The sequence below is a fragment of the Ceratotherium simum genome, chromosome 3 (assembly GCF_057802395.1).
Source record: "Ceratotherium simum simum isolate JZ-2026a chromosome 3, ASM5780239v1, whole genome shotgun sequence".
Taxonomy (NCBI): Eukaryota; Metazoa; Chordata; class Mammalia; order Perissodactyla; family Rhinocerotidae; genus Ceratotherium; species Ceratotherium simum.
In genome coordinates, this window is record NC_141902.1 from 64,031,431 (window position 1) to 65,176,114 (window position 1,144,684).

The 1,144,684-nt window shown below is 40.6% G+C and overlaps 7 protein-coding genes and 1 long non-coding RNA gene across 31 annotated transcripts; 5 read left to right on the forward strand and 3 right to left on the reverse strand.

Moving 5' to 3' along the window:
- The first annotated feature begins 1,225 nt into the window (after positions 1–1,225).
- On the forward strand, positions 1,226–122,606 carry LRRC49 (leucine rich repeat containing 49). 4 transcript variants are annotated; one of them, XR_015551549.1, is made up of 18 exons: positions 1,226–1,520; positions 2,188–2,244; positions 4,281–4,368; positions 8,755–8,952; positions 9,295–9,397; positions 12,562–12,765; positions 20,028–20,094; positions 27,382–27,525; positions 44,923–44,984; positions 72,247–72,394; positions 82,696–82,779; positions 87,311–87,477; positions 98,230–98,467; positions 99,633–99,818; positions 102,948–103,057; positions 112,510–112,663; positions 117,825–118,404; positions 121,933–121,987. XR_015551549.1 is itself a non-coding variant. In XM_087428622.1 (18 exons), exons 5-18 carry the CDS (start codon positions 8,844–8,846, stop codon positions 122,134–122,136), a joined length of 1,980 nt encoding a protein of 659 aa, XP_087284748.1. In that variant the 5' UTR covers positions 1,227–1,520; positions 1,592–1,690; positions 2,188–2,244; positions 4,281–4,368; positions 8,755–8,843; the 3' UTR covers positions 122,137–122,606. The 4 variants fall into 4 exon arrangements, 2 of the variants coding, with proteins under 2 accessions (XP_014636363.1, XP_087284748.1); XM_087428622.1 differs by lacking the exon at positions 117,825–118,404 and adding an exon at positions 1,592–1,690 and having other exon boundaries at positions 1,227–1,520; positions 121,933–122,606; XM_014780877.2 differs by lacking the exon at positions 117,825–118,404 and having other exon boundaries at positions 121,933–122,606.
- Positions 122,607–178,470: 55,864 nt separating this feature from the next.
- Positions 178,471–736,431, forward strand: THSD4 (thrombospondin type 1 domain containing 4). 2 transcript variants are annotated; one of them, XM_087428623.1, is made up of 18 exons: positions 178,471–178,620; positions 204,024–204,131; positions 215,848–215,917; positions 267,577–267,941; positions 293,516–293,963; positions 306,190–306,292; positions 436,611–436,747; positions 640,798–641,002; positions 696,401–696,576; positions 698,939–699,035; positions 703,360–703,629; positions 710,001–710,130; positions 710,803–711,007; positions 711,584–711,757; positions 718,745–718,918; positions 725,417–725,596; positions 729,602–729,746; positions 730,221–736,431. In XM_087428623.1, the coding sequence occupies exons 2-18, from the start codon at positions 204,103–204,105 to the stop codon at positions 730,361–730,363; spliced, it is 3,051 nt and encodes a 1,016-aa protein (XP_087284749.1). In that variant the 5' UTR covers positions 178,471–178,620; positions 204,024–204,102; the 3' UTR covers positions 730,364–736,431. The 2 variants fall into 2 exon arrangements, with proteins under 2 accessions (XP_087284749.1, XP_087284750.1); XM_087428624.1 differs by lacking the exons at positions 178,471–178,620; positions 204,024–204,131; positions 215,848–215,917; positions 267,577–267,941 and adding an exon at positions 291,556–291,635.
- Positions 736,432–756,994: 20,563 nt separating this feature from the next.
- On the forward strand, positions 756,995–763,246 carry NR2E3 (nuclear receptor subfamily 2 group E member 3). Its single transcript, XM_004421766.3, has 8 exons — positions 756,995–757,296; positions 757,870–757,996; positions 758,169–758,272; positions 758,362–758,610; positions 758,743–758,918; positions 759,817–760,063; positions 760,312–760,417; positions 763,114–763,246. Exons 1-8 carry the CDS (start codon positions 757,203–757,205, stop codon positions 763,244–763,246), a joined length of 1,236 nt encoding a protein of 411 aa, XP_004421823.1. The 5' UTR covers positions 756,995–757,202.
- Positions 763,247–767,515: 4,269 nt separating this feature from the next.
- Positions 767,516–1,040,833, reverse strand: MYO9A (myosin IXA). Of its 16 annotated transcripts, none has more exons than XM_087428629.1 (45): positions 1,040,091–1,040,464; positions 1,019,959–1,020,017; positions 1,003,155–1,003,292; positions 996,272–997,182; positions 976,275–976,369; positions 971,078–971,140; positions 964,494–964,593; positions 962,951–963,007; positions 956,674–956,771; positions 947,871–947,997; positions 940,961–941,050; positions 936,265–936,381; positions 933,201–933,335; positions 924,521–924,642; positions 918,903–919,044; positions 912,542–912,737; positions 900,010–900,129; positions 887,436–887,511; positions 871,461–871,604; positions 869,795–869,834; positions 861,891–862,013; positions 854,208–854,288; positions 852,470–852,580; positions 851,468–851,590; positions 849,736–849,885; positions 848,567–848,886; positions 846,351–847,955; positions 842,932–843,031; positions 842,202–842,417; positions 833,208–833,320; positions 829,462–829,604; positions 826,356–826,579; positions 825,731–825,847; positions 823,509–823,697; positions 821,975–822,022; positions 810,141–810,252; positions 808,179–808,240; positions 800,954–801,146; positions 799,282–799,410; positions 798,372–798,477; positions 797,512–797,643; positions 796,646–796,769; positions 775,140–775,342; positions 772,907–773,049; positions 767,516–772,243 (listed from the first exon to the last, which is right to left on the reverse strand). In XM_087428629.1, the coding sequence occupies exons 4-45, from the start codon at positions 997,109–997,111 to the stop codon at positions 771,780–771,782; spliced, it is 7,893 nt and encodes a 2,630-aa protein (XP_087284755.1). In that variant the 5' UTR covers positions 997,112–997,182; positions 1,003,155–1,003,292; positions 1,019,959–1,020,017; positions 1,040,091–1,040,464; the 3' UTR covers positions 767,516–771,779. The 16 variants fall into 16 exon arrangements, with proteins under 16 accessions (XP_087284755.1, XP_087284758.1, XP_087284756.1 ...); XM_087428632.1 differs by lacking the exon at positions 1,003,155–1,003,292 and adding an exon at positions 1,018,116–1,018,358; XM_087428630.1 differs by lacking the exon at positions 1,003,155–1,003,292 and adding an exon at positions 1,018,116–1,018,358 and having other exon boundaries at positions 1,019,938–1,020,017.
- SENP8 (SUMO peptidase family member, NEDD8 specific) lies at positions 1,040,768–1,058,478 on the forward strand. The gene is made up of 2 exons (XM_004421768.3): positions 1,040,768–1,040,867; positions 1,057,156–1,058,478. Exon 2 carries the CDS (start codon positions 1,057,182–1,057,184, stop codon positions 1,057,818–1,057,820), a length of 639 nt encoding a protein of 212 aa, XP_004421825.1. The 5' UTR covers positions 1,040,768–1,040,867; positions 1,057,156–1,057,181; the 3' UTR covers positions 1,057,821–1,058,478.
- Positions 1,058,479–1,072,804: 14,326 nt separating this feature from the next.
- Positions 1,072,805–1,108,929, reverse strand: GRAMD2A (GRAM domain containing 2A). 3 transcript variants are annotated; one of them, XM_087428643.1, is made up of 12 exons: positions 1,108,865–1,108,929; positions 1,082,339–1,082,431; positions 1,081,452–1,081,509; positions 1,081,015–1,081,090; positions 1,080,286–1,080,389; positions 1,079,573–1,079,671; positions 1,079,370–1,079,441; positions 1,078,772–1,078,834; positions 1,077,628–1,077,772; positions 1,077,295–1,077,394; positions 1,075,604–1,075,708; positions 1,072,805–1,075,086 (listed from the first exon to the last, which is right to left on the reverse strand). In XM_087428643.1, the coding sequence occupies exons 1-12, from the start codon at positions 1,108,903–1,108,905 to the stop codon at positions 1,075,083–1,075,085; spliced, it is 960 nt and encodes a 319-aa protein (XP_087284769.1). In that variant the 5' UTR covers positions 1,108,906–1,108,929; the 3' UTR covers positions 1,072,805–1,075,082. The 3 variants fall into 3 exon arrangements, with proteins under 3 accessions (XP_087284769.1, XP_087284766.1, XP_087284767.1); XM_087428640.1 differs by lacking the exon at positions 1,108,865–1,108,929 and adding an exon at positions 1,087,428–1,087,612; XM_087428641.1 differs by lacking the exons at positions 1,072,805–1,075,086; positions 1,108,865–1,108,929 and adding an exon at positions 1,087,428–1,087,612 and having other exon boundaries at positions 1,075,600–1,075,708.
- Positions 1,108,930–1,110,351: 1,422 nt separating this feature from the next.
- PKM (pyruvate kinase M1/2) lies at positions 1,110,352–1,137,856 on the reverse strand. 2 transcript variants are annotated; one of them, XM_087428645.1, is made up of 11 exons: positions 1,137,731–1,137,856; positions 1,126,561–1,126,727; positions 1,125,681–1,125,772; positions 1,121,001–1,121,132; positions 1,120,340–1,120,526; positions 1,119,471–1,119,741; positions 1,117,996–1,118,146; positions 1,117,567–1,117,719; positions 1,114,312–1,114,478; positions 1,111,769–1,111,950; positions 1,110,352–1,111,077 (listed from the first exon to the last, which is right to left on the reverse strand). In XM_087428645.1, the coding sequence occupies exons 2-11, from the start codon at positions 1,126,712–1,126,714 to the stop codon at positions 1,110,971–1,110,973; spliced, it is 1,596 nt and encodes a 531-aa protein (XP_087284771.1). In that variant the 5' UTR covers positions 1,126,715–1,126,727; positions 1,137,731–1,137,856; the 3' UTR covers positions 1,110,352–1,110,970. The 2 variants fall into 2 exon arrangements, with proteins under 2 accessions (XP_087284771.1, XP_087284770.1); XM_087428644.1 differs by lacking the exon at positions 1,114,312–1,114,478 and adding an exon at positions 1,113,743–1,113,909 and having other exon boundaries at positions 1,137,731–1,137,855.
- A 256-nt stretch (positions 1,137,857–1,138,112) lies between these two features.
- On the forward strand, positions 1,138,113–1,139,851 carry LOC147917594 (uncharacterized). 2 transcript variants are annotated; one of them, XR_015551728.1, is made up of 3 exons: positions 1,138,120–1,138,356; positions 1,138,733–1,138,894; positions 1,139,462–1,139,851. It is a non-coding gene; the product is annotated as an uncharacterized LOC147917594 (long non-coding RNA). The 2 variants fall into 2 exon arrangements; XR_015551727.1 differs by having other exon boundaries at positions 1,138,113–1,138,894.
- The last annotated feature ends 4,833 nt before the right edge of the window (positions 1,139,852–1,144,684 follow it).

The following is a 1,144,684-nucleotide window of genomic DNA, read 5'->3' on the forward strand; positions in this document are numbered from 1 at the left end:
GGGAAAATTCAGCTCACTAGGATGATTTAATTTAAAGGCAGCTAGTGAAGAGGAAGTTTAGGAGCGGGAAGGGATTGTTTATTAGCAAGCCCCATCTTCATCAGCAGCTCTGCAGGCCCCTTTCCCCCACCATTTTGACAGTGTAACTGACATTTCCTCAAGCTTCTGCAATATGTTATGCAAAAAGTTCAAGCACTCCATTTCTTGAGATTCGCTCAAATTAAACCCCTTCTATTTAAAAACTCTGGAGCGGAAGAGTGAAAGCGACTCTATAATCTGAAGGACAAGAGTGTGTCTGTGTGAGTTTTGGGGGAGGAGAAGTTAGAAGGAACTATAACCCCAAAGTGTTAATGCTGAACAGGATCTTGGAGATGACCTCTAAAGCACACTCCGAATTTTAAAGATGAGAACACAGAAATCTTCGCGGTGAGGCGCCTTTCCCAAGGTGACACTAAGTGGAGGAGCCTAGCCACGAGCCTCGGTGGACGCCTGGGTGTCCCTCTACCCGTAAAGCCGCAGCCCTGTTCGCGGCGGGGAGGAGAGCCCCGGAGGCTGCCTGACTGCTGGGGCGCTCCCCGCTTTCCGGGGCCGCCCGGTTGGTCTCCCTCTGCCTCTCCCTTGGGGCTGCGGAGACACTCCCCGCCCCGGGGACATCTCCCCCCCACCCCGTGCAGGGTGGGCACGGCGCCCGCCTCAAGCCTCAGGCGCTGGCAGAAGCGCAGCTTCTTCTGGATAACCGAAGAGACGTCAACACGGGCCGGGCGAAGTGGTGGGAGCAGATAACGGAGCGGTCATGGCCCCGCACGGCCCGGTCCTGGGGGAAGCGGAACAGCCACTGCCCGGACGTGGCGGCCGCCTTTGGAACGGGGGAGCCGGGGGCCCCGGAGCCCCGCACGACCGCGCTCCCGGCCGCCGCCCGGGGGAGGCGGTCCTCCCTTCGCCTGTCCACGCCGCGTCGGGCCGGTTCCCCTCCCCCACCTCCGGCCACGGGAAATGCCGACCCGCGGCCCCACAGGCGAGGGTACCCGGCTCTTTGGTAGCTTCCTCCCCCTCCTCCTTGTGGTCCTCCGCAGAGAGCAGACGGCCACCGGCAGCGGGATACAAATTTCGCGCGGGCAGAGCTCAGGTGGGCCGTAAAGAGGCGCGGACCGGAAGTGGTGGTTGTCATAGCTACCGAGGGGGCCAGCCTCTTCCCGGTCTTTTCCTCCTCCCCATCCGCACTCCCACTCTGTTTTTATGAGGCCAGCAAAACCGAACGAGGAAGTGCTGACGCACTGGCCCCCCAAATATAACCAGATGCTCTAACGACTTTGTTGGCCAGTTGATTTGGGAGAGGACCAGACCGGAAGTGGTAGTTCCCATGGTAACCCCTGAGCGGGTTGCCTGGGAGATGACCCCTTTCGGCCTCTTTGAATCTCTGCTGTAGCGTCAGTTCTAAGGCCGATCTAACAGATCCTGTACTGTCTTCTGCCATGATTCCCGGGAAGTACCGCTCTGTTTCTGGACGGGCTACGAACAACGTAGGTTGGGTCTCCTACTTTCCCTTTCTTCCCATTCGTATCGTCCTTTCTGACTGGCGTCTTTGTCCTAGGTGATGGGCTGTATTATTGGGACCAGGACCGCTGAGTCTGCTCAAGCTATTGTCTGACCGAGGCTTGAGATTCGTGGACTGGACCAAGGCACTTGGAGGGTATTTAATATTGTATGATGGGTATTCAAAGTCTTGTCCAGAATCTGGGCTTCCCAGAAGGTGGAGCTGGTCTGCTGTGAAAGGCTCAGGTTCATTTAAATTCCTTTAACCAGTCAATTTCTTTCTTTTTCTTATCTTTTCTTTTTTTTAATTAAGAAAAGAATTTATTATTAACGGACACTCCCACCCCCTTCACTGTCCCATTGGGATATTTACTTAGACCTGAAATGGCAAGAGTCAAAATCCTGAGGTGCTAAGTAGAGGGTTAAATTGCTGCAGACATTTTGGAAAATGAATCACAGTGAAACCTTTTAATTCTTAGTTGCGACTTTATTGTTTTCAGCAAATCCTCAGAACATGATCATTTACCAGAAACAAACATGCTGTTTTATTCCAATTTTTTGTTATGTCTTTATCTGTATTATTTTGGGGAGGAATGTGTGTGTGTGTGTATTTAAGTTAAGAACATATTTTATGGCTCAATTTTTACATTGCAGGTGAACTGTGGGCTTCATCTGGTTATTCAAACATCATCGCTTCCTGAAAAAAACAAAGTAAGATTTAAGCAGATTTGTATTTACATTGAAGATAAATTATTTTATGTTCTACACAAATAGCAGCATGATTTAAAGAGTAGAGTCTGGCCTGGAAATTTTAAGTATATTTACTTTGGTCTCCATTATAAAGCTAATTTTTATTTTCTGCCTACATAAAACCAAAACACCTCTTTTAAAAACTGAATCTTATTTCACCAATTACAAGAGGTGAGTGGTTTTTTTTTTTTTGACATTTAAACATTTCTTAAATCAAGATCCTTCTTATAATTGGTGGCACATAATAGTTTAATTGGGAAAGTTTTTTCTTTCTTAGCAGTGGGTAAAATGATGGTATGTCTTACTACTGATGGAATCTTATAATGGATAAAATATGATAATTTGGGGGAACATATTTACATATTCCATTTAAAATCAGGGGAGAAAAAATAGATTAGCAGTGGAAATATATGGGCTTAATACTCTTTAGAAGTTAAAACGTGAACATGAGATTCTCTTTTTCCAATTTGCCCATAATATCCCTGGCATTTCCATAATTTCTGGCTTTTGATTTGATTTTTTAGATACACATGGTTTTCTTACCCTCCTGTTTCACCTCAGTGCTCAAACATACTCACCCACCTCCCACACAACTATATCTCAAGACAGGACACAATTTTTTCTGCTTTGACCAAGTTGGACACCTCCAACCATCACAACTCAGTTTTTTCCTAAAAAATTGTTAAATAGACGTCACTGGAGGAACTCTAAAGTGAAGGACAGAGTTTACAGGCAGCAGCACAAGGAGGGTAAGGAGGGGCACGAGGAGGGTGGATGGAAGGACACCATTAGTCAAAGAGGCAACAGTTGATTACATTATGTATATGAAGATGAACCCTTGGAAGAGAGATCATTTGGTCATCTTGAATAAACAGCATATAAAGAGCAAATAATAAAAACTAATAAATAAATAGCATATAAAGAACAAATAATGTAAATAAATAGCAAATAAAGACATTGAAAGTATTCTTTATTATAATTGGACATAATGGATTCTGTCCAAACCTTTGCTAATTGGTTTCACTGGACAAATCCTATTCTACCTTTATAATGTGTTTCTAGGAACTGTGTACCTCATCCAAATTCTTTCCAAACCATTCATTTTCCCTTGTGTGGATGTATGTTCTGAGAAAATGCCTTCAGCTCACCTAATTCATAAGGATATAAAGCAAATGCTATTATAATGTTTATAGTCTGAGTGAATCAGAAGCATCATAATTCTTTTGAGATTTGTATTTAGGGTTTTTCTTGTGGCTAATCACGAGAAGTTGTTTTCTCAGTCCTCCTATCAAGTAAGTTAAAATCAGTTTAAAAAAAGACCCTTCTTAGAAGGTTTATTTATATAATTTTATGATGTTATAATTGGACTCTTGAAGGAATTTTAATGATAAAAACATAGGGATTTTTATTTAACAGAACTAAGTTTCTATTGTATATTTTTTGCTTTTGTTTTTGAGAAAATGATTCTTGTATTCATTGTATTTGTGGTGAGGGTATGAGGGCATTAGGAGTGCCTTAGATTGGCGCATGGTTTCCTCTGACCTCATGAAATTGACTGATTTTTTGTGTGTGTGTCGTAAAATACACATAACATAAAATTTACCATTTTGACCATTTAAAATTGTACAAATCAGTGGTATTAAATACATTCACAGTGTTATGCAGCCATCACCACTATCTAGTTCCAGAACTTTTTATCACCCCAAAGGGAGTCCCTGTATCCATTAAGCAGTCACTCCCCATACCCCATCCCCTACCCGCCTGGAAGCCACAAATCTGCTCTCTGTCTCTATAGATTTTCCTATTATTGATATTTCATAAATAGAATCATACAATATGTGGAATTTTGTGTCTGGCTTCTTCTACTTAGCGTGATATTTTCAAGGTTCATCTGTGTTGTAGCATGTATCAGTTATTATATGTTATTTTATAATTATATTCATTACTTATTGTTAAATTCTTCTCCAAATATTTTTTTCTTAAATAATGTTTTTTAGGTTGAATTCAAGCTACATAAAGAAACACCATCATTCCCTGGTCGACTCTTACAGCATGACCTTGAAAGAAACTACTCAAGTAGGCAAGGTATTGTCAGTCAGTAGAGATCAGATGTGATTTATCTTCTTTAAGTAACATTGTTTAGTAATGTTGAATTTCTAGACCCAAACAGATTTGAATTAAAAATGAAATGGTTCATTGGTTACCAAGTTGGTTTGGTATTTGTTTAAATCAGAATTGGTTTTATATACACAGAATAGTAGCTTATTTCCAATGTAGAAAAATTTATTGCATTTTAGTTTGGGAGCGGGCTATGCACAAGAGAATGGGAAAGAACCTTCCAAATACTGTATTAGAACTAGGAAAAATGGCTAATTAGTAAAAGTAAGAGGATAGGAACACAGATCTTTAGGAAATAAGAAATCAATGGAAAGAGTGGAAAGTTAGGAATAGAAAAGAAATAATCTCTTTCCCTTACTAGCACACGTAGTTATAGATATTTTATATCAAAGGCCTTAAACTTTAGTGCGCATCACCTCAGATCTTGTTAGAAATGCAGATTTTTAGTGCTCCCCTTCCATTTTTCCCCTTCTCCATTCTGATTTTGTAGGTCTTGGGTGGGATTTGAAAATGTGCATTTTATTAATGTCTCAAATGATTCTGATAGGTGTGGTTTGTGGACCACTCTTTTAAAAATACTGCCTTATATGATCTGGTTATATTTCTGACATGTATTTTTTAATTCAAGGAGAAATTTCCTTTGGCACATTCGAGTTGTTAGTGAGTTGCTAACAACTGTTAGCTATCTGTAATGTGCTAGTGTTAAGCACTACAGAATCCTTATGTACAGTACCGTCCTCACCTCCTAGGAGTTCGTATGAGGGCTGATGGGTATAGGCCTCTCTAGATTGTTCATCTCATTACTGCATGAACAGATGGTAATTTTGAATATTGATTAGTTTTCCCTTTTTGTTTCGTTACTTCTAGACCTTCCTCTTGGACCCATCTAATCTGACACACCTTTTCTCTCTCCTGTATCCTACTACTCCTGTCTTGGCCAATTGCTGGACATGCCATCAACCTAACTGCAGTTTTACAGCATCTGTCTTGCTTTTCTTTGGTTCAGTTCAATACATATTTATTGAATGTGTTTTATATGCCAGGCACTGTTTTAGGCACAGAGTTATAGAAGTGAACCTGGAAATTCTCAACTTGGATATTTTATGTTTGCATTATGAATTTTCTTCACATTTTTGATAATAATATCTTAAATTTGTTTTCTAAATCATGAATCAAATACTTTTCCCAAGCTTTTCTTGAGTCAGAAGAGGAAGTTGGTGTACAGATTTGTGGATGACTGGCCAGGTAAATTTATTTAAGTGGTAAAGTACGTATTACTAGATATTTGCTAGTGAGGAGTAGTGTGGACACACTGAATTTTGTGAACCTGAGAGATGAATAAAGTCTTATACGTAAGTAAGGACCCATAAAATACAAATTAATTTTTTAGGGAAAAATAAACCTAATTTTTTTTCATTAAAATATTTTATTAAAAATAATTTTCTCTGACAGGCTATTCATTTGTACCTGGTTGTTTCCAAATGTGCCTCCTCCATAGTGCCAGGCAGTTTCATGTAAAGAAGGCCACGTAGCTTAGAGCTGTTTTCTTGGCTTTTGTACTCACCATTCTACCTCTAAAGGCATGAAACTGGAAAAAGTATAAGTAACTTTATCAGGAAAAATTCGGGGACCACTAATAAACTGCATCCTAATACCCAATCGTTGTAATTAATTTCACTCCATCACTTATTTTTCAAAATTAATTGAACATATATAATAGCTTGTCAGCATAAATTAACCAATGGTACTCTCAGTCCAAAGTAAAAAAACTCGATGTTTTAGTTTGGCTGATTAGTCCAAAACTTGGTGTGTGATTTCTTTTTTTTTTTTTTTTTTGAGGAAGATCAGCCCATGCTAATCCTCCTCTTTTTTTTTTTTTTTTTTTTTGCTGAGGAAGACCAGCTCTGAGCTAACATCCATTGCCAATGCTCCTCCTTTTTTTTTTTCCCCAAAGCCCCAATAGATAGTTGTATGTCATAGTTGCACATTCTCCTAGTTGCTGTATGTGGGACGCGGCCTCAGCATGGCTGGAGAAGCGGTGCGTCAGTGCGCACCTGGGATCCGAACTCAGGCCACCAGTAGCGGAGCATGTGCACTTAACCACTAAGCCACGGGGCCAGCCCTGGTGTGTGATTTCTTTTAGGCTTTTTAGAATATTGTTCAGAGTTAATCCCTATATCTTTGAGATTTTGTAAGAGCCGGATACTCTGGGGACTACTACACGGTAAAATCTCAGTTGAGCAGACCTTAATTGATTAAAGCACTTAATTAAGAATTCCAAAATGTGTGTATAGAGGGGAAGAGGCAGTGCTTGGCTCTTAAGATCATGATAAATCACTGGAAAATCTAGAATTAGGATTTTGGTTGCCAAAGCAATCTCAAAGATAAGGCCGAGTAGGTACACATTTATGGTAATGTACTATATCAGCCAGCCAGCTAGCTAGCCATTCACCCATCTGTCTGTCCACCCGCCCATTGTCCATCCATCTATCCATCCGTCCACCTGTCCATCCATTTACCCACCCATCCATCCATGTATCTAAAGTACAGTACACAGTGAAGATTCTTACCAAAGGTAGTCATATGCCTCTTAGCACTTTGAGATCCTAATTATGAAAGAATTCATTCAGCATTTTTATACTAAAATGCTGATTTTATACTAAAATGCAAGAAATTCTGATTTTCATTTTTAACAGAAATAGTATATACAAAACAGATTTCCAATTAACTCACTCCATTTCTTATTTTGGGATATGTGTGGATGTTTCATCCCACATATATATGTGGGTGTGTAGTACACATATATATGTGTATATGTGTGGGTGTTTATATATCCACATAAATATGTCAGTGTTTCAACCACAGGTCACTCTGGTTCCTAGTCATTTAGAAGATCTTGTTCATGGATTTTAAGGCCTTTCCACCTAATCATTCTTATCTCTTGCTATTTATTGTAAGTTGTATATAACACTGATTATGATAGTAAACTCATCATGCGGGTAGTGGTTATGACTTCTTTGTACACTAGGAGCTGAAAACTATGAGGATAAAATTCCTTTATTCACTGAGTGTAAATTAGATTTACTCTTTGATTATTGCCTTTACATCTCAAGTCTTATGAAGTTTAAATCTGCCTCTTAAATTGAGGATTGGCTTGAAGCCTTAACAAAATAATTCAAAAAACCTAACTCTGATGCTAGTGAGAGAAATCGAGGTTGTCTATTATTTGCAGTTTTTCCTTTATCATCTTTGGCTGACTGGTTAATCCTTAGACTAGTTTGTTTTGTTTTTGTTTTTTTAACCATCTGATTTTTGATTTCCAAATCAGTTTTCTGAATCCTGTTTGCTTGGTCACAAGACCAGTTCATTGCTGAACATGATGTCAATTCTGAATGCTTGTACTCTAGATCATCATTATGAGTTATCTTGGTACTTCATGATATTCAGAAAAGTGGGATGTGAGCAGTGATTATTTTGTTGAGGAAGCTAAGTGTGTGATACTTTGGTTTATGCCTTGCAGACCTAGAGATGCTGGCAAATACCATTGCTTTACAGCTCTTTGATATGGTCTATATGGAACTTGATTTTAAGTTGTCATCATATTGTCTGATGGCCTCCCAAAGAGTATGTTGGCTTCCTAGATTTGGTTTCATCTTTTCACCTTATTGGTCAATTTAAGCAGCAGAATTCTGTGGTAACCTTAGGTTCTGTTTTACTGCTCCTCTCTCCCCTCAAGCACTTTAACATCAGTTGCTGTTTTCAGGAGATTTTCTCTTTATACAGGAAAATACAGTAGATTTCCTCTGGTGTTAAACTGTCACCTTTGACCCATTACTCAAATCTTACCTCATTTCTGGAACTTCCCAGCATCTCCTCTTGACCATTCTATATTCTTCTAGGTCTTTAGAATATATCTTAATATCCATGTCTCCCAAAACCCATCTGTAACCATCTTCATTAAGTGAAAAATACCAGATACACTTACATGTGAGTATAGAAGGAAGTATTATTTTTTATTCTGTGTTTTATGCATGTTGTTCTGTATAGTTTATTAATTTCGTATGTGTTTGTTCACTAGATTGAAAGCTACTTAATGGCAGGGACACCGTCTAACCAACACCCTGTAAACCTCATAGGAGTGTCATATACCTGTGGACCCTAATTGCAAGTGTACAACATTTAGTGATATCCCCTTTGGTCTCTGCAGCATTCTCTACTAATAGCAGCTGAACATACAAAGAAAAAGAGAGAATGCGAGGTTTACATTTGTTATCCACGAGTATTTTCTCTGTATTTCCTGTAGCAAAGTCGTGTATTGTGTAGCTTTGTGATAAACTTTTTGATATTTTGAAGGAGACGGAAGAGTAATAAGCCCTTCGCCTCGTAATAAATCATCATGCATCTCATCCACAACAAACGTGACAGAACTATGTGGGCTGGAAATGAAAACTACCACGAGCTCCTTTTCAGCATTTGGAGATTCTTCCATTCAGACACCTTCAAAGTCCAGAATCCGGCAGGGCTGTCATAGTGCTGGCCCCAATGTATCTGGTAATGAGGGACTATCATCTCAGTTACGAGAGAGTTAAAACTTAGGAGTAGGAGTCAGGATTATAAAGGGATGAAGATAGCACTAGAGTAGTGCTGTGCTTTCAACCAGTCTGTAATGCAAGGGACGAATTTTTGGCATACACAGAACACATGGTTTAGGTTTGAGGAGGACAGAAACAAACTCAAATTGAGTAATTAATTTCAAATATGGAGAGCTATGGAAACTATACTTTATAGAAAAAATACTTGTATGTGCCAAAGTCTTCCAAATATAAGGTGACTTTAGTTTCAAGATTTTAAAGGTTTTTCTTAATCAAGTAATTTATGTATCATTTTCAATAGGTGAACATATTAATTTGGTGAGCTCGTCAATGCCATCATTTCCTATTCTCCAACGTTCTTCTGAAGAGAAAATTCTTTACTCAGACAGGTTGACCCTAGAAAGGTGAGGACAATTTATTTTATTTTATTTTTTGACTAGATAATACATAGACACGGTACAAGGTTTGAAAGGTACAAAAGTCTCTCTCCCTCCTCTTCTTCTCCAGCTATCCAGTTCTCCTACCTAGGTATAATCACTGTGACCAGTTTTTTATTTATCCTTCCGGGGGTATGGGGAGGAATTTTATATCTATATAATGTAAAAGAACTTGACAATACTCTGAAAGAGTTCTATAGAAATTCTAAAATATGACATTGATGGAAATGGATTTTAGGGTAGAAAAAACTTTCCAGTATAGTCCTCACACAGGTTTCTGGGCCCTATCCAGTTAGTTCCTGTTACCTCACTGGCCTCATCTCCCCCTGATCTCTCCTGCACTCACTCTGCTACAGCCACACCTGCCTCCTTGTTGCTCCTTGAGTACCTCAAGCACGCTTACACCTCAGGGCCTTCGCACTTGCTGTTCCCTCTGCCTGGAGGCTGTTCCTCCACATAGCTGTAGGCTCACTCCCTTACTTTCTTTAGGTCTTTGCTGAGATGTCGTCATCTCAGAGTTGACCTTCCCTGGGCACGCTCTCCAAAGCTGCAACCCCTTCCACCCTGACAGTCCCCAGCCCCTCTTCTCCGCTTTATTTTTCTTCTTAGCACTTGTCACCCTCTAACATAGTAAATATTTTACTTATCATGTTTATTGTCTGTCTCCTCCTCCTAGAGTATAAGTTCCACAAGCACTGGGAGTTTGGTTCAGTTCTGCATGCCCAGCACCTGGAACAGAGCCTGGCACAAAATAGGCTCTCAATAAAAAGTTTTGAATGAATGGGTATATTGAGGACTTGATCCCCGTCTTTAAATCTAGGAAGATATCTGTAATAGAATGGTGGATGAAGGATCCTAACCTTAACTTAGTGCTAAAACCAGCAGAGAGGCCATCTCTGCTGTGCATACGTTTAGCTTAGCAGTGCACACCTGACAGCAAATTCTCATGGGCTGTTGTGTTTGTGGTTGGGGCAAGCTCTTCTGGAGGGTATATGTTGTTTTGTAGGCAAAGTAACACTTGAGGGCAGTATCTCTCATGAGATCTTTGCAGTATTATTGGTTTTTGAGATTCTAATCCTATCTAATGTTTATAGCTTTCACAATATCATTTTAATATTTAGAGGGATTTTGTGGTAATTTTAATCTGTGTTTAAAAGTCCAACCAAGAATAGTACCTCAGCCCTTCAGTTTCATGTTACTGGACACTAACAGGAGCCAGTATTTGTAAGAGGATGACATAACAAGGCAGGCACCTGTGTTGTAGCTTGGGCTGACTCAGGCAATTGTGAAGGTGGTCCTCGGCACATGGGCCTCTGGGGTGAAGAAGCAAACTCTCATCAGGGGGAGACTTGCTAACCTGGGAAAGTCAGGGCCAAGGGAACTGTCTCAGCTTCAAAGAGCTAGGCTCTGGCTGTTCTGGGAGTTAGAGTAGGCCTGGAGTACCAGGAGGGCAGCCTGTCAGCACCAAGTAGGAAATGCAGAGGGAAAGCATTGTCCAATAGACACGTCAGTAATGGGGTGGGAGAGGTATCAACCCAGGAGTTTTGTAGGCATAATACACTCCCCTGAGAGCAGTGGATTATCATGTGCGTTTGTTTGCTTGTTTTGATGGATGACAGGGACTTGTAGGATTAAGGGGTGTACAAGTGAGCCTTGGAGTTGGGACTTAGTCACTGGATTTGGAATCTGAGAAAGTGACTTTATTTCAAGCTACAGCAGCTTATGTAAGAGGAGAGTCAGAGGTTATTTTCCTATCTCGGTGATGACTGACTCCAGAATTGATTGAACTAGAAGCTGGAGTTATTAGTAAGTTTAGCTATGAGAAACAGGAAGATGAAGCAGGAAAAATGAAACAATTTAAGTGTTTTGCTAAGCTGATGCACAAAGATATAAATTTTAAACTAGAATACTTACAATTTATTAATTTATAATTTATAAAACAGAAGTACCAAATGTGGTAGTGTAATTGAATGTATGAAATGAATGCTAAATACTAAGCACACGTTAAAAGAATTAAACTGTTACATATTTCTTTTTTTTAACTTTTCTTCTGTTTTAAACCAATTTCTTCAGGGCCTGTATTTGTAAATATCATATCTTTGTCAACCATTAACGTTCAGTTATTTCCCTGTTAAAATCATTCTTCAATCACTTCCACAGTTTACTTATGCATGTAGCACTGATTTATTTTCTTTAAAGATTACGTTAACTTGATTTTTACTGAAAGGAAATATTTCTAATAAATCTCCCAATTAGAGTCGTTCACACTCTGATCAATAGAGCGACATTTTTCCTGAAGACTCTGTTGGAAATCTCGGAGTAGAATTGCTCCTTTCTGGCCATTTTATTACACTAGTAGAATTCTTAAAGGGCCCTGCACATATTTACTTCACATGTAGTATATTATAACTTTTTGCATAATAGAAGCTTACTGTTTTAAATATAGCTAAAGGCGTATTTTATTAACATTTCATCCTACCCTAAGCATGCTAAATGTTCTGCAAAGTTCAAAGTTAGTGTTGAACATGTAAACATACGCCTAAAATTTAAGCTTCTGAGGAAATGTTCAAAGGACCACCTTACTGTTAGTGGATTTCAGGATGAAATTATTTTCATCAAAGTGACCTGTAGGTAGCTGAATTTCTTGCTCTTCCTAAGATATCATCCAGCTCAGGACTCTGTGATTCTAGGAGAGATCCTTTGGTATGTTTTTTTTTCTGATGACTTAGTTGCTTGGACAGTCTTTGTATCAGTGGATTGATGGCAAGGGCATTTCTCTGGTTATGTGACATGGTTCTTTGAGACATCTCAACCTCTATCACAGAAAGCAATCACCTTGAGTGTTCTCTGATGTTAAGTAAATTTTATGTGAAAGAATTGATATTGGAGATTTTTTTAATACAATGAGAGCTTATACTTAATTTTAATAATTACCCTTGTCAAAGTATATTGGCTTTTATATGAATGATTTATAATTAGATCTAGGATGCTTAATTCATGGAGGCAAGAAGTAGTTCTATTTATCTTTTTCTCCTCTGAGCATGGGAGCACAAAGATACTACTAATACTATTCGTAAGAGGAGGCAGGCTGCCAAATCAGAACCTTATTAACTTTTTAAAATGTTTTCTAGGCAAAAGCTGACTGTATGTCCTATCATCGATGGGGAGGAACACCTGCGTTTGTTGAATTTTCAACACAATTTTATAACTCGGATCCAAAATATTTCTAATCTGCAAAAGCTAATATTCTTGGATTTATATGATAACCAGATTGAAGAAATTAGCGGGCTTTGTACTCTGAGATCCCTCCGTGTCCTTCTGTTGGGGAAAAACAGGTAATCTTTGTAGAGCAGTTTTGAGTTGTTATACGTAGGACTAATGTTGAGTCCTATGGTATTTAGATGGCAACTCAGAATTGAATAATACTTAAGAAACTAATAGACTAAAATTTTTTGAAAGTGTGTTTGAATGGATTAAGATTCAGTCATAATTTGTTTTATGAGATTTCGTGTGACAGTTAGTCTAACAAAATAACATTTATTGAGTGTGTATTTTATTATTTCCCTTGCTTTCCAGTGCCATATCTTATATGGCAGTAAATAGCAGACTTTGGCCTTAACTTTATGTTTTCTTATGGTGTATGTATATTTTTTTCTTCTCCCCAAAGCCCCAGCACATAGTTATATATTCTAGTTGTAGGTCCTTCTTATTTTCCTATGTAAGCTGCTGCCACAGCATGGCAACTGACAGACAAGTGGTATGGTTCCACGACTGGAAAATGAACCTGGGCCACCAAGACGGAGAGCACAGAACTTTAACCACTAGACCATCGTGGCTGGATCTAAGCTATATTTTAAGCATGTATATTCACTTTAAGCTTATGTGTTTCACTTGTGTTTCTTCTCAGTGCCTGACTAAGGGACATTTGATACTTTGTGATTGTCAAATTACTGGTTGATTCTTGTTCAGATATTTTCAGTATGTATATAATAGTACATCCTATATGAAGTTGCCCAGTTCCTTCCATAAATCTCTATTATGTAATGCAGTTACACAATTCCTGACCAATTTCCTTGAGATTTGTTCATGACTTTTCTCTCTATTGTGTTTTACTGGATAGCTTTTGCAATTCCTGCAAAGAAGGTCTCTTTAGCAAAATCCAAAAATGATTTTTATATTATCAAGTGATAAAGTTTAGATATGGCATTATACCTAAGGTTGGTTCCCCCCACCCCCCCCCCCCCACAGCATGGATCTTGAATTACCTCTTTATTCTCACTAGCCAATGATAATATAAGATACTTTTTCCAAGATCATGTCCCAGAGTTCTAGGCTCTTGTCTGTTCTCTGTGCTTTCTTGAAAGTTCCTGTCAGTGTAGTTTGTCACCTATAATTGGTTATTCCAGTGTTAAACTAAGCATTATGGTAGCATGAGGGTATTTGGGGGAGTTATAGGATTATAGAGTATTAGAGCTTGAAGTGACCTCAGAGATTAGCTGTCTCATTTTATAGACAAAGAAATGGAGATGTAAAGTGACTTTTGCAAGGTTAGATGTGTACAAACGATATACAGTAGCAGTATGCCACTAGACCAGTTTACTGAGTAAAGTGAGGAGTAACCTTTTCATACATTTTAGGCATTCCCTTCAAGGTGCTCCCTGTTGTCTCTCTCAGAGATTTCTTTATTAGTTTCTGATCCTTGGAGTTATTGATTTGTTTGTCTAGCTTCCATTTATTCTTTAGTATCATCACCCTTTGCCAGCCCTGATGGTCTAGTGGTTAAGAGTCAGCGCTCTCACTGCTGATGCCTGGGGTTCCTTGCCCAGTCAGGGAACCATACTGCCCATTGGTCGGTTGTCATACTGTGGCAGCTGCGTGTTGCTGTGATGCTGAAAGCTATGCCACCATTTCAGATACCAGCGGGGTCACCCATGGTGGACAGGTTTCAGTGGAGCTTCCAGACTAAGACAAGAGTAGGAAGAAGGACCTGGCCACCTACTTCCGAGAAAATTGGCTGTGAAAACCCTCTGAATTGCCCAGCATTGTTTGATATAGTGCCGGAAGATGAGAGGATGGTGCAAAAAGACCGGGCAGGGTTCCGCTTTGCTGTACACAGGGTCACTAGGAGTCTGGAATTGATTGGACGGCACTCACAACAGCAAACCATTGCCTTTATGCCCTCCTTTTAGTCCTTGAGTAAGGTGTTTTCCAGTGATATTTTTAATCTCCTTTTATAGTTTTAAACATAGTATCTGGGGCAGGCCCCGTGGCTTGGCAGTTGAGTGCACGCGCTCCGCTGTTGGCGGCCCAGGTTCGGATCCCGGGCGCGCACCGACGCACCGCTTCTCTGGCCATGCTGAGGCCGCATCCCACATACAGCAACTGGAAGGATGTGCAGCTATGACATACAACTATCTACTGGGGCTTTGGGGGAAAATAAATAAATAAATAAATAAAAAATTATAAACATAGTATCTAAGAGCTACCCTTGGTTCCTAACATTTTAAATCCTCTCTCAATCTATTCTCTTTTATTGCTTCTACTCTTCAGCTTCACTGGCTTCTCAAAAATAATTAAGTTTTAAAAAAATAATTTGTGCCTCAAAGACACCAGTCTATCTGACTTTCTGACCTTTCTACATGTCTCTTTGCTCCTCCAGCTCTAAGGGACCTAATGCCCTTCTCTATCCTTACCTTGGTCAAGGAAAAGCAATCTGATGCAGTCTCTTCTGCCTCTTTCTGCTCCTCCATCTTTTTGTTTGTTTGATTTTGGTCATATTTTACTTTATTTTTCACACAAAGAAAATAGCTGTTAAACAGTTCTAGAACTGTTAGTGTTCTTGAATAAAAAAGAAAATGAGTCAGAAGACAACTTTCCACATTTTCCCAAATTGCATATTTCTGAAGTATCAGTACAATGCAAATCTGATCCCTAAGACATATGCTTAGCGCTTTCCAACCAGCTGACTTTGTCATGGCAAGGGGGCTGTGAGCCTTGAAGTTGCAAATCTATCCTGTGGCAGTACTTGAGTGAACATTATGCAAACCTGGCTGAGGAATGTTGGAGAAGAGAGAAGCACATCTGCTACCCTGTCTCCTCACGTTTGTTGTGGATGACTTGTTACCCTCTGCTGGTCAAGTCCAGAAAGTTTGCTCCCTCCGACATGGCACAGCACTGCACCATCTTTAACTCCAAGGCAATGGAACCATATTTGAAAATCCAGGGCAGCCATATGCCTCTAAGTTCAAGCAGCTCCAACAAAGGTTTCTTCTCAAAAGCTAGAAAGACCCTGCTCAGATTCTGTATGAGAAGTTTACATTGCTACCAAAGAACTCCCCACCCTTCTGTACCACTTTGCTATTGAAGTTCTTGCCATCTCACTCTTCTGCTTTCTGTATCCCCTGTTTATCCTTGTGAGATCTTCTAATGCTCTCCTGATCACAGGCTAATGAATAGAACTTCTCTGCATTTTCTTCTGATCACCCAGGACAGTAGGTACAAAACTCTCTGCCAGACCCTGGGATTCCGTATTCCTTTCCTTTTGATTCCTTGAAGGTTCTCACTTAAGGATTTGTCTCTGACACCTGAAAAGTGTAGTTTTCATATAGACCCTATAATGGGGTCCTTATCCTCGCATAAGTAACATAATATGCCCTGCAGAGACAAGCTGTGATATACCCCTAGAGGTCTATAGCTGCTGAGGTATTTAATGGGCGAGCCTTGTCTTTTCCTAGTTTCAGTTCTGGTTAATGGGAGAACTTCTTTTTAAAAAATCTTCCAGGTCACATTGGTGTTAAGATAAAAATCCTTAACTATTGGGAACTGACTAGGATTCTGCAAATTCCTCACATCAATACCGGATCTGACAAGTGGCCTCCTAGGTCAACTGATGCCTTCATCTGCCTCTGCATTCTTTAGAATTGGATCTGTTTTTATGTCCTTTCAGGCACTGAGGGTGGGGAGAGAATCTATGGCAAAGGCAATTGATGAGAACAAGACAGCAAGATGTTTGGTTGGTCTTGAGTTTAACTGACTGAACAACTTGTGTGTTTTTCTTCGTATTCACCTGGGCACTCAGAATCTGAAGTGGGAGTCGTAAAGCTGCTGTGTGTCAAAGCTAAGAGAATGCCCAAGTCACAACACATAGGGACTGTTTACTGTGTAGCTTAACAGCATGTGAGGCCCTGATGGAATTCTGTAGGAAGACATATTGCACATGAAGGTTTCTGTGACTGAAGTGCCTTAAAGGTGCCCGGAGTTTCTGAAAAATGCAGAAACAGATTACATTGATCTTCCAAATCAGAGAACTTTGGGATGAGACCATCTCCATCCCTTGTGTGTAATTTTCAAAATGTTAAAAATATAATTCTCAGACAAATAGATAGTAATTACGGGCCAGCATTTTAATTAACTCAATATGTAATGAGGGAACCAGTGGGATGACAAAGCTCGTCCAAAGGAGGATAAGAGAAACTGATATATAGTCAATGACAAGTAAAGGATGCTGGAATAAGATTGTTAAGTTATAAAACAGGTTAATGTTCTACAAAGCAGTAAAATCATAACCCTCAGGTTATCTTTCTATTAGACAAAATAAATTACATTCTTACCTGGCAAAAATAATCATTACATCTTATTAGTTTTCTACAAGTTAGTATATAACTTTACAGAGTTTGGGCTCTAATCGGTAGTAAATAGGCAGATGTTCCTTAGGCATGCTTGTTGACAGTGCTCTGATATGACATTGAAAGGACATGCAGTCATCCCTCTGCCTAATTTCCAAATTTTTGTTATCAACATTGAGTAGCACACTTTCTTCTATACTCACATATCATGGTTTTACAAAATTGGTTTTTATACCATGTGTATGGTATATTATTTTTATTATTATTTTATTATATTACAAATATAATAAATATAAATAAAATATTATAATATTTTATTATTATTGTTATTATATTATCTACATTATCCTAGGTCATTAAATGTTCTCTGAAAATATGCTTTTTAAGAGCTGCATCATGTATATGAATATATGTAATAATTTACTTAATATTTCCCTTTTGTTAGACATTTACATTTTGTGTCTTTTTTTTTGCTATGATAATGCTGTGATGAATATCCTTGTCCATAAATCTTTTTCTGTATCTCTGATTATTTCCTTAGAATAGGTTTTACTATTTTCTGTTTAATAGGTGAGTTCATCCTCGTAAAGCTCTTATGAGGAGAGAACTGAGATTTGATGAGGAGGAAGGTCTATGTTTTAGGGCAGTACTTCTCAAAATGTGATCCCTGGACCAGCAACATCAGTATCACCCAAGAACTTGTTAGAAATGGAAATTTTTGGACCCTATCCCAGAAATTCTGGAGGTGGGGCTCAGCAATCTATTTTTAGCAAGCCCTCCAGATGATTCTGATGCACACGCAGAAGTTTGAGAACCTCTGTTTTAGGAAATGTGAGCTTGGGACTATAAAAGAATTGAATACAAGGCTTCTGTAATAGCTGTGAGGTCAGATTGCTGTTAGGAAGCATCAGTCTGTCCTAAGCCATATTATTAGGGTACTGTAATTTTCTCTAACTGTTCTAGGTATTTCAAGAGCAAAGCAGGTGGAGGAATAATTTTGTTGAAACTTTTGTCTGTTTTCCCATCTGGTTTGGCTGCTACTGTTATTATTGTTATTATTAATACTGGCTGTGATTATTAGAGAGATTTCTGTATTATATAGGATAGTATTAAATGCCTGACTCGGGATGAAGGCTAATCAAGGATTTCAGTCAGGCCAGAAGGATGTTAAAGGTTTGGATGATGTGACTTAGGGGTGTTCAGGCGGTAGGGTGCTTTCTAGGAAAAGAGCAGATTCTGCCAGTGTGATTGTGTGAGAGAGGAGACTGATGAGGAGATTGTGGTCTTAAGGGAGTGTGGTGTGTGTGTGTGTGTGTGCTAAGAGAGAGAGGAAGAACTGCAGTCATAGTACATAGTGGTGTACTGTGATGGTACATAGTGAGTGTATGATAAATATTTTTATAAATTAAATTGGATTGAATTGGTTGTGGTGATATAATTTTGGATTTGGCAATGATGTAATATGGCTGAGGTCAAAAGGAGATAGAAATTCATGAAGTTTAAGTTTGTATTATGTTTACATGGCATTCAGCATGTATGAAGTTTCAAGGGATGATCCAGGTTCTGGAAACATTTAGAAAGGTGGAAATGGCTTTTTGGGGCAGTAAACAGTGAAAACAGAAATAAATAGTGATAGGCAGATGATGATAAAGATGGATTGAATGAACTTCATTTTTGTCCTTTCTTTGCCATTACTCCTTTCGCTCTACTGAGTAATGGTAGTAGGAGAAAGTGGGATCTATAGGAGGGAGAAGAATAAAACGGAAGTGGCTTTTGTTTTGTTTTGTTTTATGTTTTTGTTAGAAGAGTCCAGTTGGAGGCAGTTGGACAGGTAAGGTAGCCATAGAAGGTAGGAATGAGGGAGACAATGGGTAAGCCCTAACCATTAGGGAATATAAGAGGGGCTTCTTAGAGATGAAATTCTGTGTTTTTTAATTTATAGCAATGTTTTAGCTTTTCACAAGATGGCAAATCAAAAATTCCAAATAAATATTCACACACTCAGCAGGTCTAGTAGAAAACATTTAGGTGGTTTGTCTTTGTGATAAATAATCCTGTTATGAATACCCTTGTACATAAAACTCATCCATTTAGTTAGTATGTTCATTCATTCGTTAAAGAAATATTTATTAGGTACCTAGTCAGTGCCAGGCATTGTCATTGTCATGGGGATAGAGTAGAGAACATGTCAAAGTATCTGCTATCTTGAAGCTCACATTTTGGTTTGAGGAAGGAGATCATAAAAAAGTAAACACATAAATAATAAAATTTTAGGCAAGGATAAATGCAATGAAGTCAATTAAAGCAGAGAAAGGAGCGAGTAATGGGGACAGGAAGGGAGAGCTATTTTTGATAGGGTCATCTGGAAAGGCCGCTCCAAGAATATATTTGAGCCGAGATCTGAATAATATGAAGGCGTGAACCATGTGAATTTCTGGGGGAGAACATTAAGGAAGAAGGAACAGCAAGGGTAAACCCCCCAAGGCAGAAATGAATTTGTTAGGTTAGAGACAGCAAGAAAGCCCCTGTGACTGGAGCAGAGTGAGTGAGCGAGCCTGAACCATGTTAGGAGGTAATGTTGGAGAAAGCGTCAGCAGCCAAAGTTTAGGGCCCCGAAGACTGAGGTAAGGAGTTTAGATTGTGTTCTAAGGTGAAGGGAATTGCTTCGAATCAGTGCCTTGTCCTAAGGTTCTTAGAAGTAGAATTGCTCTTCTCTAAAGATACGACTTTTAAGCTGTCTTTGGGACATTCTCCCCAGTGGGATGGCATCTTTAACATTATAATTAAATCAATGGGAAGTATGTTTTTGTTTAATATATATAATTATATATAATCTCTCTCTCTATATATATAGATAGCTGTTTCTCTAGCTATATATATAGAGAGAATAAATTCAAATGAGTTATGCCTTAGCATGTTTTAATTTACCATAGATGTGATACATCCATATTTCTACTCATTCTGATTTTCAGAATCAAGAAAATCTCAAATCTGGAGAATCTAAAAAGCTTAGATGTCTTGGACCTTCATGGAAATCAGGTATTGTAAAGCCTTTTCATTTCTTTGTTTTTTGAAAAAAAGTCCAGGAAATTTGGTATTATAAAAGTTTTAAGAATTTAAGAATTGTGTTGAATTTTTCAAGAGTTACTTTACTGATTCACTGAAATTTCTAAGATATTAAGCCTATTTATGTAAGATTTGGTAATTCCTTAGCAGTACATGACAGACAAAACATAGAAAACATTTGGAATCCTTGTAGTTATGACAATTTTGTTTCTTATTGAGTCTTTTATTAACTTATTTTTTAAGTATACATTATCTTATCCAACCCCAACCCAAGGACTAGATTATTACTAATGATCTTCTTCTACTTAGGTGTTCCTCCTTTATTCCGAGGTAACCACTATTCTGGATTTCACATTTATCATTCCTTTGTGGGGCTTTTTTTAGTTGGTTTTATCACATATAAATGTATCTAAATAATATATTGTTTAGTAATATTGTCTCTTAATTTACAAAAGGTGTTGTACTATATGTTGTCATCTAGTGTTTGCTTTTTGGATACAACGTTATGTCACTGAGATTCTTCTATGTTGAGTAAGTAGCTGTAGTTTATTCATTTTCACTGTTGTATGTTTCACGTTGTGATTATGTGAAAACTTCTTTCTCTAATTTATTATTGATAGACGTTTGGGTTGTTTCCTTGTTTGTTGTTGTTTTGTTTCCTATTAGGAATAGTACTTCTAAGAACATTCTTGTGTGTGTTTCTTCCATATACCATAAGTGCTCTAGAGTCTACATCTAGGAGTGAAACTGGTGGGTCATAGATTACTTCAATGTTTAACTTTAAAAGGTAATACCAAATAGATGTTAGCTCAGAGCTGGTCTTCCTCAGCAAAAAACCAGGAGGATTAGCATGGATGTTAGCTCAGGGCTGATCTTCCTCACAAAAAAAAAAAAAAGAAAAAAGAAAAAGATAATGCCAAATTGTTTTCCAAAGTGGTTGTACCAGTTTATACTCCTACCAGTAATACTTAAGAGATCCTGTTGCTTCACATTCTTTTCAACATTTGGAATTGTCAGACTTCTTAATTTTTGCCAATTAAATTTATATAAAGTGTTGTCTCCTTGTGGTTTTGATTTATATTTCCCTGAGTACTGTATAATCTGAGCTTGTTATTCTGTTTAGTAAGTCAACTTCTCTACCCCTATGTGTGTCTGTCTCGATTTCTCTATCTGGCTTGTCATATTCTCCCTCCTTATTCTTCTCTCTCAGAGCGTCTTGGCAGTTTTTTAACCCTTTGCTCTTCCTTTTATAATTTTATTTATTTATTTTTTCCCCAAAGCCCCAGTAGATAGTTGTATGTCATAGTTGCACATCCTTCTAGTTGCTGTATGTGGGACACGGCCTCAGCATGGCCGGAGAAGCGGTGCGTCGGTGTGCGCCCGGGATCCGAACCCGGGCCGCCAGCAGTGGAGCGCACGCACTTAACTGCTAAGCCACGGGGCCGGCCCTGCTCTTCCTTTTAAATTTTAGTCTTTGAAATGTATTTATTTATGAATAGCTACATGAGCTGCATACTCAATCAGGAGGTAAAGCCTCTCCGGAGGTGATAAGCATACTTTCTGGGATGATCCAGGAATCCCTGCCTAGTGATGAACAAGCTCTGCCACTGCCACTTGCAGTCGGTCAGGCACAAACCTCAGTATGATCCCTCTAGGCTTTCTAACAGCTGTGAGTCCCAGTCGTTTTGGTGAAAAGCTAATGTAATTAATAAAAGCCTTGATAGATCTAGATAGGCCACATCTTAGATTCTAATCTCATCGCAGCCCCACCTGAGTGTCTGTCTGTGTATGCACTCGGTGGGAGGAGTGTTGACAGCCTGGGAATTGCCCAGCTCTGCAGGCTGGTAAGTGACACTCTAGTAGAGGTGAAGTTACCCAGTTGGATGGTGGTAGAAGGGGAAGAGGAACTAAAGAGTTTTGTCAGAAAAAAAATACCATATGCAAAAGCACTGAGACTAAAAACAACATGGTAAGTATTTTTTACTGCTAGAAAATTTAGCACGAGTTGAGGAATGGTGAGAGATGAGGCGAGAAAAGTAGGTAAAGGCCGGATTGTGGAGGGCTTTGTACGTCATACTAAGGAATTGCCATTTAACTTGTAGCCCACTATTTTTTTTTCCAGTAACTTTATTGAGATCATAATGGTTTATAACATTGTGTAATTTTGGGTGTACATTATTGTTTGTCAATTTCTAAGTAGACTTCAGCTTGGTCACCCCAAGTAGTCTAATTATTGTCCATCACCTTACATATGTGCCCCTTTACCCCTTTCACCCACCCCCCACCCCTCTGGTAACCACCAATCTGTTCTCTTTATCCATGTATTTGTTATATGCCACGTATGAGTGAAAGGCAGTATTTGTCTTTCTCTGTCTGGCTTATTTCACTTAACGTCATACCCTTAAGGTCCATCCATGTTGTTGCAAATAGGACAATTTTGTCTTTTTTATGGCTGAGTAGTATTCCATTGTATATATATACCACATCTTCTTTATCCAGTCATCAGTTGATAGGCACCTGTGTTGCTTCCACATCTTGGCTATTGTGAATAATGCTGCAGTGAACATAGGGGTGCATAAATCTCTTTGGATCACTGATTTCAGGTTCTTTGGATAAATGCCCAGTAGTGGGATAGCTGGATCATATGGTATTTCTATTTTTAATTTTTTGAGAAATCTCCATACTGTTTTCCATAGTGGCTGCACCAGTTTGCATTCCCACCAGCAGTGCATGAGGATTCCCTTTTCTCCACATTCTCTCCAACATTTGTTATTTTTTGTCTTGGTAATTATATCCATTCTGACTGGTGTAAGGTGATATCTCACATTTGTTTTGATTTGCATTTCCCTAATAATTAGTGATGTTGAACATTGTTTCATGTGTCTGTTGGCCATCTGTATATCTTCCTTGGAAAAATGCCTGTTCATATCCTCTGCCCATTTTTTGATTGGGTTGTTTGTTTTTTTGTTGTTGAGTTGTATGAGTTCTTTATATATTTTGGAGATCAACCCCTTAGAAAGTGATTTGCAAATATTTTCTCCCAGTTGGTGGGTTGTCTTTTCGTTTTGTTCGTGGTCTTCTTTGCTTTGCAGAAGCTTTTAAGTCTGATGTAGTCCCATTTGTTAACTTTTTCTTTTGTTTCCCTTACCCGGTCAGACGTTATTTGAAAAGATGCTGCTAAGATCAGTGTCATATAGTGTACTGCCTATATTTTCTGCTAGGAGTTTTATAGTTTCAGGTCTTACATTCAAGTCTTTAATCCATTTTGAGTTAATTTTTGTGTATGGTGCAAGGTAATGGTCTACTTTCATACTTTTGCATGTAGCTGTCCAGTTTTCCCGACACCATTTATTGAAGAGACTTTCCTTTCTCCATTGTATGTTCTTGGCTCCTTTGTCAAAGATTAACTGTCCAGGGGCCGGCCCGGTGGCACAAGCGGTTAAGTGCGCGTGCTCTGCTGCGGTGGCCTGGGGTTTGGAGGTTCGGATCCCTGGAGCGCACCGACGCACCGCTTGTGAAGCCATGCTGTGGTGGCGTCCCATATAAAGTGGAGGAAGATGGGCATGGATGTTAGCCCAGGGCCAGTCTTCCTCAGCAAAAAGAGGAGGATTGGCAGATGTTAGCTCAAGGCTGATCTTCCTCACAAAAAAAAAAAAAAAAGATTAACTATCCATAGATATGTGGTTTTATTTCTGGGTAGCCCACTATTTTTAAAACTATTCATAACTATAAGTGAAACATTTTATGGCAGCAATATTTTTCTTAAGTTTGTTTTAAAATGTATATATGTGAAATAGACATATTTATGTGGTTTTCACATTACAATATACCTTTAAGAATTAGTGGGCATTACCCACAATCTGTAAGAGCACCTGATAAATGAATAACATATCACTTGATCTATATATTATATGTAGGAATTATTTACCAACCATAATATTGATGAAAACTGCTCTATTCCTTTTTAGCTGACGTGTATTAGCTGTCTTATAATTTCAGCATGTTTGTGATATTGCGTGTATTAATATTAAATATTGTACCACACAAATTATTTCTCAAGGTTCTATAACTACAAGAAGGAAGTTTGAAATGAAAATCTGAGTCTGGTTTTACAATATCTAAATCCAATAAGCAAAAATTTGGAGTATTTCAAAGCAAAGACAGTCTTGGTTACCTTAGGCTTCTAAAAAGTCAGGAGATAAACTGTTTAAGATGAAACAATGTCCAACTCTAAAAAAATAACATCAGGTAGTTAAAAAGCTAAAAGGAAATTAAGTGAATATTGTCTGTCTTTTGAATTTACTTCCATTGGGAATAAATATGGTACTTGGTGTGCATTGTGAAATAAAATGCAATTGGTTTATGGATGTGAAAATGTTCTGAGGAATGATGATAGTGTTTAAGAAATAGACTGAGGAATGGAAGGAGATGGAGGGAGGTGAAACGAGATAGAGAACAGTTGAGAGACTAAGCCAGTAGTCTTTGTGAGAAGTCATGGCGACTTGAACTAAAGTAGGAGCAATAGGGATAATAATAGGGGGGCAGATTGGACAAATATTGAAAAAGTAGAAACATCAAGATTTAGCAATTGATTATATGTGAGTAGTGAAGTATACAGAGAAATCTGGGAGGTTGACTCTCAATTTCTGACCTAGATTTTTTTTGATCTACCAGAATTTGTTCTCTCGGTAATGCTTGCTTTAACATGGACACAACCGTGCTTCAAAAAGAACCTGTTCTTTCAGCGAAATCTTTCCCTTCAGGGAGAGCTTGCCCTTTCTGTGATTGCTCGCTTGAAAGCAGACCTTTGCCCTTTTGGTATTGCTGCGTAGGAAGGTTGTCTTTATTTAGACAGAGCAGTCTGGTTATCTTACACACAAAGATAGGACTGGAGAATCCAGCTTTCCTATGTGTATTAAGAAAATCTGCAGTCTATCTTGGGACTGTCTCTCTGATCAGTATGACCCCATAACTGGGCTTTCAAACATTCTCTTCTTCTTGTGAAGTTTATTAACTAATCAAGAACTATGATCTCACCCTATACCACCCTTTGCCTGAAGTTTCTATCAATTTACTCTATGCTTGTGATTTTGTCCATGGCCGCGACAAGTAACAGACTTGATTCTATCAGAGATGTTGCACACGATTCTGGCCTATCTGATTGCAAAGCAAGAAGCCCAGCAATATCCCCAGTGATTTTTTTTTTTAATTACAGGTTGATACCTATATATTAGAATTAACATTAACAATGTTTCTTTTCAGAGTTTAAACTAAAGGGTAACTCTAAAATGTAGGCATTCTAATTGTAAGTCTCACCAGAACCAAATGGAATTAGAGAGGTAGTTTTCTAGAAGAAGTGCCCCCATGATTATTTGCAGAAGGGAGAAAACACCCTATGCAGGTCATACAACAATTGTGCCCCTTTGTTCTATATACTTATATCTTCTTGAGCTCAGGAAAGCTTTATTTTATATATATAAATATTGCTTTTCCATTTATGTTTGTTATATCTATATTGTCTGTCTTTCACATCCCCATCTTATCTTTTATTCCTCTTATCTGTATTTTTTCTTAGTATTTTAGGAGAATTTCTCAAGCTTATGCTGACAGTACTGATTTTCTACAGTGTCTATTTTGCTTTTTGCTGATTCCATACATTTCAAATTCCATCAACTATTTAGTTATGAAATATTTTTGTCCATGTCTTATTGTACAGATCTGTCATCTGCAAATGCTGATAACCTTGTTTCTTCTTTTACAATTTTTATTTAATTTATTGTCATTTTACATTTGTTAGGCCAAAAATCTTAGGACAAATTTTAAAGCATGGTCAGATGTTACCTTTCTATATTATTGAATTTATAATAAATGTAGTTTGATTTCCCCTCTCAAACCTAGATGGAATCTAGATGATATTTCTTGAATGTAAGAGAAGGTCCAAATAACAACATAGAAACTGGATTATAAATCTAAAAAAAAACTTCTTTTAGCCAACATCTGCTTTGCAGTGGTAAATGAAAATTTTCAAATAATACGAATTTGTGATGGCAATACATATGAAAAAATTAACCTCTAGTCATTGTGAAATTTATTTATTTTTTTTTGTGAGGAGATCAGCCCTGTGCTAACATCTGCCACTCCTCCTCTCTTTTTTTTGTTGCTAAGGAAGACTTGCCCTCGGCTAACAGCCGTGCCCATCTTCCTCCACTTTATATGGGACACCGCCACAGCATGGCTTGCCAAGCAGTGCGTCGGTGCGCGCCCGGGATCCGAACCTGCGAACCCTGGGCTGCCACAGTGGAGCGCGCACACTTAACCGCTTGTGCCACTGGGCCGGCCCCCTGAAATTTATTTTTTTTAATGTTCAGAAGAAAAGTGTTATGTGTATGACTCATTGTTATTTAAGTAATATTTTAAGTTATATTAAAAGGTTGCTGAAGTCCCCCGAAAGGAGCCCTACTTCTGTATCACGCAGGAACTCATCCCATTGTGCTATGCTTGCTGTACTACAGTAGTGGGGCTTAAAACCATGTTGAGATCTCATCACTTCATGGGTGTGGCTTTTACTTACCCTCACCTTACTGTGCAGCTCCAGCTTCTCCGCTGCAGTTCAGCGCTTATGCACACGTGCACGTTCCATGATGCAAGTCCTGTCGTTCTAAACAGTTAATGTCTACCTGACTAAACATTATCTATCTGTCTTAAGCATTTCCACTAATAAAGAATATCCATCCTCACCCTCCACTAGGGATCCTAGTTCCTTGAATCTTTTCCCTTCAGACCCATGACTGCTCTCAGGATCCTGCAGTATAAATGGAATCAACAAGGGCAACTTGGTATCATTCCTTTTCCTTGCCTTTTCTCTCGGAGGACAGTCTTGCTTGGTCAAAACATGGTGAGCTTATGCCTTGGGCTCACAGTAAGTTTCTATTTGGCAGGTGGTATGTATACTTCTTGTTACCTGGCACACTGTTGGGGCACTTAGAGATGTGCCAAACAATGGACTTGTTGATTATTTGATAAAATTTACTTCAAATATTTACTATTGTCAAATTATAAAATATATGTTTCTTTGGTTAACTTTCACAAGTTAAATGACTTCAGATTATCTACAACAGAGGAAATGGAAATAGATTTTTAAATGTCTTCATATAAACTTGTCAGTGAATCCAGTGACTATATATTTTATTTTTAGAGTTTTTATAACATGCATGTCTGAGATTTATGGCTGCTAATCATCCCTTCCTCATTTTTTAACAGATTACCACAATTGAAAATGTCAATCATTTGTGTGATTTGAGAGTTTTAAATCTTGCCAGGAACCTTTTAAGTCACGTTGATAATCTTAATGGGCTGGACTCACTAACTGAACTTAACCTGAGGCACAATCAGATCACTTTTGTGGTGAGTATCAAAATGGCATCAATATGTGGTCCCTGGTTTTTCTTTAAAGGAAATGAAATAAATGTTATTGCATTGCTTTATGCAAAGTAAGAATCAAAGGTAATTTAGTTTTTTTCTGAATTTAAATTGTGGATATAATTATTAAGCTTTATAATATTTTGATTTGGGAAGTGTTAAGGTGTTTTCTATTTTAAAAGATAAATATAAAATTAGAAACAGAATAGAAGTGTTATCAGTAAATGAATCAGCTAGTGTAAATGAACACTGAATCCTTTCCTGTTTTGTCATGGGTATAGAATTAATAAGAAAGAAAGGTTATTGGTGACTGAAAGTTGATGAATTGTTGCACCAAGAGGAAAAAGGCACAGAGAGGAGAGGTTGAGGGCTGTGAAGACATGCGTAAATATCATATCCTTTGCAGTTTTTAAAGCAGCAGCTTGGTTTAGTGGAAAGAACATTGCATAGGGCGTCAGAGGTCTAGTTCTGGTCTCAGCTTCATCTCTCATGAGCTGTGTCACCTTGGGTAAATCACTTTAACGCTGTAAGCCTCGGTTTACTTTTCTCTAAAATGAGGGCATTGGGCTAGATTATCTCTAGGGTCCTTTTGGCTTGTTGACTCTGAAAAAAGACATAAAGATGGTAGAGAACTGGCATGTGAGCAAGAGGAAAAGAGTTAGCATTGTGGGGGCAAAACTACAGAAAGGCGACTCTGGAACTCTGAAGATAAACTTCATTAGAGTTATAGTTGTACCCAAGTTCGGCAACTAAATAACAGCTTGGTGCTCAGGTATTTTGTACTTGTGCATATGTGAAGAGCACTAGAAATACAGCTTTCAGCTGTATGATATGATACGGGCCAAGAAGACTTCTAATGATTTGTAAAAATGTTATTTGTTTTTTTTTTTTTTGGTGAGAAAGATTAGCCCTGAGCTAACACTTGTTGCCAATCTTCCTTTTTTTGCTTGAGGAAGATTGGCCCTGAGCTAATATCTGCCCATCTTCCTCTATTTTGTATGTGGGACGCCTCCACGGCATGGTTTGTTGAGTGGTGTATGTCTGCACCCAGGATCTGAACCTGCGAACCCAGGCCACTGAAGCGGAGCTCGCTGAACTTAACCACTATGCTGCCAGGCCGGCCCCTTTTATTTGTTCTTTTAACAAGTTTCCTTTGTTTACATGCAATAGAAAAACTTCATTAGATCCTCTCTGGATATCATTTAAGCACTTTTAAAGGCAAAATCTAACTCTGAACTTCTTCAAGACATTGAGTTCCTTAGTAGATAAGTATAACTGTAAGTGGTACCCTGGTAAAGGCTGGGGGACAGATGATGCCTTATATCTAGCCCCCATTGTACAGGCTGATTTCATTTTGAAAATCTGAGCCAAGTAGTGCTCATATCTTTTAGGAGGTTGGGATGATTTCAGAACCTTCTCCAAGACCTGGATTTATTCCAGAACCTGTAAATTCTGTCAGGCCCTCCCCAGACTGGATTTAAATATTGGAAATGGCTTGCTTATTTTAAAAGACATCCAGATTGAATTAATCTGTTACATTGCTGAATCTCTAGGAACTACTCAGGCTGAACTTAATCTGACCTCAAGACATTGGGTATAGTAAGAATCTAAAAAGCTTTGGTGGATTCCTGTCTATATTTTGTCTTTCGTTTGGAAAATGCATAATGCATATCTAAGAAATTGCTTACTGAATTTCCCATTGAGTATTATGTCTAATCATTACTGGTATAGTTTAGGCAGCAATAAGCATTTTATGGAAAAGGAAACTGTATTAATTTCTAAAAGTTAAAAAGATTTAGTGATAGGTATTATACATATGATGTCATTATCATGATAATGACAAGTATCATGTATATTAATTTATAGAAAATTGAGAGTACACGTATAAGGATAAATAAGAAACTTTATCCAACTCTTATTTGTTTCTTTTTCAAAGTATCCTTTTCTTAAAAGAGCCAAGAGACTTTTAAATCCGAGGATTCATTTTTTTTTTTTTTTCATTATCTTTTCTTTTCTCCAGGGTCAGTTATATCACATTTTTTCTTTTTGCTTTTTTTTTTCTTTCGTGGTTTTGATTTTCCTCAATGGCTGGTAATCTTTAAATGAAGGACCATGTTAAATAGTGGCTGGGTCTCCTGTGCAGCTGAATCGGTCTTTTTAACCATAGGATCTCTCCCTGGAATGATCACTAGCTTTGTGTAAGTTGTTAAATCCCACACATTGGCAGACTTCCCTTTAGAGTGAGTGGAAGGGAAAAGGCAGGCTTACTTTGTAATTGCCAAAATAGGGAAGACTTTACTTTTGGGAGTAGAAGGACTTGAGTATCTTATGTGCCAGGTGAAACTACCATTCCTTTTTCCCCTCGGGTTCTACTGTAGCAGTTATTAACCACCTCCATAGATAGAACACCCACGCTCTCCATCCTTCCTTGACAGATACTCTATTTGTTTAGAGAACAGATCCTGAGGCTCCAGCTGAGGGTTTCTTCAGCCAGCTCCTCTGTACATGGTTGTGTGTGTGTGCATGGCAGGAGTGGGAGTGGGCTGGGGATGGGATGGGTTTGTTGGTGTTCCAGGAATAGCTGTTGAGTAGACAGACCTTTAATTACACATCTACTTGATTGCCCACAATTAGCCGCAGTCCACGCCTGCTCTTTGTGTGTATTAACTCTGAGCATGGAGTAAGATGGCATTCTGTCAGACAGAACTGCTGCGTTTGCAGTGCAGCGTCTCTCTTGCTAGTTTTAAGCTGCAGTTTTCTCTGTTCAGGATATATCCAATAAGATCCTATCTGCTTTCCAGCTTCCTGAAATTCATGAAAAATGCCGATCTATTAATGATAACTCTCTTGTTTTTAGCATTTCCGTGGATTTACTCATTTTGTGTATTTTTTTCTGCTTCACCCATTGAATCTTGGGAAGGAGATGAAACAAATACATTACCTACTTCACCATCTTATTAGAAATCTTCTTCTCTGATGCTTTTGATGTGGAAAAGTTCTTGTCTGTTTGGTTTTCGTTGTAGTTAAATTCACTAATCTTTTTCTTGGAAATTTTGTAAATTTCAAGCCAAATGTCTTTTCAGTATATATCTTTCCCTTCTGAAAATTATTAAACATTTCAGACACTTTTAAAAGAATAGGAAATAATATTACCAACATTTGTGTATCCACCAGTCAACTTAATAAATGAAAACCTTTCAATTTTCCTATTGTCTTTCAAACATGGGTGAAGCCTCTTGTGTAACCTTCCCCCATCACATTCCCTCCCTGCTTTCAGAGGTTACCACAATCCTGAATTTGCTGTTTAATCCCATGTATGTCTGTTTCCTTTTCCCGTATATGTGTGTATCCCTAAACAATATGAAATAGTCTTTCTGCATGCTTTTTTTTTTTTTTTGTCAGGAAGATCAGCCCTGAGCTAACATCTGTGCTAATCCTCTTCTTTTTGCTGAGGAAGACTGGCTTTGAGCTAACATCCATTGCCTAATCCTCTTCCTTTTTTTCCCCCAAAGCCCCCCAGTAGATAGTTGTATGTCATAGTTGCACATCCTTCTAGTTGCTGTATGTGGGATGCGGCCTCAGCATGGCCGGAGTAGCGGTGCGTCGGTGCGCCCGGGATCCAAACCTGGGCCGCCAGTAGCGGAGCACGCGCACTTAACCACCAAGCCACGGGGCCGGCCCTTTCTGCATGCTTTTAAATGTTCTGTAAAAGGTATACTGTACATATCTTCTGTAAGTTGCTTTTATTAACATTATGCTTTGAGATTTGTCTACGTTGATACTTGTAGCTCTAGATCACTGATTTTAATTGTTATGTAGTATTCCATTGTATGATTGTCATTAAATGTTCATTCTTCTGTTTGTGGGCAGTCATAGTATTTTCAATTTTTTGTTGTTAAGAAGTAGCACAATCATGATGTAATCTATACAGAAATAGAAGTATAATGATGTACACCTGAAATTTATACAATGTTATAAACCAGTGTTACTGCAATAAATAAAAAATTAAAAAAAAAAAGTAGCACAAGTAATATTTTTGTACATATCTTTTTGTGCGTATGTGTAACAATTTCTCTAGGACAGTGGCTTTCAGACATTTTTAGCTATAATCTATGGTAATATATAAATTTATATTGAAACCCAGTTATTGAGTACATATTTATATGGGTACATTATAAAAAATGGAAACAAGCATTTCATGAAATTATACCTACCCTTACTGCAGTCCATTCTGGTATATTCTGTTCTGTTCTATTCTCATTAAAAAATGTTGGTCTCAAAAAAAAATGTTGGTCTCAATCCACTGAATTGATTTCTTGACCAATAAAAAATTGGTTGCAATCTGCATTTGAAAACAATGCTCAACGGTGGATACTTGGGAGAAGCATTGCTGGGTGCCAGCATTATGCACATCATTTCACTTGATCAGATATCGCCAAGTTTTTCCTAAGGTTGTCACACCAAACTCCATTTCCATCAGCATTATCTGAGTGTTTTTTTAACTTCACATCTTTGTTGATGCTTGCTATTGTCAGACCTTTTAATTTTTGCAAATCTTTTAGCTATGAAATTGTGTTGCATTGAGATTTTAATTTGAATTTCCAGTGAGATTGAATGCCTTTCATCTTTTTGATATTGAGATTGCCTCTTCTGTGTGTAGCCTTATCCTTTGCCCATTGTAATAGCAGGTTTTTTTTCTTTTTCCTGTTGATCGATAGTATTTCTTTTGTTTCTGCTCTTTTGAGGAACAGAAGTAAAAAATCATCAATAGTTTTCTTTATTGTTTCTGTTTTTTGTTTGAAAAATCCTTCCTTATAGGCTGAGGACATAAGGACTTTTTCTATACTGTCTAACAAAAGTTTTAAAGTTGTTCTTCACCTGTAGGTGTTTCATTTATTTGGAATTGATTTTTGCCTGTGGTGTGAAGTTGAAGTTCAATTTCGTTTTTTTCTCATTACTGATTGTCCCAGCACCATTTATTGAAGAGTGAGTTCTTCCTGTCCTTCTCTCTCCTCTTGGCAGTATCTCCCTCTAGCAGATTAAATATCCACATATGCATGGGGCTTTGCCTGGCCTCTCTGCTCTACTTAATTGATCTCTATCCATGTTCCACTATAACACTGTCCTAATAACTGTAACTTTCTATGTCCAAAGAGCTAGTCAAATGAGGTCCCCAATCTGTGTTTCTCTTCCCTCTTCCTCCCATTCCCAGCCAGCCAGACGTCCTTCCTTCCTTTTTAGAAAAAAATTTAAAAAAGTCATTTTGGTCCTTTCTTTTTCTATATACATTCTAAAAATAGCATGTCAAGTTTCGTGAATAACTCTACTGGTCTCTTTGATTGGGATATCTTTGAATTTGAAGACAATTGACATTTCCATGATATTGAGCCTTCAATATCATAATAAGAACATGGCACATTAATATGAATGACATAATATGAATACAGCATATCCTCAATTCATGTATGTTTCATTTAATGATTTTTATGCTTTTCTCTATAGATAACTTGTTTTTTGTTAGATTTCTTCCCAGATATCTTATACTTTTTTGTTGCTATTGTAAATGTTTTTGGTGAACAATAGAGTTCTTACTATTACTAGTATATGGAACCACCGTTGATTTTGGTTCATTGATCTTACATCTAGCAACCTTGCTCTGGACACTTAATAATTCTAATAATATATCTGTAGATTATTTGAAGATTTCTATTTAGACAATAATAATTTTTTGTGAACAATGATAATTTTTTCCTAATTATTATATATTTTGTTTCTTCTTGTTTAGCTGAGTTAGACTGAACTTCCAGTTTGACTGAAAGTCCGGTACAAAATTGAATAAAGAAGGAAAGTGGGCATCCTTGCCTTATTCCTGATTTTAAAGGAAATGCATCACTAGCTATGTTTGATAAATGCCATTTATTGTCTGAAAAAATTATATTCTATTTTGAGTTTGTTTAGAGTTTGTATTATAAATGGTTGTTGGATTTTATTGAATGATTTTTATACAACTCTTAGATTGATCATATGGATTCTTTTCTTCTTTAATCTATTAAATTTGCAAATTATATTACAAGATTTTGTAATGTAAGTCATTCCAGCATTTTTGGTCATTATGTTTATTATGGGCTGCATTTCATATACATTCCTGGATTTTGTTTGCTAATATTTTATTCACAGTCTTTACATCTATGTTAATAAATGAGATTGGCCTGTATTTTCTTTTCTTTTTATTGTTCTTATATGGAGGTCATACTGGTGTCATAAAATAAGTTGAAGAGTGCTTCCTATTTTGATATTTTGTGATTCCCTGTTTTGGTTTCCTATTTGTTATAAATCTCAATTTATATGAGATAAAGATGTTCCGTTCCTTGAATATTTGGTAGAACTGCTCTGTAAAATAGTCTGGGTAGTTTTAAACTGTTGACTCAGTAACCATCGTGGGCATAAGTTTTGATATGCTATAGTTGCCCTTCATCTAAGTTCACTTTTTTTTGGCTGCTCTATCTCTAGTCATGTCCCACTTGTCACTTCTCATAATGCTTATTTATGCCTTCTTTTTTCTTGATCAGTCTTGCCTGAAGTTTGTTTATTTTCCTAGTAGTTTCAAAGGACCAGCTTTTAGCTTTGTTGAACCTCTCTTATAGCTTTTAAAAAATATTATTTTATTGATTTTGTTCTTATTTCTCTTATTTCCTCTATTTTCTTTCTAAAGTTTTGTGTTGGATGTTTGATACATTAGTTTTCAGTCTTTTTTATTTTCTAATATAAGCTCTTAAGGCTATAAATCTCCCTCTAAGAACCACTTCAGCTTCTTCTCACATGTTTTGAAATTTAGTATTTTTATTATCATTTAGTTCTAAATATTTTCTAAGTTCCATTATGATTTCTTCTTTGATCCACATGCTGATTAGAAATATATTTAAAATTTTTGAAATGTGTGGATTTCTTATTCCTTTTTTCATCATTTTTTTCTAGTTTAATTGCATGTGGCCAGTAAATATGGATTATATGTAGTTGGTTCTTTGTAGATTGTTGAGATTTGCTTTACTGCCTAGTATGCAGTCAATATTTATAGTCAATACTTACTATCAATATATTTGCCTAATATGTGGTCATTATTTTGAAGCTATGTTTCTAGGTACACACAAGTTTAAAATTTATGTTTCTTCCTGGTAAATTGTTCCTTTTATCATTATGTATTAACTATCTTTATTACTAACTCCTTCATTGAGCAAGTATTTTGTGAACATGGGCTGTATGCCCAGCACTGTTCTAGGTAGTATATATCAGGAAGCTACTAATACTTCTTGCCTTAATATTTATTTAATCTAATGTTAATACCAGCTTTCTTTTGGTGTTTTCCTGGTATATCTTTTTTATTCCTTAACCTTTTTTTAATTTTTAATTTTGACATAATTTCAGAAAATGTTGCAATAATAGTATAAAGAAATCCCAATGTAAAGATTCTTTAAATGATAACATTTTAGTACATTAATTTATCCTCTCTTGGTCACACTCTCTTTCTTCCCTTCACTTTTTATCTACCAGTGAGTGTGTGTGTGTCTCTCTCTCTCTCTTTTTTCTGAACCATTTAAGAGTAAGTTGCAGACATGATGACCCTTTATCTCCACAAACTTCAGTGTGTAGTTCCTAAAAACAAGAAATTCTCTTATATAACCACACTACAATGATCAAAATTAGGAAATTAACATTAATATGATACTATTATCTAATCTACAGATCCCATTCAGATTTTCTCAATTGTCTCAATAGTGTCCTTTATAGCAAAAGAAAATTCAAGATCATGTATTACATTCAGTTGTTATGTCTCCCTAGTCTTATTTATTCTGGAAGAGTACCTGAATCTTCCCTTTTATTTTATGACATTGACATTTTTGAAGAATGTTAGTTTATTATTTTGTAGAATGTCCCTCACTTTGGGCTTGTCTAGTGATGTTTCCTCATGATTAGATTCAGTGGTACACTTTTGGCAGGAATACCAACACACATGATGCTGAGTTCTTCTCAGTGAATCACATTGAGTATTCTTTTTTTTTTGGTGAGGATGATCAGCCCTAAGCTAACATCCATTGCCAATCGTCCTCGTTTTGCTGAGGGAGATTAGCCTTGAGCTAACATCTGTGCCCATCTTCCTCTATTTTGTATATGGGATGCCTCCACAGCATGGCCTGATGAGCGGTGCATAGGTCTGCGCCCAGGATCCGAACCTGCGATCCCCAGACCGCTGAAGCAGAGCGTGTGAACTTAACCACTATGCCACTGGGCCAGCCCCCATATTAAGTATTTTTTATCAACCTTTTTCTTATAAAGAATGCACAACTCCTTTTTTAAACTTACAAATCTGAGAATCTATCTTTTAACCAGAAACTTTAGTTTATTATACTAATTGTGATTACTGATGTATTTAGATTTATCACTTCTATGTTATTTCATACTTTCTATTTGTCCTACTTTTCCTGTGCTTTTTTTTTTCTTGTATCTTATTTTGGGTTGATGGAGTTTTCTCTGTTCTTTCTTATTTACTTTAATGGTTACTCTTCACATATCAAATTATACACTTGACTTAAATTATAGAGTTATTCACATCTCTACCCTCTTCTCAAATAAGGACCTTAGAATCATTTAATCCAGTAACCCCCTCCAATTTTACATGGTTTTTGTGCATAGTATTTTCTTTTTATCTTTTTATTCCTCAAATTAGATGTTTTAATTGCTGTTGTTTTCAGTCAGTGCTTATTTGGATTCACCCACATGCTTGCCTTCACCACTCCTCCCAAAATATATAACTTAGAAAAAATTCCTTTAAGGTGGGCAAAAAACTCTGGTGGTAGTAAGCTGTCTCAGTTTTTGTTTGTCTAATAATATGTTTGTTTTGCTTTTATTCATGAGTGATGATTTGACTTGGTTGACATTTTTCTCCTGGACGTTTGAAGCTCATATTCCATTGTCTTTGGGCTCTATTATTGTCATTAAACTGTCCAGTATCATTTTTTCTGAGGCAGTCTTTTTCTTCCTCTGGTTGCTTTCAAGATTATAAGATTTCTTTTTGAAGTCCTTCAGACTCACTATGGTGTGTATATGACTTAAACTATGTTAAACTACCATATTTCACCAGTTTAAGACATATTTTTCCATATTTCAACAACTCTGAAATCTGGATATGTCTTACAATCTATGGCATCTTGAAATCACCGTTGGACAGGCTACAGCAATTTCATTGCCTAAGTATATGTAAACTTGCCTCTGTTTATACTACTGTCATTTCAATTGTTGGTACTACATGTTTTGAATTTAATCACTGTTCAAAATGTATTTAAAAAGACCACACCATGAGTTGGCATTGAAATGAAACATTACTTACAAAGGCATGGAAATCAAACAGCAAAGACATACATTTTATATTAGTGAAACATATTTTTCGTTGGAGGAATGACCGCAGTTCCACAGTTTTTTGCTAATTGACAATCAAATACTTTAAAAGAAAGATAACCATGTACAGGTGAAGCTGTGTTACATTTTGTTACTAAGATAGGTTCAGAGAGGTTCCCTATCACATGCCAAGCAATGGAACTGAAAGCAGGAGAAGCTGAGCAAACTCCTTGGACTAGATGAAAGAAATTTCAAAGCAGCAAGAAGCTGTGTGAATAATTTATGCTGGTGTATTAGTCAATTCAGGCTTTGATAACAAAATACCACAAACTGGGTAGCTTATAACCAACAGAAATTTCTCACAGTTCTGGAATCTAGGAAGTCTAAGATCAAGGTGCCAACATGGTTGCATTCTGGTGAGGGCCCTCTGCCTGGTCTGTCGCTGATTCCTTTTCTCTGTGTCCTCATGTGGTGAAAGGGGCTAGGGATCTCTCTGGAGCCTCTTTTATAAGGCATTAATTCCTTTCATGAGGGCTCCACCCTCCTGACTTAAGCACTTCCCAAAGGCCCCACCTCCTAATACCATGATGGCGGTTAGGATTTCAACATAGGAGTTTGGAGGAGACACAAGCATTCAGACAGTAGCACTGATGTTTTTTGATCTTAACAATATCAAAACATACAAGTTGGGTGTCACTAGCTTGGAAGAAAATCCTGTAGACAATACTCTTAGAGTATACTTTTAGGACATCCTATATCACCAATGTTCCTGATGGCTCAGAAGACAATATTGTGTGAAAAGTGTGGACATTGTTAGTTAAATAGTGATTCAGAAGTTGAATTCTAAATGTGAAGACTTTTCCTCCAAACAGAGGTATAATTTAGATACAGTAAAATGCAAAAATCTTAACTGTAGTTTAATAACTTTTTTTCATATAAGTGTACTTCCATTTGACCACCACCCAGATCAAGAATGAAAACATTTCTATCACTCCAGAAAGTTCCCTTGTGCCCCTTTCCAGTCAATGCCTTTCCCTGCCCCAGAGATTTTTTAACTTCTATCCCTGTGGATTAATTTTGCCTGTTTTTGAACTTTTTATAAAGTATATATATATAAAAAGTATGTACTGTTTTATGTGCTAAACATAATATTTTGGTATTCATCCATTTTGTTGTATGTATTGATATTTTTTCTTTTTAATTGCCAAGTTGTATCCATTGTATAAATATAGTACTATTTGCTTTTTCATTCTTCTGTTCACAGGCAGCTTGGTTATTTCCAGTTTTTGGCTCTTACAAATAAAGCTGCTATGACTATTCTTGTAGTCTTTTATTTATATATTTATTTTGGCAGACGTACCCTCATTTCTCTTAGGTAAATACGTAGGAGTGTCGTTATTGAGCCATAAGGTAGGTGGATATCTAAATTTATTAGGAACTGCCAAACAGTTTTACAAAATGATTGTGCCATTTTACACTCCCACCAGCAATAAATGAGAGTTCTAATTGCTCCACATCCTTGCCAGTATTTGGCATTGACAGTCTATAATTTTAGTGATTCTATTGTATTCTCATTGTGGTTTTAATTTGCAGTTCTTTGATGACTAATGATATTGAGCATCTTTTCAAGTGCTTATTGGTCATTCTGACATATCCTTTTGTGAAGTATCAGTTCAGTCTTTTACCCATTTAAAAAAATTGGATTGTTTAGCTTTTTGTCGTTGTTATAGTAGATCTTTATTCTAGATTCAGGTCCTTTGTTAGATATATGAATTGAGTGTATTTTCTGTGTGTCTTGCCTTTTTGCTTTTTTAACAAGGTTTTTTGGTATGTAGAAGCTTTAAATTTTAGTGAAGTATAGTTTATCAATTTGTTTTCTTTTATCATTAGTGCCTTTTTCGTCCTGTCCAAGAAGTCTGCCTATCCCAATATCACAAGTATATTCTTCTCTGTTTTCTTCCAGAGGCTTATCGTTTTTCCTTTCTTTTTAGGTCTGTGGTCCATCTTTAATTAAATTTTGTGTATGATGTGAGGTTGGGGTCATGGTTCATTTTCCCATGTAGGGATAGCTGTTTGCTCCATCACCTTTTATTGAAAAGACCTTACTTTCCCTATTGAATTGAATTGGTATCTTTGTTGAAATTGAGTTATAATCAAATGAATCTTTTCTTGGACCTTCTATTCTGTTCCATCTGTTTGTCTACCATTTTGCCAGTCTACACTGTTGAACTACACTAGCTTTCTAGTAAGTGGAGATATTTTGAGAGTTCATTTATTTAATGAATTTATTTTACTAAATTTACTTCTTATTTATGCATAAGAATGATATTTGGTAAAAAAAAATGTGGTTAAGTAAATCTAAAAGAGCTCTTTCAGTAATAACGAAATAAAAATTGTGATAGATTATTTTATTATTGGTTAATCATAAGTTTATTTTCACCAAGTGTTGCATAAATAACTGTAAGATGGTATCTTAGATTTGATTAAATTTGGTAATTTTATTAGCATACCTAATATTTGTGTTTCCTGAATCTGCAGATTCATGTCTTTCATTAATTATGGGCACACTCTGAGTCTTTATATTTTCAAATATTGCCTCCTCCCATTTTCTCTCTTTCTGCTTCATAAACACCTGCTAGATGTAGTATGGACCCTCTCGTAGCCTTTGTTTCTTAAAATTTCCATCATTCTTATTTCTCTCTGCTACATTTCTGCATTCTTATTACTTCTTTAGAGCTGTCTTCCAGTTCACCAACTCATTCCTCAGTTTTGTTTAACCTTATTTTCAGTCCATCCATTGAGTTTTTAATAAAGACCATAATTTTATGTTTCTATAAGTTCTGCATGGATTTTTTTTCAGAAATGCCCAAGTTTCTTTATTTGTAGTATTATATTTTTTTCTTATGTTTGGTTTCTTTTATTTTCTAATAATTTTAATTATTAAATTAAACCTTATTAATTTAATTCTTAAATTAAGTGCTCCATAGTCTTTATCAAGTTATTATATTTTCGTAACTTTTTGGCAGTTCTACATTTGCTGCCTAAAATTTCTGCTGACTCTTGCTCATGCTAGTTTTTTCTTCAGAGGTTACTAGTTTGGGATAGTTAGAATGCTGTGAAGCCTGAGTTGAGTTTTTGTCTTTCCAGAGAATTTTACCAGGAGTGTTAGAGGAATGAATGCCAGGGGCCATTTTTTATGAGGAGTCTTGTTAGAGCGTGCATGCAAAGTACATTTGAACTACAGATTCAGATGAGGAAGGGCCTGAGATTATGAAATTGAGGCTTTTTCCTCATGGCTGTTAAATCTAGTTATCCTAGATTATAAAGACTGGAAATCTCTGTAGTTAGAGTATCAGTGCCTGCTTACTAGTCTGGTTTTAGTTCCTTTTTATTTTTTTCTTTGAGGGGGATTACAACAGTATGTAGATGAAAATCAGACTGGAAGTGTAGCTTGCAGCTAGAGTGACTGATATCTATTGCCATGTAATGGGTAGTGAACAAATATAGAAAGCAGATATGCATATTAATGCCATTGGGTAACAGAGCCAGATAATGGAATTTTTTCCATTGACATTTACATGTACAATTAGAATTGTTGATATGATAGCTTATACATGTTATTCTTCGTATGATATGGGTGTCTGTGTCACAAAGTGATGGCTGTAGCAAGTAGTTATTTTGGAATTAACTTAATAAACCTTTTTATAAAAAGGAGTGCTTTTTTCTTTGTTTTTTTCCAAAATTATTCAATGCCTTGTTGATAAATCTGTTTCCAGTTCTCCAGAGTAAAATAATTACCCCTCTGTATTTTCACTCTGACTTTTTTGTATGACAGAATAGGTAACAATGGGAGTAGCTGTGATTTAATTATTATCATCTTTGTCCTATTTGATGCATGCCAAAGCCTCTGTCTCTTCACCTCTCTTCTGCCTTATTCCTCTGCAGGAGGCTGCTCTATAAATAGCTCCAGTAGTAGATGTTCCACACACGGTCAGATTGCTGAATCATTTAGTTGTTTTGTGAAGTTTAGGAATATGGAAAACAGTGTCTGAGCAGAGTAGGACAAGCATGTTTCTCAAGTCATTATTCTTTTGAAAAAGAAAGTATTATAATCCTCTCAATACTCATGTAGTAACTAACTTTATTTTTATATTTTTAAAGGATTATATTTTAAAAATATATAAAATCGTTTTGAATCTTACTGTTTTAAATCTGAGTCTCAGGATTGTGTTTTGTTAAGTATAATAAATTTGAGACTATGAGCAGATTAATAACAGATGAGCTATAAATATTCCCCTATATGTATATATTTTATTTCATCTTCTTTTTCTCATCTTGGGTATGTTAACGTTATTGCTTCTTTACAGTAGTTTCTTTGCCTGTGAAATAGTTACCTCAGGAAAAGAATTGTTGGGAGGGTTGACACTTGACAATGAAATAAATGTACTGACTTTTTCTCAAAGTTACAAGGCTTTAGAACCCCCCATTTCTCCTTTCCCCATCGTTACAAAGTAATTACATCATATTTTTTGGATAAGCAGATTTTCAAATGGTGGCTCCCCCAAAATATCACCAGCATAACCTGTTGATAAAGAAAAGCTGAGATTGGGCCGGCCCCATGGCTTAGCGGTTAAGTGTGTGTGCTCTGCTGCTGGTGGCCCCGGTTCGGATCCCGGGCACACACCGACGCACCGCTTCTCCCACCATGCTGAGGCCGCGTCCCACATACAGCAACTAGAAGGATCTGCAACTATGACATACAACTATCTACTGGGGCTCTGGGGAGGGAGGGGATATAAATAAATAAATAAAAACTGAAAAAAAAAAAAAAAGCTGAGATTGTTACTTACTGGCAGGAAGAGCACACTACCTTGACATAGTCTGAGTAATGTCTTTGAGGGCCAGGGCAAGATATTTATTTTTGAGATTTCTTAGGGGTCTTGTTTAAGGTGAGTCTTGTCAGTGCAGAGGCTTGATTCAGATTGATGAATTTACGATATAGTAGAATAGGATTTTCTGGCACTGCAAGATGAGCTTTTCAAAGTGAATATTGGACCATGGTATTAAACTTTGCTAGCATTAATAACTGTCTCATTTCCTCTCATTAATTGAGGTTTCTATTTACCATTAATTAATGTCCAGATTCCCCAACAGAACTGTTAAATTCCTCTCTGTACGGGCAAAGATGTCAGGTAATCTATCTGTTTCATTTTCTCCCCTTGGAGATACCCTTTCTAGGGCCCTCTGTCCTCTGTCTCGCATGTAGACCAGTTGCTCTTAGGCCTGCTGTGGAGATGTTATTCTTGGATTTCTCTTTGCTTCCCTCCGATGGTGAATCCACTTCCTGGATCTTATGTATCTCCATCTTTGGTTTACTCTTTCATGTTAGAAGAGCCATCTTCTAGTAGCTTTCAACAAGTCTTTTTTTTTCTGTAAATAACTCATGCATAGATAATTGGTATGATAAATATGTTTTCTTTTTGTTTATTGTAACACTAGAACTCTATTACAAAGTATAACTCAGAATTGCAAGAAAAATTTTTTAAAAAGTTATAATTTTCTTATAAAAATGAAATTTGGAACAACAAAAATGATAGTGGGTAATTATTTTGCTTTTTAAAATTCTGAAAAGGCTGTCTACTAAAGTGGTTATAGGGATATTTGTAGTTGAATTCTGATGTTTATTTTTTCAATTTGTTGTGAATATTTTTTTATAGCTCTACCGGGTAATAACAGTTAATGATTTTGAAAATTTGATAAAGACTTTTGGTAAAATTTTGTTTCATAAATGAAGATAAATACAAGACATTATAATTTAATCAAATAAACTTTAAAAATCCTTTTCTCACAAATTATAGCCTGATGTAATTTGAGTTTATGTTTTAATAACAAAAAATAATATCTTGAAGGGTGTCTGTAGTTTCTGAAGGGGGCAGGCTAGAGTTCAAAGAGACTTTTTTTTTTCCTTAAGATGCCTTTATTCAAAGGAGATCCAGGCTACTGCTTCTCACCTTCTCCCAGTTAGATGTCAGCAAACAGTGCTTGTGCCCAGAAATGTCTCAGATAGATTCCAAGAATAATGTGGGAGACGAGAGTCCCCAAGAGTACAGAGAGGGGTTTCAATTTGGCTGTGACTTCTTATTTCTAGAGACCAGATAGGAAGCAAGCTATCATGTCCTTTGGAAAATAGGGCCCTGGAATAAAATGAGCCCTACCACTCATCCATCACTCCTCCTCCACCCTACTCCCCTCTCATTTCTGGGAATATCAGAGAGAGGTAGCTGGTAGAGATGATTCAAGAAGTTTGCCAACATATAGAGCCTATCACCCACTGAGGGGAGTTTGTCTGCCTTCCTGTTTTCTGCAGACTTACTCCTTGACCATGGTTGAGAAGCTCTAAACGTCACTAACCCGCATCTGTGGAACCGGCTTTTCAGGGGTGAGCCTGAGAATGGTAATGCCAAATGAATGGTACACATAGCCAGTGTTTTGATCGCTGGTAATTGTATTCATTTTACACTATTTAGGATCTAAGGGGTTGAGAGAAGCCTAGAGAACAGTACATAAGAGAAGCCACATAGGAGAATGTCTTAAGCCAGATTCATTTCTCCTGCGCCCTCTCAAAAACCAATGAAAAGTGACTCTGCCACAATTTTATCACTTTCATATTTTCTTTATATAACGATCTTTTAAAAATAAATAAATAAACCATTTTTGGAATAGCTGGGCTTGTCTGTAATTTTAATGCACTTGCCTAAATTCTTACTGGGGTCTTGGAAATGGTATTTTTAAAAGGGATGAAGAAAAGGAAGGAGGAAAATAATGACTTAAGGAAACAGTAAAACAAATTTTGATTTGGGTTTAAATATTGGTCACAATAATATGTGAAATGTGTGTACTTATATTAGCATTATTCAAACTCATATAACTGGAAATTATTGTGAATGATATTGCCCTTAAAAATGAAAAACATTTTATATGAGAAGCGCCAGTGTGCAATATTTTAAAAAGCAGAGCGCTGTAAGTCAGGATAACTGCAATCTTGTCCTGTCTCTGCCCCTAGGACAGTAGGTGGCCCTGGGTCACCCTCCCTGCAGTCCCACCCTTCCCTTGCAACAGCCTCAAGTGTCGACTTTTTCTCCTGAGAATACTGAGGTTGTAGACTAGGTAATTACTTAGCTTCCTCTTAAGAGTCTATGACTTCAGTATATGTCATACTTTTCAGATTTGTGTCTTTTCACTTAATGAAATTAGGTAGCTTTGTATGTCTTTATTTTGTGATTTTTTAAATCATTTGGGCCACAACCTTTCAATATTTGCTAAGGGTAACTATATGTAAACAGCAGTGGTTTGCTTTGGGGTGCTGTACCTAAACAGAAGAGGGTAGATTTCCAGTCGTAAGAACCTCTGATTCTTGCTTAGATTGGAAATTGCCCTTACAGTGCCCTTCAGTGATGCTGTGAGCTGCTTTTAGTTTTATGGGAGAATTCTCGGTGTCTTGGTTCATTTATAACTGAGTAGTATATTTCCAAAGGTTTGAGAATAGTGAGGTGAATAGCTTTGAAATTCTCAAAACTGTTTGGAAAGCTACTTGTATAAACTTACAATTTAAAGCATTTGAATGGCTTCCTTTTTAAAGTGATTTTTAACAAATGTTTGATCATACTGTATTTGTGCTACAGTTGAAATGCTGAAGTAGCATTTTGGCTTCTTTCCCAAAAGCATGCTTAAAGAGGCTAGCAGCAGCATCTCTCCCTGCTCTCTTCAGAGCTTTTCACCTTGCGAGTGGTGCAGCTCCTTCTGCGGATGCACTGAAACCCTCCCATTCAGTCTGCAGTGGAGAAGAATGGAGCTCAATGTCCGGCAGAAATCAATAGGCTAGCAAGGTTGCAGTAAATAGAATGACTATGTATTTGAACAGCTGAGCAAGAAGACATGTGTAATATTTTTTTTCTTTCAGCTCATAAATTTTTGCTTTCTGTTTCCTTCTAGAGAGATGTGGATAATTTGCCCAGCCTCCAACGTCTGTTTCTCAGCTTCAACAATATATCTACGTAAGTGGAAACTCCCAACTTGTCATTTACTAATAACTTGATTGTTTGGTTTCTGGTGCTTTAAATTAAGATTGTAAGTACCTTGCAGAATTTTATTGACATGTTAAGATTTTAAATTGGAAAATGATAGGGCTGTCTATGACAAAGTTCTCTGTGGAAAAACAAAGCTCTGGTGTATATTAGTGCGTCTAATGCAAAAATGATGAAATTAGTATGTCGTGTGCTTTTTGTTTAATTATACTTCAGAGTTGCTCTTTAGTAAAGCATGTGTACATGGAAATTTCAACATATATTTTGCTGTCCTTTGTTTGAAACTTACTGCACTAATCAGTTAAATTAGACTTTCTTTCATAAATTATCGTCTACAATTTGTAGAGCTACTAAGCAATTTTGATATGGCAGGCTATATTTGTCACTGAACGGCTTGCTAATTAGGCCATAACTTCTACCCTGGGATCCCTACTTAGAATTAATGCTGCTAAGAGACTGTATATTAGAATATATGAGTATATGAATTTTGTTTTCCAAAGATTTGAAGTGTATCATCCTTTATATTGTGATGCTGTCTCATTCAGTGTCGGTCTGGAAGATTTCAGAACTGGAGCTGAGACAAGCAGTCAGACTTTTCAATGCAAAAGGACCTCCACTCCTTCCTTAATTCTTTCCTTGTCCTTCTTCCCCCAGCCACTTAATTTGAACTCGGCTTTATAACTACCCTTCAGTTCTTTAGTTTCACTTCAAGGCTGTTCTCTGAACCTGCTTTTATAAGAGGGTAAGAATTAAGTATAAAAGAGTTTAGAGTACATCTCTTCCTGAACTCCAGGCCTATGCTTATGTTTATTGAAAACCACTTTGTTTTTTGTGCATTTTCTGTTTGCATCTTTTTCCTCCTCCATCAGATTTAAGTGTTAACCTCATGTCCTTGTACTATATCTCTAAAAGTTAGAGATTAAATCCAGACAGTAGGCTTTGCATATGGGCATTATTTCAAAGAAAATACCCTTAATCTGTCTCTTTTTTCTCTTTTGTGAAGAAAATATTAACCTTTTCTGAAAGACTTTTCATATTCTCTTCAGTTTATGTTGAATGCTGTTCCAGCTGCCTTTCTATCTTGTTGGGGAGGTGGGATTTCTTTTCAATGACAGTGGAAAGGATACTTAATATTCTTTAGGGAATTTCTTCCTTCCTAAAGACCATTAGCAACTGTTTTGAGGAGAAAGTTTCTCTTTCTCACAATATGTTTTTTCTCATGTCTCACAATATTAGCCGTTTAGGATGCTGCAGACCCTTAGATTCCCTCACCCTGTGGTGGACCTCATTGCTTTCACTTCTTGTCTTGTTTACGGGGAGTAAGTAAGTTTAAGGGGTAGTAAGTAAGTTAGACATAGAAGATTTTCAGAGCGTATTACTTGAAAATAAAATAATCAGTTAGTGAGGTTTAAGCAATGTGGTTTTATTTTAAACTTGCTCATTCCATAGAAGCATCAATAAAAGCCCTCCAGGAGTAGTATACACCCAGACATAAATTTGCGTGTATAGGGGTTATGATGTTCGCAGGTCCCCAGGATACCTGGACTTCTGAACTCCAGGCTCTGTAAGGAGTTGGTTTTAATTGCTTGTCTTTAGGGAATTTTGTTCCCAACCTGGAAGGACGTTTCACCCACCCAACAAAATAAAGATATGATTAATGGGATTAATATTTATAACTTTCTTTAAAAAGCATGATTTCTTAGGAAATTGAGATATGAATGAGTCAACAACTTCAGGACTTTCATTTTCTTATTAATTGCTTTCTCTATGTTTCTGCATAGGATTAGCCCTTTACCTTCCTCTAGTGCTTCCAGCTGATCTGCTTTTGAGGCTAAATACATTTTCTGCTCTGTTTCTGTTGATGCATGTGGTCCAGGAGATGGTGTAGAGAATATATTAGGTCTGAGGAGGAAAAATTGGAGAGAGCAAACTCTGAAAACATTTCTGTGAACTTGACTCAAGACACAAATATCTCAGGTAGCTGGGCTATCAGATACCTGTAGTGATAACTATAGTATGTTTTCAGGGCCTGAGTGCCCTGCTATAGTCCTGACATAATAGAGTTGCCTGGTTTTACAATTTAGTGACCCAGGGGTAACAGACGTCAAGAAGAGTAGAAACAGCAGTGTAAATCTGGAAGTCAGTACCTTTTAGGACTCCTCCTGGAAAACTCTCAGATAGTATTCAGCAAATGAAAATATCCAACTGTATATCCATTTAGGGGAGGCAAAAATATGTTGACACTTATGCGCTAGGGCTTCCTAGGTTTTGACCAAGTTGGATTCTTAGAGGTCCATTTGTATAAACTATGAGGTACCTGGTAGAAATTCAGAAAGTTCCAAAATGTGATGGCACTCTATTGAATTCATAGAATTCCACTGTGAGATGAATAGGTACTTATATTTAATGTTGAGTTTTGTGGACAGAACTCTTTTTGTATGTTTTCCTGAAGATATTAGAACAGTGGGGGGTTGTTCCTTTTTTTATGCCTCTTGCTTGAGGGCTCAATAACCATCAGAACGGTATTTTCTGAGGACTATTTTTGCAAACCTTGTGGTTTATTGAAGAATCAAAGTTCATAAGGCAGGAGAAGACAGTAAAAAAGAGAGAAAAGGGGGCAAAGGTACAAGGCAATGGGGAAGCCAGGGACCCTCTGTCGTGTTTGTTTTACTCCTTTGGCATTACGTTTGAAGGAGAGAAAGGCAGAAAAAATCTATTGGATAGAAGTTACTTTTATTATTATTATACGCCTTTTTTTATTATCTTCTTTCTTTCTGTCAGCATCTGTGGTCATTTGAAGCATCAATTCTATAAGTACAAAAATACATACAAATACTGTCATGGACTTTATTTATAACATTATGAAGGAACTTCACAGGAAGTTTTCCAGATACTTTTATTGTAATCATAAGGTTTCATTTTCATTAGTATAAAGGTAATTTATTTGTGTATGTGTGCGAGTTTTTCTAAAAGGAAGGATTCTTGAACTAAAATTAAGCTAAGGCCCTGTGAGCAGGCTGTTTGCACACCTAGTCTCAGTCTGGGTTCACACATACACAGTTGAGAGGCTGAATAGCTAGCTATTCATGGCCATGAATTAACATTTTTAAAAGCATTGCTGTTTCAAAGGCCCTTTTGAGTTTTGCTAATGTGAAGGTTCTAGAAGTTGCAGGAAAATTTTTGGTGCATATTACTAAGGGGAATTTTGAATCTTAAAATTATTCATGATTAAATGTTATATTGGGTGATTGTTTCTATGTTCAGAAACAAACAAGTATGATAAATTGAGACCAATGTGTTTTATGAGTTCCTTTTTGTTTTGTTTTACAAATATGAGGAAATTCCAAAGTATATTCAGAAACAAACTTAAGGTGTAAATAGATTAATTCCAAAATGCATTTAGAAATAACCTTAAGGTATATAAGTAGCTTCCTCTAGTGCTATTCCTTCTACTTGTATTGTATTTTGTAGAAAATACTTCCAAAAGGGGTTTGAAGTAAGTTACAATAAAAATCCCAAATACAGTGAACATCAACATTTAAAACAAAGGTAAATGAGCAGATATCGAAAGGATTGAACAAATTGGTTACTTAATTTCAGGAAAAAACAAGCTCAGAATCAATGATGTCAAAACCTTAAATGTGTACTTCTACCTGCAGAACTTTCAAGTTTGGTCTACTGGACAACTTTTGTTTGTCTTTTATGATTCAATCCAAACCGCAAACAAGGAGAATTATTTCCTTTTTCTACTCCCTCTACAGTACCTCCTAGAGTACTATAATATCTGTTTTTGTATATATCCAGTTAGGCCATGTTTAACTTATCATAGTATCTGTCACATTTCACACATAGTGGGCATGTAATTATTATTGTTTTAATTAATGAATAAATAAAGCCAAAGTTTAAAGCTGATGTTTTTCAATATTCATAGATAATTCTTAACCGCCCTATTCAATATGTTCTCTTATTTCATTGTCTGACAATTCAGTTTGCAGCTAATTCATCATGGCTGTCCCTTGGGATATAAACTGCTAAAAAGTAAATAACACAAGGAAGCCAAATTAAGATTATTTTATGGTAGAGTTGGATTATTAGTAACACCTTTCACAAGATCTTTCAGCCTAAAGGCTCTCTTCAGTGATTTAAGATTTCAGTGGAATACTTTTTGAACATTTGAGTTAGATTCAAAATTGCTTCTTGGAGAAAAACTGAGACTTTGCTTGAGGTAGTTTCTAAATCATCTGATGCAAAGATAAGAGAGCCTTCTATTTGAGCAAAAATATCTACCTGATTTTCAAATCTAGATATAGATATAGATATAGACATAGATATAGAGATAGATATAGATATTTGGCTGTTTTACCATCCTTGTCTACTAATTCCAATATCTGTGTCATCTCTGGGACTGTTTCTAGTGACTTTTTTCTCTTTCATGTATATTCCATTTTCTTCCTCACTTGTCTGGAAATTTTTTATTGCATTCTGGGCATTGTGGATGTTATATTGTTGAGAATCTGGGTTTTGTTGTCTGAATTTAAAGATTGTTGAGTTTTGTTTAGTAAGGTAGTTAACCTACTGGAGAATCAGGTTGATCCTGTTGAGACTTATTTTTAGGCTTTTTTAGGGCCAGTCTAAAGTAATGCTTATCTACAACTAGAGTAATAAGTTTTTATATCTATCTTTATATTATCCTGACAGTAAACACAAGATTTCTGGATCAGAAGCTGACCGATTATTTATCTGCAGAATATCTTGTGTTGGTTTCCCATGCTCCATTTTCCACCATGAGGTTATATGATGAAGGCGGGTGTCACCTACATGTACAGGATAGGGGGTTTCTGGCACATGAAGAAACCCAAAATTATAAATCTCGGAGTTTATATAGGAGCTACTTGCACCTCTTCCCCTTTAGAGAAGGTGAGAGAGAGAAAAAGAAAGAAGGGGAAGGCTCCTTGGTCAATTACCCTTTGGAATGTAAACAGATAGCTCCAGGTTTTATTACCCTTTGAAATGTAAACACTTCGCTCTGGGAGATAAATTTCTATATTATTCCAGAGGTCTCTATCTATACAATCATCCATTAACCCAGGTGCCAACTTTCTTCCCTCAGAAAGCCCTGACCATGCAGAAACATGAACATCTTCAGATTGTTTCTTGACATAGAGTAGCCCTACACCTGAGGCATAACCTTTTTGGGTCCTCAACTATAAAACCTGAGTGTTCAGTGAGGTCTCTTCACTATGTCTGGTTGGAACTTCAGTGTCTCCCAGCTCTGTGTGGCCTATGGGTACTTTTTTCATCTCACAGCCCCTCTAGTTATACTTTGCTAGGCTTCCTAGAGTCTCACCCTGTGTTGGTGCATCTTAATATTCAGCCAAATACTTGAAAGACCCCTATGCAGATTTCTAGAGTTTCTCCTCTACTCAGCAACCTGTTCTCCATTACTCTTCCTTCCGAATTCCAGCAGCCTCAGTAAACCCAAACTCTGACCTCTGTTTCATCCACTCAGTGAGACCTCTGTTCTCTTTTTGATTCCATTTCCCTATGCTTGATCTGGAAAGTGCCTCCAGGCAGAAAGGCAAGACGAAGGTGACTTTTCATGTGTTTCTCTTCTCCAAGGATCACAGTCCTACACTGTCTGTTGTTCAATGCTTGCTTTATATATTTTGCCCAGTTTCATAGTTGTTTACATTGGGAGAGTGAGTCTGATACCATCATAGCCAACACTGTAAGTTCCTTCTATCAGATTTTTAAGTTATCACGTTAGTATTATCTTTGCCATCTGTATGTCTGGTACTTAAAGGATAAGTACTTCAAATCAACAATACTGTATTCCTATATATAAGAACCAATGATTTAGTCTAATCCTGAATTGGTAGCTGTACAGTTTCTGTCAAAAGCCTTCCTGATATTTAAAATGAACAGTTTAGAAATATTTTTCTACTAGTTTCTTTTGTTTTGTCTTTGGAGCTTGCTTTTTTGCACTTCAGAGATATTGGCTTATAATTCTCCAAAATGACCCACTTGAGGGATTATGAGAGTGGTGCCAGTCTTTCCTAGCTATGTGGGTTCAGGATCTAGGACTATCTTAGTGATATCCAGAGGATGGTAGCTAAAAACTGATCCTCCTCCTCCTTTACCATTTCATTTATCTTCTTCATCTCTTTCATCTAAAGAATTGAAAAATTTTTCCCAGTTGGTTGTTGAAAAACATTGATTATGCATCTCTATATATAAAACACCCAATAAGGCATTGTGGAGAGTGATAGAGGATAAAGATAAGGCTCTGTTTTCTACGAGTGTATAATCTAATGACAGAGAACACACAAAGACATGAGTGACAGAAACTTAAAACAAACAAACCCGGCATATCGTAGAAAAGCCAACAGTTCCAGAATCACAGTCTGTCAGCTTAGCAGCTCTGGTATAAAGAGCACTTCTGGGCTGGCCCCGTGGCTTAGGGGTTAAGTGCTCGCGCTCCGCTGCCGGCGGCCCGGGTTCAGATCCCGGGCGCGCACTGACGCACCGCTTCTCGGGCCATGCTGAGGCCGCGTCCCACATACAGCAACTAGAAGGATGTGCAGCTATGACATACAACTATCTACTGGGGCTTTAAGGGGAAAAAAATAAAATAAATAAAATCTTTAAAGAGCACTTCTTCCTTGATAACTCTGGCAGCAAGTTTCTGAAGAGCATTAATGTTCATAATTGTGACCCTAGACCAGCCACATCAGCATCACCGGAGTGCTTATTAGAAATCCAGAATCTCAAACCCTACCCTAGACTTACTGGGTCAGAATCATCATTTTTAAGAGATCGCTAGGCCATTCAAATGTACATTACAGTCTGGGAAGCCTGCTGCGGAGGATGCTGATTGCGCTTATTTAGGTCAAGTGCCCAGTTGGAACTAACCACTCTGGCCAGGGGCACATAGGGCACACTGAATGCTCAAGCCTGGGACATATGTTCCCTCTCCCCTAGGACAATGGGGGTGGGATCAGTTTGTGGATTGGGTTTGCTACAGAAAAAAGTGTTCTGTTACCAGGGGAGGGGAAGCTGAACAGGAAGATGGTAATAGATATCCAATGAACTTATTTCCTCTTGCATGTTTTAGCTCACATTAACGTTAGGGCTAGCTGTTCACTAGCCCCTTCACTTTGGGTCATTTCATCCCATTTCCCATGTGTCTCTGTGTGTGTGTGTGTGTGTGTGTGTGTGTGTGTGTGTTCTACTCCCAACCTCCCTCACTTCACAACGCCATCTGTCTGCTTGACCTAGATATCAGAGAGTCTTGCCTCTTCCACAGCATGGTTCTTCTGTCACTTCTCAGGGGGTCATATTTCTCAAATGCATGTGAAAACATTAAGGATAAGCACACAACACACCTGTGCCCAAGTCTGACTTCACTTCCTTGCACTCTCGGTAGAGCAAGTTTGCCTCCCTCACTGCCTTTCCTTCTACCACTAAGGCATTAATCCTTGGCGTTATGCCTTTTCAAACTGTGAACTGTCTATTAAAATGCATTTGTATTTACTAGAGGGAGTTGTACTTTGAACCCCTCAGGAGTTATAACTCCTAGTGACTACTTTACAGAAAGTTTTACATACAGAGAAAGAGAAAGTTATAATCCTTTACTACTATTATTTATTTTGATGTTCAAATTTTCCTGGATTTGTCAAGCTGACTCTTACCATCTTTTGATACGTCCTCATCGTTCTTTGGGAGCTTCCTTACTTTCTGGCACAAGAGATGTTCCAGGCTCATTTTTTGCAGGAGTTCTGATTACTTTTAATGGAAAATGGTACTTAGAAACCAAGGTTTGAGTGCTAGGTATGCTCATGGATACTTGCCTTCTCAATGGTTAGAATTAGGAAATGTGTGTGTGTATTATACATCTTAATCTATTTTTCTGTATATGAAAAACTGTGGCTTCATACTGACACCTTCATGAATTCAATCATGAAACTTCCAATTACAGTCCAATACCACAGGACTTATTTTAGCCAGCCACCACACTCCCTTTCCATAGTATTTATAATTACTTTTTCTGACATTGACTCCCCATTATATATAATATAATTATTTATTTGTTCAATGTTTGAATGTATAGAAAGTAGTTTCAGAATTGCTAACCCATACTTTTGTGGGAGGAAAAAAACTTCTAACCAGGGTTCAATATTTATTTACACTGTGTTTTGTTTTTAGCCTAAAGGTAGATAATAAAAAAACTGTGTTTAAAAGTTGCTTGGGTTAGTTCTCCTCCACTATTTTCAGTGTGATCACGTTATTCATTTGAACAGTGAGATTTGTTTCTATTTGTATTCCACTTTTTGTTTTTTTCCCCCTCAACCTTGCTAATTTGATATATTTATTTTTCAGCCTGTGTAATAATAACATGGTTCCAAAACTCAGAACTATGCAAAAGGTATCACTCGGAGATCTATCACTTTCCCATTCCTTCTACCCCATTCCCAACCCTCTCCTTTCCGTTCTATTGTCACCCACCTCTGTAGACAACCAATCTTGTAAGTTTCTGCTTTATCCTTCTCCTGTTTCTTTTTAACAAATCAGCAGATACATGTGTACTATAGAGAAACTCACATTTTTTTTTCTAGAACTTGTATGGTTTCAATTTTTACATTAGCTCCCTGATTCACTTGGAGGTTATTTTTTTGGATTGTATGAAATTTGGAACTGATGTCTTTCAGATGTCTTCCCACTTGTCCCAGAGCCACTTATTGAAAGGCCCATCTTTGCCCCAGTGATTTGGGATGGCACCTTTAGTATCAGCCTAACTCCATTAAGAGGCTCAATAATCATGAGCTCATTTACTTTCCTCTTTCCTTCTCCCACATTCCATTTTTTAGCTTGTTATTTCTACTTTCCTGCACATAAAACACATTATATATAATACGTAGCATGTTGTTCTTTCACCTAGGTTCCTGCCGTTATTTTAGTCTATCTGCAATTAATTGTTGAATGCTCATCGTCAGTCCTTTTGCTCAGGTTTCCTCAGTCATATCTTAGTGGATCAAGCTTATGCAGTATATTCCTCAAGAAGGGCTCCTGGGTGCAGAATATTCTGATATCTTGCCCGTTTAAAAGTTTTTCTGTGCCTTGTTACTTGCAAGAGAGCTTGTCTAAATATAAAATTCTTGGTTTGCTCATTCTTTGCTTGAGTTTTTCAAAAAAATATTACTCCGTTATTGCAGTTGTATTGTAAGTCATGGTAAGGGCATCTGGCGCCAGTCTGATTTTAATTTTGATCTTCACGCTTAGAGGTCTTGAGACTTTTTTCTTTTCTTTTCTTTTTAAAGTCTAATAGTTTTATTAGGATATGTTTTCAAATTGATCATTCTGGTTCGGTTTTCCCAGATACCTGTTGGACCTTTTTAATATGTACATTTGGCGTCTTTTCTTATTTCCAGAAAGTTTTCTTGGGTTATAGTTTTAAGTATTAGTTCTGTTCAGTTTTTATGTTTTTATCTTCAGGATCTCTTATTACACATACTTGTTTTCTTCTTTGGCTTTCTTTTATTTCGGCCACTTTTTTCTGACCCATTTTACTTCTTTGCCTTGTTTTCATTCTCTTGGTTGGTTTTCTGGCTTTCCTCAATGTCCCTTAGTAGAATTTTATTTGAATCTATTCTCCCTTGGGGACTTTGTAATTTAATCTTTGATTCTGTGATGATTTTGTCTTTTCCTTTCGTTTCTTTCCTAAATTCAATCAACTCTCTTTTCATTTCTTCCTGTTTATTGTCCATTCCTGCTTTTAATCTTTGAATTTCTTATTCAAAGTGGTTTTTCATACCTTGAAATGCTTACTTGAGGATATTTAATTCAGTATGGAATGTTATGTTACAGTTTTCTTCTTCTTCGTGTTGCTTTTTCCAGGGGCGGTTTTCATCAGCTTGAGTGGGTTTGATTTTCTATTCTTAAAATACTTTGTATAGATTTAATCTGTTTTTGCCAATTTATTTTGTGGGTTTGGTCTATTTAGAAGAATCTTAGGTCAAGGGTGCCTTCTTCTGTCTAGTGTGGCAAAGTACAGTTTGTGGTGTATATGTGTGTGTGTGGTAGTGGGGAGAAGGGATTGTGTGTCCTCTTTTTTATCTTTATTTTTTGGTTCTCTTTTATCTTGCAAAGCTCTGCATTTGCCCCTTTTGCTCCTTTGCCCATTTTCACCATCACCATCCAATCTCCAAAGTGCTTCTCTTCCTTCCTTTCTACCTTCTCAAAAGCAGTGACTTTCTGAAGACTGCCACTGCTCTGAAAAGTCCCTTCCTTGTAGTACATGCTCTCATCTACTGGCACTCTTCCAATATTTTTGCAGCTAGTGTGGACTTTCTCTTGCTAGTAGTGATTTTAGATGGGTTTTAGGCCCCCTACTAGTTCCTCTTTTCTCTCTTCCACGCACTTTTTTCCATATTGTCCTTCCATATTACCTACTTCTAGGTAATTTGATATTTGGGTACTCTTTGTCTTTTGGTTATGTTGTGGGCATTGGTTTTGTGTAATTTGTTTGTTCTTCTTGTGGTTCTGTATTGTTTTTAGGAGGATGGGTTGGGACATTCAGTTTATGCCTCTGTATTTACCTCATATATATGTATATGCATACATGTATGCGTGTATATATTATATGTATATACCTGTCTCTCCTACCAGGAGGTCATTTCCTTAAGAGTAGCAATTCAGTTTTACTCATCTTTCTGTCTTTAGGAGTAATCCCAGTGCCTATTATATACAGTGCCTTTTAAACTTTCCTTTTTCCTATTAATGAGTAAAACAAAGTTGCAATACAATAAATTACTCTGTTAATAAACTATCTATCCTTTACTCAAAGGCTACAGATAGCTAAAGGATTGTAACATGAAGTTAAAACTCTCTTAACTATGCAACTAAGCCCATAGTAGGCTAGACAACCAGCACTGGGGGTTATTAATTTGAGAACCTGAATATACAGAAATTGCCGTGTTGCTTATTAGTAAAGGAATATATCATATATATATCATATGTGCATGGGTAAAGGAATATGTCATATATATGTTATATATGTCATATATATGACATACACATACACATACATATACACATAGGAGTATCATAAACTGATGCCATTTGGTTTAGAGGAAAGCCCGTGGTTCCTGAATGAATATATTATTCTTTTGACTTGACTATGATATGAAATAAGAGATGCCAGAAATCTTTTGTTCCAATTGAAGAGATAAATAGCAGTACTGCATTATGCTACTGTTTTTAAAATTGGGAAGGTCAAAAGTGCTACAATGAATATTTAATGTTCTGATGAAATCTTAGGGGAAATGATGCAGTATTCACCAATATCAGTTTCACACTGAAATCTTCCTGACAGTCATTTTGTTTGGTTCATGCAGCAAATAAAATTTAATGTAACTTCCCCATGATAATTGCCATTTCTATGAGATAGATACCTTTGTCAGTGCATGGTTCAGAAAGAAAAAAAAGTGATGGATATGGATATGAGGAATATGTATAAAGATTTACGTACAAGTGTAGAGGCTGAATTTTATCCCCCAAAATTCATATGTAGAAGTCCTAACCCCTAGTACCTCAGAATATGACTGTATTTGGAGATAGGGCCTTTAAAGAGGTAATTAAGGTAAAATGAGGTCGTATGGGTAAACTCTAATCCAACATGATTAATGTCCTGATAAGAAGAGATTAGGATACCTAGACACACAGAATAAAAACTATGTGAAGACAGAGGGAGAAGATGGCCATCTATAAGCCAAGGAGAGAGGCCTCGGAAGAAATCAATCCTGCTGATACCTTGATCTTGTACTTGTAGCCTCCAGAACTATGAGAAAACAAAATTCTGTTGTTTAAGCCACTTAGTTTGTGATACTTTGTTGACAGCCGTAGCAAACTAATACTACAAGGATACTCATCACAGAATTTTTTAATAACAGCTCAAAATGAAAACAACATAAGTGTCCAACCCCGGGGGCATAGTTATATTGATCTTCAAGACTACCTATCCTACCTCCTCTGGCAGTCTCTGATGGCAGCAAAGGACAGCAGGAGTAGTCAAGGATGCAGGCTGCTGCCATCGTAAGTAACCTGAGCCACTTCGTGGAAATTATCAGTAGAATGAGCTCTACTGTCTTTCAGTTTATGGTTTCCTCTATGCAGTGGGTGGGATAGCAAGGTACCATGGATTAAGAAATTAGTTTTATTTTTGCTGGTCATGAACATGCTGGTGAAAAAAAGACGACAGGTACTATGCCTAGAAATTTTTAGGTACACAGGCTCAGTATATTCCTTTTTCCAAAAATGATTTCGTTCTTTGTTTTTTACAAATTCCCTCCAAACTCCACTCCAGAGCCTCTTTTGAAATAAGATTTAAACTGCTAAGTTTGTTCTTTATTATCTCTACATTATTATCCCTAATCCCTATGCGAAGACCAAGGTATACTTGTTTATATCTGATAAATGGTTCTGTTTTTGCCAACAAAACCTTACAATATCGTCCCCCAAATTCATTACCATAAACAAAATCTCTCTCAAGATTAGTTCTCATATATATTATTTCTTATAATTTCTCTCCATTTTAATATAGTAGATTTCTTCCATAGATACCTAGAATCCAACAGGTTAAGTAAATTAGGATATTCCCAAAACATTGAAATATTATATATTCATTAAAGTAATAATTTAAAAATAATTAGTAACATGAAAACGTGCCAGTGGAATGTTAAGGAAACAGTATACAAAGCTATTTCATATAACATGATCTACATTTTGTTAAAAAATATATAAACAAGTGTATCTTTAGGAAGAGAGATTTCACATGGTTTAATTTTGGTTTTATGCTTTTCCAAATTTCCTTAATGCTTATGTATTAATTTTATAATTGGGGGGAAAAAAGGAAGGCAGAAAGGAACGGCTATGGAGAAACCTGCTGATAGAATCTCATTCCACATTTAAGCTTTTTGTTGCATAATTAAGGAGTGAGGTGAGGTTTTAAAGAAATACTATTATTATTTCATTCCACGCTTGTAGCAAAAACAAACAGTGCAGGAATGTATGAAGTAAAAAATGAATGTGCCACCCCGCAAGCCCTGGTCTCAATTGCAGAAGTACAACTCTGTTAAGAGTCTGGTGAGAACCTATGAGGATTCTACCAATTTTTATTCTTGTGCCAATACTATTGACACATGAATAATATTTTTATAAATATGGAATCATGCTGTATAGATTTTTTCTCAGCTTGCTCTTTCAGTTAGCAATATATTATGGATATTTTTCCACGTTATAGGTAGGCAAAGGGATAATAAAAAAAAATTAACAAGTGTAGCATATATACTATAGCAAGTATAGTGTACTGGTTTAAAACATTTAGCCAGTATAGCATGGGCACCGTTCCGTCAGGATAGAGCCAAACTGAGTCTTGAGGCCTCTGCTGTGCCAAAGGTTAATCTTTTTGCTGCCAAAAGAACAGGAGGTGCAGGGCACCTCAGGGCTAGGACTAGGGCAGTGAGGAGGGGCACTTAGGCATCTTGAGGGCAGTGCTTTTCCCAACTGGCATGGAAGTATTTCAGAATTTTAGCTAGTACAGTTAGTTATGCCAGGTGAATATCAGCCCTGCGTGTATATATCATTCTTTTTAATGGCTACATTCAATTTCATTGTATGGATTAATCTTAATTATTTTTGTGAATCCCTTATTGATGATCATTTAGTGTGTCATATTTTGTTCTTAAAAGCCTTACAAACAGTGTTGCAATACACATTTTTGTACATATTATCTTTGAACATGGGCTAGTATATCACAACGTGACTTTGGAGAAATCGCTTTTCTCCTTGGAATTGTGAAACCTGTTTTAATATTAGCAAGGAATTGTGAGGTTTACTTTAGAAATCTGTAACTTTAAGGGGATATTGAAGTTTAAGTCAGTGGTCTCAAACCCTGACTGCATTAGAATCACCTGTAGAACTATTGGGAATTATACATCTATGACTCTCCTCCTAAAGATTCTGATTTAGATCTAGTTTGGTTCTAAGCATTTGTGTTTTTGATAAGCTCCACAAATGATTCTGATGCCCAGCCAGTATTCGAAGCTACCGGAATATGGAAGAATTAATATTTTAGAAGAGGACAAGATTGTATGGTTTGTCAATGTCTACTGTATAATAATAAGTATTGGCGAAGATGTGGAAATACTGGAGGTCCCATATTGCTAGTGGAAGTATATATCGGTAAAACTCTCTGGCAGTATCTATTAAGTTGAACTCAAGAGCATACTTTATGACTTAGCAGTTCCACTCCTAGGTTGTACTCCACAGAAATGCTTAACATGTTCACCTGAATATTCCCAGCTGCACTATTTATAACAGCCCCAAACTTCAGGCAAGCCAAATGTCCTCCAACAGTAGAATAAAGTAAATTTAATGCTATTTTTATATAATGGAATACTGTGCAGTAATGAGAATCATCAAACTACAGCTACATAAAATACAGATGAATCTCAGAAAACAAAATGTGGAGCAAAAGAAGCCAGATTCAAATGAGTGCATATCTGTGATTTTATTTACATACAGTTCAAAAACAGGCAAAACTTATCTATAGTGTTAGAATCAGGAGAGTGGTGACTTTTGGGAGGAGTAATGGCTATAAGGGAACACGATGGGGGGGCATCAGGGGTGTGGGTAATGTTTTGTTTTTTAATCTGGGTACTGGTTACATGGATAGGTTCAGTTTGTGCAAAATCATCTAGCTGTGCACTTGTGATTTGTGCACTTTTCTATATGTATATTATACATCGGTGAAAAAATTCAAAGAATACTATAAAACTATCAATAGAAGGAAATTCCTCCAAATAACAAAATTGTTTTGTGATAGAACAATAGCTGTACTACCGTAAGCTGTAGAAGAGGAATTTGGTCTGCAGTGGTGTGCTGGAGCCAGTGTGTACTGGCTCACTAGACCAATTATGTGCATCTCTTCAGTTCAGTGACATCATTTTGGTAGCTTGAAATCGGCCATGTTGGGAATATTTGCACCATGGAAATTGGCAAATGCTACATCAGATTGTTGTTGTTTTCCCTGAGAGTGGCTTACCTACAGTACTGAATTTAGGTCTCTTTGTACACGGGAACATTATTTGACTTGCTTTATACCCAGTGTAATTATTAAACAATTAATATAAATGTTGAAAGTGGCTAAAATGAGCATGCCTTTTGGAATTATCTTTATCACAATTTGAGACCTCAAAAAATCTTTCCTTCTTTTTTTCTGCTGTAAATTTGAGGTTTACTTTCATTTACATATCAATTCAGTAAGAGGAACTATGTCATTAAGAACTTTCTTTATCACTTTAAATTTGATTTCAGTGTCACAAATTGGCATTACAAGAACATTGCCGTGTCTTGAAATCTACCCTTAGTAGTTAGAGTTGTTGTGAATCACCCGAGACTGAAGCTATGTTGCTTTTTTTTTTTTTTTTACTGCCAGAAAATGATCATTGTAGCCTAGAGAAAGTGACTAGAATTGTTACCTGCAGTTCTGAAACACTCAACTCTGTGCTAGTGTCCTTTGTCTGCCAGGTGCATAGAGACATAATAGATATTCTCTTTATTGAGTTGTTGTCAATGACATTGTTGAAACAAAAGATACCAAAAGAGACAGGTTAACATTTTTCTCTATTACTTCTGTTTAACTCTTTACGTCTCTATCGCCTCCTTTTCACTTTCTTTTTGTTTCTATCTGTATCCACAGTCTTCTCTCTATTTATTTCTCTCTGGTATCACTTTAGCTTCTCAAATATTAAAATCTTTTCAACATTGTGATGAAAGGATTAAACTATTTTAATAGTTTCCCCAAGGGGAATTTGGAGATCTTTTTCATGCATGTGAGAAAAGTTTTTATCTCAACATTATTTTTGCTTTGTGATGAAAATTGCTTATTATTAGAAGGCATCTTTAGATTCTTTCGAACCATTTAGTTTCTAAGAACCCCTACTACCATCGTGCACTTAGAGACTGATAACGTCAATTAACATGGATCAGCATAGATGATTAATTGTTATGGAGCACCCAAAAAGAGAAACAGTAAAGTGAAAGAAAATGTAAAGGGAGGAGAATATATATATAAAGAGAAAAAAAGTATGTTAGTTTTGCTTCCTGTAACATTCAAATTGATTATTGAGTTCAGCTGTTATTGGCCTATTCCATTTTTAATAAAGTTCCCCATCACCTTTTCACCCAAGTATTTTAGCAGTCATCGATGATCATTGTCTGGATCCAATATTTCATTAGGAGTTACAAAATGGTGATATTCTATCATTCTTTTTTTTTTTAAAGCCATAATTCTCCCATAAAGAAAACTTTTATTATCTTTTTTTTTTCTTTTTTGTGAGGAAGATTAGCCCTGAGCTAACATCCATGCTAATCCTCCTCTTTTTGCTGAGGAAGACTGGCTCTGAGCTAACATCTATTGCCAATCCTCCTCCTCCCGCCCCCCCACCCAAAGCCCCAGTAGATAGTTGTATGTCATAGTTGCACATCCTTCTAGTTGCTGTATGTGGGACGCGGCCTCAGCATGGCCGGAGAAATGGTGTGTTGGTGCGCGCCCAGGATCCGAACCCGGTCGCCAGTAGCGGAGCGCGCACACTTAACCGCTAAGCCACGGGCCAGCCCAAGCTTTTGTTATCTTTTTGGTTACCCTGAAGAACAGTTTGTGCAGAAAAGGCAGGTAAGTGCTTGATTACCTTTATCTCCATCCACTGTCTTTGACTTTTCTATTTTAATTTTTTAAATATTTTTTTAATCTCTAAAAGTTCTGTGTCTTTTCAGATCTTATTGGATTTTACTCATATTTTCCAATCTGTTTTTATTTTTTGAAATATATTATAAATTTTTATATTCTGTGTTTGAATATCCCATTGTGTGAAGAAGTCTTAGCCAGTCTGACTAAGTCATCTGTTGTTTTTGCTGGTTATCAATCAGAGTGCTCTATTTCCTTTTGAATTGTGAGCTGTTTATTTTTCTTGGTACCTTATGTTTGGGAATTCTTTGGGGACTTATATGAAAGGTAGGTTCCTTCATAGAGGAGTTTCATTTGTTTCTGTCAGATGCCTATAGGTATAACCAGTCTTAGACCCCCTCAAAAAATCAATTCTCTTGAAATATTTTAGACCACCCATTTAGTGTGGATTCAGGCTACAAACTGTGGTTTGTGGTTACCAGTAATCAGGGAAGAATTTTCCTCCCTTTCTACTTAGCCCCAAGTTTTAAGATAGGCAATATTCCTGAAGTAGTGGATAGGAAAGTTTATAAGTAATTCACGCTGTGTTGAGAGTCTAGCCCGTGGGGTCTCAGATTTATGGACAAGTCTCCAGTTAGGCTCTCCAACTTGGGTGGCCCCTGGGATTTGTCTTCTGTCCTCTAGCCTTGAAGATCGTGTAAACAAACCTCAAATTCATTGGGTTCAGCAAATGCTCTCACAGCGAAAGATCAGTTTCAACATCCTGCTTACGTCTCTGGGTTCCCACCTTTACTTTTTTTTTTTTTTTTTTTTGGCCTGTATATGTCTCATTTTTTTAGCAGGTCATGGATGCATTTGAGAAGATTTTTAAAATATATTTTATCCAGCATTTTTAGTTGTTTTTAGCAAGATCCTCAGTCCACTAACTTAGTTCATTTTATCAGACATACGAACACCTTCATTATGTGCTCTTTTAACTGTTTCATTCTTTAATACTTAATTATATATTATCGTATAGATCCTCCTAGTCATTTTATGTTTGTCAGTTGTGTTTGTTTCAGTCCTTGTGAGCAAACTTGATTTATTCTGCTGTTCAATTTCATTTCAGCCTGCTAGACACATAGTAACTATTCAGTAAAATTGTCACTGATCAATATAAAATAAGTTAGCTTTTATTTTCATTAAGATTATTTCAGAGTACATGTTACTTTATTGGTATGAAAGAGTAAAACCTCTTTTTCTAAAGTACCTAACTTACTTTTGGGGGGAAACTTTCTAATTGAAGAAATTTGACTGATGTTTGGGAGTTGTTAGTTAAATATCTATGTGGTATACATTATATATGGGAATTGTATTTTTTTCTCTGTATTTTGTTAAGTAAGCATAAAATGGACTAAAATATTTTCTTTTTCTTTTGAGATGTGAGTTTTGGTCAGTAGGGAGAGATTGTTTCTCTGTAGGTTCTTTAGCAGATAGAAAGCAGATGTGGCATTGGGAGGAGAGCACTAGAGGAAGAACAAATGTATGAGTAATCTGGAAAAAGATTAAAGTCAAATTATGAGTTAAGTGACAGCCTTTGGACCAGAGCTTTTTCATTCCTGGTACTCTGAAGAGACAAGTAACTGAGTGTTCTTAAAAAAAGAGAGAGAGACTATTCTTGAAAGCCAGTACCACGCCACTATACTTACTGTTCTATTTCCAGGTTTTTTTGTTTTTGTTTTTGTTTAAACAATATGATTTTGATTGTCTTTGGTTAGGTATGATATAACCCTTCGTTAGCTTGTATTTGTACTTAAAGAGTATTGTTTTGTTTGATTAGAGAATGTCTATAAAATCACATGCACTTTGTCAATGCGTTTCTAGGAATGTCTGGCATGTTTATTGGTCAAACGCCTTGCAGATGGAAATGAAATTTTGTTAGGAATCTTCTGGATCAAATACAGATTTATTTTTACTTCAATAAAACTATTCAAAGCATAAAGACTAGACTTTAGTCTGAGTGTCAGTGCTAGCAGCTGATCTGGGAAGGGTTGCCAGGATTGTACCTGCTAAGGATTGCAATGATTTTCCCATTCCTGGTGCCTCTTTTTGGTTGTGCTTGAATTACAGATGTAGAGCAGATGGGCATGAACATGTCTTCTAAATCTCTGAAGTGCTTCATAATGACTGTATTCACTGGGCATACTATTTTGTTCTCTACCCACTAACGTGCTTTATATTTAAATTCAATGAAGATACTGTTTAGAAGTTTTGTTCTTAACACTAGCCATTTGGTAATTATTAGACTAACTCCATTCCCCCAAAGGAATACTTGAGAAGTAGGGCTGGGAACAGTTACAGTCATTTTAGTTTAAAATTATACTCACCAGTAAGAAACAAATCTTAGACGCTCTGCAGTCCAGCTTATAAATAAATAGTAAATAATGGTAAAATTAGAATCTACCTACCATAAAATGAGGTTTTCTAGCTTCTCTATGCTTCTGGATATATTATTTCCACTCTTCAGTGTATCTACCTGATTAGTGACAGATATCAGGGCATAGTGATTCTTGAATAGCATGATAATTTTTAAAAAGTAATTCCAAAGATAGTGTAAGAAAATTCACTTATTAATTTTTTTTTCAAGGGTAAGCCCTTTGGAATCATTTCAATTCATCATATTCTTTCATTCATTCACCAGAACTTTATTGCAAACTTACTAAATGCTAGGTGCTACGTTAAGTGTTGGGGCAATAGTCACAGCACATTTCTAGCCCTCAGGAAGCTTACAGTTTAATTATGTTCAGACATGCTGGGCCATTGAAGAAAAATGCTCTTCAACATATACCATCTACTGGCTCTGTTGCCTTCACTCCTCACATTAGTTAATATCTTAAGGTTGAAATTAATTACCTCATCCTGTGGTGGTTGGAGGGAAACTTAATGAAAGCCCTTTTGAAACATGTCCTAAAAGCCACTGGCTACCAGTGTAACATAGTGTTCCAGATAAAGGAGATCTGATAGAGGAAACCGTGATCTGTCAAATATGTATTTTTTATACTTTAAATTTCTTTGATAATCACTTTATTGAGATATACTTTACATGTAATAAAATGTACCAATTTTAAGTGTAGAGTTCAATGAATTTTGACAAAATATACATCCTTGTAACCACCATCCCAATCATTAACCCAAGAGAGAAACCTGAATGTTATTCCAAATATTTATTTATTTAGTGTGTGTGTGTGTGTGTGTGTGTGTGTGTAAGGAAGATCAGCCCTGAGCTAACATCCGTGCCAATCCTCCTCTTTTCACTGAGGAAGACCGGCCCTGAGCTAACATCCGTGCATATCTTCCTCCACCTTATATGGGACGCCACCACAGCATGGCCTGACAAGCAGTGTGTCGGTCCGCGCCGGGATCCGAACCCAGGCCGCCAGCAGCAGAGCGCGTGCAGTTAACCGCTACACTACGGGGCCAGCCCTTGGATGTTATCCTAGATTCCTCTCTTCTTCATATTCAAATGATTACTGATTTCTGTCTGTGCTACACTCTAAACTTCCATAGAACCTATCCCCTCCTCTTTACTCTCGTGGCTATCACCTTAGTATTTGATATGTTAGACCTTCACTATTTCTCACCTCTATTACAGCAATCTACTTTATAACTAGTTTTTTACTCTTAACTCTTTTTTTGCTTATACCTTCCATAATGTTACTAAGTTGTGATTATTCTGATCACGTTAGCCCCCTCTTGCTTAAAATCCCTTGATGACTCTTCACAGTTCTCTTTCTCAGTCATCAGTTTCTGAGTAAGAGCTTGATTCACAGTGGTAACTGACTTGATGACATCATTCATCAGAAAGGAGATATACACGAAGAAGCACACATGTGGAGGAAGGTGCTGCGTTAGTTCCCTTAACAATGTGGAAAAAATAAAACTTTGCTTGTGTTTCAGTTTTCAAATTATCAGCAGCATTTTTATTTGATTTAAGCTTTATGTAAACAACTATGAGGGAAGGAGAGAAGCATCTTTTTTTTTTAAATTGATGTTTTAATAGTTTATAACACTGTGAAATTTTGGGTTGTACATTTTTGTTTGTCCATCGCCGTATATATGTCTCCCTTCACCCCTTGTGCCCACCCCCCACCCCCATTGCCCCTGGTAACCGCAGTACAGTTTTCTCTGTCCGTGTGTTGGTTTATATTCCACATATGAGTGAGATCGTATGGTGTTTGTCTTTCTCTTTCTGGCTTATTTCACTTAACATAATACCATCCATGTTGTTGCAAATGGGACGATTTTGTCTTTTTTTATGGCTGAGTAGTATTCCATTGTATATATATACCACATCTTCTTGATCCAATCATCAGTCGAGGGACACTTAGGTTGCTTCCACTTCTTGGCTATAGTGAATAATGCTGCAATGAACAATCCCAACAAGCCTCTTGGGATTGTTGATTTCAGGTTTGTTGGATAGATTCCCAGTAGTGGGATAGCTGGATCATAGGGTATTTCTATTTTGAATTCTTTGAGGAATCTCCATACCGTTTTCCATAGAGGCTGCACCAGTTCGCATTCCCACCAGCTGTGTATGAGGGTTCCTGTTTCTCCACATCCTCTCCAACATTTGTTGTTTTTTGTCTTGGTGATTGTAGCCATTCTAACAGGGGTCAGGTGATATCTTAGTGTTATTTTGATTTGCATTTCCCTGATGATTAGTGATGTTGAACATCTTTTCATGTGCCTATTGGCCGTCTGTATATCTTCTTTGGAGAAGTGTCTATTCATTTCCTTTGCCCATTTTTTGATTGGGTTGTTTGTTTTTTTGTTGTCCAGTTGTGTGAGTTCTTTTTATATTATGGAGATTAACCCCTTGCCAGATATATGTTTTGCAAATATTTTCTCCCAGCTGGTGGGTTGTCTGTTCATCTTGATTCTGGTTTCGTTTGTCTTGAAGAAGCTCTTTAATCTGATAAAGTCCCACTTGCTTATTTTTTCTTTAGTTTCCCTAGTCTGGGTAGGCATGTCATCTGAAAAGATTCCTTTATGACCAATGTCAAATAGTGTGTTGCCTATATTTTCTTCTATAAATTTTATAGTTTCAGGTCTCACCTTCAGGTCTTTGATCCATTTTGAGTTAATTTTTGTGAATGGCAATAGCAGATGGTCCACTTTCATTCTTTTGCATGTGGCTGTCCAGTTTTCCCAACACCATTTATTGAAGAGACTTTCCTTTCTCCATTGTATGTTCTTAGCTCCTTTATTGAAAATTAGCTGTCCATATATGTGTGGTTTTATTTCTGGGCTTTCAATTCTGTTCTGTTGATCTGTGTGTCTGTTTTTTTGTACCAGTACCATGCTGTTTTGATTACTATTGCTTTGTAGTATGTTTTGAAGTCAGGGATTTTGATGCCTCCAGCTTTGTTCTTTTTTCTTAGGATCGCTTTAGCTATTCTGGGTCTTTTGTTGCCCCATATGAATTTTAGTATTCTTTTTTTCTATTTCCGTGGAGAATGTCATTGGGATTCTGATTGGGATTGCATTGAATCTGTAGATTGCTTTAGGTAATATAGACATTTTAACTATGTCTATTCTTCCGATCCATGTCCATGGGATGTCTTTCCATTTCTTTATGTCATCATTGATTGCTTTCAATAATGTCTTGTAGTTTTCATTCTATAGGTCTTTCACCTCCTTGGTAAGATTTATTCCTAGTTATTTTATTCTTTTTGATGCAATTGTAAATGGTATTATCTTTTTGAGCCCTCTTTCTGTTAGTTCGTTGTTAGCATACAGAAATGCAACTGATTTTTGTAGATTGATTTTGTACCCTGCAACTTTTCTGTAGTTGTTGATTATTTCTAATAGTTTTCCAATAGATTCTTTAGGGTTTTCTATATATAAAATCATGTCATCTACAAATAGTGAGAGTTTCACTTCTTCGTTGCCTATTTGGATTCCTTTTATTCCTTTTTCTTGCCTAATTGCTCTGGCCAAACCTCCAGTACTATGTAGAATAGGAGTGGTGAGAGTGGGCAGCCCTGCCTCATTCCTGTTCTCAGAGGAATGGCTTTCAGTCTTTCCCCGTTGAGTATGATGTTGGCTGTGGGTTTGTCATAAATAGCCTTTATTATGTTGAGATACTTTCCTTCTATACCCATTTTGTTGAGAGTTTTTATCATAAATGGATGTTGTATCTTGTCAAATGCCTTCTCTGCGTCTATTGAGATGACCATGTGGTTTTATTCTTTGTTTTGTTGATGTGGTGTATCACGTTGATTGATTTGTGGATGTTGAACCATCCCTGCGTCCCTGGTATAAATCGCACTTGATCATGGTGTATGATCTTTTTAATGTATTGCTGTGTTCGGTTTGCCAATATTTTGTTGATGATTTTTGCATCTATGTTCATCGGCGATATTGGCCTGTAATTTTCCTTCTTTGTATTGTCTTCGTCTGGCTTTGGTATCAGTGTAATGTTGGCCTTGTGGAATGATTTAGGAAGTGTTCCATCTTCCTCTATTTTTTGGATAGTTTGAGAAGGATGGGTATTAAATCTTCTTTGAATGTTCAGTAAAATTCACCGAAGAAGCCATCTGGTCCTGGACTTTTATGTTTTGGGAGGTTTTTTGATTACTATTTCAATCTCTTTACTTGTGATTGGTCTATTCAGATTCTCCATTTCTTCTTGGTTCAGTTTTGGGAGGTTGTATGAGTCTAAGAATTTATCCATTTGAGAGAAGCATCTTTTGAACATCCATCTCAAACACCAGGAACTGTTCTAAGATATTTTATATTGATGAAAAAAATTTTTGTTAATGCTAAGTGGAAAAAATTATAGTGTTTATTCAAGTTTATTTACACTTGAAGTGATTATTAAGTTTAAATTCATGAGTTCTCATTTTTACCTACATATACTAGCCTTTTAAAAAATGTCGTTCCATAATTAACATGTCTCAAAAACTAGGATGTGAATATGAATCATGAGATTTACTTTTTAGATTGGTAAAGATGAGCTCTGAGGTAAAATAATTGATAGCAGAGTATCTCTTTATCTTGGGTGGGAGGAAAACATAGAAGAAATATTTAAATATGACAATATAAAGCATAATGAACTTTATTCTTGCTAGAGACCTTGCCTCAACCTTAATTGTTAGCACATAGGTTATTTTCTATCCCATAAATATTCTATATCCTTTATCTTTTCTTAACACAGGATGAAAGATATTCAATATAGTCCTTAATTAAATAAAGTACTTTTAGGCCTAAATGTTTACATTAGTTATTTGAATAGTCACTGAATTAGAATGACTCTAATATAAATGAGTTTTACCAACCTGCTTTGGGGTGTTATTTAGAAAAGTGATTATTCCCTTCTTTAAAAAAATGAAAGTCCTAGTGAAAATTCCAGCAAGTCGTTTTGTAGATATTGACAAATGGATTCTAAAGTTTATATGCAAAAGCTAAGACCTAGAATAGCTACACAATACTGAAACAGACGAAGTTGAAGGGCTCACTAACCTATTTCAAGACTTACTATAAAGGTACAATAATCAAGACAGCATGATATTGGTGAAAGAGTAGACACATATATCAATAGATCAGAGTAGAGGGCCCAGAAATAGACCCATACAAATATAGTCAAGTGATCTTTGACAAGAGAGCAAAGACAATTCAATAGAGAAAGGATAGTCTTTTCAATAAATGGTACTTGACCAATTGGATATGCACATGAAAAAATGAATCTAGACACAGATCTTATATCTTTTACAAAATTAACTCAAAATGGGTCATAGACCTAAATGTAAGACACAACTCTGTAGAACTTCTAAAAGAAAACTTGAGGAGAAAATCTAGGCAACCTTGGATCTGGCGATGAGTTTTTAGATACAACACCAAAAGCATGATCCATGAAAGAGAAAACTGATAAGTTGGACATCATTAAAATTAAAAACTTCTGCACTGTGAAAGACACTATTAAGGAAATGAAAAGACAAGTCACAGATGAGGAGAAATATTTGCAAAACATATATCTGATAAAAGACCTATCCATGATATACCAAAATCTCTTTAAAATTCAACAGTAAGAAAATAAATAACCTAATTAAAAAATGGGAATGAGAGCTAAAAATGCAAAGAAGGTATACAGATGGCAAATATGCATATGAAAAAATGCTCAACATCCTTCGTCATTAGGGAATTCCTTATTAAAACAGTGAGACCCTACTACACACCTATTGGAATGGCTAAAATCCCCAAAAACTGACAAGTGCCAAATGCTGATGAGAATGCAGAGCTGGTAGGAATGCAAGATGGTACAGTTAATTTGGAAGACAGTTTGGCAGTTTCTTACAGAGCTAAACATAGTCTTACTATATGATCCAGCAATTGCACTCTTAAGTATTTACCCAATTGAGTTGAAAACTTATGTTCACACAAAAACCTGCAGACAAATATTTATAGCAGCTTTATTCATAATCACTAAAAACTGGAAGCAACCAAGATGCCTTCAATAGGTGAATGGATAAACAAGCTATTCGTACACTTATACAATGGAATATTACTTAGTGATTAAAAAAAGAGCTATGAAGCCACAAATAGATATAGATGAGCCTTAAATGCATATTGCTAAGTGAAAGAAGCCAGTCTGAAAAGGCTACATGTTATATGATTCCAACTATATGACATTCTGGAAACGGCAAAACTATAGAGACAGTAAAAAAAATCAGTGGTTGCCAGAGATTCAGGAAGAGGAGAGGAGATTTGAATAGGGGATTTTTTAGGACCATGAAACTATTCTGTATGCTACTTTAATGGTAGATACATGACATTATGCATTTGTCAAAACCCATAGAACTTTATAGCACAGAGTGATGCTTATGTGTGCAAATTAAAAAAAAATCATTTAGGAGGTTGGAGGATCCCAGGAAGGAATGAATACAGCCTATGACAAGAGAATCTAACTATTTCAGTTGTATGAAACAGCCTCCCTGAAGGGGTGGTGGGGGAAAGGTGCTGACCTAATAACTTTGGAAATGAGTCTCTAAGACTAAATGCAAAAGGAATTACACATAATCGTTGTATTTTAGTTGATAGAGTTGTTTCCCATGAGGGTACAGGTTAAAAATTCAGATACCACTATGCATATATTTTGGAATTGAACAGTTAAATAAATGGATGGGAGATTGTAGGAGCCAGATTTCTCCTTATTGGAGTAGGAATTTATGGGTAAGCAAGGGAAAGATGCTAGAATTATCCTTTTGGTGATAGATTAGAGTTGGAGACAACAGTGTGAACTCATGTTTAGCTTAATATAGACACAGATTGTTACATAGAAAAATATTATAGATATATGTATACACACAGATTAGCGTATACATATATATTTCCTTGCTCTGTCAGCAGAGGTCCTAAAAGAAGTGACATCCTGGTAGTAAGACCTAGCCATGAGATCTTTGTTTCTAATGCCATTTTCAAATAAAAGGAACCACGGCTCCTTGGAGAAATGGCTGATTCTAGGACTGGGGTAGGAAAGATATAATATGAATCTAGAGAATCGTATTTATACTGCCAGAAAGTAAAGAAGTGCTCAAAAAAAAATCTACATTAATAGGGGTATGTCAAATGAACACAAGAGCCAACTGAAAGAGCCTCCAATGGCCAAAGCTGAAACAATTTGAATAATAAAATAGGTAAAATAGTATTGGATTATAACCCAAAGTATAAAATAAATATCCATGAATCCAAACTGATATAAATAAGTAAATGGGGGAAAAAAGACAAACTTCCTGGGAAGAAGATTTCCAAATAATTTGTGTAGATGATCTGCCCTCAAGGAGGGGAAGCTGAACTTCCCACTCCCTAAGTATGGGCTTCCCCATGGTGACTTCCTTCCAAAGAATTCAGTATGGAAAGAAGGGGAGGGAAGAGTAACTTTACATTGGAGAAAACTGAAAAACTACCTCACTCAGGTGATCAAGGTCAACATCAACAGTGATAAGTCGTATTAATTAATAGTATGTACCTTAAGCCTAGTCTAATCAAGAGAAAAATATCAGACAAATCCCAATAGAGGGGCAGCCTACAAAATAACTTGACTAGTATTCATCAAAACTGTCAAGGTCATCAAAAACAAGGAAAGTCTAAGAAACTGTCACAGCCAAGAGGAACCTAAGGAGACATGACAACTAAATGTAATGTGGTCTTCTGGATGGGATCCTGGAGTAGAAAAAGGACGTTAGGTGAAAACTAAGGAAATCTGGATAAAATATGGACTTGAGTTAGTAAGAATGTATTGATATTAGTTCATTAATTGTAAAAACTGTAGTATACTAATACAAGACATTAATAATAGGGGAAACTAGGGGCAGACTATATGGGAGCTCTGTACTATCTTCTCAATTTTTCTGTAAATCTAAAACTGTTTTAAAAAAATAGTCTATTAAACAAGTGAAAGTACTATTTGAAGGTCTCACAATAACCCAGTGGTTTCTGTCTCGCCTGCAGTTTTGAGAGTGTTTGCTGCCTTGCTGACTCTACTTCCCTCTCAGACATCACTTTTGATGGCAATCCAATAGCTCAAGAGTCATGGTACAGACACACTGTCCTTCAGAATATGATGCAGCTGCGCCAGCTAGATATGAAGAGAATCACGGTGAGAACTCTTCTCAAGTGCTTACCACGTTGTTTTCCTTAGTGTGGATTAGGAAATTGACGTGCATATTCTTTGCTTGAAATGCTCCTTCATTTTGATGAACTATGGATTATCATGACTGTATACTTCATAATTATAATTATGAAGTAATTATATAAATTATAGTTTATATAATATAAATTATTATCTTATAATATATAAATGAAAATATAAATTATTATAATTTATAAAAATATTAAAAAATTAGATTTTTTTACCGCTTGTCCCCAATCCCCAGTTTCATTGAATAGGGCTTTTTAAATTCCTAGTTTCCTATTTAAAATAATCATCATGCTTGTTTTTCATTCTTGCTTAATATCCAACTAATAATTTACTTTGGAGTGGTTGAGTAAAAATCTCATTGGTGAGTTCCGTAGTATAATGGTTAAAAATATGGGTGCTGGAGCCAGACTGTTTGATCATTTTCTAGCCATAGACCTTTGGCAATTTACTTAACCTTTCTATATCTCATTTTCCTCACAGTAATAGGGGGATCATAATTATATGATGTCACAGGGTTGTTGTCAAGATAAAATAAAGCGCTAAACCTTAGAACAGCGTGAGCTCCTAGGAGGCATCATGTGGAGCTGTTTGTTGTTGTTATTGATGCTATACCTCTCCAAGTAGGTCTTTGTTTATTGGTTCTGTCTCCATGTAAGATATTTTCCACACTTAGATGTTCTGATATGGCTCCTGATCTAAGTGAAATGATACCCCTCTTTTGAGATGTACAATGCACTTTAGCATATTATAGACTCCAAGAAGTTCTGTAATAAAGAAACTTGCCTTAATTTGTTTCATTGCATCTCAAATTTATTTGAATATTTTATTTTCTCAGAAAATGCCTATTAATAATCTCAGTTTGATAATCTCTGACCTAGAAAAATATCCTAAGCCTCCACCTGTTTTCCTCCTTCTAGATTCTGCTAATTTTGATGTGGATTCTGAGTGATCAGCTAGGTTTATTATTTATTAATTGACTCATTGCCTGTATACCAGTTTCACAATGTGTGCAGTTTACATTTCTCCCTCAGCAGTATTATGGAAACCTAAGGTCTCTAGCAGAGAGTTAAAGTGTTGATGAATTTGTCAATACCAGGGATCTTCTAAGTTCTGCCTCTCTCTTTGTTCCAGCACAGAGATATGGTTCTTGGTCCTCTCAGTTCGTTCAGATCTATACTGTCAACACTGTTTTGTATTTTTACCCTTAGCTCCATGTCTTTCTTGATTAAGCAGCTTTGGTACTTCTTATTGCTTTTCCTGTTGAGGTTGAAACGAATGGGGTAAGAAATGAAGCTAACCCATTTATATAAATTAGTACTTAATTATGTATTAGGTTTCTCATAGTGAATTTATATGTGAGTCTTGTCTACCCAATTAATGTATATAGTCCTCAAGGGCAGAAGCCATTCTTCTTCTTCCTTGCCTGATACATACAGATGTTCTATACATATTTATTTCCTTTCCTTCTCTCTCACACACAATGCTGAGGATATAGTAATGTTCAATAAAGACTTGTTGATTGAATGAAATTGACCTACTTTCATGCCTTAAATAAAGGAGAATAACACTGTGTATAATCATTGTCCTTGTACATTGCATAGGGTGTGTTTACCTGTAAGGAAATGAAGGAAGATCACCTGGGATTAGAGCAGGGCCAGCTGTTCTGCTAAATTCAGAGCGGCAATCCTTGCACATCTGCTCCTCCACTGTTCATTTTTAGAAATTAAAAAAATTCTTTTTAATGGAAACAATCTCAAAGTTATATAAAAGTTGTAAGTACAGTACAAAGAACTTTTTTTCTTAAACCATTTGAGACTAAGTTGCTGACTCGATTCCCCAACAACCCTGAACACTTTTGTGTGTATTTCCTACAAAGACATTCTCCCATATAAATCCAGTATAACCAACAAAATCAGAAAATAAACATTGAATAGTTACTAGTGTCTAATTATCATACCACATTCAAATTTTATCAGTTATATCAATAATGTTCTTTATAACAAAATGATCCAGTTTGGAATTATACATTGCATATAGATGCGTTTTGTTGTCATGTCTCTTCTATCGCTCTTTTTCAGGAATAGTTCCTCATTCTTTCCTTGACTTTCATGACTTTGACGTTTATGAAGATTTAGATCAGTTATTTTGTAGAATGACCCTCAATTCAAGTTTTTAAAAAAAATTATTTTATTGAAGTCATATTAGCTTACAACATTGTGTAAATTTCAGGTGTACATCACTATATTTCATTTTCTGTATGGACTGCATTGTGTTTACCACCAACAGTCCAGTTTTTATGCGTCACCATACATATGTGCCCCTTTACCCCTTTCACCCTCCCCCCGCCCCTTTCTCTTCTGGTAACCACTAATCTCTTCTCCTTATCTATGTGTTTGTTTATCTTCCACATATGAGTGAAATCATACGGTATTTGTCTTTCTCTGTCTGACTTATTTTCCTTAACATAATACCCTCAAGGTCCATCCATGTTGTCGCAAATGGCATGATTTTGTCTTTTTTATAGCTGAGTAGTATTCCATTGTTTTTTTGATGTTTCTTCACAGTTTTTAGTTGTAGATCTTGGGTATAAATATCACAGAAGTAATTTTGCGTCCTTCTCATTGCATTCTATTAAGTGATGTGTAATTTATATTTATCCCTTTATTGATGGTGTTCACTTTAATTAAGATGGTGTCTGCCAGGCTTCTCCATGTAAAGTTATTCTGTTTCCTTTTGTAATCCTGTTCCTCATAAAATTTCAATTTATTCATTTATTCATATCCATATGGACTCATGCTATTTAGTCTCGCCTTTTGTTTATAACTTTCTAGTAACTTTAGTATGGAAACAATATACCATTTAAAAGACTTTTTATAACAGGGTTGCAAACAGTGGCCCATGAGCTGGCCACTTTTTTCCTAAATAAAGTTGTATTGGAACACAGTTGTGCCCATTCACTTATGTATTATCTATGTCTGCTTTGATGCTGAAATGGCAGAATTGAGCAGTTGTTTAAGAAACTATATGGCCTACAAGCCTAAAATATTTACCATCTAGCTAGAAAAATTTGCTGATACCTGTTCTATAACTATATTTTCTGTTTAAAAATATCTTGGTTAAATATTTATGTAATTCACCATATAAACATTCTAGCTGGGGTGGATTACACAAATATTTAATGAACTTCTATGCACTAGGGCTGTGGTTCCCAAACTGTGTGCCAAGGATGCTGTAGTGAACTCACAGGGGCACTGTGGAATACTTTTAATTTTCAAGGGAAACGCAGTGGTATTTGATATCTGTGAGACACTAAGGAAACCACTAGCTCAAGGTAGTGGACCGTTTCCACATTAGATGAGACTGTTTCTTTCTACGGCATCGTATCTCTGCAAAGCTGAGCTTTCGGTGCTTGTTGTGATAAAAACAAACACCACGGCCAAATCAGTGTGGAAGAGGAAATGAAGGCGGCAGTGTCCAATTTAATTCCAATGTTTGAAAAGTTGTGTAATGCCCTACAGGTGCACATAGTCTATTGCTAAGTAATTGTGGTTATTTAAGAAGGGTATAAAATATTTTTTTCTTTTGATTTACATGTATTATTATGTTTTCAAATGACTAAGTTGCCAAAACATGAATACTTATTAAATTGTTTACTAAGCACTGAGTAAATACAGCTGTTTACTAAGCACTGAGTAAATAGAGCTGTAACACATTTCTTTTGACTTAGAGGCACTATGAAAAAATTCCTGAGATGCTCTTAGGCACCTTGAACTGAAAAATTTCTGTATGGGGGTCTGTATTAGACACTAGAGGTGACAAGATCAGAATCATGATTTGTGCCCTCGAGTTACTCACAGTCTAGTGCAGAGGCAGGCATGTAGCCAGATTATAACGCAAAATGACAAGCTAGTTAGATAAGATAGATTAATAGATATGTATGTTTCTGTATGCACACTTACACACACGTGCATGCACACATACATGGCACAATGATATTGATGGCACTCCTTCGTTTACCGGAGTAATAGGAAAAGTTCCAAAGGAGCAAATACTTGACTTGAGACTTGAAGAGTGGCGAAGAAGAAGGAAGATATAACTGTGGAGAGTGTTCCGGGGAGAGAGAAGGCAACCAAAATGCAAGGGGATGTGAGAGAATATAGCAACTGATAGCACTTCAGCATGGCTGAGCATTGAGTGTACATGGGAGAGAACAGCAGGAGAAAAGGATGTCTGACAGGCGAGGGGTAGGCCATGAAGGGCATTTTATGTAATAATAAAAAGTTTAGATTTTTGTCTTAGATGTAATAGGAAGCCCTTGAAGAGCTTAAGGTAGTTAAATTGGATTTGCCTGTTGAAAGGATTGTCGATCTAGTAGCAGCCCACAGGATGAATTGGGGAGGATGGGGTGGGTGATGAGAAGAGGAGCAGGGAGATTCGTCAGGATAAGAGCTTCTGGGGGTCTGATCCAGAGGAATGGCAAGACACAATATGATGCCAATAGATCGTATGAATTGCTGCCTTCAATTCGTATTTTGCTTTTGTTATCTCTGTTAAGAAGAATGGCTTTTAGGCTGTAAAGAGTAGAAATAAACATTAATAAGATGAAAATGAAGCCTAGGATAGGTGAATAAATAAGTTTTGATCCAGACTCATCTAGAGCAGGGGTTGGCAAACTATCTGTAAAGGGCCTGATAATAAATATTTTAGGCTTTGGGGGCTATACAATCTCTGCTGAAAACTACTCAACTCGCTCATTGTAGTGTGAAAGCAGGCATGGACAATATGTAAATGAATGAGCATGACTCTGTTCCAATAAAACTTTATTTACAAAAGCAGGTGGCAGACTTGATTTGGCCTGTGGGCTGCCGTTTGCCAATCCTTGATCTAGAGCACTGAATAAACATAGTGAATAAATTGCTAGACCATTGAAAGTTGTATCTGAGCAGCAGTGTAGAATAATAGGGTAGCTGAAAGGTAAGATGAACTAATCTGTCTTTACCACAGAAGGAAAAAATATAAATTCTACAAATTGTGACAATTTATGTTGATTATGAAAGAAAACTAAATTGGATTGTTAAAAGATGGGTTGTGAGTACTTAAGGAATTGATCACTAGGAGGCAGTATTAGTTCACTAAAAACAGTTCATGCTAGACAAAATTCATTTTCTATTTTAGATATTATAAATGGACTCTCAGAGGAGTGCTGCAGATAGATAGTTTTGATATTTAAGGAAAGCATTCGACAAAGTCTTTTACGATATTGCTTTGAGTAAGTTGTATGACAACATGGTTAAATAGGTTTGTGATTCAAGTACACCTACAGAGCATGAAGTAATAATGGATTAATGCTAGCCTGTAGAGAAATCTGTACTGACACATCATGAGGCTTTTTCCTCAGGCCCATTCTATGTAATATTTTTGTTTAATGACTAGATGACAATATTTATGTTATTCTGATAAAGTATGTGAATGACAGAAACTGGAGAAGTTAGAGATCCTGATATACTGGTTGATCAAATCAGAATCCAAAAGTAGCTTAATCATCTAGAAGAAGGTTTGTCAAACTACAACCTGTGGGCCATATCCATCCTGCAGCCTGCTTTTGTACAGCTCTCAAGATGTGAATGGTTTTTGTATTTTTTAAGCAGTGTAAAAAAAATTAAAAAGAAAAGAAAAAGAAGGAAGAATATGCCATAAAGATTGTATGTGGCTCACAAAGCCTAAAATATTTACTGTTTAGCCCTTTACAAAAAAAGTTTGCTGACTAGTCTAGAAAAATAAGCAGAATTAGCAAGATAAAAATAGATAAATTGAAAATCCTGGAGTTTATTCCATAACAAACAAAACAATTCTCAGCACAAATGCAGGGTTATGAGAGATAAGACTTAGCAGCATGTGTGAAAAAGACTTGCATTGGAATTGATATGTTCAAATTGAGTTAATTGTGAGAGGTGATTGTTAGAAGTTGATATGGTTTAAGCAATATTCATTTATAGAAATAGAGAATTCAGAAAAATGGAGACAGTAGTTCCTATTTTTTTCTTTAATGGCCAGATTACACCTGAACTGTTAGTTTTAGAGGGGTGACAACAAAGTGGAGTATTTCCAGAGAATCTGGCACAATTCGTTGACAAAGGAGAAGACAGAAGAAAGATAATACAGTAGCCTTCAAATATTTTCACAACTGCCCAAAAAAAAGAATAGACACATTTTGCAGAACTAGGACAAGGATTGTTGTATAGAAAATTCTGGGAGGCAGAATTTTCTCCTTTTTATTTCTGAGGCAGTATTTTGTGAATGCAGGCACTATTCTCACAGTTCTGAAATGGGCACGATGTCAAGTTTTCACCTCAAACCCACATTTAGTTGGCTTAATATGAACTTATTTACAGTTTGCTCCCCCCAAAATGGAATAGCCTATCTGAGACGGAAGTGAGTTTCCTGTTGGAGTAGCCATTTCTAACGCTCACCAATAGGTTCTGGTTCTCTTCCTCTTTTTTGACAAGTGGAAAGATATTTCCCTTCCTCTTGAAGTTAGGTGTGGTCATGCAACTTGCTTTGGCCGATGAAATGTGAACAGAAGTAATGTGTGTAATTTTCAAGCAGAAGTATCTAAAAGGCGAAGTGTGATTTTCCATGCTTTTCTCTCATGTGGTGGTCGTTGTCGAAGCATGTATTGAGTTGAAGACGCCATCAGATCACAGCACCCAGGAATACTTAGCCACTACATGGAGAACAGTTGCAACGTTCTTTGCATGATCAAGAAATAAACTTTTCTTATTGTAAGCCAGTATAAGTTTTGAAGTTGTAATGGCAGTATAACCTAGCTCCCCTCTCCCTCCTAGTATTTAACAGCTAATATCCCTGGGCCAGTAGAAATCAGGTGACATGGCTTCTAATCTTTACTCTGACATTAACTATGATCAGTTTTCTCTGTAAAAAAAGATTGTTTGAATGAAAAATATGGACCATCTTTTCCAGACAAAAACTCTATGATTTTAAAGTCTGTTTTAATATTTGATGTAGTCAAGGAAAACAATGTCTTTTATAACTATCTATTCTGAAGTATATGGGTAAAACCCCACATTGCCATTTATTTTTTTAAATTCCACATAATAAATTGTTGCCTATATTAGTATTATAAATAACTACTGTCATTTATTTTGGAGCCGAACTTCTTCTCATATAATATATGGATTGTTTTACAGCCTTAATAATCTGCTAACAGTATAATCTAAGTTATCAAATACCTATTAAATCTTTGCACTTCTTAATTAATTTGGAATCGTTTCTATATTGGGTCTTCGTGACAAACTGAAATAAGGAAAAAAGTAGATTTTTTTTTGGTCCCAGATAGATTCCTTTCTTTTGCTACATAAAGGATATGGCTTTTTTCCCAGAAATTGGACTATTATCATGAAGATGCCAGAATTTTGTAGTTTTTCCTCTTACCAACAGATTTATAGCTTATCTTTACAATTAGAGGTTTATTTTTGATTCTAAGTTTAGTTACTCTGTAACCATTTGGGCTGAAATATAGTCATCAGATGTATAAACTTTTTAAAACACTCAATATTTGAATTGATTTGGTGTATATCCAGTTTTCCTAGGTTTAGCTTTCCTTTTAAAGTCCAACTTTAAATAGCCTTTAATATAACCTCAAATTCTTTTTGAAAATCTGATGAAATCATCTCTTAAGTATGTGTAGTACGTGAGCCATACAGTTTCCAGTACTGTTTGAAATTGGCTCTTTGAATAACCAATCTGTTTCTAGTTCACATTTTATAGATGAGTCAACAATTGAACATCAATATATTTTGCTCTGTTAAAGTTTGTTCTGAAATAGGTTATACTTAATAGATAGCAAATCAGTATTTACTGAACAAAAGAGTTTAATATAATTATTAATCCAGCTATTTTGTGAAGCTAGGAATCAAAGTTCTGAATTTCTTATTTAGTTTATTTCTCCTCATTACCTCTATTCAGTCTTTAAACATTAAAAATAACTATTTTCCGTATCGTAAAAGACAGTTCACCAAGAATCACATTAAATTTCCATTCGCTTTAAAACAACTAAATCATATGGCAGATTACTACTGAATTTTAACCTCTCCTTTTTCATCTCTCTAAAATCAGTAAAATACATTTAAATATATCTTTATTATAAAAAATACTACAAATTCCATTTCTCACAAGATGTGGCTTCTGGTCCTGATCCTGGCTTTATCACTAGCTGTATGACCTTGTATAATTTACTAAACTTCTCAGAGCATTCATTTCTTCATTTCTAAAATTAGAGTCTTCCAGTGGATGCATTTCTAGTTTCCTTTTTAACTCGGTGATAGTTTCTCTTTGTGTATTTTTTATATGCTTTTTAAATCTAGGTCTTTTCTTTGTTTTCAGAAGCATTTATAATGCTTCTAGACATACACTTTCATGGCCTCTTTGATCTTCCTTAATTCCAGTATAACATATATACTGGTCAGGATAGGCTAGATTATGTCACAGGAACAACTTCTCTAACCTCAGTGGATTAAAGCAACCAAGTTTATTTCATGCTCATACTGCCTGTCTGTTCATAGTGTGGTCTGGGAACTTTGCTCTGTGTTGTCCTCATTCCAGGACCAAGGCCTTCAAAGTACCCACCATCTGGAGCTTTGCAGATTCTGAAGCAGAGGTGAGAGGGAGAATAGCTATATCATACCTTGTCTTCGAAACCTTCCACTGGAAGTAAACACACATGTCATTTTGTTCATATGACATTGGCCAAAGCAAGTCCCATGACCACACCTAATCAAGGGGCAGGAAGTGCTGTCTCACAATGCAGCCGGGAGGTGGGAAGACAGAAATATTTGGTGAACAGCTCTTATGACTGTACGTCATTTTTTAAGTCAAATGTTGACTTCTGGTAGGAATGTAAATTAGCACTACATTTATGGAGAGCAATTAGCAAACATACCAAAAGCCCTAGAAATATGTCTTCCGTTTGGTTTAGCAGTTCCAGTTTTAAGAAATTATTGAACATATATATAATGATGTATATTCAATAATTCAGTCTTTAAATATATATTTATTGAGTATCTACTATGTGCCAGGAGCTGACATGGTCCGTACCTTCATGGAGCTATTTGGGGCAGGAGTGGGGAGAGACAGTACCAGAGATAATTAAAATGAAACAGGTTAAGTGCTATGATGAGGAAGTCTGGGGTGCTATGAAAGCATATAGGAAAATTTCTTCTGACCTATTTTCCAGTTGACTGATTCTCTCTTCAGCTGTGTAAAATCTGCTCTTCAACCCCCACCCATTGAATTTTTAATTTAAGTTTTTGTAATTTTTCATTTCTGAAAGAGTACTCCTTCAAATGTGCTAAATTATTTGTTATAGTTTCCTATCACTGAAGATATTTTCAAGCTGGTCATTTATGAAGAAATTGTTTTCTCAAATTGTGACATCATTTTGAATGCCTACCAATCTTTTGATAATAAAAATTGAAAGTTACATGGTTATAATTTACTCTATTAAAATTTGACGATCTTCAGGAGGAAAAAAACCATGATTCAGATTGTGTATACAGATTGCAACTTTTAAAAATTTCCTCGTAGTAAATATTATAAGGTGATACAGAAATGATAAGATTTGAGTTAGGGTGTTGGGCTTATGACTTTTTTTTTTTTAACTTTCTAAACTATAATGTTATTTCATAGTTTTTAGAATTTAAGAAATTAGACTGACCAAATCAACTTAAAAACAAAGTAAAGATATTAATGGAGAATAATTTATTAGTATCAATGGAGAGTTTTAAAAGGCTTTCTCTCTTGTTTTATCACTTAAAAATCTCGGATTTGCAACTATAGATCAAATCAAAATTGTTAGAAGTATAATTTTTATCCTTTTTATCTTCAGGATAGAAAGTTTGTTAAATCTTTCTGCGTGGAACTTTAGTGTACAGTGTATAAAGAAAAATCGTACAAACCTGCCTCTCCTCTTTTTTCTTTTTCTTCTCATTACTTTTTCTTTCTTGTATTAGCTAGATTCATCTCACTTCCAGAGTTGGGAGTAGAGTTAAGAATGCATAATTTTTTTAGAATTAGAAAGGAAGAAGAAAATAAAGAGGAACATACTAGCTTTTCTTTGAGGGCATATTTTCTATTGCAAGTAGTATGCCTCTCACAAAGAAAACCAGACTTGCAGAACCAAAGATATTTAGCACTAAAGAAGGCTAAATACTTAATAATACTTTTTAAAAATTTCCTTTTAGGAAGAAGAAAGGCGTATGGCGTCTGTTATAGCCAAAAAAGAGGAAGAGAAGAAGCGGGAAAGTCATAAACAGTCTTTGCTTAAGGTATTGTCTCTGATGTCTGCATGCATGTGTGTGTACACACACTCACGAACACTGAAGTGAGTTAGCTAGTCAGCTAGAAAAATGATTTCCAAACTTGGTAAATTTTTCAATCCTATCAGTAGAATGCTTTTTAGAAACAAACACCCCTAAACTTTTATAAGTTACCACCTATAAATAAACTGGTGCTTCTGAAATACTATATAACGTACATTATAAAACACATACAAAAGCTAGGAACTTTAAAAGGAAGAGATAAAAAATAAATATAGCAGAAGTTATCATTTTTTTCCACACCAGTGCATCACCTGTGTATCCTCATGGAACATGCACTTCATTTTGGAAACCACTGTAATAGTCTGTCATCTTTTAATATTTTAATGAGCTCTACTACATGGGCTTTTTTTTATGATAGTTTTTTAAATTTAAAAATTTTATTAGCTTCTCTGATATAGAGATAGTAAAGATTTTGAAGAATTTAGGAACTAAAATTCATTTTAAACTGGTTTTAAATGATTTATCACCAGATATTACTTTCCTTAAATAAAATGTTTTAAAATATTTTATATTACCATCACAAAGTATAATAAATAAAGATAGCTTAGTTCATAGCTCATATTATGCTTCATATTATGTTCTAAAACTAAGGATATAACCCTGATTATCATTACTCATTCTTGTCTTATGTAGGTACTTTTCTTTTTAAAATTAAAATGGCATTCAGAATTCAAAAACGACTAGTAGGGACATAAAGTTGTGTATAATAAACTTAGGAAGCAAGGGAACTTACTGGGGTGATGGAATGTGTGATAGGGGTGTGGGTTACACAGGTATATGCATTTGTCAAAACTGATCGAAGAGTACACTTGAATCTGTGTATTTTACTCTATGAAAACTACTCCTACATTAACAAAAAAGCAAAACCACAACTTGGTCCCAAGCCCTCTCAGCTCAGGGCTATTGCTTCAAAAGTAATTAGAACTGTTACTCAGTATGCTACAATGTTCTCACCTGATGTTATCTCTAACCTCCGGACTTCTACCTAACTTTTACCTGTTTTCCCTCATCCTGTTAATTAGACGTGCCTAAGCCCGCTCTTGGCATCTCTGCCTTCTTAATGATTTAGCCAATAGGATTTTAGTCTTTCGTAAATTGGACTATCCCTAAGGGTTGGCCAGAAACACCTTGGTTTACAGGCAATATACAGTAGTTATAGGCAATATTTTTTAAATATATGGGAGCAAGATTTACATCGCCAGATAATACTATTGGCAAACTTTCTGAATGATTCCTTTAAAAAAAATATTATTTCCTATCATGCAGCTGCTGCTGTCAGATGAATGAATGAATAAATGAATAAAAATACATAAAAAAATAAATGGACTAAAGCTACCTAAAGAACACTTTTGTATGGGCCCTGGAGCATGGAAAGGAAGAATAAACAAAGACACTCCATGGATGATTTAGCTCTAAGGCTACCAGTATAAAGTAGAGCCTAGTATAGGCAACAAATCGTACTTGACTCCACCTTTGGACTGAAAACTCTTGTTATATACCCAGTTCAGCTGCTTGTTAGCATCAGCATTTTTGGAAATGTGCCATTACATTTTTAGCAAACATGTTTTTTAAATGTTTGGGAAATTTGTATGAAAACTTCAAAAAATGGCTAATGATTCTCTTGAAGTCACTAAATAGGACTCTTTAATTATGAGGGTTATTTAGCTTTTAAATTTTTTAACAAGAGGAAAAGCATGGGACATCAGGAGACCTGGGTTCTAGCCTTGGGTCAGATTCCGGGTCATGATACCAAAGACCCTCAGCATTTGCTTGGGATTATTACACGTGACAGCACATATTGATCATTAAGAAAATGGAATGGGTGGTTATAGGGGCTGGCCGGTGGGGTAGTGGTTAAGTTTACGTGCTCTGCTTCTGCAGCCTGGGGTTCGTGGTTTCAGATTCCCAGGCTCGGACCTACACACTGCTCGTCAAGCCATGCTGTGGCGGCTGGCATCCCTTATACAAAATAGAAAAAGATCTGGCACAGATGTTAGCTCAAGGACAATCTTCCTCAAGCAAAAAGAGGAAGATTGGCAACAGATGTTAGCTCAGGGCCAATCTTCCTCACCAAAAAAACAAAAAGAAAGAAATGGGATGGGTGGTTATAGAGGGCCAGAAAGAATGCATGCACATGTATCTTTTGCCTTGTTGCCTTTCTTTCTGTTTTCCTTGGAACCTTGGAAATGATAGTTATAGGATATACTGGTGTGGTATTGCTTGAGCTATGAAGAATAGACTCAAGTGGCAGAAGCTGAAATTTGGCATCTTCTAAAATAATTGGTACTTTAACACAAAGTTGGCAATTTACTGCCGTCTGGCTTTAGAAACATGATTGTAACTGTTATGCCAAATGCATCCATGATCTTTGAGCATAAAATTTTCTTTGGGTACCCCCTCCTTCTGCCTTGCAGAACTTTTAGCCTTCTTTGGCTTTTTTTTTCCTTGCCCCACAGATACCTAGAGCCCTTATGTGGCCCCCTAGCCAGCAGTGATCCCCACCTGACCCCAGGCTACACTCCTTTTCTAAAATATGTCTTCCCTTTTCCTGGCCCCAGTAAAAAAATATCCATTTTTTTAGTTAACCTGGTGTTGATCTGATTTTAATACGCCAAGTAAAGGAAACTTAACTTTGGGGTGGGTATAGGAAACTGTTTTCATTTTCAGAATATCTTGTTATAAATTTGTTGACATACTCAGTGGTGCAAAGATATTCTGTGTCTTTTTTCTAAGCACTGCTATATCTACCTTATTAGGAATATTTCTTTCTGCCAACCCCAGTCATCCAGAAAACCAAATGCACAGAGCCAGCATGGTAGCCATCCTCCATTCACTCACTGCCCCTCCCTCTCTCAAGTGGCGTTAGTACTGAGTGAAAATAACAGCATTGCCTGGATTAAGAATTGGGTTGTCCTGGTAATCTGCAAATAACTGAAATAGAATTCCTTAAGTAAGATGCCTTTTTCTTATAGATTTGGAAATTTTTTTACAGTAGAATAGCAGATTCCATTTGCTTTAGATAGGGACATACAAAAAAAGTTTAAAAATCTCAGAAGTATATACATATTAAGTATAACCCATTGATCTCAGAAGTATATACATATTAAGTATAACTCATTGAACTACATAGACAAATCTGAAATACCAAGCAATCGAAAAAAGAACCCAAGCTAAAAACATTTTTAAACACAAAAATAGAACTTAAAAAAAAATTTAGTTTTAATTAAGCTTTCTCATCACTTTTTATTCCTACCCAGTGCCATTCCTGCATGCTAAAATTTTAGATAACTGAATATAGGCAAAGAGGTGGAACTAAAAATAATTATTCTACATGTATATATGCTCTGAGGGAATGGGCAAAGAATCTCCTGACAGCCTTCCCTGGCTCCAGAGGGAGCAAATGAGAGGGTCAGTATCACACAGCTGTGTTTTCATTGGATGATTGTGCTCTTAGGAAAGAGGAAAGGGAAGTGTCTATTTTCAGCACTCTGATCTAACTGCCATGCCATTTTAAAATGCTAACTTTTGATAATGGAGACTTTACTGGAATAGCGATTATTTTTTTCCATCAACATATATAATTTGAGTAGAAAGATGTTAACCTAGCACAGTTTCTTTCAGTAGTCTAAATCTGCTTTTCTCAAGAGGTTTCTGTGAGAGAATGGAGCCCCAGTGCCCTAAGTCAGTGGTTCTCAAAGTGAGGTCCCTGGACCAGTAGTATTAGCAACACCTTGGAGCTTGTTAGAAATGCACATTCTCAAGCCCCACCTCAAAAACACTAAGTCAGAATGGGGTGAGAGCCAGCAATCAGTGTTTTAATAAGCTCGCCAGGTGATTTGAGGTGCCCTAAAATTTGAGAACCATTACCCTAAGGTATCCGTTACATATAATGAATTAACTTCTTTTCTATTCATCTAGAATGGTACTAGTTACCTAGAAATATTTCAACTTAGTATAATTTCTTTTAGTAGTCTATATATAATTATTAATTTTCAGCCATTGTAGTTTATACTATGAAGCTTGGAACATTAATTAATCCCTTTCCTTCTCCCCCTCCCCCCTTCAAGATTATCCACCATAGTAGTCCTAAGTATTGGGCAGGAAAATTAAAATATTATGTTTGTTCTTGCTATGTTTAAAGACAAACGCATATACATTTCTGTCAAATTAAAATTTCAGATAACAAGTATATAAATTTCTGTCAAATTAAATTTTCTGATAGCGAATTTCCACATCTCCAATGGGACTAATTATTGTTTGTAGATAATTTTTTTTAAGGATTATAGACCATTGTTGAGATGTTTGAATGCACAGGGTAAATAAAGGCCACTTATACTTTGTTTTAGAATATGTATTTGGTAGCTATTTTCAGGAATCCACTCTTTTGAAAGTGTGATAATTAGTCTGTGCTCCTTGGATACTCTCCTGCAACAAAAATTGCAGTATGTAATTCTTGTCACAATGAATTTTTTCACAGGAGAAGAAAAGGTTAACAATTAACAACGTAGCTCGAAAGTGGGACTTACAACAACAGCGAGTAACCAATATTGCTACAAATCAAGATGGAAAAGATTCTGACTCTCCTTCTCAGGACCCCTGTCAGGTGGATGGAAGCACCATCTCTGCATTTCCAGAGGAAACAGGGTATGCAATGGTATTCTTTCCAGATATGACTGTCTTTGGCGAACTGAATTTGGAGCAGAAATGGGAAACCATTTCACAATAAATATAATAAGAAAGCCTACTGAAATTAGATGTTTAAATTTAAAAATTAAGATAGAAATATTAAAAATATAAATTGACCTGTATTTTTAAAACCCGTCAGTGGTTTTCTATTTTGCATATAAAAAAATCTAGATTACTTCATATAGCCTCTGCCGCCCTCTACCCACCTCACCTGTTTTATCCCGTACCATCAGCCACTTGATTCTCATGCTGCATCCCCACTGATTTTCAGTTCAGTTACTTCCTACCTCAGAGCCTTTCTCCTAGAAACAGTTGTGTTCTCCCCTGACACCACTTCCCTGCTCTGCCTTCCCTCACCCTGCCCTGGCTAACTCCCAACTCAACATGGAGGCATTAAATTTTTTTTTTTTTTAAAGATTTTATTTATTTATTTATTTTCCCCCCAAAGCCCCAGTAGATAGTTGTATGTCATAGCTGCACATCCTTCTAGTTGCTGTATGTGGGACATGGCCTCAGCATGGCCGGAGAAGCATTGCGTCGGTGCGCGCCCGGGATCCAACCCCATCCCCCCCCCACCCCCCCCCCACCCCCCCCCCGGCCGCCAGCAGCGGAGTGCGCGCACTTAACCGCTAAGCCATGGGGCTGGCCCTGGAGGCATTAAATTTAAACCTCACTTCCATACCGTTTGTATCTCTCAGTACTCTTCACTTCTCCTTCTTAGCACTTACCATAACCATAAGTCAATAACTAGTGGATAATTAGTTGTTTCATGTCTGTCTTCCCGACTAGAATGTAAGCTTCAAGAGGAACAGAATCCTGATTGTCTTGACCTCTGTTGTGTCCCCAGCAGCCAGCACAAAACCTTCCTCCCTACTAGTAGTATTGAGCAATTAAGCATAAAATCTGAATAATTACTCCAGTTGTGTTCTATAATATCTGTCTATTACAGTGGCTCACAGCCTCTTTTCTTCTGTGATGCATGTGTCACATAATACGTATCCCCTGGTTTCTGAGCATATCTGAGTACACTATCTAGACTTCACATATTTCTCTCCCTCTCAAGAAAGCTTATTGGAATCAAGTAAATGAGAGGGACATAAAACATCTTTATATATATATAAAGATATATAAAGAATAAAAAATTATATATATATATAATTTATATATATATAAAGATATATATATATAATTTTAAAAATATATATAATTTAAAAATAAAGCCTAAAAATCAAAGATCAAATGCATTTCAATTCTGTTTCATTTAATGAAGCACAGTTATCTAATGACCGTAACCAAATTCTGAAACACATTTCCAACTAACTATACTGTAGCTTTATTTCAAGTTTTTAGCCAGTATTCTTTAAGCTTTTCATATATAAATAATGTATTAAAGAAAGTAATTTAAGAAGCATTAGAATAATATTTTGGAAGTTTTCTGAAGTTAAAGAGTGCTGACATAAGTTTAGACAAATATACTTAAAAAATTTTAATTATAGGATTAATTTATATTGGTCAGTGTACTTCCTTCAGCTCACTTGGGTATCCACATATAGAACTTCTTAGATCTTTCAGCTAGAAAAATAAGGCAACAAGAATAGAAATTCTAATTAAGTAATAATTTATATGACAAACATATCATTCTTATATTTCCCTAGAGTTTTATTTAATATCATTTAAATGTCAAAATATAGTTATAGTTGGTTAGAGCTGTAAGACTTTATAAAGTTAAAACTTTGTATCGTTGGACTTTAGATTTATGAAGTACTACACATCAGTTCTATTTCTGATTTTTCTTTTTTAAAAAATATTTTTCCTATCTTCCTTAAGAGGGTTTCCTGGTCCCAAGTTTATCCAAATAATCTTGCAAATTTTATTCTAAAATTTTAATAAGGTTTTAAAAGTTAGTCCTTTAATACATCAAATTTATTTTTATATATGGTGTTAGGTAAGAGTCTAACTTGATTTTATTTCAATTGACTAGTCAGTTTGCTAATAGCATGCCTTAATTAAACTATTCTCTTTTTAAATGAGAATGCCATTTTCATCTTATTTAAGTTCCCATAAGTATTTGGATGTATTTCTGGACTTTCTACTTATCTGTTTTTATGCCAATACCAGACTATTTTGATTATAGTAGTTTTGTAGTAAGTTTTAATACCTAGGAAGGGAAATCTGCTTTCATTATTTTCAAAGTTTCAATTCTCAAACACTTGTTCTTCCATATGAATTTAAATTTAAAATGATTTAATCTAGGAATGTTAAGAATCTTATTCAAATGACATTTAAGTTATTGATTTTGGAAGGATTGACAGTTGTAAGCTAATAAAGCATCACTTTAAAAATCATGGTCTGTCTCTCCATTTTTTCGAGTCTTGTTTGGTTTCCAGAGGAAGCTAACTGGGGAAGTGTTGAAAGATTGAAGGAAAATTCTGAGGAACTAAATGAGGCTAGAGACCATGAAATTGTAGCATTTAGTCTGAATTGTTGAGTGAGTATTCCAGGAGCACAGAGTAGCTAGGTATAACAGTAAAGAACCTAAATGTCTGATAAAGAATAAGGAGATAAAGGATCAAAGATAAGGAATAAAAAATTCAAGTATAATGACAAAAGACAGAAATGATAGGTCATGTGGTCTAGGCTAGATTTTTAAGGAATTGAAAAACAGAAGGTTGCCAACAGATTGGGAGAAAATTTACTATTTCTGGGGCTGGAAGTGTAAATGAGGTTGAAGATGAGAAGGATATGAAGTAAGAGGGTTAATAGTGAGCTGGAATAGTAAGAATTTATGGTCAGAGTAAGTTTTTGAAGTTGAAGCTTTTAGAGGTGGAACATATCTAAGTAATGACAACATTAAGAGCAATTTGGAGGCCATTGTTTTGGCCATGGGAGTGGATTGTTGGAGAAGAGTAGAAGTGAAGGTCATCAGAGGAGAGAAGATCAGTTGAAACTATTATCGTAGACACTGAAGTTACTGGTGGTAGAACCAGGTGTGGAACCAGGGACCGAGGTATTCAACAATGACCAGCCTTCTCTCCTTCCAATCTCAGCCATGCATCCTATGCTCTCGTTACAGGGCTGTTTGCTGTTCAGGTTTTACTAGTGTTGGCAGCTGCAGTGAGTGCAGGAGTGTCTTTGTTTATTAATTGGCTCTTTTACCTAGCGAACTATGTCTCATAGGTAGATTCCAGACTATTAATGTGACTTTCCTATCACTTTATACTTTTTAAGCAACTCATGGCTCAAAATTTTGCGACCCTCTAAAATAATTTAAAATTATAGAGTCTTTACTTTTATGGTTTCAAAAACAAGCAATCAGTTCCAAGAGAAAGAGGAAGTATCTGTTAGTGAAAATTGTTATGCTTTATAGTTACTGCCAAGAGTTTCAGAATTTTTATTAGGAGTTCCACAAAGTCAGAGGCTTTTTAAGCAAGGACCACGAAGGAAGAGTTTGGGCGAGATGGGAAAAGTGATGTATGGGTTCAATGGAGAGGATGTGGAGAGCAGTAATGAATCATTAGGAAAGAGATCCACAGTTTCTGGCAAAAGATTTATTTCCTACTGATGTACATTCAAGGTGCCATGGAGACGCCATTACGTTATCTTGGTCTGACCCTTTTTAATGACCTAAAAACTGTTAAGTCAAGAAGACACAGATGATATTTATATATGAAGTCAGAAAAATAAAACTTTAAAGATAGACAGTGAATTATTTGTGGAGACTATAGTGCAAAATCAGTTACTTATAACTTGTAGTGGTTGGCAGATGATTTCTTCAATTTAGTTTGTGGTTATCTGATTCCTGTAAAATCTCTTACATCAGAAAGGTAGAAATATTTCTAAAAGAGCTTATTATACCTTGTATGTGTCTACACCAGGAGCTTTTACCTTGAGGATCCACGTTGACTTTTTGAACTTTAAGTCCTTATTTTACTTGAACTCTCCATACCATTTGACATAGTTGACACTCTTCATTGTTGAAAGGCTGTCTGCATTGACTTTCTTGATAGCATATTCACCTGATTTCCCTTTTACCTATGTGACTACTCCTTTTTTTTTTTTTTTTTTTAGGTATATCTTACTAACTCCTTTTCTACCAAATCTCTAAATGTATCATGCTATTTCTTGATTTATAAGATTTGGATATACTTTTTGCTCATATATGTCTTTGACGTTAAATACTGTTTATATTTTGAAGATACCAATATGTATACCTTTTCGTTTATGGTTTACACATTTAGATTGTGTTTAAGGAAAAAAAATCTTTTACCACATTGAGATTATAAAAATATTCCCCCATTTTGTCTTTCTAAAGGTTTAAAATTTAGCCTTTCATATTTTAGTCTTTAACCTAAAATTGATTTTTAAGTTTGAGGTTGGGGTCTGATTTGTTTGTTTTTCCCCTATGGGAATAACCAATTGCCCTACTGTTATTTATTGAATATTCTTTCCTTTTCCCACTGCTCTGCGATGCTACTCGGCCTGACTGTTTTATCAGCAGTGGGAGAAGTAGGTGGCAGGATCTTTTTACAGATCTTCAGTTAATGCCCCTGTGTTCGCTCTCACTTCTGACTCATCTTCCATCATGTCTCCTGTTCTTTCCTTTCCAGAGTTCTGCTGGGCATGTTGGCTGCCATCTTTGTTCTTGTCTCCAGAGCATATTCAAAGCTATGGCTTCCTTTGTCCTTCTTCAGTACTCAACATTCTTCACTTTCCAGCTTCCAGAATTTTGCTGAAACTTCTTTTGCAGATTGCCCCTCTCTGTACTTGTTGCTGTTGTAGGTTTATACCATTTTAATTACTTGGGGTCTTAGAGGGAGAGGTTTCAAACCCACGTGCTCAGCCTGTCTGCTATTTTATCTGAAAGTACCAAGTGAGGTGTTTTAAATATTAGAAGTTGTATTACTATATTCTCTGTAAGTCTTTAAAAATATACTTAAATTTCATCTTTCAATGATGTAAGCCTGGCTCTTTCTAAAGGTGGAAAGCTAGTCAGAGGGCCACAAAATCTCTTCCTTAGGGTTCCGATTTGTTTTTTAATACTACATAAGGTTTTCCATTTTTACAATCCCATTTATAGTCTTTAATATTTCATAATGCCAAAAAAGTGGCTAATTCTTGTGTTACAATGTCTGTGACCTTTGGCTTATGGGTGTGTAACTAAATGCCTGGAAACAAGTATCCATGAAAAATCATAGGCACATTAAAGGGAAGAAATTCTGTAAAACTTTGGTATATCCCATTAGTGATTTCACTATTCACTGTACTTGGGACAGCTCTACAGTAAAATGACATATTGCAGCTCTCTTTCCCCTGCCAGAAATGGGAAAGTACTTGGTGTAATGTTTTCTTTGCTTACATTGGATGCATGCAGTGAAGCTGGTTTATTTTTGGTCATTTCCTGTCTATGAACACTGTGGTATTTTAGCCAACACTACTATAATAAAATATAATACATAAAATGAATTTCCACACCTATGCATGTTGTAATAGAAATTCATAAAATACGTTATTATAGGAATCAGCGCCACTTATTCATTGGGAAAAGAATCTTCCGAAATATTTTAAGTCTTTCTGTTCTAGCCTGTTACAGAAAGCCTACAGATTAAAAAAAAGAAAACAAAAACCATAATCTTCTGGAATATTGTCTTTTTTTCCATTTAGGCATTTAAGAGTAAATTCTCCATTTAGCCTGGCTTCAGGGACTCATTACTTTATTGCATTAAGTTAATCACCCTGTCTTCTCTTAGAGTCTTCCACTAATCAAGAAGACAGAATATTTTTCTGATTCATTCTTATATAAAGATTGAGTTGAATAAACGAACGCTTGGACTTGGAATTAACCACTAAAGATCTTGAAGAAAATTCCTATTTGATGGCAGACTGCCTACTGTTATATAAATAATATTTGAGTTGGGAAATTTATGTGGAAATGTATTGGGGCTTCCCCGCCATAAGGAAATCTCATGGAGCTTCATGAGAAAACAAATTTTAAAACATGGATCCTCTGCGGAAGAATACCACATTTCTTAGAGTGTAAATTTAGACTAGACAGAAGTAGAAAACTGGACCAAGTGACCCGTCACCTACTCTAAAACATTTGAGTCACGTTTGGTTTCTTCTCTCTTCCTCATTCCGCACAATGAGTCACTTAAGTCCTACTTTTATTTTCTCTTAAATCTCTGGTGTATCTATGTTCTCTTTTCTTATTAAAAATCATCACTAAACTGTATTGAGCTAAGCATGAGGTATAGTTTAGAATATTATTTCTAGTCTTCATAACAACTCTGAAAAAAATATGTATTATGATCACCATTTTGCATACAAGGAAACTGAAACTACAAGGAAATTAAATAACTTGCCCCAAAAGTCATCTGTTTGTCAGTGGCGGATCTGGGCTTTGAACTAAGGTGCATCTGATTTTCTTGCCAATGCCATTTCCACTACACCATTCCCTCTTTTTTTGTTACGCTGTTATATGGTCTAGTTGACGCTGTTGCACTGGTCTTCCTACTATTCCCCCTCCATCCAGCCTCCCCCTGCTACATCCTCCACAAAGTGACCAACTTACTGTCTCAAGTGGGTCCTTGAGGGCAGAGAACATGTCTTATTCATCTTTGTATCCCCAGCACCAGCACCTAACTCCACGCATGGCACATTAGAGGTGCTAAAAAGCTTGCATTAAATATGGTCCCATTACTTTTTTATTTAAAGATCTTTTTCTGCTTCTCAACATTATAGAATAAAATCTGACTTTTCAGCTTCATCTTCAGCTGCTACTCCCCTGTATGTTTCAGTGTTCCAGCCATATTGAAATTGTTCTTGACTGAATATGCTGTACATAATTAGGCTTCTGTGCCTTTCTGCATTCTGTTCTTCTTCCCTTAAGTGTGCTTCCTCCTTCTACCTCTGATGAAATTCTACTATTTCTCTTTCAAGGATCAGTTCTAATGCTACCTTCATTTGAAGTCTGACTTCTTCCCTCTAGAAGAATTAGTTCTTCCTTCCTCTGTATTCCCATAGCATATTGTTTAAATATTCATTATGTGACAATAAACACATTATATTAGAGTTAATGTATATATTTATCTTGCTCTCCACCCTCCATCCAGATTGGGAGCTCTTTAAGGGCAAATAAGTCTTAATTTATCTTTATATCCCCAGTGCCTACCATAATACCTGATATATAATAAGCTCTCCAGATTAACCTATTTGTTTAATGAGGTTGGGGTCATTTCAGTTTAGAAATTATGTCCCATGTGTTTATTAAATTAATTGCAGGGTATTATTAGAGCACTTTTATTTCTGGGACCATAGCCCAATAGAATTGAGGAAAAATTCTGATATATCTAAAAACTTGCATACGATTTCTATACTCATTGTCCTTATCAATACAAAGGAGTTAGTTGCCTGTGCCAGAATTCTTAGGACAGTGCCCTGTATATAGTGGGCTTTCAGAGAATGTTTGGTGAATAAATGAATGAATAAACAAATGAAATAATATGTATGTATGTATGTCTAAAAAGATGTGGACATATCTATCAAGCATACAAGGAAAACTGGAAGGACAATCCCCAACGTATAAACATTGGTTAGCAAACTTTCTAAGTTATTTTTTATAGAAATCAGAGCACACCTTCCTGGAGGAACAGGTTCCTCTGTTCCGTACTGGCCAGAGTTTGAAGCTAAACTCAAGCCTCATTCAGAAAATAACTGAAATGGGTTAAGTATTGAATGACCTATATAACAGGTGCTGTCTCCTATTGAGAAGGATGGACCTGTCTACAGCCCATTTGTTTTACTGAATGTCCATGTGAGATCTATATAAACTGGAGATTACTTCTGCTGTTTTGCTGAGTCTAGGCTTGTTTTTATTTCACTTATTTCCCCAACAGTTTGCTTGACAAACCTTTAAGCAAAAAAAATAATCCCTTTCTGATGATAGACTTTTTATTTTGTAGTTTAAACTTTTAATCAAATGGAAAAAGAAAAGCAAGACACTTCCAAATATATGATATAAAACACCACCACTTCTCAAAGGATTTATTCATGTTTTTGGTACATAGCTCTGATTCCCCATCATTTTTACATTAAAACAAACTTCTTTTGCGGGTATCATAGCCTTCAGGCATCACTACATCAACTAGCTAGCTTTTTTTCTTGCCTTGACTTTACTTTTTCATTATTTGTCTTTGCCTCACCTGAAAAAACTTTCTTGTGAACCCTCATTCTGTGTATCACTGATTCTGCCCCATTGCTCAAACCACAGTTTATGGTTGGAACATCCTTTTTAAGATTCAATAGATACTCATAAAAAACTTTATAATTGTCGGGGCCAGCCTGGTGGAGTAGTGGTTAAGTTTGCATGCTGTGCTTTGGTGGCCTGGGGTTTGCGAGTTCAGATCCCGGGTGTGGACCTATGCACCGCTTATCAAGCCATGCTGTGGCAAGTGTCCCACATATAAAGTAGAGGAAGATGGGCATGGATGTTAGCCCAGGGCCAGTCTTCCTCAGCAAAAAGAGGAGGATTGGCAACAGATGTTAGCTCACGGCCGATCTTCCTCACCAAAAAACAACAACAACAACAACAAAACCTTTATAATTATCTCACTTCATTAGGTCATTCAAGAAATATTTGTTGAGCACAACATGTACTAGGAATTGTGCTAGATGCTGGATCTACTGTAGTGAATGTGACAAAGTTTGAGCCCTTAAAGATCACAATATTTAGTGAGAGAGACAGACAAGTAAACAGGTAATTGCAGTGCAATGTGGTAAGTGCTATAATAGGGGCATGCACTCTTTTCATTAAGCCTTCTTTATTTTAGTGGCAGTGAAATATAACTCTTATCCTTTATCTTGTTCCAGAAATGACCATATGCTCTACATAGCTCAGCACAAAACCATCACACAAATCACAATATAAGAAACTCTTAATTCTCATCTTATTTTTGTTCTATTATCAACCTTTACCTTTCAGGATTATCGTCTAAGATTATTCATATAGTACTCTCATTGAATTATTGTCATATAATAATCATCGTCTTGAGCACTAGTCTGGCAGAAATCAAGCTTTTTTGTGTTTTCTTGGTTGCATACTTACTTAGAGTTGACTGATATTATTACTTATTATTGTATAGACAAATGTGTTACAGGTTAGCTGGTGTCTCTGAAGTAAGTACATGTAAGTCTAGTGAAGCATGATAAACTAACAGGGTGATGGTTTGTCAGTCTTATCCACCAACATCAGCGTTATAAAAATTTTGAAGATCTTTAATAATGCATTCATTCAATATACATTGTGAAAAGCCCATTACGAGGCCCCAGAGCCCCCAAAGATGAAAAACTATAGTCTTTAGCCTTGAGGAACTCACTGTCTGATAGAGGAGACAAAATTGTAAACATAAATAATTATGATAGCATATAAGAAGTGATGTATTGGAGGAGTGTACAAAATTCCATAAGAGCACAAAGGAGGGAAAGCACTAATATTAGTAAGAGCAGATAAATACTGTCTGAAAGCAAAAATCTCAGAATGAAAACACATAGAACAAAAGCCCAGCATTGTCAGAGTTTTGAGATTGGGTGAAACAAATATTATGTCTCTATTCACAAAGCAGAAAATTTGATTTGGATCGAGCTATTTATTTTCTTCTTCAGCTATCGTTTAGGTAAACTTTTACAGAAAATGTGGATTCTACTTTGGAAATAATAGCAATTATGATATTCAGTAGAGTATGTGAAGTGATTTTCTATATATGTACTATTTAATATATATAAAAATATGATATATGATATTTAACAAATTTAATAAAAATATATTTAATATATAATATAATATGATTTTTTTCATCATTTCTTGTTTCAAAATGGGGAGGAATTCTTCACTGATTTTACTGCTTATAACTGTAGTATACATACACTTGCAAAATTTCAAACAACATTGAAGTATTCAAAAATAGAAAGTCAACATTACCCTTTAATCCAACCATTGAGAGATAAACTGTTGTTAACAGTTAGTATATGTCTTCTGAAGTGTTTTAAAAACATATTTCTATATTATATGGTTCTTAATATAGAAATATTATTTTGTAAAATGCAATTTTTTTCAGCCAAACGGTGGAATATTTTATAAATTAAGAAAACCTGTTTGTACTGACATGAAAAGATATCGCAGATATATATTTTTTTTTTTTTTGCTGAGGAAGACTGGCCCTGGGCTAACATCCATGCCCATCTTCCTCTGTTTTATATGGGATGCTACCACAGCATGGCTTAACAAGTGGTGCGTTAGTGCGTGCCCAGGATCCAAACCAGCGACCCCTGGGCCGCTGCAGCGGACCGCATGCACTAAAGCGCCTGCGCCACCGGGCCAGCCCCTCTGCAATATATTAAATGGATTGTTTTAAAACTAAATAGGATATCAATTATCTTTCATTGATGTAAATAATTTGGATTTAAAGATGGTACTTGTTTGTTCACGTGTACCTCCTTTTGAATTAAAATATATGACTAGAAGAATACAAAACTTCCAGATAGTCCATTGAAAATTAGTCCTTGATTCTCTGGGTTTAATTATTGAAATGAAAAAGTGAATATGAAATTTCCAATACCGTTTCGAATTGGAAAACCAATTGGAAATTGGTCTTCACATTCTGTTATTTACTTTGCCTGATAAGACTTTCATTTAAAATTGTATGTTGGGTTTCCCAGGTCTCTGGACTCAGGACTCAGCAATGCTTTACAGGGTTTATCTGTCACAGACACCTACCTTGTTGAAGTGGATGGGGACACACTTTCCCTGTATGGCTCAGGAGCGCTAGAGTCTCTGGATCGGAACTGGAGCGTTCAGACAGCAGGAATGGTGACAACAGTGTCCTTCACTTTCATAGAATTTGATGAAATCGTCCAAGTGCTTCCCAAATTGAAGATTAAGTTTCCTAATTCTCTGGTAAACATTTCTTTTTAGTAGTATATTTAAATTCTTCTCAGTTATGACTTGTGTGTTCAGGCCAAAGACCTGTTTTAACTTTTATTTATGCAGTTTCTATCTGGCAGGGAGACTAAGCTTTTGTGTTGATTTTCTGGATCTGGAATTTAAATTAGTATTCGTAAATGGCCTTGCATTTTTCTGTTAATACTGGAAATTATCTCTCTAGAAAATGATTCCTTATGAAGTATAAAGGACCAATATAATTTTATTCAAATTATATAGTTCTGCTATATAAAGCATTCAACAGGACCTCACCTAACTCTATATTATGTGTTCATTTATTGTACCTGGCATTAATGGGACATGTACATTATATATAATTTTTACATTAGTCCCCTAACAACATTTAAAATAATTTTAGTAGCTCATTAAAATTTCTCTTCCAATTATGGTGTTCTTGTATTATTTATTAGCATGCATTTGTAGAAACTGTGATTTCCATAATGAATTCTTTCTTGAGTTTTTATTATTGTTGTGTTTTTCTGTTAGTGAAATGATTTCCATCACCTACTGTTTTATAGTGTTTTTTTCTTTTGCCACATCATCCTCCCTAAAGAAGACAAATAGATTTGGAGATGGTGTGTTTAGAAGAGATCATCCAAATTCAGACAGAACACTTACACTCGCATTTCAGTTTTAATGATTTTATTTTCCTGTAGCCACTTTAACTAGCCTACATAGTAATTGGCAAGATGCAAGTAATAATGGCTAACTAATTCTTCTCAGAAACATTGTGAGCCCTGTGTTTATAAAGTTCTGAAATTTTCATATCTAATCTTTCGTATAAAATCATTGTAATGCCTGAAAGAGTCTGAATTGTTGTATATTTATATGACTTCTAAGAATCTTAGCTTGTTAATACATAGAGGGCTGTCCTTTGCAGAAGGAAAATCACTTTGAATTGAATATTAAATGGATTAATGGATTTCATCAGTGATGCATTCGATGGATTAAAGTTATCTAAGTTTAGTACATTCAGTTGATTTGATGGAATTGAAAACATATTAGTTAAGCCTAAAGTTTACAGATTTACTTGGGGAATGATCAGTGAAGCTTTGATGTTAATATTTTAAAGTGGTTAAACTCAATGTTCAGCTCTTTTTTTTGTGTTTTATTATTGCAGCACCTTAAATTCAAGGAAACAAATCTTGTAATGCTGCAGCAATTTAATGCACTAGCACAACTCCGTCGCATTGACCAGCTGACAGTTGATCCTCAAGGAAACCCAGTTGTCAGCTTCACACTCTGGAAATACTATGTACTGTTTAGGCTGAGCCATTTCAGTATGCAGAAGATAAATGGAACTGAGGTAAGCTAAACACTAAGTCAACTGTAGAATAAAAATGTTCCATTTTAGGGGAAGTAGGCATAAAAATGGTCAGGAATTTAAGTAACCATGAGAGAACTTTTGAGAAATGTTTTTTTTTTTAAATCTTAACATTTAAAATGTCAAAAAGCTAAAAATCTTTTTATCCAAAAAGATTTCTTCTAAAGCACTAGACAAATTTTGAAAATACATAGTAACCAGTTAATGGAGAATAATAAATACTTTTACTGTTGTTTGTAAGCATTCAGAGAAGTAAAATGCTGGTAGGGTGACGGTTTAAAAAAGAACACTTCTGTGGGTAATATGATCTTTGTATTTTTCAAAGTGCTGTGCAGACTGCCTGGCATGCAGGAGGGGATGGGGAAGTAATACCCAAATGTTAACTAAGAAGGGTTGTGGTAGAGGAAGGAAAGAATAACATGGAAAAAGAAGAGAATGTACATAGGGAAAGAAGAGTGACTTAAAAAAAAAGGAAGAGATAAGAAGGAGAAATAAGCAAGGAGGAAAGGTAAAGGAAGAAAAAGTACAGAGGAGAGAAAAAGGAAATAAAACAAGCACAAGTGAACATCTAGACTGCTTTGTTAATAGTTTGTCACAGCTGCCTGTGGCGTATCTGCATGGTATAACTCAGGCCTGGAGCCTGAATACCTGGAAAATTATTATTTTTTTAATTTATTTTTTTTTGTGAGGAAGACTGGCTCTGAGCTAACATCCATTGCCAATCCTCCTCTTTTTGCTGAGGAAGATTAGCTCTGAGCTAACATCTCTGCTCATCTTCCTCTATTTTGTATATGGGATGCCGCCACAGTATGGCTTGATGAGTGGTGCATAGGTCCACGCCTGGGATCCGAACCTGTGAACGCTGGGCTGCCGCAGTGGAGCATGTGAACTTAACCACTATGCCACCGGGCTGGCCCCAGAAAATTATTTTTTGGATAGTGAAAAGTTATTTTTCAGATTGATTCTGCTAAGCTTGTCACAAGGGTAATCCTCCAGCTATCCAAAGACCGTGTTCTCTTTAAATATTACTTTGGAAGAAAAGAGAGAAACTATGCTGCTTCCTCCACTGTGGAATTCCTGAACTGAATTCAAGTAATCCTCCAAAGGAAAAAATCTTTAATAAGCCATTAGTATTATTGTGATTATCTCTTAAAATTCAGAAGGCCTCCTCGTTGTAGGATGAACTATAATCAACTTGGCCGGCATGGGGGTAAGAGCAACTGTATGTCCCTGCAGCTGCTACACTGCAAGTACCTCTGGCCTTGAACTCCAAAAATCCAGGATACTATTAGGAGACTGGAGGTCTCTGCGTCAGCGCACAAGAGCCGTGTGAAGTTTGCATCAGCCACGGTAGACCCACAACCCCAGTGTCAGCCATCTGTTGAAGATGTGGGACAAATCTGGAACCTCCAGATGACTATTAATTTCTCCAGCTAGTTCTCAAGAGAGTTGGTTTAGTCTTGTGTATCCTTGTGTACCTTCTTGGTACTTCCCCGGAGAGGTTGTGAGTCACTGGTGAGATCTAATAATTAGTCCCAAAAGTTTCCAAAGCTAACTGGACTGGAAGTAGAATGGTTATTTTGGCTATGGGTGAGTAATTCTCCCTCATTAATGGCCTAACTGTTGTCCTGATTAACCCTAAATAGTGTATTTATCCAGACATGGACCACTACTAGAGGAGTACTAGTTATTATAGAACCTTGAAATAGGAAGGAATTCTATAATTATATAAAGTAGAGAACAATTAGAAAGAACCAATATAATTTATTTTGGTTTAAAGTTCCAAAAATGTCAATGCCAGGGATATTTGACCCTTTAGTAAAAGACCTAAAAGAAAGCTGCTTATCTCATTCTTGACAATATATAGTAATGTTATACTATATTTCTACTTCTCTTTGTATAAGAGAGAATTATATTGCTTGAGGTAGAATTAAATTGAATTATGAGCATCAAGAAGAAAAGAGGGAGTAGTGGCCTGTACTGGCCACTAGGTGACTATATTAGACCAAACAACTTAGTTGTCATCTAAAAGAAGGATCTGGGGGAGCAGCAGCCTCCTTAACTATGAAGGTCTAGGGAAGGGAAAGGAAAGAGTTAGTTTGGATTGATTCATGTGTATAAGATGCTTGGGTTTATTTTTCAGAAAATGCCTGTGAAGTGTTTATAGCTAGTGTTAAGAATGAGTTTTTTAAAGATCCAAAATTTAACTATACCAGGGTTTCTCAGCCTCAGCTCTGTTGACATTTGGGGCCAGATAATTCTTTGTTGTTGGCCTGTCCTGTTCATTGTAGGATGTTTAGCAGCATCCCTGGCTTCTACCCTCTAGATAGTAGCACCCTTCCACCAGTTGCAATAACCAAAAACGTCTCCAAATGTTGCCACATGTTCCCCAGGGGCCAAAATGGACACTGATTGGGAACTACTGAATTATATAGACAAACTAATAGTATTTAAAATGCAGGCAACCTTATTTTATATTAAAGAAAATAGGACCAGATATTAATGCAAGTCCTGCTTTTAGCTTTTAGCACTTTCTTGGTTAACATAGAAATGAGCCCTCATAGGGAATACCTGTGACAGGTTATTCCTTGTGGGGAGAGAGAAAGACATAACTTCAGAATGAACAGGAGTGTCCTTGCTAGTACGATGTTCTATCTCTTAGGGAGGGACAAAATTATCCTTATAGGAGCAAGATATGAAAAACACCTTGGCTTACCTTTGACACGTTATAGAAATGAATCTATTCCATTGAAATTGATGATTTTCCCCCTAAATCATTCTACTCCAATAAGCTACAGGATTTCTGAAAAAATCCATTAAGAACTGAAGGTGTCTCAAGTATAATTCTCAGGAAACATGGCTTCTAAGTCAGAGCTAACTCACCACCTCTCAGATTCTCCATCACCGTGAGCTACATTTGTACATCTTCATTTTAATTAAGCTCAGGAGATAAAAAGAAATATCAGAGAACTTTCTCTCTACAGCCCAGGAGAATGTTCTTTCCTGGAGTAAAAGAAAATATTTAATCTGGACTTTTCTTTGGAATTATATTAGTTGTATCAGACTAAGAGACAGTATCATTTTTGACCCCTCTCCACTGTATCGCTTCAGGTGACACAGAATGATATGATAATGGCTGAAAGGCTCTTTGGAATCTTAGCACATGTAGCATCTTCCGAGTTACCCCAGTATCGTCTGATTTCAATTCTGGGTGATGCCAGGTAACCTTTAATTTCTATAGTTTTTGTAGAATTACTGTTGCACTAGAAAAAGGAATAAATTCTGCACACCTCTTAACTATGCCATTTATGCATCCCACAAACATTTACCTTAAATTTGTTTTATGGCTAGCCCTATTCTAAGTGTTGGTGATACAAAGATGAATAAGACAAAGTCTTTGCTCTCCTGTGGCTTGTAGTCTAATAAGTTAAAGATATATGTAAGCAATTATAATGTTTCAGATTCTATAAGAGAGGGCTGTTGGAGTATAAGAGAGACTAACTGATTTTTGGAAGAACGTTGAGGAAGGCTTCACAAAGAAGGTAACGTTTTATCTAGTTCTTCAGGAATGAGTAGGAGTTTTTCAGGTAGAGGGTATGGGGAAAAGAGATCTGCAAAGGCAGAAGAATTGTAGATAGTTCAGTATAATTGGAGCATGGGATGATTGTGAATAGTGATAAGAAATGAAACCAGAAAGATTGATTGTGGTCTGATTTTGAAGAGCCTTGAAATCCATGCAAAACAAAAATGAAAACTTGTGCTTTGTAATTAAGTGCAACAATCATGTGATTAGACTAGGCCTAGACTGGGCCTCCAGAGGTGACTGCCAGAATGATACCACAGAACCAGCCCACCCAGGAAACTGCCATCTTTGCTACAGTCAGGGAGCTGGGTGATCAGGTGACTGTTGTCCCAACTGCAAGCTTCAGGATCATACCACTTTAGCTACTTTGGGGATCAAGGAGTTTCTCACTCTTCTCTCTAGAACTTGGCTCCAGAGCCATGTTGCCCTGCTACAACTTACCCCAACAAAATAGGTTTGTTGTGTGCTACCCTGACTTCCTACTTAGCTCAGTTCTGATTTCAATCTTACCCAAATATATCTGATTGGTGGAATCTAAATCCCATGAAAAACCCATAGAACCATTCTGAAGAAAAAATACTGGGGGAAGTACTGCTACAAAACGAACATGGATGCAAGAAATAGGAAACCTTGAATTCAAGAAATGATGCTTGTGGAAAGAAATCGGTGAAAAATAGAGTTGTCGAAAAAATATTAATGAATAATGTAAAAAAAATTTAATAACCTTAGAATTAAAATCCCAGAAAATCCTAAGAGAAAAGAAGTTAATGTTTGCTAAGTTTATTTCTCTGTTTGGGAGAGATAATAAGTATTAATTAACACCAGAAATTATGGAAAAATACATGTTTAACTGTGTGTATTAAAATTTTAAGGGCTACTATTAGAAAAAAAGATTAGATGTACAATTTCTAAACCACTAAAAGGAAAAAACACTGATCAACAAAAAGCAGGAAGGGAAGAAAAAAGAAAAAGAAACATATCAGTTATCACAATAAATGTTAATGAATGAAATTCTCCTGTTAATAAATAGTAGCTCTCAGATTGGGTTAAAAATTGAGTTACATGTTGTGTTTAAGAGACCCCTAAAGCAAGCAATATATAAAGGTTGAAAATAAAGGGATGGAAAATATATAATGGGCAAATGCCAACAACAACAACAAACAGATATGGGAATATTAATATTAGTGATAATGGAATTGATGACACCAAAAACTACAGTCCACCAAAAAAGGATAATAGTTATGAAACTTAATATAACCAAGATCACAGCTTCTAAATACATCAACAAAAACAAGTATGCGTTGACAAATTCACAGTTATCGTGGTAGATATTAATCAATTTGATCATTAGATCAAATAAATCAAAATAAAAAAGAATATAGAGGATTTGAATAACACAATTAACACACTTTTAAATGTATTTAGATTTTTATTCCTAGAACCTTATTCCCAATTCAGAAATATATATATATATATTCTATTCAAACACCTGTGAAATGTCTGCAAAAATTGAACATATATTAAGCTCAAAGAAAATCTCCATGTATCTCAAAATGCATACTCATACAGATCACTTTCTCTAATCATAATATCATAAAATTAGGAAGTAATGAGCCCAAAACTTATCCAGTTGTAATTGGAAAAACAAAAGAACAGGAGAAGCAAGTTCCCAGGAAACAAAATACAAGTGCCTTTAAACTTAAAACAAGATGTTTAACCGCAATCCAAGTTATAGACATGAAAATTTTAAAACAATGAGATAACTTTGAGGAGAAAGACTAAAAGTTTGATGACACAGCATGATGAAACAGGATTCTTATACATTGTTGGTGGTAGTGAAAGTTGGTGCAAGTCTTTTTCACAGCAATTTAGCAGTACCTAAAAAATTTTAAATGTACATGCCCTTTGACTTAGTAATTTCACTTAAAGGATTATTTTACAGATAATGTTTTTTACATGAGCACAAATATATGTGTCCAAGGATTTTCATTGCAGCCAGGGTTTATAATAACAAAAATAAGAAAACTCATTAAATGTCCATTAATAGAGGACTAATTACTTGCAGCTCTAAAAATAGAAGTTCCAATATGAAACAGTCTTTAAGACGTCTTAGAAAAAAAAATGCAAGATATAGAACAGTTGTATAGTATGCTGCAATTTGTGAGAAATAAGGCATCTATTTCGGAGATATCCTTGTGTAATTTTAAAATATTTGATTTAAAAACATCAAATGTCTGTATGCACTGCTCGAATTATCTTTTTGGGTTTTGATCTATTTTGTTTTTTGTTCTTTTTTTATAATTATTATTGTATTCCTTTTGTTTTTAAAGGATTTAAAAAAATACTTTACCTCTTTGGGGTTAAAGAAGAAATTACGATGAAGTCATAAATCACATATAAGTGAATTTGATAACAAGACCGCTATATGTCAAAACCTGTGGGATGTGGCTAAAACTGCACTGAGAGGAAATTATATATCTTTAATGTACTTGTTAGAAAATAAGAAAGATTAGGAATTAATGAATGAGGCTTTCAATTCAAGAAGCTAGGAAAATACAAAAGTAAAATAAAAGAAAATGGAGGAAAGAAATTCATAAAGATAACAGCAACTTGTAAAGAAGAAGAAATTGAAAAAAGAATAGTTGACCAGTAAAAGCAAAAACTGACCCTTTATAAAGACAATTTTCTAAGGAAAATCCAAGAGTTCAACTTTTAAACTTTTAGAACTAACCAGAATATACAACAAGGAAGACAGACATTATATCAACATACAAAAATAGTTAATGTTTCCTCATGCCAATAATAAACTATTGAAAATAGTATTAGAAAAAGTATTCCATTTACAGAGGCAATAAAAACTATAAAATACCAGGAAATCCACCTAACACAAAGTAACTATGAAGTAAACAATGAAATTAGGAATAAAAAAGAAATCTAAAAAATAGAGAGGTGTACATTATTAATGAGTTCCCAGACTTCATATTGTAAAGATGCCAATTTATTCAAAGTAAATCACAAATTTACTAAATTTCCAGTCAAAAATCCCAGTGTGATTTCTCAGGAAACTACACAAGATGAATTTTGTATTTTAGGAAGGTATTCATCATCCCAAATTTATAAAAATATTCTACTGTATTTTCTAATGCTTTCGTAAAATTTGAAACATTTAGCTCACAAAAATTTTAAAGTTTTATGTAGTAAAAGACATCATAAAGTCAAAAGACGTGAACAGATAAGGGGAGTATATTTGCAACACATTTAACACATTTTTGAAGAAGTCCTGCAAATTTAGTAAAAGAAAAACGGTCAACACAATAGGAAAAATAAGGCAAAGCATATGAATAGAGAAGTCACAAGAAGAAATACAAATGGCCAAATACCATAAGAAAAGATAAACTCACTTGTGATCAGAGAAATACAAATTAAATTAAAATAATGATATGCCATTTTTGCCAATGAGATTGAGTTAAAAATTTAAAAACCAATAATATCAAAGATTTATTAGTATTCAGGGCAATATACACTCTTTACACAGTTGATGGAAGTTTTACTTGATACAGACTTTGGGGAGAGGTAGTTTGGCAATATCTATCATGTTTTTGAACCCAGAAGTTCCAGTACTAGGAATATAGCCTATTGAGTTACTCACATATTTGCACAAAAGATGTATAGACAAGGCCGCCATTGCTTTCTTGTTTGTAGTAGCCCAATTTTGGAAAACAACTTAATGCCTAATAATAAGGAAGCTAAATAAATCATGATATGTCTACACAGTGGATGTAGTATCTATATGATACTGTTTACATTACGGTCATTATATGACTATGAAAAAAGAAGAAGAAAAAAGAAAAGATTGAGGTAGATCTCCTATTCTGATGTGAAATGATCCAGAGACAGTTAATTAACTAAATAAAATAACGCATAAAATAATATTTATATTATGACCCAATGTTATAAAAAGCAACAAAATAAATATGTATACATATAAATATAGAGGCATAGAAAGGGAGCTGAAAGGATGAACACTTGGAAGGGTCTGGATGTTAGGAGTGGTGGTGGTGTAATTGAAGAGCATTTTTCAAGTTTTACTCTGTGTATGTCTGTACAATTTGAAACTTTTCATTGAGAATATATTGGACTTCTTTTTCTGAAAATGGTGAGTTAGATAGTTTTGACCATCTCTGGCATTAAAAATAACTAAAAATTCTGGATAATATAAAATATAAAAACTCCATAAAAATATTGAAGAGCTGACAAGATATAAACACTAGGCCAAGATGTATCAGAAAATGAGAACATTGAGAAGTAAGGTGAGCACAGAGACAGTGTCTGACCTGAAGGCATTTCAGGGAAACTTAAATTTTCATTTTGCTGGGTGTAAAGAAGGAAGGGTAAGAATCAAAGTCCAGGCCGCCATCTAACGTGGTGAATATACATTGAGATCTTCCCAAGATTAAGCTAGAACCCCAATGGCTACACAATAAGAGTAAGGGTGTGTCAGAAATAAATCTGCCCTTTCTCCCCGCTCTCAGTATTTTCCAAGGAAAGTTGCCTTGGAGTAAGCAGAAAAGGGGAAAAGTGTGTCTCTAAGTTGTAACCAAAAGCCAGTCCTCATATAGATTTGCAGCCTGAATTCATAACATATGGATGGTTTAACATAATATCAAAGTTTAAACATTACTATCTCTAGATACCTGGGAAAAGAAACTGCACCTCCTCTCTGGAGGAAGTTACTTTCATCCTATCTCAAACAATCCTCATGGATAGGTTGTTTTGTTTTGTTTTGGTGAGGAAAATTGCCCCTGAGGTAACATCTGTGCCAATCTTCCTCACTTTGTATATGAGATGCTGCCACAGCATGGCTTGATGAGCAGTGTGTAGGTCTGTGCCCAGTACCCGAACCTGTGAACCCTGGGCCACTGAAGCGGAGTGCATGAACTTAACCACTATGCCACTGGGCCGGACCCCTTCATGGATAATTTTTAAGGACAATGACAATGAGAAAGAAAACAGCACACAAGCAAATAAGGCACCACATATAAGAACTAGCAGGAAAAAAAATAGACCACAGAAACAGACCCATGAATACTTTAGATTTTGGCGTTATCACACATAGATTATAAAATGGCTATGCCTTGTATATTTCATGATATAAAAGACAAGGTTGAAAATATCTGGAGAAAACAGGAAATTTAAAAAAGTGATCCAGCAGATCTGAAAGGAAACCAAAGCAAATTCTATAGATGAAAAACAATAAACAAAATTAAAAATTAAGAGGTTTAATAGCCAATTAGACACAGTTGAAAAGAGAATCAATAAATTGGGAGATAGGCTAGAGAAAATTTGTAGAATGCAGCACAAAGAGAAAAGAAGAACATATGGAAAAGCAGTTAAGAAATTTTGGAGATGGAATGAGTTAGAAATTTGTTTGGAGTTCCAAAAAGACACAATAGAGATCATGGAATAGAGGTGCTATTTAAAGGGATAATGGCAAAGAATTTTTCAGAACTGATAAAATACACTAATCTACACATTAACGTCAACTAATTCCAAATTTGATAAATAGAAAGAAATCTATACCTACTCACATTACAGTGAAACTACAGAGTACCACCTATAAGGTGAAAATTTTTAAAACAACAGGAAAAAACAGATTGTCTTCAAAAGAGTGCACATCAACAGTTGACTTCACAACAGCAGCAGTGGAAGCCAGAAGACAGGATAATGAATGATATGTTCAATATACTGAAGGAAACCAATTGCCCACCTACAATTCTATACACAGCAAAAATGTCTTTTAAGAATGAAGGTAAAATAAAGACATTTTAAAACAAAGTAATAAAAACAAGACCTAAGAGATTTCCTATCAGTATTACTGCACTAAAAGAAATTATAAATCCTATAATTAAGGCAGAAGGAAAGTGATCCCAAAAATGGTCTGATGTATAAGAAAAGCTAAAGAGCAAGGAAAGTATTAAATTTGTGGAATAAATCTAAATGAACATTGACTGTATAAAGTAACAATAATAATGTGTTATGGGGTTTAAAAATATAGAATTAAAATATACTACAACAGTAGAATATATATTGGGGAGGGATAAATGGAGATATAGTATTCTAGGTCCTTGTATTGTCTAGGATGGAGATACAGTAGTTAGGTTTAGATGTTAGTGAGTTCAGAGTTCATGTTGTAATTTCTGTGGTAACCAAAGAATTAAAGAGTATACAGCTTCCAAGCTAGTAAGTGTGGAGTGGGGTGGGGGGAGGACAAGGAGAAGACGAAGGGAAAAAGAAACAGAACATGTGAGTCAAATAGAAAGAAAAGAAAATGTCAGATTTAACCTAAATACTGCTTTATCAGCAAGTATCTTTGTACCAAAACTCAGTGGCTTCAAACAAGAAGCATTTTCCTCCTGGAGTCTACAGGTCAGCTGGGTGGTTCTCCTCCCCTCAGCTGGGGTCCTCATGTATCTACAGTCGCCTTTGGGTTGGGTAGGCAGCTCTGCTGATCTATCCTGGGCTCTCTCACTTGTTTGGGGTTGGCAGGCTATCAGCTCTTCTAGGAAGGCCTTAGCTGGGACAACTTGTCTCTGCTCCACATGGTCTCTTATACTGCAGAAATCTGCCTGGGCGTATTTTCATATGAAAGGCAGAGGCAAGGTTTGAAGAGAGAGCAGAAACATGCAAGGCCTCCTGAGGCCTAGGCTAAGGACTGATGCACCATCACTTCCCACATTCCGTTGGTCAAAGCGAGCCACAGGGCAATATCTAAGGGACTTGGAGATAGCCTTTATCTAACTGCAAAATCACATTATAAAGGGCATGGATTCAAGGGAGCCATTAATTATGACCATCAATATGATCAATCTACCTCAATGATAAAATACAAATGTTCTAATTGTTCTGGTTAAAAGCCAAAGATTGTCAGACTGAATAAAAAAATGAAGTTCAACTATATGTTGTTAAAAGAGACACATCTGAAACATAAGGTTAAATAAAGTTTGAAAGTAAAAAAGTGTGAAAAGATAACATCAATACTAACCAAAATAAAAACAGTAGCCATTGAGGATTAAATAGACTAAGATTAAAAGCAATACTAGAAATAAAGAGGATCATTTCAAAATGCTAATAGGTTCAGTCTGCCAGAAATATAAAAATATATTTTCTAATTTAATTGGTATGCGCCTATTGGCATAGCCTTAAAAAATTATAAACCAAAAATTGACAGCACTACACATCCACTATTACAGTGGAAAGTTTTAATATACCTCTGAGTCATTAATAGAAAAAATATATATAAAATATTTGAACAACACGATTAACAAATTTGACATAATGTACATTTAGAGAACATTGCCCCCAATAACTGTAGAATGGACCTTCTTTTCAAGCCTATGGAATATTTACAAAACTTGACAAAATACTATCCATAAAGCAAATTTCAACAGATTCTAAAAGGTTTACTTGGACCATGTTCTCTGTTGAAAATGCAATTTAAAGCTTTAACTCAATTATAAAGAGTTAGCCAGGAAATCTCCATATATTTGAAAATTAAGAAACATTTCTAAATAACCTACAGGTTAAAGACAATTTCATAATGGAAATTTAAAACTACCTTGAACTGAAATATAATAAAAATACCACATTTCAAAACTTGTGGGATCAAGTTATAGCGGTGCTAAATGGAAACATTTTAGCCTTGAAATGGGTATATTAGGAAAGAATAGAGGCCGCAAATGAATGAGCTAAACATTTATCTAAAGAAGTTAGAAAAAGAACAGCAAAATAATCCTGAAGAAAGTTAAAGAAATGACATTAAAAACAAAATTAATGAAAAATTGATTGTTTGAAAAGACTAATAAAAGTAATATAAAATATATGTGTACATTGCTTTTGTAATTAAAAAATCAATGAAGTAAATACAATAAAGATCTATATGTTACTTTTTTCTTTATAAAAGTGAATAGATTATGCTACCTAAATATCCAATAAAAAGGATTGATTAGGTAAATTGTGATCTACATCACAATTTAATTTTATTTATTCCTTAAAATTATTAATTTTAATGATGTAGAAAATGCTTATTATATAGCATTAAGTGAAAACAGTATACAAACTGGATGTTTAGTATAATTTCAACTTTTTACAAAAATTCATAGAAAAAGCCTGGAAAGAAATATATCAAATGTAAACAATATTATAGATTTATATAGATTTATGAGGTATAAATTTATCGATGATTTTTATCTATCTCTTCCTACTTTTCAAAATTTGTACTTCTTAAAATTTCTAAAATGACTGTTATACTTTTAAATTGGAAAAAGGAAGATATTTTAAAAGATATATTCCTCTTCTGCTCCTAGTCTTCAGTTCACAGTAAAGTAGTAATATCCCTTCATTTAGAGACACCCTAAGTGGTGGACACCAGAGAGCAACCTTCCTGGAGGAGGGGTTGTAGTCCTCTGGAATTCTAGGCTCATGGGGCTGCAAGTGATACAAGGAGCACTGTCTATGTTCTTCATAATCAAATGAGGTTTCTGTTTCCTTATTTACCTCCTACTAGAATCTTGCCCTGCTATGCTAACAGTAGGAGGGTTTTTGTTTTTTGTTTTTGTTTTTGCCTGAACTTAAACCAGTATCCCACTCCATTTTCTATCTATGAGTAATACTACTGAGCTACATAATGGAATTATGAACTATTTGTGTGATTTATAAGAGGTAACTAACATATATTTTATGAGATAAGACTTTGAAAGTTTGGCCAACTAGATCTTTAATGGGGTTGTTTTGTGCTCTGTGATTATTTCATTTTTGTGTTGATTATTTTTTTTAAGGTAGAGTTTTTTCACTTTAAAAATGCTGGAGACATTTATGTTGATGATTGGTAGTTATGAAACAAAAGAATTTGGGTTGAATAGCTTAATTAGTAGAAAGATTGGGGTACTGAACTGAGCTCAAATAAATAATATACTCAAACTCATAAACAGATATTCAAAAGAGCAATGCTTCCCTATAAAGTCAATGAAAAATAGACATATTTTAATAAATCTGATAAGTAACTGTCCAAATCTCTTTACTATCTTTCTACAGGAAGAAGCAGTTCCGGTATCTGCTAGAAAGCAAAGGGAAAAAACCTGGTATTGTCAATGAAGAAAATAATGATAGCAAAAGACTTGCAGGAGAAAACACAAATCGTGCTACACTTAATTATACCACAAGAGACTTTTATAATGAAAAACTAGAGGTAAAACTACCATTGATCTTTGGAATCTAGTGCCTGGATATATCCCACGTGGCTTGGGACTTGGCAGTTGTACATTTCTCCCTTAATCAGATAAGATAACCTTTTTTGTTCTGGAGCGTTAGCCAACTTTATATACAAAGCTGAGGACAGTGGGCACCAAGGCATTAGGAAAAAGTAGAGCTCATAGTTCCAATATCTTTATTTTAGCAGAAAAAAGTGTTCAAAAGAAATCTATACCAAAAATCTAGACCAAAGTAGGCCCAAGGGTCCTGATCTCTCTGAATTAAGAAAAGGGTTATAGGCTGGCTGTGAGGACTTAACTAGCCCATGCCAGACCAGCAGAGGACGCAGCAGAACCTCCATTTCTGTTCTCTTTGCCTGAGTCCTTGATGTTTTAATTTACTTCTTTCATTCTCCTACACCATTAACTACTATATTCTTAATCGGGTAATGTAATTTTGATCTTTTCTGTTTCCATTGTAGCTACTTAGCCAGGAAAGCTGGAACCAGTTCTTTATTTCTTTATGTGTTTGGAGGTTTCTTGGAGGAATACAGTGTTAGGGTGCTCAGGGAGCAATAAAGAGGAAAAGCAAGCAGTGCCTGCCTTGATGGAGCTCATAAGGAAGCTGGTCCTCTAACTAGCAATAGAATGTTAAGATTCTACAAGAGATTTTGAGGGCATGAAAGGGCAAATGAACGTGATAGAGAGCAGGCAGCATTGATTGACCATCTATGACTTATATACATGGCACTGTGAGTTATTTATATATTTTTAACTCATATATATTTATATAACTCACAGGTGGTTATATATATAATTTGAAGTGAAATGGCCAGGCAAGCAGTTTTCAACTGTTTTTCACCAGCAGTGGGAGTCTTTATTCAAACCATATTGTAGCATGAAAATCCAGTAGGTCGAAACAAAGCAAAAGAGCAGAGCTGCTGCTGTTGTAGAGGGAAAGTAGAGCGTTCAGAGCTTCATCTGATTGCATCTTCTTTTCTAGTACTTTCCCTTCACCTCGCCCCTAATCCTGAAACATCTCTTTGGAACCCATAGGGCTCTAAGGATTACAGCTTGAAAATCACTTGAAAACTCAATGCAACAATATTTTTTATAGCATCCCAAAAGATGTTCAGATTCTGCTTTAAATTCTTCTAGTGCAAGAAAGGGCGCCGCTTCGTGAGGTAGCTGTGTATTACTAAACAGCTCCAACTGTGAAAAAATTCTTACATGTTAAGCTAATAACTTTCATTTAATGATCCTAGTACCACTTTATGTAGAAAAGAGAACAAGTCTCTTATGAAAACTCTTCAAATACTTCAAGTCAGCTAATTCTCTGTCTCATCTGAGGCCTCTCTACATTCATACTTCCATTCATTCAAAAATCGCATATTGAGCACCTATCACACATATACTTGGGCTATAGGAAGTCGCTGTCCTTATCCTCTTGGATCTTACATTCTAATGGAGGAGGTAGACATATACAGGGATAATTATAAATCAGTATATCAAGAGAGTAGAGATGGGATAGTTAACCCAGGTCAAGGGAGGCTTTCTAGAGGAGAAGCTTCCTGAGGTGAGTCTTAAAGGATAAAATAACTATATGACAAAGGGGAAAGGACAGTTCTGGCAGATAGCACAGTGTGAATAAAAAGCATGGAAATATAAAACAGATAAGGAGAGGCCAGGAACTATAAGCAGTTCAGTGTTGTTGAAGCACCGAGATTGAGATAGATGCTGTTAAAAGAAGAGACTGGAAGGAAGTAAGAGGGCTATGTGAAAGAGATTGAATGTAATCCTTTAGCCAATCAGGGCTTCATGATGCTGCCAGAAGAGGAAAATGAAAGGCACCCTGGCAGGATTATGAGTCCTTCTCTTCCTGAAAGCAGTTGGTTCTATGAGTCAAAAATTAATATAATTTCTATAAAAGACATTTAGAAAAATGTCAAAGAGCTGCATGCAAAATAACAGTTTCGTAGAGAAAACTACCAACTCTTTAAGGAACAGATAATTCCAATGATTTTTAAATTGTTTAAGAGTATTGAAAAAGAAGGAAAACTTTTACATATTTTCAAGACAGACAGCAATAACACTGATTCCAAAACCTGTCAGGATTGCATGGAAAAAGAAAAGCCAGACCAAATACCTAAGAATGTTGATGATGCAAAAATCCTTTAAAACTGTTGTCAAGCGAAATACAGCAGAACATTAAATGAATAACAAACATCACAGTCAAGGGTGATTTGTTCTAGGAATGCAAGGAAGATTCAATATTAGTAAATTAATAAATCTAAGATGAAAACTTGTGATTATTTCTATAGACATTGAAAAGGCATTTCACACAATTCAACACCCGTTCTAAAATTTTTTTAACTCAATAAGTAGGATGAAGAGAAATTGGATAGTAAACATCATGCATGATGGAGAAATTCTAGAAACATTAGCGTTAGCGGTAGACAGAATTCTAACTCAGATAGCCTCCATGATTCTCAACCCTGGGTATCCACACTCTTGTATAATTCCCTCCCCTAATGCAGGTAAGACCTGTGACTTGCTTCTAACCAATGGAATGTGGAAAACATAAAAGGATTTTGCAGATATAATTAAGATCCCTAATCAGTTGACTTTGAGTTAATAAAAAGAGAGATTATCCTGGGTGAGCCTGACCTACCAGGCAAGTCCTTTAAAAAAAGATTTACAATTTCCCTGAGAGATTCTCCTACTGGCCTTAAAGAAGTAAGCCACCATATTTTGAGAGGGTCACGTGGCAAAGAACTGTCAGAAGCTTCTACAGAGTAGCCCCATGCTGACAGCCAGTGAGAAAATAGGACTGCAGACCTATAACCACAAGGAAATGAATTCTGCCAACAACTACCTGAGCTTCGAAGAGGACCCTAAGCTTCAGAAAAGAACATAGCCTGGCCAACATCTTGACTCAAGCCTTGTGAAGTCCTGAGCAGAGCTTCCAGCTAACCCATGCATGGACCCCTGATGCATGGAAACTGTGAGATCATAGATGTGTGTTGTTTTTTTTTTTTTTTAAAGATTTTATTTATTTATTTTTCCCCCCAAAGCCCCAGTAGACAGTTGTATGTCACAGCTGCACAACCTTCTAGTTGCTGTATGTGGGAGGCGGCCTCAACGTGGCCAGAGAAGCGGTGCGTCTGTGCGCGCCCGGGATCCGAACCTGGGCCCCCAGGAGTGGAGCGCGTGCACTTAACTGCTAAGCCACGGGGCCGGCCATGTGTGTTGTTTTAAGCCGCTAGGTTTGAAGTAGTTTGTTGCATAGCAGTAGAACGCTAATGCGTCTTTGAAGTCAATATCAAGACAAGAATGTCCAATATCACCATTATTATTTATCAATACAGACAATGCAATTAGACAAGAGAAAGAAATCAGTGGTAACTTGAAAAGAAGGGAGTAAACTTACTATTTACAGATAATATTATTGAATACCTGGGAATCCCAAGAGAATTAATTGAGAAACTATAAAAAGCTGTAAGAAAATTCAGTAATGGAGCAGAAACCAACAGCTTCCATGTATATAAACAACAACAAAAAAGAAAATATAATGGAAGAAAAGATTCAACTCACAGTAGCAACACAAAAAGATAAAATACCTCATATGCAAGATCTATATGAAGTAAACTTTAAAACATTAATGAAGCACACAAAAGATTTATGCAAATGGAAAAATCTACCATGTTTTGGATAAGAAGGATCTAAAGCAAAATATATCAGTTTTCCTTAAGTTAATTTAAGATTTTAATATGATCCCAATAAAAATACCAAAAATTGTTCATTGAGGTTTTTTTTTAAACAAGTAGATCCTATAGTACATGTGGGAAAATAAACATAAATAGCCATAAAAACTCTGAAAAAGAAGAACCATGAGGAGAAGAATAGCACTACTAGATATTAAGGCATATTATAAAGGCTTATCAATTAAAACAGGATGATCATGAAGAGATAGTCTAATAGAATAGAATGGAAAAGTCAAGAATACATCCAAATACAAGAGAGAATTTATTACATGACAAAGAATAGTCTCAAACCAGTCAGGTGGACTATCTATTAAGTGATTTGGAAATAATTAGGGAATTGAGGAAAAAAAGCTAGATTCAGACATTGTATCTTATACCAGCATAAATTCTAAATGGGTCAGAGATTTTAAAGTTTATAGTGAAAGCATAACATTTCTGCAAGAAACCATGGAAAGTTACCATGTAGTATTGGGCTGAGAAAGACCTCCAGGGGAATAAAATAAGTGGAGATGAATGAAAACTGAGAAAATAGTTTGCATCTAATCTCGCTAAATTATAAAGAGCTTTTAGAAATCATTCAGAAAAGGAGTCAATGATTCAATATAGGTTGTATTACCTATTCACAAACAAATTTTAAGTAATATACCATTTACCATAATAACAAACCCTGTAGGAATGAATAATAAAATATGTATAAGCCCTGTATGAAGTTTTCAATAAAATTATAAAATTTTATTGAAAGACATTGAAGAAGAACTGAATAGATAGTTTTTTGTTCCTGGACAGAAACTTTCTACCTGGTAAAGATGTGAACTCTTCCTAAATCCATCCATAAATATAAGGCAGTTCTAATCAAAATTTGGACCGTGTTATTTGTGGAAACTCACCAGTTAAGCCTAAAAGTTATCTGATAGAGCAAAGGACCTGAAATACACAAGAGTGAAAGTAAGAGAGCTTGCCTTACCAGATAGCAAGTATTATTATAAAGCACAGTAATTTAGGTAGTGTAGGAATAGACAAGTAGACCTGTGGACAAAATAGAGAGCCAGAAGTATCCCATGTGTATGGGGAAACTTTATACAGATAGCAGGTATTGTGGACTAGTGTAGACAGACTATACAATAAATGGTACTGAGGGAATGGACTATCACATCAGGAATACATATTGAACCCCTACTTCACGCCATACAACAAAAATTATTTCCAGATCAAATAAAAACCCAAGTATGAAAAACAAAACTTGAACGTTCTCATTTAAAAAGTAGGTGAAAATCTTTATGACATGGTTGAGTAGGCTATGATTTTCTAATACCCCCAGGGCACAAACTAGAAAGAAAAAAAATTTGATAAATTTGGCAATCAGGGTCATTGGTGTTTTTTTTTTTTTTTTTAACAGGAATAGTTTCAGTGGAGTCGTATAAGCAGAGTCTCGATTAAAGTGGTTTGAGCAGTAAATAAGCAACGAAAAAGTCAAGACAGGGAATGTTGATTCCTGGTTTGAGAAATATCAAAGGGAAAGGAGGAATCTGAAGTCACATAATATTTTGGAAAGAACACTAGGCCATTAGGAGACTTGGATTTGAGTCCCTGATTCTACCACTTATTACCTGGAAGATCTTGCCCTAGTCCCTTCATCACTGTGTCTTGACTCACAACCCAGCGTTCCTTCCCTTATACCATGCTCCCCACTTCTTGAAAAATGTTTAAATCACTGCAGCACAAAGTGCTCAGTCTCTCTCTTCTGTACATCCTGAGTGGTTGAGGGAATTAATTGAAGTGCGTTCCTCACAAATCAGGATAAGCAGACCCTGTCATTATCCATATGACATTTGTAATTCTGTTGCTTGGTAATTGTCCATCCATTCTCCTGACTCGTTCTAAAAAAGACTTAAGATGGACATAGAATCAGAGAGCTGAAAGGGACTTTAAAGAATCCAATCTTGTTCTTAGACATATGAGGAAAACTGGAAACTCAGGTGAGCTGCTCGGGATCACATGGTGAGTTACTGACTGAGCTGCCTCTAGAATTCAGACCTTCTGATTCCTGACCTTGGACTCTTTCGTAGTATGTCCTTCTGCTTTCTGAAGTCTTCTTGACCACCCCAGTGCAAACAGCTCTCTCTTCTCTGAGCACTGATTATATTTGCTGTCTAAATATCTCATTCAGCACTTATTTACTGTTTAATTTTTTTTAATTAGCTTTGCATATGTGTAGGCCGTCTCTCCAGCTAGACTGTAGGTTGTTGAAGGACTAGATTAGAGTTTTCTCTAGGTAAGTATTAGTAGATGATAATCAATCTAATCCTGAGCAAGTCTCTCAACCTCTATTGACTTTAGTTTCCCATTTATAAAATAGTGATAGGGATTGAATCCCAATACCAGTACCATTATGGTTAAAATTGCTCTATGACAGATCCCACCTTTGACCTACTTTGTTTTTTCCAAACCATCTTCATGACAACAAAATTTTAGTTCAATGAAATAATATAAACAATATTGTGTAGAGTTAATTTCATTGGGATTGAACTTGTAAAATACTTGCTTTATGAACCCCACAAGGATATTGTGGGATAGGAAAAAAATAAGTATATGAAAGCATTTAAGAACGGAAAAAGCATTATTCAAAGAGCAACAACTCCTTGATGGGTCAGGGCAAGAGGTATCTCTAATGTGCTCCTTAACAGAATCATTCTGGACAGGCAGAGTGAGTCATCCTGGCGGACAGTTGATGAGTTTTAGAGTATACTGCACAGAGATGCAGAGTAATTGGCTTGGAGGAGACGATAAATGATGAAGTAAAAATGCTTTCAAACACAGTTACTAAGTTAAGGTTTATTATGGCAGATATATTTCTGTATCAACATGTTTATAAAGAAATAATGGAAGAAACCATAGCAGGAAATCTTAAAGCACAAAAATTGCATTATGCCAATTACGAAAAGTTGATTTTAATTTGTATTATGTATAAATTACTTAACAAAATATATCATTTAAAAATTTTTTTAAATCTTTGTTATTCCTAAATTACTATAAAATTTTTTCCAGTCTTACTGCTAGAACTTTATCTTTTTTTGTTTTAATTCAAAATCATGTTTTAAGAAACTTAGAAATCTGCAAAAGAGACATTCACTAAATATGCTCTGTGCCTTCTACTTGTATAAATGCATTGCTCATTGTAAAATATTGCTCATTTTAATTATTGATCTCTGGTGAGTCACACTTGTCTTTCTTCCTGGTAGTCCCTGGGTAGGCCAAATTTACTGAGTGTTAAAAGGGAGCAGCTAAATGCTGTTCTCATCAACGACCTAACGTAGTGCAGGTGACTAAGACCCAGACTATATTTCAGAGTTAGAGAAGTGAGGTTCATCGGAGAAGTAGCCGGCTGGAATCATTTGTTATTTATCACCCATCAAAATCTGTACATATTTTTATGATAGGTCAACCCTTGACCTGTTGTTTTTAGCACATGAAGTAAATCAAATCAGCATGTTGACCCCTGAATGGTGAGTGATTATTTAGAGAAATCTTACGTCATAAGAAAATTTCCAAAATATGCCTCTGTTAGGGAAAGTTAGTGACAGTTGGGACTCATCATTGACTTACATTAATTGATCAAGAATCTAAAACATATTTTATTTTTTAAAGACTGTAAAAATTTGGAAAAGGAAGAGAAATAGGAAAAAGGAGGAAAAAATACTCATGGTCTTACAACGCAAAGACAGTCTTAATGACACTTCAATATATTTTCTATGAATCATTTTCTATATATTTTTTCTAACTTTTATTGAAAATTGAAAACATACAGCAAAGTTGAAAGAATTTTACAGAAAACACCCATACACCCACACCTAGATTCTTCTATTAACATTGTGCTCTACAGTGTTCTTGCTTGTCACATATCTGTGCATCTACCCATCCTTTATCCAATCAACAACCCACTTTATTTTTTTAATTCATTTCAAAGTAATTGCAGACATTAGCATGCTTCTCCCTGAATAATTCAGCATGCATATCATTAATTGGAGTTTAGTATTTGATATTTGATAAAGTTTCTTCTTTTGAGGTAAAATTTATATACAATGAAATACAAATTTTAGGTGTACAATTGCTAAGTTTTGACAAATACATACACTTGTATACCTCAACCTCTATCAAAATTTCATTTTGTATTTTTCTTTTTCCACTTAACATTATAATGTATTTTCCTTGTTATTATAGATCTTCATAAGTGTATTTTTTTTTTTTTTTTTTTTTTTAAAGATTTATTTATTTATTTTCACCCCAAAGCCCCAGTAGTTAGTTGTATGTCATAGTTGCAGAGCTTTCTAGTTGCCGTATGTGGGACGCGGCCTCAGCGTAGCCGGAGAAGTGGTGCGACGGTGTGCGCCCGGGATCCGAACCCGGGCCGCCAGCATCAGAGAGCACGCACTTAACCGCTAAGCCACAGGGCCGGCCCCATAAGTGTAATTTTAATGGCAATATCTGTTGATATTTTAAATTTAACTCTTTAATTCATCTTGAAATTATTCTGGTATTTTGATTTGAGTTGGAGGTTTCAGTAGATCCTTTCCAAGTAGTTAAACCTATTGTCTCGTTGACGTTTATTATTTCTTTCCTCCTTCGTTGATGTGAATTGCTTCCCTTATAATTCTAATTATCTTATCTATCCATTGATTTCTCCGTATATATTATGACACTTTCCATCATCGTGCCTTTATACTCCCCAAAAGTATCAATAGCCAAAATTAATGTTGAATTCTTGCATTTAAAAAAATGGCCTTGTTTCAGCCTCTGGGATGAATTTGGGGCCCAAAGCCCAAATATCCTTGGGCCCAAAACTTTCCCTGTGGTATTTTCAACCCAGGTTTTTCATTTGCAGACTGCCAGACCCAGAAGTTGAGTGGGTGCACCATTTCTTTTAAAGGCCAAGTTCTGGGTCCCAGGCTTGTGTATGTTTCCTCTTCCTCCTTATACACTTTGCCCCAACTTTGTCCAAATGGTCTAGGCCACATAAGTCAGTGTAATGTATCACTATATGCTTTCCTAAAATACAGAGTGAATTCAGAGTATGGGTATTTAAAGTATGTATATGGATATTAGCTCACCTCATACAATTAAGATTGTCAGTATCAGTACTCTGATACAGTTACCACTAGAAACCATGAATCTGTGCATTCACTTGACTTGTGTGAACTAAACGGCCTGAACTGAGGGAGGAGAAAGTCTACCAAGGGAGAAATAGTAGTTATGAGCCAGTGATTTGAATAAAGAAACACATTTTCTAACAGAGCTGTCCAACAGAGGTAGGAGTGGGCTGGGAAGTAGTGAGCTCCTTATTGCTGCCTTTACTCAAGTGGGGCTCTGTCAAGAGTGTCTAGGAAAGTATTCCTGCTCTGAGGGTTGGGGGTAAGAATAGATTATTTCAGGTTTCTCTGGTTCAGCTGATTGTTGCTTTGGCTTTTGGATTAATTATGATTCAATGCAATTTTTTCTTTTTTTAACAGGAAATAAAGGAAAAAAAGAAATTCTGCAAGACATATATTGAGGACCTTGTGAAGGAAGCCACAGAGATCAACATGAAAAATGAGGCTTTGCAGAAGCTTTGGCCACAGATGTTCATTGAGCTTGTTAGGGATGCGGTCATAGAAATCCGCAATAAAAATTCCTACATGAAGCTTTGCCTACAGAAGATAACTGACCAAAAATAGAAATGACTTGTAGTTACAGATGATTTTAGCAGTTTTATGTTTTTTAAGGTTGAAAATATGTAGGTTAAACATGTTAAAACAACAACAACACTATCCTACAAACTAGCAAGACTAGCATCAAGCTATTATTGCCTACTGTTCTTGTAATTAAAGGTTAGGAAGGAAAGAGAGAGAAAGGGAAGATTAATTTCCTACATATGTTGACCAGACAACATTTGGGAACTAAGCAGTCTTCAGAGACAGCTTGGACCTTGAATTAGCACTGCATCTTCGGTTCTTGCTTTGATTGGTGCCCCTGCTGTAGCCCAAAGCACGCAGTGTTTGCTCATGGTTCAGCATGAGTTGCTTTTACCTACTTTCAGCCGAAAATTTCCAGTTGTTTGCCTTTTTATTTTATGTCATGATTTCAAAGCCAAAAATATGTTCTTTTTTATGAGTAAAGAATAAACTTATTAATAAATTAGTAAAAAAAAAAAGTTTGCCTCCTTAATCCAGTGAGAATTATCGTATTTACTGTATGTTTCTCCTTAGCTGAGTAGGAGCCCTTCTCTTCACTTCTGTAGGAAGAGGTCTTATTCTAGGGATGCTGTTCTCCTCAGGGTACTACAGGAGATCCTGGGGGTCACTGTGGGCAGAAAATGTGAAAATGAGTCAAAACTAGGGTGGGAAAAAAATGCTTTGTCTTAAGTGATCCTTAGTGAATGTAAAATGCAGTTACACATCAGTAAGTGATCTTCTCTGAAAGGTGTTTCCTTCTGTTGTTAGCTATTCTGGGGCTCTTTTTTCAGGTAAGCATGTGTACCTGTACCTCAGAAGATTTAGGAATTCATGGATGAAAGATTCTAATTTTTCTAATTCCATATGAAGATCAAACAGGTAAACAGGATGTCAGCAGGGTTTTGTCCTAGTTCATGCTGGTGAGGAGGGTGGTTGGAGCCAATCACCATAGCTAGCGATGATACAACTTCAGGAAAACAATCTTACAGGTAATAAATAGGACTTCTCCAACTTACTCAGATTTTGCCTACTAGCTCTTCTGTCAGCAGAACCACCAGGATGTGGGAAAACAAGAATGAAGTTATAGGACAACAAAGTCATACAGAAATGCTTGGAAGGAAGCTAGGTAAGCTACTTTTGCGGTTCTAAGAAAGGCTCACATCCTTAAGAACTCTAGGTCATCCACCCCCAAGAAGAAGTGCTCAAGTTTAGGAGGTTAACATAACTTCAGAACGTGACCTTTTAAGTTACATTGTCCTGGGTTTGCATCTTGGAACTTAAGCTACCAGCTTGATAGCTTGTGACCAATTTGAACCTCAGTTTCCTCATAATAGAACCTACCTCATAAGATTGTTGTGAGGATCAAATGAGATAATGCATTTAAAGCATTTATTATGCCTGGCACACAGCGAACACCCAATAAATGGCGCTCTTCTTCTTCTTCTAGATATAAGTTGAACCACAGAATTGGTGCCCCAGGACAGAAAGAGCTATTAGCATTTCTTGATGATCCAAGGTAATCTCTCTGGGGTTTATATCTTGTTTGGTATAGAAATGAGATCTTACCTTGAGGGTGATGTTGACAGAACCACCAAGAATATCTTGCTCATGGACTTCTAGTAAACAGGAAAGGCAAGAACTTGTTATTCCTCTGGAGTGTGGGGAACTGTCGCTCGCTCTAGGCTTTGCAGGTGAATGGCCTGGCTGTTTAATAAATAATCTCTCTAGCTTCCTGAATGCTGCCTCTCCTCCGTTAACCCATCCCTGATGCTAGGGGGACTTGACTCTCACATTTATGTGCATTTTTGGTCCTCCCTGGTTCTGGGAATTTAAGGAACCGTAGGTCAGCACTCAATGACTTAGCAGCAAACCTACCCAGGCACTGCTGGCTCTACCTAGGCCTTCTGCTTCAGGCCTAGTAATAGGATTTCTGTCTTGTTGCTAAAACCAAACTGCCTTATGCCCCAGCTTTAGTCACTTGGTTTCTCAGCCCTTTGTTCCTGAGCTCTCTCTTGTCTGCCCCCACTATCCCATACCAATTGATTTCTACTTCTTGAATCTGTATTTTGCCTGGTTGCAAACTCCAATGGCTATGTCTTCCCATCTAGTTCCTGTCCCCTTCAGCTCAGCTTCCTCCCAAACTGTTTTGCTTGCAGGAGTTCCTAGGTGAGGATGATCTCCAGATGGAAAGACAAGGTGACCTGGGTCTACTGGGTCTGGAATCAAGTGAGGGTCCTAAGTTGTTAATGGTGATCCCTAGAGCAAGTTGTCTTCTCTATTTGGGTTTGCCAGGGTCTTCAGGAAAGGGGAAGAGATGCATATCCCACAGTCTGAGACTGTCCAGGCTAGTGTGTGCTGAAGGAGTGCTTTTTTTGAAAAGGAATCTCAAGGAGAAACAGAATATTGTGGTTACCTCAAAAGCGGAAATGTCCAGTGTCCCCCATTTGGGGAGATACTGTCCCTCATATTCGGGTGCAGTAGCTAGATGGTTCCGTGTGCTGCTGGATCTTGGGGTGGTTGCTAAGTGTGCTGTTGGATATGAGGCTAGTTAACTGTGCTCCTAAATCTGAGGATGGTGCTGGTATCAGCTCCCCATTTCCCAAGCTTCCCTCCACTGACAGCCTGGCATATGAGACAGTGAAGCCTTGCCCTGCTCCTGATCTGTTCCTGACCATGGCACGGAATACCTTGGGATTCGTATTCTCCTTCACTGAGTAGTAATAATCATAACAACTAAGATTTATTGAGCAGTGTCTAGCACTATTCTAAGCTCTTTGCATGCATTATTATCTCATTGAATCTCCTAACACTGTGATATAGGTATGACAGATATGCCCATTTGAACATTAGAAAACTGAGGCATAGAGAGGTTAGAAACCTCACCCAAGGGTATTTCATCCAATAAATAGTAGATAGGACCTACATTCATAACCACCGCTAGTCTTAAGGATCTGGTATCTGGGTAAAATAAATGAAAGAATGAAAAGGAGGGAAATAGAGGGAAGGGAGGAAAGAAAGACGGAAGGAAGGGAGGGAGGGAGGGAGGAAGCAAGGAACGAGGAAGGAAAGGGAAAGGAGGAGAGGGGAGGGGAGAGGAAGACAAAAGAAAGAAGAACCTGGCTAGTTAGCAAGGCAAAATGAAAAACAGAATACAAAGAGACTGCTCAGGACAATATTCAGTTTAAATCTTGAAGAACAAAGGTTAGTTTTCATAACCTGCTTTTATGGGTCAGCTGGAGATGGAATGGTTACTGTTGCCAAGAAGTTCAGAGCCAAGTTTGAAACTTGGTTTAATCACAGCAACTGTGGTTAACCAGTATTAATGGAATATTTGTTATCTTTGATCCTGATATTCTACTTACGTTTACATTTTCCTGTCTCATTGTATGTGTCTTTTGTTGCAAGCTACCTTGAATCCTTTGTGGAAAGAAGATAAGGATAAATAAATGAGCTAAAGTATACCCAAAGCTCCAAAGAATAAATGACTCCTGTATTTCTTGGGCAGTCAGATAGTTTGCAATTTCTCTTCAGGAAACAGTGAAACTATTTATTAATTCTTTACACCAGTCTCTCTAAGCTTGAGTGATTGGAGAGTTGACTTCTCTTTGTTTATCTTGAAATATTTCAACATGCAGAAATGCATGTGGAACAGTATCTCAAATAAATACCCTGTATCCGCCACCAAGCATAACAAATATTAATATTTTTCCACATTTGCTTCAGATTTTAAAAATAAAACATAGAGATGGAGCCCCTGTATACTTCTTTCTCTCCCTAGAGGTAACCACTATCTTGATTTTGATGCTTATTATTCATTCACGTTTTCATACCATTCCTATTTATGCCTACATGCATAGGGAGTTTATTGAGTTTTTATATTTTCAAGTTTTATATAAATGGTATCATGCAATATGTATTTTTCGCATCTTTTTTTTCACTCAATATTCTGTTTCTGTGTAGCTGTATTCAGAAACATAATTAATGGGAGTCACTCTGCTTCTTTCATTTTTACTGCTGTTTAATATTCAGTTTTATGGGTGATGCCCAATGTATATATCCATTTTCCCGTTGCTGAGCATTGAGTGATTTCTGGTGTGTAGCTATTACAGACAATACTGCTTTGAATCTACTTGTTCACATGTGAGTTTGGGGAGGTAAACAATTAGTGGTGGAATTGCTGGGTCATATGCACACGTTCAACTTTATTAAATATTGTCAAATTGCTTTCCAAAGTGATTTGTATCAGTTTATGCTCCCACAAGCAGAGAATACAAGTTCCAGTTGTTCCACATACTCACTGACAATTAGATTTTCAGTTTTGCAATCTGATGTGTTAATGTGAAGTGTGTGTGTACTTAAGGGTGGCTTTTGCACAGAGAAGAGATTGTTCAAGGGCTTTTTGTAAAAGATGAAATTAATATACAGTGAAATACACTTAAGTGTATAATTTGATTAATTTTAAAAATGTAATCAACATCTCAATTAAGATATAAAACATTTTAATCACTTCAGAATAAATTCTTCTAGTCAATCCTTGCCCCTCCCTTATGAGCAACTATTTTTCTAGTTTCTTTCACCATTGATTAGTTTTATCTATTCTGGAACTTCCCACAAATGGAACCATACAGTATGTATTCTTGTGTTGGGCTTCTTTTACCTAACATATTGTTTTTGTGAATCACTCATATTGTTTCATGTATCAGTAATTGATTGTTTTTTATTGTGTAGCATGAAGATACCACAATTTGTCTATCCATTCCATTGGGTTGTTTCTACCTTGCGGCTATTATGAATAAAGATTTTTATACAAGTCTTTTTGTGCAGTGGAGCTGCTGGGTCATGGAACAGTTTTAAGTTTAACTATATAAGGAACTGCCATACGTTTTTTCAACATGGTTGTATAATTTTACATTCCCTCCAGCAATGTATAGACAGTTCCAACTGCTCCGCATGTTTGCCAACATTTGTTGCTGTGAGCCTTTTTTATTTTTAGCTATTCTAGTGTGGCTTTTTCAGCCATCTCATTGTTACTTTAATTCTGTTTTCCCTGATGTCTAATGATGTTGATCACATTTTTATGTGCCTTTTTTGGTCATTTTTGTATCTTCTTTTGTGAATTAAATGTTTAGGTCTGTTGCCTCTTTTTTTAAAACTTGAATTGTTTATCCTTTTATTATTGATTTATGTGAGTTCTTATATGTTCTAGTTACAATACTTTTGTTTTGAAGTATGATAAAGTTCAATTCATCAATTTTTCTTTTATGGCAAGTGCTTTTTAGTGTTCTCTCTAAAATAGTTTGCCTGCCCAAGTTTGTAAAGATGTTCTCTTCTTTTTTCTTCTAGAAACTTTATAGTTTTAGCAATTACATTCAGGACTATGATCCTGCTTGAATTATTTTTGTGAATGCTGTGAAGTAGGAGTCAAACTTTATTTTCTTTTCCCTATGGAAACCCAGTTGAGCACCAGCACAATTTGGTACAAAGAGTTCCTTTCCCCCATTGAACTGCCTTGGCGGCGTTTTAAAAAATCAGTTGACCCGTATATGTGTGGATCTCTTTCTAGACTTACTATTCTGTTCCATTTTTCTATTTTTCCCTGAATATCACACTGTCATGATTACCGTAGTTCTATAGTAAGTCTTGAAATCAGGTAATGTAACTCCTTCAACTTTGTCCTTCTTTTACAAAATTATTTTAGCTAGTCTAGGTCTTTCCATTTCCATATAAATTTAAGAATCAACCTGCCAGTTTCTATAAAGAAAAAGATCTTGGGGTTTTTATTGGCATTATATTAAGTCCACAGATGAAACGGGGAAGATGGACATCTTAATAATATTGAATCTTCCAATCCATGAAGAAGAGATAGCTCTTCATTTATTTAGATCATTTTTTCAGCAAAATTTTATAGGTTTAAGTTTAAATTTTATTCTGAAATAAATTTATTCCTAAGCATTTCATGTTTTTTAAATAATTATAGGTATTTAAAAATTTCATTTCCACTTGTGTTTTTGCTAATGTATAGTAATGCAATTTGTTTTTATATATAACTGATCCTCATTATTCACAGATTCTGTATTTGCAAATTCACCTACTTGCTAAAGTTTATTTGTAACACCAAAAGCAATACTTGCAGCACTTTCATGTTTACTCACATACAGGAGCAGAGTGATGAAAAATTTGAGCCAGTCAATGCCCATGTTCTTAGCTGAAGTCAAGGAAGGCAAAGTTCTACCTTCTTTTTTCAGTAATGTAGATAAATGTCCTTTTCATAGTATATTTAGTGTCATATTTGTTGCATTTTGTAGTTTTTGTTGGTGTCTTTGCTGTTTAAAATGCCCCCCAAGGATAGTGCTGAAGTGTGCTCTAGTGTTCCTAAGCAAAGAAGGTCATGGTGGCCTTACAGGGAAAACACATGTTAGATAAGCTGTGTTCAGGCATGAGTTACAGTGCTGCTGGCTATGAGTTCAATGTTAATGAATCAACAATGTTGATTGATTAGATGTCTTTAAACAAAAACACACATAAAACAAGTTACATATTGATTGACAAAAATGTTGTGCTCAGAGGCTCACAGGAGCCTAATGCTATATTTTCCCTAGGAGCAAATATTAAGCATTCCCTAATTCAATGTTCACAACAACTTCATGGAACAGAACTGCAGTGGATAACAAGAATCTATTATACTGACCTTGTATACTGTAACCATGCTCTATTAATTTTGATAGTTTCTTTTGTGGATTTCTTAGGATTTGCCACATAAAAAAATCATTTTGTCTACAAATACAGTGTTACATCTTCCTTTCCAGTCTTTATACCTTTTATTTCTTTTTCTTGCTTTATCATACAGGCTAGGACTGCCAGTTCAGTGTCTAAAAGAAATGGGAAGAGTGGTTGTTGTTGTTTTGTTCCTAATCTTACAGTAAAAATGTTCAATATTTCCACATTAGAAGTTTAGCTGTCGGTTTTCAGATAACCTTTATCAGGTTGAGGAAATTACCTTTTATTCTTAGTTTGCTGAGAGTTTTTATCATGAATGAATATTGACTTTTATAAAATATTTTTCTACATCTATTGACGTAATCATATGGCTCTTCTCCTATGTTCTGTTGTGTTATTGATTACATTTGATTGGTTTCTAAATGTTGTTAAACGAACCTTGCATTTCTAGGGTAATATAATGATATGCTTTAGTACGTTACTGGATTTTATTTGCCAATATTTGTTTAAAGGTGTTTGTGTCTATATTTATTAAGGAGATTTGTCTGTAATATTTTTTATGTTGCATCTTTTTGAGGTTTTGGTATCATGGTTAAGCTGGCCTCATAAAACAAGTGGGAAAATGTTCCCTCCCTCCTACTTTATTTTCTTAAAGAAAAGGGGAAGAGCCATATCCTTTGAAATAGATCCTAAATTTCCTTGTGATTTATTCTTTGACTCAGAGGTTATTTATAAGCCTGTTATTCAATTACCAAGTATTTGGCCCAATTATGTGAGTAATAAATCTTTTCGTGTCCTGTTGGTATGGTGTAGCATCATCAGTGTTAGCATCTGAAGCAAAGTTTGACTGAGGAGTTCATCTCATTTGTGGAGGGTGGTTATAACATCTGTATATGTCAATTTAGGTCAAAATTCTTAAGCATGCTGCTCAAATCGTCTGTCTACTTCTTTTTTTTGTTTTTCCTGCTTGGTCTGTCAATTATTGAAAGACTCAAATCTCCCACGAGGAGTGTGGATTTGTTCATTTCTCTTTGTATTCCATTATTTTTTGCTTTATGCATTGAAGGGCATGTTATTAGATGCATACAAATTAAAAACTGACATATCTTACTAGTGAGATGATGTTTTTGACATTATGAAGTGACTCTTTTACTTCTAGAAATTTTTTTTGCCTTAAAGTCTATTTTGTTCAGTATTAATATAGCTACACCATATTTCTTTTTCTTAACATTTGAACAAGATATTTTTGTATGCTTTAATTTAAACCTTTATATATCCTTACGTTTTAGATGTGTTTCTTTTAAACAGCATATAATATATATTTCTATCCAATCCAACAATCTAGCCTTTTATTTATTTTATTTTTATTTATTTGTTTTTTTGTGAGGAAGATTAGCCCTGAGCTAACATCCATTGCCAATCCTCCTCTTTTTGCTGAGGAAGATTGGCCCTGGGTTAACATCTGTGCCCCTATTTCTCTACTTTATGTGGGATGCCACCACAGCACAGCTTGACAAGCAGTGCGTTGGTCCATGCCCAGGATCCACCTGCGAACCCTGGGCTGCCGAAGCAGAGCGTGCGAACTTAACCACTATGCCACCAGGCCAGCCGCATCAATCTAGCCTTCTAAAAGGTGAATTTAGTTCATTTACATTTACTATAATTATAAAACTAACTTGGTTTAAATAAACCATCTCAATTTGTGCTTTTACTTGTTCTACCTATTACATTTTTATTTCATTTTTTTCCTCCTTAATTGCTTCTTTTTGAATTACTGAGTATTTTTTAACCATACATTTTTCCAATGTTGCTCTGTTTCTATTTTTTGAGTGATTTCCCTAGAACTTATAACATATGTATATAATATATTTGATACAGATAGATAGATAGGTAGGTAGATTTTATAGTTCCATAATAGACAATGAACTGAGAGCTAAGGGTAAAAGCATCACTATTTCAATAAAACCCAAATTTTATATAGACTTAATAATGTACAGTTGTACTTCATATTTACACTTTTATCTTTCATCTGTTTATGTCAAATCATCATTTTGCACAATTCCATTTACCCAGCACATTCATTTTCTCATCCTATATTTGCACTGGAATCAGCTCACTATTTAAGTTTATATTATTTGCATTAATTTATTATGTTCATCATTATTCTTGACCTTCAATAAACCATTTTTGTGAGTTGGAGATAACAACATCATATTAGAAATGACAAATAGGCAAATTAAGGAAACTCATTCATTCAACAAATATTTATTGGGTCCTTACTATATGCCAGGCACTGTGCTATGGCTGGGGATATAAAAGTGACCAATAACAGATGCAGCCTCATAGAATTCGTAGTCTAGTGGGCAATAGAATGTGAATGGTGAGCAGCTGCATTAGCCCAGAGGAACTATACTAATTGATCTCAGCAGAAAACAACTGATTGGAACATGGATAATCTTTTTTTTTTCTTTTGTGAGGAAGACTGGCTCTGAGCTAACATCCATTGCCAATCCTCTTCTTTTTGCTGAGGAAGATTAGCCGTGAGCTAACATCTGTGCCCACGTTCCTCTATTCTGTACGTGGGATGCCGCCACAGCATAGCTTGATGAGCAGTGCGTAGGTCCACTCCTGGGATCTGAACCTGTGAACCCCGGCCGCCGAAACGGAGCACACAAACTTAACCACCATGCCACTGTGCCGACCCCCTGGAACATGGATAATCTTTAAGAATATAAAAATAAGAACATGTCCATACTTCTGTCAAAATAATTAATTTTATGTTCCAAATTTGTGGAATACCTTTTAAAACCATTTTTAAAAGTATTTTTGACCTCTCTGAAACCAACAAACTATCTGTAGCCCACTCGTTTAGACTGCTGGTGTCCTCCAGTGGTTTAGAGGAAATGGTTTGAGAAACATACATATAGGTGTGTTTTTTTAAATATCCTCCTCCAGCAGTGTAACAGAAATTTGATTGAGTGAGACTGCCTTCACTTCCTAGCTCCAGGGATGGGTCTTGATTGATATAGGCTGGTTAACATAGTCTCATGCCTTTTGTACAATCATTGTGTAGTGGATCAGACCTAAGCCAATCAACATATGGAATTTATCTAGCATCAATAATTGGCTCAGGTGGGGCCAATCAGAGAGAAGTACAGTTTTTTGTTTGTTTTTTGTTTTGAAGGGTTGGGAATAAGAGAGCTCTCTTTCTTTTGCTCTGAATCCAAGATGTATGAATGTGAAGCCTGGAGCTTCTGCAGCTGCTGTAATACCATGAGAGAAACCAGCCATACCCAGAAAGGGAGAGCTGAAAAGTTAAAGAGATATAGAGAAGGAGCTCTAATTGAACCATGCTTGAAACCCTCTCTTCTGCTGAACTTTTTCTCTGCTGAATGATGTCTGGGGCCTTAGCAAGGAAGATGCAAAGGCTGGGGTCGGGAATACTCTGAAGGTTTATTCACTCACTTATCTTGTGATGATGCTGGCTACTGACTGGGACCTCAGCTGGGTCTTTACCCAGGACACCTACACTTGGCCTCTTAAAGTAGCTGATTGGACTTCATCATAGCATGGCAGCTGGCTTCCAAGAGCAAACATCCCAAGCTCTGTCATCTTTTACGACCTAGCCTCAGAAGTCACATAGCGTCACTTTGGGATCTGAGATCACGTAGATCCAGCTCTCGACAGGTGGAGTATCAAAGTCATAGTGTCAGAAGAGCATGTGGAATAAGAAATAATGTTGCAACCGTTTTGAAGACTACAATTTGCCACAAATACCATGCTATTTCTTGTCCCTAAGGCCTCGGACGTTTTGCAACATTTCTTTCTACCTTTTCATCTGGCTGAACCATACTCAGCCCCCTCTGGATGAGGTGTTCCTATCAATGTGCACACAGCACCCTGTATTTCTTTTATAGAATTCACTTGTAATTTACCTGCCTATCTCCTCCACCAGTCTGTAAGTTCCCTGACCATATCTGAATTCATGTCTTCATTGCTGTATCTCCAGCACATTTAGCAAAATATCTGGATGAGTAACAAAGCTTTATCTTGGGCTTTGTATAGTAAACCAGTTACATTTAAATTGGATTCTCATTTTAGAGACAGCCCTCAACTTCCAACTTTTAACATCCTTACATTGTACAGTTTTGAGCACTTTGCACTGACACCTCTATGCACCTTCTAGATGCAAAGTTCAGACTTTTATAAGCCAGGCAGCAAGGAACATTCTGAGCTACCTCGTTGTGGCCATGCCCAGCAGCCAACTGTTCAGTCTTATAAACATCACCATGTGCGCACAGCAAAGTGAGTGGAAAACTGAAAAATGTATAATTCTGATAAGAAGTGAAACCTCACAGGTACTACAATAGAGTCAAAGATGGAAATCATTAAACATGACGAAGTGCCATAAATAATAAGAAAAGAACTAAATGTAAAGAACATGTACAAAATCCTGGAAATATATCATCCAAGATAGAATCTAAGAGGCAGGGCATTACTATGGATTTTATAATTTTTTCAGCTCTCTGGGAATGAACGTCCCTCATAATATATAAATTCTCCTGTTGAACTTTTGATTTTCCAGCACATTTACAGAGACATATTGTGCACTAAAAGAGTGGACCACCTATCCTAAATAAGATGTAAAGCTCACAGTTAGTTTACATCAGCTCTGCAGGCCAGGTTGAACAGCATATCCAGCCTGGGAACTGATGTTGAAGATAGAAACAGTAAGATATGTGGTCTGGGAGGAAGACTTGAACACTTAGATGTACTAGTGCCTGAAATAAGAGGGGGCTGTACAGGATTCAGGATTGGCAAGACACCTAAAATATAAGCAAAGACCTACTGTCATTACTCTGGGAAATATTTCTCAAAGAATGGCATGGGGATGCCCACAGCAGAATCACGTCGGAGTCTTGCAATTCAGATACCTGTCCCCATCCCCTTTCCTTGGAACAAATCCCTGTGGGTGAGTCCCAGCATTTTTAACAGGCTCCTAGATGACTCTTATGCATACCAGGTTTTGGGGCCAATGCTTTGGTAGATGCTGACATTGGAGCCATGAGCCCCTTGACCTACTCCTGCAGTCTGGAAAGGAGTCCACTTTAGCCTCACCACCATGAGAAAGTCAACCTGATCAGACCCCAGGTAATATAAGCCCATATTAACAAGAAGAAATGGTTTTGCAACAAGAGAACGAGAAGAATCCAAGGAAAGTTTTTGCAATTAGCTTTGAAAACGCTAACTTTACAGATTTTCAAATGTCCAAGGCCTTGCCTTTCTCCCCAAGCTGACATTGGAGTAGCAGAACTGGGTAGCCATGCTTCCAACAAGTTTCTGTGAAGTGCTGGTCACGTGGTCCAGCCGAATATAAAACTAGACAGTGGGAAGAGACAGGTGGCCAGTGGCAGAGGATTTTGTAAGATTGTGATGCAGAGACTGCAGGCTTTGAGTATTTTTAAGAATAATAATGCTTCTGGCTTCTACCCTGTGGGGTAGATTGCTGACAGTGATGGACAAGGTGACAGGATAGGACTGATCAACCGCGTGTGGGGCAAGTGAGACCTTTGACTTTCAGCTAATCCCAGCGCAGAATGTAAGAATGCAGAGATCTTCGACACTATAAATCATGGGAAGTTAAATCTAGTAGCTGAACTTACAAAGCCTATTACTCTAAGATGGCCAAGAAAATGGACATAAAGAGGCAGTAGCCAAACATGAGGAGCCTGATGACCCATGCTCAATAGAATCAAGCAAAACTGAGAATGGAATATGTCCCTAACCCCATAGAGCTTATTTCTTAATCTGAGTTCAGCTAAAACCATTCAAATCCTGCTGCTTTTTTCAGTCAGTGAATCTATGGCTTGTATTTATGATCTAGGGAAGAAACTATGAGCAAGCTTCTCTCTCTACTTTTCTCTCTCCTCTCGTCCATTTTTCTTCCCTTTGCTATCTCCCCATCTCTCCCTACTTCTCATATCTTTCTGTAAATTCTCTCTCAACATCAATCACTTTCTCCACATCTGTCTTCTCTCCCTCTGTTTTTCTCCCTTCATTTTTTGTCTCAAATATTTCTGTAATCCTCTTTTTGTCTTTCCTGCTCCACCCCCTCAGCGGAGTCTCTCTCACGCTTCTCATCACAAAAAACACATCTCCCTGCCTCTCGTTCTATTAATCTCTTGGTGTCTTTGTTCTAGTTTCTTTGTTTCCGAGTGTCTCCAGCCACTGTCTTTCTATCTTAGTTTTCTGAGACCTCTGTGACTATTTTTTAAAATCTCTATGTTGATCTCAATCTCTATGAAGTTATTCTCAGGAGTATTATGTGCCAAGGGATGTGAGATATTCTGACAAGCAAGTCTAAGGCCCTATGACAAGGAGAACAGAGACATATCTTACATCTAGCTTATCTCCTACTAGACTGAATTCCTCGAACAGGGACAGTTCTTGGACCGCATTAAGAATACATATGTTTATTGATCTGGGTGTTGTTACCGGGGGAGAAAGTGTTAGTAGCAGGTGATACTATTTACATAAGAAAAGTAGGGTACAGCAACATATCTTTAAATTTGAAAAATCATTGGAAACATGGTTTATTTTTTAAAGTCACAATTTCCAGTGCAAATGGCTCAACAGCAGTGGTAGAAGTTTTGCCCATCTTTCATATGCATCCTCACATGCCCACTATTCTAATACTATTGCCAAGTAAAAGAAACCAAGACTGCCTAAAGGATAGATGGCTCTTTATGTTGGGAAAGGGGGAAAAAGATTAGAAGGACCCTGGAATATCCTACTGTTGCCAGAAAGCAAGAATCTTATATTAAAAGAAAGTTAAGGGCACTATCAAAAGGCCAAAGGACGCAATTTAAGGTTTCCATTGACCAAGTTGTGATAATTTGAGCATAAAATATTATTGTTATGATGGTTACTTGGAGTAAGTTGAGTCTATGAAAGACCATGGATTCATAATTATTCTCAGAAGAGCGAAGTTAACATAATGAGTACAAAAATATAGTTGTAATACAAAAAATGGATAACCAATTATGGATTTGTTTCATGTTAATGGATTTCAACAAGTGGCCATTGTTTATATATGGATATTTTGTTTCTCCACTAAATTACTGTTTTTCATAAAAATACATAAATATATATGCACATGTTTGTTTCTGAGGAAAAAATAAAATTATGCAACTAAGTAAACCAATAATCTTGGAAAAAACAGGACTCTATCAAGAAAAAGGAGGAGGTCTGGTTTGATTGGTACTGGGATTAACATATAGTAATTTAGGTGGAAAGAAGGTCCAACACTTAATGAGGATCTGTGATCACACAAAATTACCAAGTAGAAGAAAAGTTCAACAGGGTCTTCCAAAAAAGGAATTAGTCAAATGTCCCAAAGAGGAAGAATATACTACCCAGACCCAATGCCTCATCTCACAGGAAATGAAACCACTAGATGGCCCTACTCATTTTAATAAAACACCAATAAGGAATACATAATTCTTTAAAAAGGTAACAGACTAAGTCAATATATCATACTGATAGGACATTGGGTTTTGTAACTCTGGCAAAGTGAGACTTTAAAAGTACATCATTTCCTGAAAGACACCAGGTTGTAAAAAAATAAAACCCAAGTGAAGCTGTGACCTTAAAAATCATGTTCTAGTAACGCCGGAAGTTAATGCAGCCTGATGGTGAGTTCTGAGCCCAGACCAAAAATGGATCAGCCAGTAATCCAGATCCTGCAGCCTTGGCTGGGCTGAGCACATATACTTTTTCTTATGGGTCTTGTAATATTACTCCACCCCTGGGAAGAAATAAAAATATATTACTGAAACCTTAGGAAGATATTAAAATAAGTATACTAATATCCCCTAGGAAGGTATAAAACAAGCACATAAATTATCAAAGAAATGAATAAGTCCATTGTTCTGAGGCTTTAGAATACACTCAAGTGTAAGTATAATAATAAGCTTTGTAGTCACTGCATTTGTGAAAGTTTTATATTTGAAGTGTTCAAAAGTAATCAGCCATAGTAAATTTATAATTGCATTTTAAATGATTTAGGAAAATTTGATAAAATTATAGTCAGCGTAAGTTTTCAAAATAACTTGTTTTTAAGCTATTAGGTAAATAAATATTTTTTTAAAATATTTTTAATAAATTAAATATGTTAAATGTTTAAATATTTTTAATATTTTTAATAAATTTATTTACCTAATAGGTAAATAAATATTTACCTATTTATTTATTAGGTAAATGAGTTCAATAATTTGAGCATTAAAAAAATACAAGTTTCCAATTCCTGGTAGGAAAATTAAGAAACCTGGGCCGTGAGGTTTCTCACAAAATCATCCCAGAGGAAATTACAGACAGTAATTCAAAATCTTTGTTGCATATTGGAATTACCCAGGGAGCTTTAAAAGCTGTTGATAATCAGGGGTCCTCCTTGGACTGATTATATCAGAGTCTCCAGAAGCAGAATCTGGGCACTAGTATTTAAAATACTCCTCAGGTCCAACTAATATGCAGCCAGGGTTGAGAAATTAATAGAGGACGAGAGGAGGCAGAGTCTGCGGAACTAGCATAAAAACTTTGAGAAGACCGTGAGCAGACCACAGACGGTGGTGAGCTGGTGTAGAAGCTGTGGCAGTCTGGGATGGGAACACAGTGGGGCAGTAGGTGCAACTATGGGGTAAATTTTGCTCTTACCTGCCCCCCACGTTACTTTGGCAGGATCTTTTATGGCCCTATCAGTTCTGTAGGAAATTAGCAAGAGCAGCCCAGATGCCAGGTGTGCCTGTTGGGGAAATGGAAGGGTTGGGGAGGTGGGAGAATATCAGGACAGCTCAAACCCCCCAGGTTGAGAACCTGGTGAGAACACCTGGATGATAACTAGCTGCACTAAGGCCATTGCTTCCTCATTCCCTTTCTCTGCTTACCCTCAACAACAGTGGATTGCAACCTAAGAAATTTATTTCCGAGAGGAGATAACTTGCTTCTTTCCAAGAATTTAAGGGAAATTCTCTGAATGCAGGCAATGCCTGGTGAAGGAATTGGGAATGCAGTTGTTCTGCAGATTCTGTGATGTGTGGTGTTTTCATTCCTTGAGACCTTCCCCAGCCTTCTATGTAAGTAGTCCTAAAGGTCAATATCATACAGACTACATTCTCTGATCACAATGCAATTATGTTAGAATAAATTGCAAAAGAATAATTGTTGGGAGACAATTTTCCATGGGTCTCTTGTATTTCTGTATGTCTTCTGAGGAGAGACATTGTCAGTTTTTGTTCTGGACTGTCTTTTCAAGGATGTTTATGTAGCAAATAGCCTTGGAAAATAAAGATAGTATCTCCCTCTGTGGCAGAGGGCAGGTTTGTTTGCTGTCCAGTAAAATGAAGATAACGTCTCCCTCTAGGGCAAAGATTGTGTGGGTTGACTTACAGCCGCCTTATAAAAGATTGGAGTTTCCTAATCTCAGGGTCCTTCAACTGTGACTCAAACCTACCACGGGTGCAGCATCCTCCCAGATTCACAAATTCATCACTCTCATGGGATTTGGGAGGCAATGGGAAAATGAAGTAATTAAGTCCTTTGTCTCTGATTTAGGAATCTCACGTCTTCTGCTAGCCTTTTTGAAACTGTGACTGGCTACCTTGTTAGCTTACAGGTAGGGTAAAATCCAAGATTTCTTACAGTATTTTTTTGTGAGGAAGATTAGCCCTGAGCTAACATCCGACACCAATCCTCTTTTTGCTGAGGAAGATTGGCCCTGGGTTAACATCTGTGCCCATCTTCCTCTACCTTATATGGGACGCCGCCACAGCATGGCCTGACAAGCAGTGTGTCGGTGCACGTCCGGGATCCGAACCTGCGAACCCCGGGCCACTGCAGCAGAGCGTGCACACTTAACCACTTACGCCACCAGGCTGGCCCCGAGATTCTTCACAGTTCTTGATAATAACTTTTTAAAATCCCTCTGGATATGAAATAACATACAACTAAATTCTTAGATTAAAAAGGAACTCATGAAGATATTATAGAAAACAGAATGAAATGAAAATATTTTAAGTCAAAATTTATGGATATAGCTGAAGCTCTATTTGAAGGGAAATTTATAAATTTAAATAAATTTATCAAGAATCAAGAAAGGTTGAAAACTAATGAGCTAAGTATTTAATTCAAGAAGAAGTAAAAAGAAAATTAGAGCAAAATAAAGAAATTAGAAAGAAGGAAATATTAAGGGAAGAAATCAAAGTAAAGAACAAGAAAAAATAATACAATATATAATAACAATAACAACAAAAATCATAAAGATCAGCAAAATTAAAAGCTGGTTCTTTGAAAAGATAAGCAGGTAGTCTTCTGGAAAGACTGCTCAAGAAAAAAGAGAAATAATATAAAGAAACAAAATGCAGAATAATAAAAAGGAAATAACTGCAGATACATGAGAAATTTAAAAATAATAAGAGAATATTGTCTGATATATTTGAAATTGTGGATGAAATAGATTTTGTTCTACAAGGTGGTATTTAAATTACTCAACAACAAGTAGAGCTTGGGCACTGGCTAATCAAGATGGACCCTCCCAATCAGAAAGGGTGCTGCCAGGATGCCGTCCTGCTGTGTCCTGCCTGAATAACAGCTTTGTATTACTGAGATAAAAATTTGGGGCCAGCCCCATGGCTTCAGCGGTATGGGTTTGGTTCCTGGGGGCGGACCTACACCACTCATCAGCGGCCATGCTGGGCGGCAACCCACATACAAAATAGAGAAAGACTGGCACAGGTGTTACCCAGGGCAAATCTTCCTCAAGCAAAAAGAGGAAGATTGGCAATAGATGTTAGCTCAGGGCGCATCTTCCTCAGCAAAAAAAAAAAAAATTCAATGCCAAATTTGCCCAAGGAGAAATATAAATATCAAATAAACATTGTAAGCCCTAAAGAAGTGAAATAATAATCAAAGCTTTCCTTTTCCAAAAAGCTGCAGCCCAGAAGGTTTTCCAGGTGAAAATTTTTTAGGTGGAAGCTTTACAAACTTCTAAGGAATGGATAATTCCCTATCTTCTGTGTTCTCAATAGGATCAAAATCAATTGGATTTTGGGGAGGGGGCAAAAAAAATTAGATATTCAAATAGTTTGTGGTCCTCCAAAGGGTCACAGTACATAAGCAGATATACAGTGCTGCTGTGGTATTAAAATTTCATGGTGGGGGGATTAGAAAAAAATATGTCTAAAAAGGCTCCAGGGGGAGGGGGAGACTATAATGAAAAAAAGAGGTTGAGAAACACTCCCTAATTTTATTCAAGAAAATAGAAAAGGAGCAAAAACTTCTCAGATCATTTTACCATTTTAAGAGGCTGGTATAACTTTGAATCCAAAACTGGATAAGAACACACGTATGCACACACACACATACGTGTATATATACACATACATGTATATATTTATATATATATATTTATATACACATATGTGTGTACTTATATTCATAAGTGAAATGTACCTCTTTATATATACAGAATCACAGTCAGTTACAAAAATGAGTGCAAAAATCCTCCATAAATATTAGTTAAATGAATTCAACAGAGTATTAAAAATATACCATGGAGGGCTGGCCCCGTGGCTTGGCGGTTAAGTGCGTGCGCTCAGCTACTGGCGGCCCGGGTTCGGATCCCGGGCGCGCACCGACATACCGTTTCTCCGGCCATGCTGAGGCCGCGTCCCACATACAGCAACTAGAAGGATGTGCAGCTATGACATACAACTATCTACTGGGGCTTTGGGGGGAAAAAAATAAATAAGATCTTTAAAAAAAAAAAAAAATATATATATATATATATATATATATATATATATATATATATATATATATATATATATATATATCTCGTGGAACCAGATTTACCCTCCTGCCTTAAACAGTGAGAAAAACTGGACAGAATATGTGGAGCAACTGTTTTAAGATACTGGATAATAGGAAATCAAGACTATGATTCCAGAGAAAAGGGAAACAAATGAGTTGAGTCCTACAGCCACTGTAGCTTTCTGCCTGGAGGTACATTCTGGACAGCAGAGCAGGAAGAGAGTTCCCAAGCAGAACACAGTGGTCTCCCTGAGTTGAGGAGCAGAGATTGGAGTTCCGGGAGTCTGAGGTAGCTGGAAGTTGTGGGGGCAGAGTTCCAGAGAGGAGAGAATTACATAGGAAAACATCTCAGTCTTTGGTTAATAGTAAGATGTGTAGACATAGAGTGAAATTCTTTTATATACATATATATAAATTTATTATTTGAAAGTAGACTGTGATAAAGTTGTTTACTATAAACTCTAAAACAACTGCTAAATACAAAACAAAGAGTTATAACTAATAAGTCCCTGAAGGAGAAAAAAAATGGGTTCATAAAAATATTCAATTAATCCAAAAGAAGTCAATAAAATAGAAAATTTCACAAATAACAGATGGAACAAATAGGATCAAACAGTGAAGTGGGATCATATAACCAATCGCATAAGGTGTAGATGGTATAAACACCAAATTAAAAGGCAGAGAGTGTCAGATTGGATAATAAAGCAACACCTAACTGTATGCTGCTGACAAGCAACCCACTTTAAATATAAAGACACAATAGATTAAAAATAAAAGAATGGAAGAGATACACCAAGATCACCCAGATCAAAATAAAGCTGAAGTGGCTATACTAACATCAGACAAAGTAGATTTCAAAACGAATAATCTTAGCAGGGATAAAGAGAGTCATTTCATAATGATGAAAGGTCATTTCACCAAAGGACGTAGCAATTCTCAATGTTTTTGCCCTAAGTAACAGAGGATCAAAATACGTCAAGTAAAAAAACCTGATAGACCTGAAAGGAGAAATGGTAAATTTAAACAACTTCTCTTAAAAATTGATAGAACAAGTAGAAAATCTGTAAGGATAGAGAAGACTTGAAAAACGTAATAAACACTATAAACCAGACCATGTATATATTTATATTTATAGAGCAGTTCACCCAATGACAACATAATACACATTCTTTTCAAATATACAGGGAATATTTATGAAGACAATATTCTGGGATGTAAAACAAGCCTCAATAAATTGAAAACAATTCAACTTATTCAAAGTATGTTCTCTGACTACAATGGAATTAAATTAGAAAACAATAAGAGAAAAATACCTAAAAAACCTCCAAATATTTGGAAAATTAACACACTTCTAAATAATCCATGGATCAAAGAAAGCAAAAGTGAAATTAGAAAGTATTTGAACCGAATGAAAATGAAAATACAACATATCAAATATTGTAGGATGCTGGTAAAGTAGTGCTTAGAGGGAATTTGTTGGAAAGGTCTCAAATAATGACCTGAGTTTCCACCTTAAAAAAGTAGAAAAAGTGGAGCAAATTAAACCTCGAAGTCAGAGAGAAAACTAATAAAACCAAGCACCTGTTTTTTTAAAAATCAATAAAATGGATGAATCTCTAGTCAGATTGATTAAGATAAAAAGAGAGAAGACACAATTTACCAATATAAAGAAGAAGGAAGTGACATAATTACGGTTTTAACAGACATTAAAGGGATAGTAAGGGAATACTGTGAACAACTCTACACACATCAATTTGGCAACTTAAAAGAAATGGACCAATTCCTTGAAAGACACAAACTGCTAAAACTCATTCAAGAAGAAACAGATAACCCATATGGCCCTATATCCGTTAAAGAAACTGAAGTCTTACTTAAAATTCTTCCCTTAAAGAAAACTTCAGGCTCAGATGGCATCACTAGTGAATTCTATCAAATATTTAATAAAGAAATAAAACTAATTCTAAATAAACTCTTCCAGAAAATTGAAGAGAAAACACTTCCCAACTCATTCTTTAGGTTAACATTACTCTGATACCAAAACCAGACAAAGACATAAGAAAGAAAATTACAATCCAAAATCCCTCATGAACATAGATATAAACATACTTAACAATATTGTATCAAATCAAATCCAACAGTATATAAACAGATAATACATCATGACCAAAAGAGGATTCATTCCAGGAATCTAAGATTGGTTTAACATTTGAAAAATTAATCAATGTAATGCACAATATTAAGGACTAGAAAGGAAAAATCAGATGATTTTCTGAGCAGGTGCAGAAAAAGTACTTTGTGCCACCATTCACACCCTCCCCTGTGGCCCACAAGAAGGGGCAGAGGAACCTCAGGGGAGGGGATCTATAACAGCCTTGGGAGTGACAGGAGGGTCAGCCCTCCATACAGACATCCAGATTGTTGCTGTGTCTTGCCTCTGGGCTGGCTCCAGGGAGTGGACAGAGAGGGCGTCTCTTTGCCTCGTGCTCAGCACTTCCCAGACCTGCTCTGTGTGATGGGCCCACCTACCACCTGGTCCGTCAGAGGGTTAGCCCCCATTTTAGGCTACTGGTTTCATCACCTGACCTGGGACAGTAGGACTTTAGGGTTTCTGAAGCCAGGTACTTCAGCCAACCCCCTCTCCCTCGGTCATTGGGACTGACAGCCCCCCTCCACCACCACTGAGGTGCTGCCTCCACCCCACTCTCTTTTTTTTTTATATAATTTTATTTATTTTTTCCCCCAAAGCCCCAGTAGATAGTTGTATGTCATAGCTGCATGTGCTTCTAGTTGCTGTATGTGGGACACGGCCTCAGCATGGCCAGAGAAGCAGTGAGTTGGTACAGGCCCGGGATCCAAACCCGGGCCGCCAGCAGCGGAGCACACGCACTTAACTGCTAAGCCATGGGGCCGGCCCACCACCCCACTCTCTTGATGAGGGTTACATGGTCACTTTAGGGCTTTGCTCTGGTGGGTGAGTAGTGTTTACTATTCAACCCACCCCACTCTTTGGTCATCCTGGATGGATTACAAAAAGTGGGTTTATATTTTATTTTCTGTATACTCAATCTAAGGCCAATAGCTTCTTGCTTTTACTCTCAAATTGCCCATAATTTTTCACATAATATCCATACTTTAATATTTCCTCAGCACTATCTAACCCAAGTTTATTGTTAACATAGTTTCTTCCATGAGGAGAGGGAGCCTCTGGCAAGACTGTGGGATGAAGACTGCTGTTTTACATTATGAACCTTGGAAGCACTATTTGACTTTTAAAACTGTATACATGTGATTCTTGGATAAAATAAAATTAAATTGAACAAGAATTAGTATTCTTGCTGCCTCTTCCCATCCTGGGCCTAATGCAGGCATCACTAATCCATAACAGAACTCCTTTCCACTGACTCACAGCCTCCCAACCCTTCTCAATACAGTACTCTAGGCAGGCACTACCAATCAGAGTCAACATGAAGCCAGTTTTCCATTCCTCATCTTTTCCATTGGCTGTGCAAACAGGTTTCGATTTTGCTTGTCTAGCTTGGAACTTTATGCCTTTTCCAGAATGATTCCAAGCTTCAGCCTCTGGCATCATACCCCACAGCCTAAGGTGTATACTGCTCCTAAACCAAGCCGTGCCTCACTGCCAGGGAACCTTCTATGGCCACATTCAGTCCCTGCTCAATAGGGAGGGAGGGTGGAGAGCTATAAGGTGCAGGAGCAGATTCATTTAAAGAGGTTCTAACAGCCAGAACCCCTGAGAGAAACCCCCTTTGGGAACAGCAGGTGCCACTGACTAGACACCTTATTGCTTCAGAGGCCTTTCTGTCAGTTTGAGTCACCCTCAGGGATGGGTAGTGACCTCTGATCTTTCAAAACTTTCCTCTCTAAGAGGAGCAGCAACTTCCTACAGCCATTCCAACTGTGGTTGGCATACACCAGGTAAAGAGATCTTGCGTTGCGTCCGGTGACAGGAGTGGCGGGAGTGGCACGGGAGAAGTTACAGCGGTGTTAGGCTACACTCCCTCCCATCAGGAAGAGCACTGGCTGTTTTTTTATATTTCCCCTTGCAAATCTTCAGTCTTGGAAGCAGAACAATCAATCATGTTGTCAACACAAATAGGCCTCATAAAATTCAAAGTTAGAGTCACCTCTGACAGTTTCGTTGCCCATAAAATGAGGGCGTTAGACCAGATAATCTCTAAGGGTCTTTCCAGCTCTCACATCTAGTGACTTTATGGTTTCAGTCAACAATAGAAGAGTGGAAAACAAAAGACCTCCTCTAAAACTTAGCACAGGCTCTGGAGAAAAAAAAGAGTTGATCTGAAATGTAAGAAGCCAAAATGAATTCTGAAATGGAGGAGGACAAGGAGAACGTCCTTGTTTAATGTATCACCACCCACATGCCTCCCAGTTGGCTCTGGATAATTTCCAGATGGTGGTGTCTGACTGATAAGTATCTTTCTTAGTTAATGTAACCACAGTTTGTTGTGTTTGCCAAAGGTTGAAAGAAAATTGAGCCAAGAGCTGGAGGCCAGAAGTTCCCCACGCCTGCCCTACACACTCAGGCTCGTGGGTTTTACGTTTTCCACTACATCTCAAAGCAGGAAACTTTAGTTTTGTTCTCTGTCATCTGTCACGTGAAAAATCACATCTCCACGGGAATGAGGGATGCATTTACCTTCACCAAACCTGCTAAAATCCTTCCAGAACACTTTGTAGCAGGAGTTGCCTTTCAGTTGGTGAAGGTTCAGAATGCAGCCTGAATGAGAGTTGCTTATTCCTGGGATGCAAACACTCCCTGAATCTAAAGATTTAAGAGATCTCTCGTGGAGTTCAAACTAAGAGTGTTAAGGATGCTCACTGATCTGGGGAGAAGAATAGATGAACTCAGTGAGAATGTCAACAAAGAAATGGAAGATATAAAAAAGAACCAATCAGAAATGAAGAATACAATACTGGAAATGAAAAATTCATTAGAGGGACTCAAAAGCGGAGTAGAGGATACAGAAGAACGGATCTGTGAGCTGGAAGAAAGACTAGAAGAAATTACCCAAGGTGAACAGGTAAAAGAGAAAAGAATTAAAAAGAGTGAGGACAGTCTAAGGGACCTCTGGAACAACATCAAGCGCACTAACATCCGTGTTATAGGTGTCCCGGAAGGAGAAGAGCGAGACAAGGGGGCAGAGAATCTATTTCAAGAAATAATAGATGAAAACTTCCCTAACCTAAGGAAGGAAACAGACATCCAGGTACAGGAGGCACAGAGAGCCCCAAACAAGATAAACCCAAAGAGGCCCACACCAAGACACATCATAATCAAAATGTCCAGAATTAAAGATAAAGAGAGAATCCTAAAAGCCGCAAGAGAATGTCAAGTTACATACAAAGGAAACCCCATAAGGCTATCAGCTGACTTCTCAGCAGAAACCTTACAGGCTAGAAGAGAATGGCACGATATATTTAAAGTGCTAAAAGGAAAAAACTTACAGCCAAGAATACTCTACCCAGCAAGGTTATCATTCAAAATGGAAGGAGAGATCAAAATTTTCCCAGATAAGCAAAAATTAAAGGAGTTTGTCACCAAGAAACCAGTGTTACAAGAAATGTTAAAGGGACTGATTTAAGGGGAAAAGAGAAGACCACAAATAGGAAAAATTATCTATTTCCACGATTAGAACGTAATGGATACAAATGCACAAAAAGAGGTTAGATATGATATAAAAAACATAAAAGGAGGGAGGAGGGTAGTTAAAGAGTACAGCTTTCAGACAGAGGTCAAACTAAAGTGACCATCAATTCTGTATAGAAGAAGAAAGGAACAGAGAAGGACTACTAAAACACTGAGGGAAAGAAAAAAAAAAAATAAAGTTAAAAAATGGCAGTAAGTAAATACTTATCAATAGCTACTTTAAACGTCAATGGACTAAATGCTCCAATTAAAAGGCATAGGGTGGCTGACTGGATAAAAAAACAAGACCCATATATATGCTGCATACAAGAGACACACTTCAGACCTAAAGACACTCACAAACTGAAAGTGAAGGGATGGAAAAAGATACTCCACGCAAATGGCAATGAAAAGAAAGCTGGGGTAGCAGTACTCATATCAGACAAAATAGACTTTAAAACAAAAACTGTAAAAAGAGACAAAGAAGGGCATTACATAATGATCAAGGGAACAATCCAACAAGAGGATATAACACTTGTAAATATCCACGCACCCAATGTAGGTGCACCTAAATATATAAAGCAATTATTAACAGACATAAAAACAGAAATAGACAGTAACACAATAATAGTAGGGGACTTTAACACTCCACTTACACCAACGGATAGATCATCCAAACAGAAGATCAATAAGGAAACATTGGCCTTAAACGACACACTAGAACAGATGGACCTAGTAGATATATACAGAGCATTCCATCCAAAAACCGAAGAATACACGTTCTTTTCAAACGCACATGGAACATTCTCCAGGATTGATCACATATTAGGCCACAAAACAAGTCTCCATAAATTTAAGAAGATTGAAATAGGGCCGGCTCCGTGGCTTAGCGGTTAAGTGCGCGCGCTCTGATGCTGGCGGCCCGGGTTCGGATCCCGGGAGCGCCCCGAGGCACCACTTCTCCGTCCAACGTGAGGCCGAGTCCCACGTACAGCAACTAGAAGGATGTGAACCTATGACATACAACTATCTACTGGGGCTTTGGGGGGAAAAAAACTGAATAAATAAAATCTTTAAAAAAAAAAAAAAAAAAAAAAGAAGATTGAAATAATACCAAGCATCTTTTCTGACCACAACAGTATGAAACTAGAAATCAACTATAGGAAGAAAATCAGAAAAGCCACAAATACATGGAGATTAAACAAAATGCTACTGAACAACGACTGGGTTAACGAAGAAATCAAAGAAGAAATCAAAAAATACCTGGAGACAAATGAAAATGAAAATACGACATGCCAGAATTTATGGGATACAGCAAAAGCGGTTCTAAGAGGGAAGTTTATAGCAATACAGGCCTATCTCAACAAACAAGAAAAATCTCAAATAAACAATCTAACAATGCACCTAAAGGAACTGGAAAAAGAAGAACAAACAAAGCCCCAAATCAGTAGAAGAAGGGAAATAATAAAAATCAGAGCAGAAATAAATGAAATGGAGACCAAAAAAACAATAGAAAAAATTAATAAAACCAAGAGCTGGTTCTTTGAAAAGATCAACAAAATAGACAAACCTTTAGCTAGACTCACCAAGAAAAAAAGAGAGAAGACACAAATAAGTAAAATCAGAAATGAAAGAGGAGAGGTTACAACAGACACCTCAGAAATACAAAAGATTATAAGAGAATACTATGAAAAACTATATGCCAACCAATTCGACAATCTGGAAGAAATGGATAAATTCTTAGAATCATACAACCTTCCAAAACTGGATCAAGAAGAAGTAGAGAATTTGAATAGACCAATCACCAGTAAGGAGATCGAAACAGTAATCACAAACCTCCCCAAAAATAAAAGTCCAGGACCAGACGGCTTCCCTGGTGAATTCTACCAAACATTCAAAGAAGACTTAATACCTATCCTTCTCAAACTCTTCCAAAAAATTGAGGCGGGGGGGAAGCTCCCTAACTCATTCTATGAAGCTGACATTACCCTGATACCAAAACCAGACAAGGACAACACAAAAAAAGAAAATTACAGGCCAATATCACTGATGAACATCGATGCGAAAATCCTCAACAAAATACTAGCAAATCGCCTACAACAATACGTTAAAAAGATTATACACCATGATCAAGTGGGATTTATTCCAGGTATGCAGGGATGGTTTAACATTCGCAAATCAATCAACGTAATACACCACATTAATAAAATGAAGAAGAAAAATCACATGATCATCTCAATAGATGCAGAGAAAGCATTTGACAAGATACAGCATCCATTTATGATAAAAACTCTGAATAAAATGAGTATAGAAGGAAAGTACCTCAACATAATAAAGACCATATATGAGAAACCCACAGCTAATATTATCCTCAATGGTGAAAAACTGAAAGCTATCCCTCTAAGAACAGGAACCAGACAAGGATGCCCACTGTCACCACTCCTATTTAACATAGTATTGGAAGTCCTAGCCAGAGCAATCAGGCAAGAGAAAGAAATAAAAGGGATCCAAATTGGAAAGGAAGAAGTGAAACTGTCACTATTTGCAGATGACATGATTTTATATATAGAAAACCCTAAAGAATCCACCAGAAAACTTTTAGAAGTAATAAACGAATATGGTAAAGTTGCAGGATACAAAATCAACATACAAAAATCAGTTGCATTTCTGTACACTAACAACGAAGTAGCAGAAAGAGAAATTAAGAATACCATCCCATTTACAATTGCAACAAAAAGAATTAAATACCTAGGAATAAACTTAACCAAAGAGGTGAAAGATCTGTACACCAAAAACTATAAAACATTTCTGAATGAAATTGAAGAAGACACAAACAAATGGAAAGATATTCCGTGCTCTTGGATTGGAAGAATTAACATAGTTAAGATGTCCATACTTCCTAAAGCCATCTATAGATTCAATGCAATCCCTATCAAAGTTCCAACAACATTTTTCACAGAAATAGAACAAAGAATTCTAAAATTTATATGGAACAACAAAAGACCCCGAATAGCTAAAGGAATCCTGAGAAAAAAGAACAAAGCTGGAGGTATCACACTCCCTGACTTCAAAATATACTACAAAGCTATAGTAACCAAAACAGCATGGTACTGGCACAAAAACAGACACACAGATCAGTGGAATAGAATCGAAAGCCCAGAAATAAACCCACACATCTATGGACAGCTAATCTTTGACAAAGGAGCCAAGAACATACAATGGGGAAAAGAAAGTCTCTTCAACAAATGGTGTTGGGAAAACTGGATAGCCATATGCAAAAATGAAAGTAGATCCTTACCTTACACCATACACAAAAATTAACTCCAAATGGATTAAAGACTTGAATGTAAGACCTGAAACTGTGAAAGTTCTAGAAGAAAACATAGGCAGTACGCTCTTCGACATCGGTCTTAGCAACATCTTTTCAAACACCACATCTGACCGGGCAAGAGAAACAATAGAAAAAATAAACAAATGGGACTACATCAAAGTAAAAAGCTTCTGCACAGCAAAGGAAACCATCAACAAAACGAAAAGACAACCTAACAATTGGGAGAAGATATTTGCAAACCATACATCTGATAAGGGCTTAATCTCCAAAATATATAAAGAACTCATGCATCTCAACAACAAAAACTACCAACCCAATTAAAAATGGGCAAAAGACCTGAACAGACATTTCTCCAAAGAAGATATACAGATGGCCAACAGACACATGAAAAGATGTTCAAAATCACTAATTATCAGGGAAATGCAAATCAAAACTACAATGAGATATCACCTCACGCCCGTCAGAATGGCTATAATTAACAAGACAGGAAACAACACGTGTTGGAGAGGATGTGGAGAGAAGGGAACTCTCATACACTGCTGGTGGGAGTGCAAACTGGTGCAGCCACTATGGAAAACAGTATGGAGATTCCTCAAAAAATCAACGATAGAACTACCATATGATCCAGCTATTCCACTGTTGGGTATTTATCCAAAGAACTTGAAAACACCAATTTGCAAAGGTACATGCACCCCTGTGTTCATTGCAGCCTTATTCACGATAGCCAAGACTTGGAAGCAACCTAAGTGCCCATCAAGGGACGAATGGATAAAGAAGCTGTGGTATATATACACAATGGAATACTACTCAGCCATAAGAAACGACAAAATCCAGCCATTTGTGACAACATGGATGGACATTGAGGGTATAATGCAAAGTGAAATAAGTCAGAGGGAGAAGGTCAAATACCGTATGATTTCCTTCATTAAGTAGTAGATAGTGACAACAATGGACGGATACATAGGGACAGAGATTGGATTGGTGGTTGCCAGAGGAGGGGAGGGAGGAGGGTGAAAGGGATAATTCGGTGCATGTGTGTGGTGATGGGTTGTAATTAGTATTTTGGTGGTGAACATGATGTGGTCCATGCAGAAATAGAAGTACAATGATGTACACCTGAAATTTTTACAATGTTATAAACCAATGTTACTGCAATAAACAAAAAATTTAAAAAAAAAAAAAAAAAAAAAAGAGATCTCTCGTGGAGGAAGTGGTGGCTGTAAAAATTTACTTGGAAGAGCCATAGGCAAGAAAAGCTTGTCTTAGACTTGGCACAGAATTCAGGACCATTGCTTGGGAGTCAAGGACACTCAGATGGGAACGGAAGCCTCCAGGATGGGCGAGGCGGCTCGAGAACAAGTGTGTGCAGAGAGAAGAGGAGAGGACTTGGGACAGAAGGCTGGTGGGGTGAATGCCATCTTGGTTCTGTTCCTAAGAAATGTGGTTTTCCTGTCCCTTCATGCCCTTACGCACCTCTACTTGGGCTGATGAGGTGTTGCATTTCTTCGTTCACTTATTGAGTCATCCATTGTTTCACTTACTCACTTGCTCATTCATTCCAAAACCGTTTATTCAGCACCTACCATGTGCCAAATGTTGTCATAGATACTGAATTCACACGGATGAATAGGACACAGTCCCTGGCCACCAGGGCTCACAACCTAGGTTAGGGAGGCATACGACTAAACAGGCAGATGATACTCAGCACGGTCCATGCCATGGTGGGGTGAGCAGAGGATGTGGTGGGAGCATAGCAGAGGGGGAGCTAAGCCACGTTGGGGAGGGGGCACAGTGGGCTTGTCAAAGGAGGGCTTGCCCTAAGTTTCCTGAAGGGCGTAGTGTTGTTTGATGGGTAAGGAGAGGGGGAGGAAAGAGGCGAAGGGCATTCTAGGCAAAGGGGCAGCTTTCACAATGGCTCAGAGATAGGGGAGAGGCTGTGGGGCTTGGAGGTCTACAAGTGGTTCCGAGTGCTCAGCTGATGAACTGACCACACACTTCTGGGTGGCCCGAACCCTCGTCTTTACTCAAGTATTTACTGAGCAGCTCCCGTGAAGAGATCGGCTTGCTTGGGCTGACCACATGAAATGATTTCATTTGGTTTGATTGTATTTAACACTGTGTGGCTGGGTTCCTTGAAATGTCCCCTCTTCAGAAGGAACATGGATGTTAACACATCACTCATTCATTCGTTCTATTTCTTCAATTAAAGATTCTGCTAGAGATGCAGCGGCAAAAGCAAACAAACAAGAGGCCAGAATGGCGCATACATTCTGGCAGGGAGGCAGATAATAAACGAGATAAATAAGTTTACTCTATAGTAACGTAGATGATGCTAAGCGCTAAGGAGAGAAAGGAAGGAAAGGAATACCAGAATGTCAGGATGGTTGTAGTTTTAGATGGAGTGACCGAGGAAGTAGCATTTGAGTAAAGACCTGAAAAAATTGAAGGAGTAAACTGTGAGGACATCTGGGGAAAAGGCGTTTCTGGCAGAGGGAATAACAAGTGCAAAGGCCTAAGACCACAGTGCACCTGGGGTGTCTGAGAACCAGCATGGAGCCCATGTGGCTAAGGGGCTAACTAGGAAGAGGGAAAACAGGAGAGTATAGGAGGAGCTAGACCATGTGGGGCCTTGAAGGCCATCGTAAGGACTTCAGTTTCCCCTCAAAGTAGGAGTGGAAGTCTTTGGAAGGCTTTGAGCAGAGAGTGACATCATCTGACTTTCGTTTTAACAATATCCGTCTGATTTCTGTATTGAGAGTCCAGGGTCTGAAGGAGGAAAAGGCAAAGCAGGGAGATGGATCAGGAAGCCGGTGCAGTAACCCAGTGAGAGCTGATGACGGCTTGGCCCAGGGGGGAGCAGCGGAGGTGGTGAAAAGTGGTCGGATCTCAGTATATTTGGAAAGTTGAGCCAACAGGATTTGCTGACAGATTGGATGTAGAATGGGAGAGGGAGAAGTCAAGGATGACCCCAAGGTTTTGGCCTGAGGAACTGGAAGTGCCTTTAAGAGGCTCCATGGAGAATGAAGCGTTGAGCAGGTTTTAGGAGGAAAATCAAGTCCTAGGTTTTTGACCTGTTAAGCTTGAAAAAGAGATGTGGAGGAACTCTGAAGGTAGGATGGCTGCACAGAGGCCAAGGGCAGGAGGAATGTGTCAAATACCACAGAAAGTTCAGGGAAGATGAGCGCAGAGAGGAGGTCATTGGCTCTGGCAAGTAAAGTGGTCTTGAGATCACAGAAGAGGCACACAGTGTGCTGTGTGGATTTTCACCCAGTCCTACTTTCCCCTTAATTATGTTTGGGGTTCTTTGGGCCAATTTCTTTTTTCTGTTCTCCTTCCCAGCTCTTCTCTTTCCCAGCTGTCCTGTGCCTATCCATTTCTCCAATACTGGCTTTGAATCCTGTTTAATTTAATGGTCACTCCAAGGATCTCTTGGAAACTGGTGGGAGGATGTCCTGTTCCCTGTATGGTATCTTTATGTTCATATTTATGGTGCATTTATTTTTTTTGCTAAAAATATCCTGTGACTTTCTGGAGGTATGGGAGGGGGGAAAGTGGAGTGGAAAAGTTATTTCAGCATCTCACTTACAAATCTGCTCAGTGGACTGGAGTCCTTACCTACTGTGGGTTTGAGCACTGGCTTTCCATGCCCATTTCTGGATGTCCTCACTAACATATTCCAGCCCAGGCCCTTCCTGTTTTAGTGAGAGGAAAGCAGTGCAGTCCCACCCACTCATGTTAGAAACTCCCTCCGGATGGGCTAGCAAGTTTCCATTCCAGTAGATGGCACGAAACTGAGTTCATGGAGCACAGAAAGTCTGAACATCTGTTTCTATGGGTCTACATGATGTCATTTGTCCTGAAACACCCGAGCCCCACACACAGCCCAGATTCTAAATTTGGAAAGGCAAAAAAAAAACCAGAAGGGGAATTCCTACTGGAGTAATGTTCTGGATGTGGAGGGGCACCGAAATCTGGCTTCCGTGAATGGACTGATTGAGCTAGGTAGACTCAAGAGGGTTAATCTCCCCTCACTGCTTTCCTAAACTCTGTCCTTTGAAAAAAGAAAAGAAAAATAAACTGGGGAAAGTCATTACGGTGTGAAATGGGGCTGGTGATTAGGATTTCCATGGGTCTAAGAGCAATTGAGTCATTACCATTGCACAGATTCAAGGTTGGTTTCGAGTGATTGAGTTCATATACCACAGGATATTTGAGAAACTGTCTAAAGAAAATTTCACTGTGACCCAGCCTGAGCCAGGATAACAGCTTGCTTCGGAAAGGCAAAAATAAGTAGATAACATCCCAAGTGTAGAAAGAGGTGAGAGTAGAGCACGGAGCACGGAGAAAGGAGGTGAAGGTACTGTGTGAAGGTGCCTTTATATAGCTCAGAAGGAAGGGCTCCTCTCTGAGCTTCATTGTGCTGCCGCCTCCAGGAGGGCCTCCTGAAACAGTCCTCCAGGCTGGGGAGTGTGACCCCTCCAGATCTGGGAAACAGGACTTGGGACCCCCATGCTGGTCACTTTTGGTTTGGGGAAGGGTGAGAAAGGGACAGTTTGTGAACAATGTTTAGCACTTCAAGTCAGGCAGGCTGCTTTAAAGCCCGATTCAGTAAGGGGTAATGGTGCACGCCGGTGGTAGGAGGCAGGGATGAGGGTAGGGGGGTATTGCCTATGCTCTATTTTGCCAACCTGGAGCACTAGAATCTTTTTTATAATTTTATTTATTTATTTATTTTTCCCCCAAAGCCCCAGTAGATAGTTGTATGTCATAGCTGCACATCCATCTAGTTGCTGCATGTGAGACACGGCCTCAGCATGGCCGGAGAAGTGGTGTGTCAGTGCACGCCTGGGATCCGAACCCGGGCCACCAGCAGTGGAGCGTGCGCATTTAACCGCTGAGCCATGGGGCCAGCCCAGGAGCACTAGAATCTTGATGGCAGCAGCATGCGGGGTCCTCCTGGTAGAAAAATATATCCACATCAGTATCTGGACAAGTGTTTTATCTTAGGAGTCTAACAAGATAGTAAAGGATTTGTTGATAATATTTGAACCTATACTTTTAAATGAGAACTTTATATTGTTACTATATGGATAACATAAGTTTAATTCTATACACCTGTGCAGAAGAGTTGACATAACAGGCCGAAGACTGCTATCCTTAGAAAGGCCTGCTTGCAAGGTTGGCTCTAGGCTAGTATGTGGGAACTTTGCCAGTAAACAGTTCCCTACACTGATATAAAGCTTTCCCTAGATGATAAAGGTAGCTCACTGTGCCTATCCTGTTTGTACAGTGTGGTTTCTGCTAAAGACTTGGTATTCTTCTGGGAGTCTGGAGTTTTGGTACAATAGGATGTCTATATGACCAGCCCCCAGTAAAAACCTTAGGCACTAAGTTTCTAATTAGCTTCCCTGATAGACAGCACTTCATATGTGTTGTTTCAGCTTGTTGCTAGAAGAATGCAGCTTGTCCTGTGTGTCTCCACGGGGAGAGGACTCTTGGAAGTTTGTGCCTGGTTTCCTCTGGACTTCTCCCCATATGCCTTTTCCCTTTGTTGATGTTGTTCTGTAGCCTTTTGCTGTAGTAAATCATAGCCATGAGTGCTACAGTAGGCTGAGTCCTGTGAGTCCTCCTAACAAATCATTGAACCTGGAGGTAGCCTTGGGGACCCCAACACAACACTAAACTGTACGTGCTAAGGGCAGGTTCTAAAATTAACGACCAGCTTCCTCTGCACTAAAGAATTTGAAAAATTCTTTAACCGGGTGTGGTTAAAGAAGGGTATTCGTTCCAGTCTGGGTAGTTCTGTTGACCTTGTTCTTGGTGACCCCTACTGTTCCTGTCCCATGCCCAATCTCACAGAGTAATAGCTTCGCGGTACCAGGACCTTCTCTTCTGTGTACACGCCATTCTCAGTCTCCATGGAAAGACATAGCCGACAGGGCTCATCTGATAGTCTTACTATCATGGAGCAGAGGCAGATGAGAGACAAGGAAGGAGTATTTGGATCTATTAGTGGTTGAGGCTGGGAACTCCATAGGTGTTTGCAGTTCACCTCTTAAGCCAGCAGGAGGGGGACTATGATGAGCTGGCCTACAGGTATAGTTTAGGACAAACTCCTTCAGCCGGGCATAGATGGGCTCTTTCCAAGCATCCCTTTCTGACTGAGGTTTTTCTAGATTCCAGGCTGACCTACCTGTACTTGGTTTCCACACATTCTTTCTTTAAATATGCTAATACAATCAATTGATTAATGCAGATGAGCCCTGTCGGCTGTGTCTTTCCATAACCTGATGTGTTGATTTGGCTCTCAAAGAGCAACTTGATCCAAGTTTGAGGGCATTCCTCACTCATGGTCCCTTCTCCCAGCTGCAATTACCACCTCATACACAGAATGGCTTTGAAGCCTTCTGTCCTTTCTGGACCATCCCATAGAGAAAAGCAAGTTTTCAGCTTGTATGTGCTGTTAAGGGTCTTAAAAATCAACTTGCCATGTACCCAATTCTGGGTTCCGAGACAGCCATTCAGAGGTGGAGGCTTTCCTGGCAGGATGGGTGTATTTCTCCAGCCGTGCCCCCTTCTGCAGACATAGCATACATCCACGGGGATATGAGAAGGGGGGTTGGGACGTACATATGAGTCATACTAATAGGAAGTCATTCTTGGAAGTCTTGAAGATTTGTTATCTTAACAGATCTTTGACTCTGAGGGCTGGTTTTCTAAATGTCCTGCTCCTAATTAGCTCATCCTTGGAAGAAAATAGTCCATAGGTCTGGCAGTCCTCATAGAGAGCCAAAGAGAAGTGGGACTCCTGGGTGTGGGGGTGAGGGGAATGAGAGAACAGAAGTATCTATTGGCCACAGGACCAAAGGGAGTGGTGTGAGAAGGAAAGAGAGAGTGTCTATGGATAAGGCAGTTGCTGAGGGATCAGGAAAGCCCAAGGACGTTTTTCAGATCAAAGTCTTATCATTCCACTGAACAGTGGGATAGGATTAAGGGCCCATTCATGATTGTTGACCCAATATGAACCTACATGGGTTGTTATAGATGGCTGTATAAGTGGCTTCAGATCCAAAGTGAGAAACCATTCAACATGTTCCACCTCTGCATGATGGATAGGCTGAGAGTAAGACTTTTGGATAACGTACTCCTCATCCTTCCAACATTGTGAGCTTAGTAGGAAAACAGGAAAATCTCCTAATTACCGCTGGAAGAAGTGCTAGATAACCAGGGCAATATGCTTTCCTATATGGAAGCTTTCCCTCATTGTTAACTTCAAAAGTCTCTTTATCAGAGGTATTTGGGGTCCAGGCTCTGGGTTTCAGTCCAAAGTCTTTAAGAGAACATGATATGAAGAGAGTCTCCTTTCCTATCTAGGGCATCTGCCCTCCATCTCTAATGACTGTGAGCAGAGGTCAATCATTTGCAGTGACACACATTGGCTGGGCACCTGGGGTGGTTGGGGGAAGCCATAGAGCATTGACTAAGAGATGACCTCTTCCTTCAGGAAACTTGCAATTTAACACGGTAAGATCAGTAAGTGGGACTAAGTGGATGACATATTTTTGAACAGAGGCCAAGTCAATGGACCAATCCCAGCTCTCAGTGGAGGAGGGTTCCATCCTTACACATGTCCCATCTGCAGACAGATTTGTTCAGGAGGCTATATTCATTCCCTGGAATAACGGCTTTCTGCACCATCTGTAAGTATCTTTGAAGGAGGTCTTCAATAAATGAATTTTAGTTTCTCATAATTCAAGTCAACCCAACATTTACTGAAGGCCTACAAGGATGGAAAAGAATGTGGTCTCTGACCTCATGTCCCCTGGTTTTCTCTCTTGGGACTGGCTATGATCCCCAAATCATTGCTTGGCAGGCAGCACAAAACCTTCAGCCCCAGCTGAGCCATTTAATTGGTGCTTAAGTTGAATTTTTGGGAACTTTCTAGAGTAAAGAAGCAATTTTCCTAAGTATCCAGGAATAATCCATGCAGCTGTATTTCTAGCCTCTGCATTTCTTCCTGTTGCAAAGGATGATTGCTGCTGCCTCTGTCCAAGGCAACCCACCACCTGTGCGCAGTGTCCCAGCCCCTCTTCCCATTCAGGGACTTTGCATCTTTCTCTTATATCATTAATTTTCCCATTTCTAGTGGTTCATCTCATTGACATACCAATATGTTGTAACATCCCTTACTATATTAAAAAATTAGGTAAAAAATAAATCTCGCCTTGACCTCCGATTCCTCCTTCTTCTATTACTTTATTTTGCTCTCTTTATAGCAAAACTCCTCGAAATAGCTGTTGCTACTATCTCTACTTCCCTTCCTCCTACTCTTTCTTTGACCCATATCAGCCAGGCTTTAGTCTCCACAGTAACACTGAAACCAGAATTGTTAAAGTCACCAACAACTCCCATCTTGCTAAAGCCACTGATCAATTCTTATCCTCATGTCAGTTGACTTCTCATTAGCATTTAACACAGTAAGTCATTTTCTTCTTCTGGAAACCCTTTCTTTGCTGGAATTTTGGGGTAACCCATTCTCCTGGCTTTCCTCCTACTCATTGGTCATCCCTTCATGCCCTTTGCCTGCTTCTCCTCCTCTTCCTTCACCTTAAATGTCGGCATGTTCTCGGTCTGCATCATCAGACTTGTTCTCTATTTCCCCTCACTCCTTAGGTGCTCTTAACCGGTCTCCTGATTTTAAATACTGTCCCTACTCTAATGACCCCCAAACGTATCTCCAGCCTAGACCTCTCCTCTAAGCCAACCACCTTCTTACCATGTCCACCTGGGTGCCTGCTGGACAGTTCAAAGCTTGCGTGTCCACGATAGAACTCTGAATTTCCTGCCAACCCTCTCCTCATACCTGTCTCTTCTTTAGTCCTCCCCTCTCTCGGTCAGGGGCACCACCATTTACCCAGATGCTCAGGCTCCAAGCCCATGAGTTGTAATTGAGTTTTCTCTTTACCCTACGCTCCACATCTAAACCATCAGTAAGTTTGGTTGGTTCCATCTGCAAAGTACATCCCAGATTCATGCACTTCTTAACGTCTTTACTGACGTTGCCTGTCTAAGCCACCTCCATCTCTCTCTGGAGGGAGTAGCTTCAAAACTCATCTCTCTGCTTCCTCTCTTGCCATCCCTCCCTCAGTCTTTTCTCTCCATGGCCACCCAAGTGGATAGTTTTAAAATGCAAATCAGATCATGTCAATCCCTGCTCAAAACTTAGAACCAAATCCAAATTCCTTGCCATGGCTGCCTCTCACTCTTACCTTCTCTCTCTTGCCCTCCTATTCTCACTATACCAACCTTCTTGCTTTTTCTCAACCCACTAACTTTATTCTCACTTCCTGGCTTTCATATTTCCTGTACCCACTGCCCAGGACCTTTGCATTCTTGCTTATTCACATTATTTGGATCCCAAGCACTTATTATTACCTGAAATTATAATGGTTATTAATTTGTTTACGTGTTTATTGTCTGTCTCTAAGGCAATAGAATCTAAATTTCATGTCAAGAACTGAGTTTGCCTTGTTCACTGATGTATCGTGGGTGCCTGAAATCTGGCACATGGAAGAGACTCCACAAATATTTGTTGAATGAGGAAGAAATAATAACAGCTAGAATTTATTGAGTATTTACTATGTGCCAGATACTGGATAGGGCTTTACATGCATTGTCTCATTTAACTCTCACAGCAACCCTATGAGAAGGTTACTATTATTTTACCCAGTTTTACAGATGAGGAAACTTCAGCATAAAATGATGAAGAAACGTGCCTAAGGTTACACAACTAGTGAGGGATGGAACTGGACCTTGAACCCAGCTTGAACTCTGAGAGATTATACTGTCCCCAATGAAAACGGCTCCCTTACCAGTTAAAGTCCCAAAGGAATCATTTTAAGATCCCCTGCTTATGAATTCTGCATGTGGCTACCACGAATGCTCCTTTCATTGTCTAACGGGACTGAAAAGAGCCATCATTGCTTAGGAAAGAGTTGTGAGATCACTCTCAGCCTCCAATTCTCCTGCCTAGCCCCAGAAATGGATTCATAGTTCACATGTGGGGGGCGTGGACAGGGAGGAGCACACACGGAAGGGGAAAGGAGCACTCTACTCCTGGGAGCCCAAATTTCTACTTTCAAGGCTTTGACGTAGGGCAAACTCCACAGTTTTCTTGCTGTCTTCATTCTCCAGCTTCATACTTCTCTTGCTGTCCTCCCTTCCTCTTTTTCTGGACAGGAGAGTGGGGCGCTCTCTGGGAGACATTCTTGGTCCCCAACCATATCCCTAGGGTCTGCTCTAGAGGTCATCTACAGACAGTTCCTCACCAAGGAATGTTTTCCTGGATCTCTTCAACTAAGGGCAATTTCCACCCCAGGAGTGTGCTTCCTCCCGGTAGGGGACAGACCAGAGGTGCCAGTAAGTTAATGCTATACGAGTGACCCTCCACCAGTGAGGGACAGGAGTTGGTGCATGAAAACCCCTCCTCCACCCCTTTCAGGACGACAAACTCTGAGGCGTGTCCTACAGTTTCCCAGAGGGTCCCCAGTGGGATGGAGTAACCTGCTCATTAACACACTCCTCATCAGCTTTCGTTTCTTCCCTGTCTCACCTCCTCACTCCCTCACATGCTCCCTGAGATCAACTCCCAAGTAAGTTATATGCACTGCAATCCTCACCTCAGGATCTGCCTTTGGGGAAACCCGACTTAAGACAGACCCCCTCTCCTAAAACTGCACTGCCTGCTGAGCAGAACCATCTCCAGGAGTCAGCAGAAGAACCAGCCCACTTCCCTTTAAACTTAGGTGAAATTACATTTCAATGAGCTGTACATTTCATGGCTTCTGATGTGATTTCATTTAATGCTCTCAATCACTCTGCAATAGACACTGGTTGAGTAGGGTCAGCCCTTTTTACACGTGTGAAAACCCAGGTTCAGAGGGGTGAATTAAGTACCTGACTTCAAAGACTCCAGGTCAGCTGCCACTCCCCGTTGGAGGTTTGTGTGAGGATCAAATAAACCTCTCTCTGTAATGCACCCAGCAGAGAGCCTAGCACTTAGTGGGTGTGCAACCCACCTAAGCTCTCTTTTCTGACTTATTATTCCAATAAATGGTCTTAAAATCATTTTGTTAATGGAATTTGGCCCATATTTCATAATCAGAAAAACAGATGCACGTTGAGTAGTTTCTTCTCCTATGTGAATACATACACATGGTTCAGAAATTCCCCACCAGGGTTAATACCCTTTTCTTCACAGGCTCAGGTTACGAATCACCCAAGCCTTGACTCTGGTCAAACCTCCCATTTCCGGGGCTGGGTGTCAGCCTCTGTTGACTGCCGCTTCTGACCTGACTCCAAGCTTCTTCTCAGGCTCCGAAGGAAAGCAGGCACTCCGATTCTCTCAGGGGCTAAGGCTGGAGCACAAACAGCCTGGAGTAGGAGCTCCGGGATCAAGCAGAAATATGGGCTGGCTGCTTGATCCCGGAGTGGAGCACGTCTTTCCTTCCAGCCTGTCTTTGCTGTGGGTCTCCAGCCAGGGAAGTGAGTCTATTTAATGAGCATTCTCTGGAAATGTGTCAGCTACCTGATTGTGGCTTCCTCAGGGGTGGAGTGTGCGCTCTGCCCGTTCATGTTGTGTTTCCCCCATGACTCCTTCCTTTGCTATTCCACAATAAGGCCCATCTGCCACAGCAACGCCTACACCAGTGGCACCTCACAGGGTGTTCCTTCTCAGCTGCACAGTTTCCTTAAAGAAACACACGCCTGAAAATGGAATTTCAGGAGCGATTCCTAGATGCTTCCCAGAGGAACTCTGGCAACACGTGCAAATATGCTTTTATTTTCCAAGATGGGAAACAATGGGAACAAATATTTCCTATCTTTCTTTAGGGCTGGGCTCAATAAATACTCAGGTGACATGTTTCTGGTGGCAGGGGTGGATGATGAAAATGAGGCTAAAACAATACCTGTCAGTCTGTGTCATTTCCACCAGCATGGAGAGGAGGAGGAGAAGGAGGAGGATGATTTTGTGAGGAAGATTAGCCCTGAGCTAACATCCGATGCCAATCTTCCTCTTTTTGCTAAGGAAGATTGGCCCTGCGCTAACAACCGTGCCCATCTTCCTCTGTTTTATATGGGACGCCACCACAGCATGTCTTGACCAGTGGTGCGTCGGTGCGCGCCCCAGGATCCCAACCCGCGAACCCCAGTCTGCCACAGCGGAGCACGCACATTTAACCACTATGCCACCAGGCCGGCCCCGAGAGGATTATTATTTTAATATCCAAGTGGAAATTATGGACTGGATCTCAGGAAAAAAAGATGGAGATGAAAATTCTGGAGTTATCTTCAAAGAGAAAGAATCTTAAGCTATGAGAATGGATACAATCTCTGTGGAAGAGAAAAAGAGAGAGAGACAGACAGACAGACAGGAGGAGATAGGGCCTTAGGTAGGTTGATCACACAATTTGTTGCCCAAACTGGAACAAGTTTGAGAGAGATAGGGGCCGCTATTAATAATGACATGGGGACCTCAGATGTAAACCAGGTTTGTTTTGGCTACACAAAGACGTATGGTCACCCCAACACTGGGGTCACCTCTATGGAAGGGGCTGGTGATGACTGCCTTTACCACAGCCCTGACACTTGTTACATGACAGCAGGAAGTGGCAACAAGGTGGTCACTTGTGATAGCCCAGAACATGAGACCTTTGGTAGGATCTCCTGAGGAGGCCATCGTGAACTCCTGCACTTGTCCTCCCTTGGCTGAGAAAGGCCTCCAGCCTTTCTCTCATCCTCACATCCTTCCTTGGGGACAGGGGAGGCATGGTGAGGATAGGACACAGATGTAGGTGTGCTTTCCAAATGTCTCGGGGAGAAAAACTGTAACTATTAGAAAATTGATAGAATCGTCAAAAGAATATAATCACCTACATAAATTGTTTAACAAGTCACAATCCGATGGTAAAAATTAAAATTTTCTTCATATGATATTAAAACTAACCATTACCACATCCATATAATACCCCCCCTCCCAATTTAATTACAATATAACTTTGTCCCTCCTTTGTTTCCGATCCAGTCCCTGTGTTCGATGCCTGCCTACCTCTTCTGGGACCTTGATCTATATTTAAAAAAAAAAAATCATCTCTTGACCCTGAGTCTCCATTTTGACCCATATCTAGAAGAGTTTAGATGCAATACCTTCCCTTTTCTCCCCCACCCCCTTTACTCCCTAACCTGTGCAACCTGGGCTTCTACCATCCCTGTGCCCCCCCACCCCCCCTTTCTTTCAGTGTTTCATACCAGACTGAAGAGTTCTAACTGCCTTCCTCTGGGTCAGTGTGGTTCACAGTAGGCTCAGACTAGCTAAGCCATTTCTGAATGTCAGGTTTCTAACAGAAACCAACTGGTTCTCAAAGTAGTAAACTGATTCCAAGCTGGTTAAAATCAGTTTTTAACTGATTCTAACCAGGTCAAATCCAACCCTCCTGGATCAAATTGAATAAAGCCAGCTCAAGCAACATTCCAACGTGGGACAAATCAGATTCAGAGCAACTCGTGCTGATTGAGACCAGATAAGCCTGGTTCTAACTTGTCCTTATTGGACCAGACCAATGTGAATTGAATCAGAATGGTTCAGAAGGAGGAAAATTCAGCCAGGGATACTGCTTCATATTAGGGAAAAACATTGTAAAATGATTCTTAGCAGAGCAAACAGATTCTAACTAAATTAAACCATTTTAAAGTCACGTTTGTCAAAGTAGCCTAGTTCAAACTGGATCAAATCATCTCTAATTCCATAGTTTTGCCCTTGCTGATTAAAACCAGCTCTGACCAGTTTAAACCAGATCAATCTGGCAGCATTGCCAGATAGCTTCAAAAATATTAACTATTTATTGAGGAAAAAAGAGATGGATAGGTTATAGATGTCATTATACATTATATTTTATAATTTACATTTTGCTTACATAGATCATTGAAAAGCATATTTTTAAAAAAAATCCGAAGCAAGCTCTTTACTGATTCAGCACACAACTTGTAATGTACATTGGTCAATAGATTACTCTCAGCATTAAAATGATTTCTTACACTGTTGAGTGTCCCAGGTTTTAATCAAATTGGTGCAGGTTCTTCGTAAAAAAAAAAAAAAATTTTCCAATTATCTAGAGATGAGAGTCCATCTGTGGAAATGAACTACATGACCAGGGACTGACTTTCTCGCAATGGTATTTTGGGGGAACCTCTTTTTTTCATGGGAACAACACTCAGATTTGAATTACTTCATCAAAAGTAATTAATGAGGAGCCAGACCCACAATAAGACACATTTTCAAAGAGAAAAGATGTCTCCAGATCTGTGAGGACTCTGTCCCAAGGCGGTGCTGCTGCTTGGAAAATATGTTGACTACACAAACTGCTAAACCATCCTTCCATAATCTAAATATAACTCTCCAATAAAAATCCTTTCATACTTTTTTCAGAGAATTTCTGAATTAAATCATGATTTGATATAGGGACATTCAGCAATTTTATTTAGTTGCAGACTTCCTTACTGATGGACAATGCAAAAATGAATGAATTCAGAACTACATTGACTTCTTCAAGCCACATGAATTGATACATAATCATACTTATTTATCCAAATGGCAAACTAGTACAGAAGTAGAAAGCAAAGATGTAGAGAATGAATGAGAATACAAGTTACAAGGCAATTAATAGTAAAACTGAAGTGGAAAGGTAATTTATATGAACCACATTAAAAAATATGTATTTCCCAGACAAAAACAAAATACTGGATTTTGTGTTTCAAAACCAGACATCTACAAGCCTGCAACCCAGGTCTGATCAGATCAAACGTGTTTAAACAATTCTATGCAAATGAAATTTGTTTTCAGTTGTTTAAGCTGCTTGCAATTGGATTAAAAGGAGACCTGCTTTTTCATGTCAAAGTTTACACTGACCACGGTCCCACAATGTCCTCTAGGAGGCAAGATTGTGAAGTAAGAAAATGCTGGGGCCGGCCCCGTGGCTTAACGGTTAAGTGTGCGTGCTCCGCTATTGGCAGCCCGGGTTCAGATCCCCAGCGCACACCGATGCACTGCTTGTCGGGCCATGCTGAGGTGGCGTCCCACATACAGCAACCAGCAGGATGTGCAACTATGACATACAACTATCTACTGGGGCTTTGGGGAGAAAAAGAGGAAAAAAAATAAAAGGAGGAGGATTGGCAATAGATGTTAGCTCAGGGCTGGTCTTCCTCAGCAAAAAGAGGAAGATTGGCATGGATGTTAGCTGAGGGCTGATCTTCCTCACAAAAAAAAAGAAAGAAAGAAAGAAAATGCCTCCCCACTTCTGCACACCCACCACCCACCACTTCTCTGTTTCTCTAGTTCCCTTTGGAAAGAGTTGCTTTGTGCATAAGGAGCCCCCAAATGTTCCATGTGTACTTGAAAGGAATGAGTAGTTAGGATTGCTATGTCTTCTGTGTGAATTGACTCTTTTATCATTATACAATGTCTCCTCTCTATGCCTGGTAATTTTCCTTGTTCTGAGGTCTACTTTAATATTAAAATAGCCATTCCAAGTTTCTTTTGATTAGTATTTGCATGGTTTATCTTTTTTCCATATTTTTATTTTGAACATAGCTATATCATTATGTAGTCATGCACCACATAATGACGTTTCAGTCAATGACAGACCACATATATGATGGTGGTCCCATAAGACTGGTACCATATAGCCTAGTTGTGTAGTAGGCAACATCATCTATGCTTGTGTAAGTACACTCTATGATGTTTCACAACAACAAAATCACCTAACAATGCATTTCTCATAACATATCCCCGTCATTAAGTGACACATGACGATATTTAAAGTGGATTTCTTTTAGGCAGTAAATACTTTTACTTCATCCTTTCGGTCCTGTCTTTTAACTGGTAGGTTTGATGGACATACTCTAAAATGGTCTCCAGTGATCCCTGTCTCTTGAATTTATGTTTTTGCTTAATCCTCTCTGCTTAAGTGTGGGCAGGTTCTGTGAGTTGCTCCTAACCAACAGAATATGGCAAAGGTGATGGGAGGTCACTTCCTTGACTACGTTACCTAAGATTGTAACTTCCGTCTTGATAGCTTGGTAGACTCTCTTGATAGACTCACTCCCTTGCTGCCTTTGATAAAGCAAATTGCCATGTTGGGGAGGCTCACATGGCAAGAAATTGAGGACAGCCACCAGTCAACATCCAGCTAAGAACTGAGGCCCTCAGTCCAACAGCCCAAAAGAAATGGAATCATCCCAACAACCGTGTAAATGAGCTTGGAAGTGGATTCCTCCCCAGTCAAGCCTTCAAATGAGACCCCAGCCCTGGCCAATATCCTGGTTGAAGCTTCATGAGCTACGCTGAGGCAGAGGACCCTCTAAGCCATGCCTGGATTCCTGACCCATAGAAACTGTGAAATAATAAATGCTTGTTGTTTTAAGCTAATTTTGTGGCAATTTCTTTTACAGCACAGATAACTAATATATGTGTTTATACCATTTAATTTTAATATAGGAATTGATATGTTTGTACTTAGATCACCATTTTATGGTCTATTTTCTGTTTGTTCCTTTGTTTTTCATTTTCCCTTTCACACTTTGTTTTTTTATTGCTTGAATATTTTTTGTATTCTGTTTTAATTTTCTATTGAGATTTTTACTTTATTTCTTGAAAAAAAAGTTTTTTAGTAGTTGCTCTAGGAATTACAATATACATACTTAACTTTTCACAGCCTATGTGGAATTCTATTCTACAATTTCAAGTGAATTATGGAAACTTTATCCCCATATAAGTACCTTTGGCATCCCCTCTTTATGTTGTAGTCATCATAGTGTTACATCTAAATACTTTGAAAACTCTATCAGACAATGTTATAATTTTTGCTTTCAACTGTCATATATATTTTAAAGAACTTAAATTCTATTATATTCCCCATTTCAGTTGCTCTTCATTCATTATTATTGTTACAGATATTCCTCTGACATAATTTCCCTTTAGTCTGAAGAATCTACTTAGCACTTCTTATAGAACAGGTCTGGTGGCAATGAATTCTCCTACTTTTCCTTTATCTGAGAATGTCTTTATTTCATCTTCATTCCTGAAGGACATTTTCACTGGATATAGAATTCTGGGTTGACAGTTCTTTTCTTTCAGCATGTTAAAAATGTTATTCTACTTCCTCCCAGCTTCCACAGTTTCTGTTGAGAATTTGCAGTCATGTGAATCATTGTTCCCCTATATGAAATACATCATTTGTCTTTGCTTGCTTTCGAGATTTTGTCTTTGTCTTTGTCTTTCATCAATTTGATTATGATGTGTGGGTTTCTTTGAGTTTATGTTGTTTGGAGTTCACTGAGTTTCCTTAATCTGTCCATTTATATCTTTTGTGAAATGTGGTAAGTTTTTCTACCATAATTTCTTATGGTAGATATTTATTCCCATTTAACACTCTTTCTACTTTCCTTCTGGGAGTCTAACAACACAAATATTAAATGTTTTGGTATATTCCATGGGTCCCTGAGGCTCTGTTAGTTTTTTTTTTCCAATTTTTTTCCTGTGTTGTTCAGATTAGATAATTTCTATTAACTTATCTTTAAGTTCATTTCCATTCAGTAAATTTTTTATTTCTGATCTAAAATTCCATTCTGTTTGTCTTTATTTATTTATTTAATTTTTTGGTGAGGAAGATCAGCCTTGTGCTAACATCTGCCAATCTTCCTCTTTTTTTGCTGAGGAAGACTGGCCCTGGGCTAACATCCATGCCCATCTTCCTCCACTTTATATGGGACACCACCACAGCATGGCTTGCCAAGCGGTGCGTTGGTGCTTGCCTGGGATCCGAACCAGCAAACCCCGGGCCGCCGCAGCGGAGCGTGCACACTTAACTGCTTGCACCACCAGGCTAGCCCCCCTGTTTGTCTTTATATCTTCTCTTTTTTTTGCAGAGAATTTCTATTTTTCCATTTGTTTCAAGAGTGCTTGCTCTTATGTCTTGGAGCATGGTTATAATTACTGATTTAAAAATCTTTGATTATTCTAACATCTGTATCTTCTTTGGGTTGACATCTGTTGACTGTCTCTTTCCTTGTCAGTTGAGATTTTCGTGATTCTTCACATGCTAAGTAATTTTGAATTATATCCTGCACATTCTGAGTATTATGTTATGAGACTCTGAGTCTGGTTTACATCCTAAAAGAAACAGTTTTGTTTTGTTTTGTTTTGTTTTTTGAAGCAGGCAATCAACTAGGTTATAGTCTGGCTTCAAGGTGCAGTGCTATTCAGATCAGTCCTGTGTGTGCCACCCAGTGGCCAGTCTTGGGCCTGGATTATGGTCTATCCTGTAGTACAGTTTTCAAAACCTGTGGTATGCTGTTTAGGATCAGATCCACACATGTGCAGCTTGGAGGTGAGCCCAGGAGTTCATACACAAGTTTGAGGGATTTCTTTATTAATGTCCCTACTCTCCATGATCTCCCCAACACCTTCTGGCTCCTCAAAGCCTCCCTTCTTAGTCCCCCAGCCAGCAAACTTGGGCTATAGTTTCCTTGCTCTGCCACATACTTCCTGTGACTGTTTCTGTGTCTGGAGCCAAGTGGCAGGAGGATAGAGAGTGGAAAAAAAAGAATAAAAAAGAAAAAAGTGTGATCACTGTTCCTCTGATCAAACAAAATGGTTCCCCTCCCTCACGGCTTTAGATGACTGCCCATCACCACTGCCACCACCCTACCTCCCACCCCCACCACCACTGCTGCCACGATATTGCTTGTGGGAGATGCTGGAAAGAAGGAAAAAAAGAAAAAAAACAAGAGGATTTCCCCCTCTCTCTCTGACTTGTAGAAGCCCCCTTTCTTGTTTCTTGGACCAGAAAGAGAGGGCTTCTCCTGGAGCTCTTTCTCTCTGACACTGGTTCACACTTCTGAGTTTCTGGCTTTTGAGTCCAGGCTAGGCAACACTGGAGGAAAAAAAAAATGGCAAACTCATGGCTGGTTTAGGGGAACTTTGCACTCTGGTCTCCTTCCCTGATCTGCCTGCTACAACTTATATTTCAGGGCCCTCAGATAGCTGCTCCATCCATTCTGCCCAGGATTTATAGTTGTATTTAGTGTGTCCCTCCTTATTCCATCTTTTCTGGAATCAGCATCTCCTTTTGCTTTTTAAATCATTGATAGTTTGCTATGTGGAAAATTGTATCTTACTTTATATATAAGGCATTTATTGCAAAAAAAGTTGCATTTTTTATTGACCAGCAATAGCTCTTTATTATGGCCTGAAAGAATTAGGCAGTCCACATCCTATTTTCGGAATCTCAGTTAGACGCATTCTCCCCAAATACAAATTCTCAAAGGAACAAATTCACACTAAGATTGAGCCACAATCTCTTCTGGCCTGCACAATTCTTCCAGTTGTTTTTCTTGTTTGCATCCTCCCCCTTCACATTCATGGGGAAAAAGAGGGTTCCAAGAAGGCCAGAAGAACTCTGAGATTTTGAGCCTGAGTGATTGGGAAGACAATTGCCCTTCACACAGATATGCAGTATAGAATAGGAAACAGGGGTTTTGGCGGTGGAATGGGAGGTGATATGTTCTGTTCATAACAGACTGACTTGAAGAGCCTACCAAAATATCCAGGAAATGGGAGCCTAGAGTTGAGGGTCAGGTGTGGGTGGCATAAAGAATCACTCCCAAAGAAGTTATTGTGGAAGGTGTGAGAAAGAGAATTATTATGGGAGGGTAGCATATGTAGCATGGCCAAGGAGGAGAGACAGTGACGATGTCCAGAGGTGTGCTTAACTTCCCATTGCCAAGGACTTCCCACCACAACGCAGGCCTCAGTTTCATATCGCTGCTCTTCAAGACCCTCCCACTACTGTGCCCTCCCACTGTTCCTGAGCATCCCTCCACTCCCCAGAGCCTGGTGAATTCCCCCTGAGCATTCCCCCTTTGGGGACATAGATTGGCTATTTATCTGGAGCTTATTCAAAGGCAGAAGTGGTATTTTGGTCACCATGGCAGATCTATTGGGGGAGATTTTTCAGGATTTTCCTGATTCTGGCCCTTGGAGGAGACAAATAGTCTGGGGTGAAGAAGCAGCCTTCTGTGCCTGTCTGACTTGTGCAAGAGTTCACTCCTTAACTTGGGCCTCCTAATCAGCACAATTACCTCTGTACAGTGAAATAACAAGGCTTTTCAAGCACTTTACCATTGCCAAATTGTATTTACAAACACTATCATATTTTATTGTAACAACCTCTGTATCGGTTACGGTATGCTAGGTTGTGCTGCAGAAATAAACAAACCCAAGTCTCAGTGGCTTAACACAGCAAAAGAGGCTACACATCTGGGGGGGGGGTGCTTTGCTCATCAGGGTCCCAGGCTACCCAAGGCAACGTCTTCCACAATCACAGCACCAGTGGGAAGGGAACGTGATTTGTACACTGAGACTTTAAGCATCTGCCAGCTTTTCTTTTTCTTTTTTAATTTTTAAAAAGAAGTCACATTCCATTGGTCAAAGCAGTCACATGGCCACATTTAACTTCAAAGGGACACGGAAGTTAAATCCTCTCTTGCCCCTGAGGGGGAAATGGTGAACCTCAGTAATGACTACCTACACTGTGACCTCAAGAATTATCTCCACTTTAGAGTTGAAAAACTTAGACTCTGTAAGTCAGTCACTTTTCCAAAGTTGCACAGTTAATAAGTTAGCAGAGCAAGGATCCAGGTGCACACTTGTTTACCTATAAAACCCATGCACCTTCTACAACTCAGATATCACTTCCTCGTGAAGCCATTATATGGAAGATGGTTCTTACTAGCTTCAATGGAACTTCAGATACTGATAAGTAAAAAGTGTGACCTCCAATTAATCTTGTGAAAATGTGTCTTTTCTCTCTCTTCTTGCAACAACCTGTCTCTTTTTTAAAAAAGAAAGAAAGAGAAAAGAAAAGAAAAAAGTAAAAAACAAACCAGGCCTTTGGGTCCACCCTGACCTGCACCAAGTATCTAATTGCTTGGGGAGACTTGGCTTCTTTCCCACTGTGTGGTATTTTCCATTCACAGGACTGGGTCAGGAGAAGTTTGTATCTTAGTCTATGCACTTGCTCTTGCTTACGTTTGTTCTCTGCTTGATCCCATACCTTTCATTCATCCTTTGCAATGTTCCCATGACAATGGAAGAATGGCATACATCTAGCCAGACAAGAGGGATGGACCAAGTACATAGCCCAGCTTCTCTCAGACTGAGAAGTCTATGAGGGAAGGTAGAGGGCATGAGAGCACTCCTACCCATTTCCTTCCTTGAGAGAAGCCAGCAGTCTTAGTCCCACTGCAGATGAGGAAACTGAGGCTCAGAGAGTTTAAGTGATTGCTCAAGGTCACATGTCTAGAACCAGATTAAAACCAGCTTATTATTTTTTCTGAATCATACCCTAGTTTCCTGTCCACTCCACTCTGCAGCCTTCCATTTACCCTCCTACTCCTGGGAAACCTGCCCTGAAGTATACCAGCTGATGCAAGGCTAGCTGTGCCTTGTCTAAAGACTTCCATTTTCACGACTTGCTCTTGGACGGGTATAAGAGCAGGTGTGGCCCTTGACTATGGAGACCTAAGAGGTAAGGCAGTAATCCTGCAGCCCAGGTTGCCAGGCTCTGGACGTGAAAGTCCTCTCAACACTTTAGAAGAAGCACTTTCTCAGGCCTCAGAACTTGTCCTGAACAAACCTGAGATGCACAGAAGAGTTCTGGAAAGAGGCATGGGTAGTAGTAGAAACTTGTGTCCATACTGCTGGCCGAGCCTCTGGACAAGCCCATGAGGGAGACCCAGCAGTGTTTTTGTTTTAACCCCAAAGAAAGAAAAACATAACTTGATTAGATTAAATATTCTTTGAGTAGGGCCTATAATTCCCAGTTTTAACGTGTATGAGATTTGAAACTCAAGATGTTTTTAGTGGTTTTAATGGCTGCTTCTGACAGCATGAGACCCCCAGTTTTCATGAGACACCCGGTTTTCTCCATCCATGAACTTACAAGGGGCAGGACAATGGGGAGGGGGCTCACTGAAACAGCCCAAGGTCTAGCTCCCGTGGGGTGTTGGAAAGGGCACTGGCGTGGAACTTACTCCGTGGGCTCTGGTTCCTACTCAACCACATACACACTCACAGTATGAATGTATGCCACTCAGTCACTTCCATTCCCTCATCTGTGTAAGAGGAAATGCTCTCTTCTACCTCTAGAATTTCATGATTTGAAATAAGGAAAGATGAACTTAGGAAGAATCCAGCCATGGACATTGATCCTGTAGCTTTTGGACTAACATCTAATTTAAGGGGAGTACAGGAGCCATTCCAGGGCTCACACACACAGGCAGGCCTCTAGTCCTACCCACATACGTGAACACAGCAGCTACGTCAACGAGTCTTAGTGACTCAAGGCCCCGGGCTGTGGGGAGTTTTCTGTTGAAGCCATGATGTGGCGCTATAGTTGTTCGGTAATCCTCTACGTTACAGGGAATGAAAGAAGCCATTTCAAATGCAGCTTGAAATTTTTAAAGAAGAAGTCACATACTTCTCTGTGTATGTCATCTTTTCCCAGATGGATCCAAAATGAGCCACATAATTTCCCTGTTGCAGAGTTTCTGAGAGAATCACAGATCTGAGAGCTGGAAGGAGCTTCAAGACCTGCTGTGAGCCAGTCCCCTTTTCTTCCAACAGGTATAAATATGTTCTTCCCATTCTATGGACAAGGTGAGCGTGGCTCCGACGGTGGTGATTTCTACGTCGGCAGGGCCAGCGGGCGAGGCTGGTGTAGAGGTGGGGCACTCACTGCCTGCTTTTACTATGCTACACAGCTTCTCACAAGTAGAAGACGCCACCACCACGCAGAGAGCGGTGAAACAGGAAACACTGAAGAAAAAAAAAAGGAATGTAAGACCCTTGAAAATCTTGGCAGCAAAGTCTGGCAAGATGATGTCACAATTGGCACACAGTAGGTCCTCTATATACTGCAAATAGAGGCAAGACAAAGGTGAGAAGGCAGGGTAGAGCGATGAACTCGGAGACTGTTGGACTTCATGGCCTGTAGTGCCCTGGGTTTATACACACTGTATCTGGCCCGTGTTCATTGGATATGCCCTATCTCTGAGACTTCATAAAAATTTATTCATTCAACAAGAAAGCCAGTTTGCTAAAGTGGGAAAATTGCCAACGAGGCCAAGGTGACAGCAATTTCAGGCACGATGTAAGCTGATTAGCCTCAAACAGAGACGCTGTTTCCTGCGCTGAGACCTCTAACCCCGCCGCCGTCTCGGAGACTTGCAGTGCCGGTCACGAGGGCAGCGTGGGCTACGGGTGAAGGACGAGACCTTATTAGGAGAGTCTTCCAGGAAGCAGGGAAGGCAAACACAAGGCATTCCTTTAGAATGATGGATTTGTTTTATTTTGCATGTATTTTTTTCATTACAAAAGAATTGTGGAATGATGTTTTTGAATTACCTTTTTTTTTCTTTTAAATAACAAAGGGGATTTTATTTTCTGTCCCTGTGGATAAACACAGATCTGATCAAGTCAGCCCCTGTTTAAATCCCCTCGGAGGCTTCCTCTTGCTCATTTGAAAATAACCCAACTCACAAATATGGCCATAAGCATCCCTGACCCTCAGCAGATTTGCACAGGACAGCTTTCCCAATTGTTTACAAAATGATACACTTCTGTACTGGTTAATTAATAGCCACTACCTCAAGCTGCACCCTGCCCACCAACCCCGCGTACTTCTTCCACTCTGGGATCCCTGGACCTTCCCCAAAGCCAGCATCTAGGAGAGCAGGGGGTTCCAAGACCCTGCTCCAGTTCGTAGCTTGTATCTGTTCTAGTGGGACACGCCTGTGCCTTTGTGGTTGTTGAAGGATTATTAACCATGCCCGCAAGGCTCGGCACAGCCAGACCCATCCCCCTGCCCCACTTCCCTCCTTCCTCTCTCTTGGATTTGAGCCCTGGCCACACAGCCTGTCTTTCTGCTCCTTGAGTGTGTGATGCCTCCCTCAGGGCTTCTGCAAGTGTGCTTCCTTCTGTCTAGAATGGTCTCTCCCACCTTGTTCCATTTTTACTTCGGTTAACTTTTCTCGTCTTCCCTTCCATCATTCATAGTTGGATGGATGAATGAAAGAATGATCAATCATGTGTGAGAGAAGTAGGCACTTGCAAATGGACTTATTTCATACATATCATTGTCTTCACCTAGTTAATCATCGCCAGAAGGAGAGAGGGAGCCTGTGGGTCTGGAGGCTGTGATGTCCACTCTTTCTTGCTCAGTGTGGTTACTCTTGGAGACAAGCAGCTTCAGTTGGGGTGAAGCCTCTTAGCTGTGAGTATTATCACCTGCAAAGAAGGAAAAGGGAAATAATCTGAATATTTGGGATTCCAAAAGTTGTCTTGTACCAGGTAACTTGAAGTTCCCTATCTCCTCCAACCAGACAAGGGGCAAGAAAGAGAACGAGAGTGAAGCCAGAGAGGGAACAAGAAGGAGATAACTTGAAATGTAGCCGGAAATCTCGGATGCTTCACGGGAAACCCTCACATTCCATCTAGAAACCGTTTTCTCCTGTCCTCAGAGCGTTTGGCTGAGACATTCTCTTGGGTAGTTGTGGATTACAGGTCAAGTAGGGGACCAGCCATAGGCGGGGGCTGGGGAACTCGGTCTTTAGGTCATCATCCCAGGTCCCAGGAGGAGGAAGAGAAAGAACTGAGTTAAGGAGATAAGCAGGGGAGGGAAGAGTTCTTAACATTTACCTTGAGGTACTTAGAAACCACTTACAAGTTTACCAGCTCCCAAAGGGTTGTGTTTTGTGTTGTTTACTGTGCTTCCTTATTTCCTTATTATTCGTTGGGCACAAGCTTGTCTTGACTTTACAGTCTACAAAAGTTTACAACCAAGAAAATGAAAGGAACAATTTTGCAAGCATCGTGACCGACCCTGGTACCTCGCTGGAGCCTGAAATTAGGGGTTTGAATACATGTCTATTTCCCTTCCCCCTCCAAATGGTAACAAAGTAGAGATAATATAGGGGTTTCCTTCCCTGCTGGGACACAGACCCCTGACATGCCATTAGGATGAAAACACTAGTGTTTGTCCCGAGCTCAGAGCTGTGTTTATCAAAGTGTAATTTTTGGAACTTTGGCCCCAAGAAATGTTCTGCTGGTAAAAGGATGCATGGTTGTGCTTATAAATGAAGTGAAGAAGCTGTGTTACTCACAAGTGTCCCCCACAAAGGTCCGGTTGTCCTGAGTTGCCTCCCTGCGGTCTGTTCACACTTCCCTCTTACTCCAGCTCCACATGCTCTGAAACCCCAGGACATTGCTCTCAGCCGTATGCCATTTGTCCTCAAACGTCTGGGAGCCCTCACCACGTGCCAACACTGTGCTCCAGGCTGGGGACCTCGAGGAAAATGGCTGAACACTAAGGATGTAGCTTTCGGCAGAGGGCAGACTTAGTGAGGCGGGGTGTTGGGAGTCTTCTCTATAGGATGACCAGATCAGATGTCATCCCATCTGGGACAACGGAGCAAAGGGGCACTCTTAATAATTAATTAATAATTATACCGGGACAACAGATGTAAACTAAGACTGTCCTCTGACACATGACAGAGGAGTTATGTTTTTTGTCTGTCATTTTAGGAGCCACCTCTAGGGCCAATGGATAGTAGTCACAGGGAAAAAGGTTTCAGTTCACAATTAAAAGGAGCTTTCTGGGGCTGGCCCCGTGGCCTAGTGGTTAAGTTCAGCGTCCTCTGCTTCAGCAGCCCGGGTTCAGTTCCAGGGTGTGGACCTACACCACTTGTCGGTGGCCATGCTATGGAGGGAACCCACATACAAAATAGAGGAAGATTGGCACAGATGTTAGCTCAGGGGGAATCTTCCTCAGCAAAAAAAAAGGGGGGGGGGCTTTCTAACAGAGAGCCTCCAACAACAGTATGGGCTATTTTGTGAGATAGTGAGCATCTCATCAATGCAGATATGCAAGAGGGTAACTAACAACCCACTCTTCAAAGACATTGACCTGACAGGGAGGCGCCTAGGCTAGATGACTGTGGGGTGGCCTCTCTGATCTGAGGCACTTACTCCTTTGCCCTTCTGTTGGTGAGGGTTAGTAGCTTATCACATACACTAGGACCAAATCCTGCCAATCTGATTCATGCATACATACACACTTGGGTAGAAGCAGAAATACAACAGAATTGAAAGATTAAAAACTCACTGTTGTAGTATAATTAATATTCACTGGTGCCTCTACATAAGGCAAATATCTCTTTGTTTAAAATGAGACTAGATTTTGCAACATAGTGTTGACTCTAAATAAGGAGAACATTCTGTGACATGTAAGCAAAATAATTTGTCACAACAATTTGACAAAGTTTGAAGTGGATCAGAGTCGGTTCTGAAGAGCCAGCCTAGGTCAGTTGGATCAAGTTTGGTCCATAATAATTGTACTTTGGTTACGTAAGATGTTAACATTAAGAGAAGAAGGGTGGGAGATATAAGGGAATTCTTTGTACTATTTTTGCCACTTGTCTGTAAGTCTAAAATTAGTTTAAAAAAAAACCCATATCCTTTGCTCCTAAACCCTGTTCATACCATGCCCTGCCTCATGACCTCCCCTCATCCTTTAAGACTCAACTCAGGCAGAACATCCCAGATTTTCACTCCCCTCCCATGAGTCCTCAGATATTTATGCATATCCCTCAATTATACCTACCCTCTACTAGTATGATTTTCTGACTACATCACACCTTCCTCACCTTATTCTAGCTTCTTTTGGACTGGAACGTTTTCTTCATTTCATTTTTACCTCCTAGGACCAAAACCCTACTCAGCCCTCAGTACAGATCTCTTAAATAAATTAATAAATCCATCCAATTTGAACACGTTTTATTAGTTATGCTTTCTCTTTTTAAATTGTGGTAAAATATGCATTACATAAAATTTACCATTATAACCATTTTTAGATGTACAATTCAGTGGCATTAAGTATATCCCAATGTTGTATAATTTTCTATCCTTTTAAAGGGTTTAAACTGGTCAGAATTTATTGGAGCTGTTAGATCCACTGCATCTGGACCCCAGGGACTCGCGACACTCAGAATTAATTTCATCCCACTTACACCAGGTACCTCCAATCAACATCTGTTTGATCAAGCGTGGAGTTATTTCATCCCATTTGCACCAGCTTGAGTCAGTCAGAACTGGCTCTGCCCAGGCTCCGGGCCAGGAGTCGGCCCTCAAAGTTGGTTCTCTTTCCTTGGCCTAACCTCTTGGGTTGCCACTTTCTCTTTTGTTAATTTTTTTTTTTCCTGGAGCCATGTGCCCAGTTGCTGTCCTTTGTGCTCCCACAGGCTGGCTGCACCCCGCCCCGGCTGGGCCTGGCTCTGGGGCAGAGAGCTTGTATTCTACCATCACCTCCATGGTCCCACCTGCGCACCTGCGCTTTCAAAACAACTCCTGCAGGCTGGCTGTGGAGGCAGAGATAAACAAACAGGCTGACTCATATTCAGGAGACTACCTGTGTCTGGACAGCCTCTCCCAATGTTTAAGGTCCCTCCCACCCCTCCTGGATGATGAGGTTTGAGGGACATTTTTTCACCTCACTTGCATCTCACAAGCTCACTCTCAGCTTGAATTTAAAGAACATAGCACCGCATTAGGAGTCAAGAAACTGGGCTCTCCTACTTTTCCTGCAGTTAATTAGCTGTGTAATTTTGGTCATGCCCTCTTTGGAACAATATTTCCCAATTAGTGAAAAGAAGGGCTTGGATATATAGATCAAAGTTTGATTTTTATTATTATTATCATCATTATTATTATTTTTGGCAGTAGGCTTTTTTCTTTCCATACAATGTTGCCCTGAGTAAGACGAGAAAGAATGCTGAATGGCTCCGGCTGTCAGGCAGCGTGTTCTTTCTGCCCCCCCTACTGTCTAACCCGAGTTAGAATTTGGAGGGCACCTGTCCTTTTCCCCGCCTTCAGAAGGAGCCCAGTGGGTCTTATCTCGTGTGTGAGTATGCGAGTGAGTGTGACTGTGTGTGCCCTCTAGACGAGGGCTCCTCCTCTATCCTTAGAGTCACCGCCTTCTCTGCTCTGGTTCTCTGCACAAAATTTTCCTTCCTGGCTCCCTGTTCCAGCCTCAGCCCCATCCCGATGCAGCCAGAATGGCTGTTCCAAAACGCAAGAATGCCCATGTCCCTCCTGAGCTTCAGTCCTTCCACGGCTCCCACGAACCTAAGGATAAGATAACGCGGAATTCAAAGCCTTCCACCAGCTGGCCCTAGCTTACTCCCGGTCTCACCCCTTCTCCTCTCACTTGGCTGGTCCCGGCCAGCCTGGACCACTTTTCTTTCCACTCTCGCCACCCTCCTGTCCTCGTTGCCTCGGTCTAGACTGTCCTCCCCTCTACGGGATGACGTCTGTGTTCTCGGTGCCCAGGGATCAGCCTCGCTCATCGTTGTAAGGGGCCCCTCTGGGGTCGCGGGGGTGGGTCGGGGGGCCGGTCCTTCCCGAGGCGGCCGCCAGGGGGCGGCAGGAGCGGCTCCAGATGACAGCAGGAGGCCGCGAGTGGGGGAGGGAGGAGGGACCGAGGGAGCGCGAATCCCGGCTCTCCGATCGCAAACTCCGAGCCAGAGTTCTCCGCGCGCGCCCGAGCCGCTGGCCGCCCGCGCAGCCCGACGCGGAACCGGGGCGCAGCGGGAGCCCGTTCAGGGCGGGCGCGGGGCGGCGGCGGCGGCGGCGGCGGCGGCCGTCCATGCGGCGGGCTCGGGGCTGCCCGGCGCCGGGAACCACGCGGGGGCGAGGCGAGGCGGCCGCCGGCCGCTCCGGGACGCGGACCGCCAGGTGAGCAGAGCCGCCCGCGCCGCGCGCCCTGCGCCCTCTGCGCCCCACCCGCGCGGCCGCGACCCGGCCTGGCCGCCGCCCGCCTTCGGGCCCCCTCTGGACCGCGGGGAGGGCTGGCGCGGGCGGCGGGGCGCGGTGGGTGTGTCCGGGGCGCCGGGGGGCTGTGCCCGCACCGGGCTCGGGGAGCCAGCGCGCGCCTGGTCCGTGCCGACGGTGCGCCTCCTTCTCTCCTCGTCCCTTCCTGGGGGATTTGCCCTGTCCCGGCGCCAGTACTCACCCCTCCACCCTCCAAATCTGAAAGTCTAGGGACAGTCAACCTGGGCCGTCCCCGAGTCGGGGCCCGCGCTCTCTGGCTCGGGACCGAGGGGACCGGCGAGTGCACACTCAGCGTGTGCGCCCCCACCTCCTCGCCTACCTACCTCCGCCTGGGGCCAGAGAGCTGGTCGAGACTCGGTGGGCGAGCGGGAGCCCCAGCCTGGGGCCTCGGCCACGCCGTTTTCTAGAAAGCCTCAAATCTGTGTGTGTGTCTCAGCTAAGAACCTAGCGCCTCTGGGAGCCCGAGTAGATGGGCTGTTTCCGCCAACTCGGGACACTTCCTCAAGCGCAGCCCCAGTACCTGCAGTCCCTCGGCGCGCTGATGGAACTAGCTTTAACGGAACTAGCTCACCTTGGAGCTTGAGCGATTTGGAAGTTAATATTTTCTTTTGTGAAATAATGTCAGCCCTAACTTGGGAAGGGGCTTTCAGGGCGTTCTCAGGCCCACTTAGCATCTGGAATTTGTGGGTCTGGTGTTTCCTAGGCAGTCTCCGCCCAGCCCCGCGCCCCCAACCTCCACTACTGCCTATTAGATGTGCATGCTTGCGTCTCTTCCGTCTCCTTTGTGACCCCCACCGCGCATCCCTTCGCCCCTTCGCAGGCAGTAAGTGAATCTGAAGCCTTGTACCTGGGTAGCGGAAGCTATCGTACTGGAATTTGGAATAAGAGAAATAGAGACCTGAGAGAGGTCTAAGGAATCCTCTTGTCCACCTGCCGTTTCACAGCTGAAGGCATCCAGGCACAGAATAGTCTAAAGAGTTTTCAGAGATCGCACAGCTCTTAAAACCTGCGTAACCTGCATATGTCTTCTGCTTCATTGATAAAGGTGATGAGATGGTTGGGCTTAATAGGATCTTATCGGGCCTCAATATACAAAGAAGCAAACATTAAAAAAAATTGATTTAAATACAGTATTACTCACTTCCTATAGATTTTTGTTGGCACCATAGTTGAATTCCTTTAGAAAACAAAATCCTAGCCCTGGAATTAATTCGAGGAAGCAGATGGGAGTCCTGGGACTTTCCTAGAAACCTCTGCAGGGCTAGAGCAGGGATTTCCCGGAGGTCCTGGTGTGGGAAATGAGTTTGGGTGATCAGAGTACCCGAGCCCCTACTGAGTAAGAACCAGGATGGCCTCCTGTGAGGAGGGCTTGTCGTTTGAGCTCATGTGGTCTCCTCCATGTCCAATACGGAGCAGGGCACCAGATTGGTCTTATCTTCATTTCATTCTCCCTTGCCATGAAGAAATGTTTCTAACTGGCTGTTAGGAAAAAATAAATAAAATCTACAGCCCAGAGTTTGAGAGTAAGATCAGGGGTAGATATTTTGACTTGGACGTTTGTTTTTGTTTTTCTGCCTAGAAATGCTTATTGTGATTGCAATCGATTATCCTAAAGAGACACTAGGTATTGCCCCTGTTCTTCTTGGTCCCCCACATTTCTCTCCATGGCATCCTGTTTCTCCCATTTGATTGGGAGTCTCAGTTGAGTGTCCCCAACTTCCCTATCCCGTCCCCTACATTGATAGCTCATTCATTACCAAGTCCCTTCCACATTCTTCTCTGATATCTCAGGGAATTATCTTCCTGTCTCGGTTCCCTCTGCCCGCTCCTTACACCAAGTCCACATTACAGTGATAATCTCCCTGCTTGACTCCTGGCCGAAAGTTGCTTTCTTCATTTTAATCCATCTTCTTTTACGCTGACAGATTAATATTCCTAAAATTCTGATTCCACCACATCATTCCTCTCAAGAAATCACGGTGGCTCCCCAGTCTTCACTTCTATTTAATTCTCCAACCGATGTTTTTGGGCATCTGCTTTGTGCCAGGGACTGTTACTGTGTGCTGGGGCTTAAACTAAGAACAAGACAATATCCTTGCCCACCATTTGTTGACAGGCTAGAGATGATAAATAGCCAGCCAGGAGAGAAAGATACGTAAAGAAAAAACCACAAAACAATGCAAAACATTGGGGGCGTGGAAAACGTCAAGGAGACACAGATGAGGGAGAAATTTTTTCTGCATGGGAGGAGCTAGGAAAGTTACAGCTGGGCTTTGAAGCATGAGGAGGAGTTCAAGGAAATGGGAAAGGCTGGAAGGAGGGAGGGCATGCCAGGCAGAGAGAAGAGCTTGAGCAAAGACCTAGAGATGTGAAAGTGCTGGTATGGATGGTTAAATCAAGGTCATTCTTCATCTGGGCATTTAAAACTTGTCTTAATTCGAGTCTACTTTATTGATCCAAGAGCAGCCCAACTCTTTCCTGCTTGAAACCTTTCACTGCACCTACCTAGTCTCTTTATCACAGTTTTGTATGACCCCACCCCAGCTCAGAAATTCGGATTTCGCCTCTACTAATCTAAATTTTGCCAGAAGTGTATCTCACCCCTTCTTGCACACACCCACCTCTCCCTTGCTGAACCCATCTTATGTGCTCCCCTGTAATCTGTTCGGTCTGGACATGTTCTAGTGGACGAGCCCCATCTCCCCAGCCACCCTGGTTTCTCCAGAGCAGCCCCTTGGCTTCTCCTGGGGCCTATCCCAGGCTGTGGACCACAGTGCCAGCTCGTTACCAGCACCAGCAAACTTGAAAATGGGATTGGGTTTGACCTGCCACCCCACTTTTCCCTTCTTTCTCCTCTTCTCTCACTTGTCCCACTTTTTATCTTTCCTTTTTTGTGTGTGTAGAATTGTGATATCTATTTACATATGTGTGGATGTAAAGGTTTCTTGTGTGTTCACTGATTGTGTTCTCTGTGACAATAATGGATTAGCAATGGGAGCTAACGCCTGACCAGGCTGACACTGGGAAGGGGGGCTTCCGTGGGAGGCTCTGGCTTGAGGCTGCGTTGCTGACTCTTGACTCCTTTCAGGACCCCACTCCCTTCACTCCTCCTCTGCAGGACCTGTGGACTGATGCTGGGACACCCCTCATCTTCTGGGCCTGATTTGCCCTTGTTTCTTTCCCCAGCCCATCAAAACTGACTTCTCTGGTTTCTGGAGCCTCGCTGGCCCGATGAACTCATGCAGGTCACGTTTAGTGAGCACTGGTATGTGCTATGCTTGGTGCTTTAATCCACCCAGCAACCTGTGACCCAGACATTATCATCCACATCTTACAAGGAAGAAAACTCCAGCTTCCTTGCCTGAGGTCAACAACTTGGGTTTTGAACTTAAACTTAGAACCTGGCTCTCTAAGTCTGGTGCTCTTTCCACTATATCATTATTTCCTGAAAGGGTTGTCTTTGGAGCATCTAAATCAGAATTAGGATCTGGTGGGAAAAAAACCAGATTCCAGGATGGAGGCAGGGCCTTGGAATTGGCATTTTTAAGACTGCCTCAGGTGATTCTTCTGCGTGTTGGGGTTTGAGCACCACAGCCCTAGGCTGCCTTTACAATGATTCAATGTTCTAGTGACAGGTGGTGTGTTAATAAGCCACTTTATCCCAGGGGGCACATGCTTTTCAACAGAGGCTTTGAGCTTGACTCTAAGGAGTGAGCAATGGAGCACTGTAGCCCGGGCCAGGAGGATAGCCCTCTTTTGGTCAAAGGGGTCTTCAGTTCAGTCCTGAAAGCATACTCCCCACACCTTACCTGCAAAGGTATGTACGCCCAGCCCCCATCGGGCTCACTGTGAGTTTATTTCTGGGCCTGAGCAAGTGCTGAGGGAAAAGGATCAGGGTGGGTTGGTTTGGGAGCCCCAAGTTGCCTGGGATAAGAAATGGGCTGAATATTGCAACCTTATATTCAAACCCAGCAAATGAACACTCACCGCTGTGCAGTAACGATGATAATGAATTATCCATTCAACATCCTCTCTACTCTCCTCCCCCAGTTTCCTTTTAGATTCCTAAGGACTAAACTAAGAAACAGGTAGGCAGTAGTTTTCTTTATTGATGGTGCATTGTCCTGGGAGAGTGGTCTCTTTCTGCTTGTCTCTTTTTCGCTTTACCTAATCTTGCAATGGAATGTACTGTGTGCGTTGTCTTCTCCGATGAGCCTTGGCTGAGCTGATCACTTACATGGCATTCTCCCTGGCAGTATTCTCCCTTAGCTCCTCTCCTCTTGGGTGTGGTCCAGAGGACAGAGAGACAGGCTTACACTGCCGTGTCTTGTTCCACGAGGGTGGCACTGGGCAGCCCACGACCTGGGCTGGGCAGCGGCTGGGCCTGCTCCACCCTCCCAGGCAGCTGGCCGGCCGCCCGAGGGCTGGCCAGCAGTGAGGACAGAAGTAATGAGTGATTAATGGGCGCCCCATCTAATCTCCTGCCAGGGGAAATGAAGGGCCAACCGTGGGCTGGGGCTCGTCATGACCTGCTCCAGGTGGGCTTGGAATGTACCCAGCTCAGGATGGGGCTTAAGGCTTGAAAGACGAGAGGAAATGAGATGTTAACCCTTTAGGCTGAGATGTTAACCCTTTAGGCCGTGGCCCTCTGAGCCCCAGCAGGGAAATGGCAAGGGAATTATCTGCAGGCATCTGATGAAAGGGGAGCATGGCCTTTGATTTATGGCAGGGATGCAGCCTCATGACTACCAGCGGGGTGGAGTGACAAGCCACATCTTTGACTTAACCATTTTTCTTGGAGGCTCAGTCAAGAGAGAGAAGATTAATTTCTTGTGAAAATGGATACACCGACTGCTGGGAGGCTGCTCTACCTGCTTCCTTCTTGGAAGCCTTCCGATCATATCAGCAAGTTACCAATTTGTATTTGCCACACAGACTTTTCCTCCTAAAACACAGTGCCTCTGACCGCTTGTCATTTCAAGGAAGATGGAGGAGGGAGGCTGGCACTGGGTGGTCAACGTCTCCAGCAGTGGGGTCCACCTCCGTCCCCAGGTCAGGCAGCAGCGTGATGCTGAGGGTGGGAGCCCTTGGAGGCAGCTCCCTGAGTTCTGGCTTGGCTCCACTTGGCTGTGGTCCCTGCACAGTTTCCTTAGCCTCTCGTGCTATAGGTCTCTGTTTGTAAAATGGGGGTAATAATAATACATACATGTAAGATGCTTAAAGCAGTTTCGGGCATGTAGGAGTGCCATGTGGATGGCAGCCATCATTTTTTTCTCACCTCTCTAGTTGAATCCAAAGACCACGTCTTCTCTGGGAAGGATATAAGTGCTTCTCTTCCAGGTCTCCAACTTGCTTTGAGTGAACTGGCGACAAACCCTTTGATTGATCTTGCTTGTTTGACCCCTGACCTTCACATGCCTTGAATTCTGGTCCTCTCGCCCCTCCTTTGCCGCTGGCTCCCTGGCCTCCGGCTGCCCTTTAGATTACACTACCGTGCCCCTTGTCCCCTGCCTCCATGCTTGGTGGCCAGACCTGGTGGACTGGGCAGTGAGGCCTGCCTGGTCCTCTTGTGGCACGGCCACTTCTGTACCAGCTCTGCCCATTGCCAGCCTTGCTGTGGCCTGACGGCCCCGAGCGCAGTGGCTGAGGATAGAGAGGGCAGCTGCCTTGAGAGCAAACTTAGGAGCTGTGGAGACAGACTGACCGGGTTGCAAACCACAGCTCTGTCCCTTTTCTGGCTTCTCTGAGCTCCCATTGCCTGACCCTTGATGGAAGCTAATAATAGTCACATTTATCTAATGGTTGAGAAGAGGGTCAAACCCGACAGTGGACATGAGGCCCTTTGAGACTGTGCGGGGGAGTTTATTGCTGGTTATAAGGTGAGCCTTGGGGGTGGAGCTGTGTCTTCATGTTTTGAAGTCTTATTACAGGGTATGCACTGACATTCCAGCCTCTCGCTCCATTTGGTGTCTTTTCTAGAACAGACAGGTACCCAGGCCCTGCTTGACTTTTGATGTTTTAGTCAAGGCCCAGGGTTTCATTTTGCTTAAAGTTCAAAGGATCTTCTGGCCAGCTAAGGGAGAAGGAACTCCCGTTTACAGAGTTCCCTGTCAGGTACGTGGATTTACCTGCATTCACTTATTTAATCCTCTCAATAATCCATGTGAACTAGACATTAGTATTCCTAGTCTACAGCCTAGACAACTGAGGCTCGGAGAGGTTAAGGAACTTGCTTGGGCTCACACAGCAAGTAGATGTCAGAGTGATATTTGAATTCCAAGTCATCTGACTCCAAAACATGTTCTCTGGGGGAACCAATGGGCCAGTTCACTGACTTCAGTCTAATTGTAACCCACTGAAAAGTCTAATTGTAACCCACTTAAATTTTTTTAAAAAATGAGATATTATTCGCATACCATAAAATTTACCACTTTAAAATGTACAGTTCAGTCGTTTTTAATTTACTCACAAAGTTGTACAACCATCACCATTATCTAATTCCAGAATATTTTCATCACCTCAAAAAGAAACTCCATACCCATTAATAGTCACTCCCCACGCCTCCCTACCCCTGGGCCCTGGAAACCACTAGTCTACTTTCTGTCTCTATGGATTCTGAACATTTCATATAAATGGAATCATATGCTGTGTGGTCTTTTGTGACTGGCTTCTTGCACTAAGAATAATGTTTTCGAGGTTCATCCATGTTGAAGCGTGCGTCAGTACTTCATTCCTTTTTATTGCTGTGTAACCCACTTTTAAAATAAAAAGTGAGGCTGGGCCTGCCCCGTGGCTTAGCGGTTAAGTGCCCATGCTCCACTACTGGTCGCCCTGGTTCGGATCCCGGGCGCGCACCTACGTACCGCTGCTCCGGCCACGCTGAGGCCGCGTCCCACATACAGCAACTAGAAGGATGTGCAACTATGACATACAACTGTCTACTGGGGCTTTGGGGGAAAAAGAAAAAAAGGAGGAGGATTGGCAATAGATGTTAGCTCAGAGCCCGTCTTCCTCAGCAAAAAGAGGAGGATTGGCACAGATGTTAGCTCAGGGCTGATCTCCCTCACAAAAAAAAAAAAAAAAAAGTGAGGCTGACTATTTGCTTAGAAAAGGGGTGGAGCTACAATCCCAAACAGATGCAACACAAAGGGTGCTTACTTTTTACTGTGGGCAGATGTGAAGGAGCTGTAGAACCGTGGGCGGGTGGAGTGAGTGCTGCGGCCTGAGTGTGGGGTGGAGGGGGGTGGGGACGGGCTGCGTTCCCATGTCTGGGAGTTGCAGGGGTGCCCGGCTTCCTTCCTCCGGACGCCATGTTGTGCTGCCCTTGGATGGTGCCGTTGGAAAAGCCTATTGGGATGTGTCCTGCAGAGGCGGTGTGGGTGCAGTGGACTCCTGCCCGGGAGGAATGGGCTAGAGGGTTTGGAGCCGTCTTTGCCACAGTCCGCCTCGTTTGGGTGCTGTGTGGACATTTTAGCCCGGGCACAGTCTGCTGCATTGCTTTTCACTCCAGGTGGACCCTGGTGTCAAATGCTGCATGTTGATGACAGCATTGCTGATTTGCTTTCTAAGTTTTTAGATGTAATACTTTATTTTTTCTGATTACAAAGGCAAGGTATATTTATTGTAGAAAACTTTGGAAATATAGAAAAACCCAAAGAAGGAAAATAAAAATCATGCCATAATTCCCCAACCAATAATGACACTTATTTTTAATGTGTATCTTTCTAGTCTCTCTCTGTCTACACACACACACACACACACACAGTTTTTTAAAATTGGTGTCATGCTGAACATATTGTTTTGTCCACTACTTTTTTCACTTAACAATACATAATAAACATTTTCCCTGTGTACTAAATATTCAATGGTCTTCCAAAACATGATTTTTTTAGTGACTGCAGAGTATTTTTAAAAATATTCGTGTTTGCTTAAACAGTCCCCTATTTTTAGCCATGTTGGTTGTTTTCAGTTTTTTAAGATTATTTATAAATAAAACTGCTTCTTTTGTGCATTTTTTGTACTTATATTGCTGCATAGTGCTGTTTCTCAGACAAAAGACATAAATACTCTTAAGGTATTTGATACATAGAGTCAAACTGGCCTTCCAGAAAGACTGTATAATTTATAATTCCACAACAGTGTTATTTTTTAACTTGAGTTTCACTGTATATGTAACTTGACCAAAACATCCCTCTATCCCTCCCTTCCTCCCTCCTCCTCGCCTTCCTCCTTCTCCTGTTCCTCCCTGCCACATAGCTGCATAGTACACTAACTCCTTATATTGCTCTGTCTTCTCCTTGATATTTGCCTATATTTGAATTTAAGCATGTGCACATTTGTCTTTTTCACGTAGAATGATGTTGTGTAAACATTTCTCTTGACCTAACCAGCGTTCCCATTTTTAAGCATAATAACAGTTTCCATCCTTTTGCTCCATCATGGTTTCCTTAGCGATTCCCCACCCTCTGTTGGGGTGTTTCTAGTTTTTCCCTAATCAAAAAATTAGGACGACTAACATGAATGTTCAATTTATGGTTATTTTTTTTTCCGATCTCATGTTCCATTTTGGAAAATCAGTTCCCCGGCCTATAATTACCAGGTCAAAAGCAGGAGCTGGTCTAATAAGGTTAATGCTGCTCAGGGGCTCTTCAGAGAAAGTGCACCTGGGAGGCCCAGGTGAGCGTGCCCAGAAACAGAATGGGTGCTTGTTTTCTGCCTCCCCTGTCTTTTCCTGATTAGGTAGTTCTTTCCTCAGGCTTACATCCGAGGAACTCAACACCTTGCTCCTAGCAAGGGACATAAGAGGTGCTATGAGGTGGAGACTTGCTGAGTTCCATACAGGGAAATTATGTCAGTGTTCACATATAAATGGAATCATTCAACATGTGGTCTTTTGTGACTGACTTCTTTCACTGAGCATAGTGAAGTGGAGGGTCTTGGCGACTTCTGGGATTGTGCTAATATGCTTTAGTGGTTCTGCATGGGCATCGCTATGCATTCATTCACTCCTGCATCCAGTACTTTCTGGGCCCCTACCATGCATCAGGTAGCAGCACCCTGCATTGTACACGGTGTGAATTCCAGTCCTGATTTGGCCACTTATTGCCTGCGCGGCTTATCCCCTTTGAGCTTCAGTTTCCTTGTTTGTGAAATGGACTGATAATCAGCGTCCATGCCACAGGAGTGAGAGGAGACAGCATATGGACAGTGTTTGTTCATTTCTACAACGAAACAAAGGGCCTACTATGTGCCTTAACGCACACTGGAACATCTGGCCGTCTTAAAGATAAAGAAGATGGGCTTCCTGCCTTGGGGGGTACTTACAGCCCGGGAGGGGGCAGGCAGAGAGGATGGTCTGTGTGATAAACATTATGCACTAGGAAGAATGGGGGCCCAGAAAAAGGGTGCCGCGCTGAGATTGGTGGGAACTCAGAGAGACTTGAGAAGGGCTGCACCCTAAAAGGGGACAGTGCTGTGCGGTGAGGGAGAAATGAAGTGGAATCCTGGTGTGTTTTATGGGAGGGCTGTATTCTTGAAGACCTCACAGAATGCAGATCTCTCGTAATTCAGACTATCTTTTCTCGACAGAATAAGTGTAAAGAGCGTGTGTGTGCTTGATACATTCTCAGAATGCATAGTTTTGCTTTAATGTTGCTTTTCATATTGTCAGTGTTATCTCTAACATTGCGCAGTGGGCCCGCTCATAAATTGCCCATTTAGTATCTCATGACGGTTATTTGGCTTTCTCAATAGCCAAGCTGGTGGTGGTGGTTGTTATCATCGTCATCTCAGTGTGTTTTTAATCTGGCACCACCATTTGACAGACTGTCTAGATCAGGGGTCGGGAGACTTTTTTTGTAAGGGGCCAGAGAGTTAATACTTCGGTTTTACAGGCGGTATGGTCTTCGTTGCAACTAATCAACTATGCCTTTTGAGCACAAAAGCAGCCATAGACAAATACATAAATGAATGGGCAGGGCTGTGTTCCAGTGAAATTTTATTTATGGACTCTGCAATTTGAATTTCATATAGTTTTCATGTCATAAAATAGTATTCTTTCAGTATTTGTTCAATCACTTGAAAATGTGACAAAAATAGGCAGTGGATCAGGTTTGGCCCACTGGCCAGAGTTTGCTGGCCCTTGGTCTAGATGACTATAGGATTTGAAAATTATTTTAAATTGTAAAAAGAGTGAATGTTAAAATATTCTGATAGTCAACAAAATCACTCACAGACGTTCCAGTGCTCATAAGGGTGTAACTTAATTCACAAGTTCTATCAAAAGATTGTGGGTATTTATTAGCCTGGGTGATACCAACGAAGGCAATTACTTCAGCACAATTTGTAATTCTTTAAGTAGTTATTTTAATGAATTTAAAAACTTAAATCATATTATTTCAAAATTTAGGCATCAAATGACTTTATTAATATTGTTATATCATTCTATTTCATGATTCAAATTGTATACCATAAAATTGTTCATTGTTGTCTACCATCCTGGAGTCTAGTAACTCTGCCTGACTTGCAACAGCCTGATGGCCTGTGGTAATGGCTTTGGATCTTGATTCTGGCTGGAGTATTTATTGCAGAAGCCAGGGGAAGGCATGGAAGGAGCACCAAGGCGTATGTCTGGCATATGGTGAATGTGGGATAAACTTTTGTTCCCTCACTTCTCTTTCCTTTCCTCCCCACCCAAAAGTTCTTAATATTTGATCAACTCCAAAACATGCTGAGCCTCTTTGAAATTGTTACTTTGGTTCTTTCCACATGCAGTAAAGTCACTAACCTTTGTAAATGGAAACAAAAACAAAGGCTGTTAGAAGGCAGTTTCCCTCTTGGGTCACCAGCTTTCCCTTGCCGGAGAATAAGCAGTGCTGTGCTGAGACCGCAGGCCAGGGCCAGACAAGAGGCCTCAGGTCTAAGGAAGGCGCCTCCAGCTGGGTGCAGACCCCGCTCTTCAGCCAGGAGGGGGGCGCCTGGCCTGTTGGCTGCTCTGAGTTCCTGGCTCCTGGGTGTATCTTAGTATCAGGGATTCCAACGGTAGGAAAGCCAGGATCCTCTCCAGATGGAAGACCACCAGCCCTGAAGGTGACTGTGATGCTGTAGTTCTTGGCTCCCGAGCGTGCTTTGGCTGTGTATGTTGGATGGAAGGCCTGTCTTGAGTAGACGTGTGTTTGTGTTGTTTAGGGAATGATGGTGCATAACAACGTGTGCTTTCTGGCCTGGGGTCTGGCAGGATGTGAAGGGAGAAAGCCACTATCCTTTGGCCAGTGAGATTTTTCGTTATTATGTTGGGTGGGGGGCTGGCATTCTTCCTGTGCTTTAGAGGCTCTTTGGTTTATAGACAAGTCCTCTTGGAGCCAAGAGCATGGGTGTGGAGTCTTGACTTTGCCACTAACTTGCCATTTGACCTCCAGCAATCCATTCTCCATCTCTGGGGTTACTAATTCTTTATTCGTAAATGAATGGTGATAGCCTAGACCATTTCTGAGGGCCTGTTTCTCAGTTGAGACGTGGGGAGCCTGGACTTCTACTCCCGCTGAGCAGCAATAAGACATCCCTCCCCCTCCCTGCTGGGGTGGTCAGAGGAAGCCTGGTGGAGAGTCCAGACTCTTACCATCACCCAGCAGTAATGAGGCCATGCATCCCCTCCTGTCCCCCCACCCTGACACATACACACCAGTGGTACCAGTGGAGGCCACATTAGGCACAGTAATGGGGTACTCCTACCCCCTCTCATCCAGGGAAGTATCAATGGAGGCCTGTGGGGAGCTGAAACTCCCGCCACTGCTCAGCAGTAATGATGAGTCCCCCTTCCCCCTTGGGTGTCAGTGGACGCAGAGTGGGGAACCTAGACTTCTGTCCTCACCTAGCCACAATGAGGTGGGGTCCCCCTTCCTCTGCTGGAGCAGTGTCAGAGGAAGCCAGCTAAAATGGAAAGTTTAAATGAGATCTGGTATTATAACATAATACCTAAATTGTCCAGGTTTTGATTGAAAATCATTTGTCATACCAAGAACCAGGAAGATCTCAAACTGAATGTGAAAAGACAATCAATAGATGCCAACACTGAGATGACAGAGATGTGGGAATTATCTGACAAAGATTTTAAAGCAGCTATCATAAAAATGCTTCAGTGAGCAATTATTAACATGCTTGAAACAAATGAGAAAAAACAGAAAGTCTCAGCAAAGAAATAGAAGACATAAAGAAGAACCAAATGAAAATTTTAGAACTGAAAAATATAGTAACTGAAATAAAATCTCATTGGATGGACTGCACAGCAGAATGGAGATGACAAAGGAAAGAATCAGTGAATTTGAAGATATACCCATAAAAATTACCCAATCTGGGGGCCAGCCCAGTGGTGTAGTGGTTAAGTTCACGCGCTCCGCTTAGTTGGCCCGAGGTTCACAGGTTTGGATCCCGAGCATCGACCTTCGCACTGCTTATCAAGCCATGCTGTGGCAGGCGTCCCACATATAAAGTAGAGGAAGATGGGCACAGATGTTAGCCCATGGCCAATCTCCCTCAGCAAAAAGAAGAGGATTGGCAACAGATGTTAGCTCAGGGCTAATCTTCCTCACTAAAAAAAAAAAAAAGAAAAAATTACCCAATCTGAATAACAGAGAGAAAATAGACTGGGGAAAGAAAAAAAGAACAGATCCTCAGGGACCTGTAGGACTATAGCAAAAGATCTGACATTTGTGTCTTTGAAATCCTAGGAGAGAAGAAAGAGGGTGGGACTAAAAAAGTACTTGATGAACTAATTGCTGAAAACTTCCCAAAGTTAGGATAAGACACAAACCTACAGATTCAAGAAGTGTAGTGAATTCCAAATATGATAAACCCAAAAGGAAATCAATACCAAGATATATCATAGTCAAAATTCTGAAAATAATTTTGAAAAAGAAGAATAAAGTAGGAGGAATCAGTCTACCAGGTTTCAAGACTTACATAGTGACAGGAATCAAGACTATATGGTATTGGCAGAGGTACAGGCACACAGATCAGTGGAACAGAATAGAGAACAATAAAGGTACATGGGGAAATCAGAGAAACACTAACTGTAATCATCTGAATGATGATTTGGAAGAGGCTGGTAGAAGATGGAGTGGAGAGGAAAGAGTTAATCTGAGAGACAATACAAACGAAGAATTGAGACTTGGCTCCAGACGGCCCAGGGCACACGGGAGGGGGTCACAGAAGCCCAGCTAAGCTTTGAGCTTTATTCACTGTGAGGATGGTGTTGCTACCACTGAAGTAGGAAGGCTCTGCAGGAGGAGGGCTTGGTGTGGAGTTGGTGACTGGGTCTTTTTATTATGCGTCTTGGGTGGCCGTCAGCAGGAGGAAGCTAGTAATACAGGAAAGCAGTCTGAATGAGAGGGTAGGTCTTGAGATGTCCGGTTTTTGAGATCGCAGCGTGAGATAATAATCAAAGAGGTCAGAGTGTAAGAGTCCTTAACCTGTGTACACAGCTCATTAGTAGGGGCTGGGTTATTGTTGATATTTTTCTAGTCCTGGTTTGGGTCGCAGGGAGAGCCAACAAGGCAGAAAAGACAGGAAGAGAACAGTTTTGCATGGCCACGGGTGATGGAGTTCAAGAAAAAGGGTATGGTAACAGTTTTATTCTTGCTGCACCCAGTTGCCTTTTATTGCCCCCCTTGCACTGGGTAACCTTTGACTCCAATGACTTGCCTCTCTTGGTTTCCTTGGAAAATATTTCCTAATTCACGAGATGACTGTCTGTTTCACATTGTAATAATCTTTTAATCACGGCACCTGATTTCAGCTTGGCCTAATACCAGCCCATCACAGAATTGTGTCAAGGAAGTAAGACTAATTTGCTAGGTTTCTGCTTCCTTCTGTAAGGCTATATGGAGCCTTTCAGCATATACTGCACAGCAGTGATTGCTACAAATCATTGACTAGATTTCTATCGCTTAGAAAAATAATGACATAACTCACATGTCAATGCAGAAGCCCCAAGAGCCAAGCAGGAAAAGGCAAATCCTTTCCCCTAATATTCAGAAGCACTGAGGGCGAAAGCGTGTGGCTGGCTGATTTATGGTGGCTGAGGCACAGCGAGCCGGACTGTGTTCTGGACGGGCAAACGTGCGGGGGCACGGAGGAAATATCCTGGTCTCCAGGCCAAAGCCGTCTTGGAGTGAACAGGGCAGAGCACAGCCTCACACACAGCATCTCCCTTGGCTGGGACCCAGGCTGCAGCAGGGAAATGTGAACACAAGCGGCTCTCCTGGAAATGTATATTTGATGCAGTGTGTCAGGAGACCTGAGAGGCAGTTTAATGTAGTGCTAAGACAAGCCATGGCTCCAACGATCAGGTGGGCTTGGGTTCAGATCATGTTTCTGCTACTTACTGGCTCAGCGACCTCCAGCATATTGCTTTACTGCTTGAAGCCTCAGTTTCCTTTTCTGTAAAATGGGGATATCATAAGGTTGCCCTGAGAATCAATTAAAATAATGTTTGAAAAGTGTTTAGCACAGCCTGTCATGTGTTATACACTTAATAAAAATGTAAAATTCCTAGGCCTGGATTTGCTTCTAATTAGCTGCAGTACCTTGTACCAGTCATCTTATTTCATTGAGTGTCAGTTTATTCATGTGTGAATCATGATTACAAAATAATGAAATTGGGGAGTTGGGTTAGAATCTCCTAGTTTTTTTGTGCTTTGTGATTCTGTGATGTCAATCTGAAAAGACACAAAGGAACTAATTGATAGATTTAAAGACATAAAATAAAAACTTATTTACATAAAAATTATAAACAAATATAAAAGACAAAAATCAAACTGAAAAACTTGACAAAATAAGGGTTAACATCTTTAATTAGAAAGAGCTTCTTAAAGATCAGTTCAAAACATTATGAGCGCTACAAAAAAATTGGCAAGAGGTAAAAAATTTCCCGAAGAGATAATACATATGGCTAATAAAAATGAAAATCTGTTTCAACTTTACTGATAATCGAAGGAATACATATTAAAATGATTACTGGGGTTTTTTTTGTTTTGCCCATGTGACAAACACACTGAATGCCCACCCTGTCCCGGGCAAAGGTGTTCACCAAAAGCTTTCCTCCTGGGAATATAGGCAGACCACATTTTCCACACTCTCTTGCAGTTAGGTATGGCTATCTGACTAAGCTGGGTAATGGAATGTGGGTGGCAGTGATTTAAGCTACCTTTGTGAAGCCACTAGCTCAATCCTCCACGCTTTCTCTTTTCCCTTGTTTGTTCACTGGATGGATGAAAACAGCTGAGGCGTCTGAGGCCCTAGACAATGGTGGAGCCACTAGATGGAAAGAGACTTGGTTCCTGGATGCCTGCATAGCTGTGTGGAGCAGAATGTCCCTGCCAACCCACATCAGACAGTGAACTGAGCAAAAAATTTTTGTTGTGCTGAGTCATTGAAATTCTGGAATGGTTTGTTGCAGTAGTTAGCCTACCCTAACTAATTATGTATCAAATTAGGAAAGATTATAATGCTAACAATATTGGCAAATGTGTTTATTTCATCTACTACGTGTGGGATTTCAGGTGGATACACGCTTTTTGAAAACAACCCATCGATATGAAGGACCTTAAACAGTCATACCTTTTGGCTTAGTGATTCTGTTTTTAGGAACTAAGCAGAGAAGCAGATAAAGAATTTTATACAAAGGTGTTCATCATAGATTCCAACAATAAGGGAACTTATTAGATATATTATCTGGCTTCCATAGGGGAAACTATTATACAGTGATTTAAAATGTTTCTAAATATTACTAATGAGATGCTTATGATTTAAAGTGAAATATAGAAGGCAAAACTGTGTATGTGATTTTGCATATGTAAAATATGCAGATGATATGTATAAGCATTAAGCATAGAAAAAAAGATCAGAAGGAAGAACACCAAAAAGTTTTATAGTGGTTAACCTGGATTGTGAGATTATGAGTAATTATAACTTTCCTCTCTATGTTTTTCCATAGTTTTCAATTTTTCCTCAGTAAACATGTATAATTTTATAGACAGATTTTTTTTTCTAAAAGAATATCACTTTGCAATGTTCCACCCAGCTCTGAAGTCTCACCTAGACCTATTTTGTGGATGAATGTGATACTGCTCTCTATGAGTTTGTTCCTTTAGTGTTAGTGCACTTGGCACACCCTCCTTCTCGGACACACGTGTGTGTGCATGTATATGTTTGCACACAGATGTACACAGGTGCTTGCCAGAGTGGCAAGAGGCCATTTATAGATGGTAGGACCTGGGCCTTGTATCGGAAGGGAAGGTGGACCAGGAGGGTAGCTCAGCCTGAACCAAAGCTGCCATGTGTCCCGTGGCCACATGCCTTTGACCAGGATGACTGGAGAATATATTGGTTTTTAGAATGAGATGAATCATCATCTTGAAGAAGGCCTGGGTAGCACATCAGAAAATCTGTGGTTCCCATGTAGAGCTCAGCTTGTGGTAGTCTGATCTTGTTTCCTTTGATAGCTACAATCCAGGGATTACAAACTGCTCTTGGCAGAGGATGCTGGGGAAGGGTTGAGTCTGAGTGGGGAAGAAGGCTGGAGCCTGTCTCTAGGTGTCCTTGAGTCCTAGGTAGGGTGGCCTGCATCCCATTACAGCTGTTTATTTGTGTGTCGGAGGCTTTAGGAGTGGGGCAGAGAATGTCATTGATGGTGTTAATTTCAGAAACAATTAGCAGTTACTACAGAAGAGTGAAAATGTCTATTCAGATCCTGAGCTGAGCAAGAGTCCCTTGGAAATGCAGCGTACTCCTGCTTGAAGCGAAGGCCCTCCTAGTGAGATCGAATGTAAGTTCTTTCTGTCATCAACAGAACACCTGCTGTGCCCCAGGCCCTGTTCTAGGCACCAGGAATATAAAAAATAAGTCTTTGAGAAAAGTCTTTACTCTTCTGTAGTCCTGTATTATGGGGAGGAAAGACAAGCACAAATTGTAATGACACACTGTGATGATTGCTAGGTTGGATTTCTGCATATGAGACTTATATAGAAATAAAGAAATTTAACCAGTTTTATCAAGTGCTGTAAATCAAATGACTGAGTACTATTTGGGGAAGAGAAAGAGCTTTTACTTCAAATGCATTTCTCCCTTAGATCTGCATGTCATCGGAAATTGAAAAAGCAGCTTGGTACAGAAGCAGGAACAAATGGCTCACTCATTTTAAATATCTTGCCTGCCTGATATTTCTGCCCTTGAGTGTTTTCCTTAGTTACCTGTGAAACACTTATTAGGACTGAAAACAAGTATAAACCACATTTATGTTAATGACCATGAAAATGATGCAATTTGTATTGAAATCCTTAACTAATCTGTGCTGATTACCTAATTCCTCCAGGTAAGAAAGAAGTCAAGTGTTTTCTTTAATGAGTAACAGAACCCATTGTAATGTGTTAGCTTGAAAGTGTCCAGGGAGTTTTAATAGATCTCAACATTTTTTCCTAATTCAGATTTTGTGGGTTCTCACATTGCTATGGGCAAGCCAGCTAGTGTGCAGCATGGAGTTCTGTGGGAAGAAATGAGTTCTGTGGCTGAGTTTGAATATGACAGAGAAAAAACGATGGTCTCTCCAAGGGAGTAGGAGCAAAAACCAAGAGCAGAGGGAGTGTTAGGGGAACATTCCTCTGGCTGGCCTCGGCCCAGTAGGAAGAGGCTGGAAACGTGACCGGGCCTGGGGCTCCAAGGTCAGCTTCCCTGAATCCCCTGCTGCCTGGGGCAGGATTTCCTGAAAGGGCTGTGGCGAGTGATGACAGCCACCAGAGGGCTTGGGAGGGTTGGACCCTCCGTGGAGGCAGCACACATCTGTGGTGGGTTAGTGCCTTCATTCTGTTCCTAGGGCAGTCTGTAGACATTTACAGAGCGTGAGCAATAGCAGAATAGAGAGAAGTCAGACACGGGCCCTACTTTCTAAGATGTAAAAGTCTATTAGGGACACATGCTGTTCATCCTTCATTCATTCATCCATTTGTTCGTTCATCCATTAATTCATCAAACTCTTATTGCATGGCCACCTGTACCAGGCAAAGACGAATAAAGATGTAAAGATGAGTAAAACATATCCCTTGCCTTGAGGAGCTCCCCTTCCAGTGAAGGGCAAACAGAAACAGAGCAAGTCTGGTGTCTGTTAAAAGAGAAGAGAACACCTTCTCTTTCAAGCTTCTAGACCCTGTCCTCTACCTCTGATTGTTGGCTGGCTGACTTGCCCACCATATTGCTAATGATGACTATTCAGAGGATATCCCTCCCTCTGTTCCTGCTTCTCTGCATATATCTTCTCCGTTTAAGTGGGATATCCCTTGAAGAAATAAGAACACCCCTTTTTCTGCCTCTTGCTTTCTTGCTGCTCTTCTTGGCAGCCTTCTCCCTTCTCCAGCCAAAGCTCTTTATCCAAGACGCACCGTGTCTTCTCAGTTGAGGAGTGCGGGGGACACCGCGCACATCCTTCTTTGGCCTGACCACCGCCGCAGGACAGTGTAGGACAGCCTCCTCCTGGGCGTCCACTTCCACTCTTGCTACTTCTTCACCTCCCTGTTTGGCCTGCTGGGCATTGGTTGGATCCTTCGTCCTCTGCCCTCTGTCATTCATTCACACTATGCTGTCTTTCCAGTAGCGGGTTTGTTCATTCCCAAAACACACGAGTCCCTTGTTTTTGTTTTTTTTCCCGAAGGCGCCAGAAGCCTTCATCTTTCCCCAAACCTCGTCCCTCATTCAGCTATTAGTTCCTTGTGCTTCAGATGCTGGCTCTAACTCTTTTAATTCCTTAAAGCCCACCTGGTCCATGGAGGCATCCCCAAACACCCAAGAGGCAGTCAAGGTGGAGTTCAGAGCATGGACTCTGGAGTTAGACTGCCTGGGTTTGAAACACAGTACTGTGAGTCTTTGGAAAATCCACTAACCTTTCTGTGCATCAGTTTTCTTCTCTGTAACCTGGAGGCAGTACTGGTTATCTGCTTCACAGACTTGTTAGGAGATTAAATGAGCTGTTACATAAAGTCCTTAGTGCAGTGCCTAGCACAGTCATGCATTGCTTAATGACAGGGATATGTTCTGAGAAATGCATCAAGATGCGATTCTGTTGTTGTGCAAACATCACAGAGTGTACTTACACAAGCCTACATGGTATAGCCTACCACACACCTAGGCTATATGGTACTGATCTTATAGGACCACTGTCGTACATGGGGTCTGTCATCGACCACAACGTTGTTACGTGGCACATGACCATATATAGCAAGAATAATGTAAGTGCTAACCATAGAAGTCTACTGTGCTATTTACTTCCTTGGAATGCTTGGGTTCCTTTTTGCCTGTGCCAGCCATTGGGCACTCATTCTGAGGTCATTTATCATTGTTAAAGAAATATTCATTTATGTGTTTATTTACTTATTGATCAGCCTCAATAAGAGTGTCAACTCCTCAAGGACAGGGGTGCGTCCTTGTCATATTTAGTATCTTGCCTAACCCAATAGGCACTGAGTGCTCATTAGCTGGTCACTTGACTGCCCCAAGTCACTTGACCTCAGGGTGCCAGCCCTCCAGGAGACATGGGGCCACTCTGCTATGTTGTGACTTGGGGAGTCCATTCAGCATATCCATTAAGGCCTAGAATGTTCCCTTATCTCCAAACTCCTACTTGAGATGACACCTGGGAAAAGACCTGGACCAGCAACAGACACAGTCAGCCTCTGTTTTGATCATTTAAGCCAGTCCTGTTTGTATGCAGGTAAAAGGCAGTTTCGAATGATGGGTAAGTGCATAAACTTTGGGCTCAGGCTGCCTGGGTTTGAATCTTGACTCTCCCACCAACTAGCTGGTGACTTTGGAAAAGTTACTAAACTTCTCTGTACCTCCATTTCCCAGTGGTACCTCCTTCATGCGGTACTTGTGAGGATAAAATGAGTTAATATATGTAAAGAACTTAGAATACCGCCTAAGCCATGGTAACCACTCAATAGGTGTTTGATCCCCAGCCACATTATTATCATCATTTGACATAATAGGTTATTAAATTGTTCATCATGGCTTACGTTGCTCTAGGTGATGTTCATGGCACAATAAACAGTTATGTCCTGAAATGTTTCATCTCCCAGCAAATCTGTGAGGTACACAGAGTCCTTTGGGATGGTCACCATTCACTCATTCATTCATTTATTTATTGAGTGTCTAGCTATGCGTGATTCTCTCCTCGGTGGGAGACAGTGAGTCTAAGAGAGTGAAAAGAGGACCAGCTCAGCTGTTGGTGGTCAGTATTCAAGTCCCAGCCCTACCCTAAACCAGCCATATGGCTTCAGTTTTGCTGTGAGGATTAAATGACATGGCTCATGTCCCCTATCAGGTGCTTAGTAAAAGTTGATTCCTGACTCTTCTTCCACTTTCTTGATAATGGAAGACAGAGGTGGGTTGGACACACTGATATTGAGAACCCACATCCTGGTACTTTTGACCTCAAACAACTGGAACATCAGGTAGGGGACGCTGCAAACAGTGGGCCAGGGTTCTGTGAGAAGAAAGTTTGCGTAAATGGTGGGGGGGTGGCAGGAGAATGTGTTGGTGATGCTGATGAAGACAGGACTGGCCAGGATGTAGGCCGGGTGCAGAGGCTCCCGTTCCGTCAGCACCCTCAGAGAGTAGCTTTCATAGAGGAATGGGCAGGTTCTGAGACCCGCTCTCCCCATGTGTTACTGGGTGCTGATCTGGGGTCTTGGAACTGCCTCCTTCTGAAATCCCTGGTCCTCATTCTTGTGCTGGTGAGTCACTTCCTCTCCTTCAGGGACTAGGGCTTTTGTTTGTCTGGGTGGTTACTTTACATTGTGGGAGTTCCAGAGGGAGAAGCCTGCATGTGGGAGAGAGGGAGGTGGAACTGTTGCCTGTAGTTGGGATGTGGCCTCGAGGTGGGCTTTTCTGAACCCAGACATGAGAGGCTGAGCAGATCCTTCTCTTCTAGGATACAGGCTGAAATCAGGTGGGATCTTCCAGGAGCTCTGTCAGGCCATGAGGAGAAGGGGCAGGAAAGATACTCAGAGGTGCGTCTATGGGTAAGGGGCAGCAGAACAGTGTGGTTGTCCAGGGCACAGTGGCATCTTCTGGAGTCAGGAGCGCCATCTTCTGCCCTGAGTTAGATCTGTCTGGGCCCCTCTTTCTGTCCCTGCCATCCTGAGCCTTGCAGCCTCCTGCCACTTCCTCCCGATGTGTGGGGACTGCGACTTTGGCCTGAATCAAATCAGGTGACTTGTTCAGCCTTCCTGTAGGATCTTTGTGGAAAGGAGAGAAGGTGGGGCCTCCATCCTCCAGGGAGCGTTATGTTCTAACAGAAACTAGATTGTTTGATTTTTTGTTCCCTGTCAAGAAAGGTTATAAATCAACAGGAGCAAACCTCGAAAGGTGGGCACAGCTCCACAGATAGCATGTTTGCTCAGTCTGCTTGTCCGGCACACTGTTGCTAAACGGATTTTCAGGAAACCTCACTTTCATTAGGTCCCTCCCTACTCCAGAACCTAAATGGTTCTTTCTTGTGCATCTCATCAAAATTCTCCTGGCGCCGTTTTTCAAAGGCTTGGATAACATGGCTTTGCCTTGTCTTCACGATTTTATTCCCCTAATCACAGTTAGAATCTGGTCTTCCAGAGTGAGGGCTTTTAAACTTTTCTGACTGTGAGCCACAGTCAGAAATACTTACCCTTGCTGTGTGTGGTAACGCTAGTATTTTCTCTTCTCTTTCATTCTTTTCTATTGCATTAAAAAAAGTGCAGGTCATGAGCCACGAAATTGATTTCATGACGGACTCATGGGTCGTGACCTGCACTTTGAAAAGGAGAGCTGATTTAACACAATACTGATGACGGAAGCACAAGTGAGCACTGAGGAAATGGCAGAGCTGGTACAGGCTCTGCCTGGGCAAGCTCATCCACCACATCCTGAGACAAGGGTGACTAATGGAAGCTCACAAGAAGTTGGTCAAAAAACATTCTAGAGTAGTGGCCTCCAAAATTTTTTTTCTGATTGCACACGCCATCAGTAAAAAACATTTGAGTGTAAAACCCCAATCTATCTTCGGTTATTTTTTTTAACTTATCAGTTTATGATGTGACCACATAAAACATACATTCGAAATAAAAATTTTAAAAGGATGAGATAAAGATGAAAGAAACCATATTTTAAAATGACATCCTAATCACGATGGCTTCATTTTCTTATCAGCAAATATCTGAAGGCAAAATACTCACAGAGGATGAGGTTCGTGGTTATCAGCCGTGGTTGTAAATCTATTTTCAAATTGTTTTGATAATTTAAGAGGTTTTTCTGGTTGACTTCTTGTCAGATTTGCAAACTACTGCTTTACATCACACCCTCTTCTCTCACCATTGCCCTTCTTTCCTGACAAAACCAAAAATGCTCAGTTAGCACCTCCTTTTGCTACCTCTGTCCATCTGGAGGGAGTCATCTTTGACACCTCTCCTTCCTTCATCCCCTCCAGCCATTCATTTACCGTATTCTGGGAGTTTTACCTCTCCGTAGAGAGTCAGTTCTCCTTCCATTGCTGTATTCCCAGTGCACTGCCTCCTCCTTCCTCCCAGTTCCTCACACACCTTTACACTTGTGATTCCCTCTCCCTGGGTCGCCCTGCTCTCTCTTCGCCTGGGTGACTCCAACTCACCCCTCAAGCCCCAGCATGGAGGTCACTTCTCAGAGGGACCGTCTCTGACCACTGCCTAGTATACTTTTTGAGGCACCTTGGATTTTCTTTCATGGTTCTTATCACAATTTTATTTTTATACTTATTTATGTTTCAGTTTGTTTAAAGTTTATAGCCCTCTAGCATCTAGGCTGTAAGTTTCTTGAGGGCAGGGACTGTGCCTGTTGTGTGTGTGTGTCTAGCACCCAAGTCATGCAGTCTCAATAAATATTTAATACTTGTAACAACCCTATGAGGTAGTTACAAACAGTATCCCCATTTTACAGATGAGGAAATTGGAAGACAAAAGGGTTAATTGCCAATGGTCATCTGGTTAATAAATGGGGATGTTGGTCTCAGATCCAGGTCTTTCAGAGTATAGTGTGTACTCTTACCAACTGCTCTAGATTGTTCATTTGTAACCTGTGTAGGCTAAGGGCTGATTTTAAGTCCCATCTTCCTTGCTGATGCCCACCCAGCCCTCTATAGGAATTCTCCTTCTCTTGAACTAGCTTGATTTGTACTTAGGGTCTCTGTAACATCATTTACCCTTGTTGTTCCAGATAACACCATCCTTTTCCCAGACAATAACATGTTGCTACATCTTATTCACCGAAGCTAGATTGTAAAGTGAGACCCTGCCTTGACTCACCCTTCTCTTGAATCACATAGCATCTCAGAGAGGACCTGAGCATATCACGTATTGAGTAAATAATTACTGATTAGTTGATCATTATCAGGAGCTTGGCAGAGATTTCATGTGACTCCCAAGTTCAGTCCCGTCTTTGTGCATACCTGCTCCCCAGCCAAGAGCAGGAAGACCACACCTCAGATTCAGAGGAGTTTTAACTGTTCCAATTTGCACTTGTTGGCTTTCTTCCTGGTGCATCTCAGTGTAACTTCTGGCTGAGACCCAAGAATCTAAGGGTCTTCAATACCATGAGTAATTTCATGAGTTGCTGATGGCTAATTACGGGTGATTACAGTTAAGAGGCTTTACTTTCTTAATAACCCCTAGAAAGGGCTGGTGGTAACTTTTAAAATCTTGATTATTCTTCCCTGCAAATGGAATTTTCTGATTCTCCTGACTGTCTTTTCTTAAATCCTTATAATTTGTCTCCCCATCCCCCCCCCCCTTTTTTTTGCTGAGGAAGATTTGCCCTGAGCTAACATCTGCTGCCAATCTTCCTCTTTTTGTATGTGAGCCACTGCCACAGCATGGCCACTGATAGACGAGTGGTGTAGGTCTGTGCCCCGGAACGGAACCCGGGCTGCCAAAGTGGAGCACACCGAACTTAACCACTAGGCCATGGGGGCTGGCCCCCAGGCCCCCTTTCTAGTGAGAAGGAAATTTGAAGTTCTAGGAAGACTTCAGAAACCAATGATTTTGGAAAACTCTGGCTTTATTATAGAGGACCCCTGGGCACACCTTGAAACCTTGCTTCATTTATTTGTCTTTCCCTGAAAGGAGGTATGGGAGGAAAGGAGGCTGGCCCATGGTTTTTCTCCCCAAGTTATATTACATTCCTACCGAATCTCCCATCCCTAGATTTCAGATGCTATTTATAATTTACTTTGGAAACTTGGCTCGCTTGGCAATGTTTAGAAATTCTGTTTAGTGAGGGCTTCTGAATAAAGTAGTATTTGTTGGCGAGGGGTTTTACTTTCCTGTTTTTACTGTGATAACACATTTTAAGTGTTGCCTCACCTCTTCTTGGATCAGTATCATCAGAGCTACTTGTTATTGAGGGTCACTCTGCGCTAGCATGGACTAAGCATATACCATGTGTCCACTTGTTTACACTTCACAACCTGCAGCAGTTCTGTAGGCAGTATTTTTAAACAATTTTATTGACATGTAATTCACATCCCATAGACTTCACCAATTTAGAGTGTACAGTTCAATGGCTTTTAGTATATTCACAGGGTTGTGAAACCATCACCACAATCTAACTTTAGAATATTTTTGTCACCCTAGGAGGAAACCTTGTACCCCTCCACTACCCCCTCCCCACCCCCAAGACCCTGGCAACCACTAATGTACTTTCTGTCTCTATAGATTTGCTTATTCTGGATGTTTCCTATGAATGGAATCATACAATATATGGCCTTTTGTGTCTGGCTTCTTTCACTTAGGGTAATGTTTTCAAGGTTCATCCATGTTGTAGTGTATATCAGTATGTCATCTCTTTTTATTGTTAGGCACTATTTTTACCCCTACTGTACAGTTGGGGAAACCAAGACACACAAGAGTGAAATGAATTTCCTATTGTCAAGTAGCCTTTAATAGATGGTGCTAGATTTTTATTGCAGGTTTGCCTAATGCCAACTCTGCTATTAGCTTGGAGTCTGAGGTGATCATACTAATAGTAATTTATTGAGCATCTTCTGTGGATCAGTTGCTGTGCTGAGTGTCCAGTAAATTTGGTACCTCATATTCATATGTATTCAGATTTCAGTTGGGAAATCTGGTTACCATAAATGGCTAGTGGTATTTTTGTTTTAATGTCTTTCATTTGCTCAATTCTGGTTTCGTTGGCCCACTTAGGCTCTAGAATCTTCCTAAGCAAATGATGCTAAAAATAGCATGTTTTTCCTTCTGTAGGACTTGAAAACCACTCCCATCTGCAGAAAATTGGCAACATCTCTGAGGAGCCTTTGCTTTTCCTGGGACCCCCAGCATCATGGTTCCCCATTTCATGGGGTCTCTCAGGTAAGTGGAGAACCTTTAAAAGAGAAAACAGGAGAAGAAGAAATTTGATATTTGAGTTTTACTATATAGTTTTTTTATAGTAACTAGCCTTGAGGGTCTGCATCTCACTGATATTTTTGATATGCTATGTACATATGTGTAATAAGTTTGCTGTTCACAAAGGCCACCGAGGCCTAGGAACTGTGTGCTGTAGGGGGAGATACTTGGACTGAGGTCCAAGTGGCTTGGGTTCTAAGCTATGCCCTGCTATTTGCTGGGGGACCTTTAGGCCTCAGGTTTTTTTTTTTTTTTTAATAAAGGTGTTACTGGATCAGTGGATATTTATCATGGTTTCACAATAGAATTACCTGAAGAACTTGAAAAAATATTGTTCTTTTCTGCATTCCCACAGATTTTTACTTAATTGATCTGGTATACTTGAAAGGTGACCTTTCTCGTCCCTTCTGCTCCAAATATCTACGACTTTCACCTGCATATTTTATTTGATCCTAGTATCAACCATAGGAGGTCAGTAGAACAAGTAGTATTATCTCTATTTTGCAGCTCAGAAGACCAGTGCTCAGAGAGCATAACTCCTGGGTGCCACCGTCCTCTAGTGCAAGAGTCAGGAGAAGGGCTCTGTGCTCAGGAACTGTAGTCCGTGTCACTGAGACTGTTTTCAAACTTTTCTTTAAGCTAATAGACCCTTTTAAAATTTCTTCAATCAAAATCCCATGTAAAATCTCAATATATAAAATAGCCAGTGGATGGGGCCAGCCTGGTGGCGTAGCAGTTAAGTTCACACTCTCTGCTTCTGTGGCCCGGGATTTGCGGGTTTGGATCCTGGACACATACTGACGCACCACTTGTCAAGCCGTGCTGTGGTGGCATCCCATATAAAGCAGAGGAAGATGGGCATGGATGTTAGCTCAGGGCTAATCTTCCTCAAAAAAAAAAAAATAGCCAATGGCAGTATTTTATTAAGGCGAATTTATTATATAAGTTCAAATTTGTATTTAAACCTTATGAGATAAATGAGTCTGTTCTGATAAACACTGACATTTGAAATCAGGATTTATGGATGATAGCTTGTACAGTAGTCTCAGCATCTTGTTTATTCCGTGATCTGTTTTAGCTGCATGGTGTTAAGAAAATCTTGATCCACAGAGGTAAGTAATTCAATTGGTAACAGTTCTTTGATGAAGCTCATCTTGCAATCTCAGGATACTCTTTAAATAAGTTGATTCAGGGTCTACAGAGAAGGGAAGGAAGAACTTTTTGTTTCAAAATTGAATCACTAAGGATATCTCGTAGGTTTTTTTTTTTTTTTTTTTTTTTTTTAACTATTCACTAGCCCCAAAGTCCCAGGACTTACAATAAAAAGTAAAATGGTCTATAATATGTTATTAGGATGGTGCCACATGCAATTGCCCAATCAAGGCTAGAGCGTTTGCCAGGCAGATGCTCTTGGGCCTATGCCTGGCATTTAATTGAGTGTGTGTGAGCCTTAGTCTGCAGCTGCTTGTATAATTGTATATGAGCAGACATGTGCAGGCCTGAAGTCCAAACACCCATGCAGAGCTACAACCTTCTTCATCAGTGCCATTCACAAGCGTGTCAGAGAAGGCAGGAAAAGCTTCATTCTGAGGCCTCTGGAGAACCCAGCCATTAACAGGGCAGCCCAAGTCTCTTCAAAGTTAATATGTGACATCTAATCTAAATTAGCGTGTATGTATTTTTTAACCATAGTTTAAAAAATAATTTAAAAGATATTTCAAGACATGAAACATGCATCCAGTGTGTGGAAGCTCCAACACACTGCTGTAAAGCCACAGGGGAGTGAGAAATGCAGCTGCACCACTGGGTCACTTCAGGACCATGGCTTATTTGAACACTAGGACCCAATAGGAGACAGAGTAGCGGAGGTTACAGTCAGATACTGAACTCAGTGAAAAGAGCAGTGGATGATCAAAGCTGGGTTCACCATGTGGTAAGCAAGTATAAGTCTGGCTGCCATCAGAGAGGCTCCTATAAGTACTGAAGACCCTCAAAAACGTGGGCACCCAGACTGCACAGGGAGGGCGTTACTTGGGAGGAGTCCCTTTTGCGAAGTTTTTTTGACGTCTTGGAATTTTAATTGATGCTCCTGCAGACAGTTAACCTCCTGTAATGATCTGTGGTATGGAGGCCCTTTGAGGAAGGCCTGGTGGGCTCACCTCCTCACTGTGCATTATTTCCCAGAAATTGCCCGCAGATTACAAAATAGCAGGGTGGGAGTGGTTGAAAGCTCGATGTGGTCTTGCTACCCTCTGGGCGGAACTCTGGAAATCTTGACAGGCCTCCAGGATTAGGGTCCTGCTGAAGGGGTTGTTTGAACAAGACTATTCAGCAGGACATTTCTCCAAGAATCCTGCCGTAAGGACTGGGAAAGAAAACATGAGTTATGAGTACGAGCAATTCTTTGGGAGAGCTCAGCTGGAGATTTCCATCAAGTCTCCTTCTTCAGAAGCTCAGTACTCATAAACCGTTTTGCATTCTGTTCCTAGGGCCGTGTAAGTATATTTTAACCTGAAAAAAGACAAAACTAGAGTGTCTTTTGTTTGAATGCTTTTCAAAATGTTCTGGGAAAAGGGCTATGGTTTCTTTAAGAGTGAGAGGTCTTTGATAAAATTGGTGGATGAGAAACACGTACACACACACACAAATATTAAGGGCTTTTTAATATTTATCAAGGCAACCAAATGCATAGAGATCAATTGGAAAAGCTGGAAGATTTCTCTACCTGTAGAGGAAACAGGTCAAAATTTGAAGTTAGCTGCTAACAAAATCCCTGAGAGGAAAAAACATTTAAGGGCATTCACAATTCTGATATGGACAGATTTAGTTTAAAAATCCCTCCCCAGATTTTGCCAAGCCACAGAGAAACAGAAAGCCAGCTTCCTCCTCATTGAAAGAGACAGAGAAGACCTGATTATTAATGTAGCAAGAGTATTTCTGCCCTGCTCAGAGTCTGTAGTAATAAAGAAAATCACAGTTAAACCCATAGCAGAAGAGACATAAGATTTTAATACTTAATGGAGCTGGTTAGCGAGTTGTCATTGAACTTTGGACAGGCTCTGGATGCCATACAAAATGCAGGGCAAGTAAAATCTGTTTGGACCAAAGGATGGGTCAAGTCTAGATTAAGGAATGTTTGTTACTTGTTACAAATTAGAGAGGAAATGGCACTAAATGATACAGAAGTGTTTATATTTCTTAAAAACTTGCTCCAAATGGTGCACCTTTTTTTTGTATGCACAGTTACATCTTTATGTGTTTGTTCACATAAAGGAAGGAAACACAATTTTCTCCCTAGAAGCGGTATAACAGGTGATGATGGCTGCCTACTGTGGCCAGCCAATGAAATCTCTAGAGCCAGTCGGCTTGGTCAGGGCTCTTCCTTGACCTTGAGGAGTGTTTTAGTATAGTTGACATATTTCGTGTTTGAAATGAAAACATAGAAGAGAACAAAACTATTGAAAATGCCAAATAATTGGTTGAATTGGCAGGATATAAAATTGATTTGGTGATTTTTATTTTGAATAGTTATTGAAGAAATGAGGATGTAATTAGAGAGATTACAGAGTTAGATGGTGTTTTTTGTAGATCTGATGAAGGAGAGTTCTGTATCCTTGTCAGAGTGTTACAGCTTGATGGCCCTACGTTGAGTGTCTGGTTTTAGTCTTCGGAAACGTAAGGCTTGTCTTTGCTTTGATGTGCACTTCAGTAACGTCGTATTCCTTTATAAATATAGCTTTTATAACTATAGACTTTATAAATAAAGTCAGCTGCTTCACTTAGAAATACAACCAAAAAGGATTGAGGGAATGAGAAAGAGAAAGGTGGTTGTTCTTGGGGCACCTGAAAAAGATCCTGAATATAGAAAACAAGAAAGAAGTGGGTTGAGAAAGTGGGTTTGTGTGTGTGAGAAAGAGAATGCCCAAAGTAGTGATGGCTTATGATTGATCAGTGAAAACTGAGACTCCTCTCAGGGTTAGAGGAATATGTGATAATTGGGAAGGGTCACGGGGTCAATCAGTGTCCCTATACCCGTGACCAAGAAATGGGGCAGAGTAGGAGAAGCACAGGAAGGAAGGAGAAGACAAGAAAGAGGAGGAGGAGGAAGAAGAGAAGAGGCCGGGCTCGGATCATAAGTATTAAACTTCATGGTGTTCATAAGGCAGGACAGAGTCTGTGTAGCCCACATCTAAACCGCTACCCAGTTGATGCTTAATAAATATTTGTTGAATGTGGAATGAATAAATTAATAATTATCTTTTGTATAAAAGAAATAAAGTAGAAAATTTTTCTTTCCTGATCAGGATCGTTAGTTAATTACAAAAGTAGGTTAAAGCAGAAAATCATACAAATGATACACACACACCTTTAACAGTTTATTTTTAACTTAAAACACATGTATGTTCACTCAACGATTTTCTGATGTGGGGCCAAGGACTTTTCTTTGAGCGTGAACCCCTAATTGTCTTCCTTGCGCAAACCACACCCGTAAGCATTATCTAAGGTTTCCATTTGGGTTTCTTTAAAGTGAATGAGAATGTAAAGACATTTGCAAAGCAATCCGAGTATAGAATGATTCTAGGTTTTTATTATTTTTGCCCCTAATCATTTACAGTTGTCTCATCCACACCTAATTTGCCAGCAGTTTTTTTCTTGGCTACTTGCCTGTATTGAGTCTTTCCAAAGCATTCAGCTTCGTTTTTGTAGAAACTACTAACAACTCTTTTTGTGCTCTATTTCATGTGTTTGTGTAGTATTTGAATATTTTATGTCATTACAAAGCAACTGGCATAAACAGGTTTGGGACCATGGTTGACTATATATGAACACAACTCCTCTGGTGGGAGCAGAGGAGTACAATGTGCCAGGGAAGAACCTGCTGGAATCTTCTGTGGGAAGCCCGGTAGGCCCCTCTGAATGGTAGGCAGAGAGGCTAGGAGGAAATAAAATCGTTTTTTTGGAAGACTGCCCTGGCAAACCCCTACCTATAAAAAGATGGCGGGTATTCAGACAGTATTGATTTTTCTTTATGCCTGGCACAGCCCTGCACCTGGACCATGTCCTCATCACTCAGTACTTGTGTGTGGGATTTGCTAGAACATTCTGTACCAAAAAGGATTCAATGGAGTCAAGGTGTGATCATTGGGCTGCCAATTATCCATTCCTTATGTACCGGAGGGATTTATATGCCTCAGGTTAACATTGACCCCCAGGGATCAGAACTAATAACTCCAATTTGTAGAAATCCGCCTTTTAGGATTGTCTTCCTTTTTCTAGGTCTTCTGTTTTTCTGGCAAAGAATTCTGGATGCACTTAGAAAATACTTTATTGATGAAAAATGTCAGTCACAGCAGCACTTTGCGTTTCTTTAGTGACTGATATTTCCTCCTTCCCTCTCAGTCTTCTTTCTCCCCTCACTTCATTCTCTCCTTCCATTCTTTTCTGCACTTGCTATTTATCAGCCCTGAGTTTGGTCCCAGACTGTGCTGATTGTTCTGCTAGCTGCAAAGATGTATCAGAAACCATTTCCTCAAGAAACTGTCATTGGGTAGGGGAATTTACCAAAGGGTGTTGTGTTTTAAAAAGCTGTACCATGACAGCACACTTCACTTTTCCACAAGCCTTGGTCCAGAAAATACAAATGGCTGCATGAGTTGAGAACTGGGAAATAAGCAATGAAAACTAATATGCAATTAGAATAGGTGTCCTTAAATCCATGCACTAAAATGGAAACATTTCCTCCGTGAAAGCCAGGCAGACCTTTTCCCAGAGCCTCTTTGGTCTTGGTTTGGCTTCAGCTTGGTTGTCTAAAGGTGTCCGAGGCCAAGGCTGATCCGAAGAGAGCCCAGTTAAGAGGACACAGGCTCATCTGTAGTATGGTAAGCAATGCCTCACAGCAGGGAGGAGACAGCAAAGGGCCAGCTGGATTCAGAAAGCCCCAGGCCTCTGAGCTCTCAACCTGCTCTGCTCCAGGGGCCACCACCTTATGCTGCACAAATTGATTGCTCTTCACACTGGTGACTCTGAGCCATCTAAAAAGGTTGCTTAAGCTCAGCATACTCTGTATAAGAAAGCAGGGGAAGTAAAGAGAATACATTTTTTTTAAAGTTTGGGATTTAAATGGTTAGCTTCAGTTATGTTAACATTTATAACGTTTTCTAGTGAGGCTGGATAAATGAAGTTTTATTGTATCCACTTATTTTCTGATTATTTTTGCAAGCAGTGACAGGAAGTAAAACAGATGTGTGAAGCCACAGCCTCGTACAGACAAGGGAAGAAAGTCGATGTGATAAAATGGCAAATGCTTGGTTTACAGGTGTGATGTGTCCTAATGAGGCCCCAGAGCACAGCAGTCAAGGGTCCAGGCCAAGGGTCTGACTGCTGGCATTGAAATCAGGCTCTGCCACTTAGTAGGTCTGCGTGCCCTTTGATGAAAGCCTCTCTGTGCCTCAATGTCCTCACCTGCAAAATGGGTATAATAAAAGTGTCTGATAGGATGGTTGTGGAGATTAAATGAATTAATACTTGTAAGCATTGAGATCAGTGGTAACTATCAAGTCTTCATTGGCTAATGTCATTTGTAACCCATCCCCTCTCTTGCTGCCTTTTCTCTTAACTGCTGTCAGAGGAAGGCAGGGAGTTGAGCTGAACATGGTAAAGTACATGCTTAGCAAAAATTTTTTATCTCTAGAGTGCAGTAGGTGGAGATTTCACTTCAATGCTAAGACTTTGGCTCTCTTTTGCTAAGGTTGGTATAATTTTATTAGTGATCGGGTTGCTCCCAAAATATCTGTTGGGTTGTATTAACTGAAGAAGAAAAATAGTAAAGATTTTTTTTTGCTGTTTTCCTTGTTTTGTTACTTGATGTGCTCCGGTGGTGGTAAGTTCACTGAGGTGATACAAAGTACACAGTGGCTGTGACATGACCCACCCTCACTGCAGTTGAGGACGGTTGGGGGTGGGGGGTGGGGAGGGCTTGGCCAAGCCAAGGCAAATACAGAAGCCCAGAGCCCCAGTTCCATGATGTAAATCTTGTCCAGAATTTCAGCAAGCATTATTTTCTACATGAGGAAATGAAATGATGGAGTGTTTAAAATCTAGAAAAGCGCTGGGTAACTGGCATAACTTTTTTTTTTTTCCTCATTGGTGTGAAATGCTGGGTTGTTTCTACTGCAAGGTGAATCGGAAAGTCTTGGGAGGAATGTGGCTTCCCCCGCCGCTTGGAGGGGAGTGTATGGTTTGTTTGCCAAAGGCCCTGGTAGCCTTCAATCTGTCAAAACGTTGCAAGCTGGGAGCAGTTTGCCAAAGCAAACTATCAAAGTGAAATAACACACGAGTTGCACATACACAGACACACACATGCTCTCCCATTCCCCAAACATTAATTTCGAATTTGGTCAGGAGGAACAAGGATTTGGGTTAGACTGTCGGTGTTTTGAAGAGGTGTGGGCACAGCTACAGACTACCAATTAGATAGGTATGTGTGAGCAGGGTGCGGTATCCTAAAACAGAGTCTACTGAGCAGGGGTGGGAAACTTCAGCCCTTGGCAGAGTTTCATCTGGCCCCTGGGGTTATATATTGCTCTGGCTGCTGTTATTGCAGCCCGAAGAATAATTTCCCCTCTGGGGGAATTTATTCTATTCCATTCAGAGCAGAGCCCATTTAATAACTAAGATTTTATTCCAGAATGAATTTTATTGGGTACCCCTATGCGTTTTAGCTTCACCAGGGCCCAACTCGATGAAGAAAAGAATCATTTGAACATGTAAATATAACTCCTGTTGCATTTTTGCAACAAGAGGCACCAACAAACATTTTGCTGCCAGAGCTCATGTAAATCCTATGAGAACAAATTTTGGGGGAGTCACACAGAAACTGAAAAGCACAACTGATATTTATAAATCCCTTGTAAAAGAACTTTTCAAAGCTCCCAAAGTTACTTTGGACATTTTTGAATATGTTAATTCACACTATTTCCACTTATCTTGAAATTTCATAGGTCATAAGGTTATGAAGCATCATTCATTAATTCAGTGAATTAAGCTCTTACTATATAGCAGATACTCTGCTAGGGCTGGGGGGTAAAGTAGTGCCAAAACATGGTCTCATGGAGCTTATATCCTGGTGGACAGAGGGAGAAATTTAAATGAATAAGGACATAGCCTGTGAGACGGTGTGTGCTATGCAGAAAAAGAAATAGGCTGGGCTGGGAGAGGGAGCCCTGTTTATATGGGTCAAGGAAGCCCTATGGAGAAGGGACAGCTTTGGGCAGACACCTAGAGGAGGTGAGGGAAAAAGCCGTAGACATACCTGGGAGTAGAGTTGACCAGGCGACCTGGAAGGCAGTTCCTCCCAGACGGTGGAAAACCTAGAATCTTCCCTCCTCCAATCTTCCACTCTCTCTCCTGCCCCAAGTCCCCGTGAATGTTATGGAAGTGCAACCTGGGATGAGTGGTTATGCAAAACTGTTCCTGATTGCCTTACAAATATGTGGCTTAGGTGTGTGCCAAGAACTTTGAGGAGCTGAGGTGTAACACATTTACGGAGCTGCTGCTTGTTTTCTTAACAAAACCACACCAATCTGGTTTTCTTTTTAAATGAGTAAACAGTGCCAGAATGTGTTACAAATGATCCAGATTTTTAGGCACAGGTTCATAACGTGCTTTCTCGCGCATTAATTCATTTGAGATAGGCAGGCCAGGTTATATTAATCCCATTTTACAGATGAGGAAACTGAGGCACAGAGGTGCCTAGGTCATATAACCAAGCCCAAGGTCATATAACCAAGGAGCATAGACTCCTAAATTGTGATGCACATGTTCCTTGGTTTAGAGGAGAAACTGGATCCAGTAAGGATATAACTAGAAAATAACTATTCTTTTCCCACCACCGTGTTCACACCCACTCCTTTAGATGCCCTTGCCCCATCCCTGGAAGACTCTTGGACAGTTTTCTGGTCCATTGCAGGTTTAATTAGCAGTCTCGTTTTCAAATATCAAAAAGTCCAAAAAAAGGTATGTGTATGTCTAGGAGGGGATATCTTTATTGATTGAATGCCTGTCCTTTCAGTAAGCAGTTTTTGGTATTAACCTAAGACATCAGTAACTTCACCATCTAGACCTACATTCTTAGCTCCCTGTGTGCTGAGAAGCACAGATCTGTGTATCTGTGCATTGAGGAGTGCAGAAATAGAACATTTCCTTCATCACAGAAACTTCTATTGGACAGCACCAGCCTAGATCCTCAGCAAGTTATAAACCAGCTCTTTGATTCTTTTCACCACTTATTTCACATTATATTTTTCTGAATAGCTCTTTTCCTTGGAAGGATTTTGTGTATAGATATGGTACATTAAAAGAAAGTCTAGTCAGATATGAAAATTTCAGTCTCTCATCCAGCTTGAAGTCTTTTTCCTCCCCTGGACTGGGCCTGGTCTGGCCTCAGACCCCTGTGGTGGGGAAGAGAGGGCTTGGCTGGTTTCTTCACACTCCTAGTTCCCCTGCCTGCCCCATCCCTCTGCTCTTGTTAATTCCTCCAGGATGGAGCAGAGGAGAGGAGACATCACTGGGCAAAGAGGATCTCAATAGGATTGGTGCCCATTGTAATCTGGTGTTGCTGTCCTGGGGTTGGTGGATGTCTAAGTTCTGGATTCTCCTCTCTCATGGCACTGTGGTTGCTCCTTTGGAGGACCTCTGCCTCACTGGGGATCTCCTCTGCACATCCCCTTAGGACCCTCCCCCCAGCTCCTGTACTCCACAGGTACACATCACACATCACCTCTCTGTTCGGGTCACCTGACCCTGGTGAGCAATCTTCTTTGATGAGGTCCTCGCTAGACAAGCTAAGTCCAGCTTTCCACGGTGCCCACATATAACTCATGGGAAAACCCCAGCAGCTCCTGCCCGTGCAAGTCCCAGAAATACAGGCTACTCCCACTCCAGCCTTCTGTCTCCACTCTGCCCTCCCAGACACTCCAGCTGGGTTTTGGCCTTTAGATACTTCTCCGGGGAGAATCAAGCACCAGTCTTTATACCCCAAACACAGGAGGTCCAGATCAAGCTTTCTGAATGGTTGCCCTCCTTGCTTGGCTGGGGAGGGAGCTCCGACTTCTCCTTCTCAGAGGGGAGTGGAAGGGCTGTGCTCAGCGCTCCTGCATCCCTCTTCAAAGAAATCCACACCTAGCAAACTTCTCCCATTCTCCAGCTCACTCCCCATTGCTTGTATGGGCTGGAAGCAGGTGAAGGGCTACAGCTCAGGGTAGGGGAGAGAAGGGGGGGGATGCCTCCTTTTCCTTTTCTGGTCCTTACTAGCCAGTGCAGCTCTTCTCTTTGGAATGTGTGCATATGTGATAGATACCCTTGGTCCCCAGCTTTGGGGCCTCAGCTGCAACTCCAAGACAACAACAAAAAGGATTCCCTTGCATATCTTTTTGCCCTGCTTCTTGTCTCATCACACAGTCTCCAACCAGTCTTTCCACATCCATTCTGTGTGGTCTGCTAGGACCGGGCTCATTTTCCTACAAAATGGGGTTTAGGGTAGAATTTGGGATACTTAGAGATGGCAGGAGCCTTTTCTAACTCCACAAGCCCTAACCCCAGATCCAGACAGGTTTTCCTCATCTCCAGCTCCACTTGGTGAGTTTTTCTTGGACAGGGGCCGTGTTTCATATCTCCCAATTATGTTGGAGGCCTCAAAAGGTTGAGAACCACTGGGTTACTTAACTGCCCTCAAGGTTAAAACCTAAAAAGGATCCAAAAGACAACTAAGCAGAACCAGTGGCCTTTTTGCAGGGAGGCTTAAAACAATGCCGTCGCTGATTTGAAATCCAGGGACTTCAGGCATTTCAATTAATTGACAGTACTTGCCTCTTCTCTGACTAACTAACTGTGCTGGGTGTTTTCACCTCTGTCATCTTCAGTGATCCTTACAGAAGATGAGAACATCGAGGCTCAGAGACGTTAGCTTACCCAGGATCACCCAGATGGGAATGGCGGAGTTGGGATTCTAGCCTAGATGTGTTTGAATCCAAAACTTCACACTCTCCCAGCACACCCTGCTGTCTCGGGGCCAGCTGGCTCCTATTTCCACACCTTCCTTTTATTTGATGACAAGCCCTAATCAGGGCTGGTGACAGTGGGGCTTAACACAGCTAATCTCGCCCGAGGAGAACATATGTGACACTGAAGGGCCAAGGACAGGCAGAGGAAAGGGTCTGAGGAAAGCCTGGGGTGTAGGAGAGGGACTTCCCTGGCCCGGCTCAGAAGCCCCACTTGTAGCCTGACAAGAAGCGAGCACGCACTGGCACTCACCCTGTGTCAGGTGCGGTGCGTTATCTAATTCAGTCCTCCCCAAACCTCCGAGCCAGCTTCTGTTATCCCCATCTTACAAGGGAGGAGACTGAGGCTCACAGAGGTTGGATGTCCTGACCTAGAAACCCTGCTGGTAAGCAGTAAAGCTGGGTTTGATCCCAGATCTGCCCCATGCCATGGCCAGCCCACAGCACTGTGCTGCCTCCCCTCCCGTGGGGCCAGCCCTTTGCATCTTCCCTGGGTCACATCCCAGGGCCCGGATTGGACTGTTCTATCCCTTTCAATGATGAGATGGAGATGCTGCCTTCCGTTGGATGCTGCTGCCTGGAACATACTCACAGCCCTACCTCTTGCTATTTTTCCTTCTCAGTGTCCTGGGTTCCCTCCTGCTGCTTGGATTCCAGCTCGTCTGCCCACAGCCCTCCACTGAACACAGAAAGGTAAGCCATGGCCGTTCAGAGGCTTTCCTTTTTTGTACAAGGGGCTGGGGTCACTGCTGTTACCGCCCTGAGTTTTGTTAGATTTGGAGGTGAGTCACTGCTGATTCTGAGGGGAAGCACCATTTATAGAATGTTCTCTAGTCCTTCTATCCCTCCTAAGTCCTTGGAGCTCAAAAATGAAGCTGGTGCCCGGAGTCAGTCTCTGATCTGAGAGCAGTGCTAGCTTTGCAACCCGCGTTTGTTAGAGTGGGGCAGTTGTGGAGAGGTCAGTGAGAGGACTCTGCCCCCCGGAAGGGTAGGCAGAGGAGAGCACCAGCTCTCCTGGAACGGTAGAGAGCACCAGGAACGGTAGAGCACCAGCATGGAGCTTTTACCCCCTCTAGGGGCATCTTCAGAGGCAACGGGAGTGGATGACTAGAGAGAGAGCTATATGTAGCTAAACCTGTGGCTGTAGCTATGCAAGAGGATGCCCTAATAGGGAGCCAGGATCTTTGTTAGAAGGACACAGCCACTGCCGACCAGCAGCCAGGCAAGAGGGAGCAGGGAAATAAGGACCTGGCCCTGTCTTTCCTCCTCCCCTCCATCTCTTGCTGGTGGCTCTGTTTAGCTGAACCCAACCAAAGGCAGAAGACAAGAAGCCCTTGATGCAGTCCTCAAAGGCCAGCCTCCTGGGCAACAGGACTGGGAAGAAAAGGGTGGTCAGAGCATCTGGAGGGACAGATGGACAGTATCAAGCATGCTTCCCTTCAGACTGTGTTTCATAGTAAATGAAGTATCCACTGTTGCCTAAGGAAGCCTGCTGTTGTCCTGCAACAGAGCGGGTGCGTGGTAAGTGTTTCCTTAGAAACAGATGCATGATATGACTCTGAGAAGGTCCCTAAAATCACTTTCTGCTACCTACAAGCTCCTCGTGTCAATGTGTAATGAAATGCAGACCCTTCTGAGAGGAATACTAGGTCGGCCATTTGTATCTGAGTGTGATTGAGTTGGTTGGAACCTTTCCTGAGAGAGTTTTCACAGGGGACATCCAGGAGAGAAGGGAGCTGAGAAAAGAGAGTATGTGCACAGGTGTGCCTAGATATGACCTTCTTGGGAGCAGTTCTTGATGTTCTTGTCTGATTAGTCTAATTTCTCTTAGGTCTGTGGATTATGTCCTGGCTTTGTTTTTCTGGGCCAGGTATAAACCTGTATTGTATTGTATTCCCCACTAGGATGTCAGCTCCATGAAAGTGGAATCTTACCTGTCTTGTTCAGTGCCATATTCTCAGCTCCTGGAATACAGCCTGGCATGTTATAAGTGCTCAATAAACTACTTGTTGAATGACTAACTGACTGAATGAATGGAAAACCTGGCCAAGGTCTAAGCATCATTTTGTTGGAGTCACTTGGAAATTTACACCCCTCTCACTCCACTGCATCATCCCCACTCATAATTTCAAGAATCAGAAAGGACAACTACTATAGATTGAATGTTTGTGTCCCCCCCAAATTCATATGTTGAAACCTAATCCCCAGTGTGATGGTATTTGGAGGTGAGGCCTTTGGGAGGTGATTAGGTCATGGGAGTGGAGCCCTCATGAATGGGATTAGCCCCTCGTTAGAGTCACGAGAGAGCTTGCTGCTCTGCCATGTGATGATACGAGAAGTCTGCAACCCAGAAGAAGGCACCATACTGGCTTCCTGATCTCAGACTTCTAGCCTCCAGAAGTGTGAGAAATAAATTTCTGTTGTTTATAAGCCACATAGTCTGTGGTACTTTGTTTTAGCAGCCCAAACTGACTAAGACAAAAATTGGCACTGAGAAGTGGGGGTGCTGCTGTAACAAATACCTAAAAATGTGGAAGTGGCTTTGGAACTGGGTAATGGGTACAGGCTGGAAGAGATTTGAGGTGCATGCTAGAAAAAGCCTACATTGCCATAAATGGACTTTTAAAGGCGATTCTGGTGAGGGCTCAGAAAGAAAAGAGGAGGGCTGTAGAGAAAGTCTGTGTTCTTCGAGAACACCTAAGTAATCCTGAACAGAACGTTGGTGGAAATATGGATGTTAAAGGCCATTCTTTTGGGGTCTCAGATGGAAATGAGGAATATGTTATTAGAAACAGGAGGAAAGGCCATGCTTGTTATAAAGTGCCAAAGAACTTGGCTGAATTGTGTTCATGTTCTAGTGTTTTGTGGAAGGTAGAACTTGTAACCAATGAAATTAGATATTTAGCTGAAGCAATTTCTAAGCAAAATGTTGAAGGAGTGGCCTGGTTTCTCTTGACTGCTTGTAGTAAAATGTGAGAAGAGAGAAATGACTTAAAGATTTGGAAAATTCTCAGCGTATCCATACAGAAAAGGATGAAAAAGCCTGTTCTGGGAAGAACATTAAGGGTGTGGCTGAGAGACCATTTGATAAGGAGATTAATCAGCCATTTTGACAGAAGCCAGGAGCTATTGTCCAAGAAAATGGAAGGATGCAAAGGAGGGGCTGTTGGTGCCTTCTGACCTTGGCTCACCTCTGGCATCAGCTCACTTGGTGGTCTGCACTCCCTGCACTCTGGTGCTGAGCTCCTTGGCTGTCCCAGGTGCTGCCCCCTCTGGCCCAGGGAGGCATGGGCTTGCCCAGCAGAGCTGTGGGGGCATGGCTGCCTCCACCTAAATTTCAAAGGACAAGGCCTCCCAGCAGGGCGGTGGTCCTGGGACCCCAACCCAGAAAACTGCAGTGGGGACAGGGCTGTCTAAAGCTGTGGGGGTAGGGCAGCCTGGAGCCTTGGGACCCCAATCATTGCCCAGAAAAGCTGTGGGCAGGAGGGCAGAACATTCAGTCAAAGAGGATTATCCTTGAGCTGTCAGGTCTAATGGAATTTGGCCCGTTGGGTTTTGGACCTGCTCGGGACTGGTCTTCTTCTTTCCTCTTTCTCCCATTTGGAATGGAAATGCTGTCTTGTGCCTGTCTCACCATTGTATTCTGGAAGCACATAACATGTTTGATTTCACGGGTTCACAGCTGGAGAGCAATTTGCATCAGTATGAATCAGTCTCACCCATATCTGATGTAAATGATGGTTAGATGAGTCTTTGGACATAGACTTTAAAGTTGATGATGGAATCAGTTGAGACTTTTGGGGCTATTGGGATGGAATGAATGTATTTTGCATGCAAGAAGGATGTCAATTTGGTGGGGCCAGAGGTGGAATGCTATAGACAGAATCTGTCCTCTCAAGTTCATGTGTTGAAATTGAATCCCCAGTGTGATGGTATTTGGAGATGGGGCTTTTGGGAGGTGATTAGGTCATGAGGGGATTAGTGCCCTTATAAAAGAGATCCCAGAGAGATCTCTTGCCCCCTCTGCTGTGTGAAGACACAGCGAGAATACTATTGTCTGTGAACCAAGAAATGGGCTCTCCCCAGACACCAAATCTGCCAGCCCCTTAATCTCAGACATCCCAGCCTCCAGAACTGTAAAAAATAAATTTATGTTGTTCATAAGCCACCCAGTCTGTGGTATTTTTGCTATAGCAGCCGGAATGGACTAAGACAACTGTCTATTTTTATTAAGTTATATTATTTATTACTGTTTGGAATTATTGGAGTTGTTAATCCTAATAATTGAATAAATCTACCTGTGTTCTTTCTGTTGTTGTTGCTCAAGTAGACTATCATAGCTGAAAATACTTTGTAAATGATCAATTTACTTTGCTCTCTCTCTTAATTTTTCAAATTAGCCTGAATGATATATATATAGCCTGAACAAAAGGTTCACAAATAAATATTACCCTCATCTTTCTTAAAGTATTTGTTCTGAGAAATGAAAAAAAATAGTTTATGAGTTACTTAGGATATTGAATTTAAAAATTGAGCAAAAAGTATCACACCTTGGTATATTATACCTTTTTATCAAAATATTATCAAGAACTTTGCAGTAGAAAGATAGGTTAAAAAAATTTTTTTTTTTCAAAATCATTTATAGATTCTTTTACTTGGAGAACATACATTTTAGGACTATTCTCAAATTTAATTCTATGCATTTTGACTGCCAGGGTCATTGTCATTGACCCCAGAGAAGAAAGGATTCAGTGCTTCCTTGGGTGGTGGATTTCTTCCTGATGTTTTATCGGAGCTTTGTGGAGCAGTGGCTGTCATCCTGCCTGGTTGTATCCTCAAAATTCTGGCAGCAGAAGCAGTACTGGCAGGAGTAGCATCCATTTATTTCTGCGTAAGAAATAAGGAGATACTTATTAAAAAGGGGTCAAAAATTTTTTTCTATAAAGGGCTAGTTGTGAATATTTCAGGCTTTCTGGGCTACAAAGTCTCTGTCACAACTACTCAACTCTGCTTTTGTAGGTCAAGTAGACAATACATAAATGAATATGCACGGCTGTGTTCCAGTAAAACTTTATTTACCAAAATAGGTGGTGGGCTGGATTTGGCCCATGGACCAGTTTGCCAACCACTCCTCTGAAGTCAAGATAGAGAGAAGTTAACTGCACGTATACGTGTTTTGGAATTTGAAGTTGAAAATTGTCTCCTCCTGGGACTTTAAGGAACACAGAGGATTTGAGAGAAAAAAAATATTTTTTTTCATTAAAACATAAGAATTATGATTGCTATGAAATTGTTTTCATTACTTAGATAAATCGTAATTAAATTCCTGCTGACCCATTGTTTTGTGGCAAAATCCACTCCCAATCTGTAGCGGAGAGCTGCAGAAAGAATGAGAAGACCATTTGTGGTAAATTCTTAAGGGACAGCGTTACTAATTTGTGCGTATTGTAGTTTAGTATGTATATGAAAACTACCCACTAAAAGACATCTCTTTTTCTTTCTCGTTACAATAGCATGTCCAACTTTAGCATATGGAAGCATTTCTACAGTCTAAGTTATACTGAGGAAAAGACATAATTTGTAAATGCTGTCAAGTAAACTATGCATTTCTAAATGCTGTTCGGGTGACTGGATACATCTCTGTAAAAACTGTCCCATAATGGTGTAGGAAAAGAGGACTCTGGTGCAGTGTAAGTAGCTCTCTCCAGATATTTCTATCTAGAAGTCTTCCTCTTGTTCCTGCAACAGGGACAGTATCAAAAAGGATGGCCCAACCTCTGTTCTTGGTAATTATTTAATGACACTTGGCAACTGATTGTATTTTTAAAACTCTCTGTGACTTCATTTGCAGATAACGTAAGACCAAGAGCAGGAAAAAACTTGACCCAGACTTTAATAAAAACCATACATTATTAGTAAGGGAAAATATGTTGATTGTAAAAAGCTTTTAAGTTAATGAAACTGTTCTGTCTGCCTAACAGACGTTCACTGAGCCAGTCGCTGTACAAGTCATGATGTCTAAGGTCAACATAATCTATACAGGAAAGAATTGTGAAACATCGTATTTTATTTCTACAAATGGAAAATCATACATATGCTGTAACCACAACTGCTCAATGTGTTTTTTTTTTGTTTACTTTTTTATTGAAAGTATGCATGTTTATTATAGAGAATTTAAAAAACAATGAAAAATTAAAAGAAGGAAATAAGAACTCACTCCTAGGGCCATCAGCCAAAGAGAAGTGCTCTTCGATCTGTTATTTATAGAAACTTGTAAACAAAAAGAACAGAGACACTACAGAATGAAGTAAGGGTGAAGTAAAATATTTGTTTTGCTAACTGATTAGCAAGTCACAATGTGAACAGCAGGGACCTGGTAGTGGGTTTAGAGCCTGCTATTATTGTAGTAGGACATGCAGCCAGTGACTTCAGATTGCCTCTTGACAATGTCATGCTGTTGGATATTGAACAGAAAGCCTATAGAAGGGCAAAAGGAAGTTTTAGGCCACATAAAATTTCTCATATTATTGCTGCTATATTCAAGAAGAAGAAAGGAAGAAAACAGTAATGCTTTCAGAAGAAAACATGAAAATATCTTCAATATTTGGGATAGGCAAGGAATTCTTACACAAGACACCAAAAGAACTAACTATAAAAGAACTGGACTACATTAAATTTGAGGACTTTTGTTTATCAAAATACACCATAAAAAGAGTTACAAGATAAGCCATAGACAGGGTGAAGATATTCACAATAATATATTTGACAAAAGATTCATGTTCAGAATATATTTAAAAAACCTTACTAATTAAGAAAAAGTTAAGCAATCCAATTTTAAAATGGGCAAAAGACTTGAACAGATACTTCATGTAAGAGGATATTCTCACGGCCAACATGAAAAGGTACTCAATCAAAATCATTAGTCCTTAGGGAAATACAAATTAAAATGAGACACCACCAGAATGGCTTAAAATGAAAAACACTGACAGTACCAAGTGCTGATGAGGATGTGGAGCAACTAGGACTTTCATCATTGCTGGTGGGAGTTTAAAATAGTGAACCCCTTTGGAAAACTGTTTGGCAGCATATCTTAAAGCTAAACACATGCCTGTTCAATGACCTGGCTATTCTACTTGTTGGTATTTACCCAAGAGAAATGAGTGTATGTATCCATCAAAACATATGCATAAGAATGAACATAGCAGCTTTATTTACAATAATGCAAAATTAGAAATAATCCAAAAGTCTATCAACAAGAGAATGGATAAATTATAGTATATCCATACAAGATAACAGTAAACAGCAATTAAAAAAATAGACTTCTGTCCCCAGTCAAGCTGGAACAACAGGGATCAGATTGACCTTCCCATCTAGAACAAGAGCAAAATGGCCAAGATAGAGCAACAGGGACCAGATTTCCTCTTACCCTCTCACCAGAAACAACCAAAACCAAACCAAACCAGACAACATATATGAAACAATGGTTTTCAAAACCCTGGATATCAGTCAACAAAAGACAGCTAAATTTTCCCCAGCTAACTGCCTTGAGAGAGTTTCCTATCCTTGGAATGGGAGGAAGAAACAGGAATCCAGACAGAACCTATTGGACTCCTTGAGTTAAGGAGATGGACTTGAAAGTCCAATGAGACCGAGGTGGTGAGGTCTGCAGGACAGAGTACCAGAGGGGAGAGAACCACACAGAGAGAAGACTACAGAGATCTGCAGGAGGTCCTCCTCAAGGATACAGCACAGTACTGATCAGCACAGGTGTGTGAGGAAACAACCTGAGGCCAAAAATGAATCGTCCAAAAGGATTAAAGGGAACAGCACCCAGTACTCATGCAGGACCAGGAACAGTACCGCTTTCCAGCAGCCAGACTTTAAAAACTCATAATCCAGGGGATACTGGAAAGAATACTCAGGAAGTTCTTGCCTTGGTACTGGGGGAATAATTGATCCTAGACTGTGCATTGCTCTGGACCTGACTAACAAATCATAAAACTACTACTGGAAAGGATCAAACTGTTGCTAAATAACTTAAGTATCCTAGCACACAGCTCATGAATATAGGAATATAAAAATATTCAGTGCCCAAAGAGGTAAAATTCAAGATATCGGGCATTTAGTCAAAGATTACCAGACATGCACAGAAGCAGAAAAACATTAGCATTATTCTTCATAATGAGGAGAATAATCAATCAATTGAAACCAACTCAGAATTGACACAGATTTTAGAATTTGGAAACAAGCATATTAAAAGTTGTTAAAACCATATTCCATATATTCCAAAAGTTAAGTAGAGGCATGGAATATATAAAAAACGCTCTCATCAGACTTGTAGAGATGAAAATGACAAGATCTGAAGTGAAAAAATATACTGGATGGGATTAATGGCAGTTTAGACAGTACAGAAGAAAAGATAAGAAAACTTGAAAATATAACAGTAGAAACTCTCCAAAATGAAACCAAGAATGAAGAAAGAATTTTAAAAGGTTAGTAGAGTATCAGTGAGCTCTGGGAAAACTTCAAGTGTGCTTATATATATATGTACAACTAGAGTACAAAAGGATAATAGGTGTGGGGGGGGTGACAGAAAAAATATTAAAAAAAAATATTAGAAAATGTTCCAAATTTGATGAAAAGTATAACCCAAGAATGTCAATGAACTCTGCGCACTAGAAACATGAAGAAAATGGTATCAAGTCACATCATAATCAAATTGCTCAAAACTAGTGATAAAGGGAAAACTTTTAAAAGCCCCTAGGAAAAAAAGACATATGTATACATACACAGAAATGAAGATAAGACAGCAGATTCCTTGTCTCCTGTCCCTCATGCAAGTGAAGCAACATCTTTCAAGTATTGAAAGAATAAAACTGTCAATCTAGAATTCAATACCCAGAAAAAATATCTCAAAAATTAAGGTAAAATAAAGACATTTACAGACATACAAATGCTGTACTACACCTGCACCACAAGAATTGTTAAAGGAAGTTCTTTAGGCAGAAGAAAAATTTTATCAGATGGAAATATGGATCTATACAAAAGAATGAAATGCACTGGAAATGAGAACTACAGGGGTAAATAGAAACAGTTTAAAAAAATTATTTAAATCACTTTTAAAGATTGACTCTTTAAATAAAGATAATAATAATGTGTTGTGGGGTTTCTAATAAGTTAAATGTATGACAACTATACTATAAATGCCAGAAGAGGCTAAAGGGAAGTAGAGTATTGTAAGGCTCTTTTAATATATGTAAAATGATATCATATTACTTGAAGGGAGACTGTGATAAGTTAAAGATGTATACTGTAAACCCTAAAACACCCATTAAGTAAGAATTTAACAAGGAATTTTAACTCACAAGCCAAAAAAAGGAAAAAAGTTGAATCATAAAAATACTCAATTCAAAAGAAGACAGAAATAGAGTAAAAGAGATAAAATAACACATGGGACAATTAGAAAACAAATAACAAGATAGTAGACTTAACTATAATTATATTAATAATTAACTTCAACTAAAACACTTCAACTAAAAGGTAGAGATTGACAGATTGGATAAAAAACAAGACACAACTGTGTGCTGTCTATAAGAAACACACTTAAAGACATAAATAGGTCAAAAGTAAAAGGCTGGAAAAAGATATGCCATATTAACATAGCCAAAGAAAGCTGGAGGAACTCTATTACTATCAGATAAAGTAGATTTTAGAGCAAAGAATATTACCAGAGATAAAGAGGGTCATTTCATGATGATAAAGGAGTCAGTTCATCAAGAAGACATAGCGATCCTAAACATTTATGTACCTAAACAGAGGGCTTCCGATTATTGAAGCAAAATCTGATATAACTGTAAGGAGAAACAGTCAAATCCACAATTAACAGTCAGAGATTTCAATACTCCTTTTTAATATTGATAGTGCATATAGACAGAAAAATCAGTATGAATGTAGAAGACTTGACTGACTATCAACCAACTTGACCTAATGGAGGTTTGTAGAACATTTCCGCAAACAAAATCAGATATGGCCTTCTTTTCAGGTGCATGAAGAACACTTACCAGGATAGATCATGTTTTGGGCCATGAAGCTAGTCTCTATAACAGGAGTCAAGTCACAGATACTTTGTTCTCTGATCACAATGGGCTTAGAGATCAATAACAGAAAGATATCTGGAAAATTCCCAAATATTTGGAAATGAAATAACACATTTCGAAATAATCCATGGGTCAGAGAAGAAATAAAAGGGAAGTTAGAAAGTACTTTGACCTGAATGAAATTGAAAACTCAAAATATCAGAAATTGTGGAATGCTACTAAAATAGCACATGGGGGAAATTTATATAGCTAAATACCTATAAAGACAAAAAGGTCTCAAATCAATGACCTCATCTTCTGCCATAAGCAACTAGAAAACGAAGAGCAATTAAACTCAAAGTAAGAAAAAAGGAGATGATAAAGATCAAAGCAGAAATCTGTAAAATAGAAACAGAAAAACTATAGAAAAACCATGTAAACCAAGAGCTGATTCTTTGATAAGATCAATAAAATGGATAAATCTTGAGCCAGAGTGATCAGGGAGAAAAAAGAGTGAAGACACAAATTAACGATTATCAGGAGGCAGAGTGGTGACATCACTACAGATTCTGTAGATACTATCAAGATAATAAGGAAATATTATGAATACTTTTATTCCTATAAATTCAACAACTTCGATGAGAAAGGCAAACTATTTGAAAGATGCAAACTACCAAAGCTCACTCAAGAAGAAATAGATAACCTGAGTAGTTCTATATTTATTAAAGAAATAGAATTTGTAGTTCAAAGCCTTCCTCCGAGGAAAACTCCAGGTCCTAATGTCTTCACTGGTGAATTCTTACAAACATTTAAGGAAAAAATAATACCAATTTTACACAAGCTCTTCCAGAAAATTGGAGAGGAAGAAAACTTCCCAATTCATTCTATGAGACCAGCATTTCATATCAAAGCCAAATAAAGATATTATAAGAAAACTATAGGCGATTATTCATCACGAACATAGATATAAAAGTTCTAAATAAAATTTTAGTGAATCAAATTCAACATTTTAGGAAATGATAATACATCATGAATAAGTGGGCTTTATTCCAAGAATATAAGGTTGGTTTAACTTTTTTTTTTTTTAATTTTTTATTTATTGCAGTAACACTGGTTTATAACATTGTATAAATTTCAGGTGTACATCATTATACTTCTGTTTCTGCACACAGACACACAGATCAATGGAATAGAATCGAAAGCCCAGAAATAAACCCGCACATCTATGGACAGCTAATCTTTGACAGAGGAGTCAAGAACATACAATGGAGAAAAGAATGTCTCTTCAACAAATGGTTTAACTTTTAAAAACAAATCAGGGGCCGGCCCAGTGGTGTCGTGGTTAAGCTCGTGCACCCTGCTGCTTCGGCGGCCCCGGGTTCGCAGGTTTGGATCCTGCGCGCGGACCTGCTCACCACTCATCAAGCTATGCTGAGGTGGCGTCCCATATAGAAGAACTAGAAGGACCTACAACTAGGATATACAACTATGTACTGGGGCTTTGAGGAGGAAAAAAAAAGAGGAAGATTCGCAACAGATGTTAGTTCAGGGCCAGTCTTTCTCAAAAAAGAAAACAAAACAAAAAAAACGAATCAATGTATTTCATCATGTTAACATACTAAAAGAGAAAAACCACATGATTATCTCATTAAATGCAGAAAAATTTTGACAAAATTTGATATCCATTCCTGATAAAAATCTCGGCAAAGTAGAAATAAAAAGAAACTTGTTTTAACCTGATAAAGGACGTCTACTAAAAACCTATAGCTAATCATACTTAATGGTGAAAGACTGAATGCTTTCCTTCAAAGACCAGGAAAGATAAGGATGTCTTCTCTCACCACTTCTATTCTACACTGTACTGGAAGTTCTAACCAGTGCAATCAGGCAATGAAAAGAAATAAAATGCATCCATATTGGAAAGGAAGAACTAAAATTGTCTTTATTTGCAGACAGCAAAATAGTCTGTGGAAAATCTGATAAAATCTAAAAAAAAGGTTACTAGAATAAGTGAATTTAGCTAAATTATTGGATGTAAGATCAATATGCAAAAAATCAATTTTATTTCTATATACTACCAATGAACAATAGAAAAATTAAAAAGAATATAATTTATAATAACATGAAAAATATGAAATAGGCATAAATCTGACAAAAGATGTGAAAGACCTGTACACTTCTAAGTACAAACCTTTGTTGAGAGAAATTAAGACTGAAATAAGTGAATAAATATACCATGTTTATGAGTCAAGAAACTCAATATTGTTAAGATAACCATTTTCCCCAAATTGATCTATAGATTTAACACAATTCCAATAATCCAGCAGATTTTTTGCAAAAATTTACAAACTGATTCAAAAATTCTTATGAAAATGCAGAGGACCTAGAATAGCCAAGACAAATTTCAAAAAGAAAAAAATTGCAAGAGTTACACTACCTAATATATTATTATAAAGCTACAGCAATCAAGATAGCATGTTACTGGCATAAAGGTAGATAAATAGAGAATGGAACAGAATAGAGTAAAGAAATAGACCCACAAATATGTGGACAACTGATTTTTTTTTAATTTATTTTTTTATTTATATGTTTATTTATTTTTTATTGATGTCTTAATAGTTTATAACATTGTGAAATTTTGGTTGTACATTTTTGTTTGTCGATCACCATATACATGTCTCCCTTCACCCCTTGTGCCCACCCCCTACCCCCGTTGCCCCTGGTAACAACAATACAGTTTTCTCTGTCCATGTGTTGGTTTATATTCCACATATGAGTGAGATCATACAGTGTTTGTCATTCTCTTTTTGGCTTATTTCACTTAACATAATACCCTCCAGGTCCATCCATGTTGTTGCAAATGGGATGATTTTGTCTTTTTTTATGGCTGAGTAGTATTCCATTGTATATATATACCACATCTTGATCCAATCATCAGTTGAGGGACACTTGGGTTGCTTCCATTTGTTGGCTATAGTGAATAATGCTTCAGTGAAATTAGGGGTGCATAAGCCTCTTTGGATTGTTGATTTCAGGTTCGTTGGATAGATTCCCAGTAGTGGGATAGCTGGGTCATAGGGTATTTCTATTTTTAATTCTTTGGGGAATCTCCATACCGTTTTCCATAGAGGCTGCACCAGTTCCCATTCCCACCAGCTGTGTATGAGGGTTCCTGTTTCTCCACATCCTCTCCAACATTTGTTTTGTCTTGGTGATTATAGCCATTCTAACGGGCATGAGGTGATATCTTAGTGTTGTTTTGATTTGCATTTCCCTGATAATTAGTGATGTTGAACATCTTTTCATGTGCCTATTGGCCATCTGTATATCTTCTTTGGAGAAGTGTCTGTTCATTTCCTCTGCCCATTTTTTGGTCGGGCTGTTTGTTTTTTTGTTGTTCAGTTGTGTGAGTTCTTTATATACTATGGAGATTAACCCCTTGTCAGATATATGTTTTGCAAATATTTTCTCCCAGCTGGTGGGTTGTCTATTCATTTTGATCCTGGTTTCATTTGTCTTGTAGAAGCTCTTTAATCCGATGAAGTCCCACTTGCTTATTTTTTCTTTAGTTTCCCTAGTCTGAGTAGGCATGGCATCTGAAAAGATTCCTTTATGACCAATGTCAAATAGTGTGTTGCCTGTATTTTCTTCTATGAGTTTTATAGTTTCAGGTCTCACCTTCAGTTCTTTGATCCATTTTGAGTTAATTTTTGTGAATGGTGATAGCAGATGGTCCACTTTCATTCTTTTGCATGTGGCTGTCCAGTTTTCCCAACACCATTTATTGAAGAGACTTTCCTTTCTCCATTGTATGTTCTCAGTTCCTTTGTCAAAAATTAGCTGTCCATATATGTGTGGTTTTATTTCTGGGCTTTCAGTTCTGTTCCATTGATCTGTGTGTCTGTTTTTGTGCCAGTACCATGCTGTTTTGATTACTATTGCTTTGTAGTATGTTTTGAAGTCAGGGATTGTGATGCCTCCAGCTTTGTTCTTTTTTCTTAGGATTGCTTTAGCTATTCGGGGTCTTTTGTTGCCCCATGTGAATTTTAGTATTCTTTTTTCTATTTCCATGAAGAATGTCATTGGGATTCTGATTGGGATTGCATTGAATCTGTAGATTGCTTTAGGTAATATAGACATTTTAACTATGTTGATTCTTCCGATCCATGTGCATGGGATGTCTTTCCATTTCTTTATGTCATCATCGATTTCTTTCAATAATGTCTTGTAGTTTTCATTGTATATGTCTTTCACCTTCTTGGCAAGATTTATTCCTAGATATTTTATTCTCTTTGATGTAATTGTAAATGGTATTATTTTTTTGAGCTCTCTTTCTGTTAGTTCGTTATTAGCATACAGAAATACAACTGATTTTTGTAGATTGATTTTGTACCCTGCAACTTTGCTGTAGTTGTTGATTATTTATGGACAACTGATTTTTGACAAAGGTGCGAGGTAATTCAGTGGAGAAAGGATAGTCTTTTCAACAAATAATGCTGGAACAATTGGATATCCACATGCAAAAGAGTGAACTTTGATCCATACCTTGCACAATATACAAAAATTGACTCACAATTGATCATAGGTCTAAATATAAGACCTAGATCTTTAAACCTTCTAGAAGAAAACAAAGGAGAAAGTATTTGTGACTTTAGACTAGCCAAAGATTTTTTTTTTAGATACAGCACCAAATTCATAATCCATAAAAGAGAAAGTTGACCAATTGAACTTTTTCAAAACTACTAACTTGCACTGTTCTAGGGCACTCTTTAGAGAATGAAAAGGAAAGCCACAGACTGAGAGAAAATACTTACAAAACATATATTCAATAAAGGACTTGTATCCAGAATATATAAGTAAATCTCAGAACTCAATAATAAGGAAAAACCAACTTGATACAAAAGTAAGCAAAAGATTTGAAGTTACGCTTCACCAAAGAAGATACATCGTTGACAAATAAGCTCATGAAAAGATGCTTAACGTCATTAGTCATTAGGGAAATACAAATTAAAACTGCAACAAGGTATGACTACATACCTAGTGGAGTGGCTAAAATGAAAAAGACAGAACATACCAAGTCCTGATGGGGATGTGGAGGAACTGGTTCCCTCATACGCTGCTGGTGGGAATATAAAAATGCTAAACTACTTTGGAAAACAGTTTGGCAGTTTCTTTAAAAAGTTACACACATACCTATCATATGATCCAGTATTTACCCAAGAGAAGAGGGAATATATCCATACGTAGACTTGTACGTGAATCTTCATAGCAGCTTTATTTGCTATAAATTGGAAACAACCTAAATGTCTATCAGCAGGTGAATGGATAAACAAACCTTGGTTTATGCATACAAAGAAATACTGCTCAGCAATAAAAAAAAGGAACTATTGATACATGCTACAACATGGATGAATCTCAAAATAATTACACTAAGGGAAAGAACCTATATGTAAAAGTGGACATACCATATTATTCCATTTATATAAACTTATAGGAAATATAAACTAATCTATAGTGACAGAAAGCATATCAGTGTTTGTGGGGGATGAGGGGAAGGTGAGGAACGGAGGATGACCAAGGGGTACAAAGAAACTTTTGGGGTGATGGACATGTGCGTTATCTTGATCATGGTGGTGATTTCCTGGATAAATACATATGAAAAATCTTATAAAATTGTACACTTCAAATATTCTAATGATTGTGTGTCAGTTATACCTCAATAAAGCTGTTAAAAATAAACTACTGAGATAAGCAACAACTGAATGAATTTCACATGAATTCATTCACTGAATTCACTGAATAAATTGTTCTTATTGACCCTAAGAAGCCAGACACAAAAGTACCTACAGTATGATTCCATTTATATTTAGTTCAAGAACAGCCAAAGCTAACTGTGATAAAAATGAAATCAGAATAATGGACACCTCTGTGTAGGTAGGTAGGCGATAGGTATTGACTAGCAACAGGCATGAGGAAACCTTCAGGGATGTTGGAAATATTCCAAATCTTGACCTAGGTGGTGGTTATTTAGGTCTTAAGAGTGTAAAAGATCAGACATTTACAATGAGCATGCTTTGTGCACTTTATGTATGTTATACCTCAATAAAAAAGAGGAGGAGGAGGAAGACTAGGCAGTGCATAAAATGCCAGTACTGAAATAGTAATGAAAGTCTTTGGAGCAGTGTGGGATTGTCCTTGAGAATTACCAGGAAACAAAGATGCTCTTCAAAGCACAGCATAAGGCACACTCTCATTAGCGAGTGTCCAGCCACAGAACCCTTCCAGAATTGGAAGCTGACTCTAAAGCAGATACTGTGTCTTTTCCAGCTGGTATTTGTCAGGCCTTCTGTTTCTAATGGCATAAATGTAACTGACTGCTTCTGAAAAATTAAGAGTATTTCTACTTATGAGAAATGAAGAGATTAAAGTAAAAAGACCTTATTAAGGACTGGAAGAATGTCAATGCTCACTAATTCATGCTGTGCCAAATCTCTTGGATTCAAATCCAAAGGCAGAAGAATCAAATTTGCTTCTCTTACAAAAGGAGCCACAAGCTTAGGACTTTGTGTTTGGAAGGCCCTTTACAACGTAGCAGAAAGAGAACATCTTCAGGTTTTACTTGGGCATAATGTGGAGGACCTCTTAGCCTCTTCCTAGTTTCAGGCCTGGATTCCCCTTCAGATCTCTGATTTTTTTCTGAGTGTGTTTGTTACTCATGCATAGACGGCACAAAGTGGAACACAGAATAAACAACTCTGCCTGGAACCTGGTTTTCATGTTGGCCAATGCTTACTGACTTCCTCAACCGCAGACAGGGTCTGCCTGCCTAGCCCCTGGGGACCTCTTTGCCTTCTCCCGCCTTGGCTGACTTCACTTGAATTGTTTTTTTATCCTCCCACCCTTGTGGTATCTACCAGGTCTCTCCTACGGAGAAGGAATCTTGCTCTCAGCCGTCCTGGTGTCAACTGCCCATGCCGAGAGCCAGGAAGATGGGAAGGAAGTTGTAGCCATCTGCCTCCCCATCATGGTGGCTCTGCCCTCATCTCTTTTTGTTAACCCTTGCCTGCTTCAGATCCCTCCATCTCTAGGTTGTGAAAGTTGTTGTTATCTTGTGGGAAAGCTCCAAATCAAGAAATGAAATATGAAAGACCTAGAAAAACTTGGGCCACATATTCTATTTGTAGAAGTTTCTGAAGATGGATCATCAGAGGAAGCAGACACTAGGGATAATGTAAGCTGGGGAAACTGAGGCAACCACCTCACATTTTTTATGGCAAAAATGATATCCATTGAGTTTTGAGTGTTCCTTGCCTGTGACAGCCCCTGCCCTGATTTCTTTAAAGAACTCTTTTGGTATTTAAAAAATGCTACTAAGTTCAAGGGCAAAAAAACTTTGTTCTTCTATATTGTGAGTATTTCTTTTGTTCTAAGTGTTTTTCCTGCTTCGCAGACACACTTACAATCCAAGTTTATAAATTCCTTCCTTTGGAAGTTTGTAGTTTCATTTGTAACAGTATTTAAAAATAAATACATTATAAATTTGTTATTATTGTCTGAACAAACTTTACTCTAATACCCATATCTCAAATGTGATCTTACTACAAATAAGCCAAGTTATACACAATAGATTTTTTAGTGTGTGTTTTGACCCTAACAAAGTAACTTTGGGACTATAAATGGTTCTAAGAAAAATGAGTATTTTATGTACTTTAATTTTTTATTGAAATTTCCATTCCCTTCCACACTTATACACACAAAACCCAAACCATAAAAGGGTGTTTCTTAAATAACTTCTATTATGTTTCCAGGCCAGATTACAGTTAAAACAAAGTTTTGACAAGCAGAATAACTTATCACTTAGGCCACAAACCTTGGTCTTTGGAAAAGAAAATGAATCATAGCACAGTCTTTGGGTTACTGTCCTTGTATATATGTTAGTGGTCCATCTTCTCCTCTGAATGACGGTGTTCACTAATTCTTAATGATGGAGGAATCTGGCAAGTGGAGGCTTCGCCTGCCAGCCGGCTTCTTTCCCCACCACTCCTTTGTTAGTTTGGAGAAATAGAGAAGTCAATGACCTTTTGTTCCTAATTGTATTTTCTTTGTATTGCTTCTTATATAGTTGATGCATATTTTTACTTATGGCCAAGTTCATTTTTTTTTTCCATTAACTCATCAAACACTTGTCAAGTGCCTAATATGTGAACTTGGACTCTGAAACCAGACTGCCTAGTTGATATCCTGGTTCTGCTGCTTACTAATTCTGGACCTTGGGCAGTTTTGTCATTTGAAAAATGGGGATGATAATAGTACCTATTGCCTAGGTTGTTTTGAGGATTACATGAGTTATATGAAAAGAGTTTAGGATGTTGCCTGACCCAAAGCAAATACTATGTAAGTGTTCTTGTCATTCTTTGCTGTTGTTGTTATTATGACAAATACTAGCCTTGTGCTACATGCTGGGTACCCATACAGGCCTCTTCTCAAGGTGCTTCCTTTCTAATGTCATGGGCGCTATCTCTACCCAAGCCTGATTTATCTAGACCAGAGTTTCTCGGCCTCAGCACTATTGGTATTTTGGGCCAGATAATTCTCTCTTTTGGGATTGTCCCATGCACTGTTAGAAGTTTAGCAGCATTCCTGATCTCTACTCACTAGATGCCAGTAAGATGCTCCTCTAGCTGTGACAACCAAAAATGTCTCCAGACATTGCCACATGTCCCCTGGGGGAAGAAATTGTCCTCAGTTGAGAACTGCCTATTTAGACTGGTAAATCCTCTTGCAGAGGCAGCACTGTGGTTCCCCCTGCTTTCTAGGGAGGCCCCTGGTTACATGTTGTCATCTTCTCCCTGAGGTTGTTTTTGAAGTTCCGTGTTACGTGTTACACGTGCCTCTTAACTACATATTTGGAACCATAGATTCATTTCTGCTGTTCCTACTAAGGCCTTCTTAGTAGAAGGGGCTCCTCTTTAAAGTATCCTCCTCCTTCTCAATCTCTTGGAATTCTCTAGAAAAAGGATGGAAGGGGGCCGGCCCGGTGGTGCAAGCAGTTAAGTGCCCGCGCTCCGCTGCGGCGGTCCGGGGTTTGCCGGTTCGGATCCCGGGCGCACACTGATGCACCGCTTGTCGAGCCATGCTGTGGCGGCATCCCATATAAAGTAGAGGAAAATGGGCATGGATGTTAGCTCAGGGCCGGTCTTCCTCAGAAAAAAGAAGAGGATTGGCATCAGATGTTAGCTCAGGGCTGATCTTCCTCACAGAAAAAAAAAAGAAAAAGGATGGAGAGACATAGTCTTCCTAGCACCACTGTTCAGGGCTGCCCTGAAGACAAGCACCTAGCTCCAGTTTAAGGCATGTACTACTAATCACTATGGAGAGCAAGCAGGATCATACTCGGGGAATCTTACTATGGGAGATGATGTGGCTGTGGTGATTGGTCCATGTTTTTCCCACTTCCCCTGCTGAGTGAGCATCGATGGTTAACATTGAGAGAATGCTTACCTAGCACCAGGCTCTGTGCTAAGCACTTAATAGAGATTGGCCTGTAATTTTTCACATTCACCCTTGAAGGCAGATATTTTTATTCCTGTTTCATAGATGAGGAAACTTCAGCTTAGAGACATCAAGACCACAGCTCCTAAGTGGCAGAAGCATAGATTCACACCTGGGCAGCTGATTCCAAAGTTCTTAACCCAGTGATGCCTGTCTTCATCATCAGCTCAGGCAGTACCATCTCCCTCTGGTCTCTAGAAAGCAGCAACTCACTCCTGGGAGTGTCCCTTGCCTGTCCCCTAATTACATTTTTGTCTCCTAGATCCCATCCTGGTCGTATACAACTGTCCATTGGTAGCTTCCTGCTGACCTGATGTGATGGGAGTGATTTTGTTTTGTTTTGTTTTCATGGTAATAATGTCACAGCTCAGACCCACCCTGTCCCCCACCCCTATTTCCTGGCTCTCCCTATGCTAAAACTATACCCTTTTCTTCCCTGTGTTTAGGCTGACTGTGAGCTTCTGCTAACTGACAAGGCTCCTGTGGTGTAAACTAACCTTGTAAATTGGATTAAAATTTTCGAGCTAAGCCCTTAGGCCACAGAATTTACCTTGCTGGCACAAGATGTCCTAACATCTAAATTTCCCTAAGACTAACCTCTTTAAAACTCTTCATTCTATAAGCAAAAAGTGATCACTTTTAATACACCTTCAGTTCTGTCCCAGATGCAGGACTCCATATAAGCCAAAAATAAAGAACTTGGTGTGGAAAAAGACTAATTTAAGGGCCTTTACTAGAATTCTGTTGTATTGAATATTGTTCAAAATATGTTGGCCATTGCAAGGTATGGAGTCTTTTTACCCCTGTTACATTGATAGTTTATGCTAACAGGTTATGATTTGGACCATAAATCCATATATTACCTGATTACTCTTTGGCCCACCTTGGGTTCCTTTTGCTGAGGCCACATGGATCTGCTTTAATTTTCCACTTTATATTAAAACCCTTGGCTTTAAGATCATCATCCTTACAGTGTTAGTAAAAACATCAGCATCTGTAGAAAGCACTCAGAGAAAATGAAGATCATAAAATGTCCGAGTACAAGTGAATTATGTAGAATCTTTGCCTGAGAATATTTCTGAGTAGCATCGAGAACATCCCGTTCTCTTCTTTATTCTCCTCCACGCCTTTCACAGGGAAGACACTCCATGTAGATGCACAGACCCACAGGAGGAGGGCTTATAGTTCAGTCTGGAGTTAATCATCGATTCAAACAATGCAAGAGGTTTGTTGAGCACTTGCTGTGTGCCAGGCAATATATGAGGTACTGGAGACATGATGATGACATCCTGGCCCCTCTCTGGAGGAGCTCAGAGCCTAACAGGGCAACAAGAAAAAATGATGGCAGTGCAGTTGGGGAGACGCCGTGATCAAGTCTGGACACTGAATTTGGAATCACAGAGGAGAATGATGATACTGATGGTGACAACTAACACTAATGGAGCACTTCCTACATGTTTGGCACTGTACTTTCTATACACTGTCTATTTTTTAATCCTCACAACTGTGTGAGGTAGAAGCTACTATTATCCCCATTTTACAGATGAGGAAATTGAGGCTCAAGGAGACATTCCCTAAGCTGAGTCTTAAAAGCCAAGTAAGAATTATCCAGGGAGAAGGAGGAGAAGGCAGAGATTCTGGAATGAGAGAATAGCAAGTACAGAGACACAGAAGCAAATGGATGAGATGATCTCTGTGTATCAAGGAGGCTTCAGAAGCTGGGGTTACACCATCCGGTTCTGCCCATGGTTAAGTGATTTCAACTGTGTGACCCATTTTCATCAAAGAGCAACCTATGCTTCCAACACCCCACTCCGGCTCTCTTCCATCCTCAAGTGATGGGCCACTTAGTTATGTAATGCACCCATGTGATTGGGGTGAACTATTAAACCTTGAAGTGGTTGTTCAAGAGACTTTGAGCTTAAGCTTGGGGGAAGTAACAGCTGAGCCTCTCTGGGAAAGTCTCAGGGCTGGCAGGATCCCCGGGGATGTTAGGTTCTCAGTCTTCCAAGCTGAACTTCAAGTGGCCTCGGGCAACTCTTTTAACCTCTGTGACTTTTGCTGTGTCTCTTAGATGCTCAAGTCTGTATCCCCTGAACCTACCGCAGAGCTCAGTACATGATAATCCATAAAATGGGGATAGCAATTATTGCAAAGCATTTCAGGTGATTAATTACAGTTCACGTGAAATCCTTTAAACTACTTGGTGAAATGCAAGGAATAAATAAATAATCCAACGTCTCAAGATTCTTTAATTAACTAGTCATCACTGATCTAAGCCCTTATATGTAGAGTTGGCAGATGTTAGTTGTACTGGGAAAACTATCTTGGCCTCTGCTCCATGCAATTTTAGTTCGCAGCGGGTGGGTACAAATGAGTGCAAACCAGAGGTGGAATTTTCTTCCATACATGGGGCATGCTGAGGGCAAAAGCAGCCTTTTCAGCAGGGGAAGGCAGGTCGAGTGTGCAGCAAGACAGAAAAGCCTGGAGCGCCTGATTGTGCCTTGTCTGATGGCTTCTCCTTTTCAAGGGTTGATCCCTGACATTGAGTGGGGGGAGGGTGTTGATCACATTGAAATATCTGCAAATAGGCAAGGCTTTGCCTTCCTCCGCACCCTCTCTCCTCCTCTAAAGACTTTCTGGAAAACAGAGCAAAAACAATGAGGCAACCCCAAGGGTTGATGAGAATTGCATTCTCCATGCAGCCCCGATTACCCATCGCCTTTGTCCCTGTCGACTCCGTGACGGGTATGGCTGTCAGGTGTCTCTCCTCCCTGTGCAGGGTAATCTGCACTGATTGACTTGTCCATTGTCCTTCCCCAGGAAAGGCTGCTTGGTGGGAATAGAGGGGAACTTGGTGGCCAAATGCTATTGCTTTCAAGGCATTGGGCACAGGCTCATTCTCTCTGAGAAACTTACATCGAAAGGCAGTGACTTTGAAAGGACCGTGGCTGTGGAATTAGAGACAGATGCTTAGCTGGCCTTGAGTAGATATTAAATTGTATTAAACTATGCAAACCGCATTTCTCATGCAAGGCTTGTTTCAACCTTACATCAGCCCTTGGGCTGCATTTGCATTTCTATAGAGAATGAAATAAAAGCAGCATGTCACTTACTCATTTCTATTCATAACTGTGAGCTGTTATTATTCTAGCTCTCGTCTACCCTACACAGCACAGCCGGATTAATCTTCCGAAATGTCCATCAAGAGCCGGTTTAGTTCCCAGCATTTCACTTTATCAACTCATGTTTATAAGGCCCAGATGCTGAGAAGGATATAAAGATATATAAGATGGGACTAATTATAAGGTAACCAGACATCCTGCTTTGTCTGGGGCAATCCTTGTTTATGTCTGTTATCCTGATATAATTATTACTAGTACTCCCTTTCATTCTAAAAAGTAATCTAGTTTTAACGATGAATTACGGGTCTCCCTGCTCATGCCTGTCAAGTGCTCATAAGCTAGAAGGGGCAGAAAGTATGAACGGAAATAATTTCAGAACGAGGTTGAGACTGGAGGCAGAGGAGTGTGTCGATTTTCAGAGGAGGAAGGGAGCCACCCCAGGGCTGAGATTGATAGGGGAAGCCTTTGCAGGCCTAGGCTTCAAAGGATGAGAACCACTCAAACAGAGGATGACGGAGGCCTGGTGAAAGTCGGGGAGCAGCGTGAGGAAAGGTGTGTGTTCAGGGTTTTCAAGGGGCCACACAGAAGGAGGTTTCTTCTGAGGAGAGGGAAGAGGGGACTGGAGACGTGGGAGGGACAGACCTGGAGGGCTTGAAGGGCAGGTGGGGAACTCGACCTTTACTCTGGAGGCTGGAGGAAGCCCTAGGTTCTATCATGAAAAACCCAAGATGAATACAAAGATTAAACTGGCCCTTGTCTAGGACAGGTCACCCAACAACAAGTGGCAGATACAGGATTTGAACCGCGGAGGTGCCTCTGGACTGTGCTCTCTACCATCATGCTGTTCTGCCTGCCCGTCTCCCATGTCCCACACGATTAACTAGGTAAATTAAGATTTTCCACACATGACAGAGTGAGGAAAATGGATGTTCTGGTGTCTTTGATTTCCTCCAAGCAGAAGCCTCCAGCCAAGAGTTGACATGAGCTTGCTGTTTTAACATCAGTTAAAATAATTATTTTAGCATGATTTTTGACAGGAAGAAACCGAAAGCATACATTTATAGGAGCAGGCTGCGCAGTTAGGACGGGTACGATCCTTTAGGGGGCCGTCAGAGAATGGCTCGCCATGGGCTGTTGATCTGTGTTCTGTGTGGTAATCATCTTATTAGTGATTTTGCTTGAACTGTAGTCAGAGCTCCACATGAGCAGCGAAGCTGTTTGTCTTGTCTTACGTCTGCTCTCTCTTTTCCTCATTCCCTTTTTCTTTCTTTCAACTAAAACCACTTCTTGAGTGCCCAGAACATGGCCAAACCCTAAGCTAGATGCTCTCATTTCATTGTCGCAGCAACAATCCAATCCTATGAGATGGGAGCATGCCCATTTTACAGATGAAGAAAATAAGCTTCTGGGAGGTTAAGAGAGCTGCTCAAAGTGACCAGCCATGTGTGTTGTTTGAACAGGTTCCCGGGAGATCAAGCAGGTCTCCATGAATAGTCTGATTATTTTCAGGGATGCTATTGGGGACATTAAACATCAAACAGAAAACAGTACTCTTACTGTTAGTGGTGCCTACGCCCGAACGTGCATCAGCAGCATTTGAGGAGCTTTAAAAATACAGTTTCCTGGGCTCTACCTCCAGAGATTCTATTTTAGTGGGTCCCAGTGAGCTTAGGAATCTGTGTGTGTGTTGTTTTAAACTTCCCTAGAGTAGTGGTTCTCAGACTATAGCGTGTATCATCCTGTCCCGGATGGCATGTTAAAACACAGATGCTGGGCCCCACCCCAGAGTTTCTGATTCAAGAGATCTGGTAGGGCCTGAGAATTTGCATTTCAAGTGGTGCTGACACTGTCGGTCTGGGGACCATACCCTGAGAACTGCTGCCTGGGCAGTTGCAGATGCTCATCCGGTGGTTGAGTCTGTTTTGTGGAGGTTGTGATAGGATTAGAGAAGCTAGGACCTGCATAACCAGCCATTACCCCTTCCTCCCAACTGGGAGAATCACTGTGCTCTTTAACTGAGTCTGGACATGGGCCCATTATCCCTCTTGTCTCTCTGCAGCCCACCAATCCCAGTCACATGGGGTTAGCTCACAAGCTAAACCTTTTTTTGTTTGTTAAACTGGACAGTCTAACTGGCACTTCCCAAATCAAGAATTTTAAAAGTCTAAGGAGCCAAGAACATATGGTGGAGAAAGGAAAGTCCCTTCAATAAATGGTGCTGCAAAACTAGACAGCCACATGCAAAAGAATGAAAGTAGACCATTATCTTAAATATACACAAAAATTAACTCAAAATAGATGAAAGACTTGAAGGTAAGACCTGAAACCATAAAACTCCTTGAAGAAAATATGGGCAGTACCCTCTTTGACATCGGTCTTAGCAGTATCTTTTCAAATACCATGTCTACTGAGGCAAGGGAAACAAAAAGAAAACAATAAACAAATGAGACTACACCAGACTAAAAAGCTTCTGCACAGCAAAGGAAAGCATCAACAAAACAAAAAGACAACCCACTGACTGGGAGAAAATATTTGCAAATCATATATCTGACAAGGAGTTAATTTCCAAAATATATAAAGAACTCATGCAACTCAACAACCGAAAAATGAAGAACCCAATAAAAAAATGGGCAGAGGACCTGAACATTTTTCCAAAGAAGACATACAGATGGCCAACAGGCACATGAAAAGATGCTCAACATCAGTAATTATTAGGGAAATGCAAATCAAAACTACAATGAGATATCACCTCACATCCATCAGAATGGCTATAATTAACAAGACAAGAAATAACAAGTGTTGGAGAGGATGTGGAGAAAAGGGAAACCTCATACACTGCTGGTGGGCATGCAAACTGGTGCAGCCTCTGTGGAAAACAGTATAGAGATTTCTTAAAAAATTAAAAATAGAAATACCATATGATCCAGCTATCCCACTGCTGGGTATTTATCCAAAGAACATGAAATCAGTAATTCAAAAGAGATTTATGCATCCCTGTGTTCATCGCAGCATTATTCACAATAGCCAAGACATGGAAGCAACCCAAGTGCACACCAGCAGATGAATGGATAAAGAAGATGTGGTATATATACACAATGGAATACTACTCAGCCATAAAAAAGACAAAATCCATAGCAACAACATGGATGGACCTTGAGGGCATTATGCTAAGTGAAATAAGTCAGACAGAGAAAGACAAATACCCTATGATTTCACTCATATGTGGAAGATAAACACATAGATAAGGAGAACAGATTAGTGGTTACCAGAGGGGAAGATGGTGGGGGGAGGGCAAAAGGGGTAAAGGGGCACATATGTATGGTGACGGATAAAAACTAGACTATTGGTGATGAACATGATACAGTCTATACAGAAACTGAAATATAATAATGTACACCTGAAATTTACACAGTGTTATAAGCCAATATGACCTCAATAATAAAAAAAATGTCAGTTTGTGGAACTTGCGCCCTGTGTATTCATTAGAGGAAACCCCTTGAGGAGTGGTTCTTGACCTTGGCTGCACGTTAGAATCAGCTAGAAAGTTAAAAAAAATGATTGATGCTGTGCTTCCTCCCAGGCCAGTTGGTTCAGTGTGTCTCGCCGCGGGTCCTGGTGTTGGTAGCTTTGTGAGCATCACAGGTGATTCTCATGTGCAGTCAGCGCTGGGAGCCATTGGCCAGAAGCACCAACGCTAAGCAGGTGCCTAATTAACCAGATGCCGTGCCAACTCCTGATGTGTGCCTGCAGATTCCCCTTGTAGAGCACCCCTTTGCTCCCCACACCCCTTCCCGTGCAACTCTTTATTTACTGCCAAACAAAATAGAAGGGAAAGCAGCCAAAGGCCTGCTGACACCATCGTTGTTTTGGAGGCTCCCTGACAAGTAGCTGAAATGGGTGATAGCCACTGTCCCAGAATAGTCGGAAGGAAGCTGTGTTTCTGGAGCAGTGCCAAAGGAACTAAGCTCTAACTGCAGAAGGTGTCATTTCTGCTCGCTCACTTTACCTTTTGTGAATTTTGGGATGCGTAGGGTCCCATAGAGAAGAAAGATTTCCATGTAGAGACTCCCCAACTCTCAGCACCTTAGGCTCCCCAAATCCAGAGTCTCCTGTTGCCACCTTCACTGAGACTCTCTCTCTCCTTTACGGCTGCCCCCTCATGCTTCACTAAAATTGTCCCTTTATGAAGTCTCCAGCGCTCTTTTAAATGGCACTTCTCGTTTCTTTGTTCTCCCTGAATCATCTGATTCTGTTGGCCACTCTCTCCTTTCCTGGCATCCTAACTTTTCTGCCTCCTCTCTGTTCATTCTCTGTGTTTTTTACTAAACTTCTTTGCCTTCTTTTTGCCCTTAAATGGGAGCATTTCCCCAGGGCCGCCACCTCTGTCCCTTAGCATTTCTCTGCACACCTTTTTCCCTTGGGATTCCTTCCCCAGATCCATGGTACTGGCCTGACATGTGCTCTGAGTCCCGGTCTCCCAACAGCATCTGTCAACAGAACTTCCTCTTGTGTCCACCAAATTGGCCCTATCTCCAGACTCCCCTGTTTTTATTCCAGGCACCACTGTCGCTTCTGATTTCCCAGGTGCGGGATTTCAGCAGCGTTAAGCTCCGTTATCCAGTCAATAACTGCGTCTGGGCCACTTTTCCTTCCTGGTGCCTCTCACTATGGCCATCTTGCTTTTGCCTCTGCTGCCTTGTTGCTGGGTTACTGTGATAACTTTCCAGGGAGCCACCCACTTTCCAGTCTCTCTCCTCCCGTTTACACATCGCTCTCAGAGTCCCATTTCTGATATGCTCGTACTCCTCCCCCTGGCTGCAAAGGTCTGTGGAGTGCTCGTCGTGTGCCAGGCACAGTGCTAAGCACGGTACATCTATTATCCCATTTAAACAGGACAGCGAACTTAGGAATCAGTAGATGTTACTATTGCTCCTGTGAGGAGACAGATTCGGTGACTGACAAGCGGGGGAACAGAAATTCAAGCTCACTCAGGGCCTCTGAGCCATCACTCTCAGTCACTATACTCGGTGGCTACCCCATTTCCCCCAGCTCTCAGCGACTGCCCAGCGCGCGCAGGATAAAGTCCAAACTCCTTGGATTGGTACACAAGGCTTTTCTAGATCGGCCCCAGCCCACCTTTGCAATCTTACTTTCTTTTATCCTTCCGGGTAAGAGTTAGCACCACATGAACCAGTTTACTCCTGGGTCCCCAGGGCACGTCACTCTTTCCCTCCTCTACGTTTTTGCCCAAATCTTTGGTGACATCCAGTACCCTAGGGGCAATGCCTTTCCTTGAGCTTAGTCTTCTTGACCTCTCCAAACCTAAATTCCGAAAGTCTTTTTTTGTGTACTGTCTTGTGTTTTAAATTCCTTTTGTTAATTTTAATCTGAACCTATTGTGGTCCCCTTTTTCAGGTATCTCAGAGTTATTTCCCTGGATGGGCTAGAAATCCTTGAGGGTAGGAACTACATCATAGACTCAGTTCAGTTTCCTACGGTTTCCAGCACGCTTCCTTGTATGCAGTGGTCCCGCAAATCCGTGTTGATTACTCCGACTTCACCCTTTTGTCCGTTACAGCTGTCCGTGTGCTGGGCGATATAAATAAGGCCGTGAGACGAGTCCCGCCCTCCGGGAGCTGTTCTGCTAAGGTGCCCGGATCCCCCACCAGTGCTCTGCACAGCCATAATCGCTTGTTAGATTAGTTTTCCATCCTTCTTGGGAATCATTTTTCTTCATACGTTTCTGTTTTTAAAGTTTGAATAAAATGGAGACTTGGCTGTACACCAGGGAGGTTTAGGAGAGAAATGAGCAGTGGGACCTCCCCAGCCAAACCTGGCTGCAAACCGCTGAGTGTGCAAGAATATAAATGACTTCGAGCAGAAGGGGTGGGACTCCTGGGGGACACACCGCCATTCCTGCTTTTGATCAGGAGCTGGGCCAGTGTTGGGAATTCAGGTATAGTGTAGCCCTCAGACGGGCTCCCTGCTCTGTATCCTCTGCGGTGGGCCACCTCTGCTTCAAAGCTGCCTCTCGCTGACTGCCACAGGTTGGTGACTGGGTGGGCAGCTCGTGACATGCCTCATTCAGAACTATGCAAATAACAGTAACAGGCACTTAAACAGAATGAGGTTACCATATTAACACACATAACACGGGCTATGACATAGTGACATAAACATCTAGGTACAATTCATACAATTCTAATGATCCGCAGCTGCTAGGATTCCTAGATCCTTCCGCCGCCTGTACTGTGGTTCTAGGCCAGTCTCACAGACTCACAGTTGCCTAAGGGAAGAACTGCTGGGTTAGTAAGAATGCTGAAGCCAGTCTGTCTTGTTTGTTTCTTCCCTGTAGTAGATGATAAAAAGGGATACCCACATCCCTTCCCCACAAGCTTGGTTGCTTTTCTCGCCACTGAGTAGAAGTTCCCTCTTCTGGCTTAGCCCCAGCCAGCTACCAGCAGTAGCAGCAACCTGCCACTGAGAAGCACAGCCCACCCACGTCCTTGGCACTAAGAGCAGTATGGAAAGGTCTGGAAATAGTCTGCTGCTTCCACACTCCGGGCCAGGGGGATGAATTTAGCCCCTCTGGGCACCTGTGGGAGTGTCAGTGTACAGTTTCCCTGTGACTCCATCTGGGTGGCCTGTTGCCCTGCTGCGCCTGGTTCCTGTTTGTCACTTATTTGTCACTGAAACCAAGGCTTGACCCTGAATGTAGGTCCTGTTTGGAGAGGCCCCCATAAACCCGTTTAGATCCTACCAGTCCAAGGCTGCAGCTGCTTTGTGGTATCCTTCAAGTGCCTCAAAAAACATGCATAGCTCTGCCTTCTGGACCCCAGCAGTTCCTGATCTTCTGTGACATCCACCCCAGGGGCTCACACTTGCACAGTGGGATCATAAGACCCACTGCAGTGGCTTCACTGTAAAGACGTGAAAACCACAGATAGTTACCACCTTGTGGGCTGTTACACCTGAAATCCCAATTGGAGAAGCTGCTCCAGGGAGAGCTGGAGGCTGCCAGAGGAGCAGGAACAGAAATGAAACGTGGCCTGGCACACAGGAGCCCAGGACAGGGCTGGGATCGTGTCTGTGTACTCCATGATGTGGGGCGTGCCCTCCACGCTCTCACTGGGGACTATTTTCTTCTATCAGTAAATATTATCGACTACTTTTATGTGCAAGGTTTTGCGTTAATCCATTGTAGAAGGTGGAAAAGCAATAATGTTTGTGAATGTACCTAACAGTACTCAGTCCTTGGGAGATGCTAAGAAATGTTAAAATCTTTAGGTATGTATATGCAGATATAATTTTCTAGTCCAAAAGCTAAAAAGACAACTGAGCGTTATTGAGTTCAGCGAAGGACAGCCTCTCTACTGGGATCCGGAGTGGTTTGGGAAGGCAGAATTAGGAAGAGTCCAGTAGATGGAGGCAGGTAGGGAGGACATTTGTCTTGTCAACTGTAGTGTGTGTAGGGTGGACAGGGATGGGGAGAGACTGGTAGTGGGGAAACCAGCTGGTAATAATAATAATAAGGATAATGATAGTTGCTAATTATTGAGCATCCCCTAGGTGCTGGATACTGTACACATGTGATTTCTATCTTACTCAACAACCCTACAAAGTACACTTAACCAATGAGGAAACTAAGGCTTATCCATGTTGAATAGCCCACCCAGAGTCTCAGAGCTTGTAAATGCCCAAACCAGCATTTGAACTCAGAACTGCCTTCTTTCAAAGCCCAGGCTGAAATAAGTGGGGGGTTTTGTTAGGAAATTGGGATTCAAATGAGGGGAATTATAATCACATTGAGGGCCGGCTCCGTGGCTTAGCGGTTAAGTGCGCGCGCTCTGATGCTGGCGGCCCGGGTTCGGATCCCGGGAGCGCCCCGAGGCACCACTTCTCCGTCCAACGCGAGGCCGAGTCCCACGTACAGCAACTAGAAGGATGTGAACCTATGACATACAACTCTCTACTGGGGCTTTGGGGGGAAAAAACTGAATAAATAAAAATCTTAATCACATTGAAAGGAAGGGTCAGATGGGAGAGATGATTGGAAGAATCAAGAAGACTTGATACCTGATCGGGTTTGAAGGGCAAAGGAGCCTGAGAGGGAAAAATTGACACCATTTTGTAGCTTTGGATATTGGGAGACACCAAGCTTCACGAGGATGAGATGATCTTGAGGGGGTGAGGCTGGAAGGGAGTGAGATGAGTTTCAGAAATGTAGCAATCCAGATAGTGGCAGAAATGCCAGGTATCCGTTGTCGGTCATATTCTCTGACTCACACTGCAGACAAGCTGTGAGTGTGGAGGAGCAGGAATGTGGAAAAGTGAGAGCATCTTATATAAGGGGGCAGATTCTAGAGGAAGTAGACTGAGAGATGGCGGCAATAGGAGCTGTCAGAAAAGCAGGAAGAGGAATAAGAATGGCATGATGGTCCGCATGGCAGAAACCAGCGGAGGAGTTGGTTCCAAGTGAGTTGTCAAGACTGCCCGCTATGTTGGAGAAGTCAAGATTAGTGCTCCTGTGTGAACTCGGGAGGGTTCAACTCACCACACATTCACTAGGTTGCTTTCACAGGCCTGGCCTTGTATTTGGTGCAGGGGATAGAGAAAGATGAGTCCCTGCTCTTAAAAAGCTCGGGAAACCTTGATACAGACCTGAGTTGAAATGTGGCTCTTCCCCTTAGCCCAAGACTGTTATTCTCTGAGCTTCTGTTTCCTCATCTGTGGAATGGGCCAACTATTCATTGCCCTCGGGGGTGGTATTGCTGCTGGGAATTGTTCTGGGAATCAGAACTGATACATGTATAACATTCACACAGTCCTGGAGCTTAATGGTGCTCGCTTGATTATGCTTAGAACTCAGAATGACAGATAAGAGAATGAGGGGCAGTTCCAGGGGGGTCTTCCTGCCAGACTCAGGGAAGCCTGCCTTCCTTGGGAGTGCATCCTTTCTTCAGAGGTTTGGGCTGTTCTGCCTATCATTGCTGATTTCTGCTGCCTCATGTGGCTTTTCAGTACTAAAAAGAATCTCCTATTTCTAGAACTTCCTGTCCTTTAATGTGTTTTTTGGACCAGATGTTCCGACAGAGCTCCCTTTCATTTTTCTTCCCCAAGTTCAGACAGAGACCAGAGCCCCCTTCCGTTGGTTGGTGATGTTGTCACTTGCCGTACCACGGGAAAGCATACGGCGTGCTCCATGGCAAATGAGAGGGTCCCCAGACGGCTCCGAAGGTTAGGACAGCACAGATGAGTTGGATGCATCACAGGCTGTGTGGACTGGCCTTTTATCCTCTGGGGTCCCGAGGGCTATAGGGCTCTGTGTTTATCTGCCTGAGGGCCTTGCCGCACACCTGCCTGTCTGCCCCCTGCACAGCCTCACTGGGGACTAGGAGCGGGGGAGCTGGTTAGGGACATGGCCCTGTGTGTGTTTGGCACTCTTAGGAAACTGGGATATGGAGGCAGAGGGGTTGATGCCACAAAGATAAGGGTCCCCTTAGGAATACATGTATGACAGAAGCTGGAGGATGTGGTAGGGAAAAGAGATCCAAGCAGGGACAGGAAAGGCCAATAAGGTGGTGGCCCATGAAGCTGGCACAGACAGGCTATGCTCCCCAACCTTCCTCCTTCATCTGGCTACTCCTGGCGGGCAGCTCTGCCTCGTTTGTTTGAGATCAGTCTACCCTGGGCCTGTACCCAGGACACTCAGATTCTTGCATGTAAGGCTGGGAGGGCCTTTGGTGGTCACCCATTCCTCCTCTTCCTCTCTCCTCCCCCTAGCTGGACAGTTGCCTCAGTTTGCCTAGATGGTTTGAGGAATGTAACTCACAGGTGTCTCAGTGTCACAAGTGTAGCTATGGGCTTAGAGGGCAGTATAGGTTAGAAGGATGCTCATATCCACAGTTAGGAGCTTGTTAACCTTCCGTGGTCTACCTCTTCTACCTGCCCAGGTATCCCTGGCACCCAAGAAGGCCAACTGAGATGTGTAGGCTCTAGGTAGAGTTAACTCTTTCAGCCATGCGTGTGGGAGCACACTGCCATCCACTGATATGGATGACCCAAGTGCCTTTGAATAAAACTTCACATATAGCCCAGTCATTGCAAGAGCCCTGCCTCAACCATTTAATGAATCAGAGCAGCGTTCCCTTTCATCCCAATTGGCCAATTCCAGTCCAGTTGGGTATCTTCCCAATTTAACATCAGCAGTATCAAGTTTAATCAACTGGCATAAGAAGTTCCCTATTAATAGATTCACTGGAAATCCCCTGATATGTTATTTTATTCCTGACCTTGTTTAAAAATAGCCCATATCAACATCCACCAGCCATCCACCAAGAAGCAAACTGGCCTACCCAGGCTCTTTGCCCGGGTGCCATGACACGTCAGAGGCAGGGCCAGGGTTACAACTCGGGGTCCCCACACGTGCACTCCCACATTCCCATTCCCTTTGGACCTTTCCTTTTTGGACCTTTGCTCCCTCTCACTTTGTGACCCACTCCTCTCCTCCTCTCATTCACAATGCTGATGCCCTGGGGATTGGATTCCTTTGGTCTGCACGTGCCAGAAATGGGTCTCTGCAGAGAAAAATGCTGAGAGGCATCAAGGAGATCCCTGGCTTACTCTAGAGCAAGGTTTCTCATCCTCAGCAGGGTTCACATTTTGGGCCAGATAACTGTGTGTGCGTGTGGAGGATGGAGGGGACTTTCTTGTGTACTGTAGCATGTTAGCAGCATCCCTGGTCTCTATGCACTAGGTACCAGTAGCATCCCCACCCCCTCGCTTATGACAACTGAAAATGTTTCCAGATATTGTCTAATGTCCCATGTGGGCAAAATTTCCTCCATTTGAGACCTATAGTTCTAGAAGCAGCAGCAGTAGGTATTTCAGAGGCCTCTGGAACCTTCCCCAGATTTCTCCTTCAGCCGGGTATTTCAGAGGCAACTCCTGCTGGGGGTGACGGAGGGCATTTCCCAGAGCTCCCTCCACATTCCTGGGCCCAGCATGCTTCTCTTTCATTTCTGTGGCTGTTCTTTCAGCCAGAAATCCCATCACTCCTCACATCAGTCTGTTGCTTGCTGAGTCCCTGTTGTCCCAGACAGGCTCGTCTGCAGCTTCTCTGACCTTGCATGTCAGGTTGACTGGGGGAAGGGGTGGTGGATAGAGCATGAGAAATCCTGGGCTGGCGTCCTGGCTCCACCTCTCACTGGCTGTGTGACTTAGAGCACCTGTGTACAATGTCAGTGCTGAGTCCTGGTGAGCTTCTTGTGTCATCCAATGGCATTATGGCCAGAGACCCTAAAATGCCTGAATCCTGCCCATGGGATTCCTAAGGGAGAGAGAGCTCAAGAACACTAGCAGATGGGAAACAAAGTATGATGAGTCTTGTTATAATGCAGCATAATGAGTTATGTCCCCGAGAGGTCTTGTGCTAAACATCAAGTGATCAAAGCCATTGTTCCAAAGGAAGAAAAGGGTTAAGTGTTCGAGGATTTGATAGTTGCAATAACAAAATAATTTTTTTCTGTAAGAATTTAATTGTTTTTAATGGCCACAAAATACATATATATATATATATATATATATATATATATATATATATATATATATTTTTTTTTTTGTGAGGAAGATCAGCCCTGAGCTAACATCCATCCCAGTCCTCCTCTTTTTGCTGAGGAAGACCGGCCCTGAGCTAACATCTATTGCCAATCCTCCTCCTTTTTTTCCCCTTTTTTCTCCCCAAAGCCCCAGTAGATAGTTGTATGTCCTAATTGCACATCCTTCTTAGTTGCTGTATGTGGGATGCCGCCTCAGCATGGCTGGACAGGCAGTGCGTCCGTGTGCTCCGGGGATCCGAACCCGGGCCGCCAGTAGCGGAGCGCGCGCACTTAACCGCTAAGCCATGGGGCCGGCCCCCCACAAAATATATTTTGGTAAAATTTATGGGCCATTGTCATCATAATCCATTATTATAATCAATAAAGTACAAAACTGAAATAAGATGTTGGAGGTAGGAAGCACAATCTCAGAACACAGCACAGCTCTGTTCATAACCACCACCAACAGGAGAAGGAGATGCCATGCTGGTGGCAAGCCTCCAAGCAGAGCTGTGCCATGCTGTGGGAGCAGCGGCTTCTCCCGTGCTCCAGGCTGGCTTCCCGCAGGAATCTCATATGGCCAACATCTGTGTGATGGTGGTTGTGCTCGTTTTTAATCATTCCCATTATATCCAGTTCACGGTATAAAGACTTATGTTGTGAGTAAATTGCCAAAAAACACTTTATCTGGGTCAGTGCCTAACGACTCCCAATGCAGAGTTCTGAAGAAGCCCAAGTAGTAGACAGCTTGGACTTGAGGCCCCCATGGAGCCTTCTGTCTTCTTTAAGCCCAAAGCAGTGTCCAACACTCTCAAGTGGTTGTAAAGAAAGAGGTGGAGGACCCCATGGAGTGGAATAAAGGGCTAGCGGATGGAGGCTTTCAAAGTGGTATCTCTTCTGGCCAATAAATGTGGTCCAGTCAGCATCTGGGATTCTAACCCCTTAGATTAATGACTCTCCTATGTATAAAGCAAGGAAGATGCTGATCTCACAGGCTTGGAGTGTGGATTAAATGGCTTTCTGCATGTACTAATGTAGAATTCCTAACATTAAACACACCAAGTCTCAAACCTCAAGCAGCTCAAAAATCCAGAGGTACCTCTAGTTTCCCCAAACTGGTACTGCCCTGAGCGTGCCAGAATCTGCTTGCCCTCGCAGCACTTCCAGCAGCACCTTCGGTCTCCCATATAATTGACTGTGAGCAATGGAAATAGCTGTGGTTTTTAATACAGTGATATTTCCTCTTCAGGGACTCTGGCCCCTAGTCTCGTTTCAACAACTGCTAGCTCGGTCCCAAAACGTGGTTCTTGTTTCTTCCTTGTCTAATGGAGAGAGTGTTTGCATTTGCACAGGGTTTTTAATGGGCTGTAAGCTGTTGGCTCTGAGAGGGATTCTCGGTTCAGAGCCAGGGAGACTTTAAATGTTTGGGGAAGCTTGTGAGTGCTGCAGAGGGGGGCCCCTCCTCTACCGTACACATGACCGGCGTCAACACGGGGCAGGTAGATGTTCCTGTCCCCCTGAGGGGCAGGAGGAGGCCACTTCCATGGACAGACACTGCTAGAGGGCTCTGTTCCTTGCTTGAGCAAGAACTCTTGGCCAGGCAACCTTTTCTATGAATATCTGGGACAGAAGTTTTAGATCAAGCCAGAGACGGTTAAGAGGGGCCCTTTTTTATCATTCCAGAAACAGTGGGCAGAGCTTCCAATTTGGCCACCGCTGGTGGTCTAGACCATGGAGTTCTCGAGATGGAAATAACTTCCAGAGATTTTTCTCTCGCAGGCAAGACAAAAATTTGTTCTATTTTGAACTTCTCTGGGGAGGAGACTTTGCAACCACGCTTGGAAACAGAGTCTATTTTTAATGATCTCTGTGCTTTTGCCTTCTCACCCAAACCCCTGTAGCTGAGGTCTGTTGACCTTTCTCTCTGTAGAACCACCCTTCGTGGCCTTGAAGGTCATTGTTTGGGGGGGGTCATCCCTCAGCTACTTTCCTCTCTGCTAAATCATTTCAACCCCAGCACTTTTGGGCGGTAGCCAGTACAGTTCAGGGTTTCTCAAATGTCTCCCCCAAAATGTCCCACCAGCAGAAGAGTGTGAACGTGTGCATACATGCGTGCATACATGCATACACACCCATGCACACATATAGCCTTTGAGACAGCCCCAAAGAGGCCTAGTGAGGGCTCAAAATTTCCTTGAAGTCTACTGTTTTCTTTTAACATTCATGGAAATGTGACATTGTGTCTCCAAATATAACTGATTGTTTTAATTTTGAAAGAATGCTTTAAATTACTTAACATCAGGAAAAAATTTACATACATAGCCTCCTTTTTTTTTTTTTAACCCCCTGAGGAAATGGGTAGTTTGGGAAGGTGCCACATATTTTTTTCTGGGACATCTGGTGCCCTTTGGTACACTGCTAACAACCCCAGTTAGAGAAGGTTGAGTAGGGGGCATCTTGGCTCCTAGAACAGGTAGATCTGAGTTTGAATTCTGGCTGTATCACTTCCTAGCAGGCTACCCTTAGGCATATTACATCAGCTTCTCAGTTATAACAGCGGGATAATATTTCCTTCCTGATAGGGTGTATTCATACAACAACCATTGAGTGCCTACTGTGTGCCAGGCTCTGTTAAAGGGGCTGAGAATAGAGCTGAATAAGAGACACAAGATCCTCACATATAATGAGGCATTTCTATTCCAGATGGGAGGAACAGACGATACATAAGTAAGCAGATAAGAGCATTTCAGGCTGTAATAACTGCTAAGAGGAAAGTGAAACAGGGCAATGTGATAGTGACTGTGTGTGTGTGTGTGTACATGTGCACTCATGTGCACTCACTACTTTAGATGGTGTGGCCAGGGAAGCCTTTTTGAGGAGGCGACATTTGAATTAAGGTCTGTTTGGAAGGAGGAGCCAGCTTTGAGGATTAAATGAAGTTAGTTAGGAAAGTGCCTGCCACGTGGTAGGGGCTTAGTTGACATTCATTGCCTCTCTTTCTTCAAGAGTCAAATACTGTTTAAACATAGGGAGACAAATTTTATAGGTCATTAGATGTGATTGGAAGGGTCTCAAAAGGGCAACCAAGGAATTCAACTGGACTTTGGAAATGATACATTAGGAAAGTTTGTTTGCATCCCAAATTGTTGCACCTCTTCCAAGGATGGCTGCTCAAGGGTACTCCTGAGCAAACAGAGACTTTTTCTAATTGCATTTGCACCTGGGCCCCTGATAATTGGCGTCTTTTCCTTTGTTGGAGAGGCGTACGCTTTCTACTCACCTATTGCTATGACCTGCTCCCATGGAGCATGTAAATAATATCTTCACCTCCTTAATCAAATAATGTCAGGCTTGCGTTGTAACCCCTTAAATATATGGGAAGAACTGATATAATTATTGTCTCCTTAAAGAGACATTGTATTGTGCAAGACATGCATTTCCTAAAATATGCCAGCTCCTTTTCTAAGGTAGTTTTCTTTTACATATATAAATAATAACAACAAAGCCCTAAACTCACAGTTGTATAGGACTTTGTGGCCTACGAAGGCCTTTGGTACCCAGTATTTGGGCTTCATAGCATTCTTGAGAATTAAACACTGTGGGGCAGAGAGAAGAGTCTGAGCTTTGGAATCAGCCCAACCTGGGGTCCAATCCTGGCTCTGAGCCTCATCTGTAATTTTTCTTTAAAAGTTAAAACAGTATTTTATAAGCTGAGGACCCATGGCCCCCTGGAGTCTTGGGTATGTTCTTGGTGGTCTGCAACTTAAATTAGATTTTCTTATTTAGTTTAGAATTTTCATTTTGATAACCTAAAGATATTAATATAAGTCTATTCTGGATAATCTGAATGACAGTTTATTAATTGAACACCTCCACTTCAGTGAGAAAAGATTTTTTAATTTTTGAACCCATAAAAAGGTGGAGATTTTGAGCTACCTCATGGGGTACCAATCTCCAAAGTCCCTGCCTGTCCTGTAGAGGTCAGAACCACGTCCACCTTCAGCTGTATTGCACAGGTTCTGTCTTTTGTGCCCAGGCTCACACTAGCTCATTAGCAGTAAGTATGGTGGTAAATAGAAGTGAATGTTTTTCATTAAGCAACATTTAAAATTTTTTTAGCATTATACATTGGCTCTTCAAAATAATGGATTGGTGGTTTAAAACAAGTTCATTTTTCAAAAGGAAAAAATAACTCAAATGATTGTCTGTTGTGCTCAAGTTCAAAAGAATCTCGCCAATAAGTGAAACTTCAAAGACTTAAATTCAGTCTACAGTGACACCCAACAATATTTATGTAGTGTCATTAACCGTCCATCACATGAAGTTAATACTGTTAATTTGAATTTCTTTTGGTTTTCAGTTTTCTACTTACTGCATTTGTAAATAAGCTTAAGAAATTTATACCTAGTTTTGTTTCACAACTTGGGGTATAAAGCACATAAAAACAGAAATTATAAAGGAATATAGTGAAGTGCGCTCAAAATGCTATGGCTGCCTAAAGGACAGAGCAACTGTCCTTGCCTGGGGAGTTGGGGTAGTTGGCAAAGAGGGTGTAACGTTCAGTAGGTCTTGAAGGATGAGCAGGCATTTATCAGATGAAGCAAGGTTAGGGGTGAGGGAGAGCTTTTGAGGCCAGTGACATGGGTTGTACAAGGCACAGAGGGGTGTAAAAGCTTGGTGTGGTTGAGTGAGAAGTTAAGAACAGAGAAGTGCTGGCAGGGCAGGCTGTAGGACTAGGTAGAAACCAAAGGGTGAAGGGCCTTGTGAGCCGGGCTGGGGGACCGGATTTAGTCCTGGAGGCAGAGGGGAGCCCAGGGAGGTCAATAAACATGAGTCTTGGATGATGTGGTTTTTAAGAATGTAATTCTGTAAGTGGGGGATGGGGTGGTTGGATGGATAGGAGACCAGGTAAGAACAAATGGGAGTGAGGCCTTGACCTAAACCTGGGCCATAGGGATGGAGAAAAAGGGAGAGATTTCTGAGGTAAAATTGGCAGAATTTTGTGTCCACTTGGAGGAGGGGAGCGGGGGATGGGACCACTTCTGGATGAACCAGAAGATTGAGTGTTCAGAAGACGAGGTATTCAAGTCCTGGTTAGATGACATATTAAGTATGAAAAGCCCATGGATCATTTGGTGGATATGTCTAGTTGGTTATTAGGGATATAAATCTGGTGCTTGGGAGAGAGTTTGGGGCTACCCATTGATAAGGGAGACATCAACATGAAGATCATTGCTGATGCTACCACATTCCTTGTAAGAAGGTTTGGATAAGATTGGAAGGCCAAGAATGGAACCCTAACGTCTGAGGAGTAGATAGAAGAGGAGAAGCCAGCAGATTAAAGAAGAACTAGATAGATAGAAGAGGAGAAGACAGCTAGAAGTTTAGGAGGAAAACCAGGACAGGATGGTATCCTGGAGTCAAGGAGAGAGAAAGTTTCAACAAGCAGGAGGTAGTCAGGGGATCAAATAATGAGTGCATTACTTTAAAGAGACAGGAGAGCTGTCATTTGGATTGTCAGCCTCTTGTCATTTAGGCACATGGAGCAAGAAAAACAGTAGAGGCATCAGAAATCACGAGCCAAGTAGCTGAACAGCCATAGCATGTGCTGCTATAGAGAGAGGAGGTGTTTGATATTAACAAAGCAAATGGGCAAGAAACCAAGCACTTGGTACATTTGTCCTTCATTCATCCATATGCTCATTCATCCATCCATCAAATATTTCCTGAGGGCCTACCAGGTGACAGACTCTGTATGAGGTGCTGTTAGAGAGAGTAGATGGAGCACAAAGATAAATAAGACATAATCCCTGCCTTGGGGAGCTAACAGTGTTGCTGGGAGATGGTTGTGTACACAGAAATTATAGTGCCAGGTGGTAAGTGCTGTGGAGAGGGATATATGTAATGGCCCTGGAGCATGGGATAGAGACCATTTGACTAGATGGGAAAGGTCTTTGGAGCTGAGTAGGAGTTCATAGGTAGGGGAGAAGGGAGAGAGCATTTGAGCTGAGAGAACAGCAGGGTGAAGGCAGGAGGGGAGAAAAGGCACATCCTACTTCATGCCCAGGGTGAGCATTGGGGTTGAAGGAGAGCAGAGGTAGAGTTGAAGCTGGAAAGGAAGGGTGAGGCCAGATTATGAAAGGCTGAGAAGGCCATGGCAAAGAATGAGTTTGGATCTCATCTTTTGGAGAGTGGGAACTCAAGAGACATTGGTGAGCAAGAGAGTAATGCAGTAGGACTAGATTTTAAGAACATAGCTCTGGTGGCATGGGGAGGCCCGCATGGCAAGGGACAGACTGCGGCAGGGAATCCAGATAGGGTCACATCTCAATCCATTTGCCACCTCCTTCATTCAGCAAAGTATTTATAGAACACCTACTGTGCACTTAGCGCTGGATGCTGACATGTTCTAGGGCAATGCTTTTGAATTGCCTGTCCTTCAGGAGCCTGCTGATTCCAGCTGCTTCCTGAGGAGTGCTGGATATTGATCCAGATGCAGATGGCCAAATCACCAGGCAGAATTCTCTGCTGGAAGGTGGCTGTTCACCCAGTCAACCTCTGGGTCCATAAGCCGGCACTCTTTTTTTTATAAATTTTTTTTTTTTAAAGATTTTATTTATTCAGTTTTTTCCCCCCAAAGCCCCAGTAGATAGCCGTATGTCATAGGTTCACATCCTTCTAGTTGCTGTACGTGGGACTCGGCCTCACGTTGGACGGAGAAGTGGTGCCTCGGGGCGCTCCCGGGATCCGAACCCGGGCCGCCAGCATCAGAGCGCGCGCACTCAACCACTAAGCCACGGAGCTAGCCGGCACTCTTTATTGTGTGAATTACTCATTATTTTGACTGTCCTACCTAGCTTGGGTTGCAGATAGGCAGTTGCTGTTGAGAGCATGAGGCCATATGGACTAGCCACTGAACACAAGAACACACCCAGGCATCGCACACAGAGACATCTGCTTCTGTTTGCCGAGTAACTGCACAGCCACACAAGGCAGACTCGGTACCCAGGCACATGCTCTGAGTTATTTTTTAGTTATAACCAAGGATGATTTCCATGTGGCTGGTGATGAGAGAGTCAGGTCAATTTCAGAAGGGGGAGTGTTTCTGATTATGCAGATCACATCCAGATATTTACCTCATTCCATCATTTTGGCTGGGTCCTGCGTTTGAATATCATAGAAACGCATCCAGGCCTCCTTTGCACTGCATTTAGGGAAGATCTTCTGTGCTTAAAGCCTGCTCTTTGCTGGCAGTGGGGAAGCCTGGGCACAACCTGTGGGATTGCCTCTCCCTGTTGTGGGACTTGAAGCGAATCAATACGTGGCAAGGAATGTAAGTGCTCTTCCGGGAAAAATCAGAGCCTATTAGCACTGGAAGGGACCACGGCCCTCATCAAGTCCAGCCAGCTCATTTTCCTGATATGGAAACTGAGGTCCAGAGCCCCAGACTGACCTGCCCCAAATCACAAAGTGAGTAACAGCTGACTTGGGGCCAGTCCAGGGTTTCCCACGAGTCTTCCCTCTTCTTTCATCTTTCATCGGTTCCTGTTGCTGCTAGACCTCTTTTGTTAAAAGTACATTTCAAACGGAGTCTGCTTAGCCTGGATCCCATGTTAGCCAGGTATCATTCCATGAATGGTTTCCTGTCTCATATGATAAACTCCCATCTGGCTTTCACATGAATGGCAAAAGTAGAAGGGGTAGGTCAAAAAGCAGGGAATTTGAGGGTAATAAAATAATGTGGCTAGAGCATTTTGAGGTTAAGGAAGTAGCAGCGTATGGTGGAGGTCCAAAGCCTGGAGGGTAAGCTCAGATGAGTGCTTTCCTCTGAGTCTCACCTAGAGCTCTCCAGTGGCCAGTGATTCTCAAACCAGAGGATGCATTCAAATCACTGGGGAAGCTTATTTAAAATGCATTTTCGTGGGCTCCACCCCAGAGGCTCTTATTCACTAGGTTTGATGTAGGAGCCAGGAATCTACATGTCTCTAGTAGATGTGAGGTTGATTGTGTGGCAGGTCCCCTGTGGGTCACCCGTGGAGAAACAACACAGGACTAGGAGTAGGAGGACAAGGGTATGTCTGTGTTGTTCTTCAGTGTTTGTGTCAGAGCATATACTCAATACCATGTACGTGGATGAATATGGTAGAGTTTGATGTATCTGAGATCATTTACGACTATGAGAGTTCACCAACTGGGAGGACACAGATATTGAGAGAGAACCTTAGGGCCTGGCAGACAGAGCTGGAATTTGCAGGGCAACCAAATTCCCACCTGCTTAGCTTGGTTGCTAAGCTTGGATGGCTGCATGTTAATGTTTTTTTCCTCTATATGGCTCATGCTTTATCTCTATCTCTCCTTTGGCCTCCACTCATTCCTTGTCCTTTGTTATAGTTTTGTGCAAATGCATCCTTTTAACTGTTCTTGAACTGCATTTGTAGAACTCATATATATAAATTACTATGTGGGGGATTCTGATGCAGTGGTCAAGGCTGAGCGTGTTTTGCCTCAGTCTCCCATATTCATTTTGCAGCTGCTGGCGTTGACATTAATGCTGAGAGGTAAGATTTGGGGCTTTTTCAGTGTATTGTGTCAGAGTCAAGATAAGTGATTAAGATATAAGGTTGGATTTGTGTCTCAGAGAAAACCATCATGGTGGTTTAGATCTGGTTTGAGTTTGGAGCTTTTTTATCAAGATGCACCGCCTCCCCGTGCTCCTGCACAGGGTCCCAGGTAACACATGTCCTAGCCGAGTTGCAAGCTATATGTTTCTGTTTTCCTTTGCTCTCAGCTTTCCAAAACTTTGCTGTCTAGGCTCAAACTCCAAGGTGTATTTTTGTAATGTTTGCTTTAGGGTGTTGACTTGGTTATGTGGCTAAAACCAAACCGACTTTTTCCTGTCTTTCCTAGAATGAGACTTTAGACTTTCAGACTTTGCATGTGACTTGTTTTCTATGAAGAACAGATGGTGGGTTTAATTTTGTAGAAAGAAAATTAGAAACCAGTGAAATCTTACATGATTTCACATTAGTACCGAAACCAAATACACCGAAAACGTTTAGAGCTGTTCCTAGTTACGGATTTACTGGTGGCAATGAGAAATTCCCAGGGCTTTCTGTGACAAGGACTACCAGCAACTCTTGGTTTGCTCCGTGCCTCTCACCCCCTACAATCTGCTCTGAATCTTTCTCCATTTAATTAATTTATTTTTATTTGTTGAGCAAGCAATATTGTAACCAGGACTGAACTTTTTTAAATTACAAGAAAACTTATCCTAGGTCCAGCTTCAGGAACAGATCGTATGTTTCATTTTTCCATGTCCCCTTCCAGGCTTTGTTCATGCCTACAGAATCTTTACATTATTATAATCATGGTATAGTTACAAGTTTGTATTTGGCATTTTTCACGTAATATTATATTACAAGAGTATTTCCATATTGCTCTGTATTGTTCATGATTGTGATATTTCATTGAGTAATTAAGCTCTAATTTATTTGACCATCCTTCTATTTTGGTCTTACATGTTCATCCTCCTTAAAAAGATTATGATGAAATAAAACAGACACAATCACTCTGATTGTTGCTTCTCCTACTCTTCTCTAAGCTCACTTGCTGTCTGACCCTTGAACCTCCCATTCACTCAGCCCGTCCTGTTTCATGAAGACCTTTCTTCTCTGGTTATGCCGACTGTGGTCAACTACTGTCTCTATATGAATTTTCCAGCCCTGGACTCCCTTAGTCCTGAGGCTTCTGCCAAGTCTGGACCACCTCTGATCATCCTGATCACTGCTTTCTCTCCTTGCCTGTGCCAAAGGCAGACCCAGCTTGGCTTATTTCACGTTATCTTGGTCACCATACTTTATGTGTATATTATAATATTTGCAATCATTTGGATATCATTTAGGGTTCTTTACTGCAAGCAACAGAAACTAACACAAGCAGTAGTGCTTGTGTTCCACTAAACTGCTAAGTTCCACTAAAGCGGACTTTAGTGGAACCAACCTAGGAAGCAAGTGGGCATTGAGTGAGGCCAGAGAGCAACAGGAATGGTCTCAGAGCATAAACAGTGGGGTCAGGGGAGCTGCTGCAAGAACAAAGGATCTAAAGCCATTTGTAGTCTCTTGGTCACTTGACTAGAGATTCAAGTTCCAGAGAGGGAGTGTCCAATTGGCTCACATTGCCTACCTTGGCTTCAGCTAGCAGGGCCCCTGAATACATTCCCACCACACTTTATCCAGTGTGGAGGAGTGATTTCCTAAAGGACCCAGAGAAAGGGAAATGATTGCCAGGCTGCCCTACACACACATCTTCCCATCAGTATACATTTACATAAACTTCCCTGCCTAACATTCATTTCCATACAACCAATCCCAAAGTGTTATTAGTTACAGCGTCTAGCTCCAAACCCAAAATCTTTGGGGGATTTCAATTTCCCCTCCAGCTCTGCCACAGTCTCTTATTTTGCTCGGCCCAAGTTGAGTTAAATAGGGATGTGACTACTCTGATTCTCTGACTTCTCTGAATGCCTTCCCTTTTTTCTGCTCCCTGGCTCTTGCCCCATAGCGACTATTTAGAGAGTCCCCATAATATTAAGAAGTCATTTTTATATGAGGAAGAGGATGTGAGAATATTTGGAGGATTTTATCCAAAATATACTCATCTCCCTTGACCCTAGCCTCACCCCAGGCAGGACATATCATCTCTGGGGGAACGGGCATGACATGGTATTTGTACTTTGAAAAAGCTTCTCTTTTAGTTGTTATCTTACCCCTACACCCAACCTGCCCCTATTCTTTAAAACCTCCAGTGGAATGGAGAGAGCACCAACTTGGTTCGAGGGGTGGATCTGCTTCTTACACATTCTAGTTTTGATTGGTGACGTTCTCCCAGTGAAGGGATGAAATGCAGGTCTACTATGCTCCTTCTGGGTGACTGGTAGTGTGTTTGCTGCTTTACTTTGTTATTTCATTTCATCTACACAACAACACTGTCAGATTTGCATTATTTTGTCTCTTATATGTGTTTTCAAAGCCCATGCTTCATCCACTAGGACACTCTGTACCTCAGTGACCACATCTGCAAAATGGAAATAAAAATCCTTGAAATCAGAATGAAATCCAGTGAGCATCAGATGTAGGGCTTGTGTTAAAGCAGTTCAGGCAGTGAAAGAATATTTTTGTGAGTCTGAACCACCTCTTCTTTCTGTAATCCTCCAGTTTGTCTCTCCTCTTCTTTCAGTGGCAGATCTTCTCTCTTTCACAGAAGGCTGATGCCATCCAACATGAACTTCATCACCTGCCCCTTCCCTTACAGCAGCAGATTGCCTTCCATAACAGAAGATCTCTTTTGTTCATTTTCATTTTTCTGATCATTTAAATAACTTTATCCTAAATTTTCTTAGGGCCCACCCATCTATGGGTATGAGGCCATTTAAAAATAATCATTCAAATTTTAGTGACCTTCTATTCACATGTGAACAGCGCAGAATGTTAACTATCCCGAAGGTCACTCTAAGTATTGCTGGAAATCTCCAAAGGAGGTGTCCTATGTGCTCATCAACTGTTAAGATTATTTTACTAACTCTGTGACTCAACCTCTTTAAGTTCCAGTTTTTCATCTATAAAAGGAGGATGATAATAGCTTCTTTATGTGGCTCTTTTGAGGATTAAATTAGATAATACACATGAAGAAATTAGCGCTTTGCTTGGCCTGTATTCTGTACTAAATAAATGGTGGTTGGTTTTGGTGTCACTTGTTAAATATCTGCTGATAGGTGTGGGCTACCAGCTGCTCCAAGCTGTTAGGTGACCCCCAGGAGCAACCAGCTAGTTATATGAAGGTGGTGGTAGGTGGGTGAGGAGGCCACACCGCGTTCTGCTTTTTCATTCATGCTGCCCAGTTTGGTGGGGAAATATTTTTTAATTGGGCTATGTTCATTGCCAGGGTCAGAGAACTATTCAGATTAGGTTGAATCATATGAATCATTTGAAATGATGAATTGTGAAATTGCATTTTTGTAGATCAAAAATGGTCACATATCAGTAATTATTTATGTTTCAACCTAATGCTTAAAGAGAGATATCTGCAAATAGTTTATTCTCTGTATACTGTTCTACCTTGTTTGTTTATTTTCTTCACCAATTAATATATTATGGAGAGCTATACACTTCAACGGATATAAGTCTACCTTACTCTAACAGATAAATTGCATTCCATTGTCTGGACAGATTACATTTCATTTAACCAAGCTCCTATTCACAGACATTTAGGTTCTTTCCAGATTTTTTTGGTTTTGTTCTTACAAAAAATGATGTAATAGAAGTTTTTACATTCACAACTTTATGCACTAGTTTTGAGTATATCTATAGGGTGGACTACTAAAAGTCAAGCTGCTAGGCTAAAGGATATGTGCATTTAAAATGTTGATAGATATTGCAAAGTTCCCTCCACAGAAGGTGTCTTGGGGTTGGCCCTGTGGCTGAATGGTGAAAGTTCTGCACGCTCCGCTTCAGTGGCCCAGGTTCGCAGGTTCGGATCCCTGGCGCAGACCTACTCCACTCGTCAGCCATGCTGTGGAGGCATCCCATGTACAAAATAGAGGAAGATGGGTACAGATGTTAGCTCAGGGTGAATCTTCCTCACCAAAAAAAAAAGAAGTTGCCTCAATGTAGACTCCCAGTGAACATTCTTGCCATAACAGTATTGTCAAACTTTATAATCTTTACCAATCTAATGGGTAGAAAATGGAATTCTGTGGTTTTATTTTGCATTTATTTGATTAGATGTAATGTTAAACAGTTTTTATATATTGTGTTCATTTTCCTGTTATATTGCTTCAGGCTGCTCTCACAAAATACCATAGACTGGGTGAATTTATTTCTCACAGTTCTGGAGGTTGGGAAGTCCAAGATCAAGGGGCTGCCTTGGTTTGGTTACCAGGTGAGGGCTCTCTTCCTGGTTTGCAGACGGTTGACTTCTTGCTGTGTCCTCACATGAGAGAGCTCTGGTCTTTCTTCCCCTTCTAATCACATCATAGGGGTCCCACCCACATGACATCATCTAAACCTAATTAACTTCCAAAGGACCCACCTCCAAATACCAGCTGACTGAGAGTTAGGGCTTCAACATATGAATTTTGAGGGAGACCCAAGCATTCAGTTCATAACAACCATAAGCTACCCATTCATGCCCTTCGTCCCTGTTTCCATTGGGTTTTTTGTCTTTTTCTTACTGATTTATTAGACCTCTTTGTAAATGAGGAAAATTAGCAGTTTAGGGTGTGTTTTAGAAGCACCTCAGCTTTTCTGCTGCAGTCTTTCCACGTCCTGTGTGCACTGGGGAAGAAGCAACGTGCTGGCAGCTTACCAGGCTTTGAGTTTCAATTATTTGTTTTCGTCTCTCACCATGATTTATTCTTTGGTTTTCTGTTTGTCACTGACCAACAGAGGCCCTGTTAGTTAGTCCGGATTTTAGGAATATTATGTCTCAGAACACTTGGAAATTTTCCCATCTTGCTGATCAGAAAAGGAGGAAGGAGGGTCATTAGGAGGGTTGGGAAGCTGTGGAGGGAGGAAGGGAGGTTGATGCAACTAGGAGGCTGACATCCAAAGCTATCCTCCCTTTATTTTTCCTTTGATTTTCCTTCCTTTCTTTCTCTTTCTCTGCATTTCTCCCCTTCCTTCCTTTCAGTTTTTCTGTCTTTTTTTTTCCTTTGTTTCTGGCTGTGTACTATGAAAACACAATTCTGGAGCATGTGGTTGATTCTCACTATGGGGACTGAGATGGAATTTCAAATCACTCACCATAATTCAACTATAAATTAGAGAATTCTTATGAATAGAATAGGATGGAATGTGGTTTCATGTTTTCTTTCCCCAGGGACTCTGCCTAATTTGGCAATAGAAAACTAAATTAAGGGTGGGATTAGTTCTAGGAAGTAGATTTTTAGGAGAGCTGCATGTCTAATCCAAATATTATAGACAGTGCCTTAGTTATCTGTGTTAGTGAGAAATCAGGAGGTGATGGATAACTGAAATCCCTAATTGTGCCAGAAACATACTTCTGCTTTTGTTAGGTTATCCTGATTATCCTTCTCCTAGAACTATCAAAGTGGATTCACTTCTACTCGTTTTACTCTTCTGTTTTTCACCAATAACACAGGCAAGGAGGCGACACGCTGCAGAGGAAAAAAAAAAAAAACGCTAGAGTAGGAGTCAGGAGACCTCAGTTTTAGTCCTATCTGTGCCCCTCAGGAGCCTGCGACTGTGGGCAAGTTGTATGGCTTCTTGGGGCCTCAGTTTCTGCCCTGTCAAAGGGACACAATAACACCAATCTCCCAGGGTGGCTGAGGGGCCCCAAAAGATGTAACCTGGAGCTAGTGATGTCTACACCGTAGAGCCTGTCCCTGTGCATGTGAGCTGTCTGCACAGTGCTGGACACAGAGAAGGTGCTCAGCAAATACACGTCCACTTTTCTTCCTTGTTCTGGAAGTACCAACACTGTGTTAGTCCCACAGGGGACCAAATGTTTCTGTACAAAAAGATTCATGAGGGAATAAAGACAATATTGAAATATTGTGTGCCTAGAAGTCAAATCATAGAGAGGAAAAGGAAGGCTCTAGGGGCTAGGCCTGATCTTGACCTGGGCCAGACCTAGCTGGCATTAGGATGAGAAAGGAATCAGGGGGCAGGAAGGGACAGTAACACAGGGGTTAAGAGCAGGGTTTGGAGCCAGACTCTGGTCAAATCCCTATTCTGCAATCTACCAGCTCTGGGACCCCAGGCTTGTCACTTTGTCTCTCTAAGTGCAGAGTTCTTCTCATATAAAAAAGGAATAATATAGATAATTTATGCATAAGGGTTCTCTGAGGTTTACCTCAGAGCCTTAAACCCAGTGTATTAGATTCCTAGGGCTGCTGTAACAAATTACCACAAACTTGGTGGCTTAAAACAACAGAAATTTATTCTCTCACAATTCTGGAGGCCTGAAGTTCAAAATCAAGGTGTTGCCAGGGCCGTACTCTTTCCAGTTATAGGGGAGAATCCTTCCTTGCTTCTTTCAGCTTGTGGTGGCTCCTGGCATTCCTGCTTGTGGCTGCATCACTCCAGTCTCTGCCTCAGTGGTGGTAACATGGCTTCTCCTCTGTGTCTGTGTCTTTTCTTCTGTGTCCTTTTTTTTTTTTTTTTTTTGGTGAGGAAGATCAGCCCTGAGCTAACATCCATGCCAATCCTCCTCTTTTTGTTGAGGAAGACCGGCCCTGAGCTATCATCTATTGCCAATCCTCCTCCTTTTTTTTCCCCCTTTTTCTCCCCAAAGCCCCAGTAGATAGTTGTGTGTCTTAGTTGCATCTTCTGTGTCTTATAAGGATACTTGTCATTGGATTTAGGGCCTACCCAGAAAATCCAGGATGATCTCATCTCAAGATCGTTAACTTAATTACATCTGCAATGACCCTTTTTCCAAATAAAGTCATATTCACAAATTTTGGGGGTTAGGGCACGGACATATTTTTTGAAGAGGGCCACCATTCAACCCACAACACACACTTTAGAGATTACTTTATATATCAAGACTGTAGCCTGATTAGGCACTTTTTTTTTCCAACCACCTCAGTGAATCCACCACCAGTTTGATATTAATAAATCAGGACATGTAAGGGAAGAAAAGAAAGAAAAATAGCTTGTTTGTTTTGTTTTGTATTTATAAGCAGGCAAATAGCCTTCTCTCTGGGGTCCCCAATTTAGTAGTGATGAGTTGAATGTATTGGCTATTCCTGTGCCCATCCCCCCGCCCCTGCTACCCACACACTGGCGGTAAGGAATGGCAGCCCTCCTGTCAGCGAACCTTCTGTCTTGCCCTTGTTCTGACCCCATCTCCTGCTGGTTCCACCCCACATTACCTCTGACCTCTTGCCTTGGCTCTCTGATCGTGGCTCCCATAGCCTGGCTGTCTGACATCCAGCTCTGAGCCTGACCCTCTGGTTAGACACTTGTTTGCTCCCTGGGTTCCTTCAGCTCTCTCACTCATCCTGCCTCAGTTACTCCCTGAACTTTCAGGAGCGCAACTTAAGCTATAAAGGTCACCCAGAGACCACCCTGTGCACTGGAATGTAGTCAAGGAAAGTGGTTTCAATGAAACAAGCCCCATGACTTCAGGAGGACTGATTACCTGGGAGCAAGGACTCTACCTAAGAGCTGAGCCCTCGCTTTTAGTGACTACAGTGCCAGCTACAGCAGTGGCCAACGCTTACTGAGCACTTACCTCAGGCACTTCAGGTGGGTGTGCTCATCAAGTCCTCAGAGCCACCCTCTGAGGTAAACTTAGCTCCGTCTCTCATTTCCATGTGGTATGAAGGAGTTCAGCCTTCTCAGGTTTGTTCCACATGAAGGGGAAGACAGTCCGTGGACCTTCTCACCACTCAGGGCTACTCTGGGGACAAAGGGGAAGAGCAGCTGTAGAAGGTCTTAGAGTTCTTGGGCCGAATAATACTGCCAAAAACCAAGATCTAAAAAAACCAAAAGCCAAGGTAATCTGGAGGCGTTTTTGCACTTCAGATGAAAGGCCGAGGTTCACTGAAAACCCACATTCTAAGGAGAGTCACAGTGTTGCTCAGTGTCCCATGGGTAGGAGGGACATTCCAGAAGAAGGATCCAGAAGTGCAGAAGCAGCTGTCTGCTGGGAGAGAGCAGGGAGTGCTGGAGCTGCAGGTATTGGGAGCTGAGTCCAAACCCTGCTGCAGCGGCCTGACAGGGGCGGGTCACACGTCTCTGAACCTCAGTGGTGAAACCTCTCCTCTGAAAGGGGAGAATGGTAGTAACCAGGGCTGCCGTGAGGACTAGAGATTACCCGCGTTATCTGGCACCTGGCACCGAGTGGGCGCCTGAATAATTACAGCTATTATGTGATTCCTCCTCTGACGCCTTCTTAAACCCTTACCCCCCACCCCCCAACTCCCCCAGCCCAGCCAGGGCAGCCAGTCCCCCAGGAGTCTCCCCCAGTCTTGTACTAGCTGCACAGAGCTCTTCTGCTGCTGGGTCCAGCCATTCGTGTGGACCTGGGGTGCTTTTCTCCTCGTCCTCAGGGCCTAGCTCAGTGCTGGCATACAGCTGGTGCTCAGAGCATGTCTGCATAATGACGGAACACTGTGTTCCTTCACAAGCAGTTCCCACGCTTGGCACCGTGCCTGGCATAGTAGGTCTCTGTGAAATGGCCAATTAAATAAATGGGCGTGTAGAATCACCCTCTGGATAGAACTGTAAAACTTTCTGACACTTTTCACCTCTTCTGATTCACCATGGAAGCAGGAAAAATTATCATTATGGTTACTAGCAAATATGTATTTAGTGCCAAGCTCCCTGGTATGCACATGGATGACCAAGGAGATTTACTCAAATCTCCTTACATCCTATGAAGTCCCATTTTTCTTTAGAACACAGTGAGCGTCTGAGAGGTTCAGACACTTCCCTGTCACACTGCTAGAAGTGGTGGCAGGGATGTGACCATAGGCACCTGGCTCTATAGTGGGGCCTCTAAGCCCAGTGCTCCCATTGCCCTTACCGCGGGGAGACACAGGGCTCGCGCCTCCCCAGCAGCTTAAGGGAAGTCCCTGTGCCCTGAATCCCAACGACCTAAGCTGGAGGAGGTTAAGGGGCACTCCTGGGGGGTAAGCCACAGGAGTAAGAGGGGTAAGAGGTGAGGGCACCATGCTGAACTCTCCAAAGCCATGACACCCAAAGCAAGGACCGAATGATGACTTTTGTGTGCCCTAGGCATTTTGCTTTTGTGTCCCTTTCTCCATTAAAAAATAAATAAAATTATACTTTATGAGTGTTGGTATAAAGACGAATATAACCTAGGCTGGATTATATTCATTTTGTTCTTCAGATTTTAAAACAGGCCCTGTGCCGACGTGTCCCTAACGGACAAGCCTTTCAGGTTACCTAAGGCCTTTGAGGGTGAAGCAGGAGCGGGTGTTCTGGCCCCCTAACCGGCCTCTGTCTCCGCAGGTCCCTCAGCGGCTGGTGGCGGCGGCCGAAGGCGCCCCGGAGGACAGCGGCGGCGGCGCCCCGGGCGTGTGGGGCGCCTGGGGCCCCTGGTCCGCCTGCTCGCGCAGCTGCAGCGGCGGCGTGATGGAGCAGACGCGGCCCTGCCTGCCCGGCTCGTACCGCGCGCGCAGTGGCCCGCGGCCCGGAGCCCCGGCGCGCGCCTTCGCCGGCCACGTGGTGTCTGCCGTGCGCACGTCGGTACCGCTGCACCGGAGCCGCGAGGAGCCGCGCGCCCCGGCCAGCCTCAACGCCAGCCGCCAGGGCCCGGTGCTGCGGGGCAGCCGGCACCCGCAGGCCCGGGGCCGCGAACCGACGGGGGAAAGAAGGTACGCGCCCTCCTGATCCGCCCTCCCGCCACTGCCCCTGTCGCTAGCTTTGCCCGGATGTGCAGCGCGCGCTGCTCTGCACTACAGCTTGCACGGTTAATGCATTGCTTCTGCCGAGTGGGGAGGGATTCTTGGCTCCAGACATCTCCTTTCATGTTTTGGTTTATTTTGCAGCCTTTTAAAGCGTTGAAGCCACTCCCCCTCATGCTGTGCTTCTGAATAGTCTTCAAAGTGAAGCTAATTCTAGGAATGCCCTTAGGCATCAACTTTAGGGAGGCCCTGCCCAGGGGTGAATGTAGGTGGGGATGGGGAGTTGGGAGACCTTGGCCTGGTGCTCGGCTGGTGCAGGGGAAAAGGGAGATCTTTGGCCCCAGGCTGTGTGGGTTTGAGCTGAGGACACAAGACAAGGAGGCTTCTAATCCAAGAGCTGATATGAATTTCGAATCCTTGGACAAGTTGAATGTCTGGAGTCTTAGATGCTTCCAGGCTGTGGATTTCAGGATTCTATGAACTTTGCTAGAAAGTTTCTCCAAAGAATTTTGAGTGAACATGCTGTCTAAGGATATGTCTAATTAAGGACCTAGACATTTTTTAGAGTCTTAATAAAACATAAACTCTAGAGATGGCATCAAAATAGTTGTGTAGCTCTAAAAAGCCTCCCATGCCTAGGCGAGCATAAATATACCCAACTAGGCAGTGCCCATGGGAAAGGTAGGAATATAGGGGCTGAGAAGAGCTTGTCAGTGAATTAATCAACTGATATTTACAGATTACTCAGCATTTATTCAACAGTATTTGTTGGGTGTCCTAGGTCCATGACAGAGTCTGAGAGAATGTTAATATATTTTGTATTAATAATACAAAAGCAATAACAACAACAAACAAATATTTACAGGAAGAGCAAAAAGTGTAAGATATGGTCTATGTGCTTAAGAAATGTATAATTTAGTCATCAAGCCAAGTTAATGCCCATCCCAGGCAGAGCGCGTGCATGTCAGGGGGGCTGCCTCACCCCTCTTGTCACTTGCAGTTCAGACATCAACATCGAGGGCTACCCTTTCCCACTGTGGTTAGATGCTACATGAGAGTCCTTCTCAGCCTTGTGCTGTGGACTGTCACTGCCAGCCACCTGGAGGTGAGGAGATGCAACCCATCCATTCTCCCCAGCTGTGTGCTCTGGACCTGGTCAGTAGGAGTTTGGAGAGAGAGGACCATGTCACAGAGAATGTGTTTTAGTCTAGTTCTGAAAAATAAAACAAGTTTAGTTAGATAGAAGAGAGAGGTGAAGAACTGTGAGTTCCAAGGCCTGGCATGTCCTGTCAATGGGAGGGTGAAAGAGAAAGATCAGCTGGGAGAGGATGCTTCTTTCTTTCTCTCTTCTTGTGTAGAAACCAAGCCCCCGCCATCGTCGCTCTGGGACTGGGGGTCTGCTACCACTCCTAATGCCGAGGGCCTGACATGTTTTCTCCTTTCATCCCAGCCGCAACCCCTAATTGCATAGCTCCCTAGTCCCTTATCTGAAATGCTATGGCCAGCGTGTTTTAGAATTCAGAACTGTTGAGACTGTAGAGAGATAATTCAGGGCATATTTCACATATTAATGGCATTCCTTCTGTGCTGTGGGGCAGCATCCCATAATCCCATGTTTTGCAGTAAAACGTGATAAGATAAAAAACAGGATAAAAAAGACCATAAATAGTTTAATGTCTGTCAAGGTCAGGTTTGCTGCCCAATGAGTTTGACACCAAACTGACAAAAACATAAAAAAAAAAGGAAAGACAAACACTTGGTTTTCCAAACTGTTGGTTGCAGAATTGCAGATTTGTAGTAGCTAAGCCTTGCTGAATGCCTGTTCTCTACCAGGCACTGTTCTTGTCACTTTACATTGACATGAGATAGATGCTAATGTCATCCCCATTTTAGACGTGAGGAAACTGAGGCCCAGAGAAGTGCAGTAACTTGCCCAAGGCCACATAGCTAGTATGTGAAGAGTCGGGATTTGAACCCAGGCAGTTATGACTCTAAGGATCTGTTGAAGGAAATGTTACACATGAGGAATCTGAGGCCCTAAGAGGTTAACCGACTACCTGGAGTCCTAGAGCCTTGGAAAAGCTGAGATTCAAAGGTGCTGCTGGCTCCCAGATCCCTGGAGTACTAGGGGATTTCTCTTACAGCCTCTGTGGTTGAGAACCTAGGAGAGCTGCCCAGGGAACAGGCCCTTGTTGGCTGCGGGCCTGGGCTGCAGGCATTCCGGCCCATGCGTTTTGGCAGCAGGAAATTTTTTTCTTATAACTTATTGACAAGGGGCCAGTTACTGTTTACTATGAAGTTCCTACAAGTTTTTATCATGCTCTTGTAATTTGACAGTTTCAGATGAAACAATCCAAATATTAGCCTGGGAGGCCCGCACTGCTGACAAATGTCACGCTCTTCCCAGCTGACGAAAATCACATTTGCTGCTATTTATCAGTCGTTAGGAACTTGCATAGTATATGTGACCCCCCAAGAAATGTCAGCATGTTCTGTGGATGGCTGTCTGCCCCACTCTCTGTTTCAGGTTTGAGGTTTGAGGCGAAGGCTATTAGGGCTTAGATGTTTAAGAAACTGTTAGATTGTTATGCTAGGCAACTGAAAACTTAATTGGAGCCAGGTAAGAAATAAAACAGAACTATTCAACCTTCCAACAAATATTTATTAAGCATCTACTGTGTTGTAAGGCCCTGTGACCGACACAAAGGTGGAAAAAAACAAGTTGTGGGGCCTCAAGGCTCTTACTGACAGACTAGAGCAACTGGTTGCAAACTTACTATTTTTTTTAAGCATAAGAATCCTTTTTGCAAAATCAGTTTTATGTGGAGGCTCGGTTTGTCACACAGACAAAAGCTGAGCTGCTCTGGTTCAAGCCTCAGAGGCATCATTAGAGAAACCCAGGGTCTAGATCCAAATGGAGCAGTGGTTTTCAACCTTGGCTGACCATTAGAATCCTCTGCCCATCTTTTAGAAATCTTGACACTCTGGTCACATCCCAAACCGACATCTGAATCTGTAGGGATTATGCCCAGACATTGATATAATTCCAATCCAGACAAAGTTGGGAACTATGGGTCTGGAGGTACTTCTTTGGAACCTCAAGTTTCCATGGAAAATAAATTGGGAATCGAATATTGTCTAGCAGAAGTTTCCAAGTTTGGTGAGCACATATCAGAGTCACTTGCAGTGGGGTGAGGAGGCTTGTTAAAAGCTACCCTGAGCTAGCCCTGATGGCCTAGTGGTTAAAGTTTGGTGCTCTCACCGCTTCGGCGGCCTGGGTTCATTTCCTGGTAATGGAACCACACCACCTGTCTGTCAGTTGCCATGCTGTGGCAGTGGCTCACAAAAAAGAACTAGAAGGGCTTACAACTAGGATATACAACCATGCACTAGGGCTTTGGGGAGGAAAAAAAAAGAGGCAGATTGGCAATGGATGTTAGCTCAGGGAGAATCTTTCCCTGCAAAAAAAAAAAAAAAAACGTGGAGCTACCGAGTCCCCGCTGTTTCTCCTGCCAATGGGGATTCTGTTTTGTAGGTCTGTGGTGTGACCTAGGTGGCTTCATTTTAAATGATTCTGATGTATTCCAGAGTTTGAGAACTACTGCTCTAGAAGGTTAGAAAAGATTTGTATGTAAATGTCTTCCATATGAGGCAGTGTGATGAAATAGTAACGGCAATGATAGTGGCCACCATTTTGGAGCATGTCTTAGGTGCAGGTGCTGTATCAAATGCGCTCTAACGTTTACAGTTCACACAGCCCTGTGAGGCAGGTATATTTATTCACATTTTACAGACAAGGAAACTGAGGGTTGGAAGAATGAAGCAACTTGCTTAAGATCACCCACTTTAGAAGCAACAGAACCAGAATTCTAAGTAGATCTGTTGGAGTTCAGCACTAAATTTCTTTTCGCTGAAATGGGTATTTTTTTGTGTGTGTGTGAGGAAGATTAGCCCTGAGCTAACATCCATGCCAATCCTGCTCTTTTTGCTGAGGAAGACTGGCCCTAAGCTAACATTCGTGCCAGTCTTCTTCCACTTTATGTGGGACGCCGCCACAGCATGGCCCGACAAGCGGTGCATCAGGTGCGCGCCCGGGATCCAAACCTGGGCCAACAGCAGCGAAGTGTGCGCACTTAACCGCTAGGCCACGGGGTGGGCCCCCTGAAGTGAGTATTTTTGAAAGTGATGCTGCTTGCTTCCAGCAGGTTTGAGCCAGTTCTTGAAGAGTGGAGGGGATTTGGTAGTCAAGGCTTAACGTGAACTGCGTCTCTTCTTTGCAGTATACAGCTCCCTTAACCAGCGAAGTCTTTGCATCTAGTTATAGGTACCAAGGGGGTTCAAAAAAATTGGGAGCTGCAGTCCCTCTCCTTGGGAGCCTGACACTGTGGTTATGGATGAGTGACAAACCCATGAAACACTGCACATGCCAGAAAACAGTAAAGGTATGATCAGAGTTCAGGAAGATGGGAAATCCTTGTGGGATGGAGCAGTCAGGGAAGACTACCCAGAAGAGTAGGATTTCATCCCAACCTTGATGAATAAGTAGAATTTACTTAGGTGGAATATATCTGCAAATGTCTTGAGTCCACTTGCTTCCATATCAGACCTTTGTCTCGTTAAAACACACACATGTACACTACAAATTGCACTCTAAAAAGCCTTAGAAATCACGTCAGTATTTATTGGAGCTCTCCCAAGGATCCTGAGCTTAGGAAAGTTACTGAACTTCTCTGAGCCTCAGGGGCTTCATCTTTCAATGAGAGTAATAGTAATACCTGTCACATGGGATTGTTGAGTGATTAAATGAGATAATACGTTCATATTTCCTGGCCTATAATAGGTGCTCAATGAATTGTACCTATACCTCCCATTATGGGTTTAAAGGCTGGGTATTAGTGTGTGAGAGAGTTCCAGTTAGGACTTGGTCCTGTAGGAAGGATCAGGTGGAGAACTGGGGCCACATAGGAATACAGGGAGCCAGAAACTAGGTCTAATCCAGGAGGGCAAGAGCACAGCCTGGGTGCAACCAGGATCCCAGGGCCTGGGCACCCTGCCTTCTGCCCTTTCTCCGTGTGGCTTGCTCAGAAAAGCCATCCACAAACAGTGGCTTCCCCTGGGGTTTAGTCAGAGCACTGGCAGCCTGGGGAGGCTCTGGACTTGCCAAGGAGTCAGCCTACAGCCTGCAGGTCTTGGCCAACAGACTCTATAATGCACTCAACCACGTCCTCCCTCTCTCTGTGCCCAAGGTTGTGTCCTTGTGATGGCTCAGGGGGGAGGGGCGGGGTGGAGGAGGGCTTTAGGTAAAGTCAGGCAGCGCATGCAGTGGTGCAGCAACTCAAACCTGTGACACCAAAGACACTCCTCAGTAGGAGAGCCTTCCACCTCAGTTTCTGGAAATGGGTCCCTGCAGACTGGAGGAAGCTATAAGGAGCCCCTGTTACTATAGGACCTTCTCTTTTCTAACTCCAAAACCAAACAGATTTCTTCCCATTCCCAAAATGTCTAGTGACAACAGCATCCAGAGAGAGTCCCTGCTGCCCAGAGTCCAGGTACAGAACCTTACAGAAACCTGATGTAAATGTCCATTGGCCAGTTTAACTTAGCTTCCACAAAGGCAGGGTGTGAGAGCAGCGCCACTCCTATTTGAAGACGACTTCAGGTAAGGTTTTCACTGCTCTGGTTGCCAAAGAGCCCGCTAACAGATAGGCCTTCCTTCCCAGTGGGCTTCCTTACACTCACCAACATAGGCCAGTTTTCCTGATCATTACACATGTGAACCATCTGGAATCTGGGGAATGGGATGCTTGATGGCTTTAATTCAGAGATTTTCAAGATAGGGAGCACGCCTCCCCTCCCCCAGCGGGCGTTGCCAAGTTGAGAACTGTCATCTACTGGAGACAGTTGTAGGGGCCTGGGACGTGAAATTCACAACTGTGGAGATCACCGCCATTGTTTCCATCAGGTGGAGTGTGTCATATCCCTCAGGTGTCAGAAAGAGGCTGCGGCGGGTGGGCTTCCCAGAAACCCCCTGGAGAAGTGGAGCTAGTTTCCCATTGGGAGGTAGTCTGCCTGGATCAGGGATGCTTCTGCCCAGGCTGTGCAGACCCGCATTTCAGAAGCAGTTTGTGGTCAATTCTCAATTACTGGATTTTTTAAAAATATTGGTCTTTGTTTTCAATCTCTTAACCAGACATTCAGATGATGAGGGGAACAGGAGCTAACACATCCTAAGAGACTGCAGATTGCATGATAGAGAAGAGTTCAGCTCTGGAACGGATAGGTCTGGGTTCTTTGCCCAGCTCTGCCACTTATTAGCTGTGTGTCTGTCCTGCCGACATTGCTTAATTTTTTCCTAATGAGGATGATACTATACCTGCTCTGTTGTGTTGCCGTGAATTAGATAATTCGTACAAAGTGCTTAGCACAGTGTGGGGCCACCCATAAGCACTCAGTGGAGGTGGCAGGGTGCCTCCCACATGCCAGGCACATTTTTACACCCAGCATTTTATCTCATCTTCCTTACCACTTGTGTGGTAGACCAGTACTCTTCCATTCATGGATGACAAACTCAAGGGTTGAGAGAAAATGTCTAGTTCAGGGTCGCACAGAGGGAAGGCAAGAGAGTCACAGTTAAAACCGTCTCCACTACGAACTCCAAAGTCTATGTGGGAAGCCCAGGGGAAACACCAACTTGCTATAGTCAGAAGCTGGCCCCGCAAAGCCTTCACATAAAGGTAGTTGCTTTTAAAGGCTGGATTGTAGGGCTTAATTGATAGAGATGACCTGAGCATTACTTTTTTGTGTTTTGTTTTCATTTTAATTCAGTCAATATTCCTTGAGTATTTGCTGTGAGCCAGGCACTGTGCTAGACACAGAGGGGTGGACAGGTGAAGGAGGTGTGTTTTCAAGGACTCCACGTCAAATGACGAAGCAGCCAGGGGTACCCACCATAATGGTGTGGGATGAGTATTCTTCCAGTGGGACAATCAGAGGGCTCTGGGAGCCGGAAGCAGAGCTGATTCTTGGGGAATCAAGGTAACTTCATCGTGGAGGGCACTTCCTTGAAGGATGAGTTTGCATTTCTCAGGTGGGAAAGAGCGGGGAAGTACTTGGTATGGATGGGAGATGGCAGTGATTTGCTGACACAAGAGGAACAAGAAAGTTTCCTTGTCCTCAAGGGGCTCAAGCTGGTGGGGTGGGGGAGGAAGACAAGCAAACAGACATTCATAACACCAAGTGCCCAGGGATCTCTTAAGAGGGTTGCTTAGGGTGTGGGGAGGGATGAGTGGGGAAAAGAGAGGACCGGGGAGCCAGGGAAGGCTTCACAGAGGAAATGATGGGAAAGCTGAGCTTTGAGGAAGAAGGATTTTAGCAGAGTCCAAGAGTGAGGAGGGCATTCCCCAGAAAGCAGACTCAGGGGCGGAACCTGGAGTCTTGAGTGAGCCTGTCATGTTCTGGAAGTTGTAAATGGGCTGGTGCGGCTGGAGCACTGGCTGTGTATGAGGGAGTGTCCAGGCGAGACTGGGGAAGCCCACAGGCTCCTTTCCAGGGAAAGTCTATCAAGCAGTCCTAAGGGGATTGAGCTAGAAATTTTTTGAGAAAAACAATCCTCATAAAGACGGATGACCAACTCTTGTTCTGTTTTAAAACAAGACAATGTCTCCAGTGTGTAGTTGGTCTCTCTCCTTAATACCCTTGTGATTTTCAAGGTGTTTGGCTATGCTGCCCCATCTCTAAATCTCATGAAGCCAGGGATGACTGGCTGGGGAGCTAAGACTTGCTCCTCTAGTTTTGTGATAGGTGTGTTAGTTTCCCATTGATTCTGTAACACCACAAATTTAGTGGCTTAAAATAGCACAGATTTATTCTCTTACAGTCTGGGAGTCAGAAGTCTAAAATCAAGGGTGTCAGCAGGGTTCCTTCTGGGGGCTCCAGGGGAGAATTTGTTTCCTTCCTTTTTCCAGCTTCTAAAGGCTGCCTGCATTCCTTGGCTCGGAGGCCTTTCCTCCCATCACTCCAGCCTCTTGTTTCTGTCATCTCATCTCCTTCACCAGCTCTCTTCTGCCTACCTCCTTCTTATAAAGACCCACTCAGATAATCCAAGATAATCTCCCATCTCAAGATCCTTAACTTCATCACACCTGCAAAGTCCCTTTGCCACAAAGGTAACATTCACAGGTTCTAGGAATTAGATGCGGACATCTTGGGGTACGGGGAGCATTATCCAGCCTACCGTAATAGTAGTTGCATTTCAGGCGTCTTAAAAATACCCAAGTAACAGGACAATTTCTGTGTGAGCAAGACTGCCAGCCACTTCCCCATGTCGTGTCTGGTTATTGTCTGTGGGAAGTTCAGCAGTACTGTTTAACCAGAAAAAAGAGAAAAACCATGCGTTCCCTACCCTGCCCTTCAGTGTTCTTCCTCGGGCATGTGGTGTTAGTCAGGGACAGTGATGGTAATAGAGTTGAAGATAGTAGATACCCGAGGCAGCTGGTGTACAATAAGGAGCTCCGAATTCCAGCTTCAGAGTCCAGGGTCCAGGTCTCAGCTCTCACAAATGCTTTACTCTTGGGCAAGTCACCTCATTTCTCTGGGCCTTAGTTTACATGTTTGTAAAATAGAGGATCCTATTCCATTCAGTAAGGTTGCTTGCTAGACACTGATGTGTTACTGAGGCCCACCTGCTGTTTTAAACGTCCCATCACGTTCTGCCATCCAGAGACATGGAAAGAGAGGAAGGTGGCTGGGAGACATAGCCCTCAGACAGGTTCTCAAACCTGCTCTGGAATGTGATGGGTTTTCTTCTCTCGAGATGCATTGACATTGCAACCCTTCAAATCCCTCTTTTCAGACTTCTGTCTTACAATGTGAGTTTTTCTTACAAGTGCCATCCACATGTCTGACCTTCTCTTGTTGTCACCCCCGGGGCCTTGGCCCTTTTCTGTTGAAAGCATTCACATTTCTTACCTGGGAGAAAGCCCTGGGCTGCAGTCATGAGACCCCGCTTCCTGCCTCAGCTCCGTCATTTGCTAACTGGATGACCTTCGGGAATCACTTAATCTATAAAATGTGGATGACTGTATGTCCTCTGTGTACCACACAGGTCTGTTGAGAGGGTCAATGAGGTAACAGCTGTAAGAGTGCTTCAAAAAACAGAAGACGTTGTTCACAAACAACATGGCTTGGTTATTTTATCATCATTGACTAGATAATTTGTGTTTTAGAGCCTGTGTCTCTTTCTGTAATTTCTTGTATGTGTGTGCATGTGCATGCGTATGTTTGTGAGGGTGTGCATGTTTGCATGTGTGTGTGTGCGTGTGTGTGTGTTTTTGCCTGAAAGGTTTCTTGATTATGAAGTAGGACGGTCGGGATCAGGCCTAGATCACAGGCTTTACTCCCCCACCCAGCCCCGCCCCCGTTCCCGCCTCCCCAGGGGAGCTGTCCCTGGCTGCGGGTAGGAATCATTTGTTTTTTCAGCTCTTCCTTTCCTGCCCACTTTCTTGGAGGCTATTTGCATTTCATCATTTATAACTCTGGAGCAATATGTTATTTCTGTCCTGAGGGCCCCTGGAGCCAAGTGGGCCCTTCATGATGCTGGGTAGGAAAACTTGCTGTTAATTAAACTTCACAAAGCCACATGCCGTTTTCCTGACCCTCAGTCGATACCTAGGGAGTCTTGTTTCATACGGAGGGGCAGAAACCACACGGCAAGGAGAAGAGAAATCTTTGGCCTTGTCTGTGTTTCTCCTTGGAAAACCTCCCTGGTGATCCTGGGCAGTTCGCAGAGAAAGCAGGTACATCTGTTTGAAATGCACACTCCACGTTTTTGGTGTTTTTTGTTTTCCTCCTGCAAGGAAAGTTTTGTTTCTTTACCCTCTGAAGCAGGATTTCCACTTAGTCCCTGAATTGTTTGACAAGAAGTTACCTGTTGATGCTAACCAGATAGATGGTGTTTTAATATCCTTTGGTTTCTAAATCGGAAACGCTAACCCTTTTCAGGGAGAGAGTGTGTAGTGGAGCTGGGCCCGCTGGTATGTACATTTCTGCCTGCAGGTTAGGAAAGATTGGAGCCAGATTTTAAGCTTGAGTTACTCTGATCTCAGACAAGACTCCAAAGAGCCCTTGTTCATTTCTTGTGGCGTTTCATTAAGTGTCAGAAGTATTTCATTAGTTATCAGAACAAAGATCACGTTTGCCATAAAAATGCTGCCATTGAACCCTCTCCAAGTCATTCATAACTCTGGGTTCCAGAAGACAGATATGGTGGGCTAAGGAAAAAGCCTGACCACGATGTGTCCCAGAAGGGGGATCTCAATGTTACATCTGGGACCCTCAGGGCTTCTCCTTGGATGCATGCCTGGCGGCGTCCTGAGATTTTCAAGGATGGGAAGGAGGACATTTCCTGTATGCACGGATTGCTGTCGTTTCCTTTGCTCATCCTTCCTGCACTCATTCCTGATTCAGTCGTAGGAATGAAAACCATTTTTACAGCACCTCCTATGTACCACAAAATTTACGTGTTATTTGAGCCTCGAGCAGCCCCATTTTATAGTTGAGGACACTGAGCTGAGATAGAGAAGCCCCCAGCATCCTGCTCCTGTAAGGGGCAGAGTGAGATCTGAAGGCAGGGTTACCTGACCCCAACGTCCCCACTCTTCCCACTGCCACCCTGCGCCTATAATGCGGATCTGGCTAATTTGCCTGTATGTGAGCGGGTTTGGCGGGCACCTGCTGTGGCTTCCTTGTTGGTTCTGGTGGTAAAGTGCTGATGGCCCCTCAGGGGCCTCCTGAGTCCTCACTTTCTTATCCATCCATAGGCCCTTTCCTGGATGTACGGTTCTCTTGGCTCATCTCTATTAACAGTAACAAGGTCAGTCAGAACTGCTGTTTATTGAGGGTTTACTGTGTAGTAGGCTGAGTAATGGCCCCCAAAGATATCAGGTCCTGATCCCTGGAGCCTGTAAATGCTAACTTATTTGGAAAAAGGGGCTTTGCAGATGTGATTAAGGATCTTGAGATGGGAGATTATCCAAGATTATACAGGTAGGCCCTAAATGCAACCATAAGTGTCCTTATAAGATATAGGCAGAGGTAGATTTGATACCCAGACACACAGAGAAGGTGATGTGAAGACAGAATAGAGAAAGATTTGAAGATGCTGTTCTTGAAGATTGGAGCCACAAGCTAAGGAATGCCGGCAGCCACCAGAAGCTGAAGAGGCAAGGAAACGGATTCTCCCCTAGAGTCTCCTGAGGGAGCACAGTGCTGCCAACAGCTTAATTTCAGCCCACTGGTACTGATTTCAAACTTCTGGCCTCCAGAACTGTGAGAGAATAAATTTCTGTTGTTTTAAGCCACGAAGTTTGTGGTAATTTGTTACAGCAGCCCTAGGAATCTAATACACGGGGTTTAAGGCTCTGAGGTAAACCTCAAAGGACTCTTATGCATCAAGTGTCTGTATTATTCTTTTTTCATATGAAAAGAACTCTGTACTTATAGAAACAAAGCGACAAGCCTGGGGTCTCAGAGCTGGTAGGTTGCAGAATAGGGATGTGAACCAGAGTCTGGCTCTAAACCCTGCTCTTAACCACTGTGTTAGTGTCCCTTGCTGCCCCTTGACTCCTTTCTCACCCTAATGCCTGCTAGGTCAGGCCCAGGTCAAGATCAGGCCTTGCCCCTAGAGCCTTCCTTTTCCTCTCTATGGTTTGACTTCCAGGCACACAATATTTTCTTTATTCCCTTCTGACTCTTTTTCATACAGAAACATTTGTCCCCTGTGGGCCATGTGGATCCAGCAGTTAGCTAAGATTTCTCTTTTCCTCCGTGATTGGAACATAGTTCATTGTGGGCTAGTGCTGAAAACGTTTTCTTTCTGGATTTGGAGGGAAACAGTAATTTTTTCCCCTGTTTTCCAGTAAATCCTCATTCCAAACAGTCCATCCCTGTAATCCTTGGTGAATGGCATTTGTATTTATAAGCTGTACTGTATTGCAGCTGTTTAAGCTCCTTAAGAGCTTACCGTTCATTCATTCAGTAACGTTTGTTAATATTACAATAATATTCGTTCACACAGATTTACAGTCTGGACAGGTTGTTTAATATCTTTTAAACTCAGTTTCCTTACATATAAAATAGGTGTAATGACCCCCTTTGCTGCCTGCAGTGATGGTTAAATGGGATAACATGCCTAAAACATTCGGCACGTGTTCAATAAATCTTTGCTATCTGAATCCTGAATTATTTAAATACATGATGCTAGATATTTGGGGGGATGGAGTAAAACTCTAGAACCAATCCCTCTTCAATTAACTGAGGGTTATAGACTTGCGCCTAAATAACTTCCTCTAAGGCAAGAAAGAAAGTTATACATCATTTTCCATACATGATTATTATGCTTGAAATATTTTTTATCTATAATAAAGAGAAAAAGGAAGTGATATATAGTAAGTGGGTACATAGAAAGTGGTATAAGAATTCAGATTGGGGGGCCCAGCCCGGTGGCATAGCAGTTAAGTTCGTGTGCTCCACTTTGGTGGCCCGGGGTACATGGGTTTGGATCCTGGGCTCAGACTGATGCACTGCTTGTCAAGCCATGCTGTGGCAGCATCCCATATAAAGTAGAGGAAGATGGGCACAGATGTTAGCCCAGGGCCAATCTTCCTCAGCAAAAAGAAGAGGATTGGCAGTGGATGTTAGCTCAGGGCTGATATTCCTCACAAAAAAAATAAATAAATAAATTTGGATTGGGGAAACATCCAGAATATGAGAGAAATACCATTGCTTCCTCCATGGGCCTTTCGCATAAAAGATGATCCAGACGTGTAAGTTGTGTTATAATCATTATTGCTGTTGTATTCATGAACTCAGCAGAACTTACAGAAAATAGTTCTTCAGCTTGCTTCAGTGTGCTGGGGGTCAGCCTCTGGGGCAGGGGGCACTATTTGAGAGTCCCCAGGGGAGAGGGGTTAGGAGCTCACATTTGCTTAGCACCTGCCCGGCCAGGCACTGTGCCCCCCAGGTAATCTCGTCTGGTTTTCCCTAAGCCCCTGTAGTCCTGGAGGGAAGCTCAGGTTCAGATTACAACCCGCACCAGCAATAGGTCTGACTCCTAGGAGGCCTCCTCTCAGTTACACGGGAGAAATGAATGCATTTACTGTTCTCTCACGCAAAGCCAGCTCCGTGCCACTCAGCCCACATTTGGCTGTCTTCCTCTGCAGTGTCCCCACGTGTCAAGGTTGGAGGCTCTGTGTCTCTCACCTTCAGGACAGTACAGCCATCATAGTAATCGCCATTTATGAGCATCCACTGAGGGCCACTGAGTACCTGTGCTAGGCACTTTATCTTTATTAAATTTAATCTGCACCACAGCCAGATGAGATAGGCATTGCTATCCCTATTTTACCACGGGAGATGAGATGTGGGGTGACTTACCCATGGTTACACAGGTAGTGAGTGGCTGATCTTGCCTGTTTGATGGAATACCTGGGCTCTCTCTACCATCTCATGTTACCACCTTTGTCCCAGTTCATCTCTTACCCTCCTCATCTTCAGGGGTGCCCTGCTCAGTACACAATAGGGTGGGCCCATCATCTTTGCTCTGAGTAATCTCACTGGAAATGCCTCTCTGTTGGACCTTTACCAGCTCATTTTTCGCCTGTGTGTGAATCCAAAAAAGATGCCTCTTCCTCTGGCTAGATTCATCTTCCCACTGGGAGAACACTCTGGATTTCAACACCCAGGTGTTCATGTGCAGTGAATAACCTGCTCAACTGTAAGTGGCATTCCTGCAGCCACTGGACACCATTGCTTTCTGTTGGTCTGAAATTGGTTTCCTTGATCTCCCGCTCACTTGTCCTTATCCCACCCCTCTGGGCCCACACTGAATAAGGCACCTGAAGATTGGTCTTGGAAACTCAGGGTCACTCAGGTTCACAGCATCACCAGTGAGCGCTGAGATGACCTGTTCTTAGGATACTGGTTGATTTTCAAGCATGATCCTCTAGACGAGGAGAAGCAATGATGGCAATATCTGGAATCAGAGTTAAGTCATCTCCCGGGATCGTTGCCCCAGAAGGACTGGGTCTGTTCTGAAGGCTGCTACTCAGTTTTATATTTGGGGGTGTTAAAGGGACTGCCCTATGGACCTCATCTCCTGGAAGGCCAGTGGGTGGGTTGCTGAGGATAGGATCTTCTTGAGGCTTAGCCTCTTGGTGCAGAGAGGGCCTTTTAAACTCAGAGTAGCTCCAGAGCCACCTTTCTGCTCCTTTGCTAGGTTGCTTGCCTCTTGACACGAGAGCAGTGCTCCTGAATCCATTTGTGAAAAGACCTCTTTCCTTTCTCTTTATTAGAGCAAATTCAAGACTTCTTCCTGTGTCCCTTCTCCCTCCACTTTCACCTCTCACCTCTCCCCTACTTATAAGCCTCTTTCCAGGCTCAGAACAAACCTGTCAGCTGATTCTCACACTGGTCTTTAGATGCAGACCTTAAATACTTTCTGGGGAGCAGCAGCAGATCTGGTCAAACCGGCTAATGGGCGTGATGGTGTGTGCCGCACAGTAGGCCACTAGGAAAGCTTTGTTTTCATCATCTTAATTTTTGTTTCCCTAAGTGGTCAGAGTTTTGCTTCTTATCTTCTGTAGACACCGGATAATTTATTGCCTGGAACAGTTCTGGCAGGAGTTTCAGTCTTCTGAACTTCTAAGAAGACATACGCACTCAACCTAAACCGTTTGCTCAGAGCCTCTTTGAACTTAGCACATGCTCCCCTTTCTCCCTTTGGCAGGTGATCAGGGCGAGTTTTAGGAACACTGGGCTCTCTTTCCAGTTTTAGGCTGCAGACTCCTTTCCGTCCAGCTTTCTTTGGATCACGTGGCTCCTTGGTGAATGCACATTTCTGCTCTTCAGCTGCTGCTCATTCTCATTCTTCCTCCCCTAAAATTTGGCTCTTAGGTCTCTCTAGATGGCCAGTGGCTACGGACTTTTGATTTCACCAGCTCCCTTTGCTTCCCATCCACATGTGTGGGGCTGCCTCGATTTCTTGCTTATTGGAACTCAGAGCCTTTTCGTCTCTACTAATTGATCCAAAGAGGTAGCCTTTATTGACCCATTGGTTAAAATACTGAGCAATTAAGCTATGGTCTGTCACGTGTTATTTCAGCAAACCTGCAGTGCCTCTGGATCAGACCCACTGCTAGTCTCAGGGATTATGCACACAGGAGGAAGAAACTGACAAGCCTTGCCCTGAAGAAATAGAAGACTAGTGAGGGAGCCAGGCCTTTTACTTAACGGTTACTAAGATACCATGTTAATGCTGTGGCAGAGGGGCATGCAGACTACCCCTCTTGAGCACTAACTGCTTAGGAGCGGCTTAGGGGAATCATACGGGGGGCTGATGTTTACTTTAGGCCTGGAAGGCTGCACCAGTTCAGAGGTAGGTAGGGTAGAATGCCAGGCAGAGCCTGGGAGGCACAAGAGCTCAGTGTCTTTGGGAAATGGTGAGTGATCCATTACGCCTGGAAAGTTTAGGGTTGGGGGCAGGAGACAGGTGGAGGGAGATGAAGACTGGAGTTGAATCTGGGAAGATAGACTGTGATCAGACGATGAAGGATGTAACGTGGCATCAAACCAAATGTGCTTTAAAACCATCTAGATTTAATCTTTATTTTCTGGGCAAAAATGAGCCACGAGGGTTTTTTGAAATAGAGGGTAATGCCTAGGGCTGTGTTTAGAAAGACAAGTCCAGTGGAGAGAGAAGTCAAACGTACATGAAGTTCCTGACTCTGACTTGGGTACCTGATGGATGGGGATGCTATTAGCCTGGGAATGTGCACTGGGGTGTTTGTCATCACTAAAAACACTGGATTAGGTGTCACAGAATCATTGCTCTTCTTTTCATAGTCATGTTGCCCAAGCATATTCAGACTCTAAAGAAGCTTCCAGGGGCCTGCCCCGTGGCTTAGTGGTTAAGTGCCCGCGCCCCGCCACTGGCGGCCCAGGTTCGGATCCGGGTGCACACCGACACATCGCTTGCCCGGCCATGCTGAGGCAGCGTCCCACGTACAGCAACTAGAAGGATGTGCAACTATGACATACAACTATCTATTGGGGCTTTGGGGAGGAAAAGGGGGAAAAAAAAAAGGAGGAGGATTGGCAATAGATGTTAACTCAGGGCTGGTCTTCCTCAGCAAAAAGAGGAGAATTGGCATGGATGTTAGCTCAGGGCTGATATTCCTCACACACACACACAAAAAAGAAGTTTACATCTGGGTGTGAGGGTGGTGATGGCCTTTGCTGATCTAAAATCTTTCTGGTAGTATATGACTTTTCAGTTATTGACAGTGACATCTCAGAAGAATATTTTCTCCCCTGACTATTTCTGTCTCCTCAGTCTTTGGGGCTTATGACTTATTTATAAATGGTATTTTATGGCCAGTTGAGATGTCTGCATATTTAAGTATTAAAGTTATTGACTTGGTTTCTCTTTGTGATGTTTCTTATACAGTAGACACAGCCTTAGTGGGCATTCTGACGGGAGATTTCTGTGTTTGCTTCTTATGATCCTCCCCGCATCCATAAATAGTTAACATTTAAAAAAATTCAATGGAAAGCAGTTTAGTGTTTTTCTTTTTAATATCACTTTCATATATTGAAAATCTGTGCAGAAGGCAAAAGAAATTTTTTCTATGGTGGTACAAAATGATAAGAAATGACAAATGAGTCTGCCTCAACACCCCACTATGTCTGCTTCCCAAAGGAAACCATTGCCCAAAGTTTCATTTATATCCTGCATATATGTGCATTTTCATATACTGTATTCATTTTTTCTCTTTTCTTTTTCTTTTTTAACACAAACAGGAGCATAGATATTCTCAGTTTATTGTCTTTAGTGTCTTGTTCTTTTTTACTTAAGTGTATTTTGGAGACGATTCTCTATCAATATATACACATCTGCCTCATTCTTTTAAACAGCTTCATAGTACTCCAATATCTAAACGTACCATAATTTAACTAGTTCCTTATTCCCCTACTTAAGGACGCATGAGTTGTGTTTTGGATTTATATTTTATAATGACAACTCAGATATACAAAATGCAAGTTATTTGTCTATAGCTGGACTTGGTTCATGAGCCCCTATTTCTTCTGCTGCAGGAAAACTGCCAATTCCAGGAAACTCAGATGCTCAGACACTTCATGGTAAACATTATCAATTCAGGGTTTATGCTCAGTTGAGTCAAGATTCTTCCTCTTCCTCTCATTCTACCCTCTCCCTGGGGGTGACCTGGGTCTCCAGATGAGGGGCTTCTGTGCAGTTTTGGTAAAGGGAGCAAGGTGTCTGCTCTGCTTCACTGGCTGCCTTCCACCCTTTCAACTCCTGCTGAAATCGCCACGTGTACTCTCCTGTCATCTAGTCGCTGAGGGCCATGTGTTCCATGTTCTTGCTAGAACCACAGAGACCTCTTCGGGATGACCCAGCTGCACGCAGCTGGGCCCCTCCCTCCCATGTCCTGGTCAGGTGCCATGTTGGACTCAGGCTTCCCCACAAGTTTGCAGGTCCCTTCTGTTTTCAGGCTCCTAAACAAATCTGGAGTGTCTGTTGCTCCCCAGCCCAGGCCAGAGCATACTGGCCTCATCTCTGGTCACTGCCTCTCAGTTCTTCTCTCATCTGCCTGCTCGGCAAACTCTTAATTTCCTTTGGTTTGAGGATATAATTCTGAGGTCATAGCACCTTCTTCATATTCTGTAGTGTAAACTATACCTCTGTTCTCTATGCCCCAGGCTTTGGCTCTTGACAGACAAAGCCCAGTTTTTCAAATTCTAAAGAAACCTTTCTCTCCTTGTGTGATCTTTGTGTCTTCTCTTCTGTGGCACTGAAATCATCTAGGTCATTCTAGTTGTGCTCGAGGTGGGGCGGGGGGAGGGATTACTGAGAGGGAGAAATGCACTGGCTAGTATCTCAAAACATTGTCCTATAGGGTTGTTTCAGGTGTCCTGCCAGTTCAACAGGGCACACTGAGGACCCTTGAGCCCATGTCTCTGTGTACTTCTATAAGCACTTGAGAAGATAATTCCTAGTTATGATTCCTGCTGCCCAGTATCTTTTAAAATATCTATAAAACCTTTAAAAAATGCATTTAGTCATGCTAATGGATTTTGGAAAAAGCATTTCACTTGATAGTAATTGCAATCACATCTCTCTCCCCCCGCCCCGAGCTGACAGTGCCAAGTGGAAATGCTTTGTTTCCTCAGTGAGAGGAGAAAGGGAGGAGGATGTGCTCATCGTGGAGGCTGGTGTAGAGGCAGCTCTCAGATGCAGCATCCCCATTTGTAACTAGGAGTCTGTAACGTTTAGCTTCTTACTTCCTCAGGCCTGTCTTTGATGCTAAGACTGGCCAGGTAAATTAGCACCAAAACATTGGCTTGGAAAAAGTTTAGTTTTGATATATAATGACAGTGCAAAGTGCCAATGTGGCAAAGAGGATCCCTTTAAATCATAAGGAGATTATTCACTAGATGTAGTAAGATTCAATAGGATCTTAGAGTTTCTCAATAACATGTATTACAGGGACATTTATCCACCCCTGATTCTGTGAGCTATCTCCAGTAATAAATAATCTTCCATCTCACAAGCCTTCTTCCCATTTTTCCCTGTGGAAGAATTGATTTCTGTTTACCTAGCAACTCAACTCAGGTACCTAGCTGTGAGGAATGCCACCTCGCCAAATGCCATAAAGCCCAGAGCCTCCAAGATGAAGCAGTACAAGGAGACTCGCCACTTGAGCAGGGGCAACTGGCCTGATTGCCCAGCCCCTGGGCTGTCAGGCTCAGGTTCCTGGGGTTCCTCGCAGGCTGGTCCTGGGGGCTGCTGCTCTGTTGGATGCTATAGCCCCTGTGTGGTTCATGTTAGCACAGCTGAGAGAGGCTGGACCTCTCACAGAGACTTGACTAAGCTCGAAGGAAAAACAAAAGGGAAATAAACATGGAGAGTATAAGAAATACAAACAGCGTGGCTTCCGGAGGGCAGAGTTTTCAGTGTGCCCGTTCCACTCTGTACTGGAAACTAAGAAAAGAGGTGAGAAGCCATCCTCTAACCTCCAGCAGCTGACAGACAGCCTTGCCTGGGTGGCTTTCCAGCTCTGACAGGCATGCATGGAGCGCCCTTGACCTCGTACTTCTTCCCTCCTTTTGAGAATAAAGCTGAGTCCCAGCCCCTTCTGGGTCCTCCTTTCCATGCCAAGGACCTGTTTCTTCTCCGGGTGTTTGATACCAGGAATGATCTCACCCAATAGATGAGACTTTTATTACTACATAGAGGAAGGGGCCTTGTCCTCAGTGCCACAATAGTTTAGTAGTCTTTTAATAAAATATAATATGTCATATAACAGAAATGCAATAATGGGACAGGGACATTTTCCTTTGGCAACAGTGGTTTGAGCTGTTCATTTTTTATTTCAGTTTTTCAACAGTCAGTTATTGAACACCTGTTATGTGCCAGTCATTGTACTTAGTTCAAGGGATGTAAGACAAATAAGATGTATGCCCACAAGGAGCCTATGGTCTGGTAAACTAGGCAGACCAAACAGATAAGCATTGTAAAAGTTTATTGTGCTGTGACAGTTACATGGGGTCCCGTGGAAGGACAAAAGAGAAGCACATCAATTCGATGGAGTGCAGGGTTGGATTGAGTTTTAGACCAAGAAAAGCTTCATCAAGGAAGTAATGCTTCAGCCAGGTCCTGAAAGGTGAATATGTAGTTGTTCTAGGGCGTGGTGGTGGGGAAGGCAGCCTGGAGGAGGAAACAGCATGAGCAGCGCATGAAGAAATGAACTGAGTTGTTCTGTTGGGAAACTCCAAGGAGTGTGGTGTGGGTGGTCCATGCAGTGCCAGGGCTGTGACAAGAAATATGGCAGGAGCCACGTTGTGCAGGCCGGGGGGCTAAGACGTGGAGTTTGAACTTCATACAGGGAGGCGGGGAGAGTGGAAGAGCCAGCTGACTTCAGGGGGTGGCGTGGGACTTGGGAGTGAAAAGAGCAGTGATTTTCACAGTGTGGTCCACAGACCAACAGCATCAGCATCGCCTGAGAACTTGTTAGAAATGGAGATTCTCAGATCCCACCTCAGATCTCCTGAATCAGACTCTTCGCGGGGGGGGGGTCAATAGTCTGGTTTAACAAGACTTCCAGGTGATTCTGATGCTTGCTCAAGTTTGAGAACTACTGCGATGGAGACTACAAGAAGAACTAGAAGGAGAACAATTTTGTAGGGGGAAAGATGATGAATTTGGGCTTGAGTGCGTTGAGTTTGGGATGTCTGTGGGAATGTGTAGGTAGAGCTATCTAAGTGTGGTCCCTGGACCCAGATCATCGGCATCACCTGGGAGCTTGTTACAAATGCAGAATTAGAGGCCCGCCCAGACCTCCTGAATCAGAAGCTGTTTTTTGACAAGGCCCCCAGGTGATTTGGGTGCACATCACAGGGGAGAAGCAGACTCTAGTCTAGAGGTTAGTTGGATATATGTGGTTGATACCCAGGAGAGGGGTCTGGGCATGCAATAGAAATGTGGGCGTTGTCAGTTACAGATGATGGTTGTACATGACGTATTTCTAGGGTACCTGTATGAGTTGGGGAAAGGGAGACTGGATGTGGTGTCTTTGTTTGAATCTTCACGCTGACTGGTCAGGATTAACCTCGCAAAGCTGCACAACATCACACATAACGAGCCTCTGGATGACAGCCAACGTGTTGTAAGGAAAATATTTTATGTGCTTCTTACCCTTTCCAAAATGCTATTTGCAGCCATTATCTCAAGAAACAACAATTTCCCCAGACACCCGTAGTAAGTCATTGGAAGAACTGGGACTTGAACCTGGTGTCAGAACCCTTACTGTCAAGTTCTTGTCATTGGGCCATACTGTGGGGGAGGGAGGCTCTGCATTTACTTATGTTGTCAGGGCTGGAAATGTGAACAAGCAGGAAAAACATTTCACATGATGCTCAATAGACATTCACAGAAGTTGCTCAATAAAGGTTGTTTAAACAAGTGACGGAAAACAAATGATAAAGACTGCTTTCAGACGAAAAAAATGTATTTCTATCGGTAACCTCAATTTGATCTTTACATCATTGTAAGCAGATAAAACGGGAATTATTTATGCTCGCGTTTTAAAAAAATAACAGCTTTATTGAGACATAATTAAAATGATTAAATAAATATTAAAATAAAAATTCAGCATTTAAAGTGTATAATTCAGTGGTTTTTAGTATATTCAGAAGGTTGCGTAACCATCACCCCATCTAATTACAGAATATTTCCATCACCCCAAAAAAGAAACACTGTCCCCTTTAGCAGTCACTCCCTATTTTGCCCTCCCCTAAGCCCCTGATAACCGCTCACCTACTTTTTGTCTGTATGAATTTACCTGTTCTGGACATTTCGTAATGATGGAATCATCCAATGTGTGGACTTTTGTGTCCGGTTTCTTTCACTTAAAATGTTTTTGAGGTTCATCAATGTTGTAGTGTGTATCAGTACTTTATCCTTTTTATGGCTGAATAATAATCCGTTCTGTGGCTATACTATGTTTTGTTTATCCGGTCACCTGTTGACAGGCATGTAGGTTGTTTCCATCTCTTACCCATTATGAATAAAGCTGTTATGAACATTCATGTACAAGTTTTTGTGTAGATATATGTTTTCATTTCTGTTGGGTATATACTTAAGATTGGAATTGCTGGGTCATATAATAACGCCACATTTAACTTTTTGAGGAACTTCCAGATAGTTTTCCAAAGTGATTGCACCATTTTACATTTCCACCAGGAATGTCTGAGGGTTTCAGTTTCTCTACCTCCTCTCCAACGCTTGTTATTATCAATCCTTTTTATTATAGCCATCCTAGTGGGTGTACTCTCATTTTATAGGGTGTCTTATTTGCCAAAGTTTGTAGAGCTAGTCAATGGCCAAGCTAGACCTTTTTTTTTTTTTAAGCAAATGCTTGTATGATGCATGCTCTATCCTAGGCAGTGTGTAAGTCCTTTGCTCTTACTAAGTCATTTACTCTTTACAACAACCAATAAGTAAGGTACTGTTATCATATTTATTATAAATGCATACCGGGTCATGACTGGGCCTAGGGTACAGCATTTAAGGAGACATCACTGTCAGGTTTGATCAGCACTTGCACGACCCTGAGAGTGTCTGCTTAAATGTTGCTCCCTGTGTGCGTCACTGGCCTCATTCCTGTCCTGGCCCTGTTTGAAGAAACTGAGGCATCAAAAGATTGGGTAACTTATCCAAAGTTTCATGATTAGTAAGTGGCAGAGCTGGGATTCAAACCCAGGAAACCTGGCTTCAGAGTCCAAGTCATTAACCACCATGCTATGCTAACACCCATGTCCTTGATCCCAAACTGGGCTTTTTTCATTTCTTTCTCGAGGTCCAACCTTCCAAAATTAGCCAGAGCTTTGACAAGTGTGGAATTGGAGTAAAATCCCAGAGATAGGTTATGGGGAGACCAAGCAGAACTAATTGACCTCACAGCCCCCCAGGCACCTACCGCATGCTCCCCTGGAAGGGTTAACTGGCCCCACAGATTCCCTCGGCCACATCTGTGCTTATTATCTCAACTCTGCATAAATCTGCCCAGTTCATGGAGGCCCCCCTGCAAGTGGCCAGATGGACTCTGTCCTGGTGGGAAGAGGCCCTTCTGAACCGTCAGAATGATTAGCTCTGACTGCCGTAAGGAAAACACACGTTCTCTTGGCCAAGTGGGGATGCATCTTTTGCTTGTCCAAGTGTTCTGAGTCAAGTATACAGAAATCATCTCTCTCATAATCACACCCTAATTGGCCTCTCATTCTCTTGAGTCTGTTTATCAGAATTAGCTAGTCATTTGTTTTCAAATCATTATCTTTCCAATGGTGTTGCTGTTTGTGTGGGTTTTGAATGGTTCTCCAGGGCCAGCCCCATGGCTTAGTGGTTAAGTGTGCGCACTCCGCTGCTGGCGGCCCGGGTTCGGATCCTGGGCGCACACCGACGCACCGCTTCTCCGGCCATGCTGAGGCTGCGTCCCACATACAGCAACTAGAAGGATGTGCAGCTATGACATACAACTATCTACTGGGGCTTTGGGGGAAAAATAAATAAATAAATAAAATTATGAATGGTTCTCCAGTTTAGGCAGAGCCTCCCATAAGGCAATGTGAATACAAAAATATACATTTGCAGGTGTGTATGTTACCCCCTCAGCGATGATGGGCAGCCTGTGGAAAGACGCTTACACAAGTCATCAGCCAACGGTGGGTTCTCCCTCAGCTTCCTCTGCTCTGCAGGAGTGAGAGCAAGTCAGTCCTGGTCCGGCGGCTCTCACTGGATGAGCTGCGGCAGTGCAGCCGGGCCCAGGCCAGCAGATTTTTGTATATGTCACAAACTCAGAGGTTTTTAAAAAAAATGTTATAGCTATCTGTCTCCACTGAAAGTGGTAAATTTTGTTGTTGAATTCTCACCCTTTTGTTTGGAATTTCAATTCTGTTCTATGACTTTGTTCCAAAGCGATGGGTCTGTGGACCAGCAGCACGAGCATCACCTGGAAGCTTGTTGGAAATGCAGAATCTCAGGCCCCACCCTGGACCTCCTGAATCAGATCTGCCTCTTAACAAGATCCCTAGGTGATTCTTGTGCACATTCAAGTTTGAGAAGCACTGCTCCATGTGTCTTCATCTCTGTAATACCCTCAGCTGGGGTCTCCACCCCGTACTTTGAGGCTAAAATTTTTGGTAGACTTTCAGGTCTTAACCAAAAAGACACACACAGCACAGAAATTCTTTCCTTCGTCTTTGCATGATGTCATTCATTTTACCTGGCCTACCACAAGAAAGAAAAAGGCAAATTACATCCAAGTTATGTATATTTTTAAGACTAACTTCTTAATTGCATCTCTTAAAGCAGCGTGCTAGATCCCCCATCATTAACAGGGTCCCAAGTGTTGCCAAGATTAATTGAGAAATGGCTAAAGGCAAAATAAACACTGTAGCACAGTTGAATTCAAAACCATATCAGCTAAGAATGAAGGTGCAATTAGTGATAAAGATGTTAATAATTAGTTGTGGTCTGTTAAATTTTATATTCAGTCGTTATGTAGAGTGAAGAGAGAATTTCCTCATAAGGGCAGAAATTAATGTTTCACCTTGATTGCTATTTTAATGTGCTTATTTTAATGGAGCCATCCTGTAGAAACCCTTGGGCACATTTCCAGTTTTATGTAAACGTAGAATTAATTATTATGAAAGCATATAATTTTAGAGCTGGAACTACCTTCGCAGTTATTTAATCCAGTTTGGTCATTTTACAAAAAAGTAAGAGTTAGGTGACTTACTTAAATCCTTCCACAGAGTATTGGAACCTTGTGTCCCAACTCTCAGACTAGGGATGGTGAAGCCTTCTTAGGTCCCTCCAGACAGAAGTGCTTCCTCCTGCCTCCGAGTTCCCAAAGCACCATTTGTTGTATTGCTTCCAAGGCCTTTCCCCAACCTGTGTAATGTTCTAGTTGCTTTCAGTTGTAAGGTTGGGGTCTTGGGACCTCTATCTGATTCACTTTTATGTTTCTTCACCATTCCTAGCTCTGTATTTTGCAAACAGTAGTTGCATAATAAATTTACATGCAGTGGTGTTCTGGAGCTGTTTTCCCTGCTCCCTAGAGCTGATTGTGTTTTCACATTGGTAGCTTGACATTGGCCATGGTGGGAGTATTTACGCCACGGGCAAATGCTACAAATCAGGGCTTTTCTTTCCCCTTGGAAGCCAGTTATTAAACATTTACCACCATACCACTGTTTACGTGATTTTCCTAAGGTCTTACAAGGCAACAGGTCTTGACAAAATCTAAAGATCCTTACCAATGTGAAGATGACCGTTCACCCATTGCTCAGCATGGGTTGCCTCGAGAGTGATGGAGTAGCCAGTTGCGCAATCTCTTTGTCATTTCTTCAGAGATTAAGTTTGACCCAGTGCAAGTCAGGCCTCAGGACTGCATAAGAGTGTGGTTGTTTAGTTAAGTTCCACTTCCCTGGAAAAGCTATTTGGGCATGAGTGGTAATGGAAACGGTCTGAAATATCAGGCACAGTTGAGTAAGAAAAAATCCGCAAATTATTATCAGGAAAAAAGTGAACGGGAAGTTACTGTGGCTGAAATTACAATTATATCTTTATACTTCTCGAAAAACCTTCAGTGGCTCCTTACAACCTACAAAAATGCCCCAACCCTCTGACATAAGTCACATACTGAGCACAGCTTATCATTCTAACCTCATTTTCAACTACTCTCATCACCCAGTGTTGACTCCTACCCACATTCTGCTTTCCAGCCTCTGTTCCAGCCTCCGTGATCTTCCCCTCTCCTGGAATGCCCCCCTCCACCTCCCTGTTCCACCACAGGCTTTCTCCCAAGCTTCTGTTCCTACCCAGTCCCCTCTACCATGGATCAGAGTTTCTGGGCTAACATGAAAAATCCTATGACTGTTCATCTCCTCTCTTGTGTGTCTCTCTTTAGGAGCAGGACCCAAGGTCCCATCGGCCCTGGCAAGTATGGCTATGGTAAGGCGCCGTACATCTTACCACTGCAGACGGACTCTGCCCACTCGCCGCAGAGGCTTCGGAGGCAAAGGCCCTCATCTCAGCATTCCAGGTCCCAGGGAGCATCTGGTCCTAGCCATGGCTACAGCCCACCGGCCCACCGGGCCCCCCAGCATGGGTCTCTGTACCAGAGTGACAGTGGCCCTCGTTCTGGACTGCAGGCCTCAGAGGCCTCTATCTACCAGGTGCCTTTGACCCATGACCAAGGCTTCCCTGCAGCTTCAAGTCTGTTCCATAGCCCGGAAACAGGCAGCAGCCATGGCGTGGGGGCACACAGGGCAGCTCAGAGCTTCTCCCAGCCTGCCCGGTCTACAGCAATCTCCTGCATTGGGGCCTATCGGCAGTACAAGCTGTGCAACACCAACGTGAGTACTCACTGCCTCTTACTGGGCCTGGGATCAGCTGCTACGCTTACCTTTCTGTTGATTGGCAGTGAACATGTGGAAGACAGTGAGGGCGTGGCTTTTTAGGCCATGTTAGCGCACCTTTTTATATTCCATCCCACTCTTTTCTCTCCGTGTAGTCTCCTCATATACTTCTCTTTTTTATAAGGTTATTATTTTAGTAACTGATGAATAACTTCTTGAATCATTACTGACAGTCACCATTGCTGCCTATCCAACAACCCCCAAATACACAGTGACTTTATGTCAACAATATTTATTCTTTGCCCGTGGGTCTGTGAGTCAAGTGCAGTTGGCTAATTTAAGGCAACCAGTGGTGGAGCCAAAGAAGTGGGAGCTTTAGGAGGTTTGACTAGCGTAGGTATCATCCAGTAAGTTTCCTGGAGGCCCCCTGCTATTCCAGGCATCATGAAAAAGTCTGATAGGAAATAACTTGAAGATCCAAGAGCTGATGAGGAGCAAAACAAATTATAAATGGAAACTAGATCAGATGACCAAATGTTTTTTTTTTAAATATCGGTTTAAAGACTATAGATAAAAGAGAAAGGAATGAGAGAATGTTTAAAGGTTAAATTTCCAAGTTGCTATATTTTTCATTAATAATTTAATCTGCCTTAATACTCCGTTACCAGTAACAGGACAGCTGTTATATATTAGCTTCAATTTCCTCATTAAAAATATATTTCCTGCTATAGAGTCCATAGAAATGACTTAATTTGTGATTTTAATAATTCCTCTGAATGCCTGGATTGCTTTTTAGCTTGTTCTTCCACTGGCAGACTTCAGGAATTCTTAATTTTTGTAAAGCAGTAATTTTTCTAAGGCCATTACTAATCAGTCAACCAGTAAGTTTTGAGCATCGTTGCTTGTCTTATAATAGACCAGACGCCATGGAAGATAAAAGTCATATTATCTACCTCATAGAGTTGTTATGAGGGTCAAATGAGGTGATGTTAAGAAAGTGCTTTATAAATCGAAAAGAAATACTTGTGTCCACGATCAGACATGGTCCCTGTTCCTGAATATCCATTGCTATCCTTTTAAAATGAAATGAATTCATTTCTAATATAGAACACATTTTCCCATTGACTAGTATGTTTCTTAATTTTGAAGACCAAGTAAATCATAAAGAGAAGGGAAAAGAGAAGGCATTTGGCATATATGTGGACCTGATGTCTATTTAGCATTTCTTTCATTTAATCTACTTTTTTTTTTTGCTGAGGAAGCTTCGCCCTGAGCTACCATCTGTTGCCAATCCTACTCTTTTTTTGCTTGAGGAACATTAGCCCTGAGCTAACATCTGTGCCAGTCTTCCTCTATTTTGTATATAGGTCGCTGCCACAGCATGGCCGAGGAGTGGTGTAGGTCTGTGCCTGGGATCAGAACCCGCGAACCTGGGCTGCTGAAGCGGAGCACACCAAACTTAACCACTACACCATGGGGCCGGCCCCTAATCTACATTTTTTAAAAATGCGTTTTTTGCTAGACGTATGCTGCCAACAGCAGGGCTGTCTCTCCCCATGTAGAAGTTGTGGCTTCTCTGGATGCTGGGGTAACTCCAAACTAAGGAGATTGAATTGCAAGGAATCTTAGACAATTCTTGTGAATTCATGATGTCTGTTGTCATTCTGGAAGTTGACAAAATAATATCTCAAGCCGAGGACAAAAAAGTAAATGTAGACAAAGGATTGTGCAGGTTTAATTCCCACACTTGCACAGTGTCTTCCCCAGTGCACTCCATCATCCCAAGTCACATCCTACTTACCCTTATTGAGAGATGTCATTCCTTAGAGGTCCTATTACTGCATATCTTCTTTTCATAAGCCCATGGCTTCTTGTGACTTGGGCCATAACCCATGTGCACTTTAAAACTCCCTGTGTTATGGGTCCCTAAGACTTCTCCTAAGTTTGATGATTTGCTAGGAGGACTCGCAGGACTCAGCACATAGTCGTACTCACAGCTATGATTGATTACAGTGAAAGGATGCAGAGCAAAATCAGCAAAGAAAGGCACGTGGGGCAAAGGCCAGAGGACAGCAGGCACAAAGTTCCAAGTCCTCTCCCAGTAGAGTCACATAGGACGCACTTAATTCATCTAGCAATGAGTTGTGACAACACATGTGAAGTGTGTCTACCAGAGAAGCTCTTTAGAGACTCCGAGCCTAAGCTTTTTATTAGGGGATGGTCACACAGGCATCCTCTGCCTGCCACATACCCAAATTTTAGACTCCCAGGAGGAAAGCATGGGTTCAGCATAAACTATCTTGCTCGTACAAATAGTTTGGGCATAGTGAGTCACTCCTATCACTTAGGGAGTAATGGAAACCCTTTTGAAATCCAGGTTCCCAGACACCAGCCAAAGACCAACTTTGCAAGCAGGCCTTTCTGAGGAGAGCAGTATCAGTCCTGCTGTCTTATTTGCACATTCCCTGTGTGAACCTATGTGCTCCAGCATTTTAGCATCAATGACCTGATGTAGACATTTACATATCCTCCTCAGTGTCCACATGAAGAGATGACATGAATCCTCAAATTATGTAAATTTTCCTACTCAAAGAGGAAAAAGGTGAAGGACAATATTGTCAAAAATTAGACTAATCTGACAGAGAATACGGATTATTACTTATGTCCTCTCCAAAGATTAATAAATAATGCATACATTTAGAGATCTCTCCCAATTATTATCTGGGCAAAGAAAAAGAATGGAAAGTAGGCCTGGGCAAGTTGGAAATATCCACTGACTTTAGAACTCCATCCCTTAAACTAAATACCCAGTATATCCAACCCCAGTTTTTGGTGGAACATGCCCTTTCTAAGACCACCCTCACAGTAGAAGGCTCACTCCTGAGATGTACGGTAACACATACGAGGGTGGTCTGAATTAGGAGAAATGATTTTGCAGGCTTCCGTATCTTGGAACAGTGTCTCATCATTGGTCGTGATCCCTCCCTCAACACCCTTATGGTCCAATGGCAGAGAAGGTGCCAAATGCAGCCACTTGTAAGTCATTGAGCTTGGTGCTGGAGCATTTAATGAGGGGAAAGACCTCTGGGAGGACAGAGCAGGAGGCCACAGGGTTGAGGAAAACTCCACTGAGGAGGGCGTAGTTGAGATGGACTTTCAAGGATGGCCAAAAAAGAGAAAAGAGCGTTGAGGGCAAAAGAATCAGCTTAGTCAAGGACAGGAAGGCAGGATTGTGTCAGAATCTCAGGGGCTGCAATGCTTGCCAGGTGGTAGGGACCCTCCTTCCTGTCCCTCCCACCTCCTCCCATCCCCTTTAAAGAATCGCAGTCTTAATGGGGAATTTATTCTTTAACATCTCAAAATACAGAAATGTCACATAGGCCTTGCTTGACTTTCATACATGAGCTACATGGGTGAGAAACTTTTTAAAACACGGTGCAAAGTCAGAAAGCAATTCTAATCCACTGGTTTAATTGGGTGTTAGGCCTGCAAGGCAGTGTGGGAGAGTGGGCTTGGGAGCAAAGCTGAGCTGGATGCAAACCCCAGTTTCCTTGGGCAAGTTATTTAACTCTCTGAGGACCATCTGTCAAGTGGGGATAATAGTAGTACCCACTCCATAGGGTTGATGCGAGGTTCAGATAAGATCATGTGTATAAGGCACTGGGTAGGGTGCTGACACATTGTTAGTAAATAAACCGTTTTGACCCAGATAAGTAAACATGGCTTATGTGCCTCTCTGCAGATAGGAGTGGAGTAAGGTCTCCCCATATCTGAACAGCTTCCAGTTTCTAAGTGCTGAGTCATGAAATTGTGGATGAGATGGTCAGCCTTACTCAGAGTCCCCTTTGTCCTCTGGGTTAGCTGTGGTTGACAGGCCTTTCGCTTTGTCCAACAATAAAACAAGATTGCCGAGTGACCCAGCATTTCAGTTGTGATGTAGTTTCGCTGTAATCACCCTTGGGTCATATTTAAAGTGATGAAAGTGAAACTATAGATAACTTCATGGCAATGAATTCTTTACACACTCAAATGTGCATGTTTAATATGAAGCCCTATCTTACGATGTCATCTGGGAATGTGAAGCATTCTAATGTGTCTTTAGGATTGTTTGATTCATAGAAGATGTCCTCTATGAAATACTGCAAAATCAATAATAAACGCAACACTAATGATCTCTGAAGGTAGACTTTAAAGATAAAGAAGGGTTTTTTTCTTGCTTACAATGTGTGTGAGGAAGTTAAGGTGGCAAACCCCAGGATGGATAGAGAATCTATGGTCTTAGAGCAGGCATCAATCTTAGATATCTACTAGTGTAATCCAAGTCACTCACTATTGCAGGTTCTTGCTTAGAGTCCATAAGCACAGCATGGGCATTGACTAAGTGGGGTCAGGTGTTAGGCTGTGGGTCCAGTGGGAAAGAGAGACTCGTAAATAGGTAATAACAGGTGCGTGACGTAGGCACCACTGCACCTGCTGCCTAGGCACTTTGAGATCTCCGTACAGTGGAAATTAACCTGGCCTGGGTGGAGTCAGTGAAGGCCTCCTAGAGAAGTGCAGGCTACCCAGGTGAGGGGAGGATTTTCTAGGAAGAGGGGTGACAGGGATCCTAGAGGCCCTTTGTGCTCCCATAAGGGCTGAGGAGCAAGAAGGGGGTGCTTGAGGGGCCTCTTCGTGGAATGAGATGTTTTTCCAATGAGTGGTGTCTTCACCTGCAACTATGTCAGCAGTGAAGGGGAAACACAGGGAGGTATCCAAGGTTTATCCTCAGCCCTGCACTTTCTCAGCTGTAGCTAAAAATAATAAGCACTCAAGGAATCGAGTAAATGGTTAAGTTTCTTCTTTGTGGAAGCTTATTGAAGGCCAAGATTTGGGAGCAAAAGAACTAGGGTCTCTATAGGGGTAAAACAGGGGAGGAGAAAACCATGCTGCAATCCCTCTGGTGACTGAGGGATGTAATTAAAATAAAATTCGTTTCTACTCACTGTTTCTGGGGTGTTGTTTTATTATTTGCTAAATACGTTGATCACCCCGACACTTTAAGCCCTTTGTCCTGGAGGCCTAGGTGTCTCTCTTGCCACCTTCCTCTCTTAAAGCACTCTGAACTGGACGCTTTCTCCCTGGGGAGGAGACTGACGTTCCGCTCCTGCACCTTCTGGAGAAGGGGGGCTTTAGGGAGTCCGCTGTGCAAGGCGGGGACCAGGTTATGAGTTTTTAAAGGGCTTTGCTGCCAAAGGAGGCGTGATCCTGAGTTTAGACAAGGTGCACTTAACCTTATGAGGGGGAAAACTCCTGGAGCTAAAAGCAGCTTTTAGCAAACACAGCCCCATGAGTTCTGGTATCAGTGACTCTCGAGTAAATTTCCCAGGAGTGAGACTGGCTTCTGACAATGGATTTGTCCCTGTGGAGTTGTTTCTGCCTCAAAGTAAGGGAAAATGTTTGACAAATCTCAAATGTAGCTAAGCTCCCTTTAGGCAATTCTAATTCCACCCCATTTCTAGACTCACATTGAATGAAAGAGGAGCTGACAAACAACTTCCTGACTGTAGTTTTAAGGAGAAATTAGCAGATGGGCCAGGTAACAATTCAGTGTAATTCGGTAAGATGTAAAACTTGCCAGGAACTGTGGGGCCAGTTACTGGATGGATAGGCCATCTAACTGGGGGGCTTAACGTAAGTTTCTCTAATCAGAGCTTATCACCAACCTCCTTATCTGGGAAATACATGCTAGGGTCAGTGCTTTTTGCATCATTCTGCTTTCCTCTCAGACCACTAGGAATTCTCCATAGAAAATTCTCTGATTGATTTTTTGATATTCTATCAATGACCTTTCATTTATATATGAAATATATATGCGAATATATAAATATTAAACATTAAGTATATTTATTAAATATAAATACTTGCATATATTTTATATGCATAAAATATATGTGTATGAATCATACACACACATATATATGAATTGTTCACAATTGTCACTTTTCTTGATTGTAAAAAGTAATACAAATTGTAAGAAATATCAGTGGTAGAGAGAGGTATATTTACTAGTCCCTCTCCCAAGGTGTAATCACAGGCAATCATTTTTAATTTTTAGTTCTTACAGTCATTCTTTCCCTAACTCTAAATAGCATACTAATACTTCTGCTTCTTGATATATCAACTTCACATCTTTCCCGTCAACTCCTCACTCTGGAAGATGAAGAAATGACCCCCTTTCTTCCCACTCGGCTGATCTCTGCTAGTCACATTTTTATTTTCAGTTATATTTTTGATTATATATAATATAGTAACTTATATTTTCTTGATTTATCAACATTAGGAAGGATCAGTTGACTTCTTGCATTGTAAGATTAGAAATTTAGTGCCCAAATGGTTCACTATGGTCTTCTCATTGGATGACATGTTTTGTTTATGTATTTTTCTCACCTTGGCCTGTGAAATCCCCACAAGAGACTGTTGTGAGGGATTCTTCTCTGTATCCTCAATAGTCACAACACCTGCCACATAGGAAGGGCCCAATGAATGTTTGCCTTTGAAAGAATTGCACTTTCTGCCCTGGCAGATAGCACAGGGGAAGGAAGCCAGTCATATTCATGTGATCCCTAAGGTAGCCACTAGGAAATTTTGTGCTCCTTGGAGGAGTGGGAGTTTTGAATGTTTTAGAAAGTTTACATTTTGCCATATACTTCCTAATTAGTTAGAAAAAAGATATTCTCTTTTAGACCTTCTTACATGCGTAGAGATATATAAATAATCTAAGGAGGGAGAAATAAATAAGCACTTCTGGGATAGGCTTAGATTTGTATGGACGTGTGTTCAGAGTACTTAAATATATAGGGTACTCCTGGATGAATGGATGGGCTTAGCCATATTAATATCTTTTGGGTCTTGATGTGTATATGTATCGTATTGAATGTATCGTATGTATTGATGTGCATACTGAATGAGAGGGAAATGCTTTTCTCTAGAAGAATATTATGAACTTGGATGGGGAAAAAAAAGTGTCTGAGAACTAAGAAACCCTCAGGTTTTTTTTCTTTTTTTTTTTTTAAATCCAAAGCCTTGACCCAGCTCTTTTGAATGAACCAATTCGCTGTCTAGAGGAGCCCTGAAAGTGGTGGGAGGTGGCAAAAGAGTTGTTGCAAGGTTGAGTTTGTTCCAAGTGACTTGAGAAAGCAGATATTAAATATATTTGAAAAATGTGCTGAATAACTTGTAAGAAATTTTGGTCCATGGTTATATTATCCTACAGCTGGAAAACAGGCTTCGTTTTCCAGCTGCAGAAGAGAAAGGAGGGGAATGTTTGCTCAGAACACCTACCTTTCAGGCGCTTACAACTTCTGGAACTGCTGGATTCATTTTTGATGTCTACTTAGATTCTAACTCAGCTAATATTTATTGAGCATTACTACGAGCTAGAAACCTTAATGTATTACTAATTTAATCCTCACAAGAATCCTTGGGTGGCGGGAGTGGTGCTGGGTTTGTTACTGAAATGGGGTCGCTTAGGTTTAGAGAAGCAAAGTGCTTTGCCCAGGTCACATAGCCGCTTTCTCATGGCAGTGCAGGGACATTTTCTAGATGTCTTTTTTCAGATTTCTTCACGTGGTAATGTTAAATACATCATATGTTGCTATGGCAGCTGGTCTTTTGATTGACTCCAAAGCAATGCAAAGGATAAAAAAGTGCATATCTGGTCCAGGCAGACTTCAAGGTCGTGTTCTTTGGTGCCACCTTCATTGGGGATGATGCTCTTCAGTCTCCTGGGGAACTGAAAGTAATTAATTACCAGAAGGTAAGTGTGTGATCACCGACAGTGGCCTCTTGAGCAGTGAAGTTAGGTACTGGCAGTTGTCATCTCAGGATTAACCAGGGTCGCTAGAAACAGCCTGAGTTTCCATAATACTCTTTGTGACTCATAGCAACCCCAGGCAATTGTCTCGATGGGACTTTGGATAGAGCCTGAAGTGCTTTACAAGGATTCGACTCATTCTATTAAAGTACATCTTTATTCCTCTTCCCATAAGAGACCAGTGGAAACATCCCTCCCTCTTTTGGGTGGAAGGGAGTCATTTGAAGGAGGTTGTCTTCCAGGGGCATTTCTTGGCTGTAAAGCTCCAGTCTTTGCTGGCCCCATCCTGAGTGAGCCTGATCTCCATCTACATGGCTTTTTCCCTGTCTCAGTTTCCTGGCCTGAAGATTGCAAGAATCTGTGCCCATGGAAAGGATTAGCGTCTGCAGGAAATCTGCCCAAAGCCAATTCACAGTGTATTATAGAGACAATTACTGATAAGGTGAGGGTGACTCAGTCTCTGGCATCAGGAAACAACCCACTTGAAATGTAACAAGTGTAAAATGATCTGAAACCTGAAAGTTTTAACTTCAGAGAGTCTGTTACAATGAGAGGAGATCGTATACTGATAATAGTATGACAAGTACAAACAGATGTAATCTACAAAAGAGACATGAAACAGGATGTCCCAGCCCTGCTTGGTTTTCATCCTCAATCCACAGCTCCCTGCTCGTTACAGCTGGGGTTACTTTACCAGGCCTCAGAGGCTGAATCTGACCTTGGTTTCTAGGACCTTTCCTAACAGGAAACAGGAAGGAGTTAAGGCCCTCTTGCCTGAGGACCCATTGCAAATTGACTTTGCTGTCCACACAGTCTTGAGGGGTACATGGCATGGTGGTTGCTGGCCTAGGTTCTGGTGTCTGGGTTCAAATCCTGACTCACCACTCGCTCTGTGACCTTGGGCAGCTCATTTGACTTTTCATTGCCTTGGCTTCTTCATGTGGAAAATGGGTATAATAATTGTGCAGATTAAATGAGCTAATATACATAAATCTTATGGTGGAATATCTGGCATTTAGTAAGTGTCAGTAAAAGTTAGCTATTCTCAACATCATCATCATGACTCCGGGCTTCTACCTTCCTCGCCTGTACCATAATTCTGCCTCAATAACCCACGTCCATGTGTGGGCCCTGTGAGCCTTGCACTTCTCTGGCCAGGTCTCTCTCCTCCCCAGGAAGTAGTGCCCTACCTCTAACTGGCAGCTTGCCTGGCATCATGTGAGTCCCTGCTCAGGGTCACGCACAGGGCCATGCCCATCTGCCAGGGCACCTTGTTACCTTCTGCTGCACCTTCCCATGCTAGGTGCTTGCTAGATACCATAGTGAACCTTGGGCTCGGCTGCCTCCTGGCAACTGTAGGTAGATTTGCTGCCTTAGCACCTGACTCCCCACTGTGGGTCTGATGCTACGTTAAGCCCTCCTGCCTTAGGAGGTAACTGGGCCATGCTCGGATATAAGGAACTTGTTGATGACCAGGGACCGGATATCCTGAGTGACTCATCACAGGTGACTGGTTGGCTTGGCAGATGCATATGGATGTAATAAGACCGCCAGGTGTTAGTGGAGTATTAAAACACACTGTAGGTTTGTAAACTACAAGCGCATGCAAAGCTGGCTGAGGGCCAAATGTGTTTGGAAGGGCTCAATACTGATAAATTTTTATTACATAAATATTATATATGTATTGCAGAAAAATTAAACAATACGAATAAACCAAAAGTTAATTGTAAAGAGAAAACCTCTATAATCCACCTTCCAGAGATAACTTTTAACCTCTCTCTCTCTCTCCACACAACACACACACACACAATGATTTTAACACTTTTTTCGTTTGATGGATTGTGGACTGCTTTCCATGTCATGAAATGTGCATTTATATCATCAAATATTGAGCAGTTCAAAATGATTCTGAAGGTGCATTGGTTCGTGGTTTGGTCTATTGCGATACTTTGCTGATGGAGAGAAAAGGATTAAGCAGACTGGCCAAGTTTGTGTGGTCTGCAGCTTCCAATTCTGGTAACTGCCACCAGGCTAATTAGGATGGCTTCTGGCTGTACGTGGGTGTGGTTATTCGAGAAACAGGACATTTAGCCCCCTTGTTCTTGTCTGCTTCCATTATGAATACCTGCAACCAGCAGCTCATCTGTAGTTTCTGATTATAGCCAGGGTGGGTGGTCAGCGCTCTGGGCTCTCTTCCTATGTCCTTGTGGGACCTTTGGCAAGATACACCACTTCTCCAGGCCTCAGTTTCCTCATCTGTAAATTAAAGGAGTTGGATTTGATTCTTTTCTGCCCCAACACTGCATGTTAAGTAATTTGGAGTGAGATTGAGGCTTGGGTGTGGCTCTTAATTGCTGCACAGTCTGGTGCCAGGCAGGCGGCACCAGAATCACCTGAGGGAGCAATTCAAGCATATTTTCCTAGGTCCTTTTCCCCACCCTCCCACTGGGGTGAGGCCCAAGAATCCATATTTTTTTTTTCTTGGTGAAGTAGACTGGCCCTGAGCTAACATCTGTTGTCAATCTTCCTCTTTTTGCTGAGGAAGGTTGGCCCTGAGCTAACATCTGTGCCCATCTTCCTCTATTTTGTATTTGGGATGCTGCCACAGCATGGTTTGATGAGCAGTGTGTCAGTCTGTGCCCGGGATTCGAACCTGCGAACCCTGGTCCGCCAAAGTGGAGCACGTGAACTTAACCACTTTGTCACTGGGCCAGCCCCAAGAATCTGTATTTTTAACAAACTCCTGAGAGAGTCTTTCTCGTTGCAAGGATGGTGCTTTCTCCCAAGTCACCCAACTGATCACATTCTAGTTGAACTCTGGTTTGGGTCAAAGGGTTGTAAAAAGCATCTTAGCCCCAAATCCTTCAAGGAGACAGCTGGTATTGCTGGAAGTCTACATGGTTCCAGCTTTAGGGCTGCCAGCAGCTTGGCTTCCAGAGCCCTTGGAGACAGCCTTCCCCAGCCTGTCAGCTCCTCACTGATTGTCAGAGCTCAGCCCACCCTGCCCATCCACCCAGCCCTTTTATTCCCGCCAGTTTCTATCACGTTCTGTTTCACATGGCTTCTCGCTCCATATGGTTTGGCTCAGGCTGCAGCAGGGTTATGACCACCCTGGGTGTTTGTACCAGCAGCCTCCCCCGACTGCCCTTTATCAAGACAAGACATTTTTCCTTCCACCTCGTTTCCTTCCTCCCTCTGTTACCTCATCTTCCAGAAGACCTGGGCTTTCTGATACATACAGTAGGTTTCTTTATAAATCTTTCAGGACTTTGAGCTATCTTCCTAGCTATTCATTCCAGAGACTATACATACGGCTTTTAATATTTAAGGGGCCAGATTCCTTTCCCTTCTGATTATTAAAACACACACTCATACACACACACCCCACACTTAAACTGAGTGCAGCTAGGTTTAAAAAAGCTAGATCATACTTTACCTGCAATTTGAATTACAGATTCTGATCTTCTTTTATTTCACATTTATTTATATGTCACACTTTGCTCATATTTACTATTAAAAATTAGAAGGAAATAAGTCACAAGGAGCTGGATATTTTCGTTGAGTAGTCTAGTGTATCAGAAGCACCTGGATAATTTGATAAAATACGGATTCCGGGACCCCATCCCAGATTTACTGAATAATAATCTTTGGGGGAGGGATCCAGGAGTTTGCATTTCCCATGAGATCTCTGGGCGATTCTTTTGTGTGCAAAGGCTGGGAGCGCCTGTGTTAGATGGCGGAGAGAATTTGCATAAGATGGGGAGGAGGCTGAGGTGCAGCCTGGTGGGCACCAGACTGCTTGGAGTTAAATCCAGCCTCTGTCCTTGCTGGCAGTGTGGCTCCTCCATGCCTCAGTTTGCTCATCTGTGAAAAATCTGCAAATCTAGCATATTTACCTCAGTGCTTGTTGTGAGGATTAAATGAGTTAATATGTGTAACATGTTTACAGCAGTGCCCACACATGGTAAGGGCTCTGCACATGTTTGCTGTGAATATTATCCCATGCACAGGAATGGCACGCACAAAGTCAAACAGATGGAAGTGGATGACCTCTTTGAGGGAGGTGAGCAGACCAATTTGTCAGGAGCAGAAGGTTTAGGTGACTGGTTTTCAAATTATGGTGTGCAAAAACTTAACCTGGGGAGCTTGTTAAAAACTTAGTGTCCTTCCAAAGATCTGACTTAGAGCTTGTGGAATGAAGCCTTGGGATCTGCATTTTAAATTTTTGATGTAGGTGATCAGCAAATTTTCAGAAACCCTGGTTTCTGTAGAGAAGGACTGGCATTTAAAGTTGGAGAGGTCTCCTGGGATTTGGCTGCGGCTATGGGGAAATATGGACACTAATTGCATATTTGCTCTCTGCTTTATTAGGTATGCCCAGAAAGCAGTAGAAGCATCCGAGAGGTACAATGTGCATCCTACAACAACAAGCCATTCATGGGCCGATTTTATGAATGGGAACCATTTGCAGAAGGTAAGAATAGACCCAGCCCTGTCCATAGGAATTATTTTTATCTTTTCTCCAACCCTGTTGCCCTGTGGTTGATGCTGGAGGAATTGGTGTGCTCCTGGCTAGAGTGGCAATAGGGGAGAATGTGTGACCCCAGGGCACCGGGGAGCCTGCAGGGATCTTTACCAAAGGTATGTAGCTCAGGTGACACCTGGACCATCAGTCAGATGGATGAGGCACTGATAGAAACAAGCAGCTTCTGAGGATGGCAGAACAAGTGGGACAGAACAGGGTTTAAAGAACGGGTTGGAGCAAGAGGTTCAAATTAAGGTTATGAGGAGTGAGCAGGGATGGTTTCCCTTTTCTTTGGTTCCTGCTATAGGGGCTGGTGTGGTGGCTTAAGAGAACATGTAGGGTTGTAGGGTTGACAGTTGTTTGGCTTTCATTGTGAGGGGCCTCACATGCTATTTCCAAAGATGAAGTGTGGTAGGCAGGCGTTGACCTTGGGACAAAGTTCCTGCCATTTCAAAATGACAGAAGATCCAATTTTGGTAGAACTTGTCAGTACTGCTCTGGATCCTGGAGTCACCTTTCTTTGTTGAAACCCAGGTGATGATAACATGGCTTTTGGACTAAGAAGTGTTAAATTCTGAGATGTTTCTTCCCATCACAGGGAAAGTGGGCTCCAAAGTGGTGATGGGTCAAGCAAAACTTGTGGGGTTCAATACAGACAGCCAAGTTGGCCAGAAAGAGCGAGTCCAGTTGTCCTCAGTGTCCAGCTGGAGAGCTCTGCCCAGCCTCAGCCCAAGACAGTGGCTGGGGCAGCTGTTGTTGGTAAAAACCCAGAGTGTGGAACACTGCTGCTATGTCCAGGATCTGGAGACATTGTCTTGGGAGAGAGCTTGATAGTGAGTTATGCTGATTTCATTACAGAATCTATGCCTGGAAAAGCCAAGCTGTGAAAGGTTGTGCCTAGGCGGAAGCCCTTGGGGAGGAGGAGGGGGGATTGATATCTGCTCTGAAATTGGATGCAAAATTGTTTTTGTCTGTGCGTTTTTCTCAGAGGAGAGTCTGTAGCTTCTATTGGATTCTCAAAGTGGTCCCATGACCTCAAAATTGTTAAGGACTAACTTGACTAAAAAATTGAAACTATCAGATCCAAACAAGAAAGGTGAGCACATGAAACATAGAACCAGTTGGATGCAAAAGTGAGAGTGGCTACGAAGCTGGAGGCTGAGCTAGAGAAAGAAGCCTGAAGTGAATTTTTGATGCTGTGGATCAGAACTTGGTTCAGACTCTTTTCGTTCTTAAAAGCATTATGTTAAATGCAAGGTGGTATCCTGATGTGGATCCTGGGACAGAAAACGGGCACTGGTGAAATATACATAAAGTGTAGAGTTTAGTTACTAGTATTGTACTGGTGTTAATTTCTTACTTTTCATAAATGTACCATGGTTTTATGAGATGTTAACATTAGAGGAAGCTGGGTGAGGAGCATACAGCTCTCTGTACTATCTTTGCAACTATTCTATAAATCTAAAATGACTTCAAAATAAAAATTTGTTTAAAAGACATTGTGCTCCCAGTTAGCTAGGTCTTATATGCATTCTGATGAAGACAACATCTAGGCTTTGTGTGGGTGAAGAAGAGCACACTGGGTTGAATAGTTTCCTTCCCGGAACCTCAGAATGTGACATTATTTGGAAATAGGGTTGTTGCGAATGTAAATATTTGAGATCCTATTGGAGTAGGGTCGGCAATTAATTGAGTATGAGTGGTGGTCTTATAAGAAGAGGAGAAAAGACACAGACATACAGGGAGAATGCCAAGTGACGATGAAGTCACAGAGATTGGAGTAATGTATCCACAAGCCGAGTAACACCAAGGATTGCCAGCAAGCACCAGAGTTTGGAAGAGGCAAGAAAGTATCCTTGCCTAGAGCCTTCAGAGAGATCATGGCCTGCCAACACCTTGCTTTTGGACGTCCAGAACTGTGAGAATAAATTTCTGTTGTTTTAAGCCACCAAGTTTGTGGCATTTTGTCATGGCAGCCCTAGGAAATGACTACGAAGAGGAAGAAACTAGGTACTGGACTGATTGAGATCTACCCACAGGAGCAGATCAGGAAGTGGGGTTGGTGTGACCGATACCAGGAGATGCCCAGAGAAGTGAGGCGCATATCCAAAGTGAGTGACCACCTTACAGAGCTAGGTCTACTTGAGGCAGTGGTTCTCAGCCTTAGCTGCTCAATAGAATCACCAAGAAGCCTTCTAGAAATACTGATGCCTGGGCCCCACTCCCAGAGATTGTGATTTAGTTGGTCTGGGGTATAGCCTGGGCATCAGGATTTTTTTAAAGATCCTAAGTGATTCTAATGGGCAGCTGGGGTTAAGAACCTCTAATCCAAGAAGAAGGCAGGATCCCAGAAGAGGTGGTGACTCTAGCTTAAATTAAGGCACAGAGTCATGAGTGTTTCATAAACCGTGAAATGTATTCTTGTGTTGGAACAATAGTCTTGTCAGTACACATTTAGAGAAGTAACCCTGTCTTTTGTCTGAGCCACACCCTTGCTTTATTGCTAGCCATGGATAATAGCTGCTTTATTGTGATTAACTAGGAGGAAAGGTGAATTCCTCCAGTGGTGCACTGTGTGTCTATTGTTTACCCTGGAGCTGAAGCCGTTTGCTGGACCTTCTCCGCATAGTTTGGGGTGGTCATCTGCCAATCACTGTTATCTGAGACCTCCTGATTGTGTCAAGCCCTGGTAGACTCAGGTCTGGTGTCAAAAGCGCTATGCGTGCCGCAAAGAACACTCGAGCTAATGTTTTCACGTATTGCAAATATTCCCTGTGGAGGCCTGCTGTTGTCTGGTTTATGTATGATTCTACCTTTTCTCTTCTTTTGTTTGCCCTGAATTGTGCTGGACTTTAAGTGTGAGTCCTGGGGGAGTTTTTTTTTAACATTTGATTTAACTTTTTCTTTTGGAAAATTTCAAACATATGTAAAAGTAGAGAGCATAGTATAATCGTGTAATAATAAACTCCTATATTCCTATCGCTTAATTTCAACAGTTATCAACTCATGGCCAATTATTTTCATATCTCACTCACTCTTCCCCACCCAGATTATGGGGAACTATTTGATTTCACATTATATAGCCTTGTTCATTGGTGGATATATTAATTAGAACTCTTAGTTGTGAGTGACAGAAACCCAACCTAAATACATTTAAACAAGAAAGATATTTTGTGGTCCTGTTACTGGGAAGTCCAAGAGGTGGACTTGGCTTCAGGTATGGCTGCATTCCAGGGATTCATTAACATTAGGGCCCTGCCTTTCTCTGTCTTTCTCCATCTTTTGGTTCTGTTTACTTCTCAGGTGGGTGGGCATGCTCACATGGCTTTGAGCTTGCAATCGTAGTGGGAGAGACTCTCTCTCATCTAATGTTGTGGGTTGAACTGTGTCCCCCCAAAAGATATGATGTTGAAGTCCTATCCCTGGTACCTATGAACATGACCTTATTTGGAAATAGGGTCTTTGCAGATATAATTAAGATGTAAGTTAAGAAGAGGTCATACTGGAGTAGAGTGAGCCCTTAATCCAATATGACAGGTCTCCTTGAAAAAAGAAGAGACACAGAGATGCACACGGAGAGAATACTAGGTGATGACACAGGCCCAGACACAGAGGGAAGGTGCCCGGCCATGTGATGACCAAGGCAGAGATTAAAGCCATGCAGCTATGAGTCAAGGTCCACCAAGGATTGCCGGCAACCACCAGAAACCAGGAAGAGGCAGGGCAAGATTCTTCCCCAGAGACTTCAGAGGGAGCATGGCCCTGCCAACACCTTGATTTTGAATTTCTGACCTCCAGAACTGTGAGAGAATAAATTCTTGTTGTTTTAAACCACCCAGTTTGTGCTAATATGCTATGGCAGCCTAGGAAACTAACATGCCCAGTGATGGTTTCAATCTCAGAAAGACCACGCTGTGATCTTGTGTGGATCTTGTATTCCCATCCCTGGACCTGAGTTCCGGGCATGGGGGTACTCCGGCTAGCTCAGGTCGTGTGACCAACCCTCTAGTAGGGGACCCATATCACATGAAGGGGAGAGGGGGGAAGTGGGAATTGGGACAGACAGAAAAACAGAATCTTCTGCAAAAAATCATTCTATACTTCTTGACCATAAGCCGCTGAAATTTTCAATGAGCCAATTAGAATCCTGGTGTTTTACAAAGTAAAGAAAAATGCAGAATAGCAGCAGATTAGAGAAATTAGCTGTCTTTTACAGTGTGATACTTTACCTAGGGAATTCAGCATTCTTTTAAAATATTTACTGACATTAATTTGTCTCACATGCCTAGGGGAGGAGGAGCCCATGGTCACTGCAGTTGCATTTACTTTGGCTTTGTTTAAAGAATTCTTTTTGTTGCTAAGATTGTTTTCTTGATTTTGTCCTTCTTCCTCTTAAATGACTTCCAGGCTGACCAGTGGGAGGAAGATGCTGTTAATGTTTCTGCAGGATGTTCATACTTTACGGCTGGATTTTGCATTGGGCTATTAGTTTTGTTTGGACGTCTGCTGCTATTTGCATGTGCCTGCTTAGGGAAACAGCTGGACTCATTCAGTCCAATGCCGCATAGAATAGTAAAAGCAGAGGACATTCTCTGATAAACACATTAATTTTACCACATGCTTCTTCCTAGGTCTTTAATCGCATTTCCTGGATATGGTGATCTATCCTGAGATAATGCCTCTAGGAGTTTTTCTCGTAGCCTTGGACCTAATATTGTAAAGATGATGGAAGTAGAATTCGGGTGCCCATGTGGCCCTGTTTACCCAAGACCAGTGATGCTTTATGCCTGTCGCCCCAGTCCCCTTTCACTCTCAAAACCACTTTGGTTAATAAATTTTGTGGTCAACCTAGCTAGAATGGGACACTTTAATAGGAAAACTCTTGTTTAGATGTTGACATTGGGGAAAGTTGTACCTGTTTTCATGCCTAGGGTATTGGGGCTGGGCAGCACTGGAGTCTAGAGTTTAATCCATAGACCAGGGGACAGCTTTGTGCTTGCATAACTTAAGTGCACCATGTGGCCCTGAGAGCTGAACTAAATGGACTGGAAATCTAAAAGCTGGAGGTGAGGTTGAGTCAGAAATTGGAGGTTGCCAAGTGGTCACAGGAACAGGGCCATTGTATCTGTCAGGAGTGACTAGCTTATGCAGTCGTAACAAAGAACCCAAATCCTAGTGACTTAGAACAAGAGTTTGTCTGTTGTTCATGCTACATGTGTAATGTAGTATGTATTCTGCTCATTCGGGTTGATAGAACGCTGATAGAAGCTGCATTTCAACTTAGGCTTCCACTGAGGCAGGGAAGGGGAACAAGAGAATCATGCCCAGGTTCTTAAAGCTTCTGCCAGAAATGATCCGTGTTGTTTCTGCTCACATCTCATTGGCCAAAGCAAGTCACATGTCACACTCAGCTTCAAGGGCAGCAGGGAGGTAGCATCCCACAGTGTGCTCAAAGGAGGAGAATGGAGTATCTGTGACCAGCCCTAATGACTAGCACAGGCAGAAATCTTTGACAAAATTCCCTGAATGCCTTCCTTGTAAGTTCAGGTGACTTTTATTAGACTGTTTGCAAGAAGAGTAGATTTTGCTCTGGGGAATATTAAAGGTGCCACACAGTCTCTAATAGCCACAGGGCTCGGAGCTGCTTAGATCAAGTTCCTACCTTTGGTTGAAGCTCTGAGGGGCAGAGATGGAATGTTGGTGCCCAGGTGGCCAGGTGTGCTGCTTCACCAGTCCCACAGTCTGCCCTGGCACAGACACCACACTGGGGCATGGGGCAAGGGCTGTCAGATAAAAACGTGGACAGTAATATCGAAACTGTGAGACATGAGGGAGGAAGGCTTAGGACTGAGTGCTGGTGGACCTGGAATTAGGAGGTTCATGTTTTAACGAAGCAGCTTCATTCCTAGTGACCTGGCACTCTCACTCCCCAGCCCACCCCTCCTGCACAGACAGTCCGTAGTCATTAGGAACCTTTCAGAGTGGACAGGGCAGGCCTTAGGGAAGCGAGAGGAGTAGTCCAGTAATACCCCCCACAAGACCCGTTCTTGAACTCTCTTATACATGCCTAGGAATACCTGATAAGACTAGGCCATGTTTGTTTAGCCTATGAGCATACCATTGAGACTGAAGCAAGATCCTGAGGGAACCTCTTTGTGAAAACAAAACAGTGATTTTGGTTTTGTACATGTTGAGTTTGAATGAATCGCAGCATTCATGGTAAACTCTGAAGTTTAAGGGAGATATCTTAGGGTTGTAGACCTATATTTGAAGTCATTGGCCTTGGTGTGATAATTAAAGCCACCATGATGAATAAGACCTTCAAGAGAGTGTAGAATGGTGAGGACAGAGAATCAAGGGAGCTCTGGAGGATGTCTACCTTAAAGAACCAGGGAACGAGGCTCAACCATTGAAGGAGCCTGAGAAGAGGTGGGACCAAGGCATTGTAATGCCTTATATCATCTCTTACATTAATACATTCTATTATGGCTTATAGAGTTCTCTTATCACATACACCACAACAGGAACAAAGGAGACAATAGAAATTGCTCGTGTTTATTGAGCACTTACGCATACCAGGCACAGTTCTAAATGCTAACTCATTTAATCTTCACAGGGTTTCTGTGAGGATTACAGCAGGGGGTGCTATTGTCAGCCTCATTTTACAGAAGAAACAGAGGTATAGAATAGTTAAATAACTTGCCCAAGGTCACCCAGCTATGAAGTGATAAAGCCTGATTCAAACCCCAGGGTCTGGCTACAGAATCTCTACTCTGAATGTGTATGGAAGCCAGGAGAAGGAGTCGTACAGTCGTGACCATTCAAGACCAGTCTTCAAGTACCTGTTTTCATTGTGAAAACTATCTGAGTCATTAAAGTTTAGCTCTTCTAAAAAAACAAAAAAAGGGAAAGGCGATCAACACAGCTGAACACTGCAAGAGGTCAAGGAGAGATTGAGAACTGAGAAAATAAGACTAGAGTGGGCTGTGGAGAACTATGGGAAAGAAATTAGGAGGGTAGCCAGGGAGTGTAGCTAGCTCTTTTTTTAAAAAAATGTTGCCGTGCAGAAGGCGTATTGAGAGCGTTTGCTAGTTTAAGTGGGGAGAGAAAGGTTTGTTTAGAATGGTAGAGAAATGAGAATGTGTGTAGATTGACAAAATGAAGCTTGTAGAGAGGGAGTAAGGGGTTAATAGAATGGTATCTATGAAGCTGCTCTATCCTAGAAGAAAAGATGGAAAATAGGCATTTTTCCCCCTCCTTGGAAAGTATATTATTGCAAGAAGCTATTATAGAAAGCTTCTTCACCAATTAAATTCGTTCATTCAAGAGAAATGAAAGCAATCATATATTCCTAAAAAAGATTTAAGAATATTCACAGCAGCTTTTTTCATAATAGCCCCAAACTGGAAACAACCCAAATATCCATCAACAGGGGATTAAATAAACAAACTGTGGGTACATTTATACAAAGGAGTATTACTCAGCAATAAAAAAAAGAACACTCTGCTGATACATATAACAACCTGGATGAATCTCAGAAACCTTATGTTGAGCACAATAAGCCAAATCCAAGAGTACATGCTGTCTGATTCCATTTATATGATGTTCTAGAACACGACAAATTAGGCTATGGCGTTGGAAGTCAGAACAGTGTTTGCCTATGGGAGTGGAGAAGGATTATTTGGAAAGGGGCATGATGGAACTTTCTAGAGTGATGGTAATGCTCTGTATCACGATTGGCACGATGTTACACAGGTGTATACAGTTGTCAAAACCCATTGAGCTGTACGCTTGTGATCTGTGCATTTTATTGTATATAAACTATGCTTTAAAAAGCCCATTATTCTCTTTCCCCTTCTCTGTCTCTGTCTCTCCAATTCCTGAAAGTGACATTTAGAGCCAGTATAAATTTCATCATTGTAGAACTATTCTAAGGCTTGCTAGTTTGTCTTTCTCTCTCTCTCATTTTATTTTATTGTAAATACTCTTTCTTACTGACCATGGAGGAGCAAGAGAATTTTATGGAGAATGGACTAATAGGCATAGTAGCATTTTTAGAACCATTTAAGACCATAGGGTTTGTTTTTTTTTTTAATTTTTATTTATTTATTTTTCCCCCAAAGCCCCAGTAGATAGTTGTATGTCATAGCTGCACATCCTTCTAGTTGCTGTATGTAGGATGCGGCCTCAGCATGGCCAGACAAGCAGTGCGTCGGTGCGTGCCCAGGATCCGAACCTGGGCCACAGTAGAAGAGCGCGAGCACTTAACCGCTAAGCCACGGGGCCGGCCCCATAAGATCATAGGGTTTTGTTGGGCCTAGAAATCCTCAGATAGGTCCGGAATCTGAGGACGCAAGCTGGACATCTGTATTAGTTAGCATTTGTTTTGTTTTTTTTTTTTGCAAGCAACAGACGCTGATTTTAGCTAAGTCAAACACTAAAGGATTTTATTGGAAGGATATCCAGAAGCTCAGAGAATCAACAGGAAGTGTATAGAACAGGTTTGGTGAAAGACAGAAACTGAGGAAGCTCTGGGAGTCTAGGTGGCCAGAATTGACGGTCTTACTCACATGCTGCTGCTACAATGGATAAATTCCAGCAGGTTTCTCCATCCAAGATTCAAAGCCCTGGAAATAAGAGCCTAATTGACTTGGCGTCGACCACATTGGCTGCCTCTTGGCCGGGGGAGGGAGTAGGGGTGGGCAGGAGCGAGGTGAGGGGGTCCTGATTGACAGTCTCATGAAGACTACACACAGAGGGGGAGAATTAATTCCCAAAAAGGAAATCCAGATGCTGAACCAAAAGAAGGGAGAGTGGATCCTGGATGGCCCAAAACAACCAGTGTCAATGACAGAAACTCATGATAAGTCAGAGTGCCCACCTGGCTTGTCCACTGTCGTTTCGTCGATAGGTTTACAGGGCCTGTTAACACCTTTGAGGGATTATTGGAATTGGAATATAACATGTGATTATCACTCTTTCCTCTCGTTGTGTTTACATTTCTGAAGATTTCTACAGATAGGCCTCCTTATGCACGTATGACATGTGACTGTGTGGGTCCCTTTTGCTCCCAAACATTATGCGGGCATAATTCAGGTTGACCAGAGTACATTTACACAGGGGCATGGGAGAGAGGCTGGGGTTTTGGGGCCCTTTACCCCATTGCATCCTGTGTCAGGGAGTGACCTCAGGGAGAAATGAAGGCAGTTAGTACTGATTCTGTTGCCTCCGCCTGGTTTCCATAATCCCGGCCCCTAGTTTAGCTCTCCTGCTCCCCAGTGGGATTATTATACGTGACGTGCATCCAAACATGTCAAGTTCTTGTGTCCACACTGTGTTTCTCTATATCTGAAGAGTAAGGAGAATGGAGGATGGACCAAATGGTTATCACACATCTCTGTAAATCTTTTCGCTGGGAAATTTAGGATTTGGAAAAGGAAAGATTGTTTGAGGGAGAAAACTGCCCCTGCTCTAGGGTATTCTGGAAGGTGTAAATGATTCCTGTAAAAGCAATTTCTTTCCTGGCACTGGTACCAGTGTCATTCTGGGTAATTAATAAAGAAAAGCCTCAGGATATATTTGAACATCTAGTAAGCAGATTAGTCTAAATATGAATAATTTTAAGGATTTGAAACCAAGCATAGAGCTTAAACCCATTGCAAAATATTAAATAATGAGACCCAATCCTGTTGTTTCTCCCTTCCAAGAAGTTCAGCTTTCTGCAAAGATTGCCTCAGTCCTTGTACGTAGTGTAGCTGGTCAGGATGGGCGAGGTCAGATGTCACTCCAGTATTCCTGTTACAGATGCAGGAAAGGAGATGGGGACGAATGGTTGGATGGTCTGCCCCAGGTCACAGAATAAAATAGAAGAATCAGATGAAAGGAGACCTTACATAACCACAGCCTGCTGAGCTGAGAGCAGTCGTTTGCCTCAGGGGCTACAAAAGAATTTCTCACTCCCTGTAACCAAGCCCTGACCAATTAATTTCTTTTAAAAACAAACAAATGTGTGTTTTTACATCGAGACTACTAAAATTTGGGGCCAGCCCCGTGGCGTATTGGTTAAGTTTGTGCGCTCAGCTTCAGCGGCCTGGCGTTAGCAGGTTCAGATCCCGGGCGCGGACCTACGCACCGCTTATCAAGCCATGCTGTGGCAGGCGTCCCACATATAAAAAATAGAGGAGGATTGGCAACAGATGTTAGCTCAGGGCTAACCTTCCTCACCAAAACAAAAGACTACTAAAAGTTTTCCAGGAAATCCTGGGACTCTGTCTTAATCCCTTGTAGCACAGTTCTTTCACTCTCTGAGCAGAGGTCTCTTATTGTAAATTGGTAGGCGTGTGTCCCAAAGGTGTGGTTGGGACATTTTGCTGCACCTTGCCTGGACATTGAGAAATTAGTATTGGACCAATATCAAGAGGTTTTTAGAGTTAGAGGATTTAGAGCTAGAAAGTTCAATGATTATGCAGTTTATATTTAAATTTTAAATTCAGCCCATCCTTTATATATTTATCAGAGAAATTCTCCCTTGTCTGCATAATCCCTTCCCCAAAGCTATTAAACAGCAGCCATACCTGTCAGTCTCCATTTGTTAGAAATTTCAGTGAGAACATTCTGTGGATCAGTGGGACTTGTTTACAAAAGATTAGAGGAAAAATCTGTTGTACATCTGTGGTCGGGGTGGGAAAAGGAGAGAGAGCCTGCGTCAGCCCTTCTTTTACCCAGGCAGTCTGCTTTACCCACCTCCTCGTGTTGCCTAAACTCTGCCTCAACAGACTGTTATAATGCCACTGTAGTTCACCCTAGAATGGTTATTTATTGCCTGGGTACCCATTAACCACATTGAAGGAAATGTCCAGATATTTGAAAGCAGTCATCTTGTCACCCAGAATCTTGTCTCAGCAGCCTGCTGAATATTTTCTCTTTTCTTCAGATGAATCCCTTTGTATTGGAGTATGCTATTTGTTTATCATCCCGGCTGTTTTTAGAATACAGTCATGTGCCGCATAATGAGGTTTCGCTCAACAATGGACTGCGTATACAACAGTGGTCCCATAAGATTAGTACCATGTAGCCTAGGTGTGTAGCAGGCTATACCATCCAGGTCTGTGTAAGTACATTCTGTGATGTTTGCACAACGACAAAATCACCTAACAATGCATTTCTCAGAACATATCCCCATTGTTAAGCAACATGACTGAGTACTGAGTACGTAAGTCATAACAAGCAGATTTCCTCACCTGTGCCAGCTCTGGCTGAGTGTGGCTCTGATGTGCTGGGCTCAGGAACAAGGAGTGTCCTTGGGATCGATTAGTGATGTCTTGCATAGATATTGGAAGGGAAATGGCAGCACATATGCTGCCTCTTTCCTGGCTTTACAGTTTCTCAGTCTTTCAAATTGTGGTTACATAGGTGCCAATTAACCCTGTTAGTTGCTTGAAAATTTGGGATGAGTCCCTATTGATTGAGTAGCAATGAGACTCATAAATGATTCACAGAGTTTGCCAAGCATTGTGTAGGTCTCGCTACAAATGCCTGTATAAAGTTTCTGATTTTAAAATACAGTAATCAGGGAAATGATGCAAATAAATATGATGAAGGCACATCATTGTACATTCTGTCTAAAATGTGTTCACCTTTAAATGTAAATAAAGCCAAACAATATGTAACTGATTGTAATTTTCTGAAAGAAGACTTTAGGATGGCTGAAAAAGTTGGAGGCAGGCCTGATTTCCCACAGAGATGCCTTAAATTAAGGATTCTTTCAGGGGTGCAGTGTACCTAGAGGTGGAGGAACTAAACCAAGGATAATTTCTAAAAACTGTTTCGTCTGGTATCTATGTATTAAATAGGTTTCATTCTGCTTTTGGAATTGTATTTCCTGTCTGCATCTGAGGCCGTATCTGCTGCAGCAAAACGAAATGGAAGTAGTGGCAATTTGTGTCTGAATTATCCTGCTTCCAATCCCAGCCTGAACTATAGAGAGCACTTGTCATCAGATCCTGAGTTCACATGTGTCATTGTCACACCTCTTTGCTGCACACCTGGGCTGTACTAACAGCCAACTATTTGAGGTCCTTTGAACCAGAATACTTAGCAACTAAGTATATATTGGGATATATTTTTCTTTAAGATTACTAATTGCTATGTATATTACCCTGAAATATAAGACTTTTGTTCGTTCACAACCATTTCTGTTCACATGGGAGAAATTTCTGGATTTTTGCCTTTCCCTCTCTTTTCTGTTCTGTGACTGTCACTGCTGCCTTCTCACCCCCGATGGTGTCCAGTGATCTTTGGACGGCCCAGTGAGGAAGACACACCTTTCTGGCTCTTTCTGTGCTGGGACTAAAATGGCACAGACTCTGTAGCTCCCCTGGGGCAAAGCGGAAGTGGTCGTTGCTACTCCATGCATCAGATTCCTATGGTTCAGCTCACCCTTCCTTGGGAGTGCTTAGCTTTTTATCTGGATTTTTTCATTCTCTTTTTTGATTGCCAGGTACACACAGACACACACACACACCACCATCACCAACAATAGCACCACCCACTAATACCTCCTGTGAGGAAACCACTGTATAACTTTGTTGACAAACATCTGTTTGGATATGTTTAAATGGTTCAGAAGTCAAACAGGGAAATGCCCCCTATGAATTTTAGTTTTGAATTAAAGACTGCTAAAAGCAGACAGAGGTTTTGTAAATGTAAGTGGTTAATAACTGAGGAGCTGCTTTGGAGCTGATCCACAGAATTGACAACTCAAGATTGCTGCTTGGTAATTAATGACAAGAAAAGTTTAGGCAAACAGTTGGACATTGTACTCAGTTCATCTTTTTCCTTTAAACCATGCTGCAGATGATATTTCTCGTGGAGGGAAGGAAGGGAACAGTGAGCAGTCACTGACTAGGGAGGGACTGCGATTGGGAGATCCTGAAATGTGGTGAGTTACTGGGAAGTCAGCAACAGAATAGGGCAGGAGACTGGCAGGGCAACCGTAGATTTCACATAGTTATTGAATGAATTTTTGCTTTAAAATTTTATCGAGTGAGCCATAATTTGTTGAGCTGAGTTGAGTTTTGTCCAGGGGAGTGATTTGAAGTTTGGGGTAATCTCTGGAAACAGCTTTCATCTAAAGTCATCCTCCAGCAAATGATGTTGATTTAAAAGTGAGCAGCCCATTAAAAATAGGTCAGATTTAAACAGGACAGTGGAGCTTTTGGTTTGGGTGAAAACCTGCAGTGAGTATTAAGAGATGTCTCTGCTCTGATCAGTAGGCCTGTCATTGGGAAAGGGAGAAAATGGAGGAGAGGGCTCTTATATTCCAGTCAATTCACGTAATCTCTTGATGCCAAAAGTTAGAAAGGGGAAGCATATCAAATGCGCACAGCCCAAATTCCATTTGTACTTAAGGTTATGTAACTACTCATCATGTAATAGCTTTGGCTCTTGTCCAGGGAGCATTAGATATTGGCAGATTTGCGTGCTTAATAAACCCCCATCGATCAGTCATGGTGCCTTGTCCTACTCCCGGTTGCCATGTTTGTTTAAGCCGCCTTTGGAGGTTGTATAAATAGCTTTAACAACCTGCCCTCCCACCCGTGGCGATAAATGGCACCTTCAAAAAATCTTTTGGCATGTTCTTAGGACGCGAAGGGGTAGAACTTGATCCACGGACGTTTACGATGGTTATCAGCCTCCTTCCGTTTATATCTTCATGGCATCTCCAGGCGGGGAGTGGGGAGGGTCCTCTGGGGTATCCACTCCCACCCTGGCTCCCTGGACCTCCCGGGCCTCTGCTTTTCAGAATCAGCTAGTGTAGTGTCCTGCCTCATGGAGGCTGGCGCGAGGGCTGCGCAGGGGCTGCCAAATGAAGCTGTGCCTCTGGACTAGACAAGCGAATTCAAGTTCGCACAGAATGGAGAGGCACACTTTTTCCCCTTAAATAAAAAGATTGCTACAACAGGTTGGCATTGATTCATGCAGCCACCTTTTGTTCTGTGAGAGATAGCCTTGGGGTAGCAGAAAGGACAATGAACAGAGGACACAACCCCAGGGGCACCAACCCCAGCTCCTTGGACCACAGTAAGAAATTACTTCTTCCCGTCATGAGGATCCAGTGAGATGATGTGTATAAAGCACGTGTATAAATGTTGTAAGTTCCGCTATTGATGACTGAGTGCCTGCTACATGCGTGGCATCCTCCAGGCGGACGGAGCCTGGAAGGGTGAGTAGGATGGGGCATATGCAGATGTCGGGAAAGGTATCCCAGGCAGCAAAGGTGCAAGGGTGGAAAATCCGGAAGGTATTAGGGAAACATCAGGGAGTGTCCTTCAGCTGGAACAAAGGGTGTATAAAGGGAAGAAGTGCAGGATAAGGAGTTTGGGGCCAGATTATGGAGGGCCTCAAATAGGAGGCTAAGGAAATTGGACTTCGTTTTGTAGGCAGTGAGGAGCTATTGGGGTTTTAAGCAGGGGAGTAACATGATCAGAGCTGAGCTTCAGGAAAATTAATCTGGCAGCAAAATGCTGCAAAACCTCTTTGGAACAAGAAGGGGTATAAATAAATAAATAATTTGAAAATTTGGCAGTAGTGTTTTCAAATATGTTCTGAGATGTATAAGCTATATATTTTGAAATGATAATGTCTTTCTTCTTCTCTTTTTTTCCGAACAGCAGCCAAATTCCTTTTTGGTTCTCTCTCTCTTCTTTCTTTTCTGTGCTCCCTCCCTCTCTCTCTTCCTTTATTTCTTTCTCTTTCTCACTCACTCATTCACTCACTCCTTCTCTCTCTCCTGTCTGTCTTTCATGGTTAGTGGTGTTTTGGGGGATCCAAACCCAGCCGGAAGTTGCGAGTCCCAGCATACTGCTTCAAGAAGGTCTAGCTGCTGGGACTCTGTGCCCGTGGTGCCGGCTGTGCCCGAGTTCCATTACTGAAGGCAGTGAAATCATCCAACTTAGATTTTCACCAACCCCAACCATACAAAATATAGGTATTTTGAATGAATAGGCAAATTCCTGTAATTTGTGTGGCCAGTGTTTCTATCATCCAATTTTATGGACTCATCACCAGAAGTCTTAATTGACTTGTGTAACTCTTGGGTTAGCAAGAGCAATGGAATTTCTGTGGATTCCATAGATATGGCCCATGTCCCTGCTCAAGCAAACTTAGTAAATGTATTTAGACCCTAGCTGTTCATGGATTTAACTTGAAGGTTTGTGACTCTCTGTGAGTTCCCCCGAGATTCTGAGGCACAAAATTTGACTGCAATATGAATCTGAAAAGTCTCCTTTGCAAGATATGTGTATGGAGAAGAGTCATTTAGCTTTATTGTTCTCTACTTATTTGTGCATTTGCAACAATGCTCATTAATTAATTAGAAATTTTGTTTCTTCGAAGAATGACTATCAAGTGAGAGAGAAACCTATAGTGAAATCTGAAAGTATGGTTAACTTGTAGCCTGGAGCATAAGGCTATGAACAGGAAACTCATACGACTCTCCAAGGAAATGTGATTCGAGAGAAAGCTGGGAGCCTCTATAAACGTTTTTGTATTTGTGAATATGGGAATTCAAGAAGGTTCTGGATGTAGGCCTCAGGAATGTCAAGAGTCTGCTGTAAATCCAAATTCACAAAACAGATAAATTATTAAATGACTATTCAGATCACAAAACAATTTTTCATTTTATTAAATATTTACTGCATGTTTACCCTAGAGAAGTCCTTTAGTAAATATAGTTGGTATTTAGTTTACAGAAATTCTGTCTACAACTGCTTCTGGATACATGAATTATGATAAGTGGAATCCCCTTTTCATAGCATTAGGACATTTTAAGATAACCATTTCTCCCTTTGAAAAATAAATTTGCATTTATGAAAGGTTCTTGTTTAGTAATTATAGGTTTAGTTTTTTACCAGAAGGAATTTTGCATTGTATATGAGTCTAATTTTCAAAGCTGTCTGATAACAAAGGTTCTTATTTATTATACTCAGTCATGACCATATTCTCTGCCCTTTGGCTTAGGCCCATGTAGAACAGCCTTTAAAACCCTGACTCTGATGTTTACCTGCTCTGGGACCATGGGCCTCAGATTCTCCATCAATAAAATGGGGATAATGGTAGTATCCTCCTCCAAGTTCTCTGGAAAAGATTAAATGTAATAATTCATGCACCTTGTACCTAGTACGTGCTCAATAAATGTTAGCTATTATATTATTACTATTATTATTTTTCCAGTCCAAGGATGAGATAGGTTAACTCAAGCTGAGCAGTATTTTATTTCCACATGAGTGTTTCTTATTCAGCTTTTGTTCACTATCTAAGCTGTTGTACATTTCCCAAAATGAGGAAATTTTTGGCATCTAACTTAAACTACTGGTGTCTAGGAGACCTGCCTTATCTGGTGCTTGGATTAAAGTGTTTTAAAGGTTCACTGATTTATGATGTCCCTGTCCACTGTAAAAGGGGAAAAAAAGAGGAAGAGAGGGAGCTGTGTTACCTTTATGTGAATGTTAGGTCGATCCTGGTTCTTGTCACAGTCCTATTTCTAGCAATAGCCCCTTGCTGGTGCAGTGGTGCCTTGGTTCCGACATAACTCTGCTCTGCTCCTTGACTTTGAAGGTCCACATGGTCTGACACCCACAACTAAACCACACTTGCGCTCCCACCATTCCACTTTACACACTTTCCACTCTCACCAGGTGCATCACCACCAGCTTGCTCATGTATTGACTGTGTCTAGGATTTCCTCCAGTTCTCTCATTTATCCAAATCCTATCTAACCTTCAGGACCCACCTAAAACTTATCACATCCGTGAAGGCTTCCCTGACTGCCTGACTCCTCACTGATTTCTTCCTGTTTCAACCGATGTATCCTTTTCAGCCTGGGCCCCATAACAGAGCACCCTGTTAGAATTAATGGAAATTACAGTAATAGTTGCAAACACTCACATAAAGTTCTCTAGCCCCCCAGAAGCATTTTCACTTGCATTATTTCTTTGACCTTCCTAAAAGCCCTGTGACGTAGGCAGGTTAGATATTTTTAACCCTGCTGTACATGGTTACTTGGTAAAGTTCATACAGCCAGTGAGACCAAGAACTTGAACTTGCCAAGTCTACCAGCCGTATTTCCCAAACATGGTTTTACACAGCCTGTTGTTTCTTGTATGTTAATATCATCTCCTTAACTAGTCAGTAAAATTCTTGATGTCAGGGGAAATCTCTTTTACTCCGGACCTCTCAATGGCCTTGTCTGGCCTTGTATCCAGTTCAGTAAAGACTTGTTGCCTAATAATAGTAACGTTTAGCCAATGCTTACTGTGTGGCAGGCATTGTGCTGAGCCTCTTTATAGGAAGTATCTGGCTTAATCCTCAGAACGCCTCTGTGACATAGGTGCCATTATTAGGTTTAGGTTCAGTTTAGCTTCAGAGAGGTTTAGCAACTTGCTAAGATCAGAGAGATCAAATAGCTAGTAAATAAGTTTAATTCATCACAAAGATTGCTATCACCATGGGAGGTTTTTTTTAATGTGTTGCTTTATTTTTTAAATTCAGACTTTTATATAGCTTAAAATCTTTGGAGGCAGCATTGACAGTGGGCTAAATTTAGCTCCCTTAGAGGGGTGGGGATCTGCTCTGTTGAAAGCACAGTACCCAGGAATGGTAAATAGAGAATTTGGGTGAAAAAGACCTTGCTTCCTGTCCTGTTTGGGACCTTTGTCTTAGAAAGGAGCAGCCCATTGATCTCTTACCAGAATTTCACACTTTAGCTGGATTGAATTATGTCAGTACCATAGTATTCTGCTTAAACTAGAGATACAGTACTTCTGATGCCTTTTTTCTCAAGTGTACTTAATCCCAGAGCAGATAAATAAGAACCCTGGGTACGTGGCCCCAAGTAACATGGAGAAAGGCTGGAAGTGTCTATACATTCTTATAAATGCACATGGGTTTTTCATTGTACACAATAATATATACATGTTTATCTTAATAGAAAAATACTTTTGTGTTACTTACCATTGAGGGGAAAAGTGAGATACTGTTGTTTGGATATTTAAAAAATTGGGTTGATAAAAGAGTGCTAATACTGCATAATAATAGGTTCTAGGTCCAGACAGCGTCTCCCTCTTTCCTGGTGTTATAATATTTTGAGAACATAAACTTATACAAAAAAATGTCGGGGTATTGTATGTGGGGAGATGCCCAAAATGTTGCCAAAGAAGTGGTTCCATGCTACATTTTCAGGCTCCAAGTGAAGGAAATTTCAGTAAGTATTTCTTCTTGCTGAGAGACCAAGTTACTTCTGCAATATGGTGGACCCAAAGTGTTTGTGTTTCTGATTTCAGTAACGAAAAAAGCTGGGGTTCTTTGTTTTGACTGTTAATGTAAATAAACTGTCTCAAAGACTCATAGTCCCCGGGATCTGTACTCTTCGTGTAACTCAAGCTTCTTTGTTGCAACAGTCAGCTCTGCCTTGTAGTGGTGGGTTAAGAGATTTCAGCCATGAAGAAAATGTTTCCTAAATAAGTGAACTTGTGAATATCAAAATCATTCAGTGTATCCAGGTCTTTACCCTTTATTTTGAGAACATTTTTTCCTCCTTTAAGAAAGATAACAATTCAATAATAAGTTTAAGAACACTAGCCATAATCTATCCTCCCTTCCCCCAATAGCCAGTATTCAGCTAGGTAACAGAGCAATCTTCTGGATGCACATTTTATTATTATGTGCCTAAAAAGTCAGTAATCAGCCACTGTCTGCATTTCCTTCTTCCCTTTTAGGAGTGCGTTGTTCACTCTTGAAGCTGCAGCAATTTTGGGTGCGTTCACCAGCCTCCATCCAGACTGCCATTCTCAGTTTTAGCCATTGTCTCTCTGTTTTCAGAAATGTGAGCACCATTCTTACTATGAATGAAATGGAATGGAGTAATCATACCTTATTAAAAATTACTGCATCGGATATTTTACGGCTAAGCATTTTGCACATTAACAAGCCTTTACAACAACATTATAAACAGAACAAGCAAAGACCATTAAATGGATGCATCGTTAATACCAGCCTCTCAACTGGCTGGAAAGTTCCTTAGCTGCTCCTTCACTTGTGTCTGTTGAATGGTTTAAAATGTGTTGTTTGGTAATATTATTGATTTTTAGTTTGGCTATCTCTTTTTGATCCAAACCAGAAAAATCCATGCACACATATTAGAGCTTCACCAAATGTTCTCTTGACTGAGCTTTACCTTCTAAGGTATTTCTGAAACGGACCCTGAAGAAAGCTTCAAGCAGCTTAATGCTTCACTAATTGTGTTTTCCAATGGATTGTTCCAAATCCTGACTTTTCTCTTAAATTGAAGAAAATCACTAAGATTGTGATAGTGATTTTTTTCAAAAATTTGCAATTTCTGCAATAAAGACCATTATAAGAAATTTTTTTCATGCAACTAATACTCAGATTTTTCTCCACCATAAAAAAAAGTCAGTAGGCCTATTTGTATCTCTACAATGGTAAACTGTTTATCTGACATATACATGGAATGCATTTTTAAAATTTAGAATATACATGTAAATGCATTCTATGCATTATAGATTGATTGTGACCAGTTTGCTATAAGTTGGGTTTGGGGTCATCCTATTATTATTATTGTTGTTTTTCTATTGTTATTTGTTATCAATTTTGTAGTGAGGAAATTTCAAAACTTGTACTGATTTCAGATTATTTTGAATTTTGCCTGTCTTCCACATTTTTGATTGTTTAAAACTTATGCTTCAAATTTCCAGTTTGTGACAAATGATCACCATTCCTAGGAGTATGCAGACTCCTGCTTGAGAAGCATAACACTGGAGTTAAAGTCATAGTCACAAATAAATTAATACTAAAAACTGTGACTGTCTGGAAAATATACCAGAGGAAATGAGTTATTTAGGAAGCAAAGGAAAAGTACAGGAGTAACCTTTTGGGTGGTTGAATTCAGCAGTGTCAGATGCTTGTGTTTACAGAAGGAAATGGAAGAAGGTTCGTCATCTTACAGAATACTGTGTTAATATTTAGAAAATCATCAGAGCATCCAAGAAAAACCAAAAATAATATGCTTATTATCCCTTTAGTGTTTTTATATAAACCTACAGATCTAGATTTTTACCCATTGCTCTATCTGTAATAAACGTTATGGGATAATATTAACGTCCTTACGTTCTTCTTTGATATGCATGAGAATATTTTTAAATTTAGATGTTTTATATCCAAGGCAGTTCCAGACACTACCCGAAAAAACAATCAAACTTCCCGTGATGAAGAGAAATAGGAATATGTTCTGGGAAACAGATAGATACGGACTTTAAAAACAGCTTTGAGTGAGACAAACATAACTTATGGAAAATCGTCTTGCACGTTTTTGAAACTGGGACAAGCCTGCTGCCACACAGGAGTCAAGGACCACTATGGGGTCACATGCCAAGAGGATGAACTTGCATATTTGAGATGCTTCATATTTTGCTTCTGATGTTCTGAGCCGCTGGAGTCGGCTGCAGTTCTTCTTGCATTGATAAACTGTGTTAGGATACATGGAGTTCAAGAAGGAATTTTTAACCCTTCTATGCTTAAAAATGAATGACTTCTGTGGCTGAGGGCTAATACACTCTCTACAATCAACTTGGGAAAAAGTTTTGAGAGGAAATGGACTCTACTCGCATTTGGGCAGTTTCACGTTGGGGCGTGCAGCACGCCCTATAAATAAAGGGAAGCCACCTACAAAGTGTGCTAGGTGATATTTCCCACTGCAGATGCCCCAGTTTATGCCTGATGAGACATATAAAATGTTTAGAAAAAAATGAATTTTACAGTCCCGCATAATTGCTTGGTATTTACTAAGTTCAGTTCTGCACTGAGAAGATAAAAAGGCGTCAGTCCACAGTAAACACTTAATGTGAAAAGAGAGAAAGACAAATTGGAAGCTTTCCTACCCTATTGTTTTGATCTCTTTTTGAAAGAAAGCATCCTGACCGCAATGAGGAAGTATCAGCTTGGAATTCATACCTATTTAATTTGGCGGATGTGAATAACTGTTCTTTCTGAGGATCTAAGAAGTAAAAACATGGGACAGCAACTGAAAACCACCTCAGAGATGATCTGATTAACTTCCTCACTGTACAGATGGGGAAACTGAGGTCTGGAGGTATCTAATGACCTGCAAGGGTCTAAGGGCAAGTGAGAGTCAGGGTGGAGAGTCAAATTAAATACCCTGACTTCTGTCACCATCCCATCTCATGCTGGTCAAGTCCAGCTGGAAGCCAAAGGGCAAGGGCTCCCTCCTGAGACACAGAACAAGGCAAAGAAAGGCAGGGAATGGGTCTGGGAAGGCAGATGTAGAATGACCCAGCACATTGATGACATCCATGATGAAAAGAGCCTTTATGAATGCAATGATTCCTCTTATTCAGTGTCTTATTAATCACAATAGCATCGGCATGCATTTGAAATAGTGCCCGTTCACATGTGTGGTACTTGCTATTGACATGGTCTGCTGACAACACTTCGTGCAGTTTATTTATTCAGGCTGCCCTTACAGTAATACCAGGACCTTCCAGGGATCTGCGGTCTTCCGCGTGGAGGATTTCTGCATAAGGAAACAAAGGAAACACTTTCAGTGGGCAAATCCCCAACTGGCAGAGGTCTCTATTTATTAGTGCTGCTTTTTGAAAATAAAATCAACTCTATCTTTTAGGAAAATAGCTAAATATTACCAGAAGTTTGAATTAGAATTTCAGCAATGAGCTATACAACTGTGTGAAATATCTCCTGTGTGTCAGCTCAGATACTCTTGGCTGCACCTAACTCAGGGGTCTTGGCTTAGTCATCACCACACCTGTCCTCCTGTGGACGCAACCCAGCAGCTCCTAGCCTCTCGTCTGCTGCCCTGGGACTCTCCTGTTGACTCTGGGGGCGGGACTCCCAGGAGCCCTTGGGCACTCATGCATGCACCACCAGGGAATGTGGGGAGGTAGCATACCTGGGGCGAACCTCTCACTGATGGGAGATGGGAATTAAATGGGAGAAAGAACTTAAATTCTTTTCCCTTCCTCCCCGCTGGATGGACTATCCTGAGACACAGCAGTTCATGCTGCCTCTAGGAATACGGTCCTGCATGATCCCAGGGTTAGTTGCACTGGACACCAAGCAGAGGTCAAGCTTGGGAAGACACCCTGTCCCATTGTGTCTCTCCTTCCCTGCCTCACTCCCCATGCCCTCCCTCTTGAATCAAGCAGCAGTTCTGCTTCAGGGAACCCAGGCTAAGATAGATATGAAGGCTATGCCTTTGTGGGCTCCCTTTTGAGGTCCAGTTTTCAAAGGAACTAATTAGGCAACTGTTAAATGAGTATGGAGAACGTTAAGTGGACCAAGCAGTAATCTAATTATTGTAAGTAACTGGATACCTGTTTGACTCAGAAAACGGATAAACGATGATCTGTTTTAAGAACAAGGAATCATAGAGTATAGAGTTCTAAACTGCCTGGCATCGCCTTAGCCTGACACCTTCTCAGCCCTTGTTTGAGCTCATCCTTTATCACAAGACGTGTCTCTAGCTTCCTCCTGACAGAAGAGGAATGACTGGGATTCACTTTCCTATTTTTCTAGTTGGATGATCCCTCCCTGCTGAATAATCCAGAATGAGGTGATGGTGCCAGAGCACTGAGGGAGTACCCACCCCTGCTGAATACCTCCTTGCTCACCTTTCCCCAGAGCGGATGTACCTTGGACCCCAAAGAATGTTGAGCAGTTCTTTCTTTCCAGTGATGGATGGAATAGGGAGAAGGGCATCTGGATCAAACTGCCTGGGTCCCTGTACCATGCCCTGTTGGTGGTACTGGTGGTGTGAGCTGTGGGTGACGGTGCCAGGGTCTGTAGCCTTAGGGCTTCCCAGAGGCAGGTGCTGGTACAGCATGTCCTCTGTTTCTGGCTGAATAGCTTCCAAGCTGGCTCTCCTGGAGATTCTGTGAGCTGCCTACTGTCCGTTAAATATATTTTCCGCTTAAACCAGCTAAGATGGTTCTCTGTTTGTAGTAGTGCAACAGAGTACTTTTAAAATCAATGAATGATGCTGCCATTGGAAATTTTATTCTGTGTCCCAAGCTTTCATTTGTATGTCCTTTAGATTTTTCCCCTTTAGTTGGTAGTATCTCTTTGGGATCTCCACGACTATCAACTTACTTTGTTGCTTTTAAAAGTGATCTTGCTTACAATGACATCCAACACTTGCAAACGTTCTTTGCTTCCAGGAACTGAATTCCAAGGAAGCTGAATGCATGTCAATTAGGTTTATTTCAGACTTTGATCACTAAGAGCAGAGATGTGTCACTTGCTGGTGCTTAATTTAAAAAAATATTTAGATTATATAAATATCTATTTTGGTTATAACATGTAAATTAGTTCTCTTTGCATTTTGTTTATAACCCATAAAACACTTAACGGCATAAAAAACTGTTGGTTACAAGTAAGGGACCTTGTCATCACGTGTTAAAGATGGCAGGAAGTTCTGTCTCTATTGCCAACTCCAATCAAGTTATTTTTAACATGTATAATCATACCCTAATTGATCTTATTTGAAAATCTGGTTACTTTTATTTTTTCTTTTTTAAATTAACTTTTTTTTGTGAACACATGCATATAATTTAAAAATCAAATAGTCCTATACGGCTTATAATGAAAAACAGTATTCCCCCCAAATCCTACCCACTCCCCAGAGGTAACCATCTTCAACTTCTTGAGCTGTTTCTTTTGGCATTTACCTCCATATTTCTAGATAATGTGAATATCCATTTTGAATATTCCTTCTTGTCTTCTTGTAAGGTAGCTAGATTTAGCCCTCTTATACCAAGCACCCCCAGCCTCACTTCCCCTCTCAACCTTCCCCATGTAGTTATAATAGAACTTTTAAATAGTCGTCGTTTACGTTATAATGACTATGGAAATGCTGTTCACTACAGTTCTTTCATGTGTTACCACATATCTTTCTAAGTAATTCAGTATATTTGTATTAGGATTCTCTGGGGAAACAGAACCATATATATACCCAAGAAGAGCTGATGTTTCCATTTGAGTCCAAAGGTGGGAAAAAACTGATGTCCCAGCTCAAGGCAATCAGACAGGAAGAGTTCTTTCTTACTGGGGGAGGGTCAACCTTTTTGTTTTATTCAGGCTTTCAACTGATTGGGTGAGACCCACCTTACAGACAGCAATCTGCTTTACTCAGTCTACTGATTCAAATGTTAATCTCATCCAGAAACACCCTCACAGACACACCCAGAATAATGTTTAACCAAATAGCTGGGCACCCCATGACCCAGTCAAGTTGACACATAAAATTAACCATCACAATATCTTTCTGATATCTATCAATTTTTCTAAGTACTCAAATACATAAAATAACCTATCATTTACATTTTGCTTTCTCTTGGAGACCTTCACCCCTTAGTCCTCCACCCTCCTGCTCCCATCTGGACTGGTTGTGTTCTAGGCTGGGGGCATAGCTAGCATCTTCTACTGTGATGACTGCTGTCTACCATATCCCATATCTTTTGCTCTCTTGGTTTACTCTCTTGCTTGGCTGAAACACATCCTCCAGCAGCTGCGTAAGGAAGGGTGCGAGGGAAATTTTTTATTTTTAGTTTTTACATATACAAAATATGTTTATTGCACCCCATACTTGGCTTATAATTAAACTCGTTTTAGAAATCAGTGTTGGGAACATTTGTCTCTGAGAATTCTGAAGATATTTTACCATTGTCTTCCAGCATTCTGTGTGAGATAAGACCAATGCCACTCTGATTCTCTTTGTGTGATGTGAATTTTGCCTCCTGAAGCTTTTAGGGTCTTCTCTTAATTTCTGGTGTTTCCATACTTCACACTGAGTTGCCTTGGGGAGGGCCTTTGTGTCCTGTGTATTCCTTACGATAGACCCTTTCAAGATAGAAGATCATTCCTGGGTGGTTTCTTTTAATATTTCTTTGATAAGTTTCTTGTTTGTATTTTCTCTGATCTTTATTTCCAGAACTCCTTTTTGGATAGAAGCTCAAATTTTCTTATCTTTCCTATTTTCCATTGTTTTGGTTTTTGGTTCTACTTTCTGAGGAGTTTGCTTGGCTATCTTATAGATTCTCTGTTGAACTCTTTAATTTTTATGATCAGGTAATTTCTAAGAGCTCTTTCTAGTTTTCTGATTATTTCTTTAACATAGTGTCCTGTTCTTGTTTCATGGATGCAATATCTTAATGTATTCACTCTTTAAGAATATAATAGGATTTTTAAAGTTCTTTTTATTTTCCCTGCATCTCCCCCTACATTCAAGTTATTTTTCTATTTGTTTTGACCCTCCCTTTCATGTCAGAGGCTTTCCCTGAATATCTGTCAACTTTTAGTGAGTATTCATATTTGACAGTAAAGCACTAAAGCCAGATTGCAAGTTCTACGTGCATGGGTGGGTAGTTGGCTGATGAGCTTTCCTTGGGAAGGACAGATTTTGAGCCGGCCTTTTTGTTGGAACCTCACACACAAATGTCACTATATGCGTGTCTTTCCTCTGAGGCTGGTCATTTTCTCCAGAGAAGAATCCTTTAATCTCCTGCCTGGAGGGGTGGACTTGTGGCTGGTGTTCTGGAAACACCTTGCCCCTCACCCCAGTTCTCCACCATGTCTGCTTCCTCAGTCTGCAGCTCTTCCCCAATTCCTCCAGAGAATGAACCTCTTGCCTGCTTGGAGAGGGGGATGGGGGATGCAAAGTGGTCTGGCCACATAAAGTGGGCTCAGTAGCTCTGTTCTCTGGGCTCTGAACCCTGTTCTGTCTCTGTTCTCTGAAAGATGTACCCAATCGCCACCTTTCATGGAACTTGTGCCTTCAAGGGCTGAGCCGCTGGGGTTGTCAGGCCAGTTGGTGTTGGTCTCAGCAGAATCCTTCATGGCGGATACTGAGTTTGTAACTTGTACTCTATCACAGCCCTTTCATCCACTTTTCTCCAAGTTTGCAGAAACCTTTTATTTGCTGATGTCTCCTTGCTTTTGCCTTTGTCCTTGTGAGTTAAAACATTTTTAAATTGCTTTACTGATGTTTTAGTAGGGTTTGGGAGGGAGAGGAGGTCAAGGCAGATAGTCACTCCTCCATATTTAACTGGAAATGAAAATCTAGGCTTTCCCTTCAGGGCTGAGAGGTGCACGGGGAACACACTTCTTCCCAGGGGCTGCCTGGGGGTCGCCTGGGGGACTCAGAGGCCACCATGAATCCTGGGGTTAGGGGCATTTGCAGCACATGTGCTAAGTATTTGCCATTCTCATTTTAGATGTTTGTCCTCCTCACTTTGCTTTTCTTCATATTTTTCCTACCTTAGTCCTTTCCTCCTTCTGGCTTCTTCTGCTCTCACTTATGTTCTGTTGCTACTGCTTAAAATTATGTTTTCAACAAGTCTTTAACACCTCTCTGAACTGAATGCTCTCAAGTCAGCTTTCTTTCTCCCAGCCTAAGCTGCTCTGCTGTCACTAGGGACAGGCTTCTGTTTCTTTTGTCTTCTTGTCTGTCCCAAGTGACCTTTTACAAAGAATGCCTGTTAGTCACTGTCTAGTTCAGTTACCAGGAGCTGACTAGTCAGTGACACAAACAGGTTCCTCCAAGAAGTCAGCTTTCTCTTGGAACTAATAAAGGAAACAAAACGTGGCCTAAGCAAGTGGAGTTGGACGGGGCCCTTCACACTCCTGCCTTCTGCCGCGTGGATGTTCTTGTCTGATCACACGGGCTGAGAGCTCAGGATCACTTAGCTGGGTTCGGTTCAGGAGATATCGGTGTTTACATTTTTCCTCCTAAGAAAGCATCTTGGCCTGAATGTCCCCCCGTCCTGACACAGGCTGCACGTCTCTCTTTAAGTGTTGAAGCTGCTGTGACCATCTCGGTAACTCACTGTTCTCGGTCGACAATGTCTGCGTTCACATCATGGCTCTCCGATTAGTCCATAATGTAAACGCCTGGCCCAAAACGTATGGCCTGAGTTTATCCAAGGCCCAAACAATTACCAAACATTCCTCTTAGATAGAAGACAGATTTCTTTCCCTTGGCAAAGATTTTCTACTGAGATATATTACAGGATGTTTTACATTCTCTTGGTCTTGTAATAACACCACGCCCAATCCAGTATTTGATGCGTCGGTGGCCACTCAGAAGGTTGTTATTTTTTAAAATATATATTGTTCTTAGTCTGGGGCTCCTATCTGTAAAGATGTACAATTCTGTCTCCCCTCTGTTATGACACCTGTGAACTTAGATGAAGCCGAGACTGGGACCAAGATGGGGTGGATTAGTGGTGCCTGCGTCAGCTTGAAAGGGTCTGTGCATGCCCTAAAGGCTAGAAGCGATGCCCTAGTTGTGGCGTTAGATAGTTTAGATAAGCAGATTGGGCTAGACATCTGTGGTTTCATTTAGGCAGGAAAGAAATCATCTGGAATCATGTCTTGCCTGGATTATTCAACGTCTTCCTGACTGGTGTCACGGTGATCCTGGAGCCTGGTGTTATCAGCTCCGTTTATAGATGGATGAGCAAGATGAGACTCAGGGAGGCGCAATGACCTGCCCAGGGTCACTGTAACTCTCAGGGCCAAGATTTGAACTCAGGCCTCCTGACTCCAAGTTTGTGGTCCTTCTACTCCCCTCCAGCTGCTTCCTGAGCCCCTTTCCTGGATCGTTCAAGCAAAACAAGCCAGCTTCCTGCTATTTGAGGGAAAAAAGGGTTTAGTGGGGACTGACTCATTGAGATTGGTTGTTCCCTTTGGTTAATTTCATGAGGTCATCCCCCAGCCCTCCATTTCCTTTTGCGGAGACCCAGATCAGAGGCGTTCTGGCTCTGTACAAACTCACTTTGTGACCCTGGGTGAATCATTTCCCTCTCTGGGTTTCAGTTTCCTCATTGTAAGATAAGTATATTGGAATTCAGTGGTTCTTAAATCTGCTTGAGCATCAAAATCACCCAGGGAGCTTTTTTTAATGAAACAACTCTATTGAAGTTTATTTTACATATCATAAAATTTATCCTTTTCAAGTGTGCAATTCAATGATTTTTAGTAAATTTACCAAGTTGTGCAACCATCACCATAAATCAGTTTTAGAACATTTTCATCACTTCAGTGATGTCCCTCCTGCCCATGTTAGTCCTCATTCTCACCTCCTGCCCCAGGCAACCAGTAATCTATGTACTTTCTGTCTATAGATTTACCTTTTCTGGACATTTCCTATAAATAGAATCATACAATATGTGGTCTCTTGCATCTGGCTTCTTTTACTTAATATAATGTCTTTGAGATTCATTAATGTTGCAGTATGTATCAACAATGTGTTCCTTTTTATTGTTCAGTAGTATTCCATTGTACGGATATACCACATTTAGTCTATCCATTCGTCAGTTCATGGACATTTGGTCCAGTTGACAGACTTAGCAGTCAATGAATGATGCTGCTAAGAACGTTCATGTACAAGTTTTTGTGGGGCTTTTCATTTTTCTTAGGTATATACTAGAAGCGGAATTGCTGGGTCATATGGTAATTCTGTGTTTAACTTTTTAAGAAACTACCAAACTGTTTTCCAAAGTGGTTGTTCCATTTTACATTCCCACCAACAATGTATAAGGGTTCTCCTGGGGAACTTTGTAAGAATTCTCATTTCTGGGGCTTACTCCCCAGAGGTCTGGAGTGGGGCCCAGAGATTTGTATTTAACAAGCTTCCTAGGTGATTCAGATACATCTGGTTGGTGGATGTGTGTTTGGACCCACTAAAACCAGGTAACCTCTGAAGCCTCCCTGAAGCCAGTTGTCTCTGTTAGTTTGTGCCTCTAGGGCAAGATGCATATTCCTGCCAAGTCTTTCTTGGTGTTTGTCTTTGGATCAGAAAAGCAGTTATGCAGAGTGGGGCAGAGGGAGTTGGCCAAGTAGCATGCATAAATCTGTACAGCACCTGTCCTGCATTATCCTCCACACCAGCCAAGGCTTTGTGTCCCTGGCTTCACAGACTTAAAATTTTATCACAGGTTTTTATGTGTTATCACGCTGTAAAAGTGCCATAAAATCAAGAGTCCAGTTTTCAGTGCATCTGAAAGCATCCTATTCCTTTAAGTCATAATTTTTGGTGCTGTCATTTTGGTAACTTATTGAGAAGCCTCATCCCAACCTTGCCATTTATTAGCTGTGACTAATTTCTTGATGGCTCTGAACCTTCATTTCCTTATCTACAAAATGGGATTAAGAATATTGACATCATGGAGTCTCTTGTGAGGATTAAATGAGATAACATACAAAATGTAACTAGCTTTAGTGCTCTTTTCTCCCTCTTTCTTCCTCTTTGCCCTCTTCCATTATTATACATATTTTCATGTGCTTGTTGGCCATTTGTGTATCTTCCATTATTTTTTTAAAATTTTATTTTAGTGTAGTAAAAACATTTAACATGAGATCTACCCTCTTAACAAATTTTTAAGCATATAATATAATATTATTAATTACAGAGACAATGTAGTATAGGAGATCTCTAGAACTTATTCATCTTGCATTATTGAGACTTTATGCCCATTGATTAGCAGCTCCTCATTTCTCCCTCCCCCCAGCCCCTGGAAACCACCATTTTACTCGCTGATTCTACGAGTTTGACTACTTTAGATACCTCATATAAGCACAAACATGCAGTTTTTGTCCTTCCATGACTGGCTTTTTTCACTTAGCATAATGCCTTCATTCATGTTACTGCATATTGCAGGATTTCCTTCTTTTTTTGAAGACTGAGTAATATTCCATTTTAAGTATATACCACATTTTTTATCCGTTCATCCATCAATGGACATTTAGGTTGTTTCTACATTTTGGCTATTGTAAACAGTGTGAAAGAACATGGAAGTGCTAATATCTCTTTGAGATCCTGATTTTAATTCTTTTGGTTACATACCCAGAAGTAGGATTGCTGGATCATAGGGTAGTTCTATTTTTAACTTTTTGAGGAATCACCATACTGTTTTCCATAATGGCTGCACCATTTTGCATTTCCACAGTGTGCAAGGGTTCCAGTTTCTCCACATCGTTGCCAACACTCATTGTCTTTTGTTTTTTGAAAATAGCCGTTCTAACAGATGTGAGATGATATCTCATTTTCGTTTTGATTTGCATTTTCCTGATGATGAGTGTTGTTGAGCACCTTTTCAAGTACCTGTTGGCCATTTGTATTTCTTCCTTGGAGAAATGTCTATTCATGTCTTTAGCCCATTTTTTAATTGGGTTATTAGTTTTTTTGCTATTGAGTTGTATGAATTCCTTATATATTTTGGAAATTAACCTCTTATCTGATATATGGCTCACAAATATTTTTTCCCATTCTGTAGGTTGCCTTTTCACTCTGTTGAATGTTTTCTTTGCTGTGCAGAAGCTTTTTAATTTGATGCAGTCCCACTGTCTACTTTTATTTTTGTTGCCTATGCTTTTGATATTATATCCATGAAATCATTGCCAAGACCAATGTCACAAAGCTTTCCCCCTATGTTTTCTTCTAGGAGTTTTACAGTTTCAGGTCTTACATTTAAGTCTTTAATTCATTTTGAGTTGATTTTTGTGTATGGTATAAGATAAATGTCCAATTTCAGTCTTTTGCAAGTGATATCCAGTTGTCCCAACACTATATATTGAAGAGACTATCCTTTCCCCATTTTGTACTTTGCACCCTTGTCAAACATCAGTTGACTGTATATGTGTGGTTTGCTTTCTGGGCTCTCTGTTTTGTTCCATTGGTCTGTTTGTCTGTCTTTATGCCGGTACTCTACTATTTTAATTACAGTAGCTTTGTAATATATTTTGCAATCAGGAAGTGTGATATCTCCAGCTTTGTTCTTTGTCAAAATTGTTCTGGCTATTTGGGATCTTTTGTGGTTCCATAAGAATTTTAGTACGATTTTTTATATTTATGTAAAAAATGCCATTGGGATTTTGATAGGGATTGCATTGAATCTGTAGATTTCTTAGGGTAGTATGGACATTTTAACAATATTAAGTGTTCCAACTCATGAACACAGAATGACTCTCCATTTGATTGTGTCTTCTTTCATTTCTTTCATCAATGTTTTATAGTTTTCGGTGTACAAGTCTTTCACCTGCTTGGTTAAGTTTATTCCCAAGTATTTTGTTTTTTGATGCTCCTGTAAATGGGATTGTTTTCCAATTTCCTTTTCAGATATTTCATTGTTAGTGTATGGAAATGTAACTGATTTTTGGGTAATGATTTTGTATCCTGCAACTTTACCAAATTTGTTTATTAGTTCTAATAGTATTTTGTGGAGTCTTTAGGGTTTTCTATATATAAGATCATGTTATTTGCAAACAGAGACAATTTTACTTCTTCCTTTACAATTAGGATGCCTTTTATTTTTTTTTCTTGACTAATTACTCTGGCTAGGACTTCCAGTACTATGTTGACTAGAATTGGCAAGAGTGAGTATCTTGGCCTTGTTCCTGATCTTAGAGGAAAAGCTTTCAGTTTTTCTCCATTGAGTATGATATTAACTGTGGGCTTTTCATATAAGGCCTTTGTTATGTTGAGGTAATTTCCTTGTATTCCTAGTTTGTTAAGAGTTTTTATCATGAAAGGGTGTTGAATTATGTCAAATGCTTTTTCTGCATCTGTTGAGATGATGATGTGATTTTTATCATTCATTCTGTTAATGTGGTGTATCACATTAATTGATTTTTGTGTGTTGAACCATCCTTACATCCCAAGGATAAATCCCACTTGGTCATGGTGAATGATCCTTTTATTATGCTAGTATTTTGTTGAGGATTTTTGCTTCTATATTCATTAGAGATATTGGCCTGTAATTTTCTATTCTTGTAGTATCTTTTTCTAGCTTTGGTATCAGGGTAACGCTGGCCTCATAAAATGAGTTTGGAAATGTTTTCTCCTCTTCAGCTTTTTGGAAGAATTTGAGAAGGGTTGGCGTTAATTCTTCCTTGAATGTTTGGCAGAATTCCCCAGTGAAGCCATCTGGTCCTAGGCTTTTCTTTGTTGGGAGATTTTGATTCTGATTCAATCTCCTTACTAGTTATAGGTCTGTTCAAACTTTCTGTTCCTTCATGATTCAATCTTGATTTATGTGTTTCTAGGAATTTATCCATTTCTTCTAGGTTATCCAATTTTTTGGCATATAATTGTTCATAGTAGTCTCTTATCCTTTTTATTTCTGTGGTATCAATTGTAATGTTTCCTCTCTTTCATTCTGATTTTATTTGTCTTCTCTCCACCCCCCTCTTTTTGAGGTGAAATTCACGTAACAAAAAATTAGCAGATTTTCTCCACATCCTCACCACACTTGTTATTCCCCCTTTTTCTAAAAAAATTATAGCCATCCTAGTGGATGTGAAGTGGTATATCATTGTGGTTTTGATTTGCATTTCCTGAATGATTAGTTATATTGAACCTCTTGTTGGCAATTTGTATATTTTATTTTGAGAAATGTTTACTCAAGTCCTTTGCCCATTTTTTAATTGGGTTTTTTGTTTTTTTGTTGTTGAGTTGTAAGTGTTCTTTATATACAATCATGTGCCGCATAACGACACTTTGATCAATGACGGACTGCATATCTGATGGTGGTCCCATAAGATTAGTACCATATAGCCTAGATGTGTAGTAGACTACACCATCTAGGTTTGTGTAAGTTCACTCTGTGGTGTCCACACAATGACAAAATTGCCTAAAATGCATTTCTTAGAATATATCTCCATCCTGAAGCAACACTGACTGTAATCTGGATACTAGACCTTTATCAGATATATGATCTGCAAATATTTTCTCTCCCCATTCTGTAGGTTGTCTTTTCACTGTCTTGATAGTGTCCTTTGATGTGGAGAAATTTTTAATTTTGATGAAGTCTAATTTATCTACTTTTTTTCTTTTGTCACTCATGACTTTGGTGTCATGTCTAAGAATCCATTCCCAAGTCCAAGGACATAAAGATTTACCCCTATGTTTTCTTTTAAGAGTTTTATAGTTTTAGCTCTTATGTATTAGGTCTTGGATCCTAAATCCTTTGATTTTTGCATATGGTGTTCGGTAGGGGTCCAACTTCATTCTTTTGCATGTGGCTATTCAGTTGTCCCAGCACCACTTGTTAAGACTGTTTTTTCCTCTTCAGATGGTCTTGGTAATCTTGTCCAAAATCAATTGACTGTAGATATATAAGGGTTTATTTCTGGACTCTCAATTCTATTTCATTGATCTATATGTCTAACCTTATACCACATTGTTGTCATTACTGTAGCTTTTGTAGCAAGTTGTAAAATTGGGAGGTTTGAGTCCTCTAATTTTGTTATTTTTCAAACCCTTTTTCATTGTTAACTGACCATCCTACTCTTCTGCAGTACCCACTTAAAAACACACCCATTATTTTGCTATTGGACCAGGGTATCAGTTATGTATACTGTAAAATCAGCTACACATGTCTGATATCACTATTTTTTTTCACCTGATGAGGCTTCATTTCTTCTTTTCTAGACTCCCCTAGCTATTCCCTCCTTCAACATGACTGACTTCACCTCTCTCTTCATTCTGTAATTTTATGGCTAATTTCTTTTTAAGCCCCTGGTCCAATGCTGGCCTTTTATTTTAATCCCCTCCGTGGTTGCAGAAGCAGAATCTTTGTTGTTGGGTCCCTAGGATGCCCTTGGCTTTAGGCCTCAGTTTTCTCCTTGTGACCATCCAGCCTGGTTAGAGACCCTCAGCTCAGAAGCCCTCTCAGAGTGTCTGAGATCCAGCTCAGCAGCTTCTGCCTTCCTCAGCTGCCCTGATATTGCCCTGTCATCTTCCCACCGTCTGGGCACCTCTGCATCAAATCTCAGTGAGTCTCCTGGGTTTTATTATAATCAGGATTGTTATTTTTACTGTTGTTATTCTTGCACCCTCCCATTTCATCAACATGCATATCATCTCCCCCAGAGAAATTAGGTGACTTGCTCCAGTTAGTAGGAGTTGAAACCTGGGATAGAACACTTGTCTCCTGAGATCAAGTCCAGTGGCGCTGCCTTCTTTCTAGATGGCTGTGTTTTCTGGCTCTCAAGAAGAGCATGAATGTTGAATTCAGACAAATGTAGATATGATTCTAGCTCAGGCCCTTGCTGACTGTGTGACATTGAGCACATTTCTTAAATGCTGTGAGCCTCAGATTCTTCATCTATAAAATGGGAATAGCTGTGCTGACTTTGCAAGATTAATACTCAGATCAAATGAAATAAGGAATGAAAAATACCTAGCACAGTTCCTGACACAGGTACTGATATCTTTAAAAGCCTCCAGTCTCCCTTATGATGATGCCTCCCATTTTGTGCAATTTCTAAATTCCCACGGAGTATTGCATTCCTTCTTAGATGACCTTCAACATGGACACCACCCAGTTTGGTGCCAGACATCTCCATCGTCCCTTCCTTCTGCACCAGCCTGGTGCTCTCTGATTCTGCCTTGGCCTTTTGTGAGTCTCTGGTCTGAACTGTGCTTCATCCTGCCAAGCTGGACAGTGGGGATGAGAAACACAGCAGAACAATAATTAAAAGAGGAGGGATGGAGTTGGGTCACTTTGATGGAACTGCTTTAAATGTTTTACCATATTTTGAGGTTTTTAGTACTTAGGTCATCTCGTAGTTTTTATTTTCAAAGGTTTGGTTTCTAGATAGGGGCAAGCTAAGGATGTGGATGCTTTGATGTTCTTCAAATATTTGTTCCACACTATTTAGAGGAGAAGCTGTGCCGGGTGACAGAGGAGAAAAGAGGACCATTGGGGGCAGCAGCTCATTTTTTGTTCTGGGCATTTCACCTCTGGCCCCAAACTTGCATGCCACACTGAGCAAAATAAAAACAATGCACTTAACAGGAACCACCCACCTGAGAAAGCATTGTGGTGACCAGCTACTGTCACTCAAGCATACTTCTTACGGTTGTCGTGACTACCACAGGCCCCCTCATCAGAAGACTCTCAACCATTTACGGAGCCCTCTTTGAAAGGAGTTCTGGCAAATACCATTTTGTCTCTCTAGTTAAGTTTTCCTTATGTTTTGGCATCCTGACAGCTTCCTGACTGGCCTGCCCATTAATCTGGCACTGGAAGAGACCCCGACCTCTTAGAAAGCAAGTTCTGAAGAGCATTGTAGCGGGGGGCCTGGAGTGGGGGTGGGGGATTCTGTAAGAAAAACTTGCTGAGGGTACATGCTCTCTAGACCCAGAAAGGCCCAGACTAATGAATGTTAACTCTCAAACCTCCAGGGGATAAGGAATGGAATTTTCAAATATGTGCCTTTTGATAGTGTTAAAAAAATCTGTTTAGAATGTATTCTTACATTGAATCAGTCTGGAACATACTGGTAAATTATCATCCCGATAATGAAGGCCAAGCTTTCGTATAAAGAAAAGTTTTCTATCTATAGATGTGTTCCCTCCAAATATCTAGCAAAACAAGCTTTATTTTTAAATACTATTTTTATCTTCTCTGTCCTCAAGGATACACAACTCCTATATGTTTTGTAATTTTTTTTCCCCCAAAACTACCTAAGCTAACAGAGGAACATAAACAGCACCTTTATTAGTAATCAGAGGAGTATCTCTCCAAGACGAAGACCTTTTCTAGAAGGGACTTTCAGGGGTACACAGGGCCGGGTGGGGCCTTGGGATGGTTGGTTAATGCTGATTATTAGAGATTGGCCTAGTTGTTATTTCTGGACCGGATGCTGTATTCATAGAAGTTTCTCATCACCTTTTCCACTAAATCACTCATTGCCTATTCTAGGCAGAGTTCAGCTTTTTTTTTTTTTTTTGCTGAGGAAGATTCGTCCTGAGCTAACATCTGTGCCAGTCTTCCTCTATTTTGTATGTAGGTTGCCACCACACCATGGCTGACAAGTGGTGTAGGCTTGCGGCCAGGATCCAAACCTGCGAACCCAGGCCACCGAAGCAGAGTGTGCCAAACTTAACCACGATGCCATGAGGTCGGCCCCTGAGTTTGGCTTTTTAAAGCCCTCACACTTATCAATATCCAAAAATTATCCATGAAGATACTAGTATAAGAGTAAGAAGCACCAGTAAAAATCTAGAGAGTATAATATGTTCTTTTTGATTCCTTTGTCCGCTTTAAATTCTTTGTGTAATGTCTGGCAGTAGAACAGTATATGAGAACTCGATTAAGTTCCAAATTAAGAAATTGTAAGCCAGATAATAAAATGAATGGATTGTGCTGGCAAGTTCTAAGAGAGCATCGAAGTGCCTTGATAAACTTCTTCTTCCCAATGAACCAACTCCCAGCTTCTGAAATCACAGCCAGGGGAAACTCTTTGCTCTGAGATTTTACCATTGTCCAAAACAGTATCTGTTTAATTGGAAAAATACCTTTGAGGACATAAGAATTTGCTAAAAGAAAAGGTAAGATCTGGACAGAGCTTGTTTAATTTGAAATAATCTGTGCCTTTGCTGCAAGACGAGGGAAACTCACTCCCCTAAGGTCATTTTCCCTTAATAACCTAAAACTTTTCTTTCATTAAAAGTTGAGGGTTTTCGTTGTTGCTGTTTATATGTTTTTAAACAAAAATAGAGACTGATGGCAAAAGAGAAAAAGTCAGCTCTGATTCCATCACTCAGAAATAACTGCCATTATTATTTGGTTCTATATGTTATTTAATTTTTTAACAAAACTGAGATCATACTATATATAATGTTGCTTAGCCTATCTTTCTGCGCTTAAAAAATATATTGTAAGCAGCTTTTGAGGCCCAAAAGAGAGAGACTTAGATCATGAATTTTAGTGGCTCCAAGTATTCCATTTAATGGATGGACCGTAACATATTTTATTAATCACCTACTGATGGCTATCTTGGTTGTTCTAGGATATTGCCATTTAAAACATTGCTTCAGTAAACATCTTTGAACATATACCTTTGTGTATTGAGGATAATCGTTCTTTTCCATCTTTGCTGTCCTAACAAATGGTATCTCTTAATTTCTCTTTGAGCACTTTTCCAAATCTTCTGGCCATTTGTATTTCTACTTTTATGAATCATTTGTTAATGTTTTTTGCTGATTACAACTTCTCTTTTGATTTCTGTAAAACTTTTATTTACCCTCACTTATTGGGGGGAAAAGAAAAGCCTGGTTCTCTTTGGACTCCTTTACCTGGCTCTGAACTCTAAATCAGAGGTTCCTAAACGTGATGGAACATTGGAGTCAATTTCCTGGGGATCTTAAAATGACTGGAGCCTGGCTCCCAGTCCCGGACGTTGATTTAGTTGGTATGGGGTGGGATCACTGCTCTAGCCTCGATCAGTCATCATGCATGCTTCCATAGATATACATTTCCTTCCAGTTTGTCCCGTTTATACTTTTTCCTTGATTTTATTCAGAGTGTCTGTACATCTTTTATTCTGCCTTTTTAAAAATTTCATATTACATCATAAGCAGTTTTCCAAATTGCTTCTTTGTTTGATAAGCATCATTTTAGGCCTGCGCAATACCATTTTGAGTTTATTGACACTAATTTAAACTTTGTCCTACAATGAGCATTTCAGTTGATTTTGCTAGAGAAGCAGCTGAATGTAATGGATGCAAACACTGACTCTGATTTTAGACTGTCTGGATTTGACTTACTAACTCCGTGACCTTGAGCAAGTTGCTTAACTTCTCTTGACCTCAGTTTCCCCATCTGTAAATGGGGATGATAAAATAGTACTTACCTCGTAGGGTTGTTGTGATGATTAAATGAGTGAATATACGTAAATCATTTACACAATGTTTAGTAAGTAATAAATAAGTGTCATAAGACATCTCTGAGAATAGCTCTTACAGCACCCTATAAGATATGATATATATATTCTTTAATTTTTTCTTTTTCTTTTTTTTTTAGAAATCATGTGGTTTTTTATTGCTGATATGTTCTTTTTTTTTATTGCAGTAACATTGGTTTATAACATTGTATAAACTTCAGGTGTACATCATTATACTTCTATTTCTGCAGAGATTACATCATGTTCACCACCCAAATACTAATTACAACCCATCACCACACACATGTGCCTAATCATCCCTTTCCCCCTCCTCCCTCCCCCCTTCCTCTCTGGTAACCACCAATCCAATCTTTGTCTCTATGTGTTTGTTTGTTGTTGTTTTTATCTTCTACTTATGAGTAAGATCATACGGTATTTGACCTTCTCCCTCTGACTTATTTTGCTTAGCATAATACCCTCCATGTCCATCCATACTGTCACAAATGGCTGGGTTTCATTTGTGAAATGAAAACTTATGGCTGAGTAGTATTCCCTTGTGTATATATACCACATCTTTATCCATTCGTCCCTTGATGGGCACTTAGGTTGCTTCCAAGTCTTGGCTGTTGTGAATAATGCTGCAATGAACACAGGGGTGCATGCGTCTTTACGCATTGGTGTTTTCAAGTTCTTTGGATAAATACGCAGCAGTGGAATAGCTGGATCATATGGTAGTTCCATCCTTAATTTTTTGAGGAATCTCCACTATGTTTTCCATAGTGGCTGCACCCAATTTGCACTCCCACCAGCAGTATATGAAAGTTCCCTTCTCTCCACATCCTCTCCAACACTTGTTGTTTCCTGTCTTGTTAATTATAGCCATTATGACAGGCTGAGGTGATAGCTCATTGTAGTTTTGATTTGCAGTTCCCTGATAGTTAATGATGTTGAACATCTTTTCATGTGCCTGTTGGCCATCTGTATATCTTCTTTGGAGAAATGTCTGTTCAGGTCCTTTGCCTATTTTTTAATTGGGTTGTTAGTTTTTTTGTTGTTGAGATGTATGAGTTCTTTATATATTTTTTATATTCCTATTTTATAAGATGTATTTTTAAACTGTCTATTGTATCCTACTAATATGATTCCATTGTAACTCCTTTGTGATACAGTCATGTGCTGCATAATGATGTTTTGGTCAACAATGGACAGCATATGCAACAGTGGTCCCCTAAGATTAGTACCATATAGCCTAGGTGTGTAGTAGGCTATTCCATCTACGTTTGTGTAAGTACACTCTGTGATGTTCACACAGTGACAAAATTGCCTGATGGTGCATTTCTCAGAACGTGTCCCTGTCGTGAAGCAATGCATGACCATCTGTGTTAATATCTGGAAGGCTTGATTCCCCTTTATTACTCTTCCTTTTCCAAGATTCTCCTTGCTGTTCTGGGCTGTCCTTTTTCAGATGAACATTAGAGTGATTCTTGTGCTTTCTTTTGAAAAGTAATTTAATCTCTCTTCTATAATGATTTTCTCTGGGCTACCTCTAGGTCTCCTCCAGTAATTTGAGATTCAAGTTACAACTCAGAGTTTCCAATCTGAGAGTGTGCTTCAGCGTGGGTGAACTTGTATTCTGCTCGCATACCTGAAAGATATCTACCCTCTCCTCCAGCCAGTGGAACTTGTCGGGAGGGGAGGAAACAGCTCAGTCTTTGACATTAGAAAGATGAGGTGCCTTTTGATCCCTCCTGCAGGGGGCGCTTGTTGGGGTCTGACCTCCGCTGCCTGATGCCCCACTGCTCTGTCACAGCAACTCCAGGATGTTCTGATTTTATGGTCAGACAAGAACCAGAGGCTCTGTCCATGTGAGCAAGGTTAGGATTGGTTTATTCTGGGACATATTTCTGAAGACTGAGGTTTAAAGTGGTAGGTTCAAACCCAGAAAAATCTTTCTTCATATAAGAGGTGAGCTGCCAAGTGTCATTGTCTGAGTTTCCTTTCCCTGGCAGGGTTTTTAGTCCTTGTTTGGAGAGATTCCGTGGGCCTGGGGCCACACAGAGATTTTCCCACGCCAGGTTGGAGAGAACACCAGAAGTTTCTGTTTCAGTGTAGGAGGGTGGGGGTAGAGCAGAGCTGAGACCCAAATAGAGAAGCCAGTCTCTGATGACCCCATGAGGGAAGGCCAGTGGGTCACCAGAACCAAAGGGTTCAGAAACGGGCACCGAGGCCAGAACATGCAGCTGGAAAGGCCACAGTCAGGGGAGATGAGAAGAACAGGACCAGCAGATCGCATCCGACACAGAGGCTCTGGGCTGCTGCTCAGAGCAGGCCCGTCTCTGGCTTGGTGCACGTCACCTGCAAAATGGCCTGCTCACATCCAAGATCCAAGTAGGATTATTTGGGGGTGTCCTGGGAGAGTGAGGTAAGGCAGCAGGTAATGAAGATTTTGGGCTGCTGTCTCCAAGCACACTCCTACTGACGCTTAGCCCGGTGGGCACATCCCTTCTTTGGGCCAGCAGGAAGTCTGCTTGGCTGGTGGACAGTGGCATGTAATGGTCTGTCAATCACTTCCCCTCATCTGGTCGAGATTGTACCCATTTTCTCCTTCTTCCAACACCGTGGCCCCCAAGCTGCTGTGCCTTCTGGCTTCTCATTCACGGCTGCTTCCTTACCGCTCTGCGTTGTGCAAGGGGCTCAGGAGGCCACCTTGCCTGTAAGGCCATGGTTTGATCCCTAGAAATGAGCATTTGGAGAATGCTACAGGCAGCTCTAGGTCTGCTGAGCCTTGATGTAGGGTCTGCATTTGTGAGTTGTGTACCTTTTACAACTCTTTGCTGTTCTGATTCCTAAATTCCTCACCCAGGAGGAGACTCTGATTGGCCAGTTCTGGGGACACACTAGAATCTGTGTTTATAAAAGTTCCCCAAGTGATTCTGGCAGTCAGCACGTCTGGGTATCACTAGCTCCCGGTTCCCGTGCTTCCCGTGTCAGCCAGGACAGTGGCTAAACCTCCAAGCAAGGCCCGTGTAGGCACAGATTAGGGAGCTGTAGGGCAGGAAGTGGGCGGTCAGCATGGGCTAAGTTTTTACAGATCTCTGGCAGACACTGTTGTCTGCTTTGGCTGAAGAGGGAATGGGGAGGCAAATGACAAATGGCCTCTAAAGCTGTAATGAATAATGATATGTGCTAGCTTATTAATGTGGAACTCATATAAGCCAGTTCTGTGGACAAAGCAATACATTTAAGGTGAGGCTTCTGCTTGTTTGTTTTTGTTTTTGTAGGAAGAACGAGGTCTGCGGGCCTGATAGAAATTGGTAGTGGGTCTTGAATGTGTCACCTCTTCCAGAATCTTCCCTTTCAGGTTTTTGCGTATTACTATTGATGCTCCTTCCCTGGAGTCTTGCATTTAGTGCCATTCATCTGGGTAACACTTCCTCATAACTGGATCCCGTGCTGCTGCCTGGGGTCCTCAGGGAGGATATTTGCCTCTTGTTCTAGGTTAGTCCTAGCCTGACATTGTGACTCTGACCTGTGGTTACTATGAGGAATGCCAGCTAGCTGACCTAGAGAACACCACCCGGCAATTGTAGGTCTTTTAACACTTGCTAGGTGTCGTGCCTCCAGACCCCCTGAGTTGCTCCGCACACTAGAAACCTCGTGCTCCTCCACTTTGGTTCACAAGAGCCCCTTTGCCTGGGCCCAGAGCACGCCCCTTTTGTTCCCTTTCCTGGTCAGCCCTAGTTGTGACCTTCAGTGTCAGATGGCAAAAATTGAGAAGGACATGTCCCCAGGGAAGAGTGCCAGGGGCTGAAGAGCAGAGCTGGCCCAAGCTGCCTGTTCCGTTTATTCCATCTGTGGGTAGGAGGCCTCCCGAGTTGGCAACTCATCCCAGAAACCACCTAGGAGAGGAACTTGCTCTGGAGGCAAACCAAAAGGACTGTATCATGCAAAGGCCGGGACCTCTCCCTCTTTGTGAAAGGCGATAAAAGCCTGCTCCATTGGGCTGTGCCCTCCAGGCCTTTGGTCAGGACTGTCTAGGCCACCCTTCACCAGATGAGCAGTGAAGGGAAACGACGGAGCTTTGTGCTTCTTTCAGAGGTTGGATGGTGCCTTGGCATTGTTACTTCAGAGCCTAAGCCTTCCTGGATGGAGTTCAGGGAGACGTCACTTATTCTGAAGTTTGCCATATAGAGAATAGTGTTTCTATTTCAGTGTAGTTATAATATCAGTATTATCCTGCATATTTAAAAATATGTTTGGTGGTAAATTTTTCAGTTTTATCACTACAATTTGGCCCAAGTTCCCTTTCCTCCTTTCTGTTTCTCGCCCAATTTGAGGATTATATCAGTATTTCCCTTTGGGAAAATACAAGAGCATTACCTAAGAACCTTGAACTCAGGTGCTGCTAACTTGGAAGCTGCCTAAAGGGGTTTCCAATGTTTTCCAACCTTGTCTGTGGTAAAACGTATTCCATAGAAGAGATCCTTGCTAAGAAGAAGTAACCAAAATGCATATTTACCTCATCTCAGATAATTAATCTCCTAACAGACTTATGGATTTATGTACAAAAAGTAGTAGAATATAAAAGATCATTAATCATCCTGGCATCATGATCTCATGTTGTTATGAAATAAATACGCTTACTAAATGGATCCAGATGCTAGCAAATGCCTGTATCCAATAAAGACTATTTTCTCTTCCTGGCCAAGGCAATAAACACACTGGGCTTGTTTGTAACACCTCTCTTCCATCAATCGCCAGTGGTCCTACACATATTCTTTTTACCTCTTTCCCCAACCACTCTGTTGCTGGTGAAAGGTGGGTAAGTGTTTTCTGATAAGGATTCTGGGGAAAACCCTAAGGAGGTAGGAGACTTTTCCCTATGACCCAGAGCTGATGGATGATAGGGAAATGAACATCGCATGGCCAATCATCTACCAATCTAGGACAAAACATTTTTCTCTATTAATCTTTTTGCCCAATACATCAAAGTACAAATTCCAAACCAAGACATTACCCGTCCCCAGAGGACATACTTGAGTCTTAGAGGACCCCCTGCAATCTGCCATGTAAGGACGCAATGATAGAAAGATGGAGACATATTCAATTACCATCAAACACCAGGTTCTTGATGTGAGTGACCTGTCTTCCCCAGACCACCCCCAGGAGTTGGCTGCAGGGCTGGAGAGCAGAGGGGGCCCACTGTGAGAGAGGATGGAGCTCATAGTGAGTTGAGGGCAGTGGTTAACGTGGGTTTGGAGCCAGACACGTGTAGATTCCAATCTTGTAACCTTCAAAGGTACTCTACCTCTCTGAGTTTGTTTTCTTTGTTTATTAACTCTGAGTTGCTGGGAGGATTAATGAGGTTGTTATTATAAATTGCCTAGTACCTCGGATGCACCTAAGATGTGGTAGCTATTATTACCATTATTAACAAGATGACTACAGATGGAGAATGAGGTTTCTAGGAGAAGTATATGAGTAAAGGAAAAGCTGTTTAATAGCAGAATGATGCTTACACATGCCACTAACCATGAGGCCTGTCCTACTGGAAAAGGCCTCTCCTCACAGCCAGTTCCAAATCTATCCTTCTTGAGTTCCCACTCATTGTCATCCACAGTGTCCCAAGTTCTCTGGGTCCTAGAGTTGACCAGGTCACCACCACCACCATCATCACCACTGTGTGTGGCCAATGGGAGTACACGCCTTCATTAACCCTGGAGGAAGTGTGAAATGCCTCCTTTGCCCCTCAAACAGATGGGTAAGAGCCTGAAGGCTTAAAGATAAGGCGGGAGAGAGAGGGAATTACGTATTTATTGTTGCCTTCTCTTATGGCCAGCCCCTTGCTAGATAATTCAAAGAGTTTATCTTATTTTTATCTTCATAACAACCCTGAGAAGTGTGATCATCCAAGGAAGCTGAGGTCACACCTTCTTAAAAGCCTGCACTCATTCCAGTATGCCTTCCTGCTTCTCAGGTATCTTTTCTAAGAAATCAAAGTAAACAAGGCAGCACACATACGAAAAAGACGCACAGGAGAAAGAGTTTTGAAACAAACACACTTGTATTTTGCTGAGTATGGGTTTCTCTTTCACGAGATGAACAATATTTCTCAAGCTGGTGTCTGACAGAGTAGTAGATCTTTGAAATCCTGTGAGAAAGGGAATTCTGTGGTCAAATAAAGTTGGGAGTGCTGCGTGTTATAGTCCTCTCTTGACAACTCATAGGGCAGATTAGCCTGTTAAAGGTTCTGAGAAAGTCCTGCAGTTAAAAAGAAAAAGCTGTTGGGGCCAGCCCGGTGGCATAGTGGTTAAGTTCCTGCGCTCCACCTTGACGGTCCAGGGTTCACGGGTTTGGATCCTGAGCGCAGACCTACGCACTGCTTATCAAGCCATGCTGAGGTGTCCCACATATAAAGTAGAGGAAGATGGGCACAGATGTTTGCCCAGGGCCAATCTTCCTCAGCAATAAGAGGAGGATTGGCAACAGATGTTAGCTCAGAGCTAATCTTCCTCACCAAAAAAAAAAAAAAAAGCTGTTTAAACATATTGAGGATCTCTGTATGGTATGTGAAATAGATATTAACATTCTGTTGCATTTTTCTTCACAGATCATTCTTCAGAAATATTAGTCTAAAGTACAAGCGTAAATTTTTTTTAATTTCTAAGTTGGCATTATTTTCAAGTCTAGAAGGATAGTCAGGCACCATCCCAGACTTTTCTCCCTCATGCTCTCTCCAGGTCCTACTCTGCGGCCATCCGTCAGGTCCTACTCTTGAGGAAACCATTTTCCAGGAAATTCCAAGGGTTTTAGGAGCCCTGTCTCAGGAACCGGGGTCAGAGACCAATATATATATTTCTTATTGTTTCATGGGTCCTAATTTTTAGATTCCAAGAGGCAGTCACAGTTCTAGCCATCATATTTCAATTCCAGGTGACAGGATATTGAAGAAGAGGGGGAGGGTGGTGAACAATGGGCACAGACCTGCTTCTTTAAATGTAGGTTTCAGGAAGTTGTCATGTGACACTTCCACTTCCACTCCATTGGCCAGAAATGCATCTTGTGCCCATACTTAGCTGCAAGGAAGGCTGGGAAATGTAGTCTTGGGAGGGGCAGCCATAAGTTCAGCTAAAATTCCATTACTATGCAAGATCATGGGTTTTAGAAGACATCAGACATTCCCTGGCACACCCATCGTTTGAATACCTCCTAGAATCCAACCTCTTACAAGAAATTGTTTGAACTAATTAGAAAAATGCTATGCTCCTTACTCTTCTTAGTCTGATCCAGAGATTTTCTGATTTGCTTTCTAACTGGCCACTTAGCCTTGCTTTCTACCTCCGTACTTCCTTTTTCTAGACTTATAAATGATGAACCTAGCATCATATGTTGATGTCATGTTTCTCTTTTATACGTGTAATATAATAAAATCTGTTTCCATCAGTAAATGACACCACTGTCCACCCCTTTCTCAAGTCAAACACTTAGGAGTCATCCTTAAGGCCAGTCTTTTCTTATTGCTCCTGCTCAGTCCGTCAGCAAGACCTCCCACGTGCATCCTGTATCTGGCCTTTTCTCTCCACTTCAGTGCTACTGCCCTAGTGCATACCACCATTATCTCTTGTCTGGGCTGCTGCAAATACCCTCCCAGGTGGCCTTCTTGCTTTCACTTCCTCCAGCCCCTCCCCACAGTCCATTTTCCACACAGCACAGCAGGCAGTTATCATTTGTGACATTACCCTGCTTCAAACCTTCCATTGCCTTCCTTATGTGTTTAGGAGGAAATCCAGAATTCTCTTTGTTTCTATGACCTGTGTTATGTGCCGAATTGTGTCACCTCAAATTTGTGTGTTGAAGCCCTAATCCTCAGTACCTCAGAATGTGACTGTATTTGGACATAAGGCCTTTAAAGAGGCAATTAAGATGAAATGAGGCTGTTAAGGTGGGCCCTAATCTAATCTGACTGGTGTCCTCACGAGAAGAGGAGGTTAGGACATACAGAGAGAGATGCCAGGAATGAGTATGCACAGAGAGACGACCACGTGAAGAGGCAACAAGAAGATGGCCATCTGCAAGCCAAGGAGAGGGGCCTCAGAGGAAACCAGCACCCTGGTCTTGGACTTGCAGCCTCTAGAACTGTGAGAAAATAAATTTCTGTTGTTTAAAGCACCCGGTCTGTGGTATTTTGTTATGTCAGCCCAAGTAAGCTAATCCAACCTCCTGTTCCACGTATGATCAGTTACCTCTGGCCTCATACCACCCTCTCCCTTTCTTACTCCACTCCAGCCATACTGGGCTTTCTCTCTATATTCTCCTGGCAGGGCCTTTACACTTGCTGTTCATGCTTCTTGGAATGATCTGACCCCCAGATCTTCCTATGGTTCCCTCTTGGTCACTCAGGTCTCACTTCAAATGTCACCTCCTCTGAGAGGCCTTCACTATGATGTCCCACCACTCTCTATCACGTTACCCTGTTTATTTTCTTCATAGCACTTACAACTATCTGAAATTTATGCGGTTTACTTATTTCCTAGATTGAAAGTTCCATGAGAGCAGTGACTTCCTCTCTCTTGTTTGCTGCCATATCTCGCTTGCTAGAACAATGCCTGACACATGATGGGCTCAATAAATAGTCATTGGAATGAATAATTCAATGTATGGTAAAATTAATTTTAATATATGGATAATTTCTAAATTTAAAAAATAGTGCTTTGAGGGGAGGAGAGAGTCCACCTTTTGGAGAAGAGTTTTTTTAGGAGAATCATGTCATTTTTAACTTTTCGATTTATCGTATGTACCCTTGCCCCCAAGCAGCTGACCTCTTGGCTCTCATCTACACAGTCTCCCTCCATCTCAGCAGATTAGTGCTGATACTGACTCTCTGTGGCTTTCATGCCATTACTAGTATCATTTTTCTACATGACCATCTCTTGAGCTGAATTTTCTCTATTAAAATGAGGGTTCAGGTAGTTAGAAGAAACACAGCACAGGCTTCTACTAACAAAAGCAAATGGAAGCTATCATTTAATTTAGCTCCAGTGCCCTAATACAGATGACTAGGCATATGGAAGCTTTTACTGGGGGATTCTTCTATCTGGAGGGGCTTTGAATACAAACTTGCTGAAAGTCTGATAGTTTTTCCTAGTCTTTGGAGAACATTGAGCCTAAGAATGTTTCTGGGTGAGTTAGAAAAGATAATTTTAGTTATGTGATCATAGCTCTTTTTAAAGGTTTGATAATAGTCACACTTTCTTGAGAAAGAGATTGAATGTCTCCCTTTGGGTTGGGAGCAGAAAGGACTTGTTTATTGTTTGTAAGTGTGTTTATTTGTTTTGAAAGGGTGAGTTTGGTTTCAGATGTACTTAATTGGAAGTAAAGTTAGGATATTAAGGAAGAGCTATTTTGCAGAAGTTGGAGCAGAAGTTGAGAATGCAGAGCAGGGTAAAGGCCAGGAATGGCAACTGAGATAAATTTCTGCTTTAGCAGAATCAGGTGGTGTGTGACTTCAGTCATAGCCAAGAGCCTGTCTTAGAAGCGGATTCCTATACAGGCTGAATTTTAGACTTGAGAATTTTAGAAATGTACTGGTAAGATTTACCAATGAATAGCTACATTTGTTATTTTTGTTCTGTACCACCAAGGATGGTTTCTGCCTGGTATAGAAAACTGTTGGTTTGTCCCAGAGAGTTACATCCCCATTTCCAGACCAGTCCCTGCTTGAAAATGACCCATGAGTCTATGGAAAGAGAGTAACGTGAAATCAACATGAAAGTTACATGTTCATTGTTATACTTCTGTTGACACTAATCATGAGGTCTTGGAAGAGTCCTTTTTTTTTTTTTTGCTGGGGAAGAGTTGCCCTGAGCTAGTGTCTGTAGCCAATCTTGCTCTTTTTTTGCTTGAAAAAGATTATCCCTGTGCCAGTCTTCCTCAATTTTGTATGTGGATCACCACCACAGCATAGCTGACAAGTGGTGTAGGTCTGCACCTGGGTTCTGAACCCATGAACCCAGAATGCTGAAGTGGAACGCGCTGAACATAACCACTAGGCCACAAGGCCGGCCCACAAGAGTCCTTCATTTTAAAAAAATATTTCGTATCACTTATGAACATGGCTCTAGGTAAGGGAATCGAGCCTCGGTACAAGTGAGAAATGCTGAAACATTGTGGGATATGTACAAAATGACTTTCCTTTTGAAATTTCCCTTCTAAGTTTCATTTCTAAGTTGGGTATCTGTGTGCTTTCCCAGAACCACATTTCTGTTCCATGGGAAATTTAGGTCACTGCATCCTTAATGAAAAACATTTAGAGCAGGAATCATACAATACCCATCCATTATGTTGTAGACTTTCAAGATGGTGCCATATTTGGGGTGATCATATTGTAGCTCTTGTTATCCTCCTCAAGAAAGGATTTCATTGACATAAATGATTAAATATTTACGATTGGCTCTGATTGATTGGCTGATTCTTATTTACATCAAAGCTTACTGAGCATCTTGTAACACATCTTCACTTTGTTTTCTGAACAATTACTGTTTAAAGATTCTTTTTTTGTAATAGCCCCAGAGTTTGTATTATAGCTTTTTAATAGATTTTTAAGAGTAAAGGATTAGATGCATAGGAAGGGAAGATATTTTGAGAGTCTCCTGAAAAATTCTGGGCTGAATTATCTTTATTTTATAGTATCAGGGTAAAGCATAAGTAGGAACGAGGCCATGAAAAAGCCTTTGTTTAACACCTTGGCTAACAGAAATTGCCTGTGTCAGAACTGTATCTTTCTACTTTTGCTCTAGCAATAGTGATCCCATGAAGTTGTTGATGGAGAAATAGGAGGTGCCTATTAATGCTTGAGTCGGAAAATTTGTGCCAGCTCCTCTGGGGTTTGCCGAGTCGGGCTTCTGCCAGGTTTGCAGGTGTAACCTAGAAGTGTTTAGGTGGAGTCTCCCATGCTTTGCTGAGCTAAGTAATGGTGTTGTACAATGGTCAGTCATATTCCCTTCTGAGACCAGCTTTTTCTGTGTGGATCATGTTCTTTTTCTCCAGTTACCTTAATTTTGAAGTAAGTATGTTAAATTGAACAGAGAAAAAATAGCTGTGTCAGAATAGGAGAGAGGGAGACTGGGTAGTCACTCCAGCAGCACCCCCAAAGAGAGGATTCTTGTCTGAACCCAACATTGCAGAGTCTGGTTCTCCCCTGCAGAGTCAGCCATTAGATGTTAGTGACTTGAATCTCATGAGCTCTAAATTATTAAGAGTAATAAATGCAACTACCAGGTGATCTAGAGACTCATATTAGCTGGTCCCCACATTCTTCTTCCTAGAGGAATATGTATAGGGGAAACCAGTTATTATTCCAGTTGAAAAGCAGTTGGCATAATATGATATAATGAACATAAGCTGTTCAGATGGGCAGGGGTTGACTTAAATATAGGTTGATAACTCAGCCCTCCCGCTTAGAGTGTGTGACTGTGTAATCTTACTAACTTCGCAGAACCTCAGTTTTCTCATTTATAAAACAGGGTAGTAATCATTCATTCTACTGAATTTGTAGAATTGTTGTGAGGATCACATGACATAATGTGTAAGTGCCAAGCACTGTGGTAGTTATTGATATTAGGATATTTTTATTAAAAGGTGGCTTGATCATTGCATGGAGCAGAGGGAGCCTGGGAGGGCTTAATGTCTTAGAGAGACTGATGTTTCCTCTTTCATAGTCAGAAAGCATGTGTCCAAAAAATAGACACTCATTCCGTTTGTCCAGGCCATGCTCTTCCTAGGGTACAGCTGGAGATAATTCATGCTCCAAAGAACTTCCCTTCTTGAGACTCCAGGCAGACAACTTCCTTCTAATAAGGCGGTCTTTCTTCGCATTATGAATTGCTTTTCATAGACGACCCTAAAAAATAAATCTAGCCAAGTCTTTCTTACCTGTTTTGATAAACATTCTGCCTTTTAGGGAAACTTCTGGTTAACACTGATCTTACTCGTTTTTTGTATTGATCGTACCAATTAATACTCAGAGAGGACTTATAATAATAAAAATAGTAATTATAATATCTACCATTCCTTGAGTAATTCTTGTATGTCTGCACTGTGCAAAGTGCTTTACATGGATTATTTTATTTAATTCTCATAACAAACCTATGATGTAGACATTATCTTTATTCTCAGAGTGAGGAAAAGGAGGCTTAGAGAGTTGAAATGACAGCTAGTAAGTGGTAGAGCTGGTGTTATTCCAAAGCTACACTGCCCCCCCAAGTTTGGGGGACACATTTGTCTTTGTCTTGTAATTTGATTGTATTGGGAAGACTTATCAATAGTAGTGATCTGGGCGTTTTTATGCTTTTCTTTTATATTGTTATTTAAATATGAAAATTCCAAATGTAGAGAAAGTATAGAGAATAATAAAACACCGTGAACTCACTACTAATATTTAGTGCATACTACCATTTTGCCATATTTGATACAAATTTTTAAAGGTAAAGAAATAACTAAAACCCACCTCATCGTTTCTTCTCATTTGCTTTAATCTCCTCAGCAGAAACTACTCTGAAGGCAATGAATATTCTTCCCTGTGTGTTTTTATGGTTTATGACTTATTTATGTACCTAAACAAAATATTTAGTATTTGTTCAATGTTTTTTTAAAATGGTATCATGTTGCATCTTACCTTTTGCAACTTTCAGTTGAAATTTATCTTTGTGAATACATGCAAATCTAGTTCACTCCTGCTGTATAATATTTCAGTGTGTAAGCAGTTCACAGTTTATCTGTTTCCACATTGATGGACATTTACGCTGTTTTCATCAATTAGCCCTCATAGACACTGCCTCTTTATATGCATGAGTGAAATGAGCATGCAGTAATCTTTTGTCAGTTACATGTATTGCAATACCTTCTTCTAAACCAGAGGTCAGATAATAAATACTTTAGGCGTTGTGGCCCACAGGGTCTCTGTTGCAACTGCTCAATTCTTGACATTATAGCATTAAAGCAGCCATAGACAATACGTAAGCAAATGAGCGTGGCTGTATTCCAATAAAACTGTATTCACAAAAAACAGGCAGAGGGCCAGATTATGGCCCGGGGGCCAGTTTGCTGACCCCTGTTCTAGATTATTGCTTATCTTTCTGTTTATGAAGGCTTTCGTTATGCTAAATTTTTATTTGACTATAGTCAGTTTTTCCCAATCTTTTCCTTTTTGTTAGTGCTTTTGTGTCCTTTTCAAGATATTCTTCCCTGCTGTTTGCATTAAATACTTTGTTTCATTTATACCTCTAAAAGCTTTAAAGTTTTGCCTTTTACATTTAAGTGTTCAGTCCACCTGGAATTTGTTTTTGTGTGGTGTGAACTATGAATCTAACTTCATTTTTCCTCTTGTGGCTTGGTTATCCTAGCCATTTTGAATAGTCCATCTTTTCTCCACTGATTTGTCAAACTGCCTCTGTCATATACCAATTTGTTTAAAAATAACCCTTAAGTTCTGAAAAACAAGACTCAGCTGCTATCTGTTGGTTGCCATCTATGTGAAGAATTAAGCCAAGTTTAGGACCTTCCAGTTGGGCAAAAATTTAAATATTCCCGGGAGAAACATCTCTTTAGCATCCTTGCCTGAGAAACAAGATATAATTAGTCACTTAATCTCGTGACTGAGTATTGGTCATGGTAGGCTCACTGCTATAACATACAAACCCCAAATTTCAGTGGCTTAACATAAGCAGGATGTATTTCTCACTCACATCACAGATCGGTGTTAGTAGGTGGGTAGGTGGGAGTGCTCCTTTCCAGAGATTCAGGAATTTTAGTTCCTTCTGCCTTATGGATCCTCAATCCCTTGAGGCCTTGGGACCTCCAGTGGGTCCTCTGCCATAGGTGTATGATGGAAGAAAGGAAGCATATGGAGTTTTGTGGGATGCTTCATCTGCCAGGTCTGGAGGTAGCGTGCATCACTTCTGCCCACGTTTCATTCATTGGCCAGAAGTCAGTCAAGTCACATGGATGCACCTGATTACAAGAGATCCTGGGAAATGTAGTCTAGCTATGTGTTTAGGGAGAAGAATAAATAGATGAGATGAACAGGTAAATATAGAGGTCTCTTCATTTAGATCCAGAAATGATTCATCATGAGAGCAAGACCATATTTATTGCACTACCACTGTTTCCCTAGCACCTAGCACAGTGCCTGGCTTATGGTAAGGGTTCAATAAAAATTAGAAAGGAAGAAAGGAAGGAGGCTAAAAGAAGGAGGAAGAAAGGAAGAGAAGGAGGGAAGAGGGAAAGGAGAGAGGGCAGGAGGGTGGATTGACAAGAGAGTAAATGAATCAGTGGAGAAGCCCAAGGTGTTACTGAGACGATTGTCCTAGACTTTTTTGGAATCTGTAGGTCAAACGCAAGTCTACCTTTATTGAGGGTAAGTGATATAGAACTGTGACTCTGCAGGGGCCTGGATGTCATTTGGCTCTTTAAATGTAGTACACCCCAGTCTAAGGCCGTTGCTGGTAGGGATGGGGACCCATCATGCTTCTAGACTTGGCGCCTAGTGGCTGAAGCACTGAATAGAACTGAACCTGGAGACAAAGTTCTTCAGTTCCAGCCTCTAAGCAGAGTGGGGCTCCCTGGGCCTGGGGAATGCTGGACCCCCAGTGAGCAGCAGAAACTGGCTCGAAGGTTTATGTTCCAAGCATCTCAGTAGAGTTCTAAGAAGACAGTAATGGACATTAGGGCCAGTATCTAGGACTCTCAGATAAGACTTCTCTTCTGCCTGTTCTGGGAGAGTCCATGTTGGGAAAATACCTCAAGCATTGTAGTTTACAGTTATCAGCGGGACCTAATAAACCGTTGCCAATCCTGACATTTATATTTTCATGCAACACAAAATAAGCCATGGGAACTGCCTTCCAAGGTCCCACAGAAAGTGTTGGCAGATGGCAAAGTTTTAAAAAGATTGGGTGGGATGTAAATGTTTAGACAGATTAGATTGCCTAAGTGTTTGCTTTGTATAAGAACAGTTTGAATAAACTGCCGAGGGATAATTTTCAGAGTTGGATATTGGTGTCTAAAATAGTTGATAATGAAAGTGACTAACTCTCTAGTCCCTTTACCTCTGAAACAGATTTGTGACTGAGAGAATTAGAAGTGAGGAGTAGCCACAAAAGGAAAAAGGGAGTTGGTCTCCTGTGAACCCATTTCTGCATACATAGGATGGAATTTTTTGGAAGATGCTGAACTGTGCCCACTGGGAAGTGTGTTTTTCCTTAAGAGTGAAAGGGAGAGGTTGCCTGTGCAGAAGGGCAGCCAAATAGTTGAGGACTGGGGATGGTCTGGTTTCAAATCCTGGATCCACCACTTAGTATTGACATTTGACAAATGACTCAGCGTCTTCAAGCTGTATTTTCCTCATCTGTAAACATAGGGGAACTCATAGTACCTACCTTCAGGTGTTCTATGGCGTTAAATGAGATAAGCCACCTAAAGTGCTTGATTAGCAAAATGCCTGGGATTTGGTCAGTGCTCAGTAGGTGTCGGTGGCTCTTATGAGCCTCACTATTGTTATTATTAAGAGAGGAAGCAGTGAGGCTTAGAACATATATAGGCAGGAGTAGGGTACTCCTTGCCCAACACCCACCCGCCGGTGGTTTTTAAGGGGGTGTAGAGGGAAGAATAATTCAGGGAGCATGGAGTTATGTGTTCCTAATCAGCCTGGGCCACCCATGGAGGAAGTTCATGAGGAAAAGGTTCCAGGTCCTTCCCAGGGGGCATGCCATGAGCCAGAGATAAGGCAATGAGTTGGGGAAGACAAGGACTCAAGACAAGCAAGAGAGTGGGACAGAATTGCCGTAGATGGCCCCCAGAATGAAGGCTGAAGAGGTCAGTAGCGGGAGGCAAATGGGGAGTCAGGGAGTGGCAGCAGGGATGGGGCAGGGTGTGGTTTGGAGCAGGGCTAGTTCAGTGTCCTCTCCACCTGGACCTTTAGTTCCTCGGCCACACTGAGAGATGGCATCTTAATGGGAAGGAGCCACGACCTGTCCTTTAGTCTCAAGGTTCCTAGACCAAGATGAAGGCTCTAGGAGTAAGTGTCCTGATGGGAAAGGCCAAAGCTCCTGAGAGGTACTCAGGGTTTGGCCACAGAGTCATTGATGGGCAAGAGTAGTTCAGGTCATTCAGACCAACACAGACACAGAGCCAAGGGCCTGTTGCCAAGGCTGGGGCTCCACCTATCAGCAGTCAGAAGGCCCCCCAGAGAGGGCAGAACCACACTGGATCATTTTGTTCTGAGGTGGAAGCCACTAGGGTGAAGATCCCAGGGCAGGTTGGGGCAGTGAACCTAAGACTTAGGACAAAGGGAAGATGGACACCTAGATTAACTGGGAAAAGGTCTGATGATGTCAAGTGTGAACCTGAGAAGCAGGAGGGCAGAGGAGCCAGAGTGCAGCAAGTGGAGAGAGCACTGAGCTGGGAGCTGGAGTCCAGTGGGATTATCCTAGCTTGGTGTGTGGCCTTGGACAAGCTGCGTTGTTTCTCAAGGTCTTAGTTTCCTCATCTTCACAACGGGGAGAACCATGCCCTGGGTCATAATGTCGGTTAGTGGCAGAACCTGAATTAGAACCAGACCTTTTGGGGATAACAGTTAGCACTTCTGCCTGACATTGGTGCTTGCAAAATATTTTCTCTTAAGTGATCACATTTGATGATATTTGCTCCAGGTCTGTTTTTCAGCACACCATAGTCATAACTGGTCACTTTAAAGACACTCCTGCTATGTCTGATCAAGGAAATAAGGAACACTAAAAGAATGACATGAAACAAGAATTCCAAAATGTCTAAAATGTCCCCCAAGTCCTTCTTGAACTTTCCAGGAAATACTCTTTTATATTAATTCCAGAGTAAAACCACTCTTCCATAAAGCGTTTAAGAAAATAGAACATTGTTTCTTACTCAATATTTTTCTTTGTCCTGGTTCCAGAGTGCCCTGTTGGTGGTATTGCCCTGTTAGAAATCAGTTAGGGTGGCCCTGAATATGAGTTTTGCTAGGCTATTAATGAAAGCTTGTTTTGCCAACAAATTACAAACATGTGATTAGACAAAGATAAGCAAATTCTTTTTTTAAAATTATTTTATTGAGGTCATATTGGCTTATAACGTGTAAATTTCAGGTCTGCATTATTATATATCAGTTTCTGTATAGTCTGCATTGTGTTCACCACCAATAATCTAGTTTTTATCCATTACCATACATATGTGCCCCTTTACCCCTTTCGCCCTCCCTAGCAAATTCTTATTACAGGACTTTTCAGAGCTTTAACTCTACTAATATGAATTACAGATTTTCAAGAGAAAGGTATAGTAACTAGACTTTACCAAAAGAACTTTACCACAGAATTTTTTTTTAATTTTGGGGTTTTTTTTTTTTTTTTTTGAAGAGATCTCTTGGCACTAACATTCTTGAGAAAGCGCTTGGGGAAATGCTGACTCAGAGATTCACGTTTGCTGAGTTCCGAGTTTGCTGGGTCGCACCTAGATGAACTCCTAGTTCCCCCAAGTTGGCCTTTGAATGTGTGTCTTCCCACATCAGGGTGAACTGTGTGAGGGTCATTCTGCTGTTGCTCATAACAACTACATCACAATCTGGTGGGATAATTCCGTGGTGCCCTACAGGTATAAGATTTGAGTTCATAAAACACTTTTTTGTATATTTGGAATGTACTAAAGACCACCAGTTAACCCAGACTGAGACAACCTCAGAATTATTTGCTGAGCGTCTCTGTATTGCAGCAACTCCCCTTCTCTCAAGCTCTTCCTTTTCCCCTTTCCATGAGGATGCCACCTTCCAGCAAAGGAGATTCTCCTTTGTATCACAAATTATTCCCTCCTCTCAAAGGTCCCTGATAGTACTAAGATTTAAAATAGGTCAGCTCACATTTCTGGTCTTTTAAAACAACGTAATCGGGCCGGCCCCGTGGCTTAGCGGTTAAGTGCGCGCGCTCCGCTGCTGGCGGCCCGGGTTCGGATCCCGGGCGCGCACCAACGCACCGCTTCTCCCGCCATGCTAAGGCCAGGTCCCACATACAGCAACTAGAAGGATGTGCAGCTGTGACATACAACTATCTACTGGGGCTTTGGGGGGAAAATAAATAAATAAATAAAATCTTTAAAAAAAACAAACAAACAAACAAAAAAAACAACGTAATCCACCTTGGGTTGGTAAAGAGACAGAAAACCCATAAAAGAGAAGATCTGAATAGTCAAGGAGACCTTTTCCTGGAATGTTATTGAATGTTTTGCTCCACCTGACATCAGCTTTTCAGAAAGTAGGAGACTCACACTGCTATTGGTAGCTCGTCCCTCCACTTTAGGTGGAACCGAGAAACCGTATTATATAACACTGAGTCATAGAAGGAGAAAGGCATCCTTGTTCAGTTCTCTTTCAACTCCAGGCTACATCTTTTTTTTAACATCAAGAAAAATGTCTCAGTTGGGTGCTAGTTATGTCTTAAACAATTCTCAAACTAAGCTAGCCTTCAATAGCACCTAGCTAGAATGTAATAACATTTCTTTTTCTTTTGTATTTATTTTACTGTGACCTTTCATTGATGGAAAGTGATGTGGATTTTCCATTTACCATGATAAGATAAAATTTCTTTTGAAAACAAATTTTTAAAAATTTAAACATACAAAAGTCCACGTGATGGCAAAAATTGAGAAGATTGGAACTGCCGTCCTAACAGTTGCTGTGTCACTTTCCGAAGTTGACCCCAAATATATGACAACTCATTTTACAGATGAGTAAACTGAGATTTGGAGAGGTAAAATGACTTGGAGTCAGTTATTTGACTGAGATAGCCAGAGCTGGGATCAAGATCTTCTGAATCTTCATGTACTCTCCTCGTTAAATCTTTTCTATCAGCCCTTGGTATTAAAACACAAGGATAAAATAATCGCTTAAAATAATTTTTCTCTCCTCACAACATTTTGAAATCATATTCCAAGAATAGATTAGAACTAAATAATGTATTAAAATATTAAAAGCAGTTATGAATGTAAAAGAACTGAAATAAATGTAATTGCATTCTTAAAATGCTTAAAATTAACATCAGATGATAATTTTTTAAGTTAAAATATTTAACCAAGAAACAGCTGAAACAACTTAAGACTTGTTAAAACAACAAATGGGCTAATGTGACCAAAGTTGAAAAGAATCTTAAAATATTATAGTCAATTTAATATGGGCAAAAAAATTTTACTTTCTTAAAACTGTGAAAAGCAGCTAAAACATAAAAGCCAGAGTCAACAATTGCAAATGTTAATAACAATCAAAGTCCATTAGAACCAAAGGGCAAATTTAGAACTGAGTAAAATAATAACATAGATTTCTTCTTTGGGTTTTAGTATGGGTCAAACTAAGTTGAAATCAAGGTTGGAGTACATTAAAATGCACATACTAATGGTTTTTAAAAATCCATTGCAGGTCAAAAAGTGTTATGGAATTCTGCCTGGAAGGGATTGGTGACTTTTTAGGAACTTTGAGGCAATATCCCCCTAGTCTGCCTGATTTGTGCCTACTGACTCATTTGCTGGAAAAGAGGGTTTCCATGAGGTAAAGAGACTGAGAGGCTGAGATTTGTAGGTGGGCTGATTAGGCAAACTCAGCCCTTGCTGGAGGATATTTGGTTATCAGAACCATCCAGAAAAAAGGATCAGAAACAAGTAAGGAAATTTAGTCCAAGGAATAGACCACAATTGAATCATCATGATTTCCTCCTATTTTGAAATTTGCAACCCTGTCTTTTTCACATGGTATTGGGTAGTAGGATTCTAAAACCACAAATGTATTAGTTGTCTATTGCTGTGTAACAAATTATCCCAAAACTTAGTGGCTTAAAAATGACAATAAATAAGTATTATCTTACAAAATTTCTGTGGATCAGGAATTTAGAAGTGGTTTGACTGGGTTGTTCTGGTTGGTGTCACTCGTGAGGTGGCAGTCAGGTATTGGCTGGGCTGCAGTGATCTGAAGCCTTCACTGGGGCTGGAGGATAAACGAACATGGAAAGTAGCTCACTCACGGGTCTAGCAGTTTGGTGCTGGCTGTTGGCAGGAGGCGTGAGTTCCTCTCCACATGGGCCTCTTCACGGGGCTGCTGAGCATCCTCCCGACATGGTGGCTGGCTTTCCTCAAAGCAGGCAATCAAAGAGGCAAGGTGGAAGATGCAACATCCTTAATGACCTAGTCTTAGACGTCGTAAACTGTTACCTTTGTCATTCTCTATTGGTTACACAGACTAGTCCTGATTCAGTTTGTGGGAAGACTACACAGAGGTATGAATACTAGAAGGCACTGATGATTGGGGGCCATTTTGGAGGCTGACTACTGCAACAAAGAATTAAAGATCATGAAGAGAGCATAGAAACCCCATGTTTGCCTGTGGCTTGTGTTGCAGGAGGAGGCCTAAGAGATAGACATATGATGGCAGCTTAGAAAAGGAGAAGAAATCATCTGAATCACAGTGAGGCCAATTGAATAGAAGATGGGATTGTTTGGACACCCAGTGAGGAATTGAGCAGGAGCATGGCAGGAGAGAGGTGGGAAGTGGGGCAGTTACAAAAGGCCGTTCAGTTCTCTCAGATGCCCTGAAAACTGGCTGCAGAGGTTCAGGCTGGTTTGGGTTCAGGAAGGTCATCTTGAGCTGAAAGCTTTGGGTGCCATAGCTTACAGGTCCTTACAGTTAAGTCGAATGAGTGTCCTGAGGTGGCAAGAGAAAAGCCGGTCGATAGGAAGAAAGATAAAGGATGAAGCAGCAAAAATCAAGAGCCTGTATGGCTCTGCTGTTCCCTTTGGTTTAGCACAAGGTTAACAATAATCTGATTCTTAGAAACCACACAGAGCCCTTTTTCTCATAAGGAATATATTTATGATAGGAACTTTAGAAAATGCAGATAAACAAGAAGAAGGTAAAAGTAATCTGTAACCCCACTACTCAAAGAAAACTACGGAAAATTATGATTTCTATTTTTTTCCAGTGACATTAAATATATCACTCTCTTTGTATGTGTGTATGTTGGGTTGGGTATGTATTTACCAAAGTGGTGTCTTGCCACTGTAACCTTCTTTTCTCGTGTAATACTCATCTTTGACATCCATCCCTGTAGGGAATGATTCTACTGTAGTAGTGTTTCTCAACCTTTTTTTCGTTATTGCTCCCCTAGGGAGCCCTTTTAATGCCACCATGAAATTTTAATACCCCAAGCATGCTGTATATCTGTTTGTATATAGTGGTCCTTTGGAAGGTCGCATATAATATCTAAGATTTTTTACCTCCCAAGAACAAATGTTTGCCCCCCTTTGACACTGCATGCCCTATAGCAACATTTTCTATAGCTTTATGGTATTTCATTATATGAGTGTATAATAATTTATATGACCATCCCCCATTACTAGAATGTGAATTATTTCCAGGTTTTACTTGTTATACACAACGTTGCAATGAACTCCTCACGTATGTACAAGGAATCAAACTCTTATCTATAACCTCCAGTATGATCTCCTCCTTTCCCTTTGATCAATTCAACACCATGAGTTTTCTCTTCATTCCTCAGTTCTATAGTCCCTGGGTACCTGCCTGGTACCAGCCAGTCCTGAGTCTGGCACTGGTGATGGAGAGAGAGATGCCCGAGAAACCAATTTTATGTGTGCAGAGCTCAGGCCCAGTGGAAGGAAGGAGGCAAATGTGAGGATGAAGAGAAGGCAGGGGGTTGGATACACAGAGAGGTCCTCAAGAATGTTAGTCTAAGGGGGTTCAAAGAAGATGGGATACGTCACAACCCACATCATCCTTGGAACTCAAGTCAGAGCACCAGACCACATGATTCGTGATTGTTGCAAACCTTGATTTCCACATCTGTACAATGGGCTAGCAATACTGACTGCACAGGGATTTTTTTCAAACCTTCTGCATTTGGGGCTCAGCTGCTGAAATACCACGCCCAGATCAGAAGAAATGCTAAACAAGAGTCCATTTGACTTCTGAGTATGATATTAATTAAACAAAAAAAATTTCTGAGTATGATACTAATTAAACAAAAAAACTCCAGGAATTCTGGATAGTTTGTCCAGGGGAACACTGTGGGTTTATGATGACATCAAAGCCAGAAAGAAATAAAGATTTTTGTGAGGAACTTCTTTTCCCTCTCGCCCTTGAGTAATTCTAATGATATGCGTGTAAAATACATTATGGCAAATCCTCTAACAATTTCCGGCTCGGTAATAAATGTTGCATTCTACTAGAGCAAGAACATCTGCTTAATAATTTCGTATAACTGCTCTGCAAAGCTGCCAGGGGTAGAATTTAGTCAGTCGGGTATAGCATGAAGTGGATGGTGTGGGAGAAGGAAAGACACGACTTGAACCCGTTCGGCCACTAATGTGACCTGGGGCAAGTGACTTAACTTCTCCAAGTCTCAGTTTCATCATCTACAAAGTGGATAAAATAATGATATATATGATACAGGGTTGTTGTGAGGATTTAGTGAGTGAATGTGTGTCAAGGGCTTAATATCGATACCTGGTCCGGAGCAAACACCAATAAATGGTAGGTGATGATGATAGTGGTAGTGATGATGATGATGATGATGGTAGCGATTGTGGTGATGATGATGGTGGGTGGTGGTGGTGGTGGTATTATGATGATGGTGGTGGTGATGATGATGGTGGTGGTGGTGGTGATGGTGATGGTAGTGATTGTGGTGTTGATGATGGTGGGTGGTGGTGGTGGTGGTATTATGATGGTGTTGATGGTGATGGTGGTGGTGGTGATGGTGATGATGACGGTGGTGGTGATGATGGTGATGGTGGTAGTGGTGGTGATGGTGATAATGATGATGATGGTGGGTGGTGGTGGTGGTGGTATTATGATGATGATAATGGTGACGATGGTGATGGTGGTGGTGGTGATAGTGATAATGATGGTGATGGTGATGATGATGATGGTGGTAGTGGTGGTGATGGTGATGATGATGATGGTGGTGGTGGTGATGGTGATGATGATGATGGTAGTGATTGTGGTGATGATGATGGTGGGTGGTGATGGTGGTATTATGATGATGGTGATGGTGGTAATGATGGTGGTGGTGGTGATGGTGATGATGATGATGGTAGTGATTGTGGTGATGATGATGGTGGGTGGTGGTGGTGGTGGTATTATGATGATGATGCTGGTGGTGGTGATGGTGATGATGATGATGGTAGTGATTGTGGTGATGGTGATGGTGGGTGGTGGTGGTGGTATTATGATGATGGTGATGGTGGTAATGATGGTGGGTGGTGGTGGTGGTATTATGATGATGGTGATGGTGGTAATGATGGTGGTGGTGGTGATGGTGATGATGATGATGGTAGTGATTGTGGTGATGATGATGGTGGGTGGTGGTGGTGGTATTATGATGATGGTGATGGTGGTGATGGTGGTGGTGGTGGTGATGGTGATGATGATGGGCAAGTAGGAAAATATTGCTAATATGAATCAGGAGTGATTTTCTCGTTGTGTTACCACTGTAGCTGAGATTCAGTGTCAAGGAAAGAGAAAGAATAGTAATTTCTTTTTGGACAGCATGAAACTCATGCAGTGATGAGATAGAGTAGAAAGAACAGAGGTGTGTAGGCCAACAGACTTATAGCAGCATTTGGCCTCTAATCCTCATTCGCTCTGTGATGTTGAGTCTTGGTAATCCTTGATTATCCACCTGGGAAATGGGAACATGACCTTCCCCTCAGGTTGTAGTGATGATCAAAGGAGAGAATATATGTGAAAGCAGGTGGTGGTATGCAGGCCCAGCAAATGTTGGTTGTGTTTATGGTCAATTAACAACTTGAACACTCCAATAAACCACTCTCTTTATTCCATTTTCTCATTTTAATTGTTTGTGGTGGCCTTTTTTGCCCCCTGTCAAATGCATAAATTCCCATGCTTGTGGAGGGGCTCACACTGTCCTGCCACCCACCATTGTTTCAAACAGCTTCTGCCAGTCTAAACCTTAGCCTCCTTCCACCAGGGTCTGGTCACCTCCCTCAGGAAGCCCTGCATGACTGACCTGACCCACCTAGAACTTCCTTTCTTGGACTTTCTGAATCACAAGATTTATAGAACAATTCACTAATGCTTTACTATGCTAAGTATGTATATTTATTTCATATATCAGTGTTTGTATTTGTCTCCCTAACAAATTAAAGCACTATGAAGTCAAGAACTCTGTTATATTTATATTTTGAATCTCTTCTGCTTTCTTTTACCCTGACTCCCCCTTCCCCCTCACACAAAAATAAATTCTTTATAGCACAGTGATGGACATATAATGGCTATTCAATAAATAAAGTTGTATTTGGATTTCTTTTCTATAAATCCTGCTTTTTCTCTGGCTCCTTTTTCTTCACCTCACTCCGCATATCATGTGCCTTCAAATATACACAAATACAACCTTTTATGTTTATATATGTAGTGACCCACTTGTGAAAATAAATGTGTTACGATGTGGGGCCCGGGACACCAGATACCATTTGAGCCTCAGAATATATCAATTAATGGAGTTGTGTCCGTGAGAGAATGGTGATTTCTCAATTTAAATAAACGTACTGTAGTGACTACAGCTGGTATCTTCCCCCACAAAGTTACTGAAGTGAGGAATGGAACCAAAAGTAAGGCCACTCTCTTAACTGCCTCACCGACTAGCCATGCATCCTCCTTTCCCCAACCTTGGGGTGATCTGACTCTAAAAATATTAAAACCCTGGCTTGGTGGAGAGGCCTCAAGTCCCGTGTCGCATTCTGCTGTGGGCTCCCCTGTGACGCCCCTGTTATTAGCAGGCTGTGTCGCTGTGTTTTTGTGCTTTTCTTGTCTTGATTTCTCTTCTATTTCCTTTTCTCTTTAATTCAATCTTCAATCACACAGTCTAGCCCTCTGTGTGAATGGTAGCGGCCATTTGGGTGTTTCGGTCTGCCCTTTATTTAAGACCATGCAAAAACCTTTCATCTATTTTTCCTAAAAGACATCCCTTGCTGCATACCTTGGTGGGCAAGGAGGGAAAATGGTAATTGCACTTCATTTTGCTTGTGGCTTTGCTCTCCCCTTCCTACTAATCGTCAGTTCAGGCCTAAAGAGTCTCTTCTTCATATTTATTCATTTGTTCATTATTCAGTCAGTCTGCCGTTTAATAAATATTTATCATTTGTCTGCTATGTGCTAGGTGCTATTCTGAGCTCTGGAGATAGAACGGTGGATGAAACTGATAATGTTCTGCTCTCCAGGAGCCAACAATTCCAGCAGGATAGAGAGAACGACATACTGCACTGGCATTTTTTGGTTGGAACTTTTTTTTTTTTTTTTTTTTTTTTAAAGATCTTATTTATTTTATTTTTTCCCCCCAAAGCCCCAGTAGATAGTTGTATGTCATAGCTGCACATCCTTCTAGCTGCTGTATGTGGGACTCGGCCTCAGGATGGACGGAGAAGTGGTGCCTCGATGCGCACCCGGGATCCGAACCCGGGCCACCAGCATCGCAGCGCGCGCACTTAACCACCAAGCCACAGGGCCGGCCCGAGGTTGGAACTTTTTTAAAACTTTGAACCTTGGAAGAAGTCCACTTTCCATGGGCTTCTTAACTCTGCTGAACCAGACAGTTGCTCAGTTGCTGCTGCCTTCTGGAGATCAAGGTTCAACAAACTTTAGCTCCATGACACAGAGCATTTTATTTTATGATTTATAAAATAAAACTTATGGCCCTCTGCAGATGTCACATCTGATTTGTTCACTATGTTCCCTAGAGGCCCTGTGGTGTTGAGGAAAAAAAGTAAGACCAAGCTTTGTGGACCTGGTCACTTAGGCTTGCTGGGCCTCAGTTTCCTCATCTGTAAAATGAGGAGGTTGGATAATATCTGCGGTTCCCTCCAGCTCTGCAGTCCAGTGACTCTAGTCCTACAAGATAGAGATCCTTTTCCCGAAGAGCCATTTGCGTTTTTTTAGCTTAAGGCACAGCCAGAGCATCTGAGAAATGCCAAGGCTCCGTTATGATGTGTCACCATGAAAACGTTGGCTGCCCTCTGGACGTAACTCTGCTGGTGCTGTGCCCCGAAGTTAAATTTAGATAAAAATCAATTAGGAGCTAAAAATATTCCCAGCTTTCCTGACAGGTTGTATCCATCATCATGGGAGGAAAAACAAGGAGCTGGCTGCCTGGCGACAGGGAGTGGGCAGGGCTGAGCGTGCGTTCGGGCCTCGGCTGGAGTCTCGCTGACTTGAAAGGCCAGAGCCGTGTCCTGGGAAGTCTGAGGCAGATTGTGGGAGGCTTCGGCCTGAGGAAAGTTCAAGTTGGAAAGAAAGATGGCTGGGCCTCTGGGTGACCCACACTGCCCATAACATCTAGAAGGTTCTTTTGGGGAATCCTGTTCAGAAGTGAAACCTAGAAACTTCATTTGCTGCCTCCTTAACAACTTGCCTTAAAGGGATTCTTCAGCCGAAAGGCCTATTTTAATTGAGCAGAAAGGCGAAGATGGAGTTGATGTCATCTCCTGTGAGACACCATGTTGGCAGGCAATATGGTAGACCTGAGTTAGAACGCCAGCTCTGCTCAGATTACTTGTGCGGCCCTGCTTTTCTGAGCCTTGGATTGTGAAGTTGGGGTAATGGCACTTACCTGAGAGGGCTGTGGTAACGATGACATGAGATGATGTGTGCAAAGTGGTTGGTTTGGTGCCGAGCACGTTGTAAACGTTCAGTCAGTATTCAGTATCATCGCTGGTATTATTATGCCCTCCTGGGCCACATGAGGAGCGGCTGCAGCTGCCCCTGGGTGCACCCATGAGAAGGACTCATGGTATATGGAGTCACTCAGACTCAGTTTCAACCTGTGCCTCCCTCCCCAACTTACTAGGTATATGACCTTTACTAAATTCGTCTGTCTGAGCCTTAGTTCTCCCTTCTCAGAAATGGGTATGACACATACTTTGTAAGATTATTGTAAGAATTACATGAGGTCCTGTAATTAAAACACAGCAGGTATTCAATAAACACAGGGAATCGTGCATTGTTGTGGTCGATAGAGGAAGCTCTAAAGTTAGACTGACTTGTTAAAATCCAGACGACTGATTATTAGTTGGGAGGTCTTGAGAAAGTTGCTTCACCACTCTGAACTTCAGTTTCTTCTTCTGTAAATAATAATAGCATCAACTGTCTAGAGTTACTGTGAGGATTAGATGACATAATGTGTGTAAATCAGTTAGCACGGTGCCTGGCACACAGCAAAGCCCTCCATAACTGTTAGCCCTTTCCTTCCTGCCCACTGGGTTCTTCCAGGACCCAGTTGAAGGGAGCAGTCCTGCAGTGTGTTCCTTCTGACCTAAAGTACAGTTTTATAAACCCACTCCTTTTTTCTCCCTTTTCTCTCTCTGTCTCTGCTGCGGCTGTCACTGGTCCACTGCTCTGTTGGCTGCCAAGAGTAAGAGAGAGGCTAGTTCAGTGAGTAACTTAAAATAAAACAGACATCAGATGACACATCAGAGGTTTGAATGGCACAGACACCAACTAGCCTGTTGACCGGGCGTCACTGCGACCTGGCCTTGGCAAGTGGGAAGGAAGGCTGTGCTCATGTGCTCTCGCACCTGTGTTTTTCCTGGGGCGTAGACAGAGAATTGAGCTCGTTTCTCTTGCATTTCTTGCAGTGGCCTTTGGCCGGCAAAGCTGTTTGTCTCCCCTTCCAGTTTTCTGCTACAGTCATTTAGACAGCGTTGATTAGTTTTCCTGAGGTGGTGTTTGGGCGTCTCCCCCAGCCACCTAGGTGTTTGGCCTGTGACGGTGACGGAGGGGTGGCTGCCCTTGCTCAGGCTCCTCCTGGCATTGGGGAAGCAGCTCTGAAATCTCCGACTGGATGGGCCAAGAAAATTTGGATGTGGACACGTGAACACTTGGTTTCATCTGAAGACAGTCAGGTCTCAGGCGGCCAGATCACTAGGAAGAAATGTGCCTTCGCATCTGAACTCCGCGTTTGGGGAGACTTGGAGTTATCAGTCTCTGCTGGCTCCATCTCAGAATGGATTAACTTTTATGAAATGATTGTCTCCAAACACACTTACCAAATGCAAAAACCTGCTGTGGCTCCACAGGCACCACGGGGCGGGCTGAGCCGCAGAGGCTCGCCGTAGCTGGGATTGCTCTGATGTGGTCCGGCTCTGGAGCACGGCGGGGTGAGAGGAGGAATCCCAGATTTAGATGCTGAAAACCTAGGCTTTGGTCTTGGCCCACCGCTCATCATTTGTGGGACCTGGAGAAAGGTGTACAGCTTCCCAGAAAACACCTCATGGCCCATCTCCGGGGCTCTTTGTGGAGGGTTGGGTGGCATCTGTGGCATTTGGATTCGTGAATAGCTGATATCTAATCATAGCTCTTTTCTCATGCCTCCTGTGACACTGGGCTAGTTACTTGTCCCTTGAACTTCAGCCTCGCCATCTGAAATACAGAGATAATAAGGTTCTGTTTGTCAGGGTCTTGCAAGAAGCAGACACCAAGACAGGATTAAATGTGCAAGGATTTTATTAGGGGAAACGAGTGGGCTGGGAGAATGGTCAGACAGCAATGCAGGTCTGTTCTCAATTGAAGGAGAGAGGGAGGGAAGATTGCGGGGAAGGGTCCTAGATTTCCAAGGAGGGTTCAGCAAGGTCATATCGGGGAGCCCTGGAGTCAGAGTCGGCTATCGGAGGAGTCCATGTCTCCCAGGAACAGACTTGCCTCAGTACCACTGCTGGGTGCAGCCGTTGCCCCTGGGAAGCTGAGCTCAGTGCCAATGCTGCTGCAGTGATGGATTTCAGAGCCCAGCACCTGGGGCCCTTGGTCGGTTATGCTGCCTGTAGATGGAGGTCTGCAAAGGACCTTCATTCTCATGAGCACCACAAATACCTACACTGCAGGGTGGCTCTGAGGATAAGAGAGCAAAGATGTACAGAATGCTATGTCTTATTTTAAGGATGATGTATATGTGTGCATGGGTACATGTATGTATGGAAATTCTTGACCATAGAATGTAGAGGGAAGAACACCAGGCTTGGAATCAGGAGGCCTGCAGGGAGGAAAGGACCCTGCTCAGGGTCCTGCAAATTACGGCCTTAGTTTAATCCTCCCCACAAACCCTGGGAAGTTGGGCGCCTGAGGTCACAAAGTTAGAACACAGCATGCCTGGGATTTGAACCCTAGTTCAAGTCTTGTGATGTTAACACTTTGTGACCCAGTTGCTGTCACAGATTAAGGTAGGCATCATTATCTCCAATGGCAGCTGTGTCTGTTTTGTCCATGCTGTGTAATCAACATCTAGAATTGTGCCTGGCACACAGAAGGTGCTCTGTCAATATTTGAGTGATGAATCCACTGACTACAAACTCTTAGCTTGGTGTCCAGTCTAGCTTACCCAGATTCCAGTGGAGTATTCTCCCCCATTAGGCCTCCCTAACAGTAGTGCTCCTATGGGGAGACTGGGATGCTTGGGTGAGAAGGACATCTTCCCTCTTTGCTGGCTGCAGGGTCATGGTGGAGAGAGCCACTGTGTGTTGTGCTTTCAGCTTGAAGAGGCAGGGTATAATGCAAGCTTTAGCAGCTCAACCCAAGAGCGTGAGCTTCCTTCATCTGGAATCTCCAGGCTGAAAGGGTGTCAGAAGAGCATACCAAGGCTCATCTTTCAGATCAGGTGTGCGTTCTGTAGGGTGGGTCCCAGCCAACCTAAAGCCCCCTTGTTACTGTCCTTGCAACCATTACTGTGTTGCGGAAGTGGAGAATTGCCCACCACGATGGCAAGAAGCAGCTGCCTATTTAGTTTCACATTTCTGATATGTGGGCCTCTCAGACTTGAGCTTTCTCACCCTCAACATGCTCTAATTAGGCTGAGCCTTTTCTTGGCCAGGAGCCTTGGCGTTCTGGCATCTATAATTTTGGACAGTAAAAATGTGGATTTGAGTGGCTGGCAACTGGTACAATGCAGAAGGGCAGTGATATTGGAAGACAGTCCCATGGCATCAGTGTGGGCATTCTTATTTTCCCAAGAGTCAACCAGACCAAGGGTGCTAGGGGTTGTGGCTGCCACTGAGAACACATATTAAGTCTTTGGTTCACACTTTACTCAATGCTATTTCCCTCTCAATAGAGGTAACGTTTGCATCCAACACCCAATTTGTAAGGTGGTACCAAGCAGAAACAGACCTTTGTCTCCTGCTGGGCTTAGTAGATGCTTGTTGAAAACATGGGGACTTGAGTTGACATGATACTGCTACACGAGGTTGTAGCTTCTTCTTTCCTTCTCTCTCCCACCGTCTGGTCCTTTATCCTCAACTAACATTTCTCGCCTATCTCTTTCATGCCAAATATGTGGAACTCAGCGATGAGTAAGACACAACCTCTGCCCTCAAGAAACTCACAACCTCCCAGCCTGCTATTTTAGTTAAGAGTTTAGTTGATAAAAGTATTTAAAGAAAGACCATTTTTAAGATTTAGAATTCACATTATGGAGGACAGTATGATAAGATACATCCCAGCAAACAGGAAGCCAGAGCAGTATATCAACCACCAGAACGGTCATAAACCGAGAACTTAGTTAGCTCTTTTCTACAAAATAGTCCAAAGCATGTTCATGTGGTCCATTTTTCTTCAGGACGTGAAAAACAAGGAGAATTCGCTCCTTTTTGCAAAGGGGGAAACAGAGCTAAAGGACATCTTCAAAACCTTAGCTTTGAAACCAACACATGATTTCTCTAGAACCCTTTCTCCAAGAGAGAAACATCAGCAGCCTCTCTAAATTAGCAGATCATAGAACAGTTTGGGCATTAAGCCTGAGAGTGTATGTGAAGCATTTGGCACCTTTCCTGGGTCCTAACTAAACATCCAGTAGAATTGGTAGCTTTCATTTTTATTATTATTTTCATCATCGTTCTTGTTATTTTCTCACTATCCAGCTCTGGGTGCAGCTGGTACAAGGCTGTCACGCAAGATCCATGGGCCGAATAACTCTGGGATTGGCATTGGCCAAGTCTATGGCCAAATGCTGGCCCATCAGGGCAAATTACTCAGCAGGCCAGGGTCTGACCCAAGCCTGGGAGAAGAAACACAACAGCTTCCCTATCTCCACTTCTCTGAAATTAAGCCCCTAATCATCTGGATTTGTTGCTGGGTAGATTTGTAGCCCTCACAGCTCTCAGAAATGTCAGCAGATGTAGTAGATGGAGAGAGAAAAATGTATGTTCTTTCTCAGCATGGAAGCTGTGCTGTCCATCTGGGGCAAAGGTGGAATACGTTACAAAGTCTGCTTCTTTTTGAAGCTGCACATTCGGAAGTAGAATGTGGCTAAGTGATCGACTGGAACAGATGGGCCAGGGCTGTGCTGGATTTTAGAAAGGCCCTCCTTCTTGAGCAGAATTAATGGAGCTCAGGTCCTGGGAGGGTGAGAGCACTCTTGGCATGCAGCTGTCCTATGTGACTTTTGCTACATTCATCTGTGAAACATATTGGATCTGAGAAATGAGTCTTGGATCCTGGGTCATGTTAGTGTCAGAGTCATCTTTTATTAATTAAATGAAACAATGCGTGTGAGGTGCTTAGAGCAGTGCCTGGCACACAGCTCACATTCAATAAATACAAACACTCATCAGCACCAGCATCTTCTTTTAGTTGATATCTCTTTGCTTAAATCCATGTTGTTGGGTTCAGAGATGGTACTTCAATGAAACGGAACTTTCTACTCTGTTTAGGACTTGAATGAAGTACCCTCCCTTCCCCCACCCCGTGAGGATTTTTGTATACTTCTCATCCCTTAGAACCAAGACTCCCGGGATGGCAAATAGATTTAATCTGGTGCTATGGAGTCTGGCTGGACTCCTTTTTGAGAAGAATTCTGGGACTTATTTTAGGCTCAGAGGACAAGGATATAGTGATTGATTAGTGATGTCTGTCATGGGTGTAGGAGAGGGTAGGAGGACATGTGTCCCATGCTTTTACCATCTCTAACTAATCAAAGGAACTTCAACGCCCTACCTTCTCCATGAAGATGAGCGTAAGGCTTATTTCTGAAGATGTTGCCATTCTGGCAAGCAGCTGAGACCCAAAGAGCTGTTTATCTTCCCGATCATGTTTCTGGTTTCTGGCTGTTTGTCTTTTAACAAGAGGTCAGTGGTTGAGGGCTCCTCCACATCTGCAGGGAGTTTCCTGCAGAATTAGGATGTGTAAAATAAAACCACAAAATCAAAGCCCCAAGCAGATGCTGGAGATTGTTTCCCACTTGAGGTCATCCTTCTTCTAAAAGGACGTGGGGTGGGTAGTAGAGCAACGATGTGGAAGGCCAAACTTGAGGGGCTGGACCACAACAAAGCACAATCAATAAAAAAAATAAATTCTCAGATTGGAGAGAAATCAGCTCAGTGGATGGCCTTTCAGTTGTAATCCATTAGGAAGAGGAAATAAAATGATGGCTGCCATAGCTCTAACATGTGTGAGACATGCACACTCATTCTCACTCTCTCCCATATGCTCTAGCTTCTAGAATCTGTTTAATCACTTAAGTGATTTAGAGCAATTGTTTTTCAACTTTTAATATAAAAATAAATTTACAGCCTCGGTCTGAGTGGTGAGGGTCTAATGATACATGGAAATAAGTGGTATCTATTAAATATATTAATACCCTTTTATTACAAGTATGTAATATTTTGTTAAATCTGAAATTCAGTTTCCATTTAAACATAAAAGAAATTCAAATTCAAGTTACTGAAAAGTCAAAATTTCTAATTAGCAATATTTAAAGCAAAAATATTTCATCATTTTAACATTTAAGGAAAAAAGTAAATTGGTCATTTGGGTGTGATTGTTTTTCTTAAAGTTGATGATCAGTATTTGGAACAGTTGGTGTTATCACTGGTCATTAATTATGTTCTACATTTAACTGTGTCTCTGTTTTGAAGAACCACATGTGCAGAGAAACAATAGCTCTCATGGAATTAGACTTTTTTATAAGGCATAAAATGTTAAATTTCTGTAAGACATGCTTTCAAAACCCTAATTTAACAATTCATCATTTCTGTTCCTCAAAATATTTTTTTTAATTCGTGGCTTATTTTCTCTTATTTGATAATTCAGGTGCAGTTTCTGAAGCAACAAACAGATTTGACCCCAATCTAATTTTTCTGTAGGAAGCAGGCAAAATTCTAAAAATGACACACACGCCTGTCAAAATGAGCAAGATTTGCACACTTTCATCATGGGAAAATGCTATTCATTAAGGTCAGTTGGAGGTAACTTTGGTCACATTTAAGCATATGCCTTAGGGAAGCAAAGGGCATTATTTGCATGGGTGCCATTTGCTTGAGGCTCCTTTCCAGACCTTAGGACAAATCAGTGTGTGTGTGCACACCTGTGTCTGTTTTGGTGGGGAGGGAGAAAAAGAGGAGGAAGGAGAAGGGTTATAATGACCACCCTGGTCCTGGGCTAGGCAGAGGATGTTTGCGGATATGGATGTGGCTTGACTGGGTGCAGCACTAAATTGCCTCTCTAGTTCCACCACTAAGAACTGCTAAAAAAGCTAAGGGGCCATTTCCCAACCCAAGAGAGAACTGTGGGAGGTGGTAGTGGCTGCAGCAGCCAGGCCAGAGGTAGGATGGACGGTGGCCCCAGAATGGTGGCCCGGAGAACTGACAGCTGCATGAGGATCCAGACAGACCCGAGTAGAGCAAGGCCCCCCGACCATTGGTGGAGCTAAGAGTGAGGAGCAGGCTGAGCCCAAGGTAGCTGGGAGGAAACCTGGCCCTGGAGGGCTTTGCCCTGTTTATTCGATGGATGTCACCCTAGGAGAAAAACCACAAATACTTGCCTATAAGAATCAACTAGTTAACATGTAAAATGTTGACCTAAATTGGAAGTGGATAAACTGGTCTGGCCTGACAAATAGCTAAAAGGTTTCCCAGCCAGGGATGGGGTAAGAGAGCCCTCGGACATTCTGCCTTGGCAGGCCATCCACTCAGCAAGTCTGTTCAGCCATGGAGGTCCTCAGAAGGGTCCAGGAGGGCCCTGGGCAAGTGAGGCCCTGGCCAGGCTGGAAGATAAGGCTCTGCATGCACACACGAGGAGGCCTTTAGGTGCCCAAAATGGGCCTGATAGAGGGCTGGGACACCTGGGAGACGTTCCTGGAAGGCGTGAGGGTTAGTAAAGTGACTCCTGAATGCAGTGTGATGTAGGCAGAATGGCCGATTTGGAGATCAAACTGAGTTCTCAGCTGGACTCTCATTCACTAATTGACTGTGGTCAAGTTTCTGAGCCTCTTCTCAACCTCAGCTCCTTCCTATAATACAAATATATTGGTATATATGTTTATAAAGTATATTGGTGTATATCTATGTATCTATCTCTATATATATAAAGTATAAATAAATGATGCTGATGACCTCCTTGAAGGGTTATGAGGGTCAACAGAACTGTGTGTGTAAAACACCCAGCAGTGCCATACAAAGGCTGGTGTCCAGTGTCCATAGTCCCTTCCCTATGCTGTTGTGAAACTGCACCCCCCTCCCAAATGCTATCACCTTATTTCCCTAAGAACTAGGTTCAAAGTATGGTTTTTAAAATTGAAGAATGAGAAGTTCAAGCTTTGAATCCTGGAGTTTCCCTTGTTAGCTGAGCGACTCTGAGCCAGTCCTGCAATCTTGGGGTGCCTTGGAATGTCAGGATTCGCTAGGTGATGGCTCTGTCCCCTCCTGCTCTGACCTTTCCGAGCCCTCTGCAGTTACACAGGAGAATCCAAAGGCAAAGAATCTGTTTACATGTTGCATGATCAATGTTCTTTGGACCTGTGTCTGAACCAGCCTTACATATCAAAGAGTTTCACGTTGTCTCAGTTTATACTCACGTGTGGAACCTAGACTCAGGCTGTGAGGTAATGCCAAGAGTATGTGGACTGTTATAAATTAAAATGCTGATCTGCTCTGCGGTGAGGTTCTTTCGGCTCTGATTTCTCCTTTTATGGTGTCTTTAGAGAAAGGCATGGAAGTTAGGAGGCTGTTGACTGAGGCGTTACAAACACACGCTCATTTGGCATGGTAGGGTTGGAGTTTAGCTTTTTGTTTTTGAGCAAGTTCTATTGTTTAGGTTTGGTTAATCTGTGACCAAAAACTGAGATTATTAGAAGGAAAAGGTACCCATAACCAGCCTCTTGCAGTCAGGGACATTTGGTATGAGGTAAGAGAAGGGGGGAAATAGGACAAAATGGAAAAGACTCTCCAACTCAAACCAGCAGTGGGCCTGGCAAAGACTGAAGTCTCCAGTTTGGTGTGGCCAGAAGTGAGGCCAGAGTCTGGCCATTGTCTGGAAACCAAGGTCAGTGTTCCGGGGCTGCTAGTAAAAGGCCATCTGTCCTAGGGGTCGCCTTTGTTCCTATGGGAAGGAAACTACAGGAACCTGCATGGCCAGTGTTTATAGGATGAGACCAAGGCTCCTTGTAGGGTGATCATCACCAGGTGTTGCTGCAGCCTCTGGCCATCTCTGCGGGCTTGTCTCCTCCAGGCCTTCTTGTTCTGACCTTGTCCCACTCTTTTCGTCAGCCTTGTTTTCAGCCTTCAAGATGTCACTCCCTCTGTGCACGGTGTTCCTCTCTTCATAGCACGTTAGCATTCTTAGTATGTTTTGTCTCCATTAGACTTGTTCAGTGTTCTGTGCTGTTTCTTGCTTTTTTTTTTTTTTTTGCCTCTGCCTATCCAAACTATCTGCCTGGGCCTCACTTTAATTTATTTTTTAACCCAGAAAAACTCCCATTCATCCTTCAAAGCCCAGATGGAGTTTCATTGCTCTTAGGAAATCTTCTCTGACCCTCTCAAATATTTAATTATTTCCCCCCTGGGTCACTTCTGTCCTTTGCACACATGTCCTGTTAAACTGATCACGATGCGTTACTTTATATTTGTTTACGTGCCTCATCCCTATCTAAAAATGTAACCTCATTAAAAATGAGAGCCATGTATTATTTATTAGAGAGTAGGCGTAATGTATAGTGTTTCAGAGATGGATTGCCTAAATTAAAATCCCAGCACTACAGTTTGCAAGCTTCATGACTTGAGGCAAGTTCTTAACTTCCCCGTGTCTCAGTTTCCTCATTTATACAATGAGAATAATTAAAGACTCCACCTCCTAAGGACCTTATGAAGATTAAATGGTAAATATGTGTAAAGTACGTAATCGCTCAGTGAGTCTTAATTGTTGTGATGTTGATCTGAATTTCCGGGCTCCTTTACAGCTTTGGAGTTTAGCACGTAATCAGCAGATGTGTGCCGATTTGCTTTGTATTGTGAGTCTCTGACTGGGCTCTGCTTGCTGAGGAAGGGCAGCGTGACCTGCCTGTTGCTGTACACGTTGGGTTCAGCACCTTGCTAGGATGGGTCTCGTACCCCCATTTCATAGATAAGGAACCTGAGGCTCAGAGAGGTTAAGTGACTTGTTCAAAGTTACTTTAAAGTCCAAGATGTGGTAGAAGTGCTGGAACTCTGAGTGGGAGCTTGAACCAGAGAGTCTAAAATGTTACCCATCTGTAGTTCAAAGGTTCTGGCCTCTCAAACCAAATTCTCAAGGGGGTGAGCTAGAGGAACCATGACATGTGGCCCACTCCATGCCACGCTGGAAGCTCACTGTCTACCCTCTGGATCGCCTCCCCCTTCCCAGGCTTTCTTTTGTAGGAGAGGTGGCTGGTGTTTGGGCCTTAATGAGCCTCCATAAACTCTTCCGTAAACTTTCCTGGGAGTTCACTTGTGAAAATGGGATGGAGTGCTTACACCTACACCAGGCCCTAGGTTCTTAAGGTGAGTGTGTAGATAATGGCCTCACCGTTGCTTCCCGGTATGTATCATTCCCTCTCTCTCCTGCTCCATCGCTTTCTTCCCTTCCCTTCCCTTTTCTATCCTCTTTCCTTTTTCCTCTCCTTCTTTCTTTTTTTCTGTTTATTTCCACTTGGGGATTTTTATTATGTTCCTTTTAGAATAATGACCTTAATGCCTTAATGTTTTTTCTAAAGGTAGCACGTGTCCAATATAAATAATTCAAATAATGCAGATGAAAACCAAGAAGAAGGTTCTCACCACTGAGAATTCATTCTTGTTAATAGTAGATAAACATAATTCCAGACATCTCTAATATATATCTATCTCACACACACACGGAGAGAGAGAAGGATGGGTGAGTGGGTTGATTTGATGGACATCCTGATGGTGAAACTGTTGCATCAATTGACTAATTGAAGTGCTTTTTTATACAAATGGGACGGTAGATGTTATTTAGCAACATCTACTAAATTCTGTTTTCTTTTCAGAGTTTAAAAATAACATAGCTCAGGGCCGGCCCCGTGGCTTAGCGGTTAAGTGCGCGCGCTCTGCTGCTGGCGGCCCGGGTTCGGATCCTGGGCGTGCACCGAGGCACCACTTCTCCGACCATGCTGAGGCCGCGTCCCACATGCAGCAGCTAGAAGGATGTGCAGCTATGACATACAACTATCTACTGGGGCTTTGGGGGGGGGAAAAAGTAAATAAAATTAAAAAAAATAATAATAACATAGCTGGGGGCCAGCCCGTTGACGTAGTGGTTAAGTTTGCGTGTTCTGCTTTGGCGGCCTGGGGTTCACAGGTTTGGATCCTGGGCGCGGACCTACACACGGCTCATCAAGCCACGCTGTGGCGGCATCCCACATAGAAAATAGAGGAAGATTGGCACAGATGTTAGCTCAGGGACAGTCTTCCTCAAGCAAAAAGAGGAAGATTGGTAACAGATGTTAGCTCAGGGCCAATCTTCCTCAGACATAAAATAAATAAAGAAAGAACATAGCTGTTGAGGTTTTAAAGTGTGCTTTGGGAAGTTGGAATGGAGGGGCTGTTTATGTTATAGAGACTGTTGTGGGAAGTGTGAAATATTCATGGTGTACATGACAAATCGAATAAAGTGGGGGCGTTGTCCTTGGCTGGAGCCTATGGTCCTCTCCCTGCAGACACTCTGGAGAGCCCTGAGTCAGAGGACAGACTGGGACCAGGAGAGAAGAGACAACCGAGGTGCAGTCTCAGCACATGTGTCTCCCTTTTCTGACCTCCCATTGAGCTGATCTCTGCACAGTTTAAAGTCTTCCACTCTCTAGATTCCCTCACCTGCCTCCCTGTGTTTCCTTCTGTCCCCGGCCTGGGATGCTGTGGCAGGGACAGACCCTGCAGGGCTGCAGAGTAGCACCTGGGTGTGCTCTACGGTTGTGGACTCTTTGGCTGACTCTCACGTCCTCGTCCCTTTTTCTCGAAACACAAGTGCTGTGCCAGGTGGCTATGTTGGAGGGGAGCCCATCCTCAGACATAAGTAGTGCCTGAAGCAGCCCTGCCCACCCAACATTACTGGGTGGGGGGCCCAGGACACCACCCAGATGCACTTTTCCTCATGGTGAATTCCCTTCTGGGGCCCTTGGTGTCAGGCCCACCCAGACCATCAGAGAGATGCAAGTGGTGAGTCTCAGAAGGTGTTTGAGGTCCCAGTTTGTTCCTAGGCTCTCTGCTCGCTTCCTCTCACTGTCCAGTTCTGCATACAAAACATTCTTCAGGAGAGTAGGCTTTGCCACACCCTAAAGGTTCCATTTCACTCTTTGTGCCTACTGGTCTTATGTTATCATAACTGGGAGAAAATTGTTTCTTCTCTGGATAGACAAAGCCCACCCTTAAATGACCTGCCTTGCCCACTATATTAGTTTCCTAGGGTTGTTATAACAAATGACCACAAACCTGGTGGCTTAAAACAACAGATATTTATTCTCTCACCATTTCAGAGAGCAGAAGTCTGAAATCAAGATGTCGGCAGGGTTGGTTCCTTCAGAGCCTCTGAGGGAGAATCATTCCATGCCTTTCTCCTGGCTTCTGATGGCTGCCGATAATCCTTGGCTTTCCTTGGCTTGTGGACACATCACTCCAGTGTCTGCCTCTGTCTTCGTATGACCTTCTTCTCTGTGTGTTTCTATGACTGTAATCTCTCTCTGCCTCTCTCTTATAAGGACCCTTGTCATGGGATTTTGGGTCACCCTAAATCCAGGATGATCTCATCTTGGGATCCTTAACTTAATTTCATCTGCAATGACCCTTTTTCCGAATAAGATCACATTCACAAGTTCCAGAGTTATGACTTGGATATATTTTGGGGGGAAAGGTCACCATTCAACCCTCCTACCTTATGGAGCAGCAGCGGCAGCCTCTCCAAAAACATGTGAGCTACCTTACCAGGCACACATGCAAGGTGTGAGCTGAGTGTCTGCTCAAGAAAAACCTCACATCCTTTATCCTTTGTGTCCTCCCCGACACCTAGCACTGTGCTGTAAGCTCGTCTTTGGTTGTTTCTTGCCAGTCGTGATCATTTAGGAAAAATAGTAAATGGTGTGAAAGTTTCTCTGGACTTAGGGTGGGGGCGTTATTTTGATACTCATGGAAATGCCAGGTTGTATCGTGAGCATTCAAAAAGATTTCCAGTGCTTGCCTCTGTGGGTTCTTTGTTCATATGTATGAGATCTACTCGACACATGTGGCCTTTGCTTACCAGAATCTTCAGGACTGTGGGAAGGATCTGAAAATGGTGTGGTGTTAACGTCCAAGTCTTTCTCAGGTCCAGCCTTTGAGAGTTGCTGAGGTGGGAGATGCCCTTGAGGTGTGATGGCAGGAGAGTGAGCCAAGAATTCTGAGTATGTACATAATCGTGAGGGAGAAGTGTGGAAAGAGGGGCGCAGGTTACACTAGGCGAAATGTTCCAGGGGGAAATTATGAGACTTAAAGTCCAGAAGAAATCTATTTTCGGGTTTCCTCGTCTTTATCCTTGATCCTTTCTTAGTCTAGCCAGAGTTTGTGACATGGGCTATAATTATGTATGTGATTTCTTGTTTCTGTAAGGTACTCTTTTGTTCTCTTTCAATATGCAGGGGTGTGTGTGTGTGTCTGTGTGTGTCTGTGTGTGTGTGTGTGTGTAAGATGAAGGGAGAGACTGACTTCGAGTAAGGAGCAGTTGTACCCTAGCAGCCTGCCAATTGGAAGGCCATTTCAAGTGTCAGCAAATCCAATCTTGGGCCAGAGGAGATGGTGGAAGGGAGGCTGAGATAAAAGGGGTCATTCCTGCATTGGTACCAAAGGTGCCTGAGCAGCCTCTAGCAGGAGAGAGTGCCGAACTCTTTGATTGACTCCTTTCTTCAAACAGGAGAGCCAGCGCTGCCTAATTGCAGTTTTAGTTTTGCTTAAACAATTTGGATTTGGTAATAAACCATACCTAACAAGAAATCTGGCGATAGCCAGTTTGGGGGCTTGTTAATTTAGCAGCTCAACAACATCAGTCTCTGGGATGGCTTCTCTGAGTTTTTAGTGGCTTTTCCCTATTTGCAGGATGGTTGCCACAGCCCCAGACATCAGCTTTGACACATAAATGTGTATGTCAGGTGGAAGGGAAGAGGTTTCCCTGCACACTGTTCTCTCTTTTTGCCGGAGAAGAAGATCTTTCTGAGATGTCCCTAAAGGCTTCCTCTTAAAGTAAAAATAAAAAATAATTTTTTTTTTATTTTTTACATTGAAACAGTCTCAAACTTACAGAAAAGTTGCAAGCCCTGTAAAAAGAATTCTTTTTTTTCCTGAACTATTTGAGACTGAGTTGCCAATGTGATGCACCATCACCCCACATACTGTATTTCCTATAAACAAAGACATTCTCATATATAACCACAATAAAACCATCAAAATTAGGAAATTAACATTGATATATTACTGCCCTCTAATCCTCAAGCATCATTCAAGTTTCACCAGTTGTCCCAAGATGTTCTTATAATAAAAGTATCTAGTTCAGAATCACATGTTGTATTTGGTTGTCTTCTCTCTTCAGTCTCCTCCAATCTGGAACAATTTCTCAGTCTTTCCTTGGCTTTCATGACCTTGACAGTTTTGAAGAGTGCAGGCCATTTATTATGTAGACTGGCCCTAAATTTGGGTTTGTCTGATGTTTCCTCATGATTAGATTCAGGTTATGCATTTTTGGTAGGAAAATCACAGGAGGGAGGGTGTGTTCTTATTGTATCCTAGCAAGTGGTGCATGATGTCCATTTGTTCCTTTATTCAGTCATTTATTTGTATCAGTCTGGACACATGGATTTCTCTTTTCCTTGATGGGTTATGATACATTACTATCATTCCTTATTTTGAGGCTCAAATTGTCCCAGTTGGGCCAGTGGGAGCCCTGTCAACCTGGCTCCTGTGTCTTTTTTGACATGCCTCCATCATTCTGTGAGCACTTCCTAGCTTTCTGGCACAACAAGATGTTCCAAGCTTATATTGTACTTTTCCAGTCCCAGTCCTGGAATCAGCCATTTTTCCAGGGAGACCTGGTTCATTGTAGTGGAGAATGGTATTTAGAAGGCAAGATCTGAAAAATAGGTATGCCTATTGCTGTTGAGGTGTTGCTGCTCCCAGGCCCTCACGGTGGACAGAGCTAGGCAATATGCACACATATTTACATCTATATTAATTTCTGTGTTCATCTATTTATGTTGAAAATTGTGAGTTCACACTCATATCTCAAGTTCCAACCCAACATCATAAGGTTCATTCTCATTTTGTCTCTTTACATGTTTGTAGCACTCTTTGATGGTGAAAAATCCAGCTCCCATTATCCTTTATATATTTACTTATTTGCTCAATCACCCTGCATGTAATCAATTTCCTGTTGCCACCCTTACCCCTGCCCAATGTAGATGTCTGCTCAGTGCCAGATCACCCTCCCACCAGGGCTCTGGCACCTTGCTGCAGGCCACCATCAGATGGACATCTCCCTTGCTTGATGCCCTGAACACACACTTTTAAAGGCAAAGAGTTTGACTTTATCAGGACCTTCATTTTCTATATGTCTAAATCTACTCATTCAAACCTTTCTGCCTTACTTGACTGGTACCTTTAGTGTCCCATCAATGACCCTTCCCTTGATGGGGATCCTGGTGGTCCACTGTGGGCCTGAGGCAGGCACAGGGGCTGGTGTTTCTTATCCATGGTGTTTATATGTACCTATGGTGGCCAATAGTCACATGTAGCACTTTAAGGTTAAATTAATTGAAACTAAATGAAATTTGAAATTCAGCTTCTCAGTTATGCTAGCTATAATTTAAGTGCTCAATAGGCCATATGTGGCTGGTGGCTACCAAATTAGACAGTGTAGATATAGAACATTTCCATTGTTGCAGAAAGTTCTGTTGGACAGCTCTGGTATATACTGAATAAACACTCTTTTTTCCTCCTAATTTGACATTGATTTTTCCCTGACTGCCTTTCATCCTGACTTCACCTTCATTTTTCATTGTCAGTTGATTAGTGAGCCATCCAAACACTTGGCAGTCTTTCGTGCTAACTAGCCTGTCTCCATATCCTCGTGGTAACAACTTCACTAATCTTACCCCTGAGTACTCTTTCATAACACACCTCAGTCCATTCCTGTTGCCCCAGACTATCCAGGATATGTGGTCTGAAAATGGGACCAAATATTTGAAACTGAGACTGTCTTGGAAACTCTTAGACTTATACTAGTTGCAGTAGTTATAAAAGGAGAGTAAGCAAACTTCTGCTTGTCTGAGCTTTTGAAAAGCTTTCTTTTTTAGGTCATTCCTGGGAACCTCGATTCCAGGTTGTCTTTTCAGTTCCTCTGTACCCAACCCTTGGCACAGGGCCTCCTCCTCCAGACCAGTACTTCTCAAACTTTTATATGTAGCAGAACTACATGGAAGTGTTGTAAAAATGCAGACATTCTGAGTCAGTAGGTCTGGAATGGGCCTGAGATACTGCATTTTAATGAGCCCCAGTGGGTGCTGATGTTGCTAGTCTGAGGCCCACACCAGCAGGTCCTGAATGTCTGAGATGCTGAATCTCAGAAATGTCGACACTCTCCTCTATTTTTCCTTTGTCTTCCTTCAGAACACCTGCTCACCAAAACTTGATATCTAGATGAGTGTTGTTCAACACTCAAAGTGATAAAGGCTTGAAGAGATACTTTGAGAGTCTATACTCTGGTGGTACCACTACCCCAGAAAACAGCTCAGAGCTTGACTCTTGCTTGTATTCAGAGCCAGGGAGAGCCAGAGAAGACATAGTCTCACCTAATTGTAATTGCTATTTTAGCCTTTAATTAAAATTTACACTTCCCAATGTAACTTTTGCTCCAGATTTGGTTCCAAAGGATGAATACCTGTTAACCACTGAGCTATTTAAAGGAATGTGCCGCATGTTCTATAACTGTACCTGAACGAGGAGTCATATGAATGTTTTGAGTGACAGTAGCACCTTTGGAATAAGCACCAGGTCTCCAGTATGAGCCCCTCTACAGGGCAGCAGTGCTCTCGTCTGGATAGGCAGGGTCTCACCATTTTGTTATGAAATTCACTTCACAGTCATATCTTGTATTGCAATCTCTATAACTATCCATTCTGGATTTCACACATACGTTCTCTTTTTATGGATCTCCTTTCAAACTACCTGTGTCCTTAAATCCATCCCATCCCCCAGGGTTTTGCACCATGGAGCGGTGGGGACACCGGGACATAGGAGGCAGGCTAACCTGGGTTCAAATCCCATGTTGGTTCTTGGGAGTAAAGTCGCAGACAAATTGTTTAACTTCTCTGAACTTCAGTGTTTTAATTTAGAATGAGGCTACTCTGACGTATGGGGATTAAATTAGATATAGTGTGTACAAATGATAAATTAGATATAGAAGTGTCCAGCCCAGAAGAGCACCCAAAAATGTTTCCCTTTCTTAGTTGTTTCTCTCTTTAGTATGGACACCCTCTTGCTCGGTTCTTTCCTTCTTCATTCAAATGTGCACGTTTCCGCTACTAGAAAATAGCAGTGACATGAACTTGCTCACTTCTCCAGATAGTATTCCATCTACCCCCTTCCCTCCATTGACAAACTTCTTGAAGACGTGGCTGCTAGTTGCTCTCATCACTTGCCTGTCTGCCTAGCACCTGTCAGTGACCCCAACTCCAGAGCACATGCCCTCAGCCTTGACAATCCTGTATTTTCTCTGATCCACTCACCTCTGGGAGGGAGCATCCCCATCTTTTCTTCACTCAGTGGCACTCTCACAGGTAAAAGTGGGCCACACCCAGCACTGGTTAAGGACTACCATGGAAAGAGAAAATTGCTGAGAGATTAATCACAGGGTCAAATTTTTTTTTTTTTTTGTGAGGAAGATCAGCCCTGAGCTAACATCCATGCCAATCCGCCTCTTTTTGCTGAGGAAAACCAGCCCTGAGCTGACATCTATTGTCAATCCTCCTCCTTTTTTTCCCCAAAGCCCCAGTAGATAGTTGTATGTCATAGTTGCACATCCTTCTAGTTGCTGTATGTGGGATGTTGCCTCAGCATGGCCGGACAAGCGGTGCATTGGTGCGCGCCTGGGATCTGAACCCGGCCCCCAGTAGCAGAGCGCGTGCACTTAATAGCTAAGCCACGGGGCGGCCCCAGAGTCAGATTTTTGTTTAGTTTTGCTTTCACATGTTTTTGAGAAATGGGATGAGGATGTGTGTGCGTACATTTGTGTTTGGAATAGGGTAGGGGTCCTTACTCTTAGAGGCCGCAGGGGCTTTGTAATTGAGGGAAGAGTTCAGTGTGGGCCCAGCCAGGGGGAGCCGATACGCAGCTGACCTCAGGAAGGAGGTTCGAGCAGGAGGGAAAGACAGGGTATGGTCCGTTTCACCAGGAGCAGAAGTTTACAGTCCATTAATTTTAACGTAATGCAAATCGGTTTATGGAAGTGCTGACACACTGTTATTTAAAAAGCATGAGTAGCGTGATAATTAAATCTCCGTCTATATTTTATTCTAGCACATTTATAGTGTATCCTTGCCCAGCTGGTGTGATAAATTTCCAGTCTTGTAATTATACAAACTGCAAAGTACCAAAAAAGAAAAAAAAAGTGAATTGTGATGCCAAAAACAAGGTGGGGTATATTAACTTGAGCTTCATTATTTTGAGCTGAACTCCTTTTTGTCCCTAAGTTTGACCACATTGACTCAGTAAAAATATCCCGAAGTTATGCTTTCTAGTATATAGCATGAGGGGATATTGGTGTCTGTTTAATGTTTCTTTTTGGCACCTTCCTTTGAAGCGTGCATTCTTGGTGGGAGCCAAGAGCCCTAGAATTCAGATAGTCATTCCCTGCCGAGTGGAGTAGTGGAACAGAAATGAGCCCTTTCCTGGGAATCAGAAGCCCTGAGTTCCCTGGGGGCCCTGGGGTTGCCACTGACTGGTTAAGTGACCTGTCCTCTGGGTCTCTGTCACATATAGGGAGCCAAGGAGCTGTTACTTTTAGAGTGAACGTTTTGTGACTTGAATTTTTATGTTTCCTTCTTTATCTCTTAAAATAAAAATCTCCCAGCATAGACCTTTACACAATTTTGAAGTCGAATTTCTTCAGTTCCAAAAACATTCAACTAGAAAGAATGGCCAACAAGCTTGAAATGTCCCTGTAAGATTAGGAAGAAGGCAGGGAGGAGAGCAGAGGAGGTAAGCTGAGGCCTTGTGGGAGGGGCAAATGGAAAAAAGAACAGAGTCGGTGACAAGAGTGTGCCACCCCCAGCTTTGGGGAATCCCCTCTTTATAAGTACGTAGTTGCAGGCAAAGCATGTGGCCACAGTTCTACCCTTTTCTTGTAGTAAGCCTGTTGTTAATTCTTCCAAGAAATACCACTGGGAGGATTGGTGGTGGTGTTACCTTTAAGCTGACCTGATATGTGAGGCCACTCGGGTCCTTGTGTTCAAGGAGCATAATCAGACAAGTCTGTCAACAAGCTGCGGTTGGAACAGCTTTGCTTTGAGCTCTGCTGGGGTACCGATCACCTCTGTTTGGGAAATGCTTTCCAAGGTCAGCTGTGGTACTGGGGTATCAGATGAGTGGTTGGGAACCACCAGGGAGTACTAGAAGTCCACGTGCACTGTGTAGGAAAACAGCACTGCATCACGCTGAAATGTGGCGTGGTAAATCCATCACGGAACGTGAGCACTGCAAGAGCTTTAGAGATCATCTGGCCAAGCCTGTCTTCTGGAGAGTGAGGCCCAGATTCAGCTAGTGAGGGGCAGGGCCAGTGTCTACCTGGTGCTGAGCTGAGCTGTCTGCATTTCCCACTGTAACACACTATATATATATCATTATTATGAAATAAAAAGTCCCTTCTTCAGGAAAAAGTATACATACGTAAAACAGACATGTACAATAGGCCCTTAAACTATATTGCTTCTGTTGATTGATTTTACCCTCTAAATATTGTGTTTTTTCCCCACTTATGGATTTCATGAGACTTCAAATCTTGCTGCTTCTCCCAGCCATCTGCTCTTAACATTCCTCCTTGTACAAAAACTAAACAACCTTTTTATAACCTCAGAATAATATCTAAATGCTTCTGACATGTGCTCTTGCTCTCATGATCTGTGCTGAGGCTGTAAGCTCTTGGCCACAGCTATTTCCAGTGTCGTATCTAGATTCTCACCAGAGTGGAGATGGCATTCACCTGGTCCCTCTCCTGGACTGGTGATGGTTTTCTCTGTGGCCAGTTTGGACTGGAAACAACATGGAAACCAGTTTCCTTTCTGCAGTGTGTTTCCCAACTTTATCCATGCCTCTGCTTCTGTCTCCCTACTCCGTTTCGGGGGCCATATTGATTCAGAAGTCAATTACCAAATAATAGTAACTTGCTGACTCTGGTCTGCATTTAGGAAACCTACTACTTTCTGTCATTTGGCTTTTCCACCCACAGTTTTCCAGCCTGGTTCTTTTTAAAACTTATCAATACATTTGTGCAGCTAACCAATAAAAGCCCCTTTTGAAGACTCATGACAACCCTGTACTTCTCACATCTTTCTTCTTGGGCCTCCAAAGTGGGCCCATTCATTAAACAAAAGAAAAGATTCCAATGTCCATTTGTTTTTGGCCGGTTGGTGGCTCAAACAGATTAGATACTTTCTTGTCCTTTTTTTTTTAGCATCCTTTTCCAACCAGCAACATGTTGAATGTTCATTTGGAAAGACAGAAACTTCCAGAATCGTCACTCCTGGTGTTACTGTTTCTATTACATACAGTCCTCAGACAGGTTAAGATTTGATGATTGGTCCACAAGGTAAATTTCTGGCTGAAGACACATGGCCTGAGTTTATCCAAAGCCCTGATGGTTGCCAGCCACTCTTTGGAGAAGCAGACATGTTTCTTTCTCTTGGCAGTGACTTCGTACGGAGATAAATTACAGAACGTTTCACGCAGTCGTGGCCCCATAATCAAGTAGCAGGCATTACTGTGTCTGCTGGGTCAGTTATGAATGGGGTTGAAAGGTATGGGTCTTTAAAAACCGGGTAAATTGGAACATATTTGAACTTTACTAAGCCTTCTAGACATCATGGGACTTAGAATTTGAGAAAATTTGCTAGTGTAGTTGAGTTCATTTCAAAGAGTATTTATTGAGATCCTCTGGTCTCAATAGGATACAAATTGGTCTGCTAAGGATACAAATGTTAGAGACATGGGTCCTGTCCTTGGAGGCTCTGAAATACCAGGGGAAAGAAATGAATAATCGTAACATAATATCATACGTGCTGTGATAGAGGTTTATCCACAGTGCTTTATGAGCTCCAATGAAAGGAAAATGAATTCCAACCAGAGTTTCGGTGGGGAACGGGTAATGGAAAGCTTAACATTTAAGCTGGATCTTGATGGAATTTTCCATACGGACACATTTTGGAAGGGCATTCTAGGAGGAGGAAACAGCATGAGTGAAGGCCCAGAAGCCTGAAAGCTCTGGGAAGTGCTGCTTAGTCCGTGTGGCTTATCTAGAGGTTGAGTAGGTAGGTCAGGACATGAGGCTATGAAGATGGACTATGGCCAGCTTTCCTGGGACCTTGCAGGCAATAACTCACATTTATTCAATACCGTCTCATGTACCAGACACTTTGCTAAGCACTCTGTACTTGGCACCTCATTTAGTGATCATAGCATCTCTGTCAGACCCTTCTGATATCCACAGACACATGACACACGAAACAGAAGCAACGTTTCTCTATTTTCATCCAGGGATGTCACACCTAGAAGAGCAGTGGGGGATGAACAAAATAAAATCTTCGTGTGACACAACATCTTTGATTGGTTTGGGCCTAGTGCAATTTTTTCTATTAAATAAGCCATGTTAATAAAAGTCAAATGTCCAGTGTTTTATTAGACAGCATTTAATCTGATCACAGAACCGTCCATGATGTGATGCAGTTTTCAGTTTGCTTATTAGAGGCAAGTCAGAGCAGAGGAGAAAGAACACCTAAATGTGGTTTTATTTCAAGTATTTCAAAGATGTTTTCTGTGTCTTTACAGGATAGGTTCTTCAGTTTGAGGTCCCTGACCCAGAGGGAGTAATTGATGAGCTTCAAGGGGATCCAGGACACCCTCTAAGTTGTATATGAAATGTTTTCTCTGCTAATACATTCGTATGTCAGCTTCTACAGAGAAAGTCCATGCTTTTATGTGATTCTAAAAAGGGTCTGTTGGTCCCCAAAATAATAGGAGCCACTAATTTATAGATTATCTACAGAATGTACTGTCCCCACTACTTCTTCAATGCCTAGATGATAAAATCTAAGCTTCTCTGCACAGGAGGCATGGACTTGAGAATCAGACAGACCTGGATTCAAATCCTGCCTCTGCTATTTGCTGCTTGTGTGACCTCAGCTTTAGTTCCCTCCCTTGTGAATGTGGAAAGTAATATGGGAACAGATAATGAGATTCATACACATGCAATAAAGACAGCAGATGAGATTGCTGGGTGATTGAGGAGGGAAGGAGCTGAGAATGGAAGCCTGAGGAGCATCAGTATCCAAGGAGTTGTCAAAAAAAGGGGGCTGATGAAGGAGACTGAGAAGGAGAGGCCAAGGAGCCAGGAGGGAAACCAGGAGGGAAGAGTATCCGGAAGCCAAGGGTAGGGAGAGGGTCAAGCAGGGAGCCGTCAGACTCATCCAGTTAGATAAGAATGGGAAGGCACCTTTGGATTTTCATTTTGAGTTCTCCAAAGTGTGCTCAGGAAGTATTTGATGAACTACTTAAAGACTCTTCCTTTACTAATTCAACATAAATCTTCTGAATGCCTATTATGTGCCAGGCAAAGCTGTTGATGCCAGGGAGCTTGGTTCATGAGGTCTCACCTTTAGAAACTTTAGGCTCTAACATGATTTCTACCCCTGCAATTGCTAACAGGCATAGGATGAGCCAACCAGATAACATGTGGGTCCACTGTGTGGCCTTGAGCAGGCCACGTGATCTCTCCAGGCCTAAGGGATGGAGACTAGATTATCTGTAAAGTTTCCCCAGTCCAAAATGAATCCTACATCACTGCCCGGTCAAGATGGGGTCGGAGTGGTGGTCAATAAATGCCTCTCGCATACAAAACTCCAGTTATACTTAGAGCACTTCATCTTGTAGGATGTTGCCCTGTAAACTTCACAGTCCTCCTGTTCTTCCCTGCGTTTCCTGTGCCTGTATGCTGCCTATACCCATGTTTGGTGGATGGATAAATCTGTTGCATCTTAGGATTTTTTTCCTCCCAGTAATCTTGTTGTTTTACATTACAAATGTAAAGCATTACAAATGTTCTGTAAAACAAAAATAACGTTTGCTGAATGCTCACCATGAGCTAGGCCCTGTGCTAGATTCTTTCATGTACAAGATCTTGTTTGGAGTGAGAGTCCTTTTTATGGAGATTTCAATGCACTTCAGATCAAGTAATGTTTCAAATAAAGGTTTTCCTGGAGCAAAACCACAAGCAATAAAAGACTGATACAACATGCTTAATGCGTAAGGTGAGTGTTAATCCTGGCCCCCTTACACCCATCTCACCAAGGAGCTCTTCTTTATTTGAAATTGGCTTCCAAACCTGATGACTTTCTTTCTTTATTTTATTTTTTTTTTTGGTGAGGAAGACCAGCCCTGTGCCAACATCTGCCAATCCTCCTCTTTTTTCGCTGAGGAAGACTGACCCTGGGCTAACATCCGTGCCCATCTTCCTCTATTTTATATGGGACGCCGCCACAGCATGGCTTGACAAGCGGTGTGTCTGTGCACGCCCCGGATCCGAACCGGCGAACCCCGGGGCGGCGGAGCACGCGCACTTAACTCCTTGCACCACTGGGCTGGCCCCCCTGATGACTTTATGAACAAGACATGCTTTCCTCTAGCTAGTTTGAAGTTTGCATCTTTCCTCTGTGTGTGTGTGTGTGTGTGTGTGTGTGTGTGTGCACACTGCAAATAGAGGCTCTAAATGAGTGTCTCTAAGTTTATTGCCCCGTCTGCCCAGGAGTTTGTTTCTTGTTTTTGTGGCAAGTATGGACCTGTAGCCCAATTCTTACTGGATTATGTTGTTGAGTGGTGCCCTGGGAGAAGAGGAAGGATCACAAGGTGAAGACGACTGCCCTGGGCTGCTGACCCAGCCCTTGCTCAGCTGGGAACATGCTCTTGGGCAGCCAGGCCTGTGCCTCCGGGAGCTGAGTTCATAGACAGCAGGGCCCAAGGCGGATGCTGTTGCTTGACTGAGTTTCCATCAGCAGGACCCAGGGTCAAGGCATGAAGTAGTATTTTCTTCATATGTCAAAATAGGGTCTTAGGGTAACTCTTTCCCAAGTGTTCTAATTTAGGTTCTTCCAGTTAGTTCTAATTAGTTTCTTCTTCCAATGAGGCTGATGACTACTCTCCTCAGATAGTTGCTTCTGGGGCCCAACCTTCCGCCATGCAGTCACTCCTGTCTGGTCCCCCTGTTCTGGTTCTCTCTGTCACTTATTACAGTCCAACAGGGTGGTGGTGGTGGTGGGCTGCGTTTGTTTTCTTATGTATTGACTGTCGTCCCCCCACTCTCAATAGAATGTAGCTTTGTGAGGGTGAGACCTATTGGCCTCATTCCCTGTTGTGTCCCCAGAGCCTAGAAAAGATACTTGTTACGTAGTTGGTGCTTAATGAAAGTGTACTGAATGAATGAACAGAAAGCAGAGAGAAGGAAAGAAAGGGAAAGAAGGAAGGTAAAAGAGGGGAGGAGGGAGGAAGGAGGGAAGGAAAGAAGGAAGGGAGGGAGGAAGATTTCAGCAGGGATACTGACTCTTCTTGTATAAGCAAGCTGGGATGAAGAGACCACAGTCCTCAGTGCTCATGAAGACTACCCTGCTCTCTTAGTGTGGTTCATCTACCCGCTGAAGCCCACAGCACTGTCTTAGGCCTTAGCTATTCGGCACCAAGGGGCTTGGAACTGCCCTCACAGCTCCTTCTCTAAAGGGAGTTTTGCTCCCAGGACATTGACAGCACCATACACACAAAGACACCAAAGAACAGTGCACAGGGAGGCAGTCAGGTCTAGTCTGGGGGCCCAGAGAGGGACTGGGGCCGTCCAGCTCAGCCTCTGCTTTTCCACCTGACCAGTGTGGAAGATGACATTTTACTTGTGGATTTGGGGTAAGGAGTGCAGATCCATGTCAGCACTCCCAGCACTTAGGCGCACAGGATATGGTAGCCGCTCCGTTTGTGTGCTGTGACATCTAGGCCAAGGGTCATTATTTCCATCATGCTCCTGTTCATTGTTGCCTAGCAGGTGGAGAGAAAGCAAAGGAATGCCCCTCCTCCTGCCTTCCTACCTCGCCCCCAGCTGGCTCACCGCTCACAGTCCCTCCATTTGGTGGCAGCTGCGTCTGAGACAGCAGTGTGCTGTGGGACACCTGTGCTGTGGTGACGACGGTGCTGCAGTGACAGTGGTGTTGCCCTCCCACTCTGGTGTCGCATCACCGAGATGGCTCTGTCGGAGTGGGGGGTGGGCGTGTGTTTCCTTGGCTACCGCTCCTGGCCTGAGTGGGAGCTGACATGCTCTTCAGTGTGTATTTCAGCAAGTCGACCCAGTGGGCCGCCCTGCAGGCCGGCTTCTCCGAGGGCGTGGGCTGCGCCGCCAAGAGCAGCGGAGGAGGCTGCCAGGTTTTGAGAAAGTATTTGAGGCATCAAGGCGGTGCAGGACCCCACGCCCTTGCTCCCTCTCCCCTCCTGGCTCTCCTGCCTGCAGTTTCAATATGGGCGGGAGCTGGATTAAGTGTCTTGGCGGAATCCAGCAACCGGAGTCCTTTCTGGCAGAGGACGGGGAGTGCACATCAGGATCACATTCCAGATGCAGGGACGGAGATTTGGGAAGGATAAAGGAAAGAGAGTGAGAAAATTAAATGTGGCGAGAAATGGATTTTCCCTTTCTGCCGTCTGAAAATAATTGAGTTATGTTATTTTGTAAAATAATCTGTTTTGAGGTTTTTCCTGTTCCCCATCATACTACCAATTGCCTTACTGATTTGAAGAGGGGGGAAGAAGCATTCATTTTGGCCCGGTGCTGTGATTCCTACTAAATATCTCAAACTTGGGCCAGGTTCTAAGAGGTGGCTCTGCTGTCTGTTAAGCGTGTGGAAATGAGAACGGGAGGCTCGGCCTCCCAGGGAAGGGGCGCTGATCCCCTTTGTCAGGTCCTGGCTGGCTCCTCCCACTCTTCCCAACAAGTGCCCACAACATGGCTTCCCCTGGCCTTCCTCTTCTCTGGGCTTTGAAGGACTTAGTCACATTTGGCTGGAGACCCTCAAAGGTGTCTGTGTCACCTCGTGATGTCGTGTCAGAGTTTCCCTCCCCTCTTTCTCAGCTATTCCTTAAATTCTGCTCCTGGCCTCTCTCTGTGGTGGCTTAAGGGGGAGTTCCCATGTTAGGGTGGCCCTTACAGTGAGATCTCTTTGTCATCATTCCAGGGACTATTTAGTAACTGTGAGTAACTGTACTTTAATTGTGGAGTGTGATAAGATGGGACTTTGGGCAGCTGTCCAACAGAAATCCCATCAGATAGGTGTCCATTTAGAAGCAGCCTTGCTGTGTGATGGACAGGAACAAGCATGAGGCTTTCAAGAGCTTCAACCCTGGAGGCAAATTTCATAAATTCATATCCTGGCTTAGCTACTTATCAATGGGATGGCCTTGGGCAAAGACATAACTTTACCGTGCCTCAGTTTCGTCATCTGTGAAATGGATGCAAAAATAGTATTTACCTCTGGTTGCTGTGAGGATTAAATGAGATAATGAACGTAAAGTGCTTAGAACATTGCCTGCTACTGCTCAACTCATATTACTTAGCATCATCACCATTGTCATCATCATCTTTAATTACTAGCTGGTGGCCTTGTGTGCAAGTTACTTTGATTCTCTGAGCCTTAGCTTCCTTATGTGTAAAATGGGTGTAATACTAATAGGATTGTCAAGAAGATGAAGAGAGAGAGAATGTATGTGAAGACGCTTAGCCCAGGGCTTGACACCCACTGGAAGCTTGAGTTTCCAAAAATGAGTTCCCTTGTCCCTCTCCAACACAGCCTGCCTCTGTATAGTCTGTCAGCTATTTGGATGGAAGGATCCATTTTACTACAGTCATGCACTGCATAACGATGTTTCAGTCTATAATAACCTGCATATCTGACGGTGGTCCTGTAAGATTAGTACCATATAGCCTAAGTGTGTAGTAGGCTATACTATGTAGGTTTGTGTAAGTACACTCTGTGATGTTTGCACAACAACAAAATTGCCTAATGATGCATTTCTCAGAAAGTATCCCCATCATTAAGCGATGCATGACTGTATAGTATGGCTGGCTGTGTGATGGCAAGTATAGTCCTTGTTACTTATTTTAATTTGACACGAGTTAACATAATCTTCAGTCTAAATGGTCAACTCCTTTTCCCACCCTCCAGTTCTTCCCTTTGCATCTTCTCTTCTGCTGTGAATCAGTCAGGCAATTAGTCTTGAGGCCTTGTACTTGTCCAGGATAGTGCTAGGAAGCCCAGAGCTCAAGGAAGATGGGTAAGACTTTCTCCTTGGATGTCAGACTCAACATGCCCAAAACTCTCTCCTAACCTCCACTGCACCATTCATATTACCATTCCCCCATTAATCTTGAGTTATCTTGGATTCTCCCTCTATCATTATAATACTTTTCATTCAGTAAAGACCTACACTCACCATACTAGGTGACTTCACTTTGTCATCTCATCAGTTTTCACAATAACCCTGAGAGGTAGGAACTATAATCATCTCATTTTACAGATGAACAAATTGAGGCTTAGTGAGGTTAAGAACCTTGCCAAAGGCCACTTAGTAGTAAGCTAAACTGGGATTGAAACCCAGGTACTGTATATGAGAATCCTTCTTCTGCCCTTCCTACTCTGTTATTTTATGTCCGCTGGTTCCTTTATGTTTTGGCTATATACTTCTGTGTAACCAACCACCCCAAAACTGAGTGGCTTAAAACAACAGTTTATTATTTTTTATTATTATTTGGCATGATTCTGGGGGTTGATTGCACTCAGCTGGTTGATTCTTGCTTGGTCTCTCCTGTACTTACATTCAAATGGTGGCTGAGGCTGGAATTATCTAAAATCTTCTTCACTCACGTATTGGTACCTGAGCTGGGAAGAGCTAGGGGCTGATCAGGCATCTCTCTCTCCCTGCCTGACCCCTTCATGTGGCTAGCTTGTTCTTGGCTAGCATGGTGGTCTCAGAGTGGTCACATTTCCTACATGGTAGCTTACTTTCCCCAGAGCAAGCATTCTAAAAGATCCATTGGAAGCTACAAGGTTTCTTATGACCTAGCTTTAGAAGTCCCAGACCTCTACTGCCACCACATTTTATTGGTCAAACAAGTTACTAAGGCCAGTCCAGATTCAGTGGGACAAGTCATTAGGTTTGGTCTCTTGATATGAGAAGCAGCATGTGCATAGAGTGAAGGAAGGAATTGAAGGTGGCCATCCTTATTGGATCAGTCACCAAGACCCATCAGTGTTTTTGCTTTAAAAAAGTCCCTCTTAGCCATTCTATTCTATTGTCACCACCTTACTAGGGTCCAATTTTGTTGTGCTTCATTTTTGATTCAGTGTAACCGTCTCCTAATTGGGTTCTGACTCTCTCCCCAGCTCCTAATCCATTGTTTATTTTGCTAGGATACAAATCCACATCAGATGCCTCTTTTATCCATTAGTTTATATATTCATAGATCCAAGAAGGACTTTAGAAGTCATCCACTCTCACCCTCTTGTTTTATAGAGGAGGGAACCAAGACCCCAAGAAGGCATATTCAAAATCATATGTTTAATTTTTTATAGAGTTTCAGGCCAGTCAACACTTACAAACTGTCTTTCTTAAGCTAGAAGAACAAAGAGGGAGAAGACTGTTTCTGCCCTTTAAGAGACTACCGTTTAATAGTGATGGTGATGGATACCTCAGAGGTAATTTTAATAGAAGTGTGCCATATGGTCCCGTAGGAATACAGAAGAGAGGCATGTAACACATTTGGGGCTTCAGGGAAGATTTCTTGTAGAATGTGACTCTTGAACTGAATCTTCAAGACTATAGAAGGAGTTTTCTTGGCAAAGAAAGGTGGGAGGATGTCAGGACAGAGGGAATGGCCCGAGAGACAAAGATAAAGAGGCAGGAGCTAGGGTAGGTGTGTGGTAACACATGCTATGCTGTTTGGTGTTTCTAGAGCATGAAGGGCCCTGGATGCCATGCTAAGGGGCCTGGACTTGATTCTATAGATAATGAGGTGCCACTGAAGGGTAAGACCTACACATGGTCCTTTAACACGGTCCATTTATCTGAGAAAGAGTTTAAAAGCTTACTTAGTGACTTCCTTCTCTGTCCCCAGACTCTATCATGGCCATGCAACTTTGGATGGATTTTAAAGGGCCACTTCCCTCTCCATAAAAAAGACCAATAGCCCAAAAGAAAATGGACCAAAAATACTTGAACGTACAGTTCTTAGAGATGCAAAGACAAATGATTTAACTATATGAAAAGATGCTTAGCTTCATTCATAATAAGGAAAATGTAGTTTTCAACTACACAGAGATGCCATTTGTTACCTCTTAAAGCAGCATAGATCAAAAAGCAAATTTCACCTGAGATGGTGAGGATATTGGGCTTCCTCATACGTTGCTGGTAGAAGTGTAATTTTGGTACCTTCTCCATGGAAAACACCTTGGCAATAGCTATCAAAATTATAAGTGCACATATTCTTTGACCTAGCAATTCTACTTCTCAGCCTGTAGCTTTTCTTATATTTAGAGGAAGCAACCAACACACATAATTATTTATTGTAGCCTTATTTGTAATTGCAAAGGATTAGAAACAATCTAAATGCCATGGAAAGAAAACTAGTCAAATAAATTCTATTATTTAATCCGTAGAAAGGAAGGCTATGAAATCTTGAAAAAAGAGAATGAGAATTTCTGTATGTGCTGATCTGGATGGATTACCAAAATAAAGTATTGGGTGAACAGGAAAAAATTATAAACAGAAAGTAGAAAAATGAGTATACATACATATTTGCTCAAATATACCTAAAATATCTCTGGAAAGAAACATAAGAAATAATATTGTTCATAAGGAGTAGCTAGGGTACAGAAGTAGGAGGAAATATTTCGTCGTTTACTCTTTTGTACCTTTTGAAAGTTGAACCATATGAATCATTATTATTATTATTATTATTATTTTTATGTGTGAGGAAGATCAGCCCTGAGCTAACATCCATGCCAATCCTCCTCTTTTTGCTGAGGAAGACTGGCCCTGGGCTAACATCTGTGCCCATCTTCCTCCACTGTATATGGGACACCACCACAGCATGGCCTGACAAGCGGAGCTTCGGTACACGCCTGGGATCCAAACTGGGCCGCCAGCAGCGGAGCACGCGCACTTAACTGCTATGTCATGGGGCCGGCCCCATGAATCTTATTTATTGATTTATTTATTTATTTAGTGAGGAAGATCAGCCCTGAGCTAACATCCATGCTAATCCTCCTCTTTTTGCTGAGGAAGACCGGCTCCAAGCCAACATCTATTGCCAATCCTCCTCCTTTCTTTTTTTCCCCCAAAGCCCCAGTAGATAGTTGTATGTCATAGTTGCACATCCTTCTAGTTGCTGTATGTGGGACACGGCCTCAGTATGGCTGGACAAGTGGTGCGTCGGTGCGTACCTGGGATCCGAACCCGGGCCGCCAGTAGCGGAGCGCGCGTTCTTAACCGCTAAGCCACGAGGCCGGCCCATGAATCTTATTTTTAAAAAATGAAAAGGAGACAAAACAAAAGCCAGACATTCAAACAAATAAACCCTTGCCACTGGGAGCTTCTTCAGATCTAGGGTAGGATAAACATTCCATGAATCCCCTTCATTGAACAGTCAATTAATGAGAGAGGAAACCTGGCCTAATCTTCCCTAATTAAAGACTGTGAAAATAAAATCTGGAGCAAATATGACAAAAATATTAAAGTGAGTTGAGTTGAGCACATAATTATTTCATACTATCTTTCAGTATGCTTGAGTTATTTTGTAATAAAAACGAAAAATTGTAATAAGTAAATAAATAAACAAATTAAAAATTTGCCTGGCATGGCTTTGGTGTTCTACTCTGGGATTATTGAAGCTGGTTGGTTCCATTTTCATCTGTCCTCAGCACTCCCATGCTAAGTTTCGTCACCCCCTAACTGCCCCCATACATGGAGACCCACCTTACTTATTGTCGTTTTTGCATTCTCATCTATGTATACGCATTACTTCCCTTCACAAGATTATAAGCCCTGTAGAGGGTCAAGGTTGTGTCTAATTCAGAAGTCAGCAAACTTTTTCTGTAAAGGGTCAGATAGTAAATATGTGCGGCTTTATGCACCAGTCTCTGTCGTGACTACTCAGCTCTACCGTTGTATCATAAAAGCAGCCACAGATAACGCATCAATGAATGGATGTGGCTGTGTTCCAATAAAACTTTATTAACAAAAGCAGGTGGTAAGCCAGATTTGGCCCAAGGGCCATAGTTCGCTGTCACCTAATTCATAGTTTTCTATCATCAAATTCATTATTATATTCCCTTTCACTCTCTCCCCCTTCCCTGTCTCCCCCTGGAAAAAGGTTGATGTTCCGTGTGTGTGTGTGTGTGTGTGTGTGTGTGTGTGTGTACATATATGTGTGTATTTGTGGTCCCTGGGGTGGGAGGAACTGAAAAAGGAAGGAGAAGTAAACGTAGCGTGTTTGAGGAATCCAGGCCGACTATCCAGTATCTCAGGCAGCAGTGGAAAATGTGAAGGAATAACTTTTTAAGAAAAGATGAAATCATGACTCTCAAATGTAAAAGGAGCAAGTGTGAAAAAATTTTAGCTCATCAATTAATGAGGGAACAACCAGTATGGTGTTACCATGGGTTCAAAGCAGAGAGCAAGCACACATGAAGGGCTTCAGGAGTGCTGAAAGGAATTTGCAGTAGATGAAAAACTGTCCTCTCGGGGAGCAAAGACGGCTTATTATTTGCATTTCCACCGACAAAATTCATTTGCATTACTCTCAGTTTTCTACAATTTATAGAGTTGTTAAAAAGACCTCAGCTAAAGACAGTGAAAGGCGAAAGGCACAGACCTATAAAATTAGATGATCCAGAAAAGGTTATTAACAATGCCTAATTAGTCCCTGGAAAAGATACTCAGCTCTTTTTTTGGTCTTTTCAAAGTTTTTCACAATTTTGTATGATAGAAATAACATTCAGTAAGCTCATGTTACTCTGGATTATAGAAGATCTTGAAATCTACGCATGAAGTTTTCCAACTCGGTTTGATAATAATAGGCACTATGGCAGATGCTTGAGCCTGTGGAATGCAAGGTGGAAGTTCAGGAGGGAGGCAAGTTTACCAGCACTCTTCTAAGTGAGGACTGGTATTTGACCACTAGAAGTAGGATGGAGTAGACAATTCCGGGGACTGTTTCCGAAGAGTCAGCATGATGACGTGGAATCACACAGGATTGAAGTTAGAAACCCTGCATTTGAGTCCCAGCACTGCTACTTACTACCCCTGCCACGTTGGACCAGTTTGCTCATCTGTGGCTGAGGAAAATTTGAATTGCCTCAGAGGCCATTGTATTAAATGAGAAAGCACATGTCTTAATACTTAGTGCTTTGCCTAGCCATAGCAGTTTGTAATAAATGTTAGTTTCCCACCTTCCATCTGGGGTGCTTGCTAGACACAAACTCTCTGCTCTTGGGCAGTTACTTCAACAGTCTGAGTTTCGCTTTATCAGTTCAAATGCAGAAAATGATATCCACCTCACAGAGTTGCAAAAAGAATTGGCAGGTAATGGTTCCAGGTAATAGTAGTTTCCCTTTGTGGGTTCGGGATGGCTTCACAGAGGAGATGACCAATAAGTCAAGTCTTGGTGGATGAGTAGATGTTTTCTACATCAGCATTTCCAGATTTCATAAGATTTCCCAGCGCAATAATTAGTATGCATATAATTCAGTTTTATTTTATTTATTTTCATCACATAATTTTGGACTGTTGTGTTTTCTTCTTAGTCATTGTATAACGCTGAGTTTTAAAGAGTGTCATGGTAAGGGGCGTGTGTTGTGGTCATAGTAAGTGGGAAACACTATGAAATTGTGTAAAGGTTACTTGGGGATGGATTTTAAATGGAACATATATTGTGTGTGTGAATTAATGGTTTTTTAAAGCTCTGTTAAAAATTGCACTTTTGGTGGACAGCCCTAATCAAATATTTTGACCTATTGCTTCTACCTAAACAATATAATATCTTAGGAATTCTGTTATTTTGGCACCTAAACTACATCTCCTGGATTTTCTCTTTCTCCTAGAAACAATACAAAAGTTATTTATCAGACCATTGGAAGTGATGCTCATTTCACTTGTAGTTCATGGAAGCGTATGCTTCTCTCCCTCTCTCTCTCTCTTTCTGCCTGTGGCCCACCAGCCATGACCCACTTAATTGGCTGTGTAGCAATTTAAGGAATTTGCATGAGGATTTCCAGGGGAAACAGAGAAAACTCCAGCTCCTGACTTTCCTAGCTTGCCTTCTAGTTGTCAGTCTTCTGTACCTCATGTCACTGTTGCTGATGTAACAGTAACAAGGCCACCAAAAGGGTGTTCCAGGCAGGCTACTGAGTAGGAGCCTTAACCCAAGGGCGCCCTCTCCACTCTGCAGCTCTTTCTGCCTGCCTGAGATTCCTACCCTATCTTCCTCTAGCCATTGATGCCCTAACTCTCCCCTCTAGTAAAAAGCCGCCTTCCATCCTTTTAATGCCTCCCAGAATCCCTCTTCTACTTTGTATTTCCCTCTCTTCCAGGGATAGCCATTAACAGCACAATCTGCTGATACTTTATAGAAATATGGGAGAGAGAGGAGGACACGGAAGAGATTTTATAGATTGAAAGGAGGTCTCTCTTGTTCTTTGGCTTCCTTTGGGGTCCTTGGTATCACAGCATCCTGAAGTGGGTTCTGGTTGGAATGGAGACATCGCTTGTAAGAGCAATGAGTAAATTGAACAGGAAACCCATGGAATATAATTACAAGCAACTTTTTTTTTCTTTCACTGTGCTTTTAAAAGTAGTTCAGTAGAAGTTCTTTCACTGCCCTTGGTTGGAAACTCAGGTAGTCCCATGACCGTTCTGATCACTCTCAAGTAATAAAAAGTCTTAGGACCACTAGAAGCTAACAACACAGCCTCAATTCAGTTATTGTGTCCAGTCTACGTAATAATCAAAACTTCCGACTTGCTTTAAAGTTAAATCTGCTCGCCCCTCTAAACTAGAAGCTGCTGCAGGTGAGAGGAGGTCGAGCTTCCTCTCTGCTCTCCTTGCACACATCCTCCCTGGCATTGCGACCAGGGTTGCTGACTCTGCTGGGTATACAGAGAGGGAAGAGGAAAAGGCAGGAAAGCTCTTGCTTGACTAGTCCTGTTGTAACATGTCTTCACTGGGTGGGCCTGGAAGGTCTTTAGAGCTGACTCCTTCTCTCATGGATTCTTCTGTGGGTTCTTCTGAGACCCTTACGGGGAACATTGAACTATATTTCTCCTGACACACGCGTTGCATTTTCCTCTAGCTGGCCACCCTTTCCTCAGCTCTATTTTTTCCGATGGTCCACCCTACACAGACCTTTTCAGTTGGGGTTCTGTTATCTTCCCGTGAAATCCTCTTAGGTGGATTTAAAACAGATCCAGACTGAGTCTCTCCCCAACATGCCTTCTGTCTAGTCCACAAGAAGCACTCACAAATCATCTGCTCTGATGATTTTTAGGAGAATAGTGTCCAATGTATACTTCTCCTTTGCTTGTACCATTAGAACATGTAATCTTTTAGTTTTCCAGACGGGATTTAGACCCAGTGCTCTATGTCCCAATAATTGTAAGGAGACCAAATCAAACCCTCCAATGATCTCACTGAACCTTCTTTTTCTTAACTTGAGGGAGAAGAACCCCACCCCTTTTCCTTGGGAGGGAGAAATGCCAGCACAGCTCTCTCCAAAGAAATCATCTTTCAAGCTCCATTTTCTCAAAACTGTTTATTCTGTCCTCGCTGTAAGGGATTCAAGAGTCATGTAATGAGTTTTTGCCCATCCACTTTGAAATTTTTTTGTGTGGTAGTCTCTTTAAAATGTAGCATCCACTGTTTTCATGTCATAGCCGAAAATGAGGCAGGAACAGCCCTGTTTTAACATCGAGTTACACAAGCTTAGCCTTGGTGCTACATCACAGTTGTTGAACAATTACTCTATGCTAGATCTTTTTTCTTGTTATCTCTTTTGATCCTTGCAACAACCTTCTTTCAGAGAGAAGGAAATTGAGAGATTATAGGACTTGTCCAAGAGTGTTCAGGTAGTGTTAGGGCTGGGATGGAAAACAATTATTCTGAATAGTTCATAATTTCAATTTTGATTGCCTTTTTAATTAAAAAGTTAAAGGAATGTCTGTAACTTGCAAGTGGATAGATTAAAAATAATTCTTTTAGTATTAATTTCTATTTTTATTGTTTGTGGGGTTTTTTTGGTCAGAAATATAGCCCTGAGTGAGTTCTAACTTTTAGAATGTAGTGAGGTTTGTGTGGTGGCTTAACATGTGGGCAGCATTAGTAATTGTTCCATGGATATTTGAAGTCTGTGTACTTGCTTTTTTGTTGTTGGGTACAGAGTTCTGTGGCTTTCTCTTAACTCGTACTTTCATGGCTCCTAGTTCAGGGTCTTACACACTGGAGATCCCAATGGCTGAAACAAACACATTTTGAAGGTGCTTATGACCACAATAGCAAATTATCATTGAAAACATTAGCAGACCTGAAACTCAGCTACATTTTTGTTATTTCATTCCTAGTCAAGCAGGAAGTCCTTTCTAGAACTGTAAGGTCTGGTGGTGAGGTTTTCCTCCACTTCTAAAACAACTCTGGATGGTGAGGCAGGACATGTGAGTTCTTGGCCTAACTCTGCCACTAACTTGCAACCTGGGCAAGGTGCCTCCTCGTGAAATATGGGGGTCAAGGCAGAGGCTCTCAGGGTCCATTCTGCTTCTCAAAGTCTAAGACTCTGCACGGTGGGCCTCTGGCTTTCCATCCTGAGGGTCACGGGCAGTTCACAGAAGAGGGTGTTCCCATTGAGAGTGAGTGTTTCTTGGAGAAAGCATTATAGACATCCAAATGCTGCACTCTGGTCCCTGGGAATTACAAAATCATTATGTAAAAAAATGCTGGAACTGCTGGTCTGCAATCAGTTATACAGTCACTGGGGTAACCCTTTCCTCGGTGTGTTATATGAACACTGGACCGAATTCAGTGACAAACTAGGTCAGAGGGTAGACCTGGAACGATACGCGTAATGCTGGCTTGTGAACAGCTGCGCATGGGCGGGGTGATGTGTGCACTCCCTGAAGGTGATGCAACCACATGTTTCTAGAGCTCAATGCTGTCCTCTTTGTCCTCTGATGCCCTTGACTGTGGGGTGGTTGAAGCTCTCAAAGGGGGGAGGCAGAGGGACATGTAACCTTGTATGCAAAACTTGGTTCATTTTCTTCATTTCGAATGTACCAGTGAATCGGTATCTTAAGTATTTCATTCATTTTCCATCTTTTGAGCATTCAACGTGTATCAAGCTGTGTTATCTTCTGTGGAGACACAGATGGATAAGAGACAAAAAGGACTAGTGGATATTTGTCGTTTCTTATGCCACCTAAAGTGAGACCTGAGCTAACCACATTCTAAATACGAATAAACGGGTGCAGTAAGAAAGGAGATGTGGTAAGAAAATGTACATCTAAATTTCCAAATCGGAAAGTGGTGGTTCTCGGTGGAAGAGTCATCGTCTACCAATTCGGTGGTCAGAAAAGGCTGCCCTGACCTCATCAGAGCTCTGGGCGTCCCTCCAGCTTCCTCGGAGGCTGCACTGGGGAATGACTCTTGAGGGTGAGCGAGGGCCCCGACCCTCAAACTCCAAATTCTAGGAAAGAGGTTGCTTGCAGGAATGAGCTCAGCGTAATCACTTGAAATTAAGGCAGCAGAGGAAAACGCCCCATCTCTGTTTATAACCATGCCAAACAATTTGCTAGACACAGCTATTACTCAGGCAAGAGACTGTGCACAGATGGCGGCTCTGGCTGGGAGTGGACGCAAAGGCTAGGACTGCGGGCCATTAATCACCGTCCGCAGTTACGCTGCTGGGTGTAAGTGAGCCTACTGAGCCGAGGCAGAGTTTATTGTAGGGGCTTGATGTCGAATCCCTGTCCTGCAGGTAATTAGAGAAACCCTCGCAGCCACAGAAATCACCAAAAACCCACAGAGGGTATTTCAGCCAAACCCACATGTCCACACTTTCCCCTCTCCTCCTTTCCTGCGCCTTCCCAAATACAGAACAATTCCAGACCATAGCAACTGTATGCATTCAATCAGTGAATAAAAATGTCCATGTCTGCTAGAGGCCAAGCACCCTGAGAATGCCTGTGTAGATTAAAGATTAGCTCCTCATCCAGGTAGGTTACTGTCTAGACGTGGAGATAAGGCAGAGTCTGTGTGTGTGCAAAAGGTAAGCAACTCAAGGCAGTAAGTAAGGTTCCCCTCCCCCTTCCTGACTACCTTCTCCTCACCCTCAGGTCCCAGCTCAGCTGCACCTTCCTCTGAGCAGCCTTCTCTGACCTTCCAAGACTGGCTGAAGTTTTCTGGCTGTATGTACCCACAGCTGCCTGTACTTCCCCCGTCATAGCACTCCTTACACTGAATTGTAACTGCCAGTTACATTGATTGTGCCTGCCCCTTCCCTATGCTGTGACTTTTGTGAGAGCAGGGACTTTGCCTGTCTGTGTCACTCCCAGCATAATACATGTTTGTTGTCCCATTATATAAACAGTATTGATGGTGTTCTCTGAGAGTGGAGATGGAAGAGGTGATTTTAAGCTGAGGAGAAAGTACTCCAGCTGCCCCGGAGAGATATGTTGAGAATAAGAGGAGAGATGATATGGTTTTACCTAGTGAAATAGTTCTTAAACTGTGGTCCCTGGACCAGCAGCATCATTACCTGGGACCTTGTCAGACATGCAAATTCTGACCTCACCCCACACCTACTAGATCAGAGACTCTGGAGGTAGAACCAGGCAATCTCAGTTTTAGTAAGCCCTCCAGGCGATTATGATGCAGTGAACACTCTCATACAGATTTGGCCCTACCTGTGACTTTGGGACTAGGCATGACAAATAGAATTTATCTCATGTGCTACTTTCAATTGATTGGGAGTGGCTGTTTGAAGCTCTGTGTGAAGGATTTTGAGGCCATGACTGTGCCCAGGATGAAAAAGTGCCATGATTGATTAGTGATGTCTGCATGGGTACCGGAGTAAAGGGTACTCATGTCCCTTGCACCTGCCATCTCTGATCTGGAGCCAATCCTGAATTCATGCAGGATATAATGAAGACAGTGCTTAGGGCTGACATTCTGGCTATGGTTTCTTTTCTGACCTTTGTGCTCTGGTTTTCCAGGACCCAGCTTCCTTCCTTGTGCCCTAGTTTGGGTGCCTTGCCCCTTGACTCTAGTCTTGCCATGATTGGGCCTCTAGTACTGGCCACTGGACCTCCCCTATATTGACCGCCACCCCTCTGGGTCTTGGTTGATGGCCTGCCTTGTCACTGTTTGACCAGACCCTGATCCCTTATTCTGAGTCGGGACATTTTTCTAGTGGTCCTCAAGTCCTCCTCCTGTGGCTGGGTCAGATCATTTTGGATCTGCCCTTGGACATACATAATTATGGTCTGCCCTGAGAAAAGCAAATCTTTCCCATTGCTCCTATTTTCAAACTCTTCTCCCAATCCAGGCCAGCTAATGTTCACAAACTCCTAGTCTTGGCTGTCTTCTCAGCCTGCCCCACTTATCCGAGAAAGGGATTCTAGGTGGTGCCCCAGCGCAAACAAAGGCACCGAGGTCAGAATGTGAACAATGAGGGGGTCCCATAAGGAGAGCCGTCTGATTGGGTTAAGAACCCAATGCCATGTCGAGGCACACTGGATTAAAACATCAGCAAAAAATTGGTAAAATTAGATTGTAGAGGGTTTTAATCCCCCAGATCTGGAGCTTGGACTTCATACTGCAGGAGAGAGCCACCAAAGGCTCTGAGTGGGGGAAGGTGGTGACACTTTAAAGAGGTGCTGTGGGAGTTCTGACCCAGCAGATGTGTGCAGGGTGATGAGCAGGAGAGGGACCAAGAGGAAGCTGCCGCAGTTATCCAGGCCTGATGTGGCACTGGTTGTGGGAGTGGAAAGAAACTGACGTATTAAAGAAACACTGGAGACACTCCAGAGGGAGGATCCGGAGAATCGGTTGGCTGGATGGCTGACTTCATGGAGGGGGTAAGGGGCAGAGAAGAATCAATGATGACACTGTTTTGAAGCTATGTGACTGGAATAATGACAGCCCTGACATAAAGAGGAAAGTCCAGTAGGGAAGAACAGAGGTGGAGGAAGTTGAGAGCTTGAGTTTAGTGATAAAGTGAGCTTGAGGTGAAGGCAGGATATCCCAGTGGGAATGCTGAGCAGGCGTATGAAGAGGCAGGACCACAGGTAGGGTGCAGGCTGGGAAGAACTGGAATGTGGGGGATCCCCATCCCAGGAGACGGCCAAAAGGGGGATAGTGAAGAAGGAGCTTCGAACTTTGAGGCGTGACCCTTGAAGAATGTCCGCATCAGGGGTGGGGGAGGAGGACCAGGGAAGGAGCAGCCCAAGAGGGCAACCTGGAGGCTGCAGTGGCAGGGCAGCGAAGCGACGAGAGAGCACCGAGGGAGAGTGGTGGTCTGCGTGTTAACCTGCAGAAAGGACAGGGAAAGAGAACAGACCTGATGAGTGTGCCTGTGGGTTTATGGTCAACACCCAGAGTGCAGTGGGCCATTAGGCACATCAGCTATTTGGAACCTAAACCAACAGTGTATCTCCAGGGAAATCTTTTTGTGGACATACTTGCTGGGCCTGAGAACTTTGTGATGGAGAGAAGTCATTCTGTAGAATCCTTGCAATCTAACTTGTGATCACCCTTCTGGCCCCTTCTCAATCCTAACATGCACAAAAACACACACGCTCCCACCTCTTTCTATCAATGACTCTTCCAAAAAGCAGTATGCAAGTAGCAGAATATAAATGGTTCTACCATTTGCCACCAACTCATAGGCTCAGTATTTCAAGGCTAGCCACATAGATGCCTGAAAGAAATCATCTGCCTTGCACAGTTGTTCAGGTTGTGCACTGTACAGGTTACTTCATTTAAAGAGGCATCATTTACATTGTAGGTATCTTTATTATTTTGATTTTTTTCATATTTTTATTATGACTGTTGACACTAAAGATGAATGATTTGCATGTTTACTTTAACAACTTTCCATCAGACGGCAGTAAAGTGGCTTTTTCTAGCAATATCACTACATTATGACAATTTTCAGGTGGAAGTTAAGTGTGTTGAGGATTGGACACCTTTTTCTATTTCTTGTAAAGGCACCGTGAAGGAGACCTGGGAACTCGCACTAGATGAATGAGAGGCCAGCGCTTTGGCGAGTGGATTGCCAGCCATCTTCTCTCCACGTGTGGACCATTAGAAGGGGCTCTGGTCAGTCCATTTCAGTGTGATAAGCATTTATCAAACACCTGTTGTGTGAGATGACCTCTGTCTAGGCTTCAAGGATGAGAAAAACGAGGTTCCATCATCCTCAAGGAACTCAGAATCTAAGTGGGAGCACAGTAGGAAAACAACGTAAAGCAGTGATGGGATGTGTACAGTGCTGGGAGCCCAGACTCAGTCCTGCCACATCTACTGTTCCATTCCATCATGCTTTTGCTTTTCCGTGGAATAAGCTTAAATATTAGCCATAATTAAAGCATCATTTTTAATGGATCTTTTGTTGTTGTGAGTCACTGCTTAATAAACCTAATTCTTTCTTCTTGGCAACAGAAGATAACTTGTTTTAGACCAGTTGTTGAGATCAAAAGTTTTTTAAGGCTTCTGCTTCTGGATTAGGCAGCTGTGGAGAGAGAGAGCAAGAAAGAGAGAGGAAATGTTTCTTTCGCTTTTCCCGTTCTCAGGGTCTATTCTAGCTGATGGTCATGGAGGACATAGCAAGGCCTGCCTGTCCGTCTCCACAGATCTACGTTCTCTTCGGGGAATAAGGAGGATCCGGCTCACTGGGGCTTATCTGACTACTGGTTTCTTATAGTCAGGTGTTCTCAGATCTGGCTTGCCCTTCAGCAGCCCTCCATTCCTGAGAGGAGGACGAGATTAGCCTAGCTTTTGTTTGCTTGCCCACCTCTGCCTCTGGCAAGTTTGTAGTCTGTGAGAGTCTGCATGCTTCCTTTTCCTCTGACCATCATAAGTAGAGTGGACTGAAGAGATCACCGCAGCCTCCTTTCTGTACAAGTAAAGAGAGAAAAGCCCAGAAAGCTGCTTGGGTTCATACTGTGAGTTTAACCCCAGGAAGCAATAATTTACAAATAGAGTTGCACACTGGTTTACTTTAAAGAAAGGCATGGCAGAATGGAGACTAAACTCCGAAGGCAGAAGAGGAAAGTGATGCTGAGGGACCTAATGAGAAAGAGGAACGACAGAGAAGTCGTGTGCACGTCCAACATGCACTTGTATTTCCCGGGGCTTCACTGAGTAGGTGCCTGGCCAGGGTGGAGCAGTCGCCAGCGTACAGAAGAGCGAGAACCCGGGAGACGCCAGAAACAAGAGGGTGGCAAACACAGCCTTGTCCTCACCCAAATGTTTGTGGGTTTGTTTGTTTTTTAAATCAAAGACAAAACGGGCAGTTCTTCAACAGTTTGTCCAGCCAAATAAAGTAGCTCGTGCTGTGAACAGCTCAGATCATAGTTCATAGGAATGCCAGCCCAAGGGGGACAGGAACCCCTGACGTCCAGGTGAACAGTATCCAGATTCAGAGAAGGGTTTCAGGACTAACCTAAGGATGTGCAGTATAAACAAAGACTGATGGGGACCTGCTCAAACCATAGGGAGGGGACCGAGTATATTGCAAATACCATAGGGATGAAGACCATTGGGGGGCCTCAGAAATAAGGAAAAAAAGACAGATGTTTTAAATAAAATGGCAATGCATATAATCGAGAATGTAGAAATGTAAATTTGACTAACACCATCTGTCTTTAATGCAGACATCTAACTTTCCAGCAGATGGAGACGTTACCACGTGAAAGAGAAGTTTGGCAGGTGGGCCCAGCCCCAGACTCCCTACTTTCTAGAACAGGATGGTTGGTTTCTTAGGAATGAGACACAGAGGGGACCCCTAAACTATGTAGACTCCTGATCTTTAAGTAAATAACACTTTTTAAAAGAAAATTTAGGCGCTACCTAGGTTCCTAATTCAGAGGGTAAGCTTTTTAAATGATGAAAGTCTTAGTTGTTTCTGTCTAGCTTTGGGAGAATTTGACAAAAATCGTTTGTTTTCTGAGCTTTGTGTTTGGAAACCATGGGCAGAAAAGGGTTCTGTTTGCCTTCTAATCGACATGCATTTGCATTACAGTGCTTGATACTCTAGGAGTCAAGGTTTCAGGGTTTTTTGTTTTTGTTGTCTTTTTTTCCTGGTGCCTAGAGATTCCCTTGCCGCCATGGGCATTGGGGTCAAGTTGTTTTCACAGCTTGCTTGCGTTTTGTTTTAGGCTTCTGAGGACTTGGGCAGGATGCTTTTATCGTGTGTTTGAAGAATTGAATAGCTGTGCACCCAAAGCTAGCTACTAGGCATAACTTATTAACATTAAAAAAAACCTCTGTGAGTGGCTATAGAAAGGGATCTTTTTAACGGACAGTGTTGTCTGGGTGATCTCAGGTGTTGGAGAAACATTTTCAGATCTGCTCAGGATGCTGTGGTTGGTGATTGTCTCCAAACCAAGTAAGTGGTACCCATGAATCAGGGCTTATATAGAGGTTAGCTGTAGATAGACAGCATGGCCTTCGGTGTAAAGGGGATAATGTTTTATAACTTGTTTTTCTCTTCCAAAGTCTTTTTCCTAATGAGTTTAAACAAAAGAACTCAAAATTCATTCAGTACATTTTCAAGAAAACCATAATATGTTCTACTCTTTTAGATTTTAGTCTTAGAATAAATTCCAGTAGGAAGATGAATGGGTCAGTGGCTATGAAATATGTCACCTGATCGCTGCCTTATTTTTCCAAAAGCTTTGGACCAACCATACGAAGATACCACTTTCATCCCAAACTTGCCAATTAATGTGCAATCATTTAAAAAAAAAAGATAAAAAGAAATCTTTTTTGTTAATTATAAGTAGATACAGCAAAGGCTTAGATGTAAATATTTTGGTCTTGTCAGGGAATTTCAGGCATGTAGCTCAGAATCCTGCTCAGCACAGCTTAGGAGGAGCCTCTTGGAGATTTCCATCCCAGCCCAGAACCCCTTTTCCACATTCCTCCAAGTTCAAGCAAAGGTTACCCTTCCTGGCCAGGGGACCTCTTGCCTCCTGCCAGCCGGGGATGTCTGGATCTTCTTTTGATCTTCTCTTTTTTTTCTCGACCCAGAGCTGTTTCATCTCTCCTGAGAGAGGCAGAGGCCTTTGTTATTTGGCCGTCAACAGTGAACTGCTTTTGTGGTGTACACACATACACAGAACACAAATCCAAACTGCACTCAGGATATCACACATTCTCAGTAAAACCAGAGACTTTAAAAAGAATTTATTTACCTTGTTTCACATAAATCATCCCTTGAATTTATCCAGAAAGAAGCAAGTGATTTGCAGTTTTAACACTCTTGAGGGTTTCTTTTTTTTTTTTTGGTGAGGAAGATCAGCCCTGAGCTAACATCCAAGCCAATCCTCCTCTTTTTGCTGAGGAAGAGCAGCCCTGAGCTAACATCTATTGCCAATCCTCCTCCTTTTTTTTCCCCTTTTTCTCCCCAAAGCCCCAGTAGATAGTTGTATGTCATAGTTGCACATCCTTCTAGTTGCTGTATGTGGGACACCACCTCAGCGTGGCTGGACAAGCGGTGCGTCGGTGCGCACCCGGGATCCGAACCTGGGCCGCCAGTAGTGGAGCCCACGCACTTAACTGCTAAGCCACGGGGCTGGCCCCTCTTGAGGGTTTCTTATGTTTCTGCCATATAGCTGCTTGGTTCATTCCCCTTAGCCTTTCGCTGGTTCTTTAATTTGCTCCCCAAACCCACCTGGAGTCTGCACTGTGGGCCAGGCACTTTATAGTAGGAGAATGCGAGTGAAGCCCTGGAAATTTATCCCCAGTAATGGGGAACACAGCAACCTTCACACATGCTTTATTGGTTTTGAGTCAGTAATGTCATCTTTGTTTGCATAGGATGCATCTTTGTTTCCATCTGCTAGAATGTGTTCCCTTCTGAAAGGTTTTGTGTTGCTAAGGTCTTCCTGTACACCCAGCTTCACAGGTACAGGGAGAGAACAGAAACCAGAAAGCAGATCTCTATAGGGCAGGGTGGTCTGGGAGGAGATCACCCCAGCTACTGGAATTTGGCCACCAATTTTAGTTATTGTTTCGTTAGAGTGTTGATTTGGTTCTTTGGAATATAATGTAGAGGGGGCAGATTTTTTAAAGTTTGTATGGATTTTGGCACGTTGACTCCATTTTTTAAAAATTGTGGTAAAATACACATAACATAAAATTTACCATCTTAACTATTTTTAAGTGTACCATTCAGTAGTGTGAAGTACATTCACATTGTTGTGCAGCCAATCCCCAGAATTCTTTTCCTCTTACAAGACTGAAACTTTGTGTGCATTAAACAATAGCTCCCCATTTCCCCACCTCCCAACCCCGTTTCTGTGTCTGTGAATTTGACTACTTTGAGTACCTTATATCAGTGGAATCATACAGTTTCTTTTTGTAACTGACTTATTTCACACAGCATAATGTCCTCAAGGTTAATCCATGTTCTAGCATGTGTCAGAACTTCCTTCCTTTTTAAGGCCGAGTGATATTCCATTGTACATGTATACTACATTTTGGTTGTCCAATCACCTGTTGGTGGACACTTGGGTTTCTTCCACTTTTTGGCTCTTGTGAATAATGCTGCTATGAACATGGGCATACAAATATCTCTTCAAGACTTCTCTCACTTCTTTTGGATACATACTCAGAAGTGGAAGTGCTGGATCATATGGTAATTTCATTTTTAATTTTTTGAGGAACCGCCATACTGTTTTCCATAGTGACTGCCTTATTTTACATTCTCACCAACAGAGCACAAGAGTTCCAATTTCTTCGATCCTCACCAACACTTGTTATTTTCTGTTTTTTTGATGGTAGCCATCCTAATGGGTGTGAGATGTTGGTTCCGTTTTTAAGGGCTAAATAATAAAACAGAGTGAACAATGCATCCTAAGCAATACTTGCATTTTTAGATAAAAGGATACAAATCAGGAAATACTGACATTTGCCGCTATACACTGTGGGAGATCAAAATTGGCCACCCTGAAATATGTCTCTTTACCTTAATTATTTTCTCTGACGGACATTTGACCTCCCCCAAACTGCCTAAAGAATTTAACATAGAAGACCTGTTTCAGGAAGGAGCCACTATCACATGATGGCTGTAATAGGATGTAAAATAGATGTTACAATAGGAAAGGCACCAACAAGCCCATCTTATCAAAAATTCTGTCTTTCCCAGGCCACATTCTCTAGGTGGCCCTGCAAAGAGTTGCCTGACAAGCATTTACATTTATAAGGAAAATCTCTGTTTGTAAAGGTATCTCCCTCTCTGTATTGGGAAGAGGGGGGATGGCCTTATCTGTGGAAACTCTTATCAGTACGGAAGAAGAGGACTTAAATCTGCATACCCTTGATTACTGTAATTTCTGTCTCTCTTCTGTCTCCCTCCCCACCCCCAACATCCTCCTTTGTCTTTAGCTGAAGATAGTATTTAAGAGGAGAATCTCTGCCATTGTGTTGAGAAACTCAGTTTTCCTGGTTTCTCCCATGTATACCTGTTATTAAACTTGGTATTATTTTCTCCTGCTAATCTGTCTTTTTAAGTATTTGGCCAGCCATAAGAACCTTAAGGGAAAGGGCAGAGGGGGATTCTCCCTCTTCCCCAACAACACCTAGTATCAAAAATCAAACAGTATCAAAAACCAAACAGTGTGGGCCCAATGGAATCTAGGCCAAAGGTTTAAGAGAGCTTATATTACATTTTCTCTCTGTTTATGTTATCCAGTTTGATTTTCACGGGACTGTCTGTTTTTGGTGAACTCTTCGTATGGCTTTAACTGGACAAGGAAAGCAGAGGGAGATTAGAGAGGACTTAGAAAAATGGCTAGAACTGTTGGAAGATTTCTGGACTGCATAGACAAGCTATGAAAAGTTTGCCTTTCCTTTACATAGGTCTACAAGGTTAAATCCAATTTTGCATCTTGTATTTCCCTATGTCCACTTTGTCATATAACCTTGCCCTGACCTCCAGCACTCTGAACCCCAGAAAAGACCTTGAATGTGCTTGGTCTAAACTTGAGCTTGCCCATTTGTCAGAGCTTTGCCCTGAGGAGGAGTTTACTATATTGGGTTATCCAGGAATTTTTCCTGGAGCCTGATCTACATAGTATAGTGGGAAGGGGAGTAGGTAATAACCTGGATTACTCAGTCAAAAAGATCACATCCTTTCATCTCAAATATATTGGGCATTTAAAGAGAATTCTTTTTCTGGCCCTCTCTCCCAATTTTTTAGGTAATTGTGGGCTGGCTAAATCTATCCAAAGGAAAGGAAACCAGAGCATAAGGCTATAGCTGCATAGTCAAGGTGAAGTAGGGGACAGAGTCTAGGAAAAGAGCCAGCATCACAAAGGTTTACTGACTGTGGCTTGTACTGTTTGGAGTATGAGTAGGGGCCATTCTTTCCAGGTATCCTGGTCTGTCGTTGCATGTTTTTCATTGAGACTGAGTATGCTTGTTGGTGGAAACTTTTGCTGAAGGAAAAGAATAGTGAGTCTCTCACTAAGACCTGTGTGTGTCAGTGGATGATGGTTGAACCACTGGAGACTATGGCCTTTCAGAATGCAAAAGACTCTCCGAAGAAGGGATATTAAAACCATTTCTCTATGCAGATCCAATAACAAAATGAAACTTGCAGGTGGTTATTTGCAAGAACCATAAAGAGAAAGAAAATAGAATATTGAGATCCTGAACAGTGTTCCCAAGGTTTGGCTACTGAGCAGCTGGAGTCCTGAAGGGCAGCCAAAACGCCACGAAACCATTCTCCCTGCTCTTCTTCCAGGCATATTTTAACTTGGCCATGCTTCTGTGACAATTATCAAAGAGAATTAAAAGAACAGGCAGCTCAGAAGGACTTTGGAGATAGCCTAACATCAATTAACTACCTTTGGGCAAGGGAATACTTTTAATAAAGGCTTAAGACTACTGAGGACTACCACCTAGCCCATTTTTTTAATGCCAATGGTTGCCACATTTTGATAAAGGTAGGTATTTCCATGTCTGCAATTCTTATAAAGCTTCCAAATGCAGACATTCCACCAGCTCCCTGGACAGCTAGTTTCAGGGGAGAAGAAAGGAAGCGAACATTTATTGAGTGCCTGTGCTTTTACAAGCGTTCTCTTATTTGATTCTCAGACAAGTCTGTGGGATAAGCATTAAAATACCCATTTTAACAGATAAGAAAAGCAAGCTTCATAAACTTAATTTGTCCAATGACACAAGCTTAGTGAGTGGCAGAACTCAGATTCAAACCCAGGTAAGGGCATGCAAAAACATGCTCTTTCTCTTGTGCCTTTCGGGAGATTCCCGAATGCTAGATATTTTGTCTAAAGGTCTAACCTGCATCTTTTCTGCTGCGTTTCTTAGAATACAATTGCATTTTGAAGGTCCTAATGGGCCCAAAAGGCCTTGCCTATGCAGCCATAATGCTGGCAGCAGCAAGTTCTGCAAAACGGCTTTGGGTCTCAGAGAGACTGAGAGGAAGGCTATACCTCATTTAACTCAATGGCCACCTTCCAAATTGTCCCACAGTCAAGAAGTGGGCTGCTTTTCCTGCTGCTTCTGTACACATCCTTTGTGTTTCCTTTTTGTCTTTGCCCATCCTTTCTCCCAAATATTGCAAAACACTGTTTCAGCCTGAGGTTTCAATTAGGTTCTGGCATGATGATCTCATGCCACGCTTTGTGTGGCTACGGCTAGAACATCCTTCCCGGTGCTTCCTTTGAGAGGGAGCCGCTGCTGCTGAATTCCCTTTTCATGCCACCACAAGGGAACCTCCTTTCTCATTTGTCCAAATCGTTGTTTGTCTTCGGGAAGTGAAAAGCTTGCATTTGATTGTGGTTGGGAGGGATTGACGTCTTTTAAATTCCCGTGGAGGAATGAAAGGCAAGCTTACTCAGGGGGATTATCCCCCGACATTCAGTCGAGTTGAATGTGGAGGGCTGCCTTCGTTTGGTAAATAGTGGTGGAGGGATCCGCCCCTGCCTTTTCCTCCCGGTGGTTGTGCATATTTGGACAGAACGTGTTCTGCCTGCAGAGAGGTCCTGAAAAAAAGTGAAATAACTGGGGCCTGAAAGGGACAAACGAGGCTGGCTGGTGAGTCCCTTCTTAAGTTTCCATCTTAAGGTAAAAATGATCACTTTCCACACTTGCCATGTACCCAATGGGCCACCATGCAGGAGTAAATTCACCAAGCCACCAAGGAGGACAGCCTTGGTTCCAGGCTCTTGTAGAAGCTCCAGGCAAAGGCTGGAGTCTAGCTGGTTGAAATAGCTACTTTCTGGGGTCTTTTGTGTCTGCCCCTGTGTTTGTGCATGTGCAAATGGCCCCTTCTCTGTCTGGCTTGCTGTTTATTTTGTTTGGAAAGCTCCTGGCTGTCTGTGATTGTATCTATTCATCCCCCCTCTGTACAGAGGCATGTGAATGAGCTTGTTAATTCAACTGAGCAATTGATTAAGCTGTTTTTTAATGTGCTCGGCGCTGTCCTAAGTACCGCAGAGAGGCATGAGAAAAGCCCCAGTGGGTCTCTATCTGTGACCTTCAGCAGCTCCAGGTGCCTGTCTAAGCCTCCTATTCTTGTCTGTGAATGAGAAGGTTGGACGAGCTGATTTCTAGGACTCTTCCTGCTCTAAGTTTCTCTGATGAAGCTCATCAGAGACAGAAAGACAGCAAGCCAGCTAAAAAATAAGATCCATTGTGATTAAGAATATAAATGAGTTATGTAGAAAAATATGTCCTTTGGTTGTATGCAGAGTAAGATTGCTAGCAAGTAAAAATAAAGAATGCCCAGTTAAATTTGAATTTCACATAAACAAATAATTTTTAGTATAAGTATGTCCCATGCAATATGTGTTATGCATCTGACAAATTTAACTGGGCATCCTGCATTTTTTCTGGCAACCCTAATCCAGAGAGCTCATGAGAACTGAAGACTTAAAGAAGGGCCACGTCTCCAGGTCCAGGCTCTTCAGGGTGTCTGCTCTCTGCTCTCCAGCCACTGACCTTCTTCCCACTTCTCCTCCTGTCACAGGCCCTTTGCACAGGCTGGTACGCCTGCTTGGGATGGCTTCCTTCCCATCCCCTCCCTCATAGAACTGACTCATCTTTCAGATTTCAGTTCAAAAGTCACTTCCTCAGTAAAGCCTTTCCTGTTACCCTAGACAAAGTCACTTTCTCGGTTCCATATTCCTTGGGAGACTCTGCCTTCACAGCACTTGCCACAATTCGTGTGTTTGTGTATTTCAAAACCATGCGGAAGGTGGGGTTTGTGTAGGTAGATTAGAATATCAAAGACATTCTGGATAGATGAACAAAAGAAATAGAGCCCCAGAGGTGAGAATGCCCATGGTATGTTTCCAGAACAGTGAAGAGAGCAGTTGAGTAGTTAGAGTTAGTTTAAGACCCACTTGTAGAGAACAATGTCCTTAAAACCCATCTTAAGGGTTGGATGTAGATGTTCTGAGGACAGTGAAGTACTCGGGATGGCTGTGAGAAGAGTGGTAACATGAAAGTCATTTTTCAGTGGGTTTTATGAAGCCCCAAAAGGGGGAGCTGAATCCGAGCACCCTCCATGGGGCTGCTAAGGAACAGGCTGTGAGGGTGGCAGAGAGCATCAAGTCAAGAAACACCTGCTGAGCCCCCGCTGCCCCCCAGGAGCAAAGCGTGTGCCAAGCGCCCCCAGTTCACAGAGACTCGAGTGAAACCCGGGCAATGCCTAACTCATCGGTTCCTGCAGTCAGAAGTTGAGACGAGGTAGCTGGGGTTTCCTGAAGTCTTCTCCTGAATTCTGAAAATTTGTTATACCAAAAAATTCTTTTCCTGAAGCCATCAAAACTTTCTTCCTGCTGAAACCTTCTCGTTCCAGTGTGTTACCATGTCTGCTTGTAAATGTTTAGAAGACAGAGAGAGCCTTTGTTGGAACCACTGCTTGGTTTTCAGGCATGTGGATTTGTTGTGAGTGTCCACGCATTCATAGAATAAGTTTTCCACCTTATGGACCAGCCCATATTATGTTCGTATCACTGTTGATTGCTTTGGCCTGATGCCAACAGACTGGAAGATCCGTGTGTACATAGCCCCCATACGTATATACGCACATGCATACATATACACACACACTCACACACACACATATATATATATATATATATATATATTTTTTTTTAACTAAGATGATAATAGCAGGAGATGGGAAGTCAAGCTGCCCTCCTCTGGGTATTGCCTGCAGCGGTGGTACCATTTCCTCCACCTCTGAATTTCTCTGGCTTCTGAGACTTACTTTACATGGCATTTATACCAGAGTTCCCTTCCCTAACTTCCTTCTGAGAGTTCTTGAATCCTCAGTTCTTGACAAGAAAAACCCACATTGTTTTTCTGGAGGATATGTCTATATTCCATATTTTAATATGTCCATATCTGCTCAGATAGATATATATTTTCCAAGCAATAAAAAACTGGTTATGAACTCTCGCTTCTATTGAAACAGTCAAGCTGCCTTCCTGACAGCTGGCCAGACTGGCTTTTTACTGACAGAACGCCCTTCAAACTTGTACTTTTTATTAAATGTAACATTTTAAGATGTAACACTACATGTCGCACAGCTTGAAGAGTTTTGAACAGCATGGTGTTTTTTCCATAATGGTATTTGTTTTCAGTCACTTTTTCCAGCTTTAGATTTACTGTGACATGAGAGAAAAGGAAAACATTTTGAAAAAGGTTGGGTAGCTTGGACAAGTTGGCTTAGCCAATTCCCATGAAACTACGTGTCTAGGAACTTTCTCCAAACAGGAAGCTACTACTGTTCCGTGTTCTGTTCTCTGGAAGAGTGCAAACCATGGTACTTCGTAGAACTCTTGAGAAGTGTGTTCATTCTTTCTACAAGAATGCTGTTGTTGCTTGACCTGGGCTGCTGGTCTACCTCTCAACTTCATCTTCTATCAAATCCCCTCGCTCTCTACTTCAGCTGCGGAGAATGTGTCTCACCCCTTGAATGGGCATGTTCCTGGGCTTTGGGTGTGGCCTTTGGTATACCTCTGCCTTGAATGCTCTTCTCTCCTCCCCTCCCCTTCACACATTAAACGATCCTTCATAGTTATAATTTCACATCTATTTGTATGAATATTAATTAATACCTATCTTCCCTATGAGATTGTAGTTGCACGAGGTTGAGGACCTGGTCTCTTTTTCTTATTTCCTCAACGCTTACTGTAGTACCTGGAATAAGGTAGACTCTTAATAAATATTTGCTGAGTGAATGAATGAATGCTGATTGCCCCATGAAGGCAGAGACTGTCTTATTAATAACTTGCTTATACCTGGATCCTGGCACACAATAGGTGCCTAATAAATGTTTATTGGGTGAATGAACGAGCATTGCTCCATATGTGGCACCATGTCAAGTACTGTCTTTGACCTCAAACAGGTGAGTTTCTTAGAGAGGTAATCTGTACTCATATGAAAGAATTAAGTGTTCAGTGGGGCGCCGAGAATAAGAATTCTGCTTCTGAGTTAAACTTGAATTGGAATCCCGCTGGCTCCACCACTTTCTGGTGGTGTGGGTTTTAGCAAGTTAGTTAACCTCTCTGAGCCTCGGGTTCCTCATCTATAAAGTGGGATAATAATAATATCTGTTTTAATGAGTTGTAAGGATAATATGAAATAATACCTATGCAGTGTCTCACACATGCATTAGTTCACTGCAAGTACTATCTAACTAGCCATGGTAGGTATTGTTGTTATTAATTTAGGAAAACCCTATGCGTTTTAAGTGTAGTGAGGTCATTGACAATCAGCGTGATCTAGGCAAATCTTTTCACTTTTCTAAGCTTCAGTTTTCTGCCATATAAAATGAGAGAATTGGGTAATAGATTCTTTCCAGGTGTGACATTTCTATGTAGGGTAGAGATAGCAAGATCAGTGGGACTGAGTATGATCAGGGGAAGCTTCCAGGAGCAGGTGGGCTGAACCACATCTGGAAGTTCAGGCAGAGAATAGAATGTGAGTATAGAACTATGACAGGTTCTTGAGAGGGGAGTGACCTGAAGAAGGAAGGTTTGGGGATAGTATAGCTTGAACTGGATGAATGGGGAGAAGGCAGGGAGCCTGAATCAGGGTGACTAGCTAGGAGATGTGTAGACCTTCTGGCACAGGCTGATGAAGGCCTGGGCTGGGGTTTGGCAGGAGGAGTGAATGGGAATGGGAGAATCCAGAATGAATGAATGACACAGCTTGGTGGCAGAGTGGATATAGAGAATGAAAGCAGTTTCTTGAATGCTTGCTGCCACTGACAGAAATGTGTCCTGTCCTTGAGAAAATTGGGTTGTGCCCTAGAAAGTTGCATCAGTGGTTGGCAACCCAGCAGAGGACCTGGCATCCACCAGCAGAGGGTTATACCCTCCTCATTAGACCCTGGCAGCCAAGAGGAGGACGCGAATACTAAGGTCTATTTCTATTCACAACACTCTGACACCAAACATGTAAGTTTTCTACACCAAGCAATTCTCTAGTTCTCTGCGAACACCACCTGGGTGTCCTACAATTTAATTCATTTCTGACACTAACCACCCAGTGTCAGTCAGACCCCACAGGTTAAGGGCTCAGTCTCACAAGACTGCCCCCTGCTTCAGACATCAATCACAAGTAGTGGGTCCTCAAGTTATCCACACTTCTGTCCAACTTGGCTGCAAATAGGAACCTCCTATTTGTAGGTTCCCATGACCCCATCCTCAGGGTTGATAATTTGCTAGAATGGCTTATAGAACTCAGGAAAATAGTTTACATATTATCTCTTTATTATAAAAGATACAACTCAGGAACAACCAGATGGAAGAAATGCATAGGGCAAGGTATGGGGGAAGAGGCGCAGAGCTTCCGTGCTCTCTCTGGGCATGCCATCCTCCCAGCACCTGGATGTGTTCACCAAGTCTAAAGATTTCTGAACCCCATCATTTAGAGTTTTCATGGAGGTTCCATTACATAGGCATGACTGATTAAATCATTGGCTATTGGTGATTAACCAAATCTCCAGCCCCTCTACGGTCCACAGAGATAAGGAGGTGGGGCTGAAATTTCCAACCTTCTGATCGTGCTTTGGTCTTTCTGGTGACCAGCCCCCATCCTGAAGCCATATAGGGGCCCACCAAGAGTCAACTCATGAGCATAAGCTCAGGTTTATTTGAAGGGGGCTTATTATGAATAACAAAAGATGCTCCTCTCATCCCTATCACTCAGGAAGTTACAAGTTTATTAGAAGCTCTGTGCCAGGAACTGAGGACAAAAAACAAATATATTTCTTATTGTGTCACCATATCACAGCAGGAGTAGAGGGAGAGGTTGCCAGCCAGCCTTGTGTCCAGCACCAGTTCTGCACAGGTGTCATGTAACTGATGGGAGTAGGCCAGCGAATTGGGTAGGTGATAGGGGCTCAGCCTTAGGAAGCCAGAACAGAAACTGAGGCCACTCTCTGGGGCCATTGCAGCGAGGCAGGAAACAGGCTTCCTTTAGCTGGCTGCCCTGTGGAAGACACAAAGTCCCCAGGTACTCAAGAGATCCAAGAATGATGGGGCGGGGTAGATAACCTGGCCTCTGGTAGGTGACTTCAGGGTAAGTGGTGTCACAAGTGTACCCTATTGGCAACACAGCTGCAGGAAGATCTGTTTGGGGTAGGTTTGGCTTCCGGCACAGGATAGGAGGATGGTGATGCAGTGTTAGCACAAGGGCGGTGAAGTCCCACAGTCCTGGGCTCTACTGGTACTGGTTCAACACAAGGTTGACATAAGGGAAGCCGTATTGTAGAAAAGAAACCCTATTGTAACTTTGAATGACCTCTGATTAACTAACCCAGACATGCTCTGTGGATTTTGTGGCCCCTCCCAGCTGCTATAAGTTGGTAACTTTGTTCTCTTCAGTTCCTTAGGAATGTGATGACCCTCAGGCAGAAAGTCTATGCTGATAGCCATCATCAATGACAACTGAAAGATCAGATTATAGGGCAGTGCTCTGGTCTCTGATGCATATCCAGTAAAACAAAAGACTATCAGGAACTAAGAACAGATGGATGCCGCCACCCTGAGACTAGATATCTGCCTCAACCTGGAGATCAGATGGAAGCCTCCACCCTGAGACCAGATGCCTCCCCTACACGGAGACCAGCCCCCTATATCACTGGCCTGTAGTCTTTGTTCTGTAAGATGGTTCTTTCAGACATGAGTCAGCCATCTTCCCTCTTGCTAGCAAGCTGTAAGAAAAAGTCCTTTCTCTCCTACCTCCTTGCCTCTTGACTATTGGCATGTCTTGTGGCAGGCGGACGAACCCCCCCCCCCCCCCCGCGCCTTGGGTGGTAACACTACTACTTACCAACTATGCAGTCAAGAGAAAGTCACTAAGCTTGCCTGAGCCTCAGTGTCCTAATCCTCCGTGGGGGAGGAAGAGAATTCCTCTACCCTCTGGGTCCTTCTGGCTGGGCTACAAATTAAATTGATGTGAGACAGAATAACAGGAGAAAATCAAACAAAGCTTTATAACATGTATACATGGGAGAAACGCAGGAAAACTGAGCAACTCGCCAGAATGGCTGAGGTTGCCACCTTAAATACCATCTTCAGCTAAAGACAAAGGAGGATGTTGGGGGTGGGGAGAGTCAGTTATGGGAGATTACCAGAAAAGGACAGTAAACAAGAGTAAGGTTATTATGCCATTTTAAGTCCTTGCCTTCTGCGTTGATAAGAGTTTCTAGGATAAGGACATCTCCCCTCTTCCTGGTACGGAGAGGGAGACATCTTTACAAACGGAGATTTCCCTTACAAATGTAAGTGTCTCTTACAAAGGGTAACTTCTATTGGTTTTCAAAGCTTTTCCCATGTCTATAGTTTTTTTAAAGATAACCAACCAAAAATAATCCTCATGCCAAAGAGACACATCTTGAGGTGGCAAATTCTGCTCCCCTACACCTCCATAGGTGAGGATTAGCTAAGTTAATATATATAAAGAGTCTGGCATATAGTAGGTGCTCAATAAACAGTAGACATGTTAAAAATTGTAAAAGGTGGGAATAGGTTGGCATCCAAATCCAAATGCAGATGCTAAGGAAAGAGAGTTCTTTTTCCTTCTTGGTTTTCTGCACAGAATGGACCATACCCGACAACTCAGAAGGGAACTTCCTCCCTGCAAAGCCTCTTGATGATTGCAGTCTTGAATGGCTGGCTTGCATGTATAAAACCATAACCTTTTATTTAGTTAGCCAAACATTATTCTATATGTCAGCTTTGGCACTGTATTCCCGGGGTGTCAACTAGTGGTCTGGTTGCTGAGTAGGTCTCCTTTCTCCATTCTGGTTCAATAGCATCAGTTAGAGTAGTGGTTCTCAAAGTGTGGTTCCTGGACCAGCAACATTGGCAACACTGGGGAACGTGTTAGAAATGCAGATGCTGGGGCTCCACCCCAGACCTGATGAATCAGAAACTGTAGGAGTGGAGTCCATCAATCTGTGTTTTAACAAGATTTCCAGGTGATTCTGAGTACACTGAAGTTTGAGAACCACTGCGTTAGTGTTACCCGACTAAGAACTGTGTTTAAGTGTGAGTGATGCTAAAAGCAGTTTAACATCTGGGGAACATTGAACCAATGATTTTTCAGAATTTAAAAAAGACATTTTTGTTCACTGTTTCTAGTGCAGATCCCCAAGCTTGTTAAGACTGTCAGTTAAATAAGATTCAGTCAGGCACTGCACGTGAACTCGTAAAGTTTCAAGTACATAGTCACAAGTGTGGGATAGAAGGTTAGGGATATTACACAACTGATAAGCTGTATGCGTTTGCATTTAAGTTTTAATAACGGAATGTGCCCTAAACAATTTCCTTTTCACAACAGGAAAAGCTAAGAATTACACAGTCTCGCCCCTCTTCTCTTCTGACTTTTTCAGAGCAGTTTTCTAATTCCAGGGAAGAGTCTGGGCTCTTAGAAGCATTCTCCTCATCTTATTTTCCATAACTTTGTCCTGGAAAATGCAGTCTGGGGGAAGGCAGTTTAAATAGTAATCATCCGCATCTAGCGCAGAATTTGGAGTCCAAGGGCAGGCAGATCCTTTTTCATAAACAGGAGGAACACACCGCATAGATAGTGCAGTCGGTGGAGGTCACGTCTGGCATGGCTCTGGCTCTGGCTGCCCCTGGATTATTCACCCCAACCAAACGCTGCAGACTCCGTGCCCATTGCTAGGGCTTTGAGCAAACCCCTCTTTATTTTGTTTAAACCCTGCATCCACACTTAAGACATCGCGTCCACATGTTTCTAATTCGTTTACACTTCACTCATCAGCATGTGTTCTGTGAGCACCCTGCCACGTCCAAGTTTTATGAGCTGCGTTGACGAGGCTCCTTTCTTGAACAGGGATATCATATATTCTACCAAAAAAAAAAAACGGAATTTGAGCCTGGGAAATGAGGGCTTTGGTGCTAAACTTGGAGTGAACTTGTGAAGTTTGAATGGATCCGAAACTAAGCACAGATGTTGTCCATTCTCTAGGAATAAGCCTCGCATATTTATTCATAGAATCTCTCCTCTTTTCTTACCTGAAATTTTCTCCCTATTTAAATGAGAGTGAGAGAATGTGCCATTGTGGGAAAAGCTTGACCTGCCACTTTGGGGAGCCTCCCTCTTGCTTACTAAGAGCTAATGTGAACTTAGGTGATAGCAAAGCTAGCTAAAATCTAGAACCTCAATACTTCAGCAACGTTTTGCTCTCCTAGAAAGCAGCACTTTGCTCTCCCACTTATGCAGAATCCTTGAAAAGATGGCAAGGAGTTTTACAGTTTTGTGTTAATTTTGCACAGAGATAGGAGGGACCTACCATTGATAGAAACTGTACGGAAGGATTCCGTTTCTCAGAACCTGAATCGTTGAGGTTATTTTTTGCCTTCTTTTTAAAATTGATTTTAATTATCCCGTTATGTGTGCATATATCTTACAGTCAAGAAGTTTTACAAACTTTGCCCACCCCCGATATTTCTTACTCCCCAACTATTTTAGCTGTTCTTTGGATATTTACCATCTTATCCCTAAATGATGCTACATTGTTACTTCTGGATTTTTCAGTTTCAAATATTTTCTGTTGAAGATGCGGATGTGTCTGTCTTTCATCATCCTCTCCCTGCACCTCACCACATGTACACATGCACACTTCCCATCCCACACCCTCTCAGTGTAGTCATGTTGTACTTTTGGTTAGATTAATAACCATTGCTTACGGTATGACCATGTGCATGCTCTTCACAGCTGAGCCATATAGTATACTAGCTTAGGTCAGATCTCCAAGATGCTGATCCTGAAACAGACATTTGTGCCCAGTGTTTATTGGGGAGAGATCCTGGAACAATACCTGTGAGGGGTGTGAGATGCAGGATTGGACAGCTCTGAGCTGGGATAGCCCTACAGACTCACCCAAAATTGAGAGGGGATGCGCCTTTGTACAATCACCTGGGCCCAGCCATTGGACGGGGCCTTCCCTGCGGAGGAGGCTTAGTCTTGGGTGAGGTAGTTCTCTTAGGCTGAGGGCGAGTTCCAGAAAGACAATAGCAGTGCTACCAGCAGGCAACACTCCTAGCTGCTGGGGGAATTCTATTTTAGATTGGGATGGTAATGGTAGATAAGCTGGGTATCACCCTGTAGCATCCAATCCGTATACTGTGATAACTTTTCTTTTCCTGAAATCTTTTTTTTTTATGTTGTTAATGAATACCTTTTTGTTTTTGGTTTGTCTACTTTTTCATGTACTTCACACTAGTGCAACTCCAAGTTCTAAATTGTGTAAATCTTCTTCCAATAACTTGATATCTCAATATCTCAAAAATCTCAATATCTTAAAATTGATTGGGTATTTTATCCATTTCATTTTATTGAAGAAATCTCTCTGGAACCTTCTGACCCGCTCCAGTCTTTCCCTAGTGCACATTTGTCTTGTCAGGATATGCTTTCACCCTAGTCCTGGGCATTCTTTGTGCTTCTCCCTTGGGTTAGATCTTCTATTTCCTGGGTCCCACACCTTCTACTTTCTTGGTTTATTCCTTCCTTGTGGTAGAATACATCCTCCAATAGGGTGCATGACAGTAAATTGTGTAAGAATTGAGTTTCTGAAAACGCCTTTATTTTTTCTTAAGGGTTGATAACTTGACTAGATATAGAGTTCTAGTAGTTGATATAGATATGGAATTCTAGAAATTACTTTCCCTCAAAAATTATGAGGCATTGCTCACTTATCTTTTAACTTTCAAAGTTGTTGAGAAATTCAATACCATTTAATTTATTTATTTGTTTCCCCTCTGGTAGCCTGTGTTATCTTTTCTTTGTCCCAAGTGTCTTGGAATTTCACAGCCCTGTGCCTTGGTGTGGTTCATTAATATCCGTTCACTGGGAGACACTTTTCCATGGGTCTCTTGTGCTCCTACAGGTCTTGTGAAATACGCCAAGAATGCAAGGCCCTGAGCGCCCTAAAACTAGGTCATTTCTCAAGGTTGTGTTTGTAGTGAGCAGCCTTGAAGGATGAGGTACATCTCCATCCAGGACAAAGAGCAGGGCTCCTTATTGCTTCCCAAAAAAGCAATGGGTTCCTCAAGCTCAGTGTTCCTCAGCTGCATGTGCAGTATCCATCTGGGCTCCTAGGCATTGCCCCCGTGGGACTTGGGGGCAAGGGCCAGTAACACAAACATGCAGATGCTCGTGCTGCTTCCTCTTCCATAAGTAAAAAGTCCTTTATCTCTGACTGAGAGTCTTATATCTTTTGTCTGTATCCGTGAAACAGTATCAGGCTAACTTACTAACTATAAGTAAATCCCACCCCTAACACCATTGTCCTGGGCACTTGGTAGCCTCTTTTCATCTGGAAACAGAAATTTTCTTGAATTATGTATTCTGTGATTTCCTGGGGATCTAGGAAGCTAACTGCTGCTGCTTCTTTTTAAAAAATAACAGCTTTACTGAGATAAAAGTCACATACCATAAAACCCACTAATTTCAATAGTACAATTTAGTGGTTTTTAGTATATTTACAGAGTTGTGCAACCATCACCACTATATAATTTCAGAACATTGTCGTTATCCTGCGAAGAAAGTCCATACCCATTAACAGTTGCTCCACATTCTTTTCTCCCTCCCCTAGCAACCACTAATCTACTTTCTACCTCTATAGATTTGCCGATTCTGGACATTTCATATAAATGTAACTATACGATATGTGACTTTTTGTGACTGGCTTCTTTCACTTGGCATAATGTTTTCAAAGTTCATCCATGTTGTAGCATGTGTCAGTACTTCATTCCTTTCTATTGTCAGATAATACTCCATGTGTGGATATACCACATTTTGTTCATCCGTTCATCAGTTGAGGGACATTTGGATTGTTTCCACTTTTTAGCTATTATGAATAATGCTGCTATGAATATTCGTGCACAGGTTTTTGTGAAGACATATGTTTTCATTTCTCATAGGCATATACCTAGAAGTGGAATTGCTGAGTCATATGGTAACTCTAGGTTTAACATTCTGAGGAACTGCCAAATATATTCCAAGGAAGCTGTTCCATTTTACAATCCTATCAGTATTGTACAAGGGTCCTGATTTCTCTACATCCTTGCCAACACTTCTTATTGTCTTTTGTATTTTAGCCATCCTAGTGTGTGTGTAGTATCTCATTGTGGTTTTGATCTGTATTTCCCTGATGACTAATGATATTGAGCATCTTTTCATGTACTTATTAGCCATTTGTATATCTTTGGAGAAATGTCTATTCAAATCCTATGTCCATTTTTTAATTGGATTATCTCTTTATTATTGAGTTATAAAAGTTCTTTATAGATTCTGGATGTAAGTCCCTTATCTGATACATGATTTGCAAAAATTTTGTCCCCTTCCACGGGTTGTCATTTCATTTTCTCAATGGAGTTCTATGATGAAGTGCAATTTATCTATTTTTTCTTTTGTCATCTGTGCTTTTGATATCATATCGTCTAAGAAACCATCAATGAATCCAAGATCATGAAGATTTATGCCAGTTTTCTTCTAAGAATTTTATAGTTTTAGCTCTTACATTTAGGTTGATGGTCCCTTTTGAGTTAATTTTTATATATGGTGTGAGGTAGGGGTCTAGCTTCATTCTTTTGCATGTAGATATGCAAAGTTGTCCCAAGACCATTTGTTGCAAAGACTATTCTTTCTCCATTGTATTGTCTTGGGGCAGTCTTGTCAAAAATCAGTTAACCATAAATATAAGTGTTGTTTTCTGGATTCTCAGTTCTATTCCTTTGATCTCTATGTCTAGCCTTATGATAATATCACATTGTCTTCATTACTCTGCTTTAAGGTTCAAAATCAGGAAGTATGAGTCCTCCAACTTTGTTTTTCTTTTTCAAGGTTGTTTTGGTTATTCTTGGTTCTTTGCATTTCCATATAAATTTTAGAATCAGCTTGTCAATTTCTGCAAAAAAGACAGCTGATATTTTGATTGGGATTGCATTGACTCTGTTTGGGGAGTATTGCCATCCTAACAATGTTAAATTTTTCAATCCATGAACGTGGGATGTCTTTCCATTTATTTAGATCTTTGTTAATTTCTTTCAACAATGTTTTATAGTTTTTGGTGTATGTCTTATACTTCTTTTGTTAAATTTATTCCTAAGTAATTCATTCTTTTTTGATCCTATTGTAAATGGAATTGTTTTCTTAGTTTCATTTTCAGATTGTTCATTGATAGGGTATAGAAATATAGTTGAATTTTACATACTGATCTGGTATCCTACAACCTTGACGAACTTGTTTATTAGTTCAAATAGTTTTTTGGCTCATTTTTTTTATTATCTAAATACAAGATCATGTCATCTGTAACTACAGATAGTTTTACTTTTTCCTTTTCAATCTGGATGTCTTTTCTTTTTCTTGTCTAATTGCCCTGGCTAGAAATCTTTTTTATTTCTGTAAAATCAGTAGTAATATTCTCTCTTTATTCCTGATATTAGTATTTTGAGTCTTCTCTCTTTTATTCTTGGTCAGTCTATCTAAAGTTTGTCAATTTTGTTGATCTTTTCAAAAAACTACTTTTTGGTTTCATTGGTTTTCTCTATCATCTCTCCTTTCTCTATTTAATTTATTTACAGTCCAGGTTCCTTCTTTCTGTTGGCTTTGGGTTTAATTTGCTCTTCTTTCTTCAGTACTTAAGGTGGGAAATTAGGTTATTGATTTGAGATCTTCTTTTTTAACATAAGTGTTTACAGCTGTAAATTTCCCTCTAAGCACTGCTATAACTGTATCCCATAAGTTTTGGTATATTGTGTTGTTATTTTTATTAATCTCAAAGTATTTTCTAGTTTTCCTTATTTTTTTCCATAATCAGTTATTTAGAATTTTATTGTTTAATTTCCACATACTTTTAAAATTCCCAAATTTCTTAGTGCTATTGATTCCTAATTTCGTTCCATTGTGGTCAGTGAGCATACTTTTTATGGTTTCAATCCTTTTAAATTTTTTAAGGCTTGTTTTATGACTTAACATTTGTTCCCTCCTGGAGAATGTTTCGTGTGCACTTGAGAAGAATGTGTATTCTGCTGTTGTTGGGTGGAACTTTCTATAGATATCTATTAGGTCTAGTTGGCTTATAGTGTTGTTCAAGTCTTCTATTTCCTTGTCGATCTTTTGTCTAGTTGTTCTATCCATTATTGAAAGTGGATATCAATGTTTCAAACTATTCTTGTTGAATTGTCTATTTCTCCTTTCGATTCTGTCAATTTTTACTTCATGTATTTTGGGGCTCCATGTTGTCTTCCTGATGGATTGACCCCCCTTTATCATTATAAAGTGCTCTTATTTGTCTCTAGTAACAATTTTTGTCTTAAAGTCTATTTTGTCTGATATTAGTATAGCCACTCCAGCTGTCTTTTGCCAGTGTTTTCATTGCTTTTACGAAAGAGTTGATTTTCAAAGGCTTCTAGCTAACCCTTCTGGAAAGCAGAACCTCTAATTACTTCTTAAACACCCTTAGAGATACTTTTTCTGTTTTTAGGCCTGCTTTCTCCCCTATTTCCAAAGTTACCTTTTGGAGATACTACATACTAGGTGTAGCTTCGTTGCTTCAGTTCCTGCTTAGGATCAGTTTTCTTGGGTCTGCTCAGTCATTTCCATGGGTCCTTCTTGGAAGCTGTATCCCAGCTTCCAAAATTTTGTAGCAGTTAACTCCTTTTCTATCTTCTTTGTCCTTTATCACTTAAAAAAACGTCTTAACTCTTATATCAATGGGTTTTCCGAGGGAACAGAGTTCAATGAATGATATAAATATTTAATGTGTATTTGAGGGTCAACCCTTTAGCTGTTAGCTGCTTTATTGTAAGTGACCTGAATTTTCTCCACACCAGCATTTTTTTTTTTTTTAATGATCAGAAGGCTTATTTACTATCAGGGATCCAGATACCTGGCAATATCCTAAATTTAACTAAAGATAGTGCTTATATTATCTTTTAAATTTAGGCGTGGAATTTGAACATCTTTGATTCAAAATGAGAATAGGCAGCTGCTTCCAAGTCTGTTCATTACTTGATTTTCCTTGGAGTAATGGTTCTCAAACTTGAGCATGCACCAGAATCACCTGGAAGTGATTGTTAAAATGCAGATTCCTGAGCTCCATCCCCAGCGTTTCTGACTTAGGAGTCAGAGGTGAGACCCAAGAATTTGCATTTTCAACAATTTCCCAGGTGATGCTGATGCTTCTGGTCCCAGGACCACAGTGAGAATCACTACCTCGGTGTGTGGAATGTAAAGGTGTTCCCTTTGGAGATGGGGAGGACATTTAGGAAGCAGATGAGAACAGAGAGGGAGAGAAATAAGAGAGAGATAAGCAGGGAGGAGAAGGATGTGCCCACTTGCTCTTATCTCATTGCTCCCAGCTCGTGGCCCCTCTTCTGTTTTCCTTCTCTCTCTGCACTGATAAAATCATGACAAAATTTACTTAGAAAAGAGGCTCTTGGCATCAGAATTGTAATTCTATTCAAGGAAAAAAAAGGGGGAAACAAAGTGACTGTGCATGAAAAACCTTAAACTGAAGCCCTGCAAATGTGTTTGTAAAATGGTTGGGGAGTATATGCAGGGTCTAGAGAAATCAGTCCTTAGTAATTTTATGAGACGCACCAGGTTGAGTATTGCTAAGACAGCAGGATTCTAGGCAGTTTTGTTAGGTAGTCACTTGTCCGCAGGTTTCAGATATCTCCTAGGATTCTTCTAGGATCCCCCTTGTTCCTTGTTGCAAGTATGAGAAGGCAGGGATACTGTCTAAGCCACATAGGCAGAGAGTCAGACCTAGTGGCTGGTTTGGGTCACAGGAAGGAGGAGCCCAGACTTAAGGCCATTCCTCTGGGCTATTTTCATGCAGCCATTTGGAGATTCTGCCATAATTGTCTCATGTTTAGCCATGTTTTTGGTTCTCAGAATGTTCTGTAGTATGGTTGCAAGAGAAATAAAATTGTGGCTGCCAAAGACAGTATCCCAAAGGAGGGCGGGAGTCGGGAGGGAGACAAGAGAGGTGAGAACTCCGAGCCCTTGCCCCGTGTGAGGCTGCCTTGGAGACACTTTATTACTTAAAATGCAATGCACCTGGCTAGTTCCTGCTATCACTTCGGAAAGGGAGGAGCTGGGAAGAGAGGAAACAGATTCTGGACGGATAGATGACAGGAGAAAGCAAGTTGTAGGAGACTAGGTTTACCTCTAACTTGTCACTTCCTTTCTTAGGACTGTTGTGGTGTCGTTGTTGTTGCCTTTAATCTATAAAATGATGGTTTGGTTTTAGATAACTCCCAAAGGTGCTTCTATCTTCGGTATTCTGTGATTTTTCCAAGATCACCTCTTATATCTTTTGGGAAGCCAGAGTAGGAAACCAAGTCTCTTGACTTCTAAGATAGAGCTCAGAGCACACAGAAGATTCAATCTTCCCTAAACCATGTGGTCCCAGAGGCCCCTTGTTATTTCCTGTTAGCGGTTTTCAATGGCTTTGGAGTAGAAGGAAGTTCATTGCTATGACAGTCAGGCAGCCACACTAGGGAAAATATGATGTATTGTGTTGTGTAGGAAAAAGTCAGTATTATCCAATCCAGTAATCAGATTTTCAGACAAAGGCACAGCCCTGGAACATGCTGTCTATGGCTGAGCATAGCATTAGTCTTGTCTCCAAAAGCAGTTAAAAAAAAATGTGTACTTGTCTTGTCTGTCTCTTTTGGATATGTAAATATATCTTGCCTGAAAATTTTTCTCATTCTTATTTTGGAGGCAACTAAATTGCTCTGAAGATATTAGTTGTAGCAGTAATTAATTTAGCATTTATTGAGCACCGACTGTATGCCAGGCTCTGTGTGAAATAATAGAAATATAGAGAAAAACTCTGAGGTAGGGGAATACATTTAGTGGGGGGAGGGGAGAGAAAGGCAAAAAAAAAAAAAAAAAGACCAATATTCATTTATCCATCCCTCCTTTTATTCCTCAGGAATTTGTTGAGCATTTGCTGTGTGCTCAGCTCTGCACTAGGTGCTGGGGATACGCAAGTGAATCAGACAGACACATTCCTGTGGTCCCTCAAGACCATGCCTCAAAGAAGCTTGGTGAACCCTCTAGTGGAAGAGGCCAGATTGGCCTGTGATGGGTGGATATATGGACAAGATCAAGATCCATGGAGGGCTTCCCAGAGGAGGTGACCTGCAAACTAAAACAAAAGTAGAAATGGGTGGTAGCCAAGGGAGGGAAAGGCAGAAGGACCACCTATGCCATGGCTGAACAGAGGAAGTGCTTAACTGGGTACGGAATGCGGGTTTAAGGAAGAACAGTAGGAAATGAGACTATAAAGGTAGGTGAGGTGGAGCCCTCAAAGATGTTTTATCTGTTGCTTAGGACTGTGGACTTCGACCTAAAGTGGTGGGGAAACCACTTAAATATCTCATAGTGGAGGAATTATTACAGGAAACGGCAACCATTTAAAAGGGCATAAAGATGATATAACTGTGTATATTTTAAGTAAAAGAAAAAGCAGAACATTAAAGTTGTGTGCTCACTGTGATTGCTGATATATAAAATATAATTGTGACTATGGCAAAGCGTAGGATGTCTAAGAGTAGAATCTATTCTTTGCATTGTGAGGTTCTTTAAGAATTCCTTTATAACATTCACTCAGCATCAAATCTCTACTCTGTGCCAGGAGATCAGGATACAGTCCCTCCCCTCTACCATCAAATATGGACGGATCGAATAACTTTCATGCAGTTTTTAAAAGTGTGTGATTATGAAACGTCTAGGCGAATCCGTAGAGACAGAAAATAGATTGGTGGTTGTCAAGGTCTGGAGGGAGGAAGGAATTGGTAGTGACAGCTAACAGGCCCAGGGTTTCTTTCTTGGGGTGATAGAAATGTTCTGGAATTAGTTAGTGGTAATGGTTGTACAACATTGTGAATATACAAAAAACCACTGAATTGTACACTTTGCCTAAAATGCTTAATTTTATGTTATGTGAATTTTATTTCAATAAAAAATACAGGAAGAAAAAAGATGCTGATTGATTTTTTTTTTTTTTTTTTTTTTTTGGTAGTGAAGGGCAATCGGAAGTGTGAGCTGAACTGCCAGGCAATGGGCTACCGCTTCTACGTACGGCAAGCTGAGAAGGTCATTGATGGAACCCCCTGCGACCAGAACGGCACGGCCATCTGTGTGTCTGGGCAGTGCAAGGTAAGTGCCCCTGGACTGGGGTATCTGGAGGGGATTCTCGGGGCGTTCGCTCTGTGACTGTGACTCCACTGCTTGCAGGCTGTGTCCTGCTACCACCCCCTAGCACGTGGTCCCCTTGAACCGTGAGCTCTGGGAGAAGTGGGCTGAGACAGAGCAGCTTTGTGCACTCTGTGTTTTTGATCTTTGGAAGTCACCATGTCTCCCTCTGGCATGTCAGTTATTAAGTGATTTGTGTTTACACCACGTGCGTCAAAAGGGACACAGTGATCTTTCCTCATTGGATCTGAAGCTCCTTCCTTACCTCTAAAGTGGAGGTTATGAAAAGGGCACTGCTGGCTCAGTCAAGAAACGGTTGGCGTCGTGAGGGTGGCATTTTAAGGGCATGGCGTATTTTATCTCGCCTCCCACCAGATGGGGCAGGCTTCCAAATGAAAGTTGTCTGGTGCCTTTTATAGCAGAAGTTGTACTTTAAACAGGCAGAGTTTGCAGCCTCCTTGGGCTTCTGAAGTCTGTTCCAGGAACTCCCCGCCCTGCATTCTGCAAACATTCTGGGCTTAAGAGAATCCTTGTGGGATGCTAACCTTCAACAGAAAGCACCATTTGGTTAAAAATAGGCGTCTTAGAGGAGATGGCACAAATTCCATCACCAGCCTCCTTTCATCTATAAATGTAATAGTGGACCTAAGACTCTAGCAGGTAAATGACTCTTTGGAGCCCAGACTAAGATTCTGTCTTAATTAACACTCAATAGCTGGCAGGACTGATTTTCATCAAAGGGAGAGCTCTTTGGCTATCGCGTCTGAAATCTGTTACACTTCGAATGTAAATTGCCACGATGTTTCGCGTGAGAGCGATTCAAGTGTGATTTATGAGCACAACCTTCCTCCTCCAGCCTTTTTTTAATGAGGAGGTTTCAAATAGAATACAAAATAACTTATCAAGGCAGCAGGGATATTCTCAGATTTTGAATCAAAGTTAAGAAAGGAAAAAGCAGTCATTTGATATCTGATGCGTGTGAGATGTCTTGGGAAAGGCAAAACCCCCGAAGAATTAGGACATGGTATAGAAGAGGCAGGGAGCATGATGGGAAGTATGCTGGAGGCTGAGACCTCTCTGGCCTCCAATTTTCCAGTCCTTTGGAAAAACCGCGGGGTTTCACTCATCCTCTCTGAACCTCACCATCCTCAGATAGTACCCAAGGGAGTTCTGTTCGAGTTTTGTGGTGTCCTGCTCAAATGGTCTCTGCTTCTAAATGTTACTGAGCCTGAAATGATGGACCTTACGGCAACCTAGCCTTTTCTTTCAGGTCTTCAATCAGCTGTTTTATTTCCCGAATATAGGTGCACACCTGGGAGGTGGTGTGGTGTGATGGTTAAAAACATGCCCTCTGAAACCAGACTTCCTGGGTTCAAATCCTGCCTCTTCCACTGATTGTGTGATCTTGCACAAATTATGTAAGTTCTCTGTGCCTCTGTACATCATCTACAACATGAGGAGGATAGTACCTACCTCCTGTGTCGTAGTGAAGAGTCATGAGCTAATACACGTAGGGCCCTTATAACAGGTCTGGCACTTAGTAAGTAAACATGTTGGCATTTATTAGTACTCTAATTGTTTGTGCCCACCTATGTTCTGTTGTATTTGAGTTTTCTATGCAAAAGCATTTGCTCTTTTTGTTGTTGTTGTTTGGTAGATTACAGATTTATGCGATTCTCATCACCTTTTGAGGCACGTTCTCACTCTGTAGTGTGAATCACTGGCGGATTGCAGAGTCTAATTTGGTAGGTCTGGGGAAGAGCCTGAGAGTCTGCTTTTCTTAGAAGCTCCCATGTGATGCAGATACTCCTGGTCCCTGGATCATACTCGGATCAGCAAAGTTTTAAAGGACACTTTGATTCAAATCTAGTTAACAAAGAATCAGAAATGTAAATATAGAGTGGTGCAGTGACTTGGGAGGAAGATGAAATGAGGTCTCTTTCCACTCGGGGAGCATGTTTTCTTAGGGCTGCATTAAGTGTCTCTGAGCTGATGATATGAAGGAAAAACAAACACTTATGAGGACATGGGTATAGATTCTTACTAATTGATGGAAACCATTCAGACTGTAGGGCAACACAGTCTTAATTGCCAAAAGACTGAGGCAAACATTCCCCAGGATGTGAGTAGATTAATAGGAATTTGATGTTACAAGGACCACTTTGATATTACTTCGTATTTGTTCGCTGTGCATTTGCCTGAAATTCGCTCATTGAAGTTGTTGGAACCACTGACTATCCCTGTCCTCTTTAGAACTTCACTTTAAATAATCAGAAGTACATTTGCTTCCCAGGCTGAAGTTCTGTTTACTCTGCAACTTCCAAAGGGTAAAGTGTCCTTTTCTAAATATTTGATTGGAGGCCCAGAATTCAAATTAATATCTCTACCTCCCTGACTTGTGGCTGAGGGAGCTGTCGCTCGCAGACGGTTCTTGCTAAGATGTGTGTCTGCATCTGAAATAGTGCCAGAAAGCTTCCACTGCCACATAAAGTTGAAAGCAAACCCAGGCCTGCAACAAAAATTAATGAAAGGTGGCAAGCATTAAATAAGTAGACGAGCTGAACCCACAAAAGAGTAGCTAATGGAGAGATCATCCTCCCCACACAAAACATAAGAAAGGCCCGAGGCCCTCCCAGTGCACGCTGGAAGGCTCTGTTCCAGCACCTGGCAGAGCACTCCCTGGCCAGCCTGTGTTTACCCTGTTGCTGGAGCTGCTCTCTGTTTTAGATCCAAGATTGGAAGAAGGGCAGGAAGAATGCAGACGGCCTTGGGCTGGGGGCTGGAGAAAATGGGGCTCCTTCTCCAGCCCCTCTGTGCTGGGTGATGATTCTTTTCTTTCTTCTTTTTTTTTTTTTTTTTGCAGGGAAAGATGCACCCTGAGCCATCTGTTGCCAGTCTTTCTCCCTGTTTTTTTTTGCTCCCCAAAGTCCCAGGATATAGTTGCATATGCTAGTTGTAAGTTGTTCTAGTTCTTCTATGTGAGCCACCGCCACAGCATGGCAACTGACAGACAGGTGGTGTGGTTCCAGGACAGGCAGGTGAACCTGGGCGGCCAAAGCGGTAAGAGCGCCGAACTTGAACCACTAGGAGATCAAGGCTAGCTAGACAATTCCTTTCTTGACAGGGACTGAAGGGTCCCAAATGTTGGCTTCAGGCTGAGGACTGCATGTAGATAGGCTTTGAAGGGAAAGAGCTCTGGGCCTGTGTTTTCCTAAAGCAAGAGAATGTAGCTGAAGCCCACAGAGACTCTTCCTTCCTCGTCCCAACCCCTTCCCTCTAGACATCAAATAGAAATGTCTGGCCAGAATTCAGAGACACTTCCAGCTCTATCCAGTCATTATTGTCATTTATGGGAATGAAATAGCATTTATGACTAATTAACAGAGAGCACAGTAATAATTTCTATCGTTAAGCACAAGGTTACCTGTGCTGTGATTTTTTTCACTTGATCTCAGCTTTAAACTCTAACTAAAAAATTCCGAATTTTCATAGCTTGATGTGTATATATTATTTTTGATCACAACTTAATAAAAATAGATGAAACTTTGCCTTCAAAGGTATAGGAGGCAGGGTCACTTGAGTAAAGATGATGAAAAGAACAACCTTCGCTCCCTGGAGACCAGCCTTTCAGAAACCTCAGGCTTCCAGACCTGACTGATCCTGAGAGAGTCAGAACCACCCCAACACCCACCCTCCTCCCCTTAACAAAAGTCTTTGGTGGTGAAGGAGCAATCCTTGAGGAAGTACGTTGCAATGAATAGGCTAATGCAAAACCTCGAAGTAGGAAGGGGTTGGAGCTGATGCAAGCTAGTAAGGAACCATTTCTGAAAATTTACCGCATGCCGGATGCTGTGTTATGTGCTTTATTTACATACCAAATTATTGCATTGATTCATTTATCTTCACAATAACTTGATCAGTAGGAATTATGAGTCCCCGTTTCACAGGGAACTATTGTGAAGATGAAATGAGTTGGACAAACTAAATGCTACATAGGAGTTGACCATTAATATTGGCTATTTAGGATGTACTATTAACTGGAACAGAAAGAATAGATTATATGTGATGGGAAGAAACCCATGTGCTTTGGGTCTCTCCCCTATTCTGAGTTTATTTTTCTCACTGATTCTTTCCAAAACAGAGTGTCTTTTCAAAACACACATCAGGACACACCTCTGTTTTGCTTAAAGTCGGTCTGTGGATCCCCATTGCCTATGGAATAAATTCTATGGATCCCCATTGCCTTCATCATCTGTCTTCTGCCAGGCCTCCCTGGGCCCCCAGTGCTGGCCAGGCTGGGACATGTTCCTCCCTGACCCAGCAGGCCTGTAGGGTTGTCCCTCCATGAGGATGTACACGCTGTCCTATCAGCCTGGAGTGCTGTTCTGTGTCCACTCTTGATCCACCCAGTGGACTCTGCTTAAAAGCCACTGACTTATCCCTTGAGTACTGTTCTATTCTTCTGTTCCTGCTTCTTATAACTATGTTCCCGTCCCCCCCGCCCACCACCCAGCCACACTGGGAGTAATTCCAGGCACTTTGCTTTAACAAAATGCCTACCATTTGAATAGGTGCTTAAAAACTTGTGTAAATGAATTAAGGTACTTGATGACTCAATTTGTTGGATTTCAGCAAATGAAGTTAGTCTTGAATCCAGCACAGAGTTTTCTCATTGTTGGCTGGGATGGGCAGTTGAGTGCAGATAAAAGGAGGACACAAAGCCCCCTTGGCCAAATCCCCAGAACCCAAGGCCTTGAAGGTCTGGGAGAATTCTTGGCACCTCCCCAAGCTCCTGTCTCCTCATCTTTTTTTTCAATTTTACTCACTCTGAATTTCTTGAGTCCCTTCAGAGCATATGATAGAAGAACCTAAGCAAGTGTGAGGGTGCATGCTCTCATGGTGCCGTCTGAGGGGAAAGAACCCCCTTCTGCCCACCAGCCTTCCCCCTCTCATCCCTAGTGGGTCATCGCCTTCTGTGCAGAGCGTGTCCAGCGGCCCACCATCCGCCCGCACTCAGCAGGGGCTCTCACACCTCCTCCCCCAGCTGGGACACTGCTCAGTTTCTATCAGACCACATCGGCAGACAGTTTCATATTATTCAATAAATTACAGCAAGGTAACTGTTTCCAAATGTTCAGAGATAAGCTCTGGACCAGTGTGTTGCCCTGCCTGAGAAGGATGACATAATGGGTGTGTGCATCTGTGTGCGCTCGTGTGTGTTCAGGCGCCAAATTTCCCTTCTTTTCCTTTATAAACCGCTATTGTGCTTTCCTGAGCCAAACAAGTAGACTCTGCTCATTTCTCTGCCCATTTGCCCTAAGTTGCTTTTTTTTTCCTTTTGGTTACTGGCTTTATTTTGTGGACTTTGCTTGGAGTTCTGTTGTTACTTGAATGAAACCAAGAGAATACATGCATTGGGTAAAGTGTTCTCCCCTCTTCCAGACATGTGCATGATTCAGCCTTGAAAGAGGGTGGAGAGCTTTTACTTTGCTTGAATTCTGAGCTTACGTGATACTTTGTGGACTCCCTCTCATATTCCCACCCCAAGCAAACTGTGTTCCAAAAGTACTTTCTGCTTGTGACTATTAAAATGCTTATCATATTATGTTGGAGTTATTTGGACATGTGTCTGAGCTCCTAAAGGAGAGAGAATGAATGTTATACATATGTGTATCCTCAGTGCTTACTATATTAAGATTATTCAATAAATGTTTTAAAATAAATGTATAAATGAATGAACAAAAGAACAAGTTAGAAACTCTTGAAATCTTAAACTGAAGCCTAAAGTAAACCTGATGAAATTTACCTGATTAAATGTACTTCTTTTCCATTACCTGTGATTTTTCTCATTTTCAAACATTGAGACCACTACCTATCATAAAAACTCTATTTAGATTTCTTAATTAATGCATACTTATTAATTATTAATTTATTAATTAGCAGCCCAGGCAATACACATAATTATCAATTAATTCAACAAATAATCTTAATTCCTCACTGCAATACGCTGGACTAGGCATTGGAGATGAAACAATGGAAAAGATGAACATGGTTCCTACCCACATTGAGCTTAAAACCTAATGGAGAAAGTGCTAAAGAGAAAGTCAGTTAACAAGCAAAAGAATGATAAATTTTGATGAGCACTTTGAAGTTACTGGGGAACTGAAATAGTGAATAGTGATGGACAGGCAGCTATTAGACGGAGTGTCAGGGGAAGGTCTCTGAGGAGGGCAGGGGTCAAGATAACACTTACTGACCATGCAAGTCCTGGGGGTTGGAGAAAGCATATACCAAGTCTCCAGCCCAGGACCCAGGACATATGCAGTGCTCAGAAGGTGGTAGATAGGGAGATGATCATTTTATGCCTTCTCCCTGCTCTCTGCCCTTGGGTTAATCTGGTGTCCACCTGATGGTGCCATTCTTAGTTCGCCAGTGTGCCCACACAACTTCCTGAACACACGCTGGCTTTAGCAACAGAAAGCCCTCCGTTAAGTCATTCTCTAGGCCCAGAAAGACTGCCCTGGAAACTGGGTGATATAATGGGTAGAGAATGGGTTTTGGGGTCACCCCTCTATTATCTCCAGTACTAAAACAGATAATAGAGGGGCTGCTCAGGTAAGATTGGGGCAGGATGTCCAGAGCTTCCCACCTGCCCCTCCTGTGGCCCCTCCTATCCCAGAGTACCAGAAGAGAGAGAAATTTAGGGGCCCTTCCCCCTAGCTTTCTGAAGTAATGGGAACATTCCCCCAAAGGGAACTTAAAGAAGTGCTCTATCTAAATTGTCAGGGATGGTGACTGGCACTTGTAACTGAGAAATGAGAGGAAGATTCAATGAAGTCCCCCAGGCCAGACAAATAGTCCCATCCACCCGCATCCCTGCTCCTAAACCAAGCACGGACCATAAGCACCGCCTGAGTATGATCTGTTAAGGTATAAACGCTGCAGTTACTCAACGCTCATTGTATACAAGCTCGACTCTGCAGGTCCTGTTCTGCAAGGCCTGTGATAAAATTTTAGGGATGCAGAAAACTGTGCTGCTTATGGAAACCCCAGGCAGTCTCTATTCAGACTAACAAGGCTAGGGGGAGCAGTCACCCTCTTTCTCTTTGATCCCTGTGTTCATTCTTGCTGAGTCAGCTCCTGTTCTTAACTGGTGATATTGACATAGGATCAGACTTTAAAAAGAGAAAAAAATGTGGGCTGCTTAGCCTGACGGTGACTCCAGTAGTGCCTGAAGGTCCGTGAAGGGAAGATGTGAAGGGAAAGCCCATCATCCTAACACCACGTCTGGGCATCTCGTTCAACTTTCTGCCACAAGTCAGGTCAAACCGAGTAGTGGGTAGCACTGCTAGTGGGATAGGAAAAGTCTTAGGAAAATACCCTGAGGTGTTGTGCATCTAGGTAGAAATAGATATTTGAGGACACAAGTGCCAGATGAAAACACTTACATTTTTTATTTTGTATTTTTAATAGATAATATATTTATGTGACTCAAACATCAAAAAGTATGATCCCCTGTCCCCGATCCACTCAGTTTCCCGTTCCCCAGTAGGAAATAACCACCCTTTGATAGTTTCTTTTTTAAGGCACATATTTTTATGAACCTACAAGCCCATTCACGTTATGTTATTTTTCCCTTCTTTTCGACACATATGGTAGCATGTCACACACATGGCTCTGGACCTTGCTTTTTTAACTTAACATCCCTTGGAGGACTTTCTATTGCAATATCTAAAGAACGTCCTCCTTCATTTGACAGTTGCATATGACTTCTATGTAGTCCTGCGCTGAATTAGCCATAATTTATTTAACTGTGATGCACATTTACATTGTATCCAGTCTTTTGTCATTACCAGCAATGCTGCTATAAGTTCGCTTGTGCATGGGTCATTTTACATGTTTGCAAGTATCTGTAGGATAAAGTCTTAGAAATGAGTCAAAAGTCCATATGTCTTTGTGATTTTAATGCCTAGTGGGTGTCAAATTGCTCTCCAGGGTGGTTGAAACAACCAACACTCCCACCAGCAATGTCTGAGGGTGGTGTGTTGTCCAGCATTTGGATTTTTGCCAATCTGATAAGTGAAAAATGGTACTTCGGGTAGTTTTCATTTGCACTGGAGTGAGGTTGAGCATCTTTTCATATGTTTAAGAACCATTCATGGCCTGGAGTAGCATGAGTGAGGTCCCTTAAATTCAGGGTGTCCTTAAATTTTGTGCCTTAGGGACCTCACCTGCCTACTGTAGTCCCAGCCCTCACAGTGGCCTCCTGACCCCTGTACCACATTTACATTCCTTTTCTATGATCTGTTTTTCTATTGAGTTGTTGATCTTTTTCTTAATTTGTAGGAGTTTTTCATACATGAAAGAGATTTTTTTTATGATATAGATTGCAGGCTTTTTTTTTTTTCTGGTAGCCGTTTGACTTATGCCTTTGCTCATGGGGTTGTGTTTATTTTTTGCCATGCAGACGTTTTAAATTTTTAAAGTGGTGAATTTAGCAATTTTCTCTTTTACGATTCTAGATTTTGTGTCATAGAAAGACCTTCTACACTTTGAAGTTAAAAAACAATTCTCCCATGTCTTGTTTCAGTAATTTATGGCTCTATGCTTTTATGTTTTTACATTTTATATTAATCCGTTTGGAATTTACCTGGGTGTATTGTGTGAAGTATGAATTCAATTTTACTTTTTTTCAGATGGCTACCCAGTTGTGACTTTACCATAATTGAATAAATCTTTCCCCCACTGTTTTGGGGCTCCCTCTTTGTTACTGTATGTATGTGTGTATTTTGTTACTGTATGTATGTGTGTATTTTGTTACTGTATGTGTGTATTTTGTTACTGTATGTATGTGTGTATTTTGTTACTGTATGTATGTGTGTATTTTGTTACTGTATGTATGTGTGTATTTTGTTACTGTATGTATGTGTGTATTTTGTTACTGTATGTATGTGTGTATTTTGAGCTTTCTATTCTGTTCCATTAGTCTGTATGTCTATTCATACACAAATACCAGAACATACATTTTGAAAGAGAAATAAAACATATTGGTGTAAAGTTATGAAAGGAAGCTTGCCCTCTGCTTGGAGCTAACACACTCACAGACTTCGAATGGAAACCTTTCTTTGTTTATCATTTGGAAAAGCCATCTGAGTTTAGGAGGCCTTAGCAAGACTTCATATTTACAATGTATTTTTACTTGATTGAAAAATGAATATTCCATGTCTTTTAGGACTGGAATAGCAGAAGTTACAATCATGAAAAGTACTCTAGATAACAAAAGCACGGTAGGCCAGGCCAGATCAAGATCTCATGCATGGACGGTTGGGGGAAAGCAAAAAAATAAAAAAACAAGGAATTAGAAGATTTATTGAAAAATACAGAATAAAAAGTTCTAGCAGCTATTTGCTTTTAGAACAAACTGGATTTGACAGGAAAAAAGAGTCGCAACTCCTATGAGCGGCACAGCTCTTGAGGTGCCGTCTTCTGTCATTCAGTAACTAGGCGCTATCTTCCACAAGTTCTGTTTTATACGGAGCCTATCAATTTCTGAAAGTTTGTCAACTCATCTCCTGATGGTTTGAAATTTACTCTTTTCCCTACTTATTTTCGTCGTGTTTTATTTTCACAATTCTCAGCAAAATGCTAGTAATTGTAGCATTTAAGGATATTATGGACCTCGTCTCCTAACCAAATCTTGAGAGAGTGCTGGGAGAAAAGATTCTTTTATGCTCTACCTCCAAACTCACCCAAAAGGACTAAGCAAGGAAGATCAGTAATGGCATGACTATCATTTAAAGGGACTGAATACAATCATATATGTAAGAAGATCTTGGATTCAAATATTTGGTTTCCAAATACTAGCCTTGTTTTCTTTTTTTTTTTTTTTAATTTTTTATTTATTTATTTTTCCCCTAAAGCCCCAGGCGATAGTTGTATGTCATAGTTACACATTCTTCTAGTTGCTGTATGTGGGACGCGGCCTCAGCATGGCCGGAGAAGCAGTGCGTCGGTGCGCGCCCGGGATCCGAACCCGGGCCGCCTGCATCGGAGCGCACGCACTTAACCGCTAAGCCACGGGGCCGGCCCTAGCCTTGTTTTCTTAAAACTGTGCTTGACAAAACAAAACCTTAAAGTATGTTTGTGTCCCTTGTGAGAGCTGTGGTGGGTTTTTCCTGGATGAAAGATCTTTGTATCCTTTGAATATGTTCTTGCTATAATTTCTCACTTGGGGAAAAATATCCTTTTTTTGGATAGATTTGAGCCCCTCTTGTTACCAAACCAAAGTGAGTCTGCTTCTTGGTGAGCTGAAATCAGAGCCTTCACCAGAAGTAGTTGTCACACAAAGTAAAGTTTATTTGCAGCAAATAAGGAGCCCACGGGGCATTATTTCCCAGAGCAGAGGCCTTTTATTTCAGATGGGGAATGAACATTCAAAAGGGAAAGGTGGGTATTCACTTGCGCAGGCACAGCTGGAAAATATGCTTCCCTGTACATCACATGTTTTGATGATAAGACTTAGGCTCCTCCTGGGGCAGAGATTTTAGTATTAAAATGAAGCAAAGGGCAACTTTAGGTCATCCCTCGGCTCATCTGCACAGGCGCTGCTCTTGTGGTGGGGCTCAGTCTGGCTCAGGGTGGTTGGTGATTGCATCTCTTAGCACAACAGAAAAAAAAACAATTTGGAGAAACAGTTCAACGCTTCTGAAACCTCCCTTGAGTTTCTGCCTGGCAATTGCCAGGCAATTAGTTGGTGACGCTCTGAGTGAGGCTAGAGAACATGCAGTATTTTGTAAATGGAGGTCTCTGTCTTATTGCTACTTTCCAGCTTTTATCGATTATGTAGTACAATATCAAGTACATGTGACTTGAATACTTCTTGGTGAAGACTTTTTCCAATTCCTTACCAAGGGCGGTTTTGTAGAACTGGTTAATAGTGACATCTAGTGTTTAGTATTGAAATTACATGTCCTTCTTAAAAGCAGCTCCTAAGGAAAGGAGCATAAATTATTGTTTAATTCAGGGTTGGTGATAGACTAAATAGGCCAAAATTAAAATAAATGGAAGTGGAGTAATGGGGGCAATAAATGGGGCAAATCTGAATTAGAAGGGTGATTTCTCCTTGATGAAAGCCCTTGATGAAGGGTATGTGGATGTTTATCGAGCTATTCTCACAGTATTTTCTTTAGGTTGGTAATCCTTCAAAATACAAAACTGGAGATGAGAAAAGACTGAAAGATTTGCCCTGTTTTCCTTTTTGCATTCACAGCATTTCTTTTGGGGGAGATTGGACTGGGCTCTGACACCTGTTGTGTATTTCCCCCCTCTTTGCCTGGCCTCCCTGGGCTTTTCTGACTGCTCATAAATACTGTTTGTGTCCAAAGGACGAAGCTGTCCTCTGCCTGGAAGTCTCTTTACTTGGCTTGGCTCTGCTCAACTGGGGTTCCACCTGTAATTAAGAGAAAAATAGATCCTTCTCTTTCTCTATGGAAACACTTCTCTTGATGTTGCTTGGAAGCCACAAGGTATCTTGGAATTTGGGGTGAGGAGGGAGAATGTTAAATTTTGCAGAGGAAACACTGAAACAGTCCTTTGAAAATGCTTGTTCAGTTCAGAGGCAAAAAAACCCGAAACCCGGAAAACTATGCATTGACACTTCCAGGGCCCCCTGCTGGGCATTTGCAGAACTGCGGTATCCAAGATCACTTACAAAAAATTCTCTATTCTGTGCTTTTGAAAAGCATAAAAGGCGCCGTGTTCAAAGCTATATCCTATCCCATTCCCTTCTGCAGCAAGCATTGCTTCAACTAATTAAGCTCTGTATTGAATTAAAACACAGTGGACAAATGTAATTTCAAAACGAAAGCTGCATAGCAAATGCTCTTCGAATGCTTCTATTTTGTTTTATTTTTTAGAAGAAAGAGCCTGAGGCAAATCCTAGAAGTAAAAACTACTGCACATCCCTTCTGTAACCCATATGGGTTACTTGAAGATGAGATGCTTTTTCTCAATTGAAAATCTGTCTCTCCTATGATTATCCAAGTCGGAAGTGGTACTTGCTGAGATAATAGACCTTTTGTCAACATTTTTAAAAAGTTCCTAAGAAATAGAACTTTCTAACAATGGAGTGGCCCATTTCATGTGGTAATACCTACCCTATTAAAAATAGTGTGAATGCCTAGTAAGCGTGTGATGAGAGGGGGATGGTTGGCAGACAGGCACAGAGAGGTGTGCGGGAAAAGTGTGGACAACCTGATGAACTGGTGCTGGAGAAGAGAGGTTTAAACTGAGTGCAGGTTTGGACAAGATCACCTCTGGCTCCCTTTCCGTCTGAGATATTGGGAATCAGTCATTCCAAAGAATTCAACGGAGAGTTTAAAGCACTGAATCAGTCTGAAGTGTCTAGACTGATACCATCTCTTCTGTGGCCACAAGTGATGTTCCTAATTTGTCTAGTCGTTTATCAGTTTAATTCTTGGTCAGAAGACAGAAATTTACCAAGAGAGTCAATGTGTCCTCTGTAACCAGGCCTCTCTCCTGAGCTCCAGATGCATGTCTGTTCACTACTATGTATTTCCACTTGGAAATGCTCAACATGATCAAATCTGAACTCTATTTTTCTCTCCCACATTGCTCATCCTCTTATGTTTTTGATTTTGGCAAGAGGCATCTCTGTTCTACTTGTCTCCCAAGCCAGACCAGCTAGATGTCTTCCTCATTCTTGCCCCCTCTCGTCTGGTGGTGAGCCAGTTCTGTCCATTCTGCATCCTTGAAGTCTCCTGTGTCTGCCCCTTTGTTGCCCTCTTGAAGCCATTGCTTCATTTCAAGTCTTAAGTCATTTGTTCTTTGCACCATTGCAGAGGTCTCCTACCCAGTCTTCTTGCCTATTTTTTTTTTGTTTGTTTTGTTTTTCAGTTAAGCTTTTACTTTGCTGCCAGGGAGATTTTAAAATATAAATCAGAGTAAATTACTCCTTGCTTCTGTGCCCACTATGCCTATCCCCATTGTCCACAGAAAATCCAAACTCCTTAGCATGGCATTCGGTACACACCATGCTCTAACCCTGCCTACCTCTCCATCCTTAAAGCTTATACTCCAACCACACCAAACTGGGTGCAGCTCTCTGAATAGGCCATGCTTCTGTTTTATGCCTCTGGGCTTTGCCCCTCCTTCTTCTGCCTGGAATGTTTCTTCTTCTCTGTACAAATGGCAAATAGCAAGACTCAGCTTAGGTGTTATTTCCTCTGAAACGCTGTTACTCTTGGTCCCAGGGGAGGGTGGATGCCTCTTCCTGTTGTGCCCCAAATAGACTTCATTCAAGACACCCATAATTCCTTATTGCCCTTTCTGATTTACATGTCTGCCTCCCCATGGACGCCCAGAAACACCTTGAACCAGTGACCAACCTTGTTTTACCCATCTTTGATCATCCACTGACTAGCACAGTGAGCCAGCACATAGCACTTACTCAAAAGGTATTTGCTCAGATGAACAAATCAATCTGTTATGCAGCCAGCCATGAGATTACCATAGAAAGCAACACTGTTCATCTGGAGCTACTGGCATCGTACGGTCTGCTCATTCTTCACCAGGTGTTACCTGGATATACCCTGACCGCACAACCACATAGCACAGGGGTGTCACATTTACAACAGCACCCCCAGAATTCACGGTCTGATCCCCATCAGCTTGATCAGCAGGAGGTTCTCCGTTTTTCAGATGATCCTCCCAGTCTTTCCAATGGTGATATCAAGTAGGCAGCTGGATATCCAAGTGTAAAGGTCAAAAGATGGGTCGGGATCCTTGTTTTGGCTGACTAGGAGGAAGTGATGATTTAGCTTCCTGGTTAAAGCCTCAGAAAGTTCTTTTCAAGGTTTTAGGATTCAAATGTCAAATGTTATCCACGCCAGTGCCCGGGCTCCTTATGACACTGTGCTTCCCTCGTACCTCAAAGCGTTAAGTGTAGGGATGTTTTGCTGAGCTTGATCACGCGGACCACTCCATACTTTACTCCCTTTAGCAACTGCGTGCTGGAGCCCCACCTGGACGTCCAACAGGGACCCCAAACCTCAGGATCATTAAAATGGAATGTAGTCTTAGCATTCCCCCCAATTTCCCCAGAGAGGATAACCCTACTATCACAGTTACTTTCTCCTGTGTCCCCATGAACAACACCCCACTAGTTTCCTAGGCTAGAAATATGCACGTCACTCTCAGTTCTTTCCTTCCGCCACCACATCTCGTGGTGATGAGGTCCCAACAAAACTACCTCCTTAGTAGATTTCTGTATTTTGGTCTTCATCTTCCTTCTTACTATTACTTCCTTTCTTGAAGCCTTCATTATAGCTGGCGTAGATAAGTAAAGCAACCATTTTAATGGTCTTCCTGTCTCTAGTGTTGCCCCTCCTTATACAGAATTGCCAGTGTCACCTTCCAAAATTTGAATCTAAATGTATCACTCCCCTGCTGGAAAACTTCCGTTAGTTCCTCCATGGTCTTTAGATCTCTGCTTAATTTTGCAGTATCATTTCACCACCCTGCTTTTTCACCTTAGACATTGGTCTTTAATACCTCTAGCTCTTAAAACAGGTCATCTTCTGTCAGATCTCTCAGATCTTTAGTATATGCTGCTGCCTCTGCCTAGAATGCCTCTGTTGCTGGATCCTTTTTGCTACAGGTAACAGAAAATCCAATCCAAAAGACTTAAACACTAAGAGGACTTATTAACTCACATAACACAACCCCGGGTGCCTGGTGGTTCTAGAGTTGATTAATGTAGCAATTCAGTGGTGCCGTTGAGGACAAGGTTCCCTTCATCTTTCCACTTTGCTGAACTCTGCTTTGTCTCCTCAGGCTTACTTCCCTCGTTTTCAGGATCTCTTCCATGAGTCTAAGCATCTCAGGCAGACATGAGGTCCAGCAAAACAAAGAAGAGCCCATTCTTTCTTGTATGTTCTTTTTTAGAGTGAAGAAAGCTTTTCTAGACACCCTCATAGCAGAATTTGCCTCCTGTCTCATTAGTCAAAACTGAATCTCATGCCCCTTCCTAAACCAATCACTGGCAAAGGGATTTAAGAAAATCACAAGGGAGAGGGAGGGAGGGAGGGAAGTAAGGACACTGGAATGAAAACCAAGGCACTGTCAGCATGGAGGAAGAGAAGATGCCCACTGGTTTGGCAAACAACAGTGTCTGCTATGGCCCTCTTTCCCCTTCTTTACCAGGTTAATTTCTAGTAATTTACCAGGCTAATTCTTGAATACACAACTAAGGAGTCACCTTGGGGAGACTTCTGTAACCACCGCTCTTCCCTCTGGTGCTTTCTGATGAATTACACTGCCATAGAACTCATCTCACCAATCACAAGTGCCTCGAGGTGGGAACCTTTTAGTATCTGGCACAGTTACTGGCCCATAGTTACGCACATACTCTAGTATTCATTGAATAGGAAAATGAATGACAAAACCTGAGTTGTTGTGTGAGTTAGGCATGACTTTCTGCTTGTAACAGAAAGCCAACAATAGTGGTTTAAGCAAATGAAGGTCTGTTTTTCCCATGAAACAATAACTCCAGAGGAAGAAGCCCTAGGCTAATAAAGGCGCTCTTGCAATTTGTCAAGGACCCAGGCTCTTTCTGGTGTCTTGTTCTCCTCTCCTTAGCATGTGACTGCATGTTCTCATGAGCACAGGTTGGCTCTCTGTTCCACTGAGTCCATGTTCCAAGGCAGGAAGAAGGGCTAAGGGTACTTGTCAACCACGTCTATGACTTTTCCTCCAACAGTAGCTTTCTCAGCAGCTCCACTTAGTTGACTTCTGGTTACATCCCATTAGCCACATGTGGGTCTGGTCTTATGGGGACGTTGCCAACACAAACATTGTCAGGGTTCTGTTAGTTAGGAAACAGGGGAGAGGGGGCAATGTGCATGTACTTAGCGCCTGTCTTAGTACCTCCAAAGGGCCTCGAGATAATTTATTCATTTGTTCTGCCAGCTTAAAACAAAATAGTAGCCATTCAAAGCTGTCATGTGGAAGTATTGTGTTGTATCCTAGAAATGGGCCTGTAAGAATGGCTCATCTCACACTGTTCAACATCCTTATGGAGGATATTGAAAAGACACTGTTGAGAGGACTGAGGCCCCGAGAGGTATCGTTTGCTCAAGTTTAACCAGAAATTCAGTGGCAGAGACTGTTTGGGAAACAACATGTCTTTATCTCAATCCTAACTCCCTTAACATTCTGGGGCATTTAGTGATTTCAGTGCATATGATCTTGAGGTAATAGAAATTAGATTAACTTCTTTTTCCATTCTTACACAACCAAGTCTTCAAAAGCAGAACCCATATTTGCATGATTTGGTAGATATATTGCCCAGTATAGAGTCATGTAATGAGGATTTTAATGCAATCCCTCCTGCTTTCTCTGCATGGACTTCTAAAAAGATGTGGGAAAGACCGTGTGGTGACACGTTTGCCCACTGTGGCCTGTAGTTACCTTCACTCACACCTAGATGGCACTCATACATCAATCAGGAAACGGTTGACTGGTAATGTTAACCGCCTGGTAGAAACTGACAAATTCTTGCATCAAGGTGGTGAAAAGTTAAATATGGGTGGCTTTCAGGTGTGGCTGGGTAAATGGATTGGTTAAAGGAGAGGTGGTGAAAACTGGGGACTGGTTGTAAACACATTTGATGATTACATAGAAATCCCCTCGCCTTCTGTTCATTCTCCTTGAAATCCCAGGTCCCTGCTGCGCCAACCACAGCAGGCAGACCCAGAAACAGACAGATCGGTCTTAAGGGTGTGCCTGCCTGACCAATGGGCAGCCTCAGCACTGCCCAGAGAACCCAGGGGAGCCTGTTCACATTGGTCACATACTCTGAGATGGTCATCACAAGGAGACTCAGTTGCCAAGCCGTGACTTTGCTAGTCAGATGTAGAAGGCTTATGTGTTGGATTGAGTGAGTAACTGGGTGATTGGTTTTTAATTTATTCTTGTAGACGCAAACACATATTTTATTATTCAACACCACTAGTGTCAAACTCTTATTCTACTGACTGACCAAATTATCTGGGGGTATATTGGACACCATTTCTATGTGGCAGTATGGTAGAGTGGTGAAGAACATGGGCTTTGGAGTTAGAGAGAATGGGTTCTAGTTTATGTTCTATCACCTACTACTGTGTGGCCTTGGGCAGGTTAATTAGCCTCTCTGTGCCTCAGAGTAATAGAAGTAATAATAAAACCCACTTCCTAGAGTCATTGTGAGGATTGAGTGAGATAATTCCGTGTAAACCACCTAGCACAGTACCTGCTACACTGTAAGTGTTCAAAAAAATTAGCTATTATTATTGTCATTACTCCAAATTCATTAAAGTCACAAAAGTCAGTGATGTTTATCAGTTGTTCCCATTCTATACAGACATTTGATAATGAGTTTAACTTGAATTGTAAAAAGTGTTGGGAGGAAAAGCTGTAAAATTTTACACTAAACTCATTACCAGGTTCAAGTTAAAACAGCATTTAGAAATAAGTAGACTTCATTAGGAGGAAATTGATTTGCAACAAAAATTTGGACCCCAAACTACTAGAGAATGAAAAGTAGGTCATTTTAACACCAGCCGACATCTGTAAGATTTGCTGGCCAAAGTCAATGCCTAGTTCTTTGGGTAGCTTTCACTACAGATACCTAATAGGATTTGTAGACACTTAGGAAAAAACCACTTAGTTTTAAAAGTAGAACAAGAAACTACTCCCCATGTTAAAGCAACGTTACAATGCAAAGAGGTGGATCAGGGCTCTGATGTGGAGTGACTGTCCAGGGTGGACACGGATGGCCGTAAAGGAAGTGTGAGGTCCAAATCTGAAACCAAAAGAAGGGACAAAGGAAGGAAGGTTTTGGTGTTGGACAAATATATCAGTCCAATGGTATGTGCTTGAAAACTTGAGGGGGTTGGCAGACCTGTTGCTTCTCTCTCTAAACCAGGTCAGGTCACGTCATTCAAGTTAGTGACTCGGTAGTTGTGTGTCCATGTGGCCTCATATGTTCTGCTGACTGGTTGACATTGCTGCCTGGAGGAAACTTACGCTTGGAAAAAAGCTGTAGACACACCCTGTTGGTGCCCTGTGAATGTGGACCAGGGCGGAAGTAACACAGACAGCCAGATCTCTTTTCTTGCCCTATTTTCACCCAGGAGAGCTGTGCTCAGAGGGGGTTGGAGGAGGGTGGGACAGGGAACAGACTGAACTTAGGCTCAGAAGATTCCAGTTCACAGTCAGCTTCCATCTCTGACAAGTTGTGTGCCCGTAGACAAGTTGCTTCCACTCTCTGAGCTTCCATTTTCTCATCTGCAGAATGGAAATAGTACATCTTATAGCACCAAGATAGTGTAACAAGTATAAATTAAACAGCCACAAATAGGAGTCTGTGGAGACGTGCTTTTGTTCATAACTGAGCTCAAATTGTTCACAAAGCCACTTTGGCACTGGGTAGACAGAAGTGCTGGGGCTGGGGGAGAAGTGGTATTTAATCTGGTTGGTTAGAGCTAGTCATTTCTGGTTTAGAAGTCTCTTCTGGACTAACTCGGTCTCTGGGAAAATTCTCGATCTCTCAGAGTTCCTTCCTCCTTCTCAAGGGTCCCTCTCTTCCCCTTTCTCCATCTGTTCTCCTGGGGAGAGTCAAGGTGAAGATGGAAGTGCACATAGCACCATGGTGCTGGGGGCAGAGGGTTTGGCCCATGTTGTCCTTCCCTACTGGCTCCCTGACTGGTTTTTCTGCAGTTCATTTTGCCTGGTCTTTGGGTGTCCCCTCCGTCCTTGCTGCATCTGCTCCAAGGGCAGCAGACGTAACTCGCAGGCTGTTGGCAGCACAGTTGAGGGCTGGTGGATTCCAGTCCTGCCTCACGCCCCTCCTCACTAGCTTAGCTGCATTTTGGCCCCCACGCTGTGTGGCGCTGATGCTCCCAGGCCCCCTGCATGTCCATTGGGCTCCCAGCTCTGGGCTGTCCATCCTCTGCCTCGACACCTCATGCAGCTATGTGCTGGCCTTGGGGCCACTATCTCAGCTCCTCTCTCTGCCTAGACTCAGCACACCCCTGTTTCTTCTCTCCTGCAGCTGCCCTGTGTTGCTGGGGACACTCTGTGAGGGGGTCTGCCTGCTCCCATCTTCCCATGTGGGAAAGAAGACACAAATCCCCTTGGCTTTGTGTTCCCAACTCTCTCTGGAAGTTTCTAAACTCACCTCTAGTGTTTCTACCCTGAGCTGGGTGGGAGTCCCACATTTGAAACTTCAGCTCATCCCTTCCCAGTCTCCACTCCTCTTCCAGCTCTCAAAGGCACTTACCTCTGCTCTAGATTGAATTTTGCCCCTCTCCCCCAAAAATTCATATGTTGAAGCCCTCACCCTAATGTGATGGTGCTCGTATTGTGATGGTATTTGGAGATGGGGCCTCTGGGAGGTGATTAGGTTAAATGAGGTCATGAAGGTTGGAACCTCATGATGAGGTTAGTGCCCATATAAGAAGAGACACCAGAGAGCTCTCTCTCTTTCTCTCTCTCTCTCCACGTCCACACACACAATGAGTAAAGGCCATGTGAGGACACAGCAAGAAAGCAGCGTCTGCAAGCCAGAAAGAGAGTCCTCACTAGAAACCGATTCTGCAGGACCTTGATCTGGGATTTCTAACCTCCAGAACTGTGATAAAATAACTGTCTGTTGTTTGAGCCACCCAGTCTGTGGTATTTTGTTTTGGCAGCCGGAGCTGACTAAGACACCCCCCAGCCCCTTGTGGCAAGACACTGCTGCATGTGAGAGCTTGTCTCTTCTCTGTCACTTCCAGGCACACCCTGTGCTCAGGGTGATCTTGCAAATCAAGCCCTTTCAGAATTCAAAACTAAACTCCTTCACTCCTGAGCATTGAATTCTTGCAAGTCAGTGTGTTTTGCTGTCAGACTCTTCTGCCTGAGATGGGCTTCAGACACTGACCTGTTGTCTCCTTTGTCCTCTGATGCCTCAATGGTGGAGGGCCGTCGAGCGTGGTGTTACCTATGGCGAGTAAACAACACGTTGGATCATAATTGTAAATCGTATTTGGTGACATGAGCAGATGGGAAATTGCTTAGTACTATGCCTGATAAACAGTTAGTACTCAGTGAATGTTTCCTAAATTTTGACATTAACAGCTGTGAACTTGGGTATCCTGAAAAACAAAGCTGAGCTACACCAAAACCATGGTTGTCTGCTCGTTGATGGCTTTGTCCCCTGAAGGCATGATATTCAGACATGGAGGACTGTGGGTGTGTGCAGTGGTGAAGGTTTTCTGATGGGAATCTAATGGAGGTACAATAAAAAAATGCACTGTGGTGGTCACAGCCATCAGCTGGCAGCCCCCAGAAATGAGGAACTCTAGGCATCTCTTCCAAGCCTTGGGGTATGGGATATTTGTTGCAAATGAACCGTGGTGCCCACAGTGGGTGAATGCTTGTTAGGATGAAAGAACCGCATGGAAAATAACTCAGAAGAAACATACATTTAAAACCACTCTTCTCTCTCTTACTCCTCTAGGAGAGAAATTAAAAAAAAAAAAAAAAGAATAAAACTTAATGTTTAAGTTTAACAAGGCTGTTTCTGTACACTGATGTAACTGGATAGCTTTGAAAAGGAGGGCGGGATCATCCCTGGCCTGGGTCTTGAAGCCTGGCTGCCAAAGCGAGAGCCGGCTGGCCCCTCTCCCAGCTGTGGGGCTCCGGGGCTGAGGAGCCCGAGGCCCCGCATGTGACACCTCGCTCTTAAGATACTCTAATTTATAGTTAACGCCTTTTAAGCAAACAAGAGGGAGAAAAAAAATCTGGTTCATATTATGGCAACTTGCAATGAAGGGAAGTCTGGGAGTTCAAAGAAAAATTGTCCCAGGAAAAGCACAGGCCGTTAAAATTCATTCTAAGCGGTCAGGAAGGGAATTGAAAAGAAGGCTTTCTCAGTGCAATGTTGGCAGCCCGGTCCCTCCCTCTGCCCCTCTCCCGCCAATCATCTCTCCCTGACATGAAGGTCATTCCAAAGAGGAACAAAATTAACAAGAATTGGTTATTGAGACGTGCTAAATTGACTGAATAAATAAAAACTCCAGAGCTCAGTTGAAGGGGTAAAGTCGGGAGAAATAAGCACGCTCTCCTTCCAAAGCCGGTCTTCTCTGGCCTGATTTAAGGGTCACAGAGGCCCCCTCTCCCTTCCTGCACTCACCTTTGCCAACCAAAATCACCTGCCTCACCTGCTGATCATTTGGGGCTTGATTTTTTGCCATTAGTAAGTTCCTGACTGGCTTCTCTGGGCCACGGCATCTTTGGTGGCTCTGTGCTGGCTGGAGGTCTGCGGAACGGGAGTGATGAGAGCCAGGAGAAAGCAGAACTTTGCTTCCCCCCTCCTGCCCTACACTGAAGCCTCTACCTCTCCAGGCTAGAAGGCTTTCATATTTGATGCAGCTATGGCACCACGATGACTAAATCAGAAGACCTTGGGGTGGTAGACTGGCTGGAAGGTGGCATTACGGGGCTCATCTTACAGCTGTGCTCACTGAGACGCCTACGGTGTTTGCTTAGACTATCTGCTGAGTTGGCAGTTGGGTGAGTGGGTGGGGTTTGAAGGAGAGCATGATGAAGGAAACATCTTTCGTCCCCACCAGCTATCCTGTTGGCCCTGCTACTTCATGGATGGGGGAGGCCTGCCTCTTAATAAGCAGCCATCATTCAACCCTCCAGGACAGCCTGTCCCTTCACGCAGTCCATACGCCATCAGCCCCCTGCCCAGTATTAGGGATTCATTCCTTTGACCTGAGGAATTGGCCTGTAATAAAATGCTGCTCTCCTCCCCGGCGGCATGCCACCGGGCCCGGTGGGAAAGTGAATTTGTGGATGTAATCCGTTCCAGATGAACTCCAATTTGGTTGAGTGGTGGGGGGAGGAATTAGGAGCACCGAGGAAGGGGGCAGAAATTTGACACAGTAGATACCCAAAGGGAGGTGGTAGGTGTCCGTGACAAAATTGCCCTCTTCACCTCAGGGTGGCCCTGGATTGAAGCAGGAAGGAGCACATTCCTTGTGCTTTTCCTGACAGTTCTCGTAGGTCCTCCTGTTTCTCTTGAGCAGCAGAGGCTGTTGATGCCTGCCCCATTTCACTGAGGTCAGTTTCCTCTCTCTCTGAGCCTGCCAGAGAGTCAAGGGTCAAGCTCCGCCCAGTGTGACCCACTGACCTTTTGGACTGGGCCACCTTTTGTAAACAAGGTCAGGCTTTTACTCTCTTCATTAGAATCCCCTAGTATGAATGGCAGTGTTATTTTTCGGTGTTTGGTTTGGAAACGAGGAAAGAACTTTTCTCTTCTCTTTTTTCTTCTTGTGGTTTACTTTTGGATTACTTAAATAAATAGATGAAAATGTCCCCAGTTAAGCATCCAGGGAGGCCCAAGGCAGCACACCATGTTTGTTCGCATATTTTCCACCCGTTCTATTCCCCTTCACTTCAGATTCTAAGGCAATTTTATGCATTTCTTCTTCCTATGGAATTTCTTCCATTTCTGGAGGGAATTTTTTGCCAGTGGCAAATAGGAGCTGCCTTAAAGTATCAGTAAATAGTGAAAATGCTGAAATAAAAAGGAATAGCGTTGCTGATGCAGAGTGGAAATGAATGAGGTGCCCTGCTGAGCACATCACTGGCCATCTCAGCCAATCCCAAACAATCTTATTAGGGAGATTCTATCACAATCCTCAGTTTGCGGAAACCTGATGCCCACAGTCGTTTGCCTGAGATCTTGGTACCTGATTGGTGGCTGAGTCAGGAATCAAACCTCATCTGAGGGCCTTCTGAGTCCGAGAGCCTCATCCGGAGGCTGGGAAGCTTCCCAATGTTTGCTTCCTTCTCAACAAACCCTTATTAGAAATTGGAAGAGAGCTGGGGCAGAATGGGGAGGTGAAACAAAAGTGGATCAGGAGAGAGGCTAACTTCTGCTTTAGGTTCCGGAACGTCAATTCCTCAGTGTTCACCTCTTCCCATAGCAGCAACCAAGAAATTAGTGCTTCAAAATGCCATCTTGGCACACTTCCATTCTTTAACAAACCATTGTTATTCTAGCTCAAAATGATAAAACAAGGGTTCTGGGGAATTCCAAGAGCCTCTTAAAGAAAAAACCCTAGGGCCATTGACGACCTTCCCTCCAGAAGCTGCTGTTTCCAGGCTCACTTGTGAACCTTGTCTCATTGAAAGGTGAGGTGTAGAGTCATGAACATCCTTTAGATAAGGATGAAGGCCCCGTGGGGTGTAGAATTCCACCCTGGCCTATAAAGGAGCTGGCCTCAGGATGGTTGTGATGTGGGCGTTTCCAACCTGTACATTTAGCCTGAGGTTAGGAAGTAGAGATTCCTCACCTGAAATAAAATCCCAGTTCCTTACTGTGGACTACAGGGGTCTCTAGAATCTGGCCCCTTCGTACTGCTCTACCCTCCTCTCTACCCCTCTCACTCAGCATCAGCCACCTCGGCCTTCTTGTTTTTAGGTCTTGCTAAGCTCTGTCCACCTCGGGGCCTTGGCTCTTGCTGTGACATCTGCCTGGCGCACTCGACCCTGGGGTCTTTCCAGGGCTTCCTCCTTTACCTCTTTCACAATTCTGCTCAAAAGATCCTTCTCTAACCAGCCTAGCTCTACCCTACTTCCACTGCCATACTGTACCCCCTCCACTACCTTGTTTTCTCCATTGCACTTACCATTACCTGAGACTACAATATGTATTTGGTTATATGTTTATGGCTTGTCTTTCTCGCAGAATGTGAGCCCCACGAATGCAGGGTCTTTGTCCATCTTGCTCACCATTGGATTCCCTGCACCATTACAGTGCCTGGCACATATGTGTTGAATGAACAGATGAGTTCAGGGAGTCTGTGACATCAGCAATTACCAAAATCCTTTACCAGAGGATTTCTGGGCTTTTTCATTCTGGGATAAATTATTAAAAGTGACACATCCTATCAGCCAGCCCTGATGGCCTAGTGGTTAAAGTTCGGTGCTCTCACTGCTTCAGTGGCCCGGGTTCGTTTCCCAGTCGCAGAACCATACCACCCGTCTGTCAGTTGCCATGCTGTGGCGGCAGCTCACATAGAAGAACTAGAAGGACTTACCATTAGGATATACAACCATGCACTGGGGTTTTGTGGAGGAAAAAAAAGAGGAAGATTGGCAACAGATGTTAGCTCAGGGTGAATCTTTCCCTGCAAAACAAACAAACAAATAAAAGTGACACATCCTGTGAAAATGTAACCTTGTTATAACAAATATCTTTTATGTATGCATTAGTTTAATTCTTTAATGACCATGGGTAAATTGTTATAATTTTTAGCAATATTTCTCTTTCACAGATGATGAAACTCAGAGAAATCCGACTTGCCAAAATCCATATAAGTTTTGAACAAGGATTTTATGATACAAATGCACACGGAAATTTGATTTGTGTATCTATTATTATATAGTGGGAAGAGCCTAGGATTTGGAGTCAAAAGATTTATATTTTATATTTTGTCTTAGTTTGTATTTTAGCATTTTTATAGCAATATTATCAGAGGCAACAGACTTCCCTTTCTAAGTTTTAGTGTGCTTATCTGTAAAATGAGGGTAATAAACTTAAAAAATAGGACTTTATTAGGACTACCTGTGATAGCATGTTTGGTATTTAGTGTTTAATAGAGTCCGGCATACCTGTTAGGCACTCAGTTAACGTTGGTTGACTTATACTCACCTATTTCCTCACGTGTAAAATACCATGCCTACCTCTTGGGGTTGTTATTAAGCTCACATAAAGTAAGGTGCCAAAAGCACTTCAGGAAGTATAAAGCATAACGCAGATATTAACTGATCATGTAGGGCCGGCCCCGTGGCTTAGCGGTTAAGTGCGCGGGCTCCGCTGCTGGTGGCCTGGGTTCGGATCCCGGGCACGCACCGACGCACCATTCTCCGGCCATGCTGAGGCCGCATCCCACGTACAGCAACTAGAAGGATGTGCAGCTATGACATACAACTATCTACTGGGGCTTTGGGGAAAAAAAATAAATAAATAAAATTAACTGATCATGTAATTGTCATGTTTCAAAGCACTGGACATCCTAGAACTTTCTAAAAGAGAAATAGCGTTGATGAAAATATTCTATTCATCTTTAGACATTATTGGAAAAACTGTTCAAGACATTTCTGTTGCTGAGAGAGAGTCATTCTGACCCTGTGAGGTTTCTACGACTTAATGGTTTACTCTTACACAAAGAGTTTTTTTAAAGAAGCTTCAAAAAACTTGACTCTGTTATTCATGTACAATGGTACAAAGTGTAGACGGCCTGGTCACAGGTTCTGTGATTTGCTGGATGCCCAGATGGGGCTTTCTCTGCTCGAATCCTTAACTATACTGCTATTAATGTCCTATGTTTTATTTGAAAATTGTATTTGAGGGAACTGAAAGGTATACTTAAGACAGCTTTCTCATGAACTCCTAACTTTGCCTTTATCAGTTCTCTTTGAGTCTGAGTAGTAGTCAGCCTTTTCCTTTTTTCTTGTTTTCTGTCTAGTTGACACGCTGCTGAGCTAGTGCTCGGCAGAGCGCCCCATTCTGAGGCAGGCATGGGCTTTGGTCTGCTCACCTTGCTTGGTTCCAGGTGGACTGAAATATTTCTCCTGCAGGTTTTCTTCAAAAAGTTATATCTCTTGCATGAAATAGAATATTTGAAACAAGAATGATTTATTTAGATTCCTTTTTAATTCGAAAAATTCACAAAGACACATTTATATCCTAAAAGTAAAAATCACCCATAATCTTTGAAGTGTAACAAAATATAAATATATAGGAAGTGAATATATATAAACTAAGGAGTTGTATAACAACTAATGACATATCAGAATAGCGTTTAAGTTTTGTGAAAGATTAGCCTGTTGTGCGTAACTCTGAACTAGAGAGTGGCAGGTGGGTGGATAAATTTTAGGGAGGTATTGTTAGGCCAGTAAGCTTTACACTTTTTTCTTTTTTGAATTATGTTCCCTCTTCAAGGCTCTATAGTCAGTCTCACACCCCCAGATCTACATCTTGTCCTCTGCCATAATCAGCCATAGCTTTTGTGGCCCTGGAGTGACCAGCACTCTTGACCTCTGGGCTCAACTCCAGGTTTCTACCTCTGGCCACACTGGCGTCTCTCCTATGAGAAGTGCCATAGCTTCTTTTTTGTGTTTCTCTGGAGCTGTCCCCTGTCTACCCCTTGATCTCTGTGCCCCACAATACTCATGGTGATTTTCTTTCTCAAGCACAGTCCCAGAGGATTCCCTAAGGAAATGGCTAAGGGGTTGAAATGCCAGGCCAATTGTTCTGAGCCGACTTGTGCTAATAGAAGAAATAAATCACCAACCAGCGTTAAAAAATATATAGGTAGATAAGCAATGAGGAGAAGAAATAAAAGTTGCCTATTTTTGTTTTTAAAGCATGCCATTGGCCCCAGATAACCCCAGGAGTAGATTAAATGGTATATTAAAAGGCACTTAAGTATCATGCCTGTTCTCCCAAAATTAATGGCTCAGAGTATATTGCACATTGAATTTATTATGCCTGCCAGCAGGGCTGGATGGCATGTGGACATATTTGTGCATTGTGGAAACAGTAACTTGCTTTATGATACCTCAGGTCCTGAGCTCCCATCACAAGCAGACAGTAATGCCCATGACTCCACGGGAGCTGATTTATCCTGGGCCATTTAAAGTCAACAGATACTTTTCAGTATCTGAGTTCTGGCCTTTCTCTCACTGGGCTGGTGGCTGTCTCTTTAGTGAAAATAGAAAAGGGCTACCTTGTGACATTGATGAATGTTCCCAATTTGAGCACAGTTCAGCCACCTTTAGTGTTTCAGGCCAAGGTTGCTTTTCCTTGCGAGTGTCTGGTCATTGCCACCCAATTAGATGGGACTGGAAGTCACCAGAGAACAGTTTGCTGGAGGTGCTTATCTAATCATTCATTGCACAGGACAGTCAGTTCTGGAAAGACCAAATCTGTGTCTTCTATTTGGCTTCCTATGTCCTCGTCTTCTCCGTGTTGGTCCTTTTAGTGAGGCCCCTACTATTTAAGCACTACAAAGAAAAACGGAGTTTTACTAATTGTAGCTCTGTGTTAACTCCCTTGTGTTAGTAATCTCTTGCTGTGTAATAAATTACTCCAAAACTTAGAGACCTAAACACAATAATAGACATTTTTTTCTCCCACAAAGTTTCTGTTGGTTAGGAATTCAGAACAGCTTAACAGGATGTTTCTGGCTTGGGGACTCTTTTTATGAAGTGGCAGTCAAGATGTTAGCTGAGTCCACTCTCATCTGAAGGCTTGACTGGGGCTAGAAGATCTGCTTCCAAGATGGCTCACTCACATGACTAGTAAGCTGGGACTGGCTCTTAGTAGGAGGCCTCAGTTGCTCCCCACATGTGGATCTATGGAGCTGCTTGAGTGCTTTACAGTATGGCGGCTGGCTTCCCCATATGACCCAAGAAAGCACAAGCCCCAATGTATTTTATGACGTAGTCTCAGAAGTTGCATCTCATCATTTCTACAGTATCTTATTGGTTATGCAAATTAGCCATATTCACTGTGTGAGGGAACTACAGACAGGGATGAATACCCGTAGGCAGGGATTATTGGAGGCCATATTAGAGATGGGTTACCACACTCTCTATGGCCCTTCAGGACTTTCAATCCCCTTTAGTAGAAAATTCACAGAGTGTTATTTCAAATAAAGAACTGAAGGTGCTGTTGGGATCTGTAGGTTCCATCAGTATTAAATATGGCTACCAAACGGTGTCAATCTTATATGTAGTCCTGTTAAAAGAGGTATTCCTTTCCAAACATTTTATTTGATGTTTATTAAGACACAAAAATATAGTCCAGAAAAGTCAAGGTTAGAGTCTACTTTTGATCACAATTTCCAAGCAGAATTTTCTTCCACCATGATGAAGCCATATGGGCACAGTCAGTTTTCTTTTCTTTTCTAGTGTTTGCATTGAGGAAAGTTAAACAAACAAGTCAAAACTGAACCTCCTTTCACAAAGTTACCATTTCATGGATTGCCATCCTGGAGTGCAAGCCAGGTTCTTTTGTTAGCTGCTGCTTTGAAATCCATAGCCAAAATTGCCTGGCACAAAACTTTGTGTGTTGGCAGGCTAACTCCAATGAATTAGAAGCTCAGTCGTTGCTGAAGAAACAAGACCAGAAGTATTGTAGAACCATATCTCTTAGAGCCTTATGGCTGGAAGGAATCTGAGAGACCCTCCAGGCCTAACTTCCAATGTATGCAGGTATATATTCTGAAATACTAAAGATATGATAGGTGATCATCCCACTGCTGTTTTAAATCTTCAATGAGAAAAAGCTTACTACCACTACCTTTGATTATCGAAGTTCTCATTTTCTACTTGAGCCAAGTTTTATCTCTGCTTATCTTCTGACCATTGACCCTTAATTTGTTTTTTCCCTTTGGAAAAAAATCAAATGTGAAACTCCTTCAGATACTTGAAAACAACTCTCATGTGGGTCTCCTTAGTCTTTTCCAGGTTAAACATTCCATGTTTGTTCAGCCTTCTCTTCTGAGAACAATCTCCAGATCCCTTACCATCTTAATTTCAAGGTCCATCTGGACCTTGAATGTGGTGTCTGTTCATTTGTTGAATGCTGTCTATGGGCAAGGCACTGTGCCAGTCCAAATGTCTGAATAGGATGGAGTTGAGTGGGACTGTTTCTTCCAATTAATTTTGATGTTATGTTTCCATTGATGTAACCAAAGATTACTTAGCTTTTTGCAGCCATGTCAAACTATTGGATTATTTTTGGCTGTGATCAACTAAAATTATCAGTTTTTGTTGAAGGGAGCTATTCTCAGTTCAGGTCTTCCCAACCCTGTATTCGTGTAATTGATTTTTTGAACCTAAATGAAAGACTTCACATTTATCTCTATCCAATCCCATCTCATTGGTCCAGCTCATCGTTCCTGTCCATTGAAGTCATTTTGATATTTGCTAACTCTTAAATCTTGTTTTCATTGTATTAGTTATTTCTCACAGCTTTGTGTCATCTGCAGTTTTGATAAGCATTTCTTCTATCTTTGTATTCAACTCACTCATGGTAATGAGGAATAGACTAGGACCAGTGACAGAGCCATTTGGCAGGTCACTAGACACCTCCCTTCCCCCTTCCATCGGCACTCTTTGAGAACAGGTTTTCAGCCAACTATGAGTCGCCTAAATTATACTGTCATCTGGTCTGCATTTCTCCATCTTGTCCACAAGAATTTCCTGAAAAACTTTGCCAAATGCCTTGATTAATCAATACATTCTGGGTCTCTGACATTCACAGTTGTCGGTTGTAATGACCTGCTTCTTGCTCCAGAGGAAGAAAGGGAATGAGGCAGGCTGGGAACAGTTCTGTCCTCTGCTGTCCTAACCACCCAACTCCTGGGTCCGTCTGGAGGACTGCCAGGTTCATGAAGATATATCTACTGACTGACCTCTTGCCCTGACCCTTTTGGACCAGGAGGTACCTTGTTGCTCATAAGTATTATAACCTTGATTAGAATCCAAGTCTCTTATCTCCTAATCAACTGCTCTCTCTGTCTATCTGCTATCCTAGGTTCATCTTACTCTGCCCATGTAACCTCATTTGTCTGCTTTCTACCATGCTTTCTTTGATCCTCAGGTTCATGGATTTTCGTAATTCAAATCACCAAATATTTGAGAACCTAGTGTAAGTTCCTATGCAAGATGTCCATGCCATGTCAGTACTTTTTAATGCACTCTGCACAACTACCCAAACTACCCAAACATGAATCCATAACAAGCCATCCTGGTCAGCTCTGCTCCACCTTAGTAATTCCTTCAAACTTGTGCCTATCCCCACTATCCTAGTTGTCCAGCCTTAAGTGTTAGAACCTATGATTTTTCCATTCTTTTTGGCTTCATGCCCTGACTTGCACATTCTGTTTGGGTCTTAAATTTGGTAATTAGGTTATACAGTCTACCCTGGCTCAGACCTTGTTTCCCATCAGGATATGACTTCTATTGGATCAATAACTACAGGTAGGATGCACATTGCCTCGCCTCCACCCTGCAACCTGCATCACAGAGCCTACCCTTTACCTGTCAGAAAGATTGAAAGGCAGTGGGTGGAAAAATATAAGAAAAGACTGGGATCTAGTTCCCGCTCCAGTACTCAAAATCCAGTACTGTTTATTGCCTGTTAATGTAGAGAAGGTATATGTCTTTTTTTTCCCTTTGCTGATTTGTAGTAATGAGTCCCAACCATCATTCCTTGTAATACAAATGGAAGGGTTCTAGGGCCGGCCCGGTGGCACAAGCGGTTAAGTGCGCACGCTCAGCTATGGCAGCCCGGGGTTTGCCGGTTCAGATCCTGCTTGTCAAGCCATGCTGTGGTGGCGTCCCATATCAAGTAGAAGAAGATGGGCGTGGATGTTAGCCCAGGGCCAGTCTTTCTCAGCAAAAAAAAAGAGGAGGATTGGCAGATGTTAGCTCAGGCCCTATCTTCCTCACAAAAAAAAATAGATAGATAGATAGATAGATAGATAAGGTCCTTACCATCAATGGTCACAATTCAAGGTAACTGTGTTACCCATGGTCAGTCCCTTGGTTTCCAGGCCTTTCAAGTTATGAGCAGGATCCTCAATCAGCTTGCCCTAATTTTTTTTATGGAAAGTGTAAAGCTTAGGTACTTTTTCCTGGAATATACTCATTGTCTTCTAGTGTAGTCTCATAGTCTCATCTGGACGTTTTTCCCTCTAAAGCTTAAGCTTAAAACCCTCTAGATCAGAAATTCCTCTGCCATATTTTTGCCAGTTTGGGGAGATATACAGTGTTTCTTTTTCTTTTTTGTTTTAGAGTTTTGTTTTTCCCAGTTTTATTGAGATATAATTGACATATAACATTGTATTAGTTTAAGGTGTACAACATAATGATTTGATATATGTATATATTGTGAAATGATTACCACGATAAGTTTAGTTAACATCCATCACCTCACGTAGTTACAAATTTGTTTTTCTTTTGATGAGAACTTTTAAGATCTATTCTCTTGGCAACTTTCAAATATACCATACAGTGTTGTTAACTATAGTCATCATGCTGTACGTTATAGCCCCAGGACTTATCAATCTTATAACTGGAAATTTGTGTTTTTGACCACATTTACCCATTTTCTCCACCCCCCAGCCCCCACCTCTGGCAAGCACCAGTCTGTTCTCTATTTCTATGAGTTCAGTTTTTTAAGATTCTACATATAAATGAGAACATATAGTTTTGTCTTTCTCTGACTTATTTCATTCAGCATATGTTATGAGAGGTTCGGGGATTCGATCGGAGACGTAAAAGACACTTTCCACTCCAAACAAATGGACTGAAGGTATATTTTATTATATAGAGGATAGTAAAGGCGATAGTCCGCAAACAGATCCGAATAGGTCAAATAATAAGAGGGAAAAACACCAGCTCGACTGGAAAGGGAAAACATCCACATCGGCTGAGATAGCAGCAGATCCGAATAGGTCATACAATAAGAGGGAAAAACATCAGATCGATCAGAAAGGGAAACACCAGATCGACTGAAGGGAAATGACACAAATCAACCGGAAAGAGAAACACCAGGTTGACTGAAAAGAGAACACATCAAATCAGTTACTTCACAGTAAATCAATTACTCACATCAAATCAGTTACTCACAATATCCATGCCCCACTGCCGGGAGAGCCCTGTCAATCGACGCGGCTGGGCAAGGATCACACATCCTGGGCAAGGTGTCCCTTCCACAGGTGGAACTCTCACCAGGTCTCAGCTTCCAGCAGTTTATATAAGGAGTTACAGAGTTTACAGAGCAAGCATCCAGTGTTCCCATGCACAAAACAGTTATCAGTGGCGTACGTGCACTGAGCCCCTTGGCTAACGTCCCAGCCCAGTAGTTGTGTACGTGCATTGTTTTCTTTGGTTATCGTCTTAGCCCGGCACAGATGGCCAGTCCATCCCATGCTACGACGCTCCAAGAACCTTGAAATGTTACAACTTGCAACTCCCTCTGTGGGAGAAGGGCCAGTTCCCGGGAAAAGGCCAGTTCCCACCACACAGAAAGCAGCTTTGTATTTCTTTGTGTGCTGGTGGCTATAGGTCAATGGAGCGGCCAAACATGGCTGTACTCATGTCAGGACAGCATAATGCCCTCAAGGTTGAGCCATGTTGTCACAAATGGCAGGATTTCCTTTTTATGGCTGAATAGTATTCCATTCTATATATATATATTAGGTTGTTTCCGTGTCTTGGCTGTTGTGAATAATGCTGCAATGAACATGGACATGCAGATATCTCTTTAAGAGAAATGATTTTGTTTCCTTTGGACATATACCCAGAAGTGGAATTGCTGGATCATATAGTAGTTCAATTTTTAATTTTTTGAGGAACCTCCATACTGTTTTCCATAGTGGCTGTACCAATTTGCATTCCCACCAACAGTACACAAGGGTTCACTTTTCCCTGCATCCTCTCCGACACTTTTTATCTCTTGTCTTTTTGATGATAGCCATTCTAATGGGTGTAAGGTGATATCTCATTGTGGTTTTGATGTGCATTTCCCTGGTGTGATGAGTGATGTTGAGCATCTTTTCATGTACCTGTGGCCATTTATATGTCTTCTTTGGAAAAATGTCTGTTTAGTTCCTCTGTCCGATTTTTAATTGTTTTTTTTTTTTGCTGTTGAGTTGTATGAGTTCTTTATATATTTTTTCTATTAACCCCGTATCAGATATATTATTTGCCAATTTTTTCTCTCATTCCAAGGTTGCCTTTTCATTTTGTTGATGGTTCCTTTGCTGTGCAGAAGCTTTTTAGTTTGGTGTAGTCCCACTTGTTTATTTTTGCTTTTGTTGCCTTTGCTTTTGGTATCAAATCCAAAAAGTCATTACCAAGATTGGTGTCAAGCAGCTTACCCTTATATTTTCTTCTAGGAGTGAGATGTACACTGTTTCCGCCCAAGATTTCATAGACTCCTTATTCATAAGCCCCACTCTTAGGCAGTCAGCTACCAATTTCCCTTTTATTCTGTGGTCTTCCAAAACTATGACCTTAAATTGGAGTAAGAGTTGAAAACATCTCCTCTTCCCTTAAATCTTTAATTCTCTACTTAGGAAAGTGAATAGACGCATTTTTAGTATTCCCTAAATGGTAAGTAAAAATGAACATTTACAACTTTCCAAATTAATTAGAATTTGTCCTTGTGTGTAGCCTTTACCTGAGTTATTTTTGTCGTGGTGGCTGAGTGCCTCGCAATGGAACTCAGGCTCCCGGCTCTCCTGCTAAACACTAGGAAATCTGAGCTTCTGGCCACTGAAATTCTTTGCTAAATGAGCCTATTTAGACTCATTTTCAAACATATTGATGTCTTCTTGCATTTCACTTTGAAGAAAACAAGGTTTTTATTAATTGAAGCAGGATCTCCCACAGGATGTTCAGTGTAACTGCCGCCATCATTACATGATAGTAATAAACAAACAGTCCTTGAACTCCATGGTTCAGGCTCCTACTGCATCTTGGCTGTGGTTCCACAGTCTGACACTTGTGCTGCAGTTAATTAGAGTGGTTGTGAGAGGTAGACAGGGGCAGAGAAAAGGCAGGATTTAAAAGCTGTTCCTGCTACCTTTTGGGGAGTTTCAAGTCCTTTCTATATTATAAAGCTACATGATAGATTTATGCTTTATTTTCTCCCTGGTCTCCTTCCTTGGCTTCAGATTTAATGAACCCAAAGGAAAGGGGAATCATTATTTAAAATCTGGGTGACGTGCATTTAAATTTAAGATTTGTGTTTGCCCAGACTTTTTATCCCTGTGACCCAAGTTACCTACATATAAATCAAACTTCATCAGTTACATTGTCGGTATTCATCTCCAATGTTGGGAAAAGCTTAATCTAATGGGTTATTTCCCAAAACTTGCTTTCTTTCTTTCTTATTTGTAAAGCATATGGTATCAGCTGGAGTGGGGAGGGAACTGGAAAGAATGCTTTGCTCACTTTACACGAGTTTTAAAATAGTGGTGAATAAGAGAATGCCTATTCACAATTCCATGGTGATTCCATGGGGGGTAGGTGCTCAAGTTTCCTATGACAACAGAGTGAAATGTCCAGAAAGTAGGGCCCAGGATGAAATTGATGCGGGGGAGAGGGTCTGACTTACCCTTCCTTGAGAATTCTAAAGGATATTTCTTCTTCCTCTTCTTCCTTTTCTTGCCCTCTTCTAATTGGACATGGGGAGTAGAGGCCTGAGGAGGAGAAGCTGGGCCTGGGGAACAGGGTCAGACCCGAATATGCTGTAGACCCTCACTGTGCCTGCCCCCCAAGCCCTCCAGCTTGAGGCCCTCGAAGGTCAGAAAGGTCATGTCCTTTAGCTGTCAGACCTCCTTTCTCTGGCCCTGAAGCAGAAGCCTCTAGGTGGACTCTCCTTGAGGTTCATTTGTCCTCCTCTGTCAAACGTTTGTTCTGCTCTCTGGATCTCTCTCAAATGCTGCATTCCTTCCCACCTCCTGGTAGAAGCCATCGTCACCTCTTGCTTAGGTTGTTGCAATGGCTTGGAAACGGACCTCCTTGCTTCATGCCGGCTTGTCTCCGATCCACTTGCTGTGCTGCAGCCAGGGTTATCTTTCCAGAAGGCGGTGACGATCTCTGGCTCCTCTGATTAAACCTGGCGGGACTCCATCCTCACGGCTCTTAAGATGAAATCTCCACCCCTCAACAAGTCTCCGAGGCCTCTGGTGACCTGGCCTCTGCTTATTTCCCAGTCCTCTCCTCCTGCCCGTCCAGCTCCATTCTAGCGACCCTGCACTGGACATGAGCACTCTTGCCTCTGGGCCTAATGCCTCAATGTCCTTTGGTCTCAACTAAGAGAGCTTTCCTTACCCAGACCCTTAATCGGGTGTTCCTTCTGAGGTGCTGTCCTCACATTTATAATCCAGAGCCCCAAATTTCCCCTCCAAGAAGTCTTATTAAATTCAGATGGAAAGGCCTAGAAGCCCCAAAGCATTTCCCATGATTTCCAGAGACTTCCAGGGCTTACTTTTTCATGCTTCTCTCTGCCTCTTCACTTCTGCATCCTCGTGTGCTGCCTGGGTTTCTGTCCTTGTTGGTCAAGCCCCCAAATTCATTTTCCACAAAAATCGACATGGCATGGGTTTACTTTTTATGAAATGACTGACTTTACTGAACATTAGATGATCATGAGAAGTGATTTTAACAAGTGATTGGCCATAGGTCCCTTCACTGGCTCAACCTTCCTTCCAGTTCTTTTTTTACTATTCCCCATTACATTAAGTTCAACTCTAATAGAAAAAATAGTAATAATAGCAGTGATCTAAAGGAGTCTATTTCTGTCTAACATTAAAGAATATGAGAGTGGCAGAGCAGTTTTGTTGTCCTCAGTCTGAGACCTTCTTTCATCTTATTCCGTCATGCTTGGCTTCTATTCCCAAGGTCAACTCACCATCCAAAATGACTGCTGCAGTTCCAGCCATTACAAACACATTCCAGTCAGCAAGAAGGGCACACACTCTCCCTTTGAGAATATTTCTCAGAAGTTGCATATACACTTCTGCCTCCATCCTATTGGCCAGACTTAGTCACATGGCCACACCTCATGACAAGGTAGGCTGGGAAATGTAGTCTTTATTCTGGGCAGGCATGTGCCCAGCTAAAACCAAGGGGTTCTATTACTATGGAAGAAAGAGAGAAAAAATATTGGGGGACATCCTGCAGACTCTGTTATACCTATAACAATAAACATCCATCCCCTTTTCTTGCCCTGCCTAGTTTGACGTATGATCAGGCTCCCTCCAAGCTTCACATATGACCTAGAAACTTGTTTGGGTATTTTTCCCAAACACCTACAGCTCATTTCCAAAGCAGATTCTGCTGAAAAAAATTTTCCCCATCTTATAAACATGCTAACTTCTCCGTGTCCTGCATTGCCCAGGCCCCATGAGGTTGCCATGGGTCTGTACCAGTGGGGTTTCTTGGATTGCACAATAGGCCTGGTCTGCACATGTACATCACAGGAGCAGTTGACTTAGGTCAATTTCAGATTTCCCAGTTCTCAGGATGCAACAGCATGTTCACGGGTGAACAGCCATGGTGACCAGCGAAAGAACAATGCAAGGATGTCCTTGGTGTGGCTCCTCCATACCCGCAGGTCCACAGACACACACTGTGGCTGGTTTCACAGCTGAGAAGCTACCCACCAACTTCTGAGAGCCCCCTGCCAATGAAGCGAGCACAGGTGAAATTTATCTACTAAACAGCACCCATATGAATACATTAGCTGGCTATGTAGTCAACTTCTGCTCAACACATCTGCATCAAAGATGTCTTTGAAACACTGCCCCTTTTTGGGAGGAAGGCAGGAAATTCATAATCTGGTTATCTCCCTCTCCATGATCTTTACTACGCTGGTCTTCCTCACTGTTTTATCCTTCCTCAGTGTTTCACGTGTGCCTGACATAGAGTAGGCTTTCCATAAATGTTTGTAAATGAATAGATGAGTGAATACTGTGTGCTAAGTGATGAAGATACAAAGATAATTGAAACATGGTCTCTCCTCAAAGAGCTCAAATTCTAGTGGGGGAAGCTAAACATAAGCGATTATATTATAGAGGAAAGTATACAGAATAAATGTATGCACAATGTCGAGGCAGCACAGAGGAGATGCCTGAATTGAATTTTGATGTATGAATAGCAGTTCACTAGGCCTATGGAGGTAGAGATGGAGGCCTTACAGGCAGAGAAACCAATTTGTGCATAGGTCTGCAGGCATGAAACAACTTCACATGTTCAGGCAATAGGTATAAGAGGTCCCCTAACTTGAAGACCTTGTAGTTTGTAAAGTAAAAGTTTTTTGTAAAACTAAGCTTTTCATTTTTATTTCCAAAAGTGATTCATAATTACATACTAATTTATCAAAAGTCAGAACTTTTATTTAGAGTGATGATTTTTGCATCCAAAGGTTAAGGAACAGGATCTGGTAATTTGTTAGAGTTCTATCCACTCCTCCCTGGGGGACGCCAGTCAAAGTGAAAATTTTGATTTCTTTCCTAGAGGTTGACTATCAGAGCCTTGTGAATGCTGCCCTTCAGTAATCTCAATGTAAAGGTCTTTTAAAACCCAGTCAATAACCACAGCTAGAAGATAACAACAATTGCTAATATTTACATGGCAAAGTGCCAGGTGCTATTCTAAGCATTTTATATGTGTCGACCCATTTAATTTTCATAATAACTAGTAGGTACTAGTATTATCCCCATTTCATAGATGAGGAAACCGAGTCACGGAGATTTAGTGACTTGCTCAAGGTCACAAAGCTAGTTAGTGGCTGAGTCAAGACTTTAAACTCTTATACAGTTCAAAAGTTTGACAGTGTATTTAGAGTTATCAAGCTGTTTATTTTATTTTATTATTGTACTTTTGAGCTTTTTAGCTAAACAAAGAAAATATTTATGAGGCAAAACCAGAAAGAACTTGCTGGTTTTTGAATAACCCCTTGGGCCTTGACATCTTCGGAGCATTCCCTCGCCTTCCTGTGCTGTGGGCCCCCAGACTTTGTTGCCCTCCTTCCCTCTCCAGCATTGCCTGCTTCTCTGGCCTCTCCCTCTGTGGCTCCTCCCCCAGCCCAGCATACCACCCCGGCTTCCCCCGAACGTGAACACACTAGCCCTCTGCACGGTAAGGTTCAGAACTAATCACTTGGGTAAGCAAGTGGAGGTATCCAAAAATCAGATCCATGGATGAAGGAGCAGGTGACAGAGTTTCCAGAATGTTCTTGCAGGAGGCCCTGCCTCCTTCTGAGATGGTGAATGTGCTTGATCCTTTCTGTTTCATCCCTTGAGAGCAGGGTGTACCCCTCTCACCTCTTTAGTGGCCCCTCTTGCTCACCCAGCCAGCCCTGAGGTGGCATACTGGGTCTCAAGTAGACGTTGTGCTCCTCTGAGGCCCCCTAGCCCCCCGTTCCCCAGTCGCCCCTGTGGCCTTGCCCTTCCCCTCTTTTTTGACCTCAGTCAGATATTTGCCTTTTGTGACGTGAAGGGAGAGGTATGGTCTAGTGCTCAATAGCAAGGACTATTCTGCTCAGACACACCTGGGTTCAAATCCTAGCTCAACCACATACTAAGTATGTCACCTTAGGCAAGTCCCCCAAACTGTTTATTCCTCAGTTTCCTGATCTGTAAATGGGAATGATAGAATCTTCCTTGCCGTGTGTGGTCATGATGATTCAAGTTAGATTATCCATAGTGCTCAATAACATTGGCTATGAGAGGCTGTCTGTGCCGTGGTTCAGGTCCTGGGCTCCAGAGTCACAGGGTGGGTTTAAATCCCAGCTCGGCCACTGTGTGACCATGTACCCGGTGACCATGTGACTCCTCCTCCTCTGTAACTTGGAGATAATAGCGGTACCCATGTTATAGGATTGTTGTAAAGATCCCAGGCTTATAAACTTAACACAGTGAAGCACTCAGCATGCTGTTGGGCACATAGTAGGTGTTCAATAAATATTAACTACTGTTGTTTGTCATTACTTATCATCATCAGCACTACTTGGAGTTAATCCGTCTGGGCTAATTATCCTGAGTATCTGAGAAAGGCTCTTCTGAGTGGGGATCCTTTCCAACCAGGCTCAGACTGTCCCTCCTTTACTGCCGCTCCCACTCCAAGGTCCCAGTTAGACCCTCCCCGCTGAAGGTTACTTTGCTTTGCTCAGCGGACAGAGGCTTGGCTACCCTAACTGGCAGAGTTCCATAGCAGACACACTAGGATTACCTCCCTGAGGAAGTTTCCTTCATTCCAAGATGAATACTCCAGAAACAACCCTCTCTCGATGGGTCTTTGGAAACCCTGCTAGCTGACCTGCTTGGAAACAGGAATCCTGATTTTAAGAAAGGTTGATTTTGCAGGAGGTTGACTATGTGTTATTCTCATAAAGCACATGTCATCTTAATTGAAGCTGCATGAGTGGTAAACTTTGCATTCTAAATTTAGAAAACCGGCAATGGGAGGAAATGTACCCTTTGAAGCAGTGGAGGGGGCCATGTGAGTTGTTTTGAGCAGCTCTGGTGGGGACAATACCTGGGTTGTACAGGCCAAGTGGTTGCAGATGCTGTTACTCATAAGATCTGTTTTAAATAGTGCCTTTTTAAGAAGTTTTTTGTTTCCTAATGTTACCCAATCTTTTCATAGTTTTTGTTGACTGTAGTCAGCTTTATGAATTTTAACTTGGTTTTGCTTCATTTAATATTATTTTAAGAGCCACATCCTTTTCTTCAGGCCACGCCCCAGCTGGGGACTCTGCACACTAGATTACTCAGAGTTGTTACTGTTTCCGAGTTTTCAAATCTGCAAGGCCACCAGTTGGTAAATGATTATTCTGTCTAATAATAGTAACAGCCTCAGCACTAATGTGTGACATGTGCATACCATTGTGACAAGGTGGTCTCACCACTGTGCCCCCAGCCCCACACAGAGAAGAGAGGCAGGGAGCATTCCCTTCCCATTGCCACTGCTCCCAGGGAGCGGGGGAGGGCACGTCAAGGACCCCGCCTTCTGTTTGGGGGGCTTTGAAAGTGAGGGATGTTGAATCCTGGAGTAGTTTGAATGGGGCCAGCAAAGTCCCCGAGGATGCTTCACGATGTGCGAAGACATGCAGGCAGCCACCAGTGGAAGGCTCTCCTCGGAAAGTGACCAGTGCAGTGCAGAATCACCTGGGGCATTCTGATTGAGCAGCCTGGGCCCTACCCCTGGCCAACTCAATTGGAACTTCTAGGAGCAGGGCCTCTGTGGTGGTTTTCAAAGCCTCCCAGGTGGTTCAAAGGAGCGTGTAGGCTGAGCCCCACCCCAGTGAGGTCCCTCAGTGCCTTTCACATGAGGAGGTTCAGTGGTGGCCTGTGCTCCCTTCACGGGCCCCACCAGTGCTGGACCTTGCTGGGCAGTCTCTTGATGCTGACTGCTCTTCCCCACGTGGTTCTATGGTCAGGCCTGCATGCTGACCCCTCTGACCTCCTCCGTGGTCAGGCTTTGCCCGCTCATGGAACTCCAGTGCCCAGAGGCACAGGCACCCCCTGTTCGTAACCTCTTGTGCCCTAACAGGGATATTCTGCATTATTTGAACACAATGGCAGCGTCACAGTACACATTGTTCAGCATTTGCTGCTTTATTCTTGCTCATGACTGCAGAGTTCCACAGAGTTCGTGCAACCAGTCTGCTGTTGTACCAGATATTTTCCTCTTGCCCCTGCAGACACTTGGGCCACCCTTTCCGCCTGCTCTCTGCCTTCAGGAGGCTCTGTGTGGATTGCATCATCAGACCCCCTTTCCTCCTGGTTTCCCACGGGGCTCAGCCAGTGGGAAGCCCAAAAGGAGACAGGAAGGAGGGAGGAGAGTGATGTTGGAGCATTTATTCCCTTGCCTTGCTCCTTATAAGGTCATCTTAGGTGACTGTCTCCTTCCAGGTTCCAGCAGTCTCTCCTTCCCTTTGTCCCACTAGGGACCTTCTGCTTCACTCTTGCTAGTCCTAGGTTACTTGACTATGAAAGTGATTCTCAAAGTGTGGTTGTGGGACCAGCAAAATCAGCATCACCTGGGAACTTAGAAATGCAGATTCCCAGGCCCACTCAGACCTACTGATTCAGACACTGTAGGAATGGGGTCCAGCAGTCTGTGTTTAACAAGCCCTCTGGGTGATTCTGATGCACACTTATGTTTGAGAACCACTGCACCATGCCTTCCTCTTTGCCTTACCTACAACTTTGCTAGTAATCCCTTTATTAAGCCCTCCTCACATTGTCATAATTTGAACGTGCCATCTGTTTCCTCTTGGGACCCTGCCTGATGCACCTATTGATGCTCACTTAGGTTTGCTATTCTGCACGGTTGTGATCTCTGTTTATAGATCTCTGCAGATATGTATGAGTTTATAAGTAGAATAAATTCCTCGAAGTAGCATTTCTGGGTTAATGAGAATGTGCGTTTAAATTTTGTTACATATTGCCAAATTGTTCTGCAAAGAGGTTGTCCTAATTTGCTATTTTCTAAACTTATCTCTAGTTATTTCACATTGTGTTACCTCTCCAGTGACTATGAATTAACCAGGCAGTGGCAGTGTGTTAGGGTCATGCTTCTCAGACTTGGGTGCACATAGATCACTTGGGGATCTTGTTAAAATGCAGATTCTGATCTGGGAGGTCTGGGGTGGGGCCTGAAAGTCAGCATCTTTAACAAGCTCCCAGGTGATGCTGGTCCGACTGGTCCTAAATAACAAGGGGTTAGAGAGTAAGCGTGAAGAAATGGCTAAGAGCTGGGCTTTGGGCTCAAATCCCCACTCAACCATTTACTAACTGTGACTGTTGGCAAGTTTCTTAATCTTCTTGAGCCTCAGTTTCTTCATCTATAAAATGGAGATTAGATCATAGTGTTTTATAATGATCAAATAAGGTAATACATGTATATAAAGTAAAACAAAGGGCTTGTCACATCGTTGACAATGCACAAATGGGGGCTCAGATTATTATTTGCCCCACCCTCTGTCTGTTACTGATACTCAGCTGCCCTTAGCTCCCCTCATACAGCTTCCAATGTCCCAGAGTGGCAGCTGTTCCAGAGGCCCTCCTTGTCGTCAAGGCAGCCCCTGAAGCCAAAGCAACAGCTAGGACCCAGTACTATTCTCCTTTAGCCCCTCTAGAAGGGAGCTGGTGGCAGAGTCGTTGCCAAGCCCTCTGCTAAGCAGTTGTTCCCCTAGTTCAAGAACCGTTTGAGACATTTGCTTTTAGAAAAGTGAGCCTTAGGAAGCGCCAGCTGCCCAGTCAGTCCCCCAGGCAGACATCTAATCCTTCTTTTCTTTAGGATGAGTTTGAGTGAACTCCCAGGGCATCGTCCCACTTGGAGTAGTGGGTAGAGCTCCTCACTTCCTCCCGGCAATAGCTACACTCAGGTCTCTAGGGAACTTGGCCACGCCCAATCTACAAGTATCACCCATAGCCCGTGGGGATATATATGCAGATTGGTCCCTAAAATAGCGCTGTTCACGAAGGTAGACACGCAGATCCTCCGTAAAGCACATCCTGATTTACAAAAGGACGGTTCAAAAACCAGAGCCATGACATCACAGCGCTGAGAAGAGGCTTCAAACCTGCTGGGAGCCGGCCAGACCCTGCTGCCCAAGGGTTGACACGACTGGCTCGCATCAAACGTTGCCTCATTTTTCTGTTTAGTGTGGAGTTGGATAAGAATATGAAGAGACAGCTAGGAAAGCTGTGGGCATGTGTGTGGAAAACGGCGTTTAGAAGTTGCCCAGAGGAGTCCGGAGGCGGAGGGAGCGGAAGTGCCGCCCTGCAGGCCCCGGGTCTTGAATTCATTTTCCCCACACTGAAGGCGGCTCTTGTGCGGGAAGATGAAAGGATGGGCGGGTAGCAAGAGACACTTGAAAGTGACAGGAGTGAGACTAGGGATATGGAGGCCACATTGGGAGCCTCACTCTGCGTGTTGTGGAAAAAGAAATAAAAGCTGCTGATTCCTTCTCTTCTTGAGCATCTGTCTTATCTGTGGGTCCTCAGCCCCTTCCGTTTTCACCTCCTTGGCTGAGTCGGCTCTCCTCTCCTTTCAAACTCCACCTTCATGCTGGTCATCCTCCAGTCTTCATCGCCAGCCCTGATCTCCCTCCCAACCAGCTGAACATCCCTCCAGGGCCCCGCGGTCAGCATCCTTAAAACTGCTCTCCTAATCCGCCACACCAAACCTGCTTCTCTTTCTGTATTTCCTACTCCCAAGTGTGTCTTCATTTGAAGACAGCATTCTGCACCTTAAGAAATGATTACAAGCAGTCATTCTGCTTGCCCCCAGGCCTGTCCCTGAATCAGGTGTGGTGCAGCAGAGCTGTGTGCCCAGAGCAGATTGTTCTGGTCCCCAAGGAAGGGGAGCTTATGCTGTCTGCCTGCTTTGAGGGCTCTTGTAATAAACAGCCCTGAGAAACTGCTGGCTATCTTTGTGCAACATTTTCCTTGAAGATCTTGCTCATTACATTCCACAGCAGCCTCTTACTGAGAACCCAAGGGAGAAATATCCCTCAGGTCTAGCTAAATAGAATTAACTGTCTTTGTTCTGAGCAAGCAGCCTATTCTGGTCCTTTGAATCCTGTGTCACGTTACTGCTCCCGGCAGAAAGCTCAGAACCTACCTCTAGAAGTACAGCGATACGTTTTGTATGCTAACTCCGCTCTTGGCTTTGTTGTGTCTTCATCTACTGATTTTAATTTACATTATCTTATATTGTTACGTATATTTATTTAAACCTCCTTTAAGATGGGATATAAAATATAAAGAATTATACCCTCCATTCTCATATATTTTTTTTGTTTTTTGTGAGGAAGATCAGCCCTGAGCTAACATCCATGCCAATCCTCCTCTTTTTGCTGAGGAAGACTGGCCCTGAGCTAACATCCATGCCCATCTTCCTCCACTTTATGTGGGATGCTGCCACAGCATGGTCTGACAAGCGGTGTGTCATTGCGTGCCCAGGATCCGAACCCGGGCCGCCAGCAGTGGAGCGTGCACACTTAACCACTACGTCACAGGGCTGGCCCCTCCATTCTCATATTTTTATAAATGATCATGCACATACTGTGTCAGTAAAGATAAATTTATTAATTAGTCAGAGGGAGAAGGTCAAATACGGTATGATCTCACTCATTAAGTAGTAGATAATAACAACAACAAACAAACACATAGAGACAGAGATTGGATTGGTGGTTACCAGAGGGCAAGGGGGGAGGGAGGAGGGCGAAAGGGATAATTCGGCACATGTGTGTGGTGATGGCTTGTAATTAGTATTTGGGGGGTGAACATGATGTAATCTATGCAGAAATAGAAGTATAATGATATACACCTGAAATTTATACAATGTTATAAACCAATGTTACTGCATAAACAAAAAATATATATTAAAAAAAAAGAAAGATGCAACTTTTGGTAGAGAACATGATTTGGTGGATTCTACTCGAAGGATGTATTAAATAGTAACAAAATCAAAGTAACAGCACTTCTAATAACCTGTGATAAAATAGTGCAGCACTGTGAAGAGAGATTTAGATCTTGCATTTCAACTGGAGAGAATTTCAGTTGCAGGTAGCAACCAAAATTCAAGTCACTTTTATGTGGCTTAAAATGCACACACTCACTATAATTATATAACATGCACCAAAAAATATTGAGAACTGTTTTCTGATAATGGAAGGTCCCTGGCAACCAGATGATTGATCACAAGGAACATGAACCACATGGGCCTTCTTCCAGACACTGGGCAGTGTGGCCAAGTGTTCTGAGGGCGTGTTCCTCCCTGTGCTTCCCTAATGGGCCATTAGAGAAAGGGACTATTTGCTGGTTAACAGAGATGAAAGTTTCTGTCATTTTTCTGCAAGTGAACAGGTCTTTAATATTTCCTGAAACCACAGGTCTGTTTCGTGTCTTGTAACTGAAACAACTATAATCCTTAACACCAGAGAGCAGTGGGCCCCCGATAGAGCAGTGGCAGTCTAGGGGAACAGAAACACCTGTGGGAAAATTAAGCAGAGCATTTTTTGTAAGCTGTGTCTGGGATCTGTAAATGCTAGATGATCAGTGGCAGATTTTTTTTTTTTTTTGATCAGATGTTTTCAATGGCTGCCCTGTACCTGAGTGAGGTATTAGATAGACGTTTCACGCAAATTCCCACTAGACTTAAATACCGTTCTCTGTGTCCGTTTGTCCGAGTTATTTATCGTGTTCCCAGCTTCTGTTTCTGAACCTTAGTCTTTTTAATTGGGTAAACTTTCTCTTTCCTTGACACTAATGAAATTAATTTTATTAGAGTCTGCACTGTCCTAATCATTGCTTCTGGATTTGGGGTTTTATGGATAGATCAAGGACAAATCATGAAGAGTTAGAGGTGGGAGAGAAGGTTAACTCTACCTTTGGGAAACTGGATGAGGCCTAATTCACGGATATACTACTCAAAGTCTGAAACAAAGGCTTTTCAGGAGTTGATGTAAGAAACAGACAAATTTGGGGAACAAACAGACTGGGCTGTTTTTGGTACTTTGATGGGAATTTGGTTTAATTTTTGAAGCATATTTCAGCCTTTAGTTGCCAGAGTTTTAAAAAACATACCTTTAACTCTTTAGGAGAAGAAAATAACTTTTTTTGCTATTGAAGGCCAATGATATCTGGCAGATTATAGCCGGAATTCTATACAAGTTTTCATTGTTTTTCTAAATGAAATAACTTTATTGTTTTCATTCTGACTTAAAATTGCTAGAAGCTTATTTTTTAGTACAAAAAATACAGATGTTCATAAATAAGAAAGTGAAAATATTTATATTGTTACCACTCAGAGAGAAACACTGCTAACATTTGGTATATTTCTTTCCAGTTTCTTTCTTGTACATGTAAACACACATGTGTGTGTATATTTTATGTAAGAAAGGATTCATACTCTGCATACATTTTTAGTTTACTATTTTCTTAATATATTTTAGATATTTTCTATGTCAATGTGTATATAGATCACTATCATTAATAATAATGACTGTTTAATAAAACGATTGTCCAGGAAAGATTTTTTACTGATGTTTGTGAGATTGTTTTGGGGAGAGGAAACAGGAGGATATTCACTAAGCCAAAAAATGAAACAACAGCAACAACAAAACTTGTATTTGATTGAGAGAGAGAGGAAAAAAAGCTCTAAATAATGACAAAACTTCCCTTGAAAACACATCCTTTTAGCTTTTAATGCTGGAAAACCAACCCAGAATCATGAGTGCCCTTCCCAAAGTCCAACATCAACATGGGGTAAAAAAGTGATTCCTGCTCCTTCTGACCATACTCTGATCAGTATGGGCCTAAGATGACAGCCATATTGTTTAGTAACGTGTTTGGCTTCAAGTGATGGTGACCAAGTTAGGGTGGTTTAAACCAAGAGGGATTTGTTTTCCTACCTTAACAATAAGTCTAGAGGTGGGCAATAATCACAGTTGGTCCAGTAGTTGAACAACAGTGTCATCTCTACTGATTCCCTTGGTCTTTCTTCCACGATTGCTAGATGGCTGCTGCAGCTCTAACCATCACATCTGAGTTCAAGGCAGAAGGTAGGATGGGAAGTGCAGTACTATAACTTTTAATAGGAAAGCAAAACTTTCCCATAACTGCCACCTGCACCCCCAACAACCGAGCTCAACTCGTATTTCATTGGCCAGAACTGTTGGCACGCTTGTCCCCAGCTGTGAGAGAGACTGGGAAAGTGAGTATTTTTGACGAAGATGTCAAAAAAAGAAGGAAATTGAAAATAGGTGTTGGATTGCCAAAAAAAAATATTTTTCACAACAAGGAATACAAAATATTGAAGGGCTGTAAAAGTACCATCCGGGGACACAGAGGGACCGGAAGTGGGGAGATACACAGGTCAGGGTTGGCTGACTGCAGTCTCGAGTCCGTTACGTGGTATCAAATACCTCAATTCTTCTTGACTGCCTTCTTCTTAAACTTCCCCAAACTTTATATGTGTGAATATATGTAAATGTACAGTTTGTATATTATGTGATATGTTGGTATCATAATGGATAAAATATTATGAATTACTCGTATTGAGGCATATGTGGCTTTTGACTGGAAATTTTATTTAGGTGAGAGTTTTGTTCTTGAACTTGGTCAAGTGGAGTGAGAAGCAGTGCTGTGTCATGAGAAGAGCATTCAGTTGGTTGGCAGTTTACCTAAGAAAGTAACTTGAACTTTCACAGCCTCGGTTTCTTCTTCTGGGGAATGGAGACAGCATCCACCCTGCCTGCCTCATGGGGTTGTGAGCAACAAAGGAGAAAGTAACTGCAAACAATAATAGGCCTTTTACATATGTGTTACCGTAGTGTCTGTTTTACATTGGGCCCATCCAACAGCTTTCTCTGAACCTGGGCTTTCTCAGGATTTGAAACTGAGATAGAGGCAAGACTATATTCCCAAAGGGAAGCTTTTGGAGTATTTTCCTACAAAATTCCTAATGCTCTGACCACCCGGGAAATTCCGTCTACTGATTATACTGAATCCACCAGCATAGTTTAATCGTGAATAATGTCCACAGAGAATGGTCCTACTTTTCCAAATTAGCTTCCAGAGAGGCCCACATGTTATTGTTTCCATGAGTAACATCAGAAGAAAAACTGGCCGTGGGTCTCTTCCTAAATTGTTTTTCCAATGAGATAGGTACTATTATTATTCTAAATTTAAATTTGAGGAAACCAAGGTTCAGAAAGATTATGTGTTTTGCCGAAGATTGCACAGAGCCTGGCTTTTAAACCAGAGCCACCTTATCTGAAGGCAGAGCTCATAGCCTTGATTCCAATCAGGAGTCAAAGGTAACATCATCAACATCAAATTCTCCTCTTCCTCCTCATCCTTCTCCTCATCATCCTTTAAGCACAGCTTTTCTCTTCTGTAACCCTCTTCTCAAGTCTGAGGTTGGGAGAACTGTGAGTTTATTAGCCCCAATTTGCAGGTGAGGAAACTGAGGCTTAGAGACAGGAAGTGACTTATCTGTGATGTGACAGAAAATCCATGGTTGAGGGAGACCTTGTGATGGAGCAAGACCTGGAGTCAAGATTTGCCCTCCGAGACATTTAGAAGCATTCTGATTTAGAAGAGGTCATGGGTTCCTGACAGAAGGTTCAGCCCTGACTGGTAAAATGTACATTCCACTTGAATTCACTTAAGATTTCCCATCTTCACCGAAATAGACCTCTGGCCGGAGTCCTCTGCTCCCCTCTTGACTGTTGCTGACTAGCTGGGTGACCTTCAACAAACATTTAAACCAATCTGTGTCTTCAATATGCCATTTCACCACTCTGTTCTCCTCAGCTCCCCTAGAAGCTAGTGTTTCCAGATTTGGAAGAAAGAGGGCAGGCCTGAAGAAGGGGGTTTGATGAGTAACCGCGCTGCTGCTCCTGCTGTTCTCATTAATGTTAATGGCTTTTTCTAGGCTTCATTGGCTCAACATCTGTGTATACATTTCTGCCATAATTCAGCTGACCTGATTCTCATCAGCATAGTATGGAGGCCTGGATGTGGAACGGGAAGATACGAATTCTAGGCCAAGGTCTGCCCTTAGTGGCCATCTCATTCTCTATCTCTGGACCTCAGATCCTTATCCCTAAGCTGAGAAGGTTGAACCAGAAACCCTCTAAGGAATCGTTGTGTGATTCATTTTCCTCCGTGGGTAGAGTTACAGTTCACCATCCTTGACTATTTTTGGCTCAAAATTATTGTGGTTCAGTGGTAGAAGAGGAACTTATTGCAAATTCATCTTTAAAATATTTTGAGATCATTAAGAGAAAACTGAGCTCACCGTTGTCTCCAGAGCGTTTGAAGTTACCAACCTTGCTGGGCAGAAGGAGGCCTGAGCAAAATGGAACTTGGAGTCAGAAGTGCCTGGAGATCCTGGACTGCTTCTCCCACCCTCCACAGAAGGGGAGACCACAGCCCAGATAACTTGTCCAAGGTCACCGTGTTCTTAAGAACAAAACCGAGCATAAAACTGTTTCCTGCATTATTTTACAGTGCCTCTCATAGAATGGCAAATCTTCATTAATAGGTATTTTAGTGTTATTCCTATAAAATCAGTGACCATATGTATCCACAACGTATACCATTTTCTTTGTGGTCAAAGTCAGTTACTACTACAGTTCAGTGACAAGTTCATTTTTCAGCCTGTGGAAATAATTACGCCATCAAATACCACTTCATGATTAAAAACTTTTCTAACCAGGAATAGCTCCCCTTTCACAGTAATTACTTGTGGCAAATATCCTTTTTTAAGAAAATAAATGCTGAACAAATTGAAGTCAGATCATTTTTTCCTCTCCTGCTAAAATAATTGCGTAAGAGGTGATTCCAGTTTGGGGACATTAGTAGTTTCACGTATTACATGATATTTGGTCTTCATCCCCCTCACACCCCCTCCTCTCCGTCTCAAACTATTTCTCTTTCTCAAAGTCAGAGCGAAAGTGGTATCCATCTTCCTTTAAAATCAAACTTTAATTCTCTCCTGCCTCCTTGGTGATATTAAGCCCTCAATTTTACATTTTTTTCTTTAGCAGCTATAGTTTCTCCCTCTTTACTAGTTTGGGGTTGTAATTCCAGTTCCGGTTGTGTGAGCTTGAGAAAGTTACACTCTCTGAGGCCCAGTTAAAACACGGGAATAATGATTTTACCCCACAGGGTAGTAGTTATGGGAATTATATGAAAAAGTTAAATTTTAGGACAGTGCCTGGTACATAATTAGCTCTTAATAAGTGTTCCTTCTCCCACTTATTTATCATTTTTCCATTTTGGCTTATGGCATGTAGGTATCGCTCACATCTTACCAAAACTTTCATTGGAACCAGTTGTCTACCTCCCCGACACCAAGTTTCTTTTTTGGTTTTTGTCTTTATTTTTTCCCACTCTTTCCTCTATCTCTATAAACATTTTGGAAATGGTTTTTAAAGTCTTTTTAAGATTGGCCTCTTCTCTGCCGTTCCTGGTGTGAATTCCTTTGTTTGTTGTGGGTCCTGATGCTGGCCCATGGTGCCATAGTTCTCCCATGCTTTGCAATGTTGGAGTGTGAGCTGGTTCAGCAGGAGTCCTTTGCCTGGAGAAACCCACCTGCCCTGGGTTCAAGACGAGTACCTATGGGAAGATTTTGAATTTGCCTTTTGGGAATGCTGCAAACTTCTCCAATATTTGATCATGTTTTGTGTTAACGTCTCACTTTTTTAAGACACCACCAGTTGAGTAGCTCCCAACCAGTTCATAAAGCTTCCAGCTTTATGCTGAGAAAACCCATCAGGTCCAGCTCCCTTTCAGCTGGGAAGGGTGTTGGCTATAGTCTCAATTGTGGACTGTATTAAAATTGCATTCAGATCTCATCCTTGCAGGGTTTACTACTGTAAGACCTTCAGCTTTATGCCAGCACAACATTCTGACTTTGCGTTTCCTCTTTATTTCTGATGCCTCAAGATTTCCCTTTCTTATTTTGAATTTGGCTATGTGGGATTGTGTGTGTGTGTGTGTGTGTGTGTGTGTGTGTGTTTTATCCAATTTATCTATGTGTTTGGAGCAGGAAGATGAGCTTTTTGCCTAAGTTCAGCTCCCTGTTATCAGGTGAGAAGTTCTGTGCTTTCCTTTGGCACTGAAATGCGTGGCTTTTGCTAAGAGCTGCAGACCAGTTTTCAGCCCCACTAATCTATGGAAACTGCTTTCTTGAAGGTCAGCAGTAACCTCTTTGTTGCTAAATCTAGTTGCTTTTTCCGAGTCTCAGTATACATAGATTATTTTTTTAGTATTTTGATAGTTGTAATTGCAGGAAATTGTCAACCAAAATAGGAGGTCCCAAGCAACATGGTATATAGAAAATTCTTGTTTGACTTATGTTTGCAGTCCTCCTGAAGCCCAGCACAGAACCTGGCATGTAGATGTTTGTCTAGTTCCAAGGGGGAAAAACTGTTGATACTTATATTAAGATCATGTTAAATGTATATAATCCAAGAACATGGTATAACATTCCATTTGTTCAGATGTTCTTTCAGGGTCTTCAGAAATATTTTAGAAATTTTTATAAGTGACTTCCACATTTCTTAAGTTGATTTCTGGGTATTTTATCTTTTTTATCGCTACTGTAAATGAGATCTTTTCTTCCATTCTTCAATCTGGTTATCGTTTGTAAATATGAAAGTTATTAAATTCTATATAATTTTTATACTTTATTATATTCCTAAATTCTTTTATTCTTTCATTAATTTTTAATTATTTTTCCATCTGAGTGTTCAAGGTATGTAACCATATCATCTGCAAGTAATGATAATTTTACCTCCTTCTAATCAATATTTTTAACCCCAGTTTCTTTTTCTTGTCTAATTGTATAGGCTACTACTTCTAGGACAAAGTTAAATAAGAGTTAAATCTGTGTATCTTTGTCTTGTTCCTGACTTTACTGAAGATGCTGCTTGGATTTCTCTCTTCAGCATGATGCAAGCTCTTGAACAGGGATAGATTTATTGTTATTATGTTAAGGGAGCATTCTTATATCATTGAATATTTTTATCAAGAAGAGATGTTGAATTATGATTTTTCTTCTTAAACTTATTAAGATAATGAATTATAAATGTGTCTCCTAATATTAAACTGTCTCTATTCTTGGCATAAACTCCACCTGATTAGGATTTATTGTTTTTTAATGTCCTGGATTCTGTTTGTCTTATGATTTCATTAAATTAACATTTGTTAAGTGGAGTACAGCATGCTGGATGGTGAGCCACAGTTCAACAGACCGCAAGCGATATTGCAATAGAGAAGTTTATTACTCACACGTCCTGGAGGAAGTACACAGCACACCTCAAGGGGCCACACGAGGAGGTCAAGGCACAGTACAAACAGTGAAAGGCAGGACCTGGGGCACATACCTTCTCTAGAGTTATGGGTTGAGTGCTTTGGGGTTCCCAGGCTAGGGCCTGACTGGTCAATTCAAACCAAAAGAATGGAGTTTTGTTAAGCCCCATAGGGGTCTCATCTAAGGGGCGCATGAGGCATACAAGTGCTGGGAGGCAGAAGAAACTGTTGATCACAAGGGCTGTTGGGGAAGTCATCTCAGGAACTTACATTTGCATGTGACTCTGAGGCTGCTCTCTAGGGCACACGCTTGCATGAGGGGGCTAGTGTCAGTTTAAAATCCCTGCAGGCCACTGGGCCAAACAAATGGATGCTAAGACAAGAAGACCAATGTTTGCATCAGTATTTGTGAGAGATGGTCTGTGACTTAATTTTTGAAATTTTTGTTGGATTTTGTTGTTGCACACATCAGAAATTTTCATTCTATTTCTATGTTCTAGAATAGTTTAAATTACATTGGGATTTTCTGTTTTTTGAAATATTGTGGAAATTCTTTATGAAACCAGCTGGATCTGGTTTCATAGGAGATGAGGCTGTTTGTCAACTTTCCTCATTTTTTCCCCAGGGAAATTGGTCTGTTTAGATTTTCTCTTTTTCTGGAGTCAGTTTAGGTTAATTATATTTTCTTTAAAAATTGTCCATTCATTTACTTTTCAAATGTATTTGTTTTGAATTTAGCCAAGCAATCTTTTAGTAAATTCTTTTACTTTGCTTAGATTTTGTAGGTATTTTCTTATAACATTTCTTTGTGTATTTGCTATTTTCTCTTTGCCTAAGTTAGCCAGCAGATTAACTGTCTTTCCTCCAGAAAAGCTTTTTGGTCTATATATTCTACTATTTTCTATTTTCTAACTCACTAGTACCTGCTATTATTCTTGTTAATTCTTTCTTCTGCTTCTCTTCAGTTTATTTTTCCTTTTCTAACTTATACTACTCAAACTTGTTGTAGTTTTAGATTTACAGTTAAGTGTGTTCAGAGTGCCCACCAGTCCTTTTGACATGGTTTCCCCAGGCATCTTTTAGTTGGCTGTAGTTCATCTTCTAGAAATTTCCTCAGAAAGCTCATGGGAATATTCCCTGAGTTCTTGCATGTTAAAAATTATTGTCCTATGAAGAAGTGATCAAAGACTATGAGGCTAAAAAATATAGAGAAAGCAGTATTTCGAGATGGGGTATTATAGAGGAGGGGTATTATAGAGATGGGTCAAGCAGATAGTTACAGTTAGTTGTTAGAAACATCTTATTTTTCTGAATCTTGGCTGTGTGTGTAGAATTTATCAGCTTAAAAAATTCTAACATTTATTATCCTTTCTTTGCTCATTCTAAATAAATACATTTGTACCTAATTTTGTATTTAAAATCTATTATTTATCCTTAAAAGGGAGGCTCAAATTGTATAAACTTCAGGCCCGTAACACTGGACTCACTCCTGGCTGCTGCCCAGCTCACCCCCATCTCTGAACCCTCTCTTGCAGACAATGGATCTGCATCAGTCCTTCGGGGGTACCCTTCACCCTCCAGAAATAGATTATTTTGGGCTCTGAAATCTGCTGCCTCTAGACCCTCCCTCCTCCTCTTCTCTATACTTCCTCCTCTGTGGCTCCAGAGAAAATTTGTTTGCTTCTTGTACCCCTTACAAAAATTTGATGTTTGTCTCCAAGAGGTTTTGCCAGAAATGGAAGATGGTAAGATTTTCCCTTCCATTCTCATTGTTGGATTATTTCCACAAGCAGGAGGGGGAGAATGCTGACTTATGCAACTATGTTCACACCAGAAGTCCAGTTCTATCATTTAAAACATTTTTTTCTATTTTAAAAATAAAACACATATAAATTATAGAAAATTCAGATCCTGAGAAGCATAAAAATGAAAGTTCAAACCACCGTCGCTGTTAAAATCCTTGTGTATTTCTTTCTAATCCTTTTTCCATGCTTACGTACATATTCTCTTTCCTTTAAAAAGTTGGGATCACTCTAAACCTACAGTTTTGTATCCTGTTTTTTTTTTCACATAAGCATTTTCCCAAATCACTAAAAGAGAAAAAAGTTGCAATAGCTGCATAAAATAAATTAGTTTACCATTTCCATATTGTTAGACATTAGGTGATTCTATTTTTTTTAATTTTAAATTGTACTATAGGGGTTAGCAAACTACAGTCCATGGACCAAATTCAGCCTGCAGCCACCTGTTTTTGTGAATAAAGTTTCATTGGCACACAGCCATGCCCATTTGATCATGTATTGTCTATGGCTGGTTTCTCCCTGCGACAGTAGAGTTGAGTAGTTGCAACAGAGACGGATTGACTTGCCAAGCCTGTGATATATATATATATATATATGGCCCTTTATAGAAATAGTTTCCAACTCTGTTGTACTACAATGAACATCTTTCCATGATCATTTTTGTATACATGTATGTTTATTTTCCCAACATAAACCCCTAGAAAAGGAGCTGCTTTGATCAAAGGGATAGGAACATCCTTATGACACTTGCCAAACTGTCCGCCAGAAAGGTTGCTTCACTGTTCCGTTACTAGTGTATGAAAGTTTGCCCTTTTCCCTGCAGCTTTGACAACACTGGACATAACCATGTTTTTTAATCTTTACTAATTTTGTAAGTTGAAGAAAGGTATCTTGTTTTTGTTTGCCTACTTTTGATTACTAGTGAGGTGGAACATTTCTTCATAATTGTCACTTCCTTTTCATTTTGAATTGCCTGTTCATATCCTTTGCACGTTTTCCTGTTGGAGTATTTGCCTTTTCTTCATGATCTGTGAGACATATTTAAATGTTACAAATGTTGTACACTTGACGCTTTGGATGTTGACAGCTTTGCTTTTTCTCAAAACAGTGTGCTCTCAGCATCCATAGCTATGGTGGATGGTCACCATTAGTCTAAGGTAGGATGGCAGTTCTTACAGTCTTAGCTTTTGTTGTGAAGGGAAGCATATTTGTGTGGGAAAGCTACGGACCTAGCTTCACCTCCTGAGTGTGAGAGAAAGAGAGCTTCCAGAAAGAAACATAGTAGTTTAGGAAGCAAACCCCTCTTTCCTTCCTTTTCCCAGGCCCAGAGCTAACCCAAGGTCGTCTTCAAAGTGGAAAAACTCCACATTGTTTCTAAATAAGCCCTTAAATCAATTCCATACTCATGGAACCTGGTAGCAGGATTCAGTTTGTGTGTGGCAAGCATTATTCCTGAAGCATGCCCATTTAAACCCTTTGCCCTCCATGAAATGTTTTTTCAGAAACCATGTAATGAACTGTTTAAAAATAGTTAATTGCTATAATGCATAAAGTGGCCCCTCGAAAAACCACACCAGCCATCAAACTTTCCAAACAAAATTTTGTGAATTCAGGTGGGCGTCTTAGCTGGGAGGAGGCAGCAAGAAGATACTTCTAAACCATATGGTTGTTCCTCATGTCTCAAAATAAACAAACCTGCTTGGATTACCCAGAGTAAAATTGGTTTGGGAAGACCTGAGTAGATTGACATAAAAGTAGGACTCTCGGGCCAGCCCATGGCCTGGTGGTTGAGTTCGGCCTGCTCCACTTCGGCAGCCTGGGTTTGGTTCTTGGGCGTGGACCTACACCACTCATCAGCAGCCATGCTGTGACGGCGACCCACATACAAAATAGAGGAAGACTGGCACAGATGTTAACTCAGGGCTAATCTTTCTCAAGCAAAAAGAGGAGGACTGACAATGGGTGTGAGCTCAGGGCCAATCTTTCTCACTAAAAACAAAAAGTAGGAACACTAAACTAGCTTGCCCCTCATTGCACTCCATGTGCTCTGGATAATGAGATGACAGCAAGTTTTCATTTATTTGTTTTATTGAGGTCATATTGGCTTATAACATTGTAAAATTTCAGGTGTACATGATTATATGTCAGTTTCTGTATAGACTACATCGTGTTCACCACCAATAGTCTAGTTTTATCCATCACCATACATATGTGCCCCTTTATCTCTTTCGCTCTCTCCCACTTGGTTCACCACTAATCTGTTCTCCTTATCCATGTGTCTGTTTTTCTGAGTCATCCGGCTAGTTGCATCAACATTAGTATGTGAACCTGGGCTTTATTTTTACTCCAAGAACTCCATACACTTCTGTGTGAACAAAGAATACAATTGGATTGCCCTGAACTTGCCGGTATGAAGTCTCTTTGTCTTAAGGACAGCCTCTTTCATCCAGAGGGCAAATATTTATTTAGCTCACACCATGTACCGTCCACCCTGCGAGGTGTTTTACACGTAGTATGTCGAATCAGCTGCAGCTACCTTGTGAAGGAAGGGTATCGCCATCATCAGGGAAAGGGAGGCTCAGAGTGGTTACCTTGCCCAAGAGCAGAGCATAGCTCATCAGAGGTTGCACTGGATGTGTACTTAGCCCTGTGTGGCTTGGTCTAGTGTTATTCTAATAGCATTAGGCTCAGGTTGTGAGTGCTAGCAAGGGCATGGCTGTACTGAGCAGTCCTGACCCAGACGTTCCTAGCTCACAGCACTGTTTTCAGGTGGCCTCTGAGTAATGAAACACCCAGATTCCAGATGTAATCCAACTTTAATTTGATTTAAGACTGTGAGGGTGAATTTTTTTTTTTCTGGTGAGGAAGATTGGCCCTGAGCTAACATCTGTGCCTATCTTCCTCTATTTTGTATGTGGGACGCCACCACATCATGGCTTGATGAGTGGTGTGTAAGTCTGCGCCTGGGATCTGAACCTGCAAACCCGGGCTGCCAAAGTGGAGCACACGAACTTAACCACTATGCCACCCGGCTGGCCCCAGGACATCAATTTTTAATTAAATATTTTAAAAAGCTTTCAAGCAACCTAAGTATGTGTTTTACAGAGTTTCCTCTTTACTCTTCCATATTCTGACCCCCTCCCCTTCCCCTACTGCACCATGGACCCCAAAAGAAATACTGTCTGGATCCTTGCCCATTAGTGAATTCAGTATTTTTCTTTTAAGTTCTGTTTCAGTTCAGGAAGAAGAGTGGCTTTACAAACCATTACCAAATCAAAGCCCCATCAGAGGAGGACAGAAGCCCCCATACATTGGGATGAATTATTTTCGGTTCTTGATTTTATGCCAGTGCTAGTGAAATTTCACAGCTGGTTATTAAAAAATCCCGGGGTCAGGGTTATGAGCTATTTATGTCACAAGAAGCAGGAGAAGTAAAATATCCTAAAGATATGAAAACATTTTGTAAATCGACATATTTTTGGCATATGTTTCTCTTACAGGGCCTAGGAAGCGATTTATGTGCTCTGATGAAGTGCTGGTAGAAAGACCTCCACTGAATCCCCACTTAATGGTCCACGCACCTTCCAAAGTATTGATACAGCTGACCTGGCTAAGGCCCATGATGGGTGAGAGGAGGGAGGCCGAGGAAATGGGGACAATTTATTACTTTTCAGAAAGCAGGGAGAAGGAATAGTGCAAGTGACCTAAGTCACATTTTCCTCGAAAGGTAGAAACTGCTAACAGTGCAAGTTGACAACTGCCAATAGCAGCCCAGCTTTGCTTTACTCACTATAAACTTGAATCGTTGGGTTATTTTTGAGAATAAAATGGAGCACCCCCCTCTTCCAGCCCTACCCTCAAATGCGAGATCCAGGGAGGAAGATGGCCCACCAGCCAGCCCCTCCCAGAGCAGATGTCTGCCCAATAGAGGAATGGGCTTTGAACGTCTTATTGTGACTACTTGATGGTCCCCAATATCCAGTCCCCCCCAAATAATACTCTAAAGTAAACTAAAATACTAAAAAGTAGAGTTTCTCTTTGTTAGTTAGAAATATGATATAGAAGAAAATGAAGCATTTTTTTTTCACGCAGGGGATCTGATACCCAACAAATCTGGCAGGACATGCCTGAGCTGTTGGGTCAGGAAACGGCAGACTGCAGAAGTTGTGAAGGATTAAAACGAGGGTCAATATTATTTCTGTCGTAATAGAAAAGGATGTGGGTTTCGAAACCTCTCGTGTGGGCTATAGAAGAGGAAGTCTAAAGCCATATTTCACAAACACATTTCACTGCCCCCAGGGACTCCCCCAGCGTGCCGTCCATCTTGTTTTCAGTTTTTATCATGAGGCCTTACTTCAGGAAAAGAACGTGCGTCTTGTTTTGGCCCGTGGTGGGGTCACTAGAGGCTTTGAAAGAATGCAGGACAGAGCCTCCCCTGTCTGTGCTTGAGAGGGGTAACTGGGGTTCACACTCCTCTCTTCCCTGCACAGTGAACCACCAGCTCAGGTGCGGGCCCAGCTTCGAGCAGAGGCTTTTCCCTTGGCAAGGGGATGGGTTATAACTGAATACCATCCTTTGGTTTCTTAAGTTACAGACCAGTTTTGATTGTCTCTTGTCCTGTGTGAATTGGAGATATTCCTTGGTTTAGCTGAACTGAGATAAATCAGGGATGTGTAACGATACCTGTCTGTAACTTCCCTGAACGACAGCTTTGGCTTCCTAATACTACCTCATGGTATAAAAAAATAAGTTTTTCATATTAAAAATTGACTTAGTGTACAATAGAAAGCTGTTGGGATGACATTATTTTATATTAATTAGGATTAGAATCAGCTGCACAAACAGAAGACTCAAATAACCGTAGTTTAGTCCCAAAGGTGGTTTTCTTTTTGTTTCAGTTCAAAGAAGTCTGTATGTAGGCAGTGAGGATCCTAAGTTCCTCTGTCTGTTTGTTCTATGGCCCTCAGCATGCAGCTTTCATCCAGGTTGCCTCAGGGTCTGCGGTGGCTGCTGGAGCTCCTGTCAACAGAAACACATTCCAGGCAGCAGGATGAAGGAGGGGGAGAAAGGCAAAAAGTACCCTACTGCTTGTTCCTCTCTTAAGGAACTTTCCCAGAAACTCGCCCTACAACGTCCACTGACATCTCATTGGACACCCCTACCAACAAGAAAAGGTAGAAGCTCTAGTCATTTAGTGAGGCACACTGATGCATGGAATAAATCTAGGATTCTGTCCTAAGGAAAAATGAGAGAGAATGAGTATAGATAGGTAAGTGATTCAGAGTCTCTGCCACAAGCAATATTAGAGAAAGGAAAAGACTGTGGCACAGCCCCTACCCCCTTTCCACTTGGAGTGGTAGCAGCTAAAAATGAGAGCAACCATTCCAGGAGCATTTGCTGGAGGCTTTGTGCCCTGAGCAGGGTGATGAATTAATTACCAAACAGAGAGAAGAAAATACAGGAACGCTGGGCATACTTCCGACTTTTCCATCCAAGAAATGAGAACCCAGCGCTGCCATTGCACCCTAACCCCCAAAGAGTATTTTGCGAAAGGAAGGATGTTTTACAGGGTCTGAAGTTGTTGCACCTGAAATGACATCTTTCTGCAGTAAGAATGCAGTGATACAAATTTGAATGTTTTTTAAAATGCTCTGTTCATAAGGAGAAGAGAAAGGGAGTATGGCCATGTGTATGAAGGTATATAAGTGTGTGAAATAATATATATATTCATATAAATAATATATAAAAAGTAAATTCATTTTATGTTGCATATTACATTGCTTCCTTGTTCAAGGAGTCCTGTCTACAGAGATCAAGTTTAATCTCTTAAGACTGAAATTCCCTGGAGAAAAGCATGACTTGCCAAGCAAACTTCTCTGGGTTATAAGGTCTTCAGGGTACTGCAGGCTGTTGCAATTGACAAAGACTGACATATGATGGTCAGTCTTTGAATATAACGATGGGGCTGTCAAGTTTTTTCATTTGTTGAATAGGCATAATGGGTTTTTATTTTATTTTTTTAATTCATGTTGTTGTTGATAAGAAAGATTCTCCCTGAGCTAACATCTGTGTCAGTTCTTCCCCTTTTTGTATCTGGGTCACTGCCACAGCATGGCTGACGAGTGATATAGGTCCGCACACAGGATCTGAACCCGCGAACCCGTGCCGCCAAAGCGGAGTGCGCCAAACTTAACCACTACGCCACAGAGCCTGGCCCCCATAATGGGTTTTTAATGCCATTGTCTTAAAAAATGGTTTTGATGCCCTGAAAAGTAGACTAGTGCTTCAGGGTCATCAACTCAATGTACTTGGTGGGTAGAATATCTGGTACTTGCCAATGGACTTTTCAAAGTGAGGAATTAAACATGTTTGGGTTAAAATTATATTAAAAGGAAACTCGATTCTTTACAAGGGAAGGGTGGGATGTAGGTGGATTCTTATAATGATTTAGGCGCTTGTCCTAACTGGGGGTGGCATGAAGCCAACATGGGTTGGTGATAGAAATCTAATACTCACTTGAATTTAATGATTAAGTAATTTTCAACAAATAGAAACCCTGCTGTTGGATTATATTACTCAAAACAATATTGTTTTGTAATGCTGCCTAATCAGAAAGAATCCATGGGAATAATCCAAACAGTATTGTAATTTATCATGCTTTAAGAGAGGAACAACTCATTCTTCTTGATAAAGCTGATTATTTCTCACCTAATTAAAATGCCAATATTTTAGGGCCTATTGCAAATTGAGACTCACAAAACCTTCCTGCTGTGTACAAGTACCTTAAATGTATTTTAGAATATTTTAAATTTTTTCACCCTGGTTGTGCTTATATGTTGATAATATCTTACTGATAGTAGTTGGGGATCAGTATCTTATTGTTTCTTGCTCTTTTTTTTTTTTTTTTTTTTTTAAATCCCATGGCTGCCTCTGCTAATGGTCCTCTTCCTTGGGCTCTCTCTGGAATCATTCCTTCCTGTCACTGTCATGACCACGCGCAGTCCAGGTTTCCTCGCTGGTTCCTAGAGATTGCAGCAGCTGCCATGAGTGCTCCCTTTGCCTCTGGTTCCTACCTTTTCATTGATCCTGTACACAGCAGCCAGGTTAATCTTCTTACAACATGACTTTGGTTGTCTAATCACCACGCTCGAGAACATTCATTAGTATTGAATTGATGACAGATGAAGTGCTGTAGCTCGGCCTTGATCAAGTGGGTCCTAACTTCCCCACCTTGTCTCCCAATATTTCCAAACACAAACCCTTCACTCTGGTCTAATCAGTTGAACTCCTGGTGCCCAGAGATTTTGCGCCTCCGCCATTTTTCCTCGCACTATCCTCTGCTGAGAGGGCCCTCCTATGTCTCTTTACTAAGTTCAATCCTTCCCTTGAACTCCAGGAGGAAGCCTCTTTCCTTTTGCTCTGACTACCCCTGGAACGGTGGTCTCTTCACCACAGGGTTTTTGAAGCACATGTTGTCCCTGACATTTTTTTTTTTGCTATGTCGCATAGGATACCATGTACTAGCGTACATTTATCTTCTAAGCAATTTGAGGGCCAGATTTATATGTCTTAGCGCGTAGCACAATTCTCTCTTTTTTTTTATGAGGAAGATTGGCCCTGAGCTAACATCTGTTGCCAATCTTCCTCTTTTTGCTGAGGAAGATTGGTTCTGAGCTAACATCCTTGCCCATCTTCCTCTATTTTGTATGTAGGATGCTGCCACAGTGCGGCTTGATGTGCAGTGCATCGGTCCACGCCTGGGATTTGAACCTGCGAACCCCAGGCCACTGAAGCCAAGCAGGCAAACTTAACCGCTATGCCACTGGGCTGGCCCCTTAGCACAATTCTTTGTATATAATAATAAGATTGTTGTTGATTATGAAAGAGTATGAAAAAATCACCAAAGCTGTGGGGTTTTTTTTTCTTTTGGAGGAGGTAGGAAGAGGGAAAGAACACAATTAACACATAGTGGGCACTTTCAGTGTATCAAACACTTTCTATATATGATTATTCTCAGTACAAACTTAAGAGGTAAGTGTTGGTTTCCTTATTTTGCAAAGAAAGAAATTGAGACTCACATTTAATAGCTTCAGTTATTAAAGGTCATGTAGCTAGTGCATGGCAGAGTCTAGGTTTGACCAAAGTGGACTTGTCTGATTTCCAAGCCTGTGTTCTGTTTATTCTTAATCTTTTCTCCTTTCTTCTCTCTTCTGCTTTCCTCCTCTCTCCTCTTCTCTCTTCTCCATGCTGGTATTTTCCAGTTCTGCCAGTGTGAGTTGTTGGCTGCCTTATACCATGGCAAGGTAATGCCAAGGTCATTATTGGCCATCCTTTAGAGAGGGTATTTCAACATGGCAAGAGTATTTCATGGCTGAGTTGATGCAACAATCCAGTGTCCTCTCACTTAAGTCACTAAATCTTGTGAGTCTCTTCTGAATAACAAACGGTTGAAGGCAGATTTGGATTTAAAGGTGAAATAATTCTTTCCATTCTGACACCATTGTGAGACTCCAGGACCATTTTTGTTCTGGTACCATTGAGTCATCTTTGTGGCTTCCCTTTCCCATCTCTGCCTCCTCTATTTAGTACTTGTTACATAATTTCTGCCACCAACAAGGGAACAAATCATGCAGAGAACACAGCTATTTAACTGTGTTTAAGATCTGGCCAGGAATGTGGAACATGTTTAAATATAAAACTGAGAATGAGGCCTTTGACATTGATTGATTTTAGGAACAAAGTAGAACTAATCCACGATACCGATCTCATCGAGAAATATTTTCGTAAAATTCCAGAACATTTGTGGGAACTGGACCTTAATTAGAGCCCCATTGTACGGGGATAAATAGCATGATCTTTAGAGTTGATATAGTTACTGAAAGGAATGGTACATAATCAGGGCAAGTGTGTGTGTTTTGGTGTTATAGATGCTTAGAGGTGCTTGTATATAATGTAGGGTCAGTCCAGAAAGCATTTAAAAATACATCTCAACACTTTCTACATGCTGTTGAACGAAAGTTCATCAAAATTAGGGTGGGGAAATGAATGAAAACAATGGGATATGCTTCTTTGGGAATTTCTGTGGTGGAAAACAATTTGAGGTCACCACGGATCACAGATGAACAGGAACACAATATCTTATCCAAAAGCAAGTACGAAGGATGTCTGAACAATTATAAAATCTACTAAAAACCTTCCAACTTGAAATTAACTGTGTACAATAGTAACGTATCGAGTTTTTATGCTTCACTAGTTGGAGAAATGAAGGAACTTTGAAAGGAGGGAGGAGAGGACAAATATGATTAAAGCATTGGAAAGTAAAATGTAAGAAGAGTGGAAACAGGGGACTTGAAATATAATAGATCAGATCATAATATATTATATATTATATACTGACTGGAGGCAAGATGTTCTACAGGAGATCATTTTAGACTCCTGTCCATCTCTAGATAGAAAAATGGTAGAAAATGTTTTAAATGAGAGTTGGAGAGAGAAAACAAATCATTTTATAAATGAGGTCTTTCTGACAAACGGCTAAATATTGGAGTCCTCACTACTGGCACCACACGTGCTGTTACTTCAGTCCTCCTGTGTGCCAGGTGCCACATTAGAGGCTGCCATCTTACTCAGGGAATTGGCAGTCAAGTGAACTTACATACAGTTGAACTTATATAGTATATAATATAGAGTGATATAGATGGTTTAGATATTATGTATAGTATAAGTATAGTATTTATATGTATATGGTATATATATAAGTGAACTGATAGAAGTTGCATGAACACGTATACAGTTCAGAACAGCACAGGGTACCAAATGCTGTCGGAGATGGGAACTAAACCCCAACATGCTGGAACAGAGCTTTATGGGTGCTTTATGAGTGTTACTAAACATCAGGCAAAACAAGACAAAGCCAGCTTTCCAATGGGCTCTACTGTTATGGTGTTGGTGTGAGCATACCAGGTTTGTGGAGGGCCCGGCTCCTGTCTTTTCATACGAAACCGCTTCTTTGGAGAGAGATCATCTTAGAGTTGTGACACTAAGAAAATGATTGAAAAAAGTTCTGACGCGTCCGCCTGTGATCAGGAGTCAGGTGACGTCATTTCCCACTCTAGACAGGTGATTTCAGGTAACTGTTGTAGTTACAGCCGAGCCCACTACACCTAAGGACTGGCTTTTTCCACAAAGGAAATGAATGAGCGTTCCTGTGCCTCTCTTTCTTTGCCACTGCTTAAGTTCCTCTATAATTCCTGATTTTTTACCATTTTACCTGCATGTCCCATGGGCACCTCAAACTCAACCCATGCATGATTGACTCATCTCCCCTAAATCTGCTCCTCCTGTGGAGTTCCCTAAGTGGTATAACTGTCCTCCTGATACACAAGTCAGGATCCCCTCCCTGGTCCTAATGTTACATCCTGTGAATTCGTCCAAGAGATTCACCCAGTGATTCACCAAGCCCCGTGGGTTCTGCCTTCTTAAGGCTTCTGTCTCCACCCTCTCCTTTCTATTCCCATGTCCTACACGGGTGAATGTTGCTTCTCTTCACTCTGGAATTGCCCTAGTGGCCTCCTGACTGGTTTCCTCGTCTCTTGCCTGCTCCAGTCTACCCTCCCCATCCCTACCAGGGAGATCTTCTTAGAACACCCTTATATCGTGTCATTGCCCTGCATGATATCCTTCAGTGGCTCCCCAAAGCTTCCAGGATCACATGCACATTCGGAAGGTCAGCCCACAAGAAATTTTATGATCTGATTCCCACCACTTCCCCAAGGGCTGCACAGCCATCACCCCAATCTCTGCAAGGCCCCCAGATACTCCAGGCTCACAGTGTCTCCATATCCTGCTCTCTCCACCCAGAATGTCCCCATCCCCACCTTTCACCTGGCTTACTCTCAGTCCTCCTTCAGACTCAGGTCAAGTGTCCTCTCTACTGGGAAGCCTTCCCTGAGCTCTCATTCTCTTTAATAGTCATTCAAGCAATATTTTTCTTTTCTTGAGGAAGATTGGCCCTGAGCTAACATCTGTGCCAATCTTCCTCTATTTTGTATGTGGGACGCTGCCATATAGCATGGCTTGGTGAGCGGTGTGTGGGTCTGCACCTGGGATCCGAACCCGTGAACCCCGGGCCACCAAAGCAGAGCGCGCAAACTTAATCACTCTGATATCAGGCCAGCCCCCCATTCAAGCAGTATTTATCAAGTGTCTGCTCTGTGCCTGGATTTATGGATAGGTAGGTGGACAGGCAGGCAAGATACACGCTCTTGCTCACCCCCTAGCTTACCTCTTAGTGGGGAAAACCAGATAAAAAGTCAGTGAACCAATTAAATGGTTGTTCAAATAGAGAAAAATGCCATGAAGCACATAAAATAAGGCCATGGTTCCCAAACTCTGTGCCCAGGCACCCTGGGGTGCTGCAGTAAATTCACAGGGCGCCGCAGGAAATTTTAGATATTTTAGGGAAACACACATCTGTCATAGTCTGTGAAAACTGCAATATTAATTTGTTTGGGACCTAACGACTTAATAAATGAGACTGTTAGATATTTCTTTTGGTCTAAGTTTGCCATGAAAAAATTGCTGGCACCTTAAGAGTGCTGTAAACCAGGACAGTTTGGAAACTACTGAAATAGGTTCATGTGATAGTGACTAGGGGGCAATTTTGTCTGGTGAAAGAGAAGCCCTCTCTCTGAGGAGGAGACATTCAAGGTGAGGTTTAACGTGAGACCTTGTAAGTATCTACTGGGAAGACTCTTCCAGGCAATGGGAACAGCATGTGCAAAGGCAGCAAGAGAGATTCAAGTATGTTTGAGGAATAGAAAGGAAACCAGTGGTTGTTGAAGCACAACAAATGCTGGGAGAGTGGTTGCAGATAAGGTCAGAGGGGTAGGCAGGAGTCAGATCAAGAGCTGTGTAGGCCACGGCAAAGACGTGAAGGTTTTATTCCTCAGGGGGCATTTCCACCCTGACTCAGGTGCACACCACTCTTTCTATAATCCCCAGGACCCCTTGGCTAAGGCCTCATAGAAAGACCTGGCCTTTCTCTGGAGCTGTTCTGCCTTGGGATTCTGAGCCCACCTATTAGGAGTTTGTTTTGTCCATAAGTGAAAACAACAAAGCAAACCTCCCGTCATTCCGGGAGGACCTTGACCAGCAGGGCTCATCAGCCTGGCTGGGACCTACACGCTCAAGGAGCTACTGCAGCTCCCTGTCTGTGGTGCATCTTCAGCACAAGGGGTCTGGGCTACCGCTCTCTACTGACCCTCAGACTCCCCTCCTCTGGAATGTCACCCTCCAGGGCCATGGCCTAATTTATTTGCTCTTAGGTCCTGAATTGAGAGTTTTGAGGGACAGTGAGCAGAGTAAAGCCCAAAAAAGCACTGAATCCACTTCTGAAGCCAACCCTCCCATCTTTTTCAATAGAGGAAAATCATACACAAAACAGGAAAATGGAACCTTTGCCTGTGCTGTAATTTCCTAACTCAAGTGACCATGAAGAACCAGTTCATACTGGCACTCATCCTGCAGACAGCCTGTGGAACGCAGTTACTCAGTAAATTATGATTATAGGGGGCATAGAGCAGGGTCTTGGCTTGGGGAGGGAAGGGAGAGGTGGAAAAGAATGGTGGAAAATGAAGTGAAAAATGAGGGCTTTTAGAATAGCAGAGCAAATCATACCTTTCAGATTCAGCAAAGCTCCTAGGACGTGCCCTTGTTTTATGATGAGCAAGTCATGGAGAATTTTATTTTTCTTTATCTTGATGACTTGAGGGCTGGAAGTCTAAGTCACCAGCGTATCTTGAGGGATAGCTCAAGGCCCAGCCTGTTATAGAGCTCTCAATATATGTGCGTTCAATGAATGCACGAGGAAATGAATGAATGTAAGCACGCGGGGTTCTGGAAGCTGAGACAATTAAAGGTGAGGATGGCCGCCGCTGTTGATTTATGGAGAAGAATTGATGAAAGATTAAAGGACTTCTTAATTAACTCCGGTGACCTCAGAAAAAACAATTTTAAAAGCATGAAAACTAAAGTCACACGTTTATCTCACAGAGTATACAAATAATTAGAGGAGGTGGAGAAAAGAAAAGAAAAAACAGAGCCAGTGGTTAAAGCCACAAGTACAAGGAATTTGAGAATAACTTACTATTTGGATTAATTTTTTTAAACAAAGTTTTTATTTTGGAATAATTTTAGATTTATAGAAAAATTGCAACGATAGGACAGAGAGTTCCTGTGTACTGCTTAGCCAGTTTCAATTTTGCCTAATGTTAACATCTTCCATTACCAGGGTCCATTTGTCAAAACTGAGAAGCCAGCATTGGCACATTGCTGTTAACTAAACTTTAGGCGATTCAGATCACCAGTTTTTCCATAACTGTCCTTTTACTGTTCCAGGATCCAATCCAGGATCCCGCATCACATTAGGTCATCACTTCTCATTAGCATCCTCTGGTCTGTGACAGTTTCACAGTCTTTTCTGTTTTCATGCCCTTGACAGTTTTGAGGAGTATGGTCAGGTATGTTGTAGAATGTCCCTCAAAATGGGTTTGTTTGAGGTTTTCTCATGGTTAGGTGGGATTATGGGTTTAGGGGGAGACTACCACAAAGGCGAAGTGCCCCTCTCATCACATCATATCAGGGGCACACGACATCCACATGACATCACTGGGGATATTAACCTTGATTAATTTTTTGAACCACATTTCTTGCCTTTACCCAACATGTTCCCATCCTTATGGCCAACCTCCAGTCCTTCCAGGCTATACTAAGTGGTATGGAGGCTCCTTTCAGAGATCCTCAGAACCCTGTTCCTTCATATCTTAACTAAGACCTTGCTCCCACCCTTATTCTCTTTTGCTTTAGTAGCAACGATCTCTCAGTTTACAGAAGTTTGTTGAGTAACTGTTTAAACATTGTCAAAGAGAGTGAGGGAAACAGACATGCATGTTAAAAAGGTATTCTTAGGGATTGGGGAAGGAAACTAAAGCGCTTAAATGCAAATTAGATACAGAAAAAGAACAAGGTGGGAGAAAAATGGCAGCCAAAAGTAGACAGCCAAATCAAACAGGGGCAAATTTTGTGATTAAAATAGCAAATGCAAAAATGGAAAAATCATGGTCAAAAGCAAAAATTTAAAAATCAAAAGTTTCCAACTTTAAAACTAAATTTTGCAAAAGTAGAGGAAATTTAAGTGGTTCGAGTTTGTATAGGAACAGAAACATAGATGGGAAAATATGTTGCAAATAGGTAAGGCAAATTTCAATGAAAAGCCAAGTAACACAGTTATCTGATCTTGCAAAAGGAAAGTACTACAATTTGGAAAGTGCAAGAAGCTTTTGGCGGCCCCTGAGTGATTAACAGCTATCAGCTTAGGCTTAATGAGGAGGTCTGAGGAAGACTGTCCAGAAGGCTCAAGTTTGGGCCTATTGTTTTTTTTCGTATAAACAGAATCATTTTGTTTTGAGAGGCAAACAAGAAAGGAATTTAAAATCCTTCTAAAAAATTTTTTTCTAAAAAAAATCTTGTAAACAAAAATGTTTTTTGTTTATTTTTGAGAAAAAAAATGCATGACCATGTTTTCTAAATGTGGTTCATGCCCACAATGTCAGATTGAATGTTTTCTTTCGCTCAAAAGAATGTATTGTGTCTCTTCTGTTCAAACATGGTATCAGGAGGTGGTCCCTGCCCACAAGGACTTTGTGGCCTTATTAGTATATGCCCACTTTATTCCTCACCTCCTATCTGCGTTTTTGCTGGTTTAGATCTTGGGAGTCAAATCTCTTTTGCAGGCAGGATTTTGGTTTTTGCTTTTTCCTTCTGTAGGCCAGGCCGTGCTCCAAGTCACTTAGGAAAGTGCATTACCCATGAGGGTGAGTGACCTGTTTCAGCACCTCCCCATCCCCTGCACAGGCAGGCTAAGTCGTGGTTGTATTGATTCCCTCATTCTTATTTCTCCCTGTGCAGGCAAGAGGAGCAGCCCGTGAACATGGTAGAGAGAGCAAATTTGTCTCTGTAGATTGGCTCTACTTTGTAACTCCTATGTTAACCAAGCCCAGGCTGTTTGTGGGTGGCCTGCCTTATCCAACCTTTGGTCCCATCCAGCACAAGGGCATTCTGTCCCATACAAGAATGTCGACACAAGATTATGAAAATCCTTGTAATCCACACAAAACTATATAATACACTAAACCTTCAAGTTGCATGTAGGAAACAAAGATCCTACTGTATTCCACAATCCCCATTATTTTTTAGTTTTTCCATTTCCATCACTTACGATTGCTTGAAGAACAGGTTGTCTTCCCTGGCCTGAGTTGGCCCGAGGCCTCTGCCATGGCTGCACCTTTCTGCCAGCTCCATGGGGTTTGTGTTCTAGGCTCATCTGTCCTGTGACATGCACTCTGTTCTGTTACCACTCATGTTCTTGTGTCATTGGTTAGTTCACAAATGCCTGGTAAAAGAAGGAATGATGTCACTATACCATGGAAGTTAAGTTGATTCATCTGTGATTTTTCCAAGGCAGGGGGAGGTGGAATAATGGGAGTAGAATTATAAACTTCAACAGGACAAAGAAAGAAAGAAAAGAAAACCTTCAGTAGAGTGCTGCATAGGCAGGAGCCTTTACAGATCCATTTTAAGCAAATTAAAAATGAGTGCACACCTAGGGCTCCCTCCAGGAGAAGCACACCTCCTGCTGCACGGGGCTCTGGGATGCAGCTGGTTGTGTTTCCTCCTGTGTCCTTGAATGGCTGTCCTGTGGCTCAGAGCTCTGCTTCAGCACCTTGCCTCAGCACCTGCGAGCCAGTGCTGCCATTCTTTTGTCTTTGTACATTTTTCGTATCCCCTGAGGCAGACTCCAGAAGGCTAAGCTTCCTGCTTGGGGTGTTAAATTATATCCCAGGAACCAATGAGTGTTTTTGATGGTTTCTAGTTACAAAGTTGCATAGATTTTAAGTGGTTGGCCCTTAGTTTTCCCATAAACTATACCATTATTTAGGGCACTATTTTTCAGAACACAAGGTTTTTCAGGAGTTTATTTTGAAAGGCCTATCCTCAGCTATGTGTCTTCCTTTCAACCACACTCAGATCTCCTCCCTCTGATATGTTCTTAGCTGGGGACACTGCTCCCTCCATTGTCCCAAAGTTTGAAATGTAGGGGCTGAGGAGAAGGGAGGAGGAGTCATGCAGTTTCTAGCAGTAACCTCAATGTATTGGCACGGCGAACTTCCTCTGCCTCCCTCTAGACCCCAAATTCCATGAAGGCAAAGACCAAATCTTTGGTCTCCGTATCTCTCATGCCTGGAGAAAAGCCTGGACTCCGTGTTGGCTCAGTAACTCGAGTTGTCTGTAACAGGTGTCAGAAAGCCAAATGCCCTCCTCAAATGCCCTCCGCGTGGAAGCAGGACCAGAATTATACTGCAAGACTTTTAGAGATAAACCCCGTGACACTCCAAGGGGCCCAATCTAACTCAACTGAGCTAATTAACCAATACTCCAATTAGATCTCCTAATAACTTGTGTTGGCCTCTTCTCCTGAAATAGGAAATAGCAAAGTCATTGCTACCAAAAGATAAAATAAAAAGTACAATGGTGCAATAATGTCATTTGAAAATAATAGTGGGAGAAGAAGAGAGAGAGAAGTGCATGACTGAGGAAGACATGTTACGTGAGTTGTGAACATTGCTAAGGGAGTGGGAGGACCACTTAATTATCCAGTGAAATGGGAACTGTCTAGACAAGTAATTCAGATAGCTCATGCTAAAGCCAATCCTTTAGGAGTCGGTGCCAGAGCCCAACCTCAGTTCTGCCTACTGGAATCTCAGGGCTTTGTTTTGCCCTACGTTAAGCTGCATCTCGGTTGGCTGCCAACTATTAACAATGAGTGGCTTACCATGAGAAGCTCAGGCCTAAGAGAATTCATCTTCTCCCTCGTGTCCACTGTGGTAATGGGCAGATGAACTTGAGTTTAGCTTCCAGCAGTCATTCAATATACAAAGAACTGCTTCCCCCAAGTTCAGAGGGTCGTGGCCAGACCCTCCAAACTTGGCCTTGTCCTGCTGCCCCTTGCAAATCTCTAGAGGAGAAGGCATAAAACACAGCACTGGAAATCAGGGGGCGTGCATTCCAGTACCAGCTCTGCAAAGGACCTACTGGGGAGGTCATTTAACCTGTCTGCTTCTCAGTTCCTCATCTGTGAAGTGAAGAGGCTAAACTAGAACATTGCGTTTTTTTCTAAGTGGAGAAGTGATGTAGCACATTTTCATTGTAGAATTTGTAAAACACAGAAAAATGTCATGCATATGTAAAGTATTTTTAGATATTATGAATACAATTTTAGATCCTGCTTTTTCTCTTAACATTATATGAAGCACTTCTCCATTCATTAAAAATATTCTGTGTAATTTGTAATAGCTTCTTAAAATTTTACAACCGTTTGTTTTCCAAAATGCCTTCCAGCTCAAACATGTTAGAATTCTTTGAGTGATGATACAAAAAAAAAGGATGGGTTTTTTTTTGTAAAAGGATGCCTTTCTGAGAGAAAGATTGGAGAGAGACAGATAGCATCTTTGGGTACCATGTTATAGGCACTGTGGGCCATAATTTAGTCATATTATTATTGAGAGACGGTCCTCCATGGGTCTCTCATGCTCTTGCATATCTTACTGAGTATGCCAAGGATATGAATCCATGACTACCTTTTTTTTTTTTTATTGATGTTTTAATAGTTTTTAACATTGTGAAATTTTGGGTTGTACATTTTTGTTTGTCCATCACCATACATATGACTCCCTTCACCCCTTGTGCCCACCCCCAAACCCCCACCCCCATTGCCCCTGGTAACCACAATGCAGTTTTCTCTGTCCATGTGTTGGTTTATATTCCACATATGAGTGAGATCATGCAGTGTTTGTCTTTCTCCTTCTGGCTTACCTCACTTAACATAATACCCTCCAGGCTCATCCATGTTGTTGCAAATGGAACGATTTTGTCTTTTTTTGTGGCTGAGTAGTATTCCATTGTATATATATATACCACATTTTCTTGATCCAATCGTCAGTCGAGGGACACTTAGGTTGCTTCCACTTCTTGGCTATGGTGAATAATGCTGCAATGAACATAGGGGTGCATAAGCCTCTTTGGATTGTTGATTTCAGGTTCGTTGGATAGATTCCCAGTAGTGGGATGGCTGGGTCATAGGGCATCTCTATTTTTAATTCTTTGAGGAATCTCCATACCGTTTTCCATAGAGGCTGCACCAGTTTGCATTCCCACCAGCTGTGTATGAGGGTTTCTGTTTCTCCACATCCTCTCCAGCATTTGTTGTTTTTTGTCTTGGTGATTATAGCCATTCTAACGGGCGTGAGGTGATATCTTAGTGTTGTTTTGATTTGCATTTCCCTGATGATTAATGATGTTGAACATCTTTTCATGTGCCTATTAGCCATCTGTATATCTTCTTTGGAGATGTGTCTGTTCATTTCCTTTGCCCATTTTTTGATCGGGTTGTTAGTTTTTTTGTTGTCCAGTTGTGTGAGTTCTTTATATATTATGGAGATCAACCCCTTGTCAGATGTATGTTTTGCAAATATTCTCTCCCAGCTGGTGGGTTGTCTGTTCATCTTAATTCTGGTTTCGTTTGTCTTGTAGAAGCTCTTTAATCTGATCAAGTCCCACTTGTTTATTTTTTCTTTAGTTTCCCTAGTCTGGGTAGGCATGTCATCCGAAAAGAATCCTTTATGACCAATGTCAAATAGTGTGTTGCCTATATTTTCTTCTATGAGTTTTATAGTTTCAGGTCTCACCTTCAGGTCTTTGATCCATTTTGAGTTAATTTTTGTGAATGGTGATAGCAGATGGTCCACTTTCATTCTTTTGCATGTGTCCAGTTTTCCCAACACTATTTATTGAAGAGACTTTCCTTTCTCCATTGTATGTTCTTGGCTCCTTTGTCGAAAATTAGCTGTCCGTATATGTGTGGTTTTATTTCTGGGCTTTCAATTCTGTTCCATTGATCTGTGTGTCTGTTTTTGTACCAGTACCATGCTGTTTTGATTACTATTGCTTTGTAGTTTGTTTTGAAGTCAGGGATTGTGATGCCTCCCATGACTGCTTTTTACCTGAGCCATTCTTCAGGGTTGTGTTTTCAGCAAGCAACCTTGAGAAATGAGGTAATATCTGCCTCCAGAATGAAGAGCAAGCTTGCTTATTGCTTGCTCTAAAAGCAGTGGATTCCCCAAGCCCAGTATTCTTCAACTGCAGTGCAACCGCACTGCATGTGCAACATCTATCTGGACCCCTCTGCGTTGCCCCTGTGGACTTAGGGACAAGGGGAACTGATACAAATGCTAATGTACTGTATGTATGTAATGTAATGCTTGCTGTGCTGTAATAGTCTTTTGTCTCTGACACAAGAGTCTCATATCTTCCGCCAGCAACAGACTAACTCATTAGCTTGTAAGTGGGGTAAAATCAACCCTCAAACCAAACAATTATTACATGTTAGTTAAAAAGTGACAGTTGAGGCAGCAAGGATATTTAAACTCCAAGAAGTAAAGCATCTTGCTTAACTTGACACAGCTTATTAGTGGCAGAGCTAGAAATCAAACCTACGTCTGTTGGACTCCAAACCCCACATATTTTATTGACTGCTTTCACCATATCAGACACCATACTGTATCCTCTAGTCAATAGAATCCACTTGATATGAAATTAATTGAGAACTTTAAATGGATTCTTCATTAAGAAAAGTTGTTGATCCTCATTAGATGTTAAGTCTGAAGCTACTTTCCCCGGAAAGGCTTACCGTCTATTACCTATTTGGAAGATTCATCCACCAAGCTACACGACTGATTTATTTAAATTAAATGAAAGCATTTAAATCTGGTTGTTGTGGTGTCTTACTGGCTTTGAAAAGAATTTTTCTCCAGCAGGCTCCAGTGCATAAATATTATGGATATTCTTAAAAATGAAATGAACACAGTAAGAATCATTCTAATACCCATATTGACAGAAGTTATAAGCTTTTCATACTGGAGTGAAGAGAAGATAATGAATAACCCTAGGGACATGTATCACTGCTATACTGAGGCAAGAGACTTTTTTTTTAAGACTTAATTTTTTAAAGGCAGATTTAGGTTCACAGAAACATTGAGAGGAAGGAACACAGATTTCTCAGGTCCCACTGCCCCTACATGTGCGTGGCCTCCTCCATTATCAACATCTCCCACCAACGCAGTACATTTGTTACAACTGATGAACCCACAATGACACATCATTAACACTCAAAGTCCATAGTTTACATTAGGGTTTGCGGCAAGAGACTTTTTATTGATTAAAAACAATATCGCACATTGATAGAAAATTGTTGTGTTGACAGAACACCCGGTGAGCTTGCTAAAAGCACTCTTGGCACACTGTGTGTATCTAGTAAGTACTCAATAATTGGTAGAGGTTAGGATTAGACACTTGGTAAATGCTTTCTGAGTAATGACAGTTGCTTGTTCATCCATCCATTTATTCCATCAGTGCACTGGGGATACAGCTGTGAACAAAACAGAAGTTCCTGTCCTCGTGCAGCTTATATCCTAGGGGAGAGACAGATAATGAACAGATACACAAATATAGAATATCAGTGATGATAACCACTCTGAAGAAAAGTTAAATAGCAAGAAGAGGCTAGAGAGAGATGATGTTGGTGGTGCTGTTTTAGATTATGTGGTCAGGGGAGGCGTTTGCACGGAGAGCATGTCTGAGTAGAAACCTGAGTATGAGTATGGTATAGGAACAAGTGGTGGGAAGATGTGGGTAATGCTACCTGGATTGAGAATAGTCATGAAAATGATGTAAAGAGGAACCAGGTTTCTTTGCAGCCCAGACTCATTTTCTGTTTTGGCCCATGGTCTGTCTGTGGACCTCAACTCACCTGTAGCCTGGGGATAATCCTTGCAGAGAGACAGCAAGCAGAGTATTTTGCATTGTGAATGGATAATTAGAGTTCTCATCATTTACCTCGGGTGGCCGTCAAAGAGGTAGACAGTTTTATTTAAATTGAACAAACATTGATTTCTCCCACGTACCAGGCTCTGATACCAGAGGATGGTTGTGATTGTGTTTGGTGGTGTAATTGAGTCATGTTCTATTATAAGGAGCGTGGAGAGGAGTGTGAGTGGGGAGAAGGAGAAATAAAACATGGCTCCTGTTTCCAGTGGAGCCAGTCAAATGGGATAAGGTGCCAAGTTATGAGAAGCAGGGGGCACAGGGAGGAAGGAGAAAGAGTTGTGCTGCTTGTGGGCTGGTTATGGAGCTGGCGCCCAGGTTGGTCTCAGTGGGCATTGTCATGGACGTTTGGTGTTGGGCCAAGGCAGGGGGTGGAAACACCAGCCTCCTTCTCTCGGCTTTTGGCTGAAAGGACGGAAGGAGGGAGAATAAATTCTCTCCCTTTCTTAGCTAAAGTTGGGAATAAAGGCGGGAGGATTAGGAGACTTTTTGAAGGCCCAGGTCTTCTCAATGAGTTGAACAACACAAATCTTACTGTCATTTTTCCTTCCTCCCAGGAAAAAGAAACAGATTTACTTTCATTGCCCATATTTAAGCATTTGTTTGGTTCATTTTCACAAAAGAGTTAAAACGTGGGAAAACCAAATTTTCCCCCCTCCCACTGCTTTCGTTTTGGCTTTTGCTTAATTTTGTAACATTAATTCTTTGATCCTTCCAACCATAAATCATTTAAATGACTTTGATTAAATAACTGCTTAACTTCCAAAATCCTTTGTGTAATGATTGTGTTTCTTGTCATAGTCTGTACAATTATAATGAGGTTTTACAAGGCACGTTCAGATGCCAGCGCACCTGGACTCCTCCTGGCGCGCCATGATTTAAGGCAAATTATTTCACCTCTCAGAGCTTAGCCTTAGCATTGATAAGAAAAGCTTGGTATTTAATATACGTCCCCCATGGAGATGGTGTGGGGAATTTTATTCAGTTAGTGTTTATAAAGGATCTTTACTGGAGACCCCCGGGAGAGCGATACCCATGAATATTTTAATATGCAATCAGAAATCTGCTGTTTGGACCATCTAACCAATGTTATATAATGACCTGTTTTTTGGCTGCACATTCCCTCCTGAGACTTTCTTCTGGCTTCTCTGGAGACTGAGTTTTGGTGTTTTTGCAGCAGCTAAGAAACCAGGGGTGTGCCTGCGCAAGCTGAACAAATGGCAGGTTCTATGCCCAGTGTGTTCTTCCTCCCGTGTGGAGGTCCCCATTACGTCTGCACAGGACGAGCAGCGACTGCCAGTGTCTCTAGTTTTGAGGGTTAATGCAAATCTGTGAAATACAAGACCCTCAGTTCAGCTCACAAGGTTTTGTCAAAAATTCTAGCAAATTACTCTTCATTTTGCTCACCCTACGGCTTTATTAGTAATACCTCTTGGCTCCCACTGACATTTATGTGTTGCTGTGTTACAAAGGTTGAACCATTTTGGTCTGGCGTTACTTTCCTGCAACTCCTACGTTTACAGTAACTGTTAAAGACGACAGTAAAACATATATGATGGACATGGTTCACATATTTCCCACTGCTTCTGAAATGATTATTTCTCTACAAGAGCAAGAGACTGGTGAAATGTGGGCTTAAGGAGAGGCAGCAACAAAAGCCATGGGTTTTTAAGTTTAAACTAATATTTAATGTAAGATAGGACTACTGGTAAATATTGATTTATCTTCCCTCCTATTCCCCTAGGGGCTTAATCTTGTAGCTCAGAACATTAAACAATTGTTTATTATTCCACCAGTATTATAAAAACAATACTGGAATTCTTTTCCTTCTTTCTTTGTTTTTTTTTTTTTTTTTTAAAGAAATAAATAGCATCCAATATCCCAGCAGGACAGAGCAACTGCGTCTGTGCTAAGCGACACACCCATATCGGAATAGGCCTTGCTGTGGCTCTGTTCTTTACAGGGATCTGCTTCTTTGACTGGTCTGAACACAGATTCTTACCTACAACAAAACTTGAAAAAGTTCTTTAATTTTAGCCTTTAAAAAGAGCAGAAAGGATTGGTGGGAAATCATTACCGCCCCATACACACACCCCCGTAGCCACATAAGCCATCTAGAGGAGCACTGTCTGATAAGAATGTTCTGAGATGATAGGAATGTTCTATATCTGCGCAGTGTGGTTACCCCAAACCACATGTGGCTATTGAGCTCTTGAAATGTGGCTCATGCAACCAAGGAACTGAGTTTTCAGTTTTATTGCATTTTTAATAATTTAAATTTAAATAGCCATATGGGGCTAGTGGCTACCGTATTAGACAGCACAGATTTATATTTTCCCAAGAGTTAGCTTAATAATGCATATTTTCCCCAGACATACAAAAAAAGTAGAAGTAAAATACAAGAGTGGCTCTGATGTTACCTTGAACCCCTCCTGACCTAGGGAACGGCGGGTCCTGGGACAGTCTGGCCCTCCTTTTGTGGCAGAACTTTGTCCCTGCTTCTCTTCTGTATTTCACCTTGCCTACTCTTTTTTTTTGTAACAACTTTATTGAGATTTAATTCACAGACCATACAATTCATATATTGAAGGGGTACAACTCAGTAGTTTGTACGATATTCACAAGGTTGTGCAATCATCACCACTATCGATTTTTTTTTTTTTTTGGTGAGGGTGATCAGCCCTGAGCTAACATCCATGCTAATCCTCCTCTTTTTGCTGAGGAAGACCGGCTCTGAGCTAACATCTATTGCCAATCCTCCTCCTTTTTTTCCTTCCCCAAAGCCCCAGTAGATAGTTGTATGTCATAGTTGCACATCCTTCTAGTTGCTGTGTGTGGGACGCAGCCTCAGCATGACCGGAAAAGCGGTGCGTCGGTGCACGCCCGGCATCCGAACCCGGGCCGCCAGTAGCGGAGCGTGCGCGCACTTAACCGCTAAGCCACCGGGCCGGCCCACCACTATCGATTTTATAACATTTTCGTAACCGCAAACAGAAAGCCCGTAACCATTAGCAATCACTCCCCTTTTCTCCCCAAACTCTCTCTCCCAACCCCTAGCAACCACTAATCTGTTTTCTGTCTCTATAGTTTTGCCTGCTCTGGACATTTCATATAAATGGAATTATAGAATACGCTGTCTTTTGTGACTGGCTTCTTTTACTTAGCATAATGCTTTCAGGGTTCATCCATGTTACACCATGTGTCAGTACTTCATTCCTTTTTATTGCTAAATAATATTCCATTGTATAGATGTGCCAATTTGTTTATCCATTCACCAGCTGATGGTCACTGGGTTGTTTTCAGTTTTTAGCTATTATGAATAATGCTGCTATGAATATTCATATTCTAAGTTTTTGTGTGAACGTGTGTTTTCGTTTCTCTTAGGTATACATCTAGGAGTGGAATTGCTGGGTCCTATGGTAACTCTGTTTAACCTTTCGTGGATCTGCCAGACTGTTTTCCAAAGCAGCTGCACCATTTAACATTTCCATCAGCAACGTGTGAGGGTTCCAGTTTCTCCACTTCCTCCCCAACACTTGTTATTTTCTGTCTTTTTTATTATAGCCATCCTAGCGGGTGTGAGGTGCTATCTCATTGGGGTTTTGATTTGCATTTCCTGATAGTTGACTGCTCTTTGCCCCCTGTCCATCCACATTCTGTGCAGGACCATTCCACAGGTAGATTTGTCCTGGGAATGTAATTTTACAAGAAAAGAGCAAGTTCCATCTTAGATGCTTCTTCAGAAATAACAGAAGTTACTTCTGTGGCACAGTTACAAACTGAAACCAGGGTTGATAGTGTTTATCCATTTTGTACCCAGTTAGATGTTGGATACATTTATACTTTTTCTGGATTAGATTCCTAGGCAGGGTTTCTTCCCCTAAAAACAGTGTCTGTAAGTATAAGTAGTTAGAGCCAGTCCTGGGAGAATAGCTTTTAAAATTTCCTGTGACAAAAGAATTTCCCCAAAAGTCATTTCTCAAATAGGCACAAAATATTCTAAGATCACCTTCAAATTGTAGTGGTTTAAATGATGCCAAGCAAGAATCAAAATGCTGACATAGGATGAAAATGGATAAAAAAAGATAGAAGTCCAGGTGCAGAAGGCCCTGACATGCAGGGTGAGGGATTTGTCTGAGGAGCAATGCCACCTTCAGTGGCCTCACGTCCAGGGCTTCATGCATCCATTTCTTTAATAAATATTGAGTGCATTGATGTGCTGGGCACAGCTCTGGGGAGAGAACGGTAAGCAAAACGGACCTGGTCTTTGTTTTCACAGAGGTGAGGCAGATATTAGTCAAACAGTCAAATAGTGTTAAGAAGGAACAGTACAGGGCACTCTGATCAAGACCATCTATTGCTTACCTACCTAGTCTCTTTCCATGTACTCACATCAGATGGTACTGCCGTGAGAGATACACCACCCCAACATGACTTACCCAGGTATAATTTCTTTTTTTACTGTTAGATAGCCATTGCTTCATTTCTTTATTCCTTTCCCTTTCTCTCTTTTTAAATATTCTTTTTAGCTAGGTATAATTTCTATAACCGAGTTGTTTCTAGCATCTTGGGAGGTTAAAGGTTTGGAGAAAGATGGTTCAGTTGATACTATTCCCTATCTTCCTTGTTTTTCTGTCATATTTCTACTTATTCTTTAATGCACTGCTCAAATACTACCTTTTCTGTGAAATATCAGCATCTCTGTAAATCCTGACAGCCCCCAGGGATAAATATTCCATTTCTCCCCTGAATTCCTGTAGCACCTTGTACCTGCATTATAACACTTCCCATGCTGCAGAAGGAAGGTTCTTTACCTGTTGGCTTTCCTTACCAGTCAGTGAACATCTCAGAGGGAGGTTTTGTGTCTGAGTCTTGTTTATATTTTCAGCTCCAAGCACAGCAACTCACATCTAACAGGTGATCAATAAATGCTGAATGCATGAATGAATGAACACATAGAGGAGTCAAAAAATCAGGTGAGCCTGGATTCTTCCTTCTGGTTAGGAGTAACTTGTCATTGAAATAGCAATCAATTGTCAACTCTTGTAATCATTGCTTATTATTTTCTATTGATCTTTTAATTTAATAAAGAAAAATGTAAATACATCTTCCTGTTGGAAAATTTATTTTAAAAACAACAAAATCTAGATAAAGATGATAGGAAGTCAGTTGCTGAAGACCTTCAATGCTAAAGCCAATGCTATCACAGTCATGCGTTGCTTAACGACTGGGATACATTCTGAGAACTGTGTGATTAGGCTATTTCATCGTTGTGCAAACATCACAGAGTGTACTTACACAAACCTAGATGGTATAGCCTACTACATACCTAGGCTATATGGTACTAATCTTATGGGACCACCGTAGTATATGCGGCCCGTCGTTGACCGAAATGTTGTTATGCGACGCTTTACTGTATTTTACCCTGGGAAACAGAATCCACCTCTTACCCCACAGAGCATACTGGCAGTATTATTTGTAGGGTATAGAATGAGGAACCAAGTCCAGTAGATCATGGGCAAGCCCCAGACATGCAGGGAATAAAGAGCAGCCTGTCCTTGGGATAGAACCAATGGCATGAAGCCGCAGAGACAGGCCAGAGTATAAGCACCTTTTGGCCCTTGGGGTAAGAGCAAGACCATGAATAGAATTCAGGATAATCAACAAGTCACACAGGAAAACAAAGACCAAATCTTGGCTGCAGGAAGCTCAAAACCCAGTGTTTTAGGAACAAGGAAAGCAATTAGAGATCAGAGCAAAGAAATTAATCCAAGATCTAAGCAAAGAGGAGGGAATGATAATTGTGACATGAGCTGATGGGGAAGCAATGTTGGGAAAGACACAGAATCAAGAGAATCAGGTGGTAGACCCTATATCCCTCCAGCACTGCCAGAGGCTTTCCAAGGTGGTAGACCAAGGTAAGAGCTTGCTGTCATCTCTGTACATAGAGGATGTGCATCCTCACAATGCTGTTACCCCCAGTTTTACTGTTCCTTACAAGTAGCAGATTTGTGATTTCTATTGAGAAAGGCCGTCCTTAAAAGTTTATAGACTGTCACAGCATTGCCTAATTTGCTCCTTACGTTGAACATTTGAGGTAGGTATAAAGTATCTTTAAAACCATTTTATATGACAATGGACTTGCATCCAGAATATATTAAGAACTCATAACCTTAATAATAATAAGACTAGCAATCTATTAAAATGGGCAGAAGGGTTAAATTGACACTTAGCAAAAGACGATACATGAATGGTGAATAATTACATGAAGATGCTCAGTTAAAATCTCCATTGCAATACCATGAATACACTTCACTGGCAATACCAAGTGTTGGTGAAGATGAGAGACTGGAACCTTCAGACATTGCTGGTGGGCATGTAAAATGGTACAACCACTTTAGAGAATTGATCCACCAATTCTATTCCTGGGTATTTACTAAAGAGAAATCAAAATATAAGTACATGCACGTACATACACACAGGACTTGAACAAGAATATTAATAGCAGCTCTATTCATAATAGCCCCAAACTGGAAACAATCTAAACATCCATCATTGGGTGAATGGATAAACAAATTGGGGTATATTCATACAATGGATATAGTCAACAACCAAAAGAAACAAACTACTGATACTCACAAAAATGTGGATGAATCTCAAAAACATTATGTTGATCAAAAGAAGCCAGACACAAAGGAGTGTTCTGCAGGATTCCATTTAAACACAGTTCTGGGGCAGGTGGAACTAAGCTTCAGTTTAGAGGAATTGACTCGAAAGGGGCAGGAGGGAACTTTCTGGGGTCATGGAAATGTTCTATATTTTGATTAAGGTGGTGGATACATGAGTGTAAATATCTGTAATATTTGTAAATGTTTGTCAAAACTCAATGAACTGTAGACTTAAGGGTTGTGCGTTTTGTTATGTGTAAATCATACCTTTACAAAAGAAGAAACTCAGGTTCAGAGAAGTGAAGATACTTACTTAAAGTTGGACAGCAAATCAATGGTAGAGCCAATTCGTGAACTCAGGCTGCCTGATGTCGGAGCTAGGGCCCCTTTAGCTACATCACACTCTTTCAGCGTAGAAGTAAGGTGAGGAAGAGTTAGGCATAGCAGCAAGGGAGCAGAAGGGAGGCTCCCTTATATCAGGAGGAGGAAAGGGCAGAAGTCATTGAGGTCACATTTCTGTTCTGGGCATGAGGCTGGTAACGGCGCCTATGATGGAAAGAGCCAATTCCATCTGGCCACCTGCAGGAGTAATTAGGAGGGCTTGACAGATGTTGGAGCAGAGATAAGCATCACCATCTGACTCGTGGAACCTGCCAGTAGAAAAGGTATCAAGGTTATTCTTTTGTTGGTTATCCACCTTGGGGAGTAAATAATAAACTTGTTTCATTTTTAAGACCTTTCAAATACTCTTTATGAATTAATCAATTCATTTCCATTGCAAAAAAATAGAAAAGACAAACAAAAAAAGAAAAATTTATAAGTTCCTAGATCCTATTATCCAATGATAATCTCAGATATTTTTTATTGTTTGCTAATAAATAAAAAAACTTTTAACAAAAATGGGATCATACTATATGTGCTGTTTTATAAAATGCATTTTAAACAACATATCGTGAACATATGAACATTTCTCTGTGTTAGAGGATAGAAATAGATATCCTTTCTGTTGAGTACATAATACCCCAAGGATGGGTGTATCCAAATTTGTTTCACCAAATCTTGCTGTTACATATTTAAGTTATTTCCAGTTTTTTGCTACCACTTACTACCTTCCTGCAAGAGAACATCTTGTACATGCATATTTGCTCACTTTTTTAGTTATTACCTCAAAGAAAGTTCCTAGAAGTTCTCGATCAAAATTGCAGTTTGGACATCTTTAAGGCATTTAATTCCTATTGTCATTTTTTTCTTTTCAGAATGGTTTTACCAGTTTACATTCTCACCAGAGTGAATAAATGTGCTACCCTGTGTCACCATAAGATCTAGACTGTGATTGTCCCTATGCGAGGTACTTCCTCTATTCATGGAAACAGTCTGCCAGGGTTAGAAACTAACCTTTGATGTTGTCTAGCTCCATCTCCCAAGCAACGCCTGAATCCCCTTTTGCATTCTGCTAGTTTGAAATGAAAAATATTTCTTTTAAAATGTTAATTTGAGAACATGATTGATGTTTGAATTTAGTAGAAAAATTGGGGGAGCTGGAAAGAGAAATGATCCTGGGGTCCGAATACCTCAGTTTCAGCGCTGGCTGTATCATCGTCTACCACTGCGTGTGATCCTGGGCAAGTTACTTGCTTACCCTGCCTGGGCCTCAGTGGCCCCATCTCTAAGATGAGGGAGTGAGGAGGACCCAGTCTCTACGTCGTCTTCAGTTATGACATTCTATAAATCTTTGGCTATTTAAAGCGTTCCTGTCAAAGCATTCCTGGGCTTGTAAATCGAGTGTCAGGCCTTTGATATGCAGCTTGTGTGGGAAAGGAAAATACCCAGCAGCGACTTTGCTGCTGGATCAGAATTCTGCGTGCTCTTTGAAGTAATAAATTGTGTCTCGGCTCCCAGATTATTCCAGGTTGCCTCAGATTTTGCGGAAGTGGCTTTTTCAGAAATTGTTCCCATTGCCGGAAGGTGGGTGTTAATTTGTGCCTTGGCTATGATTCAGGGCACACTCTGGCAAAATCCTGGCCGCTTTTTCAGGGGATCAGCAGATGCAGTGACCTGGCTGATGCTCTCCTTGCGAGATGACACACACCCCACGTTCATAGCCCAAATTAGACCTATAGTCAGAGAGACCACTTATCTTGGGCCTCAGAAGGGGATTTTGGACCAAGTGGAAACACTCTAGTGAACATACCGCAGGAAATGGGACAGCCAAAAGCATAGAAATTGGTTAGTACTCCTTGATAAAGTATCTGCGATCCGCGGAAATGGGGTCCAGGTGGTGTCCTGGGAGAGGCGAGGAAGCTAAGGAAAGTGAGGAGGGAATAAAATTGAGCTACGTTTGTATTTGGTTTTCTACAGATTGCAGCCTAGGTTGACCAGCCTCATTTTCTCCACATGGTATCTCTAGGATATCATCACCACCCTTTTGCTCCAGTTCACCCAGCAAGCAAATGCAGGAGCTGGAGTGTTGGTGGTGATTGGCCCAATCGCATCCACAGCAACTGCAGAGCTTGGCTTGAATTCCCCTAAATCTCTGCTTTCATGGCAGATTTTTGCCGTCTCACACCTCCTTCCTCTTCTATCTCATTCTTCTCTGACAACAGTTGAAAAACAACTCTTCTTTCTTACTCTGTGAGTCCTTAGTAAGAAATTGAAGTCATTTGCCAATCTTTGGTATCATGCTCTTGGAGAACACTGTCTAGTCTAGTATTTTCCAGACTTTAGTCCTGTAGTCATTTAGCCTTCACAATTTATGCGATGTCCGTGTACCACGTGTACTATTATTTATTTAATATTTGTCTTCAAATAAATGCACTGTTTCATTTTTTTCTTATTCTAGCAATGCAGTATCTGTGAAATCACAAATTTAATGTACTAGTTATAGTTTTCTAATATAACTTAAAATAATATCATAGCTATTCAATTTTTAAATGTTCGTTTGGATACTATATAATCTATCTTGCTTTTTTATCCTCTTTGGTATACATACCATACTCTGAGAAATTAAATAAAATTTAAAATTCAGTTCCTTGGTTGAATTATCATATTTACAATGCTCAATAGCCACTGTGACTAAAGGCCACCATGTTGGACAGTGCAGATAGAGAGCAGCCTGTCATCGCAGAAAGTTGTACTGGTCGGCTCCATCTGAAGTTTGCCCAGGGCACGTTAACTGCTTTCATTGGGTCAAGCTAAACTAATATGTGGTAAGATTACCAAAAGAACTGTGAATAGTGATTAATATAGGAAGTGCTAGCAACACTGTCAGATAATAGTTTATTCCAATGACCATTATCCAAGTAGGCAGCAAGACGAGTCGATGTATTTGAACTTGAGTAACAGATTCCCTTCAGTATGCTCTACACTGGCTCTCTCTCCTGTGGCCCTGTCTGTACCCCCATCCCCGCCACCCCCATCCTCCCCTCCCCTCTCTCCCAGTCTGTCTCTCTCCTTTCTGTGCACGCGTCTGTGTGTGTTCTGCTTTCCTGCTCCTTCTTCCTCTCACTCCACTTCTGTGTGTCCTGGCCTCACCTTCGTTCTTGCCCTTAGTCCTTTCTCTCCCTTTCTCCCTGTGTTCCTTTTACCTTCCCAACCAGAAATCTCCCTAATCCAAAATCCAAGTATATGTGGATTTCATTCTGTAAATTATTCTTCAAGTATAATAATTTCAGGCCAAAGGACATTCTCGGATGTAACACGAATAAGAGACACCTCCTGGCGGAATTCCTTAGAGATGCGGTCACCTGCACACTGGCCATCTCTACTTGGAAGTCCCACTGGCTTCTCAAGGTCAGCATGCCTAAAACTGAACTGTTTCCCACTCAGCCCCCTGCCTGCCCCTCATTTATGTAACCACATCAAACTGCTTGCTTTACCCTACTCCTCATCCAAAGCCACCTTTAAGAGAACAAGAGAATTTTTGATCATGCGTCTCCTCAGGCCCATGAAAGAGGGGCCCAATGCTCCCTCTGTGGTGTTGGTTACTTTATTGAGCAAGCTAAAACCCAGGATCTGCCTAGAAGGCTTGATGCAACTTTTTCTAAAATAAAAAAACGACCCTGCTAGAGCTTGGAAAGCTTCTGGAGGATCCCCAGGGGGAGGGAAGTGCTGCGTAGACATATGCGTGCTTTGTCTGTTGGCCATGAATGTCGAGGAGTAGAACAGACCAGACCTCTTTCTCCTTATTTTAATTATCCAGGGACCTCAGATAGGAAAGTAAAGGAGAAGTTGGACCTGAGAGCTCCCAGAAGTGCGGGATATACTGGGGAACATATTTGCATTGTTTGATTGCACAAAGTAGACCTTTCTTTGGGAGAACAAAGCTGAAAGTTTCTCTTATTCTTTACAGGGAAATGTGTTCTCTTTTTTTCCCCCATTCTAAATGCATTCAATTAGGCTATGGAAAATTTAGTTCCTCTTGCTAATTTATACAAGAAGTTATAATACCTTGGGATCCTTCATCTGTCAGCTTTAAAACCTTAAATATGGGATTGATTATTCTCAGGAAGGTGATGTGATGATCTGCTCTCTTTCTCGGACAAAGGGAGGCATTTGTCCAAAATGGGAAGTCTCTACCTGGGTGGGAGTGATAGAAACATCCTTCTGGCTACGTTCTGTACTGTTCCACGCTCTGAAAAAGAGAAACAGATTCAAGTTTTAACTCACCTCAATCTTGCTCAAGTTTAAGGTCTGTGTTGTCCTCTGGATAATAATAACAACTGTAACAACTATTTGTAGAATGCTTGGAATTCGCCCAGCAGTGTTTTAGGTGCTCTAGGTGCAATCTCATTAATCCTCATCACAATCCTGGTGGTGTGGACCCCCGCCCTCATATTTTAGTTTGAAGAATTTGAGTCTGAGAGAGGTAAATAACTTGTCAAAGGTCACACTGCCTACAAATCGCAGAGCTCAGATTGAAACCCTGGTCTGTCCAATGCCAGAGCTCTGTGCTCTTTGGACCCTGTAGGTTTGTGTTTGTTTCATCAAATGTATATTGATGGTTACTGTGGGCCAGGCACCATTCTAGGCTCAGGGGGTTCTACAAGAAACAATAAAGGAGAGACCCCTGATCTTATGGAGCTTACATCCTAGAGAGGAAAGAGAAAAAGAGTAAGTTAAGGGCCGGCCCCGTGGCTTAGCGGTTAAGTGCGTGCACTCCGCTGCTGGCGGCTCGGGTTCGGATCCCGGGTGTGCACCGCTTCCCCGGCCATGCTGAGGCTGCGTCCCACATACAGCAACTAGGAGGATGTGCAGCTATGACATACAACTATCTACTGGGGCTTTGGGGGAAAAATAAATAAATAAATAAAAATTTAAAAAAAAAAGTAAGTTAAAAAAAAATTCTAGATCATTTCAGATGTTGGTCATGCCATAAGAACAATAGATGGAGTAAAGTGATAGTGAATATGGGGCTGCTTATGTTGGGAGCTCTTGGAAGAATTTTCTGAGAATGACTTTTGAACTCAGACCTGAATGATATGAAGGATCCAGAATGGAGGTGTTGAGGGTAGTGGAAACAGCAAGTGCAAAGGCCCTGGGGTGAGAGTGAGTGCCATGTGGTTCAGGAACAGCAAGACGGCCAATTTTTCTATGTAGCCATTGGGGGTGAGTGATATAAGGTCAGACACGTAGACAGGCTTTGGGTTTTGTTCCAGGTAGAACAGCACGCCACAGAAGAGTGCTGAGCAGAAGAGGCATATGATCTGAATTAAGTTTTTAAAAGATCACCCTGGTTTTTGTGTGGGGAATGGCGATTACAGGAGCAAGACAGGAAGTGGGAGAAATGGTTAGAAGAACATGAACTTCAGAGGAGCTGGAGGTTTTAGAAGGAGGAGGCTAGTGCTTTGGAAACAGCAGTGGGGATAGGAGTGAGGGAGTATTTACTCCACCTCCATCCAGGCGCTGAGATACTCGAGGTGTGAAGAGGGAGCCTCAGGGGCCAGCAGGTGCAGTCAGTGGGCTGAAGGGAAGGGAACATCAGAAAGGGAGACAAAGCTCCAGGGAGTTTGCTTCAGTGGCAGTCGTGGCGAATCATTGTCATAACAGCTAGTTTCACTGAGCATGTAGTGTGTCTAGCAGTCTTCTAAATGCTTTTCTTGGAATAACTTCTTTGGTCCTCTCCATAATCCTGAGCTGTAGATACTATTATTGGCTCCATTTTACGCAGGAAACTGAGACACAGAAGAGTTAAGAAACTTGTAGCTACTAAGTGATATGGCTTGGATGACAAGTTCCTAATTTCAGAAGGCAGAGTGGCAAGGTTTGGGGGTTGTCAGAGAGGGTTGGAGAGTGACCTCACTAAGGGAAGAGTAGACTAGTCTGGAGTTGAGACCCAGATGACAAAGGTGATCTGGGAGGTAGTGATGAAGGTAAACAAGTTTGTTCCATGATGCCTTTCACCCCGATTGACACTAGAAGAAGGTTCCTGATCACTGCAAACTGGAAGCCTGGAGCCCCTGAGCGACTGCTCTTTCCTGCAGCTTCCCGTGGGTGGGGTGGAACCACAGGGTGAGCCCGGGCCTCCTCCCAGGCATTGCTTTCTTAGACAGTTCGTGGGGGGAGAGCAGTTTCATCCAAACAAGACAGTATGTTGACCTTTTCTATCTCACTGCTCTCGGGTGGGGAGAATGCTCATATTTACACATTTCTGGGATGTTTTACTATGACTTTCATAATCACTTACTGTGATTAATGAAGCATTTACTACATTTCAGGTTCTATGCTGAGCACTTGACATATACTATTCCTTCAGTAAACACCACAATCTTATGATGTAGCGCCTCTTCTTGCTCTCCTTTTTCTGATGGTCTAACTGAGCTCTAGACAGGTTACATAACTTGCCCAAAGTTATAGTGAGGGGTGGACATGAGATTTGAACCCTGACAATCTGGTACCAGAGGTTAATCCTTGATCCTCACCTTGCTACAGGTGAAGAACATATGTATGCTGGGTTGGGGGGAGTGCTTCCCAAGAAGTCTTTGTAAACCCCAAAACAATGAGTGAATGTAGCAGCACACAGCTGGAAGAGAGATCTTGGGAGTGATTAGCCAAGGTCTTCCATGACTGCACTGATTTTGAAATGTTGCTAGACCAACTATCAGGATCAGGGAGCAACGTGAAGGTGATGTGGACTTGGGGGACACAAGGGTGGGAAGGGGGAAATTGATGTGAACAGAGAGAGAAATGATTGCTTTACTTACTTATCTTCTACCAGTAAGTCTAAAAGTGTCACTACTCAAATAATACCGTAATTATTTTAATTAAATTTTAATTCCCCTTTTAATTCCATTTAATGAACACCTAAAAAGCTGTCTACTTCCCCACTCTCCCCCTGAACAAGAAAAGTGATGGGATTATGGATAATTTTTGGTGACATATTTTAGTTTTCCATGATTTAAAAAAAAAAAAACAAACATGCAGAGTATTTTTAAAAGAAATTGTTTAAATAAATGAAATAAGATTGTTTAGGCATGATATTTAATTAAATCCATTTCATCATTTTAAAAAATGTATTTTCTTTGACATTCATCTATTCCCATCCAAAAACATGGGTGGATAATCTGATCTCAGTTTTCTTAGGCTCCATGATCTTGGCAAAGTCACTTTTTAATTGTGTGTCTGTGTTTCTCCAACTTGAAAATATCTAGATGTCCAGGACAGCTGAACTGCTGTGGAAGGGCCATGAATTTATCTGCCAAATGGCCATGAGTAAGGAGACAGCCTCTTAGGTTGCTTTCAGTCCTTCGTTTGTATTCAAGAAGAATTCATTAACTTATAAACCAATGTGTTTTCTTTTGATTCACGTGGTGGATCAGATTTTGCTGTCACTAACTGTCCTTTTGAGATCCTTGGAGAAAAATGCCATGAATAATAGACATTTGTCCATTTGTTTTACAAAAGTCTATTAAGTGTCTAATGGGTCCCGGGCTCCAAACATCAAAATTAGTAAGATGGATCCTTGGTCTTAAGTGATTATTGTTTGAAGGAATTATTACAAAAATTGGTAGGGGGCAGATATAGCCATCTGCATGATGAGCCAGTCTGTGTTTCTTTGTTTAAAAAATTCCTTGAGAGTTAGGGGCCTAAAGTCTTGAACACAGTCACATAACTTTCAGATCCTCGTCATGGTACACTGTTATGGTGATGCCCTCCTACACCTGACATGGACTTCGGCTCTACAGATCATCAAGGCCTACCTACTCTTTAAGATGAAGTGATGGAACCCAGAGAGACCACCCAACTAGAAAATGGCAGAGCCAGGCCAGGGACCTCAAATTCCTACATCAGTGCACTTTTTTCCATCTAAAATAAAATCCTCTGCATTAGATGTACATTTTGTTTATGTCTTTAAACCTTCCCAAATGTATTATTATTATTATGTATTTATTATTATGTATTATTGACAGCCAATATTTATTTAGATTAGCCAACATGTTGTACTGTAAGGCCTTGGTAGAAACAAACTCAAAACTGTCCTCTGGGCTGCCTCCCCAGTCCAGAGCATGCCAGGCCACCCATAAAAAACAGTTCTCTTTGAAGGTGTGGGGTTAGGAGTGGGGATGAGGAAGGTCTAGGTCATATGACAATAAAAGGAATATGTAGTTTCAGGCTGAGTGTTTGGAAAAGCAGAAAATATTGCTCATTGATTGAGAGAGATGTATTCAGAGTTTCATGCTTAAATGTAACCAGTTCTGGATATAATGGTTGTCACTTAGTGTGCTCAATAGATGTTGGGTGACTGAATGAATGAATGTGGGAAAGAGAAATACAAGCAAAGAGAACAAGCAAGCTCAGAATCTTCATCTGATTTCTGTGTGCCTCCGGGAATATATGATTTAACACTGCTGTGTCTCTAAGTGGAACCAAAAGGTTTCATTGGCAGAGTTTATGGATGTCTATCCTCAAAAGCTATTTAGTGAGGGAGCAGGCATTGTGGCAGTAAATCTGAGAGGTGGAAAGAAGGATCTAGAAAGTTCCAAAGTTGGAGACTTTAGAGCTAGCAACTTAATGAGACTCCAGTCTGGAACCTGAAGCAGGGGCAGCCAAGCCTTCTAGAAGCCTCCCTTGCTCTGCAACATCACACGTGAGTGTGCCACCACAAAGATGGCCACACTTTGTTATCTAGCGTGTGATGGGAACAGAGGAATCAACACTTTCAGGCAAATCAGGATTGGCTCACGTTGCTTCATTTCTGGAGATGAGTAAAAAGATGTTGTGATGACTGTATTCGTTTCCTGTGACTGCTGTAACAAATTACTACAAACTTGTTGGCTTCAACAACAGAAATTGATTCTCTGACGGTTCTGGAGACCAGACCTCCAAAATCAAGGTGTCAGCAGGGCTGTACGCCCAACCAAAGGCTCTAGGGGAGAATTAATCCTCGTCTCTTCCAGCTTTTGGTGGCTCCAGGTGTTCCTTGGATTGTGGCTGCCTCACTCCAATCTCTGCCTCCATCTTCACGTGCCTTCTCCTCTTTTCCTGTATCTCTCATCTGTGTGTCTCTTATTAGAACACTTGTCATTGTATTTAGGCATCACCCCAGGTAATCCAAAAGGATCTCATCTTGAGGTCTTTAACTTCATTACATCTGCAAAGACTTTTTTTTTCCAAATAAAGTCACGTAGGGGAGGAAAAATATCTTTTCCTTCTACCCTTATAAGTTCTCGGCTGCGGCCTCTTTAGCAAAAGACAGATTAATAAGAGAAAAGCATACAAATTTATTTAATATAAGTTTTATGTGACACCAAAGCCTTTAAGGAAATGAAGACCCAATGAAACAGTTAAACCTAAGTATCTTTATACTAGGTTTAATGAAGAGTGGAGAGTCGTGGAAAAATGTGATATGACAAAAAGGGGTATGAGCTGAGAGTAGTAAATGGGGGAAAATTTAGCAGAGCTTGTTCATTCATATTCCTCTCAGCATCCCTCCATCTTGGAGATAAAGGTGCTCCTTCCTCCAGGTATAGGGAGGGCACCTTTCACATGAGGGTCTTATGCCCTGCTTTACGGGAAGATCAGAGAGTCCTTCCTGCACCTACCATTTCTCAAATTTCTTTAGCTTAAAATACACAATATGCCGAGGTGCCCTATTTTGGGGTAGTGTGTCCTGAACCCCAGCATTCACATTTACAGATTCTGGGGATTGGACATGGACATACCTTTTTGGGGACCACCATTCAACCCATTACAATGACATTGATGTGTCAGGAAGATAGTTTGACAGAAGGGAGTAGGTTGGCAAGGATGGGGTGGAGACACTGGACTCGCTGGCTGCTCTGGCCTTAGTCCAGGACTGAGGAAATGAGGACCTGGCCCAGGGTGGAGGCCATGGGAATAAAGGGGAGGAGGTAGAATCAGAGACATTTGAGGAAAGAATTTGCCAGGATTTGATCACTGTGTACATGGTGAATAAGAGAAAAAGAAATTTGTAATTTGGCACTAAAGCATGTTTCCCAAAAATGTGTGCTGTAGAACAATGGATCTTGGAATGCCAGTAGGTAATATGTGGGGGAAATGGTCCCTCCCCAAAGAGGCACACACATCTGGGGCACACTGGGTCAAACAGTGTTGAACAGGCTTCTCTTTGGCAATACTTCTCTAAGGCTTTAGCGTGCTCATGTATATTGTGGCTCTGAAGGGGGGTTTCTGGGGGACAGCTTTTCCCAAACTTATTTGACCATGGACCTGTTTTACCTAGATTATCTCAAAGGGCAAATGATCTACACATCCCCAGAAAATATTGCTCGAAGTCTCCCTGCCCTCTGAGATAGGGATAAGGGAGAAAAGAAAATATAAATGAGGGCCAGAAAGATGGAGTGAAGAAAAATTGAGTCAGGTGGTCTGTTGAGGGCTAGGTTTGTTTCTCAAGACCCCTGCCAACAACAAGGATAGCCACAGGGACTGATAACAGTTGACAAAAGCCACTTGAAGGCTTGCACCTCTGTCTTCCACTTTAATAGTCTGTGGGACTGTCCTGTGGTTTGGGTTCTTCTTTCTCTGGTACCTTCTTGACAGGAGAAGCTTTCACTTTAGAGGCTGTGTGGTACATAAATTTCAATCATTCTGCTCACTGTGAACCACTGGATGGCGACTCTCCTGCTGGGGAAGGATGCCGGGAAGAGTGCTGTAAATGATCAGCAATGTCTGCTCTGAGCATGGGAGGAGGGTGGGGATGAGCCATGAGCCGTTCTTGCTTTATACCTCAAAGACCTTCCCTCCGCCGCACCTCTCCGTGCATGGAAAGGGGCCATCCAAGAGCTCAGCTGAATCCCCCACTCCCACCTCAATAATCCTGGACCCTCCAATCTTTAGCACTCCTCACCTCACGTAGAGGACAATGTTTGGTACCAATGACAGAAATAGAGACATCAATTTTGCAATGAATGGTAAAAAGCAAATATTTACTGAGCTCTTAGTGTGCATCAGATACCACATTAAGTGTTTTACACGTAATATCTCATTTAATTTTCATGACAGCCCTAAGGAGTAAGTAGTATCAATCGTCACATTTTATAGATGGGGAGCATGAGGCACATAGAGATTAAATTACTTGCCCAAGGACACATAGCTGATGTGTGGTATGACCAGAATTTGACTTCAGGCAGTCTAGTGTTAAAACTGACATTCATAACCACCAGAGTACGAATTTAATTGTAGATGTTTTGGGTTTCAAATGTTGGTAAGACTTGCAAATGGAAATATTCAGAAGGCAGTGGACGATACAGAACTGGACAATCAATGGGGGGAGACAGTAGTTCAAAAGTGCCTGGGGATAAGTTTATTCAAACTATGAGGTCGAGAGTCGGTTATACAGATTTACAGCGCAGAAAGAACTTCATGCAAAGATTTTATGTATTAGCGGGGTATTTTCCCAAGCAATGAGTTAGAAATAACTGACTACTGTTATCACAGTCCATGGACAGAACATTCCAGCTCTGAGGAAACAGGACCCAGACACAGAAGTCTACCTCCTAAATCATGCTGAAAAGTCAAAATGAGTTGGGACTTTTGAGAAGCAGAAAAATCTCACTGGTCCCATAAGTGCAGTAGAAAACCATGGTCCTTGGTGAGCGCCAGTGAGGAAATCTGATAGACTGCAGCTTTGCCTTGGCATCTCTACTACAGACTGAGTGCCTCCCCATTCCTCAAGACCTTGAGCCCCTGGAGCACCGAGCTGCATCTCATTCATCCTGGAGCTTCTAGCACCTGGCACACTGCAGACGCCCAGGAAATAGTAGCTGAATTGATTGAGTCAAGGAAATGAGAACCAACCCTATTCAGCTACATTTGCTCCTGAATACACTATCACATTTTAAAGTGTTTTCACTGACCCATCACTATTTCATTGCAAATGTCTGAATTTTCCCCTATACACTGGGGACAAAGCCACGATAAATTGCTACCTACTCGTGCTGAGTTTCATTTTGTTGTGATTCATTGCCCACTTCAGGGACCTTCTAAAACCACAGTTTATGGACCCTACATCCTGGTGGTTCCCAGAGAGAAATGAGCCTAGATTCCAGGGAATGCAAATGTCTCCAAACTTGCAGCCAGCTTCCAGGCTCCCTGCAAAGGTCTCTTAAGCCCCTAAGTATTTCCTCTCTTAAATCACACATCACTGGCACAGGCAGAATATTTTCAAGTTACTTCTTTCTCGTTAGGAGACAGTCGCTTAGAGGTCTACCGAGTAGACAGAAATGCTGTCGTTCTTGGCAGTTTTATTGCTCTGTTCTTAGGTTTAGTTTAGTGATTCTTTTTTAATGTTGTGTTTGGTTTTTTGTTCACAAAAGAAACTGTTTCTTCAGTGCTGCATTTGAAACATGACGTTGACTCTCTCTTGGCATGTTTATGGGCTGGATGAAGGACTGTATGTGTGAAAGGGAGCTTAATACCTCACTTGTGCAAATGTCATGACTTTTATTGGACACGTTTCCAATTAGGCGATGTGAATTTCTAGAGCCAGTGATGGGTTATTGCATAGCAGTGGCACCTGAGTATTCTGCCAAATTTTGATCTGGATGTGAAATTTATTTTTGCTTCAACCTGAAATAGATTCTCTTATGGTGTCTGTCAGACGGTGTGTGGAACTGAGCAGGTTATGGGATGTGCCACAGAAGGAGGCACAGTTTTCTGTGCCGGGAGATAAGAGGCACAGCGTCACGTCAGGTCAGCACATATGAAAAATGGCCATTTGTTGAAATAGGCAAACACTTCTCTTGAATTTAAAAAAGCATGTAGTCCGGGCAGTAAAGAGTTCCTCTCAAATGGAGGACAACAGAAGTGAATAATGTGACAACTGTGGGAAGTTTTTGTAACCTCCTGATGCTTTCTTTTTCATAACCAGTGTTCACCTTTAAAGCCCTTCAAATGGACAGCCAAAAATTTAAGTATTTGAAAGTGCACAATAGACACACACAAAAAACTGATCTATTACAAACCACTGATCTATTCCCAGTAACATCAGTTAGGCTCTGATAAACACACACACACACACACACACTTCAGTTCATGTTTGTGATTCCTGTTTTGGATTTTGTTCAAATTCTGCTGCTTTTCTTCATTGGCAATTTTCAGATTTTATTTCCACCTATGTTTCCGTTTATATGATAATATTTTTCCTTACCTATCTTAGATGTAAGCCTAGGAAGATTGCTTTAAAGTATGATTGAAGAGCGCCTCAAAGTCTCTTGGTCTCAGGCAAATATCCAAACTTTCCAAAGTGATTATTACTGGAAACTACAAAAGTTGAAAATGGAGAACAGCTAACTTGGAAACTATCCCCCATTCCTCTACCTTTCCCATTGTCAAGGTCAGCGATAAGGATTAGAGGCAAGTGCTCTTGCCCATATGTTGTGGGTGTTTTTGTGGTAAACAGGGCTCCTTGACTCCCTGAGAGTCATGGCCCTTAGGACCATCAGGAGCCACCATGGAGGGCGTTGTCAGGAACTTCCCATTCCAGGCACCTGCCAGTGTGACCTAAGAGACCTAAGTGGACCCAAACAGGTCCACTTACTACTACCGCAACCTTGCAGAGTTGTCTACTTCTGTGAGCCTCAGCCTTCTTATCTGGAAAATGGAAATAAAATTCCTTCCTCCATGATTATTAAAATTAAAAAAGATCGTGTCTATCAAGCACCAGCATAGAGTAGGCACTCAATAAGTGTCCATTTCCCTGCCTCTCTGCACCCCGTAATGTAAGCAATAACTCCCCACTGGGCTGCAGCTTCTGTTTCTGAAACTGACACATCTGTGCATCAACTGATAGGGATGATGAGACACACTTCTTTAGTGAATTCATAAGATTTCTTGACTGGACGTAGATGAATCAGGGGCATGGGGCAAATTTGGATATAAAGCAGATGTTTAGGGCTCGTAGATAGTAAGGACTAAGTCTGGGCTATCCCTGGTCACCTTATTACAAATATGCATCACACCTTTACATAAAACATGTAATAGTGATGAACTCTCCCCTTTGGAAGATCCTGACTACTATGGCAGACTGTTTCGGTACTTGCCAAACCTGTGACTCTTTTCCCCTGGCCCATAGCTAGGTCATATTTCCCAGCCTTCTTGCAGTGGGATGTGGCCAGTGGAAGGTGGACCATTCCTGACGATCCTCCGCTGTCTCCGCTCCCCATCTACCAGGTGGATGTCGACGTCCAGAGTGACCCTGGGAACCGTGTGTTGAAGCAGGCAGAGCCTCTGGCAGCCTGGGTTCCGAGGTGGCCATGTAGAGCAGAGCACTGCCTGCCCACCATCTGGACCTTACCCAAACAAGAAATAAACTCTCTTTGTATTAAGCCATTAAAACCTCAAGGTTTATCTGTTACAGCAGCTAGCATTACCTTAACTAGTACACTTGATGGAACAAGAGGTGCATTTTAAAGACTTTCCCCTTATGATGGCACTTGACACACTTCTGAACATGACAGCACCACTTTATATTTTGTTACTGTGGGAAAACAAATTTCATAATTGCTTAAAAACTCACTATATAGTCTATGTATTCAAAATATGCTGTGTATATTGATCATAAGAAATGTGGAACAGGGTTCTCTGTCAGCAAGAAGTCTATTTGATTTTTTGCCTAACAGTCTCAGCCCAAAGCCAGGGTTAGTGATTAACTGCTTTTATGATGTTTTAAATTAGATCAAACACTCCTGATGCCAGGTGCTGGGTTGGGAAAGGAGAGCTCAGTACAGACAGGAGAAATAAAGGTAATTTTTTTTCTAAATTATTAGAAATTCAGAAGTTAGACAATTAAAATTTTTCTAAGTAGCCTATATACTTTTATGATTTCTTAAACAAAGTATACTGAAAATAATTGGAGCTTTCCCAGCCTTCAGCTTTATCAACCGTAAAATGAGGGATACTTAATCCATAGGATTTGAAGATTAAATGGGGCTCATGTCTACCTCCCAGCCTAATGCCTGGCACAATAAATATTAAATACTACACACAATAAATATTGAAACCTTGACCCCTTTCTTAATGATTTGGTTCGTTGGATTTTGCTTTGGAATTATGCTTATGAACATGAATCATCACCCTCAGAGACTTGTAAACTGTCTTTGGCTGCTTACCCCAACACTGATTGGTGCTAGATAGCAGTGCTTTTAGTTGTGGTATCTGCTTTTACAATTTATGTTGACTTCTTGCCACTTTTTACTGGTAGCTACAGCCTTCAAGTTATCTTCTTCAAATCCTTTTTATGGGGAGATGAAAATAAAACACCCTTGGTAGAAATTACTATGAAAAAATGAATGAGTTCTCTATGTCAGCTGAGGGAACACCCCAGCAGAGCAGGCTGCCAGCCTTCATAATGGCTGTTTTGGCGGCTTGGGGGCCCGTTGCAGTCAATGCCAAGATTGTTGCAAGTTCCAGCAAGTTGAGGTTAACAGAAGTCCCTGCCTCAATGTGGCGTTGCTGCACTTCTGCCAGCTCCACTCCCATGCTGGGAGGAGGAAGCGAGGAAAGAGAGGTAAAAGGTAAAGAAAGATTGGGGATTGAAGGAGGAAGGGGGTCCAAGGTAAGAAGTATCTTTGGTGGATCTTTGTTGAGGAGGCCAGGTGACTTGCGTGCACATTGAAGTCTGAGAAGCCCAGCTCTTTTTTTTTTTTTTTAATTTTTTGTTTATTGCAGTAACATTGGTTTATAACATTGTATAAATTTCAGGTGTACATCATTATACGTCTATTTCTGCAGAGATTACATCATGTTCACCCCCCAAATACTAATGACAACCCATCACCACACACATGTGCCGAATTATCCCTTTCGCCCTCCTCCCTCCCCCTTTCCCCTCTGGTAACCACCAATCCAGTCTCTGTCTCTATGTGTTTGTTTATTGTTGTTATTATCTACTACTTAATGAGGGAAATCATATGGTATTTGACCTTCTCCCTCTGACTTATTTCACTTTGCATAATACCCTCAATGTCCAGCTCTTAAAGCACCTGTTCTGATTTACATTCTCACCAGCCCTGTATCACACTACCCACTTCCCTAAACTCTTGCCAGTAATGGGTATTTACCATTCATAAAAATTATTTTCCAGTGTATTGGTGAACATGTCACTTGGTTTTGTAATTCTTTGGTTACCACTGATGTTGAATTGTTTTTCATATTCCATTTTCATATTGTATTTGTATATCTTCATTTGTGAATTGACTGTTCTTGGTCTTTTCCATTTTTATTGTTATATTCACCATTTTTTCCAAATGAAAATAAGTTTTTTTACTATATTTATTTTTCTACTGCTCTTGAAGAAAAAAAAATAACAAATTTAAAAAACAAGAATGTGGTAATCACCTTTTGTGTTTACCCAAAGTAGAATTAGAGTAAGGATGCCATTCTTCAGGCCTAGAAAACTACCAATCTACTTTCTATCTGTATAAATTTGCCTGTCCTGGACAATTCATATAAATGGAATCATTTAATAAGTGATCTTATGTGACTAGCTTCTTTTACTTGGCATATTTTTGAGGGTCATCATGTTGTAGCATGTATTAGCACTTCATTTCTCTTTATTGCCAAATAATATTCTATTATATGGATATACCACATTTCATTTATCTATTTATCAAGTGATGGCCATTTGAGTTGTTTTCACTTTTTGGCTATTATGAGGAATGCTGCTATGAGCATCCATGTATAAGTTTCTGTGTGGACATATGTTTCTGTTTCTCAAGGCTGTATACCTAGGAGTGGAATTGCTAGATCATGTGATAACTCTACGTTTAGCTTTATGGTGCAGCTGCCAGACTCTTTTCCAAAGCAGCTGTACCATTTTACATTACCACCAGTAGTGTATAAGGGTTCCAGTTTTTCCACATCCTCATCAATGTTTGTTATTACCTGTATTTTTACTACCAGGTGTGAAATACTATCTCATTGCAGTTTTGATTTGCATTACCCTAATGACTAATGTTGTTGAGCATCTTTTCATGAGTTTATTGGCCATTTGTATTATGTTTTTTTGGAGAAATGTCTATTCAAGTCTATTGCCTATTTTTCATTTGGGTCATTTGTCTTTTTATTTATTAAGTTGTAAGAATTTTTTTATATATTCTGGATACAAGTCCCTTATCAGACATATGATTTGGAAATATTTTCTCCCATTCTATGAGTTGTCTTTGCACTCTCTTTGTTTTTGGGGAGGAAGATTTGCCCTGAGTTAACATCTGTTGCCAATCCTCCTCTTTTTTTTTTTTGGCTTGAGGAAGATTCGCCCTGAGCTGACATCTGTGCCAATTTTCCTCTATTTTGTATGTGGGTCACCACCACAACATGGCTCTGATGAGTGGTGTAGGTCTGCACCCAGGAACTGAACCCAGACCGCCAGAGTGGAACACACTGAACTTAACCACTAGAACATGGGCACAAAAGTCTTTAATTTTGATGAAGTCCCATTTATTTATTTTTTCCTTCGTCACTTGTTCTTTTGGTGTCACATCTAAGACACCATCACCTCATGATGTTACTCCTATATTTTCTTCTAGGAGCTTTATAGTTTTATATATTAGTATCCTATGGCTGCTGTAACAGATTAACACAAACTTTGTGGCTTAAAATAACACAGATTGATTTTCTTACAGTTCTGGAGGTCAGAAGTCTGAAATGGATCTCACTAGGCTCCAGTCAAGGTGTTGGCAAGGCTGCATTCTTGTAGAGGCTCTAAGGAAGAATCCTGATCTTCTTGTGTTTGGCAGCTTCTAGAGGCTGCCTGCATTCCTTGGCTCACACCTCTCATCTTCAAAGCTGGCAATGGCAGGTTGAGTTCTTCTCACATTGAATTATTCCAACTTCCTCTTCTGCTTTGCTCTTCCGTATTTAAGGACCCTTGTGATTACATTGGGCCCACTTGGATATTCCAAAATAATCTCCCTATTTTAAAGTCCTATGTCTAGCCACTTTACTCCCCCTTTGCCTGTAATGTGACATATTCACAGGTTCTTAGGATTAGAACATGGACGTCTTTGAGGGGCATTATTCTGCCTACCACAGTCTATGATCCATTTTGAGTTAATTTTTGTGTGTGGTGTGAGGTAGAGGTCCAATTTCATTCTGGATGATATCCAGTTATCCCACTACCATTTGCTGAAAAGACTCTTCTTCCATTTATATGGCCTACTTTGGTCTTAAGTCGATATAACATCAAAATGTGCCCATAAACAGGCACATTTAAATGATTGGATATGGTTTCACTTTTTGGATATACCATAGTGTACTTAGCAACTCCCCTATGGTTGGACGTTACTTTCAGCTTTTTGCTTTTAAAATTGTCATTACCTGATTTGTGGGGTTTTTTAAAAAATATATTATGGACACAAACCCTTTTCCATTATGCATGTTGTAAATTATCTTTGAAATTATTGACTTGTTTCCACCATCCTGGTTTAAGCTCTTATCCCTTTTCATCTGGACTATAGCCATAATCTTCTAACTGGTCTCCCAGCTTCCACTCTTGCCTCTCTCCAGTAATCCTTTCTCCGTAAACAGAGTGGCCTTTGCAAAATGCAAATCCAGTCATATAACCACTGCCTCTGCCCTTAAAATAGATTCTCATTAGGAAAAGGACAACACTCTTTATCGTGGAGGGACCTTCCCTTTGTCTTCAGCCTCATCCGATGCTGTGCTCCCACTTGCTTACTGTATCCGTGCACACCTGCCTCCTCTCAGGTCCTCATGAAAGCCATTACTGCTCCTACCGCAAGCCAATCTCCCTAATGAGGACAAGCCTCTATATTACCACATATCTTTCCTTTGCAGCCCTTTTCACATTGCAATTTTAAATTTACTTGGTGGGTTTCGTTAATGTTGGCGTCTCGCACCAGACGGTAGGCTCCATAAAGATAGGAATTGAGTCTGCTTTTGCTGATCTCTGTATCTCCAGCTTCCAGCACACGATTATGTACTGACATTTTGAGTAAATAAACAAGTGAAATACATTTTTTACTCTATTTGACTTTGAATTTTGTTTATGGTATTAAATATATATAAATGTATAAATCTTTTCTATGAGGATTTCTCCCTTTGTTAGAGCTATGTGAAAAGTCCTTCCCTGCTCCAAGAATATAGAAATATTGACCTATTTTCTTTTCCTGCTTTTGTACTTCTATTGGTTGCATTAACATCTTTAATCTACCTGCAATTTATTTTTGGCATATGGTATAAATTAGGGGAATAACTTTGTTTACTTTCCAAATGTTTAGCCATATTCCCAACCCTTTTCCATCCTTTCCTTGCAGATTTGAAGTGGCTGGTTGACTGCACACTAAACCCTTTTCCATGTTTAGTTATGTAAATAATTTATCTATTCCTACACTGGTAGTATTTGCCGCTGTTTTAATTATTATAGCTTTATGCTATGTTTTAATATCTGACAATCACATTTTCTAAGAAACTAAGTTTTTGTAAAATGATACTTTAAAGTTACACAATTTGAATTAAGGGTTACTAGACAGAGAACTGTTGCTTAGAGCTGCAGTTTTCAAACTTTATCTGGCCCCACCCCCAGAGTTTCTGATTCAGTAAGTCTGGGGTGGGGCCCAAGTATTTGACTTTCTAACAAATTCCCTGAGGATGCTGATGCAGCTGATCCAGGGACCACAATTTGAGAACCTCTGCCTTAGAGTAAATCCTTGAAATAAAGAATATGGTCAACCTGAGAACGGTCCTAATGCTCTCTCGGAATTGATTCCCCGGCGTGCACTTAGACTTAGGATGAGCTGCCCTGTGCGCTTCTTGGGAGCATCTGCCTGATGGCGTCTCTGGCCCTGCTCCTGGCTCTACTTCAAAGCCGAGGCAAGAAACATGGTCCTCCTTTCAGTGACCCTGCGAGGTGCTGAGTCTCACCGCACGGCTGCCCTGCTGCTTACAGGCGCCCGTGCAGCTGGGCTTTGGCCCTGTCAAGCAGAAACAGGAGAGATGTACGGCTGTGATGACTCCCTTTACTGTAGGTTCTCATGATTTTCCTTACGTTTAAGAAGAATAGGGCAGAGAACTTCCCTTTGTTTTCTTCATTCCCACTTCCTTGGCTATTTAATGGCTTCTCGGTCCACACAAAGGGAGAGTTAATTACTAACACCTGCTTCTGCTCCTGGACGGATAGCCAAGCTCTTGACAGAGACTTTTCCCACCTATTCTTCACACCGTAAGCATATTTTAGGCAATAAACATAGTGTGAACAGTTTAGCCGTACAGTATATACCTCTGTAGAGAAGGCTGCATCGTACTTCCTTCATAAAGGGACAGACATTCTTTGCAGGAAAGCAAATAGCCTTCGAGGGTTTACTCTTCTTTGTTATTAAGACAGAAGTGCATGATTATATTTTATATGAAATATGTAGTTTAGACTTCAGACATTCGTTTTCCCTATGTTTTTGATACTCACAATTTCCCCTACTCTCGTATATTTTCCCTTTCTAGGTCACCCAAAAGTTAGGTTGGAAATTATTTGCATATCCTTGAGGGATGTACCTTCTGGCAATTTCTCCTTTTTATTTTCCCCTTGGTGGTATCAAGATACACCATTAGAAGAACTCTCCTCCCATCATAAGCAGATGAGAGTTTCCTGTAAGACCTTCACTTGCGTCCATTCCGTTCAGTGCACACTGAGTAAGGCTGTCTGTGTGTGGCGTCTTGGAAACACATACACAAATAATAGGACAATAACCACACCATTGTGGTAGTTTTTTCACTTAATCAATCTTAGAGATGTTTCGTATCATTACATAGGAAACAAGCTCAGTTTTCTCTTTACTTTATTTATTTGTTTTACTGCTGCAGAGTATTCCATTTTATGGATGTGACAAATTATTCGTTTAGTCTTTACTGATGGACATTTAGGTGGTTTCCAATATTTGGTGCTTATAAACACTTTGAGCTGAGTTTTCAAAAAGGCAAGGAGTAACAGGAGCTAACCCCATAAGGATGGGGGAATGACATTCTAGAGCAAGGGACTAACGTGAAGGAAGGCATGGGCCACAAGGGCACATGGCATTTGAGGATGATTTCTTGTGGCTCAAGATGTCTGGAGAGTGGAGTGTATGTGAACAGAAGAGAGGGGGAGAAGGCTGGAAGGACAGGAAGAGACCAGATTGCAAACAGCCTTCCAAATGTCATATGAAGGAGTTTGGACTTCATCCCTAATAGAGAGTCATCAAAAGATTTTAAGAAGCAGGGAAGAATAAATAAATGATTGAATTAATTAATAAATGGGGGAGGAGGGACAAATCTTCCATACCGATGAATTCTGATTAATAGATGTAGAAGGCATGAGGGAAACAGAAGATCATCATTAGAGTACAGTAATAATTGTTGCAGGCAAGATCTACCAATGAATATTCAAATTAGTGGGCAAAACTTAGAGAAACAGAATATTTGCATAGGCTCAAAGTATCTCCCCAAAATATCTATTAATTATTATGATGGTTTTAACATATGTCCAAATATTCTTTGAAACTCCCCTCCAGGAAGTGGGGCTTAATTCCACTGGACTGGCTGACTCACTTCTGATGAAAAGGGTATGGAAAAGGAAAAATAGTAACTTTGCACCGGATAAAGCTGGCAGACACCACATTAACCAAGTGATCAAGGTTAACATCACCAGTAATATCATGTTGATATAGGGTACCCCTGACAAACGTCATGAGAAGGGCACTTTACCTCAATGAGATTCTCCAAAAACCTATAGCCCTAGTCTAATCATGAGAAAACATCAGATAAACCCAATTTGCGGAACATTCTACAAAATACCTGACCAGCACTCTTCAAAAGTATCAAGGTCATGAAAAACAAAGAAAGGATGAGAAACTGTCACAGACCACAAGAGACTAAGGAGACGTGTTGACTGAATGTAATGTGGTATCCTAGATTGGGTTCTGCAACAGAATAAAGACTTTTGGGGATCAACTGGGGAAATACGAATAAAGTCTGTATTTTAGTTAATATTATTGTGCCAATGTTAACCTTCTGGTTTTTATAAACGTAAAATACTTACTTAAGATGTTAACATTAGAAGGAGCTAGGCAGGGCCGGCCCTGTGGCTTAGCGGTTAGGTGTGCGCACTCCGCTACTGGTGGCCGCGACCTGAGTTCGGATCCCGGGCACGCACCAATGCACTGCTTCTCCGGCCATGCTGAGGCCGCGTCCCACATACAGCAACTAGAAGGATGTGCAGCTATGACATACAACTATCTACTGGGGCTTTGGGGGGAAAAAAAAAAAAGGAGCTAGGTGAAGATATACCATGACACTCTGTGCTATCTTTGCAACTGTTTTGTGAATAAAAAAACTATTTCAAAATAAAAAGTTTAAAACAAAGAATCAGGGGAGTGACATGATTAGATTCACAATTTAGGAGAATCCCAGTGGTTGTGGTGGGAAAGAAGACTGGAAGGGGAAAAGACCAGAGCAAGGATCCTACAAGGTCCTGCTACAAAAAGTCAAGAAGGGACGGTGGAGGCCTGGATGGGAGTAGGGACAGCAGGAATCTGGGGCTGTGGACAGACTGGAGAGATCTCGAGAAGGAAACTCAGTCAGACTTGGAGATGTTTTGGATAAGGAAGTGACGGAGTATGAGGGCTCAAGATAACAGCCTGTTTGCAGCTTCTGGGAATTAGACGGATAATGATGTCATTCACCAAGGTGGAGAAAACAGGAGGAAGAACAGGTTTCAGGGAAACACTAGTTCAGTTTTAGACCTATTGAGTTTGGAGTACTTTTGAGAGATCCAAGTATCCATTAAGCAACTGGATATATGGGCCCCCAGCTCAGAACGAAGAGCTAGCTATAGACTGTAGTGGAGAGTCACTGGTGTGTAAAGAGTGATTGAGGCCAGTGAAACAATGAGATGACCTGAGGAGAGTGGATAGAGCAGAGAGAGAGCTGAGAACAGAGGCATTTAGGGGCTAGGCCCAGGAGGTGGCAAGGAGACTGGAGCGTGTCTGGAGAATTGGTGACAGTGCAATGTAGTCCTTAAGAGCTACGTTCTGGAAGCAGACTGCTGGGGCCAGAATACTGGCTTTGCCACCTACCCATTGTGTGACGTGGGGCAAGTTATTGAATCTAATAAAGCTGTTGTCAGGATTATAGGAAACACTAAGTGTAAAATTCTTAGAATAATGCTGGGCTCATAGTGCTCAATGAATGTTGGCTAGTTGGAGGCAAAGGAAAACTAGAGAGTGGTGTTCTGGAAGCTAAGGGAAGAGAGTGGTTCATAAAAACAGATATGCACTTCACACCCGTTAAGATGGCTATTATCAAAAAAGTGGAAAATAAGAAGTGTTGGCAAGGTTGTGGAGAAATTGGAACCTTCGTGCATTGCTGGTGGGAATGAAACATGGTGCTGCCACTATGGAAAACAGTTTGGTGGCTCCTCAAAGAGTTAAACATAGGATTACCATACCATCCAGCAATTTGACTCCTCGGTATACAGTCATGCATCGCTTAACAATGGGGATATGTTCTGAGAAACGCATCATTAGGTAATTTTGTCGTTGTGTGAACATCACAGAGTGTACTTACATACTTACACAAACCTAAATGGTACAGCCTGCTACACACCGAGGCTATATGGCACTAATCTTATGGGACTACCGTCATATATGCGATCCATCGTTGACTGAAATGTGGTTATGTGGTGCATGACTGTATACCCAAAAGAATTGAAGGCAGGGATTCAAACAGACACTTGTACACTCATATTCGTAGCAGCATTATTTGCAATAGCCAGAAGGTGGAAACAGTCCAAGTGTCAATCAACAAATGAATGGATAAACAAAATGTGAATATTATTATTCGCAGTGTGAACATAATTATCACAATGGAATATTATTCAGCCTTAAAAAGGAATGAAGTTCTGACACATGCTGCAACATGGATGAACCTTGAAAACATTATGCTAAGTGTAATAAGCCCAGCATAAAAGGACAAATATTGTATGATTCCATTTATATGAGGAACCTAGACTAGGCAAATTCACAACAGAAAGTTGAATAGAAGTTCCCAGGAGTTGGGGGCAGGAGGAATGGGGAGTTACTGTTTAATGAATACAGAGTTTTTGTTTGGCATGATGAAAAAGTTCTGGAACTGGATAGTGGTGATGGTTGCACAACATTGTAAATATAGTTAATGCCACTGAATTTTACACTTAAAAATGGTTAAAATGGTAAATTTTATGTTGTGTGTATCTCACCACAATGTTTTTAAAAAAGGAGAGCATGCTTAATGCTGCAGAGAAGTCAAATAAGATAGGCCCTGAAAAATTACCCTCTGTATTTCATGACACAAGGGCCATTGGTGACATTCCCCGAGTCCTTGTAGTGAAGCAGAGAGGTCAAAAGTCAGATTGCAGTGGGTTGAAGAGTGATTGGCAAGTGTCTAGACCAAGCATTGGCAAACTATGGCCAAATCTGGCCCACTGCCTGTTTCTGTAAATAAAGTTTTATTGGAACACAGCCCCACCCCTCTGTGTATGTAGTGTCTAGGGCTGCTTTTGTGCTACAATAGCAGAGTTGAGTATTGCCACAGAAACCATATGGTCTGAAAGCTGAAAATATTTACTACCTGGCCCTTTACAGCAAGTTCCCCAATGCTTGGACTAGACAAGACCCCTGGTCCTTCAAAAACTTTGGCTTTCTTAGACAATGCCTGCATTTCTGGTGAAGTTATTGAGTAGATGACAGTGCCCCTTCCATCACCTAGCAGAACAGACCCACGGCTAAACAATAATAATAATGAATAAGAAGGAGGAAGAAAAGGAGGAGGGGGAAGAGGAGAAATTCTTTTTCTTTTCTCTAACTGAAGATATTATCTTCACCATACCTCTGTCTCTTACAGTCTTGGAAAGAGGAATTGTAAGTCCCTCCACCTAACGCCCCCAAAATAACTCCCCACTAGTAAATTGTCTGTGACTGGTGATAATAAACGTTATAAGATGGCTAGCAACTGCAGTTTGGTTTAAAGTTTCCTCATTAATGCAGGAAAATGCCCACAACCTGAGGCTTTTCAATTGTTTATTAATTTACTTTCTGGGACTGAGCACCAATATTTATTTCAGATCAAAGAGAAAGCCGATGTCTTTAACATTTACTGTGTGTCAGGAACTATGCCAAGTTTTGTGCCTAGGTGACCTCATCGACAATCGTCATAACCATCAAGTGACCTTCCTGCATTTCACAGGTGGGGCACCTGGGGCTCATTGGGGTTCAGTACTCACCCCCAGACCCATAGGGTGTGTGAACTGGGATGTGAACTAATCTCCTCCGCATTCCAGGGCCCCAGGCTGTTTCCACTCTACCATGCGTTCATCCTGCATGGCCACCAATAGCCTCAGAATGGTTCCTTCTGCCCATTTTAAGCAGAATCTAATATTTGGTAGATTCTCAACCCATTTTAAACCATGAGCCCCACTATTTCACAATAAGAGCTGGCCTCTTAGGGTACATCTCAAGTGGACTACAGGCATTACTAAGACCTGCTCCCCAATCTGCTTCTGTGCTCTCTGTGCCCCCAAGCCCCATTTGATGGTCAACCTGATTCTACCCAGAGATGTTTATTTAAAACCATCCTGCTTTTCAATGTGCTCTGCCAGTGCTATCTAACACCGGGCTTCACTTGTTCCCACTTTACTATTTATTTTTACATCATCTGCAATAATTCCTCAAGTTCTTGGCTAGGTACAGTGACCCAGGGAGGCAGCAAGAGGGGGTTATAGTGGCTTCCGCAGTTCCCATCCCTTCCTGTCCATGTAATCAGTACATAAACACACAGCACCCTTGTGACTTCTTTCCCCTTCGAGGCTGCCCTTGATGACTCAGTCTTTGACTACCTAGATTTCTGCAGCCATCAAATCAGAACTAAAAGGGAACTCAGAGGTCATCCACCCAATCCTTGATTGTACCAGTGAGAAAGCCAACAGAGGCTCAGAGAGGGTTGGCAAAGTATCCAGGCACACACAGCTTGTCAGCAGCAGATCCTGGACTAGGAAGGCACCAGGTCGCCAGCTCCTAGCCTGAAGCTCATCCTGCTGCAGTTCACTGCCTCCTGCCTGCCTCAGTTGCTGAAGCAGGAGGCGTCCCCCTGCATGTGGAGTGCTTACCTTGGAGCCCTTTTCATGAATGAGACCAGATGCAGAACTCCACATTGATCATTTCTGTCCCTCCCCTTTCTGCTTTCTGTTAAAGGCAGCCCCCCAGCTCCCAGCTGGCTCCTGTCCCCTCCCCCAGCCGGGAGAAGTTATTACATGAAGAGATCAGCTTACCAGTTTTCTTCAGAGCAGAGGCTGAGCTCGGAGCTCGGGGTAGTACAGTGAGGCAGAGCAGAGGGAACCAGCGCGGTGCCTAGCGGAACTCCGGGGCTGGAATCCTGAGACACAAGTGCATCTGCTAGCTGTTAGCACTTGGCAGACGGAGTTCTCCTCTAGGGTAGTTCTAACTTTGGGTAATAATGTTTGTCAGCTACCTGATATTAACATTGCTCCACGTTCAAACAGCAGTGTTAGCAAGACCTGGGGGAGAGGTAAGCCAAGTAAAATATCTTGTCAGAAGTTGTATTTTTGTCAGCATTATATTTCCTCTTCTATCTACCAAGAGGGCTCAGGGAATGGGTTTTTATGGTGTGCGAAGAATAATGCTTTATATTGCTTTTTTAGGCTTGCTTTGCCTTTTCTGATAGGAAGTCTTCTTTTCTTCTTGAAGAATCCTGTAATTTCTACAATCTCATTCTGAGGCTGTCTGTACAGTTGCCACACTGGGGAGTTGGCACGGCCTTGGTGACAGATGCCTGGATCGTGCACGTTTCTCCTTCTGCCATTGCAGGAAAAAAAATGTGCACGTCAGATTCCGGTAGGACCTGTTACCTTTTGAGAATTTTTGTTCATTATTGTGGAGAGAATATGCGTGCTAGAGGAATTGCTTTTCTTTATTGCTTTTGCAACACATTTTTCTCCTTTTTTGCTTTGACGTGCTTGGAAAAATCTGTGCTTAACTTTGTATCGTAGGTGTGAAGAGGTATAGTGATATATAACAGCGCTATGAGTGTGCCAGATCTACCATAGAAAGGAGGCATGCTGTAAGGCCCATGAGGATGATTTATTATTATTGGTTTAGCTCATATGTTTACTGGATACATTTTTGAACATCATAGATGCCTCTAGGAGCCGGTTTTTGATTCAGGCAAAGAGACTAGAAGGGCTGATCATATGGGCTAGAGAAGGAACCGCTTAGGTGTATCCACCCTCACCTTAAATAAGCCTGCGGCAAATTTACCTCGTCCACTCCTTTGACTCCTTACCCTGATGAAAAGTCGCAGAGACTGATGCCTGAGTCATGAAAGGACAGCCTTTTTCCGAATCTGTCTTCCTCTTTGAAAAGCTAGATGAAAAGTGTATCTCCTAAAAAGGCCGTGGGGCCACTTCACAGCTTTGCCTTTTGTTGGCATTGTGGGGAAGGAGCAGGCTCTGAAAGCCTAATGTAATCGCTTTCCCTTTTCTAAGAAGAGTGGGCGCTCCCTACCCCAGGCTGCAAGGCTAGGCGTGGTTTCAGCAGGCTTGTTACTCTGTGCAAAACAGACATGTGGCTCAGAGGCGTGTAGCAACGGGTCATTTGTTTGAGGCTTTTAGCCCGTTAGTTACCCATGTCCTCCGTTCTGCAGATCTTTTCTGGGCCTGTGGAGGGGTCAAGGTCTTGAATGGGAGCTGGAGGAACTAAACGGGTTAGTGATGCTGGAAGCTGAAAGCAGACCATTGCCCTCTAGTTGTAGTTGAAGTTCGCAACTCTTCTGTTGATTTTTTACTGTGTGGAGTAAATGACAAATGGGCCGGCCTCGCTCAGCCTGGAGCACTTAAGCATGTGAGAGGAGAGCTCATATGGAAAATATTTCTATCACCGCTGCATGCGCATATGGTCTGGGGAGACCCCCGTACGGAGCAAATCACAGCACTCCAGCAGCCCCTCAGTGGCGTGCCAATTACTCTTATTAACAGCAAGGCTAAGGGCAGGCTTCAGTTACCTGCACACAGCTGGCTCCTGCGGAAGGCCACTCTGGAATGTGTGTACCTCAAGCCTTGTGTCACACGCAGAGAGGCCAGCAGCTCTGTTTCGCTTTACAATCAGCAAAGCAGATGAAAAATGAAAGGGGATTACACAGGCTCACCCAAATCTTGATGCTGTTCAGAGGGCACTCAGCACTCGGAGAGGAAGGCAGAACTTCTGTCTTTTGAGTTAAAGTGTGTGTGCTTAATCGCCAGAAAACCCAATCAGAGGTGGCAAGATGCCTGCTCTTCTGTTCCTTTGTTCTACTCTGCTACGCGAAGTAAAGACCCTCATGTGCCTTTCCTCTTTTCTCTCTTGTTTTCCTTCCTTCCCTGTGTGTGTGTGTGTGTGTGTGTGTGCGTGCGCGCGCACGCACGCTACTGCCTAGCCTTGGCTCCACAACTACTGCGCTCCTAGGAAATTGTACAATTAGGATTCCTTTCCCCTTGTTGGAAATGAAATGATGAGGAAGGAACATGAGTAGCTCCCCCTCCCTCCTTAAAAAGAATGTAGTTTATATAGAGCTTTGAAGAATGTGGCGTTTATTTATAAGAGCCTCTTTTTATAGCCGTGTTACTTACAAAACTCACCCATAAACATGTGGCTTCGTCCCCAAGTCACCAAGATTTTCTTTTACTCTACCAGCCGGTTTTCTTGTAGGTTTTAATTATCTTCCCTTCGGATGTTCATAAAAACACATGAGGGAAAAGAAGAAAGAGGAAGAAAGTGTCGTACACCTAGCTGGTGCCTAGCTGGCTGTGTTCTCAGTGTGGGGCTGGAAGCCACGCAGCTCACAGGGTCAGTTTTGGAGGGTGTGAGGTCCTTCCAGATAAGCAGGGGCTGGCAGGTGGTGGGAGGAGGGAGTGTGATTCAAAGCCTTATTTGGCATCCTGTTGCTGGCACTGTTGGCAATGGTGACCATCATCCAAGGATAGAACAAGCTGGTTTGGTGTCGGTGCATGGGTTTGAGAACAAACACAGAGAAGGACTATTCCTTCTTTCTTTTTCTGGTTGCAGGAGCATTAAACTAAGAACACTGAGGTCCCTAGAATGCCTTTGCCCTTGTCAGAATTAGGACAGCAGTAGCGTTCGCTTGCACAGATTGCATACATCCACTAAAAGAATATAAAGGACTGTAGGTCAGGCTGGACTTTTGGTGCATGTGTCAGTGTGGGAAGCGTGCCAGGATCCAGTTTCTTTGCAGGATGCAGAGTATGATGTGTGGGGGTGCACATGTGCATTGTCTTTCCTGAACTGGATCCTGCCTTCTCAGATAAGACCAATGAAATACTGTTGGATGTGGGGACGGGGAGGGAGAGGCAACTAGAAACCTGTATGATTCCATAGATCGTGGTGAGATAAATTCCTAGAAGTGAGGCAAAAAGATGTTTATTTTAATTTTGATGAAGCAATTGGGCAAAACCTATTAAAATTAAAAATAAATCTCTTGGCTGCTAATGGATGTGGGGTTTCTTTTTGTGGTGATGAAAATGTTTTGGAATTAGATGGTGGTGATGGTTGCACAATTTTGTGACTATACTAAGGACCACTGTACCCTTTCAAAGAGCAGATTCTATGGTATGTCAATAATATTTCAATTTTTAAATTAAAAATAAATAAATAATAAGGGAGTTTGGCACACATGTTAGCTCAGGGATACTCTTCCTCAAGCAACAAGAGGAAGATTGGCAATAGATGTCAGCTCAGGACCAATCTTCCTCACCAAAAAAAAATAATAATAATAAAAATAAACAAATAATAAATATCTCTTTGTCCAGGCTTTTCTATTTCTAATACTTTGTCATATAGGTCTACTCTGAATGTGAAAAATGCTCCCTGAACCGTTTTTCATAATTAGGCTCTTGCAACAACCTACATGTCCCTCGATAAGGGACACTCTGCAGGTATCCAAGAAGAATGAGGTAGCTCTGTATGTACTGATGTGAATGACCACCAGGATGTGTTGTTAGGTAAGAAAAGCAAGTTGCAGAACACTGTATATAAAATGCTACTCTTTGGGTAAGATGTGTTAACGTATTTGTCTGTCCTGTCTCTGGAAGGATATACAAGAAAATGGAGAGAAAAATCGAGTGGTTGGGGGAGGAGGGCAGGTGAGAGACTTACGTTTGACTAAATACCTTTGGTACCTTTTTTTTTTGGGCGGGGGTGGGGGGGAAGATTAGACCTGAGCTAACATCCGATACCAATCCTCCCCTTTTTGCTGAGGAAGACTGGCCCTGGGCAACATCCATGCCCATCTTCCTCCACTTTATATGGGATGCCACCACAGCGTGGCTTGCCAAGCCGTGCGTCAGCGCACACCCGGGATCCGAACCTGCGAACCCTGGGCCACCGCAGCGGGGAGCGCGCACTTAACTGCTGTGCCACCAGGCCGGCCCCACTTTGGTACCTTTTGAATTGTGTGCAGTAAACATGCCTTATCTAGTAAAAAATAATAATACAAAAATATGGGATATAATAACAAACCACTTAGTAATAAATAGAATAATAGATCACGTCCTCAGCAATAGCTCACAGCACATGCTAGGGTGAAGTGTACCTGAGTTAATAGCCCTAACACTGAAGTGCAACTAGTGAAGTGATTCCTTCAGGGCTAAAATGATGTTCTTTCGGTGGCTCATTCACTCATTTAACACTTACTTATAACCCCTCTGTTTTTTCATTTTTACAGTGAGGATAAGAATAGTAGCTACTTTAAGGGTGTTGGAAGGATTAAATGTGCTAATATGTGTAGAGCTCTTAGCTTGGTGTGTCAGGCACATAGTAAACAGCACTTATTGGCTATCACTCCAATTACTATTGCCAATGCTACCGGGTATGCCACCTCTGTGCTGAAAAAAGGAAGGTGAAAAGATAAGGTCCTTGTCTTTGATGAGCTGATACTTTAAAAAGGGCACAGAACGCAAGCAGATAATGATCAGGCAATAAGACACTCTTTAATTACAAGAGCAGAGGCGAAGGAGCAATGAGATGTGCCTAAGAAAGTGAAGAAAGACTCACAGACAATGTCCTATTGGAACTGAGACTTGAAGGGTTGTGAGTTGGGGATCTTCGAGACAACCTCCAGGTTCAGTGATTCACAATGATTCAATAACCCAGCATACAGTTGCACTCACAGCTATGATTTACTATAGTGACAGGATACAGAGCAAAATCAACAAAGGAAAAGGTGTTTGGGGTGAAGTCGGGGGGAAACGAGGCGCAAGATTCCAAGGCTCTACTCTCGGTGGAGTCACACAGGACGTACTTAATTCCCCTAGCAATGAGTTATGACAACACCTGTAAAATGTTACCAACCAGGGGAACTTGTTGGAGACTCAGCACCTAGGGTTTTTACTGAGGCCTGGCCACATAGGTACCCTCTGCCTGCTATGTACCAACATTCCAGACTCCCAGAAGGGAAGCAGATGTTCAGCATAAACCATATTGCCTGTACAGTATAGGCAGTGAGCCACTCTTACCAGTTCTGGGAATGGTGGGAACCCTTCCAAAATCCAAGTTCCCAGCACCAGCCAATGGCCAGTCTCGTAAGCAGGTCTTTTTAAAGGAAAGCAGTCAGGTCTGCTATGTTGACTCTTCTGCATGGATGGATGGGCATTTTAAGTGGAAAAAGAGGGAGGAAGGACGTTTCAGGCAGAGGGAAAACATCTATAGAGCCCCAGAAATAAGAAAGAACATGGAATATTCTGGAAACAATGCTTAGTTGCAGATTATGGAAGCATATATTGTGAGGGGATGTGGCAGGAGAAGTTTGTCCGTCACCTAGTTCTTGAGGGTTGGAATTTTTCTCTGTGCCTTTGAAAGTTCCAGAAATTCCATATCTGCAGTCTTAAGATTATCTTTTTATGACATGTCATTTAAGTTACCATAGTGGGATATTTTCTTGGTCAAAGACTATTGAAATTATTTCCTAAGGATTAAATCAAATTAAATAATGAATGTAGAGTTGCTTTGTAAACAGTGACAGCCTTTATAAAAAGCTAACCATCATTATTAGTCCCTGGAGTGTTATTTGTGGCAAGTAGGAATGAAGGATCAATGTAATGCCCTTAATGACTGATTCTTTGTGCACCATTCTCAGTGCCTCCACCTTTCCTTCGCTTTCTGATGTCTAAAATAAAAACCAGCTATGTGGAACTAACTTGATAAAGAAAGACCCAAGTTTGAGGCTTGGATCTACCACTTCTAGCCACGTGACTTTTGACATTTTAAATTGTTTTTTTTTTTTATTATTATGAAAGCTGTGTTGTAAAAACAAATTCAAGCGATAAGAAATGCAAAGAATAAAAAGTGAAAGGTTCCTCTTTACCCTCACTCCCTTCTCAATCCTTCTTCCCTCCTCAGATGAAACCATTGTAAACAATTTGGCATTTGTCCTTCTAGAACCGTTTCTACACGTTTATAACCATAAGGGTGTGTGCATACGTTTGTTTGTGTGTGTCTGTGAGTGTATGTGCCTATGACTTGCAAGTAATAACAGTTTTGCTTCTCCTTTTCTGATACCTGCTGCCTCTTGTTTCTGCCTCTTGTCTTATTGCAATTGCTAGGACTTCCAGTGTACAAGGTTATATCAGAGCAATGAAAGTGAACATTCTCGTCTTCTTGGAGACTTCAATGGGAAAGCTTCTAATATTTCATCACTAAGTGTGATGCCTGCCGGATGTTTTAGGTAGATAAATTTTATCCAGTTACAATTTCTCTTCTAAGTTTTTACCAGGAATGGTTGTTGAATTGTATCAAACATTATTTGCCTTCATAAAGTGCTGATATGGTATTCTCCTTTAATCTACTTCTATAGTGAATTATATTAATAGGTTTCTTAATGTTGGACTCTCTTTGCATTCTTGGAACTAACTCTCTTAATCAGGGTGATGTATTCATTGAATTCGCTATTGGATTTGATTTGAGAATATTTTATTTTGAATTTTGTCTTTTTTAAAAATAAGTACTATTGATTCATGGCTCTCTTTTATTGTGCTAGACTAGGGTTTTGCTGGTTTTGTAAAATGATTCAAAAGTTTCTCATCTTTAGTGTGCTTTGAAACAGTTTAAACAACAGAGGAATTAGCTTTTTCTTGAAGTTATGTTGAACTCAGTCATAAAACCTGCCCTTTCATGGAGGGGTGGTCTTTCTGTATCTTTTCTACTTTCTCTCTTATCTCTAAATATTTATTTCTTTTATTCTAAACTTGCTCACATATTACGTAGATTCTCCTGTAAATATTAAATATTACACATTTTTAATACATACAGGAGAATCTACGTAATATGTGAGCAAGTTATTAAGCAGAATAGTAAAATAAACACCTATGAACCCACCACCCACCTAAAGAAATAAAACATTCCCAATACTGTATGCCACTCCCCAGGTATGTCCCCCTCGCTTCTCTCCCCCAGAGAGAACCATCATCTTGAATCTTGGTTGTCATTTCTTTACTTTATAAAAAATAGTTTTTAATTTTATCACATATGTATGTATCTCTAAAGAATATATTGTTTGATTTTGTTTGGTTTTGCATTGTATAAACATGGTATCTTGACTTTTTTTATTCAACATGACAATGAATATAGCTGTAGTTCATTCATTTTCACTGCTACATAGTATTCCTCTATGTGAATATACCATCTTTTTTCCTATTGATAGATATTTGGGTTCTTTTCAGGTTTGAGTGTGTTTTTTTCCTATTATAAACAATGCTGCTATGAACATTTTGGAACATATCTACTCACATGCATGTGCAAGGATCCCTTTAAGGTGTATGTGTAGGAGCTGAATTGCTGAGTCATACAGTATGCATTTGTTTAACTCTATAAGATAATGTCAAATTGATTTCTAAAGTGGTTGTATCAGTTTTCACTTCCATTAACAGTGTTTAAGCATTTTCAATATTTAAGGGTGGTCAATATATGGTATTATCAGACAGGTTAATTTTTGCTGATACATTAGGTATAAAATATTATTAGTGTGTGTTCATTGACATTTCTCTGATCACCAACTATTGCTACAGTGTAATTTTTATATGTATACAAGCTATTCATGTTTCCTCTTCTGTGAAATGCCTGTTCATGCCTATTTCCTGATTTTAAACTTGGTTCTTTGCTTTTTCACTACTGATTTCAGGGATCTTTATATATTTTGAATATGAATCCTTTGCTTGTTATTCCTTGTAACATTTTCTCCAGTTTGTGGCTTGTATTTAAAAATTTACAGTGTCTTTTGATAAACAGAAGTCCTCAGTTTTAGTGTATTCGAATTTATCAGTTTCATTTCTTGATGTTAACACTTCCTGTGTCTTGTTTAAGAAATTATTGATCTCAAGGTTGTAGAGGGATTATCCTATATTCTTTTCTAAAATTATTGAAGTTTTGCATTTCACATTGACATCTTTAATACACTTAGAATTGATTTTTCTGTATAGTGTGAATAAGGGATCTAATTCCATTTTTTTTGCCCATGTTATTAGTCAGTTGTTGCAGAACCATTTATTGAAGTCTCTCTACCTTATTGTTATTTTGGGGGAGTGTCTGAGCTATTCTTAGACATGTGCTCTTTTTTATGAAATTTGAAGTTAACTCATCAATTTTCCTTCAAAAATCGTTTTGGAGTTTTTATCAGAATTTGTATTGGATCTATAGATCAATGTGAGAGCACTAACACCATTCCAATATTGAACCTTTCTATCTATGAACATACTATAAGCTTTACATTTATTTAGCTCTTCTTTGAAGTTTTTCAATAAAGTTTTATAATTTTCTACATAAAGGTCTTGCACATCTTTAATTTTAGATTTATTCCTAACTACCTTATTATGTTTTGTTATTGTAAATTATGTTTGTATTTTTTAATTAGTTTTTTTGTTTTTTGATAATGCTTAGAAATGCAAATGATCTTATATCCAAGCAACTTAATAAACTCTTATTAATTTAAATCAGTTGTCTGTAGCAACTTTTGTGATTTCTAAGTACATAATCATGTCATCTATAAATAATGGCCATTTTGTTTTTTTCCTTTTCCAATTCTTATACTTTTTATTTCTTTTTATTCTTATTGCACTGGCTAGGACCTCCAGTAAAATATTGAATAGAGGCAGTGTTATTTTGTTCCTGATTTAAAGGAAATGCTTCTAACATTTTGCCATTATAAATGAAGTTTTCTGCAAGTGTTTGGTTGTACACTTTATGAGGTTGATAAACCTCTTCTATTCATAGTCTGCTAAGAGACTTATTTTTAAATCATGAATAAGTATTAAATTTTATCTAATGCATTGTCTCTGTCTATGAGATGAACATGTGGTTTTCCTTCTTTAATCTGTCAGTATGATAAATTACAAACATAGATTTTATCTTGTTAAACCATCCTTGCATTCCAGGGATAAATCCAACTTGTTTATGATATATTTCAATTTTTATTAAATTAATTCTACGTGTCACTATTTTGTTTAGAGGATTTTTTTAAAAATCTATATTCAAGAGTGGCCTATAAACTCTTCTTCCTTACACTGTCCTTTCTGGTTTTGTTATAAGGCTATAAATTCATTTCAGAAATATTTCCTTTTTTTCTAACTTCTGGAAAATTTTGTATAAAATTATTATAATCTATTCCTAGAAAGTCCCATGAAAAAGTGGACTAGGCCTGGTGTGATGTTTTGCTTTGTCTTTATTTTCCCTGTGGGGAAATTTTAAATCACTGATGCAATTTATTGAATGGTTATAGGAAAATTAAAGCTTCCTATTTCTTCTTGGATAATGTGTGAAGGTTATATATGTTAGGAACTTGTCCATTTCATTTAAAGTTTCCAGTTTGTTAACATAAATATGTTCATTGTATCCTGTGATTTTCTTTTCATTATGTGCAGCATCTAGAGATGCAGATGCCCTTTGTTCTTTCCTAGCCTTGTTCCTTTGTGACTTCTATTTTATCGACCATTCTCACCATGAGTCTGTCAATGTTATTAGTCTTTATGAAAAATCAACTATTGGCTTCGTCAATCCTCTTATTTCTATTCCCTTCAGTTCTGCTCTTCGTTTTCTTTCTACTTTCTTTAGATTTATTCATTTGGGTATTTTTTTCTTTAAGTTTATTAACATATTAAATTTATGTTTAGCTCATTAATTTTCAGCCTTTAATCTGTTCTAATATAAGCATTAAAGATGGCAATTTTTTCCTGAAATACCACTTTTGTTGCATTCCTTAAGTTTTGATCTATAGTATTTTCATTATTCAGTTTTAACTAGTTTTAAAAATTGTCATTATGATATATTCTCTGACCCATGCATTACTTAATTATATTTTCAAAAATATCGCCCAACTTCATTTCTAACTTGATTGTATTGTAGTCAGAGAATGTGATATCTATAATGCTGATTTTGTGTGTGTGTGTGTGAGGAAGATCAGCCCTGAGCTAACATCCATGCCAGTCCTCCTCTTTTTGCTGAGGAAGACTGGCCCTGAGCTAACATCCAGCCGATCTTCCTCCACTTTATGTGGGACATGGCCACAGCATGGCCTGACAAGCGGTGCGTTGGTGCACGCCTGGGATCCGAACCTGGGCCGCCGGCAGCGGAGCGCATGCCCTTAACCACTATGCCATGGGGCCGGCCCCCTGTAATGCTGATTTTTAAAAATTTGTTGAAACCTGCTTTATGGCCGAGTACATGGGCAGTCTTTGTAAACATTCCAATTGTGCTTGAGAAAAATGTTCATTCTTGATAACTGGGTACAAGAACTTTTTATATATCTATTAAATCAAGGTTGTAGATTGAGTTTTTCAAGTCTTCTGTTTCTTTACTCACGTTTGCCTGCTTCATCCGTCAGGATTTGAGAGAGACGTTCTCCCCACAGCTGCTTTGTTGGCCTGTGGGGGTGCTGGGCATGATCCCCCTCCCTGTTCTTCAGGCAGTCCTGTCCTGGATGTTAATGACCACTCCTGCTCAGCGGCTCCTCCTGCTCGTTGTACCTGTGGTTTCTGAGTTTAGAATTTTTGCATCTCTGTAGTAGTCTGTTTTGGTGGTTTCTTCTGCTGTGGTTTCTTGCCAACATAAACTTTCTAATATCCAGAAATCCCTCAAAAATTTATGTCTGCTGACTGTATCCTTTCTTGTTTTGTAGTTGTTGCTATAACATGTATCTTTTCTGCCATTTGAATGGAATTTCGGAAAGGAAAGAGAAAAACAAATACCTTTGTTCAGTCTGCCATCTTGACCATTTGTAAGACACATTTTTATCCTTTCTCCTTTTCTTCCTCTTCCTTTTTCTCCCAACATATGTTTATTGGGCAAATAATTTTTCTAGACCTCTGTTTCCTCATCTATAAAATGGGGATGATGATAATATTCATCTCAATGGTATATAAGGAACATTAATAAGATAAGGTCAATGTAAGTGCTTTCCAGGCTGTAAAAATCTATACAAATGCAAAGAATGACCTTAGCACCTTCCTTTAACTTTCCTTTCCTTTTTTGTAGCTAATGTTATGAAGAAGCTCAGCTACATTAGAGAAAAGTGATTAATTGTGGTTGGCATATCATGAAAGGCTCAAACAAAATCTTATTTGCCACTTTTTGAGAAAATTACTTACCAAGAAACTAGTGGATGCCTTAATAGAAAGTCACATATTTTATAAATGGAAATACTTATTTAGTCTCAAAACTAATGCTACAGTGGGTGTCTTTTTTTCTTTCCCGTTTTCTTGTAGTGTGCCATTGGCATGCATACTCAATTAGGCATTTCTCTTTAAAAAAATTTTTTTTTACTTAAGAAACTTATTTGCTGGTTCAGCATATTATATAAATTATTTACTTTAGCTTAGAAAGTTAATATGAACTGACATAAAGGATGCTAAAATTTCAACCCAGGCATATTTAAGGGACAGAATGAGTGTAGATGTAAAAGATCGAGTGGTTTATTTTAGAATATCCTGAAATCTGCCTATCTGCAGTTATTTTTTTTTCATATTCCTACACTGCACCAAGGCAAAAAAGCAACTCGCAATTAAATTCAACAACCATATATTGAGTGCTATTATGTGTATAAGGTTTGTGTTACGTGCTGTGGGATTCATAAGGAGGTGAGACCCCCCCCATCTGTCCTCTAAAGGTGGGCACCAACAAGTAGATTAGTTAAAGCTAAGATCTAAATTACTCTAATAAACATATCACACCCTATTGTGAGGATCAGGAACAGCCACAGGGAGAAAATAACATTTGAGATGAGATTGAAGAATGCTTAGGAGTTCCATAGACAGATAGTAGAGGAAGCCGTTCCAAATCTCAGGAAGAGTGTGAATAAAGAAAGGTATTCGGTTGGAAAAGGTAAGGGCATATTTGAACAATGGCAAATAATTCTTTTTTTTTCTTTTGGCTAGAACATCAAGTACACGTATTGGGAGATGATGCATGCAAGATGGCTTAGGGACATATTGTACAAAATATAATTTCAGCCTAGAAAAAGGATTGAGGCTTTCTTTGTGGCCAAATAATACCAATTTTTGTAAATGTTCCATGGAAGCTTATAAAGATATACTTTACATTTTTATGTATATAATATGTGTGCATTCTGCCATGTAATTGTATCCTTCCTTTCTTCTGGGTGGGTATGTTCTTCTTATATTTCTTAGGTTCTCCTAGAAGTCACTAAAACTAAATGATTTCTTAAATATGTTCCAACTTTAAAATTCTCTTAATCTAGGTATGACTACTAAACTACAAATGCATATCACAAATCCCTGAATAGTGTTAATGTCTTTGGTAGAGCAAAAGAAGACCCAGGGGCTTTGAGGCACACAGGCCTGAACTTAAATCTCTTTACTTACGTCCTTACTTGAGCAGGCTGAGTGACTTCCGTAAACATCATTTTTTTCATCTTTAAAATGGGGAGAATCATGTCAACATCATAGCATTTTAGTGAAGGTGAAAGAGGTAATTTCCATAGTGTTTGGTGCGGAGCAGATGCTCAATGGATGGCAGCTATCCTTGTCATAAAAATGTTTGATCTCGCAAGCCTAGTGGAGAAGGATTCTTCAGTTAGGCCAGAGGAATTGTGTAGAGCTACAAGGAGTATTTGTCAAATTAAGGCAGACTATAAAGTGAGAGGAATGAGAGGGAATGAATATGGAGTTGGGGGGAGATCTTAGAGAGGGGAGGTTTACAGTCAGGAATCCAAAATGGGGCTCCATATTCTTTAACCAAATCTTATGGAGTCAAAGGCTCTGAGTGGCCGAGAAAGGAGAAGAAAATATCTAGGATGCTTTAAAATGGGAAGATTGGGATGGGCAGTTGAGAAAGGAGAAAGTGCAAAAATAGGATTCCTAAAGCTACAACAAGTTGGCCACACTTTCCCAGTTGGTGAAGGAGGGGGCTGGGAGATCTTTATGGTTTTCTCAGCAAAAAGTTAGACCTGGTGCTCAGATAAAAAAGTCTGTCTCCCCTAGAGCCAAAACGTGGTATTAAATACCAAATTCCAGTCTCTTGAATCATTATTTGGGAAAGAACCTTAGAGATAATCTAGTCCAACCCACTAATTTTACATAGGAGGAAAATAAATCTTTTAGAGGTTGTATGGCTGGCCCAAGACCACACAGTTGCTCAACCCAGAGCTGGAGGGTAAATGGTCTAGAAGCAACATGATCATGATGGGTCTAGTTGTAGCATCTGAGACCTTTCGGTGAGTAAAAGCTTGGGGGTAACTTGAAAGGGAGTGGTTGTGGCTTTAAATCTTTATGGCAGCAACAGTTAAACCTGATGCATTAAATGAGTTCAAAGCTATTTGTAAGAGGCCTCAGCTGTATACAGTTTGTTCCCCAAGTATGCTGACCCTGTAGTGGTGGTTAGATTTGTACATCACCCATCTGAGTCTGTTGAAAGGTGGTGGGGAGGTAGGGGAAAAGGGTGGAGCCTAGGCCTCCACTGCATTCATCAACTTATTATTAGGGGAGATGCTACTGTGGGTCAGGCACTGTTCTAAGTGATTGGCATATATCAGGGGGCCAAGCAGACAGAGATCCTGACCTCACATTCTAGCTTTCTTGGCCCTGGAAGTGTAGCAGAAAAGCCGGGCCTGGATGTGGTGCTGCATCCATTTCATCACACCTCGCCTTCCCTGCCCATTCGAGGTCCCACCTCTTCCAGGACACGCTAGCACACCATCACTCGTCTTCGAGCACCCTCTGCTTTGGCATATTCCATAACGTCAAGCCTTGGATCTGCTCTGACCTCAATCACTCTCTTAGTTTCCCCCATGAATATCTGGTCTCCCAATGAGCCTGTAAGCACCCCAAGACTGGGAAACCGTCCCCACATCCCGCATTGCCCTGTGGTGCCCAGCACGGGACACCAGATACACTCATGTGGCACACATTTATTTTTGAGCCTTCACATCAGACAGGAGCAGAAAAGCTGTGTCGTGACTGATGAGGAAACCCTTCAGAGATGAGAGGTGCAGCAGAGTCTTGCTGGGGGATGCACTAGCAAAACCACTCCAGGAATCTTCCCTGTGAGGCTCAGGTAGTGAAGACTCAGTTAGTGCTCTGGAGGCAGCTCCTTTGGAACTGAATCTTCTAAATGCTCTGGAGAACTCATTCAAAGGGAATTGAAATCCCAAATGCCACTGAAAACATCTGAGAACTATGAGTAAGCACTATGGGATTGTCAGATGAAGGGGGCCCTCTAATCATGAAGCATTTTGATGATTAACAGAATTCTAAGCCAAGACCGAAAGCCTGATACACACCGTAATGGTCAAGCCAAATAAAGCTTAATCATTTTGGCTCTTACTCCTGAAAAAGAAAGCACACTGAAGTAGAAAGACAGTAAATTAGGGGGGGGAAAAAAAAAAGTCCACGTATTTTTATTGGGTTCAAATAACCTGATTCTAAGGACTTACCTGCCCTCTGATTTCCGTGTTTCGTAGCATGTCTGTCAATAACCTCAATAGAGATGGCTTTGTTCAGCCTCCAAAAAGGATGCTATGCAGCCAGGGCTCCCTTCTTCTCAGTTGCTGCTCTCATCTCCCATAAATGTATCCAACTGGTGAGTAAACTCTGAAGCCAGTGTGGCAGATGTGTATCGAGGCCTTACCGTGCTTCAGCCGCCAAAGGTGTGGTTGGACCTGCACGTCTGAGGCAGCCCTGACTTATTAATGATGCCAGGTGGGCCTCTCCATCGGTTGTCTTGATTGAGGTGCCAGTTGTCCAATTCTCAAGTAACTGAGTTTTTTTTAATTTTTCTTTTCTATATTGATGGAACATCGGGTTTTTACAGCATCACAGAATAGATTAGAGCTGAGACTTCTGTTTCACAATTTATAGAACTGGATTTATGTACTTTGAACAATTCATCATGTTTCTGCCCCTTCTCTCCTCTTCGGAAAGTTGTAGAGGTAAGATGCTGTATTGGCACTATGCTTATGTTGGGCATTATACCAGGAACTGAAGATACAAAGATGAGTCCTCGCTCCTAGGAGCCCACTGAGCAGGACAGACGGGCAAAGAGAGGCCACAGTGCAGCTTGAAAACTGCTGCAGTGTGTGTGGATCGAGTGCTGTGGGAACCCAGGTGAGGACATGACTAATTATGCTGACAAAAGTCAGAGAATGCTTCACAGAGGAGAGGACATTTAGGTTGGGGTGTGGAGAATAAGTAGGAGTTTGTCAGTTGAAGAAGATAGGAGGAGAGGCGCTGAACTTTCCAGGCTGAGTGTGTGCAAAGGCAGGAAGTCTGTACAAGTTCGTGTTCCATTATCCAAAACCCTTGGAGCCCAGATGTGTTTCAGAATTTGGCATTTTTTTTGGATATTAGAAGGGTAATTTGGTACATGTATTCTATATTATGTAACACCTCTGATAGGGTTCTAGTTAAATATACCAGTATATCCAAAGCAAAAAATCTAAATATTCATATTGAGTGGGATTAATTAAAGACTATTATTAATAGTATCATATCAGTTGTCATGTTTTGCTACCAAATGAGGTTGAATACCAAACTTACCCCCCCCCCAAAAAAAACACCTTAGGTTTTTAAGCCCTTTGAGTTTTAGAATAGAATACAAGGATTGTGGCTGCAATTCCAGCAGATTCTCACAGTTAACTCTCATTGGGCTGACCTAGGTCATGTGCTCATCCCTGAACCAATCACTGTAGCCCAGAGGATAAATATGCTGATTGACCAGCTCAAGTCCTGGGCCCCAGCTCACCCCTGGAACTGGGTGATAGGTTCAGCCTGCCTGGATCACAGAGTGATATCAGGATAGTGTTTCCAGGAAAAGGGATACTTGGCAGGTAAAAATCATTGATGTCCATTATATATGTATCACAGATGTGCCCACATTATATGACCTAGATTATGCAATCCTAAGAAGAACCGGGATTCAGATCCCTTTCTGTCTGATTCCAGAGCCTATGCTAGACTAGGCTGCTCATACCTGCCAGTGGAATATAGTCTGCCCCCACCCACATGTAACCCACTGCTCAATGATATGATGCAGACAATTAGAACCCAGCAAAGTATATCATAAGATACTAATTACATGGAGTACAGAACACCCATTCCTTGAAATGACTTAGAGAAGTAAGAGACATTAACAGGCTGGAGTTTCACAGGAGTAGCAGAGCTTGAGCTGAGCCTCAAAGGATGTGTTGGAAGAGATGGGAAAGACCTTATCTCTCTGGTTTCTGCTCCAGGGACTCTCTTGTAAGTCTAATTACAAGCAAACATTGAATTGGGAGAGGGAATAACAGGCAGATTTTCCTGGGCCCTGAATGAACCTCTGAGACCACAGGACATAAATTACCGGGGGATAGTGACAAGAGGAAAAACATCTCCCTGTAATTTATTGACAAGGGAAGAAAAACAAAAGAGTCATTAAGGTTTAGACGCTCTAAGCTGGCTTCTGAGGTGCTCAGAACACAAGTGTGACGCTGGCAGACGGAAGCAACTCTTTACGGCCACATAAAGGACTCAGTTCTCTGCTTTCCCAGGGGGTCCTAGAATTGAAACAGACCAAAGACCTGAAAAGGCTCGTCAAGTGCATCTGGCCCAGAGCCCCTTGATTTTAGTTATGGGAAATCTGCGGTCCAGGGAGGGGAATACCTTGACAAGGTCACAGCTGCTATTTAAGGAAAAGAAATGGGTAAACCGTTTCATTTGGTTTTGTTTTAGAATCTTTTTGCTGAAATTCAATAGTGACTTCAAGTACACTTCAGGCGCTGTTATTCTAACAGTGCCTGGTTTGAATGTTGTATGTGTTTTCTCTTTACAGGGATTTAATCAAATAAAAATGCAAACTAGTTTTGAAACAGCTATGCCTAAAGATACCCACTTTTTGAGTGTTGAGAAGTTTGTGGTCAGAGGTATCCATGCATTTCCTTCATTCAGGATCAGCCAACAGATTCCAACAATGGTATTTACTGAGCATATACTTCGTGCTCAGGTGTCAGACCGTCTCATTTAATCCTCAGCAGAGCCCTCTGTGATAGGGATTATTATCCCATTTTTAGATGAGAAAACTGGGTGAGACAGATCAGTAACATGCTGAATGTAACTTGTTAAAGGATGGGGCTGGGGTTTCTCTGTGGTCCTCAGCTGCTCTGGATGATACCATCCTGCCCTGAGTTCCTGTACTATAGACCCTAATCTCTTGGACCATTTTGCCCCATAATCCCCATCCCTTCCTACCCTGCAACCAGATATTGTTGGTTTTAATGGACTCACCAGGCCTCTGGAAGGCCCTGTCATTTTCTCTCTTGGTTTATACATTGTCCTGTTACCTCTTGGGCTCCCCCTCTTTGTCCTGCTCCCTCCCTCCCCCTTCCCTTGGTCATCACATGGAGAGATGTGACAGCTGCTCCAGACATCAGCTCTTCTCTCCTCCAGGGGCACCTCTCTGTCTTTGGAATCTGAGGGCTTGTACCAAACAGACTGGGATTCTCTGAAAAACGCTTATGCAGAGAGCACTGTGATATTTTTTCTCCCTAAAAAATTAAACTCGTGTAGGTGTGGCTTATCTTATGTCAAGGAATCATAGAACCAGAGGGGACCAATGGACCAACCCTCTCAGTTAAAGATTAGAAATCTGTAGGCCAGATACAGTTATTGGCTCAACTTCACATAGCGATGCTAAAAGTTAGTTCTATCAAGTGGACCCCTCACCCAGAGCAATAAGCTGGTGCCATGGCATTGCATGTGGAACTGACCTTGGCTCCTTATAAGAGGCAGTGCATGACAATCATCATTGTTTCCTGCATTTCACTTGATCCCACAGCATCCCTGACTTGATAGGTGCCATCAGACACAGATCCTGAGCCAAGGATCTGAGTGCAAGTGGTTCATTTGGCAAGTGGTCTCAGGAAACCTCTGTAGGGGAGAGGGGAAGTAAGACAGGGAGAGGAGGCACCCGGTACAAGCATGTTATCAAGCCAGTGACCTGTGGGCACCTGGGCTCTCCATCCTGCTCTGGGCCTCTGGGAGTCAGTATAGCGCATAACTCAGAAAAATCCAAGAGCAGCAAGGAAGCTGGCATATTTGCCCACCAACTCCTTTTCCTCATTGGGTAAGGGCTGCTTCAGGAGCATCACCTCTCCAGCACTTCCAGCTCATTCCTGATGAGAACAAAGTGCCCAGGCAATCACAGGTGTTCCCAGCAAACCACCTTCACAGCAGCAAGCTGAGTGTGGAAAGGATGCAACAGGGCCTGGGCAGGCTCGGCGGCAGTCCCCAAGAGGAAGCTCCATCAGCAGTCAGAAGCAGGAAAGCCACAAGACCTGGCGTGCGTGCGTGCGTGCGTGCGTGTGTGTGTGGTGTGTTTGACTTACAAACACTGATTGTGATGATACATCGTGCTTGCTTCTCAGTCTTGGCAGTTTGGAAACTCAGAACCAATTTCCTGCGCACCTCTAGCTCTTAGAAAAGACCTTAAGGGAATGCAATCTTTGTAGCAACTTTACCCCTTTATTTCCCTTCTCTTATTTATTTTCCTTCTGCCCCAGTTTCTTTGTATATTTATTATGATCCTCTTTGTGTATGCCTTTAAAAGCCCCCTCGAATCCCTGTATTCATATAGGTTGGGTACCAATAGATACAAAAACAGGTTACCCAGTTAAAAGAGACAAACCTGGGACTAGTTACAAGCACCTGCTAGGGTGTTGGCGGGTCTCTAGCTTCACTCAAAGAAGACTTTTTATTAGGGCTCCCTGGTCTCCACACGAAGGTCCCAACGGCATGGGGAACGGCAGAATGCTTGCCCCTGCTTCAAGTTTGTGGTGAGTCACCAGAGAACTGCAAATAAGGGAAAATGCGTGTGTTCTTCAAAGTGGCTGCAGAAGCAGGATGTCCATCATCCCCACGATACTGTAGAATAGGAGATTCCTGTATCACTTGGGTGATGTGAGAAGAGGTCCCTGAAAGCCAAATTGGAGCCCATGATTCGCTGAGTCAGGATTCGCAACCCATGATTCACAGAGTCAGGATTCAGGACCCTCTTCATAACCTGGAAAATAGAAAAATAAAAGAAGGCAAGCACTAGCAGAAGCAGCCTCCAGAACTTTTAGTAGCTGGAATCTTACCTCTCTCTCTTTTTAGGCTAATATTTAAAATATTTTCTCCTATGCATGATTTTTCTTGATGAATATTTTTTACAGCTTTTCTGTACATTATATGACAAATTTTCTTTAATCAGCATGTATTACTTTTAAATGGGGAGAAAATGAAAAAGTATTTCCTCTCATCTGAATATCTTTTAATCATAACATCCCCTCCTCCCATGTCTTGTTGTCTAAAAATAGATGTTTTGCTAAAAATAGATGTTTTGCTGAAAGCATCCATAGTAAAATGTGGCCTGCCCCTCCAAAAGCTCAGATTTTGGTTGTTTTCTTTGCTGGTCAGAAGCCCTGAAGAAGTGAAGATTCTGCCCTCTGACATTCATGGAGGTGGGTGCAGACCCACACTGAGTCTTTCTTTGCCATTTGGTTTCATGTTTCAATGAAAATGTTAAGCCAGATATCACAGTTAAAAAGAGAGAGAGAGGAGGGAAGGAGAGAGGAAGGGAGGGAACCTAGACTCCACTCTTGTTTCTTTCTCTTTCTTCTGTCCAATAATCAACAATATTAACTAAGCATCTCTCAAAAGTTATTTACTTATGATTCCTTAATTCTAAAAAGGATTTAAAAGAGCCATAAAATAATTTAGTGAGTGTAACGTACAAGATTACAAGTAAGGGAAGAAAATGGAGCAAAGGGAAAACTGGGGAGAGGAAAAGGAAGACAGGACTAAGACCAGGGTCTAAAATCCATGCCATTAAGTCCTACTGGGTGAGGGTCAGAAATTTTACTCTGAGCTTCAAAGCAGCTAAAGCAAAGAAGGAAACACAATCAAATACGTGATTCATAGGTCAAAAAAAAAAGCTATTTCATTTGGGATGGAGTACTGGGCTAAGTATTTTGGGAGAATATATACAAAGAGGATAAAAGATGTTAGCCTTTTGACTCAGGAAGTCAGTGCCGCTACTTATGAGGACAAATAATTATACTAGCTAACAGTAACTGAGCACTTCTTATGTGCCAAGCGCTCTCCTGGCCATTGTCAGCGTGGCACAAGAACACCATGCCTCGGGTACAGCTACTTACATTTGTAAAAGTAGAATTTGTGGTTTACAAGAGGCTTTCCCATTTGTGTTCTTACTAATTACTTACAATAACACTGTGAGACATTATTTTTCCATGAGGAAAGCAAAGTCATGTAGCTAATAATTGGTAGCCCTGGAATATAAATCCAGATTTTTCAGATGTACTTTTTCCATTACTTCATGATCTAGGAGGCAAAACCATGGTGATGGAAATATGGATATTTGGCTCTAGGATCTTAAGCCGAGTTTGAGTGAGGTGTCTACTTCTAGGCCCACCATTCACTGGCCTGTGGTGTTGGGTAAGTCCCTTTTCTTCTCGGAGCTGCAGTGTCTTCAACTGGAAAATAAGGAGGTTGATGACTCGCCTGGGAAGATTCATTCCAGCTGCAGCAGCCTGTTTATCTCTGTGTTTCTGTGACTCCAGGCGGTTTCCGAGACTACACTCCGGGGTGTTCCTAGTCATTTTCGCATTAGCAGTTGCTCTGTGGTATGGCTTGGCTGAGCCTCTGAGGGCCATTTAACCTTCACCATTGTCCCAGCCTGCTTGGGAGCCGGGGCTGGCGGGCTGCATCTGAAAGGCTGAGAGAAGCCAGAACTCCCTCTGAGATGTCCTCCAGGGGGTTTCCACGGCATTACCAGACCCTGTTTGTTGTTACTGATTGATACTTCATCTTCCATGGATCTTCTGAGGAAGATTCAAAGTAGAAAGTACCTGAAGTTAATTCAGACCTGGTGAAGAACTCACTTTTTTTTCCTTTTCTTTTTAAGCCTCTTCTGAGTCCAAAGATCCCGTGTACACGTCTTGGATTCTTACAAGTTAGCCTTGTCTCCGTGGAGGGCTTCCCTGGGGGGGTAGAATGTTGTGTCTTAGTTTCCTGTGCCCAAATAAATAAACTCTCCTAAGCTTTAGGCTCCAGGTTTGTTTCTGGCATCCCTTTGCCTAAAAGTTTCTGTATTGAATAAAACACAAATGTTTAGCAAATCCCAAGAAATTCCTCATTTAATGGAAAAAAGAAATCCCTGAGCTTATATTTCAAAATGTGATTTCCATGTTCCCATTGCATTAAGGCAAGTTTGCCTCACCAAATCCCCAGATGTCTGATATGCTTTTCTAAAAATGCCTTTATTTAGCCTCTGCAACGCATTTTGAGTACCTGTTGTGGACAGGATTCTCCTCTGAGCCCTGTAGGAGATACAGTAGCTGAATGAGACTCAAAGCCCACCCTAGGGGCCGGCCCGGTGGCGCAAGCGGTTAAGTGCTTGCACTCCGCTGCAGCGGCCGGGGGTTCGCCGGTTCGCATCCCAGGCGCGCACCGATGCACCGCTTGTCAGGCCATGCTGTGGCGGCGTCGCATATAAAGTGGAGGAAGATGGGCATGGATGTTAGCCCAGGGCCGGTCTTCCTCAGCAAAAAAAGAGGAGGATTGGCAGATGTTAGCTCAGGGCCGATCTTCCTCACAAAAGGCAAAAAAAAAAAGCCCACCCTGTAATTTAGTTGTGAAGGTTGAATTAGAATCTGTAGGAAGTTTCAGTGTTAGCCTGCAGATGAGGTCTTCTCCCTGCGTGCTGATCTTTTATACCATGCAATGTAGCACCTCTGTGTGGCCATCTGTCCTCCTTCACGCTAACGGGAGATTCCGCTCTGGGGTTGCCCACAGATAGCTTATCTCCTTAGCTAACCTGACATATAGGAACTGCCTTGGCAATTTCTCCATGAATTGTATTTTCTTCCTTCCAGCATCTTTGAAGATTGTTCTTTTCCATTTGCTTCTTGGCTCTGCCACCCCTAAACTGCTCTCCCTCCTAAAATGTTTGTCTTTTATTATAAAAGTAATTTATGTTTATTGTTGAGAGAAGGAGAGACAGAAACAGAAAGAGACAGAGAGGAATTTAGAAAAGCATAATAAAATCCCATCACACCAAACTTATTGCTGTTAATATTTTGGATTTATAAAAATGGTTTGCCTGTAATTATTTATCCTCAACCCTTTGCCAATTATGTGAATTTCCAGTGGGGGGATAAAAACTATGTTCTATAGTGAACGATTTTCCTGTGTCATTAAATAGTCTTCAAAATCTTGATTGTTAATAGCTGTGTAACATTCGATTGTAGGGCCAAGAGTTATTTTAAGCATTTCCTTTGTGCTGCACTTGCAGATTCTTTGCACCATTTTACTTCAAACCCACCTGTAAGGTGGTAGCTGTCGCATGGTAGCCACTTACAAAGCGTACAGCTCATGTCTGGCACTGGGCTAGGTCTGGGGATAAAAAAAGAAAAGGCGGCCAGCCCCATGGCTTATGGGTTAAGTGCGCATGCTCCGCTACTGGTGGCCTGGGTTCGGATCCCAGGCGTGCACCAACGCACCGCTTCTCCGGCCATGCTGAGGCTGCATCCCACAAACAGCAACTAGAAGGATGTGCAACTATGACATACAACTATCTACTGGGGCTTTGGGGGGAAAAAAAAAAGGAGGAGGATTGGCAATAGATGTTAGCTCAGAGCCGGTCTTCCTCAGCAAAAAAGAGGAGGATTAGCATGGATGTTAGCTCAGGGCTGATCTTCCTCACAAAAAAAAAAAGAAAAGGCACTGGTTTGCCCCCAGGGAGAGGGGTGGGGATCAGTGGCACTGAGCATATAGTGTGTCTACTAATATGACACTTAATAGTAGGAGCCATCCCCTGTAGCATAGCAGAGTCTGGAAGAGCTTGCTGAGTCATCTAGTACTAAGTCATCTAGTACTAAGTCATCTAGTACTTAGAGTTGTGTATATTTTATTGTTTTCTAAGTCTGAAAAGTGGTCTTAGGGGTGGGGGTGAGGAGAAAGCTCCCCAACAGAAGCTGGCTCTTGAGCTACTTCTTGAAGGACAGAGTGACACGGAGGAAGGAGGGAAGGTTGGGAGGGGGAAGGGAGAGGTCATTCCAGGAAAGGCAAACAATTCCAAGAAAGGGAGCTTGGCGGGGTTGGGTGCATGTCAGGGCTGTTCTGGCCTGAGTTTAGAATGCTTGTGAGAGCAGGACAGGGGCTGCAGCTGGAGAGGTCTGAAGGGGACGCATCCTGAGAGGCCTTTGATGCCCCATCAAGGAGGATAACTTCATCGCAAAGACTTGGTGAAGCTGCTAAGGCTTACAGATAGAGGCCTGAGCTCAGCAGACATGCACTTCAAGGGAACTCACTGTGGCATCTGTAGGGGGGACAGCAGACTTGGGGGTTCTGGGCAGAGTTAGTGGGTGAGGACTCTGAGCCTCCAGGGCACAGGAAACGTGACTTTTGGTTACCACTGCCTGGCACACACTAGGTCCTTGGTATTTGTTATATCTGACAGAGGCTGTTACAACACCCCAGGAGGGAACGCTGAGGGCAGTGGCAGTGAGAACAGAAGGGAGAGGTCCTATTAGAAGGACATTTAGGAAGGGACCTGGATGAGATTTACTGATTTTAAAGCCAAGGACCCCAACAGACCTTACTTTTTAGCCCTGAGCAAAAACCAGAATGTGGCTTTTGAAAAGACATTTGACTTTAGGAACCAATCTGCCAATGGAATGTTTCCAGACCTTTCGAAACTCTAATCTTTGCTTTGTGAAATTACATAGTTTGGTTCTATTCAATGGGTCCCTTTTTCCCCAAAATACCACCTGTGAAATAAGTTAAACACCATACTGTTTTAATATAAAAATATTTCCTCAAATCCACTATATAAATTAATTACTCTTTAGGGAATAGGATAATCTAATTTCCCTTATACAATGTACTCCATTCACATGCTCTACATTGCTATAAGGGTAGGGTTATGAATCAACTGTTTCTGAAGGATTATGAGCTATAATAAATGTCAATATGAGCTCTGATTGATTTCCTGCAGCCTTACCAGTTGTGACTTCATTTAGTAACTTCATACCAATTGTGTCGCTTTGACGACCTTTGATTCTCACTGTATCCTCAGCACCTCCTAGAGTACCTACAACAAGCAAGGTGCCTAATAAATGTCTGTTGAATGAAGGAGGACTTTCCATCCTTTAAAAATGCTCCTCAGAGAGATTTTAGAGAGGTCAGAGAGAACTCCTGTTCAGGTGGGCATTAACTTAAGAGTTGAAATCAGAATTCATTCCTTGAGAAACACAGACCTGCTCTAACGCACCCTTTATCCCAGTATCTCAGCCTATGGTACATGCTCAATGAATATTTGCTGGCTTACCAACCCTGCTGTCGTAATGTCTCATGGTGAGCCACAGCTCTTAGTTCAAGCCTGTGCCTTAGGCAGTAATGCAATCTTTCATGTATGCACTCAGCCTTTATTGAGCACCTATAGTATGCTAACACAATAGCAAACATTCATGGTATTCCTTGGATTCCAAAGAGCTTTCTCGTTTTGAACCTTGCAAACCACGCTGGGAGATATTATTATCATCCCCTTTTGCAGATGAGCAAAATGACATTTGGAAACACTAAGCGACTCATCCACAGTGGTGTAATCAAAGGGAAAGCTGGCTCTCTCACCTACATCCTCATGGGACCAAAAACTGGCTTCTGGATCTCCTTTCACCAACTAAGTCAGCAGTGGTGGCTATGAAGTGGAGTGTCAGGATGTTAGGGTTTGAGTCCTGGCTCCGTGTGTTTCTGCTGTATGACCCTGAGCAGTTCCTTCCTCCCTCTGAGCCTCAGTGTATAGTGCCCAGGAAGAGGTGGTGAACTAAGGGGCACCAGAACAGATGGAGAGGAGCAGCTGGACACAAGAATGTTAAGGAGAAAATCACCTGGCCATGATGATTGATGCAAGGTAAGGCAGGAAAGAGGGGCTTCATGTAAGGGCCATTTATGATGGTTCTCAAGTCTGCAGGTCAGCTGGGGTGGTTCTGCTGATCTGGGCCATACATGGCTGACCTTGGCTGGTCACGCATCTGTGGTTGGCCAGGAGCTGGCTGATCTAAGAGAGCCTCATGCACATGTCTGGCAGTTGCTTGGCTAACAACCAGGGCGACAAGGGTGAATGGACCACACGTCTCTCATCCTCCGCCAGGCTAGACCAGGCTTGTTCACATGACAGTGTTAGAATTCCAAGATTGTGAGCAGAAACATGCAAGACCCTCAGGGGATAAGGAAATAGACTCCATCTCTTCATGGGAGGAGCTGCAAAGTCACATTGCCATGGGCATGGATACAGAAGGACTTGACCGAGTGCAGCCATAGAGATTGCCTGAAGCTGATATAATCCATCTGTTTCTCTAGAGACCCTAGAATGTCTTCAGACCAAGCCAGACTGGCAGAAGCTGCATACCTGACCCGTAGCATTATAGGCCTCTATACACTTACCTTTACTAATGCGGCTTGAGTGATGCATCAGCCCGTACGCAAGGGAAGTTATAGGAAATTGGGCTGTGAAGCTCACTGTCATATGTTTGTTGTTATAAGACATTCATTTTAGTACACGATGGGAGAGATTCCTCTTGTCTTCGCACTAGGCACACCTGGTCTTCTGTAGATCTGGGCTGCTTTTTAATCTTAGGGATTTGTGACTCATGAAGCTAATGGATTTCTCTCTTCAAGCTCTCTGCCACAATTTGTGATCCACTCCTAACAAGCATGAAGACCTCGCATATATTTTGGTACTGATTTCACTTTCAGCTTCACGCTATTGTTTCTTTTAACAGATCTCCTCCCTACTTACTTTAAATCTTATTTTGTTTGATTGTGTTGTATATGTATTTATTTATTTATTTTTTTTGGTGAGAAAGATTGGCCCTGAGCTAACATCTGTTGCCAATCTTCCTCTTTTTGCTTGAGGAAGATTGTCACTGAGCCGACATCTGTGCCAGTCTTCCTCTATTTTATATGTTGGACGCTGCCACAGCATGGCTTGATGAGCAGTGTATAGGTCTGCACCCAGGATCTGAACCCACGGACACAGGCCACCAAAGCAGAGCACGCAAACTTAACCACTACGCCACTGGGCCAGCCCCTGTGTTGTAGGTTTTTATAAGTTTGAAGTTTTGAGTATAGTAGATGATAAATAAAATGACCGAAAGAATGAATGAGCAAGCAGAGTGCCTTCATATACCCAGAAATGCAATGAAAATTAGGGTGGTTTTGTTTGTTTATTTTTTTATTTTATTTTATTTTTTGCTGAGGAAGATTTGCCCTGAGCTAACATCCGCTGCCAATCTTCCCCCTTTTTGTATGTGAGCTGCCACCACAGCATGGCCACTGACAAATGAGTGGTATATGTCTGAGCCTGGGAACTGAACCCAGGCTGCCGAAGCAGAGTGAGCCAAACTTAACTACTAGGCCACCAGGGCTGGCCTGTTTGTTTACTTTTAATAAGTTATATTAGAAGTCCTACATTGAGCCAAAATTCATACCTGAAAACTACATCTTCCAGAAAGATTTTTACTTTGGAAAGCCTGCAGTTCCCCTCCTTTCCACTAGATAACACACTGCCTCATTATCATCTCTAAGGTAGCTCTAGCTACATGGACTGCAGAGCACTGTGGGACATTGATGAATGGCCCCTCCAGGACACAAAACATATGTCTCTTTTATATAGGATTGGATGTACAAATATTTGGCAACAAAATGAAAAAGATTAAGGGGATGGTAGTATGTGAGCTAGCCCCTGCCTGCAAGACGTTTCCAATCTAAGTCAGACGTTTCCGAGCCCCACTAAATGTAGTTTTCAGTGGCCCTGAGCAAAATGTGAAAATGCAGACTATCATAGAGAGCCTTACAGGAAGCTTAATATATTCATTTTTAAAAATTCTCTTTTACTCTGAGATTATGTCCTTTCTACTATTGTGGTGTTAAAATGTCTTTTATGAAATGATAGTAAGAGTAGATGGTAGATATTCTTTTTTTGTTAAAAAAATGTTCTTACTTGACAATAAAAAATGAATAAATTCATAGAGCTTTCAAAGTTCTTTTTGGGAATTTTGAAATTTGGGCCTACAAAGTCCAAAATTCTGAAAACCTGTAGTTAAGTAAGAGAAGGATCCAATACAGAAATATTTTATATAATCCTGCTCAATACATATGTATGTATCAGGTCCTTAACAGAAAATATGACCTCACATCATTTACAATCAAACTCCCATTAAAAACTACATTTTTTAAAAGGTGGTATTTAGGAAAAGTCTAAGGCATTAGGAATAGGCATTAGGAATAGTCTAAGGCATATTCTCCTTCCTCTCCTCTGGCTGGGAATTCCGAACCTACTCTTTGAGCAAGTTAGAACACTTGGGCCTAATAACTACATTCCACTGCTACGTTCTTAGCTTTTATAGAGATCAAAAGATGAAACAACCAATTAAAAATCTGCTTCTGCCTTTGTTTTATTTTAAAGCTGTTGTTAAGGACACTTTCTCTCACATTGTACAGTAGACCTTAAAGTTCCATATCAGAAAGTTTCAGGGTCCTTTCTAATGTCCTGTGGGTCTATCTTTTCTCCTCTCAGATAACAAGCTAACTTCACGTGTTACCTTTTTTGCCTTGGCTGCCAGTGGCCTCAAGTTTAGCTTTTACACTCAACCAGAACAACTTTTTTTACCCTTAAGAGTGATATATTTTTGGTTTTGTGGTTTCTTCTTTCTATTTTTATCAACTTTATAATGTCTTTTATTATAAGCCTCCCAAAACTTATGTTGGAGTGCTATACAAATACTTTTTTAAATAAATAGGATTCTTTATATAATAAATGGTATTTTTGGAAAGTACTGGATTATTTAATATAAACTGTAAATGTCTTCAGAATATTTTCCAAGACTGTCCTAACAAAAAACCTTTAGTATTTTATTATATATTTCTCTTATTCAAAGTTATTTCACATGTTTAAGCCTTGTTTCCTGGACTAGAATGTAATCCCTATTGTGGGAGGAAACTTTGTTTTCTATGTTGTTTTAAATCCCTCATAGTTTCTAGATCAGTGCCAGGACATAAGACATGCTCAGTGAATACTTGTTGATTGACTAATCCACTGATTTGTGTGTTCTGGGGGAATTAGAAACGCTTTCCTAGACGAGGTGCAGGGAAGTGGACAGAAGGCAGGATATTCACCTCTCTAATCTTTGGCTTCTTGAATGTTAAACATGGTGGCTAAGGTCACTAACATTCTGGGACTTTATAGTTGTAAAATAGGAGTACAGGAGACTGTGGAAGGTGGTGAATGACAATTTTCAGATTCGTGAAGGTGGAAATCTATGTGGTATTGTGGAGAAGCTTTTGAGATGGAGAAATGCTTTGTAAACTGTAAAGTGCTGTGAAATTATGCCTCTGGTTCACAAGCATTTGGCTTTACTAACACTTTCACTTCGTGCTCCTGATTTAGCTCTAAGGGGCTGTCTTGGCATTTAGGGAAACCAGTTTGGACTGATGGACCTTGTGAGCAGCTGTGTGGCCTCCAGGGGGTCATCTGGGCAGTGGTGCAGTTGGCACCAGCATCTGGCTGAGCACACGCCTTTCAGGTGACTCACAGTTTGCTAGTTATAGCAGGGATGATGTTCATTATGGTGTCGACTTGTTTGATGAGTGTGATACCATTTGCATTTTGTCCACTGATTTCTTTTAACTTTACTATTTTTTTAATTAAAGGTCGAATTATTTAAACTCTGAGTATCATATACATGTTTTGTTTTTTTATTATAATGTTAAGTATACAGGTGGTAATAGCCTAAGGAGAACAGATAAACAGCTATTTGATAGACTAATAATAAAAACACGTGGTTAGGTTATATTATGGTACTAATGTTTTCTAGTAAAGTAATTAAGACCATTTTAGTGATATTTGGTGTTGTCTTGGCATACACAGATTTAATTTGGGGCTCTGGATTGCAACTTTTTTCTTATGAAAATAGTGGTGTGTATGTTTTCAGTTTAAGATAATTTGCCTTTATAAATTGGGGATAAACTGCATTTAGGTAAGAGAATATTATTACATTATTTCTTTTGTAGTCTCCATAAGATCTGGTTTTTCATAGAAGTCCACTACGTACTGTTAGCTTGCTTGAGGCCAGCTGGCGTTTGAGAGAGCATTACCTGGAGCTAGCAGGTCCTTCTGAAAAGGGACCCATGACTGGTCTCGTGAAGATCAGCCTATAGCAAGTCTATGGAGTTTCTGATGAGAAAAGGAATTAGAAGTACCTTTGGGTAAGCAAGACCCCAGAAGAGGGCAAGCATATGTGTGAAAAATAATAATAATTCAACGACCTGGATTCACCTTCTCAGCCTTAACACAGATCGAAAGGTTAGTTGTTTTAACAAAGTAATTTCACTTAGAAAAGACTGTTGCTACACCCTTGAAGGATGATTCCACTCCGCTCTGCAGTAACTGCCTCCACGTGGTAGATGCCGCTCTAATTAGTTCCTTCATCTCTCCCTACCCTCAACCTTGGTTTTTATTTTCCATTCACAGTTTTTAAAGTATCTGAGCCACCATGATTTGGAAGGTAAACCAACAGCAACAAGAGACACCAATTTTACAGACAGAGAAATGGAAAACCTAGCTAGTGACCAAACCTGCCCAATTCTATGTGTATTAGTTTTCTATTGCTGTGTAACAAACTTAGTGACTTAAAACAACACAGGTGTATTATTTCATAACTTCTATATTATATACAGAATACATGTATATTATATTAATACATGTGTATTATGTATTACATCATCGCTTCTGTAGGTCAGAAGTCTGGGCACGGCATGGCTAGGTTTTCTGCTCAGGGTCTCACTGGGCTGAAATCAAGGTGTCCCCAGGGCTGCCATCCTCATCTGGAGCCTGGGGTGATCTTCCAAGCGCCCTGGTTGTTGGCAGAATTCATTTCTGAGGTCCCTGCTTCCTTGGTGGCTGTCAGCTGGGGGCCCTCGGAGCTCTTGGAGGCCACCTACATTCCTTGCCACCTGACCTCTTCATCTTCAAGCCAGAAAGAGTGTGACAAATCCTGCTTGTGCTTCAAATCTGTAACCAGCCAGAAAAAATGCTCTGCTTTTAAAAGGCTCGTGGGAGTAGGTCAGGCCACCCAGATAATCCCCCTATCTTAAGGCCAACTATGACATTCAACATAACCTGATCATGGGAGTAAATTTCATGACATTTGAGGTCCTGGAGATTGTCCAGGCTGTGGGAGGTCATCTTAGAATTCTGCCTACCACGCTATTCTGTGCCCCTCATGGAGCTGTTTGCATCCCCTGAGGGAAGCTGCTTATCACAACCAACAAGCATCATGCCAACTGTGGAGGGCCTGTGGAGGGTGTAAATGCACATAAGCCCCTCTCTGCCCCTTGACAGTTTTCAAAGCACTTCCACAGCTGTGATCTCATTTCCCCTTAAAAAAAATTAAAAAGCTCTCCCACGTTTTCATTTTGTATGTGAGGAAGCTGGAGCTCCAAGAGGTTAAAAGATTAACCCGAGGTAACAAACCTAGTGGCTTGGAGCTGGGACTTCTGACTCAGGATGAGATCCTCTGGCTCTAAGACCAGAACTTTCATTGTGGCGTATGTTCCCCCTCAGGAATCTTGTCATTTGGGAGACAAAGTGAGACACAGAAAGCAGTTAAAGATTAAGGAGTAAATATCCTAGTGGTATTTTAAATGCAGCTTAAGTTCAAGGTCAGTGTGGGCTGGGGGAGCTCGGGATACTTGATGGAGAGATGGGCACTGGTATGCAGAGGGGAGGAGAGAGGGGCAGGCAGGGGGGACAGTCTGAGCAAAGGCTGGAATAAGCAAAGCGTGTTGTGGGCGCAGGAGGGAAATCCGTCAAAGGGTTAATGACCTGCCAAAGAGATCCAGGAATTTGCTGTGGGGTGTTAGACATTAGGGAACTGTTGTGTTTTCTTAGCTGGAGAGTGATTTAAAATAGCAGTGTTTTAATGGGGAGTTGAAGGTTCACATGGCCCTCCATCCACTCAGCAATTCCACGCCTGAGTATATACCGTAGGCTTATTAAAGGATCATGAAATCAATTTAGTGGGTTTTGACCAGCATTTAAAATATAGAATAGAGTGAAATGGAATATATTAAAAGACAGAGGATGCAAAAAGGGTAGTAAGTATTATTTCTTGAAACAGTTCCACTTTGTGTGTGTGTGTACATATTTTGTGTTTTGTATAGTATACTGTGATATAAAATATATTTCCTACTCTGGATTGCAGTCAAAAAGTTTTGAAAAATATTGCCCAGAGAAACTCTTGCACATGTGAACACAGAGGCAAGTACAATAATGTTGCTACTTTATTGTTTATAATCGCCAATAATTGGAAACACCCCCGATGTCCATCCTCAGGAGAATAGATAAGTGAGTTGTGGGTTATGCATATAATGAAGTACAGAGTAACACTTAAAACAAAAAACAAAAAAAACTAGAGCCACATGTATCATGATGGACAAAAAAGAAAAATCAAAGATGGAAGAAAAAAGATGATTTCTGAGTTATAAAGGTATTATATCATTATATAAACTTTAAAAATATACAAAACAAAAAATAAATTATTTATGGATCTGTGAATATTAGTAGGAGTATACACATGCGTGAGAATGATAAAACCAAATTGAGAATAGTGGTTATGGCTGATGAAGGAGAGAGAAGAATGGGGTTGGGGTAAGGACTGTCACCTGCATCTGTTGTGTTATATCTGGGTGATGGGAACTCAGATGCTTCTGATATCATTCCTTATATTTGCCTGCAGGCTTGAAGTAGTCCATAATACATTTGTTTTGAGCAGAACCATAGGGTAACTCATGAGCCAGTGCTGGGCAGAGACTGATTTGGAGACTTACAATAGTGTAGCTTTGAGGCAATGTGGACCTGGACCAGAGTGATAATAAGAATAGGCCATTCTCATACAATGATGTGTATGGGAGCAGTAATAATGATACCTTGTATTTTGAAAGGACTTTCCAAAATAGAAAAACACTTCTACAGACATATTCTCATTTTATTGTCACAAAATAGACGGGGCAGTTGTTTATTATTATAAACCTCAGAAAGCTGAAATTTAGAGAAGTTAAATGACTTGCCTAAGGTAAGACAGTGGTGTGTAGTGAGGTGGGGTATTGAATCCAGTCCCATGGTTTTTTCAGTCTTTCAAGACTGATATGTTGGGCCCTCCTTTGGCCAAAGCCCAAGTTCATCCTGTAAATCTCTGTTTTCATTTATGTGTGTCACAAACACATGACCATGTGATAAAAAGATTTGATTGTGGAGATGTTTTCAATTCTCATGAAGCAAGAACATTGCTGTAGCCATCGTCTTGGCTCACTCCCATCTTCAAGGTGCAGGAGCAGGTCATCACCTGGTCTTCTCTGTTGGGCATATGGCATCTTCCAGGTGTGAAGATGACACTGAAAAGGAGACTTTGAAGGCAGACACCTGGTAGATTCATGCTGGCAGAGCTTCAGGGGGTGTCAGAGGGCAGCTGTTGGGAGAATGAGGCCTGGTGCAGCCTTCTGCAAGAATCTGCAGCCAGCCCATGTATGGGGAGAGATGTTTAGACTGGGACCAGATGTTTTCCTTAGCAAGAAAAAAAAATGCAGCCAAACCCAGACATCTTCCATATACCAAGAATTAACAAACAAAAAAGTGGGTGTGTAACAAGAAGAAGGCAAGTAAGTGTGAATGGTATTGTTCAGAAGTGGTTTCACTATATAAATAATGGGAGAAAAGACAAAAACAAATGTTTGTGGGTTTAATGTGTGAACGGCTCCATGTCAGGTTTTTGTGAACATTATGGCATGTAATTTTCCCAAAAACCCTATAAGGCAAGTGTTAATATCCTTCAATTAAGGACGAGGAAATGAGAGCTAAGACATTTCCTTGTTTGCTCAAGGTCACTGGCTAGTAAGTGACATAGCCTGGATTTGAACTAGGATTTTGCTCCATAGCTCACAGTGTTTCCTCTGTATCACACAGTGATAAAATTGAAAGAGAAAAGAATATGCCTTTATAAGCCAACATGTGGTTACCAAGGGAAGAAATAGATTTTGGAGGGCCTGGAATACTGGAAGAGGAAATTTGGATCTCTCTGCAGGGAAACCATTTGGGGTTCTTGAACAGACAGTTGCTGAGGTAAATGCTCTGATCTCACATGTTCCATCCGGGAGCGAAGTGCACAATGGGCAGGAGCTACAAGAAGCAGCGGCAGAGAGCAGGAGGCTGCTGGCAGCCCCACGGTGCCCCCCCACCCTAGGGACCATCTGAGCATGTGCACAACCACATGACCCTGCTGTCTCAAGAGCTGAGGAGTTACCTCTCTGTAGAGGTGCGAGGAGAAGCTGTACGCCTGGCGTTACAAGTTGGAAGTCAGAACACATTTTCCCACAGAAACCAGGTCGTCCTTGGTGATTGGGTTTCGGTCTGCACATCAGTGACAGAATCCACTGTGGGCTACATTGGCTTTTATGGGCGAGTCTGGGAACCCAATCACCATGTATAACATACATTCCATGGGAAAATGTGTTCGTAGTTCAGCTTTCAAATGAATGTTTGGAACATAGCCTGCCCATAAGTTGAGAGTGGCCTGCCTTGGAAGAATATTGAGCTTTGAGATGTGCGAGTCCGTGTTCCAGTGCTGACTGAGGGAGGAGACAGAGAATGACTGTAGCACTCATGAGTACCAGGGGCTGTGCTGGGCATTCTACGTTCCCTCTTGTCCCGTCCCCATTGTAGTTCTGTGAGGTCAGTAGGAGCACCCTCATTTTAGTGCAGGGGAATTGAGTCTCAGAAAGGTTAATTAACTTTTCCAAGGGTACAACTAGGGAGAATTGAGGTCTGAAGCTCAAGTTCTTTCCAGAAGGAGTCAGATCAAATCTAGATCGAATGGAGACGTGAGTGGAGGTGTTCTTCCAGTTTCCAGCCTCGTCTGTTAGCATCATTGTGATAAAGAGTCCACAAGAAAGCCTCATGGCAGCCTTTTAAAAAGCACTAAGTCACTGAAGACAGTGTGGCACCCGTAGGAAGGTAACGCCCTTCATACCTGCTCCTGCCCCTTCCCCGACCCACTGTCTCATCTCCCTTTCTCTTCTCTGTGTTTAGCTGGAAATTCTCACTACCCAAATCAGTGACTGTTTAAAGTCACCAAGAGAGGGGACCAATGGGAAAAAGGGAAGGGGGAAGTGCTCAAGACGGGAGGGACATGAGAAGGTGGTGAGGTGAGCTCCCTGGGGCGCAGAGTGCACACACAGTGTGGGGGTTGCCTTTTCTTGCCAGGAGTCTCCCTCTGCGCCTTCTGCCCCACAGCCCAAGCTCCCACTGGATTACTGGTACATTTGCTCCAGTCCGTTCCCAAGCCTGCATGGATCTCTTTCTATCTAAAATTTCGGCCCCTCTGTGAGCCAATCTCTGCCCTAGCCCAGGAGGATCCAACCTGACCCAGGTGTGACCAGATGATCCAGTCTTCCCAGATCAAAGAGGCTCCCTACTCCACCTTAGGTGGAGACCTTAGGCCTCCTCCTTGGAGTCTCCACGGCCTCCCTGGCGTTAGCAACAGGCGTGTGAGGGCGATGCTCCAGGTCACTGGTACTCATGCCTCCATTTATCCAGCAAGCATTAACCCACTGCCTCCATGTGTCAGGCTTGTGTGATGTGCTGGAGCATAAAGGAAAATAAGGTATAGTCTTGTTCTGGAGGAGTTCATAGTCGAGAGAGAGAGAGAGAAGTAAACAAAGTATGTTTTATGCATGAGGGATGCACAAAGAGCTTGGGAACAGAGATAAGTCAGTAGCTAGGTCTTCCTCGGAAGGAGGAAATTGGAAAAACCTTCTCTGAAGAGGTGACTTCTGAGCTGGGCATTGAAGAAAGAGGAAGCATTTACCAGCTATGTAGGGGATGGGCAGTCCCAGTGGTGGGAATTGAGTGGGAGGGTATGGTGTGAACAAAAGAGGTTTGGTGTTGCCAGAGCATAGAGGACAGGGATGAGCTAAGTTTGGAAAGTTGGGTGATATTGTTACTAAACTAAATGTATGGGCTTCTGTTTAATCAGATTGGGATTGGAGGTTGTGTGATGGTACTTCTGTGTAGATACTGGGTGATGCTGAAAAGGCACTATGAGCAGAAAGCCCTGGAAGTCAGACACTGTGAATCCTAAATTGCACGTGTATATATGCAAGTCCAAGAGAAGCAGATAGCATACAATAACTGATTATTGTATTTCCAAAAGGTCTTATTAATAATTACCTGCAAATGTACTGCAATGGGGAGCATTCTCCCTGAATTATTAGAGCAGAATCTCCTCACCCGGTTGCCCCAAGATCTGCTAGTTCATAACCCTCCATTTAAAGATGATAGGTGCTGTTATACCCATCCTACAGAGGAGGAAACTAAGACCCAAAGAGGCTAAAAAACTTGCCCAAGGTCAGCGTAAGTGGCGGGGAAGGATGTGAGTCTCTTTGCGTAACTGCACACGTTGGTTTCAGAGAGAGGTGGCACAGCTTTTTTTTGGTGACTGTTTCAGCATTTCCTAACCCTTCAGGTCGGGACATGAGTTCTGTCCAACCTCATCACTACTTTTCTTTCCCAGCAGAGGTTCTATTTTGGTTTTTTTGTTTTTTAAATCACAACCAGAATGTCCTTGAGGTATTCCTTATTTGTGTTTTTGTTTCTTATGAGTATTCATTCCATCCTTTATTAAAAACATGTCTTTAGAGAAATCACTGAGTGATGAGTGAAACACTGAGGCGACTTCTATTTTGCCGACTGGTTGAGGGGAGAGTGGCCTTCCACAAATGACATGGTGTGTGCCACCCCTCTGTGGGTAGATATACAGTCAAAATAATGACATCATTGTGGTTTTCTCTCTCTCTCTCTTTTCTCCAAGTACAAACACAAGGTAATTATCCAAAGGCTCTTTTTTATGAAGAAGGAAAAATCTTCCACACATGCCAGAAGTAGCCATCTATTTTTCTAACTCAATAAATGTATCGTGTTCACCTTCCAGAAGATGCTGTGAAAGTTTATTGCTAAGAGTCTTGTGTTTTATAAACTGTGAGTTGCCATTCAGATTGTCCGTGATAACCTAAGACTGGATCCATGGGAACAAACTAAGATATTTACTTTTATCTAGTTATTCCAGATCGAGACACTGGTGGGGGCTCTGACTTCTAAAGTTTCCTGGTGTTGAAGAGGGCTAAATTGATACTTGCTTAGACAGTGCTCTTCGGATTCAATTTGGCCAACCTGCTAATGATGGAACCATTTTCTGCTTGTTTCTGTTGTGCATGGTGGGGTTGGAACCCTGCAGGCTTCCTGGCTGGGGAGCGATGCCCTGTTTTGGGAGCACAGAAACAAAGGGAGGTAGAAGAACGGCAGTGGTTTGTTGGGCCCTGGGGTGACCCTGGCCCTCCTGGCTTAGAGTGCTGTTGTTTCAGAGCTGCAGCCAGAAGAGGGGGTGAGGATGAAGAAAAGCAGCCAAGAAACAGTGAAGCCACAGCTTTAGGGAACAAGGCTGGGTGAGGCAAAGAGGAGCTATTGCTAAACCAAAATATTTGACTAGATTTCACTTTTTTCTTTCAGTCCAAATTCTTTGCCTGAAAGTTTAGCTTTGAAGTTGTTTCTTTTCTTAATGTTCCAACAATATTGTTCTTTTAATCTTGTTTTTGGGTGGAACATCAACTATTTAGATTATTTCTAAATTATAGCTTCAAATTTCTCAAATTCCTGGGTATGCTTTCCGTCATAGGACTTCTTTGGTGCTACCCGGAGCTCCTTTTTCAAACAGGCAAGAATGTGTAAAAACAGCCTGGCTAAAACTGACAGTTTGCATCTTTAGTGTCTGGTCTGTATTTTGCAAGTTTTTGGAGAGTTGCTAAATACATTGTATGTATTTTTAATATATGCAGCTCTTCCCAACTTCCTAATACAGAATATTTATGCCAGTTCTTTCTCTAGACAACACACACTGTAAAGAGCATAATAACAGAAGTCATTATAAGGATAATAAGATTTTTAGAGAAAAAACATGTTTACAGGGAACACAACCTCTATACTTCCCTTGAAGAACAAGCTGAGACGCTCCCTGGTCAAACCACCGAGCTTCGATGAATTGCCTTCTCTTGCATACTTTCCCTCCAAGTCAATGGATGACACGTAAGGGTTTTTTAACAAGCTGGACACCCCACGTGAGAAGAGCCTCTTCCCTCCGTGCCTTGCCTGGGTGGGAAAGTAGATCCCACCACCCAGCCCCCAAGCACGGTTTCTGAGCCCCCAGAGCTGTGCAGTGCATCTCATCAGGGAACAGCCTGTGTCAGCCTCAAAGGGAGTGAGTTCAGGCGCCCCCTTGAATTGCTTTTCATTCTTCCCTCAGACATTTAGTGAGTGCCTGCTGTGAGTCGGATCCTGTGCTGGGCCCCTGAGTCGCCCAGATGAGTAAACCATGATTCAGGCCTTCAAGGTGCTCCCAGCTTAGCAAGGGGAGAGAAGTGCTCATTAGAACAGGCTGAGCTGAGTAAGAAGAGATGTAGGAAGGGCTGTAGCAGAAGGTCGAGTCATGAAAGTTAGCACAGGTTCACAGAGCCAGTCATTTTTAGGTTAGACTTTGAGGGACTGGTAAGAATTAGTCAAGTAGTTGAATGAGAAGAGCCTTCCAGACCAGGGGAGCAAGAGCAAGAACCAAGGGCAGAAGGGGTCCAACCCAGGATATGTTCGGAAAAATGCTAGTGGCGACATCAGGAGGCTTGCGAGGTCAACCAGGACACATCCCAAGGCCAAGAGTTTGACCTTTAATCTGTAGGCATTGGTGGGTATTGAGAAGAGGAAGGCAGAATGTATGCATGATATCAAGTATAAACACCCTGGGGGATTCATTGTAAAGGCCAGGATTTGACTGAAGGTTGGGGAGGGAGGTCATTATTTTGTTGAGTCCATTTGCCTCCTGCTCTGTGGAACTCTCCCCTCCTTCTCCCCCCTGTGCCTCATGCTGGAGTCTTTCACTCATAGCCAGGGACACAGGGGTGTTAAAAATAACCAAGATAGTCTTTTGAGGCAGGAACCAACAGGCCTCCTGGGTTTGTGTTTAAGAGAACCCCACCACGCACTCTGAGGCGCACTGTGCTACACCACGAAGGCTTCTCATCCATCTCATTGCTAATTGAGTTGCTCGTATTCCTCAAGATGGCAGATGCCTCAGGCTAATGCTGAGAACAGTATTTCCATAACTAAGCTCCCAAGTGAGAGCACAAATCTCCTTCATAAATTCTTAATTTAGTACCACTGCCCAGTAGGTTAGTTTTATTGAATGCTGCCTTTCACTCCCAATCACTCCTAGCCACATCATTTATGCAAGATGCAGAGAAACTATATTATTCTGAATATGCATCTGAAAGAACCATGTTTTTAGAATACCTGGAATGAGAACAGGGCTTAGGTAAGTTCCCTGCTACTCATGCAGCTGTGTGAGGTTCAAGATCACCCTGGGTTCCAATCCCCTCTCACCTCTGACAAACCAAATAACCTCAAATGGCAACTATCTCACAAGATTGCTGCGTGCTTAAAGAGACAAGCTAATACACAAAGTTCTTGCTGCTGCTCTTAGAAGTTATTTTTTAAAGATTGATGGAAGTATGTGTCACCTCTGTTAGGAGCAACCTAGCTTAAGTTCTGCTCCCTTCATGACACATTTTTCAACTGCTCAAACTTGCTTTGACCTTTTTATTTTCTCTGAACTCCAGTTGCACTTATAGTCAATATTTATAGTTGGGACCACTTGAAAACCTTAGTAAAACCCTAAACGATGTTGGGTACAAGTATTTATTTCATGTGGCTTAGTTTTCTCTCCCAAACTAAATTGTAAATCTTTGAGATCAGGGGCCATGTTTTATTTTTCTTTGAATCCAGCCCTCTGACTCCAGCATGGTGCAATGCTGTTTACATGGTATGTACAAGATAAATACTTGATTGATTGATTGGCTGTGGCTTTTTCCATCCAAGTGAAAATGTGGATGCTGGCTCCCTCGGGAGGGCCCAAGTCCTCTGGGCTGACATCACAGTCGGAGCCCACTTTCTGTCAGTACATTCATTCACGTCGTCACATACTCACCGGACACGGACTAAGCCCCGGCTATGCCAGACCCTTTCCATGCACCTCATAATGTTTTCTCTTAGCTCCTAAATTTTAGGCTCAGACTCATGCAAACTGTTCACTGTTCTGACCAGACCTTGGTCACCTGTAAGGTCACAAAAATGCTGAGGAGTATTCTCAATGGTGGAAGGGACCTAAAACCAGGAACCCTGCCCAAATCGTAAAGCAGGGTAATTACACTCCATCAGTCTGGTGGTATGCAACCCCCTGGCAAGGACCCGCTCCATTTGCTTCGTAAAACCTGATGAGGAGCATTTTTTAAAGTAAGAACTGTTACATTCTGCCACTCTGCTGCTCCAGTGGCCGCTGGCCGCCGGCCCAGAGGAATGTGTGTGCATTCAAGGGCAAATGTCGTCCCCTGCATTGTGTGGAGAGGCTCGCTTTGTGCCTGAAGACTGGGAGCTGCATAAAGCCCCAATGTCTTGCCCACAATGCACCCTACTATGAGAAGTTCCTTTTCAGCGGCAGAGCCACAAATCTTCTCACTGATATGTACTTTGGCTCTCTGTTTTCCTGTAAGCTCTCATGTCTCAAATTCTGAAACATCCAGGCTTGGTTAGTGTCATCTTTCCATTATGACTCCATCTGGTGAAAGCCTATTTAATTTCCCTTCCAAATGACTGATTTGAACAGCAAAAGGTTTTTTTTTTCTTTTTTTTTTTTAAGACTAAAACAGCAATTAAGATTTTATACCAATGTGGCCTTGGGAAAAATACCACTAATTAGCAACAGTCAATTCTGTGGATTAGACAATATTCTGTGCAAGATTGCCACTCGCACAGAAAGTTCTGTCTAGATTTCAATGCCTTGCCCTCTTCCTGGAGTGCCTGTCTCCTAGTCTTCCAGTGGTCAAATCTTATCATCACTTTGTTAGCTCAGGTACCATTCCTCCAGGAAGCCTTCTCTGATTTCCACTCTTCTACATACTCCCCTTCTGAATTCCTGTAGGACTCTCTTTGCCCATTTCATTTTCTTCTTTGTCTTATCTTAATGCATTCATTAGTGACTTTTACTTTTCTGTAAGAGCCTTGAAGGAAGAATCTGTGTCTTCTTAATCATCTTATAATTCCCATAGTACCTAGTACAGTACCTACACATACAAGGCACTTTGTGAATATTTTGGGCATGGGGGTAGAAAAGGAATGATTGGGAATCATTTGAATTAATCATGCTCAGCCATTTTGTTTTCTTTTGTTGTTTCCAGTTTTATTGAGATATAAATGAAGTATAATACTGTATTATTTTATAGTGTACAACATAATGATTTAGTATATGCATATATTGCAAAATGATTACCACAATAAATTTAGTTTACATCCATCACTTCACATAGTTACAATTTTTTTTCCTTGTGATGAGAACTTTTAAGAGCTACTCTCTTAGCAACTTTCAAATGTACAGTACGGTATTGTTAAACTATAGTCACCATGCTGTATATTACATCCCAGGACTTATTTATCTTATAACTGAAAGTTTGTACCCATACTCGACCATTTTTAATGACCTCCACAATGGGTTCATGAGTATGTTTGATGATGATGATGATGATGATGACGACGATGACTAAAATAGTAACAATGGCCATCATTAATTGAACACTTACTACATTCTAGACACTTTACATAAGCACTTTATATATTATTATGCCCGTCTTAATGATGAGGAAACTTGGTTTTAGAGAGACTAAATAACTTGGCCAACAATCCACAATGAGTAAATGATATAAGTGAGGTTTGAACCCAGGTCCATCTGACTACAGAGAGAGAGCCGTCCACTATTCTGTTGTACTAAAGACTATCATTGAACAATTCCTGCTGTATGTGAGAGCAGGCTCTTTCCCTTCATTCCCTCAAGGATTGGAGTGGGGGAGTGGGAAGAATTGAGACATTTGTAAAATCAGCCTAGAATGAAAGCATTTCGCAGCTAGGAAGAGCCTTACAGGTCATCGGCTCTCAGTCGGCTTCAATAATTGCCCCAGACACACACACACACACCACCCCCCGCCCCGGCCTCCATGATACTTCCAGGACAAGGGAATGGAAAACCGGCTGAGCGTACCTAGGCAGCCGGACTGTGCAAGGCATTGTCATGGGCCTGCCAAGCCTCTTTTCATGTTGGCTACTTTATAAATTACTATAATTGCACCGGGCTTTGGTGGAAGACTTTGAGCCTAATAAAAATGTCAAATTCATTAAGAAGGTTTCCAAGACCAAATAAACTCTGAAGAGGCTATAATCTTTGATGGGTCTAAATTTGCGAATCCCAAGAATGTGGAAAAATATAGCTGCCATGTACGGAGCTACTGAAATGTCACTATTTATTGCTTCAATGCTGTCTCTTAATGGAGGTTCCGTTGGAAGATCAGAAATCTCCCCGGAAAATATTGTAGCACTTTTTTTCTTTCTTGTGTCAAAGCAGCTGTGTGTCTGAGCAGTCCTGTATGTGTCAAAAAGCAAAGTCTAAAATAAACACAAGTTTGATTAGCCTGGAGTCATGGCCAGGATCTCATTATATTGGAAATGTTTCAAGTCAGGCTGAAAGGGCTTTTTTCTCTCTTCAGGGTAGCTTAGGAGAACCATAGGAAAAACAGAAATTACACCAGGGAAACTTTCACTTGTAGGAGGTAGGATTTCAGCTGGATCTTAAGTGTTGGGTTTGGCGAGGCAGAGATTTAGGAGACAGAAATGAGCTGGGTGTTAAGAACAGAGAGAGTAAGGTGAGGACGATCATAGAGAAGTTGGGTTGACTGGAGCTAAGGGTTTCCTACTGGGAAATCTGAAGGAGCCAGAGAAATAATTACCACACTATTAGTGATTTATTAAAGTCCTCTTACATGCCAGATTCTGAGCTAGAAGCTTTGCAAACATTGCCTCTATCCTCACAGCAATCCTATAAGGTGTTATGCTCGGTTCAGAGATAGTTAAAACTGAGGCTCATGCAAATCCATAGAGTCAGAAAGCAGGTTGGTGGTTTTCAGCGGCTGGGGGAGGGGGAAATGGGGAGTGACTGCTAATGGGTATGAGGTTTCTTTTTGGGGTGAAGTGTTCTGGAATTGGATAATTGTGATGGTTGTACAACTTTGTGAATATACTACTGAATTGTATGCTTTAAAAGGGCAAATTGTATGGTATATGAATTACATCTCAAAAAAAAAGAAAAGGAAAAAGCTGAGGCTCAAAAAGATCAAGTGACATTCCCAAGATCACAAAGCTGGTGATCAGTCTGCCAACTGGATTTGAACCCAGAGCTTCCCGGCTCCAAAGCTTGTGCCCTTCCCTCTAGATCAGGCTGCCTTCGGTCACTTCAGGACCTCTGAAGGTTTAGCCATGAGGTTGGCCACCACCTTTTGATCAATGAGTAAAACGTTTTTTGACTACAAAAGCAATGTTGCTGTCTGACATACAATGTAGAACCTAGTGGGTCATGAGACCTAATAAAGTTTCTAGTAGGAAGTAACATACAAGATACTGGCTTTGAAGAGAGCAAGACCAATTCTGGACCCCACATGAGGTCAGGATGGGGATCCCGGTATGCTGGCTCCCAGGGGCTCAGGGGCTGACTGAGCTTGTGATGGAATATTTTTGGTGCCTACAGCTAGTGGGCTGTGACAAGTAGCGTCTGTGGGAGGGGGCCATATTATGAAGGGCTTGAAATGCCTTCCCCTCTGCTGGGAGAATTTTAATTTGGTGCAATGGGCAGTGGCACATTAAGGCCATTATTGTTGTTAGAAGTTTCCTCTGGTAGTGTACAAAGGGCGGGTTAGCGTGAAAATAGAGTGGCTCAGGGAGGCCAGCTGTGGCCATCCGAGCATGAGTTGAGGAGAGTTTAGTTCAAGTTTTTGTTAGTGGAAATGGAGAGGAGGAATGAATCTGGGTGAGATTTAGAAGAAAGAAATGATAGCCTTACCCACAGATGGAGAAGGAAGGGTAATAGAGCTCTCCTAAATTTCTCTCTTTTTTAACTCTGGGTTTTACAGCCTGAAAGACTAGAAACTTGAAGGTACTAAGGGTGGGTATGAGATAGAAAGTAGACCCAGTTTGCGAAGAGGATAATGAAATGAGTTTGGACCTAATGAGTTTGGGGGAGTGACTTTGGAACATGTGTCACGCGTTGTGTGAACTTCTTGCCCAGCCCTCATCCCAGACAGGTGCAGGCTTTTCCTTTCTTCCACTTGAAGAAAGCAAGATCTGATTGCTGTGCAGTGAGAAATATGAAAGAGTAGTAACGCTGGCAATCTAAGGCTTTTTTATAACACTTTGTAATTTAGATTACTTTGACATCTTTTATTCTATTTATTACGACACAGTTTTATCGTTAATCCTTCCACAATGGTGAATTTGCTCTGCATGAAACTGTATAATTAGATTGACTGTGGCACTCCATTCAGCAATTTGAGGATTTCAGAGCAAATGTACTTAAATCCAAGAGGTGACCTCAGGCGAGTGACATAGGGAGTTCAGGAGGAAGAGTCAGAAAGCCCTGAATACTTGGATGCAAGATGAGACACCCCCCCAGTGCCTGGTGAAGTGTATGTTATCTGCGGCAAATCAACAAATGCCTCATTCACACTTAGGGGAGCTCCAGCAAAGTTCTAGCAAGCAAAGGCTTGGATATGTATATGTATTATTCAGTGTCAATTATTTACTGTTTTAAGGTGTGTAAAATGTCAGTTGTAGTATGCAAGCCAGAAGACAGTAGAATATCTTAAGTGCTGAAAGAAAACAAATAGTATTCTATATCCAGTGAAAATATTCTTTAGACATGATGGCAGAAGAAATGCTGTGGAGAAAAATAAAGCAGAAAAGGTCAGTAGGAAATGCATGGGGGTTGGGGTCTCAGTTTTGAGTAGAATGGTCAAGGAAGACCTTTTTGGGAAGGTGACAATTGTTCAGAGATGGGAAGGAGGTGAGGGGGGAGCCGTGTAAACAAATGGGAGAAGATGCCAGGCAGAGGTTCTAACAGGCAGACAGGCCCTGAGAGGGGTGCATGTCTGATATGTTTAAGAAACAGCAATGAGACCGGTGTGGCTGGAGCAGAAGGAAGGATAAATGTATATTTTGTTTGCCTTGGACAATCCACATTTATACCTATTGTCCTGATATTATTTTATTCTAAAAAATGTCCTGGTGTGGATGAGAAACTTTATGGTAACCCTAAGTATCAGTCATGTAAAGACTTTGGCCTGTACACATATTGCGATGGGGGCCCCTGGAGAGTTTCGTCCAGAGGTCTGGCTCTAACATGACTGTCTGACTGTCATGAGGAGAACAGATGATGAGTGGGCAGAAGAGAAGAGAGGATGCCAGACAGTTAACTACTGAACAAACCCAAGTGAGAGGTGAGGTGGATCACAGGGCAGCAGTGGAGGTGAGAGAAGTGTCTGGATTCTGGAAGTGTTTGAAGGGAGAGGGGCATACTGGATGTGGGGTGTGGGAGAAAAAGGTGAATTGAGGGTGACATCAGTTTTGGCCTAAACAATGGGAAGGATGGAGTAGCCCACAGGTGAGATGGGGAAGATTCTGGGAGGAACAGATTTGGGAGGGAAGATCTGGAACTAGATTTTTGGATTGTGAAGTCTGTGGTGGCTTTTGGCCAGGGAAGTGGAGATGTGGGAGAGCCAGTGGGTATAAAAGTCAGAGGTTCAGGGAGAGCTTCAGGCTGGAGATGTAAATGCGGCAATTAATGCCAAGAAACTGGATGAGCCTACCAAGTGTAAGCAGAGGAAAGAAGAAGGTCAAAGAACTGAGCCCTGGGATGCTATAATGTTTGAAGTCAGTGAAATGGGTGGGACAACAAATAAGGCTGAGAAGCAGCAACCAGGGAGACAGGGATAAAACCAGGAGAAAGTACAGCACCAGAAACCAACTAACGACGGTATTTCAAGGAGGAAGGAGTAATGAGCTGGGTCAAATGTTCCTGTTAGGTCCAGTAAGAGAGGATCAGAATTAGCCATTGGATTTAGTATCATGGCAGTCATTGATAACCTTGACAGTGGAAATGCCTGTACATAATGAGGACAGAAGCCTGATTGCAGGGAGTTCAGGAGAAAACAATGTCTCTGTTTTTGTGGGGGTTTTTTTGTTTTATTTTGTTTTTCCTTTTTCCCACTCTCAAACACTCTCCTTGGCCCTTGTGAAAGTGGAAGACAAAGGAAATTTCTCCAAGAGACCTCTCCTAACCTACTCTGTACAGTGGCCGGGCAGAGAGAGCACAGAAGCTATATGGCTTTCTGTTGTTGGCTTCTGGCTCCTTTGGGGGGGTGGGCGTTTTGCAGAGGCGTGATAACTCATTTTATATTCCTTGTCACTTAAGCTCCTGCTGCAAAGTGAATGCAATTTGGGAGCCGCCAGCTCCAGCAAGGAAACAAGATAAACTGCTCAAAGGAACAACACCTCCCAGAAATAACATATTTCTAGTGGCAATTGTAATGTGGTTGTCCTTAAAATTGGGAGATGAAATCTGAAAACATTTTAGAGGGAAAAAAAGGCAGGGCTAGATGACAGCTTGACTTTGGGGGATGAATTAGGGGAAAATAAAGAACTTCTCGAAGCTTTTTGGGGAGCTGAAAGCTCAGCAGTGCTCCGGCAGAAATGTGTTGGTAGGAAAAGAGGGACCAGCTGGGGGCGACACGGTAAGTTCCATTTGGGACCTTCGCAGGAGATACAAATGGAGATGGTCTGTCACTGGCTAGATACTGAGACCAGAGGGCCAGCGTGGCTAAATGTGGATCCAGGAGTCCCTGACTGGGAAGTGGCAGAGGAAGTCCTGTTTCCTGGGAGAGGTGGAATTTAGGAGCCGTTGCCAAGGGTGGAGAAAGGCAGCTTGACCATCTTGGGAATAAGTGGCAGTGGGGAAGGTCACAGGCAGATGGTCCAGCTTGCAAGATGGCTCCAAGGCAAGGACAGATGGCATTTGTAAATGACAAGGACCTTGAGAGGTGACTGCAGTGAGTTAAGGTGTTGGAATAAGAGTCTCTCATTCCTGCACTCATTTCTCTAACTGCTAAGACCCAAGTATCATGCCCAGCACTGAGAGTTCAAAGGTGAGAAAGGTACAGTGTCTGCACTTGATGGAGTTCCCCTCACTGTCATTTTGGTGAAGCAGAAGTGTGTGGTTATCACAGCACAAAGCATAAGGGTGACAATCCGGGAAAGAGGAGGGAAAACCTTACGCCACCCCAAGTCTCAGTGGAGGTGTGCAGATAAAAGTCATACTGAATAGGGCTTAACTGGGTGTGGGTAGGAGGGACCTGTAAAATTTTCCAACACAGACAACACTAGGGTGTCTGGAAGAGCATGAAAGGTCCTGGGAGGTGCGGGGCACTCAGAAGTATGGAAGCGCCTATAGTCCAGAGGACAGCAGGAAATGAGGCAAGAAAGGTGGACAAGGGCCAGGTGATCGGCAGCCTAGAAAGCATGCCAAGGGGGAGGAGAACGGGACTAATACCTGTTATATGCTTGTAGTATAACAGGCCCTTTGTTAAGGTTTTTATATTTTTAGGTTTAGTTGCCATCTTTGAATTTAAAACAAGATGTGCTCATTGTAAAAAAAATTGTAAAACACAAAAAGTAGAAAGAAGAAAATAATCCTCCATTGTTCGCATCTTGATGTACTTCTTCCTGGTGTCATATAATTTCTCTTCCATCCTTTTATCACTTAACATTTTAAAGGAGATTTCCCACATTATTCAAAATTCTTTATAAACATCGTTTTAAGCAATATCTAATATTCCCTCATGTGAGTGCACAATAATTTATTGAATCATTCCTCTACCATTGCACATTCGGGTTGTTTCCAGTTTTATGTAAATATAAATAAAGCTGTGATAAGCCTCCTTGTATATAAATCTTTGACCTTGTTTTGGATTATGCCTTTAAGACTAATTCCCGTAATTGGAATGACTGGGTCAAAGGGCATGAGCATTTTAAGTCTCCTGATCGCTATTGCCAAATGGCTTTCCAAAAACCCTTCCAAGCTGTTTCACCTGGCAGCATTTCACCGCTTACTCTCCAAAAGTGAATGTTGTGATTTAAAATTTGATATCGCTTAATCCTCATGGTATTCTCATGAAATGAGTATTATCCCCAATTTGTAGATAAGGAAACTGAGGCTGACAGATGATTTTACAAGCTCCAAGTCACATAGCTAGTCAGGCACAAAGACAGAACCAACACCAGGTTTTCAATTCAAGAGCTGCATTGCTCTCTCCCTGGGCAGGTAAGGGACCCTACTGGAGGATTTAAATCCAGAGAGTGACGTGACGTATATGTCCTCTTGGCCTGCTCTTCTTAGTGCTGGCTTGGATGTTGGCGATGAGTCTAAAGATTAACTACCAACTGACACGAGAGAACCCTTTCTTAACACACTGCTTCTTGTTCTTCAGGGCATTTATGAGCTGAAGACTGATTATGTGGAGAGGGGGAATAAAAAGAACAGAGAAAGTAATATAGATTATTAATGTTAATCAGTAACATATATATGAGTTCATGAAAATTAATTAACAAGTATGACCACTGCAGTAAGTTCTAAACAGTGTTGTGTAGTTAACAATTGAAGGGGTCATTTCATTAGGAATAAAGTTGGGCTGTTCTCAGCTCAGCCACATCTCTGATTCCTGCCGCATCTCCTCAGCTTTCCAGACCTGAAGGTCTGAATGCATCTCCAGGTCCAAGGTCACCTCAGGATTTAACTCAGGCTGTGGCCAGATTAGCCACATGGCTTTGATTTGCTCTCTTGCAAGACCCAAATGGGCCAATAATCTCACTTGGTCACACATGTGGAGTGTAAGAAAAATAATCAGCTCTACCATTTATTGAGTGCTTACTGTATGCCAGGCATTTCGAGAAAATGAACTCCCTTGGGCACGTTTGGGGCCCAATAAGCAAACCAAATTAAAGACAGGCTCTCTGGCGTGGAGTCCAAGACTGTCATCAGCAATAAAGAGGTGAAATGTTTGCAAAGGGATTTAAATAATCTGTTTCAAAGCACATCGAGTCATGCACATTCCTCCCCTAGCTTAAAGAAGAACACACTGGTATTAAATAGGAAAGCATCAGATTGACAGGTGATTGATATTGACAACCACTCACATGTCTCAGAGGAAATACATGCTGCAGAGAACCCTGGTGGCACTTTGCCCAGTAGGATGTGTCACCCCCACTCCAGGCCCCTCCTTTCCACGTTCTGCCCTCTTCCATCTCCCCCCTTGGCTTTTTATTCATTGTTCCTTTCAGTTAGAGAGAACATACATTTCATAAGTGTGTGTGAACTATAGAGACCCACCATCATCCAGGGAATGGCAGTACTTAGGAAGGCACTGGCCCGTACTCAAGGCAATGGTGATTTTTTCAAACAGAACTCCTGTGGAAACAGGGCTCAAATTAGCAAATGGGCTGCTGTTTGAGAAACGGTCTGTCCTGCAACAAGAGGGAGATTACAGTGGGGGCAGAGTTCCACTTAGTAGGGACAGGTGTGTGGGAGACTCCTGGTTCCAGTAATTTATTAACACTCTCAGTGCTCAAGAGTATACTCAGGTGATTTATATACATTTATATACATATTTACTGGAATATCCTCAGACATTAATAGACTCTCCTTCCCCATGTTGTGTAAAATGCTTGTCTTTATTACCTCTTTGCTTACATAAGAGAAAGTAATGCCTTGACATTCACTCCCCAAATATAAATTGGAAGGGACCAGAGAGCATAGAGCAGACAGGACAGTTATATCATGGGAGTGGGGGTCTAGAGAGGTGTCCCAGGTGACTTGGCATGTATGTGTATATACATCCACATGTATATGTATGTATGTGTGCATTTATATGGGTACGTGTGTGCACATGTGTGTGTGTGGACAGAAGGAAAGAGAGGCTGGAGTGTGGAGAAGATTATATGAATGAATAACACCCTGACCTCTGTTCTTAGCATACAGCTATTTGCAGAGGCCTTGGCAATTTTAAAAGTGCACTTAGATACCTTAAAAGACAAAGCATTGGACTTACGGCCGATACGGTTGGGCCAAACCCCAGTGAAGCCACCTTACCGGCTGTGCCATCAGTAACTATGAAAGGTATCAGTGATGGTTAGTTCCAGTGAATAGATGACATTTCCCTCTGTATCCCCAACCCTTTCAGTTCCCTGGTATTGGTATACTGATCTCCTGTTTTCTGCATCCGGCGTTTGGAGGGTCCTGGGTTTTTTAGTGGAAATGAAAGTCTTGCCATTTTCCTTCTAGAACTGGATTAAAGGTGGTACCAGGCCAGCCGTTTCCATTTTGCTGCTACCTACTTCCCACTGCCAACATTTCCTGTTGAAGCTAACTCTCCCTTAGCAACCCCTGGGCCCATCCACGGCAGAAACTCAGCAGTTTTCCTCTTTTTTCAGTGAACACTCTTTAGACACTTGCTTTGTGCTGAGCACTGGGGACACTCAGGAGCACAGTCTAGACAGGAGAGACGGATCAATAACAACTAACTATTGTATAAAATGACAAGGGAGCGATTAATGTTATGTACAGAGGAAAGAAAAGGATTAACCCTGCCTGGGGAGGTCAGGAGAGGCTTCAGAGGAAATGACATTTCAGTTGGAACTTAAAGGGTGATTTTTGTTTGCCAGGTCAATGAGGACAATTAAGGCAGAACCTGTAGCGTGATAGGATTAAGGGACAGGGAATAGTCTGGGCTGCCTGAATCCCTGGGGGTGCTGGATGAGCATGTAAGTTGGGGAGTGGGAAATGGCTATAAATAAGGTTGGAAAATTAGGCAGGAGTCAGCTCTTGAAGGCTTTGAGCTGAGCAGAAGTTGAGTGAGCGTCCTTTGCCAAGAATTGCTGCTTTATTAGAGGCGTTTCAGTCGGTGAGTATTGTATACCATTTGTAGCCAAGACGTTTGGGGCCCCAGGAGTACTGGGTCATTCCAAAGACATCCTCTCTTAGCCATTTCTCTGGAAATGGACAACCCTCCAAGACTTGGGAAACACTAGCTGTGTGGTCAGGGAGGGGCCAGAGGCCTGGGAGACCTTTGGAAAATAGTCACAAATGACCAATATCTTTGTGCTTTTGTCAGTGTAATCACTAAAGGGGGATTAAAGCCTTTTGTAAAAGAGGTAATGAGGCTTTCTAAGGTTGGATGAGCTCACAGTTTCAACTAATCACCCGCCAGTGGGGTTGATGCCAGACTTCTCCAAACTTCTTTGTAAGATGGCGCCTTGAATTGAAGGATTTCTGAAAACAGATATTTCATAGAGAAAATGGGTGCATGGAGATAGAGGATCTGGAATTCAAAGGGCAGGCTGCAGGAAGCCAGAATGGTGTCCCTGGGTCCATGAGGTTGCTTGGATTGTTAGTGTGTGAACCTGTGCAGCGTTTTCCATGGCTGTTTTCTGGGCTGACACCCATGAAAAGGGGTGGGTTCCATGGCTGCAGCTGTTGACAGAGAAAAGTGGGGATATGCCGCTGCTTAAACTTTTGACACATTGCTATGGGACTGGAATGGGAGGCCATTCAACTTCCTCTCACGTCTGCTATGCCTTCTGAATTCTACAGTTGAAAGGGTCACACTCAGAAAGAGGCCCCAGCTGTGAAATTATTTTCCAACAGAGAGTCAATGCATTGATATGTTTCAAAGCCTCCAATCCAGGGTACTCCAATGAGCTTAGAGCAAGGTGGATGATTGTTGTAGCTTTCCTGAAGTTACTGATTGTTGTAAAATGTGGCTGAAGATAGAATGCTATTGCCATCAGTAGGAAGGACTTAGTAAATTCATAAATTGTGCTTTTGGTAATAATTCTATCTTGAAAGGCATTGGTTGTTTAATAAGGGCCTTTGTCACTTGGTTACATGAATAACCAAGGTAAAGCATTTGTGGAGTCTGCTTCCTTAATTAAAAAGCATTGTGAAATTCACCTCAACTAATGGATAAGCAAATGCATTTTCATTTGCTAATGGCCACAGTCACCAGCTTAGTGTTTGCATAAGCAGAGCTGGTGAAGAGCAGCCTTTCCTAAAGCATGTTCCAGGACCTTTAGTCCTGTGAGAGTCCTGCACAGGAAGGGTTTTATATGCAAATAAATTCAAGAAAAGCTGTATATTATGTACCCTTCTTGGAGATTCACAAGGCCCACTGGCATAGTAAAGACTCTAAGATATGTTTTTTTTTTTTGGTGAGGAAGATTAGCCCTGAGCTAACATCTGTTGCCAGTCCTCTTCCTTTTGCTGAGGAAGACTGGCCCTGGGCTAACGTCCATGCCCATCTTCCTCTACTTTATATGTGGGACACCTGCCACAGCATGGCTTGATGAGTGGCATGTAGGTCCACGCCTGGCATCCAAACCTGCAAACCCCAGGCCGCTGAAGTGGAGTGCGCAAACTTAACCACCATGCCACTGGGCTGGCCCTCAAGACTCTAAGGTATCTTGCACTGAGGAAACCTCATTGACTTTGTATAATTTAACATTGGAGCCATTATTTTGGGGTTTGTTTTTTTCGATTTTTAACATCTTTTAAAATCCTGCATATGCAGAACAACTTTAGGAAATGCTGATTTGGAGAACTCCTACGAAGGAGTAGGATTTATTGATTTATCAATTGTCTTTTCTTACTTTTGACAATGTTGAGCCAGTTATTCTTTAGCCAGAAGATACATGTGGAGCCATATATATAAAATATGTAAAATGAGTCATAATCTCTATCTCTAGACCTCTCCTCCCTATTTAGACCCTCTCTTCATAACTCCCCACGTTCACCCAAGCAAAACTGGCCTGACTGTGTCAACTTTTTCCTCTACAACCTGTTTATGAACCTATGTCCACACCAACTCTTGTGCTCCAAAGTGTTCTTCTGTCCACACGTGGGATCATATCCCATCTAAACCACTAAATCCATGCAGAACCAATGTACTCCAATAAACCAGTCCTGTTTAGGTAGAATGTAGTATCACATTTGGGCCAAACTCCCAGCTGACCAATATGCCTCCTTTTATGTGGGGTGTAAATGTAGCTCATCTGGGCTTTGAGTATGAGTAACGGATAGCTGTCTATGGTCTGAAAGGGGGTTTGCTGCGTGTAGACTGGACCATAAACTCCCTGAATAAATAGACCCTTTTCCCTGTCCTCGCCGTACTACAGAGAGTATTTATTAATGCAACTTTTAACCATAGAAGCCAGCTCCTAACCATAGAGGTTCTGTGGTTAGGGCTGGACATCAGAATGGCAGAACAGAAATGCTTGCTCCCTAAAGTGTCATATCTTTCTCCAAAACCCAGCTACTCTGTTTGGGCTAAATATTTCTGTCAGCTCCAAATAAAGTACTTCTTCAAAAGTGCTTGGGAAGAACTCTACCCACGTCTTGCACTTCTTTGCCACCATTTACTTCCTTCTGTTACTCATCCGAGTCTGGATTCAGGCACCATTACTCCTGAGGACACTGGTAACTGCCAAATACCATATTTGATTCCCATTTTCACAGCTTTATTTTTTTCCCATCCTCACAGACTTCTTGAGATTTCTATTCTCCTGACTTACAGGATGCTGAATTTGCCTGGTTCTCACACATACTCCAGAACTCAGCCCATCCAGTCTCCATCTTACACATGGAATGTTTCCATTCGTTTTTCTCATTTATCTCCAAGTACTTAATGGTTGTTGTCCTACCGCCGATTCTTTTGGAATGCTGAGGGGATAAATAAACAAGCAAACAGAACCTGTTGCCTCCTCCAAACATTTCTATTTCTCTAAATGGAATCATAAATTTCCCAGGTCAATTGAACTTAAAACATCAGGATTGTCTTTGACTTCCCTGTCTCCCTGACCTCCTGAGACATTTGTGACCTTGTCGTAAATTAGGAAGCACGAGGGCAGATCTGTAAAAGATATTTATTTCTTCTGTGTCCCGCTCAAATAGATGGAATTTATTTAAGCCATTTGTTTTATTCTGTGAAGTTGTCCTACTCTCTGATATCCCCATACGTGACTTCTAGATGCTTCCTGGCTTTGTTAATATGTATGATTTTACCATCTGAAAGATGTATATGTTTTATTGGAGTCCTCTATTTATTGACCATTCTGGTGGCCGTCTTCTGGTGAATGGCCATGTCTGTTGATGGTTTTGTAAGCCTAGACTAGAGGTTTTACTCACTGCCTGGCTCAACTCTGTACTGGAGTTTTGAGAAGAAGAAAAGAGTAAGATTTGGTTCTGACTTTATAAAGCATCATCTCACTGGAAAGAAAAGTCATAAATCTGAAATGTTGAAATAACAGTTTCTGAAAATATTTAATTAAATCCAGAAATGCTTAGTTGGAAGACTTACTTCAAGTATAGGAAGAGAAGGAAAGGTCAGTGTTGGTAGAGTGGAAGGTTCCAAAAAAAGATGAAATTTTGAGTGGAGATGAGGAATATGTAATATTTGAAGAGGCAGTAACTGAAGACAAGGAAAGTCAGGGACTGCTTCCTTCTCCTTTTAGAATGGAGGAAGGCAATGAGCTAGACCTGGCAGGGGAAGAAGCATCCACATGAGTGTAGGTGAACCGCCCCAGAAGTTCTCGTTTACCAGGACCCACTCCAGACTGGGTGTGTGCTGGGCACTTTTACAAGAAGCAGATGAGGCCTGCTATGAGATGTCCCTGCCAGTGAGATAGGAAGATACCACCCTCCCTACCAAACCACTGCCCTAAATTCAAAAATAGGACTTGAGAAAGGGCTGGCATTCAGAGTAGTTCTTAGATTACACTACCTTCGATGTAAATCAACTTGTACAGATTTGGTTTTGCAAATGAAAACAATTGCCCAATGTTTTGTAGCTCTCCACTTCTGCCCTCAGGCTTGTTCACTTTTTCCTTTTAAATGTAGATGGAAAAATGGAAATGAGATTTCTGCGATACACGGAATCTCTATTTTCAGAAAGAAAAGATAAACAGGCTCTCCTGGTCAGAGACTCCAAAGAGAAATATGACTCTCAAAGGATGGAAGACTAAAAATAAATTAAAATGTTGGTAGGTAGGTAAGTAAATGAATAAAATAATACAACCAAGCAAAACCCCTAAACTCAATCTACTTTACCGTGATGAGGAACACCATTGAAAGAAAATAAGAACGAAAGAAAGGGGAGAAACTTCTAAAGAAACCCATGAGGCTACTCCTAGAGATCTCATAAACTGGGATTTCCAAAAGATTGGTCACATGGGCAGAAGGGGCTCATGCACCCAGGATGAACACACACAGCGTGGAACTTAGGAAAACAGGGTTAAGAAGGCCAAGGCTGGAATCAATCAGGACTCTTGGAAAAAGAGCTTCTAGGTAATTTGGGTGTCCTGTTGGCCTACAGGTAAGCAGGACCTCAGAACATAGTCAGGGTAATATGTGCATTTGAGGTGCAGGGATCCTGGTTTTGGGGCCCAGCGGCCTCGTTTCCTAATACTGTGACACTGGACAAGTTAATGAGCCTGTTTTCCCAGCTGTAAACAAGGATAAAAATAAAAATTTAATCCTCATTGGATTGCTATGAGGATTGAAAAGGATTAAAGGAGGATATAGGAGATAAATATATCATGTACTTTCTACAGAGTGTCATCATCTTTTATCATCCTTTAGAGCAAGTAGGAACAGAGTAAAGGGCTAGGCCTACTCCTTAAGGTCCAGAGAATAGTGGGATCAAATATCAAAGAGAAACAAGGGCTGTTCCTACATGGATTCTGTGTTTTCCTGGGTGGAAATTGCTTTTCGTGAGAAAAGGTAGAAACAACAGGGTACAGAGGCACCTGCAGCCCTGGGTAAGTGAGGAGGGGGAGCACCCAGACCCTTATGATTTTAGGCTTCCCACCAATACTAATTGTGTGCAGGTTGACCCCAGAACTCCAGGGAGAGATGCCCCTTCAGTGTGGATGAACATGTGTTCCATAGCAACTTGTTCCTGGGCTGCTATAACCTTCATTCAAGTGACTCTCTCCACTGGATAGAGGCTCCTTGAGGGCAGAGACTGTGTCTCCTTCAATGCCCATTCCCAGCTCCCAGCACAGCATCTGGCCCAGAATGGACACACAATACAAATGTGCCAATTGAATGTGCCAAGACTAGAGATGGACAAATGTCTACATTTTCAAAATGAAGAAGGGTAAAATTTGGGAACTATAAATATCTAAGCTTGATGGGTACTTCCAAGAAAAAAATCGGAAACAGACTTAAATAGCTGGTTTGGAAAATCTGCAATTCATCTAGAAGTGATCAGGAAATTGGAGCTGACCTTCATTAAAAACCACTCGTGCGATGAAAAGATTTTAAAAGCGAATCTAATTGTATATCAAATTAATAGAAATATAGGGTCCTGAGCAATCATAGTCCTCTTGTGTTTCTGGTCAGGCCACATTATGTTTTGGTCTGAGCAGCTCATTTTAAGGACTCTGGTAAACTAGAACACACCCAAGGGAGGGTGACCAGGACCAGTCTTTGGGTCCCTATCAAATGAGTACAGTTGAGAGAGCTGGTGTGGTTTAACCTGGAGAATAATTGGTGGAGGTAGGCAGGAGGAGGCAACATTGCCCTCTTCAAAGCCCTGGAAAAAAGATATAGATCTCTTCTGTCCTACTCTCAATGGCAGAACTGGGACCAATGGGTAAAAGTAATAGGGAGCCTGAATTCAGTCCACCATAAAGAGGAATTTCCTAGAAAATAGAATCGTGCTGCCTCCAGATGCAAAGAGCTCCCCTCAGTGCAAACATTCCACAGCAGTGGCTGGCTGACCTGTTCAGGCAAGCTGTAGATGGGATTCCTGCTGGGCAAGAGGTTTCAAGTGATCCTCAACTCCAAGAATCCATGATGGTCCCACTTCATTCATCATGAATAGGATTGACTCTCTGCAAGAAAACTTTCCAGATTAGTGCAAGCCCCTTGAAGGCTCCATTCACATTATTTTCCACGTCAACTGCTCACAGTAACTCATATCTGTAATAGGGACTCAAAAGAGTGTGGCCATTAGTTTACAGTGACTTACTGCCTGTCACCAGGGAGTGGCCAATCTATAATTACTTCTAATTATTAGAAGATATTTTGTAAGTTAGAGAATAGATTCACGTCACATCAAATGTCAAATGTCATTTGCACATCAAATGCAAATGTCAGCAGAAGTGTATAGTGATAAATCAACTAACGTGAACTCCAATCTGAGATTTCTTGAATTTCTCAAATTTCCTGTCTCAAATTCCTCTCCTCCAGTTGTTTTTAGAATATTTAATAGCAATCTTCTACTTTTCAAATAAAATCAGATACAAGCCAGAAATAAATTAATGGAAGTATGTGAAATTAGACTATAATAATTTTTCTTAAATTATTTTAGTTTAAAATTTCTCCACCATCATTTAAATTTAACTTTTATTTTCATCAGTAATTTCTCATTGCCTGCCCCTTTTCTTCTTCTTCCTCTCCTTCATTTCCTTTCATCTCCTTTTCCTCTAAGAATTTAAATTTTTTAAACTTTCCCAGGACTCAATTAAAATCACTTAAAAAATTTTTGTGGGACCAGTGAAGTCTTGGAGCTACTGCATTTAGTACTCAGCCGAACCCTGGAAACCAAATCTGTAGCCCAACATTTGGCTTTGGTTTAGAGGCAGAAGTCGAAAAAGGGAATTGATATGCAGGTGTGGTGCAAAGCTGATCTTAAAAATACAGATGTTATTACCTCTGGGCCCTAGGGACCTGGAACAAAATGCAGCGAGCCACCCCAGAGGTGAAACAATGGTCATAAAATGGTTTCTCAGTTCCTGAGTTTTGCTGAGCTGTCTCTGCCACATTTAGTGACTATTTAATAACACTAACAGCTCTTTGAGCTAAATTGCTAACATTTGGGGAGCAAGGTTATGTAAAACAAAATTGAATTATGAAAACAGTTTTCCAGTTAGCTCTGGCATTTCTTTATTTCTGTTTATCTTTTTCCTCAAAGGAGCCATTTACCAGTTCCTACCCAGCTGGCACGAGCTGATGTCCACAGACCCCAAACAGTCAGCGCACGCCTCCAAACAACAAAGGTCCTTATTTTCCGTCTCTGGTTCTAGCCCAAAGCTTGGAAACACATTTAGTCATGGAAAGATCTAAAACCAAGAAGTAGCCAAAGTGGTCTTTTGAAGAAAATTATGATGCTCATTTAACCCCATTTAAGTTTTCATAAAACTTCTCTCTCAGCCTAGTGCTGTTGGAGGTAGTCTTATTTAGATGTAGAAACAGCGTGAAGTGATAAGCAAAACTTAAAGACAGAGGCACTTTCTAGTAAGACTGAAAATGCGCACACCATAAAAGCAAGCAGTTCCGCTTCTAGGTATAGACTTTAGGGCAACCCTCCCACATGCACACACTTAGCAGCAGTTAAAATGACTAAACTAAATGCATATGTGTCCACATGGACAGATCTCAAGAACAACACAGAGTGAAGAAAGCAAGCTCCTAAAGATATGTTACTGTTATGCAAATTTTTAAATAAAACACAAAACATACAATGTAAGAGCATGAATACACCCCAGCTTCTGAGACTGCCTTTGGGGAGGGGATGGAAGTAGACAGGGATGCCAAAAGCTCTTCAACATTATTGATAATGTGTTTCCCTAAAAAAGAAAATATCTCAACCAAATTTAACAAAAATTTAATTTAGTGAGTACTTGGGTGTTATTTTCTATACTTTTCTACATCTTTCCATATTTTACAAATTAAAAATAAAGCTCAAACCAGGATTTAAACAAAAAGGGTGGACATACTATCAAGCATCCGGGAGAGTTTCTCTCCGAACCCAGCAGAGCCGGGGTAGTTGGCATCTGGGAAAACAAGCCGAGGCCCCAGTCTTCCGAGAGGACAGAGGTACAAGGAGAGTTATGTTCAAACCAGTTCGTCCTTTTCTCTTTCAGCAGCCTGCTCCTAAGACTCCACAAATACTTATTGTTTAATGACTTAACTTCCTGGTCACATTCTACTTGCCTGGCACCGATTTTTAATCTCACTTGGCGATAATGTGTGTTGAAATTTTTTATTGCTCCTCTCTATTCTGTTACTTTGTGCCTCAACTTTCCTCTTCACTGTGTACATTATATTCACACGTATTGACCCAAACAGAACATATAAGCAAATGGCATAGCCTGCTCTCTATTTCAGTTAGAACTTTATTTAGTAAGTGGAAATAAATACCTACACATGGAGGGAGGTCTGTTTCACAGTAACTGTTCATTTTTCCAATTAATTCAGTGAACAACTGATTGAAAATCCTAACCAAGGTTTGAGTTTATTTAAATGTTACTTAATATTACTTCTGTTCAGCTAGTTATCTATTCAACATCTTCTCTATTAAGAGTGACTAACCTATAAGACCAGAATTATATACAGCTCTTTAGAAATTCGTGTGCAGTCCCAGAAGTCAGTTTGAAGGAATACATACGATGCACTGCATGTTGTGTTGATGCTGATTAAAGGCCTTTGAGAGTACTAAGAGGGAGGCATCGAGGAAATAGCCCAATGCTGGGGGTCAGACAAGTGGAGCTTTTATTTATTTATTTATTTTTTGTGAGGAAGATCAGCCCTGAGCTAACATCTGCCAATCCTCCTCTTTTTGCTGGGGAAGACTGGCCCTGGGCTAACATCTGTGCCCATCTTCCTCCACTTTATATGGGACCCCGCCACGGCATGGCCTGACAAGCGGTGCGTCGGTGCACCCCCGGGATCCGAACCCAGGCCACCAGCAGCAGAGTGCGCGCACTTAACCGCTACGCCACGGGGCCGGCCCCCAAGTGGAGCTTTAGATTCCAGCTCTGGCACTTTATCACCCATGAGGCCTTGGAAAAGTTACCTAACATCTTTGATCTTATGTTTTCTCCTCCAAAGAGTGAGGTTTGTAATACCTACCTTATGAAGTTGTTAAGAATTAAATGAGATAAGTAATGTAAAATGCTTAATACAGTGCCTGACATATTGTCAGTATTTGAAAACATAGTTGTTTCCTCTTCCTTGTCCCTGACACAAGATACAGGTAGAGACATATGAATGCTGCACGTTTCTATAAAGACATGATTTGTATGTAATGCATTAACATAGAAAAAATATTGGTCCAGCTTTGGTCAAATTGGCATATCAAGGTTTTATCTGGGGATTATAACCATCCATATGCCCTTTATCAAAGGAAGGTCATCTTCTTACATGATGATTTGTCATCAGGGGGGCATCAGGATTAGCTCATTGTTCTAGCCAAATAACTCAGCAGAAGCTACCCTAGTGATAATTGTGGCATCAAATAACACAATTAGATCTATGAATTCCATGTGTAACCTTGTACAAGACTTGATAAATGAAGCTTCGAATGGATAGATTCAAGCTGAACACGTCCCACGCCATCCCTCCAGCCTGGACTCACTGCCCTAGTGACTAATGTTACTGGAGGGGGCACGTCATAGCCCTCAGGTGGAGTGAGGGTTGAAAAGGTTATCAGTCAGTGGGATCAGCTTCTGGTGGGGAGTTCAACCTGTTTTCCAGTCTTCCTCTTGGCTACTCACTATTGTGTCATCTTTGGCAAATAACTTTTTTGGCTCAAAATTTCCTGGTCTTTGAAAATGGGGATGTAGGATGTTGGACTAGACGATTTCTGGGGTCCTCTGCGTCAGTATTCTGCATGTTCATGATCTCTTGTTCTTTGCGTGTATGATTAAACATTAAAACTACCATGAGTTATCGATTCAAAAATACAATTTTTTTTTCACATTTTAACATCTAGGAAGTCAAGATGTAACTTACAGTTGACAGTAATTTAGATTGCTATGAAATACGGTATATAATTAAATGAATGAGAAGTACTAATATAAGCACTATTTTACCAAGAGTTTCTACAGGAAAAAGTAAAAATTATTGCCAAAATATTGATTGAAAATGAGTGTACAATCCTTGTAACTTCAGTGGAGATTGTTAACATAGAAAACAACCCAGGAGCTGCTCAGACAATTGTCCCAGAGAAGGAATAGGTTTGGATGTCCCTGAAGGTCCCTTTCAGCCCTGAGATGCTATGACATACTAACTTTGAGTTATTTGGTTAGTTATTTTGTGCGCTTATTAAGTAACCCTAGAGCTGGAAAAAATAGAAGGTGGTTTATGGGAATCACATAGTGGTATTGAACCTATTAAATAATTACACATAAATTTCCATTGCTGTGTTAAGTTATTGATATTCTGATTAGCTGAGTGTTTCTATAGCTGTCACATATTGATTAGTTATTTTCAAATAAATATGTTTGGAAACTAATACTAGAGTGAAAATAATTTCATATTTGTTGATGGCTTAAAATAGTCCCTTATTTTCTTGTAGAAGCTCGAGTTATTTGCTATAAGCATAGTGCCATATGACAAAAAATATTTACTATTTGTGCTCTAGATAAATGGAACTTTCATGTAAATGACTACTTTGGTAATAGAAGAGATATTACTTCATTATTAACTGCTAATGATTTGTTTGTTGCTACTGAGCTTATATGTATAAAAAGAAGCCATTAGTTACTTATGGATGACTTATTGCTGGATGTATCAAGCCTTCATAATGATCACAACACATGTTGTCTATAGTCATTCTCACTGTGGCTCTTAGCATGGCTGAGAATTGAAGTGATTTTGAACCTGACTATCCCAGGAATAAGGCCCAGAGGTGTGGCGCAGTTGATCTTGGAGGAGCTGCTCAGAAAGCAATTCCCAATGCCAAAATCTGGGATCAGTTATCCAAAGGGCTGTATTTGAGAGCTGGGTTTGATTTCTGGGTTTCCCTAATTGACAGTAGAAATCTCAGTTTATCACATGTGCCATGAATTTGTTAGTCTGAAGGAATTAATCAAAATACTGTTTCTATAAACATTTTTATTGATTCATCATTTCTGAAATCATGCCGTTTATGAGTTGGTCCTATTTTGGGAAATAGCAATTACTTACAAAAGCTGCTAGATAGTTTCTGTCAAGCTTAATTAAACCTTTTCTGCTGGGAGACTTTTTCAAGGGTTTGTGCACTGTTGACTGTTGATACCGTGTCCCAAATATTACTCATAAAATGGAATCTCTACCAGTAAAAATAACTCAGAGGCATCAAACCTCCAAATCTGGAAGCCAGTTGACTCCTTTTAGACAAGTTCCATATGTCTCATTACCTCATCGCAGCTCAGCATTTGGTCTTGTGTATTATTTATGGGTGGGATTCACTTTTATTTCTAACATGTTCTAAATCTTTATTTTTTAAATGTACACTCTATTTTTTACTACCATCCTTTTGTAAATTTTAATGATGTGAAAAGCACCCAAGGACCAGTGGAGATGCTCAGAATAGCAACCTTTATAGGAAGTCCTGATCATAAGCTTATCAAGGGAGATTCGGGGCCAGTTATGAAATCTGAGGAAAATCTAGAACTTTAGGAATGCCTTTAATTATACAGTATCGGACACGTGGAATAATGGTAAGGTAAGTGAAGGCTCGGGACAGGAGTAGCTATAGACTTAGATTGAGGGGAAGTTTGGTTGATGGGGTCCACTTTGAGCTGAGCAGGGTTTGGATTGATAAGGAAAGTAAAGAAGAACAATCCAGACTGAACAATGGTTCAAGGACAGTGAAGAAGAGTCTTCTCCATTGGAATGATAGTTGAATGACTACAGAGGTGCCAGTTCATGAAGGTCTTGGTAACCGGGAGTCCCTGAAGTATTTTAAGTGGAGGAGTGATGTAATGAAAGCAATATTTTAAGAAAAGTAATTCAGTAGCATTAGATAGAATTGAAGGGAAGGAGTAAGGGAGAGGAAAAGTGAGAGACTGGAAGACCAGCTTCTACATAATAATCAGGAGTAAGGTGCTGACTGACTAAGGTAATAATTAAGGTCACCAGAGTGGTGCCAGTGTTATGCCATTAATAATGACAACAGTTACCATTTATTGAATGCTTATTATGTGCCAGGCATTGTGCTAAGTGCTTTACATAGATTATATCACTTAATCATCACAACAGCCTTGTGAGATAAATACTATTATTAATCCCATTTTGCAAATGAAGAAACTGAGACTTAAAAGAGTTAAATGATTTCCCTTAAGTAATTGGTAGAGCTAGGATCCTGACCTAAGTCTTCTGATACCTGAGCCCTTGCTATGAAAGAGGAACATTAGAAATACTTAAAAGGTAGAAATGAGAACTAACCAATATTTATTTTGCTTAGTCCTGTACTTGGTCTTATGGCATCTTAAAGTAGTTAAGACCCAGCATTTTATCACCAGAGTTTAAAATCCAGCCAGAGAATCAAGTCCTACAACATGAATCAGACAGATGTCATAGGTTGGGTTCTTCAGGAAACTGGCTTTGAGATTTGTGTGCAGGAGGTTTGTTGGGAAGAGTGCTCACCATGAGAGGTGAGGGATGCAGGAAAGGGCCAATGCAACAGAGACCTCAGCTAATCTTATAGGGAGTTCTGGAGCTAGAATGATCCTACAGAGTTGTCCTAATAATGGCAACAGGGCCAGGCCTTTATACCCCTCCATCAAGCAGCCAGTGGATGCTGGCTGCCCCCAGGAAGGGAGGGTGAACTTTGAGCAAATCAGCTTCCTTCTGCTGATGACAGGTCCTGGGGAGGGACTCAGCTGTGTGTCTCCAGCCTTAGTCCTGAAGGGAACCTTCAGGACTGGACAACACACCACAGCATCCACTACAACAAAATATGAGAACATATATTTTTGAATGATCTATTTTTCAACATGTAAACACGTTATGTCACGTTTGGGAGGGATACTTCCCTTTTAAAGTACTTTTTTTGGTGGGGAGGAGACACCCAATAAATCTTTCAGTACATTTATTTCCCAAGGAGTGGTGGCCTTAGTTCTTGATGAAAATAATCAATATGGAAGCCATTTGGTGTGTGGCTTAATTGAAACACTGTGTTTTGGACACATTTGGTGTTAATATGTAAATCCAATACTGTTTTCACACCTGCCCTCTTGTTTATGATGTCTTGTTCAAGCAGAAGTCTAGTCTGGATTTCTTGCTTCAGACTAAAGAAAGGGCATGGACTGTCATCATTGGCCAGGAATCCAACTCATATGGTGTCATGAAGTCATCCTTCAAGTCCATCAAAAAGACCTTGCCAGGCTTGTCTGCAGAGAGGAGCTGTGTGAATGGTGTCTTGTGCCAGACCACCTAAGGAACACTCCATTGTCTGCTGATCTTGACAAATATTAGGCACAAACGCACACAAAATACATGCATACATGGACTTCACCTCCCAAAGAATTTGATGCCTGGTGGCTGGAGTGGGATCCAGGCATACTTATTTTTTAAGAGCCTCTAAGGTTCACCAGAGTTTGAGAACATCTTTCTAGTGGGCCAATGGAGAACTTTAATAAATCAATCTATTCCATGGGAGTCTTTGAGGAAGAGGATCACCTATATGTTGGGGCTCTTTAATAGGCTCAATCTTAGAAAGAAAGATCTTCTTGGAGGAAGTGGGAGTACTGTCCAGAAATAAGAAAGAAGGTGAAGAGAAGTTTGAAAAACTGTGCACTCAAATAAAAGAGAAGAGCAAGAGGACACAGGACAGAATTAGGAGCTAGAGAGCAGGGATTATGAAAAACGTCTAAGATTCATGGATCTTCTTTAACTTCTTCTTATTTACCTTTATTACCTTAGCCATTACTCTTAAATGAAGATGATCCTTGTGTTTATGTTTTTTTTAAGAAAAGTGTTCTCAACCTTCTTGTTTATTTATTTATTTATTGCAGGGGAAGATTTGCCCTAAGCTAACATCTGTTGCCAATCTTCTTCCTTTTTTTTCTTCCCTTTCCCCCCACAAAGCCCCAGTACGTGGTTGTGTATAGTTGTAAGTTCTTCTGGTTCTTCTATATGAGCCACTGCCACAGCATGGCTACTGACAGATGATTGGTGTGGTTCCGCACCCAGGAACCAAACCAGGGCTGCCAAAGCAGAGTGCACCAAACTTTAACTGCTAGGCCATCAGGGCTGGCTCTCCTTGTGTTTATCTTGATGGATAACAAATAAGTGGGAGCATGCAAGCAGGGGTCTGTCTCTTTTATTCATTCATGCAATAAGCCTTAATTGAGCAGTTACTATATTCCAAGCACTGTGCAAATGTTAGTAGTGAAGAGACAGGAAGATTCAACATCTGCCTTCAGGGAGCTCACAGTATGAGGGTGGGAGTGGAGACTGACAGATGATAGAGCGCTAATGTAGAGAGTCACAGGGGCTGGGATAGCACAGACATGCGGTTCCTGAGCCCTGCCCTGAGGGTCAGGGAGGGCTTCTTAGAGGAGGTCTAGAGGACTTTGCAGGATTGGAAATGGGTAAGTCAGATGTGGTTTTTCCATCCATAACTGTGGCACATCTTTCCACTTGTTTGGATCTTCTTTTATATGCTTTAAGAGAATTTTTATACATTTTCCATAAAGATCTTATACAATGTCTTTGAGCTTAATTCCTAAATAATTCATAGCGTTTGGTGCTATTGTGAACAGTATGTTGTTTTATATTCTTTTTCTACTTGGTTATTGTTGGTTATAGAGAAGTACCGTTGACCTTGGTATAGTATCTTCTATCTTGCAACTTCGTAGTATTCTCTGACTAATTCTAAGAGTTTTTGAATTTTCTTGGGTTTTCTAGGTAGATAAGCATATCGTCTGCAAACAATGGCAGTCTTGTCTCCTAGTCATTGTATTTCTTATTTCCTTTCTGCTCTGGCCAGGACCTCCATATCTTAGTGAAGAGCGGCAGTAATTGTGGGCATCTTTGTCTTGTCCCAGACCCTAACAGGAATGTGTCTCAATTTTCTCTTTTGAGAGTGATGTTTTATGTGGGTAAGTTTTGATAGATAACTATTTCAGGTTCAAAAAGCACCCTTCGGTTTCTAAGTTTTTCTAGGAATGCTTTATTTTAATATAATTGAACTTTAACAAATGCTTTATCTAAATTGCATCTTTTGAGATGCCCATATAATTTTATTCTTTAGTACCAATGATGGAATGAATTACATTGGTAGATTTATCAGATTTTGCACCATGTGGGATAAAATCACTTGATTATATTATTACCATTTTAATACACTACTTGATTCCATTAGGTAATATTTCATTCAAGATTGTAGCATATTAAAGTAGGGAACATTGGATTATTTTCTGTTCTTTCACTGTTCTTATCCAGCTTTGGAATCAAGGATATACTAATGTCATTAAATGAAATGGGCAGCTTTCCTTCTTTTTCTGTACTCAAGAACAACTTGTAAAGTGGGAGTTATCTGTTCCTTGAACATTTGGTAGAACTTACCCATAAAATCTGGGCCTAGTGCTTTGGGGGAGGGAGGTGGGACTTAGGGAGATTCTCTATTACTATATCAATTTAGTTAGTTGGTCTATATAAGTCTTCTGTTTCTTTTGTGTTGGTTTTGGCACCCATTTTATTTAGGTGCTCATGGAAGAAAAGGAAGATGTCCATCTGGGTGTTATAGAAAGAGAAATAGTGCTTTAAGAGCTATTCAAGGATAAAGAGGCACTGTTCTCTGAACCAGGGGACAGTCAGAATACATGTCTGTGTGAAGGGGACTTAAATGCCCCTCCTCTTATCAGTGTGTCCTATTTGTCCTAAGAAAGGAGGCTCAAGAGGCAAGATGCTCAGCCCATGTGGGTTTATCTAGGATGAGAACTCTCTGTCATCGTCATCTGTAACTGGGCCAAGAGTTCTTTATCCTGGCATTGGCCTTTTCTGGATCGCTGACTTGGGCCCCAGGCAGCAAAGGGCCAGCTAACACTGCAACAACTTCTCTGGTTGAGTCTGAGCTTACATGTAAACCTTTCGTTAGATAAGAAGTAGGTTTAGCTTTTAGAGGACACGTGGATATCAAATAGCCAATAAATGACCTTCAGAGGGCTTGACCAGGGTTGTAAGGAGTCCAGAAATCTCACATGAGGACTGCCAGTTGGAGCTGGACTGAGAATGTTAGTAAGGGGCATGATAGATGACTTCTTATATTTAAAGAATTCCCATGGAGTGGGGGTTGTAGATTGTTTTCAGTGTACTGTGTTGCACAAGAAGCAGATTTGGGTTCAGAGTAAAGAGAGATGTTTCCAGTTGAGCTGTGAGTCCTCCATTGCTAGAGGAGTTTATTTATGCAGAGGTTTCAAGCAGAATATCTCCTGGATCAAGGCAGAAATTCAATTTTGCCAATGAAAAGGAAACTCAAGTGCGAGTTTCAAGCAGACTGTGCTCTCAGGAATACAATGTTTCAGAAAGGATCACATGTGGATGACCAGACACACATTTCCTGGGCCCTTCCATATTCCACATTCTGCACTGAATAGTTTTATATCCACAACCTCCTTAATACTTCTAACAACCCTGTGAATTATTTATCCCCATATTAAATATGAAGATACCAAAGATAGAAAAATTAAGTAATTTTCCCAAAGTTGCACAGCAGCTAAGGAGCAGAACAAGAATTTGAACCAAGGTGCACCGAGTCTGGGCACATTTTGGCAGAGATCGGGGCTGCTCCCGCTTTGGTGCACACACTGGAGTCTCCTGGGGAATGCGTTAAAATGCGGATTCTGATTCAGGAAATCTGGGGTGGGGCCTGGGGTTCTGCATTTAACAATCTCCCAGGTGATGCTGATGCTGGTGGTCAATAGGAGACACTTTTGAATATTGCGGTGTAGACAGTTTTGATAAAGTCATTCAAGAGTCTTTGATTAGAGATGAATTTGATGAGCCTATTTCCCAGATGAGAAAATGGGGAAAAAGAGGGAGATGGGCCCTGGTATCCATGCACGATTGCCTCCCCCTTTGCTTACAACTGCTGCTTGTCCTACTGAGAAATCAGACAGGCTTTCTGGGAAATGGGAAGAATGGTGCTGGCAGTGACAGAAATAGGGTGGTCACCTAGTCATTCAACTAATATTTATTGAGTGCCCACGGTGAGCTGGAGACTGTTCTAGGCACTTGAGATGCTAAGATAAACAAGGCGCTTTTATAATCTAGGAGAGTGAGCCCAAACCAAAACAGTTATCACGGGGTTTGGTTACATGTCTAACTTACAGTTTTTCTGGCCCCAACCCTTGAAATACCCTGACTTTTCTCAGTCTGTCAGCTTCTATGTCCAATCTGTCACCAGGTTGGCTCAATATGAATAAACAATATAGTGGAACTGCCAGAAAGATAATGGAGGCTCCATCTGCATGAATAGAAGTGTCCTGAACTAGCTCGCTCTGCCCGGTCAGCCCGCAGCTGGACGACTGGCTTCAGATCTCTGGGCCCTATCTCAACGGGAACTGTGACAAACCTGGGCCCCGTCCAGGGAGAGCAGCCAGACAGGGGAGGAGACCTGAACCATGTCAATTAAGCATTGTTGAAAGAACTGGCAATGTTGGTCCTGCTTCAAGACAGAGAGCCTAGGGACCCTGAGGGCCTTTCCCAGCTGTCCCTCTGCCTCCATGCCCCCTCCATCGTCCTCCCTGGGATGACTCCTGTCTCTCAGGCCACACCTAGGTATCACTCTCCCTCACTCTCCAAGCTGAAGCAGCCTCCCCGAGCACTCCCCATCACATGTCCGTGTTTTGGTTTCTTCTTAGCTCTTACCGCTCTCTGGTTGTACCTTCATTTCTTATTTGTTTGTGAGGACAGTTTGAGAAGCTCAGCTCTAGAGGATATGATACATAAGAAGATTCTCGGGACTTCCCAGTTATCCCTTTGTGATGTTCATAGATTTGCCTTTTCCTTACCCAGCCCCCACCGCACCCCACATCCCACACCTAGACTGTTGCATCAGCCTCCCTGGAGGTTTCTCTTTGTTTATTTACCTCCCCTTTCCCCATCCGCAGTAAAATCTATCCTCTATGCAGCTTCTAGAGCAGACTTGCTATACGTTTTCCTCATTTGGGGTATGTTGATTGCAGCCTCAGCTCGCAGGAACATGATTCCTCTGGTTACCAGGGTAGCCAGCCCTCTGTGACTGGTGATGGCTTGGTTCTGGGATCCTTGGTGGCTCCTTTGCACCCACAAGCCCGCATAGTCATGCCCCCTGTGTGCTCAGAGAGAGGCCTCCATCCCCCTTGGCCAACTTTCCTCCTTCTGCCTCAAGTTGGAATCTCTCAATAAAAATGGAAACACTTTCTGAGCTTCAAACTTATGTCTTTGCAAGCTGGCTCTCGATCACTTTCTTTCTTTTCTTAAAATTTGTTGCTATCTAACCACATTCTACAGTTCCTCTAATAAAAAAGAAAACAAACAGACCAAAAAAAAAACAACCAAAAACACAAACCCTCCTTTAATCAATGCTTGCTTAACTGGTGCTTCAGACAAGCACTTCTTAGGGGAATGGATGACCACATGGATTTTCCAGGGAGGGGCAGGGGGATGTTAAGTTGGCACGGAGCTCTGCTCTGTCTCGTCACGGCATTGCCTTTGATCTTAATTCGAGCCATTCTAGGCAGGGCTCAGTACACTCTGAAAACATACTTTGTGATTAAAAAATGTGTGGAACATCAGCCAAAACATTTGTTTATATTTTACCCTCAATTTCAGAGGGTTCTTGTTTCTTGTCATGCTTTCCTTGTGAACTTTCTTTGTATAATTAAAGAGGTGTGAGTGCTCTGAGCATGAGTCTGTGCAATAGAATACAAAGCATGGTTCCCTCCCCTGAAGACAGAGAGGGGTTTCTCCCCACCTTTTCAGGCACAAAATTCATAAGGATGTGGCAAAACGACCTTCGCTGTACCATTTCCAGAATGGTAATAACAGTCAGGCTGTCCAGGAAGGAAGGAGCCGCACAAAGACTGAGACCTTCCAAATAGGGCCTCTCATGGCCCTGGTGATCCCCTCAGAGGTGCAAGGGTGTTTGAAGATACTAGTGTGTGTCTCCAGTTCTGTTAGAACAGGGTTTCTCAAGAGCGGCACTCTTCACATTTTAGTGGACGAATAATTTTGGCCGTTGGGGGCTGTCCTGTGCATTGTAGGATGTTTAGTGACATCCCTGGCCTCTACCCACCAGGTGTCAGTAGCACACTGCCCCTGCCTCCAGCAATGGTAAAATCAAAAATGTCTCTAGACCTTTCCAAATGTCCACTAGGGAGAGCAAAACCCCACTCCACCCCCCCACCTCCTGTTGAGAATCACTACATTGGATGGGCTTGGAAACGGATCCTTCTAGGGATCTGTAGGATTCAGAGTAGTGGGCATACAGTAGTCACTGAGAAATGTTCAACAAATTACAATGGCCAGGCCTGTGGCAGACCAATAAGTCAAAGTCTTGGGAGTAAGGCCCAGGCATCAGTAGCTTTAAAAACACCCCCTAAGTGATTCTACTATTCTATATTCTCAACTCAGGGTTGAGAAAGAGAGAACTTTGAAAGGAGGGACTATCTCATGACTTCCATTAAAGGAATAAGAGAGGAGCAGGGGTGTCACAATTTCCTTAACAAGGGAGTCAGAAAGGAAAGACCAAGAAAGATAACAACCATCCAAAGTTCTCATGTTTTCTCTTTTTTTCTTCCTTAGTGGTTAGTAGAACTCTTCTGTGAAGAAGACCTGTTCTGGGGAGGGCTGGGGAGATTGGGTGATGCCTTACAGCCAGGATGTGAGAGAAGAGGAATCCTAAATGGGTAGAGAATGTCTTGGAGATATTAAAAGGGAAAAGTAGGCTGAGTCTTTGAGGCCTCAGGGAAGAGGGAAGGAGGAAGAGACAGGCCAGGAGGGGACATGGCCCTGGGGCTGAAAAGTCCTTCTTGGCCACTTGGTTTCAATTAACCGAGGGTCCAGAAATTGCTTCATCAGTGTTGGTTTGGGGGTCTTATCATGTCCCTCCATTTTCCTCTATGATATAAAAGTCTATACTCAAGGCATAAGAAAAACAATGGGATGCTTTAGTGTCAGGCTTCTGAGTTTCAGTTCAGGGTGCTGTCATCCCACCTAATATCCTAAGCTAGAATGCCTCCTGTGATTTTTCACTCTGATTTCTACGACAGCAGAGAGATTAAGAGCCCGGGCTTTGGAGTTCAGTAGAGTTGTATTCAGTTCTTGACTCCAGGTCCTACTAGTTGAGAGATCTTAGCGAAATAAGCTGCTTGACCTCCCTGGGCCTCGGTTTTCCCATCTGTAAAACGGAAATAATAATCATGCCTATTTCATAGAACTGGTAGAAGAATTGAATGAGATAATCCATGAAAAGCGTCAAGTACAGTGCTTGCTAAATATTATCTACTATCATTATTTCTTCTTTGGCCCCAAAATCCAGTAGATTAAGAAGTCCTGTTCCGGGCCGGCCCGGTGGCTTAGCGGTTAAGTGCACGCGCTCCGCTGCTGGCGGCCCGGGTTCGGATCCCGGGCACGCACCGACGCACCGCTTCTCCGGCCATGCTGAGGCCGTGTCCCACATACAGCAACTAGAAGGATGTGCAGCTATGACATACAACTATCTGCTGGGGCTTTGGGGGGAAAAATAAATAAATGAAATCTTTAAAAAAAAAAAAAAGAAGTCCCTTTCCATGTTCCTTGGAAATGTCTTCTGAAAATATGGCCCCCTCCTTCCTATCTCTGTTGGCATTGCCTGAGTTCTGTGCCACCAGTCACTCTTCCTGGCAAGTCTAGCTTGCTTTTCCACCCGACTGACCTTTCTCCAGGTGTTGCTGGGGTCATGTAACACCTGATTAAAATTTCCAGGCGTTCTTTGTAACCAACAGCATGAAATCCAGAAGCCTTACAGCCAGAACCTACTTCTTTGGCCCTCTGTGGTCTCCCAGCGTGTTGGAATTGTTAGTTTTGGTTCCCATGACCAGAGAGCCTTGACTGGCTTCCCTTACTTGGGTTTTAAATGTCTGTATGTTTTCAAGTCACTCTAAGTGTTGGTCGAATGAACTCCCCTATCCGCAGTTTATATGTCTTGGACTGAGGTGTCGCAAATTTTTTTGCTGTTATGTCTTAAATATAAAGTTTTGTTTTCCCAGCAAGTGCTGTCAGGGATTTGGAAACATTGCCTGGTCCTGATTAATTTCTTTTCTGCATCTCATGTATGGTCTTGTTTATTTACATTGATAGGAAGACTATACAAACAGCTTACATGTGAAATTTTCTCCTGAGGACACAGAGGCTGATCATAAACGCTAATTCATGAGTGAGGGGAAGGTAAATTCTAGGTTCTTTCAGCTCTTGTCTGAGCCTATTGCTGCAACAAGTCTCGTAATTATTATGACAGACCTTGTTTAAAGCAGTCATTTCATTATCGGTCTCCCCAGTTTGGCAGCTCACCCGACAGCTTGCCCTTTTTTTCCGGGGTCAAGATGAGATGGCGGGCCGGCCCCGTGGCTTAGCGGTTAAGTGCGCGCGCTCCGCTGCTGGCGGCCCGGGTTCGGATCCCAGGCGCGCACCGACGCACTGCTTCTCCGGCCATGCTGAGGCCGAGTCCCACATACAGCAACTAGAAGGATGTGCAACTATGACGTACAACTATCTACTGGGGCTTTGGGGGAAAAAGTAAATAAATAAAATTATAAAAAAAAAAAAAAAGATGCGATGGGAAAGGAAAGACAACATAAAGGAAGAAAGCATCTAAAAGACAAACTGTCTCAAAATTAAGCTCTTTGGAACCCCTGGGCATTGGTTGACCCTCAACAGGAAAATACTTACAGAGATATTTTGTTGCATTGCCCCAAAAGTTGGACTCTTTTTTTTTTCCCCCTTTTTCTCCCCAAAGCCCCAGTAGATAGTTGTATGTCATAGTTGCACATCCTTCTAGTTGCTGTACGTGTGTTGCCACCTCAACATGGCTGGACAAGTGGTCCCTCGGTGCTCGCCCGGGTCCGAACCCGGGCCGCCAGTAGCGGAGCGCAAGCACTCAACCGCTAAGCCACGGGGCCGGCCCCAAAAGGTTGGACTCTTTAGATTCTCAGATTCTTGTTCTTGCTGTTGTACACCCATCCATTGAGTGTACAAGTGACCAGCCCTAACTTTGAGAATGATTCCACTGAGGGTGAAACAGGTGTAACTGGGGAAACATGGTGACTTGAAATCAAGACCAATTTTTCTTTTGAAGGCACGAATTTTGATTCCTTGAACATACGGCTCACCTGGGTATTGGTACAGATTATTAATATCTGTCTTCCTATTAGTTCAGCTTCATGCTGGGTTATAATTTTCAGTAATTGTGAAGTTATTTGTCTATTTCCTCCCACTAGACTGGGAGGCAAATGGAAGGAAAGTCAGCATAGCATCATGGATAAGGGCATGGGATTTAGCAATAGAGAAGCCTGATTCTAGTCTTGCCTCTGCTGGCTTACCAGCCCCCTAGCTTGGGGAAAGTTATCTGATTGCCCTCTCACTCAAAATTCAGTTTTTTCGTCTGTCAAATGAAAGAATAATAATAGCCACCTCACTGGGTTGTTCTGAAGATTAAGTAGGATCATGTAAGTAAAGCACCTAGCAGAGTGCTCGGCATACCAGCCCGAGTCAGCTGCTGCCGTGTCAAGGAGGATGGTTTTTATAAGTTCCTTGAGAACACGGAGGCTTCTATCTGCATCACCAGCTTATAGATGAGTATCTAGAAATGAAAGTGTCTGAAATGAGCGAGTGAATGTCATGCCCGTATGTTCAGGTCTTTGCTGTCTGCGGTATAAGTATTTAGTTAAGCATGAGCAAGCACATCCACAACCCAATGACATGTCCAGTACTTTGGCCACAGCTGGACAAGTGACAATCTTAAATGCCTATACAATCTGGGAGGAGTCATTCACATAGCAAATGTGAACAGAGAAGAACAGTGACTTGAGGACTTGAGGGCATGGCAGGAACAAGTTGAAGAAAGATCAGTCAGAAATGAGAGGAAAGGGCCGGCCCTGTGGCTTAGTGGTTAAGTGCGCGCACTCTGCTACTGGCGGCCCAGGTTTGGATCTCGGGCATGCACCGACGCACCGCTTCTCTGGCCATGCTGAGGCCGGGTCGCACATACAGCAACTAGAAGGATGTGCAACTATGACATACAACTATCTACTGGGGCTTTGGGGGACAAAAAGGAGGAGGATTGGCAATAGATGTTAGCTCAGAGCCAGTCTTCCTCAGCAAAAAGAGGACGATTAGCACGGATGTTAGCTCAGGGCTGACCTTCCTCACAAAAAAAAAAAAAAAAAACTTACAGAAATGAGAGGAAAAAAAGCTGTCCTCAGAGGTGATGGGAAGAGTTTCTTGAAGGAGACAATGCTCCTCTGTGCCCAGGGTGGCAGCAAGTTCAGGGGAAGACCACTCCATGTGAACTGTACAAACATCTGCGTGGGGCCACTCACTTGGGCACCCAGTCTTATTACAGTTGCATCATGCCATGAGTTCTTTTTTCTCTATTCTGGTTAGTGGCTATTTAAGAGCCTTTACACACCACCACAAATGAAAACTCTGTTCTAATGGCTCTCAGCTGAGCTGTGGTTTGCTCCCCATTGTTTGTACACAAAAGCCTGATCCCATTAAGATGGTCAGATATTTCCTGCCATCTCATGGCTTCGTGCTCACAAATATTTGATGCTATATAAAGCCTCTTTTCTGCAAATATGCTTTGGTCACATTTGTGCAGTGCCCCTTAATTAAGGCCAGATTTGAAGCTCTCACAGCTGTCACTTCTATTAACTGACTGCAGGGAACGTAGGACTTTATTTTTCTGGGAGATAATTTGGACATCAGAGAAAAGCCAAGAGATCCTCGAATCCCTGTGGCACTTACCTTGACTTCCAGGCTTCTAATGAAAAAGCTTCTTAGACAGAAAGGAACACAAAGACCCTTTCACAGAAACCATCAACACTCTCTGCCAAGCAGGAGATTTATTGGGTGGGAACACACATACACACACACACAGACACACACACACACACACAGGCTTTATTTGACGCACCCTGAAAAATGAAAAGCTATCTGGGAAAAGTAATCATGTGAGAAGATGGCCTTGAAGATAGCAAGACTGTTTCTGTAAAAGCAAAAATGGACCAATTTACAACTGTGACTCTGCTAGAAGGCTGAAAGAGTTGTCTATTTTCTCTTACATCTGTCTTTCTCTAAAGGAAACACATCATGAGTTGGTTGGAACACATGATTTTCTGGTTACCAAAGGCTTTAATTAATAGAGAATCAAAAACATACTATACAAAGATTGCCAGTTATCAAAGAAATAAAATGCCAATTCTTTCCCTGACACATGATTTGGAGCAGGAGAGTGGTGGTGGAGGTGACACCGAAAATAATCACAGTCATAATATTAATGTAGTTAATGTTTATTAGGTGCTTACTATGTGGCACTTGAAATGGATGTGTTTTCACGAATTGTCTCCTTTGGCTCTTGAAAACCTATGAGGTAGGTGCTATTAGATGCCCATTTCATAGGTAAGGAAATGGTGGCTTCACAAGCTTAAGGAATTTGCCCAAGGTCACCCAGCTGGGAAATGCCAGGGTCAGAACTCAGATCTCAGTGAGGTCTGTCTGCCCTGAAGTTCCTGCCCATCTTCTTTGGTTAGCCTGGTAAAATGGAAGCACATGGTCTTTGGAGACAGACCAGGGTTTCGTCCAGGTCTGTCATGTGAGCTTCAACAAATTGCTTAACTTTTCTGAACCTCAGTTCTTCAACTGAAGTAAAATGGGAAAAATAATAGCTGCCTCATGGCTAGTATAAAGAGTAAATGAAATGAGGATAAACACAATCCAGAGGTATTCAACAAATGTCACTTCCTACTCCTCCCCGCATTTCTTTTTCCTATCACCAGACTAAAGCTCCCACCACCCTCTGCTACACTGTCCCTGCATTCTCAGCTTCTTCTTAGCTCTTTTTCGTGGGGACCAGCACAGAGAAATCTTTCTTTGCTTAGCCCTCCCTAGCAATCCTGCAGCTGTGCCTTCAACTCTCCTGACCCCAGCTGGTCCCCCAGGAATCACGAGCTCCCAGCTCTCTCCTCAGACTCCCATGACATCACTGAACCACAGGATGACCTGTGAGGTGAGAAACCTGCAGGCTTGATTGCTGGCCCAGCACTCCCTTCTAGTTGGGAATTTCTCACCTGTAAGCAGGTTCCTAAGAGAAGAGCTCTGAACAACAGCCATTTTCTCCCTAAAACTGCTTTCTGGATTTAGATTTTAATTGTTAGAGAAACTCGGGCATTCTTGCCTTAGTATCTTTTCTGAATTTCCCAGAGGATGAGTAAAAAGGAGAAAAAACAATAATTAGTAGAAGCTTTTCAAATATAATTCGTGGACTTTAGCAAGAAAACATAGACACCTAAAAGACTTCCTAAGCTAGTGATCCTGTGGATTAGGAGTTCAGGTGAGAAGAGATAGCAAGTGGATGAATTTACTGATGGCAATAGAATAAATAGAAAACTCTGAGGGTGAACAGTTGTCCTGGGGGAACACCCACCGTTAAGAGGTAGGAGGCAGTCAATGATCACTGCTATTTTCAAGGTTGATTAACTCTTTTTAACCATTGTTCACAGATCTTTAACTTCTTGTTTACTTTCAAAATACCTGCATTTGAAATTTTAGATGAAAACTAAAACACTTTTTGCTAACAAATTTGTAAAAGTTTGGCTTTCAGAAAACATCTTGGGCTGTATATACTGACAAAGTACAGTCAGGAACTGAGCCGTCAGAAGCCCACAGTCAGGAGACAAGTGAAGAGAAGAAGGATGGAGGGCCAAGGTGGGCACTGACATGGAATGCAGAGGCAGAGGGTAATTCAAGAGGTGAGGCATGAGCAATGCTCTTATGAATGAATGAGAACTGAGAAGACCCCATTTGATACAGGGATAACGATGAGGTCCTTGGCATCTTGGAAGGAGAAAATCTCACTAACCTGGTAAGGGTAGAAGTCTGTGGCGGAAGGTTAAGGAGACATGATAGTGTGAAAGTTGGTACTTGTTGCAGGTATTTGGTAGTGAGAGGATAATAGCCAACAGTGGAGGCCGCGTCAAACTTGGAGCTGCAGTGAAAGTCAGGATTGTCAATGATCCCATGTGTAATGTCTCCATTTTTGCAAGACACGGTTACTCTTTTGTAGTATCATGTTGAGCTGATAGTATGCAGTGTGGACAAGTGAATGCAGGATTCTCCGGGTTGTGTTTTCAGAAGGTTGCAGGCCATTTGGATACTTGTGGGCCCTCTCTTTCACTCTGGCTTTGTGTGATACATAAAAGTTGTTAGTAAATGTCCTGTCAATGCCCTGCAGGGTCTTTCATGGGATTTTCCAAGCCTATATTTCATAGCCCAGAAGCACTGAATTAGAGGTACATTTTGAACCCTTGAAGACTAAAACCATACATGAAAATCATGAACTGCATATGGAATTGGCAGGTAGCATTCTATATCTATTAATAGTTTATCTTTTCTATACAATAAAGAAAAGTTTTTTTAAGGAATTTCAACTACTCAATTTAAAACATTCTCATAGTCACTATACTTTTCATTTAAGACATATCAGGGCCGGCCCCGTGGCTTAGCGGTTGGGTGCGTGTGCTCTGCTGCTGGCGGGCCGGGGTTCGGATCCCAGGCGCACACCAACGCGCCGCTTCTCCTGCCATGCTGAGGCCACATCTCGCGTACAGCAACTGGAGGGATGTGCAACTATGACATGCAGCTATCTACTGGGGCTTTGGGGGGAAAATAAATAAATAAATAAAATCTTAAAAAAAAAAAAGACATATCAATGCCATAGTACACTCTTATTCAGGCATTAGAAAGAAAGAATTGAGAACGTAGTTTGACTATATCAGATATTAGAAATTAGTAGGGTTTAGTCTTTATCACCTAGCATGAAATTCGACATAAATTTGGCTGTGGGTTTAAGAATTTAACCAGAAGCTCTGAATATAACCAGAATAGGTTATATTATGCTTGAGTGACAAATAATTACAAAATATCAGTGGCTTAAAACAAAGATTTCTTTTTTCACACTAGCCCTTAAATGGCCAGCAGGGGCTCTGCCCATCATAGCCCCTCAGGGACCAAGGTTGGTAGAGGCTCCACCATCTTAGGCAGCTGCCATCTCACCCCAAGTCTGCAAGATTTGCTCTGGTAGAGGAAGAAAGGGTTGGACAGTTGAGCGCCAGCAATTAAATGCTTCAACCTAGAAGTGACACATGCCACTTCCACTCACATCCCGTTGGCCAGAACTAGTCACGTGGCCCCTAGCTTCAGAGAGGTGGGGAGTTGTAATCCTCCAATCCTAGAAGTAGAAGAGCCGGATACCGAGAAACATCAGTAATAACTAAAAAGAAGCTCCTCCTACCATTCCCTTTGCCTAAGGAGAAAAGATTAGTACTTTCATCAGCTTCGTAAACTGTAATTTTGAAGTTAATCCTGGTGGCTTGCATGGGGAGTGGGAGGGAATTCCAGTAAGCCAGATATAACTCAGGAATGACATTCACTTAAGCTAATAGAGTGTCTCTGATTTCAACATTTGTGATACAAAACTAAAATGCACTAAACCACAAAATTCCACTCCATAAGGGTCTAGGCTCTGATTTCTTCATTCTTTAATGAGACATTCTGTGAACTGGAATGGAAGCCTAGTCATAGCCGTAGATTTTACTTAATTTAAGAATTATTATCACTTAATGTGTGCTAGTTCTGAATGGAACGCAGAGTTAAATTTTGCATGTTCTTTGCTCAAGGGACTTAGATGTAACTTCAATACAAGGCCAATGCTAATGTTAGGATTTAAATATTTTAAACAACTTGCTATTAAATTATATTGTTAATCAACAAAAAATTATCTCTATTTTGTGGCTTTGTGTAATCCTGACCCACTGCCAATATACCCCTGGGGATTCTCATCTCCTAATTCTTCTAGGATGGTCTAGGCCAATTATGAGTAACCTATTTAGTGAAAAGACCAAGCCAAAAAAACATTAAAATATATTTGGGTTAATTTTTTTCCTATTCAAAATAAAATTTACTTTAGCTTCATGAGGAATAATACATCTAACAATGTATATTACTGACTTTTTTCAGTAGAGACAGGTCAAGAAAGAAATGGTACTGTTTTGTAGCCACCAACTAGTAATATTTGGGGCATATTTGAAAAACAGTAAGAAAGGCAACTTTCCAATCTGAAATTACAGAGCAGACCATAGCAAAGCCTCATGGGTAACTTATGGCAAGAAGGCCAGGAGTTGCCCATTGGCTGCCCAGGACTGGTCTCAAATTCTTCCATATTGGGCGGACTTCCATGATGTAAGTTGAAGCCGCTGAACCAGGTGACTCCTTCAGAGCCAAGAGCAGGAAGGACAGCATGACATAGATAAAGACTCAAGTTGTACTGACCATTTTTTAGACATTCCAGGCTTTCCCAAAATTGCATGATTTTTTAAATCTTTGATTTCTTCTCATTTTGAATCTAAAAATCCATCCTTTATTTTATGACCCTTGATTCTGCCATGAAGCCATCTGTGATCTCCTTAGCCATTGCTGCCCAATTCATTCATCAAATCCTCTTCTACCTACCATGAAATTGATTTGTTGTTTATTTTGTTCATGATGTTGTCTCCCCAGCTAGACAGTAACCCACTGAGAGCAGGGATGTGACATATGCCACTTTTGATTTCTCTAGAGGACTGGGTCAGTGCTAGGCCCATGGTAGATGTTTAATCTCTCATTAATAGAGTAATTTATCTGATGATTTAAACCTGTCTTTCCACACCCTTCCATCCTTGGTCAACTCTGACTGTTAATGTTGAGCATAGCTAAGATTTATTGAGTGCCTACTATGTTCCAGGCACAGTGTTAAGCCCTTTCCACGGGATTGTGACATTTAATCCTCACAACAATCTTATGAGGCAGGCATTGACTCAGACTCCCTTTTGGGATCAGTAAATGGGATAGGTTCTTCTGTGCAGTCCCCCTATTAATCCCAGTCCAGTCTCTTGGGACCATAGATGGGACCACCATGTGATGAAGCCTACAATATTTGGAGCCATCTAGCATGTCTGTCTTCTTTTCTTCCTGTTAAACACCCTAATTCTTTATGCTATTGTTAACAACAATCACAAACCCTTATTGAATGCTAACTATATTCCAGGTACTGTGATAAGTGCTTTCCCTTGTGGGTTAAATTACTATAATTTTTCTTACTTAAGCGTCTTGCCAGTGAATTCACACAGCCAGTGAATCTCTTGGGATTGCAGTCCCTGGAGAGCATGATTCCAAAGACAGTTTCTAATTACTACTCAGTATCTTTGCTACTTAATAGTGATTTTATCCTTTTTAACAGTGTAGAATTCCTTATGCCATCTTTTTAATAAAAGAATGAAAAAGGCAAATACTTTGTCATAGAAAGAAGATTCGTGAAAAGGGTATTTTCAAGCCATCGTTTTCTCAGGAAAACCAGGTGCTGGAAAAGTTACAATACTAAAAATACATTTTTGATACCTGCACAACAGTAAAGTTATTTCAGATGATTTAGCTTTGGACCTGGAAACCTAGGGCTCTACTTCCACCAGGGTCTCACCCTGTAGTCCTGACATGGAGGGGATAATGTTGAGAAAAAGACCTATTTTAGGCAAATACATCAAACCAAATGGAAAATCTTAGAAAGGAAGTGGCACAGACCAGTGTCCAAAGGTCTCCAGAGATCAGAATATGGAGCAGCAGTGGATGGTACACAGAGAGAGGTTTCCAGTGGCTGGAAGGGAGGATTTGTTACAAGTCAGAACCTTTCAGGAATGAATGGGCTTCCTCAGCAGGTGGGGAGCTTCCTGACACTGGGAGAGGGTCAAATAAAACCAGATAGATAGGGCTTTTGCCAAGACGGGAAATATCTTAGAAAGTTAGAGTTACCAGGCACCTGGGAGGTCATCTGGAGTTGAAGTTAACAGTCCAGGTTCTGGGACTGGACTGCCCAGGGTACATTCCAGCTCAATAGCTTGCTAATCTTGAGCAATTTTCTCAACCTGTGTCTCAGTTTTCTCACCCTCTAAATGGAAATAATAATATTGCCTACCTCTTGGGATGCTGGGAAGATTCAATGAGTTAATTTATGTAAGGCATTTTAAAAAGTAAGTGCTATGCATGTGCTAAATCATCTAGTCTTATAGTCGTCACTTTTTAGCAAAAGTGCTTTTCTCCAAAGAAAGTGGTGTAAGTGATCCAAATATATAAAACAAGTTTTTAAAAACCTAATGTGGCGGCCAGCCAGGTGGTCTAGTAGTTAAGTTTGTGCGCTCCGCTTCGGCAGCCCAGGGTTCACAGGTTCGGATCCCAGTCACAGACCTACACACCATTCATCAAGCCATGCTGTGGCAGCGTCCCATATACAAAGTAGAGGAAGATTGCCACAAATGTTAGCTCAGGGACAATCTTCCTCAAGCAAAAAGAAGAAGATTGGCAACAGATGTTAGCTCAGGGTCAGTTTTCCTCACCAAAAAAAGCAAAACACCTAATGTGTTTTATTAGTATAAATTAATTTTTAATTAAAACATTATTATTTATTATAAAAGTAATTAGGTAGCATGTGGCTATTTTGTTGAATAGAAAATTTAGCACAGAGAATATGGAAAATGGTTTAGATGCCTCAGCATCCAATTTATTTCTCAATTTTGTTTCAGTTTACAACTCCTAAGGAATTCTTTAATAAGACAGATGAGAAATTGCAAATTCCAGACAGGTAATCTCTTTGATTAAATAAAAATGGGAACAGTTTGTCCTGAGGGCTGCATAAAAATGAGTTAATGCAGCGGTGTCCAGTGTATTATATAATTAGGCGTATACTATGGTTGAGGATGATGTCTATCAAGTTCTTCATACTTTAAAAATATGTTTTAAAGATTATGAAAACATTAAAGTAGAACCTTAGAACAGCTTGAAAGCCACTGACCTGTCTCATCTAGCAGACACGTTTTATCAGTTAAATTAGCCCCAGTGACCTGTCCAGGGTCTCAGCAGGGAACAGCAGGACCCAGGCTGACATTTCTGTGGAACTTGGCCTCTATGGCACCTCCTCTGACATTGGTTAGACCAGATGACCTCTATGGTTTCTTCTACTCTAAGATTCTGTGATTCTTGCGTTCTATGTTTAGCGGGAATACTTGCTAATAAGCCTGATTTTACTGTGATAAGCTTCCTCTTCATCCTGTTGGTTGAGCCATTTTGTTCTTCTCTATATTACAAAAACCTTTTATGAAATGAAATTTCAAAGTTGTGTTTTATGAAAAGGATAGATGTCCTTTGTTTCAAATCCATTTTATTTTTGTTCCTATCCATTTTAGTGATGTTTGTATGAAATAGAGAACTGTGGTCTTCTACATCAAGGAGAGTTAGTAGGTTTTGCTAACACTCATTGGTAACTGTAAGGTCCAAATTTACAAGGAAATCCAAATTTGATTTTCATAGCAAGCTAGGTCAATGTCCTATGCCACCCTTGTTTGTGTTCTGTTCCATGATGTTTTAGCTTATATCAAAACACCTCGTTCAATTTGTTGATGACTTTGAGGCACAACGGAGAGGAAAACAAACATGCTCATCTATGCCATGGTTTTCCAGCCATCCTAAGAAGCAGATAAATCCTTTTGCTAGTTACCATCTGAATGGCTTTGTGTCAACCATGTCGCTATTACCAGCTTATTTGAGGCAGGAATTCTCCATTGTTCAAGTAGACGCTGCCAGTAACTTTCTCTAGCAATCCAGTTCACTCCTTATCTCAGAGGTAATGCCTTGGTTAACTCATGGAACCCACAGGAGGCCTTAACAACTCAAAATCAGTGGTCTACAGCAACGCCCATTAAGCTATAGGTTTATTGCCTTCCTTTGCTCAAGATCTCTAGAAATGTCTTTATCTTAAAGGGAGCAGGCTGTTTCCTATCATTATTTAAAAACACAAGTTGGACAAATTGAAATTATATGGTGATTTCTTTGCAGCCCTCCAACATATATAGAATACAGTCTCGAAGAGGGTAACTTTAGATCTCAAAAGGGGGAGCCCCAGGATTGCTAGGATGACTCTGATAAACCCAAAGGAAAGATGGTCTTGGAGAAATCCTGGCCTATAAGCTCATGGGTCTTTTTCTGCTCATCAAAGGAGAGCGTTCTGGAGGCCTGAGGCAGGGTGACCCTCATAGGAAATAGAAGCTTTCCAAAGGATTTAAGGTCCCAGACGCTTGGGTCTGCACTGGAGAGAAAGCCCCCATCAAATCCTTCTGTTAGAAGAGGAAGAAGTGGTTGGGAGAGTTTTTAGCACCAGGGCTTCAGGCAGCACGTGGAGACAATGGATAAGAGAGGACTCAAAGCTTTGGGGAACTTGGAGCTTTCCCATGAGTATAAAAGAGAAGTCCAAGATGATACTGAGATGACTCCTTTCCATGAAACAGTAGGGAAGAGCAGGCACTCGGAAGCCATCTTGCCCTCCACCACCTGTGGCCCCCGGGCTGCATGCACTCATTCACTGGATGTGTGCCGTTGTGGGCCGCTGTGGTCATCCACATCCGGCGCTGTTCCCCCTCCCTGCTCTTGGGGCTCCTGCTCTCCATCCACTAGCGTGTGCTGTTCACCACCATAATCCCTTGTCTCAATCAGGATGTTCACCTCACCTCTTTGCCTTCCACCTTGTCACTCTGCTTCTGAGTTTTTGAGCTCGATAGGTATGGCTTCATATCCTGATGCTTAGCTATAGGACCTTGGGCAAGTTACTTAACCTCCCTCTTTCCTCTGCTATTAAAATGGTAGTAAATATTGTCACCCTCGTAGATTCTCAACAACACCAATTTCCTTTCTTTCTATTACTTTTCTTGGTGCCCATGAGCACCTCTGTAGACCTCTGAATAATGAGAGCACGCCTTGCTCGTAGGGCCCAGAGAGTCCATCAATGGTCAAAATTGACTTTTTGACTCTTTTTGACTTTGGCTCTGGCTCTCTTTTAACTAGGGTTTATTTTGCTCTGCCAGAGAAATGCTTTTCTTTTTTCTTCCATATTTGCTGCCATTCCACATTCTTTAAAGTATACGTGTTCTCTAACTAAATAACATTCCAAGGCAGCTATTGTTTAAGCTTGGAATGAGTATCATTTGTTTGTATTTCTTTGAATTTGCCCTCTATGTTATCTTTACCTTGATTTTAAATAAAACATAATAGGCATTGAGTTCCTTCCATGTGTCAGATGCCTTTTATCTCTCTTTATCATCACAAAACCAACCCAATAAATTAGAATATATAATTAATAATTAGTGTTGCTAGTTAATATGTACTAAGATTATTAGTACATATTATTAATTATTATTATTAATAAAGTATTTTTGCTGTCAAAGCATAAGGATGGTGGATCATTTTCAAAATTCCTACTTTTTGTTGATGATGAACATGATGCAGTCTATAGAGAAACTGACATGTAATAATGTACACCTGAAATTTGAATAATGTTATAAGCCAATATGACCTCAACAAAATTTTTTTTAAAAATTCCTACTTTTACTCAGTTATCCACACCTGGGGTAAAGCTTATTCTTGAGCTGCTGCAGCCCCAGGCACTCTTTTCCACCTGGAATCAGGAACTCAAATATAGGCATAAGACTTAGGAGGAAATAATCAGCTTGTTTAAGTGACAACTGACATCAGGAAGCTTTTTGAGCCAGAGGAATGAGATGATGACAGCAGTGTCTTGGGAAGATAAATTTCACAGCCACATGCAGGATAGATTACCTGAAACCACAACATTAGCCTTTCTTATGCTTACACATCTGGGGGCATGATTTAAAAGCTCATAAATATGATCTGTTTAAAGAAGGGACTGGTGAAAATTAAGAATTTCAAGGTTCCCTCAAAGAAGGTGAAGGATCAGTGTTTATCCAACTGGTTTGCATGTCCTAAATATTTATGTACACAAGTGCATATCGTTCATGTGATCACTCAGAAGCCGTGTGTGGGCATCATATCTGCCATTGTCCTACCTTTTGGCTTAAAGTTGCAAGAGAAAGAAAATTCTCTGCGAACATGAGAATTATTCATCTGGCTGCCACCTGAATTATTGTTATGGAACACATTGAGTTTGACAGATAACCCTGTTCTTAGCCATCCTTCAAAAGAAGCGTGAAGGAGCCTTCATGTTTAAATATTTCAGCCAAGTTCCTTCTGAGCAGGCATGGAACACAATGTCTTTATTTCTTAATGAAATAAATATTCATATTGGATGCATCTATGGTTAGAAGAGAGAAGAAGGTATTATCCTTGTTTGATTTCTTGGTCACATTAGCCCCATAGAGCAGACTCTTGGATTGGGTAATGATATCTCTCGTGGAACCTGATGTTTTTCCTTGAGTCATAAATGTCTCCCAGCCTAGTAAACCAACAGTTTCCATTCCAGGAAGACAAATGAGAAAAATAGTTACTATTTCATTGAATAATTTTGGACCTAGGAATTTGTTGTGAAAGAAAGGGTGGTGTGATAGATGTTCCTTCACTTGGGTGAATGAGCACTGAATGATGGGAAAGAGACAACATGGGACTTTGAGGGAGCAGAGAATAAAGAGAAGCTATCAGAGATGCTGAAACAATTCACTTAGTCCTCTTGGGAGGGGAGGCCTCAGACTGCAAGTAGAGCCCACATGGAAAAGTCTTGGGGCAAGCCAGAGAGCAGCCTTGGAGATATAAGCAATAAGAAGGAATTATCTTTATTTGATTTCTTGGTCATTCTGGCCCTTGGTATATGTGGCCCTTGGTCGGCTGTCTAACTGGCCCTGTTCTTACAAGTAGAGAAGGGTTTCCACTGGGCTAAGGGACCATGCAACTAGCAGAGGAGAAAGAACCTGGGCTTTGGAGCCAGAAGGCCCTTCATTCAAACCCACCATCACCACCTCTGTGTGACCTTGACATATTACTTACCTGAGCTTCAATAAAATAGGGATGGTCAAGATAATTAAATAGGCTAAAATATGTAAGGTGCCTAGTACGTGGTGAGCACTCTATCCGTGATAGTTGTCACATATATATGTGGGGCTTCCTACTGCCTGCATCCCTGGTTGCTACTTGAATCCCCACTTGCATCTGTTTTCCGCCTACAATTCCTCTAAGACTCTGCTCCAACATGCCCAGGCTGTGAGCTCCTTCTGCAGCTTTCCTTGCTGTCTTTCTAAAATGAACATAACCTTTACAATTTTTGAGGCTTTCCATAGCTGGCCTCCAACACAAACCAGGAAAGACTAGCAAAAGAAATCACATTTTAAAAAAATAGAGAGAGGTAACAAAGTTATAAGAAAATCTCTGAGAATCTAGATCACCGTTGTCCCCAGCACGTTATTGAAATGCAAATAGATCTCAGCAGTTTGCCTGTTACAACTCTGGCTTCAAACACCACTTGAGAATCATGTGTAAATAGAAGTGGAGTTTCAGTGGACAGTGCAAACAGACCAGCCTCCTCTGTTAGTGTAGAAATGTGTGTGCATTGTGTGAGAAGGAGGATTCCCATGGCCATGCCCAGGGATAGGTCATTGAAGGGAGGCAGATGCAGTCTCAAGGAGAAGGAAAAGCATACTAGCATTTTCCAGCCCCTACTCCATGCCAGTTCTGAACGAGGTGCCTTCATCTGCACGTTCTCATTTAATCCTCATAAGAGATTTGAGAATTATACTTTAATGCCCTCGTTTTGCAGGTAAGGAAACTAAGGCTTAGAAAAATGATGCCACCTGCAGGTGTAGAGTGTATTAGGGATGCTCTTAGACAAACATCTATGTGTCTAGAAGAAAAGATTTTTGAAGGTGTGGGAACACAGAAGAGAAATTTTTTCTTCAGATTATGGAAATGGAAAGGGGAATCTAAACCAGGAATTCTAAAGGCAGGAAAATAGGCATAATGTAGGTGTAGAGCTTCAATGAAGGCTTGGGGAGGGCTGGGAACAGACAGAGGTTTAAATCCCAGCAAGTAAACTTCAGATTCAAGGTCAGTTGTTAACAGTCCTCCCAACCACTCAGGGCTCCTCATTGGCCATCTACAATCTCCCAGTTCTCTCCTCCTTCTCTTCTCTGTCTCTTTCTTCTCTCTCCAGCCCTGGAAGCAAAACTAGACTCTTCTAGTTAGCCATATCTCAGTTTAGCTGTTATCTGTTGCTGCCTTGGTTTCTTCTGACCCCCAAGCCTTAGAGTCCCACCTCCCACCCCAAGCAGTTTATCCAAGTATTTTCACAAAGACACTTTGCTCTCTATAAGGAGTTGGTATTCTAGCTGGTAGCAAAACCTTTTTCACATGGTTACAGGGACATAAGAAGATAGACCATTGGAGGTGAGGAAACAGTAAGACCTTGCCTTGGAAGGAGCAGGAGGGCATTTTGTGACAGGAGTGTCATGAAAAGGAGTCTCTAGCAGGAAGTCCACTCTCTGTCACCTTGGAGAAATCACTTCCCCTCCCAGGACTTAATTCTTCATCCGTGAAGCAAGGGGCTGGGTCTCACAGAGCCTTTCCTGCTGTCCAGTGCCGGGATTCTCAGGAGACTGTGTTTGCGAACACATGTCTTACCTCCACCCCTGTGTCCCCATCAAAAATCTCAGAGAAAAGCTTTCCAAAGGCATTATTGCTTTTCACTTTGTAACCAAAAGGGTGATAGTGTTGTGTTGTTTGTTTTGACTGGATGGGAGAGTTAGTTGTCGTTTGGGGATTGGTGTGCAACTTGAGAAAAGTAGAAAGAACAAGGAGTAAACAAAAAGTGACCTAAAAAGTCAAATACTCCCAGATTACACAGGAGTCACCTGAGGATGCTGCTCAAATGCAGATTCCAATTCATTAAGCCCAAGATGAGGCCCAAGATTTCTAACAAGCCCTCAGATGATGCCTATGCTGCCGGTCCATGGATCACACTTTGAGTAACAAAGGGCTATAGAAGATCAAATAATGATTCTTGATTATTAATGATAATCAAATTATTATTCTTGATTTAAAAAAAGAAAACCAAAACAGAGGAGTGGAAAATACACTTTGGAAGGATTGCCATCCAAAAAGCTAAATAAAAATGTTTAGGATTCTAGAGGAAAGTTCCAATGAACGAGGGAGAGAGAATTAATATGACTACATTCAATGAATGAATTAATGATTGTCAAGATCCACACTCACTCTAAGATGGCTCCATCAAAGGCCTTCCCCCCAGTAAATCTTCTGCCTGAGTCAGGCAACACTACCATTCTTCCAGGTTCCCAGGCCATGGACCTCCATGTCTTCCTTACTTCACCTTCGATAGACCATCCTTCTTCAGTCCATTGGTTGTTCCTTCAGCGTGACATTGGTGTGCCCTTGCCCTCCATTCTAATTCCATCTCTCTGGTCCAGGCCCCCATCCCTCTGTGCCCATCTTAATGTGGTTGTCTTTGCGCTTCTCAACCTCCAGTCTCTTCCATCTCTAATCCACTGCCTGTGTCTGCCAAGCATCTTCCGAAAACAACATTTTGGTATGCCATTCCCCTACTCAGGAGTCTTGGGACTCAAACCGCTGTGCTTTGGTAGCCAGCCTTTTCTCTCATCATCTCCTCCCACCCACCCATCCACCTTCTCAGTCTTCTCAGTCATCCCTGGAGATCACCTAGTGACATCTAAAAAGCCCATGTCACCCCCAAGGTTTGACTCATTTACACAGAATTTTAAGCATTTTGTGAAACATTCTGGAAATATAAGGCCTGAATATTCCACCTACATTTTTAAATGTTCCACAAAAAACATTTTGAGAAATGAAAATCATATCTTAACAACATGGCAGAAACTTGCACATAAGAACACAATAAATATGTAGTCAGCCTGAACCTGAGTCCACCCTTCTTGTGTTTCTCAGCTTTCATTCCTTTAAATGTTTAACCACTGTTTCTTGTCCCGAACCTAGTTGCTTAGGTGAGTATCCTTTTATGAAGGCTTATAGGTGCCATCTTGTGGAGAAAAATGCAAACAGGCATGTTTGAATATAGGCTGCGTATCAAGGAAATGACAAGGATACAAGCATGAGTCTCCCTCATTGCCTTACACTCTCTGGATTCACCCACAGTCCTCTGAGGGCCTTCTAATTGGACCCAAACCTGTACACCTGGGCTGTCTGCACCCAGGAGGCTGTGTAGATTGGGCCAGAGTACAAGCAGCCTCCACCCCAGAGCACAGTTCATCAACCCAACTCCCTATTGCCTTTTTGCTGATAGTCTGGCTTCCAGAATTTTGCCCTATGCAGTGTAGACAGCATCTCTCTGCCCTTTTCTGCAGGAAATTTCTTAGTTCTGACCCCTTGGCAGCCCACACCACAGCTTCTCACAGACCTGTTGCTCATGGTGCAGGCCCCTCCTGGGGCCCTTAGAGTTATGATACAATCTGACCAGATATTTTAAATAGAATTCTCTTTAAACAGAGAATTTACCCTACAGCCTTACATTTTAAAAGTGAAACGGAAATCCAGAGGCTTCCACTATTCTATACAAAAATATGGATACCTTACTTTTTAATAGAGCAATTGTCATTGTTATAATTCATTCATGCCCTCCCGCCCATTTCATTCCATTAGGGAGGAAGATCATGAAAGTGAAGCATTGGAATTTTAGAGTCTGGAATACCCCCACTCTGCGGAGAAAGACGACTCTAGTGGGAGAGGGGTGGTAATTCTCTTACAGCATGTGAAATGTTTCCCTCTCGGGGCTCCTTTCTTCAGATTTGTAAACATTGCTGCGGTTGATTCTCACCCAATTTTATCCTACAAGAGGACCTACATTTTCTTCCAGTTGAATCACTTGGTAAGGTGCTATTCTCTAATGAAATAGGATGAGGTAGTGAAAAGCAACAGCCACAAGTTTGATTAAAACCAGATCACTAGTTTCACAAGTGCGTTCATTAAGGAAGCCAAAATACCTTTTATCCCATGGACCATTTCTTCTCTTCAAATGAATGACGCTGTCAGTTCATTTCCCATTTATTCCTGTTTCCAATTTAACTTTGTCTATATAAAGCAAATTCCTTGGACCTTAGACATGGCAGAGTTCTTCATATCAGGGCTGTATCTTTTTTTCAGAGACAATTGGGCACCAGAAGGTCTTAGAGATGATCCAGTTCAAGGAACAAATTGGTCCCATAACTTTGATCTCTTGATTCCTCAACCAGGTGCTCTTTCATTCAACAAACACTTACTAAGCACGTACCGTGCGCCACGCACTGTGCTCTTTCCAGTACATAATCTTGCTCATACTGAAGTTGAGCCAAAAGGCAGGCTTAAATAGCTCTAGAAGGCTACTGGTTAGTCTGATGGCAGTGAGGAAGTATTTTTTAAACCGGGTAATTAAGTATTCTTTGCTCTTTAGCTTCTTTGAAATCTACAAAGTACTATTTTTGGACTTCTGTGGAATTGCCATTGTTTTAAAGCTTTCTGGGGGATCTGCCATGTGCTCCTAGGTGTCCCATGAGCTGTGGAAGAAACTGAAGCAGTGATTCTCAACTGGGAGTGATTTTGTTCCCACAGGGGACATTTGATAAATGTCTGGAGATATTTTTGTTTGTCATTCTGAGGGGGAGGGGTGCTACTGGCATCTAGTGGGTAGAAGCTGCTGCCAACCGTCCTACAATGCCGAATACAGCCCCTACAACAAGGAACTGTGTGGCCAAAACATCAGTAAGAGCCACGGTTGAGAAACCTTGGCCCTGAGGAAGAAGCACAGGCAGGAAAGTAAGACGCTCGACTTCTAAACCCTGCCAGCCCCTCTTCAACCAGAGCTGTTCTGCTTTTCTCATTTTGCATATTGGAGTTATGCATTTCTGCATGAGATTTTGTTTGAAAAGTATGTTTTTTCTACTTAAAAAAAATTGAAGACTGATGATGTAGAAGATAACTCTTTACCTTCCATTTTATAGTTGAGACACATTGAGACAAATCAAGGGGGCATGTGTGACACAGGATGAGGGCAATCCGGGGTAATTTGGAAGCATCGACCTAAGCCCCAGTCTTGGCTGCACGAGGCTCTGCACATCTCCCTCTCAACATTACATGCTGTATTGAATGATGGGATTATGTCTGCCTTTCAGTTTAAACCAGGGGTTGGCATTTTTTTCTGTAAAGCTCTAGATCATAAATATTTTAGGCTTTGTTGGCCATGTTACCTCTGTTGCATCTATTCAACTCTGCTGTTGTAGCACAAAAGCAGCCCTAGACAATACGTAAACAAATGGGCATATTTGTGTTCTAATAAATCTTTATTTACAAAAACAGGCAGTGGGCCAGATTTGGCCTGTGGGCTGTGGTTTGCCGACCCCTGATTTAGACCATATGTAAGAACGATGTTTGTGTTACCTTCATGTCTCTCCTGCTTAACACCATATGGACACGTAGTAGGGGTTGCCTCAGGAAGCACTTACTGAACTGTGTTGAGGGTCAATCGTGCAGGCACATGTACTAGAAGATTTTAATGAGAATAACAACTGGAAAAAGATCCATCCAGTATTTCCCAGAGAACTTCTTATATATTGTTTAACTGTCTCCCTATGTTGGACATTTAGGACGTTTCCAATTGTTTTTAATTAATAATAATACTGTGATGAGCTCCTTCATGCAGCAATTGTTGGCCTCATTTCTTAAATTTCCTTAGTATAAATTCCTAGAAGAAGAATTCCTGGATCAAACAGTCTATATTGCTAATTTGCTTTCCAGGAAGGTGGTATTGATCCACATTCCTAACAGTAATAAGAGGGAGATATTTATCATATGCAAAGGATTTCTTTCAACGGAATGTTGTGAATAAAAATGTTGGCATCCATATATATTTCCATGAATTAGCTCACCATAAATATAAGTAAATCGGTGTTAGCTACTAATCATTTTAATAATAACATTTGCCCACACTATTGTGACAGCATGATTATTAAGGCACGTTGTTTTACCTGTCCGTGTCATCTAGCCAGCCAGTTGAGGTTACCCTATCTGGTGTGTTTACTGAAGCCACACAGAAGCATCTGCTTCCCATTAGGGAATCAGAAGCCCCGCTATCTGCACGCCTGGCACTGGCCTACCCTTCCATGATGTACAGAGGCCTCCTCCCTGTGAAATTCACCACCAGATATGTCATCCAGATTGCTCATTTCCTTTAGGAAATTTCATTTAGGTTAACTTTGGCCCACAATCGGGGGCAGTTCTTGAGCAATTTCTCCTGTGATGGTGCGTGATATGTAAAATTTTCCTACAACGTGTTGCAAACATCACTGGAAGAATACAAAAACTATCTGCAAGCTGTCCAATCGCCTTTGTAATGGCAAAAAATGTCTCTTTTGAACTGCAGTACATGGTGAGCAAAGAAAAAAAAAACGTGAAACAAAGGCAGGTCAGGGAGCAGATGTTCGTTCTGTCTGCTTCCCTAGGTGCTCTTGGAGCAGTAGGGTGAAGGGGCCAAGTAAATGTCTTACCTTTATAATGAACCGTGGCCATTTCTTAGCTCTTTAGACTTTTCTGAATTTTTCCAAATGAGGAAGAGAATATCTGTGACTGGGAAGTAATAGAAAGTGTAATAGAAACAGGGGTGGATCCAAGTGGTTATATGATGATGATATTTACTTAAAAGTGGATAGGTTGCACATGAAACCAAGTATATGAAGACAATGATTAAAAAGCAAGCATTGTCTGAGAAGCCACCCTATTGCAGCATTCTGCTAGATGCCTTCCATGTTTACCTCATCTGATCCTCCCAATGGTGCTATGAAGTGGATACTGTACCATCCCCAGCCACAGATAAAGAAACTGAGGCTCAGAATGGCTAATTAACATGTCCAAAGATACAGCACTCCTAAGTGGCAGAGCCAGCACAAGACCCACATCTAGCAGACAGTAGTGCCCACCTTAAGTACCCACTGATAACACTTTGGTGGTGCCTCTAAAAGAGTTTAGAGACATAGGCCGGCATTATTAAGTCATCCCCATCGGAGACCAATTGACCAGCCTCCTGATAGAGAAGCCAGAATTCAGGCCAGATTCATTTCTGGGCACTGTCCCCTGAAAGATCTGGTTGGTGGGAGAAATGTTTTCAGCGCTGACCCCAGAGAGAGTGACCCATCCAGCATCACATAGCAAATCAGGGACTGAAACAGGACTACACCCCAGGGATTCTGATTTCTAGCCCAACGTTCTTTCCATCATGCCAAACTGCTCTTCCCTGCTAAATGACGTGAGCGCCACTGATCAATTTGATGGTCACGTCCTAGAGGAGAACACCAGCTGCTTTAAAAAAAGCAGCATGGCACACGAAATCTATACATAGGATAAAATTTTGTAGAACTATACACCCAAAAAAGTGCATGTAAAGGTGGCAAAACCAAATAAAGTTTATTCTTGAGTTAATGATGGTATACTGGTGGCAGTGGTATATTGATGGCAATGGTATATGTGGTGTTGACAATGCCCTATGCTTATGTGAGATATTATCATTGGGGCAGGCTCTGTGAAGGGTGAGTGAAACTCTTTACTGTTTTGTAACTTCTTAAACTATTTCCTAAGTATTGTGAATCTTAACTATTAACCTTCTTGAACTGTTTCAAAATAAAAAATTATAACGATAAAAAATTAATATAATAGGAAGATGAGCTAAAATATTTATTCACTTACTGTGTGTAAAAAGTATTGTGTTAAAACAGCTGAGGTGGAAGAGATACGTAATGTGGTCAGTGCTTCACAATATTGGAAGAAGAGAATGCCAGAGTCACTTGTGGGCCAAGCTCTCCCCAGGACTCTGTGGTAACAGTGCCTTGAACTTGTTCCTCTGCACCTAAGTCACCGCCATCATCCACTCCTTCAACAAAGCTAGAACCCTCAGCATAACCTCTGATCCTTTGAGGGGCAGTTTTTGCATAATGGTTAAAAGCATGGGCTTTGATTTTGGACCTGGGTTCATATCCCTGTTCAACCTCTTAGTAGCAGCATGGCCTTGAGCCAGTTACCTAACCTCTCTCCTGAGTCTTAGTTTCCTACAGTTTTCAGCAATATCAAAGATTGCTTTGAAAATTAGGTGAGAAAAATATATGTTCAGAGGACCTGGAATATAGTGAAGACTCCATAAATGTTAGATTTGATGATGCTGAGGAGGATGAGGAGGAAGAGGATTCAAGCTCCCTCCTTCCTCCCCCAACCAATCAGTCACAAAGACTTGCCACCTCTCAAGGAAGGTTCACACACCCCTTGTTCTGACTTCTCTCTTGAGGAATGAACCTCTGGCTCAGAGGCCAGAGATGGATCCTGAGGAAACAGGATGTCACCTTTAGTTCTTGGCATTGTTTGTGCAGCCACACGCTTTACCGAAGCCAACCTCCAGGCTGTTTGGTCGTCTGCCAGGAAACACTGCTGCAGCCCTCCCTCCCCAGGTCTAGACTCATCCAGAGTGGCCGTTCTGCACAGGAAGCCTGGTGGGGGGGATCCATTGAACTGTGCAGAGCATTTTAATATAATATCTGATTCAAGATAAAATGGTGTTTTGTCTGTCGATAGTTGTCTGAAGTGACCCATGGCTGTGTAATTTCCTTGTGATCATCCCATTCTAACTGGGCTAGGGGCTGAGGGTGGATGCGATGTCTGTCCCTGTCATCAATGGCTCTCATTCATTCCTAAAATATCCCCTACACCCTGTTTACAAGAGAGAGACTCACTAGACTGCCTGTTCTCCCCACTCCAGGACCCTCTCCACACTATAGCCAAAGTTATCATTTAAAAAACAAGTCTGAGCATGGGCCTCCCAGTCTTCAGACATCTAGTGGTTGCTAATGCCATCAGATAAAATTCTAATTCGTCACCCTGGCAAACAAGATTCTTGACAAATTCAGCTGAATTTTCCAGCCTCATTTCATTTCACTCTCAGCAACCCTACACTTCAGCATCTCAGTCTGTGAACATGCTTTCCTACTTCCTGAGTGTTCTTTCCTACCTCCACGCCTGGGTACACATTGTTCTCTATACCTAGAGTGCCCCATGAGAATGAGCTCAGTCGGGGATAAGTTGCGTCCTGGGGGAGCCAGTAGGGAAAGGGGGGAGGGTGAGATATTGCCAGACAGGGCAGGACGTGAGGGCTGATCAACTTCTCTGTCCGTCTTCCCCATCACTGACAACCATGGGCATCTCCTTAATTCAGTTAGGATCTCATGGGATCTACTTTCCCAAATCTCTGTTAGTGGTGGCATTTTTGTTGTTGTTGTTTCAAAGCAAAAGAGAACTAGGTTGGGGGGGAGGGTGGAAATCATGCATGGAAAACATTTTCCTTACTTTTCTGCTAAAATGTGCATGGAGCAGGGGGAAGAAATATTTGAGGAAGGAGAAATATATAGCAAACATGGCATTTTGAAAGGCTAATTGGATGTGGATGAACATACTGAGATGATGTTCTGTTATTGTCAGAAATAATGTTTTACAGAGAAGCTATTTGTGAAGAGACCATTTATTATTGACGGACTAATGTGCACTCAGGAATATGGAAGTAATAATGCAGACTTATAGTACCTGCAGAAAGATGTCAGTCAAATGTGAAGTTGGAGGAGAAAGAATGAACACCTTCTGATGTGAGTTTGCCTGTAGGATTTGACCTGTAGGACTCACATGAACAGACCCAGGATTGTTTAACAAAATCAAAAGTGGACTTCTGAGTGGTTTGCTGGCCACTTTGCCCCCTGAGATGTGGTCTGACAATTGCTCTTAGAATTCAAGAACCAACACAAGCCTGTGATTCAGCAAACATGTGTCTCAAGTTTTAGAATACCATTCTGACTTCAAATACCATTTCCTATCCCCATAACCCAGTGAAATAATCCTGTCATCCAATATTTCCTTGTCCAAACTACAATCCGCTCACTTCCATCTGCCCATGGAAATGCGACAGAATTCTTTGCTCAGACCACATGTTCCAACTTTAGGTTCAGGAAACACGATTGTAAGTCCTACGGAATCAACTCCAGAAGTGGAAAAGGATTGCATGAAGATCATTCCATTCTGTTTAAGGTTTAATTGCCCCAAGAGAAACATGATTAGGGAGAGGGAAGATAAAGCAAAAAGATATTGGAATGAGTAATGGGAAGATTCTTTTGGGGAGGAAATGCAGGAAGGTCAGAGTTCCTTTAAACACTGATGAGACTGCCTGTACAAAGAACACTCCATTAGTTAGACGCATATCATCCAGTTCGCTGATGTTTCTGGCCCTTGCTTCCCTGCACCCTTCTGCCCTGGGAAAAAGGCTTTGGGGGAGCCAACAAAAGTCCTGCTACTCAGGACTTCAGGGCCACAGTGACTAGTAGGGACCCAAATCTCACCCAATTTGATTTAATTTCCTAAGAACCTGCAACTGAGAACACTACTCGGGGGAAGGGGTATTACTTTGCTAAGTGTTTGTATCATCTGTTGTTTAGAACAGAAGACCTAGGGACAAACCCTAGTTTTAGGTACGGTACTTATCATGGTCCCAAAGAACTTCTTGATGTAAAAATGCCAGCACGGTCCAGCCTCTCCTCTCTCAGAGTCCAACAGAGGGATGGATTTGCAGGACAACTTCACTGTCCAAGCTATGTAAATACATTTCCAGCCCCACACCCTCTCTATTCCTTTCCTCTACATTATTTTCCTCCTGATCCTTTACCACCACCAAGCACACTCTCTTTTATGTATCTTGTCTTGCTTACTGTCTGTGGCCCCCATCCCGCCTCTAGAATGTACGTTTCACGCATACCTATAAAACAAATTCCTTGCCTAGAGTAAGTGTTCCATGAATATCTGTTGAGTGAAAGGAAGAATGAATTTGCTCATCTGCCGGAGCTGAATGGGGGCCGGAGGAAGGTCAGTTCAAGTCCCACCGGTAGATCTTCAGTTGTCCCCTCTCCCTTTCTTCCCCTGCTGCTCCTGATATATGCTACAAGAGTCTTTTGTTTTCCACCTCTTTGCAGAGCATTGGCTGTGACGACTACCTAGGCTCCGACAAAGTCGTGGACAAATGTGGGGTGTGCGGAGGCGATAACACGGGCTGTCAGGTTGTGTCAGGCGTGTTTAAGCATGCCCTCACCAGCCTGGGCTACCACCGAGTTGTTGAGATTCCCCAAGGAGCCACAAAAATCAACATCACCGAGATGTACAAGAGCAACAACTATTTGGGTAAGCTTGGTCTTTTTCCAGAGGAAACCATCTGTCGCTACCAGATGATTTATTCCTTCCAGGATCGTGACACAGTAGGGTCCAGAGGTCCTTGGACACATAGAAGGTGCCACTGGGGAATGTCAGAGCACCACCTGGCCTCTGCCTTGAAATGAGAAGCTTGGGTGGAGAAAGTAAAAAAAAGTCCTTCTGGCAAGTAAATGTTTAATATCTACACATTTAAGCCAGCCTTTGTTTCTTCCAAGTGAAACATGGTTATGAAATTGCTAACGAGCTAAATTGTTTCTCTGAGGTGGGGGAGGCTCTTTGAAAAACCAAGAGATCTGCCAGTCTTTGTTCTGTTGGAGTTTGAGGTGGCCAGGGGTTGATGATCCTGTCTGGACCTTCAGTCCCTGGGGCTCTAAAGCAAAAGCCATTTTTCTCTTCTTTCTGCTTCATCTGCCTGGGGCAACAGTATGTGTATAGTATGTGTGGATCTTCTGAACACCTGCAGAACCCCTCAGCAATCATTTTGGGCACTGTCATCAATACTGAGAGGCCATTTTTAACCCATTTTCCTGCAAAAAGAGATCTTTGTTGATACTTCCTTCTGGGTTTCTGGCTGATTGCATTTTATGCAAAGCAAATTGAGTCACACAAATTAATTTTTACCAACTTCTAATTCATGTAAGCATGTACAAATCAGTTAACAAAATAAATAGGGAAAGCAATTTCTTAAAGTCATTTAGTGAACTGTAGTAGTCATTTTTATTTGTTAATTATTTATTTAACAGAAACTTAAGTTGCACAGACTGTGTGCCGGGCACTATTCTTAGTGCTTTACATGCATTAAATCATTGAACGCTCTCAACAGTCCTAGGGGATAGGAGCTGTTTCCATCCCCATTTTATACCTAAGGAAACAGGCACAGGGAGATTATGTAACTTGCCAAGTTCACACAGCAAGGAAAAGGTGAAGTGGGGATTCAAACCCAGGCAGTCTATCTCCAAGCATGGTAGTCTACCAAGAGATGTTACCCATGGGCAGTTCTAGAGCCCGAGTTCTGGTACACCATTAGCCAGACAGCAGTCAGTGGCTGCAGCAGTTGAGGGATCATTAATTTTGCAAATTTCAAGTATCAGGATTACCCCGGAAGGTAACTCCAGACCCAGGAACTCCAGATTTTGCAGCTTTTCCTTCTCTGCCCAGTCAAAAGCAAGCAAAATTAGCTTCACTTGGTTTTATTGGTGGGAGGAGAAAGGGATGGCAGATGGAACTCTAAGACAAACCCAATTCAAGAGGAAAGCTGTTACGTGTGCTCTGGCAAACCCAGGAGCCACCATAGAGGCAATAAGCCTAGTTCCCCAGCGAGTGGTTTGTGTGTTATTTTTATTTGCAAAAAATAGTCTTTGTGTGTTTCCTCCTTTCTTTTGTACTATTAGGAGATCCCATTTCCATAAACATCCTATCTCCTAGAATGGAAAACATTCTTCAGGGGATTATTTGAAGTGTGATTGTGTCCAAATGCACCGGCAAACAATGCCACTTTATATGAGCATTGTGTTGTTTTTAGTAAATTTTCCCTGGCTCGAATTAGTCCTATTCAGTAAGTGGTTTGTAAGCTGTGCCCTCTGGAGGTAAAATAAGTTATCCCAGGTGAATGTCCACCGGATGGAAACTGCTCTCAGAGCCTCAGTGTTTTCATCTAGAGTATGGGATAAGAATCTTGACCTTATAAGTATTTTCATGAGAATCAATAGGATAACAGATATTCAGGACCCAACAGAGACCCTGGCACTTATTAGCAATTGACAAATGTTCATTCCCTTTGTTTTGTCTCAGAAAACTTGTCAGTATGTCAAAGCTTTATGGAATCAAAATTCCCCCTCCCCCTAAAAAGAGATGAAGAGGTGGCAGAGGTGAAGGGAAGTACCCAGAGTCAGTGGGAGGGTGATTCAGAAAGTCAAGGTCAACTTTCTGTGCCCAGCAACCAGTGGGGTGCATGAGAAATCCAGAGTCCGTGGCAATATTACATGAGGCCACGTGGGCAAAGGTGGGAGAGTGGAAACAGAAGAGCAGGCTATAGTGAAAGGGTGTTCCAGAAGTGATGAATAGGAGCTTCTGTCTGTAACACTGAAGCTTCACTTGGGACGTAGCATCACCTGGGATGCTCTTTTTTTCCTTCTTTTTTCCTTTTTTTATTGAGATATAATTCACATACCATAAAATTCACTCTTTTAAAGTATACAGTGGTTGGGATGGTCTTGTTCTCATCACAGGTGTTCTCTTTACGTATCCCACTTATCCTGCTAAATCTCCTGTTCTGTTAAGTCTGTATATTTTAAAAGTTAAATTGCATAGGATTACTCGAGATGATGTATAAGCCATTAGAGCACAGGTCTGTCTAGCTGTTTTTGAACCGCCCAACGACTATCTTTTACATTACACATTTTCAAACATTGAAACATTTTTCAAAGAGATATGTGGTGGGTTTCTCCACAATTTTCCAAGAAATGATGAAGGTTTCAGTTTTCTTACCTTGTGATTTCTGGCTACGTAAACTGTATTTTGTATAAAAATTTGACTTGATGCACAAAATTGATTTGGCTGTTTGCCTACATCTCTTCTACAGAAGAGACAATATAGAAGAAGTGAATAGTTCAAATTTGTATCATTGCTTTCAAAAAATGCACAACTTGAACAGGTTTTTTCAGTTGCCCTATTGTTTTCCAGCATTACCTTTAGTTATTTGTAATGCAACTCAAACTTTCCTTGTGAAATACTTGGTATTTTATAATGACTGACTGTCCACACTTCCACATTTGATAGAGATAGAAAGTAGATTTCTGTGAAAACAGAACTTGTATTATTAGTGCTGGAGAAGATGATTTAATCATCTCATTTTAAAAGGTTTTTTAAAAGCTTCATTATTAAAATGATTTACTCTAGGCTACTCACTTAGGCAATAATAGTAATCATGCTATATGTATAGTACTTCAGTCTCCAAGCATTTTTTCCATGCATTGTCTTCTGACTTTTAAAATTGGACATTCTTTACTTCGCTTGCTTTAAAAAAGATTTGGAGGTATTTACTAAAGGTGTAATTATAGAGTTAGGATGTGAAAATTGAAATTTAAAAATCAAAAACTACATAGAAGAAGGAGGCACGTATACCAAAAACCTTGGCTAATATGTAAAGAGTGACAGTGCATTCAACCCGACTCTGAGTTTATGGCTTAATTTGATTTGGTCATCAAGAACTGGACCTGCTAGACTCAGTTTCTGATGGCCTGAGTTCTGGCCCTGGCCGTGCTGTAACTCACAGGGGGACTGGCCCACGTGGAGCTGGGGGGACAGGCCAACTCAGCACTTCATGGTGCTTCCCATTTCTCTGAGCAAAGCTGGAGAAACCATGACATTTAATGGTGCGCAGATTTCAGGAGATAGGATTATTCATCTCATTTTAGATTGGAAACCAATGAAATTTTGTACCATTGAGCTCCACTTACTGGAGTTTATTTGAATTTGTTCATGTGCTCCAAATATAAACTAGTTGGTAGATTATAGACTCTTAGATCTCTTTTTTTTTGTTAATGGAAAAGACTTTGGAACCCCTGTATCTGTTGTAGGCTATGTATTCCTCTTTTGCAGGTGATTTATTCTGAACCCTGCTCTTTGAAAATAAAAAGTTAAATCTAATTTTATTTAGATGGTTGACATTTTATATTACTTGGTTCTTCCTTAATAATAAGATGTTGTAAAATTATTGTAGCTGAAATATCAAAGTTTGGCATAGTTGAGTCAGCTCAGCTTACTAATGTCATTATGTGAGAGTTAAGAAATCAGACATAAAAGCATGCCAGGCAAAAATTGATGTTACAAGACATGTTCTACCTGCCAAACATGTTACATTGTCATAGAGCCTTAGACATGGAAGGGATTTTTAAAGGTCTATTTGCTTTTAAAAATAAACTGGCAATACCTTTACTTTTAAGCATGTTTTCCTGAAAGTTTTAAACAACAATAATAATGGTCAGCATTTTAAAAATCAAGTATCATGAATCATCTGTAATTTGCAAACCTTTATTTAATTTATTAGTTGAGCAGCTTTCTATATAGGAAAGATTGGGGTATTTAGATTATATGATGTCTTACATTTGTATAACAATGAATCCCAAAGATTTTTTCATATGCATTGTAAAAATTTTGAATACAGATGATATAGAGCAAAAAGATGAAATTCCTTCTTCGTGCCAACTCCATGCATGATCCACTGCCTTCAAGAGTAAAGAGAGATCAATGACCACTCGTAACGGTTCAGTATGTATCTTCTGGTCATTTATGGAAGTAAAAATAAATATATGTTTTCTAAAATTGATGTTACTATACACACTTTTTGCAATTTGCTTCTTTATTTTAATATTATATCATGATATCTTTTCATATCAATGCATATAAAGCTAATTCATTATTTGTTTGAATGCAGAATATTCCATACAACAGATGTAATAGAATTTATTTAAGGATTTCCCTATTGAGGGATGTTTAGATTGTCTCTAGTTTTCTAATAGTACAAATAATACTTTAGATTTTTGGTTCAAGATGGCAGACTGAGTATACAAGTTTTTCTTCCCTTCTTCCCAAAATTCCAACAAAAAGATACTGAAGGAATAAGAGAAGATACAACCACCAAGAAAACAGGAGTGTGTCGGGGGGTATCTGTTAAATAATTTTAACAAATTTCTAAAAGCAGATGGAAGAATGTTCACAAATAGAGCAGAAGAAATCACAGCCTAGGTGGCAGAGGCGACTGTGATGAGGAGAGGCCGGCCTGCATGCAGAGCCCCAGGAGCCTCTGAATCTGGGAGGCAGCAGGGAAAATGGAAAGTAGGAGGGGAGAATGGAGCTAAAAAATGGAGGAATAGTGAAAAAAAAACGTATATATGAACAAGCATCCCCACACTCACATTCAGAATGCTGGCATCGACCTCCTTGTCCAAAAGCTGAAGGACAGTAGAGAGGACTGGTGTTCCATACCTCAGCGTTCAGTCTGGAATTGGAGGAGGGAGCAGCTTAGTGACTGGTACCATTCTCTCACCTTCTAGAACTTGACCTGTTAACAGGCCCTCCTGAAGTGTACAGAGTTCTCAGGCAGCCTTCCCATTGCTTTTGTCTTAAATATCAGTGGATAACTGAAAATAACATGAATGGACAACCAAGGATCACTACACATTTTTTAACCTATAGCATGAAAAAGAAAACCCAAAGTAGTTTCTAGAAGAAACAGGGCAACTTTGTGGTGAAGAAGACTTAAAGAAAGTTTCTCTAATAAGTAATGCTCCCATGAATATCCTAATATGTATATCTTTTCATACTTATATAAATATTTCTGTGGGATAGACTCCTAGAAATAGAATTTGTAGGTCAAATGGAATGAACACTTAAAATTCTGAAAGATAAAGCAAAATTCCTCTCCAAAGTAGTTGTACCAATTTACATCCCCCACCAAAAGTGCATGAAAGAATCCTTTCTCTACACCCTTATCAACACTAAATGTTATGAATGTACTTGATTTTTAGTATATCATTTTATATGCATTTTCCTGACCACTCATTTTTATCATTATTTGTACTCCTTCTATGAATTTGCTGTTTTTAAATTGTGTTTGTAGTTTCCTTACTGATTTTAAGAACTCATATATATTATGAGTAATAACCATTTTCTGCTGGTATGTATATTAGTCTTTATCTTGTGTTTCAGCTCTGCTTATGGTATCTATTAATCTGTGGAGAAAATTAATTTTAATCTTTATTTAGTCAAATATGTCAACCATTTCTTTTATGGCTAGTGGGTTTTTTTCTTACTTAGGAAGACCTGTCCACCTCCAACATTATAAAATTATTCCCTAATACTTTCTTCTATTCTTTTATAGTTATATTTTTATATTTAAATATTTAATCCATCTGGAATTAATGTCCCAGCAGAACAAAAAGAGAAACAAAAGTGGACATGCGTGTTTAGCATCTCCTCTGTGCCAACCTCACTCTAATCAGAAAATGGATTCTTCAGGGTATAAATTTATAATCGCGTATTTACCCCTCCCTGCCCAGCCTCCGTCCAGGCCTTTGAGTGACATTTCTCTGCTCTTGCTCCTATCCACTCTCCAGTTCTTGGCCTTGTCTTCCATTTACAGTCCAGCACTGCCCGTTGAAATGGCCCTTTGCAGAGCTAACATTTTTGGCTGGGATGCTCTTAGACGAGTTCCTTAACTTTTCTGACATTCAGTTTTTTCACAGGTAAAATAGGAAACAGTTGTAATTTCGTAGAGCTGTTGACTTCAAAGGAGTAATGTATGTGAAATACTTAGCATGTTAGAGGTACTCAATAACTCTTAGTTCCCTTATCTCCCTGCGTCAGTGGTTCTCACTCTGGCTGCGTGTTGGAATCACAGGAGGCGTGATACTTGAGGCATATTTGAAATATGGCAATGCCTGGCTCTCACCTGCAGATTTAATTGGTCTGGGGCACAGCTTGGGTGTCAGGAATTTTTAAGCTCCCTAGGTGATTCCAATTTCTTTTCAGCATAAAAGACCATTTCCCTATGTCAGTAGATCTCAATTGGGGGCTATTTTGCCTCACCCACCCACCCATACATGTAGAAATACCTAGAGACATTTTTGATTGTTACAACTGGGCTAGGGGTAGTGGTTGCTACTGACATCTCATGGATAGAGGGCAGGGATACTGCTAAACATCCTACAATGCACAGGACAGCCCCACAACAAAGACTCATCCAACCTCAAATGTCAATAGTGCTGAGATGAGAAACCCTGGCCAATGTGATCACTAAGATCCCTTTTGGTGCTAGTGTCATGGGTCACTTATTTCAGAATACCGTCTTAAAAATAATAAATGTCTAAGGTACTATTAGAATGACCGTTTTATCTACCATTAAACTTGCATTTATCAGCTCACTCTGAATTCTTCGTTTCCGATCCAAGCCCTCTCCTTCAGTTTACCTTCAATATTTCACTCAATTTGTTGGCCATGGGCCGCTGGGTTGCAGCTCCAACAATGGAAGTTGCAGCTTAAAATACCTTCCTATAGCCTGCCTTTCTGGCATTTGGAGTCCTTGCTTGCTTTCTTAATACATGGCATAAGAATAAAAGACAGAGAAAAGGAAAAGCAAAGAGAGTTAGATTTTTCCTTTGGATTCCCATAGGACTTTGATCATATCTCCAGTTTGGCACTTACCATATTTTACAGTAATTTATCTGTTTACATGTCTGTTCTCCCCAGTTAGGCTGGGTACTCCTTGAAGACAAACAGTCCAGCCTTAGACATTCCTTCTCTCGAGTACCCACCGTGTGCTAGCAACTGTGCTGAGTAGTGGGGATAGAGAAATCAAGGCAGGCCTGGCTCTCCCGAGGCCACACGAGTGCTGTGCAGCCCGTTTTGGGAGTCTGTGCTTAGACATCCTTAGCCCAGCTTGATCACGAGACCTCACTCATGGTACTGGAGTCATATGTTACTCATAGACTGTTGGAATCCTGGATCCACCTTCTTCGTGTAGTACTCACGGTGGTGGGGGCGGCAGGGAGTATCCACATCTGCATTTATTGTTGAGGACACCGAGGCCAGCATGGTTGAGGGACCTGCCGAGGTGAGCAATTTGTGTGTGGTTGAGTCAGGACCCAAATCCGGGCTCAGTCCTTGCTCGTGACTGACAGTCTACATGTACGCCCATGGCCATGGGCAAGAAAAATGTGGCCGGGGCATGGGAAGTGCAGGAGAATCTGTGCCTTCTCCCTCCTCCCGCCATTAGAAAAAAGATATGTTCTAATTCCTTCAGCCTTTTTGTCCCCTCCACACTGTTCCATCCCTACCCCGACTATTACCTCAAACTTGATTCAAATCAATGGCCTACCCTCACATTGAGAATCTTTGGGCTAGGTTGCCATAGTTATATCTTAGTTACCCTCTGCGTGAGCAGAGTTCTTCTGAAACTAGCATCTAAAAGACTGTCCAGCTCTTAAAAAAATTAGAACATTTTGCAGAAATGAAACATCATGTGGTTTGTTTCTCTTTTTTTAAATTGTGGTAAAATATATATAAACATAAATTTTTTTATTTTTAAGTGTACAATTCAGTGGCATTAAGTACATTCATGATGTTGTGCAACCGTCACCACTATCCATTTCCAGAAATTTTTCATCATCCCAAAAGCTGTACCTAATAAACAATAGTTCCCCATTTCCCCCATCCCAAATCCCTGGTAACCTCTATTCTACATTCTGTCTCATGAATTTGCCCATTCCAGGTACCTCATACAAGTGTAGTCATACAGTATGTGTCCTTGGGTGTCTGGATTATTTCACTTAGCATAATATTTTTAAGGTTTATCCATGTTTTAGCATGTGTCAGAAATTTATTCCTTTTTATGTATATACCACATTTTGTTTATCCACTCATCTGTTGATGGACAGTTGGGTTGTTTCCCCCTTTTGGCTATTGTGAATAATGCTGCTGTACAGGTATCTGTTTGAGTTCCTGCTTTCAACTCTTTGGGGTATATACCTAGGAGTGGAATTGCTGGGTCCTACAGTAATTCTATGTTTAACTTTGAGGAATCGCCGAACTGTTTTCCACTGCGGCTGCACCATGTTCTAGTCCCACTAGCAATGCACAAGGGTTCCAATTTCTCCACATCCTCCCCAAAACTTCAAGCATGTTTTTAAAGGAGAATTTAAGCAGGTGATTTGACATGCCCCAGTGGTCTGCTCTCAGGCATAAGGACAGGATGCTGAGACAGGCTTTGTGACCCTCCTCGGTTACCTGCTGCAGGTAGTGGCAGCCCCAGGTGATGTCAAACCGCACACACCTCAAAGTGATGTCCCGACTCGTGGCTAGATGTTCCTCATCAATGCTGGCACACGAGAGAAGGGGATCACTGAGAATTTGGATTTTTATTTGGACTCAGTTCTCACCTTTTGTTCAGCAGCAAGCTTTTAAGATTTTTGTCCAAAACCAAATCTTCACAAAACCAAGATCCCATGCCAGAGAGACGTGCCCTCTTGCTGTGATTTGGAAAGATGCTGTTGTTTGTTTTAGCACTCCTGGACTTCATTTTGCGTTACATACTTTCCACCTGGTGTCTGACAGCGTGTTTCCCTTTGATTTACGAAAGCTCTGATGTTCTTGCATCTGTTTACATGGGCTTTCTTTTCACTTTTATAGTCGTTCGGCCTTGAAAAGCTTTCAGATATGCTGGAACAAAGTGAAATCAACTCCACCCCACCCGCTTATGCTCGTTGTTGTTTCACGTTTTCTGCTTTTTAGTTAGCACCTAGGTGCCTGGAAATATAAGACTGAGTTTGCCTGTTTGTGCCTGGATTTGCCTTTTGTTTTGTGGGGAATCATTAAACTGTGATTTGTTTTTGCTTTTAATTGTAGCATCTGTCTCAGACATATGCAAAGCACCCATACCTGCTTTTCTATACCTAGTGGGATGCTTTCCTCAAATGCAGGAAACAGCTGCCAGTGGGGCTGGGTCTTGGATTTTTATGGCAACGATTTGACAGCTCTGTCCCTGCAGGGATAATAGCATTCTCTCTCAGCCCACTCTGGGCAGCAGCACCTCCAGACAACATCTTCAGCGGGGCTGCTAATCACTCCCAGGTCTCCTACCTGGATTAGGGTAATACTCAGAACCTATTATCTGTGAGTCCAGCGTGGATAATACTGTTCTCAATCTGTCCATTTTCTAACCCACTTGGAAGTGCGTCTAAGCTTTCCCCCTTTGAATCAAAGTCTGGCTTTTTGCGATGTGTTAGAATGCTGAGGGAATTAATACAAGTTAAGCCTCAAGAAGAGATATCTAAGGTTTAAACAACATTTAGTAAATATAACTGATTTAATGAAAGAGAAGTGACAGCTGAGAAAAACAGTAACTTCAAGACTTTCTTAACCAGCAGCTGGGGCGACCCACCTTTTGCCTCCTCATGGTCACGGCTCTCTTTTCGAATGTCCCTTACTTTCTCTCTAGGGTTGGAGCTTCAGAAATGGGAAATCTGCCTTCCAGCATCGTCCTCCTCCTCTCTCCCGGTCTCACCTTCCCACAGGAGAAACTGAGCACTCTTTTCCCTTCTCTTGTTAAGCAGAACTCCAGTTATATTCAGCTCTTCTTCTAAACCTGTCTTGCAAATAAATCCCTGAAGGGGTGACCTTTGAAGATAAGCCTCTTTTCTCCTTCTAATTGTGGCTGCCTCTGTTAGCTCTTATGCAGCTATTTTAGCCAAGTGTCAGCAGCTCTTGGAACTTTCGGCAATTCTACTCTACCCTTTCCTCAAGCCAGAGGCTATTCTTTGAGTTAGAAATCATGTAAATGTCAGTCTGGGAAAGGTCCACTCCTTCTGTCTGAGTTCAGGTTGATCTTCATGTCCTTCCTAGGAAAATATACTTTCCCATAGCCCCACCCCATCACCTTCCTTTGTGGCCTGACAGTCACACCTGTATTTATTACACTTTGGGGGCAAAATTTGTCTCCTTGATCAGTATTTATGTCTCCCTTTATCTAGCAGTTGTATAATCTGACTAGGCAAAACGTTGCTCTTTATCTGACTTGACATTCATGCAAAATAATTAAACATGTCAATCAATATCTGTAAGTACCTACTGTGTGCAGTGCATAGCAGAGATGTGAAGTTGAACAATACATGGTCCCTGCCCTGCAAGGCATTTACAGTCTGTTTGAGAATCATTTGACGACTTTGATAAAAGACTCAGCACTATGGGAGTGCAAAGGATGGAGAAATTACTTTTAACAGAATAATCTGAGGAGGAACATGGGGAGGTGGTGTTTAAACTGGGCTTTTAGAACCTTTTTTTGGAAAGGGCCATGTAGTAAATATTTTAGGCTTTGTAGGCCTACTACTCCACCATCCTAATGAGAAAGCAGCCATAGACAATATGTGAATTAATGGGCATGGCTATGTTCCAGTAAAACTTGATTTACAAAAAAGGCAGCCACCAAATTTGGATTCTATGCTGTAGTCTGCTAACCCATTTTAGAGAATGAGTAAGCTTTTATCAGAAGAAATAGGGGAAAGAACATTTCAGTCCAAAGGAGCAGCATGAGCTAAGGTACAGAGAAGGAGGAAATGTAAGGCATGTCTGGACATGGTGTCGTATAAATAAGTGAGGGCAGCCTTGACATTTGAGGCTGCAATTGTAGGATAAGGCCAGAATACCTTTCATTCCACACTCCATGCTTTGGATTAATCTTTGGGTGGTGGGCAGCCACTGAAGATGCTGGGCTCGAGGAAGGTTGTGACAGGCTCTTGCCTCTGCTCTAAAGACATTCTTTGGCAGTTGTGGGGAAGAGGGGAACAGAGAGCAACCGTTTCAGAAAGGTCAGGTCTATACCAAGAGTCTGAGGACAGGAAATGACTAATAAACAAAGATATTGGTATATCAGTGGGTTCAGTTATTCCAAACAATAAACTGAGCCTTAATTGAAAATCAGAGTTTATGACTGAAGGTTAAGCATCTTATTGTACAAAAACATAATACACCAAAGTATTGCTAGATCATGAATGATAAAGTGCATTTGGTATTTTGAGATGATCTGGAGCAAATGAAAGTAGAAGAGACAGATGAGTAATTTCAAGAGTTGGAAATTTAAGTGATCGATCCTACTTAAAAAAAGAGAGAGAGGGGCCGGCCCGATGGCATAGTGGTTAAAGTTCGGGCACTCTGCTTCAGTGGCCCAGGGCTCGTGGGCTCGGATCCCAGGCACAGACCTACACGCTGCTCATCAAGCCGTGCTGTGGTGGTGTCTCAGATACAAAACAGAGGAAGACTGGCACAGATGTTAGCTCAGGGCCAATCTTCCTCACCAAAAACAAAAAAAGAGAAAGATAATATACAAAGGGAAATCTGAGTTGCATTTGAGAGAAGCTAAGTTTCTTTCCTAGTCTCTAAAGTAGCACTCTTGAAACCTAGCCCAGTCTTTTCTTCCTTGTTGGTGAGTTCTGGGGACACCGAAGCTAAATGGTTATCTAGATCTTTACCCAAGGCGATGACCTAATCCTTACAGCAAGTTCTCATCAGGCAGCAGAGATCTTGTACCCATCCTTCATTAATGCTTTGTTTAAACTGAATTTCTCTATTTGCAATTATCTGTAACAAATCATATATCTGATAAATTCCCAGAATTGCTGTGAGAAGACAATATTAATCCTTAAGATAACTTAGTATAGTAGAAATTTGTTCATCAAAGAAACAGAATCTAATGAACTGAGTTAAGATTTCTTCTAAATGAGTACTCCACAGTGTGGTTAGCCTCTTCTTTACTTAGAAAAATATAAACGCCTAAGACTAACTTAGAATTTTTTTAAAAACTAGTAGTCGCCAGTTTCACTGGAAAAGTACCTAAAGTACAAGGTCTCAAACATTTCAGTCTGAGCAGGACTATGCAGGTTGTACAACGCAACTTTCTGGCTCTGCTGTCTTCAGTCAATCACTTGACCTCCCTATTATCATTTTCTCTCTATATAAAACGAATTGACAATAATGCTTATCTCATAGGGTTGTTGGGAGGATCAAATAAGATACTACCAGTAAAGCATTTAGCACAGTGACTGGCACAAAATACTTACTCAACAAGTTATTAGATGTCATTATTACTATTTTTATTGTGGTTACTATTGTAAAAACTAGTCCAGGGTTATATGGTTATAGATCCACATATTGTGCTTTGAGACTTTGTCTGGACAATAAAAACCATTCCAAAAGCAAAAGACGTTTTTTCTAACCTTACCAAGCCAATGGTAAAATCAAAGTTTTACGTGCTTTTTACAGCACATGCTTTTTTATAACTGAAAATGAACTAGATCAGGACCTGTTTGGATTGTATCTAGTCGATGCAGTGTCCCCTAATTCAGCTCATTGGCTTGAGGTGTTACCAAGATGCTCATAGATGCAATCAGAAGTTGATGAATGCTCATATTTGAGGTCTGGGCAAGGAATGAGGATTGGGCTTTCAGACATTCTGCTTTAGTATGAGTACTGACTTTCTATTCTGTATTGTTTGGTCTTTAAAATGTTCCGCAGCATCTCAGAGACCCACAGAACAGTGAAATTTCTGCTGCGAGCATGTGCGAGTCAAGGGCATGGACCCTCAGTCATGTTCAGCACAGGGACTCTCAGAGCCCCTGTGACACAGACCCCTCCTGGAAGGGGTCAAGACATTTCAGCCCAACGTCTTTGTGGACCTGCTTAATTGACGACAGTTAAATCAGTTTAACTTTTCATCACAGGGCTTTATCCCCTCTTCTCAAAACACAAGTGAAAAAGAAATGGCTGTTTCAGTGCAGAAAGCCTTACCTCTGTTAAGTGCCATCAGCTGGCCTAGAACTTATTTATTTGTTAAATTAGCTTTTTATTGAAGTATTAAGTAGAAATACATAGGGAAAGTCCTCAGTTCAAAGTTGTACAGCTTTGTTGAATTTTCACAAAGTGAACACACACACGTAACTAGTACCTAGATCAAGAAATGGAGCTTCATTAGCATTCCAGGAACCCTTTCCGGCACCCCCTCTCAGTCACTCATCCCCTCACCCCCAAGAGGAACCTACCTGACTGTTAACACCATACAGTAGTTTTGCTTGTTTTTTAAAAACCTTATATAAGTGGAATAATAAAGCATATGCTCTTTTGTATCTGGCTTTTGGTGGGGGTTGGGGGGCGCACTAAACATTTTTAATATTTAACCTGCAGTATAGTATAAAATGAGACTATAGATTTTTCCCTAATATTTAGCCAATTTTCCAAATGAATTTGTTGAATATTTCATTTAACATTGGGCTGCTTGGAATGTGCATAGTCCTCATCTCTATTCTAGATTTGCTTTATGGCTATTGTTCTGTTCTATTTATCTGTCAAAGAACTTCTGTACCACCTTCTGACTATTGTAGCTTTAAAATGTGTTTTAATATTTGGCATGGCAAGTCTCCCCTTTTTTGCTTCTTTTTAATAACGTTTTAGATAATCTATCGTGTTTGTATTCCAGGTGAATTTTGGGACCGTTTTGTCACATTCAAGGAAAAAAAATTCTATTGGTGTTTTCATGTGATTGTGTTAAATCCACTCGATAAACAGGTATTGAGCACTTACTGTGTGCCAGGCTCTGTTCTAGGCACTGGGAATACCGCAGAGAACAAGGGCAGATGCCCCCTTGGATGACACTTACATTTTAGTGGGGGAGACGGAGACAAAAGAACAAAAGATAATTTCAGATGGAGGTACTGCTATAAAGAAAATAAAACAGGGAAAGAGGAGGAGTGACTGGCTGGAGGAGCAGGGTTCTATTTGAGTCAGGTGGTCAGAGAAAGCCTCTCAAAGCAGGTGCCACTTGAATTGGAACCTGCATCAAGTCAAGAATGTGTTACATCTGTAAATCAATTTGGGAGGAATAATCATAGTTAAAACATCCAGTCTAAGAGCATAGCACTTATTTCCATTTATTCAAATAGTTTATATCTGCCAGTAAAATGTTGGTATTCTTCGTATAGATTCTCTGCATTTCTTGTGAAGATTGTTCTTAGGTATTTAATTGTATTTTGTTGTGGGATGAGGATGATGGTGATGATGATAATGATGGGGAATGATGGAAAATGAAATCTGTTCCTATTTTATCTTCAAAATTGTTTTTATCAGTATTTAGAAAAGTTGTAGATTTCTTGCATTTATCACTCTCTGGCCTCTTTGTTGAACTTTTATTAATTCTAAGTATTTTCAGTTGATTCTCGTGATTTTCTAATGTTACAATCATATCATCTAGAAATAATGATAATGTTGCCTCCTCCTTTCCAATAGTCATACCTCTGATTTCTTTTTCACAATATACTACCAAAAGTTTACCAAAACTTCTAAAACAATTGTTAGTAAGTGATAGCAGACATCCTTAACCTACCTCTGATTTTAATGTGATTACCTCTAATTTTCACTATCAAGAAAGATAGATGTATGCTCAATAAATATTTTAAATTAATGCATGATCACATGCTTACTTATCAGATTGAGAAAGTCTGTTTCTAATTTTTTAAATGTTTTTACCAGGATGAGTTTTAAATGTCATTTTGGCATCTATTTAAATTATTTTTTCCTAAAAATTTGCTATATTAAATCATCCTTGCATTCCTGGAATACAAACTGCTTCATCTTGCTCAGTGATTCAGTGTTCTGTTGAATTCAGTTTGCTGGAACCTTACTTATGATTTTAAAAATCTATTTTCTTCAGTGAGACTGGCGTATTGCTTTCATTCTGTGCTACCAATCTAAGGCTTAAGTTTGGTTAGCTTTCCAATTTTTATATGCTCTGGAAAGGTTTATACCCTTACCTAGTCCTTTAGATTTTGATGGAAACTCACCAATAAAAAACATCTGGCCCCAGAATCTTTTTGGAAAAAATTATTTTTGGTAATTTTTAAAAATTCTTTAATAGTCACTAGTCTATCATGTTTTCTTGTTCGTCTTAAGTCAATTTGGTAATTTTTTTAATGTGTCTTTTTCAGGGAGAGTTTCAAATGTCATAGTACAGAATTACGTATAGAATTCACTTATAATCGAAATGTCCTTTGACGTATTATCTTTTTTTAGTTGTAATATTGTTTATTTGAGCTTTATTGTTTCTGTCTTTATTAAAGTGGCTTATTAAAAATTATTTTTGGAGAACCAGCTCTCAGTTTCTAATGCAAGTTTTATTCTTTTTTGAATTCATAAAGTTCTAAGATTTCCATGTTGATTTCAATTGGTTAAGAAATAAGAGTATTTATGGCTTTGACCACATCTCATAAACTTAAGATGTGTTGATTTTATTTTTGTTATTTTCTCACTCAGTGATTATCAAATGTTTTTGTCTCAGGACCCAATCAGATGCTTGAAAGTTATTGAAGACCCCAAAGAACCTTTGTTTGGATGAGTTGTAGTTACTGATATTTACAGTATTCAAAATTTAAACTGAAATTTGAAAATTATCCATTAATTTATTTGAAAATAATATTTGAAAATAATAAACTCAGTATATAATAGCTTTTGAAAAGTAACTATTTCTCAAAGCAAAATAATTTTGAGAAGAGTGGCATTGTTTTACAGTTTTGCAAATATCTTTTGATGTCTGGCTTAATAGAAGACAGCTGGATTCTCATATCTGCTTCTGCATTCAATCTATGGTGATATGTTGTTTTGGCTGAAGTATATGAAGAAAATCTGGCTGCACATAGATATGTAGTTGGAAAATGGAGAAGTAGTTTAGTAGTCTTTTCAGATAATTATGGATCTTTTTCTTTGATGCTGCACCAAACTAGAAGAGTGGTAGTTTCTTAAAGATTTGTTGCAATGTGGAATCCAAAACCATATCAATAAACATTCATGAGAGAGTAAGAGAGAAAAAGGCAAATGACATCTTATTGTTATTATGAAAGTATATTTGATATCACAGACCCCCTGAAAGGGTCTCAGGGACCATACTTTGAGAAATGCTATTCTAAGTGAATGAAGTATGTATAAATTCTTTTAAACTTTTTATTTTTAAATAATGTTAGATTTACAGAATAATTGCAAAGATAGTACAGAGTTCCCATATACCCTTCACCCTGCCTCCTGTAATGTTAACTTTTTTGAAAAGTGTGGAAAAATATATATAACATGAAATTTACCATTTTAACCATTTTAAGTGTGCAGTTCAATGGCATTAAGCACATTCCCGTTGTTGTGCAACCATCACCACCATCTGTCTCCAGAACTCTTTTCATCTTCCAATACTGAAACATTCTACCCATTATGTATAATTTTTATTTACTCTTTAAGCCAAATTATTTAAGGCATTTGTCAATATTTATATAGTTTGGTTATATTTGTGCTGTTAATTTCTGATTTTTTTGCTTTGGAGAATATAATCTTTACAATTACAGGAGTTGGAGTGAGCAAGAAACGTAGGAAAATTTGTCTGCTTTTGTCTACTGATTGAATCAGAGCCGTAGGGTTTATACCACACAAAAAAGGTGACAGCTGTCCTTCCATGTAAGAGTACCTTTGTCTTGAGGTGGCCAGAGGACTCTTCCTTCATCAGTTCATCAGTCTCTGTCTTTTTGTATAAATCATGAAACCAGAATGCACTGGGGATAGAGAGAGTAATGACATGGCTTTTCACCTACAAACCATGTTTTAGCTCAGGTTGTAAGGACAGAGAAAGGAAAAACCCCTGGAGCCATGCTTGCTGGAAAGTGAAGTTGTTGTTGTTGGTGGTGGTGGTGATAGTGGTGATGGTTGGTGGTGGTAGTGATGGTGGTTGTGGTGGTGATAGTGATGGTGGTGGTGGTGGTGGTGGTGGTGGAGGTGGTTGTGGTGGTGGTGGTGGTGGTGGTGGTGGTGGTGGTGGTGGTGGTGGTGGAGGTGGTGGTGGTGGTGGTGGTGGTGGTGGTGGTGGAGGTGGTGGTGGTGGTGGTGGTGGTTGTGGTGATAGTGATGGTGGTGGTGGTGGTGGTGGTTGTGGTGATAGTGATGGTGGTGGTGGTGGTGGTAGTGGTGGTAGTGGTGGTGGTAGTGGAGGTGTTCGTGGTGGTGATGGTGATGAATTCTGTTGTTTCAATCTCTGGGGGAAAAAGTGGCAGTAGGGTAAGGGGAAGATTTCCAGCATTACTATGCTAGACTTTTTCTGTAAAGGGCCAGAGAGTAAATATTGTAGGCTTTGCAGGCCATGTGGTCTCTGCCATAACAACTCAACTCTACGGTTGTAGTGAGAAAGCAGTGACTGGATTCCAATAAAATGTTATTTACAAAAACAAACAGCAGGCCGAATTCAGGCTATAGTTTGATGACTTGCACTGAATGAATGCCTGGTAGGTCAGAAAACTGGCTAAGAATTATGAATATCTCACTGTCCCCAGTTGACCGTCTTAAAGGAGAGTTCTACCAGCACACAAATGAACAGTAACCAGGGCAATGGACAGTCACATACCCTACCTGTTAGCAGGTACCAAAGCTGGACCCATTCCTCTTGCCAACATTTAGTTGAAAAATTTTCATAGTCGACTCTGAGCATAAAGCTAGATAGTGGCTATCAACCTCTAGGGAATAACAATTAAGCTATCAACTTCTTACTAGGTATTCTTTCTTTTTTAGTTGCTTGTTCTTTAGGCCTATTTTGTCCACCTCTTAATGTTGTTATGTTCTGCTATTTTAAATAAGAATTTTATTCTATATGAAAAATTATGCTGATCCGCTTTAATTCTTCAAAGTTGTGGGGTCATGAATGTTTGGACCAGGAGGCCATAACTAGGGCATCGTTGCTTCCTCCTTACAGCACTTCCTGTTTTCAGGAAAAAGCTGTCGGAGGAAAATGAACCACGACTTAAACGACTGAGCTCACAAACGAACCTTAAAAACCAACATCTCAGAAATTCATCTGTATCAAACATCAATCAATCAAAAATATTTGAGTGCCTATATGCAGATGACACCTATTCATTCATTCATTCATTCAACTGAGATTTATCGAGAGTCTGTTATGAGCCAAGGCTGCAATTAATGACTTCAGTTATAGCTTCTTATAAATGTTTGTTTTGTTCACATGTGTTCGGCTGTATTCTATATAATAATTTCTCCTACATTCCCTTTTAATAATAAAAACTCTTTGAGTGCAAATTTACATTATCCCTTTTCTTCACAATGCTCCACAGTTCCCAGTGGGATGCTCTACATGCGGGAAAGCACTTAGCAGGTGATTTTGATTTACTGACTGGTGGAAGCCTTTATAATCCAGTCTCCTATCTTAAGCCCCATCCAGAATTCTTGCCTTAATTTTCTTACAGATCCCAAAGTTTGCAAAGAACTTTTTTTCTGCCTTTAAGGGTCTGTGTAGAATTGTCACCTCCAGGACTTCACCCTAAAGATGAGTGTATTTACCTGCTCAAAGGAAGTAATCCTGAGGTAATATTCTAAATTGTGTCCTAACTCTTAAAGAGACTCCATGTTGCATTTGAGCCATAAAACTGAAAAGTAAAATGCTAACGTGTAAAAATGTTATTCCAGGTAATAAAATCTGTTCCCAGCCTTTCATAATCAGTTCCAGCCCAGTCGACAAGCTTATTAGCAGAAATAATGGGGGGGGGGAAGGGAAATTAAAACTTTTACAATTAAAAAGAATAATGCTCTTCTATTAAGTCACCTGTTTAATAGTCGTCTTTTTTTTTTTTTCCTTTGTGAGCTGCCTGTAATTTTTAAAAACCTACGTTTGAGGGCAAAATGTTAACATCTTGGAATAATCACCCTTGTCCATTATTTATTTATTTATTTATTTTTGGTCATTCACTTTGACATTTCCATTCCCAATTGTGGCAGATGTTCCGGAACCATGTGCATCTGGCTCTTCTTAAGAGCGAGGCTGTTTACCTGCCTCCTCTCCATTTCGGCCTGTGAGATAAAACACGTGAAAGTCTTTTGTCCATCCTTGGGTGCTAGGGAGGTGCCAGGGATCCTACGCTCTGACGCTCTGCCCATAAGGACCTGCCAAGCTCCTCACTTTACTTCCTCCTCAGCGAGATTCTGATCGCTAAGTGGTATGTCTAAAATGTGACCAGAAAAATACTAATAATCCTCCTGGAAATTTCTACAAAGTGTTTTTAACCCTCAAAAAGTGTTCTTTCCTCTTGGTATCTTCAGGTGGTGTGTACAGTCAGACCAGGGTTGGATTTCAGAGCCCGTGTGGCCTTGCTGCTCTGGAAACCACCACATGGTTTGTCAGGGTGCTCGGGAGCTCTGGGCGGCCAGAAGCAGCATCCGTGAGGAGGCAGTGGAGAGAGCCCCAGACTTGGAGCATCAGTCGGTCTTTCAATTAGGTATCCACCACTGGGCAGCTCTGTGATCTTGGGCATGTTATTTGAACTCTGTGAATCTCCTTCTTCTCACATATGAAGTGGGGATGATATAAAAGTTGAGATGATTAAATGAGTTAATGTTATATAAAGCTGGCTCCACATACAAAGTCAACTTTGTTTTCTTGCCTTCACTGCCAGTGCTATCGTAAAATCAGGGAGCCAGGAAGGAAAGCCAAGAACATCCAGGCTTCACTCCCAGCCAGGGAGCTGTGGGGGTCTGAGCTCCAGAAGACTGGGCTTTCCTCCTGGCCCTGCCTTGGACAAGCTGTGTTACCTGGCCAAGTCTCTGAGTCTCACCTCCATTTCCTCATCCGTAGAGTGGAGCTAATACTGTCACCCTCACTGAGGTCATGGGGACGATGAAGAGAGTGCTTATAGAGGTGCTAGCCCCGCATCTGGTCCAGGAGGGGATTCGCCAGGTGTTTTTTCCCTCCAGTTGGGTTCTGAGTCTAGAATCCCATCTGGAGCTCTCTCGTTGGACCACGCCCTGCCCCCTTCCCTGACACAAGCAGAGGCACAGAGCTGACTTCCTCACGAGGTACCCTCTTCAAGCCTGAACAGCTCTGATTGTTCGAAAGTCTTTTATATTTAACCAAAATCTGCCTCTTTGAACTTCCCACTGGTGATACATAAAATAGGATAAATGCCCCAAGCCTTTCTCCAATTAAGGTTTTTTAGCCCAGTCGAATCAGGTTCAATTAAGCATCGAAATCAATCTCAAAGAGAAAAAACACATCAAGGGGTCAGCCAGAGGGATCTTTGCAGAAGGGCCCTTCTCGCCTGTGTCTTGGCCCTGGTGGTGTAAATGAGGTTTTGTGATGGATGGGTAATTGCATGTGTGTCTCTGAGCCTCCCATTTTTAAGACCACTTGGTGGAACTGTCCTCTTCAGCATTGCTGGCTCCCTCTCTGAGACGGCTGGGCATCAGCTCAGAGTCCTTACTGAGGAGCTGGGTCCCTGAGGACCTGCAGCTCCCACTCCTCACCTCCTGGGATTGTGCTAGAGTCTATTTCTGGACTTTCACAAGGTTACCTAGCAGGGTGGGAGCCAGGGGTCAGTGCACATGCCAGAGGGGGACATGGGGACTTGAGTGCCACCATCAGCCAGCCTGGGGTAAAATTTCAAGGAGGCAGAGTCGTATTGATACTCCCTGTGGTAGGGAGAATAATGGCCCCCCACAGATGTCCACATCCTATTCCCTGGCACTTGTGAATGTGTTAGGTTACATGGCAGAGGGGAATTAAGGTTGCAGATGGAGTTAAACTTACTAATCAAGACCTTGTGACAGAGAGATTATCCCAGACTATCCAGGTGGGGGCATGTAATCGCAAGAGTCCTTGTAAGTGGAAGAGGGATGCAGAAGAGTCGGAGTCAAAGAGAGATTTGAAGATGCTTCACTGCTGGCTTTGATGATAGAGGAAGGGGCCATGAGCCAAGGTGTATAAGGAATGCAGCCTAGAAGCTAGAAAAGGCAAGGAAACAGATTCTCCCCTAGAACTTCCATAAAGGAACACACGCCAGCACCTTGATTTTAGTCCAGTGAGACCCGCTGCAGACTTCTGACCTCCAGAACTGCAAGATAATGAATGTGTGATGCTTTAAGCCACTAAGTTTATAGTACTTTGTTACAGCAGCAAGAAGGAACTAATACACCCCCTTCCTTCATTATCAACCCACCCCACTCCCCGCTTTGGGTGTATCATTCTTTACTGTCACCTGGCTGGTGACTGCTGAGGTGTTAACTCCTTGTTAAGGGGCAGCTTGTCTGCAGAGGAAAGAGCACAGACATTGGATCCAGGCAGAGCTGGATTGAGTTCCAGTGTCATCACTTCCTGGCTGCAAGTCTTGTTTGAGTTGCTTCATCTCTCTGACCTTGATTTTATCCTCATCTATAAAATGGGAAAGGATTCAGCTGCATGAGATACTCCTAGTGAAATACCTGGCGCCTAGTGGACTCTCAACACATGTCCTCTTTTACTAATGAGGACTTGAGGTGTGCCTCTTTCTCCTCCCCTCCCCTGGGAAGACTTTCTCCTTGTTTTAGGGTGTGGGAGATCAGCATTCTCTCCCCTGTCTAGCACTGCATAGCCTTGCTCCGGAGATTCCTCGTGACACCACCAAGGGTACTAGGACCACCAGTCGGACTCCAGGCAGCTGGACACTCTCTTCCCCAAAGGCAATGAATTCATGAAGCCTTGGCACAGACATCCAGAGGGAAGTCAAAACTAAAAAAGGATCAAGATTCCCAAAGATCACACCATCCAGGTGAAAGCCTCTAGTAACCAAAAATGGCAGTGTGGTTGGGCTCTGGAATGTTTAACCTCTCCACGAGGGGTAATAAAATACCAGCTGGGACGTTCACCAAAAGTAACAAGTAATCGCATGGGTATGTTTTTTATGCAAGTAACCAGAGCCTCAGTCGGGCCAGTTTCTCATATAATTAGTTTGGGTAACAAAATACCAGGACATTAATATATACAAGTGAGTGTCCCAAAACATCCACACATAAACTGATAAAAGACATGTGGGTGTATATGCACATATAACAGAACATTTGAGTCTAATTTTGATTTTTCCATTATTCTAAATTGAATTGCGGCTATGGGTTTCGAGAATTACAGAGATTATGAGGTCATCTTACTTGAATTATACTCCCATGCCATCCTTCAAAACACTTCAGGAATTTTTTCTCCTTTTCACTTTGCTGGATGCCAAGGGGATTTAACTAGACAAAAGCTGTGCTTTATGGCAAGACACATATTCTTCCACTGTAGATTTTTTTTCTCATTCATTGAGTTGTAAGATTTAGCTCTGCAGGGCCGGCCCCGTGGCTTAGCGGTTAAGTGCGCGCGCTCTGCTGCTGGCGGCCCAGGTTCGGATCCCAGGCATGCACCGACGCACTGCTTCTCTGGCCATGCTGAGGCTGCGTCCCACATACAGCAACTAGAAGGATGTGCAGCTATGACATACAACTATCTACTGGGGCTTTGGGGGAAAAATAAGTAAATGAAATTTTAAAAAAAGATTTAGCTCTGCAGTGTGCAGGGAGCTCCCAGTGAACTGGAGGGCAGGAGCTGGCCATGGTGAACTCAGCTCGGCTATCAGAGCCAAGGTCTCCAGCTGGCCACCCCTCAGTCTCCTCCTTTGTGCTTAGGGGCTGGACCAGGAGATCCCTTAGTTCCTGCGTAGCTCCAGCATCTGAGGGTATCTCAGAGAAGCAGCAGCAGAAAGTGGGGAGGTGAGAGGTGGTGCTAGGGTGGCTGCACATGAGGTTTGCTGGCTCTATTCCTGGCAGTAAGAAATCCTGCTACATCCTGGTATCTGGAGGGATTGATGTCCCAGTGAAGACAATTTGGGAAATGCTGATCTGGGTGATGTGTAATATTTAAAACTGCCTTTTAAGTAGTTGAATAAACTTTATTTACAAATCACTATCCTGGAACTATAATTCCATAAAACTTCCAGTTGGGCAAAGAATAAAACTTAAGAGAGAGCAGTTTCCTAAACTGATAATGAGAGTGAATTCAAAATTGCTTTTGAAGAGACACAAAAACATCTCACATTACTTGCTGTGGTTCTGGATATTTAGTCGTAGGTTTGTTTGAAGAGTCAATCAATGCTGATATTAACACATGATTAATTTCAGGATGTGGGGATATGGAATGTATGGGAGAGGAAAGTCAGGAAAACTCCTTAGTGGTAGACATTTCTCAATGCTACCAAAGGGTGTGGAAGGCCAGAAAAATCCCTTAGCAGGAAGCCTTTGTGGGGTGATCTATACATGCTTTCCAGTGGGGCAGGAGGGTGGGGAGATCCAAGTCCCCTGATCCATCTCCTTGGGTCCACTGGCAGCAAAAGATCTTGAATTAGAGGGAGAGGTGGAGGAAGAAAGCCTGTGTCAAGGTGGGAGTCTGAGTAGAGGCCAGTGCAGAGGTCTCCTTTCAGATGAAGGCTGACTCTTTGGTGAAGACCATCTGGGCACTGCTCTCCGTCAGATGCTTTATTTGGAGAAGCCATCAGCCACTGAATGGATTTTCATTTATGGTCTAGTGACTTTATCCTTCTTGTACTGTCACAAGCCATTCATCTAGTTCTGAAAGTTTAGATTTCTCCTCTTTCAGGTTTTTTTTTTCTTTATTATATATTTTACCCTACAATACAGATTTCAACCTGTTTTAGCTTTTCATCAGTTGCCTCCAGATCACTGTTTCTGATGACTTTTAAGAAAGGCCTGGAATCCTTTAAGCATGATTTGGGGTCATCATATTTTCTTTTAATATGGTTAAGCTTTTCAAGAATTATGCATTTTCCCTCCGTTTGTTCCTTCAGCAAGTTTCTTAGTAACTTATTTTTCCCTTCCTCTGTATAGTCTAATTGAAATTGTTATTGAATTAATTGTAGATCCACATGAAGTTGTAAAAAATAATACGAATATTATTTCAGTTTTTAACTGAGTGAAAACTTCTGCTCCCAAACAAAAGAGCCATTAAAACCTAATAAAAAAGTCTAATGATTGCTACCCATATCATCATGTCCCAAGAAAAAGTGCAGAGATCCTGAACTTACGTTTTCAGGACACGCTGCCATAACTACGCGTAGCTTTGTCAGGAGAAGCCTGAAGCACAACTTGGAAGCAATCCAAAGCCCCATCATAGTGCTGAAGACCCCCAGGATCACAACAAACCACACAGAACATCCCACGGCATCCACCTGGGGCCCGTGTGCTCCTGGCGGCCAGGAGAGCCCATAAGTGGAGCAAGTCAGGGGAGGTGAGGAGGTACAATAAAGAACTAGCGTGTGCGTGGAACTGCCCAGGCCTGCACTCTCATCTCTTAATTTAAACTTTTCCTTTTGTGCCTCTTGAGTTCATGTCCCATTCACTATCCTCATAGCTCCCTTCCCTCAAAATCCCGCAGAACGAGTGTGTATCCTAATGAGTTATTATAAGGTAAAGGACTAGAGCTCTGCCAGCCTCCAGAAGCTCCTCCACGTGCTCTGTCCCAAGCTCTGCTCCCTCCCTCCCCCTCCTGACTTGTATGGAAATCGCTTCCTTGCATTTCTTTATAATTTTATTGCGCCAGTGCGCATCCATGACCTTATAGTTTAGTCTTGCCCATTTTTAATTAGGTCCTTTAAGCCTCTCTTCATCTACATATTCTCCCTTCTATTCTTTTCTTTTCTTTATGATTTACCTGTTGGCGGACCCAGGGTAATTGATTGTAATGTTTCCCATAGTGGTGAGTTTTGCTGATTGCATAGTCACAGTGCAGTTTAATATGTTCCTCTGTCCTCTGTATTTTCTGCCAATTGGCAGCTGGATGAGAGTGTAATCAGAGTCAGGTACAGTCCCCTGAGTGGGATGCCAGTCCACGTGTTGCTGTCTGTAAGAGTTGCTCAAGCTCAGTAAAGAAGTTGGCGAACTGTAGCTCCTTTCCCTCAGAGACTCCCTCCAGCCCTACTCCTGTGTCTGCTGCCCGCTTTGCCATTCCAGAAGAGGGGCCTGCCTAGAAACGGAATGTCCTTCCCCCAAGACAAGGCATACCCATAGCTCTGTGAAGGCAGGGACAAGCTCACAGAGGGAAGAAGGACTCTAGAAGGGCCCCACCTCTGCTACCCCTCCTGCTGTCCCCGGGCCCCCTCATGAAGGGAGAGTTGGTAGCAACTACGACAGAGGCAGATGAGAAGGTGGCCTGACTCTCGCCCTGCCCTAGGGTCACAGCCCCCATGTCGAGGAACCGCTTCAGCACCACACACTCAGGAGCCAACACAGATACTATTTTCTTATTCTTTCGTAAGGGGGAAGAATGGCTTTGGAACCAGCTTCAGATCCCCGCTTTGCACCTTGGTAGCTCTGTGACTTTGGGCAAATTACTTCACCTGTCTGAGCCTCTGCTTCCTCTTCTATACAATAGAGCTAGTAATGCCTGCCTGGAGACTGTATGCACATGTAGGATAATGTGTGCATGTTGGGCCAGTTACTTAACTTCTCTGTAAAATGTGAATAATAGAGGTACTTACCTGATAAGTGGCTGTGATAATTAATTGGGTTAATACAGGTAAAGCAATTAAGACATGCCTGGCACATAGTAAGTCCTCAATAAATGTTAGCTAGTTTTACTATTATTATATAAAATGTCCAGTCTATTGCAAAAGTTCTTTTATGGTAGCTATTATCATTTAAAAGGAGAACATGGAGGCTTCCAGGTAGCTAAAGATGATGGCAGCAGGTAGGTGCCCATCTCCCAATATTTCCTGCACAAGCAATCTAGAACATCAAGAAAGGGAAAAATGAAACTGCACAAAAACCACACCCTTGGCATAACTTGGGGACAGAGGATGCTCACACGTTAAAATCACTGTAGCTAAAAGGAGAAGGAACACCAAGTCCCAGCACATGAAAACTCACGCTTCCTCCCATGCCCGCCCCACGACACGCCTGTGGGAGCAGAGATACACGGGGAGAATCTGTGGGGAAGACAGAGGAAGGAACTAGCACAGAGGCTGCAGGTTGATCTTAAACCGCTCCCAAACAGAGCTAAGTCTGCTCTAAGATGGAAAATGCTAAACAAAGCATCCAGGTAGATTGGAGTGTGGACTCTGGGAAAATCACAAGTCTGTGTGACTTGAAGGGGCAGTCTTTGGAACGCATAGCATCTGGGGGAGAAAAACAGGGAGAGGAAGGGAGAGCTGCCCTTTGGTGATGGGGTGGCTAAGGGGGAAAATAGGGTAGCCACTGCTGAGAACACACGGGTACAAGTTATTATGTGGAAAGGGGAAGCATGAGGAGAGATGTGCCGGGGAGAATAGCAGGAGGAATATTTAACTGGAGAGCTTCAAAAGAAAGAAGTGGGAAAGTTAGGTGCAGGAGCTGTCCCAGAAGTGCGAGGTGATAGAGCAGAAGGGGAGGGTGGAGGACGGTGATGGGAAATGAAGATCTGTGTGAGGTGCATGGAGTCAGAGAGCTGGGACCCAGCCAGTGCGGGTGGGACGTGCTGCCTTAGTCAGACTTGGTGTTCGTTTCAGGAAAATGAGAAGAAACACCTGCTCGGGGGCAGTGGACACATAGACATAAACACACCTGTTCTCCAAGCAGGCCTCTGCCAGAGGATCCCAGGGCCAACAGACAGGGGAGGAGGATGTGAAACATCCAAGGGGCTCTGCTGTAAAGAAGGAGTGTGCATTTGGGACCTAGATGAAAGGAGATAGGGGAGAAACAGTGATGATTACAGACACCATAGAATTGGAATGATGTGGAACTCTGGTCACTGGAGTCCAACTGCACCATATAAAATAAGAGAAGAAAGAGCAACCTGAAAACACTGATTAACACGTGGGGTTTTGCAAATTATGGTGTTTGCAAAACCTGTATTTGAGTTAAGTATATGATGAAAAATATTATTGGATATTTATATAACATCATATCTTTCCTGTTACAAAATATAAATTCGTTTTGTGGCACAAGCTGTAAGATCTCGTCTCTGAAGTTTTAAAAAAGCTAAATAGCTAGTATTTTCTCTTGAATATGTATTGAAAGGGCCTATGGGTGGAAATATTCATTTGTATTGTTTTTATGGCAGTGGAACTTTTATAGATGAAATTTTGTGCAGAACCCCCAATTCAGTACATGAACAAGGCACAAGGCATTTCTCTCAGTGAATAGGAGGTCAAGGGCATGCAGCCTCATCAGTCCAGCCCCTCCCTCACCCTGCAGTGTCCCTCAAGTCTCCCTTCAGGACCTTAGGGTTCTGTGACACACACTTTTAAAACCATTTGGTGCTTGCCACTTCGTGACACATACTGTGGTGGATACTGGAGACATGCAGATGAATAAGTATCATTCCCTGCCCTGGGAGAACTCAGAGTTTAGAGGGGAGACAGAAGATTAAACAACCCTCTGGAACACGATGAGGTGGGTGCTAAGGTAGACTCAGAGGGGGAACAATAAACTCTGCTTGGAGGGTGTGGGTAGGAGAGAGGGCCATCAGAGCAGCTGCCTCTCAGCTGTATTGTAAAGAAAAAAGAAAGTTCACCAGGTGAGAACAGAAAAAGACCTTTTAGGGCAAAGAGAACAAACTGTGTAAATGCATCAAAATGTAAATGGGCATAGAATGTTCTGGAAATGTTAAGGAGTTTAGTATCTGGAACTTCTAGAACATGGGATGACTGTGAAGAGTAATGAGAAATGAGACTGGAAAGACTGGGTGAGGTGAATTAGGAAGTCCAGGAGCAATAATGGAGGAAGGGGCCCTTGCCAGCCAGATTTGCCAAATCAGCTGGAATGATTGGTGGGGTGACATGATGATAGCCTGGTCACCCTTACAGGATTCAAGATGGCATTTGGAACTGCAGTCTCTTATAGGACTTGACCTAAACTCTAGGGTTATGAAATGCTTCCTTTGGAAACAGCAAAGCGAGATATCTAGATACTTTTCATAGCTCAGAATGTGTATATCCTATATCATGTATGTCTTCTGATCTGTTATTTTCCTCCATTTTTCAAAACAAGGTTTCTGCAAATATTTTACTCCTGTATTTAGTAATGTTATTAGCCTTTAGTGTCTATTATCCTCTCTCTTCCTAAAAATAACATTGTCATTCCCTTGGTTTCTCTGTTTTGGACATTTCACATTAGAGTTGACAGGTACAGCCTAGGGTTTGCTAAAGCCACCTTCGAACTGAGTCCATGCTCAAGGTCTTACAGCTTAACACACCAAACCTTCATCAGGACCATCCATGCCTGAAAGTGCCAGGCACAGCAGGACCTGGTTGAGAGGTGGCAGGTCCAGCACTCTGGACTTGGTCCAGCTTTCCGGATGGAAAGAGTTTTCCACTGTTAATATGACAGTCTTTGTCATTTCATGGTCAATCCTATCAGAAAGGCTTTGTGGGGGAAAAAAAATGTAGTTTAATTTTAAAAATCCAAATAATTCCAGGAATAAAAATCTAGTTAATATTAGGAAATCTGTTACTACAGTAATATATTAAAAGAAAACAAAATCATCTTAACAGGTGCTGAAAAGTCACTTGATAACATTTGCCAGCCAACGTGTATTAAAACTCTTAATAAGCTAGGAACAGAAGTGAAATTCCTTAATTTGATAAGGAATGTCTACTGGAATTCAGTAGTATTCATCATACTTAATGATGAAATGTGAGAAGCAATCCTATTTCAGAGAAAAGATAAAGATACCCAATATCACTGTGAAGGTTCTAGCCAATGAAATAAGATGAGAAAAATAAACAAGGTATAAATATTGGGGAGAAAGGGATAAAACTCTCCTTATTTATGTATGACATGATTTGTTACCAACAAAATTATTGACAATTCATGAAAAGTTCATTAGATCTAATCATATGTTTATTACAGTGTCCAGATCAACATAAATATTCAAAAATCACTAGCTTTCCTATATGTAAGCAATAACCATATAAAACACGAAATTTTAAAAGGAAGCCATTCTCTGTAGCAACAAAAATTTTAAATATTTGAGAATAAATGAAACAACATAAATGCACAAGAGCCATATGAAGAAAACTGAAGCCATATGAAACTTGACAGAAGGATATATAAGGAAAGTTAAATATATTGAAAATATATACCAGATCTATGTCTAAGACAACTCCATAGTAAAGAACCATCAATTCCCCCAAATTAATCCATAAATTCAATTTAAAAACTCACCAATATTCCAATCTATTTTAATGAAAATCACATAACTGATTCTAAAGTTCACCGGGAAGAGCAGATGTGCTCTTCACAAGTTTTTGAATAAAGAGGAAGCGAGAACACGTCCTACCAGATATCAAAATTATATAAGCCTACAGCAATTAAATAGTGTAGGACAGACAGGGATACCAAAGAGATTGCAATGAAATGAAGTAGTCTAGAAATAGACTGTGTACATCAGAACACAGTATACAATAAAAGGTGCATTTTGAATAATTGAGGAAAGGTTGGACAATTCCATAATCAGCATTAGCATAATTAGTTATCATTATGGGGAAAAATAAGATTGGATTTCTGTGTCACAATATATACCAATATAAAAACTATAAATAGACCAGAAGAAAATATAGGAAAATAAAATCTATAAAAATACCTGAGGAAAATATTTTTAAGTCACGTGGTGTGGAGAGACTTTCTAACAAGACACTAAACCCTTTTGGCCTCTGTAAGCATTAATAGGATTTACAAATTTGATCTAATAAAAATTAGATCCTTCTCTATGTCTAAAGTTTCTATTAAAGACAAACAATAGACTAAAAGATAATATTTTTAAACGTACAACAGACAAAGTGCTAATGACTGATATCCTTAATATTTGAAAAAGCTCCTATAATTCACTAAAAAAAGATAACCCAATGTAAAACAGGCAAATGATATAGGCAAGTAATTCCCAGGGGGAGAAGATGCCAATGATCTAAAAGTATGTGAAAGGATATTTAACCCCATTAGTAATCAGGAAAATGTACACTGTTGCAGTACAATTTTTGCCTAGCAGATTGCAGAAATTTTAAATGCTGGTAAAAATACGGTGTGGGAGAGGAGACAAAAATAGTTGGCAACTTTTATCAAGTGTTAAGTGTATAATATACCACGGTATGCAAAACCTCGACTTAGCAATTCCACTCCTAAATGTTTATCCTACTAAAATACTCCTTTAAGAACACAAACACCTGTGCAAGAATGTTTACTGCAACCAATTTCATAAGCTGAAAAAAAATTAAATGCAATCTAACTGCCCAACAATAGGAAAGTGATTAAACGTTATGATATTTCCATCCTATGAAACACTCTTCAGCCATTAAAAATAATGGAGTCGCTCTCCATTTAATGACATGAAATGAAGATCCTTGAAGGGATGCTGGGCTGAAAAAAAAGTTGTAGTAGGGTCCCATTTTTGTATTAAAAATGCACCATATGAAATTATATATAATTTTATAGATGTCTATGTCTGCACATGGACAAAAAGGTCTGGAAGGATGTGCACCAAATTGTTAAAAGTGGTCACCCTCGTGGAGTAAAGTGAGATTAGAGCTAAGTGAGAGAAGAAGTGAGAACTTCTATTTCTTACTTTTAGGACACTTAATTTTTTTAATGAATTACTGCTGTGATTTAAAAAAAAATTCAAATTGTTCTGATGAAAAACATACGGAAAATAAAACTGCCAGAGGCAACACTCCTGTGCAGCCTATACGTCAAATCTGAAAAACGTCTTCAGACCAAATGCACTCCACCAGGCCTCCTTCCCACCTGAGGTATCCTGAACCGACACTCTTCACAAACTTGACTGTCTGCAGAGTGCTCCATGACTTTCCTCGTGGGGTCAGGCTTGCCCATCGGATTGCTGTTCAAGATTCTTCATTGAGGGCGCTGCCTCATCCAGGGCCTCCCCACACCACAGTAACTGGAGACTGGAGTGTTATAACAGGAGCAGGGAAAAGCCAAGAGGAGGCTGCCACCACGTGTCTGGAGCTCGTCGTCATAGTTAAAATCTTGGTTAATTGATTCATTTCACCATTTTGAATTCATTACTTTAATTAAATTTAACTTTTAAGAGAATTTTTCACTTAAAGGGACCTTGGAGATCTTTTAGTTCAATCCTAACATTTTATGTATGAGGAATCAGAGGCCCAGGGAAGGAGCATTTGTAAATTGTATTAGATTTAAGACCCTGAATTTGGGGGCTCAGCCTCGTAAGTTTCTTGATTGTTATGAGAGCCAACTCCTGCCCCTGTGCTACCATTTGAGAATGTTTTTGCCGTCCCCCTGCCTGCCCACCTCCAGAAGGGTAACCATACTCACGTCTCTTCATGAGAACACAAGTCATCAGCCAGACCTTCTGTCATTTCTTCAGACAAGCGCTTCTGACCTTGGGGCCTTTTCACAGGTTGTTCCCTCTTTCTGAGATGGGCTTCCCTGCTTTTCACAAGGCTGGCTCCTTTCCCACACTCAGGCACCCCCTCAGGGAACTCTTCCCTGACCTGCGTGTCAATTAGATCCCTCCTCCATCATTGTCCCTTTTAGCAACCTGTTTCCCTTAAAGAAGGCAGACTCCATGTCTCTCTTGTGTGTCCTTCGTGCTGAGCACAGCAGAGGGCGCATAGAGGTGCTCAAGAAGAGTTTGCTAAGGGAAAGAGTGAGCAAAGCTGACACCCACTTTTGAAAGGTTTCTGGCCCCTGCTCTTACGTGATTGTCTCCTCATGTAGTCTGTGGAATGTGTATTATCATTTAATTAATTTTTGGAAGCAAAAAATGACACAGCTTTATTATTTTAATTTGTGCAGATTACAAGAGAGATTGAACATATTTCCGTTAGCTTATTGCATTTGCTCTGCTGTCCGCTGGCGCCTTAATGTTTAACTCAGTCATTCCTGGGTCATGGGCTGAGTCAGCAAGGGGGGAACCTGTGAGGGGCTGTAACCTGAGGCAGGTGGCAAAGAGGGGGGTAGATTTCACCTAGGTCTTAAGTAGCACCAAGGACAGGGCCCCAGGGGCTCGACGCTCTGGTGGATGCCTAAAGCCAGCCTTGCCCTTTGCTTCTTGCTGGTTTTTCCACAGAAGACAGCTCATCTGGGCCTGCAGTGCAGGCAGATGGCACAAGGGAAGCGGGTCCTCGGCCACGGGCAGGTCTGGATTGAGGGAGGCCATCAGTCCAGGATGGGGCTCAGCTGCAGGTCTAAGGTGCTACCACGACCTGGGGGTAGATGGAGAAGTTCTAACTCTGGGGAGCGTCCTCCATTTCTTCCTTGTCAGGGCTGTGTTCTGCCCTCCTCTCCGGTGAGGGGCAAGGATCTTGCCAAATTTTAGCCAATATTTAATGAAAAACTTTACAAAGTTTTTAACATAACTTGAAGTGATTTCACCCTAAGAAACCACTTTCACTCAACTTTCTTGGAGTGAAAATTGCGAAGTGACAAGATAAAGATAGTGCATGAGGTTATGCTAAACTATATAATTCAGAGTTAAGTATTTAGTTATTATGCATTTATCCAGCAACCACTATGACCCAGACACTCAGCTCTGGAGATCCAAAGGCCACTTCGATATGGCCTCTACCTACAATGACTTCAGTGATAGAACGGAGAAAAGCATGATGCAGTGAAAGTAGCAGGAGTGCTGAAGTCCAAACCTGGTTTTGAATCCAGACCCCATTAGCTGTGCAAACATGGCGGCCTTGGGCTCTCTGAGTGAGAAGCAGATAAAGATGCCATCTTCATGGACTCTGAATTAAAGAGCTTGGCCCGGGGACAGTATAAGAAGTCCACTTTGGGTCTTCAAAACAGAAAGCAAGCAGTGATATCTAGAGTAACGGGGGTGGGAGAGATATGGAGGAAGTGGAACGTGGGCCAAGCCTCGAAGAATGGGTAGAATTTGGAAGGGAAGAAGCAGAAGCTGAGGGGTGAAGGGACTCCTGAGCCACTGAAGGGCAGTCAAGGAGCTGGCAGGACTGGAGTGAAGGGTTCTGCTGGGATGAGGCAGGGCCGGAGGGGAAGGCACGCAGGGCCAGCCAACAGCCAGATGTCCCTCAAACTGAGTCTTCAAATACTTATTCAGTTTTCATTTCAAGGAGAGGCTGAGCCCTGTGTGGGAAGAGAGACCATTGGTGGCAGTGCCTCACTTTCCATACCCTAATTAGCAAAACTGAAACCCCAAAGGTAACCAGATCCACTTTCCTCGGAAGGCATTTGATTGGCCTCTATTGTTAATGAAGCTTTGCCCCTTGGTGGAAGAGGGGTCTTCTCTAACCCCAAGCTGGTTATCCAGGGTGGTCTTCTTACCATACACAGGAGTCCCTGAGAGGAGTTGGGGTAAATAAAATTTCTTTTATCTCTTTGCACTTCTGGTAAGATGTTGCTGTCCTCTAGATGTTTTAGAGCTCCGTGCAGATTAACATCCCAAGCAGCTGCCAGGCCGGCCCACTCCCTATTGTAGCTCTCAGGGTAGGCAACCTACTCCAGCTCTTGTTTCAGGACAGCATCCGGGAGAAAATTAGAAGCTATTGTGGGTTTTTCATCAAGGGGGAAAGGATTTTGCAGTCATTCATTCATTCATTCAATGACTATTTCATAGTTGCCTACTATACAGAAGGAGGATTTACAGAAGAAGAAAAACTAGACATAGGCTTTTCCCTCCAAGAGTGTGTGGTCAGTTAATTTAATGGGAGAGATAAGAAGTAATCAGTAATAAATTCCCTGAAAGAAATATATAAAGTGTTACAGGAATCCAGAGGGGGAGACATTACTTCTTGTTGGGGGCAAGGCAGGAAGGGAGTCAGAGAAAGGTTTGGAAGGAGGCGGTAAATACCACGAATCTTGAAGGATAAGTAGGTTGTGGACGTGCAGACATGGTGAGGAATTGCATCTGGAGAATCACAAAGCTTTAGAGATTGTCGTTCTAATCCCTTATTTTGCATGGGAGGAAACTGAGGCCTAGGCGGGCAAGGGGCACGCCTGGAGACCAAGCCTTCACCTGAATGCAACTTCTCTCCACACAGTGCCCTCCTCCCCAAGGGCAGGCCTCCCTGTCAGAGCACAGTGTGGGCAAGGGCCTGGAGGTGTGGAAGTTCTGACTGTGTATGGTGGAATGAGGATCGCAGTTTGCTTGGAAAATAAGATTTCATAGTTGATTAGATGCCAGGGGTAAAGGAAGAGTTGGGGAAGAACAGACGTTTCTAGCCCGATGACTGGGAGGACATCTGGGCCAGGAAGAGGAGGAAGCAGGGCTGGAGAGAAAATGGTGTGTTTGGTTTGGGACAGGTTGAACTGGAGGCGTTTATGAAATGTACGAGGGGAATGTTCTAGCAGGCCGTGGGAAACCTGGTCCTGGAGTTCAGCAAGGAGATCAGGACCAAAGATATAAACTGGGAGTCAACTCTTCAACGTGGAGAGTTGGGGTTGTCCAAGGGATAGAATAGAGGGGAAATAGACGCTGACCAAAGACTGTAGCAACAGTTTCCTTTGGAGAGCAGGAGGCAGAGGAGGACCTGAAGCACAGTCAGAGGTAGGGAGGGGTCAGGGGATGCAATACCCCTGAGGTGAGGGATGAGAGAGATTCAGCAAGGAGCAGTCTAGGCCCTAGCAAAAAGGGTTAACATGCTGCAAACATGACGCCTGAGAAAAAAGGCAGCTGGATCTAGCAACTAGAACATTACTCCTGACCTTTGCAGGTGCAAGGCAGCCAGAGTAAATGTTATTTAGGAAGTTTGACAGTGAAGAGGAGGAGAGAGATTAAGAGGTGCCAGGGCTGAGGCAAGATGTGGTTTTTCTTTTCTTTTTTAAGACTGGAGTAGACTTAAACATGTTTCTTGGAAGATGAAGAGGAGCTGGCAGAGACAGAGGGGGAGATAAGAGATGGAGGAGAGAAGGAATGCATGATGGAGAGTGATCCTGAAGGAGTCAGGAGGGATTAAGGTCGAGGACGCGGCCTGTTCACAGTTGGAATTGAAGTCTCTGAGCTGAGGTGGGAGGGCCAGGCTGGAGAGTCATACAGGGGGTGAGTGCTGAAGCCCGTTGGATCAAGTCAGTCATGCAGAAAGAAGAAAACCAAAGGGCTGAGGCTCGAACCTTGGGAGAAACCCAAAGTTCAAAGTCAAATAGACACCAAGGAGTGGACAGCTGGAAAATGTAGTCCTGATGTCCAGAGGCCCAAACAGGTCAGTCACTGGTACCCAGCCCTGAAGACGAGGCTGAAGGAAGATGACCAACAAGGATAATGTTTGCTTTTGAAACAGGTTAGACTGATAAAGCTAACGTCTATTAAGCCACATATCAAGTGCATGATTTCTCTGCTTGCACTGGACTTCAACTTGCAAATATTTTAATTAAACCAATATGTGATTATTGAAGATGTCAAAAGAACAAGGACATTATTAATTTGGGAATCAAGGCAACTAACCACTTTATCCTTTTAAGTCATTTCCTCATTTAGCTCCAATCTCAGTAACAAACATTCCTATAGCTCCACGATAAGGTTCCTGGATTTAAAACCACAGTTTTGTTTTTTATCCCCTTAGGGACTTATTTCTTATCTTTTGGACCCTTTTGAAATAGGCAGTTATCAGATCGACCTTTAGCTCACTGGCCTTGGGTTGAATAGGTAATTTCCCTTCTGAATCATAGGCTTATAAGAATTCATGCCAAAATTCCAGGCTGGCTTTAAGCAATAAATACTGTAATTAACTTCTAACCAGGCAAGCTAAAATTTTGCTTGGAGAAAGATCATTTTCTCAAACAAATGCCTTTCAAATAAAAACAATTTCATGCCCTCTTTTTCCAGAGTCATACTTCCCAGTGCTTGGGAATAACCAGTGTGTCGTGTAAGAATACGTCCTTGGAGGTTTTTAAAATACAGTTTTCTCTGCTTTTCAAGTTCTACCGTAGAAATCTTCTAGGAGTATGTTGTGTCTAACAGAGTTAAGTGAGTTTCCTTCCATCTGATGGTTCTATTACCCTTTTTAAATCCTCTCCAGAGAACGCACCTCCTTACTGGCCACACCAGGGACAGACCATGCCCACTGCCTGGCCAGTGGGTGTCACACTGTCTTTAGTCAGTGAAATAGATGAAATTAAGACCCATAGTAGGTCAGCAGTGGGAGTTTGAAATGAGGAAGTCCTGAGAATGTTCCAAACATGCAGCCAGAAAACCAAAGTCTGGAGTCAGAGCTGAGCTGGAACCTAAAAGGGTATATAGTGAAGGTGTCAGTTGCGAGAAGACATTTTTTTTAAGTCCTAAGACAAAGGCCAAGTCAGGAACCAAAAGATAAGACATCATGTATATATGCAGGAAAGGATCCATCATGAGATGGATGATGAACTTTTGCCAAATGGTTCTGGTTGGTTCTTTTTGGTTCAGCCGATGCACATGGTGGCCTTTCTCTAAGGAGGTTTTCAAATCACCACAGAATTTCTGTCAGCACTCAAAGTGAGGGGCATGTAACGTTGCCTGAAAGCCGGCCTTATTTTCTCAACACTGTGGCAGAGCCCCTGTCCTGTGGTTATGGTGCTGCACACACACCGTGCAGGGAGCCTGGGTGGCCCTGGAATGCTGCCATGTAAAGCAGCAGCAATAACCAGAGGTTTATATTCCTGAGGTCCTGTCCCGGCCTACAATGGCTGTGCAGTTACGTGGGCGGTAGTGCGGCCTGGTGTAAAGATTGCTAAATATGGAAGCGGGAGCACTGCATGACACCCTCAGCTCTCCGACTTCCTAACCTCATGGTTTGGGGCATGTCTCTTCTTTGTTTTAAAACTAGCTTCCTCACCTGAATAATAGAATTTGGAATAAGGACAGCTGAGGGGGAGGAGTAATTGAAATAAGGTGTGTGAATTTTCTTTGTGACCTGTAAAAGGCTAAGAGATGTAAGGGTGAATTGTCTACAGTCTCTGCTGACTTGGTTTTCTGGTTGTCATTAGGCCTTAGCCAGTAATTAGTATCCAAATGCAAGGTGGGGAAAAGGAGCTTAGCAGCAGCACCTGTTTGAAAAAGGCTCTGTATCAAGTCAACCATGTCGGGCTATGCAGCAAACTACAGGAATCAAAGTGGAGCGTGGAGAAGGAGGGACATCCTATTGTATTCTCCTGTGGAATGATCAAATCTATCCTAGGGTATTGCCTTCCAGGGGAGGCACCTCACTTTAAGAGAAATACAGACCACCCAGATAACATGTTGCAGGTGGAGACATCTAGGAAGCTCCAGGATTTTAATTGAAAGAGGAAAACTCTGGGAGGAAAGTGAAAACTCTCTGTGGCTTTTGTAAATGTTCTTATGTGGAAGAGGGATTTGACTTGTTATATGTGTCTTCCAGAGGAGGGTGGACACTTCAAAGGTACAGATCTTAGCTCATCTAAGGCAGTGTGTCCCAAACTTTGCAGCAAACTAGAATCACCTAGGAAGCTTTTAAATCTCCCATTGCCCAGGCTGCACCCCAAAACAGTTAAATCAGAATCTCTGGGGGTGGGGCCAGGCATCAGTATTTTTAAAAACTCTCCAGGTTATTGCGGTGGGCAGCCCAGTTTGCTACGCAGTGATCTACAGAAGGACTGATAGCTTCAGAACTAAGCAAAGAAGGAATGAGCTGCTAGAGATGTGGATATTCCCTGCCACTGAAGCTGCTCAGACCCAGGCTGGGTGTCACTTAGTGGTGATGAATTCAAGCCTGGTGGATGGTTAGACTCAAGTAGACAAACCTCAAGTTACCTCCCATCCTGAGAGGCTGAGTCAAAGCTCTGAGGTGGAGGTTTTCACGTTTCTTTAATAATTCCAAGAACTATTTGTTCAAATAAAATATTTAAAACAAACAAAGGAAGAGGGGGATGGATTTCCTGTCCCACCCCCCACCCAGGACCATTCTACCCTCTGCTCCATGATGACTCCTGAGGACACTTCATGGAAATCTGGGAACTTAAAGGAAAATCTCCAGGACTCCAGGGAACACAGTTTTAAAAACCACCAATTTAAGGGAAGGGAAATAGGATTTCCACAGAAATGAATTTTGTATTCAGCCATCTGTGGTTGGAATCTTGATTATTTTGATGAAAAGAAGTACAAATCCCAAATGCAAGAGAGCCAACATAAATGCCCGTGGACATAAACTATCTGTTAGTTGGGAGCACAAACAGCATCAGCCAGTCTGTGGTTGAGGCAGTGCCTTAGAAACTGGACCAGGTCTATTTATGCTTATTATTTGGTGCCACACATCAGATATAAGAGCCACATCCACTGGCTCACTGTGGTATTTCCAAAGGGAAGGATGGTTAAATATTATTTGCTGAAAGTTCCCAGGGTTTTCACTCCCGTGTTGAGTGTTCAACCTGGATTGAGCTCTTTCCTCACATCCTACAGTGTGCAGAGCAGGTCCTGAGCTCATTTCCCATATCTTCTTACAATTTCACGGCACCTTCTATGCCACACAGACTCTAGTGTCTGTACCAAAGCCATAACTTACATGTGAGGAACAAAAGGCAGCCTAGTAGTGGGGAAAGGAATAGGAAATAAGGAAAATAGGTTGGGTCCTGGTTCTTCTATTAACCAGCTGTGTGAATATAGACAAGTCACCTAACTTATCCGTTCCCCCCTTCCACATAAAATGCAATTCATAATACCTGCTGCCTATTTCACAGGATTATTGTGAGGTTAAAAAAAACAAGCAAAAAAAACAAAGTCATATCCTTTTAAGTTGTATTAAATATACATGATTATTGAAAGCAAAAATTACAACATTGGGAGGATTTCAGTGTATTTAGATGTAATGCATATGGCAAATATAACATAAATAGGGGAGGGTAAAATGACCTATGTGTTTTTAAGACTTCTACATTTTACTTGACATGGCAAACATTAATTCTAAGTAAACTGTGACAAATGAGGTTTGTATATTATAATCCCTAGACAACAACTAAAAAAATAGTACAAGACATATGACCAAACAGCCAATAAATAAATTATGTGGAATATTAAAAATTATTCAAATCCAAAAGAAGGAAGGAAAAGGGAGCACAGAGGAACAAAAAACAGAAGAGACAAACAGAACACTAATAAAATGGTAGACCTAAATTCAACCAATAATTGTGTTAAATGTAGATGGTCTAAAACACCAAATAAAGATAGGTATCATATAATTGGATTTTGGATAAAAGACTCATGATATGCTATCTACAAGAAACCCACTCTAAGTGTAATGATTACTAAAAGTAAAAGGATAAAAAAAAAAGATATGCCATGGAAATGCTAATCAAAAGAAAGCAGGAGTAGCTATATTAATATTACACAAAGTAGACTTCAGAACAAGGGAAAATTCGCAGGGATAAAGAGGGAAATTACGTAATAATAAAGGGGAAATTAACGAAGAAAACATAACAGTCATAAATGCATGTACACCTAAACACACAAAGCAAAAGCTGATAGCACTGAAAGGAGAAATAGACAAATCCACAATTATACTTGGAGACTTTAGTATTCCTTTCAAGACAATTAATAGAACAAGTAGACAACTTGACCTAATTGACATTTATACAACACTTCACCAACAGCAGCAGAAATACACAGTCTTTCCAAGTCACCAAGATAAACCATATTCTGGGCCATAAAATAGACCTTAGCAAATTTAGTATAATTATAATCGTATACAATATGGTTTTTCCCTGATGGAATTTTAGAGATCAGCCACAGAAGAAGATCTGGAATTTCCCAAATATTTGAAGTTAAACAACACATGGAAATGAAGCATCATGAGTCTCACGTGAACTTAGAAAATATTTTGAACTGAATGAAAGTGAAAGTATGTGTCAAAATTAGTGGGATGCAACTAAAGCAGTGCTTAGAGGAAATTTGTAGCCTTAAATACTTATATTGGAAAAGAAGAAAGATCTCAAATCAATAATTTAATCTTCAACCTTGAGAAACTAGGTAAAGAAGAGCAAATTAAACAGAAGCAAGCAGAAGGGAGGAAATAATAAAGGTAAGAGCAGAAATCAATGAAATTGAAAATAGGAAAACAATAGAGAAAATCAATGTGCTTATATTCAACCTGTATATTTCTTTGGTGAAGTGTCTGTTCAAATCTTCCCAATTTCTAAATGGATTTTTGTTTTCTTTCTGTTGAATTTCAAGAGTTCCTTATATATTCTGGGTATAAAATATACACAGAGTCTGAACAAAAGTTTTTAATTTTGATGAAGTCCAGTTTACAAGTGTTTTCTTTTATGGCTCTAGCTTTGGGTAAAATATCTAAGAAATCTTCACTTAACCAAGGTCACAAAAATTTTATCCTATGTGTCTTCTAAAAGTTGTATAGTTTTACATTTGAGAATAGTTCTGTGATCCATTTGATTTAATTTGTATGAAGTGAGAGGTATAGGTATCATTTTGAGGTTCACTTTTTGCACATAGATGTCTAATTGTTAAACCACCATTGGTTTAAAAGACTACACTTTCTCCATTGAATTCCCTTTGCAACTTTGTCAAAAGTCAATTGGCCATACTTATGTGGTCTATTTCTAGACTCTATTCTGTTCCATTGATCTATGTGTCCATCCTTGTACGAATACCATACTATCTTGATTACTGTAGCAGGCATGGAGTGAGTTTCAGGATGGGTTAATACCTAAAATGGATAAGCTTCAGAGATGTCTATTGCACCTAACTTAACCTGAGCTCCACCTGCATTCCTTAACCCAATTTGGAAATGGAATTAAAGCCGAGTAGTGAAAAATCTGCTATATTCTTGGAGTCTGAATTGAGTGGCTACTTCTAAGGAGAAGAACAAGACTATCTCCCCTAAAAGAAATGTTGAAAAGTAAAAAAGATAAGGAAGTAATTACAGAGGGATAGATAAAGAATGGCTGAATGCTGATAATCCTTGAAGCTTGGTGATTGGTATATGGCAATTTATTATTCTGCTTTGTTTATTTTTAATATGTTTGACATTTTCCATTTTTAAAAGTTTTTTTTTTTTAAGTAAACTGAGATTATAAAGTAGAGGAACCTAACAGAAGGTGGATATGTGTTAGAGAAAAATTAAAATGGTATTCTCAAGAATGGCTAGAGATCAGTGCACTCCACTAGGGCTTCTTCGACTTTCCCTTTAAGCCTCCAGTAGCCTAGGAAAGTTAATAGTTACCTAAGACTGAGGAGTTAACCCAAGGTTGTTCTACTGCAAGTCCAAATTTCTTTGAAATTTTGTGTTTTATCTTCCAAACGTGATTTTGCATTCTAGTTTCATCTGAAAATAATGTTTTAGGGCCAGCCCCATGGCTTAGCAGTTAAGTGCACGCACTCCACTACTGGCGGCCCAAGTTCGGATCCCGGGCGTGCACAGACGCACCGCTGAGGCCGCATCCCACATACAGCAACTAGATGGATGTGCAACTATGACATACAACTATCTACCGGGGCTTTGGGGAGAAAAAGGAGGAGGATTGGCAATAGATGTTAGCTCAGAGCCGGTCTTCCTCAGCAAAAAGAGGAGGATTGGCATGGATGTCAGCTCAGGGCTGATCTTCCTCACAAAAATAAATAAATAAATAATGTTTTAAATTATTATCATCATGGGAAAATGTTTCCTACCTGTCCAACTAGTATATGGACAAATTTCCATCATTACATATGTAACCCTTATAACTCCAGAGATGTAAGTTGTTCAGTCTTAGAGGAATATTAAAAGCAAGAATCATAGCTCAACAATCAAAATAATTAAACATGAATTTCTTTCTGTACATTTGCTGTCAAAGGACAATTAAAATGGTATGCAATTATTGCTCAGAGTTCTCATACTCAAAAAAGACCAAAGTTTGGGTTCATTTGTGTGTCTACAATAAAAACCTTATATTAAATTAGCATCTAAGGTACATACTATGGTTTTTAGATTAACTACTTCTGCCATTACCAGTTCACTAGTTAGGACTGAATTAGTGCTGCCATCTTGGAACCCTCAGCAACAATGCCATTGGCTCCATTGTTTGGAATTACCCTCATGATCTTCCATCTTTTCATTGGATTCAAGCGTATGCTTCAAGCTTCCTATTTTTAGTCACCAATTTTTGTAAATAAAAAAAAAAATCACCCAAATCCCCAGCTTTGAGAGGCCTTTGGGTTATACAGTGCCTAGAGCAGGAATAGAACTAAGCATAGTTGTATGTGTATATTTAATGGCTCCCATTAAATGGGAGCCATTTTTCATGTGTGTTAAATCAAAGGAAAAAATACTTCAGTTCATAGTGTAATAAAATTTAAAACACTAGCTGTCTCATGAAGTTGAGGATGCTGCTTATTCTCCTCTGTCATTCCAGTTTAGCCACAGGCTTTGTGCTACGGATTTGGAATTAGGCTCTGGGCTTTTTTCTCTATTTAGAATAGATCTATTTAATACTAAAACTCTAACTTCAGATATTGGTGTTTACCTTATTGCAGGCTAATCTATACACCCACCACTCCACAATCCCCAAACATTTACAGCCCTGAAACACACAACATAAATTAGATAATAGGTATCTGTATTAGTTTCCTAGGACTGCCATAACAAAATACCACAAACTTGGGGGCTTAAAACAACAAAAATTCATTCTATCATAGTTCTGGAGACTAGAATTCTGAAATCAAGATGTCACCAGGGTTGGCTCCTTCTTGGGGGCTCAGAGGGAGAATCTGTTCCATGCCTCTCTCCTCACTTCTGGTTCTTGCTGGCAATTGTTGGCATTCCTTGGCTTGTGGCTGCATAATTCCAGTCTCTGCCTGTGTCAGCTCATGGCATTCTCCCTGTGTATCTTGATGTCTATATGTCCAAATTGCCTCTTTTTTAAGGACACCAGTCATATTGGATTTAGAGCCCATCCTACTCTAGTATGATCTCGTCTTGATTGCAATTTCAAAGACCCTATTTCTAAATAAGGTCACATTCACAGGTGCTGGGTGGACATGAATTTTGGGGAGACACTGTTCAATCCAGTACAATATCTACATGGCTATGCAAATGTAAAGCATGCACAATTACATAGCAGTACTCATTACATTCTTCTTTTTCTTTATAGAGCACTTTCTTGTTTTATAGAGTGTGTGTGTGTGTGTGTGTGTGTGTGTGTGTGTGTGTGTTGGTTTTGGTTTTTTTGCAATCTAATGATTAGGGCTTTAAACCTTAGCTGACTACTTGTGGGGTGGTGCCAGGCCAGCGAGTGAGCTAGCATCCTGCATATGCAGCAGCACCATCCCACCTGACTACCGTGGTCTTCCTCCCTTAAACCAAGCAGGGCGCACCCCTTGGGGTTTCCCCTCTTGCTGTATATGCAGGATGCTTCTTTTTTGGAGTGGTCTGGTCACCCACTGGAATCCTCTAATGTAGGGTCCTAATATACAACTCCATAAGGTCGCCACAGATGTTCCTTAGTGAGAACTTTTGGGGTGGAGCTGTCCAGAGGACCAGGAGGCAGAAAAACCTGAATTCTAATCCCACCTCTGACGTATTTTTTTGACAGCTCCAGTTTTCCTGTCTCCACCAGGAGAAGGATGCATTCTTGTGAACATGTTGCTGCCTTTTACCTGTATACGTGGCCCTGATAAAACGCGTCTCCTGTTGCTGTTGATAGGGTTGCTATTTTTAAAAACGAGCCTTCTTGGCTTCTGGTGTTTTGTCAATACCCATTGAGTCTTTTCTAAATATCAGCTATTTGCTGACACTATGGACCACAAAAAGAAATTTAAAACCAGTCCCCACAGGACTAGGGGATTAGATGAGTAAACTGAGGTAGGTGGATGCCACAGAATACTATGCAGGGGTTAGAAGACAGTTATCTAGACAGACATTACAGCAACAAAAATAGATCTGAAAAGGAGAGAGTTGTTGCAAAAACAGCAACATTTATGTGTATCACACACACGCGCATATATATGACATTAGTATAGGTACTTGTGGGAACGGGCAAGGGGTGATGGCAGTGGGAGTCTAGTGTGAAGGGAAAAATAAAATAAGACAAGAGAGGTGGGCCTTGTACAGCAAAAGTGTCATGAGCTGAAGAGTCTGATTAATTCAACTTTCTGCTCTGAGGTTAAAAAACGTGTTGGGGAGCTGAGACACAACACTTGGAAGAGTAAAACAGTCCAGACGGCAATTGATTGAGCCTCAAAGAGCAGGGCATAGACACTAAGATTAGGGTTAAGAGGTCAGAAGCAGGAGATACCAGCACTGGAATAGGACCCTCGGGATGAGAGGAGGGACACTAGCATTATTTGAAAACATCTACTGAGCATCTTTTTTCAGGTATTAAATAAGGCAGGGCTCCTGCCCTATGAAAAATTGCAGTAAAATTTTTTTAAAAAAGCAGAGACACAAATTACCAATATTTTCCATACTTTATTGAAGGCAGACTAGGGGGCTGTGTGGGGTGGTTGAAGGTAGGGTCAAATCACACAAGACCTTGGCTGTGAATCAAGGGAGAGTGAGCTTTATCTTTTAGGCATGGAAATGTGGGGGCAGAGGAGGGACGGGAGGAAAGGGGTATTTCAGGAAGATCCATCTAGGGTAGTGTGCAGGGAGATCCATGATCAGGCCTCTGCTGTGGTCCACGTGTGAGGCAAAGAGAACCTGGATGCAAGAGGTGACTGGGCAGAAGAGGAAAGGGAGGGAGACCACCTCTGCAGCAGTTCAAAGGAGGAGATGATATGCCTGATGAGTGATTGGCCAGAGGGGAAGAAAAATAGGAAAGATCCAAAGATGAGTGTCAAACCTTGAATCTGAGTAATGGGAGAATAATTTTTTTGAAAAAAGAAGAAGGATTAGGAAGCAGGCTCGTTCTAGGGTGAGAAAGATATTGGGTTTCTCTCTAGATGAACTGAGCTATAAGAGATCCATCCGAGTATTAGACTCCTGAATTCCTCCTAAAGGGCAGACGTGGTCCTTCCCTGCTCATGGGGAGTAGACAGTTCAGCCTAGAGAGGAGAGCGGAGCCCTGAGACAGCTGCAGTGGCAGAGCTGGTGCTCTCCGTGAGCGAGGGGAGGCATGGTAGGTACTCGGGAACTGTGGTGTGAATGAACTTTTGGACTTCTTCCTATTCAGCAGCCAATGTTATCTCCAAAAACCAGATCTCAGCTGTCACTCTCCTGACCAAAAACCTTTCACGGCTCCCCAGTGCCCACAATCCAGCCCTCACAGTCTTCCCCTTCCAACCTCATCTGCAGGGCCTCTCACTCCACACCCCGCATTGTGCTCCAGCCCTGCACCCCACGATGTCCCTTCTCTAGCGCACCAGACTGTTCCCACCCCTCCAAGGTCAGGCCCCTTCCTATGTCTGCCTTTGTCCATGCTTTTGACCCCAATGCCCTTCCCCCCGTCCTCTGTCTGGTGAACTGCCCCTCTCCCTGTAAATTCCTGCTCAAACGCCATCTCCTCTCCGGGATCCTCTACACTCCCAGGGAAATTTTACCAGCCTCTCCATTCACGTTGTATTAGCTTGTGTCTGAGCTCCCAAAGTGGTGGGCTGTGTCTTATCTTTGCAGGCCCCATACTTCTTTGCCCAGTTTATTTTCTTACTTAAACCATAGATGGGATCTATTTCCTACAACATTATTTGGGACTTAAAAACACACAAACTTTCTTTATAGTCAGTAACTATTCAAAGGAAATTTGGAGTCAAAATAAATCAAATGTTAATATTTTAAAGAACGAGAATTAGCCATACTTAGCTATAATTTAGCAATGAAATGAGAACAAAGACTTGGCATTTCCCTTTATTGAAACCCCTCACAACCTGTGATTATAGAGTGCTAAAGAGAAAGCCAGCCTTCTTTCTCTGAAACTGATTTTCAGTCCAAATGTGTTACATCGTGTTTTAGAAAATCATACAGGTTCGATTCTATCCAAACCCAAAATGCCAAAGTGAATCTGAACTCAAAAATCACTGTGTGATATGTGCTTATATTTGTTTACCAGAAAGCATAATTTGAATGCTTTATAAAATTGGACCTGGATCTACCTAAAAAGAAATACTTGCTTTTTTTTTAACAGAATTTTTATGCATCACTGCGTGTGTTTGCCATTTTGGTCAGGAAGAATGAAGGACGTTTTTAGATTATCTGGATATAAGCAAGACTTTAAGGAGTTTCCAAGAATCTCTTATCTGAACTCCAAGGTTAAAATAAGATAAATCACAACAATACAGCTCGTAATTTACTTCTATTCAGCAAGGATTTATTGAGTGCCAACCAAGAGCCAAGCAGTGAGGCAAAAATGTGTATGTCACAGTATCTGCCTTTAAAACATTCACCTTCTAGCAAGAGGCAGGTATATAAATATATAGTATAGTATAAGCAAATAAACTTAATAACAGAAACCAGCCATAACATATATTTATGTATAGATGCTACTTCTTTCTATCACCACCAAAGTTAGACTCTAAGCCTTCTTCATATTCTGAACCTCTTTGGGCCTTTGGCAGTTTTATGGAGCATCCCAGTGACAGGATGTGTTGTGTCGTCTGTGCACATGGCCCTCCTTTAGCGTGTTTAGACATACCAATAGACGGTCAAAGCATAGTAAAGACTACTGGGGCTCTGTCTGAATTTCTTGTTTGATTATACACATTGTTTTCTCTTAATCAAATTATGTATTTCTATCAGTTATGTCTTAAAAGTAAGCTCGAGGCTTTTGAAAAATAGATGGGGAGCAACAGGAGAGGTGATTCAGGATGTAGGAATCAGTGGCACCCACTTCTGCTAGCTTTGGAAATTCTATTATCTAATCCAGCCCTGGCTGTACATTAGTCTCACCTGGGGAGCTTTTAAGTCACTCAATGCCCAGGCTGTACCCTAACCAGCTAAATCCAAGTCTCTGGGGAGGTGGGATGCAGGCATGAGTATTTGAGAGAAAAGGAGTCAGCTTGTGCTTTTAAAATATTTTTATTTGAAAATAATTTGAAATTCATGAAGTGTTGCAAAAATAAAAATAATACAAAGAATTCCTATATGCTCTTTATCCAGAGTCACTTATATTTTTTTCCTCTGAACCATTTGAGGGTAAGTTATGTATATCATGGTCCTTTACCTGTAAATACCTCGGTTTCAGTGAGTATTTCCTAAGAGGCATATTCTCTTAGGTAACCGCAGTACAGCTAGCAACCCCACACATTTACATTGATACAATACTTAAAAGTATTTAATTTACCGTCCATATTCCAGTTTTGTCACTTGATCTAATAACATCCTTTGTAGCACTTTTCTTCCTCTGGTTCAAGATCCAATCTAAGGTCAGATATTGCATTTAGTTGACATTTCTTTTTCTGCTTGTTTAATCTATGTTTCCACAGACTTTCTTAGTCTTCCACAACATTGACATTTTTGAAAAATACAGTCCTCCCCTCTTTTCAAAAATAGAATGTTCCTCATTGTCTGATGAAATTATGTACTTTCAGCCAGAACACTGCATCGGTGGTGGTGTGCATCACATCAGGAGGTACACACTGCCCACCTTGTCTCACTGGTGATGTTAATTTTGATCACCTGGTAAACTGTTGCCCAATTTCTCCAATGGATAATTATTTTTTCTTTTTCTCCCTTGAAACTAATAAGCAATCTCAGGGGTCAGTAAGACCATAGGAATATCCTGCTCCACATCAAAATTTCCCCCAAGGTTTAGCATCCATTGATGATTCTTGGCCAATCCAATCTTTACCACAATGATTGGAAAATGATTTTCCAACTCCAGCACCCCCTCCATATGTCATTAGCAAGAGAAATCTGTCATTAACAAGAGCTCTCCCTTCTCCCCCATGTATTTATTTATCTACTTATTATTGGTATAAAGTCATGAATTTCCTTTTTTTCAATCATTTATAATTCATTACCATACTTATTCGGATGCTCAAAGTGTCCCGGATGTGGCCAATAGGAAGTACATGTGACATGTCCCCATCATTTCTGTGCACATTTCCTTACTTCCAGGCGTATGTTGTACCTACTCTGCCCCATCCCTGGAACTAGTCATTTCTCCAGGAAATGGTGCCTTTTAGTGGGGAATGGTATTAGAGACTAACATTACGGTGCTAGATATGCTTATGGCTAGTGGGGTGTGCTTCTTAGCCCTCTTAGCAGACAGAGCTAGAAAATATATGCATGTATATATACATAAGCATATACACACATAAAAATACACACACTCACATATATACATGTACATATAAACATGCACATACACATCCATATACATAATTTCAAGATCATGAATTCACACTATCTCAAATTCAAATCCATCCCACAGAGTTCTATTTTACCTTCCGCCATTCCATATTTGTATGTCTCCTTTTCCACAGTGAGAACCCTGGCTCCAAACAACATCAGCTCCAGGGTATAACCACTTTGGAAAAATGTTTGGCAATGCCTTCTACAGCTGAACATACATATACCTATAACCCCGCAATTCTACTTGTGGGTATATCCCCAACAGAAATGAGGACTTATGTCCACCAAAAACATACAAAAATGTTTATATAGCAGCTTTACCCTTAAGAGTCAGAAACTAGAAACAACCCAAAAGTTAATCAATAATAGAAAAAGTAAATCAATTGTGGTATATTCATATAATACTAAATTGCTATGAAAAAGGGTGAACTACTGATAAATGCAACAATGTGGATGAATCTCATGGACATAAAGTTAAGTAACAGGTGTCCGACACAAAGGCGTATGTATGGTATTATTCCATTTATCTGAAATTTAAACAGGCAAAACTATGGTGCTCCATGGCAGAATAGTGGTAACCCTTGAGGCTTGTGGGGCCAGGGGTAATGACTTGGAGTGGGCAGGAAGGAGCCTTCTGCGGGGCTGGAATGGTAATATATGTCCTGCTTGCCTTCTAAGATTGGTATTTATATTATGTGAGTTCCTTTGTGTTTTGAAAATCATAAAGCATTAGACCAGGGTTCTTCACTTTTTTGTGCCATGGACTCTTTTGGCAGTCTATGGATACCTTCTCAGAACACTGTTTTTTTGTTGTTTGTTTTTTGAGGAAGATTAGCCCTGAGCTAACATCTGTCGCAAATGCGCCTCTTTTTGCTGAGGAAGACTGGCCCTGGGCTAACATCCGTGCCCATCTTCCTCCACTTTATGTGGAACGCCACCACAGCTAGGCTTGACAAGCAGTGCATCAGTGCACGCCGGGGATCCCAACCCCGGGCCACCTCAGTGGAGCGTGTGCACTTAACGGCTACGCCACCGGGCCAGCCCCTCAGAACACTGTTTTTAAATCCATAAAATAAGATACAGAAGTGTACAGAGGGAACCAATTATTTGAAATATAATTATCAAAATATTTTTAAAAACAAAGTGGCAATATAATAATGTGCTTCTTTAACATTAAAATAGGAGATCTAGTGGAGGGTCTAATAATAATTGTAATTTCAAAATAGTGATGAGTTTTTAAACAGTATTTCAAAATAGCTGTAACATCTGTAATGTCATATGAATACATATGTGATTTCTGTTGGTGACAAAGGCACAATACTGCTAATACTATTATTAGTATTAGATTGTTGCCTCCATTGATAATAGAAGGAATGCTAACATAAAAGTGTAATTGACAGCCTCCTTGAAGCTGGTAGTATGAAGTGAATAGTTGTGTTCCAGTTTCAGGGTGTCCAGATTAGCTAACGTATTCTGAGACTCACTTGGGCTTGTGCCCAGGGGTGGGCTTCCGTGGAAGCTCATAGACTAGAGTGCAGGGCTGCAGACCTCCAGCTGGGACTGCTGTGGCGGCCAGTGATGTCTGACTCCTTCGCCCTTGAGTTTGTTGTGCTACTTCCCAAATAGCTTCTAAGACTTGCTGAAACATTAAGAAGCTTGGAATTTTATTAGTAGGAGGAACATAACCTTCATTTTCCAAAGGAAGAAACAGGCATCTAGAGGAGAGTGAATCTGTTTGCTGTAAGGAAACCGCCTTCTTTATTTGATTGTGGGCACAAAGTGGTTGGGTCGTCAACAACAGGCATTAAGATTGTGGGATAAAGTGTATGAGAAGCAGGGCTTGGATATATAAGCGGTTCCTCTATGCGGCTTGGAGAAGGGCATCGTTGGTGCAGATAGTTTAGGCCAAATACGTATGCTCAGCGTTGACAACTAAAACTGGAATAGAACCCAAATGCCAAACGAGAGTGGAGATTTCCTCATATTAACATAGCTGTGAGGTTGCCTTGCAAACAGGCTTTGCCAAAGCTTGACCTTCAGTGAACACACCCACTAGCAAGAGCCATGAGTCACCTGCACCTTTCTGTGGGGTAGGTCTGGACACCATTAATAGCCCTGGAACTGCTCACAGGCACATAAATTGTAGACGCAGCTGTTTTTGATATGCAAGGCCAGGTGGGGGCTAGTTTCAGAGCTCTTTCAGAAGCTAACCCACGGGCATATGGAATAAAGACCATGTTTGCTAAAAATCTGATATGGCTTCTTTTTATAGTTTGCTATCATGCGGTTAAAGATTCATCCAAACCTTTAGAGGGGCTGCATGGAGAACAGTAGTAGGTAAAAAGATGCAGGGTCGCAATGTTTTACTTCCTGGGAGGCCCCTGCAGCTCTCTCCTATGCAGTATTTCACATGGCTCTTTGATGGACTTTTTGGTTTCCAGATAATAACCCCTTCTGCAATATTGCCATTAAGAGCAATAAAATCTTAGCCAGAACCTACCTCAATTCTGAGCTTTTGATGCTCTGAATGAGATTTTAAGGAGAAGCTATAAAAAAGGGAAAATACTTATATCCCTCAGTAGTATTTCTGCTTATGCTGTGTCCTTTATATTAATTAAAAATTTTTTAAACTTTAAAGAAAATAATTTATGAATATGGTAAAACAGATTTTAAATCATAGTAAAAAGATATAAAATGGGAAATAAATGTCTCCCTTGTCATCTCCCATCCCAGCCTAAACCCCAGTTCCTGTCCCCAAATGTTAACAGTGTTATGACTATCTTTCTCTAAAAAGTTTTATACATATGCCTACATGTTTTATGTATATGCTTTTATTTAAAAGTATATACAAATGAGATCATACCAAACATGCTGTTCTGCATTTTTGTTTCATTTAAAAATGTATCATGGAGTTCTTCCCATACCCACACACACAGTCCTATCTCATTGTTTTTAGGGCCAACAGAGGATTTACTTAAGCAATCCTCTATTGATGGACATTTAGGTTCTTTTTACTTTTTCTCTATTTAAAAAAATTATGCAGAGAATATCCTTGTTACAAACACTTTTGTATACGTAGAAGTATGTCTTTCAAGTAGTTTCCTAGAAGTAGAATTCTTGGGTCAAGGGTATGGGCATTTAAAGTTTTAACAATGTAACCAAATTGCCATCCGATATGGTTGAATCCATTTACATTCCCACCAACAATGTTATGGGTGCTTGCTTCGTCACACACCTGTCAATACTGGCAGTATTAAATTTTTTTAAATGTTTGCCAATCTGGTGAGTCAAGAATATCCCATTGTGGTTTTAATTTGCATTTCTTAAATCATAGGTAAGGTAGAGCATCTCTTAATTGGCTTATAGAATATTTGTATTTGGTTTTCTGTGAATTGCCTATTTATCATTCTTTGCCTATCTTTCTTTTGAGCTGCTTGCCTTTTTCTACTGTGTATTTCTGCATTCAGCAAACATAAGTTCCTACTGTGTGGTGAGCACCAGGCTGGGCACTCGAGCTGTAAGGGTGAGGAAACACCACTGTCTTTGCCCTTTGGGAGCTTACGGTGTACTGGGAGACAAACCTTAATCAGATCATGCTCTGAATGGATGTGTGTACAGACTGAGTTAAGTGCCTTGAAGGAAAGGCTCTTGCATCTCTTAGAGCTTGTGAGGGAAGAGACAGGCCTGGACTGGGGTGGGAGAAGACTGCCCTGAGGAGCTGACATCTAAAGAACAAATAGGATTTGGGGTTGGGGGAGCATTTCTGGAAGAAGGAACAGCATGGTGGAGAGAACGTGATGTATTAGATGAGCTAAAAGAAGGCCCGGGAGCAGAACAGAGAGAAAAACAGTGACACAAGATGAGGCTGGATTATATCCCCTGGGGCCCTGGCCCCACTAATGGTTGGGAAGTTTTTTGTCCTAGAGAAATAGAAAGCCATTGAAGGATTTTGAGCTGTATTTGGTGATCATATCTGCATTCTGAAAAGATCAGTCTGGCTGAAAAGAAGAGAAAGAGGAAGACCAATAGGAAGGTTTTTGACTGAGTCCAGATGAGATCTGATGGTAGCACAGCCCTGGATTATGGCAGTAGACATGAAGAGAAGCAGGTGGGTTAAAAAAATATGGAGGAAGTCAAATAAAATTTCATGATGGGTTAGATATAGGGGACCAGGAAGGGAGGAGGTGTCCTGGATGATTCCTAGTTTTCTAATTAGATGGATGGTGGTAATGGTGGTACCAAATTGGAAACAATTCAATTGTGGTACCATTTGCTGAAATTGGAAACAACAAGAGGTCAAGGATGAGTTCAATCTTGGACAACACATCTGAGTGAAGCTGTCACGTAGGCAATTAGATAAAGAAGTCGGGGACCAGAGGAAAAGTCTAAAGTGCCGACATAAATTTGGAAGTCACTGGAATATAGCAATTAAAGCCATGGGCACAGATGAAATTGCCCATGAGAGGAGTACAGCACCCAAAGCAGGGCTACTCTTATCCTTAAGGAATGCTAATATTTAATGGCTGAGTAGAGAAAGATGAGACAGAAGAGAAAGAACAGATAAGCAGGAGGAAAGCATGCCGAGTGTGGCATCCCAGAAACCAGTGAAGGAGTGTTTCAAATAGGACGGAGTGGTCAGTAGTGCCAAATGCTGCTAAGACATCTAGTAAGAGGAGGCCTGGAAAATGCCCATTGGATTTAGCAACATGGAGGTCTTGGTGACATTGATTCGAATTGTTTCAATGGCATGATGGGGGCATGAGTCAGACTGGAGATGGGTGAGAAATGAGTAAGTGAGGAAATGGAGACACTATATGGACCACTCTCAAGAAGTGTGGTTTTTGATAGAAAACAGCCCGAAACCTGTTCTTCCTCAGTCTCTACTCTTGAGCCTTCTTTTGCCACTCAATAATTTATATTGATTTTATAATTTGGTATGCAAGCTTCCACAGCTGTGGTCTCCCAGTAGCCATGGCAACCAGCCGACCAGGGATAGAGTCTGCAGGGAGGCTGCCTCGAAATTGGAGGCTCTTCTACCCCTTTGAGCTACTGACTCCATAGTAGAAACTAGGTTTAAGAAACAAAAAGTCCTTGTATTTTAGAGACATCTACTGAAAAATGTAAAAATAAATAGGGTCTGGGATTTGCAAAGTGAAACAAGATAAGCCATGGGTTGATCGTTGTTGAAGCTGGGTGATGGGTACATGGAAGTTTATTACACTGTTATCACTATTTTTGTTTATGTATAAATTTTTCTATAATGCATTGTAAAGAATTAAATTTAGGAACTCTATAAAGTGCAGGTACAAAGAGCCAGTGACCATCACAGGCCCACTATGTACATGGCACTTAAAACAGGATCTCCTTTAAACCCAATCTGCCATTGGCTTGTGGGTTTCAAGGTGCCACATGTCTAAGGGAAGAAAGTCTTCTCTTACATGCGGTCCTTTCTTCGCTCCTTAACCCTAACTCCTTGTTCCTTGCCCCTCTTCCTTTCTTACCTCCCTCCTGAGTGTGGACTCCAAGTCACAGTTCTGTCACTTACCATCTTCGTGAACTTGAACAAGTTCCCTCTGGTCCCTCAACGACTCTCTGAAAGATGGGGATAGGCATCTGTTTAGCAATATTGTGAGGATTAATTTTGACAGTGTCTGTGGAAGTATCTAACATAGCTCACAGCCTCAAAAGCCCACAGAAGTCAGGAAGGTAATATAAATGAATGAAGGTGACCAGGTAGGAGAAAATCATGTGACCCTCTTGGCCTGTCTTTAGCTTTGCCACTTGTAGTAAACATACAAGTAGAAAGAATTATAATAAAAATTTTATTCTACAAGAAAAATAATAATGCAAGCATGGTCATGAATGGAATAAATAAGCCATATCCATAAATAAATGGATAATAAACTGAGACTTAGCCTCAGTGTTGGGGAGTATTATGGAGTGGTGAGGATTAGAGCAAACCAGAGCATGCAGGCCCCATCTAAACAGGCAGACCGGGCCGGCCCCGTGGCTTAGCGGTTAAGTGCGTGTACTCCGCTGCTGGCGGCCCGGGTTCGGATCCCAGGTGTGCACCGATGCACCGCTTCTCCGGCCATGCTGAGGCCGTGTCCCACATGCAGCAACTAGAAGGATGTGCAGCTATGACATACAACTATCTACTGGGGCTTTGGGGGGAAGAAAAAATTAATAAATAAATCTTTAAAAAAATAAAATAAAATAAAATAAACGGGCAGACCTCCACAGCTCCAACTGATTACTGCCTTGAGGGAATGCAGCCAATGTTAACATGTCTTCTTGTTTTATAAGAGAAGCTAGAACTCTAAATTTTTTATGTGAAAATTCCCAATTCTTAAATTTAGGTTCAATTATTTTTTTAAAAAAACACTGCAAAGGCCAAACTAAGCCCATTTGTGGGCCAAAATCAGCTCATGAGCTGCCAGTGTGCAACCTCTCACCTAGATAATGGAATATAATACAGTTTCCCTTTCCCCTCCCTTTTATCTTCCTCCTCAACCTTCTCCTTTCTCTCTTGTTTTCCACTTTTCTTCTCTCCTAACCACTCCCACCCTTCATTTCTATTTACTAAGCCCAAGTGGTGGAAGGGATTGAAGTGGGGTGAAGAAGTGATTAAGCCCAAAGGGATGTGATCTAGATGCCTCATCCTGCCCCAGGGCCTAGATCAGTGCCTGGCGTATAGTGGATCCTAACAAAAAATGTGGTGAATGAATAAACCAGCAAGTGGGAGAGGGGGAACAGGGCAGTTCCATTGCTTGTGCACACACAAGGCTTACCCAAGCCACTGTCTCATTTCTCTCAACAGCCTTGCGAAGTCGTTCTGGCCGCTCCATCATCAACGGGAACTGGGCAATTGACCGGCCTGGAAAATATGAGGGGGGAGGGACAATGTTCACCTACAAGCGTCCAAATGAGATTTCAAGCACTGCTGGAGAGTCCTTTTTGGCCGAAGGTCCCACTAATGAGATCTTGGATGTCTATGTGAGTTGGGATGTTTCTGGACTGTTCTCTGGATTTTGTATCTTATTGCTTCTAAGGGCCACACCTAGAACAAATAAGCAACAAGTCATTGCCCATGCTCAATAAAACCATTTGAGCCGAGCCTTTTGAGGGCCCTTAAATGCTTGGTGTTCATCTTTGCCATTCACCTCCAAATGTACCTGACTCGTAGAAAACTCTACCAGATGCTTGTTATCCTCAGAGTCTATTGACCCAGTAAAACCAATTTCACTTGTTTAACCAAAGCAGAGGCAAAACATATCCTTTATTTCATGAACATTGGATCTCCTCCAGGCACTTTCCTCCTAATACTAATTTGGCATGTTTTCTTTTTATGGCAAAAGAAAGCAATTGCCTAAAGCAAAACAAGACCATGCACAGTTCCTAGCCCTCTTCAAATTCTGTTAAAGCAAATGAAGAAAGGAGAACTCCAGGGTACTCCAGGTGATGCAGGAAAGCTTGGAGTCACAATGTAGAGATTTACTAAAAGTGCCCTGCTTCGCAGAAGACAGAACTTTGATTTATTTTATGAGAAACTAAATTATTAAGTTGCCCAAGAGTTAAAAATGGTCTTTATTTTTAAAAGAAACCACTAGAATCCAGTCTCCTTAAAAAGATCAGGAAATAAAAGGTGACAAAAAATAAAAGCTCGAAATCACGTATTGATAAAAAGAATGAGCTCACACATAGGTACACATTCTCTTACAATCTCCAAAGCCACACTAGTCTACATGATATTTGCTATGTTCGTTTTATAAATATTACTTCTCCAACTATATAGAGTTACATGTTCATTCCTCTTGGGCCTAGTGGCTCATGGACTAGAAACTATAAAGGAAGCCTTGTTAATTTTGAATATTTTTTTAGACTGCCCAGTTGGTTGTTGGACTCAGGGTAAGTTTTGAATGGCATCAGGAGTAAAAACCCAGGTTGTTAAGGCCCACATGGGTGGTCTAGGATGTGGTGGTCAACAATAATTTCATAAATGGGACAAAGTTTGCACTGGCAGAATGCTCATGCAGAAGAGGCACGGAACAGGGAGGGAGGGTTTCTGGCCTCAGACCGACTGCCCAATTGTGTGAAAAGAAAAGTGAGGAGATTAGGGGTAGACAGCAGGAACCTGAGGTCACACCACCACATCTCTCAGGGGCTCTGTGCTCACCATCACATCACGGTTCCTGGGTGTAAGGATCCCGGAGGTTCTCATGTCCACCTCCCATTGGGTGATTTATAGAATGGAGGCCCCGTTTCACAAGTAGGGAGGGAGTAAGAGATGATGGTGTCAATGGACAGAAGAGACACTCTCATGAACCAGACAGGACCCATCCGTGCAGGAGTGACTCAGAGATGCTTGCAGTCCAAAGGACCTAAGAGATCAGAGGTGATTCTAACCTCCTCCTTCCCCAGATGAAGAAATCACAAACTGAGAAGAAGGGTCTTGCTAAGCTGGTCTACAGGACAGCCCCTTATAAAGCAGTAGAGACAGAAATATCAAACGTGACAGTGGCTCCTTGCCTGGCTCATATTTACACTGCAGATCCTGATTCTGCTGCTGTGTTTAGCCTACCACCCGCTTCCCACCAAGAAAGCCCTGGCACAAAGGATTTTGTGCTCCAAAGCCAGTAGGGAGGGATTTACTCTGCTGCACCACGCTGATTGATTTTGTGTCTTGGTCCTAGACAATGTTTAATTGCTGACTTCCACAGCCCTGTGCAGCTTTTGTCATCGGTTCCTGAGAGAATAGGACCCAAGGAGACTTACTTCCTTTATACCTATTTTCCTCACCCCACCTCTTTGTGCTTCTGGAGCTTTCCAGGGGTGAGAGGGATGGGACCCACGGAGTCAACAAGGCAGCAGGTTGGGGCAGACCTTCCTGAACCAGCCTGGTCAGAGGAACCTAAGGGATCCTGGGCCGGCTCTGCATGACTCTATCTCTCCACCTAGTGTTCAAACGGATTCTCTGTAGTGTAAACACGTATCTGTTTTGGACATTTTGAGAGCACTGAGCAAAATCCAAGCCCTGGTGTAGGATGGTTGGGAACCAACAGAAAGATTCTGTTACTGTTGCTCCCATCTTCCTATTTGGAATTTATAAAATCTCGACTTCCAGCCTAGTTGTCTTCTGATTCTCTCAAAGACTAAGTTCTTCATTCTTCAAAAGCAAATAACAAAAAGCCATCTGGAAATAGCTTTCGTCTAATCGGTCACAGGTCGACCAATATTATTAGATGTGAATCAACCCACTCATTTACAGATAGTGCCACTCCTACCACTGAAACCAAAGCCAGCAGGAAAGGGCTGTGTGTACGTGCCCATGCAGTGACAATGACCTTTGTGTTGTCAGATGATACACCAGCAGCCTAACCCAGGAGTCCACTACGAGTACGTCATCATGGGGACCAACGCCATCAGCCCACAGGTGCCACCTCACAGGAGACCAGGTAAAATCCCTTGTTTTGCTGCCAAGCACTCGGATCATTTCCTTGTAGAGCTGCCTGTCTCCTCTGGTGCAGCTGCCCTCGGTCTCTCAGTCGACACAGAGAAAACCCATGGACACATACTTTAGAGTCAGTGGGCCTTGATATCAGAGGATGCTTCACCCTCTGTCTGAACCTTCACTGATTAGAGTGTTTCATTCACTTGATTCAAAAATGAGGTGAACATCCTGGGTCTCTCTTTCGAGTTCATCATTTTGAAATGCCTTATATTAGTCTCCTATTGCTGCTGTACCAAATTACTGCAAACTTAGTGGCACAAAACAACGCAAATTTACTGTCTTACAGTTCCAGAGGTCAGAAGTCCAAAATGGCCTTTGCTGGGCCAAAATCAAGGTGTTGGTGGGCCATGCTCCCTCCGGAGACTCTAGGAGAAAATCTGTTTCTGGCCTTTTTCACCATCAAGAGGCCACCTGCATTCCTTGGTTCATGGCGCCTTCCTCCATCTTCAAAGCCAACCGAGTGGCATCTTCAAATCTCTCTCTGACTCTGACCCTCTTCTTCTGTCATCACATCTCCTTCTCTGACTCTCTCTCTCCTGCCTCTTTCTTATAAGGACCCTTATATCACATTGAGCCCAGCCAGATAATCCAGGAAATCTCTCCATCTCAAAATCTTTAACTTAATCACATGTGCAAAATCCCTTGTGCCATATAAGGAAACGTATTCCAGGTTCTGAGGATTAGGACACAGACATCTTCAGAGGGCCATTATTCTGTCCAGCACATGCCTTTTCTCTCGCTCCCCTTTTGCTCCTGCTAACACCACTTTGACCTATAAGAAAAGAATAATGAGTTCACACCTAACGACCTACCTCTTCCCTGTGGGCTCTGATGACAGAGAAGGTAGCTGTCACTTGGCTGTTGCTGGGTATGGCCCAGCACTCTGGCTCTGCAGACATTTCTTTACCAAATGATGATGGAGCCCACCACCCAAATGGAGCCTGTCTTTTCCATCTGTCGAACAGGAAGTTCTGCAGAAATATTAATGATGAATTGCTCACACGCACTGAGTCCTTGCTTGTGCGAGACACTGCTGAGTCCTTTTCATAACTTAAGTTGTGGAATTCTCATAGCAGTGCTCAGAGGGAGGTATTATTATTAGCCTCATTTTAAGAGTAAGGGAATGGAAGCTTGGAGAGATTAAGTCACTTGCCCTTGTCCCACAGTGACCTCAGGCCAGCCTGGTGACTAGCCCCTGTGCTTGTCATGCTGCTGGAGGTTACTTGGTGCAATGCCTGTCCTAGGAAGCAAGGGGACAGATGTGAGACCTGGCCCATCCATCCTTCTCTGGGCTGCTGATTGGATAGCCAGGTTATCTGATTGTCACAGGGTGGGGAGGAGCCACCTGGCTGCCTGAAGTCAATCGCCTGGGGTGTGCCTGGCACGTGGGGTGCATGAATTGTGCTATCTCCAAGTCAGCACACTTAAGCTGACAGAATTTTTAAGCAATTTCCAGGAGCAATACACAGTCTGAGAAACCAAGTTCAGATGGCAAAATCTTGGGGTTGCTGAATTTTGTTGCTGATTTATAGAGGCAATTGGACAGACTATTTGAAATCAAATAGAGTAATGATGATTGACAACAAGCCCAGTGGGTCTCAGCTAATGGGTAGCATGGGGTTCTGGGACTGGCTGCCTGGGACAGGGCAGGCCTGGAAGGGGTCAGTTGTAAAAAGTTGGTGGGGGGGGGCATTCTGACCAGGCTTCATCCTCCGTATCAAGAGAGTCAGGAGGCCAGAGCTTGAATCCAACTCTGCCACTTTCTTGCTGTGCATCCGCAGGCAAGTCAGTAACTTCTCTGAACACATTCCCAGTCTACAAAATAGAGAGGAAAAAAACCTACACTCAAATGTTTTATTTGGGAGGGGGAGAGTATTGAATAAATTGGGTGTCCATCCTAGCACAGTGCCCAGCACGTACAAGCTACTCAAAAGATTAAAAAATGTTTTTGCCTGATAATATCTTGGACAGTCTCATTTATACCAATATTCCTGGTCTTGCTTCTGTTGGTCTAATTTGCATATTACATTTGAAACTGTGATGTACGGGAATTAGCCAACTAAGGCAGAAAGCAGAGGTGAAGAGTGGAGAAAGCCCTAGGCTTTAACTGCGTTCTGCAGCCACTCTGGAATTTGCCTCCTTCTTTTGTATGAAAACAATACATACTTGAACATTATTCAATCAAAATAGAAATATATAAAGTAAAAAGCAACTTCCTTATAATTCCAAAACTTGGAGGCAACCAAGGTGTCTTTCAGTAGGTAAATGGATGAATATACTGTGGTACATCCAGACGATGGAATATTATTCAGTGCTAAGAAGAAATAAGCTAACAAGCCATAAAAAGACATGGAAGAACCTTAAATGCACATTACTAAGTGAAAGAAGCCAATCTGAACAGGCTACAGACTGTATGATTCCAACCATATGACATCCTGGAAAAGGCAAAACTATGGAGACAATAAAAGCATCTGTGGTTGCCAGGGGTTAGGAGGGAGGGAGGGATGAACAGGTGGAGCACAGGGCAGTGAAACTATTCCGTATGATATTATAATTGTAGACACTTGTCACTATACATTTTTCAAAACCAGTAGCATATACACCAAGACTGAACCCTAATGTAAACTGTGGACTTTGAGTGATAATGATGTGTCAGCATAGGCTCCTCAGTTGTAACAAATGTACCACTCTGGTGGGGAACATTCATAGTAGGGGAGGCTGTGGGTGTGTGGGGTCAGGAGAGATATGGGAACTCTAGATACGCTCCACTCAGTTTTGCTATGAACCTAAAAGTGCTCTAAAAAAAATAATAAAATCTATTTTTAAAAAAAAAAGCAATATCCCCCAAATTCTCCCCTTCTCCTCCTTCCCAGAGGGACTCTCTCTTAACAATTTTTTGGGATTCTCTGCAGCACTTCTCTATGCATGTACAAACATGCTCACAGCCGATTTGAATCTTTGTCTACAGTCTCAGTGTACAACGAACATCACATGTCATTCTTTTCCATAAGTCAACTTAAATCTAACCTCAACTTAAAACGCCTTTGAAACTGGTAGAAAATTCAACCTCAGTCAATATGGGGGCTCCCTACACACTCCAGGTATGAGGAAGATGCCTGCCTGGTGGAGGGAAGGGTGTGATGCTCAGGAACCCCAGGACCTCAGACTCCTGCCTCTCCTCACTCACCTTGGAAACATCTCTCTCTCAAAAAGCACTTTCCACTTTTCTCTCCTCCTCCCCCTCGGCTGGCCCCTCTGGGACCTGTCATCCTTCCTGAGAGCTCAGGCTTTCACTGTGGGAAGGAAGAGCTGTTGACTTCCAGCAGCTTTCGCTTGTTCTCCTGCAAAAATCCAAGGCAAGAAAATGGAAGGGCTTGGCAACTCGAACTGGGGAAGGAGGAGGAACAAAGTTAAAGAACAAAACACAAATTAATCTCTCAAAAAATGTCCTGCCACATCTGTGCGTGAGTGTGTGTGTATACAAACTGAATTCTACTATGCTTTTTCTCTTTCAGCAAACAACATATCAGTCATATCTCCATGTCACAACATGTATTTGCTTCATTCTTTTAAAAAATAACATAATATTCCATTTGTGGTTGTAACATAATTTATTTTAACCGGTACCACTGGTGGACATTTAAGTCCATTCTATTGTTTGTTATTTCAAAGAATGCTTTAGTAACCTTCCTTGTGCATACAGCTTTATGTAAAAGAATGGGAATATTCATATAACAAACATCCTAGAAAGTGAATCACTGGGTCAAAATGTATGTGCATTTAAAATTTGGATAGGTATTGCCAAATTGCTCTCCAAACATTTGTGTCTATTTGCAGGCTCACCCACAGTGTATGAGTGTGTTTTCCTGCACCCTCAACGAGGGGTTTAGCATTTAAGGGTTTCCAAAGTTTCTAATCTTTATTGTTAGGTAGACAGAGCTGTCATTGTTGTTCTTGTTTTCACATGTAATTTTTAAATTATGAGTGAAGTTGAACATTTTTTTATGACTTCTGGCTGCCTGTTTTTATGTGAATTGCCTCTCCATGGCTCTTGCCTACTTTTCCTACTGAGATGTTCATCTTTTTCTTATTCATTTTTAATAATGTTTTGAATATTGGAGAAATTAGTATCTGCTTATTTTAAATATATGTGCTATGAATTAGAAGTGATCTCATGCTACCTAATTTCTAATGTTGAAGCAATTTCCTCTTTACTACTCGACGTCCGATCTTACTTGTGTGTGTGTGTGTGCACTTGCCTCTCCTAGGGGAGCCTTTCAATGGCCAGCTGGTCACAGAAGGGAGGAGCCAGGACGAGGGAGAAGAGAGGAATGAGGAGAAGGAAGGTGTGCATGGTGGGGCACCTGAAATGTTCACCCCGGAATCAGCACACACCTTCCCAGTCAGGCATCCAGATAGATTTTCCTCCCATCATCCAGACAATTTGGTGCCACCGGCACCACAGCCCCCACGGCGAAGCCGGGATCACAACTGGAAACAGCTTGGGACGACGGAGTGCTCGACGACCTGTGGGAAAGGTGAGCTCACGCATGGGATACGAGGGTCTCTGCAGATCCCTAAGCGAGGAATGTGTGGGGGCGCCCAAGGGACATGGCAAACCCTCCCATCCTTGAGCCTCACTGTGAGGTGACTCGTTATTGTCATGTTGGGTCGGGGGTCCCGAAGACCTCAGGCCTCACCCTCAGGCTTAATGATCCACTGGAAGGACTTGCAAGACTCAGGCTCAGCAAAGCTGCTAACCTTGTGGTTACAATTTATTACAGTGAAAGGATGCAGATTAGAATCAGCAAGGGAAAAGGCACATGGGGCAAAGTCCAGGAGAAAGCAGACGCTGGCTTCCCGGTGTGCCCTCCCAGGAGAGTCACGCAGGGATGCGCTTAATTCTCCCAACAGTGACGTGTGACAACATGAGCCAGTGCTGCCAACCAGAGAAGCTCACTCGAGCCTTGGTGTCCAGGGGGCTTATTGGGGTTCAAGTATGTAGGCGTGCAGCTCCTGCGCTCCTGACATCAGCTGCTCGGCCTTTAGCACCCAGAGGTCACGCTAATACAATACGGCCCAAGGATTCAGGCATACAAAAACAGGCCCTCACCATGAATCACACTGTTGGCACAAACTATCTTGTCAGACTGATGCAGCATGGCCCAGGACATAGAAAAACACTCCTATTGGCCGAATGTTCCAAGGTTTCAGAGGTTGTCTCCAGCCCTGGTGAAGGGCCAGTTCTGAAGACAAGCTTTTCTCTGGAATGTGCAGGGATTGAGCAACCCAGTTAACCCTTTCCTGCACAATGTGTCATTAATAATCACAGAATACGCTCATATGGTTCAAGATCTAAAAGTTGACGTACAAGTCAAGGTTGTGGAACACTTACACAAATGCCAGTTGAAACTCGTTCTCAAATCTAAGGATCTCAGAAAAAAACATGTTTTTGGCGCTTGGGGTGTTAGTTACCTAGCTTTTACACTCGCCAACACTACAGCTCCCTTCCTGCTCTCCCAGTAAAATCTTAATCCTGTATTCATCCCGTTATCCTAACCCAATCAGCTAAGACCACCAGGGACAAATCCATAGCCCAACAAAGTCAGTTTATTGACTCCTTGCAACAAGGGAGACCACACACCAGAGGAAGCATGGGCGTCCCTCCAAACAAAAGAAAAGATAGAGTTCTAGGATTTGGGAGAAGGGTGGAGTTTGGTGGGATTTTTAAAAAACCAGGTTTTGATAGGCTCACAGCACAGCACACCTGTGTATAAAGGAGTCAAGAGCAGTATCAATCTGAACCGTGAAGTGGCCCCATGGGTCCTGTTTCCTTGAAAACTCCAAAGTTTAGATGTGCAATGTGGTGTCAGAAACCCCTTATCTGACAGCATTCTGCACCTGGGTTAGAAATTGATGCTGCTTCTCTGTTTCAAGGTGGCGTAGATCCTCAGTGCAAGATACATCAATGAACTGTGGGGTTATAATTTCCTGCATATATACGGTAATAGCCTCCTGTTTGTAGTAGAGTCCCATTTGTGGTGCTAAAACAGCTGTTCTTTGAGGGGAGGTTACCAGGGAAACAGAAAGGCTGTGTCCCCAAGGAGTTTCTGCAGCTGAGAAACCGTGTGACACCCCCAGAGTATTCCTTTGGGGATTTTTTTTTTCTTTTTTTCAGGAGACTTATACTGAGGGTACAAAATTTGGAAACTTTGACATAATTAGCAGATGGAAGAATCTTTTACAACTGCCTCTGAAGTTTTTACCTTTTTCATAAGAGCATTGACTGAGTGGCTTTTGAGAATAGAATTTAGGTCTTTGGTTCTTCTTGGGGGCTGGAGCCCTTCTTGCCTGGAACCTCTGCCAGTTCTGTAACGACTTGATAACTGGAGTGCTGATTTGTGGAGGTGTTATTTTGCAGATTTTATTGTGCTTATACTTAATATACATGCAAAGAATGTGGGCTGGAGACTCAATAGACCAATTCTTTTATAAGCTTTGTGAGGGAAAATTAAATGCCTGTAGAATGTGTCCTGACAGAGGCAGAAAGCTAGAGATAATTATGCATTAAGCCCAAAATCATTTTAGCGAGGGTCTGTCCATGACACTGTAGAGGTAAACAGTATGCAACATAATTGACAGAGGAACTCAAGATCAAAATGTATCATTACTGGGGCCAGCCCCATGGCGTAGTGGTTAAGTTCGGTGCATTCCACTTCAGTGGCCCAGGTTCATGGGTTCAAATCCCAGGCACAGACCTACACTACTCATCAGCAAGGCTGTGGCAGCAACCCACATATAAAAAAAAAAAAATAGAGGAAGATTGGCACAGATGTTAGCTCAGGGCTAATCTTCCTCAACAATAACAACAAAAAATGTATTGTTATTGAAATATTCTACCAATTATGGAGTGGTGTGATGCCCATTAAAGAAACTGGATACACTCAGAACTAGGTGAAAATGAGGGAAAGTTATAAGAATTGTCATGTGGTTTTATATCAAGGGTGGCTTGTGTAGAAGATTCTCTTCCATTTTGTGTCTTTAAAGACAGCCTGGCCCAGCCTTCCCAGCAGAGTGAGCTGCAGCCCTGTGCAGGGACCATAAGGCCTTGCACTACCAGCTTAATGGGAGAAGGACAAAAGCATGTGCCATCTGCCAGCTCGCCCCTCGTGCTGCTCACACAGTCCTCAGTGCCCTAGACGGATGCCACGTGCTCATCCAGGTGGCCATTCAGTGGGTCTCTATCTGAGCTGCACCAGACATGATGGAGGGACCCATCCATCCAAAGATTCCCGTTATTTTGCTCCCACCTCGACCCCTCCAGTCTGTAGGATCCACCTGAGGTAAAACATCTACCTCCCTTACTGCTCTGGTATCTGGCCAGCAAACTCCTGCTTACACCTCAAGAGCTAGCCTCCTCTGTGAAGCCCTTCCTGATTCTGCAAGGCACAGGTAGGCGCTGATTCCATGGGACCTCACAGCAATTTGGGACACAGTTCTGTCCCAGCTCTGCCTGGCCCGGCTGTCTCCCTGAGTGTACAGTTTACAGCAGCCTCTGTGCCTGGCTTCGTACTACACACGCAGTAGGTACTCCCCAAGTGTCTCTTGAAAAAAATGAATATATTGTCATCACATTTCAGATGGGGTCCATATCAGCTATTAGAAAAGATATGAGGGTGGTTTTTACATCCTCTTTATACTTGGATGTGCAAGGCTAGTATTGCCTTTATCCATGTTCTGTTGGTGGCATAAAGAATGTGGATTGATGTATTCAAAACTGAAGAATCTTTTTCTCTAGATTTCCATATTATTTTGTTTAATGTTCTAAGGTAGCCTTTCTCCTTTGCATTGTGCTTACACATCACACACATACACGATATCTGCCACTCAGATGCCTGAGATGACATGTCCATCCTCTTCTTTACCCTGATAAACAACACAGGCTCTCAGGCCAAAGAGATACTGAAAGGTGCCTTGGAAATAGAACAAGAACAGAGATGTGTTGTTCCCCTACCTCTCCCTTCCCTCGTACTCATAGCCCCCTTTTTTCTTCCGTGTGACAAATGGTGGCAGCCCATGGATGCCCCTCCTTTGCTCCCTCTAAGGTTTGCCCCCAGGCAGCGAGGGCCTCACACATGCAGGGCAGATGAGGCAATGTGAATACACAAGACATTTAGCTCATCTCACGGTTGTCAGCAGCACATGTGCCGTGACAAGAAATTCCAAGCCTGCCAATCCAGCTCTTTCCTGCACAAAGAGTCCATTCCGCTTGTGACCTCATCGCTTGTCCCCACACAAACCCTCTCCCAAACTCTCCTGCAGTCCTTCCTGGGGGAGCTGACCAGACCACACACTTCTATGTCTCTCTTTTTGTAAATGCTTTCAGCATCATGATATCCTCATCACAGGGAGGGGCCTGTTGCCGGCATCCAAGGGTGGCCCATACTCTGTCCAGTCGTTGCCGACACCTCTGTCAAACTGGTAAAATTCTTGGCTTGGCTCGGTTGATTCCTGTCGTTCTGAGACTAGCGTTATCTAATTTTTTCTTGCTCCTTATTTTGTTCTTCTTTCCATAATGCCTCACTGACCTCTACCTGTGTACAGTTCCTTCCTCCAACGTAACATATTTCTGTTTGATTAATATACCCAACATATAACCCAACCAAACTCATCCCATATTTTCCCTGCTGCCTGAAGCCCAGCCAGCACCTGACCTCACCCCCCACCCCCCATTTTTGCTTGCTGGCAATTAGAGGAATAATTGGATGGCATGCTTGGACAATGAAGAGATGGCCAGGTGCCGTTCTGAGTGACAGTCTCCCTTTCTGCAGACATCAAAAGTGATCCCAAGAAAGAAACAGTTGTGGTCACTGGAGTCAAGAATTATAGATCTGGTGTTTTCTCACCATCAGAGAGAGAGTGTGCTTCTGAATTTGTTTCCTTGGCTAAACACTGGAGCTGTACCGTGGACAAGTGTAAAGTCTGTAAGGGGGTGGGGGAAGGCAGGCAGTGGCCATGTGCAAAGAGCCCCTAGCAGGACCCATCTTTCCAGGACACAGAGCGTTCCTATGGTAACCTGTATCCTTTTAGCTAAAGATATTAAATTTCCCCCTCACTTGAGTGCCAGCTGGTTGGGGTAGTTACTTTTGCTTTCCAATCCACAAACTTGTAAGCATAAAAGTGAAACCCACGTGGTCTAAAAGGACAGGGATAGCTAAACAGTAAGATTTTTACTTAATCTTTTAATAGCTGGGTCCCAGATGGGTACCCTGTGAGTCACGCACTGAATCTCATTCATCTTTATAACGCAGCACAATGTGCTTAATATTCCTCGAATTTAATTAAAATTCTCTTCTTAATGGAAGCAGATATGTCGCTGGACAATATTTAACTCCACAAAAGTTTTTGCCTCCCATTAATTTTACAGTCAGTACTACTTTTACTCAGCTAATAATTATGCTTAATTGGAATGTTATTTTAAATAATGGTCTCAAGTTATAGCTACATTGTAAGTTTTTACGGCCAGAGTAGTTTAAACAAATGATCGTTTCAGATTCAAAACTGTCTTACAAACTGTCAAGCTTCTTACGAGAACTCTCCTCGGGCTCAGTGTGTCACACAAGATCAGCTTAAAGAAGTACTGAAACACTTCATGGCTGATGCAATATTGAGACACTTACGTTAAAAGTTATTCCTCCAGTTACAATTAGAATTATAGCAAGTTGAAAGTTCAGAAACTCTAAATGCCTGGCCAATGGGCAACAGAGCTAAGAGAGAGCTGTAGAATAAACGATAGTGTTCTTCCCAGCAGGAATTGTTCACCCCACACTGGGGGTGGGGGTGGGGGTAGGGAGTTATTTGTGAAAAAGCATCTTACTCTTCAGACAGTTGAATTGAAATTCAGCCTGTTAATGTCTCACTTTGTAAACGTCCAGTAGTAATGCCTCAGTGATGCCACTGGGGGGTAGCAGAGAGAGGAAGACAGAATTGAATCAGCTTTTTTTTTTTTGAGAGCTAGAAATTCCACTTAACAAATTCTGACTTTTTATCCAAAATAGACTTATTAAACCAATGAAAGTAGGCTGTGTATTTAAAACAAACAGACAAAACTCTGAGGCAGTTAGTATAATTTTTTTAGCAAAATAAAACAAATATCAGACCTCTGATAAATATTCATTCAACAAACTTTTATTGAGCACTTGCTACTCTGTTGTACTGGGGTGATGGGGACAAACAAGAACTAATCCTGTCCCTGAGAAGCTCGCCACCTCATAGGAGGCAGACATACTCAAATAACTAAAATACCGTCAGATCGGTACTTTATTGGGGGAGTGCATAAGATCATTTACAAAGGGGGAAGCCGGCTGCTCTTCTAGCCTCTCTTGAGTCTCCTTACTTCTCTGCTTCAACCTGATTGTCTCTTAAATATACCTGGCACTTGCAGGCCAGCGTGTTTGTTCCAGTTCAGTGACGTGGACACATGTACACACAGCTACACAAACCCCCTTTCTCTAGGACGCAGCCTGATCCCTCCGGGACCGTTCTCTTTGATGTCTCCAGAAAATCTTCAAGCAGTTATTATATGTGCTCATTTTGTAATCACTTGCCTGCCTAGTGATGTCTTATACTGTTATGAACATTGTTTTTATCTGCCTTTGAGCACTTTCAAACCGTGTCCACAAGTAGGTTATAAGCTCTTTGAGGGCACTAACTATTCCTACGCTTCTTTGCGCCCCACAGAGCCTAGCAAGGCCCTGGTGCGGGAGGTGTGTGTAAACGCACAGTGAAGGAGTGTGTGTGAACTGTCCCGTTTCCGTGGCTCTCTCCATCAGGATCTCTGTGCATCTCACCCACAGCCCAGCATCAAGTGTGTGGGCCTGTCCTTCAGACGCTCTCTGTGTCCTTGCAGGATCGCAGCACCCTGTTTTTCGCTGTGTGCACAGAAGCACTCACGAAGAGGTTCCTGAGAGCTACTGTGACTCCAGCATGAAGCCGACCCCCGAGGAGGAGCCCTGCAACATCTTCCCTTGCCCGGCCTTGTAAGATGGCCTCTCTGGTGACGTTACCTATTGTGGGTCACTTCTGGTGGCTGGTGCAGAGACCCTTAGTAGCAGATACAATCAAATTTTTAAATCAGTCTACATCTGATTTAGAAACAGGAGACTTGCTCTATGCATAAAATGAGGTCCATTTAGCAAGCGCACCTGACTTTCAGGATTAACACAGGAGATCGTGGCCTGTAGCAGGTCAGCCCACTCCCAGGGAGCCTACCCTTCCTTTGGTAAATGGGAGCAATTAGGGTTTAGCCTGGTAAGGATGTATGTGAAACTGATATGTAAATAATTAATTAAAAATAAAGAATGCTAGAATAAGATTTCTAAGTGAGTTCCAAAGTGGGTTAATGTTCTACGGGGTAATTAAACTAACCTTTGGAGTTATTATTTTTATTAGATAAAAATCATGTATACCCTCTCAGTTTTCTATAATTTTATAGAATCTGGACCCTAATCGCTGGCAAATAGCATGTGGAACAAAGTTCATTCCTTTACAGAGCCCTTTACAGATGGCCTTTAGGCAGACTGTTAAGTGGTGCCTAGGATGAGGACCACCCATAAGGATTCTGATGGCCCTGTGTAAGCCGGCCCGGGCTTGTGTTCTCTTCTTGTTGACTGAAGTGGTCTCTCCCTCTCGCTGTCTTGTTCCTGAGCCAGCTGGGACATTGGGGAGTGGTCTGAGTGCAGCAAAACCTGTGGCCTGGGCATGCAGCATCGCCAGGTTCTGTGCCGCCAGGTGTACGCCAACCGAAGCCTGACGGTGCAGCCCTACCGCTGCCAGCACCTGGAGAAGCCCGAGACCACCAGCACCTGCCAGCTCAAGATCTGCAGCGAGTGGCAGATCCGGACCGACTGGACCTCGGTACGTGGGGTGGGGCAGCCTGCTAGGGAGTTTCCCCTCCAAGACCCACTGCCACCCTCCCACCTCCCCCCACCAAGCCCTGACTTGGAAGGACCCTGAGTTCTCCTCTCCTCCCATCCTGTGGGGTCTGAACAGCTTCCACCACAAGTACCCATAGCTCCATAGAGTTAAGGCTACAGTGTATCACCCACAGCCGACTTCAAGGGTGAGCCCCTGGGAGTCGTGTGCATACGGGTCTCATCTCTCTCATGCGTCGTGGTGGAGTGAAGGTTGGCAACTGCTGGTAGAGCCAACTCCTTCTGATCTTACTCTCCCATTTTATAGATGACAGAACTGAGGCTCAGAGGAACAAAGTAGGCAAGACATCTAAGAAGGTCTTAGAGAAAAGTGTTGTGAAGATTTCAGGGCTGGGATCCTCCCCAGGTAGCGTCGCATTGCAAGGGACCCAGCAACACAGGGGGTCTCACCACGGTCCTCTGCTCAGGTGGCAGGTGACGAGGATGAGGGCACCATAACTGGAGAGTCCCCTGGAGCTAACGCTGCCCATCCCACTGACGTACGCTTGCTATGTTTTAGTGCTCGGTGCCCTGTGGAGTGGGACAGAGGACCCGAGACGTGAAGTGTGTGAGCAACATTGGGGATGTGGTTGCCGACGAGGAATGCAACATGAAGCTCCGGCCGAATGACATTGAGAACTGCGACATGGGACCCTGTGCGAAGAGCTGGTTCCTCACGGAGTGGAGTGAAAGGGTGAGCGTGACAGTGGGCAGAGCAGGTCTCTGGAGTCGGGGGCCAAGGTCTGCTGGGGTAATGGGCAGGAGCTGCACATCACAAGGTGCCCCAAACCACACGAAGATGAACCACTAAGAATCCCAAGGGGAATTGCTGACTTTGGGGAAAAGACCCAGAGATGACCTATCGTAGGCTTTCTGTTCTTATATGAAGATCAAGGGGCTCCAAGACTGAGGAGTGGGTGTGAAATAATTAGTTTAATTCTCCTTAGCACTCCATGTGACTAGAAATAATGAAATACTAAATAAAGTGAATTATTGCATCACAACTTTCACACATTTTGTGAGTGCCTGGCATAAAATAGGCACTTGGCAAATGGCAGGCCCCTTCCCTGCTTCTTACTGACTCAAAACATACTGTCCCCTCCCTGATAGCCTGGTCTCCCTTGGGGTCCCTGGTGTCAGTGTCAAAGATTGCCTCAAAGGCATATATAGTTCATTATCAGCCCACCAGGTCCCTGTGTACAAGGGAACCTAATAGGAGATTGAGTCCATCTATCAAAGACAAAAATAGGATTTATATAAGAAAAGAGGGGCTGGCCCCGTGGCTTAGCAGTTAGGTGCGCGCGCTCCACTGCTGGCAGCCGGGGTTTGGGATCCCGGGCGCGCACCAACTCACCGCTTGTCCGGCCATGCTGAGGCGGCGTCCCACATACAGCAACTAGCAGGATGTGCAGCTATGACATACAACTATCTACAGGGCTTTGGAGAGAAAAAGGGAAAAAAAAAAAAGGAGGAGGCTTGGCAATAGAGGTTAGCTCAGGGCCAGTCTTCCTCAGCAAAAAGAGGAAGATTGGCGTGGATGTTAGCTCAGGGCTGGTCTTCCTCACAAAAAAAAAAAAAAAAAAGAGCGGGATTCTGGAGATGGATGGTGGCGATGGTTGCACAACAATGTGAATGTACTTAATGCCACTGAATTGTACACTTAAAAATGATTAAAATAGTAGATTTTATGTTATGTATGTTTTACCATAATTATTAAAAAAAAGTTCAGGGAAGCAAAATTAAAGAACATACCTTGGGGTGGGGAGAGAGAGGGGGAAGGAGATGATGAGTTTTGCTTTCTTTTCTTGAGGAAGCTACCGATTGGCCAGCAGGAGGAGAGGCCAATCAGCATGTTCTACCCAGGGCAGCTGGTCTGGTCATCAAATGGACAGTTTCTGGGTTTCTGGATTCTCCAGAAGACCTTGGAAGTTTAACCAGGATGTAGACGCGATTGGCTGTCTCTGTCCTCAGTGCCTCCCTCTCCATTAGGCCAGGTCTGCACCGTTTCCCTTATCAGAATTCCTCGAGGGGCTTCCAGACCCTAATGTGCTGCACATCACCTGGGAACCTTGTGACCGTGCAGAATCTGAGTCAGTGCCATGAGATGCGCCTGAGATTCTGCATTTCTGATGGGCTCCCCGGTGGGACTGAGGCCACTGGTCCAAGGTTGAGGAGACCAGCCAAGTTCATAGAATCTTAGGAAACATTACTGAGCTCATGAGCTCTCCCCCCAGCATCACGTGCCGTATCTCAAGCTCAGAGGAGTAGACTTTCACACATCAGTGGATTTTCATCCATACCGCCATGTTGGTTGATTCCAATTGGCCAGCATCCATCCTGACTGGTCAGTACCCACCATGGACTGGTTGTTAAGTATTCTGAACATCATCCCTGCAAGTGTTCACATGGGTTTCCACTCCCTCCCTGTTGTAAGATGCCCTCTAGTTTCATCCCTCTCATCACAATCATAATCCACATCAGTGGGGATTGTTACTGAGAAAGAAAGGAAGAACAAACCTGCCAGTGCAGGCTTCGCTCCGCATTCAGAGATCATCCTGGAGATTCTCATCGAGTGATTTATCTTCTTGTGGATTCCTGACACCTCATGGCATACAGCCCCTGCCCCTTAGCCCCCAAACAGTCCCCAAATAGAGAGTCCTTAGTGCGAACACCGAACTCTTAGGATGAGAAGCTAAGTGTGCCTCCAGTCCCAGGAGTGGATTGTAACAGGCGCCCAAGTAACACCATCAGGAAGGCACTAGCCAAAGGGAAACAAATGGGAAGTCAGTGCCGATCTAAAGGTCTCCATTGACTCAGCCTTCTGCCCCTAGAGCTGAGGTCAGCAGAGCTCCCCCCAGTTGTTTGCATATCCCCCCTTTCCAAGCCTCCCAGCACATGCATCAGCTCCTGGCATTGTGGAAACAGTGCTGGGAGGCGGTTCAGAAGTCACTTTGTCAGCCTCCTGCCAGTGTGAGGAGGTCTCTGCAGCATCCCTGTCATGGGTGTGATTCGTTTGTCAGAAATTGACTGGGTGCCAAGACAATGACGTCTGTTTCTTGTACAGCCCACCGTGTCGAGAGGTTTCCTTTTACATTGAATCAAAGTGTTTTTGCTAACTGCCGCTTGTGTTCCATAGAAAATCTGAGTGCTCTCTCCCACACTGCAGCCCAACAGATATTTGGGGACCCCTTCCTCTTCTTCTCCAGGCTAAAAATTCCTAGTTCCTCTGACTAATTCTTTTGTGTTTCTGGATTTCTAGTCATCCCAGAACTCATTTGTGTTCAAGTAAACTTGGTGAATTTAGTGTGTAAGCAAATTAATGAAAAGAACGATGCTGGGCTTTCATTTTTATGTTGGCAAGATTCTTTTTAAAATAATGTTCATTTTTTCTGGTCATAAAGTAACATATACAGTTATAAAAAATATGAAAAAATCAGAAAAGCATACCTATAACCTCTTCACCAAAAGATAATAATTTAAGATTTTTAAGCTAACTGCCAAGCTTTTTTCTACTCATACATGCCTTACATACATAGCTTTTTTTGTACTTATATATTTTAAGGATATAAATCATAATATATGTATAATTTGGTAACCTAGTTTTTTCACTTATGTATTTATTATAAACATTTTTTTTTTGAGGAAGATTGGCCCTGAGCTAACATCTGTTGCCAATCTTCCTCCTTTTTTCTCCCCAAAGCCCCAGTATATAGTTGTATGTCATAGTTGTACATCCTTCTAGTTGCTCTGTGTGAGTCGTGGCCTCAGCGTGGCTTGACGAGTGTTGTGTAGGTCTGCGCCCAGGATCCGAACCGGCAAACCCTGCGCTGCTGAAGTGGAGCATGCAAACCTAACCGCTGTGCCGCCGGCTGGCCCCTAATGTAAGCATTTTAATGGAATTAAAGACCCTTAAAGTGGGGCCGGCCCAGTGGCGTAGTGGTTAAGTTTGCACACTCTGCTTCAGCGGCCCAGGGTTTGCAGGTTCAGATCCCGGGCACAAACCTATGCATCGCTTGTCTGAGCCATGCTGTGGCAGGCGTCCCACATATAAAGTAGAGGAAGATGGGCACGAATGTTAGCCCAGGGCCAATCTTCCTCAGCAAAAAGAGGAGGACTGGCAACAGATGTTAGCTCAGGGCTAATCTTCCTCACAAAAAATAGAAAAAAAAAAAAAACCTTTAAAGCATGATTTTTAATTAGAATAAGCTGCTGTATGACTACTATAACTGAACCAACCTTTATTCATTTCCCCTCCAATAAAGACTTATAAATTTCCCTGTAATATAAATTTGCTTTGTATTTTAACATAAGTACTTGCTGGATCTAACCCTTGTCTTAAAATTCTAAATAGAGGAAAAGATAAGCACTTGATTCTTCTCTTTAGAGAACTTTTTTGTCGTTTTTTGGAAAAGATGTTTTAAGCCTTGTCAGTTTGGTGCTATGATGTAAGTAATTTTGCTGTATCTCCCCCCAGCATAGACCATTGTTCCTGAATGTTCATGCTTATTTTGGAGTAGTTGAGTGGAAAGGGGGGTACTGTTGGGTTTAAAGAAGGCACATTTGCTTTGGCGTCATTTCCCCAAGGACTTATTTCTTATTAGACCTTGAGCAGTTGCTGACTCACTGACCCTCAGTTTCCTCATCTGTACCGTTGCTGAGTGAGCAGTAAGGGATAACACATTTGAAACCATGACCTAGATGAGGTTGGCACAGTGGGCTGGGCCTTTGAGTCACCAGTTAGCCTTCTGAAAGGTTCAGTCTGCAGGAATGACCAGCTGATGGCAGTGTTCCACAGTTGAATAGTGGCTTTGGATAAAAATCAATTCTGTTAAGCTTTAGTCTGAACTATGCAATTTTTCCCCACTGGGCATCAACATGTATTGAGTACCTAGTGCATGCCAGGCATGAGTGAGACACAGCTTCCACTAAATGAGCTCAAGTGGGAGAGATGGAAGAAAATGAGATTAAAGTTTACAAATGCTTAAGGATCCAGATTGTCTCCTTTTGCCCAATTTAGAATTAATTAATCTCCACCTGAATGAATTGAGGCTGTCAACTCAGTCTGAATCTTCTCTTAAGCCTCTGGGGCTATAGACTTCTTCTGACTTGATGACTCACCTTAAAAACATTTCTGCAGGTACTTTTAATTGAGGGCGGGCCTCCTTAGATGTGGGCATCATTTACTTTTTAGTTCTGCAAATCAATGACAAGTTTAAACACATGTGCAATTTTTAATCCCACAGAAAAAAAAAAAAAAAGCCTTTTAGAAAGTCCACCAGCCACAATTTTGTGACGCCTAATTTCTAAGGATGTTTTCCGAGAGCAGAAATAAGTAAAGACCTTGAGTTATTTAAATTATAGACAATGATGCATAAAACTGAAGTTCAGGAATAGTCGTTAGAGCCCTATAGTCCCTCAGGGGTCAATTGGGCCAAGTTTAGCATTTAACTGATGCTGGAGCGAGAAGACAGGCCTCACCAGAGGGTTGCTTAGGAATTTCGTGTGTTTCTGTGTTTTATCAGCCCAGAAGTTCAGTTAGGAGTCAGGTCCTTTTCTGGCTCCTGTAGCAGATTTGGTCTTTCTTTCAGGGATGGTGAGTGGGTGTGTTTTGGTGCCCCACTGAAGGTTTGTCTCTGCTGCCCGGTCCGGCCCCCTTGGTCCCCTCATTTCTACTGATGGGCTTCCTGGGCCAGGTCCTGTGTGGGTAGCATCTTTCAAATTTAAATTTGTTGTGCTTTTCACTGCGGTTGGTATAATAGAGTGAAGTTTCATTGCAGGGCTCATCCTTATCATGTTCTCTCACTGGGCATTGTCTTGGTCCTTAACATTCTTCTTTTAAATTAATCACATGGGGATATGGGGAAACTTTCCCAGATGCGTGTACATTACTTGGTTTGGAAAGCAGAAAATTAAGTTAGTGAGTCAAACGGAAGTTACCTGGAAAGAAATATTCTTAGGGTTTGAAACACAAAGATAACTTAAATTTGATTTACTTTGTATTCTTTAGGAGAACTTAAATATCTTCAGTTTTAAAGTTAGGAAAGAGACCAAATAATGCATGGCTGAAACAAAAAACCCTTTAACCTGGAATATTCCAATTATTATAGCAAAGGATTTTTTTTAAGCTAAGGGACTGCTTCATTGTCTCAGGTTCCTAATAACAATGTAGATGGAGCGTAAGTCGTGAAAAGTATTTGTGAGCCTGTAGGGGAGAAAAAGCTTTTCCTGTACCCTCTTAGGTTCTTTGTTAGAGGCCTGCAAATTAAGCTGACAAAAGCCAGATTAACAGCAGAAAAGCATACAAAATTTATTTGATGATAATTTTTTTTACATGGCACCGGGGTCTTCATAGGAAAGAAGTGAAAATCCCAAAGAAGCAGTTAGATGTGAGGGCATATATACCATTTTAACAAAGGGTGATAAATTATGAAGAAGTGACTAGACAAAGGAAAAGGATTGGGCTTCTAGAGGCAGTAAATTGTAGGAAAGTGGCCAAGAAATATATGGGAGAACTAATAGAGGATAGTAATAGATTTTAGTACGGTTGTTTGTGCAGACAGTATCTTGGCATCAGTTCCCCGTCACTGATGATAAGAATGTTCTCTTCTTCCTGGAACTGGGAGGAACTGGGAGGGCACCATTTTCAGGGGAAATTCATGCCCTGCTTTTCAGCAGGAAAGGGGAGGGCAGAGAGCTCTTCCTGCATCTGCTGTTTCTCAATTGCCTTCAGCTCAAAATAACCATTAGGCCAAAGCAGCATATTTTGGGGTGGTGTGTTCTAATCCCCTCAAGCTCTTGGCTCCAGAGAGTTTCCTTTCTGAGAAGTGAAGCCCAGCTTAACAGTAGTCATGTAAATGTTTGATTACTCACCCTGGGCTGTGATCTTACAAGACTAGACAGCAAGGTACACAAATGAAAATCGACATCTTGATAAGGAAACCAGGTGGTGGGTTTTTTTTTTTTCCCTTTTCTCAAATTTTACTTAAAATTATATTGCTTTTATTTATTTTTAAAAACGGAAATGTTGGTAGAAACCAAACATTGACTCTGTTTTTAAGAGAAGACTCAGCAGAAACCCTTAGAATGGGCTTTGGTCATGATCCTCAAGGGACACTTTCAGGACGGGAAGGTGCTGATGAGAAACGAGAAATGGGTGAGGGAGGGCCCAAGTCTGTATTCCTTAATCCAGCTGATATTCATGGATCCGCCCATGGGTAAGGTGCCGCTTTGAGAAGGAATTAAAGATGATTTCATAGTCCCTGCCCACACCAAGCCTACTTCTACGAAGAAACAAAAATATAGGACACAAATAACTCTAATACAAAGCAAGAAAGCAGAATCCCAGGTAGACATGTGCCCAAGTTTTCATGCTGTCATCCTTCTTCTGCTGTATATATTTTCAAAAGTGAAATCCAGGACAGCTAGTCTGGCAAGGCTAAGTGTATTAATCACAGCAGTGGAACAGGCTATTTGGAATGAAGACTGTCCCAGAAAATCTAAGATGGGGGTTTGCCATACTGATATCTCATAATGGAGCAGGCCGGGCAGGAGAAGTGGCCAGACATTTCTAGGGGAGAGAGTTGTTTGGGAGATGAGATGTTGGTCCTCCTTCACATCCTTTGAAAGTGGCTACAGAACCTGCAGGGGCCTGCCCTCTAACGTGCCCTCTCCTGTCTCGCAGTGCTCGGCGGAGTGTGGGGCTGGAGTGCGGACCCGCTCGGTGGTGTGCATGACCAACCACGTCAGCAGCCTGCCCCTGGAGGGCTGTGGGAACAACCGGCCTGCTGAGGCCACCCCGTGTGACAATGGGCCCTGCATGGGCAAGGTGGAGTGGTTTGCGGGGAGCTGGAGTCAGGTAAGTGGCCAGAACTGGGTGTGTCTGTCCATCCCTGGTGAGAGGTAGCAGAGCAGAGGGGTCAAGTGTATCCCAGGTGTCCTGGGTTTGAATCCCAGCTGTGCCACCTGTGACCCTAGAGAAACTACTTATGCTCTTGGAGCCTTGTTCAGTCAACAGTATTTACTGAGCACCTACTATGTGCTCTTCTAAGCACTTGGGATACGTCAATGAGCAAAACAAGTATCCCTGCCCTCAGGGAGCTGTGGTCTCGCCTGGCTTCCTTGTCTATAAAATACTGGTAATGACAGCACCTTATGAGGTTATTTTTAGAAGAAATGAAGTAATGTATGTAAGTATGTAGCACAGTGCCTGACATACAATAAACACACAATAAATCGTAGCTGCTGCTGCTGCTATTATTGTTAATGTTAATAAAGCCAGTTTTGTCTGTATTTGAGCATCAGAAGCAGAAATAGATATGATCCAGCGATCCCACTTCTGGGTACACGTCCAAAGGAAACAAAATCATTATCTCGAGGAACTATCTGTCCTCCCATGTTCATAGCAGCATTATTCACAATAGTCAAGGTATTGAAATAATCTAAGGGTCTGTTGACAGATGAATGGATAAAGAAAATGTGATATATACATACAGTGGAATATTATTCAGCCTTTAAAAAGAAGGAAATCTTGCCATTTGCAACAACATAGATAGACCTGGAGGGCATTATACTAAGTGAAATAAGCCAGATAGAGAAAGACAAATACTGCATGGTATCACTTATACGTGGAATCTAAAAACAAAAGTCGAACTCAGAGAAACAGAGAGTAGAATGGTGGTTGCCAGGGGCTGGGGGAGATGAGGAGAGGTTGGTAAAAGGGTACAAACTTGCAGTTATAGGATGAATAAAGTCTAAGGATCTAATGTACAACATGATGCCTATAGTTGATAACACTGTATTGTACAGTTGAAATTTGCTGAGAGGGAGGAACTTGTGTTCTCACATACACACAAAAAGGTAAATGTGTGAGGTGATGGGTGTGTTTTTAATTAACTTGATTGTGGGAATCCTTTCACGACATATATGATCATGTGTATACTTTAAATATATTACGATTTTATTTGTCAATTATACCTCAATAAAGCTGAGGGAAAAATAGAAGCAGAAATGGAAAACGTTGAGGTTGTTCATTATAAAGAACAGATAATACTGAATACTTTAATAAAGTAACTGAATTGATCAGTTGATTTTTTTCCTTACTGTTCCAAAATTGAACATGAACCCCCTAAGAGAATGTGGAAAGATCATCCCCTTGTACTGCTGTCAGCATTTGAGTTGTTGGGCCACTTAGCGTTTGGCCCCAGGGCTGGCTGGTTGTCCTTAGCCTTTTTGTCTGATGATCATGCTTTACACTTTATCAGGACCTCTGGCTCCATATAGAATGTTATTTCTTCTAAGTAGCTTTAGAAAGAGCCCCTGAAAAAATGGACTTCCTTGTCCTTGTAAATTGATACAGCCCCTTTGGAAAGCAATTTGGCAATAAAAGTCAAGACCGTAAAAGTGTTCATTTGCCTTAACCCAGTCACCCTACTCCAGGAGATTCATTTTAAGGAAATAATTAACAGAAGAAAAAAGGCTTCTTCATCAGCGATGTTCATGACAGCATGGCAGTGAGGGATGTTATGCTATATTATAACTCTTTAAAATATTGTGTAACAATAACAATGATACTTAGGAAGATGTGGAAAGGACATATGATATAATGGCAAGTGACAGACAGAATATGAAAATATATGAACTCTATCTCAACCATTTCAGAGTATAGATTTTTATATAAAAAACATGGGCAAATGTTTTTCTTCTCAAATTTCCTTTAGTGTTTTTATGATACAAACTGTAAAATATAGAAAATTCAGAAAGAAAGAGTATTCAAGTACATCCAGTGCTACCCTAGTGGATATCCGAGTTAGCCATGCTTGATAACTGCCCCCAGCTATGCTTCTCCTTGGTTCTCTGACTTGGGGCAAGTAAGTGTAACCTCTCTGAGTCTGCTTCCTCATCCAAATATCCAGATGTGAGGATAATAATACCAACGTCCTAGAGTTGCAATTGGGTTTTCATGAGATGCTATGTATAAAGGGGGTTACCCAGTGCTCGGGACATGGGAAGTGCTTTATAAATATTGACTCCCTGTCTTCCATGTTTATTATTTTTTCTGCCGGCTGCTTCTGTCTCATTATTGGTAGCAACACACCTAGGACCTAAACCCCAAAGATAGTTCAGAAGTGAGCAGTGTATGGGACGCCAATTACATCAACTATCCTTGGAAACTGAGGCAATGGGAAGAGTCTTATGTGAAATTGTCATATCAGATCGTAACAGTCTTCACACACAGTGAAGATAAGCAGTGCAATTCAACTGGCATGCCTACCAGTCTCAAAAGAGGAACAGGGAGCAGGATTCAGGGTCTGTATTGCTTGTGGGCCTCCTATTAACTCTAGACCTAACTCAGAGAACTGAGAGTGGTGTGAATCCTGGCGAAGGCAGTGTTTATTTCTGCTAAGATTAGGAACATGGAATGTGTTGCGCTGTTGTCCAAAAGGGCCAGAACACAACTCAATATGGACAAGGTTTTGGTTCTGAATTTACTAGGATGTTAGAGCCTGTTGGCACTTCCTTGCCCTGGGGATTTGCCGTTATCCCCCCAAAAAATGAAATAGAGCATGCTTATTTATTGAAGGATAAGTCTTAAACATTAACTGACTTCAGAATATAAAAATGAATGTTCCTTCCTGTCACATGGTTTGAATGAGAGTTGGCATCTCCAGCCTGGTCACAGTGATTAGTCCAGGGTGGACAGGTGACCCAAGCCGAGCCAAACAGAGTTGTTCCCTGGGACTTTTATGGGTTTAAGGAAAGAGACTCCCAGGAAGTTGCAAGCACAGGTGCTAGCAGTGGCCATGTCGAGGCTTGTGGGGGAAGCCAGCCTGAGAGAATGACACCTATCAAGTTGAGGGGTCTTTTTCTACTCTGGAGGCAAAATAGCCCAACTCCTATTCATAAGGTATTCTGCCAAGTCTATTATTCATGCCCAGATGTTTCCTTTCTTCCCTGTCAGTTCTGGGCTTACTTCAACTTAGATTGCCTTAGTTCTGAGGGGTCTTGCACAGTCTCTAGTCATTGGGAGCAGCCTCTTGTCTGCCCGTGTGTCTGGATCACATTTATTCTCACTGACATCTGAGCAGACATCTCCAATCTCATGTGATCTTGGATCAGTGATCCACCCAAGTACAACTGCAGGAATTCTTCAGGTGCAGAAACATACATAATTGCTATCACTTCTCAGTGGAAGCATTTATCCCTAAAATATCACTTTTTGTCTTCTGTGCTTTTCTCTTTGAATTATATTTTTATCTGATATTTGCATTACTCTATCTTAGCTCTCATTGTTGATCTTCACCTGGTATACCTTTGTCAACTTCGTATGTATTTTTTAAGGTATGTCTTTTGTATGCAGCTATTTTTGTCTTTATTTTTACCCAATCTGCAAGTGTCTGTTTTTTAAGAGTTAAATTTTAACCATTCACATTTATTGTAATCACCTATATGTTTGGACTTTTCCCTGCCATCTTATTTTGTGTTTTCTGCTTAGTTTTCTATTGTTATGCTTTCTTGGGTTTTTTCCCTCTTTCCTTTCCACATATTGGTATTGGTCAGGTTTCCTTAATTCCGTTTTTTCCCCTCTAACATTTTGGAAGTTATAAATCCTATTTTTATTCATCTCATGATAACAGAAGAAAAAAGATTTTAGCACAGAATTTTAAACTTTGGTGTTTCAATCAATGTTAAGTTATCAGAACCACATCCTCCCCTAAAAGAAAACAGAAGCTTTAGGTCCCCTTTTATTTATCTCCACTCTTCAATCTCTAATACCTCCAAAAAGATGTTGAGATCATCTGGATTTAGCTCCACATTAGTGGTATTTAATTTTATAGAAAATACTAATTTAGATTTTAATATAGCTTCCTCCTCTCCAAAGGTTTTTTTTTAATTGAAATATAATTCACATACCATAAAATTCACCCTTTTAAAGTATACAATTCAGTGGGTTTTAGTATATTTCAGAGTTGTGCAACCATCACCACTATCTAATTCCAGAACATTTTTATCATTCCAAAAAGAAACCCCATTTCCATTATTAACAATAGCTTTTACTGATGTCTTTGCCAGCTTCTGCTTTTGTGTCCTGTGTCTTCTTCCTGGTTCTTTTTAACTTGGTTAGAGACCATAACCCATTAAGTGTTTCTAGTAGGATTCATAAGCCATAAGTTTTCTGAGCCCTTGACTATCTGAAAATATCTTCACTTTGCCCTTTGACTTGAGCGCTCCCAGTAGGGGCAGGAGCCTTCACTTCTTCCTAGCACAGTCAGGCTTCTGGTCAGTATCTTAGCTGATCACTCTTGCCTTGTCCAAGGCCCCCGTCTTGTTCCTCACATCCACAGGTCCACCACCATTCTCGCCTGAGGCACTTGACCTGCTTTCTCTTTGCTTGGAGTCCTCCTCTATGTGCATTTTGAACTATGATTTTTTACTTCAATTTAATCTCATCTATCTTTCGCCATTCAAAGATTCCCTATAATTTTTGGTGCATAAAGGATGAGCATCCTTTCCTGTTTTCAAATACTGTCTCATGCACACACACGTCCGCTCGCTTGTTCCCAGACACACACATTCTGCCGTTTCTGGGCATTTAGGGTCAGAGGAGGCTGAGATATGTGCTCATTCTCCCTTAATTACCTAATGTCTTCAAGGACTTTCCAAACTTAGCATAAAATAACTTCAGGTTTTGGTCAAAGTTTACGGTCTGCTGTTCTGCCCAGCATTCAGGACAGTCAGGGGTCTTTCAGATCAGGTTTCCAAACCCCCCACTTTGTAGGTGAGACAATAGAGACCTGGGGAAGTGAATGTCTGGGCCAAAGACACAGAACTATTTCGTGACGATGTCTAGACTAGTTTCCACATCTCCTGACTTCAGTCCAGCGTTCTACTCCTGCCACCCCCGGCCCTTTCACACACACCATCGCTCCTCCTGCGTACCTTTGCCTGGCAGCCCATCGCTTTTCTCCTGCCTCCGATTCTTTTGTTGTCCGCAGCACTTGAAAGAAAAGGACAAAACATGAATATACTGAATACACTCCAATAACAAACTAACATGCTATGACATGCATTGTTCTACACAGAAGAGAAAGATCACATCCAGGGAAAACCCATGTCCGACAGATCATAATCACATGGTACAAACCACATAGATAGAATATAGTCTGCCTGTGATGCTGGGACTGGACTTAACCTCCAGCACTAAACAAACGAACAAATTAACTAAGTAACATGGAAGAAAATAGGAAAACAAACTAAGAATCCTCGTAGTTTTCTGGATATCAATGCCTATGAAATGGCAGGAAAGAAGACACAAAGCAGAAATTGCTGATGGTGATGTCTATCATGCCCTGTGTGACTAATTCAGAATCTGTTGATTGGGTTGTTTTTTTTCTGTAGAGATGTGGGGTTTTTTCCTTTGTTTTTATTTCACTGTGTGCCTGCCTACAGAAGCAAGGCTAATATTAAGAGTTTCAGCTGTAGACATTGTTACAGGCCTTTCATAAAGGTAGAAGATAGATTCTTTGAAGTCTCTAAAAGTATATAGATCACAGATTTTAAAATTTGTAATCAAAAAGTATTGAGTAAACCAAACATGAACAAAAAACGTTTTACAAAGTAATAGATACTAAATAGAATAATTTATGAGCAGTTATATGCATCGTTATTTCCATAAACTAACAAAACGCATCAACACATGTAATTGCCTGACTGGCCTCTTTGTGGCCACAGCCCCAGCAAGCTATGGCTCCAAGTTGGGAGGTGAGGGCATTGGACTCCAAGGTCAAAGGCTTCCTGCTGGCCACCCCATTGGGAGGGGAGGATTGACCACAGGGGACATTGTCCCAAGTCTGGGATCTTCTTCTCGGCTTTGTGTGTCCCAAAGAATTTTAATTTAGCCCTTCAGCCACAGGTGTGCAGGCTCTGGAAGACTAATTCATTCCCAGTGTCCACCCACTAAGAGACCAGCAGATAAACCAGAATGTGAGTTCCTTGTTTTACAGTGAGAGGCGTCAGAGTCTACTGGACAGAAACAACCAAACTGACTAGCTGGTGTGTGCCTGTCGGGGAGTCTAAGGGAAGCCATTTCACTCTCAGCACAGAGGGACCAGGGTCTCAGGAACCAGCATCCTCAAGTGTGATAACTCAGGATGCCCACTCTCCATTCCAGACACAGAACTGTTAGGAAGAAGGGAATCCACATGCAAGTTCCCCTCCAGAAATGTTTTCTGGGCGCCCCTGGGCTCTTCCTCACCACATAGATGGTAGAAAGCACTCGTAAACATCCCTTGGTGGATAGTAGTTCTCGTCCTCTTTCCATCATGTGACACCCATCTTTCTCTGCTTCTTTCTCTAGTGTTCCATCGAGTGTGGGAGCGGGACCCAACAGAGGGAGGTGATTTGTGTTAGGAAGAATGCAGACACTTTTGAAGTGCTGGACCCCTATGAATGTTCCTTCCTGGAGAAACCCCCCAGCCAGCAATCCTGCCACCTTAAGCCTTGTGGGGCCAAATGGTTTAACACAGAATGGAGCATGGTAAGTCACGGGGCTCCTGAAAGAGATGGCAATAGAACATCATTCTGCTTTCCTCCCACAGACACACCTGGGCCACCTACTAGGTGCCAGGCACTGGGCTCAGCCCTGCGGTACATTCTATACAGTGATCTACTCTCATTGGTCACTGTTGGGACACCCCCAGAATCAGCCTGCTTGGTGGGGGGGCAGCCCAAGCCTGGGATGATCTTGATTTGTGTGTGTGTGTGTACACTTTTAAAAAATCCTATAGATAATATGGATTATGAATTATGGGACTGATCCTGTTTTTCTCTTTGAATTGGCTGCTAGGAAACTCAGAGCCAAAATTGTGGCCCATCTCTAAGAGAGTTTATCAGAGAGGATTTTGTGTGCTAATGTTCACTGGCTTCTCTTTCTTTTTCCTACTTTTTACCCCAGTTTCCTCACTTTTTTTTTCTTTTTATTATCTTGTAGCCCTTTAAGTATTTCTTAAGCTATCTCAAATCCTCTATGTAAGGAGGGAGAGTAGTATGTAAATGAAGAGAGACAGAGAGACAGAGTTAGTACAGAAATAGATTATTTCTATTCTATGGAAATAGTGATAAAATTCCTTTTTTTTTTTTTTTTCCCAAGTAGAAGAGTTCGTTTTCAAGAAAATTCCTAAAACAGAAAACCTCCTCAAGGCATCATTCCCACTGCATTTAACACATCTTGGACACCTGGGGGTGGGGTTCATTATGCTTTTTGTCACTGAGATCTTTAAGCAGTGGCTGTAGGTGAGCCCAGAGTAGAGGCCAGAGCCTTTCTCGGAATCATTCAAAGGTGATAAAAGGGATTTTGCTTATAAAATATGTGCATGAAAGCTGAGAGTCCTGTTTCCACACAGTGTGTCTGCTCCAGTGGTAACAGCCATTTGGATGTGTGGTGACCACACCTCAGAGGCAATGGGGACGAAGGACGTGTTGAATTTCAGAGGTGTTTTGTCAACTTCTGGGAAATGGAATTGAGTTATTTTGATGTTGGCCAAGACCCTTAAGACTGTTAGAACATTAGAACAGATCCCTATTTTCTTTTGCCGTTCAGTTTGGAGAGTCTAGAAAGGACCAAATTCACCAGGCCACATCAAAGGAGACAAATTCCAAAAACACCTGGCTGGATACAACTCAGAGGTCCCTCAACAGGTGAATGGATAAACAAACTGTGGTACATTCATACGTGGAATACTAGTCAGCAACAGAAACGAGTGAGCTGCTGGTGCCTACAACAACATGGGTGAACCTCAAAAACATTTTTCTAAATGAAAGACCCCAAAAGCTACGTATTGTATGATCCTGTTTACATAATATTCTGTAAAAGGCGAAACTATAGGGACAGAGAACAGATCAATGATTGGCAGAGGGTAGAGTGGGGTGAATTTCACTACAAAGGGAAACACGAGGAGATTTGTTGTATGTGATGAAACTTTTGTGTCTTGTTTGTAGTGGGAGATTGATGACTCTATGAATTCGTCAAAACTCATAGAACAGTGCGCCACAAAAAATGAATTTTTCTGTACGTCACTTTAAAAATAAATAAATAGGGGCCGGCCTGGTGGCGCAAGCAGTTAAGCGCGTGCACTCCGCTGGCCTGGGGTTCGCCAGTTCAGATCCCGGACGCACACCGACGCACCGCTTGGCAAGCCATGCTGTGGCAGCGTCCCATATAAAGTGGAGGAAGATGAGCACGGATGTTAGCCCAGGGCTAGTCTTCCTCAGTAAAAAAAGAGGAGGATTGGCAGATGTTAGCTCAGGGCTGATCTCCTCACAAAAATGAATAAATAAATAAATAAACTGAAACAAATATGAAATAAATGGTTACTGTAATAGCAAAGACAGTGACAGAAGCTCCACGTCTTTGAATATGCCTTGTTTTATAAATCTGAGTTTATAAAACTAAGTAAATATTTTATATAATTATAAAAGTTAAATTTTTTTTTTAAAAAAAGCAATCCTCCAAAATGGAAAATGCAATGAAACGAATGAACCTAAATATGTATCTACTTGGTAGCATGAGCACTATTGCACGTGGTTTTAAAACACAGCATTTTTTCCACCCCTAAGGGCAAAAAGAACTGCAGAAAAATGTTTGCAATAATCACATTTTTAGTGATAGTGTACTGTATTGTGAGATGGTTGGGTGTATAATGTGCAATAAAGTAAATGAGTAATCTACTTTATGGTACTATGATAGTATACATGATAATATAATGGTATATAACTCTATTAGCCCCCATATCCTTGGGAAATAGGGTTCTCAACTTAGGAGAGAGAAGATACGGATAAAAGATAGAAGTTTAAGTGAAAATGCTATTGTCCTGAATTCGAATTAGAAATATCAGTATGAACTCATAAATTAATTTATCTTAAATAAAGTTCTTTCCTAGTATTAGCCACTGAAAGAGCTGAGAAACAATAAGTCTGGTATCAAAGGGCATGCCTGTCAGCCAGAATGTGGTTTCAAAATACCACTCTCCATTAAAAGGAACCAGGAATTCTTAGAGAAATCACTAATTCCAGGTGTGGGACCGTATATGTATAAATTAGATTAGAATATCTTTTCATACCAGGCAGCAAGGAAGTTCTCAGAGACAACTGATTTCATGTCCCAAGGTCTCAAGAATCAACTTTTAGGGGCTCCTGCTAGTCATTGATGGGACATCATGAGCATCAATAAAAATAATTACTACCATAGATTGAATGAAACACATCATGTATGTTTAAATTCATCCATTTGTAATAAGTTTATAATAATAATAAAAAACCAATAGGTCACCATTAGAGATTGTTAGGGGAACCAACTCACTATTCTGAAAACTGATAAATAAAGGAAAATAATCAAGCGTTTACTCTGTCTTTCCTAAACAAGCTGTACTACTGGGTAACCAAAGAGTAAATGTATGGAGTGGTGGCGGGGGGAGGAGGAGATTCTTGAGAAAAGATTCCCTGCTAAAAAAAGAAGAGATGGAAGAATATTATCACCATATTCAACCCCAAATGAACTAATGGATCTGGGCATTGCTCATCAGTGGCTGCTGACTTCCCAAAAGAGAGACACCCACACACATCCTATGAAGTAGTCTCACCACAAAAAAATCAAACCTGCACCTGTTAAGGCCTCTTCTGGATCCAACTTCCGGTTCACAGGAAATACAGAGGACAGAAGAACATGTTAAACTGTACCATGGGGATGCAGTCAGCAAAATCCTGGTTATGGAAAACTCCACTGGACAAATAACTCAGTTCCTCCAACAAATAAAATGCAAGGGAGAAAAGCACAGTGGAGGGAACCTGTGGATTAAAGAGCTGTAAAAGGCATATCAGCCAATGGCAATGCGCAGACCTCATGCAGATCCTGATTTAAAAAAAAAAACTGGGGCCGGCCCTGTGGCTTGGTGGTTAAGTGCGCGCGCTGCGATGCTGGTGGCCCGGGTTCGGATCCCGGGTGCGCATCGAGGCACCACTTCTCCGTTCATCCTGAGGCCGAGTCCCGCATACAGCAACTAGAAGGATGTGCAGCTACGACATACAACTATCCACTGGGGCTTTGGGGGGAAAAAATAAAATAAAATCTTTAAAAAAAAAACTGTATTAAGAAACATATGAAATTCACAAGACACGTGGAAATGGAGACACTAAATATATATTTGAAAATAGTAAAGAACTGTTGTTAATTTCTAGGTGTAATAAGGGTATTGTGGTAATTTTTTAAGAGTCCTTGTCTTTCAGAGCTACAAACTGAAACATTATGGAGGAAGTGATATATCAAGATTTGCTTCAAAATAATGTGAGGCATGGATGCGGGTTGGGTGGAGATGGGGCGTGACTGGCCCTGAGTTGATGGGTGCTAAAGCTGGTTGATAGGTGCACGGGAGTTTGAATATTCTGTCTCCTTTGGGAGATGACTGAATTTTCCAGTATGTGTCCTCTCCAATGTGCTGAGCTGATGGGCTGCCAAGGAATCTAACTTTCTCCCTTTGTCCCCATGCAGTGCTCCAAGAGCTGCCAGGGCGGCTTCCGGGTCCGGGAAGTGCGCTGTCTGTCAGATGACATGACCTTAAGTAATCTCTGTGACCCTCAATTGAAACCAGAAGAGAAAGAATCTTGTAACCCTCAGGACTGTGTCCCTGAAGTTGGTAAGTAGGGATTCCCATCTTGGAGTCAAGATTCGTCTTTCTTAAGCTCCATCATGTTCTCTGGTGTGAAAATGCCAAGCCCACCTAGGTCTCTCTGTGACCTTGTGCATAGTCGTGGAGTTCAAGAGGTCAAAGTCCTGTTGGTGTGATGAGTTTCATAGTTTAAGGTGGCTGTTTACAGCACAGATGGGGAGCCAAGCCACCCACCAAAACATCAACTTAAATGGGAACTGATTAAAATGGTAATGCTTTCAGAGATTTGCTTCCGTCATCCTTAAGGTCAAAGTAGTGAGATTTCAACTTGATGTTTAAAGAAAAAAAAAAAAATGTAAGCTCCTATCCCACACTCACGCCTCTCATAGGTGAGAAACAGCAGGACCAGGGTTGAAAGCAGTGTCCACTGCCCTTTGTCTTTCCGTTCCTCCCGGCTGCCCCTTGTGTTCAGCGACTCTTTTTTGTTCTCTTCTGCTGCAGATGAAAACTGCAAGGACAGGTACTACAACTGCAACGTGGTGGTCCAGGCACGGCTCTGCGTCTACAACTACTACAAGACAGCCTGCTGTGCCTCCTGCACTCGCGTGGCCAACAGGCACCCCGGCTTCCTGGGGAGCAGATAACACCCTGCACCCCACCAGGAGTGCGGGTCGGGGCGTCTCTGAGCAGTGGGACTGGTTGGCTACTGCTCCACCAGGGGCTCCCTGGCTCAGGGCACTGCCAGCCACGTGTAAAGTGTACACGTGGTGCCCAGGAGCAAAGCCACGGTTGTCCTTTGAGCATCGCCATAAACTGATGATCCCCTCCTTGGGAAACCTGGCACCTACTGACGGTGCTCCCTGAAACCAAGCGGTGGGGAGTGCGTGTAGCGCTCAGCCAGACTCCCGGCCTGCACTTTGTAAGTCAGCTCTTGGGCCCTGACCGGGTGCCGCCTCATCCCTGGTGCTATTGGCCTTTCCAATATCAGCACCCCTGGGAGAGTCAGAGGAGGCAGCGCCCCACCCCAGAGCCCCACGAAGCCTTGCTGAGACCCTGCTTCCCTGTTACCTCAGCCCGGCTGTGCCTATTTTCATTCTCAAAGACATTAGGCTGTTTTCCTGCCTTACGACACAAATATCTCATGTCAGTATAGTGCTTTATTGTTTTGCAGGTGTATTCACAGGTATTAGCTCATTAGCGGCTCACAGCACCCCAGAATGGGAGGCAGGGAGTGAATCATTATCTTCATTTTACTGACAAGAAAACTGAGACTCAACTTAGATAATTGACCTGCCGGGTACAGTCACCCGTTCAATGGCAGAGCTGAATCCCGACCCCAATCATCTGACCACAAAACCCCCACCACGAGGCCTTAGTCTCGGGTCTGCAGGATGTGGGTTCATTTCAGACCAGGAGGCTAAGCAGTTTCCCATCCAGCAAACAAAGCCCAGGCCTCTGAGTTCTTTCCTCTGGCCAAGGGTCAACTGTGTTCCCTGCAGTCAGTTGTTTCACAAGTCTGTTTCTATTTATCCCTTCCCCTATAAAGTCACAGATCCTAGTTACAGGACTCTCTGCCGGTTTTCTTAAATCCCATCAGTAATGGAATTGTCCCACGAGACAAGAAGGCCATTGGAGGGTAGCAAGGTGATTTCGTGAAATTCTGATTCCATTCCCCAGTGATATGTGCCTCCCATGGAATCGCACATCAGCGTCCCTTTGGCCACAGAGCCTTTCCTGTCCCCAGCCAGATTTCCCGAGCACACAGCTCTGCACTCTGGGCTCTCCCCTTCCTCAGCTGTCTCTCCTGGGCTGTTCACCGTACATCACCCAGTGGAAAGTCTAACCAACCTGTCCCAGCAAAAACCCTATGTTTCTATTAGAAAGATACTCCCTTTGGTCTTTCTGGCTTGATTTGTGGATTTCTCTCTGTGACTTTGCATCCCTCCTTTGCCCCATGACTCACAACCCATATCCTCCCCTCCCAGACTTGAGCACTAAGATCTACATTAATGCAGCCAGCCTGGGAGAAGGGGCTGTGAACTCCTCCAGGGATGGCCGCAGCAACAGGGTCTTTCCTGATTCCCTTCCCCTAACTCTGTAATCCCAGAGGCCTCTGGCTGGAAGGGAGTGCAGGGCATACTGAAAGGTGAACTATCTGAAAAACCAATGAAGAAGAAGAAGAAAAAACACATATATATACATATATATGACTATGTATATATATTCTTTCACTCACTCATCATTAGGAAAAATATCAGCCTAAACAATTATGAGCTTATAGAAAACTTATTTAGTACCATGATCCTGGGCCTATTTCCCTTTGAAAGCACACCTGGATTCTTAGCAATTGAGTTTCTCCCATGAGCCCATTAACCTGAAAATCTGCTAATTTGATGATCATTTGGAGCTTCTGGAAGCAGTATCGCCAGCCCAGTCTGATGCGCTCCATTAGGTTCCCACTATCTTGGGCTTTCAGAAATTCTAGTTGGCTTTTCTGTGGGTATCCTTCTCTTCCTGGAGAGCCTCGGCGACCTCTTCCCAGAAGCACCCCCATCTCTCCTGACTCTTCTGCAGCTCCTGCAATAAGAGCTGGGCAGAGGCCCAGGATCCCGTGCCCACCAGGCACAAAGAAACCAGAGAAGCCAAGCGTCTGGTGGTTCCTTCCGGGGCCCACTGTCACCATCGCTTTTCCTTCTCGTCACAGCAGAGTTTTTCCTTTATGCAGCTGCTCTCAGATCTTGCTGAACAAGCCAGTCATTGGAAGGATTACTTGAAAGAGGCTTTCTATCCATGCTGGAGGGCAGGGCAGGGTCAATGGGTAGAAGAGTAGAAAGGCTGACTTCAGCTCAAATTAAGGGAAAACCTTCTAGCCATCGAAGCTGCCCAACAGAGGCATGGGCCGCCATACATGAGTGAGCTCTCCATCCTAAAAGGGATTTCTCCATTCGGTGGGAGATGAACATCCCAGGTCCTTTTAACTCAAGATTCTTATGACTGGGCTGGGTCAATGGTGGCTTTGCCTCTTTGACGTCTAACATTGTCCTGTGGCTCCCAAATATTACCTAACAAGGGACAGTGATCCTTCCATGAGGGCGGCCATCCTGCCAGTTGTGGAATTGAGTAGCGGCAAATGGATCAATCCCGTGTCTTCAGGGGAGAAAAGTACCTTAATTAGGGGTCTTTTTTCTCTTCCAGCAAATAGTTGAGCTATTCTTGGAGTTCATTCATCTCTGAAAAGGTTACAAATTACTAGAACAGGGGTGTTATCAACTTATTTGTCTTAGAAATCCAATTTTTACTAGGAAATTATCCTCGTTTCTTATATCAATATCTCAATGCCTTTGTCCTTAGCACAACACATACCGTATGGTCCTTTAGTGTTTCCAGTGATAGCATTCCTGGGGAGAGATCTAAGGAGAGCTCACCTTTTGATGACTCCCTCCCTCCAGATATGCCTCTTTCTCCCTTTCTTGGCACCCCAGTATCTCACCCTCTCCTCTCCATTATCTGCCGTCTCCTTGTCAGTTCTCTCCAAGTTCCCTTGAGTGGCTGTAATGCAGAACTGAAATTTACATTTTCATCCTGCTTCCTTTTTTTCTGTGTACTGAATTGCCTCATTCCCTGCTCTGAATTTTAAAATTAGATGCATTAAAGCCGTCATATGTTTTTCTCACAAAAATCAACAGACATCCAAATCGAAACCAAAAATACAGACAGACATAGTTTGCTTTTTCACTTTCTCTTACTTGAGAAGGAAATTGCACCCCTTGCAGCCTAGGCAAAGGCCATTAACGCAGTTGACTCTTCCTATCCTCACGTTGACTTGCATTTCTCCCCATAGAAAAGGAATAGCGTAAAAAATACACTAAAAAAAACCTTGTAAACCCAGCCACTAGAGGGAGTCAGTTCAGTTCATTAAAGGCATGTTCAGTGCCCGCTGCTTTCCAGCTAATCTGGAACCGAGAGGAGCAAGGCCCATCCCGCCCTCAGGGAGCTACAGTGTGACGGGAGCACTCAGAACTGCCCCCATCTGTCCCTTTGCCTTACTTCTCTGGTCAATGGTTCTTGGACTTTTGTTTTTTCTTCATTTCCTTGAGTATGCATCATTTACTTATCCTCAAAGTGTTTAGCATTCAACACTCTTTTTCCTTTACAGAGAACGGCCTTACAGAGGCAGGAAAAATGAGAGATGCTAGCTTAATTTATTTTTATCAAGTTGTGTGGCAGAGAGAGAAATCCAGATGTTACTAGTACCTTTCTAAACCAGTGGTGCTCTTTTTTTTTTTAATATAGGCATTTTAGAATTTGAACATTAGTTTTCTAATGTGGAAGACATAAGTGGTAAAAATAAACATGAGTTCCCTTAAAACAGGGTGAATAATCAAAGCTGAAGGAACCTGGCAGGTGGAGGCCAACATTTACTTCTTGTCATATAAAATATTTTTAATATGGCCTAGATAGGAAATTAGATGCCTTACTGATGAAATTGGTGGATGACACGAAGTCAGAGAGCTAATGGCTTGAGTGACAGGTCCTGGATCCAAAAAGATCTGGGAGACTAGAACAAAACCTGCATCTTAGAAATTCACCAGGAAACAACATAAAGTCCTAACTTTGGATTAAAAAAGGAAAAAAAACTATACAAGTTCAAGGCGGGAGAGACGTAAGTGTTTCAGTTGACTAAGCTTAATGTGAGTCAAGAAAGTGGGATGGAACCACCCAAAAAAAACACAGGAAAAGAAAAAATGATACATTTAGGCTATAGAAGGAGAAAACATTGGTGAGAGTCATACCACATTGTGTTTGCGATAGTCGGAAACTTTAAGAAGAATATTGATAATGTATAACATTCAGATAAGCATGCCCAATCCTGAGGAGGGGTGCAGACTGTTAAAAACAGTGACAAGGACTTCACGAGAGTATTTAGCTTGGAGAAAAAGAGAGTTGGGATAGTGCTATGAGAGCCATCCTAGGACCAGGAGGTAGAAGCTACAGGGAGGCAGATTTTAGCTCTTGTAGAAGAACCAACTTTCTACAAGTGAGAGCCTTAGGAAGGTAGAAGGCTCTGTGGTCAGTGGTGACTGACCCATCACTGGAGGTCTCAGCAGAGGCTGAATGGCCATTTGTCAGGGATGCTGGAGAGGGGATTTGAGCACCCAACCGGAGCCACATAACTTTTAAGGTCCTTTCCAAGTCTGAGCTTTGGTGACTCTGTAAGTAGAACAGCTTTAAGTGATTTGCCTGGTCTGGGATGGCAAGTCCACGGCACACTTCCATTTCTTCCCATTTCTATATCTGCCATTTTGAACCCAGTGTGGCACCTCTCGCCTGAGCTGAATGTGGCCTCACACCTCAGAAAACCACTAGCAGATTGCTCAGAGCTGCCCTGCCTGGTCCTGCTTCATAGATCAGTAACCAAATGTCCTGATGGCTAATTCCCTGTCTGGGGTCACAACAGCTTGATGCGGGCAGAGCCTTGACTAGACTAGGACCCTCTAAATAGCATCTTTCTTTCTCAACTCACCTTGCTTTCCTGCACCTTTCCTGGAGCAAAGTAATTCTCTCCACCCTGAACCATCCCACACTTCTGGTTCTATTCAGTGGGTAACAGTGGGAGACTTCCATCGTACTCCTCAGTACGTACTCCTCAGTACGTACTCCTCACTCCTCTCGTGTGACCACGAGAGGGTGGGAACTTCCAGCCAACTTTCTCAGCATCTTCCAGACGTTGAGCCCTTTGCCTCGCTGAGAAAAAAAGCCATTCTGTTACATAAACTAACTTCCACCTGCCTTGACCCCCAGATCCCTACCCATCAGTTTGACAGAAGGATATACTTTGTTATAACTTATTATTGTGTTCTTTGTAAATACAAGATGTCTATAGGAAATGTGTATTCTGAACTCTATCAGCAGAATGAGTCATTACACCAAAATAGTTCTATTATTTAGAATATGTTAATTTTAAAGGGACCTAATAGGTATTTATTTACATATGCGATCCACATTTGTGTAAAATCATTAGATCCTACTAACCCAACTTCCTGGAAAGTTGCTACATGATGTGTAAGTCCATAGTTACAATTTAGTATGCTGATTAGTCAAATTCCTTGGGTTTTAAGATCAAATATAAGTTACTCTGCTTTTCGACTCGTTCAGGGACTTTTACCCCTGGCATTATACCTGAAACAGGTCTGTCTGGATTGCCACTTTTCCATCTTAAATATTATATTTGCTCATATAATCTGCCCTCTCCTCATCCCCAAACATTTGGTGAAGGAAACACGAAGGGCTTTTTCATCCCTTCTCTTTGTCTGGCCTCATTCGTTAGAATCACAAGCAGCAAGTCGCTCCGGCGGCTAGGTTAGAGCTGTGGATGAGGCAGGGCCCCCTGGCAGTGGCGGGGAGGGGCTTAGAGGGATGTGGCGCATTTGCAGCTCTGACCATGCCTCCAGGTCCTCACTGAGGGCTGCTGGGGTGGGGCTCTGGGCTATCCTGTCGACTGCATAGCCAGGAGCAAGGAGCCTTCTGATACTCCAGCGACTCCATGTCACCCTTGTGGTGTTAAACTATTGTTTAAGGAGGCGGAGGATAGAAGGTGAATTATATGAGTAAATACAGTCTGTTTTCTCTTCAGCCAGAATGACAACTATTTTTGTGTATGACTAATTTATTTTTATTATTGTGAAAATACAATAAACTGGTTAAAAGATCAGCTTTGTTAACACAGCTGTGCTTTCTTGGGGGCCTTATTCCATTTCTACTCATGTTGCTTCCAACAGCCCCCTCTAAATAGGAGAACCGAGCCCTTCAGAGGGCAGACGGCCTGTTGGACTTGGGCTCTGAGTGTTTTGTGGGCGGCTGGGCCACTCAGAGAACAGGGAAAGCCTTAGATAGAAAGGACTTGAGCCTGCTGGTTTGCGCTGGTCCTCAGCATTGGCTGGATGTGAGAATCACACGAGGAGCCTCAGATAAAAGATTCAGGTATGGGCACCACCCCAGGATTGCACTTTTACAGGTATTTCTTTAAACCAAGAGGCAGAAAATGTTGGGACCCACTGTGCCCATTCAACGTGGCTCCATCTGTCAACTTGAATAAAACTTCTTCCAACTCCCCTGGAGCCGACTTCACCTTGGTCTTGAGTTTAGCACAGTGTTTGACAAAATCTTTCAGGTTATCTTAGTGTATAATAAAGTGAAGTAGGACCTAGGTCATAATTTTCATTGAAAGTCATCCTGGACTAGAGAGAGTCTCCAATGGAGTGCCTACAAGCTCTGTCCTGCACAGCATTTCATCACTAACTCCCAGAAAGTTACTATAATGCCTGAAATGTACTTCCCATCTCTCCCATCCACCTTTTCTGCCTGGAAAATCTCCATTTATTCTCTTTTCATTTTTTTGTTGTGGTAAAATTCACTTAACATAAAATTCACTATTTTACCATTTTAAAGCATACAATTCAGCAGTGTTTAGTACATTCACAGTGTGGTGCAACCATCACAAGAACATTTTCATTACAAAATTCCATTACTCTTCAACACCCAAATCAGAAGTCTACTACATGCCAGACACTGTGCTGAGCGCTTCTACACACACTGTCTTATTAAATCTTCACAGCAGACCTAGGAAGTTGGAATATTCTCCCCTTCTAGAAATGAAAACATTGAGACTCAGGTTTAGCCTGCAGCTAACATGTGGTGGCACTGGGATTCTACAGTCAGCATCCCCCAGAGGTGAACGTGTGTCTCTCCCATCTCCATCTCCCCAGCCTGGCATGTTAGAGGATCCCAGCATATGTTAGTTCCAGTCCTGTATCCACATCCATCCCAATCAATGGACATCCATTGCACAAGGACTGGATGGGGTGCTTAGCCGTTAATGTAAAAATCCAGTGCTGTTTAGTTTCCCCAAGCTCAGTATGACCAGCATGGTTGTAGGCTGCATTTGAAGATATACAACCGCCACCCAGAGGGAGGCAACAAGCCTGCTTTGTTCTAGGGGTCAGACCCAAGCTGGAACCCTAGGTCTCCAGTTCTAGGGCCCACACGTCGTACATGTTGATTGACCACCAGGAAAGAGCCCAGAGGATGGTGACCAGGATGGGGGTGAGGGAATCTGAAGGGGAAACTGTCATCAACCGTCTTCAGACATCTCAAGGACTGTCAGGGACAAACAACAAAATCACAAAGAGAAGGGATAGGGAGTCAGATTTGGTTCAAAATAAGATGTCTCCGTAATAGAGAGGCTTAACAGTGAGAAAAGATACTTCAAGGGACAGTGAGACCCTCAAAAAAGAGTGATCAGGAACATTCAGACAGAGGGAAAATTTGAATATGGACTGTATTTAAGATGACAGAGTTGAATCCATGTAAAACTTCTTGGATGTGATGGTTTGGTCAAGCAGGAGGATGTGCCTGCTGCAGTATCTAGGATGAAGGCCACGATGTCTGCAATTTCCTTTCTCACAGGTCAGTTATAGCACTTGTGCATGCACGCAAGTGTGTGGAGAGAGAGAATGCATGCAAATACGGTAAAATACGTGTTTGCAAATGTTAATTAAGGGTATGTCGTGTTCATTATACTTTTCTGAGGTTTCAAATTTTCTAAAATAAAAAGTTGGGGGGAATAAAGTACAAAAAGAGGATAGGGAGAAGGAGAGCTAACATTTTTTGCGGTGTTTTTCAAATTTGTCTAATGATAAGAATCACCTGGACTGCTCATTCCACCACCTCCCCACCCAAGGGTGTGCCTCCCCGGAGCAGAGCACAGCGGGACAGCGGGTGAGCCAGTGCCCCAGGTGAGCCGTGTCATCATCACAGCTGGGCAGCCCTAATTTATTGAGCACCGACTATGTGCCAGGTGTCCTCTCGATCCCGTAGATGATTTAATCTTCACAACAAGGCTTATGAAGCAAGCACTCATTTTGTGGCCATTTTATAGATAAGTTGAAATTCAAAGAGAATAACTTGACCAAGGACACGCTGTTAAGTGACAGGGTCTGTCTTGGGTTTTCATGAAGACTTACTGTGTAATGAAATCAACTGGAACTTTTTTTTTTAAGGGATGTTGGGACCCCAATCCCAGGTATTCCAGTCTTCAGTTGTTTGGAGTAGAGACCAGGCATGGGTATTCCTGGTATTACCAGGAAATTATAGCTGGGGCTGAGAAGGGTGCGTCTCACTCTTGAACGTGTCTATGAATCAACTGGGATCTTGCTGAACTTAGGATTCGGATTCAGTGGACCTGGGCTGGGGCCTGAGAGTCTGCATGTCTAACAAGCTCCCAGGTGAAGCTAGTGCTTTGAAAATGAGGCACTTAACCCTTTAAAGAAGTGGAGGATTTTCTTGTTTTCATTGGGAAGTTGAGCAAATGACCCCTGAGATGCTTTATAAAACAGTCATCTATAAAGTTTAGATTCTTGGACTTGATCTACCAGTTTACCCCTTCAGTGAATGAAACGTAGAGACTCTGAAACTGTTTTACATCTTCGTACTCATGTGTCATACATGATTTAACTTTTTTAACCAGATATTCTGCGTATCATTCAGGTATTCATTTGGCCACAAGTAGAAAAAATCTGACTACACTGATTTAGGGATTTGTTATTCTCTTATAACAAGAATTCCGGAGGAAGGCAGTTGCTGGCGTCCGTTCAGCAACTCAACAGTTTCAGGGCAGCTTCTCTTCAGTTCTCTTGACTTCTTCCTCGTGGTCACAAGACAGCTCCTCCTGCTCCAGCTATCATGTACATCTTCAGGAAGGAAAGAGGAAGGACAGTTGCAGCTGCATTTGTCTCCATTTACCAAGAAAGCAAACACAATCCCAGGACACCCTCCTCTACCTAACAGACTTCCACTTAGATCTCACTAGCCACAGTGGGTTCCACGGCCATTCCTAGCTACAAAGGAAGCTGGGCAAACAGAGAAAGGATTGTCATGATTAGCTTGGACCAATCAGGATTCATCACCTGGTGCTGGACACACAGCTGTGCTGGGCACAACGGGGGTTCTGAGAGCAGAGGAGGAGGAGAGGAAGAACATGGGTGAGAAAACCAGTGAAGTCTGATCATTGCACCCTTAGCACACACACTTAGATGGGAGCACTGGAAGTTCAGACACTGCAGTGTCTGTTGGGGAGCTACCGGCCTATTGGGGAGCTACTCCTTAAATGGGTTTAGGCTGTATATCTCCCCTTAGCCAACAAATATTTATTGAGCACACACTATGCGCCAGGCACTGTTTGGGGCGTTGAGGATACATAAATCCCGTGGACTTTACAAAATGCTGTGCAACCTAAAACATTTGCAGATAAGGAGACCCCCAGAGGGACCAGAGTGGATGCAGCCAGGCTTCTGAAATGAATGGCAAACAGACAGACATCATATTTGGCTCTCCATTTTCTGCTAGCTGGAATGGTGGCGCTGTATGGATTTTATTTCTGACCAGTCAGGGAGCCCACACTTACAGTGCCTCCTCTGTGCAGCATTATCCACAGCTCCTTTCCTACTCATCACCACCTTGACTGCTGGGGACTATTCTCTCCATTTTACAGCTGGGAAAACCAAGGCTCAGCCAGATTCAGAAGCTTACTCGTGATCACACAGGTCATTAGTGGCTGAGGAATTCGAACCCATGTCCGTCTAGTTTCAAAGCTTATGCTTGTTCCTCTGCATGGCACTGCCTCTCCAAAAGAATTGCATAAATCCACATGCAAGATAAAACTCCCTTTAAAACCAAACTTAAGCCAGAATTTACTCCCTGAGCACGTGGTATACATTATAGTAGATGATGTTGTTGATGATTGTGGCTTCGCAAAGATTCTCTGGCTCTAAGTGGAGAGCCTGAGGACAATGGGCGGCACTCTTCTATGATATCTACACACACACACACCATTGCCTCCAGGGGAAATCTACAAGGAGCCACCTCTTCTTCTATGTCCTGCTTTTATATGTGGATTCCAAAAGTTTGTTCTTCTAAGCCCAGAGTCAGTCCTGTTTGGAGGCTGGCCAGGGTGGAGAGGGACAAAAGCAGTGGGACTCAAAGGATCAAATGTGCTTGAACTTGACACCAGCATCCGCCTCTGCTCTCTCACCCTGACAGCAGAATTCTGGGCTCCTCGCTCCTCCCGAGCCCTGGATGGTCCTGCCCGTTTTTGACTCATATTTGCTTTGTGACTCACCTGAGCTCAGACCCGTGCCCCCTCACACCTGATTTACACTCTCAGGTAATGACCTTGTTTGTCTGATCTATTGCTGTAGAATAAATTACCCGCAAAACTTAGTGGCTTAAAACAACAACCATTTTATCATTTCTCACGATTCTGTGGGTCAGGAATTCAGTTAGAGCTCACCGAGGACAGCTTGTGTCTTCTCCACATGATGTCCACTGAGGCTGGACCATCCAAGACGGCTTCTTCACTCCCAGCTGATGCCTCAGCTGAGATGGCTGGAATGGCTTGCTGAGGGCCCTATATCTGCGTCCTTGGTTCTTACTGGGCTGGATTCCTTGCTTCTCCCCCACATAGTCTCAGGGCCTCTCCCTCCCCACACCGCCTCTTCGCGTGGTCTCTCCTTATAGCTCGATCTTCCCAAACTTGGCAGGCAGAAGGGGAAGAGCATGCAAGAGAAAGGAGGAGAAAGCTGCCAGATCTCTTAAGGCCTGGGCTTGGAAGTCCCTGACATCACTTCTGCCTCATTCTATTGGTCAAGGCCAATCACAAGCCTGCCCAGATTCGAGGGAAATGAGATAAGTAGACCCCTCATGCTGCTTCTGACCTCTGAGTTCTGTTTGCCAAAGAACTCAGGCATTCTCCCTTGGGATTCACTTTATGTCACCTGCCTTTATGCCACCCTAGTCATGACAATCATTCACTCACTCATTCAACAAGTATTTGTTGAGCACCTACTATGTGCCTAACACTTTGCTAGGTGCTGACTATGTAACAGGGTACCAAGTAGAATAAGACTGCCCTCAGACTGCCCTTACATTCTAGTGGGGGAGACAGAAAATAAAGACAAAGACAAGTAATTCATGCGTGGTATGTCAGGTGGTGATACGTGTCATGGAAAATAGCAAGGCTGAGAAGATGGGTGGGGAGTGGCGGCAACGGGGCAGGAGTTGCAATTTTAAATAGGTTGGTTAGGGGACGTGGGAACAAACTGGCCATATGGACATCTGGATAAGGGTGTTGGGCAGAGGAATGTGCAAGAGCCCTGCCTCAGCTGGAGTGCACACGGAGAGTTCAGGGACTGGAGAACAAGGGGGGCGCAGGAGATGCAGTCAGACACCTTGGGAGCTAGGGAAAGATTCTGGTTTCACGGTGAGTGAGAGGAGAGGCCAGTCAGAGATTTGGGCTGAGGAGTGACAGGATTTGAATGAGGCCAGCAGCCTGACATGAGCTGTGGATTCGTGCACTTGCATTAACTGTGCCCAAAATACTTATTTTCCTGGGTTAAATCATTAACATTGGAGGCAAGCTGAGAAATACCATTTCAATGAAAATGTTGATTTATGAAAGTGTAAAAAGAGCTATAAAGCTGAATATAACATTTCACTTAATAATTCCACGCCTGGGAATTCATCCTGGGGAGAGAATTTAATAAAATATGTTTTTCAGGAGTGTTTTCAATAATAAATCTTTTCATTTTGTGTTTTCATGTTCATAATAATCTTTTTAAAATAGGCATGAACTGGGCCCGCCCCGTGGCTTAGCGGTTAAGTGCGTGCGCTCCACTACTAGCGGCCCGGGTTCAGATCCTGGGGGGCACGCACCGACGCACCACTTCTCCGGCCATGCTGAGGCTGCGTCCCACGTACAGCAACTAGAAGGATGTGCAACTATGACATACAACTATCTACTGGGACTTTGGGGAAAAAAAAGGAGGAGGATTGGCAATAGATGTTAGCTCAGAGCCGGTCTTCCTCAGCAAAAAAAAGAGGATTAGCATAGATGTTAGCCTTGGGCTGATCTTCCTCACTAAATAAATAAATAAATAAATAAATAAATAAATAAATAAAATAGGCATGAACATACACTCCATTGTCTAACTGACTGCCTTGTAGCCCAACATGACCATTGGTTCCAGTACTGGGACCACAAAGTGTTACTCACACTGTCATGAGCTGAGCTAATACAAGAAGAATGGAGTTGAATTTAGTATTAAAAGGTGTATTCAAGCCAAGCTAAGGCTGAATTATGTCACAGACTCACTGTTTGGGGCAAGGATCTGCAGTAGTGTGGGTAGATAAGAGTGGTGAGTTGCTTGTCATTATATGCCAAACCCAAAAGAATTTGCGCCATATGTTTGGTTCCCACATCCACATTGTGAGAAGCAATTGAGTTTCAGCAAAGCATCATCGATCAATGTTGTTGCTTTTAATTCTCTTTGTTTTGAAATAGTGTTTTCACTTAATTAGCAATTTCATTTTGATTATGTAGTTCTATAAGAGTTATAATCCTTCTATTAGCTTAATTTTTGTAACATTATAATTAAACCTTAAAGTATTTAATTCAACATTGGAGATTAGTGAAACAATTATTTTCCTTTAAAAGTTGCCTGACTGTTACTCAAGTGTGAGCAACACTGGCATAACTGGTAGCTTGAAGCATCAGATGATCCAAACAGCCTTTCTGGTGCTGATTCACTGACCACCGCTCAGGGAGGGCTGGACACTCCTTGGCTGCAGCGAGGGCATGGGAGAGCAATCAAGGTAGCCAACGGCCTCCTTACCTGCCCAGGCCTATTCATGAAGGTCACCAGGGCTCCTCCACGAGCAGGCCCTGACAGGTTGGTCTGGCATGGATTAAGGAATGTTCAGTTCATTTATTCTGGTGGTGGCCACACTCTGGGGGAAACAACAGGCAGGTCTGTGTCCAGAAAGTTCTCCGGCTCCCAGGCTCAGGGCATCCACTCTTTATCATCACTCAGACTCTGTGCCCCGTGATCTCAGTCATTGTCTCCTGTGCAACCTCCTCCGAGCACCTTTCCAGCTTCCCTGACTCTCATGCAGCAAGAAGTAAACACCCCAGTCTCCTCTGTTTCACCCCACCTCCGCTCCAAATGTCTGCTGAGTAAGACACGGCCTCTCCGACCAAGCTGGCTTTGCCTAATCCTGTTGCTTTCATACTTTTCTTTCCTACCAGTGAAGTCTAACAGGACAAAGATTCCAGACCAAGTCTTAATTCAGTAAATGTCCTTCTTGCTCAATACTCCCCAACTCTGGTAAATCTGGTCCTTGAGACAATCTCCTCCAAAATACAGAAAAACTGAATTCTAGCCAAAAACTAGAGACAGCTCTAAGCATTTTGACAAATCATCACAATAGTTCTTATGGGAACATAGGAAGTCCTCTTTATAGAATACCATATATGCTAATGCTGAGGTGCCATTCGATGGTTCTGTTCAACCAGTTCAACATCCATTCCAGTCAACATCCATTTCCTGGACGTTTATGATGTGTCAGGAGCTCTAACACACGTGAACCAATGTATCGGATCTTCTCACGGGGTGAAGACTCCACCTCAGTGTTAGACAATGTTCTCTTTGCTCCATCACATAAACTCCTCTTTGGTGCTTTGGTAAAAAACAACGCTGTGCATTAAACATGGGTAACTTTGCCAGGATTTGTCACTAAAATAGTTTAAATCCTCTGCCTGAAGTTGTGAGTACTAATGAATTTCTGCAATTTGAGAAGAAATTCTCAAATCTCTTGGGCTAGAATCTGGGGAGTGAAACATTCCATGCAGTAGGCAGAGCTTTTCTCATGGAGTAACACCTACATCTTGTGGCTCTTCTGGATATTGCAAGTAAATCAAACTACCTCTAATTTTGTGACTATTGGTACAGTCATAGATCTTGGATCTGGGAGAGAACTTGTGAGTTCCTCTAATTCAGTCCCCTACCTTCACACAGGTAAGGTTTATTCACTCCACTTTTGCTTCTTGTAACAGCTCAGAGAGGTTAAGAGGCTCGTCCAAGTTCACACAGCTAAGAATATCTTTTATGGCACAATAAAAGACCCCGAATAGCCAAAGGAATCCTGAGAAAAAAAGAACAAAGCTGGAGGTATCACACTCCCTGATTTCAAAATATACCACAATGCTATAGTCACCAAAACAGCATGGTACTGGCACAAAAACAGACACACAGATCAATGGAACAGAATCGAGAGCCCAGAAATAAACCCACACATCTATGGACAGCTAATTTTTGACAAGGGAGCCAAGAACATACAATGGAGAAAGGAAAGTCTCTTCAATAAATGGTGTTGGGAAAACTAGATAGCCACATTAAAAAAATGTCTTTATCTTATACCATACACAAAAATTAACTCAAAATGGATTAAAGACTTGAATGTAAGACCTGAAACCATGAAACTTCTAGAAGAAAACATAGGCAGTATGCTCTTTGACAACAAGTACTGTTGACGGGGCAAGGGAAACAATAGAAAAAATAAACAAATGGGACTACAGCAAACTAAAAAGCTTCTGCACAGCAAAGGAAACCATCAACAAAATTAAAAGACAACCTAATAATTGGGAGAAGATATTTGCAAACCATATATCTGATAATGGGTTAATATCCAAAATATATAAAGAACACATACGTCTCAACAACAAAAAAACTAACAAGTCGATTAAAAAAATAGGCGAAAGACCTAAAGAGACATTTCTCCAAAGAAGATACACAGATGGCCAACAGGCACTTGAAAAGATGTTCAACATCATTAACTATCAGGGAAATGCAAATCAAAACTACAATGAGATATCACCTCACGCCCGTCAGAATAGCTATAATTAACAAGACAGGAAACAAGTGTTGGAGAGGATGTGGAGAGAAGGGAACTCTCATACACTGCTGGTGGGAGTGCAAACTGGGTGCAGCCACTATGGAAAACAGTATGGAGATTCCTCAAAAAATTAAGAATAGAACTACTATACGATCCAGCTATTCCACTCCTGGGTGTTTATCCAAAGAACATGAAAACACACATGCGTAGAGATACACGCACCCCTGTGTTCACTGCAGCGTTATTCACAATAGCCAAGACTTGGGAGCAACCTAAGTGCCTATCAAGGGACGAACAGATAAAGCAGATGTGGTATTTATACACAATGGAATACTACTCAGCCATAAGAAATGATGAAATCCAGCCATTTGTGACAACATGGACAGATGTTGAGGGTATTACGCTAAGTGAAATAAGTCAGAAGGAGAAGATCAAATACCATATGATCTCACTCATAAATAGAAGATTAAAAACAACAAACACATACATGGAGACAGAGATTGGTTTGGTGGTTACCAGAGGGGAAGTGGGGAGGGAGGAGGGCGAAAGGGATGATTAGGCACATGTGTGTGGTGATGAATTGTAATTAGCCTTTGGGTGGTGAACATGATGTAATCCATGCAGAAATAGAAGTATAATGATGTACACCTGAAATTTATACAATGTTATAAACCAAGGTTACCGCAATAAAAAAATAATAATAATAATAAAACAAAGATAAGCATTGCTTCTCAGAAACCGGAGTCAGACTGACCTGCTGTACGTAGCAAACATCTTGTGACTGTAGTAAAAAAAAGTACTGTCATACGTGATGTGTGTTCCTTGTTCCAAAACTGTATATAACCATGCTGTACACCTTGCTTCTCCAGAGTGCTTTCTTCCTTGGAGGAGGTTGCTCTCCCAAGATGTAGTCCTCAGAAGTGGCTCATATATTAAACTCACCTCAATTTTGGGAAAAAAGAATATCTTTTTTTTTATTATTGTGGTAACATTGGTTTATAACATCATATAAATTTCAGGTGTACATCATTATACTTCTGTTTCTGCATAGATCACATCATGTTCACCACCCAAAGGCTAATTACAACCCATCACCACACACATGTGCCTAATCATCCCTTTCGCCTCCTTCCCTCCCCCCTTCCCCTCTGGTAACCACCAATCCAATCTCTGTTTCTATGTGTTTGTTTTTATCTTAAGAAGAGTATCTTATCTTAGACTCCTGCAATCTTCTTGTCAATTTTTAGGAAGAGGAAACCTTTCTTAAACAAAATCCTACCAAATATAAAAGAGACGCAAGCAGAGGGGCTCCGGTTGAAGTGACCAAAGGGCCCACCCCTGCCAGCCCCTTTACTCAGCACAGCTTGGTAAATCAATGTGGAAACACCACTGTGGAAACCTGGGAAAGATCCCTAGGGAAATACCATTCCACTCTGAGGTAGTTGATTTTTTGACCAGTTCTCTGTTCTGACCAGATAAACCCCTTTATTATTATTATTATTATTATTTTTTATAATTTTATTTATTTATCTTTTTCCCCCAAAGCCCCAGTAGATAGTTGTATGTCATAGTTGCACATCCTTCTAGTTGCTGTATGTGGGACGCGGCCTCAGCATGGCCGGAGAAGCGGTGCGTCGGTGCGGGCCCGGGATCCGAACCCGGGCCGCCAGCAGCAGAGCGCGCGCACTTAACCGCTAAGCCACGGGGCCGGCCCCCCTTTATTAAAACATACTTTCTATCACGATTATCAGCAACTGTTCATTTTTACATCTCTCTTCTCAGAGAATCTCTAAGTTGATTTGTTTTCAATCGCAAGTGTTTTAAACCTCCTATGACAAAATCAACGGCAAGGTGGGCCACGAGGGTGACGGCGGCAGGTATGATGGGCGGCCTGTTCCACGCCAGGCCCCGTGCCAAGCTGTGGTGTGTGAGGAGGTCGGTCTGACGCAGTGAGATGATTCTATCGGAGGCAAGAGCAGAGGGCAGGGCAAGAGAAAGAAGCAGCAAACTCTGCCAGGGAACTAGGGGAAGCTTCCATTTTCTTATTCAGTCTTTCAACAAATAATTGTCAGGCTCCTCCTATGTGTCAAGCCCTTAAACAAGATAGACAAGATTTCTGGTCTCACAAAGCTTACGTTCTAGTTGGAGGAGACAGGCAACAAGAACTAAACAAATAGATGAATAAGGTAGTTTCTGATGGTGACTGGGATGTGGGAAGCAATGACAGAGTGTCTGGTCTGAGGACAGAAATCTGAGCTGGGTCTTAAAGTCTGAGAGGGTCGGCTGGAGGAAGAGGGAAAGGACACTCCAAGGCAAGCCAACGGCAGGTCTGGATAGGAAGGTGGAAACGAAAAAGCCAGGGCCTCGAATTCAGGGAGGAAGCTCAAGGGCATCTCCAGCCCAGCTCTCTGCTTCTTTCTCCTTCCAGGAGGGGGCGCTGATGATGTAACAGCCAACGGATCCAAGGCCGGCACCTGGAATTTTCCTCTCTGCTGCCCCCCCCCCCAACTTGGCTCCTCAAAAACTACATAGCCAGATAAAAATGGTCAATGAAGACAGACTGATGGTGGGAGTGGTGGAAACAAAGGGAAAAAATAAAAGACTTAGACTAGAGAGTATGTCCAAAGTCATCAAATGCATTTTTTGTTTCGTTTTTCATTATATCTGCTTGTGTGCATATATATATATTTTTGTTTGTTTGTTTTTGTTTGTGAGGAAGATCAGCCCTGAGCTAACATCCATGCTAATCCTCCTCTATTTTTTTTTTTTTTTTTTTGCTGAGGAAGACCAGCTCTGAGCTAACATCTATTGCCAATCCTCCTCCTTTTTTTTATCCCCCCAAAAGCCCCAGTAGATAATTGTATGTCATAGTTGCATCTCCTTCCAGTTGCTGCATGTGGGACGCGACCCCAGCATGGCCGGAGAAGCGGTGCGTCTGTGCGCACCCGGGATCCGAACCCCGGGCCACCAGCAGCAGAGCGTGCACACTTAACTGCTAAGCCACGGGGCCGGCCCCATATATATATTTTAATATATATTAAATATATATTATTTTATTATGTAAATTTTATTATGTAAAATTTCAATCATAAGCAAAACTCAGTGAGACTCCATGTACCCAACTCCCACAGCAGCAACCATCAACTTTAGTTGTTCTCAGTTCATAAACTCCACCCTTCCATTTATTTATTTTTATTTTTTATTTTTTTCTGTAGTCTTTAAAAAAGCAAAGGACCCTGAATCACTTCTCTGGTAAATTACTTCAGGATATGTCTCTAACAGGTAAAGATTCTTTTTTATTAGATATAACCACAATACTTTGTCATAACAAACTAAATTAAAAATAATTCTTTAATGTATTCTAATTGTGTGTGTTTTTAAACATTTTATTTTTGAAATAATTTCAGACTTCTAGGAAAGTTATTTTGAGTTTCAATTCTGATTTGAGAATCTTACCTTAAGGTTGTGTCTGGGAATACAATGATAGATTTCAGATTTAGTTAGAAGTTATCTTTGAAAATAGACTGTCAAATAAATAAATGACAATTATTCCTTATGCTGAAGAAACAGTATAATATAAAAGATCAGTATAATAACGCTAATTTCTATTGAACACTATATTATATTAAATATAATTTAAATATATTTAATTTAATTTAATATCAACCAGAATGCCTCTGACTTAGCATAACTACTTTTGTTTTTGTATACAAATGTCATAGTGTTTACAGTATTTTGTACCTTGCTGTTTAATCATAACATTTTTCCATATAACCCACTTTAATGGCAGAAAAATAGCCATCTTGGAAATGTGCCATAATTTATCAAATTTTAAAAATACATTTAGCTATTTCCAGTGCATGGTGACTGAAAGCAACATCTTTGCATATCATGGTGTAGTTTGTGTAAGACATTCTACTAAATAGCGGGTCTTCCAAACCCCTTTGGAGACAATAGGGAGCAGTACATGTGAAGGCTGTGTTTGGGGAAGGAGTGTGCTATATTCAGGGATCCAGGAGACTTTTGTGGCCAGAGCATGCATAGAGCAGGGGCAGGAGTGTGTGTGGCCAGTCCACCCAGGACCCCCTCCTGTACCATTGCATCTTCTTAGGGAAAATTGCTTTGAGTACCTGCATTTTCTAAAATGTGATTCTACAGGATGTATCCTTCACCTTTGTGGAGAGGCACTGGATATTTGTTACCTCAATTTAGCATTTTCACCAAATTGATAAATGCAGCTAATAAAGAATGTCAGAAAACACAGCTTACTTCAATATCAAAAGAGGGAAAATATGCCAAATATTACATTTAAACACTGCTCATCTGAACAGTTGCTTCTGGGCAATTTCTAAAAGCCTGTGCAGCAGTCATGACGTGGTCTGGAACCTCAAGAATAAACAGCAACAGACACAGGCAGAGATGGCATCTTTGTGCCAGTACAGCACCTCGGCCCACCGTGGTCACGGAACAGTCGGATTCTCACCACACACACATGTACACACACGTGCGCACACACTCACACTCACATGTACACACATGCACACCTACAAGTAATTCCCGGTCATACCTGGTGCAGTCCCAGAGGCATTCCATTAAAAGCAAACAGAAAACAAAAGAAGTTTCCTACAGAGTAATCCTTTCACTTTTCTCTATAAGTTTTATTGTAGTTTGAATCTAAGAATCTGCATCTCATAGAAAAACCGAGAACAGAAATGCCAGCTCCCAGTGACTTTCCACAGCCCAGAATATCTGCTTTATCCTTCCAACCTTCCTGGAGACAGAATGTGTCTGCAGGAGGTTTTCTTTATTAAATGTATGGAGGTGGTTTTTTTAATATGATATTCCTATTTTTTTTCTCCTTTACCCTTGGGCAGATACATTCTCCTAACATAACCTGCTTGTCTGCCTGGGTTTGAATCCCTGCTCTGTCACCTGCTAGCTGTGTGACATTGGGCAAGTGTCTAAACCTCTCTGTCAGTCTTATCTGTAAAAGGATAATCACACCAATGCCTATCTGATAGTGTTGTGAGGATTAAATGATATAAATATAAACACTTGGAACTGTGTCTGGCACATAATTCCTTAATAGATATTTCCTATGATTGTTATAGGTCATATTTCTTTCAAATTAGCCGGTCTCTTAAAAACATGAAAAAGCCTTATTTTATCTTGATTATAATTGTAATACATGTTCATTATTAAACATTCAAACACAGAAAAATATAAAGAGAATAGTAAAATTCACCTTCAGAGAAACCTCTGTTGACCCTTCGAGCATCCTTCCACATAGTTCCTGGGTCTGCATACACGTGAAACCAGAGACACTATTACATGCCTGATGGCCTGGGGCTCCTCATGGACATTTGTCATGGACAGTGCCTCCTGCATTTGTGAAAACAGACTTGGTGAACTGTCTCCAGGGAAGCAGGAAATAACGCGGCTTAGGCCAGTGGTTCTCAGGCGAGGGCGATTTTGCCCCCCAGGGCGACATTTGACGATGTCTGGAGACATTTTTGATTGTCACAGTTGGAGAGAAGGGGTGCCACTGGCATCTCGTGGGTCGAGGCCAGGTATGCTGCTAAACATCCTACATGCACAGGACAGCCCCCAAGACAAAGAATTATGTGGCTCAAAATATCAACAGTGCTCAAGTTGGAAAACCTGCCTTAGGTTGTTTCATTTTTAAGAGATAACAAATATTATAACCAGGAGAGTCAGGCAGCTAGAATACACTGGTCAGGTCGTCCTGTTGTTAAACTTTTAAAATACTTCTGTACTGGTTTCCAAAGAGCACCCCACCCCGCCCCGCCCCGCCCCCATTGCCGGGTCCTCCCCCATCTTCCAGAGCTTGCCCAGCCTCCAGCACTAAAGGGTTCGCACCTGGCAGAGCAAGAGGAGGGGGGGCTCCTCGAGGACCAGCCCTCACTCCTGCAGTTGCAGCTGTTCTGATTAGCCAAGGCTCGGGCCTGACCAGCTGTTAGAGATTCTGGCCCTCCCCGCAGGCAACGAGAGACATCCAGAGCACGAGAAGCTTTTCGTTCTCACACATATAAACAGTTAACAATTTCTTCATAAATATTTCATATTATTATTATTATTGGCAATATTTACTTCAAATTAGCTGTTCTCTTTTTTAAAAAGTGAAAAGAGCTTTGTTTTATCCTGATTATAATTGTAATACATATTCATTATTAAACATGCAAACAAAACAGAAAATTTTCTGTTTGTGGTGAGCGTGGCTGCTTGTGACGTCCTTGTAATCGCTCTGCTAGAGAGTGGAGAAGCCAGGCTCTCAGAGCACCGGGAGGAAGGAGAAGCTAGAACAGGTATCATTCAGTGTCAGTCAGCTCGGCACCAGGGAGGAAGTGGACCACCCCCAAAGGGGAGAGCAGATCAGATGTGTCCTGGACAGACTGCCTTTTGTCTGCCCGTCCCAGGATGGGGGCGGGAGCCTCTCCAGTTCTGCTCAGACCTTTAAATGGTTCTAGGAGAAAGACTTCAGTAGCCAAGGGCTGGGAAAACTGTGCAGGGAATATATCTGATTAATTCTAAATGTTATCTTGAAAAGAAAATAAAGAAGCTTTGTTGAGAAACTTTCCTGCTGGTGTCAGCCTCTTGGAGTCCTGAACCTTCCACTCACTGCTCTAGAAAAAGAAACTATTGATTCATTTAGGTCTTGCGGAAGAGAAAGGAGTCCCGTTGTCTTTGGCCAGAAATTTCCCTGAGACACATAAAATCAAACTGCATGTGCTGTTTTGTAGCTGGCTTTGAAGTTGAAACACGGTGGGCACATTTCCATGTAAATGAATTCAGCAACACCACCATCTGCAGTGCCTGCATAGCATTCCACTGTAGGGGTGGATACTTTATTTAGCCAGTTGTCTACAGATGGGTGTTTTACTAAAATTACTGCAGGGAACAGCCATATAATGAAATCTTTGTGAAATTTTCCACGGAATAGTTTCCTGGAAGGGGAATTGCTGGGTCCTGAGCTCCAGAGCCCACGCCCTCACTGCTAGCTACCGTTGCGCAGAGACAGCGAAGACCCTTGGGTGGGGCAGGGAGAGAATTTTTAAGAAATCCCAGAAGACATGTCCCCAGGAACGAATGCTGTGAATGAGGCTTGCCCCAAACCGGAAGCCTGTGGCTGCTGGGTCATCCCAAGAGCCACTCTTCTGAGAGCAGAACCCAGGTCAGCTCTCAGGCCTGGGACCTAGTGACACAGGGTATGACAGGCTCTAGACAGGCTGGGGCAGGGGGCCTTACCTGCCCGGGTCTTAGGGTCCCGAGGGAAGTCAGTTCCGCAGCCTTTATCATGCACCCACTTCCCAGCCCGCCCCATCCCCCTACCCCCCCTACCCTGCCCCAGACCTCCAGGGAATCACAAGGAAGTTGCTGACCTATCCCCTGGGGGAATAATTGTATTAGTGATAAGGTGGACTCTGGCAGCTTCGTCAGCAGATTCGAGGCTTTGGGCTGAGTAATCCTTTGGCGTCTGCCCCAGCAGCTGGTCACAGATCGAGAGAGACCCCCCTGCCCCCATCCTGCTAGGCTGTTGTCCTTTCCCCCAGCACAGTCACGGCTCCGGCTGGGCCTGACCTGCCAAAGAGCCGAGGACCATGGTGAGAGAGGAGCTTGGCTGGGATCAAAATGATGTGAGGAGTCAACACAATAAAAGTCAAAACAAATGGAGTGAGAACAGGCAAATCAAACACTGCTGGTGTCTTTTATTCCAATGGATTTATTTTTGCTGCCCTAATACGTACATACCCACTATAGAATATCAGGGAACTAAGGACAAGTTAAAAATGGACTTCTTACACCTCTGGAAGGAGACCAGGTAGACTGAGGAGTCAGGACAGACAGCCCGGTGGAGGTGATCCTTGAACAGGCCTTGAAGGATGGGAGGGGATTGGGCAGATAGAGCAGGAGGTGGCAGGGCAGCTCACATGGAGAACAGCAGGGAAAAGATGAGCCAGGGAAAACGAGTCCCCTTCTTCTCTGCTTCCCCACTCAGCTCTTACCTTGAGAGTTCCTTTCCTGATGTCTTCATCTCCTTCCCTGAGTTCCTTCCCGTGCACTTGCTGGGAGGAACCACAGCCACGGAGCAGTCCTGGTGTCTACCTTCTCCCAGTATTCGCCACCCTGCCGAGGGCCTCAGGGATGATCCTCTATCTGCCCAGACTGTCCCATGTAAAGTCACTGTCTTTAACCTCAGCTGGGCCTCAGAGCTTCCCCCCAAGTCCCTCCCTGAGTCCCTACCCCACAGCGGCTGCTTCAGACCTTACCCTCTCCAAGGTAGTCACCCGCGACCTCTGCCCTCTCACCCCCGGCCCCCTTCCACCTGCCTCCTCCTCTCACCTTGGACTGCACTAACCCCTTTAGTGTCATCTCCTTTAATCCCACCACAACCCCGGAGGGGGCACTAGTCTTCTATTTTAGAGATGATGAAACGGAAACACAGAGAGGTGGAATAACTTGCCTAAGCTCACACAGCCAGGAAGATATAAAACCAGGATCTAAGAGGAGGTGTGCTGCCCGAGCCTGCCCCTTAAGCCCTGGTTTCTCTCATTCCCTCCAGGTGACCCCTCTCCAGGCCAAATCTGTCCCTCTCCTGTGCTCTGCCACCCCCTCCGGCTTGCTTAGGATCAGGTATTCAATTTACACACCACCTCCAGCTTTACCCTCTCTCCCCCTGGCTCTTTCTCCTCTGTGTCTACCATTTTAAAAGAAACTTCTCTTCTTAAATATTTTTCTTTAAGTATCTCCCTTGACAGAAAAAAGAAAAAAATATTTCCTTAATGTTTTTTACAAACCCCTTAGCCCAGTCTCCTTCCCTTCTCAGACAAGCGCTCTGCTTCCGGTGAGCCTCTCCCCCACCCAGGGCCTCCGCTCTCCCTCTCCTTTGGAACAACTCTTGCCAAGGGCACCAGCTACCTCCTGCTGCTAAAGCCAAAGAGAATGCTCAGACTCTTCTTGGATCACCACAGTGGAAAGCAGGAGTCTGGGGATCAGACCTAAGTTTGAAACCCCCGTCTCCACCCCCAGCCTCCTCCACCATGCTGTAGCTATGTGGCCTGAAGCAAATTGTTTAGCCTCTCTGAGACTCAGTTTCTTCATGTGCGAATTGAACCTAATAATGACCACTCCTTTATAGAGCTGTTGTGAGGTGTGGATATGATATTGCAAGTGTTGGTGCAAACACTCTTCTTGTTTGCTGTCTCATTCCTTTTATTGGTGATACAAATGACCTCATAGGACACTCGACCTGGTTGACACCTCCATCCTTGAATCCTCCCCTTCCCTTTCTCCCATGGCCCACGCTGTCCTGATTTTCCCTCTCAGTTCCTTTGCCAGTGGCTCTTCCTCAGCCCAGGCATCCAGGATTAGAGGCCCCCAGCTGAGCTTTAGGGACTTTCCTCCCCACACACATGTGTGCCAGGCTGTCCCTCAACCCTGGGCTTCAGTGACCATCTCTATGCAGACAAGTTGGGGCTGGGTTGGTTGGGGCGTGTGGAGTAGGTCTCTACACCAGAACTCCAGATGGATCTGCGGGTGGAAGCTCAGGGCAGAGACCCAGGCAGGAGTCTGCTGTGAAGTGGTCATGGAAGCCGTGAATTTGTCCAAGGGGGGAGAGTCTGCTGGGGTGACCTCTGGGGCACCCTGAGGGGATGACGGTTCAGAGAGGGGAGGAAGATGGTAAAGACACGTTCCAGAAGAAGTGGGAGAGAGAAGCTTAGGGAAGGAGGGACCAGTCAGTCAAGTTTAAGGAAGATGCCCTTGGCTTTGGAGGTTAGGTGGAGCTGGAGACCTTGCAGTGGAGGGTCCTGAGGGGCTGCCTGTCGGGAGGGGCTTTCAGGTGAGGACAGAGTCAGAGGAGGTCAGGTAAGGGGCCTCAGTCCAGTGGCCTCGATCTTCTGAGGCCCTGGGAAGAGGATTACCCTGCAAAGCCCCTCAAGCTGGCGTTCCAAATCCCCAATAGTGCTTCCCTGTCACAGTGAGAGTTAACCCCACTTATATAAGAGCCCTGCCCTACCCCTCTGTCCCCTTAACTCCATGATCCCTCTAGAAGCTTCACCCTGTCCCCCCTCCACCTTGGGCTCTAAGGGGGAGCCAACCCCTGCTCCCAGGCTACCCCCAGAGGTGAGCCCAGGTCTGCTGAGGATAAGTGGTCCCCTCCAGACCAACATGGGGCTCTCTGCTCCATCCCCGGCATGGGGGGGAGTGGTTGGGGGAGCAGAGAAGAAGAGAAAGGAAAGGCTATTTACTGAAGATTGCTCTGTGATTTTCTCAGTAACCCTGGGAAGTAATAATAATAACAGTCCTTCATTTATTATGCTTGAAGTACCAGTCACTGATACACTTTGAGAATTATCTTACTGAGTTTCCCGACTACACTACAAGACAGGTACTTTCGTCCTCCCTTTTTACAGACAAGGAAATGGAAGCTCAGACAGGTTAAATCACTTGCTCAGGGACTCATGGCTGGCCTGTGAGGGAGCAGGGATTTGAACTTGGGTTTGTCTCAGCTCTCCCTACCTTCCTTCTGGGGCCTAGGGCTTGGTCCAAGGAGGCACAGACTCCTCCTTCTGCCTCCTCCCGTTCCATCACTGGACTCGAGCTGGGAAGACTGGGTCTGGGGACAGCTGAGGGACCATCCTGCCTAGGACTGTGAGGCCAAGTCATGGAAAGGAGGGGAGGCTGCCTGAGATCCCATAGGCATGCTCCAGGCCTGTGTGCTCACGCCCTCCCCTCCTGCAGGCCCAGCTCCCCAGGTGGGTGAGAAAAACACCTGCCAGCTCCTCTTTTGCCACCTCACAGGCCTGAAGGAGACCGTCCACATTGGGCCCCAGGCCTCACCACCTCCAGGCCAGCCTCAGACCCTGCATTGTGCCCATTCCCACATGTGATGGGAGCTGCCTCTGTGCCAGGCATCTGGGGAACGCTAGCCTTCCGGGGGGGCCAGGACCCTCAAATTCTGGGCCCTAAGCAGTCCCTTATCAAGGGATTGGGTAAGAACTACCAGGGTGGAGAGCTGGACCTATCTACCCAGGACCCACAGTGAGCATCACATGCGCAGAGTCACTCACAGATGCACACACACCTCAGCCACACACATTTGTCCCCAGACGCATGCCCAGCAGCTTGAAAGATTAAAGTCCAAGGGAAGTGGAGTCTATACCTCCCTTCAAGACTTGGCATTGAGTGGCAAACTGCTTGAAGGCACAGGGCAGAAGGGACTTGGGGACATTCACTGAGCAGCCAGGGGCTGGTGTGGGGGCAGGACTGACCGGCTCCTGGGGGGCACCTTGGTAATGCTGCAGGTGTGGCTAGTTGATCCCCTGTGGAGACAGTAAAGATTAAGAGGATCATAAGCTGCGTCCAGTGCTGCCCTGGGAGAAATCTCCTCGAGCCAGAGCCGCTACTGTGAGGGGAAGTTGGGGCAGCTCCTGAGTTCAGACAGAGGGGACCAGAGGCAGGTGGACAGAGAGGAGAGACAGAGGAGAGAGACATAGACAGAGGGAGACTGAAAGGGCCAGGGAGAGGGAGAAGCAGAAATAGAAGAGAGACAGGGGCACAGAGAGACATAGAGAGAGGGAGGCAGAGGCTGGGCCCGGCTCAGCGATCCGGAGGCCACCCTCAGACAGGAAGGCAGAAGCTGCCCTGGGACCAGCCAGGACTAGGCCGACAGCACCCATGAGTTCCAACATGGCTACAGCTGTGCCAGTGGCTGTGGCCGCCTCTAGGAAGGAGTCTCCAGGCAGATGGGGCCTGGGGGAGGAGCCGACAGGTATGCCTTTCCTAGAGGTAAGGTCTGGGCCCTTGGGGAATAGACTGTGGGCCAGAGGTTTGCAGGGACCATGAAAAGATCCAGAGCAACTCAGACACAGCCCCAAGGGCTAGGGGCAAGTGTGAGGGAACCTGCTGGCAAACCCAGAATCCTAGAAACATGGGGGTCAGATAGGACAGCTGAGCTGATGGGGAAGGAAAGGAGAGAGAAGCACCCTTGGGTTTGGCAGCAGAGGTCCCTAGTGGCGTTGTCAAGAATGTTTTTGTAGGATGATGGAGCCTGAAGCCACCCGCACAACGGAAATGGGAGGTGGGGAAGTGAAGGTAGAGAGTCTAGTCTTGTTGAAAATTGACCATAGAGGGAGGCGAGAGGGCAGAACCTGGGTGGGGTGTGGGGAGGTGCATAAGGGAGACACTTTTCCAGATGGGAGAGACACGGGTGTGATTAAATGTGCTTGGGCAGGAACTTGAGAACGGGGAAAGGGAACGAGGAGTGGAGGGGGGTCCCTGAGGAGGTGGGAGGGGGTGTGTGGCCCTGTCCTGGCCCAGCCCTGACTCAGCCCCTACCCCTCAGGCGTGGGACCCTCACTCCAATGCCGCGTGTGTGGAGACAGCAGCAGCGGGAAGCACTATGGCATTTACGCCTGCAATGGCTGCAGCGGCTTCTTCAAGAGGAGCGTGAGGCGGCGGCTCATCTACACGTGAGGGAGGGTGAGACCGCGGCCTGGAAGAGCCTGCCGGCCTCCTGCCCCTGCGGTCCCTGGGAGGGGTGGAGGTTGTTCAGGGGAGAAGGGACCAGAGCAAACATGTTCAAAACCCCCGGTCCAGGGCCTGGGCAGGACACTGACACCTGGGGCTCCCCTCCTCCTGCAGATGCCAGGTGGGGGCAGGGATGTGCCCGGTGGACAAGGCCCACCGGAACCAGTGCCAGGCCTGCCGGCTGAAGAAGTGCTTGCAGGCAGGCATGAACCAGGACGGTGAGTCGGGGAGCCAACCCAAAGAGCCGTGACAGAAGAGATGGGGGTGCATGACTGGTGGGGTGTCCTAACCCTTCCTGCCTCCCCAGCGGTGCAGAATGAGCGCCAGCCACGAAGCATGGCCCAGGTCTGCCTGGACAGCATGGAGTCAGACACAGGGCCCCGGCTGGAGCCCCTGGTGGCTCCCCCGGCCCCGGCAGGGCCCAGCCCGCGGGGCCCCACGCCTGTTTCTGCAGCCAGAGCCCTGGGACCTGGGGCCCTTACACCTCCGGGGCATCACCACTTCATGGCCAGCCTTATAACGGCCGAAACCTGTGCTAAGCTGGAGCCAGAGGATGGTAAGTGGAAGGAGAGCTGAGTTTCCAGGGTACAGTGGGGCTGCGGCACCCAGCCTTTATCCCCATACCTGAGCCCCTGAGCACCCCCTGCCTCAGAGCAGGGGCTGATGTCACAACCTTCTCCTCCAACAGCTGATGAGAATATCGATGTCACCAGCAATGACCCCGAGTTCCCCTCGTCCCCATACTCCTCCTCCTCCCCCTGTGGCCTGGACAACATCCATGAGACTTCCGCTCGCCTGCTTTTCATGGCTGTCAAGTGGGCCAAGAACCTGCCCGTGTTCTCTAACCTGCCCTTCAGGGATCAGGTACACCTGTCAGGCGGCCCACGTGAGTCAGCCGGGTTGGGGACACATACAGCCCCGTGCAGGTGACAATTAGAGGAGCACGCCGCTTGGGGATGGTGATGGTTGGGGATGCACATGGCCCTGAGTCAGTGATGGTCGGGGTACATGTCTCAGGGACGTGACTGTTGAGGGTGCTCCCATCTCTGGGCAGAGAGGATGGTTGGGGTGCGTACCCAGGGGACAATGATGGCCAGGGACACATAGGGACTGGGATTTGAAGGCAGTGCCTATGGCTCACTGGGTCTTGTTTCCTCCTAGACAAACCCTCAGGTCCTACAGATGCTCCCTATGTGACGGGGTGGTCTGCACACCCTGAACAGCACAAGTGGATGACTCTGGGCTCCCTTGGAGCACAAATGCCTCTGAGTTCAGGGCTTGAGTTTCAGTCCAACCTCTTCACCTCTAGGACACCCCCCTGGGCTTCTCATGGGCAAGCAGACCTGTCAAGATAAACCCAGGAAAAGAGGCTGACTGAGGGTCTGAGCCCTTAGCCAGCAGTTTGGATGGAGCAGCTCAGAAGTCAGGCCAAGTGTGCTGAGTACACTCAACTTAGGATACCCATGGGGGAGCATCCCTGAGGCTGCCCAACTTCCCAGGGCTCTAGGCTTTCCTAAATGTTCCAGTAGCGGCTCTGGATGGAACCCATAGAGTGTCTTGGAGCCTGGGCAGCTGGGTCAGATGATGCCAAATTCGAGAGCTCTGGGCCCCCGGCTGATGTCCGGCAGAGGTCAGGAGAATGTTCTGGGCATCCAGGATCAGCTCTTCCTTTCTTAGGGCACCTGAGAAGGTGGCAGATCTTCCAGGCTGAGCCAGAGGAGCTGTATATCAGCCATCACACTCACCCCCTCTCTGAGCACAGGTGATCTTGCTGGAAGAGGCATGGAGTGAACTCTTCCTTCTTGGAGCCATACAGTGGTCTCTGCCTCTGGATAGCTGCCCACTGCTGGCCCCACAGGAGGCCTCTGCTGCCAGCAACTCCCAGGGCCGGCTGGCACTGGCCAGTGCGGAAACTCGCATCCTGCAGGAAACCATCTCACGGTTCCGGGCATTGGCAGTGGACCCCACAGAGTTTGCCTGCATGAAGGCCCTGGTCCTCTTCAAACCAGGTAGCTGAGTCTTTGCCTAAGCCTTAGAGAAAAGTGGTTGGGGACGAAGAATGGGAATTCCAGGGACTTCCTTCTGCCTCTCACTTTCCCTCCCCACGTAGAACCAGATATGCATATCTCCTTTTTCCCTAGGGGGCAGAAGAAGACAGGTACAGGGCTGGGTTCACCCCTCCTGAGGGCCCTTGCTGACAGTGAGGGGGGCAGGGCAGGCTGGGAGAGGAGCTCACTGCTGCTTCTGTTTTCTCCAGAAACGCGGGGCCTAAAGGATCCTGAGCATGTGGAGGCTTTGCAAGACCAGTCCCAAGTGATGCTGAGCCAGCATAGCAAGGCCCACCACCCTAGCCAGCCTGTGAGGTAACCTGAGCACGTGTCTACCTGCCCATCTATCCCTTCACCTCTTCACAGCCCTGCCCACCTCTCTGACACCATCTCAGGCCCGCACTGATTAGACGGCACAAAGGCCTCAGTTCGACTGGCACATATCCAACATGTACTGTGTGCCAGGCAAAGTGCCAGGCTGCAGGAGTGGGGACCAAAATGTGCATAAGACAAACTTGCTGCCTTCCAGGGATGCCCAGCAGTGACCACACAGAAGATGAGAACCACCCGAGTCAGATATTGAAGGTTGCATATAGCTGAAGGAGACAGAGACCCATTGGGAGTGGGGGGTGAAAAGCAGAACTGAGAGGGAATTTGTGGAGGCAGGGCTGGACCTGGAAGGAAGGATAGCGTCTAAAAGAAGAGAAATCTTCATTTACAAAGGGGGAGAGAGAGAGAGAGAGAGAGAAGCAAACATGCATGTGTTCTTAGGACAGGAGCCCAGTTTGGAAGATGCAACAGATTGCTGCCAGTGGGAAGGTGGGAGATTACGACAGAATGGCACTGTGGGACCAGCCTGTTCAGGACTTTGAATGCCAGACAAAGGCCATATCTGATTTGGAAGGAAGAGGAGAGCTACTGCAGGTTTTTGAGCAGGTGGATGTTGTACACAGAGCTGGACTTTATGCAAATTGGCGTGGTAGTGAGTACAGAGTATACAACCAGGGAGGGAAGCAGGTACCACCATCATCCAGGGGAGTCCATGGAGTTCTGCTCTTTGGGAGTGGCTATAGGGAGTGGAAGGGAGATGCGAGATGTGAAAGCCTCCAGGAGTTGAAATGGATCATATTTGGCACTTGGGTGGTTGTAAGGAACAAGGGAAGAGGAGCTATTTGAGAGAAGAGGTAGTCAAGAAATAAAAAGGGAAGTCAGGAGGAAAAGATAGTTTTGAGGGAACATAACAAGGTCCGTTGGAGGTGCAGAGGGACATCTCACAGGGATGCACTTGCATAAGCCACGTGAATGGACAATAGCCTGCCCCAGGCTGAGTTTGGGGGACAGTACCTGCAGGCTGAGAGTGTGGCTGGGGGGAGGGTAGGGGCAGGAGCCAGTGCTCTGGGACTGCCCAGCTTGGCCCAGCACCAGCAGATACAATGGAGCCTCGGGAAGTTTGGGCCACTTGGCCTCCAGTTATCTGTTGGCTATTTTAGACTATATTATCTGCATTTTCTTGGGGCTCCCAGCAGTTCTCTCTGAAGAAGTAAGCTAACATGGGCATCCTTGAATCACCTCTAAGCTGATAAATGAACACAATAAGAGGTAATTTCCCTTTAAGAAGAGTCAAAGTATACAGGGAATATACCATGTTGCACAGAAAGATTTCTGCTCCTTATGAGCTTAGGGAGAACAACAGTTCCTAAGCCTTGACATAGCACCCTAAGAATGGTCATCACAGACACCAGACACCAGTAGCCCTCCTAGGCCAAGTTTCTGGTGGCATCAGCTCACAGAGATGTTCGGGCATATTGGTTTTGTGTCAAATTTCAAAATTCTGATTAAGAATTCCTACATCATTTCTATAGCAGTTCAATACCAACTACAGGCAGAACTGAGTGTCAAGAGAGTGATTTGGGGTTCTCTGAGTCAGTGTATTCCGGTTTTTAAAAACTGCAATAGCCAGAAGAAATACAATTTCCATCACAACCCAATACACATACAGACATTGAAACAAAGTCCCACCAAATAATACTTGCCCTTATTTTGTATAATTTACTCTATTTCTTTTTTAGTTTTTTAAAGAAAGGCTGGTTGTGATCCAATAAATTTAATTTCAGACTCACTAGTGGATCAACTCCTGCAGTTTGAAAAACAATTTTTCTACCTGACTTTATAGTTACTTCTTCCTGACACTGCTTAGATCACAAAACAGAAGAGGGGAAGAAACAGGGGAGGGTGTATGATGCTCAGTGCCACTCACTTGGCACTCACAAGAGAAAGAAAGCCCTTGGGTTGGCAGAACGAGTTCAGCAGATAGCTAGGAGGTGGCGGAAGGCGTCCCATAGACCTCCATGGTGGAAGTTGAGCATGGAACTGCCCCACTTTGGAGTGGCCTCCATGACGCTGGGCATTGACCCCAGCTGTCAGGCCTCCTACCCAAGGAAGGTCTGATCCCCCGCATCTGTCTCTCTTGGGGCTTCACCACCCACCTTCTCTGCACTGGGGACCCCAGCCTTGGCAAATGGTTTTTATTTAAAACTATATTTACTTTTATTCTGGATGAGTATCTCCGCCACAAAAGCTATGCTTCAACTTCAGAACATTTTCACTAATGGCTACTCTCTAATCATAAGTGGCTTACAGAGGGGAATTTATATTCTTATTCAAATATGTATAGTGTTAATCATATAATTATCATAATCATATATATGATTAATAAAATTCATATATATTAATATAAATAACTTCTCACTTTATAATCTTTACACATAATATTTATAACTAGTTTCATCACGCTCCTCAACTAAACAAATTGGAGGGGGCCACAATGAGTCAGGGGTAGGTGATAGCAACCCCAGTGAATGGGGCCTTTCCTCAAAATTCCTCCTTACTTGCTCTGGCTACCTCGCATGTCTCCTCTGCTTCCCCGTCTGCCTTTTCTGGGAGGGCACTGCCCCCAGGGCTCGGGCTCCGAAGCTGATAATAAAACTGATGGAGTCCTCTCTCCTGTTCAGGTTTGGGAAATTGCTCCTGCTCCTCCCGTCTTTGAGGTTTATCACTTCTGAACGCATTGAGCTCCTCTTTTTCCGCAAGACCATAGGGAATACTCCCATGGAGAAGCTCCTTTGTGATATGTTCAAAAACTAATGAAGATGGAAGGAAAATGAATACAACCACTTTGGAAAACAAACTCCTGAAGCTAAATATTTGCCTGCCTTGTGACCTAGCAATTTCCCTTGTAGGTATGTGTACCTAGCAGAAATGCCCACCAAAACATATCATAAGACTATTCATAGCAGCTTTATTCATAATAGCCCCAAACTGTACATTGACAGTAGAATGGATTAATAAATTGTGGTATATCATATAATGGAAAACAGCAGTAAAAAAAGGATGAACTACCAATACATGGGACAACATGGATAAATTTCACAAAGATAAAAGTTGAACAAAAGAAGCCAGACACAAGTTCTGCTTATACAAAGTTCAAGAACAGGCAAGACTAACCAAAGGTGATAGAAGTTGGAATAGTGATTACGTCTGGGGTGGGTGGTGGGGTGATTGGCAAGAGGCCCAAAGGAGTCTTCTGGGATGCTAGAAATGTTCTTTATTTTGATATGGGCGGTGGTTTCACAAATTTATTCATTCATAAAAATTAATTGAGCTGTGCACTTAAGATTTGTGCACTTTCCTCTATTGTGTTAGACCTCAATAAAAAAGTGAAAACACAAAAACAGGAAAACATATGTGGCCGAGGCTCTCCCTGTGAGGACACTAAAGGAATGAGCACAAGGTAGTGAGTTCCATCTGGTTTCCTCTCCAAGTCAGAGTTCAGGTGTAATGAATTCAAGCCCATTGAAAAATCTCCCACAGGATTCAACAAGCCAGCTTCTCTCCAGATGGTATCCCACCTTCCCACAATCTTTCTCTTCCTTATCCTTCCTCACCCCTCCATAAACAAAGGTGGGCACCATCCAACTCAACACAAAACAGCTACGGGCACTTTTTGTGAAGGGGAATCTCCATCACTTCTTAATTCCTTATGGAAAGATGAAGCTCAGATAAACCTCATCCTTTTTAAAGACAGACCCAGAGGACCTAGAATATAATAATAATGAAAAAAGTTAACATATATTAGGCACTTTATATACCAGGCAGTGAACTGAACACTGAATGTACATTGCTATTAACCCTCAGATTAACTAGGGGGGAGGGACGAATCATCTCCATTTATAAATGAAAAAACTGAGGCTTGTATAGGACTCAAATCTTGGTGTGACTCTACTTACCTCTGCTTAATTCTGGCACTGCCTCCACCCTATGCTCTCTCCACCCCTGGAATCAGGTGAACAGTTCTGTTGTATTTTCTGTCTTCAAAGAAGAGATGCTTGAAGTCAAGCAGGAAAAGGTCATGTGAGGAATCTGTGAAATCCTAGGGTTTCCCTCCTCTTTGGCCTGTGTATGAATTCTCCTAGCTGACAGAGATATCCTGCCTTGATGGAGGAAGGATGGTTCAGAACACTCTGCTCTGGAAATGACAATAGCTAAACTGGTAACCAGAGAGGAAAGAGTATGGCAAATACTGCCCAGCTTAAGCTCTTCCCATTTAAGTACTCAAACTACTCAAGACTCTTGATCTTCTAAAAGCATCAGACTTGCCTCAGTTATTCAGGTCATTTAATGTCTACAATGCCATTATACTACCCAATTCCCTATCAAAAATTTTATTGATAAGGTTTAAAGGCCTATAGATAGAAAGCCTGAGCAAAGGCACTTTGGCAAGAAACATGGTTGCAATATGACCATATAGGCCCTGCATATTTATCCTACAGTTTTGCCTTTGAGAACATAAGACTGCAAAGGCAGCCTGCTAAAGTTGACAGGCTGGTGTCTGGGGTGTGTGAGCACAGCAATTCTGCATTGGGAAGGAGATTGTTTGGGATCTCCAGGGGAAGTCTTGGAGAATTAGAGGAGGTACATAAATTGGATTAGCTGCTGTTAACCCTGCATCAATACTACCCCCTTTTCTAAGGTCTTGTCTTCATTGTAGAGATGCCAGGAACTACATTTCCCAAGTTCCCTTTCCCCTTCCCCCAGGTTTGCTAATGGAAGAAAGTCACTCACACGAGATTTGGAAGGTAGATGAGAAGGCATTATCCAGTGCAGGCAGTTGCAGCCAGATGTGTGGGAAGATGGAGATTTCACAGCAACCTTGTTTAGAATTGCAGTAGCTTCCAGGCAAGCTTTTGAGAACTTAGGAACTTTTGACTGAGATCTGTGTTGGCTTCTCGACCTTCTGTGGGAGCTTCTCTGACCTTTGTTTCCCCAGTTCTTCCAATGTTTGTTAAGCCCTTAATTCTTATATTAAGTCCTTCTTACCTCAAATATACTGAGTGGCTTCTGTTTTCCTAATACAATACAGCTCTCAATGATCTCAGGATTTATTCTACCTTTTGCGTAAATCAGCCCCACTGAAAATCAGCTGGGTAACAGCTCTCTTTCATTGCATTTAGGGCCCTTGCTAGGAGAGGGGATACTACGAAAGCTCTTTTTTTGCCCTCAATGCCAGAAATGTATTTGGTTATGAAGCACACAGAGGCAGTTCCTGTGGGCCTATCTGGGCCTTTCTTTTCAATTGCAGTTTTCAGATTCGTTGAGTCACTTATCCTCGTCCATCCTCAAGGGAGTATTTAAAAGTAGGAAGGGCAGAAAAAGACTCAAGAATGCCAAAAAGCACCCATTCAAATTAATCAATACAACCTTATAGTGGAACCCAGATGTTGTGGATGACTGGTCTCCAACTGGTGGACATCATTGATTTTCCCTACTAGAATGCAAGCTCCACAGGGGCAGGGAGATTTGTTTTGTTCACTAATATACTCCAAGCACCTAGGACAGTGCCTGTGGGTGCTTAGTAAATATTTATTGAATGAATGGATAAATGGCCACACAGAACCAGGAAGTGACACACTCCTCGACTAAGAGTCCAAGATGCCTACAAGATTCAACAGTCAGATATTACATGTTATATCTACTAAAATGGTTATGTCCCTGGCTCTAATACCCTATACGGCTACCCTATCTAGGAGAAAGAACAATTTTTAAAAAATCAAAGCACAGGTCTCTTTATAACTTGCATCTCCTTACACATTTCTGCTCTCTTCTTAATTGGGAAGGTTTGTTGTAGATTCAGTAATCACAGGGGCAAGTTTTAAAAATGGCATTTCTTTTTTATTTTTTTTTTTTTTATAATTTTTATTTATTTTTCCCCCCAAAGCCCCAGTACATAGTTGTAAGTCATAGCTGCACATCCTTCTAGTTGCTGCATGTGGGACGCGGCCTCAGCATGGCCAGAGAAGTGGCGCGTTGGTGCGCGCCCGGGCTCCGAACCCGGGCTGCCAGCAGTGGAGGGTGCGCACTTAACCACCAAGCCACGGGGCCGGCCCAAAAATGGCATTTCTATGTTTTTTTTTGGCCAGTTAACTTGAAGAAACAATTCACTATCTTTATTGTTTTGATGTAATGTAAATTTAATGCAAAAATGTAAATGTAAACTTAATGTAAAAAGAAATGGGAAGGATGATCTCCGAATTTTAAAACATAGAATAAATTTGGCGTTAGGGAAAAATTCACTACATTAATTCTTTTTCCATTTCACCTTAGACTTGGTTTGGCATTTGGGAACCTCAGTCTCATTCAACCCTCTCATCCAAAATCTAAATGCGGGCACCTTTTGTTAGGTGCTGGGGATCTAAGAGACAGTAAGATAGAAACATTTCTTGCCTTGGGAATCTTACATCAAACAGTTTTTTGATGCCACGAATACTGGAAGCTATTGAGAACACAAGACATCTAACCCAGTTCCAGGGGGAAGAGGAAGTTTCCAAGCAGAACTGTCTTTTACACTGAGACCTGGGAGTTAGTATAAGTTATCCGGAGAAGTAAACCTGGGGAAGAGAACTCATATCCAGATAGGAAAACGAACATCCAGAGAGGACAAATGACTTTCTCAGTCATGCAGTATAGTGGCAGAACAAAAACGCTAATCTAGGTTTGAATTCTTTGGCCCTCTATTAGCAGACATTGCTACTTGTTCACAGCCTTTTTGGTGAGGATCCTAAATGTAGATTTATTGCCTTCCCTGCCCACCCAGCTCTAAACTGATTAAATGAAGTCTTGACAGCTAGCAGCTAGCATCCTTTACAGAAAACTGACAGCTTGAATCTCACCTTCACTTGAATTCAGTTGAGTTCCAATAACTACCACCTCTGCACTTTGTCAATTTTGGGCTCAGTTCTTTCCTTAAAAAAAAAAAAAATCAGTTTAACTAACAAAACTCATTTCTGTTCCTTGGGGTTGGGTTGGAACGAATTGGGGTAGGAGCTAGATGGTCAGAAAACAAACCACACGTATTGCTGCTTCTGGAAGCTTTGTTCTTTAATGAGCCATGGAGTGATTTGTTCATCAAGCTGCTTTTGTGTAGCCATACAGTGCATATTTTGAGTGACACAAACTGCACTTTATACAGATGATGTCTTGCTCCCCACCTCCAAAAAAAAAGACCCAAAAGGAAATTACAAAGTGCCTGTTGATTGCATCAGGAATGTAATCAGTTCTATGGGTGAGATAAATCATTCTTTTTATAGAATTATTTTGTTAAACAGTAAAATGATATATTTCACAGGATATGTCCTTTTACAATACATAGTCTTTTAAAAATTTACACTCAGCATACTTATAAATTACTTTAAATCCATTAAAATAATATAATACTAATCTGTAGTCCACACCTTTCCCCTAGTAAATACAATTAGTTGGTTCAAAAGGTGCAACTTTTATATGACCTAAGAGGGCTGATAAATAGGTATTAAGTATGGATGGATAGCAAGGTAATAGGCCTCTTTGTGGCCTTTTTGAAAACAATTTTGACCAAGAGACCAACAAGACCTAATAGATCCATCTCCACAATCATCATTTTGCTGTTACCCTTTAACACGAAATCAAATGTGGGAGTGGTTCCAGAGAAAAGTGGTTAAAAGTACTTTAGGGGCATAGAAAGACAGAGCACTCCCACAAATACCAAGGAATTTTACTACGAAGACTAGCATGGTATTGGGGGACAGTGCTGAGGAACTGTCACAAAATTATGGGTAGACATAACACATTTGTCAACACAGAATGATGCATATGTTGCACAGAAATATGCCCCATATCCAGCTCCCCACCAAAGGAACAAAAAATAAAAAAGAGAGGAGAGGAGGATGAGGAAAGGCCATCTGGACTGCGTTTCTTTTTAAAATTAAAACTTGCTTAGCCTTGAACACATCCTGAGAATACTTTCATCTCTCTAGTTCACCAAAGTGCTTGTGTAAAGTACACATTCATTAGTTATAGTCAAAAAACCATGGCCCACCATGAAGTGGGCCTGTAGAACCTTGCTGGACCTCCTTTTCAGCATGCTTCTGGGACTCTGTCTTTTACAGTGAAAATAACACTATTGTGATGGGACACAGAAATCCCCACCAACCTCCCAGCAGGGTAAGAGTTGTAGCTGGTTTCCAAAGTATGAGAAGGTGGGGGCTCTGGCATCCCATCCCCTGACCTCAGGCCCCTCTGTCTCTGGAAGGCTCATACTGGGAAGGCTGTATCTCCCTTTGTGTTTTCAGAAGCCCAGAGTGGCAAAATAATTAAAATGGCAGGAAGTACGAAGTGCATCACAAACTAAGCATGTCACCTCCCTATTTGCTGTTAAAGTAATCTGCTTCACTTTGTGATACACAATGTGACCCTAAAATTACACTTCTCTGCTTCCATTACATTTTCCATGATAAGGAACACCTTGGCTTTAATGGGGAGAAGTGAAAATCCAGGCTTTGTTTGGGGCAGGGAATGTGTGATATGAACAGAATGTTCCGCATTTTGGAGTATGGGTGCCACATGTGGGGCTGCCCCAATGATGCCATGTAGGGATTTCCTTTGAGGCATTTGAGATCAAAGAAAACAAGCAAAGGAGAAGCTATAGGAAACACAAATTTGACACGTACTAAGGTTAAATGTCTTAATCATAAGTGATTGTAATACAGCATCACTTTGTGGTGACATAACTTTAATTGGGGAGAGGACCAGTTAAGATCAGATGGAAGGAGATATAGCACTCGGTTCTGACAATTTTTGAGTTATGGCTTTATATCTTTATCAGGCCAACAATGCCTGTTATCCTATGAGAACAACAGCTTTCTTTCCCTCAAAGGGAGGGTTCCACACTTGCTCTCCATTCTTATAATTGCGTGGATCTCTCCTCCCCACTACCCTCCATTCCGGCAGTTTGTTAAATGACTAGAAATCCACAAATCTAGCAACTGAAAAACAAATACTTTTTATTTAATTTTATCCAACTTCAGGTTTCAGATCCCTGAGAAAAATTAAAGTCTCTTAACATCCATCACCTAGTTTCTATAAAGTGACCTATAGGAGTAGTTTTTTAACTGCCAAAAACTTAATTTGCAAAAAAACAAAACAAAAAACCCCCACAATGATTTAGAAGAGAGAACATATGCCAAGATATATTCTCCAGGCCATTCCTCTGGCCAAAGTAAGTTATTCAACAAGGGTAATTTGTTTGTTTGTAGAGTATTTAACCAATGTTCTGGAGCAAGCAGCAGAACACTACTCTCCCAAGAATACTGAAACAGACTGTGCAGCTTGGCACAGGGCCCTAGGGCACCAACAATTCCACTTTGACACAACCATGCTGAGCGGCTGGATTTTCCTCTAGGAGATTCTCTGAAATTCAGAATTTTAAAGTCTTTACATTTATTAATCCTCAGGACAGCATGAACAAGGTGGCAGATGTTTGCAGGATATAAAATCTAACATTTACTCACTAACCATCACCATTCTGGAGATTTAAAAAGATCCCTTTCCCTAGCTCATTTCTGAACCCAAATCAGGGAGAGGTAAGACTCCTGCTACGTTTAGCTGCCACTCAGAATGATGTTCCAAGTCTGACCTCTGGGGCTCGACAATAACCACTGAGGCAGTGGCATGAGGTTCAGTGTTGTGTAACAGGAGAGATTCTGTCTTAACAAAAGTCTTAATATTTCCATAACTTCAAATCAAAGAAGTATGAAAAGGAAGAATAACCAAAATTCAGGTTACAGATGGTAAAGGCTTTTTTTTAGAACAGTGCATGTGGTAGTCAGACAAGATGCATTTAGCAACTTAAAAATAAACATTTTCACATACTTATCTCAAGAAAGGGTATCATGTTTCATTTTCCATATATTATAAATAGCAAAACAGATTTCTAATCCCACAAATGCTAAGAAGCATAAAATGCTATTCTAACTCAGGTGTGTGGAGACACCCAGTGGTGAAAAAGATGGTCTGACTTTTCCCCCAACCCAGAGATGAGTAGCTCTCACCCACCCTGTCCAATGGCTCCTAATCTGTGGGAAGAGATTCCACGGGGCAGAGGGAAGCATAAGGTTAAAAAGAAATATGCATACTATATATATATATTTACAGTAAACTTCAGTAACCAGAGTATTAACAAAAATAGCTTCAAGTAGTCCTTGATTCTTTTTTTCATCTATTTAATACTGATAATCTGAGGAGAAGATAAAAGGTAGATGGGTCATATTAAAAACTTTTCTCTTTTGATTTTTTGGCAGCTTTCTGTAACACTTATTCATGCAACGTTGCAAGTGAATGTTTTGGGAGAAGTGATTAAATGGTCACATTATTTGTCTGAGTTCATGGTGAAAATCCACCGGCAGATAAATAGGTTTATATGTGATCTTCAGTTTAATCTATACAAAGAGAAAAGCCTGGATGGATTAGGATGAAACCCTCATGTTCAGGGATCACCATGTCTCTGGGACATTTAAAAAAAGTCGGAGGAACCTGATCTTAGGATCAGGGAATATGAGAACAGTATGGCTACTGAAACTTCAGCCCATGCAATATATTTGGCAGGAACTAACTAGGAGTTAAACCAGCATTGATTATTATGACATCAAACATCATCAAAAAAAAAAATGTACTCTCTTCTTCATTGTATAACCAGATATCTGAGACATTCTCTGATGGTTTAATGGAAACAACTTCTTTTTTACTTTCCCCAGAATATAACATGGAGTGTTTTTCAAAAATCTTAAAATAGAGGGCTTAGGCATTTCGATTATAAATTCTTGGAAAAAAATTATATTCTACCTTAGCTCCTAACTATCCCAAAATAAACCTGAAGGCTTTTGCTTTCATGGTTAAGAAAGATTTATATGTTTTCTTCAAATGTCAGAAATCAGTGGGTCCCTCAGTCCCACAATGTCCCTCCTAGTTCAACACCCACCTCTGGGAAGGGAAAAGAGGATGGAGGAGAGGTAACTACAAAGACCTCCACAACTGACCCAGATCCCCAGGCCCTAGGTGGCTTTGTTTAGTGAAATCTCTAGTCAAATACAGCAGCCAAGGCACAGCTGGCACCATCCCCAGCAGGCTTCAAAGGGGCCTTTCTGCTTCTGTAGGAGGCCCAGGAATTCAGCACACAAGGTCATGGTTGTATGCTTGGGCAAGAGGCAGGACCACAATTAGGATGTTGTGGACGAGGTGATGAGAAGAGGCCCCAAAGACGAGATGTGTTTACCATTCTGTAGCCATGAAGGGACACACATCTGCCAGTTCAGACCATAAACTCATTATTTCCAAAGAGAGCTAGCTGTTGGGTGGAGCTGCAGTCTGGGTCCACAGTTTTCCTACGCCCAGACACGACTGTCCCCTCTGGGGTCTCTTTGGTTTTCTGAGGTGAGTTTTTCACATTCTTTAATTTTTGTTTGCCCTTTTCAGGGTTGAAGGTTCCTCTGCTGATGAATTGAGGCCTGTCTTCCAGGGATTTGGTCTGGCCCAATGGCCCTTCCATTCCTGGGGCCTCACCAGCTGAGGCAGCTCGGTAGAATGGAGATTTGGAATAAATTTGAAATCGTTTTCTGGTCCCATGAGAAGATGCAGTGTTAGACGAACATAAAGAAGAGACTGAAGAGTCCACTGAATCCAAAGAGTCTTGCTGCTTTTTTATCTGCTTTCGCAACTTGCTTGAAGGCTCAGATTTGCCAGCTGCCTTCAGAGAGCTGAGGGCTAAGCTTCTCTCTAATGCAAAAAAGAGACCACAGCTATAAACGACAGTTCCCTCTAAAGCAAATCATCATGTAACAATAGGTGTCACTGATCACACATGAAACTGGGCTAAGATTTGGAGGGTCCAGCCTGACCTACTTTGTGCACAGTCATAACTTGAGAAGAGTTCATCATCTGTTTTGCATATATCATTTCAGAATCAACCCCAATGAAGTCTAGAGATTGACTATGCCATTAGGAGAGGTCTATAACTGTCACTATCATTTAAACAACTGCCAGTATATATAGTAAGTTCTATGTCTTCCCTGAGACACATCAGGTAGTTAAATACCTCATTTGGTATAGTCCCATCTCACAGCAGGGCACAACTCTTGTTGCCCACCCTTAGAAAACAGACCATAGGTCAGTAAGACAACATGTGTTGTGATTATTGGCTTTTTTCTGTGGTAAATACAGGAGAAAACATTAAATTATACCAAAAACCTACACTACATTGAAGGCTTAGTCTGATGAACAATTTATATGGAAGCTTCACAAGGATCAACTCCTTAGGACTTTGTCACCTTTTCATGTAAGGTCAAGGCATTCTTGAAAGGGATTTTGTTTTAGCTTGGGAGTCCTTATTCATTTTTTGCGAAACAAATCTGAAGTCTTTAGTCAAACATGTTCATTTACCTGATTTCTCAGAGATGGCACCTTCAGACTCAATATTCAAATTTTCTGAGCTATCGGCAGTCCCAATGGAGGCCTCAGACTCAAGGGTTTCATCATCAGAGGCACGGGGTTCCAGTACAAGCATCTCAAATGTTAGCTCCTCCCTGTGAGATACAATCAAGAAATCCATTAGCATTTGATATGAAGTGGAAGGAAGACTACAGGAAAAAAAACCTTCCATGCAAGTCAGGAATTTGAGCAGCAAAAACAGTCACATTTCTTATTGTTCCCTCCAGGGTGGTGATAAGGACCTGTAAGCCATAGTAATGGTGAAGGTTAAAGACAGCAAAGACTGGGACCTATAATAGGGCTAAGGGTGGGGTGGGGAAAGATGCTGCAATGGTAAGATCTTTTGGTAAAATGAACTCTGGGCTGATAATCAGGAGATCAGGGTTCTAAACTCATTCCTAATGCATGGGGAAATTACTTTCCTCTCACTGGACCTCAGCTTCCTCATCCACAAAACAAAGAGATTAAACTAGATAATCTTTAAGATTCCTTCCAGCACTTAACTATTTTCCATGAAACTTTACTAACTGGCTACAGACTGAATCTTCTACCTTGACCACAGAGAGACCTCTAGATGAAGTAAAACATTGATTGATCTTCTCTGTCCTTTGAAGCTTATGCCATCTCCATAGATAGTATTCTCTACTCCTCTTTATCAGTCACCCACCTACCTCTCAGTCATGCCTCCACCCTCATTCCCTGAAGTCTTTAGTCCTTGGCTCCTAATCTTGCTTTCTCACTATTGCCTGACATCGTCCCAATCTATTTAAATCATTATCTTTGTACAAGCTCACTTCAATACCCTAACACCAAAGTTCCTTTATGTCTGCAACCTCTAACAACCTTTCTTCCACTTTATATAGGCAACTTTCTCCAATGGGCAGATCCTAGAGTTTGTCATTACCTAAAATATACCAGCTCTGAATCCAATACTCTGCTCTGTCCACAACTTCCTTATTCTTCCAATTCTTACTCCCTTTTTCATCAAGTCTCCTCCCTTTCAGAGCCCTCTTAGCTTGATTTTCATGCTATCTAACTTGAACTAGTCATCCTTCAATACCTCCAATACCTAGCCTGAGATTCACGGACAATCTTTTCAAGGATAGTCTCACCAGCTACTCACGGCTGCAATTACAATTGTCATAAGCAATGTGCATGCACAACTCTGAAACTGTGCTCATACTTTCTCCTTTCTCTGGAAAGACTTTCCCCCTCCTAGCAAATTCCTATTCATCCTTCAATACCTCCAGTACCATTTTCACCAAAGCTGAGTTAGGTCCTCTTTTCAGATCATTCTTATATCAAACAGCTAGCCCCTGGTCAATGTACACCACCTTTCCCTTATCATGTTCTGCACAGCTGAGCCCCAGATGCTTTTTTAGCTTGCCTAAGTTCTAGAATCAATCCTGATAGGCAAAAAGTACTTTGACAGACTCGTTTTCCTCATGAATCAAGCTCTCAGGCCTGGGATCCTGGGAACCTGGAACTCAAGAACAAAAGTCTCCTGAAAATTTAAGAGTCATATCGTCAACCAGAACCAGTACACAGTACCTTCAGGGAGAACCATGGGATGTTCATATTATCCCCAAGATGTAGTGTTACCCACCCTTGCTCCAGTGATGGTGGAGGTCACAGAGCTGCTTATTTGTCCCTCTCCTAAACTGCAACCGATTTCCCTACCCAGTATCCTAGCACCCACTAGAGTTGTCTTACCCTGACCATCGAGTTGCTGGCCCCAGGGCTATAGTGATCATCAGACAACAACTTTCCTTCATGGAGTTCTGAATAATGCCCATTCTTAAAAGGGACTTTGCCTTAGCCTGGGAATCCTTATTCCCCTTTCTAAGACAAATCTGTTCATTGAGGCTGGTCTCTGACCTGTCAGGAATCTTGGCTGAGACTGACACACCCTGTCCTAGTCAGCCTCCCCAGAATTGTCACTGTAGCAGCTTTAGGTCTTCCTGCTCATGGAGCTTCCTTCCCTGAGATGACAACTTTCATACTGTTACCTGAGTATAGGCAATACGTCTTTGTCATCTCCACAACCCCTGTATCACCTGACACAGTGCTTGACATATAGGAGATATTTAATAAAAAAGGAAAAATAAAGAAAGGATGGAAGGATAGAAGGAAGGAAGTGAAAGCAGATAGTAACTGGTTGCTCCCTTTCCTCTTGCAAACTCACTTCTCCTTCTGTAGATTCTCAATCTGCTCAGTCAGTACTCTCTCTTCCTGCTGCATAGCTGCTTGCTGCTGTTCTGTGATGTCAGTCTCCAAGGCTGCCTCACTAGTCAAGGTCTCTTCTGGGACATCAGACATGGAGGGCAACCGAACTACAACAGGAGAGGATGGACTTGGATAGTTTCCTCGATGAAGACGCCCCTTTCCCTGCAAAGAAAAACACACATTAGAAAGTAAATTGAGTGACTGCACTGGTTTTACGTGGCCCATTTAGGATAACAAGTGTACTTCCATCACAACAGGTGAATGGTTAGGAATAAATGGAAACATTCTGCGAGGCCTAAGATATTTACTGACATACCATCCATCAAACACATTTAGGTTAAGTATTTCTTGCAAGAGCTCTGGAAAATGGATACTTTGGTGGGTGGGAGTGTAAGAACCCATTGTGTACTGAGATGAGATTCTTCTTTTAATCTAAGCTGCATCCACTCCAAACTAAATATCTGCACGTGGCTATTTAAATTTAAATTAATTAAAATTAAACAGAAGTAAAAATTTAGTTCTGCATTCACACTAGATACATTTCTAGTGCTCAATAACCACAGGTGGTTAGTGGCTACCATATTGAACAGTGCAGATATAGAACATTTCCATCAGTGCAGAAAGTTCTGATGGACAACACTGCTCTATAACTTTAACTTTGGAACGCACCATCGCTCTAGAAAACTATAGAAACATGTCCTGAAACTCAGTTTTAGTAAAAAAAAAAAAAAAAGTCATTTATATACCACATGGTGCTAGTGAGCAATATTCTCTGAGAACAACTCAAGAAACTTCTTTCTTGAGATCAGATGGGGGAAAAAATATCACTGCTTTTAAACTGGTTATCTTATATATGACTTTAGCTTCTGATAATGGCAGACTAAGTATTTCAGATTAAACTTCCTGCTGAGAATGACTGGACCAAACATAAAAAACCCAAAATATTCTTGAAGGCACTGGAGAGCTAACAAGGAGACTAAGGAGAGGCTAGCCCAGCATTTAGGGCTAATTTAAATTTAAGAAGAGGTGGCTGAGAGTCTGAGCAGAGCTTCTGAAACACTATAGCAGGGGTCAGCAAACTATGGCCTGTGGGCAAAATCTAGCCTTGTGCCTGATTTTGTAAATATAGATTTACTGAAATATATTCATGCTCATTAATTCACACATTATTTATGGCTCTTCTGCAGAACAATGGCACTATTGATTGCTGCAACAGAGATTATATGGTCCACAAAGCTTAAAATATTTACTCTCTGGTCCTTTACAGAAGAAGTTTGCCAATCCTTGGGGTAGAGAATAAAAGTTGGAGTCCAGAACCACACAAGGGTGTGAGCTGCTGCCTGGTAAAACCTCCATGCCTGATGCTGAGATCCCCAAGGTTTGCATCCTAGACATAAGCGTAAAGTGAAATTATAATAGTCCTTGCAGACATTGTAGCCTAGCTTCAAGTCATTTGAATGGTCCAGAAAATTGTAATCCCTAAAACTGGATTAACATAATCCCAGATTGCTAGTGCCCTAGGACCTGGAAGAAAAAATGAAAACACTCTTTGGAGGAAAGTAACATCATCTCAGGCCTCAAAATATTTTTACAAATAATTTTTCAAATACTATGTCTGACACACAATCAAAGGTAATCAAGCACAAAAGGAGACAAGACAATGTAAATGAAAACCAGTAAAAACAACAGAAAACAGAAACCCTCAACGGCTCCACATATTGTGGCTATCAGACAGATTCAAAGTAACCATGCTGAAGGAGACAGAAAGACATAGTTGAATTAGTGAACCAAGGTTACATCAGAAGAAAATATAAAAAAATCAAGAAGAAAAAACAAAACAAAACAAAAATTTTTTGGAAAAAATTCACAAAAGAAAGTGAAAGACAGAGAGGACGCAACAAAAAGACCTACCATATGTAAAAAGAATACCAGAAGAGAAGAGAGATCCTGTAGAAGAAATATTGAAGAGATAATGGCAGAGTATTTTTCAAAACCAATTAAAGATATCCACCTAATGACTAAAGAAAGCCTTCGACCAATAAGAAAGATAAATAAAAAGGAGTTCATACCTAGACACACTGCTAAAAATTAAAGGCAAGAGAAATATCTTAAAAGCAGTCAGAAAAAAAATCTATCTGCAAGAAAGAAGCAACTATTAGATTCAAAGCTTACTTTTCAACAAAAACAATGAAAGGCAGAAAACAATAGATGCTATTTTCAAAGTGACGAAACGAAAAAGTAGAATTCTATACATAGCAAAAACTACCTCAAAAATGTAGTTTGACATAAAGACATTTTCAGACAGACCAAGACAGCGAAGTCTGTCAACAGCACACCTGCACTAAAGAAATACTAAAGGGCAGATAGAAAATGACCCAAGAAGAAAAGTCAGGGAGGAAGAAAAGAATAGCAATGAAAATGGTAAATATGTAAGTCTTATTTACCTAAATCAATATTCACTGCATAAAACATAAAAATAATGTGTTGGATTTAAAATATACAGATAATTTAAAACTCAACAATAGTAACTATATCATATAATAACTAAAGTATATTAAAGTCCTTACATTATCTGGGGAAAAGATAAAAGTACCAATTAACAGACTTTGATAGATCTTAGATTTATGTTGTAATCTTTAGGTTAACTACTAAAAGAAGAGAAAAAGAGTGTAAAACTTCTAAACTAACAAAAGAAAAAATGGAATAATAAAAAGTAGTCAAAAGAAAAAGGCAAAAAGAACAAAAAAGGCAAGAAAGAAAAGAACAGGAACATATTTCAGGTAGGAAAAAGTAGAAGCACATAATAAAATAGATTTAAATCCAAAAAGTTAGTGATTACATTAAATGTAAAAAGATTAACGGCTCTAGTTAAAATCTGAAGCTTGTCAGACTGTATTAAAAAAAGAAAACCCAACTATATGAAGTTTACATGGGACATATAGAAAATATAAGAATTCAGAATGGCTAAAAGTAAAAGGATGGGAATAAAAGACATACCACATCTAACTGAAAGAAAACTGATGTAGCTATATTAATTCTGGAAAAAGTAAACTTAAGGTAAGAAGTGTTACCTTTGATGAAGAGAGATATTTCACAACGATAAAAGTTCAAATTATGAAGAAGATATAACATTTCCAAAATCGTAAGTACCTAAGAAATAGCTTCAGAAGACTTAAAAGTAAAATATTGACAGAAATACTCAAATAAATAGACAAAGCGATAAGCAGAGAAAACAAATATCCATATGGCAAATATAAAGACCACTCCCTACATTAAACCACGTACAAAAATTGTCTCTAGGTGACATATAAAGGCAAGACAATAAAACTTTTAGAAGATAAAGCTTATTTTCATAACCTCAGGTAGTAAAAAAGTTCTTAAACATGACTCAAAAAGTACTAGCTTAAAGGAAAAGACTGGTACATTAGACTACATTAAAATTAAGAACCTCTGTTCATCAAAAGACACCTTTAAGAGTGGAAGAAGAAATTTGCAACAGAAGTAACCAATAAACAGCTTGCATCCAGAATTCATAAATAACTACTACAGATCAGAAAAAGACAGACAACTCAATTAGAAAAATGGGCAAGACCTCTGAACAGGTCCTTCACAAAAGAGGATATCCAAATGGCCAATATACTTATGAAAAGGTGCTTAAGTACATTATAGTCGCAGCACAAAAATGCAAATTAAAACCATGATGACACACCGATTAGAAAGGCTAAAATTAAGGAATCTGGCAATATAAGTGCTGGGGAGGAGGTGGAGCAATTGGGAACTCTCATACACTGCTGTATAGTGCAATAATTTTAGAAAAAAAATGATGTACTAAAGTTGAAGACACATATATCCTGTGACCCAGTAACTCCACTCCTGTATATCACTAGCAAATATACACGCATGTGTCCACCAAAAATACTGTATCAGAATGTTCATAGCAGTACTATTTGTAATTTCCCAAACACAAGCCAAATGTCCATCAACACTAGAAGGGATAAATGTGCATACACTGGAACACTATACAGTAACAAAAATGAGCTACAACTAAACACAACGATATGGGTAAGTCTTACACAAGGTTGAGTGAAATAGGTCAGATATAAAATAATACATGTTATATGATTCCATTTATATAAGGCTCAAAAACAGGCAAAACAAAACTACAGTGCTCAGGGATACATACTTTAGTGGGAAAACAAGAAAGAAAATGGAGTAAGTGATTAACATAAAACTCAGGTTATCGCTTACCTTTGCGGGGAGAGAAAGGATTGTGATTGGAAAGAGAAAAAGGAGAGCTTCTGGGGTGCTGGCAATGTTCTATTTCTCGATCTGACGGTGTTATGTGGATGCTCACTTTATAATTCATTAAGATGTATATGTACGTTTTGTGCTTTTCCATATGTGTTGTATTTCACAATAAAAAAGATATTTTAAGAGCTCCTCTTCAAAATTAGCTATTTATGCAAATATACTAATATCTTTTGAATAGCATGGGACAATAAACTGACAGATTTCTGAGTTGATTTGGCAGAGAAAGAAGAAAGATATGCTGTCTTAGAAACAGAAACTGCTGATCTAGCCCAGGTGGTGAGGTGAAAGTGGAGGACAGTTCTAAGGGCATTCAGGCTAACTCTTCTAAACTCATGCTTTCTAAAATACGCAACGGGATGAAAATCAGGAGGATTACAAGATTGCTATTCACTTCTAGTTCTGAGATCAAAAAGTAAAGAATATATTGAGAAACAGGCCCTTAAAACAGATCAGTCTGCAAATTTAACAAAGAATGACTCAGAGAAGATGGCACTGTGGAACAGAGGCAGAGAACAGAGTTTGGAGTTAGTATCAACATAGTGTTAAAGTCCATTTTGACCAGTAAGATTTACATTATAAATTCCAGGACATCTTCCGATTCCATTTTATTTTAGTTACTTTAATGAAGCCAAATATATAAGTAAAACAATGTGATATAAAGGCCACAGGGAGCTGGAAAAATCTGAGCTTCTTCCCAGTAGTCAATATGAGTTGCCTTTGCTCAGCGTTCATACCATCACCCAGCCGCCTGAGTACTGTACCATGGGTTAGCTAAGAATCACTTAATAGAGTTGAAGAAAATTAAACAAGCTCTACAGGTCTGTCTCTTTTTTAAAACAAAGACGAAGGAAAAGTTGAAACCTCTACAGCCCAGAGTCCTCTTATAAGGTCAAAGAAAGTAATTTCTAAAGTTGATTACATAGAGCTTTTAGAAGTATGGGAAAATGCTAATATTGTGTTAAAAACTGGACATAAACTTGTCCAGTTTTTTAAAAACCGTAGGTTTTTAAAAAATCTGCAAATACATCATTATTAACAGTAGTTTCCTGAGTGGAATAATATCTTTTATTCTTTTCTGTACTTTCCATAATAAGCATGAATTAAAGTGTTTTTTTTTTTTCCAAAAATGTTTTTTTTTTCCCTGATAAAGATTCAAAAAAGGCAAATATTTTCTTGGCATTATGATAAAAATAGATTTGACGTCGTGGACTCCCTGAAAAGAGTCAGTAGTTAACACTTTGAGAAGTGGTTTGTAGTATCCTTTGTTCATTTTTCACTAGGTGGCTGGTCTTCTATTTTATTATAGGGGCTTCTATTTATTAATTAGGGAAAATTAGACTTTGTGACATGAGTTGTAAATATTTTCTTATGGTCTATCATCTTCCTTTTGCCTTGCTTATGGTCATTCTTGTCATGTAGTAATACCTGACATCAATGCTGATGAACCTATCAACTGTTCTTTTAATGGTTTTATATAATAGAAAAGCCTTCTCTACTCCAAGAGAAGTATATTACAGTATATTTTTCTATCGTAATCGGGATCTTATTGGTTTTGATTGATCACATACTTTATGAACAATTTGTACCCAATTCTTAATTTAAGTATTATAAAACCTATAAAGCCATTTTGTAATCCTTTTCTGAAGAATTATTCCAGTGACTTTCCAGCTTAAACTTCAGAGACAAATTATTCCTAAAATCAGGATATCAACTACAATTATCTTCAAATGTTGATAAGTGTTAGGTCTAAAGTCCTACTAATACAGGATTTAACATCATATACAATATTCAAATTTCCAATCCCTCACAGCACATTAACAAAGTTACTAGGAAAAGCTGGACTACCATTACTAAAGACATCACCAATAACACACCACTCGGACACAGAGCCAAGACCAGGGAGCAGTTGAAGGTATTATCTTGCTTATGGAGAGTTAACTGTTTTCAGTATGTACAGAAAAATAAACTAGCACTTGATTTCACTCTTGCAAAATGGGAGGAGGTGGGATTCCCTTCTTCCTAAAAAACATATTTTTAACTGAAATCATAGAAACAGAGAGTAGACTGGTGGTAGCCAGGGGCTGGGGGAAATGGGTGATAGTGGTCAAAGAGTTCAAATTTCCAGTTATAAGATGAATAAATTCTGGGGATCTAATGTACAGCATGCGACTATAGTTAACAATACTGTATTGTATACTTGAAAGTTGCTAAGAGAATAGATCTTAAATGTTCTCACCACCAAAAAAAAAAAAGGCAACTATGTGAGGTGATGGATGTGTTAACTAACCTTACTGTGGTAATCATTTCACCATTTCACAATATATACATATATCAAATCATCACATTGTACACCTTAAACTTACACAATTTTATATCTTAATAGAACTGGGGGAAAAGGAAAAAAAAACACGTTTTTAGAGCTCTAAAAAAGTTGCATTTACAACACAGTGATTAAAAAACTTCTTCTGGATTATACAAGATGTGTAATACAGGGACCTCTGACTTGATAAATGATATTAATTTAATCACAATTAGCTTTCATTTCTCTGTTTTTGAAGTGTTTTTAGTTTCTTGGTTAGCCACTTCAGTCTGTTTTCCTTTTGCTCCCTTTTCCCTGCTTTTTTTCCCCCTAAAGATTTATCCTTTTCTGCGTTGGTTTTCAATTTTCTAGGAAATTTTTTTCCTAGAAATAACTTTTCTAAGTAAAGGTTTAGCTGATAACCTTGCTGATTTCCTCTTGGGCTCTCCCATGACTGCCCTTTCAGCTGAACTGAACCTCTTGGGTACTTGGCAATGTGGAGGTGAAGAGGTGGGGTACTTGAGCGCCTGCAGGATGCAGGGCGGCAGTGAGCGGCTCTGCAAAGCTAGACTCCTGAGCTCTAATTCTAGTACTTTCATTTTGTATTTTTTACAGTTTTTGATTCATTCGGATCAACACTGTAATTTTTTCTTATCTTTTCCCCACATGGCTATTCATTTTTCCTCCACCATTTACTGAATAATATACCTTTGGAATGCCACTCACTTTTTCTTTTTGTAAGGATGTTACTAGTTTTTCTGCTTCATTTTCTTCTTATGAATTTTAGTATTAACTTGTCAAAGTCCCCCCAAATATTCCTTTGCTATTTTTATTGAGAACATATTTGTAGGTAAAGGATTACAAAACTCTTTCCTAAACTCTTTTCCAATTCCAAGTCTATGAGAATTTGATCTTTGGCCAATGTTCTAGATCAGGACCCCTGGAAACCTGAGAAAGATAGCACATAAATGATGTTACTAGACAACATTGCCTCTGGCAAAAATTACCCAGATTGGTAAAAATTGCACCTGGAGAAGAAGGAATGATAAATAAATTATAAATATCTGGTAGGAAGCCACATATTTGGACTTCGTGAGGGTGGAGTCTGCTGTAATTAAACATATCCCTTGCAGGCTCCCCAGAAACTAAGTCTATGGAATTTTACACGAGATATTGACTCCTGTGGAGGCATGAAACCTCTAAGGCAGAATAGATCTGCACTCAGTGGATGTGGATCTCTTTTTCCTTGCACTTGAGCTGTGACTTGGGAGGCTAAAGATAGATAACTAGCTCCCTGATGGCTGTGTGGCAGCATGGACTGCTACAAGGACTCTGGCAGAAGAGTAAGACCTTACACTATCTGCTGGCATGCTGTGCTTCCTGTCCCGTATCTTTCTAAGTGATTCTGATGCCAAGTGTAGCCCATGGTAATCTTAGGAGTCTGAAAGTTTCATTGAGTTTGAGAAGATATCCTCTCTCCATCCTGTTAGTACTAGAACCATAAATGAATAGATGAATTCAGCAAGAATCGACACCTTTATAAAATTTAGTCTTCCTTTCCAAATGCATTTGTTCAAGTCTTCTTTTGTAATTCTTGGAGTTTTAAGGCTTTCTTTGTATAAATCTTCCAAATTTCTTCTTCCACGTTTCTTTGTTAAGTGTATTCCTTGGTATTTTATGTTGCTGTTTTCAGTGTGTGTGTTCTAATACAAACAGGCATTTTTCTTTCATTATATCATCCAACTGGTTGTATATATATATATATCAACGTTATTAACTATTAATTGCACCCAGACACCATACTGAATTCTTTTATAATCTGTAATTCTTTAGCTGATTTTCTTGAGTTTTGCATATATACAACCATCATGGACATAGTGATAATTTTACATCTTCTTTTCAGTTTTATACCTCTGATTCCTTTTTATTATCTAACTGCATTAGCTAGTACCTCCAGATCAATGTCAAATAATAGTGGGGATAATGGACATCCTTGCCTTTTCATGATTTTAATCAGAATGCTTCCAATGTCTCCCCTTTAAGCAAGATGCTGGCTTTTGAGTTGAGACAGATATATTTTATCATGCTAAGGAATTATAGATATATTCCTATTTTAGTAAGAATTTAAAAAAGTACATATATAATTATATCAAATGCCTTTTAAATATCTATGAGTATATGATTTTCCCCCCAAAGATCAACTAACATGGTGAATTATCTTAATAGATCTCCTAATAAGGAATCATCCTTTCATTCCTAGGTTAAATCCCACTTGGTCAAAGTTTATGTTTATGGGCTACTGAATTATGCTTGCTAATATTTTAAATTGGGATTTTTGGATTAATTTTCATAGATGAGGCAGTTCTGAATTCATATATCAAGTGTTTTATTGATATATACACACGCATATATATATATATCAATGTATCAAGTGCTGTTCTTATGGCTTTACAAATATTAACTCATTTAATCCTGTAAATTGGGTACTATTAACCCCAATTTATAGATGAGAAAACTGAGGCATGGAGATTAAATGACTTGACCATGTCACAACAGCTAGTAAACTGGTGCTGGGATTTAAACACAAAAGTCTAGTCCAGAGCCCATCCTGTACTCTGCTGCCTTTAATACTTTTGTGTGTATTTTTTTAGTTTTTCTTTTTTTGGGGGGAGGGGTTAGTATCAATGTTATATACTCTTTTCATAAAAAAAGACCTTTTCACTCTCCGTTCTGGAACAGCTTACAATTGTATTGCAACTATGTCTTTGAAGGTTAGTAAAATTCCTCTGTGAAACTGTTTATGTTTGGTGTTTTTACAGGAGGAAACTCTCAGACAACTTTGTCTCTGGTAATTGGCCTGTTGATGTCTTTCTTTTAGAGGCAGTTTTGGTAGAGTATATTTTCCTAGAAAACCTTCCATTTTCAAACTTATTTCAGTGTTGAATAAAGATGCAGTAGCCATCCTTCAAGATGACTCCTGATCATTCTCATCTCTTGGTATTCATGTCCTTGTGGAGTCCTTTCCACACTGAATAGGGCTTATCTGTATGATTATTGTAGAGATGACAGAGTATAACTTTTGATGCTAAGGTATAAAAGACATTGTGGGCTTCCACCCAGCTCTCTTTTGGATCATTTGCTCTGGAAAAAGTCATTTGGACACTCAAGTAGCCCTATGGAGAGGTTCACATGGCGAAGAACTAAGGCCTGACAACAGCAAGCACCAATAAGCTAGCAATATGAATAAGACGTCTTGAAAGCAAATCCTACAGCCCCAGTTAAGCCTTCAGATAACTGCAGCCGTGGCTGACATTTTGACTACAAGCTCATGAGAGACCCTGCCAGAACCACCCAGATAAGCTGCTCCTCAATTCCTGACACACAAAAATAGATGTATGAGATAATAAATGTTTATTGTTGTTTTAAGTCATTAAGTTTTTGGGTAATTCATTACACAGCAATAGATAACTAAAATAACAGCAGTCTTTTATATGACTCTTAATTTTCACTGTTATCCATGATAATTCCTTCCTTATTTCTTATTTGTGAATCTGTGCCTACTCCATTTTAATTAGATTAGCTAATGATTTGTTTTTCAAATCATCAATTTTTTAATTTATTAGTTTCACCATTTTTTGTTTTCTAATTTATTTCCTGCTTTTACCTTCATTATTTCCTTTCTTCTGCTCTCCTTAACTCTATTTTGTTGTTCTAACTTTTTGATTTAGATGTTTATTTTCATTTTTCTTGTTTTTAAGTTTTTAAGGCAATAAAATTTTCTCTGAACACTGCTTTAGTTATATATCCCATAGACTCAGATATATAGTGTTTCTATTGTAATTTTTAAATTACTCAATAATTTCAGTTTAGAGTTCTTCTTTGCCTTTGAGGTTTTTCTTGTGGCCCGATTTTTTCCCCAGACTTTTTATTACCTTAATTAATTTTTATTATGAAATATTTTATACTTAAAGATAATATAAAACTTTCAATTACAGTTTCAAAAATAATAAAACAAACACCTGTATAGCCACCACCCAGATTAAGAACTACAACATCACCAATATTATTGAAGTGTTGTGGCCTGATTTTGAGAATTATTCAATGCACAGCCAAAAATGTATCCATTTTCTCTTTGTGGGTACAGAATTACATGTATATACACGTTAGATCAATTGTTAATTATGTTATTTAAGTATATTCACTTAAAACAATCTTCTTCTGGCACCAACTATTCCCTAAAAATGAAGACATTCTGTGGTTCAAAATAAAATTCACATTCCACCCCAATAGATAGATTGCCCTGAAATCTTAGGATACTCTTTAGTTCTACTTATTGAGAACTTTGAAGGAGATCTAGGAGGAAATTTTAATATTATGGTTGAAAAATAATAACTAACAGCTCCCAATCCCTATCATAAATATAAAAGTAAGATATAAAGCACCAAAACTTACATTAAGTGTTAACTATCTATAATATGAGACCTTGTAAGTCCTGGCTCACCCTCATGGCCCCATAGTGCTAATGTGTCAGTATGCTTCAAAACAAAGCCTATTTTGGTTTTAACTTTTAAGGCCTCCCTTCTGCATAATTACATATCCAAGTTTCTACCAATTCTTAGTTACATAGCTTTTTCCAGAATTAAACCTTATACATATGCTTTGTACCCATATGCCTTTCTCCATGTGGTTAGTTCAGACTCATCCCTTAAGATCTAGCTCACATGTCCCCCCCTCTACAACTCTTCTCAGTACCCTCAAGCAGAATTAAGTGTTTCTTCCTTAGTACTCTCACCACACAGTACACGGTACTGTCGGATCCCTTCCTCCCTCCTTTTAGAACATTCTTTCTAATACCCACAAATTCAGTCATTTAATCATGTAGCCTTGCCATCCTTTGCCTGAGGAAGTCTCCATATGATTCTGTGTCTACTTTTTCTAAGAATGATATTCTGAAACAGAGATCCTTTACTATTTGCTTTTGGTCAGAATTCTGTGAGACCAGGCTGTAATAGGCTTCCCAATTCCCTTGTGAGACTGGTCTGTAATAGGCTTCCTTACTGTAACAAAAATATTGGGAACCAATGCGCTAATGTGGAGGATCTAATGAAGATACCCTCTTTGGGGTAATCCTCAGTTGGGTCCAACAATTCCATTTTCTCCTAAGGTTTAAAGAGATAACAATATAAATGAGTAGAATTACACCGAAGTGTTAAAATGAATAAGGCCTATGAGGAGAGTTTTGATTTCTTCTGAAAATGCTATAAGGCTCACGATGGAGAAAGGAAGGAATGGCAAGGCATGATCTATGGGGCAGAAAGAAATGTAATACTATGAGTCTAAGTAAGCCCAAAGAGTTGAAGATAGATGAAGTTAGAGAGGTACTTGCGGTGATAAAGGAACGGATTGCACCGCCCTTAAAAGAACCGATAACTAAGTAGGGAAAGACATCTAGCACCCTCACCAGGGAGTCATGATACTTTATGAAGATCCAAGGAAAGTATATGTAACTGGGGTTTCTCCGTGAGTTGAATATATAAGAAGGAGAAACTGTATACCATCTAGATAGGACTGTATATAACTAGCTAAAGCACAAATCTCATAATCTTAATGAAATTTTACCCCAAAATAGCACAACAGGCCAAGATGGGAGATCACTGTTGAGTGTCTTTCGTTGAGTCACAAAAATAGAAAGCAAGGAATTTAACTATCAGACCACTTCCCGAGGAATCTGCTTTCCTGGTAAGGAGAGGTCCTTATATCCTTGGTTTTCTAGAAGACTGTCTGTTTTGCATAGTGTTATAATTAGGTAACCAGGCTCGTTCAAAAATCCCAGTGCTTGTAGTTATGGTTCACCACATAATGAGGATTAGTAAGCACTTTAAACACAGCCAGTACGTGTTTGTGTGTACATGAAAAGGAATTATCCTCATCAGACATTTCTTGCACATGAAAAGGAATTAACCTTATCAAACATTTCTGCGCAATGCAGTGAGCCAGCATACTTGGGTATGTGGCAGACATTTTCTTTAAAAATGTATGAAGGGAGCCCAACACTTCAAGTGAAATATATGACCATATTTGTTGTCAATGATAAAATTTCAAGCTTACAAACAAATATTAGAACCTTGGAAAACTTGTAACTGCCCTGTGAGTTTGACAGCTGCCCAGTACTAAAAGATTTTCTGAAGAGATTGGTGGTGATATTAGTGAATGTGATTTTTGATACTGTATAATGAAACATTTGAAATATCTGCATAACTCAGTGAATCAATATTTTCCAAATGACCTACTTATGACATTACAAAGCCACAGATGAGTAAAAGATCTTTTCAAATGCAAAATAACCAATGGATTTTAATGTCACAGAATATGAAATGTTAACTGATATGGCTTCACATTCCATATTGCAACTACATTGTAAGAAACTAAAAATGATTGATTTTGAGTGTCAGACCAAAGAGTACCCAAAATTACCTGAGTGATCAGATCAAAAGTATATTGACCATAATAGATGTGAAATCTTCCCTCACTCTAGATACCACAGCTCCCTAAGTCTGTTTTAACAGAAATGAGTTTGAATCTCTTAATGGCATTTGTAAAAGAGCTACAAGCTGATCCCTTTTAGTAAAAGCAGAACTGAAGCTCCTTTTCATCTACAAGGCCAACATTCTATGAGGGAGAAGGAAACTCAGCTTTGGATCATGAGTAGATGCTGAGCAGGCACGTCAAGTGAAGAAAGGACTAAGTTATTTTAGGGTATGTCTGAGGGAAAAACTCTTTGCTTTTTTTGCAAAGAAACATGTTCCTGAGCTATCTTCCTGGTCTTGGGAGAAATATTAAAGACTATGATAAACTAAATTGCTGGCTCCAATTCTCCAATCTTCTGTAATAGAATTATATATCTATACCCTTGCCATGGCCTTGGGGTAGGTGAAGTATATTCTCCACTGCTTGATTTGGGGTTTGGTCATGTGATTTGCTTTGGCTAGTTGGATATTAGCAGATATTACGGGAGCAGAAGCATGCACAGCTGATCCTACCAATTCATGTGATGCAGACATTGTCATGACAAAAATACATCCCAGATAGTTCACTGGTTCAAGAATAATAAGAGATGTGTAGAACAGAGCAACCTGCAGCCTACCCTAAATCAGCTGAAGCCCAGCCACCTCACAGATGTGTAAGTGATAAATATGATAAATGCTTGTTGTATTAAGCCAATGAATTTTGGGGTATTTTGTTATGTAGGATCATGAAAACAGCTAATGACCTGAGGCTATCCCATGTATACCTAACAGTCGAAGCTACCACTTGACTAAACACACTCCTTTTCCCCAAGAAGGTTTGGAAGTCTTTGATAGTAAAGGTTAGGTAATATTATCCCTAGCTTAAAAACCTTTGATGGCCTCTTAAGGCCTAAAAGGATCAAATATAAACTACTGATCTCAGAATTTAAGAACCCAAAACCTTACTTACTAACTCATTATATCTAATCACTCTTTCCTTCCTTCCTTCTTACCAAGAAATCTTGCATTCTAGCCACTGAGGTTTATTCAACTTTCTCAAGTAGTACTAGTCATACAGCTCTCTATGCTCCTATAGCTTTTTGCACAGACAAAATGAGATTTAGTAAACTGAACTTCCATTATTTATATCTTTGTTTAACAGACTTTATTTATTTAAGGCAGAGATCTTGTCACTTCTATACCTCCAGCACCTAACATGGTGCCTGAAACATGGCAGAACTCTTACATTTTTGTTGAAAAAATGAATGAGAATAAATGAAATTGAATGAATGACTGGGGCTAGGGGGACAGGTCTCATTTGTAGAAGAGAATGGGAAGGAAAAAAAGATGTGTCTAAGGTGCAATCTACAAAGAGAAGTACCTCTAAAGAAACATATATTGAAAGTAGTCTCATTTTTACTTAGTAAAATCATAAAAGTTTAAAAATATTAAATGAATTTATGATACTGAATTGAGTTCACATTTGATCTCTACAAAAATCTTCCAAAAGTAATAAAAGAAATATAAAACTATGAATACCATAGTATTGTCATAACTTCATTAAATATACATAAGGAAAAAGTTCAAGGGAAATACAAATGTTGTAAAATATTAATAGACAATCATGATTTTCTTCGTGCTTTTTTACACTTTACCCTACTGTTCAAAATTTTCCACAATAAACATGAAACAAGTATGTGAATGTGTCTTTAATATAGAAAAAGATCTTAGATTTATCAAATGGCTCATTTTAAAAGACACTTTATTAGACAAAGAAATAATTCCAATGATTTGAAAATGACAAATATAAAACAGTTTATCTTTCAAGTTCTGTAAGAAATTAGAAAAGCTTCTCTAAAAGCATTAAGTACATTATTACGCAAAAAAGAGCTAGTATGACGCTTCAAGCCTGAAATTTTTTTTTAAAAAAGGAGATACAAGAGTAAACTGAGACTATTTAACAATCAATTTTTAGAATATAAATGGTGGACCAGTAGGTAAACTCCTTCTAGCAGCAAAAATTACATTGGGAGCCAACATCATTCATTCTTGTCTAGTATTCCATACCTTTTATTCTCTAAACACACAACCCCCCTGGATCACTCTACCATTTGTAAACGCTTCACCTTTTCTTTTCTCACTTATAAGCCTATCATCCCCAAACCACAGTAATCCTTATATTTTCTGTCTTCCTAACTTCTGCCTTTTATTCCCCAAACCTAATTTTCAGGTATCCTGAAAAGAGTCAAGTTCTCTTGCCAGATATTACTGTAGTTATTCCACTCCTATGGACTACATCTACAAGAACTCCCTATGTAATTTTTCTTCCTGTTTGTTCCCATCTGAGAGAACAAGAAGATTCCACGGCTTTGAAAGAGATGCTTCTTTCACAAATATACAAAAAAGAACACAAATACTGTTCTCCTTTTGCCTACTCTCCCAAAAAGGTCCTGTGCCTAATCCTTCTCACCAACGGCCCTGCATGCTTGCTGCATGCAGACTTTTAAGTAATGCCTCTTGCATACTACAATGATCTCTGGAAGGGGGTTAGGGAGAAAAGGAAAGAGTGGGGGTCTTTTGGTGGTGGTTTTATCAAAGGTAACATTAGAAGTTCTCATCACAAGAAAAAAAATTTTAACTATGTGTGGTGATGAATGTTAACTATGGTAATCATTTTGCAATATACACACATATCAAGTCATTAGGTTGTACATCTAAAACTAACACAATGTTATATGTCAATTATATCTTTAAAAAAAAAGATAACACCACAAAAATACATGCCGGTCAGTACCAGAAACAGTAAGAATGCTCCTATATTCTGAGAAAATCTTCATTCTCTGAATCTGATTCTTATTACGTCAAGTCACCTGACTGTGAACAGTAGACTTAAACACCACATGCAAACATAAAGAAACAACAATACCCTTTGCTAGAGTCAAGTAAGTCCACACTTGGAATATCTCTTTCCTTTGGAGCTCTTTAGAGCTGCCACTTCTCAACTGATTCTTGGCTTTCCAATTATTAACACTTAACTTTTGGAGGGGCATTTCTTGCTTCTTTTGGTGTCGTCAATTGCAAAGCTTAACACTGCAGATCTACTGATCCACATTAACATAGAACTGCAGGTATGCCAATTTCTAACAAAGACATGCACGTAAGTTCTTTAATAAGCCTAGAAGATGCAAAGTTCACAACTGCCAACCACTATAAGCACAGCAAGAAAATCATGAAAATACTTAGAATAAATTTAAAATTCCAAACTAAGTAAATAAAGTAGCAACTGATACTATCTAAAAAATTAAAATGTTTTAAAAATGCCTTTCTTAGGTGGCCAGCCTGGTGGTGTAGTGGTTAAGTTTGTGCATTCCACTTCGGTGGCCCAGGGTTCACTGGTTCGGATCCTGGTCACAGACCTATTCAGCGCTTATCAAGCCATGCAGAGGCAGCATGCCACATAAAGGAACCAGAAGGACCTACAACTAGGATATACAACTCTGTACTAGGGCTTTGGGGAGAAAAAAGAAAAAAAGGAAGATTGGCAACAGATGTTAGCTCAGGGCCAATCTTCCTCAAAAAAAAAAAAAAAGAATAACAAGGTAAACTTGTTCAGCATTAAAAACGCCTTTCTTAGAACCCTTGTTCAACTAAATACATTATGAAGAAAAGCATTCCATGGACAAAGTTTTGAAAGTGCCACACATTATATCCCAAACTTTGTTGGGCTATGGAAACCTTTGTAATATCTTTCAAGAGGATTATTTGTGAGGGTTTTACAGATTAGTAAAATTTATTTCAAATGATACTTTTCATATTATATTAGCTTAAACAGTGCTAAATCAATATTTATGCTTGGAATTACAGCATAAATAAATAACAAAAACCATTTGTTATAGAAAAGGCATAACTGGATGGACTGTTAGCATATATCTTCTGAAATCCTAGTCTGGGAATAGGCTAGTCAAAGATTATGCTCCATAAATCTAATTACCACTTTCCACATGGTAGCAGAAACAGATATTTTCAAAATCATCTCAAAATAAAATGATCAGGATTCAACTTATTTTAGTAAAGCAAATATGATTATTTACAAGTCAAGAGCCTCCTAACTGATATATGGCTGCCAGTCTCGCCCATCTCTAATTCATTCTTCTTCAGAATGCTACCAGTTATCTTCTAAAAGACATTGTTGGTGACACTGCCCTACTTAAAAACCTTTCCATAGCTCCCAAATGCTTCAAAGCAGGAAATTCAAAATTCTTAATGTTGCACATCTGGTTCCAATCTACCTTTCCAAATTCTTCTGCCACTTCCATACCACTTGCCCCAGCTCTAGCTACACAAAGTAGTTATTATTTATAGATTGCTGTTTCATGCTTCCTTGCCTCTGGAATTGTCTTTCCCCTCTCTATTTGTTAAATTACTACTCATCTTTCAACACCCAACTCAAATGACTTTTCACATTGGCAACGGTATAATATACTTTTCACAAATGCATTTCACTCTCCATTTCAAACAAGTCACTATTATATCTAATTATGGAAGAGCAGTTCATTTCATTTATGAATACATGAACACTATTGACTTTGATTAGTCTTTTTTTTTTGTGAGGAAGATCAGCCCTGAGCTAACATCTGCCAATCCTCCTCTTTTTGCAGAGGAAGACTGGCCCTGGGCTAACATCCGTGCCCATCTTCCTCCACTTTATATGGGACGCCGCCACCGCATGACTTGACAAGCAGTGCATCAGTGCGCGCCCGGGATATGAACTGGCGAACCCCGGGCCGCCACAGCAGAGCGTGTGCACCTAACTGCTTGCGCCACCAGGCCGGCCCCTGACTTTGATTAGTCTCTTTGTAGTGGATATCCTAAAAACTCACTGCTATCTCTCTTAGATTCAATTCTTAGATTTAATTCCATAGATGCTTACTGAATTTTGAAGAGGTCCTTGACACAGTCTTGTTCTTAAGACTGAGCTTTAGTAAAGCCTTTTCTACAGCTAAATGCATAGGCAATAGGATGTTAAGTGGGATTTTTCTTTTAGTTCCAAAATTGTGGCTAAGGCCCAAAGCTGAGAATAATTAAGTACTCCTTCTTCTAGCTTCAAAGAGCCAACAGTACTTGGTACCAGCCTCTTCTCTCAGGGCTTACTGAGAGGCACCAGTTTATCAAACCAGTCCTAGCATCAATATTGGAACATCTTCCTTCAATGTGAATCTAGAAAGGCTGAAAAGAAAAAGGGGGTTATTGGACTTTGAAGGGAACATAGAGTTTATGAAAAGAGGATATTCCCTCCCCTCTTGGGGGAAAAAAGTAGTTGTCATACCTGAATCTAGAGGGTAAGAATCAAAGTTAGAGGTCATCTAAAAGAAAGACAGACCCGTATTGCAGTCTCTGTTTGGTTATCCGTATAGGCAAAAGACTTACTGATTTGCCCCTCTGTTATATGCACAGCGGAAAGGGAAATGGGGAGAGAGTGTGGTGGGGAAGTGTCAGGAAGAAAAGTAGGCAAGACAATTGCCCACCTTGAGTTCTTGGTTCCCAAGAGGTAGGAAAAATGTAACCTTTCCCCTCAATGTGCCTGCAGGCCCTAGAATTGGCCATGGGAGGTGGATTTGATTGGGTAAAGTCTTGAGGCAAAAAAAGATATACATATTAGAATCACATGATGTGAACGCCATCAGTCAGGTTTAGCCAGAAGATGTAACCAAATCTTGCAAGAGACTGCCAATGCCTATGGAAATGGGATAGGACTAGAAATGGGATAGGACTGAGCTCACTGTCAGCAGGGTAAACCGGAACTACCACTCATCTTCATTTAGTCTATTGACAATGAAGTTGAATAGTAGTGTTGAACAACCAAGAAAGAGGACTACCACCTCAACACCAGGATATCATGTAAAATTCCACCTCCCCTATCACTCCTCCCAATTTCAACACCAGAGGAAGAAAAAGCACAAGAGGGAGGGCAGAAGTATGTGATAAAAAGAACTATTTACTCACACCAAAGTTCTCATCCTCAGATTAAAGTCTAGTCTGTCCTGGGAGAAAGTGATAAGAGTACTGGATCAAGTCTGTGACTGAAGTTATAATAGGAAGAGAACTAAGTCTTAAATACTGGAATGAGACTACAGTGTTTGAAAATTATGGAATAGTGACAAGATGTTGTTAACGTAGTTAATATCCAGTAGGAAAGGGGAGTTTGACATGGTAGAGTTGGGAGGCAGTCACCAGACAAAAAGCAAAACTGATTTGTATTTATATCCCAGCAAATTGAGATCCTCAATGAACTGGTTACACATAGATGGATAGTCTCTGAAATTAGTTTCCATATATATTGGTGTTCTTAGCTTTCCATCTCTCTATTCCTTTTTTGTATAATCAATGAAATCCTGGTATGAGCTCTACTATACTATGATATTTAAGTCTAGAACTAGTCTGTCAACTTGCTTACTACTATTTGCTACTCTGACTGAAAAACGTTAAGTAGATAAGAGCCATACTACGTCTGGGAAGACACCTCAAAGTCACAAATACGAATGGACAAACAAGCATTACTAATAATGGAGAATGCTGAAAGTAGTAATAGGTAATTCAAGTAATAAAGTGGGGGAAACTGATGAGAACAAAGCTCATATAGCAGAAATTAATTTGATACCTCAATGCTTTCAATGTTCACCGTTTAATGATCCAACCAAAGAAGAAATCCACAAAGAGCCTTATCTGACAAAGAGGAAAAACCAGCATATTGTAAATGGACATTGTTCAACTGCATGATACAGAGGAAGGAAAATGAAGGTTCTCAAGAAAGAGAGTAAGAGAAAAGCAAGTGAAGGCCGGTCAGGAAGTGGGACCTAAATTGGAGTGCACATGAAGGGTGGACAGGCGTGGATGATAGACAGAGCAGAACAACTCCTGGATGGATGAGAGACAATAATGAAAAGTGGCTGTGACACATTGCAATATTAATACATACCGAGACTGAATTGCGGGTAATGCTCATAAATCTAACTGCAATTAGTACAGGTTTCTGGATTAGGAAGGGCATGAAAAGGAAAGCAGAAGGTTAGAATGTACATGTTATTGCCCCATTAAAAGAGAAGGTTTAATCTGTCAATGGACTGAATATATCCATCTTCTCCAGCATCAGCAAAAAAAGCACAGCTTGTCTACCCGCTTGGAAAAGTAGTTTTACAGTAAAAGTCTCTTCTCTTCCTCCTTGGATGGGCCCTGCTAAATTGGGTGTCTCAGAACTGAGCTCCTGAAAATTCATACTACAGAAAGAGATTCACTTTTAAATTGGGTTTCTGTTTTCCTTTTCTGGGAAAAGATTTAGATGGTATCCTATGATGAGCTTTATTTAATACCTTTACCGCCTGGAAAAAGTCTACGTTTATGTTTGTTTTTAGAGAAGACCCTTCACTAACTTAATCAACAGACATTTGCTGAGCACTTGTCACGTGCCAGGCAGTTTAAACAGTAAAGGAAGAAACAGTTACTTTAACGCTAATCTAAGTATAAACCATGAAGATATGGAGGAAGTGTTGCTGGGCCCCTGGAAAAGCATGGGCATGATGATGGGGAAGCCTGCTCCTCTTTAAAGATTTACTGGGGATCTGAGTGGGCGTTCATCACTACAATTTTGTTTTACAATTGAGGGGCAGGGTAGCAAAAGGGCAATAATTAAACTTTAATGCAGCAGTTTTCCAGCTACCCAGACCCTACTGATTATTGGTCAGTGGGAACTGGAGTTATCTGTTTATAGGTCATTGGTTACACAGGAAGATATTAAACAGAAAAGTGGGCAAATGGAGGAAATAAATTCTTATTTTTGCAAGGCTTTTCTCAAAACCTAACAATAAACCCTTAAAGAAATCATGTGATAACAGTAGACTCTTAGATGGAATCTCATTTCTTTATGAATCACATTCTTGCAAATGATTAAGTTCTCTACATCCCAGGAGTATTGGCAGGACCACCAAAAGACATGGCTGAGGGTGGAACAGATGGTGGAAGGAAGTCGTGGAAAACATTAGAATAGGTTAAGCTTTCAGAGAAAGGACAGGAAAAGAAAACAGGGCAGATTATTAAACCACCAACATTTTATCCAAATATTTGATTTTTAAAAAATCTGCACATTTAACTGCATATATTCTGTACATACAACTAAAGAGAGGCTAAAAGATCAAACATGAGGTATCCATAGTACTCTGAGTTAAGGTGATTTTTTTTTCACTTGTTCCATGTGCAAAAAATCTGAAGAATAATCTCTCTCTACACCATAAATGCACACTTAAAATCCCAGGAGGGTTCCCATTTTCCCCTGCGATTCCACATCTTGCATCTTACCATTGATCTACGAATCAGTGATAGCCTGGTCTTTGCCTTATTCTCAGCAAATTCCAGGCTACTGATGTCTTTGAGACGAGCCTTATATTTATTCATTTGTTCCACAACAATTAGCTCCACACAGCTGAAACAGGAGGAAAGAGAGAAAACTGTTAGGAGCTGAAGTAAATCAAATAAAGTGTAGTATCCACAGACTGTTTTTTAGCTAAGTGTGGTAGACGGTTGGAGGATAAAAGAAAAATCAACATCCTTTATTTTATGAGCTCAGAGACCGGGTTTAGAATGGTGGTTCACAACTTTGGCCGCACTTTAGTATTCATTCAAGTAGTGGTTATAAGTCCCAATGCCCAGGCCACACCCCACACCAATTAAATCAGACTCTCTGGGGATGGGACACAAACACAAGTTTTTTTTTAAAGTTCCTTTTGCAGTCAAGGTTAAGAACCACCTCTCTAGAAGGAAAGCAGAGGCCCATGAAAAAAGGCCAAGGTGAAATACAGGAATAATTAAGTACAAGACCAAAGGGATTCAGAGCCATAAGACCATAGTTAGACTAGATTACTGGAAGAGACAAGGTGTACGTAATTTGGTAAAATAGAATTTTAAAATATATTTAGAAACTATAAGCATTCCTGAAGAAAAGCCAAATTGAAAAAATAAGACCCTTCAAAACAAATGATGCTCAGCTGGATAGAATCTAAACAAATTTTTCATCTTCAGCATAAGAAAACCCAATAGTGTCTAGCTATCTTCTTAAAAACATCTGAACTTATGAAATCATTCACTAAGTTGGATATCTGGATAAAGTGACTACACTGACTCAGAAGTCCCCAGGGTTTTGCAGAGGTGATAGTGACTGGCCTTACGTGGTAGTCTTACTGATGTCCTGCACGCTTTGTAGTGGGTCAATGGTGTCAGGGCAGCGGAGAATGCAGGGTGCAAATACAATGGCTAAAGCATTAGCAGACATCCGATTACTGTCTTCCTGTAGAGCAATCCTAAGGTACAAAAAAAACCAAGTGAAACTGGGATAAAAAGGGAAAATAGGCAGAAGAGATGAGAGAAAAAATGTATGACATCAACCACATAATTCTGGAAGGATAGTCGTATCAGTGAAGGGAGATGTTCCTTTGTCTCTGGAAAATGCACTTTCACTCTGTTCCTTCATGGAAGTGATATAGGCCAGCAGACAGCTTATCAAGGGAAATTTGTGACCGTCTGCCCAAGGTCACCATCACTAGATGAACATGTCTGAAGAATGGAGAGTAGAGACTTGAAGGTTTTTTCAGATTGTCATATAAGGTATTTATCCAAAAAGAAAGATGGCTACTGCTTATACTTACACTCAGGGGAAGAGAGACTATTCCTAAAGTCTCTTTGGTCAGTCAATTTCTGAGCACCGTCTGAACCCACCTCCTATGAATTAGGTTATGTCAACTGATATACATCCTTTCTAGTTTAGGAGTTAGATAACAGGCTAGGCTACACAGTGCCACCATGAGGCTGAAATTGATACACGGCTCAAATAGGACAGAGAAGCACCCGCCATGTAGTCTAACTCAGTTGAGGATTTCTGCTCCAGGAAATTGTAACCACCTGTTTGAGGCATTGACTTTATAAACAGGTGAAAAAAAAAAAATGTCAGTTTTCCAAATGGAGGAGCTCTTCATTTATTTAAAAGAATCCAAGAGAAACTGTTAAATATTCCTTGGCTTCTTGAAATTACCTGACTAAATGAAAGATGAGGCGTTCCAGTGTATTGAGATGAGTTCGGGAGAGCTGGTCAATCACAGAGTATACACCACGGATTGTCTCTTTCCTCTCCTGAAGGCCTAAAAACAGTAAGAGCAGCAAATAACACTGAATACCCCCTCTTATATGCTACATTTTCCTCCTGGAAAGACACTGGGTAGCAGGGTAGGCTGGCTGTAGAGATTTACAGTTTTAGGAGAGGCAGCTGTACCAGTATGGCAGAAGAGCAACTCACAGTTACCACTGATCTCCATTTGCTTGAGTTCTATATTCACTAAGTAGTCTCCTGAGTTTTAACCTATATCCCAGTAATCCTTGATTATAGCAAGAGGAAAGAGATGCCCTAGTTTTTCAGGCATTTTGTGGCAGACTGATTCCCCATTAAAATTAATCAATTGCCATATATTTTACAAATCAGTCTTATGGGAATTTGAAGAGTCATGCCTCAGGGCCTAAACTCTTCTAGGCAGGCTTTCATCAATATCTTACATATCTGTAGCACTAAAAAATTAAATTCATAACCCATTAGGCCTGGCATAAAATAGCCAGCTTTACACAGAGTTCTTGCCTAGATTCACAATTTAAATGAACATAAGCCAACCCTTAAATCTCCTATTTCATCTTTTAATTTGTTTATCACCCTAGTTTTTCAATCTCTTTGTGAGAAGCAACTAAGTGACTTAGTAATCTTTTAGGACACTGACATTTTAACGAGTCTCTAAAAAGTGAACATTTGAATAGATGAGAATACACTGGCAGTTTTGTATTGACTGTCAAAAGCTTACTTTTGGTTTTGGATCTATAAGGACAAACCCACAAGAGGATGGCTAAACAATCCTTTCCTAAGTGTAGGCCTTCCCTTAAACCAGGAAGCCTGTGCTTACCCATAGCTCGAAGAAATTCCTCATAGAGTTCAAAGGTCATGAGTGGATTGGGCAAATCCCGAAGCCATTGTTTGAATACACTTGCAATGACATGTATGTTATAGTCATCTAGGTTTACACTCTCAGCATCTATTTAGAGACAAGAGTTAGATAAAAAAGCCAAAACATGCAAAAAGACTCTAATAATTCACTTTAGAAACTATCATCACCAAAAGAAGCCTACATGTTCTTAATCAAACTAACTTATATCTTCTACGATCTAATTCCGTGCTTTGGAACAGTTCTTTTAACTGCAGTAAAGGAACTGTTTTCCTTTGTTTCTTTTCCAAATCTGTTGTGGACTGATAGATGTGTAAAATAAAAGATCACATGTTTTCATGTCAAAGCACTGTTAAACTGCTATAAATGTTTCTAAATGTTTGCTCTCAATTTCTGTACTTATTTTGGGGATTGGTCCCTGAACCACACTTTGAGTAGCAATGCTTTAGCTAACAAATGGAAAAGAGATCCAGAGAACATTTTCTAAAAGTAAGGCTGATTTAAAGTCATTCTTAGAGATGAAAGGACAGTAAAAATTGAGCTTAGGAACTGTAAAGGAAACATCTTTATTCTGTTCCACTTATAAACTCCCTAAGGTTATACAGATGAGATGATTGGGAAGATATAGGATGAATGATTTTTCACTTGTGCTGACCCAAGGTACAAGAGACAAGTTGGCAATTTGCCTTTAAATTGGAGTAGCCTGAGTTTCTGGTAGGTAGAACCTCCTACTTGAGTTTTACCAGGCATTTTCTGTTAGTATTTCCATACTGATTCTTTCCTACTTTGTTCATGAAAAAAAAAAAAAAAAAAACTACAAAGAAAAAGCATTTGGGTAGGTTCTTGGCGACACAGAGACAAGCTTTGTACCTTTGTACCTAAGTGTGATTCAAAAAGATCTATTCTTTCCCAATAGTGGTAAAGAGTAGAAGCTGAGAAAGAAAGCAAAGTCAAACCCCTGGATACACTCCAGGACTGAGGCTAGAGCTCTACACAGATACACGTTCAACACACTAATTACCAGTTTAAATAACTATGTCATCAATGTAGGAAGGCAAGAAGATGTGTTGGAAAGAGCACCACTTGGAGTCAGAATAATAGAGACTAACAGGCAATATGGATTCAGAAAATCTGGGGTTAAATCTCAAGTTTGTTCACTTATTGATGGCGAGCCTTCGGGCAAGACCCTCTGTAAACCTCAGTTTCCTTATTGGTAAATTGAGATGATAATCCCTAATTCATAGGATTGCTGTGAAGATTAGTATTAAAAACATTAGCACAGTGCCCTGCATTATCATCAACTGCTTGTTATTCAATTTCCCTGAACCAAAATTTTCTTCTTTGTAAATTACAGATAACATGATCTTACTGTATGTTAAAAAGATTAAATGAGATCTGTCTGAAGTAACTAATAACGCCTTGACAAGTGAAACACTCAATAAATGTTTGCTGAATTGACCACATAAAAACAAAGACTCTTTAGAAAGTTACAAAATGATAAACAAGCACCACAGAAAAGACTACATTCTTCTGGCTGCAAGAAAAAGATCAACATGTGGTGAAAACTTTAAGAGCATGAGATGACCTATTTAAATAGAAGTACTTGGTTTTGATTTAGAGGGCACTATCTTACCTGTATCTAGACCTTGACGAAGCTCCTTGATTTTATTAGTTGAACCAGACTTTCGGTAAATACCTTCTGTGTACAGTCCATGCATTTCAATGTAGTTTATGAGTTTTTCCACCACTAAAGGAACGGTTCGGTCTTCACTGGTCAAACGGGACAGTTCAACCCCAAACTGTCGAGATGATAGTTCTGGATCATACTAAATGGAAGATAATGTTTTGCTTCCAAATACATTCAAACATCTTTAAACACATTTAGCCAATTTTTTAAGAGGAACTACTTTTTATTTCCCTGAAGTTTTAAAAGCATAGTTATGAGAGTTGAGGGGAAAGGGAATTATGGTAAATGGTGAGAGTATAAATTAAGTGAGATGTTAATTTAAATCCTCTCTCACTAGGAATCTCCCCCCAAAAATTATAGGGTGGAGAATGGAGGCAGTGGCAAAAGGCTACTGTTTCGTTTCCTGTTAAAAATATCTTCATGCAAAGCGGGATTTGGGCAAGAGAGAAGGTGAATAGACTTTGTATGTTAAACATTTACTAGATACTATTAGAAAATCTACTGATTTGCTATGAATTAGAGTTGTCAGTAATTTGTGAAGCATAAGAATGCTTTGAGGTTTACCTAAACTTTAGAGAAATTTAACTGAACACTGATGACATAGCTAAAGGCAGAGGTAAACACAGACTGGCCTATGATTAGTGTTCCAGCTCTTTTTTATTTACTTCAATAGTGTATCTGATATCATACCTTACTAACTATAGTGTATGTGACTGCAAAAGAACAGCTTATCCTTAAGATTATTTGAAATGATTCACAGAAAAGAAAAATGCCAGGTATTATCTGAGACTGAAACCTTTTTTGTAAATCTCTTTGTTGTCCTTTCCTTCTCTTGCACCATTCTCTCTCCCTAACCCAACACTGTACATCCTACTCTCTCCTTTGAGCTGCCATCTAATCAGTGCCAAGTTCTTTTAGTCAATCAGTATACTCTATTTTTTCTTTTCTGTTCTCAGTGCCATCACCCTAGTTCAAACCATTATCACTGACCACTTGGACTATTCCAAGAGCTTCCTGATGAATTTCCCCACATCCATTTTCTCCCTTTTTAATATATTGTATAGTATATATAACCTACTTTATTATCCTCAAAAACCTTCAGTGGCTAATTAGCATATATCAAAATACGGTGCAAACTTTCCTGAGTCTAATATTCAAGACATTACTTGAATTGATCCTCATTTCTCTTTCCAGTCTAATAATACATTTGTCACTTATGGGCTAGGTAACAGGGAAACAAAATCAAATAAGAGATAGTCCTTACCCTAGACTAATGCTAAGACTAGTAGTGTTAGTGTGTAGAGATAGGTAAAGCAGTAACAACAGATTTATTAGATATTACAGATTGGGCTGGGTAACAACTAATGACCTTGAAAAGACTTGATGCTTAACCTAACTATTGGAAAGCAAATAGTTCATAAGTAAAGAAGGGAAGAAAAGAACCTTTTAGGCACAGAAAACATACAACTACAAAGTTGGGCAAAATAAACTAAAAGTAATCTGATATGGCTGAACTAAAAATGAGAAAAAGCTAGACAGAGAGTTTATAAAGGGCTTTGAGTACTAAGTTACAGAACTTGGGTCGTGTCCTGACAGCTAAGGGAAGCCACCGGAGAATTTTAAGTAGCAGAAGACCGGAGAATTTTAAGTAGGAGAAGACATAAGTTTTATATTATCTATCATTCATCTACAGATGCTCTGCATTCCAGCACTTAATTCTGAAGAGAATTAATTGCATGTCTACTTTGACGCATGTTAAATTATCTTAAATTAACATAAGGCAACATCTCTGACAAGTATTTCTAGGTCTGAAGTGGAGGGACATAATCTTGAAACATTTAGAGAATGCAAGTTAAAATTCTGTATTGTTACTATATGAATTACGTTATTTAGGTTACTTCATATTTGCAAGTAGGTTATAGCTAGGTTATTTTATATTTGCAACAGGAATATCACCTTTCTATCTGAAAGAGTTATTGTAAAGATTAAGTTAACAGATGAACATACATAGCACATGTACTGTATGTCTGTATGACATACAGAAAAGTGTACAAATCCTAAGTATAATCTTGATAGACTTTGACAAAGTAAACGCACACTTGTTACCAGGACCCAAATCAAGAAACAGAATATAACCAGCAGCATAAAATTCTCCTCAAGGTCCTCCCAGCCACAACGTGTTTCAACCTTCACAAATAACCAGTATCTGTACTTCTATCACTACAAATTAGTTTTACTTGCTTTTGAACATTATATTAATAATATCATGTAATATGTACACCATGCGTTAGTTTCATCTATTTTTGAACTTTATTTAAATGGAATAATACAGTATGTACTCTTTTGTTTCTGACTTCTTTCATTCAACATTATATTTGTGAGTACCAACAGTTTCATCTCATTATTATTATATAGTATTCCGTTATACAAATATACCACAATTTATTTATTCTTTCTACTGCTGATGAACATTTAAGTTTCTTCCAGTTTGGGGATATTGCAAATAGCACTGATATGAATGTTCTTATATCTATGTATATCTGTTGGGTATATATCTTGGAGTGGTACTGCTGAGTCATGAGAAATGCTTATGTTCAGGTTAGATAAATACTGACAAATAATGTCAAGAGTAATTTGTGAAGTGCTTGCTTAAGTCATGTGCTCATTTTTGTACAGAACTGACCATCTTTCTTACTGATCTGTAGATGCTTTCAACATATTGCAGATCCAAGCTGGATGTATGAATTGCAAACATCTTCTTCTGCTCTGTGGTCAATTATTTTTTGCTTGTTTATTTGTTTGAATAAGGAATGGGTTTTGAATTTTATCTAATACTTTTCCTGATTTATTGAAATCATATTTTTTTCTTTATTTGTTCAATGTGGTGAATTATATCAATTGATTTTTTGAATGATAAACCAACTTTGCATTCATGGAATAAAAACCAACTTTATCATAAGGTATTATTTTTTTTTCATTTTCTTATCATTAGCACAAAGTTAATATGTTAATATTTTAAGACTTTTACATCTATGCTTATGATATAGACTGATCTGCAATTTTCCCTTATCGTAATATCTTTTTCATGTTTGATTTCAAGTTTTCACTATCTTCATAAATCAATTTGGGAAAAAAAGTTATGAAGTATTTTTACCATTCTCTGGCAGAGTTTGTAAAAGATTGGTGTTGTTTCTTCCTTTAATACTGGGAAATATTCAATGGAAAAACCATCTGGGCCTGGAGATTTCTTTGTGGAAAGATTTTCAATTACAGATTCTATTTTAATAGATATGACTCTTTAGATTTTCTACTTTTTCTTGACTTATGTTAGCTAAGTTACGTTTTTGTGTGAATTTGCCCAATTAATCTAAATTGTCAAATTTATTAGTATCCACGTATCTGTAGTAGCCTTTTATTTTCTTTTTATATGCAACATCTGTAGTGATATGTGCATTTTTGTTCTTGACAATGACAATTTCTGTTTTTTAAAAAATTCTTTTTACTGATCATTCTTGCTAAGAGTTTATCCATTGTTTTAGTCTTTTCAAAGAGCCAAAATTTGGCTTTATAGATTTTTATCTCTTGCACAAATGCTTTTGATTTCATTTATTTCTCTTTATTATCTTCCTCCTACTGTCTTTGGGTTTAATTTGCTAGGGTTATTTTTTTCCTATCCTTTCTAATGTATACATTTAAAGCTAAAAATATTCCTCTAATCACCCTCACTTTTGCTATATCATACTTTCATTACCATTTAATTCAAAATATTTTTCCATTTTTATTATAATTTAGAAGTATATTGCTTAATTTCCCAACATTTGAGGACTACCTAGTTTATCTTTATGTTTACTTATAGCTTAATTCCATTCTGGTTAAAGAATATACTCTCAATATTTTCAATCCTTTTAAATTTGTTGGGACTCGCTTTATGGCCTAATATATGATCAATTTTGTCAAATGCTCTATGTGCACTTGAAAAGACTGTGTATTCAGGCAGTTGTAGGATGCGGGATTCAATATACATCAACTAGGTCAAGTTTTCTAATCTTCTTTTTCATAATCATTTGCATCCTTACTGAATTTTTGTCTGCCAAAGTTATAATATTAGACTTTTCTAAAGTTAGAATTTTTATACCTCCCTGATGGGTTGACCATTTTATCATTACGAAACACCTTTATCTAAAGTAATGTTTCTTGTCCTCAAGTACACTTGAATATGAGTACAGCTACACCATCTTTCTTATGGTTAGTTTTTGCATGCTATATCTAGCTACCCTTTTGCTTTCAACCTTTCTGTATCTTTATATTTAAGTATGTCTCCTGTAAACAGCATATCATTGAGATTTTTCAACTGGTTTTAATGTAGTCTTTTCATTGGAAGTATCTGGCCTATTAATTTAATGTAATCACCAATATATTTGGACTTATTCCTACCAATCTGCTATCTATGTTCTTTGTCTGACCTGATTTATGTTTCTGTTTCTCTCATTTCTTGTCTTCTTTTAGATTAATCAAGTATTTTCTGTTTTTCCATTTTTCCATCTTTATTCACTTTTAAGCTATATATTCATTTTCCGTTCCTTTAGTGGTTAAAGACTACAACAAATATCCATAACATATTTAAGTCTAATATATTTTGAGCACTTTTACCACTTCCCAGATAACCCAGAGACCTTACAATAGTTTAATTCCATTTACCCAACCACCTTTTGTGTTGCTGTTGTCGTGCATTTAAATTCTATATATATTCTAAGCCCCACAAGACATTATTATTGTGTTTTTAGTCAATTTTCATTTATATTTACACATATTATTTACTCTTTCCATTGCTCTTCATTCCTTCCTAAACTTCTGTTTCCATCTAAGATCATTTTCGCTCCGTCTGGAGAACCTCCTTTAGTATTTCTTTTAGTGCAGTTCTGCTGGTGACAAAGTCTGAGTTTTTCTTTGTCTGGAAATGTCTTTACATCATTTTCACTTTTGAAGGCTACTGTCACTGAGTACAGAAGTCTAGTTAGCTTTATTGTCTTATAATACTTAAAATATGCCAAACCACTGTCTTTTGGCTTCCATCATTCCTGTTGAGAAGTCAGTTGTCAGTCTTTTCACTGTTCCTTTAGCAGTGTTTATTTTTTCCTCTCCGACTGCTTTCAAGAAACTTTCTTTTTCCTTCATTTAGAGCATTGTGCATCTGGTGTGCTTTTCTTTGTATTTATCCCACTTTAAGTTTAAAAGTGGTTCATGAACCTGTGACGTGATGTGTTAGCCATTATCTCTTAAAATGTTGCTTCTTCCTTGTTCCCTTTCCTTTCTTCCTAGATTCCAATCACACACATCTAAGGACCTTTCATCCTTTCCTATATGTCTCTCATGTTAATTTCTGTATTTCTCCATTCTTTTTGCTCTCCATGCTTGGATATTTCCACTGACCTATCTCTCAGTTCACCAATCTTCTCTTCTCCTATGGCCAATACACTGTTAAACCAATCTTTTGAGTTTAAAATGTCAATGCACTTTTTATTTTTAGACTTTCCATTTGACACTTTTTTATGTATATTTCAGTTTTCTGATAGAAAAGAAATTTTCTACCTTTTATCATTTCAACATATTAATTAAAAAATTCTTAAAGTACATATCTGATGAATTCAGTAACTGGGTCATCTGTGAGTCTACTGATATTCTCTATTTATCTTTTTCTTAGTCTCATTTCTTAATGTCTGATATTACATTTGAACAAACTGTAAAGTCTCTGGCTGATGTCTCTCTCTAAAGAGGGTTCACCTTATTCTCTCTGGTGGGTAGCTAGAATAAGAAACAAATCATCTTAATCCAATCAAGAATTGCCTCAAAGCTAGTTTGCTGTTTTCATAAAGCTCAGTCTGTCAATGGTTCACCCTCCAGGGTACAGCTCTTCAGAGGTCTCACTGAGAGTCTAGGGCATTGACTAGGGTCCCTCTTCAAAGATGGATCATACAATTCCAATTTTTCTCTCCTTAGCACTGTGACACTGCAAAAATGTGCTTTTCTTTGTGGGTTCTTAGCCTTTTGCCTCATGCAGTTCAGAATTCAGAAAATGCCTTGAGGAGAAAACCTCTGAGTTTCAGGCTCACTTCTCTAAATGTCTGGATCATGATCCCTGAAGTTCTGGCAATCCCAAAGTCCAACTTTTGTCTCTATAGTCCTATGAGATTCCTAAAAGCTTTGCTGGCTTCTCTGACTCTTAAATGCGGCCCTGTGCTCAGATGCTTGGTTTCTTGTCCTACAACAAAAACTGACAAATTCCTACTATACGAAAAACATCTCATAGATACAGATTTACCACTCTGCAATTCTCTTTTCTCTAGGATCTAGGTCTCTAAAGTCCAATTTGCCTGGGCAGCTCTTTGATGCTTGGCAACAGACTTTTTTCAGTTGTTCTCAGCATGAATATTAACCTGCCATAAGCTACTCCACCTTAGCTAGAAGCAAACGTCCCATCTTCATTGTATTTTAAGCCCTGAATCAAATTTCTCTCTGTTCCTTGCCATAATTTGTCTACTAATTTGGAACAAATGCAAATTCTACACATGGGCTATAAACAACACACACACATTTATATTATAGTTCAGATTTGTATAGTATTGTTACAGTTGTCAGTATGTGATTAATAAGTAAGAAAATATGATTACACATCAACAAAAGCCCGAAATCTTTCAAAAATGGTTGCTTCCTTGAAGCATAAGGTACCATAGTATATGTTCAGGATCTTTTAGATCTCTGTATATCCAAGTAGAAGTAAGTAAAAACATCAACTATGCTGGTGAATTTTGCTGTTCATGTTAAAATCTTTAATTGTAGCCTATTACTTTCAAGACAATTCCTAGGAAGACATGAATAAAGTAGGAAATCTTTAGAAGTAGCGTTTTAATGAACTGTCAGTTGTTAAATCAGTTTAGTAGCTACCATGTGGTAAAGGTAAATATAGTTCCAGGAAAATTATTTCAGGTATATATACACATCCCTCTATATGTGTATGCCAGATCATGACATAAAATGTATTTCTTATTGTGATTTGTGGTCAAAAAGAAAACCACAGCTCTATAACACCATCAAAGAGGTCATGATTTCTTTCCATGAGGCACAAAAGACCAATAGATCTGTTATTTATTACTCAGAGGTGATAATTTCCTACCTTTTTAGAGCACTTGGCTGTGGTTTTCAGACAGCACTTCTTATGGCAAGCATACTTGCATACTGAAAAACAGGTTAAGAATGTAGTATTTTTAGAAGTCTGTAAATCCACGACAAGAACTTAAGTTTACAACTTTATTTTGGACATAAAGTTTTTCTTTAAGTCTGAGACTGCTATAATATCACATATACGCTTTGTACCGTATTAGATTGAAAGTGGATTTTAACCCATTGTATTTGTAAAAATGAAGTTGAAAAACATGTCTAAAATTTCTAACCACTGTCTATGAAAAAGCTTTTTATTCTTTCAAGCAGAATATTTACCTCTTTGTGGTTTGATTCACAAATTAGTGCTCATGTTCCCCTCAGATATCTGCTCTACAATCTGCTAAAATGCCAGAAATACCTATTAAGAATCATTCCAATGGGTAAAGAAGGCATTACTGCCAAAGACTCTTAATGAAATAAAAACAAATTGGCTAGTAAATTAAGATAAGGCCTTATTTATTATCTTAGAAGATTCAGAACAGAGCTCTGAGGAACCAGAACATAAAGAATATCAGTGGTGACTGGGAAGAAGAGATAAAGAAAAGGTTCAGAGCAGAAATAATTTCTTGGAGCAGGAGACAACAGGGTAGCTAGGCAGTTGGTAGGTAGTAAGAGGCACACTGACAGAAGGATATTGAGAACATACTTGGCCTATGTCATCTTGCTACACCAGCTCTGGCTCCTGCATATCAACACCTGAATATCCTTATTGAGTCTCTAGAGTATAAATTGTGGGGTTTTCAAGACCAAGATCAAATTAGGGGAGGCTATATCATTGTACTGGTATAATTGCAAAGAAATTTAGTTAATTCTCTTAAGAAACCAAACCAAGCCCACCCAAGTCATAAAAAAGCAGATTCTTTACATTTTCAGTTTCAAATCACAGAGAAAATTATACCAAATCTACAGGAATCAGACTAACACTAAACAGTCAAGTACACAGCAAACTACTTCCTATTTCATTCTCACTATAGTTTTTTATACTACTGATAATAAAACAAAATGAAAACCATTGTTGAACTATGGAACAAGTGAACATATCCAGCAATGATGGTGATTTTTCTATGGCAAACATGACTTTCATTCTTGTCATACCGGATCCAGTCCTTCCCAGTATTTCATTCATTCAATTCTGGCCCACTAGTAAACAAAGCCTCACAGAATTAATAAAAGGACCAGAGCAGATGTATGGAATAACAGGAGGGGAAGCTAAAGGTCTTCTGTAAGCCAGAACCAAGCTGACCTAAAAAAGTCTCTACTCACATTCTAGGATTTATATATTCTGATGAAAGGATTATAGTAGAAAAAAGTACCTTTTTGGTTATAATTTAAGAATTCATTCATTAACTCATCCATCCATCTATAGGTCCATCTACTCAACAAATGTTAAACCTTAAAATGTGCCAGAACTGTTCTAGGCACTGGTGAAACAAAAGAGACAGATAAGTTTCCTCACCCTATACAGCATACATTCTAGCGGGACAGACAGACTAACAAGAAAACAAATGAGCACAATATAATTTTGGGTGGTGTTAAGTGCTATAAGGACCATTAAAGCTGAGTAAGGGGGCAGAGAATTGGGGGACGGGGTGCCATTTTAGATAGGAGAGTAAGGAAAGACCTCTCTAAGAGGTAACATTTGAGTGGAGACATGAATTAACTGAATTTTAAGTCATACTAACATCTGGGAGAAGAGCATTTTCAGATAGAGTGAGCCACAAGTACAGTGATCAGAGAACACCAAAATATCTGGTTTGACTAGAGAGAGTAGGTGAAAGAGAGTATAGTGAGAGACGGGGTTAAAGAATTAGGGAGTGTGAATTACTCCTTTATGTTAAAGAAGATATAAGACAACTCAGGGAAATAGAAATGTCAAGTGGTTAAAAAAAATTCCTCAAAGATCTCTCATACTTACATTTGCAAACAGATGCTCGGTCCATGATCCATATCAAAGAAGAACAGTACTCACAGTATGTAGGAATGCTATATTGGGTGGCCTTAAATATGTGACCATTGTGCTCTTCCACCTGAACGAAAAAAACACAGCTACTTATGTCAAAGCCAACATAGTAACGCTGCGCTACCATGATCAGACAATAGGAAATCCTTCAATCCCTTACTTCACTCGGTACTTATTCCAGGGGGAGAATGATAATCTTCTAAGAAATAAAAGTAAAATATATGGTCCCTGCTTTCAAAAAGCTAACAATCTAGTAGAGAAATACAACCAACTTATATGAAAATCAGAAAGCAATGCTACAGACATATAAGAGCTATCTCATATGACTCTGAATCAGCATGTTAAAAGCAGCAGTTCTCAGATTTTTACTTTTATTTATTTCATTTTTTCCCCCAAAGCCCCAGTAGATAGTTGTATGTCATAGTTGCACATCCTTCTAGTTGCTGTATGTGGGACGCGGCCTCAGCATGGCCGGAGAAGTGGTGCGTCGGTGCGCGCCCAGGATCCGAACCTGGGCCGCCAGTAGCGGAGCACGCGCACTTAACAGCTATGCCACGGGGTGGGCCCCAACTATATCTTTAAAATAAAAAAGTAGTGACAACAGGGGTATTGTTTTACATTTTTGTAAACCTCTTTAATGTCTGGCTTAATAAAAGACACCTGGATTCTCATCTCCATATCTGCATTCAATCTGTTGGTAGTATACAGTTTAGTTTGGAATTTATGAAGAAAATCCAACTTCATACAGATATGAAATTGGAAAATGGAAGAATAATTGTCTTTTCCGATAATGATACTACATCAAAACTCTACAAATGGTAACTTAAAGGTTAACTGAAATATGAAATCTAAAACCACACCAATGAACTTTTCATGCTCTGTGACATTAATCCATTGTTTTAGGCTTTATTAAAATTTACAACTTTTACTTCAAAGTACCATTAAAAAGTAAAAAGCCAAAAGGATAAGAAAGATGAGAACTCAATTTAAAGATAAGCAAAATATTGAATAGACAGTTCATCAAAGAAGTACAAATGACCAATAGGCACATGAAAAGAAGCTCAAAATCATTAGTCATCAAGGAAATACAAATTGAAACCATGATGAAATAACTACTTCTACTACGCACTAGAATGGCTATAATTAAAAAGATAACAACAGGGGCTGGCCCGGTGGCGCAAGCAGCTAAGTGCGTGTGCTGTGCTGCAGTGGCCCAGGGTTCGCCAGTTTGGATCCCGGGTGCGCACCGATGCACCGCTTAGCAAGCCATGCTGTGGCAGTGTCCCATATAAAGTGGAGGAAGATGGGCACAGATGTTAGCCCAGGGCCAGTCTTCCTCAGCAAAAAAAGAGGAGGATGGGCAGATGTTAGCACAGGGCTGATCTTCCTCACAAAAAAAAAAAAAAAAGACAACAACAACTGTTGGTGAGGACATGGAAAGATTGGAATCCTCAGATATTGCAGGTGGGATTATAAAATGGAGGTGGGATTATAAAATGGCATAGCCACTTGGAAAACAGTTTGGCAGTTTCTGAAAATGTTAAACAGAGTTACCATATAACTCAGAAATTCCACTCTTAGGTTTATACCAAGAACACTGAAAATATATGTCTACACAAAAACCTGTATACGAATGTTCACAACAGCATTAATAGCCAAAAAGTAGAAACGACCCAAATACTCACCAAATGATAAAAGGATAACTAGGATGTGGTATATCCACACAATGGAATAGTACTTCAGCACCAAAAAAGACCAAACTACTGATATACACAACATGGATAAACCTCAAAAGCACTATGCTAAGAAGTCATATGAAAAAGACCACACACTGTATGATTCCATTTATATAAAATGTCCAGAAAATGCAAAACTGTAGAAACAGAAAGTAGATTAGTAGTTGCCTGGGGGTGGGGATGATAAAGGGCAATGATTGCAAACTGGCACAAAAAAATCCTTTTGGGGTGATGTAAATGTTCTAAAATTGGATTGAAGAGATGGCAACAACTGTGTAAATTTACTAAAAATCATCGAATTGTACACTTAGAAGGGATAAATTACGTGGTAAGTAAATTTACCTCAATAAAACTGTTTTTAAAAATCCTTTGGTCTATCCTGCACTTTAAATGGACATTTCACCTATACATAATTTTCTTGTATTATGTATTGGTCATTTGGAAAATACTGGTTCACTGAGTTGAACAGCTCAAATGTTGTTCAAACAGCTTCCAAACATTGATACATTTCATTATACACTTAAGTCATATTCCTTCATATTACCACCAATCTCATCAGAAAACTCTTTACTATTGTCATGCTCACAGTAGCAGATACAAGTTTCCCACAATTCTAATTTTTGCCTGACAGCTCAAACTTTACCACTGATAACTTTGAACACTATGTCAGGTGTTTTCCTTGAAGTGACAGGGTCACTTTGTTCATTTTCCGAAAATGTCTGCCAAAGTCTGAATAAGTATAGCTTGTTAATAAAGTAAAACTGATGTTCTACTAAAAAAAGTGGCTAGAAATACATGCTGACATAAAAACTTGTAAATAAATGTTCATGACATTATTATGAGTACATGACTCATAATAGCCAAAAAGAGGTAAAACTCAAAAGTCCATAAACTGATAAATGGATAAATACAATGCAGTGTATCTACACAATGGAATACTAATTGGCCATAAAAAGGAATGAAGTACTGTACATGCTACAACATGGATGAATCTTGAAAACATTAAGTGAAAGAAGACAGACACAAAATGCCAATATTGTATGATTATATGTCTTTTTTTAAATCAATATGAAATGTCCATAATAGGCAAATCCATAGAGACAGAAAGTAGATTATTGGTTGTCAGGGCTGGGGGATCAGAGAACGGGGAGTGACTACTTAATGAGTATGGACTTTCTTTTGGGAGTGATGAAAATGTTCTGGAATTATATAGTGGTGATAGTTGTCCAACATAGTGAATATACTAAAACCCACTAAATTGTATACTTTAAATGGTTAAAATGCTGAATTTTATGTTATATGAATTTTGTCACAATTTTTAAAACAGCTCGATCAGCTTACAGTTCAATTGTACAAGTGATTTTTTTTGAGACAACCATCATATGCAGCTATTGTACACTTCCCATTCTCATTTGGAGCAACTGCCTTGCTTTGTGCTAAGCTGTCAGCAGTTTTACCCATGATTGCTTTTTTGTCGACTCAGTGAAAAAGGAAAATAATGTCATTATTATTATGAAAACAGTTTTGATCTTGCAAATCCTCTGAAAGTATCCCAGAAAACCCTACCCTGCAGATCACACTTTGAGAACCACTAGATTAAAGAGTTTATATAAGTACAGACAAAGTATAGATGGATATACACCATACTGTTAACTATAGTGATGATCTCTGCTGAGATAAAATACCCAGTAATAAATGTAACATGAAATAATAAAAACCTATATATGAAAAACATTAAAACCCTTTTGAAAGACACAAAAATAGACCTTAACAGATGAAAAAATTCAAAATCACAAAGTCACTTCCATGTTAATTTATAAATATAAGGTAATCTAATAAATAAAAGTACTAATAAGACTTATTTCCCTTAAACTAGACAATTGAATTCAAAGTTCACATGTAAAAATAAGTAAGAATAGCCAGAAAAGCTCTGAAAAAGAAAAGCAATTTGGGAAGACTTAGACCTGCAAATTATTATGCATAACAAAAGTTCAATAATTAAAGTAGTGTGGAATTGGCTCATTAATATTCAGATCAACTAATGGAACAGGATAAAAAGATCCAAGCATAAATTTAGGAGAATTTAGAATGTAAAAAGGGGGACATAAAGTAGTAAAGATGGACTTCTAAATAAATGATGTTGGATTGGTAAGAGGTAAAATTAGATTCCTATCTCATACCATACACCAGGATAAACTCCATAAACATCAGAATTTAAATGTAAAAAATGTGACCATTAAAGTATTAGAAGAAAAAAATTGAGAATTTCTTTATAACCTTTGGGGGGGGTAAGTCTATGACTCAAAATTCAGAAGGTAAGGAAGAAAAGATTCGTAAGTCTAATTTCATAAAAGTAAAAATCTTCTATACAGCAAATAACATCAAAAAGCAGGTCAAAAGACAACTGTGATTACCCCTACAGGGAAATGAGGCAATATTTATCAAAATAACAAAGGTGCTTTACTTATGACCCAGTAACTCCAATTCTAGGAATCCATCCCCCCTCTCTTATACACACGCACACACAAAGTCATTCATTGTGTCATTATTGTTTTTAACAGCAGAAGACCAGAAACAACCAACGGTCCAGCAAAGAATATCAGACAGCTGTAAAACAGATTCCTATGCACATCTATTGTATTAGTCTTCTATTGCTGCTGTAATAAATTACCATAAACTTAGCAGCTTAAAACAACACCCATTTATTATCTCACAGTTTTGTAGGCCAGAAGTCAGTCTCAGGTTTCACCAAACTAAAATCAGGTATTGTCAGGGCTACATGGTTTTCTGGAGGCTCTGGGGAATAATCTGTTTCCAATCTCATTCAGGTTACTGGCAGAATTCAGTTCCATGCAGTTGTAGCTGTTAGCTAGTGGTTGTTCTCAGCTTCTAACAGCCACTCAAATTCCATGGCTAATGGTCCCCCCTTTCTCCATCTTCAGAGCCAGCAACAGTGAATTGCGTCCTTCTCATGCTTCAAATTTCTCTGACCTCTCCTTCCTTTCTTGTGCATCTTCTTCAACTACATCTGACTCTTCTCACTTCCTCTTCTGCCTTTAAAGGCCTATATAATTATATTGGGCTCACCTGCACAATCCAGGATAAACTCCTTATGTTAAAGTGAGTTGATTAGCAACCTTAATTCCATCTGCAAAGCCTCTTTATAGCAGTACCTAGATTAGTGTCGACTGAATAACCAGGGGACAAAAACTTTAAGGGGGACTTCTTTAGGATTTTGTCTACAAGAGATATAGAGGGATCTCCTGAATATATTGTTCAATGATAAAAGCCAGGCACAAAAGAATATTATGGTGTTATTATATAACATGCTACATTTTGTGTGAGAAAGGATAGAAAATAAGCATATATGTCTTATTACTTAGATTAGATAAAGAAACACTGGGAAGATAAGAAACTAACAAAAACATACACCTCTACCAGACAAAGGGGAACTAAAATAGTTAGACTTCTCAGTATACATACTTTTTAAAAAATGTTTGAATGATATAAATTTATTATCTATTAGAAAAATAAATGCTCTTTAAAAAGAAATTGTGTATATCAGTGTGGACTCATAGATTCTTATTTTATTCAATGGATTATAATCTTTTACTTTCACTTATTTTGATGCTCAAATTGTCACAAATTTGGCCAGTGGGAGCCCCTTTGATCTATAACTTAGAAGAGAATACTCATCTTTACAGCAAAAATTCAACTAATGAATATAGAATGAATGATGGAATTTTAAATAAAACACTATTTGGCAACCATCATAGTAATAACTGATTCAGTCAAGAACCATCAAGGGATATGAAAATTTGTGGGTGAGAGTTTAAGGAACAGAGAATATTTATACAGTCTCAAGTACCTTCCCACAAAATACTCACTAGTTACAAAGGAAAATAATAGTAACTTGGCTGGGTTTTCTGAAATACCCTTACTGACATTAAATGTAATGGGACAAACAGATATCATATACCTCCTGATATCAAACACTGAAAAAACCCAGCATCTCTTCTGTGGTATTCCATGCCAAAAATGCATAACCTGAATCTAATCATGAGGAAATATAAGACAAACTCAAATTGAGGAACATTCTACAAAACAACTGGCCTGTATTCTTTAACAACATCAGTGTCATGAAACCTAAGAAGACTGAGGAACTGCTCCAGATTAAAGGAGACTGAACAGGTATGACAACTGAATGCAACAAAAATCTTTTGCTATAAAGAGATAATATTGGGACAATTGATGAAATCTAAATAAATCTGGGTGAAGGGATACAGGATTCTTTTTTTGTGTGTGTGTGAGGAAGACCAGCCCTGAGCTAACATCTGATGCCAATCATCCTCTTTTTTTTTTGCTGAGGAAGACTGGCCTTGAGCTAACATCCGTGCCCATCTTCCTCTACTTTATATGGGACGGCGCCACAGCATGGCTTAACAAGCGGTGTGTCGGTGCACACCTGGGATCCGAACCGGCGAACCCCAGGCCGCCACAGCAGAGCACGCACACTTAACCGCTTGCGCCACCGGGCCGGCCCCCAGGATTCTTTTACTTTTCCTGCAACTTTTTAGTAACTTTGCAATTATGTCAAAATGAAAAGATGAGCAAGGAGGAGAGGGGAGGACAGAGTAGACAGAAAGGAGGGGAATGCAGAGGGGAGGAGAGGGGAAGGAGAAAGAAACAGAAATGAAACAAAAGAACTGGTCCAGGACAGTGAAAAGATTATGATGGCTAGAACAAGTTGCTGGAGAACAGTGAGAAATAAGGCAGGAGTGAAGGGGAGATTGTGCAGCCTTTTCAAATCAATCATGTATTCACTCACTCAATTTTATATTTATAGATGCTTACTATGTGTCAGGAACTGGAATACACACTTGATCATGGAAAAGAATACTAACAATATCCATTAGAAAGAATTTCTTTTAATATAGAGTTGCAAACTCTACCAGGGCACATGACTGTCTATCTAAAGTTTACATATTCCAGCTTCTTTTGCATCTATAAACAGCCACATGAGTGGTTCTGGACAATGAAATGTGAACTTAAGTGATGTGTGCCACTTGCAGGTCATGCTTGGAAGTTATGGGCTCTCCTGACCTTTCCCTACCCCTGCTGGCTGAGATGCAGATCAAGAGATTGAGACTTGAAGCAGTGACTTTGAAGGTATGTATTGAGGATGGTAGATGGAAAAAGTTCCAAAGTACTATGGAAGCAGAAAGAAAGGGGTAACTAAATGTTTCTATAGAAGAAAAGGTGTCACAGAGGAGGGAGAAGGGAACGTTTGAATTGAACATATAGAACTGAACAAAGGCACAAAAAACAATGGTATGTTTAGAGAAAAGTAAGTACTTCTACTTAAGCTGGGAAATATAGGAGAATGGCCTTTAAGATTTTTATAGTCGTGTGTATATGGGGGGATACACATACATGTATTTGATAAAATAAAAAGTAATTTAAGAGATTTGATACATGCATAAACAGACTGATGAATAAAAACAGAGAATCCAAAATTAAATCCAAATATATTTGGAATTGAGTATACTATAAAAGTGGTAATTTGAATCAGTGAAAAAGAAATGTATCATTCAATAGTGCTCAATTGATATGCTTTCAGAAATAAATCAGACCTTGATCTCTATCTTACTCTTGAGAGTAAAATAAATTCCAGATGATTAAAGATGTTTATAGGAAAAAAAAATGAAACAATAGATGTATGAGGAAGAGGCATGGTAAAACTAAAACAAATTATTTGTAATAATCATACAATTATTTGTCTAAAAATGACAAAACCTTCAGAAACATACAGAAAAAGACAGATGAATTTACATTTCTGTAATAAATAAACAAATCAACTATAAACTAAGTAACAAAACAATTCCACCTAGAATATCCTGAAAAAGGAGGGGAATATAGATATCTAAATATTTGTAAAGGCACGGGGTATTCCTGGAACACCACCAAAAAAACTGGTAACAGTGGTTATCTCTAGGAAGAAGGGCTGGGAAAGAGATTTACTTTATAATAAATATCATTTTTAAATTATCATGTTTATATGACTTTTACAATTAAAAATAAAAACTAGTTAAAAATTTTAAAAGATTATGCTGGCAAAACAGAACTGGATCAAGAATACCACTGATTCCGATTGGCAATACTGCCTGTATTAAAATAGATGGTAGGGAAGATGGTACAAACTTTCAGTTATAAAATAAATAAGTCTCGGGAATGCAATGTACAGCATGGTGACTATAGTTAATAAAACTGTATTGTGTATTTGCAAGTTACTAAGAGAGCAGATCTTACAAGTCCTCATCACAAGAAAAAAAAATTTTTGTTAACTATGTATGGTGAGGGATGTTAAGTAGACTTATTGTGGTGATCTTGTTGCAATATATACAAATATCAAATCGTTATGCAGTACACCTGAAACCAATTAATGTTATGTGTCAATTATACCTCAATTTTAAAAATTAAATAAATAAATGAAATACATCATAGGGGAGCATTAGTAGTCATTTTTGTCTTAATAAATTAATCAAATAACCAACTAACTAAATAAAAAAGATTCAACTCATGGTTTATCCGTTCCAGTTTTATCATAAGGCTTTCTTCTGTGATGTCTCAAATACTCTAATACTGACATTTTATCTCACAGCTATCCTTCTATTCAACGAAATTGTAAATCACACAGATGCACCTTATTTTCCTCCACTGGAACTTGAATATCAAAGTTGCTTTCATTAAAAATTACTTTATTCTGAATGGGTCAAAAGGCACAAAACAGATTACAATGAAAAATAAATCTCTTATCTCTGGACCCCAACTGTCTAGTTCCGCTTTATAGAAATAAGTACTGATATCAGTTTCTTGTGTATACTTTCAGATATTTTATATGTGTGTGTGTATGAGTATAGATATATTTTTGGTTTTTTAAAACTATACAAATAGGGCCGGCCCCGTGGCTTAGCGGTTAAGTGCGTGCGCTGCGATGCAGGCTGCCCGGGTTCGGATCCCGGGCGCACACAGACGCACTGCTTCTCCGGCCATGCTGAGGCCGCGTCCCACATACAGCAACTAGAGGAATGTGCAACTATGACTTACAACTATCGCTTGGGGCTTTAGGGGAAAAATAAATAAATTAAAAAAAAAAAAATTAAAAAAAAAAAAAAAAAAAAAAACTATACAAATAGTAGCTTTCTATACAGTATTATGCTCCTTGCTCTTTTTGCTTAACAAAATATCTAGGAGAATGGCTTCTTTTACTTTAGTGCTAAGCAGCATTCTATTATATGGATGTATTTAATTTATTTAACCATTTCCTTATTGATTTAGGTTGTTTTTGTTGGGGCCCAGGACAGGCCGCCTCAAGATGTTCCACAATGGCATATTGACTATTTTGAGTTAAAGTTACTTAAAAAGCAAAAAGGGCTTTCTGATCCTCCTGTCTGTTTCCTCTGAAAGCAGGAAACGAATCTCCCATGTGAAAGGTGCTCTCTCTGCATCCTTATCACTAGAGCGAGGGTATTCAAGGCCGAGAAGCCTGTGTAAACAAACCTTGCTAATTTCGTACCCCAAACCTAAGTTTCTTTGTCTTGTCCTTATATAAAAGATATATATATACTGCCCGCTTTGTTCACTCTCCGAGCATCATCTTTACGATTCTCCCGTGTGCGCATAATTAAACTGGATTTTTCTCCTGTTAATCTGGTTTTGTGTCAATTTTACTATTAGTCCAGCCACAAGAACACAAGAAAGGAAGAGAGGGGCTTTTCCCCGCCCTGACATTTTCAATCTTTTGCTACTACAAACTTCTCTTCACTTGTCCTTGTGTAAAAGATATACACTTACACAAGGACGCTTCTCTTCTTGTACGTGTCAGTGTGAACAAACGTGGTATACCTACTGAATAAATTCCTAGATGTGGAATTGCTGGGTCAAGATTTTTTTGATTTTCTTTTTAATATTTTTCAGGCTTTTAATACACCATTGGTAAAGTACCTTCTGCAAGAAGGTTATGCAAATTACCCCTCTGTTTGCAGTATTGGAAAAACTCCATATTTATATATCCTTCCAAACCAGGTAACTGATTTATTTTGAGCTTTGCCCATTGATGGACAAAGTAGAATGTCATTATTGTTTCATTTTAATTTGATTACTAAAAATTATAAACATTTATTTATGTATTTCTTAACATTTCTTTCTATGACCTGCACTTTATCACAGTCCCTGAAATACACTAGCTGTTGGATAAACGAATTGTTTTTTTTTTTAACGTTATATGCTTTGCTCATTTTTATCTTGAGGTATTGTTCTTTTCCATATAGACATGAAAAAGACTACTCTTGTAAAGCTTAAAGTGTATAAAGTGCTTAAACACTACCTGTTAATAACAGGCCCTCCATCTTCCCTACCCTTTCTGTCATAAACAATCTCATTTAATCTTTACAAAAATCCTCAGTGGTGGCTGGTATTATTTCTGTTTTACACACAAGGACACTGAGACTCATAGATTAAGTTGTCTAAGGTTTCTCAACTCTCCTTTGGAAAACAAAAGTAAGCCAGGCTATATACTACTTTCAGGATTCCGTGCCTGTGAAAAGGAAGAAACTTTTCAAAAAGCAGATCGTTTTAAAAGACTCAGATAATACTTCTAACACAGATAGCGGAAAAGCTACAAGCAATGATCTAAAAGATCTCAGAATTTGGTTTCCAAGTGAGGGGATGATTTATAATCCTGATTTATTAGTAAGGTTGACAATAAATATTTTTGAATTAGAATTCACCATTGGCAGGGATCAATCCAGGTTTGTAGGCCCTAAAGCTAAACATTTGCAGGGGAAGTGAGGAAGATAAGAGGATGAAGTGAAATGAGAGAGAGAGGGAGGAGCAAGTGGTGGCAGCAAATCTAACTGAAGCAGAGGGAACAGGGGAAGAGTGGGAGGAAATGAAGCTTAGAGAGGTAGTCGAGATCAAGATTATGTAGAGTGTTATAGGCATGGTAAAAATTCTGGGTTTTATTCTGAGTAACAATGGAAATCACCAGAGAGTTCTGAGTAGAGGAGGGACATGACCTGATTTTTGTTTTTAAATGGTTAGTATGGCTACTATGTAGAGAATTGTAACGGGAGAGAAGAGTATAAGAAGGCAGACCAATTATGAGACTACATATAGTATACTGGACTGTTGTAATGCAGTGGAGGTGGTGTTAAATGGTCAGATATTAGATATATTTTGAAGGTAATGTTGACCAGACTCCTGCCTACTTTTCCAGCCACCCCATAAAAACATGCAATACTCTAGCCAATCAAAGCTACTAGCTCAACATGCCAGGTTTTTCACTCACATGCCTTTGGATATACTCTTTCCCCTTGGCTAGATACTACCTGTCTAACTACACTCACTTGTCAAGAATTAACAAAAATATCTTTTCTTCTGTAAAGTATTCCTTCATTCTCCCTTTCTGTATTTAAACAGCACTTTGTATTATTTCTACTATAATATTTATCAAACCTGACAGTAATAATTTTTTAAATGCCTGCCTTCACTAGTAGATTATGAGCTCCTCTAGGGCTTAACTCATCCTTGTAATTACAGAGATTATTGCAAGGTATGCAACAGAGACATATAATACTATAAGAAAATGAACGATGGTAAAATATGTTCAAATGCCTTTGGGAATGTCTTTTGAATTAGAAGTACTTATATTTGTAAAATCCTAAATAGTCCTCATTTATTTTAGAATGGAAGGAAACCTCCTAAAAAGCTCCTTCCTCACCCCTACTTCTGAAAAGGGATCATATTTGTACCTTTCATGAGTAAACATTTTCAGTTTTCTGCCATTTTAGGAAGCCATCATTGATAACCAGTCAAGTCACAGAATTCAAGACACATTTGTCATTCTAAACTCTTGTAAAGGCATAAATGATTACCCCCTATGCATTAAATAAACTTATTCCTAAATATATCCACAGAAACACTGTATGATATACTTCAGACTGCTGGTCTAAAAATTATTTTTTATAACATAAAACACAGAGTATAACTTACTAAATCAGTTTCTTTTTTCCTTCTTTTCTTTCTTTCTGTTTTTGGCACCTAGTGGGAGACAGAAATACAGAAACTGTGATATAACAAAGACTAACATACTTTCTTGCTTCTTTGCAAATGCTGAGATTTTGATCAACAGGTAATAGAGTAAACAGCTCTTTATTCTTCAAGAGGAAATGTGCAGTGCTAGTGAGCAAATGTGAGAAAACTTTTAAGTTTAGTAAAACACAGTGCTCATAAAAGCAACAGAACGGAAAGATACTTTATTATTGTCTTTTTAAACCTCAGTTCTGCCCAGAAGCCATACCATAATGATTATTAATTTTAAAGATTGCTCTTTCCATATTTTGCCTTTAGAAAACTCTCCATCCCAGAGCTAAATATAAAAAGGTATCATTTGGGACATGGAAAAGCTCTTTTACATATGACATTTCCTGATAGCCATAGTATAGAATAATCTAAACCTAATCTTTTAAAATTATAAACAAAGGCAGTATATGCCTAGTAAGAATCTTCCCCTGCATAACAAAAACAGCTTAACTTAGATCTAGAACAGAAAAACTTTCAAGGATTTATTTATATCTGACTACTTCAAAAATGATTTAAGGGGGCCGGCCCGGTGGCACGGCGGTTAAATGCGTGAGCTCCGCTGCGGTGGCCTGGGGTTTGCAGGTTTGGATCCCAGGTGTGCACCGACGCACTGCTCATCAAGCCATGCTATGGCAGCGTCCCATATAAAGTAGAGGAAGATGGGCAAGGATGTTAGCCCAGGGCCAATCTTCCTCGGCAAAAAGGGGAGGATTGGCATTGGATGTTAGCTCAGGGCTGGTTTTCCTCACAAAAAAAAAAAAAAAAAAATAGATCTAAGATGGTTTGCAAATCTAAACACATATAAACTAGAATAACTTAAAATAAAATGGCACATAATTAATAAAAAGGATTAATAGTATTCCTGATATCTAATAGATACTTAATTATTTCAGCTGGGGTACCGAAAGGAAATCCATTAATAACTTTATGTGAGCCTGCTATCTCTTCTATAATACCAATTTCATATTAACAGTTATATAAAAGGGCTGAAGCAAAAATTAAATAATCAAACACCTAGTATAATTCCTAGCATTCAGTGTATAAAGGATATTATTACTGTTATATAGAGTTCCAGAAACACACATCTTCCTAAAACCTAATTCAAGGAGAAATATAATTTATGGGTCCTTACATCAGGGCCTCTAGATGATACAAGGAATCATATCTTTAACCACTTTTTCAAGGAAATTCATGTGTTGACTTCTATCAAAGCTGAGGGTATAATCTCGAAGGCACGACATTATATTTTAACTCCATGAAGAATGTATTAATATTGCATAAGGTTTAGATAATACTTATAAGAAAGAATGGAGTTTGTTGGATGTAAAGTAGTGCTAAGTTGACATGTTCACTGTTAACTTCTTTCTCAAATATCAGACGTCTGAGACTCTTTAGAAGAATTCATAACTGAATCCTTTTACAAATCAAAATATATCATATTTACCTTTGTGGGTATACAATCCAAAGTCTTGAATTCATTCATATATTCATCTAAAAACACTTTGAAAGTGTTGACCCAAACTCTGACTGGAGATTCGTTCCAATCACGCTGCTCAAGCCTCATGGTCTTTTCCAGAATCTGTTCAAATAGTGCGTAGAGGTCTTTATATCGTATGCTTTTCCCATCATCTATCTAATAAGCAATAAGAGAAGAAATATAAGGTTTTATGAAGAAATTCTTTAAACATAGAAGATTGATTCAACTTATATTGGGTACTATTGAGAATAATGATTAGGATCCTAATATACTTTCTAAAGGGCATGCCAGGCCGGCCCCGTGGCTTGGCGGTTAAGTGCGTGCTCTCCGCTGCCGGCGGCCCGGGTTCGGATCCCGGGTGCGCACCGAGGCACCACTCCTCCAGCCATGCTGAGGCCGTGTCCCACATACAGCAACTAGCGAAGGATGTGCAGCTATGACAGACAACTATGTACTGGGGCTTTGGGGGAAAAATAAATAAATAAAATCTTAAAGGGCATGCCCATGAGGTCATGTGGTATTTGTAAACTCCCACTCTACTGCAGAATGTCTGCAGAATAAAACCTGCTAAATTTTAGTAAAATACTTAACAGTTTAAACAATGTAATAATTTAAGAAAGTCCTGGGAATTTCTCCCATAAGTCTGGCTTTTTAACTATATTTAGCTATAAAAATTATTTGCATCCCTCTTATAATTATCTATCTCCCCAGAAATGAACTTTGTTTAGACAGTTCCACTCTAAAATTGAAAGAGTGAATATTTGAATCTTTGCCTAATGATACACTAGGTAACCTTTATTTTATTTTGTTTTTCCAAAGAAGAGTGTCATATCCAGAATAACACCTTATTACTTGCCAAGAAATCTACATGGAATTCTTTTTAACTTATTTAAAGGAACTTATTTAAAGGTCTGAAATCTTTATAAGAGGAAAAAAAACACTTTAAGTGACAAAAAAGTTTTATATACATTTAGAATTTATTTCTCTTTCACCTCCTCAGAATTAGAACTTGAAGTTTTTTTTTTTTTTTTTTTTAAGATTTTATTTATTTTATTTTTTCCCCCCAAAGCCCCAGTGGATAGTTGTGTGTCGTAGCTGCACATCCTTCTAGTTGCTGTATGTGGGACTCGGCCTCAGGATGAACGGAGAAGTGGTGCCTCGATGCGCACCCGGGATCCGAACCCGGGCCGCCAGCATTGCAGCGCGCGCACTTAACCGCCAAGCCACAGGGCCGGCCCAGAACTTGAAGTTTTTTGATCCAGGGTTAGAAAACCACTATTAAGCTCTGCTTCATAATACTGGCTCTTCCCATGTGGTTCAAAGTGTACTGCAGCATCCACCAAGCCTGAGCTTCTAAGCTAGGAAACGTAGGTATGAAGCAGAGAAAGAGACGAGCATGATAAGTATTGGGCAGGATTAGAAAAATATGGCCAACCTTGTCCCTACCCAAACCCAGTCATTTGCCATAGCCTAATTACTACTTTACTGTGGTCTTGAAATTCTTGCTTTCTCAGACTATGTGGTTCCTGTTTTTAAAACGCAAAAAATCTTATGAGAAAGAACAAGTAGAGGATATACAAGAAAGTTCTCCTGTTTTCTCTTTTCACAATGAATTACAGATTGAACAAAGAAAAACCAATCAAATACAAATTATTATTTTATAGAATAAATATGACAATTCACAGATACTAATAAAGATTTTATAGATCAAAGTATTATTATACACTTTAGCATCAAAAATAAATTTCCTAAAACACAATCAATATCATATGAAAGTACAAGGTAAATTTGAAAGTGATATAAACTAATACATAGAAATCAGTGAACATAAACTGCTCTAATTCCACCGAAAAAAAATATACACTAATTCCACACATATGAGAATTAGAAGCTAGAGCTAGAGCTAAAAAGATTATGAGAAGTCAAAATAGTAGAGAGCCACTAGGTGAATATTTGAATTCAATATCTTAAGAAGATGAAAATATACCCATAAGACAAAAAAAACTACTCAAGGAAATTAAAGGAAGCTATTGATCTGAGGTCAGTCAGTATGATTTTTCCTACCTAAAACAAAAATAAGGAGCCGGAAAAATCTCTAGTTGAACATGGCCTCTCTATTATCTTCTACAGCATTGCCAAATTTTTCCTATGTTGAACCAGTGAATATGTCCTAACACAGTCCAACTTACCGCCAATGCAGATGAATAAAAGCTGAAGATATTCTGCCGAAATTCTTTCAGGGCTTTTTTAAATACAACATCCACTAGTGTGTCTTTCTTGCTGTCTTCATTATCTAGGTCATTCATCTGGGGACCACAGAAAGAGTTTTTGTACACAATCAACTAATTGAAAAGAGGTGAATGTAACAGTGGACACATATTGTTTCTTCAACAATGACGGTCCTGAAATTGCAAACCACTGCTATTATGGGACCCAGGTAAAATCATAACTAGATAGCCAAAGTTTTATCACTACTAGATTATTTCTAAGATCTCTTACAACATTGTTTGATTCTATAGTTCTGCTACCAGAAAAACGACTCCAAGTGTGCAATGACAAGGCTTACCTTCAGATATGGAATATAACGTGACAGCCATAGTAAAATGGAAGTTAACAGTCAAGCCCAAAACGTTAAATCCTGTGTACCCAGTCTGACTAATGCATATCCTATTATTCGTACCTTTCTGGTAAAGAACAGACCACCTAACTTACTGAAACATATGAAACCTTGATCCCTAGGGGACATATCCTGATACACACAAGTATTCCATAGTCAAAGCTGCTCAGGGGCCTAACTCAGCACACAAAGTGTACCTTTTTCAGAAGAAATTCATCCATGCTTTTTAAATCGCTGGCACTTGCTATGATCTGAACAGAGTCATTTTGCCAATGCATAGACTCCAAAGCCACACTGCTGATCTTCACGCTTCGCTTGCGCTTTGCCTTTGGAGAAGGCTCTTTATTCTCTTTGAACTCCTTCCGGCAACTACCAGGCAATTCTGGGCTCAAAGGAGGACTTGGGTGATGTTGAGTTAATTCTACAATTCAAGACAGAGTATCCAAAAAAAAAAAAAAAATTTAGTAAAAATATGGAAATCTCCAGATTCTTCTTTTTAAGTTTAAATGCCTTTAGTGAGTCACTGAAGGAAAAATATGTAAATATCTGAAAAGCAAAGTAACACTAATGTTTGAGGTCAGGCATTTAGGCAACAAATCCGGATTGCACATTTGGACAGAAAATATATTTAAGAATTACCACATTTCAATGGGAAATGCTATCATGTCTCCCAAGAAGCTGAGGTCTGATACTGATAACCTGGATGGAAGTGTCTTATAGAACTGAAGCCTGGATCCCAAAGACCTCAGTCCCAAAGAGAAGAAAGAGGAATACACAATCACACCAGCATGTTAAATGCTGATTGTTAACCCAGTCATAACTTTATTTTGTTTGAAAGAACATCTAGCTATAAATAAGTCCAATAAACCAGTGAAGTTTGATAATTATTATTTCTTTACTAGGGTCTAAAGCCATAAATGCTTCAGTGATAATATCTGGTGTAGCCTTGCAACCTGTTTAGGGAGCCAGGTAACTCAACTGGTTCACTTCTGCTTGGGTCTCCTTAGTATTTAGCATTTTCTTATACATTTCCCAAATAACTGAATTTCTCAAAGAATTCCTGGAATGAATTAGCTTTGTATACAATATTGGAAAGCACAGCAAATTTTCTCTGCAATTGTTTACACCAGAGAACCTGGAATCTAAGTAGTCCATTACAATCTAGAACTACACTGGATTTGCCAAAGCCCTACCTGTGGCTTGATGAGAATGTTGGCCCCTTCTCATTTCACTTATCTGTTTGTTTCCCCGACATGTATTCACTTTACCCTCTGTCCAATGGTATATCCCCATTCCATTTGAAAGCTAATTCAGATAATGAAGAAAGAAGCAGCCTCCTACATGCTAAATGCCATCTCAGGAGGTGAGACAAACCCCATCCCAGAGAGACAAACCCAATCCCAGATATGGCACCAGAATAAAAATTATAAGGATATAGGATCCAAGCATATTCAAATTGGTATCAACTGATTTTAATTTCATTATATAACCTAGATATATAAGTATCTAATTATTTCATTTAGCTAAGTCAGTATCTTTCTTAAAATAAAAGAAATAATGGTTATTAAAAAAACTGTTTATAATCCTATTTCAGCATTAAAAACAATGGCTACCTTAATGAATTTCTATCCAAAGATAAATAAAAAACTACAATCTTAATTTTTATACATGTATGCTTATAAAGTATACAGACAATGAAGTCTGTAATAATATATGCTTCAACTAAAGAACTTTATGCTTCCTTCTTGGGAATTAGCAGTGGAAAATGCAAATTTTAGAATGATTACTGTAAACCAGATAAGATATATGAAATTGATCCTCTTAGTAATGTAATGGTAAGAAATTCCAAATTTTCCAAACTAAACTTATAGTATTCACTTAATTCATTATTGGTTTTATCCATATCAGTTTGCCAACTGATAGGAGCAAAGCTACAAGACACAAAAACAGGGCTCTAACTACATCTCCACCATTTTTTCCTCTGATCCACAGGTGCCTCTGTTCTGAGTCATCAATTCCTATGTAAAGTTTGATGATCTTTCCTCCTTGTCCCTTTATCTTATCCTAGATATGAGAAGTTTTGTTTACTTATTTTAATTGAGTCTGTTCTATCTTTTGATAAGAGATAATAACTTTCTTCCTAGGACATCTTTCTATTTTATTCAATACTAGTATTTCACCCACTCATTACTACATTCTCCCTTCTGAGGTACATCCCTGTTGAAGATGACTGGCATCTTTATAGAGTAATTAAAAACTCTCACAGATACTTGAGCAAAGGGCTTAGGAAGTAATCTTCTAATACTGTGATATTGGAATCCTTAGAGAGTTAGTAATTCTAGCATTTAGAAACTCCAATTTTCTCAATTGTTGGGTACTTTCAAATGTGTTATGATTGATGGCCCAAAAGTTAAAATAACAGTTACCATTATAAAGTTCCAGACATTGACATATGGCAGGTACCTAATATACAGCACAGTGGTAAAGAATGTGGACTCTGGAGTTGGACTGCCTGGCTTCAAATCTCAGCTCTGCCAATTACTATACATGTATAAAAAGCAAATAACTTCTCTGTGCCTCAGTTTTCTCATCTACCAACTGGGAATAATAATCATACCAACCTCAAAAAACTGCTGACGATCAAGTTAATATATACAACATGCTTAGTACAGTACCTTGTATGTAGTAAGCACTCAAATATTAGCTGCTATCTTATTATTATTATTTTTTGAGGGGTGTAAGGAAGATTGGCCCTGAGCTAACATCTGTTGCCAATCTTCCTCTTTTTGCTTGAGGAAGATTTTTCACTGAGCTAACACTAGTGCCAATCTTCCTCTATTTTGTATGTGGGACGCCACTACAGCATGGCTTGATGAGCAGTATGTAGGTCCGTGCCTGGGATCTGAACTCGTGAACCCTGGGACACCAAAGTGGAGTGCATGAACTTAACCAGTGGGCCAGCCTCTATCTTATTAATTTTTACTGATAATAAATATTTGTAAAGTGAATGAATGACGGCTAACCTTTTACATTTTAGAAAACTGAGGCTAACCGAAGATTCACAATGATTCTTGAAGTTGTTGTTTCACCATTTTGTGCCACATTTCCTTGGAACTTCTATTATAGGTACAATGTAATTTTACAATTATCTTTTAGTTAAGAAAGGATTTAACAATCCTGGTCTTATCTCATTAGAACATCTAGCCAATAGGACTGCCATTATGAATACTAGAGGAATAGTAAACCTTCAGAAAGAGTAAACAGAAATTACGAAGACAATCTCCACCCTTTGTCCGTTTTTACCCTCTGGAAACTGATGAGCTGGAATCATATCTGAGCCAGGAAAGAGTGCCAAAACCTCTGACTGGGTGGCAGGTTTCACTCTGGTAGTCTTCTTCTCCCCTTGTTTCCCTTTGGCCCAGAATCTCATCTTAGCTCTCTGAGGTCTATTTTTAAAAAATAAAGGTAAAAATGGAAATCAGCATGTCCCAGTAACAATATTTGTACATCACTTTAAGCTATATAAAGACCTTTCATGTGTATTAGTTCATTTAAACCTCACACTTAAGTTTAATTATATTTAATCTTCAATTTATCATCCAGACATCTGGAAGGCAGACAGTTTCCTCATCTTGAACTTAGAAATAAGACCCAGAGATGTTAAATAATTCCCTAAAATAAAACAGCTACAAAGCAATGGAAATGGAGTCCAACTCAGGTTTTCTGATTTCTGAACTGATATCTTTTCATTCTTGTCCTCCTTTCAGCTTGGATTTAGTATATGACAACTTAAGCACAAAGAAAATACTTATAAAGAAATCACTGATATCCCATCACTCTAAAACACATTCGTTTACATTTTTTTTGTCAATTTCCTTCCAGTCTTTATCCATAAGCATGCCCATTTTTACATCACTGCCATCATGATGCAGATACAATTTTAAACCTTTCCACTCACCATTATATAACAAAGGTTTTAATGTCACTATTGTATTTTCATGAGTTATCAATAATATTAATTAACAAAGCCACCACTTATTTGTGTTATCTTGCTCCAGTTGCAAGTGCTTATATAGGATTACCTTATTTAATTATAACAAGTTTACTTTCAAACTACTATAACCATTTTACAGGTGAGAAACTGGAGGCTTAAACATTAGGTAACTTTCCCAAGGTTACACAGCCGGTGAGTGACAAAGTTGAGAATCACACCTACTATGCATATTATCTCACTCTTAGTGCTTATATACTTTCTCATCACATAAATCAAGGAAATACCTTGAGATAGTAACAACAGCTCACATTTACTGACCATGTATCATGTATCCTAACTCCGTACTAGGAGGCTTATTTGTACATTAATTTGTTTGTTCCTTTGCGTGTTCATTTAGTCAATCAAAAAAAATCTGAGCATCTACTAGGAGCCAGGCACTATGCCTCACTTGATATGCCTAATTTTCACAACTATCATGATAAATAGGTATTATTATCCTTACTCTACACATGAGCAAACTGAGGCTCAGATGGCTGAGAGAGCTGGCATTTAAAATCAGGTCTATCTGGTTTTGAAGCCCGTGTTCTTTTTTCCTTCGTTCTTTTTTTTTTTAAACTTATACATCCATAGAGTATAAAGAGAATTGTCTTACAAGGCTTATTAAAATGACAGCATGCTTCTACCATTCTCATTCCTTTTCTGCTCCCTGGAGGCAACTCTTTTGAATTGATTTAATTGATTCTTTTAATATTTACAATACTTACATTGCTACATACTTGTGACCACAGTTAATGAATAAGCATATTCTACCACTCTTGTTCTACACCCTCCACAAACACTGATGTCCCCCCAGTAGAATCATATAGTAGTTTTAGTTAGATCAATATATAGTATTTTCTTTTAGTAATATTCACTATTTATTTTTATTTGTAAATAATATTCACAACTGAGGCATGTGCATAACCTATCTGTTTTCTAGAGTTAACAAATGTTTTGTTTTACATTTGCTCACTTTTCTACATACAATTCACCTCCAAGTGTTTCCCCATTTGTATATATTTCCTTTCAACATGTTCAATTATAGGTACTCCATCAGTTTCATGTTCTTGAAGAAATCTCTCCCCACATGAAATCTCTCCCCAAACCTTATAACTTGCTCCAATCTGGCGTAGTTTCCCTCAGTGATTGCTGTACAATCATTTGAAAAGCTACTTTCACCATCATAATGGAGATTCCTTTTGTCTTCACTGTTTTATAATGACACGTCTTTTGGTATGGGTCTATTTTCACCCATGTTTGGCACTCAATCTAGAAATTCATGTCCTTCAGTTCTGTGAAATTTACTTGAATTACTTTATTAATGATTTGCTCTTCTCCATTTTTTTTGTTCTGTCTTCCAGAGATCCTATTAGTGGGTCACTGGATTTCCTGAACCACTCCTTTAATTTTCTTATCTTTTCTTGTCTTTTCCATCTCTTTATCTTTTTGCTCAACTTTCTGAGATGTCTTCAACTTTCTTTATAACTCTTCTGATTTGTTTCTTTATGCTATCATATTTTTAATTTTCAAAAGCTCTTTATGAATGTTTCTTTCTTATGCATTCTGTTTGGTTTCATGGATGCAGTTATATTTACCTACAAAGAAGGTCTGTTGATAGTTGTATTTGACTGTCTTGAAATTTCCTTTCCTCTGCATAGTTTATTTCTTCCAAGTTGTATTTTACCCATTAGTCTTAGTTTCTTTCATATAAAATGATTCCTCAAATGTGTTATCAAAAGCCGGGTAAAAAAAAAGCTGTTTGGAAGCTCTAATGTGCATTGATGGGACTTCCAAACCATGGTCTTCCTTGTACAGTTATCTGGCTGCTCCATTTTGTATGGAGAGCCTTTGATGCCAATATCTCTAGCTCTTTCCTAGAGGGTTGGACAAGAGCCCCAAAGACTCTTCAAACCATCTGCTTAGAGGGCATGTGAAATGTGGAAGCTGAGTAAAGGAAAAAAGCTGGGGGATCTTAATATTCAGTACATAAACATTCATTAAATGCTCCTGTTCCAAATATGTACCCCAGTCCTCAACTGTCTCTGGTATCCTCCAAGTGCAGAGATGTTCTGTTTTATCCTTTCCAGAGAATGAATCTCCTATTTTCTGCTAGGATTGGGGAAGGTCAGTCAGCTGGATGTTCTTTCTTAGCTTTACCCAGTTGATTTAGAATTCAGCTTTCTCCTGTCTATTAAGACATTTAAAATTTGTCTATTTACTTTTTGGGTTCCACAATTTTATTATTGTTGTCTCCTGTTGTTTTGTTGCTGTTGTTTTGTCCTGTATAGGTTTTGTCATTTTGGCAATTTTGGTGGAAGGAGTGGAAATTATATTGATATATTCAATCTGCTATCTCTAGCTGCATGTTCTTCCAACTATGTTATATCTTGTTTCCCAAAATTTGATCTCCCAGCATAATCTGCTCTGGATTTGGGTTACTTTGGATTATGCCTCTACAGTCATTGAGAAAGTGGTCTTTAATACGGTTATGAACCATACAGATTTCAATGTGATCTTCAAGTGTTCAGTGAGGGCCCAACTGCCTTGTATAACACAATAAGGCACAAAGATATTTACTTGCCAAATAAAAATTCCCATATACTCTTCTAAAGAGAACAGAATTATTTCCTGAAAGTCTTTTCCAGTCCCATTTGTAAAACACTTAACTTAGAACAGAATCCAAGTCCAAAGCTGGAAAATATTTTCAATCTCATCTGGTCTAATCTCTTTTCTTTTACAACAAAAAAATCACAAGTCACAGAATGATTTTAAAGACTTTGCCCAAATCACACTGCTAAACATATAGAAAGATAAAGCTCATTACATATATATATATATCTGAACTATATTATGTGCCTGTCACACAGTAGGTACTTAATATTTGTTGAAAAATAGATAAATTTCAAAACTAGCTATTCTATCAATTATGCTTTTAAAAAGAGGTTCAGTATTTAACTATAGTCAATTAGTAATAAAATTACATTACCCCTATTAACTCTAAGTGTATACTTTATACCTTATATCCAAATCTGAAGCCTTCTGTCTCACTGCCAACTTTGTAATCTCTCCTTGAGACATAGTCTTATGAAGTTTTGTTTCTTCCTCAATTGAAGAAAATCGCTGTGATGTCTGTAATAATCACATATGTGAAAAACTGTAAAACCAAGTAACTATATCATAGCACTGTAATTAAAACTCAGGTTACAGAATTATTTGAGAATTACACCTATTAAAAATATACAAAAATACATATTATTCAGAGACTCATTGAAATAAAAGAACCTACTAAAAACTCTATTTAAATTTCCTAGAGTAATCTGAAGTAAAGAGAATTGGGTCAATGAAAATGCTGAATAGGACCTACCAGCTCATGTTTTCAGCCAATTTAACAAAGAATATCATGTAGAAAGGTAAGAAAAAAGTCAAAACCATCTAAAGATAAAGACAAAAGATCCAGGATCCGATAAATCTAGGAAGCTAAGTATAGTCTTTCATACCTCCTTTTATTTGTCCCTAAAAGGTGATGATTATTTTTATGGCTTAACTTGCAATTATAGATTCTTAGTACACAAGGATTTAAAAGAGCTAGAACACAGGAAGATAAGAAAAACCAAGGGACCAAAGAAGAAAAGATCATTATCACCACTAATTGTCTAAATTATAAACAACTTATATGGCTATCAAACTGGGACCTGAATTTGAATTGTCAATTCTTGTTCCATTTGTTTATAATGTGCCCCTTTACAGACAATCCAAATTAGAGGAGAGAATTTCTTGTTACCTATTCAAGTCATTTCTTAATATTTTGTTTTTCTATAGTTATAATATCTTTTCCTTAGCCTTTTCATCTGCTTGACTATGGCCTTATCAACAGAAATAGAAAATATCTTGAGTTGTTAAAATTTAAAGAACAGACTTCTCCTGGCGAAGATGGAGTAACAGGGACTTTTTTAATCCTTTTACCCAAAACAACCAAAAACAAAAACCCAGACAACATAATATGAAACAGCAGTTATCAGGATGATGGACAGTTATCCCTGAGAGATGGGAAACAAAGGAAGTGAGTCCTATATCTGCCCCAGCTTAGTGCCTTGAAACAGTTTCCAGGCTGTGACACAGAGAAGGGGAATCCAGGTGAACCTCGGCAGACTCTCTGAGTTGTACACATGAAGCTGAAAGCACAGAGAGACCAAAGTGACTAGAGACCAAAAGACAGAGTACTGGAGAGGAGAGAGACACACAAAGAAAGAACTTTGGAGATCTTCAGAGGGTCCCCATTGAGTATTTAGCTGTGTACTAATCAATACCTCTGTGTCAGACAACTACCCAAGATTAAGGAAAGGACCACTGGAAAGGATTAAAGGTAGTGCCCACACTCACAAAAGGTCGGTGGTAGTGCCTATGCCCAAGAGTCAGGTATGTCACTTTATGATTCCCAGGGCACTGGGAAAGTACACAGAGGATTTTGCCTCAACAGACAAGAATAATGAGCCCTAGACTAAGTACTGCTCGGTTTGAACTTAACAAATCTTTATTTTATTTAATAAAAATGTATATATTTAAGGTGTACAACATGACGATTTGACTTACTTATAAATAGTAAAATGATTACAGCAGTCAAGCTAATTAACATATCATCTCCTCACATAGCTACTTCTTTTGTTTTTTGGTGGTGAGAGCACCTGAAATCTATTCTTTTAGCAAATTTCCAGTATTGAATACAGTGAGCCTAACAAATCTTAAAAGGAAGACCTAAAAGGACCCAATTTCTTCCAGAAGAAACCTCTGGAATATTACTGGAATATAAAAGTCTCAAGAATATTAATCAAATATAAAAGTATCCAGCACCCAACAAGGCAAAATTTACAATGTCAGGTATCCAATACGAAATAATTAGGTGTGCAAAGAAATAAGAATATATGACCAATGATGAGGAAAAGAAATCGATCCATCTATAACGACTCAAAACTGACACAAATGTTATCAAGTACTGGTAGATTAGAGAACTGACTAAAGGGAAAGGATTTAATATAGCATGTGATTCAAGGTCACATTTTTAAAGGCTTTGCTTCTGAGAAAAAAGAAGGTAAAAAGGAAGGAAAGTGTGCCCTTTAGAGACTGGGTAATAAAGAGAAAAAAAGCAGAAGGGGAAAATTTAGAATCCAGCAAGGCAAAAGAGAAACAAAACATGGAGGACACAATATTGCCTCCACCACCACAAAACAAACAAACCCAAAACAGGCTTTCTGTAAAAGAATCTGTACTTGGCTACACTGACAGAAGAGGAAGCTCTTGAACTTATTATCTTGTACACTACACCAAATGCACAAAATGAATAAATTAAAACATATAAAATCTACACAAGCTACAATAATAAACAAAGAAAATGAGAACCAAAATGAGAACCAAAACAACTCTGTTGATTCACCCTACCTCCCACCAGAAAAAACCAAGCATGAAGCAAAAAACTGTAACTCAAAATGAATTAATGGAAAACAGTATGGGGATTTCTCAAAAAATTACAAATAGAAATACCATATGACCCAGCTACCCCACTACTGGGCATTTATTCAAAGAAGTTGAAATCAACAATTCAAAGAGACTTATGCACCCTTATGTTCATTGCAACATTATTCAACATTATTGCAACATTATTGGAAGCAGAAGCAATCCAAGTGCCCATCGACTGATGACTGGATAAAAAAGATGTGGTATATATATATAATGGAATACTACTCAGCCGTAAAAAAAAGACAAAATCCTCCCATTCGCAATAACATAGATGGACCTTGAGGGTATTATATTGAGTGAAATAAGTCAGACAGAGAAAGACAAACACCATATGATGTCACTCATATGTGGAAGATAAACTAACATATGGACAGAGGGAACAGTTTAGTGGTTTCGGGGGGGTTGGGAGCTGAAGAGTGGGCACATTTTTGAAGGGGCACATCTATATGCCCCTGACAAATAATAATGTACAACTGAAATTTCACTATGTTATAAACTATTATGACCTCAATAAAAAAATAAATTAAAAAAATGAATTAAATATCCTCATACATATGAAACGCCATCTTGAATCAGAAATTCAAAAATTAAAACTAGAAATGAACCAAAAAAACAAACCCAGGAAGAAATGACAAGAGATTTTGAATGAACTCAGGGCAGATGGTGAAATGAAGACTAACTTACAAGATGCCTAAGGGAGAAAAAGTACAAATGGAAATTTAGAGGGGACTGAACAAAGGCAGGAAGATAATAAAGAATATAAAATGATATAAAGAAATAACTAAAAAGGGTCAGAAAGGAGGTGGTTGAAATGGAAGACAGGAAAAGAAGAAAAAACTTACTTATAACTGGAGTTCCTAAACAAGAAAAACAAAATGATAGAACATAACCAATATTTAAAACTATAATCCATGAAAACTTTCCAAAATAAGGCAAGACCAGAATTTACACATTGACACAGTCCTGCAGGTATATGGGATAATTAGTCTGTAATTATCAACTTAAAGACATATCCTAAATTTTAAATATAAAGAAAAAAATTCTGAAGGCCTCCAACTAAAAAGATCAAATAACTTACAAAGGCAAGACAATTAGACTGGCAATAGACTTACCAAAAATAACAAATAAAGTAAGACAACAATAAAATAGCATTTTCAAAAAATTCAGGGAAAGAAAGTATGAATTAAGGATTTTATATGTAGCCAAGATGTCCCTTCATATATCAAGGATATAGAAAGAACTCAGGGAATTCCATATTTATGAGCCCTTTGTGAATAATCTACAAGAGGAAGAGATTCATCTAACCAAGAGATAAATGGAGAAATGTCAGTAAAATATTTGATCATTTAATCATTTAATATATTTAATAGCAGATCTAAGACAAAAACAAAGGTGGGGACTAGGGTAAAGAATAATATGTAAAATTATATGTTCTGACAAAGTAGAAATGAAAGCCTAAAAAAGAGGAGTAGAAGGGAGAAGAAAATAGAGATTAGAATTAATTCATCAATAGTTGTGTCACAGTAGGTGAGAATTAAAGAATATTATTCATTAAAAAATGATTAGAGAATAATTGGTTAAATAAAAAGATAGTAAACTAAAGGCATTTAAAAAATTATATACAAAGGTAAATAACCAATAGAACAAGAACACAACCCTTCCTAAATATTAAAAGAAATTTAAAAAAATGAAAGAGCAAAAAAAAGGTAACAGCAAATTTAACATAACACATAACAAAAAATTATAAGAAAGAGTTGAGACTGAATCTATCAGTTATATCAATAAATATGAATAGATTTAACTCATCTATTAAGGAAAAAAATTTTTATTTGGCTCACAAAGCAAGACCCAATTATACTGCATTGAAAACACAAATCTAAAACAAACGGATCCAGAAAGGCTAAAAATAAAGGGATGAGCAAAAGTATTCCAGGCAAATGGAAATAATAAGAAAACAGAGGCTGTGACATTTTTATTTAAGTAGAATCCATGCAAAAAGCACTGAATGTGATGCAGGGCACTTTAATACTAAAAGCTACAATTCACCATGAATAATAGGAGACTTGAACACAGCATTCTCCATATAAGATAGATCAACCTTCCAAAAAAAAAAAAAAAATAAGGCTATGGAAGACAAACAACATAATCAGTAAGGTAGAGATTATGGATACATATTGAAATTACATTCTGAATAGAGAATACAGCTTATCAAATGCACATGGTATGTTCATAAAAAGTGATTACATATTAAGTAATAAAGAAAATACCAGTAAATTTGATCAAATAGAAACATTACAAATACTCTGATCATGATACAATAAAACTAGAAACTAATAAAAATTAAAAAACAAAAAGGCTCCTTCTCTGAAAAGTAAAAATTTTTCACTAAAGTTTTAAGTAAAAAAAGAAATATCAACTGAAATTACAGATTTTCTAAAAAATAAAAACTTTACACATTATAATAAATGAGATATACATCTGAAGTAGTGATCAGAGAAAAATCTATTGCCTTAAAAAATTGTATCAATAAAAATAAATAAAATAAATGAATTAAATTCGCCACTCAAAAGCTAGAAAAATAAGAAAGTAAACCAAAAGAAAGCACAAGGAAATAAATAATAAAAGTAAAAGCAGAAATCAGTGGAGAATAGAGAAAAAAAGGTGTAATAAATCAAAATCTTGTTATTTTTAAAAAAGTAACAAAACAGACAAATGATTAGCTAACTTGAAAAAAAGGAAAAAACACAAATCTACAAAATAAGAAGTGACAAAAGGGAAAAACCACTGAAACAAAGAACTTTCAAAAATCATAAGAGACTGCTTTCCAGACCTCTATGCAAAGAAGTCTGAAAAGTTAGATGAAATGGATCGTTTCATAAGAAAAACTATTTACCAAAACTGAACCTATTAGATAGAAACCTTAAAAGATTAATTTCCCTAGAAGGAAAAAAGAGGAATTTATCAAGGAATTATGCCACAAAAAAGTACCAATCCCAGATGGTTTCATAGGGAAATTCTATCAAATCTTCAAAGAGCAGAGAATCACAATGCTATAAATTGTTCCTGACTTTTCTGGAGAAATAAAATGCACATATAAATACTAAGTGTATTCAACAGTATGGCTGCTGTCCTGGGGCCAACAATCCAAACCTCTTACATCATAAACTTTGTTCAATATCAACCAGTTTCCCAACTTGCAAGACCCACCTCAAAATCACCAGCCTAGGCCTTAAAATCCTATAAATTTCCTCTCCTGATGCCCCCTTTCTGAGAAATTACTAAGATCTAGTCAAGGCAGAAAGTCTTCCCTTACTGTAAAATAAGTTAATAAACTTAGCCTTGCTTGATCAACAGGTTTTTCTGGCAGTTTTTTGTGGAGCAGACAGTGGAGAGAAGGAAAATTCAACACAGATAAAGATTGGAGGGTATCTAAGAGAATAACAAACAGGAATATGAGAAGTGACAGCAGTTTTTGGGGGAAATGAGAAATTTAGTTTTATCATACTGGAGATAAAAAAGACAAATTCTGGAGCACTATTTGGGAATCATGCCCACAGAGAAGAGTGCTTTGAGTCTGGGGGATGGTAGAAGAAACTATACAGAAAAAAACCTATAATGCTACCTATATCAATCCTACAAATAAGGGATAGAAATGATTTTACCAACCCACTTACCACCCAGAAGATGGAGAGACTAAAAAACTATATGAAAGCCACCTTAAAAGTATTGCTTAGCAGAACATATTCTTCTGGGGTAAAAGCCAACATAGTGGATATAAGAACTTAGTGAGAGCAGCATAGAGAGACTAAACAGTTATTCAAACAGCAGAGTTAAAAATAGGAACTTAAAAAAACACCAAAGTCATAAACAAGGAAACTACTACTCTGGCTTCCACTCCTCAATTCACCAACTCAGGAGGTAATGCTTATCAAACCCCCCTCAGGTACTTCATTTGTAACTGTCTTTATCCGATTAGATCAGTTATTTCACAACTGAAAAGTCAGATAGCTTCTTCCAGACTGAACGACACACTTCTCAGTAAATGTCAGAGTGATGGGATCACTTTGTCCAGAAAAAAACCACGATTGTCCAGTTTTTAAAAATCCATGTGCCCAGAAAATCCAACCCATTTAAAATCCTGAAGATATCTGGATTTTGAGAATGCAGTAGATTCCATTTAGAAACAATTAGTCTTCATCTTCACAGTATCAGATAACTTTAGAACATGGCATATTTTCAAGATAAACAAACAGAAACATTTTAAAATTGTTCCTACCTTTCCCACCCCAACCCCAATAAGTATCTATCAGCATATTCTAGAAAGCAAAGCTTCTTCATGCAAGTGTCCACCAGAAACAACCACCACCACCTGTTCCTAAAATAGCTAGTGATGGAACAGAAGGACAGTAAGAAAGCTGGAGAGATGACTAACACATTGTGCAGGGGGTGCTCTACAACTACCGGCATGCAGTGACCGTCAAGCAGGTGAACAGAATTATAGGCAGAGGCTACCAGCTAGAACCCCTTAAAGGCGCTGAATGCTCCAAGCAGAAAGCCCAACTTCCTGGTTCATCTCAGTAAGAGTTCTCAGTGAGAAAGAATTCTATCACCAAAAGGATTAAGGTTTGTAACAAAGGAAACTCTCAGGAACAAAACCGCCATTACAAATGCTAAGTTCTTCCACAAACGAAAAATCTATGTACACTTTAGAGAATTTAACTATGCTCCTATGCTCTCCAGTTACACTAAAAAAATATAACCAGTACTTTTCATTAAAATTAATTTGTTCCTAGGGCCAGCCTGGTGGCATAGTGGTTAAGTTCAGCATGCTCCACTTGGGTGGCCTGGGTTCGTTCATGGGTTTGGATCCTGGGTGCAGACCTATACCACTTATCAAGCCATGCTGTGGTGGCTACCCACATACAAAATAGAGGAAGACTGGCACAGATGTTAGTTCAGGGCAAATCTTCCTCAAGCAAAAAGAGGAAGACTGGCAACAGATGTTAGCTCAGGGCTGATCTTCCTCAAAAAAAAATTTTAGTTTGTTCCCTTACAAAATTTTATCTTTACTAATCATATGATAGAGTATGTTTTACTATTTATAACTCAAAAATAGGGCACCTCTAAAACAGAGTTATTTAATCCTACACTGAAGAGAGGGCTTTGGCTCTAATTATAAATATTAATGGATATAGATTATTTCCAACTTTTACAATCCTACAGTTTGGCTCAGGGTAACAACTCATTTGTATAATTAGAGAACTGGTCATGTACATTTTTCTCTTTTTGTTGTTTCTTTCTTAGAATATCACTATTATCATTTAAAAACTGGGTCTATCTCCAATAAAAAATAAAGATAATAAGGGTATTCTGGATTAGTAGAAATTTTAATTAACTAGGTCTTTGGCACAATCAAACAGTTTAAAACAATTCAAAGAGAAAATATTTAATGAGTCAAAAGAAGTCCATCCTAAAATTTTCCTTCCATAAGGAACAGATATTAAAGAACATTAAGAGATTCAACTTAATTAAGGACATGCAAGGAAATAAAATGCATATCACTCCACTTCATCAGTGATAATGTTTTAGACATATTGGACATACAGGGTCCTTATATTGGTTATTTCCCAGGACAATTCCAAAATCAAATACTTTATATCCATAAATGCATTCATACTTGCCAAACTATATACACCTAATTTTGGTTGAGATATGATGATAAAATTATATTCTTAGCCAAAATAGTGCAGCTTTATTCATATATGACTCCAATGTTATAATTTGTGATTAATACAAATTCACATTACATACAGCCTTCCACTTGGCTGGGTTGGTACAGAGAGACATTTTTGGCATTGGTCATTAAATGTTTAAAAACTCATGTTTATTTTCTATTACTAAAAAATGGGGGAGTTGAAGGAAGTTTAAAGGCAAAAAAAAAAAAAAAGAAAGAAGGAAAGAAAACAGAATACCATTTCAGTTAAAAGCTATGGGATTATTTAACATATACCCTATTCTCTAGATCAGGGAGGGATCAGCAAACTATGACCAGCAGATCAAAAAATAGCCCATTGTCTATTTTTGGAAATAGTTTTATTGGAACACAGCCATGCCCATTTGTTTACATATTGTCCATGGCTGTTTTCACTCTACAGTGGCAGAGTTAAGGAGTTGCAACAGAGATCGTATGACCCACAAAAAAATAATTGAGGGTCCCTGCTTGAGACCTTTTAAGATATAACACAGAAAATTTCTACATTAGTGCTAAGTTAAATAACCTGAATTTTGCCTAATTTATGATTTGACATATACTGTTTTAGGGCTCTTTATCTGAGTCCTATTAAATTAAAGTTTAGCTTTAGTTGCTGTGTTCACTGAGGTTTCCCATGTACAAACCATTATATGGGGAAGAAGCTGTGAAGGTTAGCTTTAGATTAGCAAAGACTATTCCCATCACATTTGCTTGTTGCCTATTTTTCTTATATTGCTGTAAAATTACCATTTCGGAGTCACTGTGAGAGGCCTGACCCAGGCTGGGTATAGGCCCTAGCTCAGAGTGAGAAGCTTGGTCAAGGGAGAGAAGGGGCTCAATAATGTCATCGTAATCATCTTCCTCTGTATCCCCCTCCCCATCGGCACAAGTACCTCTAGTCAAGAAATCGGAGCGCGTCCGCGCCATTCGAGCTTTCTTTTTATGGGCCGGTCTGGCAACCTGCTTGACCAAATGATAAAACAAATAACACAACAAGGTTTTGTTTTGTTTTTTTTGGAGATGATGCCAATGAAAGACATCAGAGAGCTCAAGAATTTCTTGAAACATCCCTCCGCCCCACAGTGCCCTTTCTACTAGAAGTGACAAGGATAACCAAAGCAATCCATACACATTACTCTGGACAAAGGATAAGAATGGAAACTAAATCTACACTGTTCTTCTCCATAGCCAAGAAAGTCATCTTTCACTGCCATAATAAGTCACCAAAGTCACTTGCATAAATTGCCTTCTTTTTCTTAGCAACTTTTTTATAAATATAATCTGGGTTTTTTTAAGCACCATTCCCTGCCTAAACTACACTTCCCTAAGTATAACAGACTTAACTCAGGACTCCTTTCTCTATAAACACGTGGAAGTAAATGGGTAGATGAGGTGCTCTACCTACAAGAATAACAACTTCCAAAATAGCGTGCACCTATTTTGCACAGAAGACAGATAAATAAAATTCAATCCTTACCTCTCTTTGGCCCGGCCCAGTTAACTTCACAGGTTTCCAAGCTGGTTCATCTTGTTTACAGAGTTGAGGATTTCCACTGTTTAAGGTTTCCTTGTTGACACTTATGATAAAACAACAAGATTACATTTCAATTCCTAGCAGATAGCTCATGGCAGCAGTCTTAAAGTACAGCATGAAATATAGTGTAAAAAGCCAGGTCAAAGAATTCCAGAAAATTCCATAAATACTTCCAGATCTTATTCAATTCCCAAAACAATATATCAAATTTCTTCTGCTTACCAAATTAATAATATTACCAAGAATTTACAGGTATGACTGAATTACTAGAGGCCCTGCCGTGATAATCACTGGGTAAATTCCACTGTGATGACATATGTTTAAGAACAGTAGCAGCAAAATTAGTTCAAGAAATGAAATGGATTTGATTTTGAGAAAGGGAAAATACCAAATCCCCAAATCTTTAGAATTAGTCTTAGAAGGGGCTTTTTACTCTAATCATTATAAAATATCTGATAAATAGCCACCAAATGATGAGGACCTCATTACTTTGTTTTATACCGAGATGATTTCTATTGATCAACAAATTTTCTTTCTGAAATCTCTCTGTAGCTTGTATCTACTGTCTTAGTTTTATTTTATTTTTTTGTGAGGAAGATCAGCCCTGAGCTAACATTCATGCTAATCCTCCTCTCTTTTTGCTGAGGAAGACCGGCTCTGAGCTAACATCTATAGCCAATCCTTTTTTTTTTTCCCCCAAAGCCCCAGTAGATAGTTGTATGTCATAGTTGCACAACCTTCTAGTTGCTGTATGTGGGATGCGGCCTCAGCATGGCCGGAGAAGCGGTGTGTCGGTGCGCGCCCAGGACCCGCACCCGGGCCGCCAGTAGCAGAGCGCGTGCACTTAACCGCTAAGCCACAGGGCCAGCCCTACTGTCTTAGTTTTAAAACCTGAAGTTGTACAGAATAAAATCAACACTAGCAGGATAAGAAATTGATATCAAGCTAAAAGTATGCCCCAAACCATACAGATGGTATAGTGTTAGCTTCTGAAAATTTATTTTTGCATGAATAACCACACGATGTGACTGCTTTATCATTAAATTCTGTGTAGAAATGGATGTCGGCACCTGAAGAAAATCTGAATAGAACCTGCACTTTCATGGCTCCAATTGCCTATATCAACTCAGCACCATGGGTCTTAAAATTGATCAACAATATATTGCTAATCTCTCCTTAGCAAGACTGTAAGCTCATTGAGAATCATATCTTACCTTCTAGCATAGTGCTGAGTTTAAAGTAAACATTAACTTATGAGTTGGCAGACTAATTGATTTTCCATTCAAAATCTTAATTTTTATAAATGAAGGCCTAAGGGCCATTAGAGGTTATCCTATCCTCTACCCTATGAAACAATCCCTAAACAAACCTAAATAGATGGTAATCTTTCCTAACTAAAGGCTTCTCAGAGATCTCCCTTTTTGACTGTGTATGATCAAGCCTAGCAATCCTAAGTCGTCCTAAAGATTCCCTTTTGGCCATTAAAATACCTCTTGCCACAGTTGAGCCTATTGGCCTTTGATTTGTTCTCCAAAGAGAGAAACAATTCACAGAACATTTGATAGCACCTGACCACCCTAACCAACTTTTAAACTCAAAGCATTTTCTTTAGATTTCTCCATGATTTCTTTTTTGTTCTCCCTCATTAACCAGATGAAGACTACTATGTACTTATAACCACTATGGCATAAAAAAAAATTAATGTAATGTTACTTCCTAATCATGAAACCCAATGCTGATTCCTAATTATGAAACTGAAGTTCTAGTCCCAGCTATTTCTCTAAATATGTGACCTTGAACAAGTCATTTCACCTCTACAGGCCCCAGTGACCTAATCTATAATATGTGGAAACTGGACTAGATAATTTAGAAACATCAACATCTAAGATTCTATAAAATGCTAAGGTTTCTAGTATTACTTATAAATAAGAGAAGATTTGAAGGAAGAATTTTACTTAAGCTTTCACATAAGCAATCTAATATATAATTATTTTGAAGATAAATTGATTTTAATGAGGTAAAGCAAACTAGATCAAGTAGACTCTTGGAAAAATGATAAAAAGAGTAATTGACAAGGATGATTAATGTTTTCTGAAATCTATAAGTACGTCTTCTACAAAACAGATTCAGGGATCCAACAACTACACACACACATACACTTTCACACACAAACACATCTCACATCACTAAACTTAAATCAGAATCACAGGAAATAATATGTTTTCAATGCTCTCTGATGGGCTTATATGCTACACAGAGTCTTTGAACTTCTAGGCAATCTCTACGTTAATGGGCAGGAATAGGACCTCAAACAGTCACTTAGTCCAACAGTATTTCATAATTTTGTATAGAAATCCTTAGTAGAAAAATAAAGTATCAAGGATCTCTCGCCCATATTTACAGAGAGTTTCTATAGAATCTGTATGCAATTTTAAAGACTGAAAGATTTAAAAGCGCAGGCTATTATAAGAGAGAAAAAGTTATTTTCATACTTAATGTGAAATTTAATTTTTTTAGCCCTAAGATACAGCACTCCTTTCATTTAAACCATATATTCTCCCACAAGAACTGAAAGAATCCACTGTGTACAAAGACTTAATACAAATATCTTAAATTTTATCAAATTTGTTTTTATGTACCACTTAAAAATGCTTTTCTCATGGCTACCACTAGTTAAGAAAACTTAAAAGTATAAAGAACTTCCACTTACATGAGGTATCTAAAATAGTCAAACCCTTAGAAATAGAAAGCAGAATGGTGGTTGCAAGGGGCTTGGGGAAAGGGAAAAAGGGGAGTTGTTGTCCAATGGGTAATAGAGTTTGTTTTGCAAGATGGAAAAGTTCTAGAGCTCTGTTGCAAACAATGTGCACATAGTTAGCACTACTGTACCGTACACTTAAAAAATGGTTAAGATGGTAAATTTTATGTTGTGTCTTTTAACACACAAAAAAAGTATAAAGAACTTAAAGAAGGCCATAAATAGGCCAAAAGCTGGGACAAAGCACATTAACTTTAAAGCCTGACACTAGCTTGGACTGCTACACCTAATAGCTCTCAGGCAACCAGCACTTGCTGAACGCATACTATGTTTAACAGGGACTGTACTGCCCTGCACAAATGCTTTCCCACTTAACGGGGAAGAACAAAAAACTCTGCTATCTATGCTTAGTCTAAGATTCCTAGGGTATAATTATATCCAATTTCATGTGGCTGGTGGAGTCAACAATTAGAGAATTTTTTTACACAGAGAAAATGGCTAATTTGAGTAGCACTCATACAAATAGTGGAGGAAGATCAAGGCACCTTAATAAAATTCTCCAAAAAGTTTCCAATTTAAACATAAAAATAAACATTTCACTTACAGGGAAATACTCATAGTGTCCTTTGGCGTGAAGAATATGGTCCTAGCAGCTCCATCTCTGGAAGGGTCATCAGATTTGTGGCTATAATACTGAGTAGGCCTAAGGCGTTCTCTTTTTGAAATGCCCTTATTAGAGAGTTTATAGGCTACATTCAGTTGGGTGGACATTCTCTCTGTCTCGGATAATTCCTTGACCATACTAGATTGGCATGAGCCTTCTTTTCTCCCAAAGAACAGGGCGACAGGTTGGTCCTTCAGGGGTAAGTGAGCAGAGGGACTGTCTTTTGGGGCAAGAGCTGCATCTTTCACACTTACTGATGGAGGCCCTAGTACACTGGGTTCTTCCTTATTTGGGGTATTCAGGATGAGGAGAGAGGACGGCCTCTCTACTCTTTGCTTTGATTGATGGAAAGATGGTGCCAGAAAAGACTCTCCAATTCTTGGCTTTTCAATTGTTTTGAAGGCTTTACGCTCCTTCTCTAAAATATCTGTTTGCTGGCGAATCTGTTGCATCATCTCTTTTTCATTCTGTTGCTGCAACTGCTTTTGCCTTTCTTCCTTCTCTGTGTTTAGCTTTTCTAACTTCTTAAGCACAGTATTAGAAGCATCTGTATTCAAAGAAGGAACAACTTGATTTTCTTCTGAGAAGTGGTACTTTCTGGCTTCCCTATTGATATCCAAAGTAAGAGCGGGAAGTGTTTCTTCACTTTCCAATAGTTTGTTTCTCTGGATACTTGTGTCTAGCTGGGAACTTGTTTTCAGCGGGTCTGGCTGGGGAATATAAAAAAAAGTAGGCAGACTATTTGAAATAAAAGAGTCTCTTAGCTGTGGCTTATAGGTAACCGATTCAGAACTGCAACGTAGTTTTTCCTTCATAGTCCCATTCTTCAAATGCACTGAGTCAGAGGGTGCCCTCTTTTGAAACAATGTATGGTTAGTCTCACTTGAGGCACTGAGGGCACTGTCTTGTGAAGCAAATTTTGGACTGCTAGATATCTTAGGTGATGAAAACTGAAAATCTCCTTCATCTAAAATTATGGGCTCTAGTTTGCTCTTTTGGCTTTCTTCACAGCTCAGAAGTTCCAAACTTCCTTGAGAGCTTTCACTATCAGGTGTACCCTGTAGAGACTGAAGACCCTCAGGCATCAGTTCTGTAGACCATCTACGTTCCTCTGAAGGAGACATACCACCAAGAGAACGAACTTTCAGCAATTCTAAACTAAATATAGCTTGCTCTAGTTCTCTCATTCTCCGACTTTCTCTTTTGGCCCGACCTACTTTTTTCTGGTGGAGATCCTCCAAGGACTTGGGTCTCTCTCTTACAATCACATCTTCCTGCAAGTCCACACCACTTTGGCTTCTGGTTCTCTCCTGTCGCTTGTTTGGGGACTCCTTCAAATAGTCCATTGAAGTTTCATGGCTAATTCGATTACTCTCTATCACAGATTTACATTCCTCTATGGCTTTTACTCTGTTGTCAAAGGAACAATCTTCCCATTCTGAAGGGTCTGAACCCTGAACTTCCAGAGCTCCATATGTCTCAATATTTGCCAATCCAAGTTCTAGTTTTGTTTCTTTTAGCCTTTGTTCTCTTAAAGCTTTAAATCTATATAAAAACATAAAAAATGGGTTAGAGATATCTCTTGGTTACCAATGGAGAGAATATGTTTACTGAGAATTTAAGAAAAAAATGGAAAGTTTCAAAATTTTCTTTTTTCCATACCTAAGTATTTCTTAAACTAACTTGGATACACATTTCATAAATCTATTTCCATGAATGAGATGATATTTTATTAAGTGTATTATTCCTAATTGGGTATTCTAGTCAAAACACAAATTAAATCAGAAGTAAAGCTCTCATTTTAATAACATCCTTCTTTTAGGTAAACTTTAAAAATGAAATTAAAGTTTCTGAAGGTAAACACAGTTAACATTGCCAATTTTTAAAGATTCAACCTAAATGTGAAAGTTAACTCTTAGCAGTTATAATAATAGACCACGCAGGTTTTCAATCCAATTTAATTCAATAAACACTTTTTTAGCTTCTATTATAGACCACACAAAGGGTGTTAAAATTACTAGGAGTATCACAGTCTAATGGAAAAGACAAATTGTACACAACCAATTCTAATACAAGTTATGCAAGTGTTAGAGCAGAGGTATAAACAAAGTACTTGGGAAGAGAGAAAGAGTAATTATTATAGCAACAAAGATTACCTTTGTCTTGCTCTGAATCCTCTACATACTGATTGCAAAAGGATAATTTTGTTCCTTTGTTCTTGATACCTCTTACTTTCCCTGTAGCCTTTCCATCTTGCCTGTATGCAGATGGCAGCCATGTGCCTCCGCCTACAGAGCTCCCTCCATCTCTGCTGGATGATGACAGCTGCAGTCCGGAGCTCCAAATACCGTTGCCTCTCTAAGTGAGCACGCCAGGAAGCTTGGAGAACAGTGGCTGCACTAGCCATAACTAAAGCATCCTTCTGTATAGCCACATCTCTGACTTGCTTCTGATTTAGGTAATTCCTCCAGAATCGCTGTGGGGAATATAAAATAATAGAAACTGTTGTCATATCTTATATCACATTTTCACAGAAAAAGAAAAAAAGAATAAATTTCTAATGTCATAATTAGAGGTGAAATGGCTAAACAGCTAAATTGTGGGTGATTAAAGCAAAAAAAACCTTTTATTTTCCAGATATGCTTGACTAAAACAATTATTTTAGGTAATATATAACCTCAATGAAGTTAATTTTACAACTTAAAATAATTTCAAAATTTTTGATGCTTTAATGTTCTACAAATTAATTTTAACAAATTACATTATATTCTCATGCTACAATTTGCCAATATAAACGGGTTTAGGGTTAACATGCACACATTTCAAAGGTTAAGACACTAAAGATTTTCTTATACAAAACAAAAAAGGTCCTAGGGAAACAGCCATCATATAAATCAATGAGGGAGAAAATAAAACAGATAAATGTGAAATACAGTACCTATCATCCAAGATGAGTATATATCAACAACGATGTATGTATAACTCTCAAATATCACTCAGAATACCATTAAATAAAAATAACTATGTCAACAAAAATTAAGGCACAACATAACTCCTTTGCCCTTAATTACACCTAAGGAGACACTATAATTAGAAATTCAATTTGATTTAAATTCAACTCCATCAATATTTATTAATAGCCTATTATTATATGCCAGATAATCTGTTAAGTGCTATGAACATTTCAAAAATGAGCAGGACACATTCTTATCTCTGAAGAAGTTTACGTTCTTCTTCAAATGTTTCACAGTAAAATAATTCTAGTTACTGAAACAAATGCCAAATAAACCAGCCAATCTCATGCAAGGAATCCTTTCCTTCCCACCTGGATAACAATGGATGCCTGTCTCAGACGGAGAAAATGCTGTCTACACAGCAAGACCCTGAACCATCGCTGCAACACTATGATTCTGCGGAGCACCTCTTGGTGAAGCAGATCTTGCAAGTGTTGTCGTTCCTGCTCCTTTAGGAACACCTGCCAGAAGGGAGAAAGATGAGCAATACAGCTGAAGAAGAAACAAGAAATTTATTTCACAAATCAGCCTTTCTGTGGTAAGCTTTTTGAGAGAAGAACAAATATAGTGGCAGATGTGTAAAAGCAGTACTGATAAATATTTCTATCGATATATCCAAAGTGGTCATTCTCAAATTGGAAAGGAGACATTAGAATATAGAAGGGGAAATGGAAAGGTGAGCATGAGTACAAAAATCCCAGTGCCAGAGACTGTGATACATTATTCCTTTGGGAAATTCACCACCATCATGAGCCAATGTACTTATTGGTAATACGTCATCTTTTTCAAGCTGCTGGGGTGGGGGGGAAAAGTTGAGAACATAGATCTGCAAGTTTGATCATGACATGAATAAACCAATAATAATAACCAATAGTCTTTTTGAAACCTAGTATGCATCAAAGGCTTCTTACTGCCCAAAGCTATTAATCAGTTTATTTATTTACTCCTTCATTCCATTAATAAATCTTTAGGGATTTAGGGGGATACAAAGATAACTTAGACATAGTCCCTTTGGAAACAGAATTTGCACTTCACCTTTAAGAGCAGATAGATATTAAAAATTGTATGTATTTAAGGTGTTCAATGTGATGTTTTGATGTACATATACATGGTGAAAGGACTATCACAAACTAATTAACATATCCATCACCTCCCATTTTTGTTAAAAATAAAAAAAATATTAAAAAAAAACAGCAGACAGATATTAGATACCTGAAGAGGAAAACAGTAAACTAATAAGGGCAAGAGACAGAGGACCCCACCTGAGTAAAACAGGGAGTTGGAAATAATAATAAAGGCACATATAGGGGACAATGGAACAATTAATCTTTATTTATAAAGAAGATATTAAATAGTGTGAAGTCCCAATATGGAGGTTCTTGAAAAAAAGAAAGACATTTGAATTTAATGAGGAAGCTATCTGGGGATTATTATTGAGCAGGAAGCCAATATAAAGAAAGAAGTATATTAAAATTATGATTTTGATATCGTGAGTCGAATGAGTTAAATGGAATGACAAATAGATGGGAATCAGATGAGGGATCTGTTTACTGTAGGAGAAATATAAGTGAGAGCTAAGGAACAGAACTAAAATGGAAGCAAGAGAAAGATGTGAGAAGCATTTCTAAGGAAAAAAAGAAACAGAACTTTGTAAAAGGATTAAAATGAAGAGTAAGCCAAATATGATTATGGTTTCTAGCCTAAGAAACTAGAAGAAGGGTGACAGAGAAAGAGTATACAAATTAAGGACAGTAGGAGAATCTGAATAAGATCACTTTGGGCAAGTTGAGTTGCAGATTACAGTAGAATACCTAGGGAGAGATGATTTTTAGGCAGGTAAAATTATAGGCAGAACTAGAGCATTGGCCAGAAGTTCTTTGATTAAACACTGACTATACTACTAAGTAAAAATCTTGTCCTAATCAATTTCCTTATGACATCTGTTACACTATCTTTTTTATAAACATTCTCATAGGCAAAGATTGCCATTATTATTTACAAAAATGCACTCAATTTTGACAAGAGCTTATATATTATATTTACCATGGATTTTCCAACTTGATAATTATCTGGATTAAGATTTATTTTCCTGAAGAAATCCTGAATGTTAAATTTGGATGGAATAATATTTCGGGGAAGAAGTACATGGAAGTGGCTCACAAAATCCTGAAAAATGAAAAGAAAATGTTGTAAAATCACAGGAGAATTATATGTAAACAACATCCTAAACTAGCTAATTGTCCTTTTATTGATCCTTTTCTCATTCTTTTAAACAGGGTGAAACCAAGAAATTACTTGTTAATTTAAAATATCACAGAAGCTTAATCTGTAAAACGTTGGTGTTGGGGAGGGGAATAGCTCTACATATTTTGTTATCAAAGGGGAATGGAAGAAGAAAAGAAGGGCAGAAACTAATTATCCCTTTTGAGAAAGCTGTATTAAAGACCAAAGAAAAAGTTATTTAATAAGAATCTGAAATTTTTAGCAGACAAATAAGCCAAGATGGCAGCTATTACAAGCTATAACTGAGAATGAAGCTTTCTCTCCCAGTAACAGCAAAGACTTGCTCAGCTGCTGAAAAGCTTCAATAAAATTTCTATACCCATAGCAACAGTCGCTGATAAGAACAGCTATAAGCCTTGCTGGCAGCTTCCTATGAAAGAAAATCCTGGTGAGAGAACTTCAGAGAAAACCAAATGGAATCTTTTCTTTTGAACTAGATAGTTCTGACTGAACTATTTCAATTACTGGAGCAATCAGTGTGAAGAATTGCTATGTTATGAGTAAACTTAGTATTAGCAAACATTCAGATCAAATGAGAATAGCCAAGTACTGGATTCTATTACAACACAAGCTTAATGAGATTGCTGCCATTCAATGGAAGTGAATATTCTCTATTCCTCTTCAATTCTATATACAAAAGATGGAATGAAAAGGAAGAATTAAGAGAAATAAACAAGTGAGCTCCAAATAAAAAATAAGGAAGACATAGGAATAATTTACTTGATGTGCATATATATTTAAATAGCACTATAAAAGCTTAACCTGGAAAGAATATTTGCAGCTGTATCCTGACTGGCGAATTCGAACTGTCTCCAGCATCCCAGTGTATCGAAGCTGTCTAAGTACCAAGGCATCACTGAACCTTAATGGCAGCTAAAACAAAGCAAATGGAAAGAAGATTAACCCAGAAGAATAGATCTCCAAATTAATGTCTGTCTTATAAGTATGGTTAACTTCTAAATATCTAGGAATTGACTGGAGGTTGTCTGGTTAACATATAGCAGAGATGATGGGACAATCTTACCTCCTGAGCTGGTAGCTTCAGAAAAGTTCTGACTGCCTGACCCTAGGGAAAAAAGAGAAACCAAGCTTCCAGGCTTCTCTAGCTGTGGAGGGAGAGGACCTTTAAAGCCCAAAAGGAATGCAGCTGCCCACAAAGGAGGCCACATAGTCTAGTCACTATAAAATCTGTAACAAGATTAACCTACTTATATATAGTCAAGAGTGTCTGTATTTTTGTTAATGATACTGGTATGACACATTGAAAAACAAAAAATTCCTTTAGTCCCTGAGAATTGATCTCCTTATTGTATACACATACACAGGAAAGATGCTAATGGGAGGTAGTCACTCATCACCAGTCACAACACCTTGTCACTCCTAGGTATTGCAGTAGGTATGTTTTTAGACATTCAAAAAAACATGTATTTGGAGCTTCTGATATTTCTCCCTATTCTCTAAATACTATTTTCAATGATCCCCTAAGGCAATCCCAAACATTTTCCCACAGAGAGATGGGAAATCCCAATTATCAAGGAAAAAAAGTCAAATGGGCAGCTTACAGTAAATAATAACAGCAGTTAACATTTATTTAGTACTTATTCTGTGCCCTGAAATACTTTGTTAATCAAACTCTTTATATAGCAAGATCTCAATTAATAATAGAGACTCAAACTTCTATTTAACTATAAATAAAATGGTTTCCTTTTTTGTCAGTATTCAAGATAAGCTAACATTTATTTACTAAGTGATTAGTGTGGGCTAGGAACATTCTAAGTACTTTACAGGTATTGACTCATACATGCTCACAAAACACTATGAGGTTGGTCCTATAATTATAGTATATTCTTACCCAGATGAAAATATTCAAGCCACAAAAAGGTTAAGTAACTCGTCTAAGGTCACAAAGCTTGTAAATAGCAGAGTTGGAGACTGCTTCTCAAGAATTAAAAAAGCTGAACATAATTCCTATAACATTTTAGCTGTTCTGGCTGGGAACTACTTTTTCCTATGATGAACATAAAGAAAGATGACAAATGTTTACACTTATGAGATATATGTTGCAAAGTTCTAATTTGGGGAACTGACATAGAAAAGAGGACAGAATCAAAAATATCCATAGTATTTTCCCTGTTTTTCAGAGACAAGAATCTCTAAACATGAAAAATGCCAAGCAAGTTCTTTAAGAGTGATAGCTTATATCCAAACAAGAGAGATTAATCTCAGGGTAACAACAGTTACATAAAACTCTTTTTTATGATGGAATTTCAAGAGCGATTTGCTTCTCAAATTCTAGGAGATACTAAATCAAGCTCATATAAATATCTTACAGCCAGCTAAGTGTGGAAATTAGAAGGATATCCACAGAAAATACAGAACATTGTTTTCCTTACAAAGATTATAGATAGTTCTTCCCCTCCACTTACTCTCTTTAGAAAAAATTTAAAGCTTGGTTTGAAGTAAGCTGAGCTAGAAGCTCTCATTTACAGGACATTTTTACCTTTTCGGCATTAGAGCGAATGCATTTTACAAAATATGGTTCTGCTTGACCAAGTGTCTCCATCAGCTTGCTTAATGACGCCTGCAATACAAAGCAATATAATTAGCATTTTCTCTCACTCCAAACTGGCAAAGAATGATTTATAAATATAAACAATAATGTTGGCAAAATATGCAAAAACAAATGGTATACACAGAAATAGGTTTGTTTCTGAAAAGCAAATTGTGTATATTCCCATACTGATTAAATTAAGGATAGTTAAGGACAAGGATGGTAGTTTAATCTTAAAGTTGATAGCTTGGCAACAGTAATATTGGCAGACATATTTCAGAATACTCTAAGTCAAGAATAAATTTTTCACTTTTCTTCACATTTCATGAAGCAATTTTATTCAAAGTCATGCATTCCTAGAGCACCTTTGAAAATCATCCAGTAGAGTATCCAGTAAGGTGGTATTCCCCTGCTTTAATTTTAATGTTTGTACAATATGCGGTGATGTCGCCTCTTTCATTCCTGATAGTGATCATGTGTACTTTATCTCTTTCTTTCCTTATTAGTCTAGCTAGAGGTTCATAAATTTTTTGATCTTTTCAAAGAGCCAGCTTTTTGGTTTCATTGATTTTTCTCTACTATTTTTCTGTTTTCAAATTCATTGATTTTTGCTTTTACCTTTATCATTTCATTCCTTCTACTTGTTTTGCGTTTAATATGTTTTTCTTTTTCTAGTTTCTCAAGGTAGAAGCTTAGATTATTGATTTGAGATCTTTCTTCTTTTCTAATAAAAGCATTTACTGTTATAAATTAACCTTGGAGCACTGCTTTAGCTGCATTGCACAAATGTTGATATTTCATTTTCATTCTACTTAAAATATTTTTAAAATTTTCCTTCCTCTTTGATTCATGTATTATTTAGATGTCTGTTTTTTACTTTCCAAATATTTGGGGATTGTTATCTTTTATTGATTTCTGGTTTAATTCCATTATGGTCAGATAACATATTTTGTTTTTTAGTATTATATTTATCTATTAGTTTTTCAGCTATATTCTTTGTATTGTTCTTTAGTGGCCGCTCTAGGGATTACAATAAACAAACCCAACTTGTCACAGTCTACTTAGAGTCAATATTTTATGACTTCAAGTAAAACTTAGAAGCCTTGCAACCACATATATTCCTGTTATTGTTGTCATATATATTATATCAATATACAAATTTTTTACTTTTAAGTGCTTTTTTCTTGTAAATGTTATTGTAGTATGATAAACATAAATAAAATGCTTAAATCCTAAATACACAGTTTGAGGAATTTTCACAAAGGGAACACACTCTTGTAACCAGAGCCCAAATCAATAAAGAAAATATTATCAGAACTTCAGAAGCCCATCTGTGCCCTGGAACACTGAATTTAGCAAGGTCACTGAACATAAGCTACCTGCCCCCACCTCCACACCTCAAGGTAACCATTATCCAGACTTCTAAGATGGTAAGTTAGTTCTGCCTGCTATTAAACTTCATATAAAAAGAAGGATCAGGGCCAGCCTGGTGGCTTAGCGGTTAAGTGCGCGCACTCCGCTACTGGCGGCCCAGGTTCGGATCCTGGGCGTGCACTGACGCACCACTTCTCCGGCCATGCTGAGGCCACGTCCCACATACAGCAACAAGAAGGATGTGCAACTATGACATGCAACTATCTACTGGGGCTTTGGGGAAAAAAAGGAGGAGGATTGGCAATAGATGTTAGCTCAGAGCCAGTCTTCTTCCTCAGCAAAAAAAAAGAGGAGGATTAGCATGGAAGTTAGCTCAAGGCTGATCTTCCTCACAAAATAAATAAATAAATAAACAAACAAATAAAGTAGGAATAAAAAAAAAAGGATCACTACTATTCTGTGTTTGTCACATACAATTGTATTTTGTACATTTTCAGTGCTATATAGTAGTGATCTATTATATGACTATACCACAATTAAATTATCCATTTAGGATGGATATTTGGTAGTTCCAGTTTGGGCTATTATGAATAAAGTTGCTATGAAAATTCTTCCACGTGTCCTTTAACTGTTTTCCAAAATACTTCCATTAACTTATATTTCAATAGCAGTGTATAAAAGTTCTGGTTGCTCCACATCCTCGCTAACACTTTGTATCACGGTCTTTTTTATTTCAGCCATGCTGGCAAGTGTGTAGTATTATTGCCTTATAGCTTTAATTTGCATTTCCCTAATGAATAATAATGTTGAGTAGGTATTTGATAGGCTTATTGGCCTTTTGGATAACATCTTTTGATATCAAACAGTTTTGCCTGTCGAGACTTTTGCCCATTTCTATTAGGTTGTCTGTCTTTTTAAAAATTAAGGGGCTGGCCCATTGGTATAGCAGTTAAGTTCCTGCGCTCTGCTTTGGCAGCCTGGGGTTTGCAGGTTTGGATTCCAGGCGCGGACCTATGCACTGCTTATCAAGCCACGCTGTGGTGGCGTCCCATATAAAGCAGAGGAAGATGGGCATGGATGTTAGCCCAGGGCCAATCTTCCTCTGCAAAAAGAGGAGGATTGGCAACAGATGTTATCTCAGGGCTAATCTTCCTCACACACAAAAAATTGACTTGTGGTTCTTCATATATTCCACATACAAGGTCTTTTTCAGCTGTACTGCAAATATATTCTGATACCCTGTAGCTTGCCTTTTCATTCTTTTAATAGTGACTTTTGTTTTTAACAGTTTTATTGAAACACAATTTACATACTATATAAATGAACCCATTTGAGTATACAGATCAATGATTTTTAATAAATTTATATAATTGTGCAACCATCACTACAATCCAGATCTAGAAATCTATCGTTCCAAAAAGTTTCCTCCTGCCCATTTGCAGTCAATGACTGCTCCTGCCCTCAGTCCCATGCAACCACTCATCTGCTTCCTGCTGCTATAAATAAACCATCTTTGAGAAAAATAATCCTTTTTAGACATCTTTTTCTCTAATTATAAAACCAATATATAGCTATTGTAGAAAACTTAATACATAAATATATGTTCAGAGAATAAAAATCAGCTTGGTTTAGTTTGGGTAATGACTTAATTCTCAGTTTCAGAGATAGAACTAAAAGAAGGTTATTTTCTTCAAACTAATGGGCCTTTACACAGAGAACTCAGATTTTTGGCAAAAAAAAGCTTCATGTATCCTACACCTTCCTTAGAACCAGAGTTAGAAAGACCCTTAGGCCAAGGAAGAGAAAACCACTCCAGGCAAAAGGCTATGTTGACTAATGGTGTAGTGGTGAATATATCTCCCAGCAGCCCGTGGGTCTCTGAGCAGCTAGGCATGCATGCCTTGTCAGGCCAGGAGAGGGGCAGTAGTTTTATCAGCAGGTTTCAGCAGATATAACAGCAACAGCATGTGCATGACCTATTATCCTGAAGAAAGCCACAAAACTCCTTTTAAGGAATGAACTGAACATAGACATGGTACCTATGAAGTGACCAGGCTTTCACATAGGGGTATGTGCATAAACAATGCAGGTTTTGCCTTATGATCAAGTTGCATTATCCTGCTTATAACTTAAGGCTTTAGCTACTTTGACAGTTTGGTGGCTGAAAAGATAGATTCACACTAACATCTGCTTGCAGGAGACAAAGTCTCAAAAGGGAATGCCCCAGAATAGGGTGAGGGTGGGAATTTACCTAACGGTTGAAATAATCAAAAAATATATACATAGGGTCTACCATCTTGCTATTTGCTTCTATTTATTTAATCTGTTGTTTCTTTTATCCTGAGTTTTAAAAATTCAGTATATTTTATGTGGGGCAGCCTGGTGGTGTAGTGGTTAAGTTCTTGCGCGCTCCGCCCCAGTGGCCCGGGGTTCGCGGGTTCGGATCCCAGGCGCGACCTACACACCGCTCATCAAGCCATGTTGTGGTGGCATTACATATACAAAATAGAGGAAGACTGGTACAGATGTTAGCTCAGGGACAATCTTCCTCAAGCAAAAAGAGGAAGATTGGCAACAGATGTTAGCTCAGGGCCAACCTTCCTCACCAAAGAAACCCCAAAACAGTATATTTTATGACTCCATTTTAGTTCTGCTATTAGCTCATTACCTATAATGAGTTTTTTTTTCTCTCCGAGAATTGCTCTAGGGTTCACATCTTTAATATATCACAGTCTACCTTCAAATAATGTTACACCATTTCCTGTATAATGTAAAAACTTTACAACAGTATATACTTACATTTAGCCCCTCCTTTCTTTTGTGCTACTTTTGTCATATGTTTTATTTCTACCTCATATTATTTTTATTTTCTATAGTCAATTATCTTTTTAAAAGATTAAAAGAGAAAAAGTATTTTTTTATACTTAGCTACATTTCTATCATTCTAGCACTCTTCATGTTTTGTATAGATCCAAATTTCCATGTGGTTTTCTCAACATTTTTCTCCCACATTTAACATTCTGATATTTTATGATCTGCTGTCAATAAATTCTCTCAGCTTTTGTCTCTATTTAACCTTCATTTTTACAAGATACATTCACTGTGCATAGAGTTCTAGAGTAACAATTTTTTTTCCTTTCAGTCTTTTGAAGGTATTACTCTCGACTTCCAGCTTTTATAGTTTCTGATGAGAAACCTACTGTTATTCTTATCTTCATTTCATTACACATAATGTCTTCTTTTTTCTCTGGCTGTGTTGAAGATGTTCTCTTTTTAACTGGTTTTAGCAATTTGATGTGATGTGTCGGTGTGTTTTTGTTTGTTCTGCTTGGGGTTTGTTGAGATTCTTCGATCTTATATTAATCAGAAAATCGGGAAATATTTTGGTCATTATTTCTTCAAATGTTTTTCTGTACCCCCCTCTCTTTCCTCTCCTTCTGAGATGCCAATTACACCTTTGTTCAACCACCTGATATTTTCCTACACATTATTAATGCCTTTTTTCATTTTTTTCATCTTTGTTATTTCTCTCTGGGCTTTATTTTTAAGTAACTATAACTTCAAATTCATTACTTCTGCACTAATAGGTGTTAATCCCATCTATCTTATTTTTATTTTCAAATATTAGATTTTTAATCTCTAAAAGTCCCAGTTGAGTCTTTTTCATATCTTCTATTTTTTTCTCATCATATTCATGTTTCTTTTTTATATCCTTGGACATATTTATACAATCTATAGTAGCTACTTTGAGATCCTAATCTACTATTTCCACCATCTCTGTCATTTTTAGGTCTGTTTCTAATGATTGATTTTTCTCCCTTGTTATAGGTTTTGTTTTCCCTGATTCTTTGCATGCCTAGTAATCTCAGACTGGATGCTAGACATTGTGATTTTACATTGTTGGATTTTGTTACATTCCTTTCAAGAGTGACAGACATTTTTCCTGGCATGCTGTTAAGTTATGTGGGATCATTTTGATTCTTTTAAGACTTGCTTTTAAGCTTTCTGAGGGCAAATCCTGAGCAAAACCTCTGGCATTTGTTTGGGTTCCCTCTTCCTGAGCTATAGCAAACTGCCTTTATGCAGTAACCTGGGGCTTGCCTCATTTATTTCTTTGAAGGATCACAGTCCTGCAATACTTATTGCCTAATATCTAAAAACATTTGATTCTTATATTTTGTCCAGTTTTCTAGTTGCTTAGAGCAGAAGGGCAATTCCTGTATCAGTTAACCCTTCATGAGTTCTATGATTTCATTTTGATGAAAATAAACATTCATTCATAAGAAAGGCATGGAGTCAAAGACACTTGGATGCCATCCATCTCCACCACTTATAATTTCCTCACCTGTACAATAACAGAATTTATCTCATAGAATTGGATGAAAAATTAGACAAAGCATATATATAAATATTTAGTAAAGGATCTGGAAAATATGGTACATTGATCATTATCTCTGGATGGCAAATGATTTTCATTTTTGTTCACCCATATTTTCTAAATAATCAAAAATTAACTCATTACTTTTGTAATATTTAACAACATACTAGAAACATTAAAGATGACCCTTTTTGCAAAAGTTATATACAACACATATGTAAAACTTGAGACTATCCAAAATTCCTAAATTTCAGGAGATTTTAAGGTCTATAATTACAGGTCTGTAATTATAATTTTAATTATAATTTTTTATTGTAGTAGCTATAAGGTACTCTTCAGATTAAAGAATGATTTTGGTATACAGGCACCTATAAAAGATCCAAGGGAACAAAACAAAGGACACTTAACAGCTTAATGATTCTACTCTTCATAATTATGAGATTAATGCTTTCTTTTCAGATACCAAGGTCACCAAGTTACCTTTTGATCAGAATTTGGCTTCCCATGTTGATTTGCTGATCAGGACAAAATGTGATAAAGAACAATTGTAACAAGTCTGCTTATGACTCCAGTTTCTCACTGTATATTAATAAACTTTGATACTGTTTTACACAGCAGTGTTTATAGTTTATCAGTCAGCATGATTTTTTCCCTATAACCCATTCATTTTTCATTTCTAAATCTACAAAGTGAAAAGCCAGACTCCAGAAATGTGAAGACAGCACCAAGGTATGGATAGACTTGGCCAAGCAACATCTCTCTTTCTTTTTTTAAATAATCAAATATCATTAACTCATAGGATTATGAATTAACAAAGATTTTTTTAATTCATGGCAGAGCTTCTACTATATTCAATTGTCTTTCCTTTAACCTTATTAGCACTTAATAAGTTATTTTGCTCTTCATCTTGCTTTTTTTTTCTTTCTTTGTTTCTTTCTTTTTGAAGAGAAACTATATGACCAAATAGCCTTCACAGATTCAAATTTTTCTCTAGGTCTATGGTGAGAATTGTCTAAAATAAAATGACACATCTAGCCCATAGTTCAAAGGGCTGTGCTTATAAACCAAACAAGATCATATACTGTGACATATTAGTAGATAATTTACAGATAAATTACATTAAAAAGGAGCATTGAAAAAAGTGATAACATATAGAAATATAGCTACCAGCAGATAAAGAAATTTTTAGTTAACAGTGTATATTCCTTCTGTGATATCAGCATGAAGCAGAGTAAAATTATGCAAAGCACTGTTACCCATCAGATTTTCAGCTCATTTTCATAAATATCTAGCAAATGAACAGAACATTAGAGAGAGATGATTTGAGAAGAATAGGAAGAAGTAACTAGAAAAGTATTTTGAAAAGTTATCCTGGAAGTTATGTGGTTAATTTATTATGATCATATTAATTCCTAAATGCCCAGTCTCAATAAAAGGAACTAAAATACACGAACGAGAAAAAACCTACAATCCCATTTAGTTAAATATTGATGACAGTAGCATGAGGTTTAAACATATATAGAAAAAAACATACATCATTACGTTAACAGTGACTATATCCGGGCAGTAGGGTTTAAGGCAGATTTTGTTTATAATATCAATTTTATGCTGCCTTTCCCCTCACATTAAAAATAATAAATTACTCTTTGGGATATCCACTATCCAGAGATACAAGGATGAAAAAGAAAGGCAGACGACTTTTTTCCATCTTTGGTACCTCTCTCCAATATGATCACTATAGCATGGCATTTTAGTCACACGAATCATATCCCACTCAGGTATCTTGCAGATCACTTTGACCTTTCAAAAGCCCATCTGAACAAAACAGGTTCCCTTTTGTTAAAAGTAAAATAAAAAAAAAAAGTAAAATAGGAAATAACCTGAAACTGGGCACTGATACTGGGAGGTTTCTTTTTCTTGTGCAAATGAAGAAGAGACTTGGTAATACGATCCTGTAAGGTCAGTCTTGTCAGGTGCTTTAAAGAATTTACCTCTAGTAAGTGCTGAAAAGAAGGGGAAAAAATCAAATTATTCACCTAAATTAATCTAAGAATAGGAAAAACAAAACTGTAAGCCAGTTTTCATTATTTCCTATGTGTAATGACCACGGTGAATATGGGAGATTAATATTCAACACCCATTCTACACCCCTTCTGCTTTCCTGCAGAAGCTCTCCAGTTAAAAAGAAAATGACCTTCCCCAAACTCTTGCATCTCGGGTTCTCCATGTGATCACACCTAATCAATTACATTTTCACACATGAAACTAGGAAGGTATAACTGAGGCAGAGGCTTTGGCGACTAGCTTCTGTTTCTGCTGGTAAGCATGTACATAAAAGTATTTTAGTTTTCTGTAGTCCCAGTGTCCAGGTACTACTTTTGTGAGTGTTGAGAGGCAGAGTGCAGAACGTTTGTGTTGTCACTGCAACTCCAGTAAACACACATTTGCCCTAGAGCCAACAGTTGTAGCAGTTTCTTCCTGATGCCTGGATTACACCACAGGTGGTATGTGACTGGAAGGAGCAGATACAAAGGCAGCTTCCGGATTTCCTAGCTTTCTGATTACAGCTGGGGTCAGTTCTGCTCTTTGTTTTAATACTCTGAAACTCTAAGGTTTCTAACGATTTTGTAAGCATCTCTCTGAATTAAGTTCCTTTCCACTTAAAAACACCTACAGTGATGACTGTCATCTGCAACTGAATCCTGACTCATAGAGACAATAATAAATTAAATCCCAGGGCTATAGCACGTATGCCAGGAACATATATATAGAAAATAAGAAAACACACTCCCTATCAACCTTCATCCTGATGTGCTAATTATTAATCTTCATAATAAGATAGGAGTTACACATAAAGCAACTAAAGAATACAAAATAGGATAAATTAAAGTGTTTGGGAGATTTTTTGGCCAATTTAAAATTTTTTTTTTTTTTTTTTTTTTTTTAAAGATTTTATTTATTTTATTTTTTCCCCCCAAAGCCCCAGTAGATAGTTGTATGTCATAGCTGCACATCCTTCTAGTTGCTGTATGTGGGACTCGGCCTCAGGATGGACGGAGAAGTGGTGCCTCGATGTGCACCCGGGATCCGAACCCGGGCCACCAGCATTGCAGCACGCGCACTTAACCACCAAGCCACAGGGCCGGCCCTAATTTAAAATTTTTTAACCATATTATATTTATGGCAGTGAGTTTGTCAATGAAAATAATATTTCTATACAGATGTACAACTAAATAAATAATGTTATTCAAAAAGTAATAAAAATTTTATTGTATGAGAAGCACAGGATTGAGTTAAAAGCATGGCAAATTTAAAGTCTAAAAAATATTAATTTTGACAATATAAACATTAAAAAATAAAAACTTTCAAATAGCAATAAGTACAATAAATACTTAAATAATTACAACTAAGAAAAAATATTTCCAACAATGACAAAGACTTATTATCTGTATAGAAGACCTGTAGAAAATCCTTAAAAATACATCCCACAATAATAAATGAGAAGACCTGAATATGCAATTCTCAAATAAAGTATAAACAACAAATAATATAATGACAATCATTCAATCTCACTTGTTTAAAAGAAACATACATTTTCTTTTAAAGAGATTTCCTGCAATCAGATTGGCAAACATAATAAAGATTGACAAAACCCAGTATTTGTGAGGATGTGGGGAAATAGGCATTTTCTGCACTGTTCTTAGGAATGCAAATCAGTGGAACTTTCCTGATAAGTAATTTCACTTCCAGATATTTATTTAAAGAGATTATCAAACAAGATCTGAATGTTATTTCTGACAATGTACTTCAAAAAATAGTGAAAAATTATGAACAGAGACATGCAATAATATGGAATTATTTTCATAAAGTATGCTTCATCCACACAAATAAATGCTATACAGTCCATAAAGATATTGTAAACCTGAATTTACTAATCTGGAAAAATATTTGCAAATACTAATGGCAAAAAACAGCCACGTAAAACAATAACTTACATGTAAAATGTTGTATGTATATTGAATTTTGGAGGGTTTTTACTTTATTTTTATTAGCACTTTTCAATTCTCATAAGAATATTCATTGTATATTAAGAAAAATTAATTTTACATGCTGGTGAAGACTCAATTAGGAAAATTTTATAGTTTATCTGTAAGTAAAAACAAATCAGCATTGGAGCTGAAAATGATTTTTCCCCTCAAACATTCAAGATACTTCTGAGACAAAGACCTTGGAAATAATGGTTTCATTTCATAAATTTGTACCTAAAGCAATGGTAAAATTAATTACTAAATGTTTGTCACTATGTGAAAAAGCATCATATGGACTGTGGAAAATACTAACAACTATAAAAAAAAGTCTTTGCCTTCAAGGAATTTAACTGGAAAAGTAAAAACACAAAAACAAACACAAAAAAAAACCTTACATTCATTCTTACCTCAGTGTCTTTCCAATTTTTTCATTTGCTTGGAATACTCTATAACCAGACCTTCACCTGGCTTGATTTTTCTTGGCATTCAACTTGTAGCTTAAATACCCAAACTTTCTTATAAAGTTCTTGCTTAAACACCCAAAAAGTAGCCCACCTCTAAGTCAATAACATGTCACTTCATTTTCTTCTTTGCACATAATATCATCTAAATTATCCTTTCATTTATTTGCTTATTTGTATGTTGTTTTTTATTTCTCCAGAAGATAAACTGAGAGAGCAAGGACTCTGACTAGACTGTTCATCCCCATAACCACAATACCTAAAACAGTGTCTGGTATAGAGCAGGTATTCAATAAATATTAGTTTGGGGCCGGTGTGGTGGTGTAGCGGTTAAGTGTGCGTTTTCTGCTGCGGCGGCCCGGGATTTGCAGGTTCGGATCCTGGGCGCGCACTGACGCACCGTTTGTCAAGCCGTGCTGTGGTGGCGTCCCATATAAAGTAGAGGAAGAGGGGCACAGATGTTAGCCCAGGGCCAGTCTTCCTCAGCAAAAGAGGAGGACTGGCATCAGATGTTAGCTCAGGGCTGATCTTCCTCACAAAAAGAAAAACCACAATCAATAAATATTAGTTTAGATGAATGAATAAATGGTCAGCAACTAAATATTTTTGAGCAATGTTTCCTCAGCAACTGGAGACTAGACTTCTGCCCACAAAATTTACCACGATCAGATCAATCAACAAATATTCAGAATGATTACTACAGATCAGGCTCTAAGTGCTAGGAATACACTGCATTCAACTATACGGAAACAGACTACAAGGACATTTAAAAATAAATGATAATTTGAGGCTTATTAAGATTTACAAAGAAGATAAAATAGGGCAAGGGAGAAAGGGGAGACAAGGCAGAAGAGAACAAGATGGAGGGCAGGAGGCTAAGGACCCAAGAGAGACACCCAGTTAAGTGATGGCTGCAATAATCCAGCATGATGAAACAAAAACCAAGAATTGGAATGTGGGCTGGAGATCTAGCAGAAAAGGGATATAGAGTTAATTCCCTTCTTAGGTCTTCTGTTCATTATCTACTTTATTCCTTTCTTAATTCCATCTTCATTGTTTAGTTTGTTCAGCTTAATTAATCAGTTCATTCTTTTTTTAAACAATTATTTACTACTTGCTGTGCAAGGTACTATAGACACAAAGATCAAGAAGATAATCACTCATACGGCAAAGGAAACCATCTCAAAAGGAAAAGACAATCTACCAATTGGGAGAAGATATTTGCAAATCATATATCTGATAAGGGATTAATATCCAAAATATATACAGAATTCATACAACTCAACAACAAAAAAACAAACAATCCAATTAAAAAATGGGCAAAGTGGGGGCAGCCCAGTGGCATAGCAGTTTAGTTCGCACACTCCACTTTGGCAGCCTGGGGTTCGCCACTTTGGATCCTGGGCACAGAGCTATGCACTGCTCATCAAGCCATGCTGAGGCGGCATCCCACATAGAGCAACTAGAAGGATGTACAACTATGACATACAACTATCTGCTGGGGCATTGGGGAGGAAAAAAAATGGGCAAAGGATCTGAACAGACATTTTTCCAAAGAAGACATACAGATGGCCAACAAGCACATGAAAAGATGTTCAATATCACTAATTATTAAGGAAATACAAATCACAATCACAATGAGTTATCACCTCAAGCCTGGCAGAATGGCTACTATTAAAAAGATAAGAAATAAGTGCTGGAGAGGATGTGGAGAAAAGGGAACCCTTGTACACTGCTGGTGGAAATGTAAACTGGTGCAGCCACCAATTTGAGGAGATTCCTCTAAAAATTAAAAATACAACTACTGTATGATCCAGCTATTCCATTTCCGGGTATGCATCCAAAAAACACAAAAATACTAATTCGAAAAGATATACGCACCCCTATGTTCATTGCAGCATTATTCACAATAGCCAAGACTTGGAAATGAACTAAGTGCCCAGCGACAGATGAATGGATAAAGAAGATGTGGTGTATATATATACAAGGAATACTACCCAGCCATAAAAAGACGAAATCTTGCCATTTGCAACAATATGGATGGACCTTGAAGATATTATGCTAAGCGAAATAAGTCAGACAGAGAAAGACAAATACTGTATGATTTCACTCATATGTGGAAGATAAACAATAAATACATAGATACAGAGAACAGACTGGTGGTTACCAGAGGAGAAGGGGGGTGGGGGAAGAGCAAAAGGGGTAAAGGGGCGCATTTGTACAGTGACAGATGGCAAATGGACTTTTGGTGGTGAACACGATGTAGTCTATACAGAAGTAAAAATATAATGATGTACACCTGAAAGTTATATAATGTTATAAACCAATGTTACCTCAATTAAAAAAAGAAAGAAGATATTGCTCATTTGTTAAAGAGAACTAAAATGGGTAATAAAATTAACTTCAAGTTTTGAGACTGAGTGACTAAAAAATTTAGTAGGGGAATGACACACTAAAATCACTTTGGGCATCAAGTTTGAGAGATGAGCAGGGTGTCCAAGTAAAAACATACAACAGGGCAACTATCAGTAAAAGACTGGAAATTAAAAGACAGGTCATGTTAGAAAAGTAGATTTAATAGAAGTGACAGTTTCAAGGTATGAGAGGGAACAAATTCTAAGAGAGAAAAGGGCAAGTACTATCAAAACAGAACTATATTAACAGAGGGCTAAGGGCTTTTGAAAGTTATATTTGTTAAATATTTGCCTATGTTTAACTATTCAGGATTGTAATAAAGCTTAAGCAATATAAATCCTATCTATATCCATAAAATGAGGTGCTAGAGGTGCCCTTAATACAGGTGACTGAATCTTATTTCCAGCAGCTATAAAAATTGTACAGATGCATACAATAACGCTTCATATAGCAAGGTAAGAAAGAGGCTGCAGATTTCACAACAGAGCAAAAGGAGAAAAAAGAAAAACAACCTAACGTTATCGACAATTCTGTTGCTTCTTTACACATCATATATAAAACTAACAATGCAACAGAAATGTCTTATTCAGCAAATGACCATGGTCAACGAGGATACAGGATCTGCCACTTTAATTTTTATTAACATATACTTGTCTTGATCTGAAATGGACTGAAAGAAACAAGCAAAACATTCATTAAGCATAATTAGAAAAAATGAGGCATATTTAAATACAAGTAGGAAAAGTAAGAGGAAGACTGCGGTTACTAAACAAACCACACATCACACACATATGTATGTGTACAGATAAGCCACAAATTCAGCTCTAAATGTTCTGGTAGCAAATATGAAGAAAAATACTTATTATTTATTGACTGCTAACCATGCATGTACCAAATATGTATCTTTAATCCTAACATATAATCCCCCGCATTACAGATGAGGAGACAGAGGTTAAGACAAGTTAGAGAACTTACTCTAAAAACCATAGAGCAAGTAATGGATCTCGAATTTCAACGTAGGTCAGTTTGACTCCCAAGTTTATACTCTCATAGGCTATGTTGCCTCTCTAATATTAAACATATGTATGTGAATCTATGAGACATACTAAAATAAACACAAAATTAGCTATATTTTAATTTAAAAAGAGAAAAACAGATGGCATTCCTGTAATTGATGATTGAACAGAATTATTTACTTCAGATGTATCCAACCTATTCACGTTGGCTAGCATACAAAGTTTAAAGAGAAGTTATCCATTTGAGGACAAGTGCAAGTAGGGAGGCCCAGAGGTAGCATTCATAATATTAAATGGCTATAGAGTGAAGGAAAAAAGAAAGACAGGGCCGGCCCGGTGGCTTAGCGGTTAAGTGCGCGTGCTCTGCTGCTGGCGGCCCGGGTTCGGATCCCGGGCGCGCACTGACGCACCGCTTCTCCAGCCATGCTGAGGCTGCGTCCCACATACAGCAACTAGAAGGATGTGCAGCTATGACATACAACTATCTACCAGGGCTTTGGGGGAAAAAATAAATAAATAAAATCTTTAAAAAAAAAAAAAAAAAGAAAGACAAATGAACAGATACAGATGTCTGATAATAAACGTGGCCTCCTTCCCTCTTTTTCTCTACATAAAATCTTTTCATGATAAGAACATAATTACAAATCACTTACATTAATTTTTTTTGTGCTTTGTGGTTTAAACCAATATTTACCATATCAGAAACCACATCAGCAGGCATTAAATTTTCTTTGGAAACCTAAGGTGACTTAAGTAGAAGAAATAATAAAGACAGTCATTTCCTTGTTTCTTGAACCAGAGAATCATGAGAATAAATAGCTCTTTTTCAGTTCCCCTAAAATTCTGGAATTATGTTCATCAACAAGGTTACAAGTGACAGGATTCCTTCTTTGGGAGGGTACAAGAGAAAGAAACAGTAAGACTTTTCTTTCTTTAATAAATTCAATAAATAGTTTGGAAAGCCATCTCTGCATAAACAATGTAGATCAGAGTAGGCAAATTACAGCCCATGGGCCAAATCTTGCCCACTGTTTTTTATACCATTCATATGGCTGAAAAAAAAATTTAATGGTATGTGAAAAATTATGTGAAATTCAAATTTCAGTGTTCATAAATAAAGTTTTATTGAACTACAGCCACTCAGTTACGTATTGTGTATTGCTGCATTTGTGCTACAATAGCAGAGCTAAGTAGTTACAACAGACACCAGAAACCTGCAAGCCTACCTGGATCTTTACAGAAAAACCTGGCTAACTAGTGCTAACGATGGTAAGAGTTAAATAAAGCGCTAATTAGAAATTATTTTAAAATCATGTAAAATTCAGAATTTGATCTTCACCTGGCTCAAGGAAAAATGAAAAGATCTACATAAATAGGCAATTACTCAACAAAAATTTACATTTATACTCAGAAGCTTTTCAAACACTAGCAAATGTGATATATCACAAAGAAATATTTATCTGAACCATTAAGCTTGGCCATTTCATAACATCCAGTGTTATTTCTGAAATGCATTCAACTGAATGTGCATAATTAATCCCTATTTTGGGTACAAATAAGGTATTTCTTGTCTTTGATTTATAAAGATTATGTGCATGAGTAATAAAAAAAAATAATTAGAGGGGCCAGCCCCAGTGGCCTGGGCATTAAGTTCGGTGCACTCTACTTCAGCGGCCCAGGTTCGCTTCCTGGGCATGGACCTACACCAGTCGTTGGCAGCCATGCTGTGGCGGTGACCCACATACAAAATTGAGGAAGACTGGCAACAGATATTAGCTCGGGGCAAATCTTCCTCAAGCAAAAAATAAATAAAATAATTATGAAATAGGACACCAATGGAAAAAAGTTTGTTCATAATACTCACCTTTGGCAGGCCAGGCTTGGATTTGAAGTTTTTGTTTCTCCTATAGAGACAAATCATACATTAGAAAAAACTACTGTAGACATGAACGATTTCAAGGTCTCTACCGAAACAACAGATTATACACCCATTTCCAAGATATAGGTCCTCCATATGAAAACACTGTCTGATTAAACTAAGCCAGCACCTTAGAGAAGGAAGGATAAGCAAGGAAAAGAGAACGAGAAAAGAGATGACTGCTCTGTAATATAGCTAGGTATAAACAGATTTAAGCCTTTCATCAGTAACATAATGTTGTACACTCAAAGCTAAAGTTGTATTTTCTTTTGGATGTTAATAGGGCTCCTCTTTCTTATATCTACAGAAACTTTGTTTCTGTCATTTCAAGATTTTAAATAGATGCCTGATTTCATAAATTGTTAAAATGTACTTTTCACTAAAACTTATGATCTTCTACTTTTGGAAATTAAAAATTCTCTTCTGCTCTTTTTCTTTTCTTATTCATAACTCAATATCATACTTATATCAAGAGGTTTTTTTTTTATGGCTACAGAAAAAAAGGGAATAAAGCCCAATGCTTATGAACATGGGCTGGGGAGTGAGAAAGACCTGGGCTTGCATCTAAGCTTTACCACCCACTAAAGTATGATGTAACCTCTCTAAGCCTTGGTTTCATTATGTAATAATGTAAAATGAGGATGGTAATACCACCAATCTCTTAGAGTTGTTGTGAGGATTACAGGAGTTAATTCACAATTCTGGAGCACAGCAAGACTTACATAAATTGAACCTATTACACTGTTAAGCAATGACTTAGGGATTAAGGAATCCAATTCAGTCACACCCCTAGCCAGTGGCCAAAAAATATGGTTTGGAAGTGTCTGAAATATGCTGATATAGGTAGCTAAGAACTTTTTACTGGTCCACGATGCATGGTTATATCCACGTCCTCAAACCAGTTCTATGATCACGTAATGAGGAATGGTAGGCTTGGATAACTGTTACATATCATTATATATGATCCCATTCACCATTACAGAGGGGATTTTCCTGACTAATTTGTTAGGACTGCCAGAACTAAAGAACAATTGCAGTTAAAGACTGGTAATCCTGGGGCCCGCCCAGTGGCGCAAGCAGCTAAGTGCGCGTGTTCTGCTGCGGCGGCCCGGGGTTCGCTGGTTCGGATCACAGGTGCGCACCAATGCACGGCTTGGCAAGCCATTCTGCGGCAGCGTCCCATGTAAAGTGGAGGAAGATGGGCACGGATGTTAGCCCAGGGCCAGTCTTCCTCAGCAAAAAAAGAGGAGGACTGGCAGATGTTAGCACAGGGCTGATCATCCTCACAAAAAAAAAAAAAAAGACTGGTAATCCTAAAAAGAGCTAAAAGCTTTTTCTCTCTCTAGATGTAGGGTCTGTCAAACAGCAATAAAGAATCATCTCCATAGTGAGTAGATTCAACTATGATTGTCCTGGTGAAATGAAAACAAACAAACAAACACCGGCTTTATAATGTGAGAGATTCATAGCTCTAAATACTGACTACTTTTGAGTCGTTTCACTCAAAATTCTACTCATGAAAATAATGCTTCACCATCACCCCTCTTCTTTTTTCAGCCAGAAATTTTAAACCAGTTATAAAAAGCAATCCACATTACTGATCAATACTAACGTGAGAATTCCACGGGCTCTCTCCAAGAGTTTGCTGCTAGCTGAATTAGAGAATATCCCATCTTTATCAAGCAAGGAGCTGCTACTTGATAGTCTGCTCTGGCGAATCCCAGTTCTGCCATTCCAGGCAAAATCAAATGTATCACTGCAAAAATTAAATATAGTACAATTTGTTTTAGTTAACTGAGAAATCTCTAATTAACACTCTCTAAATTGCTTAAATAAGTAAAATAAAAGTTTATAAACCTAAGTTAAAATTTAGAAAAAATGCTAAACCAGCAGAAAATAGTTTTATTGGAGAGATTACCAATCAATTTGGACTAACATTTTACTTATTCAGAACAAAAAATTTCTATGGGTTCTGGCATATTCATATACAAATGTGCATGTAGATGAGCACATCATACAGCTAATGTCTTTAAGTATATTGTTAACCATTTAACAATCAGTAAATAATATAATGTCTTATAATGTAACGGCTTTTGTCTTTTTATAGATTATAGAACTTCCAAATGCAAGTGAAGGCATTTACAATTCTAACAGGCCATCTCATTCTCCAAAATATTTTATTTTCCTTCTGGGAGGTCTTATTCACATACTCACTCACTACACACACACCAAAGTTACTAAACTCCTTCTATGGGCTGAGCACTATTCTAGGCACTGGAGATATAGGAATGAACAAAACAGATAAAATTATCAGTGACTACAATATAAAGAATTAATAGGGGGCTTTCCAGGTAAAGATAGCAAATTGGACACACATTTGGATTCCTCGAGAAACCCATAAAAACACTACGAAAATAACGTTAAAGGAATAAACACTTAAGGATAAAGAGAAATACTAAGAGACAGCAGTAACACATTTTTGAAATATGGAAAGAAGATGAATATAGAAAGCAGATTTCTTTCTCAGTAGTAAGCCTCAGAAAGCAATCTTAAACTGGCTGTGGGCAAAGTTGAGAAGCAACTGTTTACTCAGCAGAACTCCCAAATGGCTTCAGAGTTGGTGGTGCCAAGTACTTCTGGAAGTGGTGGAAAGGTGGGTTAAAACAGGAGCACTACTAGTTGAATGTTGGTTTAAGAAGCAGTTAGAACTGCAGCCTTATGACCGTCCCTCCTTTACCTAAGCAAGAAGATGAAAGAGAAAGTCAGTGGACGGGGCAGTACTCGGCGCAACTGAGGATGGGTATACTATATGGAACTCAAAGGAAATACTGAAAACAGGGATTCTCAGTCCTCTTACCCAGTTGGCTCCAGAATGCTGGCAGCTAGGACTATATCCTCCAAGCAGAAAATTAGAATAAATTTTTCTGCTGAATCTCACCAGCTCAAGAGGAAAGACCCAAAGATACTGATATGCTCCAAACAACATACTCAATTAATCAGAGATTCCAATTAGCTTTTCAGTGTCTCAATCGTAAATGTGAAGTCAACCAAGGTTCACTAGACATTTGAAGAAAGCCCCTAGCATGAAACACAGAGACCAAAACAATCATGACATAAATAACCTGAAGGAAAAAAAGACCAGGAAGGGAAACGAAGACTTTTCAAAGGCTATCATTAATATCTTTAGAGAGAAAAAAGAAAATATTCCATCTATTAAATAAGAACAAGATGCTATAAACACTGAGAAAACAAAATTGCTAACAAAAGCTTCTGAAAATTAAAAACGTAACACTAATGAAATGCAGTAGAATATACCCATTCATTCATTCAAAAATATTTATTGAGCACCTACTACTGCCAATTATTTTTCTAGCACTGGGCATATACTAATTAACAAAACAAACAAAAATCTCCACCCTTGTGAGGCTTAAATTCAGGTGGAAGGAGACAAACAATAAACACATAAGAAAATACTATATTTTTATGCCGGATAATAGGGCCTAAGGAAAAAATTTAAACAGGGAAGGATAAAAATTGCCAGGATGCTAGGCTTTATAATAGGTAGTCAGGGGAGGTCTCATTGATAAGATTCCATTTAAACAGAGATGTGAAGGAGATAAAAGAGCAAATAAGCAGTTATCTGAAAGAAGAGCATTCCATGCAGAGAGAAGAGCAAACACAAAGTTCAGGAGGCAAGAATGCTGTTGATGAGTCTGAGATATATTAAGTCAGTCACCAAGGCTGAAGTGGAGTAAGAATGGTAGTAGATGAAGTCAGAGAGGGAGGAGGAGGCCATGTTACATGTACCTTTTAGGTAATGGGAATGAGAAAGAAAAGACACAGGAGGATTTTGAGCAAAACATTGACACAATGCAGCTTATATATTAAAATAATGGATCTGGCTGCTATATTGAAAATCGTTTGAAGGGCCAAGAACAAAAGCAGGGAGATTACTTTAAGAGGCTATTGCAATAATCCATGCCAGGGCAACAGCAGTGGAAGTAGTGAGAAGTGGTGAAATTCCGGATATGATTTTAGGGTACAGTCGATATGACCTGCTGGTAGACTGAATGTGGAATGTACGACAAAGAAGAAATTAAGGATGACTTCAAGAATTTTTACTAGTGACAGGAGATTTATGGATGAGGAAGTGGGAGAAATAATTTCTTATAAAGCAAAACAAAACAGGATGGAAAATCATAAAGAAAATACAGTCATGTGTCACAACAACAGGGATTCGTTCTGAGAAATGCTTCATTAGGTGATTTCGTTGTTGTGCGAACATCATAGAGTGTACTCACACAAATCTAGATGGTATAGCCTACTACACACCTAGGCTCTATGGTACTAATCTTATGGAACTACCATCGTACACCTGGTCCATTGTCAGCAGAAACGTCATTATGCAGCACAAGACTGTAGATCAATCAAGTAGGCTCAATACCCAAACAATAGGGTTTCTAGATAGATCTTACAAGATTCTGAGACATAGGGACAAAGAAGAGACGTCACACACAGGGCTCACGAATCAGATAAAGGGCATATATTTAAAAAAGCTACAGCCAACATCATGCTTAATGACCAAAAAAACGGGGCCGGCCCCGTGGCTTAGCGGTTAAGTGTGCGCGCTCCGCTACTGGCGGCCCGGGTTCGCATCCCAGGCGCACACCGACGCACTGCTTCTCCGGCCATGCTGAGGCCGCGTCCCACATACAGCAACTAGAAGGATGTGCAACTATGACATAGAAGTATCTACTGGGGCTTTGGGGAAAACAAGGAGGAGGACTGGCAATAGATGTTAGCTCAGAGCCAGTCTTCCTCGGCATAAAGAGGAGGATTGGTGTGGATGTTAGCTCAGGGCTGATCTTCCTCACCAAAAAAAAAAAAAAAAACAAACCTGGAAGATTTCCTACTAAGATCAGGAAGAAGACAATGACATGAGCTCTTGCCACTCCTATTCAACATTGTACTGAAGTTCCTAGCCAGGGCAGTTAAGAAGAAAAAGAAATACAAGACATACAAATTGGAAAAGAAGAAGTAAAATTATATTTATTCACATAAGACATGATCTTATATAATCAAGGAATCCACTAAAAAATTATTAGTACTAAAAAATGAGTTCAGCAAGTTTACAAAATTCAATTATATTTCTGTACAGTAGCAATGAACAATTCAAAAATGAAAGCAGCAAAAAACTGTTTTGTTTATAATAGCATAAAAAATAATATAATACTTAGGAATAAACTGAACAAAAAAAGTGTAAGACTGGTACACTAAAACTAAAAAATACTGTTAAAAGAAATTAAAGATATTAATAAGTGGAAAGATATTTCATGACAATACTGCCAAAATTGATCTATAAATTCCACACAACCCCTATCAAAACCCCAGCTGCCTTTTCTGTAAAATTGACAAGCTGATCCTAAAATGTATATGGAAATGCAAAGAACCCAGAATAGCCAAAACGATGTTGAAAAAGAACAAAGCTGGAGGAATTACAGTTCCTGATTTGTAAACATATTACAAAGCTACAGTAATCAAGACAATATGGTGATAGGATAATCAAAGACATAGATCAGTAGAACAGAATTGAGAATTCAGAAATAAACCCTTTCATTTATGGTCACCTGAGTTTGGACAAAGGCGTCAAGACAATTCATTGGAGAAAGAACGGTATTTTCAACAAATAGTGCTGGGATAACTGGATATCCCCACACAGAAGAATGAAGTTGGACCTCTATTTCACACTGTATACAAAAATCAGCTCAAAATGGATCATAAATCTAAATTTAAGAACTAAAACTATAAAACTCTTAGAAGATAAAACAGGGAGTAAACCTTTGTGACGTGGGCTTAGGAAATGATTTCTTAAATATAACAAAAGTATAGCAAAAAAGAAAAATAGACTTCATCAAAATTTAAAACTTTTGCACTTCAAACACCACCATAAAAAAAAGTAAAAGGACAACTCCCAGACGAGAGAAAATATTTTCAAATAGTATCTGACAAGGGACCTATATCTAGAATATATAAACAACTCTTACAACTCAATAATAAGATAATGCAATTAAAAAATAGGCAAAGATTACTCAGAAATAAAAAGGAATGAACTATTCATACACGTAATAACCCAGTGGACCAAGCATCATGTTTAGTGAAAAGAGTTAATCTCAAAAAGTTATGAAGGGGACTAGGATTTGTCACCCCCAAAATACGCTACTTTGGCGTAACGATTATTTTGAGCTGAAGGGAAATGAGAACCAACAGATACAGGAAGAGTTAGTTCTCTGTACTTCCCTTAACCCCCTAGAAGCAGGGCATAAATTTCCCTTTGGGAAAGTGTCCCCCTCTCCCATACAAGGAGGAGGACAGCAAGTCTTATCACCTGAGACAGAAAGTAGGCACTGAGATGAGTTTGCATACACAAATCTTACTAAAATAACTCTCATCTTCCACTAGTTTCCCTATATATTTCCTAGTCACTTCTTCACATTTCTTCATCCCTTGAAGCCCAAACTCTCTTTCTTTTATAAAAAGGGAATATAAGCCCCCAAGTGTAGCAACTTCTTTGAGTTTCAATTCTTTTCTGTTAATACTCATGCAGGCAAAATATTAATAAAAACTGTATGCTTCTTCTCCTGTAAATCTGTCTTCTGTTAGTTTAATTCACAGGCCCCCAGCCACTGAACCTAAGAAGGTAAAGTTTTTTCTCCCTGACAGTTTCATACCACATGATTCTACTTATAACATCCTCAAAATAACAAAACTATAGAAATGAAGAACAGACTAGTGGTTGCTAGAGTACAGGACAGAGATGAGGAAGGAGGGGTGAATACAAATAAGCAGCATGAATGAATTCTTTTGTGATGATGAAGGAGTTCTATATCTTGATTGTGGTGTTGGTTACACGAATCTATACACGGGACAAAACTTCAAAAAACTAGACATGCACACACGTGCATATCTTTTAAAATGGTGAAAACTGTAGTCTAGTTAATATTAATGTACCAATGTAAATTTCCTGGTTTTAATAATGTACTACCACTATATAAGACGTCACTTAAAGGAAACTGAGTGAAGGATACATAGGACTCTATGAACTATTTTTCCCTTTGTACTATTTTTGAAACTTCCTGCTTTTGAAAAATGGAATAAAACCTTAAAATATTTATTTTCCCATTAGTTCTTTATTTAAACTTAATACTTTTGGGATAGCCAGGACAATATCTTTAAAATTTTATAACAACTTTGTTCTGCCCTTCTGGTCAAGCTTTTTATTAAGAAGAGCAGAAGATAAAATAATCAAACATGCAAAAATTTAACTACAAAAATCTTCACCAATATCAAAAAATTAGAAATAACCTAAATAACCAACAATTGAAAATAGGTGAAATAAATTGTTACAACCACACGAATGGAAGTCTATGAGGCCATTAAAGCTCATGTTGTAGAACAATATTTAATGGCATAAAAATGTGTTTGCATATGTTATTAAATTTAAATATCACTGCATGATCACAGTTTTATTTAAGACAATTGTACTTATATACTTGGAAAGAAGAATATATACCAAAAAAAAAACTTTTTTTTTCAGAAGAGTTTTTTGGGTTAGGTAATTCAGTTTATATCTTTTTTTTGAGGAAGATCAGCCCTGAGCTAACATCCATGCTAATCCTCCTCTTTTTGCTGAGGAAGACCGGCCCTGAGCTAACATCTATTGCCAATCCTCCTCCTTTTCTTTCCCCAAAGTCCCAGTAGACAGTTGTATGTCATAGTTGCACATCCTTCTCGTTGCTGTATGTGGGACACGGCCTCAGCATGGCCGGAGAAGTGGTGCGTTGGGGCACGCCCAGGATCCGAACCTGGGCCGCCAGTAGCGGAGCGCGCGCACTTAACCGCTAAGCCACGGGGCCGGCCCTAAAAAAAAAAAATTTTTAATGGGCAGTGTAGACATTTATTCAAAGAAGATAGATGAATGACCAAAGAAGATATACAAATTGCCAATAAGCACATGAAAAAATGCTGAACGTCATTAGGCATTAGAGAAGTACAAATCAAAACCACAATGAGATACTACTTCACACCCACTAAGACAGCTAAAATAAAAAAGACAGGCAATAAGAAATACTGGCAACAACAACAAAAGAAGATATAAGATATAAAAAAGAAATACTGGCAAGGATGTGGAGAAAATGGAACTTTTATCCATCACTGGTGTGAACGTAAAATGTTGCAGCCACTTTGGAAGATACTTTGGCAATTTCTCAAAATGTTAAAACATAGAGTTACCATATGACCCAGCAATTTCATTCCTAGGTATGTACTCAAAAGAATCGAAAACATATGTCCATGCAAAAACCTGTCCACAAATGTTCACAGCAGCATTATTGATAACCGCCAAAGTGAATACAACCCAAGTGTTAGGCAACTGATAAACGTATAAACGAAATATCCAATACAATGGAATGTTATTCGGCCATAAAAAGGAATGAAGTACTGGTTACATGCTACAACATGGATTATCCTCGAAAACATTATGCTAAGTGAAAGAAGTCTTATGAGGCCACATATTTTAAGACTCCATTTATATGAAAATTTCAGAACAGGCAAATCTATAGAGACAAAAAGTTGGTGAGAGTATGAGGAAGGGAGAGAAACTAATGAGTAGGAAGTTTCTTTTTGGAGTGATTAAAATGTTCTAAATTAGATTTTGAGATGGTTGGCCAACTCTTAAATACATCAAACTTCACTGAATTGTATACGTTAAATGGGTGAAATTTTGTGGTATGTAAATTATATCTCAATAAAAGTATTTAAAACAAGGGCTCAGAAATCAGCAATGCTGGAACTAAAATGCGAAGTAGTAATGTCTTCAAAATTCTGAAGAAAAATTATTTCTAACCAAAAGTTCTATACACAGCCAAATTACCAATCAAGCATGAGGGCAGAATAAATGCATGTTTAGTTATACAAGAAACCAAAACATTTTCCTCCTATACATACTTTCTCATGGAGCTACTAGAGAATATGCTCCATAACAGTTTGCAAAGGAGACCTAAAAGAGGAAGAAATGGTAGAAAAAATAGTTGATGCAAAATAGAAGAATGACAAAACAAATGCTCACTACAAAGGTAAAGGAAGATACCAATGTGACAGCTATGTGATAGATCTAGAAAACAAATCCTCCAGGTTGGTACAGATCAAAAAAATGCCAAGAGACATTTCTACAAGAAGATGAAACTGATTCAAGATGCATCTGTATATGATCAGAGAAAATTCAGACAACTGGCAAAAGAGCTTGGGGTTTAACTGGTGATAAGCACACAGAAAACTTTAGAAGAAAATCTGGCTGAATAGATGACTTAGGACTAGGGAAGAATTTTTTAAATAAGTTATAAAAAGGACAAATCATAGAGAAAAAACTACCTACATTAAATTTAAGAATTTTTGTTCACCAAAAGTCACCACTGAAGAAAATAAAAAGATAAGCTACAAATTGGGAGAATGTATATGTAACATATAACTGAAATGGGAACAGTATATAAAATTTATAAAGAATACTTTTAAAAAAAGAAATAAGGGCAAACAAAAAACAGGTATTTCAAGAAGATACAAGGATGGCCATAAAATATATAAAAATATGTTCAACATTATTAATAAGCAGGGAAATACAAATTATAATTACAATAAGATACCATTTTATAACAATTAGATTGTCAAAAGTTAAGAAGTCTGACAATAAGTTGTGCTGGCAAAGAATAAAGCAAATGGAATTTTCAGCTGCCACTGTTAGTGTACATTGGTACAACTACCTTGGAAAACAATTTGGGATTATCTTATAAAACTAACATTCACATATCCTACTGAACTAGCAGTTCCACTACTAAGTACATATCCCAGAGATTTAATAATAGGTGAACCAGAAGATTGGTATGAGCATGTTTAAAGTAGCACCATTCGTAATAGTAAAAAAACCACCCACATACCCACTGACAGGAGAATGGACACATCAATTATGTATATTAATACCATGTAACTTTTTTTTTTTGCTGAGGAAGATTCCCCCTGAGCTAACATCTGTTGCCAATCCTCCTCTTTTTTTTGTGCTTGAGGAAGATTAGCCCTGAGCTAACATCTGTGCCAATCTTCCTCTATTTTATAGGTGGGTCGCCGCCACAGCATGGCTGACAAGTGGTGTAGATCTGCGCCTGGGATCTGAACCTGCAAACTCAGGCCAACGAAGCAGAGTGCACCAAACTTAACCACTAGGCCATGGGGCTGGCCCTCCATGTAATTTTTTTATTGTGGTAAAATATACATAACATAAAATTTACCATTTTAACAATTTTATTTCTTTTTTTATTGAGATACAATTGATATATAACATTATGTTAGTCTCAGGTGCACAACATAATGATTCAATATTTGTATATACTGCAAAATGATCACCACAGTAAGTCTAGTTAACATCTATTACCACACATACTTACAGATATTTTTTTCTGTGATGGGAACTTTTAAGATCTACTCTCTTAGTGACTTTCAAATATATAATACAGTATTATTAACTATAGTCACCATGCTGTACATTGCATTCCCAGGATTTATGTATTTTATAACTGGAAGTTTGTGCCTTGCGAGCACCTTCACACATTTCACCCACCCCCAATCCCCTGTCTCTGACAACCACCAATCTGTTCTCTATCTCTTTTACCAACTTTAAATGTATAATTCAGTGGCATTGAGTATATTCACATTGTTGTACAACCATCACCACTTTCCATCTCCAGAATTTTTTCATTATCCCAAACTGAAACTCTACACCCTATAAACAATAACTCCCTATTCTCCCAATACCATGCGATTTCTTTATTATTCTTTCTTGTGGTAAAACACACACAACATAAAATTTACCATTTTAACTATTTTTAAGAGTACAATTCAGTGGCATTAAGTACATTTATTGTTGTGCAACCATTACCACTATCCACCTCCAGAACTTTTGGCCAAACTGAAACTTTGTATCCATTAAACAATAACTACCCATTCCCCCCCAAAGCCATATAATATTATACAGCAATAAAAAGAACAAACTACATGCAACAAGATGGGTGAATCTTAGACGCATATTGTTGAGAGGGAAAAAAGTCACAGAAGACCATATACTATACATTAGTATTTCTGTACAACTCAAAAACTAGCAAAGCCAAACAATTTATTGCTTAGAAAAACATACATTTATCATAAAACTTTTTTTTTAGAGCACGGTAATGATAAACATAAAATTATGGATAGCAGTTACCTGTGGGGAAGAAGGGAGAGGAAGGATCAGAAAGTAATATAAAAGTGGCTGCAGCAGCATTAATAATCTTCTGGTTCTGAACTTGGGTGGTAGGTTCATTTTGCTGGTATGCTTCCTAACGTACACATGTTTTATATATTCTCTTGCATCAAATGAGACATTAATGTATAAAGACTGAATAGGAGCTTCCCATTAAACATGTATATTGAACATTTATGTACCATTTCAAATCCTCTCAGTCTTACCTCTTATTTTAGCTACTGCTATTGCAAACAGTACTGTGACTAGCTACACACACATATTTTGTCCAGTTTCAAGCAGATGCTACTGAGAGCACACATATTTTGTCCAGTTTCAAGCAGATGCTACTGAGAGCACATGGTTTCAGACTCCAGACACTTGCCTCTTGTTTGATGTAGGCTTCTACTCTGCACTTACACATGCATAACTCTCTAGAACTCCTTCCTTCTTTCTTCCCCAAGGCAAACAGATGGTCCTGCGATACAAATCATTAGGCTTCTCAGTTGGTCCCACAGGGTTGAGCAACCGTTAATTACCTCATTAATGCATTCTTGCATGGGTTCTCCATCCTTCTCATTTATATTTCCATATCGCCACTCCACTCCTGTGCCCTAGGATAACATTCTTAAATAAGCTACATTCTTATTTACCACTAGGTGTCTGCTTAAGGGAAATAAGCCTCCATGGCACACTGAACTCAATTGTTTATCTCAGCCCCCAGTTGAAATACCACTGAAATGACAAATAAGTTACAAATTAACAAGAACAAAGAGTAGGAAGAAAGACTATGCAAGGGACAAGGAGTAGTAAAAGTTTAAAAGTTGATGGACATGTGATAAAAGATGCAGTAGACCAGAAAAAGTTGAAATCTAAATTTATATGTATGTGAGAATCATAGAAAAGGAGGGGTATATATGTGTATGTGTAATTGAGAATATATATACTTGTGTGTGTGTATGTGTGTGTGTGTGTGTAGAAACTGGGTTCAAGAGTGGTAAAGAAACTAAAACAACAAAATGCATGTAGATTCTCATTCAGAACTCTGGAAACGCTCAGGTACTAGAGATAACTGGCACCACTGCAAGGGTGCTGTTGAATGGGGTCAAAAATAGGAAGATAGGTTGAAACTCTTTGAAATGAGCTAGACCCTTACCCTTACCCTATATAGTGAAATAACATTCCCTTTCTCACACCTGCAGAAGATGGGAAATTTACTTTATAGAGAAGTTGGAAACATAGAAGCTCAGGAGAAGTTAGGGACATTAAGCACAGCTAAAGGCAGGGGTGAGGTGCCACAGTGAAAATAGGAGGAATTAAGTTGAAGTACGCATATGGAATCATGAGAAGCCCAGCAATACACCTAGAACATTAGCAGCCAGATTTATAACCTGTAGGCAGACAAACAAGAGAAACAATCTAACTAACCCAAGAGAAACAATCCAGAGATAGGACATTCAGAAGTCATCAACTAAATGGCAAGGTCTCCAATCAATTACAAACTATAGCTCTAGCCCAAGTATTACTTGAGTGTATCTGTGGATCCAATGATTTATTCTCTCTCTCTAGATGAATGTTTCTCAGGAACCCCAAGGTAACACGTCCAAGGTGAAACTTTCATTCCCCCCTCAAAACTATTGCTTCTCTAATATTCCTGGTCCAAGAACTAAGCCAGAAATCTAGAAATCATCCTTAATTACTCCCTTTCCTCATCCAATATATTTCACAATTTTTATACAGACATACAGATTCTCTCCTTCTCTTTCCTTCCCCCTCTCTTTTTTTTTTAAGAAACGAAGGCATACCAGAGTTACAATCAGAGAATAAGAAGATAAGATGGGCCAAGAACAAATTTTTGGTGACTAACACATCAGTGCTCTTCCTCCTACATGCTATAGAAAGGCCTAAGGCAAAGCAGAAAGGTTTTACTGGTATTTTACACACTAAGTAACAGGAAGAGTCGCAACATTAGAATGGCAGGCTCAATGGTGAACTAGAAGATTGGAAGTGAAAGAAAACAAAAATAGGCTGTGCCGTAGAAAGAGACGACAATCAATGGGACAATAGGGAGAACGGAGAAGCTCTGTGTGCACTTAAAAATCTTTGTACCAGTTGGTTGTTTCAATGAAATGACTTGACATAGGTAATCAGATTTTCCAGGAGCTTCCCTTAGCTTAGCACATTGCTACTAAGATTGACGGCATATACAATGTCTTTGTTTTGTTCTCTATACAGACTTATTCCTTGTATATTAGATCACTGTTATATATTTATTGCATACATATAAAAATTATTTGCACAGAGATCCAATATACATTTCTCATAAATTCTGAATCTTCAAAAAATAAAGTGAGACACACATAGATTCTCTCTTAATTTTCCTTCTTAATATAGGTTCAGAGCCAGCCCTAATGGCCTAGTGGTTCAAGTTTGGCACTCACAGCTTCAGCGGCCCGAGTTTGCTTCCCGGTTGTGGAACCACACCACCCCTCTGTCAGTTGCCATGCTGTGGCGGTGGCTCACGTAGAAGAACTAGAACAACTTACAACTAGGATATAGAACCATGTACTGGTACTTTGGGGAGGGAAATATATTTTTATATATAGGTTCACATGAATGCATACCCACCAGCACCACCCCATTCCAAGCCATCATCTCTTGCCAGAACTACTAGTCTCCCTGTATCCAATCTAGTGCCTCTCCAAATCATTCTCCATAAAGCAACCAGAGAGATTCTTCTGAAATGTCAGTCAGTCCCCTGTTTAAAAGCATTAAATAACTTCTCATTACCCTTAAGATGAAATCCAACCTCTCCAAATGGCTAACAAAGCCCTATGTGAATTAGCCCATGATGATTTTTCCTCAAGTCAACTCTCATCACTTCTCTCTTCATACTCATATTCTTTTAATTCTTTATTTGTGCCATGCTCTCTCTTTTTGCTCCTGGACCTTCATAAAGGTTGCTCCTCCACCTGGAATACATCACTCTCCTCTTCACAGGGCTCACTCTTACTCTTCCCTCAGACAACAGTTTGAAAGATTCTTTTTATGAAAAACTTTTCTGATGCATCTGGCCCCACATCCAATTCTTTAAAAATAGTATCAACATAAAAATTAAATTAAATAGTCCTCCTATATGTTTCCATAGTGTCCTATATTTCCTCGATCATATCACTTGTCAAATCTATCTTACAAAGTATGGAATCTCCAGTTTCCACCACATGACCTAAGTATTAAGTCATGTACTTACTTAGCACTAAGTACTTATTAAATAAACAAATGATCTGCCAGAACTATAAGTTGTATGTGTCTTAACTTATCTTTTTATTTTTCTCTCAAGAACTATCTGACATTCAGGAATAGACATAATGTGCAAATAACGCCCAAGTAAAAAAGCCATTAATTTTTAAAAGAAAGACCAACAAAACTATGTAAAAACACACAAATATCATTTAGGATAAAAGACAAACTATGTTTTAAAGTGAAGAAACTTGGAAGAGACTTTTGAAATGACTACATAATACTTAATGTTTTAAATTTATACTAAAATGTAAGTATTATTTCATAATACCTATAATTTGCTATTATTATATAAATTGCTAATCACATACACCTGCTTACATTAATATCCAAGGTCTATATTTTTCCTAGAGAATATGGTAAACAAAATACATACTAAGACATGAAGGAATGCCATGAGATTTATCTAGCTGTAACATACGAGAAGTCATGAGAAATCACTTCAAGCTGTTTAATGTGACATCAAGTCATACTGGTTCCAAGAGAACCTTGAAATCCACTCATCTTTATAAATCATGTTAAATATGATCATTTCTAAATCAACCTCAGTAATAAATTATTTGACTTTTTACCCTTAAGAAAAAGTGTTTACTTTGGTTCTCATTGTTGCATTTTATAATACAATGTCTCAGATGATAAGTAGTCATTTGCCCAGATCAAGAGGAAAAGTTTAATTTAAACAAAAATAATGCTTTAGACAGTGAGTTTTTAGTTGTATTAAGAATAAAAATCAGGATCCATAACATGCTTACATATTTGACTCTTAGAGGATAGGTCTGTCTCAGTCCTCAAATACGTGGATATCAATACAGTACAAAGTGCTACAGGATGGTGCCATAACCCAAGAGTTTTAATGAGACTTACTCTTGTTCCTTAATGCCCTGAGATTAGCATTATAGTACAACAGACATCATTTAATTAAAAACCTACCATATACTTCTACAATGTACAAAATTCATTATGGACTTATCAACAATAAAATCTAATGATATACACTCCTGTTTCCTCCTAGATAAGTTTTCAAAGGCATTTTTTTCCAATATAGTCTGGTGTATTTTGTTCTTCACAAATTCTGCTCTACAACTATTCACTTACAAGAGCTTTTCCACCTAGGAATAAATGTGTCTTTGGCTACTAATGCAGTCTTTTTAGTTATTCATATTAAGGGTCAGTTCAGTAGCCTCTATAGAGCATTTACCATGTCGGCTTCATGACACGTAATCATAGGCTCTGTACTTTTTCTCAAATCATATTTTGATATAAAGACATTTGTTTTCAGTTTATACCCTCTTACCAAAAAAAACTGCTTTCTCAACTTTAATGAAAGTTTTATCTCTCACTTGAGGAATATTTTCACTGGCTAAAAACAGTTTTACTATTTGCATTTTCTTGTTTTTATATAGACTACATCAATTCTTAGTCCTAGATCACCACTAAATTGGACATTCCACTCTTTCATTTAAGAGTCACTTCTTAGGAGAATTCCATAGGAAAGGTCCAAAAGACTCCACTTAGTAGATACAAGCTATTGATTTCATGGCTGATCTGATTTTATAAGTATCTACTATCCTAGCCTCCTCCTCTTCTCACCAATTTTCCCTAAAATAAATTCACCAATACAATAAATACAATCTGGAAGGATCTCTTGTTAAAGCTGCTAGCTGGCCTTTTCCTGATAACAACACTTCAATGCTACATCTTTCTTTATTGTATACAAAGTTAAAGAATCAAGCTGATGTGATCAAGTTCCCTATAAAGAAGAGTCTCATAAATGAGCTTATATACATATCCTTATAAAATTAGTTTATCATTCCATGAGTGCCTAAACTCAGTTAATTGCATGAGCCCAGACCAACACAATCAATCTTAAACCAAAATATTAGACTATCCCAACTGATGCATAAAAAACACAAGCCCAGGGGCCAGCCCGGTGGCATAGTGGTTAAGTTCGCACACTCCACTTTGGCAGCCCGGGGTTCACAGGTTCAGATCCTGGGCGCGGACCTATGCACCACTTATCAAGCCATGCTGTGGCAGGCATCCCACATACAAAAAAAAGTAGAGGAAGAGGGGCATGGATGTTAGCCCAGGGCCAATATTCCTCAGCAAAAAGAGGAAGATTGGCAACAGATGTTAGCTCAGGGCTAATCTTCCTTACCAAAAACAAACAAACAAACAAACAAAAAAACCACAAGCCCAGATAGATCACTTCAGGTATCCAAAATTGAAAGTACAAAGAAACACAAACTAGGAATTAGGACAGTTATAACCATTAAATCGCTTTGGGAAATGAGGCAAGACAGTTTCCTTTTTCTATCCAAATCAAGAAAATGGGTTCCTTAAGTTAGGGATATCTAATGACCAGGGTGAGAATACTGCCAATAGACTGAATTGAAGGTACAGAGGTCACTAGAATCATGATTTAATTTGTCGTTGGGTAAAATTTAACATGCAAATACAGCGGCAAATTTCATCTTAGCCAAGTATCACTGTTAAGAAAACAAAATGCATACACTATAAAGATAGCAAGTAGTTCGATTTGCTGGCATTTAAGATGAATATAGTTGAGGTTGGAAACTTGGGCTGATAGCTCTTGCATGTGAGACTAGTGAACTTAGACTTCTTTTAACAAGCATTAAAGAGTTATAATTTTATAACTTAAGCAGAGAAGCGACAATATAAATTATAAAGATATAGGAACTCAAATTGGAAAAAACTACTCAATGAAGTTACACTTTAATTTTAATGACACACTATCTTTATTTCAGGGCAATCTTAAATACCTTAGTCTTAATAGTTTTGTTAACTCTAACCTTATTAACTTATCATACCATTTATAAATGCTTTAAGAACTGAAAAACAAACTAGGCATGATTTTCTTCATATTTTTTAAGCCACAAAATTATTAATAAGAATTCTAGTTATTTCTTCTATACCTCCTTGAAAACATACACCAAACATACTTACTGTTGGTTTTTTTCATTTAGAGTATTCATGCCCTGGAGATCAGAAAGAGGTGTTCTAGGATTTTTCCGGGTTATACCTAGCATATAAAAAGCAGAAATTTTCAAGTCAATGCTAAGAGAAAATAAACATAAAACAATTTTTCTAAGGGCAAATGAAACTAATGTACTTCGATAGTAAGTATTTGCTAAACATGTCAGAAACATCTAAATAATAATATGAACCAAGCCCCATGACGGTTACTTACAAATCTGACTTAGCCAACAATGAACCCAATTAGGAAATTTAATAATAAATTTTTTTATTCCTTCTCTTACTTAAACATTATCAGAAAATACAAGGGTAACTGGGCTGAAGGTCTAGAAGGGTACAAGCTCATTTCTCATATTCAAAAAATTCCTAATGATTTCTTTGCATCATTTTTCAGTAATAAATACATTGCTGACGTGGACCACAGATTTTAGAGATCAATTAATCTTACATATAAAGACACTGAGAATCAAAGACGATAAATTGTTTCCTTTAAGGATTACCAATATTTTTTAAGTTATAATTTTCTTCAAATTATATGATAAACATTAAGCTCTATAAGCATAAAGCTATCAATTTTCATAACATACACACACACACACACACACGCAAAGACATTTAATATAGGTAAGATATATTGGAAAGGAAGAAGTAAAAGTATCTCTATGTGAGATGATAATCTCATATGTAGAAAATCCTAAGCAACACACAAAAAACTATTAAGACTAATAAATGAGTTCAGCAAATTACAAAATATAAGATCAATATTCAAAAATCAATTGTATTTCTATACAATAGCAATAAACAATCATAAAATGAAATTTAAAAAACAATTAATAATAACATCAAAATAATATAAAGGAATAAATTTAACAAAAATTATAAAACGTCTAAACTAAAAACTACAAAACACCATTAAAAGAAATTAAAGAAAACTTAAATAAATGGAATGCCATCCATGCTCATGAAGTGGAAAACTTAATATTGTTAAGATGGCAATGCTCCCCAAATTAATCTACAGATCAATGCAATATCTATTAAAATTCCAGCTGCCTTTTTCTGCAGAAATGAATACGCTGATCCTAAAATTAATGTGGAAATGCAAGGAACCCAGAATAGCCAAATAATGTTGAAAACGAAAAACACGGTTGGAGGACTTACACTTCCTAAATTCAAAACTTACTACAAAGATACAGTAAACTGAGACAGTATGGTACCAATATAAAGACAGACAAATAGACCAATGATACACAAATAGACCAATGGAAAGGAACTGAGAGTACAGAAACAAACCTTTACATTTATGATCATTTGAATTTTGACAAAGGTGCCAAGACAATTCAATGGGAAAATAATCTTTTCAACAAATGGTGCTGGAAAAACCAGATATCCACATGCAATAGAATGAAGCTGGGTCAAAGACCAAAATATAAGTGCTAAAACTATAGAACTCTTAAAAGAAAACATAGGAGTTAATCTTCCTGACATTAGATTAGGCAATGGTTACTTAGATAGGATACCAAAAGCATAAGCAAAGAAAAAAACGGATAAACTGGACATCATCGAAATTTAAAACTTTTGTGCTTCAAAGGACACTGTACCAAGAAAGCGAAAAGGCAACCTACAGAATGATAAAAAATGTTTCCAAATCAAATATCTGGTAAGGAACTTGAATTCCAGACTATAAAAAAAAACTCTTGCAACTGAATAATAAAAAGACAACCCAATTTAAAAATGAACGAAGACTGTGAATAGATATTTTTCCAAAGAAGACATGCAAATAGCAAAGAAGCACATGAGAAGATGCTCAACATCATTAGTCAGAGAAATGAAAGTCAAAATTATGAGATACCACCACTAGGATGGTTATAATCAAAAATACAGATAATAAATGTTGGCAACGACATGGAAAAATTGGAACCTTTCATATATTGCTGAATGTGAAATGACAGTCACTTTGGGAAACAGTCTAGCAGTTCATCAAAAAATTAAACACAGAGGTACCATATGACCCAGCAATTCCACTCCTAATTATACACCCTAAAGAAGTGAAGACATATATCTATACCCACATAAAAACTGTTTTCGTTTTATTAATTCAGTTCTGGGCCAGCCCCATGGCTTAGCGGTTAAGTTTGCACGCTCTGCTGCTGGCAGCCCGGGTTCGGATCCCGGGCGCGCACCGACGCACCGCTTCTCCGGCCATGCTGAGGCCGAGTCCCACATACAGCAACTAGAAGGATGTGCAACTATGACATACAACTACCTACTGGGGCTTTGGGGGAAAAATAAATAAATAAAATTAAAAATTATTAATTCAGTTCCTAAGTCATGGACATCAATTATCCCTATGACAAATTACCATTTTCTATCCTCCATATCCATTCTTTTCTTCTGCCTATTGAAACATAATCATCTCAAACCTTTCCTCAATATTAGTAATTCAATTTTCAGCTGTTTCCTCTATCTCATGAGCTCACACAGATGTTGCTTTATTCCTCTGCTTGTTTTTAATAGCTCAATATCTATTTTCAATATCATTCTGATATTTTTATAGTCTTAAATTTGTGCTATTGATTTATTGGATTCATGTTCTTAATTCTTCTGTACTGTAAAGTGCTCACAGGGAATTTTCTTCTCTCTCTTGGAGTATCTTCCCTGCAAACACAATAGAGTGTTTTCTTTTAGGGTGGTTCTTTCACGCATATTATTTGACTTCCTTAGTTCTGTCTGTGTAATGATTTTTTAATATCAACTATTAAATATTTTAAACATTAAAAAGGCAAAAGGAATAATATACTGAACACTGCAACTGATCAGTCAGAGTAGAAAATGAAGTCCTGTGCACCTCTCTTCCTGATCCCATTCCAACAGCATCAGATCCCTACATCGCCCACTTGATGGAATTAGCATAAAAGGACTTTAAAATAGCTATCACATGTTCAATGACAAAGTAGAAGGTAGTCTTTTGAGTTAACAGAAAATCTCAGCAGAGAAATGGAAGCTATAAAAAAGAACCAAATGGATATTCTGAAACTGAAAACTGAAATTTTCTGAAATGAAAAATTTATCCTACGGGTTTAAGAGGAGACTTGAAATGGCATAATAAACTTGAAATCAGATAAATAAAAATTATCCAATCTGTAGAACAGAAAGAACAAAAATAGAACAAAAATGAACAGAGTAGGAGGAATTTGAGAGACAAGATCAAATATTCTAAGAACATGTAATTGAGGTGTGTCAGAAAGAAAAGAGAAATTGCAGCAGAAAAAAATTTTGAAAAAATATTGGCCAAAAATTTCCTAAATTTGATGAAAAACAATGAAGCAAAGGTCCAAAGGGGGCAGCAAATCCCAAACAGGATAAATATAAATCATATCTAGGGACATCACAGCCAAACTGCTGAAAACCAAAAACTTTAGAGAGATAACGTTCAAGCAGCCAGAGGAAAAAAGGTACATTAGATACGAAAGAATGACAAAAGGATGACATCTGAGTTTATCATCACAGATAGTGTAGGACAAAAGAAAATGGAAGAACATCTTTAAAGTGCCAAAAGTTTGATAGTTCCTAATGATGTTAAACACATGTCTATTTTATGACACAGTAACTCCACTCATAAGTTTTACCCGAGGAATGAAAATATACGTACACAAAATCACTTGAACAAGAATGTTTCCAGCAGGACTCCTCATAATAGCTCAAAACAGTACACAACCCTCATATTTATCAAAAAATGAATGACAAACACAAAACTGTATACATAGTTATACATACATATATACCATGGAATACAACTCAGCTACAAATTAACGATAAAAGAACAACATAGATGATATGTATATCATTATGTTGTATAATAGAATCAGAACACAAAAGAATACATACTATATGATTCCATTTCTGTAAATTTTTTAGAAAAGGCAAAACTAATTTATAGTAACAGAAATTGTAACAGGAGTTGCCTAAATGAGGTGGGAAAATGTACAAGAGAGCAAGAATAAATTTTCTGACAATTTTATTCCACTATTTTATTTTTCATCTTTTTGTATTCATATGTTTTAAGGCTTGTCTCTTATAAACATCTTACAGATGAATTTTATTTTTCCCAATCGTATAATCTGTTCTTTAACTGTTTAGTTTGGTTCATTTTAATTTATTGGTATTATTGATACATCTGGAAATTCTTTTCGGCCTTCTCATTTAATGCTTTGTATTCTACCCTAATTATTGTGCACTTTTATTCAGACTCCTACTGAATATTTTCTTTATATTCAATTTCTTTCCTTTGTTTTGGAAGCTATATATACTCTCCTCCTTGATTATCCTAGAGTTTTTAAGATGTTCATGAATTCTAAACTAAACTAATTCTCTTCTCTTTTTGTAAAGAATACAAGAACTTTCAAATGCTTTGATTCTAGTCGTCCCCTTCCCATCACAGATGTAATTATATTCACCTTGTTTTCTTCCCATTAATCAAGCAAATTAGGCATTACTAAGTTTTAGAAATTAATTGCTTACTTAGATTTATACATGTATTTACCAATTTCTTTACCAGATCTCAAAACTTTCTACTGAGTTCAGCTTCTGTCTTTCTCACCTAAGTCTTTTTCTAAGTTCTATAGGTGAAGATCTGTTCAGATTACTATCTAGCTTTATTTATCACTATTGTTCATCTTTCATCTGGTACATCTTTGTGCATCATTTTCATCATTTTAAGAATCCTACAGACATCATTTAATAATTAAACTGTTTGAAAAATACATTTTGATATTTTAATTGGTGAGGTAAATCTATTTTTATTAATTTTAAATAGTAGTACCTGTTTCTTGTATCTTATTTTATACTTTCCATTTATTTCACTCTTTAAGCTCATTTTTTCCCTTAGTTTTCTCATTTGATAGATAAAGGCTTCTCATGCTACTTTAAAAGATAAAGATTCTATTTTTGTTATTATTGTGGTTGTCTGTAAAGCACACATTCATGTTTATTTACTCATATTGATTTCCTAAACTTGATAAATATCCATATTCTATCAATTCAAGAGAAGCATACTTCTCTGCCTTCCCTGCAGTCTTCACCAAAATACATACTAGAATCTCCTGCATTTGTTTCTGTCTACCATTTTCAAACAGGAATTGTGATCCTATACCATTTTTTAATGTTTGATATATATTTTAGAGATCGATCTATAAAAGCCTGTGTGTGAAAACATGTTTTCATTTCTCTCAGGTAAATATTTGGGAATGGAATTAATGGAACATATGTAAAGTATATGCTCACCTTTATAAAAAACTGACAAACTATTTTCCACACCGCTTGTCAAGCCATGCTGTGGCGGCGTCCCATATAAAGTAGAGGAAGATGGGCATGGATGTTAGCCCAGGGCCAGTCTTCCTCAGCAAAAAGAGGAGGATTGGCAGATGTTAGCTCAGGGCCGATCTTCCTCACACACACACACACACACACACACACACGAATATCTTTTTAAAAACAGAAGTTTTCAATTTTGGTGAACTCCAATTTATCATTTTTTTTCCTTTTATAGTTCATGCTCTTATGTTCCATCTAAGAAATCTTTGCCTGTCCCAAGATTGCAAAGATTTTTTCTCTACAAATTTCTCTACAAATTGTTTTCTTCTACAAATTTAATAGTTTGACTCTTTACAAAGAGCTGTATGACCCATTTTAAGTTAATTTTTATGTATAATGTAAGGTAAGGGTCGAAGTTGTCTTGTAACATATGGATAATCCAGTTATTCCAGTGCCATCGTTTAAAAGACTATACTTTACCCCACTAAATTGTCTCAGTTACTTTGTGGAAAATCAATTGACCGTATATGTGTAGATCTATTCTTAGATTCTTTATTTGTTTCTCTACTGATCTCGTGAACCTTACACTAAGAGAATAATGTCATCATTATTTTAGTTTTGAAATCATACAGTGTAAGTTCTCCAGCTTTATTGTTCTTTTTCAAAATTGTTTTGGTCATTCTAGGTAAACTACATTTCTGTATAAATTTTAGTTGTAAGCTTGTGAATTTCTACCAAAAAAAATCTGCTGTGACATTCATTGGGATTGCATTCAATTTACAGATCCAATTGGGGGAAGAACTGACATCTCAGAAATACAAAAACATGTATTTCTCTTCATTTATTTAGGCATTTTTCAATTTCTCTCAGTTGTATACAGGTCTAACAAATATTTTGTTAAATTTATCTCTTAAGTATTTCATGTTTTGGCATGTTATGTTATTATCCATTGCATATTAAATTGTTCCAAAACCCAGCACTTTAAAACAACAAACAGTTATCCTATCACAGAGTTTCTAGAGGAACAGGTTTCAAGAGTTGCTGAACAGGTTCTGACAGGGTCTCTCAAGAGGTTGTATTCAAGCTGTCAGTCAAGGATGCAGTCATCTCAAAACTGGAATGGAGCTGAAGGATCTGCTTCTAAAGTCACTTATGAAGTTGACGGCAAGCCTCAGTTCCTCACTGCCTGTTGACTAGAGGCTTCCATGGGATTCTCAATAGGGCTACTCACAAATGGCAGCTTGCTTCTCCCAGAGACAGTGACTCTGAGAGAGAGTTAGCAAGCAAGAAATTACCTAAGATGGAAACTGTAGTCTTTTATAACTTAACTTTAGAAGTGACATACTATCACTTCTGCCAACACTGGTAAAACATGGGAGGAGACTACATAAAGTTGTGAATACCAGAGGAATATCTAGGAGGCTGGCTGCAACAGATGTATAAAAGGCATTTATAAATTTCATTTTCCGAGTGTTCATGGCTAGAATATTACCATTTAATTTCGTGTATTTACCTGGTATCCTGTGAGATTGTTAAATTCATTTTTTAGATCAAAGAGCATTTTTTAAACTCCTTATCACTTTCTATATGGAGGATCATGTTTCCATGTACCTTTTATTTCTTTTTGTTGCCATATTGTACTATGACCTTTTGTACAATATTAAACCTGAGTGGCAAAAGCAGAAATCTCAATTATAAAGTTGAGAAAGTTGTTTTCTATTCCTAGGCTACTAAAAGTTTTTAAAGAAGACTAAGTGTAGAATTACGACAAACTCGTTTTATCCTTCTACTGAGATGATCATATGGTTTTTCTTTTTTTAATTGTTAATATAGTGAGTTATATTGACAGATTTTCTATTATCAAATCAACCTTTCATTCCTGGGATAAATTCCACTTGGTCTTCATGTATTATCCTTTAACATATTGCTGAATTCAGTTTACTCTTATTTTGTTAAGGATTTTTACCTCTATCATTGTGAAGTATGTTGGTCTATAGATTTCTTGTGATGTTTTTGTCAGGTTTTGGTATTAGAATAATAGTACTGGCCTCATGATATGATTTTTATAGTGTTCCTTGCTCCTCTATTTTCTGAAAGAGTTAAGAGAGAACTAGTATTATTCCTTGCTTAAACGTTTCTTAAATAAAATTCACTATTGAAGCTATCCAGGCCTGGACTTTTCTGTGTTCGTGTGTGGGAAGATTTTACTTATGAATCCAATATTGTTGATATAGGACTAATCAGATTTTCTATTCTTCCTTGGGTCAATTTTGATAATTTGTTGACATTCAAGGAATTTGTCCATTTCATCTAAGTTGTCAAATGTATTGACATAAATGTTCATAACCTCTCCTCAACCTTTTGATGTCTGTACCACATGTAACTGTGTCTACTCTTCATTCCAGATAACAGCATTTGTGTCTTCTCTCATATTTCTTGATCAAACAGAATGGCTAGAACTTCACTGTCTAATACAGCAGCCACTAGGCTATTCAAATTTAATTTGATTGAATTAAAACTTCAGTTTTTGAATTTTTCAAAAATTTCAGTGCTTAACATTCACATGTGGCTAATGGCTACAATTTTGAACAGCATACTTGGAGAACATTTCCATCTTCACAGAAAGTTCTACTGGACAGTGCTGGGCTCAAGCTTTATCAATTTCATTGCTCTTTTTGAAAAATCAGCTTTTGATTTCCACAGATTTTCTCAACTGTTGGTCTGCTTTCTATTCACCGATTTTAGCTCTTAACTTTATTATTTACTTCCTTCTACTTATTTTGGGTCTAATATGCTCTTCCTGTTGTAGCTTCATAGGGTAAAAGTTTAGATCATTGATTTCTCACCTTATTTTTTTCCAAACATACGGATTTAAAGCTATGAGTTTCTTCTAAGCACTTCTTTAGTTGCATTACACAAGTTGTAATGTGTTATGTTTGCACTATCATTCAGATCAAAATACTTTCAAGTTGCCATTATGAATTTTTCTTTACTCGTGAGTTATTTATATATGTTGTTTATTTTCTAAATATTTGAGGATTTCTCAGATATCTTTCTGTTACTGATTTCTATTTTAATTCCATTTTGGTCAGACAACATACTCTAAATTTTCAATCATTTGTGTGACCATACTGATGCCTGAGGTCAGGGACATTAAGACAGGCACTGTCAGTAAGGTGAGAGGAGTGAGGTGTATCAAGCCCACAGCCCTTCTCTGACAAGTGCTGATCCTTGATCTTGTTCATGAACATCACAACCTCCATTGTCCAGAGACTAGACTAAAGGTCAAAAGTAAGAGTTCAAATAGAAGTGAGATTATTCTATTTGAACTCTTTTCTTCCTACCATCTTATTCCTTCTCCTTTCCAGGGCTCCTGACCTTTGTGGAAGTGGGGATGCAGCTCATGTTCCCAAGAACCCCAATTTCTCCCCACTTCTCTAATGTCCTCCCTGCCAAATCTCAGAGAATAGTCGCTGCAGAGAGAAGGTGGAAGCACCAGAAATGAACAGGAGGAGGAAGAGCCACAATACCTTTTATGTCTTAATCTTGAAGGTCACACACTGTCACTTCTGCCACATTTCATTTGTGAGAAACAAGTCACTAAGTATAGCACACGCCTTTTGTTTTTTTTTTTTTTTAAAGATTTTATTTATTTATTTTTCCCCCAAAGCCCCAGTACGTAGTTGTCTGTCATAGCTGCACATCCTTCTAGTTGCTGTATGTGGGATGCGGCCTCAGCATGGCTGGAGGAGTGGTGCCTCGGTGCGCACCCGGGATCCGAACCCGGGCCGCCGGCAGCGGAGCGCACGCACCTAACCGCTAAGCCACGGGGCCGGCCCCAACACACGCCTTTTGAAGGGAGGAGTATCAAAGAATTTGTGGACACGTTTTAAACCACCAAAACAATGTCATAATTTTTACATTAAATAGTCGTGTATCTTGTTAAAAGATTAAGAGAAGGAAAGAAAATATGTATAGTCATTTGTTTTTATACATATTTATTATTTCTGGTTTCTTTATTCCTTCCAATAATTCATGGATCAGCAAACTAGAATCCATGGGCCAAATCAAACCCACTGTGTATTTTTGTATGGCCTGCGAGCTAAGAATGGTTTTTACATTTTTAAATGGTTGAGGAAAAAAATAAATGGAAGAATACTTTTGTGGCATGTGAAAATTATATGAAATTTAAATTTCAGTGTCCATAGTAAAGTTTTATTGAAACATAGCCATGCTCATTTATTTATGCAGTCTATGGCTCCTTTCACAGCAGAACTGAGTTGTTTCAACAAAGACCGTATGACCTACAAAGCCTAAAATATTTACTATCTGGGCCTTTGAGGAAAAAGTTTACCAACCCTTACCATACATCCAAGTTATCATCTAGTGTCATTTCCCTTTAGCCTAAAAAATTTCCATTATCATTTCTCATAGAATACATATTACAGTGACAAATTCTCTGATTCTGTTTATCTGCAAACATCTTTATTTCAGCTTCATTTCTGAAGGATGCTTTTGCTAACTGACATTGTAGATAATACAGTGTAGCAACAGTGGATTTTGTTAAGTTCTTCAGAAGACTTGATTTTTCTTCTACCAGATTGTTAACTTATCTGGTCCCAAACTACAAATATAGAAATTTTGCCTGAAAGTTGTTTGTGTCTTGGGGGAAGATTTTAATTATGATTTTTGGATATCTTTCAGCCTCCATTGCTTTTAAGAAGTCAGGTGTTAATCATATCATTAGTCCTTTGTATCTTAACATGCCATATTTTCTCTTGGCTGCTTTCAAGATTTTCTCTGTTATCTTTGGCATTTAGCAGTTTGCCTATAATGGGCCCAGTTGTGGTTTTCTTCTGTATTTGTTCTATTTGGAAGTCACTGATCTTCTTGGATCTTTAAGGTAGTTTTTTTTAACCAAACATGGAAGTTTGCAGCCACTGTTTCTTCAAATATTTTTCTGCCTTTTTCTCTCTCTCCTGTACTTACGGGATTCCAACTAAGGCAGTAACAATTCGGCTTTCGCCCCGACGGGAGCTATGTACAAATACAAAAAGCCCACAGTCAAAAAAAGCAGCAAACTTGCAAATCTCACCAACTGCAGTGTGTCTTTCAAAGGTTATGTCCTATTTGGTTTGCACTGCTTTTTAGATAGGGCTCCTATAGTCTTCCCTGCATACTCACAGCAGTTACCCAGGTATGGTTGGCAGAATTCATACTCTAACTTTGGGTTTTAGCCCTTTGGCAGCTCTTTCAGTTCCAGGATCGTCCTCCTAAATTCCAAGCTGCTTTGCCAGTCCTCAACTTTGTCCTCTGACACCTTAAGCCAGTATAGTTGTGGTTTTCTGTCTCTAGAGCTGTGGAAGTTGGGGAGTACCTTGTACAAAAAGTCAAAAATTCACAAATTCTTACCTACTACTTTACTTACTTTAAAGAATAAACTTTCCTCTGGTTTCTGCTTCTTTTTGGTCATTTTTGGTCTTTTTCCACTGCTTTCAAATAGTCTGCTGTTTTTAAATTTTTTCCAGGTTTTATTATGGTTACCTGTAGGAGGACGCATTCACCTCACCAATTCACCATTACCTGGTAGTGCCCTGGTTTTTTAAAAACAATCTCCTAAACTTGAATTTATAATTTTACATAAAATTTTAATTATTGGTATAATGGAAAATGGAATGAACTACCTAAAATAATGGAAAAGCTCCAACTTCCACAAATATAGAAATAAATTTGTATGTGAACACAGGTAAGTGTACAATTTCCTCATGCAGCCTAAGCTGAAATTGGTGCCTTCCTATTCTGGACCCATATATACTAAGCTGGAATACAATCAGGCCTAGGGTTGTCAGGCTGAGAAAATGAAAATCAACAAAGCAAATAAACCACTTGCCAGCTATTTAAATGTTAAAAAGAACTAATTTAAGCTCCCAAAAAAGATTTATAGACAGTTTAAAATAATGTCCCATGGATTAAAAGATTTAGAAAAGGAAGATGGATAACTGGAATGAGGACTTGTTGTATACCTTTTAGAAACAATAGCAATAATTAAGAGTAACACTTAAGAATGTTTTTTTTAAAGGAAATGCTTACCTTTGTTCTTTCTAAAATGAGAAAATATTTTTCAAAATGCAGTACACATTTTCTTATACCAAGACAGCAAAAGTAAGAAGAACTAAAGAAAGAACCACAACATTTGCTTTTAGGAATTCTACTTATATTCTCCTTTCACTCATAATTGGATAGTAAACTTTCAATCACAGAACTGTGAAATTAGCAAAGTAAAACTGTGGTGATTTGTAAAAAGCTCAGAACAGAACAGACTGTAAGTAATTTAGGTCCATTATATGCAAATTGCTGAGTTAGGCTTTGAGAATTCTGAAGGATCCGTTTATTCTCACTATAGCAGTAGCCAAATAACTGTAATCCTGCAACAGGCAAAAGAACCCATTTTCACGCAGAATGAGTATATAACAAATAGAAAAGGAGGAAATGGAGACCAAGGGCATCTTTTTACACCGATTTTATTTAAAAAAAAAAAAAAAGAACATCCACTATGACTTTGTCATTCTTTCTTAAGCCAAAACATTAATGTGGTGGCTTTGCTCTAAACCAGACACAGGAGAGTATGGTAGGAGGACTGCAATCAAACTAAGTGGATTTACCAATGATACACAAAAGCACCACTGCTGATGTTGAAATTCAAGCATAATCAAGCATGAAAATCAGCCAGAATTAGAAAAGGGCAGAGGAAACTTTTGGCAGTGTTGAATATGTTAATTATCTTGATTATGGTGATAATTTCACAGGTGTATATATCTGTCAAAATTTACCAAACTGTATGCTTTTGCATGCAGTTTATTTTACTTCAATTAGAGTTCAATAAAGCTTTTTTTAAAAAATCAGCAGGGAAAAAAAATCATTATCCATTTTTACCCAACACTTGGCTACCTTAAAGAGAAAAATGGAAACCAATTCAGAGTCTGTAACCAAGTATAATTAACAACTCAAGGATCAGAGGTAAATAGTCATCCAAGTTAAAACAACAGGTCTATCAAGTTTTTCAAGAGAAAGAACTCAAGTATCAATGGAAGTATCCTGAGACTGACTGGTCAAAGGATTATGGAGGTTACATTGCCTATGCAATTTATGTCCCACCCTGGTGTAGAATGCTCCTGGTTTCCATTTCCAAATGGTTACACGATGACACAGAGTTTATCAGGATTTGCAGCCTTACTGTACTTCTCTTCCTTGCACCTCTGCAGAATCTCTAAGCTCCTCTGGTGGACTGGGTGTTGAAGAAAGCTAAAACTATCCATACTTTTCAAAATTGCACATGGCGCTGTATCATCATGTCCTTAGGAAGCAAAAGAAAAACAAAAAAATGGAGAAAAGAAAAAGACATTATATAAGCCCAAACCAATAGAGAATCAAGGACAATGCTGCCAACTATCTTAAGAGTATATAAAAATGTACCAAGTAAGGGGTTAAATGTGAATGATTTTTCCAATTAACTTAGGGAAATTACCAAAAATAAATAGGAAAAAATAAAGGTCCTTGTTAGGTATTCAAAGTATTCTTTTCAGTACTCAAAGTGTTGTGAGTTAATACCATAATAAAAATTTCTAATTTAAAATACTAGGGAAATTTCAAAAACAATTTGTACGGTTTAGTCAATTTTTTTTCAGTAGACTCATTTTTATCAGGTCTGAAATATAATTAGAATATAGTTGGCAACAATGCAAGGAACACTGATGGAACCCCAAAGAGAAATATACCCAAAACAATTTACCAAAAGTTAAACAATTCTTTCACAAATCTTGCAATTAACCACACTTGTAAGAATTCCAACAAGTGTGTCAATGTTGAAAGAGCAGAAGAAAAGCATAGAGCAGGAAAACCCAGCAGCGTTTCTGTATTTATATATCTGAAAACAAAGCTGGAAAATCTATACTTCACCACCACTTCTTAGTAAAATGAGACAATCAACTACCGGTGGGAAAGGGAAGAGAGCACGTTCAAGTAAGGACCAAAGCCCCAGATTAGTGATACTGAAACAGTGAGTCACTTGAGCAATTAAGAAGGGTGGAAGTTTCAGTAACATAAATATTATCATTAAATGAATTTAAAAGAGAATACAGGTTTTCCAGATTTGGGGAGAGTTGGGTATCATTTACCTAGAGAACATCTGTAGGACAATAAAGGATGTTAATTAGTTAGGACATCAAGTTCAAATTTACGTAGGTTTGCCTTTAAAAAACAAAAGTGAATAGCTGAATGACAGATCAAGGCAAATTAAGCAACACATAAACAACGAACTAAAGTTCCATTAGTGCATATTTACTTATAATTAGGAATCAGATACTATCTATGAATAGTTCTCAAGGCAGAATCATTTTAAAAGTTAAACAGAGGCAGAGTAATTCAAAGAGGTTTGCAGAGCATGGTTTAGTCTAAGTATAATTCCTTAAACTGGATTTCTATATCCACAGAATAGGCACCTACATTTTAGCTAAGGAGATGGTATCTTACGATACCATAACACCAGATAATAATATACATATAACAAGCAGGCTTGTTTTTAATATGGATTTGAAAATTTTTTTTCATATCCAATAATAAAAAAGTACGCTAATAAAACACTATCTCATTTATCCAATATGGAGAGTCCATAGTTGCAAACATTCATTGTTTCAAAAAGAGACAAGTATTACCAAGTTACCCATTGTTTCTTAGTCAAAAGATACCTCAGTAAAAATATTCTATTCTCATTATTATCAATAATCCCCCCCTTGATGGGCTCCTTGGAGGAAGAATACTTAGGCTCAGACTAGCCTGCACTTGGTTAATTGTGGGGGTGGCTGGATATCAGCTGAGGGGGACCATTTGAGAAAAAAACACATGGTGAGTTCTTCTCATACTCTATCCAAATTGTAACTTTAAAAAGTTATCACTGGACTTTCAGGCCCTTCAATAGCTAACTTGATAATCTGCTAGTCAGAAATAATTTAAGAAGAGTATAGTATTAAACTTTTATATAAAAGTTCAGAATATTAAATATACTAAATTATTAGGTAGTTTTAAGAAATCACTCAACATTACTACAGCCACTGTACTCTATTTTCTATTTTATATAATAAATTGTGGCAATGTCATTTGGATATGGGTAATTTTGTATCTGTGACTGTTTTGTGTCTCACCTCATACCTTAGTTTTTTTTAAACTTCTGTTCTTTCACTCTGCTTTCTATGCCTCGTTAACTATTTTAAACATTATTTTACAGACTGTAATACTACTTCCAAACCTGAAAGTGATATTCCTCTTGTGTGTTGTGTGTACCAACCCTCTGTCAAGGCGGTCTCTTTTCCTAGGATGGTTTATAAGTACATTTTCAGTGGGGGTTATTTTCTAAGGAGTCTCATAAACTTTTTTTTTTTTTTTTTTAATTTTATTTATTTATTTATTTTTCCCCCAAAGCCCCAGTAGATAGTTGTATGTCATAGTTGCACATCTTTCTAGTTGCTGTATGTGGGATGCGGCCTCAGCATGGCCGGAGGAGCGGTGCGTCAGTGCGCGCTCGGAATCCGAACCCGGGCCGCCAGCAGCGGAGCGCGCGCGCGCTTAACCGCTAAGCCACGGGGCTGGCCCCAGGAGTCTCATAAACTCTTTTTTTTTTTTTTAACCCTATAAAATACTTATTTGTTATTTACTATTATTAAGTGCAACATACTTATTAATTTTACAGTGGAAAACCTGGCTGACATCAGCTTGACCAAGTAATAAGAGTCATAAACTCTTAAAAGAGGTTTATTTAATGTTTGCTTATGCTAGTTCCTGCTGGTCTAGTTTTGATAATTTCTTAGCTTGAGATTATGCACCAAACACATAGCGTAAATTCAGACCCTATATCTATGCATGGTGAAGACATGGGGCACTGATTTTTTTTAAAGGTAACTTTTTTTTTTAAAAAAACCTTATCTAAAACCTAACACAGATTGCTAAGGTTTTTGTTTCTCTAGTCAGAGCCAACAAACAGAATTTTCCAGTTATCTTTTCAGTGACAGAAAAGTTCAAGCTCTTTGAAGCTCCTATACTATATAACAGGTGCTCAATCCCAGCTCCACTGTATCATTCAAACCTGAAGCCATGTCTCTGATCCTATAACAGTTTCTGTAATGTCAGCTCCCAAGCCTTAGGGCTATTTTTTAAAGGTATATTTCACACACAGTAAAATCCACCGATATCAAGTATACAGTTTGATGAGCTTAAACAAATGTTTACATCCTCAATCAAAATACAGAACATTTCCATCAGCAAGTTGTTTTATCCCCTTCCTGTCAATACTACCCTTGCCCCTCCTAGAGGCAATCAAGTTATGATTTCTATCACTATATATTACTTCACCTGTTCTTAAACAAAATAAAAAATCATATAGTATGTATTCTTTCATGTTTGGCTTTTTTGCTCAATATTTTTTGTGACTCATTCATTATGAGAATCAATAGTTTGTTCCTTTCTATTGCTGAATAATGTTCCATGGTTGGAGTGTATTACAAATTGGTTATCCATTCTTCCACTGATGGACATTTGGGTGTTTCCAATTGGGGGCTATTATGAATAAAGCCACTATGGACATTCTTTCTCTGTGTTTTTGTGTATAATAGCTTCATTGAAATATAACTCACATAGCATACAATTCACCTATTTAAAGTGAAAATTCAATGGTTTTTTAGTATAATTCCCAAAGCTATTTAACTATCATCACAATCAATTTTAGAATATCTTCATCATACCAAAGAGAAACTCTATACTCTTTAACTATCACTCCCCGCATAATCTCCCAGCCTGCCTACTGCAGCCCTAAGCAAACACTAATCTACTTTCTATCTCTATAGATTTGCCTATTCTAGACATTTCATATAAATGGAATCATACAATATGTGGCCTCTTGTATCTGACTTCCTTCACTTTAGCAAAATGCTTTCAAGGTTCATCCATGTTGTAGCATGAACTAGTACCTCATTCCTTCATATGGCAGAATAACATTCCATTGTATGGATTACCACACTTGGTTTATCCATTCATCAGCTGATGGACATTTGGATTGTTTCCACCTTGTGGTTATTATGAACAACGTTGCTAAGAACATCATGTACAAGTTTCTGTTTGAACACCTGTTTTCAATTCTTTTGGGTATCCAACTAAGAGTGGAATTGCTGGGTAAAATGTAACTCTACCAGGCTGTTTTACAAAGTGACTGCACCATTTTACATTTCCACCAGTAGCATATGAGGATTCCGATTTCTCCACATCCTTACCAATATTTGTTATTACAGCCATCCTAGCAGACGAGAAGTTCACTGTGGCTTTGATTTGCATTTCCCTGATGACAATGTTGAGCATGTTTTCATGTGTTTATTGACGATCTGCATATCTTCTCTGGATAAACGTCTTTTCAGATCCTTTGCCCATTTTTTAATCATTAGCAATTTTTAATTGTTAACAATTTTTTAATTGTTTTAATTATTAGTTTTTTGTTTTGTTTTGTTTTGTTTGGTGAGGAAGACTGACCCTTAGCTAACAAGTGTTGCCAATCTTCCTCTTTTTTCTAAGGAAGATTAGCCCTGAGCTAACATCTGTGCCCATCTTCCTTTATTTTGTATGTGGGAACGCCACCGCAGCATGGCTTGAAGAGCAGTGTGTAGGTCTGTGCCGGGATCCCAACCCGTGTACCCGGGGCCACCGAAGCAGAGGGTGTGCACTTAACCACTACAACACCAGGCCAGCGCAGGTTATTAGTTTTTTATTATTGAGTAGGAGTTCTGTATATATTCTAGATACCAGCTCTTTATCAGATATACGATTTACAAATATTTTCTATCATTCTGTGGGTTGTCATTTCACTTTCTTAATAGTGTCCTTTAAGGCACAAAAGTTTTTAATTTTGAAGTATAATTTATCCATTTTTTCTTTGGTTGCTTATGCTTTAGGTGACATAACAAAGAATCCACTGCCTAATCCAAATTGGAAAGTGTGAATCCTCCAACTTTGTTCTTCTTGCATTTCTGGATCTATTTACGTATCAATTTTAGGATTAGCTTGTCAACTTCTGCATAAAGGTAGCTGAGGTTTTGACAGGGATTATGTTGAATCTGTAGATCAAGAATCGCCATCTTAACTATATTAAGCCTTCCAATGCACGAACATATGATATCTTTCCATTTATTTAGGTATCCTTTAAGTTTTTTTCAACATTTTGCAGTTTTCAATGAACAAGTCTCACAATTCCTTTGCTAAATTTATTAATAAGTATTGTATATTTGTTGGTGCTCTGATTAGAAGAGCACCAAGTTAATTTCGTTTTCAGGTTGTTCATTGTTAGCGTGTAGACATACAACTGATCTTGCATATTGATCTTGTGTCCTCCAACCCTGATGACTTCATTTATTAGCTCTAATAGGTTTTTTTGTGGATTCCATAGGATATTCTATATACAATATGTCACCTGCAACCAAAATGGTTTCTTCCTCTCCAATCCGAATGTCTTTTATTTCTTTTTCTTGCTTAATTGCTCTTACCAGAACCCCCAGGAAAATGTTGAATAGAAGAGGTGAAATCAGATCTCCTCGTCTTGTTTCGGAAAGGCATTCAGTCATTCACCATTAAGTATGATGTAAGCTTTGGGTTTTTCATAGATCCCCTATGAAATCTATGGGGACTTCAGGTTGAGGAAGTCCCTTTCTATTCCTAATTTGTTTGGTGTTTTAACAACAAAAAACATGAAAAGGTGATGGCTTTTGTCAAGTGCTTTTTCTGTGTCTATTGAGGTGATGATGTGATTTTTGTCTTTTATTCTATTAACATTCTATTGATTTGATTTTTGTAAGTTGAACCAACTTTGCATTTCCAGGTAAATTCCACTATATCATGGTATATAATACTTTTTACATATTGCTGGATTCAGTTTGCTAGGATTTTGTTGAGGGATATTGGTTTGTGGTTTTAATGAGAATTAAAATATTCTTTTATCTTCTATTTTTTGGAAGAGTTTATAAAGCATTGACGTAAATCCTTCTTAAGTACTTGACAGAATTCATCAGTGAATTCACTCTTCATTGGCTTTGCTTTGTGGGAAGATTTTTTTTGTTACTAATACAATCTCTTTTCATGTTTCAGACCTATTCAGATTTTCTATTTCTTCTGGAGTCAGTCTTGGTGTTTGCATCTTTCTGGGAATTTGTCCATTTCAACTAGGTTCTAATTTGTTGCTATACAACTGTTCATAGTATTATAATCCTTTTTATTTCCATCAGTTTGGTAATTCTCAAAATTAGTCATTTGAGTCTTGTCTCTCTTTTTCTTGGTCAGTCGAGGTCTTAAGATTCTTCAATTTTGTTTATCTTTTCAAAGAACCAACTTTTGGTTTTGTTTTCTTTATTATTTTCTATTCTGTATTTTATTTTTTTCATGTCCCCTCTTTATTATGTCCTTACTACTCTTGGCTTTGGGTTTAGTTTGCTCATTTTTTCTAGAATCTTAAGGTAGAGCATTAGATTATTTGAGATCTTTCTTCTTTTTTAACAGAGATATTTGAAATTATAAATTTCCCTCTAAGCATTGTTTTAGCTGTATCCCATAAATTTTGGTGCATATTTTCCTCCACTCATCTCAAACTATTTTCTAATTTCTCTTGTGATTTATTCTTTGATCCATTGGTTATTAAGAAGTGTGTTTAGGGGCTGGCCCCGTGGCTTAGCGGTTAAGTGCCCATGCTCCGCTACTGGCGGGCAGGGTTCGGATCCCGGGCATGCACCAATGCACCGCTTCTCTGGCCATGCTGAGGCCACATCCCACATACAGCAACTACAAAGATGTGCAACTATGACATACAACTATCTACTGGGGCTTTGGGGGGGAAAAAAAACATGGGAGGAGGATTGGCAATAGATGTTAGCTCAGAGCCCGTCTTCCTCAGCAAAAAGAGGAGGATTAGCACAGATGTTAGCTCAGGGCTTATCTTCCTCACACACAAAAAAAAAGAAGAAGTGTGTTTAGCTTCCACATATGCCTTTAGAAATATTATTCTGTTCCTCTATTCTTTCATTACTGTCTTCTTTTGTATTAAACAGATACTTTCTAGTATACTATTGTAACATTTTTGTCATTTCTTTTACTAAATTACTTTTTAGTTATTTTTTAACAGATGCCAAGGGAATTATAATTAGCATCTCAATTTATAACAATCTAGTCTGGATTAAAAACAACTTAATTTCAATAGTATATAAACTTTCCTCCTATATAGCTCCATTCCCTTCCTCCTCTTTTATGCTGTTGTCATACAAATTACATCTTTAAAATGGCATGACCATCAACACAGATTTATAATTATTGCCTTGTATAGTTGCCTGTTAAATCAGATTGGAGGGAAAAAAAAGTTACAAAATGTAAAAAATACACTGATACTATCTCATATTTAACTCTATAGTTGCCTTTAATGGTGCTCTTTATAATTTCATATGCTTTCAAGTTACTGTCTAGTGACCTTTCATTTCGGCTAGAAGAACTTCCTTTGCTATTTCTTGTGGGGCAGATCTGCTAGCAACAGTTGCTCAGGATTTGTTTATCCGGGAATTTCTTAATTTCACCCTCATTTTGAAGAACAGGTTTTTGCTGAATATAGAATTCTTGATTGTCAGTCCTTTTCTTTCATCACTTCAAATACATCAAGCCACTCCCCTCTAGCCTCAGTGGTTTCTGATGATGAATCAACTGTTAATCTGAGGATACTTTGTACGTGATGAATCACTTCTTTCTTGCTGCTTTCAATATTCTCTCTTTATCTCTGGATAGTTTAATTATGATATACCTAAGTTTGGATCTCTCCGAATTTACCCTCCTTGTAGTTTGTTGAGTTTCTCGGATGTGTAGATTAATTTTCTCATCAAATTTGAGGAGTTTGGGGCCATTATTTCTTCAAATATTCTTTTCTGCCCCTTTCCCTCCTTTCCTTTTGGACTCCCAGAAGTTGGTATGCTTTGTGGTGTCCCACAGGTCTAGAAGCTCTGTTCATTTTTCTTCATTCTTTTTTCTTTCTGTTCTTTAGACAAGGTAATCTCAACTGATCTGTCTTCAAGTTCATGGATTCTGGATTCTGCCTGTTCAAATCTGCTGTTGAACTTTTCTAGTGAATTTTTCAATTATTGTACTTTTTTTCCCCACTTCAAAATTTATATATGTATGTAAAACTGATATTCTCTACTTGGTGAGACACTGTTCTCATACTTTCCTTTAGTTCTTCAGATATGTTTGCCCTTAGGTCTTAGAACATATTTAAAATAGCTTAAAGACTTTGTCTAGTAAGTTCAATGTCTGGCTTTCCTCAGGGATAGTTTCTTTTGATTTCTTTTTTCCCATGTATGGGTCATATTCTTTGTATATCTCATAATTTTGTGTAGAACACCAGACATTTTAAATAATATAACATGGCAACTCTAGGAATCAGATTCTCCCTTCTCCCTGGATTTTGCTGTTGTTGCTCCTTCTTGTAGTTGTTGTTATTTGTTTAGGACTTTCCTGAACTAAATCTGTAAAGTTTGTATTCTTTGTCACATGTGACCATGGAAATCTCTGCTCAGCTAGCTTAGTGGTCAGCTAATGATTGGAGGCAGATATCTTTACATGTCTGAAACCAATAAATCTCCCAGTCTTTGTCAAGGGTCACTGTATGTGTGTTGGGGCACACCTTCAACACTCAGCTAGGCAGTTTGCAACTCTGCCTTGTCCTTCACTTTCTGCTTGCACAGAGCCTGGCAGTTACCCAGAGGTAAGAGATCAGGATCTTCTCAGGTCTTTCCTGAGTATGCATATAGCCCTGGGCATGTACACAGCCTTATGCATGTGCATGGCTATCTAGATTCCCATGAATATGTGGGAACTTTTCAAAGCCATTATGGAGACCTCATTCCCCAGCTTTTCCCAGCATTTTGGTTAGTTTTTGCCCAGCTGTTATCTACTGTATCAGGGAGTTGCAATGTTCAACAACTGCTTCTGACTGTTTTTCAACAACATGCCTAGGGAAAAGGCTATTCACGCTGGGCAAGCTCCAAGTCAGGTTAAAGACAGCCTTGAAGTGGGGTCTTCCAGGGAACTACCCAACAGGTTGAAAAATGAAAACTCTCTGGGAATGGGGCTTTGAAGGAGCTCCAACTCCCTTCTATTCAGTCCAGTGATTGCCATACTGCCGATTTTCATTGGCCTTCAGAGCTGTTGGCTTTCCAGGCTACCATGGAACAGGGGACGGAGGGATGTGAACAGTGCAAGTTAAAACGCTACAAAAAGCACTCTCTTTACCAATATTCAGCCTTTTTTCTTGTATAAACACTTCCCAGATTACTATAAGCCTTCGATGAATTTCCTGAGTTCTGACAAAGCTATTCTGACACTTTTTGCAAGTTTTCTTGTTGCTTTTAGGGAAGAAAGAATTTTCAGAGGTCCTTACTCTAATATTTCGCTGATGTTCAATCTAAAACCTTACTCTTCACCAACACACTACAGTGCCTGATACACAAATGACTGTATTAAGTATTGAGTAGAACTGTGGACAGAATACTGGACAGAGATTCTAGATTTCGGGTCATATCCAAATCAGTTTTAGTACCTAGTCATTTCTGAAAACAGATGTTTACTGGAACCCTTCTCCCACTTGCAGAAACTAATGGGAGCACATTAGAGGCACACAGTCCGTTGAGTGGGGTGGGGAAGGGGAACAGGTTATATGGGAACCATTAAAGCTCTCTATCTGCAGACACTATTTGAATGGCTTCAGCTTCTCTCCCTGTAGATGAAGAAACTGAATGACACTTTTAACTCTCTTGTTCTTGCCTCTTATTCCAACGCCATAGCTGAATTCCGTCTCTTGCCTAATCTTTTTAGACTGATTACAATTCCTCTTTGGCTATACTTTCATGTAACTGCAAAAGAACCAAATAAAACATCACTGCTCTTCTTTCTACATACTGTATAATTCATGGTCAAGTTATGATCTCCCCTGTACTCTCTAATCCACGTTCTTTCTTACTCAGGAGGAGTAAATCAGAAGCAAGGTGGATGATACCACTGAAATACCTGTTTTCCAATATCTCACTGCTGACCAGACAAATCATTATCATTTCTCATTCTACCTCCCAGAAAGGCCAACATGTAGCTTCACTCAGGCTGCCTACTTATAGTACTCCACTAAGAACATTTTATGGTTTCCTAATCACCATTATACACATTCTACAATTGTAACAGATTTATTCTTAAAAAGAATAGTGAAATTGAATTAATTTTTATTCAAAGGCCTTAAAATGGCATTGTGTCCTTTCATTTGGAAATATAAAATAAAAATAAACATGTAAAAAATAAAAAATAACAGTTAAAACTAGATTTTATAATGATCTTCTCATTTGTGTTCAGTTGGCCTGATGAAGAAAAAGAACGTCAGGGAATTCCTTAAGAATGCCCAGGATTTTTTGGTTCACCATCAGGATATTTGTTGACAATCAGCTAAGAGTCCACTGAGATTTTTAATAAAGATACTCTCAAAGGAAGTGAAAATATATTGTACTTCTGCAGTCTACATCTTCTTTCTTCATTAGAAGTATTATCTTTGACCTCTTATTCTCATTCAGTATCTGAACTTGGTTACCTTCTGCCTTCCATATATTCTGCTTCTGCTTAAATAACCTCCAATTCCTGTTTCACCTTGATATGTCTGCAAATTATTTATATATATGGTCATTATAAAAGTTTTGAATCTACTACTTAAATCAATTTTCACATTCACAGTTATTCCGTTAGTTTTCATTCTGCAGTGCTACAATGTTCTAACTTGATGCTACCCTTTTATCCCAAACCCGCTAGAAAATAGGAGGTGGTAAGTGGTGTAGAGGAAGTAAAAATGCTAAATGCTGGCACTGACATTAATATACTGTAATATAATTATTCTCTGTAACAAATTTGCTCAGTCATTGCTTCGAAATGCAAATGAATTATAGTTTTTCTTTTCCTTGATAAAAAGTGAAATTTAAAAAGTCTGTCCAAGGGGAACTTCTAGGGTGTTGGTAATATTTTATTTCTTAACCTAGGTGATGGTTCCAGGGGTGTCTCACTTTGTGATGATTCTCTGAGCTATACATTTTCATTTTCCACACTTTTCTGTATGCATGTTCTATCCCAGAATAAAAGAGTTTTCACAAAGAGTTTATTATATGGAAGCTCTATGTTGGCCAGAAGGAAAAACTAGATTAGAAAACAAAAAGAATCTAGAAATTATCAAAGTAGAGATAATAAAGGTTCAGTTTGCTGATCATTAATAAGATTGTATATCTTTGTACAATTTGATAATAATATACATACAACCAGCTTTCACAAATAATATTTTAAATACCAAAGGAGCATATAGACAATGTGAATAACCATTACAGAAGACAATATATTTAATAGTAAATACAAAATCTTAGCAGGATACTTAATTTTCAAAATTTATAAGTCCACTGTAATAAATAAGAACCTATCTTAAAAGAAAAACTTTTCCTAAAGCTTTTTGCAAAGATAGACTCTTAGAAATAACTTTGTAAAAGGCAAAGCAGGTTTAAGATATTTCTTTTATTTTCCAAAAACTACAATTCTCCCTATCTACAAAGACCAGTTTGCATACATTATAATCTGAAAAATATTTCCAAGTTCAATTAGTTTTTGCCTCTCATTTTATAAATACTATCTTGCAAATATATTTATTCATTTGAAATATATACAAGCTGAATTTAAAGTTTTACTGCTATTGCACATGCCAAAAAGCCATATAAGTAAATCTAGCAGTCCTGAAAGCCAGGTGTGTCCTAGCACACTTCTACTGAAGCTTCTCTGGGCAGAAATTTTATTTTAAACGACTACACGTATATTAGAAAATCCTCACTATGCAGCAATGGTCTATTTAAGGCTAGAGCTACAGCAAGCAACAGTGTGGTTTCTAGTAGGTTAACAAGTGCTTATGAAGATGCCCTCCCACAAAATGTGAAATGGGATATTTTATGATCTAAGGGGAGGCATAAAGAAAAAGTATCCTGCTCTATTTCTAAATTTCAAAGTGAAACCCAATGAAGTGAGTTAAGGGTAAAAGGAAAATAAAATTAACACTTCATAAACAGATACTTTACATGTATTATCTGATTTTACCCTCATAATTTTGAAAGCAGTATTAACACTCCAAGAAAAACTGCTAATGGTGGCAAAATCAGTCAAGAGAAAACACTTGATTGATTACTGAAGCCAGGTTATCTCCACTATCCTACACTATCTCCACCCTCATTTTTCTGTCTCTCGATTTATGCTTCCACATTAAATTATGTTTCATTTGTAGTAAAAACTATGGCATAAGAAGAAAATAGAGAAAAGTATCAATGATAAATTCCATATAATTAAATGATAATTATCATTTCACTCTTTGCTTAAAAATCATACCAATGTCTTACTGAGTGCCTACTAAATACTAGGTGCTCTACACTCATTATTCCTATCAGTATTTGTTAATAAAAATGTACCAAAACATATGTATACCCATACACCATATATCCACTTAACTCAATCATGTAAAGTTCACTCTTTAGATCTGAAACATATATTAGGGTATGGTAAGAAAACAGTACAGAATAAAGTTATGTCTACTCCTTGGACAGGTAAAAAATTAAAAGATGAAGCATGGTAGAACACTAATATCTACTGCTTACCAGTTTTTCTCTGACTGTGTCTTTTCCCAGCTTCCCTGAAAGCAACCATGGCTCTGAAAAAAGCTCGGAGAACTGCCCATCGGAAAACAGCTACGGGATCAATTCCAATCATCCCAGAGATAAATGCATTCTTGCTACTTCTCAGAAGAGCTACAATGTCAGGGCGCATATGATCTGTATTTTTTTCCCGGAAATCCTACATGAAAAAAGTACCAGTGTTATTTTTGAAAAAATTATTAAACCAAGAAGATAATGGGTGACATGTTTGAACACTGGTTGACTAAGGACTATAGAAGTGATTTCTGTTCTAGGCTAACTGGACCAGACATCTTCCATAAAGTCCCATCCAACCCTAAAACTACTGAATTCTATAATACATTTGAATTAGAATGAATACTCCACAATTTTGTTGCAGCTTCTTAAACACTGGTCAAGGAGAGCCTCTCTGAAGGGGTATCACATAAAATGACAAGAGAGTCCAATAACAAAAAGGAGCCAGATATGAGAAGACCAGGCACAGCATTCTAATCAAAGGGAATACCTACTAACTATAGGTGGTGATGAGTTGGACAAGTTAGGAGAGAAGCAATAAGACCAGGGGCTGTAGCATTCTGGGCAAGGGTAAGAGTGGCAGAAGACGAGGCAAATAAATAGGCTATGTAAGCCAGAGTTAGGAGTTTGAATTTTATTTAAGTGTAAAGGAAAGCCACTGGAAGGGTAATGACATGAACTAACTGGTGTTTTGTAAACACCACTGGTTGCTGCAGAGGGAATGAACTGTGCAAAGAATGGAAAAAGGGAGACCAGCTATTACAATATTCCAGATAAGAGCTGACAGTGACTTGGACTGTGTCGGTGGTAATATGGAAAGGGAAAATAATGATCATATTTGGGATATGTTTTAGAGGTAAGGCCGAAGGACTTGCTGGTGGATTAGAGCATGGTGAGAGAAGGAGGGAATTAGATTAATGCCCATATTTTGGGTTTGAGTAACTAGGTGGATGGAGGTGCCATATACTGATATGGTGAAGACTAGAGAAAAGAGAAGAGGACAGGAAATGAGGATCAAGAGACCAGTTTTGTCCAAGTGAAGTTTGAGACGATGAGGATAATGATAATAGCAAGCAACATTTATTGAGAGGTTACTATGTGTGTGGCACTCTTCTAAGCATTTTACATGTGTTGTCTCATTTAAGCTCATTTCATCCTCCTAGCAACTCGATGTAGATGATATTATTCCTATTTATAGATGAGGAAACTGTGTCACAGAGAGGTTAACTATCTTGGCCCCTATCACACAATAAGTGGAAGAACAGATGTTCAAACACAGCCACTCAAAACCACTATACTATGTCTGCATACAGACATCAAGTAGGCAGACGGATATATGTGTCTGGAGTCCTATAGAGATTTCAAAAAATACATTTGGTTATCACCAGCATACAGATTTTTTTTTTGGTGAGGAAGATTGTCCCTGAGCTAACATCTGTTGCCAATCTTCCTCTTTTTGCTTGAGGAAGATTGTCCCTGAGCTAACATCTGTGCCAATCTTCCTCTTTCTTTTTTTGTATGTGGGACGCCTACACAGCACAGCTTGATGAGCAGTGTGTAGGTCCGCGCCTGGGATCGAAACCCGTGAACCCCAGACCGCCGAAGCAGAGCGCACGAACTTAACCACTGCGCTACCGGGCCAGCTCCAGCATACAGATTTTTAAAGCTGGATATTACCTAAGGACTGTAAATACTCAGTAAAAACCAGCTGCCAATGGGTGTTTGAAGGTACAGAACCCAAGAAAATAGGTTAAAATACACCATAGAAGGACAGACAGGGCAAGAATTTTACACTCCTGGAAGAAGGTCCCACACTGATACACATAGTCTAGGCATTTGGCTACAATCACACCAAGAGGGAAGGATTACAACTTGGTGAGTAAATCACTCCAAGTTGGTGCAGCGTCACAGAACAGCTCTAACTCAGAATTCTATGAGGAGCGTGACTAGTATGACATCATCTACCCTCGTTTCCAGGAGACAGCTTGGCTTCGTCCTATTGCCTTTAGGGCTTTCCTTTCCTAATTCATCTTTGTTCTCCTGAGAACGGGGGAAAAGGGAAACAAGCCAGAAGTCTTGGTCCTTGGTTTATCCCTAAATACCCTTTGAGCAAAAGTATGTATCATAAAAGTTAGTAAAACTGAGTAAGAATATTCAAATCCAAATTGTCACTACCATCACCACCACTACCACGACCAACTAATACCTTCCAAGGGCAGACAAGATGGCAGGCACTAAGTTAAGCACTATACATGACTTACTCAATTCTAAATAAAGTAGAACCAATTATAAATCATACTTTACTGATAAGTAAACAGACCGGTAAAGAAGCTTCCCAAAGTAGTGGGGCAGGAACTGAAACACCGGTCTGTCCTACTCCAAAGACCATCCCATCCTATTAATAACTACAGTATACAACCTAAAATTCCAGAATTCTTTTCCATGATGACTGTCAAATGTTGAGAGAGACCTTCGTTTTCCAAATGTAATGCTCTCACCTGTCTTCATATTTCTAGATTTCTAAAGTACATGTCATTAACAAATCACATCATTCCTCCTGAAACTCTTTTCTCTTGGGTTCTATAACAATACGTTTTGTGATTTACTACTTACCTCTTGTGCTGCTCCTTCTTAATCCTTACTGCTGGTTCCATATTGGAAATTCTTATGGTTTTATCTTGTGTACTTAAATATTTTTCACTCAATCACCTTACATCAGGTGATCTCAACCATAATTCTGGCTTTAAACACTATCTATATGATGAGGCCCAAATCAGATCTTTCTTATTATATCTGAGATCCATTTACACATTTTAAAAGAATCTCAAACTTGAATGAGAATGCATAAGACTAGTATTACTTAAATGTTTGGAAGCATTCACCAGAAAAACCAGGTGGGCCTGGAATTTTCTTTGAGGAGAAGTTTTAAACTACTGATTTAAATTATTTAACAGACATAAGATTTTCAGGTTATCCTATATTTTCTAGTGTCAGTTTTGGTAATCTGTGTTTTTCATGGAATTTTCCACTTTATCTATGTTGTCAAATTTATTGGCAAAATATGTTCATATCCTTTTAATATCTGTAGGGTATGCAGTTAAGTCCCCTTTTTCATTCCTGATATCCATAATGTGTGAATCTCTTTTTTCCTATCATTAGTTATTTTCCATTACCTTTTACTTACCTTATTTTCTGTTATGTATTCAAGGAACTTAACTTTTGGCTTTGTTAATTTCTCTATCGTATCTTTGCTTTTTATTGCGTTCATTTCTGGACTTCCCTATATTATTTCCTTCTTCTAATTTTCTGGGGTTTAATTTGTTGTTATTTTCCTAGTTTCTTGACATGGAAGCTTAGATAATTACCTTCCAACCATTCTTCCTTTATAACATATGCATTTAAAGTTATAAGTCATTGTTTAAATGCATCCTACATACTTTGATACACTGTGTTTTCATTAATGTTCAGTTTAAAATATTGTCATTTTAATTGTGATTTCTTTTTTGACTCATGGGTTGCAATAGAAGAATTTTACTTAATTTCTTAATACCCAAAGACTATCTAGTTATCTTTATGATATACCAATTAGGTCAGCTGTTTAATAATGCTGTTCGATTTTTCTGTTTTTATTGATTTTGTGTCTGCTTATTCTGTTAGTTACTGAGAGATATGTATTAAAACCTACAACTACGATGATGGACTTTGCTCTCTTTTTGCTGTATATATATTGAACTGAAGTTAGTAGGTACATATAACTTTTGATGATTATGTCTTCCTGTTGAACTGATCCCTTTTATTGTTATGAAATGTGCCTCTTTATCTCTAACAATACTTCTTGCCTTAAAGTCTACTTTGATAATAATGTAATTACACCAGCTTTCTTTATTTTAGTGAGGGTTTGCATGGTATATCTTTTTCCCATCCTTTTACTTTCAACCTACATGATAATATGGATGAATAATCACAGATACAACTGTATATATTGTATGATTCCATTTATCTGAAATTTAATAACAAGTAAGACTAAGGATAAAAAATTAGGATAGTGGTTACCTCTGGATGGGGAAGAATGAGCTGGGAAGGGGCATGAAAGAAATCTGTACACTTTAGATTTGTACACTTTATGCATCTCACTATATGTGATTCGATAGCTCAAAGTTTTTTGTTTTTATTTTAAACTTTATTTTTTTAAATCTTTTTTTTAAATTGAGATATAACTGACATTAACATTGTTTAAGGTAAACAACATGTTGATTTTTTTTTTTTGAGGAAGATCTGTCCTGTGCTAACATCTGCCAATCCTCTTTTTTTTTTTTTTTTTTTTTTGCTGAGGAAGACTGGCCGTGGGCTAACATCCGTGCCCATCTTCCTCCACTTTACATGGGATGCCGCCACAGCATGGCTTGCCAAGTGGTGTGTCCATGCACGCCCGGGATCCGAACCAGCAAATCCTGGGCCGCCACCGCAGAGTGCGCACACTTAACCGCTTGCGCCATGGGCCAGCCCCCAACATGTTGATTTGATATTTATATATTGCAATATGACTACCACTGTAGCATTAGCTAATACGTGTCCATCAAGTCATATAATTATCATTTCTCTTTTGTGGTGAGAACATTTAAGGTCTGGTTTGTTAACAACTTTGAAGACAATGCTATAATTACAATGTTAACTAGAATCACAATGCTGTGCATTAGATCTCCAGAACTTACTCATCTTCTAATTGCAAATTTGTATCCTTTGCCCAACATCTCCTCAATTCCCCCACCCTCCTGCCCCTGGTAACCAACATTCTACACTCTGTTATTCTTAATGTTTATTCTAAAATCTGTTCCTTCCTGTCTTTTTCATCTCAGGATGTAGCACCTCAAATTCACCCATCAGCTATAGCCAGAAGTCACCTACTTACTTAGAATCCATCAATAAGGTCTACTAATTATACCTCCAAAATATATCTCATAACCATCTAGATCCCCTCTGTCTCTACTGTCACCCCTGTTATTCAGTTTACCTTAACATTTCACCTGAAGTATTAAAAAGCTACCTAATTGATCTCCCAGCTTCCACTCTCCACTCTGCTATTCCTTCTCTTCAAAGTAATCAAAGCACTCTTTTAAAAACACATATTTTTTACATCCTCTGCATAAAATCTTTTCATGGCTCCTGGCAATAATTCCAACAAAAACCAAACTCCTCTAACTTGGTCTAGAAGCCCTGAAGAATTAACTTGCTGTCCATTCTCTGAATTCATTCCATGCCACTTGCTCCCTTGCTCACTATAATCTAGTAACACTGGCCTGTTTTTAATTATTTTAACATATTAAAGTCTTTCCTATCTCACAGCCTAGAATATTCATCATCTCAACCCCTCACCCAGTAAATGTTATTTCAGGTAATCTCTCAAAATTTAACTTTCTCAGAGAGGTGTTCATGGATCTACAAACTCAAAATCCACTATTTCACTACTTTTTCTCATAGAATCCACTCATTTATTTATACCACATACCCCCAATTATCTATATTATACAAACACATGCACATATATGTATACATGTGTATATGTATATATATACATATGTATGTATATGTACATAGAGAGCCAGGAACATGTCTGTCTATTTATCACTAGATCATTCCAAACACCAAGCATAGGGTCTGACACATGCTCCGTGTTTAATAAACACTTCCTGAATAAGTGAATCAGTGATGAATGAATGAGTGATCTTAATTTTGACTCATCTCAAGACTCAGGAGAAAACGTACTGCTCCACTATTCTCAATATTGTCACCACCTCGCCTGGGAAACTGTCTTAAATGACAAGCTTAAACATCAAGTGGTTGAAGGGTAATGGACTCACCAATTACAAACAAGAAATGGACAAAATTATGAAGATTCCCTTCCACAGGAGTTAAAGAGTTTCAGTATGTTCATTAGGAGTGCAAGTTCACAAACACCTAATGGTGCAGGAAGACATGAAGCTTCTGTCAGGCCTCGTGGATGCAGAGAAGAGAAAAATTCAACAAACTATGTAGATGAACTAGTGGGTTTAAGACATAATGATGCTATCCTTTAAGATCTAAAAAGGCTATTAGAATGGACTGGCATCAGGTTCCAACAGGAACATCACCTAAGACAGTAAAATACTGCAAGGTAGAATCTGATTTTTAGTAGTATCCTTGTAAAATGTCTCCAACTATTACTGATCAAGAGCCTCCACAAACTACAAAGAGGGTAGTCTAACAGGGATGGTGAATATATTCAAGAACACACCTCTGCCCTGGAGGCATATCCAAAGAGAAATTTACTGACCTTTATTCCATATTTTACTTTCCCAGCGTAATGCTTTATGATGAAAGCAGGCTCCATCACAGCTGGAAATTCAATGTAAGAATTCTCTTCATGTTGATGCTTAAATTTGTCTAGCAGTGTTTGATTTGTAGCCTGTGGAAAGCTGAATTAAAAACAAAAACAAAAACACTAAAGAAAGATGCAGCAGCTAATATAGTCTTTTAAAAAAAATCCATTATAATTCCAATGCCATCTAACACACTTAGCAAATTACAAAGTTTTCACCTATATTATCTGATCTGATTCTCATAACAAGCTAAAAGGTGAGTATGACAAGAATTGGTTTTCCTGTTTTATGGATGAAGGATCAAAAGTTGTGATTTGCCTAAACTCACACTATGCAAGTAGCAGAAGAGAAATTAACTCAAGCCTTTAGATATTTAGCTTTGGTTGCATTGTGCTGTACTACTGTAAAACCTGTAGGATAATAAAAACTAAATCACATGTTGTTTGGAGTTGTGAAAATTAATAAACAGAAACCTCATTAAATTGGATTCCAGAGGCCAAAAAGGAGAGCTCTCACATTCTAGATGATTGTAGAGTCTAACAGGAAGAGGATCAGGCAATGAGAGACTGTCACAACTTAGCCAATAAAAAGCTACTACACATGCAGCTCTCAATTCCTCCAATGGGCTCTTTGTTTACAATAGCCTTCCCAATTTCCTCTTCCCTCTATAAAAGAGTTTCTTTGCTCTTTGTTGAGGGAGACTCGTACTTACCTTGCCATGGTTGCAGACCTTGAGTTGCAATTCTTTGCTGATCCCAAATAAACCCATTTTTGCCAGAGAAATAACTAGCTATCTATGTGTTTAAGGTCAACAGGGTGAAGAACTTCCAAAAAGGGAATGACCTCTCAATGCGGACAGGTCCTTTAAATCCAGTCATTTTTTGTTTTCCTACTTCTTCATGTATAAATTAGGTAGTAATTTCCTTACCTATACCAGTTGCTATATATTTTTATATTATATCTAATATTATTTCAAATATACATCAATGGGTTTGTACTCACTGATCAGTATTTCACATCCAGGAATGAAATAATATTTATTAAGAAGTAATTACGTAATAGCAAATACAGAAATATAAAAGTACAGAAGTGAAAAAAATCACTAGTGACTGGGAATAATAAAAAGGTTCACAGAAGATATAGGAGGCAATTATGAGCTAGAAGTTAAAGGGTGGGAGAAGTTTCAAATAGAGGAAGTAGCACTGACAGAAAAAGGAGAGAGTAAGTCATCTTTCAGAGAATAGTTTCATTTAATAGTAGCTGAAATAATAAATAATGTGACATGAGGTTGTAAAGAGGCTGTACGAGATCTAAAGTGTAAAAATGATTCCAAAATTACAACAAAAATGGTTAATTCCGTAGTATGTATTGGAATTAGGAAGGAGGATAGCCTTTTGGTGTCAGATAGTCATAGTTTAGATTACCAGTTCCATCTGTGACCTTGGGCAAGGTAGGTAACCTTCTTTAAGAACTGGTTTCCTCATCCATAAAATGTTTTTATGGATTTTTATCCATAAAAACATCTAACACTAGCTGGCATCCTATAGGGATGACATAAACGTTGTCTACTTTTGTGTGTGTGTGTGTGAGGAAGACTAGCCCTGAGCTAACTTCCATTGCCAATCCTCCTCTTTTTGCTGAGGAAGACTGGCCCTGGGCTAACACCCTTGCCCATCTCCCTCTACTTTATATGGGACGCCACTACAGCATGGCTTGATAAGCGGTGCGTAGGTCCGTGCCCGGGATCCGAACTTGCAAACCCCGGGCTGCTGAAGCGGAGCAAGCAAACTTAACCGCTGTGCCACCGGGCTGACCCCTGTTGTCCACTTTTTTATGTTGCCAACACTGCCATTTTCCTAGGCCTGCTTTTGCATTCAAATAGTATCCCTTCCTCAAAACATCTTCACCATCTAGCTTTTCCTCTCCATTCCAGAACTCTAAAGCCATTCTAGAATGGATTATAACTCTTACAATTTCAAACAGACAGTACAGCAACAGCCTCTATAACAGCCTCAGTGATTCTAATCTAACCCTGTTTCAAGTCACCAAAATATCAAAATAAATTTCCCTACAATAGTGCTTTAATCATGTGCCTCCCCTACTCAGAAAAATTTACCGTCACCAAAGCAAAGAGACGGAATCCAAGCTCTTAAGCCTAGACCAACCCAATCTCTGCAAACTTATGCCTCACTCCTCCACAGCAGAATGCTTCTCTTCAGGAAGGATGCTCACCTCATTGTCTCTAGGTAAGGGCCTATTACCTTCTAATCCTCTGAGTAATCGAAAAATTTGTGATTTATTCTTCTCTTACTTTTAAATGGAGAAAAGAAATTTTAAAAGGAAGGAGGACAGACATGAGAACAGTCTTTATTCCAAACAAGGAAAGATGGAAAGGAAAGCTCACATGTCCTGCATTCAACAAACATTTATGGATACATACTACATTATCAAGCAAAAGAGCTTAGAACATTTTCAACCTCTCTTTATAGGTACACGGCAGAGGGAAATCAGACATTATTGCTCATTTCAAAAGCTCTTCATCTAGTGTTCCGCAAAGGCTATCTGCAAGGGTAGCCTTAAATTAGTGTTTCTATGCATATAAGAAGAACCTCCGGAGCTTTCAAAAAGACCAATGCTTGAACCCCACCCTCCTGTGATTCTATTGAATTGATGACACATCAGTACTATTTATAAGTTCCTCAGGGAATTCTTATGAGCAGGCAAGACTGACAAAACGCTGTTCTGAATGCCCTAATCTTAATTTCAGTTTGTTAAAATACAGGTTCTGATTCAAGAAGTCTGGAGTGGAAGTTTGAGATTCTGCATTTCTAACAAGCTTCAAGGTGCTGCCAGTACTGTCAGCATATCACATTTTGAGTAACATAGGAAAGACTGGTAACACTCTTAATATCCTATTCATACCTAACTTTGCTTACACTATTTCTCCTTTCTAAATTCCACACGGCATCCTTTAGAATCTAGCTTAAATAACTTGTCCAAGGTCAAACAACCAGTAGATAGCAGAGACAAGATTAAACAACACTTCTGACCTCAAACCCACCAATCTAAAGCACTACAAACACACTGAATGAAGCAGGAACACCACTAAGGTATACTTCATGTTACATATTCTTTATAGAACAAAATATTTTTTAGAGAAAAAATAGTCTAAGCGATTCCCAAAATAGCTCTTCTTAAACGTGACTAATTTCTATTCAACCTCTCTTTATAAAGGTACATGGCAGAGGGAAAATATTTCATGCCTTTGCATCTTCTGTGATGTTAAAGCATAGAGACAAAGGTGGTCCATTTACAAGGGGAGGTAATAACAACAGGACTGACTCATAAAGTGATGAAACTAGCATTATGATTAAAATTTGTATGGAGGAATAAATATAGAAGTATAATTGAAGGGACGATTAAGAGGTTATTCAGTCCAGTCTCCTACCTACAACAGTACCCTGTCAGATGATGCAAAATAATTACTATAATGGGAAATTTTATTACTTTATGAAGCAACTTGTAAGTTCTTCCTTACGTTGAGCCAAAATCTGTCTCCCTGTAATTTCTGGCCACATGGCTTAACCCCAGAAGCTTTTGGGTAACAGCAAAGAGGTGACATTCTCCGCAATGGGCAACATTTGTATCTATGTGAAGTAGCAAGTGACCAGAAAAATATAGTCTTTGTATAATAAGATGTACACTCAATGAAATTTTTCTTAAAGAATGACAGGCCAGACAAGACCCTTTTGCTCTATTCATGTTTTAATTATACATCCACTATCTCAATTGCTGCTCACAACCACCTTAAGATATACAGCAGACAGTACTATCATTTATCATCATCATTTCCTTTTTGCATGCAAGAAACCTGAGGACCAAGGATACTAACAGATCTGCTGAGGGTACTTAATAGAGATGGGATATACCCTGAACTTCTGACTCTACAGCCTAAGTATTATAGGGAAGCAATCTAGAATAATACTTCAAAGCACAAGTTTATTAGTCAGAAATATCTGGAGGGTCTGAATCTCTAGTCCATCACTGACTACCTATATGATCTTTTTCTCAAATTGCTTAAACTTTTCTGTTCTTTTTGTTACCATAAAATAACTCAAACAAAAGAACTGCTTATCATTTCATTATCTACCACAATGGTTCTCAACAATGAGTGTCAACATCATCTTTGAAGCTTTCCAGAATAAAATACACCAGAGGTAAGATATGCAAGCAGAGTTAAGAACCACTAACCTTACTATTTCATAAGCAATAATATATGTTTCAGGGCATATAGAGCAATATAAGAAACTTTTACCCAACTTTGGACATAAAGTTAAAATATTTTTTGTGTTAACATCATTTTAATTCATTTAGATTAACAGAAACAGACCAGTGATAGAGAAGGTAGATGTAACTGTTAGAAGTCTCCTTTCTAATATATTTTGCATTCTGCCATATTACTTTATATTTCTATGTAGCAATTGTGTGTATTTATGGCATATTAATAATGTAGCATATAACTTACCATACAAACCAGGATATTCTGAGAGTAAAAGTAGGCACCTTTAATAACTAAGCTGGACAACAGGCATAAACTTCAGATTGTCCCATGCAAACCTGATGTATGGTCATCCTACTTATGATAGTAAATCCCCAATATTTTATATCCTAGTTTAATGAGTATAATACTAAGCTGGGAATCAGGTGACCTAACTCAATTTCTAAATACTTAAAGAGTCATAGAAAACCTACATAACTCCATCACTTTGGTTTCTTTAATTCTAGATTTGCCATTTCTTAGGATAATTTAACTATAAATAACACTTTATTAGAGCACTGAGAACACTGTGGAGGATGCTATATGAAGCTTTATTTCCGAAGCTTAGAAGTTTGATATATTGAACAGTGTTGACAAGAGATGGCAAATAATAGGCATATGTTGCCACTTATCACCTGCATAGCCAGGGCAGACATCACTAATCTATCATAATAGTCTTTTTTGCTAAATACGAAAGCTGCAAACACATATCACATATAACTCTCAATTCAAGACGGGAGGGGGCTAGCCTGGTGGCATAGCAGTTAAGTTCATGCACTCCACTTCGGCAGCCCGGGGTTCGTGGGTTTGGATCCTGGGCACAGACCTACACACCGCTTATCAAGCCATGTTGTGGCAGCGTCCCATATAAAATAGAGGAAGATGGGCATGGATGTTAGCCTCAGGCCAATCTTCCTCAGCAAAAAAAGAGGAGGATTGGCAACAGGTGTTAGCTCAGGGCTAATCTTCCTCAAAATAAAAAAAAAAAGAGGAATACTTAATAACAATAAAAATACAGCAACAAATTTAACATCAAAGTGACTCTGTAGAAGAAATCTGAAAAAACTCAAGGAAAAAATGAGTTCAGTAGTGAAGTCTATCCAATTTTCCTATGAATACAAAAACACATGCAAAAAAATGCATACAAGGGAAACTCTGGCTCTTTATTTGATAATGTAAGAAGAAAGTTTAGGACTTAAGAAGACATGAAAAGCCCAAATGCCCAAATACAAAACTGAAAAGAATCATACTCACTTGCTTTCTTCATCTAAAAGATGGAGTAGTCCTGTTGGTTTCTTGCTAATAAGATTTATGCAACAAGTATTATCAATATAATCTATATTGTGCCAGCTGATACCTTCAGTTCTATATTCCTCCTAGGAAATAACAAATTAACAATTTATTCATCTTGCAGAAAATAATAGATATGTGATGATAAAGGCTGAAAAGCTTTTACCAGGCTTAAAAGAACAGTCTAAACTTTTCCCTTTTAAATCACTAATCCACACAATAAAAGAACATAAAATTTGTTGTATAAAATCTTGATAGAGTGTATGTCTGTGTACTTTAAAAAGTACATGCAACCAAATTTTTTTATTAGAATCCTATTTGTGATACCATTCAGATTAAAATTTAAGGCTGGATTTGTTTTAGCCACACTATCTGATGACTGCACTAAGGAAAAATATAAAATGAATAAACCTGATTCCTCCCACATGACTCTAAGCCATCAGAAAGGAGTATTTGTTGGATCATCAACAATGAATTTAATGAAACAATGTCTGGGGAAAGTGGAAAACCATCACCTCCAGTAATCACCGATATAAATCATATGGAATTCATACACACTTAATTTTGGCAAAATACAACACAGAATATTTTCCCTAAAAAGGGGGAGAGGGTTCAAATTCCACGATTAAAAAACTCAAAGCTCAGGCCTTGAGCAACTATTTAAAACCCTCTTATGAAGCCCCCATTACTCCTTACTTTTTCTCTGTCCTGGGAAATATTCCCTGTGACGCTTTTACTTTTAAACGGTTTTTCAGAAAGATGCCCCTGAGAATCTAAAAGAGATAACTTTCTACACTGCAGTGATATTTAGGCACCAAGTAAATATCCTGTTCACCTGATGATTTTAGTATTCACTGATAACACGTGCACACTTCTCTGCAAATATGGTGGTTTTGCGAAATCGTGATTTTGTAATTTATCATTTTTTGGTATTATTATTATCTCGTAAAGAAAAATGGGCCCTATTATAAACTATAGTTACTCTAATTGCGGAGGTAAATGCTTAATTCTTTCCTTTTAATTAACAGTTTCACAAGTAAGTAATTGCTATATAAAGGTCACCCTTAAGCAGTGGTAAGAAAGTGTTTTTTTTCTGTTTCTTTTTTCTTTAGCACGATTCTTGTTTTTCTTTAGCATGGATCACAAGCATACTAGATAGTACAGGCATACGGATTTTTATAGACATTACTAGCAGTCCAAAACCTCTCCTCCTCCCCTCTTCCCAATGACGATTCAGACCCTCTTGCTCAAAGTTAACTATTATCTCAACTTCTAATACCACTGAAAAGATTCACCTGTTCATAAACATTATAGAAATAGAATCATACAATACATATTCTTTTTCTCTGGCTTTTTTTTTTCTTTACTCAACACTATATTTCAGAGACACATCCATGTTGTAGAATGCATCTAAAGTTCATTCATTTTAATGGCTGTAGGGTAGGGGTTGTGGAACTGCACATTCACTCATTTATGCATTGTCTATGGCTGCTTTCTCAATATAACAGCAAAGTTGAGACCATACAGCTCAGAAAACCTAAAAGACTTATTTATCTGGTGCTTTACAGAAAAAGCATGCCAAAATCTACTAAAGAGCATTAGTTCTCAAACTTTAATGTACAAGAGAATTACATGGAGAGCTTGTTAAAACACAGACTGCTGGGCCCCATGCCCAGAAGTTCTGAATAACCAAGTATAGGGTGGGGTCTGGTATTTGCATTTCTAACAAGTTCCTAGGTGATGCTGATGCTACCAGTAAGGGTAAGGGAAGAACAACACTTTGAGAACCAATGTGGTAGAATACCTATATACAATTTATTCACCCATAGTACTATTAATAAACATAATTGTTTCCAATTTAATTATCATGCATTATTAAATTTTATCATGATTAAAAATCATGCCATTATGAACGTTTCTGCACAAAACTTTTGGTGTGCATTTATATACATTTTGAGAGTGAAAACACAGGCTTATAAACTACACATGTATAACCTCAGCAGATACTGCCAAATAGCTTTCTAAGTTGGTGATACCAATTTATGTACCCATCATCGGCGTACAGGACTTTCCTGTGCATGGTATCTTAAACTTTATTGATCTTTTTCATTTTAGTTATTCTGGTGAATGCCTAGGGGTATCTCCTTGTGGTTTTAATTTTAATTTCCCTGGTGACTAATAAGTGAAAAATCTTTTGCTATGATTACTGCCCATTTGGATGTCTTCATGTACCTATGTTCATGATAAAAAACTGTTAGGAAACATCATCGCCTTGTTCTCTACCTTAGGGGGAAAGCCTTCAGTCTGTTTTCATTAAGTATAATATTAACTGTAGGTTTTTTGGTAAATGCCCTTTATCAGGGAGTTCTCTTCTATACCTAGTTTGCTAAGGGGTGTTTTTTTTTTTTAATATGAATGATAGGTCATTTTATCAACTGCTTTTTATACTTCTATTGAGAGCACCATGAGTTTTTTTCTTCTTTGTATTAAGCTGATTGATGGTTAGATGTAACACACAGTGGGAAAAAATTCCATTTGGGTCTGATGTAGTTTCCTTTTACATATCTTGCTGGATTTAGTTTGCTAATATATGTGTTTAGAATTTTTGAATCTATGTTTATGAGGGAAACTGACATTAATTTCCACTTCTAGTAATATCTTTGACAGATTTGCGTATCAATGTTATCCTGGCCACCTAAAATGCACTGAGAATTGTCCCCTTTTTTCTATTCCACATAAGAATTTATGTCAAACTGATATTATTTCTTCTTTCAGTGTTGGTAGAAATCACCAATCGAGCCACCTTGGCTTACAATGTTCTTTATGGAAAGGTTTTTAATCACATATTAAATTTCTTTAATAGTTACAGAATCAGATTTTGTATTTCTTGTGTCAGTTTTGCAGAGTTTTTTTTCATATCATTTGACAAGTCTACTTATGGACATAAAGTTGTTTAGTGTATCCTATTATCTTTTTAATATGTGTAGGATCCACAATAATGTCCTCTTTATCACTGGAATTCTGGTTATTTATCTCTCTCTCTGTCTTGGTCTTTGTCTCTGTCCCTGACTCAGATGAATTTCTTGAGGGTTTTATCAATATTGTTAGTCATTTAAAAGGATGACTTTTGACTTTGTTGATCCTCTTTTATGGTATATTTGCTTTCACTTTTATTTAATTTCCTTTTTTATCTTTATTATTTCCTTCTTTCCACTTTCCTTTGGCTTAGTTTGCTTATCTTTTTCCAATTTTTGGGAGGGATACTTCGATCATTGCTCTTCAATCTTAAAATCTTCTAAAAGCTATAAAATTTTCCTCTAAATACACCTTTAGTGTATTTAGTCACATTCTACAAGTCAATGTGGAACATGTTCATTAAATTCAATATATTTTCTAATTTTGTCAACTTCTAGGCTACTTAGAAGTGCATTTCTTAATTTTTAATCATACAGGTATTTTCCAGTCATCTTTTTTTTGGTTTCTGGAATAATTTCATTACGGTATTAAAATCTGTGTGATTTCAGTCTTTTGAAAGTTGACCCTTGCCTTATGGTCCAGTATATGAACAAATTTTGTAAATTTTTGCAGTTATCTACATACGTCAAATAAATCTTTGCTTTAAAAATCTTCTATATTTGATACAGGCCTCAGGCCCAGGGAAACTAGCATTCTGACCTGAAGGGTAGGCAGGAGTAGGTACCCACAAAAGCACCCACCTCATCCTCCGGGTGCTTTAAATCTTCCACATCCTTACTGATTTTTTTGTTTGCTTATTCTATCAGATTTTTGGTGAGGTATGTTAAAATATTCCACCAAAATTGCAAATATATGTTTCTTTTTTAGTCATTAATTTTTGTTTTACATACTTTGAGGATATGTTAGGAATCTACAAATTTGGAACTGTATACTTTCTGCTGAACTGATCCTTTTAGCATTATCAAATATTTCTTTTTATCTCTAACAATGTTTAAAGTGTGATATTAATACAGCTATACCAGCTCTTTTTTTGTTAAGGTTTACTAAATCTTTTTCCATCCTTTTACTTTTAACTTTTCTGTATGCTTATATTTAGTGTCTCTCTTATAAGCAGCAATTTAGTTTTGTTTTATATCCAGTCTGACAATCTTTGGCTTCCACTTGGAGTAAATAATCCATTTATACTTAATGCAATCACTGATATTTGTGGGATTAAATCAACCATCTTACCATTTGCTATTTGTCCTGTTTTCTTAGTATTGCTTTTATTCTTCTTCCCTGGTTTCTTTTGGATTACTAGAGTTGTTTTTACTCTACTTACTCCCTGTACTAACCTGACAGTTCTATATTCTTTTACTATTTGGTGGTTACCCTAAAATCATAACACACATCCTTAATTTATCATTATCTAACACAGAAAAAAATCTTCTATCACTTGGCATTTAACACAAAGATCTTAGAATACCTTAAATTCCATGTACTCCCCTCCTGACTTGAATGCTATTGTACTCATGTATTTTAGTTCAACATAAACGTTAAACCACAAAAGATATTTTTATCTTTGTCTAATTTAGTTAATATTCATTTAGATTCACCCACTCTTTTACAACGTTCATTACTCTTCATTCCTGCCTGAATCTCTGAGCTACAATGGGGATAATTTAGCTACTACTCAAATAACATACTTCGGTTTTAGGGAAAATACCCCACTGTCTTCTGACATCCACTGTTTCCCCTGAAAGACTGACTTCCAGCCTTATTGTTGCTTATTGTTGCTTATTGTTGTTTTAAGTTTTGGGAAATTCTCAACTATTACCTTTTCAAATATGGCTTCTATTCTGTTCTCTCTCTTTCTATCACATAACATCTTTCCAGAATTCCTATTACATATCTGTTAGACCTTTTCATTATGCCCCATATGTCTCATACTATTTTTATTTTCTTTTTTACCTTTATTCACCAGGCTGGGTATTTTCTTCTGGCCTGTCTTCCAAATCACTAATTTTCTCTTAAGATGTATCTAACTAACTGTTAAAAACTATCATTGTATTCTTAATTTTACTCTACTTTTTAGCTCTAGATTTTCCTAAATTTGGGATTTTTTTTAACAGTTTATAGTTCTTTAATAAAAACATCACTTTTTAAAAAACTTTCTTAAAACCATTCTTACTTTAAAGTTCATGTCTGACAACATCATTATCCGAATCCTCTATGGTACTGTCTATTTTCTCATTTCTGTTGGTTTTCATTCATGTTGGTTTCCCTCCTTGTAGGTCTTTAAAAAAAAATTCTCAGTTTAAAACCTAAATGCTGGATCTTGTATATGAAAAATTATAGAGGAAGGATGATCTCATCCTCCACTGGAGACTGAATTTGCTCTTGGAAGGTGGTAGAGGACTAAGAATTCTATGCTATTTTAACCCAGTCAGGAACTGAGGTGATTTTAAGCTGGGGTTCAGCCCCCATAATGCCTGATCTATTTCTGGTTTACCTTTATTCCTAAGATGTAACACTTAGAGGTCTCTACCTAAAGCCTGTGGAAGTTGCCAGGGGGCTCCTCCTTGTTCTTAAATCTGGAGAAAACCCTGTTACATTTCTCAGATTCTCAAGTATGGCTCTTTCAGAATCAGGAGCCCTCTATCAGAATAGAGAAATGTCTCTAGGAACAAAGCAGTCCCCAAATTTTGAGCTCATCTCCTTGGATTTCCTTCTTATAGCTCTAAGCCCTGTAATACTTCACTTACTTGAAGGTACTTCAATGCCTTCAAATATATTTTGTTCAGTTTTTTTAGGTGTTCTGCAAGGCAAGTTTGGTCAAAATTTCCTAATCTGACATCCCCAAAAGTGGAATAGACAAAAGAAAAAAATCACTAGACTATGAACTCCTTCAATAAGATCCTTACACTCTAATTTTCTATCTTCAATGCCTAGCACAGTGCCTGACACACAACTGTTATTCAATTTACTGATGAATGAACAACCTGAAGGATAATTCTGAGCAAGTAAAAGAAATAAGAAGAGAGCAGTGTTACAAATGACAACAGGAAATATATTTTCAAATCACAGAAACCTCTTTCGGTCTGTCTCTTATTCCACATTGTCTCTACTAAGACCTTGATTCAGGACTCAGAATCACTCACCCACACTACTTCAACTGGCTCATAGATTACGTCCTTCCCTCCATTTCACCTCTCTTCAGTCCATCTTCCACAGTTCCAATTCAAGTCCTCTGCTAAATATGCTTCAAATAGCTCCTCATTCTCTAAAACAAAAATTCTAACCTTCTCTGCATGACAAATAAGGGCCACAACTATCTCACTCTAGGCTATTTCACCAAACTGATCTCCCTTCATGCCTCCATCCTCATATCCCATATTTTACCTACAGTGAACTATTCTCAGTTCATCAAAAGTGCCGTGCTGTTTTATGCCTCACAGTTTTAAGGATATTGTTACCTTTGTTTCAAATATCTGTTCCCCATTGACAATTTGGTGAGCTCAACTTTCTCTTCAAAACTATATTCCAGAATCACCCCTGGGAAATCTTCACAGACTTGCAGGAAATTCTTATCAACTTCTCCTTTATATCACAACTTTACCTTATATCTAATTATAGCACTTATCATCCTGAATCGCAATTATTACATCTCTCTTCTATCCTACATGGCTATGTACTACTTTTGGACAAAATTTAGAGGTGAACTTCAGTAATCAAAACTTTCAAGATGTTTCCTCCCAAAGCATCTTTGATACTTTTTTTATTTCTATCTTCTTTTTCAAAAATTTTTTATCTACTTAACTGATTTTGTATTCAATTGAATTTAACAAATAGTCACTGGGTACCCATCTCATACTAGGTACCAGTGACAGACAAATAAATAAAACACTTAATAGTTAAACTACCTTAAATTTTTTATTCCCAGCAAATCCATTTTAGGTGGAAAAACATGAAGAGAGAGAGAAAGGAAGAATAAAATAGACAGGATGGCAAAGAGGTATACGGTCTGTAAACTTTCCATAAACTCAAAACTTTCCATAAATTACATCAAAAGCATACCCATTACATCACAAATTACAGAATACTGGGACTTGAAAGAAAAAAAGATATAGCTTAGGGTCTAAGTGTTCTGATCCATAATTCCACAAGAATGCCCAAAATTATGATATTCAGGGTAGCAAATAAATGAGGATCACCCACCCCCGAGTAGTTTTGAACACATTTCCCATGAACTATAGAGTTTTATTCTTATATATGTTTTTAGGCAAGGTATTTCTTGTGGCTCCTCCATGTCTAATCTAGACTTATAGAAAAGGTAAGAATAATTTCAGTTCACAATAATAGAACACCTTTCTTCCTCAAAAACAATTTAACCAGTCTTCTGTTTAATAATCCACAGAGCAACTGATGCTTTGCTTTGTAAAATACAGAACACAGTCAACAAAATGCTTCCTCCACTCCTCCAACACATATACCCATTCACAAGAGTTAAAAAATACTAATTTAGCATGATCTAGTTAAAAGAACACTCGACTGAGTCAAGAGACCAATCTCAGCTCAGCTTTTGGGTAAAAGCAAGAATTATGGAGCCAGAGTACTAAGGTTTGAATACCGGGTTTAGGCATCATCTGTAAAACTAGAATACAAATAGTACACGCCTGATAAATAGTAAGCACTACATAAGTGTGAGCTAATATTCTAACAAATAAGATAATCTTTTAACGTCTTTTGGAGAGTCTAGCTAAAGGTTATGTACTTAAAAACTTGAAGCTTTCATCAAGATGGTCAGGATTAACGTTGCTTGTGCTAATGTTAGTCTTTATAACCATTTCAGCAAAACAGAGGTGCTTAAAGCTAGGACAGAGGGCAACAAGCCCCAGCGATAGGCAAGATCTTTCTTTTTTTTCTGTTTTAAACCTGTTGTAGTTTTTCTCTTCATTTCATTTCTCAATCATTTCCCATGAGTCGAATGTGAACTCTGCTTCTGCTTATGTCCTCATACACAAACTGAAATTCTGAGCTACAATCTCAACTTGTTACTGACTTCAAACTTGGCTTGGAAAAAGAGCCAGCATTTTCTCTGACCTTGCATTTACCCTAAGATTTCTCATGGAAACTGGTGTCTTGTTCTTTCTACACTAAATCAATTTGAGCTTCTCACAAGAAATATCTAGCTACCTAGTTTGGTCTCTCCATCTTGTCCTGTTTCCTTGTATCCATACTCTGAGTTGATTCAAGATTCTATTAATAAGCTCCTCTATCCCATCATGGAACTAAGAGACCAAAGCAATCAAACAAGCATACTTAGCATTACACACAGTGGCCAAGCCCATGCCAGGAACTAAAAATCAACAACCAACAGAAACTCAAAACAAATCCATGCATCTTTTCATTCAAAGGTTCACTCAAACAAGCACATATTACTGAATCTACTTGGAGCCTATAAAAAAAAAGAAAGAAAGAAAATCCTGTATGATATGGCTCAACAACCATGCTCTGATTTGTCATTTGCTTATAGTGATATGAAGACTATAAGATCCATACTGAAATACAGGATTTAAAATGCTTATCATGACTATGACTCAAAATTTATGTGTGTGTATGTGGGTGTGAAAGGGGGGGAAGGTGCAGAGGTAAGAGGGGGCAAATATACACGCATTTAGGCACTCACTTGCTCCAATTTAAAGATATGCTGATTGAAGTAATATTGTAAACGTTCATTAGCAAAATTAATACAGAACTGTTCAAAGCTGTTATTTTCATAATCTTCAAACCCAAAAATATCAAGAACACCAATGGACAAAGTCTGTAAAACAGGAAAAAAATTATGTTTAAAAAAATGATGCTCAAATTTATTTCATGAATAATAGCCACAATATATGTAACAAATGCTCAAAGTTCTTCTACAGCATTGGAGAGGAGATTTTTTTTTGGGGGGGGGGGTAATGTTCAACCAAAATATACCACAAATAAAAAGCATTTTAGTTATCTTTATCTTCATCGTTTTCTTTTTATTCTAATTATAAAAACATATCCAAAATTTTAACACACGTAATTCATTGATTACTTTATGGAAATATACAAAGCAGGGTTAGTGGCCTATTATCTCAGCCTCAGAAATCCCTAAACTCTAAGAGATAAGGGAATGGAAAGAACAGGCTATGGGGAAGTCAAAAGGTCACTTAAGTAAAGCTAGGTTACTCCTGGCTATGCCTGGTTATGTGAAGAGAATCATACAATTTTTCCTATTTTAACTTTTATATCCTAACAGAATTATTCTTTACTAAGCTAACAAGTACGTTTAATCAGCCTTGTGCAAGCTAGGAATGATGGTTCCTTGAAGTTAAAAATTTTTTAATTTTTATCAAAAAAATTGTTCAAGGTTTATGATGTTAGTTTTAAAAAGATTATAATAAAAAAACAACAACATCTTCTTCATCCTCAATTTCTGCTCCCTAAAGTCAACAACACTCAAATCTTTAGCTATTTGGTATGATTCTGTAAAGTATAGTATAGTATAATATAGGATAGTATACAAATGTTTATTCTTCTATTTCTTGATGTATATTACTTCTAGAAATTATCTTTTAACTTCTTACTATGGATGATAAGGATTCAGGTCTAACAGCCCCAAACCAACATTCTTCTCACTACTTCATTTCATTCTTAAAATACAGTTGTATGACAATTTTGGTTAAAAGAAAACAATTTTTCTCCACTGGTGCTAAGAGAGATACTGGGCAAACCAATGTAATGAGTGATAAATAGTTACGAGATTTTTAAAAGTCTCCATTAAGAGTATTTTGTTTGATTAATTCTATTGACTAATTCTAAGCCCTTATGAAAAACAGTGAAGATAACGACCTTCAAAAATAAGTCAATGTGGTAAATTAGATTACAATTAAAATTATTTTTCTAGCTGTAGGCTTACTCAAAGTATGAAAAGTTCATGTAAGAGCAATTTTACATTTAAGACAGTAGGATTAAGTAATAAAGATGCCATTTCTAATCAATCTGAAAAGATAGACTATTCCATCAAAGCTATTGGGAAATAAAAATGGATTTGGACTGAGTAAAGTTAAATATCTAAAATCTGACATATTAAAAAATAAATTCCAACTGGAAAAAAGGCCTGAACATAAAAAATTAAATTCTAAAAGTATGCAAACAAATATTTTATAATTTTGGGCTGGAAGAGGCCTTCCTATGTAATAAAAATGAATAAACTCAGGACAATAAAGGAAAAGAATGACAGAATTAACTGCACAAAAATTTAAAACATATGAGCTCAAAAAGACAACATAAACAAATCTTAAAAGTCAAAAGAAAATATCTGCAATATATATCAAACTATGAGTCTCTGTAATATCCACAATGACTCCTAAAAAGAAATAACAAAACAACAAAATGACAACATAAAAATAGCAAAAATATATAAAAATATAATAAAGATACAAAATATAGAAAACATGAGATGTTTACTTTCATCTATCATTGAAAAGACCGACAATAAAATGGGATAGTCCTCCCTATCAGAGTAGCAGATGAAAACTGATAATATCCAATGTGAGTAAAGGTGTAGGGAAATAGGCACTTTCATAGACTGCTAGTGGAAGTGTAGTCTTTTTTGAAAAGCAATTTAGAAATAGCTACAAAAATTTTAAAACGTATATAAATTTTATATATATACATATAAACATATATAAATTACATTTTGAGGATTTTATCCTAAAGAAACATGCACAGGGCCGGCCCCGTGGCTTAGCGGTTGGGTGCGCGTGCTCCACTACTGGCGGCCCAGGTTCGGATCCCAGGCACGCACCGACACACTGCTTCTCCAGCCATGCTGAGGCCACATCCCACATGCAGCAACTAGAGGATGTGCAACTACGACATACAACTATCTACTGGGGCTTTGGGGAAAAGAAAAAGGAGGAGGACTGGCAATAGATGTTAGCTCAGAGCCGGTCTTCCTCAGCAAAGAGGAGGATTAGCATGGATGTTAGCTCAGGGCTGATCTTCCTCACAAAAAAAAAAAAAAAAGAAACACGCACAAAGATTTGTTACATCATCGTATATAACAATAAAAGTAATATATTTTAATGGGAGAATTTATGGTACATGTGCATACTATATAATTTTAGAAAGTTATCAAAAATAATGAGGTCTAGATGTATTTCAAGACATGCCAGGTAAAAAAAAATACAAGTTAGAAACAATATAGGGCCAGCCCTGTGGCTTAGCGGTTAAGTGCGCGCGCTCCGCTGCTGGCGGCCCGGGGTTCGGATCCTGGGCGCGCACCGACGCACCGCTTCTCCGGTCATGCTGAGGCTGCGTCCCACATACAGCAACTAGAAGGATGTGCAACTATGACATACAACTATCTACTGGGGCTTTGGGGGAAAAATAAATAAAAAAATAAAATTATAAAAAAAGAAACAATATGGATAGCATGATTCTAATTTTACGTTTAAAAGTAACTCTGTATATGTACATCTATAGGAATGCGAGCACATAAGAAAAAAGTGGAAAAAGTCTGGAAAGTCACATAGAACAACAGTTTCCCTGAATACGGTAATAAAAACAGAAATAAGGAGGGAAACAGCAGGGAATACAGATAAAGGTGATTCTTACTTATTACTCCATATAATTCTGTGTTTTTAAATTTCATGTATTAACCATTTTATTAAAACAGTTTTCCAGGAAAAATATATGATAATCTAATGTACATCTACCTTGATATTTTGCTCCAAATCTTTACTATTCAGAAGTGCATGATTAATCCGAAAAACTATCCAGTCAAACAGCGCACTATATAAAGACTTAGCCATGGAGTTCCTCACTGTCACAGCCTGAAAAGAAAAGAAAAGAAAAGAAAAGGGTTAGGAGCGCAAGTGAAATTGGCGATAACCTAAGATACTATAACAAAGCGTATTTTGCTCTCATTCAAGAAAGAAATCTCACTATCCTGAATTAGAAATTAATTTTTTCTCTCAATATAAATAGCCTATAATTGAAGTTTTCTAAATATACTCATTAATTTAGTCCAACTCAGGGAATCTAGGCTAAAACTTTCCTTAACTGAAAGTTAAGGAAAACAAAATGTAGGTCACTCAATGCAGAAGTTTTACTGAAAATTGGGGTATATATTTAACCTAGTAAATAAGGTAAAATAGAAAGTTTACAAACAAATGAAACTTGCCAGCTAAAGCGGGGAAGAGTATTCCAGGGAGAGGAATAAATCTGTTAGCAAAAAGGCATCAGTTATCTGTGGAATTCTAGTCAAACTCTTAAAACATAATTATAGTACCACCACAATTACATTCCTGGTTGTCGTCAGCTTGTCATCTACAGCATCCTCTAGAATTTCTCCATCCTTAGAGTAACAATTCTTTCATTATGGAGTTATGCAATTTTTATTTTTTCCCTCACTTTAAGCTTTTCCCAATTTACGAAAACCCTACTTTCTGCTCAATTTTTCTGTAAATCTGAAATTGTTCTAAAAAGTAAAGTCTATTAGTTAAAGAAAATTCAACATTTAGAAAGTACTGCAATCTAAAACAAAGGAGGGGGGCATATATCTTAGAGAAGTGCGTCCTAGTAGTTGGAAGAGTACAAATACTAATAATTTATATATTTATTAGCTAAGGACTTATTTTGAAGCTTGTATAGTCAGGTACATATTTATATCTCTGTTCTGTGAAGTTTAGAGGAAACAGAAAGTAATGATTAAGAGCTAGGCTATCTTGCAATCCCAGTTTCTCTAATTCTAGCTGTGTGACCTTGGTCAAGTTACTTAACATCTTAAGCTACAGCTTATAGATTTGTAAAATGGAGATAATACTACAAACTATCACAGAGATGACGGATGAATTTCTTAATTTCAGTGGAAAAGAACCGTAAGCTTCAAGTTTCTAGACCACTAAATAACTACCTAAACCATTACCTACATAGGAAAGAGAAGACCTGTATCAAATTCTCTATCTTCAACAGTAGAAACTTGAAAATAATTGGAAAATGTTTACAAGCTCTGAGAGAAAAAGGAATGTGGCCCTAGGATTCTATACTCAGGCAAATTATCAACAAAGTATCTTTAAAATACCAAGAAAATCGATAGTAGAATATATAGAGAATAACCATTCTATTTTTCCCCAGAGGGAAAAAAAAAAGAATGAAGATAATCTGATTAAATTCAGCAAAAATAAAATATTTTAAAACTAAATAAACAAGCATAAGACACAAAAACACAGAATAAAAAAACATATTAGTTATCACAATAAATATAAATTAGCTGAATTTTTTAGTCAAAAGGCAGACCTTCATATTAAAAACTAAAACCCACCTATTTATGGTTTATATTAACTACTATTTTTATAGAATACCATAGTCAGATGGAATACTTTCACCCTCTTTTCTCTGAAATGCAGTCCTGCCTATCATGGCTTCATCTCCATAAGCCCAAATATCAATTAATATTTTCCCACCTGTAGGGCCGTAGCCTATGTGCCCTATTACAACCATGTGTCCTTCTGGCCCCCTCCTGGGCAGGACGCCAACCATCTGGGATTTGTAACAATCCAGGGCCTGGCCAACCTGGATCTTAACTTAACTCACTCAAAGAATATCACGTCTTGAAGGAACAGAGAGCCCTTCCACAGGAGCTACTGTTCCTGGGAACAGTGGTCATACCAATGACTGTCCCTTGTATAGGGACATATAGCCAAGCATGTAGCCTTTTGTTCCCTTGTCTATACAAGCAACCCCCTCTCTGCTCACGGTAGTGGTAACTCCGTCCAGCTGGCCACCACTGGACACTCGAGTGGGTGCACAACTCCATCCAGCCAGCCGCCACTGGACACGCCCCATAAGACCCAATGAACGCTTATGTCTTCGTATGTCATCTCTGGGTCTTTTCTTCAGTCTTTCCACAACCTATCCCGCACTGCTTGCCCAAATGGGTGTGCAGCCAGACACCACCCAAACAATATCTCATTTAGTGTTTCCTATCTAACTGAACAGTACCAATATTCTTACAGCTGTGTAAGCCAGAAAATTAGGATTCATTCTTGAATCTCCTTCTTCCTCCTTGTTTCCCATTAAGCAAATCATTGCCAGATCCTGTTGATTTTACCATCTAAATTTCTTTCTATTTAAATATATCCATTTCTCCCCATCAGCATGCCATCATCATTCTGGACAAAGCAGCAAACATCTTTTTCCTCAGGAGCACTATACTACAGCCCCCAAACTCATCTTTCCACATTCACTCTTGCCCTCTGTGTTAGGCAAAATCCTAAAATGGTCCCTAAGATTCCCATCCCCTGGTGTACATGTTCTGTATAACCCCTCCCCTTAAGTGTGGCCAGGACTGTAAATATGATGAATTTCACTCCTGTAACTATCTTATGTTATATGATAAAGGTGAAGGGACTTTAAAGATATAATTATGGCCCAATATCAGCTAATTTTTTTAGTTAAAGAGAGATTATTGTGGGTAGAGGTGACTTAATCAGAGAAAGCTCTTAAAAGGTACTGAGCCCTTTCATCAGATTCTCCTACTGGCCTTGAAGAAACAAACTGCCATATTGTAGACAGGAACATATGGCAGAAAATGGCAAGTATTCTCTGCTGAGAATGGCCCCTGACAGCCAACAAGAAATTCGGGATCTCAGTCCTACAAATGCAAGGAACTGAAGCCTACTGACAATCTGTAAACTTGGAAGAGGATGTTGAGTCTCAGAAGAGATCACAGCTTTGACAGACATCTTGACTTCACCCTGGTGAAACCCTGAGTAGAGGACCCATCTAACCAGTGCCCAGACTCAAGATCCATGGAAACTGTCAGATAATAAATCTGTGTTATATTAAGCCACTAACTTTGTTACACAGCTATAGGAAACAAATACACTCTTCTCCAACTGATTCTTCACACTGCTGCCAGAGTGATCCTTTAAGAAAAAAATCTAAGACACCTTTTTCACTTAAAACACTTTAAAAGCTTTCCACTGCTCTTCAGATAAAATACTAAAATCCTTAAGGACCGCTCCTCATTTTACCCCTAATGCCTGGTACATTTCTGGGCACAAAGAGAGGTTTTAAATATTTACTAAACAAATAAATAAATATACCAAACAAACGTAAACAAAAATAAAGCAGGGGTGGGCCGGCCCCGTGGCTTAGTGGTTAAGTGCGCGGGTCCGCTGCTGGCAGCCCAGGTTCGGATCCTGGGCGTGCACCGACGCACCGCTTCTCTGGCCATGCTGAGGCCGCGTCCCACATACAGCAACTAGAAGGATGTGCAGCTATGACATACAACTATCTACTGGGGCTTTGGGGGAAAAAAAATAAAATAAAATTTAAAAACAATAAAATAAAATAAAAAATAAAGCAGGGGCTATGAAAATAATCTCAGAAAGTTGAATTTAAAGTTAAAAATGGAAATAAACATAAATATTTTATAATGAAAAAAGTTGTGAACAAAATATAAAAGCACTGAACTTTTATATAAAAGAAGGGCAAAATTCTTAAAAAGGTTTGGCTTTTTCTGTTGTTTAGAAAGGAGCTCTCAAAGTTGGAGACTATAAAATACAAGATACCTGACATAAGGAAGAAATGTAGACTTTTACATACAGTTAGGAGGGACCCAAAAAGTGGGATAAATGGACTGATGTCAGCCTAGAAAGCATTCTTCACAGTTCAATCACTATTTCCTCATCTCTATGTCTTCTAATCTCATATTCCTGTCCTATTTTTATACTAATTGTCCTAGCTCGCTTTCTCATCACATTCAGAACATTACATTATAAAATAGTAGGCTTTTCAATAACTTTCCTACTCCTATACACCTGAGCAGTATAATAATAATAATAATGGTTCATTGTAGAAATAAATCTCACCTGGAAGCCTCACTATACAGATGTTATTTAAAGCCATGGGACTGGGTGAGATAATCTAGATAAAGAATATAGAGAAGAAAAAACAAAGACTGTGTCCTAGGGCACCCCATCTTTTAGAGGTCAGGAAGAAAAGAAAAGGCAAACAAAAAGAACTGCAAAGGAGTGGCCGACACTAAAAAGTAAAACAGAAGAGTATGATGTGCTGAAAGATAAGAAACTGCCTCAAGGAGGAATCATCAACTGAGTCAAACATTGCTCATTTATAATTCTACCTACCATCTGTTCACCCCATATTAATATGAAACTTAAGAATGGTGAACAGATTAAGATCCTTGGAGAAAAACGTTAAGTCTAGTCCTTAAAATCACATTCAACTTTAAGTTTCCAAGTTGATGGAAAGTTCACAAATTTCAAGGAATAGAAAATATTTCAATCAACGCTCTTTGTTATTTTCCTTCTGTTAAGACAAAGAACACAAACCCAAACTTCTAAAAATGTTCACAGTACTTTGATTTCAAAGAAAATCTATTCATACCTCTGCCAGCTTGTATGGTAAAACAAGCTTTTCTCCCACTGTCACGGTCTTCCTTGTAACTAACGCTTCAAATAGCATCTCTTCTTTAACCTATACAGCAGAAAAGTGAATTTAATATATAAGATTTATGACAATGGGTATAATTATTTATTGAAAAGCCAAATAGAGAAAAAACAAACGAACAAATAAAAATATACCTTGGGCCATTTAAATATTGGCTAAAGTAGAATTTAAGTATCCCATTCACCCCACTTTCCCCCACAAAAAAAGAAAACAAAGGGTAAAGAAGACAGATGGTTCTTTTTAAATTAAAGTTTTCTTTCTGATCATAGTAGAGAAACACATTTCATTGTGCAGGATATAGAAAATATAGAATAGTACAAAAAACATTTTAGATGATCAACCATAATCCCACAACCTGGAAACAGGACCAAAAAGTGACAACACTTCTTGAATTGCAGGAATGTTACAATGGGTACTTATTTATGTTTCAGATGTTTATTTTTATTTACAGATACTACATCTTACAATAAAGTTAATGCTTCCTTGGTTCTCACTCTCTAGAGGCAAATACTATCATGAATGTGACAGGTATCATGTCAGTTCATATTTATACACACACAAACATATATTAAATGTATTCCTAAACACTACATTATATTGTCAAGTGTATTTAACTCCTATCTGTATGGTACCATATTGCCCATATGTTTTTGAGATCTAACTATCTTGATAATTTAGATGAAAAAATTATTCATTTTAACTTCTATATAGCATCCCAGTATATAAATTACCAGTGTTTAATTTTGTTCTCCTACTTGTAGGCATTTACATTCCAATTTTGCACTATGAGATAATAAACTGCAATGAATATTCTTGCATATGAGTTCAAGAGTTTTTCTGAAGTACGTACCTAAAAGTGAAATTATCAGGTTGCAGTGTTCACATTTTCAACTTTACAGGATATTACCAAACTCCTCTACAGAGTTCTCATCAATCTGCTCTCTCAGCAGCAGCACTGAGAGAACTGAGAGTTCCTATTTCTTCAAACCTTGACTACACTTGGTATTATCAGACTTTTGGTTTTTACCACGCTGATGGGCATGAAATGGTAAAACATGGGCATTTTACAAAAGTATCCATACATAATAAAGACATAACCTTCATAAAATTTTATGTAGACAATATGATATAAAATATATCAAGCAAAAAAGATTAGATTCTAAGGAGAAACTGAGTTATAAAATGATAGAGTGAGACATTACCCTGCCATCAGCAATTCATGACAGATCTTCTTTTTGCTGAGGAATATTCACCCTGAGCTAACATCCGCTATCAATTTTCCTTTTTTTGTATGTGAGCTGCCACCACAGCATGGCTACTAACAAACAAGTGGTGTAGGTCTGCACCCAGGAACTGAAACTGGGCCGCCAAAGCAAAGCATGCCAAACTTAACCACTATGCCACCAAGGCTGGCTCCAATCATTTTCTGAAATATGATTACACGATACAGAAAATACACCTTCTTTTGGTGCACTGATTGCTCAATTCTCAAATTCCAAAAAGCAGAAATAATTTGAGGCATATTACCTTCACAAAATGCAGTAAAACCAAAAATGAACAGCCAAAGTTTCAATATAAAACCTCAACCTTTCAAATATATTTAAAAGACTTTGAGGACCAAAAATAAAATAATACCAGATTACACAGAAATGACAAAACTAAGAAAAAACATGTGATAAAAGCCACTGTTATATTCTGAGGTACATATTTCTACAGTTAAGCAATTATTATTAAAAGTGAACATTTAAAAATAAATGATCTATGCAGTAGACTCAAGAAATTTTTTAAAAGGAACAAACAAATGTAAGCTGGCAACAACATGAAGCAAAGGTCACTTCCATACACTTGTATAAATTGATAAACCACTGTAGAGAGTCATTTGTCAATATCAGTAAAGCTCAATATGTGTATATACCATATCCCCAAAATTCTACTCCTTGGACTGTACCCTAGAATAATTCTCACACGTTAACAAGGAGACATGTACAAGCATGCCTATCATAGTACTATCTATAAATGGAAAATTACAAACAACCTCAATGCCCACTAAAAAAGACAGATTATGTTTTATTCATATAATGGAATTTTATACAGCAGCTAAAAAAAAAAGAATCTAGAATATATAAATCAGCACTGAAAAATCTCAAAAATAGGGGCCAGCCTGGTGGCGTAGTGGTTAAGTGCGTGTGCTCTGCTGCGGCGGCCCAGGGTTTGGATCCTGGGCTCACACCGACGCACAGCTTGTCAAGCCATGCTGTGGTGGCGTCCCACATAAAGTAGAGGAAGATGGGCACGGATGTTAGCCCAAGGCCAGTCTTCCTCAGCAAAAAGAGGAGGATTGGCAACAGGGGCTAATCTTTCTCACACACAAAAAAAAGAAACCTCAAAAATGTAATATGGCATGAAAAAGTCAAGTTTTAGAATGATCCATACAGTATAACGTTTATATAAATTCTGAAAACATGCAGAACAAAACAATATATTCTATATGGAAACATCTATCTATTCTGAAAATATAAAAACAAGAATGGGAATGATAAACACCAAATTTATAATAGTTTTTACTTCTGGTGGGGGCAGAGTACATAGCAGTATTAAATTATACGCAACATATTATTACTCGGGTGGGGTTGTAAGTACACAGGTGTTTATTATATTGTTTTCTATATATATACTACGCTGAAAACATTTCATAATTTAACAAAGAAAAAATGAAGAAAATATGTTAAAACAGAAATCAATACATAATAAGATGGTAGAACTGATAACTCTAAAAGCCAATTATTTCAAAATAAGAAATAAAAAATCTCACACAAATCAAAAGAAAAAAAATTAAGAAACACAAACAGAAAGCTAACACCACAGAAAAAATTTTTAAACATTAACAGAATATTTACAAAGAACACAAAAACAATAAATTTTAAACATTATCAACACATGATTTCCTAGAAAAACACAAATTATCAAAATTAAATCAAGCCAGATATGAAAATCCTAAAAAATCAGTTAACACAAAAAGAACCAAAAGGACATCACACACAGTTGTCATAGAGTTGATATCTTTCAAGTCTTTAAGGAACAAATTATTCTCTGCTAATAATTCTTCTTTTAAATGCAGAAAAAAATTTAAAAGGACGAAAAACTACCCAACTCATTTTAAGGAGTTAGCTTAAGGTTGGCACTAAAACCTGACAATAAATTGTCAGATCTACACACGTATGCACAATCACATAAAATACACTCATCTTGTTTATTATATATATATATTTTTTTGTGAGGAAGATCAGCCCTGAGCTAACATCTGTGCTAATCTTCCTCTTTTTTGCTGAGGAAGACCGCCTCTGTGTTAACATCTATTGCCAATCCTCCTTTTTTTTCCCCAAAGCCCCAGTAGATAGTTGTATGTCATAGTTGCACATCCTTCTAGTTGCTGTATGTGGGACGCAGCCTCAGCATGGCTGGAGAAGCAGTGCGTTGGTGCATGCCCGGGATCCGAACCCAGGCCGCCAGCAGCGGAGCGTGCACACTTAACCGCCAAGCCATGGGGCCGGCCCCTTGTTTATTATATTTGATAAACATCCTAAAGAAAATATTAATAAATTCATGACATTTTAATAAGCTACCTCTATCATTTTCCAAATATTCTTAGTTGTACATATATGACTTTTAAAATTAAAAAATAAATTTTATTAATACAAAATAATTAGCAATGGGCTCAATATCCAATATACAAAGTTTCTCATATTCACCTAATTGAGAAACTGATATATATGTCAAAAACCTCTTCTTTATATTGTTTCAAAAGATGTTAAAATATACTCAAATACATAAATCTACTAAAAATTGAACAGTTTTTGGTAACAGTGATGGTTCTAATATCTCACAACAAAAACATGCTCCACAATTACCCAAATTAATCTATTGGAGCTTGTTTATCTTTCAATAATTTCACAGGTATCTATCCCAAATAGAATTTAGTAAACAAAAGACTCAAAACATTCACTGTTGCTTGAGGTAACTACAAAAAATAATTGGAAAAAATAAACAAACTTGAACCATTATTTTTAAAACATTTGTTCTTAAAAACTAAATTTATATTTATCATTGAATTGAATCACTTTGGAAGGAGGGGCATTAAATTAAATCTTAACTAAAGAATTTACATTTTAATTAAACCACTTATTGTGCTTATCTTTATGTCAACAAAAGCCTTAAGGCTGCAAGTATCAGTATCAATTTTAAGCAATTAGAGGAGATCATTTTTAAAAATAATTTCTAAGAACTAACAATAGGCATGATACTACGATAGGTCCTGTCAGATCTCTAGCTCCTCAACTTTGAAAATATCTTCTTTCTACTTATTACCAAACCTCCATTCGTAGAACCAGTCCAAACTATATAAAACAAGGAATTTAAGAAGCTTGGGTTCAAAAGTGAGATTTGCCATCAAATCACATTTGCTGTTAGTCTAACTTTGACACTGGTAAGCCCAATTCTCAGAATTGGATTTCTCCTTTTTACCAATACCTGAGTTCCTCTTTTAATTGCCTGGATTACTCTTACCAACCTCTCACCAAAGAAGGCATACTGTACAAGGACCAAAAGCTTTAGTACTTGCTGAATGCCTGAACTTATAAGACCACTAGCTCCAATGCCCTGTACGGCCATAACACCAATGTTTAAGATATCACCTGAAATGCCTAATTGAAATACCATCTGTTCTCTGACCCTCATGACCTTCAAAATTACAACTTTCAGATACCGTACTCTTGGTAGAACTTCTTTCAAATAAGTAAGTCTAGTTCCAATTCAAGGTACTCCCTTTCTCCTGTCCCTTCCACCAGGCTAACTCATTCCATTAAAGTTAATAAGCAACACCCAGGCATGCACAAAATAATGAACACTGTAAGGTTAGAAAAATAAGAAAGAGGCCTCCATTGCTCTCAAAAAGCATTGCCATCATATAAAGGACACAAACTAGTAAACAATTAACTTTCTGCTACAAAACCAAAATTAAATTATGCTAAATAGAAGTAAATGTTCTAGGGCCGGCCCTGTGGCTTGGTGGTTAAGTGCGCGCGCTGCGATGCTGGTGGCCCGGGTTCGGATCCCGGGTGCGCATCGAGGCACCACTTCTCCGTTCATCCTGAGGCCGAGTCCCGCATACAGCAACTAGAAGGATGTGCAGCTACGACATACAAATATCCACTGGGGCTTTGGGGGGAAAAAATAAAATAAATAAAATCTTTAAAAAAAAAAAAAAAAAAAAAAAAGAAGTAAATGTTCTACGCTGATGGAGTCAGTTTCGACCATTTAATAAGGTTAAACCCCATGAAGTGGCACATGAACCAAGATTTGAAAAATGAGTAATATTTTAATAGAAAAAAAGTAGGTAGGCTATTCATTATTGCAAAAAACTGGAAACAACCAAACTGTCTTTCAATACGTGAATGGATAAACTGTGGGACATTGATACAATGGAATATTGTTGTGAGAATATTATGCAGCAATAAAGAGTAATGAGTTATCAAGCCACGAAAAGACATAGATGAATCTTAAATGTAAACTGCTAAGTGAAACAAGTCAGTCTGAAAAGGCTATATACTGTATGACTCCAATTATGTTACATTCTGGAAAAGGAAAATCTACAGAGCTAGTAAAAAGATCAGTGGTTGCCAGGGGTTTCAGAGGAGAGAGTTGAATAGGTGAAGCACAGGGCATTTTTAGGGCAGTGAAATTTTATATGATACTGTTTGTGAAATTTTTATATGATACAAATTTTTAGAAAATTATTTAAGACATTGAGGGCTCCTAGAAAAGAATGCAGATAATGACAAGAGAATCTAACTGTATGACAAATATAAGAAACAACCTCACTGAAGGGGGTGGGAGGAAAAGGTGCTGACCTAGATAATTTTGAAAGTGAATGGAGTCTGTAAAACTAAAGGCAAAAGGAACTGCACAAAAGCACCATACTCGAGTTGATAAAGTCCTTTCCCACAGGAGTATGGGTTAACAATTCTAATACTGCTATATATGTAAACTGGAATTGAATAATTAAGTAAATGAATAGTAGATAGTGGGAGACAGGTTCCTCATTGTTAGAATGGTAGTTTACAGATAAGCAAGTGGAGAAAGCTAGAATGATACATATGGCAATGGATAAGTTAGAAACATCAGTAAGGCCTCATGTTTATCTTTATATAGATACAGATGGTTACGTAAATATATTTGTAGATATGCAAATATACACAGGTATATACACACATACACACATATTTCCCTGCTCTGTCAGATGAGAGGGCCTATAAAAACCGATACCTCTTTTAACATGACTCTAGCAAGATGAGAAGTTAGCGGAGAAAATATGAAAAATCATCACTCCAGGAAGAAAGATTAAGGTAATAAAGATCTTGATATGGGAAGAAGCATGGTAAGAGATGAAGACCTTCAGCTCCTATTTAGGCATGAAGAAAGAAAAAATAACACCCTTTTCTCTCCATCCAAATATCCCATCTTCAAATAAAATAATCTAAACAAAATCTTAGTATGAGAAGATGCCTCAAATATAGGAGAAAAACTAGCAAAGGCCTAGAACATTATACAGTCTAGAATGAAATATTCATCCTATCCAGCAAATCGAAGGGTTATGAATATCTGGGGCAAGGAAAGACAAGGGAGAAAACCCAAATCTTCTCGTACACTCAATAGCAAAAATTTCATCTTTTGGAGAAACACTATTAATAAACAGCATTAACCCCTTTTACACTCACAAAATAGTTATATAAAATAAGAACTGAGCAGTTACACAGTATTTGAAATGACAACCGAAAATGTAATCACTCACTTCTAATAATTCTGAGACAATAGGCAGAATTTCAGGATTACAGATATCTATGGAGTCATCCCGGTATGTCTTCTTTTTATAACAGATATTACCCAAATGTAGTATTGCCGAGAGAAGAGAGAAAATCCTGTGAAAATAAAACCACAAATTAGAGCTTGCTTGTGTGCATTCTCTAAGCTTATTTCATTCTAAAATTCTAATCAAGCAAATTAACCAGTATGAATATGAAGTACTTAATCTTTAGAAAAATAAGAAATGTGGGAATAATAACTATAATAACTAAAATTTATTGTGTGTTTACTCTGTCAGGCACTGTGCAAAGTGCTTTACATAACCTTACTTTCAGTACTGTATCACCTGTCAGATACAGTTGTTTGAAGGGGACTTTTGCTATTTGTCTGAATCTCCTATAGTTTCGAAAGTCCATGCCTTTCTAAATGCTTTTCATCCTGCCTGGAATGCCTTTTCTCTACACTGTCTATTTCAGATCTACTGAATCTTTAAAGGAAAGGCCTTGGAATCTATATTTTTTAATCAAGTAGCCCAGGTGATTTTTTATTACTAGTTATATTTAAGAAATGCTCTCCTATATCATATTATGTTATAATATTGATAAATATTGTACATTTGGTATACTGATAAATGCTTTAAAAAAAAACAGTATAAGGCCATTGGAGAATATTATCTAATATTAGGTCCCTACTATGAAACATCTACATCTGGACCCTCACTTCTGTCCTCCCCTCCTGTCTCAGAGGAACATGTGCCCCTCCTCTAAGCACAGACTAATCCCTCCACTTGTGCTCTACATCCCATGAACTCCAGTTTACTCAGGAACATTAATATACCTACTTCCTATCTTTCACCTGAACCTGTAAAAACTTGCTATCAAAATAATATCATGTTCACTTCCCTCTTATTTTATTTGTTTGTTTTATTTATTTTTTGTGAGGAAGATCACCCTGAGCTAACATCCGATGCCAATCCTCCTCTTTTTGCCAAGGAAAATCGGCCCTGGGCTAACATCCGTGCCCATCTTCCTCTATTTTATATGAGATGCCGCCACAGCGTGGCTTGACAAGCGGTGTGTTGGTGCGCACCAAGGATCCGAACCTGTGAACCCTCGGGTCGCCAGAGCGGAGAGTGCACACCTATCTGCTATGCCACCAGGCTGGCCCCGACTTCTCTCTTATTTTAAACAATCCATCCTAGATCCCACATCTTCTCCTTCCCTTCACAAACAAGCTTATTGAAATGTTAACTTATACTCCTTGTCTTCACTTTGTCATTCCCTATTTACTATTACATTCTGGCATCTGCCACCCATTAAAATGTCTCACAGAGGTTACCAAGGACCTCTATGTAACTAAGAAAAATACATTATGTCCTTAACTTACTTGACATCTCAAAGGTATCTGATACAGCTGAATACTCCATCTAAAAGCCCTTCTGGAAATCCATATATACACACATCTTTCTTAGGATAAATCTGTTCTACTTGTGAAATTTTAACTACGTATTTTCCTAAAATTAATAAGTATTCTAAATAAAACAAAAATATTGAAAGAATTATAAAGGAATAATTCATAAAAGTATTCTGGGTTAAATTAGAGAGTAAACTCAGTATCAACTGAAACATTATAAAACCTAATGGAAGCCAAAAGACATAAAAACACAAATTCATGAGCCATTTTTTAAAAACTACTTTTAGCAGTAGTTTATATGGTTGCTAAATTACTTGTTTCAAAATTTGGGGTTCAAAAATCAGTACATTAGTGTTTTCTCACACACAAATATGTGATGCAAAGTCTCCAGCAACAATAAATGTCATATAAAAAATTTAATACACTATAATATTGTAAAAGATTTACAAGTATGAGTAGGAATCTCTGTTCTCAAAAGCTTATAATCTTGCATAAGGAGATAACAATAAATAACTATACTATAGGGCAGGATATCTTAAAATATAGAAGACAGAAACAAGCATAGTTAAGGAAAATTTCATTAAAAAGGCAGGATGTGAACAGTACTCTAAAGCAACCAGGTTTCAATTCACATCCTGAATTGTAAGTTGCCTGCAAGGTTGTGTTAAGAGGGATTCTGGGGTTAACTTGAGAGCAGTAGCAAAGAATGTTGTGATTTATTAGCAGAGTCAATCATGGGTCACAGGAGAGGGGAACATGGTACACATGATATGCTCTTTATCCAAAAAATTAAAGTTATTTGAATGAGTGAAAAAGAGATGAAAATCATTCCTTCATGGAATAGGAAAAATAATGAATGTTCAGAATACAACATAATGTTTTAGAGACCACCACCAGTCTAGTTAAAATGCAAAACCTGTGTTACGGAATTTTTGAAGATAATATCTGAGCAATAGAGAAGCGTTAGATTGAAGACCAGGCTACCAGGAACATATCGTTTCCAGTGGTTTCCAATATGAGATCCAGTCATATAAGAGAGTGCAAAAGACAACCCCTTGGGGCCGGCTCCGTGGCTTGGCGGTTAAGTGTGCGCGCTCTGATGCTGGCGGCCCGGGTTCGGATCCCGGGAGCGCCCCGAGGCACCACTTCTCCGTCCAACGTGAGGCCGAGTCCCACGTACAGCAACTAGAAGGTTGTGAACCTATGACATACAACTATCTACTGGGGCTTTGGGGGGAAAAAACTGAATAAATAAAATCTTCAAAAAAAAAAAAAAAAAAAAAAGACAACCCCTTGGTGCATGATAAGTAAACACTGTATTTCCAACTTATGTTACCTAAAAAAAACGAAATTAAGTTTCACTATTATTTAATACATAGATTGACACTTTAGCCCATATGTCAGTCAGTCAGGTGTCACATGAGGTAAATGAGGTATCCTGAAGGAAGAACGTAAGTAATACAGCATGGAGGAACTGATAGAGGTATTCTCATTTATTTAGTAACTTCCAATGAACTGCAGTTTATGTTACCAATTAAACTGGTTTGCATATTTACATATTATATTATTTGGTTTTAACTAATCTTTTTTTTGTGTGAATTTTTTTTAATTGATGTTTTAATAGTTTTTAACATTGTGAAATTTTGGGTTGTACAATTTTGTTTGTCCATCATCATATATATGACTCCCTTCACCCCTTGTGCCTACCTCCCACCCCCATTGCCCCTGGTAACCACAATAAAGTTTTCTCTGTCCATGTGTTGGTTTATATTCCACATATGAGTGAGATCATACAGTGTTTGTCTTTCTCCTTCTGGCTTACTTTACTTAACATAATATCCTCCAGGCCCATCCATGTTGTTGCAAATGGGACAATTTTGTGGTTTTTTATGGCTGAGTAGTATTCCACGGTATATATATACCACATTTTCTTTATCCAATCATCAGTCGAGGGACATTTGGGTTGCTTCCATGTCTTGGCTATAGTGAATAATGCTGCGATGAACATAGGGGTGCATAAGCCTCTTTGGATTGTTGATTTCAGGTTTTTTGGGTAGATACCCAGTAGTGGGATAGCTAGATCATAAGGTATTTCTATTTTTAATTTTTTGAGGAATCTCCATACTGTTTTCCATAAAGGCTGCACCACTTTGCATTCCCACCAGCAGTGGATTAGGGTTCCCCTTTCTCCACAGCCTCTCCAGCATTTGTTGCTTTTCCTCTTGGTGATTATAGCCATTGTAAAGAGTGTAAGCTGATATACTAGTGTGGTTTTGATTTGCATTTCCCTGATGATTAGCGATGTTGAGGATCTTTTCATGTGCCTATTGGCCATCTGTATATCTTCTTTGGAGAAGTGTCTGTTCATTTCCTCTGCCCATTTTTCGATTGGGTTGTTTTTTTGTTATTCAGTTGTGTGAGTTCTTTATATATTATGGAGATTAATCCCTTGTCAGATATATGGTTTGCAAATATTTTTTCCCAGCTGGTGGGTTCTCTATTCATTTTGATCCTGGTTTCATTTGCCTTGTAGAAGCTCTTTAATCTGATGAAGTCCCACTTGTTTATTTTTTCTTTTGTTTCCCTTGTCTGAGTAGACATGGAGTTCAAAAAGATCCTTTTATGGCTGGTGATGAATAGCGTTATCACCTATATTTTCCTCCAAGAGTTTTATAGTTTCAGGTCTCACCTTCAGGTCTTTGATCCATTTTGAGTTAATTTTTGTGTATGGTGAAAAAAGATGGTCTACTTTCATTCTTTTGCAAGTGGCTGTCCAGTTTTCCCAGCACCATTTATTGAAGAGACTTTCCTTTCTCCACTGTATGTCCTTAGCTCCTTTGTCAAAGATTAGCTGCCCAAAGTTATGAGGTTTTATTTCTGGACTTTCAATTCTGTTCCATTGATCTGTGTGTCTGTTTTTGTACCAGTACCATGCTGTTTTAATTACTATCACTTTGTAGTATGTTTTGAAGTCAGGGATTGTGATTCCTCCAGGCTTGTTCTTCTTTTTCAGGATTGCTTTAGCTATACAGGGTCTTTTGTTGCCCCATATGAATGTTAGCATTCTTTGTTCTATTTCTGTGAAGAATGTCCTTGGGATTCTGATTGGGATTGCACTGAATCTGTAGATCGCTTTAGGTAGTATGGACATTTTAACAATGTTTATTCTTCCAATCCTAGTGCATGGAATCTTTTTCCACTTCTTTATGTCATCACTGATTTCACTCAGTAATGTCTTATAGTTTTTATTGTATGGGTCTTTCATTTCCTTGGTTAAATTTACTTCTAGATATTTTACTCTTTTTGTTGCAATTGTAAATGGGATTGTCTTCTTGAGTTCTTTTTCTGTTAGTTCATTGTTGGTATATAGAAATGCAACTGATTTCTGTAAGTTGATTTTGTACCCTGCCACTTGGCTGTAGTTGTTGATTATTTCTAATAGTTTTCCAATGGATTCTTTAGGGTTTTCTATATATAAGATCATGTCATCTGTAAACAGCGAGAGTTTCACTTCTTCACTGCCTATTTTGATTCCTTTTATTCCTTTTTCTTGCCTAATTGCTCTGGCCAGAACCTCCAGTACTGTGTTGAATAAGACTGGCGAGAGTGGGCACCCTTGTCTTGTCCCTGTTTTCAGAGGGATGGCTTTCAGTTTTTCCCCATTGGGTATGATGTTTGCTGTGGGTTTGTCATATATGGGCTTTATTATGTTAAGGTACTTTCCTTCTATACCCATTTTGTTGAGTGTTTTTATCATAAATGGATGTTGGATCTTGTCAAAAGTCTTCTCTGCATCTATTGAGATGATCATATGGTTTTTATTCCTCGTTTTGCTAATGCGGTGTATCACATCGATTGATTTGCGAATGTTGAACCATCCCTGTGTCCCTGGTATAAATCCCACTTGATCGTGGTGTATGATCTTTTTAATGTATTGCTGTATTCGGTTTGCCAATATTTTGTTGAGGATTTTTGCATCTATGTTCATCAGGGATATTGGTCTGTAGTTTTCCTTCTTAGTATTGTCTTTGGTATCAGGGTGATGTTGGCCTCGTAGAATGTGTTGGGAAGTGTTCCATCTCTGTCTACTTTTTGGAATAATTTGAGAAGGAGAGGTATTAAGTCTTCTTTGACTGTTTGGTAAATTCTCCAGAGAAGCCATCTCATCCCGGACTTTTATTTTTTGGGAGGTTCTTGATTACTGTTTCAATCTCTTTACTTATGATTGGTCTATTCAGGTTCTCTATTTCTTCTTGATTCAGTTTTGGGAGGGTGTATGAGTCTAGGAATTTATCCATTTCTTCTAGATTGTCCAATTTGTTGGCATATAGTTTTTCATAGTATTCTCTTATAATCTTTTGTATTTCTGTGGTATCTGTCGTAATTTCTTCTTTTTCATTTCTGATTTTATTTATTTGACCCTTCTCTATTTTTTCTTGGTGAGTCTAGCTAAGGGTTTGTCAATTTTGTTTATCTTCTCAAAGAACCAGCTCTTTGTTTCATTGATCCTTTCTACTGTTTTTTTTAATTTCAATTTCATTTATTTCTGCTCTGATTTTTATATTTCCTTCCTTCTGCTGACATTAGGCTTTGTTTGTTCTTCTTTTTCTAATTCTGTTCGGTGTAGTTTGAGGTTGCTTATTTGGATGTTTTCTTGTTTGTTAAGGTGGGCCTGTATTGCTATGAGTTTCCCTCTCAGGACCGCTTTTGCTGCATCCCATATGAGTTGGTACGGTGTATTTTCATTTTCATTTGTCTCCCGATATGCTTTGATTTCTCCTTTAATTTCATCAATGATCCATTGGTTTTTTAGTAGCATGTTGTTGAGTCTCCACAGCTTTGTCACTTTCCTGGTTTGTTCCTTGTAGTTGATTTCTAACTTCATGGAATTATGGTCTGAAAAGATGCTTGTTATGATTTCAATCTTCTTAAATTTATATAAGCATGCCTTGTTTCCCAACACATGGTCTATTCTTGAGAATGTTCCATGTGCGTTTGAGAAGAATGTGTAATCTGCTGTGTTTGGATGGAGTGCTCTGTATATGTCTATTAAGTCCGTCTCATCTAGTTTTTCGTTTAGGTCCATTATTTCCTTATTTATTTTCTGTCTGGATGATCTGTCCATTGATGAGAGTGGGGTGTTGAGATCCCCTACTACTATTGTGTTGTTGTTAATATCTCCTTTTAGGTTTGTTAATAGTTGCTTTATGTACCTTGGTGCTCCTGTATTGGGTGCATATATATTTAAAAGTGATATGTCTTCTTGGTGGAGTGTCCCTTTTATCATTATATATTGCCCCTCTTTGTCTCTCATTACCTGTTTTATCTTGAAGTCAACTTTGTCTGATATAAGTATGGCAACACCTGCTTTCTTTTGTTTGCCATTAGCTTGGAATATTATCTTCCATCCTTTCACTCCGAGCCTGTGTTTGTCTTTAGAGCTGAGATGTGTTTCCTGGAGAAAGCATATTGTTCAGTCTTGTTTTTTAATCCATCCCACCACTCTGGTGTCTTTTGATTGGAGAGTTCAGTCCATCTACATTTAGGGTAATTATTGATATATGGGGGCTTGCTGTTGTTATTTTATCACTTTTTCCTGTTCTTTTGCATTTCTTTTGTTTCTCGTCCCATGTGTTTCGGACTACCAATTTAGTTTGGTAGTTCTGTATGGGGGTTCTCTTAGTTTTCTCTTTCTTTATCGTGTGTGATTCTGTTCTGATTATTTGGTTAGTGGTTACCATGAGGTTTGTATAAAAAAATCTCTTGGAAGTGACTGGATGTGACAGTCCATTTTTTGATGGTTTCTTATTCCCTTAGACTAAGTTGATTCGATCCCTTTCCTCTTCCCCTTCTAAGTTATTGTTGTCACATCTTATTCCTTCTTGTGTTGTGAGTTCCTGTTTAACATGAGGTTATATTTATGCTTGGTGCTTACCTTCCCTTGATCTTTGGTTTTATATTTAAATGTTTGCTAATCTATTTTGGTAGAGGACTGCAATTTTTCTGGTTTTCTCGACCTATTTTCCTCCTTGTTCAAAACTTTGAATCCCCTTTCTCTTTTTTTCCTCAGGGATGAGGGCCTTCTTGAGCACTTCTTGTAGTGGGGGTCTTGTGGCAATGAACTCCCTTAGCTTTTGTTTATCTGGGATAATTATTATTTCTCCATCACATCTGAAGGATATTTTTGCTGGATTGAGTATTCTTGGCTGAAAGTTTTTGTCCTTCAGAAATTTGAATATATCATTCCACTCTCTCCTAGCCTGTAAAGTTTCTGTCGAGAAATTGGCTGAGCGCCTGATAGGAAATCCTTCGTATGTTATTTTTTTTTGTCTAGCTGCCCTTAATATCTTTTCTTTGTCATTGACTTTTGCTAGCTTTACTACTATATGCCTTGGAGAGGGTCTTTTCGTGTTGATATATTTAGGAGATCTATTTATTTCATTCACTGGTATTTCCAGCTCCTTCCCCAGGTTTGGGAAGTTCTCAGATATTATTTCTTTGAACAAGTTCTCTGCTCCTTTTTCCCTCTCTTCTCCCTCTGGAATACCTATAATCCTTATGTTGGATTTCTGGTTTTAACTAATCTTTCATAACAAGATTCTGGCAAAGAATCTGCCAAGTGAAGATTTGTACCAATGATATAATCACAAGGAAACAAGAAAATGGCAGGACTGATATTCTCCTACTCCTAGTATGAGATTAAAAGTTGACAATATAATCAGATCTGAAATATTTATCAACACTAATTCCCTCCTCAAAAAAAGTTATGTTACTATTTTTTTCTGGTGATAGTCAGGGTTACTTGTGTCTTTTAAATATTTTGTTTTATTTTAAATATAATTGACTTCATCTTTATCTCAACCTTTGTACATTTCTATTTTGTTTATATTTACAATGAACAAAATATGTTTAGTATAATAGTACAGACATAAATTTACAGAGGACATACGTGGAAACTTAGGTTTTAGTGATAGGTATCCATGCCTTAATAAGATTAGAGATCAGTGATATTAAAAAAACAAGGAGCTGTAACACTTAAAACAGTATTATAAAGCAACAGTTTTTAAGTGAGGTCCATGGATAGGCTTCATGGACACAATGAACTCTTGCAATTATATACAAATATTTATGGATGTACATTTTACAGGAAAAGGAGCTCCAGCTTTCAACAGATTCTTAAAGAATTTATGACCAAAAAAAGTAATTCAAAATAACTCTTTTAGAAAAGTAAATTTTGTAAGCAACACTTAAAATGGAGGAGGTAAGAGATCAGGAATATCAGTTAGAAAACTGTTTAAAAGGACCAAGGAAGAATTTTTGAAACACACATCATGGTTTGTTCTCTACTGAAGGTATAAGAATACAATAAATAAACTTACTGTCTTCGTGTCTTGGGAAGAAATCCTACCATTTCCATGGCCAGTTGTAAGCGTTCAAAGTCATGCCTCAAATCTTCCCCCTCCACCGTGAAGCAATCCTGTTTATTTAAGAAAACGGGGAAAAAAATCAAGATTACCTATTAAAAAGTGACATAAGCCACTCAAAAATATAGTAATTAAGATAATAACACCTATTATACAAAAATTATAGTTGATGAAATATTTAGACATTGTCAAATTCATAAGACCTCTTATCTTATTACAGGTATGTAAACTAAACACACACCTACCAAAATACCAGTAAGTTACCTTTTTTCTCCATTTCACAATCACTAAGGCAAGGATCTCAAAAGTAACTTAAGATCAAGATACTTATAAAAGGTTCCGATACCAAGTTTGATTTTGAGTGGTTCTGAAGAGTTTTGGAGATCCAAAGTATTTAAGAGAGCTCAATACCTCAAACAAATGTTATTTATTCAAGAAATATGTAATGAATGCCTACCCACATGCAAGGTGCTGAACTAGATCCTGGGACACAAAGACAAATTTTAGAAGAGGCAGTAATTTAGTTGAGAAGTAGAGCCTAGATTCATATAATATAGAGATGTTTATGTTATATTGATATTAGATATAATAGAAATAGTTTCTAACGAAATAATATAAACAACATGGTAATCATTCAGCAAAAGAAAGAAGTATATGTGGAAGTATAAAAACCTGCAAAGAACACACATCACATGAGTCAGTAAAAATAGTTGTGGACAAACCAATAAAATAAATTACTTTCTTAGAGTAACCCTTGCATTTCAGTTCCCCAAAAAGTCAAACATTAACACTGTACACATAGTCTAAATCTTTAAAACAATAAATGTCTTTAAGTCTCTTTACTCTATGTTCTCATAGTCCCTTACACTTACACTTCCAAAAACCTCCTCACACATTTACTTTTTTAATGCCTATCTTCCTAAGGACTGTTGCATCAAGTACTCAGTAAACACATGAACTGTTATCTGTCTTATTTACTGTAGATCTCCAGCATCAAGTCAGTGTGCCAAGAACACAGTGGGTAATTACTGAAGTAAATACATAACCATTGACCTATTGAATAAGTATTGAATTGAATGAAACATTCATTTTTGATAAATAAAGTACTCATTTATTTTTTAAAAAGTCTTTATCAAGGGGCCGGCCCGGTGGCTTAGCGGTTAAGTGAGCATGCTCCGCTGCTGGCGGCCCAGGTTCAGATCCTGGGCGCACACTGACACACCGCTTGTCTGGCCATGCTGAGGCGGCATCCCACATACAGCAACTAGAAGGATGTGCAACTACGACATACAACTATATACTCAGGCTTTGGGGAGAAAAAAGGGAAAAAAAAAAAAGGGGAAGAGGATTGGCAATAGATGTTAGCTCAGGGCCAGTGTTCCTCACCAAAAAAATAAAAAATAAAAAAAATAAAAAGTATTTATCGAGTATCTACCATGTACAACCCACTCAGGCACTGTAAGAATGAGTTAATGAATACATCTAAATATAAAGTTTAAAAGTAAATATTAAATTTTAGAATGCTGTTAAAAATATTTTTATTCTCTACATAGAAAGGTACACATGCATAGCTTAAAATTTTAAATTCACTTCAAGAAAACTTCTTTCTGAGAACCCAAGCATTTAATTTTCTGCCTATAAAATTTTGGGTAAGCAATTTTAAGATACATTTCTACAGACATACCAATGTTCTACTCTCAAAAAAATTTTAAGTTAACACATTTTTCTTTTACCTATAGTAACGCTTTTTAAAAAGCTCTTGCTTCTCTTCCCCCTAAAACCACAAACAGTTCATTTACTTTATGATTTAGTAAACATTTTTCTACAATGAATACGTGAGGGGAAAAAAAGCTATGTCTCCACTTGTGTAAACTCAATAATATAGCAATGATTCTCGTAAGTGACAGTGTCCTTATCTGCCCCAACAATGAATAAAACAGCGTATACAAAATACAGAGAAAGTAAATTGAAAGAAGCACTAAAATATAAATACATTTATATTTGCTGTTATCCATAATCGAATGTTCTTCAGAAATACAAAGTGGTCTCAATGAACACCAAAATCATAACTAATTTTGAAAAACATGTACTGATGACCTTTACTGTTTCCCTGACGACAACAGTATTAGAAAAGCTAAGGATGGACTAATCTACTAGACCAGAAAATATCCTTATCTTAATTTAGGTTCCTATGGAAGTAGACCTTGAGACCACAATTCAGTACAAATAGTAAGGGAATGGGAAAATAAAATAGGGAAGGCAGTGTAGCCTAAATAGGGTATAATATTAAAGTACCCACCACAGTGGGTAACTGGAGTTTAATCCCAGAGTAATCTCTGGGAAACAGTGTAAAACACAGAAAGGTGAGGAAGCTGGAGCATTTGTATACCATCTCCCATCAGTCACTGGTTGAGGACATCTAGAGATATGGGGAGGGAGCTGTTAATTCCCAGGCTCTTCCAGGGGGCCATGCAAGAGCACAAAGGCCTTCCAGCATTCTGAGAAAAGCCTCCAGGCACCCAGATACAAATACTGGCTGTTGGAAGTCACTCAGAGAACAATGAAATGGTAAGGTTCAAAGAATAAGGCAGAGAACTAACCAATAACTGTTACAACCTTTTCCACTGAAAAAAGATAGCTGATTCCTCTTGTCCAACTCAGCTCAAGCTCTAGTCTTGCTTGATAACATGCCACCGCACACTCCCTACAAGCACACCAAAATGTTCTTTCATGCTATCAGCCTTTTTCCCTTTGTGTGGAATGATGAGAATCCTTTCTTATCTACAAGTGCCTACGATAAGACTGGCATGTAGTAAGCATTTAATATGGGTTGAGGAAGAGAAAGTAAAGAGTACAGTTAAATTAGACACTTCTTTCTACATTGTCTATATTTCTTATAACGGTATTATACTTTTTTATAACTACAAGTTGATAGTACAGGACATAAATCAGAATAATTGACTGAGAGTTAATAAAGATGCTAGAGATCATTTAAGGAAAAAATATAAAGAACACAGACTGGAAACCCAGTTACATTATTAATTTGCTTCACCACCATGGGGGAAGTCACTTAAATTCTGAGCCATTGTTGCTTCTTGTGAGAAAGGTAATCAAAGTAACTCCAACCAGTGGTTTTAGAATGATCAAATATAATATGGACGTTAAAGTGGTTTTTAAATGGAAAAACACAAAAAGGAAGTTGCACAGCATACAGAGACCTCATATTGGACTGGCAGATGGTGAAGAGTAAAGTCAGAAAGGCAGTATTTGAGGCAATGACCACGCACTTACAAACTGTCGGAGAATGGCAGTAGGAGTCTTTATGCTGTAGAAATACTTAAAATAAGGAGAATAGAAACATTATGGATTCAAACGATTCTACCCAAGTTGCATCAGGATCCCTGAAAGCACTGCAGCAAGACCACCTCATGGGAAAATGGGTTGCCAGGTATTATACAGATGTCTGGGTTCCTGTAAAGGTTAAGTAATGACCAGGGTGGGAACTTGATCTCAACAGGATCGTAAGTTTCCATCCCTCCGTGTCATAGTGGACATGATAGTGTCCTGAGACTATCACTTATTATAACAATTCTCATTAAATCTTTGCCTGATAGATCCTAAAATCATTCAAAGCTTGGTTCAGGTAAATAAAAAAATTAGGGGAGGGGCCGGCCCAGTGGCATAGTGGTTAAGTTCACGTGCTGTGCTTCGGTGCCCTGGGGTTCGCAGGTTCGAATCTCAGGCGCAGACCTACACACCGCTCATCAAGCCATGCTGTGGCAGCATCCCATATACAAAACAGAGGAACATGCACAGGGATGTTAGCACAGGGCCAATCTTCCACACCAAAAAGAGGAAGATTGGCAAGGGATGTTAGCTCAGGGCTGATCTTCCTCGCCAAAAAAATAAAATAAAAAATTAGGGGAGACTAACCTTTTACATTAAAGTTATTCAAAACATGCTTTAAGGTAAAATTATTTGAATAGATTATTACCAGTTAAAGAAGGGAAATTAGCATTTACTAAATATCTTCTACATATCAGTCACTATGAGAGTCATTTGACATGTATAATCTCACTAAATCCTCAGAACACAAGAAGACAATTACACGTATGTATACATAATCATATGTACATTTCTAGGGAAGAAAATAGACTTGGAGGTTAAATAACTGGCCTAAATAACAGAGATGGCCAAACCAAAATCCATTCAGTTCTAAATCCTCTGGTCTCTCTTAGGCAACACTAGTTGCTTGATCTTATTTAACAGGATAACCCTTAAAAGGAATTAAATCACCATATAACAGGCAACAACAGTTCCCTTATTGAAAGCAATTTTCATACTATAGTTCCCCTTGGGATCATTTATACAATTACATAAAATGTATGATAAGTAATACAGCACAAATGGCAAAACAGTCCTTAACAATCCTCTCTTCCTATAAAGCTAGTCACTTAAGTTCTAATAACTCAGAGGGAAATAAAGTTTAGTTTGCTCCCAAATACACTATGAAGAGTTAAGTGAAAAGAACAAACCAAAAGATCCTGAGATTGACTGCTTGTTTCATTAACTAACTTCTGAGACAAAAGCAGAAATTAATCAAAGTTAAAACTGTAACACATCTGAAAGCACACTAAAAGGGAGGATAGTGATGAAAGTAATGTTAAGAGAGTAGGAGAGTATGGCTACAAAGTTTTTCTAAAAGGAAAAGATGAATGATGATTTCAATGATAGCAGCAATGATGGAAACATTTATTGTGCACTTACTAAGTATTAAGCACTCTATCAAGATGTTTATATGCATTGTCTAATTTAATACTCACAAAAGTTAAAGACAAAGACCATTATTATCCCCTTAAATAGATGATGGAAACAAAACAATTAAGTGATTTGCTCAGGTTCTCAAAACTAGTAAGTGGATGAACTAGTATCCAAGTCAGATCTGTCTATTTCTGAGCCCAAATTCTTAAGCATTAACTTAGACTGCCTCTAAATAATAGCAGATCAGTTCACGATTTCATTGTAAGCTCTAAACAGGCAATCAAGTCTTATAGTTGCCATATGAGTTTCCCAGTCTCCTACCTACTTTCCAATGAGGCACGGTCACCTGGTGTAGGAAGTGAAAGACAGAAGCTTCTGAAGAGTGGCAAAACAGTATAAACTTTTTCTACTAAAATTTATCAGAATCTATAAATTTAAATGTTTAAAATTTATTTTCCAAAATGTACAATCTGAAACTATAAATTACTTGATTTATTATGAAACGGTCACGCAATTAAACTTTGTCTGAAGGAAAAAATTAATATTCATAATTACTGGTCCTTCTCAACTCTGAAAGAGGCCAGTTTTTAATTGTAATTAGTGAGGTATGTAATCACATGTAGTGAAAAATTAAAGTAATGGTTATTTAAAGCAAGGACTAAGACATTATATGTTTCCAGGAGGAACAGTTAAAAAATCAGTTCACTAGTTAATTAATAGATATAGATATAGATGAATGTTTTCAGCCTCTTACACCTGACCTAATTGCAAACTGAAGTGAAAGAAAAAGATTTTTTGTGCTCTGTTTATGATTACAAATTTGTCCTCGTAAAATATAACAAATGAAGCTAAATTTACCTACGCATTTTACATCACATCATATATGCCCTTAAATCACTCAATTTAAAACATATAATCTTATTTATAGGAATTTCAATTCTTAATTTTTGGAAAATTACATACAGGCTACAGCCTCTCTTGCTATTAAAAAAAAAAATCAAAGAAAAAATATATATGTATTCATTACGTGAAAAGACTGTTAACTGATACATACAACAGGAAGGATTTAACTTTTAAATACACAATAAATACTACTCATAATATGTGAGTAATGAAACTACTAAAAAATAATTGAAAAAAAAATAATTCTCAAGGAAAAAAATCTATAATTCAGAAGGATCTACATCATTGCTGAAAAATCAGGAATGCATTCAATTTATTGTTTGTCAAAATAAGTACCGAATAGAGACTAAACATTAGCAACAAAAAAAATTCAAAAAAGTAAATTGACTGGTTTTTAACCAATAAACAAATAAATCAATTCAAAAAAATTAAATACTGATTTCTCTTCTTTCCTAGATTCTTTTTTAGTATTTCAGCTGATTTTCTTTCTAAGTCATGAGACAGATGAAAATAAGCAAGGTGAGGATCCTTTAACAGGAACATAGAATATTTATGTACTTGTACTGACCGGCTCAGAGTCATAGCAATAATCATCCCAGCTCTGTCTGAGGGGTTTCTTTGTTATCTGAAAGTAAGGCAGATTAGTTAGGTAGCAGTAATGGTTATTACACTTTTCTAACCATCTCTTAGATGTAAGTGTTCAGGAAGCACTGCTGCTATCCAAAGAAAGTTATTTCGTATAAGAGCATAAAACAAGAAACAACCAGGTAAACATTCAGATTCTGGGAGATCATTGTAACCAATCCATATCTGCTATTGTCCAGTGACTCTGAGATTTATATTAAGTGCTGAGTCCCAGGTTCTATGAATACTGACCTTAGGACAAGAATATGTCTGGTATGGCCACTGATTACAAAAAGATGTAGAAAAACAGTAAGAGACTCTGGATTTCTCTAATACTAACAACTATCAGCTCATTTACAGGCAATCACTACTTTTTAAAAAGGAAAATATTTAATCACCCAAATATAATGCAAATAGTTGAAACAGGGAAGAGAAAAAACTCAGAAGCTAAGTCAACAATTTTTTTTAATCTACTTAATTCTATACACTAAAAATGCCTATAATTATATCAGAAAGTGATATTTCAATAATTTTGAAATTCTTCATATATTAATACAAAGTTATGTTAATTTATATAAATGTGTAGTTTCAAAATTAAGAAATATCACTTATACAACATGCTGTATATCTTGGGAAAGGTCTAAGATATTACTTTCATAACCCTAAATACATACTACAATCTTTGAGCCATCATCAAAACCTTCATAAGGATTTTTCAAATTACTATAAAGGAATTTTTTCCAGACATTACATCTTGTCTCTAACAATTAACAAATAAGGGGAGACAATCAATTATTTAAGTGATCTACTGTGATACCAATTCCACTGATATTCTAGAATTTTTGTTAATATGAGGAATAATAAAATTGTAGAGACCAATGTAATGAAAAGCTGTGAGAATTACTCATTATGGAACTGAATTTTGAGTTTCAAGGAAAGATATAAATTCTCTAAGTCATTTCTATAATTATCATTTCTTTTGATGAATTTCATATTGAATGTTTAAAGGGATCATTCACTAAAAGATAAAAATAATCATACTCTAAGTCAGTATCATAATATCATGCAAAAAGGTACATGTATTAGACTTCAAAACATGCAAATAAGGTTTCAAGTAATCCCTTGCAAGGATAAGCATTAATTATTAGTAACATTTAACATGCTGGGGTCTGTAAAAGGTAAATCACTTTGGAAAGAGTAAACCATTTTTCTAACATGGAGGTACCTATCAACAGCTTATTCTTCTCTCAAAGAGTCTCACAAAAAGCAAAAGGCACACATATAACTAATCTTTTACAACTCATGAGAAGAATAATAATTTTTAGGTCTGACAACTACATCACATATATTTTTAGATTGCATGTATGAAAATGCTAGTTAATAGCTATTACCAGGTTTGAAAACGAAGAACTAGAAAAAAACCTTTTTCTCAAGATGTAAAATTTAGTAATGCCCTACATTTCAAAACGCTTTTCATGAACTCTCACCTGATTGAGATAATGATATTCTTTTGGTTGTTTAAGATGGAATGCTAATCTCTCTTCTTCACTTGCTCCTGCCAGAAGGTAATAGAATACATGATAATTCCTGTTGGAAACAAAGAAGTATGGCTTTATAATGAACGTGATCTATAGTTATCACTGAACAGAAAAAAAAGCAAACATTAATTAGTAAATGTTTCAGTTTTGCTTCATTTTTTTAATACAAAGATGATAAATTCAATATTTAAGTACTCCTTCAAAATAGAATGATGTTTTGGATGCTGAATTCAAAAGAGAGGGGTGAAGGGGCGGGCCCAGTGGCACAATGGGTAAGTAAGTGCACATGCTCCACTTTGGCGGCCCGGGGTTCGCAAGTTCAGATCCCGGGCACTCACTGATGCACCGCTTGTCAGGCCATGCTGTGGTGGCGTCCCATATAAAGTAGAGGAAGATAGGCATGGATGTTAGCCCAGGGCTGATCTTCCTTGGCAAAAAAGAGGAGGATTGGCATCAGATGTTAGCTCAGGGCTAGTCTTCCTCACAAAAAAAATAATAAAATTAAATTAAAAAAAAGAGAAGGGTGAACGCAGTGATACAGCAAAGTTAAGACCTCCGAAAATTCTCTCCTCCATAAAACAATTAGAAAACTGGCAAATTTGTCAGAATCAACTTTCTCAGAACTCTGGAAATTAACCAAAAGCCTACAGCAATCCACAAAGTCTTTACACAAGAAAAACAGCTAAATCTCAGTAAAAATAGCAAGCTTTGTGGCCGTTAACTTGCCCTATTCGACCTCCCGCTCACCAGCTCCATGACAGCATTCAAAACCAACAGCTTATAACTATGGTGGACACCAGAAGCCTGGCAGCTTCCTAAAAAGGGCAGAACAGGGTTAGAGCTCGTTCAGAGCCTCGTTCCTAAGAAATATCATTATTTGAACTATCTGGTGGTTACCTAGAAGAAGCCATGTTCAAAACTGTCTTTATTTGACCTGACTCAGAGTTAGCCCAGTGTGAAAATCTTCTCCCCTGGGGCATGTAGAAAACAACTACAGTCAATTTTTGAACGTGTCAGCTGCCTGAAGTGGTGGATAAATGTTGGGGCAACGAATAACCTAACCAAAAAACTTGAACGGAAAAGCTGGGAAACGAGATCTCCACACAGGCGTTGAAAAGCTCCAATATATTCCTAGAAATCTGGAAGACAACGTGCATGTGTAAGGCTGTGTGCATGCCCAAGGCAGCACATCCATTCAGCAAAGACCAGAGGAAGTAGGAAGCTCTCCCCTCTGGCTAACCTTGAAGATCTGTACAAACAGGAAGTAAAGGCTAACTCAGAATTATAAAATGCCTACCTGCGTGTTAAAGGCATGGTCCAATACATATAGAGAGGCCTGTGCCAAGAATCGAAGCAAATCTCTGTTCAATCATTACCTGACAAGTAAGCTAACCAAGCAGATACTTCAGCGGCCACACTTGAAATTAGAGACTTCATAAAATTAGTTCAGAAAAATCACAAAACAAACAGCAGGAACAAAAACAACAACCAAAAATCCTGGGAGGGGGAGGATATGATTTCCAGAGCTGCCATATAATTATTTAAAATGTCCAATTATTATTTAAAATCTCCAATTTTCAACAAAAAAACTACAAGGCGTGCAAATATACAAGAAAGTATAGTGTATACAAAGGAGAAAAAATATCAATAATAACTGTTTTTGAGGAAGCCAAGACATTAGACTTGTAAGACTTTTAATCAGCTCTTTTAAATATGTTCAAAGAACTAAAGGAAATCACTTTTAAAGAACTAAAGTATGAAAATGATGTGACTTCAAATAGAGACTATCAACAAATATATAGAACTTATTTAAAAAATCAAAAAGGGGGGCCAGGGTGGTGGTGTAGTGGTTAAGTTCAGACGCTCCACTTCGGCGGCCTGGGGTTCATGGGTGCAGATCCTGCGCGCGGACTGACACACTGCATACCAAGCCATGCTGTGGCGGCATCCCATATAAAATAGAGGAAGATGGGCATGGATGTTAGGCCAGGGCCAATCTTCCTCATCAAAAAGAGGAGGACTGGCAACAGATGTTGGCTCAGGGCTAATCTTCCTCACACACACAAAAAAAAATCAAAAAAATTCTAGAGTTGAAAATATAATAACTAAAATGAAACATTATCTAGAGAAGCTCAACAGCAGATTTGAGCAGGCAGAAAAAGAAATCAGTGAACTTGAACATAAGCCAGTTGAGACTAGTCTGAAGAACAGAAAGAAAAATGAATGAAGAAAAATGAACAGTCTCAGCGATGTGTGGGACACCATTAAGCAGACACTAACACATGCATAATGTGGGACACCAACATATGCACAATGGGAGTCCCAAAAGGAGAGGAAAGAAAGGGGCAGAAAGAATACTTGAAAAAATAATGACCAAAACCTCCCCAAATACGATGAAAAACAATTTGCCTATTCAAGAAACTCAACGAACTCCAGGAGGGAGAAACTCAAAGAGATCCAGACCCAGACAAATCAAAACTATTGAAAGACAAAGACAAGACTTTCAAAGCACCGTGAGAGAAATGCCTCATCAAGAGAACCTAATACAAGATTAGCAGCTAACTTCTCATCAGGAATCATGGCAGAAGGATAACATATTCAAAGTAATGAAAGAAAAAAACTATCAATCAAGAATTATATATCCAGCAAAACTATCCTTCAAAAATAAAGGAGAAATCAGGACATTCCCAGATAAACAAAAATAAGAGACTTCATAGCTAGCAGATGGGCCCTACAAGAAATGCTAAAGGGCGTTTTTCTGGCTGAAATAAAAGGAGACTAAATAAGATCCAATTAAACATGAAGAAATAAACAGCACTAGTAAAGGTAACTACATAGGTAAATATAAAAAATACTATAAATTATTTTTTGTTTGTAACACTTTTTTTCTTATTAGATTTTAAAGACATCTGCAAAAAGCAATAATTATAAATCTGTAAGGATGGGCCTACTATTAGAAAGATGTTATCTGTATGACAATAACAGCACAATGGAGGGAGAAAGGAACAGAGCTACACAGGAGCAAAGTTATTTGTATACTATTAAAATTAAGTCATTATTAATCCAAACCAGATTGTTAAGATATTTACTGTAATCACCAGTGCAACCAATAAGACTGTAACTCAAAAAATATATAATAAAAGAAACACCAAAGGAATTAAAATGGTACACTAGAAAATATTTAATTAATACAAAATAAGGCAGTAATAGAAGACTAAAGGAACAAAATCATAAAACATATACAAAACAAATAGCAAAATAGTATTCACAAATCCTATCTTAATAATTACATTAAATATAAGTGGATTAAACTCTCCAGTCCAAACGTGGATAACTGGCAGAATAGAGAAAAAAAAAAAATGATGTAGGGGCCGGCCCAGTGGTGTAGTGGTTAAGTTCGTGCCCTCCACTTCGGTGGGCCAGGGTTCACAGGTTCGGATCCCGGGTGCAGACCTACACACCACTTATCAAGCCATGCTGTGGCAGGCATCCCACATATAAAGTAGAGGAAGATGGGCACAGATGTTAGCACAGGGCCAATCTTCCTCAGCAAAAAGAGGAGGATTGGCTACAGATGTTAGCTCAGGGCTAATCCTCCTCACCAAAAAAAAAAAAAAAAGATCTAACTACATGCCGTCTATAAAGGTCACATTATAGATTCAAAGACAGAAATAGGTCGAAAGTAAAAGGATGAAAAAAGATACCACGCAAACAGTAACTGAAAGAAAGCTTAAGTATCTACACTAATATCAGATAAAACAGATTTTAAGACAAAAATTGTTACTAAATGCAAAGGATATTTTATAAGGACAAAAGGGCCAAACCATCAAGAAGATATAACAATTCTAAACAGAAATACATCTAAAAACAGAACATGAAGCAAAAACTAAAAGAATTAAAAGAAGAAATAAACAATAAAACAACACTGAGCTATTTCAACACCCACTTTCAATAATAAACAGAACAACTAGACAGAAGATCAACAAAGAAAAAGAGGACTTGAGAAATACTAAATGCCAACTAGACCTAACAGACATTTATAGAATCCTCCATCCAACAACAGCAGAATACATATTTTCTCAAGTACTCATGAAACATTCTCCAGGATAGACAATGTTAGACTTTAAAACAAATATCAATAAATTTAAGGGGACTGAAATTATACAAAGTATGTTCTCTGACCACCTTACAATAAAATTAGAAATCAATAACAGAAATTTCCAAAATTCACAAATATGTGAAAATTCAACAACACACTCCTAAATAACCATTAAGTCAAATAAGAAATCACATAGGAAATTAGAAATACATTGAGATACAGGAAAACAAACACACAACATAGCAAAACATGGGAAGCAGTTGAAGCAGTGCTCAGTGGGACTTTATAGCTGTAAACTCATCTTTAAAATGAAGAAAAATCTCAAATTTATAACCTGACCATCCACCTTAAAAAATTAGAAGAAAAAAAGAGCAAACTAAACCCAAAGTGTGCAGAAGGAAATAATAAGCATGAGAGCAGAAATAAAATAGTGAATAGATAAAAATCAGTGAAACCAAAACTTGGTCCTTTGAAAAGATCAACAAAATTTCCAAACCTTTATCTAAACTGACCCCAAAGATGGGGAAGATTGCTATGGTCTGAATGTGTTTCCCTCAAATTCCCACATTGAAATCCTAACCCCAAAAGGTGATAGTATTAGGAGGTGGGGCCTTTGGGAGGTGATTAGGTCATGAGTGTGAAGCCCTCATGAATGGGATTAGTGTTCTTATAAAAGAGATCCCACAGAGCTCTCTATCCCCTTCCACCATGTGATGACCTATCAAGAAGGCAAGAGTTATGAACGAGGAGGAGGGCTCTCACCAGAATGCGAGCATGCTACTAGCACCTTGATCTTGGAATTCCCAACCTCCAGAACTGTGAGAAATAAATTTCTGTTGTTTATAAGCTACCCAGTCTGTGGTATTTTGCATTCCAAAAGATCTAAGACAGTGCATGGGAGACGGTTTGGATGCCAGCGAGGGGCAGCAAGATAGCCAGGGAGGCAGGAATGAAAGGGGGGACATTACTATCAACCTTATAGAAATAAAAAAGATTATAAGAGAATACTATAAACATTTTTTTTTGCCAGCAAATTAGATAATCTGGATGAAATGGACAAATTCCTAGAAAGATAAAAACTACTAAAACTGACTAAAGAAGACAGAAAATCTAAAGAGACCTAAAACAACTAAGGTGTTTGAATTAGTAATCAAAACTTCCCACAAATAAAAATCCAGAACCAGATGGCTTCACTGATGAATTCTACCAAATTTTAAAGAAGAATTAACCCAATCCTTCACGAACTCATCCCATCGCATTCTATGAGCCAGTATTACCCAGATATCAAAACCAGACAAAGACATCAGAGAAAAAAAAAAAAACGTACAGCTATACCCCTTATGAATATGGACACAAAAAGTCCTCAACAAAACACTGGCAAGCCAAATCCAGCAACATATAATAAGGATTATACATACATCTGCAAATCAAATCCAACAAGATAACAATCAGTTTACAAGCTCTGGATATTCACCTCCCATTGATTCTTCACAACCAAGGAAAATCAGGCTTATATCCCTGCCACTCCATTAAAATGTGTTAGAAAAAGTTACTAATAACTTTCTAATAGCAGTACCTGTTAGCTCTGTAAGTCTTTTTGAAGCTATTCTCTTCCTGAAACTGTCTTCCCTTTATTTTGAAACACCTCTAAGTCAGATTTCCTCTTCTGCTAGCCACAAAAAAATTAACAGAAAAGTCTGAGTTCTAATCCTAACTTTGCAGGTAATTCATTATGATAATGCTAGCTATTAACTATTGAACTTTTATTATATATAAGGACCACACTGAGTATTTTATAAAATGTTATTTCATTTAATCCTTTAAACAACTCTAGGATAGTTTTCCATCTGTAAAACAGGAATAAATAAGAAGCAGAGAGGTTAAATGAGATGCCAAAGGCATATCCAATATTTGAATGCAGGTCTGTTTAACTTCAAACTCTGGATCTTAATTTTATTTTGTCCCACTGTAACATGAAGCAAATCATTTACCTCTCTGATATTTGGTTTCTTCATCTATAGGAAATTACATATATCATCTCTGAAGTCTCATATACCTCAAATATTATAATGAAATTAAGAACTTTATTAAAAACTTTTCTCAAATTAGAGAAAGAACACTAAAACATGGAAAAAGGTCCAAAGGCACAATGCTCACAAAGAGCTTTAAGATACCACCTGTGATACCACTGTTTTCCTGCTCTGATAGTTTGCCTAGAATTTAGAAAAGGCAACAGAGTTCTATACACTCATTAAAAAATCTCCTAGCAGCCTCTGAAAAAGTGCTGTGTTCTGTCCATGACAGACATAGCAATTATACGTAAAGCTACGCATGGTATAAACTCAATTAAGGGTCATAATATACAAAGATCCTAAAAGTCAATCTGCATATACAAATGTTAATTTGATCTAATTATATAAATAAAAATATGTACCTTTCATTATGCTCTTGATAAACAAGTCTGGACTTCTCCAGCAGATATTTTTCAACATAGGCACTAGAAGAAAAATAAAATTGGTTGATATAAATAACAAAGCTTAATTTAAAATAGACATTTTTTCAGAGAAGATACAAAAGTATAAAGAATACTATTATTCAGATTGTTTTAGTACATTTACCATTAAAATTGTGTTATGGACACTATTAGTGTTATCCATGTTAAATTCATAAACTCATTAAGTCTTTTCTTTTTTTCAATAAAGCAAAGTCAAGTCAGAAGTTCAAAACACAGCACACAAGACCCTCCCATGACATAAACTTTACTTTCTTTCCAGGTTCATATACCACTACCCATTCTTTCAGACATTATACTTTGGCCAGACTTTACTAAATAAGGCTCAAAGATATACTTTCTTTACATATTCATGCTATTACCACATGCTGGAATCAATTTATTTAATATTTGCAGATTTACTCAATAAGTATTCATCAATTGGGCACTGTGATAAACATCACTCAAATATGTAAACAAGAGATACACTACCTGTTCTCAAGTGGCTTACAAACTAGTAGAGAAAATAGGTAAACTAGCAGCTATCACACTGAGTTGATAAAGTTTATTATAGAGCAATGACCAGGATATTACGGCTGTACCAAGAGAGACACATAAGATTCAATCCAAGAAGGAAAAAGCATGTAAGAAAGAATTCTCATGAAGGGTGAGTACATAGCACATAGTAAATATTCATTAAATATATCCAGTGAGTGACTGAGTAAATGACTCTGAAATCTGAAAGACTGACCAGAAGAAGGCAAAGAGAACTGCCTTTATGTAAAGGCATAAAAGAAAGGGGGGACTCATCAACCTCAGGGAAGACAATTAGTTAACATGGCTAGAGAATGAGATAGGCAAATGGCCTAGATCAAGAAGGACCAATATACTATAGGCCAGAAGAATGGAATTTATCCTGAAAGTAATGAGGAACTGAAACATGAATTGTACTTCTAATATATTATTCTCTTTTTAGCCTGTACTTTTCAAGTCTTCAATATCTCTTACCTAAATTGGAGCAATCAGTTAAGATCTCACTGGAAAAAGGGGTTCTATAGTCTGAAAATTAAAAGCGTTAGACTACTGAATCCAAATTACTTAGCACAAATTTCTCTGGGGTCAAAATCTTGACTCTTGAGCTTTTATTTCCCTCAGTTCCCTCCCACTGCATGCTCTCTATTTCAGTCACTCCCAAATACAGGCTATTCCTTCAAGCATGCCATTCACTTCTGACTGTATTGTTTGTTTTTTTTTTTTAATTAAATTTTTTGTTTATTGCAGTAACATTGGTTTATAACATTGTAAAAATTTCAGGTGTACATCATTGTACTTCTATTTCTGCATAGATTACATCATGTTCACCACTGACTGTATTGTTCACGCTCTTCCTTCCACTTCTAATTCCCTAGTCTATTCCCAGTCTCTGTCCAGTAGATTCCATTCATTCATTAAAATGAAGCTCAAATGTGCCTTCTTGGCAAATGCATTGCCACTACCACCACTAGTAATTAAAACTGATCACTTCTGAATTACCATTATCATCTCTAGTCTAAACTAGTGAAACAGGATCTTATCTGTCTAAAACGGGAGAAAGGAAACTAACATAAACTAGTGTGTTAAATTCTTATACCCACCCTGCACACAAATATTACTGCCTCTAGTTTACAAGTGGAAAAATTGATATTCAAAGACATTAAGATCATACAGCTAGTGGGGCCGGCCCCGTGGCTCAGCGGTTAAGTGCGCACGCTCTGCTACTGGCAGCCCGGGGTTCGGATCCCGGGCATGCACCGATGCACCACTTCTCTGGCCATGCTGAGGCCGTGTCCCACATATAGCAACTAGAAGGATGCGCAACTATGACATACAACTATCTACTGGGGCTTTAGGGAAGAAAAGGAGGAAGAATGGCAATAGATGTTATCTCAGAGCCAGTCTTCCTCAGCAAAAAGACGAGGATTAGCACGGATGTTAGCTCAGGGCTGATCTTCCTCACAAAAAAACAAAACAAAAAACAAAAACTAAATAGATCATACAGCTAGTAAACAGCAGAACCATGACTTGAACCCAGGTCTATTTTAACTACAAAGGCTCTCTCTTTCAACTATACCAACATACTCCTGGACATCTCTCTTTCCTCCCCTCCAATCCATGAGCTATACTGCTACAAGAATATCTATCTATAAAATAAGATCTATTCATGTTGTTCCTCTACTTTCACTTGCTCCCCAAACTAAACTGTATGTAGGAGTGAACTGATGTTATGCCCATCTGGAATTGTTTTTTAAAATACATCAGCATAGAAAAAGAAAAGGGAGATAGATTAAGCAAATATGGCAAAATCTGAAAACTACTGAATCTGAGTGGGAGTTTCGTATACTATTCTCTTTACTTTTGTAGGCGTTTGGCATTTTTCATAAAAATTTTTAAATCTGCTTCCCAGTGTCAAGAGGATAAATTATAAACATTACAGCTTTAGTCACAATCTGAAACCAACTGACTACTATGCCCATAATCCTCAGCCACTAAATTTACCTTCTCAAGTACACCAAGCTCTTGTCATGATTCCATTCATTTGCTAATGCCAGTTCCTCAGTCAATAATGTGATTTCCCACTTTTTCTGACCGGCAAATTTTCAAGACCAAAGATAAAAATCACCTTTTTTTCTGTAGTCCTTCAGATACATACTTCAATCATTGCACTTATCTCATTTACTGTAATCATCTTATATATGTCTTCCCAAAGAGACTATGAGAACTTTAATGGCAGAGAACATTACATCTTTTCATATCCTCAACATTTAGCACAGTGCCTGGTACTCAAAATGAACTCCAAAAATGTTTGCTTAATAAATGATAAAATGAAAGATAAAAATATTCAATATATATTTGTTGAAAATGTTAAGTTAAAAGTGTTCAATATGTATTTGTTGACTTACTAATCAAGATGAAGATTTCTGCTCATCATTGATGCAAGGGAAAGTTTAACATTTTTAGGTAGTCACTTAACATATAAGAGCCTAATTTAAATTCATAAAGTGGGAAAATAAACATCTGCCATTCCTAACTCATGAAATTGTCTAAAGAATCAATGAATATATATATTGATATTTTGTAACTTACAAAGCAATATACACAATTTTATCTATTATCAACTTCTCCTACCACACAATCATAAATACTAGGAAAGAGTAGCCTGACAACTTGACTGCATCCCACTTTTATAAGTAAAAGTTCCAACTGTACCTTTGGAAACTGAGGATTCCTCAAATCAGGAAAGAAATGAACTATGAAACTTGGCATTAAAGAAGGATTTATCCTTCTTGTTTTTATTTTTGTTTTTTTGGGGAAAAGAATGCACTTAGTTTTGGTCAAAATTTAAAATTTACATGCAGAAGTAAACTGATAAGACTTAAGCATAATCAAAATAGCATAAAAAAAGAAAAATACAGATCAATCTCACTTCTTAATATGGATGCAAAAATCATGAATAAAAACTAGCAAACAAAACATAACAGCCAATTTATATATGTTTGTGTATAAATATGTCTGTGTATGTATGTATATATGTATGAATGTGTATGTCTTTGTACTGACCAAGTGGAATTCTTTTCCCAGGAATGCAAAATGATTCAATTTTAGGAAAATAATGATATGAATAGATCTCAGAATGAAAATCACGCTAATCTCCACAGATACCAAAAAAGCCTTTGATAAAATCCAATAGCCATAACTAACAAAAACACTCAAAGAAAATTAAAATCGATGCTTAATTCATTAACATGAAAAAAATGTCCTAAAGCCAGTATTTGACCTAGTGGAGAAAAGTAAAGGCATTCAAATAAAGTCTGAAACAATTATTATCATAGTATAGGAGGTATGAAACCAGACAAGACAGAAAATAATCAGAGGCAGAGATAGAAGAACAGAAAAAAGAATAAAAGTATTTATTTTTGCGAATATGGTGATATATCTAGAAAAGGTAAAAGGAACAACAGTAAAACTAATAAAGACAATAAAATAATTCAGTAAGATATAAAATTAATATAAAAACCAACAGTCTTCATATATACAAACAATATGCAATCTGAAGATATAATGCAAAGAAAAATCACACTTATAATAACAATAAAATGTGAAAATAAAATACTTAGGAATAAACTCAACAAGAAATACAAAAACTTAAAAACATTTCTACAAAGCACAAAGATGTCAATTATACTCAAATTATATATATATTTAACATCAGTCCCATAAAATAAAGCCATGAAAGACGCAGAAGAACCTTCGATACATATTGCTATGGGTAAGAATCCAATCTATTAAGGCTATATACTACCTGATTCCAACTATATTACATTCTGGAAAAGGCAAAACTCTGGAGACAGTAAAATGATCAGTGGTTGCCAAAGGTTACTGGGTGGGAAGTGATGAACAGGTGAAGCACAGAGGATTTTTAGGGCAGTGAAACTATTCCATATGATACTTGTAATGGTAAATACACGTCTTTATACATTTGTCAAAGCCCACAGAATGTACAACACAAATGGAACACACTAACCCAAGATGTTATTAATAGGGGAAACCGGAAGATAGGATGAAGAGGTATGTGGGAACTCTCTGTACTTTCTACTCATTTTTGCCATGAACCTAAAGCTGCTCTAAAAATAAAGTCTATTTATTAAAAAAAAAAAGTTATAAAGAATATTGCTGGCACAACCAGAGGACTCTGATCATAGTCTGTGTAATAAGAAATACAGTAACAAAATTAAATTTCTTGATAATAATTGTATTATGTAGGAATATATGATTGTGGTTGCTTTAGGAAATACAGTAATTAGGGAGTCAAGTTATATGCACAACTTACTCAAAAACAATTTAAGAAAATGAACATATGCATAATATAAAGAGATATAGCAAATGCAGTAAATTGTTAGCACTTAATAAATCTAAGTAAAGAATGTATGAGTGTTACACTATTATTAGCATTTTTCTCAGGTTTGAACTTTTCCAAGAGGAAAAAATGTAGTGCAGACACTAACGTCACTATTCTCATTAAAGAGCAAATGATGAATCTATGGTTATGAAGGAGCAATGGTGAAAATATAAACACGCTCCAAAGCCTGCTACTGCTACTTACCCAAGTACAGTGCCTGTTTCTTGGTAATTTACTTGAATAAACTTTCCAAAACGACTTGAATTGTTATTATGAGCTGTCTTTGCATTTCCAAAGGCCTGTCAAAATAAACAGTTCTCATTAATTTCATTTAAAAAAAAAAAATGGAAAATCCGGCTTAGGTCAGCTCAAAGAGACAAAATGCTAAAGAGATAGTAGAAAAGCAATTCACTTACACTTTCAGACTCTGTAGTACAGGTAAAGTAAAAGAAAGCAAGTAATAAATGAAATAAAACCAAGTATGTAGTATTTTATGCTATTCAGTAAAATAAATCAATTTTAAACTTAATGCTTATTAAAATTCAGACTTCACTTTCATATTCCAGAGCCAGCAAATTTTCTTAATAATTTATATATATATAAATCTTGCTAAACTGAAATAATAAGGGGCTAGGAAAAAAATAATTACATCAAAATAATTACAATTTTAGAATACTATAAATGAAATGAACTTTCATTACATAATGTACACTTTATGAACTTACTTAAAACAAAGCTACCGTACTAATTTTAAAAGAATAAAAAACATATAAACTTCCTAAATTGTTACCTAAAGTACACACCATAAAATGGAATACTACACAGCAATAAAGGTAAACTACAGACATCAACATTGATGAATACCAAACATTATGCCAAGTGGAAGAAACCAGACACAAGAGTACATATTGGAATACAAAATTCTAGAAAAGGCAAAAAAAAGAGTAACAGGAAGCATATTAGTTTTCTGGGAATGGAGGTGGGGTTGAGAAATGTCTACAAACGGGCACAAGGAGTAATGAAAATATTCTATAGCTTGATTGTATACATAGGTGTATACATTTCTCAAAAATCATTGAAGTGTACATTTTAAATGACTATTTTATGGTAAGTTACTTCTCAATAAAATTGATTAAAAATGAAATTTAGGGCCACCCCGGTGGCATAGTGCTTAAGTTCACATGCTCCACTTTGGCAGCCCAGAGTTCACAGGTTCAGATCCTGGGTGCGGACATACGCACCACTTACCAAGGCATGCTGTGGCAGGCATCCCATATAACATGGAAGAAGATGGGCAAAGATGTTAACTCAGGGCCAATCTTCCTCAGCAAAAAGAGGAAGATTGGCAACAGATGTTAGCTCAAGGTGAATCTTCCACAGGAAAAAAAAAAAAGAGTAACAGCTGATTTCTCAACAGAAACCCAGGAAGGATAGAAGATGGGGGGATTATATATTCGAGCACTGAAAAAAAAGCCTGTCAACCAAGAATTCTATGTCCAGTAGAACTATCCTTCAAAATTAAAGGAGAAATTAAAACATTCAGATAAACAAAAACTGAGAGATTTCATCAATAGCAGAGGAGCTTTACAAAAAATACTAAAAGAAGTAATTCAAGCTGAAATGAAAGGACTAGACAATAAAGAAAATCCACATGATGAAATAAAGACCACAAATAAAGGTAAATATAAATGTAAACACAAAACAAAGTACAAATATTTTTTGTTTGTAACTCTTTTTTCCTCCTATCTGATTTGAAAGACAATTCCATAAAACAATAAATACAAATCTGTGTCTATGGGTATACAATGTAATATAAACATGTAATGTATATGAAAATAAAAGCACAAAGGAGGAGGAAAAAGACAGAGCTACACAGAGAAAAGTTTTTGCGTATTACTGAAGTTAAGTTGGTAGTAATCCAAATTAGATTCTTATGTTAATTGGAATGTCCGTGAACACCACTAAGAAAATAACAACAAAAAGAGAGATAACAAAATCTAAATGGTATGCTAGAAAACATCTATTTAACGTAACAGAAGGTAATGATGGGAGAATACAAGAACATAAGACAAAAAAAAAAAAAACGGGAGACATAAATCCTACATTATTAGTAATTACATTAAATGTAAATGGATTAAACACTGCAGACAAATGGCAGAATGAATTAAAAAGAAGTGATCAAACTACATGCTTTTCCCAACAGACATATTTCAGATTTAAAGATACAAATAGGTTCAAAGTAAAAGGATGGCAAAATATATCATGCTAAAATATATCATAACTAAAAAAGAGCTGGAGTGGCTATATTAATGTCAGACAAAATTGAGTTTACGTAAAAAAATGTGACAAGAGACAAAGAAAGACATTTTACAATGACAAAAGGGCTAATCCAACAAGAAGATAGTGATTAGAGATTTCAATATCAGAGGTTCAATAAATAATTGAACAACTACACAGAAGATCAATGAGGAAAAAGAAAACTTGAGAAACACTATATACCATCTAAACTATGCAGACATCTATAAAACATTCCACTCAGTGACAGCAGAAATCCAAATGGAACATGGAATGGGCTTCAAGATAAATCATATATTAAGCAATAAAACCAGTCTCAGTAAGTTTAAGATGGCTAAAATCATACCAAGTATGACATGCAAACACAATGGAGTGAAATTAATACTCAGTACTGGAACAAAATTGGGGAAATTCAAAGATGGGTGGAAATTAAACAACACATTCCTAAATAACCAATGAGTCAAAGAGGAAATCACAGGAAAATTAGAAAAGAGTTTGAGATGAATGAAAACAAACACACAATATACCAAAATTTATGGGACACAGCTAAAGCAATGCTTAGAGAGAACTTTATAGATGTAAAAGCCAATATTAAAAAAGAAGATCCCACTTCGATAACCTAAACTGCCACATTAAGAAAAGAGAAAAAGAAGAGTTAATGAATGTGAGAGCAAGCAGAAGGAAAGAAATAATAATGATTAGAGGGGAAATAAATAAATAGAGAATAGACAAACAAAGAAAATTAACAAAAGCAAAAGCTGATTCTTTGAAAAAAGATCAACAAATTGGCAAAACTTTTAGGTACAGAGGCCAAGAAAAAAAGAGAAAAGACTCAAATTACTAAATTCAGGAAAGAAAGAGGGAAAATTACTACTAACGTAACAAAAATAAAAAGCATTATAAAACAATAGCATGAACTAATCAATCAGATAACCTAGATAAAATGAACAAATTCCTAAAAGATACAAACTACCAAAACTGGCTCAAGAAGAAATAAAAAATATGAGTAGACCTACAATAAATACATTGAAACAGCAAAAAAAAACTTTCAAAAAAAGCTCAGGACCAGATGGCTTCACCATCTGGTGAATTCCACCAAACATTTAAAGAAAAATTAACAATAATCCTTCCAAAAATAGGTCAGGAGGGAGAACTACCTAATTTTATAAGGCCAAAAATATTTCACTGAAACCAAAATCAGACAAAGACAGCAGAAGAAAACTACAGACAAATATCGATTGAAACACAAAAATTCTCAAGAAAATAGTAGCAAACTTAATCCAGCAACATATGAAAAGAAGTATATACCATGATAAAGTAGGATTTGTATAAGGAAAGAAAGGTTGGTTCAACATACAAAAACGAATGTAATACACAGTATTAATAGACAGACAAAAGTCACATGATCATCTGAATAGATACAGAAAAACATTTGACAAAAGCAACACTTTTTCATGATATAAACACTCAAACTAGAAATAGTAAGGAACTTTCTCAATCTGATTAAGAACATCTATTAAATATATGGGCTTACAACATACTTTCTGGTGAAAGACTGAAAGCTTTCCCCCTATGATAAGAAAGAAGACATGGATGTCCGCTCTCATCACTTCTATTCAACACTGTACTTAAGTTTCTAACCAGGACAACTTAAAAATACAAAGAAAAAAAGGAATCCAGATAAAAGGAAGAAGTAAAACTATCTAAATTCACAGATGACATTATCTTATACATAGAAAATACAAAGGAATACACAAAAAGAGCTATTAAATCTAATAAACAAATTCAACAAAGTTGCAGGATACAAAAATAATATACAAAAAAACCAATTACATTTCTCTATACTAGCAATGAACAACCAGAAAATGAAATTAGGAAACACAATTCCATTGAAAGTAGATTACAAAACCTAAAATACTTAGGAATGATTTAACAAGAGGTGTAAGACTTGTACACTGAAAATTAAAAAATGTTGCTGAAAGAAATTAAAGAATACCTAAACAAATGGAAAGACATCCTGTATTTGTGGGGGGGAAAAAAAGACTTAATATTGTTAATATCTACAGATTCAATACAATCCCTACCAAAACCTAAGCTACCTTTTTTGAAGAAAGCTAATTCTAAAAATAACATGGAAATTCAAGGGACCCAAAATGCCCAAAACAATCTCGAAGGACAAGAAATTTGGAGGATTCACATCTCCCAATTTCAAAAATTACTATAAAGTTACAGTATTCAAGACCATGTAGTACTAGCACATAGATAAACATATAGATCAATGGGTTAGAATTGAGATTAAGAAATAAACTCTTACATTGCCGGTCAACTGATTTTCTACAAAGATGTCAAGACAATTCAACGGGGACAAAACAGTCTTTTCAATACATAGATATACACATGCAAAAAAATGCAGCTAAACACCTACCTCTTACCATATAAAAAAAATTAATTCAAAATGAATCAAAGACCTAAATGTAAGAGCTAAAAGTATAAAACTCTTAAGAGAAACCATAGGTGTAAATCTTCATGACCTTGGATTTGGCAAAGGTTTCTTAAAATGACACCAAAAGTACAAAGTACTAAAGGAAAAATAGATAAACACGACTTCATCAAAATTAAAACTTTCGTTCTTCAAAGGACACAGTCAAGAAAATGAAAAGAAAATCCACAGAATGGAAGACGATCTTTGCAATTCATATACTGATACACAAGTTGCATCCAGAATACATAAATAATTCTCACAACTCAATAATAAAAAGACAAAGAATCCAATTTAAAAACGGGCAAAGAATTTTAATAGACATTTCTCCACAGACGATATACGAATGGCCAACAAGCACATGGAAAACACACTCAACATCATCAGTCATTAGGGAAATGCAAATCAAAACGACAATGAGATACCACTTCACACACACTAAGATGCCTGTAATCAAAAACAAGTGATAGTGAGGATGTGGAGATATGGAACCCTCATACATTACTAGTAGGAATATAAAATGGCGTAGCCACTTTGGAAAACAATTTGGCAGTTCCTCAACCAGATAAACATAGTAACCATATGACACAGCAACTCAACTCCTAGGTATATACCCAAGAGAACTGAACACATATGTCCCCACAAAGTCCTGTACATGAACAGTCATAACAACATTATTCACATAGCCAAAAAATAGAAACAACCCAAATGTCTATCAACATATGAACGGATAAACAAAATGTAGTATGTCTATGCAGGGGAATATGATTCACCCATAAAAAGGTATGAAATAGTGATACACACTACAATATGGACGAACCTTGGAAACCCTATGCTAAGTGAAAGAAGTCAGACACAAAAGAATATATATTGTATGATTCCACTTATTATTCTAGATATGAAATATCTGGAATAGGTAATTCCAGAGAGACAGAAAGCTCCAGGGGCTTTGGAATGAATACATGAAAATGTTTTGAAGCTAGACAGAGGTAGTGGTTCCATAACATTGTGAATATACTAAATGCCACTGAACTATAAACTTTAAAAAGTTACTTTTATGGTATGTGAATTTCACCTCAAAAAATTTTAAAAAAAAAAACAAGGAAGAAGAAAAGAGAAAAAGTTAAAGAGAACAAGGAACACGTGGGAGTAACAGGAAAAAGTACAAGAAGATAGACAAACTTAACCATATCAGGAATCTCATTAAATTTAAATGGTACAAGCATCCCAATTAAAGGCTAACCATGGTCATATTACATAAAAAAGCAAGACCCAACCATAAACTGTTTACATATAGCTCTTTAAACATAAAGAAACAAGCTAAAAGTAAAAGGATGGAAAAAAATATCTTGCTAATACTAGCCACAGGAAAGCTAGAGTGGCTACATTAATATCAGACAATGTAGATTTCAGAGTAATGAATATTATCAAGAAAAAGAGAGCTATTTCATAATGATAAAAGGGCCAATTAATCAAAAGCAAGCAGCTATAATCATAAATGTGCACGCACCAACAAGAGAACTTCACATACAAGATGCAAAACCTGACAGAAATTAAAGGAGTAATGGAAAAATGTACAAGTATAGCTGGAGGTATCAAGACCTCTCTCTCAATGATTGATAGAATAAGTGGACAGAAAATCAGCAAGCATGTATTGGACTTCAACACCACTATGAACAAAATTAATAAGACTGACACACATAAAACACTCCACCCAATAAGAGTAGAATACACATTTTCTTAAGTACATATAGAATATTTACCAGGAAAGACCACATTCAATAAATTTAAAAGGATTCCAGTCATACAATGTAGTGTTATCTAACCACAAGATAATTAAATTACAAATCAGTAGGAGATAGGAACTAAATATTTGTAAACTAAATAACATAAATCTAAGTAACCCACGGTTCAAAGAAGAAATCAAGAGAGAAATCAGCAAATATTTTGAACTAAATGAAAACAAAAACACGTATCAGAATTTGTGGGATGCCACTAAAGTAGTATTTAGGGGAGAATTTATATCACTAAATGACTTTATAAGAAAAGAAGAAAGGTCTCAAATCAATGACCTCAGATACCACACTAAGAAACTAAAAAAGAGCAAATTAAATGTAAGCCAAAAACTAATAAAGATCAAAGCTTAAAATTAATAAAATATAAAACAGCAAAACAACAACAAAATCCATGAAACCAAGAGCTGGTGCTTGTATAATAAGGGAATATTGTATAAAACATTATGCCAATAGCTTTGAGGACTTAGATTAAGCAATTTCCTAGAAAGACACAAAGTACCAAAGCTCATTCCAGAAGAAATACATAACATGAATAACTCTGTATCTACTTTCAAAACTGAAACTTTGTTTAAAACCTTCCTGATGGCAGAGTGAGCGCTTCCCTTAGTCTCTCTCCCTTAAGATACAACGAAAAGGACATTCATAAACCAACATTCATAAATCAAATGTCACAGGACATTCACACAACACAATAGGCATCTGAGAGATCCACACAGTCATACATCTGAAGGTAGGGGGGCTGGACCTACCTGGGAGGCAGTGGAAAAAGGTAAGGAGATCTCCTCTCACTCCCCAAGGGCGTGAGACCTTGTGGCAGCCAGCACACAACACTGAGAGGAGAAGGGGAAAAAGACAGCCCTCTGTGGGAACACTTGTGCTCTCAGAATTGCCTCCCAGCCTGTGGGAAGGCTCCACACCGAGGAAGCTAAGCAATTGCAGGGACATCCACACCAAGCCAAAGACTTGGCAGATAGTGAGTGCAGAGCAGGGGCACGCAGGATTGCATACATGAAAGAAAGTGCCCCTCCCCCCATCGCCTGGAGCACCACCTTGGACGGTTGGCCAGAACAGGGGATTCGCACCAGAGAGCCTGTGCACATGTGTGTAAAGCAGCAGCAGCCGAGGGTAAACGCAAACGGGCCCAGTCAGCACAGCTTCCAACAGACAGGCACATCTGCCAGGGGTCACAGGGGGCTCAGAAGACACAGCTCCTGCCCCTTCCAGTGGCAGCAGGTGAAATCAGCAACTAGATACTACCACTATGCAACAGCACAAATCCACCCCATCAAATAGCATGAAAACATATATTAACACTCCAGACCAGAGGGAAAATGACAAGTATCCAGAAATCAATCATTAAGTCACAGAAATTTACAATCTAAATGACAGAAAATTCAAAATAGCTATCATAAAGAAACTCAACAAGTTACAAGAAAACACAGAAAGACAGTTTAATGATCTCAGGAATAAAATTAATGAACAGAGGGAATTCATCACAAAAGAGATTCAAACTATAAAAAAAAAAAATCAGAAATGTTGGAGATGAAGAACACAATGAATGAGATACAAGAAAATCTGCAGTCCTTAAAAAATAGAGCTGATATCACAGAGGACAGAATCAGTAATTCAGGGCCAGCCCCGTGGCTTAGTGGTTAAGTGCGCGCGCTCCACTGCTGGCGGCCCGGGTTCAGAACCCCGTGCGCACACTGATGCACCGCTTCTCTGGCCATGCTGAGGCCACGTCCCACATACAGCAACTAGAAGGATGTACAACTATGACGTACAACTATCTACTGTGGCTCTGGGGAAAAAAAATAATAATGAAAAAGAATAAAATTTGAGAATCAGTAACTCAGAGGACAGAAATCTAGAAATGCTGCAGATGGAGGAAGAGTGAGAACTAAGACTAAAAAGGAATGAAGAAATTATCTGAGAAATATCCAACTAAATTAGGAAATGCAACATAAGGATTATAGGTATTCCAGAGGAAGGGAGGGAGGGAGAAAGGAACAGAGAGCTTGTTCAAAGAAATAATAGCTGAGAACTTCCCCAACTGGGGATGGATCTGGAATTACATGTAAACATAGCTAACAGAACTCCTTATTACATCAATATAAAAGACTATCTCCAAGGCGTACATTAGTAAAACTGGCAAAAGTCAATGACAAAGAAAAAATATTACGGGCAGCAAGGCAGAAGAAAATAACCTAAAAAGGAACCCCTATCAGGCTTTCAGAGGGTTTCTCAGCAAAAACCTTACAGGATAGGAGAGAGTGGAATGATATATTCAAAATACTAAAAGACAAAAACTTTCAGCCCATAATACTCTAGCCAGCAAAAATATCCTTCAGATATGATGGAGAAAAAAAAACTCTCCCAGATAAAGCTGAGGGAGTTCATTGCCACAAGACCCCCCCTCACTACAAGAAAGGATCAAGAAGGCCCTCATACCTGAAAAAAAAAAAAAAGGGTTTACAAAGCCTTGAGCAAGAGATAAATACAGACAAAATCAGAAAAGGTTAGCAAACACTTAATTATAACATTAAAGATAAAGGGAAGGAAAGCATCAAAAATAACTATACTCACTTCATTATAATCACAAACTCACAAAACAGACAGAATAAGCTTTGACAACAATAACTTACACGGGGAAGAGGAAAGGGATGGAACCTGCTTAGACTGAGGAAATAAGAGACTATCAGAAAATGGACTATCTTGGGGGCTGGCCCAGTGGCACAGTGGTTAAGTTTGGCACATTCTGCTTCGGCAACCCGAGTTCACAGGTTCAGATCCCAGGTGCGGACCCACACCACTCATCAAGCCATGCTGTGGTGGCATCTCACATACAAAAAAAAAAAAAAAATAGAGGAAGATGGGCATAGATGCTAGCTCAGGGCCACTCTTCTTCAAGCAAAAAGACAAAGATTGGCAACAGGTGTTAGCTCAGGGCCAATCTTCCTCACCACCCCCCCCCAAAAAAAGAAAATGGGCTATCTCATCTACAAGATCTTTTATACAAACCTCATGGTAACCACTAAACAAAAAATCAGAGCAGAGACACAAATTATAAACGAAGAGAAAACTGAGCAAATCATCATAGAGAAACACCAAACTGAACTGGCTGTTGGAAATACATGGGACAAGACACAAGGGAAATACAGAACAACTGGAAAACAAGTGATAAAACGGCACTATTAAGCCCTCATATATCAATAATCACTCTAAACGTAAATGGATTGGATTCTCCAATCAAAAGACATGAAGTGGCTGGATGGATTAAAAAAACCAAGACCCAACAATATGCTTCCTCCAGGAAACACATCTCAGCTCTAAAGGCAAACACAGGCTCAGAGTGAAGGAATGGAAGACAATACTCCAAGCTGACGACAAACAAAAGAAAGCAGGTGTTGCCATACTTATATCAGACAAAGTTGACTTCAAGATAAAAAAGGCAATGAGAGACAAAGAGGGGCAGTATATAATGATAAAAGGGACACTCCACCAAGAGGACATCACACTTATAAATATATATGCACCTAACACAGGCGCACCAAAGTACATAAAGCAACTATTAACAGACCTAAAAGAAGAAATTAACAGCAACACAATAATAGTAGCGGACCTCAACACCACACTTACATCAACGGATAGATCATCCATACAGAAAGTCAACAAGGAAATAGTGGAATTAAATGAAAAACTAGACCAGATGGACTTAATAGATATATAGAGAGCACTCCATCCAAAATCAACAGAATACACATTCTTCTCAAATGCACATGGAACATTCTCAAAGATAGACCATATGCTGGGAAACAAGGCAAGCCTCAACAAATTTAAGAAGACTGAAATCATATCAAGCATCTTTTCCAAACATAATGCTATGAAACTAGAAATCAATCATAAGAAAAAAAGCTGGGAAAGTGACAAACAAATACGTCAAGACTAAAAAACATGCTACTGAAAAACAAATGGATCATTCAAGAAATTAAAGGAGAAATCAAAAAACATCTGGGGGCCAGCCTGGTGGTGTAGCAGTTAAGTTTGCATGCTCTGCTTCCATGGCCCAGGGTTTGCAGGTTTGGATCCCAAGTGCGCACCTATGCGCTACTCATCAAACCATGCTGTGGCAGGCATCCCACATATAAAGTACAGGAAGATGGGCACATATGTTAGCTCAGCGCCAATCTTCCTCACACACACACAAAAAAATCTGGAGACAAATGAAAAGGAAAATACAGGGCCGGCCCTGTGGCTTAGTGGTTAAGTGTGCGCACTCCGCTGCTGGCGGACCGGGTTCAGATCCCGGGCAAGCACCAACGCACCGCTTCTCCGGCCATGCTGAGGCCGCGTCCCACATACAGCAACTAGAAGGATGTGCAGCTATGACATACAACTATCTACTGGGGCTTTGGGGGAAAAAATAAAGAAAGAAAGAAAATTATAAAAAAAAAAGGAAAATACACCATACCAATTCATATAGGATGCAGCAAAACTGGTCCTAAGAGGGAAATTCATAGCAATACAGGTTCACCTTAACAAACAAGAAAACTCTCAAATAAGTAACCTTAAACTACACCTAACAGAACTAGAAAAAGAAAAACAAAGTCCAAAGTCAGCAGAAGGAAGGAAACAAAAATTAGAGCAGAAATAAATGAAATAGAAACCAAAAAAACAGTAGAAAGGATCAATGAAACTAAGAGCTTGTTCTTTGAGAAGATAAACAAAATTGACAAACCCTTAGCCAGACTCACCAAGAAAAAAAGAGAGAAGGCTCAAATAAATAAAATTAGAAATGAAAGAGGAGAAATTACAATGGATACCACAGAAATACGAAGGATTACAACAGAATGCTATGAAAAACTATATGCCAACAAATTGGACAACCTAGAAGAAATGGATAAATTCCTAGACTCATACAACCTCCCAAAACTGAATGAAGAAGAAATCGAGAATCTGAATAGACCAATCACAAGTAAAGAGATTGAAACAGCAATCAAAAACCTCCCAAAAAATAAAAGTCCAGGACCAGATGGCTTCTCAGAGAACTCTACCAAACATTCAAAGAAGATTTAATACCTAGCCTTATCAAACTATTTCAAAAAATTGAAGAAGACAGTATACTTCCTAATTCATTCTACGAGGCCAACATCACCCTGATCCCAAGCCAAACAAGGACAACACAAAGAAGGAAAATTACAGGCCAATACTGCTGACGAACATAGATGCAAAAATCCTCAACGAAATATTGGAAAACCGAATACAGCAATACATTAAAAGGATCATACACCAGGATCAACTGAGATTTATACCAGGGACACAGGTATGGTTCAACATCTGCAAATCAATCAATGTGATACACCACATTAACAAAATGAGGAATAAAAACCACATGATCATCTCAGTAGATGCAGAGAAAGCATTTGATAAGATCCAACATCCATTTATGATAAAAACTCTCAATAAAATGCGTACAGAAGGAAAGTACCTTAACATAATAAAGGCCATATATGACAAGCCCACAGCCAACATCATACTCAATGGGGAAAAACTGAAAGCCATCTCTCTGAGAACAGGAACAAGACAAGGGTGCCCACTCTCGCCAGTCTTATTCAACACAGTACTGGAGGTTTTGGCCAGAGCAATTAGGCAAGAAAAAGAAATAAAATGTATCCAAATTGGCAAGAAAGAAGTGAAACTCTCGCTATTTGCAAAAGACATGACTCTATAAATAGAAAACCCTAAAGAATCCACTGGAAAACTATTAGAAATAATCAACAACTACATCAAAGTTGCAGGGTACAAAATCAACTTACAGAAATTAGTTGCATTTCTATACTCTAATAACGAACTAACAAAAAGAGAACTCAAGAATACAATCCCATTTACAATCGCAACAAAAAAAAATAAAATATTAAGGAATAAATTTAACCAAGAAGGTGAAAGACATATACAATGAAAACTATAAGACATTATTGAAAGAAATCAACAATGACATAAAGAAATGGAATGATATTCCATGCACACAAAATGGAAGAATAAACAGTTAAAATGTCCATACTACCTAAAGCAACCTACAGATTCAAAGCAATTCCCATTAGAATCCCAATGACATTCTTCACAGAAACAGAACAAAGAATCCTAAATTTATATGCAGCAATAAAAGACCCCAAATAGCTAAAGCAACCTCTAGAAAAAAGCACAAAGCTGGAGGCATCATAATCCCTGAGTTCAAAATATACTGTAAAGCTATAGTAATCAAAACAGCATGGTACTGGTACAAAAAGAGACACACAGGTCAATGGAACAGAATCAAAAGCCCAGAAATAAAACCACACACCTACAGACAGCTAATCTTCGACAAAGGAGCTAAGAACATACAAGAGAGAAAGGAAAGTCTTTTCAATAAATGGCGTTGGGAAAACTGGACAGCCATATGCAAAAAAAATGAAAGTAGCCCATTATCTTTCGCTATACACAAAAATTAACTCAAAATGGATTAAAGACCTAAAGGTAAGACATAAAATCATAAAACTCCTAGAAGAAAACATAGGCAGTAGACTCTTTGACATTGGCCTTAGAAACATCTTTTCAAATACCTCGGGCAAGGAAAACAAAAGAAAAAATAAACAAATAGGACTTCATCAGACTTAAGAGCTTCTGCAAGGCAAAGGAAAGCCAGAACAAAATGAAAAGACAACCCACCAACCGGGAGAAAATACATTACCAAATCATATATCTGACAAGGGGTTAATCTCCAAAATATATCTCCAAAATATATAAAGAACTCATACAACTCAACAACAAAAAAACAACCCAATCAAAAAATGGGCAGAGGAACAGACATTTTTCCAAGGAAGATATACAGATGGCCAACAGGCACATGAAAAGATGCTAAACATCACTAATCATCAGGGAAATGCAAATCAAAACCACAATGAGATATCCCCTTACACCTGTTAGAACGGCTATAATTACCAAGACAAAAAATAACAAATGTTAGAGAGGATGTGGAAAAAAGGGAACCCTCTGACACTGCTGGTGGGAATGAAAACTGGTCCAGCCACTATGGAAAACAGTATAGGGGCCGGCCTGGTGGCGCAAGCAGTTAAGAGCGTGTGCTCTGCTGTGGCAGCCAAGGGTTCGCCAGTTTGGATCCCGGGCGCACACCAATGCACCACTTGTCAAGCCATGCTGTGGCAGCATCCCATATAAAGTGGAGGAAGATGGGCATGGATGTTAGCCCAGGGCCAGTCTTCCTCAGCAAAAAAAGAGGAGGATTGGCAGATGTTAGCTCAGGGCCAATCTTCCTCACAAAAAAAAACAGTACGGAGAGTTCTCAAAAAATTAAATATAGAAATACCATACTACCTAGCTATCCCACTACTGGGTATTTATCCAAAGAACTTGACATCAACAATTCAAAGAGATTTATGCACCCCACGTTCACTGCAACATTGCTCACAATAGCTAAGACATGGAAGCAACCCCAGTGCCTACTGACTGATGAATAGATAAAGATGTGGTACATATACACAATGGAATACTACTTAGGCATAAAAAAAGACAAAATCATTCCATTTGCAACAACATGGACGGACCTTGAGGGTGTTGTGTTAAGCGAAATAAGCCAGAAAGAGAAAGACAAACACTGTATGATTTCACTCACATGTGGAAGGAAGATAAACAAACACACGGACAAAGAGAAAAGATTAGTGGTTATCGGGGGGAAGGAGGTTGGTGGTGGGCATAAAGGGTAAAGGGGCACATATATATGGTGACTGACAAATAATAATGTACAAGTGAAATTTCACAATGTTATAGACTATTATGAGCTCAATAAAATTAAAAAAAAAAAACACACACACACACACACAAAGAAAAAAAAAAAAAAAAAAAAAACCTTCCTGCAAAGAAAACACCAGGCCCAGATTGCTTCATTAATAAATTCTAACACTGATAGTAGAAAAGAAATATCAGTTCTACACAAACTCTTCCAAAAATATAAGAGAAGACTTCCCAACTCATTCCCATGAGGTCAAAGTTATCCTGATACCAAAACAAAACAAAACAAAAAAGACATTAAAGAAAACAATATTTCTCATGACCACAGATACAAAAATCCTAAAAAAAAAATTAGCAAACCAAATCCAGCAATACATTAAAGGATAATACATCATAACCAAGTGGTGCTTATCCCAGGAATGCTGAGCTGGTTTATCATTCCAAAATCCATCAATATAATTCACCATATTAACAAACTATATTTTTAAAACCATATGACCATCTCAATAGACAAAGAAAAAGCACTTGACAAAATCCAACATCCATTTCTGATAAAAACTCTATACAAAGGAATAAAAGGATACAGCCTCAATCTAATAAAGAGCATCCACATAAAACCAACAGCTATCATCACACTTAATGTTTAAAGTCTGAACACTTTCCTCCTAATACAAAGATGTTGCTTTCACCACCTCTATTCAACATTATACTGGAGTAGCCAGTGAAATCTGCAAGGAAAAAAAGAATTCCAGATTGAAAAGAAAGAAAGAAAACTCTTTTTATTCACAAACATAATTTCCTATATGAAAAATCCAATGGAAACTACAAAAAAAACTATCAGAACTAATATTTGCATCTAGCCAGGTTGTAGAATACAAAATCAATATACCAATATCAACTGTATTTCTATATTCTAGGAACTAACAACTGAAAAATTCTAAACATCATTTATAAAGGCACCAAAAAAATATTGAGATACATCTTACCAAAGATGTGAAAGATCTGTACATTGAAAACAACAAAATATTGCTGAGGAAATTAAAGATCTTAATAAATGAAGAAATAAATTTGTTCATGGGTCAGATGACTTAACATTGTTACCACGTCAATTCTCCCCAAATTGAAATACAGATTTGACACTATCCCAATCAAAGTCCCCAAAGGCTTTTATGGGAAACTTAACAATCTAGTTCTAAAATTCATATGGACATGCCAAGAACTTAGAATATCCAAACAATTCTGCAAAAGAAGAACAAAACTGGAGGGTTAATACTACCTAATTTCAAAAATTATCATAAAGCTACATAATGAAAATAATGTGGCACTGGCATAAAGACAGACAGACAGATCGATGGAACAAAAGAGAAAATCCAGAAATGAGCCCACATATATATGGACAAATAATTTTTTGATGATTTTTTGACAAAGACACCAAGGCAGTAAGGTGAAGAAAAAATAGTCTTTCAATAAAAGGTGCTGAAAGAAGTGGATAGTCATAGGTAAATACTGGATCTATACCTCCCACCATATACAAAAATGAACTCGAAATGGATCACAGACCTAAATGCAAAACCTGAAATAATAAAAGTAATGTAAAAAAACATAGGAGAAAATCTTTGCAACCATGGGTTAGGCAAATTTTCTTAAATATGACACCAAAAGCACAATTCATAAAAGAAAGAAATGGCTAAAATGAATATCAAAATTTAAAATTCTGTCCTTCAAAAGGTACTATTAAGAGAGGGTTAAATCTGGAAGAAATTTCACCAAGGAGGTGAAAGATCCGTACAATGAAAACTATAAGACATTAACGAAAGAAACTGAAGAAGATACAAATAAATGGAAAGATACCCCATGCTCACGGATTGCAAGAATTAATATTATTAAAATGTGCACCATGGGGCCGGCCCCGTGGCTTGGTGGTTAAGTGAGCGCGCTCTACTGCTGGCGACCCGGGTTCGGATCCCGGGCTCGCACCGACGCGCTGCTTCTCCGGCCATGCTGAGGCCGCGTCCCACATACAGCAACTAGAAGGATGTGCAGCTATGATACACAACTATCTACTGGGCCTTTGGGGGGAAAAAATAAATAAATAAAATCTTTAAAAAAAAAAAAAAAAAAAAGTGCACCATACTACCCAAAGCAATCTACAGATTTAATGCAATTCCTATCAAAATGGCACTTTTCACAGAAATAGAAAAAACAATCCTAAAATTTGTATGGAGCCACAAAAGACCCCAAATAGCCAAAGCAATCTTGAGAAGGCAGAACAAAGCTGGAGGCATCACACTTCCTGATTTCAAATTATATTAAAAATCTACAGTAATCAAAACAGTATGGTATTGGCATGAAAACAGACATATAATCAATGAAACAGAAATAGAGAGCCCAGAAACCCATACACATACAGTCAATTAATTTACAACAAAGGAGCCAAGAATATATAATGGGGAAAAGGATAGTCCTTTCAATAAATGGTGCTGGGAAAACTAGACAGTTACATGCAAAAGACTGAAAATGGACCTCTCTATCTTACAACACACACAAAAATCAACTCAAAATGAATTAAAGACTTGAATGTAACACCCGAAACCATAAACCTCCTAGAAGAAAACATAAGGGGTAAGACATCAGTCTTGGCAATGATTTTTTGGATTTGACACCAAAAGCAAAGGCAACAAAAGCAAAAATAAACAAATAGAACTACACCAAACTAAAAACTTTCTGCACGGCAAAAGAATCATCAATAAAATGAAAAGGCAATCTATCAAATGAGAAAAAATATTTGCAAATCCTGTATCTCGTAAGGGGTTAACATTCAAAATATACAAAGAATTCACACAACTCAATAGCAAAAAACAAACAACCCGATTCAAAAATGGTCAGAGGAACTGAACAGACATTTTTCCATAGAAGACCTACAGATGGCCAACAGGCGCATGAAAAGGTGCTCAACATCACTATACCAGGGAAACGCAAACCAAATGAGATATAACCTTACAACTGTTAGAATGGCTTTCATCCAAAAGACAAAAAACAACAATTGTTGGCGAGGACGTAGAAAAAAGTGAACTCTTGTGAGCTGTTGGTGAGAATGTAAATTGGTACAGCCACTGTGAAAAACAGTATGGAGGTTCCTCAAAAAATTAAAAAATAGTACCATATGATCCAGCAATTCCACTTCTGTGTATATATCTGAAGGAAATGAAACCACTATCTCAAAAGAGATTTCTGCACCCCCATGTTCACTGCAGCATTATTTATAATAGTCAAGATATGGAAAAAACCTAAGCATCCATCGACAGACGAATAAAGAAGATGCGGCATGTACATAAAATGGAATATTATTCAGCCATAAAAAAAGACGGAAATCCTGCCATCTGCAACAACATGGATGGAACTTGAGGGCATTACGCTGTGAGATAAGTCAGACAAAGAAAGACAAATACTGTATGATGTCACTTATATGTGGAATCTAAAAAAATCGAACTCATAGAAACAGAGAGAAGATTGGTGGTTGTGGGGTAGGGGGATGGGTGAAGGTGGTCAAAAGGCATAAACTTCCAGTTAATAAGATAAATAAGTTCTCAGGATGTAATGTGCAGCAAGATGACTACAGTTAATAGTACTGTATTATATATTTGAAAGTTACTAAGAAAGTAAATCTTAAAAGTTCTCATCTCAGGAAAAAAAAATTTGTAACTATGTGAGGTGATGGATGTTAAACTTATTGTGGTAATCATTTCACAATATCAACATATATCAAATTATTATGCTGTACACCTTAAACTAATACAATGTTATATATCAGTTATATCCCAATAAAATTGGGAGAAAATTTTTTAATTCTGCTCTTCAAAAGGCATTACTAAGAGAGGGTTAAATCTGGGAGAAAATGTGTGCAAAACATGTATCTGATAAAGGACTTGTACCCAGCATACACAAAGAACTCTCGAAATGCAACAATAAGAAAACCCAATAACAAGTTAGGCAATAGATTCTGACAGACACTTCCCCAAAGCAGATATATGGATGGCAAATAAACACAAGAAAAGGTGCTCACATCATTAGTCATTATAGAATTCAAATTAAAACCAAAATGAGATACCACTATATACCTATTAGAATGGCTAAAATTATAAAAGAATGACTGTACCAAGGGTGAGCAAGGATATGGAGTAAATGGAAGTGTCACACACTGCTTGGTGGAAATATAAAATAGTACGTACAATCACTTTGGAAAAGTTTGGGAGTTTCTTAAAAAGTCAAACATATACTTTTTACCTAGGAAAAAATTCTACTCCTAGGTATTTACCCAAGAAAAAGGAATGTGTATGTCCACACAAAGACTTACATACAGCTTTAAGTGTAATAGCCAAAAACGGGAACAACCCAAATGTCCATCAACAGATAAATGGATAAACAAACTGTGGTATACCTATACAATGCAATACTAACCTAGCAAAAGGAATGAATTATTTACGCACACAACATGGATGAATCTCAAAATAATTATACCGAGTGAGAGAAGTCAAACATAAAAGAGTATATACCAGCTGATTCCATTTATATAAAATTTCAGGGAAAAAAAAAACTAATCTGAAGTGACAGAAAGCACTTAAGTGGTTTCTTGTAGGTGAGTGGGCTGGAAGGGGTCTGAGACAGGGATTACAAAGAGATATGAGGAAACTTAGGACCATGGATACGTTCAGTATCTTGACTTTGGTGGTGGTTTAACATATACATATGTCAAAATTTATCAAACTGTACACTTTAAATATGTGCAGTTTACTATATCTCAATTATACCTCACAAAAATCTCTCTCACACAAATCACTAAGTAATATTACCTTTTCCTTTCAGCTTTTTTTTTTTTTAATTTTATTTATTTATTTATTTTTCCCCCAAAGCCCCAGTAGATAGTTGTATGTCATAGCTGCACATCCTTCTAGTTGCTGTATGTGGGACACAGCCTCAGCATGGCCGGAGAAGCGGTGCGTCGGTGCACGCCGGGGATTCGAACCCGGGCCGCCAGCAGCAGAGCGCGTGCACTTAACCACTAAGCCACGGGGCCGGCCCTCCTTTCAACTCTAAAACAAAAATAATACACTCTCTTTTCCTTTCTACCCTTGATAGTACTACTTCTAAAACATTACAGAAAAATTTTTTCCCATATTTTCTACATTTTCAAAAGGGAGTCCTTAGAATTTCAATGCTAGGCACAGATGTTAAATTTGCAAAGATACAAATATACTGACAAGAATATTTTCCCCAATCCAGTTACAGACAGGAGTCCTGCCCCTGCTGTATCCCTTTACAGGGGGATATATATGACTCCAATCATCTTTTGCATCTTGCATCGCTATGACCCAAAGACACCCCTTGAAAAAAATATTGCCACTATCATACCCTTCAATCTTCCACACTGCCTTCTCTGCTTTCCCATCTTCTAGTTTTCCTTGGTAACTCAAAATGATGCCTATACTTCTATTTAGTTTCATTTCATTTTCTCACATCTAGCAAATTTTTATTTTTATTTTTTTTAAGATATGTTTAAGGGGCTGGCCTGGTGGCGCAAGCAGTTAAGTGCGCACACTCCGCTGCGGAGGCCCGGGGTTCGCTGGTTCGGATCCTGGTCGCGCACCGACGCACCGCTTGGAAAGCCATGCTGTGGCGGTATCCCATATAAAGTAGAGAAAGATGGGCAGGGATGTTAGCCCAGGGCCAGTCTTCCTCAGCAAAAAAAGAGGAGGATTGGCAGATGTTAGCACAGGGCTGATCTTCCTCACAAAAAAAAAAAAAAAAAGATATGTTTAAGAGTAAGAAAAGTATTTCTACACACTTACCTCAAGTACTGGTCCAGCTCCAAGAATAATTTGTTCCACGCCACTGGCAAATCCTTTCTGACTGAGAGCAGTAAGGTGGTGAATAAGAAAGTTTGTGCTTTGAGTCTTCCCAGAACCACTCTCTCCCGAAATCACGATGCACTGATTCTTTTTGCGCTGAAGCATAGCATGATAAGCTACATCAGCCACAGCATAAATGTGGGGCTCAAGTTTTCCCAACTGGTGGTTATCATACATTTTGACATATTTGGGGTTATAAATAGGAAGAAACTTGAATGGGTTAATAACTATTAGAATACTGCCAACATAGGTATAAATTTTTTCATGCTTAAAGCGATTTCGTAGGTTTTCTAAGAGAGTTTTCTCATTCAAATCAGGTAAGCTACATAAATCATCAAAGTCTTTCTGTTGAGGCTGTGGAAGAAAACCCCGTTCCATCATCCTGCGACGTTCTTCTGTTACCCGTAGCCATGACTGAAGACTACCATAATGGATTGATCCATCAAGGTTTTTTTCTCTCAGAAGAAAGCGGTAGTCCTCTCCACTGAGGCGATTTTCCAGAGCCATTCGGGGCCACAACATCATTCGCTGAACAGGACAGTCTGTTGGATTGAGTATCCATTCTTCTCCACCAAATTCCTTTACCTCTGCTAGAACATAACATTTTGTTTTGTCAAGATGAAGCCTGTTTATAAGAGATTCAATCACCTCAGCAGCTGTGGAGTTTTTTCTGGCAAGAATTGGACAGTAGATTGTCCCTTCTGAAATTGTCCCAGGATATATACGTAATGTATGTTCATTATCCTCAAAGCGTCGTCTTCCTCCATCATTTATATTCATATTGGATCCTGTCCCATCAGCATGGATAGTATGTGTGCAGGACTGTGCAAACCATTTTCATGGCAAAAGAACTGTAACATAAAAGATGTGAAACATTTAGAAGTCATATTACACAGCATTGCTTTCTGACGCTCAAGAAAGAAAGACTTAACAATCATGTTGATTACATCTTTTAGAACACAAAATCCTAACTCTTCTCTTAGTATAGGAACAGTTGAAAATAGTCTCATTGAGACCACATAATATTACACTTTATTGTGCAAATCTGGACACTTTCTAAAACAGCAACTTGTCAAAAAATTTTTCCAATGTTTTATTATATTCAAAATTCAAAATCTAAAGAGTACAAAGAAAAATTATTTTGTCCCCTACTGTCTCAAATGTTTCTAAGGTACCTGGGATTATAATCAAGTTTTTTTATATTTGAGGAGCCTCACTGAAGACTGGATTAAGACAGACAGAATAATCACACAAATCTAATCACCCTGGACCAAAAGCTCTTATGTTTAAAAAAAAAAAAAAGAAAGAATGCCACCAATGGAGCAAAAATTTTGTGAAATTAAACACAGTAAGAAGATGAGATCAGATAAACAAAAATTAAATTCGCTGAAATTATAACCAAGAGAACAATGAGAGAAACCTGCTATAGAATAGACATATTTTCAAGGACTTCTGGCTCTCACTCTTCACTTCCCCTAAGGTGAAGAGGTAAAGGAGGCAAAAGAAAGATCCTGTCCCCAGCTTGCTGAACAAAGTTGACAATATTATACAACTAGGCACCATAACAAATTTTATTCAACCTCCCCTTGTCCTTCAATGCTACCTTTTTATCTAACCTTATTTCATTCCTTACAGTATTCTGCATATTCTTCCAATCTTCTCAAACCCCACATTATCACACCTCTGGAAGAATAATTTCAACTTTTATACCTCATTGAGAAAATAGTAATTTTCTTTAAATGACTTCTCCAACTCAAAATGTATTCCTATTTTCATCCCATCTCTGTTCCTCCGTTCCTGTCCACAGAAAAAACATGTCCCACATCCTTTCCAGGGCTAACAAAACTCACTTCTTATCATCTCCATCAGTAACCTGCGCTGTCAAAAAACCATTCTCATGTGTTATTAATGTTTCCCTTTTTACTTATTTCATCCTTTAACATATAAAGATGCTGTGTTAAGAAAACAAAAAGAAAAATACTTTCATTTACTTCTCTCTCATACTACTACATATTTGTCAAAGTCCTCTAATGAAGAACCTGTGTTTTTTATCTTTTTCCTAAATGATGTTTCAAACACAGAGGATATTACAGAACATATAAAAAGCAGCCATATACCTATCACCCAAATTCAACAAGTTTGAAAAGCGCTATAATTGCTCCAGATCATTTTAAAAACAAAAAATAACAGAGATAGTTAAAGCTCCTTCCATTGCTCTGCAGAGGTAACCACTATCCTGAGGTTGGTATTATTTCCATACATGTTTTTATATTTTGATTACATATGTGGGTCTCCATTAATTATATATAGTTCAGTTTCAGTTTTTTAAGCTTTAAAAAAATGGTATCATACTATATTGAACAGTCTGCATCTCACTTTAACTTAATATTGTCTTTTCTATTTATAAATGGTGATGCATGTAAAGTTCACTGGCTGCCAAATATTACATTGTTTGTAGCTTCATTAATTGTAACAAATGGACCACTCTGGTGGGAAATATTGATAATGGGGGTGGCTATGCATGTGGTGGGGGCAGGCAGGGAGTATATGGGAAATCTCCGTATCTTCTACTCAGTTTTGCTATGAACCTAAAAATGCTCCAAAAAAAAGCATATTTTTTAAAAAATCCCATTGTACGATTATACCACAATTTAACAATCCACTGTCCTGGTGAACACTTAGAATGTTCCCAATACAACACTATGAAAACAATGCTGCAATTCTCATACACATCTCCTTGTGTGCTTTTGCTAGAACTTCTCTGAGCTTTATATCTAGGACTGGAATTGCTGGGTTTTAAGGATTTTCAGCTTTACGAGATATTAACAAAATGCCCTCCAAAGTAGTTGTACCAACTGACTATTGCACAGCCAATGTAAGAAGAGCTCACATTTCTCTGCCTCCTTATCAAAAGTTAGTATTGCCGGGCCGGCCCCGTGGCTTAGTGGTTAAGCGCGCGCACTCGCTACTGGCGGCCCGGGTTCAGATGCCGGGCACGCACCGACGCACCGCTTCTCTGGCCACGCTGAGGCTGCGTCCCCATACAGCAACTAGAAGGATGTGCAGCTATGACATACAACTATCCACTGGGGCTTTGGGGGAAAAAAAAGGAGGAGGATTGGCAATAGATGTTAGCTCAGAGCCGGTCTTCCTCAGCAAAAAGAGGAGGATTAGCACGGATGTTAGCTCAGGGCTGATCTTCCTCACAAAAAAAAAAAAAAAAAAAAGTCAGTATTGCCAGACTTTAGTTTCTGCCAATATAAGTGAAATAAGGTTATCTCATTACTTTAATTTGCATGTCCCTGATTACTAGTGAGGATGGGCAACTCTTATTTGCCATTTGGGCTATGTTGCTTATTCATTTTTCCTTTTTTGTTTGGGTTGTCTTTTCCTAATTGGTTTGAATGAGTTTCTCATAAATCCTGGGTATTAATCAATTTTCAGTTGAATGTGTGACAAATATCACCTACCAATCAGTGGCTTATCTTTCTATTTTGTTTACATTGCCTTTTGTTATAGAGAAGTTTTTATTTTTAGTAGTCAAATTTATCAATCATTTACAGGTTATGACTTGTTTCTTTTTTAATAAACAACATTAACAACAATTGCAGTTAACTCTTATCGTGTGTTTATTTGTACTAGTCATTTTTCTAACCATTTCACATGGATTATTTAATTTAATCCTCACAATTCCTCCCTGTGGGTTGTTGTTATCATCCTCCTCCTCATTTTACAAACGAGAAAACACAAAAAGATTACGTAACTTGCCCAAAGTCATAACTAGAATGTGAAAAAGTTGAGATTTGAAGCAAGCAGTCTGTCTCTAAACCCTACACAAGTATTTTCTCCTGGTATAGTTTTTAAAAACCCTCCCTTATCCTGAGGACAAAGATATTATCCTATATTTTCTTCTAAAAGGCTTAAGTTTTGCTTTTCTCACTAAGGTCTTTAATCCATACAGAATTTATTTTCATATCTGCTGTGAGATAGGGCTCTTAATTATTTTCACATCAATTCAGATTAGCAATTGAACCAGCACCACAATGAAGAGTCTACTCTTTCTCCACTGATTTATGATGCTATTTTCGTCATACAGCAAATTCCATACAAATATCGATCTATTCTGGGCTCTGTATTCTGTTCCACTAGTCTATTTGTCTATCCCTGAGCCTATCTTAATTATTATAGCTCTATAATTTTTGAATCTGAAGGGCATATCACCTCAATTTGTTTCTTTAATGTTACTTTAGCCATTTACTCTACCATAAGAATCTTAAGATCAGGGTGTCAACTATCATGAAAAAATCTTCTGGCATTTTGATTGACACTGCACTGATCTGATAGATTAATATTGGAAAAAACTGACATCCTATTGACTTCCCATTCATGAATACCATGTTGTTGTTTTTTTAAACTACACTATTTTTCATTCCTAAGGTTTCTGTCATTTTCATATTCATCAGATCTTTTATCTACCTATTTAAATTTCATAATTGTTTTAATTTAAGGGATATTACTCCTTCACTAATCTCCTTGAAAATCCTTTTTTGATATTTTTCAGACTAATATTTTAAGGTCATCCAGAGTGAAGTGCTCTTCTGATTGTTGATTTTATCTTTCTCAGCAGTAGATGGCTTAATTTGTTTGAGAATTTACCTTTACAGGTGTATTTTTTTGTGTGTGTGTGAGGAAGATTAGCCCTGAGCTAACATCCGTGCCCATCTTCCTCTACTTTATATGGAACACCGCCACAGCATGGCTTGACAAACACTGCGTCAGTGCGCGTCCAGGGATCCGAACCTGCAAACCCTGGACCGCCGAAGCAGAGCGCACGAACCTAACCACTGCTACGCCACCGGGCCGGCCCCTACAGGTGTACTTTCTGATGGAAGATGTTTTTGTTCTTCATACATCTATTGAGAACCTACTATTTACCACTTTTTTAAACACAACCTCAATACCATTAATCGCACCTTTAAAAACTAATAATCTTGAATATTATTGGTCAGTGTTCAATTTCCCCAGTTAGCTCATAAATATTTTTCTTACAGTTGGTGTATTCAAATCAGGAAATCTGTCCTGCAGTAACAGTGAAGATATGCTCTGAGCTGGCAGGTTCCTAGTTGTCAAGTTATGTTTGTGTTCTCCTGAATCCCTACATATAAGGCTGCATATAGGGGCCAGCCCAGTGGCGCAAGCGGTTAAGTGCGCGCACTCCGCTGCGGCGGCCCGGGGTTCGCCGGTTAGGATCCTGGGCGCACACCCATGCACCGCTTGTTAAGCCATGCTGGGGCAGCGTCCCATATAAAGTAGAGGAAGATGGGCACGGATGTTAGTACAGGGCCAGTCTTCCTCAGGAAAAAAAAAAAAAAAAGAAGAGGATTGGCTTGGATGTTACCTCAGGGCTGGTCCTCCTCACAAAAAAAAAAAAAGGCTGCATATACTGTGGCCTCTGGCAGCAGTCAGCAGCAAAGCTACTCCTTACAGTGAAGCAGGTTGTGCCCCGCACTACTCCAGGAGACACACTGCATAATTACAGTCTGATCTCTAAAAAATACAATATGGCAGCCCTAGAACTAAACAGAGAAATATCTTTTTCAACAGAGGAGCCCTACCTAGCCTGGCCCGTGGTTTCCAACAATGAGCCCAATTCCAATGACACCTCCCGATTACCTCAAAGAAGCCAAAACTTCAGTTGCTTTACCTGCAGGCTCCCAGCCATAGCCCCATTCATTGCTTTACGTTCTATTCCATGAGACACAAAAATGTTTATCTTTTTTGAGTCCCATTTATGTCAATTTGGTTTTCTCTTTTCGTTACTTTATCAATCATTGCTTTGTGTTTGGAAAAAAGGGGCTGCCTCAAAATAGCACTCACAAATCTATCTTGACAGCAAGCCATGAGCGTTTATCACAATCATCTGGAAAACGTTTTAAAAATGTACATTTCTAGGCCCAATAATGGTTCTGAGGTTGGGAACTCTAGGCAATTCCGTTGTTGCTGGTCTAGAGAATAGTATTTGGGAATCAGTGGTCTATATTTCCACTCTCCACTCCCTTACCACTCTTCCCACACAGCAAGCTACTGCCAATGTTCTTTGAAAATGTCACCAATTACCATAAAGCTGCCAAATCCAAAGGCCTCTTCTCTCAGTCTTCATCTTAACACACCACACTATAGCATATGACTAAGGTGGCCATCTTCTCATTCTTGAAACTGCCCTCACATGACAATTATTTTTCTTACAATCTTCCTGATAAGCTCACTCTTTATTTGATTCACTCTTACAGCTTTTTCCACTACCTCACTTTAAAAATTTTCTCCCAGTTTCTGGTCTCAACCCAGTGCTCTTTTCTCTGGATGATTTTACCTAGTCCTCTATCTGTAATTCATACCATCACCCATTATCTACGGATGCCTCTGCACTACAATGGCAGAACTGAGTAGTTGTGACAGAGCATATGGTCCACAAACACAAAAATGTTTACTAGGCAGCCCTTAAAAGAAAAAGTTGGCCGACCTCTATTCTAGCAAAACCACTAAAAAATAGAAAAAAAGTGTAACTTCCCAACTAGCAGAGTAAAAAAATGGAATGATAAAAAATAATCAATTCAAAAGAAGGCAAGAAATGGGAGGGGGGTGGTTAGAACAGATGTAACAAATGGAAAGCAAACTAAATATACCAGTAACTGTATTAAGTGCAAATGTTCCAGTTAAAAGACAAAGATTGGGGCCAGCCCAGTGGCATGGTGGTTAAGTTCACACGTTCTGCTTCGGCAGCCCAGGGTTCGCCAGTTCAGATCCTGGGCATGGACCTACTCACCGCTCATCAAGCCATGCTGAGGCAGCGTCCCACATAGAAGAGCTACAACTTTACAACTATAATACACAACTATGTATTGGGGCTTTGGGGAAAAAAAGAGGAAGACTGGCAACAGATGTTAGCACAGGGCCAATATTCCTAAAAAAAAAAGACAAAGATTGTCAGACCAGATTTTTAAAATCCAACTATACACTGTTTTCTTCTTTTTTTTTTTTTTTTAAATTCATTATATATATATATATTTTTTAATTTTTTGTTTATTGCAGTAACATTGGTTTATAACATTGTAAAAATTTCAGGTGTACATCATTGTACTTCTATTTCTGCATGGACCACATCATGTTCACCACCAAAATACTAATTACAACCCATCACCACACACATGCACCGAATTATCCCTTTCACCCTCCTCCCTCCCCCCCTCCCCTCTGGCAACCACCAATCCAATCTCTGTCCCTATGTATCCGTCCATTGTTGTCACTACACTGTTTTCAATAGACACACATCTATAATATAAGGGTACAGAATCTGAAAGTTAAAAAAAAGAAGATATACCATGTAAATTCTAACCAAAATAAAGTTGGTATAATCAAAATAATATCAAGCAAAATAGAAAAAGAAAGTTGAGTTAAATGTCTCTTAGGACCCTTTTAGCTCTTACATACTACGATTCTAGGTTTAGGTCTGAGACAAAGGTCTCTGGGTATCACTGGTGACCTTGAAAAGTAGGAAACAAAAAGGACTGTAAGAAGTTAAGGAGGAAGTGATAGTTTGGCAAGTAGGTAGACTAGGGTGTTAATCAAATCTGCTATAAAGAAAAGAAGAAGTGTGAGTGAAATTTTTATTAGTTAGGGGGCTTGGGAGCACATCTTTATAGTTATAAATAGAATCAAGCAGAGAAGTAAAAAAATGAAGGTCGAATTGATGAGCCAAAGTTATTTGGTAAACAAGACTAAATGAGATTTAGGTCATAGGTGGACAGGTACCTCTCTCAGAAAGAAAAAAAGACACTACTTCTCTTTCTGAAAGATTAAAAAAAAAAGATGAGTTGAGAAACAGCTTTACAGTAAGATGTGACAAGAGTGCGTGTTAGCTGCTCTTCATCACCAGATAAGATATAGGAGCCCACTTTTACCTATAGTAGGCCAATGCCAAGTAAAAGCCAAACTGGGTGCTGAAAGAAGAAACATTTTGTAGTATTTCAATTAAAGAAAAAGTAATGGAAGAAATGAGTAATCTTATGACACACTATAGCATAGGTACACGGACAGCTATCCAATTTAGTCTGCCCTACTACCTGCTTTGGTAGGTAATCTACACCTTCTTCTGGTGAAAGTACTGTGTTTTCCTTTGCAGAATTACTTCTCCTCTCTTCTCATCTGACACAGTTTGAATGGACTGACCTCATCCCCCAGTCACGGAGGAAGCTTGTATTAGTTGTGACCCCGGCCAGTCAATCAGTTTATTCCATTCCCCCTAGCAACAGTAGCTGCTCACTGAGATTTTATGCCAGAACACTGTTGCAACTATTAGGAAAGAAGCATCTTTTTTTCTACTAGGGTTGCTAATCTAGAAAGATGTAAACCTAGAGTTATTGGCAGCCATCTTCCCTGAATGCATAGGAGAAGCCTCTCTGCAGTAAAAGAAAATGAACTAACACACACAGCAACGCCTTATCAATAATATTTGGGCCACTGAACTCAACCACTAAACTTCCTTGTTAAGTGTGCCAATCAATTCTCTTTTATTCCCTGAGTCACTCTGAGTTGGGTTTCTGTTCTCTGCAATCAAAAGAACCCACTACAATAGGTAGCACTTCAGTGCAATTCCCCCTTGAAAACATGGGTATCCCTTGTTATCCAAATTCCTGATATCCAAAAACCTCACAATCTAATTTCAGGAACCAAATATATTTGAATAAACTTTTAGATTCTTCCTTCACTATCATGTTATTTCCCATCCAAACTTGGGGAACCAAATAGATTCCAATAAGGCAGTACCCCCTAACATCCAAATTCACTATCCAAACTGAACAATTAAACAGATTTGGATAGTGAAGGATATTTACAATGCCAGCCTTGCATAAATATGGAAAGGAATGTATAATATAATGTCAAATAAAAAAACATAAAATATAAAATTGTATATAAAGGTATACATATACTAAAAATGGATAAAAATATTAGGCTTAGGGGAAATCTTCAAAATTTCCTTTTACAGTTTTCATCAAAAATAAGTTCAACATACATTGCCTCATTTGAGTTGAACAGCAATTCTCTGAGACAGGGAACAAACTGTTACCTTTCAAATCAGAAAATTAAGGCTTGAAAAGCAAAAAAATCTATGAAAATTTACTTTATGATAAAGATGGCATTTCAAATCAGCAGAGAAAAAGGAGATTACTCAATGATGATGTAGAGATAAATGACTGACTGTGAGAATAAAACTATGCATATAAAGAATTAAGCACATTACTGGCACTTATATAGCAATCAGACATTCCTGTATCTTTTATGAAGAAAATTATTTAATACTTTTTATTCCCTATCCCAAAGTAGTTATTTCAAAAGTATATGCTAACAGAGGGAAACAATGTGGTGAGACAGTTGCTGTGGTCAGTAGGGTGTGGTTCAGAATAGGCCAGCTTATGATGTTATTCACTGGACTGAGTTAGAAGGGACTAATTATAGAGGAAAACTGTGGTGAAGACAGAAAACAGAGTCAGGGAATACAGAGTTTTGTTTAAATTAGAATTTCAGTTAAAAGGATAAAAAATAACCAAAGATTTTCAATGCAGTTTTGTGTCTGTGTGCTAATAAAATTTAACTTCCAAAAAATCTAGACTGTTGTTTCTACTTTTTTATCAAGTTCTCAAGGTTATTTTCCAAGAAGAAAAAAAAAGTATCCTTTCTCATTATACTTGCTTTATCATAGGGATCTATTGATGAATGTAAGCAAGCAAGATCATTAATTATCATTCAGTGACAAGAGGAGTGGAAGAACAGAATCAGGCAAATGTACGTCTAAAAAATAAAAATCTAGCTTCACTGCAAAAAAAAAAAAAAAAAACCCTCAAAGCAAAGGCCTCACCAGTACATATTAAAAAGAGAACATTCTACTGTCAAGGCAGGGTCCCCCTCGAGAAAACAATACTGATTTGTGTACAGCTGTAAATTTCATGGGAAGAGAGCTACATTTGAATTTATTTTAGAAAAATAACTCTGGGAAAGTGGTGTTCCCAAGTTAATATTCATGTTTCTTCATTTTTTGGTACTTACAATTAAAATGTTCTACAGGCACCGGCCCAGTGGCATAGTGGGCCCAGGGTTTGCAAGTTCGGATCCTGGGCGCGGACTATGCACCACTTATCAAGTCATGCTGTGGCAGGCATCCCACATATAAAGTAGAGGAAGATGGGCACAGATGTTAGCCCAGGGCCAATCTTCCTCAGCAAAAAGAGGGGGATTGGCAACAGATGTTAGCTCAGGGCTAATCTTCCTCACCAAAAAGCAAAAAAATGCTCTACAAATAAATATAGTTACTACCACACTAATGTATAATCACATTTATAAACATATATGTACCTTACTTAGATATGTAAATATCTGTATTTTCCAACTTTGCAAACTATGTATTTTGTAATGATTTTTTTTCCCAAAAGTCCCCAAATACTTTTTCAGATTATTTCCTCCTCTTCCTGGGCATACAACCAGACTATATTTCCCAACCTTTCTTACAGTTAGTTACGTGTGGTCATGTGACCAAGTCCCAGGCCAGTGGTATGTGGGCAAGGGTGATATACATCCCCTTCAGGCTGAGCCAATAAAAGCCCCTAAAAAAAGAGTCAGCCTTTCCTTTTCAGCGGGAAGAATGGAGAGAATCCAGGGAAAAGCTCTAAGGTCTGAAGGGATACAGAGCCACTAGATGGAAGGACCCTGGGTCCCAAATGACCACAAAGAGAAGAGCACCCACCAACACCCCAACCCCTATCCACCTACATTTGACTGTGATGTAAATAAGAAATAAACTTGTGGGCCGGCTCCGTGGCTTGGCGGTTGAGTGTGCGCGCTCTGATGCTGGCGGCCCGGGTTCGGATCCCGGGCACGCCCCGAGGCACCACTTCTCCGTCCAACGCGAGGCCGAGTCCCACGTACAGCAACTAGAAGGATGTGAACCTATGACATGCAACTATCTACTGGGGCTTTGGGGGGAAAAAAAATGAATAAATAAAATCTTTAAAAAAAAAAAAAGAAATAAACTTGTATTGTGTAGGGGCCGGCCCCGTGGCTTAGCGGTTAAGTGCGCGCGCTCCGCCGCTGGCAGCCCGGGTTCGATCCCGGGTGCACACCAAGGCACCGCTTCTCCGGCCATGCTGAGGCCGCGTCCCACATACAGCAACTAGAAGGATGTGCAGCTATGACATACAACTATCTAAACTACCTACTGGGGATTTGGGGGGGGGAATAAATAAATAAATAAATACTTGTATTGTGTAGAGCCACTGATATTTAAGGTTTGTCTAGTTACAGGAGTTAGCCTACCCTAACTAATAAAATTTTTCCACTACAAAATTTTTCCAACTCCTCCCCTGTAAGGAAATTCTTCTTATATTCAATCCATCAATAAGTACTATTGGCCTATCTTTAAAATATATTGTGAATCTAGCCATTTTTTACCAGAATCATCTCTATCACTTAGTTTAAGCCCACTATCATTCTCTCCTCTGAATTAGTGAAAGAGTGTGATAATCTTGCTTCTATCGTTATTCCACTATAGTCTGTTTTACATACAACAGGCAGAGTCGTCCTTTTTAAAGGTAAATCAGATCATGCCGCTCTTCTTTCAAATCCTTCAATGGCTCTCCATAAAACAATTAAATAAAACTGAAACCTCGCACTGTGGCCTAACTTCATCTTTCCCTCACTCCACCCCACTCCAGCCTCACTGGTCTTTTTTCTGTGTTTAAACTTATTCCTGTTTCAGAACCTTGACACTTCCTTGCTGCTCCCTCCACCTGGACCTTCTTTCTTATCACTGAGGTCTCTGCTCAAATGCCAACTCCTCAGAGAGGCTTTTCTTTACCACCCTATTTAAAATAACCCTCTATCCCCACTCTATTCTTCTTATCTTGATTTATTTTTAATCAGAGAACTTGATACACTACCTAGAATTATATTAGTATTTGTTTTCTTGTTTATTGTCTGACTTCCCCACTGAACAGTAAAAGACTTTGTCTTTTCCACCACAAGTATCCACAGCTCAAAAATATATCTGTTGAAGGAATAAACAAATTCACATACACATTAATTTATGTATTTTAGCAATCGTTTTTATTGCTTAAAGTAGTCATTTTATTAAACTTCACTATACCTTTTTTCCTACTAACTTACTCATCTATTTTCAATGTATATTCCACTTTATTTGACTTCCTGTAAGAGCTATTTTCAACAATAATTTGACAATGTCTAGCTTTAAAGGTGAGCAAGTAATCAAAGTCCTTTCCTAAGGAGGTAATCAATGTTGCTGATACAGTAAGCATGCCTCACAACATATATGGAAGAGTAGCTGTTAAGAAAAGAGGATATCCAGATAGCCAATAAAGATATGAAAAACAACATCTGTGGTAGATTAGACTATTGTTCAAAAATATTGACCACCTACCCTCATGTCCATTGGAGAAGTATACCTGCCCATCCCTTAAATCTGGGCTAAACCACATGACTTAGTGTGGAGAGTGGGAGGTCAGCAGACATGACACAACCAAGGTCTTGAAATATGCTTGGCCAGCTACGGATGCCTTCTTGTGCTTGTGCTACCACCATGAGAACATGCCTCATCTAGCCTACTAATGCCAGAAGGAAGATGAGATACACAGAGCAAAGCTAACCCAGCTGACCCATAAAATCATGACCGAGAAATAAATACCTATTGTTATATACCACTGGTGATCTTCAGTTTGTTTGTTAAGCAGTAACAGTTGACTAATAAAATATCATTAGTCATCAGAGAAATGCAAATCAAAATTACAATGGGATACTACCAAACCTCCACCAAAATGACTTATATCCACGAAAAGATATGTACAAGAATGTTCACTGCAGCTTCATTCATAAAACAATAGCCAAAAAAATGAAAACAATCAAAACATCCATCAACAAAATTAATAAATGGAATACAATACAGCATTAAAAAAGACCAAACTGCTGATACACACAACATGAATCTCACAGACATAGAGTTGAGTGAAAAAAGCCAGATACAAAAAGATACATACTAAACTATCCCATTTATATAAAGTTCACAAACAGACAAAATAAATCGACGGTTATAAACTTCAGAAGCATGGTTACCTTTAGGGGAGGGGGAGTTATGGAGGCAGGGCACAAAAGGAAGCCTTATGTAGATAAGCAGGTATATACATATAATTTTTAAACTGGGAACACTGCAGACTTGTGCACTTTACTGTACCTCATATCTCAATAAAGAAAGAAAGGAAAAACTTTAGCATAACTAATGAGATTGGTTATTTGAAGTTAAAATGGTATTCAATCAAATAAATGTCTATTATCTAACATTGCTATTACTGTATAAGTTAAGAATGTCTCAAAATTACACCTTACTATAATCACTAAATATCTGGGGGAAGTATAAAAATTAGCATCTAATTTAAATACCAGTCCAAAGATTTACTTTTAAAATATTACATTATTTTAACAGTTTCAAAACAACCTGACTTTTTGCCATTCTACTGAGACACCATGTAGAGACCAGACTATAACCAAAACTTGACTCAACTTAAAATCTCTCCTTCTACAAGATATATTTCCATTGTGTGTAAAATGAGATTTTTTTCTTCATACACCAATATAATATGGATGGAGTACTTATGAAGCTTCTGTGCTTTTATCAATTTAGGTAATAAAATTCCAGAGCTTTGAAATATTTACTCATTCTAATAAAAATCTTTTAAGGCTACAAAAAAATTTTTGCATTGTTTTACTCAGCAAATTTTCTACTCCATAGAAACCCCCTCAAGTTTAATTATATACAACGCATAGTTATTCATAATTATAATACAATGCATAGTTTGACAGACTAAGAATCCTACAATTCTTCAGAATTCTTTTTGGTTTTTTTGGGGTTTTTTTATGAGGAAGATGGGCCCTGAGCTAACATCTGTTGCCAATCCTCCTCTGTTTGCTTGAGGAAGTTTGTCGCTGAGCTAACATCCATGCCAATCTTCCTCTATTTTATATGTGGGACACCACCGCAGCATGGCTTGATGAGCAGTACATAGGTCCGCGCCTGGGATCCGAACCCTCGAACCCCGGGCTGCCTAAGCGGAGCACACAAACTTAACCACTACACCACCAGGCCGGCCCCTAGAATTCTTAATGAAAATACAAAAATTCTATTTGTAATTGGAAAAGAAAAGAAAATTATAAATGATTTTCTCTTCTAGGTTATGTATTCTGAGGTTTCCTTTTACTAGCTAGTTCAATGATATTTGCCTACAAGACGATCAAATTACCCTTCCACAGTGCTCGTGGAAAGAAAACTCTACTTCACACAGCTTTCTTCCCTAGGCTCCCAATCTCTACATAAATGTATTAAGTGAACGTGCATTTAGTGACTCCTATGAGCTCAGGAATATGCTACATCTCAGCAGTACTTCACTTCTCTGAAATTCTGTAACATCTTTATTTCCTTCACGGCTTTAAGAAAAATATCTCCTCTTTATTGAGTATATATAGTTAGATACTGTACTGTATGCCTTATATGTATTACTTCATTTAATGAGAAATGTGTGCTATTATCCTCATTTACAGATGAAGAAACCAGTTCCAGAGAGGTTATGTGACATTCACAAGATAATATAACTAGTATGTGGATGATTTGGGATTAGAAACCAGGTCCCAACTGCCTAACCAATACACTACACTTAGCACAAATAAGAAACATGATAATTAATAATAACAGCAACGAACACTCATAGAGCAAAAGCATATTCTATGCTTAAATCATTTAATCCTTGTAACAATACTAATAAAATGTGTACTATTATTATCCCCATTTTACAGAACAGGAAATTGAAGCACATAAAGGTTGCCATTTATCCAAGGTTACAGGCCAGTAAAGAGTAAATGGCAGAGCCAAGATTTGCACCTCAGTGGTCAAGCCCTAGAATTTGAGTTCTTAACTGCTATGCTACTTTTGCCTTTCATAAACTGCCTTATATTATAGTTAATAAGGTACATGTCATATTTCCTCTATGAAATCATAAGCTCTTAGAGAGCAGAGATCAAGTCTTTTGACCCCACTACACCTCAGCATCACATTTTCTCTAACATAGGGACTGGTAAATAAGGGGATACTGGGAGACGCTCTCAGGTCCTAAGGAAGGCTTCTTTGCAATAGTGATGTTTGAGTTGAGCCTTGCCACTGCACTCCAAAATTGTATATCTAATCACTTAGTGCATATTTGGTAGTATCCCCTACTAATCTATAGGTTTATGGGGGCAGGGTTTTTCTTATTTCAAAAAATGTTTGTTGAATAAATACATGAAACTCTTTTACAAAGGGTCATACCTCACAATCCCCACTATCAATGGAACCAAAATATAAAAGGGATTCAAAAGCAATTACATAATTTGTGGTAAACTACTTATCAGGCTGTTGAAATAGACAGGAGAGTAGGGGAAGATAGGATAGACAACAAAAACATACATTACTTACACCCAGCAGTAAATATGGGAGCAAAGCAAAACAAAACGGAGAGACGATTTATTTTTCTTAATTCACATATTTATAAATTTTTATTCCTTCAGTTTCTTTCAAGATACCCTCTTCCGTTTGAGCACCTCTTCCTTCGACTTTCACTAAGAAACAGAGACCAGGGGAGTTCATTTATGGGTTGACCCATTTATGAGCTCCACAAATGTCTGTATATTTTGGCAATCTTGTTGACAAGACAGATACACTCAATGACTATAAAATGCATAGCAAAATGCTGAGACTCAGCACCACTTTCCACATTCCTAAGCTTGTGAAACAAGAATTCAGCACTTAATTAGGAGCTTAGCCTAGGAATATCTTTCAACTCTACTACTTTGTCTATGGAACAAATACTTCCATAATATGACATCTTTCAGGTACTTAGTGGTTTTTCAGATGTGCATACTCCTAATGACTTGAATAGTTTCACAAGTATACTTTAAACTGAAATTTGAATCCTCCATATAATGATTCTGAGGGGCTTTCAGAGTCATGTGAGCAGTAAATCCTTTTAACAGACCATCTCCTCTTCTCCTCTTTGGGAGCAGTCCCACAAACTCTTTAGTCTTTGTCCCTACTACATTTTTTATCTGTCTTACTTTTCTACTCTTTTAACAATGACTCTAATGTTCTTTTTATTAACTATTGTTCCTCGATTCCTTCATTCTAGACAACTTAAGTCATGTTCCAAAACCCTTCAACAATTAAGCATTCTGAGCTCAAAAAAATACCAAGGAAACAAATGAACAAAGTAATTTTGGATAGCCATAAGTTCTTTTTCTGTAAAACACCACAGAGAGTAAATATTTTAGGCTTGTGGGTCACATAAAGCCTGTCACATATTCAAGTTTTTTGTGTGTCTTGTTTTACTCTTCTAAATGTTTCAAAATGTAAAAGCCATTTTTAGCTTTCAGACAATACAAAAATAGGCCACCTGCAAGATTTGGCCTGTGGGCAGTAGTTTGTCTATCATTATACTAAAGGGCTTAGGTATGCTATTTTAGTTATCAGTAGCACTCAGGGAAGCCTCTGGGAAGTGAAGAGAAGCCTATAGGACATAAAGGAACCAACCATGCTAACATATGGGACAAATACTCCAGGCTAACATGAATAGGTAGTGTAAAATGTCTAAATCAGAAACAAACTTGGCATGGCTGAGCAACAGAAAGGAGGCTGGCGTGGCTGAAGAAAGTATACAAAGAGCAAAATGGTGAGAGATGAGGTCAGAGGTAGGACGCAGTTGGATTGTGTAGTACCTTGCAGTATGTGATTTTACTCTAAATGTAAAAGAAAGCCTCTGGGTATTGTTTTGTTTTGTTTTTTTATATAAAGGGAATGATATAACCTGATTTATGTTTTTAAAAGATTACTCCAATTGCTTGAAAGAGAATAGATTAGAAGAGGGAAGGAGGAAGAAGCAGAGGCAGGGAGACTAGTTAGGAGGTTGTTGTAGCAGTCCAGGCAAAAGATAATGGTTGTGGGATAGAGCCATAACAGTGAACACAGAAAGAAGTAGACAGATTGGATATGTATTCTGGACTCACTGATGGATTAGATGTGAGAACAAACGTAACACCTAGGTTTATCTGACTGAAAGCAACTTGGTAAATAGTGGTTCTATTTACTGAAATGGGGAAGAGGAAGAAGAACGAGTTTGTTTATGTTCATTTGTTGGTGTTGTTTTTGTTGTTGTTTAGAAGGGAGGGGGAAATATGGTTTAGCATGCCTTTGGCCATATTAAGTCTAAAATGCCTATGGGATATCCAAGTGGAAATATTATGTAAGCAACTTGATCTACAAGTCTGGAAAACAAATGAGGAAAGGGCCAGAGATAATACACATCTGGTAATCATCAGCTTATGGATGGTATTTTAAGCCATCAGACTAGATGGACTCACATACAAAGAAACTGCAGATAGAGAAAAGGAACTATGACCAAGCCCTGTGGGTTGCCAATGTTTAGCAGACCAGCAGAGAAAGAAGGGAAGTCAAAAACAGAGCAGCTGACGACTTTAAAACACATGACAGTAACAGCAGTCATAGTAATAATGGTTAACCCTTAGAATACTTATTATGTGCCAAACTACTCATTTGAGTCATTAAATCTTAGAACAACTTTGTGGAGGTAAGCACTATTATCACCATTTCCAAATGAAGAAACTGAAGAACAAAGGATAAACAGCCTGCTCTAGATGACACATCTAAGCAGAGGAAAACCAAAAGGCAAATGAAGGGTCAGGAAAGAGAAGTATTTCAAGAAGCAGAAAATGAAGCCAAATAAGAATAGAGAAATGACCTATGTATTTGAAACCATAGAAATAATCTATGATCATTTCTGTGTTTATTATTGCAGCTGGTTAAGTCTGGACATGTATTTGTCCCCCCTCAATTTCCTCATGGGGTTAGTCTGAGAGATAAGTTAACATATAAAAAGAATTTAAAACAATATCTGGCACACAGTAAAAGCAGCATATAAGTGTTGGCAAGTATCATCATCATCATTATTGAATATTCCATTACCTATGTATGAGCAGACATCTTATCTTTTCTATTATAAATCATTCATGGTTAGTAATCTATTTTTACAGTATCATCCTCTAATAATATGAATATTTAAGACATTGTGGAGATACAGTAAATCATCTGTTCCCAGAAGTTAAAGTCAAGCCACTGCTAACTACTCTTCAAGTGTGACCTTCCATTAAATTAGTATTTACCTCTAAAGATCATAAGACCTATACCAAGATCAACAACTTGAAACATTTGCCTTAGATACTTAAAAATCATTTTAGTGGCTCCTATAACTAGGATAAGCCAGTAAGTACCTATCTCGACCAACTATCACCACAATTATCAGGGTCCATGGAACATCAAAAAATCATAACCAAGTAATGCATTGGGGAACAGTCCCTGCTCTAGTAAATCTATTCCATAGAGCCAACACATCACTTCTATTCACATCTCAAGAGAATCTAAATTAAAATATCAATGACAGTCTCATAAGAACTGAAAGAAGAAATTTAGATTAGCAAGAGCCACACTATACCTGAAACAAACAAATACATAAACTATAGCTGGAATTAGCTGTTTAGCAATGGTTCATCATGGCAATGATTTTATAGCAAAAGCCCTCGGGGAGTTAAAAGAAAAAAACAGCACTGATATACAGTAATCTTTCTCTATTTGGACAACTTTTACAGATGGAATTGAGGTATCTACTAACAGGAAGCAACTAACAGGAAATGCCAACAATGACAAGTAATACGTAAACTTGGTATCACAGTCAGCTGAAATTAAAAGACTCTACACAAAATTCTGAAAAAAAAAGTAGCTAAAGAAAAGTAGCTGTGTGACCTGGGACAAGTTATTTAACTTACAATACTATTCATTGGCATTTAACCATGGTCTAGCACAGGGGTCAGCAAACTTTTTCTGTAAAGGGCCAGAGAGTAAATATGTCAGGCTTTGTAGGTCACATGGTCTCTTTCCCATCTATTGTACTCAACTCTGCCCTTGTAGTGAGAAAACAGCCATAAACAAAAACTTATCCTCATATCACCCGCCTTTTACTCATAAAAGGTGAAATCCAGAAAAAAATTAACTGATGGAAAGTTAGATTTGACTGGGCATTCCTGTGTGATAATAATAAAAAATGAATCATGCTCCCTATAGTTTATATCATTGAAATGAAAAAAAATCATGCCAGCAAATTTGTTAATGCTATTACGGAATTGATGGAATACCACATTTTCAATCTGCACAGATGAAGAAACTAATAAAATTTTTAACTAAACTAATAATGCCATGCTAATGGTTCCCTTTCCAGTTAGAATATAGGTCACAAGAGTGAGTCATTCTCACTATAAAAAATATAAAAATAAAAGCTGGATGAACTACAAAATCAATTTGTTAAACCCATAAGACAGCTGAGAACACAAAGAAGTCTAAAGAGACTCAAATCCAGAGAGGGACAAGCCTTTTCTAGGTAAAGAGACAAGTGACTACTTTCAACTCTACAGCCGTGGTGAACAAAGGGGCGAACAACCCTATCGACTGATATAATGGACTGAAATCCAGAGGAGCCCCAGAAGTAGAGCTAATCAACACAACCTAAAAATTCTTCCCCATGGAGCTCTCACAGATTATGCAGCAACGTGCATAAATCTAGGAGTAGACTAGGAAGGCAGAGTGGGATCTTCTGGTGAATGGAAAGCCAAGTGCAGGGCTATAAAGAGATCTCTAGAATCTAGCTGTACTTAAATCCCAAGCTCTGTTGTAGGGTGGAGACTGAATCCATCCTCAAAACATTGGAAACCAAAATTAACAATAGCTGTAACCCAGTCCAGATACAATTCAATTCTATGTCAGAGTGAAGACATTAGCCCCTGACCCTTCTGGTCTGTCGGAGGACTTAGCATGTCTTCTTCCAGGAGGAATGAAGTTATAAACCTCATTCTCACTGTTCTTTTTATATATAATGTTCACATACAATAAAAATTAGAGGATGTTCAAAAATTATGAAAATGTGACCCATAGACAAGAGAAAAAAGTCAAAACAAATCCACACAAGACTCAAATGCGGGAATTAGCAAAGACTTTAAAATAAATCTTATAAAGATATGTTTGGAAAAATATGGATTTAATTTATTTTGGCAGAGAAATTGAAACTCGAAAAAAAGAGCCAAATGGAAATTCTCAAACTAAAAAATACAATATCTGAAATGAAAAGGTTGCTGAATAGGCTTAACAACAGACAAGACACAGAAAAGATCACTGAATTCAAGAGATCAACAGAACTTACCCAAACTAAAGCATAGACAAAAAAGAATTAAACAAACAAAAAGGTTCAGGATTAGAGAGTCAGAGACCTGTGAGGCAATATCAAATAGTCTGGAAAGAGATGAAAAAGAGAATGGGACAGAAGAAATATTTGAAAAGAAAATGCCAGAATTTTTCCAAAATTGATGTAAAACTATACCCACAGACCCAAAAAACTCAACAAATCACAAACAAAATACATAAACAGAAAATTACACCTAGGTACATGTAGTAAAACTAGTAAAATAAAAAATAAAGAGAAAAATCTTAAAAGTATCCAAAGAAAAAGGACATATGACATTCAGGGTAACAAGAATGACAGCTGACTTTTTATCAAAAACAATAGAAGCTAGACAACAACAGATATTATGTTTTAACTGCCAAAAGAAAAACAACCGCCAACCTAGATTTCTAAATCTTACAAAAATATCCTTTAAACATGAAGGTTAAACTAAAGATATTTTCAGACAAGCAAAAGCTGAGAGAACTCATCACCAGCAGGCATACAGGAAATACTAAAGGAATTTCTTCTGACTAAAAGAGAATAATCTCAAATGGAAGTATGGATCTGCAGGAAAGAATGAAGAGTACTAGAAAATGTTGGGAACAAGATGGGTATGTCCACTCTCACCACTTCTAGTCAGAACTGTACTAGAGATAACAGCCAGTGCCAGGAAGCACTAAAGGCATAAAGAGTGGGAAGGAAGAATTAAAACTATCTTTATTCTCAGATAACATGATATTATACACAGAGGATCCAAAGGAATAGTCAAACTACTAAAACTAATAATTTAATTTATCATGTTCAAATAACACAAGTACAATATACACAAATCAAGTAAATTCTAAATACTAACAAGACTTAACTGGAAAAATGAAATTTAAAAAACAATACCATTTATAATAGAATCAAAAATAGCCAACACTGGGGCCAGCCCCGTGGCTTAGCGGTTAAGTACACGCGCTCCGCTACTGGCAGCCTGGGTTCGGATCCCGGCGCGCACCGATGCACTGCTTCTCCGGCCATGCTGAGGCCACATCCCACATACAGCAACTAGAGGGATGTGCAACTATGACATACAACTATCTACTGGGGCTTTAGGAAAAAAAAAAAGGAGGAGGATTGGCAATAGATGTTAGCTCAGAGCCAGTCTTCCTCAGCAAAAAGAGGAGGATTAGCATGGACGTTAGCTCAGGGCTGATCTTCCTCACACACACACACACACACACACACACACACACACACACAAAATAGCAAACACTTAGCAATAAAGTTAGCAAAAATATGTGAAATACTTCTAACCTAAATACTATGAAATTTTGCTGAAAGAAACTGAAGACAATCTTAAAATACAGAGAGATATATACCATGTTCAAGAATACAAAGACTCGGGCCGGCCCAGTGGCACAAGCGGTTAAGTGTGTGCGCTCTGCTGCGGCAGCCCGGGGTTCGCCGGTTCGGATCCTGGGCACGCACTGACGCACCGCTTGTCAAGCCATGCTGTGGCAGCATCCCATATAAAGTGGAGGAAGATGGGCATGGATGTTAGCCCAGGGCCGGTCTTCCTCAGCAAAAAGAGGAGGATTGGCAGATGTTCGCTCAGGGCCGATCTTCCTCACGAAAAAAAAAAAAAAAAGAATACGAAGACTCAATATTATTAAGATGCAAACTTTCCCCAAATTGATCTATAGATTCAACACAATCCCAATCAAAATCCTAGCAAGTTATTTTGTGAATATATACTGATTATAAAGTTTATATGGAAAGGCAAAAGACCCAGAAGAGCCAACATAATATTGAAGAAGAAAAACAAAGTTGGAGAAGCAGACAACAACAGGCCTTCAAGATTTATTATAAAGCTACAGTAATCAATACCGTTGGTACTGCCAAAAGAATAGACAAACAGATCAATGGAACAGAAAACACAGCCCAGAAACAGACCCACAAAAATACAGTCAAGAGGTCACCGACAAAGGAGCAAAGGCAATTCAATGCAGAAAGGACAGTCTTTTCAACAAATGATGCTGGAACAACAAGACATCTACATGCAAAGAAAACACTTTTATATAGATATAAACCTTACATCTTTCACAAAAATTAACTCAAAATGGATCACAGACTTAAATGTAAAACAAAAACTCCTAGAAGATAGCATAGGGGAAAAATCTAGATAACCTTGGGTTTGGTAATGACTTTTTAAATACAACACCAAAAGTAAAAGCCATAAAAAGATAATAATTGATAAATTGGACTTCATTAAAATCAAATTCTGCTCTGCAAAAAACACTCAAGAGAATGAAACAACAAGCCACAGACTGGGAGAAAATTTTTACAAAAGAAATATCTGATAAAGGACTGGTATTCAAAACATACAAAGAACTCTTAAAATTGAAGGGGGCCAGCCCAGTGATGCAGTGGTTAAGATCGCATGCTCTGCTTCAGCAGCCCGAGATTAGCAGGTTCCAATCCCAGGTGTGGACATACGCACCACTCATCAAGCCGTGCTGTGGCGGTATCCCACACGCAGAATAGAGGAAGATGGGCACAGATGTTAGCTCAGGGATAATCTTCCTCAGCAAAAAGAGGAGGGCTGGCAAGGGATGTTGGTGCAGGGACAATCTTCCTCACACACACAAAAAAAACTTAACAATAAAAAAACAAACAACCCAGGCCAGACCCGGTGACCTAATGGTTAAGTTTGGCGCACTCTGCTTTGGCGGCCGGGGTTCAGTTCCCAGCACGGACCTACACTACTTGTTTGTCAGTGGCCATGCTGTGGCAGCGGCCCACATACAAAAAGAGGAAGATTGGCAACAGATGTTAGCTCAGGGGAAATCTTCCTCAGCAAAAACAAAACAATTAAAATGGGAAAAAGATCTGGCTGCCTCACCAAAGACATACCGATGGCAAATAAGCATATGAAAAGATGCTTAACATCGTATGTCATTAGAAAATTTAAAATTAAAACAATGAGATAGTACAACACACCTAACACCTAACAGAATGGCAAAAACCCAAAACAATGTAAACACCAAATGCCGGTGAGGACGTAGAGCAACAGGAATTCCCATTCATTGTTGGTAGGAATGCAAAACAGTACAGCCGCTTTTGGAAGACAGTTTGGCAGTTTCTTACATACTAAACATACTCTTACCATACAATCCAGCGATCATACTCCTTGATATTTACCCAAATGAGTTGAAAACTTACGTCCACACAAAAATCTGCACACTGATGTTCATAGCAGCTTTAATCATAACTGTCAAAACCTGGAAGAAACCAAGATGTTCTTCAAAAGGTGAATGGATAAACAAACTACGGTATCATACAATCTAATAGTCAGTGATAAAGAAAAATAAGCTATCAAGCCATGAAAATACAGGGAGGAACCTTAAATGTATATTACTAAGTGAAAGAACCCAATCTGAAAAAGCTTCATACTATATGATTCCCATTATATGACACTCTGGAAAAGGCAAAAATATGAAGACAGTAAAAAGATCAGTGGTTGCCAGGGTTTAGGACGAAGGATGGAAGGATGAACAGGTGAAGCACAAGAGATTTTTACGACAATGAAACTATCTGGTATGATACTATAATGGTGGAGACATGTCTTTACATATTTGTCAAAACCCACAGGATGTACAACACAAAGAGTGAACCCTAATGTAAACTATGGACTTTTTCAATTAATAATAATGTATTAATATTAGCTCACAAATTGTAACAAATAGACCACACTAATGCATGATGTTAACAATAAGGGAAACTAGAGGGATGGGGTGAAGAGGTATAGGGGAACTCTCTGTACTTTCTGCTTAATTTTTCTGTAAACCTAAAACTGCTTTTTAAAAAGAAAGTCTATTAATTAAAAATAAATTTTTAACAAACGTTTATAAAGTCATCAACCCATACACTCTAAGATTTAGACATTTTACTGTATGTAAATTATACCTTAATTTTCAAAAATGAAATACTAAACGGTTCCTTAGATCTTTTACTTGAAAATGGATATAGGACAAAGGACATGACACATTTATGTTTTTTAAAACAAGATGATACATATTCTACAAGTGCATATATATGTATATAAGTAAATGCAAAGATAACTAGCTGAAAAGATATATACTAAACTGAAAAGAGCAGCTCTAGGAAGGTAACAGTATGGAAAAACCATTGGAAGAGAACAGGCTGGAAGGATGGGAGTAGTGTGAGTGCACCTAATCTGTATGTCTTAATCTTTGTTAGGAGAATCTACACTAATTTTTTAAGTTGGCTATTTCTAGGTTTTAAGAGTAGGCTTCAGAATTCGAAGAAAAATTTCAAAATGTTTTCTAAACCTTTAAGTATATACAGCCTTGGCATAAATTAACACTGGATGTAGGGTTTTATCTGTAAATATTTCCACACTTACAAGGAATTTTATTTTATTTTTTCTCCCCTTTTTCTCCCCAAAGCCCCAGTAGATAGTTGTATGTCATAGTTGCACATCCTTCTAGTCGCTGTATGTGGGACGCCGCCCCAGCATAGCCAGACAAGCAGCACGTTGGTGCGCACCCAGGATCCAAACCCAGGCTGCCAGTAGCAGAGCGCACACACCCAACCGCTAAGCCACAGGGCCAGCCCCTACAAGGAATTTTAAATCACTCAATTGTGACTGACCAGGCAAGGAAAAAGCACTATTTGCTGAGTCCTAGTTTATCAATAATTCCATCCCTACAATGATTATGGTATTTCCATTGTATCCTCCTCTTTCATTACTTAGCTGACTCCTAGACCCCTCTCCCTACCAAAAAAAAAAAAAAAAAAAACCTAGGGTACAGTATGACACTCTGATGAACATTACACCAGCAGAATTGCAACACAACATTCAACAGCATCCATTATTTCAGAATATGCAAAGAACTGATCTGAAATATGCTATTATGACATAGATAGACTAATAATGTACCAGACCATCAAAACTATCCCATGCTTGTCTTTTCTTTCTCATATTCTTTTCCACTATGCCTTTCTCTAGATAAAACTTACCTTCTATTCTGTTCTGTTGTTTGGGTTTTCACTACTGCTGTTATGGACTGAACTGTGTTCCTCAAAAATTCATAAGGGGTTGAAGCCCTAACCCCTAATATGACTGTATTTGGAGGTAGGACCTTTAAAGAGGTAATTATGGTTAAATGAGGTCATCAGGGTAGGACCCTAATCCAATAGGACTAGCGTCTTTATAAAAAGAAGAGTCACCAAGGATGCATGTGTACAGAGAAAAGGCCATGTGAAGACACAGCAAAAAGTAGCCATCTGCAAGCCAAGGAGAGGCATCAGGAGAAACCAAAGCTGACAACACCTTGATCTTGGACTTTCAGCTTCCAGAACTGTGAGAAAATAAAATTCTGTCGTTTAAGTCACCCAGTCTGTGGTATTTTGTTATGGCAGCCCTAGCAAACTAATACAACTATATAGCAGTCTTTGGTACACAATTATTAATACACCCTAACTTGGTACTGTATTATAATGAACTCTATAGGTTACTAACTCTAGTTTTCTGCCATTGCCTAAGAAGTACAATGACCTGTGCCTAGTTGTCAATGTATGACTTTCTTTTTCCAACAGAGCTTCAAATATACTCAAGTTCCTTTCTCTTCCATCCCCTCGATGGTAATCATGTCTGTCTGATCTCTGCTCTTAGTATTTACCACTGTCAGAGGTCTATTCTCCAACACACTATCAAATTTGTAATCTGACGTATTTGCCACTTGCCACTCTGACACCTTCTTCCCCCCTCACTCACTCCTTTACCAGGTGCTTCATGTATACTTCTTAGCCTTGGGACTGTTGACATTAGGCACTTAGAAGCATCATCAACCAATGAGAGCACTTTCACTCAGTGAACAAACCAATACATGCTGGTTTCTGCCAATTATTTATCTTATTGCTCACACCAGTAGGCAATTTTTTTCTGACTGTTGCAGCTGTTTCTTGAGTTGGGAAAATTCAAATGTTAACTCTAAGTAGCTTATCAAAGTGAAAAATCACTGCTCTTCAACTACTATCTAAAGAGACTCCAGGGGCCGACCCTGTGGCATAGTGGTTAAGTGCACACGCTCTGCTGCTGGCAGCCCAGGTTCGGATCCCAGGCATGCACCAATGCACCACTTGTCAGGCCACGCTGTGGCGGCGTCCCACATAAAGTGGAGGAAGATGGGCATGGATGTTAGCTCAGGGCCAGTCTTCCTCAGCAAGATGAGAAGGATTGGCATGGATGTTAGCTCAGGGCTGAACTTCCTCACCAAAAAAAAAAAAAAAAAATGCAGACTGTCCGATAATTATTAATATCTCAAAGGCTAAAATCAGAAAAAAAAAAGAAAACAGAGTCCAGCTTTTATATCAACAAAGCATGTGCTAACAGCTGATTTTTCTACTTACATTAATATGTCTGCGCTCATTTATCCAGTCATCCAGTCTCCCTTCTCTGACCAACAATGTGCATATTTGCAAAGAACAGCCTTCCAAAGGTCGGAGTATGATCAGAGAATAGAGTCCTCCTTACCAACTTACTCAAAAATTAAGCCTAAAATTTTGTTCTCATTTGAATGTTACCCTGAACAACTAACACTTCAAAATACTCATCAAATATTGCCTTACTGCCTCAAAAGTCAAAACATTACAGAAAAATGGATCATTTTTATTCCTTTAAGATCTTGACCTTACCAACAGCAATGTTGCCAGATCACTTAGAGAAAAATTCAATCTTACAAGTTTTCTTGGGTTTTGGTCTTTTTAAAAAGGTGCCATCATTCACCATGTGTCAAAAACTATATGGTGCCAACGGCTTCAACTGGGATTCTAAACAGTCTTACCTCTACTTTGTTAAACTGTGCAATAACAATGCTAAATTAATAACTTATGAAGAGTGAGTACTCATGAAAAGAAGTTACCAGTTTTATGTAAAATAAAAGTGCAAGTTAATCATTATTTTACTGCATGGTAATTAAAATCAGATAGATAACAAACCACAAATTACTTATTAGCACACCAGTAAAATTTTAGCTATTCTGAACTTTTAGAGAAATCATTCCAGAAATCTAAGTCTTGCAACAAATCGGAATTTCAGCTCTTTAAGCATTAGAAGTTGTTGTTTTCAAATACTCTGGATGAAATTATTTCTAGAACATACTTCTAACTTTATATCTTTTTAAGCAGAGTATACTGAATATAATTTATTCATTTCTTAAGAATTTGGAATCTTGTAATAAATGTCAATTTTTATATGATACAGTAATATTCACAGAAACTACTGACATAGATTAGCAAGGTTGTCTGTCCCTATCCTCAATATCACCAGATTGGCTTATTTTTAGTTTATAGAAAAGCTTTTCATGCTGTCAGCATAACAACCTACAAATGTCCCTCTGTTCTCATTGCTGCTTCTAATCCACATGACCTTAGAAACCAAATACTTATTTGAATTGTCTAAAACAAGACAAACCTCTAAATGAAAGCCTGAGGGACTCTCATATAAGTATAGAAATGTTAACCATATATTTCCATAAAATCTCCATTAACCATTTAGAGACTTTTTTTTTTTGCAATATAATTTTGTGGGAAAAACATGGGCTTTATAGTCACACAAGGGTTCAGATCCTACTTTTAGCACTTACTAGCTGTGTAATCCTGGGTAAATAATAAACCATGTTCCCTAAATGTTTGCATACTTGTTAAAAGATAACACCATCATCACCTAACTCATAGTTGCTATGAAATTAAATGTGATAATGCATATAAAAAACAATGACTGCTACAAAGTAGGTGCACAATTGAAAGGTCAACATTCATCTTTGATTCATATAGTTAACATGGCAAATTTACTAAATTTTATTGTCTTTTATAGAGTCAATAAAATTTTCCATTTCTTTTCCAACATTTTTTAGCTCTCAAGTATCTATATATGGTGTTAGTTTTCCTCGCCAAATAGCTTTTGAGTATTTTATGCCTTTCTTGTCCTCTGTAACTGAGACACTTCTCCTGCATGGCCCAAGCAGCAGAAATCCTCATGACGGTACTGCGAACATGGGAAAGAATGTGCAATCCCAACTGCTCACACTCCTAGATCATAAATAAGCTTCCTAAAGTCAAAGTCGTTGTCTGCTACTTACTAGTAATATAACTTTGGGACAAGCTACTCTATCTCTCTGAGCCTTAATTTCTTCATATTCAAAAAAGAATATCAATCTCCAATAATATAGTCAATTTCTTAGAACAAAACACCCACTGAGTTTTTTTTAACTAAATAAAATAGAAAATATATATCCTTAAACGTATCAAAGAGCTGACAATACAGTAAGGAATTATAAGGCCAAAACGTAAGAAAGGGCAGGAATTCAGAAAGGTAAGCAGAGAGCTAAAGGCAAGTTAGCCCCTGAACAAAGCCAACTTGGGCTTAGGTTTTCACAGTCTCATAAAGTCAGAAGCCAAGCCCAGGACCCACCCTAGGTAGTGAGTATGAGAGCAGACCCTATACCATATGACCGGAACTCATAAAATGAACCAAAGTAAACCTGTCCCATTCTAACCTATCCCCTAAGAACTGAATGGAAAGCTGCTTTGACACTGAGCTGTAAAGGAAAAGGGGAAGGAGATTTCCTGACAAGTTATAACTTTTTCTGTAAAAGGCCAGCTATAAATACTTTAGGCTTTAGAGGCCACATGATCTCTGTTGCAACCACGCAACTCTGTCGTCATAGCATGAAAACAGGCAATATAGAAACAAATGAGCATGGCTGCGTTCCAATAAAATTTTATTTATGGGCACTGAAATTTGAGTTTCATGTACTTTTCACATGTTGCAAAATATTATTCTTTTTTTCCAATCATTTAAAAATGTAAAAACCATTCTTAGCTTGCGACCTTATAAAAACAGGTGGCACAGGCCACAGTTTGCCTTGAGTTATAACCACAAGACACACACTGCCACCTCAGTTACCACTACCCTACACACACACACACACACACACACACACACACAGATTTGTGGTCCTAATTCACATCACCTGGATGATGGAAAAAAAAAAAAACCCAGGTTATAGGCATCTAGAATATGCATGTGCAAATGTCACAAATAACATCCCAAGAAAAGGCATTATTTAGACCAAACAAGAAGGAAACAAAGCACCACCAATGAGAGCAAGCAAACAAAGGACAGAAACAGATCTGCAAAAATTTTCAGATATTGAATATGATCATACACAAAATATAAAATAACTGCTTACTAATGTTTAAAGCAATAAACAAGCCTGGAAAATATCTGAAAGAGACAAGAACCATAAAAAATGATTTGGAAGATTTGAAAAAGAATTAAAAAGAACTTCTAAATTGTAAAACACAATTGAAATTAAAAATAAAATGGAATAGGGGCTGGCCCCATGGCCTAGTGGTTAAGTTTGGCGTGCTCCACTTTGGCAGCCCAGGTTCGGTTCCCGGGTGCGGATCTACACCACGTGTCAGCAGCCATGTTGTGGCAGCAACCCACATACAAAATAGAGGAAGACTGGCACAGATGTTAGCTCAGGGTGAATCTTCCTGAAGCAAAAAAAGGAAGACTGGCAATGGATGTTAGCTCAGGGCAAATCTTCTTCAGTAAAATTAAATAAATAAATAAAAATAAAATAAAATAAAATGGAATAGTTGAAGAGAAATTAGTGAACTAAAAGACATATTGGAAGAAATTACCCATAGTGAAAGAAGAAAAACATAAAAAAAACAAGGTTAAGAAACATGTAAGAAAGAGAGAAATTCTAACATATATGTAAATTGGAGATCCAGAAAAAGAAAAGAAGAGCCCTGAAATAGTAACATCGTGTTCTTTGAAAAGAAACAGAAATCAGTAACAAAAAGATGACTAGGAATAACAAATAGTATCTTTCACACCAATATATATCCCATCCCATATACCCTTTTACAATGTGATGTTGACACTTTTCCCCATGTTCTCTCCCCCTTGAACTTGGATGGACCTTCATAACTGTCTCAACCAACAGAATGCACTGAAGTGAGGCTGAGTAGCTTCCGAGGCTAGGTCAGAAACAAGAACATGGCTTCTACCTGGCACTCTCTCCCTCAGGAATTCCAGCAGTCATACCATAACAAAATCTAAAAAGCTCCATGAAAAAATCCATAAGGAAAGCAACTGAGGCAGAACCGCCAAGCTGAACCGCTCCTGAATTCCTGACCCACAAAAACTGTAAACAATAATAAGCCACTAAGTTTTGGACTTAATTTGTTATGGTGCAATATATAACTAACATACTAGGAAATACATAATTGTACGTTTAAAAATATAGTCCTATTTTGGTGGTGAACACGATGCAGTTTATACAGAAGTAGAAATATAATGATGTACACTTGAAATTTATATGTTATAAACCAATGTGACCTGAATAAAATAAATAAATATATAGTCCTATATAATCCCTGTGACAAATACGTAAATAAAAAATATTTTTAACTAAACTATAACAAAAATACTACATTTCAAAACTTGAGAGATGCAGCTAAACCAATACTTTACAGGGAAATTTATAACCCTAAATAGGTATGATAGAAAAAAACAAAAATTAGGAAACTGTCCATTCAAGAAGATAGAAAAGAATAGCAAAATAAACCCAGGACAAGTAAAAGAAAATAACAGAAATGAGAAATAAAAAGAAAATATACAATACAAAGGGCCAACAAAGCCAGAAGTTGGGTCTTTGAAAGAACTAAACTTGGCAAACCTCTGACAATAACGATGAGGAAAAAAAAGAGAAAGGGATCACGAACGAAAAAGGGGGCAAAAACTACCCATGCTGCAAACATTACAACGGTAAGAGGATTTTTTAATTTAGATGAAATTGAAAAAAAATTCTAAAAAATATATAACTTAGTAAAACTTACTCAAGAAGACACAGAAAACCTGAATGGTCCTTAAAAAAAAAAAAAAAACTTAATGACTCTATAATAAAAAAGTCTTCCCACAAAGAAAACTCCAGAGCCACACTGCCTTACCAGCAAGTTCTCCCAAATACTCAAGGAATATATAATCCAATCTTAAATAAATTCTTCCCAATTCTTTTTATGAGGCCGGCATAACTGAAATCAAAAAATAGAGCAAGGACCAATAAGAAAGAAAAATCATAAGCCAATTTTACTTCCGAACTTGTATGCAAAAATCCCAAAGAAATATTAGCAAACAAAATCCAGCAATGTAAGTAAAATATACTATAAATTAAGTTAGGTATATCCCAAGAAAGCAAAGATAAATCTGATATTAATATCAGAAAGCCAATTAATATAATCAACTATATTTTAAGAAATCCATAAAAATTCAATATTTATTCATGTCTCAAAAGAAGTCTTAGCGAAGTAGGAATAGAAGAAAACTTCCTTAATTTGATAAAAGGTATCTACAGCAATACTTAATGGGGAAAGGGTGAACATTTTTCCCTTGAGATAAGAACAAGACAAGAATATTCCCTATCTACTTCTATCAACATTATACTGGAGGTCGTAGGCAGCACAGGAAAGTAAGACAAAATAATAAAAGGTATAAAGACTAGAAAGAAACAAAACTGTTATTATTTGCATATGACACAACTGTGTATACAGAAAATCTGGAAGAATCTACAGATAATCTCTTATTAATTCTATAATTTAACAGATACAATTTGATATCAGTTCTATATTTCTATACACCAGCAACAAACAATTAGAAAATAATCTTTTAAAGGTATCACTACTTACAATGCAGCAGACAATATGAAGTCCTTAGGAATAAATCTAACAAATAATGTACAAAACCTCTACTGAAAAAATGAGACTATTATGAATCATTACAAAAACAGAAAGATATCCACGTTCATAGACTAGAAGACTCAATGTTGGAAAAATGTCAGTTCTCCCTAACCTATAGAGTCAATTCAATCTCAATAAAAATCCCAAATGTTTTTTTGTTGGGGTTGTTTTGTGGAATTTGACACAGTGATTCTAAAATATATATGCAAGTGCAATGGGCCAAAAACAGCCAAGACTCTCCTGAAGAACAACAGCAAACTGGGAAGACTTACTTTACCAGATATCAAAACTTATAAAGCTGCAAGTAGTTAAGACAGTGTGTCACTAGGACGGGAATAGACAAATAGACCAGTAGAACAGAGGAGCAAGAACAGAAACAGAACTACACAAAAATGGATACTTCATACATGTCAGATGTGGCATGGCAGATAAGTGGAGAAAACATGAACTTTTCAAAATGGATGCTGGGACAATCAAGTATCCATTTGGGATGGGGGTGGATGAAACTGGATCTCACACTGTTTACAAAATCTATTCCAGGTAAAGACCAAATTTGTGAAAGGTTAAAACTTAAACGCTCTTAGAAGATAATATAGGAGAACATCTTCCCTCAGCCTAGGAAAGAGTTTCTTTAAAAGGATTCAAGAACTGCTAGCCAGAGTTGATAAATTCAACCATACTAAAACTGAGAAATTCTGTTGCTCAACAGGCACCATAGAGAGTGAAATAACAAGCCAAAAACAGAAGATACTTGTAACAGGTATAACTGAAGGACCAATAACCAAAACACACAACACACACAGAATTTCTAAAAATCAGTAAGAAAAGCAGAGGCTAACTAACAGAAAAAAATTGGGCAAACAACTTGCACAGGCACGTCACATAAGAAGAAAACTCAAAGACTATGAAAAGATATTCAACTTCATTAGTAATCATGGAAATGCAAATTAAAATCATGAGATACCATCACATCTTTCAGATTAGCAAAAATTAGAGTCTGACAATACCAAGTGCTGAGAATGTAGAGCAATGGGAATGCTCATACATTGTGTTGGTGGAAGTACAAATTGAAATAATAATTTTGAAAAACACTTTGCCATTATCAGAGTTAAATATGTGCATGCCTCGCAACCCAGCAACTCCATTCCTAGAAATTCTAGAGAAACATTTGTGCAGTTGCACAAGAGCACTCAACACCAAACTGTTGGTATAACAGCAAGAAACTGAAATCAACTCAAATGTCCATCAAAACTAGAATGAATAAATTGTAGTATAATCATACAATGGAATACTTTAGCACAATGAAATCTAATGAATGATGGCTAACTACAACAACTTGGGATTAACTTCACAAATGCTTAACTAAGTTTTTAAAGTCACAAAAAAATACTCAAATTTAGTACAAAAATCAGGAAAACTAAACTATATTGTTTAAGGATATATAACCTGGTATTTAAAATTATGAAGCAAAGTAAGAAAAAGATAGTCACAAAGGTCAGGATAACAGCTACCTCCACAGAGGGGAATATGTTGACAAGGGTAAAGGGAGGGTGACATAAGGGAGAGGCAATTCTGGTTTGTTGACCTGGGCAATGACAACACAAATATTCACTTCACAATTTTCTTTAAACTGTACATTGTATTCACTCTCCTGTATACATTAATAAAAGGAAAAGTATCAACTGCACGTTTGCTACAGTAATTTAATAAATAAAGCAACCTATGTAAGTCCGGTACCTAGTGTGCAGTAAAAAAAAAAAAAAAAAGCTACTATAATTACATAATTTTTTGTATCTTCCAAAGTGCCCACCACAACAAGTGGTAGATGCTCAAATATTTTGTTTAATAAATGAAATAAATCCCTTTAAATCACTGGGGTAAAGGACAATTTAGACCTGAATGGTTAGGTTCCCTAACTTTCAATTTCTATTTCACAAGCCCTAGAGCTTTAATTCTTTGTACCCTAACAGGTACCCTTTCCTCTCCCTTTAGTATTCCTGATCTCTTAATCTTTAAACTCATAGTATACATCTTATTTGCCTTACTAGACTGTTAAGTAGCTGTCCACTAAGTGCTTGGAATCCTATAATCTGAGAAATTTAAAGCAAAAAGACGAAAAAGAAAGGCTAAAGTTAAGGAGAGGGGAAATTGTGGGAAAAAACAGCAAAGACAGAACTTGAGTTATCCTTACATGAAAACACCCAGGACATCTGGTTTTTAGTTCCAACACTTCAAGGAGCCAGGAAGCACAGGGAGACAAAGCAGGTAAATCATCTATTGTCCCTTCTGATCCAGGTACCATAAAACAATTAAAGCAGATTAACATTCATATCAATCACCTAACAGCTAGGGGCAAGAAAATGTACCTATGTCCCAAAATATATCTACGTCTCCAGAAATTCTCTTAACAACAACAAAAAAACACACAACAAAGTGCCCTCAGATTATAAGGCTCTATGGAACAAACCAACTCCTTGTCAATTACTTGGGGAAGAAACTTTATTTTTTAAATAATTTATTCAACATGCATTACTTATTTATAGTTCAAAAGATTAAACACCCATCAGATCCAGACTCATTAATAAAATTATGGTATATCAACGCAATAGAATATTATGCCTCCATAGAAAAGAATGAGAAAGATCTGTATGTACCAACATGGAATGCTCTCCAGAATACACTGTTAAGTATAAAAAAAAAAAAAGAGGTACAGAACAGTAAATATAGTATCTTACCATTGATGTATGAAAGAAGAATACACACATACACATACATCTTATTTTTGAAAGAAAAAAAATACTGTAATGATCAGAAATCTACAAAAATGGTTATCTATAGGGGAGCAAGGAAAAAACAGAGTAGAAGGGATGGGGATAAAAATGAGATTTCTACATATTCCTTTTCATTTGGTTTCTCCTTTTGAACTACATAAGTGTTTTACATACTCAAAGGGTAATATTAAATCAAAAAACAGATGAAGCAAACCCTAAAATGAAAAACAAATGGACCTAACTACATATCAAATTGGTAACAATCACACTGAGAAAATAATGACTTCAAGTGACTTTTGAATATCGTACCAACAATAAGTATATCCTTAGTGAAAAAGATTCTGAGGACAAAATGAAATGCAAAGAAATCTTAAACTTCACTCAGTAGTTTTATTTATTTTGAAACTACTTTAGGTATACTTAGAAAAAAGCCAAATATATAAATGTTAATAAAAACTAAGATTTTCAATGTAAAAGAGATTAAAACTAAAGTAATTTAAAAAAAAGATGAAGAAAGAAACCTACAATGTTAAATTTGAACTAGAATTATCAATATGACCTCATGCTTTTTTTCCCCTCCTGACAAGGCCTAGAAACAATGACAGCCGCATAACAAGAAGCATACTTAGCATCCAAGTTTCTAAATGTCATCCTCCACTATAAAGAGGCAGAGCTCCTTGGAGAAACTGCTGGTTCCATCCTAAGCAGGAAAAGCTCACGGCAAACCAAGATACCTTGTAAGGTATCGAAGGTAAGGAATCACTCAAAGACTAATGATGGGTTCATGCAAAAAGAACTCAGGAGTCTATTTGAAGGGTCTCCCAATGTCCTTATTTGAGACAATTTAAGCATCAAAAAGAAAATGTCTGTAACTAATTGTATACGACAAATAAAAATCCAAGAGACCATTAAAAAACTCACTTGTCACCATTGTAGATCACTATTAGACCAACTCCTCACTCTGAAAATTAGAGGGGAAAGAATTAAGCATCTATTTACTCTGCCCTTTTAAGAGGAACTGTAGTTCACTCCCAGTTGATAAAGGTTATAAAGCTCTTGTTAGCTTGAAGAATGACAGCTAATGAATGTAAAAGAATTACAGAATTAGAAAAATCACCATTTTTCAACCTTCAATTAAATAAGTGATTTGTCTAAGGCTCAACAAAGGATGCTAAAATTATTAGGTAAAAAATATTGAAGAATGCAATATTTGTACGGTACCAAAGTATCACCCCCACAGATTACTGTACTTGATGATCATGGGAGGAAAAAATACACTTTTACAATGGAGAGAGATAGCAAACACCACCTTAAACCTCATAAAACTTAGATCACTAATAGTGACATTATGCACTTCCCATAGTATGCAACATGAAATGTAACATCACCTATGAAGTATTCTTGCCAAAACTTTTTAACATGCATCTAATCAAGCCTTTAAAATATAACTTACAGTTTACAGGGTACACAGGGAACAGAGAAATAAGTTAAACAAAAGCACAAAGAAACAATCAGGTAACTCTAGACCAGGCCATTCTACAAGATAATGATCTGGTCTTGTCAAAGAAATTTCAATATCATAAGAAAGGGGAGTGAAGGAAAGAACTTTTCTAGATGAAAAGAGACTAAAAAGATAATCAAATGCGATGCAAAAATCTTGATTGAATTCTGACTTGAAAAAATCATTTTATGGGACAATTGGGAAAATTTAAATATAGATTGAATACTAAATGTTATTAGGAAATTACTGTTATTTTTCTTAGGTGTTGGCAATGGCACTGTGGGGATGTGGAGTATATCTATTTTCGTAGGAGACATATGCTAAAGTATTTTGAAGTAAATGTCATAATATTCGCAACTTTCAAAAGGTTCAGTAGAAATATATACACAGGGCCAGCCCCGTGGCTTAGCGGTTAAGTGCGAGCGCTCCGCTGCTGGCGGCCCGGGGTTCGGATCCCAGGCGCGCACCGACGCACCGCTTCTCCGGCCACACTGAGGCCGCGTCACACATACAGCAACTAGAAGGATGTGCAGCTATGACATACAACTATCTATTGGGGCTTTGGGGGGAAAAATAAATAAATAAAATAAAAAAAAAGAAATATATACACACACACATAGAGAACAATAAAGCAAATATGGATGGTGTATTGGTAACTTCTGAATCTAGGTGGCAGATATATCAACATTCTTTGTTCTATTCTTTCAACTTTTCAATAGTTTCTAAGTTTTTTATTATAAAAAAGTAGGGGGGAGACAGGATGAGAACTAAAAGAAGGTAGAGTTGCAAAAGCAAGTAAGGAAAAAATATAACCTAAAAATCATTTATAAACACATATTTACATAGTCAGCTGAAGAATCTTCACCCTTACATAAAAAAAAGGGGGGATTACTCAGCCCACTATCATCCAATCAATCTAAGTAAACAGATTTCAAACAAATACTTACACACTACAAACAGCAATAGTACTATAATCTGTCAATGATTTAAGGAATGTTTGTCATTGGCAAACAGAACATTTTGTTATGATACCTAACACTGAATCAAAACACATTCTAACATCCATTCATCTTATAAACTAAGACATCAAGAAAAGCATTTCTTTGAAATTTTTTGAATTGAAAAATATGATCACACTTGAAAGACAGCTAGCAGACTACCCTTCTAAGGATTTACTTCTATTTGCAACAAACTTTGATTAGCCATTTATTCTAAACGCCACATAATGAATTCTTTAAATTCTTGATCTTGTATTTAAAGAGGGCCGGCCCCATGGCTTAGCGGTTAAGTGCGCACGCTCCGCTGCTGGCGGCCAGGGTTCGGATAGCGGGCGCGCACCAACACACCGCTTCTCCGGCCACGCTGAGGCCGCGTCCCACATACAGCAGCTAGAAAGATGTGCAGCTATGACATACAACTATCTACTGGGGCTTTCGGGGAAAAATAAATAAAATAAAATTATAAATAAATAAATAATAATAAAAAATAAACATAACAAGAAATAGATATCCTCAAGGGGAAAAGGAAGACTTGTTGGGTATCAACTATGTGCTTGGTGCTTTACATAAAGTGTTTAATGATAATCTTATGAGGTAAATATTCTCATTTAAAAGATGAACATCTTGAAGCTCAGAAATGTTAAGTGACTTGCTTATAAATGACAGCTCATAAGTGATGAGGCTGGAAACTGAATTAAGGTCTGTTGGAAATCCAGGTTTGAAAGTCCATATTCTTTCCAATTAATTGGACTTAATGGATTTAATATTTACAGACAGAGAAGCCCATGTAAGGAAAAAGTATGTTTAAAAGAATACCTTCATATTCAAAGAGCTACATAATCATAAAGTTTAAGAAAAATTAAAACTGAGAAAAAAGAAAAAGTACACTGTAAAATTATTGCTAGTTGCAAAAAAGAACCAATTCTTAGCAAGCCAGCTGTCTATGACATAGGACAGCTAGTCCTTTCCTCTCTGTACATGTAAAATTATACTCCAGTTGCCCGCTGGATGACCCCACTGCCAAAATATGCTAGCAACATAATTCACATTAAAATCCAGAGGACAAACACCATTCAGAAAGTGCTGTACATGTATACTATATGCATCTCAAGTATGTTCACCACTCAAAATTAATAGGCTATTTTCAGCAAATATTCTTTGATGTATCATATTCTTTTCTGCCACTCTAAAATGACATTAAACTTAAAAACAAGAAAATCTACCTAAATACAAACATCCCACAACTGAATATTAGAATATTACTATTATGTGATCTTGAATTTGTCTATGGCATAAAAGTATGCCAAAATTACATTTCTATAACATATAAATTATGTAGGTTCTTTTTAAAGGTTCAAAATTCCAATACCTATGCCTCTTGTATGTCTAAAGACACACACAAAATATGGAGAGAAATCTATACATTAAAGAGTTTTCCTATTAAAATTAAATCCTCTTAATTTAGCGACTAGAAGAGGGCATGAGGTAGCCTGTGGATTTGTAGTAATATTCCGTATCTTGATGTGGATGTTGGTTACACTGGTGTGTTCACTTGGTGAAAATTCACTGAGCTGTACCATTTATGATCTGTATACTTTTCTGTATACTTCATAATTTATAAAAAGCTTATAAATTTTTTTTAAATCCTCAATCTAAAAGCCTGCCGTACTATATTGCATTGATACCAAAGATGTTAAAGCCCAGTGAAGAAAACAGACAAGTAATTAGGAATTTCATTAGAGAACTATGATAGAAGTAAGCACTATGTACTACAAGGGCACACAAGAGCGGCACCTAACCTAACCTGGAAGAGATAAAGGAAAGCTTCCTGAAGATACATCTGAACTGAGTCCTGAAGGTCAGATAGGAGTTAGCCAAGCGAAGAAAGGAGGAAAGGGAAGATAGGAAAAGGAACAGAGAGTACAAAGACAAGAGAGAAAGCACTTTATCTGAAAGGAAGCCCAAGTTGAATAAGAGTGCACCAAATAATTTATGAAAGAGAGCAAGGAAGGAAAGCCTAGAGAAGTAACAGTCAGACCACGAAGGATCTCATATACATGCCATGCAACAGTTTAAGCTTTATCCTGAAAGCAACAAGAAAGCACTGACGATCTTTCAATAGGAAAAAACATGATTAGATTTGTATTTGTACTATAAATGTCATTTATGGTGCCTGCCATGCTTGCAACCCCATCTTGTGAGAAACTAGCCAGTACACTGTCCCATGCTTTTCACCATTATGATCCTGCCCCACACTCACATGCACAAATAAACACATGGCCAACACTAAATGGCCAGGAGTGGTCACATGACCCAAGTACACAGGCTTGTTAGCAGCCCATGAGAAAAACAGCTGAGCCAAAGAGATTGCTTCTTGGGAATTCAACCCAGAAAATCCTAGGGAGAAGGAAGAAGTTAGCAACAGGAGCTCAAGTTAATAAGATAGCAGCCAGAAGGCAAGATGTTGGCATGGGAGCAACACAGTTGTTATGAGGAGGCAGAAATTAGGAATAAATGGAAGCTATGAAATAGAGGCGGAAAGAATTGGAGTAGAGAGAAAAAATAAGCCACAAAGAAATAGAAAGAGTAGCTAAAACAAGTTAACAGTAAAGCACTAGAGTGAAATCCGTCTTTTCCTACTTCTAGTTCTAGTTTTATTTATTAAGCTCCCGTTCTTCTTGAGACCAAGTTGTTTAACTTTTTCTGGGTTCCCTTGTGCATGCTCCTTTTCAATAAGCAAGCACTCCACTACCTAAGGTAACTTGAGTCTCTTCCTTGCAACTGAAAGAGCCTAACTAAAAGAGCACTTTAGAACACTTACTCTGGCAGCAGTTCAGAGAACGAACTGAAGGGTATGGCAAAACAAGAGGCAGAAGAAAGAAGGCAAGAAAACCACTTAGAAAGCAGTACAGAAGCCCAACAGATATTTTGGGTTAAAATAGGGACGACAAAAACAGCAATAAGGAATGATCTGAAATACCATGAGGGAGATTGTACAGACTTAGTGACGTCGGCAGTAAGGTACAGAGTGGACAGGAGGATGATTCCCAGGTCCCTTAAGACTTCACGAGAAGAGGGCAGTGCCATTCATCAAGATAGGAAATCAAAATAAAAAATTTTGTTTCAGTTTGTCTCCCTCTCCCCCACCGTTTTTGGGGGAAGAGAGGTAAAGACGAGTTTTGTTTTGTACATGTTTGAAGTGCTTGTGAAATGTGAATCCAAGTGGAGATGTCCATTAGCAGTGATTTATAGGGGCCTAGAGTAGAGCAAAAGCTCTATACAGTAGCGCTAGATTTAGGAATAAATACATTAAGTTAATGTTATAGTTTTAAAACATGACTGAAAATTCTTCGACTAATACTCATTTTAAACCAAGTTAATATAACTAAAAATCAGGCAAACTAAAAAACTTAATATTCTTGGCAAACCACATTGTCAAACCTCTGTACTTCTCTGCAAACACTGAAGACTGAACAAACTTCTATAATAGTATAATTCAAATGATTAGGAAAGATGTGATTTATACTACTAATTTCTACTAGTTTTACTTTTTTAAAAAAAATCTAAGTTTACTCCATCTCCCTCATAAACTATATACCAATAATGTTAAGTAAGGGAAAAAACTGTTAAAAAGTCATGTTAGACAGTGAACCTCATTATTGATGCTTCAAGTATAAAAAAGATTTTTTAAAAAACTTAATCACATAATTTACTAGCTTAACAGTCAACTCTACCTGTACTGTAAATGTTGGGTTTCTGTCCTACAATCTTTTCTTCTCTCATCTATACCCTTTGCCCCCAGAATCTCTTATGACCAACCCAGAACTTGATAATAAGCAGCTGCCACAAATCCAGCTGCCTACTGGCCATCTACTTCTGACAGAAGTATAATCACCCCAACTTAACATGTCACAAATTTAATTCCTCTTTCTTGATAAAAAATAAAATAAAAATCCTACTCCTCCCTCATATGGATGGCCACCTCAGGGAAAGGCAGAAGCTAGAAACCTAGATCTTATCCTCTATGAACCCCATCCCTAATCCCAAATCTAACGAAATCACCAAGACCTATCTACTCCAATACTCAAATCCAGACCCACTATCATCATTTGCCTGGACTACCCTCCTGATATTACTGCCTTTAGCCTTAGTCTACCCTTCAATCCAACCCTCCACATTGCAGCCAGAGTGACCTTTTAAAAACACAAATCTGATCATTTCAGTCCCCTACATTGAATCCTTCAATAACTTATTTGATAAATATAAATGACCATCAAAGCTAGTCACTCCACGGAAGCTCAGAGGTTCAATGAGAAATTTACTTTAGTTATATTCTTTTTTGTAGGTTCAACACAAAGAATCATCAGGAAATTTTAACACCTGATACATTTAAAAAACAAGCATGCAGCACTGTTTGTAAAAGCAAAGATGAAAATAACCTCAAGACCACCAAAATGGAATACTACCCAGCCAAGTAAATGAGGCACGTCCATATGTACTGTTGTTCAATGATCTCTAGGATCTATTATTAAATGAAATTTTTAAAAAACAAGCTATATACAGAGTGTACAGTACGCAAGCATTTGTCTGTGGTGTGTTTTAAAAATATAAATGTATAGGCCTATATCCCAGGATATAGGCTAGAATAGGCTAGAAATATCCCAGGAAGGAGACACAAGAAAATGGAAATAGTTGCCTCTAAAGAGGGAAAATGGGATGGTTGGATGATAAAGAGGGAAGAGAAATTTTTTACTGCATGCCCTTTTGAACCTTTTGACTTTTATACTACATTTAGTTACTACCTATGCTTATAATATGACTTTCCCCTCCTCAGTTCCACACAAAACAAAATTTTAAAAGTACTGACTACAAAAATCTCTCTATACTTCATCCCGATACCAACATTAAAATTATGCACTGATCATTTGGTGTAACATTACATTTCCTTCTTGACAGCTCAGGAGTTCAACTTCAACAAACAACATTTTATTCAATATTTTACTACTGCTGAGAAGGCTGTTGATAACATCAGTGAACACTACATGATAACTAAACTTGCTCCTTGGAAAAGCAAGGCAGCAGGTAGCAGAAACTTATTATTGAATGGATACTTAAATTTTCAGGTATTAATTAAAGCTACAAATCTTACTTTTCCAGGAAATTCAAAAACAGCAAACCAAAAAAAAGTCCCCTGGTATCCTCCAAAAACAGTGCAAAAGACCTGCAAAAATCCACAACAAGGTAAGGCAAATGATACTACATGGGGACAGCTACACCCATTAGTGTAACGTGATTTAATCCTTATAGAGGTCCCTAACACGTCGTATCCGGACTACCTCACACGTTCCACAGAAGACACAAGATGAGACGCAGGCTGTGTGACCTTACAACAGCACACACACCCCCCGCCCTGGGCTTCCATACTCTTCCCTCTTCCTCTCTTTAGCCACCAGACTAAACCGTCCAAACATGGGTGTCAGTTGGCCCGCTTAAGCCCCACTGGGAGGAATACACTAGGCTAAGCAAACATCCCTTCAGGATTTCACGGCAAAGCCCTTTCAACCAAAAAAAGGATCGCCACCTTTCTCTGAAGGAAAGAAAGATAAGAAGGTCTGCCTGAGGAGAGCAGGTCTGCGGGGGCGCGACAGCAGGGGTCGGGGGAGAGGCCGCTGTCTGCCGGTGTCTAGAGAGGCTGACACCAGATCCACCGGGAGGTTAGAGCATCACGAAGCAGACTCGCCGAAAGCCGAGTTGGGTAGGGGAAGAGCTCGTCGGCTGGGCGGTGAGCGAGCTGAGAGGCGGGGGTCCGCGGGGAAGAGGGATGGGCAGCGATGAATACGCCTTGGAGCTGGGGGTCGCAATGGGTTAGGGGGCGGCCGTGACTGGGTCTCAGAGGAACTGTGATCGGGTCAGCTCACGGGAGGATGTAACGGAGCCCGGAGGCTCCATTAAGAGTCGTAAGAGAGTCCGAGGGGGGTTCTAACGCCGTGTGCTGGGGTAGGGGCCCGTGACAGACCCGCCGGGGAGGCTGGAGGACCGGAACGGCGCCGGCCCATGGTAGATACGATGGGTGCGGTCTACCGGAGCCCCGGGGCAGCGATCGGGTGTCTGGGAGGCCCCGGGGACGACCCGCGCGGGGCGTCTCCGCTGGGGCGGGGCGGGGCGGCCCCGCAAGAGCCAAAGAGCGAGACTGAGACGTGGGCCGGGCCGGCGGCAGGGCCGCTGCGCTGCTTGGGCGGGTCTTACCTCGGGCTCCGCCGCGGTGGCCACCACAGCCCCCTCCTCTTCGACGGAAGCCGCCTCCCAGCCTCGGTCCCAGGGTCAGACCGGAGGAGACAGCGGAGGCGGAGGCCCCCGAGGGTCGGACGGTTCCGGGAGGGTGGGCCCAGCTGCCTCAGGGTCCGGGCGAGCGGCCGCCGCGCATCCCCCGCCCTGTCAGAGAGACTCCGCCCGGCCTGGGCAGGCACATCGCCCGCCGCACCCCGCCCAGAGAGCACGCGTTGGCCCGCCGCCTCAACCGCTGTCGCTGCCTCTGCCGGTGCCGCGGGTGCCTCCGCCGCCGCCTTTCACGGTGCCGGCTGGACTCTCAGCAGTCACCGCCAACCGCCGCCGCGTCTCTAGTCCGCTCGGGCCCGCGCGCCCCCGACCCCGCGCACGCGGCCCCGCCCCACGCGACTCCCCGGCTGCAGGCGAGCAGGCGCGCGCGCACTTACCTCCCACGCCCCCTACCGCCCGCCCGAGCCGGCCCTCCGGCTCGGCCCCGCCCCTGCGCGTGACGCCGCCAGCGAGTACAGCTTGCGCTTGCGCGGACACGCCTTATCTCATCCCGCCCAGGAGGCCCCGCCCAACCTTTTCTTCCTCACCTTACGGCAGAGTTGGGAACGCTGCCTTAGATTTTCCCTCTACGAGAGAGGACTGTCGCAAGGTTGAGGTAGAAAATTCTGGGTTTGCGACCGTAGCTCTCGCTTTCCGGCCAACAGCGAGGTGCCAGAAGGCTGAATGGGGTGGTGAGGCCCCAGACAGGTAAGAAGCCGCCTCCCCACTTCGGTTTGTCAGCCAGTGTGTCCCAGCAGGGGACTGCTTTGCTGTCCACGCAGCTGTAGCTATTCGTGCCCCCTCCCCAATTCTGCCGCAGGGTTCTCAGCGCCGCCCCTCTTAGCCCCCGCCCCTCTCCACACACACGCCCCTTCCCCCTGCATTGGCCCGCCCCGGACCTCCGTTTCCTAGTCTTCCTTTCCATTCATTCCGCAGACTTTTCATTGAGTGGTTTCCGTGCATTAGACTCCATAAAGTCAGAAGCGAATGAAATAGTCTCAGCTTTCTGAAGTGCTGTGTTACGTGGAAGACGATGAGAGAATCCGCAGTGGTGGTGTAGTAAAATCATAACAGAAAGAAAGCACAGGATACTCTCTGAGCATAGGAGAGAGGCCCCTGGTTGTGTAGAAGGACGGGAGGAAACCCCTTCCAAGGTGACGTTTGGGTCATTCTTAACTTATGTTAAAAGGCTCGTGAGCAGTAGCTGGTCGAAGAAGTGTTAGATGAGATAGAAGCAAAGAGAATGACGGCTACAGAAGCATATGACGGTATTGGCTGGAATGGTAAAAAAGAGGAATAGAATATAGCTGGTGGAAACCATACTGGTGTAGACTAACCTTTAAAGAAGCATTGCTGTGAAGGCTCAGAGCGATGAGGGGCGAGAATGTGGGCCGCAAGAATGTTTTCTTGAAAGATGGGAGACTTGGGCATAAAAGTGTACCATGGAAATGAAAAGTGGACAATTCATGAGTGAGAGTGGCTAATTTATAGGATCAAGAGCACTAGTGGAACTCAACTTTGTATGCACATTAGAATCACCTGGGAAGCTTTTTTAAAAAATAAAAACCAATGCTGTTGGTCTACCCAAGACCAATAAAACAAACTCTGGCATCAGTAATATTTTAAAGTTCCTGAGATGGCTCTAGTGCTGAGGGTTGAGAACCACTAAACTAGAGAAAAGGAAAGGATGGAAAGTAGAGAAAGGCAGGAAGTTGCTGGAGTTGGCTCTGTAACATTAAGATGGGAGTCATTTGATGAAAGAGTTAGGGATAGAATGAGAAGCTTGAGCAGAGTGATAAAAGTTTTGAATAACTGCTGTGGGAAATGGGAGAAAGAGTCACTCCTGCCTTTTCCTTCAGCACAGTTCCATCCCTCAGTCTTAATCAGGCCCACCTCGCTTACGACTCTCTTTCCTCTCCCTTTCACTTCCATCCAGGATTTGTCACCTGGGGATCCAGCCTTAGAGCTCAAGGGCATCCCCATTTCTATCCCCAAAAAGATCAGAGCTAAGCCAATTTATGAGATTCAAAGGCTGACTTCACTCCCCTACACACAGTGCCTTACCAGTTTAGAATCTGTCTTCTATTATTCATTTCATCAATCATTTAAGTTAGGAATGAGATATAAGGATATTTAAGATATAGCCCTGTTAGGATCTCATAGTATTAGGGAAAACAAAGCTTTAAAAGAAGAATTCACTTGGCAGGCGAAGAAGGTCTTTATAAGGCAAAGCCCTAGCCAGTGCATGGTTATTCTCTGTTAACTAGGGTTAATCCAAAAACCTGTCTGCCTGCCTCCAGATAAGAGAGGTGCTGTTGTCTGGTATGACTGGAGTTTAGTATGGAGAGTAGGGGTGGGGCAGAGATAAAGATGATAAAGTGGGTGTGAACAAATTATGAGGAGCCTTGAATTCCATGCTAAAGCATTTATATTATATACCATAAGCAATTAATAGGTATAAGTACCAAAGATAAAAATAACCTCTTTACACCATGAACCTCTTTGTCAGCCTGGCCTGTGGACCCTATCTCAGAATAACGTTTTTAAATGTATAAAATAAAATACATAGAAACATAAATCAATTTTATTAAAAGTTTTGAAAATACTAAAACAAGTGTATGGCATAGTTATGTGCTTCTTTATGCATTAAATAACATCTGGCAGCAGGTCTAATTATGTAATTTCAAAGTAGTGATGAGTATAAATTATATTTTGAGATACTTGTAACAACTTTAAAGTGATGTGAAAATATCATATTTCTGTTGATGACAAAGACATAGGGACTGCTAATGCTACTGTGGATTATTGCCTACACCTATTGAAGAAAATGCTAAATTTTAGCTGGAGATATTGATAATAAAGATCCAACTTTTTTCCCAATTCAAGTTTGTAGAACCCTTAAATTCTAGCCACATCTTGGCCCATCAATCCTAGATTTATAAAAAGCTCACTGTAATGGTTTTAAGCAAGAGCGTGACAGATCAATCTGTATTTACTAGAGCAGTGTTCACTTCCCGACCTCTCTGTTGGAGTGGAAGTGGGGAACTGGCTGTTTTCTTCTGCTCCTCCTGTACCTTAGGGGCAGCAACCAGTACGAATCCACTGTTGCCTAATAATTTGGGCCTGCAGGAGGACTGAGCTTGTGGCTGTATTTGTAGAGGCAGTACTAGGAAATAAGTTGGGAAAGATCAGTTGGGGCTATTTTTGTGGAAATCATTGAATGCTAGGCTGTAATTTGTACTTAATTTGGTAGACAATTGAGAGATGTGAAAATTTTTGGAGTAGAATGATGTAATTAGAGTTCTGTTTGAAAAATTAATCTAGCAGTAATGTGTAGGTTAGATTGTCAAAAGAGAAGATAGGAACAGAGACTAGACCAATAAATAAATAATTAAATAAATTTTTTAACTAAATTTTATATAAAGTGATCTCTCCAGAGTCTGCTGAGTTACTTTATTTCCCCAATGTGACTGACCAGTCTAAAGAAACATAGATTGGAATAAATTACATACCTTTCAAGAGAGATGTGCACACTAATGTGGAGGTCAATTAGCATTTTACGTGGTCAAGAGGCTAGCCCATTCTTTTGTATTATAAATGATAATGTTAGTACTTCTGATAAGCAGTGGCTTTACCACATATATAGGTTCCCAGAGGTTGCTAAGGCCTTCCTTGGTTAAATTCCATCTAGACATGTAAGTCCTACATTGCTGACTCCTTAAGGTCAAAACACCTCTCTCTTTGCCAATTCCTTAAACCTCTTGGATAAGTAAAATGCGTTAGCAAACAAAAAGGAAGTCCTCAAGGCCCATCTCTTTGGAAACTGATCAGTATTAGACTATATAAAACTTACTGCCCGAATCCTGGCTAGCCTCCAAATTGTGTGCTTTTTTAAACATATTATTCAAAAAAAATTTTTGAAGGTCCAAATATTACTAATCAAAATGAGTAAATGTGAAGTTACTTAACTTTCTGAACCAAATTCTCTGAGAGACTGCCTTCTTCAGCATGAGTATAACTTTAGCTTGACCACACCTTGTATTGACTTTGTCCATCTAACTATTGGAGACTATTTGTGTAGTGATAAGGTTCAGTACAGACTGAAAATCAAGTTTATGTAGAGTTTGAGATTCGTCTATCTGTCCCCTTTTTGGGGAAAGAGAGGAATGGGTGCATCTTAAAGCAGAGAGAATACTTGAAATTTATGAGGTTTTTTTAAGAATTTTTATTACTTGCAGAAAATCTCTGAAAGTTCCTTTCTCGGGCTTCTAATTAAATGGCTACCCCTTCGCACATTCATCTGTTATGGAAGCACTAGAACACAGTCCTGATACTGGAAAAAATTGTCCCAGTTACAGTTATTATTTTTGAACATCTATATTACAGGTTTAAAAACCTTAAGTCTGCCTTCCCTGATAGCCAACAAATAAATAAATGCTCTCTCAGAGTAGTGTGATAAGTTAAATTCCTTCAAAACAATAGCTTGAGGATTTCTGGCCTTAGTTGGCTCTTAATTTTCTCACAGCAGCAACTTGTCACTTGACATTAAAATAAATAGTTGCTGGAAATGGTTAGCCCTACTTAGTAATATGTAATATCATTCAGACTTGGTCAGATAACTCACAAGTGTTTGTGTTAATTAACATTCAAAGACAAATTGCTAAGACAGAAAATTCTATATATCATGTGTCCCATCAGACTCTGTTTTCCTGTCAGCACAGTACAGTAAAACGTAAGTTCATTATTTCTTTCACTCATTCATTGAATATTTATTGAGCCCCTAGTATGTGCCAAGCACATTTATGAATCCCATTAATTAAGAGTTTCTAATAACAATTTACCTCTTAACTATCTATGAAAAAAATAACTTACCAAGCTTTGAAATCTCCAGGACAAATAAGATTAAAAGGTGATGGCTTTTTCGGACTCTTTCAAACACTGTGTTTACATATTGCTACTATGTGCTGAACACAGTGATTATTTATGAAATCAGGCAGATTATAACTTTAGCTTGACCATACCTTATCAGCTAAGTATATCAGCTATATACTAAAATAAAAGTCTGTCCACTCCTTTATAAAATATTATCTTAGACCTCTCATTAAATCTAATGGCCTCCTCACACACTGTCTTTACAACCCCAGTCATTTTAAATTTTGCAGTTGTGTAAAGTCATTTCTCAGAAAATTTAAGCAAAACAAAGTCAGTTTAAGAAAAGGCTGGTGTTTACACCAGGTTTATAATAAGGAAAAATAATTGTGACACAATTATAGATCTAACGCTTGAGATAGAAATAGTAGACTGAAAATAAAGTTCTTTTCATGGTCAATGACACCTTAGCCATGGATAGCAATGCCTAGTAACAGAGCAGTAAATGGAAAGTCTTGGTGCTGGAACAAGTCTTAAAGGGTCACCCAGTTTATCTCCCTGGCCCAAAGCAGGACCAAATGGAATTAATGGCAGTAGAGTTACCAGGCATCATCATCATCATACCAAGTGGTTTTTCTACTTTGAGAGCTGAATTCCTCTATTTGTAAAATATTGATGTTAGAAGAATATTGTTCATATTTATAAATACATTTATAAAATTGAGAAATACCTATCTTTATAACAATTTTGTGTTTTTAGGAGTTTTTCAAAATATATTTCACTTCTGTATTTTGTTCAGCAAAAGCATTCGTTTATTAAAACTTCTCAAGTTTGTCCGAAGATAACAGGAATGAGTAAAATCTAATCTCTGCCCTCAAGAAGGATATATAAATCTCAATGGTAATTTTTACATGCCACTTTATATAAATCTCTGGATGGTTTAGGCTAACATTAAAAGGAAACGTTTAATTAGGGGAAATTGAAACCAAGAAAAAAAAGGCTTGAACTTCCTTCCTGAAAATTTTTCTGCTTATGCTGCCATGAAAAGCACATTTGGTCTTGGATGTGATTCTTTTTGGGAAATTGCAAATGGAATCATACTTTAGAAATTGGGCATAATATAATTTTAGTAAACATCAGATTATTTTTAAATCTTTATGTTTGAAGGTTTATAGAAGAGAGATTAGACCTACACTCTTTTTTCCAGAGGACAGAAGTGAGACCAGTGAGTTGAAGAAACAGATATATTTTAGGTCATGGTAAGAGTGGGAAGTGGTACATCTTTTTTTTTTCCCTGAATGGAAATAGCTGTATTTACTGGTTATGTGCTCATTATGAAAAGAAAGGGAAAGAAAATAAAGCAGACAATATCAAAAAGTAGAAGGAAAAAAGTTAAAAAGTATTAATAATCCTATTCTTAAAACTATTGGCTATCATTCTTGATTATTTTTGTGTATATTTTTCTGCTACAAATTTCTATGTAACCTTCCTTTTCATAGCATATCATGAACATCTTTCTATGTCAATAAATTTATATCTACAACTTTATTTTTTAATAGCTGAGAAATACTTCATTGTATAGAAATCCTATTATTTAAATTTACCAGTCCTCTTTTGAACTTTCACATTGTTTCCAATTTTTCTATTATAAATATTGCTGTGGTGAACGTCCTTGTTAAATTTTTGCACACATCTTTAATGTTTCTCCTAAAATAAATTTTTGAAAGTGTAATACCTACATATAGACATTTCTTAAAATATGATGGCAAATTACCCTTCAAAAAGCTTGCATTTGTTTACACTCCTGTCAACAAGGAGAATGCCCTTTTTCCCATAGTCTCTCAGCAATGCTGGTTATTACCAGTTTTCCTCATCTTTACTAATTTGATGGATGAAAAATGAAATCTTGCTTTAACTTGTACTTCTTTGACTACTAATAAGGTGTTGAGTATCTTTTCTTGTGTTTATTGGCCAGTTGTATAAGTGTATTAAGCTTTATTTTCTTCTAATATTTTTGTTTCACTTTTTAACATTTAAATTTTACTTCATCTGAAATATAATTTGATATAAGGTATGAGGTAGGGATCTAACTTCATTTTTTAATCAAATGATTAACAAATTTTCCTAATGCCATTCATTCATTTGTTTATTTATTTATTTATTTTGCTGAGGAAGATTCGCCCTGAGCTAACATCTATTACCAGTCTTCCTCTATTTTGTATGTGGGTCACCACCACAGCATGGCCACTGAGTGGTGTAGGTCCATGCTTGGGAACTAAACCTGGGCCGCCAAAGCAGCCCTGGGGCTGGCCCCCCAGTGCCATTTATTAAATAACCCAGCGAGCATATCTCAAACTTCACTACACAGATGATAAGGTGTTAACATTCTACCAAAGTAACCAAAAACAAAAAGTGTTTCATGGTCAAATGAGTTTGAGAAATATTCAGACCAAGAAAAGTTAAATTTCTTTGTTGCAGAACTTCTTCTAGTCTCTAATATGCTTGTGTGTATTATGAATCCTCAATAAGGAGTTTTAGGATGCAGCATTACCCTAACTTGTTTAACTATGTAATCTTATTTTTTTCTTTCCAGAAATATCTATGAAATCCTGTGGAACTGTGCTGTCCAAAATAGTAGCCACTACTCACATGTGGCTATTTAAATTTGTTTAAATTGATTAAAATCAAATATTTAGTTCCTCAGTCACACTAGCCACATTTCAAGTGCTCAATGAGTGCACATATGGCTAGTAGCTGCCATATTGGACTTTGCAGATAAAGAACATTTCCATCATCAGAGAAAGTCCTATTGAACAGCGCTGCTGTAGGACATAGTGTTCAGTGCCGGCCTGGTGGTGTAGTGGTTAAGTTCGCATACTCTGCTTCAGCGGTCCGGGGTTCACAGGTTCAAATCCCAGGCGCGGACCTATGCACAGCTCATCAAGCCAGGCTGTGGCAGGCATCCCACATATAAAATAGAGCAAGCTGGGCACAGATATTAGCTCAGGGCCAATGTTCCTCAGCAAAAAGAGGAGGATTAGCAACAGATGCTTGCTCAGGGCTAATCTTCCTCACCAAAAAAAAGGACATAGTGTTCACTGAAAACGTGGAATAATTCATAGTTTCTCCCATTGATTTGGAATGTCTCCATCATCATATTTAAAATTTCTAAAAATGCAAGCATTTGTTTTTGTGCTGTTCCATTGATTTATCTATTTCTGTTCCAGTACCACACAGCCAGTTGTGAGTCAAGCTCCTGCACCTTTTTCCCTGAGAGCAGAAATGAATTGTTTAATGGAGTAGGAAGTTAAACTAGAAAGGATCGTAAAAGTCCTTACACTTCTAAGACTCTGGAAATGTAAAATATTTCTCTGCAGAACTTATATCATGGTGGGATCTATACTCCATTATTCGTTCATTTATACTACAATTATTTATTGAGTATCTGCCTGACAAGCTCTGTTTTAGGTCCAGGGGCTGTAATAGTAAACAAGTTTAGTTAGACAAGGTCCCTTGTTCTCTTATTCTCATGGAGCTTACAGTCTTGTGTTTGAGGAGAGTAGGGGGGGAGAGAGAGAGAAAATTAACCAAGAAACAAATAAATAAAAAGGAAGACTATCAGATAGCCATGAATGCTATGCTTAGAATTGAAATTAGGGGGCCGGCCCTGTGGCTTGGTGGTTAAGTGCGCGCGCTGCGATGCTGGCGGCCCGGGTTCGGATCCCGGGTGCACATCGAGGCACCACTTCTCCGTTCATCCTGAGGCCGAGTCCCACATACAGCAACTAGAAGGATGTGCAGCTACGACACACAACTATCCACTGGGGCTTTGGGGGGAAAAATAAAATAAATAAAATCTTTAAAAAAAAAAAAAAAAAAAAAGAATTGAAATTAGAGTGATGAGAGTGACTGGTGGCCTCTTATTTTGACTGGTCACAGGAGATCTCTGTGAATAAGTGGCATTTAAACTGAAGTCTACCCAACAGAAGTAGCCAACCACTAGAAAGTCCAGGCACAGCTAGTACATCAGCCCTCAGGAGGGAAAAGGCATGGCATGTTTGAGGAATAGAAAGAAAGTTGGTGTGGCTGGAGCTCAGTGGGCAAGGGGAAGAGTAATAGGAGGTGAGGTTGGAGAGGTAGCAGGATTTTGTTAGCTAGGATAGGGAGTTTGCATTTCTTTCTGAGCGTGATAGTGTGCTACTAGAGGAATTTAAACAGGGGGCAGACATAACCTGACTTAAATTTTTTTTTTTTTAATATTTTTATTTATTTATTTATTTTTTCTCCCAAAGCCCCAGTAGATAGTTGTATGTCATAGCTGCACAGCCTTCTAGTTGCTGTATGTGGGACGCAGCCTCAGCATGGCCAGAGAAGCGGTGTGTCTGTGCGCGCCCAGGATCTGAACCCGGGCCGCCAGCAGCAGAGCGCGTGCACTTAACCGCTAAGCCACGGGGCCGGCCCTGACTTAAATTTTTAAACAGTTACTCTGACAGCTATAGGGAGAATTTACTGGAGGGGTCAATGGCGGAAGTAAGGAGACCAGTGAGGCTAGGTGAAGATAAGAAATGGTGATGGATTTGACTAAGGTGATAGTAGTGAAGATGGAAAGTACTGGACAGATTCAGAACATTTTGGCTGTATAATCAACAAGACTTATTATTGACTGGATTTGAGATATGAAGAAAATAGAAAACTTGGGGAAGATGTCTATATTTCATTATACAGTACTAAGTTCAATTTCTGGTCTAATTATTACAGGTAAAATTGGCGCACAGAAAACACTAATAAATATATTGTAACCAAATGAATTAACTTGCTTTAATAGATGTCTTGCTCTTTTACACATTTAAGCTACTAAAGCATAAGCTTGTGCTCATGCCTTTATTAATTATTAGGGAATCTGGTTCCTAAGAATTAGGGGTTTATGTTATAGGCATATTAACTATGGACAGTAATTAGACTGTTGCACTGAAGTGTCCAAACCGGCAGAATAGAGTGAATGAAGCAGAGAAAATGGCCTGCCACAGGTGCAAAAGTTCTCTGAGGATCTCTTATTTTAAAAGTCCATGCTGATTTTGCATTTTATGCTACAATATGTCCATGTTTATGTTAATAATTAAGATATTTTGTTACTAATTAAAATATTTTAAGTATTTAAAATATTAAAAATATTTTAAGATTAAATTGCTTAGCTCTTTTCCCCCAAAGCTAGTGAAATTGAAGCTCTAGAAAGATGCACTGTGATTAGCCTGTGTTTGATTTTTGGTGTCCATTTGTTTGGTTGTTGATACTTGCTGGCACATAGCCATGTATCTCCAGTTAGAGAAGCACAGACCACGTTTGTGAGCATTTGCAGTTTGATAACAGTTTGAAACAAAAACCAAAGGGAGTTAGGAGAGGAATTGCATTTAGAAACTGCTAACTTTTGTAATCCTCACTTAAAATTAGTAGAACAGCTGTACTTTGCACTTTTAACATTTTTAAAAACAACCCAAATGAGGCTGTTCCTTTTTTTGTTTTTTGTTTTTTTAAGGAACCCTTACTGAACAATTAGGGAAAAAATGAGTAAAGGTCACGATTCTGAGATAGTATGTTTTCTCTTGGGCTTTACCATAAAACAGGCTTATCTGGATCTCTATTTCATTCAACAGCCACAGGCATATTTTCCCAGAAGTTATGAGGATTGCTGCATACCTTATGAAATGCTTGGTCATTAAGATCCTCATGTATATTTTTAATCTTATAAAATATTTATTTATGCATCTATAAAATAAACCATTCTTATTTATATCCACCATAATTAGTATTTTTAAGGATTTCCTCATCAAAAATCCAGATTGGGGGCTAGTGCAGTGGCATAGTGGTTAAGTTTGGTGCGCTCCACTTCGGTGGCCCAGGATTCGTGGGTTCAGATCCCGGGCGTGGACCTACACCACTCATCAAACCATGCTGTGGCAGTGACCCACATACAAAATAGAGGAAGATTGCCATAGATGTTAGCTCAGGGCCAGTCCTCCTCAAGCAGAAAGAGGAGGATTGGCAACAGATGTCAGCTCAGGGCCAATCTTCCTCACCCAAAAAAAAAATCCATATTGAAACGTCAGTAACACCTCTTGTTAAAGGTTAGTTAATCTACCTGGAAACTGCCTTGAAGATAGTTTGATAAATAGCCCCAGTACTTCTTAGACCTTCAAAAACTCTTAAAATTAATTCAAACTATAAATTGACAATAGGTTACATAATTGTGGTCTAGAACAGGGATTGGCAGTTTTTCTCCAAGAGGCCAAATGGTAAATATTTTAGGCTTTGCAGGCTACTCAGGTCTTGTATCTCAAAAGCAGCTATAGGCAATATGTATACAAATGAGCATGACTTTGTTCTAATAAAACTTTATTTACAAAAACAGGCAGTGGGCCAGTTTTGGCCTGCGGGCTGTAGTTTATTGACCCTTGGACTAGAAAACTAGAATTTTTTTAGGATTTTTTTAAAGAGGATGACGAGATTTTAAAATTGGCAAAGTTGAGAGCTTAGACTTAGAATTGTAGAACCCTAGAGCTAGAGGAGACTTAGAAATCAGAGAATCACTTGGAAGTGTCAAAAATACAGGTGCCCAGACCCTCTCCCTAGAGATGGATCCTGTATGCTCTTTAAAATCCCTATAGATGATTCTGATGTGCCCCCCTGGCTAGAACCACTATTTGTCTGGTCCCAACCCCAGTTTAAAGATGATGAAGCTGAGACTTAGAGGTTTAATGACTTCTCCAGAGTCAAACGACTGGTTAATTGCAGATCTGAACTGAATCCCAGGTCTTCTGACCCCCAATGTAGTGTTTTTTCCTACTGAACTAGCAGCTTCTTCCCTTTCTTACATCAGCAGGTAATCAGAATGGCTCCTGTTGAATTGTAAATTTTCTCCTTAAGTTAGTTTTTATTACTTTTTATTTAACTGCCCTGTTTTTTATAGTAAACAGAAATATTCAAGTAGTGTGCATTTTAAGGATTTTAAGATTAATATGAAAAAATAGTCTCTTGTTAAAATTAAACCTTTGTTTAGGAAGTGTTCTATACTATGAATTCGATATTAGCTTCCTTTACCTACAGAAGTTGGAAGATAATAAACTAAACCCTGTAATCGCAGGGTTTGTGTATACTGATGACACGTTAACATCATTGCTTCCCTCTAGGGTTGAGAGAACAGTATTCTCTGGGATTGGCATTTGCTCCCCTTCTGCCAAAGGTAAAGCCCAAATGCCCAGAGTCATGCTCTGGCTAGATCTATCCTTGATGACTTTGTGGCTTTATATAGAGAGACAAATAAATGCTTTATTTTCAAGAAATCTTTAAGGTCCATTGTTAACATCCCAAGTATAGGGAACAGGGAAGGAAACTAACTTTTTTTGAGAGGGTGCTATCTACCAGACAATGTGCTGAGTGTCTTCATTATGTTTTTAATTCGGGTCACGACCCTGGGGGGCAGGTTTGTTTTTTGGTTTTTTTTTTTTGTGACGAAGATCAGCCCTGAGCTAACATGCATGCTAATCCTCCTCTTTTTGCTGAGGAAGACTGGCTCTGAGCTAACATCTATTGCCGATCCTCCTCCTTTTTTTTCCCCAAAGCCCCAGTAGATAGTTGTATGTCATAGTTGCACATCCTTCTAGTTGCTGTATGTGGGACGCGGCCTCAGCATGGCCAGAGAAATGGTGCCTCGGTGCGCACCCAGGATCCGAACCTGGCCCGCCAGTAGCGGAGCGCGCGCACTTAACCGCTAAGCCACGGGGCCGGCCCCTGTGGGGCAGGTTTTATTGTTATCTCATTTTACAGATGAGGAAAACAAGGCCTGGAAAGAGGATGAATAACTTGTCCAGGGTCACGTAGATAGCAAGTGGCAAAGTCAGAGTCTGGACCCAAAGCCTCCTGGCCCCAAAACATAGAACTATAATATATTTTGTAGGATTTTACAGATAGAACTATGAGGAGATCATTATCTCCCAGTTTACTCCCCAATATTTTTTACCATCCACCAAAACCAAGTACATAGGTCTTAATTCTGAAGGAATTGAGAATACTACTAATCAAAAGAGGAAAACAGACGAAACACAAAACCAAAGCAAAAATGGGAATGTTATAGACAATACAAAAATCTTAAGAGGCCTTATATCTCTTTTTTCTCTAATCTGTATTTTCCGACTCCATTTTTAAAATGTTTCATTCATCTGGCAAACGTTTATTGTACCTCAGATATGCCAAGCACAGTGCTCACTATATAGAAAGGAAATATCCCTAGGATGGTTCTACATGGCTCTTGGTAGGTCCCTTTTGTCTCTTTTTGCCCCACCCCATTAATAATGGAATCATCACCCTCCCAGTTACCCCAACTAAAACCCCCAGACCATTTCTTAATTCTTTCTTCTCTCTTATTCACCTTCTGGTCATTTACTGATTCTGTCTACAATATCTTTTCCTTCTTGCCTCTCTATTCCTACTACCATTTCCCCTGGTTTAGATCATGTCCTCCTACCTTTACTTTCAATGAAATCTAATCTCTGCCTCAGTTTCTCTCCCTACCAATTAATCCTGTATACTATGGCTGAATCATTTGTCTTCCTAAAGTATTGACCTAGCTATCAATGGCTCCTCATTACCTTGTGTAAGTTCCAAACTCTTTCACCTGGAATTCACTCTGTCACCACTTAGCTTCTAATAATCTTCCTCTAGCCTTCGCCTACACCCCTTCTCCCACTTCATTCCACTCAGACTGGACCACACACTTTAAGGCACTTTCCTTGCCTCTCTGCCTTCTTAATGCCCTTCTCCACGCTTCAAACTTTACCTGCCTTTCAAGAGCCCACTTTTATGCCCCTTTCTCCTTGAAGTCTTCCTGATCTGAGCTCTCCTTCCCTGTCACCCTCTTAGCCAGGAATGATTATTCCCTCTTCTGAATTTCCATACATTTTATTTGTGCCTCATGGGTTTCTTCTCTCATTGAGTGTAAACCACCTTATACATCTTTGTATCTCCCACAACACCTAATATTAGATACTCAGTAGGTGTTTTTTGACTAAAAGAGGTGTAGTATTCATTATGTGTTCATTATACTATAATAGGCTTAAACTCGGTGAGGGTAAAAACTATGACTATTTCATTCCCATTCTGATTTTCCAGCCCCTAGCACATAGGAAACTCAATAAACGTAAAATGAAATACATTACAGTTATCAGTTATTGGGATGTGAATTTCCTGATAACATAGTAGATATCTGGACATGCCACTTTATGTTATATTTTTTTAAATATTAGTTACCTATGTTTCTTCATTTTATATTGACAAATACCCTATGATAAAGGTTGTGTGTTAATATTCTCACTTTCTCACTTTACAGAAGAGGAAACTGAGGCTTGAAGAAATTAAGTAGTTTATTTATGATCACAAAGCCAATGAGTGTGTCTAAAACTGAAGTGTTCAGATGTAAAGTTTAGAGTTCTTTTTCTTGGCCAAGAGTGGTTTGGCCAAAACTAGTTTGGTTCCGTTTGCTTTAGAATTGTTGGGCTTAAAGTATTGCAATCATGCTATATGGAATAGAATTAAGTCCTTGATTGACCCATTGTTTGTAGGCTCAATGTTTTCAAAATCAAACAGACAAAACACAAAAAGTATTTTCTGAAGAAAGTCTTGGCCCTGTGTGTGGACACTCCCTCCAAGGTGAGATGCCTGTCTATGCAGGCACTCCTCCTTGTAGGCACCTATCCCTAGTTGGGTTGGCTCTTAAGATGTGGGTCTGATTTCAGCTGGAGGCGTAGAGAGCAGGTCTCCACGTATTTGCCAGGCAATACAATCTGGCACTCACCACTTGGTAGTATTCACTGAAGCCATGGGGGAGAGATTCAGGCACGTACTGTCATTGCCTTTTCGTATTCATATACTCTTAAATCAAGGCAGATAAGCAGCAAGCTGAGCACCTAGCCTCCACAAAACTGCTTTTACTTGACTGCTGTTTGTTCATTTGCCATCAGGCTAGATACCAAGAATCATTATAAGAAACAATCCTCTGAAACTATTTCATCTATTATAAGGATATTGTGGGACATTGTTCATTATGATACACCGTGTCTTCTATGAAAATTTCTTGAGAGAAAATTGACTTTAATACAAAGAATGCTTTTGCCTTTCCTGAGCAATTGCTGTTTTTACCTTAGGGGCATTGTGAATGTTTAACTTAGTGCGCTCTGGTTAGTTGCCAAGAGGCTTAGAGCCAAATTTGTGGCCCACCCATAACAAGTGTGCTCTGTGCCTCGTTAACTTTGTTCCTGGCTCCAGTTTATGTCTCTGCTCAAGTTGTTTTTTTCTTCTTAAGAAAATCTTGGGCCGGCCCTGTGGCTTAGCGGTTAAGTGCGCGCTCTCCGCTGCTGGCAGCCCGGGTTCAGATCCCGGGCGAGCACCGCTTCTCCGGCCATGCTGAGGTCGCGTCCCACATACAGCAACTAGAAGGATGTGCAACTATGACATACAACTATCTACTAGGGCTTTGGGGGGAAAAATAAATAAATAAAATCTTTAAAAAAAAAAAGAAAATCTTAATTCATGCCATCTTAGATAGATATACATACTCATAAACAGCCTTATATTGTTTCTGAAATAGTTCATATTATGATATACTGTATGCGCATAAAACCACCTTTGGTGTTTCATAGCTACCTCATTTACTTTAGCGATATATTTATTTTTCTGTATAGGTTTTTGCAGGGTTTTGATTATATGAAAATGGTTGTACCACAAAATTTTATTGTTTTAATAGCATAACCAAGTGGTGAAATAACTGGTCTGATGGCCAGAATTGATTAAATTGATGTCATAATTCCAGCCCAGTGTTATTATTTCTTATAATGTGCTTTGCTTTGTACTCTCAGTCTGCATGTGACAGTTGATTGCTTTGTGATTTTTCAAAATACTGTTATGCTGCCAAGTCTGTGCATAACAGTGAACTCACTCTGTTAGGCTCAAATACTATATTACTTTACCACCCTTATCAGACTTTTTGTCTTTGTTCGCACCTTCCCTCAGGTGATCATGAGCATATTCATCTTCCTATACCACTTGTCTTCCTTCTACTCTGTTACTCACCCTTTTCTTTGGACAAGATAGTATGAATGGATATTTGTTTCCAAACCTCATTTGCTTTGGTTTGGAGGTCTTCTAGATTGTCTGATCATCTTACTAATATCATCCAATTAATAACAAATATTATTTATACAACATTTTATACTCTTTTAATACCTCCGAGTAAAATTATTTGGCCTTTTTACAACACTCTGAGCCATGTAAAGCAGGTATATGCCCTTTTTACAGATGATAAAAACAAGGACAAAATGGTTTAAATGACTTGCTCAAGGTGATAACATCAAATCAGTGGTAGAACTAGAGCTAGACCCAGGTCTCCTGATTCCTATGCCGACTACATTATGAACATTACATAGTCTTTATCTTACCCCTTGAGGTTAAAGATGGTAAATGGGCAAGACGTTATATCACTCATCCTCTTAGCTAGGCAGAATCAGGAATGAATTTGATTTGTATTACTCTCATGATTTTCTGTTCTTGAACTTACAGTTCCTTTTAACTACAACTTTAATCACTGTCACTTTCCATTATGGAATGAGGAAGCAATATTTTATCTTATCTCTTGAAAATTAATGTTGAAATGGAAACTATTTCCCTTGGTAGTTAGTAACATTTTTCTTTAGACTCTTTGAAAATTCATCTTTAATGTAAAAATAATTTTCCATTGTTATGCATATTCATTAAAGAGCCAAATATATGGTTAATGCTATGGAGTTTGATAAAACATTAGTTACAATTTTAACCAATCTCTGTATGTAAAGAGGAGATTAAAAGTCCATGCTTACTGTTTCAGCATGGAAAATTTGCAAAGTTGTCATTCTAACTAACTGTTAACATAAAGCACATATAAGCTAGAGTTTCTTGAATGTTTGCCCTTAGCCGTGCATTGTTGTTCTTTATAATTGTACTTAACCTCACAAAAACCCTGTAAGAGTAACTACTATTTATGATCCCCATTTTACAGCCAAGTATCATATTCAACAGTAAATATTGTCTTCTGCCTCTCCTTCAGCTTCTGGAATTTCTGGCCATTACAAGATGGACCCTGTAGTCTTGAGTTACATGGACAGTCTACTGCGGCAATCAGATGTCTCACTATTGGATCCTCCAAGCTGGCTCAATGACCATATTATTGGGTTTGCCTTTGAGTACTTTGCCAACAGTCAGTTTCATGACTGCTCTGAGCACGTCTGCTTCATCAGCCCCGAAGTCACCCAGTTCATCAAGTGCACTAGCAACCCAGCAGAGATCGCCATGTTCCTTGAACCCCTGGGCCTACCCCACAAGAGAGTTATATTTTTAGCCATCAATGATAATTCCAACCAGGCAGCTGGGGGAAGCCATTGGAGTTTGTTGGTTTATCTCCAAGATAAAAGTAGCTTTTTTCATTATGATTCCCATAGCAGAAGCAACTCAGTCCATGCAAAGCAGGTAGCAGAGAAACTGGAAGCTTTCTTAGGCAGAAAAGGAGACAAACTGGCCTTTGTGGAAGAGAAAGCCCCTGCTCAACAAAACAGCTATGACTGTGGGATGTATGTGATTTGTAACACTGAGGCCTTGTGTCAGAACTTCTTTAGGCAACAGCCAGAATCACTATTGCAGCTACTCACTCCTACATACATCACAAAGAAGAGGGGAGAATGGAAAGATCTCATTTCCAGACTTGCTAAAAATTAGCTGTTGAAGTATATTTGTGACTTTTGAAGTCTCCTCTTTCTGCTCATCATCATTTATTGGATGACTGCAATCTCAGTGCCTAAGGGAAGATGCCTGGTAGAGGGAAGCTTAGGATTCTTACTTTTTCCTGAAAGAATGTCATCCTCTGCATTATCCTGATGGAAAGTTTCACTTTAACCCTAACTTGAAAGCAATATGTTCTGTGAAAATTTCTTGAAGTTATGCACCAAAACTTTAAAACCAAGCTATCTTAACATTTGTTAATTCCCTTTTGGTCTCCCTTATCTGCATTGGCTTATTCCCAAGGAAAGGCAGTAATCTGTAAAACAAATTAAGAATATGTGAAATCTAGAGGACTGCAAGAAGAAAACTATAGAAGAACCAAAAACTTATTGCACAGCCCACATATTTAAAGAGATCAACTGGCTAGAAGCAGATCAAGACCTAACCTAATTCAAGATATAAATATGAAAATCAGTTACTCAGTTCTTTGATATTTCTTCCATTCACCATACAAAGGCTTTCCTGGCTGTCTGTATAAACCTTTGCAAACATTTGATAAAGATGATGTTATCCTATCTTTCCCCATCTGATTCCTGAATGCTTTAAGAAAGGGGGAACCTTGAGTCATTTCATTAAAATAAATGGCTGTAGTAGACCTCTTAGTTTGCTCAGTGAATGGGGTCGACTTGCTACTCTGGATTGATAACAGCTTTCCTTCACCTTATCTGTTAGCATGGCACACTCCTTCCTTATATCCAAAGTTCTGTGGTTTTAAAACTCATAGCTGATAACTTCCCAAGGTTACCTATTTCAGAGAAATGTTTCTGCTTTCTGGTAGTCATCATTTTGTCTCTCCTCTCTATCCTTAATCTTTGAGAATTGTTTTCAGTTATGTCTTGGTGATTTCAGGACTATTATTCCATCTGAAACTTACAGACTGAAAGTTGGTTTGTTTTTGCCATATAAAGGAGAAAAAGTGACGTTTCTCAACCCTTTCACTTAATTCAAAATGCAGACTATGTAATTTTTTAAATGTGGAACCAAGAGTAAAACATGCTATCCCTCCTAAATCTCTGATGTGTTTTCTCAGAGTTGTTTCAGATAATTAACAATCAGATGATATATTGGGTATATACATTAATTCTATTCCTAATGAGAATTAGATTGTAATGCATATGAGACTTGAAAACCAAAGATTACCTTGAGCCATGAAACTTAGTTCAGCTACCTCCCTAGCCTAACCCCGCCCCCAGGCTTCATGGCCCAGAATGACCTCACCGCTCAGTGACCACAGAGACAGTAACTGAGTTCCGTTTAGTCAGGGAGGGAAAACACAGTAAGTATAAATAAGTACAGGTTACATAGCAGGCCCTAGTGAACAGAAGTTGAAACTAAAAGTCAAAGAGAAAGCTACAAAAAGTTTACATTTCAAGTCAGTAGGTTTTGAATAAAAAGGGTAGACCTAATGGAAGACAGTGGCAGAAAAAAATGATTGGTAACTGGCAGTCAGCTATGGAAGTGAAATAGGGAGGGAGGGACAGCAAGAAGAGTGACATAGGTTGCTGAGGGCAAGAGAGTAGATAACAATAAGAAAGCAATATTATTTCATTGACTGTTGACTTAGGTGAGGCATCTAGTCTAGATTCAGAGAGTCAGATCCTCTCTGGGAAAAGTTGTTGTCTTTCTGATAATGCAAAGTATGTCTGTTTAAATGTCAGAGTGTCTCCATCTTAAGAGTTAATACATATGAAAGCAATCTTTCCTAACTCCCTAAGATTTGTCCCAGAAATAAATTATTTTTTTAACTAATAAAGTCTTTTTTTTTTTTAAGATTTTATTTATTTATTTATTTTCCCCCCAAAGCCCCAGTAGATAGTTGTATGTCACAGCTGCACATCCTTCTAGTTGCTGTATGTGGAACGCGGCCTCAGCATGGCCAGAGAAGCGGTGCCTTGGTGCGCACCCGGGATCCGAACCCGGGCTGCCAGCAGCAGAGCGCGTTCACCTAACCGCTAAGCCGTGGGGCCGGCCCTAAACTAATAAAGTCTTAAAGAAAAAAAAAAGAGATAAAATCTAAGGTCTCCTTTTCTGAATACATAACATGATTGGACTGTGCCACGAGTTAGTCTCCTTCTGTAAAACTTTGTTTATGCTATTTGTCTTAGCATTGTAACTGACAGGAGATCTTAAGAGTTTACTTGTAATATTTCACTAGATACTATAACAGCCCATAACTTATACACCAGCTTGACCATACAGCATTGATGTTACGTGATACAAAATAGGAAGAAGATCTTTTGCTGGTATTGTGTTCCTCTGTCTCTTAGAGTCAAAAGGATCCAGTGTGCAAAGTTCAGCTTCAAAATATTCAGAAGGAAAGCAGGTTATTCAAAATTGGATGGAGCAACTACCACAATCAACTACCCTGCTTTTGAATATCCTGGTGTATTGATCCACAAGTATACTCACACTTGTCCAACTTGTGTCTCATATGGAATTTAGAAGGTCACCATATGTAAACCCAGCTGTAGATGGTGGTCAAAAATAAAAGTAAGTATCAGCATGTTTTCTATTTGATACTATCCAAATCATAAATATTTCTGCCCTATGGCTAAATAGCTGTTGAAATTCCTAACCACTAGTCCTAATTGGACCAGAATAATTAAAAAATCACAAGTGGATTGTATTTCTAATATATACCTTATTATTTTTACTATACTACAACTTTTACTATATCCATATTGACCATATGTTTTAATAGATATTCCGTTGAAATGGCAAAGTAGAATTTCTCAGTCACTTGGCTATTTACTGATATTGAAAGTTTTTTCCTTCTATCACTTAAAATAGAGAAGGGGAAAATATTTACAGAAATTTCCATGTTGTGGTGTGAGAAAGGACGTGAATGTTTTAATCAAATCGAAGCCCTGTCAGTTATAAACTTATAGCCCCAGGCAAGTGTGAGATTAAGTAGCTTCATTTGTAAAATGAAGCTAGCAGTCTGTTCAAGCAGGTCCTATAGGGATTAAATATCATATGTAAAGCATAAAATAGACACTAAAAGAAACCTACTCTCCTCCTGTCCTACTACCCAGTTCCATTTTCAGACTAGCAGCAAGTCTGAAAACTTAGTTTTATATTGCAGCTAAACAGCTGCATAAAAAATGGCCTGATAAGTACTATTATGTACAAAAGAGAAAACTTATTCCAGGATGGTAAATAACTAATCTTTGTATCACTCTATAATGTGCAAGGTATTTTATATATATATTATTATATAGAATTATAATATGTAATCTCATTTGTCATATTTTTCCAGGTATTATTATTCTAATTTTATAGATGAGACAAACTCAGCTCAGTCACATGATTGAAAGTGACAGGGCCAAGACTCAAACATGGGGCCTCCATCTCCTCTTCTTACCCTCTTTCCACCTACTCCTTTCTCCTTCTCCCAGAAAAGGGTGGCAGAAACTTGCTTGAACATTTTAAATGTAATCTCGCCTCACTTTATAAATTGCATAAATACAGCTAGTATGTTACAGAAACCAATAGTGAAAATTTGTCATCTCAATTAACTGCTAGGTAGCAGAACCTATATAACAACTGGCTTTGTTTTATATATTAGGTCATATTTGGATCAGCTCCTAACATCGATCTACTGATCAAAGGCATTTTAAAAACCCTACGTTGTACTTCCTTTCAGATTCTATATATATGAAAGATGAGAAGAACAAGAGCAGTGGCCTAGGGAATCTCATAAACGAGAGGGCTTAAAGGAATTGGGGTAAATAAATGGAACTAAGCAAAGATGGAGCACTCAGTACAAAAGTAGGAAGATTGGTCACTAAGTTCCAAAAAGGCAAATGAAATTCCACTAAGGAAAAATCCAAGTGCAAAATGCATTTCCTTATGTAGGGAAAAACATGTCAGAGTGTCAAAGGAAGTAGTAGCCAACTTCACTGTCAGTAGTAGGGAGGAGTTGTCATTACTCTGGAAAAAATTAATCTTAGATCCTGAAGTTTGTGTTAACAGAGGAGAAGAATTACTTCTGGCTCTTTTCTCTCTCTGTAACCAAACGAAGCAACGTGTATTTGGAAGAAAACCCTTTATCCATGATGCACGCTGAGACAAGGTTTTCTGAAGTAGGCTATGCCTCCTAGCCAGCTCACGGTGCAGCTCTGCACAGCTTCTACCTCAGTCTTCATTCGTCAGCCTGCAAGGCGTTGACTTCCTCCCGCACTCTCTTGACTTCAGAGAGAAAATAGGTACTACCATGAGCTCCTTCAACTTTCCTGACACCAAATCTACAAACCTACCTGTATCTGTACCCATCTTTGAACCTTCCTCACTCGTATTGCAATGACCCTCTTGGCTAAGGCTAATCCCTTCACCCAGGCACAGGGATTCTTTACAAACAATTCCTTTACATACACATCATCCTCCTCCTCCTCTCTACTGGCTCTTTTCGAGCAGCATTTAGACGTATAGATGTATTAATCTCCCCATCTTTAAAAATAAAACCATGGGGGCCGGTCTGGTGGCACAGCAGTTAAGTGTGCACACTCTGCTTCGGTGGCCTGGGGTTTGCAGGTTTGGATCCCGGGCATGCACCGACGCACCACTTGTCAAGCCATGCTGTGGTGGCGTCCCATGTAAAGTAGAGGAAGATGGGCACAGATGTTAGCCCAGGGCCAATCTTCCTCAGCAAAAAAAAAAAAAGGATTGGCGTTGGATGTTAGCTCAGGGCTAATCTTCCTCACAGAAAAAAATAAAAATAAAAGCATGACCTTGTATCTCCCTCTAGATATTGACCTTTTGTTTTCCTCCTCTCTACAGCCAGATCTAAAGTGTGTGTCGTAATTCCTCACCTCCCTTGCACTTCTCAACCTACTTTAATCTAGATTCTCCTCCTACCACTCTACAAAAAATTCTCAGTAAGATCACTAATGGTTCTTATTTTACTAGTCCTCCTAGTGACATTAAACCCTTTTCAAACCACTCGTCTTTAACTGATGTGATGCCTAGTTGTCCTCGTACTTCTCTGACCACTGTTTCTTCTTTGCCAGTTTCTTCTCTACTTGCTGTAGATTCTCAGGGTTTTATCCCAAAAGCCCCATTCTCATTCTATACACGCTTCCTAGGCTCTCCCATCCTGATGGTTCCCCAGACCAACGATAGATTTGGGCACTTCAGACCTGTACTCTCCTGAACTCTCCCAAACTTCTATCCATAATATCCTGTATTACCAGCCTACTAGACTGGATATTTCATAAGCAACTCAAACCCAACAAATCCCAAAGCTCAACACATCTTCCCCATCAAACCTGCTCTATCAGTATTCCTACTAGAAATTCCCTCAGGAAATGGAACCATTGCCCCACTCAGTTCTAGCTAGAAGTCTAGCAGTCATCCTTGACTTGTCTCTCTCTCACACACTTCACATCTATCAATCTAGTCATGTTGATTCTGCATCTTAAATATCCTTTAAATCCATGTATTTCTCTCTATTGCCAATACAACCACTCTACTCCAAACAACCATCATCTCTCATCTGGTCTACTGCAATAGCTTCTAAAGTCGTCTGTCAGTATTCATGCATACTCTCCATCCCCCAGTCCATTTTGTATTTTGCCAATATCTTTAATAAAGCTCTGCATGATCTGGCCCCTTCCTGCTTCTCCTACCTCCTTACGAGCTAGACCTTGCACAGTTTACTGTGCTCCAACTCTGCAGACCTTCTTTTAGTTCCTCCGACACAACACCTTCTTTCTCCCCTTAAAGCCTTCCCACTTGCTTTTCTCTCCCCCTCTAACTCCCACACTCTTTATTAGGGAAACTCCTATGTAATATCTTCCTCAAGGAAATCTTCCCAGATGCAGCAGACTAGTTTGCGTTCCCTGTCAAACAATTCTCCAGAATCATGAACCCTTTCAGTGTGCCCAAATCATGTATAATTTTTGGTGTCGTATGTCTCTTCCCACTAAACTGTAAAAGCCCTGGAGTCCAGGGACCATGTCTGATTTGTTCACCTTGAATCTCTGCTGCTTAATATAGTGCCTGGCACATAGACACTGATTGTTATTTGTTGAATGAATAAGTGCAAATATAGAAGCAATTTATCAAAAAACAGCCCATCATCCTTCCATGGCATTGCAGCAGAAAACAAAATGCCATGTTAATCAGCATAACTTGTCATGTTTGTATATGATCAAGCTATTGTGGGGTAGGGGGTTGATGAACTTAAGCAACCTGCTAGAAAATAAGGAACTCACTAAACATGTAACTCTAACCATGGACATCCCTTCAACTTATCTGCTGATTTCTTAGAGATTTTCACATTTTACACAGTTGCAATCCGTGTGTAAGCACTATTTTAGTTCTGCTTTTTACAAATTTCCACCCTAGTCATTGTCTACTTGTTTTGTTTAAAAGTAACATGGGGTTATATCAAGTTAATCGATTATGATGTTCTTAGCCATTTCCCCTCTGTTAAGTCTTTTTGGTTAGTTCTGATGTTATGAATAGCAGTGCTGCAAACCCTCTTCATAAATAACTTTTTCATTTCAAATTATCTCCTTGAGGAATACAAAAGTGGAATGGAGATATCAAAGCATATGAGCAATTTATATCCCTTCATATAGATAGCCAGAGAGTTCTCCAAAGAAAGAATCAATGTGTAGTACCCTTAAAAATGTATAATATAAACCTATGTCTAGTTCCATGTAGCCCTACCAACATTGGGTTTTATACTTGTTTAAACTTATTTCTTGAAGTTTAATAGATAATAACTAATATTTATTGAGCTCTTTCTATGTGCCAGAGACTTCTAAGGATCTGATATGAATTTTCCTATTTAATAATCACCATATATCCGTAAGGTAGATACCATTATTGTCCCCCTTTTAGAGATGAGAAAACAGGCTTAGAGTTGCCCAAGTTCAGTAGCAAATTGATAAGGTTTAAATGTAGACATACTGATTCCAGAACCTGTACTCTTCACCACCATGATATACTGTCTCCTGGTTGGTTGTTAATGGTAGTGTTTTTTTCTGTTTTATTTATCCTAAAGGAAAAATTACTATTGAAAACAAAAACTAAATGTAGCCTTTCTGATTTCATGAGTGTGGCATAATTTATTGCTAGAGAGCTTGTTGTTTTGTTGAAATAAATATCTAGATGGACCTTTTTGGTTGAGAAAGGTCAACTCCCTGGGTTTGGCCTGAGTGGGCCACGAGGATACAAAGAGAGATCAGTTACTCCAAATAATAAAATGAAAGAAATCTGAATTTTCATTTGATGCTCTAGAAAAAGAGAATGAGGCCTAGGAAAGAAAGAAATGGAAGGAGGTTGGTGAAAAGAACTGAGATGGAATGTGTACCAGAAACATGGCAGGAGGCAGGGGCTTACTGGAGGACATGCCAATGAGGAGTTTCCTGAAATAGTAGAGAATGGCTATTAAATTTCCATAAGCAGTCATGTGTGCATTGAATTTGAAGTTGTTTTCTCCTTTGTGCCTTCCATTAACTCTAAACCTTTTGTGCAATGTGGGTATATCCAACCATCTTGGTGGTGGATCATTTGGAGGAATGAAGAATGAGGAGTGGCACATCATGGGCAAGAGGGCAATAGCCCAAGGAGCAGAAGACAGTAGACAAGCAGGCTGCATCACGGTCTGACCCAGGAGATATAGAAGCAACCTTGGAAACCCTTGGAGAAATTGAGGTCTCAGGACTTCCCACAGTGGTTAGAAATGGGGCTCGGGCCATTTTTGTATGGAAAGAATGACCCCTAAACATTCAATTGCTTGGAGTTGTCCAGGTTGGAAACTTCTGGATTACATTCAAGTGAGAAAAAACTTTTGTTGAGGCACAGTAAAAGAAATTTGATTTATTACCAGCAGTTGTCAGTCTACTCCTTGATATGTGGTAATTAGCTTCCAGAACACCAAACTCTTCTGGTTTTCCTCCTACCTCATCAGGCACTCGTCAGTTTCCTTTGCTACTTCCTCCTTTGCTTCCTGATCTCTTATTGACTGTGTGCCACAGGGCTCAGTCCTCCATCCTCTCCTCTATCAATAGATACTCAGTCCCTTGGTGATCTCATCCAGTCTCATGCTTTTAAATACCATCTATATATCAACAGTTCCTAGATTTATATCTCCCAGACTTCTTTCCTGAACTCCAGACCCAAATAGCCTATTGCCCACTTGACATACCACTTGGATGTCTAAAACTCATTTCAAACTTATGTCCAATATTACATTTCTGATGTTCCTTCCAAAAACTGCACCACTCATGGCTTTCTCCATCTCAGTCAATGGCAGCTCTATCCATCCTTTCAAGCCAAAAAACATGGAATCATCTTTTATGACTCTTTTTCTATTATACTCCATCTCTAATTTGATAGGAAATTCTGTTGTTTTTACCTTCAGAATATATTCAGAATCTTCCCATTTTCACCATCTCTACTTCTACCACCCTAGTCAGAGCCACCATCATCTCTCCTAGCTTGCCACAGAAGTTTCCTAACTGATCTCCCTGCTTCCACCTTTCCCTCCCTAACAGTCAAGGGTGATCCTTTTAAAACCTGTATAATAAAAGCTTATTATTCACTCCTTTGCTTCCCATTTCATTCAGACTAAAAGCCAAAGTTCTTACAGTGGTCTTATATGATCTCCACATCCCCTGCCACCCTGTCTCACCCCACCATCACCTCTTTGACCTCATTTCCTAGTCCTGCCCCCTTGTTCTCTCTCTTCAACTACACCTGCATCCTTCCTCTTTCTGAACAAGCCAAGCACCCTCCTTACCTTGCGTTGGCTGTTCACTCTGCCTGGAATGCCCCACAAAGCTTATTCTCACTTCTTTTAAATCTGCTTACATATCACCTACTTAATCAGACCTTCCCTGACCATCTTCTATTAATTGCAATCTCCATCAGCATTTCTAATCCCTCTTTTCTTGCTCTACATTTTTTTTTCCCTTAGCACTTACCACCTTCTACCATACTGTATAATTTATTATCTTTATTGCTTATTGCTTATCTCCCTCCCCTCACCGCTAGAATATATAAGCTCCATGAAGGCAAAGATCTTTATCTGCTTTGTTCACTAATATATCCCAAGTACTTAGCACAGTGCCTAGCCCATAGTAGGCACTCAATGATAATTGTTTGAATGAAAAAATAAATTAAAATGAGATTCTGGGGATGAGATTCTGAGTCCACAATTTTGTACACACAGGCATTTTCCTTTAGATCAGGGACCAGCAAACTTTTTCTTAAAGGACCAGATAGTAAATATTATAGGTTTACAAGTCATATGGTCACTGTTGTAACTACATACTCAGCTCTCTGCCTTTGCAGCTCCAGAGCAGCCAGAGACCATACATAAATAAATGGGCATGGCTGTATTCCAATAAAACTATTTACAAAAATAAACGGCTGGCCAGCAGGCTGTACTTCACTGATTCCCACTTTAGACAAAAATACATCTTGGTAAATCATAGCTCTTCATTGGCAGATCAGGCTCTATCCAGCCACTCTACCAATTGCCAAAAGCAAAATTTTAGTAAAGTGAATGCAAGCCTAGCAAAATTACAGATCAGGACCTTCTCTGCCTGCAAAGAGACTGGACATTCCTTACTCAAAGTGTCCCATTGACTTGTTGGGGGCGGGGAAGGGAGGGAGAGAAATCCTGATATGAGCCACTTTCTTGCTAATGAGTCTAGAGCACATTATCTGTAGCTTTGGAGTATCCTCTGGAGATTTCTAATATGCAGAATGATCTACTTCTGAAGCCTCTTTTCTCTAGGCCATTAAGCTCTTTGGCATGATGAATTTCCTGTGGCAAGGAAACCATTTTTATTTTTGTCAGCTATTCTAAAAGTCAATAGACTGATGCAGTTGGTTATGAAAATACCTGCCAATATTCTGAGGTTCAAGCCCTAATCTGCCATCTAGACCAGTGATTCTCAATCAGGGGCAGTTTCTCCCCCCAGGGGACATTTGGCAATGTCTGGAGACATTTTTGGTTGTTGCATACAGGGGTGGGGGTGCTACTGGCATCACATGGCCAGAGGCCCAAGATGTGGCTAAACATTCTACAATACACAGGATAACCCCCGTAACAAAGACATGCAGCCTAAAATGTCGGTAGTGCCTGAGGTTGAGAAACCGTGATCTAGGCTATTCCACTGGCCTTTTTTTTTTTTTTTTTTTTTGGTGAGGAAGATTAGCCTTGAGCTAACATGTGTTGCCAATCTTCCTCTTTTTGCTGAGGAAGATTGGCCCTGAGCTAACATCTGTGCCCATCTTCCTCTAGTTTATATGTGGGATGCCTGCCAGAGAATGGCTTGACGAGCTGTGCAGCGGTCCACACCCGGGATCTGAACTCTCAAACCCCAGGCTGCTGAAGCGGAGCGTGCAAACTTAACCACTACACCACTGGGCGGGCCCCTCCACTAGACTTTTAATCTACCTTGTTCTCCATTGCCAAACCAATATTCCTAAATCATCAAATGTAAACAGTACTCCTAAGCTGCAATAGCTCCAGTGGCTCCTCATTGCCTGAAATATCAAGTCTCTCCTGCTCATCCTGGCATTGAGATCCTGAGGGATTCTGCTGACTTACATATCTGTTCCCCAGAGGGAATTTTGCCTTCTCCCAAGATTTCATCTGCACCACTTTCTTCTATCCTTTTACCGATGTTACCCTCTGAACACACATTTTGTGAGGATGCTTCCCACATCTCTGCTCTGATCTAAATCTTACTCATTCTTTGAAGCCCACACATGCTGCACACCCCCCTGCCACTGAGTCTGTCTGTTCCACTCCCTTTTGTATTTATCATGGGCTCACATGTCTAGACTGTTATGTGTTATGTAGCTATTCCTCTATCTTGTCTCCTCAATAAACTCCCTGAAGAGGTCCGTATTGAATTTCTGGCCTATTGGTTTCAGTTTCCACAGCGTAAAGTGTGAAAACTGTATTGTTGTATTGATAGTCAAATGAGTATAAAAAGCACCTTGTATGGGGCTTGGCACCCACTTAAGTGCTCAGAAAATTATAGTCATAGTATTATAGAAGCACACATTCGGGAACCATACAAAGTGCTTAATAAATCTTTTAAATGTAGTTAACGTACTGGAAAGAGCATGCCATTCAGACTAGCTGGGTATTTGGAACTAACAGCAAAGAAAAACTTCCATCAGAAATCCTACACCAAATAACACGCCTTCATGCTACAGTGAATCCAGGAGCAGTGGGTGTCACATTTTCCCCAAGTGGTGCCTAAGCCAACCTTTCTGCATTTGACCAGTTAATGAACAGCTTGTGAGTAACGCTTTGCCCGCTCTGGCCCAATTTAGAAGGCTGCCAATAGGATAAGACGGCAATATGCCACACTTTGCTTTGCTGGGGTCCCAGCTGTGTCCTCCCTAAGTGCTTCTGCTCTTAGCCACTGGAAGGTCTGATGTCCCTAGAGAAGTCAGCACCAGTGGGATGAGGCTGCAGCCTGGCCCTAGCCTTTTCTCAAGCGGAAGAGAGCCTTGTCTCAGATCCTGTGAGAGGAGAAGTGAGTGGGGCATGGTATTCCGAGCAGCTCAGTTTTGGCTTTGGGCCAGGCACTGAGTGGCAAACAAGAAGGAACACATTCCGGGAAGGCAAGGAGCCCTGCCAACGCAAAGGCAGCCTAGCAAGCAGGGCCTGCTGGGCGCCAGGTGCTCCTTGGCTCTGTGGAGGTCAGGCACGCAGAGGGACGAACTCAGGTTTCTCTGGATTATCATTTCAGGGGTTTAAATGCCTCCCTCCCTCTCACTTTCAGTGGACAATGTATGTATAACCGTTAAATTTGAATCCTCTCTGCTCTGGGGTCCACTCCCTGCTCTTTAAATGAGGGTAGGAGGAGAAAGAGTGTTACTGCCTCCTGAAATCACACTTTGCAGTAGCCAGGTTTCTGTAATTCTGTGTCCTGAGTAAGAGAAGATGCTACTGATGAAGGCAGGTCAGGGGGAACGCCTGGGATTTTTGTGCCCTTGTTGGAGTTGAAGCCAAGCTCCCCATCCTTCCCCTGTGACCACACACACACACACACACACACACACACACACACACACGTTCTTCACACCTTCCAGTTCTGCCTTCCTACTGGCCTGACCTTCAGAAGGTCTGGAGAGCCCTTGGGAATGCTCTCCTTTCAGAATCACCTCAGCCCTTTCTCCCGGCTGTGAAAGAAGAAGGAGACGGAGAAGAGAAAGGACCAAAGGAGACAGGGGAGAAATGGCCACATGAGCCTGCCAGAGAGTCCCTTCTGCCATTGGATAGGCAGTGCACTGGGCTTGGACGAGACCTGGGCCCTTTTTCACCCTGCAAGGGGACAGCGGGGGCCTTTCTTTGAGAAAGAAGTCTGTTTCTCACTGCCTCAGCTCCAGTTCCTGCTGGACTTTGCTGCCACCTAGTGGCCCAGTTGGCATCTCTTCCTCCTCAGAGAGATACCAGCCTAGGGATCTGGCTTCACTCGCAGGCCTGAGGCAAAGAGAAGAGCCTTCTCTGAGACGTTTCTCTGCCCTTGGACACCCTAATCCTGTGGCCCAGCAGGTTGGAAGAGAGGAGCAGCACAGGTTTAGAACCTCATCCAGCTTCATAGGTGTCCTAATGCCATGTCCACCAGGAGGGCTAGGGCTGCCTGGTTGAGCACCGGGGAGTGGGGATGGGAACAGTTTCTTACTCCCAGGATGTCTCTGGTGGGATGCAGTTCTCCCGGAGCTCCCCTCGTTCCTGAATGCCCTTTTTATTAGAACTCCTGCCCCTCCCATGACCCTTCTTCATCTGGCTAAGGCCCACGTTGCAAAACTGAGGCTCCTGCATAATATATATGTATATTTCCCTCTGTTTTCCCAAATTTAAGGCCGTTATTTCTCCCTTATAACGTTAGCTCGTTTCCATTAAAAATATAAGTAAGATTATATGCTCTCTCTGTGATGCTGCTGCTATGAACCAGTCCCTGGGAATAGTGAAAAGGGGGTATACTATCACATGTAGATCATCAACCATATTTTTCTGCATATTATATCCTCATGTTTATTTCTTCTAGCAAAGGAAAACACTTGGTTTCAGCAACCACTGATCCTACCAGCTCCAAATGTTCAGATCTGAACTACAGTACCCAGGGATCATATAAAATCCCAACTCCCTTCTCCTGCCTACCTCTCTAACCTATATTTTTGTGTGTGGTAAAATACACATAAAATTTATCATCTTAATTATTTTTAAGCATGTAGTTCCATAGTATGAAGGACATTCATGTTATTGTGCAACCATCACCACCATCTCCAGAACTCTTTTCATCTTGCAAAACTGAAACTCTATACCCACTAAACAGTAACTCTCATTTCCCTTCCCTCCAGCCCCTGGCAACCACCATTCTACTGTTTCTATGAATTTGACTACCCTAAGTATCTCATATAAGTGGAATTATACAGTATGTCTTTTTTGTTATTTCACTTAGCATAATGTCCTCAAGGTTCATCCATGTTGTCACATGTGTCAGAACTGTCTTCCTTTTTAAGGTTGTGTAATATTCCATAGTATATATATACTACATTTTATTTATCCATTCATCTGTCAATAGACACCTGGGTTGGTTCCACCTTTTGGCTATTGTGAATAATGCTGCTGTGAACATGGGTGTACGTATAGCTCTTTGAGACCCTGCTTTCAATTCTTTTGGATGTATACCCATAAGTGTAATTACTGGATCATATAGTAATTGTTTTTAATTTTTCTTAAAATTGCCATATTGTTTTCCACAGTGGCTGTACCACTTTGCATTCCCACCAACAGTGCATAAGGGTTCCAATTTCTCCACATCCTCACCGTTATTTTCTATTTCTTTGATAGTAGCCATCCTAGTGGGTATGAAGTGGTATCTGGTTTTGATTTGCATTTCCCTAATGAGTAGTGATGTTGAGCATCTTTTCATGTGCTTGTTGGCCATTTGTATATCTTCTTTGGAGAAATGTCTATTCAAGTCTTCTGCCCATTTTTAAATAGGTTGTTTGCTTTGTTCTTGTGGAGTTGACCTCTCCAACCTCTTTCATGTCACTCTCCCACTTGATTAGTATCTGAGTCATGCACACAGTCTCTCTGTTCCTCAGAGAGAAAGGATCTCTTTCCTATCTTTGCAGTTACTGATCCATTTGCCAGGAATGCTCTTTTCCCAGCTCCTCCCATGACTGGCTTCTCATCCTTTAAGCACCAGCTTAAATGTCACTTCAGAGAAACTTTCTGGCCCACCCATCTAAAGCCATCTCCCTATTTACTCTATCTCATATCACTATTTCTTTCCTTCATGGAACTTAGTCATAACCTGCAATCACCTTATTTGTTTACATACTTACTTGGAACTTATGTTTACATGGGACTTAAGTGCCATGGAGACACAGAGATATTACCTGACATGTTCACTGCTATAACCCCCATGCCTAGCATAGTAGCTGGCTCATAGTCTGAGCTCAATATTTACTGAATGAATGAATCACTACTGGAGGGGGCATCCTAGGGAGAAAGAAAGGTGATGTGGCCCAAATTGGAATTTAACCTCCCTAATCTAGGCTCAATGTTATAGAAAAGGACATACGAGTTTTCTGGCTCTGAGTTCCAGACTTTAATTCTTGAATCAGAAGCACAGTACTATTCGAACTAGGGACATTGCTTTGGAGATGCCCAGGAGAAATGGGGAAGTGTTCTCAGTGTCCACCCAACAAAGGCAGAAGACTGCGGTGGTTTGCCGTGGCCATCCTCACCCTTCCTCATATGCCTGAAGTATGAGTCAGCTCAGCTAAAGTCCTGTGAAATTTGCAGAGTACTTGGAATTCTGGGAATGACTTGGGTTCCATCAGTCTCCTTGGTGCCAAATATGTAAGAGTACCTTTAGTGAGTAGTCAAAAGATAAAAAACGAACTTTCCATACCACAGGACACTAGAAAAATCAAATTTTTTATTTAAAAATATTTTCAAAGGCTAATGCCATAGTGGAACAACCCAAGGATAGTTGAACCAGACTCTCAGGGAATTAGAGGAGCATCAGCCAATGCAAGCAGGTCTGTATAAATACACACAGTTTATAAATGAGAACAATAGAGGGTACACTGGCCCCAGAGGACCAGGCTGGAGGACAAAAGAGAGAAAGAGAGGGCCCTCCAGAGGGACAGGCACAGTCATCCTGCTCAAAGCCTGGCCCCCAAGAGGGCCTCCATACAGGCCCTATAGCATGCCTCTTGCCCTTTCTGAGCCTGGGGCATGGCTGGAGACTAGGTTCACCAGCATCTTGGCACAGCCATCCATGACTTGGCACCTCTCACGGCCTCTGGCTCAACCTAGCAAGGCTCAGAAAATGGACCTGTTCTCCTTGCCCTTCAGCAAGGAGCAGGGAGGGGAGCCACTGGGGCAAGCAGGATTATTTCCCTGAAAATATCATGGAAAGGAGTGATGAAGGGGGCTTGTTCCAAAAACAGCATGGGCATTCATCCAGTGTGGCACTGTGAGGAGAATGGAACAATGAATTTCACCTGAGACATACAGATTTGGTGCAAGCAACCCACAAGGCCAGGCCCAAGCTTAATCCTAGAACCTGGGATGAGGAGAGGATGAAGAGACCTCCAGTCTGAGCATAGGGAGTTATCACCTACTGTCAGTCCCTCCGATCGTCATTTGGCTTTGTCATAAACAGGACAGACAATCGCAACTCTAAAATCAATTTCCACCTGGATTTCTCCCCAATTAACCTCTCAGGTGTCTGAAGAGGGAAAAACAGCAGCTATTTCTGACACCACCCACCCCATCAGCAGTGACTTTCCCTGATATCTGGCCTCCTCACTAAGGCCCTTCCAGAACTTCCAAAGGCACTATCTTAGCAGATAGGAGTCCCAGAGAGAGCAAGCCAGAGTTCTGAGGCACAGAGAAGCTTTTTAGAATAGAGAAGGCCTTGACAGAGAAGGAGGAATCTGTAAGTCAAAGCTATGTCCACTCTTCTCATCCCACTCTTGTCCCCAAAGGTATCAGACAGACCTCCTTGGCCTGGTCCCTGCACTATACCAGGCCCACCTTGGACACCTCTACCTTACTCATGGAGAACAGAGCCCATAGAGTGGAAGACCCTCCTCCACAGCCTGCAACACACTAACTGCAGGTGACATGAGTAAGCTCTGCCCTGTGGTGGTCCAACACAGTCATACCCAGCTGCCTCGCCAAGCCTCTCCAGCAGGCTGCTGTTGGCCCTGCCTGAGATCCAGGCAGTCAGGCAGGGAGTACAGAGCAAGATCTCAAATTAAAGCCACCACCCTTCCCATCCCCTACTTCCCACCTGGGGCACCTTGGAAATGTTTGAGCACACCAGGAGACGATCTACTACCAGGTCTGTGACCATAGTGATCAAAGGCCCTCCTCCACCTATCTCACCAGGGACAGCTGAGGACACAGAATGCTGGACCACCTCTGTTCTCCTTCATAGACCCTGCCACTGTCCCCTGCTGTGGGTAGTGTCCTCCCAGATTCAGCCAGCCTCCTCGTGAGGGGCCAGAACAAAGCCTCAGCACAGAGCATGAACATTCCTCTCTTGCTGGAATCCTGGCCACAAGCCCTCCTCTCTTCGTACATAGCCTGCCCCAACCTCCCTCCAGTCTGCCCTAGGCCTGATAGAGGCCTGGCTCCCTGCAGAGAAGCCTTTGGGCCCCAGAACAAGGACTCTCAGAGGCTCCAATGAGAGCTGGCAGAGTAGTGGGAGAGAGTATGTTGGGAGAGAGCAGAGCCCACACTGGTGGTTTGGGTTCTGGCCCTGTCCCACCACTGGAGTGAGCCATGTCACAGAGAGCCACATTCCAGGTATCCAATCATGGCCTTTGTCCCTTGGGGTGGCCCCTATCGCTCTGCCTGTGTGCCAGAACTGTTTCCGAGGAACAAGTTAATTTTTTTTTTCATTTAAGTGGTTGCTGAAGCTTAGTATACAGAATTCCGCAGCTGTTTCCAAAAATCTGGCTTTTTGTCTGAGTCCCAAAATTACAGGAGCTTTGTAAACGAGTACTTCAGATCACTCATTCAAGGAGGGAGAAGAGTTGTGGGGAGGAAGAGGGATCTGGAATATTTTCCTTCATACTCAGTCTCAGCACAGCAGCAGCAGCATAAACCAAGGGGATCGTAGGTGGAACCTCAGCACCCAGAGCATTCTTCTTGGACGAGTGGGGACAAAGGCCAAGTAGCTGTTACCTGCACACAAGAGACATGCCCAGATCAGAGAAAAGGCCTAGAAGGCAGGCAGGCAGGTCAGTGAACCCTTTCTACCCGCATAAGAGTGAGTCACGGGGCCGGCCCTGTGGTGTAGTGGTTAAGTGCGCGCGCTCTGCTGCTGGCAGCCCGGGTTTGGGTCCCAAGCACGCACCAACACACCGCATGTCAGGCCATGCTGTGGCGGTGTCCCACATAAAGTGGAGGAAGATGGGCACGGATGTTAGCTCAGGGCCAGTCTTCCTCAGCAAAAAGAGGAGGATTAGCATGGATGTTAGCTCAGGGCTGATCTTCCTCACACACACACAAAAAAAAAAACAGAGTGAGTCACAGTGGGATCTGTGTAACCTGCACACTCTGCCCAACCTTGGTTAGGGCCATCAAGCCAGCTTAAGGGCAGGGCCAAGTCCAGCCAGAGTAACAAGCAGCCTGGCCGTAGGTTTTGGCTCCTGTCCTTAACCCTCAATTCCAGAGGCATTAGGAAGAGAAAGGGGATCACCTGTGCCGAGGGGTTGGGCCATCCCAATTCAGTGAGCATAACTGCTGCTCCAGCTGGGAGATACGGAATGCCAGATAGGATGAGGACATGACCAAGAAGCAGATCCTGGAGAAAGATGGGGCAAGAAGGAGTTGAGCCTCTCTTCTAGAAAAAGGGGGGCCGGCTCCGTGGCTTAGCGGTTAAGTGCGCGCGCTCTGATGCTGGCGGCCCGGGTTCGGATCCCGGGCACGCCCCAAGGCACCACTTCTCCGTCCAACTCGAGGCCGAGTCCCACGTACAGCAACTAGAAGGATGCGAACCTATGACATACAACTATCTACTGGGGCTTTGGGGGGGAAAAATGAATAAATAAAATCTTAATAAATAAATAAATAAATAAATAAATAAAAGAAAAAGGGTATTTTTAGAGGCTCATCAATAATAGGAGTAAGGACTAAGCTACTCCTGCAATTGGAGGAATTAAAGAACCCTTTGCCCTGCAGCTATGTTCAGGCCTGGGCGTCTTTCTTCCCAGAGGCCACGGAGGGTCCTGAGACTCATCCGCATGGAGGTGTCCTCGAAGCCTGGCAGGAGTTCTGGGTTCTTCAGCTGAGCCCATCTTCCCTTTGACCAGCCACCTTGGTCCTGTGCCTCCACTGGGAAGCCACTAAGATTACTCCCTAAGGCGGTAGGCCCATTTCTCCAGCAACTGCTGAGGTTAACAGTCAAAACCCAGCCAGCAGGGCCCGGCCTGGTGGCGCAAGCGGTTAAGTGCGCGCACTCCACCGTGGCGGCCCGGGGTTCGCCAGTTCAGATCCCGGGCGCACACCGACGCACCACTTGTCAAGCCATGCTGTGGTGGCGTCCCATATAAAGTGGAGAGAGAGGGCCGGCCCGTGGCTTAGCGGTTAAGTGCGCGCGCTCCGCTGCTGGCAGCCCGGGGTTCAGATCCCGGGCGTGCACCGACGCACCGCTTCTCTGGCCATGCTGAGGTCACGTCCCACATACAGCAACTAGAATAATGTGCAGCTATGACATACAACTATCTACTGGGGCTTTGGGGGGAAAATAAATCTTAAAAAAAATAAAAAAATAAAGTGGAGAAAGATGTAGCCCAGGGCCAGTCTTCCTCAGAAAAAAGAGGAGGATTCGCAGATGTTAGCTCAGGGCCAATCTCCTCACACACACACACAAAAAAAACCCAGCCAGCAGAGCCAGAGGAAGGTAATGAGGTTAGGTGAAAGGAAGCCAGGGGCTGGCTGTTCATAAAACGTCCCACCATGCTCACTACTCTACTGGTCCTTAGGCAGAATTACAGACAAGTCTGGGGTTCCAGAAACTGCCCTAACGGTGGGCAGCAGCAGGAAGGCCCTGGCTCTCTCCGAGTCTATGTGATGGCCCTCTCCAATTTTGCCAGCCCTCCCCCTCCTCAGTCCTGTGCAACTTTTCCTTTTTCAACAGTTTCATATTCTGCCCCTCCCCATTGTGCAGCCTTAACCCTAAATTACTGGTTTGTAAGAATAAAAACTGGAGATATTTTGTCTTGCTACAGAAGGTGTGCCACGTGGCCTCCAGACACCAGCTAGGAGTTGCAGTTGACTCAGACCCTTCCCCTGGCTCTGGACAGTGACCTCCCCACACACCAAGGCCCCTGCTCCAAACACCCAGACACCTGGATTGGTCTGCTCCCTTCCCCCAATATAGTCACCTACAGCACGAAGACGACCTTGAGGAGCAGATAATCCCAGAGCCTCAGATCCCCATCGCTCCTGGGCTCCTTCTCCAGCTTCTCCTCCTCACAGACAGCATTTTCTGCAATAGGAGACCAGTTAGGCATCTTCCTGGGGCAGGCAGGACCCCAGTCCAGCACAGGGCCTGCCCACCTCCCCGTGTTCTCTCAAGCTGCTTGGCTTTCCCTTATGGATTTGGAGAAAGCAGCAGCTCTCAGAAGCCCTGCTGGGGTGATGAACCCTTTTCACAAAAGTGGGAGGAGGGAAAGCCTGGTCTTTGCACGCAGTTACCATGGACAAGCCCCTTGAACTCACCAGACTCTGGAGGCTTCCTGGAGGGAAAGAAGCCGTCTGTGGAGTCCACAGATGCCCGAGGGACACAAGAGATATTGTCTGGGAGGGACAGGGAGCTAGATGCAGGGCACACTTTTCTCCACTTCATCTCAGGGATGAGGACTTCCTGCAGAGAAGGCAGGAGAAGCTGTCTCACCATGGCCCTTGGGATCTTACTTGCCGTAAGGGGCCCACACTAGGTTTATCAAAGCTTTTCCAGATATTACCAATATGGATACCTAGCAAGGCATGGAAGCAGCTACCCAGGAGGGGGAAATCATTGCCATAGCAACCACATGTCTCTCCTATCTGCTCCCTTGCTGTCACCACTCTTCCAGGGAACACATGATGTCTTTGAAGACTGCTAGTGTAGAACCACAGTAGGATCTAAGATGTGAGGCAACCACGATACCTGCTCAGATCAGCTGAGCCCAAGAAAGCTCAGCACAATGTATCTTAGATGGAATAAGTCATGACTCCTTCAAATCTGGGCTCTAATGCTAAGCATGTCACTGACTTTGGCAGGGGGCACTCGGGGTTCCCGTCAACAAAAATGGGAACATCACCTTCTATCCCCAGCATTATACTGCATGCTTGGCTAAATGCTTAATAGTCACTGAAGGAGGCTTCAAACACCCTGGGGTCATTTCCACCCCCCATCCCTGCTCTAGAAACTCAGCTCTGCCTACCCAGAACCCTCGCAGCAAAGCAAACTGCTGGGACCTTCGCACATCTAAACTGAGTCTGTCTGGGTTCTACAGTGATAGCCTTTAGAGTTATTCCCCAAGGATAGCTCTATCCTCTTGAAGGCATCCTGACTCTGCTAAAGGAAAGAGGATGGGTCACTGACTCTGCATCTATACAGGTGTGGAATCCAACCTAGGCAGTATTCCAGGGACTGGACATCTGTTCTGCTCAGAGACTCAGCAAATCTGCCCCCAGGACCTAGTAACTCTGCATGGTATGGAGTGTGGCAGGCTAGGGGACCCCCTGGCCAGCATGGCCATTGGCTCATGAGCCTGGCACCCCAGTTCTGCATTGTAGGCCCCTGCCTGGGAGGCCCTGAAGCCTCAGAGCCACCAGCGATCTCAGGGCAGCAGCTTTTGCTCTCAGCCTCAGCTCTCACCAGAGACTGGCACTTAGGTTCCTCTGGAAATTCTCTTACACTCAGACTCTTCTTGCTGGAAGGCTGAGGAGAAAAGGGAACAGGGGTCACTTGTCTATCTGGAACAGCCAAGGTCAGGCATGGGGAGGTGCTAGCCCTCTCCAAGAGAGCTTTCCCTCCAAATAAGCCACTTTAGGTCAGATGGAACGTAGCTCCCAGAGTCTGCAGGGGGCCCTCTAGTTAATTCTGGAGCAGAGGGCAAATCCAAGGCAACGTACTCCCCCATGCTGCTGCCCCTCCCACCTTCTGCACCACAGGCCAGAGAGAGTTGTAGGCATATTGAGAAGCAGCCATGTGCTCCTGTCTGTTCTTATGCTGAGGAAGCACGAGTGAGGGCATATACATGGGGACACACAAGGTCCCACTGGCCTCAAAGAGACATGCTCACAAGCATAGACACATAGTCCAAGGACTGCCTCTGATACACTGAGCCTAAGCCTGTAGTCCCCTCTCCCTGCCCCTGCTCCCTGTGCTGGAGAGATGGGCCAATCTCCCCCCAACAGCCTTGTCCCAAGACCCCAGTCCCCGCTAGCCCAGCTCCTGCCCCTGAGCTCCATACCTGTAGGTGGGTGCACACCCTCCTCAGCATGTCATATACACTGTCCCGGGAGAGCAGTGACACAAAGACATACTAGGACATGGAAAGAAAACAGACAGGGGTAGGGTGATAAAGACTTGAGAGTGTGCCAGAGTCAGGCTATGGGTTCCTGGGGCTCGGTTGGGGAGACTGACAAGGGAGTGCTGGCCCAGAGACTCACTGACCTTCTGGCTGGTGTTGGTGGTGATGGCCAGGCCATTGGGAAGGAGCCGCGCCATCTTGTGTTTTTTGATCATTTGCACAGAGACCACGGGAATGACCACCTGAGAGGGGAAAAGCATGCTTCCCTCAAGACTCACCCCCAAGGACATGGTCCCTTTGCTTCCTGCATAGGGCCCCAGCCACAGCTGGCAGTAAGCCAAGCATGGACACCATGAAGAAGCCTGGCCCCATGTGGGAGAGTATCTGAACCTTCCACCTTCTCGTGTAGGCTTCCGTTCCACTTATCCCCAGCACCCCACCCCAGCTTTGGCAGCACACACCACTCTGGGCTCTCATCCTAATCCCACACTCTAGTAATGGAGTTCCCTGAGCTACCTCCTGGCCACACTTATGGCCCCTCCTAAGTGTGACATCCCACTCTGATTCTGAAGGCATTTCAGAGGTACCCATAGGCAGAATAATCTGGCTGTGAACTGGTCAGGCCAGCTCAGGCCAGATGTAGCGTCTAGACTGGGACCCCTGTTTTGGAAGGGGCAGGGTTACTCCCCTGGACACCGGATGGGATGCCTCACAGCTGCTCATCCAACCAGTGAGAGGCTTCACCAGCACGCAGAGAGACAGGCATGACCTAAGGTGTGTGTGCAGGGCAGGGGGTTGTGTCTTCCCTGGCCTGGGGCCTCACTGGGCTATGGCAGCCCTTACCACTCATTACTACCTTGATATCCTTGCCAAATAGGTTGGCATGGAAGCAGAGCCAGTTGGGGGAGATGTAGAGCCGGCCCTGGAGGAGGAGGTCCCTCTGGAGGGCACAGGAGCACACTGGGAAGTCACAGGAAAGAAGACCACCATGAGCAAGGTCAGCAGGAAAGCCCCAGGGCCTGGGTCCTCACACTTAGGAGTCCAGAGTCCAGCCTCAAGGACTGTCTTCCTCAGAATCCTCCTTCCCAATCCCAGGCCCCAAACAACCCATTCCCCCAGCACCCCAAGAGTCCTTTCCTGAGAATCCTGACTGCCCCCACCCCACCCTACCAAACTGCCAGATGTTTCCTCTTTCTCAAACCATGCCCCAAAGGGTCCCCCAAGCCTGGACTCTCACTCCCTTAGGCAGAACCCCTTGCCCTGCCCCGCCCTGCCCTGGAGAGAGGGCCTTGATTGTGCAAATGCTCCCACATGCTCAGTGAGAGGCCTGAGAATAGTCATTGATAAGAGCAGAACAAAAATTAGATTTGGAAGCCCTGACATTTCCTCAAGAAAACCTTCATAAATTAAATTTCATATCCCAAACCAGCCCAGCCTTCTCATACTTTTGAAGAAAAAAAGATGAAGCACATCCAAAGGGCAGCCAGTTCCCCTATCTAAATTGTGCTTTGGAGGCTCCAGAGGAGAGGACTTGGGCCTCGGGCACTATAGGCGCCTGTCCAGCCACACCAGGGAGACGGCTCACCTTTGAGAACCACCTCCTCCAAGGGGATGTCCTTAAACAGCTTGTGGTATTGCTGGTTGTATTTACTCAGTAATGTCTGCAAACACACGGGCTGGGTCTGAGAAGTCCTGGGAGATCAGTCCACCAAAGGGGCCCTGCTCTAGCCACCAGGAAATAATGCCACAGAGGCCCCCCCAGGGACTTAGCATGAAGCAGCCAGTAAGCAGTCAGTGGGCGTGGAGGGCTGAGTTCCAAGCACAGCTTGTCTCCTGGTGATGCTGGGTCCTGACAGGCAGCCTATGACTGGAGGGGAACGCACCACTCCCACCCAGGAGAGGACACCCACTCAGGTTTCCTGGTGACAGGCCTGGTGGCCAAGGAGCCAACAGTCACTGAATTCAGGCAGCCTAGGGCCCCTCCCTTGGTGGACAGGGAGAAGTCAGCCTCCACATACTTACCGCATCTCGGCTGAACTTCTTTATCTCTTCACCCTTCAAGCCTTCGGGCCAGTGCAGACTGCAAAGGAGACATTCCATTCCAGGGACAAGGAACCCTCAAGACCTGCCCACGCATCCTCAGTGCCAATTCTGCCCTGGCTTCAAGCCAGAAGCTTAGGGCAGAGATTGGAGACTAGGGCCCTTCTCTAGTGGCCACAGCCAAGTGATAAGCACAGTAAGCACATAGCTCGACCCTGGGGAAGGGCATTCCTGGCTGCAGGGAGGGGTCACTGAGAGCCCTCCCCAGACAGGTGTGAGCAGTGGCCACCCAAGATGAGCCTCAATCTCCAAGATATGCTTAGGAGTCCCCACCCCTGGGTGTCAAAAACCCTCTCCCATTTCTCTGGCCAAGGGGTAAGCAGAAGAGCAGACCCAAGAATAAATGAGCATAAAGCACAGGGATGGGGACCAGTTTGAGGAGTAGGTGAGATGGAGGTGTCTGACTCACAGCTCCGGGGCCTGGCCATGGGCCATGATCCCAGCAGGACTGCCCGCCTTGCGGCCTTCTCCCCGCCGAGCTCTGCAGTGAGGAGCTCAGCAGACTCACCTGACCTGATGGATGTACTAAGGCTGGGGGAGAGGGGTGGTGCTGAAATGCAAACCTTTGCCCAGGCCAGGTTTGCTTGAGGACAGGTGGGCAGGGAGGAGGCTGGTAACCGGAGAAGCCTGGACTCTGCTAGGTCCCAGTGCACTGGGACAGGCCTGGGAGTGGGAGGAAGAGGCCCTGGGCAGCCTATGCCAGACCTAACACCTTAACTCAGCCTCAAGGTCCCCTTTCTAACAGGTCACATCCTGGGGGCTTCCTACCCACAATCTGTATGTATAGCTGACCAGGAGGGGGGCCTCACCCGGAGTCCAGGGGTGCCTGAACCCTGTCTAGTTTCTCTGTGCAGGACACAGGGCTCTTCGGAGAGGCCGTCTTTCCACGCATCTGTTGGTTGCTAAGGAGAAACAGGCCTACATTAGGAAGGGAGGTTTCATGGGGACACCTTTCCCTACCGGCTCCACCATGCTCAGGGCAGCTACCTCTGCCCCCACTCAAGACTGGCCCTGACATTCAGGGTGAGGCTGAAGATGTCACAGTCTGGAGGCAGCAGCTCAGGCAGGGGTTCTGGGGCAGCTGACGGAGGAGGGAGTCTCACACACCGTCTTTCTTGGAAGCCTGAAGCTCAGTTTATGCCTGGGCCGGAAAGAAAATCAATCTACCTCATCCCCAACACCAGGCAGCTGTTAGGCCAGGGGGAGTTAGGCCTCCAGCACCACCCTTGAGAAGGCACATGGGAGGTAGGACTCTGAGACTTGCTCACGACTGAAAGCAAAATTTTCTGAGGTGCCCGGGCAGCAGTACCATAAACTGTCAGGTTCTCGGAAAGGTCACTGAACACAGGAGGCCTTATCAAAGCTGAGAGCTAATGCAGTTGATGGTGTGGGAGTGGACTCCAGTCAGCCCACAGGTGAGTGTGGGCTGAGAGGGGAGAGGCTGTCCCACAACAGGAAGCGGCCTCAATCACCTTTGGACCATCAGGGCAGCTTGGCCCTGAGAGCCAAACCATCTCAAAAATGTCCCAGAGAGAGCCAGCCCTGATGGCCTAGTGGTTAAAGCTCGGCACTCTCACCACTTCAGCAGTTCGGGTTCATTTTCCCAGTCGCGCAACCACACCACCTATCTGTCAGTTGCCATGCTGTGGCAGTGGCTCACATAGAAGAACTTACAACTAGGATATACAACACTGGGGCTTTGGTGAGGGGGGAAAAAAAAAGAGGAAGATTGGCAACAGATGTTAGCTCAGTGTGAATCTTTCCCCGCAAGGAGGCTGGGGGGAATGTCCCAGAGAGAGGGCCCAGGAGGGAGGAGACACCCTCTCTCTGGGCAAGTGAGAATCCCAAACGGCCTGGGCAAGTAGGGGATCCCAAATGGTTGTATATCCTAGTTGTAAGTCCTTCTAGTTCTTCTATTCACGCCTCCACTAAACAGCTCCAAAGCATGAGGTTTCCCATTTCCTGCCCCTCCAGGGCAGACAGGCTAGGAATCAATAAAGCCTGAGCAGTCAAATTAGCCCCCAGCTGAGCGGGCCCAGGGGCTGACAGGACGAGAGGTTGGCCAAAAAGCAGAGCCAAGACAGGACAGTGCAGTAGTCCCAAATAGGTAGCAAGGTCCTGTGCACTGGTATCTTAGCAGATAAGGAGCTAGAACCTGGAGCCTGCAAATCCCGGTGCTCGGTCACTCTCAGCTGTGTGACTAGGGCAAGTCGAAGTTCTCTCCTTCAAGAACCGAGTTACCGGGGCCGGCCCTGTGGCTTAGCAGTTAAGTGCTCGCACGCTGCTGCTGGCGGCCTGGGTTCGGATCCCGGGCGCGCACCGACACACCACTTTTCCGGCCATGCTGAGGCCACGTCCCACATACAGCAACTAGAAGGATGTGCAGCTATGACATACAACTATCTACTGGGGCTTTGGGGGGAAAAAATAAAAATAAATAATTAAAAAAAAAAAAAGAACCAAGTTACCGACTCAGCCAAGATCTCCCAGGATCCTCAGAGATTACTAGTCTGACCCCCTCCCACCGTACCAATTAGGAAACTGAGACCAACCAAGGGACAGGCTGTACCCAGTGTCACCCAGAGCCAGATACCCTCACCCACTAAATCAGCCCAGCCACAGCCATGTGGCCTGGTGACCTCTGTCCTCAACCTAATGGAGGGTTTTGGTACACACATCAACATATATTTCCTGAATCTTGCAAAGTGACAGGTTGTGCCAGTGATTTGACCCTTTGACTCCCAACATTAATTTCTGGGTTTATTTGGTTCCATTGTTTCACATTTCACAGAGGTTTTTGTTGTTGTTGTTCCCTCTTCATTTTTTTATGCTCATTATAGAAAATGAGAAACATAAAACATATAAAATATGATGATCAAAATCACCCATAAGAAAAAAAATCCCACAAAAATCACTCAAAGAAAATATTTATGCACAAATATATAATTTATGAGTGGGATTATATATCACATAATTTGTACGCCCTACTTTTGTTGCTTAACATGATCTCATGAGAAATTTCCCATGTCACTGTCCATTCCTGGGATAGTCTCAGAAGTGAAATCAGTGGATTGAGAATGAACATTTCTCAGACTCTTTAGACCCACTTCCAGAATGCTTTCCAGATGCTATACCAGTTAACATGGCCATCAGCACGATATGAGGGTGCCCATTCCCTACATCCAAGCCCTAGAATGATATTATCTTTATCTCATCTTTGCAAATTTGATAGGTGAAAATATATTGCTTTCATTTCTATTTCTGCTTACTGGTAGAACAGTTTTTTCTAAATATATATTAACCATTGGAATTCATCTGTGAATTGTCTATAAAGATCTTCATGTTTTTCTTCTTGATTTGTATAAATTCTTTATTGAGAATATTAATCCTTACTTTTATCATTTTTGCAAATATTTTCCCCAGTTTGTCATTTGCCTTTTAGTTTTGTCTGGTATTGTTCCTGTACTTGTGTTTAATTTTTATGTGGTAGATTCCATCCACCTCTTCCATCTCTCTGTTCCTTACTTGGTGTAAGTGCTTTGTGTAAGAGAGGCCCTTAAGGCGAGGCATGTACAAGTCAAACCTTTGAGCCCTGAGAGAGCTGGAGCCCTGAAGCCCATGAGCCCACTGGGCCACAGGGACGAGAAGGGCATGCAGTCTGCTCTAAGGAACACTCCAGCCTGGAGGAGCAGGGATAAAACAGGAGCCTGAGGAGGAGAAGGAGCTTGGCCTGTGGTTTCAGAGGCAGGGAGCCTGTCACTCAGGCACTGGAGAGTGTGATTCAAGTTGTCAGAGCTGCAGGAGCTCAGAGGATACCTAGATCCCATAGAGTGACAGAGTCACAGAAGGGCTCCTGGAGAAAAGGAAGCTGAGCCTTACCAACTGCATAGGACTCTGATCTTGCCTGGATCCCATAACCATGCCTTTGAATGGATTCCAAACCAAACTCATCCTTAGTCCAAATGTGACTTTCTCCAGGAGGGGAGCCTTCCCTCGGCCCTCCCCCAGCCTAGTGAGGGGTCCCTGCTGCAGGCACTCATGGCACACTGATCACACTGTGCGGTATGCTCTAACTGTCCATCTCCAGGCGCTCCAGGACATCGGGGACTGCCTCCTCCATCCCTGAACCCCCTGAGCACAGTGCAATGCCAGCATGCAGCAGGCCTTTGGGGAATGTTTGAGGAATGACTGTGTGCAGCCAGCGTAAGTGAGGTAAAGAGCAGAGGCTGCAGGACAGACGGACCATGAGAATAACAAAAGGCCGTACCCATTGCCCACAGCATCTCCGTGAAGAAAACAACAGTAATAAATGGGAGTCACTTGGGAATGCATGATTTTCAAATATCTTCAAATTAAAAGCAACCCCTTTACTAGTGATCAACAGGATGGTTACAAGCTGTTCCTTCATGTCCATCCATTCGAGTCGGTCCCTCCTGATAATGCTGTTGGTATAGAGACCCTCCTGTGGCCAAAATGCACTGCTTTCAATATTATATTCAATTCGGACTTTTTGCTATAATTAGTCTTCCCCCCCTATAGTGTTTGTTTAGATGAGTGAAAAGAAAGAAATGGGAGCAATGCCAGATAAAAGTATCTGGGGTGGAGTGGTCATCAAGCATTCACCAACGGACCAGTCAAGTGGGGTGGGGGTTGGGGGGCACCCAAGGACCAGCCGGGCCCCACCCAGAGGGCCAGGAAAGAGGCTTCACAAGCAGGGAGCTGGAGAGTGGGGAACCAGCCCAGCTCAGCCCGGGTCCCCCCACCCTGCTGGCAGCCTCCGTCCATTTCCACAGAGAGTTCCTCGAGCTAGCTGCTCTTCCTCTGTGGGTTGTGAACTACACCCCCTGCCCATCCATTCCTATCCCACATCCACGTGCAGACTGTGGAGTTAATATCAAGGGGTCTTCAAATCCATATCTATTTTTTTCAATCAAAGCCACAAAAAGGGCCAGCCCCGTGGCCTAGTGGTTAACTTCGGTGGCTGGGATTCAGTTCCCAGGCACGGACCTGCACCACTGTCTGTTAGTGGCCATGCTGTGGTGTTGGCTCATATACAAAAAGAGGAAGATTGGCAGATGTTAGCTCAAGGCAAATCTTCCTTAGCAAAAAAAAAAAAAAAAAAGAAAGAAAAGAAAAAGCCACAAAAAATATTCTTATTGTCATGAAGGGGATGGAGCAGGGGAAGCCCAGTATTTTTGACGTTAAAGGGGGGTAGAAAAGGTTAGAAAACTCAGATGAGATGCTTTCACCCTGCTGAGCCTGATCTGAAGCAGGAATGCCTATCCGGAGGACACAGCAGGTGCCTGCCCTACCCTCAAGCCTCACTGGCCGGTGAGGGAACTCAGGCCACCTGCCATTCCTTCATTCCTTCCACAAATACTTACTGAACTTATCACACCATGAGCCCGGTGTGGGGCCTGCCCAGCCTGGAGGGCTGCTGAGAGGGCAGGGATAGGCAGCTAGCACTGGGAGATGTCAGGAGAGGAGCCAGGCCCATCAAGAAAGGAGAGACAGAGAGGGTAGGAGAGGGAGAGAGAGGCAGTGAGCAGGGAACCCAGAGACTCAAGAGTCAAGCTGCCTCCTGCAGACCTCATGGACTAGGCCCCAGGGCACACGTGACACGTGCACTCTGCTCTGGATGCTGTCCCCAGGCTCAAAATTCTCCCACCGGGCAGACACTCCCAAATCTACATCTCTAACCTTGACACCTCATCCTTGCCACCTAGACGAATCCATCAAAATGAGCTCAGCATCATCCCCCCAACCTGCTTCCTTCTGAGCACCCGATATCCCTGAAAGGGTCCATCCTCCACAGTTACCTAAATCCTGGACTCATTCTTCTCCCCACCGCCACAACCCATCAGTCCCCAAGGCCCTGAGAGCCTTACCACAACTTACCCCATGATACCATCTACTTTCTCCATTCCTGCTGCACGTGCCAGCCCAGGCCACCATTGTCTTTTTTCTGGATGCTGCAACACCCTTTTAACTAACCCTGCCCCAGCCTTCTCCTCACACATCTGGCCTGCTCCCGCATCCACACGGCCAACAGAGCCATCTGGGGCCCAGATCTGATCCTGCCCCTCTCCTGCTGACCCTCCTTCTTTAGTTCCCTCTCACATCCTCAGCTGGCCTTCCTGACCTTCCTGCTTCCCTTTCCAGTCTCACTCATGCAGCTCAGCCGCGCCCCTCTGCTTCCTCACCACAGTAGCCCTTCATCCCTGCATGTTTGCTCCACCTGGAATTCCTTCCCATCCTTATCTTCCTTGGGGAATCCTGGTCATCTTTCAAGCCCCAGTTCAAAGGTCACTTCCTCTGTGAAGCCTTCTGCAGTTTCTCCCCTATAGAGCTGGTCAGTCCCTCCTCTGTGGTCCCTTGGTCCCTTCTTTCATGCTGCTGCCCCAGCACTTACCACATCAGACTGTGCTTGTCTGTTTACACACCTGTCTCCCCCAGTTGACTCTGAGCTCCACCAGGGGCGTGTCTTATACATCTCTGTATCCCCAGCACACAGCAGACACCCAGTGTTTGCTAAATGAACTAGTGAAGGAGAGACAGAGAAAGAGAGATGACGACACTCCCAGAGGGAAGAGGGAAGAAGAGCAAGACAGTGGGAGTGAAGGGGCACAGAGAAGCCTGGCGCCCAGCAGGAAGGGGAGGAGGGCCGGCAGACAGGAGCTGATGGGGGTCACCCACAGACGGCCCTGTCCTCCAGGAGCCCTAGCCAGAAGAGGAGTGGTGGGCAGACAGCCCTGGCCCAGCACCACAAGGCACTCATCCATGTGGTGGACTGATCAAAGGGGCCGCTCAGGTGGGAGGGAGAAGACGTACAGAAGAGGATACAGTGGCCCAGACAGGATGGGCTGGGGTATTTGAGGGAAAACACAGGCTGGCCCCTGCTGCCCCCACTGCAGTGTTCATTTGGCCGCACTCCCCTGGGATGTCACATGCCCAAGTAACACTCCTCCAGCTTACCCAGCCCCCTTCCCCACACCCGACCCTTCCTAAACCCAGGGCAAACCTCGCTGCAGGGCTCCTCCAAGCCTCTGGCCGTACCAGTGCTGTGGCCGATGCTAAAACAGAAAGCTCAGCCAGGCCCAGCAGCCTGAGCCAGCTGGGGCTTCGTGGTCACAGGTGGGCCCCCGGGCGTCTCCTCCCCTGGGAGGCACCCACACTCTCCCAAGTTGACTCTTCATGGACACCTGAAATACTAGAGCATCCTGTGGGTCCTGCCAGCTCTTCTCCAGGTCAGGCCCAGGGAAGCTCTACCCTCTCCTGCAGCCAGCTAGGACGCTGGGCCGCAACACAGTGAGCTCCAAGGAAAGACCTTCTCTTCCAAACAAAGTACGTCTCAGCACCAGGCCCCTGAGAGTACAAACCCAGAAACCACAGGAATAGCCATCTAGAGACAGGGCTGAGTGGACATCGGTCCTGGAAGGAACGTCAGCCACTCGGGCTCAGCGGCCTGGACTTGGTGCTGCTCCTCCCACGTCACCCCACCTCACCCCATCTCCACCTCACTCAGCACACAGCTCACCATCTACTTCACAGAGAAAAGAGACCCACCTGTTAATGCCAATGTGTAGCCTGCTGGGTACACATTAGAATCACCTGCACAGCTCTTTAAATAAACAAATGATGCCTGAGTCCTGTCTCAGACCAATTAAATCAGAATCTCTGGGGGTAGGATTTAGGTAACTACATATTTTAAATGTTATTGAAGTATAATTTACATATAGAAAAGTGCACGTAAAATAAGCATACAATTCAATGCATTTCAGAAACAAAACATCCCTGGAAACCACCCCTCAGAAGCCCCTCCTGTTCCTTCCAGTCTCACTGCCGCCTCCTACCCCCACCCCCAACCCTCAAGGACAACCATCACCCTGATTTCCAACAGCACAGATTGGCTTTGCCTCGTTGGGGACTTTCTATGAGTGGAATCACACTGTACATACTCATTATGCATTTGTGAGATTCACCCGTAGTGTTGCGCGTAGTGTAAACTGTGCATTTTCACGAGTGTTTGGAATTCTGTTCTATGGACATACTACAATTGATTCATTCATTTTACTACTGATGGGCATCTAGGCAGTTTCCAGTCTTTGGTTGTTACAAAAGTGCTATGAACATTCCCATACCTGTCTTGTGGACACAGGTATTCATTTCTACAGGTAAACACTTAGGATTGGAATTGCTGGGTCATAAGGTAGGCGTATGTTCAGCTTCAGGCTTTTAAAGGCTCTCAGGTGACTTGAAACCCGTAGCCAGCATTAAGAAACCACTGAATGGACCCTGCCCCCACCCCTCCTTTCTTTGTGGCTCGGAGAGAGAAGCATACTTCCTGGTCTCCAAGGCCAATCCTCCCTCCTGGGCTCTGACCCTCCTATGCCTTCGCCCTGCCCCTCTGGAGTTCCAGGAACATCCTTGGCAAGATGAGGAATCACATTGTTAATAGAGATTTCCTTCATCTGTTAAGGACACAGCACATTTACTAGGTTGTGCCAAGGAAGTAAGAAGACCAGCTTTCCCATGTGGCAGAGGCCGGCTGTGAACCACACCATGTCCTTCCCAAGAGCCTCCCTACCTTCTCTTGGGAACACAGTCCCAACACACAGCCCAGAAGCTGATTGACAAGACCTCCTCGAAGGGAAACTGGAATAATGTGGATAGAGTCAGGCTCATCATCAATATGCTGAGACTTGAAGATAAAAGGTAGTCTTATTTTGCAAAAAATAATTCTAGTATTTCTTACACAGAAGCTGTACCTCACTTTTTATTTTCTAAGCTAATATTCCATATCTAGGACAGCTGCTTTGCCATTTCTACTGCCTAGAAAAGGGGAGAGAAATCCCATGATTGAATTCCATACCGAGTGTAAGGGAGTGGGGCTCCATGAGTTGGGGGGGCCCCTCACTGGGTTCCAATCCAGCTGTCCCTCTCAGCAACCCTGGCAAAGGACTCAAGGAGGGGCAGGCATTCAGCATTGTCACAAACCCTACTTCCCAGGAGCTGCTCTGAGAACATCTGGGCCAGGAACGTGCTTAGTGTCCCTTTACCACCTGCGGCACCTTTGAAATGAAGAAGGATGTGGAAGGCCAGAGGCCCTGCTGCCCAAGATGTCACAGTTTGTACCAAATGATCCTGGCCACAGCCGACAGAACCATGGTGTGCTCCAGACCCAAGTAAAGCCATCCACGAGCTCACCGGCAGTGTCTTGAGAGTAAAAAGATGAGCTGGCCCATCAGATTCCCTTTCTAATGAATCCTAACTGGGAAATACAAGATGTGAAGTGAAGCCAGAGGCAGTGAACAGGCAGCAGAGAGCTGCAGGTATGCTGGAGCAGAATCTCTGCGTGCATCGGGGACTGGGTCTAGAGTGAGAGTAGAGGGCGCAGGGTGCAAAGAGAGGCAGGGGCTGTGGGCCAAGCCCCCGGTCTGGGAGAGCAGAGCGAGTTCGCTCCCTTTGGCTGCCCATTAACTTTCAATTCTGCTTCCAGGGCCTGAGCACTCACAGCCAGACGAGAACCCTCCACACCTGGTTTGCCCAAAGAATGCAAACCAGGGCACACATGTGATGTCGTTTAGGCCATTAATGTGGGGCAGGTGATACTACCTACATTTCACAGGGGGAGAACAGAGGCTCAGCTGGGTTCAGTGACTTGCCCACACACAGTCATTGTCAGGGCCAGGACTTCATGGAGGTCTGCCTGACACCCAAACCTGGCTCCCCTAAGGAGCCTTCAGGGCCAGGAAGGGGAAAGGACTCTGTTCAAACCAAGTCAAGCCCTGTTAGCGGAGGGAGCCCTTGGGGAGAAAGGAGGTGAACAGATCTGGCTCATGATCTCCTCTAATCCTCAGTTCAGCTTGAGTTCTGCAAGGGAGATGGCATCAACCCCATTATACAGATGAGGAAACTGAGGCCCACGTAAAGCACCTTGCTCCTGACCACGTAACTGGAAAGTAGTGGAGCTCGATTCAAACTCCAGTCTGGCTGAAAGTGTGCCCTCTTTCTACTGTGGCACACTGCCTGGAGGGCTCAAGGGCCCTGGAATTCTGCCTTCTCCTGTAGCTTTCCCTGAGTGCAGGGCCAGGCCCTAGCTCTCTCCAAAGGCCCCAGTAGATGAGGTCTAGAGGAGGGAGAGAGGGGGGTCTCTTGGGCTGAGATGACCATACAGGGGCCCCTCTGGGTTCCCTTGGTCAGACCCCCACCCCCCAAGCCTTTATCTCCTCTACTCAAAGAACCAAACAAACTGGGAGAGCTAGTGGCTCAGGAGGAGATGTGGGCTGGCCTAGCCCTCTGGAGGTGGCTGGATCCAGCCTGAACAAGGACCCCTATGAGCTTTGGTGCTAACAAGAACTCCTACCTACAGGGATCTCAGAAACCCCTGGGTCCTCCCAGCCCTTAGCTGCTTGGTTGACTGGACCAGCCCTGGTTAAAGGGCCCCAGTCTTCATTTTCCCTGCTCCCTGACCTCCCATCCAGGCCTGAGCTCTCTCAACACACCAGAAAGGCCCAGCTCCTCATGGGGATGGAATTCAGGAGTAAAGTGCTCAGGCTCTGCCTGGGTCCTGCTTATCCACCCTGCTGCTGACCTAGATGGAGTCCCCCTTGTTCTCACTCCCCAGTCCCTCTTCCTCCCTGAAGCCTGGCTGGCCTGCACCTCCAGGGAGAGCAGACCCTTCCCTCCCTGTGTCCACACACGGTCTGCTCAGATATCCTCCTTTGCTGCGCTGCCTGTTTATGTGGCTGTCTCCCCACTAGACTGAATTATTCATCTCTTACCCCAAGGCCTTGAACAGCTTCAGGCATACAGTAAGTGCTCAATAACTGTATACTGAATAAACAAATGCTCTTACCTGAAAAGCTCCTCTGTGTAGGCTGCTCAGCAGCAGTGGGGCCTCGGGACACAGACACAAGACTTGGAGTGACAGCAACTCACTCAAGTTTGCTTCTGCCCCCCTAGCCCTCTGAGTGGCCCCCAGTCACGTCCCACTGAGTTGGCTCCTCTATAAAATGGGGAAATCCCCTCCCCACCCTGCAGACCTGCGGGGCTGCTGTGAGGATCTGAGAGGTCACGGCCCAGCCCTGGGGAAGGGCCAGCCCTCACAGCCTTGCCCACTGAGCCTCACACACCCTGCCAGCACCAGTGAGAGCTGAGTTGGCCCCACGTCCCATCATGTCCCATGAAGGATGCCCAGAGGTGCAGCTCCCCATGGGAGGTAGGGATGGTGGCACCACCGGGCCCCAAACTGCACCCACAAAACTCCATACATGTCCCGCGTGACTGAATCTTTCCCCGGGACTACAGCCAGAGAGGGCTGCAAGCAGGACCCTCTTTACACGTGGGCCACACCCAGTGCCAGCCTCCCACCCATCTTGGGCCCGGAGGCACTCCCACAGCTCAGGGCCAGCCATGCTCAGATCCCACCCTCCCTTCACCTTCCTCAAACCACCAGAGGTTTGAGGCCAGCAGCTGCTGCCCCCTTCCTGGCCAGAGCTCAAAGGTCTGCAGAGTGAGAACTGTCACTAGGGAGACAGACGGGACAAACAGCTGAAACCCGGAAGCTTTGCTCCGGGGGATATCCAGGATTTCCTACGAAGCCCAGGCCACACCACGGAGCAGTGGTTGGTTCTGCAGAGACTGACTCGCCTGTCGCTAGCCTCGTCCCGTAGTACCCACTGCTGTAGTAGCCCATCTGTTTGAGCTGGCACCCCTGGATCTGCTCACAGACCACTTTTTCTTGGCAGGCCACTTGGGGCCTGGCTGTTTCCAGACAAGAAGCTGGTCATTCAGGTCTAAAAACAGACTTGCATTCATTAAGAAACAGAGCACCCCTGTGCTCCTGGTGGCCACCCTCCGCCAGGCCTGCTGAGGGGAGGGCCCACGGACAGCCTCAGCTGCTCAGACGCCCCCACTCGAGGCTGCCAGGGGGTGTGGCTACTCTTGGGACAAGTCAGCTCTGTCCATCCACGGATACCAGCCAGCAGATCCCACTCCAACCACCCTGCGACACCCACCTCAGAATCACTCTGGCTTTGTGGACCCACCAGGCTCTTCTCAGGGCTCAGGCAGGTTTCAGGGGACTCAGGGTCCTGAAGGAGCCTGGGCATGGGGACAGGAAGACAAGGAGGCAGGCCTGGAAGTACCTCTCTCTGCAGAGGGGCCTTGGGGAAGCCACTCTCTCTTTCTGGGCCTCAGGGACTCCTCTGCAAAGGGGCAAGAAAGTCTGAGCCCAGGAGGGTAAGCAAATGTTGTCTGAGAGAAAAACAAAGCAGAGCCAGGAACTGGGTGACCTGCAGATGGCCACTGGGCCTCTGTGGTCAGAGGAACCCCCATCCCAGGAGAGGCCGGCAGGAGCACAGTCCTCAAAGGGCTGCCGGCCTCTTTGCCTCCCTCCTACAAACACCAATTGAATGCTTGCTATTCGCTCAGCTCTGTGTAAGTGCTGTTTATACCAAGAGGGATAAGGCGAGCTACTATCCCCAGAATGCCTGGTGGAGGGGCAGACATGAACAAATATTTATAAAAATCAATACATAATTAGAACTGTGTAATATAGGCTATGAAGGAAAAGCACAGCGTCCTAGGAGCACCCCTATCAGGGAGTCCTGACTCAACCGTGGAGAGCAGGGAAGACTTCTCTGAAGCAGCAGCAGCATTTGAGCTGATAGCCAATGGATGCTCATCAGATGGTGGGGGTTAGTTGGGAAGGGGTCATTGTAGAAGGGTTATGATGTGCAGAGGCCCTGAGGCCAGAGGTGTGTGGCATCTATGAGGAACATACAGAGCCTTTGTGTCTGGAGGGTAGAGGTGAGTAGTGAAGTGGTGAGCAATAAGGCTGGAGAGGTTGGCAGGGCTAGATCATGAAGGGCCCTGTGAACCCCAGTAACAGTAAGAGCTTTTGGTCATTATCTTAAAAGCAATGGGGAACCAATGAAGGGATTTAAACAGAGAAATGCACTATCAACTTTGTGTGTTAAAGAAATCACTCTGATACATAGATTTGCTCCAACGTAAGCCAATGGAGGTGGGGCAGGGGGAATGGAGGGTGAGTATTGATAAAATAGGACAACCTGGTGCTTATTGTAGCTGGGTGATGGATACACGGGGGTCCACCCTACAACTCTCTCTTCTTTTGTATATGTTTGATATTTTCCATGGAGACAGATCGTTAGAAGACTGTATTTCAGCAGAAAGATGATGTTTCCGTCTTGGTGGCATTGGTGATGAAGGGCCAGGGATGGATTTAGGATATATATTCCCAAAAAGAATCAACATCACTTGGTGATCAGTTGGATGTGGGGCATAAGGGAGAAAATGTCAAATATGACTCTAAATTTCTGGCTTAAGCAAGCAGGATACTGCTGTTTTACTGAGACAAAACAGAGAAAAATGTAATGGAAATGTATCGGAAAAAGAGCATATTTGGAGGAAACAATCATGAATTCAGTCTTGAACATGTGTGAGAAACATTTAAGTAGAGATGTCAAGCTATATGAGAGTAAAGAGCTCAGAAGAAAGGTCCAGACTGGAGGGATAAATTTCTGAGTTACTGGTCTATGGATGAGTACAGGAGCTAGGAAGATTCCCCAGGGAAAGGGGGTACATAAAGAAGAGAAGCTATCAACAAGTGTGCCAAGACCAATTCAACGGGGGAAAGAATAGTTTTTTCAACAAATGGTGCTGGAACAACTGGGTATCCACATGCAAAAGAATTAATTTGGACCCCTATCTCACAGCATATACAAAAATTAACGCAAAAATGTCAGACCTAAAACTATAAAACTCTTAGAAGAAAACATAGATGTAAATCTTTGTGACCTTTGATTTGGCAACGGTCTGTTAAGATATGAGACCAAAAGCACAAGAAACAGAAAAAAAAGCTTAATTGAACTTCATCAAAATTAACATTTGTGCTGCTAATGATATCATCAAGAAAGTGAAAAGACAACCCACAGAATGAGAGAAAATATGTGCAAATCATATATCTGATAAGGGGCTAGTATCCAGAATATATAAAGAATGCTTAGAATTTTGAATATATTATACTAAGTGAAATAAGCCAGTCACAAGAATAGAAATACTGTATGATTCCACTTATATGACGTATCTAGAGTAGTCAAATTCATAGAAACAGAAAGTAGAATGGTGGTTGCCAGGGGCTGGAGGGAGGCGGAAATGAAGAGTTAATGAGTATAGAGTTTCAGTTTTGCAAGATGTAAAAGTTCTGGAGATTGGTTGCACAACAATATGAATATACTTAACAATACTGAACTGTAAAAATGAACTTAGAAATGGTTAAAATGTTAAATCTTATATTACAAGTGTTTTTTTTAACCAAAATTAAAAATTAAAAAAAAAGAACTCTTACAACTGAACAATAAAAAGACAAATAAGCCAGGGGCCGGCCCCATGATGTAGTGGTTGGGTTCGGTGTGCTCCGCTTTGGCAGCCCAGGTTTGCGGGTTCAGCTTCTGGGCGCGGACCTACACCACTGGACAGCCATGCTGTGGCAGTGACCCATATACAAAGTAAAGGAAGACTGGCACAGATGTTAGCTCAGGGCTAATCTACCTCAAGTGAAAAAAAAGAAAAAAAGACAAATAATCCAATTAAAAATAGGCAAATGTTGGAATAAACATTTTTCCAAGGAAGATGTCAAATGACCAATAAGTGCATGAAAAGATGCTCAATATCATTTGCTATCAGGGAAATGCAAAGCAAAACCACAATGAGGGGGCCGGCCCCGTGGCTTAGCGGTTAGGTGCGCGCGCTATGCTGCTGGCAGCCTGGGTTCGGATCCCAGGCGCGCACCGACACACCACTTCTCCGGCCATGCTGAGGCCGTGTCCCACATACAGCAACTAGAAGGATATGCAACTATGACATACAACTATCTACTGGGGCTTTGGGGGAAAAAAATAAATAAATAAAATTATAAAAAAAAAAACCCACAATGAGTTACACCCACTAGGAGACTATAATCAATAACAGATGTTGGTGAGGATATGGAGAAATTGGAACCGTCATACATCACTGGTGGGAACAGAAAATGGTGCTATTGCTCTGGAAAACAGTTTGGTGGTTCCTCAAACGGTTAAACACAGAGTTACTATATGACCTAGCAATTCCACTCCTAGGTACATACCCAAGAGAATTGAAAACATATGTCCACCCAAAATGTTGTACAAGAACGCTAATAGCACCATTATTCATAATAGCCAAAAAATGGAAACAACTCGGGCCGGCCCCGTGGCTTAGCGGTTAAGTGCGCGCGCTCCGCTGCTGGCGGCCCGGGTTCGAATCCCGGGCGCGCACTGACGCACCGCTTCTCCAGCCATGCTGAGGCCACATCCCACATACAGCAACTAGAAGGATGTGCAGCTATGACATACAACTATCTACTGGGGCTTTGGGGAAAAAAAAATAAATAAAATTAAAAAAAAAATGGAAACAACTCAAATACCCATCAACTGATGAATGGATTATCAAAATATGATATATCCATACACTGTAATATAATTCAGCCATAAAAAGGAATGAAGTACTGATACATGCTACAACATGAATGAATCCTAAAAACATGATGCTAAGTGAAAGAAGCCAGTCACAAAAGACCACATATTGTATGATTCCATGTATAGGAAACATCCAGAATAGGCAAATTCGTAGAGACACAAAGTAAATTAGTGGTTGCCAGGGCTGCCGGGAGCGGGAAATGGGAAGTGACTAATGTGTACAAGGTTTCTTGTTGGTGTGATGAAACTGTTCTGGAATTAGTGATAATGGTTGCACAACTTTGGGAATACTAAAAGCCACCGAATTGCACACTTTAAAAGGGTGCATTTTATGGTGTATGAATTATATCTTGGAGGAGGAGGAGGAGAGAAGTCTGGGACCTGAAGAACCACAACATTTAGATTGCATGGAGGAAGAAGAGGAGTTCCCCCAAAGAAATTAGGAGAGAGTCGCCCAGGTGGGCCAGTGAAGTCGCTGACAGACCAAGTAGAAGGAAGACTGAAAGGCAGTCACTGACTTTAGCAACATGGAGAGGATTGGTAGCTTCAGCCAGGACAACTTTGGTGCGCTAGTGGGAATCTGAATCCAGACTCAGGCCTGTTCCTCCTGCCTCCCTCCCAGGCAGGTGACTACATCCCAGGGATGGAGAGGGGATAGGCCTCTGAGCACAAGCGAGGATGCTGTTGAGCACAGCTGGAAGCCCAGGTCACTGGCCAGCTCAGGGCCACACCAACCTCAGATCCTGCCTTCCTCCCAATGAAAGACCACGGAGGATGGGAAGGAGAAGGGATTGTACACCCCTGAGGAGGTTGTTTGCCGTTGGGGAGGAGGGGTGCTGTCCTTGCTCGCAGCCTCACTGCCTGGTCCACCCTTCCCCAGTCATCCTCACCTGACTCTCCACCCTTGGTGCGTGTCTGCCACAGCCTGCGCACGGCAAGTCCATTCTCTGCGCCTGCCTCTGGAAGGGCTGGGAAGCCCAGGGTCACCCGGCGCGGAGAGGGCAGCCACACCCAGAATTCCAGCACAGCACTTAGCGCCAGCTCCCGGAGGCGGCGGCCCCGGCGCCAGAGAGCCCGCCGGCCTGGCCCCGGCCCACCCTTTGGTGGGGGCTGGTAGGTCCTCGGGCGTGAGAGCAAAAGCTTGCGCAGCCTGGGGGCGCTGTTGCAAGTGCAGCAGCCGCGCACGCACCTCCTGGCCTCCCTGAAAAGGGAGCCCGTGCCCCATCCGAGACGCCCTCTTGGATTGGTGCCCAGCACCAAACCGGGTAGCTGGCCCGCATCTGGGACGCCCCAAGCAGGGTCGGGCTCGGCACCCTACCGCAGGCTCCGGCCACCTCGGCTCCCCCAAGCTGTGCTTCAGCTAAGGGTTCGGATTCCTGAGCAATGACCAGAGTTTGCTGGGTCCTGGGACCTCTTCCTCCAGGGAGAACCCCAGATTGTCTAACTGGTGGAAACTCTCTAGGAGTGCCCGCCACTATTCAGTGTTGTTCTAGAGGTTCTAGCCATTGCACAAAGGCAAGAAAAAGAAATAAAAGGTTTATATATTAAAAAGAGATGATTATTATTTGAAAGATGGGAACATTACCGAGGAGACACACAATCAACTGAAAAACCATGAGAAAGTGGCCCAGATATTCTTACATTTGGGCACTGGGCTAGGCAGAGCTGTGACCGGGATAGACACATAATGAACTCTTATGGAGCTAATTATTAGTTTAGTGGTTACAAGAGCAACATAAAAATCAATAGTTTCTCTGTAGACCTGCAATAAACAGTTATAAAATATATTTGGGAAAAGGATTCTATTCATATGGCAACAACACATACAAGAGATCCAAGAATAAACTTTTAAAATGTAGAAAATCGATGAGAAGAAAACCACAAACATTTTTAAAATGACATAAAAGAAGACTTGAATAAATGGAGAGACAAACTCTGTTCTTGAGTGGGAAGATCCAAAGTTTAAAGACGCACATTTATCCCAAATTTAATGCAAGGGCTTTGCCCTACCAGATGTCAGAACAAACTACAAAGCTAGAGGAATTAAAATAGACGGTATTTACTGGCTTAGGAAAGATTAATAGATAAATAGAACACAAGAAGGAGTCCAGAACATTGTCTACAGGTATCTGAGAATTTACTGTGCAATAAAGAAAGTGTTTCAAATAAGTAAGAAAAGAATGGATTGTCCAATAAATGGTATTGGGGCAATGAGGTACCTCACATCATTCACAAAAATAAATTTCAGGTAGACTAAACATCCAAATATTTTCTAAATCAATAAAGAGGTAGGGCTGGCCCCGTGGCTTGGCAGTTGAGTGCGTGCGCTCCGCTGCTGGCGGCCCGGGGTTCGGATCCCGGGCCTGCACCGATGCACCGCTTCTCCTGCCATGCTGAGGCCGCGTCCCACATGCAGCAACTGGAAGGATGTGCAACTGTGACATGCGGCTGTCTACTGGGGCTTTGGGGGGAAAATAAATAAATAAAAATTTAAAAAAATAATAATAAAAAAAATAAAGAGGTAAAATAAAATAGAGGAAAATATTAAACTATCAGGAAAGGTCCTTCTAAGCAAGATATAAAACCCACAACACTTAAAAGATTTAATTGCATAAAAATTAAAAACCTTCGTACATCAAAATTTAAACGGACAAAGGCTTGGTATTTTTAACATATAATAAGCTCATCCAAGTCAATAAGAAAAAGGTAAACAATCTAATAGAAAAGTGGGTAAAGAATATGAACAGGCAAGTCACAAAAGAAGAAATCTCTCTCTTACCTATCTTATTGGTAAACATTTAAAAATTAAGTGCTGAATATTACCAAACATGTGGAAAATAAGCATTCTTTATACCCCATGATGAGACTGAAACTGAGTTAACCTTTCTGACATATATCAAATGCCTTAAGAAATGCAAATCCTTTGACCCAACAACTCCATTTCGCGGCACTTGGTATAAGGAAATAAATGGACAAGTAGGCAAAAATTTATGTTCATATGGTTCACAATTATGGGGAAAAAAGTGGAAATGCCAAAATAATATTTTTTCAAAATAATATTTTATCAATATAATAGATTCCTATGTAAATGACTAAAAAAAGGGAGTATAGTTGCATGTGCTAATATGGAAAAAAGTCCAAAATGTGTTAACGAAAAGTAGGTACAGATTAGTAAGATATAGTCCATTTGTAAAATAAAAAAATCTATACTTAAGGGTATATATCAAACAATAGTGACTGTATCTTGGGGGAGAAAGATGGGGTGATTTTTCACTCTAAAATTTCTGTTTTGTTTGAACTCATTATAACAGGCGTGTAATACTTTTATTTATTTATTTATCATTATTATTATGCTTAGGAAGATTCGCCCTGAGCTAACATCTGCTGCCAATCTTTCTCTTTTTTTTTGTTTTTGATATGTGGGCCGCCACCACAGCATGGCCACTGACAGATGAGTGATGCAGGTCTGTACCTGGGAACCGAACCTGGGCTGCCGAAGTGGAGCACACAAAACCTAACCACTAGGCCACTGGGGCTGGCCCAGTGTAATACTTTTAAAATCAGCAAAAACAATAAAGATATTTAAAAATAAAAGGTAGAAATTATATCTTTTTTTTTTTACTTATTAAATTTCAAAGGCTTAGAAGTTTAATAATATCTACTGTTGATCAACATGTAGGTGAATGGGCAGCCTCACACACTACTGTGTGGTAGGTCAGTGTGGAAAAGGTATATACATTTTATATGTAGATACCTGTCAGACTCATCAATTCCACTTCTAACAATTTATTCTTAGGAAATAATTGGACACAAATTTAAATGTATAAGAATGTTCACTGAAGTGTAGTTAGAAGAGAAAAAAAAATAGGGCATGAACAAATTATGGTTTATTCATAGAGTGGAAGGCTATGTAACTATTAAAATGATATCAAATTATTTATTAAAACTTATTTATTAAAAATAAGTCTATATTAACATGGAAAGATAGCATTATACAACTTGGAAAAAGCATTATATAGAACAGCATGCACGATAAAATATATGTGGGGAGGATGATCACCAAAATTCTAACAATATTTTTCTCCATGAGTTGGGATTTTAGGTATTTTTTATTTTCTTCTTTATACTTTTCTGTGTAAGTTGCCTGAATTTTATGATTACAATAAACAAACTACTTTCATTAGGTGAAAAGAATAAAAAGGAAGAAGGAGAAGGATACCACAAGAAAAAAACTTGTTCCAAGGGCACAACCATGTTAACTAACAGACACCTCTGAAATTCCAAATTCCTAAAACTTCATTCTTCTTACATGGAAACCCTCAGACTCTAACAGAAACAGAAACCTTGATTTTAAAAATGAACTTTGCCAAATCCCCATGTGATAAAACTGCACAAAACTAAACACACACACACAAGTGAGTGCATGTGAAAATGGTGAAATCTGAATAAGGCTGATGGATTACATTTTCTGGTTGTGCTATTGTGCTATTATGCAGGGTGTTACCACTGGGAGAAACTGGGTGAAAGGTACATGAGATCTCTGTATTATTTCATAAAATTGCATGTGAATCTACAATTATCTCAAAATAAAATTTCATTTTTAAAAAATGAAATTTGTTGGGGCTGGCCCGGTGGCACAGCAGTTAGGTGCGCGTGCTCGCTGCAGTGGCCTGGGGTTCGCAGGTTCAGATCCCGGGCGCGCACCGATGCACCGCTTGCTGGGCCATGCTGTGGCGGGGCCCCACATAAAGTGGAGGAGGACGGGCACGGATGTTAGCCCAGGGCCAGTCTTCCTCAAGAAAAACGGGGAGGATTGGCATCGGATGTTAGCTCAGGGCTAGTCCTCCTCACAAAAAAAAAGAAATGAACTTTGTTGGGACTGGCCCAGTGGCTTAGGGGTTAAGTTGACGTGCTCCGCTTCAGCAGCCCAGGGTTCACAGGTTCGGATCCCAGGCATGGACATACGCACCACTCATCAAGCCATGCTGTGGTGGCATCCCATATACAAAGTGGAGGAAGATGGGCATGGATGTTAGCCCAGGGCCAATCTTCCTCAGCAAAAAGAGGAGGATTGGCAACAGACGTTAGCTCGGGGCTAATCTTCCTCGCCAAAAAAAAAAAAAGAGAACTTTGTACCTTGAAAAGGAAAACAGACCAAGAGCTGAATCATCAGAGGCATGGTCTCAGATTCTCAAAGCTGGAGACAATGCAGGGAAACTAACTGTTGGTGGGCACCTACTGTGTACCACGGCATTATACAACCTGAGAACCTCTGAAGTGGGCCAGATGCGACCCTGTTCTATAGAAGAAGAAAGGGAGGCTCAGAGCCAGTAGGAACTCAGCAGTAACTTGTGGAACAAGGATTTGAATCCAAGTCTTTCTGAAAGCTCAGGCTCTCCCTATTATATCACAGTGACTGCATATCTGAGAAAGACTTAAAAGAAAAAAAAAACTTATTCAGTGTTATCCATATCAAAGAACTTGGTGTACGGAAATAAACATTTGAGTGGGTGAAAAGAAGTGGAGTTGTAATTAGGCGCAAAGAATTTCAAAGTGTATGCCTACCTGTGACTATCATCCATCAGGTATGTCACTAAAGCCCTGATTATTAGAAGGTTCTTTCCAACACTTAAATGGACCTTGCTCTATCTAGTGATTCTTCACCAAGGAACAAAACTTGGTCATTATGTTCCTTCCTTGATAAGACTAGATCTCCATTGTTAGTGTGACCAGTGCAGAGTCTGGGCTATGACCACTACTAACCTCTCTTCTCCTGGGTTGGATATTGCAAGACCCATTAACTTTCCCACTTGCTGCTTTTACTTGGGGCCAATTGGTTATTTCCAGTCCTTTCAAGTCTTCCTCCATCATTATGGACCCCAGTCAACAGTCTAATGGACCCCGGAGTCCAGGTACGGGTTATAGGGTGGGTCTGTGAACTGGAATTTTGGGCAAAATTGTTGTGTCTGAACACAGGAACATGTCTCTGGAAAGAGAGCATTTCACTTTTATTAGATTTTTAATGTAGCCTGTGACTCCCAAAATGATATGAAATACAACTTTAATTTGATCAGCAACAAAATGTGTTTAAAATATAAACTCCAAAACTGATTAAAAAATAAACACTCAGCTAGCAATGAACACCCCTGGTGCTTAAACTGTCGTCTCTAAATACCCTTTCTCACTGAAAGGAACTAGCGCTCCTTGGAGAAATGGCTGATTCCAGATTTGGGGCAGGAAATGCACAAATGAGCCTAAAATATCTAATCATCAAAGACTGAGGTCATGGCACAAGGATTCAGGAGCCAACTTGAAGATGGGAGAAAGACGGGACAATTGAGCATCAACAAGAATGGTGTCTACACAAGAAGCAACAAATGCTGGAGAGGCTGTGGAGAAATGGGAACCCTAATCCACTGCTGGTGGGAATGCAAACTGGTGTAGCCTCTACGGAAAACAGTATGGAGATTCCTCAAAAAATTAAAAATAGAAATACCTTATGATCCAGCCATCCCACTACTGGGTATCTACGCAACAAACCTGAAATCAACAATCCAAAGAGGCTTATGCACCCCTGTGTTCACTGCAGCATTATTCACTATAGCCAAGACATGGAAGCAACCCAAGTGTCCCTCGACTGATGAATGGATAAAGATGATGTGGTATATATACCATGGAATACTACTCAGCCATAAAGAAAGACAAAATCGTCCCATTTGCAACAACATGGATGGACCTGGAGGGTATTATGCTAAGTGAAATAAGCCAGAAAGAGAAAGACAAACAGTGCATGATTGCACTCATATGTGGAAGACAAACCAACACATGGACAGATAGAACTGTTTGGTGGTTACCAGGGGCTAGGGTGGTGGGGGGTGGGCACAAGGGGTGGAGGGATACACTTATATGGTGACTGATAAACAAAAATTTCACAATAAAAAGAAATTATAAAATATTTCAGATATGTATCTAATGCTATCACTTAATAGAATATATACAATAAAATGTTACTTTAAAAAAAAAGAATGGTGTCTACAGTGTACTGAAACACATCAAATATGTTTAAATCCATATCATAATAATACAAAAATGACTCATTGGTCACCTTAGCTGGATACTAGGGACTCATCTCATTCTTTTGAAACTTGTAAATAAAAGGAAAGAGTTAAGTATTTATGCTGCCTTTCCAGTACTAGCTATACCACAGTGTAGCCAAATAGTTAAAGAAGGGACATTTCTTTTTGTAGAAAGATTCAAGCTAATAAATGATGAAAGTATGATAGAATTAGAGTAATACCATTTTGCAATTCCTAATGAAATAATGGGTCTAAATGAAATAATCACCAATGGCTGCTAACATCCCCCAAAGAGAAATAACCAGACCTTATGTGCTTCCTCAAGTGTTCAAAACCTCCTGAATCTGACCAACCTCTAGATCCAACTCCCAATTTATAGGAAATACAGGAGTCAGAGGAACATTTTAAACAACATCAACAAACTGGAAAATAGTACAGTACAAATAACCCGGTTTCTTCAACAAATAATTGCAAGGAAAGAAAAAAGAAGAAACCGAAGGGGAACCTATAGATTACAAGAGATTGTAGAGGTACAGATATATAGATTCTGTGTGTCAACTAATTGTATAAACCTCATTTGGATCCTTATTAAAATTAAAAAAAGGTACAAAAAGATTTATGAGATGATGGGGAAACTTTAAATGCTGACTAGCTATCTGATGATTTTAAGGAGTTACTGTTATTTTTTTAGGTGTGAAAATGGTATTGTAGTTATATTTTTAAAATGACCATATATTTTATGGATACACAGTGAAATAGTTGTGGATGAAACAATACATCTTAGATTTGCTTCAAAATAATCCAGGAGTGAGGGAGAAGGCACTTATATGTTTTTATATATAATATAAACATTTATATATAATTATATATTTATAATATATCTATAAATGTATATCTATATATTAAATATTTATGATACAAATATATATTAAATGTTATATATTTAATATAATATAAACATATATAAATATAAATAACTTATTATTAGTTAAATATGAAACAAGCGTAGCCCATGACTTGATAAATGTTGAATCTGGGCACATGGTGCTTATTATATTATCTCTCTCCTTTTGTATATGTTTGAAATTTCCACAATAAAAAGATTTAACAGGGGCCGGCCCGGTGGCACAAGCGGCTAAGTGCGTGCGCTCTGCTGCGCCGGCCCAGGGTTCGCCAGTTCGGATCCCGGGCGCGCACCAACGCACCACTTGGCAAGCCATGCTGTGGCGGCGTCCCATATAAAGTGGAAGAAGATGGGCATGGATGTTAGCCCAGGGCCAGTCTTCCTCAGCAAAAAGGGGAGGATTGGCAGATGCTAGCTCAGGGCCAATCTTCCTCACAAAAAAAAAAAAAAAGATTTAACAATTAAAAATATAAACATTGTTCAACTGTTTTGGTAATAAAGGAAGCCTAGGGTGAATATTACTCTGGGGTATTGTCATTAGGTTATTTAAAAAAAAATTTCTATGGGCCAGCCCTGTGGCTTGGTGGTTAAGTGCGCGCGCTGCAATGCTGGTGGCCCGGGTTCGGATCCCGGGTGCGCATCGAGGCACCACTTTTCCGTCCATCCTGAGGCCGAGTCCCACATACAGCAACTAGAAGGATGTGCAGCTATGACATACGACTATCTACTGGGGCTTTGGGGGGAAAAAATAAAATAAATAAAATCTTTAAAAAAAAGAAAAAAATTTCTGGGTAGTCCTTCAAAATTCAAAAATTATTTTAGAATAATAGCATTTTGTGTTGCCCTGGTAATTACGGATAAGTTTTGAGTAATTTGATCAATGTTAACACTATTAGAAATACATAATTTCTTCTTCTGCAGAAGAGCGAGAGAGAGACAATCTTCTAACTAGTCACTGTTGTTTGCTCAGGCATAGCACCCAAGCTGCTGCTCTAACCCTAAGTCAGAGAAAAAAGGGACACCGATGCAGTGAAACAGCAGTAGGATTTTGACAATTATTTAATACACCATTTACGTGCCACGTCAACACTTTAGGAGGAAAGCAATTCATGTTTGATTTAAACTAATTCTTTATGTGCTTTTTCGTTCATATTAAAAAAAAAAATAGTGCCAGACAAAAACTGGTGCCCATTTAAAAAACTAACAATGGGATTTTCTGGTGGATTTTAAATATCTGAGGAAACACTAATTTAGGACTAGGACTTAAAAGATTGGTTCAGACTCCACAGGTTATTAAAACAGTCCAGTCCTACATTATGACCAAGCATTTCTAAACTGATAAAAATGTGTAGTTGGTGGTGGGAGAAGGGAGGAACCAGTTTGCCCTGTAGAGGCATATATTCTTGGGAACAACGCCTTCCATCTGGAATCTGGGCTGTAGCAGGCAGACGTTCCTTGGGGAGGCAGTTACAGTTCTTAATTACACAGGAAATCTCCATTCGCAGGGGCTTCTGCCCTCCCCCTCCTCCTTCCTTCCTACATTAGTAAACAGCTGGGAAATTAATCAAAGCTTCAAAGGTTGGTTGATAACAGGTGACATCGGCAGATAGACGCCCTGCAGCCCAGGTGAATAGCAGCACAGGGCCAAGCCTGACTTCATGCCAGACTTACACTTGCCTCAGAGATGGCACCTTGCCTCAGGATTGGGGGGAATTATTTTCACTTCTCGGGAAAGGAGAAAAGAAAATTATTTTCTGGTGCCCAGATTCAGACCCTGGACACCAAAGTGGAATGCCGCACCGTTCTCCACTTCATCGGCTTTCCACAGGTGGTCAGAGCAAAGAAGAAATTATGTAAAGAAATAAAATACCTTCAGAAACTGAGGGTGACAGGCTAGTTAGCAGATATACTGAATGACAGCATGGAGGAGGCCTTTAGGGAGCCTCCCGTCCAATCTCCTTACCTTACGATGGCAAAGCAGGCCCAGAGAGGGGACCTGACTTGTCCCAAGTTGCAGCAAAGGAGGAACAGCGTGAGGCTTAGAACTCACTTCTGACTCCCAGAGCGAGGCTCTTCACACGGGTCTGATAAATATGGTATGTGGCATTCAAGGGCCAAAGGGAAGGCTTAACCAGGTTAAGGACTGGGCGGAGCCAAGCAGGCAGGGGAAGAGCTTCAGGGTGGCTGGCTGGCATCAACTCATCTTGAGCACTGCTGACCTCAACCTCAGGGGGTCCTCCTAGGTGGAGGAATTGGCACACAGGCCTTTCTGGTCTACAATAAGGCTCTGAGGACTCCCCTAAGCTCAGAAATTTGAAAGCAACAGAGAACATCAAGGCATGGATAGGGCCTGGGCTCTCCCCTCTAAGCTATTCAGAAAATTCTCCCAAAGGCAGGTCAGGAAGGAGAACTTCACTTTGGCCCCAGCAGAAACTCGCCTGGAAGCTCAGTGGCAGCCCGTCAGCTTTGCCCTCTAGACCCGCTCATTTGCCCCACAGATGCTCACTGCTTAATCGACCCTAGGAAATTATAACCTCAAACCTGAGAATGTCTGCTAGCATGGACTGGACTCCAGCCACTGTGATGGGAGGACTGTGGAGGGGGCATACTGGCCCCCTCACTGCAGGATGGGAGACACCCTCTACTCCACCTCTCCCTGCAACCCCATACGTCTTTGCTCTAAAAGGAGCTGGGCTTCAGAGCCAGCTAGAGGTGTACATGGGGCAGAGACATCACAGATAGTCAGGGCACTCTCTCATTCCCTAGGAGCCTGATCTCTGCGAGGATGGGCACACTTAAACAATCATGCAGTGGTGGGGGTGGGGGTAGTGCGGCAAGCAAAGCAAAGAGCAAATGACAGCTGGGTAGAGTCTCACCAGCCTCTTGAGGACAGAACAGAGGGAGCCCTTAAGCATTCTGCCAGCTCCATATACCTGTGGGGAGTGGGCGCAGGGCTTACACATTCATCCCACCTGCCCCAGTGCTTGCTGGCCAGGCGTGCCAGGCTGCCCTCCAGAGCACAGACTTGGGGTTTGGGACCTGGGCAAGGGCAGGAACTTACATCTTCATCCATTGTCTCTATCTTCCCCAAATAATCCCACCCATAGGGCCTTAAGACCTCAAGGGGCAGAGGCCACAATTCTTGATGTCACCTGAAACGCCACCTCCCGACTGTCCTGCCTCCTTGCCCCTTACTCAGCTGCAAGAACTTTGTTTCCTCCTAGGGCAAGTTTGGATCACATCTCGAGGCTGAGACCGGCCCCGGCCCGCCCGACCGGCATGGGCCTGGTGCAGGGGCGCGGCCGATCGTGCCAGGACAGCTCCACACTGCCTCCTGGGCAGCCGCGGGCCGCTACAGTTGCAGACCAGGCTGGGAGACGAGAGGGGCTGACCCCTCTGGGGGCCAGCAGGGAAGCTCCAGCCTTTGGGCGGGGGGAGTGAGGACTGGGGGTCGGTGCGGCTGGGGAATGAATGAAGGAATGAACAGCGATGCTGGCGGAGGCGGGTAGTGGTGGACCACGGGAGACGTCCCAAGGAGGTCGCTCTCCACCGCCCTGATGCCGCCGGGGCGTCCCTCATCCCCAAGTTCGGACCCCTCGCACGGAGCGCACACAACGCCGGCATTCTGCCCCCGCGCGAACACCCGCAGCCCCCGGAGGCGCCCGGCCCCCGCGGCGCAGCCCTGGCGCGGAGCCCTCATTCCGGCGCCGGGAAGTGCCTGCCCGGCGGGCAGAACGCGCCGATTGCTCAGCGGGCCCCGCGGCCGCCCGCTCCGCCGGCAGCGTCCCCTCGCGGCGGTCTCTAGGACCCCCAGCCCGGCCCGCAGCCCCTTACCTGCCCGCTTCGGCGGCCTCGACCGGGCTCAGAGCGGTCATCGCGGCGCCTCCCGCGAGCGCCGGGGACCGCGCGGCGGGGACAGAGTGCGGCCCGACCCCGCCCTCCCCGGAGGGCCCACCTCCGCCCGCTCATTGGCTGCCCGCGCGGGACGGGCCAGCCCATTGGCCGTTCTTCCCCCTCTCCAGACCCAGGTGCGGCCCCAAGCTCTGCGCAGATGGTATCCCTCGGTCCTCCAGATTGGAAAGTACCGGAGGCCGGGGCCTGGGTCCACACTCCTGCCCTCGCAGCGAGGGCTTGGACCCGCTCCAGGTTCTTCCGCTTCAGCGTGTAGCTCAGTGCCCTCTGCAGCAACCGATTCCCTCCCTTCTCCAAACCCTCCCAACACCGAGCTCTAGGCTAGGTTTCAACTTCTCGCCACACCAGAGAAGTGAGGACACAGTAGGGAACACCAGAGGGGATTTTAACATGATAGCCCGGACCTAGTATGCCTTCGTGCACTTTTCCCAGAGTTGAGAACTTTGCAGTGACTCCCAGGCAAAAAGCTTTTGGAGGAGTCTGCGAAGGGACTGAAGATGGCCAGAAATCAAGAGAGGGGGAGCAGAGGCAGAACACTTCAGGCATGGGTGCAGTGTGACAACTGGGCCTTGAGAATGGGACCAAGGTCCTATTCCCCCAGCTTACCTGCCGGCCCCTTTCCCCCTACCTCCACCAGGTAGGGCTTGGTGCTTGGGAGTGGTCAGGAGCAAGGGAAGCTCCAAGCCAGATTCAGTTCCACTTCCAACCCTCTCCCACCTCCTTGGCCCTGCTTTATCATGGAGGGAGGGCTTGGCAAGCAGAACGGGGACAAAGGGAACCCAGGGGTCCACAAATATTCTCGAAACTGGGAGCAAAATCTCTTCTCGTCCGGGCCAGTCCCGTGGCCTAGCAGTTAAGTGCGCACACTCAGCTGCTGGCGGCCCTGGTTCAGATCACGGGTGTGCACCGACGTACCACTTGTCAGGCCATGCTGTAGCAGCGTCCCACATAAAGTGGAGGAAAGATTGGCATGGATGTTAGCTCAGGGCTGATCCTCCTCACATACACAAAAAAATCGCTTCTCATCACACAGCCCCCCTTGCATCGGGGGCCTCTACTGCAGGAAGACCTAAAGGGATGGGCAGGGCAAACCAAGAATTAAGCTTACTGCCCTTGTTGCTGCCCCTTCCTATCTTTGATCCAAATAAGCTGCTAAAATTTCCCCAGCTGCAGCTTTTTAGGGACACAGCTACCACGCCGCCCGAGAGCTGAAGGGGGTCACCTATTTCCTCAAGATAATCAGTCACTACTGTCTTCCCAGGACCTCTGCACCCTGGAGGACAGGACAACAGGTGGCCTAAGGTGTTCACACAGGAGCACCCACCAGGATCCACGAGGCCCTTGCCATTTTCACCCTCCTCAGAGGGCAGGGTTCAACCACCCCCCCATCAGAAAAGAGAGGAAACAGGTGCTTCAGCTGTTGTTTATTGACATACAGGTAGGCTCTATAGCAACAGGCCCGGAGGCAGCTGCAGAAGTGGGGAAAATGGAAGGTGGGGGGTGGAGTGTTTGTCTGCAGCGACAGCTGAGTGGAGCACAGAGACAGAGGTGCACAAGGTGCAAGTGGGGGAGGCTGAGGGGTCTGGGGAAGTAAGGGCCAGGGCCAGAGTCTGCTTAAACTGGAACCGCTGCCCATGCCCTAAGGCCCCTACTCCTGCTGGCTGTCTCCTGACCCCAGGCCAGGGCTGGGAGTTCTCTGGGTATCCATTTTCTAAGGAACTGAATGGAGTACACAAAGGAAGAGAAGCAAGAGCTGTTGCCCTCTGTATTAACCTCCAGTCCCACACCCCTCCTTCGTCCCCTGCTTGTGTGGGGCCACATGATGGGCAGCCCAGCTCTGGGCTACACTATCCAAGCAGAGTCTTAAAAACAGCCATGTTTCACAGAGGCATTCATCTTCTTCCCTGGTGTCCCAGCCCACCAGTGCCACACTACAGCCCCAAGTGAGCACTACAAGCATTGCTGGCCTAATGGATGGGTTGGAGGAAGGGGATAGGACAGGGGCTGGAGGAGGGGCTCTGGGGCCCATCATGGCACAGGTACTACACGCATAGTGTTGGTGAAGCCGGAGCCAGGGCGCCACCCAGTCAGCACAATGACCACATCTCCCTTCTTGAAGAAGCCTCGGGCCTTGCCTGGAGGAAAAGAAAGGTTGGTGAGTAAAAGCCAAGCCAGGGATGTATGCACCTGGGACTGCCCCAAAGCCAGAGGTAGCAAGCAGGGCTGACTGACCACTACCCCCTTACACCACAAGGTGGCGCCAGCCTCACAGCCAAGGCGAAGGGGAAGCCCGAGGCCCTGAGATTTCCTTATCCCTCAGATGGCAGAGTTGGCAGGGACCTTTGGACATCATTCATTTTGTACTCTAGAGGGTGGAGAGCCTTGCCCAAGGTCAGAGCTAGCTGCTTCCTCTCATCCCATGACATCCTGCTCTTATCAAGGGAAAAAGGCCATAAGAGCACATAATCTGTGTGTGTGCAGCCCCACAGTGTAGGAGCTCTGGCTAATTTTATTAAAAATCTCAGTCATGAGCACATGCCAAAGAAATGACAACTCTGACTATCCAAGATCCTTTGTTTTGGGCCCCACACTAGAAGAGAGTGAGGAGAGGAACTGGCCTACTCAGCCCCACAACTCAAAGGCTCCTCTTCCCTCCTAGGACTTCAGAGAATGGGATGGAGGATTCACAGAACACTCCCAGTGAGGACAGCTGGGGCTCGGGCACCCTAAGGTCTGCATGATCCCCTTCTATAGGGTCCCAGAGAGGCCAGGGCTCAGGTACCCTCCCACCCCTCTAGGCTCTAGCCCTCGCTCCCAGCCACGCACCAACATTCATGGCCAAGTTCACCCGGAGGTCCACATCCTCGGCCCAGGCCTCCTGCACTGGGTCCTTACACACCACAGGGAAGATGCCACGGTACAGGTGGGCCTGGCGAGCTGTCTGGTGATTCCGGGTCACAGCAATGATGGGGGCCCGGGGGCGGTATCTGGCCACCTGGTGAGCAGACCTGAGACAGGATGGGGAACAGGCAAAAAGAGACCATTAAATAGTGTCCCAGGAGCCTCCCAGGAAAGCCCTTAGGACCTTCAGCAACAGCTCACCGGTGCTCTAATCCACTTCCCTATGGCAGCCGAGGTTCTGGCCCCTTCCACATCTGCTCCCAAGGCTGGGGCAGCCCCTAATCCTGTATCGTCCCAGCATATAATTGTTCACAGCTATGCTACCCATTTGTGAGGGCCCCTGGAACATACCGACTCAGCTTGCTCAGCCTCACCCACTTACCCCACATGGACCACAGTTGGCAGAACCCTCCCACCCTCTCCAAACTCTTCCATTCTGGCACAGGGAGGCAGCCCTGTCCAACCTCACGAGCACCCATTCCTCTTGCCGCCAGCAACAGCGACAAGCCACGCAGCATGTGAACAGCACCTGACTCTTGACATCTGCAAAGAACAGGAGCAGAGCCCACCAGGCCCCCTGGGAATCTACACTGCAAGCCTTCCCTACTGCTGTGCCCTCTCTGGAACCCCATGTGGTGGCCATGTCCCTGCAACAGTCCCAGCGACGAGGCTCTAGAGCCCCTGAGTCAAACCTAAGTATCTAAGTGAGGCTTAGAAATCTCAGTGCTACCCAGGAGGCCGGACCAGGAGATCAGAGTGTTGGTGTGTGAGGCTCTGCCTGTGAAGGGTAGGGGACCCCCTGGAAGGCCCAATGCCAGGTGCTTCCGTGAACACTGACACTGTGACCTGTAAGTGCACGTGTGACTCAGGGGCTGGGGAAGGGCTTGCGAGGAACTGGGCCCAGAAGGCAAGCCATGAGGACACTCAACAGGTGTCAGGGAAACTTAAGCCATGTCATAGCAGAGTGCCTTGCTTAAGGCCTGGCCTCCATACAAGGCTTGCAAGGCGAAGCAACTGCTGAAGTCAGGACCAGCTGAGAGTGAAACTCCAGAAGACTAGAGCTAAAAATAGCCAAATAGCAAAAGCTAGACCTTTTCACAAAGGTCAGTCCGAATGGGTGGTGCTATTTATCCTGAGCTTTCTGCTGAGAATCTGCACAGATCTTGTGTCCTGCTTCTACAGGCAGCCCCACTTGCTACTCCTCTCTGCATGAGGACTGCCTGTCTGCTCCTCTCCCAGGAAACCCTAGCCGCCCTGTGGGCAGGGACAAGGAGCACACCCCAGACTCAGGGAGCGAAGGATGATAACTCAGTGCCCAGACTAGGAAGGGAATCCCAAGTCCTCAGCTTGGTTGCATGGCACCCCACAATGCCAGAAAGGCAACATGGTGACCCTTCCTGAGCCAGAACCCACTCAAGACAGATGGGGATGGGTGCACCAACCAAACAGCATGTCAGCAAATAGCACTAATTTTCCAAACTGAACTTGTAAAGAGCACATAGTAACTGGAATAAGCAAAACTAGTTGTCTTTTACTTTTTTAGAAGACCAGCTTTCAAATATCAAATAAGCATTTGTAGTCAGTCTACTGTAGTTATGCAATTAAGTCTCCAGTTCATCGTGAGGGTATAAACTTGCTTTGGATCCAAATGGCCCAACACACCCTATGAGTGCTGCCTGGATTCCTGTCCTTCAGGCCCAGGGAAGGGGCTCTGCTCACTCCTGGATCCTGGCCTGGGGGCTAGGGTGAGCTCCTTCCCTGCAGGGTCCAGGTGGCAGGCAGAGGGATCTTACCTTGGCTCAGCGCCATCTGGGCACCGTTCAATGCACTGCTCCCAGGACCCCCAAGGAAAGGTGCCACCGAGCAGGACATTCCCAGGGAGCCACTGCCGCCTCCTACCTGCCAGATTTGGTGAGGACGATTATGGCCCCACTGCAGCACTTGAAGGAGGCCTCCACGGCGCCCACGGCGGCGGCTTCTGTGGGGTCGCTGGTAATGGGCGCCAGGCGGCGGAGTTCCTCAAATAATTGCAAGTGGTAGATGGCGGCCTCTGCCTCACGGGCAATCTAGGGGAGCAACATCCGCCCAGAGGGAAGAGAGGGGGACAGAGCTTTGTCAGAGCTGTGTCACAAGGGGAGAGGAAGGGGAAGAGTCACACTGACAGCTGGTGAAGAACATGTCCCTGGGTGCAAAGGCCAAGAGGAGCCCAGTCACTGGAGGTTCTGAGCTCAACAAGATCAAGACTCACAGGAACCAGTCCTTCACCAGGTGCCTGTGACACCTGCTGTGCCTACCGAGCCAAAGGACCCTTTGGTCCTGCCTGCCCTGACCTCCCTGGCTGGCTTCCTGCAGACGAGAAGAGGCCCTGAGTCAGGCCCCAGGTGCAGGGCTGAGCCCTGGCTGTCTTCTAGAGCAGCTGGAGCAAGAGGCTGGTTATCCTACAGCGTTACCTGCCCTTAGGGCCCTACCTGCCAGACTCCGTCAGAACTATCAAAGCTGCCGCTAAACACTTATAAGAAGCCTGCACGCTGCCCATGGCCATGGCTTCCATGAGGTCTGTGGAGTGACTTGAGGCTCGCACAAGTTCTTCAAACATCTGGCGGTGGAACATGGCTGCCTCAGCCTCACGAGCTATCTGTAAGGTTTAGGGGAGAGGGGAGGCAAGAAAGAAGGAGGGAAAAAAAAGAGACAACACATGGAAAGACAGAATGGGGAATATAATCAGAGAGGAAGGTAACTGTAGGTTAATTGGCTAAATCTGTCCTTCAGGCAGATGCAATGAGGCAGGGTGATGAGAACTTAACTATTCAGGGATGTGTGGAGAATTTCCAGCACCAACTGCTGCTGCTTCCCCTCCAACAGAGGAGAAATTGCTTCTTCCATTCTGGAAGGATTTTTTTGGTGGGGGGTAGGAGTGGAGGTGGAGGGGGACAATATGGTGGCAGGCTCTAGTACCTTGGCACAGAAACATGCCCAGGCTGGGGCCACACCACTCCTTGGCAGGACTTGACCACGCTGCCTCATGACACAGCTTAGAGGAAGGAACAGGCCCTCTCCTCACATGGCTGTCTGGTTACTGCAGGGCCTCCTGCCTGGCTTCCATGCACACATGGAGGGCTGGCTTGGCTTCAAGCACAGGGATGCTACGAGCCTTTCCTGTGGCCTGCCATGGAAATGCAGAGCAGTGCTGGAAAGCTAGGGTCAGACAAAGCCAAAGCCACGTGGCTTAACTGCGTACTAAGCAGGAGGGTGGGAAACTGGCGACCTTGTGAGGGGCAGACTGAACAGCCATGTGAAGAGACAGATGCCTGTGGAAGCACGCAGGCAAATTTAACAAGACATCTGATTAAAATCTAATCATTAAAACAGTCATAAGACAGCCACTGAGTTATTTATAGACCAAGTGCTCAGACCAACAGCAAGAATTAGAAAGAAAATTTAAGCTTTAGAAGATTATAATGCAATTATCAGCATCTTAGAGAATGATGGGTGAGGGAAGAATCAGTAATAGCATCTCATTAATTTGACAGTATAAGCAGATGTGTGGCAGGATTTACTAGGTTAAAGGTTTTCTTTCTGTCAGAATGGAATGCATGAACAGAAACAGAACCGTACCTGGTACTGCCTGGCCCTAGTTAGGGGTCATTAACTGCATCAATTAGACACAGGAAAAAGCAGTTAAGAGGAGACGCTGTTGACCAGTGTTAACTAGGTGAGAAGGAGAGGCCAGCAGCGCATGGCCCAGACCCCGTTAACTTATCTTCTGAGCAGTGCAATGCAATCCAAGCCCCGAAGTTCTCTCTAAGGTTTGTCTCTTCATAGGAAAGATCGGGGTATGGAAAAACGGACATGGACTTGAGAGCCCAGGGCCCGATTCTCAGTCTCTGACCCCAGTGTAGGCCCCACATGGAGACCTGGGCCTATCTCCTGCTAGACAAAGCACTATGTTGCAGGCGAGAACACTGGCTTCAGAGCCAGGAGATCTGGGTTCAAATTCAGGCTTTAGCATCATGTAACCTTCATCTATAAATTGGGATGACATCTATCTCATAGAGGTTATGAAGATTACATCAATCTACACAGGGGCTTATCAGACAGTTAATAACAGCAGTGGACAGTTAATGCTAAGGCTACAATTAAACATATCCCATCTAATTCATTTTACAGAGAAGGCCCTGAAAGGTTAAGTGATTTGCCCAAGACACATCAAGTCCCTAAGTCTATGTGGTTTCAACGTTCAGTAACTCAGGTCAAGGTTACTCTCCCACCTCTAAAGCCATAAGGCCACACAACTAAGAAAAACAATAGAGAGAGGAGATGTGTGGAGACATCCATAAGCAACAGCAGCCACTCTAGAGACGGCTGGGTCAAGGTCCACTATCTCCTGGGAGAGAGAAGGCACTTTCCTGCCCTGGGGCAGTCATGAGAAGGAGCCCAGAGTTCCTGAGCATCAGAACAGCAATCATGTCACACAGACAGGGTGGCATATCAGCCAGCCCAGGGTACACAGCCATCCTGGGAACAGGGATTGGTCTCTACCAATTTCATTACAAGGCAGTTCACCAAGGACGCTGAGGACAGCCCAGAAGACATCTTTAGTCAAGATGTCTCAGTTCACCACTGAGAAAGTGTTTAGTTACAAATGATACGTCTACTCTGGAAGCCATTGAAGCCTAATAATTGAACACAGAAAGTGAAGGAGGAAAGGAAGATATCTCATGCAGTGGTTCCTTTTGGGGGGCTGTTTTAAATTTAGGGGAATGCAGGGCAGGGGTGTCACACAAAGGACATGGGGTCCTGTGTTGGCTGGAAAGGGAACAGGAAAGTTGAAGAAAAACCACTTCGGAGTAAGAGGCAAGTTCACTGAGCTATACATTATAAACACTGACCTAGGATTATCGTGGGAAAGTTAATTTGCAGCACTCATTTTCCCAGACATTAGAAACCCTGATAACTTGATCCCTGCATTAACTCTTTAGTAAGCTCTAGAACAGCAGCAGATAGGCCAGAGGGACGGAGCTGAGCAGAAGAGCCTTGAAAAGCTAGCTCCCTTGGGGAGAGGAGTCACCTCCAGATGCTCACTCCAGGGCCAGCCAGGATCAGCCATTCCTCCCACCTCTATTTGCGGACCTGTCGCCTATCACTTAAACCCCACTTTTCAGTCTGGGGCGAACGCAGCAGCTCAGCAAAGCAGGTCCCGCTGCAGGCCCCATGCACGGCTAGCTCACAATCAACTCAGTGCAGGCAACAGCCTCCACTGTAGGCCCAGAGGCCGCTGAGGGGGAGGTACCTGTCTGTGGGACAGGTGGGGAATCAAAATGAAAGCCGAACCAAGAGGACGGCTGGGATCAGGAGCCCTTGACCTTTTCCAGAATAGGGTAGAGGTACTCAGGTCCTCAGGGCTGTCCAGAGAAAGAGGTACAAGTATCCCAGCACTTGAGCTGAGGCAAGGATTCACAACCCTGAAGGCAGAAATGAACTGGGCTATGTCTGATGAAGGAGGACACCTCCAGAACAGAAGGAAACAGGGGAGGTGTGGGCAGGGAAGGCAGAACAGAAAAAAACAAGACACCCCCACCCCCCAGCACACACCTCCTCACTCTTGTTGTTGGGACTTGGAGACTGTGGCTGCAGAAGTCTAAAAGGTGTTGCTCTGCACCAGAGCGTGCCTCCATCCCAGCCCCAGCCCCAGCCTGGGGAGACGGGCAGGTCTAAGAACTCACCAGGTGCTGCATGCGAACAGCCTCCAGGGGGTAGTCCCCTTTGGCTGTCTCTCCAGACAGCATGATGCAGTCGGCTCCGTCCAAGACTGCATTGGCCACATCACTGCCCTCGGCCCGGGTGGGACGGGGCTTCTTGATCATGCTCTCCAGCATCTGGGAGGGGACAGAGCCATTAGTGAGACGTGGCCTGGGCTGTCTTCAGAGATGAATGACTGCAAGCTGACTCCCTGGACAGTGTGTACGCGCACAGAGTGCGGCTCCGTGTAGCTGCATGGCGGGGAAGGGGATATACATGTATGCATGTGTGTGTGTGTGTGTGTGTGTGTGACGTGGGGGCAGGGTCCACAGGAAGAGCCCAGTTTATGGGCTAAACTTGTAGCCCACAAAAGTTCCCCATGTCAGCACGTGTACTCGGGGAGAGGCACATGCCTGCGTGGCACAGATGACAGGCTTCCCAGCTCGGTTGCACCGACCAATCATCATCTTCTGAGCAAGGAAGACCTTCTCTGCAGGTATCTCAATGCCTAGATCACCACGAGCCACCATGATCCCATCACTGGCTTCCAGGATCTCGTCAAATCTGACAGGGAAGGTGGAAAGAGAGAGATGTTATAAGGAACAGGGTATGGTAACACAAAGGAAGTTTTCCTAGGATTCTCTGACTTAGCTGTCCTTGCACAAGGACAGCCATCTATGAGGTCATCATGGGTGCATGGATGTGGTGGGGTGTTCCAGCTACCTTAGTCCCCAAAAGTGGGCTAAGAGTTCTACTTGCTGGGCTCTTTAGCACCAGTGGAGATAATTCACTGGGGGGAAAGGGCAAGGTCCCCTCCTAAGTCCCATGGGCTCATTTCCTCTCCATCTATATCTTATGAGGCCCCTCTTAACGTGTCTCTCTACCATTTCCACTCCAGTCAGCACTTCCAAGGCAGAAAGAGAACCCCAAGCCTGCTGATTGCTCCTAACACGAAAGTCCATGGCCTCTTCCAGCCAAGGACACTTGAGAGTTGCTCCTTTAGGTGGTCCCCTCTAACTTGCTGAAGGCAAGAGGACATGTGGCTTTGTCTGGCCTGGGGCTAAGGTCAGCTAGCACCCATGGCTTATCAGGATGGCAGAGGGAAGACCCCAGACTGCCCGATACAAAGGACATCTAAACAAAGCTAAGGATGGCAAGGTTACAACAGTGGGTAGGGCTGCTCCTCCCACCCTCCCCACGCACATGCCTAACCCACATGAGTAGGTCGGGGGTTTTAGCAGTGCTGAGTTGTGTTTCTAGTAGGGAGCCAACGAGGAACAGACGTCACCAAGCTGGCCATACTCATTTGGCTCTACCTGGTGAGCACTGGGGAGGTGCGGAAGCTGAGCTGGGACAAGCTGGGCCTTGGGAGAACTGCATCCTTTCCTCCAGGAAGCTGATACCATGCCAGAGCTAGCCCAATCATCAAGCCAGCCGCTTTCTCACTGAAGACTAGGAGGCTATAAGCTTCAGTCTCGACACCAGGCCCTGAGCTTCCACATGGCTCCCAAATGAGGGAGCCCTTTCCTAAAAGCCTGCTGCCTTCCCTCTTCGTGGTCACCCCATTCAAGCCAACAGAGCAAGAGGGCTCTTGATCCTGTGAGCAGTGACCCTGTCCTCTCCGATGTTGGTCTCCAGGCTTATGGAATGACGTTAAGATGCCGGCATCCCAATCATCTGGGAATCTTCTTTTCTTTTTTTAAATACCAATGCCTTCCACTCCCCCTCTTAAGATACTCTGAGTCAGTGGGTTGGGAATAAACTCTCAAGTCTGCATTCTGATGGGCAGGGAGCCAGGTTTAGGAACTAGGTATTCATAGGATGCATCTTGCTCTTGAGAGAGCTGGGCTGGGGCTGAAGGAGGCAGAGGACCGGCAGGGGGACTTACCTCCGAACTCCCTCATGATTCTCGATTTTGCTGATTATCTTGATGTTCTTTCCTTTATCTCCCAGGACCTTCCTGACTGCATGGACATCAGCTGCCTTGCGGATGAAAGACGCAAACACCATATCCACATCCTGCTCTACCCCAAACTTCAGATCCTGGATGTCCTTTTCTGACACAGCAGGCAGGTCCACAGCAGCGCCAGGGAGGTTCACACCTTTCTTGCTGCCCAAGGAGCCACCATTCTCCACCTCCGTCACCAGGAAGTCAGGACCTGTGTGAAACGGAGTAAGTAGGAGAGGCAGAGCAATGAGGACAGGTGTCCTCAACAGGAAGCAGGCTCTCCCCAGTACACTGAACTGGGAAGTATCACATCGTGGGCCCTGGAGCCTTATTGCCTAAGTTCAAATCACAACTCCACTAACTGTGTAACCTTGGGCAAGTCAATTAAACTCTCTGTGCCTCAGTTTCCTCACCTGTTAAATAGGGATAATAACTACTCAGGTTGTTTTAAAGTTTAAACAAATTATCATGTAAAATGCTTAGACTAGTACCTGGCACTTAAATATTAGCTATCATGCCCAGGCACACTGGAGGCCTGTACGTATCATTTTGAGGAATAGAGGAAGGAAGGAGAAAGCCAAAAGCAGTGAGGATGGATTAAAAAAGAAATCTTCTCATATGCCCCCCAAGAGCACAATTAAGCTGGACTGAAGTCTGTTTTTGAGCATAAGGAGTTAGAAAAGGAATTCCCGAGAATATAAAGACGCAATCTTGCTCCCAGCTAAACAAGCTTCCTATCTTCCTTATGTCAAAGAAATTTAGAGATGGGAGCTGGTTTTAGACAATTAGACCCTGACGCCTGTACATACCTTTCTCCTTCACCTGCAGAGAAATAAGTCCGTCATCCACAAAGATCTTGCTGCCCACATCCACCACCTTGCAAATGTTCTTGTAGTCCAGCCACAGGATGTGCTCGTCACATTTTTCCATGTAGGCGTTATCCAGAGTGATCTTGAGAGTGGCTCCTTTCTTCAGCTCCACCTCTGCAGTGCCACTCTAGGGACAAGAGAGTAAGCCAAGAGTCCAAATGCAGAAGCCAGGCCCTCCTGGCAAGAACAGAAAAAGCTCTTTCCTCCAAGGAACAATGCTCAAATCTCAGGTAGAAAAAACAATAAAGCTTTTTCCTTTGGTAATAAACGATTGTATCATCTAACTTAGTATATTTCAAGGAAATAACCTAAGAAAAACCTAATGTTTTACTTATACTACTTAATGATAGGGGGAAAGAGACAAATTGCTCACCAAAGTTAGAGAGACTTGGAAGTAGGTTTTTATAGAGCAAAAAGGATTCCCTTCTGATACTAGTCCTTAGCGAAATAGATCAAATCAACATTTTTTACAGTGATGCATAAAACTCTCATTTATAGACCTAAACTCTGAAAAACATGGCTTCCAGCAGGGCACAGACTATTGAGGTTGTCTCTGGGGTGCCCTGCCTCCCTCCCTCTCGCTTCTCCCCAGGATACTCACGCCCTTGATAAGCCCAGTTCGGATCTCAGGTCCTTTAGTGTCCAGGGCCACAGCAACTGGCCGGTAGAGGATGGGGTCAGAAGCAAAGCTTTCTGTGGCTGTGCGCACGTTCTTGATAGTCTCTGCGTGGTACTGGGGGAAAGGAGGGGAAGGTGATAAGCATCCTCCCACACACTAGGATCTAGCACCAGAGCTGACGGTGATCACTCAGGAAAGGCCTGTGGATGTTCTAGACCTCCACCTCCATCGTCTAGTCTCTGCGCCATCCATTCACTGAGCACCCTCTATCTGCTTATTTCAACCTCCTGGCTTCCACCCTCTTCTACCACAGCACTAATTCACTCTAGGGGCAAATCTATCAAACTGTTCAGAAAATTGCCACCAAAACCCATTAAACGTATGGGAGTAAACACATCTCAACATAAAAGGAGCTTGTGGCCCTCCGGCTGTCCCCTTTTCCCTAAGACTCATCAAACACCATCACCAAATAAAGCAGGTAACTGGAGTAAAACACCCAGGCTCATGTCTGGATAATATTGGTCTGGCAATCGGTGTCAGATTCTGATAGATTTGGTAATTCTGAGCTTTTCCTCTATTGTTTCCAACTACAATTCAAAGTCAAAGTTATTAACTTAAGCTAACAGTGGCCCAAGATAACTAACCCATTGTTAAGGTCACGCAGGCCTGGCTTTCACAATCACTTTCTAGAGTGTGATTAGAGATGGAATAGAACAGGGAGAGGTGGGAATGTGCTTTTCTCTGACCTAATTGCCCTTTGCTGTTTCTCACTTTCAACGAATCCTGGCTTCAGTCTTCTCTCTGAAGCCCTTTCTCTTTTTGCATTTGCCACTGCCATTTGACTCAAAGCCAAGATGTCAAAAGTTCTTAGATAGTGTAATCAATGTCTCATTGCTGATAAAGACACCCAGTTCAGCACCAGTGGGCCTTGTCCTTTTACCACCACTGTCCACGAGAACAGCACCTGCAGGTAGGAGGCTGGAGGAGCTGGCACCAGAGCTTAATCTCCAAGCGTGGCGCTGCCTGAAGATCTTCCGCTTCAAATCCTAGGCATACTCTATAATGAGGACCACTGGCTTGTTCTGCTGAGGTAGGGTCCTTACTGTAAGTTATGAGAATTTTTCTATTGCTGACTTGCAGTAAAAATAGTATAGAATATAGAAATAGTTTAAAGGAATGCATGTTGATTATTGTCAAATGACTTTTCCTCAGAGTTGATGCGAGGAGTAAAAGAATACATGAAATGCTTAGAACAGAGATGAGCACATAGTAATTATTTAATAAATGTTACCTATTATGATCATCTTCTTATATTACACTGACCACTCTATTTAAACCCAATGCGAACTTTGTGTTCCTAGAATAAAATTTACTTGGTCACGGGTCGTGAAATTCCTTTAATACACTACTGGATTTGGACTGTTAAATTTTATTCATGCTTTCTGCATCTTTCTAAGTGACACTGGTCTAGTGTACTAACCCTTAGTAATAACCTGTCTGGTTTTGGTACTATCCTTGTCTCAGCATCAGGGTGTGTTGGTTTCAAAGAACATATTGGGACGATTTCTATACTTCTCTAGGCTCTGGACAGCATAACAAAGGATTTAAGTGTTCCCTGAAGGGGAGACATAATTCAGCTATCAAAATCATTTGGGTCTAGTATTCTGAGCAGAGCTAGATCTTACAATCATTTTTTGATTTCTTAAGGCTGATAGTCTATTCATATTTTCTACTTCTTGGATATTTATCTTCTTGGAAAATAGTCAATTTCATCTCAACTTACAGGAATTAAAGGTATATGTCTTTTTACGACTTTTAAACTCTCTTCTAATGTATAGGAAATATGCCCTTTTCTATTTATAGTTTTTTTGGTGCATCCTTATTCTTGACTAGATTTCCAGGAAGTTTGTTTTATTGTGTTTTGTTTTGTTTTGTTTTTTTACCCCCAAAGAAGTAGCTCTTGCCTTAATTTGTCAAATTTATTTTCTATTTCATTAAGCCATGCTTTTACATCTTTTAAGGGTGATTATTTTAGGTTTTTTAAGGTTATTTTAGGTTTTTTCCCCAGTGTTTTGAGTTAAATCTTTATTTACTTTCGGACTTCTGCTTTCTGAAAAGTGCATTTAAGTCTGTAAGTTTTCTCATTAATATGTTAGACTTTGTTCTTAATTTCCACAAAAAAAGGTCAGAGAATGTGGTCTTTATAATTTCTACTTTTATGGAACTTGAGGTTTTTTGGTGGCCTAATATACAAGTGTTTTATTTATTTATTTTTTTAAAGATTTTATTTATTTATTTTTTCCCCCCAAAGCCCCAGTAGATAGTTGTATGTCATAGCTGCACATCCTTCTAGTTGCTGTATGTGGGACGCAGCCTCAGCATGGCTGGAGAAGCGGTGCGTCAGTGCGCGCCCGGGATCCGAACCCAGGCTGCCAGCAGCGGAGTGCGCGCACTTAACCACTAAGCCACGGGGCCGGCCCACAAGTGTTTTAAATAAAACATGCATTTTCGGTCTTGGAGATGTAAAATCATATATTATACACATGCCAATTACATTAATTAGGTATTATTTTATTCAAATCCTCTATATTGTCATCTTTTGGTACATTTCTGAGAGACGTATTGAAGTCTTCCACTGTGGCTGTGGTTTTGTTGGATGTTACCAAGTGCTAAAGAATTCTACCAATCAATGTTGTCCTTGTGGAATATTCTAAATTTAGGTTGGTTAAAAGTCAGTATTTCTGGCCAACATGGCATTATGTGACCACCCGTTGAGTAAAAACACATCTTGCCCATGTGAACTGCCAACAGTGGGGGCTGGAGACACTGTGGCAAAGCTGTCACAGGATCAGATGCAAACAGTGGATGTCCCTCTGTCACAGTGAGGGAGAGAAGACAATCCAACGTTCTGCTTAGAAGATTATTTAAAATTGTCAAGATCGGAAAAGCACGTCCAGCCGCTAGTCAAAGATGCATATGAAGTGAGGGCCCTGACATGCAGTCCAACTGCAACTGTGTACATTATATAATATTAGAACCATTTCAGATCAGTGTCCGACAGCCTGATCCCAGGGACAACACAACTTCATCCTGTTCAAAAACCTCAAAAGAAACCCATAAGAGGGACTTGTTTTTTTTTTAATCCCAATTCTAATCTGGTAATAAGAATTGGAGCACAGATAATCTGCAAATGCTTCAAAAAACCAAAATCCCTGAGCCAGCCCCCTCCAGCAGGTGCAGCAGATCCCCTCGCCCCTGCCATCTCAGAGCTGTGTGGTATTATTTTACTGGATGGAAGAGACCATAAGGCCTAGTTAAAGGTCAGCTTCTTAAAATTTCTGCTCCTTCCCCTGCACACAGGAGACCCTGGCACACTCCAGCAGCAGACAGCCATAGTGAACCGATCTTCACTCACGTCTTTAGCTCTGTCTTGGGACCAAGCTAACACTTGCAGTAATTCCTGGTGACTTCTGCCAAGAACCCTTTGGAAAATTGCAGAATGTCCTCACGGACGCATCTTAACCTGCCTGAGGTGCCTGCTGAGCACAGTTCCTCTGAGCTTGGTCAGGCCCCCATGACATTTGGAGGCCTGCCACCTGCCAGGCCATAGGCTGTTTATGGAACATGGGTTAGGGAACCTCTGATGAAGAGTCTCATGTTTCCAGAAAGACGACTTAGACTGCACTTCCTGAGGCTTTATTTTTAGTCTAAACTTCACACTACCTTCCAAATGCCAGAGGGCAACCCCTCACCACTTCACCTTACAGGGTAGCCTTTTCCTTATCCTGAACAGGAAGTATAGAAGTCAAGAGTGGGGGAAGTCTGCCTCTACCCATTACTCCTCTCTCAATGCTAATATGAAATCCCATGGCCTATGGTTGAGCCTTAAGGTTTTTAAAAGGCACTGTTCCTCAAGGAGCCCCCACATGCCTCAATATAAGTTTGTTCTGAATTTGGGAACAGAAATAGGAATGGAACACTTCCCAATAGCTGCCACCTGCTCCCTGGTTAAGGCCTCTCTCCACAGGTCCAGTCAGTTCACAAACAGCACCAGGACTAATACATTCCTACCAGGCTCCCTCCTGGGGAAGCATGCTGAGAACCCCTGAACCCCTGGGAAGGGATAGGCTGGGAACACAAAGTAGATGAAGCGGGATATTATATGCCAGATGGTATTAGTGCATTAGACTTAGTCATTAATTTGCAAGAGTGGACACCCTTCTCCTGGACCTGCCTAGTTATCTTGGGTCTAAACTAGGCCAGAATCAGTCTGCAGGGTGACCTTTCAGTTCATCACTGCAATATGAGCTGTTATAGAAACCTGGGGTAGGAGTGTCAAGCCCTGTGCCAGCATACATAATGCCTTAGAGAGGGTTCCAATAGAACCCTTCCACATTTTCCTTTGTGAGGCTAATGGTAGCACAGGTGTGTGAGAGAACCATGGCCAATGACACAGTAGGTCTTCTTCGCTTAAGAAGAATTGGCCAGTTGAGATGGCAGGAAAGGGGAAAAGGAGAGTAGTGATGGGCTAGTGAAAACAATCTTCCCAGTGGCTGTAAACTCCAGACACTTTCTTGCCTGGTCCACTGTGGCTAATAACACTGCATTTCCACCGTTTCCTACAAGCCATCCCAGCAGCCAAACCAGCCAGCTGAAGCTCACCTCATGAGTGCCATGAGAGAAGTTCAGACGAGCCACATTCATTCCAGACTTAATCATCTCCTTCAATGTCTCCACCGACCGGGAAGCTGGGCCTAGTAAAAAAAGTTTTAAAGCCGTAAGTGTTAATTATTCAAAGTAGGAATAACACTTTAAGTTGAAAGAATTGATATTCTTGATATTTAATTTTTTTCCCTAAACTTTTCCTCCCCCAAATAGCTAAAAATTCTTTCAAAAGCATATACATGGCTATTATTGTGCTAGCCCACTTTCTTGACTTAGGGGACACTTCTATTTCCTTCAAATTCTACAAGCTCTCATCTAATTAGGAAAGTCTAGGTAAGACTTGGCCAGCCCTCTTTGCTCTCCCTGAAGCCCAGACAGATGTCCAACCACAGAATCCTAGTTGCACAGAGCATGTCAAAAAGATCTTTCGTAGGTCTCTCAGATGTTCCTATAAAGATCTGCTAAGGAAGGCACCCTCTAAATTTTGCCTTTAGCAGAAAACAAAGCATACTAATTCTTTTTTTTTTTTTAATCCCTCCCCCCGTCCCCCACAGCCCCAGTAGATAGTTGTATGTCATAGTTGCACATCTTTCTAGTTGCTGTATATGGGACGCGGCCTCAACATGGCCGGAGAAGCGGTGCGTCGGTGCACGCCCGGGATCCGAACCTGGGCCGCCAGTAGTGGAGCACGCACACTTAACTGCTAAGCCACAGGGCTGGCCCGCACACTAATTCTTTATTCAACTTCTTATGACCTGAGTTCCCATAAGAATCTGTGTAGCATCTCGCTCAGCACCCAGGTTTGCTACATTTAGTCTTTTCAGGAGAGAAAAGATCCTCCCACTTGTTTGGGGGAGGATGGGGCACACCCACTCACCAATGGTACAGATGATGCCAGTGTTCCGGGCTGTGATGGGTGGCGAGTCAATGTCCAGGCGGCACATGTGCTCCAGGAATGTGTCAGCCATGGCCGCATGCAGCTGCTGGGTCTGAATGAAGGCAGTACCGACATCGCTATGGGGCTTCGACATGGCTTCTGAGGTCCTGGGTCCACGGGAATTGAAGAGAGAGTGATCAGTCTGAGAAGCCCAGGGTGGTTAACACACCGCTTGGCACAGGAGGCTGTTTCTTCCTTACACATTAACCCAAGAAGCACGCTTTGTGCACAAGCCACAGGGAGCCCCGCCATGCGCTGGCTATGTGGGTGCTCCTCAAGCTGGGCAAAGGGTTCATGTGACTGTGAGCAAATGGAAAGAACCTTAAAGAACAAGTTAAAACCTTGTACCCAATGCATGTACTTCCCAGGCATCCACTGTAAGCAGAGCTCCCTCACACTGGGCTAATATCGACCTCGACAGCTTTCCCACTAATCCTATAAGTAACATCATTTTACATGCACTGAAGGAGCTTCCTCAAAAGGAAGCTGTAACCAATCTTTCAGTGATATAAATAACTGACTCCTAGTTTATTACCTTGGAAAATCTAGATCTTTGTATGGAAAGTTGCTTCAAAGCTACAAACATCTCAAACAGGGTGGGGCACTGAACACCGCTTCTTAACAATCCCCACCCAAACCCAAAGTGCTTTTCCTGGTTGTGAAGACAACCACCATCCAGGTTCCTAGCTCCGGAGTCCTAGGTTTTCACTAAGCTGGAGCACCACGTAAGTTCACTCCTCAACTTCCTCTAGGCGGGAGAGTAGGTCCCAGCCCACGAACAGGCAATAAAAACCAGTCCTTGGACAGGAAGCAAAGTCTAACCAGAACCCTGAATGGAAAGTTTTTCATCCCAGGAGTCTGTACCTAAAAACCACATTTACTTTTGGTCAGGAAGACTTTGCATACAACCAAGTATAACCACAACAGCACTGGTCTGGTTCTAAAATCCTTACAACTACAGTAACGGGACAGTTCCAACACCAGGAAATCTTGCTTCTCAAATCCTTTCCCCAAAGGATTGTCTGATGCACCAGCCTGATTCCCTTTCATCTGACAAGTACATGATCCCCAGTAACAAGGACCATTTGTTCCAGGTAATTAACCAGCCCAGGTCACAATCCTGACAACTGCCCCAACCCTTGCTTTTCTTCATTACTGACTTGTTTGCTTAACTTCATTAGTAACAACTAAACTCACTCAGCCGGTTAGTTAGGTGATTAGAGACTAAGACTTGAGAAGCTTCCAGGCAGTGTTTGAAAAAACATCAGGTAAAGGATGTGAGCCAGAAGGTTGACAATCCTCATCAAAAGGCCAAGAGCAAGTTCCTTCCTCAAGTTCTCAGAGCAAGGGTTATTCCTTCTAAAACCCTTGAGCCTAAATGCTTTAGCCCAGGCTCAGAAACAAGCCTTCTTTAGCCCTGCCCTACCTCCTCCTAAATCTCAGGGCACCAAATCAAGGCACCCCATACATATAACCCTTACTGTTCCTCCTTCTCCATCCCTGACTCTGTGGCCTCTCTGGGTGGCTCAAGTAGAGCACGCCTCTACCCATCTCTGCCATCTTAAGAACGCCGGTAAAAGCCCAAGCAGCTCTGTGACCAGTGGTGAGCAAACCTTCTGCCGGCTATTGAAAACTGATGTCTACGAGTGCTCAACTACAGCCTCTAATACTTTAAAAAAAGGGAAATAAGACACCAGCTAATTATTCCACACGGAAAATGCACTGTTCCTTTCAATGTGCATTTCCTAACTCCCTAATACATACTAGATACCAAAATGAAAACAACAACCCTCTCCTCTGTGACCTATTTGGTTTTGTATCTCTTAGTACCTAGTACCTGGAAGTATTCCATTGTTTGTTGAATGAACTTTCAGTGGAACTTAATGCCTCTTTGTCAAAATCAAAGTTATACCTCTGCTCCGCTCCCAAACCCCCACATCTGAGGAACTTCTGAATTACTGACAGGATGGCCTGGGCAGCCAGTGTCCCTCTACCTACACTCATGACTGAGACAGGGCTTGCCTACCTTCAGAATACCCAGCTGGGCTTAGGTAAGTCTGGCTGTTAAGGAAACATTACTGAAGAGATGGTACCAGGTGGCACATCAAGCCAACTGGAACACATAGGCCTTGCTATGACCTCCAAATAGAGTGAGTCATCCAGTCCGAGGACTGTATGGTGAACAAAATAATATCTGACTGAAGGAGTTGGAGTAACCAACTTAACTCCATTCTTCTTAAAAATCACCAGCTAGGGGCCGGCCTGGTGGCACAGGGGTTAAGTTCACCCACTCCGCTTCGGAGGCTGAGGGCTCGCAGATTCGGATCCCAGGCGCGGACCTACACACCACTCAAAGCCATGCTGTGGCGGCATCCCATACACAAAGTGGAGGAAGATGGGCACAGACATTAGCTCAGAGCTAATCTTCCTCATCAAAAAGAAGATTGGCGACGGATGTTAGCTCAGGGCCAATCTTCCTCATCAAAAAAAAAAAAAAAAATCACCAGCTGGTTTTTCTCTAGACCTGAGACATTAGGATCTCCTTGCAAAGACCTGGCTGGGGCCACTGATTATCAGGTCATACCTTGTGTTCTCTGGGCTTGGGCTTCTGGTGACATAATGCTCTTTTTTTGGCTCAGGGTGGCTCCTTGGCCCCACTTGCAAAGACCGCTCGGAGCTGAGTAAGGTTTGCCCTGCAGAGCTGTACAAGGATTAAGGTAAAAGCTGAGTGTAACTAAAGCTCTTTAGGGTAACAGAGAAATTACCTGAATAACCAGGAATCCAGGTGGTAGCTGCTCCTAGAGATTCAGCTATGTTACAAAAAAAGAAAAATAGAGAAGCCTCCCAAGAAAATACCAAGAAGCTGATAACAGAAAATTCACAGGTAAAAGTGAGTTCTTACTGGCTCCTCTGCAATGCTTCATCCCTTCCCCTAATACCCAAAGATTGCCTTCCCTCTCAAGTCTCTCTAAACCTGTGGTTTACTAACATTTCACAGTTTATTCTATACAAGAACCTGGTCCCTCCCTTTTTTTGGGGGAAGGTACACTAAATAAACATATATAAAAGGACTGGAAGGATACCTACTAAGTATTCACAGCATGTTATCTGGGTGGTAGGATTACAGCAAAATTTTTTCTTCTCTTTATTAATAAATGTACTGATATGAAATACTTTATAACAAGAAAAATTACAAATGTACCTCTTCTGAAAATGATATATTTACAAGCATCCTAGTAAGACTGTTGGAATTAAAACAAATGGGAAGCTCCCAGTTCCATTAGTCAACTGCTGCTCTATGCACTTCTGGAATACTGTTTAAACGTGGCAGAGGCAAGATACGCATCTCGGGCCCTAGATTACACATGCATTGCAAGATACTTTCACTAGTTTAAGAAGGTCAACCTTGATCCATTCAAAACCTCAAAGCAAAAAAAAAAAAAGTTAACACAGTCCTTATCACAATTCTATGCCAAAAACCTGTTAGTAACGTGGCCAAATCCAGCAAACTTCTTTTTCTGTTTAGCCCGCCCTCAAGCTTCAAAGCAAAAACTCTGTGACAAAGATGTTCTGGTCCAGAAGGGCTACCTCCAGGATCAGGAGATGCCATTGGAAGATACAATTGTATTGGGCTCAAACATAAACCCTATTATATACCATCTTGAATTAAATCTGAGGTATACAAGCTCTGATCTTTTGCTCACCCAGGCTATTATGTACAAAAATAACAAAGGAAAATTTGTTTGGCATTTGAGTGGATTTACACACCAGTAATCAAAAAGAGCTTGCTGGTCAGCAATTACATCCAGACTCTGACCAGATCTCAACACGTCCTTAAAGCCCTCTACCAAACTGAGACCTCATGTCTCATCCTTGGGTCACCAACTGGTCTCTCTCCCCTCAGGCTCTGCCCTGGAGCCTCCCTTGCAGGAGGGTCAGAGCACCCTCCTGCCTGTCTCCAACGTCCTCCAGGAGCCTCTTCTCCGAGCACAAGCTGCCCATCTCACCAACCACCTACCTAGACTTCTGACTAAATCACCGTCTGGACTCACTCCGCCAGCCCCAGGAGAGCAGCCCCAGCCCTGGTTTCTCAGAGCGGGCCTCTGGGAAGAGCTCCCCTCCCTCGCTCTGGTCGTCTGGACAGTGCCTGCCAGGACATGCGGCCCAACCCGTGCCAGTCTGACTCACTACTGCACCCTCCTCCTCGGGCAGCAGAGACATGCAAAGCCAACCTCCTGCCAGCAGTGGAAGCCTGGCATATCCACTGATGGCAGCAAGCGCAGTGCCCAGGTACAGCAGCCTTATTCTTGAGCCTGAGCCCCTGCAGTAGGATCTTCCTCAGAGCCATTTCTCCTTTGTGACAAACGAGACACCATCGGAGGCCTTAGTGCAGGCTGACGGGCTGGAACAGGCAGTCACACTCAGCTCCAGGTGGCCCTATTCCCACCTTTCCTTTCTCATCTCAAGCAGTTCCGGGTTCTCTAAAACTATAGCTTTGTTTGTGCTCAACACAATTTTTTGTCCAGTCGTCAGAAACGACGGGGTGGAAAAAAAAAAAAAATACTCAACATGCCACTTAGAGCCAGTACTGTTGGCAGATTATGCTGGGAAAGAGTCACGCTTCACTCCACCAATTCCATCTTTCACAAAGGCCCAAATCATTCTGCCCTAGTAAACCAGGCTGGCCTGTGAGCCTGCATCTGCATAAACCTATTTGAAACCAGCCTGGGCTCTCTGCACCAATTTTGCTCTGATGCCAATCTCACCACACAGACTAACCCATTAATGATGGCACCTGATACCCACGATTGTGTTCCTCGCTCTGATATCAATTTGCTACCTACATCTCCAAATCTCCAAGCCAGCACGAAGGCTCTTCAATTCCCAAATCTTCAGAACTCCAGCATCCTTTAGAAAGTTTGCATCACAATATGCTGGACCCTGCACTCAGGCCAGCCTGCTTTCTGGCTCTCTTCCTAGATGATAGAGCAGTGAAATATATTTCCCAATACTGGCCCTCATCTGACTATGGCAGCACCAAGATCAAAATGGGTGCTGGGCCAGCCACAGAACCTAGGAAGGTCTGGAGTAGATGCCATTCATCCTGATATATAGTTAGAGTCACGACAACAGCGTGTTTGTATATGGAGTGGGGTATGGAGAATAAGCAATTATTAGTTAAGAGATAGGAATCTGAAGGCCATTCTACCTCAGCAGGCCCCATAACAGAATGCAAAGTCTGGTGTTACCAGGTTACACAAAACAAAATGAGCCCACTTGCAGGTTCAGGTAAAATTCCCTTGCTCTGGGCCGGCCCTGTGGCTTAGCGGTTAAGTGCTCGCGCTCCGCTGCTGGCGGCCAGGGTTCGGATCCCCGGTGCGCACAGACGCACCGCTTCTCCAGCCATGCTGAGGCCACGTCCCACATACAGCAACTAGAAGGATGTGCAGCTATGACAGACAACCATCTACTGGGGCTTTGGGGGAAAAATAAATAAATAAAATCTTAAAAAAAAAAAAAATTCCCTTGCTCTTCTATTTATTCAGGGCTAGAACTAGTGACTTAAACTTTATAAGCAGGAGCTTAAGGTCCTATTTCAAACTAAAGTGTGGAATAGGGCACAACAGCTGATACTAAATGGGCCTACTCCCAAAAGGACCACTCAACTCTAGGGCAGGAAGTCCCAAGTCAGAGAAACCTCCATGTCCTCAGACACTGAGGATTTCCTGGTTTGATCGCAAATGCTCAGAGCTGAGAAGTGGCTTCAGCCTGAAGGAGGAAGTCTGGATGAAGCTTTTGTTGTGCTGTTACTCCTTACTAGGCTTTTAAAAACATGGGGCAGTGCTTCAGGGCATGATATTCATACTGTGAAAGCAGCAAGGACCTGGGACCCCGGTTTAGGGCCCTTCCAAGTCAGGTACAACCAGGATGGGTATCGGCCTCAGCAAAGTGAGGTATTGGCTTAGCACTGAAAGCTCTAGATGCAGGAGGGAGAGGAAGGGAAGTGCCCGCTTTCCAAGAGCACTGACCTAGTTAGCATGGACTGGTCTTCCCACAGTGACCTTCACAGGTTTGTTTCTATTTTATTTTGTCTTGAACTACAGAAAAGAAATTATACAGTTCATTTTTCCTCCATCCCCAGGTCCCTCCAACCCTTCTACACCCTATCATGAACTTTGACACCCACCCACTGTCATGAATTTTGTGTCCTATTTAAGTGTCTATATGTATACTGAACCCTACGACATTGTTTTTTTAAATGCCCTAAGTGATATACTCTACAAATATCATTGAATAACTTGCTTTTTCACTCAGCACATTTAAGATCCATCTAGTTGGTATATGGATCTAGTTAAGTCATATGAACTGCTATACTAGTCCACTGTATGACTAGACTACTTATTTACGTATTCTCTTGCTGGTTGGCCCTCTCCCCTCCATTAACCAAATTTTTTTCCCTATTAATCAATTCTATAACAACTCTCCCAGTACATGTCACCTTGTGCAGGTTGGAGCTTCTATATATTCAGAAATGGAACTCTGGATTACAGGGTATATTTTCTATTTTACTACATGTTGCTGAATTGTTCTCCAAAGTGGTTTTATCCATTTACAATCAACCGGTAATGTGAGTTCTTCCCTTCCCACACCTTTGCCAATACTTGATACTGTCATACTTTTTAAAATGTTTGCCCATCTGATGGGTGACATCTGTGAATCTGCTCTCTAATGTAATAACAAAAGAGGGATATCAGGATAGTTTTGTTTTCAAAGTCTCTACTTCCCTACCTCTTAACCGGATCAAAACTCTAGGACTCCTCCAAAATGCACACGGTTGACTCATATACCATGAGAGATTCAGCTGACTAATTCTTTTGCACTCACCACCGGAGACAGGAGACACCAGTTGTCAAGTTAAATAAGTATTATCTGTAGGTTAATCAAAGATGTTCGAAGGGATGGGGCTCCTTTAGACAATTTTTTGACTGCATCAGCTAAGCTGGTCCATACTCTGAAATGCTATGACCAGCAACCTCACTGTCCTATCATAGCTGGTCTTGGCATCTCCCCTACCACAGCCCCTGCCTGATTTCTAACACGGCAAGCTGTCATCAGCAAAGAGAGGCTTAGAGCTGCCCAGGAGCTTTGCCTATGGACAGAAGTGGGGGAGGCGAGTCTCAGAGGCCACCAGAGGTACTGCAGCCTGGCTTGCTCTCCTACGTGCAGATTGGCACATACCCCTCACTGCAGGGGTGGGGCCACACTGCTTGGTGGCCCTGCCAACCTCCCCCCTTGGGCTGAGTAGCCATACCAGGAGGCCAAAAGGCCCAGCAGAGGCTATACACCGTCATCCACCACCTACCCTGGTTCACCTTCCCCAAAACAGCTTCTTTAACAAAGCCCCAAATACTCAGACTATTCGTTTATCTAGTCCAAGGCTGGCTCTAGGTGAAAAATGCAAGTTCCCAGAAAGTATGGTGGTATTGAGAATGGTCTTTTAGCTCTATTCCTATCTGTACCAGAATTCATCCTTAAAGTGATGACTCAAGGTCCTATACCACCTTCTACCAAATAAATCACTTTTTCATCTCATAACATCCTCGATGAGGTTGCAAGAAAACTCTGCTCCCAAGGGCGACCCACTCTTGTGGTGTACCGGTTAACTGGAATTTGACTCTGGATATGTGGAATGATTCAGAAATAAAGATAATGTCAAACGAGTCATTTCCTCCTACCTTGCTCTCAGTCTTAGCTCTTGGCAAAAATAACACACCCTGAGGTACCTTTGTAAAAGCTGAAGCAAAATAAATTAAAACTGATGTAGTGTGAGTTTGTACTGCAACAGTTGCATTTTTTTCTACCTTCCTGCTCACAGCCATTTCCTCATTTCTTTCATTGCCTCAATATTAAGAAATAAACAGCTTTAAGAAATAAAATGGCTTTTCCTGTGACCCCCACATTAATGTCACAATATTCAAGGCACAGAAGAAACTCCCATAAGGTGCTAGCTCTGTTTAGAGTCACAGCTACCAAATTTGCCAAGTCATTGTGGGTGTATTTCTTAAAGACCCAATAATCCTCTTTGTTAAACTATAAATTCAACACTAAAATTATTTACTTCTCATGTAGTGCATAAAATGAGAGCAGCTTTACTAGACAGGAAGAGACTAATGTCCATACATTTTGGCTCAAGCCCAGTAACTCAGAAATTAGTTCAAGGACATTCTTTAAGTCATCCTTATTCAAGTCCACCCCAGCCCTTATCCCCAGAGGGCTGCCATGACCACCGAAGGCGGCTCACCCTGGCATGTGGCTCTGCCATGCTGTACCTTAGCTCTTAGGGCAGTACAGAGAGCCTAGGGACCTGATCAACCATTTTTCACTTAGTTGAGACATTTTTAACTGGGGGAAATGCATGCTTCATTATCTGACTCACTGAAAGGGGAGAGGGGACTTTTTAAACCATGCAGACCACAATGCAGTTTTCCACTCACCCAACGAAGAGAATTTTCTCAAAAGCAGATAAATTGAAAGGTTGAGTCATCCTCTCCACAGAGCTTCCCTGCCCCCACCCCCCCACCCCAAGCCTGGTGATAGGTTACATACCTTTCCCCTCAGAACACCGCACTGCATTCCCAACAGCATCCTCAGGCAACCAGAGAGCAAATTATTTGCCAACAATGCTCCGCAGGGGGGGGGGGGGGTGTTCCTGACTTAGGCCCTCCTTTGTAGCATAGGGAGTGGCCACACCCTCAGTACAGCCAACAGAGTGCTACTGTCCCCTACCTCCAATCCTAACCTCACACTTACTGAGAAAGTGTGGCTGAGAAAATTCTAGAACTCCACCTGGAGTGGATGGGAATGGAATGTGAAGAGTTGTCTTGAGGTAACAAGCTTGTTTCTACTCTTGGAGCCAAACACCAAAGGCTGAAATCACCCCTCTCCTTGCCTTCCTTTGTCTAGAGGTCCCATTCTCAGGAGACCAAAGAGCCCCTGTTGCAAGTGGAGAGTTGCAAAGTAACACTATTAGTTACTTTGTAAACACTGTGCCAGGATCCCTGAGGAGATTGGTTTCCAGGAGATGTCTGGTATTTACAGATCCTGACTCCCAAAGATTAACTACCACTATGTGTTTGAGGATGGCATGTAGAAGATGAACCCTCATGCTCAATTACAGATTAAATAATTGTGCTCAGTGATCAAAAGAATACATGTGGAGGTACTTCTGGACATCTCACTGGAGATTAGACACTGCACTGAGTACTCAACATATATATGCCTAGGTGCATGTATAGTAACCAATCCTTTCAACAATCATGAGGAAAATGTTACTTCCAGTTTACACATGGTAAACTGAGGTCCTGAGGCTAAATTCCCTCCATCATTTGTCAGTATGTTAATGAGTCAAACCTAATTCTAAAAGCCTGTTTACAACTTCCCAATGCCTCTGTTCGTCATGCCTGGATCTTAATTATCAGGCTCACTTGTACAAGAGGATCAATGTCCCAGGTTTGAAAAACACAGATAAGAAGCCAAAGGGAATGCCTTTCTACGATTGGGCCTTTAAATATCCTTCAGACTGGAAAGTGCTTTCCTGCTTCTTCAAACCCCGTCTGATGCCACCCTGTGAGTCTCCTGTCTCCCTCACCACGGCCCTCGCCGCGAGGGAAACACGTACCTTCTTCACAGCACTTACCAGTGATAAGTTTTGTGTCCGTTCCTTAATTAGATTGTGAGCTCCGTGGGTGATGACCATTCTAGTCATTCGGGTCTCCACCCCCTTCCCAAAACAACTCTTGGCACACTGAGTTTTTATTGAGTGAATGCGGAACGCGGCGCCAAGCCCTTGACATATTTCTACCGTTCCCATAACCTGCTCCCTTGCTCCCTCTCCACCCCGTGGCCTCCCCGTTCTACACTCGGGGCGCATTGGTTAAGCAACGGTAAGCAGAGGCGAGGAGTCCGGTGAGTGCCTCGAAAGAGGCTCTGCGCCACATGCGCCAGCTCGTCGGGCGGGAGGCGAGGCGAGGCCAGTCGTCCGGCGGGGAGGGACTGGGCGGGGCGGGGCGGGCCCCAAGAGCCGACTGCTACGTGCATCCCCGCCGCGGCGGGATGGAGCCCCGCGCCCCCTGGGGGCGAGCGCAGCGCCGCGGCCACCCCACCGAATCCGGGGCGGCACAAAACAGGAAGGCGCCACAGGAGCCACCACCGTTTCTTCGCTGCAGCGGGGAAGGGCAAGGGTTACGTAACGCTCCAGCTGCGCCCGGGCCGCACAGGAGCCAGCTCGGCCCATCCGCAGACCACTGCAATTCGGGCGGTGACCCCGGGACGCGGGCCCAGGGCTCCAGGAGAGCAGAGACTGGGAGGCCGTGATGCAGAAGAGTGGCAGGACTGAGATGGGAGACAGGGCGGGGGGTGGCGGCAGGGGGCGGGAGCGGGCGGACGTGACCATAACCGCGCGAACCCCGGGGCGGAGGAGAGGGATGCGGGAGAGCGGACATGACCAGATGGGGGGGAGGGGCAGGAAGCCGGGCACGAAGGGGGGAAGGGGCGGGCACGAGGAGGGGACAAGGACGCGGGAAGAGTGCACGGCACCTGAACGGGGAGGGTCTGGGGAGGGGAGCTAGAGAAGCAGTTTCAAGAGGTTACAAGGAAAGCAAAAGAATGAGGGGGACACCGACAGGCTGAAGACGAGAGGGCGAATGGAACTGTACTAAGGGGCAAGCGGAGGAGGCGAGCATGGGAGCAGAGGGAGGAAAGGAAGGGATCGGATTAGGAAATACGGGAAGGGAGACGAGGGTGGAACCAGATCGAGGAGGAAGGGAGAAGATGAGGATGGGACCAGAATGGGGGGACGGATCGGGGCAAGAAAGGGGCTGGCAGACCCATCTGACCTGGGAAGAAACAGGAACTGGGGGCTTGGAGGAGCAGGCCCCAGGCGCGGGCAGCCTTTCTCCTCTCTCCGGACCCCAAGGGGTCCGAGATGCCCAGGACCCTACGCCGCCCCGGGATGAGCGTCCTGCGGGATGCGCAAGCGGACAGGATTCCGCACTAGCCGGGCGGCCGGGGCCTCGGCGGGGACGGATGGCCCGGCCTCTCCCTCGCTCACCTCCGGCGTGGTCCGGCTCGGGCTGCTCGGGTCCTGCACACAGGTCAGCTCGCTAGCGGCGCGTCGCTCGTGTGCTGGGACCGCCCGCCTCAGCCTCAAGGTTATCCTGCTGCAGAGCCGCCGCAATCCCTCCGCCGGCCCGCCCCCCACCCAATCCCGGCTCCCGGCTCGCGCGCCCCGCCCCTCCGCGTGCCCGCTGGGCGCAGTCACCTTCAGTAGGAAGTGCGCGCAGGCGGAACGGGCCATCAGGTTGCCCTTTTGGGGGGGACTACATTCCGTGGCGGAAGGACACAACATAAAAATCGCAGCATTGACGTTCCGTGGAGGCCAATGGGTTGCGGCGAGGCAGCAGGGCCCGCCCCGGGGCCCTCCCTCCCAGACCCGTGGGTGCCGGGGCCCACCTGTTGCCGCCAACTTGGAGCGTTGGAGGGCTCCTCTCTTGACTCTCGGCCGAGGTCGCCCTCGCTGCCCTGGCCTACCCCGGCGGTGCCTAGATTTATGGGTCCCTGGGCAGCACTCGCCCAGCCCCGCCCTGCGACTCCCCACCCCTCCAGGGGCCCGCTCCGGCGCACACCTGGGAGACTGAGCTGGACAGGAGGTTGGGGAGGCCGAGATGGGATCAGAAGGTGGGGAGAGATGGAGACTCGTGGCATGGCTGGAGGTTGGGGCCGCCTTCGGAGGGGCCCCGGCACTAGAGCGGGGGTAGGGAGAACTAGGGAGGGCGGAGTGTGCCATGGAGCGGGAGGCCCTTTAGTTCTTAGACCAAAACAAGGAAGGACAGGTTGGGGCCATGTGAATACTTTAGTAGGGGCTGGAATCCTGCAGAGTGAGTGCCTGAGAGTAGAAAGCGAATGGAAAGTATTAATATTATTGCAGAACTGAGCAGGAAATATCAAGTCCGAACATTAGAGCCGATAATCTCTGCAGGAGTCAGCACTTCTGTTTTCAACTTCGTGAATTTAAATCAGTATTGTTGAAGCTTTTCTTACACTTTTCTCCAAGGCATTTTCCGATTTCCCGGTAATTAGCCAACCACCAGTGATGGCAGCAGTTATCAAGGAAACAGCTGTAAACTCTTGCCTTCTTTCAGCCAAGTTTTGAGAGCAGATACAATGTTGCCTCATTAAAAATCGTGAAGACTATTTTCTTAGATTCTTTTTCCTGGTAAGTGAGACCAATGGGTGTGACCTGCTTGGGCAGACACCCGGCCTGCAGCTGAATCACAGGCCTTCATTAGGCTTTCCTGTTAGCTCCTGTTAGCTCAGATAAGCCGGGAGGAGAAAGTGACAGCATAAAAGTAAATTTCTGTTTGAGATAAAATCTTTTAATTTCTTCTGTAAGCCTTTTCTGGTCCCCTTATTTGTTGAGAGGGCATAAATGCTTGGTTATTGAGGTGGTGAGAGCACATGAAATTGTTGAGAAGAAAAAAAGCCATGCCCCACCAGGGAGAATCAGATTCCTCCCTATCCAGAGAAAGAAGGATGGCATACATGGCCCTCTCTACCTCCTGAGCTAAGGACAAACCAAGTACACTGGTGGACAACCACACTGAGGCGGCAGCGATCTGGTCAATCCTGGACTATGTTGCATTTTAAAGTTCTAAATCTAGAGATATTTATAAGATTGAAATGTACATGTGATGAAAATAATAAGTTTTCATATATTGAGGTATATGGGAAAGCCATTCTGGTTTAAATCTGATTTGACCTAAATCTGATTTGTTTTTCCCAGAGCAGCCTGACTTCTGGCCCACCGAACGTGCATCGTACATCTGTCTCAAATATTTTCCCAAAGCAAAGAATGCACTCTTTAAAGACAGAGATGAGTGTCTCCCTTTCTCTGGCGCAGATACCAGTACTTCTTTGAAGATAATAAGCTTTTCTTCCCAGGGAACCAAGGTCAAGTTGACCTGCTGTGTATGTGCTAAACGGTGGCAAAACATCTTCTTGTGACTTTGGAAAAAAAATTGTATTCTTATCATGCTTAATGTATAGTCTTTGTTCTGAAACGGTATATAACCATGCGGTAAACCACACTTCCCTGGAGTGCTTTCTTCCCTGGTGGTGATAGGGCTTCCAGGCTAGTCCTCAGCTCAATAAATATCACTCTTTCTTATCTATAGATTTTGGTTATTATTTGTGGCAACACGTATTAAACTGGAGAGCTGGTGGCAAACTATTACCCTTTAGTTACAGATGTGGGTCAGTTTCTGGCCCACCGAACGTGCATCGTACATGCATTACAGTGCAACATGCATTACAATGCAACTGTAAACAGATGTTTACACTTATAAAAATGTGGTCCATGAAAGTCTGGCAGAGACTAATCCAGCATACATTAGATGCATAGTGAAAATCTGTCACATTGAGGGTAAGGTGATTGTCGTTCTTTTGCTGAGCAGCAGCACAGTATAGAAGAAAGCTTGGGGCCAGCCCCGTGGCTTAGCGGTTAAGTGCGCGCACTCCACTACTGGCGGCCCGGGTTCGGACCCCGGGCGCGCAGCGATGCACTGCTTCTCCGGCCATGCTGAGGCCTCGTCCCACATACAGCAACTAGAAGGATGTGCAACTACGACATACAACTATCTACTGGGGCTTTGGGGAAAAAAAAGGAGGAGGATTGGCAATAGATGTTAGCACAAAGCCGGTCTTCCTCAGCAAAAAGAGGATCATTAGCATGGATGTTAGCTCAGGGCTGATCTTCCTCACAAAAAAAAAAAAAACAAAGAAATTAAAAAAGAAAAAAGCTTGGGTTCTTGTATGTGAATGAGTAAAGCACAGTATCCAATAGGCATCCTCTTTCTTTGGAAATTGACCAGTCCTGGAGGGCTGTCCTTGTGATTAGTGCCAGAACATCTTTCTAAGGTCAAGTAACTCGGTTTGCCCTTCTCTGGGCCATCCTCCTGAATCTTCACTCCTTTGACCCAGCAACAAGTAACCCCACAGCTACAGGAAACTGGGAGAAGCTGAGGGAGGACACAAACTCCCCTAGAGGCCAGGCTCCTCCCCCTAGAGCCAGCCCTTCCACTGTGCTTATAGACCTGGCAGGATGGGAGGAGAAGCTGCTAGGTTCACTGGACAGGGGTGTGCGAGTGTAGATTACCGTATTACCTGTTTGGATTCTCAGCCACAGAACTACAGAATCTGGAGTTTAATGGTTTAACTCTCGAAGGTCATTTGGAATCCCAGGCAAGGTAGTTATGTCAGCAAACGATACCAAACCCAGTCCTGGAGCCCAAGGAACAAGCTTTGGCCCTGGTGAAGAGGGTGAGGTTACAAGCTTTACCGTTACCTGACCTCTTGCCTTTGCCTGAAACAGCAGTGTTATTTCTCTCAGGCCAATACAGACTTCCAGGGCAGCTCAGAGGCCCTGGATGTCAAGTTTAGAGCAGAAATGTTTCTCACTTCGGACTTTACATGCCCTTTCCAGAGCCAGACCAAGCAGACTTTTTAATTTATTCTCTGCCTTCCTTTAGACTCCCAAGATCTCTTCAGGCCCACCAGGGTGGCACAAAATCTTAACTCCCGCGTTTCCCCCAGACAAAGAGAAAGTTGGCCTTTTGGAGTTAAGGATAAAGAGAGAACAGGTTGTGTGGGAGAGGGAAGCCTTCATGGAGGAAGAGACAAGGAGGATTGGTTACAATAGAGATAAGTATGGGAAGGCCATTCCAGGGGAAAGGAACAGTAAAGAATGTTGTCTGAATGCAACTGTGTATCTAGGTTTCTCCTCCCTCTTTCCTACCCCTGAGAAAATGCCTCATCAGCACTTAGAAGCAGGAGGGAAGAGGTGTGAGGAGTCGTTTATTCCAGTGGAAGTACTGCCGCAGCCAAGGTGACCCTGTCAGCCAAGGACCTCCAGCAATCTTTCTCCAGCACAGAACTGCTAGGGCTCACAGGACAAAGCCTCTTGAGGGTGCTTTAATCCTATCCACCAAGCCACTCCCTTGGAAGCCTTGCACTCTCTCCTTTTTCCCTACAAGGGTAGCCAGAGCTCAGGCTCCCTAAGATGCAAGTGGAATTGTAAGCAGACCCTATGCCCACCAAAGTAATCAAGATTTGGAAGACCAAGAAAGGCATCAGTGAACGATGGATCAAGTGCCCTCTCCCTTAGGAAGTTCTGCTGCCGTTCAATCAAAGTCTGCTTTTTCCTTGGCACCACACTTGTGATCTCCACCTCCACGCTCACTGGCTAACATGACCCTCTTATCCCAGAAAAAACAGCCAGGACCAAGGAGATTTTGGGTTCTCTCCTACGTAATTTTTGTAGACAATGCTTTAACTTAAGGGTGGCATCTCTGGCCCCATTGTAAGGGGGTTCTGAAATATCTGTGAGAAGTCCTCTACTCAGGAAAGCTGATGCCCCTTCAAATGAACTGGACCCTACATTATTCCTACCCATTCTGGGGGAATTGTGTGACCCATGAAGCTTCCTCCCACCACTCTCAAATTGGTCCCAGAAACTGAGACATCTCCCAAACCTCCACCCCAGAATCTATCCTGTGAAAAGCTGGTAAGTAACCCAGTTATGACTCAGCACCAGACTCTTCCCTCCCTCTCCCCCACTGGCCAGAATGAAAGGCAGAATCAAGCAGAAGGCTCCTCCCCTATGGATGGTCACATCCTCAGCACAAACTGAGTCATGGCCACACCCTGCCTGGATGGAAAATTACCATGACAGGGAAGGGGAAGGTTAAACTCCACGGGTTTTTGACTTCACAATCCAGAAATCATAGCCATCCACTCTCCACCTGGAACTAATTGAGGAAAAGCGTTCTTTTCCTGGTCCTAGCCCTAACTAAGCATGTCCGGGTCTAAATGAAGTAAGGCTGCTTGAGCACAGGACTGTGTGCAAGGTAGGAGGCCACTATCAACCTCTGTGTATAGTATTTGTAATAGCCTTGGCCTCTGTGAAGGATGATCTCTTGCTCAGACCCAGCTTTCAGAGGCCCCATCTCCTCACCTCCAAGGTATCCAGGCCTCGGTGGGGGAAAGGGGCAATCCTCCCTCAACCACCCTTCCAGGCTGTGGAGGATTCCTCTCAGAAACTCAGAGCCCCATCCTGCAATGAAAGCAGTCGTGTTATAGGAGTGCTGTGGGTTTTAATTAGATTTGTTTTACACCATATGTTTTGAATTTTTTCAGATATGATTATATATGACTTTCAAACTTCTCAGATTCATAAAGTCCTGTTGCTTTTATGTGGAATACTATAAAATGGTATATTTAATTTCATTACAATTTTATTGGCATAAAAAAGACCATTATTATGCATATACTATAAAAAAAGTGACACCCATGAGGTTAGCTCAAGTATTTGAGTTCTGGTAATATACACTATCTGTTCATTACTTCTCACTCCATCATTTGCTACTACTTGCTATATCAGATGCCGCTGATAAAGAAAAATTATAAGAAATGCTTACAACTGAGAAAAACCTGTTAACAATTTCTGAAAATTAAGCAAAAATGTGGTTATACCATTTGAGTAGCCAAGCACCTAAGTTTAGTTGTTGGAACACCAGTAGGAACAGTCTGAGAACCTCTGGGGAATTAAAAGAATTGTTAAGGGCTCAGGTCCTGGAGTTGGACAGATCTGGTGAAAAACCCAGCACTGCTGCTAACCAGCTGTGAGACCACAGACACATTATTTAAGATCTCTAAAGAAAACCTATCTTCCACCTTTGTTGTCAGGATTAATGAAAAAATATTTGTAAAGTCTGAAAGGCTATATAGCATAGAACCAGAACAGCAATTCTGGAGTCAGGTTGCCTGTCAGTCACTAACTGTGGAATATGGGCAAATCACTTGTCCTCTGTGCCTCTGTTTTTTCATCTACAAAATGGGAATAACGGCACCTACTTCATAAGCTTGTTGTGAGAATTGTATTAGTTAATACACGTAGAGAGTTTACAACAATGCTGAGCACATAGTAAGTAAGCCAAAGTGTTGCTTAGCATAAGGCCTAGCACCTACCTAGTAAAAACTAAAAATTATTAGCTACCTCTGATACCATACAGATAAGCTGCAAGGGTCCTCCCAGGAGACAGGAATTTCAGTTAGGATGGGTTCCCTGATGGGGTCATTTACTTAGTGAAGAGGTACTTCTTCTAAACCTGAAACCAGAATGAAGGAGAGAGCCTTAGGAGACTTGCAGAATCAGAATGTAGTAGTCTTGATCAAGAAGTTTAAGAAACAACTCTGGGCGGAGTGGGGATATGGACCTTAAGAATGGTACTTTCAGTTAAGGCAGGTCTGACCTTAAGAATGGTCCTTCCGTGTTAAGTTCAGGCTTTGTAGTCTGAACTATAAAGCAGGTAAGGTACCCAGCCAAAGAAAGTTATCTCCAAAGTAGGGTGAAGGTAATGAAAGACAATAGTAGTCTGGTGCAGGCTTTATAAATCAAACAGCTATAAAAGAATTAAAAATTTATACTTGAAAAGCTAGGCTTGTTTAATGCTTTTTGTATTCTCTGTGCTTATATTCCTTTCTTAATATTTCATAAAATATTTGGCAACATCCAACCTGTCTCTTAGAACTCACTTAGAATTTTAGATAGGTGGAGCACAGCCTAAAGGGCCAGCAGAGGGGCCGGCCGGTGGCATAGTGGTTAAGTGCGCACACTCCGCTGCGGCGGCCTGAGGGTTCATAGGCCCAGATCCCGGGCATGCACCGACACACCGCTTGTCAAGCCATGCTGTGGCCGGGTCCCATATAAAGTAGAGGAAGATGGGCACGCATATTAGCCCAGGGCCAATCTTCCTTGGCCAAAAAGAGGAGGATTGGCATCAGCTGTTAGCTCAGGGCTGATCTTCCTCACAAAATAAAAAATAAAGGGCCAACAGAAAGTTGGCAGTGGGAATTTCAACAGGGAGGTGGATTTCACTGAAACAGTTAAGTCTTCTAGAAATAGCTATCTTCCCTCACCTTGCTAACGTTGGAGAATTTGAATTTTGTT

What these genes read in the sequence shown, in the direction of transcription:
- GRAMD2A (XM_087428640.1), bottom strand. Translation starts at nt 1,087,549, where the DNA reads ATGTGTGAGGAGAAGGCTGGGGCAGGGTTAGTTAAAAGGGTGTTGCAG. An exon ending in AACCTAAGTGCCAGTCTCTG is followed by an intron (nt 1,077,773 to 1,078,771) that starts GTGAGAGCTGAG and finishes CCTTCTCTGCAG; the next exon opens with GAAGTCCTCATCCCTGAGAT. An exon ending in CAGGAAGCCTCCAGAGTCTG is followed by an intron (nt 1,077,395 to 1,077,627) that starts GTGAGTTCAAGG and finishes CTCCTATTGCAG; the next exon opens with AAAATGCTGTCTGTGAGGAG.
- THSD4 (XM_087428623.1), top strand. Translation starts at nt 204,103, where the DNA reads ATGGTTCCCCATTTCATGGGGTCTCTCAG. An exon ending in CAAGAGCAACAACTATTTGG is followed by an intron (nt 641,003 to 696,400) that starts GTAAGCTTGGTC and finishes TTCTCTCAACAG; the next exon opens with CCTTGCGAAGTCGTTCTGGC. An exon ending in ATGAGATCTTGGATGTCTAT is followed by an intron (nt 696,577 to 698,938) that starts GTGAGTTGGGAT and finishes TTGTGTTGTCAG; the next exon opens with ATGATACACCAGCAGCCTAA.
- PKM (XM_087428645.1), bottom strand. Translation starts at nt 1,126,714, where the DNA reads ATGTCGAAGCCCCATAGCGATGTCGGTACTGCCTTCATTCAGACCCAG. An exon ending in TGGCATCATCTGTACCATTG is followed by an intron (nt 1,125,773 to 1,126,560) that starts GTGAGTGGGTGT and finishes TTTTTTTACTAG; the next exon opens with GCCCAGCTTCCCGGTCGGTG. An exon ending in AATCATGAGGGAGTTCGGAG is followed by an intron (nt 1,118,147 to 1,119,470) that starts GTAAGTCCCCCT and finishes CTTCCCTGTCAG; the next exon opens with ATTTGACGAGATCCTGGAAG.
- MYO9A (XM_087428635.1), bottom strand. Translation starts at nt 997,111, where the DNA reads ATGAATATAAATGATGGAGGAAGACGACGCTTTGAGGATAATGAACAT. An exon ending in CTTTTAGATGAAGAAAGCAA is followed by an intron (nt 919,045 to 924,520) that starts GTGAGTATGATT and finishes TTTTTAATTCAG; the next exon opens with CTTTCCACAGGCTACAAATC. An exon ending in GGATTCAGAGCAAGACAAAG is followed by an intron (nt 847,956 to 848,566) that starts GTAATCTTTGTT and finishes GTTTTTATATAG; the next exon opens with ATTTAAAGCTTTAAGAGAAC.
- SENP8 (XM_004421768.3), top strand. Translation starts at nt 1,057,182, where the DNA reads ATGGACCCTGTAGTCTTGAGTTACATGGACAGTCTACTGCGGCAATCA.
- NR2E3 (XM_004421766.3), top strand. Translation starts at nt 757,203, where the DNA reads ATGAGTTCCAACATGGCTACAGCTGTGCCAGTGGCTGTGGCCGCCTCT. An exon ending in GGCAGGCATGAACCAGGACG is followed by an intron (nt 758,273 to 758,361) that starts GTGAGTCGGGGA and finishes CTGCCTCCCCAG; the next exon opens with CGGTGCAGAATGAGCGCCAG. An exon ending in CACCCTAGCCAGCCTGTGAG is followed by an intron (nt 760,418 to 763,113) that starts GTAACCTGAGCA and finishes TCTCCTGTTCAG; the next exon opens with GTTTGGGAAATTGCTCCTGC.
- LRRC49 (XM_014780877.2), top strand. Translation starts at nt 1,473, where the DNA reads ATGATTCCCGGGAAGTACCGCTCTGTTTCTGGACGGGCTACGAACAAC. An exon ending in CTTCTGTTGGGGAAAAACAG is followed by an intron (nt 12,766 to 20,027) that starts GTAATCTTTGTA and finishes TCTGATTTTCAG; the next exon opens with AATCAAGAAAATCTCAAATC. An exon ending in ACAATCAGATCACTTTTGTG is followed by an intron (nt 27,526 to 44,922) that starts GTGAGTATCAAA and finishes GTTTCCTTCTAG; the next exon opens with AGAGATGTGGATAATTTGCC.